At 44.8% G+C, this 1,153,433-nt stretch overlaps 8 protein-coding genes, 4 long non-coding RNA genes, 2 other non-coding genes and 3 pseudogenes across 79 annotated transcripts; 10 read left to right on the top strand and 7 right to left on the bottom strand.

The window, feature by feature from the left end:
* Window positions 1–400,956: 400,956 nt before the first annotated feature.
* Window positions 400,957–407,051, bottom strand: LOC102144449 (uncharacterized). Its single transcript, XR_006691765.3, has 4 exons — window positions 406,731–407,051; window positions 406,387–406,463; window positions 404,038–405,615; window positions 400,957–401,892 (listed from the first exon to the last, which is right to left on the bottom strand). It is a non-coding gene; the product is annotated as an uncharacterized lncRNA (long non-coding RNA).
* Window positions 407,052–410,962: 3,911 nt separating this feature from the next.
* On the top strand, window positions 410,963–413,631 carry LOC102144808 (uncharacterized). Its single transcript, XR_283502.5, has 2 exons — window positions 410,963–411,165; window positions 412,335–413,631. It is a non-coding gene; the product is annotated as an uncharacterized lncRNA (long non-coding RNA).
* Window positions 413,632–415,335: 1,704 nt separating this feature from the next.
* KLHL29 (kelch like family member 29) lies at window positions 415,336–739,972 on the top strand. 4 transcript variants are annotated; one of them, XM_005576453.4, is made up of 14 exons: window positions 415,336–415,941; window positions 502,840–502,947; window positions 589,781–590,110; window positions 670,449–670,590; window positions 673,639–674,151; window positions 715,435–715,573; window positions 722,643–722,845; window positions 724,241–724,500; window positions 726,602–726,800; window positions 726,930–727,112; window positions 727,312–727,492; window positions 734,213–734,406; window positions 734,745–734,889; window positions 737,814–739,972. In XM_005576453.4, the coding sequence occupies exons 3-14, from the start codon at window positions 589,826–589,828 to the stop codon at window positions 737,995–737,997; spliced, it is 2,628 nt and encodes an 875-aa protein (XP_005576510.1). In that variant the 5' UTR covers window positions 415,336–415,941; window positions 502,840–502,947; window positions 589,781–589,825; the 3' UTR covers window positions 737,998–739,972. The 4 variants fall into 4 exon arrangements, with proteins under 4 accessions (XP_005576510.1, XP_045225643.1, XP_065383736.1 ...); XM_045369708.3 differs by lacking the exon at window positions 502,840–502,947 and having other exon boundaries at window positions 415,889–415,941; XM_065527664.2 differs by lacking the exons at window positions 734,213–734,406; window positions 734,745–734,889; window positions 737,814–739,972 and adding an exon at window positions 728,252–728,892 and having other exon boundaries at window positions 415,889–415,941.
* On the bottom strand, window positions 644,010–644,991 carry LOC141408370 (uncharacterized). Its single transcript, XR_012422637.1, has 2 exons — window positions 644,660–644,991; window positions 644,010–644,511 (listed from the first exon to the last, which is right to left on the bottom strand). It is a non-coding gene; the product is annotated as an uncharacterized lncRNA (long non-coding RNA).
* ATAD2B (ATPase family AAA domain containing 2B) lies at window positions 734,509–948,078 on the bottom strand. 28 transcript variants are annotated; one of them, XM_065527661.2, is made up of 29 exons: window positions 947,559–948,078; window positions 919,086–919,237; window positions 911,723–911,772; window positions 911,205–911,358; window positions 909,391–909,493; window positions 908,427–908,535; window positions 907,259–907,300; window positions 904,987–905,103; window positions 900,210–900,285; window positions 894,018–894,116; window positions 892,179–892,290; window positions 889,178–889,293; window positions 887,736–887,910; window positions 881,774–881,862; window positions 857,702–857,861; window positions 852,619–852,709; window positions 847,020–847,331; window positions 843,546–843,681; window positions 834,284–834,470; window positions 822,526–822,711; window positions 813,591–813,726; window positions 811,120–811,316; window positions 807,909–808,068; window positions 790,882–791,004; window positions 787,599–787,736; window positions 782,579–783,262; window positions 779,842–779,930; window positions 779,375–779,503; window positions 734,509–734,672 (listed from the first exon to the last, which is right to left on the bottom strand). In XM_065527661.2, exons 1-29 carry the CDS (start codon window positions 947,772–947,774, stop codon window positions 734,628–734,630), a joined length of 4,383 nt encoding a protein of 1,460 aa, XP_065383733.1. In that variant the 5' UTR covers window positions 947,775–948,078; the 3' UTR covers window positions 734,509–734,627. The 28 variants fall into 28 exon arrangements, 15 of the variants coding, with proteins under 15 accessions (XP_065383733.1, XP_065383732.1, XP_065383731.1 ...); XM_065527660.2 differs by having other exon boundaries at window positions 779,842–779,969; window positions 811,135–811,316; XM_065527659.2 differs by having other exon boundaries at window positions 734,510–734,672; window positions 779,842–779,969.
* Window positions 896,825–898,894, bottom strand: LOC141408368 (phosphoglycerate mutase 1-like; annotated as a pseudogene).
* LOC102147314 (small ribosomal subunit protein uS15-like) lies at window positions 924,045–924,500 on the top strand (annotated as a pseudogene).
* Window positions 942,224–942,330, top strand: LOC123568561 (U6 spliceosomal RNA). Its single transcript, XR_006691924.1, has one exon. It is a non-coding gene; the product is annotated as a U6 spliceosomal RNA (small nuclear RNA).
* Window positions 948,079–948,259: 181 nt separating the features above from the next.
* UBXN2A (UBX domain protein 2A) lies at window positions 948,260–1,016,396 on the top strand. Of its 16 annotated transcripts, none has more exons than XM_065527673.2 (8): window positions 948,260–948,615; window positions 982,395–982,449; window positions 992,217–992,337; window positions 994,087–994,225; window positions 999,769–999,875; window positions 1,005,080–1,005,217; window positions 1,007,180–1,007,338; window positions 1,015,247–1,016,396. In XM_065527673.2, the coding sequence occupies exons 3-8, from the start codon at window positions 992,246–992,248 to the stop codon at window positions 1,015,443–1,015,445; spliced, it is 834 nt and encodes a 277-aa protein (XP_065383745.1). In that variant the 5' UTR covers window positions 948,260–948,615; window positions 982,395–982,449; window positions 992,217–992,245; the 3' UTR covers window positions 1,015,446–1,016,396. The 16 variants fall into 16 exon arrangements, with proteins under 16 accessions (XP_065383745.1, XP_065383751.1, XP_005576506.1 ...); XM_065527672.2 differs by lacking the exon at window positions 948,260–948,615 and adding an exon at window positions 962,807–962,938; XM_065527676.2 differs by lacking the exon at window positions 948,260–948,615 and adding an exon at window positions 962,945–963,054.
* On the top strand, window positions 966,644–967,277 carry LOC141408369 (succinate dehydrogenase cytochrome b560 subunit, mitochondrial pseudogene; annotated as a pseudogene).
* A 9,313-nt stretch (window positions 1,016,397–1,025,709) lies between the features above and the next one.
* MFSD2B (MFSD2 lysolipid transporter B, sphingolipid) lies at window positions 1,025,710–1,040,431 on the top strand. 6 transcript variants are annotated; one of them, XM_005576446.4, is made up of 14 exons: window positions 1,025,710–1,025,817; window positions 1,028,882–1,029,007; window positions 1,031,591–1,031,715; window positions 1,032,272–1,032,395; window positions 1,032,713–1,032,791; window positions 1,032,885–1,033,015; window positions 1,035,974–1,036,064; window positions 1,036,169–1,036,290; window positions 1,036,752–1,036,835; window positions 1,037,120–1,037,200; window positions 1,037,416–1,037,525; window positions 1,037,867–1,038,010; window positions 1,038,380–1,038,556; window positions 1,039,722–1,040,431. In XM_005576446.4, the coding sequence occupies exons 1-14, from the start codon at window positions 1,025,722–1,025,724 to the stop codon at window positions 1,039,744–1,039,746; spliced, it is 1,515 nt and encodes a 504-aa protein (XP_005576503.3). In that variant the 5' UTR covers window positions 1,025,710–1,025,721; the 3' UTR covers window positions 1,039,747–1,040,431. The 6 variants fall into 6 exon arrangements, 4 of the variants coding, with proteins under 4 accessions (XP_005576503.3, XP_073868339.1, XP_045225640.2 ...); XM_074012238.1 differs by having other exon boundaries at window positions 1,028,738–1,029,007; XR_012422625.1 differs by lacking the exon at window positions 1,037,416–1,037,525.
* A 9,701-nt stretch (window positions 1,040,432–1,050,132) lies between these two features.
* WDCP (WD repeat and coiled coil containing) lies at window positions 1,050,133–1,071,518 on the bottom strand. 3 transcript variants are annotated; one of them, XM_065527665.1, is made up of 4 exons: window positions 1,071,244–1,071,518; window positions 1,059,243–1,061,078; window positions 1,053,964–1,054,081; window positions 1,050,133–1,051,949 (listed from the first exon to the last, which is right to left on the bottom strand). In XM_065527665.1, exons 2-4 carry the CDS (start codon window positions 1,061,058–1,061,060, stop codon window positions 1,051,720–1,051,722), a joined length of 2,166 nt encoding a protein of 721 aa, XP_065383737.1. In that variant the 5' UTR covers window positions 1,061,061–1,061,078; window positions 1,071,244–1,071,518; the 3' UTR covers window positions 1,050,133–1,051,719. The 3 variants fall into 3 exon arrangements, with proteins under 3 accessions (XP_065383737.1, XP_005576501.2, XP_005576502.1); XM_005576444.4 differs by lacking the exon at window positions 1,071,244–1,071,518 and adding an exon at window positions 1,068,445–1,068,526; XM_005576445.4 differs by lacking the exons at window positions 1,053,964–1,054,081; window positions 1,071,244–1,071,518 and adding an exon at window positions 1,068,445–1,068,526.
* On the top strand, window positions 1,066,985–1,067,088 carry LOC123568463 (U6 spliceosomal RNA). Its single transcript, XR_006691841.2, has one exon. It is a non-coding gene; the product is annotated as a U6 spliceosomal RNA (small nuclear RNA).
* On the top strand, window positions 1,070,726–1,084,617 carry FKBP1B (FKBP prolyl isomerase 1B). 6 transcript variants are annotated; one of them, XR_006691763.3, is made up of 5 exons: window positions 1,070,726–1,071,049; window positions 1,075,067–1,075,114; window positions 1,075,329–1,075,357; window positions 1,081,897–1,082,009; window positions 1,083,961–1,084,617. XR_006691763.3 is itself a non-coding variant. In XM_045369704.2 (5 exons), exons 4-5 carry the CDS (start codon window positions 1,081,899–1,081,901, stop codon window positions 1,084,132–1,084,134), a joined length of 240 nt encoding a protein of 79 aa, XP_045225639.1. In that variant the 5' UTR covers window positions 1,070,905–1,071,049; window positions 1,075,067–1,075,114; window positions 1,075,329–1,075,357; window positions 1,081,897–1,081,898; the 3' UTR covers window positions 1,084,135–1,084,617. The 6 variants fall into 6 exon arrangements, 5 of the variants coding, with proteins under 5 accessions (XP_045225639.1, XP_005576499.1, XP_005576500.1 ...); XM_045369704.2 differs by having other exon boundaries at window positions 1,070,905–1,071,049; window positions 1,084,006–1,084,617; XM_005576442.4 differs by lacking the exon at window positions 1,075,329–1,075,357 and having other exon boundaries at window positions 1,070,905–1,071,049; window positions 1,084,006–1,084,617.
* A 4,206-nt stretch (window positions 1,084,618–1,088,823) lies between these two features.
* On the bottom strand, window positions 1,088,824–1,097,244 carry SF3B6 (splicing factor 3b subunit 6). Its single transcript, XM_005576439.5, has 4 exons — window positions 1,097,082–1,097,244; window positions 1,095,008–1,095,126; window positions 1,089,263–1,089,401; window positions 1,088,824–1,089,099 (listed from the first exon to the last, which is right to left on the bottom strand). The coding sequence occupies exons 1-4, from the start codon at window positions 1,097,109–1,097,111 to the stop codon at window positions 1,089,010–1,089,012; spliced, it is 378 nt and encodes a 125-aa protein (XP_005576496.1). The 5' UTR covers window positions 1,097,112–1,097,244; the 3' UTR covers window positions 1,088,824–1,089,009.
* Window positions 1,097,245–1,097,453: 209 nt separating this feature from the next.
* On the top strand, window positions 1,097,454–1,124,070 carry LOC102140014 (uncharacterized). 8 transcript variants are annotated; one of them, XR_012422633.1, is made up of 4 exons: window positions 1,097,454–1,097,509; window positions 1,102,378–1,102,457; window positions 1,115,978–1,116,106; window positions 1,123,796–1,124,070. It is a non-coding gene; the product is annotated as an uncharacterized lncRNA (long non-coding RNA). The 8 variants fall into 8 exon arrangements; XR_012422631.1 differs by having other exon boundaries at window positions 1,097,479–1,097,634; XR_012422630.1 differs by lacking the exon at window positions 1,097,454–1,097,509 and adding an exon at window positions 1,097,578–1,097,692.
* Window positions 1,098,212–1,106,568, bottom strand: TP53I3 (tumor protein p53 inducible protein 3). Of its 2 annotated transcripts, none has more exons than XM_015433946.4 (6): window positions 1,106,465–1,106,568; window positions 1,105,968–1,106,110; window positions 1,104,364–1,104,631; window positions 1,102,321–1,102,533; window positions 1,100,521–1,100,717; window positions 1,098,212–1,098,580 (listed from the first exon to the last, which is right to left on the bottom strand). In XM_015433946.4, exons 2-6 carry the CDS (start codon window positions 1,106,103–1,106,105, stop codon window positions 1,098,356–1,098,358), a joined length of 1,041 nt encoding a protein of 346 aa, XP_015289432.1. In that variant the 5' UTR covers window positions 1,106,106–1,106,110; window positions 1,106,465–1,106,568; the 3' UTR covers window positions 1,098,212–1,098,355. The 2 variants fall into 2 exon arrangements, with proteins under 2 accessions (XP_015289432.1, XP_005576497.1); XM_005576440.5 differs by having other exon boundaries at window positions 1,098,212–1,098,483.
* Window positions 1,124,071–1,153,433: the final 29,363 nt, after the last annotated feature.

Genomic DNA, 1,153,433 nt, shown 5'->3' with positions numbered 1-1,153,433 from the left:
GAGCATGCTTGACTCACTACTCTGCTCTGTGTCTTAAAGGCAAGATTCAGGTCTAGAGGGTGGGAGGTTATGACTCCAAAGGACATGAGCAACTAAGGAGATAATTCTTTTTACAGGACCATCTTCACACAAGGAAAGCCAACAGCTCCTTGCATGGATAACCAGAAAAAGCCTTTGGCCCTTCAAACTTTCCCCCTGTGTTCTTAGTGCCAGAATTATATTACTGGAACTTGACTCCTTTGGGATTATAAGGCATTTTGGTCTCTCAAAGTTCTTTATTAAGTGCAAAGTCATCTAGGAAGTTTGAAAACTTATATTACCAATAAGAATTTGAAGTCACTGAGGGCAGGAAAGATGACTTCAGTACTTTTTCTTATATATTAAATTCTTAGTTGTCCATGACTCTTAGAAGGTTAAGTCATTCTGTATAATCAAGGTACTCAGCTTGCTGAATGCTTATCTCTTCTAAGTCTAATTTGAGAAATATGAAATATTTCGGATAGAGATCTCATCTAAAATGTTTCCTTCTATCCTACTTTCTTAAATGTGCGTATCAAATACAATGAAACATTTTCTTGATAACTCAAGGTCATTATGATGAACTCCCATGACTGCCCTCTGCATTGATTCTCTGGAGGTCCATTATGGTAGGTGGGGGTTGCTTCTACCTGCAGTGGCAGTTCTTGCCTTTGTTTGTAGGCTTTGTGTCTTCTCCCTCTCATTCAGGCTGCTTTCAGTCTCTTCTTGCTCGTGCCAAGGTATTTTCCTTAAGCATTCCTTTCTTTCTTCTTCTAACCTATCCTTTCAGTCACCTATGGGTGAGAAATAAGATACCCAAGCTTTTGAGGGTCTGCACAAAAAGCAAGAGAAGACAGGCTTTAAAAAAGAATTTCTTCCATAGACAAAGGCAAAAATGTTATTACAGAAAAAAATTGATTGTTACTACACAGATATTTTTGCTTTTTCTCTGGTTCTTAATTATTTGGATAAGTGAGATAGCAAGATATCCTCATGCACGATCAGGAGGGTAAGTTGCTTTAGAAAGTTAGAGACAGCAATGTCCTCCCCTAAAGCATGAGGGAGTGGGCAGCAGTTGGCAATTCACTCTTCAATTTCTGCCCAGGGTGCAACAAGTTTCCTAAAAATAAGGTCCTGCCCAAAGTGGGACAATTTTGAGAATTAAAGGGCACAATATCAATAATTACTTCAAGACAACAAGCATAGACCAGGACCTTCCTAGGTAAATCAGGACCTGCTGTCTCCCTACTTCTAGGAAAACTTTTGGTAACATCAGCTGATAGATAGAACTAAAAATGCAATAGTCTTCTGCACGTTTTGACTTTAGTTGTGGCATCAATCATAGACCTAGGGTGGACAACTTCTCCAGTTGCATTTAAGTTTAAGGTCATGAAGGTCATGAACTCTGGACAATGGCACAGGATGACTGACATCCCAGCAAGGCTCAAACCAAGACTTTATGGTTTCTTTTATACCTTATATGCCTACTCTTCTGCCTCTAAACACCACTTACTTTCTTGGGTTGACAAATGAAATGTGGATTATTTTTCTTGGAGTATCTGCTATAATAGTGTATGAATCAGTGGTTTGCTTGGGATGAAGAGTTACAATCATTATATTGGACAATGTATTCAAAGCACTTAGTCTAATATCTGAAATAGAGTAAGCACTCAAGGTTAGCTAAAGAGAACACATGTGCACTCATGAGTATACACACACAGAGAAAAATAGATAATTCCACTTGAAAACTAAAGTACAGTCTGGCAGTATGTATCAATATTTAAGATATCCTTCAGCCCAGATATCCAGCCTCTAAGACTTTGTCCTAAGAATAAGCATTTTTATCACAATGTTGTTTATAATAGTGAAAAATTGGAAGAAACCCAATTCCATCAATAGATTAGTTACAAGAATAGCAGCACATCTAAAAACTAGAATGTCATATACAGCTACTAAAAATAAAAAAGAATTGTGATTATTGTTATAAAAAGTCAATAGCATCAAATTAAAATGAAACTTGCACAGTAGTATTTATGGTTTTTTCTATCAAAACAAAAGAATGCAAGAAAAATCAAAAAATGTCTTAAAGATATATTCCAATGTATTCTTAGTTATTATCTTTATGGGAAAGGGGGTAATCTTTACTTTCTTTTCTGAATATTCTGAATTATATACACACACATACGTATATACATTTCATAATCAGAATGAAGTTATACAGCTATTTAAAAATAACTCTTAGCTCAGATCCCAGCTCCTGTGAGAGGTGCTCCTTGGCTCCCCAGGCAGTGTTCAATGATACAGCTCTTCTCTGCTCTCATAATTCCCTGTGCACATAACTTCTCTTACATTATCTCTCTGCATTCTAGTTTTCCTTTTATATACCAATCTCATCAACAAAAACATATGAATTTGAGGGCAGAACTTTTGCCTCATTCACCTTTGATTTTTCCTTATGTAGCACTTGACTTATAGTTTATGCTCAATAAATGTTTGCTGAATGAATAGAGGAGTAAATAAATGGGCTTCCCAGAGCTTTCATTAAAAGACTCTTCTGTTGTGAATTAACTAAGTCTTGAGAGTCTAGTGAAAACGTAAGAATACAGGTGATGCTTCACTAGCTCTTCATAATCTGGTTGTATCACTTAAGACACATAGATTGGGATCCCCTGAACAGGTGCCCCCAAGTACACAGAAAATGCTCAGTATTTGTTTGTCAACAAAAACAATAAGGATTAAATGGATGACAATGAGCAGAAGAGATTATAAGGAGACCAGCTCCATCCTAAGCAGAGGATTTACTAACGGCTGGTACCAAGACCTGAGAATTGCTCCGGTATCAGAAAACAGAGAATTGCGCAAGGGAGACTTAGAGATCACATAATCCACCTTCCTCATTTCACAGGTGATAAGTCTATGGACCAATGAGGGAGATAATTTACCAAAACCATGTGGCAAGTTAGCAGCAAAATCTAGGTTAGAACCCAGAGCTCTCACTACCCAGCCTGGGGATGCTTTCTGTGAAGATGCCCCTTGCCTGAACCACAGCCTGAGGTTTCCGTTATTTCAGCATGCTCTGGTTTTCTAGTTGGATAAATAAAAGGTGAAATCAGGATGTTCCTATTCATCTCTGTTTGCCTTTTTTTTCCTTCTTCCATTCACTCTATATGCTGTTTGAACCAGACCCCTTCCCAGAGCAACTGCCCCTCTGTCAGCAATCTGCATGTGTCTAGAGACCTCGCTGCCCTGGGTGTTGAATCTCACCTACCAGGGTTTTGTTCTGTTGAATAAAAGCAAATCCAGCATCAGGCAACAAATACTTTCCAATTCTTGAATAATTGAAAGGCTGGGCCCCAAGCCGCAGCAGGCTAAGAATTGATTAGAAATGGAGAAGTGGGGAGGCTAGGAATTGATTAGAAATGGAAAAGTGGGGAGCCGACAGCCTGCATCACCCCCGTGGGTGTGGAGCACTCTACAGGGAAACCTCCTCCCTCAGGGACTGGGCATGGGCTCATGCTTATTTGTGGGACAGCAGCAAGAATTCTGCAAGGATGAGCTGCTCTATACCTTCATAGCAAGCATGTGTTTCTGCTACCAAATTTATCCATATGGTAAAAGCAATGAAAATGCAGATTGCTTGTTCTCCATCCCCAAGCCTGTGATTACCGACCAAGGGAAATGAGAGTGTGACTCAAACAAAGAGCTTCGAATTTTCTCAGATGGAAAATTAGTGAGAAGTAGGCCTATTTCTCAGCTTAAACATGAGGACCAAGAAAATACAAAGTTCATATTAATGCTCTCCTTTTCCAGGTCAGATAAAGAATACAAAATGCATTTCATACTGACAACATTTCACAATCTGCTATGGACTCTCCAGTCTCCTTTATCTCTTGCAACAACTCCGTGAGGCAGACAGGATAGAGGCCTCCTTTATCAGTGGGAGGTTGGGGAGCAGAGCAGGAACTGGACCCAGGACTCTGGTCTCCCAACCAGACTTGTGTGATCCTCTGGAGTCAGCTGCCTCCAGTCAATACTGCAACCACACCCATCCATGCAAACTTCAAATAAAGTCATCCCACTTCTCTGTCTAAACCTATTTTTGTCAGTTATGTCCCATCATCCTTGGCATACAAACCAAAATCCTGACGAGGTTTCTCCACAATCCAGTCTCTATTTGCCTTATAGTGGTCTCCCCAGTGATTGTCATGGCCCCAACCACAGCAGCTTAGGTCTTCATTCTGTCCTTAGAAGTACCAAATTCTGTGGCTCTGGTCCTTTCATGTGTGTCCGCCAGGCCTGGAACATTCCTAGTGAGCACCTTCTCATTACTCAAGATTTTAGTAGATGCAGCTTCCTTTAGGAAGTTCTCTAATCCCCAAGGAGATGAGCACCCCATGATGCACACTGCGATGGCACACTCTACTCCCCACTTATCTCTCTCATAATCACTGCTCCAGCAACTCCTTCCCATCAGCCTGTGAGCACCATTCTAGTCAGATCATGACTGTCAAGTTCATGTCTGTAAACCAGCACCTATTATAGTGCCTGGCTACCAGGAGGGCTTAGTAAAATAGACCATGGAATAAAAAGCAAAAACAGAAATGGAATCAAAATTGTGCCGCTAAAAGTGCTTACTATTTTTTCATTTGTGATTTTATTCCAATAAATATTAATTTCTTTTGTCCACTATGTGCCAGGAACTGCTCTAGGCACAGAAGACACAACGGTGAAAAATACCATGCAAAAATCTTTGCACTCATAGTTTGTCTTATGTTCTAGTTAAAGATGACAGGCAATGAAGAAAATTATCAAACAAAATATACAGTTAGTTACATGTTGCTTGACATCATTGTAGGGGTGGTATAGGGAGGAACTAGGAGATGTTTAAACACAGGTGCTGACCACAGGCAGCTAGAATTAATTCTCATGCTACCTAAGAGGTCCCTGCTGTCTCTATTCCACTAAATTTCTTTTTTACCCAAGTCCCCTAATGGTGTACATTTAATTAGCTTTCTATTTTAATGCTACTTTAGCTCATTCTGGGATGATATATGGGTCAGGCATCATTTTGTTCCCATCAAATTATTTCCTTTGGATAAATTCTTAAACGAAGAATTATTTAATCAAAATGTACATTTTGTAAGATCTCACAATGTACTTCCATCTTGTTATCCCAACTAATTTTAGGAGTTTATAAGGCCATTTAAGCAAAAATGGGTGCACTACTTTCATTATATCATCAGTGGGACTGAAAACAAGTGTTGTTTGTTTGCTGTTATTATTTCAGTATATTTGGAAAAAAGGTACTTCAAGGTTGCTTTCATTTGTACTTGATTCTCTCATTTTTATTTTTAAGATCTGATTGCCTGAATACAAAACATTGCATTTTTACTTTGTGGAAGGCATAACTGTATTTATTAAACCTGAGGTCTTTGTATTTTCAACCAGAGAGCAGAGACTGCATCAAAGACCAAGACAGGGAAGTAAATTACACAAAACTACAAGGTTTTTCCATTCGGACAACTGAATCATGAAAGGTACTACAGTTGAAATATGAAAAAGAATGATGGAGTTGGCAAAGCAAAACTGCCATGTTGGCACCTTATTAAATATTGGATTATAAAATACTTAAGGTAAATAAGTAATATTCACATGCAGTACTAAGGCCTAGAGTTGACAAAATTCCCAAGGGTTCAGAGAATATCAATAATTTTTGACCAATTGAAGAGTGGCCCTAAGGTAATTTTTTAATCCTTTATTTGCTTTTTGCTGAGTAAAAATTTTGGGGTTTACATTCTGAAGGCTTGATTATTTGGATTATTTACATATAGCTAAATAAATTTATAAGTAAAGGCTTTCTCAGTACATTATTTCATGTTATTTCATGTTAAAAGTGGTCTAATAGCTATTTAGACCACTTATGACTCTGTTTTATTGCTATGATTAGCTTTAATATATAGCTTTTAAAATTGAATATGGGCTCTATCCCAACCAACTGTCTTCAAATTTTTACTTTCAGAAACAGTGCTTGGAAATTTCAATTACTAATTTAAGTCTACTATCAAATATGAAATGCTCTGCACAATTTATGTTTTTCTTATTGTCTGGAGTTTTTATGTCGATTAGATATCACACCTATTAGTTTCAACTAGATTTTACGTACCTGTATTATTAAAAAAAAAAAAAATGAAGCACAATTTACATATAACATCAACCATTTTTGAAGTGCATTTCTATGAGTTTGAAAATAAGATTATAAATAATGTGCCAGCTTCCAGAATCAAGATGTAGAACAGTTTCATTACCTTAAAACATGTTCCCATACTCCTTTATAGTCAACCTCTCCCCCGTCTTCAGCCCCTATTAACTACTGATCTGTTTTGGCCTTTTCCAGAATATCATAGAAATGAAATTATGCAGTATACAGCCTTTTGAGTCAGCCTCTTTCAATTAGCACAATGCATCTGAGTTTTATACAGGGTGTTCCTTTATTTTGCTAAATATTGGTAAATAGTATTCCTTTGCATGCATATACCACACTTTATCTATTTATTTTACTTGAAGTACATTTGCATCATTTTCAGCTTAGACAAATCATGAATAAAGTTGCTATAAACATTCATGTACAGGTTTTTGTGTGGTTGTAAGTTTATATTTCTTGTGGACAAACAAAATTGACAAATTGCTTTCCAAAATGGCTGAACATGTTTTATTTTCATCCTGTTGCAATCTGTGATCATTCCAGTTGCTCTACATTCTCATCAGCACTTGGCATTGTCTGTTGTTTTTATTTTAGCCTACTTAGTTGGTATGTACCTCACTGTGATTTTAATCTGCATTTTTTATGACTAATTAAGCTGAGTAACCTTTCATGGGTTTATTTGTCATCCATATTTTTTGATGAAGTGCCTGTTCAGATATTTTTTCATATTTAATTGGATTAGTTGTTTTCTTATTATTGAGTTTTCAGATGAATTTATATATTCCAAATACAAGTCCTTAATATTTTGCCAATGTTTTCTTTCAGTCTGTGGCTTGTCTTTTCATTTTCTTAACAGTACTTTTTGCAAAGCAGAAGTTTTCAATTGTGAAAAAGTCTAATTTATAATCCTTTTTAACAGTATGCATTTTTGTATTTTTGTTTTTTGCCCCTATCTTTTTTTACTCCTAGTGACACCTCAACTGACCATGTTCAGCAGGAATGGTTTGGTCTGTTTCACTAGCACATCCAGTGGCTATTGAATCTCCTTAACATGAAGGAAGCTAATAAGAAGACATGGAAAGAACATCAAACTGAGAATCAAGATGTCTAGATTCTTGTTTTGCCTTTGACCTTTGGCTAATGATTTAAATTCACTAGACTTCCATTCCTTCACCTATATTTTATTTTTATTTACTTATTTATTTAAAGACAGGATTTCTCTCTGTTGCCCATGCTGGAGTGCAATAGTGTGATCATAATTCACTGCATCCTTGACCTCCTGGGATCAAGAGGTCTTCCTGCCTCAGCCTCTGATGTAGCTGGGACTACAGGCATAAGCCACCACACCCAGCTCTTACCTACACTTTAGAAATAAACCTGCTTTACTCATCTCAGGAATAATGAGGATAACGTTAAATAAAAGATTTGAAAGTACTTGCAAAGTGCTGGAAGGATTATACTTGCATAGGACATCACTAAAGAAACATTTTCTGCTTCTAAAAGCCTCCCATCAACTTTGACGAACTTACTTGGACCCCACACTACAAAGATATTTCTATAACTACAAACACAAAAACTCTCATATGTTGAGTACTCGGTGCATTCCTTTTTTTCTCTAGAATATTACTTAGCAACTTCAAACTTGCTTTTCATTCTATCAAATTTCTTTTTTTAAAATTCCATGTATTTAACACTGGATAGTACTAGAATTTTATTTCAAAAACTTGGCTGGGCGTGGTGGCTCACGCCTGTAAATCCCAGCACTTTGGGAGGCCGAGGCGGGTGGATCATAAGGTCAGGAGATCACGACCGTCCTAGCTAACTCAGTGAAACCCCATCTCTACTTAAAATACAAAAAATTAGCCAGGCACGGTGGCGGGCACCTGTAGTCCCAGCTACTTGGGAGACTGAGGCAGGAGAATGCCGTGAACCCGGGAGGCGGAGCTTGCAGTGAGCGGAGATCACGCCACTGCACTCCAGCCTGGGCGACAGAGTGAAACTCTTGTCAATAAATAAATAAATAACTTATAGATTTTTAAATTTTTCAAAAAGAAATGCCCTAACCAGCAACATAATTGAGATTCCTTTATTTGCACATTTGGCAGAAATGTCTTCTTTCACAAAATGTTGGTGTTATTCAATAATGAAGCATGATTTTTCCCCCTCTCCCTCAAAAGCGAAAATTGAAGTATAGCAGAAGATTCAACATTCTCTAGGATATATATGTGCTTCTTCTAGTAAAACTAGATTTTAAAAAACAATATTTATGTGAACAGGAATATTTGTGGTTAAGCATTTTATCTATATGGTTCTAAATATTAAAACTAATAAAGGAATATTTTTAAAGAAAAAAAGTTTAGTCTGTATAAGCATAGAGAGTGGATAATATGCCACTTTCACAAAGTTTTTTAATACATTTGCTTAATATTTTTAAGTAAGCTTTTTTAAATATTAAAAAGTCTTTTCTAAGTTGTGTAGCTAATTGTGGCAAAATTGCTGTTAGCTTATTTTGGGAAATAGGTAAATGTCACATTGAACTCTTGTGATAATGAGTCAGCACAAACCTAGAATAATTATTTTTAAATGAAAAGCAAATTGTGTCACCCCTCTAGTCAATGGCTTTGCCATCTCAATCGGAGTGAAAGCCACAGTCCTCCCCAGGGCCCAATCTCAATGCCCCCTGCCATGTCCTCTCCCATCACTCTCTTCTCTTGCCTGCCCGCTCCAGTTGACTGGTCCCCTTCCTCTTTCTTTTTCATTTCAGGCCTTATGCTCTTACTAGTGTCTTCTGCCTGGAATGCTCTTCCCTGGATAACACATTCCTGGCCCAGGACCAGCTACATAATGTTTCATGCTCAGCGTAAAATGAAAAATGCTTTTCGTTAAAAATTGGTAAGAATCACAAGATGGCAACATCAGAGCACTAAACCAAGTGTGGGGTCCTGTGCAATTGCCTGAGTGGTGTATTAGTCCATTCTCCCTCTCCTATTAGGACATACCTGAGACTGGGTAATTTATAAAGGAAAGAAGTTTAACTGACTCACAGTTCCTCATGGCTAGGGAGGCCTCATGAAACTTACAATCATGGTGAAAGGGAAAGCCAACATGTCCTTCACATGGTGGCAGCAAGGAGAAGTGCGGATTGTACATGGGGAAAAACCCCTGATAAAACTCTCAGATCTCATGAGAACTCACTCACTATCACAAGAACAGCATGGAGATAACCACCCCCATGGTGCAATTACCTCCCACCAGATTCCTACCACAACACATGGGGATTATGGGAACTACAATTCAAGATGAGATCTGGGCGGGGATACAGCCAACCACATCAGATGGTGTGCTCAGGGAAGCCTAACTGCCTGGCTTCTTACTTCCTTCATCTTTGTTCCAGTGTCACCATATATTAGAGAAATCATTCTTCTCTCCATTCTATGTGGGATAGTTTCCCCTGTGGAACTCTTTGTTTCTTTCACTTGTTTTGCAGTTCTCCTTAGCACTTGCCACCACCTAATCTACTCTGCACTAAATCATTTACATCTTTCTTTGGTGTCTATCTCCTCCTGTGGAAATATAAGGACCATATATGCTTTATCATCCAGGGTATAGAAAATGCCCATTGCATATAGTAGCCACTCGAATATTTGCTGATTGAATGAACAAATGAATAGATGACAAGTAGTGAAAAGCAAAGTTTGTTGTTTTTTTTAAAGGATTCAAGAGTCACATCAGAATCTAAAACAGAGAATACAGAAACTGTGTTTTGTATGCATGTGGGGGTTCCAAATTTAAGAATGCAAACTGGGGAATGAGGAGAATGGATTTTGCTTCAGCTCTAACACTGGCTGGCCCTGCAACTTTGGAGCAGTCTCTTGACCTCTCTGAATCCCATGTTGTCACCAGTGTAGTGAGGGGCCTTCTAGCACTCTGTGACTTTATGGAACAATCTTACATACTTGTAAGTCCAAGCTCAACATTCTAAATAAACAGTGAAGTAATCTTGTCAGTTGAAGCTATTTCTGTATGTTTGGGTCAAAACCCAAAACTGCAGACACACTCTTTGTATTACCAGTCTAGCATGTATACAGTCCTTTTCCTTCAATATGATAGTCTAGTTATGGCCTCAGAAAACCATTTCTCCGAGGAAAAAAAGTTAGTCTACTTTGAGGAAGAGCTAGAATTATTTTAAGTGGCTTGTGCATCACAGTGTGTGGAACTTGAACCCTTAAATGGGGATATATGGATATGCTTATTCAGACCCATAGGATGTTATATGTTGGTTCCTTAGCAAGAGACAGAAATCTAAATGTAGAGCCTGCTGACTCTCGATTTCCTTACTGCTGGTTGAGACATTCTGGGGTGTCTATTGCTGAATCCATTGTAGAAAACAGAATCCTCATTTAATATGCCAAGCTCCTTTTTTGTATTATTAATTCCAAAAATCATGAAGAAATGTTCTGATCATAAATTCTCTTGGCATAGATGATAGAAAAAACACAAAACATTAAAATGCCTTCTGGCTCTGTATATGTCTGTGTTGAAAAATATTTGTTTTCCAAACCTCAGCCTCTCTCCTTTTTGGTCAATAATTGTGCAGAGTATTTGCTTTGTAGTTTGTTTTTCATGTCCATTTTGCTTAAGATAATGTCCTGTGTCCTTTTTTAATACTTCTAATACATTTTTCCTCTGTTCACTGTGTTATTTGCAAAGAAACAAACAGATATTTTCCCCAGAACTCACATTAATCCTTCCCACTGAAATATTTTTCCATGTGCTTTTATCACTATTTTTTAAAAATCATGCTTTATCTGATGGAATGGGAGCAAGATGGACCTCAATTACATAAAAATAGACAGAGGTAAAAGGAACCAAAGTGAGACCGAATACAGATGCTGAGAACAAGGTTATAGACTTTGTCAATTGAATAGGGAAAGGTTTAAGAATTCTATAAATCTCAGTACAAGGTCAGAATAGGAATTAAGAAAGCAGAGCAAGAAAACTGAAGAGAAGGCTCCACCCATCATCCTCCCTTACAAAGACACCAATTTAGCAACTATCTACATATATTTTTAAAAACACCCTCTTAAGAACCAAAAATCAGGTGAGCACTCACAGTACCTGGTTCTAGCAACTTTGTATTCCTGAAAGAGGCACTGAAGAGGTAGGAAAAGCAGTCTTGAATTGTTAACACCACCACTCCCCAACCCCAGGTAGCTGTTGCCTGGTACAGAGAGCATCTCTGTGCACTGGGGGAGGGAGAACACAGCAATGGTGACGCATTGAACTCAGTGCTGTCCCGTTAGAGCAGAAAGAAAAACTGGACCAAATCCAGCTGACTCCTGCCCATGGAGGCAATATTTAAATCCGCCCTAGCCAGAAGGGAATCCTGGATCCCAGAGGTCAGAACTTGAGATCTGGCAAACCTTGCTACTGGGGCCTAAAGTGCTCAGAGACTCTAAATAAACTTGAAATGCAGTCTAGACCACAGAATCTGCAACTTTTAGAGGAGTTCTACTGTTGAACTGAGCCCAGAGCCAGTAGACTGTAGGGCAGGAGAATGCAACCTGCTGATACCAGCTGAGACAGCTAAAGGAGTGCTGGCATCACCCCTCCCCTATCCCCGGGCAGGAAAGCTCACGGCTCCAAAAGAGATCCCTGATTTCTCCTTAAGAAGAGGAGAGGAAAGAGTGGGGAGGAGTTTGTCTTGCATCTTGGATACCAGCTCAGCCACAGCAGGACAGGGCACTGGTCAGAGGGGTGAGATCCCCATTTCTGGCTCTAGCTCCTGGACATCATTTCTAGAATACCATGGGCCAGAAGGGAACCTGCTGCCTTGAAGGGAAGGACCCAGTCCTGGCAGCATTAATCACCTACTAACTAAAGAGCCCTTGGGCCCTGAATAACCAGCAATGGGCCCTGAATAACCAGCCAGGTACTATGATGATATGATGAGGGTCTTTTGTAGTACTCTGAGATTAGGTAAAGGAGGAATATACCTCATCATAATAAGAGCCATATATGACATACCTACAGCTAGTAACATAATGAATGGGGAAAAACGGCAATCCTTTCCACTGAGATCTGGAAAATGACAAGGATGCCCATTTTCTCACCACTGTTACTCAACATAATACTAACAGTTCTAGCTAGAGCAACCTAATGAGAAAAAAGATAAAAGGCATCCAAATTTGAAAGGAGGAAGTCAAATTATCCTGTTTGCACATGATACGATCTTATATTTGGAAAAATATGAAGACTCCACAAAGAAACTGTTAGAACTGATAAATTCAGTAAAGTTGCAGGGTACAAAATCAACATACAAAAATCGGTAGCATTTCTATATGCCAACAGTGAAAAATCTGAAAAAGAAATCAAAAAAGTAATCCCATTTACAGTAGCCACACATAAAATTAAATACCTAGAAATTAACCAAAGAAGTGAAAGATCTCTGTAATAAAAACTATAAGACATTGATGAAAAAGGAATTGAAGAGGACACTAAAAAATGGAAAAATAGTCCATGTTCGTGGATTGGAAGAATCAATATTGTTAAAATGTCTGTACTACCCAAAGCAGCCACCTACAGATCCAATAGATCCCTATCAAAGTGCCAATGACATTCTTCACAGAAATAGAAACAATCCTAAAACTTATATGAATTCATGAAAGACCTAGAATAGCCAAAGCTATCTTAAGCAAAAAGAACAAAACTGAACAAATCACATTACCTGACTTCAGATTATACTACAAAGCAATAGTAACCAAAACAGCATGGTACTGACATAAAAACAGACACACATAGATCAACGGAATAGAATAGAGAACCCAGAAACAAACCCGCACACCTACAGTGAACTCATTTTTGGCAAAGGTGCCAAGAGCATGTATTGGGGAAAAGACATTCTCTTCAATAAATGGTGCTAGGAAAACTGGATATCCATATGCAGAAAAATGAAACTAGACCTCTATCTCTTGCCATGTACAAAAATCAAATCAAAATAGATTAAATATTTAAATCTAAGACCTCAAACTCTGAAACTACTGCAGGAGAACATTGGGGAAAATCCCCATGATATTGGTCTTGGCAAAAATTTCTTGAATAATACCCCACAAGCACAAGCAACCAAAGCAAAAATCAACAAAATTAACATTAAGTTAAAAAGCTCCTACACAGCAAAGGAAAGGAAACTACCGATAAAGTCAAAAGACAACCCAAAGAATGGGAGAAAATATTTTCAAACTACCTATCTGACAAGGCATTATTAACCAGAATATATGAGAAGCTCAAACAATTCTATAGGAAAAAATTCTAGTAATCAATCAAAAAATGGGCAAAAGATTTGAGTAAACATTTTTCAAAAGAAGACATACAAATGGCAAACAGGCACAAAAAAGGTGCTCAGTATCACTGATCATCAGAGAAATGCAGATCAAAACTACAATGGGATATAGTATCATCTCACCCCAGTTAAAATGGCTTATATCCAAAAGACAGGCAGTAACAAATGTTGGTGACAAAATGGAGAAAAGGGAACCCTCATACACTGTGGATGGGAATGTAAATTAGTACAACCACTATGGAGAACAGTTTGGAGGTTCCTCAAAAAAACTAAAAGTAGAGTGTGGTGGTTAATACTAAGTGTCAACTTTGGATTGAAGGATGCAACGTATTGATCCTGGGTGTGTCTGTAACAGTGTTGCTAAAGGAAATTAACATTGGAGTCAGTAGGCTGGGAAAGGCAGACCCATCCTTAATCTGGGTGGGCACAATCTAATCAGCTGCCAGTGCAGCTAGAATATAAAGCAGGCAGAAAAATGTGAAAAAACTAAACTGGCCTAGCCTCCCAGCCTACATCTTTCTCCCATGTTGGACCCTTCTTGCCCTTGGACATCAGACTCCAAGTTCTTAAGATTTAGACTCAGACTGGCTTTCCTTGCCCCTCTGCTTGCAGACAGCCTATTGTGGGATCTTGTGATTGTGTGAGTTAATACTTAATAAACTCCCCTTTATATAAATACATTAGTTCTGTCCCCCTATTAGTTCTGTTCCTCTAGAGAACCCTAATACATAGAGCTACCATATGATCCAGGAATCCCACTACTGGGTATATGCCCAAAAGAAAGGAAATCAATATATCAAAGGATATTCCATGTTTGTTGCTGCACTATTCACAACAGCCAAAATTTGGAAGCACCCTAAATATCCATCAACAGATGAATTGATAAAGAAAATTTGGTATTTATACACAATGGAGGATTATTCAGCCATAAAAATAATGAGATCCTGTCATTTGCAATAATGTGGATGAAAAGTGGAGATTATTATGTTAAGTGAAATAAGCCAGACACAGAAAGACAAACATCACATGTTCTCCCTTATTTTTGGGATCTAAAAATAAAAACAGTTGGATTCACGGACATAGAATGGAAGGATGGTTCACAGAGGCTGGGAAGGGTGGTAGCAGGGAATGGGGAAAGGGAGTATGGTTAAAGGATACAAAGAAATGTTACAAAGAATGAATAAGACCTACTATTTGACAGCACAACAGAATGACTATAATCAATAATAACTTAATTGTACATTTTAAAATAACTAAAATAACTGGATTGTAACACAAAGGATACATGCTTCAGGGGAATGGATGTCCTATTCTCCATAATGTGATTATTACACATTGCATGCCTATATCAAACATCTCATGTGTGCCATAAATATATACACCTAATATGTACCCAGAAAAATTAAAAAATTTTTTAAAAGTAGGACTTAATACTGAACTCCATTCATATTGATTCCTTGTTATCCCCTTAATTAGGAATTCTATTTCCAGAGACTAGGAATATAGGTTCTTACTGGGCTGGGCCGCGCCCACTATAATAGGAAGATGTGGATGCAGGAGGCTTGCTTGTTCATCAGAAAGACAGGTTTGGCAGAGTTTGACCTTAGTGCATTAAAGATAAGTTATAATTGAGTGCCTTGTCCCTCAGTGAGGACAAATAAGCAAAAAAAGTGCTGTATTTATATAGTATGCCTAAGTGTGTTACCAGCATATCAGAAGCATGCCAATCCAGAACAACTCTTGGGATACACATAGATTCAAGGTTAGTTGCTTGCTTATGACGGAAACCTCCTCCTTCCTTCCCTCCTAAGAGTTTGAATAAAAGCAGAAGAAATCTTACTAAAGAAAATTAAAACAGATTTGACTACCTCATGTAGAAGAAACTCTCTCTTTGGTAGAAACTAGAAAACCTAGATAACATGTCTCTTTATTTTATATATCTTCAGACCAAGAGGAACCATACTGAAACCTAGAACCATACTAGAAAACCTAGTTTCTACCAAAGAGAGAGTTTCTTCTACATGAGGTAGAAGAAACCATTTCACAAACCAGCCATTTCACAAACCAGCCATTTCACAACCATTTCACAAACCAGCCCATCTGTCAGCTGAACACCATGGTTAGGGTGACCTAGTTGATCACATGGAACAGAAGAATCACCCAGCTAAGCCCTTCTCAAATTTAAGAACAACATTGTGAAATACAGTAATATATTTGCTGTTTTAAGCTACCAAATTTGGGGGTAATTTTTTATACCAAGATGTAGTGCTAATGAAACAAATCCCTAAAGAATGTGACATTGACTTTGAAGCCAAGACGTGGGTAAAAGGTAAAAAAGCCTTGAGTAGACTATTGGCAAAGTCTCAAAGGACAATGACAAAAGTGTTTTTGGAGGCTGGAGAAAAGATGTTAGTGGTGGAGAGTTTAGTAAAACTGCTATCTATAGTAATGCAGAATATAGAAAATGTGTGTAACGAACTGTTAGATCTGGCCCAAGAAATGTCATGGCAAAGTGTCAAAAGTAGCAGCTGGTTTATTTAGACTATATGTGATAAAGCACTGATAGAGAGAAATGAGATTAAGCAAGAAAATGTATAGCTTCCAAGTAGAATTTAGAAGAAATATAAGGAATCCAGTACTCACTGGTTTCAAAAACAAAAATATGTCTATTCTCAGCTTCTCTGGATGGTGAAATGATCTCAGAGTAAGAATGGTCTCAGGGAAAACATCTTGAAGATAGCGCAGTAAAAACTTTGTTGAAACTCAGAAAGATTTAAGTGTGCCTAGTATGGCTTCTAAGAATAATAAGGATATGCCCAGCAGAATCTCTTTGATAGGCAAGAGAGCCTTTAAGAATCTTAAGGGCAAAATATTGTGAAACTTTTTCATCTAGACAAAATGTCTTTAAGAATATTTATATATATATAAATATAAAATATATACATATATATATATATATATATTTTTTTTTTTTTTCCTCCCATGAGACATAGTCTCGCTCTGTCACCCAGGCTGGAGTGCAGTGGTGCGATCTTGTCTCACTGCAACCTCCGCCTCCCGAGTTCAAGCAATTCTCTGCCTCAGCCTCCCAAGTAGCTGGGATTACAGGCACCTACCACCACCCCTGGCTGATTTTTTTGTATTTTTAGTAGAGACGAGGTTTCACCATTTTGACCAGGCTGATCTTTAACTCCTGACTTCATGATCCACCCGCCTCGGTCTCCCAAAGTGCTGGCATTACAGGTGGTGAGCCACCGCGCCCGGCCGCCTTAAGAATCTTGAAGGCTTTGTACCACAGCTTCTTGTGGCACAACAAGCCAGAGAGCTTTTGTGGAAGATAACTGTGAGTGACTTTTATCTAATGGAATTAACCGAAAAAAGAGTCAAAGGAAGCTCAGAGGTTTCTAAGAAAATTATACTTTGGAAGCACAGTAGCTACATAGAGACAATGCAAAATGGAAGACCTTTGTACTCACAACTTACTTAGGGCAGAAAGCCTACTGAGAAAGCTACTCAGCCACAAACATTGCCTATTTCTTTTGTGAAAGAAAAGATGACCCGCAGGGTAGAACCAAGAGCCCAAAGAGCAGAGATAGGAGCCATGGAGAATTGTTCCCAGAGCAGAAGAGGCCTAACTAAGAAGTGACAACATATGCTCAATTGTATTTCAGCACTGGTTGGATTTCTGAATTGGCCTGGACCTGTGACTGCTAAGTGTCTCCTACTATCACCTTTTTAAGTGGGAATGTCTGTTTGTCCCATCCACACGTCACCATTGTATTTTGGCTGTGTAGGAGGAAGATAACATGTCTCTTTATTTTATATATCTTCAGACCAAGAGGAACCATACTGAAAGAACCACACCTGGGGAGCCTCATTAGCTTAGATGCTTAGATAAACAGAAACCGGGGGCCTTAGTTTAAGCTTAATGCTAGAATAGGATTAGAATTTTGAGTATTGAAAGGCAGAAAATGTATGTGTATGTGGAGGAAATATAAAGTTTGTTGCCAAAAGGTAGACTGTGATGGGTGAAAGATGGTCACAATTCCTTTGGCACTGCTTCCCTGGAAAGGAGAAGCCCGATATACTCCTCCCCTCTAATCAGAGTTGGCCTTGTGAACTTCTATGAACAATGAAATGCAATGGAATTGACATTCTGGGACTTTTGAGATGCTTTCACCTGGGCCTCTGGAAACATTTTCCAGGAACTGTGAGCCACCATGCAGGGGAGCACACAGGGAGACATTCCAGTCGGCAGTTTCAGCATAGCTCAGCCGTCCAGCTGCCCACATCAAGGGTCAGACATGGCACGAAGCTCTCTTGAACCCTGCTCTCTGAAACAGCCCATCCACCTGTCAGATACTAAAAGTGACCCCAACAAATACCATGTAGAGTAGAAGAACTGCCCAGGTAGGCCCTGCCTGAATCTCACCCCATAAAATTGTGAGAATATTAAAGTAAATGTTTATGTAAGCCACTAAGTATTTGGGAAAATTTGTGAGGCAGCAGTAAATAACCAGAATGAGGTCCCTTCCTCCTTCTGGGTCTCAGTTTCCTCACCAACAAAATGTGAGATTTGAATCAGACCCCGGAGTTTTCTTCCAATTTTAACAAAATTAGCAAAACAACACTTAGTTTTATGCAATTGCCACAATTTTTCTTGTAAAATCATCTAAAGGTAGTAAGCATTACAAAATTAAGTCACTTCTAACTTTAACACCTGAACCAGAGTTAAAACGCTGGGGAATTGTTGCCAATACAGACCACCATTCCGGCTGAAGATAAGCTAACAAGGTTAATGTTTTTATAGAGAGACAAAGTGATTTCTCCTCAATGACTCTATAGGGGTTAGTGAAATCCACCCAAGTTACCTTAAATCTAAAATATCTAAGTCTTTCGAACAAAAGTTTCCATTGAACAAGACATATGAAAATTGGTCTAGAAGATTAATTCCTATCTGCAAACAAATTGGTGACTATGTATATACAAGAGCAAATGCATGGACTTCTGTCTATTCATTTGGCATAGAAGTTCTTAGCTTGCAGTTTATGTACTCTCAAGGGGTCCATGGATAAAATTCAGGGGTTCATGTACTTTCATGGGAACACAATTTTTTTTTTAATGTTTAATTGAATTTAGAATTTCAATTATAAATACAGACAAAAAACCCAAAAACTATTAGCGGTACCTGTGATTTTTGTCACCACTAGAAATCAACAATATGTTCATATCGTATAACAGCTGTTGCAAATATCTCAAATTATTTATGCTTATCACAATGCTGAAATTAGGGTTATTAATCCCACTGATGCAGCTGTTATATAGTACATTAATTTTAAAAATCTGTGTGTATATATATACACATATATAATACATATCCTACTATAAAACAAATTTGCTTTTGATATGTTGATAACCATATTTTACTATAGTTTGCTTTTTAATGCTATGTGTTTTAGTTTAAATGTTTAAAAACATTATTCTGAGAAGGTATTCAGAGGCTTCTTGGACAACCAGAGGGGTCCATGACACCAAATAGGTGAAAAATCCTTGATGTTCATCCCATAGTATAGCTCCTAGCTCACTTGACTTTCCTGTCAGTCAGTACCTGTTGAGCACCTGCCCAGTGTCCAGGTGGTCTCAGAGGTCAGCTGGCAGATACATTAGTTTTCTCCCATTTTGCTTCCCTTTCCCAATTCCTGTAGTTGCTCTGAATATCAGGCCGTGTCTTCAGACCCTCTCCCACTCCTGGCCACCTCATTTTTCACAGACATTTCTGCCCCATATTTCATTATAGAAAAGGTAAAACTTCCTCTTTTTAATCATGCCCAATGTTTCTATTGTTACATGTGCCACTATCTCTCTAAGATATATTTCCAAACCCATCTCTCTTCTGAGTTTAACAATCTAAATTTCCAGCTGCCTACTAATCTTGAATATCCTTCACATACTTCAAATTAAGTGGAATCATTCATAAAAGGTTCCTGCCATCATAAATTGACTCACCCTGACTCCTAGGCACACATGGCCACAGCAATTCTGCACGTTAGGTCTTTGGTGTCACATCTGGATTTAACCTCCTCTACCTCACCCCCAGATATTTCTGAAATCCACTTTTGACTCAGACTCTGCTCAGCTCTTTCACTGACCACTTGACTGGCCTTTTAAAGAATCTCCCAACTTCTAGTATCTCATTTTTTTCCAATCCGATTAGAATTATCTTTCTAGAACTCAAATTTGACCATTTCACTTTTCACCTTAAAAGCTGCACTGCATAAACTGTTAGGTCTCACCTGGGTGATTCGTTAAAACACAAATTGCTTGGCCCCAACCCCAGAGTATCTGATCCAGTACATCTGCTGTGGGGCCTGAAAATGTGCATTTCTAACCAGTTTCCATGAGATACTGATGCTGCTGGTCAGGAAACCACACTTGAGAATGCCTGGCCTAGAACATCATCCTTAAATCTGTTTGACTTGCAGTTCTTCCAGTAAAAATTGTTTCAAACCCCAATATAGGTATGCCTATTTATTTATAAATTACCTACAGGCTCTAATGCATTAACATTGCAGGTACATTATGAAACAAATTACAAATAATCATTTTAAAAGATAAAACAAAAACACATAGAAAATTTAAGAATATTCTTTCTGCACCCAAATGGATGTTATACACCCCACATCAGAATATTCTGGGAGGGGTGGAGATTAAAAATGAGCCCTGGGCTGAGATACTAAGTCCTATACTCTTTGTCATTCTAGTCAATCATAGTCAGTCTGTTTGCTTTCTAATCCTGGCTCCAGGCTATAGAAAGTTACAACCTTAGGGAAGATCCTTCACCTCTCTAAGCCTCTATGTCTTCCTCTGTAAAATGGAGATAATATTAAGCAACAACCTCATAGGATTGTTTTTAAGATTAAATAAATTAATATGCATAAATGGCTTAACAAATTCTTGGCATATAATAAATGCTTGATTAATGCTGACTATTACGATTGCTCCTGGTTAGTACCGTATGCTATAACCATGCTGTTCAGTTCACAATTTCCTGAGTAAATATCCACAACTCGATGTCTTTACTTGTGTTGTAGCCCCTGCCTGGAGTATCTTTCCTTTATCTCAACTTGGGAATATCCTTCTCATCTTTCACAATCAAGCTGAAAATGTTACGTCCCTTGTGACAGTAACCTACCTGAACATTCTGGTCTAATTAATTGCTCTCTCCTCTTTGTTCTCATAGTACTGTTACAAATCTTTAAATATTCCTTGCCACAATGTTATTATGTACAGTTTATATGCCATTTCTTCCAATATTGTGAGCTCCTTGGTATGGAGTTCATGGTGACCTATGTATCCATCACATCACCAGAGAAAATGCTTGGCACATAGCAGATGCTAGATACAGATTGTGAAAGAGAGTGAAGACATGAGGGAGCTGGAGATAGAGGAAAAAGATGTAGGAAGAGAAAGAAAAAGGGAGAGAAAGAAGAAAAATGAAGGGTAAAAAAGGAAAGGTTGGTCATCAGCTCTTCTCAAGTTCATGCTGGTATTTGGAAGAGCGTGACAATCTAGTTCCAGCACTATAGCCTAACCCAAATGCAGGTAATGTCTTACCCATGTGACTCCCCTCTTCAGCCTCACTTTCTCTGGTCCCTTGGACAAGAAGTCTTAGATTTGATTTTAAAAATGTGTGTGTGCTCCTGGATTCTAAAATCCTTGGAATCTTCAGAATGATGAGTATCTTTTGTATACCAGTAGGATGATTGGTGACTGGGGGTGCCTATATAGCTTTAGGATGGGAATTGGACCCCCAGAAAACCAAGTCTTGACTAGAATCTTAGAACTTTCAGCTCTACCTCCCAGCTTTTGGGGAGGGGAGAGGAACTGGAAATTGAGTTCAATCACCAATGGCCAATAATTTAACCAATCATGTCTATGTAATGAAACCTTCACAAAAATCCTTAAACAATGGGGTGGACAGAGCTTCCAGACTGATGAACACATCCACGTGTCGGGAGTGCAGTACATCTCAACTTCACCAGACAGAAGCTCCTGCAGCCAGGACCCTTCCAGACCTCACCCTAAGTACCTCTTCATTTGCCTGTTCATTGGTATCTCCACAACTAAAGTGTGTCCCTGAGTTTTGTGAGCTATTTTGGCAAATTATCAAACCTGAGAAGGGTGTTGTGGGAACTCCTAATTCATGGTTGGTCAGAAGTACAGACGGCAATCTGAGACTTGCAACTGGCATGTGAAGTGGGAGCAGTCTCATGGGACTGAGCCTGAGGGGTCGTCCTGAACTCTGGGTAGTCTAGAACTGAATTGAATTGTGGGACATCCAGTTGGTGTCCAGAAAGTTGGAGGATTGGTTAGTGTAGATAAAAACCACACACACATCTGGTGTCAGAAGTGTCTGGAGCAAAAACAGTTCAGAGTGACCAATTAGGTTGCCAACGGAGTCTGCAGCTGTCTTCTAAAAATATGCTAGCTAACCCGAAAGGCACTACACCCTGAACTATTCCCTCATGGCCCCACATCCCGTTCACCTGAATGGAAAGTCCATGAAAGAGTGACAGAGCTGCTAGAACTGATACGTCAATTCTCCTTTCTGGTTTCTGTAATTTCATAGCCTTAGGATATCCAAAAAAAAATGCCTGTTCTCAGTCTGAAAACTTCCAAACGCCATTAATAACATTGCTTAAGCTCACAGGCCCTGAAGGCATCTAACTATGTTTCCTTGAGTCAATATTTAAGTCCTTTGTTGTAGTATGTTCCAGTACACATTCACATCCATTTGAACCCTAAGTAAAATGTCTCAGAGTTCATGCTCCCCGCATTATCAACAAGATTCCTCTGTTGTCTTCAGGACTTGACAATTTTTGTAGAGTTACTACTCAATTCCGTGAGTAGGCCTGTTCTGTAAATCCTTATTATTTGCTGACTGTTTGAAAGGAAAAGTAGAATCAAATCACACTGCCATTTAATAAGCCCATCAAGGCCCTCTACCACCTGCTAATAAGGTTCACAATTGTCACCCTACCTCTGCCCAGACTCCCCCTTCAATGGAGCTCCGTTTTCCTGTGCTCATGATTACTAGGCTATATTACCATGAAAGAAAAGCTGGCTTCATTTTATATAAAGTACATTCTTAAACTGTGGCACACAGCAGAAGGGAGCTGGATATACCCTTGTCATCCCTAATGAAAGAAGAATATTAGACCCATTAAAAGGCTAAAGTCCAATCACCCTTCAGTGATTTTTCTTCTCATCAGCAAAAATGCTCATTAATTCTAATATCTTTGCTTTCAGGCGTGAACTATGAGATCTGAACAAAAATTTCATTTGTAATGAATACATTTTGTCAGAAGTAGAATTATGATGATTCTACTGGTGATAATAATAATAAGCCATATCAAGAGAACAAGAGGATTCTGTGTTCTCAGCTGGCAGGGGGTCTGTGAGACCCTCTGTCCATGACATGGTCTTGTGATGCTCCATGGCATCTATATAAATAATGAGACTACATAAACAGGAGGTTGATCTTCTAACCAACAGACCATAATGCAGACATCCATAACTGACTGCATCTGATGAGGATATGGTCTCTTCTTTTGAATAACCCTGAGAGTCTATTTATGAGCCTACATCTGGTTAGTTTACAGGGATATGTTTTCTGGAATGAAAGTTTATTGTAAGGATACTTTGATAACTAGGTAGAAGGCTACGGAGTCACCATGGAACCCAGAGGTTCCAAGCCTGGGTCATTCTAAACAGAGATCATAGCTTTCTATGGTTTAGGAATTGACTTTTATAACCTGGATCTTCTTGTTTGACTTAGCATGTATATTTTCCATTATAGGAAATCTTGGAGCTCTGTATACATGTACTTAGAAAAACTTATTTGATGAGTAAGTGAAGACGTTCAGCCTTACCATGATCCAACACTATTCAATTGCTTCCCTGGTCCTTAAGGAAAAAGGCTGTTTATAAGTCTGGACAATTCTGTCATTCTCCCCCAAACCGATCCTAATCCCACAGACATGCTGAAGGCAGGGGAAGACCTCATGGAACTGCCATATCAGTCCCGGCCTCTTCACCTCCAAAGCTATTTAACATGAAAACATAGCCTACTACATTTTTTTAGCCGCTATATTTGAATCTCTGTACTAATGGTCAAGTACACTTTCTAATTGATAATGACGTGTATTAATGTTCCCATTTAGAAATAAACAAACTGGTTAAGCATGCTTAAGACACAGGCACCAAATCACAGATCTAGATAGCATGAAGTCAGGCTTTTAAACCTTGGTCCCTGATAGCAAAGCCCTGTTCTTCCTAATGTGCCCACGACTATAGTGGCCATGAATCAATAGAGCAATTAGAATTGTTATGTCTATTGTAATATTGAGTTAGAAAAAGGATTTGGTTTCAATAGATCAAAGAGAAAAGAAATTAAAAGAGAGCCTGTGGGGAAATGTGTATGTGGAGAGTTGCCAGAAGACAGGCCAGCCAAAAAGGGATTTAACACAATTGCTTATCAAATGGGCAAAGGACGGGACATGCAATCCACAACCGAGGACACATAATTAGAAGACAAATGGAGAAAACATATTATTTTTCTAGATATCAAGGAAAGGCAAATTAAAACAACAGTTTTATGCTCTCTAAGACAACAAAGAAAAGAATGTTTGCACCCAGTGTTTCCAAGGGTGTCATGAAACCCTGCACACAAATGTACCCTGGTGAAAATATAATTGGGAAATCCCATTTAACACAAGTTTACCTATGATTATCAAGAGTCATGCAGATGTTTATGCTTTTTATCTTGAAGAACATATCTGAAAGAAAGAAATATTTTATGCATATAAAGATGCAAACCATGGCAATATTCAGAACAGCAAAAGTTTAAAGTTAATTCAAGTGCCCCTGAACACGATATTTAGGTTATATGGAATGTTAACATGGTTGAATATTACCCAGAGTTAGCTCAGGCACTACCCTCTCTGGTCTGGACCACTGCAATGGACTTGTTTCTTGCCTTCAGCTTTGTCCTCCCAAGTCTAGGCTTTACTCTGCCACCAGAGGGGTTTCATGAACGTGATATTCCTTCCACCTGCATGAGAGCATTTTGGCTCCTAAGGCTTCTGTGGGCTCTTCCCTACCTTCCTCTCTAACCTCATTCCTTTTGCCATGGCCCCACCTGGAGACCTCTGTTCCTATTGCACTAAACAAATCATAAACACCCCCATTTCCTGCATAAACATCCATAATTCAATGTCTTTGTCTTGTAGCTTCTACCTAGAATAGCCTTTATTCATCTCCTCTTGGTAAAATCTTTCTTGTCCTTAAAACTAAGCAAAAAATATTAGCTTGGCTTTACACATACATCTTTAGAATTAGTAGGGCCTTATCTGTGCAAAAAGTGCTAGTTTGCCTTCAAAATTGAGCTTACTTATTGCCTCTTTGTAAATATTTTGATTTTTCACACCTCTATTTCCAGGTGAAATCTAACATGCTTTACTCGGGGCCTCCAATGAAGCCTGTAGAGATATTTATAATGGCCCCTGTCATTTCTTGTTGTGTATATGTATTGATGTATTTGTATATACATCACTCTTTATTAAGCTTCTTGAGGTCACGAGTATATCAAGTCCAATAATAGCATCTCATTCACCAGAACTACTTAAAGCTTATTATATGCCAAGCATTGTTACGCATTTTGCATTTTATCTCCATGGCTCAATAAAATTTTATAATTCTAATAATGTATGTTGTTATTCTCAATTTAACAGATGAGAAAACTGAGGTTCAAATAAGCAACTTGCTCAAAGCCCAAAGTAAGTAAATGGCATAGCCAAGAATTGAAGACTGGTCTATCAATTCCAGCTGCCTGGCCACCATACTGTTTCATTCCCTTTTCTGACACAGTAGCTTAACACATAATAGGTGCTCAATAGTTGTCGGAAAAAGTAAATATGTGGCAGTAAGAATAAGTATTTATAATAGATGGAACATTAAGTTGAAAAATCAGAATGTAAAAATGTATCTACATGTCGATTGCAACCCGATTGCAATGATAGGTGCATACTTGGCAAAGACTGGATGGGAACCTGACAACAGCAAAAGTCAATTTGTTAGAGAAACAGAATTATGGCAGTTTTAAAATGTATTTGTCCCTTGCACAATATTTTTTAGTTGCTTACCAAGACTTTGTTCATGAGAGGCTGGCTCAGCCCTGTTCTGCCATCAGAGCTCCTAAGAACATCAAAATATTTACTGATTAGAGAAACCCAGAAGCCAGAGGTCCCAACTGGCCAGGTATCAGAATGTTCTGTTGGAAACTCTATACACATCAGCAGGCCAGGCAAATGGATATGCAGAAAGGAATAAAAATGTTGACTGTCTTTTGTATTGAATTATTATACATAAAGAGGACTTGCACAAAATATTAATTCTGTGTGCAAAAGAAAAACCAGACTCTCTCAGTACCATTTCATAAATTCCAGAGATGAATATCTTAGTGAACTCTCCACTTTTTGAAAAGAATGTGTTGAAAGAGCGTAAGAGAAAGGAGAAAGAGAAAAAAAAAAAAAAAGGAAAGAAAAACAGGAAAAAAATTAGATTTGACAACAAAAAGGAGACAAATTAAAACTGAAGTAAATCCATCCATTGGTTTTTCTTAAGAATCATTCCCTGAAATTTTGCATTTCAGAAGTTGCTGTTGTTTAATTTCACCCTAGGAGCAGGAAAAACTAGGGTGCCTTTAACAGAAACAGGAAATTAAGAGAAGGAGATTTTTGGCGAAGGAATACAAACCAGGAAAGGAGACTCAATAAATGCTTATGGATAGACCATTAAATGAAAGAGTCTTATTTGTTGAGTTTCAGTTTCCAACAGGACATTTTTCATGGCCTGCCAAAGTTAGGCACACCTCCTCTCAAGGGGCAAGACTGCATTTCAGTTAATTCCCTAATTCAATGAGATAGAAATTTCAAGTCAGCAAGAAACAGAGACAGGCTATACAATTTCTTTAGTTTTTTTATTACCAATCAAATGCAGGGCCAAACAATACCAGGATTTACCTGTACTGATCTTGCCATCTGCCTAAGGGTGGCTGATCAGGGGGATTCCTCAATTGTCCAAGTAGACCTGGACACTCTACTAGTTCAAAACATGTCGGGTTCAGATGAGGAATTTGCTTGCAACAGAGCTGAGCCAGTCTGAGCAAATGCATGATACTACCTGATATGAAGAGAGTGTCTGACCACTGCAATTGTTTCCCTCAGAGTAGAAAGGTGAGTGCATCGTGGCACCCAATGATTACTTGGGACCCCAAGGTTTAAAATTCCTTATATGTTAAATGAAAATACATAAACTAAGCATGCATGATTTCTAAACAAAGAAAAGTTTTAAACAGGAAATTTGGAATTGTATAATCCTTGTAGCAAACGTTCAACTTTGTGAAAGATATCTCTTTATCTCTGGGGCGGGGCACACAGAGCTCTGCATTGCTGTTGAGAAACAATAGATGATATTGACATACTATAATCCCATTTTCTTCCATGTGCAGGAAAACCTTGTTTTATGGGAGTATCAGGGTCTCAGCTCATTAGTGGGTTTGTCTCAAAGTAAACAGAAAAGCTGGGGAGGTTAGAGCTTGAGAGGTTAGATTGGGTGGGGGTAGATTAAGGATATGTTGAGGATACCCTGGCATTGAGGCCCTGTTGAAAGATGACCACATACACCTCTTTCCAAGTTTAACCTTTTCTTACAGAGGCTGACTCCCTCCTCCCATTTGCCAGCACAACCACCTAATCTTTTCTCTACTTTTATAAGTCAACAAGAAAAATAACATTCCCTAAACAAGAGATTTCATTTTTCATCAAAACAGAACCTTCTTTTATGTAGCTACACATAAGCTTCCTTACTGAAGCACCAAATTCTAAAGCAGCTATAAGTAAAAAGAATTTGCTCTTATCATAAATAAAAGATTGTATATGTGAACTTATTTGCAGTAAAGCCTTACAATAAAAACATAATTTATACGCTAGTTTCTCCTGTGCATTTTGTGTAATATCCTAGTAAAATATTTCCATTTTACAACATGTACCTATTAAAACCATTCCTTATAAAACTGTCGGCATAAAATAAAATACAAAAATTTGGAAGAAAAAGCAGAGGAAAAGAAAATATATCAAGATGAGGTGATGAAAGGCAACTGAAAGATCCTTGTAGAAATCCTCCCAGTGAGATATAAATAATAGTAATAAAGAGGCAGTGGATGATGCTGATAATTAACAAGGATATTTTAAGGTGAGAAATACTTAAATCCTTCTTAGAATGTCATTTTCCTCTATGCTAAAAAGGAATTCTATAGCAATAAAAATTGGAGACAGGACCCTACTACTGAGGTGGAATGACCTTACAAAGTAAGTCAATTAAAGTGTCCTGGAAATGGCAAATACTGTCTGTGAAAATGCTGCCTGACATTTGATTGGCATTTGCTCTCTGGTGTCCAGATGCTCCTCCCACCTGTAGGTGGAGTTGTAGCCTGTTAGCCAAGGACCTCTTAAAACCTCTAATTAGATCTGTCATTCTTTGTTATGGTCATAACTATTTTTAAGTGATTTCAAATTTACAGAAAAAAAATAAAAGAATACAAGAACCGAAGGAACTTCAGATACCCTTCTTTCAGATTCGACAGCTGTTAATGTTTTACCACATTCCCTCACTCTCTCAATCTCACATGTGAGTGTGTGTGTGTGTGTGTGTGTAAGATAGATAGATAGAATAGATATAGATATCGATGTATAGGTAGGTTTGATCATTTGGGAAGAAGTTGCAAATTTATCTAACCCTAAAACTTCAGTGTATATTTTGGATACTCTTTTATATAATTAGAATAAAATTATCAAAACCCGGAAAATATGTATCTAATCTATACATCTTATCCAAAGGTTGCCAATTGTCCCAATAACAACTTTCCTATTAAAAAAAAATAGAGAACTAAAGAAAAAAGAAAAAAATTCTTGTCCCAGATCCAATCCAGGATCACACACTGCATTCCATTGTCATGCCTCTTTGATCTTCTCTCAGCTGAAACATTACCTGAGTCTCTGTGTTTAGTCTAACCTTTACACTTACTAAAGAGCACAAGTCGGTTATTTTATAGAATGACTTGGTTTTGTCTGATGTTTCTTCAGAGTTGCATTCAGATTATGCATTCTTGGCAGGAATACACAGAAGCAATCTGTCTTTCTCAGTGTATTGTATCAGGAAGCACATACTAATTTGTCCTAAAAATCTCTTGGTTAAGGTGAGGTGATATTCATCATAAAATTGCTATTTCCCCTTTTTAATAAGTGGACATATTTTGAGATTAAGTAAATATCCTGTTTCTCATCAAATGTTTGCCCAATAGTTTCAACATCTGTTGATGACCCTTGCCTACATCAATAATTACTGTGGTGGTAGCTGAATGAGAAGCAATACCTCGCTACATGAAAGGGGTGTGCCAGTATCTCTGGGTATGGGATAGTTTCTTTACTTGAAAAATAAAGCAGTATCTATTTTTACTACGATCTATAGAAAGTAAAGATCAACAAAATTGTCCTAGTTAATGGGAGTAGCTAGAACATAAATCCATTTTCTGTGCATCAATAATTCTCAATGGAAGAGTGAGGTTTGTATTGCTATCAAAAAGTTCAGAGGTTTAGACTGAGAAACAGTCTACCAGAGACATTTCTTTCAAGAAAATTAACCTCCAGTTTAGAAAATGAAATGGATGTTTTCATCCTAAGTAATTGTTCTGTTTTTATGGAAAGACACTTCGAATTATGTAACAACCAAGTATTTTTTCTTTTGAGAACACCTGCTAGGAAATTTAAAGCCTCCACTGTGTCCAATTCACTGTGGTAGGTCTTCAGAATCTGTGTTCTTGGTCTCATTCCTGGACCACGCTATGTTTCCAGCTAGTTTTTCTTTCTTCTCTTACTCTGACTTACTTATGTTATCTTGTTTCCGTAGCTAGACTGAAACCTTGTGGAGTAAGGTGGGCATATGAATGAGTTAACAAAATGTGCTTTCTTTGTTTCATCATCTGCTCTATCTCAAATCTTCAGATATCTAATTTCTCATAAACTAGAGCTGTCTTATATTGTCCCACTTGATATGTCATTTTGGAGGATGAGAGTAGTAAAAGAACTCACGGGAAACTTTAAGTCAGTGTCACTGGTAGCTTCAGCAACTTCCTGGTTTCCAGGACTCTAAAATAATGATTGAGTTTGGTTATTGTATGTCACGTGGAATGAGTCTTTGCCAGTACAGGTAAAAGAACACTGGGCCAGGGGTCAGAAGGTTCATGAACGGGACAGTTCTACCTCTGCCATTAACCAGGTATGTGACCTTGAATAAGTTGGTTCAGCTCGCTGGGCTACAAAATCCTTGTCAGAAAGGGGACACAAAAGCACCTAAGCTGTCCATTGCCCTAAACTGTTGGAAAGTGTAACATCACAGTGCTTCAAGAAGTGCACGATCCAAGGATTCTTTACCTTGCCTTCTGGTAAAAGAATCAAGCAGACATTTAACAAGAGAACAAATGTACAAATAATTTAATTTCAGATAATGGTAAATTATACAAAAACCAGATAGAATAAAATATTCAAAAATGATTGGGGGGAGTGCCTTATTTTAGATAGGATGGCCAGTGGAGGCCTCTGTAAGGAGTAGATATTTCATCAGAGACCCAGATAATGGGAAAGAGAAAGCTATGCAATGAGATGAGAGCCTGTGAAGCTCAGACACAAGCCCTGGGGCAGGAACCAACTCAAGTACCAGCCAGAGGCTGTGTAGCTGTCTCCGCCTGTGCAGGGTAGAGATGAGTAGAGAGAAGGCAGGTGTAGCTTTTGGAAGCCAATCCCTCTGCAGCCTGAATATTGAGAACATAGACTTTGAACATCTACAAACCTCGGTGCACCTCCTGGCTCTGCTTCTTACCCATCTTGGTGCAGGTACTTAACCTCTCTGGGTTGCAGTTTTCTAATACATAAAACAGGAGTAATAATAATAGCAGCTACTTCAAAAACCTGTGGTGAGAATTAAGTGGAATATTGCATAGCACTGTGCATGGCACAGGTAAGCTCTCAAGAAGCAATAGCTATTATTTTCTGGTCTACTCTGACTTCTCCATCAATTGAACATCCGTGGCCCTCACAGAATAAACTGCATAACTCAGGGTTCAGGAATATTTTCTAAAACTTTTATATAAGGATAAGCAGGAAACTCCCCAAAGGTAGGAACCATGTCTGCTTTGGTCCCATGGCACCCAGCACAGAAATGCACATAGTGGGTGTCCAATAAGATACTTAACCTGAGTAATTATTTGTGAAAGGTGGTTTCTGATAGTTGTAACAAGCCAGTCACAAAATGCAGGCAGTAAATCACACTCCCTGTACCCAACTCTCTATAAAATTCACAATGAGCACAATTTGTTTTTAAACTATGTGAAATGTTTTTAGATCACACTAACATATTCAGATGCATGCTCACCTTAAGTAATGTGTTGTCTCAGGAGTGAGTCCCTGGATCTGCCATAGTAGCTGATTTTTATCAACAATTAGGAAAAAGAGGCATTTGTTTGATTATGCGCCCAATTTCTGAACAAGCGGCTCCTCAGCCAACCATTGCAAATACCTCCCCACCACCACCAGCGTTTCCAAGTTCAGACTTCTCATTCTGATCATGCTAGGAATGTAATCAAGGCCCTCTGTGGAGATAAGTTAATTATCTCCTCAGGCAATGAACACACGGATTTGGTTTCTGACCATGTTGCCTAATGAGAGGACACCCCAGAGGAGCTGAGAGCTTGTCAGCTACCACCCCAAGGCCCTTCGTGGCATCTGGGAGCCATGGCCCAAAGTGATTCTGGCCCCTCTGTCCCAGGTTCTGCACTGCACCTGCTTCTGGTGATGCAGCACTGGACACAGAACTTGACTGGCCCTATTCTCGTTCTCTCCGAGCCAGCCCAGCCATGCCCTGCGTTACTGGGGTTGGGCTCCTGGAGCTCACCCGGCACCTCCTGCAGCCCAGGACATCTCCCAGCACAAGATGCCCCTACGGAAAGCTGATCTGGCTCCGCTGAGCTTCCCAAGATAGATAAGGAAAGAAATCAGCTTTTCTGTCCTCCGTCACTGGGCTGCCAGGGACAGCAGGACCCAAAGACTCTAACAGAAATCACCTGCCTGTCTCCATGTTTTAAACTTCTGCTTTAATCCAGCTCAGAGTGGGATTAGCTGCCTCAGAGACTGCTAATTGCCAGATGGCCGCTGATAGCCGACTGCAGAAGTGTGTGTGTCAGAGCCTGTCATGGGGTCTTAGGAAGTCAGATCCGAAAGGGATCTTACAGAGCCCAGCCAACCTTTCATCTTCTTGTTATGACAATGGGCAAACTGAGGCCCAGAGGGGCAAGGTGGCTTGCTCTTGGATACACAGCAAGCTTACAGCATGTGCCTGTGGATTGCATTTACATTAGGAAGAGAAAGAAAAGAGCACTGAGAGACCTCAATATACCCCTAGCTGATTATGCCCTGCTGCCCCTAGGGAGAGGCAGAAGCAAGAGGAAGGAGAGCTAGTTTATTGAGTATCTCTTATATTCCAGACTTGACGGCAGCTGGTTTCATGAGTAATACCTGGGTTCAAGCCCTCAAGCTGACAGGGCACGTGATCTTGAGTGAATCATGTCCCCTCTGGTCAGGGGGCTGGGGGATTCTTAATACCTTACATGCAGATTGAGAAGAGTAAACTGAATCATCTTGAAAAGAGTGGCTCTCATTCTTTAATGTGCACCATAATCTTTTGGAGGACTTAAAATACAGATTGCTGGGGCCCAACCTGTTTCTGATTCAGTAGGTGTGCATTAGGACCTGAGAATTTGCATTTCAAATAAGCTTCCAAGAGATGCTGATGCTATCCAGCCATGGGCCACACTTAAAGGTGTATTGCTGTAAGATGCAGCCCCTAACTCTAAAGTTAAACAGCATGAGTTGGTCCATGAACAAGAAACACACACAAACACACATGAACACACCAACACCTTTTTAAAAAGAGTAATCAAAAGAACCCGAACTAGTAAGTTAATTCCAATGGATCCAGGCTTTTATGTTTTCTTAAATTCTTCAAAAAAACTCCAACATTAACTTATGGCAACCCAAATACAAACTCAGTTTTTTGTCCTGTACCTCAAGTGCTTTCCTTAGAGAAGAATCGAGTACCATCTTACACTCAAGGAGCCTACAATCCTGAATAAGAAGAGTTCACCCACACAGTCCCACTCAGAATGAGACCCTGATGGCATCCCAGGAAAGCGTCTGAAGTACCTTTAGCACCTGGTACATCCAGACATGTGCTATAGCCCCCATGAGGACCATAACTAGTGAGTGTACCACTGAGATAAAGGCAGGCCAGAAGCACTCACCATCATTCCTGCAGTGTGACCAGAGGTACACACACTGAAATCCCCACCTGGAACACGGCCAACCTGCTAGGACATCTGCAGATTGTTTCCAGGAAACCTCAAACATGCATCAACCCAAATAAAGATGGGAGAAAATACATAAATATTGAAAAATCCTGGGAAAATACCTGGAGTTCTTCCAACAGCATTTGACTCTTAATAAACTGTACTTGTCTTGCTCTGATTTGAGTGAAATTTTACATACTAGAAACTTTATCCCAAAGTTCATATGTTGATTGGAGATGGAGCCTTTAGGAGATAATTAGGATTAGATAAGGTCATCAGGGTAGGGCCCCCATGATGGGACTGGTGGCTTTATAAGAAGAGGAAGAGAGAACAGAGCTGACATAGGCTCTTACTCTGTGGCCATGTGATGTCTTTGCTACGTTATAACACAGTAAGAAGTCCCTCAGCAGATGTAGCCCTTGATCTTGGACTTCCCAGCCTCCAAAACTGTAAAGAACATATTTCTTTTTAAAATAAATTAACCAGTCTGTGGTATTCTGTTATGGCAAGAGAAAATAGACTAAGACAGTACTTGTGAGACAAATATCCAAGATCAAAGCTACCTTGGAGGGGTCTTATGGATCTTGCAAAGAAAAAACAGACAGTAAGGAAGCTAAAGAGATTTGACAGGGCTCTGCCTCTCTGTTAGGATGTGTGGTGACTCGAGCTCAGGAATGGTTGATGTTGGTGTCATTTTTAGCCTCTGGCCCTATCAGCAGGTCTGCTATCATTGTAGACAGAGTAAGTGATGTGGCCAAGGATACCACATGTGGAGAGATGAGATAAAAGATATAAAGACACCTTTCCCAAATCCCTGTGAGGCACCCAAGGTGCTTGATCTAGGGCTAGAGCCAAGGTCTCTTGGCCAGAATGTAAACTAATGTTTGTCTGTCTCTCCAGCTCTCTCCTTCCTACCTTTCTAGGTAAGCACTGAAAGAATTTACGCTAAAAAGTAGTTCTATATAATTGTTATAAATGTAGTCACAAAACAGAATACCAATGTCATAGATAATCCTTCTGGTAGAATATACATAATGTAAAATAAATCAATTTAACAACATGAAACTTAGCAAAAAGTAATAATTTATCAACATGCACTCCAGAGCAGAGATGAGGGATCAAGTACAGGAAAACGGAGTGGGAAAGAAAAGTAATAATAGGCATCTGAGATGGCAGAGAGTTCATGGATTCTTGGCATTGATAATAAATGATATGTAAGATTTTACTGTAATATAACCATTAATAGAATTTTAAAGGGCTTATATTCCATAGAAATTTTCAGAAATAAAATCAGAAAATATGGATCACATAACCACCCCACCCCCCAAAAAAGGAGCCATAAATAAGACAAAACCGAAAAATAAGATAGCAGAATTAAGACAAAGCATGCTTTCCCTAAAGACAAACCAAAGCCAAGAAAAACACATTCAAAATCATTACACAACGCTCTGAATATATTTAACACCTCTGAAACGTATGCTTAAACATTGTTAAGATGACAAAGGGACAAGGCATTTCACCCTGGAGTGATGGGAATGTTTTGCACTTACGTAGAGATGAGATTGCACAACATCGTGGATGTGCTAAATGCCACTGAATTGTTCACTTCAAAATGATCGATTTTATGTTCTGGGAATTTCATCTCATAAAGAAAACACCCCCCCCCCCCCCCAAAATCATTCCTTTTTGGCGATGGCACAATGTGGCTTTATAATCTTTCCCTCCTTTTCACCTCCATTCACCTTCTTATCTTTCTTCTCCACTTTTTCATTAGGACACACACAGGACTTTTCCTCTGAGTCCTTCTATCATTCTGGGTGGACCCAAGATCCTGATCCAATACAGAGACTTTGGTTTCTTCACCTCAACTTCATCTTCATTGACCTTTTCTCTGCCCCAGCCACACACGGCCATTGTCACTGACTGGACTTGTCATCACTAAAAGTGCCACACCTCCAAGAGCCACTAAGTCAAACACTGCATGCCACAGCTCTTGACATTTCAACTGTGAAAGCAGACAGTGCAGATCCAAGAAAAGGCTTTTGTTTGTTTGGGTTTTTAATAGGAGAGAATGAGATTTTGAAAAAAAAAAAATCCAATGGAAAGAATTGTAATCAAAGGAAGAGGATGAACACACAGGAAAGAAAAGGGAAATCAATAGTGGCGACTTTTGAAGATGGCAGGAAGAGATGGGGTCAGAAGAAAGGGTGGAGACACTGGCCTTTTGAGTTCATTAAGTCTGCAGTTTATAACTACACATCAGACTTAGAGAATGAGACCAAAGAAGTACTCAGAAAAATTTGGAGACTTGATTTTATTGCTTCAACAAGGGATGAAATACATAAGCTAAGCATCCAGCTGAAGAAGTCAGAAAAAGAGCACATTATCAGGAAATTTTTGAAAAGAAAGACATTACAAATGAATTCTTAATAAAATCTCCCCCAGAAATGAATAATTTTAAGAGTTGACTTTTTAAGAAACAGGAAAACATATAGCTGATATCATTAATAAAAAGTGATTTAATCACATTTAAATCATTTATATTTAAAGTAAATATGAACCTTATATTTTAGAAATTAAATGAATATTATTTCTACCCTAGGAATAAATTTGATAATTGCTATGAAAGTTTCTAGAAAATCTATAAATTACCACAATTGACTCAAGAATTGACCCAAGTAGCTCATTAATCAGACAACCTGAAAGAGTTGCCACAGAATATATGCCTGTACATATATATGTGCATGTGTGTATATATATATTATGTATACACATATTAGGGTTCTCCAATGAAACACCAATTTTATATATATGTATAAATATTTATATATAAGCCTTATTTTAGATAATGATAAATGTTTCTATATATCTGCATGTATATACAATTTTAAAAGGTTTATATTCCAAAGAAATTTTGGAATGCATAAAAATGTATGTTCCATATACATACAGATACATAGAAAGATTATGAGAGATTGGCTCATGTGATTATGTAGGCTGAGAAGTCCCATGATCTCTTGTTTCTAAGCTAGAGGCCCAGGAAAGCTGGTTGTGTAGTTCCAGTCCAAGCTCAAAGGCCTGAGAACCAGGGAAGCCAATGGTATAAGTTTCAGTATGAGTCTGAAGCTCGGATAACTGGGGACTGATGATGTACATCCCAGACCACATCCAAAGGCCCAAGAGCACCAATATCTGAGGACAGGAGAAGACGGATGGTCCCGCTCAAGCAACTCATCCTCTTCTGCCTTTTTCTTCTGTTCAACTCCTCAGTGGATTACAATGCCCACCCACATTGGTGAGGACAATCTGCTGTACTCAGTCTACCTATTCAAATGCTAATCTCTTCCAGAAACACCTTCACAGGTACCTCCAGAAATAAGATTTTACCAGCTATCTGAGCATCCTTAGCTCAGTCAAGTTGATACATAAAATCAACCATCACAACATATATTTTATATGTATATGTGTGTATCTATATCAATATATATATCTTCTTTTGAGAAGGAGTCTCACTCCATCACCCAGGCTGGAGTGCAGTGGCACAATCACAGCTCACTACAGCCTTGACCTCCCAAGCTCAAGCAATACTCTACCTCAGCCTCCCAAGTAGCTGAAACCACAGGCAACCGCCCCCACACCCGGCTACGTCTTTTTTTTTTTTTTTTTTTTTTCATTGTTGTAGAAATGGGATCTCCTTTTGTTGCTCAGGCTGAATGTATCTGTTTTTAAGCAAGCTATACCCAGGTGAAACTTTCATGTTCTCAGGGCAAAGAGAATCCCACTGCTACCCAGTCTTGCAATTCCTTATTTACAATTCTAAAATTTCAAACATTCTTTTTTCATAAAACATTTAAAGGCAAAATCTGACTAGAACTCATTTAACAGTAAAATTTGACCTGAATTTATATGAAGCTATGTATATGGTCTTTTTTCTATTATTGTTACATATTATACTTTGAAATATTAATGTGCTTTATTATGCACTCTTGTCACAGACCCCACTGGGCAAGATATGTGTTCTATAGTATATGTGTGTGTGTGTAGTATATGTTTAGTACATGCTATTACCTTTCTAAAAACCCAAATGTTCTGATTTTGGAAACATATCTCAACCCAACAGTTGCAGGACAGGCCTTGTCAGCCTGCATAAACTGTTACAGAGCATAGAAAAAGATGAAAAGTTTGTCAACTACTTTTCAGAAGTTAGCATGACCCTGATCTAAAATTTGGCGAAAGGGTTTATTCCAAAATGAAAACTGCAGTGTGATTTCATCTGACTCTAGAAGCAAAATGCTTAAATAAGTTGTACTTTTCACTTTCCATCCTGTTGACAAAAAATATGATCACTGTATGGGCTTGTTTCTCCTTAAAATTTCAACAGTGCTAATGCCCAGTACCTCAGAACATGAGTGTATTTGGAGACTGAGTCTTTAAAGAAGCAATTCAGTCATAATGAGGTCATTACGGTGAGTCCTAATACAATATGAACAGTGTCCTTATAGCAAAAGGAAATGTGGACCTAGGCACAGAGAAAACGCCATGTGAGGACACAGTGAGAAGGTAGTTGTATTAGTCCATTTTCGCACTGCTGTGAAGAACTGCCCAAGACAGGGTAATTTACAAATGAAAGAGGTTTCATTGACTCACAGTTCAGCATGGCTGGGGAGGCCTCCGGAAACTTACAATCAGGGTGGAAGGCGAAAGGGAAGCAAGACACCATCTTCGCAAGGCAGCAGAAAGAAATGGCGAGCGAAAGAGGAAGAGCCCCTTATAAAACCATAGATCTCATGAGAACTCACTCACTATCACGAGAACCGCCCTTATGATTCAATGACTGCCACCTGTTCTCTCCCTTCACACCTGGGGATTGTGGGGATTACAATTCAAGATGAGCTCAGGGTAGGGAAACAGCCTAACCATATTAGCAGTTATCTACAAACCAAAGAGAGAGGGCTCAGAAGAAGCCAATCCTGCCAACATTTTGATCTCAGACTTCCAGTCTCCAAAGCTGTGAGAAAATGCGTTTCTGTTGTTTAAGCCACCTGGTCTGCCACTTTGTTATGGCAACCCCTAGAAAACTAATACAATCACACTTTAACCTGCAAAATTAAAAAAAAAAAAAAAAAAAAAAACAGTTAGTACCCATCCCACTATCATAAAAACACCTCTTTTCCTTCTCTCTGGGCACTATCTTCATGAAAACTCCAAAAATCCCAAGGACACTCACTGAGTACAAATAGTGCTGATTACTAGTTTTACAAGAAGAAAAAAGCTAGAAAATCTGATCAGTCCACCAGAGGGCCAAGTGTACTGCTGCTGTTATTCATGGTACATACACAGTGTCTCCATTGAAAGCATGTGACCCAGTATCAGGGGTCATCCTTGTCCATGAATCAAACCTCATTGGCCCAGACAAGGGCACCAGGTAGTCCGGTGTGCAAGCATGGAGTGCTTGAGGCCAGTGCTATAGAAGTTCTCAGGACACGTTATTCAATATCTGAGCTCCCAGTGCTGCTATTTCACTATTCACCCCTTTCTCCATACACCAAGGCATTTTCCTTAAACACTTGCATTGTGCCAAAGTCACTGAGCCCAGGAGGTTCGGGCCTCAGGCACACACTCTGACCTGATACCTTGTCCCATTATCTATTTCCTGGCTCCCAGAAGAAAAAAAGTTCTTCCTTCACTCAGCCCAAAGCCTGCCTATTCTGTCTAGAATTATTTGTATTATTTTCAGGTGGAATTTTTGTTGTTGTTGTTGTTGTTTGTTTGTTTGTTTTTTTGAGACGAGTCTCGCTCTGTTGCCCAGGCTGGAGTGCAGTGGCACGATCCCGGCTCCCTGCAAGCTCTGCCTCCCAGGGTCACGCCATTCTCCTGCCTCAGCCTCCCGAGTAGCTGGGACTACAGGCCCCCGCCACCTCGCCTGGCTAATTTTTTGTATTTTTAGTAGAGACGGGGTTTCACCGTGTTAGCCAGGATGGTCTCCATCTCCTGACCTCATGATCCGCCCACCTCGGCCTCCCAAAGTGCTGGGATTACAGGCATGAGCCACCGCTCCCGGCCTTCAGGGGGAAATTTGACCTTGCAGTAGCCAAGTAAAACCCACATAGGATCATGTGGGATCATAGGATCATGCAAAGCAAAAAGAGTATTTATTGCTCCATAACTAAGTAAGGATTGTTCTTACTTAGGATTGTTCTAGGAATGCAAAGAAAGTTCAATATTAGGGGAAAACTTAAAACCTCGATCTTATATCACTAAGTCAAAGGAGACAGTGTAATAAGGTTAAAAAAAAATAAGAAGAAAAGGATCTTCTACCACAAGAAATAAGAAGGTTCAATTATTACCACTTAAGGATGAGATAACTCTAGATAAAAGAGTCAATTGATAAATGATTAGAAATATAATATTTTTTAAATAATTAAAATTATTATTTAGAAATTAATGACTTCTTTCTACCCTAGTGTTAGCCAGTTAGAAAGTTGTAATGGGCAAAATAAATGCCATTTACATGTTAACAAAATATGTAATATACGTAAGAATGAATTGCATATAAAATGTAAGACACCGATACAAATAATTTTAAGTGGCTTCAGCTGTGCCTTTGCCCACAATTTAGAAAAGAACCTAAGATGTTCTCTGTGATGAACACTGACCTGCACTTAGGTACATCTTTCACCCACGACTAGGCAGGTCACTACTCTCATCAGACTAACAGTTTTTAGTTTTTAGTGACTGTTGCCCTATTATCCAGCCTGAGTGGCCATTTTCCAAAAGTAACATGTAACCTATAATAAAAGAACATCAAATTCACTGTTGCTCAGTGTTGAAAATAACACTATTGATGAGGGGAATAGAACAGCATCTTTCCTCCAGAGACTAAAATCTTCCTTTGGACCAAACCAGACAGTCATATAATCACGAGGCTGCATTGCATCATTTGTTCCTCCTTGGGGATTGCTTTAAGGGGCTTCACTTTGGTGCTGCAGTGGCCTATGCTGAGGAACATTACAAGGAATGACTTTATACTTGCAGCTGTGTGTACCATTAAATGTCAAAGCACACACTGTTCACTGTATCACTCTGTCTATTATTATTATTATTTTTTTTTGAAATGGAGTTTCGCTCTTGTTGCCCAGGCTGGAGTGCAGGGGCGTGATCTCGGCTCACCGCAACCTCCACCTCCCAGGTTCAAGCGATTCTCCTGCCTCAGCCTCCTGAGTAGCTGGGATTACAGGCATACACCACCACACCCAGCTAATTTTGTATTTTTAGTAGAGACAGGGTTTCTCCGTGTTGGTCAGGCAGGCTGGTCTCGAACTCCTGACCTCAGGTGATCCGCCCACCTCGGCCTCCCAAAGTGCTGGGATTACAGGCGTGAGCCACCGCGCCCACCCTGTCTCCTTTTCACTTGCCTTCATGAAGAACTTTTGTCTCTGGATTCAAAAGCAGAACTTCGTTGGTTCTTCTGAGTAACTTTTGCTTTTATTGGTTTGGGGGCAGTGCAATTCATGCAATTGATTCTCTTTCCTTCATCATTGGCAGCTAGAAAACTTAGGACCAAATATGCCTCATATTTCTGCCAAATATAGTAGAATTTATGGCACATAAGTTGAGTAAAGACCCTGTTTCTGGCCCCATCTTACATTTCGTATCCTTATATTTCTTTCATTTTAATCTTTACTTACTTATCTGAGCACTGCATTGTAAAGCATGATACAGCCATTATATTGTGCACTGACTTCATGGTTTGTCTTTTGCCCTATCCCTTTAATTTTTGTATGTGGGGCTAGTTCCTCCTCTTTTCCCAGATGACATTTCTTAGGGAGCTTTAACACTTTTTCAGAGACTCTGTACAAGTCTCTGCTCCTACACTTCTGCTTTGTCATCTGAACGGACACCACTTCCTTTGCATTATGCTTACTTGAAAAATGCAACTCTTATGACTTTTAATTTTGGCCAATAATGCAGATACTGAGAAATATTTTGCCCTATGATTTATCAAGGGCAGTCTTGCCTGTGCTGAAGTTCAGTAAGGATGTGAAGACATTCCTTAGCCAATAAACCTTGGCTGGCTTTATCTGGATGCTAACACAATGTCATTTAATATAGGAGGGTGTTTGTATATGGTTTCTCTGAATCCTTAATAGTGCAGTTTTAAGAGGCCGGAAAGGCAAGGCAGGGAGACCTGGGTCCATAGCAGAAGTCCACCTCCTTTCTCTTGTGTTTAGAGCAAACCTGAGAGACTCGGGGGTGCTTCCGGGACCCAGTGCTTTTGTGATTTTTTTCTTATCTGTTATTCTGGTCTGAGGCTTGGGACTTTCTTATCTCTCAGATGAAAGATGCCTTTGGTCCTCGGGGGGAAAAAAAAGACCCCATAGAAACCCAGAGGGACAATTTACAAAGGCCCAAACTCATGGGAACTTTGTGGTGTTTTTCTACTCTAGATATAAGGACAGGAATCCCCCAGGACCATTTTTTTTTTCTGGGCAAGGGCCCAGAGAACAGTTGGCTGTGGGAAGTCGGGGAGACATGGGGATTCAGGTTCAGAGAGGAGGGGTGTCATTCCCTAAACTTCAAGTGATGAAGAAGCAGCAGATTTGAATGATGAGAAGTTCTGTTTGGGATCTTTTTCATTTGATGTGGAACTACCAAGTAAAGATGCATTCACAGGCATTCAGACCTGGAATTCTGAAAGGACATGGCAGCCTATAGACACAGACATTAACAACTATAAACCTCAAATCCAGCAGTATTTGTTGTTTTCCTCTGGCAAGTTACCTAGTTTTCATTGTCAAGAGCACACAGAGAATAAGTTTCAGATGACACACAGGAGGATTTCAGAATAACAACACTGAGGTCTTCATACAATGCATGTGACCAGGAACTCCTGAGTGGTATGTATCTTTCCTGTTATTGCACAACAAATTATCCTAAATTCAGTGGCTTTACAAAGCACATATTTATCATCTCACAGTGTCTGTGGGTCTGCTCAGCTGGGTTCTCTTCTCAGAGTCTCATAAGGTGTAGTTGAGGTATCTGTCAGGCTGAGATCTCATCTGGAAGCTTAACTAGGGAAGATCCTGCCTCCAAGCTTGTTCTGGTTGATGGCAGAATCATTTTCCCTTGTGTTTTTGGACCGAGGGCCCCAGATTCTTGTTGGCTAATAGTTTGAGGCTGCCTTCAGTAACTAGAGGCCCTCACCATACTGCCCTCAGTAACTAGAGGCCCTCACCATGTTGGGCTTTTCCAACATGACCACTTATTCCATCAAGCCAGCAAGGAGAGTTTCTAGTTAAACCTGCTAGCAAGAGGGAGTCTCATAAAATGCAATGTAATCCTGGAAGTGACAGCTCATCCCTTTGTCATATTCTGCTGGTTAGAGGCAAGTCACAGGTCCTGCCCACACTCAAGGGAAGGGACTGTACAGGATGTGAACAGGAGCTGGGGATCATGGAGGGTCACCTCATTGTTTGCCACGTTGTCCATGGATGGGAGACACATGGAAAAATAATTGAAAAGCCATCTCCAAGGGACAAGCATGGCAATATCAGATACAAGTACATTCAACATATATTTTGGCATGGAAAGTCAGATAAGACATGCAAAAAATTAGGAGTTTTGGCAATGTCGTGGGGAAAATAAGTTTTCCAGTGCACCCATTAATCACTTCACTAGTGTTGCTCCTTGGTAAATAATTTCATTGGTATAACTCTGTTGCGATAGTCCCCATCATCTATTTTAGACGTCTTAGGGTGAAAGAGAGAGACTCAAAGAAGCCAGCCTGACAATAATACTCAACATATATTATCTGGGGTATTCTTGAAAGATTTTATTGGCTTTGGATCTGAACATCGAGTGGGCACAGTGATTGGCCAAAGAATATTTTAGTTGATTGATGTCCCCACTTTCGAAAAGAATGGAGTTGGTGAAATTCTGGAAAATTCTGGAAAGATCTAAAACTATTTACAATTTAATAATCAAAGACCTATATGAAATATCAAATACATGCTAGGTGCTAAAAATCAGATCACAGATATCCAATTCATCAATAGCCTCCACAACAAGATGTCTAACCACTAAACACATAAAGCTTTGGCCTCAGTTGTTCCTCCTGTGGCCTAACTAACCTCCCATCCCAGGATTTCCCCTGCAAGAGCTGCTGGAGACTCTTCAGAGCTGCCCACGCAAGGGGGTTATGCATTTTCATCTCAATCTTGTCTCCCCACGACACAACCATCTGCTCCGCAACACACACCTTGGGCGCCAGGGACAGGACACTGGTTGGGATGTGAAATTGAGTCTGGGGACATTTTCTCTTGACATCTCAGAATTCATTACACTTCCAAAACAATGAAGACAAACATGCCTGTTTATCAGGAGCCCTGCTAGCATGGCTGCAAATATTTGTTTCTGTAATTCTGAGACTTCAAATATGTTTGATAGTGACTGAAGCCAGTCTACTTGAGTGACAGCTTCTGCAAAGCCAGATCCCACAAGGTAGGTGATGGTGAGAAGGCCCTGTTACCCCACCATAAACCAGCAGAGGACATGCTGATTTCTATCTGTCCAAAGAAACAAGCATGTAAGAAAGCAGGCAGATTCCCTGTCACAAACAAAGGGGACAGAAGCTGCAAGAAAAATCTGTCAAGCCAGCCAGGGTAGAAGAGGTGGGATGTGGAGGACAGATAGATAAACATCTCATTTCAGGCTTTGAAGATGGATCTTTTAGATGTCCTTGTCCCTTTTTGGTTGGTTGGTTGGTTGGTTGGTTGGTTGATTGGTTGGTTTTCTGAATGCAGGGGTGTTTGGGGAAACATGGTACCATTTTGAAAAACAGTAAGTATGAGATTTTTGTTAAAAGACAGCCTCAGGTCTAAACGCTAGCTTTGCCAATCATTTGCTGCCCACCTTTCAAAAACACCACTCTTATCCTTTTAAATCTGTTTTCTCATCTGCTTAGAAGTGAAAATTGTTAAAGTACTTAATCTCCCAGCGTTATTGCAATAGGATCAGCACAGTGCAGAAGTGTCCTACACTTTGCAGAACTGCAGGGCTAAAGCCAGCCTTGGTCCATCACACACACACTTTCACTCTCCCTATGCCTGGAAATTGAAGTCTGTGATGAGAAGGGGACTGGGCCAAACTCTGTCTACCAGGAAGACTCAGTATGAGTAATGCCTCCTGTCCATACCTGACAGGCAGGGAAGACAGAGCTGAAAAGCACACATGCCCACAGCCTTGCCTGTGATTGAGGAGCCTGATAGTTGTGGGTGGGGCTGAAGGGGAGAGGGCCAGGCCTAGAGCAGGTGCAGGACTGGCTGGGGCAACTTCACTCTCATTCCCTGAAAGGAACCCCCAGACCTAGCCATTGAGAGCTCCAATTTAACCTACAGCCGCCCCTAGATCTGTGTGCCACCTCTTGTCCTCTGCTGCTGGGCAGCAGAATGGCCCATTATCTCAGGTGCTCAGACACGTTGCAGAGGAGAGAGATGGCAGTGGAGATGGCCACGGGGCTGGCCAAGGGCGCTCAGTCATTTCCATGCAGATCAGCAGGTCTATGCCTGTGTATTGGTAAAGCCCCTCTCTCTGTGCATCCAGAAACTTCATGGACATATTTGTTTACTCCATTTGCCAATATGCAGTTTGCATAATATTGAATCTGGAAAGGACACTGCATCCACTGACAGGAGTTTTCCCAGCTGGAAAAAAGAAAAAAAAAGGATGAAAGAATCCAGCTTTACATTTGGGGGTAAAAATAAAGACACCAACAGTATGTGCCAGGCTGTCTGATGGATGGTTCATGGCACGGGGAAGGCCACGTCTACGGTCAGGCCATGCTCCCACAGCCAACGTACTGTTGGATGGCTTTCTCGTAAACACTCTTGGCAGCTCCGGGGATGGCTCTTTTGGTAAAAAGGATGTACTGGGACAAAACATGGGCCTTCAGCCAAGACGCATTTCTTCCTATAAAATGGAAAACATGCACATGTCAGGATGCAAAGAGCCAAGCCTCTCCAAGAGTGGAGATGTCCCCCTCCTTAGCATCCCTGGAGGAGAAGAGGACAAGAAAGAGCTGGGCTTTGACCTGAGATGCCCGTCAGGGAGCAGAGAATGCACAGCAGCCCCTCTGCACCAGGGCAGGCTTTTCCATCAGGTGCCTTTTGCCAGCTTGCTTATATTCTCAGATCGCTTAAATACCTAGCTCAAGGCTTAAATACCTAGCTCAATCACAGGGCACGATAAGGCCCTTCCAAATTTGTAAAAGCAAAGGCACAAAAGCACAAAGCCAAGGTCAGTGGAAGGAAGCCCACCAGGGATGTGCTCCACAGGCCCCAGACAACCATTCTCCTGGATGCTCTCTTCTCACTTAGACCAATAGCAGCCCCTTCTCGTCACAGACCCCTCCTCCCCCCACTGCAGGCGCTGGTGAGCTGTGGGGACTTACACCTTGTCCAAACATCACTCTATACAGGATCCCCTGGGCCCTTCTTATGCAGTTTGTAGTCCTTGGGGCAATATCAGCATCCCCTGACAGTTGGTTAGACATGCGGTCTCAGGCCCCACCCCAGAGCTGTTGACTCAGGAAGGAACTGCTGGTTTACAAGATGCCCGGGTGATTTGTGTGCTTACTAATGAGATAATAGTACATGTTCATAATTGGACATGGATGCCTTCTTCAGGGTCCTGCACCTGAGGAGAATGGATAACCAGCAAGGCATGAAACAGGAAAGTCCCCCCACCCCAGGTCACAGCCCTGAGCTTAGGTAAAAGGTACTTTGGAATATAGACCCCATGAACCCAGCATCCCAGTTATCCCAGTCATCCAATCTCTATGGTAAGGAAGCATCCACTCACAATCCTGCCCCATCATAAAACCTTCCCAGAAGAGGACAGACTGTGGAAGAAAAATCCAGAATGATTTATGACCATGCTTGAAAGTTCAAATGAGGGGAAAAAAAAAAAAAAATCAGATCTGGGATTATTTATTGGGAATTTCTCAATCTTTAGCCAGAGTTTGGCTTTACCTTCTCTAAGGACAAAAGTTCAGGCCCTGTGCAGTCAGGGTGAAGTTTGAAACTAAAGATGGCTGTGTCCATTGTGAGGGGAGATCCACTGCCCAGGCCACACCGCAGGAGGGCTGGCCCAGCATCAGAGACTCTAGCTGGTACCTTCGCTTGGTTCTTTCAACGCTGTTGCTCTTGTCTGTTCGCTGGAATCTGCAGAACGTATGAGCTCATTCCTGGGCAAATCACCAAGCTCTGCAGATGACTCAGTGACAAGCGCTCATCAGAAGAAAAGTAGCCCTGCACACTAGCAAGGCTCACAAACCTGAAGCCTCCCTTAACGCTTATTGTGATGATGACAGAAGGGCCCATCACAACCCATCAATGGTCATTAAGCACAACTGTGTGCCCACAGTGTTATTCTGGGAGAAGCATTTCTCCACAGGCTCCCCACCAGGACCTCAGCCGTAATGATTACAGCCATCTCACTTTGTATAGTGGGCGTGGCACCTGGAAATGCCTGTTCTGTGATTTTGCCTGGTTCTCTTGTGCTTATAACCTTGCAAGAGCAATGGGAACAGAATTGTGTTTACTATAGACATGACATACAAGCATTTTAGAGAGTTTGTTTGGCATCATACACATAGATTGTAGAATTGCAATTCTGGCCCATCACATGCATTTAACATTCATTATGCTTGGAAACTAAAGCCCAGGATGAGAATTGGACTTGAATAAATATCCAGAAATGGTATTGCCGGATCATATGGTGATTCTATTTTTAATGTTGAGGAACCTCTGTACTGTTTTCCATAATAGCCATACCAACTTGCATTCCCATCGACGGTGTACCAAGTTCTCTTTTCTATACATCCTTGCCAATGTTTATCTTCCTGTTTTTTGTTTTTGTTTTTGTTTTTTTTTAAATAATGGCCATTCTCATAGGCATGAGGAGATATCCGTTGTGGTTTTTATTTCTATTTCCCTGATCACTGATGCATGTCTTTTTTGGAGAAATGTCTGTTGAGGTTCTTTGTCCATTTTTTAATGACTTATTTTGTTTGGTTTTTTGCTATTGAGTTGTCTGTGTTCCTTATACATTTTGAATATTAACCCCTTATCAGATATATAGTTTACAAATATTTTCTGCCATTCTGTAGTTTTTTTTCATTTTGCCAATTGTTTCCTTTGCTGTACAGAAGCTTCTTAGTTTGACACAATTCTGCTTATTTATTTTGGCTTTCGTTGCCTGTGTTCATGGTGTTATATCCAAAAATGTATTTCCAAGACCACTGTCACAGAGCTTTTCTCCTGTGTTTTCTTCTAGAGGTTTTATGTTTTCAGGTGTTACATTTAAGTCTTGAGTCCATTTTGAGTTCATTTTTGTGTATGGTATAAGGATCCAATTTCACTCTTTTGCATGTAGAGATCTGGTTTTCCCAACACCATTTATTGAAGAAACTATTCTTTCCCCAGTTTGTATTCTTGGTGCTCTTGTTGAAAATCAGTTAACCTTACATGCATAGATTTATTTCTTGGCTCTTTATTTTGTCCCATTGGTCTGTATGTCTATATTTATACCATCACTATACAGTTTTGATTACTATAGCTTTGTAATGTAATTTGAAATCTGGAAATATGAGGCTTCAGTTTTTTTCTTGATATTTATTCAAAGGAATTTAAATCAGCATTAGAATCTCAAAGACATAACTACACTCCCATGTTCATTGCAGCATTATTCACAATAGTCAAGAAATGGACACAACCTGAGTGTCCATTGATGGATAAATGGATACATAAAATGTAGTATATGTATGCAATAAAATATTATTCAGCCTTAAAAAAGAAGAAAATCCTGCCATGTGTAATAACATGGAGGGACCTGTAGTACATCATGTGAAGTGAAATAAGCCATGCATAGAAAGACAAATACTGCATGATCTCACTTACATATGGAATCTAAATTAGTCAAACATATATAAGTAGTAGAAGGGTAGTTGCCAGGGGGTTGGGGGAGAGGAAATGGGAAATGGGGATAGGATGGTCAAAGGGTACAGTTTCTGGAGATCTGCTATACCATATACAGCTTATAGCTCACGACACTGTATTGTATTCTTAAAATTTGCTAAGAGGGTAGATCTTATGTTAAGTGTTCTTACCACAAATAATAATAATAGAAACAAAAGCGGCATGGAAGCCTTGGGAGGTGATGGATATGTCTGCGGCCTTGAGGAGGGTGATGGTTTTATGGATGGACACTTATTATTCCCAAACTCATTAAGTTGTATACATTAAATATACATATAGTTCCTTACATGTCAACCATGCCGCAATAAAGTAGTTTTGTTGTTGTTGTTGCTGTTGTTGTTGTCGTTGTTTGAGATGGACGGAGTCTCGCTGTTTTGCCCAGGCTGGAATGCAGTGGGGCGATCTAGGCTTACTTCAAGCTCCACCTCCCGGGTTCATGCCATTCTCCTGCCTCAACCTCCCAAGTAGCTGGGACTACAGGCGCCTGCCACCACACCTGGCTAACTTTTTGTATTTGTAGTGGAGACAGGGTTTCGCCATGTTGGCCAGGATGGTCTTGATCTCCTGACCTCGTGAGCTGCCCTCCTCAGCCTCCCAAAGTGCTGGGATTACAGGTGTGAGCCACCATGCCCCGCCAATAAAGTAGTTTTATAATAAAAAAGAAGGGGACTTGGACAGGTAAACTGTGCAAGTTTTGTTTTGTTCTTAAGGGCACAACAGTCATAGGGTTATAGCTGTTTTACATTTTCTTTCAGGCAAAAATTATTAGAGCATATTTCACCGTACAAAGCTGTGTGGCCTTGGTTATCATTGTCCCATGTGTTCAGGTAGATCCAAAATGACTTTCTGAAGAGAATCTTGGCCTTACCTACAGGTACATCCTGGCTTATCTCCAAAAGGAGATATAAGAGCTTTCTACTCAGGCAGGAGTTCTTGTAAGGTGACACAATTTTGACAAGAGTATGTTAATCTTACTCCCACCTTGGGTGACTGTTAAAACATAAGGCTCTACACCTCCCTACTTCCCTGCAACAGAGAATATTTGCACTCCTGCTAGTTGTCAGGGAATGTAACCTTGAACTTAGTGCCACTCAAACCTTTCAATTCCTCTTGATTGAGAAGAATTGTGTTTAGGGAGTATTTCCCAGCAGGGAATTGTATTCGCTAAGGTAATGCTAGCAGTTCTAACAGATAAATACTGAATTCCCAGTTGCTTAACACAATAGAAGTTAGTTTCTCATGTACATCACAGTCCAATTAAGGTTTTCCGGTTCCATGTCTTTCCTCTAGGCCTTCAGGAGCCCAGGCTTCTTCTTTCCTGTGACTCTACCCTCCTGTGGGTCCTGATATTCTTTTCCTTCCAGACAGCAGATAGGGAAAGGGGTTTTAGACCAAACACATTTACTTTCCAACCACTTCTGCCCACATTCAGTTTCGAGGCCACACCCAGTTGCAATGAAGGCTGGGAAAAGCACTCATGGTAAGTGTTGAGGAAGGGAGGGAGACAGGCTTTGGTGAACTCAGAGTAGTTCCTCACAAAAATGCATTGATCTAAATCATTTAAACTGACCCCAGATTAAGCCAGTTTATCTGAGTGCTGAGTATGTGGGAAGCATTGTATGCTGCACAATAGCTATAGAATAGCTAGAGATAAGCCCTCAGTCTAAACAGAGGCAGGAAAGGAAACTCTGGGTGCGTGGGTAGGGAGGATTTTACACCAGAGCCCTGCTGAGGATAGCATTGAGACCAGATGATGTCTCTTTTCAAGAAGATGGGCTTCTCTCAGGCCTCTGAATGTTACAGTAATGTCCCCCACCCCGCTTCTAGCTCCTGCTTGTTTTTGTTTAATTACACTGTGATTCCTGTAACCACTGTGCTTCCCTCTTGACCTAGGCTGTTGGGAAGCTTAGATTCCAATCAATACAGCCCATCTCTAGCAATTATGCAAGACCCTAAGGCATGCACTTTTTGAACCCACTTCATACCTGATTCCATTCATCTTTCCTATTCTTACTTCTCCTCTGCCTCATGTTTTGGAATCTTTTATGTCATCTTGCCATCATCCAACTATGTTTGTAAACTACATCTCATCCATTCAAGGAATAAAATGGAATACAACCAAATAAATAAATAACAACAGACTAACAGACAGAATACAGGGGTAGTTATGATGCAGGAGCTGCTAGAGAAAATTGGAAACACTTTCCATTTTCCTTCTCTTCTTGCCACAATGTTGGCCTTATGGGTGTGGCTTCTTCATTGTGGTCGCTCTTAGTGAGCAAGGCTCTTCCTTGGGCTCCAGGCATCTGCTGCACACACAGCGTTGGGCAGTCTTCAAGAAGACACTTTCTCAGCTCTCCAAATAGCCACAAACTCTAGGAAAAGCCTTCTCCAATTTCTCAAGGGGATGGGAATCTTTGGGTTTCTCCTTGGTGTACGGGGGTGGTAGGGTCACTGGTATGTCTCCCACCATGTTTCTCCCTGTGTCTGCGCATCATGGGAACACCTCTGCTACCCAGCAGTTGTTCTAAAGCCCTACCTTCGAGGTCCTTCTGAGCTCCATGGGCAGATTAGCCAAGGCGCAGCATAGCCCACTGGTGAAGAGCAAGACTTAAAGAAGCATTGCTCAGCATGGTGGCTACTAAGCACTAGAAATGAAACTAGTCTGAACTGACATGTGCTGTTAAGTGTGAAATACACACTAATTTTGAAGAGTTAGTAGGAAAGAATATATCACATTAATACTTTTCAATATTGATTACATGTCATAATGATAACATTTTAGATTGGTAGAGAAAAAAGCTATTACAGTTAATTTCCCTGTTTATTTTTAAAATGTGTTTAATGTAGCTACTACAGAATTTTAAATTATGTACTGAACTTGTCATTGGTACCTTCCATCTTATTTGTATTGTGCAGTGTTGTTCTAGAGCCAGACTAACTGGATCTGAATCTTACCTCAGCTACTTGATAGCTGTGTGACTTTGGCCATGTTATGCAACCTCTCTGGGTCTTAGTTTCTTCATTTCTCCTTTTTTAAAATGGGGAGTATAGTGGTTGTGAGGATTAAATAATTAATTTTGTAAAACAATTGGAACAATGACTAGTGCACATTAAATGCTAGATTAGTGTCAAATAAAATACAAATTAGGAAGTGTCCTTTCAGGACCCCCTCCCTGGGGCATTCCAACACTCACACTGAGATGCCCTCTCATCCCTGTGTGAGTGTTGAGTACATCCAAGCGTAAGTGCCTCTGTGGGCTGAGAAGACAGGAAACAGAATTGTGAAAATAAAAGTACACCCATCCCTGGACTGATTACCTCTAGATGCAGAAGCGGTCACCCATGGCAATTCCAATCAGAAGCAGGAAATTAATTAACAAGGAGAAGAGGCAGGTCAAGAACGGATAACCAAGTACCAGCGCGGTGGAAGTTGTGAGTGGGGAAAGTTACCGGAGTTGACCAAGGAAGAAGTCGCCTGTGGAAACTTGCCCCTGAATGCTATGGCCCCACAGCCCCCACCCTGCCCTTGGCTGCTGACCATGGGCCTCATTCGAGTTCCTTCTAGTTCTGTCTCTCGGGCCTGAATGACCAGCCATTCATCTAGATAAACTTTCCCTCAATTGCCCAAGTTTTATTCACCTGTACATTTATCATGTGGTCGGTGGGAAATAATTCCTTTCTCACTGGAGGACACTTCCTTATCTGAGGCAATTTTTTCAGTGTTTTACAAACAGGTGGAAGGGTTGCTGCCTCCATCATGCCATGGCCCATTTTCCATCATTATCACTTCTTGGCTTTAAGATGGTGCTTTATTCTGATCAGACATCCAAAGTGAAAGATAAATAATCCCCAGAAGTCACTGCTTCAGACATGATCACCTAACACCTGGGTAGGAATTAAAAAGACTAGAATTAGAGAGGAAGGGCCAGATACCAACAGGCACCAAAGATCATTTTGCATTTATCCTCCTTCTTAGCAGAAGGTCTTCACAGGTTTCCCCCCCCTGCCTTCAGCTCCACCTTGACCTCTTCCTCAGACATTCAGTAAGCCTGTTGTGCTAGAGATGGACACACTCCAATCCATCTGAAGCAGGCTCTCTCTCCACTCCTACAGAACAAAGGCAGACAAGAGCTTACAGCCTGAGAAATCGGGATCTAAACTCTTATATCAAGATCCCCAGGCACCTACGTGTGATACCTTTTCCCTCTTCCTGCCCAAGTTATCGCTTGGCAATGATGATCCTCAGGCAGAGTACAAAGGCATTCATGTCTCTGGCCTTGTACTTCTTTTTCTCTCAGATGGGAATAATAATTCATGCTATGTCATAGTTTTATCACAAAGTGCTAATAAAACAACATGCATGAAAGTGCTTTGACATAGTGCTTTGACATCAATGAGGTTCAAAGGACAAAGAATAAACCCGCATGTGTCCCTTATGTTTTGAGACTCTGTGTAATTAGCATTTAAGAAAACCCTGCCTGACCTGCTTTTCCACTTCTCCCAGTGAGGCACTGCAATACTCTCTTCATCACTAGTAATTTTAAATTGTCAATTGGGCCACAGTTCTCAAGGTCACCTTGGTGGCCTTCTTCTGGCACCTCTCATAGGGAATTTTCTCAGCCCCCTCCTCTTGCAGTAACCCAGACACTCTCATCTTACCTCCCACATCACACTTTGTTTCCTGGTGGCAACACCTGAATCTGATTTACTCTGACATTTGCCTTCCCTCCTGACCAACAGTGCCTAGCACAGTGCTATGAACAGAAAACACCAACAAATATTTCCTGGAGAAAAGAGCAATACAGTCCCCAAAGAAAAAATAAACTCTTCTGCATCTTTGGCTATGGTTTAAAAAGTACAAGGTCAGCTCTTACACACCTGCACACACACACACACACACACACACACACACTTCATTAGGAAGAACAGGGCCTATGGGCTCCAGTTTACCTGGAATTGTATCTAATCTCTCACCACAAAGCTTCTGATGGGCGCTTGGTCATTAGGATTTGTCCTGATGTCTTGGAAAAGCCTGAGCTTCGTGTTAAAAGGGGGAAAGTGAGGATTCCATGACTCTACCTGCATTCAGCTTTAAGTCTTTGTTAGAGAACAAAGACTTTAGGGAACTGTCTGTATTGTGTGGGTTCTGTTTTCAAGGACAAAAAATATTAACTTAAGGGGAAAATGTCATTTTCAGAATTTTCTTTAGTAAAATTAAATCTTACCTGGAGCAACTTTTCTTTCTCAAGCAGAGAAGTTCAATCACCCACCCCCAGCCCTCTGAATAGCAACTAAGAAAGAAAAAACCATTTTTCTGTTCTGAGATTATTAGTGATCAAGGGCACTAAAGAGGGGGCATATGAGCAGCTGGCTTACAGATGTTTGTTTATGATGCTTGAATCTGCTGCTTAGGAGAAGCTGGGAGGGGCTGTATGGGAAGGAGATGGTCAGGGGGTGAAAATATTCTAAGTACACATGACGACACCGACACCTCACCCATGGAGAACATATGAAAGAGCAAGAACTCACAGTGTCTGGCCAGGTATACCCGACAATCCATATACTTGCAACACCAATCATGGTGTAACATCCTGGTGAGCTTGAAAGAGGCCCTACCCTGTCCCTGCAGCCCAAAAGGGCTCAAGTTCAGGTCTGGTGGATTTTCTGTTCCAGTAGCCCACCTTCCACCACCTCTTTTACCTTCCAATATGCCCCTCCCCACACACCTGCACCCTGCCTGTCCCCTAAGGCTCCTCCCTCTCGCCATGTGACTTGGCCAATTTACATCTTAAGCAGCTACAATTTCCCTTCTGGGAGGCACAGGGGATTCAGTGCTCATGTATCATTCCTTGGCCCCGTACTCAAGCTCTCAGCCTTCTTTCTTCACAGCACAGCCCAACAACATAGTACTTTTTGTCTTGCACCTGGTATACTGGAGGGTTCTCACTCCATTTCTATCCCCTTCATCCTCTTTCAATCCCTTAACAACACAGCCCTCCATGACTTCAAGAAGCCAACAAAGAGTGGCAAAGACTCCCCAAGTAAATTATAGAAGAATTTAGTAGAAGACACAAAGGTTCAGTTACATTCGTAAGGAACCCATTTATTCATCAGCAAAGACTCACCAAAAGATCCGTGAAAAGAATTCAGAGGTCCAATGAACCTAGATGGGAAAAAAAGGCTCTCTTTATTTTCACAACCTTCTCACTGAACTCTAGCATTTCCTTCAATTATGAATGCAGGCAATAAACCACAGTTTTAGCAATATCTATGATTTGCCAAAGTAGAAATCAGATTTTTTAATATATTATGATTGTTAAAGATTTTTTTCAAGCATATGACAGTTATTAGGCCTCCAAATAGATCTTGCTTTGTAATGACTTAATAAAGAAGCACATGTATGACTGTACCACATACTTGTTTTATTTATATTTTGATAAATGTATTTCAATATAATTAACTTCCTTTGCAACTCTATGTATTTTATTATGTGCATTTAAAAATGTGATTCTGAGCATGAGTCCACGGACCTCATCAGATGCCAAAGGAGTCTATGAAAAAAAGGAAAACACTGGTTGAGAACTCATCCCTCTCCCCACCCTCTATAACTCCTGTGCATGCCCCTGCCCCAAAGATTCCTGTGACATGGTCTTAAGCTGCACTGTAGGTCTCTGAACACTCGGACTTGAGTTATCCTAATGCCTCTAGAAATGATAAATATCCATGCTCGTGTCAAAAGCTGGAAACTCAAAAAGTTTATATGCAGGCCGGGTGCAGTGGCTCACGCCTGTAATCCCAGCATTTTGGGAGGCCAAGGCGGGTGATCACCTGAGGTCAGGAGCTCAAAACCAGCCTGGCCAACATGGTGAGACCCCATCTCTACTAAAAATACAAAAATTAGCCAAGCATAATGGCATGCACCTGTAGTCTTGTAGTCCCAGCTACTGGGGAAGCTGAGGCAGGAGAATCGCTTGAACCCAGGAGGTGGAGGTTGCAGTAAGCTGAGATCGCACCACTGCTCTCCAGACTGAGCAACAGAGTGAGACTCCATCTAAAAAAAAAAAAAAAAAGTTTATATGCAGCACAGGAGTGGGAAGGGAGGAGTGGGAAGGACTGAGGCGCCAGGACCCCTGGTTTCTGGAGGTCTTCAGAGCTCTGTTTCTCTGGAGCAGGGCTAAGCAGCCTCTGCCCTGCCCCTGTGGCAGCCAGGACACCTGTGTCATGCCCACAGGCAGGGAGTCAGAGGGGTCCATCGGAAAAGCCACCTCTTCAAAGGCCCAACCCACCTGAAAATACACCTCCAGTCATGAGGTACCTGCTGATTCCAGACCAATGAGGGCAACGTTCTCATCCCTTTCAGGAAAAGAAGAAGAAATTCTTTTGTGAACATAATTCTAAACTGGGTGAGAGATATTGTTAGCTACTCAATTCCCTACCCCTCACACTAATTAAACAAGCACTTTGGGTTAATTAATTTGTAGGAAAGGACTATATTGCTGAGTGTACATTTTTTTTCTGGGTTTAAACTGCTCTACTTCTCAAGTTAAAATTACTTTGCTTCAACTTTTCTTTCTTTCTCTCACCTTTAACTTGAAGTCTGTTTGCATGTTTTCTTTTTGCAGTTTGGAAAAAAATTTAGGGGGAATAGAAAGAAAGGTTATTTGGTCCTTTGAAGACAGAAATCCTGCTCATGGATTTTCTGAATTTAATTCATTGGAGAGAAAACAGCGATTGAGTGAACAGAGTGGGAAAGGGAGGGACTACGAAAGGCAAAGGGGGCTTTAATCTTCTCCCAGTGGAGGCAGGGCAGCTGCCTCCAAAATTCCAGGGCACCTGGGACCCACGAGCCTTTGGAGACCCTCCCACAGCCAGGCCATGCTCGCCTGACCAGAGAACCCTGGGCCACAGCTTCCTAAAACAGCCCAGAAGAGGGGAGCATTGGGCTCAGCCAGAAATGCTCCTGCCCTCCCGGTGCTCACTGCCTCAGGCACTTTGATCAGAGGAAGAAAAGCTAAGAACTAAGAAATCATTCTGAGCTCAAGCTGAGAGGGGGAGAGCTGATAAACCAGGGAAATACTCTTTGTAACATGAGCTTGTATTTCTTCCTTCATCTTTAGGCATAAAGAGAGGAGGCAAAATTCACGATCATCAATACTGGGTGACAGATGCTCAGAACTTCTGGGTCAGCTCAAGGGCTCACTCCAGCCTGCAAAAGGGAAAACACCTAACACAGGGCGTGCCTTGAGCTGAATACATGCAGACTCCCACTGCCATTTCCCACTGCAGAGCCCTCTGGAAATGTACTCCTGATTTTGGGCAGGGTCAAGATGTCAAAGGGCTGGGAGTCCCACAGGTCAGTAATTGGGATTCATTTCAGTTCAGTTTATGAAAATCAGAAACTTTAGCACTTAATAAGTGACAGACGTTGTGCTATAGAAATCTAGGACCAAAAGATCTATAGCAGATGGGGTGCCCACACACCTGTAAACTGCCTGAACTGGGCCTGGTTAATATCCTCTATAACTACCCAATTATAACTAATTGATAAATATATTATAACTAATTGATAAATGGTATAAAGAATTATAACTAATTGATAAATATATTATAACTAATTGATAAATGGTATAAAGACTGTATTCACCAGGTCAAGGATGGCAAAGACGAGTGAGTGATTAACTGGGACAAGTGATGTCCAGGATGACTTCATGGTAGAGGTGATAAGCTGAGTTTTGATGAATGAAAAGGAGTTCCTCAGTAAAACACTGGGGAAATGATCCTCCATACAAGAGAAAGAACCCATGCTAACACACAGAGGTGTGAACCATCCTGGTGTGTTCAGCAGTTAGAGTTGACTAGAGTATGATGTCCGGGGAGGTAGGAAGACAAGAGAGATGAGTCTGGGGTCAGGCAGTTAGGGTTGACCCTAACTGGGTGATGTCTGATGTCTGGGGAGGTGGGAAGACAAGAGAGATGAGTCTGGGATCAGGTCAGTAAAAGCCTGTGCCACACCAAGGCTTTGGATTTTATCCTGGTGGAGTGGTTTTAAACAGAAAGTCACATGATCAGAAGTGTATGGATGTGAGTGTGCTACGCACACGCATGCTGGCAACAGAATCAGAATGATATGCAATGTAATGATTTTCTTTGTGGACATGCTGATTTTAAAGCACCTCCTAGGGACATGGAGGGAGCAGTGGGATATGTGGTCCCATGGCTCAGGAAGGGAATCTGTGCTGGGGATGCAGATTTGGAGGCTGCCAGACTGATAGTGGTAGTGGAAATTACAACAAGGAAGAAACAGCCATAAGATCGCACCTCTGGACTCTGACTCAGCTGGGGAGCTCACTGCTCTGGAAATTCCTAGAACATCGGGCTTTAAAGAGTCCATCGAGATAAGCCCTCAACGCTCATTTTACAGATGCAGGAGCTGAAGACTGGTGGCAGCGCTGGCCCTAGGTTTCTGGTCCTTGACTCCCTCCCTGGTCTCAGACCTGACCTGTTGCCCCACTGTATCTAAAATAGGACAAGGGAAGGAAGAGAAAGGGGAGATAAGAAGGATGAGGTGGCAAAGGTTTGATTTAGAGGGAGTCAGTCACAGCCAAAAAGATGAGGTAAAGACAAAGGATATTAACCAGGCCCAGTTCAGGCAGTAGGAGGAAGAGAAGGAAGCTGTAGCTCCCCACTAAATGGAGAAAAGCCTCAACCCCTTTCCTACACTTAACAAATCTCATTCAGCTCTGATAAGGAAGCTGCCATCTCTTCCAAGAAGCCTTTCCAACAAGCAGAGACAGAGCCACCTCTCCCTTCCCTAACCTACATTGGTATTTCTTGCATGGCGGTTTCCATATTTGGTCATGAATTGAAATTATTCATGGGCATGTCTCACATTGTTCTTGACTGTGGATTGATGGATATCATTGTCTGAGCCCCTAGAACTGAGCGTGGGCAGCCCTGCTGCAGAGCGGGGGCTCAGTAGATGAAGCTGGAGGAGTCAAGGCTCACTGAGAGGACACGAGAGGGCAAGGCCAGCAGAACCAGAGCCATGGATTAAAAAAGTGAGTAGACAGACAAGGAAAACCAGAACAGAGTTTGAGAAATACATGGAGCTGCCATCTCCCTGGAGGCCTGTCCCAGCTCCCGCTGAGTCACAGGCTGAAGAAAGCCCAACTGATTTGACACCCATCATACCAGCTCTGGTAGAGGCAGGACGGGTTGATCTAATAGATATTTTCCAGCCTTCATGTCTATTATCCCCAAACAAAATGACATGTGCTTCTGAGTAGTTCCTCTCTGGTTATGTGCACTATAATTAAGCACATAGTACACACCCACCTCAGTCTGCACAGAGAGGGTGGGGAAGCCAACCCTGGCACAGCAAAGCTGCCTCACTGAATCAATGCAAAGTTTCTACATCAGACTGCTGGCTTTCAAACTCATCTGTCTCACGATGGCCTCTGAGAACTCTCAGTTAAGTTCCATTCAAGACCCCAGGGAGTTGGGGAGGGGCACTGGGCCAGGAGGAGTGGTGCCAGGACTCCAGCCTCTGTTCTGTCACTAAATGGGGCCCTTTTTCTTATCTTGGGATCTCCATTTGTTCATCTGGTCTACCCACCTGGCTACTCTCTCTACTCATGAGCCCAGGTTATTCATGGTTGCTGCCCCTGCGTTGCTCTGACATTGGACCCTTAGGGCTCCAGCAGTCCCCAGAGCCCCATGACAGCCCCACCCAGGTCTATCCAGAGGTTGCTTTGTAGATCCCAGCAGGGGCATTCAGTAGGGCCTGGAATCACAGCATGATTCCTCTCCCAGACCCAGTCCTAGCCCAGGCTGGAATCTATGACTCTTTTCAGGGATACTAGGTACTGTGTTGATTCAGTCTTGTCCACCCAGAAAACCCAAGGGCCTCTGCCAGGCTGCAACAAGCTGAAGAACCCTTTTTGCAGACCCTCAAAGAGGTCCCTGGTGACCAACCTCCCAAAGCTGTCTCTGCTGATTTCAAGCACCAAGACGTGCCCTGGGGCTTCTTCACCATAGTGTAACCAGACTCAGGACACCTAATACCTTCAAAGCTCCTTCCCTACTAGGTCTTTCAGGAACAGATCATGTGCATCTCCTTTAGCCCTGGGCTGACCCCAACATCTCATGCCAACCGTCTCCCAGAGTCTGTGTGATTTTGGCTGGCCAAGTCCAGGCCAGACTTAGGAAAGGAAGATTGTGGGAGGAGAGACTGAGTGGCATCCAGCAGTGGTAGCATGACATTTGACATCTGTAGAGTGTCCCTAAGCAATCAGACCTCCTGTCCCCATCCTGGAAAGTTGCCATATGTGCAAGACAGTGAAACAGGAGACCATGGCTCTGCTGAAACCCAGAGAAACACCTTCAGACTGGGGAGTAAAGTTCAGTATTAAGTTCTGTGATTCTTCCTCCCTCTCTGACATCCATCCACTCTCTCCACCCCTTAGTCACAACCTTCCAGGCATAAGGATTTCAGGCTCCTTCTTACTCCAGTACAACCCTACTGCAGCAGTCAGAAGGACCTTTACAAAGTGGCCTCTTCACAACATCACCCAGCTATAAATCACAGGAGCTCCCCATCTCCCCTGGGAGGTAAGATCCACGAGCCTCTTCTCCATAGTCCCCATGGTCACTCCGACACTGCACTTCTACTCTCATCCCTTACTCCTTGCCCTCCTATATTCTGCTCCCAGGCCAGCCCACGAGTTCTACTTGCATCCTCCTTTTGCTATCCCTAAATACCCCATGATGCTACTTTCTCCATGCCCAGCCATGCCTTGCCGCCCCCTAGGAAGCCCACCCTGACCTTGCCAGCTCATTCCTCTGCCCAGGACTCTCCCTAGGCCCCTGGGGGACAGTACCTCTTGGCCATCTCTTACATGATCTTATGAATTACAGCCTTCAGCTCTGTCCTCCAACTCTACCTCCTACCCCTTCTCCAGGCTGGAGAGATTGTTCAGCACCCCTCACATTGCCAGAGTGGGATCACTCGTTCTGCCACTGCCCTTACTACCTTGTGAGCATCCCTGCTGGTCTCTGACAAGAGACCTGCCACAGCAGGAACCCTACACGGTCCAGTCTGTTTTTCTCCATTGTCTTTTCTGCCTTCTGACATGGTTATTTATTTATTTATTTATTTATTTATTTATTTATTGTGTTTAATTTATGTCTCTCTCTTCTTCTCAAAAAATAGCTGCATGAAGAGAAGAATGTTAGTCTGTTTTTTTTTCACAGCTGTATTCCACGTCTGGCCCAGTACTTGACCCATGGCAGGCACTCTATAAATATCTTTAAACATGGCCAGGCATGGTGGCTCCTGCCTATAATACCAGCACTTTGGGAGGCCAAGGTCAGAGATCACTTGAGGCCAGAAGTTCAAGATCAGCCTGGGAAACATAGCAACAGTGTGTCTTAACAAAAGATACAAAAATTAATCAGGTGTGGTGGCAGGCACCTGTAGTGCCAGCTACTTAGGAGACAAAGACGGGAAGATCACTTGAGCCCAGGAGTGTAAGGCTATAATGAGCTGTGATTGTGCCACCACACTCCATACTGGGTGACAGAGTGAGACTTTCTCTCTAAAAAATAAAAATAAAATATCTTTGAACAAATGAATGAATGACTGGATGAATGCATGTTATCATGAGCACCAGCCATGCAACATCCCAGTGTAGGTAGATTATTTCCATGTGAGACCCCAGGAGAAGCTGAGCTGAAAGATTCTTGGCCTAGGTGTCAGGTTCCCTGAGATCTGGGTGAGCAACTTTTTCTGTCTGTGCCCTCAGTTTACTTACCTAAAAATTCTGGAGCTGACGGGTGCACCACTGCTGAGTCTGTCAAGAGTAACTCATCAGCAGCCCACTCCTGCCCACTTGCTGAGATCCCAAAGCCTCCCCTGTCAACTGCCCACAGGCCCTCGCCTAAGCCCCTAATTAGTAGTAGCTGGTCTTATAATTTTTATAATTTCATTCTCTCTGGTCAATACCACATTCATTGTAGGCTTTCAGTCATTTTATTTCCCGTACCAAGGCACACACAGCACAGGATACTCCTTAAAGGGATGAGGCACCCAGCTGATGAGACCCAGTGCTTGGGCTGCAATGCTGCCTGGCTGCCAGAGGCCTGAGGGGTCGCGCCCCCCACCTCTCATTCCACGGTGCCAGGTGGATGTCTTGCTCTGCAACGCAGTGGGTGTTCCTGGTGGTGGTGGTTTCCTGCCCTAGTCCCTCGCATCTTCCATACACACCTCTGTACTCATTGGTTTTCCTTTTTGCCTAGACCAGAGCTGCTGTTCCCTTCTTTCTGTGCCCTGTAGAAAGAATTCAAACAAGGCCCAGACCCCAGGGTGGGCTACCTCTTGCAAAGGTTCAAGGGAAGAGTCAAGAAGGGCACTACGAATGTATCTGTCCATCCATGTCTTTCCATGGGACAGAGAGAGCCTACCTATGCAACTGGATTTTTTTTTCCATCTAGACTTGAGGTTTATATTGGTATTTCTACTGTGGGGATCCAGTTAACCCGCCAGATCAAATTGAAGCTTTTTCCCAGAGAGCACTGCTTGGGGGGTAGCCCTACCCAAAGTCTCCGTGAGTGGGTAGAATGGGAGCTGAGGCCTTAAAGGGCAGGAGGCCGGATTTGAGTGCACAAGAGGAGAGAGGCTAGAGGGAATTTCAGCAGGGTGGGGTGAGAGGTTTGAACAAGGACATGCAGCAGGCTTTGGGAAACTCTTTTTCAATTGGAAGGTTCTTGACACAGACTACATCTACCTCCAGGAAGCCCATACTGCTGTCTAAAGGGCTGCCTACGGGGCCTGGCCCACACACTAGGCATGGTGTCAAGGCCAAGAGACTGCTTAGGGAGAAAGTATGTGCAGAGGTTAGGAACACAGGCTCTAAGCCAGACCACTTAGGTTCAAACCTGGCTGTACCACCACCTACTGGCTAGATAACTAGGCAAGTTTCTTAACCTCTCTCCCCATCTGAGAATGGGAATAATTGAGCACCACCTCACAGGCTTGCTGGGGCAATTAGATGACCAAACATGAGCAAACGCTTAGGCCAGCACCTGGGACAGAAGAAGCGCTCAACAAATGCTAGCTATTAGTATCATTATAATTAGATATTCCTTCCCATCACTATTGCCCTTCACCACCACCATCAAAGATAGCCCAAATGATCACACGCGGAGCCTCGAGACACACCCTTGGGTCTCCTCTTCAGCCAGTATACCTCCCTCAATCCCCTCCTCTGTCGAAATTCTGCAGCTCCTCTGAAGGGCCAGGTTCTGGTTCCGGGGCAGCCAAGTTCCCAGGCTCTGTCTGGGGTCCCCACTGTCCTGTCAGTGAGAAATTACAAGGCAGCCTCCTATCAGAAGAAACCAGCCACATGGAAGAGGAGATGCTCCCTGAAGGACACTGGGAAAGTTACCAGGCAGCTGCCCTGGGAGGAGGCCTGAGGATCTGACTCCCCATTGGGGTTGCAAAGTCCTTCCCTGAGCCCCAGGCCTTCCCCTTTGCCATCTCTTCCTTCTCTGGAGAAGCTGAGGTCAGAGCCTTGCACTCAGGAGTACCAGCAGTCTGTCCAGACCAATCAAGAATCTGCTTCAGATGGGGAAAACCCACTACTACCCATCCCGGCCTCTAGTCTCAATGATTTCAACTGCCAGAAAAAAAAATATATATGCAAATCAGGGCCAAATTGAAAATCTGTTCATCACTTCTTCTGGTGCCTGGGGTCCCTTGTTGGAGAATTTTTAAATGGCTCATCTCATCTGAAGCCAAAGAAGAGAGAGGAGACAGATGGAGTCATGCATTTTTACAGAGATTCTTAAGAATTGTCCTTGTGGAAACCCCTCTGCCCATCTATGCTGTGGTGGGGAAGTCTCATTCCATGACCTGCTCTTACTAAAGATATTTCTCCCTGCACCTGACAGCTCTGGCATGCTTCTGTGGGGACTCGCTTGCACAGTGGCCTTCAGGAGAGGCATTTCTCATACCACCGGCTCAGAAAAACCCAAGGCTTGCTTATTGAAAAAGCAATCTTTCTGCTGCCCAACACAATGCAGAGCATTGGTTTTAATATCCAACACAGCTACCCCCCAAAAAACGTCCACCAGTAGAGGCACTTCTTGTCAATTAAAACTGACTCCACCCAAAAAGTAGAAAAAGTGGTGTGAGCCAAGCTCTGGCCAACACATTTATCACGTGTCTACACAAACGGAAAATCTAATTTAAAGAGCCCTGGGGATTCCCTTTGCATGAGATCTTCTGAGCAGAAAGTCTTATGGGCATTGAATTTGGCTGCAGAATTTGACTCAAGGTCTGGTCTTCAAATACCCTGCAAAAGGAGGGGGCTCTCAGAGGCTGCCCTTGGGACCATGATCACTTAGCAAAGCCCTCCCTTCACTCAGTGTAGTAGTCAGGGCTCTCCAGAGAAACAGAATCAATAGGATATAAATATATACAGAGAAAAAAAGAGAGATTTATTTTAAGGAATTGGCTCATGGGATTGTGAGGGGCTGGCAAGTCCAAAATCTGCAGGGTAAGTCAGCAGGCTGATAATTCAGGTAAGAGTTATGTTGCAGGCTTGATTCTAAATTCTGCAGGGCAGCAGGCTAGAAATTCAGGCAGAGTTTCTACGTCACAGTCTTGAGGAGAGTCTTCTCTTTCTCTTTGAAAAACCTTTGTCTTTGTTCTTAAAGCCTTCAACTGATTGGATGAGACCCACTGACATTATGTAGGGTGATTGGCTTTATTCAAAGTCTATGATTTAAATTACACATTTAACAAATACCTTTGAAGCAACATCTAGGCTGAGGTTTGACCAAACAACTGAGCACCATAGCCTAGCCAAGATGACACATAAATTAACCATCACACTTAGCACGTTCCTTCCACACCCTGGCCACACACCTAGCCGCTCTGCCCCACCTGCACCCCAGCAGTGCCTGGCTCCCTCTCCTTGGGTACGCATGCTCACTCGCAGTTCTGTGCTTTTTCAAGCTGCCTCTCCCTCTCCCACCGGATGGCACTCCTCCCCGCTCCCTCGCCTGTTCAAACCCTCCCTTCACCCTCTAACACCCAACTCCAGCTCCACTTCTCTGATGGAGTCTCCCTCCTGGAATGTCCATGGCCTATAGCCAGACTTGGATCACACACCTCCTGAACTTCTCCTTTTTCCTCCTTTTGTCTCATTTCTGAATTAAGAGATTGGTACACACACCTCCACCTCCCATCTAGAGGAGGGCTGGGAAGACGAAATGGATGCAATCACCTGACTGGAGAGGATTTTCTCTGCAAAGAAAGCATAATGATGGTAAATGTCGGATTAAAAAACAAATGAACAGAATCAAAACAGAAAAAGGGAAAGTCATGAAAACTTGGAGGTTGTTCTGATTGAATTGAGATATAAATAAAAGTTGAAGAGAGGTCTGTTAAAGAAGGTGACTTCATTGTAGATAAATACATTAAATAGCTCCTATTCAAGCTAATCGTGAAAATGCAAGTTATTCTCTGGCCCTGCAACGGGAGTCGCCTCAGAACTGCAGATGGTGTTTCCGGCAGACATGGGGACAACATTAAGGGAGGACCGAGTGAGTCACTCCATGGAGACCTGTCCAAGCAAATGAGTTCGAAGTTCTGCTTTTAATCGATTCAGTGTGTGATATCACTGGGCAGCATTTCCTCTAAAGATGAGGACAGCATTGATTATCAGACAGGGAGCCCTGAGGAGCAAGGGGCCTGCACCAGAGCAAAGGGCCAAAACCAGCTTCAAGAGGGGGGCACTGGCTGCTTTACCAGGATGAGTACAACTCCCAGCTCAAACTCCAACCCCTGACAGGCAGGAGGGCCTAGAGCCAGCCCACTGGGAGCCAGTCACCAGCTTGCAGGAAGGAGTAGAAGAGGAGGGAGATCCACAAAGACTAGGGGCATTTCTGAATGACAGAGTATGGCAAATCTCAATGTTAGCTGTATTCTCAATTAATTATTAATATTGTTGAGCATGAAAGAGTGTTACATGCCCTGTGCTAAATGCTGTGGAAATAGCAGACAGCCTGGGATCATGCCTATAGGGGGGTGCACTCTATAGCAGGAAAGAAAGACATTGGGCAAGTCCAGGTTGAGAATCCATCATCCAAAATGCTTGGGACCAGAAGTGTTTTGGATTTCAAATTTTTTCAGATTTTGAAATATGTGCATACACCTAGTGAAATACCTGGAGTATCAGATCAATTTAACACTCAAAATTCATTTATGTTTCATATATGCCTTGGACACAGAGCCTGAAGGCAATTTTATACAATGTTTTTAATAACTGTGCATGAAAGTTTGTGTGAAGTACTTACATGTGGAATTCTCCACTTGTGATGTCATGTTGGCACTCAGAAAATTTCAAATTTTGGAATATGTCAGATTTCAGATTTTGGGATTAGGTATGCTCAACCTATACTACACATACTTGCCAAGATAAATCAGGTTGAACCATACACAACTTTGTTTTTTGTGTCTTGCATTTTGTTTTTTGAGACAGGGTCTCACTTTGTTGCTCAGGCTGGAGTGCAGTGGCACAGTCACAGCTCACTGCGGTCTCAACCCCCTGGGCTCAAATAATCCTTCTGACTCGGCCTCCCAAAGTGCTGGGATTACAGGCATGAGCCACCGTGCCCAGCCTGTACACAATTTTTAAAGGGCATAGTGACATCATGGGAGCAGCTGGCTTGTCCTTGCTGAGGATGTGGAGGGAATTGCAGGAATGGTTGCTTCTCTACAAACAGAAGGCTCCCAGCACTGCCTTTGCTCCTTATCCCTCCCTGCTCCCGGTGGGCTTTCAGAGCCTCAGTCCAGCCTGGGAAGGGACGGTGGCAGATCTTAGACTGGATTAGATATGCCTCCTACATGTTCCCTTTGTGATCTGTGATGCCCCCCACCAGCACCACCCTTCCATAGAACTTCTTGTGCTATATTTTAATTGTTTCATTGCCAGTCTCATCCATTGAATAACAAGCTCCTTGCAGGCAGAGGTATGTCAGTCTCATTCAGATTTTACCTCCAGGACCAACAGAGAATATGAGACTCTGTTAGCCATGATTTCAAGTGCTGCCTGCTGAATGCATGTTTAGAAAAACTTCACTAATAATGATAGCTGCCAGTGTTTGAACAGGCGTTGTGTGTCACATGCTGCTAAGCGCTTGGCAAATATTGGCTCATTTAGCGTTTGCAATAGTCTTTTGAGTCTGGCATTATTATCCCTATCAAGCAATTAAGGGATGCCCCGAAGTTCAGAGAAACTAAGTAATCTGCCCAAGGTCACACAGCATGAGACTAGATTCAAACTCAGAACCATCCGTGAACCCCACAAGTGCTAGTGTGAGGTCTCCTGGAATGAGAGCATAATCTGCAGATGCACAAGGAGAGCAAATTCCTTCTTGCCAGATGCAGAAAGAATCCAAGGAGCTTCGAGCGCTCAACAAATGCAACAGTAAATCCTGCCTTCCAGTTTGCTATTGCCAGGGAGAGAGGTACCCTCTCATCTTCCTCAGTGTAACAGCTGTTTTAGGACCTCTTGCTTGCAAAGGAAATGAAAAGTAGTGGTCGGCACACTCCAGTGAGTTGTTAAAGCAGCTCTGTCTAAATGTCCAGAGCAGCGCTGAGATGCAGGCTTGCCTTTGGAATGGCTTTCAGACGCCTGGATGAAGACCCCTTCTGCCTGCAAGGAGCTTGTTATTCAATGGATGAGACTGGCAATGAAACACATGGAAGGCAGGATTTACAGCTGTCGAAATTGAAAGCTCCCAGAAATGGGGCTCCTAAGCCTGCAGGATCCTCTGTAAGGAGGTAAAAGCAGGAGCCAGACTCCACTCGTCTTCTCCAGGAGAAAAAGGAAAAACCTAAGCCAGGACATCGGGAGGCAGCCAGCCAAATAAAGTGGAAGGAGGCAGAGGTGTCCATCATCAATGTCCCTCCTCTAGGTTATCAGCATCCCTCTTTGTCTCATCAGGGCTTCTCTCCAAGACTCAGGGTCAGCAACATGCAGCAAATCCCAGAGCTAGTTCCAGACCCAATTGGGTCTGGGGAAGGAAGCAGAGAGAGAAACAGAGCATGTCACAGGTGAGGGTCAGGCACAAACTGACAGTCTAGAGGCATGGGCACAAAAGTGGCAAGTGATTTACCTGCTGTCACACTGCAGTTCTTAAGTGGAATGTGCTAAAACAATCTAGACTGCTCTGCCTGTGGAGGTATGCATCTCCCTAAAGAGCCACTTCAGCCTACTGCTTCTCCCTGTGGAAAACTAAGAGAGGAGTTTGTCATCACAGAAAGAAAGAAAAGAAGCTTGCTCATTTCATCACAAAAACTCCAGTGAGCCTGTGGCAAATGGTCTCAATTCTTCCTTCCACCTGATTTATACCAAAGCCATTGTTCACCCAAATAGTGTTCAGTATATCACTGGAATGAACGCTGTGCATCCTGGCATTTCACCCTCTAAAGCCTCATAGAAAAATGGATGCTAATGAAGAGACCTTCCATGTTTTCCTAAGAAGACTATCACCTCTGATAATATAGAGTGCTTCAACAGATCAATAAAAGCAATAAATCAATGCAATTTATTAAATACAACAAGCACTTTCCTAGACAAGTGCTCAGAAATACTCCAGAATAGCACGTCACCAGCACTCAGCATGAGAATAGGTGCCCGTGGTCACTTACTTAGTATCAACAAAGGTTCAACAAATAGTTCAAGAACAGATTTATAGCCAGGAACAGTGACCTTCGCAATCACCCCACCCCACCCCAATCCCAAAAGTGGTCTCCCTAGGCAGATTCTCACTGTTGCTTTTCAGACAGAGCTCCACTTACCATCCTTTCCACAGAAACACTCAGGTTGGCCCTTGAGACAGAGCTATCCAGTGTTCGAGTGAAACAGGGCAAGTTCTATCAGGCAAAGAAAAGCATGGATGAGGTGAGGTCAAACATAGTGAGTCTGGAGAATGTGGGGATTAACCCTCCAGTCTGCTCATTCTCTGCTCAGAGAAGCAGCAGAGAAGGGGTCTTCATCCAGGGGTCTGAAAGCCATTTCAAAGGCAAGCCTGCATCTCAGCGCTGCTCTGGACATTTAGACAGAGCTGCTTTAACAACTCACTGGAGTGTGCCGACCACTACTTTTCATTTCCTCTGCAAGCAAGAGGTCCTAAAACAGCTGTTACACTGAGGAAGATGAGAGGGTACCTCTCTCCCCAGCAATGGCAAACTGGAATTGTCATTTCCTCACCCAGATCCCTTCTTATCTTTCTCTCCAGTAAGGCCACTGAAAAGAGAAGAGTCATGGCAAGCTTGCTATGAGGTCATGGTGCAGGGCATGACCTGAGGGCAAGCTCCTCCCCAGGCAAAGAGCCTTTGTGAAAACACTTACCTTCCTGTGTCATTCATTCCCACCACCTCCTTCCCTTCCTCCCTCCCTCCCTCCCTCCCTCCATCCATCCATCCATCAATCCATCCACCCATATCTCCCTCCATCCATCTTTCCACTCACCAATCCACCCTTCCATCTATCCACCAATCCATACATTCATCTATCCACTCATCTATTCACCAACTCACTTATCCAACAATCCATCCACCCTACAAACACTGAGTGTTTCATGACATACAAGGCTCTGTGGAGATGCAGAGAGTTTCTCAAGGATCTAGGGTATAAAGCAAGTGATAAAACAGCCTGTTGACCAGTCATGTGATGGAATAGGCTGAGCTTGGCAGGCAGTTACCCCTGTGTCCTCATCTCAGCTGTGAGTCCTTGGGTAAGTTATCAAACCTCTCAGTGCCTCCAATGCTAAATGTGGAAAAAAGGAATAATATACCTACCTAATAGGTTATCTGCGAAGATTACATAAGATAATGAAGCGTTTCCCAAAGGGTGAGAAAACACACCACCAGTGGTACAGGAAAATTTTAGTTGGCACAGGGCAAACTGTTATTTTAAATAGATAGATATTTTAGAAAAAAATTAACCAAACATCAAACATAACTTCACAGATATTACTACTTAAGATAAATCTAAAGTTTAGATTTAGTTTACATAGAGTGAGAAAGTTCACTGCAACACACGTTACCAAGAAAAGGCTTATATCCAGAATATATAAGAATTTCTGCAAATCAACAAAAATATTTTTAAAAAAAGAAAAACAGATAAAAGACTTGGATACTCACAAAAGAAGGTATCCAAATGGTCACTGTGAAAATATAACTAATCTCATTAGTAATCGGGAAATGCAAATTAAAAACACAGTAAGGTATCACATCCCCTGGATGGCTACATGAAAACAAAGATAAAACTAAGTCTTGGTAAGGATGGAGGGCAATGGAAGCTTGCATACTTGCCTAAAACTTGCATAGAATAGAACTGTAAATTGGTACAATAATTGGAAAACCTATTTGGCACTATCTGCTAAACCCAAACATACCCACGTTATAACCCAGCCAATATACTCCTAAGTACATGCTCAGCATAAATGTGCCTTAATAAATATGGAGACAATGCTAATACTACTATTGTTTCTAATAGCCAAAACTAGAAACAAATAAAATGTCCATAAACAGTAGAATAAACAAACAATGTGCTGATACACACAATGGAATACCACACAGCAATGAAAATAAATGAACCACAGCTATATGCAACAACAGAGGTAGATTTCTCAACTATATTACTGAATTATATGAGCCAGACTGTGTTAGTCCACCAATGCTGCTAAAACAGAATACCAGACACTGGGTAATTTATCAGAAGAGAAATTTATTTCTTACAGTTCTGGAGGCAGGGGAGTCCAAGACCAAGGTATCAACAGATTTGGCATCTGGTGAGGGCTGCTCCCTGCTCCTAAGATTCACCTCCTTGCTATGTCATCACATGGCAGAAGGGACGAACACTGTGTCCTCACATGGAGGAAGGCAGAAGGGCCAAATGCGTAGCTAGTCCCCTTGATTAGTGCCTTATAAAGAGCACTAATCACTCCCTACAGGCCCCACCTCTTATTACTGCCACAATGGGCATTAAGTTCCAACATGAATTTTGGAAGGGATACAAACATTCAAACCATAGCACAGACACACACAAAAGTAAACAGACTATATGATTCCATATGTACAATGAGCAAACACAGGGCAACATAAAGAACAGTTTGAAGAGTTACCTCTGGAGAGGCAGGAAGAGGACCTTGGAGGTATTTCCAAGGTCCTGGCCCTGTTTCTTGACTCGGGTGTTTGTTTCATGATAATTTCTTGATTTCTTCATTTATGCTTTTTGTGCTTTTTAATATATCTCTTCTATTCATAATTTTTTAAATATTTCAAAAAGTATTTAAATATTAACACATGGGTACATGATTATAGTAAAATTGTGAGGGTAAAAATGATCAAAGAGATGTTAGAAAGAATTAACCTTCACAAGATACAGATCCTGTTCTGTACACTTTACATAAATTGTCTCACTTAATCGTCACAACAATCCTACGAGATACATAATACTATTAGTCCCATTTTATAGATGGGAACACTAAGGCTTGGAGAAGTTATTTGACTAAGGACATTCAAGTCATCAGCAGAAAGCCAAGATTCAAACCCAGGCAATCAAGCACTGAAGTCTGTTCTCTTGGCCATCACGCCATGTTGGCCTCACATAAAGGACAAGCACATTAACTGGCATAGAAGAGGTCACACTCATTCTGTGATGACTCTTGTTGTTACAGATAATGCTCTTTCCTTTTGATTCACTGCATTCTGCTCAAAAACCTGCTTGTCATTCATCACTCCTCTCTCAATTTGTTTTTTGCTTTGGTGTTGACACTCCTTCCTTCCCCTCAAATGTTGTGTCCCAATTTCAAGAAGGCTAATAAAGCACTGTCTACGTGGGGTCTAGAGGAAATCAAAGGCACAATAACACAGCATTCTGAAGCATAAAATAGCCAGGCTGATATCCATGAGCTATTAACCACAAGCTCACAAGGTGGGGTTTGGCTTCACCTGACAATGGCTGTCTCAGGGAGACCACCAGAAGGTTCTGGCTTAGGAGTAGGGTGCTGGCATGGACTCTGGCTCCTCTGGATCCCGCAGGAATCTGCTGCTACAGGATCACAGGGAGAGCCTGCTTTAAATGATGCGCATCTTTCACTCCTAGGAGAAAGCCGGGGATGGATGACGCAAGTGCATTTAGCATGAAGCAGGAAAAAATGGTTCACAAATGTTAGGAAAAGTAAGAAGATGCAGCCGGCATCCCAGGGTTTGAGGATGTTACCTGAAATAAATTCAAGCCTGCACCTGTACAGGGAAGCATTGCCCTTTGAGACTGTGAGGTCACCCACCAGGGAGAGGAACCCCTCCCCTGAGGTCATCTCCCAGGGAGACGAACCCCTCCCCTGAGGTCATCCACCAGGAAGAGGAACCCCTCCCCTGAGGTCATCCACCACGGAGAGAAACCCCTCCCCTGAGGTCATCTCCCAGGGAGACGAACCCTTCCCCTGAGGTCATCTCCCAGGGAGACGAACCCCTCCCCTGAGCTCCTCTACAGCCTGTTGGAAAGCCAGTTGGTTTGTCATCAGAAGATCGCTATTATGGCTCTGAATAACTGTACAATTCTTTTGGTGCTAAATTTATTTGTAATCATTGCAGTGGCCTGTTTAATTATAACTAATGGGTGTATTCATACTAAGTGGTATGCCGTTGGAAATCCCCTTCCCCCAACTGAGAATATCCACAAAGATGCAATAAAGATGCTGGGCCAGGAAGCAACTACGTCTAAAGAGACCAGGATTTTGCACTTGAGCCCCCACCTTAGATGGAGAAATTTCACCAAAGAAATTTCCCCACTGGACACCTGGGTGGACAGCTTCTGTACCTTCAGGCTGTGGGGACAGGGTGTCCTATTTGTGAGCTGCCATCTCTGAAAGCTTGATGACAGGGGCAGAGCCCCCCTCTGCAGGCCTCCTGCAGAGGATGTGATTTACCATGCACATTATTAATGAGCTTCATCCTAAAGTTATTCTGGCTGCATGTGGAGCTTAGAGGACTTGGGAGCACAACTTGGCAGGCAAGATAGGCTTTAAAATGCAGAACTTCTCCAGCTTGTTTAAAAAAAAGATCACAATATCAAAGAGAAAATCAGAGTGGGGGGCAGTAGTAGCAAACAAGGTTGGGAAGAGTAAATGCAGCAAAAAACTAAATATATAAATACACACACTATATGGATATCTATATCTACACACACACACACACACACACACACACACAGAGTTCCATTTCTGTTCTGCTCTGGTCCTTCCAGCCTCGGGGCCACTCTCTTGCCAGGACCTCCCATTCTTCTCTATCTGGTCAAAAACTGCAGGTCCTTCCAGGCTACCTGAGTCATCTACAAAATTCTCCCTTGAATTTCCCAGATCTCAGCACTTTTCCTCTTAGACATTCCTTCCTAGTAGCCATTTGGCACTTCATTCATTTAATTATTCATCAAAACAGATATGGATGCCTTGCTGTGCAAGTAATTGTGGCAGACGCTAATCCCTGGGTCTTTCATAAGTCAGCTTTCCCTGTGGGTATCTTGTCTTTTTCAAGCAGCTGAGTTCCCAAAAGTAGGAAGCACCACGGGTTTATAGTCATGCTGCTCAAGGCCTGGCACAATGCTTGGCACACATCAGACCCTCAGTAACACCTGCAGGATGACCACAGTGGACTCAGCATGATGGACAGTGGCCTTGCTTGCTCTTCCACACTGACCCCTGACCGGATGTTGCCAACAGCATCATTGTCCATCTTCCCAGAGGGCAGCTGGAGGCAGAGGACTGGTCCCTCAAGAGAAAGGTTCTCAGATGTTAATTCAGCTTTGCTTGTCTAAGGATCAAGCCTCTGAAGAATCGAAGCTCCAAACATCATCCCGTCTCTTTAGTTCTCCTGTCTGGGGACTCTGCCTCCAAAGAACCAGGCCAGAGACACTGACAGTGATAGAGGTGAGGAGGGCAGCCGCTGATGGCTAACAACAGGCTGGCTGCTTCCAAAGATAAACGGACATTCATTCAGTGAACACGTGAGAGCTATAAATGAGCTTGATGAATGGGAACTTCACGAGATGATGGGAAGGGGTAGAGATTCAGACCTGGGTCCTGCCCTGTCCTCTACAAGAAAAGATATTAAAGCTACGACATTGGAAGAATAACCAATCCTGACATGACATGACATGACATGACATGACATGACATGACATAGCTATCTCAGCCTAAATCCAGGGAAGAGCTCTGAGAGAAGGCACCACCCCATTCCCCGATGGTCACAAAGGAGTCTTGTCACACAAAGGACTGACGCAAAGTGTCCAGCCTAAATTTTTCACCATCCCAAGGACCGGGCCAGGCTGTGAGATTGTGAAAGATGAAAAATACTATTTCTTCCAAGCTCTCTGCTACACACAGATTTCTATTGTAGATCACTTCTGCACTTCAGAAGGAATGGAAATTTCACAGCCAGACATACTGTTCCTATCACAAGAGGTGACAAAACAGCAGTTTGCTGGCCAAGGTAGAAAGAACTGTGGGCCCTTGGACCTTAGGCTTCATTCCTTCCTAGATCACTTCAGGGAACTGTGAGGGAAGTTTTCGTCCACTGGCAGACATCCTACTCCAAATCCCAAGAGGAGTTGCTTTCTTTAAAAGAAAACTTTGGCAAACACATCGCTGTATCAGAAAGTGCATCAAAATCGGAGATGACCCAGTGTACCTCTGTTTTGAGAGAATCTCCTAGTTACATCTGACAAACATCAACAACTCTGAACCTTTCTCTGCATGAGGCTAAAGTCTAGATTCCTGAATCCAGCAATAACACTAATCTCCCTTTCCTTTTATGAAAATCTTGATGTGTGCCCAGGACTATGCTTTGTGATAGGAGGGGTCCTCTACGCACTCTGGCACTGAATGGAGAGACAGCACAACAGCTCATCTCAGAGTGTGCATGGATCTGTCAACTTGTCCTCTTCTTTTCTGGGAAGGTTGCAGTCAGGGTTAAACAACAAATGATTACAAAATGCCTTTCTCTTTGAGATGAGAATTAATATTAATGCAATTATATGCTGATGGCTTCAGCGCTCTGCTGAAATGGATCAACATTTAAACTGTCATTTAACAAAAATAAAACTATCCTGCAATGACTATAACAGTATGTCAAAAGGCAAAAATGCACAAAGGACTCTACTGGGTGCCATTTTTTGCAAGACTATTCTAAGAATTAGAGTAGAGGAGGAAAAAAAATGCAACTCTCCCAGTTGAAAATGTTTATTCCCATAAAAGGTAAAACTTGGTTTATTTTTGTGAAATACTACAAATATGTTCTTAAAGTCACTGAATTCCTCAGCTACCTTACCCAAAATCATTGCTTTATGGAGCTTTTAAGTCCATAAAAATACCACACTGTAGCTAAAATAGGGCCATTCACCAAGCAACAGGATTGTAAACAGGATGGCAGAGAAAGAAAGGACTCTTTCAGAACAGTGGAAAGCCACTGTCCATTTCTTACAATGCAGATGGTGTGATCTGGGGACAACTGAACTGCATAAGACTCCCCACTCACAAACATCTGTGTTCCCACTCTCCAAGCTCCACATTGAGAATCGTCCCTTTGAATCTCCATCAGTTCATTGTCAAAACAAATGTACCACTCAACCCTTAGGCCTGTAGTGCTAGAAGAGACCTGGGTTGTCATCCAACTTAATCTGTCCAATGCACAGCTGCAAAAATGCAGATCTGGAGACTCAGCCAGGGTCACACAACCAGTCGTTAATAGCATTGGGATCCATTCCAAGGCCTCTGGATGCCAAGCCTCGTAACTTGTCCATTATCCAATACTATGGGTTGAATTGTATCCCCTCTAGAAAAAGATATGTTGGAATACTAACTCCTAGTACCACAGAATGTGCCCTTATTTGGAGATGAGGTCTTTACAGAGGTAATCGGGTTAAAATGAGATCATTAGGGTGGGCCCTAATCCAGTATAACTGCTGTACTTTTAAAAAAGGAAATTCTGGATACAAAAAGAGACACAGAGGGAAGATGTGAGGAGACGGGGAGAAAACAGCCATCTACAAGCCAAGAAGGAAGGCCTTGAACCAGTCCTTCTTTTACAGCCTCAGGAGGAACCAATCCTGCCAAGACAATAAATTTCTTTTGTTTAAGGCTCCCAGCTGCAGTACTTTGTTAGGGCAGCCCAAGCAAACTTATACACAAATATCAACCGTCTGGAGTACAGTATGTGTCTGTATAAATGTCTACATAGACATGTTGGCTTTATTCCACAGTTCAGATATCTATTAACCTTGACTTCCTTAAAAATGAGATAACAAAATTTTTCTAGAAGTATATTTTATAAAGCCTAGCCTTTAAAAGACACAACCTTGGTCCAAACCAAGGATAGACCAACAGCCCTATGAAGTAGACAGTATTATTAACTCCATTTTTGAGATAAAGACACTTAGACACAAAGAGGCGGCAAAAACTGCCAAAGAAAAACCAATTAGTAAGGGGCAGAGCTGACTGCAAACCTAACTGTGTGTGGTTCCAGAGTAGGAGTTCCTACGCAGTACACTACACAAGACGTCATGAACTACCCATCGCTAGCAGTATTCAAGCAGAAGTTGGAGCCTGCAGTGAGAGATACTTTCTAAAGAATTTCTTCCTTGAAGAACAGGGAAAATAGAGTGACTTTTTTTTTTTTTTTTTTTTGAGATGGATTTTTGCTTTTGTCGCCCAGGCTGGCATGCAATGGCACAATCTCGGCTCACTGCAACCTCCACCTCCTGGGTTCAAGTGATTCTCCTACCTCAGCCTCCCGAGTAGCTGGGACTAAAGGTGCCCACCACTACACCCAGCTAATTTTTGCATTTTTAATAGAGACAGTGTTTCACCATGTTGGCCAGGCTGGTCTCAAACTCCTAACCTCAGGTGATCCACACACCTCAGCCTCCCAAAGTGCTGGGATTACAGGCATGAGCCACTGTGCCCAGCCTTTAGTACTTTTAAGACCCTTCCAGTCTTGAGCGTCCCTGAGTTTGTGATCCTACAATTACTGCTGGTTTGAGTAGTCAAGGGAAATTTCAAAGAGGAAACAAGGCAGGAATGAAAGTCAGAATTGGTGTGGACAAAAAGGAAATTAACAATGGGGGGTGGCAGATTTCAGTAGACAGGAGGAATAGCCAGGAAAGTGTTAATAGTTCTGAGTTCTCCAACTTTCCTAGTTATAAGATGCCAATAGCTTCAGACCCTCCCAGATTTATGCTGAGTGTGGAGTCATCTGAGCCTCACAGTTGAGCCTCCATCCTTTGTGCAGCCTGATTATGTTGTGCTGAATGCTTTCAACTTCCGAAAGTCACATGTTATTATGGATGAATGCAGGGGCCAGTGCTCTGAGCTCTTAATTTAGCATTTTTCGCAGCCCTAAGTTAAACACAGTCACACACATAATGTCCCTACCATGCTATGAGTTAAATTCTGCTAGCATCTGAGAGCCCACGTATTTTATATTATCCTTAATGTGAGCTACTAGCACATGCCGTGGAAAGAAAGTAGGTTTCAGAGCCCTCAGTTCCCAGAGCAGCTCCCAAATTTATGCAGAGTCGGAATCATAGTTATTGGAAGGACGGCTTTCTGTCTCTGCCACAGTTCAGGCAGCAGACGTGTGTTTCTGATGAGGTAGCTGCAGAACATGAAACTTGCTCATTTTCAAGCTAAGTTTTTATTTTCTCTGGTTTCAACAAGTTGCTGTGCAGAATATCTACTCAGCATGTGGCATTTTCTTAGCGTGCTTTAGAATAAGAAAGGTAGACTCCCAAACACCCCAAAAGGGTGTTTAGGCCAGTGGGAGAGAAAAGCTACTCAGAAGCCTGGTGCCAGATGCCTAGAGGGGTTCTGTGAGGTGGCTGCTTAGGGGACAGGAGGGGGTTCCATTCTGGCTGCTTGGGTGGGTGGGAGAGCAGGGGTTGGAGGAAAGGCTTGTATTCCACATGCAATGGGGAAGAACAGATGCTCACCAGGGTCTGGGGATAGGAGCCCTGGAAGGGAGGCTCAGGCTTCACAGGCATCCCCGAAAGAGCCCTCTCCCACTTTCTAAAAAATGCTTTCAGCAAACCTTAAATTTGTCACCCTTCATCAGTTTCTGAGACACGTTTGCTCATTTCTGCCAAGGAAAATAGGAATTGCTAAAAGAGAAAACAAACAAAAGCTGTATGACAAAATCTTGCATTTTTATGGAAGTGCTGTTGATGAGTGGTGTCTTCTAGTGCTCTCTGTACCTCTTTCCAAGGTGCCAGTAATGCCCGGCTCTCCCATTACATAGGGCTCCCTCTGAGGAGCCGATGGGACCCGTCCCCCACTGGCAGCCAGGAAGGTCAGAGCTCTCCTTTAGTGCTTACTCAGAAAAGCCCTCTTCATCCAAGGTTTGCTATATTGTGTACTCCCACCACCACCACAACCACCACCACCTACCAAATACATTTGATCATTAATTGCTTTGTTAATGATTCCATTGCAACCACATCTCTTATGGTAACCTGACTCCAAGCCTCTTTGGAAAAAAGTCGGTGATAAATAATAAACACCATCAAAAATTGCTTAAGATAAAACAGGAGGAGGGAGGCAAACTTGAGGGAAGAACCTTCCCAGTGACTATATGAAGAAGCTTGGAGCCAGAAGAGAATGTCGAGTTCAGTGGCTCATTTTTCAGACGGGAAGGCGGATGTCCAGAAAGACAATAAAACTTGCCCAAGGTCACATAGCCAGTCTGTGGACAAATGAACTGACATGGAGGGCACCCGACCCCAACACCATGCTCTTTGCTCACAACCACACAACCACTGCATTAGGATCCATTCTGATCCATGGGCTCCAGCCACCTCCACAGATTCGGTGACAGCTCCACTACCCGTACCCAAAATAAAGGAGAAAGAGGACTCCTTTTCTCCCTTTTATTCTATCTGCTTTTTCTGAAGCCCTTGCACAGATTGCAATGGGTTTACTTTCTGTTGAAGATTCACATTGAGGAAAGAGGATAGCATCATCAGTCATTGCTGGAGATGTACTTGCCACAAACAAGGCATGACCACAGCATTTTCCACGAAACCTTGCAGGATGTAATTAAGCATCCGCAAGACCTCCCAATGCCCTGCAGTGACGTGCAAAATACACTGTTTGTCCCCAGAGTCCCACATATCTTGTGTCAAGTTTCCCTTCCTCCCAGTCTGCCAACAACACTTTAGGGAAAGCACAGATTTCTCTTGAAAATTTGTTGCTCTGCTTGTTCTCAACTTGAAGTGACAACTCCTTGAGTGAAGAGCCTGAGGCTGCCATGAAAACAAGCAGACAGAGACAGTGTGCACCTAAGGACAAGGAGCAGGGATGGTGAACTCTCAGTGAACCTCGGCATGTCCCTGCCTGGTGCCCTTCGAGCCTCCCCACCCCACACCCTCACAGGGTCAAGTTCAAACACCCTATCTTACCCACAAGGTCATTCCTGGCCTGCCCCTGCCTAGCCTGCAGCCACAGCTGGTTGCCCCCTGCCTTTCACCTGGCATTCCAAAGACAATGAACTGCTTGGAGCTACCCAAACATACCAAGCCTGCTCTGCCTCTGAACCTCTGCCCCTGTGGCCTCTGCTGCCTGCCTGCCACAGTCTTGATTTCTCCCTTCTCCCCACACTGGGGACTCATGAGACCACTTCCCCGTGTCCATGTGGCTTCATGTTTTTCTTTTGGCAGTATAATCTTATTCCAACTACAACTATTAGAAAGATCTGTTTCGGCCGGGCGCGGTGGCTCAAGCCTGTAATCCCAGCACTTTGGGAGGCCGAGACGGGCGGATCCCGAGGTCAGGAGATCGAGACCATCCTGGCTAACACGGTGAAACCCTGTCTCTACTAAAAAATACAAAAAAAAAAAAAAACTAGCCGGGTGAGGTGGCGGGCGCCTGTAGTCCCAGCTACTCGGGAGGCTGAGGCAGGAGAATGGCGTGAACCCGGGAGGCGGAGCTTGCAGTGAGCTGAGATCCGGCCACAGCACTCCAGCCTGGGTGACAGAGCGAGACTCCGTCTCAAAAAATAAATAAATAAATAAAATAAAATAAAATAAAATAAAATAAAATAAAAAAGAAAGATCTGTTTCATTCTAGAACTCTTCAACTTTCCTTCAAAGTTCAGGGGTCCCAGAAAGTGTTCAAAGTGGCGACACTTCCTTGTAGGTCTCAAACTCCAGGGTGGCCTCCTGGCCTCAGCACCCCATCCTCTGTGGTCTCAAGGGAAGTCCCAGGTGGGAAGGGATTAAAAGTCCTACTTCAGCATCAGGAGATTCCACTTCTGGTCCTCTTTTCCCACAGCCACAAAGGTCAAGAAAACACCTTTATTTCTTGGTTTCTGGGAAAATATTTCAGGACCATCAGTGCACACTTCTGTCTTCTACACCCCAGGATGTTTGGAGACTCCTAAAGTCCCAAGGGTCAGCTGGTCCTGGCAAAACTGAGGCATGGAGAAAGGGCAGAACTCCAGAGATATGACGGTTTCTCGAAGCATTGCTGATGAGTAAACACAAGTGGGCAGGGTAAGACCCAAACGTTTCCATGGACTGAGTCAAAATCTAAGAACTGCACTTTGTTGATAGGACCTCAAACTGAATCATCGGAGACAAATTTATTTTAAAATTCTTTGGAGTAACTCTTTATACAGTTATAGAATCATAAGCTGCTGCTAGGACTTGTGCAAAATCTTTAATCCACCCACCTTTTTCAGATTGGTTGGCCAAGGCCAAGCAAGGAAAATTAACTAAATCAAGTTTCCTCACTAGAGCCAGATTCTCTGTCCCCCAGCCCCACCCACCACCTCCTCATGCAGGAATCTGGCCTCCATTCACACGCCTCTATGTTACACACAGGGAAGGAATCTCTGCTCTTGCCACAAGGTCTGGAAACAGCTGCACATCTCCCAACTGGGGATGCTACAGTGAACACGACTAGAAAGACTGCCTGACAACAGCGAGAGCAAAATCTTATCTTCTCCCTAGTCTCCCAAAGTGACTAAATGACTACACAAGGGTTTCAGCTCATCCGAAGGCTCTTGTCCCCTTCCCTCTTCATCCTCCCACCCATCACCTTGAGCAAGACAAAATGAGGGGGATCTAGGGACACACCTTCCAGGCAGATTTTTCTGCCTAGTAGAACCCTCTCTTGTAACCAGGATCTTCTGCAGGATTAAAAGTCCAGTAGGGACAGCAACCAGAGACTTTCAGAGTTCAGCACAACTTCCAAATTGACTTTGCTGCTCAGCCTTGCATTCTTGAGCCTCAGTATGTCTTCCCAAAGACCCAGAATTTTTTTTTTTTTTTTTTTTTTTTTTTTTGAGACAGAGTCTTAATGTGTCACCCAGGCTGGAGTGCAGTGGCACAATCCCGGCTCACTGCAACCTCCGCCTCCTGGGTTCAAGCAATTCTCCTGCCTCAGCCTCGCAAGTAGCTGGGATTACAGTCACCCACCACCATGTCTGGCTAATTTTTGTATTTTTAGTAGGGACAGGGTTTCACCATGTTGGGCAGGCTTGTCTCAAACTCCTGACCTCAAGTGATCTGCCCACCTCAGCCTCCTAAAGTGCTGGGATTACAGCCATGAGCCACTGTGCCTGGCCCCAGAACTTCTGATTCTGTAATTCAGAGACAAAAGAAATATGCAAGACCTCTGTGATACATCAGAGCTTCAGGGTTCAGATTCATTATACCCCAAAGAGAAAGTTCTAACTAAGTAGAACCCCAGAGATGACTCTGACATGGGAAGTTTGATAAGAGATTCTGTCCTTATTGAGAAAAAGGCAGTTCTTTCCTAAGAAGCAACAGCACTGAGACTTTGGAGGTCCCTATATTCCTACAGGGCAGCCTATATATTCAAGGCATTAGGAAAGATAAAGGGGACTTACTAAATCTAACAGCATTTAAAAAGAAGTAGCCATAGGTCCAGCAGCTGTAGTGTCTAACATTTTTGAGTACCTGTGCTTTGTGTGAGAGATCTCATTTTATCTTCAAAATAATCTTAGGTAGTCATATGATTGTGGGAGGTAGAATAATGCCCCCTAACAAAAAAAAAAAAAATGTCCACAGCCTAATCCCTGGAACCTTTAAAAATGTTACCTTATATGGCAAAAGGGACTTTGCAGATGTGGTTACATGAATGACCTTAAGATGGGTGGCTGTAATGGATTAGATGGGTGGACCCAATGTCTTTGTGAGAGTCTGTAAGAGGAAGACAGGAGATTCGGAGTCAGAGAAGGAGAGGGGATGACAGAAGCAGAGGTCGTAGTGATGTGGTTGCTGGCTTGAACATGGAAAAGGACCATAAGACACAGAAGGCAGGTGCCCTCTAGAAACTGGAAAAGGTAAGGAAACAAATTCTTCCCTAGAGCCCCCAGAAGGAGTGTGGCCTTGTCACACTAGATTTTTAACCCAGTAGATCCATTTTGGAGTTCTGGCTTCCATAACTGTAAGTAAATCTGTGTTTTGTTTGGTTTTGTTTAACTTTTATTTTAAGTTCAGGGGTACATGTGCAGGTTTGTTATATATGTAAGTTTGTGTCATGGGGGTTTGTTGTACAGATTATTTCATCACCCAGGTATTAAGCCGAGTACTCATTAGTTATTTTTCCTGATCCTCTCCTTCCTCCCACCCTTCACCTCCCAATAGGCACCAATTGTGTTGTTCCCTTTATGTGTCCATGTGTTCCCATCATTTTAGCTCCCACTTATACATGAAGACATGCGGTATTTGGTTTTCTGTTCCTGTGTTAGTTTGCTAAGGATGACACCTCCAGCTCCATGCATGTTCCTGCAAAGGACATGATCTCGTTCTTTTTTATGGCTGCATAGTATTCTGTGGTGTATATGTACCACATTTTCTTTATCCGGCCTATCACTGATGGATACTTAGGTTGATTCTATGTCTTTGCTATTGTGAATAGTGCTGCAATGAACATACATGTGCATGTGTCTTCAGAATAGAATAAATCTGTGTCATTTTAAGCTACTAATACCAAATTTGTGGTAATTTGTTATAACAGAGATGAGAAACTAATGCAACTATCATTATCCTCATTTTACAGATGAAGAGATTAAGGCACAAAGTGGTGAAATAACTTGTCCCAAATCACACGCCCAGCAAAGCAGATTTAGTTCTTGAGCCCAGGTAGTTCCACTCCAGAGCTGGGATTCTTAAACTACACTGCCAATTACTAATGGAGTCCATGAATTAATAAATGAACAAATGATGAAGAAGATACTGTCTTAGGGGTTGCAGAGCCTAGAGTTGAGCTAAAAGATGATGTGTAAACAATGACAGAAATCCCACAAGGCATATAACTTGGGAAAAAATACAATAATTTCCTTTGTAAAAGAGTTATGATGAAAGAAAATAATCAAGGTTTGCTGCTGCTTATGTGCAATGGTATAGTCACTGTGGGAAACATTTTGATGGTTCCTAAAAAGGTAAACATAGAATAACCAAGATACCCAGAAGTTCCACTCCTTGGTACCTGCCTACCAGAACTGAAGGAAAAGTACTGAAACATGTATTTGTACACAATGTTTATAGAAGCAATATTCACAATAGCCAAAAGGTGGAAACAGCCCAAATGTCCATCAACAGATAAATGAATAAACATATTTTGATATACACAAACAATGGAATATTATTCAGACATAAAAAGGGATGAAGTACAATATTGATACATGCAACAGGGCAGATGAACCTTGAAAATATCAAGCTAAGTGAAAGAAACCAAGCACAAAAAGACACATATTGCATTATTCTTTTTATGTGAAATATCCAGAATTAGTAAATCCATACCGAGAGACATAGATTTTTTATTGTTGTTGCCAGAGGCTGGAGGAAGGGGGAGAGTGGGGAGCAACTTCAGTAGATAGGGGTTTTAATCTGGGCAGTGATAAAAATCTTTTTGAATAGGATGAAGGTGGTGGTTACACAACAGTGTCACTAAATTTTTCACTTTAAAATGATTAAATTTGGGTATATACCCAAAGGATTATAAATCATTCTACTATAAAGACACATGCACATGTATTTTTATTGTAGCACTATTCACAATAGCAAAGACTTGGAACCAACCCAAATGCCCATCAATGATAGACTGGATAAAGAAAATGTGCCACATATATACCATGGAATACTATGCAGCCATAAAAAAGAATGAGTTCATGTCTTTTACAGGGACATGGATGAAGCTGGAAGCCATCATCCTCAGCAAACTAATATAAGAACAGAAAACCAAACACTGCATATTCTCACTTATAAGGGGGAGGTGAACAATAAGAAGACATGGACATAGGGAGGGGAATATCACACACCAGGGCCTGTAGGGTGGTGGGGGGCAAGGGGAGGGAGAGCATTAGGACAAATACCTAATGCATGTGGGGCTTAAACCTAGATGATGGATTGATAGTGCAGCAAACCACCATGGCACATGTATACTGATGTAACAAACCTGCATGTTCTGCACATGTATCCAGAACTTAAAGTAAAATTTTAAAAAATGATTAATTTTGTGGTAGGTGAATTTTGCCTATGTCTCCCTCTTCCCCCAGCCTCTGGCAATGACAACAAAAAATCTATGTCTGTCAGTATGGATTTACTAATTCTGGATATTTCACATAAAAAGAATAATGCAATATGTGTCTTTTTGTGCTTGGTTTCTTTCACTTAGCTTGATATTTTCAAGGTTCATCTGCCCTGTTGCATGTATCAGTATTGTACTTAATCCCTTTTTATGTCTGAGTAATATCCCATTGTTTGTGTATATCAAAATATGTTTATTAATTTATCTGTTGATGGACACTTGGGCTGTTTCTACCTTTTGGCTATTGTGAATATTGCTTCTATAAACATTGTGTACAAATACACGTTTCAGTACTTTTCCTTCAATTCTGATAGGCAGGTACCAAGGAGTGGAACCTCTGGGTAACTTGGTTATTCTGTTTACCTTTTTAGGAACCATCAAAATGTTTCCCACAGCGACTCTACCATTGTGCATAAACAGGAGCAACCCTTGATTATTTTGCATGTTCTGCACATGTATCAAAGAACTTAAAGTAAAATTTTAAAAAATGATTAATTTTATGGTAGGTGAATTTATTTTTATTAATAAAAATGAAATATTGCAAATAAAAAATATCAAGGAGGGCTTTCTAGAAGATATAGAACTTAATCAGAGCCTCGGATGATGAGTAGGATTAGGCAGGCTAGGAAGAAACGAAATAGTAAGCAAAAATAGAGAATAATTCTCCATGAATCCCATACAATAGATATTCTTGCGTATCAGCAAGTTTCCGCATAGCGTGCCCCAAGTTCACCTGGCTTTGCCTTCTCCATAACTCTACTCAGCACTCAGTGACTCTACAGGAATTAACAAGAACCACATTTACAGAAAGTTTTGTATACATGGTGTGAAACAGAGTACTTGCTGGAGAGCAATGTACTAATATCAGAAAAACTGGAGCAAGTTCCAAATAACTGAGAAAGCCCCACAGCTCCCCAAATGTGTCTAGGGCTTGCAGGCAGAAAACACGGGTGCTTGTGCACCAGGTGACCCTGCCTAGTCCCTAGAGGCACCCACAGTTCTGCCTTGCTGCCCACCATGACCTGCCCAGCCCTTTTCCTCCCCACCAAGTCACTAAGGATTCCCATCAAGAGCACAGGTCAGAGGTCCCAGCAAAGTGGAAGGGGCCTGGGGAAGGCTATCCCTGGAGAGGATAAAGCTGTTCTGCCTTTCTCTGGGCCACCACCCACACAGCCTTGGGGGCAAAGGAAATGTCAGTGGCCTCTCTGAAGGTAGAAACCCCCGACTATGGTGCTGGGCTGGACTCACCTTTCTTCAGCGAGCAGAAACAGGGGAGGGACCCAGGAATAAGCAAGGCCTGCTTTCCCTGCAGTCCCACTAGGGAAGGATCTAATGAGCAGCTCTGAGGAACCCTGAGAACAACCCATGTCTTAACCCAGTTCTCTGACTCTGGGCTCCAAGTCACTTCTGTGGGAGCTTCCCCATGCTGCCATCAGTCACGCCAGGGGTCTCTGGCTCCTTCCCACAAGCCTGAGCCATCAGTCACAGTGGGATGGAAGGCTGGAGGTGGGGGAAGTCATGAGATAGACTCTGTTCTGTTTACAAATTGCTTTTAGCCCTGTGGAGAGAAGTACTTCCAAATGTGAAGGTGTGTGTGACTGACAGCTTTGCCTGAATCCTACCAAGGTTAGTGACAAAGCCATTGCCCCTGCCTGAGTCCCTGAGTCCTTAGGCAGAAACAGGGATCCTGGCAAAATAGTCTTTCCTCTAGCTCCAGCCTGTCAATTCATCCAGGGCTAGAACTTGTCTTATTCATCCTGAAATCTCTCATTGAACCTGTCACGGTGCCTGCACACCTATATGCTGGTCGAACAAATGTTGTGCATTTATATTCTTGCTCCTGTGTCAACAACACTGCTGGCTTTTATGACCTCAAGATTTATGTAGACATGTTTTTAAAATATAAGCATTTATTGCATGCCTATTGTGTGCTTGGTGCAATGCTGGGTGCTTTATATACACTTTCTCCAACCCTTCTAACTACCCTGCAAAGCAAGTATTCTATCCTCAAGGGAAAAGTTAAGGGCCATGCCATCTCTACATACTCTGCTCATTTTCTCTCCAAGCCACGCCAACTGATTTCCACTTCCTCCTATCTCTCCACCAAAATTGCTTTTTCTGCTGTTGCCTATAACCTCTATGTTATATCTGACCATATGGACCACCCCTTCCATCTTGAAGATTCTTTTCTTCATTTTCTTGACATCACACTCCTGGTTTCCTCTGGCTGCTCTCTCTCTCTCTCTACCTCCTGACACCCCTAGCTACTCCCCTCCAGGCTCCACAGGGGTTAAGGGAAAAAGTTTTGTAGCCAGATTGCTGAGTTCATACCCTGAGCTCCCCCATCTACTAACAGTGACTTGGGCAAATATTTAATCTCTCATGACTCAGTTTACTTCATAGGGTTGTGGTAAAAATAAAAGGATACACGCAGCACAATTAGCACAATGCACAGCACACAGTGAGCCTTCTATAAGAGCTAGCTCCTTATATTATCACTATTACTACAATAACCTATTATTACTCTTTCAGTAAGTGGAGAAGTTCCTTGGAGCCTTCTAATCCTCCTCTCATCTTGCTCTTGCCTAAGGCAACCTCATTCATCTCCATGACTTTCAGTGTCATCTATATGTTGACATCTCCAAATTCATATCTCCGACCCAGATCTCATTTAAGCTCCAGACTCATTTATCCAATCGCCTACTTGACACATCCATTTGGATGTCTCACAGGCATCTCAATTGACGTGTCTAAAACAGAACTCCCTTCCCTTGGCCTCTCCTCGGTCTTCTTTATCACAGACAATGGCACCATCATCCGCTGGTGACATCAGTAAGAAGCCAGGGAATGTCCTTCACACTTCTCTTTTTCTCACCGCCCATATCGAATCCATTACCACAAACTTCCCATTTCACCTCCAGGATATCTCTCTTACTTCCATTCTCTTTTTTATATTTCTATTACCATCATGCCAGTCCAGGTTGTAGGTGTCTCTATTTCATCTCTAAACCCTCCATTCCTTTCCTCACATGCAATCATGAAGAGGTGGTGGTGCTTTTCGTTTTTAAGATAAGTCAAATTATAAAGTCAATCTCTACTGAAAACCCTCCCATTGCTTTCCATTGTCTATACAAGAAAATCAAATCTTTGCAGTGGCCCTCAAGGCTCTTCAACACCCAGCCCTTCCCACGGCTCCAGCCTCACCTTGCCACCTTCTTCCTGGCTGAAGCTACCCCACAATCCCAGGGCTGCCATCCTTCCTTTCCTTCAGGGACTCAGCAGGTTGCTCTTCCTACATCCTGCTATCTTAACCCTTTGCATGCTCTGGACTTCTTTGGCCGGCTGGTGAAACCTATGGAACCCTGCTGAGAGTGTTTTTTAACGCATAAAATAAAATGCATAGGATTGTAAAAAATATATCAAAATACAGCTGCATCTGTGAGGTACCTCTTTGGTGCAGGATTTTGGTAGGAGAGGAAGCCATGCATATGTAGAGGGCAGGAGATATATGGGAAATCTCTGTATCTTCTACTCAATTTTGCTGTGGACCTAAAACTGCTCTAAAAATCGTCTATTAAAAATACATTTACCATGTAGTAACAATATATGTGCTTCTTTATCAGTGCATTTGCTGACAAGATCTTGCAATGGTTCTAGTAACTACCATAATTTCAGCGAACATGATATGAAAACAGCTGTGATCCCTATTGGTGACAAGTTCACAGTCACCACTAACACTACACTGTGAAATAAAGTGGAATTCCCCTGCAGTTGAGAGCCTTATTTGTACAAAGAAAACTCTCCTCCCACATTCTTCCCCTGAATAGCTCCTATTCATCCTCCAGCACCAGAAAGAGCTTCTTTGACACCCACCCCCAACCCTGCAATTAAGTGAGGAACCTCTTTCCCTGTTATCCTCTCTCATCAAATCTAAGTTTTACAACTCAATTTGTCTCCAATTGTAATTACATATGCTTTTGTTTGCATGATTAGGATCTTTTTGTGTCACTAGATCGAAAGCTTCCATGAGGGCTGGAACGATGGTCACCCTGTTCAGTGCAGGAAATGATTCAATGAATGAGTGAATACATGACTTTGCCCATCACTGGTAAGCAGTGGAGCATGGCTACAAGAAACCCTTCTGTCTAACTCCACAGCTTTAATTCTTTTGCTGTGTCACATTGAATGAAACTTATTCAGAAATGATTTCTGCTGCACACACGTACCTTCTAGTACCATCTTCCACCGATCTTTCTACTTAACAGAAAAGTTGTCTACATCATTTTATTTAACTTGGCCTTCAGGAAGGCTACTTTTACCAAAAGTGTTTATATTTATGATGGTAGCTTTTGCTGAAAACTGATGGTGAAAAATTGGGTTCATATTTTTAACTTACTTCATTTTTGGAAAATTTTAAATGACTTTAGATATATTCAGGGCTTAAGAAATATAAAGACAATGATGAGGATGGTGATGATGATGAGCATTTATTGAGTGTTCTAAGCACTTTTCATACGTTAGCTCGTTTAATCTTAAATGTGAAGGGTTCCTACTTCAAAATTTAGAAAAGTGAGGCATAGATAGATGATGATCTCAAGCAGAAAGCTATGCTTTCCACCAGCACACATACTGATTTTAAGATTTTCTTCTCCTGCCCCAAGAGCCTAGGATTAGACAACTATTTCAAAACTAAGAATTCTGTATGCAAATAGATTCTTAAGGGGTAACACCTTAATCTATTCCACTCAACTAATACACTACCCAAGATTAGCTGATCATCAAATCAACCAGTCTTCCACCTTAGAAATCACAAAGCAATCATATAAGTTCAAAGTTCAAGACTCAGAACCCTTCCTGGGAGATGGGTCATCACATTAAGGAGCCCAGAGCAGCAGACATGGGGAGTGGAAGGACAAGTAGAGGAAGAATCATAGATCAAGGTACCAGACCCCAGCTCAGAAGAGCCAGACCTTAAAAATCATTTCTGGGTTGGCTTAGTTTTAAGGCTAGGTCAACATTAGAGTTTGAATCTGTATTGGCAAAACTTAGTAATATTAATGTCGAGTCCAGGTTAGTGTTAGAATGAGACTATAGGTTAGGATGAGAATCTTATTTACAATAAAGCGTGGTGCCTAAGTTCCAGTTAGGGGCTAGACTTCTAGAAAGACCCTAGGCTTAGGTTACATTTAGAAGCTGTTGAGATGTGGTTTAGAACTGTTATCAGAGTCCAGGTCAGCATCTGGAAAATGGGTTGGAGATTCAATCAAAAGAAGTATTTAGGTCTAAATTCAGATTGTGAGTAACAGAATACTTTCCAGTTGCTGACAAAACCCTGGGTAAGGATCTGTGCTCTGCCTGTGGTCTTGGTAGAGATATGACACAGGTATGAGGGTGCTGGCAAGATGTAGCTGGGAGTCTGCGAGTGTATCTAATGCAGATGCTTCCATCCACCTAGAGAGTAACTGTGGACACAGCGACTGCCCAGAGCAGCTTTTGCCCCTGCATCCCTGGTACTGCCTGTGGATATGAACATGCCAGGGTTTCACACCCTCTACCACCTTGGAGTCCTGTGAACCCAGCCCTTCCACCCTGGCTTATTCACACTTCCTATGCTCCCATCAGCAGCCTTGATCCCTCAGAGAAAGTGAGGGGATGCCCTGCCCCCTAATGAAAACAGCTTATCAGGCCTTAGTCAAAGTCTTAGAGAAAGGCTTGCTTATTCCACTGATAAAAACAAGAAATTTCTCTGATTCCTTCAAACCAAATGCAAGGAACAGGTCCAGGCCCGGATGGAATCTGTAAGCCCTCTCCTCTGTGCCCCAAGACACCACCTCCCCTACACTTCAGTCCCAGCCCCAAACAGCCCCAGTCATCCACCATTCTAGCTAATGGAAAATGCTCAGGACAGTGATGGCCTCAAACCAGATACCATAGCTCTTACTCCTCCAGTGGTGGTGGGTGGGCATTGTCTAGAGCAAACAGCAAGGGAACCTCTTGAGTGGAATTCTCAGCAAAGGTGAGATTATAGGGATCTGATATGGTTTGCATTTGTGTTTCAAGCCAAATCTCATGTCAAATTGGAGGAGGGGCCTGGTTGGGGGTGATTGGACCATAAGGGCAGATTTCCCCCTTGATGGTCTCATGATAGTGAGTAGGTTCTCACAAGATCTGATGGTTTAAAGTGGGTGGCATTTCCCAATTCGTTCTCTCTCCTCTCTTCTCTCCTTTCTCTCTCTCTCTCCCCCTTTCCCCCTCCCTCTCCCTCTCCCTCTCCCTCTCCCCCATGGTGAGATGTGCTTCCTTCCCTTTCACCTTCTGCCATGATTGTAAGTTCCCTGAGACCTCCCAGTCGTGCTTCCAGTTAAGCCTACAGAACTGTGAGTCAATTAAACCTCTTTTCTTCATAAATTACCCAGTCTCAGGTAGTTCTTTACAGCAGTGTGAAAATGGACTTAATACAGAATCCTTGGTCTCTCTTAGGAGACCTCAAATTTGCATAGGGTCTTATCCTGCTGAGGGAAAACAGGATATGATTTGCACAAGAAGTACCCACATTTTTTTTTCATGAAACTCTCCCAAAACCCAAAACCAAATTATAAATGGAATCACCCTATTCCACTGGGCAAACATTATAATTGGATATATGTTCCTCACCAAAGCCAGTGCAAAATAAGGGAAAGGGTACAGGGGACCTAGGTTCTAACCTAGAAAATCCCACTAACTGTGCCACCATGAAAGATCACATGACATAGGACTCATGTCAGCATCTGTAAAATGGGAATCACTGGGCTAAGTCCACCTCAGAGGAGTACCTGGGCAAAAACGAAAGGGAACGATCACTACGAAAGCCAGAGAGCTGAAACAAACACATCTGCTACCCTTGGAGATCTCACCTGTGAGGTTCTTAAAGTGCAGTCACCTGGGGGAAATAGCAGTGTGCAAGCATATCTCCGGTTCACCCCTCGCCCTGCAGGCCTGGCTCTGAGGAGTAGTCCTCCCCAGAGGTAAGCTCCTGTGTCTAATTGACTTGCAGTCACAAAATGTGCTCCCCACGTGGCCTGCATTTGTCCTTTCCTAATTTAGGGTCATTTCTCCTTGTTGTTCCTACACTGATGACTAAAATTAATCTCTGGCATTTCCCAGCAGCTAAATCATCATAATCAAACCCTGCAGCTGCCAGATTTGCTGACTCAAACCCCCTATGTATTCATATGATATTTGCCGGGTAATTACAGAATAGAGGTAATTATATTCATGACTCCATTACTTTCATAATTCCAGAGACCCAGAAATCACTTTAAAAAAAAACTCACAGAGCCCAGAGAAGAAATTCCTTCAATAGCTACCCTAAACTACCTCTTATTCTGTTTGCCTTTTCAGATCATTGTTTCCTCAAAACTTTCCCATTCAACAGTAGCAGCTCCTGAGCTCCTCGGTGAAGGGACAAAAGGACAGAGATGAAACACAGACTAGGATGGGGCCACTCATCTTGGTTAGGACCAAAAATTCACTGGATGATTTAAATCAATGTGCAGTGGCAACAGTAACACCAGTTACTACTGTAACAGTTAAGCGTTAAGTGCACTTAAGGCATTTACCTCAGTGGACTCTCAGGCACTTGCCACAATGAAGATTTGTTTCCTATTCATGCCACAGTCCAATTCAGGTGCTTCTTATGACCCACCTGTCATATGCCCATTCAGGAACCCAAGCTCCTTCTGTATTGTGGCTCTGCCCACTCTAAGTCCTCAATGGTTTCTCCAATCAGCTAACAAATAGGAAGACTTTGGTAACTCCCTAGACCTAGACATGACACTCATCAATTCCTCTCATCAATTCCTATTAGCAACAGCTTGGCCCAGGGCCCCACCTACATGCAAGGTAGCCCTTGCCAGAAAGCAACTTCCTGGCAGCAGCTCTATGCAACGATACAGAACACACACCTTTGGTGGCTACCTGGCCACTTCTGCTAACAGTGTGATACTAACAGGGCATAGAGGAGCATCCCAGGGCATTTGGGAAATGAGAGATCATCACAAGCTGTGTGCCCTGCAGTACAAATTAAAGTGGTAAAACAAATACAGTTGTCCCTTGGGACAATCCAGTATTGGCTCCAGGACCCCCTGAGAATACTATAATTAGTGGGAGATTGAGTCCTGTAATTGGCCCTGTGGAACCCAAGAAATAACAAAGAAAATTCACCATCTCTATTAAATTACCGTCTACTAATTTAACATCCAAAAAGGATCGCATCGCAGTGGCATCCCAGTGTGATCCCTGAGTGATGCCTGGGCAGACTATTTAGTCTCCCTTCCCATTTCTTACTCCCATCCAGGCTTTTTTGTGTGCTGCCAGATGCTGTGACAGTGCTGCCCTCAAAATTCTCCCCTTATAACTCCTCCCTAGAGATCTGTCGACTCCTCACTGCCCGCAATTTGTGCCATGGCTGTCCCTCTCTGCAGCTCAGCCTGCTGGGGCACTCACAGAGAGGAGGTCATGTATGTCCAGCAATGGTGAGAGATGCCAGCAAGGACTCTGGTCACCAATCAAAGGGACAGGCAGGGTGACTGCTAATCCTGATTAAAGCAGAGAAGGAGGCCAGTTGTGAGGGCAGAACACGGGAGTCAGGATGCAGTCAAGTCCCACACCTTTAGGGCTGTCCCTGGGGATGCTTGTCCCAAAATTGGTGGCAGTAGAGGAGACCCAGTAGCAGAGACACTGGAGAGTGTGGCAGGATGACTGGTTCGACTGGTTCCCTGGGCTTTGGGTCCTACTGAGTCCCAGGAGTGGCACAGAAGCTGCTTGTAGACTTGGAAGGGTTAACCAGGGACTGAGCCTGAGGCTGAGTGGCATCAGCAGATGTGCCCAAGAGGAGTTTAGAACTGGGGAGAGGGGAGATGCAGAGATGAACTGGGACTGATAATGAAGCCAAACAAAAGAGAAACTCACATGGTGGTCCTCATGAAGCATCTCACCTACATCAGAAGGGCCCAGAAGACTGGAGTCCATTGACCATCACCCAACAGATAGGTGGCCCCCACCCATGCAAACATGTGGAGTACGCAGGCATTCTCTTCCATTTTTAAAACTCCAACCTAATGGCTCTCCTATATTTTCCATTCTGAATTTTCCACTTCAGCAGTTTTCTTTTTGTTTGTTCCAGAAAAAGGATAGAATTAAGTTTTACTGTGTGTTTCACACTTGAAAACCTCTACAAGATGCAGCCTTTCCCCAGAACTGCTTTTGTGGCTCATCATGGCAACCTATGAGTGGGGAAACAAGGGGCACACTCCTGGCACAGCAATCAAAAGCCCAGGGTGAGCACTTCTCTGAGGCTGAGCTCCCTCCATGGAAATGTGAGGAAGGCAGGTCGCAACCTCTTAGGTAAGAATAAGAATTCCCCAGCTGATATGCCATCCTCCAACGCTTGATTCTACCTCGTCCACTTTCTCATCTGGGAAGCCCTTGGGATTTCCAAATACTGGTAGAAAAATATTTTTTGTAGTATCACTATTTTTTTTCAAAATGCAGTGTTTAGAAGCATATATTAATAAACAACAATAAGAAGAAAAGGTCTAGTTTCATTTTTTATTCCCCTTCAAGTAGAAAATGGACCTCTGCCATCCCCACCCCCTTTTTGGAGCCTCATGCTTTGTGTCCTCTTTCTGCACAGTTCCATTATATCCCATCTATCCAGAACTCAAGCATCCTCAACCATTCAGAGCAGAGTGGAGAACAAAAATGGTGCTGCAAGGCAGCTGAGCACCCAGGCTAGAGGTCTCGCTGTCCACCCAGAGACATTGGCAGCCACAAGGAAGCCTCACAGCCTTCTTGTTCCTACGTTTTAAACACTAGTGAGTTTAGTTCTCAACCCGTGGCATACCTAGGACAGTGCATTGGAACAGGGAGAGGGACCACCACAGGTGACAAAGGCTCTGAAAGCACAGTAGGTGAGGCTGCCCATGCCTAAACAAACAATCCAAGATTTTGCAAGAGGCTAGGAGGATTTTGGAGGAAGGGGTCTGACTCAAATGAACCAAAGTGGGCAATCCAGTCTGGCAAAACTCCACAATGAGGTGGCATTTCTGCTTAGAGGAAAGGCAGAGGAGAGCAAGAAGGGAAGGCAAGGTTTGGAAGGCAGGCCAAGCTGGTAGTGAGTGATTTGAACAGAGAGGCCATCTGACAAGGTGTTGTGTGCAGAATTTGGGTGTGGAAGCCCATGCATCATGAATACAGTAGCGATGGAGGATGCAGGCGATGTGGGGAGCTTCTGGGAGAGGGGAGGCATGAGCATCCCACAGCAACCAGGAGCACCCTGGCTTCTGAGTTAGGATACCATCAAGGGACGAGACCCCACCTGGCCTGGGGATTCCAAGGCTACCAGGTAACTCAGAATGGCGGAGCTGGCAGGAAACTGAGACATCAAAATCCACTTCCAATTTTTCACACACTGCTCTGAGACCTGGCTGGGAGTGGTGGGTATGGTAGTGGCAGGTCCACATTTTGGCAACAGGTGAGCGGGACGGCCACAGCTGCTCCCAGACCCCCACCTCCCAGCCCAGAAATCTCCCCTGCACTTGGCTGCCTCTCATTCCCTCCCCACCCCCAACCTGCGAAGTGTCCAGCCACTGTCCTGGCCCTGTATGGGGGTCAGCAGGATTTCTTAGGACCCTGTGCCCACCCAGGGAGCTGGCCTCAACCATTTAGCTTTGACTGAAGCAGGTAGTGGGACGCCTGCCGGGCTAGGGAGTTGGGAAGCTTCGTTAATCATGCTTTCAGAGCACTTTGCGATGCAGAGATGAAAGACGTCTGAGGAGAGCAAAGTACAGCCATTACAATCTCCATCTTCCTAATTGAGGAAAATGAGGTTATTTCCAAATCCTCTGTGATGCGACGGGAAATGTGCTTGATAGGCCCTCACTTACGGCTTCTCCCTCGCCACAGCTACTCAGAGCTCAGGTAGCCAGAGCACTATGTGTGCAGAGCACCCAGGTTACAGCCTCGCCACCCAGACATGCCCCCGCTGCTCTGTGTCACTCCTGATGCATCAGCCCCAAGAAGGGCAGCTTCGTCAAAACATCAAAGTTGGGCACCTTTGCGCGGCAAGGAAGTCCTCCTCCTCTGCACTGAGTAATTGGAACAAAACGACCCAGGTAGTCTTGCTGTAACATCAAAGCTGCATATAATAACCTCACAGATGAATTTAAGAGTGAATACATTCACAGCCACTGCTCAAGTTTGAAGTATGCTGCAATGTTTTTCAACTTCAGAACCTTGTAAGTAGAAGAAGAAAAAAAAATCACCCGCCATTCCTTCTTCTATTGACCCTTCTGGGCTGCAGTGGAAGGTATGGGTTTATTGTCTTTCCGTAAGAAGTCAGTCTAAGAACAATGACGAGGATAGGAACAATCAAGAATAGGACTAGGGGGCAGGAGAGAAATCCCAAAGGTAACATGTATGTTCATACAAACCCCAGACCACCCACAGGCTCTGTGAGGCACAGAGAGTGATGCTGACCAAAACACCTGCCAGGGTTCCACCATCAAGGTCAGTGGGGAGGGGCCAGTCACTGATCTTGAATGAATGGCTCCCTTCATTTAGGTTAGAAGACTAAAGGTGAGTATATATTTATGAACATTAGAGCTACCAAAGAGAGGAATTCAGAATTGGTTCACAAGATAGTAGGTTGGTGTGAAAGTACTGTGGTTTTTGCCAAAGTAGTAGAAATTACTTTCGCACCAATCTAATACAGATGGCCCTTCACTGTGGGGCAGCTGAAGTCCTGGAACCTTCGAGAAGCAAGTCACAGACTCCCATTTCTGGGAGGGAACTCAGAGGTCACAGCTAAGGGGACCCAAGGACAGGATTGTGACATGCACTGTGGCCAGGAAGTGTCTGTAAAATAGCATCCTTTGGAACACAGCTGAAGGCAAAGATTCAGGACGTGTCCTTTCTCAGTGTTGCCCCGCACAGCAGCTGCTCTACTCCCTACCTGAGCACATCTAGACAGGTCCACTTCTCTTATCCTCACAGCCTAACGAAACTGCCTGGGTCTTCTATTTCTAGTCGATCTTAACTCCCTGGCGCCTAGACCTAGACATGCCCTGTGGTCAGTAGATACATTGCTACCTTTTTGTATAGCCACCACACTGTAGGACTGCATGCCAGGTTAATGCACTATTTATTCAACCCACTTCACAGCTGAGAAAACAAGAGAATAAGGATATAACTTCTCTCTTCAGTGAGAGAACATGTAGGTGGCACATTATTGCTATAACAACTGGTACGTGCATCCTCTTCAAAAATCAAGGGGCCTGTAAATATCACCCTCACAGTAACTCTGTGAAGCAGCATTCACCCTGAAACCCTGAAACCATGTTGCAGGGCTACACCCCAGCCTGTTCCTAAAACCCATGCCCTTCCTCATTCACCTATGATCCAGTGGCGTCATTGTCCCTCATTATGGGGCAAACTGTGTCCCCCAAAAAGATGTTGGAGTTCTAACCCCCAGTACCTGTGAATGTGACCTAATTTGGAATGATCAAGTTCAGATGTCACTGGGGTGAACCTCTAATCCATTATGACTAGCGTCTTTACAAAATGGGAGAATTCAGACACAGAGGCTGACATGCACCAGGGAGAATGCCACATGCAGATGAAGTCGGAGACGCAGTTTGGTTGCATCTATAAGCCAAGGAACACCAAAGACCAGCAGCAAAACACCGGAAGCCATGGGTGCCAGGGAGGCCTGGAACAGATTCCTCCTCGTAGCCCTCAGAGGGAGCCACCACGGCAATGGACAGCTTGATCTTGGACCCCTGGCCTCCAGAACTAAGACCAGACACATCTTCTGTTTTTTTGTAGTGCCACCACCCAGTTTGTGGTATTTTGTTAGGGCAGCCCTAGAAAAGTGAGGTACCTCCTTATACTCACTCCAATCTTTTTGTCCTCATTGCTCATACTAAGACCTCCAACCCACCTCTCCAGCTGGCCTCCCTTGCACTGAAAAAGGTAAGGGTGGGCCAGTTTCTGGGAAGGCTTGCATATACCCTTTTATTCCAGGTCCTGCCCACCCTACACACACACACACACACACACACACACACACACACACACACACCACTCCCCTAGAATGGAGAGGCAGGGATCAATGGGAGCAGAAGGCCTGGGCCAACCTTGGCACACTGGGTAAAAGTTGGAAAGTCAGGGGGAGTCTTCCTTGTTTTTTGTTTTTGTTTTGAGACAGGATCTCGCTCTGTCACCTAGACCGAGTGCAGTGACACGATCACGGCTCACTGCAGCCTCGACCTCTGGGATTCAAGCAATCTTCCCACCTCAGCCTCCCAAGTAGCTGAGACTACAGGCACATACCACCACACCCATCTAATTTTTGTATTTTTTGTAGGGACAGAGTTTCATCGTGTTGCCCAGGCTGGTCTCGAAATCCTGGGCTCAAGCAATCCTCTCACCTCGGCCTCCCAAAAGACTAAGGTGTGAGCCGCCACGCCCAGACCCGCCCTGTTCCTTGAGACTTCTGCCTGCCAGTATCAGCACCTCCCTTTGTCTCTGGGGTGAGCAGCCAGGCTCCTGAGCCAGCACACTTTTTCATCCCATACCCCACATGTCACCCTGGGGAGTCTTTCTTGTCCCATACCTACCTCACCAAGAGGACAAACTGCTCTAGGCTACCAAGGCTGGCCATCTCTCCCCGCTACCTCCCAGCAAGGAACTTTGGTTTGAGTGTTTGCTATTAGGTGACTCTGGAAGGCAAAGAGCTCCTTGTCCCTGTGTTCCTCAGAAGGCCCAACAGAGCATTTCCTGATGTACTGTCTTCCCCTGGGAACTTTCACTACTTCACATCTCACTGCTGTCACAGAAATTCACTGCTACTTTTCACAGCAACTTTGCCTGGTCCTCATGCCCAAATTTGGAGGCTGTGTGGGAGTGCCTGCCTCTCTTGCTGTTGCCCTCTGCTCCAGTTTGGGCATCTTCACTAAGAAAAATAGATGTCCTGTGACATGCTTATAAAGCTCCAAATGATGCCAAGGCTGCCAGTTCACTAGATAAAGGAGTCAGGACAGGAATGGTGCAGTCTGCACAAGCACAAGCTCATAACCCACCAGTCCTTTTCTACTAACTGGGCCCCTGCACCTTGAGCTCTTCTCCTCCCCATCCAAGGATTCCTCTGGCATCCTCTGCAGGTCCTCAGGGCCTCGGAGATGTGGAGTTGGCTGGCAAGTTCAAACAACAAGGAAAAAAGCATTCCTTTGGATGCAAACAATCAGGCTGAAGAGCTTCTACAAAAGCCCTTGCCATATCATAATTTTGACCTAGACATTCAGTTTTAAAGTTTTTCTTTTCACTTAAATTTTGTGCTTTATTGTGACTAGCAAAGCCTTGTTGATTTAACTTTGTGCATTGTTATTTTTCCTATAAAGGGATGATTTTTTAAAAGCTTGTCAGTTAAATATGATTACATCCTACATAAACCAGAGTTACTTTTCTTCCTACAAATACATATCTGATTTTAAAATGTGCTTCATAGAAATTCCTGTGTAGCCCACTTCTCTCCCATGAAGGGAGGCCTGGAGTTTGATTTACTTTGTGTTCCGTCGGTACCTGGCTCCTGCGCATGGGACATCACCACTCACATACACACAGGAATTAAATGAATTAAATGCAGGGGTGGATGATGAAAAAGCTTCTCCAGCAAATGAAGTATTTGGAGATTTATCAACATCTCTAGGGTACTCTGAGCCTCTCCAGGTTACCTCTGAAATGCACAGGATTTACGAGGGATTAAGAGAAACTTGAAAATCTCTAAAAATGCAAGAAAACAATTAATGACTTGAAAATAGGACTCAAAAAAAAAAAGAAAAGAAAAGAAAATAGGACTCTTTAAGGTAGGTTAGGAATGTGGTCATATAACAGGAGACAGTGGAAGAGACAAGAATAATTTAAGGGGCCTTTGAGTCTAGAATGACATCATCTACATCTAATCTTTTCCCACTTTCATCATTAAAACAAAGCAACTACTTCTTCCCCATCAGCCTCTTGCCCCTTGATTTCTACTCAATGGCTCCCATCCCATCTATGTCAACTTAGCGTTTATCAACTCAGTGATATATGTTTTTGGCAGCTTTTCAGTGGTTCCCTGTCTTAATTGTCATAGCACTGTAGAGATGAAAGGGTAGGGAGTTCAGTAGAGCAAGATCAGATAACCAACTAATAACCACCCAGCCACTGATCCGTCACCCCCATTTCTGCCTAATGCCCCCAAAGCACACAGCATTATGGCATTACCTACATCATCCCCAGTGCAGTCAGGCTTTATGTACCACCACCTTATCCCACACCCCATACACCACATCTATCCCCTATGCGCTCACTTCTACCAAGAAGTCCTTTTCCCTTTCCCCAGCCACATAACATCCTCATCCTGTCAGGTCTAGCTCAAGCCTCTAACTGTCTGTGGGTCCAACTTCCTTCCAGCCCTGAGGGAGAAATCCCTCCTCTAAGTGCCAGCACTGGGTATGCAACAGACTGTTCCCAAAGCACTTGGACTTGGGTGAAAATTGATACTTTCATGTGGACGTACTTTATCCTCACGACTCAAGTGTAGCTTCCCAGAAGTCCATGTGCTGAGCACATAGTATTCAGTAAGTATTTACTGATGTGAAGGATTGTGGTCAGTCAGTCCCTATTGAGAATACAGTAGGGGGAACTGAAATAGGCTGCATGTGGATGAAATGTAAGAAAACGATTCTATGCATTACTAGTTATACTACTTCTGCTTGATCATACTTTTCCAGCATTTTGGCAGATATTCCAACATACTCCTGAGAAGTATATAACACAAGTATCCAGGGAAGCACTGCAGAAATTATGTTGGCCTCCATACTAAGCTCTTTACCAGGTGCTAGGAGTACAAAAGTAGTCCAGATCTCACTTTCACTAATGCATTGTGGCTGACCTTCATCTGGTACCTGTAAAGCAGTAAGGCAGGCCCGTCTCACCCACTCTTTCTCAATCACGCTTCTCCCAGAGTTGTCCTAGGTCTTAGGCCTTCCCTCCTTGGAGCTACAGGACTACCACCCGTCTGTATCACAGGCTGTCAGCCCTTGCTGTTTGGGCCCCACCCCTGGAGACAGTTGTAACCAGTCCAGGTTGGGCCCAGACACTAGTATTTTTTAAAAGCCCCCACTTGTTTCTAAAGTGCATCCAGACACAAGAATTCCTGCACCATACGCCACCCCCACCACCTCCACCACAGTCAGGGCAGGGGAGGGCAAGAGTGGCCACACAACCCACCCTCTCTGGCCCCTCCCTTTGTTCTACAAAGGCTGGAATTATGGATAGACTCTACAAAAGGTTTGTGTGCAACTCTGAGGAATGATAATAGAGAGGTGGTAAAATGTAAACGAGATACAACACGATTGTACAAAAATTCAAAAGAGCTAATAAGCTCTTCACAGGAGCTATTCTCACAACCACACCCCAGTTCCTAGCATTGCTTCCCAGAGCTGAGGTCAGCTAACCCCTTCTTCTGAAAGAGTCCCTCTTCTGTCCTTCCATTTTTAACATGCCATCCACTTTATCCCTGGAGACTGGGCTCAGCCTTTCATTCAACCCTTCTGCTCAACGACAATCCTTGAGACTCCACTCTTTGCATGATTTGACTTATTCAGTCTGGAATAACCTCAGTGGTGCCTTGAATCAGCCCAGGGTTCCCCACGGTCACTTCACTTTACAAAGCTCTTCACTGGGACTCTCCTTTCCTACAAGACACTTGGGCCAAATCTACAAATATTCTTCCCTGACCACCATGAGGATCCTCTGTACATCATCACACAAAACAGCTAGAGGTCTTCTCTCCTGCTTCCAGACCACGCCCAGGGATCTACCAACGCATCTGAAATGACTTGCCAAACAAGTCACCTGCCCTCGAGGGACACCCTTTTGCACCCAGAAATCCTGAGAACTGTGGTTTATCAGTCCTGGCTGCACATTAGAATCACTTGAGGAGCTTTAAAAAAATATCCATGTCTGAACCATGAATTGGTCAAGTAGATGAGAAGCCCTGGAGGTGGAGCTCAGGCATGGTTGAGAATCACACTTGCAGATGCTTTGAAAGTAAGTTTTCTTACCTTGCAACAGAAATTCATATGCAGGCCACCTTCTCTCCCATTCTCCATAAACAGAATGGGGGACGGCTGGGTGCAGTGGCTCACGCCTATAATCCCAGCACTTTGAGAGGCCGAGGCAGGCAGATCACCAGGGGTTGGGAGTTCAAGAGCAGCCTGACCAACATGGAGAAACCCTGTCTCTACTAAAAATACAAAATTAACTGGGTGTGGTGGCACATACCTGTAATCCCAGCTACTCAGGAGGCTGAGGAAAGGGAATCGCTTGAACCAGGGAGTTGGAGGTTGCGGTGAGCCGAGATCGCGCCATTGCACTCCAGTCTGGGCGACAAGCATGAAACTCCACCTCAAAAAAAAAAAAAAAAAAAAAAAAATGGGGGACAACATGAGGCTTACTTTTTGCCCCTCATGTGTGAAGCAAATATCTGGAGGCAGAATAAGTAGATGCAGTATATTTACCTTCCCAGTTATACAAACAGGTTTAAGATGCAGTCCTGTTATGGGCTGAATTGCCTCTCCCCAAAATTCTATATGTTGAAGTTCTAACCTCAAGTATGTCAGAACGAGACTGTGTTTGGAGATAAGGCCTTTAAATTGATGATTAAGGCTAAATGATGTCGTCGTGGTGAGCCCTAACCCTTATAAGAATCAGGTATCCTTACAAGAAGAGGAGATGAGGACAGACACACAGAAAGCGAGGGCCGTGTGAAGACACAGCGGTAAGACAGCCATCTGCCAGCCAAGGAGAGAGATCTCAGGAGAAACCAGTCCTGACGCACTTGATCTTGGACTTCTGGCCCCCAGAACCGTGAGCAAATAAATTTCCATTGTTTAAGCCGCCCAGTCTGTGGTACTTCATTTTGGAAGCTCTAGCCAACTACGACAAGCTCCTTCCTATCTTCAAGGAGCTGGCAGCAAGAGTGTAAGGCCCCAAGAAGACTCACCATGAGTGAATGGCAACACTCAAACCTGGCTCCTGACTCCAGGAGGTTGTGGAGCCTCTTTTCCAGAGCGATGAGCACGCAAGTATCTCTTTCTGTCAGGAACACTTTAGTTGGAGTCTCACTAGAGGCAAAAAAGAACGAGCCATGTTTCTGAGTCCCCAGGTCACCTACATCCCCAGGGGCCTAAGAACGTTAACTCTGTCCCCAAAAGGTCTTCCCGTTCCCTCGGAGGCCCTGGCTGTTCCTGGACCTTGATGTGATGGAGGGCTGCATTCTCCGCCCACGGGAGCCACCCCTCTCACTCCGCAGAGTCCGTTTCCCATTCAGACTGTATTCAGAAGCTCCCTGTGTGGGGTGTGACAGGCTTGAATGCTCTCAATGGAGCAGCTTTATCCCAGAGCCTGAAACTGTGACAAAGAGAACACCTTCACCTGTGAATTGGCTTGATTTGTCCAGCTGCTGCTGCTACCTTCTCATCAGAAGGCCGGCCTCTGTACAAACCATATTTCTGAAAGCTGAAACAACATTCTCCAGCTAATAGGAGGCTTTATTTTTTCTTTTCTTTTCCCTTTTTTTAAAAAAAAGAAAAACCGTGAAATGTCCTCTTTTAGCGGGCAACTTGAAAAATGCCCTTCCAAAGAACTGAGTTGTCAGTATAAACGTCTAAATGGACCTTTATTAGAACCATAAAAAAAGGCTACTTAACATGTAATTGGCCCATTCTTCATGCTTAAATACACTGCTAAAATCGTGCCAATAGCTAACTTTGAAACCCATGGTAAAAGGCAAACGTTTTATCTACAGGCTCCATTTTATAGCCTGGTAAGATGAGATCACATCAATCTTTGTGTCTTTCAAAAGATGATAGATAGAAATTTGCCAGATACCTTTATACCATTCACTTTTGCCTCTTGGATTTACTGAAATTAGCTAGTAGACAAGTCACTCTAGCAAGATCATCCCATAAATGCTGTCTCCAAGCAGACTGGAGAGATGAACTCAAGTCCCCCTTACCCCAATGTGGCTCTGCTTCCATTTCCTTCTTTAATTCTAATGTTCATAGTACTGTTTATTATCAACCAGTTTATAGATCTCTACTTAATATTTGCTCAGGGCTTATGTTGATTTCTCAATACATGCAATTTTCTGGTTTCATCTTTATCTTCAAGGATTAGATTGGATCGAGCTGCCTTGTAGTAATTTAGTTTTTATCTTATGCCTTACAGTTTTATGTTCTTGTAATAGCACTTGCTTTTCCTTTTTTATTTAATTAAATATATCTTATTTCACAACTACAGCATTTTTTTTTGAGTTTATTTATTTAACAGCTGGCAGGGTGCTGGTGTTTTGTAGAGGGAACCACGCTGAGTATTTTTAGACATTCAGAAGTTAGGGAATGCTCCAGCTGAGAAGCGGGAAGAAAAATCTGAACTTGAGAGATGAATGCTCAGAGATTAAACTTGGATTGCTTTGGTTGCATGATGGAGCTCCATAGATTAAGTCCTTAAAACAAAAACAGAAACAAAAACAAACAACCAAAACAGTATATTTAAAAGTATGTTCAAGAAAGAAGCTGCAAGACTTGATCCTTGGTCTCCTGAAGAACAGCTGGCTCTTCCCATTGGCTCAGCCAGTACAGAAATACCAGGTGTTGCTAATGCCTTAGGAACATGTATGCACATTCCCCACAGAAGGCTCTAGACCTGCAAGACTTTCCAGCCACCTCTGTGCTCAGCCCCATTCAGCAACCCTGTGCATTACAAGGTTTGGATCAATACAAGTTGTGTACAGGAGTATGGTAGCCTCTGGCTAAAGGATGATCTCATCGTTTGTTCTAATAAGGACTGAAATGCCAATGATGGGATTCAATACCAATGCTGGGCTCTGCAGCCCTCCTTTCACCATGCTGACCTCACTAGGCTCCTTCTAGGCTTGAAACAACAGCAACAGCATCACAAAACCTTGCAGCTAGGGTGAGTCAAGTGAGGCACCTAGGTGGTAAAATTTAATGAGGAGCTCATATTCAGAGTCAGGCAGAGTTTGCATGACCCTGACAGTGGGTGTCTCTTTTAATTTTATACATTAGACATCCTGCTTAACTCACCCCAGTGCTAGCCCTATGGTACCTTCCTGGAAATATTCCCTCTGCAGGCCGCTACGGCACCAAAAAGGCCCAGCTAGAATGCAGCCACCCACCCTAGGTTTCTTGTGCCTGCACCTGGGATCATTTGGAACCATCAGCCAGACAACTTTCCTCCATCCTGACCAGGATACCTCTACTCCATGTCCTTCCCTATGAGAAGCACTATCATGCTTCTCATGTTACCAGGGGAAAAATCTTGGAAGAGTCTCCAGTATTTCCCACTCATCCAACTGGACCATCAATTGTTACTGACCCTTCTTCTGTGCTATCTCCCCTTCTTTCTAGAGCCACAGCTTTAAATCAAGCTGGCATCATCTCACAACTGGATTATTGTACCAATTTCCTAAAGGGTTCCATGCCTCCAGGCCTACCCACCCCCAGGGCATCCTCTACAGAAGAGCAAAGTGTAGTCCTTGAACCAGCAGCATTAACATTACTTGGACACGTCATAGCAATGTAAATTCTCAGGCCCCATCCCGGAACTACTAAATCAGAAATTCCAGAGGTGGAGTTCAGCACCCATGTTTCAGCCTGCCTTCCAAATAATCCTGATGCTCAGTAAAGTTTAAGAACCACTGCTCTAGAGTATACAATTTAAGCCAAAGTCCATGCTACCTTCTAGCTTAAAAATTCTTCATTGTCCCCCTTAAGATGATGCTCAAACTTACTAGCCTAGCTCTCCATGTACTTTGCAAAATATCCTCATTCTATATCTCTGGTCACATTGCTTACTGCCCCCTGACCCATATCTCAAGCCCAGCCATGCTGCTCTCTAGACTGAACCCCAGAGTGGCACAGCTTCCTTCTCAGCTACCTCCAGGAATAGCATCTATGTGTCCAAGAACTATATTATTATCCTATTGAAAGCACACCCATGGCAGGGTTGACCATCCTGAGGATGGATTCATCATGCAGAGGCAGTAGACAAGGCTAACAGTGGAAAGAGAATTGCCATGTGCTGAGTGCCTGCTACTGGCTGACTCTGTAGTGGATTAATTTCCTTACAATGTCTCATTGAATACCTACAGAAAAATTTTTAAAAACCTGTGAAGGACTGATGGAAACAAGGAGGTAAGTGTACCCAAGCCCAAAAGCAAATGTGAGCAGGAAGACCTTTCTGGAATCAAAAGTAGAATAGAGACAGTTGTAAAAAGACAAAAAGAGCCCACTGCCTTTCTTCAGGGCCCCTCTAGGGTCCTGGAGCCCAACAACCAGCCCAGGGTCCATCCTCTGAAACCCTCCATGCATTTTCTCCCTTTGCTGACTATGGTTGAAGCAAGAAATGCAAAGGGCACTTGTTGTAAGCCCTTGATCCAAAGACCCAGCAGTACTGTTTTTGCTGAGTCAGGATAAACAGAACTAGTCACAGAAAGAACATGGGGACATCACGGCCTGTAAGTGAGCACAGAGTTCAATGCTGGGAGCCCAGGTCTCCCAGCCACAGATTTGTCATTCACCAGGTTGGAGACAACATCCAGCCCCAACACGTGCCCAGACCCCAGGGTCTGGACGTCTTTTGCTGAGTTTATGCCTAATGAGGTCACCAAATCAACCTCTCTCTAAAGGCCCATCTGACATATGTGAGCACAGCATACTGGTGAGGCAAATCCCCTGTGTCCCCAGGCATGATAAAGTGGTCACCTGAAGTTTCAGTATCCACAGAGAAACTGCTATTAAACCAATTTCCAAGTCCCAGACGGGGTCCCTGCCAGGGACCACCATCCTTTCCTGCTGGGGTTCAGCATCAGCTCCTCCTATTGGGGTGGTATGGGGAGAGGGCCACTTTTGAACTTCTTCTCTGATAGTCTGAGGTTTTCAAGAGTGTTCTGCCTTTCAAATTTATTTCAGCAAGTTGCTGTTAATTGTGTTTTCAATTAGTTATGTTTAAAACATCTTGAGATTTGGGCAACTGAAATTGCAGTGCATTAATAATTATTAAACAGAGGTTCTAATCCATTATTTATTGAATAAATTTTTAATACTAATGCAGAATTCATTGTCACTGACACCATGAGTTTGGCCATTAAGAAAAAAAAAGCTGACGAAAGGAAACTGAAGCTCCAGGATTCCTAAATGAAGGCCTGTGGAGCAGAGCTTCCTGGAGAATGGATTGGCAGCTGTTTCTCTTTTATGTCTGTTTAATCAAGGCTTTGTTGCCTAGAGGAAGGGAGGGGAGTTCCCACATAGTAGGTACTCAGTAAATGTTTGTACAGGGAGTGAATGAATGCATGAATAAATAAATGAATTTAAGAATAATTAAACCAGAAGAGATTTTTTTTTAAAGATCTAAGCTCTTTTCTATTTTAACCATTAACAAATACTTACAGAGCATTCAGCGTGGTACTGAAGTGTCCGTGATGGATAAGACAGTAATCCTTTCCCTCTCAGTCTGACAGATCATCCTAATACACATTTAAATATAATTATGATAAAATGTGGTAATCCAAGGTGGCACGGAAGCCCATGTGAGAGGGTGACCCTGGTTGGAGAAGTCAGAGAAGGCTTTGCTGAGGAAATAATGCTAGGTCTCAGAGGCCGAATTTTCCAGATGTAGAAATGAGGAAAGGGTAAGACAGCATATCTGGGGACACAGGCAAAGACAACATGACACATACGCGGCACATTTGAGATCATACAGAATTTGCTCGGGGCATGAGGAAGCGAGGCTGGAAAGGCAGATGGGAGCAAGAAGGTGAGGACTTCGTGAGCCATTGTTAGAAGCTTAGTTTTCACTCTATGGACAAATCCACCAGCAGGGGTTAAAGCAAGGGACTGACGAGTCAGATTTTTCTTTCAGGCCAGCATGTCAACTTACATTCTACTAAATAACCTCAGCAGCATGCTGGCTAAGCTTCGCCGAAGTTGCAGCAATACAGGGGAAGAAAGGGCAGGATTAAGTTATTTCATAGCTAGAAGCTGAAACAGACCCCAACTCTAGGTAAAGGATAAGCAAAGTGAAAGAAAGAGCCAGAGATGCCCTACTGTTTTGGCTATGCTGGTTTGAAGGAAGGAGGGTTAAGCTGATTGCATGTGGTGGGGTGAAGGACAATGGTGGCAGAGATGAAGAAAAGTCTTAGGACGATAAATTTGAAGTGCCAATGGGCCACACGGGTAAATGTCCAGCAAACAATTAGATATACTAATCCAGAGATCTGTAAAAAATAGGGATTGAGGTATAGATGGGGAGTAATTAATACAAGGTAGTCACTTCAGGCATTTGTTCAGAATATACTATGCCCCACACTTAGCTAAATAAACCTTATGCTATGGAGAGCCATTAAAAATGATTTCCAATAGAATTTTAAAAAATAAAATATAATTAAACATGGGGAGAGTCTACTATCTCTATTTAGGGCAAGGACATGAACACAATGAGAAAGTAAAGCAGTGGAATGAACAAAAGAGACCTTGGGGATTCTCTCCAGTCTTGAACTCAACCCAAAACTAATGCATTGATCAATCAATATTACAAAGCACCAACTCCAAACCTTGAGGAATCCAGAGACACAAAAGTGACATCATGTAACCCCTCTTAGCCTCAACATCCCTCAGAAGCTTTGAGCCCCAACCTTAACCCTCTGTCCTGCCCTCTTTCCAAAATCTTCTCTAGCCACTGCAGACTGAAGAGTCTCTACTCCTCTGGGTACCTTTAACCTTGCCAAGCTCTCGCCCACACGTGGCCTGGGAATTTTTAACTTGTCCTGCTCACCCAGATATTCCCACACACTACCCCTATGCAGCTTGCACTCCTGGAAGGCCACAGCCCATCCCCACCCCACTCACAAACTCCAGCAAGGCTCAGCACAGGATTAAGCACATAGCATTTTGCTCTGCTCATTTCTGGTTCCTTGGGAGCCTCCACTCCACCACTGCTGCCCTACCTCCAGCGTGCTCAGCTTGGCTAATACAAAGATGAGTACATGTTAGGTGCTCAGTGAAGACCCAGGTATAATGGCCCATTTGACCTATGTCCTAACACTTCCTTTTTCAAGTTCATAACAGCCCTGGGATTCAGAAAGTCTCAAACATCCCTCCATCACCAGCAGCAATCTGAGCCCTTGGCTCATGAAGCCTTGCCGGCTGGAGAGAGGAGGGGTCAGTGAAATGGGTTAGATCCAGCCTCCCTCTGCCTACCCTCCCAGAGGCCTTCCTGGAAATATTTTGGAATCCCTAAGAACAGATACCTGAAGCCTTTAAGTCACAGTCTCTGTGCTCAGGAAGGTGTAAACGAGAGCTATAGTATCCAAGACAGGAGGTGGCCACATCCACCTGAAGTTGAGAGGCCTCTGGGCTAGCAGACTATGAAGTGAGGTCTGTAGGAGTGAGCAAAGCAGGGACACGAAGAAGGATGTAGACTGGTAAGAAGTGAACCACACCAGGAAGCCGTCTGTGTCCTTCCAGGCAAAACCACCACTCCCTTTATCTTCTCACACATTTTCTAGCTGTCTGCTTGTTTTCCTGTCTGCTTCCTAGATATAAGTTCCTTGAGGCTAAGAACCTGAATTTTTCACCTTTTCATTTTCCATAATGCCTAGCAAAAGGCATGGCACATGGTAAATGCTCAGCGAATTGTTGTTGAATAAACAAATAGATGAACCCTACTTTTGAAGAAACCATAACTGCATGATTTTTAAATCATGTCTGCTCTTTGGGTCAGTGTCTTTCAGGAGACACCAATAATCCATTAATAACATTTGGATTTTAGGAAAAATCTCTTTAAAGGAAAATGTACCTTGTAAATATTCTGTGTTCTCAGGGAAAAGAAAGTCAGTGGGGGAAAACTGCAAACAGCCTACTCCAGAAGAATTGAGCTGAGGCCAGGAAATTAAAATTAGAATGAATTTAGCATTGGTGTTGTTATAACCAATTATCAGAAAGTTTCTTTTTACAAATTTTTTATGAGATGGAGGGAGGAAGGAGTGGTAGGCTTCTTTGAAATTATACCAGCCAATGAATGGCAGGATTAGAATATTCCTTTTTTAGCTAGTGGATACAGTAACGTCATCCTAGAGAGACAGGGAGACCATGTCATGTTTGATGTCTAAATCTAATGACTTTTTAAATAATAGTGACAACAATATAAACAATAAAATATGTAATGTTCTTAAAGATTACACTATCTAATTTGACTTACACACAATCCTGCAAGTACCACTACTATTGTCCCTTCCTAAAGATGACAAGTTGAAGGTCCAAAAATTAACCAGTATTAGGTCTGGGACTCACACATGTGCCTTTGGACTTTCATCCTGTGATTTTTTTCTCTGTGATAACTTTCTGATAGAAAATTCCCTGGAGGTCTAGGAAATGGCAAACGTTCTTATTGCTAGATAAGAGCTTAGAGGACTGAAGTCCCAGCTCACACAGAAAAGCAGAGTTATGGAGGCACTTGGGTCTCATCTATCCACTTGGGATTTGAATCCCATAACTAGCACCCTGAAACACCTGCCTTTTCCCAGGCATGGACTCATGGTGAAGCTGGCCCTGCTTAGAAGCCACAGAGGGGTTCAGTCTGGAACGGGGCTCCCTGATGGAGCCATCAGAGGGTGGTTCATAGTTGAGACTCGAGTATCAGAGAGGGAACCTCACTTCTGAAAGTATGAAACCTACAAGGAGCAATGCCAATGGATTATCCCTGGATCACATCTGCAGCTCTGGGACCCTCTGCTCTCCTCGCCTGCCGCTGCACCGGCTTCCTCGCTGTAAAGTGGGGAAGGAAAACGGTCACAGCATAGGCTTGTTGTGAGCCCATGCTGGAACAAAGAAGCATGAACAAGCACTTGTTAGTGCAAGTCACGCTGTCCTGGGAAGACAAGTCTGAAGACTGTCACACCCCTGCCTCCTTGCTCCTTACAGCTGACCTTGAACCCAGTGACAGCATGGGAGGGGAGGCAAAGATCAGGGACTCAGGATGATCTCCAGCCTCACATGAAACTTCCATCCTTGCTCTGTTCAACCTGCAAGTGGTTCCTAAGCAGGAAGCAGATCCGCCTGCTTGTGCTGCTTGCATTTATGTTGTTTCACTTCTAATTAGGCCCATCCTGCCCTATTACAGACAATGGAAGTGTGCTTTAAATGAAAGCCCATCTCCTTTCCCCTGACTATACTAAGCTCTTCGTTTCTCTTTGCCTCCTCTGCATTTAGTAACTTAAGTCTGCTTGGAGCTAAATGACCCAGTTAATACAGCCTAGATGGCTGACTGTCCTGTGGTCACTTAGGAGTGGCCCTCACAACGCAGAAGCTATTACACATTGCATCATTTTTTATTCTGTTTGTAGTTTACATCTCTAGACTGGGAACCCAAGAGGCTGGTGGATCTGGGTCCCCAAGGGAAGCCAGCATCACCTGAAGTATGACCTCACTTGTCAAACGATCCTCCTCCCCACAGGCTGGGATGGATGAGGAAGAGGTTTATCTTGTTTATTAAAGGAGCAATACTTTATCTTGTGGAAAAACACACTAAAATATTTATAGGTGAAATTACTTGATTTATGGGATTTCCTTCAAAATAATAGGAAAGGAAGGAAGTGTGCAGAGGGCATTGGTGTGTGGATGGGGCAGGTTTGTCTCAGGTAAATCACCATCGAGACTGGGTGATGAGAACAAAAGTGTTCAGTAAAAGATTCTGTCTACCTGTGTATCTGCTTACAGTTTCCCACAAGAAAAGACCACTGTTTAAACAGCAAGGTTTAAATCTGAAAAGCTGGAGTAAATAGTTCTTTAAAAGCACATTTTTAATTAAATAAAAGTTCAAGATGTGCTTGGTGTCACTCTCTATTTTGCACGGTTCTATATTCATTGTTTAACTTGGTTTTTACTTCCAGTCTTAATCAGAGTGCTTTCTTCTAATTTATCCTAAATCTTTATTTCAAAAACAGTCCCTCCAGAGCAGCCCCCAAATTGCAAGCCAGATTCACATCCAAAGCTGTTTTCGCAGCTTGTCTGCAGCCTTTGTCTAGCCTCACCATGAGCAGATTGTTTTCCTCAAAGGCCAATTTAGATCACGAGTGACCCCATCATTTTCTCTAGTTCATTTTCACTGGGTTGTCCTGCACCTCCCTGCTCAGGAAAAAGCAGAAAAAGAGAAAAGCAGTGATCACGGTCATGCCTGTGACTTTAGTCTCCTCTGGAAAAGGTTCTAATTGACTGGAAAAACAAAAGAATCTTCTTCTCCACTGACCCACACCTGTATATAAACTGCTGTTTGGACCCTGGGGCCATTTCTCTGGTACTTCTGTTTATCAGCCCACAATATTCCCAAATTATAGGACTACATCTAAGAGAAAGGAGCATCCTCACAAGCCAAGTATGGCAAATATGATTCTATTAAATCAGACAAGGCCTCGCCACCTCTCTGCCTTTTTCTCTCTAAACCTAGCTAACTGCTTAATCCCATTCCATCTCTACCCACATCTACGGTTTTTATATCTTCCTATTCTGACTCTAGCACTTTCCATCCATGAGAGTGTCACCTTTCAGATAGCCCTTGCCTTTCCAACAAGAATAATCTTTCTAAAACCAATTTGTATACAAATTAGCTGAAACTTTGGCCAGGGAAATGCATGCATGTGTAGGCATACAAACTGCATTGCCTTGGAAGACTGTGCCTAGTTTCCACCCACTCACACTCAGTACCAGCACAGATAACCTTCAGCCCAGCCACTTGGAGCCGCATGCCTGAGGCCACCCTGAGCATCATGAGCTGGGCACAAGTCAGGAGCAGCTACCGTGAAAACAGTCTTCTCTTCTTTGCCCTCTTTCTTCATGTCTCACTGAAGACAACGATAGACTCTCAGAGGTGTTTAATGGGGGAAATCACCCACCCTGTGCCCAGTGTGCTCCAAACAAGGCAAAGCAAGGGTGGAGAAGGAATATTTTTGGAACAGAGAAAGCAAGACACAGAGGGCTGCACCCCTCCAGAAATAGTTTCTCCCCTGATAGATCTCTTTTCCTTCTTCTCCCTTGCAAGGTGCCTATTACCTGGTTAGTTGATCAAAGTATCAAGTGGAGAAGCCAGAAATAATTGACAGAAATATGGGGACCCCCTGGCCTTTATTACATCCTCATCCAGGAAAGAAAAACCTCCTGCCCACAGCAGCACCTGAGTGGATCATGGTCAGTACGACGATGTGGGAGGATATTCACACACGCTGATTTTCTGAGCAAGAAACAGCTTCCTGATATTTCTTCCAAACATGTTTTCTGTACTACATTCTACATCCACCTGGCACAATGACAGATTCAGGCAAACAAGAAGAAACATGGCCAATCATGCCTCCACTGGGTCTCTGCCTCAGTCCCCAAGATTCACCCACTCTAACTTAGTATGAGCGCCTGTCATAGATGCCCACTAAACATATCTTTAGGACATAAGCCTTGATGTCAGTAAACAGGGGATAATTAGACTTCTAGTAACTCCAGGTTTCTACCCAAAAAGTGAATGCATGTTGTTGGTAATCTTGTAATATGCTTTGGCAACCTTCAAGTCCTTCATCCTCACTGAAGGAGTCGGGCCACTTTTCCCAAGCTAAGCTGCAACATACACGTTGGGCATTCAAACAGCTCCTTCACTTTTATACGAAACCAACCTCAACCCCTCCAAACAACCGAAGCCACTTCAGTCTGCTGGTCTTTGGGGACAGGGACATGTAAACAATCTAGTGAGCAAGGCTTCTTACAGAAAGGGAAAGCAACATGACCACAAAGAACTGCCAACTAGTGTATCTGGGACATAACTTCAGCGACAAACCCCCTGCTCCTAAGAGGGCTCTACCTGGTGAAGGAAGGTGGACTTTTTTTCCTATATATTTTTAAAGATGAGGCGACTGAGATTCAAAAAAGTAAATAATTGTAAAGTTTTAAAAACAGATCTCAGCAGAGGGCTTGCAACATAGTAGGCGTTCAAAAATACTTATTTAATTAATTAGCTAATGAAATAAGACAATCAGAAGTTCTATCAGCCCTTGCCTTCTTCTTTGCATCTCCTCTTTTTGAAGGGCCCTAACCTCTAAATGTAGGATATGGACACAATGAAATTCTTTTTATCATGACTTTATCTGATTTCAAAACAGATCCTATTTGTTTCTGAAAACCATCTGAAGTATGTTCAGATTCTATCCCAGAAAAGCCTTCCCCATTCTCAACTCTGCTGGTTACAGCCCAGTCCTAACCAGAGCCACGCACAGGGCCTTTTTAAAATAAGGATCCTAAGTTTCTGGTAGGGATGCGTCCTTTGATGTTCATTTTCTTCCAGCTAAGCACCCAGCCAGCTACAAAGGCAACTTTGCTACATGTTTCTCCCACCTAATGAAAGTGGGCTTAACAGAGAACAGACTGCGAGTACCTGCCATCATTATTGCATTCAGAAAGAGAATCAGAGGCAGTACCTCGTAGTTGTATTCCTAAACTGGAGATTAAGGACAGGTCCCCAAGCTACTGAAATTATTAGGTTTGGCACTGATTCCAGTTTAGCCCCAGCCCCAGCACCACCAAGGCCCTCCACTTTTGGGGAGTGTCTCAAGAGAGATGGGAAACCTGGGTGTTTCTGATGTTCAGAACCTGAGTGTCACTCTTCACACTGAGTGTCTTGGTAAGATAGCTGCGAAGTCACCTCAATGCTACATGGTGGCTTTATATTTTTCAAGGAATACTCCCATTATGTTATCAGACCCTCATGACCCCCCGTGAGGAGGGTGGAATGGGGATTAGTGGCATCCTCACTGTGTATATGGCAATCCTGAATCATTCAGCATCAGTCTGCAAGTCACCTGCAGTTAAACATGAGTCACTCACAGAGGCATTTCCAAATCCCAGCGTTGCCCCCACCTCTTCCTGCTGAGACCACTCTTTCACTCACTGTCACTGATTCACTCCTCCAGGCCCCCTGTAAACTGAGAGATCAGTAAAATTTGCCTTTATTTCCCCACTTTTCTCTTTTCACTGTGCTCCCAGAAATGGTACGGAACTCACAGCAATGAGGCCAGTTCTGCAGCCCGCCACATGAGCTGTCTGGGGAGAGTGCCCTGTAATGCATTCATGGATTAATTTGGGGCAGAATTATGTTCATAATGAGTAACTCGCTCATATATACAGTGTGCTGTTTTTTAAGTCTTTTTATATGTCCTTTGATAGAATGTTTCATTTGTGTTTTATGCATTCATCTGATTAATTTTTATGTATGTTATGCTTTTGTTGATAGTGCAAATGACATTTTATATTCTATTATATCTTCAAGTACATTACTTCTAATATGGAGGGGTATTATATATTTTATGTCTATCTTTTTTCTGGAAATATAACTGGAATCTTATTGGTTGTTATAGTTTGTTGGTTCAGATACTTTTTCTAAGAAAATGATAGTAATTTTGTGTTTTTCCTTTTGATGTGTGTGTGTGTGTGTGTGTGTGTGTGTGTGTGTGTGTGTGTGTATCTTTGTGTGTATGTGCTAATGTATCAGTCTGGAACTCCTAACTATGTAAACTGTAATGTTGATGGTGGGCGTCCTTGTCTTATTTCCAATGTTAAAGGGAGTGAGTATAAAAGGAGGCAAATATTGGATGTTTGTTGTAGGTGTTTAGTATAAGACTTTTATCAAATTGAATAAATTTCTATTTTTTCTAGTTTTCCAAGAGAGTCATTATCATAAACAAGTATTGGATTTTATCAAATGTTTTTGCCTGCATTGTTAAAAATAATAATGTGATTTATTTTAAAAAAATAATGTGGAAAAATACAGATTTTCTGATGTAATGTCTGCTTTTAAACATGCAAGTTAGGTATCAGGGGTCCTAGGACACCTGCGTCCAGCTAGGATGCTAGGATAGAGTTGTGTAAGCAGATCAGTGTTCCTGCTGAACAGCTAGAAAAGTTAGGAAAAAACACCAAGAAATAAATCAATTTAGGACTTGAGGAGCCAAAATCTCTGAGCAAAGAGAAGCAGACAGAGGTTAGCTGGCCATGTTTCCACTAGGAGAAATAGCCAATTCTTGACACACATACCTGGCAGAGAACCACTGATAAAAAGCAGAGAAAACAGCAGAGGTTTTGGCAATCTCATGGGGCTGAGTGGATAAAAATTGAAGAAAGGTAGAAAGTAAATGGGTTGAAAAAGATAAACCAGGAAAATACCAACTAAGAGAAGGCTGATATCCCCTATATCAGATATCAGCATCTACTATAAAGCTACAGTAATTAAGACAGACAGTGTAGTATCAGCACAAGGGTAGACAGACCAATGGAACAAAATAGAAAATCCAGAAGCTGACTCACATACAGTCACTTGGCTTATGACAAACATACCACTGCAGTGCAGGAGAAAAATATTGATCTTTTAACAAATTGTACTGGATCAATTGTATATACATATGGAAAAAAGTGAATCCTAAACCCTACCTCATACTACATGCAAAAAAAAAAACAAAAAAACCACATCAGATTGATTATAGAACTAGGTATGAATTATGAAACAACGCTCTTAGAAGAAAACAGGAAAATATTTTCATAACCTTGAAAGAGACAAAGCTTTTCTAAACAGGACATTTATTTAAGGCTTCTTTAATTTCTTTCAAAATATTTTGTAACTTGCAGAGTATACATTTTGCATTTCATGTGTTAAATTTACAATTATTTTTTGATGCCATGGCAATAAATTGTATATTTCATTTCTGGAGGGTTCATTACTGGAGTATGAAAATACAATTGCCTTTTCATACGTATCTTATACTCTGCAAGCTTGCTGAACTCATTTATGGGTTCCAACAATTTTTTAGTGGATTCCTTAGGATTTTATATATATAGGATCATGTTGGCTGCTAATAGAGATAGTTTTACTTTTTCCTTTCCAATCTGGATGTCTTTTCACTTTCTTGAATAATTGTCCAGTCTAGAATTCAACAACACTAAGTAGAAGTGATCAGAGTGGACATCCTCATTTTGTTTCCGAATTTAGGGAGAAAGCATTTAGTCTTTCACCATTAATTATGATATTGCCTATGGATTTTTAATAAATGACTTCTATCAGATTGAGGAAGTTCCTTCTCTTCCTAGATTATTGAATATTTTGTGAAATTGTGCTTGTCAAACACTTTTCCTGAAATTATTAAGATAACTATGTGGTTTGTCCTTTATTCTATTGACATGGTGTATTACATTAATTGGTTTTCATATGTTGAGCCAACCTTGCATTCTTCAGATAAATACCATTTGGTCATGGTGTATAATCCAGTCTATATGTTGTTAGACCAGTTCTTTCAGTATGTCAGTGAGGATTTTGCCTCTGTATTCATAAGGAATGTTCATTGGTAGTTTTATTATTATTTTTTTTGTGTGTGATATCTTTGTCTGCTTTTGATATCAAGATAATACTGGCCTAATAGGATGACTTGAGAAATGTTCCCTTACCTTTTTTTGGAAAAGTTTGTAAAGAATTAGTATGACTTCTTCCTCACCAGTGAAGTAATTTGGGCCAGGACTTTTCTTTGTAGTTTTTTATGTACTATTTCAGTCTTGTTACTTGTTAGAAATCTGTTCACATTTTCTGTTTCTTGTTGAGTCAATTTGATAATATGTGTCTAAGAATTTGTCCATTTTACTCAAATTATTTAGTATCTAAATTGCTATGCAGATGTTCATAGTGTTCTCTTATAATTCTTTTGATTTTTGTAAGGTCAGTAGCAATGTCCCCTCCTTCATGCTTGATTTTAATAATTTGAGTCTTTTATTTTTCTTGGTCATTTAGCTAAAGATTTGTCAATTTTCTTGATATTTTCAAAGAAATAGCTTTTGCTTTTGCTTATGTTCTCTATTGTTTTTCTATTCTCTATTTCATTAATTTCTGTTATTTTCTTCCTTGTGTCTGCTTTAGGTTTAGTATGCCCCTTTTTATCACTGTTTTAAGATGAAAGGTTAGGTTATTGATTTGAGATCTTCTTTAATACAATTTTTTAAAGCCACACACATTTTCCCCTAAACACTGCTTTAAGATTTTGTATGTGTGTTTTCACTTTCATTCATCTCAAAATATTTTCTAATTTCTCTTCTGATTTCTTTGACCCATTATTTAGAAGTGGGTTGTTCAATTTCTCCATGTTTATGATATTTTACTATTATTGTTTCATTCTATTGTGATCAGAAAGCATACTTTGTATAATTCTAATTCTTTTAAATGTATCAAGTCTTATTCACGGCTTACCATATGGTCTATCCTAGAGAATGTTCTATGTTCATCTGAGAATAATTTGTATTTGCTTCTTTTGGGGTAGAGTGTTCTATAGAGGTCTGTTAGGTCTACTTGGTTTATAGTATTGTTCAAGTCTTATCTTTTCTTGTTAATCTTCTGCCTAGTTGTTCTATCCGTTATTGAAAGTGGAATATTAAAGCCTCCAACTACTATTTTTTGTATTGCCTATTATCACTGCAATTCTAACAGTTTTTGCTTCATGTACTTGGAGGCACTGTTAGTTGTATATATGGTAATTTTTATATCACCATAATAGATAAACACTCCTTTTATCATTATAAAATGTTCCTGTTTATGTCTATTAACTTGATTTTTGCTTTTGTCTATTTTGTCTGTAGTACAGCCACTCCTGGTTTCTTATGTTGATGTTCACATGATATGTCCTTTTCTATCCTTTTCCATTCAGCCTATTTGTATCTTTGAATTTAAAATATTTACTCTGTAGACATCATATAGTTGAATCATGGTTTTTGTGTTTAGCCCAATTTAACAATCTCTACCTTTTGACTGGGCTGTTTAATCTGTTTACATTTAATGCTATTATTGTTATACTTGAATTCATGGCTGCCATTATAACTTTTGTTTTCTATATGTCTCTAACTTTTTCCCTATTCCTCCTTTACTGCTTTCTTTTGCATTAAGCAAATATTTTCCAGTGTAACATTTTAGTTCCTTTAATAATTTACCATATTTTTGAAGTTATTTTCTTTCCTTAAATTGTGTATTTTTCATTTTTGTGGATACATAGGAGCTGTATATATTTATGGGGCACCTGACATATTTTGATATAGTCATGTAATGTGTAATATTCACATCAGGATAAATGGAGTGTCCATCACTGCAAGCATTTATCCTTTGTCTTACAAATAATCCAATTATACTCTTTTGGTTATTTAAAAATGTGCTATTAAATTATTATTGACTATAGTCACCCTGTTGTGCTATCAAGTACTAGATCTTACTCATCCTTTCTACGTTTTTGTACCCTGGAGTTATTTTCTTAGTGGTTGCTTTAGAGCTTACCATGTTTATATCAATTTATCAGAATATACTTCAGACTTATACTAATTTAGTTCCATGAGACAAAGCAGTATTACTCCTATATAGCCCTATTCACTCCTCCCCCTTTTGTGGTATTCCTGATGTACATATTACATCTAGATATGTAAAACTGATTGTATTACATCGTTATACAAAAATACATAGTTATAATTACCTTATGTAACTTTGTCTTTTAAAGAAGAAAACAAAGGATAACAAGTATTTATTTATAGAGTGTGTTGTATTTGCTTTTTTTTTTTTGAGACAGAGTCTAGCTCTGTCGCCCTTATTTGCCATTTCTGGTTCTTTGTTCCTGTGGATTCAAGTTACTCTCTAGTGTCATTTCCTTATTCCAATACAGCTTTGCTCCCACATATCTGTTTTGTACTTGTATTGTCAAATACATTACCTTTCTATATGTAATAGGTCTGATAATACAATTACATGCATACTTTAACACAACTGCTTCCTAAATCAGTTAAGGAAAAGAAATATGCTTTTATAGTTTATTTTATAGTTGCATAATTATCTTTACTCTTTGTTGTTGTTGTTTCCACGTACATTCAAATTACTGTCTGGGATCACTTGCTTTTCCCTGAAGAACTTCCTCAGTATTTCTTGTAAGGCAGGTCTGTTAGCAGCAAATTCTCTCAGATTTTGTTTATCAGGGAATGTTTTTCTTTTATCTTCATTTTCAAAAGACTGTTGTGTTGGTTATAAGATTGTTGGTTGACAGGTTTATTTCTCTAGCACTTTAACTATGTCATTTCATTCATTGTCTTTGATGGAAGAAAGTTAATTGATAATCTCATCGAGGTCCCCTTGTATGTGATGAGTACTTTTCTCTTGTTGCTGTCAAGATTTTTTTTGTGTGTTGTTTGTCTTTCAGTATTTTTACTATATGTCTAGGTGTGAATTTCTTTGTGTTCATTGTATTTGGAATTTGTTGAGGCTCTTAGGTGTATAGATGAATGGCTTTCATCAAATTTCAGAGGTTTTTAGCCATGATTTTTTCAAGTATTTCTTCCGTTCTCTTTTTTCTCTTTTCTTTCTGGTACTCCAATTACATATATGTGTCCCCTATTTCTCTGAGGCTCTGTTTATTTTTCTTCATTTTTTTCCTCTTAATTCTTCAGACTACATAATCTTTGTTGATCTATCTTTGAGTTCTCTGATTCTTTCTTCCATCAGCTCAAATGTACGATTAAGCCCTTCTGGTAAATTTTTAATTTTAGTTATCATACTTTCACCTTCATAATATCTATTTTCTATCATTTCTATCTCTTTCTCATTATTCTCTATTTTATGAAACATCATTATGCCTTCCTTCCTTTGTCGCTCTAAGCATAGTTTCCTACAGTTCTTTGAACATATTTATAACAGTTGCTTTGAAGTATTTGTCTGCTAAGTCTGATATCTAGGCCCTTCACAGTTTCTATGACCTGCCTTTTTTCCATGTATCAGTCACACTCTTCTACTTCTTGTCATGTCTCATAATTTTTTATTGAAAACTGGACATTTTGGATGATATATTGTAACAATTCTGCGTGCTGATCCCTTGCTCTGCAGCTTGATGTTGATGATGTTGTTGTTTGCCTATTTCAGTGACTTGACTAGGTTATTTTAGTGGTCTGTTCCCCCAGGAATGCAGCCTCTGATGTCACCGCTCAGAGGATGCATCCTTGGGCATGCACACTGTCACCCTGAGACTTCAGTGGTTTTATTCGTGCTCTCTTTGACTGTCTCTTTCACTGATATCTCTGTTGTCTGCCTCCATTTATATCATGCCCAGCTATTAGCCCCCACTAATTGCTGGCTAATTGTTCTATTATGTTTTATACTACCCTGAGGCGTAAATTGCTCCAGAGTCTGATGCAATTAAATTTAAGTCCCTTGGCAGGGGTAATCTTTGAGGCCAGCCTTTGAAGAAACTATCTCTTAGCTGTCTCTTTCCATAATTCCCTCCAGTAAATTTCTAGATGGTCTGAGATTAAGCTTGTTGCTTTCACGGAGCAAGCAGCCCCCTCTTAATTGCATGTCACCAAAATACCCATTGTTTCTAAGAGCACTCTTAGGTTTGTACTTTCTTACGTGGTGGTAAAAATAAAGCCCCTAAGCCTTGGGAGAGCTTCAGTGCTTTTTGATCTTGTGCCCTGCCTCTCCCCTTAGGTAAAAAGTCTGCAGCACTGCTCTAGAACTGAGGGTCAGAGACAGAGAACTACTTCTCTCAGAGTCACATACCTGCTTTGTGAGTTTTATGCGTGTCACCTTGGGCTGGTGTGGCAGCCTCCAGTCTTTGTGGTTCACCTCTCCTTGCATAGAGATTTTTACCCAAGCTAGGGTGAGGTGATGGGGCCCTCTATTCCCGGCTGCCATGCCTGGAATTCTGCCCTATTAGTATTAGTATTCGTATTAGTATTAGTATTAGTATGGCATGGATGGAGGAAGACAGCCCCAGATTTCTCAGCCATTCTTGCCTGGAATAGACCCTCTGATACACAGTGATGTGGTGGGAATGTAAAATGCTGGTAGCCGGCCCCTACCCCTTGGAGACACTGGAGCCCTCCACTGGAAATTGAGTGAAGAGGGAGTCCTTTATTCTTGGTTGTACCTGCCCAGTGTGGAAATCCCCTCACTGTGAGCTGAGAGAGTAGGAAGGGAGGAAGAAACTGCGGATCAAATGCCATGGATTCCCATCCTTACCAAGATGCAGTCAACTTTCTTGAATAACTATTTCTTCATCTGCTGTATGCCCCAAAGACAATGCTCAGAGACTTTTAAAAAAATTTTAATGTATATAATTTTCACCAGTTGTGGTTGTATCACTGGGGAGAGGGCCTGTGAACACCTCCATTCCACAAATGATGTCCCATAAGTCATTCTTAGCTTCCTAGAAATGAGTGGCTGACAGGCACTGAGGGCTACTGGTTGCAGCCTGAATCCTGGGCCATTGAGAACAGAAACAAGATAAGGAAAGGGAGAGGTAAATAGAGGATGTGTGGGAAAAAGAAGAGAGGGTGATGAGGTCTATCTCACCATGCCTTTGACAATAGAGCAACAACAAATAAAAATGAATCTTGTTTCATTTAGGGACAACATTGGACACAATCTTGAGGTGTGCAAACTTAGTCTTTGGCAGCCCTGTCTTCCATCTGTGAATATCTCATACCTGATATCCTCCAGGTGAGGGTAGTCTCACTCAGGACTTTTATTTCTCTGACCTATTCCTTTTCCAGCTCTTCATTTAATTTGTAGAGGAAGTTACCAGCCCTTAATTCACACCAAAATACATGTCATTGGCTGGGAGCTGCTTAATATGAGATCTTGCTAGAGGAATTTGCTTTTCAAAAGGGAAAACCCTATTCATCCTAAAGGCATGATCCCCTAACTGAGGAACTTGAGGCTACATCACTAGGTCAGCCCAGGCTATATGAAACCAGAGAGAAGGGGGATCTTGTAGAACCTTAACTAAGGCTGCTTCACATATTTCTGAGGCCTCTAGAGCCACACATTCTGGCTAAAAAAAAATTCTGACATGTCCACAAATCTGAGGAGGCACACTGTCTCAGTAAGCACAGCTGCTCTCCATTTGGTTAATGATAGCCCATCTCAAATTTGGTGTGTGCAAACAAAAAAGCCAGCAGGCCCAGCTCCATGGAGCTTGCCCACAGAGGCCTCTGAGCTGCAGGCTGCCACAGGATCTCTGTTAGAAACAGAATGATCTGTGTTGAATCTGGTGTGACAAGGCTGGTCTGTGTCAGGTGAAGGCCAGGTATAGACTTTGGCTTATACAGTCATGCACTGTACAATGACATTTCAATGTCTAACGGCATGCATGACAGTGGTTCCATGATCTTATAAGACCATGTTTTAACTGTACCTTTTCTATGTGCAGATATGAAAACACCTACCATTGTGTTACAATTGCCTACAGTATTAAATATAGTCACATGCAGTACAGGTGTTCAGCCTAGGAGCAATGAACTCTACCATAAAGCCCAGGTGTGTGGCAGGCTATTCCATCTAGGTCTATGTAAGAACATTCTATGATGTTTTCACAATGACAAAATTACCCAGTGGTACATTTCTCAGAACATATTCATGTCATTAAGTGACACATGACTGTAGTATGACCTGGCAGGATTTGGTAGCAGACAGGCCAGTGAAGGGATCCTAGAAAGATACCAAAGGTTGTGCCAGTAACAATGCAAATATAGGAGTAGAAAGGAGGAAAAAAGCATTGGAGAAAGATGCAGGCTACAGACCCTCAAGCCTAGGGCAAATCTGTTCAATCTTTGTCATTCTATGTGGTTTTCTTAGGCACCTCTCTGTTATCTCAAAAGTCAGCGCAATTTTCAGTCAATCCAATATTGACTTACTCTTTTTTTTTTTTTTTTTTTTTTTTTGAGACGGAGTCTCGCTCTGTCACCCAGGCTGGAGTGCGGTGGCCGGATCTCAGCTCACTGCAAGCTCCGCCTCCTGGGTTCACGCCATTCTCCTGCCTCAGCCTCCCGAGTAGCTGGGACTATAGGCGCCCGCCACCTCGCCCGGCTAGTTTTTTGTATTTTTTAGTAGAGACGGGGTTTCACCGTGTTAGCCAGGATGGTCTCGATCTCCTGACCTCGTGATCTGCCCGTCTTGGCCTCCCAAAGTGCTGGGATTACAGGCGTGAGCCACCGCGCCCGGCCGACTTACTCTTTAATTCCATATTTGAAAGAAAACTTTTTCTCTCTGAAAGTCCATTAAGTCACTGTCCCTGAGAAGCCTTCCTGAATCTTTTTGGCATTTGGTCTTCTCTGTCTTCTTGGCTCCCATTGCCCTCCATATAAACTCAAATGGGCAAGAGCCAACTAAAAAAGCCATCCCACCAGAGATCCACCCCACAGTAGAGGATTCCATCCCTGTCCTCCTGCTTGAATGTGGTCAGCTGACTATGATCTGGTACTTCAAATTCCTCCCACGAATGGGGTCCGATCCATTCCCATCTCTGATCCAAAGCGTTTCACTAAAATCTATTGAGAGCGATAAGCAGGGAGCAACCTCTGGAGACCAAGCCACTAAAACAACCCTTCTATCTGTTTCACAAGTGACCTCTATGACTGTGGAGGTTTTCGTCTACCTTGTTTGCTGCTATCTCCCTGAGGCCCAGCACAATCCTAATTCACAGTAGGTGCTCAAATAGGAATTGATTGAATAAGCAAGGCTGTTCTTGCACAAAGAGGGATGACTTCTGGGCTGCCATGTTTCATACAAAGGACAACTCACATGCATCTTCTATAGATTCAGCTGCTTAGAGATACCTGGAGCTGGTTTAATTCCTTGCCAAACCTCCTCCCCAAATTCAACCACTCTCTGAAGGTGCTTTATACTTACGCATTCTACTCATTTCTATACACTGTCTGAATATGCCCAGGTCAATGAGACAGTTGAGCTGCCATGATCTACTTTAGGGTCTACCTCACAATCACTACCACCACTCAACTAAACCAGCATGGAAACTACTTTTTATGTTTGAAAGAATATGAGGGGCTATTGTGTCAGTCATAGGACCAGGGACTGACAAAGCCAAACACCCAAATGCAGGTCTGTATTAGTCCATTTTCACACTGTTGATAAAGACATACTCAAGACTGTACAATTTACAAAAGAGAGGAGTTTAATGGACCTACACTTCCACATGGTTGTGGAGGCCTCATAATCATGACAGAGGGCAAGCAGGAGAAAGTCACGTCTTACATGGATGGCAGCAGGCGAAAAGAGAGAGAGCTTGTGCAGGGAAACTCCCATTTTTTAAAACCATCAGATCTCATGAGACTTATTCACTATCATGAGAACAGTACAGGAAACACCCACCCTCATGATTCAATTATCTCCCACCAGGTCCCTCCCACAACACATATGGGAGCGACAAGATGAGATTTGGGTGAGGACTCAGAACCAGCCATATCATCCCACCCCTGACCCTTCCCAAATCTCACATCTCCACATTTCAAAACCAATCATGCCTTCCCAACTGTCCCCTTAAGTCTTAACTCATTTCAGCATTAACTCAAAAGTCCACAGTCCAAAGTCTCATCTGAAACAAGGCAAGTCCCTTCCATCTATGAGCCTGTAAAATCAAAAGCAAGTAAAGTTACTTCCTACATACAATGGGGGTAACAGGAATTGCATAAATACAGCCATTCTGAACAGGAGAAATTGGCCAAAACAGAGGGGCTACATGTCCCATGCAAGTTCGAAATCCAGTGGGGCAGTCAAATCTTAAAGCTCCAAAATGATCTCCTTTGACTCCATGTCTCACATCTGGGTCACGCTGATGCAAGAAGTGGGTTCCCATGATTTTGGGCAACTCTGCCCCTGTAGCTTTGCAGGGTATAGCTTCCTTCCTGGCTTCTTTCACAGGCTGGCATCGAGTGTCTGCAGCTTTTCCAGGCAAACAGTGCAAGCTGTCAGCGGATCTACCATTCTGGGGTCTGGAGGACAGTAATGGCCCTCTTCTCATAGCTCTACTAGGCATTGCCCCAGTAGGGATTCTGTGTGGGGGCTCTGACTCCACTGCCCTAGCAGAAGTTCTCCATGAGGGTCCCACCCCTGTGGCAAACTTCTGCCTGAGCGTCCAGGCATTTCCATACATCCTCTGAAATCTGGGTGGAAGTTCCCAAACCTCAATTCTTGACTTCTGAGCACCTGTGGGTTCAACACCACGTGGAAGCTGCCAAGGATTGGGGCTTACACTCTGAAGTCACAGCCCAAGCTGTACTTTGACCCCTTTTAGTCACAGCTATAGCAGCTGAGATGCAGGGCACAAAGTCCCTAGACTGGACATAGCAGAGGTACCCGGGGACCAGCCCACAAAATCATTTTTTTTCCCCTAGGCCTCAGGTCTGTGATGGGAAGGACTGCCACAAAGGTCTCTGACATGCCCTGGAGACATTTTTCCCATTGTTTTGATGATTAACATTTGGGTCTCATTACTTATGCAAATTTCTGCAGCTGGCTTCAATTTCTCCTCAGAAAATGTGATTTTCTTTTTTATTGCATTGTCATGCTGCAAATTTTCTAAACTTTTATGCTCTGTTTCCCTTTTAAAACTGAATGCCTTTAATAGCACCCAAGTCACCTTTCGAATGCTTTGCTGCCTAGAAATTTCTTCCACCAGATACCTTAAATCATCTCTCTCAAGTTCAAAGTTCCACAAATCTCTAGAGCAGGGGCAAAATGCTGTCAGTCTTTTGCTAAAACATAACAAAGAGCTCCAGTTTTCAACAAGTTCCTCATCTCCATCTGAGACCACCTCAGCCTGGACCTTATTGTCCACATCATTACCAGCATTTTGGTCAAAGCCATTCAACAAAGTCTCTAGGAAGTTCAAAACTTTTCCACATTTTCCCGCCTTCTTCTGAGCTCTCCAAACTGTTTCAGCCTCTGCCTGTTACCCAGTTCCAATCTCACTTCCACATTTTGGGGTACTTTTTCCGTAGCACTCTGCTCCTGGTACCAATTTGCTGTATTAGTCCATTTTCACACTGCTGATAAAGACGCCCAAGACTGGACAATTTACAAAAGAGAGGGGTTTAATGGCCTTACAGTTCCACATGATTAGGGAGGCCTCACAATCAAGGCAGAAGGCAAGGAGGAGCAAGTCATATCTTACATGGATGGCAGCAGGCAAAAAGAGAGAGAGCTTGTGAAGGGAAACCAGTTTTTAAAACTATCAGATCTCATGAGTCTATTCATTATGACGAGAATAGCATAGGAAAGACCTGCCCCCATGATTCAATTATCTCCCTCTGGGTTTCTCCTACAACATGTGGTAATTATAGGAGCTACAAGATGAGATTTGGGTGGGGACACAGAGCCAAACCATATCAAGGTTGAAGTTGACTTTCATATAATCTTGCCTGAGGCTCCACATGATGTGACTATATGCGTCTTATGTACATGTGCCTATGCATGTTGAGAGAGGGAGGAGAGGGGAGGGGAAAGAAGAGGAGGAGAGAGGAGGGGAGACATAATGGTTAATACTGAGTGTCAACTTGATTGGATTGAAGGAATCAAAGTATTGTTCTTGGGTGTGTCTGTGAGGGTGTTGCCAAAGGAGATTAACATTTGAGTCAGTGGACTGGGAGAGGCAGACCCACCCTACATCTGAGTGGGCATCATCTAATCAACTGCCAGTGTGGCCACAATAAAGCACACAGGAGAAGATGGAAGAGCTGAGTTTTCTGGGCTTCATCTTTCTCCCATGCTGAATGCTTCCAGCCCTAAAACTTCAGACTCCAAGTTCTTCAGCTTTTGGATTCTTGGACTTATACCGGTGTTTTGCCAGGGGCTCTCAGGCCTTTGGCCACAAACTGAAATTTGCACCATTAGCTTCCCTACTTTTGAGACTTGAACTGGCTTCCTTGCTCCTCAGCTTGCAGACAGCCTATTGTGGGACTTCACTTTGTGATCCTGTGAGTCAATACTCCTTAATAAACTCCTTTTAATATATACATCTATCTTATTAGTTCTGTCCCTCTAGAGAACCCTGACTAACACAGGAAGGCAGAGGAGAGGAGAGGAGAAGAGAGGGGAGGGGAAGGGAGGGGAAGCAAGAGGAGGGGAGAGGAAAGATGAGAAGAGAAAGAGGAAAGAGGAGGGAAAACAGGAAATGGGGTAAAGGATCCCCTCATATTCCTCAGAACTTCCCTTAACCTCATTGCTCCTCAGCCCACTCACCTGCATAGAATCCTGTTTCATCAGCATCAGAAGGTGAAGACTGAAATCATACAAGCTCAATTTCTTTATGTATTCAGTGATAGCAGCTCACAGATGAGAAACCTAAACAGAAGTGAAATATTAATTCTCCCACGAGTACTGGTGTCTCTTGGCACAAATTTAGCATGAATACAATCACCAGATGCACCCCCACTACTGAGGATCTGAGACCTTTGGTCCAGGTTTGGTTGCTGGGTCCTAGGAAGACATGGCTGAATCTGTAAATAGAAAATCACAAATCAAGAGATTATTATCCAAAATTTGGGTGACCAGGTGGGTTCATTTTGTATACCTGGAATTCTCACAGGACAATTTCATTAAAAAGAATAGCAACTATGGTGTTACTGTTGACTGCTGTCAATTATTTTTTTATTATAAAAACAGATCAAGACCTGATTATTCATCTGGAGTAATCAATAAATAAATAAATAAAACGTTGAATGATACTGCTTCATTCACACCACAAGGCCCAAAGTCTGCAGCCTGGCACTCAAAGCTACCAAGATAAATCTCTAACCTACCTTCCCAGTTTCATCTCTCAATACTTGTACATAATGTTTCTTCCACTTCAAAGTACTTGGTATTTTTTCATGATCAATCCCCTATGATTTCCTACTGCCTTGTGGTTCACACCATACCTTTCAGCTAGAGACCCACTTCTTTTCCATTTGTCCATGACCAAGTTATACCCCTGCCTCAAGGCCCATCTCAAATGTGACCTCCTTTCTGAAGATATCTCCTTTCAGTCCCCAACAGAGCAATATCTCACTCCTCCTTTAAACCCCATATGTAGACAGTAACTCATCAAACTTGATAGTATAAATAATAAAAACTTACAGCAAACTCATCTAACAAATATTGAATCCCAATTATTTGCCAGACACAATATTAAATACTTAATATTTATTGATTCACTTAATTAATGATTTTCATGTATGTTTTGCATTCCCTAATGCCTGATGGCAGCCTTTAGTCTAAATATTTCTCTGCTATAATCCTTAACATTATGCCTAGATACAGTAAATTATCAATAAATGCTTACTGAGTATAAATGAATTAATGTACAATATGTGAATATATAAATGAATGAAGCAAACAGATCCCAGTTCAGAGGCACAATTTCCAAGACCATTGGGCTGAGCTTCCGGATTTCAATGCATATTATTTGAGTTCTTTTCCATTCTCAATAAGATTCCAGAGTCTCATACAGCAAATCACAACAAGCCTGCAGCTATGATGTGTGGATGGTGAGCCTTTTGCATAGTATTATGAAGAGGACTCCTACATTTAATTCTCTAAATTACACTCACCCCTTCAACAAACCAGAAAACAGTATGGCAAGCTTTTATCCTTTCTTTCCTGGCCCACTCTCCCTAGCTCTAGCACCCAGAACTTTTACATTTTTCTGTCCCACAGTAAGCGACGAACTAATTCAAACATACACAGGTGTACAAGAAAATAAATCCTCTTCCAAGGGTGCTATAAGTCTTTGAGGTCAATGCTTAATGCAAAGGAATAGAGTGATTTCAAACATCAATGAGGAAAAAAGAAAGTATAACCAGAATTATTGCATGGCTAGTCCCTGTCCAACTTTCTACACATATTATCTCATGTAATGTTTACAGTAATTTTGTTAAATAATTATAGTGATAATAATGTAGCACTTACTATATGCCATATACACTTCTAAGAATTTTTCATATAATATCTCGCTTAAGGCTCCCATCAACATTATGAATAAAGTACCTTTTTCACCTTCTTAAGAGATGAGAAAACAGCCATAGAAAATTTAAGTAACTTGTCCAAGATCCCAAAGTAAGGAATAGAGCCAGAATGCAAACCCAACTTAGAAGTATACTCTACATCTTCTCAGGGTAGCAGTTTCCCAAACATATCTGTACTGCAGAAGTTGGTTCTCAGAAAGTGTACCAGGCACAAAGTCATGTACCTAGTACATATAAAGACTGGAATTCAAATCTTAATATTTTCATTTCGATGTAAATGCTTTTTAGTAAAACTTACTTCAGCTCAGGTGTTCATTTAGGGCAGCAAAGGTGTCCTGTATAGGGTTTCTCAACTCAAAAGGCCATTCCTGAGAATAAAAGTAATCATTTTGTGCACTACTAAAACTTCCCCAGGCAGGGTTTTGCCTAACGCATCCCCGCCTCTAATCTCCTCTATCCGTGGTGCTGAATTTAAAGACCAGACTAGCTGGCCTAGAGAAAGAACTGACAAAATAATCTGAATCTCGATGGTAAAGGATTTTAAATACTTCTCTGAGCCTGGCCATTGAGAAGCAGTGAAATCTTTTCCAAGCCCCCTGCTTTAAGCCCTAAATCTCTTTTCTGTATTTCAAGATCATTAAGTTGAAAAGGGTAAAATAAGTGAGGCTTTTGATTAACAAGGATTGTTCAAACCAATATCTTTTCAATTTCATAATTCCAAAGATTCCGTTATCTGAAAATAAATCAATGAAAGGAGAACAAGAGAATGTCTATCTCATAAACATCAACACAGATCTGACAAAAGTTCAAACAAAAAAGGAATCAGAGACTAGGGACCCTGAAGCAGGTTCGAAGCTACAGCACTGGGCCAGTGGAGGGTGCTGAGGCTAGTGCTGAGAACAAAGGCTTGAGACAGAGAATGTCTTTATATCTGGTGCTGAATTGATTTTCAAGCCATAAAAATGTTAGTTAAGGTAACACTGACATGAACTAGGGCAAGGTGGGGGGAAAAGAAGTTGGAAAATAGCAACTGCAATTTCAGGCTTATGAGAAATGGAATTAAAGTTAAGAGAAGGGAGGCAATCTATTGTTGTCCAGAAACTGGCAAACAGAACAGTCACTGCATCATTATAGTGGCAACGACCTGCTGTGTTCATTTGTCTCTGAGCTGTCTGACCTAGGAGCTGGATGATTTATCTACTTTCCACAGCTTCAGCTGGGCCAGGCCAAGAGGATAACTTGGAGAAAAGGGTGGAGGTGTGGGGGTGGTGACACTCAAGCACCAAGCCAATGAACCCCATATGTCTTGTATTAGAGGGCATGCTCATAAATCAGCCAATATCACACATTTATTTCACACCTACTGTAAACAAATCTCTGTGCTAGAAAGCCTCTGGTCATACAAAGATTGAAAAGGGCAGAGCCATTGGCCTTGAAGAGCTTACAATCTAGTGGAAAATATTAAGCATGAGGAAAACTAATTAACAGCATATGCTAGATGATTGCTAGAGACAGCAAGAACTATCGGAATACAGAGGAGGACTGTTGACTTTCTTTGTCAGGTAAGGCTTCTGAGAGCAGGCAACACCTTAATTGAGCTTAAATAATAGGATATGCAGTCAGAAAAAAATAGGAGTAAATGTTGCAGAACGATAATTCAATTAACAAAGCCTCAGAGGCAGGAATGGGTCAATTATGTTTTGGTGAGAGCAATATTGCCTATCCTTCCCAAATTCCTAGATACAAGGTAGATAGTCTCCAAGCTCTCCACATTCAGGGAGAGGGTTGAGGCAGCAAGGAATGCTCAAGGGTCTGTACATTACTTTTTCAAAAAGTTGAATAGCTTCCAATAAAAAAAAATAGATTTCTAGATTTCTGGCCACAGTGGAACATGTTTCTAAGGTAAAGATAAACATCCAGATCAAGCATTCTTTTGCCCTCTGAGGCTCTGAAAAAGTTGTCTACCTGTACATTTAACCAGGATAGCATTTCTCCCTCAAGTGAGCCTGCTCCCATCCTGATAAATAAGAAAATGTGATAATGAGGATCAACTCTGGCAAGAAAAATAGAGCATTTGTAAGGATTTTTCGAAGTTAGACAAATAACATGTTGTTTACCTGTCCTGGATTCAGTGACCTCATTGCAGAACCTGCCATTCCAACTACACATCACATCCTTATCACAAGTTAGACTACCTCATAGGGCAGCCACTACAACACAACAATTTACAAAGTCAGAAAACGGATGACAGAGAGGAAAGAAGGCTGAGGAATGCTCAAAGTACAAGGAAGAGAACACCTTATTTCTGATTCTAAACATATTTCCCAAACATATCTAATTTTTAATTCTAGCTTATAGAAGGACTGCAGGGAAGAAAGTCAAGATGAAAATTAAGATGACACATCTCAGAGTCAGTGGTTTTAAAATAACAGTTTTGTTTATATTACAACAAAAAGGTCTTGGATGTAGGGAAGAGAAGGCAGGAGGAAACAAGTACTTTGGTGTTGCAGACATGTCTGCTACAGAGGGCCCATCCTGAGGAAAGACCAAAGAGTAGTATGTCTTCAGGCAGATAGAACTAAAATAAACAAAAGCAAATAAAAAGATCTCTAGCAATCTGATATTATTCAACTAATAGAAATTCTAGAGAAAAAAAAACACAAACTTCACTCAGAAAGGAGCACATCTGGACATAGACTAAGACCTGCCTGATGTGCGCCACTGAGAACACGTCCTGGAATCTGCTCAGTGGTTCCCCAATTCCAATGGCTGAAGTAGTCACATGTGTGGAACATTCAGATAAGTCATCACACCTGAGGACTTCAACTGAGATTCCCTGATCCCTTGACTTCAGCTGGCTGAAGCACAGATAAGTCGGCAGCTGGGATAACTGCAAATCCCACTGTTGCTCCCAAGAAATGTCTCAGTATGCTATTTAAGCATGAAGGCTCTGAAGTCACACTTCCTGAGTTCAAACCCCACCTTCGTCAGTATTACTTGCTTTTTGTCCTTAGGCAAATTGCCTCCAATTTCTCAACTATAATACAGAGATATTAATAACATCAACTTCATGAGACTCTTGTGATTTTTATGTAAAACAAGACATAGTTTATCTCAGACCTAATAAATATGGAAAAAATATTTGGTTTTATTTCACATAGTTATGGTGGTAACAATACCTCAGTTATTCAACAAATAATTAAGAATTAATTGGGAATCCACTTGCTCCAGGAATGGGAATACAGAGAAACCAAAAGAATATCTCAGATTTATTAGAGTCTGGTGTAGAATATAGATAAGTAAATAATAACAAACTAATACATGCAGTGTGGCAATGAAACATTTCAGAGGCACGATGATGCATCTGAGACTGAAGTATGAGAGGAGAGACTGGGTGAGGGCAGAAGGCAGTGACCAAAAGAGAAGGGTCAATGCCCCTACTCAAAGGACCCATGTAAGGTCTTTGGGAGCACATTCATATATGAACTTCTTTTGTCCTCACAACAGCCTTGAGGTGGTTGGACCCATCTACTTCATAACTATCCCTGTTTTATAGAGATCAAAATTAGGTCCCAGAGAGATATGTGAAAAAGACTGTCACAACGCTGAACTTGTCCTAATCAAACTATATTAGTGCAAGGGTGAAAATCTTAGTGAAGGAACAACAAAGCTATACATTTGTATTTGGTACTGAATATAGTTTAGCTTTATTGATGCCATGAAGAGGAAAAAAAATAAATTCCCAGTGTAACCTTAAAACATAAAGAAACAGCTAAGCCATATCCCTAAAAAGACAGTTTGGAGGCAAAGAAAAAATGTATAATTAGAAAAACACAATAAGGATGGTTAAATATGGGCCTACATTGAGTTATGCCAGCAGATAAAAATGAAATCTTGATATGATACATGCATTGAAGGGGTTGTGGATGTGTAGGTGAATTTAGTGAAATCTGTGTATTCTTCAAAGAAGAAGAAAGGTGAATAGTGAGTCAAAACTACTCCCTTAGTCCTCAAACGTTTTCGGTGGTGATTTAAGCAGCCTCCACACCCCACACATTCTTCTTAAGGATAGCAGGCCTGAGATGAGCTCTTTGAAATAAATCTGCACTGAAGGAAGGCTTCCAAAAAGTCACCAAGTTAGATCAACAACTCACATGGGGACAGGATAGGTGTTTTTACTGTACTGATACACTCTAGTGATGGGACACTGGGTAAGTTAACTGAATCTGTGTATTTTCAGCTTCACCTCACTTTCCTCCTTATAAAGTGGGGCCTTATTTAATGCAAGACTTAAGAGAGCTGCTTCTGACTTGGAGGCTGCAGAATCCTTCAGATACCATCAAGCTCTGTGACCACTCTGAACTTTGCACTGTGCAAATGTACCATAACAGATCAACACTTCCAGGTCCATGCACTCCCCAGAGCAGACAAAGACAGCTGGCAGCACCCAGCACCACCCTCTCCTTCTTTCTGAAATGAGCAAGCTAAAGTCAGAAGAACCAAGTGATGCCAAGTAAATATATTTAAGCCTGCCACTGGACAGTTCCAAATAAGGTTTCCAGGTGATTCGTTGGGTGACGGTAGGCATCTGACTCACCCAGCTTGCCCTTGCACACATCCGCAGATGTGATAGACAACTTGTCTCAGATCACACTATTTCATGGCAATCTAAGGTATTCTTTAAAGGCATTGGAAACAAAACAATTACTCTGCTGAGAAATGATGTGAAGCATTAACAATTATATTATCTTCTCCAAGACAAGAGACTGGAAAGATGAAAACCAGTAAAGAGAAGATATGCCAGGAAGAGACATGCTGTTTTTCAAGCCTGTTAGGGTAAACACCAGAACCAGCAGACTCCCCCTGGACTTACTGTCAGTGGGTTGCACATGACTATATAGACATGGAGTGCTCCGTTACGGGAAATGTCACTAAGTCTAAGGATCTCAGACAGGACATCAAGTTTTGAGCTAATTCTGAGCAAAGCTAGTGGCCACATCTGGCTAGACTCCAAAAGAGAGCATCTGGGAACATGATCTTGCTCCATGGAGCCTCGAGATAGTGAGCTGAGGACAGTTTGCCAATAACAGTTGAAAAGTTACCATGGAGAACCCTGTGCCTTGTGATATCTTCCAGCCACATCCCCAAAGCTTCTCTCTACTCCCACACAGACTCTGGCACTGTTCAAGGTACTCTGCGCTATTGCATTATTTGATTTTCATTATAAGATAATGCTTATAAGATTGTACAAATGTTCTGTGTCCCTTCCTAAATTTTAAGCGTTCAAGGGCAGCCGGAAGCCATTCTCCAATTTCTCTCCTCCAAATCCTTGCCCCAGGCCTAGCTTCAGCCCTAGCTTCAGTCCAGGGCACTAGGCCCAAGGGTGCCACACTGTTGCTGGTGGTGTGACCCAGAGGACAGGTTCATGTTCACGTCAACCTCAAAGCACGTGGAACCCCCAGAAGAAAGGCCTCATTTACAATACCAATCAAAGCAACTTTCATGCAACAGTGTTATCACGGTGCTTATTCTTGCACATCAAGCTCCTGCTTATTCAACTGATTTTCTATGTTCATTAGCATGGTATGCAATTTGCCTACTAAAGTCTGCAATATCTGTGATGGTTTGCAAGAAATTAGAAACATGGAAAATAGCGAGACAGAATTGGTTTTAGTCAGTGCCAGGTATCAGTGGTGGAAGTAATGAGCGTAAGAGTGTGGTAGATTTCTCTGCACATTTCCCTTCTCACTTCACGCTGGTGTTGCTGAATGAAGGAGACCAGGAGACTTTGAGCGGAGAGGCAGAGAGAATTTTTTAAAGATGCAGAACTTCCACATCCACAGTCATACCATAGACAATTACACGGGTTCAGGTTCCAAATTGCAGTCCTAGGTTTTAAAGGCTTAGGAACTTATATGAGTCTAACTGCTGCTACTAGTAGGCTTCCAAAATAGTGATATCCACACGGTAGATGTTAAGGCCTGGGAACACCCCTTTGCACACCAGTAAGCAGTCCTGGAAAAGCAAGAGACAGACAAGGAGAGAAATAGTACTTTTCGTTCTCCTGTTTTCTCTCTTTTCCAGATATTTTCTCCTTTCCAAACTCCACATAAACACTCATACTCAATGCATACTCAGAAAAAAGAGGTCAAATCTCACCAACCTTGACCCTACTCTTGGATTATTTGCCCAAAAGCAATAGAGGGCAAATGAAACCAGAAACTTTACCTGTTAACTACAAAATTCATACTTTTAGTGATCTATAAAAATTAGTATTATTTTAAAAATTAAAAACAATGCAAAGAAGAAAGTAAAAGCTCACAAGTTTGTATGGTATATAAAGATCTAACAAATAGAACAGTCAACATTCTAACTTCTTTAGCCACAGATTCTGATTTACCATCTGAAAGACTGCGTATGATAAGAACATTTCTGGAAACACAGCCAAGACATTGATAATTGTAGTTTCTTCTTGGAATGGAGAAAAAATTTCATCACCTTTTAAACTATTTGAATTTTTTGCTCTGAGCATTTTAATAGCAATGATATAAACAAATTAGACAGTTAATCAATTGATGAATTGTTTAAAATTGTTCCTATTAATAAGGCATCAAAATCAAGTTCCTCAAATTAAAATTCTTTTCTGGTTTAAAAATCTGAAAACAGAGTTTAGTCTCATCCCTCTCTTTAATTTGTCTCCTGATTTGTGTTTTCAACTCATAAACACAGAGTATCTAATTATTAATTTTCCTTGATTTTGTTCATCAGTATCATAGTTTTCCACATACAGGTCTTGTACATTTTCAGTTACATTTATACATAAGCATTTGACTTCATGTAAATTGATTTTTAAAATTTCGAACTTGAATTGTTCACTGCTGACGTATAGGGCAGCATTTGACTTTTGTATATTAGCCTTGTGTCCTATGACCTTGCTATACTCACGTATTAGTTCCAGGAGGTTTTTTGTTTTGTTTTCAATTCTTTAGGAATTTCTGTATAAACAATCTTGCCATCTGGGAGCAAAGACAGTTGTATTTCTTCCTGCCCAATATGTATAACTTTATCTTCTTTCCTTCTCTTGTTTCATTAGGTAGGACTGTAGTACAAAGATGAATAGGAGTGATGAGAGAAGGTATCTTTGACTTGTTTCTCATTTTAGGGAGAAAGCATTCAGTTTCTCACCACTAAATGTCAGCTGTAGGTTTTTTGCAGATGTTATCAAGTTGAAGAAGTTCCCCTCTAATCCTAGTTTGCTGAGAGTTTTTATCACAAGTGGTTGTCAGATTTTTCCAAATGCTTTTGCAGCACCAATTTATATTATCGTATGATTTTGCTTTTTTATCTGTTAAGATGGTTAATTATATTGATTAATTTTCTAATGTTGAGACAGCCTTGGAATAAATTCTATTTGGTTGTGGTGTATAATTATTTTTATACAATGTTGGATTTAATTTACTAATATCTTGTTCAGAATTGTTGCTTCTATATTAATGTGAACTATTGATCTGCACTTTTACTTTTTTATAATGTCTTTACCTGGTTTTAGTATTAGGATAATCCTGGCCTAACAGAATGATTTAGAAAGTATTCCCTCTGCTCTTATTTTTAATGGATGAGATTATGAAAAATTAGCATCATTTCTTCCTTAAATGCTTGGTAGAACCCGCAAGTGAAACCATCTGGGCCTGTTGCCTCTTTTTGAGAGGCTATTAACTATTTAATATTTTTAATAACTATAGAATTGTTCATATTATCTATTTGCCTACCCAACCAACATTAGAGTCCCATCTTTAAGGAAAAAAAATTCCCACAACCAAAGCAAATTCAAAAATGAGAAGTGATTATTGCTCCATATGTGCATACATCAACATAAAGAAACAAAAAACACAAAAATGCAAGGTAATATGACACCCTCAAAGGAATACAGTCATTCATCAGTAGATCCTAGCCAAAAAGAAATCCTCAAAATGTCAGATAAAGAGTTCAAAATAGGCCTGGCACAGTGGCTTATGACTGTAATCATAACACTTTGGGAGGCTGAGGCAGGCAGATGGCTTGAACTCAAGAGTTCAAGATCAGCCTGGGCAACATGCCAAAACCCTGTCTCTACACAAAAAAAATACAAAAATTAGCTGAGTGTGGTGGTGCATGCCTGTATTCCCATCTACTCAGGAGGCTGAAGTGAGAGGATCGCTTGAGCCCAGGAGGTAAATGTTGCAGTGAGCTGTGATCACACCACTGCACTAGGCTGGGCAACAGGGTGAGATGTAGCCTCAAGAAAAAATCAATTTTTTTTAATTCCAAATATTTATTTTTAAAACATGCAATGAGATGCAAGATAAATCTGAAAACCAATACAAAGAAATTAGAAAAACCAATTCAGGATTTAAATGAGAAATTTATCAAGGAGATAGATATCTTAAAACACACACACAACAGAAATTTTTGAAAAATTCACTGAAGGAATTACAAAATACATTTGAAAACTTCAGCAATAGACAAGAAGAAGCAGAATAAAGAATTTCAGAACTTCAAGACAGAGGTCTTGAAATAATCTGGCCAGACAAAAATAAAGAAAAAAGAATGAACATAGCCTTAGAGATGTTTGGGACTACATAAAGCAAATAAACTTACAACTTATCAGTATTTCTGAGGGGGAAGAAAATAAAAAACTTTAGAAAGCCTATTTAATAAAATAAATGATACAAATTTCCCAGGTCTAGCAAGAAATTTAGACATCCAGGTGTAGAATACCCTAAAAGTCCCGACTTCACCACTATGTGATTAATGCATGTAACCAAATTAAACTTGTTCTCCATAAATTTATACAAATAATGCCTAGGTGATGGGTTGACAGGTGCAGCAAACCCCATGGCATACAATTACCTATGTAACAAACCTGCACATCCTGCACATGTATCCCGGAACTTAAAAAAATAAAATAACAAAAAAATAAAGTTATTCTTCATTTTTGGTATAGTACTTCTGATTTATAGTATTGCTTTTGATTCTTTCTCAGAGTTTTTATCTCTCTGTTTGTAGTACCAATCTGTTCTTGCATGATGTTTGCTTTTCATATTAGGATGCTTAATATATTAATCATAGTATTTTAAACCCCCTATCTGGTAATTCCAACATCTGTTTTATGTCTGAGTCTGGTTGTAATGCTTACTTTGTTTCTTCAGACTCTTTTTTCTTCCTTTTTAGCATGCCTTGTGGTGTTTAGGTGAAAGCCAGACATGAGGTATGGGGCAATAGGAACTGAGGTAAATGGGTAAATGTGAGGTTTTTGTTAATCTGGCTTAGGGGTGGGTTGCGTTTAATGTGATGTAGCAGTAGATAGCAGAGACTTTGAATTTTTCGATTGCCCTTGTTTTCGTCTCCTCTGTTGTATTTGGGCTTCCCTAATAATTCCACCTTAGATGAAGTTTGCATCTTGTAGTTTTTTCAGCTGTAATCCACTGTGATTATACGGGAGCCCTGTTGGTATAATAGTAAGATGTGAGGGAAGGGAAGCGTTCCATAATCTTGTGATTAAATCTCAGTCTTTCAGTGGTTCTGTGTCCCTGGGTTGTGACTTTCACAAGTGTTTTTAGCTACTCCTCCCTACTTAGGTGAGACAGAAAGTCTAGAAGGGGCTGACGCCAAGTAAATGTCCTCCCTCCAGGTGAGATAAGTCACTGCTAAAGTCTTTTTCCCTGGAAAGTAGGCTCTTTTTTTGTGGAGATGCTTTGAATTTATTTCATAATGGTAACTTTTCATCCCTACCTGCCAGAGTCAAAGACAGATCTTTCTTGGCTCTTTACTGAGAATCTAGTAGGGTTCCCAGAAAAGCTGAGGACACCCGCTAAGACTGGGGACCCCAGGAGTTTTTCATTTTGATACTAGTCCACACTCGGCCTCAAGCAATTCATCACAATTACCATTTAACTGACTTCTCCTCCAGGTAAGCAGACTTCAGCTGTAATTTTGTTTGGTATTCACTTGTTTCTCTAGATTTCAAAGTGTTGGTTTGTTCTGTGACCTAATTCTCTCATGGGTCCAAGAAAAGTCATTGATTTTCAGTTTGTTCAGCTTTTTTCTTGTTGTAGAAATAAGAGCGATGACTTCCAAACGGTTTACATGTCAGAGCTGAAACCAGAAGGCCCTTGACTTGTGTTTCAATATTCTCATCTGCAAAATGGAAAATAAATTGGCCCTGGGAGCTTCCAGGGCAATGGCATCATACAGGGAGAGGGCTTTCAGGAGGATTATGAGTCAGAACATTTTATGTCATCTATCAGCCTGTCTTTCATTTTATCAATTCTGATCACTTTTTCATTCTACCCATTCAGCATACTACAGACTTATGTAACTTTGTCCACTATGCTTTCTAAATCAAGCCATAAAAGTAATAGATTATGTATTCCTTTTGGTCTCTATAAAACTTTTTAATTTACCCTGCACTCTCATGGGGAAGATTCTACCTAGAATGAAGTAAGGTTCAAGTTGGGAATAACAATGGAGGATGCATGAATCAGATGGGTTATAGGTTATGGTATTAAAAGTACAAAACTCCAAGATAGCAGGGGCAATAGAAAGCGTATTTAGTCTTGGAACTGAAGCACAGCATACGATGAAGAAAGAAGAGCATCAAAGGGTCTGCATTCCTCAGTACCCCAGAAAATCTTCTCTTCCCTTGGGATTCCAACTTAATCTTTGGTTAGCCTGCCTTCTTCCCATTCTTTGAAAATTATGACAACCACTATTCCTAGCATTATAAAATATCAAATATGTAAGGAACATAAGAATTCATGCAATCCAGTCATCCATCAGAGGCAAGAATCTTCTCAAGCCCAGTGACATTACTGAGCACCTAGTTTTGCCCTCAGCCAAATCTCATCTTACAATTTCCTAAGCTCATGGTGTAGGACTTCACATTCTCAGAGACTCTTTCAGAATCCTCTATTTGAGGATCATCTGAAGCTTTCGTTCACCAGGATAATTTACTCCCTATGCAGCCATGAGCAGGATAAACTGCCACTGCCTTGTCTTTTGCTGCGGTTTTCCAGACACTCCAGATCCATGTGGCAAGGGCCCATATAGCCAAGCTACCTCAGCTTTGAAATAAATGATGTGAACCCTGGTGCCAAATGTGTAAGTAAAGTTCAAAGATTTATGCTATCTTTGAAAATTCAGCCAACTCCTGTGCACAAGAAAAAAAATCAATTGTTGGACCTCCTTTGTTCTCGAAAAAAAATCAATCATGGTTCTTGCCAATGATCCCATTACCCTCTGGATGCCAGGGTCCCTCCTTCACATCCCCCATTGCATGTTGACATCAGCTGCATTGCACTGCATTTCCATAAGCCTTCTGCTGTGGTTCAAGATTGAAACCACCTTTCTTATTCTCTTCTCTTCTTAGCATCCTTAGATCCCTATTACTTTTCCCCAAAATAACTGTAAATGTGTGAACTAATTAGCTTAGAGAGCACAAGCTCCCTTAATGCCTTCAGAATCCTGCCATCCAACACTGATTTCTCTATGTTCTGAGCTGCAAAATAGCCCCTCACTTGGTTTTGGTTTAATTATTCTTCAAGGTCATTCCTGTGCCACTTCCGTTCATGATTCTTTTCTTCTCTGCTTCTGTTTTTAAGAGGATTTTTAAATAGGTTCGGCAGCTCAGCCGTTTTTGAGTCATTACTAGCTTCAATCCCCTTTCGCACTTATTACTTGGCCTATTTTTTCTCCAGCCTTGCCTCTTTCTCTGCTATATTTGCAAGAGTGTTTCTGATTCTCTCTAAGCCCTTTGTCAAGTTGGAATCATTCTGTGTTTAGGAGGCCTGTATCTTTTCCCTTCAGTTTGAACTGATGGTACGTGGCCTGGATTTAAGAATATGCTTTCCCCTCTTTGGTTTACAGCACAGATGGGTTTCTTCCTTCAGCTTTTGATTGCTCCATCAGGACTGGACTGATTGTTCCCTGGACCTTCAGGATGTTCACTGGATAGGCAGGAGCCCCAAGAAGAGAGCTTCCCTGCCTGTGGGTTGTTCAACAGCACCTGGCCTTCAGGAATTCCATGCCGTCTACTGATTTATTTCCATGTTCAACTTTAGCAGAAACCAGAATCCTAAGGTGAGAATAATAAAACAAATGCAACAATTATCATAATAATGTTACCTCCCACTGGAGAGCATTGTAGGCCTTTCAAACACTTTCCTATAAATCATCCAATTTAGAAGATGTTGCATAACAGACTTTATTTTTTGCTTTCTTCTAATTATTATTCTAATTATTTTCTATTTTCTTACCAACTCCTATTGTAATTTCTCTTTCCCACTCATTTCGCATTTTTAAGCGTTACCTTAAGGAACAATAGGATGCACTTCAGTGATGGATCCAGATCAGAGACTTTTGATGTTTTTGAAGTAACGGAACACAAAGCTCACACTCTAGCCAAGGTCTACATCTTACCAGGTGTGTGGAGGGATCATCAGAATGCCTCACAAATGAGCACACCCAACAGAAACTGGGGAAACAACTTGGAGGCACCCAGAAGACCCAAACATTGTGTGGTAATTCCAACACCAGGCTCTGAACAGCACCTCTGCCCAGACATCCCAGCTGGAATGGAAATGGGCTCCTAATTGAGGATAAGGCCTAGACAGGCATTCAGTTGAAACTGAGTGTGCCGGGTATGGGCTCCTATGGATAAGGGGTCTGAGCAACCAATCAAAATAAAATACCATGCAGACAGGGAGGAGAAAAGAGACACTCAAGGACACAAGGCAGAAGGCCGAAAGGCCAAGAAAACAGGAGGTCTTCAGAAGTTTACCCCCAGGATAAACCAGGCAGAAGACTGTCCCCTCAAGACTTCCTGGGTTTAAATCTCATCTTCACCATTCACTAGCTCTGTGGCCTTGGACAAATTATGTAGCCAATCTGTGCAAACCCATTTCTTCATCTATGTAATGGAGAGAATAATGGTACCTGCTTCATAGAGTGTCACAAGGATTCAATGACTTAATCCTTGCAATATGCTTAGAAGAGTGTCTGGCACACGATAAAGTGCTATATAAGTGTTCACTGCTGCTATTATTACAATTATCTAAAGTACCAGGATTTTTCAAGGGCTTCTGGAGAAGGAGAAGAAAATCAGTGAGACTAGGGCAGACATGTAGAGAGAAACAGATTTTTGAGGCAGAAAGTTTGTGACCTAAAGCTTCTACCAGGCAAATATCGATAGCTAGTTCTAGGAAATAAAGACAGTCCCAGAAGATGGAGTCTTTCTCTTCTCTTTAAGTTACACTCATTGTCTGACGTATGAGCTTCCAGGAATTTACAAACATTCCAGCAATAAACATCAAGCACTAGCATCTTCAATAGCAGGAATAAAAAGAACAATAAAGATAAATATCATCAGCGCTTATAAACTGTGGGGCAGACTTTCTACTGTCATCATAGTTCAAAAGTAGGAGAGAGAAAAATTCTGGAGTCCTATCCTTTTTTTATTTCAAATGTTCGATGTCAAATTTCTTTATGTTCTTATTTAGTTGCATATAACAAGCTATGGATGCCTTTTCCCTGGTAAAGAAGGGCCCCAGGGCAGATATGAAATGGGTGGGAATTAGAGTCCAAGTTGCTGGACAGAGGTGGAGTGAAACTTGTTTTTTAAGCAACGATACCTGTTTTAGATGTAAAGGTTTTTTTGTGTGTAAAAGAAGTAGATATGAAAATTGCATGTCTTTAAAAAAAAAAGTAAGCACAGCCTCTGTGATGTGGTAATAACATAGAGGGCTAAATATTTGGCCCTTCAAATTCCCCAGTCTTCATTTCAGTCTGGCTAGAAGGGGAGATTGAAGCCACATTCCCAGAACTGTCATATTTATCGGCAGTGATAAATTTGGCAGAGTCTGAAGGACTCATCTGCACTTACTTTAACAGCAAAGACTCAGAAAATGGGCAATTGCTTCCCCAACATGAAAAAAGCATCCTGGAGCTGAGCAATTGATTGAAAAAGATGAGACTAGCCTACCAAAGATGAGAACTCTGGGAGATCATTCACGTTCAGAGAAAGAAATCAAGCATGGCTAAGAAAGGCAAGCTGACTAGTACAATGAAAGGAACTGAGTAGCCTGCATACTACAAATAGAAGGAGTATGGCTCATGGTGAAATGTTTTTATTTTTCCCGTTACTTTGAAGACTGGAATCAAACTGTGTATCTTGGAATTCTACTGGTCTACAAACCCATCTCAGAATCTCTGGGTTTGGTTCTGCTTTTTTAAGAAAAGACCACTGTTGGTTTGAAAAAAGAGATTCTGTCAAACTATTTTAGTCCAATCCACTGATAAATCAGATTTTCCAAAAATATTTCAATTAGATTTGTATCCCTGCAACCCTTTGACCCTAACAACAAAGTCTAGGAGCTGTAAATTATGAGTCTGCCAAACAGGTTCAGGAAAGAGCTCTAATAAGAGCAAGAAGGACTGATGGCTTGGTAAGGCAGGTGAGGAAGGAAATGCATACGCTATTCAGTGGTTCAGTGAGTTTTTGAGGATGTTTGCCTTCTACAGATGTAAACCACACTGTGAGTGGCTCCATTCCACATCCCGATTGATAGATTAATTGATCTATCATCCACTTCAACTCCACACAAACTTGGCTAGGCCGCACAGCTAACCTGAGCTCTACAAATGTGAAGGCCTGTTGGCAATACTTTTCTCCCCCTTATTTATTATTATGTGTTGACATCCAGACAGATTCTTAGTCAGGTCCTTAAGACTTCGGATTTTCACAATATTACAATTTCAGCAAGCTGAATGTTAAAAAATGGAAATTGGACAGACTGTTATCAACTTTAATCGACCATTAGAGCATCGGAGCCTGAAGGCACAGTGTTTAACGGTTGGAATGGGGTGGTCAAGTAAAATGCTGTCTCTTTCATTTGGAATCTGGGAATAAAGCCAACCCAGATAAAAAAGGGAAAAAAAAGCCATTACTTTGACAGCTGTGGCAGAGCACGAGGATCAGTGTTAAAAAGCAGGCCGAGATGCAAAGAGTGCAATGCATTTGGGCAAGGTTTGTCTCCTGAATTCTGGTTTTGCAGATTTTGTGCATAATGGAGATAAATAAGCCAAGGAATAAGATACTGACCTACCAGAATGAAGGCTATTATCTGATATCAAAATTGGGTCCTGTGACATCATATTGCATTGCCAGACTTGGCCTCAATATGTCATCACCTTTCTGTGTAGCAATTGCTGCCTTCTCAAAGAGGCAAATAATTTGCTACCTTGGTTCTGCTTCTCTGCTTCAGCCCCTGGGCATGGTACACTGTGAATGCTTTAGAGGAGTATTCTGGAATTAAGGTTTTTAATTACACCTGACATTAGTGAGCTTTCACCTCTTGGCAGCCATCTTGTTAAAACCACCCATGGGAGCAAGTTGTTTTACTGGAAGTTAAGCCTCCTTTCCCCTTGATGCCTCTGTTGGCCACGCCACAGATTCCTTCCCGACACCATTTACTCTGCTAATGCGATTTCGCAAATTATGAACTTTCAGAATGTTAAACTGTACACAGTTTTTTTTCTTTTAAACAAAATATATTGTTTATGTAAAAAGTCTAATGGCCCATAGCAATCCAATTTACATGTAAAGTACAAGATTTCATATTGAATCAGTTTTATTACTTCACATATGAAAGATATTGAGCAGTGGTAGGTATATTGTATTTGTATCAGAAAAATACAAGAGCAGATTTATTGGGCCTGTGCTTAATAATATTAGAATCGATTATCCCAATGAGAGACAGACATCTATTCACTGTGGGGGAAAACATTATTTCCACCACACTACTGATGCCCAGTAAACCTTTTCCCCTCTTCACTCAGTGAACTCACCATAGTTAAAGGGTTAATAGGGTTTCCCAAAGTGGCAACATTAACTCTCTGTCAGCCACAAGAGAATATTGTTGATACCACTTAAAATTTATTAAGCACGTTTGGTTTGCTGGGCATTATACCAAACCCATAAAACATAAGATATTTTATCATTGGTTGCTTTGTATGCTAATATGTATATGCCCTCAGTAACTAGATTTAATCTTTCTTGTATTTTCTACATTATGGAAACCCCAAACCTATTTTTCTTTATATTTTAATTTATCTTTCCTTTTATTCCAATCATTAGATGATCTCTTTGTGAAGTAACCTGTACTCTCACATAAACGATCAACTATCTGTAATATTTTAGGAAAGAGCAAATAACTTTTTTATTAACCTGGAAAGTTATTCTATAAGCACTCCTATTAAGAAAGAAGACCCAACCCTTTTGAATGTTCCTAACAGATTATCTTGATAGCCACTTTCCTTTTACCACAATACATTTCCATTTAATATGATTGAAAACACCAATTTACTTATTTTTATTTTAAGTTCCAGGGTACATGTGCAGGATGTGCAGGTTTGTTATGCAGATAAAAGTGTGCCATGGTAATTTTCTGCATGGATCAACCCATCACCTAGTAATTAAGCCCAGCATGCATTAGCTATTTTTCCTGATGCTCTCCCTCCTCTTGCTCCCCTTGACAGGCCTTAGTGTGTGTTGTTCCCCTCCCTGTGTCTGTGTTCACATTGTTCAGCTACCACTTATGAGAGCATGCTGTGTTTGGTTTTCTGTTCCTATGTTAATTTGCTGAGGATCATGGCTTCCAGCTCCTTCCATGTGCCTGAAAAGGACATGATCTCTTTTTATGGCTGCATAGTATTCCATGGTATATATGTACCACATTTTCCTTATCCAGTCTATCAATGATGGGCATTTGGGTTGATTCCATGTCTTTGCTATTGTGAATAGTACTGCAATGAACATACACATGCATGTATCTTTATAGTAGAATGATTCCTATTCCTTTGGGTATATACTCAGTAGTGGGATTGCTGGGTTAAATGGTATTTCTTGTTCTAGATCCTTGAGGAATCACCACATTATCTGCCACAATGGTTAAAGTAATATATATTCCCACCAACAGTATAAAAGTGTTCCTATTTTTCTGCAGCCTCACCAGCATCTGTTGTTTCCTGACTTTTTAATCACCATTCTAATTGGTGTGAGATGATATCTCAATGTGGTTTTGATTTACATTTCTCTAATGACCAGTGATGTTGAGCTTTTTTTCATATGCTTGTTGGTCACATAAATGTCTTCTTTTGAGAAGTGTTTGCCTACTTTTTAATGGGGTTTCTTGTAAATTTAAGTTCCTTGTAGACTCTGAATATTAGACCTTTGTTAGATGGATGGATGGCAAAAATTTTCTCCGATTCTGTAGGTTGTTTGCTCTGACGATAGTTTCTATTTCTATGTAGTAGCTCTTTAATTTAGTTAGATCCCATTTGTCAATTTTTGCTTTTGTTGCAATTGCTTTTGATGTTTTCATCAAAACATCAAAAGGACCTAGGCACTTTGCCTGTGCCTAGGTCCTAAATGGTAATGCTTAGATTTTCTTCCGGTGTTTTTATTATTTTGGGTTTTACATTTAAGTTGTTAATCCATCTCGAGTTAATATTTGTATAAGGTGTAAGGAAGGGGTCCACTTTCAATTTTCTGCCTATGGCTAGCCAGTTCTCCTCACACCATTTATTAAATAGGGAATACTTTCTCCATTGCTTGTTTTTGTCTGGTTTGTTGAAAATCAGATGGCTGTAGATGTACAGTCTTATTTCTGACTTCTCTACTCTGTTCCGTTGGTCTGTGTGTCTGTTTTTTACAAGTACCATGCTGTTTTGGTTATTGTAGCTTTGTAGTATAGTTTGAAGTCAGGTAGTATGATGCCTCCAGCTTTGTTCTTTTGGCTTAAAATTGTCTTGGCTATTCAGACTCTTTTGGTTCCATATGAATTTTCAAATAGTTTTTTCTGATTCTGTGAAGAATGTCAATGGTAGTTTAATGGGAATAGCATTGAATCTACAAATTACTTCAGGTAGTATGGCCATTTTCACAATATTGATTCTCCTTATCCATGAGCATGGAATGTTTTTTCCATTTTTTCGTGTCCTCTCTGATTTTCTTGAGCAGTGGTTTATAGTTTTCCTTGAAGAGGTCCTTCACTTCCCTTGTTACCTGTATTCCTAGGTATTTTATTCTTTTTGTAGCAATTGTGAATGGGAGTTCATTCATGATTTGGCTCTCGCTTGTCTATTGTTGGTGTATAGGAATGCTTGTGATTTTTGCACATTTATTTTGTATCCTGAGACTTTGCTGAAGTTGCTTATCAATTCAAGAAACTATTGGGCTGAGACGATGGGGTTTTCTAAATATAGGATCATGTCATCTGCAAACAGAGACAATTTGAGTTCCTTTCTTCCTATTTGAATACGCTTTATTTCTTTCTCTTGTCTGATTGCCCTGGCCAGAACTTCCAATACCATGTTGAATAGGAGTGGTGAGAGAGGGCATCCTTGTCTTGTGCCAAAAACCCCTATTTATATTACATACATGAGATGGGAATAAACCATAGTCTTTATTTAACAAAAACTAAAAGTAGGAGTCAACACTGTGAGGAATACACAATAATATGAAATGGAACTAATACAAAAGTAAATTTTCTTATAATATCCTGCTAGAATTTTTTCTCCTATTTTTAGATACAAGACTTTTGCCTTATTAGTTTTCATTTGTAAACATTTTTTCCCATCTTTTCAAGGTTGGACAGAGCTTTCTTTTCCACCCTAACTTGCTTCTTGGAGTGAAAGGTGGCCCCTAGCTGTCCAGAGCTTAGTTGATACGATTTTGCTTTTGGATTTAGTTAGAAGGCACATGTTTTCCACAGCCTTCCACCCTCTGGGCATGCAAGCAAAGTTCATACACAACATTGCAAGTAAACAAAAGTAAATTGAACAGCTAAAACCTTCTTTCAGGGTAAGGCAAACAGATTAGTGAAGGCCAAACCACAGTATGATTCTTGCCTATGCCCCAAAGATAAGTCAGCCATACTCACTCTAGAGAGAGATTGTGCATGTGTTGTGGGAGGGTGTGAGTGTGTGGTGTAGCCCACACATAGTTTGCCCTTCATGGGCCCTGCACAATATGGCCTGTGATACGGATTAGTTCTAAAGTCATTATACTTGTGGATGGTGGTGATACTAGTCCTGTCTCCCTTCAGCAGAAAAAGAACATTTAGCCAAAAAAAGAAATGTTTCCTACACAAGAAATCTTTCCCCTTCCCAATCCATTCCCTTCCTGCAGATTCCCAAGTCTAGACTTAGCTATCAAATCCAACTTTTGCCACCATGGGTATGCACCAGGCAGTGAGGGAAAAGGAACAGATGAACCTCCCCACAAAGCAAGTGAGCCACCTGGGTCATAACTGCATGATGTCTAGTCTCCAAAAATGGCAATATGCCTCCATCAAATAAAGGAGCACTCAGGTGGCCCTTTCTCTTCAGACTTCAGAGACTAGCATTCACAAGGGAGGAAGGTACACATCTAATCAGCTAATAGACATTTTCAGAGGCTCTCCTTATGCCTTGACAAGGAATTTACATTTTTGATGTGTTGCCATTTCTATTTTTTAATTTTTAAGTTCTGGAGTACATGTACAGGATGTGCAGGTTTGTTACATAGGTGAACATGTGCCATGGTGGTTTGCTGCACCTATTAACCCATTACCTAGGTATTAAGCCCAGTATGCACTAGCTACTCTTCCTGATGCTCTCCCTCCCCCAACGCCACCCCCTGAGAGGCCCCAGTGTGTGTTGTTCCCCTCCCTGTGTCCATGTGTTCTCATTGCTCAGCTCCCACTTATAAGTGAGAACATGCAGTGTTTGGTTGTCTGTTTCTGCGTCAGTTTGCTAAGGATAACAGCTTCCAGCTCCATTAGCTCCAGCCTCTTTTCTTGATCACCAATCCTTATGAGGCAAGCATCCATGGCACCTCACTTACCAGAAAATTAAAACGGCCCAAGAATTGGTGTTCCTTGGCCATTCTAGTCTGATTCACAGTTCTTTACGGGTCACTGCTAATGTCCAAGCCAACGGGCTAGGCTTCCAAGGGAGGCCAAGAGGTAGGAAACACATTCTGCTTCCCTAAGAGTTCACAGACTACTTGGGGAGGTAAGTTTCATACATGATGTAATTAGTAAATAACAAAAAGGCAAGTGTGATTAAAACATGAAAATGTGAAGCCATTGAGGTTCAGGGAAATAAATATTTCATTATCTCCACTATACTCCATTACCAAGGCAGAAAAGTAAATTAGAATTTCTTGAAATATTTTCAGTGACAAATGAAATAAAAATTCTCTTTTCCTAGCTTATGAGCAGAAAAGCCAAACAGTCATATCACATTGGTACCTCATCATTCTGTTTACTTGATGGAGCAAAAAAAAAGGATCAACAAAGCCACCATTTCTCTATGAATCCGAATATCTTTGGTTTCCACTTTGCTTTCTTTATTAACACAGAATACTTTTTTTAAAGAAAGAATGTTATACATGTAGCAATCAACACCTGTTGTATTTTAGACCTTTAAATGTATCTGACAAGTCCATGTCAGCTGTTAGGCTGTTAGGAGAACCCATAAAAAAGCAACCCTCCCAGGACGTCTCCCGGCTCCCTTTAGCCTGCCAGTACCAGTCATCCCATTCACTGGTTCACCAGTTCTGCCCCTCTTCCAGACTCTTTGATGCCAAATCTTGGTACTGCATGGATTGGCCATATCACCCCTTCAGAACACAACATCCCAGAAAGACCTTTGCTTGCCTTGCTCCACCCAATCCTCGCCCAGAAAACACAGCCCTGCAAGACCCAAGGGTGATGGTTAGGGTGTAAGGGTCATCATAAGGGCCAAAGGTGTGGAAGTAGAAGACAACATTCTGGAAGGAACCGGGGCTTTCTCTTGACTAAAGAACTTTTTGATGCCAGAGTAGTACATATTGTAAAACATGTGTTTTACCTGCATACAGCCCTCTCCCCCAAACCCAGTGACTGAGCTCTTCATGGCATGAGGCAAGGACTTTCTTAGCTCCTCATTCTAGCACAATGCTGGGAAAAATAACATGCAAGTGGTTGCCTCATTAATTAATTAATCCATGCTCCAAGGTTAATTAACTCCCCCAAACAAAACTTTCATTTATTCCATGGTCTTGACTAGAGTGGAGAAGGAAAACAATCTAATTGAATTAATTCACTCAAAGGCATAAATTATTTTAAAAAAAATACATATCGTCCTGAAGTAGGACTTGGCAATGGTATTTTTAAAAATCTCCCCAGGAGGTTTGCATGAGCAGACTGGGTTGAGAACTACTGGCATAGAAAGCCCTGTGTGTTCTCACCCTGCTTCTCTCTTCTGTTGCTTCTGCCATCATCCACTCCATGCCTGCACATCTCTGGCTGTGCTACAATAGATGCACACCTTGCCCTCCCACACCCCCACACCTCTCCACCATACTTGGAGAAATCAAAAGTATGGGACCATGTTACTCTCTCCCCAAGATCTTCTCATCACTATTCATATTTGCCTCCTGAATTACTTTTTCCTTAGAAATGGATGTCAGAAATTATGTTTCATTTGGAACAAGAGTTAAATTATCAGAGGAAAATATCATCTCTCCATAAGGAAACTGTATCAGTAATACTTGGAAATCATGGGAAATATGATTAGACTAAATGAGAAGAAAATACAAAGATGTAGCAGCACATCTCAGTGGTAAACAGATTTTGTTGGTGTTGATTTTCTTCATCTTTGGGGTGAAACCCATTTTCTAACTACAGAAAAAGATTTATCCTAGTTGCCAGAGCTGTTAAAGGGAGTCATAATATCCAACACCTCTCCCCATTGCATCCTCATCCTCAAGCACGAAATAGCCACAAAATTTGGTAATGACTTAGGAGCTGCTTATGGTAGGGCTTACAGTTCCATTCTGATGGATTCAAGCCTGACTCATCCTGCTGGATTTCTGTAATAGCAGAGGAGGTCTCAGTGACCAAATACAGTGAGCTCAGGCAGTTTTCAAGTACATAAAAATGGGTGTTTATCATGAAATCATCATAATTGTACTTTCTGATGATGGAGCTGCTGCACTCATGACTCCATCTGAAATATTTAGGGCTTATTCATTTAAGATGATCCTGAAACAGCCCCTTCACATACATGCATTTTCCAAGCAATATAGATGTGGTAGGGGAAAAAGAGTTAGGGGGATTTATTCGGATTAATTAATACACAAGAGGAAAGAGATATGTGTGATTAAACTGACTTCCCAGGTTCATCATAAATATTTTATTCATTTATATGACTCTGCAATTCTGTTTTTGTCGCTTAGAAAATAACCCTAGATGTGAGGACTTGAAACTTCCTATGAGTGAAAACAGGGTACAAGGATTCCTTACAGCCAGGGCTGCAGCTGGAGACACACAAAGAGGGAGCTATCTTTAGTCAGAAGATATGACACTTCCAAGGAAGATAAGAAGGTCACACCATCACTGCATGCCTTGGGCCAACTCTGGCTCTCTGAAGACAACATAAGGTAAGAAAGAGGCATCAAAAGCTCTCTATGTATTAAATGCATAGTTTACACTAATATTTATCAAAACTCTCTTTTCAACTTCCTTCCAATCCCAAAGATACTCCAGCAGCACACTCTTTAACTCCTCCCTAGAAAACTCTTCATCACCCAGTCAGAGCCTTGCTTTCTTCCTTTATTTCAGGGGCAGGGTGGGGGATTCTGGTAGAGACCACATCACTACGCCCATTGAGGCAGAGATCCTCTTGAGTTCTGGGGAAAGGGGAATGTCTGTGAACACACAGGTCTCCTGAATTTGTATCCCATCATACACTCGTAATATACCCTTGTATTTTAGATATTTTCTTGTTTTCTTAAATAAATTATAGATTACTGAAGGCAAGAACTATGTTGTATTAACCTTTGCATTTTAGTGCAATGTAGGTTTTCAATAATAGTTTGTGAAATGAAAGAATTAAAATATGTACAAATAAAAGTCAAAGATTAAAATTTCTATTTTGTTCATTCTTCCTGCAAATACCACACGCTACACCCTCAATTCATATTTTATGATGATGATAAAATAGGAAGGCAAACCAATCTGAGTGAGGAGGCAAAGGTCTGTGCCCTGTTCACGGAGGACTCACTGGTATTTTCTGCCTCTGCCACCCTCGCTTTCCCATGCTGCCTTCAGTCCAAGCCTGTGATGTCCTTCAGGGTATGCCAATGGTGCTGACGCAACATCATGGAATTTATGATAGGCACCTAGCTTCCTAGAGCATCTTCAACTGAAACCAGTGGTCCAGAAGGGTGTCTCTCAGTTGATGAATTTCCAAACAGTAGGAATTTCATCAATTTTCAAAACCGCATGACACTAAGGGTCTCAGGGGTTATTTATTTCACTCTAAGTCACCAAAATTTCCTTCCTAAAGGATCTCCAGCAAGTACTGATGAGGTCTCACTACCCACAAAACATCTCAAAATTCTGCCACACAACTCTATGTATTAGATAGTGTTCCCTTGAGTTCTACCAAATCATTCACCATGAAACTTCTATCCAATAGTTCTAGTGCTGTTCTCTGGGGTTACACAGACGCCTAACAGTCCCGACTGTTCTGTGACTCTTTTCTCATCCCTTCCGTCAATTCATCATGGTATATTCTGATGCTTCTCATTGTCAAGAATTGCGAACATCTAAGATTTCACCCGTTTCAAGCTAACAAGTCAGTCTTTTCATTTCATAGATGCTGGCCAAAGACACAAGATTCCCGGGTCAAAGAAAAAGGTCTTTGTTACTCATAGCACAGAAAGAAGCATGAGCTTCATGTTTGCATCAGTTCTTCTTGCTCTCCACATCCCAAAGTAGGCAAGGTGGAGGTAGGCCAAGGTGAATTCTGTGAATACAGTGCGTTTATGACACAGCTGAGGAAACCTGAGCTCAAGAAACCCCCAATATTACAAGGGAGCTGCTAGAAAGCTTGCCCAGGTTCCAAGAGGGAGACACCATCTTTATTATCCTGGTCAGGAAACAAATCTGCCCTTTCCCCTACAGTGATACTCTGTAATTTTCAAAACCTGTTGCAGATATATTATATCTTTGAAAAGCTGGTCCATAACGAAGCAATGCCTCTTGTTCAAAAGATGAGCACAAATGCAGGAGACGCCTGGAGCATTTCTCCCAACATGTGTCTTCTTGATTTCCTTGACTCCTTATCATACGCCCAAGTTGAACAATGTATTTCTGTGCCACCCAGAGCTGAGTGTCACTTTCTAGATGGGCTTGACCAGTGCAGAGGACAGAAGGACTGTCCCTTCCAAGGTCTGAACATGCACCTTTAGTAATGCAGTCGACTATTACATTGTTGATTTTGGGACTCCACAGCTTTCACAGGGACTGAAAATGTTTCATTAGAGATGTATTACTTTGGAACTGCAGGCACAAAACCATTTCTTTGTCAAGGGAAAATGATCTAGGAAGGAAAGCACCATGTCAGGAATTCTATAACTTCAGCATTGCTGTATTGGCCTGGGTGGAGGAAGCCCAGGAGCAAGGGGAGGAGGCAAAGGTTTGCCCCAACCCTACAGTCTTTCAGTCAGATTGAGATTGCAGTCAGCCAAACGTCTTGAGTTTCTTCCCCCTAACAGTAATTCAGCCTCTTCTCTCTTGGACTTGCACAATTGGTTGTGTGTGTGTGTGTGTGTGTGTGTGTGTGTGTATACATATATATAGTGTGTGTATGTGTGTGTAGTTTTTATATCTGCTGAAATTTATCAGATATTATTTGTTCTTGATTTTGTTTTTTTGTTTGTTTGTTTGTTTGTTTGTTTTTGACAACCCAGGCTGGAGTGCAATGGTGCGATCTCAGCTCATTGCAACCTCCGCCTCCCAGGTTTAAGCAATTCTCCTGTCTCAGCCTCCTGAGTAGCTGGGACTACAGGCACCCACCACTGCACCTGGCTAATTTTTTGAACTTTTAGTAGAGATGGGGTTTCACCATATTGGTCAGGCTGGTCTCGAACTCCTGACCTCAGGTGATCCACCCACCTTGGCCTCCCAGAGTGCTGGGATTACAGGCATGAGCCACTGCACCCGGCCATCTGTTCTTTCTTTTAGTTCTTTACAACCCATTTGGCTCCTGGGTTTCTTAAACATCATGATCCCTACACTCCAAAGAATTAATCAACTTGACTCCACAGTTGCCTTTTTATTTTTCATTATCAACAACATGGTACAAGAAACTCATTTCAACCACTGAAGGCTGTCATTTGAGTGCTATATACATATATATACAGGCACATATATACATATAAATTCACATCAACAGACATACTGGAAATGTGCTCACTTCCACACAAAGGCACATGGTATGGACTCCTCTCTCAACACACACTCAGACACACACCTCAGGACAACACAAAAATGGGCTCAAAGCACACAGCAGGCAGGGAGCAGTGTGTGCTAAGTACTGCCTGGTTGGAGCTGAGAACACTAGCTCCGGTCAGGTGGGGAGGGGCGCATAGCACACAGTGAAACAGGAGGAGGTGTAGCTTTTCCAGGCATGTCTTAAATATCCCGAACCAGATATTGTTGTCATGGAGCCCCATGAGCAAAAACTTCTTGAAAAAGAGAGCAGGGCCAGTGTGCGGAGCTTCTGTGGCAGGCCAGCACTTCAGATGAGTTTGTTCTGATTGCTACCACAACACTGCAGCATGTTGTCTTCTCCTTGTTTTGCAAATAAGAAAATCAAGGCCCAAATAAGGCCATAAGACCGTGTCATAAGGTTCGAAAGTGCCAAACCAGAGCCTGGTCTGAGGGCTGTTGATCCTGGCTCACACTACCATTCAGGATGCCGCTCTAACCCCAGAGAACCTCTGAGTGAACTTCCAACCTGCAACCCAGAGCTCAGACTGCCCTTGCCCTACCACAGGCTGCAGCACATGTCCAGAGGAAAGCCCAGCTGTAGAGTGATACCCAGGCAAGCCCTGTAGGTTCCCCCAGACGCAGAGGAAGGCCGCCACCTGCTGCAGACAGTCCAGCCCTTTCCCACAGTGACACGGCCAGGTTTCCGTCATCCTACCTTAGCCGGCTCCCTTTCCTACTAGGCGAGGAACACAATGTCTAATTTACTTGGCTCACTTTTCACCAGCGACTTATCAAGAGTCAAAATTGTGTCACAAAGATTCACTCAGGAGAGCCAGACTGAGTGCAAGTCTCAGCCCCTCCATTTTCCAGTTGCGCAATTTCAAGCCTTTCTCAGCTCAGCTTCCTCACCTGTAAAATGGGAATAAGAGCAGAGTCTACCTATTGGAGATCCTGGGCAGTTTGAACGGATTGATAATAAAACACACTTAGAGTAATACCTGGCCCACAGGGAGCACAAGATACATGCTAGTTCCTATTCATGTTAGCTCTGGGAATCCCCCACGACAAGATATGCACAGCCCCTGCCTCACCACCAACACTGCAGCCGATGCTAAACACATAATTGGACAAATAATTCATTAGCCTGAGATGAGTGCAAAGAAAAAGGACAAAGTGCAAAGTGCAACAAGAGCGCGCACCAGAGGGTCAGAAGGAGCAGAAACCGGCCAGATCTGGGTCGGCAAACTTCCTACAGCCAGGCTAGTCCTAATAAAGTCTATTGCAACACAGCCTTTTCATTCACAGATCGTCTGTGGCTGCTCTCACTCTACAACAACAGAGTTGAGTGGGCAGGACAAAGACCTGCCAGCCCACGAAGCCAAAAATATGTTCCACTTGGCCCTTTAAGAAAGTTTGCTGACCCCTGAGCTAGAGGAAGAAGAAGGGGAAGCTGTCCACACAGAGGGTGGAGGGAGGCTGGGCTGGGGTGGAAGGAACTTGGAAAATGTGAGTCCCTTGGGCATGCACTCCCTAAGAACCCATGTCTCAACACGCATTGACATAGACACCTTGCTTCATCTTCTTCTCTCTGGCCTCTGAGGAAAAGGCAAACCCTCCCCTCTGCTTCAGTTCACCTCTCCACTAGGAACATTCTCTTCCAGACATTCTGTCACCTGTGTCTTCAGTCTCACTCTTTCCTAGACCCCTTTCCTCACTGCCTCTCTCAGTGACAGCCATCATCGCCCTCCCCATCCACCCAGGCCAGAAACCTAGGAGACATTACTGCCAGCTTCTCCTTCACAAGTCACATGGTTTCCTTCCCATTACCACGCTCCTACTGCCCCATCCCCTCCACCTCCATTGCCACTGTCTATTTCAGGCCCTCATCAGCTCATACTAGAACCATCTCCTTCTATTCCCTCTTCCCCAGCAACTGTTCATCCTGCCTCCAGCCCCAGGCCTTCGCATCCAGCCTCCACACTCTGCCTTCAGGATCATCACCTTAAAATGCAATTCTGATCACATCACTCCCCTGCCCAAAACCCATCAGTGGCTCCCAAATGTTTACCTGCACGTTGTGCACGTGTACCCTAGAACTTAAAGTATTAAAAAAAAAAAAAAGAATCTGAACTTTTCAGCTCTGCATGATCTGCGCCCCCTGTGTCTCCAACTTTACCTCCTGCCAACTAGAATCATCTATCCTATTGTGACAATTACTTCTCTTTCTCCTTGGCCACCTAACAACTTTGGATGCCACTCCATTTTTCACAAGTTCCTCACCTCACAAGATTTTTGGCAAGAGAACCACCACCAGATACTTATAATCCCAGCCTCCTTTGCAAGGTGCAGGTTGCCTAAAGTGACCTAAGTTTTTCCAGTCAGAGAAACCTGAGTTAGATTCTGAGTCCGACGCTAGAAGCATGAAGAAAGAGGCACAGCCCAGAACCCATTCTGGTGTGTGTGGAGGCGGTGATGTCAGGCTCCAGGGGTATTTCCAGAGCCCAGCACTGTGGTTTCAGTGGTGAAAGCCCTGATTGCTGTGTCCAGCAAAGGCAACGCTACTTCTTCTGGACTGCACAGTCTGCAGTGCAATCTTAAACATGGTTCCTGCATCCATAGCACTGAGCCTGGGGTTTCTGTACCCCTAGAGATTCTGTGATCTCTCTGTATTTTAGTAAACTCATTTTTTTCTGCTTAATCTAGCAAAGTTAATTTCTGTTGTTTGATACTAAGAATCCTGCCTGCTATGCCTCTGAAGTCTTTTTTCATATCCTATTTCCACCTGAGAAGGAAAAACTAAGCTCTCTCTCTTCCATGCCCCCACTGTGCACATGCACACACACACACACACACACACAGAGAGAGAACTGCAGTACATGTACGACATTTATATTCCTGTCTACCTTCCTCTGTATTATGAACTCATTCGTTCATTCATTTATCAAACATCATTATGTTTCTACTAAATACCAGATACCGTCCTAAGTCCTGGAAACATAGCAGAGAATAAGATAGAGAAAGTCTCCATCTTTATTGGGCTTATATTTTAGAAGGCAGAAGCGGCATTAACTTATTAATCTTCAAGCACCCACAAGAATGCTGGACACAGAGAATATACTCCACATGTTTACTGAATGAATGAATGATAACTTTTGTGGACTAAGCCATTCCCTTGCCCCTCTTCAAGGCAGACTAAAGGCTAAGATCCTATGACGCCCATCACTTCCACTCTGAGCTTTGCTTCCCCACCAGCACACGACTATGAAAGGGGATTGACTCCATGACATGCCTTGATCCCATTTGCCTTGTATTAAGTCCTTGTAGTAAGAATAACTACCTTATTGCTTTCAAGCAGTGTGAAGTGAACACTGGCTGATTGTGTTTGGGTTGTTGGAGTTATCAGTGACCAAGGGTTTTGATTTACTTCTTTGTGTTCTCTTTAGCCTAACGCATCCCAGGACTGGGAACATAGTAGATGTTGAATAAATTGAGATTGAACTTGACTTAGTTGTTGGATCTATGTACATACATACTCACAAACAGAGCACGTGAAGAGAGCCACAGGGTCTAATTTTTGCAGAAAAATTCAGAACAGCCTCTGATTAGTGAGTTTGTTCCATTTCCCAAGAAATCATTTTAACCTTTAAACACAGAAGGTCAGCGTCTCCTCTCTCTGCTCATGCATAATTCCCCTTGCCCTCTGCTCTTCGGTGCCGCAGCTACCTGCTGGAGAAAGAGCACCGGAGTCAGCCGGAGGAAGAACACGGGTGCTCAGAAGCCCAGGCTGCCTCCCTGGGATTTACGAAGCCCTCAGAATATGTTGTCTCATTTGCTACATTATTAATAAAATTGCAAGAAGTTTGGGAGAAAAATTTCTCCCACCTAGAGAAATTAGCATTTATGCCACACACTGCACAAAGTTAGGAAGATGAACATCAGTAAAACAGAAAATGTTCCCTTTGAATCTTATTTGCAGTCAATGCCAGCAGAGGGCTTGAAACAAAGGAAAGAGTGGGATAGGTCTGGTTAGGTGAGTGAGGGTTGCCAGGTGGGTACTGTGGGTGGGCCTTACATGGGGGCTGGAGGAAATCCAGCCAGCCCCAAGCATTCAAGGGTAATCACAGTTGGTGGGTGGTGGTGGTGTTGGGTGTGGTCAGTGACAGGGGGTCCTACAATGGGCAACAGCTCATAAGAGACAAAAAAAATGCACATTGACTGACCTAAAGCCAAGGTCAGAGAGGCTGGCTTGGTAATTTCCTAAAAGGCCTCAGTCGGCCTGTGGGGTTGGGCCTGCTGCAAGAGGAAGTCAGGTAGGTAGAGCCATCTAAGCAGGTTGCTCTAAACAGTGACACTAATTAGTCATAGAACCTAGGATCTCAGTCCTTTTGAGCAGCCATGTCAAACAGCTAATGGGATAAACACCTCCTCCTAGAAGTCTTCCCTGACTCCCCCATCTCACACAGCACCTCATCATCCCAGTTCCCATTGCCCTGCTTTATCTTCTCCTCTCACTTCCTACTGCCAGCTCACATAGCTACTGATTTCTGTCACATATTATGGACTGTGGATTGCATCACATCACATTATGATAGTAGAATACAAGCAGTATGAGGATGATGTCATATTTCTCACTGCTGGTTCCTAGTCCCTAGCTTCTGGATCAGTGCCTAAGACCCCACACATATTTATTAAACTTGTAAGTAACTATATCCTGAACTAAAACTCCTAACTCTTTTCACTTAAACTGTTCATAGGTTAAGTAGTTTACTTGTCCCATATTGTGCAATTATTAGCTTTTTGTTTTTTTTTGAGACGGAGTCTTGCTCTGCTACCCAGGCTGGAATGCAGTGATGTGATCTCGGCTCACTGCAACATGCACACCACCACACCCAGCTAATTTTTGTATTTTTAGCAGAGACAGGGTTTCACCATGTTGGCCAGGCTGGCCTCGAACTCCTGACCTCAAGTAATCTGCCAGCCTCGGCCTCCCAAAGTGCTAGGATTATAGGCATGAGCCACTGTACCTGGCCAATTATTAACTTTTAACTAAAAATGCAGCATTTTATCTTTCAGGTTTTAGACCTTTTCCCAGCCTTTTGTGATTCATACATTTTGATTTCAACACAGTTTCAGTTTCTCTCAACATTGGTCAGTTCCCCCAAAACCAAGGCAGCATGCAGTCACCGCTCTATCCAACTGGTTGACGAAGACTGAATATGCAGATGGAGCCTCCTGACAGGCCAGCAGATAGGTCTCTGCAGACCTCGATTAATTGTTCCAAATCATTTGAGTCAGGAGTCATGAAGACAGAGGCTCTCCACCCTGGAAAGCAGCTTAAAGATCAAGTGACTAGATGCCTCCATTTTACAGACGGGGTAGTGAGTGACAACGTGACAACCTCTCTTTGACATCGTCCAAAGTACAGTGATGAGTTTAGAAACCGTGCCCACATGAAATAAATGATTTCCAAATCCTGAAAATAACCTGTTTGCATTGAGTGGGAGCTTCCATAGTAACAAGCTTCCAGGGTGGCCTGGACTTCGATGAGCCAATCCAGAGCCTGAATTCGCCATCACCCATGCTGGATGGGTGGGATCCATCCACAAAGTTCATCTCCTCTCTTTTCTCCTCCTGAGTGTGGTCCATGCACAGCAGTGGGAAGCTTGGGAAGCCTGCACAGGGCTTTTGGTCTCTCACTTTCTCACCCTTTCCTTTCTTCTCCCCCTTCCTGAAGCAGCCAGTGCTATCCTGATCTCTTTGTTTTCCACCCTACTAAGACTGTAAACTTATTTAGGTGGGGTGCATATGTCTAGAGGCCCTGATGAGCTAGGGCCAGTGGATACTCAAAAACAAAAGAGAGGTTTCTTGGCACTCTGGAAGCATAAAAACCTTTGGTTTTCAATGACTAGTTCGGAATTTACAGAAAATGTGTCTTCAAGTACCCAGAAATACAAAGGTCATGGGAAGATCCAATCATAATATGTATTGTTGAATAAATGAATGAATGAACAACTTCAGTAAATGAAAAAAGTAAGTGCACATAGTAATGGAAGCTGTTGGTTTTCTCTTGGGACTTACTTTGGTCCAAGTGGAGACATCAGGGGAAATTCCAAATAGTGTCTAAGAAAAGCCAGGTGAGGAGAGTCCAACGCTGGGATGCAATTTGTACTCCAGGGCTCACGGTGGAGCCGGTGTGTGGCTGAGACCAGATCCTTCCTCTTTCCCTCACTCCCTGAGAGTACTCCCTCAGCAAGTCACTTTCCTAAGAATCTCCTCCTCAAGCCCTGCTTCTAGGGATGCTGACCTAAGACAACATACTTCCGCCATGTGCAGTGGAGTGTTTTGTATTTGATCTGGCCCTTTACCATCCTTTTACATTCCTCCCACCCTACCGGTCATCTCCTGCCCCAGATTCCACGTCAGCAGATTTCCCTTCTGCACTCTGCTCAGGGTTAACAGCTAAGACATTCCTGATGACCACGATCACTCGTGTATCCTAACTCGAAGATGTGCAGACGTGAACGGTCTGGAGCCACACTTGTAGATACAAGGGGAGCAGCTTTGCTTGTGGAAGCCAAGAACAACACAAGAGTTTCAAAGCTGCCAAAAGGTGTCTTCAATTACACGAACAGAACCCGCTGTTGCAGTCATTAATTATGTATGGAACAGATTTGGGGAGGAGGACTAGGCAGGTGGTAAGACAAGCAACACCATGAGGGGGACAGAAAGAGGGAATTGCACATGCTTATTTTACAAGCTCATGGGGTGGTCTCCTTCCTAGAGCAGCTGGCCACTTCCCTTTCCCCTCTAGGAGGCTTGGAAGAAAGAAGGTGCTCTGGAGGCCAAGGCTTTAACCATCTTGGCCTGCTTCGTTCTAAATTCGGAAGGACTACAGTCTGAAATTGCTCCTGCAGCTCTGTGGCCCATGTGCAGAGACCCCCTCGGTGCTACCAGAAAGTCCCCTGGCCAGCTAGTTCCTTCCTGCTCCACATGGGCAACAGCAACCATTCTCCACTCACCAATCTCTTTTTCCCACCGCCTCCTTCATCATTCCCAGGAGATCCGTACCTCCAATGTCACATACATGTAGCAGGCTGCAAATGCAAACTCCTGAGCCCCTTGCTTACACATACACACAACACACGCGGACAACACACAACACATACACACAACACACATATAACACACATGCATGCACCACCTGAATCTCTACCCATCCTCTCCTCTGAAAAGATGGCTGAGATGGCCTCCTCTTCCCACAGCCCACTCCACTGCTTCACCCCCTCTCCCACATCTGCAACCCCTCTAGCGTGGCAGCCTCCTTCCTGGGAGTATTTTACTGTGCCGGAGTTTCACTTCTTAAAAAAAAATGAGAAGAGTCATAATGAACAGATTACCTCACCTCCTACCTACAGAGAAAATAGAAAGCATCAGATGGGCATTCCTTCTCTTCCCTCCTGCATGTAAACAAACCTACCTGGGCCACTCTGAGGGAAGCCGCATCCTTCTGCTTTACCTGAACAGCATCACCTGTGTTCCACGTCCCCCTGCCAAAGGCCGTTCACTTTTCCCTTAACTATTCCCTCTCCTGAACATTGTACTTTTTGCTCTGCCATCTCCTTTCCTTTTCCCATCTTTAAATGTGGTTTTCAGTGTTAAGTCCTCAGCTCTCCTTTCTACTCATTCACTTTCCTGCCTTAATATGTCCATGTGTCATAACCTCTTCACTGGCATCTCCAGCCCAGATCTTGTTCCTAAGCACATCTCAGGAAACGATCTTCCTAATGGACAAGAGCCTGCAGCAAAGCAAAACCAACCCAAAACTAAAATTCTCACAATGCTCCCTTACCGTTTGCTAATTTTTTTTTTTTTTTTTTTTTTTTAGACAGAGTCACTTTCTGTCACCCAGGCTGCAGTGCAGTGACGCAATCTCGGCTCACTGTAGCCTCAACATCCCTGGACTCAGGCAATCCTCCCATCTCAGCCTCCTGAGTAGCTGGAGCTACAGACCCACATCACCACACCCAGCTAAGTTTTGTATTTTTGTAGAGATGAGGTCTTGCCATGTTGTCTAGGCTGGTCTTGAACTCCTGGGCTCAAGTGAACTGCCTGCCTCATTTTCTTAAAGTGCTGACATTATAGGCGTGAGCCACTGCAACCAGCCCTTAGCTCTTTATCCTTAATGTCTCACAGTAAATTAGCATTTCCAGCCAGCCAGATGCCCAAACCAGAAAGACCTAGAAAAGGTTCTTGACCCTTGACCGTTAGCTTCCTTCTTCCTTAACCAGCAAACCTTCATGCCCTATGTCTCCTAAGTGTCCTTCAAATCCATCTTTTTCTCCCTCACATTCTAACACTGGAATGGCCTCTGTTCAAATATGCAGCCCACCCCACCCCCACTGCAGCCAGGTGTCTCTAAAATGCAAACTGGAAATTGTTACCCTCTCCTTAAACCCCTTCCTGGCGTATCTGCCCATACTCACAGACCTCTTCCCAGGAGAAATAGATTCAGAGAAGAGAAATTGAGCACAATACAGCAAATCCAGGGGAAAGGAAATTATCGATTCGTACATTTGTTTGTTCGTTAAAGTATACCTTCAAAACTTGGAGTTAGTCCTTCTGGGACTCTCCAGGTCCAAGCAGTTAGTTTCCTTGTTTATTTCTTTCATATTTGCCTCCATTTGTTATTGTTTTCTTGACTTCACTGTTTCTGTGCTTTCTTTAACATCTGTCTCCCCTTTAAGAATGCACATTCCTCGAAATACTAGACACTGGGGATTCTAAAACGGGGCAGGTGGGAGGGAGATGAGGTTTGAAAAATTACCTGTTGGGTGCAATGTTGAATATTCGGGTGGTGGGTACACCAGAAGCCCAGTGCCTACTACTAAGCAATATACCCATGTAACAAGCCTGCACGTGGACCTGCTGAATCTATAAAAATAGTTTTTAAAAAAATAATTTCAAAACTGTTTAGAAAGAACAATGTTCCTCAACGAAAAGATCCAGCATTGGTCTGATATGGTGTCTCAGTCAGCTAGGGCTGCTTATGTAAGATACCACGGACTCGGTGACTTAAACAACAGACATATATCTGTTATAGTTTTAGAGCCGAGAAGTCCAAGATCAGGGTGCTGGCAGGTCCAGTGTCTGGGGAGGGCCTGCTTCTGGGTTTGCAGATGGCCATCTTCTCATTGTGTCCTCACATGGCAGAGAGCAGAGACAGAGGAGGCAAGCACTCTCATCTCTTATAAGGGCACTAATCCCATTCATGAGGGCTCCACCCTCATGACCTAACTACCTCCCGAAGGCTCCATCTCCTAATACTATCCAGTTGGGGGTTAGGTTTCAACATATGAATTTAGATGGGGGAGACACAAACATTTGGTCCATAGCATAGGGTAACCACAGCCTCTAGTACAAAGTGGGTCACATAATAGACACCCAAGAAATATTTATGGAGTAAGAATTGAATAATTGAAAGGACAGATGAATGGCAAATTGCCACATGGTAGTTGGCATATGGCATTCTGGCCAGAGTCAGTGCTACCAACACTAGGTTTTGCCATCATCTAGTGTCAAGCATTTACCAAGTACTCCCCCATGTTCAAAGCACAGGTGGAATGGGCTGGGCATCAGGTAGACAGATGCAGAAGGTTCAGTTCCTACACTCAAGTCCCTCTGGGGAGGCCTAATACTGAGGTACAAAGAAAAAACTCCCAGCAGAGAATGAACAGATCTCCCCATGCCCAGGGCCTGACCAAGCCTGGGCTGTGCCCCACAGAGCTGCCCACGGGAGCCAGCTGCTAAGGAAAGTTCTCACTCTTCCTTGTGTTTTTCCAGATCCCACACACCCATTCCATCTGCTCAGCCTTGAGCAGGTGGGAGAATGTACCATGACTCAGGTCAGAGACTGTCCTATGTCCTTAAAGGAAAACATGAGGGTGTACAAATGTATAAGGACAAAAGGAGGGGAGAACAGAATTGGGTTACAAAAAAGAAATAAAGAGAAGGAAGGGGAAAGGGGAAACCACTTGAGTCAACATTGCTCACCTCTCCTCTACCTTCCCAGCCCCAGAGCCCAGCAGGGCTCACTTGGACAATACAATGTCTTTCTCATCAAATTCCTTCCTCCCACACTCCCCAGCTACAACCCAAGCTCCAGCCAGGGTCTGCAGGAATCTTTTAAAGTACACATCAGGTTGTGCAGATGTGTCCCTCCCCTGCTTACCATCCTCCTTGGCTTCCTCTGCATTGAAAATAAAATCCAAAATTCCTACTCACTCTACAAAAATCCCTATCTGACTTGATTTCTGCCTCTGTAGACACTCCAGCCATGCTATTCTGCTTTTTGTACCTGGAAAACACCAGGCTTGGGGCAGCTTCAGGGCCTTTGCTGCCTTGGACTGCTTCTTCCCCTGATCATCACCAGGCTGGGTCCTTCTTGACACTTCCCCAATGCCTCACATGACCACCCTTTCTAAAGAAGTCACAGTGCCCACTCTATCTTACATTCCTGGGTTTAAATCCTCTACAAAACTCTTACCACTGTTCTAATCGTTCGTGTCTACTTTTTTTCTATATTCCCCATGTATTAATTTTCTATTGCTGCAAAACAAGTGACCACACACTCAGCAACTTAGAACAATACCCATTTACCAGGTCACAGTTCTCTAGGCTAGATGTCTGGACACAGAGTGGCTGAGTTCTTGGCTCGGGGTTTCACAAGGCTGCAATCAGGGCATCAAGTGGCTATATTCTCATCTACAGCTTGGGCTTCTCTTCTGAGCTCATATGGCTGTGGCAGAATTCAGTTCCTTGTGGTGGTGGGATTAAGGCTCCCATTTCCTTGGAGGCAGTCAGCCAGGGTCTGCCCTGAGTTCCTGGAGGCCACCCACATTCCCTGCCACACGGCCCCTCCAACTTCAAGGCTGGAAATGGAAGACTCTTCTCCACATCAAATCCCTCTCACACTTTGAATATCTGCCACCCAGAAGAGCTCATTCCCTCTGAAGGGATTACCTGATTATGTCAGGCACACCCAGCAGAATCACCTTTAAATTCAACCATACCATGTAACATAACCTAAACATGGCAGTGACTGTCCCATCATATTCACAGCTCACCTCCACACCCAAGGGATGGGAGGGTTACACAGGGCATGCTCACCAGCGGGTGGAAATCTTGGGGGCTATCTTAGAATTCTGCCTACCATACCCCCACTGGAGTATTTGCCTGACTTGTTATCTCTGCATCCCGAGGCCTAATATACTACCTCCAACCACATACAGAACATGCAGAAAATGACTGTACTACAGAACATAGTGTGTTCAACCAATGTGACTGCTCAGCAACTAAAGATGACCAAAGCCCAGGAGCCCCACCAACCCAAGCAGGTTCTGCTCATCCAGCCCAGGAACTGAGAGAACCGAAGTCCTGCATACCCGAATCCAATCAGTCTTGCTAGTGTGCCACAGCACATTACAGGAAGCCTCTGACTGGGATACTTCTAGCACTTAGAAGATGCTTATTAGGCCAGGCGTGGTGGCTCACACCTGTAATCCCAGCACTTTGGGAGACCAAGGCAGGTGGATCACAAGGTCGGGAGATTGAGAACATCCTGGCTAACATGGTGAAACCCCGTCTCTATTAAAAATACAAAAAATTAGCCGGGTGTGGTGGCAGGTGCCTGTAGTCCCAGCTACTCGGGAGGCTGAGGCAGGAGAATGGCATGAACCCAGGAGGCGGGGCTTACAGTCAGCCGAGATAGCGCCACTGCACTCCAGCCTGGGCGACAGAGCGAGACTCTATCTCAAAAAAAGGAGATGCTTAAATATTTTTATTAATGGAATGAAAAGGAAGATAAATGCTTCCAGAAACTAGAGCTGAAGAGAGTTGGAAAGATCGAGGTGTTGAGGGAGCACAAAAGGAGCCCTAAGCCAATCAGGAGACTCTGTCTCTTCCACTCAAGGCCCACCCTACACCCAACTGTGCCCAAGGCCCAGCTTGCACCCAAGCCAATCTCCTCCAGGAAGCTTCCCCTGATACCCAGCCTGCAGTTCACTGCACTGAATGCCTGCCTACCTCATTTAGCCTTTGTAGGTGGACTGACTTTGGACATCTATTTTCTTCTATGGCAAAGTAGATCAAATTATATTTGCTGCTTAGAATTCGCCATGCCTGAGTCTTCAGTCCCTGTCTCAACTACACTCCCCTTGAGGAAGTTGGCCATCTCACCTGTCTTTGTCCCCACCTAGTACAGAGGGAGCACATTCTGGCTGTGCAGGTCACGCAGGACTTGCTTGGTGGTTTGGAATTGAGATCTGGAGAAAGCAGCAAATGGGAATTAGTCTGGGTTGGGGTAGGCACCGGGCAAAATGTGCTCGGGGAGGGACATACAGGACTCACCAGTGCTGTTGAGGTAGCAGGGACACAGTATGAGGGCCCTGGCACCCCCAAAAAGAGCATAGAAAGACCAGAAGGTCAGACGGCAGAGAAGAGGAGAGGAAGGAAAAGTAACCAGACCAAGAAGGTGATTCTGCCTAAATCAGATGTGGCACCAGACTGCTGGCTCTGTAAATACAGGTTGCTTGCGTTTGTCCAAACCTTCCAAAAGAGACATAGGCATTCAGAACTGTCATCATTCTGCCTCATCCTTATTTGTGGTGGTGACAGTGGTCGGTATTTGGTGCACATTAAAGGATGCAGTGACATTTGTGGGGAAGATGATACAATTTGCCCTGAACATCCAAGGAGAGTAAAGAAAAATGATTTAGTCTGCTGGTGGGGTAAAACGTGACCACAGCCCATGAATAGGACTGTCACTAACACACAAACCCCTTTCAAGTGCATAACAGGAAGACGCTGTCCACACCATGGGCTCCAAGAAGATTCTCAATATATATAAGATGGGCCAGAAACTTACTAGACTCCTGTGCTTTGTCTAGGCTCCCCACCAGGGAAACTCACACTTAGAGGGAATCTGAGGGCGGCCTCAAAAGTAACAAGCAGGCTGGGCTGCAGGGCCTGGGAGAAAAAGAAGCTGGGATTATTCATTAGGGAAGACAGGCAAGCAGGATTTCATGCAATCTTCAGGTATCAGAAGAGTTCTTAGGCAGGGCAGGCTGAGTCTTGGCAGTGGCTACTGAGGATAGAATAAGAAAAGGAGCTTAATCCCCAGTATAAGGGATTTAGGATAGCTATGGGGGAGAATTTCCTGATGGTGAAAGTTGTTAAAAGTTGCAATGAATGGTCTCTAGAGAGATTCGGGTCTGCTCTGGAAGCTTTTACAAGTAGAAGAGATTATCCTCTGGCAGAGGCAGCTTATCTCTAATCCTGCCTGAAGGCAGGGGAATGGACACAATGACCTCGGGGTCTCCTTCAGACTTGTAAAGCAGGCCTTCCCATCAGCAGGCCAGCCAGCACCAGGATGTGCTTTGAGGAAAGCCCAGAGCGTTCCCAGAAATAAGAAGAGGCCAAAGCATGTGAGATTTCCTTTCCTTTTTCTATTTTTTAGCTGCATCTGCCTTACAGCAGTGGCCAAGGTCCTCTATAATCTCAGGTCTAATCAAGGGCACCTTAGACAAGAAAGCCAAGAGCAGCTGCAGACCACAGCAGAGACAGATTACGCCCCACTCTGCAAATCACCCAGACAACAGGGGCACGACCGCGGTCCGCTCCACGGAGAGCTCTGCATTTAACAAGCCGTGTGAAAACCTGGATGCCCCATCCAGGCAGAAGCAACAGAAAACTTGAGAGCATTCTCAACCTGCCGCTCCCCACTAGGATGGCCAGAAGGGCTGTGCTCATTCCTGTTTTCCAAATGTCATGCTTCCACTTCCTGTCAGGCAAGTGACAGGCCTCCTGGGACAGCAGCCTGTGCCCAGCTGTTCACCCTTGGGGACCAGAGAAGAAAGGGATATGTTTTTAGGCATGACGTGGCCAGACAGTGCGGATGCCGTGGTGCAGAATGACAGCATTAGGCACTCAGAGCACTGGCTGCCACATCCCAGAAAGCTACTCTGCTTGTGCAGGGCTGGAAGGGGACGATTTGGGCAGAGAGAAGACTGGAGAGCTTCTAGAGTGGCTTTTCAAAGTGCTTCCCAAGTATATGAAATATTTAAGGGCCACAGATGATGCAAGGTTTTCTGCAAACCAAAAAGCCAAAGAAGGAAAGACCTTTGGCCTTCCGGAAACAAGAGTTGACTCTGTGCAGTGTTCAAAGCTACAGATAAAGTTGGAAATGGGTACAGCTTTTACTTTCAGGTCTGTTCCTCCAATGAAGAAAAACCTTCTTAACCCTCATACCTTCACAGAGCTTGATCTAGAAAGGTTCTTCATTCCTGCTATTGCTTTCTTAAAACACAGCTGATATCTTTCAGTGCCTCCTTCTTGTCCTCCACATTTGTTTTCACTCTTCTGAGTGATTTTCCCCGACCCATCCCTGATTCCTACCATTCAGCACTTGATAAAGTGTATTAGTCCATTCTCATACTGCAATAAAAAAAAAAACTCCCTGAGACTGGGTAATTTGTGAAGAACAGAGGTTTAAATGACTCACAGTTCCACAGGCTGCACAGGAAGCAAGACTGGGAGGCCTCAGGAAACTTACAATCATGGTAAAAGGGCAAAAGGAAAGCAAACACGTCTACCACAGTGGCAGAAGGCAGAGAGCAAAGGGGGAAGAGCTACACACTTTTAAACAAGCAAATCTCGTGAGAACTCACTCACTATCATGAGAGCAGCAAGGGGAAAATCCGCCTCCATGATCCAATCACCTCTCATAAGGTCCCTCCTTCAACACTAGGAATTACAATTCGACATGAGATTTGGGTGGGGACACAGAGTCAAACCATATCAATAAGTCACAACTTTCTACCCTCCCCCACAAAAATCGCCCTGGGGCCAGTTCCCCTCACTTCAAGGATGGCCTTCCTTCTGGAGCCTTAAAACACCAGCCCTCTGTACATTGCTACCTAGACTGCACCACCCTCAGCATAGGATGGAGCTGGAGCAAATGACCATGAATATGTAGGGAAAAAAAAACAAGCATGGAAATGTATTATTCTGTCCATTGCATTATACTAGAAACAGACAGAAATTGTTGCAAAAGCATATTAAGCATGCAATCAGCTGCATTCTCATGCCCAAATAAAGCTATTTTCATTTCATAAAGCAAAAGAGCAAGTCAAGTCATTAGGGAAATAGAAATGGGGAACTTAAATGCCTAATTGGAAGCTCTACTGCACTTGCAAAGTACCTTTGGTTTGTCTAAAAATTCAGGGGAAACACATTGAGCTTATAATTGCAGATAGATCGATGCCATGTTCCTTCCTGCATTAGCACCAAAGGAAAGTCCCTTCCTGTGAGTTCATCTCAGTCCCAGCTACACTGTGTAAACAGCAGTGACAGCCCAGAAGGAAGTGAGTGGGCTCCTGGAAGCAGGGAAAATTGAGAGGAGACCAAAAATCCCTTCCCTTTCCACTGAAGAAAAAAACCTAGGTTCACAGCACATTTCTGGCTCTTTTAGTGTAACTCTTCCACCTCACAGTTAAAAAATGGATGTGTTTGATTTATTTGTTGAGCATTTCCTATGTGCACTGTGCAACGCAAGCTAAAGTAGTTCTCGGAGCCTCAGTGACTTCATCTGTAAAGTGCAAGGGTAAAGCGTGGCAAGTGTGTTTAGCCCTAGGATTCCATGGAAATGCCCTGGGAGCAGCTGCAGGGAGAGGATCATGTGGGGATTGACAGGCAAGGGAGGGCCACGTGGTGAGAATTTAGTTCTCTACCCCCTCCTCCACTTCAGTGAGATGGCCCCGCTTTTATCTGTGTAATATGTAGGCATTCCACAGAAGATAAATGGGCAGCAAAAGGCTTCTGTTGCTTAAATACATGCACCTGTGCACACACACAAATCCACTGAGCTGACTAATTTCTAGGTCTAGTCCCCTAACCTTATAGTAGAAATGAGAGAAGCCCTTATTCAACAGCTCCATAGTTTGGTTAGAGAGCTCAGTTACTGGTAGGTTCTCTGGAGTACATATCCCAGGAGTTCAGAGTGAAACACGTCAATCATTGTTCTTCCTGGGAACGTTAGGCTTGACTTGTCCCTGGATCCTGCACATGTGGTCTTTCTGAGGTTGGGCAGGAGCAATTCCTGCACCACCTATTTTTTTCATCAAGAACTCATCTAAACTCATCTTTTCCCAATTCGTCTAAATCGTCAACTCAACTCATACAAGTTGGAGAAATGAGAAAATTCAGGTTTATTTGTATTTTTATTTGGGTCATGGGTCCTCTTATAGATAGTCTTTTTATTCATAAGTCTCTGTCTGGAGAGGGTTGGAGAGGCATTTTTCAACATAGGATTGTCCAATGAGAGGAGCCCGCAGGATCCACACAAAGCCCAGGAGAATCTTTTTCTCAGAGCCGACATGAAAATTCCCAAAGATCCCCACACCTGAAGGAATGAATCTCTAATGGATAAATACTGGGATCTCTGAGTGCAGATAAGAGTCACATCTAAAGCCTTCATGCAAAACTGGCTCCCTTTCAGCAGCCAGCCCTGCAGATCACACAAAGGCTTAGCCTTGACTTTGCTCATCCCTAGGATGGGTTCACGCTGCACTCTGTGTAGCATTTTCCTCAGGCCATGGAATGTCTGTGCACTCCCACCCCTTTATCTTCATAGAAAAGGAGACACGAAGATAAAGTTAGAAAGCACGTTCTACCCTGTTCTTCAGGAATGACACACGTCTCAGGCCTGCGGTTCATGAAATTAGGAGTGATTGTGAGTAAAGCACTGACATGTACAGGTGGACATCTCTAAGTGTGATTAGGTCCCTAATTGTATTGGAAACAAAACTTCAGGTCTATCATGGAGAACACGGGTCTAGTCCCATGCATCATGTGGGCAACACCACTGAGCTTGGCATTCAGGTCTCCATCTTTAAGTGCTGTCTGTCGGAGTCATTACAGGATCTGAAACTCACTTGCTCCTGCAGCTTAAAAGATGTTTGGATTTGCATAGGCAGCAGGGACTGGTCTGTAGCTAACAAAATTCTAGCTTATCCCCAAAGACGGTAACCCCAAATGGAGATAGCATGTCCCTGGAGAAACAGAAGGATTTGGGGAGAGGAAGAGGAGAAAACGGAAGTAGCAAAGAGTGATACATGGCTAGTCTGGTTTCCTGAACTAGTTATTACTGAGCTGTTTGCCACCTGACCCCATGTATTTTTAAAGTATACAGTTAAGGAGCATTTATTAAAATGTTTTCAAGCTGTCCTTCTAAAGAAGAAACCCTGACAGGCCACTCAGTATACTGCAAAGGTGGGTTAAATACTATTATCCCTGCTTCAAAGATAGGGAGACAACAGCATAATGGATTACCTTAATTTCCCAGAGACACGCCGTGAATTTGTTACTGGGGTGAAAAAAAAAAAAAAGAAAAAGGAGAAGAAAATTAGACTAAAGAGTCCTGAAGCCTAGGCGGTCTTGCCAAAAAAGCCAACCAGCTTGAGGGAAGGAGAAACAAGCACCAAACCTCCCAAGGAGCAGCTCCAAAAACACAATCCTTACAAACACAGACACCTTCAGGAGCTCCGAATGAAAATGTGCGGTAGAAACAAATTCACCACACACAAAACCGTGATGGCTCACCACTCTGCCTTGCACTGCAGATTGAGAGAGGAGGGAAAAATAATCCAGATCCTAATTTAGTTCAGGAGCTTGTTTTCTTACACTGACAAATCTTTCTAAAAATGATTTCCTGATTAGAGTCAAACGGCTGAGGCCAAAACTCTCCGAGATTGTTGTGCTGTCAGCATGTTAATGGTGTTCCTTAGCAACTCCCTCCCCTCCACTTTTAGGAAGAAACAACACCTCTGCCAGGAATGCAAAGCTGGAGAAGCCACAGCACCTCTGATGATTCATGGCTTGGAAGGGAGGCACAGACGACTGAGGCTGACAGGAGGCTGGCACGCTGGCCAGCAGTGGCAAATGCAAAGGCAGGGGAAACTGGGGAAGAGGAGAGGAAAATGAGCTGCCACCATGTCTCTGTATCTCTTCGCTACTTGCAGCTATCATCTGCAATTGCATCAGTTGAAATGTAACAGGCACAGTAGTGATCTAGGATTAACTCAGCATTTCAGTTTGCAGGATTCTTCCCTTTACAACAGAGGGACCCCAATACTTGCACAGAACCAATCTTCTTTTCACGAGACTTAAGGATGCAAGAAATTGTCAAGAGAGATCAAGTCAGTGAAGAATAAGAAAAAGGGTTTTCTGAACTCATTTTGTTTTCTTTATCATAAACTTGGAGCATCTCCAACTTGGAGAATTGGTTGGAAATAAATGAACATCGTAATTTTATTCAGCAAATGATGTATTGATTTATTGCACACTGACAGGATGCCAGGTCTTGCCCTTTGTCATTTCAGATCACTTCTTTTAGCAATGAGTACCACTGAAAAACCCTAAAGCTGGAAGGAACATCAATTCCAACAATCTCATTGTCCAGATGAGAAAACTGAGGCCTTGGGAAGTTGACTTCCCCGAGGTCATGAGTTATTTGTTGGCAGATCTAGATCATGAATCCAAGTATTTCCATCATGACTACTAATTCTCAAATGCTTCAAACCTGAGCTTGGACAGTCTCAGTTTAAGAAAGGAAAAAGTGAGATTCAATTTGCCAATATTCACATCCTTGGAGGAAGTGATATTTATCCTAAGCCAAAACATATTGGTAAATTCTCTAATTTAGTCAGATGATGTCTCACTTTATATGATAAATGTTTCCAAAAAGTTGCATGCAAATCAAATTTTGTAAATTGAATTACTTTTTTTAAAAGCACAAGACAGATTGCTTTGTAAAGGAACCCTGGGCTGAAAATGAGAAATATTTCTGCAATTTAAATAATAACTACCTCTATAATTTATCTCTTCTGTAAATTTATAATTTAATATTCCTTGGTTTTGTTTAGCATCTCTTGTTTAAAACAAGAAAGATCTATATGTATGCAGCTAGTGTCACCGAGGAGTTTAAAGTACATTAATAAAATAACTAATACTTCCTTATGCATATCCTAAAGAACTGATAAAGAATTGGTATTCCCATTTGGCAGATGACAACAGTGAAGGTATAGAATAAAGATAGATCCAAGACCATGGAGAAAGTCAATGATGTAGATAGGATACCTATGTTTTTGCTTAAAAATTATAAATTCTGCACTTTTATCTATTGTGATATGTTACTTCCTGCTTAGGAACCTGTGGGCAGCTAGTATCTCCCAGGGAGACATTCCCCACATCACAGATGCAGGGACTCCAAGGAAATTCATGAGCCCTCTCAAAGGCCCAGGCTTTAGGAATCCAGGAAGAGCTTCATACCCTCTGTCCAATCACTTGACTCACCTAGGAAACATGAAAGCCAAAAAAGAGTTTGCTTGATGACATATTCACAGATCAATCCAGGACAATGTGTCTTTACTAAGTCCCCATCATGCATTCAAACCCTCCTACTGTAGGGAAGAAAATGGGAGAATCTGGAGGCTCTGCCCACAAAGACTCATGGTCCAGTTAAAGAGGCAAAGCTCACACACAAAACTGAGTCCAAGTTTATCTGGGTCTCCCTCACTCAATTGTAGATTGTTTTTGGTTTATATTTTTTTAATTTTATTTTGTTTTAAGTTCTGGATACATGTGTAGGACGTGCAGGTTTGTTACATAGGTAAATGTATGCTCTGGTGGTTTCCTGCTCCTATCAACCCATCACCTAGGTATTAAGCCCCAAATGCATTAGTTATTTACCCTGATGCTCTCTGTCCCCCTACCCCCCAACTGTAGATGGTTAAGAAGGGGGATCTTCTTTATCTTTGCCAAGTTAGCATCCTGCCTTGGAAAAAGTCAGCACCTGGTGAATTTTTGGTCATAGTGAATTATTGCAACTTCATTTTATCAGCCAGAGAGGTTGGGAAGGATGTTACCTGCAAACACCTGAAGAGCTGATAGAGACTAGATGAAAGAAACACACATCATGCGTATCTCCAGAATGAAATGATCTCATCCGCAAAATATAAATGATGACAATACCAACCTCAGAGAGTTGCTGAGGTACTTGAGTGGTAAAACAAATCTAAAGTATTTAGCACGAGTCTGCACACAGTGAGTGCACAATCAGTAGTGCCTATTATTTGCATTATAAGCATCACATACTATAGTTACAGAGAAACTGGTAATAGGGCAATGTGAGAAAGGATTTTCCAAAATTATTAAGGGCTGCCCACTACTGGAAGCTACAACATGGACTGTGCTCCTTACCCCAGAAGCTGGATGAACATCTCTCATGAAGGTGTCAAGAAAAGTCTTGCTCTAGGTAATAGTTGTCTTATTGCACTAGCTCACTAACCTGGTTGAGAATCAGAATAACATAGGCAATGTTTAAAAAATAAAAGTTCTGGCGGGGCATGGTGGCTCACGCCTGTAATCCCAGCACTTTGGGAGGCCCAGGCAGGTAGATCACGAGGTCAAGAGATCGAGACCATCCTGTCCAACACTGTGAAACCCTACCTCTACTAAAAATACAAAAATTAGCTGGGCATGGTGGTGCACGCCTGTGGTCCCAGCTACCCAGGCAGTTGAGGCAGGAGAATCTCTTGAACCTGGGAGACGGAGGTTGCAGTGAGCCGGGATTGCGCCACTGCACTCCGGCCTGGCAACAGAGCGAGACTCCATCTCAAAAAAAAAAAAAAAGTTCTGGGCCAAACCAGACTTAACAATTGTGGAAAGGCTCAGGAATCTCTATTTTAATGAGCATTCCTTGTGATTATTATGTAGTTGATCAAGCATGCATCTAATTACCAGTTTGAGAACCACCCTTGTAGAGAAATTCCAAATTCTAAGGCTCTAGGAGTTCCTTCATCCATCCCTGGTCACCTTCAGAATAGTGTCATGGAAAACAATGCAAATTGCTAACATCAGAAAGACTAAGCTCAAATCGCTGCTCTACTATTTCTTACGAGTATGAATTAAAACATTGATTACCCTCCCAGAGCCTCAGTTCCCTTGCCTATAAAATAGAGATTAACATGACTACCTTGTGCAAAGGTTCTTGAGGTTTTCCTGGCTCATACTAGGTCCTCAATAAATATTTATGAACTTAATAGAAAAGTACCTCTCATTGGTAAATAAGGACTTAACAAATAAAGGTACCTTTTCTCACCACCATCCCATGCTTATGCATTACATAGAGGAATGTGAGTTCACCTAATTCAGGGAGACAACAGGAGACAAGAAAGTGAGAAAGGAAAACTATGCCTAGGGGAAAGATGCCAGAGGAGCAGGAAAATAGCTTAAGGGATTCCTGAAAGGGAGTGAATTTCCCAAATCTAAAGTAGAACAGATAGAGAAAAAACACAATGTATTGAACTTCAGGAAAGAAGTATGAAAGTATCATAGATCTTTCTGGATTTTGTTATATACTCCAATCATTAAGTCTGCATTTAGAAATATTTATATTTGCTGAAAACCAAGAGCCTTGGCACACAGGGAGAGTAAAAAGAGCAAGGGACAGGGTCTAATTCATCATCAGGGGGCTGTCACCTTGACAGCTAGAAGAATTGGAAAGTTACAAAGTACCAACACAAAACAACATCAATCACCCAACAATGGTAAATAAATTAATCAAAAATCATTGGGTACCAAAAGGTCTGGGGGGAAAATAAAAGGCAGAAGAGAAAAATGATCAAGAGCGACAGGCAAGCAAAATTGCAGGGCCTAACCCTATTAGAGCTGAAGCCACGTACACTGGCTGATTGCCAGCCACTCTGCCTTCAAGGCCTCACCCCCAAGCAAGGTGCCAAGCATGACCAGGTGCAAAAGTAACCATGGAGGCTATTGTCACCACATCTATGACCTCTTCTGTATCTGTATGGCAGATCCACCCAGAACCCACCGCCTACCCCTAGCAAACGGAGAATGTATCATCTTTGACATACAGGTCATCCTAAATATCACAATGCTCAAAACCATGCCCTGGCTCATTCCCAGGCTGTCATATTGTGTGCTTGAGTTAAACTCCCCAAATCCCCAATTGGTCTGCTGAGAACCACTTATCACCAGCCCCAAGCCTTTGCTGAATATATGACTCTCCCCCCTGTGATGTCAAGGGCCCTTACCCACCCAGAATTATGAACACCTAGGTTACTCTCCCCAATCTGGCCTCTACTTCCCCAATTAGTTAGATTTTTCTTTACTTGGCCAAAAAAAAAAAAAAGTGGCTGTAGAGGATATTAACCAGTTAACCAACTTCCCCACTGTTTTTCCAATCAAGATATACATAGCTGGCCCTCTAGCTTCACAAAAGACAATGATTCATGGGACTCAGCAATACATTAAAAGAATTGCACTCCTGAATTTTCTATGGATCCACACAGGTCATGAAATACCCCAGCAGAGTTTAACAGATATGAGGGTTCAAGTCCCACCTTTATATTAAATATATATGCTACATCACACATCCTTTAAAATTCACCCACCAATGATAATTCACAATTTAAGTCCATTTAACAGATATTCACTGAATGTCCACAGGGATAACAGAAATGAATGAGGCTGTATCTCTGCATTCTGAGAGCTCATAGACCAGTAAGAGAGACAGGCACCATCACAGACAGCATGACCTAAGCAGACACTGACTATGGAGAGCACACAGAGAACATCAACAATGCACTGTAGGAAAAAGGACAGAATCAACCCTCATGTGAGCTTCAGGAAAGGCTTCTAGTTTGGGAGAGGAGGACAGAAATTTGATGTGACTTGGGAGAAAGGACTTGGACAATGAACATAGGAGAAGGGCATTTAAGGCACAGAGATGAGCTTGAGCAAAGCTTCAGAAGTGGATAAATGCAGGACATACCCAGGGAATCATGAGGAGATTGGCTTTGCTGCACATAGAAAGCAGGTCACAAGTGGGAGACATTGAGCACTAGGAAGAGTCCTGTAAGCACAAAAGAGTCCCCCTGTCCTGAAAACTTCTGAATGCCTTGGTGCACCATATTCCCCCTTCTCTAGACATCCATGGAGGTCAATAGGGTGAGCTTGCAGAGCACCAGGAAATCTTACCAGCTGCCTCCTCTATCTGCTGGTGGGCTGGATTCTCCAAATATGAGGGCAGCAGCAGTAACCACCAGTGGGTCCTCAGAGCTAGTCCCAGGTGGCAATGGCCACATCTGAAGTCCAGCAGGGGAGTGAACAACAACAACAAAAAATTACTTGGGTCTCAAACAGGTTACGCATAGATCACACGTGTCCAATCAGGTGATGGGTAGGTAGGCAGCAAACAGATAATGCATATGAATAAATTTTGAAAACTGAGGCACTGTGTGCATATAACTGGTTAACTGAATGAATCAACCTCAACAGAGTACAAACAAAAAGCACTAAATTATTTGTCACAGAGACCTCTTCCAGCCCGTTCTATGAAGCAATTCCTCCCTGCTCCTTAATGAGTACCCAGTACGTCTCATAACATTTTTTGTGAACACTCAGGTTAAAAGCAAATAATCTCTTTGGAGGAGGACATTAAAAAGTCCAGTTCTATGTAATATCGAAATTCTAAAATCTCCTCCAATGTACAACTGGTCAGGCCCACCACTGGACCAGTCTCGGAAGCCCAAGGGGAGAAGCCAGCACCCTCACTGTTTCCTTTTGCTCCCTCCTCCCCAGTTCCGCAGCTCTGAATGGGGGTCCTATGAGTGAGAGCAGGTGGGAGAACGGGGAAGAAAGGGACAGGCAAGGTCCTCCTGGAATGACACAGATATAATCCAACACCAATGTTCTCAGAATACAGGGAATGTCCAAAGCTCATTCTTTCCTTCATGAGGGTTTGGATAGGAACCCCAACCCTGCATTCCCCTGTAAGAGCAATGCTTCCGATAGTCTGCTGCACTCCCTCATTCTCTGTCATCTTGCAATCTACCTCTTTCTTTGGGTCCCCTCATCCCCTCACCTCTCCAGCAGGTCCCCTTGGACAGCTAGACTCCATGCAGATCTCATTCTTGAAACTTCCTTTGCTCTGTTAGAAACACACACCCTAGACTGGTTACACCCTGGAAAGATAGGCAATTTCCCCAGCCTCATTCTTCCCTCTCTGCTACCTCCACCCAAGCTGACCAATAGAGTCCGGACCCTGTATCCACCAAAGGCCAGAGAATACATGTCAAGCTTCCTGGGCCTCTACCTCTCTTCCCACAAAGCCTATGGGGGAAACAGCTCACTAGACATTCACAACTTTCCCCAAAGGGATCCTTATAGTGACCTCCTCTTTCCCTCCTTTTTTCTTTATACACTAGAGGTGGGTGATGATCCAATGTGGCAGAATAGTTTGGGGTCACTTATTTTTAAGGTGCTTTGTAGATGGACTAGCATATTTCTTTGAAGTGTGAGGGTACTTGGCACATATCTTTCTTAGCCATCAGAAAAATTCTAAATATTTAACATCCCAGAACATGCCTATAAATCACAGATTTATAGAGGTTCAAAAGCCCTTAGAGATCAAACAATGCTACTCCTTCGTTTTAAATATTAGAAGACTAAGCTCCTCTCCCACACTTCACCTTATACTTCTCTTATGTCCCCCACAGAACCTACTAAAGGCTAAAAAAAGACTGAACAAGACTTGCAAGAAATGGTTCCTCCCTAGCTTCTCAGACAGTATCTCTCTTTGTAAGACTTAAACGGCTCTCCTTTTCCCAAGAGAAAGGGCCTTTGAACAGATAGGGCTACAAGGAAGCTGGAAGATTCAAGCCCATGCATTAATCAGGTGGGTTTGTTTATGCTGTGGTAACAAATAAACCCTGAAAATATCAGTGGATTAAGATAATGCAAGTGTATTTTTCATTCATTCTGTCTTAGTCTGCTTGCACTACCATAACAAAATACCATAACACAATCAAAAATGGGTGGCTTAAACATCAGAAATTTATTTTTTCATTATTTTTGATGCTAGAAGTCCTAGATCAAGGCCCCAGCAGGGCTAGTTTCTGGTGAGGTCTCTCTTCCTGGTTTGCAGATGGCCACCTTCTTGCTGTGTCTTCACAGGGCCCTTACTCAGGGTGTGCACTTGGGGGAGTGGGTGGAAAGAGAGAAAAACTCTCCAGTGCCTCTTTTTGCTAATCCTGTGAGGTAAGAGCACTAACCTTATGGCCTCATTTCACCTTAACTATCTCCACATAGACCCTGTCTCCAAAGACAATAGTCAGTTAGCTGGAGATTAGAGTTTCAACACATGAATATAGAAGACATAACTCAGTCCACAGCATACCCCAAGTTCTATGTGGGTTCATAGATCTCCTAGGCAACTCTTTTCCAAGTAGCGATTCAGGGATCCAAGCTGCTCTTCCCTTATGGTTTCACTTTATTATGGTCTTCTGGTCTTAAGATTATCCTTCAAGATTGTCAAGGATTCAGAGATGGGGCTGAAAAATAAACATGGTAATGACCATAATGGCTCATATTACTTCTGTACACATTTCATTGGCCAAAACAGGTCACATGGTGGACCTAAATCAAGGCAGGCTGGGAAAAGTAGAAAAGCTCACAGCAGCCCCAAGGACCAAGTCTGTGCCATTTTCTAAGCACCAATTTCATTCTGTGAACAAAGAGATTTATTCTCTTTGCTCCAGTACTGAAATCCACCCTTTCCTTGCCTAAATGCTCACTCCTCCCGATGCTGTGATTTGATAAAGAAGAGGAATTTTATATTCTTAGTTATGGACAGCATGGCATTGAGTTTAAGAGCACAGACTCTGGAGTCAGAAGGTCAGGATTTGAATTGCAGTTTTCCCAGTTGTTTGCTCTCATCTGTAACATAGGGAGAGTAATAGTACCTGCCGCAAAGAGTCGTTGCAAAGTTTCAGTAAGATAATATACCTATAGGACTTAGGACTGGCTCATGAAAATCCCTATACCAGTGTTCACTGGTGATATCTTTGGTATTATTATCCTCCATACAAAACCCTTTGCCCCATTAATTCCACTTGCTCTTGGCTATAGAGAATTCCCTATTAGCAGACAGCACCTCACTAAAAGATAGCAGAGCACTGTAACTCATTGCTTTGGGGAAGAAGACGGCCCCATTGCCTACTCAGCTTCCACGTCATTTTTTCAAGTCACTTTTCTAAGACCCAGCCTAATCATCACAAAGTCTTCACAGTTATATTCTAGGCTCTGTGCTTCCATGGCTCAATGCCCTCACACCAGCTTTCAGTGGCCTGCAGCTCTCTGAAGAAGGAATTATGTCCTAAGGGTGAAAAGTTATTTAGTTTCCCTGCCTGACATTCTAGCTTCTGGCCTTCCAGAAACAGAGAGGCTATTGTCAGCATGCCAGGACATGAAAAATGATGTGAGGGGGCTTTTATGATACAGCCATCTATCCTCTGTCAGAGACCAGGACCACAAGGCAATGGAAAATGAACAGGGAAATTGTTAATTGTGTAGCTCTAAAGGCTGCCCAGAGAAACTTCAGAGGGAAGCATGTTTTTCTCTTACCTGGAGAGGCAGAACACTGAAAGCCTTTAGGAGGCATGCTGCGTAGCAAGGGGACAGGCAGTGCTAGGGGCAGGAAACTACCCCAGAGATAGTACAGGGAGCAAGAGGAGGAATACTGCAGACAATCATTGAAAAAGCCACGAATATACTTGGAGAGAGAACTACGGTTCTGTTTCCATCACACACCTATGGGACCCTATGCAAGCCTCTTAATGCCTGGAGTTGCCAGTATTTGTAAAATGAAGAAGAGAGTGTCTGACTTTCCTAAAGGCAGAGGGCCATTCTTGAGGACCTTTCAGCATTTCAAGAATCTAAGCGATTCTTGAAGTATTTGACGGCCTTTCTTTTCTCCAATTCTCTTTGCCTTTGATATAGAGTTGTTTATTTGATAAATGTGAAAAGTGGGATTTCATGATCCTGGATTTAGTCTCATTCACAAACAGTTATAAGTGAAACGGAGGGTAAATACATTTATAACCAAATTTCCTTGTGCAAATCACCTGCTCTTTCTGGAGTGTGGGCTCTACTGTCACACACAAACGTCTGCTATGCAGTGAGGTTCCAGTGCACAGGCTGGATCTTTCTAAAGAGAAAGACCTAACACATGTCATGCAGCCTTGATGCTTTCATTCTCTCTGGACCACAACAGAGATGCCCTTGAAAGGATTAGCAGTTTGACTCTGACATGAAGCCTACAGAATCCACATCAAAACAACAGTGCAAGATTTCTGCTTCTGCCCAAGAAGGAATAAGAGGAAACTTCATCCTCTTACCTAAAACAAAACAAAACGACAAGACAAGAAGCATAGGTAAGGCAACAGCTTTCAAGACACAGTGCATGAGGCAATGAAGGATGGTGATCTCTGAAAGCAGAGGAGCAAATGAGAAGTTTTATGATTGCCCTGGTGCACTGCGTTGAGAGAGTCTCTAGGCCATGACTCAAGGATAGGGAACTTAGGCATGGCCCAGCAGATACCTCTAGGTACAGCAGGTGGAACTGAAAGTCCAGGGAGACCTAGATTTTACCATTACAAGGATTTTTTCAATATTTGAAGTAGTATAATATACTTGAAGGTATGCTATAATAACTTAAAAGTGTTATATAAACCTTAAAGAAACCACTAAAATAACTAAACAAAGAGTTATAGCTGTAAGTCAAAAAAGGAGATAAAACAGAATAATTTTAAAATACTAAACAATCCAAAATAAGGTAGGAAAAGAAGAAATGGAGACATAAAAATAGATAGAACAAAGAGAAAACAAAAGGCAAGATAATAGATTTAAACTTAACCATATCAATAATCGCAATCAATAAGGTAAATTATCTAAATACAACTTTAAAGGACACAGATTACCTAAACTGACAAAGACAGTACAAAAGAAAGAAAACTACAGACCAATGTCTCCTATGAACTTAGAAACAAAGATCCTCAACAAAACATGAGCAAATCAAATCCAATGATGTATAAAAATAATTATATAGCATGGCCAAGTGGGATTTAGTCCAGGCATGCAAGGCTGACTCAACATTCAAAAACTCAAGCAATATAACCCATAACATTAGCATGCTAAAGAAGAAAAACCATATGATAATATCAAATGATGCAGAAAAGGCATTTGACAAAATCCAATAACCATTCATGGCAACTCTCAGCAAGTTAGACATTGAAGAGAATTCAACTTGATCAAGAACATCCACAAAAAACCCCACAGCTAACATCACGCTTAATGGTGAAAGATGAATGTCAGAGAAGGAGAACAAATTAGAGGTTGCCAGGCATTAAAGATGAGGGTGGAGTGGAGGGGGAGGGACAAGACAAAGGATCTTTGTGTTAGTGGCACTATTCTACACCTCAATTTCAATGGCGAATACGTGAAACTATGCATGTGACCAAATTGGGCTGAACTGTAAACACACACGAATAAGCCCAAGTAAAACTTGGGAAATCTGAACAAATTTGATGGATTGTAGTGATGTCAATATCCTGGTTGTGATACTGTAATGTGGTTTTGCAAGATGATACTGAGGGAAATTGAACAAGGGGAACACACGATGTCTCTATTATCTCTTACAACTACATATGACTCTATCACAAAATAAAAGTTGTTTTAAAGGCAGAGATTGTCAGATTGGATTAAAAATATATAAGATCAAACTTTTGCTACCTATAAGAAACATATTTTAAATATAAAGACATAAAGAGATTAAATGTAGAAGAATGACAATAAATACAAATGAAAATTCAAAATTCAAAGTACTCCAAAATCTGAAATTTTTGAGTGCTAACATGACACTAAAAGGAACTGTTCATTGGAGCTTTTCAGATTTTTGAATTTGTGGATTAGGAATACTCAACTTATATTTATACACAAATACATGTATATACATATATACACATTATATATGTATATATTATGCTCATATTAATCAAAATAAAACTGGGATGGCTATATTAATATGAGACAAAGATTTCAGAGCAAAGAATATTATCAAGGATAAAGGAGGTGATGTCACAATGATAAAGGGGTCAACAATTTTAAATGTTAATGCAATTTATAACAGAGTTTCAAAATTATTTTGTGCAAATAATTTTGCACCTGAAGCAAAAACTGATAGAACTTCAAGAAGAAATAGATCCCCAATTATAGTCAGATAGATTAACATTCATCTCCCAATAACTGACACCACAAGCACAAAGAAAATCAGGAAAATGAGGAATCCAATACTAGAACAACACTGTCATAGTCACCTGTAAAACCAATTTTTATAAAAGCTTTATTTGTATGAGCAAAAGCTGGAAATAACCCAAATGTACCTCAACTTGTAAATAGATAAACAAATGTTGGTTATAACCATACAATGGAATATTACTCCACAACAAAGAGAATGAACTGTTTATACACATAAAACATGGATGAATACCAAAATAACTATGCCCATGGAAAAGGTCAGTCAAAAGAGTATCTACTGTTAGATTCCATTTATAGAAAATACTCAAAGATGCAAACGAATCTATAGTGACAGCAGATCACTGGGCTGCCTGGGGATGAGAAGCAGTGAGTGGTGGGAGGGAGAGAATTACAAGTGGACTCTAAGAGCCCTTTGTGGGTGGCAGATTGTTCATTATCTTGATGGTTGTGACCATCTTATGGGTGTATACATTAGTCAAATCTGATCATACTGTGTAGTTTAAGTATGTGAAGTTTATTGAATGTCAATAAAGCTGTTAAACATATACATACAGACACATACATATAAACATATACAGATGCATACACAGTATGACCAGCACTCATCAAGGGGCATCAACCATGGTCTCCAACTGATCTCCTCTGCCCTAGCCAGACCTGTATCTTCACCGTTTCAGACATCTTGAGCCTCTTCCTTCTGTCTGCTGCTTCAAACTCTATTTGTCCTTCAAAAATCAAAATGAGTCCAGCTTCCTGCAGAAAATCTTTCATGACCTCTCAGTCCTGACTCTCTCTGCACCTACAGACTACAACAGTCTGATGTGAGAGTGCCTTCATCACTCAAATAGAAACTGAGCTCCCTGAGACCAGGATTCCTGACATCGGGATCCCTCCTCTACCTGTATAGGTCTGAGCCCAAGAAGTTTCAATCAATACCTGTTGATTATTTTGTTAATGAATCTCCCACTGAGAGCTCTCCCTCTGTGACAACTCTTTGATAACACAGCATTAATTTTCTTTTTTTAAAAAAGGAACATCTCAGGTACCTTTGGCCTTTGCCTCTGCCAGGGACCTCTGTATTTCCAATCAGAGGTTGCCTTAGGAAAGGTCCTGTGTGCTTGCTCATGTAAGAGTTCCCTGCAGCTGGCTTCAGTGCAGAGCTCACTGCAGCAAACCAGAGACTAAGGACTGCTTCAGTCTCCTCTGTGCTTCCCATACTCCAGGGGTTCAGCAGCCTTTGCAGAGAAACCATGCAGTGACCTGTTGTTCCCACAGCCTCAGAACATAGGATGACATCTGGTGTCAACTAACTCCTTGCCCACATGAGTAAACCAAGGCCAGGGAGGGCATGTGGCCAGTTCTGGGTCATTCACTGAACCTTGCTTTCTTCATTTGTGCTTTCTTTGTGTTAGGCTTTATCAAGAGAAGAGATCATAAGATAAACAGTGGATAGCCCTCAACCCCCTGCCCTTTCCCTAGGCAGAGAAGAGCCATCACAAGTTCTCCATGCTCTTCTACAGATGTGTCATGATCAAATTCTCCATCGTTTGGTTAAAAATCATTTCTTCTGCACCTCACACTCCAATCAACTGTTTTGTTTGGTTTTTTTTTAAGTCAATAGGCTGACAGCCTTAGAAGTGGATAAAGATATTAGCAGGAGGCCTGCTGTTTGCAACGAGCATCAGACAAATAATAATCAATAGTTTTTATCTCCTAATGACTGGATGGCAATCGGGTAGCCTCCAGATAAGAACTTCATTGACAACCCCAGTGCTGTGTCTAGGACAAAAGGGAAGCCAATTTTTGCAAGGCCTGAACAGAAGTGTACCCTTCAGAAACACCTGGATCCCAGTCACTATGATGCTAGGAATTGAATTGAGCTGGATTCTTCTCTCTGTACTTTGTGACTGCCTAGTGTGTGTCTCTCTGTACCTTGTAATCACCAAGCTCTTCTCCCCATCCAGCCCCGCCCTCCCTCCCTGCAGCTGCCACTCAAGCCAGGAATTACCTCGAGTACATCTGACAGTAGAAAAAGAGGCCATGGTCCCTGAAGACTATTTGCCCTCCTTCATGGCCTCCCTGGAGGTCTGTACTAAGGTCCCTAACACCATTCATGACTCTTTCATACTCTGCGGTGAGGACTGAGTCTCCTTCCCCAGATGTCCACTGAATCTCTCCCTCCACAATAATCTTCTTTCTTCCTTATCAACACACTTCCCTGGCGCATCAGCCAGGATGTGGAACCTACTCATTCCCCACCACCTTCCATTCATTCCTTGCTTCTTCCTCACCTTTGCTGAACTGGCTATCTCCAGTTCACATGCTCTTTCCCTAGAAAATCACATCAGTCATTTTCATAAATTTTCACTTAAAAGCTCTACCAAATAGCCTCATGATTCACTCCACCTCATTTTAATGACACTTTCCCCTGAGCTCTTTCCTGTTTCCTGACACAAACTGCTGGTTGTCTTTCTCCAGGACCACACTGTTATGAGGTTGGTGATGTACCCTGTAAGATGAATTCTCAAACTAATTACCCAATGAGAGAAAGCAGCTGTCTCCCAGACTCCAAAGGCACACAATGGGCATTTGGCATGATTGTGAGTAAATGCATAGAGCATAAACATTCATAGGTATGCCACGTGGCTTAGCAAAGTACTTCCCATAATGTGCAAAATAGAATACTAATTTTCCAGGATGCTAATGGGTATCATAGTCTTCTTTTTCAACAAGTTCCATGACCAAATATGGATGATAAATGTTAAAGAAGAAAGTTAAAAAAAGATTGTTTTACTGCTAGAAGTCTCACAGCCTTCCATATGATCAGACGAGAAGTTTTCTCCAAGAAGGAGGCATACTATATGGCACTTCTAAATTATACGGTCATAGAGTACCTTATTCACAGACTATCTCAGAAGGTTACAACCTTCCATGAAGCACTATTTGGGAAACATTTTCCTGAAATATTCAGTACAAATCTTGGGTCTCTGGGATGAGAACCTCTCCTATGCTTCTCAGTTTAGCAAATCACGATCCCAGCACAGTTTTTCTTTGCCTAGCCCTCACATAGCCTCAGTGCACCATGTCAATCTGTGCAATCACACACACACACACACACACACACACACACAAAGAGTCAAACTACTCACAAGCATTGAAATCAAAATTATCCCACAATGAAATTACAGCATAAAACACCTTTCAGCAATAAGCCAAAAGGCAGAAAACAGAATTATACCTAAAAATCAAACTGCTTTCCTTCCACCTGCTCAGCAATCAATTCACCATTACCCCATCTACAGAAGTGGTTTGCAAGTAACCCTTTCCAGGCTGCAACAGGGGCAAAGGAAGGCTTGAAGAATTACATTGAATTTTTTGATACCATGATACCAGCCATACAGTCAAATGAATCCTTTCCACAGCTGAGGGAAGCTGGAGCAAGGTACCAAACTGGACCCTCGTCTCTGACCCTTTTGAATTTGTAGAATTGCCCATTCCTTTGCGTAAACACTCTCTGCCAAACAAATGGCTAAAACACACACACACACACACACACACACACACACACACACACACACACACACATCTGAGTTATAGAAGACAGTTCTGAAAAAAAAAAAGAGGAGAATTTAGCACAAAGAAGAGAAAACTCAAAAGTACAACTGAACATCTTCCCATGTCTGAACAGTTCTCATTTCAGAATATCATTTGTGTCATTACAGTGGCAGCTACAAGGAGGCAAAATTGGACTTCATCATAAAAAAAAAAAACCTCATAACTTTGTGCTGAGCAAGGGTCATATTACCCTTTAGGACCTAAAAATGTTGCCCTGGTTTTGAAAAATCTAATTGCTTTCTTAAGGAGCACTAATGTTGTGCTCTTGTGGGGAGGGATGCTAGATTTATACATATTTGAGCTTTTTCTAAAACTAAGCATACATGTGTTGACTGTGCCCTTTGTGCTCCACCAAGAGAGAAAAATGTACTGGAGAAGGTTTTTGCACACATGAACCACACTGAAAGGCATCCTTTGCATCAAACCTGCCATGAAAAATTTCCTGGACTGAGATAAGCAAGGTCCAACTTAGTGATGTGTATTGGGATTCTGTTATTCAGTGAGAGATGGAGATAAATTCTCCCATGGCTCTAACCTGAGAATATGTGCCAGCAGCTTCTACAAGTTAAAAAGTATCTTCTTCCCTACTGGAATGTTACCTTTGCTTAATGGAAATAAGAAACGTTCTATCAAAATAGCTCTGTAAATTTACACATTGACACTAACACCCTGGCTCCAAACAGGTAGCAATAATACATCCAAAACAAAACAAAAAATGTAGCCAGGCTCAGAAACAAGTAAATGTCTTAATGGATCAGAAACAGAACAGCAAGTCTGAAATATAAACGACTCTGAAATCATAGACTGCTGAACACCTTGACCCAAACCAAGGTATTCAATTCCTCTGGGATAATAGGGGACTAGAAATAGGCTCACTGCTTAAAGCTAAGGAAGGGATTTTCCATTCTCCCCTCCCCAAACACACATATTACTTGAGAAAGGAGGCAGAAAAGACATGCCCTGAAGTGCTCCCAGGGGCTCTGACTTATAACAGGTTACACGTCTAGAGAAGCACAGAAATATGAATCCAGCCCCAAGATCAGAACCAACTAAGGTACACACTAGCTCAGAGACAGGGTCAATAATTTCCCTGATTACACAATTGGGCAGGACACCAAAACCACTATTATAGGATCTGTTCAGAATTAAGAATTATGTGATGTCAACTACATAACCACTCAGATATGAGTAAACATTCACAAGAGAAAAGAGCGAAAAAGAAAATAACATATAACTAATAAAATCTCCCCTGAAAATGAAGCCATAATCAAAATTCCAAACCATGTAAAGAAATACAACAGTATGAATGAAAGCAAACAAAATGAGCAATTGAAACAGAAATCAATCCAGATCCCTTTATTTAAGTGTAGAAGTATGTTTAGGTGGATTAATGAAAGAATAACATCCTTTATACGAACAAAAATCTATGTGGAAGAGAAAAAAATGACACACGAAAATGATATGAAAATGAACCAGTGAGAAATCTTAGAAATGGAAATTATAATAACAGATATAAAAGACTTTCTAAATCAATAATGGGATAAACTCTAGCCTGAAAACAGAGGTGGAAGCAAATTAGTAAAACAGAGGATAGTATTGAAAAGTTCACCCAGAGGCTATGCACAGAGAAAAATATAATAGAAAGATCCGCTAAGAAAGAATGAGGGATAGACTGAGATGCACAACACAGGTTGAATAAGAATTCCAGAAGAAGAGAATGGAAGGAATGGCATGGAAACAATATTTGGAAAAGAACTTTCAAGAATTTGAGAATCTTGAGAACAATGTGCCCTCCACTTATCAGACAGAGAAAACAAAAATAAGTCTACACTAGACATATTATAGTGAAACTATAAACAACATTAAAGGTAATGAGAAAAATCTTAAAATCTACCTTTAAAAAGAGGGCTATCACATTTAGATTGAAAGCAGACTTCCCACAGTCAACATTAGATGCCAGAAGAGAAAGGAGTAACATACTCAAAATGCTGAAGGAGAAAATACTTTGCAGTGTTTACAGCCAGCAAAACTATTATTCTAGAGAAAAGGCAAAAATAAAGTCACTTTTCAGACATATAAAATTGAAAACAGATGGATGATAAGATATATAAGAAGTATTCAGGAGGAGGACACAGAAAAAAGTTGATAAGATATAGCATTAAAAATACATATATACACACACACATATATATGTTATTATAAAAATACTGCCCCATTACCCTGCAATGAAATGTATAGATAATATAACATATAATTTCAAAAATATCAATGTAAAGCAAACTCTCAGGGCTCAAAGAGGGAGGAGTTTCTCAGCCAGAGTGGAGCAGCACGAGCTGACAATGCTTTGCCAAGGAGATGTCTCCTGGGCTCAGGAAGTTAGTTACAAGCAACGCGACTGAGAAAACAAGTGAATTGATCCTATGAGAGTCAGGCTCCTCACCAGCGAGAATGCAAGTCAAATACGGAAAGAAGGAGGCTAGAATAAACCATATAATGCTAGACTATGTTTAGGGATATGGATCTGCACTGTGACTTCTAATAGTCAGGTAAATACGCATGTCCATAGATGTAGATATAAGCATGTAGAGATCTATAGATGTAGATATTCTAGCTCAGCCTGCTGAGAAGGCCTAGAAGTCAGATAAACCAGGAGCGATTCATGCATTCAGCACCAGATCTTGATTCCTGAAAAGAGTCACGCATTCGTGGAGAAATGGCTGACTGGCTGACTGCAGGGCTGGGGCAGGAAACATACAAGCCCTGGTCATCTTGTGCTGCAATGACAGGAGCATGGCCAAAAGACACAGAATCCAGCTTGACGAGGGTCCCGTAGCCAAGTTGTGGGCAACGTGAGCATCAAAATAAATGAAGATGGTAAGAGTTATAGCCCACTGAGTAACACAGGAACCCATGAGTCCATACTGAAATACAGACACATATCATACATACATAGGAGTTCTACCTTACCGTAGAATGCCAACTCATCAATGTAGAGAAAGATGGAATCAGAAAATTGCCATTTGACAACCATCATAATAATAACTGATTCAGGCAAGAATCATTAATCCCTGCTAATGCTAGAGTATGAGAGTTGATAAAAAGAGTTTACGTACTTATTCTCAAAGTATCTCTTCTTAAAAATACTCACTAATTAACTTTACAGTGCAGGAACCCAGCAGTCACCATCTTAACTAAGTGACTAGAGTTAACTTTTATATTTTAACCAGAAATGGGAAAACCCACATCATATCTCTTATGAAATGATACACTAAGAAGAGCGCAGCATCATTTTTGTGACATTCCTGCCAGAAATGCGTGACCTGAACCTATTGACAAGGAAACATTAGAAAATCCCAAACTATGGGACGATCTCCCAAGTAACAGGCCCATACCCAAAAATCATGATGGTCATAAAAGATCTGGAAAACTTTGGAACTGCTACAGCTTGAAAGAGGCTACACAGACAAGACAACTAAACGTAATGAGTGACCCTCGATTGGTTCCTGTACCTATAAAGAGCCTGGCTGGCACAGGCAGGATCTGTGAGTGGGACCTATGGAAGTCTGTGTGTGGCGGGAGCGTGATAGTCAACGCTAATTTCCTGATTAGTGAGGTGTACCGTGGCTTTACAGGGTAATGTCTTTGTTTTTAGGAAACACGAACTAAAGTACTTAGGGACAATGGGGTATTGTTGTGGATTTAGTCGCAAATGAACTAGAAAAAAAAAAAAAGAAAGTGTGCGTGTGTGTGTGTGTGTGTGTGTGTGTGTTTACATACATTTATATACAGAAAGCGAGACAGAAGAGATAGAGGATAGTAAGGCAGATGTGGCAGTGTGTTTTGGGGAAAAAAGGCAAAAAGCATACAGGTCACCTCAATAGAAGAGAAAACTCTTGAAAGGAAGTTGAATCTAATCAACTGATCAGTTGACAAACTGCCAACTTGTATTTGGCAAATTGACCTTCAGCCAAGTCATGTGGCTGTGTAGAGAAAGAACCTGATACAGAAAGCTGGATGCCCACATCGCCCCACAAAGGGTGTGAGGTAGGTCGGCGTGTTTCCTTCATGCCAGGCTTTGGCTGCACAGCGTGTCCCCTCAATGCCTCTCATCAGAGCCCGGTTAGAGCCAATGCTCACCTTGTATAATAAGCTTTTGGTAATGCCCCTCTCCTATGCTCATATGAAAATCACAGGTAATATATCCTAACCACACAATTTTTTTAAATAGAAATATAATGTTTTAACTATAAGTTAAAGGAGAGATGAAAGGAAATACTTTGCAATTAAAAAAAAAACTCAATAAGTAAATGAGAATGATTACACTAGCAAACAATAAAATCATCAGACATTTACACCTGTATTTGGAAGAATCACCATGAACGAGGCATGTAAAACCGCAAGCTGAATCAAGTGTCTTATACTTAGGATTCAAATTATCACGAGCACTGTTTCCGTCAGAAAGCTGATTTTTCAAAATGGTGAACAACTCTATGGTAAAGTTCTGGGCAAAATAAAGTACAAGCTTACCTTATTTAACAACATAATTGCATTCTTATGCAAAAGAAGCATCAAAAATGTGTAAAAATGAGCATCAACATAATGCCCTAAATATAATATCATGGAGAAATACAGGTAAAATAATAAAATAGCACACTTTTCAATCCATAAATGGTCAAGAGGATGACTAACCTAGAAGACATAATGAAGTGGCCAGATGCTTTGTGTGTCTTTACACAGACTCCTCAGGAATGAGATAGCTACAAAAGCATATGGTTATGGGTATGTTGTAGGACAACTCCGATACCAGGAGAGGCATTGCCATTGGTGATCACGATTTTCCATGACCAGAAAGATGAGTACAATTCTTGGTCAATTCCTGAACATAATGAAACACAATCTCCTCTCAATTTACACAGTAGGTACTTCCTCTGGGAAAGTCAGTGCAAACCGCAGTTGCATTTGTGCTACATGTAGAACAGTTAGAATCTTGGCTCTGCCAATCAAAAGATTTTTCAGCTACATCAATGTCCATTGAAACATTTGAGATTCCTGTAGGATTAGAGACAATTCTCCATGTACAGGACCCATCCCTATCCTTCCTCCCCATATCATTGTGTCAACCAAAGGCCTCTCTCACACATTTCCAAATCCCCCTAGAGATGGAACTTCTCCAGGCATCGAGGGGGCTCTGCAAACAACCAGTTGGGTGGGAAACAGAATAATGTATATGGCTGCTGAACAGCATTCCACCCCTGTCCCAGCAGACATCAATCCTAAAGAAAGTTGAGTATTTCAGCTCAGAGCACTTGCTTTAAGCTCTTCGACAATGATGCACCCACCACAGGCTACTGATACATCTCTATAAATGAATGAGCAGGTTACTTTTTTGATTTGCTGTAACAAAACTGATGTTTTCTGGAAAGAGGTCAGAAAGTTCAAGTAATGGGAAGTGTAAACAAGAAAGAAAACATGCCCTCAGATGCGCAGTTAGAAATGGTCAGGCATCGCAGCTGGGGAACTGAGCCAAGTTTCAAAGGCCTTCTTGCTATGGCTGCTGTGGTCATTTCTCTGCTGTTTGGCAGCTCCAACTTTCTCAGATTTGATGGTCAGTGACAGTTCTGCTGGCTTGCTGGAGAGGCAGTCCCCAGACCTCTCTGGTTCAGCTTCCTCCTCAAGTGTGGCCATGAATAACTTAAAAACCTTACAAGATTATCCTCACAACAGGAGGGCGGGGGGAGGAATCTTTCTAGAACCTGCCCTGACTTGGTGGGATGGGCATCACTGAGCACCATGAGGGATCATTCAGGATCAAGACTTTGGAGTGACAGAGTCCCCCACAAGCAGAATCACAGATTTTTCCATCTCTGTCTGTTCAAATTGATGTAAAATTCTGAGTGCTTACTGACATGTTGTAGATGTTCAAACATTCATACCTATAATTGTTATTATTTCTATTACTTTCTGTCCACAGACTAATGAGAAAATCAACAGCCTCTCAACTATTTCCTGGGTCTCCAAAATCAGTATTTATAAGATGAACCTGGGTCCGTGAATCTGTGAAGATTACTTTCAACTGATAAACATTTTACTGTCAATCTTTCTGTGTCTTTTACTGAATTTTTTTAAATGCAACAAATCCACAGCAATCTCAGCAATTAAGTGCACTAAATAGAAGTAATTTCCCAAATATAGAGCCAAACAGATTATATGCATGAATAGAAGATCACAAACTGGATACCCTTAAGGGGCCCACTTCCCAGTGGGAGATGGGGAGACTCTCCTCTTTCTTTTCCAGAAAACTTGGATTCATCAAAAACACAGCCCAAGAAACTGACCTCCTCCTTCCTATTTCCCCAGTTGGCTTCTATGCTCTGGGGGAGCCTAAAGACCACTGGGTAAGGCCACTGAGAAAGTCTCTTTTGCCTGATGCCCAAGTCTCACTCAACCTCAGCTTTGGTTCAGGCAAATCCTCTGCCCTTCATACCAAAAGAAATGTTTCTATGAATCAATAATTTTTCTAAATCTCAGTCTGCTAAGTGAGTCCCTCTTTCTTTGTGTCTCCCTGCCTATTAGTATCACTGCTAGGCACAATTTTGGGTGGAGTTAAGGCCTTTTCCAGATCCCTCAAAGGGCTGAATCACATAGCATTGGGTAAATGAATCTATTGTTTATATTTCAAAAAGGAATGTTTATTTGCAGCAAATGCATCTTTTTCTGGACTGGAGCCCCAGAAACTGTAGAATACATTCAAAAGACATTCAATAAAGATATGCCTGAGTCTTACAACACTGATGCAAAACAGATGGGCTCCTGTTTTCTCCATTCTTGGATCCTGGTATTCAACATAAACATGAATATTCCTTCTCTTTCTTTGTGCTGATTTCTGATCACAGCTAGACGAGTTAGGCTCAGTCTGAGAATGAATACAGGGCTGAAGACTCAATCATGGCAAGATTCAGGAGGTCAGCTCTCCAGACTGACAGCCCTCACCCAGCCTCACGAGCATCAAACAACTGGTGCTACCTTCTTCTCACTCATGTGTGTATGTGGGTGTGTGTGTGTGTGTGTGTGTGTGTGTGTGTGGCTGTGAGGTGTGTGTTGTCTCCTCAGTTTTGATGGAAGAGATGTTTTGTAAAACTGTCTTTCCTACCCCCTATAGCTCTCAAAACAAGTAAAGACACACATTAGCAACCTAAATCATGTTGAACAAAGAAATGAATGAAATAAGTACTTCTGGCTCTGTTCCCAACTCTGGAAAAATAATTCCAAGCATATGTCTTCCCAGCAGACTTGCTGAAACCTCTCCATGAGATTCTGATGCTCGCTGCTGAGCCCACAAACCCTCATGCCTCTCTCTCTCTGTGCTGAACAGGAAGAAATCAGGTATCCTTGACAAGCTCCAGTTCCAAGAAACAAGGGGTGCAGTCTCCACAGATGTGCTGACTGACCCTCAGAGAAGGAAGAGAAATTATTGAAATAAATGCTTACTTTGAAAAGCACCTCATACATGCAAAAATGTCCTCATGCTACCCAGCATGCTTCTAGGATGTAGCAGGTGGCATACACTATAATTACTGCAGACCACACACACACACACGTGCGTAACACCAGGGCAAATGAAGAGTGTTGACGCAAGTACCACACCAGCCTAAAACCGTGGAGTCACAAAAAGATTGGGAGAGGATATGCTCACTCAACCAAGAAGTATATTTGTGTGACTGTCCCACCAGTCTACCAACCACACATGATACATGTGAATTTCACAGGTGAACACAGATTAGACTCAACTGTGACCACACTCCATAACACAGTGTCAGATTCACTACTGAACAATGATCTCTAGTCCTCAACAATCAAACATTCCATAGATATACAGTAGTCCAAGTGGGAGGCAAAGCAAGACATTTGCAATAGGCCCTACTGACATTATAAACTGCCTTAGTCACTGATAACAATGAGCTTGTCAAGCCAAGCCTACTATTGAGTTTATGCCACTGACTGATTAGAAGTGAGATTTAGAGAGTGATAGTTAAGGGTGGATATGAAGTACAATGGACAGTCTGAGACTTTTGTATCTGTGAGATACAAAACGAAATGTTCAGCAGCAGCAGAACAATACAATTGAGTTAGTGTTTTTCCATAAACCAGAGTAAGGCTTCTCAGGAAACAGGCACCAAGGAATAAATGTGTCCTGAAGCAAAATTGCAAAATCTCTAAGTATAGCCTGGAGAGAAACTAAGGGCAACAGAGAGAAACTAAGTGCAACAGATATGCAAGAAGACACTGGGAGAGCAGAAAACCTGGAACATAGTGCCTGGAATGATGTGTAAAAAAGAACAAAAGAAATGAAATGGGAGCATTCTATTAATCCGAAACTGCCACCAACCTGACACTGTCCAGAGTTGGTCAGCCTGGAAGAATTATCATAGCTAGAACAACCCCCATGTAGAAAGGTGTGCTGAGTGGGTATATAATCGCTTAACATGCACAGTGTCTCTCTATGTGCACATGTGAATGGTGTTAGAAATAAATGTAACCATGAATGTGTCTGTTGAAAATAAAAATTTCATTCTTGAGCTCTAAGAATTCTTGAGCCGTTCCACAATTAGAACCATCAAATTCCAAGAAGGATTTGAGAAACCCCCACATGGCTTCCTGTTGGCAAAGAGAGGAACAGTGGCCTGGAGCATGAGGGAAGGTCAGTGACCAGTGTTTAATAAAGTGTGAGCTGCAGTGTCATCATTAAAAGATACTTGTCTCAGCCTCCTAGCTCCTGAATGTATGTAATCATCAGAGAATTTTTTTGCATGGAAATGTTTCTTCATTGCCTCCTAATGTTGGTTCTGGATGTTTGATTCTAAATATTTGCTTCTGTTGCTTCCTGACTCCCACCACTGAAACAAAAAAAAAAAAAAAAGAATTCTCTTCCAAGAAAGAAACTGATGGGTCCCTCATACAAAGAGATTTCTTGTTGATGCCACTTACGAGCCCACCAAACACACACAAATATATTTGAATTCCACAGAGCAGCACAGGTGGGACTCACGCTAAGACCCACCACACAGTTTTGAGTAATGCTCACTGAGTTCAGACTTGGGGGCAGGAGAAAGGGCAGATGAATGTGTTCTGAAGCAAATTCACTAACTACAAGCCATAGAAACCAGACATGTTCTGGAGGGACAAAAAGCACAAGGGAAAGGAGGAGGAAGAGCTGAGGCAGGGCTTCTGTCCTCAGGAAAATTCACAGTAATTAGGGAGAAAAGATGGACTCGTGCAACAAAACAATTCTGAGCTAAGTGTCAGGTATCAACCAGGGACTTTCTACCCTGGCTGTCCATTAGAGTCATTGGAGAGCTTTGAGAAAACGCAGTCACCCTGGCCGCACACCAAGAGATTTTAATGCAATTGAAATTAGATGCAGTGCAGGCAACATTAGTATTTAAAAGCTCTCTGGATATTTCTAATGTGCAGCCATGCTTGAGAACAATTTATTCCAACTACAGTGCCTGTAAGAGCTCAGATGAGAGGGAGATTCCTGAGGGTAGGAGTGGTCAGGCAAGACTTCCCAGAGGGACAGGTAGGGAAGAAAAAGAGAATCATGATTGTAAGGAAGCAGGGAAAAAGGAGGTCCAGCATGTGCCTGCTTGCAGTGGCTCTGGACACAAGCCCAACACTGCATCCTTGATCTGATAGATCATAGGAAGTAAGAGGGCCCCCAAGATTAGTGCACTCCCATACACACAACATGTTTCACTCATCAGGGTGCTTTTCCATCCATGGTCTTTGATGTGAGGTGGAAAACATAAACATATCCACTGTGCAATGAGAAAATGGAGACTCAGAGAGTTAGAGTGACTCAGTAAGAGGAGTGTTTTCAGAAAATTAGTCCAGTGATGGCATGCAGTGTGAATTACAGTGTGGGAGAGACAATTCCAGGAGGGCCCTTAGAAGACTGATACTTTCCTACAAATGGGAGGTAATATCAGGCCAAGGCATGGCAGAAGCCTTGGGAAACTCAGCAGAGAGAAGATCTAAGAGCCACCTTTCCAGTATGTATCCCTCTATTTATGTTTGGTGTATGGGCACCAGTGTTTAACACAGTAGGTTTAAGTTGGAGCAACTCTGTCTGCATTAAGAATTAGGGAAGCTGAAGAACAGAGAGGATGGAGTTCACAGAGTGGAGTAGGGATAGCTGAGAACTTGATCATCCAGCAAGGAGTGCCTTTCTACGCCTGGTAATTTTAGGGATGGAGGAAGCTTTTTGTCCATTCCTGATATTTCTGTCCAAGTAGAGGGAACTCCCTTGTTGGAACGCTTTGGTCTCTGCCCTTCTCCCACCACTCCTTTGGTTACGAAATTTGAGAAAAATAACTCAGGATGCTCAGTTGAACTCAGATTTCATTAATTGTGGGAACTAGCTGCTCCATGGAAAGCAGGATTTCTCCCAAAACTCTGACCTGGTACAGCCCTTTCCCTGTGCCAGGCCTTGCCCGTTCAGTGCTGCCAGGCCTAGGGAGATGGGCCTGCCTCATTCTGAGCTTCAAATTAACAAGCCTACTTGGTTAACAGAATAGGACTCATGGCCTCCAACTTACTTGTTATCAGTGGTGTATTTGAAACCCATTCTTGCTCTTCAGTTCACAAATTATTCAGAGCCCAGCAGAAAAGAGGAGTTCTATTCGTAGGGGACTTCCCCAGAAATCCCAACAGTTGACAACATTATTCTAGCAGGAAAACAAAGAGATTCTTGGCATGGACCCCGAGACACCGGCTGCCTCAGTGGATGTTCGCCATTCTATAGCCCTGCACGGGAAGAGACTGGTGACCTTCTCCACAGACAAAGTCCAGTGCCAGGAAACAAGGGTGGTCCACCCACGTGCCTAGTGGAATGAGCTGCCTCTGAATCAGCTCATGGATCCACTCTGAGAAATACTATCAGGCCCTGCTATGGTTGAGTATTTGTCCCATCCAAAACTCACGTTAAAATTTAATCCTCAATGTGGCAGTATTGAGAGATGAGGCCCTTAAGAGGTGATTGGGGCTGGGCCTGGTGGCTTATGCCTGTAATCCCAGCACTTTGGGAGGCCGAGGTGGGCGGATCACCTGAAGTTGGGAGTTCAAGACCAGCCTGGTCAACATAGTGAAACCCCATCTCTACTAAAAATACAAAAATTAGCTGGGCATGGTGGCGTGCACCTGTGGTCCCAGCTACCTTGGAGGCTGAGGCAGAAGAATCACTTGAACCTAGGAGGTGGAGGTTGCAGTGAGCCAAGATTGTACCACTGTACTCCACCCTGGGCAACAGAGTGAGACTCCATTTCAAAAAAAAAAAAAAAAAAACGAGAGGCGATTGGGTCATGGGGACTTTCCCCTCAGGATAGATTTATCCATTCGTAGATTAATGAATTAATAGGTTAATGGATTAATGGAATATCAAGGGAGTGGGATCAGAGGCTTTATGAGAAAAGGAAGAGGGACTTGAGCTGACACGTTAGCACACTCAGCCCCCTTGCCATGTGACATCCTGTGCTGCCTCTAGACTCTGCCGTGTCCCCACCAGCAAGACCGCCCTCACCAATGGCCCCTCAACCTTGGACTTCTCAGCCTCCAGAACTGTAAGAAATAAATTCCTTCCGTTATACATTACAAGTTTCAGGTATTCTCTTATAAGCAACAGAAAACTAAGGCCACAACAGAGTCAAAATTTTGCAGGCATCTTGTTTGGTTACAGACTGTTGCCTCCATCAAATGCCTTCATCCACACAGCCCGGTAAATGATTGGCAGGCTCTGTTTTGTGATGTTTACAGCACTGAGGAAGTGCAGAAACCAAGGCAAATATTTTAATATTCTTTACCTGTTAAACAGCCTAACAAGCCAACTGATTACACAGTGTATCCTTAAAAGGCAAAGACAGTATAAAAGATCATTTTTTTTTCTTTAGATGAGATGATTTTGCAATTCAAGTTCCTTCAATAAAGCTAAAGTCTATGCTGTTTATAGAGCAAGGGTCAACATTTGTTCTCTATTTTTCACAGGTCTTGAGATTAAATGAGTAAATATATATTCATATATATTTGATATATTTGAATATATATACAGTATATATATTTGAATATATATACTATATATTCATATATAGTACATATATGAGTAATATATATTTTATATATATATTCTTTGAGGGCTAAGCTTTTCACAAAGTCTTGGACTAAGTAATCTGGTCATCCAGAGGCTGCAGCTACCTGCTGATGCCAGAACATATGTCTCCTTGACATTGGGTCAAAGCTCATTTGTCAATATAACTTCTTCATACGTGAGACTCCTAGGTCACTTTCTGCCCTAAGAGGACGTGGAATAAGTGCACATATTCAGCCCAAAATACAGTTAAGTCATGTGTGTAGGGAAAACAGAAACTTCATATATATATATATATATATATATATATATATATATGTATGTATATGTATATGTATATATGTGTGTGTGTGTATATGTGTGTGTGTGTGTGTGTGTATATATATATATATATATATAGCTATTGGGACCTGTTTTTTAACAATGTCTACTTTTAACATTTGTTTCAGTGATTTACTCCCAATTTCCACCAGTTACATTGCCGAGCTCCCCCTACCCACCTTTATTTGCCCACTTCTGTTGCATATCTAAATAAACTTGGCTGTGGCTCAAATTTGTACTAATTTGCCAGTTTTGTGTCCCCCCTCCCTTCCTACTCCTCAGGGCATGGGGGAAGCCAGATGAGCTAGGTGAAGGCGGGGCTTTGGCAATTCAGGAGATGTGAATTTTGGCAGGTGTTAGTTCTCACTGGACATGTGTCCCCAAAAGTGTGGCACAAGAACCTACGTGACTACACCTGTGAAGAGAGCAATTCCTCAGGAAGCTCAGTACTAGGAGTGGGGAGAGGGCTGTGTCCTATTTCCCACTCCCCTCCACATGAGGCCCTAGAGAGAAGATGTTCTGCCCTAGCCAGAGAGGTAGAAGGGAGCTGTTGCCACTTCTGGGGTTCTAAGCCTTTTGCCAGCAATGTTGCACTTAACTTTCCTCCCTTCTCCTATTTCCTTCCGAGTTTATCTATCTCTCAATGTCCAGTTCAAGTTTTGCCTCCTCCAGGAAGTCTTTCCTGACTGCTCTTGCCAGAAGCAATTGCCTCTTCAAAGACAAGAAGCATCTACCACCTGTCCAGCCCCGTAGATGCTACCAACATCTGATTTTACTGTTTCAAGAACTTTTTTCAGACACAAATAATATAAGAGAGAACCAAAAAAAATACAATTTTTTAAAAAGTATCCAGGAGCAAAATGAAGTTCAAACTATGATGCTTTCAGGTAAAAACAAGGGACTAGAAAGGGCTGAGAGTCATGGAGGGACATCCGGGTTCATCTAGTTCTGTCTGACTCTATTTGAAGTCTTTTTTTTTTTGAGACGGAATCTCGCTCTGTCATCAGGCTGGAGTGTAGTGGTGCAATCTGGGCTCACTGCAACTTTTGCCTCACAGGTTCAAGCGATTCTCCTGCCTCAGCTTCCTGAGTAGCTGGGACTACAGGCACATGCCACCATGCCCAGCTAATTTTTTGTATTTTTAGTAGAGACGGGGTTTCACCATGTTGGCCAGGATGGTCTTGAACTCCAGATCTCGTGATCCACCTGCCTCGGCCTTATTTGAAGTCTTTTAAAAAACCATCTGTAACAAGCCCTACATACAGATCCTACTTAAAACCTTGTAGAGGCAGGGAATGTAGGTTTTCTTCCTCACTCACTTTTGGAGCATCTCTGAAAGTCAAAAATAGTTCCTTAGATTGGCTTGTAATGTATTTTCTTGTGTGATCATTGGAAAAATATTACAGCTTTAAGATGAACTTTTCCATTCATTCTTTCACACCATCTATCTATGTAGAATATCACTGAGTATCAGATTCCATCTATCTATTTATCTATCTCTCCATCTAGTGCCAGTGCTCAACCAGCCGAATGAAACATCAACAACCAAGTCCTCCCAACCACATCTAGCCTGCAGCCTTACAACCAGACACTAAAGCTATTTGTTCATTCATTCATTCAATCCTCTATTTAGAGAATAAACCATATACCAGGCATTGTTCTTGAGACTGGCTGTGCAGCAGAGAGCAAAATAAGCAAAGAACCTACCTTCAGGGAGCCTGTGCTCTAATAAGGGAGACAGGCTAACAAGAAATCATAAGCATACACAGGATCGGGCAGTGAAATATGCTCTGAAGGAAGATAACGCCATAATGATGGATAGACAGTGATTGAGAGTCAGAGGAGGTGACATTGGGGCGACCTGAGTGAACTGGAGAAACAAGCCATGTCACTATCTGAAAGACGAAGCTTCCGGGGGAGAAGATCTAGTGCCAAGGCCGAGGCAGGGGTTTTCTTGGTGTATAAGGCCTATGCAGTTGGAAAACAGTGATCCAGGAAAGTGGCAGGGAAGAAATGAGGTCGGGGGCTAGACAGAGCTTGACGGAGGCCCGTGGACCATGGTGAGCGTGGTGGCTTCATTCTTGGTGTGATAAGAAGCTGTTACAGGGTTTTGAGAAGAGCCATAGCCTGGTGTAAGTTTCACAATGCCACACTGTCTACTGTGTGGGGAAGAGAACAGATTGTGCAGGGCCCAGAGTGGAGGCTGGGAGCCCAAGCAAGAGTCTCTCTTGCTTATTCCTGCTGCTTCCTGTGTACCAGCTTCCCACCTCAGTTGCAATCTGTTCCAGGGCAGATTGTTCTGGTCTGTCTGGAAACCCCGCTGCTTGGCTCCAGGGAACCTTCCAGAGACTGAAACAGCTCCCTACATTCCACCCACCATGTTCCCCTTTCCTTTGTAACCCAACCTAATATGCCTGCACCACCATTTTCTAGCTTTCTGCCCTTCCCCAAACACTCAGCCTCCCCACTTTCAGGGTCAAATCCTGTTCAGATAGTGCTAGGGAACTACCAAACTAATCTCACACAGTGGTTCTCACTAAGGTGTAAATGGCAGGTGTAATGCTAATATATTACCTGTTCAGGGGGCATTTCTTCAGTGCCTATTCCAAAAGAATAGAGCTTTAGCAATATCATTTCAGAACCCATTAACAGACTTCACACAAAGTATTGGCAGGATGTTAGGCCCTCCATAAAATTACAAGAAAAAAAATAAGACCATAGATTTCAACATTGACATTATTGCAAATTAGATCATGAACACAGAATTCATTCAATGCCTGGGATGGCAAGGCTATAAAAAGCTATCTAATCAAGCCAACCCATTTTAAAGATGAGGGAACTGAGCCCCCCAAATTAGAAAGCTTTGGCAGAAAAACCACAGGATTGGTTTGCTGTAAACTGTGAAAATTGTACAATACTTTAGGAATGGCTACAATGATGCTGACAACCTTTGTTACCACTATTATTTTGCTAATTGTGCTCTATCTCCTTCAATCTCTTCCTCTCTGTGGAATCTACCACTTATGACTCAGAATTGATTTGGCGTCTAGAGTCAGGTCCCTGCGGCATAAATAGATACAACCCTACTGATCCATGTTTTGACTCATCTATCCAATGGACTCAGCACCAAAAGTAGAGGTGATCTGGCTTGGGAAAGCATCAACAGTATGAGCACAGATCCCTAACACCTGTCATTGTGCAGACTATCCACAGTGTGTTACCTGGGGACATTTAAGAAAGCATACATTTGTTCAAAAACAGCAGCTGAAAGAAGGAAATCTTCTTACTTGCCATTCACTGGACTCAGATACCACTTGGGCATTGGCTTCTCAGAGGACCCTGGCCACCTCCAAGAATCCTGGCCCTCCAGTGCATTCAGACAGAGAAGGAAGGATCCTGTGGTCTACAGCCTAAAGGATGGCTGCACCACTGAAGCTTCAGATTAAATATTTTTGTGATTCCATAAGCAGAAAACAAACTGTTCTCGATGAATGACAGGCACAGCACAGATGCCACCTATTAAATAATTAAAATAAAGTAGAAATTAAAAATAAACAGTGGGAAATGATTTGAAACACACACAACCAAAGGATGCGGAAAAAGTAACTTGGGAATGAAGAAGTGAGTAAAATTAGATTTGAGTTATTTCTAAATTCAATTGCATCTAGATTAACTGGCTGTCTTTCTCCCAGTGTCAGCATGAAATAAACAATACCTACACCAAGAAATCCTAGAAGCAAGTGTACTGCTAATGCAGCCACGGTGCCACTTCTGATGGTCCCAGCATTTGCCCATGAAGACAAGATGGGAAGGTATAAAGTGAGATACGAAGAAAGGAAAATGAAAATAGAATTTGTAATGGTTGGCAAATGCTGTGTAATGAACAATCACAGAATCTTAGTAACACACAACAATAAATACTTGTCTCTCTCAAATTTGTGGGTCAGTTATAAATTTGCTGATTTACACTGAGCTTGGCTAAGTGGCTCTGCTTCAAGCTGCGGATCAGGTTGTGCTTGACATATCTCAACTGAAGTTTGGGCTCTGGTCAATTTTATGCATGCTTATTCTAGGACTTAGGCCAAAATGGCAAAAGTAATCCAGAGGAAACTTGCTTCCTGGTAAAGACAGAAATTTCAAGGCATATAGAAACACACAATTCCTCTGAAGCCTCAACCTGGGACTGGCATACTGCCACTTTTTTCTACATTCTACTAGCCAATAGAAGTCCCATAGTCAAGCCAATTTTGATGAGATGGGAAAATACACTCCACCTACTCTGATAACTGGTACTGCAAAGCCACATGGGAGAGAAAGTGGGCATGTAATTCTAATGTAGAAGATCATAAAGAACTGCAAACAATGGTTCATTCCACTTCAGGTTTTATTTCACATGACACTTTCCAAAGAAAATTGTTTCTGGGGTCCTTCAAGATGATGGTCTAGACCATGGTTCAGCAAACAATAGCCCACAGAGCAAATCCAGCTCGCCACCTGTTTTTGTATGTACTGCAAACCAAAATGAGTTTTTATATTTTTAAATCATTGGGAGAAAAAAATCAAAAGAACGGTGGTTGGTAACACATGAAAATTACACGAAGTTCAAAAATCAGTATCTATAAATAAAGTTTCATTGTACCATAGCCATACTCATTTGCTTTTGTATTAACTATGGTTCTTTTGTACGACATTGCCAGAGCTGAGTCGTTACAGCAGAGACCGTATGGCCTACAAAGTCTGAAATAGCAACTCTCTGACCCCTCAAAGAACAAGTTTGCTGACTCCTGGTCTAAACCACCATTGTGCAAAAGAAAAATAATGTGAGCCACATATGGATTTTAAATAATCTAGTAGGCACATTAAAAAAGGTAAAAAGAAATCTGTGACATTAATTGTAATAATATATGTATTTAACCAAATATGTCCAAAATAGTACATTTCAAAAAAGTAGAAATGAGATATTTTATTCTTTTTTTATACTAAGTCTTTAAAATCTGGGGTATATAAAATACTTTATTCTGTGGTATATAAAATCTGGGGTGTATAAAATATTATATACTTACAGCACAGATCATTTCAGACTACACACATTTGAAGTACTCAATAGCCATATGTATGTATCTGGTGGGGACCCTGTAGGAAAGTAAAAACGTACACACTTTTTATGCCCTCAGAAGATGCCTAATCCTGGTTTACTAGGGGTTTTTTTTTCCAAATCCCCTCTGAAGTCAATTTGTTGCAAATGATCTCCTAGTTTGAATGACCACAGAATGTCTATCTATACTCAACATTATGTTACCTTGTGCCTTGAGAAGAGCCCTACCTGCAGCAGAGGCTCAAAAAATGTTTGTTGTATAAATAAATGCGTGAATGAATCATGCCTTTGTTCATTATGCTTCTGAAGTCATTCTTTGGCTTCTCCCTGTATTTGACTCCTGTCCCTACAACTAGACTGTTTGCTGCTTAAGTATGACAATCAAGTATCTCTTATTGGACTAGTTCTCCTGCAGATAAAACTATAAACCATGGGAAATACTTTTTAAATAACTACGTGAAGGCACTGAACAACAATCAAAAATAAGAAGAACTTAAGGCCAGACACGGTGGCTCAGGTCTGTAATCCCAGCACTTTGGGAGGCTGAGGTAGGCAGATCACTTGATCCCAGGAGCTTCCGACCAGCCTAAGCAACATGGTGAAACTTCATCTCTACAAAAAAATACAAAAAAAAATAGCCATGTTTGGTGGCCCATGCCTTAGTGCCAGCTACTCAGGAGGCTGAGATGGGAGAATGGCTCGAGATGGAGAGGTCAAGGCTGCAGTGAGCCACGATCCAAGCCACAGAACACAAGCCTTGAGGGGAGACTGGACTTATCTTGAAAGAAAGGAAAGGCACCTGATTTATTTCCCATTTTTACATTGTTTTTAATCTGAAGGCAGGCTTCATTCTGCAGCAAGTGGTGTGGCTGAAATTTGATAGGCATTCCACAGTCCTATGGCTTAAAGAAGCAGAGGATACAGTTCAGGGTACCCACAGCAGCTGGATGCAGGGTCAGGAGGGTGGGGTTTGGGGTGGTGGTGAGGGCTAATGCAAATAGAAATGAGCTGAGGATAGGGAGCTGATATGGTTTGAGTCTATGTCCCCGCCCATATCTAATGACAAATTGTAATCCCCAATGGTTGGAGGTGGGGGCTGGTGGGAGGTGATTGGATCAGGAGGCAGACTTCCCCCTTGCTGTTCTCATGATACTGAGTGAGTTATCAGAGATCTGGTTGTTTAAAAGCATGTAACACCTCCCCTTCTCTCTCCTCCTCCTGTTGCAGGCATGTAGGACAAGCCTGCTTCTCCTTTGCCTTGCACCATGATTGTAAGTTTCCTGAGACCTCCTTAGCCATGCTTCTTGTACAGCCTGCAGAACCGTGAGCCAATTAAACCTCTTTTCTTTATACATTTCCCCAGTTTCAGGTATTCCTTTATAGCAGTGAGAGAACGGACTAATACAGGAGCCCTATATTCTGCACATAAATTCTGTCCAAATATATGGCTGTCTCCTGGACTGCGCATGTGTGAGACAGACAGGAAGAAACTCAGCTGAGGGTAAAAGAAGAGACTTTTGCCACTGCCTGCAATATTGGAGGCAGTTTAGAATTTTAGTTCTGCAAGCTAAACTTCCTGCTTTAAAAAACAAACAAACCAAGTTTTCTGAGGACCATAACAGAATAAGCCAGAGTGTCTACAACATATAATTTAGAACGTCCTGGATACAATCTGAAATTACTAGACATACTTAAAAGCAGCAAAATGAAATCTGACCCTGAGATAACCCAGATGTTGGCATTAGGGAAAAAAAAGGATTTTAAATCAGCTGTTATAACGGTTATAACTATGCTCAAGGACATAAAGAAAAATGTTCGCCAAGTAAATAAAAACAGAAAATCTCAGCAGAGAAACAGACTGTTTAAAAAAGAACCAAATGAAATTGTAGAATTGAAAACTAAAATTACCTGAAATAAAATATTCACTGAATGGAGATAACAAAATGATCTGTGTAGAAAATTCCACAGAAACTACCAGAAAAAAAAAAAAAAAAAAAAAAAAAACCTTCTAGAACTAATATATTCCAGGATACAAACTCAATATTTTAAAAATCAATTATATTTTATTTCCTAGAAATAAGTACTCAGGACTTAAATTTTTTTTACAAAAGACATAATTTACAACAGCAATGCAAACTATGAAATACTTAGAGATAAGTCTGACAAAACATGTGACATGTGTAACTGAAAACTATAAAACATGGCTGAGAGAAACTGAAGAGCACCTCAAAAAATGAAGGAAGTTTTCATGGGTTTCTGTTTCATGGGTAGAAAAACTCAATATTGCTAAGATGTCAATTATCTCCAAACTGTTCTATACATTTAACACAACCCCAATCAAAATTGCAGCAGGCTTTGAGTTGAGAAGTTGATTCTAAAATTTGACTGAAATAGCTCAGTTGGCAGAGCATTAAACTGAAGATCTAAAATTCATATGGAAACTTAAAGGACATAGAATACCAAAATAAGTTAGAGAGGAACAAAGTTGAACGACATACTACCAAGCTTCAAGATTTATTACAAGGCTACAGTAATCAAGATGTTTAGTACTAGCATCAAGATAAACAAATAGACATGGAAGAAAACATAGAATCCAGAAACAGACCCAAAAAATTGAAAAGAAATCAATTTTTAATTGCTTTTTTGTGTTAGGCAATTCAGTGAAGAAAGGACAGTATTTCCAACAAATGACATTGGAACAATTAAGCATCCATATGCATGCATCAATTAGTTAATTAATGAATTTCAATCCATAAATCATGTGAACTGAAATCATATGGATTGCATCATATATACAAATTTACTCAAAATACGTCATGGGAATAAACATAAAATCTAAAATTATAATACCTCTAGAAAATTAAAGCACAGGATGAAATCCCTTTTTACCTAGATTAAGCAAATTCAAACCACAATGAGATACCACTACATACCCACTAGAGTGACTAAAATAAAAAACTGGCCATCCCATGCCAAATGTTGGCATGAATCTAGAGCAACTGAAACTCTTATAGACTGCTGATGGGTGTAAAATGGCACAACCACTTTGGAAAACAGTTTGCTATTTTTTAAAATGTTAAACATTCATCTACTAGATATTTGTCCATGAGAAATGAAAGCATATTTCCATTCAAGGACTTGTACGTGAATATTCATAGCAATTTTATGTAAAATAACCAAAAACTGGAAACAACTAAATGTTCAACAGGTGAATGCATAAACAAACTATGATATATTCTTGCAATAGAATACTATTGTGCAATGAAAGTGAATGAGGTGTTGAAACATGCAACAACATAGTTGAAAAGTATAATTATGTAAGTGAAAGTTGCAGACAACGAAAGAAACAACTGTCCTATTTCATTTATATAGAATTCTAAAAAATGCAGTCTAATCTATAGTGACAGAAAGTAGATCATGGTTTCCCAGAGGACCAAGGAGCAACAAGAGAGATATTACAAAGGAGTATGAGGAAGCTTTCGGGATTGGTGAATGTGTTCATTATATTAATTGTGGTGATTGTCTCATGGGTGTATTTGGATGCAAACCTCATCAAATTATACACTTTAAGTATATGCATTTTATATTTCAATTATACCTCAATAAAGCTATTAAAAACAAACAAAAATGCGCTGGATGTACTTAATAGTATTTGAAAGACAATAGAAGAAAGTCAGTAGAGAGGGCAATAGAAATTATCCAATCTAAAGAACAGGGACAAGGCATCATTACAGTAATGAAAAGAGCCTCACCAATCTATGGGATGGTATGAAAAGATCATTCTCATAATTGAAGTGCCAGAAGGAAGAGAAAGTAAAAAAAAAAAAAAAAGTGAACAATTTGAAGAAATAATTGCTGAAAATCTCGCCTATTTGGTCAAAAACATAAATTTATCCAACTCAAAATATCTGCACAGCAAGGGAAACAATCAACAGAGTGAAAATGCCACCTTTGGAATGGGGAACTTATTTGCAAACTATGTATCTGATAAGGTGTCAGTTTCCAAAATATGTAAGGAATACCAACAACTTAATGGCAAAAAATAATAATAATTTAAAAATCCAATTTAAAAAATTAGCAAGAGACAAAAATAGACATTTCTCCAGAGAAGACATACACATGGCCAACAGATATATGAAAATGTGCTCAACATTGCCAACCATCAGGGAAATACAAGTCAAAACCACAATAAAATATCACCTCATACCTGTCAGGATGGCTACTATCAAAAAAAAAAAAAAAGACAACAAGTATTGGCAAGGTTATGAGAAAATTAGAACTCTGTATACTCTCGGTAGGAATGTAAAACGATACAGCCGCAATGTAAAGCAGATTGGCAATTTCTCATAAAACTAAAAATAGAGCTACCATATATCTATTTTGGGGTATAGAGTGAAAAGAATTGAAATTAGGATTTTTTAAAATTTTTTTAGACAGGGTCTCACTTTGTCATTTACTTTGGAGTACAGTGGCGCAATCATTGCTCATTGCAGCCTCAAACTCTTGGGCCCAGCCGATCCTCCCACCTCAGACTCCCAAGTAGCTGAGACTATAAGCACAAGCCACCATGCCAGGTAACTTTTTAAATTTTTGTAAAGATAGGGTCTCACTTTGTTGCCTGGGCTGGTCTTGAATTCCTGGCTTCAAGCAATCCTCGCTCCTTAGCCTCCTAAAGTGGTGGGATTACGAGTGTGAGCCACCGCATGCAGATAAAATCAAGATCTTGAAGAGGTATCTGTACTCGCACGTTCATTGTAGTATTATTCACAACAGTCGAGATATGAAAACAGTCCAAATGCCCATGGACAGATGAATGGATAAAGAAAATGTGTTATATAGGTACAGAGGACTATTATTCCATCTTTTAAAAAGGAGAAAAAAATTACCATTTACAACAACATGGATGGACTTGGAAGATATTATGCTAAGTGGAATGAGTCAGTCACAGAAGGACAAATACTGCATGATCCTACTTACATGAAGTATCTAAAATAGTCAAACTCATAGAATAAGAAAATTAAATGGTGGCTGCCAGGGGATGAAGCCGGCGGGGGGAAAGAAGCATTGTTCAGAGGGTATAAAGCTACACCTACACAGGATGATTGAGCTTTAGAGATCTGCTGTACAGCATTGCATAACAAGAGGGTAGATCTCATGTTAAGTGTTTTGACCACTAAAAAGGGGTGTGGGGACACAAGGAAACCTGCTCTACAGTTTCAAGGTTCTTTATATGAAGTAAATAGAAACTTCTAAGTAGTTTGTGAAAATTACTGTTGTATATTTGTCATCCACAGAGCAAGACTTTTCAACCCCAGAACTTTTGATATTTTGGACCAGATAATTCTTTGCTGTGTTTCCTGTGCACTGTTGGATATTTAGTAGTATCTCTGGCTTCCACTCACCAGATGCCAGTAGTACTTCTCTAGTTGTGACAACCAACAATGTCTCCAGACATTGCCAAATTCCCCGGAGAAACAAAATTGCCCCTGTGTGAGAACCACTACCACCATAAACACACACACACACACACACACACACACACACACACACACACAAAAACAAATAATGTAAAGAGGTATAGCTAAAAAGCCAATGAAATGAAATAAATTTGAATTCTATAAAATATTCTGTTAACCCAAAATACTTCAGGAAAGAATACAGAGGAACAAAAAGAAAAATGAGAAAAACATTGATATGGTTGGGATATTTGTCCCCTCCAAATGTCCTGTCGAAATGTCATCCCCAATGTTGGAGGTGGAGCCTAATGGGTAGTGTTTGGGTCATGGGGGCAGAACACTCATGAAGTGCCCTTCCATGGTAATGAGTTCGGACACTATTAGTTCACCCAAGAGCTGGTTGTTTGAAAAAGAGACTGGCACTTTCACTTCTCTCTCACTGCCTCTCTCATCATGTGACATGTCTGCCCCTCCTTTGCCTTCTGCAGCAAGTGGAAGCTTCTGGAGGCCCTCACCAAGAGCAGATGCCAGTGCCATGCTTCCTGTACAGCCTGCAGAACCAAATAAACCTCTTTATAAATTACCCAGGCTCAAGTATTCCTTTATAGCAATACAAATGGACTAACACAAATATAAAACAAACAGAATAAGTAGTAAAATATTATATAGAAACTCAACCATATCAATAATCACATTAAATTTAATTGGACTAAACATTTTAGTTAAAAGGCAGAGTTTTTCAGAATGGTTATAAAAGCAAAACCCAACTATAAGATGTCTATAAGAGATGGACTTTAAAGATAAAGCCACAAATGGGTTAAAAACAAATGATTAATGGACTGTTTACTATGCAATCACTGAGCATAAGAACGCTGGACTGGGTGTATTGATATCAGACATATTTCAAGACTAAGAATATTACCAGAGAAAAAGAGAGACATTTCATTAAAGCAAAAAGGTCAATCCATCAGAAAGGCATAACACTGCTAATTCATATCAGCCTAATAACAGAGCCTCAAAATATACTAGGCACAAATTGTCAGAATTAAAGGGAGAAATAGACAAATCCACAATTGTATTTGGAGATTTGTAATATACTCTCAGCAACTGATAGGAAGTTCCGCCTGTCCATCTGATGAGGCAGGTGCCATAATAAAGCAGCCCACACAGTCTAACCAGTAGAGATCAAGGAAAGCAGTCAACACTTCATTCTGGGCAGTGACATATTGGTAACTACAGAGTTACCAAATTTGAATATCTATGGGCGGGCACTGTTGTGTCAGTCACTTCAATTTATCACAATGATTCTCCACCATAGCTGCACTTCCAAATCACACAGGAGGATTTTGAACAAGACCTGGACTTGGGACTCAACACTAAAAACTTTGATCTGATTGATATGGGGATGGCTGTAAGCATCTATATTTTTCTTTTTTCTTTTTTCTTTTTTTTTTTTTTTTGAGATGGAGTCTCGCTCTGTCACCCAGGCTGGAGTGCAGTGGTGCGATCTCGGCTCACTGCAAGGTCCACCTTCTAGGTTCACGCCATTCTCCTGCCTCAGCCTCCCCAGTAGCTGGGACTACGGGCACCCACCACCACCATGACCAACTAATTTTTTTTTAAGTGGAGATGGGGTTTCACCATGTTAGCCAGGATGGTCTAGATCTCCGGACCTTGTGATCTGCCCACCTCAACCTCCCAAAGTGCTGGATTACAGGCGTGAGCCACCGCGCCCAGCCCAAGCATCTGTATTTTTCTTAAAGCTGTCCACATGATATTAATGTGCATTTATTGCTATATCATCTCATGTAATGACTTCTGTTGGCCAATTAGACTTTTAGGTCACATCACCCCATTGGGTATATGTATTGAATTTTTCGGTACATACCTGGGCTTGGCACTGTCTCCTCCACCCTATTCACAGGCAGTTTAGGTTTTGAATACAAGTGCAGAAATTTATATTTTTCTGTATTGAATGTCATTTTTTATGATCAACACTTCTCACTGTCAAGATCCTATAAGATCCCACTTCTATCTTCAATCCTCTCATCCTTTTTATCCTGTTTTATGTGAAGAATACAAGTGTCCAGTGGTCTTTCCTAACTCAGAGTCACTAAAATTACTATAAATCTGCCCCTTCTCAGGCCGGGCACGGTGGCTGACAACTGTAATCCCAGCACTTTGTGAGGTCGAGGCAGGCAGATCATAAGGTCAGGAGATCAAGACCATCCTGGCTAACATGGTGAAATCCCATCTCTACTAAAAAATACAAAAAATTAGCCGGGTGTGGTGGCAGGTGTCTGTAGTCCCAGCTACTCCGGAGGCTGAGGCAGGAGAATCGCTTGAACTCGAGAGGCAGAGGTTACAGTGAGCCAAGATTGCGCCACTGCACTCCAGCCTGGATGACAGAGAAAGACTCGGTCTCAAAAAAAAAAAAAAAAAAAAAGTCCTTTCTCAAGGGCTAAAATCACAATCAAGCTCCTCCATGTGTGTGTTTTCTCCTTATCTGAACAAGCTCTATTGTCTTTTCTACCAGAAATGCCCTTCATTTCATCAAAATGTACATCTTCCTGGACAATTCCTTCAAGACCTCATGCAAGTACCAGTTTTACTAAGAAGCCCTTCCTGCCTCTACCTAATCATTCCCTCCCCTTCCCAATCTCTAAATCCAGGACATTCCTCTATCATAGTATACATCACAATTTAGAATAATCTATGTCTTCATTAATCTGTCTTCCTCGTTGGACTACGAGCTATATGAAGGCAAGGACCTGGTCTTGTTCCTCTTAGTATCCCCAGTGCCAAGTCCTCATAGTGAGTGTCCAATAAATGCGTCTCACATGGAGGGAGGGAAAAAAGGAGAGGTACATTTTTTCTTGGAAATTGGGGATTCAAAACAGCAAATAAAATCCTTTGACTCAGATGTTAGCTATCCATAATTCTCATAAGCCCAGAGTTTTAGGTAGCAATAATAACTCTTCATACATCTATAACATTTATTATTTACACAGGACTGAACAAAATCTTACCTGACCCCTTTGAAAACCCAATTATGTACTGTTACCCCAATATTACAGATGAGAAATATGATGATCAAAAACATTTATTTGTCCAAGATCTCTGACTAAAAAGGAACCAAACTTAGGTCTTCAGATTTAAGAATTGATCTGTTTTGTTTGATTTTAAAACATGCAACTCCGGAGGATTAAATTAAGCTCTCTGCCACCTGGTATGGGTGAAGCCTTATTGTGTCTCTCCCATAGATATGCAGATTATCATTGGTGATGTACAGGCTACCAAGGCCTGCTGGGTACATAGGTTGTGAAGGCTTCAGGAGCCCCAGGCACCACTGGCTCCCAGCCTAAGTCCAAGGTCCTGGTCTAGGACCTGGCTCCCATCTTATGAGGCCAGTGCTGTTCTCAGGCTCTGCTGTGCAGAGGTGACTGCTAATTATATTCTGGAGACTTCATGGAAAATGGGATGTGTGGTGAGTCTCAGTGGACGCGTAAGTGGATACATGGAGAGGAATGTGTGCAGTGTGCTTTAACCAAAAAGAAAGATTTTTGTAAAACAAAATTTTCAATGCAGGAAAGCCCGTAGTTTACTCCCAGGATTTATAGAGGCTGCCACAAGTGCGGCTACCATGGCTTAAAGAAGACCCCACCACCAACCTCTACCACTTCCACCCCAGCCTCTTTCCTTCCACCCAACCATGCATTTTTCTTTTGTTTTGTCTTTTCATTTTAGAGACAGGGTCTTTCTCTGTCACTCGGGCTTGAGTGCAGTGGTACAATCACAGCTCATTGCAGCCTCAAACTCCTGGACTCAAGCAATCCTCCCACCTCAGCCTCCCAAGTAGCTAGGACTATAGGCACGCATCACCACACCTGGCTAATTTTTAGTTTTTTTATTTTTCTGTAGTGACAGGATCTCACAATGGTGCCGAAGCTGGTCTTGAACATCATAAGCATCTTGATGCTTAAGCATCTTCCCACGTGGGCCTCCCACAGTGCTGGGATTACAGGCAGGAGCCACAGCACCAGGCCCGTCTTCTGTTCACCTTGGGCTTAAACCTGAATATGGCTTTACATCAGACAGAACAGCTTTGGGGGACAAGGATGACACCTCCAGCTATTGATGCAAAGCCAGAGGACGTCTGTGAGATCACTGGCAGCCCTACCCTTGAGTACGGAGCTCCCTGCAGCACCAGGTTGCTGTACCTCAAAAGGGAGCCCCAAAACTTTGTGGGGCAACTTGAACTAGCCATTCATTTTTAGAAAATACCAGTCTGTGCACCAGGACCTGGCTGCCTTAGAATCACTGTGGGCCATTTTGTTTGTTTGTCTGAGATGGAGTCTCGCTCTGTTGCCCAGGCTGGAGTGTAAATGGTGTAATCTTGGCTCACTGCAACCTCCATCTCCCGGTTTCAAGCAATAATCCTGCCTCAGCCTCCCAGGTAGCTGGGATTACAGGCTCACACCACCGTGCCCAGCTAATTTTCGTATTTTTAGTAGAGACAATGTTTTACCATGTTGCCCAGGCTGGTCTTGAACTCCTGACCTCAGGTGATCCACCCCTGCTTGGCCTCCCAAAGTGCTGGGATTACAAGTGTGAACCACCATGCCTGGCCAACCATTTTTTAAACTATGGTTCCCCACACTTCTCCTGTGGTAATTCTGATTTCCTGGGTACAGAATGGGTCTTTCAAATATGCAGATTCCCAGGCCCTGTGCCAGACAAGTTAAATCGGTATTACCTGGGGAAGGGAGTGGGAATTGGTTCCTTTTAAAACATCCCCAAGTGGCTCTACTATACAGCCTGGTTGGGAACTGCTGAATTGGAGTATTCTATTTTCCAGTCCAAATCTCCACTTGCCCCTTCTACCTGTCTCCCCCTGTTCTGCCCCCTGCAGCCACCAAGGTACCCAGGGCTTCCTCCTCAAGGCACCTGTTCAATGTTTGAAAAATAAAAGCCATCTTCTTCCCTTAAGTCTTTTCTTTTTAAGACTAAAAAGAACATCACAGCAAGAGAAAGAGTGATTTGCCTGCTAGGAGCCGCCAGAAATTAGGCTCAAAATAGTATTTGCTTCAGGGACTTTTTTTATTATTATTCAAAAACAAAGTGTTGAAAGTATAGGGAAAATGCAAACTGATTTGTTTCACCTGTGTATCAATGGATTCAAAATACCGAAGACTTTCTTTTCTGAGTCAGTTCTGTTTTGCAAGTGACCTTGTGGAAAATCAAAGGAAGTGGTTCAGGCAGATCCCTGAACTACCCCCAAGTGGGGTCACCTTGTGATGGGTCTGGGCTCCTGGCACTTCTTGAGAGGGAAGGGGTTCCGTCCTGCAGAGACAGCCTCCCTGCAGAGCTGCACCACCGCGAGGTGAGATGTGTGGCTTCATTAGGGTTCAGCTCTGGATCTGGGAAAAGGGATCATCTGTAGATTCAGTCTTGGGAACCTAGTTGGAGTGGAAAGCAGAGAAGGAAAGCCGGGGCTGCAATGTGTAAATCTCATCCCTCAATTACAGGTCCGGCCTGTGAGAATTAACTAGTACAAGGAAGGAAGACTTGAAAGGCAATAGTCACCTGTGAGCAGCAGCTAAAACCACAGTGACATAATGTTAAAAGCAGGTGCTTGCACCTTACACCGGATTTATCTTTTCACTGGTCAAGAATTGGTCCAGTCAGCTCCAACTGGAGTGGTGAGTTTCTCCAGTGGGCATTCCCTTTGTGTGCTGACCTCATTTCTTTTTTTTTTTTTTTTTTTTTTTGAGACGGAGTCTCGCTCTGTTGCCCAGGCTGGAGTGCAGTGGCGCGATCTCGGCTCACTGCAAGCTCCACCTCCCGGGTTCATGCCATTCTCCTGCCTCAGCCTCCCGAGTAGCTGGGACTACAGGCGCCCACCACCGCGCCCGGCTAATTTTTTTGTATTTTTAGTAGAGACGGGGTTTCACCGTGGTCTCAATCTCCTGACCTTGTGATCCACCCGCCTCGGCCTCCCAAAGTGCTGGGATTACAGGCGTGAGCCACCGCGCCCAGCCTGCTGACCTCATTTCTTCATAACAAGCTTGATGTTTAGCAGGATACCAAATGCTGGAGAAAAAAAGATGGATGTGAAAGTAAATCACCAGACATAAATAATGTTTATTTATCCTTGGTGGAGATAGTCCACCTAAAACTGCCAGGCCTCAAAACCTCATTGCCGCCTGAGAGAAAGAGAAGGGGACAGGCTAAAAACTCCGGCCATGTATATACCATCTTCCACCTCATATTTTCACAATCCTCAAAACTCTCTCTCATGCTTTTATTGTTTGTTTGTTTTTTGAGTTTGGCCTCAAAAAAATCCAGTTCTAGAAGCAAGATAAATACTCTAATCCCATTTTACAGACAACAGATCTGAGGTTCAAAATGCATTTTTTTTAATTTATTTATTATTATTATACTTTAAGTTGTAGGGTACATGTGCATAACGTGCAGGTTTGTTACATATGTATACTTGTGCCTTGTTGGTGTGCTGCACCCATCAACTCGTCATTTACATCAGGTATAACTCCCAATGCAATCCCTCCCCCCTCCCCCCTCCCCCCTCCCCATGATAGGCCCCGGTGTGTGATGTTCCCCTTCCTGAGTCCAAGTGATCTTAATGTTCAGTTCCCACCTATGAGTGAGAACATGCGGTGTTTGGTTTTCTGTTCTTGTGATAGTTTGCTAAGAATGATGGTTTCCAGCTGCATCCATGTCCCTACAAAGGACACAAACTCCCATCAAAAAGTGGGCAAAGGATATGAACAGACATTTCTCAAAAGAAGACATTCATACAGTCAAAATGCATTTTACTACCAAAGGTGGCACAGGTAGAAAACAGCAGAGGCAGAGCTCGAACTCCAACTCTCCAGATTCTAGCTACAGGCGCCTTCCAAAAGATGAGCTTCTTCTTGAAGGCAAAAGGCGCAATACATCAGGGCACACCAGGATCCAAGAGCCTCATATCCTCAGGCCTCAGGGTACCCATTCTAAAAGTAATATCCCTCCTATGTGGGGTTAATGTGGTTAGTGGTTAGTGTGGCTTTGTTTCTAAGAATTTCTTGGCTCATATCCTCCCCGGAGGACCAAATTTCTAGGGAGATAGAGCCTGATGCCTCTTCTTTCCATCAGCAATCTCACCTGAGACTTCTAGATTCATAGGCCTGGCATTAAGACTTACCACTGAAGATTCTGGAGTCAGGGCAAGAGGTATAGCAATGTATACCGAGGATAGGGCATTTCTTTTGGAAGGAAGAGGAGACTAAGGCTCTTTGACCCCAGGAATATTTGACAAGAGAGAATGGATGGGGAAGGAGAAGTGCAGCTTAAGAATTCAGAAACAGGAGAGGTCATCCATGAAAACTACCAGGGATGTTACTCCACACATCATGTCCCAAAACACTCAGGGCAAAACTGAGACCCGAAGCCCTTTCCAGCTTGTAGCTGTGTGCCTTCTCCTGCGGCGCTCGATTTTACCTCTCGGATTCCTTCAACGACTAAGGGGAAATCTCAGAGGCACGCCAAGTGTGAGGGTGAGGGAGAAGGAAGGATGATGTGGCAAGGGACCCGGAAGGAGGAGGCTCAGGGAAGGCTAGAGAGCAGAGGGGAAGAGGCCTGGCCTGGAGGGTGGCAGCAAAAGGAGATGCAGTCTAACAGACCCCTTGATAGCCAATATGGCGACCTTGTGCAAGTTGCAAAGAGAAAACGGGCACTGCTTTCTCAAGACACTTTATGGCCATCTGCTGGAAAATTCTTATAATGGTGATATAAACTTAGGATGACAATGAATGTGAATCTTGCTCCCTGGGGTTGTGTAGGCACATTGCACAAGCAGGGGTGGAGCCCTGCCTCTCAGGGCCCAGAGCAGGACCAGTCAGGGGTGTGCCCACCAAGGCCAAGGCAAGATTCCAGTATTAATCATTATTATAATTAGGGGGATAGCACCTGGAACCTGGGAAAGTTCAGACTTTTCCCTTTAGGGTTCCCTTCAGTTCTTGCTCAGATGAAGGTACCTTGTTCCACAAGGAAGAAGGGAAAAGGTATTAGGGCAATGAACCAGGACTAGAATTCTGAGGTCCTCGTCTCTGACTCTGCTTACATTCCTTCTTGCCAGCCTCTCCACATCCCAGTCTGTTCTGCTGTTTCAGACACTTCCTTCTACGTTCACTCCGACATTTACAATCTTCATTGCAAAGATGCAGCAAAAAGATGCTCAGAGGACAGGACACACTTCATCTGGATGTAAGATTTTGCTGTGGGGGGCGGAGGATATGGGATTTGTCTGATCCAGCCCTCTGTTTACAGATGGTGAAACTAAGGAACATTGAGAAAAAGTCTTTGCACTATTCCTCATTTTCCACTGATGGGGAGCCAGGATTAACTTGGACCTGTTAACTCCCTGATCAAGAGGCCCCCACAACTGCATTTGGGGGCTTCAAAGTACACAAAGTAGCTCAGTTCCAGGAGAGAGAGAAGTTGTGCTTGAAGGTTCACAGGAGCCACAAGCAGGACTTGACTCATTAAGGCTCAGGCCTGTAGCCCACAGGCACCTGCCATAGGAAGAAAGGAAAGGGGTATTAGGACAATGAACCAGGACTGGAATTCTGAGGTCCTTGTCTCTGATTCCGCTTACATTCCTTCTTGCCAACCTGTTCTGTTGTTTCAGACCTGTCTGTTCAGACCTGTTTCAACCTGTCTGTTCTGTTGTTTCAGACACTTGCTTCTAGGTTCTATGTTCAACACACACCAACAGAAACTGAACAACCAGACCCAACGCCACACAGGCCCACACAGGTACACACAACATGTGTTTGCATGGGCTACTCTGAAGAGTGACAGCTCCCACGTATTGAACTGCTCCAATGTGCAGGCTCTGTACTGGGTAATTTATAGCATTAGCCCCACCTCACAGTTAGGAAACTGAGGCTTGAAGAGAGAAGTAACGCACCAAAAGTTACACAAATACTGTGTGATTTGAGTGTCAGTGTGAGGTCTCAAACTGCCTGTCCGCAAAGCCCATGTTCTCTCAATTATGCCATGAGGTCTCATATGGAGATACATTGTCATACTGATAACATGTAATGTTAATAGAAAATGGTTCTAATATAGATGTATGATGATGATGATGATGATAATGAAAATCATAGCTAAGTTTTAAGGTATTTTTCTAAGCCACTCATTGTTCTAAGATCTTTCCATGACCACCCCATTTAATCTTAACCAGTAACACTATGAATTAGGTGCCACTTCACAGATGAGAATACAGCTGGGCGAATGTCTAGAGGCTCCACAGCTTGCAGGTGGGGGAGCCTGAATGTGATCTCAGCCATACAACCTCATGTGGATCCAGATCAGGAGGAGACTTGTGTTCAGCACACCTTGGGTTCTGGATTCAGCCCTGAGGATGACCCTTCCATCCTTCCAGGTAGGCTGTCTTGGAACAGCTGGCTCTCCTGGGAGGGCTGCCTCTCATAAGGCCATGGTTCTCAACCCCTGCTCACCTTTGCTGAATTTGCAGCTTGTCAGTCAGCTCAAAGGCAGAGTTTTGGGTCTCCTGGGAGGGGACCGCCAGCACTACCAGCCTTAGATGTTCAGCATCCCCAGGGAAGGGAGAAAAGGCAGTCAGCACTGCTTGCTTGTTCAACACTTGAGAGCTTTGGCTGTCCAGAGCACAAAGGCACAAGGCAATTTTCCAGGCATCTGAGCTCAAGGCGTACGGGAGACAAGGCTGCCAACTGCTGACGGGGCTGTCCCCAGCAAGTCACCGAGTCTCTCTCTTCCCTCCCCGCCCCATCCCTGCACCTGGCCTCCCCAGCTTTTGTCTTCACACCCTCCCCTTTCCTCCTGAGACAGCCCCTCTGCAGCCCTCTCTTTCAGCAGATCAATCCATTTTGTTTGAGCAGAAGAGTGAAGAAGAGATCAAGCTACAGAGACTGAATGCACGGCCCGATAAGAGAAGCAAGAAGAACCATCTGTGGCACCAGGGACTGTGAAGGGGATAATAGCCCAGACCCTGTGTTCTGTTGGGCCACACAATGGGCTGAATCCAGCAGGCGCCCTCCTGGTCTCTAATCTAGTGGGAAGGGCATATGTGCAGTCTCTTAGCATTTATTTTCCCTGTCTGCATTGTACTGATCACCTAGTTTCTGACCCAACCTCTTGCTTTTCTTTTCACTCCACATTACAATTCTGCTTTCTTAAAATCCTATTCAGTTATATTAAAAAAAAAAAGAAAGAAAGAAAGAAAAGAAAAAACCTCGAAACTCGAACTCTACCTTTTCAAAGCACATCAGTAATTTTTTTCCCAACTGAACCAAGGTGACTCCTACAAAAGATTTACCATTCTGGATTGTAATGATGGTTCAAGAGCTGAGGGACGGGTAGCATTCCTCAGGCTGTATTTACAAATTCACTAATAGAAATCAACATAAAGGACGAGCTCAGCAGTGAAACATACAGCTGTCGCAGACACCGGGTACTCAGGACAGGCGAAAGCTCCCAATCAGCTGTCCTCTCCAAAGAGCCTGAAACTGAGCACATCACGCACTGACTCAGGCTGTGCCGCCCCATGATCTCATGGTGGTCAGCACTGTTATTCACCCTGTTATTTCTTTTTAACAGAATTTACGCAAAGTAAAATGGGGAGTTTAATCAATAGTTAATGATTCTGAAAGCAGACATTTCATGAAACCCTCTTAAGCTCTTCTTCTGAGAAAACTAGCAAATTCCTTGTAATCATAGAAAGCGGTGTTCTCCGCAGCCAATGCTTTTTGTTCATTACTGGCGCCTCCCGGACAGGAGTGAAACATATTGATCATTGGATGTTCTAAAACAACAATCGGATAAATGAGAAGACGGCTGAGATGTGACCACTGTGTGGAATGTGGAGGTTACATCTGAGCCTGAACTTTATGCCATGCATGTGCTGGTTTCGTGTTGTCTATTTGTATTCCTTCTGTGACTTAGAATAACCCACCAACATAACAAAATGAATAGGCATTTCTAACCCAAGGGAAATCTCCTAGACTCCACAGTTATGCAGTATGGTTGCATAAACATTAAGAGAAATTTGGATTCACCACTTCATCTTAGGGAGTGATTCCTCATAGAAGTCTGATCTCCTGCCACCCTTGAGGGATACAGAAATCTCCAGGAAATTGGGCACGTATTTGAGAGGACAAGAACATGGGATGAGGGATACCCCAATTCTGACCCAGGTACACTTTTTCTTTTCCTGGAAGGGTCCCAGCTTCCCAAGCATACAAGTGTGAATGGAATGAAGGATTGATTGCAAAGACCCTCGTGCCTGACACTCGTGTTATGTTGGCCCAGGGAAGTGGAAGAGGAAATGTCCCTGCTGGGGGTGACAAAGAAGGGCATAGCACCTGAGCCATGACTCCTTCCAGTCAAAATAATCCTTGGCAGATGGCCCTAAAGACCAAATTAGCAGGTCTTAATTCTGAGTCATGTCTCCAAGGGTGGTGGCTGTGGTTAACACTAGCTGGGCACCCTGTCTTCACCACATTTTTTTGAAAATGTCTGGGACATAACCAGAGAATAAGGAAGATACTGGGTTGTGGTATGATGTGACCAGGCCTAAGTGGGGACCAGGTACTGGCCCGCAAATCTCCATGAGCCCATTTAGAACTGGAGACTGATTCCAGGCTGGTGATAAAGGAAGGGCGCTAGGGAAATTCTTGCTACCTGCCTGTTCATAGGAGGGTCTCCAGATTGACCAGGGTCTCAGGTTCAGAGACCCACAGAAGCCAGGCAGGTCACGCAAATTAGTGAAATGGGCTGGGACAGAATCTTCCTTTGCCACCTGGAGAATAGCACCTTGACTCGAGGGCAGCCACTTCTCAGCTCTAGCATCAGAATGTTATTAGACAGGAATGCACATTCTGTGTTGCCAGACAACCCACACTTTCAAGAGATACAGAAAATCCACTTTGTTTTATGTTTTCAAGTAACTCAACAATTTTATAACACTGTACAGGCCAGATCGGAAACTTAGACTGTCAGTAGGCAAACTTGGCCCAAAGAACATTAAATTCATGATCTTTATCATTGCCAGACATCTTTCCAGTATCTGTTTGGAGCAATAAATTATTTCTCCAGTAAAATTAAGTAAATAATTCTGCCTCTCTGGAGCTTGGTGTCTCCTGTACAGAACATATTTAATTCCTGACTACGATTCCAGATGTTTATTTGGAGATTCATTCAGATATTCAAAGTGTCCTAAACACTAGAGAGAAAAAGCTGATAGTCAAGATCCTTGCTCACATTCTAGAGAAACAGTGAGGAGTGAGGGATAAAGTATATACCCATACGTACATATGTATATAAACACATACACATACACATATATGCACACATACACATGCACATTGCACACCGATATGCATTCACATTGTGTGTGGATTGGGATATACATTGTAGGTAAAGTCAACAGGATTTGCACATGGTTTGGATATGGAGAATAAAACAAATTTTAAAAAAGTAAAGATGGTGCTTAGATCTGTGGCTTTGAAACAGGTGAATGAGGAGAATTGGGGCTAAGGAAGTCTGAGGAAGAATCGAGAGTTCTGAATTGAACTTGTCCGGTCTGAGTTGGGTATTAGACATCCAACTGGCAACATCAAGTAGGGCTCTGAAGACCATACTCATAAAAATAGAAACAAGTTTGATGGCTTCCCTGAGACTACAGAAGTCGTCAGTGGAAGTAGATAAAAATCTATGAAGCTGCGTGTAACGTTAGTTGACAATCACCGAAGCTAGTAGCGAAATTGACCTAGGGGTCAGAGTTCATGCTCTATATCACCAGTGTCTCAGTCGTGTTATACTAGTAGTTCCAGAACGATCTTTTTTTCTGATTTTATGATAAAGTTGTTGGAAATATGCCTCTTTCAACTTTTATGGATCTGTTTAGACATACTACTGAAGAAAGTGTTTCTATCCTTCTCTAGAAATAGACCTGAAGTTTGCTCTTCCTGCTTCTTCATGACAGGCCAAACCCAAGTCCCAGACAGGGGCTTTGAGGCGTGTAGTGGAGTGGCCTCTCCAGCCTGCCTGAGTGCAGACACACACCCTCCTAAGTACATTCCAGGTGAATGCACACATTCACTCTCATCTGTGAGTGTCAAGAACTACGCAGTGATCTTTATTAATTAAAATTATTACTATACTATGAAAAATGGCTCATTAGCTCTGGCATTGTAACCATGCCTACCTACCATGGTTTTTTTCTCCTAATAGAGCTCAACGGTTTACAGGAACTGTAGTACTCCTTGCAGTAGCTGTGATTTTTGTCAGGGTGCACACTTGCCACTTCCTCCTAATTAACTGAGCCCTTTTGCCCCCTAAGCTACCTTATCAGTGTCTAGTGGTCCCTCAGCACTCCTCCCAAAGGACATTGTGGGATGTCAAGTTACCATGAGAAGGAGTAGAGCCTCAAACCCAAACAAAGGCAGATCGAACTTCCAGAATAAATCAAACCCCAGTTAGAGCAGAAGTTGTTCTTATGTCAAATGGGTGGTGAATACTGGGGACCATTTAGACCAGTTGTCACTGACTACAGAAAAAATAAGAATAGAAAAGGACCTAGATAGTTCTACTTTACGAAACTATCCCCTCCTTCCCCAGAGAATGGGCCTAGCCTTCATAGAAAGGGGCAAAGGGAGTGCCTTAGTCTCTGCTGTGCTGAAGAACTGGTTCAAACCACCGCTCAAAGTCAGAGAGAAAATAACTTGTGTTATTAAACCTTCCTAGCCAAAAATCAGCCTATTCAGATTAATATGCCTCTCTGTATTGCTTTCCAAATGTTATGAGCAATGACCTGGAAAAATGAAAATCTTTATTTAAGAATGTTGATGTCTGCATCTATATGGCTGGATCTTTAGCTGTCAGAAGAATGAAACCACCATTGGTTGGAGTTAAATAATCTTTCACCATCCAGATATGAAAAGTGCTATTGCCTCAGTGAATGCTTCTAGAGAGTAGAGCTGTAAAGTATGAATGTCTGTTTAGCATGTAGAGTCACAAGGGGATATCACTGCCATTCTAACATTGGAAGAAGCCAAATAAGCTACAAAATTATAGTTTTTAAGCCCACTGGAGAGCCAGGGATGTCAATAAACCTAAATGAGTTAAATTCCAGAAAGCAACGAGCCCTTTCTTGGAGAGTACAGACGTACAGCTGCTGTCGTCCCTAGTGGTGTGGTGAAAGAAGGAGCACAAACCAAAGAGTTTTATAAGCCTCCCATGGCCATGTGTGAGCTGGTAAAGACGAGAGGTCCATGGGATCCCTTTCACAGAACAACTCAGTATCCAGCCCCCAAACATTTCCCATAGACGTAGACCAAGTGTATGGGAGTAGTGTAAAAAAGATTGGGGCAGGGCAGAGACATGAAGGATATCTCCCCTCCCAAAGCACGTGAGGCCCTCTCTAAGTGCAACACACTGAGACGCACTGCAGGTGGGGAGGGGCGGGGAAAGAGAACTGAGAAAATCTCCGTGAGACACCATAGACTTGCATCCAGTGATCAGAACAGCCGACTAAAGCTGGGACCGAGTAGGCAGGGGAAAGGAAACCCCTTTAAAACTGTGAAGGTCTTCACATAGTGTCCTGCAGTAGCCATCGAAAGGCCGGGAGTGGGTAGCCTGATGGAAAGAGACTTCCCAAGGAATAGAAGGCCAGGGGTGGGACTGGAAAAAAAAAAATACAAAATTTTTCAGTGACCCAAAAAGTTGGTGATAGGGTTGGAAAATGGAGTTTCTCATTGTTCAATAACCTATAAGGCTTAAAAAAATCTCCAAATCTCACCTCCTCTCAGATTGCAAGCCCTGCTGGAGGGAGAGTCTTGATGACACCCTCAAAACATTTAAAGCTAGAAGTGAACTAAATCTGACCAAAGCTGCAACAAAGCCAAGGCTCAGCTCAACTCCATATGGGATTAACTCATCCTTCTGCAGTACCAGCCTTGCAGGAAAAGGGGTGCACCCTTTTTGGGGATAAAGTTTATTTCTACCCCTTCAGTGCTTTTATATGTATGCTTTTGCACATGGTAAAAAAATTAGGAGATATACAAAGAACCAAGAAAGTTTTACCATGGTCCAAGAAAAGAGCCATGAAATCAGATCCAGAGAAGGTCCAGATGCTGGATTTATCATACAGGGAGTTTGGGGGGGAAAAACCTATGATAAATACATTAAATGATCCAAAAAATTGTGGACAACATGTGAAAAGATGAGGAATTTGTCTAGGGAGAGGGACACTATAAAAGAGAACAAAATAGAAATGCTAAAAGAAAAGAAAAGAAAAGAACTACAATCTCAGAAATGGATAGCTCATTTGATAGTGTTACAAAATAAATATAGTACAAAAGATGATTTGTCAACTAGAAAACAGGAAATTATCCAAATTAAAATAGGTAGAGAGAAGACTGGAGGGAAAATAAAAGAAACAGAGCATCTGAGATCTCTGAAACAATATTAGATGGTCTAACATATATGAAGTCAAAGTCCCAGGAGAAAAGATAGACTGAAGCAAAGGGAATATTTGAAAAGATAATGGCCAAGAATTCTACATTAACTGAAAGATTCAGAAAATCTCAATAAATCACAAGCAGGGGCAAAAGAAACCGAACCATCATCCTGGCAACAAGTCAAACTGCTGAAAATCAAAGAAAAGACATAGAAGATCCATGACATTCATACATGACAAAGAATGGCTGACTTTGTTAGAAACAGTGGAGTCCAGAAATAAATTTAATGAGATATTTAATTAGATGAAAGCATTATAAATCTTGCTGGCCTTGAATTCTATATCCAGCAAAATATCCTTGCAAAAATGAGGGTGGGATACAGACTTTTCCAAATAAACAAAATCTGAATTTTTTGCCAACAGATTTGCACTATAAGAAATATTAAAAGAAGTATTTCAGGCTGCAGGAAATGATCTTTACAGAAGAATAAAGAAGACCATAAAAGCTTTAAAATGTGTGTAAATACTTTTCAGAGGTTTTTTTTCTGTATTCTCTCTCTCTCATTTCTTTATTTTTCTTTCTTCCCCTCTAAATCTATCCATAGACACACACATACACACACACTTTTAACAACCTACAGACCATATAAAGCAAAAATGTTAAAAATGTATTATGGAATTAATAACATATGTAGAAGTAAAAAATACAGAAGAACAAAGTGTAGGAAGGGTAAATGGAATTTTACTGTATAAATTTCTTACATTATTCATGAAATAATATTACAGACTGAGTATTCCTTATTTGAAATGCCTAGGACCAGAAATGTTTGAGATTTCAGATTTTTTTGGATTTTGGAATATTTGCACATAAATAATGAGATATCTTGGGGATGGGACAAGTCTAAACACAAAAATTCATTTATGTTTCATATACACCATATATACATACCCTGAAGGTGATTGTTATGCAATATTTTTAATAATCTTGTGCAGGAAACAAACGTTTGACTCATTTTGACTGAGACCGGTCAAATGAGAGCAGGTATGTAATTTTCTATTTGTGGCATCAAGTCAGCACTCAAAAAGTGTTGGACTTGGAAGCATTTCAGATTTCTGATTTTTGGATTGGGGTGCTCAACATGTAGTCCATAATTTCCAGAAGAGAGGGGGTTGAACCATCCATAATTTCTAATGAGCAAAAATGGCACCATGGGAGTGGGAGACTGTGATAAGTTAAAGACAAACAGCGTCGTCACTACAATAATCATTTTTAAAATAGCACAAATAGGTATAACAAAAAGATCAATAGGAAAGGTACATTGGAATACTAAAAATGCTTCATTCACACAAAACAAGGAAGAAAGAATAAAGGAGAAAAAGATAAAAACATAAAAAAGAAGAGAAAATACAAAATAATAACATGATGTTAGACTTAAAACCAATCGTATCAGTAAGTATGCATATTAACTAAATGTTCTTTTTAAGAAGCAGAAATTATCAGACTTAATGAAAAGCAAGAAAAGCCTTTATGTTGCTTTCAGTAAACATATTTTTAACATAAAGACACATAGGTTGAAAGTAAAATATGGAAAACAATATACTACACAAACATTAAGTATAAGAAAAATAGTGTAGCTATATTAAAGTAGACTTCAAGACACAGAATTCTAGTAGAGATATAAAAGGACATTTTATTATTATACAAGTTTCAGTCCATTAAAGATATATAAACAACTTAAATGTGTATGCACCTTAAAACAGAGCTTCAAAATACCTGGAGCAGAAAGTGGCTGTGCTAAAAAGATAAATAGACAAATCCACAAAGACAAATGGAGACTTTACATTCTCTTCTCTCAATAGTTGATAGAACAAGTTGACAAAAAAAAAAAAAAAGCAGAGAGCAGATAGAAGATCTGCACAACTCAGTCAACCAGCTTCACGGAATTGACATTTATAAAACAGACCAAAAACTGTGAAACATACATTTTTTTGCAAATGCACATAAAATGTCCCAAAAAACCATATGTTAGGCCATTAAAAAGTCTCAATAAATTTCAAAAGACCAGTAACATAAAGAGTATGTTCTCTGGTGACAACAGCATTAAATTAGATACTAATCTCAATAGCACACCAAGAAAATCTCCCCAATATTTGGAAATTAAACATACTGCTAAATAGTCCAGAGATCAAAGAAGAAATCACAAAAGAAAGCACAGAATATTTTTGGTGGAATGTTAATGATTTCAAAATGTGTAGGATATACCTAAAGCAGTGCTTACAGGGAAATGTATAGCTTTAGAAGCCTATCTCAGGAAATAGGAAACACATTAAAGCAATGATCTAAACCACAACCTTAAGAGGCTAAGAAATGAAGAGTAAATTAAATCCAGAGTAGGTACAAGAAATAAGATAATAAATAAGAGGACAAATGAATGCAATGGAAAGAGACAACCAATAAACACAATCAGCAAAATCAGAAGTTGTTTTTTGGAAAAACTTAATAATGTTGATAATCTCCTTGGTTTGAATGATCAAGAAATAAAGGAGAAAGTGAATCACAAGTTGCCAGTGTCAGAAGTAAAATAAGGAAGATCTTCACAGATCCTATAGACAAATACAATAAAAGGAACAATTTTATGCCTCCAAATTTGACTTAGATAAAAGAGAAACATTTGTTGAAAGCTCAACCTAAAATGTACACAAGAAGAATTTTAAAATATAAACAGCCCTGTATCTATGAAACAAATTGATTTGTCATCAAAACTATGAATTTTATTAAACACTAAGGAGGAAGTAGTGTCAAACTTAATAGAAACACTTCCAGAAAATAAAGGAAGAGGGAACAGATCCCACCTTGCTTGATAAAGCCAGCATGACCCTGATATTAAAATCATTTGGCATCAGTTTTTACCATGTGCATTTTTCCAAGTGCTTTACCTAAATTAACCCTATCTAATCCTCACAATAGCCCTAAACTGTAAATATTTATTATTATCCCTATTTTACAGATGAGAAAACAGAGGCACAGAGAGGTATGAAACTCGCCCAAGGCTACACAGTTAGTAAGCAACGGGACCACGAGACTAACACAAGCCGACTGTTTATCAAGTCTACTTCCTAAACACAACACTATACTTCCTCCTTAATACTAAATTAGATCAAAACAGTGAGTGTGTGCGGCACAACGCTTGGGACACCATGAACTTATTAAAGAAACTGAACGTCCAGTGGGAAGCTAGAAATACAAAACTGAAGCTCAAACTGGACCTACACATTGCAGCCGAGGACCTGTAAGCATTCCACGTCAGTTCTTGAATATGAATTCATCTGACCCAGTGCATAGGTGTGTGCACACCCATGCACACTCATGTGTGCAAGAGTCCCAGTGAGGCAGTTTACAATTTGAAAATGCAAGCCTACCACACTGGATAAGGAAACGGAAGACAACTGTCCTTATCTCTCTCTCCAGCCCTCCCTGATCCCTGCAGTCCTCACCAATGCACTAAGAGACTTGTCACACGATAATGAAAAACTGAAATGTGACGGATTCAATTACAATTTATATTTTCACTTAACAATCAATTACCTTCCCCTTATTGGTGGAACATCATTAAGTGATGATACCAGCTCTGAGAGAAATCCTCTTGGGGAGGGGAGCAGCTGGCCCAGAGAGACTTGAACAGGGTTTTTAGTCTCCCAGGAATCTGGAGAGAGGAAAGAGAGGCACGGAGCAGGAATAGTGGAAGGATTGACTTCCTGGGGCTGCCCAGGGGTGAGAAAAGAGGTGTTCTCTGCCTGTCTGTGCCCAGAAAGAAGGGGTTAGGGAATCCTCACCTTTCTCTGGACCCTCTTTGTGTACCTGTAGGGGTGTCCCTGGGATCTAAAATAAACAAGAAAGTTGAAGCTCCCACTTAGCATGTCACCCAGAGCAGCTGATCCTGAAGTTAAATATTTGCAAAGCGAGGGTGAGCAGGATCGACTTGCTGAGGACCCAGCAAGGATGCACTAGGGCAGAGGCAGCCTCTTGTGTGCAACCTCTGCTAAGATCCTTCAAGAGGTTGGGGAAGGCTCCATGTGTGCTTGCTTCCCAGGTGGGCTTTGTAGAACTTAAGAGGCTCTCTGGGGTTCTGCCTCTTGGAAACAGCAGCGATAAGCCCTGCACAGATGGAGCAGCCTCCAGACAGCAGCCACCTGGGAGGACGAAAATTGAAATCCCAGCTTTCCTTCAGGAAGATGGAAAGAAGGGAAGGAATCCCAATGCAGAGTTCTCCATCTCTCTCTCTCTCTCTCTCTCTCTCTCTCTCTCTCTCTCTCTCTCTCTCTTTCTCTCTGTCTTCTCCACAAGGGGGCACATAGTCTGAAGCATCTTCCCTTCTAACAACCCCCCAATTTTGCATTTTCAAGCATGCAAATCTGACTACATCACTTATGCTTAAAACCTCTCATTACTATAAAATGAAGCCTAAATTATTTAGCATGGCATTTGAAGGGGATCAGAATATGCCACCCTGAAATATGCCCCTTTGGCATGTGGATTATTTTGAGTTGAAGGCAATTGAGAACCAACAAACAGATGGAGGAAGAGTTCTCTGACCCCCAAATCTGCCTAAAAGCAGGGACAAATTTCCCTTTGTGAAGGTGACTTTCACCCTGCACTAGGAAGAGAGGGCAGAGTGACTCTTATCACCAGAGACGGGAGTCAATACCAGGAACAGTTTGCATAACAGACCTTACTAAAATAACCATTGTCTCCCATTAGTTCCCCCATGTATTTCCTAGTCACTTCCCCACAATTTATCATCACCTCAAAGCCCAAATTCTCTTTCCTTTGTTAAAATGGTATATAAACCCCCGAGTCTAACTGCCTCTTTGAGTTTTGCCGATTTTTTTCTGTGGACTCATGTTCACATAAATATTTATAAAAATTTTGTGCCTTTTCTCCTATTCATCTGTCCTTTGTCAGGCAAACAGGTTCAGTAACTGAACCTAAGAGGGTAGAAGAAAAGTTTTTCCTCTCTGACACATTCAAAGTCCTTCTCAGTCTTACTTCTGTCTCACACACCTTCCAGGACTCCTAAACTTGACCCCATTCTATAACCACTAAGTACCTCCTGGAATTTACATTTTTTGCATTTCCCATCTTCTCCACTTGACCCAACTCTATTAAGCTTTTGAAGTTCCTTTAAATATTTCCCTCTCCTGAAGCCTTCCTTCAATGTCCCCAGGAGATTGATGCCTGCTTTACCTTGTTCTCAAGGCACTTTTATACTCCCACATCAGTATAATAATTATGGCATAATGAATGTTCGTTCCTTTGTTTATATCCTCTCTTCACAATGTTCACATTCTTTGTTTCATTAATTCCAAGTTGAAAAGTACACAGTAAAGAGAGAAAGCCTGAGAGCAGTAAGTTCTGCTTCTATCCAGTTGTTTGCTCAGACAAATTGCTTATCAATTCAGCACCTCAGTTTCATCATCTCTAAAATGGGATTGCTATAAACTGTCTCTTTGGTTGTAGCTGCATGAAATGAGTTGCTGCATGAAAATCACTTGGCTCAAATCCTGACACACAGTAAGTGTTTAACAAATGCTGGTTATTAGCTATTTGATTTTTTGTTTACTTGGAATTTCATGAAAGTGTCCGTTAAATCTTAATGATCTTTGTACCCAACGTCAAAAAGGCTATCGCAGAGCTTGGTGTTTCATAAGCTCTCAAAAGAAAAACAAGATGTGTACCGAATGAATGAGCAGACACTATGTACAGACATTGTGAAAACAGTCACTGCTGGTATTCGGAACTGCAAATACATAGTTTTGTGTAACATTTCAACTGCTGATCCTGTCAAATGTGCTTACATGGAAGTATTGTGAAAACATTTTAAGGGCTGATACTGTCAAATGCATTGAGGAACCACTGTGAATGTTGACATTGTCAAATGGGGTGTCAAACATGGTTATATGAAAACAATGTAACAGCAGCGTATGTGACATATAGATTTATATTAAAGATATTGTACCAAAGAGCAAGGTTAAAGCACAGCACAGTCCTAGTAAAATTCAAAGTCCTACCTTTCAGTTCATTGTGTTAAAACTACGATGGATCCAGAAATCAGCCACATGTTCATTCTTTTCAAAATATTATGCTGTTCTCGGCGGGGGGAGGGGTGTAAAATTTAGAATTAAGGCTCCTAACTTAAGATTTCCCTAGGAGGAGTGGCAAAGGCATCCCTCCTGGCCCACAGTGAGGCTTCTGCACACCTTTTAGTCTAACTTCATGGAGCTGGGGACTGCTGTGTGAGCAATGAGGCAGGATGGCCTAAGTGCTCAGATGGCAATCTGGGTCTTTGGTCATAAAGGCTGGAGTCTGCCATTACTCCGGCAAGCCCCAGTAAGGGTCAGCAATGAGATGCCCTCTGTCCCTTTGCATAGGGGTTCTGACCTGGCAGTGATGGTAGGGTTCCTGTAGGATGGCCTGGATGACATAACTCAACCCATGCCTCACCCAGAGCTCCACTGTGATGCCATCCTAATTTCCAGGACCCTGGAATTGGCTTTCACACATTATATTATTCTCTCTTTCTCAAAGGTAGCCATTGTTTTCCAGCTCAAAATCAAAATAAACACAAAAGGCAAAAAAATATCCTTTTCTTCACATTGCATTAACTTGTCCATTGTGTCCAGGAGAGAAAAATTGTAGTTCTCTTTTACATCTACTGGTCACATCATATCTGAAATCAAACATTCAGGTTAGGGAAGGGAATCAAAGAATTACCTAAAATTTTTGGCATCAAGAATCACAAAATGTTTTCCTCTGTTTATATCCTCTGTTTACAATGTTGACATTCTCTGTTTCATTAATTCTAAGTCTGGGAATTAACTCGTAGAAAATTATCCCTGATGTGGTAAAGATGTCTGTCCAGAGATTTTCATCAGAGCATCATTAAAAATAGGAAAAAAGTTATAGGAGCTGGACATAACAAATATGTAACAATGATAGATTAGGTGAATGAAGAACAAATGGTGTAATGTGATATAGCGTGCATCTAATGAAATGGAGTTTGAAAAAAGGTCTTGATATCAGAAAATACTTATAACATCAGGAAAACCAGGAACACAAATTTTACACAAAATGAGTATGCTCGTGTATTTATATCTGCGATATAAAACAGTACAATGGTCCTACCTGGGTATTGTCATTATGTAAGATTTTTAGGGTCTCTTCCATGTGTTTTCTATATTTTCTAAGTTTTCTACAACATTTCTTCTTGATGCTAATATGCATCCTTGCAAACAATCTGTGCATGTAATGCAGTGTTTCTTTTTTCTCCCTCCCACCCCAATTACTATTAAATTGATGGTGTGTCTTAAGTCAATTGCATTAGTTTGCTAGGGCAACTGATATGATGAAGTACAACAAACTGGGTGGTTTAGACAACAGAAGTTAGAAGCTGGAGGTTGAAGATCAAGATGTGGGCAGGGCTGTTTTCTCCTGAGGCCTCTCTCCTTGACTTGTAGTTGTGTCTTCACATAGCCTTTCCTCTGTGCATGCACATCCATGGGGTCCCTTCCTCTTACAAAGACACCAGTCCTGTTGGATCAGAGCCCCACCCTGATGACCTTGCCTCAACTTAATTACCTCTTTAAAGTCCTATCTCCAAAAACAGTCATGTTAGGGGCTAGGGTTTCAATGTATGAATTGGGGGGAAACACAATTCTGTCCATAATATCAATGGGGTCTTAGAATCAAGAAAATGCAGCATAACTTTCACAATCCATGAAAAGAATGAGCATTTATTGAAGGAAGCAAGAGCCATCAACACACCTCCTCCTATGGTTGGGATGCTATGGCAGTCAGTCTGACCCATTGCTGACCATTGCAGAGGTCAGGACAAACCATTAGGTGAGAGGTTAGACCCAGAATCCCTCTTCATCGACACGCCTCCCCCAGTTCCCCAGTTCAAAAATGGTTCCACCATATTCTTCTCTATCATCTCAACAATAACGTGACCCGCCTTCTGTATGCCCACTCTGACAACGCTCACACAACACTCAGGGCCCACATTTTGGCCCAGACCATACTGAGTCTTGTATTATAATTTAACCCTTACTGAATACATCTTTTATCTTTAACCACACAGTGAAATTCTCCTAGCTCACTCCTATTCCTCCCCAACCAGCTGCTAATTTGGAAAACATTCTTTAATTATTCCTCATCCCAAAGCAAGTCTAGGATAGGTGCTCCCTTCTGAGCTCTCAGGGCCACTGTCAGTTTTGCTTTACCCATTTATTGGTCTATCAACCTTACACATATGCATGTGCACTCACATGCAAACACAAACACACACACACAAACACACACACACACCAACACACGCACACAAACACACACACAAACACAAACACAAACACACACACATACACATGGTATGAGCTCCTCAGTGCTAGAAATTCTGTCTTAGCCAACTGTCCACCTTCATGGCCCAATACAGTCACTTATTAGCTATGTGTCCTTGGGCAAATTACTTAATACTTAACCTCTATGCCTCAGTTTCCTTCTCTGTAAATAGGGACGATGCCATTATCTACCTCATAGGACTGCTGTGAAAGCTAAATGAGATGGTGAAATTGAGAAAGTGCTGGCTCAGAGTCAGTGCTCAAACGTGACTGATGACGATTATGACGGCAATGGTGCCATACTCAGAGCACGTCAAAAGGAGGGAAGGAAGCTTCATCCCAGCAAGAGGAAAGCAGTCTCCACCTTTTCCCTCTTCTGTGAGACCTACCACAGATCTATGTACTGGAGTCATTTCTCAGACAGGATTTAAAGTAAATGAATGATTTGGGCTTCATCTTACCTGGGAACCTTGGGTTTTGTAATGACAAACAGCAGGTGGGCTCTTAAGAGTTTAACCATCATTGATCATGTCTGGGAAGAAGGGATGGATAAATGTCCTGTATTCAAAATGGAAAGTCAATCCTGTTCAACCCCAAATATTTGAACCTAAATAGTTCCTTCATAGCTCCTTGTCCTGATCAATGAGTGGCCTGCAAATATCCAAGCATTTCCTTGTTCTGTGCAGTGCACTCTGTCTATGAGAGGCCATCATGGGGCACGCCATCCACACCTCCAGGAACATCCCTGTCCCACTGTGCATGGCATAAGTCAGGACCACGGCAGGAAAGTGCTACCAGCGGCAACAAAAGCCACCTAATCTGACTCTGAAACTTCATCTCTGAGAATGTATCCTCATAACATTATTGAAAAGGAGGAGGCTCCACGTGTGTGAAGATATTCATCGCACTAGCATCTATAATTTTGAAGATCCTAATAACCATACATTAAAAGTTCAGTGTGCCCTAGCATTTACAATAGAATATTCTATCATTATGAAGAGAAGTAATTGGAAGTCTGCACTTACAGTTAGAGGAGAGACCAAAATTGTGTCTGCACTATGATTACAGTCATGTGAAAATATGTATTCTGTGGCCAAAACACAAAGTATGCCAAGTATCCAGTTATTCTCTTAGGAAGGAAGGGAATTGGGGGATTAGGAATGTGTCTTCCAACATTAAAAAAGAAAACTCCTCAATGTTTTTATAGGAAGGAGTATAGGCTAAGATCTGCTTCACAGGTGGTTCCCAGATGTTTGGGAATGCTTCCTAACACAAGGCGGTTTGCACTTGGGCAGCCCCTGTTGACTGTCACTGTTCTAAATATTCCATAAAATCCCCAGGCAAAAAGTGCTTCCCAGGAACATTATCCTGCGTGGATGGGACTCCTGTCACTGGTGGCTGCCTGTTCCTTCTTCAGAGTTTTCCCAATTTTAAGAGACTTCTGAAATCTTTCCTTTTATTTCCTCCTTGTTTTGTATACTTGAATTGTTAATTTAACTAATCAATCGGTGCTCACTGAAAATTTTTGAAGAGCTTCTCCACTTGTTTCTATAACTTGGGTGACATTCAATTCTGCACTCCAATGGGACACACTCCAAGGGTTCAATGCCACCCCCTCAAACAAGGTACCCCAAGAAGCACTGCCAGGGTCTGTCAGTTCACTCACAGTCCAGGTCAGAGCAGGGCTGGCTGGAGCCCTAATATTTTTTAGATTATGGTTCCATTTCAATAGTGTTCTAAAATGTGTCTCAACACAGTGGGATATAAACATGAGTTTTTTTTCAATTCACTGCCTTTAATCAAGCCTCATCTAATCACCCATTCCCATCTCTTAATAGCACCTTCATCAAATTTCATAACTTTCTGATCACTTTAGGTTATTAAAAGTCAGATATGTTTAAAATTTCAATCTCAAATTTAATTTAAATCCTTCTGCTCCCCTCCCCCAACCCCCAGCAAGGCTGACAGGGACCCTGACTGCTTGGAGTGAGGAACTCTGGACCCTTAGGCCTCCCAACCCTTCAAAGTTTGGCTTCTCTGGAGCTCAGGGTGGAAAGAGCATGGAACAGGAATGCAAGCTTGGTAGTTAACTCTGCTGTTGGCCTCAACTCCCACCAACAAGCCCCCATCTGGGGCTGCTCCCCTCCCCTGCTCACTCCTCTGAGATGGGAAGTCCAACTCCAGCTCTTACCTCTCCATGTACCTTGGCACACTGCAGTCTCCTGCTGCTGGGGCCCACCACCCACACAATAGCAGGTGCCAAAACAGGCAGGGCATCTCAAGCCCACCCACCTTCCACATTGTCCACTGGACCCGTGGAAAACTCATGTCCTCTTAAAACACTAAAATGCAGACACACAGGCTGGTCTCTGGTCACCCTGTGTTCATGCTGTCCTCTCTCCCTCCTTGTCTCTCCTCCTGCTCTTCCAAGCATAGGGCCAGATCAGAAGGTTGGTGATCTAAGCAGACATTTAATTCACAAGTGAGACTATGAGCTTCTTCTTCTAGTTATAGGCACCCTCAATTCTCTTGAGCCCCTCCCTTGACTTGGGGGATTAGCGGTGAATGGAAGGGTGAGAGGTTCACCTCTTGTAATGAACCCCATGCTGCAACGACTTTAGCTCACACTTTCTCTCCCCTTCAATCCCTTCTCATATACACACTGGGAGGGGCCTGGGGGCAGAGCTGGTGGCAGCAAGGCTAGTGCTGCACTCAAGTGCTGGCAGTTCCCTCCAGTTTGCACAGGACTCACCATCTCTTTGTCCTCAGTTTCAGCCCCAGTGACCAATTCTAGATCAACAGGAAAATCCACTCAAGTTCCTATTTCAGATGTGAGTTCAGATGTGGGTCCAAATTGGCCTTCTATTTCTTTTGAGCTTAGTTCACATTTGAGAAAAGGGTAAAATCAGGTTTCACCTGGCTCTGGCTTTAGTTGAAGAGTGAAGATCAAAGACCGGCTAAATGTAAAACAGGGCTGAGCTGAGCCAGCTGGAAGGCCCAGCTGCGGAGGGTGGGTACTGCATGGGTCAGGTGGGGAGTGAGGGAAGCACCAGAAGAGCTCCCGTCCGTGGACCCACCCGGCATGTGGACACACTAAGAGATCTCCAGGGAGCCATAGAGCCTCCATCCTCAGGCACTCCCCGCTGACTCACGGCTGATGTCATTCCATTGTTCACCTCTTTGGACTTCAACATCTGTAAAATGGGAAAAAACATATCTTCCTCAACAGGATGCCAGAGAACTTCACAAGACGATACTGTATGTGAAGCACATAGGACAATGTTTAGCACATAGAGGGCACAATGAATTCCCAACCCACCATACCCCCTAGAGAGACCACACGAGCTGGAGGTACATGGTCCGTCTGCCTTCATATCTCTCAATGGTTCAGCCACGTCTCAGCAGTGCCACTACACCAGGCCCACTGCAACAGCCTCCACTCTGAATCCCTGTTTCCACCCTTGCTCCCTACCATCTATTAGAATGATCCTAATGAAAGGTAAGCCAGATCATGACACTCCTTCACACAAAACCCTGAAATGGTTCCTGTCCTCATCAGAGTGGACGCCAAAGTCCTCACAAGCACCAGCAAGGCCCACATCTTCTGTCCCCTATTGCTGTCTTGTCCTATGACTCCTCCTTCCCCTTCTCCATCACACAGGCCACTTCAGATGCAGCAGACCTGTTCCTGCCTCAGGCCCTTTGACTGAATCATCCTTCTGCCTGCAATGTTTTTTCTCCCAGTATTTACTGTGCCATCCCTTACTTCTTTCCAGTCCTGCCTCAGATGTCACCTTCCGGTGCAGCCATCCCTGACCACCCTATTTATAATTGCATCATTCCCCCACCTGCCCCATGACATGCCCCATCCTGTTCCCATTTTATCTTCTCCATACCATTTTTTTCTTCTAACATACCACATAACTTACTAATTTATTTTCTTGCCTGTCTTCCCCTTCCCACACACATACATTAGCATGTCAGTTCCATGAGGGCAAGATTTTGTATCAGTGTCACTCACTGCTGTGTTCCTAGCATCTAGGGTAGTGCCTGGCATATAGTAGGTTCTTAGTAAACATCTGTTGAATGGAGGGCTGAATGAATACCAGGACATGAGTACTCATAAGCCGGAAGTGTAAGACCCAGTTAACTGCTCAAAACACCAGATCCAGTCTCTCCGCAGCTTAGGATGATGCTGAGAATGAATCAGAGGAAGGATGAAGTCAGTTTGGAAGAGAATCTCTGGGCTGAGTAATTGTTCTCCACCCCTGCCTCATCTCAATTTAGACTCCACGCTGAAAATTCATTCTGAAAACATCCTCTTTAGTCACTCAATCACTTATTTCCTCTGAACGCCAACTTGTCTGGGGACCAAAGTCCACAGCTCTTGCAAATAGAAGCTGTGCCAAGCAGAAGCAAAAATTAAATGATTCTTTAACCATTTTGACTTCAAAGAACAAACGTGCTGCCTCAAAGCCTCCCAGCTACTCCCTGGGCTCTCTCAGGTACCTGCCCTCTCAGACACTTTTGGCCCAGAACATCGACTCACCGCTTGGATTGAAGGGACACAACGCTTTTGTATAGGTGAGTCTCTTCTCCTCATGTAAACTGCAAGCAAAGCAACAGTTAGGTGCAAGACTATGATTAACTGCCAAGTGCTTGCTCCATCTAAAGGCATTTAAACTAAAATAAATAAGTAAATTGCACCGTTCAAGTCAAACAAAACACTCTCTACACCTGCAAACTGCCAGTCTTGATTGCAAGCTTAGCCCCTACAGCAATGTGGAAATATAGCAGGCACTACGTAAATACCTCCTGACTGTTGACTGACTCTCTTGGTATAAAGTACTCACTCAGGTCATGGAAAGCAGCCTAGACCAGTATTAAAAATACCTAATTCAGGAAGAGATTCTCCCATTTCATAGACACAGTGTGTGGAATGTTTGTTTCCCACTCCTCTTTCCCCTGGTCCCTAATCCAGAGGGTCTGTGGGGTATCTGTGAACTCACTAGTCAGCAGACAGAGCATGAAGATGTGTCTGTATGTATGCAGGCAATGCTGAGCACAAGAATGCAGAGGAGATAACTGGGGGTAGGGAAGGAAGAGTCAGCTATTCTCATTCTAGTGGAACCTCTATCCTAGGTTGAGTTTTTAATTGGTGTTCAAAGCCCTTCCATCAAGTACATACAGTCCATGCTTACCAGTCACACATGTGGGTACTGACCCACACACCCCCACATGCCTCTCTGACCAGGCTTCCTTCGTTCCTTTCCTAAATTCACTTTGGCTTAACCTACTCAGTAGCCTTTAGAAATCCTCAGGACATTTGTGGTGTTAAAACAAGTGTATTTTCATTTTATTGCACCTGTATTTCTTGTAAAGAGCAATTTCATTTTTTGTCTCCATTGTATTCAATCTGACTTTTGCACTCTGAAACTTCTTCAAACAAAGCTCTACTTATGAAACAGGAAACACAGCTGACAGCCTCCTGATCACCCAGTATTTTTTTTTTTTTCAGAATGAGAAAATCCACACAGGGCTCAGCCTAAAGCAGGCCAGCCCAGTAGCAGCTTCATCCCAATGAAGGGAAGAAACAGCAGCCTCCACCAGTTGTAAGAAAAGTTTTAAAGGCTGTAGGAGGCATTACCCCCTCTCCAACTCCTCATCTCCCCACAGCACAGAGAGGAGACTCAGGAGCTGGAGAGTGAATGAGTGAACACTAGACTATTACGACAACCTCTTCAATCATCTTTTGATTCTAATCTTACTTCCATTCAAATCATTCTCCACGTTATTTCCAGAGGGATCTTCCATGTTACTCTTGTCCTTAAAGCTATTCAGTGCCCTCAGGGCCAATCCAGTCTTCTCAGCCTGGGCTTTCCTCACATAGGTGCCAAATATTTCTGTAGTTCATCTCTCACACTTACTCCCTCACCCTACCATCCACCCATCCAGCCAAATCCACCTTCTTTCATTTGGGGCATAGACCATCTTCCCTGTCACCCTTGGCCCTGTGGCCCTGTGCCTAGAACATTCTTCCCTCCCCCACTCCACCCCTTTTTTGGTCAGTCTTGTCCTTGGTTGAATGAAGACACAGGTAGGATAAGTGATGGGCTCAAGTAGACATGTCTGGTCTGGAAGTTCAGGAGAAATATGTCTGTCCCAGGTTGGCCTTGGGGAGTCACCATGTAGCTCCTGAGGCTTTCAGCTCATGATTGAAAAAGCTGTTCCCGCCGGTGGGCAGAGGACTCTCAGAGGGACCTCCATGGCCTAAAGGATGTCCCAAGAGAGTACACAGCAATGCTGTGCCCAAGAGGTGCAGGATCCCAGAGCTAAGCAGCTGCCCCCATTTCTTCTCCAGCTCCCACTGATTTCCATGTCAGAAATAGCCAGCATCATTCCTCAAGCAAACCTGCTCTTCCTTTCTCTAAGTAGCTACACCCCACTGGAGTCTGTGAATGGGAGGTTCTATCCACAGGACCACAGTACTTAGGGCAAAGCTTCTAACAGCCCCATTAGCAGCAGCTACTAGCTTGGACAGAACTCACAAAATCATTTCATGTGTGCTGGGTGTTCCACCTGCAGGTCACAGAATATTCAGAACACTAGAATCAAAATAAAGCCCATTGGAGAAGAACATCCCAGGGTCTGGAGAGAAACAGCTCAGATCACTGGCGAAAGAAAAGCTTCCCACACATGTGCTTTCACCATGTCCAAGGAACAGAGGCCTGAGGAAGCCCTTGGGGATCTGCAGAAGACATACTCAGATTGCCTGGGGAGTTGCTTTACATGACAGTTAGGAGATGGGAATCAGTTCAGAATAGAGAGAAAGTCTACTTCATTTTATCCGGAGTTGCAGTGCAGCAAATGGTTTATAACAAGAAATGGAAAGAAGAAAGATATTCCTTAAATAGTTCTTCTAAGTTTCAGAGCTGATACAAACAAAGCTATTGCAGGTTGAATTGCACCCCACCTCCCCAAAATTCATATGTTGAAGGCTGAACCCCCCCCAGTACCCCAGAATGAGATCATATTTGGAAATAGAGTCATCGAAGATATCACAGTTAAGATGAGCTCATTAGGGTGCACCCTAACTCAATATGACTGGTGCCCTTATAGAAAGGAGAAATTTAGACACAGAGCCACAGACAGAGAACTCCATGTGAGAATGAAGGCAGCCATCTGGGTGATGCTTTTACAAGTCAAGGAATGCCAAAGATTGCCAGCAAACAGCCAGGACCTAGGGAAGGCACCTGGAACAGATTCTTCTTCACAGCCCTTCAAAGGGACCAATCTTGACACTAGACTCCTGGCCTACAGAATTGCAAGACAATAAATTCCTGATGTATAAGCCACCCAGCTTGTGGTAATTTGTTATGACAGCCCCAGGAAACTAATACAAAATGCAAGCAACATAACCAGAAAATATTTTATTCCTCAGTGCCCATCTCGAGCACAGCGAAACCACCTTTGAAGCCTCTGTGCCAATGCCACTCCATTGGGTATTGAAGCCTTCCCAAACGTGCAGTAGAGATCACATGCATTGCCTTACCCCATACCGTCTTGGCATCTCCCTGGTAGTCTCTGTGATGGAGAGACAGAGGAATAGAGTTGTCATGAGTGCAGGCTTTGAAACCAAACAGACCTGTCTTTGAATCCCTTTCTGACCACTTAGTGCCCATCTGGCCACTGTTTCTCATCAGTGAAATGGAGCAAACAGCAATGCACGTGAGACAATGCATGGAAGGGGCATGTGGTGAGCACTCCCTAAATGGAAGCTAGTGCGATGTTGGCTTAATCACGAAGGGTCAAAGAAGATGAAGTTAAATTAGGGGCCATCCCTTAAATCAGCTAAGCCCTTGAAGGAAAAGAAGATCCAAAACTGCAAGAAATGCGGGTCACTGCTGCAGCCCAGGGGGCTCCTCAGCAGCGTGTGCTGGCCTAGCAGAAGGTCCAGCCTGAGAGCAAGGAGAAAGTGTGAGCAGATGGTAGCCTTCAGCGGCAGAGCCTGGACGGAGGAAACACATGTGTAGGAAGAAGGAACAGGGGAGCTGGAGGTCAGAGTGGTACAGCGCATGTCTGACAAGCAGTACCACCAGGAATAGCAGCCGTCACTTGAAGGTTGATGGGCCTTTCCCCTAAATGAGAGGATACAGAATCCCCACCCTGCAGGACAGACCACAGCAGCCTGCTGCCCACCTGCCAGAGTAGAGAAAAGAAGAGAATTTAGGTCACGCCAAGTCAGGAGTGAGGCTGCCTGGAAGTCACTGATAGGAAGTACCCAAGTCTTAGCAAAATCTAAGGATGTCTAGCATCACGCTAAGAAAATCCACCTTCAGGGCAACTCTATGTAGTGCTATGCTGGTAAATGTTTAACAACTGGCTCCAGGGGACATTGCCAATTATTATGGTGTAAATATTCTCACCATGACCAATTGGAAGCTATCAAGAACATATCAATGAGTTCACCAAATTCCTGAGACTTTAATTGGTTCTTGTGAGCTTAGGAGCTGGCTGCAACCTATGCTGAATGCTAAGTGACAAGTGCTACTCAATTTGCCTTCCACACCTGCCCTCTCTACCCACGGCAGGCTAATAGCAGCATTTCCCTGTGCTCAGGGCTTGGCCTGGTTTGGTACCTGTACATGCTAACAAACAACTGCCCTCTTTCCACTCCCAGGTGACTTGGTAGCTTGGGAGTAAGGGACAGAGCCACTTCAGGTATGAAACCAGGTCCCAGTCCTCACCCCATAGGTGAGGAGCCACTTCCCCGGGCACACACCTCAGAGAAAGCCTTGCTCAATGCGGGAGTAGGCAGGCTCTCCCAGGATGTGTTATGAGAGCTGGGCAAGAGGACTCCTGCTTCAGCCCCTCTCCTGCATCCTTCCAGCCAGTTCTGAGAATGTCACATGCTTGCCACCTCCTTTTCCCACTGGGTTTCCTCAGGAGGGGGTCAGCGTTTTCCAGCCACTCTTTATTCATGACCAAACCTAGATGTGCGTGAACCTCCACACTGATTACAGCTTGGAAGCTGGCTTCTCTCAGGGGTTAATGAAAAACCTGCAGAGCTGGGTTTCTGGACCCAATAGGTCACGCTGCATGGGACCATCCACACTTGATATTTTCCTTCTTGGGTAAAACTCATCCTCAGCTTACCTCTGCCTGCAGGCTGCTTAGATGGCAGTTCAGTGGATTTACACTGAAATGTTCTTTTCTTCTCAGGTAATTAGGTCCAGAGGAAAATGTGATCGCCTGCCAGCCTGCCCAGACAGTGGGAGAGGTAAGCCTTCAGCTCTGCCTGCCTTGGTGAACTCGTGGCTGCCTGCAGCCCGCCCACCGGTTAGCACTCATCAACTGTGCAGGGGGCCCTGACCCGGGTTAGGGAAGCGTCTGCGCCCTGCATTAACCGAAGTGCTGAAGACTCCACCAGGCAGGGGCCCAGCACTGGGAGACTGGGATTCTAATCTGTCCCCCCACTAACTCACTAGAACCTAAGGGGAGTCAACCGAGCCCTCTGGGCTTCCATGTCTTCATCGGTACAAAGATTCCTCCTTGCCTCTCGTACAAAATTATTAGGAGGCACGCATGGCATAAGGGATGTAAAGGTGCATTGGAGATGATTTACAATCAGCATTCCTTAAGATGTTGTTTACAAAGGCAAAGTAACGCTGGGAATTTGCTGGAGGCAAAAATGGAGTTTTATCTGAAATGCTTTATTGATCATCCAACCATTGCTGACCTCAGTAAATCCCCAGCCTGTTTAGAGACAGCCAAGACACTGAGATAGCAAACACTTCCCCAAGTGCATCTCCCAGCTCAGTAATACTGAGAGGACTACTACAAATACCACTGAGTGCCTGACACACCCAAATGGGAAAATGGTAGTGAATAAAAACGGGCCCTGCTGCAACATCTGAGTGATTCCTTCCTCCCCAGCACCCAGTCCCATCCTCCGCTCAACCACTAAAACAGAAAAGGCCAATCTAAAGTCTCGCAAGTGGAGGAACACGCTGAACTAAGCACATAAGAGTTCTTTAAGGGGAGACAGGGGGTGCTTTACTCTCTTACTCCAGGAGTGAACTTAACCGGGACCACAAGACTGATGCCTTCACGCTAGAAGGAGAAGCAGCCAAGCAAAGGTCGCTGCATGGCTCCCACCGACACTGACCAGTGCAGAGCCAGACTCCCGCCCTGCTGAGGCCAGTTGTCCACCCAGTGTCCAGGCCTAGTGAGGACATTTGCACAGCGAGGACATCTCCTATGTGCACAGCCAGAAGCAACTGCCAAGCCTGTGGACAGCTGAGACCTCAGAGAACCATTATCCAACCCCACCCCGGATGTCCGCTTGGATTTTCCTTTAGCTGAATGACACGACAGCTTTGTCTTGTAGCTGGGCCCCCACTGGATCCCAGAAAGTCTCCACAAATCAGAGGGAAAATTGTTTTGAAGCAAAAAGTCTTTTCTACATAACAGTGCTCAGGCAGATGGCAATGATTTATTCTAATTAATAAAAAGAATAGGTAACCTTCCAGAGCATGTACTATGGGAAGACACTGTTTTCAGTGTTTTATTGACTTGAACTCATCTATCCATCATTACAACCCTATGGGGTGACTACTCTTACTATTCCAGTTTATAGATGAAGAAACAGGTAAGGCCGGGAGCAGTAGCTCACACCTGTAATCCCAGCACTTTGGGAGGCCAAGGCGTGTGGATCACCTGAGGTTAGGAGTTCAAGACAACTCTGGCCAACATGGCAAAACCCATCTCCACAAAAAATACAAAAAAAACAAAAAAATAGCCAGGCATGTTGGTGGGTACCTGTAATCCCAGCTACGCTGGAGGCTGAGGCAGGAGAATTGCTTGAACCCAGGAGGCAGAGGTTGCAGTGAACCAAGATCATGCTATTGCGCTTCAGCCAGGGCTACAGGGCAAGACTCAGTCACCATTCTACCTTATGAAAAGGCAATGCAAAGCATGAGTAGTTAGCAAGCCACCTCTGTCACAGTTTGGGAGCTGGGATTCAAACCCAGACAGCCTGTGTACCATTATGCTACCTGATCTGGGTTCAAGGGCTGCTGGGGAGGCAGTCACTGGGCTCAGGAGGAACTGGGAATCAGGCCAGGGTAGAGATTGGGAGAGGGAGGTGGCAGTTGTCTCTCACATGCCCAGCACTAAGCAGTCTTTCTCAAGAATTTCTTCCACATGAGATCCAAAATCCCACCCCATTAGCATGATGACACTCTTGGTCATAGCTCAGCATTATTTAGGAGTTCCTACAGTTGCCCATACTCCTGGGAGAGACAAAACTCCAAATCATTGTTACTTTATAATTTCCCTGAGTGAATTTATCAAATGCTTTTCCAGAGGGAACCACCGGATGAGTTCACATTCCAGTGGGAATTGGAGAGTGTCTGGAAGACTCTGAAAGTGCTGTGGGTAGCAGGGATCAGGGGAATACAAATCAAGGAACAAGCCCAGTGTGTCTGGGATTGGCAAGCAGCCCAGTGTACATAAGCAGAGAAGGCTTCACCCCTGGGGGTGTGGTGGTTTTAAAATATGTCTACAAATTCTTCAATACTTCTGCCTTCAAAAAGTGGAGGTCAACTGCTCTTCTCTCGAGTATGAGCTGAGCTTAGTGCCTTACTCTAGTGAGTATGATGAGGCAGATGTGACAGGGTGTGACTGCAGAGACTACGTTATAAAGGTTGCTGAGGCATCTTCCTTGTTTTTGCTCACTCTCTCTTACATTACTTGCTCTCAGGAGGTTAGCTGCCACGTTGTAAGGATGCCCAAGCTGCTTATGGAGAAGCCTACGTGGTGAGGACAAGAGGGCTCCCCCAGCAGTCATGTCAGGAGCCACCTTAGAAACAAATCCTCCAGGCCCAGGCAAGCTTTCAGATTACACAGTTATCCCTGGCAACATCCTGACTGCAACCACATGCCTGACCTGGAGCCAGAGCAACCCACGAAGCCACTCTTGAATTCCTGACCCACAGGAACTATAAGAATAAATCATTGTTTTAAGCCACTGTGTTTTGGGGTAATGCACTTTGCCACTACAGATAATTAATATGGGAGTAGGAGGAAATCTGGTAGAAGCAGCACGTTCCCACACATGGAGGGCTTTCAACACCAATAAGCCAGCTTTGGTCTTTATGTCTTATAAGGAGTCAAGGAACATTTCAAGACATGAAATGAAGTAGGGAAAAGAAACAAGGACACATTCCTCTTGGCCATGGAGAAGAAGAAAACGCATATTTCTGATGTCTCAAAACCTTTCTTTAGCCCAGTGGTTCTCAGCTAGGGTTGAATTTTGCCCCCTGAGGGACATTTATCAATGTCTGGAGACATTTCTGATTGTTATAACTGGGGCAGGACTGGGCGTACTACTGTCATCTGGTGCAAAGAGACCAGGGAGACTGCTAAGCATCCTATAGCACACAGGTCAGTCCTGCAAAAAGAGAACCATTTGGCCCAAAGTGTCAGTAGTCCCAAGACTGAGAAACCCTGGTCTAGCCTTGCCTTGAACCACTGTCTGCCTTGAAACGTCTGAGGATCTGAGCTTCTCCAGAGTTGCAGTCACCATTTTGACTCTTATATGGGAACACTTACCAATTTTGAAAACTCAGAGGAGGAACATAAATCCATGTTCAAGCAGGAAGACCTTGCCCAGTTTCAAGGAGTCGAAGACATGGCTGTGGGCATAGACTAACCTCTCCCATGGATTTTCAGAGCCAAAAAGCCAGAATAAGGTAGATTATGCCATGGTAACACGTTAATTCTGAAATCTCAGTGCCTTGAAACAAAAGGATTTATTTCTCATTAACATCACAGTCCAGTGAAATCACAGGAGTCTCTCCTCCAAGCAGTGACTCAGTTTCCAAAGGTTGCTTCCATCTGTGGTGCTTTCGTCCTTTCTCTTTGGTATCCTCCACTGGCAGATAGTGGAAAGAGAGAGAAAGGAGGACCATACCAGGGAGATGTTATGGCCAGTCCTGGAAATGTGTACATTCTATTGGCCAGAAAAAGGTAACCGCAAGAGAGGTCCCATCTAACTGCAAGAGAGGCTGGGAAACATAGTTCAACTCTGAGCCCATGCAGACGAAAAAAGTGGGCATTGGTCAACACACACAAGATCAGCTACCTGGTATAGTCCCTTCTGGACCCCAGCACCAAGGCCCCACGCTCAGGACACAGGCCTGGCCTAAGCCCACTGATACCATTCCAAGAGAGCTCATTGATAAAGAAAGAAGCAGAGCCTGTCATCACGGGCACGTTGCCATGAAGGAGGGGAGACAGCAAAGGACTCCTACCCATTCTTTTTGCCTCCACAGTCAGCTATACAGGAGATTTCATTACTCTTTGGTTCAGGAAGATAATGGGAGATGGGCCTCTCAACCACAGACCCAAATCAGGTAAGCACTGATGACTGGAAGGACCTCTTTTCAGACATCCTTGACTACAATTTTGTCTCTCAGTTTTCAATTCCACATCAAGGGCTTTTGAATTTCATACGTGCTTCCAAAATGAAAAACAAATCTGAAAGTTACCTTGGAATACAGACTTCTCATATCCTCAGCCCAGAACACTGTGCAGTACTTTACCATTCAGCTCAAGCAAAGGTACGGCTGAAGCTGTGTGAAGGCCAAAAGCTTAGTCATTTGATAAAAAGCAGAGGCTCAAAAGGTGACTGTCGAAGATGAAAATGGAAGTTCATCTATCAACACTGTTTATATATGTTACTTTGAACATATATTTCATTAATGATTTTATGAGCTAATTCTGTATTCTCAATTTAAAATAGTAAATATAATATTCTTGGGATAAAAGATAAATATAATATTCTTTATCAATTCACCCTAGCCCAATTCCTCATAGACATAATTCAAAAAGTTTGGATTTCACTTCTTTTTCTCTTTCCTTCTCAGGCCTGAGAAGCTACATATCTCCGCCATGCCTACCCCAAACCTCTACTAGCTTTCAGCCATGGGGGTGTGCTCTGCAATCCTATAGCACATGCTGGAATGCTGTTTGAATACAAGCTGCTATAGGTAATAAAGTTTATCAGAATGGCTTGTCATTATTTTTGCATCATTATACAATTACTGCAGCTTTGGAAGGTAATAAATCACTGCACAGGTGACAAATTGAGAAGCTAAGAAGGACAGTTTTTCTCACAGATAAAGCAACTGCTGCCACTAACGAGATGTGGTGATTTGGTGATCAACCTTTTAAAAAGCATCCTGTGATCCTGAGAGGGTCAGTAGGAAGGCCATCCACATCCAAAAGCATGCCAGGTCATTGCCAAGACCACAGAGGAGCGTGAAACTCCAACAGCTCCGAAAATGAGTGTCCCAGTTTTACTCCTTGATTGCCAAGAGGGAGCCTTATACCAATAACCGAATTCCAGATAGTCCAAACTTCATTGGCTCAGAATAATGGCCCAGACAGCCCATTATTCACTCAACTCAACTCAGAGATGTCTCCTGTTTACGTGTGCATGCATATGTGTGTGTGCTTGTGTTTTAAGTAGGCTGAGTGCTAAACTACATCTGTGCAATTTTCTAACACACTAAGTTTTCTGTTTTGTTTTGTTTTTTACACTTGGGTAATAAAAAAATAGCACAGCATATTTTCTGCAGAAATGAAAAATAGATCTCCAGACTAAAATCAAGCAGGAGATGTTTTAGTCCAAAAAAACAGTACTCTAGGAGAGAATGTATGCAGGATATGAGAGGTTTAGGAAAGGATAACTGGTTCCACTCCACTGCAGCGTTGATGTCTGTGCTAGGTGAGATGCTGCAGATGCTCTCCAAATTAATCAATGGGCTCCTAGAGTACGAGGAAGGAGTCAGCAAGAACCCCTCCCAGAAAGTTCCAGTAAAGCCTTATATTTGATGACTAACCTGTACCACTATATAAGAAAGTATTTTTGCTTTTGATGAACAAGCCAACCAGCCTGCACCTGGAAATGGGACATTCTGGGTTGGGAAACTGGGCTCCAGAGAAAATGTTCTCAGAATGTGGTCCCCAGACCAAGAGCATCAGCATCATTTGGGGACTTATTAGAAATTCAAATTCTTGGACTCCACTTCGGATCTACTAAATTAGCAAGGCTCTGTAGTTGGGAGCTAGCAATCTGTGTGTCAACGATCCCTCCAGACAATTGTGATACATGCTCAAGTTTGAGAACCAGTGCTTGAGAAAAATGGGAGATTAGTTTCAGGATCCAAAGGACCTGGGAATAGAGACACCCAGGCCATGCACCCCTCCGACGAACTAGTTCAGCCTATTATTATAAATTTTCCCTTCATGCAGGGCTGCCACATCTGATTGTGCAAGTTGAGCACTACATAAATTCTCCCTGACCAGGGATTAATTAGAAGACTAAAGTATAGGCCATGGCGGCTCCTAAGTCGTGAACTTGATGGGCTACGTATCCCCTGAAGGAGTGCTTTTATCTAATATATGCAAAGACATCATATAGGCTGGCAGCTCATGTACCTTCACCTCTTTATTCAAATAAATCTCGACCTTCAACATGAAAAGAAGATAAACTGCAGCTGGAAATCAGAATCTTATCCTTTCAGATAGATGGATAAGCAACTTAACTATGAATGGTGACTTCATTCCTCATAGTGACTTGAATACATAAAGCCAGGTTCCCACAGCCGATCTCAACTCAAGCCAAAATGAATTACAAAACAAAACTCTGAAACTCCTGGCCCTACAAGCCATCCTACAGCCTGCACCCATCCTGCAATCAGGATTCTTGATTTTAAAGTAAAGTTTGCCCCTATTGAATCCTGCTAAGGTCCAGAACCAGGAAACCACCCTAAATGACAACAGGGCTGTGTGGGGCCCACACAGAGTTCACTCAAAGAGGTCCTTTCTCATCTGGGGAAAGGCATCAGGGTATATTTTATAGGCCTCAGTGACCTCCTACATAAAGCATCAATACTTTCACCCACGAAACTTCCCAAGGTCCTAGCATCTCTAAGGGCAGGCAGAGTCTTCTCTCTAAGTTAAACACGGTGGCTAAGTGTGCTGGAAAAGGTTCTGTTTCTCCTCTAACACCAACCCTTCCAGAAAGAGTCCACCAAGAGGTGGTCCAGTCCACACCTGCTCAGCCCTATGGCTCTATTCCGTCACTGAGAAAACCCACAGGGTTGAGGGGATCTGGTAGAGAGGTATTTCAAACCCTCTACTTCATTCCCATTGTTCACCACATGCAGAAAAATGATCATTTTGTGTGTTACACTCTGGGTAATCAATTCCAATCCCCTGGAGACTTCCTGGGTCTGCTAAGCACATTTATTCTCCTGTTTCTAATCTATTCCTTTGATTTCCACAACTTGAACATACTGTCATCATTTTAAAGGAGGGGAGAGAACAGGAAATGAGAAAGCAAGGGCAGAGGGAGCAGAAGAGAGGGAGGGAGAAGGAGCTTGATCCTGCCATTCTCCAGCTTTAAAAGCCCCTTTGTCTGTAAGACAAAATGCCTGTACCCCCGCTCATTCAAGGTCTTAACAGCCTGGCTCCAAAACTTGTCTGTGCACGTCTATGCTGAGTTTCCAAGGGTGAGTGTAATGACAGTGATAATATAACAATATCATCATTATCATCAGAACTGGGCTGGTCTACACTAAATACTAGAATGTGGCTGACACTAAGCTTGAAGACTCACAATAACCACACCAAAGTAGTTACTATTATTATCGCTATTTCCCTGATAAAATTGTAGCCCAAAGAGGTTAACTAGATTGCTGAAGATCAATTAGGTAGTCAGTGAAAAATCTGAAATTTGGGCTCCAGCATTCCATACAACCCCAACCTCCTAATAACTAGTTTAAGCTTTTTCTGACATGGAACTCCTGGACCCCTCTGGGCCCTGGACTTCTTGCACACCTTACAATGGGAGACTAGAGGAAGCTACAATTCAGGACTGAATTTTTCTCCCCCAAGCCAAGACTGTCTGCCCTGGTCCTCAGCCTCAAGTCAGAAGAAGGCTTGTATATATAGCCACTGGATCTAAAGTAAGCCAGAAATACAGAAATCTTTGGGACTCCCAGAGTCCCAGCACCTAACGCAAGATTTCACAAACTAGTTGCTCGATAAATATTTGTTGAATGAACATGCTCTCAGATTCATATTCCATGAATTGCCAAGCACTTATATGTCAGGCAATGTGCTAGATGATTTCTTGAATGTTACCTCATCTAGGCATTGCAGAAATTCAAAAAAGTATTTATATCCCTGTTTTCAGATGAGGGCGCTGGAGTTCAGAAAGGGAGGTGACTTGTATCTTGACTGTGGATTCATAATTGTGGGAAAGAAAGAGTTTGTGAAAAGCAGGAGCTACTTAGGGAAGTCCAACCCTCAGTCAACACTAATGTGACTGCTTTATACTCCCACCCGTCTGCCTCTCTTAAATGTCTTTTCCTGGTTACCTGAATTTTTACTTCACTGCTGAATTCAATTCCTCAAATAGAAATACCCCCAGGAGGTTTATTAAGTGCTCGCATAATATTGCTGCATAACAAATCCCCTCAAGACTTAACGCCTTAAAACAACCATTTTATTTTACTCACCATCTTGTGGGTCAGGAATTTGGACAGGGCTTGTGTGGGCAGTTCTCACTTGGGGTCTTTCATGCAGTAGAGGAAAGATGGTAGCCGGAGCTGCGCCATATGAAGGTTCAACCAACTGGACACCCAAGATGGCTCACTCACGTGGGGGCAGCTGGTGCTGGATGTGGGCTGGGGCTCAGCTGGGCTGCAGAATGGAACCTTCATACGTGGTCTCTCCAATATGGTGGCCTCAAGGTGGCCAAACTCTTACATGGCACCTGGCGTCCCCTAGGGTATACGTCCCAAGAGAGCCAGGCAGAAGCTACTTGGCTCTGTTGAGCTAGCCTTGGAAGTCACCCAGAGTCACTTCCACCACATTTGATTAAACAATCACATGACCAGCCAGATTCAAAAAGAGGGGACGACCCCTTTATGGAAGGAATGCCAAAGAATTTGCAGCCATTATTTTAATGCCACATGAAGCTATTGACCATTTACTCCAGGGCACATTTAAACCTGCCTGATTCCTTTATGGAAAAGATGGTCTCCAAAGATGGCCACCATCCACTCCTTCCCCCACTGTCACACACATGCTGCTTTCCTCAGAAGGCAACATCTGTTTCCCTTCTCTTTGAATCTGGGTTAGCCTTAAGACTTACTTCGATGAATACAGCAGGTAGCAGAGTGACTCTGCAGTTATTGGTCTAAGCTTTAAAAAGACCAGCAGACTCTACTTCTGCTGGGGGAAGCCAGACACCATGTAGAAATGAATGAAACTGCTCAGACCACCATGCTATGAGGAAGCCCAGGCTGACCTCATGAAGAGGCCATGAGGAGGAGGACCAGGGAGCCCAGAGAGCAGCCAGAACCAGAGACTCAAACATACAACCCCGTTGCGCTGCCCTGGCTGGTTTTTGCCGCATGATCCTTTCTAGTCAAGACCAGACACCATAAGCACAATAATGGTCAACTGTCTCCACTCTGCCTTATCCAAATTCCTGGCCCACAAGAGCATAAGGAGATAAAATGGCAGTTGTTTCAAGCTGATAAGTTTTAACATCGTTTATTGAGCATCAGTAGATAATGGAAATATTTTCTAACCACTTCCCAAGACTAGCCATGCCATAGTTTTGAAGGGGAAGAACCTGAAAGCTCTGCATTCAGAGGGCTGACTTGGGGGAGGCAGGGGCCAGAGGGGATGGAGCTGTCACTTGGATGAGGCGGGCAACATGCGGGGCAGAGCAGGGTGAGGTTGCCAGAGGGAACCTGGGAGAAAGCAAAGGACATACCTGACCTGTTTCAAAGTTTTGCCCAGAAAAATAATGGAAAGGGGATTCTTGGTCCTTCTCTAACTTCTCCTCCTTCGTCTCCACTGACCCTCCTCCCAAGACACAGGGCGATCAGATTATGTATAAAACTAAATTTTTAATTCATTTTATTTTTATATGTGAAATATTTCAAACATACAGAAAGTAATAGAAAACAATTTAACAAACACTCTTGCATTTACCACCTAGCATCTAAATAGACTTTTGAGGAATAGTGGAGAATCTTAATCTGTTTTCAAAGCACTGCTATCTACAGGAAAATATGTTCTACCTTCTAAAAAACTGACTTGGGGATGAATTCCTGGAAGACCCCTGGCACTCAACAAATGGGACTGAGTATCTGCTTCTGGCAGGTCCCAAAGTAACACCATTGAATCCATCTTCCATATCCATAGTCCTTCCCCTTCCCCCCACCACTCAGGTGTCCAGAGCAGTTACACAGACACAGTGCAGGGCTGCTTCTCACTGAGCCATTCTGAAGCTGCACCATTGGCACCCCACCATTACTGCCATTTCTACCTTATTCATAAAATGTCCCTGTTTTGTGTTCCATCCCTGAAACAGATGATAGCCAGCCAACTTCATGGACCACCCCAGACCTTGTGCTAATAAGGAAGGGTGTCACTTTCCCAAGTTTGGATGTTTGCAAGTTAATGAGTGCCTTCTAGAAGAGATGCAGTACAACTCACAACAGGGTCCTGATTCTGGGCATGGAACTACAGGAGATATTTATGGGGTGCATTGGAATCTTCCATTTGCACCTCCAGATCCACTCTCTATTCTTCTTTCCCTGGGAGGCTGACCTATATGGATAAGATCAGGGGCTTCTTTGCTCCCATCTTTCTAATTGGGTTTAATCAGTGGAGGTGGGGTGGTGCCTGCAGGAGATGAGAAAGAGGAAGGAGAGTGCAATTGGGGTTATTCGTCCCCCTGGTTCTCTCCCTGTGGAGTCACCACGGACTGTCCCTGACCCAAGCCTGCGCTCCCATTAGGCAGCCAGTCCACACGGCTCTCCTGTTCTGGGTTCCAGGAACTGCTCCCTAACTGTGCTTTCTCAGACCTCAAAAAGGTAAGGCGCCTTGATGCTCTGCATTCTCCCCTGTGGGTTCCCTTTACCCCGTCTGCACCTCTGTACAGAGCCTATTACAGTCCCTGCAGATGACCTGATCTGAGTGTGCCATCCTTTTCCTGCCAGGACACTAACAAGACAGGAGGGAAATGAAACCTTTTAACACCCCTCAAGTCTTGCTACTGTCCCCTCCCTTAGGCAGATGATTCAGCCAAGAGCCACCAACCACAAGGGCTGATAGCCCTGTCCTATGCCCAACCAAGGAGACATAATCCTAAGGCTCTTATCAACTATACGTGCCCTGAGCACTTCTGCTTTTGGCCACCCAGATATGTGGTGAAGGTGGGACTGCAGGTGAGGACACATCTGCACTCTTGCTCCCACAAAATAAAGTCACCCCTAATTCTGAGCAGCTCTCTCATGCTTTATGCTTCTTCATAAAAAGATAGGACGTATTATAAGCAAAATAGGCTTGCTAAATATAGTCTATTCAGCCTGGGGAAGGCTAAATTATTCATAACCAGACCAGGATATACAAGGCACGCTAAACACAAATCCATTTTTGATTTTGGTGTTTTTTTTCTGGGGTCTGTGTATTCACTGCCCCTGCATTGATCTGTAACAGCCCCCCTGATGCCTGCATTTGCTCAGGATGAAGATCTCAGGATCTGGGCCAATTACCAAGCTGTGAATAACCCCAGTCTTGCCCTCTGCAGGCCAGTAGCCCCCACAAGGTCATCAGTTGTCCATCCTGTGTACCCTGGTGCTAGAGGCATTTGCATCCCGTGAAAGGATCATCAGCTCCCTGCAGAGCTCCATGGATAAGCAAGCCTTAAAAAAGATATCATCGAAGCCAGCACAACTCTGCATCCATTGCACCATGAAAGGCAAGATGGGACAGTGTGACGGTGACAAGCAAAGCCGCCTCTGAGTCCTCAGTATGATCAATGCCAAGGAAACAATGCGCCAGTCCCCTCCAAAACGAAGTCTCAGGCTGGGTAGTATATTTCAAATTATTTTCAGCCCAAGCTCTCTTCACACAGAAGCTGCTGATTAGATTTTTTTTCTGTAGTATGAGAATCATTGCTGAAAATACAGATGTCTCTGAGACACTCACTACTGGTATTTTCCAAATAAGACAAAATAGAACCATGAAATAAAACACAGGTCTCAGCTGTTTTCTTCCTGAAGATTGCTCCAGGATCTGAAGACTTAGGCAACTGACCATGACCTAGCGGCTTCATGAGCACCTCAGAATGTTCCACAAAAAAGTTGGGGAGGGTACAATGGAATGAGCTATAATAGAGGGATCCCTAAGCAGTAATCTGCCAAATATGGTGTTTCTGTTCAAATAGTACAGAGAAATCTGTCATAAACAGATTATCTCACTACAAAAATGGTTACAGATTTCAGCAAACAGTAGTTAGAAAGAAGAGATTTTATCCAAAGACAGATTGTGATGTTCATATTGAAATGGACAACAAGATTGTTATGCATCTGTTCTAGGTATGCCGTCATTACGTAAGGCCCACGGAGATTGGGATAATTTCCACTTCCTGGACCTGGGCACAGGCTGTTCAGATTTAGAGGACAAATATGCTGCTGCTTGACTCCTGTGAGTGATTTGAGTGGTAGCCCTGAGCCTGCCAGAACCCAAAGTCAGAAAGACATCACTGGATAGATCCTCTAAACGAGGGTGAGTGAACCATAGCAAAACTCAGTGTGCCTGGTGTCTCCTGGCGTCGAAGCTGCTACTAGCAGCCCCGGAGATGGGCCCAGAGTTAAGGTTGCTTCATCTTGCAAACTATTGCCTGGTTTCCTTTCCAGTGGGAGAAGAGTGTGCTTTATTGATCAAAGCATAAGAGTCTATCATAACAGATTCTGAGGGGACTGTGGAGCAATCAACCCTCCCGGAAGCTACCAAACATTCTGTTCCATTGCTTGCATCACTGCATGAAGAGTTCCCTGAAAACTGAATCCAACAGAATGAGTCCCATCCAAAGAGAAAGAAGCAATGGACCGGTGCTGGGAGGCACCAGCATGGTAGAGGGGGGCCTGGCCTTGAACCCCATCTCCCCTGCTTGCCATCTGGGGAGCCTTCAGCAAGTCACTCAACCTCTTCATAATTAGACAAGACTTTTGTACACAGCATTAGACAGGCATTTTGTAAAGCACTATACAACTACAGGAGATAACAATAATTTTCATGTTGGAAACCATCGCAGTCTTGAAACTACAACAGGCTCTTAGGATTTTTCTTTAAACCAGTGAAGTGTGGTCCTCTCACCAGCCTTACCTAGAAATTGGTTAATAACTCAAATTATCAAACCCTGAACCCACTGAATCAGAAATCGTGGTGGGGAAAAGAGGGCAGGTGGAGAAATCGGTGTTTAACCAGCCCTGCACTAGCGATGTGTCTGAAGTAGGCATGATTCCATCCCAAGATGACCTCCACTGCCTTGTTTAGCTCACCACACCCTCCTCAGCCGGGGACAAACAGAGGGGTGATCGAGAATCAGAGAAGAGGGGCCATCCCTGGTACCTTCCTTTGGAGGAGTTCAGGCTGAATGGAAGTAAGAACAGTATGTGTAGAAAATTGGCAAATGATCAGAGGTCACCAGAAAGTGTGCTGATGTGCCCTGCAGGGACTGTCACTGCCACAGAAGGTGATGGGTAAGGAAGGCGAGCGTGGGTCACCAGGGAAGTTTGTTGGATGTGAAAAGGCAGAGAAGAGGAAGGAGCTCCTGGTGTGTGTTTGGTTGAGGGGCAGGAGGGGTGGGGAGGAGTAGGCATGAAGGCCCAAGTAGGAAGCAGGGCATGTGGGATGAAAGACAAGAAAAATCAGCTCACAGGGTCCAAGTAATTCCCTTAAGGGCACCTCTGAGCCTGAAGCTGGTTTTTCTCATTCAGTTCAGATGGAGATTCTCTTAAATTAGTAAACTGCACAGGCCCTTCCAAGTTATATACTGTGCTTAATCCTCAAGCCCCCCCGAATCTATCTTCTCCCCGATGCCAACCACATCAGGCCTATAAATAGACAAGCTTCAGGGGAAGGAGTGGCTGAAATTACATGGTTTATTGGGATGATTATATATTATTTATGTAATAATTACATACATGATTATATAACATTATAATCATGTCTGTATTCTAGCTTTATTAACCATAAAATATCATTTTTGTTTTTAAGTATTTTATGGTGTCTTAAAAGATTTTAATTACTTGTAATTGTATTCAAATGCACCCTGAGGTTTTACGATGAAGGATGCTGCTCTAAAAATCTAAAAAATAAATAAATATTTGGCATCTACTATCATTTCAAGAAATGTAGAGTCTAATATCAAAAGGTCTGGTTGTTCCAGTGCATGGTTGAGAAGGATGCTATCTGGTTTGAAACCATCATGGATGAAATCATTTATTTATTAATTCATTCAACCCTCAAAAATGTACTGAGTGCCTGCTATATGCCAGGCAATGCACAGGAGCACCTTGGGATATATTTCCTCTGCCACTAGGAGAGACTGAAGGGGACCCCTGGGTTCTAGAGAAGAGCCTGTGGTCAGCTCTCAGCAGGCTTTTGTTTGTTTGTTTCTTGTTTTTGTTTTGCTTTTGTTTGTTGTTTGTTTATTTTGTTTCTTTTTGAGACAGAGTCTCCAGTTCAGGCTGGAGTGCAATGGCATAATCTGAATTCACTGCTGTCTCCGCCTCCTGGGTTCAAACTATTCTGCTGCCTCAGCCTCCTAAGTAGCTGGGATTACAGGCACCCGCCACCATGCCCAGCTAATTTTTGTATTTTTAGTAGAGATGTGGTAGCACCCTGTTGGCCAGGCTGGTCTCGAACTCCTGTCCTCAAGTCCCAAAGCGCTGGGGTTATAGGCGTGAGCCACCATGCCTGGCCTCTGCAGACTTTTTTAAATGTTGCTCTAAACCAAAGGTGTTGGTCAGGGCAGACCGACACTCTGCCCTCTCTGTGAGCACTGTGTCCGTAACAGGTATTCTGATGCGGGTCACTAAAAAGAACATAGAAGGAGAAAAACAGACCAAGAGATTGCCCTCCAGGAACTGTGCAGGAACTGGAGAACAGCCCAGGAGTTCTGAAATGCAGAAGCGAGTGACCTCACACCAGAGACCAGCAATGAAATGCCCAGTGCCTCCTCAGAGTGCTCTTCTCCCTCCGTCGCCCTTCACCCATGCACACCTTACAGCTCTGATGGGCCACTCATCAGCCCATCTAAGCCACAATCCAGACACTGACAAAATAGAAGCACCAAAATACACATTAGAAAGACTTTGCTATTTGGAATACTTCAAAAATTATCCACAATTATCTGATAAAGTCTATTAAAAACTCATCTCCTTTATAAGCACATGTGTGTGAGGCCAGATTTTCTTCATATAATTCAAGCAGATATGAGAATCCAGTTTCTTCCATTAAGGCACACATTAAAGAGACTTGGAGCAACGCCACTCTTTGCATTACATTTTTGGGTACATATATTTTCACGAAAATATGTAATTTATGTTAATATGCAATGGATTATTGTTTTGAAATAGCTTAATAAATATCTTCATGTCTGAAAAAAAAATTAACCAAGTAATCATCATGGGGGAAATGAGAATTTCGCTGGCCCTTCTTATACTTGTTTGATGGTTTCATGTTTGTTTTGTTTTGTTTTGTTTTCTTGAGATGGAGTCTCACTCTGTCGCCCAGGCTAGAGTGCAGTGGCGTGATCTCCGCTCACTGCAACCTCCGCCTCCCGGGTTCAAGTGATTCTCCTGCCTCAGCCTCCTAAGTAGCTGGGACCACAGGCACAGGGAACCACACCCGGCTAATTGCTTTTGCATGTTTAGTAGAGATGGGGTTTCACTGAGTTAGGCAGGTTGGTCTCGATCTCCTGACCTCATGATCCGCCAGCCTCGGCCTCCCAAAGTGCTGGGATTACAGGTGGGAGCCACCACGCCCAGTCTCATGTTATTTTTTAATTTTGATTATATATCCAGAGCTCCTTTATCTGTTTAGTTTCCTAAAGACTGCGTTAGCAGGAGAAAAAGAACATAATAACCTAATTCACACTTGGGTGTTCATGACTCTTCCAGCTTAGACCTCTGCCAAGCACAGTTCTATTGAAAAGCAAAGCCTATACTGTTAGACTTGGGATAGGTGCAGATGACTCATGGCACAGACAGTTTAAATAGGACAGTTCTCAGAACTCCCCTCAAACCATATCTTGGGTGGCGATTGCCTGTTTCATGCACTTGCCAGGGAGAGCGGGAAGGGTAGTTGCTGTCATGATTCCTGTGCAGTGGAGTTTTTCATATCTACTCAACATGGAAGTTACCCTCCTTCCATCAGAATCCAGGGCTAACTGCAGAGCTCCTGGTTCTTCTGCAGCAAAACAAGAGACCCCCACAAAATAGTGAGAACAAAAGCCATTTTAAAATTCTGCATCAGAGAGCCATGGTAAAGACTTTGAGGGTCACTTCCTGGAGAAAAGGAAACTCCTTTAGTTCTGCGTGAGTAGGAACTGGTGGCATTGGAGCCAGCCAAATGCAGCTGATAGCAACACAACATAAATATGACCCTGAGAAACCACATTTGGGACTCAGAATGACTTTTCTGGCACAGACTAGCACAGAACATGGAGCAGCATGAAACACAGAAGAAAATGTGTTCATGATGCAGAAATAAAACCACAGCAGTAAAAGGTGAAGAACAAAGTAGGGCCCTATGGGAGATATTTCCCTGGGTCAGGTGTTTCTAAGAGATTCATCAATTTCACTCCAAAAAGAGATTGGAAATTAAAGCAGACCCTAAAATGTGTAGTGAATAGAGTGACTTGTATGTCCTCATGCTTAGGTTAACTGGCCAGTAAACACCACCCAGCTCTTCTTTCATAGTGTGGATATCCTTAATTAATCATTCCATGCCCACCATACCCAGCGTGCATTGAAGAGCGAGTTTGGGAATTTTTGCAGATGCAGATCTCAGTGAGGAACACTCAACTGGCAAAAACAGTCAAGATAATAAAGCCCCACACAGGCAGATCAACTCACTTCGTTTTCTCCCAGAACAGAGTCTGAAGAAAGCCTAACCCTGTCTAAAAATGTATTTCATTTTTATACCAGTCCCAGATCTGGAAAGAGGATTGATATTCCAAGGCAAGCCTTACCTCTGTTGATTTTTAGGACAAGTTGCCAAAAGATGTTTATCCTAAGAAGACACATAGCACATCCTTCCAGGTCTCTGGACCCCTCAGGTTTCAAAGATCTGATGCCAGCCCAAGTTTAGCCCATCATCCTCCAGGCCTTCACCTCCCCTCCCCTTCTCTGTGCATCAGATCAGCAACATCTTGTAGAAACTATCTTACAGAAAACGAACGCAAGCCACATATCGTTTTAAATTTTCTACTAACTACCCTTAAGAAAAGCAAAATGAAATAGGCAAAATTAATTTTAATGGAATATTTTGTCTAACCCAATATACTCAAAATGCTATTATTTCAGCATGTAATCAACATGAAAAATTATTAATGAGATACTTCACTTTTTCTTTTTTCTTTTTTTTTTCTTTTTTTTTTTTTTTTTTTGAGACAGAGTCTTACTCTGTCACCCAGGCTGAAGTGCAGTGGCATGATCTCAGCTCTCTGCAACCTCCATCTCCTGAGTTCAAGTGATTCTCCTTCCTCAGCCTCCTGAGTGGCTGCAATTACAGGTGTGCACCACTACATCCAGCTAATTTTTGTATTTTTAGTAGAGATGGGGGTTTCACCATGTCGGCCAGGCTAGTCTTGAAGTCCTGACCTCAAGTGATCCGCCTGCCTCAGCCTCCCAAAGTACCGGGATTACAGGCATAAGCCACCATGCCCGGCCTGAGATACTTCACATTTTATTCTTTCTTTTGTACTAAGTCTTTGAGACCCAGTGTGTATATTTTACGGCACTGCACATCTCAATTGGGACTAGCCACCTTCCATGTGCACAGTAGTTTTGTGCCTAAGTGCTCACCATTGACACTTGCCGGTGCGCCTTCCCTGTCAGTCCAAAATGGCCCAGAGAAAGCCAGGCCTCTGTGCCTGAAAGACTTGGCCTGGCAGTCAATGCCACTCCCCTCCTCGGCCCAGAAGAGGACTTCTCTTCTCATCTTGGCTTTGCTATCTGAGCCACTAGTCTAAGGTCCAGCAAAACAGTTAAATCCTTTTCTAAAACTTCTGAGAGGCTGTCTTGTTTCTTCATGTGAATTAGAAAAGACTATTTTTAAAACCAAAGAGCAATCTTTAGGGGAAAGCAGGTCCTCACTGGTGACCTGTGTGTGCACTTTACACCTAAGTAGCGCTGGCCTCCAGAAGGAGCCCACATCCCATCTAGGGAAGGTGGATGTCGAGCCCTCTTCAGGCCAGGCAGCCAGCCACAGGTCAGTGGAGCAGCCCGCCGAAAGGCCAGCAGATGAGAGTGGGTTCCTAGAGGGCTAAGTGGGAAAACGTGCCTGAGACACTTCTTCAAAAGTCAAATCCAGGGTGTATAGGAAGATCAGAACCTCCTGTACCTGGAAGCAGTGACTAGATAATTCACGAAATGATTTAGTGGCCCCATAACCTCCTCAAAGGGCTCAAGGATTTCACCGTTAGCACTTCTGCCTGAAATTGAAGACAGTGCTACCCAGGAGGACTCAGCCCTTACCACCACAGGGTGAAGCAGGAACCGAGGCACAGGTTCTGAAAGAGAAAAATCCAGGAAAGAATGCAGACTGGCAGACAGGGTGTGGTGGGCCACACTGCCTGGGTCTCTGTCAGTGCCAGACATGGTGCACAGGGCTAGGCAGGCAAGAAAGGAGCCGGGGCTATGGCTGCAAATCAGGCAACGATTCAAGCCATTCTTTGGAATTCTTCAAGCTGTTTCAGGGCAGACTTAGAACAAATACCCACCACCACAAGGCCAGCAGTTAATGCCAAGTGGCAAAGTCCTAGGTTTATCAATCCATGTATTCACCTGTTCAATAAATGCATATTGAACAGCAAGGTCCCAATTTAACTCCTTAAAAAGCTCATCCATCTCCCCACATAACTGTGTTTCCTTTTATCTGGAATCCTGAATCTGTGACCCCCTCCCTCTCCCTTCCTTGCTCTTTCTCACCTGGGTTGTTTGAGTGCTCATTGTATGAACAAAGTTCTGTAGGAGCAGAGGGCAGAGAGCAACTAACTCTTCCAGAGCCGTTGGCCAAGGCTTTGGAGCAATGACATACAAGGCAGGTCTTAAAGGCTGAATGGGAATTTGCCATGCAGAAAAAATGAAAGAAGAGCATCCCAGGCAAAAGACACAATGGTTGTAAACAACAGAGCTGAGAGAAGGGTCAGCAAGGTGGGGATCCAACTGTAAGACCTCACATGCTGCCCCAGGCCAACTCAGAGAATGGACTTGCACAAAGGGTCTCCCAGCTTGTGTAGGTTTCTTTCGGCACATGCTGAGCTGGAATGTGTTTGGTCTCTTCTACAATTTCACTTGCAAACATCTGATTTCACATTTCTTTTTTTCTAAACAGACACAAAAATAATCCCCAAATTTGACATGCCCAGAACTTCCAAACATCATCAAGTCTGTGAGCTATTCTCACAAACAACATAAGTGACTTCGACATTTTCCACCAACGCAGCTGTAGCACTTTTAATGTTTACAATCCTGTGTCACCCTGGGTCTGAGATGTTCTTCCAATTAAACTCTGGTTACACTTCTCTTTCCAAGTGCGAAAGAATCCAATTAAAGTTAATGAAAGCAATCAGTTTGCAAGTCTCGGGGTGTTCTGCCCCATTTGTGAATATAGGTAATAACACCACTGACCTCATGGAGAGAGAGGAGGCACCATCGTTCTCTACAAATGAGCCAGACCTGAGCCATCCAGTGAAACCTGGAATTTAGGAGGTCACCCTGTGTGGGTTCCCCAACAATGCTCAGGATCCCATTAAGCATTACCTGTGGGAGTCTGTCCTCTAAGGGGCTTCAGACTCATTTGGCTGCCATATGGCTTGAGCTTAGCAGTGCTTCTTTTCCCATAAGCCTGAAATCTTGGGTCACCCTACACTTTTTTTCAGGAAGTCATTCATTGCACTATCCTGGATTTCCTAACCGGCTTCAATGAGGCAGCTCTTATCCCCCAAAGAATAACACCATTAGCGCACCACCAGGCCCTGAGGTTGAATGAGCTCAAGTTCTTTGCGTTCACCTGACCTCTCCAGCCCTTGATTTTAAATCTCAAAGCATCAGGGGAACCTGGTGGGGCTCTGCTCAGAGGTTCAACCTAGGACCCTTCAGGAAGCATCCATGAGGCTCACATCCCCGTCATATTGGTAGCTTCCCAGACACATCCCTCAGACATATACAGAAGTCAGGAGCGAGACTCACCATCACTCATTCCCAAGAGGGCCTGTTTTCCCTGAGCCTCTCTTCCTGCCCTGTTGAGTTGAATAACCTCACACTCCTCTAAGTAGCGTTGGCTCTTCACTATTCTGCACCTATGTGAAGGCTGACTCTTGACAGTCATTTCTTGGCAGAATCGTACCATTTTGACCGTAAGAAAATTGTCCCATCGTTTCTGTTTCCTTGTAACACTGCCCTTAGACGTGAGGATCTGACATGAGTAAATGAGCCCAGCCCTGTTCTCGGGGAGCTTCTGCTCTGGCTGGGGAAACAGAGCTGACTCTGAGAGCAGCTGGAACCGAACAAGGCAGTAAATAATTAAGTGCTACTCAATTACATAATTGATTAATTATAACTAATTGCTACTTAAATGAACTGCTCTAGTCCACATTGATCTCCTTGGCTCTGACCTCCTCGAGCAGCAGCCACGGTCTGAGCCACTCACTGGGGCTTTCACACATTGTCTGGAACCCTCTCCATCCTCTCATGGGTGAGTCTCCCCTCTCCTGACTGCCAGTGCCCCCAAGGGCCATGCCAGGGCTTTTCCAGCTAATGACGGGCCCTGTTCTCTCTCTAGCTCTCACAGCAGAATCAGCCCAGTCAAAGCATAAGACTCCTTGCATAATGAACACTTGCCTAGTAAGGTCAAAAACATGGACCAGTGTTCATGTAGACTTTGTGCCCCATCTTCTTGTGCCTATGAGTATAAACTAGGGTCTCACAATTAGAATTGGTTTTGCTTCAGGAGCTCCCATAGCATGTCACTAGGTTACCTCAGGGAGCCTCTGGGAATGGCACCAGATGTGCTCTTCCATTCCTCAGCCCTGTACTGTTGAGCCACCAAGATGGTGCTTCTACAGCCCATGTCGCTGGCCACACTGCCCTGCTGGGTCTGTCCTGTGGCCTCCACTCTGACGGCTCCTGCGAGACCCTCCCTTCCCTCGTGCTTTGTTTGACAGATGATGGAAGGAAGAGCAAGCCAGGGAGTTGCCCACCTCCCTAAGTCTGCCTGTATTTCTTTAGGGTTTGAATCCCCCACTAGGCGCTAAGCAACTTGAGAAGTCTTCACTCATCACCAGGTCACCAGATGCTGGAAGAGCCACTGCATTTACTTGCTGTGGCTGCCATAATAAAATCCCACTGACTGGGTGGCTTAAACAACAGGAATGTATTTTCTCCCAATTCCGGGAGGGAGAAGTTCAAGGTCAAGATGTCAGGAGGTTTGATTTCATTCTGAAGCCCCTTCTGGACTTGTACATGTCCACTTTCCCACTGTCTTCCCATGGTTTTTTCTGTGTTTGTCTCTGTCCTAATCTCTTCTTCTTATAAAGATGCCTGTCATACTGGATTAGGTCCTAACTAGATGATGTCATTTTATATTAATTACCTTTTTAAAAGCCTTATCTCCAAATACAGTCACATTCTGAGGTACTGGGGGTTAGTCAGGAGTTCAACATATGAGTTTTAGGAGGAACACTACAGCCCACTCCAACTGCTAGTAGTCTTCGTGCTTAATAAATGTGTGGGCTTGGTGGAATGGTGGGATGGGCAGACAGCCAGATGGTTGGACTGAAAAACAGAACAGCTGCTAAACATGTGTTGGCTGGATACAGAGCAGAAGGTGGGATGAGAGGCTTGGGAGAGGCTTGCCCAGTCTGGGTCTTTCATACTCAGTCACACCCTCTCCTTTCTCCCTGAAAGGGGCCTGCTTTTTAGGATGACAATTCCTTTTGTTTCCTTCACAGCCCAAGAACAGAGTCACAGTGCTGGCAAGGCCTGGAGAGTAATGATAAGGAATGTGCCACCTGAGATGTGCCGTCCCCATGCGAGCCACCCTCTGGGGACGGCCCTGCTCTCTTTGGAGGAGAGAGAAGACAGGTGAGCACTGAAAGACAGGTGAGCGAGACCTGAATGCCACACAGGCCGGTTTCCCAGTGGCTCCAGGAAATTCTCTCTAACCCAACACTGAGAAGCAGACTTTGTGAATAACAAACATCTGCAAGGGACACAAAGCCCCGCAAACCAGAGCCTTTTCTCTCCCTATGCAGCGGACTCACTGCTGTCGTAAAACAGGCACCGCACTCCCAGTGGCAGGAGAGGCCCATAATTACGGCAGGGCTGAGAGAGTGCTCAGGGTCAGCAAAACAGAGGGGAGGAAATTGCTGCACAGATTGGCTCAAATATCAGACTCAACGAAGAAGAAAACACAATTTGTTCATTTGGAAAATGACTCTAGTGACGTGAATGCCCCAGGCATTGTCGGAATACCAGGGAAACAGCGACAGCCTGCAGAGCTGGGGGTTCTCTAGGGGAGGAAAGGCCACATGCTGCTTTGAGACAGGAGAACGGCTTGGTGGGCCAATAGCAGAGGTGACCCTCTCTTGCGTTCATGAGTTCAGGCATTCATGAGCCATCAGTCAGCTGGGCTCGCCAGCATCTTTGAGGGTACCAGACTCTGGCCTGAGCTCCCAGAACAGGCGACACTGCAGGGCACAGCACAACACTTCCAGGGCACAGGGCCCTTGGAAGGACAGCAGGTGGGGCATGGGGTTGTGCACAATGGCCATCTCCGCATCTGTCAACCCCGGGACCCATCTTGCAAGCCCCTTTCCCACCATTTCCTCCTCTGTTGCAGTGACCCAGGACAGAGGACAGGGGCAGGGTTGGCCATGAGTAGACAGAGGCCTGAATGCTGTGGGCCAGCATCATACTAGATGGCTTCTGGGTCAGGTGACCACCCACCTGGTTTGCCCAGGATGGCCCAGGTTCACACCTATGGTCCCAGCATGATCATTAACATCCAAAGTATCCCCATTTGAATACTAAATTAAAGAGATGTCCTAATTCTCTTGAATATTACAGGACAAGATCCCCACCCTCCCACACCTTTTAGCCATGACATTTATGATGGGTCCAAGCTCTGCCTGGAAAAGGGACAGTGGGCCAGGGCCTCTCCACAGGGCAGGTGGGCTCTCCCTTTAGGAATTATGAACATAGGGCTGACTAGGGGATCAGTGTGTGCATGGAGACATCACTCAGCCCAGGTGGCTGCTCCAGCCAAGCCCACGCTGAGCACACAGTGCTGTTGTCTCAGTGGTCTGAGAGCCCACCAACCATTGCAGCCCCGCCGAGGTAAGGCCTAGCTGAATTCCTGCAGATGAGCTGCCCCCAACCTTCTCCTACTCCCATGTCTTTGCCTGAAAGCCCCATCTTCAAATGTCCTGCAGATAGGGCTCTACCTTCACATCCTGCCTAGGCTGAGGCTAGATCCATCTTCAGACAGAGACAAATAGCTATTTCCCAACTATAGCTGGGGGGTTTGTCATCATTAGGGGCTGGCAAAAACCAGGGAACAGGGGATGGTTCTGTGAATGAGTGACAGAAGTTGGAACTTGAAGAGTAGGGAAGTTTTAGGTCTTTAAGGGGGGTGCAGCAGGAAGAAAGACATGAGGTCATTGTGGCCTCAATGTGGGAAAGTCACCAGGACAGGCACTGTAGGCCAGGCCCTGAACCCATTCTGAGAGGCCCAGGATGCCTGGCACTCGCTCTCACCCCGTCTCAGATCCTGCTAGCCACACCATTTCATCTAATGACACTGCCTGGGATTTAATGGACTCTTAAACATAATGCTACTACTGTGGACAAAGTTTAGTTTTAGCTCATTAAGTCATCGAAAGTTGAAATAAAGAGCAAAGATTGAAATGCTCACCATCATTCAGTGAAATGGAATGACTTCATAATCTGCACAAAACATGGGACGCTCTCTCCTGGTCTTCCCCCGGGGGTTTCTGGCCAGGCTGTTGGTGAGAGTGAGTGGGTTTGGCAGATCCGGGGAGGCACAGGCCTCCTGCACTCATTCACATGATCTCATGGTTTCCACTGCTTTCTGTTTGCACAGAAACTGTCTCTGTGTTGAATGGCCTTTAAATTTCCAATTTTTATTCTAATTATTCTAGTTTTGCTTTTGAAAGTTCACTTAGCAGCTCTAAGCATGAAGTTACATAAAGAGAGGGGTATTTCCTTTGACCACCTGGAGAAAGCACTAGAAAGTAGGTAATACCTACCACTTTAGAAATAGAAAGCAAATATGAAGGATTTTTTTTTAATCCCAGCAGTTATTTAAAAGATAAACAGTAAATACAAGTGGAATTATACCAACTAACCATACTACCAGCAGTCAATTGCTGTAGAATAAACATCCTTATTTCCAGGGCGTTCTAATATATTCAAAGACATGGAGAATGGCACCAAAAGAATTTATCACTGACATTTGCTAAATTAGATATTCCCGAGGTTTGCCTATATGGATGACAACATTTTTAGCACTTCAAGGTCCTTGGAAGAAAAACTCTGTATAAAAATTCAGTACGGTATTGTTATCATCAACATGTTAAAATTGACTGTGATTGTTACAGCAGTCTTAAAATCAAAGAGACCTAAAAAGAAGGGGAAAATTATATGTGTACTCTATATTTGGATTTTTATACATGAGATTTAAAACATAATGTTGTAATGTTTGTTTCAGATAAATTCCCTTTTACCAAAGGTGTTTCTTCTGAGCCAGTCAATGCATAGCTTAGCAGGACCCATCAACCAAATAATATCCTTTAACAACACTTCAATTAGCCAGGGCACCATATTTAACAGTTCAGTTCTCAACCTGTTCAACCGTTCATTCCATTTTGGCTGCTGTCCTAATTAATGGCTAATCTATAAAAATGAGATGATAATACATACCTTATACATGCCACACACACATAGTTATAAGAACAGAACCGGATTACACACATGGTAGCACCTGGTATGGGAAGGGCTTGGTAAACATTTGGATTTTCTGTTTCTCTGCCTTTTTTCATAATATTCTGTAAACTCTTATTATCTTTACTCTTGTATTTCCAAGGCTATTTAGAAATAAATAATAACAAGATTTAAAAATCCTTTTGTGTAGTAAAATCGCCTAGTATGGATATTTTCCAAAAACAAGTCAAAGGACTCAGAGGCCTCTATAGCAGTTTGAAGCTCTTTGGCTGGGATCCCTATTCCTCAGTGGCTCAAGACCAAATTTCCACTATCAACACCATCCATCTTTATCCCAGAGCACAATTGGAGATTAAAGTCTAGAAATGGACTGAATTACAAACATTTTTAAACTGTGTCACCAGAAATGTATTTGTACTCTTACATCACTTTTGTTTCTCTCCCTACATTGGACATTCAGTATCCCACTTTTAGACTATTTTCAAAATAGACAATGCTCCCAAACCTTCTCCCAGCAACAGATTTGGTCTTCCAGATCATTGGTTTCCCAGTCTTTCTCTCCTCTCCTTTCTCCAATGACCCCTCCGCAGGATTTATTGCTCTTCTAAGTCTTTACTAAAACTATGTAAAATGTTTTAAAGTCAGCTGCAACCTCCAAAATTCACAAACAATACATTCCTTAGGACAAGGGCCGTGACTCGCATTTGTTTAAAATCCTCTCTATGTGCTGTCATAGCTAGTTCTCAATGATCTTTGAATGAAACTTAATCTTTTTGAATGCAAAGCTGGCAACAGATATTAACGATGCTATGATTTGGACTCTGGACATTATGTGGGTGTCTCAAGTTGAGCCTGCTTTCTGAAAGATGGGCCTTATCCAGACCCTCTCAGCTTTACATACAGTTGGCCCTTCCTGGACGCCATATGCAAACATGAACCTGGTCAGGGGATATGTAGCTTCAGCCAATGACCCAGTCCTGCAATGGTCAACAATGGCTGTTAAGAGGGGCAACCTGAAATTTATAAACCTACTACAAAGCATAAATAAAAGCTTTAACCTTGTTTCTTGGTGATAAATTTTTCCCACTTTTTATTGTATTTATACTTGCCATATATATTTGTGTGTACATATGTGCATACCAACTCATTCACCTAACACTTTATGGATGCATAAAATCAGATTACATGTAATTTTTCACCATTTTATTATACATAACATCAGATATAAAGCATGGCCGTGGCCTTATAATGACATGCAATGGAACATATCAGAATGCAGCTATAATCAGCAAAGCCCATTTCAGTTACCATAGCAGGACACAAGGGGATTTGAATCATGAGTAAATGTTCTGATCTGTGGGTAATTCCTAACCACAATTTCAGTTTAAGCAACCCCATAACTTTGGCTTTCTTTAGCAGAGAACCCACAATGCATAAAAATAAAGAATCTAATCCTGATTTTTCTTCTCTAGGGTATCTCTTTATGTGAGGAGACGTTATATGTTCAGACCCATGAAAAGCACTTGAATTAGATTCCTGTGATCGTTTTTATGGGTTGAGGCCATACATGCCTTCTAAGAGGCCAAACTTTCTCCCAGCAGAAACTTGGGCCCTGGCTGGGATCACTACAACGTGTTCTTGTCTTTGACCTCTTTCATCTTTCACGTGATGTCGTCCCACCTGCATGGAATATAAACTTCTCTGTATGCTGTGCATACCTAATCCAGAGTCTAGAGTCTACTTTTGAAACTTTCATTTACAAACCAGACCTTTCAACAGAAAAGAGAACCCACAAATATCAGACACCTCTCCACCCAGAACTTCCCCTGGATTCACAATTCTAAGTTGTGCCTATTTTAGTACTAAAGCAACATGTGACTTGCTGTGATGAAAAATTAGAACAGGAGAAATAAGTATCTCCATTAAGGTTTTGTGAGTCTCAAATATTACAACCTGTAATATTACAATCGCCTTTGACGATCACTCCAGTCAACTCCTGTCATTTCATAAATGAGGACACTAATGTGTAAGAGTTTATGCCAGTCACAGTGGCTCATACCTGTAATCCCAGGACTCTGGGAGACCAATGCAGGAGGATTGCTTGAGCCCAGGAGTTCGGGACCAGCCTGGGCAACATGGCAAAACCCCGTCTCTACAAAAAATAATAATAATAATAATAATAATAATACAAAAATTAGCTGGGCATGGTGGTGCATGCCTGTAGTCCCAGCTACTTGGGAGGCTGAGGTAGGAGGATCGTTTGAGCCCAGAAGGTTGAGGCTGCCGTGAACCAAGATCACACCACTGCACTCCAGCCTAGGTGACAGAGCCAGATCCTGTCTCAAAAAAAAGAAAAAAAAAAAAAAGGTTTAAAGACCAGCTGAGGTCCCACTCAGTGAGTACCAAGCAGGAGCCAGGTGTCTGCTCCAGTACCTGTTTCATGACCTTTCACCATGACATTTTCCACCCCTACTCTACCCCTAATGCTAATCACCCACTTAATCAATACATGCTCAAACCTCTAATGTGCCAAAGTGACTTTTCAACACGGGTCTGCTCTCTGCTTTGCTCAATTAACTTCCCACCTCCCTTGATAAGCAGACCCATGTTAGAATTCTATGGTGTTAACAGTTTTATAAACTAATGCCTTTGTTAGGTCCTTCAAAATAGGTGCTGGCAAAATAAACATAACCCTCTACATTGTAGAGCCCTCTGCATTTAACAAAACACGTTCATGGACATTATCTCACTTGATCAAGTAAGTCAATAAAAGGTTTATTTGCTTAGAGAGAGAGGAATGGAAGAGGCAGAGAAAGCTAAACAACAGAAGTGTCCATCAGAAAAAAGAAAAAGAGATTTAAAATACAGGTGGGGACTCAACAAAAACATAGTTTTTCCTTCTCAAGCTGGGAGCTGAAAAGCCTCCAGTCACTTCCCCATGGCAATCTCTTTTTTTGAGGAGCTCAAGCCTGAGAATCTGCCTGAAACAGAAAGCACTGACGTCTCCTCCAGGCCCTGACCTCAGAGCCTGTAGAGTTCCCATAACTGGAGTTAGCAAACTGTGCTCCCAGGAACCCTGCAATGCTTCCAGGGAGGGCTGGGCAGGGCAGGGGTGCTGTGTTTGTGCAAAAAGTAAAGACTTCTGATGACAGAGGCTGGATTCCTAGGAGAGGTCTCCAGTGGCCAGGGGCCAGATCCAACCTCTTCTGACCCAAGGAACTCATTGCTCTCTCAGGGCTAGTTGGAGCTCATGAATCTGAAGGTCAAGGTATCTTTTGTTCATTTATGATGAAAATGTATTTATGATGTCAGGGAAAAATTATGACACCCAAAATCCCACTATCTACTCATGTCAAATTTACATTTCTCCATCATCTCTGGCCCTCCTTATCTTCCCACCTACATTTTTTACAGCTATAAGAAGGTTCTATGTAAATTGTATATCCTTTTTTCTGTGGTATTATGTTTGGTATTTTTTTCCAAGTTTTTACTGTTCTGTCATAATGATCTTCATTTTTATAATCTTCTTAGCGTAAGGTGAAAAGGTCAGGTTATCCCTAAATTTGTAAATAAAAGGAACTTGTAGGTATAAAATTAATGAATCATTTTACCAAGGAAGGGCTAATTCTGCCCTGGAAGGAATTTGTTAAATGGAGCCTGAGATGCTGGAGACCCCAACATAACTGGGTGTAGCCTCAGGAAGCTCAAAGATCCAGAATGCAGATCAGTGCCTGTGGGAGAGAGGCATGGCATCTGGGGACAGGGACATCTGGCCACCAGGGAGGGGGCCTTCCTCTATGAGCTGGGAATAGTTCAACAGACTCCTCCAGGACCCAGACGAAGTATCCACCTCGGCTCTCATGCACTGCAGTCACCATCTGAGAGTTTGCCACTGCAAATGTGTGATCTGGTCTAGATTCACACAGAAGAATCACATGGGAAAGGTCAGTGTCTTCACCCCTGAGGACCTGGCCACCTCTGGGCATAAAGACATCACTGAGTTTCAGGGCACAGAAAAGAACAACAGTGGCCACATCAAGTTGTGTGATGTCAAGGGCAGGATGGCCTTCCCTCTAGGGCTTGGCCTTCTCTCCCTGCAACTTGTAGCACTCCATGGAGTAACCTAACCAGAATATGGTCATGGTTCCCCAGGGCTGGGTATCTGGCTTGTTCATTGCTTTATGGTCTTCTATATAAGACTGTCATCAATACCCTTGTGCCTTTGGCTTTTGTATCTGAGGGACGGTTAGGACAGTGGATGGTGATATCCCCACATCTCAGGGACTTTTTCCTCACAAGGCTGAAAAATTCCAGGATGGCAATTTATAGTATGTCAGAGGAATCTAGGAGTGAGTACAGAGCAGTTTCATTTTTGTGGAGTTCTATGGGCAATACCTTTGATGCCATGGGCATAGCACCAGCTTCCCTGCCAGGGTATCATTGATCTGAACTTCTCCTTCCCCTATCCTCAGACAGGCCTGGGCCTAGCCCAGAAGAAAACATAAGCTGCTCTAGACCTACACCCTGGAAATGTCCTTCTCATCGTCAAATTCCCATCCCCTATTAAATTTAAATTTGAATTATGTATTTTTTGCTTTCCCTCCAGATAACATTGTCTTCTTCAATATGAAATTAGATTGAGGTAAGAGAAATGATTGCTGAGTTGTTTGAATTTTAATCATTAGACTCAAAGAAGAAACGGTGACTCAACTAACTCTTCATTAAAAGTCCTATATTTCATCCAAGATAGAACATACCAGAATAAAAGGTTTTGGGGCACTTTTTATGGTGCATGTTCTTAAAACACTGTAAAATCCAATGACATTTATTTTCCTAAGTATATTTCACCTTTTAATAAGATTAAAACTAATCTGGCTGATTGTCTCAAAGAAAAAGCCATCCTTTCATATATCAGAGGCCAGCGGCCAAAGGTGACCCGCATGGGGATTCGGAGGGATGCCAGGGAACTCATACTGCATTGATTTTCCTAACTTGACTCTCAGCATTACTAAGGGCTTTGGCTTGGACTCACAATTCTGGCTCTTTCTTCTCCTGGCTCACTCACAGAAGAAGCTGGAGTCCCAGAGGACCAACTCTCTGTCTACAACTGCCTTGCCTGGAGCCTGAACCACGCCTGTCCTGGCCCAAGGGAGGGTTTGGTCAATGTGTACTTACAAAGTAACCTATCCAAAATGGAATGCATTGTCTCCTCATCCCCTAAAGACACACACACACACACACACACACACACACACACACACTTATGCAACACATACACACTCACTCCTTCTATATTCTCTAGCTCAGTGAAAAGTGTCACTATCCTCCTAGTTACTCAATCCAAAACCTGGATAATTCTGGACTTTTTCCTCCTCTGTTCTCCAATAACCATGACCTCAAAGAACTATGTATTCTAACCCATCAATGCCTTCTTCTCTACTCCATGGCCAGAGTTCTTATTGTCTCTCATCTGAACTATTGCAATATCAGGACATGCTATAACTAAAGCAAGGGGCTTCCAAAATACCTTTCAATTCAATCCATCCAGTAATGAGTGAGTGCCCTGTGCTGAGTTGCAGGGAACACTCCTGACCTTGAGTAGTTCACGGTCTCCTTAGATATGTGCTACCTGACCATGCAGAAATGAGAGAAAGAAGCAGCGTAATGATAAAGTGACAACCAAATTATGATAGCATCCCCAAATAAGTTCTCTGGAAGAGAAAAGACTAATGGGGCAGAAGTTATCAGGAAGGCTCCCTGGAAGAAGTGGGAATTTGAGCTAAGCTGCCAAGACTGTGTAAAACTTGAATCTGTGAATTAAAAGGAACAGTGGAGAAAAGTCTTAAGAGCCAGAAGAACTCTTGGCAATACAGAGACAGAGGAGAGTAGGCTCTGTGTTGGGGATGGTAAAAAATGGGGAAAAGCAGGAAGTAGGTGCTTCTGTACAGATCAGAGACCAGGGAGGCTGAAGTTCCTGGAGGAGGGGAGAATGAGTATGGCCTCCTGCATGCTGAGTTTAGAAAAGGCAAAATGGGTGAGTAGCCAGTAAAATTCACCCTGAAATTAAAATGATTGCTTCTGGCTATACCACCTCTTTGGCCAAGGCCCCAGTGTCTTGCCTAGTCTGCTGCCAGCCTGTCCAGTCTGCCAGGATGAGTGTCGGGGCATGCCATTCTGTTCCCAATCAGTAGCCGGTTTCTCCCAGGACTCATAAAAGCATCCACTTAAGCTCTGAAGTCTGCAAGTTCCGAGGTCAATGTGTGCCACATTGGACAGTATATGGGGTTAACAGTGGGGAGTTCAGGAAGGAGCTCCCAATAGAAAAGCTCTTTATTCTCTTAGGAGAGGAAAGCAAGCCTCCCCATGCCCAGGGAAGCTGCACATCCCCTGTGGCTTGGAAACCAGCTATCTAGGCCCATGGCTTTCAAGTTAGTATCCAAGCAATGGCAGAGGGACATTGAGAATGTAGTTCCTGGAGCCTGGAGATGATCAGCCAATGATAGAGGCTGGGCCTGTTTTTCAAGAGCAGGTGCACATTTGTGTCTTCTGACCCACTGGGCAAATAAACCCATGGGGCAGCACCGCTGGCCTCCAGAGTCATGTGCATACTTTTAGGCTGGAGAGGGAACAGTCAAGGCAGCTGTGCCCAGAGGCTGAATCAACAAGGGTAAGGGAGGAACGGGCAAGCTCAGGCCAAGGAATTGGGGCTTGCAACTATTCCCCTAGTCTTTGACAGGACAGAGGAACCATGGCTAGCCCTTGGGATACCTATATTCTAATACCTGCTGTGACACTTGCTGGTTCTTGTATTCAAGGAAGCTGCCTACCCAGTGTCGGCTTCCACACACTTCCCTGTAAAATAGAGATCAAAGACCTGCTCTTCCCACAATCACCACCACTGCTGAGGGTTTGCTGATGAATGAGCCAATACTTATGGAAGCAATTCTTACACTGTGTGGTCCTACACTCAAATGACATCATGTTATTACCATCTGTGCTCAACATGGCCCTGGCCACAGAATGAGGAATGTAGAATCTGGCATTGCCCTCAAGAAGTTCATAATCAGACGTGAAGGAGAGAAACATCACCCACAGACCATCATTCGACTGGCGGAAGTGATACTATCCAGGCTACTGTGTGCTGCAGGAGCTCAGAAAGATGGTGGTGGGTATAACCAGAGAAGATCACTCAAAAGAGTTTGAACATAAGCTGGACCACAAAGGATAGAGTAAATTTGGAAAGATGGAAAAGAAAAAAAGAAATCTACAGACATCAGAAATATAGGCCAAAAGCCCAGCTTCTATAACTTGTTCATGGCTACCATACATAGAAGCACCCAGGACTGCAATCCTTTTTGTATACAAGTTTCTTTTCTTTCTGAGCAAAGTCAAGAAACCTGAAAACTGTAAGGCAGGAAAAAAGAAGATTAAGATTAGCCATGATTTCATCACTCAGGATGATCAGTGTTCTTGTATTAATTATCTTAAAAGTCTTTTTCAAATATTTTTCTACAACATCATTTTTAAATGCTTGCATAAATTTTATACCTATATGTAAACTAGTTAACAAATTCCTCTATTGCTGGGATTTTAAGACGTCTCTAAGTGATATAAACAATATTTCAAATTTTGTGATTGGGAATGTGGATTTTAGAATATGAGTGTTGAGGTCCAAGTTTTGTCTCCACTGTTTATTAGGTGAGTTGCATAAACTCTATAAACTGTTTCCTACTTTGAAAAACAGAGGTGTGTCAGTGACAGTGGTGTATGCCTGTAGTCCTAGCTATTTTAGAGGCTGAGGGGAGATGATCACTTGAGTCCAGGAGTTCAAAGCTTTAGTGTGCCATGACCTCACCTGTAAATAGCCACTGCACTCCAGCCTGGACAACACAGTGAGACCCCATCTCTAAAAATGAAAATAGGGGGCCGGGCGCAGTGGCTCATGCCTGTAATCCCAGCACTTTGGGAGGCCAAGTGTGGGGGGGTGGATCACAAGGTCAGGAGTTCAAGACCAGCCTGGCCAACATGGTGAAACTCTGTCCCTGCTAAAATTACAAAAATTAGCTGGGCATGGAGGTGCGTGCCTGTAATCCCAGCTACTTGGGAGGCTGAGGCAGGAGAATCGCTTGGACCCAGGAGGTAGAGGTTGCAGTGAGCCAAAAGCACGCCATTGCACTCCAGCCTGGGTAACAGGGTGAGACTCTGTCTCAAAAAAACAAAAAGCAGTGAAAATAGCACCTAACATACAACATTGATTATTTTAGACACTTTATTTTGACATATCATGCAAAACACTTAACAAAGTTCCCACTGCATGATAGGAACCTAAGAAACAACTGTTATTCTCATCATCATTATACCTATATGTTCTTTCAGTACACCTAAGATTATATTATTAGGATAATCTGTCCACATTAAAGTTTTTTTAATACATTTCCTAAATTGCAGACCAAAAATATGTACTAGGATTGAAATGTTTCTAATCAAGATGGATTAACAGGAACTAGATTTACCCTACCACCATAAACAAACAATCTCTAAGAATATATAAAACTACAATTTTCATATATTGCATATGGGAAGCACAGGACAATGACCCTTGAGAGAAGTAAAATAAATTAGATGAGTCCTCTGATGACCCCAGCTTACTGCAGGGAGTTATTGGATGATAGCAGAAGAAAAAAGAACCCAGACAGAGCTCAGCATGCTACCTGAGCTGAAGAAACAAAGCTGGTAAACAAAGTTTGGTCCAGGAAGACCAAAGAAACTAAAATGTATAGGACAGAGTACTGGAGAGGAAAGAACTGCACAGAAAAAGAGCTCCGGAGTGGTGTAGAGTGCCTCCCTAAAGTCTTCAGCTGAGTATAGATCAGACATGTACGTGAGAAGACTACCCAAGGCCAAGGAAAGAACTGTCAAAAGGAACAGGGAGAACAATCCCACAAACTCACACAAACTTAGAAAGACTTTGTGTTTCTACCAGCCCTAGAGGAAAACTTTATAATTAATGGTGCACTGGATAGAGAATCAAAATGATATTTGCCTTATTTATGGTCAAAATTAGCTGTGGAGTAAAGCCTATACTGGACCCAACTGAAAAAGCTTTTTAAAAAGGCTAGATGAGCAAACTATTTCCAAGTAACTTTGCTGTGTCCCTGAACTTAAAATTTTGTATAGGAATATAAATATGGACAGCACCCAACAAGGTAAAATAAACAATGTTAACAACAAATAAAAAACTATCAGACATGGGGAGAAGACAACCCGCGATGAGGGAGACACATGAACTAAGAAGACATTCCCAGAAATGGCACAAATGATAGAACTGGCAACCAAGGGTGTTAAAACAATTACTTTAACCATATCCCGTATGCTCAAGAAGGCATGGGAAAGATTATGCATAAGTAGAAGCTTGGAAGATATTTAAAAGACTGAAAGTGAACTCCCACAGATGAAAAATACAATTTATGAAATGAAAAAAAATACTAGATAGCATTAACAGGGAGATTAGAAACTGCAGAAGAAACAATTATGGAACTTGAAAATAAGCAATAGAGCCGGGCGCGGTGGCTCACGCCTGTAATCCCAGCACTTTGGGAGGCCGAGGCGGGCGGATCACAAGGTCAGGAGATCGAGACCACGGTGAAACCCCGTCTCTACTAAAAATTACAAAAAAATTAGCGGGGCGCGGTTGTGGGCGCCTGTAGTCCCAGCTACTCGGGAGGCTGAGGCAGGAGAATGGCGTGAACCCGGGAGGCGGAGCTTGCAGTGAGCCGAGATCGCGCCACTGCACTCCAGCCTGGGCTGGGTGACAGAGCGAGACTCCGTCTCAAAAAAAAAAAAAAAAAAAAAAAAAGAAAATAAGCAATAGAAACCAACCAAAATGAAACAAAGAAGAAAAAACGCTGAAAAGAAAACCTAAGAAGAACTCACTTTGATTAAACTTCAAGTAGCCTAATATGTGCTGAATCACAAAATGAAAAGAGGTAGGTGAGTAGAGTCAAAAAAAATTGAAAAATAATGCCTCCAAATTTTCCAAATTAACACAACTATAAACCTATAGATCCAAGAAGATCAACAAAGACCAAACACAAGAAGAGTAAAGAAAACTAGATCAAAACCAGTGATCAAGTTATTTAAAACCAGTGAGAAATAAAAACTTTGAAAGCATTCAGAGAATACACATTACATACAGAAGAACAAGGATAGGATAATGGCAGACTTCTCATTGAGAAAAAGGCAAGCCAGAAGACAGTGTTAAAGCATCTTTAAGTACTGAAAGTAGGTCAAACTAAAATTCTATAAACAGTAAAAACATTTTTCAAAAATGAAAACAAAGTAAAGATTTTTACGACAAACAAAAGCTGAAAGAATTCATCACCAACAAAACTTTAGTACAAGAAATGTTGAAGAAAGTCCTTTAAGCAGAAGGAAAATTATACTAGGCATAAAAATCAATGCCTACACAAAGGAATAAAGATCATGCTAAAATGGTAAATATAGAAGTAAACTTTTGGCTGGGTGCGGTGACTCACGCCTGTAATCCCAGCACTTTGGGGAGCCAAGGTGGGTGGATCACGAGATCAGGAGTTCCAGACCAGCCTGGCCAAGATGGTGAAACCCTGTCTCTACTAAAAATACAAAAATTAGCTGGGCGCAGTGGCAGGCGCCTGTAATCCCAACTGCTCAGGAGGCTGAGGCAGGAGAATTGCTTGAACTGGGGGTGTGGAGGTTGCAGTGAGCCGAGATCACGCCACTGCACTCCAGCCTAGTGGCAAAGTGAGACTCCGTCTCAAAAAAAAAAAAAAAAAGTAAACTTTTTTAAAAAAACTCCTCTTTGTATCTCACTAAAAATAACTGACTATTAAGGCAATAACAGTAACACTCTATTGTGAGATTTATAACATATTTAAAGGTAAAATGTAAAACAATAATAGTACAAAGACTAGGGAGGAGAGATGGAAGTGAATGGTGAAAAATTAAAAATGGAGCAGCAAACTACAGCACATGGGCCAAATATGACCAGACACCTGTTTTTTCTTAAAACATTTTACTAGAAGCTAAACACATTGGCTGGGTGTGGTGGCTCATGCCTAACCGAGCACTTTGGGAGGCCGAGGTGGGTGGATCGCAAGGTCAGGCATTCAAGACCAGTCTGACCAACATAGTGAAACCCTGTCTCTACTGAAACTACAGAAAATTAGCTAGGCATGGTGGTGGGCACCTGTAATCCCAGCTACTCAGGAGGCTGAGGCAAGAGAATCACCTGAATCTGGGAAGCAGAGGTTGCAGTGAACCAAAATCACCCCACTGTGCTCCAGCCCAGGCAACAGTGCAAGACTCCGTCTCAAAAAAAAAAAAAAAAAAAAAAAAGAAGAAGAAGAAGAAGAAGAAGAAGCTAAACATATTTATTTATTTATATCTACATATTTATTTATGTCTGTTTATTGTCTATGGCTGCTTCCATACTACAATGGCAGAATTCACTGTTAATAGAGAACATACAGCCTACAAGCCCTGAAATACTTACCATCTGGCTCTTTACAAATAATGATTCTCTATCCCTTCCATAAACCCTGAAACAGCTACAGAGTTATGACTAATACATCAACAACACAGATAAAATGGAATCATACTAAAAAAATTAATCCACAAGATAGAAGACAAAAAGATGGCAGAGAAAAAAAAAAAACCCTAAAGAATGATGGGATAAAGAAAAAACAAATAGCATGATTGTGGAATTAAAGATAACCACAACAATCACATTAAATATGAATGATCTCAACATTCCAAGAAAAGCCACAGATTGTAAGATTGGAAGAAAAGTAACATACATTTATATGCAGCACTCAAGAAGTTTACTATAAATACAAAGACACAATAGATTGTAACTATTAATAAAAGCATGGAAACAGATAATACCATGCTAACCCTAATGAAAACAAATATGGTGTGGCTATATTAACGGCAAACAAAGATTTCAGAGACGAGAATATTACTAGGCATAAAAAGAGATACTTACTACTTAAAAAGAGTTAATTCAGAAAAGGAACATAATAACCCTAAATTTAGGCACTTAATAACGAAGCGTCAAAATGTATGAAGAAAACTTAGATAAATGTTAGTTAGAAATAGACAAATCCACAATTATGTTGATGATTTAAATACTCCCCTCCCAATAATTGATTAAACAAAGATGCATAATATCAAGAAAAATATAGAAGACTTTAACAATACTATCACTCCATTTAAACTAACTGACATTTATATGGCACTCCAGTCAAGTATAAAACGCACTTTCTTTTCAAGAACACATAAATGCATTTATATGATATCATATTTGGGGCCATAAAACAAGTCTCAATAAATTTTAAACAATTAAATTCATACAAAGTATGTTCTCTAACCAAAATATGATAAAGTTGAAAACAAACAACAGAAAGATATCTGGAAAATTTTCAAAAAGCGAATGGGTGAAAGAATAACATTTTTAAAGAAAATTAGAAAGTATCCAGAAAATAACAAAATGAAAATATATCACTTACAAATGTATAGCACTAAAGGTCTATATTAGAACTGAAGAAAGCTCTCAAATCAATAATCCCCATAAGAAACTAGAAAAAGAAGAAAAACTTAAACATCACAATAAGCAGAAAGAAAAAAATAAACAAAGATGAAAGTAGAAATCAATGAAATAGAAAATCAACAGAGAAGATTGATGAAATCAAAATCTAGTTCTTTGAAGAGATCAATAAAATTTATCAATCCTTAGCAAAACTGATCAGGAAAAAAAGAGAGAATTGCCAATATCAGAAATGATAAAAATGATATAATTACAGATTCAATGGATATTAAAAGAATAAAAACAGAATATTATGAACAACTTCATGATATAAATGTTGACAACATAGATGAAATAAACAAATTCCTTAAAAGACACAAACCACCAAAATTCATTCAAGACAACATAGATATCCTGGAAAACTCTACAGTTATTAAAGAAACTGAACTGATAATTAATAATCTTTTGCCCCCTCCCAAAAAAATGCACAAAGCCAGATGGACTCAAAGGTGAATTGTATCAAATATTTAAATTTGAAATAATACCAATTCTACATGAAGTCTTTCAGAAAACTGAGGAGCAGAAGATACTTCTTATGTCTTTCAGAGGCCAGAATTACTTTGTTACCAAAACCAAGTGAAGACATCAGAAAAGAGAAAACTATGGAGAGTACTTATGACATTAATAAAATGTAATGTTTTTAGAAAATTGAATTCAATAATATATTTAAGAGATAGTAAGTACATGAAGACCAAGTAGACTTTATCCCAAAACTGTGAAGTTGGTTTAACATTGGAAATTATAATTCCAATTATAATTTAATTGGAATTAATTATATTTAGTTTATGTTTATTATATTTAGTTAATTAATTATATTAGTTAATTATATTTAGTTTATTTAGTTAATAATTAACTAAATAAAAATAACATGACCATCTCAGTAAATGCAGAGAAAGTATTTTACAAAATCCAACATGAATTATTACTTGTAAACACAAAGAAACATCCAAAAACTTATGCAAAAAAGGAATAGAAGGGAACTTCCTCAAAATCTACAGCTAACATCATACTTAATGGTGAAAGACTGAGTGCTCTTGCCCTAAGCTAAGGAACAAAAAAACGGATGTCTGTTTTCAGCACTTCTATTCAAAACTGTACTGGAGATTTTGAACAGTGAATTCAGCCAGGAAAAAGGAATCCAGACTTGAAAGGAAGAAGAACAACTTTCTGTGTTGACAAATGACATCCATGTAGAAAACCCCATGGATTACACAAAAAAAGCAACTGGAACCGGTAAATGAGTTTAACAATGTTTCAGGATGCAAGATCAATGAACAAAAGTGAACTTTATTTCTATATAATAGCAACAATCAGAAAGAGGAATTTCTTAAAAATAACATTTATCATAGCATCCAAAAATATGAAATACCTAAAGAGAAATTTGACAAAAAGTTTGCAAGGCTTGAACACCAAAAACTACAAAATATTACTGACAGACATTTAAAAAGCATAAATAAATGGAGATATAAACCACGTTCATGAATCAGAAAACACAATGCTGTTAAGAAGTCAATTCTCAGCCAGGCATGGTGGCTCATGCCTATAATCCAAGCACTTTGGGAGGCTGAGGTGGCCTGATCATGAGGTCAGGAGTTTGAGACCATCCTAACCAACATGGTGAAATCGTCTCTACTAAAAATACAAAAATTAGTTGGGCATGGTGGCATGCATCTGTGGTCCCAGCTACTTGGGGGGCTGAAGCGGGAGAATCACTTGAACTTGGGAGGCGGAGGTTGCAGTGAGCCAAGATTACACCACTGCACTCCAGCCCCGGTCACAGAGAGAGACTCCATCTCAAAAAAAAAAGAAGTCAATTATTTTCAAATTGATGTAAATGTTCAATCCAATCCCATCAAAACCCTGACAGGCTTCTTTTCCTAGACATTGACTAGCTGATTCTGAAGTTTATAAGGAAAAGCAAAATATCTGGAATAGCCAAAACAACTTTAAAAAGAGGATGAAGTCTAATTTCAATATTGATTATAAAGCTAGAGTAATCAAGATAGTATAGTGTGGGCATAATAGATAGAAAGTTATATAAATGGATAAATTTAGACAAATGGAGAGCACAGGGATAGATACATATATATTGCTAGCTGTCTTTCTACAAAGATTCTAATGCAATTCAATAGGAAAATGAATATTTTTCAACAAATGATGCAGAACAATTTGATAGACATATGCAAAAAAGGACATCAACTCTTACTTCATTGGATATACAAAAATGAATCCAAGTCAGGTATGGTGGCTCACGCCTGTAATCCCAGCACTTTGGAAGGCTGAGGCAGGTGGATTACTTGAGGTCAGGCGTACAAGACCCACTGGCCAACATGGTGAAAGCTCATCTCTACAAAAAATACAAAAATTAGCTGGGCATGGTGACGCATGCCTATAATCCCAGCTACTTGGGAGTCTGAGGCATGACAACCACTTGAACCCGGGAGACGGAGGTTGCAGTGAGTCAAGACCACGCCACTGCACTGCAGCCTGGGCAATGAGAGCAAGGCTCCATCTCGAAAAAACAAAAATAACAAAAATTAATTCAAACAGATCATAGATATAAATGTAAGAACTAAAACTATAAAACTTTTAGGAGAAATATTAGTGCCCACAGTTTGGGAAAAGTTTTCTTAAATGGGTCCAGAAATGCATAAATTATCAATGTAAAACTCAGTAAATTAGATTTCATCACAAATACAAACTTTTATTCTTCCAAGACAAAGTTACAAAAATGTAACTTGATTTTTGTCATGATTTAATGCATGCATACATATGACAAATTTTATCTCATTTTACACTTTAAAGAGTATGCACCTTGTATACATTGTGCACAGTATACTGCGTGCCAGTTTTTCTGTTAATTATACCTCAGTAAGGTTGTGATAAATGTATATATTTTTAAATATGTACCAAAATACACTACCACCGGTTGTGTACAGACATGCCTTGTGTCTTCTGTCTCACTAACGCTGGGCATTTCTTTATATCGAGCATTTTCCCCAAACTGATAAGCAAATATAAAGCTATCTCATTGTCATTTTAAATTTTTGCTGTGATTAAAAATGAAGTTTAAAATATTCACTTATTTTGGTGTATTTACATTGCTTTTTTATGAATTATATGTATGCTTTGCTCATTTTTATTGGTGTGTTTACCTTTTTTCTCATTTATTTCTTTGTATGATAATGCCAGTACATTTTTCCAGACTTTTCCTATGCAAATACACATACTTTCCTTAAACAAAAATAGGATCATACTTTATATTCTATTTTTCAACCTACTTTTTACACTAACATAATGTGACTCTCTCTCCACCTAGATAAATGTGCAGCTACATCATAGTTTTAATGGTTATAGCAGCAATTCTTAATGCTGCTTCTTAACTTAAACCATATTTCGGTTTCAGAAAATGGAACGAAGCTCTCCCTCATTTCCAAGGGAGTTAAGAGTAATTTTACAAATCACTTTTTTATTTGCTACAGCATCATAGAAATTATAGTAGATTCTTCTATGAGTGACAACCAATAATCCTCCTCAGCCTGAAAGAGAACTTTATAAAACTGACTTTTGCTAACTTCTTTCATAGCTGTCCTAGAATGGTGCCAATAATAAAATTTTCAGCTATCCACACTTCACTCGACAAATTATGAAGAGACCAATTTGTTCCCATAAGTCTCCACTCCATTAATAGCCAAGATGAGGTGCACTCTGGCAACTAGTGGGCTAGAGTAGAGAAGTCTCTTTGTCAAGATCTTAAGAGGAGTAAATCAGCAACCCTTCCTTAGTTCAAAAGGAAATACATTGATCAAAATTAAAAGCTGTTCCTCTTGAAGGTCAGACAAAAAAAAAATGGGCAATGTTCTGTGAGAAATACAATTATTATTCAATGCAGTGCAATGCTATGACATTGGGGCTGAGGACTTCAAAGTAGCACAGCTTTGGAATGAAAAGTTATGGTTTACCTAGAAATAGTAATCTATCTTCTTTGCCGGTTACCTTTGAGTGACACTTAATATCCAGGCTCCGTCACCCAATGGTCTGAAAGACCTTCTCAAATTGGGATCAGTAGAACCTTACTTAAAATCATCATTCCATTCCCTTTTGGACTGTGTTTCAAACAACCCAACCATACAAATGAGGAAATATTCAGGATGAAGGTTAGATTGACTGACTGACCACACTGGCTTGGATTTTTATGTTTGAAACCACTGATGAGAAACAAAGCTTTGTTTTTGAAAAGAAAAAATTCAGGCATTGGGTTGAAGTAACAAGTCTGTAGCAGCCTGAGCATTTCAAGTAGCTTTTTTCTCCAATGATTAGAAAGCCATTGAGCATTCAGCAAACACTGGGGCCACCTCTGTGCCCTACATAATTCTGAGTGTTGATAAAAATATGAAATTAAGCACACATGTCCACCCGTCGTCAGCTGAGTGGATTAAGAGGCATGTGTGTGAACAACTCACTCCCTGGCAAGGCTGATGGGGTTGAGTGTGTGAGAAAGCCAGCGTCCACTGTAAGCATAAGACCGCAGCAGTGGCTGGGACTGACAGGAGATGGGAGGGGCTCTATGCAGGAGACGGCGTTTCAACATGAGAAGAGGAGGAAACGTGACTATTCAAGCCCACCATCTTTCTACCTCTTGATGCATAACACCAATGCTGGAAATAACTATTGTGAGGGATATTTTTAAATCCCAGTGATTCTTAAAACAAATAGAAGAGGGAAAAGTGCATTTCAAGTAGCTAGGCTAACGATCACTTTTTGCATAAAGGTGATAAAAGCAATTACACCTTAACAGAAAAGCTCTCAGTTTGTCTAGGGATGTTTCCTCCCCCGATTTAACACTTTATCAAGCTTCACACAAATATTAGATGTTTCCAATAACTAGAGACTTACAGCTCATTTGAGAGTGAGAGGACTCTTCTGCGTGACATGAGCTACCTGAGAGGAAAACGCCTGATGCATGAGGAGCTGGGTGCCCTTCAGAGCAGGTGCCAAGGTGAGTGGGCAGGTAGGAAACAGAGCAGCCCTCCTGGAGGCCCCTCCTTGGATGACAAGGACAGGTGCTTTGCAGAAATCAGAGCCACAGTGGTTGAGACCGAGATGCAAGACTAATAGGCTAAGAGGAACTTAGGCAGACCAGTAAGTGTGACCATCCAACTTGTGGGCCATCAGTGGGTCCAGGAAAGCCTCTCCATTTCCAATACCTTCAGCTAAGGGCGGCAACCCGGAGAAGGATCTGGGCTTAATGAAATAGAGCCCCAACTTGGGAGAGGAGGCTTGATGACAAATATCAAATCCTTTTCTGAAATCTGTGTTTGGAATGAAGGTGGACAGAATGTATGGGAAAGGGATGTTGAAAGGAAGGACAGAAGACAACGGAAAACCTGGCCCACCTACAGTGAAGTTTTTGCTGCTGCTGCTGGAAAGCCTATGTTCGAGCTTGTGCTGGTTCCCTGGGGTAGGAGTTGGGGTCCTTCTGCAGACGTGGTGATGCCCTGGCCTGATCTTGTAATCCTGGGTTATGTAAAAGGTCTGCTGTCAGAGGCCCTGGGTCTTGAAATATCAGAGAAGGAGAGAGAGCTGGACACCTGTGTACTGGGACAAATATATTAAAATAATTGGAAGACGATAGATGTCATCCCAATAGTATTAACAGAGCAAAGACTAACTGGTATCCCTCAAAGGGGGAAACAAGTGGCACCAAAAATTAAAGATGTAATAGGGAAAAAAACGTGCCTTAAATGAAGGCAGAATCAAATCTACATATGGAAAGAACCTTCCAAGCAGACCATATTATAGGAAATTTGATACAAAATAGGCACGACCAAGACGAATCCTCATAAATTACTGATCACCCAAAAAGTTGAGACAATTCTCAGGCATTTGAAAAGAAACACAAAAACATTTACTTAAAAGGCAGATAAATGAAGCCAGGATCATGTTTCTTTATAGCAATATTAAAATCCGGAAATAAAATGGCACAGCATCTATGAGTTTGAGAAAGGGGAAAAAAGTGTAATCCAAAAATCGCAGGCCCAACAAGGTGTGGTTCAGGTATAAAGATGTGAAACATGCACTCACAGACTTGTAAGACCTCGGGAAATATATCTGCCATTCGTCCCTTATGAAGAAAGTTTTGATGACAAAGTCGAGCCATTCAAGAATGAATACAGTTATAGTGAAGGACCTCTAGTGAGCACTGACTCAGTGTTAGATGGAAATTGTGATGGTTGATTCTATGCGTCAACTCAACTAGGCACAGAGTACCCTGATTAAACATGATTTCTGGGTGTCTGGGAGGCTGTTTCCAGATGTGACTAGCATTTAAATCAGTGTACTCAGTAACACTGACTGTCCTCCCCATTGGGAGTGGGCACCATCCAACCTGCTGAGGGTCTGAATACAACAAAAGGCAGAAGAAGGAGCAACTCACACGTTTTGCTTCCTACCTGTCCATTTGAGCTGGGACATCGCATCTTATCTTCTGCCCACAGACTGCGATTTACACCATTAGCTCCCTCGGTTCCCGGGCCTTCAGACCGAAACTGAATTACACCACCAGCTTTCCTGAGTCTCCAACTTGCAAAAGGTAAGTCATGGGACATCTGCATCTCCATATCACATAAGCCAATACCTTATCATAAATATCCATCTCCATCTCTCTCTTTCCATATACATATATATATGTGAGGTTTTATACATATATACACACACAGTAAGTTCTCACTTAGTGTTATCCATAGGTTCTTGGAAATTGCAACTTTAAGCAAAACAACATAAGCAGGTCCTAAATATGTCATTTCATTCAACATTATTTTGTTATAACATTGATTAGAAAAAAATTGATTTTATTATACATCATTTCACTTAAAGTCAAAGAATATATCTTCTATAAATATATGATACATATATATCATATATAGAACCCTAATACAAAAGCTAAACAATTTTATATATTTTATATTACCATATTATATATACACACAACTTTAGAGACATGCTATAATAAAGAGGTATGGTTAATGATATCTTTGAATATAGAAACAGTCAAAGGAGACAGGAAAACGCAATTTTACTTGTTTTTTTCCTCTCATACTATTTTTGACTGAGGTGTAAATTACACATAATACATAGATTTCAATCACATATTTTCATTAATTTTGAAAAATATATAAACCCATGTAATCACTACCCCAATAAAAAAGTATAGAACATTTCCATCTTCCTGGGGAAGTTCCTTCAAACCTCTTTCAGTCAATTCCCCAGACCCCAGAAGTAGCCATTGCTCTGATTTTCCATCACCTGTTCTAGATCTTTATGTAAACAGCAACAAATGATGTGTTTTGCTTCTTTCCTTCAAGATATTTTTTAAATGCATTCATGCTGTTGCATATGTCAGTAATTTGTTTTTTACTATTGAGTAATATTCTGTGGATATACAACAACGTATTTATACATTCTCCTTTTGTCTCCAGCTTTTGCCTCTTAAAAATAAATCTACCATACACATTCTTGTACATTGCCATTCCTCTTGGATAAACACCTAGCAGTGAGCTTGCTGGGATATCATGTAGTTGTACATGTAACATGTAACTCCATAAAGAATAGACTAACAGTTTTCAAAGTGGTTATACCATTTTGCCAGAATGCCAGAGGCTCAACATCCTCTCCAACATCCTTAGACTTTTTCATTTTTAACCATGCTAGTGGGTCTAAGTATCTCTTTGTGGTTTTAGTGTGTGTTGCCATTTCTGATGAGTAATAATGCTGAGCTTTTTTTTTTTTTTTTTAACAGAAATGGTCTGTTCAAAACTGTTTTGCAAATACTTTCACCAAACTTACATTTGCCTTTGAACTTTCTGGAGAATCGCTTTGGAAGAGCAGATAGTTTTAATTTTAATGAATTTACCAATTTTTCAATTTATCTATTTTTTTCTCTTTTATAGGTAGTTCTTTTTAATGTCCTTTAAGAAAATTTTGCTTACTGTATGTTCAAGAAGATATTATTCTAAGTTTCCTTCTAGGAGCTTTATAGTTTTACCTTGTACATTTAGCTTTGTACACATCTTGAATAATTTTTTGTGTATAGTATGAGTCAGGATTTGTTTATGGGGAGATTTTATACATGTATACTGAGTTGTCTCAACATTGCTTATTAAAAAGACTTTGTCTTCTCCATCAAAACACATTGACATCATTGTTGAAAGTCAATTGACAATATTTATATGGCTTTATCTTGAGATCTTAAAATCTGTACCACTGATTGATTTGTCTACCCTAAAAATTACCACATAGCTTTGAAAATGTAGTGTTATAAGTCTTGATATCAAGTAGGATAAGTCTTCCAACTTTGTTCAACTTTTTCAAAAGTTTTAACTAACCTAAGCATCATAGAATGCTTAGAATTTCATATAATTTTATATATTAGCATTTTCATGCAATTTTAAAGTCAGCTTGCTAAAATTTTTTTTTAAAGCTGATGTGATTTCGATTGAGACTGTGTTGAATCTATACACCAATTTAGGGAGCATGAACATAATAATATTGAATTTGCCAGTGTATTAAAATGGCATATCCCTCCATTTATTCATTCTTAATTTCTTTGCTCCATATTCTATAGTGGTCACTGTAAAAATCTAGCACATCTTTTACACTTATTCCTATGTATTTTGCTTTTAATTCAATTTTATGTAAATGATATCTTATTTCATTTTATTTTATTGTTTGTTGCTAAAACGTAGAAGTAAAAGTAAATTTTGCATATTGAACTTGACTCTTGTGGAATTGCTAAATTCACTTCTTTGCTCTAGTAGGTTTTTTTCTCCTATAGATTTCTTAGGACTGTTTATATACATTATCATGTCATATAGAAATTAGTTCTACTCCTTCCTTTTTCATCTTTTCTGTTTTGTTTTTTTTTTTTCTTACCTTATTATACTGGCTGGGACCTCCCCCATAATGAAATGATGAGGATAGATAGCCTTGTTTCTTGGAGGAAAGCAAGCATTCGCTGTTTTACTGTATGATGTTCAACGTTTAATGTACGATGCCTGCTGTAGGTTTTCATAAATTCCTTTTATCAGACTGACAAAATTGCCTTCAATTTCTAGTTTGTCAACAGTCTTTACTAAGAATGTGTTGATTTTCTGCATCTATTGCGATGATCATGTGGGGGTTTTTGACTCTTATAATATGGTAACTGATACTGGTTTTCTTTTTTTTTTTTTAATTTATTTATTATTATTATACTTTAAGTTGTAGGGTACATGTGCATAACGTGCAGGTTTGTTACATATGTATACTTGTGCCTTGTTGGTGTGCTGCACCCATCAACTCGTCATTTACATCAGGTATAACTCCCAATGCAATCCCTCCCCCCTCCCCCCTCCCCATGATAGGCCCCGGTGTGTGATGTTCCCCTTCCTGAGTCCAAGTGATCTCATTGTTCAGTTCCCACCTATGAGTGAGAACATGCGGTGTTTGGTTTTCTGTTCTTGTGATAGTTTGCTAAGAATGATGGTTTCCAGCTGCATCCATGTCCCTACAAAGGACACAAACTCATCCTTTTTTATGGCTGCATAGTATTCCATGGTGTATATATGCCACATTTTCTTTTTTTTTTTTTTTTTTTTTTTTTTTGAGATAGAGTCTTGCTCTGTCACCCAGGCTGGAGTGCAGTGGCCGGATCTCAGCTCACTGCAAGCTCCGCCTCCCGGGTTCACGCCATTCTCCTGCCTCAGCCTCCCGAGTAGCTGGGACTACAGGCACCCGCCACTTCGCCCGGCTAGTTTTTTGTATTTTTTAGTAGAGACGGGGTTTCACCGTATTAGCCAGGATGGTCTCGATCTCCTGACCTCATGATCCGCCCGTCTCGGCCTCCCAAAGTGCTGGGATTACAGGCTTGAGCCACCGCGCCCGGCCCACATTTTCTTAATCCAATCTGTCACTGATGGACATTTGGGTTGATTCCAAGTCTTTGCTATTGTGAATAGTGCCGCAATAAACATACGTGTGCATGTGTCTTTATAGCAGCATAATTTATAATCCTTTGGGTATATACCCAGTAATGGGATGGCTGGGTCATATGGTACATCTAGTTCTAGATCCTTGAGGAATCGCCATACTGTTTTCCATAATGGTTGAACTAGTTTACAATCCCACTAACAGCGTAAAAGTGTTCCTATTTCTCCACATCCTCTCCAGCACCTGTTGTTTCCTGACTTTTTAATGATCGCCATTCTAACTGGTGTGAGATGGTATCTCATTGTGGTTTTGATTTGCATTTCTCTGATGGCCAGTGATGATGAGCATTTTTTCATGTGTCTATTGGCTGTATGAATGTCTTCTTTTGAGAAATGTCTGTTCATATCCTTTGCCCACTTTTTGATGGGGTTGTTTGTTTTTTTCTTGTAAATTTGTTTGAGTTCTTTGTAGGTTCTGGATATTAGCCCTTTGTCCGATGAGTAAATTGCAAAAATTTTCTCCCATTCTGTAGGTTGCCTGTTCACTCTGATGGTAGTTTCTTTTGCTGTGCAGAAGCTCTTTAGTTTAATTAGATCCCGTTTGTCAATTTTGGCTTTTGCTGCTGTTGCTTTTGGTGTTTTAGACATGAAGTCTTTGCCCATGCCTATGTCCTGAATGGTACTACCTAGGTTTTCCTCTAGGATTTTTATGGTATTAGGTCTAACATTTAAGTCTCTAATCCATCTTGAATTAATTTTCGTATAAGGAGTAAGGAAAGGATCCAGTTTCAGCTTTCTACTTATGGCTAGCCAATTTTCCCAGCACCATTTATTAAATAGGGAATCCTTTCACCGACCCCACAGAAATACAAACTACCATCAGAGAATACTATAAACACCTCTACGCAAATAAACTGGAAAATCTAGAAGAAATGGATAATTTCCTGGACACTTACACTCTTCCAAGACTAAACCAGGAAGAAGTTGAATCCCTGAATAGACCAATAGCAGGCTCTGAAATTGAGGCAATAATTAATAGCCTACCAACCAAAAAAAGTCCAGGACCAGATGGATTCACAGCTGAATTCTACCAGAGGTACAAGGAGGAGTTGGTACCATTCCTTCTGAAACTATTCCAATCAATAGAAAAAGAGGGAATCCTCCCTAACTCATTTTATGAGGCCAACATCATCCTGATACCAAAGCCTGGCAGAGACACAACAAAAAAAGAGAATTTTAGACCAATATCCCTGATGAACATCGATGCAAAAATCCTCAATAAAGTACTGGCAAACCGGATTCAGCAACACATCAAAAAGCTTATCCACCATGATCAAGTGGGCTTCATCCCTGGGATGCAAGGCTGGTTCAGCATTCGCAAATCAATAAACATAATCCAGCATATAAACAGAACCAAAGACAAGAACCACATGATTATCTCAATAGATGCAGAAAAGGCTTTTGACAAAATTCAACAGCCCTTCATGCTAAAAACGCTCAATAAATTCGGTATTGATGGAACGTACCTCAAAATAATAAGAGCTATCTATGACAAACCCACAGCCAATATCATACTGAATGGGCAAAAACTGGAAAAATTCCCTTTGAAAACTGGCACAAGACAGGGATGCCCTCTCTCACCACTCCTATTCAACATAGTGTTGGAAGTTCTGGCTAGGGCAATCAGGCAAGAGAAAGAAATCAAGGGTATTCAGTTAGGAAAAGAAGAAGTCAATTTGTCCCTGTTTGCAGATGACATGATTGTATATTTAGAAAACCCCATTGTCTCAACCCAAAATCTCCTTAAGCTGATAAGCAACTTCAGCAAAGTCTCAGGATACAAAATTAATGTGCAAAAATCACAAGCATTCTTATACACCAGTAACAGACAAACAGAGAGCCAAATCAGGAATGAACTTCCATTCACAATTGCTTCAAAGAGAATAAAATACCTAGGAATCCAACTTACAAGGGATGTAAAGGACCTCTTCAAGGAGAACTACAAACCACTGCTCAGTGAAATCAAAGAGGACACAAACAAATGGAAGAACATACCATGCTCATGGATAGGAAGAATCAATATCGTGAAAATGGCCATACTGCCCAAGGTAATTTATAGATTCAATGCCATCACCATCAAGCTACCAACGAGTTTCTTCACAGAATTGGAAAAAACTGCTTTAAAGTTCATATGGAACCAAAAAAGAGCCCGCATCTCCAAGACAATCCTAAGTCAAAAGAACAAAGCTGGAGGCATCACGCTACCTGACTTCAAACTATACTACAAGGCTACAGTAACCAAAACAGCATGGTACTGGTACCAAAACAGAGATATAGACCAATGGAACAGAACAGAGTCCTCAGAAATAATACCACACATCTACAGCCATCTGATCTTTGACAAACCTGAGAGAAACAAGAAATGGAGAAAGATACTGGTTTTCTAATGTTAAACAAACCTTGCATTCTCGAACCAAACAATTGGTCCTTTTCCTATTTGCTGGACTTGTTGATGATTTTTGTGTCATTGTGTATAGGGATATTGGCCTGTACTTTTCTTACATTGTCCTTATTAGGTTCAGCCCTTTGGATTGTCTTTTTTGTTTTGTTTTGTTTCTATTTTGTTGACTTCTGCTTTTATCTCTTTTACATCTTTCTCCTTAGATTGATGTAAACTAGGTCTCCATTTTCTAGCTTCTTAGATATAACCTTAAATCTTAATATATTTAAACATTGCTTCATTTATAATATAAGCATTTAAAGGTACAAATTTCCCTTTAAGAACTGGTTTAACAATATTTCACACATTTTGTTAACTTTTATTTTCATTGTTATTTTGTTTGAAATATTTTCTTATTTCTCTTCTGATTTCTTCTTTGACCCATTGGTTATTTATGAATGTAGTTTTATTTCCAAAAATTAGGGGATTTTCTATATATCTAATTTCAAAACTTTGAAATTTACTGAGTCTTGTTTTACAATTCAGAATATGATCCGGCTTAGCGAATAGTCCACATGCATTTCATTCAAAGAATTTGGAGGGATTTTTCTACAACTCAACTAGGTCAATTTGGATAACATTGTTGTTCAAGCATTCTATATCCTTAATGACTTTTTGCCTTTTTTATTCCATCAATGTTGAAGCTATGGATGCTAAAATCCCAATTTATGACTATTGATTTGTCTATTTCTCTGTTTAGTTTTCTCAATTTGGGTTCAGGTATTTTTGTTTTTGATTTACTGGCAGTAACTTGCTTCTTTTACAGCTTTATTGTGGTACAATTAATTTACAATAAACAGGACGCATTTAAAGTTTACAATTTGATAACTTTTGACATATGTATGCACATGGGAAATCACCCACAATCAAGATTATGCCCTTTTGTAATCCAAGCTTACCTCACTCTTTCCCCACCTCCAGTAATTCACTGATATTCTGTCACCTTAAATTAGTTTTCATTTTCAAGAATTTCATATATATGGAAAAATATAGCATGTTCCCATTCTGTCTGGATTCTTCCACTCTGGAAAATCATTTGGGATTCATCCATGTTGTTGCATGTACTAATAATTTATTCCTTTTGTTATTGAGTATTATTCTATCACATGAGTATATTGCAACTTCTTTAGCTATTCATTTGTTGATGGACATTTGGGTTGTTTCTAGATTTAAGCTATAACAAATAAAGCTGCTATAGACATTTTTGTACAAGTCTGTGTTGATGTGTGCTTTCCTTTCTCTTGGGTAAATATCTAGAAGTGGAATTGGGTTGCATGGTAGATGTACATTTAACTTATTTTTAAAACCGCCAATTTTTTCCAAAATGGTTGTATCCTTCCACATTCTTATGAAGCATTATGAGAATTTCAATTGTTCCACATACTTGACAACAATTAGTAGTCAGTCTTTTGTACTTTTAGCCATTGCAGCTGGTGTGTCGTGATATGTTATTATGTTTCTAATGGCATTTCCCTAATAGCTAATGACGGTAACTATATTTTCAGGTATTTTCCTACCATTGATATATCTTCTTTGGTGAAGACTGTGCAAATCTTTTGTCCTTTTTTAAATTGGGTCAATTGTCTTTTTACAATTGAGTGGGAGGAGTTTTCATATGATCTTCATACAAGTCCTTTGTAAGATAAGTTTTGCAAATATTTTCTTGTAGTCTATGGCATGCCTTTTCTTTTGAAGAATAAAAGTTTTTAATTTTGATAATTTTCTATTTTTATTTATGTTTATAATTTGTTTTCTTTGGTACATACTTAAGAAATCTTTGCCAAACCCAAGTATGAAGATTTTCTCCTATGTTATCTGCTAAAAGCTCTATCGTTTAACCTTGCATTTAGGCCTATCATTCATTTCAAATTTATTTTTGCATATGGTGTGAGGTAAAGATGAAAATTCATTTTTCCGCAAATTGCAATCTCTCTGGCACCATTTATTGGAGAAATATCTCATTTTCCAACTAAATTGCTTTGAGACCGTAGGAAATCAGTTGATCAAAAATATGTATATCTATTTCTCTACTCTTTCTTCTGTTCCATTTATCTAAGTATATATTTATGTCAATACTACACTTTCTTGATTATTGTGGCTTTATAATAAACTTGAAATCAAACTTTGTTCCTGTTTTCAATGTTGTTTTGGCTCTTCTAGATTCTAAGCATTTCCATATAAATTTAAAATAAGCTTATGCATATTTAGAAAAAGAAAGCTGCTGGGATTTCTTTGGACTCATGATGAATCTACACATCAATTTGGAGAGAACTGACATCTTACGACTATTGTGTCTTTTGATCCATGAACATAGTTTACATCTCCATTTACTTCTGCCTTCTTTAACACTCTCAGCAATGCTTAGAGTTTTCATAATTTATATTCTTGCTTTGTTTCTAGTCTTAGGAAGAAAGTATTAATTTTTTCAGGATCAAGCATGATTTTGCTGTAGGCTTTTTGCAGATGTACTTTCATTGAATATCCTTACTGTTTTTTTATGTCATTGCTTTCTGCTTTTATCTTCATTATGTCCCTTTTTCTGCTAAATTTAGATTTCATTTGTTCTTTTTTTTCTATATTCTAAAGTAGAAGCATTGATTAGAAGTCAGCAAACTTTTTTCACGAAGATTAGAGGATAATTATTTTAGGTTTTGCTATGCATACAGTTAATCAACTTTATTGTTATAGCATGAAAGCAGCCATAGGCCAAGCACAAACAAATCAACATGGCTGTGTTTCAGTCAAACTTTATTTACAGAAACAGGCGGCAGGTTGGATTTGGCTCATCTGTTATAGTTTGATAACCCTGGTTTAGGTCACTTATTTAAGGCCTTTCTTTTTTTCTAGTGTAGGCATTTAGTACTATAAATTTTCCTCTAACTATTGCTTTATATGCATTCCACAAATTTTCATATGTCATATTTTCACATTTATTGAGTTCAAAATGTTTTCTAATTTATTTCTTCTTTGAAGAAATATTTCAACGTATTATCTAGTGTCTAAATATTTGGGGTTTTCCAGATGTCTTGCTGTGATTAATATTTAACTTAAATCCATTTTGACCATAGAACATGCTTGGCATGATTTGAATTCTTTTAAATATATTAAGACTTGTTTTATGGCCCAGAATATAAATGTGTTGAGGTTTGTTTTATGGGCCGGAATATAGTTTTTCTTGGCAAATGTTCCCTGTGCACCTAAAATGAATCTATTCTGCTCCTGTTGAGCGGAGTGTTCCATAAATGTCAATTAGGTAGTTGATTGATAGTGTTACTCAATTCCTCTCTATCATTCCTGATTTTATGTCTACTTTTTCTATCAATTATTGACAGAGAGGTGTGAAATCTTAGGCTGTAATGGTAGATTTGTTTATGTCTCCTTTTAGCTTTATCAGTTTTTGCTTCATGTATTTTGAAGCTCTATTTTTAGGTGCATAAACATTTTTCATTGTTATTTTCCATTGATGTGATGACCTCTTTTTCATTAGGAAATGGCCTTCCTCATCCCTGATACTTTGCTTATGTTACTTTTTATCTTACAAAATAGCTATTCCAGCTTTCTTTTGATTGTTGTTAGCATGGAACACCTTTTTTTCCATCCGTGTGCTTTTAATGTACTTGTGAATTTTATTTAAAAAGTATTTTTATAATTCTATTTTATCTCCCATAGTCATAGCTATGGCTTTCTTTTGTGTCTTAGTGGTTCCTTCACATTTCATGATATATATCTTTAATTTATCACAGCCTACCTTCAAGTTGTATATTACCACTTTATACATAATGTAAGAACATTTATCCTCCACCTCCTGGGCTTTGTATTATTTTATTTCTATATACAGTATGTTATAAACCCCACAGTGACATTTCATTAAGCTTACCTTAAAAAATCACTTACCTTTTAGAGATTTTTAAAATACGAAAATGTACTTTAATCTTTTCCACATGGTTTTGATTTTCTATACTCTTCATTCCTTTGTGTAGATTCGGATTTGCCATTGGTATCATGTTTCTTCTGCCTGAAGGACTAACTCTTAACCTGCAGCACAGGTCTCTGGTGACAACTTCTTTAAGCTTTTTTATTGCCTGTAAAACTCATTATTTGGACTTCATTTTGGAAATAGATTATCACTGGCAATATAAATCAAAGTTAACTATTTTTTCTTTGATACTTGACAGAAATTGATCTTCTGTCTTTCGGATTACATTGTTTCTAGTGAGAAATTTGCTATTATTCTGATTTTTGTTCTCTGTTCACATGTGCTTTGTGTCTCTTACTGTTTTTAAGATATTCCTTACTACTGGTTTTAAACACTTTGATTTTTATCTGCTTTAGTGCAGTTTTCTTCATGTTTCTTTACTTGAAGTTTGTCGAGCTTCTTGAAATTGTGGGCTTAAACTTTTTATCAGATTAGAAAATTTGCGTCCATTACTTCTTCATATAATTTTTCTGACTCCCCACCCTGCTTCTTTTATGGGCTACAATTACATGGAGGAGAGGTTCCTTGAGGTTGTCCCCCATTTCACTGTTGCTCTGTTTCTTTTCAGTTTTTTGTCTTTTTGGGTTTCATTTGTAATGATTTGTATTGCTATGTCTTCAAGTTCAGTAATCTTTTCTTCTGCAATGTCATATCTGCTGTCTTCATCCCACATCTTTTCCATCCAACACCTTTTCCATCTCAAATACTGTATTTTGCCCCTCTAGAAGTTCAATTTGAGTCTTTCTAAAATATTTTCTTTGTCTATGTTTTCTTGGCCTCGGGGGTCAGAAAACTTATTCTTCAAAGGACCAGATGGTAAACATTTTAGGTTTAAGGAGTTATAAATGTTTTTGTCACATTTTTTACAATATTTTTAAAGTAATCTTTAAAATTTTTAAATAAAAGGAACAACTATTCTTAGCACTCAGACCATATGAAAACAGACTCCAGGCTGGATTTGACCCACAGACCATTGTTGGAAAACCTTGCTCTCTCTTCTTGAACATAGGAGATACATTTATGACATTTTCAACTCCTTCTATCATCTATGTCATTTTGAGTCTGCTTATATTGATGGATTGACTGATCCCCTCAGTATGGTAATATTTTTCTGATTCTTTGTATACCTGGTAATTTTGGTAATTTTTGATTGAGTTGCAAAAATTGTGAATTTTACCTTAATACCCGATTTTTGTATTTCTTCAAATATTCTTGAGCATTGCATTGGAACCCTGTTAAATTGCTTGAAAACATCTTGATCCTTTCAAGGCTTTCTTTTAAGATTTTTTTTATTGCTTTGTTTTGTTTTTGGCAGAACCAAGGTAGTCTTTAACTGACGGCTGATTCTGGCCCACCACTGAGGCAACAACTGAATACTTTATAAACTGAATAAACTGAACATTTTATCCAGTGCCCTGTGCATTGCAATGTTATTTTTACACTGGTTGGCAGGAATACAATCTATTCCTGGCCCTGTGTGATCATCAAGAATTGTTTCACCTGCTCTTTTCTGGGCCTTGGAAAGTTTCCTCACAGGCGTGTGTTGATCCTTACTAGGCAGAACCTCTAAGGTGAACCCTCTGGGACTCTCTGGAGCTCTCTCTCCATGCAGCATTCTCCCTGCTGTGCTATTTTCTCCTTTCTGATATTCTGCTCTGAGTATCCTAGCTGTCCCAGCCTCCCCAGATTCTCAATTCTATCTCCTCAACTCAGGGAGACTCCCAGGATCTGAGTGATCCCCTTCTCCTCCTAGAAGGTCTCTTGGGGCAGTTCAAGGGCAATCATACTGCTCCCTTCATTGTTGTGCTTCACTCAGGAACCCGAGCGCACTCCAGCAATGCCTGTTGTCCAATGACTGAAAACTGTAATTTCATTTAATTTTTTTTCTCATTTTTTTGAAGGAGGAAGGTAAATCTGGCCCCTGTTACTCCATCCTGCTCAGTGGTGAAGTCCCACTTTACGGATTTTGAAGCTCCAGCATTGGCTTCATTCTAGGATCGCCTGGAAGAACTGACTTGACTTTATTTCAAACTTTTCTCTGCTACTTTTTATGCATGTATCACCTTGATATTTCTCCTAAAACTTAGTAAGGATTGCCTGGCTGGTGGTATTGTGAGTCATTTTAATTTTCTTCTTTATGCTCTCAGCATTTTTTTTTTTTTTTTTTTTGAGACAGAGTCTTTCTCTGTCACCGAGGCTGGAGTGCAATGGCGTGATCTCAGCTCACTGCAAACTCCACCTCCCGAGTTCAAGCGATTCTCCTGCCTCAGCCTTTTGAGTAGCTGGGATTAGAGGTGTGCACCACCACACGCGACCAATTTTTGTATTTTTAGTAGAGACGGGGTTTCACTATGTTGGTCAGGCTGGTCTCAAACTCCTGACCTCACGATCCACACCCCCACCTTTGGCCTCCCAAAGTGCTGGGATTACAGGCATGAGTCACCGCACCGGGCCAGAATTTCTTTTTAATTAATGACTGCTACTATTTTACAAATTAAGATGTGAGCACTCTCATTGATAGTTATGTTAAACAATGCAAAATCATTCTGTCATTCCAAAATATGAACAAAACACACAAATAGATTATGGAGTAGAATGCAAGGCCATAAATTGTATCCTGCTGCAGGCTACTTCTGACTCTACCCTTACCTCCTGGAAGCACACCCTTTCCTTTGTCATCAGAGGTGCATCAGCTGAAAAACTCAAGGTGAAGTGCCTCTGCTCCTCCAGAGTGGTCTCCTATTCTCACGTGGAAATATGCCTTCACTCTGCCTGTGCACAGAGACCTGTGAACTCCATAGTCTCATCTGGGAAGACCTGCTCCAGTCCTTCAGTGCCTTCTTCATGTGTGCAGGCACTGCTGTCCAGGAGCTGACCGCAGTAGAGTCCTCAGTCAGTGTTTGGGGACTTGACTCATACTCTCAATCTCCAAGAGCCATTCCCTTACTTGGATTTGACTTTCTTCCATAAAGAAGCACAGCCTGACTCCCACACTCTGCATATGGTTATAATTCCAGCCTCAGTCACTGTTCTTGGGAACAGGTGTCATTTCACTGTTTTCCCTCCAGTTGTTTGAAGAGCCTGCCCATTCTGACAAGCATGTAGATGTTTTGTCTGGACTTTTTCATACTTAGATATCAGAACTGTAGGATCATCTTGTTTTTCTACATCACATTTAACCTGACTCTGGGCCTCAACTAACCAGGATGTTGGATAAATTCAGTCTCTGTCATTTTAAGAGATGGTTGGATGTAAATGTTTGGGACTTCCGCTGTGTGCCTGCAAAATGGTGAATGATATGTTGATCTATGATTCTGGTCCTTACCATTCTCAATTGCTACCATACCTGTGAGCTCAGAGGTACTCCTTACTGTGCTGTTCCTAAATGAAGGCAGGCCAGGCCATGACACTGTTGCCCCTGGTATCACTATTGCTCTGTACTCGCCCCTCTATGGAGCATGAATATGATCAGCTTCTACAATTTTCACAGATGACAAAACCCCAGGCCCCTTTCCAGTCTCCCTTCTCCAATTCTGTCTCCTCCACCTCTTGAATACTGGCTTCACTCCTAGCACCAACAATCTGAAATGTATGTTTTTTACTTATCCCTGAGAATGGATAGATAGGGGAAGTGAATGCATTCATTTAAGTCCTTGAGAAGCAGACATTAAAACAAGGTGAGACATGCAAGAGAGTTGTTGGAGGATGGGGCAGGAGAAGAGGAGGAAGTGTTCAGCCGATGACTTAGATCTGACACCGCTGAAAGGAGAGAAGGAAGGAAGAAGGATTCAAACCAGAAGAGGCTTGGAATGCAGCACCGTCTCAATAGTTTAGCAAGACCACTGGAAGGACTGAGGCCAAAGTCATCTATCAGGGACATCCTGCATCTTATGGGGATGGACCTGCCTTGGTACCAGGGCCGTGCTCAGGCATTAGCTGGGAGCAGCCATCAGGAAGTGTAACCTTAGCATCAATGCAGTAGGGAATCTCTTAAGGTCATTGGAGTCAAATTCCAAACTGTCCATAGCCTCTGACTTATATTTCCTGTTGGTAAAGGAAGTGTATGGGAAAAGCAGCTGTTGGTTTACAGCTGCTGCAATCACCAAGAAGTGAATCTTGCTGCTTTCACCATGAGTCATCAGTGCCAACAGCACCACACATCACACTGACCATTTCTGCCCTCCATAGGAATGACATCTGTCAAACAATACGTGACAGACATACTTTGCTTTGTTCAAACAATATGAGCCACAGAAAACTAAACCTGCTCCAATAACGTAGTTAAGTGTTATTATCAAAGCCACTAAATGTACTTCTTGGCACATTATCAGCAGAATGTGGCGGCAGTAGTGTCTGCTATTATGAGCATCATAGCTATGAATTTCTTGACTGTTGGCCAATTGTAAGAGCCACTGGAGCATTACAAGATGCAACCAGTATAGTGGTAGCTGGGTACAAGTTCTATGCTTACTTAGATGGAAATCTAAGTTGGGTGATGGGTCTTTGAAGGTACTATGGTCTGAATGTTTCTCTTCTCTAAAAAGTCTTATGCTGAATCCTAATCCTCAAAGTGATGGTACTTTCATGAACCAGATTAGTGCTCTTATAAAAGAGACTCCAGAGAGCTACCTAACCCCTTCCACCATGTGAGGATGCAGCAAGAAGGCAACATCTGTGAAGCAGAGTGGGCCCTCCCCAGACACTGAAACGCTGGCACCTTGATCTTGTATTTCCCAAACTCTATAAATGTAAGAAATAAATTTCTGGGTGTTTTTGTTTTTGTTTTGTTTTTGAGATGGAGTCTCACTCTGTCACCCAGTCTAGAGGGCAGTAGCATGATCTCAGCTCACTACAACCTCCACCTCCCAGGTTCAAGTGATTCTCCTGCCCCAGTCTCCCGAGTAGCTGGGATTACAGGTGTGCATCACCATGCCTGGTTAATTTTTGTATTTTTAGTAGAGATGTGTTTTCACTGGCCAGGCTGGTCTCAAACTCCTGTCCTCAAGTGATCTGCCCACCTCGGCCTTTCAAAGTGCTGGGATTATAAGTGTGAGCCACCATGCCCAGCCCTGTCATTTCTAAGTCACCCAGTTTATAGTATTTTTGTTATAACAACCACAGTGAGTAAGACAAAAGGTAATGCAGATTCAGCCTAATGGACCTTTTTGTCTGCCCTGAGAATTCATGAGGCCACAGTGGCAGAGGCTCAGCCAGCCAGATCACAGGCAGCCTTGCACAACCTCTTCAGAAGTAATTTCTTCGTACCCTCCAGCAAATCTCCTAGAGACCCATACCTCCCTGTGTAAACTGAGGTAGAGGAGTCAAGCCAAACCCAACACCACTCTCTCTATACTCCTCCCCTTCATGTGTAAGCTATTGGGCCACATCGCTTGTTTCCGATGTGACCTGCAATAAACATCACTGAAGAATGGATGGGTCTTTGTTTCTGGTAACAAACTGCTCCTTGGCCATTCAAATGCCTCAGGGACAGCTTCCCCCTTTGAAGCCTCTCTGGTCCCCCAGTGCATCTGTGGCCTGCAGCTGGGCCCTGCCTAGGTGAAGGGTAGGGCAGAATAGTCTAAGCAGGGCTGTATAGCTGGAGTGGGGCAGTACTGCCTGAGTGGAGCAGCCCACACGGATTAGCCCAGGGATCTGATCGCCTGCTGGCAGAGGCCAGAGTACAGAAGTGATTAATTCCTGGAGATACTTGTCAGTGGTATACCTGGGAGCCACTTTAACTTGCAGAACTGGCAACAGACTCTCTTTAAGACTATTTTTCCTACTTACTTAATTAGTTCATTTATTCACCATATTCCTGCTGAGGTCCTGCTCCATGTCAAACCCACCACTAGGCACCTGGAATACAAGGACAAACAGAAGCTGCTGAAATTGTTGAAGGGAGGAGCCTGGTCCTGGATTTGGGTCATGGAAGTGGAAAAGAAGGAACTTGGCCCCATTCCCTAGACCCCTGTCCACCAAGAAAAATAAATAAATAAATAAATAAATAAATAAATAAATAAATAAATAATAAATAATAAAAGGAAGAAAAAGAAGAAACATGGGTGGATTTGAGAGCTACATAAGAGGACTAAAACTCAGCTATTTTTGGCACATACTATATGGCCAGGCAGGACCAGCTACCTGATAGGCAGGGCTCATTGCAACATGAAAATGTGAGAACAGTTGTTCCAAAAGCAGGAAAAGCTTTTTCCTTCCTTCGTCAGTCTCTCCATCTCTCTGGACTGCAGCACAATTTGAGAAAGATTTAGCAAGGCTAATGGAAGTCCTCAAGCCAATGTCAAGCAAAGGAAGAAACCTGAATCTTACTGGAATGGGCTTGCCTTAGGGATACTCACTGGGTGAGGCACAGACCCTCACAAGTGCCTGGGTTCCCGTCCTATGACTCAGAGCTACGCCCTCACCCAGGTCTCTGCTGGGCACAGAAAGCACCAGAAGTTGCTGAGCCAAGAGAGGCAACCGAGCACCTGAGAATCCATTCTAGAGATGTGGTGGATGGGCGGGACCCTCAGTGTTTGTGCCACTCACAACGGACTTCGGTTACAAAACATGTTCAAAGATAGTATTATGGGCTGGGTGCCGTGGATCACACCTGTAATCCCAGCACTTTCGGAGGCTGACGCAGGCAGATCACCTGAGGTCAGGAGTTCAAGACCAGTCTGGCCAACATCGCAAAACCCCATCTCTACTAAAAATACAAAAATTAGCCAGGCATGGTGCCACACACCTATAGTCCCAGCTACTTGGGAGGCTGAGGCAGGAGAATCACTTGAACCCAGGAGGCGGAGGTTGCAGTGAGCCGAGATGGCACCACTGCACTCCAGCCTAGGCGACAGAGACTCCATGTCATATATATATATATATACACACACACACACACACAAAATGTATATATACATATGTATTATATCTATTATATATAATTAATATATTATATATAATATATATTATATATACATATATAATGTAATACATATATATTTTAGAGAGAGAGAGAGATGTGGTAGATGGGTGGAACCCCAAGTGCTTGTGCCACTCACATCGTACTTCAGTTACAAAACATGTTCAAAGATAGTATTATGGGCTGGGCACTGTGGCTCACACCTGTAATCCCAGCACTTTCAGAGTAAGTTTCATCAGGAAACTAGGGGGATACTCTTGGGACTTAGGGGAGGGTGGATAGAGAGAGTGAGATCTACCTGAGGTATAAACTCTAAGTAGTTGCTGGGAGGAAGAGGAAGTGGAGCAGAGGAACCTTCCAGCAGAAGGAACAGCATCTGCCAAGGTTCTGTCTGAAGGTGAGGCAGGAGAAAGCAGGGTACAGCTGGGAAACTGCAGCTTCTCTAGCTCAGAGTAATTGAAGTGAAAGCAGGGAATGGGCAGAAACCAGACTGGACACAGGTAAAAGGGCCATGCAAGGATTTTTTTTTTTTTTTTTATCCTAAAAGCAAGGGGGGAAGTCCTAAGATGTTTCAAGCTGGGAAGTGAGATGATCAGGAAATTTCACTATGGGAAGGTCACCTTGTCACACTTGCAGAAGTTGGATTGAAGTTGGGCAAGACTGGAGGCAAGGAAGCCAGTAGGGAAACTGGTACCATCGTCCTAGCTTGGTGGCCTGTGGGATTGGAGAGATATTAAGAGGGCAAAACTGCAGGATGTGGTAGACAACTGAACATGACAGGTGAAACAGAGGAGGGGGTCATAGAGGATGCTCCTGTCTCTCCTCATAAACTGTGTGGATAGTGGCGTCAATTCCCTGAGTGAGGCACTGTGGGGAGAGGAGCGGATTGGCGGGAAGGAGGAGAAGAGCTCAGCTTTTCCATCCACTCCTGGAGCTGCTCAGGGAGGCATCCAGATGGGAATGTTTGGCAGACACTGGGATGCAGGGCTCTAGTGTCAGGTGAGGATTCCTGGCTTAGGTGAGGCACTAAGAATTTTCAGCATTTCCCTGGTAATTGTTATGAGTTGAACTGTGTCCCCCAAAAAGATGTTGACATTCTCACCGCCAGTACCTGTGAACGTGACTTCTTTTGGAAATAGAGTCTTTGCAGATGATGGAGTTAAGATGAGGCTAAGGTAGGCCCTAACCCAATAGGACTATGTTCTTGAGAAAGAATAAATGTGGATGCAAAGGCAAACATGCATGCAGGGGAGAACGGCATGTGATGATGAGGGCAGAGGTTGGGGTGATGCCTCTGCAAGTCAAGGAGTGGCAAAGCTGCCAGAAAACTACCGGAAGCTAGAAGAGCCCCAGAAATTAACACAGCAATGAAACGACGAGAGGGCAGGAGGTCCTTCCAACCATTCAAATGCCCAATGAGGGAGCAGTAGCCTCTCTGATGAGGAAGCACCATCACCCACCCTTCCAAGCAGATGCTGGGATCGCCAAGCTAAAGGGAGACTGGGTCACAAAAATTCCTTCACTTAAGCCTCTGAGTCATCAGTCTCCTCCGTCATTTCATACTTATTTTCCTTTTCACATCATAACAAAGTTCACTTTAACTTTGGAGTCAGACACTGTAGTGCTAAAGCACCATAACTACAGTTTCTAGAAGATTACATCCTATCTCATGCTACCTGCTGGGGCTTTTCGTCCCCTTGGGGATCTCACCCTTCTCTTGGCAGTTTCCCATCTTCTTTTACCCCAAAACCCTGATCTTCCATCTGCCATCTCACTTCCCCCTAGCCTGCCTGCCCTCCCTCCTGCCTGCCCTGCTAATTCCCATCATATATCTCTGTGACTGATGAATAGGAAGTTAATCAGAGTGCAGTCAGCTGTACCTTCAAATCATAGACTCATTTTGAGGTATCTTAATTGAACCATCTCCCTGGGAAAGATGAACTGTAGATAACAATCAGGAAGGCTTGTGCAAAGGGTAAAGAGATGAGCCTTCTAAAAAGAATATATGTCAAAGTCAGATGACAGGAAACTTAGGTTCACCAAAATCATTCAATCAACCAGTTATTCACCCAACAAATGTTTACTGTGAGCCCCAGACCAGGTTAGGAGCTGGAGGGTATATCTCCAGGAATGTGGGTCTGTGGCTGTCACGCCCTCAAGCTATTTTCTCTGCCTCTGCAGGAAGAAAGCTGAAGGCCATTCAGGGAAGGATGCAGCTGGAGTGGGCTTCCTTGTGACACCAAAGAAAGAGATGACAGGCTGAGAAAGTGGCCCGAGTGTGAAAACTCTCTCAGCACTGGCTAGCTTCACCTGCCAGAAAGAAGCAAAGGAGATTGCCGCAGACACCAGTGAGTTCTTTTCAAAACTGTTTCTCTTTTTTGCCAGATAGAGCTGTCAGGTCACATTTCCCACTCTTCTTGCAGTTGCTTGTATGCATGTTCTGGCCAATGGGAATATGGGCAGGATGGATGGGTGCTCCTCCAGGCCCAACCCACAGAGCCGAGCCTCCCACACAATCTTCCACCTCCATTTGCCCAGGTTGTAGGCAGGGTCACAGAGAAGAGTGGGGAGGACCCCAAGGCCCTTGGAGGTGGAAGAGCCACCAGAAGGAAGTAGCCTTTAGAGTAGAGCCCCACCCTCCCAGCCACTGACCACCCAACATTGGATGTGAGATGCTAAGCCTTTGAGATTTGGGGGCTGTATTCCAATAGTTCATCTTCCCTAATTAACACAGAGAGTGAAGGGTGGGCTTCACCCCTGCTCTCCATTCCCTGCATCTAAAACATAGTTTCATTGGTGCCAGGTACATTCAGGCCAAACGTCCCCAAATGAGGGCACAGCTGAAGGGCATGACCCACTCAGAGAGGGCTTTGAAAAGCAGTCTCTTCCTCATTGGCAGAAGCTGTGTCCAGGTGAAGCCAAGCTCTGAGGTGCAAATTTTATTCCCAAATATTTCAAAGAGAAAATGAGCCCATTCCACCTCCCTGCTAGAGGAAAGTTAAAAGCAGGGTCTGTAGGCACTGAAGCCTTCTTAGAGCCCCTAGGACTCCTGCTCAGGAGTGTCTGGTCATTCAAAATCAGATAAGGACAGAGGCCAAATTCAACTCAAGGTAAATTCCAGCCAGTGTCTATGCTCAGGAAGACTAATTAGCAAAGGCAATCAGGTCCTGTTTATCGTGGAAAAATCATTGGCCCCCTTCAGCAAGTCCATGTATCACCACTCTAGATGTCAGTCCCAGAGAGTGCTAATTTAGCTTGGGCCCCTGCTATGAAATGCAACCCAGCTGATATTCAAACATGCATAAACATCGTCATTTGCTAATAGCGGCTAATGGCTTTAATCACAGAATAAAACAAATCAATAATTAACCTTAGCAAGTAGAAGTGCAACTAGGATTCAAAAATAATGAATTCGTTAATGGTTCTTGCTGCCATTAGTGCAAATATGTCAAGGTAAATATGCAGAAATGTGCCCATTTGCAAGGAGCTAATCTGTTCATAAATGATCAGATTATGACTTAAATTGGACCATGTCTTAAAGGAGGGTAATAGGTAACACATCCACCAAGTTATCTCTAACATATTAAGATACCTATAAGCGACTGGGCGTGGTGACTCACGCCTGTAATCCCAGCACTTTGGGAGGCCGAGGCAAGTGGATCACAAGGTCAGGAGATTGAGACCATCCTGACTAATCCAGTAACCCTGTCTCTACTGAAAATACAAAAAAATTAGCCAGGCGTGGTGGTGGGCACCTGTAGTTCCAGCTACTCGGGAGGCCGAGGCAGGAGAATGGCATGAACCCGGGAGGCGGAGCTTGCAGGGAGCTGAGATCGCGCCACTGCACGCCAGCCTGGGTGACAGAGCCATACTCCATCTCAAAAAAAGAAAGAAAGAAAAAGAAAACTATAAGCTTACACATGAAACCATTTATTTACCACCCTTATCTCTATGATGTGTACTGGGTCTATGCCAGAAGAAAGTGGCAGAGAATGTAGGAGTGGCCCCTCAGCTTCAGGAGACTAGGTGCCAGCAGATAACAGAATTACAGCAACATGGCAATGGCTCCAACAGAGCGGTGCTTTAAGGCTGAGCCATACACAGGCAGAGGCACAATGACCTGCCTGGGAAGGCCTAGAAAAGGTCATGCTTCTGACAAAGGAGGTGACAATTGAATTAGGTCTTAGGATGGGTAGAAGTTGCCAGATAGACAAAGAAAGAAAGGCCAAAAATACAAAAATTAAGAAAAAGAACCTGACGTGTCCAATGCATTCAAGTATATCCATGTGGCTGCAAAGCCAGGAGCTCTTGGGCACAGGGGGCGACAGGCTGGTGAGTCAGAGTGAGCCCAGGCGCAGAAGGCCTTGGGCATTTTGCTGAGGTTCTTTGTTTTGTTTTGTTTTGGTTTGGTTTTGGTTTTCTAGCAGACAACGAAAGCCACTGAAAGACTGACCCATGGTTAACTAGAAATAAGATATGGCCAGGCACGGTGGCTCACGCCTGTAATCCCAGCACTTTGGGAGGCCAAGGCAGGCAGATCACGTGGTCAGGAGATCAAGACCAGCCTGGCTAACATGGTGAAACCTCATCTCTACTAAAAATACTAAAAATTAGCAGGGCGTGGTGGTGCGCACCTGTAGTCCCAACTACTCAGGAGGCTGAGGCAGGAGAACTACTTGAACCCGGGAGGCAGAGGTTGCAGTGAGCTGAGATCATGCCAGTCTGCACTCCAGACTGGGTGACAGAGCAAGACTCCATCTCAAAAAACTAAAAAAATAAACAGAAATAAGACATAACAGCACTGAGAATTTTGTTTGTATGCCTTTATAGCTGGTAGAAGTAGGCCTTTCTTTGAAGAAATGTATGTTTATCTTGTCTCAAATCATAAGCAATTACCCTGGAGGCTCAAGTGATGGAATAATTTTCAGGATTTGGGGGGTATGGAGCTGGACAACTTCTGATAAATGCAGAGGTTTTTCACCCAAAGGCCAGCCTGTATTTGGATCATATTCAGTTTTATTTACAGGTGAATATGATTTGTTTGGTGATGTTTGTTTTTCATCTAAAATTTGAATAAGTACAAGGTTTATTTAGATGCGGTGGCAGAGTCTCTCTCCTGTTTATGAAGAGTGATATGGCAGATGTCTTTGGTTATCAGTGGCCAAAACCCTCTTCCTTCAGGCTGAGAGAGCCTTGATTTTGTTCCAGTGTCCATTCCTCTTCCTCCTGACTTGAGTAAATTCTGATTGGTAAAATCTAACATGGAGGTTGCATTCTCCTTGCTGGTGATTGGTTTAGGCACAGTCCTGTGGCTAAACTCTGACCAACAGTATGTCAGATGAGATCTGTTGGGGCTGCAGGGTAAAGTTTCTCTTTCTGATAAAAACGAGCACACGTTCTTGTATTCTGTCTCAGGAACTGTCAGGAGGCTATCATGGGAGGACAGCCTGAAGACAGCCAGTTCCTAGGAACAGAGCCTGGGTCCTCCATCATGCAGTTGAGTCCTGGTAACTAACGTGGAGTGACCCTATGTTCAGGCTTCTTATCTGAGAGAGTAAATCCCTTCTTGTTCAAGGCAGTTGACTCAGATTTCTCCTGTTTGGCCCAGGACATCCTCACTATCTCAGGGGGGGCCGTGGCATACCTGGTTCAGCTGGGACACACCAGTGCCACCATCTTGGTGGTTTGTGCCAGCCTTCATTCTGATGAGTCAGAGCCTGTGCTGTTAAATATTTCACCACCCCTTGTCTCAGTGACCTGCAGGAGTCTCTCAGCATGTTCCAGGAGCATCTGAGTTGATTGTTTCCAGATGAGCAGAAAGTCCAGATCTTTACAATCTCAAAGAGAAGAAGTACACAATCACAGATTCATTTATTGTTATTTATTGCACTACTCATTGTTCTGGGTGCTGAGGAAGACACCTAAAACATGTTTTTTACCTCTAAGAACTTAAAGTTTATTAAAGTAAATATGAGAGTAACAATAAAATAAGGCAAAATGTGATAAATGCCAAAGGGTGACCCCACAGAAGATTCAATGTCTAGCTTTGGGTGTTTAGGAAATTCTTGATAAAGGAAATTCAGGGAAGAGGGCATCTAATCTGGATATACATAAAAGGATTAAAAAAGATTAATAGGCCTAGCGCAGTGGCTCACGACTGTAATCCCAGCACTTTGGGAGGCCAAGGCAGCCTGATCACTTGAGGTCAGGAGTTCGAGACCAACCTGGCCAACATGGCAAGACCTCGTCTCTACTAAAAATACAAAAATTAGCCTGGCATGGTGGCATGTGCCTGTAATCCTAGCTTTGGGAGGCTGAGGCAGGAGAATCACTTGAACCTGGGAGGTGGAGATTGTAGTGAGCTGAGACTGCGCCACTGCACTCCAGCCTGGATGACAGAGTGAGACTCGGTCTCAAAAAAAAAAAAATTAATAACAGTAATGATAACTAACATGTACTGAGTGCTTGGTAGGGGTCAGGCAGTTTTATATGTCCTCTATATTAATTAACTCTTTTAATCTTCGCTGCAATCTGATAAGGTAGGCGTACTGTTTATCCAATTTACAGATGAAGAAACTGAGGCACAGAGCAGTTAGGTAACTCACCTAAAATTACACACTCCTTGGATTATGGAGCCAGTATTCACATTCACACAGCCTGTGAGTGTCCAATAGTAAGAGTGGCATGAATAAAGAAGGAGCCAAGTGAGGGGCTGGGGAATAGGGTTAAAAGGGAAGTGCTGGGAGACAAGGGGTAAAAAGTGGTCAGGGCCAAATCCCAGACACCTGGAATGAGAATATGAGATTTCAATTGCATTTGGAAAATGTAAAGTGCCATTGCCAATTTTCAGGTCTTGGAAAAGGAGGCTGACATGATCGTTCTGTGCTAGAGTAATCAGTTTGATTACAGGGTTGAGAATGGATTCACCAGGGGCACCCCTCTGGAGGCAGGAAGGCCAGGGCCACAGCTCTAATGGGAGCAGTGGGGATGGAGAGAAGGGGACGGGTTAGGGGATAATTAGGAAGTGATGCCATAGGACTTGGTGACTGTGGAACAAGAGAAGGGGAGAGACTCAGGTAAGTCTCAAGTTTGAGGTTTGGGAGGTAGTTTAAGATGACACCAATAATAAGGGCCATTTCTTGAGCCAAGAATAGTAAGCTCAGCAGGTAAGGGGAATAAAGTTCAGCTCGGGAGCCATTGCAAATATTTGGAGCACTAGCTTGATTAGATAAGACAACCAACAAAGAACTGACCAGAAGGTGATCTATGGAGCCACTGGGAAACTAACATATAAGATCAAAAAGCAGGAGCCCTGTGCCATTGTTACAGCCAGATACCTCCTATCACCACTACTGATAGATCCACCATATCACCATAGCTGGTAGGTATGGTGTCACAGTGACAGGTATACCATGGTGACTAACAGGCATACCTGGTCACCTTAACAGATATTCTGTGTCATCATGATGGAAAAATACTACAATGACACCTTGACAGATACTTCATGTCATAGTGAGGGACAGATACCATCCATCATGATGATACACAAATATACCAATTATTATGGCAGGTACACCATGTCATAGTGACAGACATGACCTCTTCGGCAGTGTCTTTACAACCTACCACGGAATGACCACAGCACAAATTTAGTATATCATCACGGCATACCAATACGATGAGTCAGTGTGGGAGAGCGAACTAGCCTGTTGTATGTCAGACAAACAACATCTTAGCAAGTAAAAGACGCAGAGCAGTGGTGTGACAAGTTTACAATGTCATTGTTCTAAGTGAGCTGGATCGCATCCACGCTCGAGGAAAGTGATATTACTCATGTACATAGTTATAAAGCTACTATATGGTTTTAAACAATGGTGCAGATTTGCATTTTGCTCAAACAGTCCTTGCAATAGGTGCTGAGAACTCACTACTCAGGTTAGAGGCCCCTGTGATGGTTGGTGTTACTGCTATCTGTCCCATCCCTCCATGGAGGCAGCAGTCAGAGGGAAACCAAGAGCTCCTCTAGAATGGTAACCAAGTGTTTTTCACCACTATACTCAGTTTTTTAAAACTACATGGCATTTACTATATGCTGAGCACCATTTTACATGCTTTCACATTCTAACTTAATCCTTACACCAACCCCATGGGGCAGGAATATTACTCCCATTTTTCTCAGGAAGAAAATGAGGCATGAGAAGGTCATACTGCTATTGGGCAGTGAAGTTGGGATTCGAAGTCAAGCAGCTTGACCCAAGGCCCATGCTCTTTGTTTATCCCAGATTCCTGGCTCTTAACCTCTACACAAATGCTGCCTCTGCATCTGTTTAGAATGCTTTCAGTTGCAAGCAACAGAACGCGTGTTAAACTGGCTTGAACAGTAAAAGGAATATACTGGCTCCCAAAACTAAACTGGGTGTGGCCTCAGACAAAGCTTGGTTCAAAGACTTCAGGGATGTGAGCAGGACCTGACTTCTCTTTTTCCCCTTTTTAAACTTTTGTTATTTTAGATTAGGGGGTGCAGGTTTGTTACAAGGGTATGTTGTATGATGCTGAGGTTTTGGCTTCTATTGATCCTGTTGCTGAAATAGTGAACGCAGTACTCAATAGGAAGTTTTTCAGCCTTTGCTCCCTCCCTCTCTCACCACTTTTGGAGTCCCCAGTATCTATTTTCCCCATCTTTATGCTGATGGGTACCCAATGTTTAGCTCCCACTTATAAGTGAGAACATGCAATATTTGGTTTTCTGTTTCTATATTAATTCACTTAGCTAATGGTCTCCAGCTGCATCCATGTTGCTTCAAAGGACATAATTTCATTCTTCTTTATGGCTGCATAGTGTTCCATGGTGTATATGTACCATATTTTCTTTATCCAGTCCACCACTGATGAGCACCTAGGTTGATTCTATGTCTTTGCTATTGTGAATAGTGCTGCAATAAACATATCAGTGCAGGCGTTTCTTTTTTGTTTTTTTTTGTTTGGTTGGTTGGTTTTTTTGGTAAAACAATTTATTTTCCTCTGGGTATATACCCAGTAATGGAGTTGCTGGGTCAAATGGTAGTTCTATTTTTACTTCTTTGAGAAATCTCCAAACTGATTTCCACAGGGGCTGAACTAATTTACATTTTTACCAACAGTATATAAGCATTCTCCTTTCTCTGCAACCTCACCAACATCTGTTGCTTTCTGACTTTTCAGTAATAGCCATTTGGGCTGGTATGAAATCATGTCTCATTGTGGTTTTCATTTGCATTTCTCTGATAGTGACGTTGAGCATTTTTTCATATGTTTGTTAGCTGTTTATATGTCTTCTTTTGATAAGTGTCTGTTCGTGTCCTCTGCCCACTTTTTAATGGGGTTGTTTTTTGCTTGTTGATTTGAGTTTCTTATCGATTATGGATATTAGTTATTTGTCAGGTACATAGTCTGCAAATATTATCTCCTATTCTGTATATTGTCTGTTTACTCTGTTGATAGCTTCTTTTTTTGTGTAGAGGCACTTTAGTTTAATTAGGTACGACTGTCAATATTCGGTCTTGTTGTATTTGCTTTTGAGGACTTAGTCATAAATTCTTTGCCTAGGCTGATGTCTAAAAGAGTATTTCCTAGGTTTTCTTCTATAATTTTTATAGTTTGAGTTTTTACTCTTAAGTCTTTAAACCATCTCAAGTTAATTTTTGTATATGCTGAGAGCTAGGAGTAAAGTTTCATTCTTCTGCATATGGCTAGCCAGTTTTCCAAGCACCATTTATTGAATAGGGGGTCTTTTTCCCATTGTTTATTTTTGTTAACTTTGTCAAAGATCAGTTGGTTGTAAATGTGCAGCTTTATTTCTGAGTTCTCTATTCTGTTCCATTGATCTATGTGTCTATTTGTGTACCAGTGCCATGCTATTCTAGCTACTATAGCCTTGTAGTAGAGTTTGACTGACTTCTCACTCGTAATATCTCATTTAAACCTTCTTGGCCTTGGCTCTGTCCTCTGCAGACTCCCTGTGATTGTTGCCAAATGACAGCCCTCAGCCCCTGGAATGCTTTCAGGTCCTGATCCAGAGGAAGAGAGAGGTCCACATATCTAATATCTCAAATAAAAGTCTTTGGATTGACTCCTACTCATTGTTAATAACCTGAATTAAGTCATGGGATGTTCATCCAACTAATCACTGTGACCAGCTACTGGGAGAATGGTGTATGCCAGTGGGATTCACTGATCCAGTTAAGAAGGACCCACACCTAAAACTGGGGAGAAAAGCAACCTTTTCTAAACCAGAGCCATGGCAAACTTCCTTTTGGTAGAGAAAATGGTGAAATAAAGCAAGAGAAGAAAACCAAAAAAATATCCATTATGCCATCTCATCCCCACCACCTAGGTTAATACCTGGCACACAGTAAATGCTCACAGTGTATTTGCTGTATTGACAGATGGACAGAGGGATGGAAGGAGGGAGGGAGGGATGGAGGGAGGGAGGGAGGGAGGGAGGGAGGGATGGATGGATGGATGGATAGATGGTAGATGCATGAAAAACTAATGATTAGGACAGAAGAGCTGTGTTGGAACGTTTTCTAACCTTCAGAAACTCCAAATTGGTTGCCAGGAAGAGTTACCTGGATCATGGAAGAAGGGGGAACCGACTGAAATCCCTGACCTGAATGAGACATGTTTCTCCCAGAACTCACAACTTTGCCCACAAAGTCCCTTCTGTGGTTACGATTAGGCTGTTGGCTTAGGTAACCATTCTAGACTTTTGAATTTGAGAGAAGACTTATTTGCATCTCCTCAGGGTCCGAAGTGAGTCCAGTTCTTCCCTCTAGAGTGAAATTCACGGATCATAATGTAAGGCTCAACTGCCTCCCCCTTGCGCAGTCATGGTCCTTGGGTACCTCCAGGGAAAACTATTGTGTCCCCACCTCCGCTTGAAAGCCTCCTGGATTTGGTTTCTGTTTTTAAGATGATTTATTCTGCATTTGGTTTAAGTGTATTTCATTTTAAATCACTTGGAAGGCCACTAAGGAAAATATAAAGGAAAACATACTTTCCATGAAGGAAAATGTCAGTTCTCCTCTTTACAGCACCAAACATAAAAGGTTAGAATTTACTCCACTCTAGTCCCCTTAAATAAATCAGCCCACCTGTGCACACTGGGCCCAGGAATAATTAAAGGACCCTATAGGCATGGGCATAAGAGCAACCCTGGTTCCTTGATGTCTGTCTCCTTGCCCCATCACCCACACCCAGGCACTGCACCCTGGCACCCAGGGTTTCCCTGGAGCTAATTGATGGACAACATATTTGGACTCAATTTTCAGCTTTGGGTCCAAAACCCCCAGTAGATATGACTTGCCATATTGACATTTCCACTCCACATCACACCCTAGGCCCAGGGGACCACTGTCAAACTCTAGCCCCTGCCTGATACCAAGAGAGGCCAATGAGATAGAAAGGAAGATTCTTAGAATCATAGAAAGTTCTTAGAGGTTGTATTGCCAAACACCTAGTAATGCAATTGAGAAACATAAAATGCAAAAGGGAAAGGAACTTGCCTAGGGCCACACTGAGATAAAAACCAGACTTAAAACTGAAGCCTCCCAGCTCCCAGGCCAGGGCTTTGTCCAGCACTTCATGGCCTTACAAGCTTGGTCTTGCAAAATAGCCACACCTTCCCCATGCCATGTACATCTTGAGGATCCTGTATGTCTCCATTTGTGTGTTCATATGTGTACATGCACATATAGGAAAACAGGATGGTAAAGAGAAAAGATATGAAGACTTTCAGAGGACATTTACAGGACATAGCACAAACATCCCTCCAGCCTGGCAATCCCCACCTAGTTAAAGAGATGAGAGAGAACTAAAAATACAACAGCCTCTCTGGGCACAGGGACATAAAGCTGTTTCTAACAGAAACCCAAAGGAATTCAACCCTTGGATTCCTGAATGCATATTCCTAAAGGGGCTTTCCTCCCCTCCTGCAGGCATACCTCCCACCCTCACAGCAGTACTCAAGGGGCCAGGCAAGCAAGGACTGGTGGTTAGTGGCTTGGAAGATAAGGTGAAAATCTGTCGTGTCCTTTTTTCCCAGGTCTCTGTCCTTATTTAAAAGCTATTTTGTCAAATTAAGAGACCCAAGACACCTGCAACTATATTGAAAATTGAAGTCACTTAGGAACCTAGAAAATGGAAATGACCAGAACCTGGTTTGGAGAAAGGATGGAAAGGTACAATCACCAAAGCTAAGGTGGTTGCAGTGTTGCTGGTCATCCCTTCCAGCTGTGGCTGGAAATTGAGACTTTCTAGAAACATCATTAACTCCCAGAGGCCATCTGCCCACCACACAGTGGGAGAAGCGGATGACTAGGGCCTAATTGGACAGTGACTGCTGGCCACACCTCATAATCTCAGGATTATGCCTCTCTCTAGACAAGAATTCGCAGTGTACTGCATGAGCCTCCTCTTTTATTGAATTGTCAATTCCTTGAGGCTAGGGATCGAGATGGATTCTTCTCTTTGTCTCCCTCAGTCCCTGCAGAAGCCTTTACCAAGGATCAAAGCTCAGGAAATGCTGTAGGTAGATTACCATGTCTGCTTCATTCTCAGCAAGCAATATCCTCCTGCCCACGAACCCAGAGACTTTGCTTGTGACACCTTTGTGCTGCTGAGATAGAACTCTGCTGTGAGTACGTACATCTTAAATCCAGGTGTGTTTAAACTCCTAAAAAGTAGACTATGTTTCTTTATTACTCCTCAGTGCCTACTGCAGTGCTAGGACACAGAACACCCAAGCACAAGAATGAACAAATGAAGATGAAGCTGTTGTCTCAATGGAGGCTCCACTTTATGTGCCCTTCATAGAGTAGGTATCCCGCGAATGTTTGTCTGTGGAAATGTTTGATGAGCCCCGTCTTTCAGAAAGCCACAGATTGATCACTGCCATCCCTGGCTCAGAGGCACATAGACTGCCTATGAAAATCCAGGACAGGAGGTGAAGGAAGCCAGGGAGAAGGCCCATGTCTATAGGAGTGACAGATTTTCTGTCTAAATGCTAGGAAAGGGAGGGAGTAAATTCTGGTTGATCCCAAAGTAACATCAGGCAATTAAACTCAGGGGGACTTTTGTAAGGTCAGAAGTCAGCAAAGTCAAACTTCCAAACAAAGCTGGAATACACTTAAAGTAATGCTTAAAAATCTCCAAAGACAAAAATAAATAGCTGAAGAATGATGTTTCAAAACTCAGATTTAACTCGGCAAGTGACAGTCCAGCAAGATGAGCTATGAGCCGGGCAGTGAGACAAGGGCATGAGCTCATCTTCCGGCCACCCACAGCCTGACCCAGCCTGCTGCAGGCCAGAGCGGTGCAAGCTCAGGCTGGCTTTTTAAAAGGTAGAGAGAAATGGATGTGACTGACCCCAGGGTCCAGAGTAAAGACTTGCTTGGATATCTAATGCAGCTAGTTCCAGATAAGACACGGTTTTGAGGCGGGGGTGGTGGGGGAGAAGACTAAAGAGGAAGGATAGAAATGCAATTTGTAAAATCTTTGTATTGTGATAAAAATCCAATACAGTTTGGCTGAGTGAGGGCTTGAAATTTCATCAGTTCTATGAACCATTCCCAGAGTGGAAGGGAAGGGGATGGGTTTTATCGTGTCAAAAAGCCAGCACTAAAAGAACTGTCCTGCAGTCGGGGCACAGCCAAGCTGACATTTCAACCCAAGATGCATTCCTTTTAAGGGCCAAGATTTTAAAGAATGTGCTTTCCAGCCTCTCCCACAAGCTCACACAGGCAAAGCCGAGGCAAAAGGATCTGTGTGTGCAGTGAGATGTGTTTTTCTCATTACCCTCAGATGCCTTCTGAGGCTTGCTCAGGGACTCTTCCCTCCTGGCACCTTTCCCAGACAGAGGGGGCTTGGCTGGAGGGCTGCGGAGGGGAGCACACTTTGAAAGGAGGGTGAAGGGTGATGTTTTCAAGTCTAGCTATTCTGAGGACTCACTGGATTTCATCTCATCAGGTTTATAACAAATGTAGAAGACAAGGAGAGAGGGCTGCCCTGCCTCAGACATTCACTGATCTACCCTCTGGTCTGTGAAATATTCAAGTCTGAACATTGCTCAAGCTGACCTGGCATGCATTCATTCATTCACTCCTTCATTCATTTAACAAATACTTCGCAAACCCTCTTTATCTAAATACATGCAAAGGAAATAGTGTCAGCCCTGAAAGAATCTCCTCTCAATCACAAAGCCACCACTTGGGATGCTGTTCTGCTCATAGGCTGCAATACTTTGCTCAACTCTGCTATAGTCTCTTTCTGGAGTGAAAGGAGGAGAATGTGCTTCTGGAAGGCTAGAGATTGATTGTGGCTGTTACTTTAATGTTCTCTGTCAACCAAGCAAGATGTAGAAATTGAGTATGGCCTACGGGTCTGTGAATCAAACTAGACCAGAAATAGACCCCAGTTCTGGTTAAACTGGAAATCTGTGTTTGGGATATGAGATTTCACTTTATAGACATGTTTCACAGGGATATACGAATCCAAAATATTAATGATCAAACAGTCAAAGTCATTCCAAATCTTCCATGCACAGTAGACTCTTCAGAGTAAGTGTACTGGTGAGCATTTATTGTTATTGCTCAGGTAAAGCTGAACTTGTTTCATTATAACAATAGGAATCCTTCTTGCTTTGAGCTTTATAACAATCAGCAACCAAGATGAAACATCTCCAGGTAATTTGACAAGGAATTTTTCTGCATTGTTACCAAAATTATATATAAAAGTCTAAGAAAGCATTGCAAATAGCCAGGCCTTAGAAGCCCCTAGTAGAAGTACTCACGAAGCACAGTGGCCAATGCCTATGCATTTTTTCAGTTTCTAAATTATTTCATAAACATCCTTTGCATTTTACAGTGCAATGAATGATGGTTGATCTCAATATAACACTCCTTCCCACACAAAATTATATGGCTTTTGAGGCAGAGTTATCTCTGGCTTGTTCACAAATATTTTAAGAATCATCTTCGCCCTGTAGATTTACTTTGACCCACACATGTAAAGATGGTCCCTCCCTCCTTGTAACTCCACAGCACTTTATATTTTTGTGTTAATTTTGGATACTGAAAGGCACAAACCATGCTTATGAGCACACATGTTCCTATACATATGACAAATATCAATTCTCAATGAGAACTCTAAGAAGAGCAGAAACCCATAGTATTAGGAAGGACATCCAATGCTTCTTGGCCTCAGAGAAGCCCCCACCCAAAACAGGTCATCAGTCATGCTCCCTAAACTGTAACATGAAGAAATTAATAGGTGTGATACCTTAATAGGTGTTCAGATAGTAACAGGTATTCTGCCATAGAAAGATTCAGTGGTCAGCTAAGTCTGGAAAATGGTAGATTTCACAAGCCAAATAAGTTGGGGGCTTTTTGTTTGTTTGCTTGTTTGTACTGTTGGTCTTCAATATGCCTTTAATATGCTAATACACACTGTGCATTCCACGGAGTACACACCATTTTCTGCACCCTTGTTTGATAGGGGCTACCACTCTTCTGGGGGAAATACATTTATAGAGGACGGTTATCTCTGGCTTGGTCACAAATGTTTTAAGAATCATCTTGGCCCTGTAGATTTTCTTTGACCCACCCATGTAAAGATGGTCTCTCCCTCCTTGTACCTCCACAATACTTTGAATGTAACACTCTGAATCCCAAATACTTTCTATTGTACAAATTCCTTATATATTCATGTATCCAAATTTACATATGTGGATATACACAGATCTCTCTCCCCCCATTAGACTGTGATCTCCTTCAAGATACAAATTCTGCAACATTCATCCCATGTGTCCTCAGTGCCTGGTACATGGTCATCATCCATTAATCCTAGTAGAATCTATGAATGAGTGAATGAATGAATGAATGCCACTATGAAAACATAACCTACTTTACTGAAGTTCCAGGTGTATCAGGTTCTCCATTTGGATAACCTCATCTGGTATATGGTTAATAGTAACCAATTCATTTTGCCACATTGTCCTCTGTGACTCAGTGTCCAAGTTGGATTACACGTAGATGCCCTGAAATAGTCTAGGCCAGGTTCTGCACAAGCAAATAGTCTCCCTTCTGGTAGTACTCAAGGCTCTCCATTACCTGGCACCGGCCTACAGTCATGTTCCAGCTTCCCACTGCTTCCTCTCATACATTGTCCACCTCAGCCAAGCAGCACAATTCCACCTTCTTCAAATCCGGCTGACCTTTCCCCGCCCCTGAACGTTCCTGCCCTGTTCTCTTCAACCTCAATCTTTTGCCAAACATTCACCCAAAATCTAGTCATTGCACAATGCACTAGGGTTACTAAGATGACAGTTCTCAATGAGGACACAGTAAATAGAGCCTCACCATACAGCATGGAATGTGCTACGACAGAGCTAAGTACCAGGTATGATGCTCGCACAGCAAGATTACTGGGTAAGACTTTCTGGAGCAGTAGCTCTTTAAGTTGACCATTCACTGAGCCACATTTTACTAGTGAGTGCAGTTGCTGGGCCTTAAAGGCAAGAATCTAGACTTCACCATCCCTCTTCCACTTCTCATTTCCATGGAATAAACATACAGGGACTGGCAAGTAGAATATCAGGCATCCTTATCCATGCATCTGATGAATTATACATAAGATTTCTCTGCAAACAATGGCTATGTGAGATTAGGGAGGAAGGAAGTAGGAAGCAACTTACCAGGACAGCCCAACACAATGCTGGTAGTGGCATCTTAAACTGTTGCTAAACAAGATGAAGGTCATGGCCTTGCCAGTGCCCACCCATGAGGACACCTGGTTGTTGTTCTAGTGGAAGAATGAGACCATTGCAAACCCTAATTTTTCAGTCAGCAAACCATTTAAGAATCATTTGAGGAAAGAACATGAGTCCTGGGTTTTTACCTTCTGGTAAGATCAGGAAAGCACCAGTTCTAGAGCTTATAAATTGGCGTGAGGGTCTGGGAAGAAAACCCCAGATCAATAGTGCAGTGATGTAGGAAGAGATGATGATTAACACTGCTCTTGATGTCACGGAGGGAGGCGCTGCATAGAGACCCACAGACATCAGCAACTCAGAGTCAGAGAGTATTCAGAAGAGCCTGTTGTGTGAAAATAGCTTAGGAATATTGCAGCCAACTTATTTTGCTTATATGTTCATTTTAATGTATGCACAGTATCTAAATAAACTTAAAGGGCTTTTTTAATAAATCTAAAATTATAATTCTAAGTTATAAAGCATTGTGGTCATAGTCTAATTGACAGGACTTTTATATTCTTAGAGGTATATAAAATAACGATGCATCTTAAAATCAATAGTTTCTTAGATACTATGAAATACAGCGGCGACTCTATGGTGGCTATTTGTCTACCAAGTTAACCCACTGAATCCTGACTGTAATTAAGTTTTCTCTTTATGTATCACTCCAGTTGAGTTGAAACTTCTCCAGTCCATTAGCTATCCACCTGAGCTCCGGAAAATATGTCAGTGTTCTTTGTGTTCTCTGGAAGAGAACAGCAAAATGTGGGGGGGAAAAAAAAAAAACCTTTAATATTTAATACTGGCCTGTTACCCTCATTTCAGGTTTTAGGAATTAGATAAGAATGACTTCATTGCACTGCAGGCAACTATATTGATGGAATGGGCTTCACTCTGTGCAACAGATGTGCTCCTGGAGAAGATGTGTTTAATTTAGATTTTTTTTAACTCAATTGTGTTCCCACAGAAAAACAGTTTGCTTAAGACATCACTCCCTCACACACATAGTGTTGCTTGAACATGCTACAAACAGAGGTTACACAATAGTTAGGAGGCAAGCCCAGTTCTGCACGCCAGGTTTCCTGACCCCGGACCCCACAGCCAGTCTTTGGAAAGACAATTATCTCTAGATTTACAAACCCAGGAAAATTGAGACCTCTTTCCACATTACCTCTTGAACATGAGGCAACATGTGTTACTAAGATGGTGTTACTAACAAGTATGTAATTCATGGATCTACAAGCCTTTGCTATAGGCTTTTGTGTCAAGAAATAGGAAAGTAAAAACCAGATACTCGACCTCAAGGAGGGATTGCAATTGATGGGATTTTAAAAATGAGAAAACAGTCCAGGTCCAAGGAAATGGTGTTCAGTCACAATATCCTAAGAGTGTTCACTGGAAAGATTTTCTCTTCCTGTCATTCTGAGAATCTTAATGGGTTTCAATTGATTCACTGAGCCATGCCATGGAAAGGGAAGAGAAATGTCAAGACCTCACGTTTCCAGTCATGCATTTGGGGCCAGACCAAAATGCACTTCAGAACTTCTAGGTTTAAATGTTTCCACCACAACAAATAAATCGTTTGACAAGTCTTCCCAGGCACCTATAGTGTTCCCAGCCTTGCCCTAAGGTCCCTCTATATGGAGCACAGAAGGTAGGGCCAGCCTGGTCCTCCCCCTCAGGAGCTGACCACTGGGTTGTAGGGGTCAGCCTCATGCCTAAGGATAAGGGAGCTATCTAAGCAGCTTCACTACTCCAAGGGACCTGGGACTAATGCATGTGGTGAGGGTGGCAGGGAGAGGGCATCCAGCACCCCTTGCATGAGCCAAGAAGACCTCCTGCAGTAGCTTGCATGGGTCCCTGGGAGGTTGCAGGAGACTCCACCCTGGGAACTTTCTGTTACCTGGCAGTTGCCAGCTGGGTGCTCTTTCTCCTCACTAAACAACCTGCACACCATTCTGGAGGCCTTGGGTGGCTGCTGGTCACTCTATTCAAAACAAGAACTGGTTTGAATCAGGGAATCCAAGAAGTGGGTAGAAAAGGGCATTGCTATATAGGATAAGGTATTGCATTGCTGAGAACTCACAACAACCCTATGGGAAACACAAGATGGGTTCATTACCTACGCTGGCATCGAGGCGTTGGTGTTAAAGGATGAATCTCAGGGACAAGCTGGATGAGGGCCCCTTCTTGAATATCCCTACATATGACTTCAAGAGCTTCCCTTCTTTCCTCTTATGCAGGTTTTTATCCAAATAGCTACAAGTATCTCACTGCAGTGAGGAAAACAGGACCTGGCACAAGATCCTGTCCTGCTAGTGATTTAGTGGAGTAAGGGCCACAGGTAGGGGGTTCAGGGGGACTGAAAATCAGTGAAGCTCTCACCTGAGGATTGGAGACCATGAGCTCAGATTCTCCCCAGTTAAAAAGGATGTACTTTCCCATCTGCCCCAGAACAGCAGCTGAGCCCACACTGCTCAGGTGTGTTGCTCCCACCCCCTCTTCCCAAAATGAGGGGACAGGGACAGAGGAAGGAACAGAACACCAAGAACAGAGCCATCTAGCCCAAGCTCCTCCTCTACCTTTCTGGACACAACTTTGTGGGCTCTCTAAATCCACGGCCACATGTTCTCACCCCAATGAACCCCAGAGAGGTGCACTGTTCAGGTTTCAACATGGCCTAATCCCAGCTGAGGGCTCAGCTCTGGGCTCTCCCTGAACCACACAGATCTCCAAGCCCGAGATACCTCATGTCAGTGCTGGCAGATGAAACAGTGGGGACCATCACATTTTTTATTTATAGGCTGCCCAGGGAATGTCCCGAAGCTGGAAGGCCAAGTTTCATAATTGGCTCCTTGGTCTGAGGCCAAACCATCAGGCCACAACAGTTCCTGCTAACATGTTGGACTTTTCCAACATACAATTACTTATTCATGAATTATTTGGACCTAAATACTGTACAAGCTTTTTCATTTCCTTACCTCCCCTGATAATCTCTCATTGGAATTATACATTTGATTCCTAATTATAAGCTAAGACTTACCTCTGGGGCCCTGATATTGTCTTAGTAAATGCAGAGTTGAACCCAAAACAAAGCCAATAAAGGAGGCATCTAAAATTCCACGGCACCACCGTGTAATTTGAGTCTTATTTAAAATAACTATTCATTTTAATGACTGTTCAAGTTTATTTTCATAAAAATGTGTTTTACATAAGCCCCAAAGTTTCATATACAATTAATTCCCTTCATAAAGAAAGTGCGTTTCAAACCCAGAATGGTCATGCTGGTCTCCATGACCGTGGAGCTAGTTTCTTTCAAGTTGTAGTTGCCTTTTTAACACTGTAATTAAGCTTGGGGGAAAAAATCATAATGCAAACCAAACAAATCCTACCCTTCATACAATTATGTATGGTATGCAGTGAGAAAAAAAAATGATCTAGGCTTTGTTCGTCTTAAAATACACTTGGCAGCCACTTCACTTAATAAGCTCCTTTCTCCTTCTGAGGACAAGGGAGTCATAAAGTCCAAGCAATAATGGAGGAGGGCTGGCAGCTTCAGAGGGAAGTGACAACATCCCACGGCAGCGACCTGCACGCAGGGTTCTGAGCAATGCTCTGACTTGGCTTCTTCACAATCATGAGTTCATCTTGTCTCTAAGCGTATCTCTCTAGGACTTGTTTTAATTGTAGTTTCCCCCTTTGGTAGAATCTAACTTTTCCATAATGATGCAAGGCTGAACAGAGAGGGCTCACAAACCCTCATTCTCCTACAGAACCTCATAGGTTTCACTGAACACCAGCCGGCCTGATCAGGTCTCCCCGTTTCCATCCCCATCACCAAGGACCTGGCACGAGATCCTGTTCTGCAGAAGCCCAACAGCCATCTCTCAGTGGGGCCTGCACTCCACACCCCAGGACTTTCTCTGCCCCCATCATGACGAAGCTGGCCTCTTGTTGCTTCCCCTCATGCTCTAGAAGGGGCCCACTCCTAGGTGCCACCCACTTGCTACACACCCTGGTGGCCACTGCTGACATTCAGAACATCCAACCAGGAGTCCTCCAAAGCTACCCTACATCATACTGTCTCCATGTTTTGCTTTCTCCAACCCAAACAGCACTGTGATCGGGGAGGTCTAGGTTTCCAAAATGCCCATCTGAACACTTCACACTTCCAGCTTAGCAACTGTTATCACCATTGGTGACCAAAGTGCAGACAGATCATTACATTGACTTTCAAGAGCCTGGATCCCACCTCTTTTTCAAAGTTGATTTTTCTGACATCTTCCTGCTTGTATAGTATATAAGATAAACTGGACAACCTGCTGATCCCTGCAAATACCCTTTGATTTTCTCCCTCCAAGCCTTTGCTGATGCTGTTCTTTCTACCTGGAAGGCCAAGTCAGTATCTGTTGGTTTGTATGCTATTTGCCATTCAAGGCTTGGCTCAAATACTACTTCCTCCCCTTAACAAGAAGTTTTTTCTTCCCCATATGAACCCTCTAAAACTCTAACATAGCTCCCTTAGAGCTCTTACCTTGCTTCAACACCAAGCAACAACCATGCCCATCCCTGCCCCCAAAATGTCTGCTATTTATGCCCTACCCAGCATACTAATCTGAATGCTCCTTGAGGGCAGAAGCCACATCCTATTAATCTTTGCATTTCTCCTGCCTAGTAAAGTGGTTTGCATTTAATAGGCATTAAATATATATTTGTTGACAGAATAACTGAATTAAAGTCTTCCTTGGAGTTTTATTTTATACAGAAGAAGGTTAAAGAGGGAAGAAGTGTGATGTTGCTTAATTTGTTCTGGATTATGATGGGCACTTTATCCCATCAAGGTTGGGAGAAATCCTTGAAGTTTCAGATTAAATGTCACTTGTACATAGAGAAGAAGCCTTCCATTACTCCTATACTAGGTTATGTTCCTCTCTTGTGCACTGTCTCTCTCTCTCTCTCTCTCTCTCTCTCTCTCTCTCTCTCACACACACACACACACATACACAGACACCTGTTGTGAGTGGTGTTCCAGGTGGAGGGGTTGGAGGAGACACTTCCCCACTCCCGGTGTTTTCCATCAGATGAAGCCTGCCTCCACTAGCACCATACACCTGGCCTCTCTCTCCACCCTTCACTCATTTATACGGAATTTATGTCAATTAGTGGCCTTGGAAGGGAGACACGGGTCTCAGTAACCTAGGCCTCCTCCTCCTCCCTCATCTTAGAAGTAAGTTCTTCTAGGAAGCCCATCCTATGCACAGTTGCTGCGCTATACTGTAGGATTTACCCGGATGCAGGCTCTCCGGCTGCAAGTGGGAGCCTTGCTTGACCCAGGCTGCCTGGGACTGCTGGGCCAGCTGGGCCAACTCTGAGATTTAGCATCAGGCAGCCCACGTGCCTGAAGATACACACTCCATTCTCCAATGGCAGCTTCCTCGTTAATTTTAGTGCTATTTTGATTTCCCATCTGCCTTACTCTTTTATCTTTTTTCAGTTGGCTCAGGTCTTGGGTGAGAAAAAGGAGAGTTCATCATTGGACCTTCTCCAGACCCGCCTCTGTCTCCTAATAACTATGTGTTTAATCACCAGTGTCCCACTCGAGACCCTCCACTCCAAGAGGACTGGTACATCTCTCTTTTTCAGTGTGTTCCCCGTGCTAAGCAATGACTGGTGTTTTGGATGCTAAACCCCAGTAGATGTTAAAGAGGTAGCTAAATGCTATTGAGAAAAAAATTAGAAGAAATGAAAAGGAGGAAAGAAAAAAAGGAGAGAAGAAAAAAGGAAAGGGAAGGCATCTTACAAGAAGGAGAAAGGAGAGGAAGAGAAGGAAAAAGAAAATGAGGTAATAAGGAAAGAGGACGAGAAGAAAGAATGTGGAAGAGGGTGTCAAGGAAAAAAAAAAAAAAAAAAAAAAAAAAAAACAGAGAAAAGGGTAACCAAGTAAGCGGAAAAATAAAGTGCCAGAACAGCCCCTGCACCCAGGCTAGAGAGCCCAGCGAAAATGAGAGCAAGACCATGGCTGACCTCTCACCCTTCATCCTTCCCTGCCTCAAGGGGCTTCCTTTCCCACCCCGACTCTCACCTTCGCTTTTCAGTAGATCCATCTGAACAATTAGCTTTCGCCGCCTCCTCTCTGTCCGCAGGGCTGCTGGGATGTAGGACTGGGATGAATGCAGAGGGAAGCGATTTGGGAGGAGGAAGCCTCACGGAGAGAAGGGTTAATAGTGTTTGGAAGCTACATCCAGAAACTCTTATCTGCCATGTGAGCCCAGGGATCATCCTGGGACCCCAGCCCTGCAAAGGTCAGGAAGCTCAGAAAACGAGCTCCTCTAATAAAGCAAAAGCCATTAGAGGAGCTATTGGCTCCTCCCACAACACCTTCCCCAAGGCCCAGCCTACCCTCTTCCCCCAGGCCCCCCTTCCTGTTCAATTCTCATTATCCTCTGCTAATCGAATAGAGCTGGGCACTTGATCAAAACTATTGGTTCTGTAACTCACCCCGACGCATCATAAGCCGAGACATTTATGGCTGTCCTGGGATATATATCTCTGTGATCTAGCTCCTCCGCCAGCTCTTTGGCTGCCCCTGGAGTCCCGACAAGTCTCATTTCAAAGTATGTTTAGAAGAAGGAAGCTGAGACCTGGGTAGGTCTTCTTCTGACACTCTGCCTCCCTGATCACAATGGCCAAAGGAAAGGGCCACAAGCACTTCCCAGGAAATAAACAGATGAATTAACGTTAATTATTTTGTATGAGTTTGATCTGTAGGTGAACTCGTATCATCAGGCAGCACTCACTTGTGAATATTCCCTGGGACTTCAGCATGGTGGGGATTTTTAAAAGAAATGTAGCTCTATCAATAAGAAACATGTCATCCTGTTTGTACCCAAATTGCATCACCCACAAAACGGCCTTTCAATATTCTCAGCTGCAAGGTACGTTCACGATGATGATTAACATTGTTACTGTGATTAAAACCTTCGGTTTCCCTCCCTGGGCTTCAGATGACAGGAATAACATACTGTATTCACCTGCTGGGGCTGCCATAACAAAGCACAGACTGGGTGGCTTCAACAAGGATGTTTATTTTCTCACGGTCCTGGAGGCTGTAAGTCCAAGATCAAGGTGTCATCAAGATTAGTTTCTCTGGAGGCCTCTCTCCTTGGTTGGTAGATGGCTGTGTCCTCTCTGCGTCTACACATGGTCTTCCCTCTGAGTGTTTGCATCCTAATCCCCTCTTCTTATAAGGACACCAGCCGTATTGGCCTCATTTACTTTAATCACCTCTTTAAAGGCCCTGTCTCCAATTCCAGTCGCATTTGAGATTCAGGGAGCTGAGGCTTCAGTGTAGGAATTTTGTAGGGGCCACAATTCAGCCCAGACCACCCTCTGTTCCAAATTCTTTCCTGAAGTTAGAGCTGAGTCACTGGGGGGCGACGAAGGGGGAACATAAAGGCCTGGCTTCCAATCTCTGCCAGAAACGTGAATATTGTTCACAGACATCAGAAACACAGCCACCAGCAGGCACCCCCAGCTGCACAGCCTCAGCCTGTGACGGCAACAGAGTAGGAACCAACTGCCCACCCGATGGTGAGGCTGCCCAGGTCTGAGGCACTGAGCAGGGACAAATGGCTCCCACCAGAGATGCCAGCTCAGCAGCACACGGGGTGTCAGGCCGCGTGTAGAATCTTTTATCCTTCCATGGAGGGAAAGTAAGCCCTGGGGAGAGGCTGCAGAGCCTCTGCTGGCTGGTGAACTTCCTGAGTCTCAGGCTCTCGTCTGTCAGTAGAGGAGATCACTAGAGCTGCTTTATTCCACCATATGAAGATTAGACCAGAACATCTCTACTCCAGCGCAGTGCAACATGGCACATGGCATGTGCTTGAAACACAGTGGCCAGAGCAGCAGTGGTGGCAGCGGTGGCAGCAGCAGCAGGCATCAGGGTCAGATTTTGTCATCCCCAGAGCCTGCTCTAGCTTTCCCATTTCTGCAGGCTGGCTCAGACTCTCCTGCCCATGCCACGCAGATGCCCCCCTCCTCTGCTCAAGGACCAGCTCCCCAACTTCTCCCAGATGGCTTTCCAGAACACCCTAGAGCACAGAATCTCTGTCTCTGAGTTCCAGCAGCTCAGGCCAGCAGTGTGTTCATCTGGCTTGAGTCCAGTCTTGAATCACTGACTTTCATGTGGGCTCTCCTAAGCCTCCCATGGAACATTCAGGGTGTGGAGACTCCACATCGTCACCCCTTTGCATTCTTCCGGGTTTGTCCTTACAATGCCTACATTTGCACCCCTCTGTTTTTGCCCACACGATGCCCTGATGCTCTCCCTAGGCATGGCTAATGCCGTCCCTGACACACAGAAAATAAAGGGAGCTGTCTGCCTCAGCACCCACAGCAACCCACGTGACCCTCATATCCCTTTGTCATCATGGCTGCATTGGCTGAATGCCTACTCTGTGCCAAGGGCTGCGCCAGAGGCTTTACACACATTCGCTCCCATGCTCACACTATGAGATTAGTATAATAGCCCCGTTCTGCAAGTGATGAAACCAAGGCTCCAGGTAAAGTGACTTGCTGTAGGCCACGTGATCATAAGAAAACGAAGTTGTCCTTTTCTGTCTGTCTCCGAAGACAGCTATTTTTCTATCACACCAATGGTCTCAAGTAAGAAAAATGGACACTTAAATTATGTGGGCAGCAGAGTGTGAGAGGTCACATGTTGGAATACTGCATAACCATGAGAAAGAATCAACCACTGTTAGATGCAACAACATGTAATATAAGCAAAGGAAGCCAGACACGGATCATAAATACATGATTGTGTGCAGATGAAGGTCAAGGGCAGGTGAAGCTAATCCACACTGATGGAAGTTAGAATAGAGTTTACTTCTGGATGACTGGGTGAGAGGCACTGACTTGGAAGGAGCGTGAAGGAGCTTCTTGGGGCAGTGGAAATCTTCCTTTTATAGCCGGATGGTATTCATACAAACGCATATGTATGTAAAATTCATGTATGTACATTATCCCTCAATAAAAAAAATGTTTAAAACATCCTCAGGGAGGACATATGTAGTTTTTTAAATATATTCAATATTGTAATTTCATATTTGGAAACCAAAAAATAAATCACTCTATTGCTTTTGAAACACAAACTTTAAAAGAATTTTCAAGATGTATATGTTTCTCCAAAGGAGACATATGTTTAAAAGACTGAGACACGCTGCACTGCATGGATCACATTCTGCCTCCATTCCTTGTGTATTTCTGGCTCCCCTGTCAGACTCGGGGCACCTTTGAGGAAACACCATCCTGGCATGGCCACAGCATAGGGTCTGCACAGCTCACAAGAAGGGTCTAGTAAGGGATTTTCAAATGGGTCATCTCCATCCTCCAGAACTCATAACATGCGGACGAGTCCAGGAATGCAGGACTAAGGCTGCTTCTCCCAGTCCTGTCTGTTATTCAGCCACATTTTATAACTCAGACAAAGAAAAGAATACCACTGCTGTGGAAAGTCTTGCTCTGAAAGAAGGGGTGGCTGCTCAGTGGGCCTGGCAGGGTGCTGAGCTGCTGAGAGCCTGTCTCCACCCCAGCAATCATATAAAATTTCCCCCGCCAGTGCCTCTGCGCCCTGTGGGCAGTTTGCTCTGCATACTGAATCCAGGCACAGAGAAGCTGCTGGAAGTTGCTCTTGCAGGCAATGGCCTTTGCTGTTCTTAGAGCAAAGCCTTTAATTTGCGTGGCAGGAAGCTTAGTGTATTTCACACTGTCATTCTCATCATGAACTCCTAGGGGAGGAGCGTGGGGAGGAGCATGAGTGTGAACCTTCTATATTGGGCATTCGGTTTGTCAAGCCCTAGCACACGTCCTAGGACATGGTGGACACATACAGGTAAGTTCCCGCCCCTACTCTCCTGAGAGTTCATGATGAGAAAAACAGCACTTGGGGGCTTGGCATTACCAGCCAGCCAAGACACAAATTTTTCTCAAGAACCTGTTATATGCCATGACGGTTGTCAAGAGGATGCAGTGTTTTTGGTGGATGACAATGCCAAGCCCCCTGAGTAGCTGAGCCATGCTGAACAATGGAGAGAAAATGTGGAGGCTACTTTGCTTTATTTTAATGGGGCAAAATGTGGGTCTGCGGCCCCTTTCTGCAGTCTTTATTTTGTATTAGATCTCATAAAAGTTCCTGGAAAGTTCCTGCCCGGCTGTCACTTTGAGTTATAGGTGGACAACAAGGCATTTTCTGGTTCAGTGAGGTTGCAGACAGTGCAGGCTCTTACCTTCACCACAAAGACACCTACATTGTCTTTGTCAGATTCTGGAACATTCTCAGGCTTCCACTCATTACTTTGTATCAGTCCTTTGGAGAAGTTAGAGAAACTCCAGGAACTAATGATTATCCAGCCTCTCGGGACCCTTATCATTCTTAATTAGAACCAGGTAGACAGATTAATTGGATGATCCTCCTTGAATACCACAAGAGGCACCAAATGCACTCAAGTCATCAAGCAATGGGAAGAAAGGGAGATGACGGACCAAAAGGTCATGTCCGGAGAGGCCCCAAAGACTGTCAGAGTGAACAGGGACCAAAATCATCCCTAGAGATCTCAAAGTGGGGGTGGGCCTAGGACTGGGTCAAATCTTATTCTCAGGCCAAGGCTAGTAACCAAGATCAGGAGCACCTCCCTCTTGCAATGAAGCTGTAAAGATGCTCTCCCAGTTAGTTCTATCTCACTCCTTTTCTGCTACTCAAGTTTTCAGAATGAGTTATGTGGCTTTTTCATAAGCCAGGGCTGAATGAGGAGTCCAGTGTGAGGTCTACTCCCACTCTCAGGCCCACAGACACTCTACATAAGTTGCAAGAGACCTGCAGGCCACCCAGTTAGTAGAAACACTTCTCATAATTCTTGGCAACAACCTCATACTGATGTAAATACAAATCCCTTTCACATTCATTCACTGATGGCCATTTGGAGATATGTCTAATGTATGAGGTATGCTGAAGGTCACAGAGATGAATTAGACATGTTCTAACTGCCCTAACAAGTTTTTAGTCTGGTAGAAGAAACTTATATTCAATAACAAAATACAAGCAAGCTGTGAGGACTATTGCCAGGAAGGACCCAAATCTCTATGGGGGAACGGAAAGGGGTAATTCCTTCTAGTTGGATGAATCAAGAAAGGAGAACAGCAGAAGAGATTTGGACTGGACCCTGAATGAGAGATATCTGGATATATGAGAAAATGGGGAGGAACTAGCCTACCAGGATGAAAAGACTCAGGACCAAAAATGGGGAGATGAGAACACGTAGAGCATGTTCAGAAAACACCAAGTCAATTAATTTCACTAATCAGAGTATGTAAAAAGGAGAAATGGGAGATAAGACTATTCAAGAAATGGTCTAATTTAAGAAAATTCTAAACCTCAAAGGACCTTGAATGTCATATTGGAATCTTAGACTTTGTTCATTAGGTGATAAGAAGTTATTGAAGAACATGATCAGGGCCAAGGTCAGGGGGGTGGGGGGAGTTGAGGGTGGCTTGAGTGAATTTCACCTTCAGAAGAAAGATCTGGAAGTTCGACAATCAAAGGCAGAAAATACAGAGTCCCCAGCTCAGAGAAGGAAAAGTTCTGCTTCATTTTCAAGCTCTCCACGATGTCCATTTCATCAGTTTTCTCTTCTCTTTTTATATATTCAGACTCCACCACCCTCCCCCCCCCCCACTCCGCACTTTGGGTTCTTTCTGCACAGATTACAAATAGTCAGGTCTATCTCTTGTATTAACAAAACCAAATATATATAAACTTCCCACCTTTTCCACTCTTTTATTCACAGGCAAGCTTCTTAAAATGATAGCAAGCCTCCTAAATGGAATGATTTTGTGCATACCCCCACTTTTTAAACCCCAGGGTATTCATACATAACATCATCCATTGAGGGTAGGAATAAAGTATCAGAATCTTAACTTTTATTTATTTTATCTAAGAATAACAAAGTAAAATTATGTTTTACTGATTCAGTAAAACTCTGCCATAAATCATAAACAGAGTCCAAAAAACTCAATCATGCAAAATTCAGAGTGGTGTTTTGTGATGTTAACGAAAAATAGAAATTGAGGGGTCAGTTTCTGCCATTAGTAAACACAGTACTAGATGAAAATGACACACTACCTGCAAAGAGTATCAGGAAACTTCTTAACAACCCCAGTAGAAACCAGAAGACAATAGAATATTATTTTCATAGCACTGATTAAAAGTAAAAATAACTGTCCACTTAGAATTCTATACCTTGCAAAGTTATCACTGAAGATTAAGCATTGAAACTGAAAGAGTTTACCACCAACAGACTTTTGCTGAAGGAATTAGTTTCTTTCTCCAAAAAGGATGAAAGGAAAAAGGAAACTGAAACCAGAAGAGTCAGATATAAGAAGAAATGTGAACAAAACATGAGTAGGCATGTGTATGAACCTAAATAATATAAATAATAATACTCATGATTAATTTGGAGGTCATAAAAATCAAAATGGAACTAAAACATTGGACAAAAAATACCTATAATAGAAAACTGTTAAAGCTTTCTAAATTCCTTGTATTGTTCAGAGGATGATAGAGTTATTGATTGGCTTTGACCATTAGGTAAAATATACATGAAATGGTTTTAAAAGTAACTGCTAGAAAGTGGGAAAATAATATATAACTTTCAAATATCTTGGGAAATAATATATAACTTTTGAATCCCTTAGAAGGGATAAGGGAGAATAAGTAAAGTGCTACCTATGCATAGAAGGTAGAAAGGGAGAGGGGAAAATCAAAGCAAAGAAAAATACGATAGAATAAATACAAATATGTCACTAATCACAATAAATTAAATGAGTTAAATTCAGCTGTTAAAACCCAGATCATCAGATTGGATCAAACAGTAAACTAGTTTTCTGCTCTTTACAAGAGACAAATCCAAAGCAAAAAGAAAGTTATTGTTTGTAAAAAGATGGCGAAAAGATCTGCCAGTTAAATACCAACCAAAAGAAGCTTCATAAAATGGAATTTCAGGGGAAAAGATTATTAGAAACAAAGATGTTCACTGCCAAAAATAAAAAGAATAATTTCTCAAGAAGGTACTACAATTCTAACATTGTTCACACCTGATAATAAAATCACAAAATATATAAAGCAAAGATTGACAAAATTAGCGTGTGAAATTGACAAATCAGCAATCACAATGGGGAATTTTAGCACCTCTCTCAATAATTAACAAATTAAGAAGAGCAAAATTTAGTAAAGATTTAGAAGATTTGAATAACATGATTAAAGACTTGATCTAATGAAAATAGAGCGTTCTCTGGCCACATTCTCTGTCTACACTTCCTCATCTCCTATTCACCTTTCAACCTGATATCATGACTTCTATGACCCAAGATTTTTGTTTCTTCTAGCTCTCTCTCTCTCTCTGCCCATTCACCATTTCCTTTAGGTGGTTGGCTTCCCCTGTTGATTTTCTCCAAGGTTCTGTCCTCATTTTTTTCTTCCCATTCCACACACCTTCCCGGCAACCTCATCTCACACCAAGGATTTACATCAGAAATGCAAGTTCGGTAGGCAAGGACTTAGCTAGGAGCTAGCACAGATTCAGGTGCAGCCCACAGACTTGCTTAGTGAGCATCCTGGTGAATACCAGGCTCAGGGATGCATGGAGGGTGAGAGGACCAGAATGATGACAGTCTCTCCCTAGATTCAGGGGAGGGACCATGCGTGCCTTATTCACCTGAACACCCAGCTCAGTGCCTAGTCCACAGTAGATATTTGATTAAAATGTGCTACTTGGTTGAGTATACGCTAAGTTTTACATGTCCTCTAGAGAGCTCCAGAAATAGAGTTTGTTGAGGGATGGGAAGTTATCTTCAGGCTCTGAGCTTCATCAAAGGCTTCTGAGTCAGGCTAGGAGCTCTAGCCCAAATAATAGCCAAGACTGTGGTCAAAAGTCAATCTAAACCAACTCCCCAGTGAGACCACTTCTTAGACATAGCTTCTACAGTTCTGTGAAGCCAGAGCACTGTCTTAAATCGTAAGACATTGTGTTCCTGCTCATTTCTTCCTACACCTCTTTCCCCCCAACCCCGGTACAGAAACTCCCCTTCCTCCACCACCCACATAGCTGCAGATATGCTATCAGTCACTGAGAAACAGGACATGGGCACCCTTTGCCTCAGTGACTGCAGCCCAGGGAAAGCCATCTTCTGGCAAAGCAAAGTGGCCATTTTCACAGACATCTTATAAGCACATAAGCCAAACCCCAAACTGCTGAAAAATCCGTCTCCTGTCTTTTCACATTCCTGCAGCAATAGAAGTTCATTTTCTCATCACATACTGTAAATTACAGGCTGAAAAGGTGGGTCGCGTCTGATTTCAGCCTATAAATAGCTGATCTTCCTTCCCTTCCTCGGAGGGGCCATTCTCAACAGTGGCTTAGCTCAACGCATCCCCAGCAGAGGGACAAAAATGCAAGAATAGAAATCAAATCTCCCTCCAGTGAGCCCAGGGGCAGAACCCGGAGTTCTTCATGCCTCTGAATCAGAGAAGCCCCTACCCAGTGCACACATATTTTTCTACGAGGCAACATCTAGGTAAATCCACTTCCAGTCTCTCTTCATCTCTCTTACGCACCCCTTCTGCAAATAGCTCCCAGCACTGCCCCAGCATCTTGTAAAATAAAAATCAAAGCTGAGCAAATAATTTAAGACTCATGTTTAAACCTTTTCCAGGTCCCTGAATTCATTGCCTCTTAAAGTGAAATGCCTGTGCCAGAGGCTCCCAGGCCGTCAGGGATTACAGCACTTCCCCTCCCCACCAAGTATTTTGTTTAGCATTTAGGCAGCTCCTCACAGGGCACATGAAAGTTGGTTTTTAATCAATCGACAATATTATTTATCACCAGCCACATGCTTGACACTAAATAGATGTAAATGTGAACAGAAAACATGACTTTTGTCTTCAAGGAGCACAGAGCCAAGCAGAATAGACACAACCCCCTCAGCGAAACAACAGAGAACAGAAGAAAACTGGGATTAAGTGTTCGATCAAGTGGAACAGACAGAAAGCATGGTAGGAGTCAAGGAGAGTGGTCTCTGAAGACAGAAGTTTCATGCTGGAGGGGCCCTGAACTGGTAGGCTTTGGAGAGACGGAGAAGATGGAAGGAAGCACTGAAAGCTGGGAAAAGAGCGTGAGCAAATGCAAGAAAGCAAAATAAACATCATGTTTCAGGACATGTGTCACCTGGATGTATTACATGCAGAAAAATGCATGGTCACTGTCATGGGCTGAGCTTTGACCTCTCCAAAATTCATGTATTGAAATCCTAACCACTAGTACCTAGAATATGACTGTATTTGGAGACAAGGCCTTTAAAGAGGTGATTACAGTAAAATGAGGTCAAACGGGTGGTCCCTCATTCAGGATAACTCACATTCTTAGAAGAGATTACGACAAGGATAGGCACAGAGGGAAGACCCTGGGGAGACACAGAAGGAAGACAGCCATCTACAAGCCAAGGGAGAGGCCTCATAAGGAGCCAACCCTGCCAATACCTTGATCTGCCAATGCTTCTAGTAGCCAGGACTGTGAAAAGCAACTTTCTGTTGTTTAAGTCACCCAGCTTGGAATGCTTTGTTATGGCAGCCGGAGCAAACTAACATACTCAGGTTCTCTTGGCAAGAGGTCTCAGGAGGCAGCAGGGGGCTACCCCAAGAATTTAGGCACAAGGCCATCTTGGCCTGAACCAATGCAGACGTTGTGAGATCAGAGATGCTAACATGGGTGAAAGGGAATTTAAGGGTTCTGGAGACCTTGGCCACAGGTTACATACAAGGATGAAGGAGGGGGTGGAGGGGAGCATCTCTGAAATCTGAGAAAAAAGGACTCCAGGGAAGCAGGCTACTATTTCAGTTCCTAGGAGTGACCTTGTCCACAGAAACCAGGTGCCCTCTCTCTGCCCTCTCCCAACTCCCTGTCTCTGAGCAGCATGAGACACTCTAGGGTGCAGGATGCTGAGGAACTGGACTCCAATGCCCAGTGCTCCATGCTGACTCTCTAAAGCTTGGAGCATCTTTTTAGAAAAATAAATAAATAAATAAAAATAAACCTAAATCATAAATTAGCACCTGCTCCAGCACTTCTCTGCCCAGCTGAATCAGAAGAGATGAGAAGTCAGGGAAGAAATCGCTTCACAGGAAATCAGTTATTAAGAGACACTGGGAAGTAGAGTGTCTGCCTCTTCATTCAGTCTCTGAGATCCTGGGCTCCTCACTCACTCGGTTCTAAGAATCTTAGCTGCAATCACTGACAGCTTCAAACCCCAGACACAACAGCTCCTGCTGGAAGGAGAGAGTCAGTAAATGTGTACCATGTCTCGAGAGGAGTGCCTCCAGGGACATCCCTGACTTCCCAAGATACCTAACCAGCTAACACGGAGCTTACTCTGCAGGTACTAAGTGCCAGTCTCACACTGATACATTTAATTCTCCAACAGCCCAAGGGCAGCAGTGCAAATTGTACCCCCAACGCAGTACCACTCTGCACCCATCAGAAGGGCCACAATAAAAAAGAAAATCCCAAAGGTTGGTGTGGACATAGAGCAGCTGAACATCTCCCTCACTGATGGTTGTACAACCATTGTGCAAAATTGTCCAGGAGCGTTCATGAAAGCTGAACATACGTCTTACCTTATGTATTAGTCTTTCTCACACTGCTATAATGACATATCCGAGCTGGGAAATTTATAAAGGAAAGAGGTTTAATTGACTCACAGTTCAGTATGGCTGAGGAGGCCTCAAGAAACTCACAATCATGGCAGAAGGGGAAGCAAACGCATCCTTCTTCACAGGGCGGTAGGATGGAGAAGAATGAGGGCTGAGCAAAGGGGGAAGCCCCTTTTAAAACCACTGGATCTTGTGAGAACTTACTCACTATCACGAGAAGAGCATGGGGAAAACGGCCCCCATGATTCAATTACCTCCCACCAGGTCCCTCCCACAACACATGGGGATTATGGGAACTACAATTCAAGATGAGATTTGGCTGGGGACACAGCCAAACCATATCACCTTATGACCCCGCCATTTCATTCCCAGGTACACACTCAACAGAAATGTGTGCATAAGTGCACCAAAAGATATGTACGATAGCAGCACTGTTGTATCAGTACACTCCCAGATTAAATGAGAATGAATAACCACAATTATACACAACAATATGAAGGAATCTCAAGAACATGATGTTGAAAAAATAAGTTAAACACAAAAGACTATCTATTGTATTATTCTATCTATACAAAGCTTGCAAACAGGCAAAACTAATTAATCCATGGCGTTAGAAGTCAGGTTAGCCTTTATCCTTCGGGCGGGGAATAGTGTACCCTCTCCTACCCTGGAGGGATGAGGGAGGTTTCTGAGGTGCTAGTGACTGTTTCTTGAATGAGGTGTTGGGTGTATGTGTGTGTATACTTTGTGAAAATTCAATCAACTATACACCTATATATGTGTACTTTTCTGTATGTATATTTCAATAACAAAATTTTCAAAATTAAAACCCCATATGATAGGAAAATTACTCTCTACATTAAGGAAAACAGGGCACACAGGACTAAAGTGATATTCCCAAAGTCAGAGTCATAATTTGAACCCAAGACACTGGCCCTCAAGCTTAGGTATTCAACCACTGTTGTACGTGCATCTTAGTAGCTGTTGTCTACTGACTCTTCTGCAAACCCTGTAGAACCCTAACCACAGTGCTTGGTACTTAAAAGTACCAATCATGACTGTACTTGTAAAAGTACCAAGTCATGACAAGCATGACTACATGTCATATTTTGAATAAATCCCACTGGAAATCACTTTCAATGGGTAACATGATTTTCACAAGCCACAGCATGGCCACTGTGTAAGAGCCACATCAGAAGATAACTACATTTATATCTCAGACATCAGAAATGATGCTTTAGACCCAGAAATCATTTCTCACCCACCCCATCCCTCCTAGAAACCTCATAGCATGGACCAGCCCAGGCCCGCATTTCCTCTGGGTTGAACACTTCTACTGACAGTTGATGATGGACTCTCCTTCTTGGAAAACCGATTTTGTCCTGGCATTTAGAACGATATCTCTAGATCTCAGGGATCAATTCACAGGTCAGGTGGGTGCTTGAAGAATTTCAAACACAGAATTTGGGATGTAAAAACCAGTAGAAATCAAATTGGATAATCTCTTTTCTGGAGAAAAGTGGGTGCCTGGCTCCAATCTGTTCACTCACACACTCATCCATTCAACGAGCAAATGGCTTCACACCCCAGCACACAAGGAGAATAAGCCCAGTCCACGCCACTGTGAGCTCAAATAGGTTAGAGGAATCAGACATGGAAAACAGTGAACCTGACCTTTGTGAGCCTCAGACAGTTCCCTCCTCAAAGTGCTGCTGTGAGATTTCCATGAGGCAGTGCTGGAGACTGGCACACAGTAAGCCCTTTATCATTGTTAGCCATTATTATTATTATTTGTAATAACATGTTGCAGAAGTATTTGGGGGTTTCACTGAGGATCAGAAGAGATCGTGGTCAGTTAAGCTGGTGCAGGGTGACCAGAGAAAGCATCATAGCTCTGATGCTCAAACAGGCTACTTCTTAGTGGAGCATTGCAAGGGCATCAGGGGGCCTTCCTGCCTGGGAGACCGCTTCCCACCTGCCCAAGGCCTCATACCTCCTCCTTCCACAGAAAACAAGGGAGATCAGAGCCCAGGAGTACTCAGGATATCTCTGTCCACTCAGCAGAGGCTCCAGCCTCCAGGCACCTGCCCTTCAGCGAGATTGGTGCCCCAGGTCCAGTTGCTCACCATCAAGCCCCTCATCTCATTCCACTAAGCAAAGCCCCTGCTGCCGCACCTCCAGCTCAGCTCCCGCATGTCCTCTCCATCCAGGACCACTGTGACTTTGCAGAGTCAGACCTGGATTTCTGCTCAGAGGCTGAAAGTGACCACTCCACACCCCAAAGAGCTCCCTCCCCCTTCCTCCCCTCACAGGAACCAGTCCTCCCCACTGGGGTTTTCTGACACCCAGGACTGGCTTCTCAGCAACTTCCCTGTGACCCAGAGAGGCTTCCCAGCTGGACAGAACCCCAAGCAGAGTCAGATCATCTGGGGAGCTTGTCTCCCCCTCCCAATCTCCCAGGGGAGAAAAAAATTATGCCTGTCAAAAACGTGATAGAACTGTCAAAAGTACACCCAAACAGCTATATACATTGTGATCGCCGAGTCACAGTTCCATTTGTTCCGTGACAGTGTAAAAATAACAAAATTTCCACAAGATGGAAAATAAAAACAAAGAAAGTACTCCAACAGTGTTTGAAAACAATGTCTAAACAAAAGTCCCCTTTTACCTCCTCAGCAGCCCCAGAGTGGTAGCCCCTATCCAGTGACATCTCCTTCCTGTTCTCCCTCTCAGCCCACTTCCTCCTTCTTGTCCGGTCTCCTTCCCTTCTTTCTCTTCTACCTGGGCCTTTTTTCCATACCTAGCACAGACAGGGGACAAGAGACCTCAACCACCTGGATCTGAGAACAGATCCAGACATTGCCCAGTCTCCCTCAAGTCAGCTTTGCCTGTGCAAACTCACAAGCAACCAGCCCAAGAAGACACCCAGACCATGCAGCTGTAGGTCTTTCATATTTAACTTGGCCAGAAAGAAAACTGTGGGTGGCGGTACTCTTCTAGAAGCCACCAAGAGAAAATTCCCCAGAGCTAGGTCCCCATTCTCTGTGATCATATCTGCTACAGCACTGATCATCCAGGGCTGTCTGCTCTCCAACTAAACCTCAAAGTATGTGACGTGATCTATCTTTGCTTCTCCATCCCACATCCCAGTCCAATTTTTGCCCAAGAGGAGGAAGGAGCTGGAGAAATATTTATTAAATGACTGAATAAATGAATAAGGGCTGCCATGAATGTATGAATTGATGAATGCCTTGATCACAGGGGAAAGATTATTTGAATATTTACCTTTAATGCTTATCTGTATCAAAATAATCCATGCATGTGGTCTAAATAAAGCTCACATAGAGCTAATACTTCAAGGGGAAACAGCGGTCTCCTTCTTTACTTCTCCCCATCACCCCCACCAGTTCTGGTCTCAAGAGATAACCACTCCCATCAATTTGACCTGTTTCTTCTCATATATAACTTCATATACCTTGATTTGTCCATTTTAAACATTATGCATTGATTTCCTTTCATGCTGGATAGGGATTTAATGATCACATACCCTCATAACCTCCCTTCTCCTCCTCCCAACCTCCCATAAAAGGTACACAGAATAGGTTATTAAATCAAGAATCAGTAATTTTGTTGTTGTGACAGTATTTGCATTATTTGCAAATAGCCTTTGCTGCTAAGACAGATAGTGAGTCATGCCTTCAAGGGGTAGATCATGGTACTGGGACTCCAAGCCCTTCATACACAGCTATCAACGAACCCTGTATTTTCGGGTCCACAGCTTACTCCTGTCTCCCCTGAGGCTCTTCATCTCCAGCTCCTGAACCCTTTTCCCAGAAGAGCAAACTGGTCCACTTCTCATTGGTATCATCCTTTGCAGACACTTAAATTGCAATGCCTCTACTTAGTTTAATTAGTTACCACTTCATTCAGTTTCTGTTTTCCAAATATTTGTTGTAATTACTCATCTACTGTTACCTCCATTTCTAGCCTCTTTAGCCTCATAGCATTATAACACTTTTATTCCCTTACTAGCATTTTAGTGGTGTTTCAAGAGGGAGAAAAGAAAAATACATGTGGTCAATCTACTTATGCTTAAAGTAGAACAAACTGTTATAGAAATGGACAGTTACGCAGTCAGTGTTGAATGGCTAAAATCATTTCCGTGATAGTTTCAGCAGCCTTTTCAAGGTGGAAAGTTGTAGTGTATACTGTGGTATTACTCTCAGATCCTCCTCTTATGACAGAGACATTCATTCCCCCAGTGACTAGAACTGTGATGAGTTAAGGCTTCTGTGTTCCTAGGGGTAAGATAGACAGGTGGCTAATAAGGGTATTGCATAATTTATACAATCCAAAGAAAAAAGGCGGTGGGGGTGGGGGAGGTGATCAGGAGGCAAGTTGCCCTGATTTAAAAAAAAAAAAAAGGAATGATCCCTTGACCAGCTTCTAGACCTAAGCCAACTCTCAGACCCATAGCCCATTGACTAAAGGAAAGGCCGTGTCCCCAGGAGGAAGGGCCCTAAAACTACACAACAAGTTTATATAGTAACAATTCTCCCAAGGAAAGGACTAGCAGGAAAACCATACCTTGGAGAAATAAGATTACTCAGACATTTCAAAGACTATGAACACACTCCAAGTTGCAATTGATATGCAGGGAACTGAAGTGGATTCCAAGGTCCCCTGTTAGGGCAGGAGGAAAAGACACCATGTGAAGTTAACAGCACGTTCCAGTAGAAGAATCACAGCATAGTCATCTGGGGTTCTGGGACATGGCCATGCCGTCTGCTCCCAAGAACCACACACTGCTCAGAAAGTAGTTCCTGGCACAATACTGGACGTTGGTTGAGACAAGGAATGTGATTCTCATGTGTTAAGTAGACCATGCGGGCCAGGTGTGGTGGCTCACGCCTGTAATCCCAGCACTTTGGGCGGCTGAGGCAGGCAGATCATGAGGTCAAGAGATTGAGACCACCCTGGCCAACATGGTGAAACCTCATCTCTACTAAAAATACATTAAATAATACATAAAATATATTAGCTGGGCATGGTGACATGCGCCTGTAGTCTCAGCTATTCGGGAAGCTGAGGTAGGGAGAATCACTTGAACCCAGGAGACAGAAGCCACAGTAAGCCAAGATCGCACTACTGCACTCCAGCCTGGCGACAGAGAGAAACTCCGTCTCAAAAAAAAGAAGAGGACCATGTGGGCAGAAACACACACCATGACTGGCTTCTGTCAGACCCTCTGAGTCCAAAGGTCAGGTGGGCCCAGCAGCAATCCCTAGTGAGATCAAAGTGACACATCTGGGCCTGGGCACAAACAGAGCCAAGGGGCACAGGACACTCCAGGAGCAGATAGCTCCAACCCCTGTCACCCACCACTGTTGCCTTGGTGCTGATCCTTCAGCGTATGCCCACAGCCCCATGAGGGGTCCTTATGACCTGCAGATGGAGGCTGAAGTCAGCCCTGTTCACTCTTGGGTCAGCTTCACAAGCCAGGGTCAAGCAAACGGGCTGCTGCAGTGCCACGCATCTCCACTAGGGGCGGTCCTCGCCCAGAGCCCACCTCTCTCAGGCTCCTCAGATGACCAGATGGTAGAAAATAAGGGCAAATACGGTCCTTTTAGTTTCCAGAAAGACTTGAGCTAACCAAATAATGACCAAAGGACCCCATTTTCACTTCAGAGTGCTCTGGGCAGAGAGCCATGATGCACCCACCCTGAGAAATACACGATGACTTTTTAAATTAACCATGAATTCATGTATATTATCAAGAAGAAAAGAGGTTTCATTCTCAGCCACAGGAAAGCTGATTGGTAGACACTCCTTCACTACCGCAATTATAAAAGAAAACTTAAGCTCAGTGAGGATGGCCTGACAGCTTTACCGAATCCTCCAGAAACTCAAATGGAGTTTGAACAGTGTGCAGGGCGGGGAACTAATTTACCGGAAGGAAACACAGGAAATATTAACCCTACACATGGTGCAGACAAAGCAAGACTCAGCAAACCAGTTAGCGTGCCTCCACGATCCTCGTGGGGTGGAGGCTGCCATGCTGCAGGCTCAACATGGTGTCGATGTGTGAACGACCAATTTCCCATAATGAGACAAAAAGATAAATGGGGTCAGAGGAGAGGCATGAGCAAAGGTTTACATACAACAGACTCTTCTTTTTCTTTTCCCTTCCACCTCTGCCAAAAGCAGCCCTCTACCTTTCTCCCAGAAACTCAACACAAAACTTTGGTGTGTTCTCCTACTTCATCACACCAACATCGGATTACTCCCATAAACCAGCAGATCCCACGTCTGAAAAGTTCTGTGCTCCATTCCCTCAGCCTCGTCCCTTCTCCCCACCTCACATATACAGGGATTCCATTTTTGTCCCAAAGCAGAAATGGGATAAATGCTCATGTATCTCATTTCCTCTGCCTGGGCCTAGGAGAAGACTTCATTTCTCAGCCTCCCATGCAGTTACATTGGAGCCAAAGGATGTGGGCTGTGAGCAGAAATTAAATATTGGATTTGCTGTCCTGGTCATAAACCTCCCTCCATAATTGCCCATACTGCCTCTTCCTCTTATACAACAACTGTGGAAGCCACATATTGTAAATGGCAGCAGGACAAGATGGAGCAAGTATGGATCCTTCCAGAAGAGCCTCCCAAACTATATCAGATTGAGACTGAGTGAGAAAGAGAACTTTTTTAGGTTAAGTCACTGAGAGTTGAGGGCTCCTCATTGCAGCCACATAGCATAGCATTTCCTGACCAACACAGATCTCTCCATCTTACCTGGATAACCCTAGTCACTAACAAAGATTCCTTCTCAGCTCACTTTGGACATTAGCTGGTTAAACTAACTAGGATTTCAAGAGTATATGAAACTCTACCCTAAAGCTAAACTTCACTAGATATTCTTCTGGCCTAATGTTAAGATGTGAAGACTAGAGATTTTTATGTGAACATAGTCCCAAGGATGGTCCACAATAACCACAGAATATAAATGTTTTATTTTATATTTTAGTGGCATTTCAGCCATTGAACTGGACATGCTCAGCTATCTACTTAAAAAAAGTTTTAATACTATTGTGTTCTACATGACATACAAAGTATGCATCACCTGATTTCACTGTAAGAATGATTGCCACAACCTGTCCCTTTACGAATGTGCTTCCAAGACTGATGTTAAAATCAATCAGTCACCATGGAAATTCAATCAGTCAGAACTGGGCACTCTGAACTGCTCACACACAGTCTTTGTCTACACTCATTTTCAGAACTCAATACCTTAGCTGTCATATTAATTAATGACACGCTTTGTAAACAGCAAAGATCAATTGAAAACTTATCCATAATCTGTGGCTAACAATAAAATAATACTCATCTCAAGAATGCCAAGAGCATTTATCACAACAAGCCCAGAAACTTGGGTTCAGACACAGGGCCATGGGAGGGAGAGATGATACTGGTCAAAGTGGTCAAAGGTAAGGGGGAAGTGAAGCAGGCAGGCTCGCTTGGGACAGATGGAGACAGCAGAACAATTGGTGTGCACAACGCCAGAAATAGAAAGTATGTGTTGTACCCCTCCCACCTCCATGATGGGACAGCAGATGAAGCAACAGATAAAGCAATAGATAATCAGAGGTTGGAAAGATGGAGACCCACGTCATGCAATGGCAAGACATTCTGAACTGTCCTCTGCCATTACTAGAGGAACAGACTGAGTCCCTCCTTAAGGAAAGTGGTTGAGGAGAGCCAGAGTTTAAGAAGGAGGAAAAGAAAGGTATCAGCTCAGAAAAAACAATGGCTGGTTTGCAATCCAAAATGAAAGTGAATAGAAAGGATCCAGAAATTAGGGCCCAACTGCTAAACCCCACACAGTAGCAGATAACACTGAAAACTGCTTTAAGCAACTGAGGTCTTTTAAGGCTTCTTAGTCAAGCAGCAAAGAGTAAATCAAGAATGATTGTTTGCTTTCCGCCCAAGCCTATTGTTTTAGATGGTGTCAAGATAGCTTCCATTGAGCTAAGACAGAGGAATGAAGAAAAATAAGCAAATTAATAAGCCTGGCTTAATAATTATATTTAGGAAAAAAAAATTTGGGTGAAGTTATGGACACATTCAACTGTTTACAAACCTGTTGAGTTTTTGACAAAACTGTATTACCAAAGAAACTATAATCCTAGCCTTTAAAAAAACTTATGATTATTAAATAACCCTCAAGCCACTTCATCTCACACGAAGAAGAAATAAGCAAGATATGCCCATGAAAGATGAAAGGGAAAAACCTCCCAGTGCATGGAGACAGGGGCCATGGGAATAGTGGACAAGAAGTTCCTCCCAGAGAACAGAATCAGGGCTGATCAAGAAACTTCCCCCAGCTGTGCAGGGGTGTTCAGCATGGGCCAGTGGCTACTGCGTCTCCCGTTCCTCATTGGTGAATGGAGGGTCCTCACCATCTACTGCTCCACCACTGTCACTGGGTTGGTGTGGGGCGAGGGCAAGTTGCACGTCTTTTGGTTCATTGGTTACTGGGTCACAGTGAGCCATATCCAGACCTGATGGTTCAAGTTCCTGGAATTTTAACTGGATGCATGAATTGGATATTGGGGAGGAGGAGTAAGGATGGTCCAGGTATGAAAAAGAGGGATGTGCAAAGACCTTGGGTATCCAGAGGACAGATTGTGGCAGTGACTGCTAGCTGTCCTCCAATGCATGCTGCCCCGCCACAGTAGGGAAATGTCACTGGGAGGCAGCTGTCACTAGGGGCTGCACTTCCCAGCTCCCCCCTTGCATTTGTGTGTGGCCACTCTTGCATTTAGATGTGTTCCCACTCTTCCCAAAGGAATGTGTATGGAAGTGAGTGTTTTCATCTCCATTCTTCTTTTCTCCTTCAGCCAGCCGGAAGCAGAAGACTCCAAAGTCTTAGGCAATGGTGGAGCCTGGAGCTAAAACATATCTGGATCCCTGAACCGCCATTTGGAAGAATGTCATCTGCCAATCAGGAGCACCCAAAGTAGATTGTTCCATAGATTAGAAATAAACCTATTGAGTTAAGCCATTGAAATCTGAACAGCATGTAAAAAAGCTAGAGTTACTTTAACCAATACACTAACAGACTATTTGAAGCAATGTCTTCTAATTTCTGCGTTTATGGCATACTTTCAAATGTGAGAATTTTTGCCAGCACAATTGAAGGGACCACATTCCACACAAATGATCACACTACTCACTTCAGCATTGTGTTACTGCCTGAGTGCATCGATTTACTTGTCTTTTACATATAATGGAAGCAAAATTCCTGCATTTGTGGAGAGCATGTGATCTCCCTGTGGCATAGATGTGTAATGACGCTATCACTCTCGCAACACATTCTACCACAGCTATGCTGGGTCACGAGACCCATTCAGCTCATCATCCCATTCCTGTCCCCACCAGACTGGGTTGTCACAAAAGTTAATTTTACACACTGCTCAATATTCTGGCTGCTCACATGTAAGGGTTCACAATTCCCTCTCTAGTATCCCCAGGGCACACTGGTGGAGAACTACTGGTTCAAAGGTTGGAAATACTAGAGTACAAAATACATTAGCTCCCATGAGTTTCTTCAAGTCCAGGGAGACAGGGTCTCAATGAATAATTTCAGCTAGGTTAATTCTAGCTTTCACTCGTACAGAAAAGTATTTCTGCAAAGGTCAATCTTGACCTTATGGCTCAAGGTGAAGAGAGGCTGAAATTTCTATTTCTATTTCAGAATGTTAGGTGCCCCTGGAGTGAAGGAGGCAGAAATTCACTACAACGCTGACAGCTAAAATGAAACAGACAGCAGCCTGTGGTGGTGCAAATATAAAATCAACAAACATCAAAAGGTGAATTTAAAAAATCACCAAATGCATCAATAACTAAATACATACATACTAGGAATCAAACCATGCATACAAGTCACAGTCCACATTAACTGACTTCACCTTTCCAGGATATTCTTGCCCAGGAAGGTAAAAGTTGTTCAAAGCAACAACTTTCTGAAAGCGTCAACTTTCAAATAGAAAGCATCAAATGGCAGTTTATACTCTAAGACTCTTGAAACCCTTCTCCTCAAACTCTTCAAACACCTTGCTGTGGTTATGCATTTTAAACTATTAGATCATGATTCTTACCCAGTCCTAATGAAGCTTCCACATTGAAAGGTCTACTTTAAATCAGATTGCAAGATGGCAGTAAATATTCCAACTTTGCTCTTCCTGCAATGAGACATGTCCAGATTCTGTCAAGCTGGGGCTCGCTTATCATGAACTAAATGCTTACATCCCCTTCAAATGCATATGTTGAAGCCTAACCCCCAGTGAGACAGTATTTGGAGGTGGGACCTTTGGGAGGTATTAGGTTGGTGCAAAAGTAATTGCGGTTTTTGCTGCTTTCAATGGTGAAAACCACAATTACTTTTGCACCTACCTAATAATGATGCCATGAAGGTGGAGCCCTCATGAATGGGATTAGTGCTTTGTGTTTTGTGTTTTTTTGTGTTTTTTTGTTTTTGGTTTTGGTTTTGTTTTTTTTTTAGATGGAGTCTCGCTCTATCACCCAGGCTGGAGTGCAGTGGCATGATCTTGGCTCACTGCAACCTCTGCCTTCCAGGTTCAAGCGATTCTCCTGCCCCAGCCTCCCAAGTAGCTGGGATTGCAGGCGCCCACTACCACACCCAGCTAATTTTTTGTATCTTCAGTAGACATGGGGTTTCACCATGTTGGCTAGACTAGTCTTGAACTTCTCACCTCGTGATCCGCCCACCTCAGCTTCCAAAGTGCTGGGATTATAGGCGGGAGCCACCATGCCTGGCCAGTGTTTTTTTCAAGAAGAAATAGGGGAACACTTGCTTCCTTTTACTTTGCCCTCTGCCATGTGAGGACACAATGAGAAAAAGGCCATCTGCAAAGCCAGAAAAAAACCCTTACCGGACACTGGATCTGTCAAGCACCTTGATCTTGGACTTTGCAGCCTTCAGAATTGTGAGAAAAAAAGTTTGCTGTTTAACCCACTCAGTCCACAATATGTGTGTTATAGCAGCCTGAACTAAGACACACAGTCAGCAATAAACTCAGCTTTGCATATCAGCAGTTTGTTGTGGTGATATTGGGGGAAGCCAGCATTTGATAACCCATATGTACATACATTCTGGTCCTGTTTCCATAATTAAATCACTGGGTATTCTAGGGAAAGTATCTTAACCTCTCTGTTCACTCACAATAAATCTGGAGATGCTAGATAAACACATTCCACTTGCTATTTCAGACAAGTCTAAGCATGACATACTATGGCCTGAAGCAAAAAATAATAATAATAATAACCCTTCAGCATCACAGACATCTTTATCAGTGAGACCAGTCACTAAATCCTTTGAGGATTCTTGTAAACGTCACTACAAAACAGACATATGCATTCACTCTGGTCAACCAGGAAACGAAAACCACTTAAACAGAGAAAGAGTCAAAATTGGAAAGAGGTTTGGATGACAGGGAATAAAAAATTAAGAGTTATGTTAAGAGGAAAAATCTAAAATATTACCAGTAGAGTGAGAGAACCTTTTCAACAGTTTTATAAACTGAGCAATCATTTTTTTCCCCATGGCCAGCATATTGAAGCTAATGGTAAAGGCATTAATTTATCATGAGATTTTTAAAGATCTCTCTTGTCAGTAATGAAATAAACACGTGATAGGGTAGCCAGTTATTGTTTATAGGAAGGTTATTATAATAATTAAGATTAATAGCAATTACTTGTCATGTTTGTGGATTTTTTTTCCTTGGGAAATAACTGTAGCCATATTAAATAACTAATTAACACATCTCTGTGTCTGGCTAAGACTGCATGGATTCACAAGCTCTCCCATATTCTCTAGTGCTCGACAGCCAAATAAATAAATCAGCACTGCAAAACAACCAGCTCCCATTTTGAAAGGAAACTTCAAAATTAAACCAGTTACTGGATCAGTGATGGGGGCCTAACATAAATGGGGATCTAACATCAAGACTTTCTCCTATTCATGTTCTTTGGAACCTTGGTGAACCCACTGATGGCTGACAAAACGTAGATCCCAGATCTCATTGCCTGTTTGCGTGTTTCTGTGTATGTACATAAATAAATATATATCTTGAGTGTTATATATCTTATATAATAACCTGGATAATTTTATCTTCACACAAAATGAGATTTTTTACTCTTCAGTCACAGAACTATAAGAGAAATCTTAACGCCTCAAGTATTAAAGCCTTAAAGCTATTTTTATTGAACATTTTTCAGAGCAGCATGAAAATAGATAGGAAAGGAATGTTTCCTCATATTAGAATTCTTTTTTTTTTAAGGGGGCCTTACCACTTATACAGCTTAATACTGAGGGAGGGAAGGGAGGTCAAGGAAATCACTTATCCTCTCCCAAAAAACGCAGTGGGTCCTTCCAGGAAACACTTGAGGCCCTGTGTGGTGTCTTCACGAGGGAGGTAGAGAAGCAGGCAGGGCCTGCCTGTTAATGAACAAAAGCAGATCATGTTTGCAAATGAAGAAAGCCTTGGTGGAACAGGGAAAGGAAGCATCTGCTCACTCCCAGATAACCCCTTCCTACAACCCCAGGCCCACAGCTAAATCAGCACCGTGGGCAGGAAAGCGGCCATTGGCCAAGGCTGGAGACAAACTGGATAGTGGGGACCCCTGTGGTCCGCGCAGGCTCTCCCCCTCCCCACCTGGCCGTTACGCTTGGCCTGACATACCTCCTTTCTATTCTCCATCCCTCCACACACACACAGAGAGAGAAAGAGCGAGAGAGAGACAGCTATCCCCTGCAAAAGTACATAGACTTCCACTTCTCTCTGAACCCTCATTCTCAAACTGGTCAATCATATTCATTCCACAATAAAAGCGTGTTTATGTAGACAGGAGGAGGAGAGGAAGGAAAGATGGGAAGAAAATAAAGGGTATTTACTGAGCCTTCTTCAAACAAGGCTCAGGGCTTGGGCTCCAGGCTCAGATGAAAATGACAAAGACACAGCCCCTGACCGTCAAGACGCCAACATGGAGTGGATGGATAGATGCTGTAAGAGAACTGCCTTCTCAGCCAGACAACACCCAGCACTTTGCAAGTTCTGCTCCAAGAAAGACTCTTGAGAGGGGGCTGGTGTGAAAGGGCAGACCATTCGCCAACTTTGCCTTCCTTAAGGGCCCCTCACTCTGGCCACATCACCGCTGAGCCTCCAAAGCTGCTGGTGTCACCAGGATAGGCAAACACTCTCCCCTTGGCTTCTCCAAGACCAGCTGAAACAGGGTGGAATTTGCAAAACAACTCCACTATATGCTGGAACAAAGGGAGGTAAATATGGAGGGAGAGAATGGGAACCTAAGACGGAAAAGCTCACATACCCCAGCAATCAGACTCCCTGGTAACTCACTCCCAGGGCACTTCTGGGCCACTCCCACTCTCTAACCTCAACCAGTGCACAGCCTTGACTTGGCTCCTGCTCCCGGTTCCTGGCCTGTCTTCTCCTGGCATGAATCGTCTTGCTTCCCAACCTCTTCTCACTCTTTATTCTTTCAACCCCAGGGCTACAACAACCCTCAGTCTGTGAGTTGCCTAAGGGCCCCATGTGCTTTGAGCATTTCACCACACAGATGATGGGCAAGAGGCATGATTTCCCCTTAGGATAAAGCCCACCCATTATGTACAGGAGATGGCCTGGTTCCCGAAGAGCCACACTGTCCTAGAGCTTTAACAAGCATCCACCCTGGAGAAACAGACAGGCAAGGGAGCAGGGTTCACTTCCAGCTTCACACGCACAGCACGGCAAGACGAAGCAAGTAAACGGCCATGGAGCTCGGAGGAAGGAGAACCTTCTGGGAGGAGCCAACATTTGAGCCTGCTTTGGGCCCAAGAAGGATTTCTACAGGCAGAGATAAAGGGGAGGGGTGGCAAATAAGTGAGAGATAAAGAAGTATGAACAGAGGAATGGTGATAGAAAGGCCAGAGGTGTTAACAAGTTTAAGGGTCCAGAAGGAAAAAGAAATTCCAGCATGCTGCATAGAACACAGGAGTGAAGATGGAACACCTTCTAAAACCAGGGTGAGTTTGTCATGGAATTAAGTACTGAGGCCTCCAGGGTGGCTCACAGGTGTGGACCGACACTCCTGCCATGAGGCTCCTCAAGGAGGCAGGGCAAGTGCATGTGCAACTGGGTACCAACAACGGGTGTTCAGAGGAGAGTATGAGCACAAGATGAAGAGCTGCATGTCAGCAACACAGGGTGACAGCTGTGACTGGGAGAATTGGTGAGGTCATCAGGCAGAGTGTGCAGAGGGAAATGGGTATTAAGCAGAGGACAGAACCCTGGAGAACCCTCATTTACAAGGAACAGGCTGAGCAGGTGATGAAGGACCAGGAGAATGAATAGTGAAGGTAGGAGGAAAGCCAAAAGGCTGAGGAGCTCAGAAAGATGGAAGGAGAAAACTCAGCAAGAAGTCCCACTTGGATGTAACTGGCTCCAGTGTCTCCCCCAATCTATCCTCCAATCTGACATCGCATTAATCCTCTGAAAGTGCTGTGCGACCATGACATCAACCTACTGCGAATGCCTTAAAAGACAACCCACCTAGACTCTCCACTTTAGACTCTGGCATTAAGGTTCCTCATGAACTGAGTCTCGCAAAACTCTCCCCCTCCATCCTGTCACTGCTCCCACACAGAATGCTCTAGTGAAATCATACTATCCTGTTTCCTCGACATTCCCCCTACTTTCTTGCTGCCACTATTTTGTTCATGCTGTTTCATCTTCTGCAATGCCTTTCCTGCCTGCCTATCTGGCCTATGAGAGAAGTTAGTGAGCATGCTCCCTTGGATTTATCTTATGACTCCATCAATACTTAAGTCACCCAGAAGCCGACAGGCATGTACACTATATCATGATGGGGACAGGCATGGCCAGATGGACCAGCCTTTTCTCTGATCACCTTGGTTAGATATTGGCCAATTGATGGCCAATCGCTAGGACACGAGCTAACACAGCCAGCTGGACACACAGAGATGCGAGCAGATGAGCTCATGCCCTACAACCATGGTAATCTATGTGCTTGTTGCAGCCCCAGAACAATGGTTCCCCAGCAGCTTTAAAAAATCCTGTTGACTGTTCTCTGGGTCTTTGTTGTCTCTTTGGGTGGAAGAAGCCTATTCGGCATCTGCAGGAGCTGGCTCAGGGATGCTTGGGCTATTGCCTGAAGAAATCAGAGCCCTCCTGCAGAATGCTTGGAGATGTCCCAAGGTGAGGCCCAGTATCCAAATTAATAAAAAGCAAGTATGACTGCATTGCTCTGGACTCTGTCACAGCCTGGGAATCCTTATCAAACAAATACCAGCGTGGGAGGAGAGGTCACTGTGGATATCCCAGTGCTAACATTCAAACGTTAATAACTTTACTGCGTAGATTAATTTTAAATGTCAGGCCACGGTGCTGTGTAAAGCTAAGGAGCTCGGGAAATAACGCACATTTTCAGGCTTCCTGACAACACCAGCACATTCCGTATCTGGTTGCTCGTGGAGTGGGCAGGATCAGAGGAGAGGAGGGCGTTTCCTTAACAGTTGCTACCCCTGCAATGCAAACACAAGGAATAAATGGCATCAGAACGCGTCGACTGCCTAGTTTCTCAACCAGGAAAATGGCCGAACTGACAGTAATGAGATTTCACACAGAACCGCAAGGCTGTGCGAGGTCTGAGACCTTGCCCAGAATATCAGGTTCCAAGCCCAAACAAATGTGTGTAACTTGGTTAAGAGCCCCTGGAAAATGGCATTTGTAATGGAAACACTGGTAACACACAGCTGCTGATCCCGCCTGGGTTTAGGAGGCAGAGTTGGTCGGGGCTGCTGGAGGATGTTCAGCACAAGGAGGGGGAAGGAAAAAAAAGGGGGCAGCCCTAGCCCAGGAAAACGCTTGAAAGGAAAAGGGATGCAAAGCAGAGACTGCAGAGGAACAGGGAGGAAGGAACAGATGCTACACACAAAACCCACCCAGGGCTGCCAGGATTGCAATTAAAAATTCACATATTTTGGACTGAAATTCTCATATTTCAAGAGAACTTGGGCAAAACCCTCCTTCCACCAATATTAGCAATGCAAAACCGGCAGTCAAGACAGACCCAAATTATCATCCATTTTGCAAAAAGGATGAAAATTGTGTAGCTGGGAGTCCAAAATCCTTCCATGAAACAATCATTGGAGCGCACCTGGCAGCCCTTGGCCAGGCCCCCTGGTCTCCAGGGACCCGGGACAAAGCCTGCTCCCCACAGGGCACCGGGCCCCAGATCTGGAACAGTCGAGGTGGCCACCAGTTACTAGGCGTTCTCAGGATTCTTTTTCAGTTTGAGAGGCCACCCTGATTTGGATAAACGTGCGTACCGAACTCAAGAGGCACTAATACCACGGTGCGATGAAGTGAAAAGGCAAACACGCGCAGTGCCAGATCTCCCAACACAAACATGGTCCCAAGCCTGGCGCACCTGGATTGGGCTTGGGATTTTTAAGCCAACAAATAGGGTGGGAGACAGGGAAAGAGAGGGCCAGGAAGAAAAACCACAGGCTCCCAGAATCCAAAGGAAAGTGGCATCCTCGCCCGACGAGCAGGGTCTGGCGCGAGGCTGAGCACATAACAGCCAGTAAGTCTCTGCTGAAGGATGCCTGAAATCTTCGCGGTTCTACCTCCAAAACGAATCCCGACTATGTCTCCCGCCTCCTCCCTACCGTCATTCTCCCTACTCCAGCCTTCTTCCTCCCTGCCTCCAGAGTGATCTTCCATAAATACCCATCTCATTCTGTCACTGCCATGCTTAAAAGCCTCAAGTGGCCACCACCGCAAACAGAATTAACTTCCAGCTCTAGCCAGGCTCTCTGGGGACTGGTTGGAGATGGCAGCCCCCACAGGGCAGGCTAGCACAGAAAAGGTAGGGAAGCACGATGCCCGATGAGGGGGAAACAGTCTTATCAAATAATAACAATACATTTATACACATAAATATGAATATGAATGCAAGTGTAATATGTATATAAATGCATTCTGAATTCCACGCGGCACATAGTAAGGCCCAGCTGGAGTCCTTTAGTCACAGGATTCAAGAGGGGATGGGCCTTGGCAATACTCATGTACCTGATGCAAAGACCAGGGGCTGCTGCGAAGGCGTCAGGATTGCCAGCAAGTGCCTGTCTGTCTCACCAGGGTGCCAGGGCTTCCAAGAAGTAGCTGAGCCCTAAGGAGAGTAGAGGCTTCTGTGTGTTGGCCCTGAGCTCATACTTCGTAAGTTCAAACTCAGCCTACGGTTTCCCATTTGTAAGAACTCAGGCAAGTCACATAATCTCTCTGAGCCTCAGTTTCCTCACCTGCAAAATGGGATCATGATAGCACCTACTTCATAGGTTTGTTGGCAAATATCAAGGACATAATCTACATAATGTTTTTAGTTCACTGCCACAAGACTCAATGTTCTCTATTGTTTTTAGAAATGCCCCCAAGCCGTATGGGAGGCTAAGATTAGAGGATCACCTAAGTCTGGGACATTGAGGCTGGGAGATTGAGGCTGCAGTGAGCCATGATCACATCACCGTACTCCAGCTTGGGGGACAGAGTGAGATGTTTTCTTGGAAAAAAAGAAAAGAAAAGGAAGAAAGAAAGGAAGTGAGAGATAAAGAAAGAAAAAGGAAAGAAGGAAGGAAGGAAGGAAGGAAGGAAGGAAGGAAGGAAGGAAGGAAGGAAGGAAGGAAGGAAGGAAGGAAGGAAGGAAGGAAGGAAGGAAGGGAGGGAGGGAGGGAGGGAAAGGAAAGGAAAGGAAAGAAGGAAAAAAGACAAATTTGAGACTAAGATCAAAAGGAGGAAAATCCCACCCAAGGTCACCTGGTGAGCTGGTGACAGAGCTAGGGCCACAGCTCAGCTCCTGATTCCCCACACCAGATTCCTTCCCTTTGCTGCAAAGCCAGAGGCAGAAACATTACATCAGGAGCCAGGAGATAATAAACCTAATTGGGCCATTAGGACCAGTCACTTCCCTCTACATCGAGCCTTTGGGGGATGTTATGGGTGATCAATATAATAAATAATGATGCAGAGTCTGAGGCACCTCTCAAGGGAGCATCTTGGAAGCCAAGGAAGGAAAGAGATTGAGATCATAACAAGAGATTCAGCTGAAAAGCACTATCTCTGAGCATTGGTGAGTTTCTCCCTTGCCTCGCTTGCCTTACTCTATGCCAGACACAAGGGGACAGAGGAAGGTGCCAAAACAGAGGGCAGGTAACCTAGGTGCTTCAGGTTTTGTCATTCAACGTTTTTGTTATCCCAGGTACACCTACCAGTCATGCCAGCAATGCACAGGCATGGCTCACAGGTAATAGGGGCAGGCTTTGGGGATCTCTGCCCTAACAACGGCTTTCTTCTCTCTAGGAGGAAACTTAAATGCCTGAAAAAAAAAAACTCACAAAGCCCAGGTACATGCTCAGTAGCAGCTCCCAACCCTGGTGTACTGACCAGCTCCCCAACATTCAGAACCTGTCCTAAATAAATGTTTCTCTGGTTCCCTAGAATAACTCTGGGTTCAAAGGGCATAGTTTGAACTTACAGAACCAGTTCAGAGAGACAAAGACGTGTCCTCTGGGAATCCCTAGAAAATCAAGGAACTGGCCAATGTACCAAAATCAGAAGTCCCCATTCCTTCCCTGGATTCCAGTGCAAGTTATGGCCATGACCTCAGTGTGCATAATAACAAAGGTTCTGAGACACTGAGGTCACAGACCCAGAGACGAGTCAGGAGTTACTGGAAATGAAATGGTTGAACCAAACACATTTGAGTGTTTCACGCTAATGTATATATTCATGGTGTACACAAGAGTTGCTCTGAGGGCCATGTCTGGCGAAGGATGAATATATTGTAAGCTTGGACTTCAGTCAGCAGCTTACTTACGTGCAGATGTTCATTTGGTGAATGCAGAGCTTTGCCATATCACACCAACTAGCAGAGAAGTCCAATCCCAAAGAAGACAGATCATGGCCATGTGCAGAGAGGACTCCAGGGATGCCAAGCTTCTTGGCAATATAATGACAAAGATTTGGTACATAAAGAACCTCTGAGCAAGCACAGATTCAGGGACAGAGAATTTTCCCTGGGTCAAAATGCTAAAATCCAGAGCTGAGCAGATGACAACTGCACAAGAGAAATCATGAATCTTAACTGAACCAGCAGAGATTTTTATTTAAGTGAGAAGGAATTAGAAATGAGTAACAAGGACTGGGCACGGTGGTTCACGCCTGTAATCCCAGCACTTTGGAAGGCCAAGGCAGGTGGATCATTTGAGGTCAGGAGTTAGAGACCAGCTTGGCAAATATGGTGAAACCCTGTCTCTGCTAAAAACACAAAAATTAGCCAGGCATGGTGGTGCGTACCTGTAGTCTCAGCTACTTAGGAGGCTGAGGCAGAAGAATCTCTTGAACCCAGGAGGCAGAGGTAGCAGTGAGCCGAGATCACGCCACTGCACTCCAGCCCGGGCTACCAAGTGAGACTCCGTCTCAAGAAAAAAAAAAAAAAAAGAAATGAGTAGCAGGACCCAGTACATTATTATTTGCTATATTAATCATGCTAATATTCCCTGTTTAGTAACCACTTATGGTTCTTTCTCATTGCACGCTTTTCAACTAATCTCTACCAATACCTTCACTGAAAGCATTCCTCCACATACTGCTATTGACAAACATGTGTCTTGGGTGAGCCCTGATACCACTTCAGGATACTGTCTCCAGGCAGGGCAAAGCCCATACGCAGCCTCCGTAGAGAAGCCACTTTAGCACGGTGGCTGCTGTCTGAGAGCTCTCCATTACCCACTCACCAGGTGCCTGCTCACACATCCGTGAGCACTCAACAGTGATGATAACCAAAGACGCCGCCTGGGAGAAACCCTCCCCACATCTTATCTTGGGCCTCTTACCCCTTTACAGAGTGCCTAATGCACCATGAACTAGATTCCCTGCAATTTCCATCCCATACCCGTCAGAGGAAGTATGCCAGCTTCCCAGGAACCGGAGGAAGCCAGGGAGCTGGGAACAAGAGGCAGAACCTAAAGCACTGGGTTTCTTTTGTTATTCTCCAGAATATAAAAAGCTTCATCCCTCTGAAATACCATCTTCCAAAAGCGTCAGCAAGAAAGCTCTAGGGTGGTTTGGTTTGTGACTGAGACTGTGTGCCTGTGTGTGGCGGTGTTCAGTGCCTGCTTTGTGCCATTCTCCTGTGACTGTGGGGCCTTCCTGAGGGTGCACCTGCGCCTGCACCTCTGCTTCTCATCATTGGGTTGGAGCCTTTGCCTCTGAGCCTGTGCTCTGAGCCTAGAGCTGTCCAAGACTGACCATATCTGTGATCCATCCCATGACTTCCCAGGTCCACAGCTATGTCTGTGCATAATTACTGCCTGTTCCTGGAATGGTGATTGTTTGATTATACTTGTGGTTGTTTCTATTTTCACTGTCCTGGTGAATGTTTCCTGCCATGGTGATTATACCTGTCTATGGGAGTGACAGTCAGAATATTTAACAACTGATCCAGCACCAACCAATCCAAACAGATGGCCACTGTGAACTGGTGTGGATACACTGGGGCATTTCCACTGGTTCAGACACAGTTTATTAAAGCAATCTCAATTCAGTGATATATGACCTTGAAAGTGATTTATTTTTTCCCAATCCCTGATTTCAACCATGCTCCATCAAAACCCTTCCCTGTCACTTAGTGAGCAGAACCCACTGCTCTCTGGTCACTCTCAGTGATGGCAAGTCTGGTACAGCCCACAGGCCCACATCTGATTTAATCCCCCCACCCCAGCAATTGTCTGGTGGCTGCTGGAACTCAGAGGGAAGAGTGTGGGGTCTCTGTCTCGCTCATCCTCCCATCTGTCTTCTGAGAACAGAAGTTAAGGAGGTGGCAGGTGTCCTCCTCCATGATTGATCACCTGTGGTGCTGGGGAGGCATCCCTGGTTTTTCCTGCCTCCAACTGGTTTCACTGGCCAGTGGTTGTAGCTGCTATATGTTGACAGGTAGGTGGTGCTGTGTCCAGAGTCCCCACAACTTCCCCCATTGCTAAGGACAGCTCCCTTTGTCCCATCAGCAGTCTACACCCCAACTTCCCTCAGAGGACATCACTGAGCCACTGCAGCAGCCACCTCGGCAGCCCCATGGCCCCTGCGTCTTTCCCTGGTAGCCATGCGAGCCATTGGCACCTCTTTTTTTATCCAGTCCTCAGAAGACCTAATGGGAACAGCCCTCTGCTCTCATCCTTCTTCTCCAGAGCGCTCACCAGGTCCTTCCCAGAAGCCCTCTGACTTTAGAGATCTCCAGGGGAGAAGCAGGAACCACCCTATGGTTAGGCAGGCCCTGAAACTCCAAGGTCATGGGTTAAGTTTGCCCATGATCTCTTTTGCTGCCCTCTGCAATCCGGAGCACTGAGGACCAAGACGTCGCATCAGCCCCCCACAGGCAACCCTCCGGAAAACCTCCGCGCTGGGCTTTCAAGAAGGAGTGGGCAGCAGAACAGAGGCCTCCTGCCACTAACTGAGCACTCCTGTCAACTTGAACAAGAGCCCCCTCCCCTACTCATCTCTTTAATGGAAAGGGAAGCTGGTGGTGAGGACAGGTGGGGGTGCTGATTGTCAGGGTCAGCATTTGGCCTTCCTTAAGGGAGAGACCCGGTCCCCATTGTTGGCAAACTCCATCTTTAGAATGTGGAGTCCACAACTCAGCTGTGGATCCTGTTCCCTGTGACCCTGTCTTTGTCTGCTCCCCTGCCTATACTGAAGGAAGAGAATGTGTAATGGCACAAGGATAGAAGGATTGTAAATGGGAGCCCAGCCTGGCTGTTGACTGTAGTAGCGCTGGGCAGGAGGGAGCAGAGATGAAAGGCAGAAGGCTTGAACTTAACCCTGGAAATGATGGGGAGTCATTCAAGAGATGAGGTAAGGGAAGGGTGCCTCTGAAGAGATGCCTCAGAGAGTTCCCCAGAGGTTGATAGAAGCAGGGAGACCAAGCCAGAAATGATGCTGATCTAACCAGTGCAATGGCAGGGAAGTCTGAGGGGGAAATGGGAGCCAAATCCCAACACAGAGCCACACCCCCTGCCCTGGACCCTCCGGGCCAGTCTCATTGCCATCTGTCTCCACACTTCTGCCCCTGCAGCTCCTTCATCTATAACATATCCCCTTCTTTTCTGCACTGGTTTAAAGTTTCCCTATCTTGCAAGGCTGACTTCAGGAGCAGTCCTTTCTGACTCCTGTTTCCACCCTGCCGGCCTGTTCTCTGAACCTGGGCCCTTAAACTCTAAAATTTAGACCCCAAAGATGCCTAGTTGCATCACCCAACCTAGGATTCTTGGTGTATAGATGTGTATGTATATATAAATGCACGTTTAGTGGCTGACACTCTCCTAAGGTCTGCATGGGCAAGGGTCCTCTCACTGTCGCTTTAGTAGCTGGCTTGTGACACCCCGAAGGCACTCTGTCAATACTTGTCAATATGTCGGATCTGTCTTGACCCTGGGAAGTTCAGCACTTTTGGCAGGGACAGCTCCTGTGGACACAGTAGGAGACAGCCATAAGCTGTAGGTCACACAATGCCTCAGGACCCCAGCTAAGATGGGGTTACGTACAGGCAGCCTCTGACCCGCCAGCAGACAAGGCAGTTTTCCCATTTCTCTTGCTTGTCTTTAATGGCACAGACCAAAGGGAAAGCTTTAGAAAATTCAGTTCAGTGATACATTTTCTCTCTTTCATTGCTCTCCCTTTCTTTGTTTTAAGAACAGGTAGGCTAGCCCTTCCCTTTCTTTGGTTTACAAAGACTTTATTCCAAAATGAATTATAAATAATTAAAACTTCACTCCATTTGTTCTATATTGTTGTTAATTGAAAAAATTAAAGATGCATGTGCTGTAACCTCCAGGGTGGCCCTAAGAGAAGCCAGTGGGTGTCTTGGGGGCGGGAAAGACGTGCACCAGCACCTCCCAGGCTGCTGCCAGCTCTGCCTCTGAGCAGAGCACCCGGCTGACTGACCTCTGGAAGCACTTTCCTTGCCTGTCTTCCCGTCCCACTTCAGCACACTGAAATACAACATCACTTCCTTCCTAAATGCACATTTCCCTCTGACTCAGACAGAAGGCAAGAGGTGAAAGGGGTGTATTCATCACTTAAGAAATGGGGAAAGCTGTTCTCATTCTTCTCCAGTGACCTCTCAGAGTGATCCAGGACCCCACACGCCAGAGTGACCTGCTGGGAATGGGATGTGACATAGACTAAGGATCCCCCATAAAGTTTGACATCTGATGACCAGACTAATCACCCTGCCCAGCCCTTATTCCCCTCTGCTGATGGATACAGGCCTGGAGCTGAACAAAGTGAGGTCAACGTCTCTTTCTTCTAATCTGGGCCCAGTGTGTGCTCGCCCGATTCGATGGGGTGGCATCCGCATCCTTGTTATCTAATGTGCTCTCCATCACTGTCTCCTTAGCTCGCCAGGCTGCCCACTGCCTGCTCAGCACACAATTGGTGCTCAACAAGCGTTTGTTGAAGGAATGAGTTATGTCCATAGGCAAGGTTAACGCCGTGAAGTCAGAAGCAGATGTCAGCCCTGTATTAGGCAGGTACCGTAACTATTGTAACAAACAACCCCAAATCCCGGTAGCTTAACACAACAAACATTTAGTTCTCAACTATCCTTGTGCAATGATCCATTGTCTCCCAGGTGGCCCCCCTCAAACAGCATCTCAGACCCCCAGCATCCTTCCTGCTTGCCACCTACCTTGGAAGGTGAGCTCCTTGGGATGGTCTCCATTCAGATGGCTGGTGGGTTAGGAGAGGGAAGGGAGGAACTGCGTGCTCTGCCATCACCCCCACCCTCCCCTCCTGGCAAGAATCCCCTCTCCAAGACCCCAGGGACGCTTTCCTCCAGGCCTTCCTCGATCTGTCTAGCATGGGTCCGTGCAATGCCTAGTCTTCCAGAGTCCCCAAGAACAATCTCTCCTTGCTTCAAGCCTGGTCTTGGGGGGCTTCTCCAGCACGCTCCATCTCAACAAGCTTCCCTTGACACGAGATGAGCCGTCAGGGCTGAGGAGACACCCCTGGCTCTGAGGAGAGAACATGACTGGGGCTCAGGTTCCCCCCAGCTCAGATTCCTGCCCTCTTGCCCTGTGTCCATTTACTTTGTGGGCAGAAAGGTCTTTCCCCAGGTCCCCCACCACAAGGGCCAGGCTCAAGTATCCCTGCAAAAGGGAGCGTTCCCTTCCCCAGCAGGCACGTCACAGGTGGGGCCGGTGAAAATGATGGTTCCCTGGGATGATTGCCCAATTTGAGTTTTGCTTCCCTGTTCGCTGGAGGCAGTCCTGTGAGGCAAGGAGTCGAGAATTCGCATCCAGGCACCCCGGGAGAGCCTCATTCTAATTAGCTGCTCTTCTCCTTGGTCTGTGAGCAGGGCTTGCTCAAGGTTGTGCCTTGCTGTGAGTTCTGCTTAACACATTTCGCTCCACCACCTTTAATGTTCTCCCGATCCAATTTCCTTTGCAATAAATAAATAAATAAAATAAAATGTTTTCGTTGAATACAAACCCACTCACTGCAAGAGGCCTGGGTGGCATCTCAACTATGAAAGGTTCGTTTTCTTCATTAAAGCCGTCAGTTCTTAATCCTCACACTTTCTTCTTCCCCACTGCCTGGCTCACTCCCATGGAAATAAAACTCCAGCCTCCTCTCAGGAAGGTCACTCCCAGGAGTTCAGACACGCATAAGCCTCAGAGGTGGAGGATTGCACAGGCATCGCAAATGTTAGAGCCAGCCCGGGACCTGAGGAAGGCAGGCAGCCAGAGACCTCAGGGGCAGGAACGGTGCTCCTGGCAGCCTCTCCCTGAAGTCTGGTTTTCTGGGTGTCTCAGCAGCCCCAGAAGAAACCTTTGAGAGACCCCACAGTGCACACAATGCTGTGTAACAGGAGCTGGGAAGCAGGCCCCAGTGACCACTGGCTTTCATCAGGCCATGGGCCATTGGCTCCCTGCCCTTGCTTGTGATGAAAGTCTGTGTGGCCTCATGATGCACTGTGAATAATGCCCCACACCAACATCGCCTCCTGGACCTCCCATACTGATTCCAGAAGGGCCTAGCTGCATCTCCAAGTCCTCTCCTTCCCTCTCAGCTGCATCTCCAAGTCCTCTCCTTCCCTCTCAGATCGGCAGCACTGTCACCTGCGGCTGGGCTGACTTGCAGATGGATCCCCAGCTTTCCAGGAGAGCTCTGGGCGTGTCTCCCACCTCTCAGGGGACTGAGCCCTGCTTTTGTGCCTTTCAAAGGCCATGAGGGAGAGAAAAGGCAGTTTGGGGAATAATTGCTGTCCCGTTCACTACAGGCCCACCAGGCTTGGCAAATCAATGCTGAATCTGAACTATTTGCAAAGTTGCTTTAATTCAGCTACTTATGTGGCAAGTGTTTTCTCATAGGTTTGAATCAATCACCCACTGATGAGTATGTATGGTGCACCCAGCCCTCCTAAGAATAATGAGGTAGAGATAGAGATGAAGTTGCTGCCTTTCCCTCCAAGAGCCTAGTCTAGCTGAGTGGACCAGACACACCTGAAACACGAGATGAAATAAGAGCAATTTAAGGCCAAATGAGAAGTTTAAAGGAGACAGAAAGTAAAATTATAACAAGAGCTACTATTCCCAAATGCACGCCCACTCTGTGCTTCAAAAATCGTTGATCGTCACAATGACTTTCTGAAATAAGTATTATTATCAGCCCCATTTTGCAACAAGAAAACTCGTGCTTAGAGAGGTTAAGTGATTTTCCTGAGGTCACACAGCCATTAAATGAGAGTTGAAATTTAAACTCCACTCGATTGATTCTGAAGCCTGTGTTCCTACCCACTACGCAATCCCAGAGGCTGCATATCAGGGGAGAGGAGACTCACAGGCAGATTTGAGCACGACATAAAGAAGACATTTCTAATGGCTCAGGTTTCCCAACAATGGAATAGGCTGTGTGTTGAGTAAATGAGAGGTTAAGAGGCTGGAAGGTCCCTAGCAACTGAAAGAAGATCCCAAACCTGAAAGGAGGTTTAATGAATCCATTTCAGAGGAGAGGTGCCATAATTATTAGGGAAGTGGGATTTGAAAGGACATACTTTGATTAATTAGAAAGGTCAGGAAGGTGGCAAATGTGTTGGCAAAGATTCAGCAGTAGGGATCGCAGGTATGTCTGGGGGTAGTGAGTAAAGCTGATTGGCTGAGGTGAAGACTTTGGGTTGCCCAAATCTCCCCTTGCAATGAGAAAGGCCTAGTAAGGTGCAGGGGTTGGGTTAAGAAAACCGATTATTTGAAGAAGCCAGAAATATTTAAAGGAGTGAGAGAGGTGGGGAGAAATGAGGGCCAGATCTCGAAAGAGCCACAGTTCAAAAGTAAAAAAACTCAATTTCTACCTTCAAGACCAAGAAGCCACCAACCGCATCCAGAAACAAGAGGTCAAGTGACCACAGGATCAGAAACTAGGAAGCAAGAACCAGGCGGGGGTCGTCGGAAGTGCTTCTGGCTGCAACGTCAGTGTCAAGGGTGTCCTTCCTGCAGCTGCGTGGTTTAAAGGTGCTCAGCGGGTGAGGGCAAATAGCATTGAGAATAGTGGGCTCACTTCTACGCAGTGGGGCTGGCCTCACAGCACAGGGGACAGGCTGACCCCAGATGTGCCCCCCACCCACAGCACAGCAAACCCTTGAAGGATGAATAGAGACTCCGACCCTGAGACCAGGATGCCCGGCACAGTACAGGGCTCGGTGACATGGCTCCTGTCCCAGAACATCCATCTGGGCAGAGACAACAAAATTGCAGGCCCGAATCTGCTCTTTGCCATTTTCTAGAAAATGGCTTCACTTATAAAAAGAAGGAAGGGAAGGAATATGGGCCAATTCTGAGGGCTAATTGCCTTTGCTCTCAACAAGAGCCCATGCTTTTTCCAGCAAACGTTCCCTCCTGTTACTGTGCTGCCAGAGCCACTCTTCGTTTCCAATCAGCCCTGAAAATAGCCCTTGATAGAGATAATAGGAAGAACAAAGAGAAATTTAGAGGACCAGAGAAAGGAAAGAAAAGTCATGCCTAACTGGCAGCACAGAAGTTGTTTTCAGAAAGAACCCTTCAGTTAGTTCCTGATTTGTCTTCAAACAGCAAGGTGTTAAATAAATCCCAGGGAGCGGACTTGGATTGAGACCAAGGATTCTGTGGCTTTTTTTAGGTCATAGACTCCTTTGAGAACCTAGAAAAGTCACAGACCCTCTCTCATACTGGGAAAATGCACATAAACAAGTATTCTGAATATTAATTCAGGGTTTCACGAACTCTTCCTCAACAAGCCCAACCACAGATTCTGGTTAAAAAGCCATGAAGCAATCTCTCTTTTAAAGGCTTTCCCTCCTCTCTGTCTCTCTCTCTGTCTCTGTGTGTGTGTGTGTGTGTGTGTGTGTGTGTGTGTGTGTGTGTGTGTCTGTGTGTCTGTGTGTCTGTGTGTCTGTGTGTGTGTGTGTGTGTGTACAAGGGAAAGGCTGAGCTGCACTTCTTCAGGCATGATCTGATAGGCACAGAAGCCTTGAAAGTCTTTCTGAAAATAGGTGAGTGTGGAAGTCCAAAGAGTAGACTAGAATTCCATTTCACATGAGCCAAATTCAGCAACGACAGACACTGAGGGGTCAATACCTGGCCCCAGTACTATGAGAAGAGCCTGGAGGCCTGAGTCTGTCACCTATAGGCCTCAGCAAGAACAAGAGTACCCCCTAAAAGGGTGGTAATGGCCATGAGCTACAGAGTGGCTGTGAGAGCCCTGAACCTCATGCCTGGGGAAAGGGCCTATACCATGGCTTGGAAAATTCCATGTGTATCCAAATCACCTGAGAACTTGTGAAAATGCAGATACCAATTCAGTAGGCCTGGGTTGTGGGCTGAGATCCTGCATTTCTAACCAGCTCCCTGGTGATGCTGATACTGCTTTGGGTAGCAAGAGTCTCTGCAATTATCTGCTCCTGGCTGAAGTCCCAGCAGAAACCTTGAACTTCTGCCCTAGTGGAACTCTGGACGATGGAACACTGTCAGGATGCCCTAAGGTATCAGTGTTTCCTGAATTGAGTGTGATGCCACCAAAATCTCTAAGACAAGCATGCCCACCTAACCAGGGGCTGGGACTGGGACTTTATTTGGGGCCAGACAGGGGTGGCAACTGATGAGATGGTGTGTCTTTTATCTCTGAATCCCCACAGCCCAAACAGCCTAGGGCCATGTACACAGTAAGAATCCTTCAAGTGAGGGTGTGACTGAACCAGAGCCATCAGTTTTCTGGGCAGGCAGAGGGGAGACAGTGGAATGCACCAAGAGCCTAGGGGAAGATCAGTGCCTATCAGGCAATGATCTGTGACTGTTGGACAAACCCATGGCAAAGGCAGGAGATCTGGCCTCTGAGCCAGTTAGCCTGACCTGCCTGCTCTCTCACGCAAGCTCACTCCTGGAGATGAGGAGGAAAAATGAAAATTGGATTTTCCCCATGGCCATCAAAGTGGCCCCTCTTCCACCATTTTTGTCTAAAAACACTGTTAAGAAGAAACTGAAGGTTTGGTTCCCTTGAGACCCTGAGCTGCTGATGCTCGGAGTATCAGCAAATCTCTAGCCAGTGTAGCCCAGCCCCAAACTCCTGGCCTGTTCCTCTGCACTTAGGGGCCTCAGATCTATGGTCATGGCTCCTAAGCAAATCAGACAGGTCCCTTACAAAAGTGGAAGTCACCCCACCCCAACCTCTCCATCCCCTGCTGATCCCAGATCACAAACACCCATCTGAAAGGGGCATAAGAGATATTGTGAATGCCAGGCCATGACTAAGACAGAGGGAGAGCTATCGACGTTTTCAGATACATACACACACACTGGCAGGTGTACATCCCTAAGTAGGAGCTCAGATTAATTCCACAAATAATTAAACACCTACTGCGTGCTGCTCTGTGTTTTGGAGCTGAGGCAGCTTGCCTGAGCTGGTCTTCTCACACATCAACTGAAAGAAGCTGGTGTTCTGCTGTCCCACTTTCTGCACTGGAAACACTGCAGGGATTTGGGGATGGTGTGGCTAAATTTAAAAGCAAATGCTTTCATCAGCCTTTCAAAAAATGTGTAAGAACCATTTGGAAATCTTCCTTTTTCCACCCTGAATCAGCCTCTCTCCCCCTTGAAACCCTTCTTACCATCTCCTCTTGCTCCCAACTTTAAGGCTACAAAAAAAATCCGCATCAAGCCCACGGTTCACAGAAGCAGACCTCTTCCCTCCAACCTCCATATGCATGCTGGAGTGACAAATTCCCCTCTGAGTCCTCTAGAAGCCTCGGTTTCCTCTGATGTGAGCAGTAGCTACTTCTTAGGATTGGTGTGAAAACCACATGAGATCATTCAGTTAAAGCACTGAGCACAGGACTGGCATCTAGTAAGGCCTCCATAAAGGGCAGCTATGTCATCAAAAGGATGAAAGATAACAAGTACTGGCGAGGATGTGGAGAAAAGAGAGCCCTTGCACACTGTTGGTGGGAATGTAAATTAGTGCAGCCATTTTGGAAAACAGTATAGAGGCTCCTCAAATGATCTAAATACAGAATGACCATATGATCCAACAGTCCCACTTCTGGGTATCTATCCAAAGGCATTGAAATCAGTGTGTTGAATAGATATCTGCCCTCCCACATTTATTCCAGCACTCTTCACAGTAGCCAAGGTATGGAAACAACCTAAGTGCCCATCAATGGGTGAATGGATTTTTTTTTAATGTGATACATACATACACAATAGAATAGTATTCAGCCTTTAAAAAGAAATGCTATCATTTGCAACAACATGGACAAATCTGTGGACATCATGTTAAGTGAAATAAGCCAGGCACAGAAAGACAAATACCACATGATCTCATGCATATGCTGCTGTGGTTTCAATGTGTCCCCTCCAAAGTTCAGGTGCTGCCAATGTGATAGTATTAAGAAGTGAGGCCTCTCAGAGGCAATGGGGCCGTCAGGGCTCTTCCCTCATGAAAGAGATTATAAGACCCTTATAAAACGGGCCTCATTCAGGGTTCCACCAGCTTGCCCTTCTGCCTTCCACCACGTGAGGAGGACCCAGGGTTCCTCCCCTCTGGAGCAAGACGGTGTCATCTTGGAAGCAGAGCGCAGCCCTCGCCAGACACCAAAACTGATAGCACCTTGATCTCGGACCTCCCAGCCTCTAGAACTATGAGAAATAAATTTCTGTTCTTTATCAAATCCCATCTCAGGTATTTTGTTATAGCAGCACTGAATAGAGTAAGACATATGTGAAATCTAGAAAAGTCAAACTCACGGAAGTAGACAGCAGAAGGGTGGTTGCCAGCGGCTGGTATGGAGAGGGAGAGTGGACGGGGAAAGCGGAAATGTGTCAGTTAGTCAGGAGGAATCAGTTCTGGTGATCTATTGCACAGTGTGGTGACTACAGTCAATGATAACATATTACATATTTCAAAATTGCTAAAAGAGGGGATCTTAAATGCTCTTACCACAAAGAATGATACGTATGTGAGATGATGGATGTTAACCAGCCTGATTTGGTCACTCCACAAAGAATACATATACCATAGTATCACATTGTACCGCATAAATAGATATAATTCTGATTTGTCCATTCAAAATAAACAAATACCAAAACAAAATAAATAGTAGCTAGTATGGCCATGGTCCTGATGAAGAGAGCAGAATGTACACTCAGATACACAGTTTCCCGTAGCTAGGTCCTCTCTGCTCCTACCCCGCTGGGCACAGGAGATGGTTACGGTCAGTCTGGAACTGGAAACCACTGGATTCCAGGTGTTTTGTGCTAAACCAAGAGCCATCCTTATTCCTGCACTCTACTATTGTCCTAAAAATGACCCACTGAGTGAGAATATCTCAATGGACCACTCCAGGTAGGAGGCCTTGGGACAGGGCCTGAGGGATGTGAATGGGCTCCAAAGGCTCTCTGGGGTGTATGACATGCTCTGGGTTATTACAGCATAAACATACAATTCCTTTGTCAATCACCTCCAAGGAAAGGGAGCCCTGTGGAATTTTTTTTTTTTATTTTTATTTATTTATTTATTTATTTTTTGAGATGGAGTCTCGCTCTGTCGCCCAGGCTGAAGTGCAGTGGCACGATCTCAGCTCACTGCAAACTCCGCCTCCCAGGTTCATGCCATTCTCCTGCCTCAGCCTCCCTCCCAGGTAGCTGGGACTATAGGCGCCCGCCACCATGCCCGGCTCTTTTTTTTTTTTTTTTCTTTTTAGTAGAGACAGGGTTTCACCATGTTAGCCAGGATGGTCTCAATCTCCTGACCTTGTGATCTGCCTGCTTCGGCCTCCCAAAGTGGTGGGATTACAGGCGTGAGCCAGAGGCCTGGTGGAATTTTAAGACCCCATTGGTGCTGCCATTGGAGCCTCATCTTTTGTATCCACTATTTGTAGCATAAATAACGTATACTCTGTTGTATTGTCAAACTGACAGATGAGCATTGAGCATGCTTCTGGCATCCACAGACCACTCATTCAATTCAGAAAATGCTAGAAAGTATTAAATGAGCTTCTCTAAACCCTGATGCAGCAAGCTGCTGCATACCATGGGCCATGGCCTCTGAACTTCATGGCAAGTGGCTCTGCCCTCTGAGCTCTGCCACCAGGCCCTGGCCTCTGAACTCTGCAGCAGGGACTGCAACTCTGAACTCCATGGCAGGTGCCATCTTGGTTAAATATTTGACCAGGGGAAGCTGAGTCCAGGGAGTCCAGTTAGGCAAAGCATTTGCAAAAGCATATATTAAGGAGAGACAGACTCCATAGTCATCATGAGCCTGGAAAATCACCTTTGAGTTCCCATCATCCAGCCTCATAGCTGTGGCATCCCCTCCCTTGGCCTTACCCAAAAGGAGGCTCTGCTTGGGCTCAACCTGGGCGGGCAGGCGAGAAGTTCAGTGTGTCCATCAAATATGAAGGCCCAGATGAGCCCATTCATTCCTCAGATTCCATGGTCAGTCAGCATGTGGTTTTTATTTTGTAACCCCATTATTCACTATGATCCCTCTGGGATCTACCTATATTCGAGTTCCCTGCCTACTTTATTCTGCCCAGAAGTTTTCTTCCCCCTTATTACCCAGTTGCCCCTAAAAAGAGAGCTCTGCACTCCACCCAGCATGACTATGATAGGGTCCATGGCTGGGCATGCTCAGTCAAAGCTAGTTACTTTATTTCTTGATTGCGATTACAGGAATAGTTGGAGCATTTTGGATTTTGAATTTTTGGACTAGGGATGTTCGAACCAGTAAGAATAATGCAAATATTACAAAATATTTTTCAACCATAAGAGAAGATTAAGAAAGCTGCGATAGCATGGCATATTTAGAAAAGAAAAAATAAAAGCAAGGTAGAAATAAGGAGAAAGAAAATAGCAAGCGGAAGTGCCTGCCGCCCAGTATAGAATGACTTGGATCTCTGCCCATTGCATTTGTTCAGCCGAGCCACTGTGCCTCTCTAGTGTGTGCCAGACTCTGTGCTGGGGATGGACTGTGGAAGGAAAAGGGCAGGAAAGGGTGCATGGGGCAAGCAGGCAGGCCCTGCCTGGCAGAGGCTCCGGGTCTGGACGATGCTAAAGATGGGCACTCATGTTTCTGCAGCCTGAGGCAGGCCAGGAAGAGACCCAGGGAGGACTGAGAACAGGCCTCACATGTGGCAAGGGACTCCAGCAAGTCTGGCCTCAGTGACATCCCCAGAACATTCTTACCTTCCTGAGGTTGGGAGTCAACCTGAAAATTACCAAACAAGAAGTGAACCAGGCTTGAGGGCAAGTGGACCACCAAGAACTGGACTGGAAGGAAGAGAAGCAGCACAGGACACACCTGCAGGAGAAAGGAGTGGGAAGCAACTGAGTGGGAAGGGAGACGGAGTTAGAGCCAAAAGCCCTGGCGCAGACATCTCCTTGTAGAGCAGGGGATGGCAGAGTGCCATGGAACCCAGAGATCTCCTCCCTAGAGAAAGGGGAAGAGATAAAATTTCCAGTCCTCTCATGAGGCCCAGAGATACAGAAAATTCCAACGGGAAGAAGTTCAGGGGAGGCAGAGTAAGTGAGAGTGCACATGAGAGCTCGCTAAGAGAAAGCTCCTGCCCAGGTTGTTACCAAGCACAACACCGGCCTCCTACAAGCGGGCATAACCTTGACCCCAGCCCAGGACAGCCACTAGTCTCCTTTGCTGAGTTCACTAACAAGAGTTGTGAAGGGTTCTACATTTTATCCTGCTTGCAAGCTAACATGTTACCCTGCCACAGATTCATGGATGCTGGCAAAAGACACAAGACTCCTGGGTCAGAAACAAAGCACTTTGTTACTTACGGTGCAGGAAGCAGCATGGCTGTCACATCTGCATCAGTTCCTCTTGCCTACCCAAGTCCCATGAGGGTAATAAGGAGGGGCCCAGGAAAACGCTGCACATGCAGTGGGTTTGCTGCACACCTGAGGGACCCCAAACTCAGAAAATCCAAGCCTTTTAAAATGAGCATAAGCCTACCTTACCTTTGCTCTAGAGGGAGACCTTATCTTTACTATAATGGACAATAAAAATACTTGCTTACCCCAGAAGGAGACACCAACTGTATGTTCCAAGGCTGTTTGCGATACAAATATCCCAGAGGACATAGCCTGGAACAAAGATTATCAGTGTCCCCGCTCACAAGACATGCAGAAATGCAAGAAACCCAAGAAACCCTTGGAGAATTGTCTTACAACATTCAAAAACTACAGAGGCAGTCCTCGCCTCCCATGACAGTTCCCACCTCATCCCTAGGGAGAGCACAAGGATGGAAGAAGGCAGGGATGCTTGGCAAAGAGAAAGTCCTTGAGCGTGACCTTGAAGAATGGCAGAGACAACCTCCCATTATGGGGTGGCTTGTTTTGAATTTAGAGAATTCTTTCTCTAAATTCTGCTCTAAAAGCAAGGAATCGTGCATGACCAAACAGAATCCCCCTGTCCTTCCCCAGAGAAAAAGAGGGTCTAGGTCTTAGTTTAGGATCACCTAGACTCCGAATCACATTTGAGGCTGTTCTCTGGCCACTAGACAAGCACTCCTTACAGACCTCAATCTCTTTGTGTTCTGCCTGCGGCACACCCCACTCCCACTCCCTGCCCCCATCATATTAATAGCATTCCCCAGAGTTATACAAATAAAGCCTCAAGTATCCTGCTCTCCAGGTTCATGTCCTAAAGCAGCCAGACAGGGAAAGGTACCCACAAATGTGCCTCCCTTTTCACAACAGGTAAGTGGTGAGAAATGTAGATTTGGATCATCTGGTTTCTCTTCTATACTCATAGAGGAGATCATTAGTTCACAAACCTTACACTTGGAAGATGGGCTGAACAGCCATTTCGGTGACTCCTCCCATCACTTTGCATTTTCCTGTGGTGCCTGCCCAGCAGCCAGAATCACTCAGGGTCACTCTTCTCACTTCCACATTCCTAATCATAAACCACAGCCCAGTCCCCCACCCTGTCCTTTCTCATAGAATTTACAGCAGGGAGTGCAGAAGCCCAGTCACAGAAGTCTCCACCTGAACAGCCCTCTTCTAGTATCTCTCTAGCAGTTTCTGCAAGCCCCTAATCTTCTCCCCCTCTCCCCAGGATCTCTTAAATAAATGTTATGTGATCAGTTACAGCATTGCCCTATTTAATTGATTTATACGCACTTTAAAAAGCTTTACACTGCACAGGAAACACATCTATCATAATGCTTGATTGAATTGGAGAAAGGAGAAGGAAGAAAGGGAATTAAAATTTATTGAGCACTTATTATGTGCCAGGTAATGCACAAGGCACTTTACATACATTATTGAGTTTAATCCTCACAACAGCCCTGCAAGGTGGGTATTTCTCCCTATTTGAGGACACAAAGGCCTACAGAGGTTAAAAGACTTACCCAAGTTTGCAAAGCTCTTAGCTGGAAGGAGCAGACTTCAATTGCAGGTCTACCTGACTCCAAGCCAACATTGACTTCAGGATTTAGATAACATATGTTCCAAAAAAACAATGACTAGGGAATATACCCCTTATTGTAACATTGTTTCACTGAGGAAATAAGATGCAATTCGCATTGCTGCCTCCTACCACATCTTTCCCCTTAACTCAATGCTCCTGTGGGCACCATTTGACACCGAAGGCTGATGGATGGGCTGGAGAGTGAGGAAGGGGGTGCTAGCAGATAAGTCAGATGTGTTTACAAAACCAGAGAGTTTCTCTCCAAACATTAACATCTTTTAGAAAATTTTAGCTGTTTAAAAAAAAAAAAAAAAAAAAAAAAAAAAACTCTAGTCGAACGCGGTGGCTCACACCTGTAATCCCAGCATTTGGGAGGCCAAGGTGGGCAGATCACTTGAGGTCAGGAGTTCAAGACCAGCCTGGCCAACATGGTGAAACCCCATCTTTACTAAAAATACAAAAATTAGCCGGGCATGGTGGCCAGGACTTGTCATCCCAGCTACTCAGAAGGCTGAGGCAGGAGAATTGCTTGAACCCAGGAGGAAGAGCTTGCAGTGAGCCAAGAGATCGTGCCACTGCATTCCAGCCGGGGTAGCAGAGGGAGACTCCATCTCAAAAAAGCAAACAAACAAAAAAACCCTCAAACTATTTATATTTAATACTATTGTGAAAGTTACAGAGAACACGTATTCAGTATTCATTCAATATGTATTTCTAGGGGATAATTCATTGTGGGGAAGCACCAAGAGACAGCAAAGAACAAGCCACTCCAGGTGCCTCCGGGATCATACTCTGTAGTCCAGGGTGATGTTAAAATCTGCAATGGCCAATTAGAAACGCCCCAGGCAGGTGGAACAGACACGGGCTCAGTGCCTACCTGGGTCCCCAGGAAGTGGACCCCTGGATAAGGAGGAACCCTGTACCTTCCCTCGCGACACAGGGAGAGAACTACACATTCAACCACCCGGATCCCCAAGACTGAAGTGAGATTTTGGCAAGTACTTACCCTTTTACTGCATAGAACCAAACTGCTGAGTCCTGTGAGTTTGCGGCTGTTTTGCAGTTTTTCTGCCTCTGATTACCAGACTGTCACCTGTCACTTCTGATGATCACTGCCCCTGCACATAGAAGCACCTCTCTTCACTTCTAATTCACTGTGGGTTTTAATACAAGAGTGCGGCTCTTGTTGGAATGTAAGAGTCTTGAATGAGTCCACAGGCCTGCACGTAATGCAGGAATGCCTGAGATTTAGGGAAAACACTGTGTGGCATCTCTTCCGTCTTCTGGGGGAAACTTTTTGCTTCCATCCTGATGCTGAGAGCTGTGATCTAGATAGTGGAACTTACCGGATAGTATCAGGATGAATCCAAAGAAAACTGAAACGATAATTTGAGGGCAACTCTTAGGCAGCGATGTTTTCACAACTTCAGAGGGCAATTTGGTATTCAGGAATATTATAAAACAGAGCAAATGTGAAAACCAGGTAGCTAAACAAAAACGATCCCTGCAGCTTTTTCATTTATTTAAATTATCCTGGAAAGAAATAATTTTCTGTGAAACCAACCAAGTGAAACTTTGCTGTGATCTCCCACAAACAACCTGGCCGGATCCTACTGGAGTTTCCAAAAACAACGGGTTTTTACGTTTAAAAATGATCAGAACATTCAGTACTTAACACACAAAAAAGTGGCAACCATTCTGCTTGGCACCATTTAATCAAGTGTGAGTGTCAAATCCTTTATAGCTTCAAATTAACAACAAGGAACTGTAATTTTTGTGTTTGTTTGTTTAAAAGACCAGCCGAGATTTTTCTTTTTGCCTGTTTAAGCTTCATTTCATTCAAGCTCCAATCTGCCCCTCTTTGATTGCATTTCCAAACCCTAAATAAAAGTGATAACTCTTTCTGCCAATTGTAACAAACTGCTGGTGCCAGTTATTGCTTTTTGAAAAAAAAAAAAAAAGCAAATGCAAAACCAAAAAAAAAAAATACATATATTTTCATACTTAGCGGACAGCTTTATCCAAAAGCGGGGAGAAAACCCCGGCCTTTCAAAACCGTCCGATATATTTGTAACAACCTCTTCACTGAGTTCATGTATCTTCTTTATTGTTCTTCATAAACAGGCTATTGGATCTCTCTAGCTTGCGATGTGAAAAATGAAAGAATTTCCTCCCATCCATGCCTCTCTTATCTCATAATTGTTTTGTTCTGAGAGGTAGGGGAGACCCGTATAAATGTCTCTGCTATTTTATTTTGTCCTCTCCAAGCCTATGCATGCTTTTCTCCAGGGCTTTTGACTCCTTCTGTTCTGTTTCTGCCTGAACCTGGATCTACTTACTGTTCTCTGCATCAAACCCTGCTAAATTGTTTGAGATTTCATTTCTGAGGGTGATGGAAGAGAGATAAGAGTCAAAGTCATTTTAAAAGCCACTTTTTGGCATGTCTGTGCTGGGTAGTCAGAGGCAGAGGTGCTTAAGTAGCTGCTCACCTGACATCACAGAACACCTTGGCTGGGGTCTGCAAGGACATCCTCGTGCAGCAGGAGCATCCGCCACCTCCCTGCCCACTTCCTTGCGGGGGCCCTGCCCACTGGGCTTTCTTCACTTCTGCTGCAGCTTCCAAGGTTCCTCCGTCTCTCCAACTTCCATCCTTTCAGTCTTCCTCGTAAAGCTGATGTCTTCCAGAACAGAAATCACCCTTGTCAGGGACAGACAGTTCCAAGAGTCTGTTGAGGTGGGTTATTGGAGAGGAGGTGGGGTTTTGTAAATGTGGTTAATTGTCCTGCAAATGCAGGAGCTGCACACTCCAGGGAGAGGCCACGGAAAGGGGTCTGGAGGAAAACAGAATAACTATTTACTAAACCCTGATTCTTCATTGCAACAGAGCAAGCACCTCAGACCAGAGGCCCTCTGCAAGCAGCCCTGAGTATTGAAGTCGTTCTATCTAAAGAATTCCATGAACACTCATCAGCCAGGTTTTGCTGTGATAATGCTGAGTAACAAATAATCCTCAAATCTCAGTGGCTTCCAACAACAGATTCTTTCTTTTCACTCACGGGTCTGCAGGTTGACCGGAGTTAGCTGAACTTGGCTGGGCTTGGACACAGCTTGTTCCATGGGTCTCTTTATTTTGGAACTGCAACTACCTTGTCTTATGGTGGGGGCAGGAGCACCAGAGGACAAACATGGACATCTGACCCGCTCACTTTCATGCAGTGGTTGCACAGCCATGCCCAAAGTGAGTGGGGCAAATATATGCCATCAGCAAAGGAAGGAGTAATATTGAGTGAACATTTGCTCAATAATAATAAAACCTATCACAAATGCTGTACACACACACTCACACTCTCTCACACACACACATGGATCTTTACAGGCCCAGACAGAACTGCTTCAGAGAGGCACTAAGTCTTGTGAAAGAGGAATTGTCCACTCTTCCATCTGTCCCAGGTAAGACGACTTCTCAGAACCCTACAAGGATATTTCGAAATCATTTTTGGATGCAGAGACACTTCAGGCTGAGAGCAACTTTAAATGTCATCTAGTCCCACATCCTCCCCAAGAGAAGTTTCTAGTACCAGCTCCAGTGATGGCAAGATCACTTCCTTCAAGGCACCCACCATTTGCACACAAAATGAGTCTTCTCCTCCTACAACACACAACGCCTCGGACATCTGTGGACACCTCTTAGGGATCCCCGAGCTGGTCCTTCTTCAACAGAAAGACCTTGAGCTGCCCTTCCTCAAAGCCCATGGTTTCTAGCCACACTGTCCTCCAGGCATGTGCCATTTTTTTCATGCATGACTTATTCTGTGAACCTAGGACTGTGCCCAGAGGTCCAGAACACCAATCGGAGAGTGACGGGTTATACATCTTACCCAGGTTGAGCTTAAAGTCACCTAGAGCCAAGCCGTTCTTACACCTGTTGCTCAACTATTCATCAACTCACTATTCATGGAGCACTTCTTATATGCCTTGCATCCCACTGGTTGCTGGGGACACAGTGGTGAACGACATTGACATGGTCCTGGTTCTCATGGAGAATACTTCCAGAGACAGATAATAAATAAGTACAGAAACCAAATAGATGAAATCTGAAACACATGCTATGAAGAAAAAGATCAGATGATATGGGAGGAAGGGAAGCTACTTTAAATGATGTGGCCAGGGAAGGACTCCCCAAAGAGGTAACATCTGAGCTGAGACTGGAAGCATGGGAAGGAGGCTGACCAGGGAGCATGAGAGAGGGGCATTCAGGACCCTCGCTGGGCAGGGGTCAGGCTCAGGGCTAGAAAGAGCCTGAGATGTTCAGGAAGCTGAAGGCAGATCAGAGTGGCAGGAGTGTGGTGAGCAGGAAAGGGGAGCACAAGGAGAGGACGCCGCATCGGCAGCTCTGGTCAGCTGTGAAAGATGCACAGAGCATATTCTCAGTGCCAGAAGCCACAGGTGCACTTGAAGCAGGTGAGGCCCTATGTCACTTGGATCCTGAGCAGCGTCTTCAGCATTCCCTGTGCGTGTATCCATGCAGGTCTTTGTGGAGGGGCAGCCTCACTGAAGAACTTCACGTTTGTCCCAACTGAGTTTCTTTGTCCATATAGGCCCCTGGTCCAGCCTGTCAGTGACAAACCAGCCTTCTCTCCAGGCTCTCTGCCCCCCAACACAGAAACAGCATTTGCTCCACAGCTTTCTCCAAGCCAAGAGGAAGTGTGACAATAAGAGGGTGAACAGCAGCCCTCGACGTAGAGAAAGTATAAAAGACTGACAGCAGAACTTTAAAAGCAGAGACTTTAGGGGGCATGGTTTTCAGGACCAAACAGTTCATCTTACCCAGCAGCCCGCCAATGGCTGGGAACAGGTGCTGGGCAATGCGTCACAGGTGTGCCGGCCACACCCTCAGGGAAGGAGAAGACAGAGTGTTCATGCCAGAGGACCTGCAGCCAAATGCCCCTGGGGTCTTGTCATGCCCAGCCCAGGAGGACGAGGTCTGTGTGTCCTGCATCTCCAGGCCTCTTCAGCATGTTGTTTGGGACCACCTGCTCAGCAGGCTACGACTGTACCCGGATTGCTTCACCTCCGCCTTCTCTCTCACCATTAACATGGGCTGCTGTGTAAGTATGGGCGATATGGAGAGGGTGCGTGGAGACCAGAGGGCCAGTGAGGAAGTAGGCAGTCCTCAGAGAGCAGCTCGGTGGCCAAGAAGACATGGGATTCAGAGCCCTGGAGATAAAGGTGGAGCCGTCTGCACAGATGAGGCATGGGAGGAAGGGCTGCGGCAGCTAGAGGCTAACAGCACATAGTAAGGAAGGCTCTCGGGTACACAGGGAGAATGCCAGGAGGCCCCCGAGAAGCTCAGCTGACCAAAGACACCCTTCCCAACTCAAACCTCAGAATTCGAAACCACAGATTCAGGAGAGCCTGTTGCAGTATAATCCTATTATTAAAAGTACATTATATAGGCCGCCTGTAATCCCAGCACTTTGGGAAGCCAAGGTGGGCAAATGGCTTGAACCCAGGAGTTTGAGACCAGCCTGGGCAACACAGTGAAGCCTAATCTCTACTAAAAATATTTTTTAAATAATCCAGGAGTGGTGGTGTGCACCTGTAGCTACTTGAGCGTCTGAGGTAGGAGGACCGTTTGAGCCCAGGGGGTGGAAGTTACACTGAGCTGTGATTGCACCACTGCACTCCAGTCTGGGTGAGAAAGCAAGACCCTATTTCCAAAAGAAAGTGTCTTATATATGAATATAATAAGTATTTATGTGTGCATATATACAGAGGAGGAAACTGTCTGGCAGATATTTACCGATGGTTTATCCTCTTCTGAGTTCATTCATTCCCTTCAATACTTATAAAGACCTTTCATATTAGAAACTGTACTGAAACTCAGTGTCAAAATGTTATTAATTTGATATAACTAATTTAATTTTTTCTTCATTCCTTTTTTATGTATATTCGTGTTTTCTCAGTTTTAAAGAATAATGATAACGCACCAAAGAAAAAGCTTCAAAACCAGGTCCCTAAGCCCCGGGGCAGACTCTCTGCCCACCTCTCCTGCTTCCTTCTCCCCAGCTCCTCTCTCCCCAGCTCCTCCCCTCCAGGCTAGGCACCCTGTTTGAGAATCTTCAGACTTCTGCAGGAGCATTTGCACCTGAAGTTCCCGTTCCATTTTTTTCCCTTCTGATCCCCACATCCCCTTGGAGCTCAGATGAAGCCCCACCTGGCCTCTCCAAGTCCCAGGACTCCCCAGCGTTGGGGTCTGGACAGTTGTGCAGGGCCCTGTCATCTTGCAGAGGTGATATCGCTCTCAGTTCACGCAGCACCAAAGAGGCAGTAAAGGAGATAAATGGAATTTCTGCTCAATGAGTTGATGATAATAATAAATAAGGCCTTTTCTCCAAAGACTTGAAATCTGTTGGCTCATTTCAATGCACAAAATTATTCGTTTAAAGAATCCTCCCCACAGACTTGAAATAGGTGGGGGATTAGTAATCATTAACCCCATTTTGCAGATGGAGAAACCAGGACCCAGCGGGAGCTGGAGCCCATAATGACCGACAAAGCAGGTGCCCTGACTCCCTGGCCAGCACCCTATTTGGACAGGGTACAGTCACAGTCCCAAGCTGCCACTGTAGGCACAGGACCAGAAAGCCATTCCTAGATCCTCAGGAATCGATGCTGAATCCACCACCCAGCTTACAAAGCGCTTCCTTCCTCTGACTCAGAGCTCCCTAAGGACCAGACCAGCATCTTCTCTTCCCTTTCTCTATCCTTCCAAGACTGAGCAAAGCAAAGGCAAGGCCCAGAATCCCCTTCTGCCTCCCCCCGCCACTGAATGTGCTAAGAACAGGGTTCCCTGAAGGCCCCCGGCCCTTGGGGATGGTTGACCCACGGATCAGCTGAATCCCGGCAGGACAATATCTCTGGTCCAGGCACTTTTATTTTTCGGAAGAATCCTGCCTACCCAGGGAGACTGAGAAGCAGCCATGTGGCTCGGAGCAGGGAGAGGACATCCTTCTCCTGCTCTGCCTTTGACTGTCAGAGCTTCCAGCCTCCGGGTAACCATGGTAATCGGCAGCATTAACCGCAGCAGTGACAGGAGCCTCAGCAGGCCCACTCTGACCTGCTCCACTGCAGATGGTGCGCCACCGGCTTCCCGCAGCTTCGGTGGGGAGCTGTGACCGGCTGCCAGGCCCCTGGTGCACTCACCTGCACACCTACTGCCTGGGCCCAGAGGTTGCAAAGGGTGGTCTGTCTCCGAGACCCAAGAGTCAATGCTAGAGAGAAAAGGGGCCTCGAACCTCCTGCAACCCTTCACAAGGCCTGGTCAGAAGAGGTCTAGGATGCAGTCCAAAAGCATAGTTGCCATGTCAGTGGGGGCTGTAAGCCTGGGCTTTTTCTCTGGACCCACCACATTTCCAGTCTTAGTTCTGCCACCAAAGGTGGCAGCCATCCTCCAGTCACCTCAGGAGGCCAACCCGACCTGAACCAGTGAGGGCCTCTCATGTCAGAAATTGGGGCCATCCACAGTCATCTTCTGCTCCCTTTACCTAAGGGCCATGCCGAGGAAGCCACAGCAGAGCCATTCTTGACCAGCTGGGTGCTGCCACCCACTCACCCCACGGGGCCCATCAGCTCCACTGGCCATGTGTTTCCAGGTCTCTGACACCAGCTCCATGTCCTGCCAGCCTGATCATTCTTATTCCTGAGTCCCCTTTCCTCCTTTTAAGCACTGAACGAATCCCAAAGCTGAGCCCCCTGCCCAGAACCCTGGGGTCTGTCCTTTGCAGCTCTGAGGGCCAGACGGGACTGCACAAAACAAAACCAAGGCCTTCTACATTTCCCAGGTCCTTGAGTGCTTCTCTCTGCTCCCAGCCTCCCTGCCCTCCGGAGACCAGCCCCGGGGTACACAGGGGTTGCACAGGCCAGAGACCACATCCCGGATTCCAGACCCACGCGGCTGGAACGGGCTCCGCAAATTCTGCCAAACTATGCGAAGCATTCTTAGGTCCAGCTTCTTCTGAGAAATCTCAAAATGGAGAGGGCAAAGGCAAAGAGAGTGAGTTTCCCAGGAAGCCCCAAAGCCCTGGCTTCCGCCCAAACTGGTTTGCGGCCCTGGGAGTCCGTGCTGGGGACGGAGAACGACGTGGCACTCCCTCTAGCGGCAAACGGCTCGCACAGAGCCCGGCATCTCTGCGGCCGGAGCCTCGCCTGCCGCACGCTCTCCTGCCAGGGCCACGCAGCCTGCCCTCCTTTCCCGGGGAGGGGAGACCTGCTCAGCAACTCCCCTGTGCCCATGCAAGAGAGGCTGTCGGGGGAGGAGATCCCCCTCCGGCCTCAAAGCAATTCCCAGCCAGGCCTTCACAGCTGCATCCCGGCGCCTGGGAGGGAGGTCACCACGCTGCCTTCTGCCTTGATTAGGCCGGTAACAGTCAGGAAAGCCCTGGGGTTCACCCAACCCAGCTGTCTACAGACAAATCACAGGCTCGAGCTGCTTCACCAAGCCGAGCACAGTCTCCTGTTTCCAGCACTGACTTCCCAGGAAGCCTGGCCGGTTGCCCTGCCTCTGGACCTTCCTCACCCTCTGACACCCCTGCTAGGATTCCATGGTTAGCTCCTGTGCCCCCACCCCACTCTTTGGGGACACATATTCTTACCCATCTCTGTACCCCAGCACCCCGCACAGTAATTGTCTACTGAATTCATATAAGAATGAAGAAATAAAACAGTATTTGCTATGACAAAAGACGTTTCTCCAAGCACAGAGTTCTTCACCAGAATCCCCAGGAGGCTCTGTCTGCACCCAGGGAGCTCCATGAGGTCTTCACTGGGCTCCTCCCTTTGTTCCACCCTGTCCCGCCCCAACTAAACTTAGTTCCTTGAAGATAAAGGCTAAGTCTAATCCATCTCTGGTCCAGAGTCCTGAAATACACTGAGAAACATTTAAAGGAGGGAGGAAGCGAGGAAGAGATGGAAGGGGAAAGAGAGGGAGGATGGACCCTAATCAAAGTGGGCATTTGACACAAAGCCAATCTCCTTGGCCTGTTTAGCCATTCTGTCTGTCATCAGAGAGCAAGGGTGCTCTTAATTCCACTAATTAATTAATTTTAATTGTAACAGTTTTACTGAAATATAATTCACATATCATTAGAATTCACCCATTTAAAATACAAGTTGACTGTGCACGGTGGCTCATGCCTGTAATCTCAGCACTTTGGGAGGCCAAGGCGGGCAGATCACCTGAGGTCGGGAGCTCAAGACCAGCCTGACCAACAAGGAGAAACCTCGTCTCTACTAAAAATACAAAATTAGCCTTGCGTGGTGGCGCATGCCTATAATCCCAGCTATTCGTGAGGCTTAGGCAGGAGAATTGCTTGAACCAGGGAGGCGGAGGTTGTGGTGAACCAAGATCGCATCATTGCACTCCAGTCTGGGCAACAAGAGCGAAACTCTGTCTCAAAAAATAAAATAGAATAAAATACAAGTCAGTGGTTTTGAGTGTATTCAAAAAGTTGCACATTCATCAACACCATTTTGGAACATTTTCATTACCTCCAAACATCCACTAGCAGTCGCTTCCCATTCCCTCCAAACCCCTCAGTCCAAGGCAACCACTCTTCTACTGTCTGTCTCTGGACTGGCCTATTCCAGACATTTCATAAAGTGGAATCTCACAATCTATGTTCTTTTGTGACTGGCTTCTTTCACTTAGCAGAATGTTTTCAAGGTTCTTCCATGGTGTCCATGTATCAGTAATCCATTTATTTTTATTGCCGAATATTATGTGATAAATACATGGGGTTTTGGGTTTTTTTTTTTTTTTTGAAACGGAGTCTCACTCTGTCTCCAGGCTGGAGTGCAGTGGCGCGATCTCAGCTCACTGCAACCTGCAAGCTGTACATGTTATTTTTCCATGATAGACATTTGGGTTGTTTCCACTTTTCAGAATTATGAATAATTTTATTTTTATGGTATTAAAAAATTGTTTGAAGCTTTCCCTGCTTCCAAAGAGGATCTATGATAGTCTATCATAAAAATGGTGAAAACATAATAAAATATTACACTATTCATATGGACATTAATATTTAATATTGAGCTTCCTCTGTGTCAGGCAGGGCAGCAGGTGTTTTCACATAACATTATCTATTTTTAACAGAACATTTTGAGCTAATTTTTGCATGACAATTGAGACCCAAGTTTACCTTTAAGCTTCTTAGCGGCCAAGGCAAGAAAGGAAGTATTAGAAAATATATATTACAAAGTTGTCCCATTGTCACCACTGTGGGGCTGGAAACTCTACTTCTAGAATTAGGAGAGCAGGGCTGCTTTTTTGTTTTCAACCAAGCATAACACCATTTTCCTCCACATTTGTTTATCCGCCTGGACTCAGCTAATCACTGACATTGTTGATATTATTTGCTAGCACATGTACAACCTAAGAGCAATTTTTTTTTTTTTTTTTTTTTTTTTTTTTGAGACAGAGTCTGGCTCTGTTGCCAGGCGGGAGTGCAGTGGCACAATCTCGGCTCACTGCAACATCCGCCTCCCAGGTTCAAGCGATTCTCCTGCCTCAGCCTCCCAACCCAGTGGCTGGGACTACAGGTGCGCGCCACCACACCCAGCTAATTTTTGTATTTTTAGTAGAGACGGAGTTTCACCATGTTGGCCAAGACGGTCTCGATCACTTGACCTTGTGATCCACCCGCCTCAGCCTCCCATGGGATTACAGGCATGAGCCACCGCACCTGGCCCCTACACAGTACTTTCATGCCCATGATCTTTTTTAACTCAGTGTAGTAAACTGGGCAGTATTACTAGCCCTGTTCTGCAGGTCTTCAGAGTTGATTCAACATATGTTTATTACAAGGTGAATACTGTGAGCCATGCCCTCTGCTAGGCCTATTATTTTTATGGTATTAAAAAAAAATTGTTTGAAGCTTTCCCTACTTCCAAAGAGGGTCTGGGTAGTCTACCATAAAAAATGGTAAAGACATACTAAAATCTTACACTATTCATATGGACATTGATATTTAATATTGAGCTTTCTCGGCTCACTGCAACCTCTGCCTCCTGGGTTCAAGTGATTCTCCTGCCTCAGCTTCCCAACCGAGTAGCTGGGACTACAGGCATGTGCCACCACAACCAGCTAATTTTTGTATTTTTAGTAGAGATGGAGTTTCACCATGTGGACCAGGATGGTCTCGATCACTTGGGGTATCCTGGTGAACAAGACGAATACAGCCTTGCCCTTTGGAACTTATGTATGATCCAGGGACGGAGCATGGCCCTAATAGGGACAACTCGGTATTTCCAAAATTGAAGAGCTGCAAGGAAAAGGAAAAGGGAGCTGCAATGAGGAGCCTCAAAGAGGGCAGAGAACATGCTCACATGAGTGGTCAGGGAAGCCCCAGGAAGGAGGTAGCTTGGAAGTTGAGACCCTAAGAAGGAGCCAGCCATCTGGTCAGAGGGAGGGTGGTATTTATGGCGCAGGGAATGGCATGAGCAAGAGCTCTGGGGTGAAAGGGAGCCTGGTGTGGTCCAGGAACAGGGAAAAGCATTGAGGCTGGACTGTGGGGAAAGGGCAGGAGACACAAGACAGGGTTGCAGAGATCCACAGGTGCCTCATGGATCAAGATAGCGAACTGGAATTTTACTCAGGTACAACAGGAATTCAATGGGAAGTTTTGTAAAGGAGAGTGATGGTAACTGATTTAAGTTTTGAAAAGACTGTTGTGTGGAGACTGAATTGAAAATCAAGAGAAGACAAAGGAAACCCTGCTGGGAGGCTCTCCTGTGTCCAGAAGGGATGCCTGTGGGGGATGGTGGTCAAGTTGGAGAGAAGTGAGGAGACTCAACATATATGGTGGAAGTAAAAAGAACCAGACTACCTGGGAAATTGCTCATGGGGCAGAAAGAAAACCTAAAGAAGAGGGAAGCATCGCAGACAGCTACCAGATTTTAGTTTATGGAACTAGGTAAAAGATAGCACCAACTACTGAGGTGGAAAGAATGGAACAGGTATGGGGAAAGATCCAGAGCTCTATTAGGGATACGCCTGGTTTAAGTCATGTGTGCAACACCTGCATGCAGCTGCCAAGCAGGCCACTGGATATAAGAGGCTGGAGCGCTAAGAGGAGGCCTTCCTGGAGATGCAAATTAGGGACTGTCAGAATACAAGTGACATTTGCAGGCTTGGGTATGGATGAGATCACCTGGGGAGATCTTTGAAGCTTATGAAGCTTTTCTTTTTTTTTTTTTTTTTTTTTTTTTTTTTGAGACGGAGTCTCGCTCTGTCGCCCAGGCTGGAGTGCAGTGGCCGCATCTCAGCTCACTGCAAGCTCTGCCTCCCGGGTCTACGCCATTCTCCTGCCTCAGCCTCCCGAGTAGCTGGGAATACAGGCGCCCGCCACCTCACCCGGCTAGTTTTTTGTATTTTTTAGTAGAGACAGGGTTTCGCCGTGTTAGCCAGGCTGGTCTCGATCTCCTGACCTTGTGATCCGCCCGTCTCGGCCTCCCAAAGTGCTGGGATTACGGGCTTGAGCCACCGCGCCCGGCCAGAGCTTTTCTCTATAGCTCTACCTCCCAGGTACCAAAACAATAAGTCAGTTCTGCCCATTTGGAGGGAGAAAAAAATTCCCAGATGAGTCTAGCCTTTTGGTGCGTGTAAATTAATGAGTTTGATGGAGCCATCTTTTCTCCAGTCAGTTACGGGCTCATTTCCATGCATGCCCACAGAGATACACAAATCAGCACTCATGACCCCCGAGGAGCCAGGCCCTCGCCAAGTGGACAACTCAGTACTTCCAAAATGTGAAGAGCTGCAAGGAAAAGGAAGAACGAGATGCAACGAGGAACCTCGAAGTGGGCAGACAACATGCTCACATGAGTGGTCAGGGAAGTCCCAGCAAGGAGGTGGCCAGGAAGCTGAGACCCTAAGAAGGAGTCAGCCATGTGGTCAGAGGGAGGATGATATTTATGGCACAGGGAATGCCATGAGCAAGAGCTCCAAGGTAAAAAGAGCCTGGTGTGGTCCAGGAACTGGGAAAGAAGAGGGATACTTGGGCAGGCAGCCAGACTTGGGTTAGCAAGGGAGTTAGTCCCCAACATGGGAAGAAATGTTCCAATCCAGCAGTTAGATTGTATGTCAACAGGCTACCACTGCAGCAGAAACGTTGCAGCACAACCACTACCAACCACCAATGCAGACTGCAATGATGCTCTCAAGACTATATAAGAAGGCGAGAGATTAAGCTCCCTGTATTCACACTCAGCTGCAGAGGCGAAGGAAGAAGCTCCATCCATATGTCGCACCCCAGCCTGGGTGAGAGAGCAAGACCCTATCTCAAAAAAAAAAGTATCTCATATATGAATATAACAAGTATTTATACCTGCATATATACGGAAGAGGGAAATGACTGGCAGATATTTACCAATGGCTTATCCTCTTCTGAGTTCATTCAATCCCTTTGATACTTATAAAGACCTCCATATTAGACACTGTACTGAAACTCAGTGTCAAATGTTGTTAATTTATATAACTAATTTAATTTTTCTTCATTCCTCTTTTTATGTTATCCGTATTTTCTCAGTTTTAAAGAATAATGATAACTTACCAAAGAAAAAGCTTCAGGCCGGGTGTGGTGGTTCACGCCTGTAATCCCAGCACTTTGGGAGGCCGAGGCAGGTGGATCACAAGGTCAGGAGTCTGAGACCAGCCTGGACAATATGGTGAAACTCCATCTCTACTAAAAATACAAAAGTTAGCTGGGCGTGGTGGCAGACACTTGTAATCCCAGCTACTTGGGAGGCTGAGGCAGGAGAATTGCTTGAACCCTGGAGGCAGAGGTTGCAGTGAGCTGAGATCACGCCACTGCACTCAAGCCTGGGCAACAGAGCAAGGCTCTGTCTCAAAAGAAAGAAAGAAAGAAAGAAAGAAAGAAAGAAAGAAAGAAAGAAAGAAAGAAAGAAAGAAAGAAAGAAAGAAAGAAAGAAAGAAAGAAAGAAAGAAAATTTCGAGAGCAGACCCCTCAGCACCCATCATCCTCATCGTCATCCTCGTCACCATCACTTTGCTAATAAAAGGATTGTTTTGTCCACCAAAACCTACAGAAAACTTCCCAAGTTTTATTTTTCTGGAAAATCAACATATACTAAAGAATTTGCTCAGGGTCCACTGAGGAAAGATAGTATATTGCTGTATTTCTGAGACATGTTTCTATTTTTTTTTTTTTTTTGATGATTTTACCAGAAAACCTGGGTAGAAAACAAAAGGCTTCTCAAGAATCCCATTCCAGAGGTAAAGATGCTAACTTCTGCTGTTTGTGAATGGGGTGACTTGGCCTTCTGTCTCAGCCACAGAGACCCTGCGATGCGGGGAGTGTGGGCTGCCAGTACAAGCTGAGCGACGGGAGAAGAAATTAGCAGGGATTCGGCTTTGTCCAGTCGTTTCTCAATGATGAGGGTGATTCAGATATACAAGAACTAGTGTCAGTTGAGTTTTAATTTATGGAGGGAAAGAAAGATGCCATCCATTACCCAGTTGTCTGTTATGGATCAGGATGATGGGCCAGCACACAAAGTGGACGGCAGGAGCACAGGGAGGAGAGGGACACCCTGGCCTCATCTCAGGACAGACAAAGCACATTGGAGGCCAAGGCAGGGGCCCAGCAGAACCAGCAGCAGAGCTAGCCTATGAGCATTCAAGGCCAAGTGCTTCCAAATCCAGTTCGGCAGGAGTGCTGCGGGGAGGCAGCACTGCAGGATTCCAGAGGCAAGCCCCAGAAGGATGAAGATCTAGGGTTGAAAGGGCCCTGGATGATTCTGAGAGAGGATGGAGGGTGCATCACCAGTGGGAAGGGGCTGAGCAAAGCTCCAAAGCTGGAAGGTAGCGGTGTGTTTTGGGGCAGCGGGAAGAGCAAGGTTGGGAGGGCCCAGAAGGTAAGGGTGGGATGTGGCAGGTGGAACAATGAGGTGAGAACTAGAAGGAGGGACTCCTGTCCTCAGATGGAAGCCCATCTGACCTGAAGCCATGTGGCTGTATCTTTTCACCCTAGGACCCCACCAGGAGTCCCTCAACAGGCCCAGATGAACTCTGTTCTGACTCCACATTCACTCTTCAAACACAGGAATGTGACCATAGACAAGCTGGTTTAAGTTTTAATGTAACCCGCCAAACCAATTCCCAGGGAGAACTGATTCTTATAAAGTCTTGGCATTTACCACCCACTATTCATCTTTATTTTAAAAGATCCTAAGAAGTCCACAAATTGCAGGGTGCAGAATACCTCAGGTTCTGTTTACTCCAGGGTTGGCCCTAAATTAACAAAAACTTGTTTTACTTAAAAACATTCTGAAGAGTGTTCTTTCAGGATTTCCTGGCTTAACTGCATGTAAAGAGAGATTCAGAAATGAAAATAGTAAGTACGAAACCTTATCCATTACTTACCAACCCAATCTTCGGCAAATTTCTGTTGTAAGTGGGCTGGGCCCATAAGAAAAGCTGAGCCTGGAAAAGTGGCCTGAGGCATTGAGGTCACTCTTGTGGCTTGACTGCAGATTATGCTGTGGCCAAGTGGAGAAGGGAGATGGCCCAGCCAGGCACAGCTGGGGCTTCAGAGAAGTCATCCAAAGTCCAGGGGGCTTGTCAATCCATGCTGACTGACCTTGATGTTATAAAGTGCCATGATATTTTAGGGATGACATGGAAAAAAATGGAATTACTTTTGGAAATGTAATTTCACTCATCCAGGTTTTTTTTCCTTTTCCCTGAATCTCTTCTTCCAGACTACACTAAAAAAGTATGCTGCCCAGAGAAGGTGGAGGAAGATATCGATGAAGGTCACAGAGTTTAGAAGCAGAATATGACATACAGATGCTCCCAGCTAACCAAAAATGAAATAGAACATCCTTCCACTGCTAGTAGAAGAGCCAGGAGAGAGAAAATGAAAGGGAAAGAGGTCAGATAGGAATTTCTGGCTCTCTCCAGTGGTTGCAACCTCTGGGGGTAGAAAAGAAATTGATAGCGTCAGACAGGTTTGCAGGGAAATGCCAGTACATAGCTGCTCATGCCTGGCTTCCCTGCATATCCTAGGAAAATCAGAGGGGCCTCAAAAAAACCTTCTGTTGGGCAAGGTGTCTACCATGGTACAGGGTGGCAAATTAGAAATGACCGAGGGAGGGGTCTAGGTGGCCACAGACGACACCCCCCGCCACTGTCCTCCTATCCTAGGAGTGCGACGTAAGAATCTAGAAGCTCCCTCATGCCAAGCTCCCAGCATCATTCACCAAGCTCAGCCTGAACCAAGAAAACAGACTACAGGATCCCCCCAGGAGTGGGCACTTTAGCAGTGGAGCTAGTGAGGACAGAGCTGCCCTGGGACAAGCAGCGGTGAGCAGGTCAGCCAGAGGACAGCGCCCAGGCAGACAAGCCCATCAAAGCCAGAACCCAGACGTCCTCTTGGGAAAGTGGGGGAGGAGTAGAAGAGCCTGCTTGAGAGGGGAATCACAGACCTGAAAAAGAATACGAATTTTCATTGGTTTATTATTTACTGGGTCATGGGGGCTCTTTTAAGCTAGAAGAAAGAATGCTACCTTCCATTGTTAAAGAGAAAGGAAGTTTTTGGTGGTGGTGCTGGTAGTGGTATTTGTGTTTTTGTTATCATTTCTATTTTTCCTGCCATCAGCAAGAAAGTAAGATCAAACCAGTTCTGGAAGATTAAAACAGCAATGTTTTTCTGCACATGCCATAATTTAACTGCTAAATTTGAGCCCCTCTACAACATACAATTGTCTTTTTTTATTTTCTTTCTTTCTTTGAGATGGGGTCTTTCTATCACCTAGGCTGGAGTACAGTAGTGTGATCTTGGCTCACTGCAAACTCTGCCTCCCAGATTCAAACAATTCTCCCTCAGACTCTCAGGAAGCTGGGATTACAGGCATGCGCCACCACGCCCAGTTAATTTTTGTATTTTTAATAGAGATGGGGTTTCAGCACGTTGGCCAGGCTGGTCTCGAACTCCTGACCCGACCTCAAGTGATCCGTCCACCACAGCCTCCCAAAATGCTGGGATTACAGGTATGAGCCACCATGCCCGGCCCCTACAATTGTCTAAAGGGTCTCTAAGGAATAGGCACACACTGCAGATGGACTCTCAAGACAGTGGCAACTCACAAAGTCCAGTTGGTAGCAGCCATTTCATCCCAATGTGAGTCCAGCTCTGTTGAAGGAAGACCCTAGCAGCAGCCACAGCTGAAGGACAGGGCCCAGCACTTAGCAGAGTGGCCTGCAAGGGCTGGAAATGATATCCAGCACCAACCAAGGAGAAATGAGGTTCTGGACAGGAAAACCAGTGCAGACTACCCAGCTTCTGGTCTGGAGAGGCTTGCTAAAGGTTTCATGGAAAACACTAACTCTGGGGATTGTCCTCTGCTGGACATTCTCAGCAAGAATAACTTCAGCCTGCCTGCTGCCCACCCGCGTGATCAGGCTCGACTCCTTGGGGAACCACGGCTGTTCATTCCCCAAGGATGCCAGCCTCATTGCTCTCCCACTTCATACAATGAGAAGAGATAATGGACTCAAAAGCACGTCATGAACTGCAAAGGGCTGCACAAAAGCTGGCATGGTTATTAATATTAGCCGTGTTTCTTTTTCTCCAAGAGAGGGAGACGGCAGCATTTATGTGTCGGTAAATCTCAAAAGGCGTCCTGCCTGGGCCGCCTTCTCCTTCTCTCCTTTGGCCTGTGAACTTCTCAGTCTGACCCAATAAGTCATTCTGATGGAGGTGTTGTTCATTATCGTGAACAAAGAGTTCATGCCTGTCTCAGCGCCCAGGACACAGGAGGCCTTTGCTCAGTACATGCTGGTGGAACTGAACAGAACTAAAAGAGATGCTACTCCTGTACTGATGTGAAAAAGCCTGGGCAAGCGTATTCTGACAACAAGCAGGTACTTCATGAGACAGCATTTCATCATTCTTCTGTGAACCTTATCTCTGGAGTGTTCCAGAGGGCAGGACCCATTTCTTCTGCATATCTCAAACCACCAGTGTCCATCCCAGGCCTCCAGCCTTGTTTGGTGAAGGAGTGCTCAATCGATCATCCAAGTGATTGCTCAATTGAAGATATGTTAGTCAAAATTCATAAATCAATCCATGGGCCCACGTCCCAGATATTGCAGAAGAGGTGTGGGGCTGAGGGCCAGGAGACCACAGTTCTGGCTCTTAACTGCCACAGGTTTAATGTGTGGCTTTGGAAAAGTCACCTCCCTTCTTTGGGCTCTGGTTTATTCATATGTAAATTCAGGAAAGAGGATTTTAAAAATCTTTTGATTGTGTGAATCCATATTCTGTCATTTTTATCTACCCCCTGCCCCACCCTCCTAGGCAACGTGAACAAAACAAAACCAGATAAAATCATCTCCAGCAATTTCACACAAAAAAGAGCTGCCCTCTTCTTAATGAGACTCCAATGAGGTTAAGACTAGTTTTCATTAGATTCTGCAACTGTTTAACGCCATTAGAATGTTGTTTGTAGAATGATTTTTAAATGTGAGTAAAATGTAAGTAAATGATGCATTTAAATCTGAATCCAAAGAGGTGACAAGGCCACTAGGAGGCCCCAGCACGTGGTCAAGCAGGAGAGGCAGGGGCAGCAGGAAATGGACCTAGGGCATGAGGGGATGCATCAGGAGACTTGCCACACACAGCCTCAAGGGTGGGAGCAAAGAATAGAGGCTGATGAATCCGGGCCTCTGTCTCTAACTGCAACAACCTATGAGTCCCTCTAATTCATGTGAAATCCCAATTTTCAAAAAATAGCAACACAATTCGTGTTAAATTTTTACTCAGCACAGCTTAATCTTGAATCTTTGATGATTTGAAATCATGCAACTTTCAATTATTGTGGCACATGCAGGTTTATACACACACACACAAACACACACACACACACACACACAAACTTCTCCCTCCCTCTCTAGAAATCATTAGATGTTTTGGTCTTAACGATGTGGAGAAATAAAAAAGCACTAGACTTGAGCTGCTACCCCGACTCTGCCCTAAGAAGCCATAGCACAATGTCTGGAAAGCAGTGTGAGTGCATGCCCAGCGAATGTTAGCGACGATGATGCTGCTGATTATGATGATGATGGAGATGTTGATGGCAATGTTTACAACTATGACAGGAGAATTACGGAAGTACCAGGGACACCCAACTCAGACTAGAAGTTAGTGAGCCCTTTCTGGAGGGAGTGACATTTGGCCAAGCAAAGAGGAGAGAAGGGTCCCCACTCACACACAGGCCAGGGTGGCTGTGCATTTCTTCCAGCAGAACTCACCATGGGCATAACCCTAACCTGGTGACTGAGAGCTCCTCCTAGCAACTGTCTCTGTCCAAAATTTGGACTTCAGCCCTTCTTGCCCTATTTCCAGGCTCACCTCACCTTCCCCACTTGACTCTCAGCGGTGCTGAATGTGTGCTCCCTGGAAGCTCTTTTTAAAAAATAAATCTTTAAGGTGAGTTTGTTTCCTGGGCATTTGTCTCTTTCTCCAGTAGCAACTCATTTAATCATGAACAGCCTTGCAAAGTTAGTAACATTAGCATCCTCACCATACATGTAAAATGGTTAGGAGTGGCATGAGCTGGATAACTGAATACTCTCCTAAAGAAGAGGAAACTAAGGCATGAGTAGGTGAAGTACGTTGCCCATGTTGATACAGCCTAGAGTAAGTTGCAGGGCTGAGGTATAAACCCAATTCTGTCTGTCTCCTAAGTCTGTGAGTTACAACAATGTCTCATTCTCAACACCCTTTATTCTAAGGATTTCAGGCTGTCTTACCTGCAAAGCTGTAAGCTCTGCAAGGTCAGAGACATTGCCTGTTTTGCTCGCTGCTGTATCCCTTAGCACAGTACTTGGCTAGGGTATTCAGCAGTGTCTCAACAAATATTTGTTGAATGAATATATAATGCCATCCACCTTAGGAGGTGATAAAGGGAAGCAAATGTGTTTCTGTGATGCTTAAATTATATATCTATGAAAGTAAAAGGTATTTGAAGTACAGTTTTTAGCAACTAAATTAGTCAGGATCTGAACAAGAAGCAGCAGCCCTCCAAGTCTCCATACAGAGGGGACTTAATAACACTTATTGATATTACACATGATGAAGAAGCTGGAGAGAGAGCAGCGGTGCCAGGAGCTCTAGAGATGAGCACGACAAGAAACGACTACCACCCTTTGGATGGAGGAACAAAGAAAAGCCACAAAGTTGCCCAGGTCAGGGGGCTGGAATCACCTGGTAGGTAGACAGTGAGTCCATCCACAAGGAGCTGGGGCCATGGACACTGCTGCTTCTGCCAAGGACTCCATCTAAGGCAAAGAGAAAAGGAGAAAAATGCACCGGCTTCTCCCTGCCTCTTGCTGTCAGTCTCCTTCCAGGGCTTTTCATTGCCCAAACCAGCTAGAAGTCCACAGACGGGGGAGTCTGGAAGAGCATTCAACCTATGCCACTGCCTACGGTGACATGGAGCTGGGCAGGGGAGGGGAGGAAACCGGCTCAGGACAGCACAGAGGTGGATTCTGAACCTAAGATTTGAAAACTATCACGGGGAAAAGGAAGGGTCAGAGTTTTTCAGACATTTCTTATATGACAGCATATTATATTCAGGAATATCCAGAAGAGGATGTTTTGGACAAATTGGAGAAGTGGCCACCTCTGGCTTTGAAATTCCCAACTGAAATGGGTGAATGATGCAGGTTTGGGAACGGGGAGCAGGTGCAGCGTGAGATGTTTTCTCTCATTCTTCATTCCACTGGGATGTTGGTCCCCTTGAGACCCACTGCCCGGGCCATTGCCTGTTCACAAAGACAGCCTGAGCCTGGTCCCTTTAGCTCCCTCCTGCTTACAAACTGGCTGCACAGGATAACTGACTTAGCAGAGGGAGTTCTATGGCCCCAAGTAAAGACCTCTGGCTCAGAGCAGGCTAAATGCCTCGTTTCACCAAGGTTCCCCAGTCCAAGTCATGGAAGAGAGATTGACCACCAGAGCAGGAAAGACCCAATAAGCTTGTCTGGTTCGAACTCACTCTCCACCTCTACCTACCTCCTATTCCAAATGCAGGCACTGAGAGCCAGAGATTGAAAGAGGTTGGACCACAGTCACATGGCTCCCAGGGGAGGAGGGACAGACGTGTGTGTGTGTGTGTGTGTGTGTGCGCTTGAAACTGAATGTTTCACAATATAAAAGTGAAAGACTATAAAACCTTGAAAGTTGGAGAATTGGTGTTATGGTAAACTGAGTGATTTGATTAAAAATGATCATACTTGGCACATTAATCTCAATTTTTAAATATTTATAGTTAATACATACAAATCATACTCAACAGAGCTTAACAATTTATTTTTGATGATGCTAAAGACACCAAAGACCTTGCCAGCCCTCCGTTGGGGATGCCTCAAAAAGATGCAGGAGATATAGCTAAATGTGCGATGGCCTCAGGACATGTCCTGGAAACCACTTTTAAAAATAAATCTCTGGAGACTTTGCCTTCTGTCTATGACAGAGTAGCTTGTGTCAGGTTAACCATCCTGCAGAGAACAACTATAAAAGCTAAATATATTTCAGAAAACAGCTGTTAAGAGTCATCAGAGAGTAACAAAGGCAGCCAGGACTTTAGGGGCCAAGATCCTGGAGTGAAGGGAAATGCAGTGAGTAAATCCTCCATTTCCCCCACGTTTTCCCCTCAGGGCATTTGCCGGCTCTCAAAGGATGTCATTGAGACAGAGCAGAAACATTGGCCTAGACCTGCATCAGCCTTGCTAATCTGGACAGACAAAAATTAGAGTTCAAAGCTACCAAGGTGACCAGAATATTAGGGACCCTTATCCTGGAGAAAGAGGCTGTATAGAAATGAGCTAGGCATTCTGCGTATGATTCCCCCTCAAGGGATTCTCTCATTCCTCACATTGCATTTGATGGGCAAGAGACCAGGAAACTAAGCCATAAATAGGCTGAAACCCAGCAGAGGTTGAGCAATCTCAAAGTAATGGGGAGAAAATATACTGAAGTTCAGGGCCCACAGAGAAGGAGAGATGTTGGTAAATAACCTAGATTTTCCACTGAGACAACAGAAGGATTATACTGTAGATGGACACTAAGAGTAAAATCAAGCCAGACGTACACCATCCCTCACAAAGCCTAAAACTCAGTCTCAAAATATCTCAATTCATGATTAGATCAAGGTGATTTGCCCCCTCTTTAACTGCTGCTAGGGAAAAAATAAACACCTCTGTAAAGGAAAACAACATCATCCAGAGCTTCAGCAATGTTTCATTCACAATATACAGTATTCAATCAAAAATCACCCAGCATTCCAGGAGACATGAAATGAAGTCAAGTTTAAAAAGGAGAGAGAATTTAGACAGATATAGGTGGCCCAGATACTAGAGTTAACAACAAAGACAGTATTAATAGTTTATTAATATGAATAAATATTTTCATCAAAAAATAGATGAAAAGGTAGAGAATTGGAATCTATCTAAGAAGAAACAAATAGGAACTGAGAAAGACAATAACTAAAATTAAAAATTCAACAGAGGTAGGGTGCAGTGGTTCACAGCTATAATCCCAGAACTCTGGGAGGCGCAAGGAGGATGACTGCTTGAGGCCAGGAGTTCAAGACCAGCCTAGGCAGTATACTGAGACCCCCATCTCTACTTTTTAAAAAATTTAAAAATTAGCTGAGTGTGGTGGCACACACCTGTAGTCCTAGCTGTTGGGGAGGCTGAGATGGGAGGATTGCTTGAGCCCAGGAGTTCAAGACTGAAATGACCTATGATTACACCACCATACTCCAGCCTGGGTGACACAGCAAGACTCTGTCTTGAAGGAAAGAGAGAGAAAGAGAGAGAGAGACAGAGAGAGAGCAAGAGAGAGAAGCGAGGGAGGGAGGGAGAGGAGGGAGGAAGGAAGGAAGGAAAGGAAGGAAGGAAGGAAGGAAGGAAGGAAGGAAGGAAGGAAGGAAGGAAGGAAGGAAGGAAGGAAGGAAGGGAGGAGAAAGAAAGAGACAGACAGACAGAAAGAAAGAAAGAAAGAAAGAAAGAAAGAAAGAAGAAAGAAAGAAAGAAAGAAATTCAATAGATGGATTTAACAGCAGAAGAAAGGATTAGAAAATTAGCAATTAGGTCAGTAGAAAAATAACCAAATTAAAGCAGAAGGAAAAAAGATTAAACACATATGTATGTACAGAGAAGGAGAGAGACACAGAGAGAGAGAGAGAGAAGCATAAGAAAGATGTGGGACACAATGAAAAGAACCAACATAAATGGAATTTAAGCTCAAGAAGCAGAGAAGAGAGAAATGGACAGAAGCCATGTCTGAGGAGATAAAACCCAAGAATTACATTAATATACAGATTCAAGGAGCTCGAACAAAATTCAAACACAGAAAAACAAAACAAAACAAAAAAACTATACAAAGGCACATTAGAGTAGAGTTCCAAAAAAATCAAAGACAAGAGAAAAATTTTAAATAGCCATAGGAGGTGAAAAAAAAGATACATTAAGGAGCCACAAGACCTACTCCACACAAGCAATGAAAGCCAGAAGACAAGAGAAGGATGAAGATAAACGCCAAAATTAAATAACTGGTAGTCTAAAATTCTACATCCAGTGAAAATACCCTTACAAATGAAGGTTAACAAATATCTCAGGTGAATAAAAACTGAGTGAATGTGTTGTCAATGAGTGGATAAAGAAAATGTGGTGTATATACACACCATGGATTACTGCACAGTCATTAAAAGGAACAAAATAATTTATTTAGCAGCAACTTGGATGGAGCTGAAGGCTGTTATTCTAGGTGGAGTAACACAGGAGTGGAAAACCAAATACATATGTTCTCACTTATAAGTGGGAGCTAAGCTATGAGTATGCAAAGGCATACAGAATGATATAATGGACTTCAGAGTCTCAGAAGGGGGAGGATGGGAAGGAGACCAGGGATTTTTTAAAAATACACATTAGGTACAATGTACACGACTAGGGTGACTGGTACACTAAAATCTCAGAATTCACCACTGTATAACTCATCCATGTAACCAAAAACCACTTGTACTCCAACAGCTATTGACATTTTTTTAATTAAAAAAAAATGTTGTCAACAGACACACTAAAAAAATACTTTAAAGGGAGTTTACTCAGACAAAACAATCTAAGTTAGAAGAACGGCAATGCAGAAAGCAATAGAGAGCAAGAAATGGTACATACGAGAGTACACTGAAATGCACATAGTCTATTTCAAACAATAAACATAAGAATGTCTTATAGGATTTCAAATACGTAGAGAAAAAAAAGCATGACCAAACTAGCATAACAGAAGAAGAGAGCTAGGTAAATGGAATTAAAGTTGTGTAAGGTTCCTGTATTGCCCAGAAAGTGGTGAAATTATTAATTGAAGGGTAAATTCTGTTAAGACGTATGGTAAATCTCTAGTACAGAGATTTACTGTCTACTTGTTAAACTGTCTAATTGTTAAACTGTCTAATTGTTAAACTGTCACCATTGCCAAAATCAAACCCAGAGCCTGTTTTGTACAGTTGAAGAGCTAAGAATGTTTTTCATATTTTTAAAGAATAGTGGGGGTAGGAAGAGAAGGAAGAGGAGGAGGAGGAGGAGAAGGATTGGGAAGAAGAAGGAAAGTCACAGACTGAAGGTGGTGCTCAAAGCCTAAAATATTTACTTTTTTTTTTTTTTTTTTTTGAGATGGAGTCTCGCTCTGTCACCAGGCTGGAGTTCAGTGGCACGATCTCGGCTTATTACAATCTCGGCCTACTGGGTTCAAGTGATTCTCCTGCCTCAGCCTCCTGAGTAGCTGGGACTAGAGGTGTGCACCACCACACCCAGCTGATTTTTATATTTTTAGTAGAGACGAGGTTTCACCATGTTGGCCAGGATGGTCTCGATCTCCTGACCTTGTGATTCACCCACCTCGGCCTCCCAAAGTGCTGGGATTACAGGCGTGAGCCACCGCGCCCGGCCAATATTTACTATTTAACCCTTTACAGAAGAAGTTCATCATTCCCCACTCTGGGTAATACTGAACAAATAATAAAAGAATGTATAACTAACAAACTAATAGAGGGAGGAAATAGAATAATAAAAAACAATTAAAAGAAGGCTGCAAAGAGAAAAAGGGAACAAAACTAGATAGAACAAATATAAAACAAATAATAAAATCACAGAATGAATACCAAAAATATCAGGAATGTATTAAAATTTAACTAGACTCAATAATCCATTAAAGTAAAAAGATTGCCAGACTAGAAAAACCAAACAAAACAAGAAGACTCAGCTATATGTTACTTACAACAGACAGAAACAGAAACAATTTGCCATGAAAACACTGACCAAAAGAAAGCTGGCTTAGCTATCCCGATATCAGACAAAGCAAGACTGTAAGGCAAGAAGTATCTCCAGAGATAAAGAGGAGCATTTCATAATGACAAAAAGTCAATTCAGCTGGAAGATTTGATAATCTGAAGTTTGTATGCACCTAAAAAGAAAACCTAAAACGTGCAAAGCAAAAACTGACAAAAGTAAAAGTAAAAACACATCCATTATCATAGTTGAAGATTTCAAATACATCTTTCAGCAACTGATAGAATAAACTTTCAGACAATAAATCAGTAAAGATACAGACTTGAACAAGATGATAAACAAGGGTGAACTTAGTGACTTATACAGAACACGGAGCCCAGCAATAACGGGATTACATTCTTCTCAAGTGTGTGTGGAACATTTAACAAAATAAATCATATTCTGAGTCATGATGCAGATTTCAGTACATTTCAAAGGGCTGAAATCATACAGAGTATGTCCTCTTACAAGAGTGAAAATGTAGTAAAAATTAATAGGAAACATTCTTTAAATCCCCAAATGTTTGAAAATGACTAAATAACAGTTCTAAATAAGCCATGTTTCCAAACAACAAATCAGAAATTTAAAATTTTAATGGAAATTAGAAAGTATTCTGAACTGAACAATAATGAAGAACCAACATGTTAAAACTTGTAGAATAGAGTTGAAACTATGCCTAAAGGAATAATGTATACCCTTAAATATGTATTTTAAGAAAAAAAGAATGAGAGAAAATCATTGATCTAGTGACTATTTCTAGGAGATAGAGAACAGCAAATTAAGACAAATAAATTAGAAGGAAAAAATCATAAAATATAAGCCAAAAAAATGAAATAAACATAAAATAGAAAAAAAAAATCAACAGAGCCAAAAATCGGTTCTTTGAAAAAAACTAACACAATTTGCAAATCTCTCAAAAGACTGATCAAGAAAAAAGAAGGAATGAGCTACTAATATAAATCATGAAAAAGGTGCCATCACTAAAAATCCACACAAGCATCAAAGTGGCAATGAGATGATGTTCTGAACAACTTTCTGCCCCAAAATTTGACAATTTAGATGAAATACACAATTTCTTTTTTAAAAAAAAGCACACATACAACTTGCAAATATTGACACAAGAATTAGAAAGCCTTTATTTTTCTTTGTTCTATTTTTAGTAAAGACAAGCTCTCACTATGTTGTCCAGGCTTGTCTTAAACTCCTGGACTCAAGTGATCCTCCCGCCTCAGCCTCCCAAAGTGCTGGGATTCCAGGCATGAGCCACCTCAGCTGGCCAGAATTAGAAAGTCTTTATCATCCTATCCACTAAAGCTGAATGTTGCATTGCCATGATCCAGTGATTCAATCTGAGAAATGACTACCGAGACATACTGAATATGCCCTGAAATGTTCTTAGGGAAACTATTTCTAAGAGATTAAAAAACACTGGAAGCTACCCAAATGTTCATCAATAGTAAAAACATTAAATATATCACGGTGTATTCATGCAGTGGAATACTATACAACAATGTAAACATTGAACTACTCCTCTAGGCAACAACATAAATGAATTTCAGTCACTAATGTTGAACGAAAAAAGTCGGATACAAAAAAATAATACTGTGTGAGATTCCATTCATGAAACAAAACCATTTTGATGAAAGGCAGATGTCGGTTACTTTGTGGAGGTAACGAGTGGGAGGAGCATAGGAAGCCTTGGGGATGTGCATGATGTTACCTATCTTGAAATGAGTTTGTCTACTATGTAAACATTTATCAGGCTGTACTCTTAAAATTGTGTACTTTTCTGAATATATGATAATGTCAACCTTTTAAATTTACAAATAAATATTAGTCCAGGCACAGTGGCTCACACCTGTAATCCAGCACTTTGAAAGGCCAAGGTGGGCTGATCACCCGAGGTCAGGAGTTCAAGACCAGCCTGGCCAACATAGCAAAACCCCGTCTCTACTAAAAATACAAAAATTAGCCAGGCACAGTGGCGGGCGCCTGTAATCCCAGCTACCTGGGAGGCTAAGGCAGGAGAACTGCTTGAGCCCGGGAGGCAGAGGTTGCAGTGAACAGAGATTGCGCCACTGCACTCCAGCCTGGGTGACAGGGAGAGACTCTCTCTCAAAAATAAAATAAAATAAAATAAAAATTAAATAAGTCTCTGATGCAAGGTTGTTTCTGGGTGTCTGTGTCTTTCTAATAAAAGTAAACAGCAACACAATATTTACCCCTTCATATCCTTATAATAGAACTTGAGAGCACTTTAAAAGCTTGACCCTGGGATCACGTTTTTCCCAATACTCGACTGGAAGAACGACTCCCCTCCCGCTTGGGAAGAGACAGTTCTCTCTATCTGTTGACCTACAGCATAAGGAGGATAAGGTGTGGGATTTTAGGAGGAAGGGGATTTGACCCCATCTCAGAAACCATATCAGAAGGATCCACCCATGAAAGCAGCGGAGTACCCAGCAGAGAAGCTAGCAACAGATTCTCAACTTTCTGACTATTGGGTTTTCTAAAATGGGTATTTACAATATGATAGAAACCATGTGAGCCTTCGTTATTCAGTGTACCCTTCGCCTCTAAGAGTTTGGATGATTGAATGGTGCCTTTCATGCCAGAGGGGTGACTGCTTTTGCAAAGGCATCAGATCGGGGTACTTTTCACCAGAGAAATCCTTCCTCCAAACAATCAGGAGAGAAAAGAGAATCCGAACGAAAATTAATACACTAAATTTTAAAGACAAAAAGGTAAAGCTGTTTTTGCCATGGTTTTCCCATACCTAGATTTACTTTCTTGATTGAAGTAGTTTTGTGGGTGTAAGTGATTTTTTTGAAGAGCAAATTTAAAGACTTTTTATGTGTCCCAATAGAAAACATGTCATCTCGAAAATAATTATTTTTGTAATAATCTGTTTATTAATGAAGTGATCTGCAAAATAGATAATGGTTTCTCAGGATTTCAGGCACAGAGATCCTTCCTTCTGCTGCATTTTACTTTGTTTTGCAAAAGTATATCAAGAAGCAACTCAAAATTTGCTGACAGATTTTCTTAAGTACAACAGTTTCAGAAATGCATGCTCAAGTGGGTTAAATATGCCCACACTCATTGGATTGTGCCCCTAAATTATTCTCTCTGGTAATGGAAATGTTTTAAAACTGGTTGTGATGGCTGCACACCTCTGTAAATTTACTAAAATTCATTGAGTTGCACACACAAAACAGATGAATTTTATGATATGTAATAATTCAAAAAAGGTGTCTTTTTAAAAAAGGAAATCAATTGAACATTTTTAAAAAATTATTTCCTCTATTTCCCCATCTTGTTATGGCAATACTGAGTGTTGAGAAAGAAACATTTCAGGGAAAGACAGCAACTATGCAAATGCTAATTAGATGCAAATATGGGGAAAGAAGATTCAAGAGTCCTAGTGGCCCACAAGTTGAAAAATGAACACAAGTCAGCAGCAGAACGTTATTTTTTCTGCTGTTTTGTGCTATGTCTTAGAACATATCCCCTTTTAGGGGACACAGTATCTCTTATGCCTTAACACCAGAGATTTGGCATAAAAATGGAGCCTGGGTACTCCCAAAGTCAGTACTTAGTTTAATACTTATTCTCACTTATTACTTGTTACTCTTTCTACTTCTTTCATCTTCATTAATTACCACGCTGTTCAGTCCTTATGTTGTCTGTGTAAAGGCTAGTATCCACAGGCATGCGAACTTTTCCATCTCTGAGGACAGGAATCATATTGTATTCTTCCTTGTACCTGGAGTCAGTGAAAGCACTTGGCCAGAAAGGGCCCCATTTTTCTCCTTCCTGGTCCAGTGCCTGGCAAAAAGAATAGGTTCAAAAATGTTCATTTCCTTCCTTTCTAGAATCCAGGTGCTCCATCAATACCAAAACTATAACATAGGCCTGATAAAAGAGGCCATGGCACTGCCGTGTGGCCCATAGAGGAAGCATCATTCAGGAGGGTCACCGTGGTCCCTGCAGTTGAATAGGATCTGAATCCAGTGGACAGGAGGCCCTTCCCCTTTTCTCCAGCCATCCAGCCATTCCTTGCATCACAGTCAGTGCACAGCCCCCCAACCCCAGGCAAGCCTGTCCTGCACCCTGTGGACTCTTTCGTCTACCTGCTGGAGTCTGGCAACCTCTTCCTGGCATCACAGTGACCCCTCCACCTGTGTCTGAGGCTCTGTCCAACAGGCTTTGAGCAGCCCACATCCAGCTCAACTTGGACCCAGGGCCCAGCCCAGTCCAGCCCAGCACGGAGAGAATTGTGCCTCAGCTGGAGGGTGGATGGTGCTCTGTGGTTCCAAATGGCCAAGGCTGGGCACACTGGAAGGACGCCCACAGAAGAGATGGGACACACTCACTGTCCCAGCCACTTGCTCACTGCCCACCTCCATAGGCCCTCCTAAGCTCCAGGAGGAGTGGGGGCTTCAACCGGATCTGTGCTTTTCTATGCCTGCCTAGGGCCTAAATGCCATAATCACAGAGCGCTTCCTGCTGCCTGGAAGAATCAGTAGGTTTTTAACCTGCATTTCTAGAATCTTTTTACATTCTCCCTGACAACTCTGTTACTTTGGGTTAAAAACAAACTTTAGCAGCTGTGTAACCTTTAGTCTACAAAGATTGTCAGATCCAAATTCAGAAAATAACACTGCTTCAAACTCCTGTAGCTGAGAAGGCCCAAGGTGACAAAATCCAGGAGGGGAGAAAGCTGTTAGCTGAGGATGCTAAGGACAGAACAGGGGGAGGTCAGTTACATTTCATATTAGCCAGAAGTGTCTAACTTATGTTACATTTTGGAAAAAAACAAGCTGCAATAATGTCACCACTAAATTAACACCATTAAAGAAAAGCAATTACTAGTGCTTAGAGTTATAGACTCTAATAACAATAATAACACACACAGTATAGCATCTGAGTGGTTAAGGGCCTCGCTTTGAGAGTTACAACCAGATTCGAATCCCAGTCTCACCATTTTATGGCAATGCTGTGTGTTTACCTAACTTCTCTGTGTCTCTGTTTCTCTATTTGTGCAGTGGAAATGATGCCCAACTCTTCAAGGTAATGAGAGATTAAATGAATGGAAGTGAGATTCAAAGGACTTGAGGTAGACAGAATACCAGCCCCTCAAAGATGTTGTCTTCCTCATTCCCCAAAGCTGTGCATATGTTACCTTATATGGCAAAAGGAACTTCACAGATTTGCTTAAATGAAGAGAGGGACCTAGACTATCTGGGTGGACCTAGCATAATCACAAGGGTCCTTCTGAGAAGGAGGCAGGCAGTTCGGAGTCAGAGATAGCAATGCCATGGCAGAAGAGAGGTCAGAGAAAGAGTTAAAGACACTTTGCTGCTGGCCTTGAAGACCGAGGAAGGAGCCAAGAGCCAAGGAGTGCAGGCAGCTCCTGGCAGCTGGAAAAGGCAAGGGAAGCCTCCTAGAGCCTCCTGAAGGAACACAGCCCTGCAGATTCCTCGATTTTGGCCTCTGGTTTCCAGAACTGTAAGATAATCCATGTATGTTGCTTTAAGTCACAGATTTTGGGGTAATTTGCTACAGGAGCAAAAGAAAACTACATGGGGCTTTGAGCCTACTTTAGCACAGTGCCCAGCACATTCTAAAATGTCTCCAAGTGCAGCCAGTGCTAGTAGCTACTAATACTTGGAGGGACATTAACGATTCCTTTGTGACCAAACACCCATCACAGGCCTTCAGCTCTTCCAAGGGACTTTCTTCTCTCCACTCGGTCATCTCCACTGACAGGCGCTCTCACCCCGAGAAGCTCCTCTGTTTTAGGAAGCTGTGAGATGGGTATAGAAGGGTCACTCTGGGGTGGACCTGAAATTTGCCTGCTAGGCCTTTCCCGAAACCAGGGCCCCTCTGCTAATGACATGCCTTCAGATCATTGCATGCAGGTCTCAGCTAACCCCAGAGGCTTCATACCTAAACTCTGAGTTTTCTTACCTTCAGACTGACCTCTTCCAGTTCCTTAAATGTTTCTCAGATGACAGGATTCAGAGCTCCCTCCCCGAGACACATCGCTCTTCTTCGTCTCCACACTCTCGGGCATCTCACAAAGGGGAACTCACCACCAAATGCAACATTCCAGGTGTCAAGAGCATCTCTTTCATGCTTCCCTCAATTCAACCCAAGGCCACAATGGGCTTAGAGCAGCTGAACAACGTGCCGTGTTACTGTCAGCTGAGATTCTTGTTTTTTTTTTCTCTCTGCCGATGATTTTGCCTCTTGGCCCTGCACTCACACAGGGACTATTTGGACGGGAGCATCTCACCCTACCGTTTCCCTGTTTCATCTTATATCATTACATTTAGCTTAGCACTGTAGTCTGTTCTTTGGGCCCTGGTGTGTCAACCAAGGTATTCTCTGCATGTCGTCTCCAAATGTGTCAGGTATTAACTAAGTCATCTATGTCCACACACTAATAAAAATATCAAATGCGAAAATGACTGTGCCTTCAACTAGAAATGCACTTCCGCAAGGACATTGACTAGCATCTTTGGGAATGGCCATAAAAACAGTTCTAAATCCACCTAACAGGCATGCTGGTCTGCAGCTGAAATTACTTCATCTCATGCACAAATTTATCATGAGATTCCTTGACAGACAGACAAGCCGAGGTGTACTTTGTCTCTACCATAGCTAACACAATTCCCTGACATAATAATCTAGCAAGCCCACCACGAAACTGGGAACACAGTTACCTTGTCGTGGCTTGCTCTTAAAGAACCCACACAGGCTTCTAGAGGATTCTGCTCCATTTTTCACGTGCTCACAAGTCAGCCTTAAGTAGTCTGATCAGAGAACTTAATGAGGATGGATAGGAGAGCCCCACTTCTGTAGTTTGCAGGAGCTTTCCCCCTCTTTACTAATCAGACCTATATTTTGCCATCTCTAGCGTTCCAATTTCTTTCACAGTCTCCATGTTCTGTAAAGATTATCAGCAGAGGCTTTACAGCTTCAGAGGCGAGTTCTCTCTACTCCCTGGAGTGTAATTTGTCCTGGCCAAGAGACTTGAGCTCATTTACGGCAGCTTGGTACTGTTAGAATCTTTTTACTCATCTAGAGCTTCAATTTTCTCTTACCAAAGTTTCTTTTTCTTTTGAGTCAATAGATTGTTCTCCTTGGCAAAGAAGAAGGGAGCAGAGTTCTGCTCCCTTGCTGTCATTCTAAAATGCAAATAGCGTGGTGTTCCTTGGTCAGCGTTAAATCCTTGGGTGACTGGCTCCCCTTGGCTTTCAGCAGTGATTCTCAAACTCCCCTGGGGTACTTGTTAAAAAAGCAGATTCTCCAAATCTCCTCTCAGAGGCTGTCAATTGCCATGTTAGTCAGGGTAAAACTAGCAGTTAAAACAAATCCAAAGATGTACGGAGTCTCAAGCATGACAGAATTTCTCATTCTCCTAAAGCCCAATAATGAGTGTTCTGGATCAGTGGGTGGTCATCTCCAAATAATAGTTCAGGGATTCAGGGCTTCCTCAATTTTTGTTGCTCTGCCACCTTCAACATGGGGCTTCCAAGATCCCTGTGCAAAAACATAAAGAGAAGGAAAAGTGCATGGAGAAGGTGCAGGGCAATTTTAATGACTCAGGTCTGGAAATGGCAAGCATTAGCTGCATTCACATTCTATTGGCTAGATCTCAGTCACATGAGTGCACCTACCTGCAAAGGAGACTAGAAAATCGTCTAACTGCAAGGATAGTCTCACTCCAAAGGATGCTGGGAAATGTAGTCAAGCTCAGGAAGAAAAGAGAGTTATGCTGAGCAGTCTGCCCATATGGACATAAGATAAGGCTTAAGAATCTGCATTTTCACAAACCTCCCAAGAGATTCTGATGTAAGACCCCATTTTGACCAACACCGCCCTGTCCACTCACAGTACAGGCACCCAAGGCCTTGCAAAGTGGGTTCCACAGTCCTCCCCAGCCCTGTCTGCTCCTCCACCTTGCTCTAATCATATAAAACACTGGCAGCTCCCCCAGCCTGCCCAGCTACTTCATGCCTCTGTGCTGGGTGTCTCCTTTTTCTTTGCCCTTTCTCCTTTGGTTCACTTGGCAAATTCCTGCTGATCCTTTGAGACTTAGTTCAAGTGTAATCTCTTCGGCCAGGTCATCCCTGACTCACCTGCCCCAGGTAGTACTGCAGAGCCTTTCCTCGTGTCCCTGACCTTCCTGGCCAGAATCTCATTATGGTATTGATTATGCTGAATGGCATTTTGCATTTGCCTTCCCATTTGACTGGGAGACCTCTGAGGGCAGTGACCTTTCCTTTGTGTACTCTGTACCTTACACCTTACCTGGTACCTCGTGGCAGTCAGGCAGTCAGGAAGAGTTGACTCCACAGAAGCCATAGAGAAGTTCCTTTCTTGATTTTCTGCCCATGCCAAAAAAAAAAGAAAGCTTTTTTTGGTTGTTGTTATCCTTACAATTTCACTGCCTTAATTAATTAGACCTAATTAGCAAACTAGGTTTGTGTGACTCTGCTACACTATGCTCCTTGTTCCCTTTTGCCAGCTCTACTCAAAGGTGAGCTTCTCCAGGAGCTGCCCTGGTCTCATCAGCAACCTGTTCCCACCTTACTATTTCTCTTCAAGAGCACTGGCAATTTACACATTTGGAATTTTACCAGGAGTTCTCCCACCTTCTTGAGCCATCTCTCTTGGAGTCTCATGTCCTCTGATTTCTTGGGGACCATCAGAAGCCTGAATTCCTGAAATCTGGGAAGTACATCCTGTCATCCTTCCATTGTCGAGAAATCATGGAATCTAAGAAGATTGTTGAGGTAGCCAGCCTCCAAGATGGCGTCCAATGATCCCCACCTCCTGGTGTTCATAGCCTGTGTCCTTTCTCACAGTCAACCAGGGTCAACTGTGTGGTCAGTCCACGATTGGGCTCACTCTCTTGCTCTCTCATACGCTCACTCTCCTTCATCACTTGCTGCTCAGGCAGAAACCAGGTAGCCCTGTAAAGAGAGCCACATGGCAAAGAACTGAGGCCTGCAGCCAACAGCCATGCGAGTAAACTTGGCAGTGAATCCATCAGCCCCAGTAGAGCCTCGAGATGACTGTAGCCTCAGCTGACGTCTGACTGCAACTTTGTGAGAAACATGGAGCCAGGACCACCGAGCCACAATGCTCTTGGATTCCTGACCCTCAGACAGTGTGAGGAAATAAATCTTGTTTGTTTTAAGCTGCTAAGTTTTGGGCAAATTTGATAGGCAGCAATAAATGACTAATACAGTTGGGCTTCTTTCATTCATTCTCATCTTATCTTTCAGTCTCCTTTAGGTCAGACTTTAGCAGCATGCAAGATGCAGCCATCATCTAGGAATGCCCGGAGCTTCCTAGAGCAAGGCACTGTTCAACTTCCACTCTGGTTTTGAGACAGATGAAGCTTTAGCCTTCATCTAACCGGACTCCCTCCTTCTATATGTCTGCATGAAAATTATTACATATTTAAATATGTACATATTTACATATAAAAATACGTAATATTTTTAAATATTACTAAATATTTAAAATAAAAAGAAATAAGAAAAATAGAGTTTTAAACCGTGTCTGTTGCATAGTAAGTGCTGAACTAATATCTGCTTTTGCTGACATTGTCATCATTCGTACATCGTTATTTCACGTACTGTCGCCCCAACTCAACGTTCCATTGCTTTTGAACAATACATACACATGAACTGCCACACCTCAATTTTGATTCCCAGTAAAACTGGCCTTGAGGATAATGATAAGTCATAGCTGTACCCTTTTAAAATCTCAAATTCAGTTTAATTGAATTTGCCTGTAGACTGCCGGGCACAGTGTCTCACGCCTATAATCCCAGAACTTTGGGAGGCCAAGGCAGGTGGATCACTTAAGACCAGGAGTTCCAGACTAACCTGGTCAACATGGAGAAACCCCATCTGTACTAAAAATGAGCCGGGTGTGGTGGCACACTCGTGTAATCCCAGCTACTCGGAAGGATGAGTCATGAGAATCGCTTGTACCTGGAAGCAGAGGTTGCAGTGAGCCAAGATCGCACCACTGCACTCTAGGCTGGGCACAGGGTGAAACTGTGTCTCAAAAAAAAAAAAAAAAAAAAAAAGAATTTACCTGTAGATTGGTATAGAAATATCTTAGATTTCAAATCTTGTTCTGACTCTTTCCTAAACCTGTCTATTTTCCTATTTAAATTCTGGGTGTATCTAGTGAAATTTTACATTAGCCAGAACTCTCTAATTTTGAAATTGTCCTGAAGCCATATCGACATTATTGAGGGTTTAGACTTTAACTAGAAAATACTCATTGCATTCTAGGAAAATTCACAGCCACCTAAAGGAGATGTGTCTGATTTGCAATCATTTCCCTGAATCTGCAATAAATGAATCTACAAAGGATTGAAAATTTTTTAACAAAAATTGTCTGATAAATATTTTGTAAGGGTTTGAGAGTAGTGAAAAATGTTAACATAACAGGCCTATAGCGTTACTACTTTTCCACAGTTAGCATTTGTTTCCAATAGTCTAGAGGAGAAACCTTTTATCTCAACAATACTACATTCTTCCATTTGTAATAGTCTCTGATTTTTAAGCAGTTACTATTCAAAACATTTTATAACCTGATAGAAATATTCCTTTCTTTATACAGTCAGGTAACCCGGCATACTTGCACTATTTTCCTTAGAGCCTAATTGTGGCAAACCATTCATCGTGAGTGCCTGAGGCCTCTACCTCATCACCTGTCTGTTCTGTTTCATTCCTAAAAGGCTTCTTTTGCCCCATGTTTTAACCTGTGAGTTGCTCAAGGCCTCTTGGAAGTAGGTAGGTGATACATCTTAAATAAATGAAAATAAATTAGTGTGTTTCTGACCAGTTGGATGTGAACTGAATTTCCAGTAAATCAGCCACAGATTAAGTATCTAAGGGAATAGGTTCACTCAAGGGAAGCCCATGCATCCTTTTGTGATGCAAACTAGAAAATCCTTCTGCTTTACAATTTTGAATTTTCATATATCATATTTTCTTACAGTAAGGTACACCTGGACCAGATGGTGGCTTGTATCACAGACTTTAGGCTATTTTTAAGACCCTCAGTAAATATTCAGCAGGTACCCTGGTGAAATCATCACTTCCTTGTCACCCTCTGTTCCCTGGGCGTGAAGCCTCAGCAATGCTGTTGACGTTCATGTTTCCACTAGGTGTGGTCTCACAGATGTTTCCCCCTGGACCCCTCAGCATAGAAAACGTGTGCAGCTCCACAGATTCTGGTAGGGGTGAACATGAAGAGGAGACACGGATTTACATAGTCCAGAGGACCCAAAATAGCTGAAACCATTAGATACTTCACACCGTAAACCAAGGTTAATCTCAAACTCTGAGGCTGCATGAAACGTGACCCCCAACACTTCCATCTGCAGGGAGAATAGTGAATGTGTGTCTTGGAAGACAGGCTGTCATTTGCTTGTGACCATGACAGGCTACTTCAGTTGTGGGGGTACGGTGATTGCCAGTAACTCTGGAGACAGAGCCCTGGACCCAGGTGTGTTCAATAAATTGCTGATGAAAATGAGATTCACTGCCAAGGCTCCACGAGGTCATCCAGTCTCCTCCTGCTGTGCTCCACGTGCAGCCCGTGTGGACTGGGTTCCCTCTCAGGCTGCCTGGGTCCCAGCAGAGGGCAGAGGACAGTGGAGGGCCCTTGTCCTGGGGACAGTCAAGGCAGAGCAGTCACCACTTGTGCTGGGTGAGTGGTCACTGGCCTTCCCCTGGCCCTACTGGGGGCTCCAAAATGACCATAATCACAAGCCTGATACTGGCCCTAAGTCCTACTGAAAACCCAGAGGGAGATGGAAACAGTGGCACTGATGGATTCTAAAGCTGAACAGGAGGTAGGTGGGAACCTTACCTCTTTTTTCTTAAAAACAGCTTAAAAATACTTTTATACCAAGAGCTATCAGGGCTCAATCATCTCTCAAAAGTCTCCTGAATTTTGGCCAGACGTAGTGGCTCAGGCCTGTAATCCCAGCACTTTGGGAGGCAGAGGCAGGCAGATCACTTGAGGTCAGGAGTTCGAGAGCAGCCTGGCCAACATGGTGAAACTTCATCTCTACTAAAAATAAAAATAAAAATTCGCTGGCGTGGTGGTGCACACCTGTAGTCTCAGCTACGTGGGAGGCTAAGGCAGAAGAATCTCTTGAACCTGGAAGGTAGAGGTTGCAGTGGGCCAAGATCGTGCCACTGCACTCCAGCCTGGGTGATAGAGTGAGATTCTGTCTCAAAAAAAAAAAAAAGTCTCCTGAATTGTATCATTAGTGAACATGCTTCAATGAGTGTAAAAAAAAAAATCACTCTAAAATTCAAACTAAATTTTCCTTGCAATCTATCCTAACAATCATCTGGGTCTTATTTTTAATAATCTGTCATAGAGGAACACCAGCCCCTTTAACACTGAAAAAGGAAAGTGACATTTCAATCACTGTCAACAATTTAACAACCAATAAATATATACTGATCAACTCTTCAGTCCATTCCTCTGGACACCATGGATGAAGAATCACATTACCAATGGAGAGAGCAGAAGCTGCTCTCTTAAAACGCCCAAGCAGTGTCTCATGTCAGTTTGGGAGTCAGAGCCACCCAGGAAAATTGTTAGTGGCTCCGTTTAATTAGCACTCCTGCCACCTGCAAACAAGTGGTACTAAAAAAAGGTGCTGAATTCTTGCCATTGAGAATGCCAAAAAAAGACACCACTGGTTTCATTCTGACTACTAGAATCTAATATTTCACTGATTTGGCGGGCAGGGGGCGGGGGGAGGAGGGAGGAAGAAAATACACTTTCACTTTCACCCAAAGGAAATGACTTAACAAGTCACGTTTTAGAAAGGATCATATGGTAATGAGTCCTGCGATCCAGCAATCCTCCCTCCCCCGACCTCCTGGCCTCTGCCTTCCCCTCTGCCTGGTCTGGGCTCCCTCTGCCTCCCACAGAAACTGCCTTCTCCTCAGGTCCACTCTTAGACCTTCCTCCACCAGGAAGCCATCCGGAATCGTCTCTGTAACCCCACAACACTTGAGAGTCTCTTCCCCACAGGTAAGCACTAAGTTATATTTCTTGATAACAACTGCTATTACCTTAACCCTTGTCAAGAACAAGAGCCAAGTATTGTAATAGGAAACCTTGACCACCTTTTGGAAAATAGGCAGGGTAAAAGTGATTGGCATATAAGCCGCTTTATACCTTCCCTGTCTTCCTGAGAGTTGCCAGCACAGAGTTGAGCAACCAAGCAGGTTCTCAGTAAATGGTTGATTGCATGATTGGCAAATGCCTTTGTGACACATCACAGAGCAGGTGGCCGTGGTGAAAATTTGGCAGCTGTGACTCCTTACTTCCTGCTTTAATCAACGTCGTGGGATTGAAATGCTGGACACACAGTAGGTGCTAAATAGATTTTTATGGATTGATTAACCACTGGAGGGACTGTGCCTTATGTGGGATTTATTAATGCTTTTGATGCCAAATAGGGGTAGTTCTAATAGAGCATAATGTGTTTTAAAAAAAAAACAAAAAAACAAAAAAACCCAGCAAACACAAAACCCCAACCAGGACAGAGGCTGGCAGCTGCTCTGTTTACACCCACTGTGCTCCTAGAAACAGATGTCCTGTCAAATCCGGAGGTTTCTGATGAGGCTTCCACTCTTCCGAGTGACCTGCGTGTTCAGTAATCAAAGGGGCCCATGCCCTTCTCCTGCATTAGTGCTCTCTGTTCTAAGACTGATCTCCAGTTATGTGTCTGGGGTAAAGACTTTTGCTGATGAAGGCAAAAATCAGCATCCACTGTGTCTACGCCAAGGGAAAAGCACTGGGCTAATGACAAAAGAAACTGCATTTGTGTGTTTGGTGTGGTAAAAAGAACAGAGGCTTTGGGAAAACCGGGCTCAAATTCCAGCACTGTCACTTACTGTGTGATTGCAGGTGCTCATCTACCCTCTGGTGAACTCGGTTCATCATTCATCACCTACCTCTCTGGAACTCAGTTTTGGGGCTGATAATACCGATTCCACAGGTTGCTGTGAGGATTATCAGGATATCATGGGTAGAGTTCTTGGCACAGTGCTGACACATAGTAGCCACTGGGTAAAGGTCCTTTTGTTGTGGCTATTACTATAAACACAGATAAGGACAGAAGTCCACCTTGGCCACTGTGGGTTCATGTGGCGCCCCAGGTGATCCTGATGTGACTTCCTCTGGTTCCTCCTTAGGTGACAGTGGCCTTTGCAGCACAAGTCCTTGTCTGATGGACTGCACAGATAATGGTCTGTGATCTGAGTGGGGAATGGATGTTCTGGAGTGTTCCAGTCCACTTCCCTATGCACTATGAGTCTGCTCCTTCACTACCCATCTGCTTGGAGTGTACACATTAGCCCTGATCCCAGTGCCCAGCTTGGGGCTCAGGACAGGGAGGGTTGGCTTTTGGAGTACACACCACCAAGTTGATCCTGTGCTTCATGGAGAAATCTCTGACCATGGTGGAAGAGGTTCCTGGGCACAACACACGAGTCCCATGAACCACACAGAGAGATCCATGCCAATCACGGGGCCCATCCCATGGGCCACAGAGCAGAGCAAAGAATGACCCAGAAAAGATCCCAGACTCCAGCAAGATCTACGTAGAGAGAGAGAGACAGAGGAGACTCCTGACACAATGCAAATCCAGTTTATGTTGCCAAGACACTAGATGCGCTGGGACAGATCACGTGAACAACAGCACTCTGAAATGGAGTTCATGTGCAGACCAGCGCAGACCCTTCATAAATGACTGTGTCCACACTAAACAGCTCCCAGCAGGGCAGCTGGGCAGAGCATTAATGACAAGGAAGGCCTTGGTATCTAACTCTGGAAATCCTTATTTGCATTCAGGCTCTGAGGGATAAAACGAGGATGGGTGAGGACAGGGTAGATAAGCCCACTGGGAGTCTAATTCACACAGCTTTTCTCATTCTCCCTGACAAGCTGGCTCACTTGGTGAGCTGTTACCAAACTCCAGCCCTGAAGACTTTACGGTGCTCCAGAACCAGCACCCTTCGCACCACCACGGCCCGAGGCGGTTCTCCTCTGGATGAGAACTCAACACAGCTCTCTTTTCTGATCCTGCCAGCAGGGAAACTGGGAGCATCCTTTCTCCTTCATCTGGAGAGGGAGCTGAAGAAGGATTCTTGGAGTGCCTATTTTCTTCTTGCAATTGAGGATCATTCAAAATCATCTGTAAGACACTGTGAGTGCCTCACATTGCCAGATCTTAACCTATCCCAGACCCTGCAAACCTTGGCCACATTTCTGTAGTGCCTACGGCTGTCTCATAGGGCGCTACTCCAGAAGGCGGCTGGGTGGACTTTTGTATGTTCAGTCAGTGGATCCATGGAGATTATCTCAGAGGACAGCTTCCTACAGCGTGGAGGAACAGATACACGCCTGTGGCTTTGTTCTCCTTCTTTTTGCGTTGAGTTGACCTGTGTATCAATTTGAAATCCCAAGAAATCCCTCTTTTTTCCATTTTGCTATCTGGTAGTCTTCTATCACTTTTCATTCACCATTTTAAGAACATAGTACTCAAGCCAAAGCTATCAATCACCTTCAGGTGTTGTCTGAGGACCCTTGGGGAGTTTTTCTCCTCCTCCTCCCACTCCTGCTCCCCTCTTTGGCACCTCTGTCATGCTCTCTTAAGGACACGCCAGTTTTCCCGGCTGTCCTCCTCATGAAGGGTGGTTTCCTCCCTGAAGTGCTCCGCTCTGTCCCCTCCCGAGTCCCCGGCTTCACACACACAAACTTTGTTGGATGTTTTTTCCAGGAAATTCAGTTATTCTGACACCAGTGGGCCATTTCCCCGGCATCCTCATTCCGTTTCTGACAGTGCTCCTGCTACCCTCAATAGATTATTATTATTTATTATTTATCAGCCACGACACTGTACTCTGCTTCCTACAAGATATTAAAGAAGACACAATCCGTGCGCTGAGTTTACAGCCAAGGAGAGCAGAGGCCTGGATCAGACATCACAGGGGGGAGCTGTGAGGAAGGGATTTACCGGCGCAGTCCTCCCTGGCCCTGGCAGATGGGGGCAGCGACTGGCAAAGCCCTCCCCAGGCCAGCTCCTCCCAGCTGGGCCTCCATAGCCAGCTCCCCACACTACCTACCGCACTCTCTCCCGAATTTCTAGCAAGGCCTCAGGCCTTTACCTGGGGAAGCAGAGGGAGGGTGGAGGATAAGGATAAGGCCCTCAGGCCTTTACATTCAGGCGGGGGTGGAGGAGGAGGGCGAGTACAGATATTTCCTCTGAAACTCAAAACCAGGTAAAGGGGAGGTAGGCGAGGAGGGAGAGGTTGGGGAATAAAAACCAGACCCGGAGAGCAGTCAGGGGTGGGGAAGATTGTGCCCAGAGTGGAATATTCTAGCATAAGGGAAAAGCCCTCATTGGGGGTCCCACACGCCTCCGGCCAAATCTCTTCTATTAGGGTTAGAAGTTAGGGTCCGTGTAGACAGCACGTGTAGACCGACAGGGGGTGGGACTGAGAAATCAGTGTAGACAGTGTGAGAGCCAGCGAGCTGTGGTGGGGGTGGGTAGTCAGTGTAGACATCAAAGGCTGGTCAGGCTGTTAAACAGAGAAGGCTTCGGGGATTCCTAAGGGTCAGTATGAACAGAAAAGTTCGCGCTCCTCGAGGAGAGGCAGGGCTGACTCAGAAGGCTGGTGGACACGATTTGCAGGGCTCTCCCTGGTCCTTCAGAGGGGTGGGCAATTCCTGCTTCTTTCCAAGGTTGGAGTGTTATAAGGAGGTCGGAAGCTGAAAGACGATTGGACTTTTCCTTCTCAAACTTTTCCGCCAGTTTCCTCAGGTGTTGAGAGCAGACGGGGAGCTCGCCTTGGTCCCGGTCCCCCAACCCTGAGCCGGCAGGGCCGGGAGGCAGCGGCGGAGAAGCCCGTGCCACGCGCCGTGCGTCTGCCGGGCGCGGCCGCGGAGCCAGGCGAGCCGGGGGCCACCGCGGGGGGCGGGGGCGGCGGACGGACGGAACGACAGATGCACCCGCGAGCACTCCGCTCCGGACCGGGCGCGCCGCGGCCAGGGATCCCTCCGGCCCGGGGAGCTGCGCGCCGGGCCGGGGGGCCCCGCCTCCCCCACCCGCCACCCCCGCCCACTCGGGCGCCCGTGATTGGCTCCGCCCGCCCCTGGCTGCGCGCCGAAGCCCGCCTCCCTCGCAGCTAAAGCAGACGGTACCCGGAGCGGAGCGAGCCAGAAGGGAGCATGGTCCCCGCGCCGCGGCCGCGCCAGCCCCCGCGCCGCCGCCGCCGTCCCCGCCACCGCGGATCTCGCCGCAGCTCCAGCCCCGGCCCCGGCTCCGCAGCGCCCGTCCGCAGCCCCGGCGGTCGCCGCGCCTGAGCGCAGCCCCCGCCCGGAGCCCGAGCCGCGAGCCCGGAGCCAGCCCCAACCCCGCGGCCGCCGCGGCTGCGGGGAGAGGGCGGGGGCGATGCTGCCGGAGCCGCCGCCGCCGCCGCCGCCTCGATGAGAGCCGCGCCGCACCGCGCATAGCCGCACAGGCTGACAGGCAGGAGGACCGACTTCCCTCTCCCGGGCATCCTCCCTGGGCTGCCGGGAGGCGGCGGCGGCGGAGGAGGAGGAGGAAGAACGAGGGGAGAAGGCGGAGAGCAGGAACGCGAGGAGGAGGACCTGGATCCGTTTCCTCCGGCCAGGACCCGAGCGGCCCCAGCCACCGCTACTCGCCGGCGCCGTCCGCTCTTCATCAGCCCTCCTGCGCCCACCCGCGACCCCGGGCTCTCTGCGCGTCGGGCCGGGGCCGGAGCCGCGCGGCCGGAGGTAAGAGCCGGGCCGGGCGGGAGCGCCTCGGATGCGGCGCTGAAGGGAGACCCAGGTCCTGGCCGCCGCGCGGGGCCGGGCCGGGCCGGGCGTGGGAGCGGGGCCGGAACCCGGAACGCTGGGCTCGGCTCCGGCGGCGGCGGCGGCGGAGACAGGAGCCTCCCGCGTCTGGACTCGCAGGCTGCAGGAGCCCTTGCGCCTGCGCTGCTCCAGGGGGAAAAAAAGGAGGGGGGGATAAAAACTTCCTGCCCCCGGGTGTGTATGCACTGGGGCTGCCTGGGGACACTGTCACGGTGGTCGGAGGTGCTGGAGGCGAGTGTGACCCCTGGCCGCAGCAGCCCCCCTTCTGGGCCCGGCGGCGCGCGCCCCTCTCCAGGCCACGTTCCCCTGAGCGGCCCAGGGCCCCGGCCGGGCAGGGGGCCTGGAGGCGCCAGAGGGCTGGCCCCCAGGGGCGGCCGCGCGCACTGCCCTTTGGGGATGTGCGCGCCTCTGTGCAGCGAGAAGACAGGTTGGGGTTTTCTGCCCCTCGCGTCCTCTGATCCCGCATTTGGGGACAGGGTCTCTTTACTCAATCTCAAGTAACTTTCGAGGTAGAGGAGCTCGAAAACCGTCGGGAGGGAACCGCACAGACCTTGTTGTGACCCCCCCGACACACAGACACACACACACACACACACTCTTGACATCTTGTGGGTGCCAGCGTGTTGTGGGGGAACGCGGAAAGGAGAGCTCACGGGGATGGCAAAGGAGCCAGGAGGTGGTGTCGGTGGGGAGGGGTTGTTGATGTGTGGGACAGGGTGGACCTGGAGATGTGTAGTGTGGGAGTGTGAACGCGCGCCCCAGTGGCCGCGTGGGGCCCGGGGTGGGGGGCCCAGGGCTCGCGTCCCGGTCTCCGTGGCCTGGAGCGGGCTGAGAGCGCGAGGGTTATCTGCGGTCGCCGCGCGGTTGCCCGCGCTGGACAGCGTCGGCCCCGGGCCCCGAGGGAGGGACGTGCTAGCCCGGGGCCGGAGCGCTGTGCTTGGAGCCGGAGTAGGTCGGAGGCGGCTCCCAGGGCAGGTCGCCTCTGCGTTGGCTGGGGAAGGCGGGGACGCGCTGCCTGCCTGCGGCCAGCCGTCTCGGAGGAGGGGGTGGCGGCCATGCGCGAGTCTCGGATGCCTGGGTCCGCCCGCTGAGAAGCCAGTTGTCGTCCCCGGGCTCTGGAACCGAGCGGCAGACGCGGTCCGTTGGCGGGCCCTCGCGCGGGCCCCCAGGGATACTGATGGGTGAGGAGCTGCCGCCGCCGCCGCTGCCATCCCTGCCGCTCTGCAAACGTTCTCCTCCCTCCCTCCCGAGCTTGCGCCGCGGCGCGCCCCGGGCGAATCGTGGACGCAGGTATTTATGTAGCATTAGGCGAGACCTCGGCGCTGGAGGGACCAGACCGTAGAGGACGCCCAGCTGCCGCTGCCCGCGAAACTTCCACTTCGGCAGCTCAGCGGCATCCCGGCCCCGCTGCTGCAGGTTCCAGCCTCTCTCCAGTCCAGCAAAGCTGGGATTCGGACCCCTCTTGCGATGACAGATCTGTCCTGGTTACGGCTTTATTTATCCTAGTTTCAGTCTCTTTAAAGCCGTCTGTCTAGTCACTACAGAGTTTCTTCTTCGCCGTGTGATCTTATCACTAACTCAGCCCTGGGAGGTCAGATTTGAGGAATTGCTTCATTTTCAGATGAATGACAGCAGACTTGTCTCACCTTACTCCTGATTTATTATTATTATTATTATTATTATTATTATTATTGAAGGTATAGAGCTTTTTAATTTTTTTGTGAGGAAGGAGAATGAACAATTTTATAGATTGTTCATTCTGACACTTAGAGAAAACATGTCCAGTAAGCACTGGTGAATACTTTAAAGGCTGGTTGGCATGCATGTATTTGATTAGTCCGTAATCTAGGTGTTTATACAGGTATGGAGCTGTGTGCTACTGATGAATAGTCTCCGTCCCATACATTGTGCTGTAGTGTACTTGATTTATCACCCTGCTATAAATCAGGGAATTACTAGCACGTGTGCCTTTAAACTCTATATGAATTTAATGGCATTAAATTGGTTTATGGGCTGATGCATCTAACCAATTTTAATAACTTTTCTGCACAAACAGCTTATAAACCGTATTTGCCTATGATTAAGAAAAACATTTTCTTCTCGGTCTCTCTATTTCTAGTGCGGTTATGGAAATTTATAGGTCTCCAACTTTCATTTGCAAGCAGCAATCCAAACGAAATACCTAGAGTTTTACTGAAATAAAATATCCTATGGTAGCCATGGTAACAAATAGATTAAGGGTTATTGGTTTTCATCTGAATGTGATGGGGGGTGGGGATCTAGTGTTGTGTCTTTTTAATTATGTTTCTAATGAGTGGTGGTCATACTTCAAGTACTCAGAGTGGAAGACAAGCAAGACTGAGAATTCAGTTTTGTGGGAGGTTTATTGAAACAAAGACTAGTAGAGCCCAGGAGAATGACTTCTGCTATCTGCAGCTCCTCATACCTAGAACAAAATGGATAAAAACCTTTTTTTTTGTTTTTCCGGTAGATGAGCATTCAGTCAGTCACTTTAAGACTGGAAAATGCATTTTGCTTATAAACTATTACCACAGGAACCTTAAAATCCAGCCTGTTTTCTAGGAATAAGCATGTTGGAAGTATGGCGGTTGGTGTGGATTCAGTGTCACCGTTGTTATCAACACCTGTCAGTTTAAGTGAGGCACATCATTAGTCTATTCAAATCTTGCCTATTTCAATATTCATGCATTTCCATGGTGATCCATTCATTTTTGTTTATTTAGTCAATCTTATAAATCTTTGGCATCAATTTTAGTTGTGCCATCTTTTTATTTCTTTTATCAATTGATTTGGCTACAAACCATTCCTAGTTTAAAGTATTTCCTTCTTTTTTCCTGCTAGTTTCTAAAAGCCTACACTATTCCCAGCTACATACAGATATAAAGGAGTTAATTTTTTTTTCATCGACTCAAATAGCACCCCTAATACTAATGTCATTTTTTTAGCATCTCATTTGATATGTATGTGTACATGGGTTATTTTTTTTTTCTTTTAGCAGGCTTACTGTAAAGCTTTCTCACTTTTTGGCTGGGAGATATCAATTCAGTCCAGCAGAACTAACTAAAGTTTGTCCTTCCTCCTTTTCCCTTCCTTCCTTTTTTTTCTTTCTTTCTTCTTCTTTTTTTTTTTTTTTTTTTTAATCCCAGTACTGTTGTGGCTTAGGGATTCTTTGTGTCATCGGTTGTATCTGGCTTGGAGAGACTTCGAGACTATATTATAGCCGGTCTGTCCTGGGGTCTTTTCTAGTAGTGGTCAAAGCCAGAAGGTTTCGGAACAGCAGAGGATTTTCCAAATATGATATATATTTAGTCACAGCATGTAGTATCCCTAGGATCATAGTAACATTGTAAGTCTACTGAACAGGCAGTTTTACTTAAATGCGAGTGGTGATTTTGCTCACCCGCTTTCAACTTAGCTTTCTAATGATGCAATCCCATGCTAATCACAGCCCTGTATATTTCAGAAATATCAAGGCAAGCATTAGCACGCTACTGACTTATTAGGATCAGGCAAAGTAATTGGAACACTTAAGTTCAAAGTCAGATGAAGAAATGGAATTATAACCAACTTTGTGATTCTATAATCAGTCAACTAAGTGCCTACTTGCGGGTAGGAGGAGGAAGAAACATCATGAATAAGAAATCCAGCCTTTAGTTGTGATGCATGAGGATAAACCAAGGCAGTTACTGTGTAAGAGGACTGGAGAACAAGAAATGTGTTAGTGAATGGGAGGACCGCGGAGCCCAGGAAGTTGAGGCTGCAGTGAACCGTGATCACGCCACTACACTGGGCGACAGAGCAAGACCCAGTCTCAGGAAAAAAAAAAAAAAAAAAAAAAAGATAGAAAGGAAAAAAGAGGGGGGGGGGATGTATTTGTAAACAGATAAATCATATTTTTTCCAGGCCTGTCTTAGCATCTTTCACTGTGCTAGACACATATCCACGCAAATGTTTGGAAGCTGGTAGAATATCTGTAGTTTGTGTAGAAGATAGTCAGTTTTTATTTCTTAAGTAATCTGGGGTCATCTCCTGATATGCTAAAAGATTAGGTAGCAGAATCCCTGGAATGTACTTTTGTCGAAAGTAGATTTTACCATAGAAAATGGTCTTAATTTTGGTTAAGAAGGAAAGATGTATCCCAATTCTTTACCTGCACCTTAGATCAAAAATGCTGAGATCAGGACCACCCTGAAAGCAAACTCCGTGGTTCTTCCACGGAGTTAAAGAAGTAAACAGGCTTACTTCTCCCACAGGAAACGCAGCCTGTGCTTTCTTCAAGGAAACCACTTGAAAACAGGAAAACTGAAACTGCCAATTAAGATGAGGCAAGTTGATCACTGGAAGTAGCAACAGAGTTCTTTGTGAAATCAATTTTATCGTTTGGGAGCATTTCCACCTTTAGGGTAGAAGGGGGAAGAGTTCTCATTTTCTGTGCAAGAGGGTATCTGCATAAAATTCAAGTAGTTCGGAGACTCTGGACTGTGCAGCAGCAGATGACGACTCACAAGCTGGAACAAGAACGGTGAGCATGTTTGTGGCGGGGGATCCAGTGTGCGCAAAGAAGACGGCCTCCAGGACATTTATAGGCTGCCATTAGCCTCACAGGTGTCTATTGTTATAATTTATAGGTTTTTGACATTTTAAAATCCTTGATCATTTTGAGGATATATGTATGTGTATATATATTTGTAAACAGATAATCACACCTGTATATACACAAACATACAGATATATATACACAAATATATATTGTCACTTTTTTTTAACCATGGTTTAAAAACACATAAAATTTACCATCTTTACGGTTTTTTTTTTGAGATGGAGTTTCACCCTGTCACTCAGGCTGGAGTGCAATGACACAATCTCGGCTCACTGCAACCCCTGCCTCCCGGGTTCATGCAATTCTCCTGCCTCAGCCTCCAGAGTAGCTGGGATTACAGGCACCTGCCACCACGCCCAGCAAATTTTTCGTGTTTTTAGTAGAGACGGGGTTTCATCATGTTGGCTAGGCTGGTCTAGAACTTCTGACCTCAGGTGATGTACCCACCTCGGCTTCCCAAAGTGCTGGGATTACAGGCGTGAGACACCTTTACCATTTTTAACTGTGCATTCGTAGCATTCACATTGTTGTGCAAGCAAGCTCCAGAACCCTTCATCTTGCAGAACTGAAAGTCTATACCCATTAAACATCATGTCCCCATTCCCACCTCCCTCAGCCCCTGACAGCTGCCATTCTACTTCCTGTTTATACATTTAACTACCTTAGATCCCTCACGTGAGTGGAATGATGCCACGTTCGTCCTTTTGTGATGGGCTTGTTAAATTTAGCATAATGTCTTACAGGTTTATCACATCTCGTGGCATGGGACAGGATTTCCTTCCTTTTTAGGGTTGAATAGTATTGCATTGCATGTATGGACTACATTTTGTTTGTCCATTCATCTGTTGATGGAGATTTGGATTGCTTCCGTGTTGTAGCTACTGGGAAAAATGCTGCTGTGAACAGGAGTATAAGACATCCCGCTTTCAGTACTTCTGGGTCTGTACCCAGAAGTGGAATTGCTGTTGTTTTGATTTTTTCTTCGTTTTGACATGGAGTTTTGCTTTTGTTGCCCAGGCTGGAGTGCAATGGTGCGATCTTGGCTCACTACCACCTTCGCCTCCCGGGTTCAAGGGTTCAAGCAATTCTTCTGCCTCAGCCTACCGAGGAGCTGGGATGACAGGCATGTGCTACTATGCGCGGCTAATTTTGTATTTTTAGTAGAGACGGGGTTTCTCCATGTTGGTCAGGCTGGTCTTGAACTCCCAACCTCAGGTGATCCGCCCGTCTCTGCCTCCCAAAGTTCACTCTGGGATTATAGGCGTGAGCCGCCACGCCCAGCCCTATTTTGACTTTTAACACTAACAAATTACATAAGTTTTCTATTGAAGAGACTCGGTGAGAATGCAGTCACACAGAATACTGTCCAATAAAGAATGCAGTAGATGTTACTGACATTTGTTCTTCCTTTTCTGTGTGTGCATTTCCTCCTGAGTCTCTCAGATCTCATGCTTCGCTTGGGGGCTTGTCCTAGTTGCAGTGATACTGCAGAGGGATTAGAAACACGGCTTCCTGTCCATGTTGAAGTCCCATCTCCAGTGCCTCCTAGCTGTGTGACCTTGAACAGATCCTTAATCTCACCCAGCCTCAGTTTTCTTTTTTTTTTTTTTTTTTTTTGAGACGGAGTCTCACGCTGTTGCCCAGGCTGGAGTGCAGTGGTGCGATCTCGGCTCACTGCAAGCTCCGCCTCCCGGGTTCCCGCCATTCTCCTGCCTCAGCCTCCTGAGTAGCTGGGACTACAGGCGCCCGCCACCGCGCCCGGCTAATTTTTTGTATTTTTAGTAGAGACGGGGTTTCACTGTGGTTTCGATCTCCTGACCTTGTGATCCGCCCGCCTCGGCCTCCCAAAGTGCTGGGATTACAGGCTTGAGCCACCGCGCCCGGCCAGTTTTCTTTTAAGAAATTGGAAGGAGCAGTAGTGGCTATCTAGGGTGGTTGTGAGGGTGAAAACAGATAACCTCCATAAACCCACATTACAGTGGCCTGGGGAAGTGCTCTACAAAGAGGGCTTAGGAAAATTAGCTGTGGAAGAAGAGAGAGCAGCAACCCCTAGAGATCTCAGAAACTGTAGATGTCAGTCCTGTTCAATTTCAATCATAAATGTTTTAATCGTACGCCAGGGCTTGTATATATATTGTGTTCTGTAAGTCTCACTATCAGTACTTATTCTGAAAAGCATAAGACATTTGCATCACAATTCCAATAGTTAAAAATACCCTTGAGTTGATTTGATGTGTGAACTTTTAATTCCATCTTTAGTGTCATAATTTTAGAGTTGATGTGAATTTTTGAGGTCAGCTAATCTACCTATTATTCAATCACCAAACCTTTATTAAGCCCCAATAATATAATAATAATAGCTTCCAGTTATGGCTGCTCACTGTATCCGAGTACTTTACATATATTATCTCTAATCCTCATATCAATGCTGCGAGGTAGGGATTATCCACATTTTACGAATGAAGATGAGGCTCAGAGGTAATCAACTGGCCCAAGGCCACAAACCTAGCCACGTTGTTCAGCTGGGTTTGAACACAGATCCCTCAGCTACCAGTCTGTCTGTGTTTTCCTTTCTACACACACATCCCTATTCGTGTGCACACATGCGCCTGTGTCTTTGTTTTTTCCCATGCATCTGCACCACTTCACACTGCCTATACCAGGTACTATGTTGACTTCACTAATTAACATTTTATGTAAAATCAATCTAGTAGAAGGAATGTGAGCTAAAATAACAGTATTAATCAAGTCTGAGCAACATTCATGATACCTTTTGGATTTGCACACCTGCTTCCATTTACTGTGGTTTCTGGAAGGCTAATGAGAAAAACTTGTAGGTGTTTGAATGGCATCTGTTTCCTTCTTGAGCCAGCATAGTAAATAAACAGCAAATCAAAGAATAAAAACAATGTAGAAAGGGTTAAGGATTCATCCAGAACTACTAACCATTGACCTGGGCTTGTTCATTTTTGCATACCAATGCATAGCCAGGCGCCTGGCACAAAACTCTTCCCCGTAAAAATGTTTGCCCAGAGAAGGTGTCAGATAACAGACATCAAAGCCGACTTTTTGGATGTTCTTTTCACTCCGTGGCTGTGTAGTCACATGTTCATGGCTTGTCATTGTGTGGAATTTTTGATGCTATATTTGGGCATATATCTATTAAATATGCTTATTGATGAATTCTAATCTGGATGGAATCTTCTAGGATTTATGACTTGAGACTTTGAAGACTAATTCTTTCTTGGAACTTCATCATTGCAGTGACAACCTGGGTCTCTCTGGTGCTTCTGAGCATCCATGCAGTCTGTCCTCTCTCAGGGACTTTCTTTGTGGGGTGTTGTCCCCGCTCAGATTTCAAAATTTGTAGTAGTTCATAAAAGCCTCGTTTTAAGGAAAAAATGAAACACCTGGAAATCACAGAGGCAGTTTGGGAAGGGCGATAACACTGTATTTTCCAACTTCTTCTGTTCTATTTTTATTCTTTATATTAGTTTTTTCTCGAGATGGGTGTGAACAGAGCTTGGAGCACACACCACAAAAATGTGTTTGCTCTGTTTTAACTCTTTCAACCCACGTTCAGTCAAGGAGGGACTTCTTCATTTTGAGATTCTCCTTGAGAAAGGCGTGGCTGCAGTGCCTGGGATCTGGACCACACAGGAGGTGAGGGGTGGCGGGAGGCTGGCCCTGCCTGACTGCTGGCCCGGCACTGGCACGGTCACTCCTGTGTAGCTCTGCTGCTGCCCCTCCCTCCCTGCTGGGCTTGTAACGTCAAGCACGAAGCTTCCTCTTCTTGAGGCTTCCCCGCAAAGCTCCTAGAAGCAAGTTGGAGGTGTGGGCGGTGAAGGAAGAGCAGACAAGAGGACCCTGTATCTCGGTTTTGTGCAAAGCAACCGCCAAAGGCTTAGACCAAATTAAAGACCCAACAGCTGCCAGAACATCCCTTTTTCCTTTTGGTCATTTAGTAACACGGAGAAGTGGTGAGGAATGGTGAAATTCGATTAAAAACAAAAAACAAAAACAATCTTCCCTTTCTCCTTTACCTTCACTTTTCATATCTTCCAACTTTAAGCATCTGCTTCTGGATCAAACCTGCAGCTGAGCTTAGCCTCCCAAGGAACTTTAAGGATATATATTCAGCTCCTGGAGCTTCTAAATGAGGATAGATTCAATAACTGTTTGTTGAGAAGGCACAGTGGGAAGAGTACTGCCTTTCCTGTGGCATCTCATGTTTGCTCCCCTTGTCGCATGGGTGACTTCACAGTGGTGGTCTTCCTATTCTGCAGCTGATGTAGAGAGACCCAAGCGTTTGCCCAAGGTCAGATCAACAAACATGGGTGCCAGGCCTATGATGGGTGCTGGGTGGGTTACAGGGAGGAAGGAGCCTGTCCTCCAGACACCTGCCTACCTATGGAGAAGGAAGAGAGCCAATATTCCCTTTTCTAGGGAATATAAATTGCCTATTTGAAAAAAGAAATAATCACATGTTTAGCCACATTGCTCACTGATTATCACAGTTGACATAATAAGTTGAGGTCCAGCTAATTTTCTTTTCAAGTGTGAAATAAATTTAAAGAGACTCACCAGTATGATTTCAAGTACCTTCAGACTTAAATGTGCTGGCCTCATCTTTGCAAATGGAACAAAAATTCAATTCTGAATTTGCCTGCAAGGCTTAGGTCTATCTGACTCCTTTCTTTGTGGTCAGAAGGCTTCCTGGGGTGTGCTGATTTGGATCTATGACGATTGAATACTTGAGGATTAAATGAGTTCCTGTTTGCAAAGTGCTTAGAACTGTGCCAGCATATGCCAAATTGGTAACAACAGTGGTTATTTCTGGACTCATCTTGGGGATCATGGTCCTTGAAGGCAAGGACTTTGTCTTTTAGCCTTGGTCCTGGCACAGACTGGGTATTCATTGTTCAGATACTGTGAGCTCAATGAAGTGTGCTGAGGTGATACAGGAAGGAGACAGAGCACCCCATCTAACCAGGAAGTCCATGGAAATGAGTGGTCCAGTCCAGGAATTTCCTTAGAAATTCTGTGAGACAGTCCAGAGCAGAGAGAATCAGGTCGTGAATGCTGCTGTGGCCATGACCCATAGGTCCACTGGGTTCTGCCTAACCACCTACATTGGCCGCTGCTGCTATTGACTTGTCTCTCCATCACGGTAGAGAGGGGTAGAAAATGGTGCTACTCCAGGTAGGGTCACAGATAGGTGTCTGTTTCTACACTGTTACCAGTATGTGCTGAGATAAAATAGGAATAAGCATTTAGAAACTACGATTGCAAGCCGAGCAAGGTGGCTCAAACCTGTAATCCCAGCACTTTGGGAGGCCAAGGTGTGCGGATCATGAGGGCAACAGTTTGAGACCAGCCTCATCAACATGGTGAAACCCCATCTCTACTAAAACTACAAAAATTAGCCAGACATGGTGGCATGTGCCTGTAATTCCAGCTCAGGAGGCTGAGACAGGAGAATCGCTTGAACCAGAGAGGCAGAGGTTGCAGTGAGCTGAGATGGTGCCACTGCACTGCAGCCTGGGCGACGAGCGAGACTCCGTCTCAAAAAAGAAAAAAAAAAAAAGAAACTCCGATTGCATTCAACACTGCCTTGGCAGCATGATGCCAAGGCTCCCCTCATTAGGTACAGACCAGTTTGGGTGGTCTCGGACTCACAGGGTGAGTTACCAGGAGAGCCATCTATGGTGTGAGTGTGGGCTAATCATGCAAGGTAGGGCCACATTTTGGTTCTTGACAGATTGGTGATGTAAACAAAAACCCAAAACCTGATCCTTCACCTCAGATAAGCATAAGAAACCTAGCTGCAGTTGTCTTGCCAAAGCAAGATGTGTCTCATGATTTTATAACACTTGGGTCTAGAATCCCTCATCAGTGAGGCCAACGTTGCCACCTTTAGGTTAACAAGTGGGCTGAATTCTGTCCAACTTAGTGTTGCTCACATTAGCAGGGGCAGCAGCCTGGTCTGTCTTGCCCGGAACTTGACTGGCATTATTGGTGACCATAAGGAGGGCTGCGTCCCCTACGTTTAGGTGCCTCCTCTGTCGGTCTCCTGGATGCTGAGTGAGAGCCTCAGGATCTTGGCTCGGGACGCTTGTACCCACCCACATACATCCTGAGGCCAATTTGTTGCAATGCTGCCTGTTTTGACCTCTTGAGACTTGGGTAGGCTATTTTGCCATTGAATTAGCTTATTTGTTTTGGGTCAGTTATTTTGCGATTGACTTAGCTTATTTAGCCAATATGAAGACATGTAAGATGAGCTTGCCCTGGCTTTTCAAACCAAAATTAAGGGCCATGGAATTTGGGAAATGTACATACCTCATTTGGAAGCTGGGCTGGTCGGACCAGGAGGCTGCGTGCAGTGCGCTTGTCCGGCTGATCCCTCTAGAGGAGAGCCTGCTGTAATCTCTTCGGTTCATGCTGTTCCAGCCAGCTTTAATCACCAAAACCAGTTTTAATCACCAAAACTTGAATAATATTCAAACTGCGAAAGGAACATATTTCTTGCTGAAACCTTTGCTAACAGGAAGCACCTAAGCTTCTCCGTCTACCCATCTATGGCAACATGTTGTAAAAAAAGAAGCACCTGAATGGCTTCATATGATGTGGGGAAACTGCCTTTTTCTACGATGATTCTCAGTTTTAAAATTTCCTCTCTTCCCCTAAAAAGAGAAAAATGATTTTCATGGAAAGCATGTTTCAGGGAAGTCGCTTTTTTCCTCTGTATAAGGTCACCACCTCACTTGTGACCTTGAGGGAGGCTTCCTTCCTGGCCCCAAGTGTCTGACAAGGTCTGCTCTAGTGGCCGCTGGGTAGAGGTCTGGCAGTGCGGGGGATTTGTGCTGTGAGACCTGGAAGGTACCTGTGACTGAGACAGAAGGAAGGTCACAGGCAGCCATGGAGAGCCTCATCAGGAGAGCAGCTCCTGCTGCTGCCTTGCTGGGATAAAGGCACACAAACGGCCCTCCCGTGGCAAGGGCTCCAGCCCCCATTCTAGATGAGGGCTGTAGCGATGGCCCCTGGCCCTTGCCCCTCCCCATGCGCTCTCCCTCACATCACTGAGTGAGCAGGGCTTTCCAGAGCCATGGCCTTGCTCAAGTTTTAAAATTTAAAGCTTGATTCTACAGACACCACAATAAGCCATATTTTTTCACAAGGACCCCTGGGGGAGGCAGCAAGGGTGGGGTGGTCACTCACTGACTGTGAAGTCACAATTTGACAGCTGTAACTGTCTGCTGTTTTTATTCCTGGTACACATCCCAGAATGCCTGGTCTCCAGAAACATTTTTCGATAGCTCAAATAGACACCTGAGCCAAGTCTCCTTGGTCCCAGGAAAATGGGAGGCAGTTGCCCATCGGGCTCTTACTCCTGTGCTGGGAGTGACCAGTGGGCCGCTGGGATGGGGTCAGGTGGAGGATGTGACACTACTGCCTGGGAACTGAGCATGCGGCAGTGGGGAGGGTGGGGCTTGGCTGTCAGGCCAGCACAACAGCAATTAAAACATACTTTCAATGCAACAAACAAATGCTTCTATTTAAAAATGGGCAAAGGACTTGAATAGACACCTCTCCAGAGAAGGTATACCAATGGCCAATAAGGACACAAAAAGATGGTCCACATCACTAATCAGTGGGGAAATGGAAGTCAAAACCACAATGAGATTACCGCTTCATGTCCATTAGCATGACTATAAACAACAACAGAAAATAGCAAGTGTTGGTGAGGTTGTGGAGAAACTGCAACCCTTATGCACTGCTCATGAAAATGCAAAATGGTGCAACCGCTATGGAAAACATTATGGCCATTCTTCAAAGAATTAAACATAGAATTATCATCTGATCTAGCAATTCTGCTTCTGAGCCTATACCCAAAAAAAGTGAAAGCTGGGACCTGAACAGATGTTCATACACCAGTGTTGCTCATAGCAACCACATTCACAATAGCCAAAAGGTAAAAGTAACCCAAGTGTCCATCAATGATGAATGAATAAACAAAATACACTAGATGCATACAATGGAAGATGATTTAGCCTTAAAAAGGAAGGAAGTTTTGATACACGCTATAGCGTGGATGAACCTTGAAGACATTATGCTAAGTGAAATAAGCCAGTCATGAAAGGACCAATACTGGAGGATTCCACTTACATGAGGTACTTAGAGTAGTATGGATTGGATTCACAGACAGAAGTAGAATGGTAGTTGCCAGGGGATGTGGGGAGAGAGCTATCATTTAATGGGCAAAGGGTTTCAGTTTAAGAAAATGAAATGCTCTGGAGATAGATGGTAGAGAAGGTTGAAAAACAATGTGCATGCAGGCTTTGCAGATGCTGCTGCCACTGCTGGATCCCCATACTGTCAGCCATGGTCAACCCTGCCATGTTCTTTGACATCGCTGTTGACGGTGAGCCCTTGGGCCACGTCTCCTTTGAGCTATTTGCAGACAAGATTCCAAAGACAGCAGAAAACTTTCATGCTCTGAGAACTGGAGAGGAAGGATTTGGTTATAAGGGTTTCTGCTTTCACAGAATTATTCCAGGGTTTTATGTGTCAGGGTGGTGACTTCACACGCCATATTGGCACTGGTGGCAAGTCTGTCTACAGGGAGAAATTTGATGAGGAGAACTTCATCCTAAAGCATACAGGCCCTGGCATCTTACCATGGCAAATGCTGGACCCAACATGAACGCTTCCCAGTTTTTCATCTGCACTGCCAAGACTGAGTGGTTGGATGGCAAGCATGTGGTCTTTGGCAAGGTGAAAGAGGGCATGAAGATTGTTGAGGCCATGGAGGGTCCAGGAATGGCAAGACCAGCAAGAAGATCACCACTGCTGACAGTGGACAACTCCAGTAAATTTGACTTGTGTTTTATCTTCATCACCCGACCATTCCTTTGTAGCTCAGGAGAGCACCTCTGCTCCCCATTTGCTCGCAGTATCCTAGAATCTTTGTGCTCTTGCTGTAGTTCCCTTTGCGTTCCATGTTTTCCTTGTTCCTTCCATGCCTAACTGGATTACAGAGTTAAATTTATGATTATGAAATAAAAACTAAATAGCAAAATAGTGTGCATGCACTTAATGCCACTGAACTGTACATTTAAACACGGTTAAAATGGTAAATGTTATGGCATGTATGTTTCATCACAATAAAAAAATAGATTTCCAAACATATTCCAAAGTGATTCTCCTAGTAAAGTCTTTTTAAAATTCACTTAGGAAAAAAATGTGTTTAACAATTTAGCAACTCTTCTAGGGCACTTGCCATGTTACCCGCTCTGTGCTGAGCATTGCATTGCATTTATTTATTATTCTTTTATTTGAAGTATACTTGTTGAGAAGCAACACAATGAAATCTACAGCCTCAAGTGTTCAGTTCACTGAGTTTCAATAATTGTGAGCCTGTGTAACTGTGTAACTGCATGATGAACCTGTGTCACTTTCATCACCCCAGAAAGTTCCCTCCTGCCTCCTTCTGGTCAACCCCCATCTGCTTTCCAACCACTTTCCGATGTCAGTCATCATGGGTTTCTGCCTGTTCTCGACGTTCTTGTAGACAGAAGCACACAGTTTGCACTCTTGTGTGCCTTGCTGGTCTTGTTCAGCCTGCCGTCTGCCGTTGACCTGTGCTGATGTATGTCCCTGGAGTTAACTCTACTGCTAGCTAGTACTCCATCCCATACACAGTTTGTGCATCCTTTCTCCTGTGGGTGGGCACTGGGATGGCACTGTGGTTTGGAGACCGCCGGCAGTGAGTGAAGATGTCAGCTGACCACTGGGGAGTGTCCAGGCAGAGTGGGCTTGCCACACTTCAAGTTTTCGGTGCTGGGGGTTTTGCTCTTTGACTGGCAGCCCACCCGGAGGTGAACAATCTCCAAGTAATGGTGTTTTGTTGGTTTACACTACAAGTATGACATCTAGCAGACCAGACACTTGTGTGCCACTGAGCAGATTTCTCCCCAAAGGCCGTCATGTGGCTAAATCGCTGTTGGGAGACTGCTTGGTGACTCAGCACTAGGGACAGGAAGTGGGCGGATGGCCTTAACAGGTTGACATCCGTGAGCTGTGATAGCTGCCACACCCATCCCCAGCTCAGATGGCCACCTGCAGATGTGATCAGATACCCAAGGGGGCTAGGGTGGAGGTGGAGGTGGAGGAGTAGAGTGCCCCCTCCCCCACACCAAGTTTGGGTGGCCTGTCCCCAGCTTGGCCTTTTCCTTTCTGGATCGAAGCCTTGAGGCTGGTTGAGATGCTCCTTAGCCATGTTAAAGCCATTAGCCTGGGATTGAAGCACCACAGCTTTTCTGTCTTTCCAGTGGCTTTGCTGTCTCTGCTGTGACCCATTCTTGGGTGAGTTTGTAGCCCCTGAGTCCAACACTGAGGTCAGTGTCCCCCCATTTCCCCAATGCTGGGCAGTATCGCATCTCAGGACGTGGTGAGACCTAACGCAGAGCCATGCAGCTGGGCGTGTGGCTCACACCTGTAATCCCAGCACTTTGGGAGGCCACTGTGGGAGGGTTGCTTAAAACCAGGAGTTAATGAAGATCAGCGTGGGAAATATAATAGTGAGACCCCATCTCTACAAAAAAAAAAAAAAAAAAAAAAGCCAGATGTGGTGGTGCACACCTGTAGTCCCAGCTGCTTGGGAGGCAGAGACAGAAGGATTAACCTCCTGGTTAAGGGTGCAATGAGCCAAGATTGTACCCCTGTACTCCAGCCTGAGTGCTAGAGCAAGATCCTGTCTCTAAGTGGTGTAGGAAGGGGAAAGCTACACCTTTATTGCAAATAGATCTGGGCTCAAAACACTAGCTGGCCACCTGGACATGGTGTAGTCATAGGCAAGTTAATCTCTTAGAGCATAGCTACCTCATATGATAGCATCAAGAATACCTTTGTTGTCCCATGTCTGCCTTCATAGGCCTGTTGGAGGTGGGAGGGTAATTCCTGCCTTCCAGGAACCTGGACAGATTCATCAATGTGAAAGCCAGTTTCAGCTGAGGTCAGTTTCCTCTGCTTCCACATTCCTCGTCTCATGACATAGACAATACAAGTTGAGAGTGTGTGGGTGACAACTTCAACTGTTGCTCTACAGTAGAGAGCTGTGGAGACAGGACAAGCTGATCAGGGTGGGCTGTGGTCACTGGGGAACCTCATGGAGCAGAGAAAATTTGGAGGCCCTCCAAGAGAAAAAGTATTTACGCCGGTTTCCCTCCTTCCATTCAGAAACCTTACTCTATACACCCCCGGTCCCCACCCTAAGTCCACCAGGTCACTGACAGCTAACAACGGACCCTTACCTGGGAGAGGTAAGCTTGCAAGGCCCAGCTTGGACATGCACCTGTGATTTCTAAAGGACTTCTTCTGAATTCACCTCTGAACGAGGTTGGCAGCACTGCTACGGTGTCTGAGCCTATTCAGGAGCCGAGGGCTGTGTGGTCATCAGAGCCTCAGTGTAGAGGCTCACATGACAGAGACATGGAGTGTGGAGCCCATCTCAGCAAGTCAGGGCCTGACGTGTTATGCCTGCTCACATGTGGGCACAAGAGACCTGGGACAGAGGAAGCGATCTGCTCCTGCCTGAGGTAGTCGGAGGGGCAGGAAGGTGCACTGCTGAGCAGAGGGACTGTCTGCTGGTCCAAGGAGCCTCTGTCTGGCCGGGCCGAGTCTACCCTCAGCTTCCATCTCTCCTCTTCATTGTCTAGATGGCTCTGCCTGGTTCAGATCCTGCCTGTCCTCTGCAGATTTGTGTAGGGAGCAGTCCCCATGCCTGTGAAGATTGCCCGATGCAGGTTCTCGAGGTAACTGCTTCAGGGCTGTGCGGGAGTCCCCGGCTGACCTGACCATGTGCTCCTGCGGAAACTGATCACCTCACTTTTTATTTATATTCTGTTGTTGATTTTCCTCTAAGGATCTAGGCCAATGCTGGGCACATTTTGCACTTTCAACAGGCAAGGGGCAGAAAAAGAGAATTGCCATACCTGAGGCTTGCCAGTCAGGGGCAGAGTCAGAACTGGAATTCCAGCAGCCCAGACATGGGAAGAGCATCGAGGACTGGTGGGAGGAGGGGGCGGGGGGGGCCGTCTGGGTGAAGGGTCACTGGGTGAAACAGCACCCAGTGCTGTTTCACACTGTCCTGGGTGGAAAAGGCAAACCCTGTGGATTTTCTCCCTCTCAGTGTTGACTATTGTCCTGTGGAAATAAGGGTGATTTCCTAAAATGTGTGGCTCAGTAAAGGATCCCTTCACTGGGACGTGAAATGACTGTGCATCTGAATCTGAGCCAGAAAAGATAAACTTTGCTCCATTTTCCCACACATCGGATTAGAATCTTTCCAGGACACTAACCTAGTGTGTGCTTATCTAGATCCTTGTGCCTAGGGGCCCCTGGTGAAAGCCCAGGCCATGTGATCCGAGTCCCAGGCCCCCCGTCCCTCCCAGTCTCTCCCGTGGGTTTGTATCTCCCTGACACCCCCCGGCAGACTGCTCTGCCCAGCTATGAACTGAACAGCCTGGGTGGTCTTAGGGCAGAACCTGTTCTCACAGGTGTGTTTGGGCACTGCAGGAGGGTTGGGGAAAAGTGGTGTAAATAACCCTCCTTGCCTTTCTGCTGATCAGAAAACCATGGGGAAAATATAAAACATTTCTATGGATATTGAGAACAAAGTTTCTAAAGTAACTTCACTGTAAGTCTGGTTATTTGAGAGAATAGTTTTTAATTAAGAAGGAAACTTGATTAATACATATGTGTCCCTGATTTCTTATATATGTGCATATATATGTACATATACATATATATCCCTGATTTTTTAAAATTTATGTATGTGTGTATATCTTATATATCATATAATCATATATATGTATGTATATATCTTATATATGTATATATACATATATTTTCACTTAGATATATATATAGTTTTCACTATACTATATAGTGTATACTATAATGTCAAGTATATGAAAACAAAGAACATAGATAAAAAGGTTGAAAATGTGCCATAATATTAACAGTGATCATCTTTCTACCTTAAAATTTTCTGTTTTTTAAAATAATAAGTGTATTTTTCATATTGGGAAAAATAAAAATTTACCTAACAAGGAAAAAGAATTGACTATCATAGAAGGGTTAATTTTGCCACGCCCGTCCCCGTCCCGTAGTGAGCAGTATGTGTTTATGTCCATGCTGACATTAAGATTGATGAAAACAGAAAAAAGACAGGCCGCCATGTAGAAGAAATTTTTAAACTACCAGTTTCTAAAATGGGAAAGGAACCAAATAGTTTTGTATAATCCCAGATAAAAATGTCCCTCATAATGAATCTCAGGCTCACCTTAAAGGAATAATTCTCAGGATTCTCTCCCATTCTGGGGCTCTGGTAAGAGTCAAGATTTGGGGCTTTCTTAAAGCAGGCTTCAAACCTTAAAAGCATACCTTATTGAAGTGCCAGCATTCTCAAATAACTGTGCCCCCAAGTGGTCACATGTACCTGTAAATTACATGCAGCAAAAAGGTGCAATTAACCAGGTCCTAGACTGCAGAGTTTGCAATTTATTAGTAATAATGATGATGAAAACAATAATACATCCAAAAAAGAAAAGAAAGGGGAAAAAGAAACCCAGAGAGAGAGTGAGAGAGAGAGAGAGAGAGAGAGAGAGAGAGAGAGAGAGAGAGAGTGTGTGTGTGTGCGCGCGCGCGCAAAAGACAGGGAAGAATTTTCTCAGTGTTTATTTTTGCCATGCTTCTCCCAGAAAGAGAGTGTGTGTGCGTGTGCGTGTGTGTGCATGTGTGTTTGCATTTGAGGCGGGAGGCCTGGCCAGAAGAGGTGGGGGTAGCTGTGGGCAGAGCCCTCCCAAGAATTCTGGAGACTTTGCATCCTTTCTCAGGAGCAATCCTCGATGCCTTTGACTGCCTGCTTCTCTGCAGCGGTGGTTCCATGATAGTCTCCTTGGCAGCCTGCCAGAGGCTGTAAGTGTACAGAGAATTGTGTTTTAATAGAAGGCTTTACCTCTGATACAGATTTAAAATGAAGAAGAAACTTTCTGTTCCTCAGCCAGAATGAAATGCGTTTTGCTTCTTGTGAAATGCTGGTGATTACAAGCTCATCTTACATAATTTTATTATTTTCAATTGCTGCCCGTCAATCTCAGGTGATGGTTTCCTGGGAGCAGAAAAGAGGCAGATTCTGGGCGATGATTATTTAAAAAAAAAAAAAAGTCACCCAGTCATTAGCAAATCATACAGAAGTTTAGAAAGGAGAATAATTATCTTTGTGATGATGCTGTTTAAGATAATCAGAACTTGCATTGCTAAGTTAGATACGCTGAAGTGAATTGAGGACTGTTTAATGGCCTCTTAGAAAATGAATTTTTGCTTTAACAAAGCATTGATGTTTGAGATTAAAAAAAAAGAAACCCTTTAAATCTCGTGAAGGAATTCTCTGGAATAACCCCATTTTTAGAAATCCGTGACATGATCGAGGTGGTCCACTGTCACGCCCACAAGAGGGCATTTTCTCATCAACTACTGTAAAAACGATTTGTTTTCTAAAGGGAAGCTGAGAGGCCTGGGGGAAGGAGAGCATTCTGTAGAGCAGGGAATGGAGAGCTGCTCACAATTGAGTTGTATGTATGCTTCCACTTAATACGTCCTGCCGAGCCTGCGAGCCAACGCTTCCGGCCAGGAATCTGCCCTCTGTGTTTACCTACTCTCTTTTTATGTCTTATTCCCAGAATGACTGGGGACCAAAGGAATCCTTTGCAGGAATTTTCTCCAGACACACTGTTCCACATGCTAGTACATTGTCGACCCCATCAATGACTTCCGCACAAAACCTGAATCTCTAATATTTTAAGATACCTTCTCTAGGTCCAAGTTCCTTCTTTTATGTATGTAACACATACTGGTTGAGTACCTACTGCGTGTCAACTTGAGCCAGACGGAGACCCTGTCCTCGTGGAACACACATCCTCCACGGGAAGACTTGGCATAAAAAAGGAGAACAAATACTGGAGTATGATTTAGATAATTGTAAATGTTATAAGGAAAAATAACTGGGATAAGGAAAGGTAGCTATTTTGATTGGATAATTAGGCATACTTCTCTCATGAGTAACAAATAATATTCTAATTTTGTTCAATCCATACCAATATTGTTTGGATTACAAGGGTAATACCTTTTATTCAACTCCCTTTTTTTCTAAAAAAGTTAGTTTTATTGTGTATTATTTTATGAACTATGAAACATGATGGAAACCAGGGAATCGAGATGTGGCCAGTTGTTAGTTTGTAAAATGACATTTAAAAATTACCATCTATTCATCACCTCGTCATTTGACAAAACAATGCATGTTTTAACACCAAAGAGTAGGAAGGATGTAATCCCAGAATAGAGGACAGTTGAATATGTTTAGTGTTTTGGAAAATTTGCTATGTTATCTGAGGTTTTCTCCTCTTCCATGGCCTATGAGAGCTTCATCAGGGATTGGTCAGGGGCCGGCATCCAGTTCCACAGGTCCTGCTGACGACATTGTGCACGCTTTCCCCAACCACGAGGACCAACAATGTTGGCACCAGTTCTGCACGCTCAGCTCCCAACCACAACACACAAGACCCAAGAGCCAGAGATGGTTTGCTCCCCTTCCTAGGGGTTCTGGGATACTTGATAAGGAGCTCAGCCCAAGAGCTACAATGCTGCTGTGAGAGTTTCTGAAGCCAGGAGTCAGTGCTTTACTTTGAGCACATGGTTTTGGAGGTTAAGCAGAATGGGCTGGGCAAATCCAGGAAGGCTTCATGGGGGAAATGAACTTTGAACTTGGCCTTAAAGGATGGGTAGGTGTAAGGAAGAGGGTTATAGGATTATAGTGGGTGATATACACATTTTTTGAAAGTTAATGTGGAATAGTTTTTGGTAATAAAAGGCAACATCCATTGTGTAAAATGTTCAGGTATAACAACAAAGTAATAATCTCTAATAAACATATTGTCTAGGCTGGGCACGGTGGCTCACGCCTGTAATCCCACTACTATGGGAGGCCAAGCGAGGCGGATCATTTGAGGTCAGGAGTTCAAGACCAGCCTGACCAACATGATGAAAGCCCATCTCTACTAAAATACAAAAATTAATCGGGCATGGTGGCAGGCAGCTGTGATCTCAGCTACTCAGGAGGCTGAGACAGGAGAATCACTTGAACCCAGGAGGCGGAGGTTGCAGTGAGCCAAGATCGCACCACTGCACTCCAGCCTGGGTGACAGAGCAAGACTCCATCTCAAAAAAAAAAAGAAAACACACATATTGTCTAGAGGTGATTGCTAATATTTTAACATATTGTCCTCCAGTCTTTTGCTTTGCATTTTTACATTAGTTGGGACCATGTTGCACATGAAATTTTTGCATCTTGCTCTTTTACTTTAGTATACAACACACATTGTCTCGTGTCATTGAAAATTATTCTTAAACATGACTTCCGGATGGCTTCATTTATTCCATCCTGCCTGCATGCCATTCCCATCAGATGTATTTTTTTTTCCTAGTATAACTCTCTGGTGGATAGTCTTTTATATCATTTTGGTTCACAATTTTGGTATCAGACGCATCTGCCAAGGTCCAGCTCTGAGGGTAATATTGAGCCTGTCACAATATCCACCCTGGTCTGTATCTGTGCAGGTCAAGTGAAGGTAATAGTACCAACCTCATGGGGAGGTATGAGACTACATGAGCTCATGTTTGCGTAGAGCTCTAGAAATAGAATTACCAAGGATTGATCTCTTTAAAATTATGTAACTTTTCATTTATAAAAGTAACATCCTTTATGGAAAATTTTAACAAAAGAAAACGGTGCAAATTTCATCACCTAGAGATAAAAAAACAATTAACATTTTAGAATCTATTATTTGTCACTTTGTAGCAAAATTGGGATCGTACTATATATATCATTGTCTCTCCTACTTTTTTTCCTCTTAACCTTGTATTGCTTCTCCCTTGTCATTATTCATTTGGAAACAATCTTAAAAGACCATGTTTCGTTATATTCTGTTATATTAATGTGTCTTATTTAACTCTTTCCTTTTGTTTGCCATTTAGATAATTCAGTAATTTGCTATTCTAAATAACGTTGCAATAAAATATTGGTGAACAAAGATCTGTGGACATTTTGGGTTACTTCTTTAGGATTAATTCCTGGAACTGGCTTTACCAAGTCAGAGGTAGAAACATACTGAAGATGTTGATCTATTTGGTTACATTGTTCCCAGAAAGACTGTGCTATTTTTCTCTCCCATAAGCAGCATGTGAATACTCATTTTACCCTATTCTGTTCTATCCTATTATAATTTTGTTTTAATCTTAGTCTGTTAGGGAGGTGAGTAATGGTATCTCATGGTCTCGGTTGCGTTTCCTTGATTACCAGTGGGTTGGAGAATTTGTTTTTGTTTATTGACATACCTGTCCTCTGTTTGTCCTTCTATTTATATTCATCTTTTTTCTTATCGATTTTTAAGAGCTCTTTATGCATAAGAGGATATTAACCTTTTGGTATAATGTTGGAAATATTTTTTTCAGTTTGTCATTTGCTTTCTAAATTCATTTATGGTTTCTCGGTTGTGTAGATGCCTTTACTTTTGCTTATACGAATCATCAACGTTTTCCACTTCCGTGTTTCCTCTTGTTTCTAGGCTTAGAAAGCACTTCCCCATCCTGGCTGTAGATATCTGTGCAGTTGCATTTTCTTCTAATTGTTTTGTGATTCATTTTGCAAATTCAATTTTTTATCAGGTTTTCTCATTTTGTTATAAGATATGATCGGAATTTAACTTTTTCTTAATAGTTATTTAATTCTTCCAGTTGTGTTTAGTGAATGATTTTTCTGTCCTCCCTGATGCTACCTCTCATACATGAAATTCTTGTTTTTTGTTTTTTTTTGGTTTTTTTTGTTTTTTTGAGATGGAGTTTCTCATCGCCTAGGCTGGAGTGCAATGGTGTGATCTCGACTCACCGCAACCTCCACCTCCAGGATTCAAGCAGTTATCCTGCGTCGGCCTCCTGATACATTAAATTCTTGTATAGACTAGAGGGTGTTTCCAGGCTGTTTATTCTGTTTCATTCAGACTTAGTTCTATACCACACTGTTTCAATTACAGAAGTTTTCATTTTGTGTTTTAAAATCTGGTAGTACAAAGCATCTTCATTATTATTATTTCCCAAAGTATTTTTGGCTACCATCTCTGACATATCTCGTATAGCCCAGAGGAACTTTAGAAGCATTTCATGCTAAAAAAAAATACCTTGTTGAGTTTTTTTTACATAATATTCATGTGAATTCGATGAGATCTGTAAATTGATTTATAAAGAATTGACATTTGGACTACAACGTTGAGTCTTCTCGTTCAGGAATGTGCTATTCCATTTACTCTTGCTCTCTCTGTGTTTATTTGAGTTTACTTCCATATCTCTCTGTAAACATTTGTGGCTTTCTTCATATGAGCTCTGTGCTGCTCTTAGAAACTTCATTCTTAGATGTTACATATACATAGAGTGAGATCGTTCTGTCCCATCGTATTTGCTAATGAGTTATTACTGGCAAATAGAAAAGCTGTTAATGTTTGTACATTGATTTTGTATCTTGCTGGGTTACTGAACTTTCTGATGAATGGAACTCTTTTTAAGGCCTTCAAACATGTTGAATATTGTACTAAAAGATTGTCTGTATACCCAGGGGTGTCTGGGAGACCTTGTATTATCATTTTTAAGAAGTTTTTCTAATTTGAAGGAAAACGGCCCCTCGTTGTGTCTGCATAGTGAAGTTTCTTTGTGACTCTAATCCTGAATCCTGGTAGCATAATGTATTTGGGGCATAGAGTGTTCGTGTGCAGTAATCCTTCCTTGTAGGCCTCCTCTGAAGCAACAGACAACCATGACGGCTCCGATGAGCAATTTTCAGATGGGAGTTTGGGGTTCACAGCTCTGCCTTGTGGGGAGTGTGTGAGGACTAATCATAAAGAATAATTTGGGAGCTAGTTCTGGACACAGGTTCCCAGACTGATTGGGTAGAGCTTGTTGTTGTTGAGCTTGGGTTTAATTTTACCCAGATGTATACTCACAGCCAGACAAACTTGAGTACGAAGAACCAATCAGATATCACTTTCCCCATTGGTGATCCCTGAAGGACTTTCCATTCACAGCACAAAGATAACCCCTTAAAGTGAGCAAAGAAGAAGAGAAAGGCTGACCAGAAATATGACCATAATATCTAGGCACTTCACTCTCAGCAGCTGTACTGAGCTCACATTATATTGTCATCTTCTCCAAATTAAGGCCTTCTATCAGTTATAGGAAAGGCAAGGATTTCTCCTACCCTGATTCTTCCTAGCATATGGCTGGAAGTGGGGGCGGAATCTCCCCACATCCCCACACAGACGGCTTGTGAATGTTCCGATGGAGTGCGTTTCCTCTGTTGGACGAACAACTCATCTTTTACTCTTTGCTTTTTATGCCAGTTTGGGAAGGTTGTTTTTCTCCCACTTGAAAATCTTCCTCGGAAGGAATATGTTGCCATCAGCAATTTCTCTGTGTTGTAACTATCTCCTATGAAGCCAGACTGTAAGGCAGTGCGTCTTCCCTCAATAGAACCCAAGCCCATTCTTCATGGTTCAGCAAATTTCTGAGTGCCTTCTGCGTGCCAGGCACTGGGCTTGGTGTTGGAACTCGACCAGGAGAAAACCATGCCTGGTTCTTTCCCTCAAGGAGTTTACAGTCTAGTGGGGGAGACAGATGTTTTTCAGATAGTGCAAAAGGCAATAAACACTGTGAAGGAAGATGGTCAGTGCCGTTACAGGGAGCTCTACCTCTTTTTGGATTCAGGGAGTAGGGGGAACTGATCTGAGATTTAAAGGAATGATAAGCTTAGCATTTAAAGGGAGGGTGAACTGGGGAAGGAGCAGGGATGGTGCATTCCAGGCAGAGGAGGTACATGTGCAGGAGAGAGTATGGCACCTTCAAGGAGAGGCAAAAAGTCAGAGAAGCTGGCGTTAAGAAAGCAGAGGGGAGCATGGCACAGGTGGAGAGTGGAGAATTAGGAGGGAGAGACCATGCAGGTTTTGTCTAGCTGCATAGGTACACTGTGTCTTTATTGCAAGAGCACTGACTGACTGACTGTTTTTAAGCAAGGGAATGGCATTTTGCAAAGACAGCCCTGACTACCATGTGGTAAGTCACTATGAAACGCTAAGGAGGAAGAAATGGGGTACAGTTAGCAAAGGACTGCAGGAGTCTGGGAGAGAGTTGAGGGGATGGTGTAGGTGGAGACAGGTAAATGGGCAGGCTGAGGTGGAGGGTTCGAGGGTGGAAAGTAAAGGGGAGGGATGTCTCAAGGTGACCCCTAGATTACTGGATGGATGTGGTGCTGTGCTGGGCACTAGGAACAGTGGAAGCAGTCAGGTATATTGGAGAAAACTGAGCTTTGTTTAGGACTGGGTGTGAGGGCTCCTGAGGCATGGCAGTGGTGGCAGATAGGCGGTTATATGTATGGGTCTGGCTTTCCCTCACAGGAGAAATCAGGGCCAGAGACAGAAATTTCGAGGAATCATTCACATAAGATTCCGAGAGAAGAAGCTTAGTGATAAGGGTCAGGCTGTTGGTCCACAGTCCTCTTCAGACCTCTTGCTGCTTCTTGCTGTGACGACACTCTAGATCCCAGAGACGGTACTTCCCAAATGTGGAGGAGGGCATTGCATTTCCTGTGTATCCTCCACCATGTGCTGGCTGAGTCAAGAATGGAGGTAATAAAAGAGACATAAACACGGGAAACCACACGTCTAAAGCATCCCATCTGTAAACTCTTGCTTACTCTCCAGACTCACAGGTCCCACCCTTCAGACTGAGTCTCTTGAGTACAGAGATGGAACTTGGAAGTCTCTCCTGCTCCCTGTCTCCTCTGACCAGAGCATTCCCTTCCTCCCCCAGCTCCTCATTCTTGAACAACGAGCCTTCAAATACCTTGCCCATTAAATTACTTGCTTAAATTTGAGATCATTTATCTAATTATACATGTAATAATATTTATTAAACACCTGCTCTGTGCCAGGCACAGTGGTATGGATAAAGATGGTGAAGGCAGGCCGGGCGCGGTGGCTCAAGCCTGTAATCCCAGCACTTTGGGAGGCCGAGACGGGCGGATCACGAGTTCAGGAGATCGAGACCATCCTGGCTAACACGGTGAAACCCCGTCTCTACTAAAATACAAAAAAAAATTAGCCGGGCGAGGTGGCGGGCGCCTGTACTCCCAGCTACTCGGGAGGCTGAGGCAGGAGAATGGCGTGAACCCAGGAGTCGGGGCTTGCAGTGAGCTGAGATCCGGCCACTGCACTCCAGCCTGGGCAACAGAGCTAGACTCCGTCTCAAAAAAAAAAAAAAAAAAAAAAAAAAGATGGTGAAGGCACAAGATGGGATTATAATGTTGATGTAACAAATGCTGAAATACAGGGATGTCCAAATCTCCTGTGAGGCCAGGTGAGGGAGGGGCCATTCAAGGGAGTGAGAGAAGGCCTAGGGATGTGTGACATGTAGCAAAGGTTGAGGACAGGGTGGTGAGAGCATTTAGGGCAGAACAAACAGATGTGTCAGAGGAAGTGTTGTGGGACTGTGAGGTGGTTTCCATGCCCGGAGTATATTGGGTATGTATGTTGCAAAAGTAATTGTGTGTGTGTGTGGAGGGGGAGGGGGTTGAGGTAGCATGGAAGGGCCAGGTAATGGGTCATGGGGGTAGAGAGAGGGAGATGGGTTATGACCTCTAAGCTGCCAAGGTGGGTAGCATCCAAATAAGGCAGGACCTCAAGAACAGAGTTGTGAGATCGGCCAGATTTCCTTCTGTTGTATGTGTGCCGTGAGAGTTTTCTCAGCCTCATCCATTCCTGCTGTCAGGAGATGAGACAAAAATATCCTTATTATTCTTGCATTGAGAAATACAAGCTTGGACTGGAATCTTAACAGGTACTGCTGGTTCTGCCTTCTCCACTTCCCAGATGTGAGCATGGCAGCTCCCAGCATCAGCAGCGTTGAGTGATTGGTTCTGAGGGTCTCCTTGGGCTCTTTTGGCAGAGTGGAAATAAGTTTCTAATCTGAGTCACTCAGGGTTCTGTGCATGGGCCTAGTCTAATAACTAAAAACTTTCTGGAGGAGCCAGAATTTTCGTCATGGATGTTTTCTGACTCATGTTGTCATTGGAATGACTTTTAGTTCCCTTTGGGCATGTCTGACTTCTACACTTCTTAGGAAACGTAGCAAAGGTTGAGGACAGGGTGGTGAGAGCATTTGGGGCAGAAGAAACGGATGTGTCAGAGGAGGCGTTGTGGGAATGTGAAGTGGTTTCCATGCCTGGAGTATATCGGGTATGTATGTTGCAAAAATTTGTGTGTGTCGGGGGCAGGGGGCGGGGGTAGAGGTAGGATGGAAGGGTCATCTCTGACCTGAGACCACTGGGCTGAACAGTTCCAGGGTTGGGGTGCTGTGGGCTTGTCAGGTGGCCAGATCACACCTATATCTGCTCAGGGCGCGTCAATGGTTGAGGAATTTCCGAGAACTAATACAAACAAGTTCATGCCATTGCTCTGAATTTAGGTCCCAGCAGTGTTTATGATTGCTCAACCAGGCCCTCAACAGCTCTTTCTGGAATACTCAGTCCAGTGAGACGTGGGCACTGGGGGACAGAGAAGGAAGAGGAGAGGAATCATGAAGAATGCTGGATATGCCAGTGGGCTGCAGGGCTTGAACTTGAACCAGTGCATCTAGATGGGCCAACTATGCCTTGTGAACTGAATGTTCTCCAAGGCTGAGGAGAGGTGGGAGGACCCTAGGACCACTACACTGAGGGAAGGAGAGAACTTGGGACCCCTGGAGCTGGGGACAGAGCTATGAGAACCAGAGGGAGTGGAGATTACTGTGGACAAGAAGCATTTTGGAAGGTCTTTCAAGCACCTGGGTCTGGACAAAAAAGTTCCACATGGGTCAAAGACAACACTGCAGAGATCCTCTGCCAGACCGGATGTAGCTGGCCAGGGTGGTCCATGGGATGCTCTGAGAACCATTTGTCTTCTCCTCAAGAAGCTTGCAAAATGGGAAACGGCAGGTGTCAGCCTTGGAGGGAGATGGCTGGTTCAGCAGCGCAGGCATCCTTCTCCCTCTGCTTCTGTTTGACTGTTTCCAAGTCAGCTTTAATGTTGTAAACCACTGCTTGTCACTTTGCCAAACTCCTATGCTCTTACTTAAGCGTGATTCACGCACTAGATGTTTTTGACATTTGAAGATTACTTGGTTCTTTGGGCAATTTTCTCGTTTGCCTTCAAAAAAATGCCTGCAGTTCTCTATTTCATCTGGTGGAAAGGTGAGGCCCAGGATGCATGTAATGAACTGATGGCACAGTGAGGCGTTGGGCCCGGTGAACTCGTGGGGTGTAGCTGAGATACAAGGCAGTTTCTACTAAAAGGATCAAGGCAGCTCCTCGACCTCACGTTGGGGATCATTTGTACTGAAGATAATTCATCAGTGGAGTTGTGCTGGCACTGAGTTGGCCTGATGAGCCCATCTCCATGCTGAAGCCAACCATGGGGCCAGCCATTTCCATCCTGACTGCCCACATGCTGTGTGATCCATGTTCTCTGTGGCAGAGGGCTGGTCACTGCAGACCCATGGACATGGGTGTCACCATATGGTCACTCCAGACCCATGGACATGGGTTTCACAATATCATCCTTTCTACTCCACTGAGCCAGGACTGCCATCACCGGGCAGAGATTAATTGAAAATTCATGTAACTATCCACTCATTTATTAAGATGCACCTCGTTTTCTTCCTTCCCCCAATGCCTCTCCAATGCCAAACTGAGTCCCCGCCCCTGGGAGAGATGGCAGAAAGAACAACCTGATCCCCACCTTGAAAGAAACCACTGGTCTCATGGAAAAAACCACAGATCCGTGGCCGTGCAGTGTTTGTCTTGGAATGTTTGTTCATTTTCCCATTCGTTCCCTGTGTAAGCTGTGCATCTCTCCCCACCAAGCCCGGTGCTCTGAAGGTGGCATTGAGGGCCCTGAGTTTGTCCCTAGCTCCCTCCCTCCCTCCCTTTGTAATGTGTCCCTTCCTTCCCCACAGATGTGGTGGGAGGCCTCTGCACCCTGCTGTGGGGTAAGGTGGCATCGGGCACACAGAGAGTGACCTGGGGTAGTCTTTGGTCACTCACAAGGTGATTTCACTTGGCAAATGATCTGAAAAGAGGCTGCTGTTCTCACAGACGTCTGTGAACCCCATGCCTGAGCTTCTTAGTTCTCCCAGCTGTGCCGTTCCCCGGATGGAGTCCATTCCATTAAAGGACCGGAAAACAGAACTCTTGAAGACAGGATAAAGGATTAGGGATAATTTCATTTCAGAAGAAAGAGGCTGAGGAGGGACTTAATTGTCTTTGAAGGATCCTCCTGTGGAGGACAGAGATGAGTTGTTCTCCATCTCACTGAGTGAGAGGAGACAAAGTGGATCTCAAATGAATGTGCAAAGCTTCCAGTGAGTTGGGGCTGGCCCCCTTCAGGGAAGGTTCAGGGAGACTGGGCAGACAGAGTGGGTGGCACCAGGGAGTGCGGGGGCCGTGCAGACGGATGTGTTTGTGCGGGGTGGCGGGGGAGGTGGGAGGGATGCTGTGGGAGCAAGAGATGTCTCCATCCCCTCTCAGAAAGAAAAGTGTAGAAAGCAAGAAATTAACAGACAGTAAGTAGGAGAGACCCCCAGTGGCAGGGCAAGCAGGTGTGGAGTGGGTTCAGGCTGGCTGGGTCCTGCAGACTGGGTGGAAAGCATGTCAGCTGAAGTACAGCGGTCACACAGGGACAGCGGGAGGGGCCGATGGGGCTGCAGAGCTCAGTTTGAGCCTCTTTCCCCCAGAGGCATGGGGATCCACTGGAGATGCTTCAGCCAGGGAGCGACCCATGATGGGGCTTCTGATTCTGGTGGGTCCTCCCTTGACAATGGGGGAAGCCACACAGCGTAGCCCCCAATGCCAGTCTACAGATGCTTGCCAGTCTCAGACTGGCTTGCAGCAAACGGAGGAAAATACTGATACCATGCAGTGAGTTTTTCATAGAACTAAATGCATTGCATTTAAAGTGCTGTCCTTATTCTAAGATTATGTTCTATGAGCCAAGATTCTTTGTAGCAAGCAACAGAAACCAATCCTGCGTAATTGAAGCAGAAAAGGAATTTATTAAAAGGGTATTAGTCAGCCCAGAGTCTCCAGGGTGATTGGCGAACCAGGCTCAGAGGCCACATGGCCAGGAATGACAACAGTCATACCCAGATCTGGCCCCACAAGGCCCCACAGCTGCCCTGCTGGTCAGACCTCCAGTTGGTCCAGACCAGCACCACCAAGCTTCCAACAGTGGGTGCTCCACATGCTGCAGTTCTACACTCTCCCCACTCCTGTGGGTCACCGGCTTCTGATTTAAAGTGTGTGTCGGTGCGTCCTGTTGGTGGGGCAAGGGAGGTAAGCAAATTTGCCGTTTTCAGCTTCTATAACGCAAGATGGGCTTAGCTTCCACAGCAAGGGCCTTCCTAGACACAAGGCAGGAGCTCAGGTGCTGAGAACCCGCCCTGGAAGGAAAGGTATTTCTTCTCTGTCTCTTTGACTGTATGTGCATGTGTGAATTTTTAAAATGTTCTTTGTTTTGTGAAGCGAAGGTGATTAGGTTGTTTGATGTTTAAAGCATTATTATTACTTGGCAGAATGTGAAGTTGGAAAGCTATTATTTGTTCCCAAAAGTTTTGAAGGTTTAGTAGTCCATGAAATTCAAAAGACTAGGACTTTAGTGCCAGACAGGCTGGGCCTAAATCCCAGGGTTGCCCCTTACTAATCACGTAGCCTTGAATGAAGGTTTCTGAGGTCCTGTTTTTTGTTGTTGTTTTTTAAAATCCCCTTAACCTATTTATGTATCTTTAGATCTAAAGGTAGTCTTTTTTTTTTTTTTTTTTTTTTTTTTTGACATAGACTCTCACTCTGTTGCCCAGGCTAAAACGCGGTGGCATGATCATAGCTCACTGCAACCTTAACCTCCTGGGCTCAGGCGATCCTCACACCTCAGACTGCTGTGTAGCTGGGACCGCAGGTGTGCATCGCCACACCCTGTATGTATTTTTTAGTTTTTTTTGGTAAAAGATAGTAATACTCACTGCTCAGAGTTGCAGTGAGCAGTGAATAAGAAGACATGGGTGAAAGTGTAATCAACAGCCGGTAACAAATTGGTGACACTGTTGGGTTGAGGGGTCGACATTGATCAAAACAGCTTTCTGGAGGCAGATCCTAAATCATCCAGAATGGCTTAGAATCTGTTCCTGTGCCTGCTGGAGTTACACCTTCGTGGCAACAAGCACCTGAGAGCACAGTGATAACATCCCGAGAGCCTGGGGAGTCTTGTGCATTTCTTCTCTGCTAACGCTTGTATGCTGGAAGGAAGCTGTTGTATTCTGAAACACTGATGCATCCCAGGTTCAGAAACCCTGACCTCACAGAGCTCCACTTCTAGAAAAACACCTAGGGCAATCCAAGCCCCACCCCCCGATGGGACAGGATGTCTTACAACTGCGGTTTGGTGGGCATTTTCCCCCTTTGTCCCCCTCCCTCCTCTGTCGGGATGGACAGGACAGGCTGAGTTGTCCTCTGCAGGCCCATGCCTCAGTTTCTTCATCTAGCAAAATGCAAGTGATACACCAAGGTCACCAGGGCAGTGAGTTGGTGGCAGAGCCGGGAATCAAGTGCAGGATCTCTTCATGCAAATGTAAGAGATGCTACGTGGTGTTGAGCTGGAGGGACTCAGTCCTCTTTTGCCTGATGAGATTCACATCACCCTGTCTTTTGAGCTGTTCCCATCTCTCTGTCAATAGATCCATTGTCCGTGATTTACTGAAACTCTTCCTGGAGAAGCTGCGTTTTATCCATTGCTACCTGTCGTGTATGGTGGGTGTCTAGCGTGTTGCCAGCTAAATAAACATGGTGGCCTTCCTGGCCAAGTTCACTTTTTCTACCCCTCCTGGGGCTCCATCTTTGTTCTTCTCACTCTATACGTTCTCTCTTCAGTATTGTTATGGGCTCCCTAAAACAGTGGTTCCCGAATCCGTATCTTCAGTACTGACCCCACTGCTGACTGTGAGACCCTTCAGGCCATCTCCTCTGGATACTCCACAGGCAACTCCATTGGAGCCGTTCTGAAGCTGATCTTAGCCTCTTTCCCCAACCCCAACCCAAGTCTCTTCCTCCACCTGGGTTCCTATCTCACGGCCCTGACAGAAGCCTGGGAGTCTTCCTGAACGCTCTTCCTTCTGCCCCCAACGTAGAGCCATTCCCGGGGCCATCAGCCTTCTTCCCATCGTTACCTCCATCCTCTCTGTCCATTCCCACCAAGACCCCTGCTTGATTCAGGCTCTATCCTCTCTTATGGGATTTGACAGCAACTTAACTCATCTCCTGGCCTCAGAGCTTTTCCCCACCCATTCATTCTCCATCCGGAGCCAGGGCACAAATTCTTTCCTGACAGCCTTCTGCTAGAGCCATGGCTTAGAGATCTCATTTGGGGATACACGTTTGTTGTGTGGTCACCATGTGTGGCTACATGGAGAGACCGAAGTGAATCGTCTGCTTGCAAGCGTTTACACTCGGGTGAGCACAATTCACACACTCCTTGGCTTAGCACATGGGACCAAACTTACATATATTGAACCTTGAGCTTTAGGTACCTTGTCTTGATCCTGGCAATAGTGCCATGCAGTAGGCACTGCCGTGATCCCCACTTTCCTGATGGAGACACTGAAGCAGACAGACATGAAGTCGTTTGTCCAGGGGAACAGAGCAAGTCAGTCGTGGAAGGAGCCACTGTGCCCAGGCAGCCTTGACCCTGGGATTTTCATTTTTATCACTGCATTGTCTCCCCTCCAGCCTCACCTTTCTCTCCCCTCTAGCCTCACCTTTCTCTGCTCTTTACCCCTTGTAGACCTTTAGAGCTCTGCTGAAGTGCTTGTAGTCTCCCAACACCGTGGACTTGTTCAGCCTGGATTTTTAGCATTGAATTTCTTCTGCTTGGAACCTTCACTGCCACCATGACCCCCACCCTCTACTGAGGCTGTGTCCAGTGTGGTGGGAGAGACCACCTGGGGCTCTTTCTTTAAGCACGTCCCTCCCCCAGGGCTGGGAAAGACGCCCCTCCCCAGTGCCCCTGTCTCGTTCTGTCCATCGCCTTGGAGTAGTTAGTTCATCTTTCCCGTCAGCTAAACTGTGATTTCCTTGAGGGCGGGGTCTGTCTTGCTCATTTCTGTCGCCGAAGCCCAGCACAGTCCCTGGCATATTGTAGACACACTGTAAGTATCTGTTGAAAGAGTGGATGAATCCAGACACACCTTCCACTGTGGGGTCCTGCCCTCTCACTGCGGCAGTGGGGTTTCCAAACTAAGAGGCTTTGTGCTTCCACCTGCCCTCCTGCCTGACTCTCCACCCCATCCTACCTGGACCCCGCCATGGAGCCAGGGCCTGATCCTTGGTCTTTGTTGCTGTAGCGCTTGGTGATGGAGTGGGCATGGGCACTGTAAGGAACCCCCCTTGGGAGGGTGTCCCAAGGCTGGCAATCCCTAATTGGGTATGGGGGCAGATCCTTCCTGACTCCTGCCCCTGTCCAAGCAATTTGTGGCCTGTGCAGCCTCCACATAGGCGTCTCGGAGGGGCCTGCAGACCCAGTGCTTTGGTTTTGAAATGTTAGGCTTCAGCATGATTTAGTGCCCTGGCATTTCTGAGCTAGTTTACAGTAATCAGGCATTTGTTAATGCTCACTTTCTCCTCCACGGACTGTTGCTGACACAGGAATTTTCTTTGTTGATTAGATTTAGCCCTGTGCAAAACAGTAACCAGGGTAGGGTAGTAAGGGAAGCCCAGATGCCAGCAGTGATGGTAACTGGGGCCCAGGGATGCTGGGGCCACTGCTTATGAACTTTGTTAGTGACTTAACCCCTCTGAGTCTCAGTTGTTTCATCTGTGAGTCAGGGATAACCCTACCCAATACGCTGGGGTTACTGTGAGGATTAAAAAAGAAAGACTACAGAGCCTTGTGTTTGACTCAGCATGCGCTTCGTCAATCCTGAGCCCCCTTCCCTGCCCCTTAATGCCCATGTTTGGACTGACTTATTGGTACATGAGTTCCACAAGGTGCCAGATGGTACTTTTCATGGTAAAGGAATCTATAGGTAAAGAACGGGCTTTCTCTTTCTCCTAGCACTGTTTGGATTCATTACTGCCTCCACCTCCTGCCCCGTCACACACCCCATTGGTGTCTTCTAGAGTCTGGAGTTGCAGACCACAGATACTAGCAAATGGTCCTACTGACTAAATTAAAACAGGCCAAGTCAGAAAACTCAGCTTCCAGATTGCCAGGCCAGTATGATTTTCCCAAAAAGAAGAACTTCCATGAGGTCACATTTGTGACTTGTAATTTTGAACTCTGCAGACACCAGCCCTGCCCTCTGGCCAGAACTGTCCCGCTCCCCTGCCTTCTCTTCTTTCCCTCTCTTGAGTCATTTCTGCTACCTCTGAGCCAGTGAAAGTGGAGGCCAGGTAAAGGCTCCTGGTCTGTCCTGGCGCTCCCCAGGCTGGAGGGTCCCACCTGAGAGGGCACAGCCATCGCAGGAGCTACAGGGCTGTCTGTGGCCTGCACTGTCGGTGGGAGCCCACGGCCGGGGTGATTGCGCTCATGTACACATGTGACTTTCCCCCTCTTCCCTATCTTGCTGGGCTTGACTCATCCCTTTAATCACTGTGGACTTGGATGTTCTGTTATTTCCAGGGCATCTTCTCAATTTCATTCTAAAAGTACATCCTCGCTCTGTTCAGAATAGATTTTTAATTGTCCTTTCCCTGAAAAATGTTGAGCAGAATGAGTCCTCAGGATAACAGTGGCCTTAACTGGAGTCTGGTGTTGGGCTCAGTGCTGAGGCCCATGTCGCAGTGGGGCTGGGGGCTGGGGGCTGGGGGCTGAGGGCTCCGGTGGGCTGCACTTCGGGGTGTGGCTGGTCTCTGCATGGCCCTTTCTCCACTCAGGAGATTCTATTCCTGGCTCATAGGTTGTTTGTTGAGAGGAAGGGACTTGGGGCCAGTCATTACTCCAGCATTAGGCTGCCTGTCCCAGCTCGGCTGTTTGGCTGGCCGACTTCACCACTCCCTTCTCCCCACTGAGCCACAGAGGCCTCGTCGTGTAACATGTCACAAAGGTTAGATAAGGGTGCGCGGTGCTTTCACTCGTGGAATGCCTGCAGAATAACATGGTTTCCCACACACGGAGACACAGGCTGCTTGTGTGGCCAGCACGGGGGGTCCTGCGTCAGCATGTGGTGACCCTTGGCCTCGCCCACCATCAGCTCACTCTGCCTGTGTCTCCTCCTGCCTAGCGACCCTCACGGACTCCCCATTGTCTATCCGGTAAGAACAATCCCTCAGCCATTTCAGAGCTGTCTACAGCTGGAACTCGCCCACCCTGTGGCCGCCCCTCGAAGCCCTGTTTGCTCTCCTTCCTTGCTGTGTCCACACCAATCCTGTCACTGCTTCCTCTTGCCTGAAATTCTTACTGTGTGCAGCCCGTTGAGGTAAAGGGCCAGAGACTCACTTAAGCTGTGTCAAGGAACGGGGTTTGGGTTTTTTTTTTTTTTTTGAGACAGAGTCTCGCTCTGTCGCCCAGGCTGGAGTGCAGTGGCACGATCTCTGCTCACTGCAAGCGCCGCCTCCCGGGTTCACGCCATTCTCCTGCCTCAGCCTCCCAAGTAGCTGGGACTACAGGCACCCGCCACCACGCCCGGCTAGTTTTTTTGTATTTTTAGTAGAGACAGGGTTTCACCGTGTTAGCCAGGGTGGTCTCGGTCTCCTGACCTCGTGATCCACACACCTTGGCCTCCCAAAGTGCTGGGATTACAGGCGTGAGCCACCGCATCTGGCCAACAGGGTTTGTTTTATAGGAGGCAGAATCCCACAGGAACACAGGGCCCGATGGCTCCTGAGACCAGGCCGCCTGGAGTCCTCCATGCGTCTTCATTTCAGGGCCCTGCTGACATGGCGACTGCTGCCCTCCAAGCAGATTCTTCCGCAACTTTCTTAGTTTTCTTCCTGATGTCAACTGATAGATCGTGTGTATTCTCTGGCAAAAAATTCCAAAGGAAGAGTCCAGTGGGCTTAGCTGCCTGCTGCTGGCCCACCTGGCAGAGCTCCCGGTGCCAGGGTGTCTGCAGAGTGCCTGCTGGACCTTGCGCTGGCCGCCTTTGGGTCTGAGGCCATCTCTGGTCCCAGCCGCATCCACCCTTTTCCGGAAATGGCACTGCTGAGGCCCATCTGTCAGCGGGGGCTCTGGGTGGGGCAGTCACTATGGGTGGCAGGTGTACAAGTCATCTTTCCGCCACCCCTCCACCCGAATCCTACCCAACCTTCAAAGCTGAGCATCAATCTCACACCCTCCCAGAAGCCCTGGCTGCCTCCTTCTCCTCCTTTATCAGTCGACAGAGACCTTAGAGACCGGGCCAGGTGCCAGGCCAGGGGCTTTCATTAGCATCTTTGCACGACAGTCCTCACAGCAACCTTCTGGGAAGTAGGTATCATTGTGTCCCCTCCTTACAGAGAGGGAAACAGAGGCTCAGAAGGGCTGGGTGACTCACTCAGTAGTGTAGACAAGGCTCCAGCCCACCCTGTAATTCCACTCAATGCTTCTTCCACCTGTTCCAGGTCCTTTGAGCCCCTCCAATCCTCCTGGTCTGTCACATGCTAGACAATGGTTGGGGCCTGTCTTGTGGTGTCTCCCGGGGTGGCCTGAATTGTAGGGACCTGTGGTCTGTCCATTGCTGAAGGGGTGTCTGCTCCCGAAGATCACATGGTCAGGGCAGAGTCAGAGGCCGGGTTGGGGGCCCAGTAGGGCCTCCCTGCAGAGCACAGGGAAGTGGAGGCCGTCTCTGCGTCTCCTCTCCCCTCCTCCTCTTTTGGGCTGGCTGCTCCTAGAGGGCAGAAGTGAAGAATTTCTGGTACAAAGTCATTCTGCTTGTCCTGAGTGTCAGGAAGGAAGATTTAGACAAGATTGTGTGTGTGTGTGTGTCTGTAGCTTGTGTGTCTGTGTCAGCATGTCTGCTTGTGTGTCTGAGTGTGTGTTCATGTGCCTGTGTGTCTTGGTGTGTGAACCTGTGTATGTGATATGTTGTGTGCGTGACTGTGTATGTGTGTGTCTGTGTGTTACTGTGTCCGTGTGTGACTGTGTCTGTGTTCATATGCATCTGTGTCTCTGTGTGTCTGTGTGTTGTGTGTACGTCCGTGTGTGTGTTCATGTGTGTGTGTCTGTGGGTCTGTGTGCGCATGTGTTCATACATCTGTGTGTGTGTCCATTTGTCTGTGTGTATGTACATCTCTGGCTCCAAAGACCAGGTCTGTGTGTGAATGTGTATTTCTGTATGCATGTGTGTATCTGTGTGTCTGTGTTTGTGTCAGTTTATCTGCCTCTGTGTCTGAGTCAGTGTGTCTGCCTTTGTGTGTCTATGTCACTGCATCTGTGTGTCATATGTTGTGTGTGTGTTGGTGTGTTTGTGTGTCTGTCACTGTGTGTGTCTTATGTTGTATGTCTGTGTGTTCATGTGTTTGAGTCTCTGTGTCAGTGTGTCTGTGTGTCATGTGTGTGTGTTCGTGTGTTTGTGTGTCTGTCAGTGTGTCTGTGTGTCATGTTGTATGTCTGTGTTCATGTGTTTGTGTGTGTGTCAGTGTGTCTCCCTCTGCTGTCTGTCTGAGTGTGTCAGTATGTCTGGGTGGGTCTTTGTGTGTTCTGTGTGTCTGTGTGAGTGTGCGTTCTTTGTGTATCTGTGTCTGTGTCTTTGTGTGTGTGTCTCTGTGTCTGTATGCCAGTGTGTCTGTGTCTTTGTGTGTAGTGTGTTTGTGTGTGTGTTCATGGGTCCGTGTGTGCCTATGTATCTGTGTGTCTCTGTGTATCTTGTGTTTCCCTATGTGTGTACATGTGCCAGTGTGTCTATGTCTTTGTGTGTTGTGTTTGTGTGTGTGTCTGTGTGTGTCTCTGTATTTTCATATGCCTATGTGTCTGTGTGTTGTGTGTGTGCCTGTGTGTGGTGTGTGTTCCTGTGTGTTGTGTGTGTGTCCCTGTGTGTGTCCGTGTGTCTGTGTCTCTGTGTGTTGTGTGCGTCCGTGTGTCTGTGTCTCTCTGTGTTGTGTGCCTGTGTGTATGTCCCTGTCTTGTGTCTGTTATGTGTGTGTCTGTGTATCTTTGTCTCTGTGTTGTGTGCCTTTGTGTGCGTCCCTGCCTGTGTCTGTGTTGTGTGTGTGCCTGTGTATGTGTCCATGTGTCTGTGTCTGTGTTGTGTGTGTGTCCAGGTGTCATGTGGTCCATGTGTGCAGGCGAAAGGGCAGTGCCTGTGTCTGTGTCCCTGTCTGTGTCTGTGTTGTGTATGTGCCTGTGTGTGTCCATGTGTCTGTGTCTGTGTTGTGCGTGTGTCCAGATGTCATGTGGTCCACGTGTGCAGGCGAGAGGGCAGTGCCTGTGTGTGTCTGTGTGTGTGTGTCTCTCTGTGCTGTGTATGTGCCTGTGTGTGTACGTCCGTGTGTCTGTACGGTCTGCGTGTGCAGGCGAGAGGGCAGTGCCTGTGTGTGTGTCTGTGTGTGTGTGTCTCTCTGTGCTGTGTATGTGCCTGTGTGTGTACGTCCGTGTGTCTGTACGGTCTGCGTGTGCAGGCGAGAGGGCAGTGCCTGTGTGTGTCTGTGTGTGTGTGTCTCTCTGTGCTGTGTATGTGCCTGTGTGCGTGTCCATGTGTCTGTACGGTCTGCGTGTGCAGGCGGGCAGGCAGGGCTGTGCTCTGCGTTCCTGATGGACGACGCTGTGCTCCTCCAGGAGGCCTTGAATTCCCCATTCAGCGCCAAGCCTGTGAGGGATCCAGTCACTCGCCCACACCTCTGTGGGTGAAATGCCAGCAAGCCATTTATGTCCCTATTGCTTAGAAAATGCAAACTCAAGTCATTCAACAAAAGCAGTCCTTGAATGGGTCTTGCTGACTTGCCCTTCAGGGCCTCAGGGCCCGGCTGTTGTGGAGCCGTGGCGGGGAGCCACAGGCCTCAGAGTGGACAGTGGGGTTTGGCGGGTCCCACAGGGGGTCCCTGGGAAGCTCCTGGTCATGGGAAGCGTTTTTCACTCGCCCGCTTACTGTTTCTTTTTTCCCTGCGAACAGAAAAGCCTGGATGGTTCTCCCAGCTGCTGTGTGGGGCCGGGCTCTGCAGGGCTCTTCTGGGGCCGCGAGAGGCGTCTGCTGCGTGGGTCATCCTGGCCGACTGACCTCCCCGGGCCTGACCTCCCCGGGCCTGAGCCTCCCACCCCAGGGTCTTCTCTCTTCACTGAAGGGGTCCCTTCCACCCTGTCCCGAGGGCTGCTGTGCCGTGGGCTGCCCCAGCTCCATCTGCGCTTGCATTCAGATCCTCTCTGAGAACTTCTTAAGCAGTGGCACAGCCCATGCCTTTTCCTCGCAGATTCTCAAAGGGCTTAAAGAAGAACTCTAGGCTGGTGTTTCTCTCAAAGGGAAACAGCCTCTGTGATTTCTGGAGTGTGTCATTCCGCTACTACTTGGCGGATCTGTTGCTGGCTGTGGGGTCAGTCAGAAAGGCCTGGCCTCAGCCTGGCGGGCAGGGGTCCTATGGGAACACCATTCCACTCTCCACGGGCTAGGGGTGCAGTGTGGGATCTTGCTGGTCCTCCCAGGCCTTGGCTGGTGCCCAGGGGCCTCCCCCTGAGCTCCTTCTCCATCCTGGAGTGTCCTAGCCAGGTAACTCCAGCACAAACCATGTGTCCCCATAAGCCAGGCTCCTCCACCACGCATATGAAACAGCAGCAGCGTGTCTTTCTCCCTGAAGACGAGTGTGGAGCTTTGTCACAGGTTTAACGGCTCCAACCTCTCCCCTACCCCATTCACCATCCTTAGTGGCTTTGCTGGGGCATCTCCTCTCTCTCCTTTCCTGCCCAGCTGTCCACCTGTCACACCCAGCACAGCCCCGAGGTGCTGCCTCTTCACACGTGGCTCCCTGAAGGACAGTGGGGCTCTTGCTCCTTTTCTCGTAATAACAGCACCATCCACCATTCCTCTCCGAGGAACGGTGGGTAGAACCGATACTTCTAGAACAAGTGCTTAGGGCTTATTGCTGTCAAAGGTGGGAAATGCATCAGATTTAAATGACCTATTGTAAAAGTCAGTCAATAATTCCTTACGTAGTTTCCCCTAAAATGGAACTTTGGGAGCCTCTGAGTGTGCACGCGTGCAGGTGTGTGTATGGGCAGGTGCATTTGTGTGTGCATGTTTCCTGTGAGAGAATGAGCAGCAAATGGAAATCAGACTCAGTCACCATTTGGTGTATCTCCTTGGTTCACTTTGACTGCTCTACATTGTTAAATTGTTTCTATTATTTGTCATCTATGGTTTCATTTATAACCAAAGTGGACCGCTTTGGCTATAAAAAGTGACAAAGACAGGAAACATAAAAAACATTTATGTGGAGCCACCCCAAGTTAATGAGGAGCCTAAGAATGATAATTCTGCAAGTTTGCCTCAAGGTTATTTTTACCAGATCCATAAGTTGTGATCATCTGATCCAAGTTCTTATATAGGTCATCTAAATGTCTTTAGTACGTCAAATGAGAGGAAGAAAGAAGGGCATGGGGGACAGATAATACAGAGATAATTTAACCAGCTTGCCTTTTATTGATTGGAAAAAATTATTACCAGCAATGTGTTATTTGGAAGAAGAACTTATAAATCTCTCTCTGAATCTCGCTTTATCTCATCATTTAGATAACATTTGAACATTACTAAAACACTGCAGTTGATTTTTCTTACACTCAAAAATGCATGAATTCTAAAGATCGGGTCACAAAAGCAGTTTTTATCTGTTTTTAAAGCAGATGCACATAATTAAGTTTCAATTATGTTTTAGATATGTTGGTCCCCAAACCAAAATGTCGTTTTTTATTTGTCAACAAATCAGTCTTTCCTTGCACAACTAATTTAAAGGAAATGAAATGTTGTGTATAACTTGTTAAATGGGAAAATGTTGAAATGTGTCTTTGTATATAATGAACGTTATTTAAAAATGATCTTTTAATGCTCATTTAATATAATCTTTGAATAATATACTCATATAAAGTATTTAACTAAAAATCTTTTTTACCATAAGCCATGCAAAAATGATAAAATGATTTTTTTTTAATTGTAGGGGGTTTGTGAAATTACAGATTACTGTGAAAGGAGTTCATTAGTCAAAAACAGGATTGGAAATGCTGATCTAGAGACACAAAGTCCAGGGATTTCAGGAGGGAGCTGGAGAAGGGGAGAGAAGTGAGGGCGGGGAAGAACCAGTCCCCGTCTGGTAAGGAGTGTGCGGCTTCCTCCTTGGGCTCCAGCAAATACCTCTCTCGCCAGGGCCCGCCAGACCAGGGCTCCATAGCAAATGCCAAAAGCTAGCCAGAGGTGAGGGCATTTAGGAGTGCTGCCTTTGAGCTCATCCTTCAAAGAATGCAACCCTGGGCGGGTAGCAGGGTGAGCCCCCTACCTGCGTCCTACCCTGCTGTGGGGATAGGGAGTGAGCTGGAGACACGGATGAAAGGAAGCCAGTGTCCCCCTAGATAGCAGCCCCGAAAGGAGCAGCCCTTGGCTGATCCCCGCTAAGCTGCTTTGCCGGCTTGCCTTAGATTAGACTGGGTGTACCGGGTGCAGGCGGCATCATTTCTGAGAACTGGCTGTCACATGACTTGGCAGAACAATAGCAGCCAGGTGGAATTTTGTCCCCTGTACTATTTGTGAGCAGTGGAAGGACCACAGGACACTGGTGATCCAGGCTGGGTCTCTTTCTTTATAGGACACATATCAAAGCCCAGAGAGGTGGGAAGAGGCCGCCTAGGGTCTCAGGGTGGCCAAGAGCGTGCTGTGTACACATTCTCCCAGGCTCCCATGTATGCATTCTTCCAGTGTTCTGGGACAAGGGTATGTGCCATTTCAAAGATACTGATCACAGAGGACGACTGTGCCCTTCCCATGTCTGGGGGGTGCCTTTGAGGTGGGGAGATGGCCTCAGAGTCATGGAAAAGGCTCTTGGGAGGGACAGCTGGGTTCTGGAAGGCTGTGGGAATGGGAGGAAGGGATGAGTAGGGCAGAGGTTTAATTTACGCAACAGCAGAAACCATTCTACTGTGCTCAGGCTCTGCAGGTGTTTTGTGACCCTCCTGCAGGAACATTTATTTGTATCTATTCCAGCTGGTTGACCTGCCACAGCCCATCCTCAAATGTATCAATCCAAGGTACTATTATTTATAGAATCATTAACTCATGAGCTCCCCAAGGCTCCCCTGCCAAGTGACTTCCCGGCGGCCACTGGTCACCTCCAGGAGCAGGAGCTCCTAGCCCAACTGAGGGGAGGCCCCTCCTCCCTCAGCTTTTCTTTCTTCCCCTCGGGGTCTCCCAGAGCGCACCTGGTCCGCCTGCTTCTGGACGGCCTTTCAGGCATGTACAGAGGCAAAGACACCCTCCCCGCTGCTGCAAATAAATGCCCAATCTGCGAGAACGTCTCCTGCCCCGGCTCTTCACACATACTTTTCATGTCCTTTTGGCATCTGAGTCACATCTCTAAATGGCCTGCAGTTTGTCAACATCCCATGGAAAGTATGGCCCGAGAATCCAGGGCAGCGCTCAGAGCTGTGACCAGGACAGCAAAGGGCCAGGTTGCCAGCTCTTTCTGCCAAGGTCTCAGTGCACAGCTGGACCCAGCCTCAGCTGACAGCTCTTCTGGAAGCTTCTGAGTTCTAGCAGGGGGTGATACAGTCTGCCATGAGGGTGAGGTACACATGACACACCCTGAAATCTAACCTTTAACAGAGCCACATGTGTCATTCAGAAAAGAACATTGCTTTCAAGGCCTTTTCCTATTCTAACCAGACAAGTGATAGCACTCTTTTATAGAGTGATGTGGATTTGAGCCATTAAACGATTTGCTTACTGATACCCAGGCCTCTTGATCTGACGTTTCATGTCCCAGGGGACCACTGCATGGTGCCTCTGAACGTCCCTACTCTCTTTCCCAAAACAGTTCCTAACAGGAGCTCAGGTCTCCTGACTCCACAAGAAGGTGCTGGCTAATTGCACAGCCGAAAACTGTGCAGGAGCCAGCTCGAAAGGGGGCCACACATTGATCATTCTGGGCTGAATATTTTTACGGCATTCTATATTTACACCAAAATGGAGGTGAACTTAACAATACGGTGTTATCACAGGAAATGAATGAATCTGTCAAAAATCACTCTTTTACTGAATGACTTCTTTAACCTGAGCTGCCAGAAAAGTCTCTCACAGTGGGAAGCCATGCTTTAGATGGTGTGTCCTGATGAAAAATTGATATTGGCGGAAATAACATTTTTTTAAACTTCTAGGTGTTAACGGTAACTTTGAGTTCTCTGTGAGGCTCAGAGGGGTGGCGTGTTCTGCGTGGCCACATCCGTGTTTATTAGTTTATGACCTTCTGCTGTGGCATTTCATCATCACAGCAAAATTGCAACCTTTCAGTGCCTACGGACAGTCACGTTAAAATGGCTTTGAGGGAGAGATGGCTCATGTGGTCAGGCATTTTGGTGTCACACTCAATTGGCTAAACATAGTCATTTTGGGTTCTATTATTGACTAATTTGGGTAATTCACCTACTGGGAAATATTTAAAGATAAAAATGTAAAACCCTGTCAGTGTATGAGCAAGGTCCTTGATGTCAGTTTTGTGACATATTTTTAAACACTGGAATCTGTTCTGCGGAATATTCTGGCATGTTGTAGTTAAGTAAAACAATGTTGGGAGCCCATCAGCTGCCTGTTTGCCCATCTTCCTGTGCTCACGGAGGCTCCTATTAAAGGGTGGTTACTTTATACCTGGGCGGCTCCCATTTAATAGAGAATGCCATTAACAAGCATGCCAGAGTCTGTCCCTGCCTGCAGCCTTGATTAGCCATCAGCATGCGTGAAAGCTTATTTCTTGATTGGTGTTGAAATATGTCACACCCTGATGGAGCGTTGGAGGCTATCACTGCTGACGGATTAATGACAGAGCACCTGCCGCATGGCCTCATCCACGACAACTGCCATCCAGAGACAACAGAGTTTGGACCGTGCCCACAGAAGGCCTTGGAGTGTTGACGTGGGCAGGTCTAGGAATCTGTGTGGGCAGAAATGTAGGGGAGCTGAGTCACTCTGGGGCAAGCGGCTGTGTCTTTCGCTGTCCCCCAGCATGTGAGACTTGGGACCTGAAGGCCCATTTTCCCCCAGTGATGTTTCGAGGTAGGTATTTAAGGTCTGGCATGGGTATAGGACTTCACTAGTTTCCCCCACCCTCTATCCCTCCTTCCTGGCACTTCATAGTCACTTTACTATGCTTTGTCTTTTGCTGTGGTGGGTGTCCTGGTCTCAACTCCTCTCATCTACCTACACCAACGATGACCACACACCCACTGTGTGCAAGCACCATTGCCAGAGTGCATCATACAGGTTGTCAGTCCCTTGGAGGCAAGAAAGGTGCCTTGTTTACCACCCTCCCCCCCCCGCCACACACGCACTTAATTATGTTATATGATTGATACTCAGTGTTTAAGTGGCTGATGCGAGTCAAATTGTCATGTATGGCTGAGTGGTGAACAATGTCCCTCTTCTCGTGCCCAAACCTGAGGGCTGAATTGGAGCTTGGCAAACCCTGAAAATTTCAAAAGATTTTACATGATGCAAGGAATGATTTGGGGCCATTGACTTCCCCAGCAGAACCAGCAAAGCCTCCCAGTACTTCTTTGGTATTTTGCTTTGCAATGTCCCAGCCTTTCCCTTTAAGTCTCCTTTTTGGGCTTATATAGCACTTATATAGAAAGTGCTACACACCATCTCTCAGCCCAGGTTAAGTGAGGCTGGACTCTGGGTTCTCATCCTGATTCTGCTGCTAACTCAAGGTATAGCTTTGGTTGGGCTAGTGTCTTTTTTCTGGGCTTTGGCTCCCCTGTGTGCACAGCAAGGGAGTTTGGAACTCATGGCCAACTCTTTGAGTGAGGATTGCGAGCATCCACCTCTCCCCAACACCAGCCTGCACTTGGGCACATGTGTTCACACACACACAGGCACACACTTGTGCACACATGCTCAGCTGGCCGTGCTCTGTCACTGATAAGCCAGTTCCTCTAAGGTCTGTTCTCTACATGTGAGTTGCTTTTGTGCAGCCCGGGGAGCCGTGGTTGCTGGTGCTGGGGCCTTGGTGCCCACATGTCCCTGGGAGTGATATGTGCTCCTCGGTGCCCTGAGGGACAGAGCTTCAGTTGTGGGGTCTCACTGCACTCTACAGATGTTTCTTTTTTGCTTTCAAAGGAACATAACTGCCTTATCAAAAGTTTGGGAAACAGGCCGGGCACAGTGGCTCACTCCTATAATCCTAGCACTTTGGGAGGCCAAGGTGGGTGGATCACCTGAGGTCAGGAGTTTGAGACCAGCCTGGCCAACATGGTGAAACCTCGTCTCTACTAAAAATACAAAAATTAGCCAGGCATGGTGGCGGGCACCTGTAATCCCAGCTACCTTGGAAGCTAAGGCAGGGAGAATTGCTTGAACCTGAGAGGCAGAGGTTGCAGTGAGCTGAGATTTCGCCACTGTACTCCAGCCTGGACAACAGAGCAAGACCCTGTCTCAAAAAAAAAGTTTGGGAAACAGGAAGGGAAGGCAAATCACCTATAACACCCCTTTCCCTTCCAACAGCTACCACTATCATTTTGTAAGTTTCCTTCTAGTGACTTTTTAAATTTATATTTTTTCAATTTTTTTATACTTGGCACTGTAATAGGCACTTTACATATATTAACTACTTGAATCTTCTCAACAATCCTCCTGGATAAAAATGAGTGAATCTCATTTTACAGATGAGAAAACCAAGTGGAAGTTGAGTTGCTGGGTATACTCAGCTTGCCGGGGCTGGGATTAGAACACTTGCCATGTGACTCTGGACCCTCTCTTCCTTCCACCGGTGAAGTGGTTATCAAATTTCACCTGTCTGAAAGTCACCTGGAAGACTTGTTAAACCTCTTCCTGGGCCTCACTTCCACAGTGTGTGATTCAGTGAAGCTGGGTGAGGGAGGCCTGCCATCCTGCACTTCCAGCAAACCCCCCAAGCAATGCCAGTGGTATGCTGGTATGGAAACTATACATTGAGAACGATTGTACTAGTCCATACTGCTGCCTTCTGGAGACCTCCTCCTCTATCCTGATTTCCCCACTCATTCTGAAAGAATTCCACTGTGTTACTATTTGGCTTCACACAGATCACTTTTAGTGACTACATGAGATGACGCATGTTATAAAAGGAATCTATTGCTTGTTTGATGCTTTGGAATTCACAAACCTGCCTTAGCTTAGAGCCCAGGAAAATCACCCGTAGTTAAATCCCTCCCTGAGAAGGGCTCTCTGGGCCCTCCAGCTGGCCCAAAAGGGACAGGTGCCTGAGATCATTACATCAGTGCCCAGTGCCGTTCAGTTACTAAATCTAACCCATTCTTCAAGGCGCTGTTCAGCCTTCACCTTCCCCAGGAAACTCACCCGGCCTGCCTCAGCCCGCAGGATCTCTTCCTTGCTGAGCCTCTGATACCTGTGCTACTGTGGTCAGTCATCTAGGTGAGAACCTGGGAACTAATTTTTTCTCTTCTAGATAGTGAGCCTCAGATCCAAGAGGCACAGACTATCAGCCCTGCAGGGCCCTTGGGTGGCATTTGGTCCAGCCCTTCCATTTTACAGATGGTAAAACCGAGGCCCAGAGGCAAAGAGAATTGTCTCAGGTCAGAGTGCTGTGTCTATAAACTCCATTTGGAATTAATTCTTGACAACCACAGTTAGACCTTATAGTTGGGTTACATTTACTGCTTAAAATGACTTCCCAGATATCCCTACACTGAAAGAATGCAGACTTGAGATAGACGGCCATGACAGCTACCCCTTTCTCCCTGCTGTGCAGCCTGGAGAGTGTTCCCAGAGCTGCTGCAGTGGTCTTGCTGGAAAACCCCTCTAGCACCTGTGTAGAAGCGTCAGGAGGAGCTGCCTCTATTCGGTATCCCGTTCCAGACATTTCAGAGGTGTACGTGGAGCCCACGGCACCAACAGGTCTTCCTGCTCTCCCGAGGCTGGAGCTGAGTTTACAGGTGTCCAGAGTTGGCAGATGGGTCCTTTATCTAAATGTGTGACCCTGTGTTCAGAGCTCAAGGCCTAGAACAGCAGTGCAGTGAATAAGACCACAGCTGGTTTTTCTCCGTGGGAAGGAAATATGCCTGGAGGCTTCTGATTTCATTATCTAACAAGTGTATTTTCTCTGATGTGGGCTCAAAATGGGGAAAGAATAATTATTCCCAGCAGCCCCACCTCCGCCGTCTCCCGTTCCGGGACTCCCTTGACAGGCTCCTTGCCAGCCCTGCTCCTCCGCCTGTAGCCGCCCCTCAGTAGCTGCCGTGAACATGGGCAGTGGGAGATTATTCATTTCAATTTAATTCTTTTTTTTCTTATTAAAAAAAGCAGTGAAAACACACGTTCGTTATTTAAAAATCAGAAAATATGAACCAAAAAGAAAGGAATGAGAATACCTTATAATACCACCCGCCCCAGGGATAACCACAGTTTAAAACTATGGATGTCAATTCCAGATCACTGTTTCTCGAAGTTTCCTCAGTCTCTTTCTTGTTTCAGGTTTTGATGCACACACACACACGCTATTTAGTGCTATCGTTTCATTTCACCATGCATGAAAGTATGCTTATGCATAGTGGAAGCTGCTTTTTTCGCTTAGAGAATCTTGGGCACCTTTCATGTCGATGCTTGAAAATCTAATTCGTCCTTGTTAAATAGTATTTAATAATTAATAATGCCAAAGCATTGATTGACATAATCCACCTTTATTGGTTATTTAAATTATCTTCAAATTTTGCCTTACGAACAACACACCTGTCTGTGCTCTTGGCTGGTTACCACTAGTTATTTCCCTGGTTATTTTTTAAATAGGGAAGCTTATCTATTCATTTGTTAGAGGAAATATTTTCAGGTCACATGCTGTGTGCCAGCCATGGTGCCCCATTCTGGGGATTCAACAGTGCCTGAGACAAGGTCCCTGTCCTTGCACTTGAGGAACAGGGACATGGCTTATAAATAATACACATGTAGGTTTAAAAGACCATTGCAGATTGTGATAAGTGCTATAAAAAATCAACAGGGTGGTGGGATTGAGGGAGAAGGAAGCAGAGCTCCTGTGACAGAGCTCAGGGAAACCTCTCTGAGGAGGCGTTTTTGAGCTGAGACCTGCAAGAGAGGCAGCCAGGGCTGGATGAGCTGTGCAGGCGCTAAGGCAGGAGGGGCTGGTGCCCCTGAGGCTGGGAAGGCACCAGAGCAGAGGGAGTTGGGGACAACTGGTCTAAGAAGAAGTTGAAGTTGGCTGGAGCCAGGTCACTCAGGTTTCCACTGGCTGCAGCCAGTATGCATATTTCATTCCAAGAGCAATCAATGGCAGAGAGGATGAAGAGACAGGAAAGGGCATGGTGAGGGGGACAGGGGTTGGGGGGAGTGGTGTGGAGGCACAAAGAAAGGAAGGAATCAAAGGGGACTTTAGGGTTCATCCAGGAGGGGCCTGGTGCTGATTGCTTGCTGACATTCACAGTGTGTGCCCTCCGTTGTCTTGATAAAGGGAAGGGGGCACCTCCTGCCCTCTGGCTGGTGCACCTTCTGGTGGCAGAGCACCCTTGGGTCAGCCATCGCTTTTCTGCTCCTCTGAAGTCTCGCCAGCCTCTAAGAGGATGGATGTCTATGCCAGGCCTGGGTCTCCACCAGCGAAAGAGTGAGGTCTATGGCAAGAAACCGCTCTAGAACATGTGTTGAAATCCTTTTGCAGAGTTACCAGTGCACCAGAATTATGGTGGCTACAAAGCTGCTAGGGTGTTGCCCGGATCCCAGCTGGGAGGAGGCCAAGCCCTGGCTATTTTTCTGACTTTACTGCACAACCATCCCCACGAGGAAATCTGACATTGGGGGAGGAGGGGCAGGTAGTGGCCTTGGAGTCCACTGGCTCATACTTGACCTGGCAGTGCTGTCCAGGTGTCCTGGCACCTGTGGGACATTGGCTTGGGGATAAACTGCATCCCCAGCAGCAGCTGGTAAGAGAAGGGTGCTGCCGACATTATGTAGGCAAATGGATTCCCAACTAAATTTCACAAAGCAATAATGGTGTCTTAACAAAAAATGAGCACTGGGCAGGGTGGCTTACACGTATAATCCCAGCACTTTGCGAGGCTGAGGTGGGAAGATTGCTTGAAGCCAGGAGTTCAAGACTAGCCCGGGCAACATAATGAGACTCCCATCTCTATGAAAAAAAAAATTTTTTAATTGCTGGGCATGGTGGTGCTCCCCTGTAGTCCAAGCTATTCCGGTGGCTGAGGAGGGAGACTTGCCTGAGCTCAAGAGTTTGAGGCTGCAGTAAGTTACAATCACACCACCGCACTCCAGCCTGGGCAATAGAACAAGACCATGTATCTTAGAGAAAAGATAAATAAGATGAAAGTGCAATGTTCAAGGTCCAAGTGCAGTAAGTTTTGTTAGTCATTGACGGTATGTGTCTGTGGGTGAGTGCAAGTGTGTAGAGCCCTTTAAAAAAAAGCCAGCCTCCATGAGTCATGGCCCAAATCCAGGAGCCCTGGGCTCTGACAAAGTGCAGAGCCATGGTTCCATTCCCCTGGTGGGGAGAGAAAGGTCTATTCCAAACCCTCCCCTCGGGTTAGGGCACCAGTCAAGAATGCAACCCTAATTAAAACGTGAGGCAGTCAATCAATTATAGTTCCATTGTGGATGGAAGTTCTCCTGATTTCATACGTGGGCCCTGTAGATAGGAAGAAAGAAAGAGGAGACATTAAGAGTCCTTCCCCCAGGCTATTCTTGTGAGCCAGTTACTTGGGTTTTATACACATTTTCTACAAAAGGACAAATATTTGGGTCAGATGAAGTGGCTTTCCAGCGGGCTGGGTTTTGAGATGCTGTGAATAGTCATCCATAATGGGGCGAGGATGGCTACACTGAGCCATTGCTGTGCTTAAATCCTGGTTCTCCTCGGGGCCCATGGGCAGTCAGTCCAGCTGTGAGCTGATCACCCCTGTCTCAGGTTCGTGTCGTTGAGACAGGCTGTGCCTGTCAAGGCCTGAGAGGGGGTAGACAGTGTCAGACCATCTTACCACCTGCTGGAGAGAGGCTCTGGAGGTGGGAAGAAGGTTTGGGCTGAGGCTGGCTGAGGAAACGGATGCCATTGGCATAAACAAGACATACCTCTGCTTTCACAGAGCTGATGGAAACTCCATCCCATAGCTCCGTGTCCTCAGGCCTGGTGTGAGGCCTAAACTGGGTGTGATGGGAGTGAGGAGGATGTGAATTCACTGGGGAAAGCACCTTAAAAGGGGCAGCATTGGAGTGTGGCCTTCAGAATGGGGCACGTCAGCAGCCATGGCAGGGAGGTGAGATGCATTCTGGGGAGCAGGACCTGAGGGACCGGTGCCATGGAGACGGGGAATGTGTGGTGTTGAGAAAGGTCGGGCATTAGGAGATGGCTCTGGGGAGGCAGACAGAGTCAGATTTTAGATGATTGTGAAGGCCATCCTGAGGTGTATCTCCTCAGGATACAGGGAGCCGTTTGGGGACTTCTGTGCATACAAGTGATGGGTCACGGTGCTCATTTGGAAGATGGCCCTGTCAAGTGGAGGCTGAGCTAGGCTGGATCAGGGAAAGGCTATAGGCTGGATCAGGGAGAGGCTAGAGACCACTGGGAGCCATAGAGTCCAGGTGGATATGATAGTCCTAAACAGGACAGTCATAGAGAGCGTGACAAAGAATCCACAGGGCTGGGGAATGGTTTGGGTGACATGATGAAGGGGAAGTCAAGTTCAACTCCCAAGTTTGGGGAATGAGCTGCAGTTGCACGTAAATCAATTTTCTGCTCCACTAAGTTTATTCATTTAAATGCCCAAACTTAAATTAACTCTTTTTGGATGGAAAGCTTTCTAAATAGTGACCACTGAACATCACCCTCTGTCTTTTTCAGAAAAGGAAGTAGAACATATTGTAAGCATAGTGCGATGGGATAGTTGCTGTGAATAATTGCAACGATCCTTATTGTCGGTTGCCTCCAGGCCTGGTGAGGTGTTTGGAACCCTTTGCCCCAGCAATGAATGGCCCCAGGCTGTTGTACTCAGCTAGTTCTGGGTTTTCTCTCTCTCTCTCTTTTTTTTTTTTTTTAAAAAAAAAAGGAAGAAAATCTTTTTTAAAAAAAGAAGAAAAGCTGTTGCTTCCCTCCTGGCTCTTCCCTTCTTTGCTTTCAGCTGTCATTTCTCAGTCCTAGAGCTTTCGAGACCCTCATCCTCCGGCTATTTCTAATCTTCTGCCCCGGGCTTTTCAAATCTCCAACTCCTCCTAAAGTATACAGCCTCTGTGATGGCTGTTTCCTTAACTTGTGGGTTTCTTCTTGTTGCTTCCCCTTCTAATAGCTTTATTGCAGATGACTGAGCTTTCAGTGCATGGGGATGTTTTTGAATTTCTCGGGTATTCCCCGCAGTGCGTAGATGGTGCTGAGCACGTTGCTGATACTCAGTAAACATCCATAGATTTAAGAGAAGTAAATAGCCAATCTGCTTTGTGTGTGTGTGTGTGTGTGTGTGTGTGTGTGTGTGTTTCTCAGCACCAAAGAACTTTACCTTCAGTTTCTCAAAAGCTGGAGTTGCAAAGCCATCTTTGAAAGCCAAATTTTTTTGTGTGGTAATAGCCACAGACACCGCCTGGAAGCCTGTGCTTCAGGAGCGGAATGACTCTGCCACTCCTCATTGTCTGTGAGTTTAGGCACTGAGAGCTGCATGGATAAAAGCAGATGAGTCACAGGTGTGGATCTGCTGGGCGGCTCTTGTTGTTAGCAGTACAAAGCCACAGGTGCGCATTCAGTGCTGCGAAGCAGGAAGAGGAGCCCTGACGATTCTGAGGGTCTCAGGTCAAGTTAGTTATGTGGAGACTTGAAAATGTATTGGAGATGCAGCCTGGCTTCCGCAGCCTTGGAGAAAATGAGAATGATTTTTGCTATTTGCTTTTGGGGCACCATTTAAGCCCATGTCTTGCTAGGTCAATGTTTTCATGCCCATAGCTATAAATTAAAGAGATGCCTTAGACTTGGGAGCTGTTTCTCTGACTAGAAGCTACGTCTGTTTATTCCCTTGCAGTTGCTAGGAGCATTGCAGACCAGAAGGAAGGAAATGGAGGATGAATGATTTTAAGCATATTTTCCAAGAGTAATGAAACCGAAAACACAAATTCCCACACACCAGAAAGGAACTGGTTTCCATCCAGTGTAGAAAAAGCTCCTGGCAAGATCCAGACTCTCTGATAATCATTCCCCTGTGCTAGGGTTTAGCTGGGCCACTGGCTTGATTGAAAGCCCGGGTTCAGCGGAATGTGTGGGCAAAGTGTAGTAAGCAGGCCAAGTCTATGCAAACCAGGATCTGAATCAGTTATTTAAAACAACAGACTTGGGTAAAATCAACAGTCATTCTAATCTAGTTTATCAGGGAGCAGCAGTTTATCTCACAGAATCTCACTTAGTTCCATGAAATTGAGGTTTGTTTCTTGATCTATGAGACTGCAACTTGCTGTGGTATTGTGGCCTTCTCTCATTTTAATGAGGTCCTTAATGATTTACCCCCATTCTTGGATGAGTTGAAGGTGGCATCCCTCTTGCTGGAGAGACTAGGATGAAAGGCATTTTCTTTTATGTAGATGACCTGGTTTTTGTTTTCATGAATTCAGAAAGGACTTAGTAGACAACAGGTTCTGCTATGTAATTATTGCCATAAAGAAGGGTTGCTGGATACTTAGGCTAAATTTGAAGTCAGCACTTTCGGTGTAAGCTCTCCAGCATTCAGTTGGCTTACGAGCCTACAGCCTGTCTCAGTTTATATATTGCTGTGCAGAAATCCACATTAAAACTTAGTGGTCTAAAAGAACATTTATTTGCTCAGAATTCTGCAGTTTGGGCAGGGCTCAGCAAGGATGGTTCATCTTTGTTCTTCATGATGCCAGCTAACATGGCTTGACTGAGGCTGGAAGATGCACTTCCAGGATGGCTCACTCACATGGCTGGGAAGTTGGAGCTGGCTGTTGACTGGGAACTCAACTACTGCTGTTGACCACAGCTTCAGTTCCTTTCCTTGTGGCCTCTCCATGTGGTTATGTTGGGCTTTTCACAGCATGGTGGTTGGATTCTGAAAGAAAGGATACTAAAAGTTTTAAGAGGACAAGCCCCACTGTGCAAGCACTTATTCAGCCTCTGCTTGTATCATGTTTGGTCATATCTCATTGACTAAAACCAGTTACATAGTATGATGAGCAGCATAATGGTTTCCCAAAGATGTCCATGTCCTAATTGCAGAAAACTGAATATGTTATCTTACAGGGCAATAGAGGTTTTGCAGATGTGATTAATGTTAGGCTCTTAAGATGGAGAAGCTATCTTGGGTTATGTGGTGGGCTCAGTGTAATCACCAAGGTCCTTTATTTTTAATTTTTGAGACAGGGTATTGTAGGCTAGAATGCAGTGACACAAAAAATGGCTTACTGTATCTTCTATCTCCCACCTCCCAGGCTCAAGCAATCCTCCCACCTCAGCCTTCTGAGTAGCTGAGACCACAGACTTGTGCCACCATGCCCTGCTACTTTTTAAAAAAAATTTTTGTAGAGTTGGCGTCTCCCTGTGTTGCCCCAGCTGGTCTCAAACTCCTGGGCTCAAGTGATCCTCCCATCTCTGCCTCCCAAAGTGCTGGATTTACAGGTGTGAGCCACCGTGTCCAGCCCAAGGTCCTTATAAGTGAAAGACAGAGGCAGGAGAGTCAGAGTCAGAGAACAAGATGTGATGACAGGAGCAATGATGAGAGTGATGCAGAGTTTGGCTTTGAAGATGGGGGAAGGGGCCACAAGCAAAGGAATCCATGCAGGCTTTAAAGCCCAGAAAAGGCAAGAAAATGGGCCTTCCCCTGGAGCCTCTAGAAGGAACATCCCTGCCAACACTTTGACTTCAGCCAAGTGAGACTCTTATTAGACTGCTGACTTCCAGAACCATGAGGTAATAAATCTGTGTTGTTTTAAGCTACTGAGTTTGTGGTAATTTGTTAGAGCAGTGAGAGGAAACAAATGCACATGGACAACCCCAGAGTCCATGTGGGAGGGGCCATACACAGAGGCTAGGATCTAGGAGCCATGTTTTGTTGGGGGGTCACCAAAGTAACAGTCCATTATTCAAACTGGCAGACATTTGACAGACCAGAATCTCATGGTGTTTTCTTCAGGAAGTAGTTTTGCCCAGAGTTGAATATTTTATGGATGCCTTACAGTCTTTCTAGTCAAGGTAAATGTTGCATTATCCATGCTTCCCACTGGTTCCAAGTTGAAATTGTAGCTGCCACGCTGAATGTGATACCACTTCAGGCCTTTGTGTTGGAGCCACTCTAAGCTCCCCTTTCCCTTCCCCAATTTTTATTATGAAACATTTCAAACACAGAGAAAAGTTTAAAGAATAGTACAATGCATTTAGGGATACCTACCACCTAGATTCAAAAATTATTAATATTCTGCCACATTTGCTTAATGTATATGTGCATGATATCTATGTATATTTTTTGCTGAGCTGTTTGAAAGTTTCAGACATCAAGACCCTTCACCCCTAAGTACTTTAGCACATGTTTCCTAACTATAGGGACATTCTCTTGCATTGCCACAGTGGTCATTACACCTAATAAGATAAAAAAATTATCCACAATCATCTAACAGTCTACATTCAAATTTCCCCAATGGCCAAAACAAATTTTTAGAATTGTTTTTTTAAAATCTATTCATGTGTTACATTTAGTTATTGTCCCTCTAGTCTCTTATTCTAAAATAACCCTCCACCTTTTTCCCTTTCATAGCATTGACTGTTGGAAGAGACCAGGCCAGTTATCTTGCAGAATGTCCCACATACTAAATTTGCCTAGTTATTTCCTTGCAGTGCTGTCTAACTTGTTCTTCTATCACCTGTATCTCCTGCAAATTGAAAGTTATATTCAAAGGCTAGACTAGATGCAGGTTATGCACTTGTGGTAAGAATATTTTTATAAACGATACCATGTCCTGCATATGGCATCACATCCAGCACGTAATGTCAGGTGTCCCCTATAGTTGACTTGGTTTAATCATTAGTTTAAAGGAATGAACATGAGGCGATGCCATTGTGAAGGTAGATTTTTTTCCTTCTGTAATTAGCAAGTAATCTGTTGGGGTGATACTTTGGTAAGGAGCAGATATGCTGTTTCCCAAGAACTTGTCACCTAATGGCTTTTGCATCCCTTGGTAACCTTTATGTGAGGCAGCAGGGGTATCGTAAAATGGTAATTTTTTAAATCCTATCATTGTTTCTACATTTATTAGCTGAAAGTTTTTGTAAGGAAAGGCTCATATCTCTCTTTGAGTCCTTCCTTGCTTTTAGGCACAATGTGCCTGAGACAAATTGTATTTTTACTGTTACAGGCATAGAATCAGTGATTTTTCTAAAGAATCCTGGTTCTTTCAGTGGGACTTTAAAACCAAGGCTTAGGCACTAGGGATGCTCATTCTAAGGCCATTTAGTGGATAGAGCTAGGAAACGTATTTAATAAATTATGTGTTCGAACTGAGAGTTTTGAATTCAGATTTAGTACTCAAGATTTTTTTCCTTAACTTTTTACTTTATATATATATAAATATATTATTATATTATTATATATATAATATAAAATATATATATAATATAAAATATATATAAATATAAAATATATTATTATATATATAAATATATATAAAGTAAAAAGTATATATGTATAAACATACAGTATATATATATAAACATACAGATATATATAAATATATATATATTTATATATATATATATATGTATGTTTTCTCAAACTGAATTTTTTTGTTTGTTTTTGCTCTTGTTACCCAGGCCTGGAGTGCAATGGCAAAATCTTGGCTCACTGCAACCTCCGCCTCCTGGGTTCAAGCGATTCTTCTGCTTCAGCTTCCCGGGTAGCTGAGATTACAGGTGCCTGCCACCATGCCCAGCTAATTTTTTGTCTTTTTAGTAGAGATGGGGTTTCATCATGTTGACCAGGCTGGTCTCAAACTCCTGACCTCAGTTGATCCACCCGCCTCAGCCTCCCAAAGTGCTGGGATTACAGGCATGAACCACTGTACTCGGCATCAAACTGAAATTTTGATTCCTGTGCATTAACATGTTTACCTGTTTGTGTAATATATACATTCATATAAAATAGTTTTAAACTTATAACACCAATATTATTACTAACAATAAAACTACCAAGTGGAGCTTTCCTTGGCACTTTCTTTTGTCCTTAGAATACATCCTATTACAGATGTATGATCAGAGTTCAAATGAGTTGAAAAGTCATTTGAAAAAATTATTTTCTTTGTGTGATTATGTTATCAATTTTATAAACAGTTAGCTTCATGTGTTTTAGACTGTAAGGTTTACCCCCCTTTTAAAATTAATTTTGTTTCTTAGAAAATATAAAACATTATATAGCAAGTCCTCAAGGTCATCAGTAAGTTCTTGGAAACTGTGACTTGAAGTGAAATGACACATAATAAAACCAGTTTTTTTCCTCACAGTGCTATGAAACAATGTTGAATTAAATGATATTATTCCAGGACCTGCTGTATGTCATTTCACTTAAAGTTGCAGTTTCCAAGAACCTTAGCAAGGGCATTACATGAAGACTTAATATATGTGGTTTAAAAGTCAAAACCATATAATACAGTAACCTCATAGAAATCTTGATTCCATACCTGTCTTTTCTGCTCCATTCCCCTATATGGATAACCATTTTGCTAGTTTTTTTGTCTTTTCAGTGCATCTTTTTGTAAGAAAAAAATTTCATACTCATTCTTATTTCTCCTTCTTTCTTGGACAAGAGCAGCAGCATGTCCTCTATGTTCTTCGTCATCCTGCATTGTCCACTTTTTAATATAGCCTTGAAATCCCTCCATACCAGCCCTTCAAGGCTATCCTCTTTGTCCATTGCCTGTACTTCTCCACTGTGTGGCTACCCTGGAAGGGATTCGGCAAATTTCCTGTCTATGGGCTCTTGGGTTGTTCCCAGTCTTTTTCTTGCACAAACAGTGCTGCAATGTGTAATATCTAGTGCATGTCATTTCGTACATGTGAAGGTGTATCAAGGGGATTGATTGGTCAAAAGATGAAAACAGATGTAATTTGTCAGATATTGCTACGTTCTCCTCTCTGGGGGCTGTACCATTTTGCATTCCCCCAGCAATGTGTGAGAACACATGTGTCTCAACAGCCTTAACCACAAAATGCTTGTCAAACTTTTGGCTCTTTGCCAATATGATGAATAAGAAATGGTGTTTCTGTTTTGTTTTATGTTTGTCTTATGAATAAGGTTACACATTTTTTTATAGGTCTAAGGGCCATCTCCCCTTTTCTTTCTATAAACTGTGTACATCTTTTGTTCATTTTTCTGTCATGTGATTAGTCTTTTTCCTTTCAGAGAATTTCTAAGTTAGAGAGATTAAGCGTTTTTCTCTAAGTTGCAAATGGTTTCCTTTCTTAGTTTTATCATTTTTTAACTTATATTTTTGCAATGCATTTATTTTATTTTTATTTTATCAATCTTGTATTTCAAATCAGAATTAGAAAGACTTTTCCACCCCCTGGTGATTAAGGAACAATCCACTCATATTTTCTTCTAGTACATATAGAACTTCATTATTTAGTTAGCTATCTAATGCATTTGGAGTTGTTGTTGTTGTTGTTGTTTTTCTGGTGGATGGTATGATAGGGATTCAGTTTTGTTTTTCCAAAAAGTTACCCATCTTTCCCTCAAAGGTTTGAGATGCTACCTTTATCATATACCAGATTTCCACATGGGGTATATTTGCCCACTTTCTCTTCTCTTCCATTGATCTGTCAGACCCAAGGTTCTTGAAGTTCATCTTGACCCAGGACAGTGTGCCTCTCTCGTATTCTTCAATGGTACAGAGCCAGCCCACCCCAAGATGGTGAAAGCCCAAAACTGGGCACTTAGCCTGCAACGTGGAGTGGCACATCTATTCCTCTGCAATACTCTAAAAGCTCTTCCTGGCTCTCGCTGGACTGTCAGGGTATTGTGTACCAATCTGTGCTATTTTGGCTCCTTGTGGAATTGCTTTTGATAAACAACACATATTAGTGACAGGTCATGTTCTTATACTGAGGGATGTGCTAAGGAAAAGCCCCGTAAAACCCAAGGTGTTGAGAATTCACTACATCATTCTCTCATTCCTCATTTTATCTTATTTTTCCTCTTTTTGCCCGGCTTTCCTGACATTATTTTCCTTTTATTTTTTTTAAATAATATGCATCTTTGCAAGCAGTTCTGGAGCATATATTGTTGAAAGAGGAGGGAAGAAAGGAAAGCAATTACACAAGACTGATGACTTTATGCTGCAGTGAAATATGGAAACGGTGCACAGTCCTTGATTTCAGGCTAGATTTACTGTACTCCTCAAAGGAACTTTTCTTAGACAGGTTTACCTAATGCAGAAAAACACCTTTGCTTCCAGGTCAAGCAGCTTTCATCCTTTAAATCTAATCATTTTCAATGAGATAGGAATACATGCAGAAGGGTTTTCAAACTGATACAGATTCAGACATGTGTATTAGACACCACAGACAGCTTGAAGCATTTGCGTTTGACTTTGTTGAACACATCTGCACCTCGACTCATCTTGGCCATCGTGGATGTGTGCTGGAGTAAATGCTGTGTTGTCCCTGGGACAAAATGCAGACCTTTCTGCAGGCATCCGCTGCCATCCAGTTACTTGTTTTTGTACATGACGTGCTATCTCCCTCACCTTATGATACTTCTCCTTGGTCCAGTGCCCTTTGAACCTGTGCATGGACCACACCACCTCGAGGAGGCCTTGACTACTTTGTTCCCTTTAGGCCCCCATTTGCTTCAGTCCCCAGCCCTGGGCCCTGCTGGTACCTAAGGTAGCTGCATTGGCCTTGCTTCCTGCTTCATCAATGCCTCTACACCTCTCTCCTTGTTTGGGAAATTTCTGCATGTGTTGCATTTGATCAAGCAACCTTGTAAATATAAAAATCCCCCCATCACAAATCAGTCTGCTGCGTCTTCCTAACACTGATGATGGCCTTGGCTGGGCCCAGTGGTCCCTTCCTGGCTGACCAGGCTCCCCTGAGTCTCGGTGCCTAAGCCATTATTGTGTCATTATTTCTTATCCAAAGGGCCCATGTCCCTTAGCCAAAATTCTGAAACAGAAAAGGCTCTGCAAACAGGAAATCATTTGACAGCAAAACTCAGCCTAAACTGACATGAGGCCATTTATATTCCTTATTTATCCCAACAGATGTGAATGTTTATATCTTTTGCTGTGGAAATATGACTGTGTCTGATTCTGGGGTGTTGTCCCAGAACCTGCTGGGAGTATCATGATATATGACATTTGTCATCTGAATTTCAAAACAGATCTGGTCCCAAGGACTTGTGATAAGGGATTATGGGCCTGGAGAAAATCGGAGGCAGGAGATGCCTGTAATTTCATGCCATATGACTGTCAGGATAGGTGGTGCATAGAAATGACCCATGCCTAGGTAAGTAAGAGTATATGAGGCCCAAGACTTTGAAAATACTCAAGTCCAGTTAGTATACTGAGGGTTTCCCCATTCCTGGAAGATCCACAGGACACATAAGACGGCTAGGAAAGAGGTTCCCAAATCAGAATATATTAGATGTCACCAGTCCCCAGAGTTGGTCAATTCTGGGTGCCCTGATACCAGCAGGTTTCTGGATTTACAAATCTAAGAATAATAAGATTTGAAACACTTTCCTTATGCCAGGCACTCTTCTAAGTGCTCAGTATGGATAATCTAATCAGATCCTTGTGACAACGCTTTGAGGCAGTTGATATCACCATCCCTTAAACCGTAAGGAAACTGAGGCCCACGCACGTTAAGTGAATCCATAACAGTTCAGATTCCAGAAAACACAAACCTCTCCAGCTATTTAAGAAGAGATTAATAGAGGGGATTGGGAGTTTCCAGAATTAGAAGGGCCTAGAGGAGCAGGATGGAGGCTCAGCTTCCAGGAATGATTCTCAATAGAACACTGCATGGCCTGACCCTCAAGAATGCTGCTTCCACAGTCAGGAAAGTTGGGAATCAGGACTCCACTGCAGGAACTATCAACCCCGGGAACACCCACTCAACCACCTTCTGGGGACCAGGAGAGGTGACCATGACTGTTGGCTTCAGAGTTGGCATGCCTTTTGCCGCACCTGCACTCTGCTTTTCAGCACACCTGCAAAACTGGTGACCGGTCTCCTTGCCTCTGCTTGCCAGAGAACGGCAGAATCTACCGCCATATGGCCTCCACCTCATTTGCTTAGCCTCTCAAGGCGTATGCAAACATGTCTGTTTGGTAGAATCTTAAACACATCTAGAACCTGGAGGTGCAAAGGAATAGGTCGTTGTCACTTTGCCAACTTTGGCATACAGGAAAGCACAGGGGGAAGAAGGTCCAATGGATGTTGATTGAGCCAGTCTGCAGACCCACACATTAAATAACTTCCCAGAGCTTACACAGGAAGTGGTAGAACCAGGATTTGAAGCCAGGCTGTGTGTTCCCAGCATCTAAGCTCTGTGAAATGTGCTGCCTCACAGGAATCCCATGAGCTCATGCCTGGGGCTGGCTGGACCCCATGACAAACATGTCTTCTCCATATTGTTTCTTCGGTAGATTTACAGCTCTGGCCCATGTGTTTGTATGGTACAAGGAGGACTCTTGAGCTGGCTCTGAATCCTTTGGGGACTGGTTTTGATGGTGTCCATCTAATGTCTATTGACTGGTTGTATCCGTTACCCTTTGATCTAACAATGCTGCCTAACAAGTCACCCTAAAATTCACTCACTTAAAACAGTAGAAATGTAATATTGTTCACCTAGTCTATAGGTTGGCTGGTTCTTCTCAGCTGGGTTCACATCGGTGGTCAGCTGCAGGTCACTTAGGTGGCTGGCTCTGCTTATCTTGACTGGGACCTATCACATGCTTGGGGTTAGCTGACTGATCTCTCACTAAGTAGGCTGGTTTCTCATCCTTCAATAGCCCGGCCAGTGTGTTCTTATAGCAATTTCTCAGAAATGAAAGAGGAAGTTGAAATGTGCATGCGTTTTCCTAAAGCCAGTCACACAGTCATGCTCAAGGTCATGGTGAAAAGGGTACCTGAAAGTTGCACCCCTCTGGATACAGAGAGGCCGTTAGTTGGGGTCATCAACTAATTAGAGAACCTTAGGGACAATATTTAACCTCTCCAATGGCCCACACAACTGAACTCCTTGGAAAGCATAGCTTGGATGGGAGGCGTGGAGAGCCAAGTCCTCTGGAACCCTGCACGTTAAATCTAATGTGGAATTCAGCACCCAGGGCCTATCTAGCGAGGCTCTGCATAAATGAAATCATCTGTTCTTTTGGCTGGCTTTATTCTGTGCTCAAGCCAGGGCTCCCCAGCTGACTCAGGGACACAGCCATTAACTTGTGGGGCCTGTACTTAACAGAGCTGCTTCTCAACAAAGACAGTCTTTTGACATCTCAAGCGGCAAGCTCCATCGCCAATTAAAAAGCTCATGTCCTCAATGTGACAAATACCGGGGAAAACAATTCTGCGATTCAGAACACAAGTGGAGGAACATGAAGCAAGTTCAGCATGACGGCAGCACCCGCCTTGTCGGAGCTTCCATCTCGCCTCTCGGTGAGACAGAGCACGACTCTCCCAAGATTTCCCAGATCATGCCACTTAGCTGGACAAGACATGCCGCCAGGCCAAGATAGTTCATCCCGCTTCATGGGGTCATGTGAAGGGCCAGGGTTGTTCTTCTGTAGCTTAGATTTCGGCCTGCACATCTTACATTTTCTTAATTCATATTTAATAACCTTACAGGGCTCTCCGGTGGCTGTGCTGTGAGACAGATCAGGGGGCCAAGGTCGTCCATGCAGCCGGGATCCTGGGGTTCCTTCGGGCCCTGATCCCTTCTCTGCAGAACATGAGGGGCTGTCCCCAAGACTTCAGCCCTAGCAATTCAATTGGCAGCTTCCATATTGAAAGACTCTAAAGAAAACGGACATTCCTCCCTTTTTTCTTGTGGATCCATTTCCCTTTGAAGTGAAGTTGCGCCGTCTCCCCAGGTCCGCAGTGAAAGCAGAGTTGTGTATCCTCTGGTTTGTTTCTCAGGAGATGTGTTTTAAGTAAGTTAATAATAATAATAACAACAGCTTTATTGAGAAATAATTCACATACCCTACAGTTGACCCGTTCAAGGTATACAATTCAGTGGTTTTTAATATAGTTATAGATATGTGCAACCATCCCTGTGGCTTATATTAGAGCATTTTCATCATCTCAAGAAGAAACCCCATATACATTAGCAGTCAATCCCCATTTTTCCTTCCCCCAATCCCTGGCAACCACTAATCTGTTATGTTTTTCTTTTTCACTCAAACAGATTTCTGACAGATCCACTTTCTGTGTCTATTGATTTCCCTATTCTGGACAGTGGATATCAATGGAATTATATAATAATGTGATCTTTTGTGACTTGATTCTTTCACTTAGCATAAACTAAGGAAATTTTTTAAAATTTGTCTTTGAAGGCAAATGGCTGAGTTTGAATCCTGGCTCCACAGCCTACTGGCTGTGTGTTTTTAGGTAAGTGACTTAACCTCTCTGTGTCTGTCTTCTCAACTTAATACAGAGAGGATTCCAGTGCTCACTCCCATAGAGCTCCCTGGATCAGTCCATGTAAAGGCTGTATTTGAGCTGTGCCTGGAACACAGTAGGGACCCAGGGAATGTGAGTTCTCATCATCTTTCTTGTCCTGTGTTCCCTGAAGGCCTTTCTAGCTCTGTTTGGGGAGCCTTGCCTGTTTGTTTTTGTTCCCACAGCAAATATCAGTGGCAGTGTGGACAGTTCTTCCCATATGAATGGCACCTGTGTCATGGGGACTGGGAAGCTGTGCATGTGCCTTGCAAGCTCTCACCCAAGTCTAGAGCCTCCTGCATCCCCCTCTTCCCAAGGCAGCCTTGTGGCCCCACTTGAGGCTCTGAGGTTCTGCCTTTAAGGGAATAGAAAGTTTTTCTCCCGAGCTCCCAGTGAAAGCAGCTGTTTCCTTGTGAGTGTCCTCCAGGTGGGGGACGGAGGGATTTTGGACAGGCACATTAGTCCATTTTACTCCTCAGGGTTTAAGTTAACAGGAATAGTAGAAGGAATCAATGTTGACCCAGAAAACTGGCCCACAGGCCTGCTGCTATTGGGTAATGTACTAGTCCATTCTTTAGTTGCTATAAAGAAGTACCTGAAGCTGGGTAGTTTATAAAGAAATGAGTTCATTTGGCTCATGGTTCTGCAGGGTGTCTAGGAAGCATGGCACTGGCATCCTCTCCTGGAGAGGCCTCAGGATGCTTCCAATCATGGCAGAAGGCGAAGAGGGAGCAGGCTGTCACATGATGAGAGGGGGAGCAAGAGAAGGGGGAGATGCCACTCATTTTTATTTTTTCTTGAAACAGGTCTTGCATTTTCACCCAGTCTAGAGAGCAGTGGTGCGATCACATCTCATTCAAGCCCCAGGCTCCTGCCCTCAGTTGATCCTCCCACCTCAGCCTCTTGAGTAGCTGGAACCACAAGCATGTGCCACCGTGCCCAGAAAAAAAAAATTTTTTTTTTTTAGAGATGGGGTCTCACTGTGTTGCCCAGTCTGGTCTCCAATTCCTGAGTCCAAGTGATCCTCCCACGGCAGTCTCCCAAAGTGCTAGGATTACAGGTGTGAGCCATCATGCCTTACTCTTAAACAGCCAGCACTCTCATGAACTGAGCAAGAACTCACTCATCACCAAGGGGATGGTGCTGAGCCATTCACAAGGGATCGTCCAGGATCCAATGCCTCCCACCAGGCCCCACCTCCAGCATCGGGGATCTCATTTCAACATGAGGTTCGGAGGGGTGACACATCCAAACCGTGTCGGATGGGAAGCTGAGAAAAGTGACATCTGCCTCTGAAAGAGTTCTGGGAACGTCACTGGAGGGTGACTGCCAGGTTCACTCATGCTATCAGCCCTACCTTTGTGTCCTCAGTCATTTTTACTCTGAGCATAATCACAGCCCTCGTTGAGAGGAGCCACCGTCCCTGTTGGTCTTCCTTCTAGAAGTATCTCTTATGTACCGATGTACAGCAATGCATTTACATTGTTAACTATACAAATGGCACCAACACATGTAGAAAGGCCACCAGATAGAATAAAGGAAAAGGTATCCCTCAACGCTGACATACTTACTGGCTTGCTTTTGGAGCGTTCTTTCTGTCTCCAGGTGCTAGCACTTTAGGAGAGTAAGCAGGCTCTGTTGGGGGACTCTGAAGACTGGTCACCCTCCCACATCCACATCCGCCAGCACTTGAGCTGCGTTTCTGCGTCACCACTCCATTTATGCTGGGACTGTGGTTTCTTTGTGTGTTTTTATGTCTTTTCCATGTCTGGGTCTGGGTTTGCCTCCCCTGAGAGACTGTAAACTTCTAAAGAACAAGAACTGTGTTGTCTCCTTTTATAGGAGTGTGTGTTTCGTTTAAAAAAAAAAAAAAAGGAAAAGTAAATTTTAAAAAATGTTTCTTGTCTATGCCTACGATGTTCTTATTGACTTGAGGGTTAGACAGTGTCTCTGAAAATTGTCTGGCAAACATTCCCTGGCCCCGACCACGACCAGCTGGTTGATGTAACCCCGTGGTGGCTCAGTCACCATGTCGCAGGAGCTGTGTCTTCTTCTGCCCGGGAACTGCCTGTCCTGTGTGACAGCAAAATGCAGCGGTTGCCAGCCCAGGGCCCACAGGCAGGATTCCCCTGAAGCCGTGGGACTTTGCTAACAATGCATCTCCCACATTGAGGCTTTTCAGAAATGTGATTGAAAATAGAAGTGTGGGTGCAGCATTTTCCTCCCTGCCACATGGGAATATTCTGGGGAGAGAACTTACCTTGAAGGAGCGTCCTTGCTGGGAGTGTGGCAGAGGGATCTTCCCCTGGAGCCAGAGCCCCTGCCAGGTCCTGTCAGCCCCGGGATGCCCACCGAGCTCTGCTTCCGTGGGCGCCCTGAGAAATGGAAGGCAGCGGCCCTGACTCCGGGCTAAGGCAGGGCTTCAATTAAGCCAGAGAAACACGATTTATTACCAGCATGTTTTCAGTTCCAGGCCGTGCCTTGAAAAGGTCACCTTATATGAATATTTAGAAAAAGCAAGATCATAAAATAAGAGGGACTTGGTGTTTTGTTTATTTTTTTTAGAAGAAGAAAATTCAGGCTCACTGGTAACTTACAATGGGCAAACTCCAGCACTTTTTATTTAACCTGCATTTACCCTTTAAAAATGGGGAGGAGGTTTTAGAACTGCATTTGAGGAGACTTTCTGTGTCCGTGGGATTTTACAGCATTTGAAACCAGGGCAGTGAGCCTTACACCCGGGACCCGAGGTCCACTTGCTGACTAAATGTCCATTAAAACAGCAAATGAGGAGGCCAGGTCTGCTTTGAAGAGCCTAGCCTGATTGTGTTGTATTTGTGTCAGCTGATGGCTACTCTTTTCATTAGGGGCTTTTAACTTGTAGGTCATCTTTTGAAATACACATTTGATTGAGTCAGTTCTTCCTTTAAGACCTGAATTGGCTCCCCTTGCCCGAGGAGAGAGCTGGGCCCCTGACCCTCCTGCCCCGGCCCCTTGAGATCTGGACACAGCCTTGCCTCAGAGCTCGGCCTGTCCCCTCCCCTCCCCTCCTGTCATGTCTTATGTCCCATTCCAGTCCCATAGTGAGGGGACTTAGTGGATTATATTGTAGGATGAGCTTAGTTAAAGATTAAACGAGTATGTTTATTCTTTATTTCACAGAGTAATTGTTTTAAAAAGAATTTTATTTTTATGCTTAGTAGGATGGGTTTTATTTAAAGCCCCAGGCAGACTCCATTTAAATCTGTCTATAAATTATATAGTCTTGATGTTTTTGTATAACTTTGATATACATTCTTTACAAAATCCCGGTTTTATTTTTACAAGATGAAGATTATACATTTTAAAGCAGTTATTTCGTCAGCTTTTCCTGTCTCCTTGTATAATCATATCAGAGGACTGAATAATGATTTCGTTATTTCATTTGCACAATCTCTCGTGACTGTTAAGCACTCTGCTTGTAGTTCCTCTGTTTTTTGCTATTCCTCTGTTCTTGCGATTTTTTTCTGCCGTCTCTCCCCGTCTTGCCCAGATCTCTTCCTCGGTGAATTTTTTTTGTTAATTTTGTACAACAAATATTCCTCGGCGCCTCCTGCCCACCATACACTGTGTCAGGTGCCAAGTGTAGAATGCAAATTAAACAGCCAGGTTGTCTACTCCTTGGCACTTGGCATGGAATTCCGTGGAGCCTTTCCATTAAAGAGGGCTAAGGGCTGTTAGCTGAATTTGACAACTTGTAGAAATAGGAACAGTGGGTGGGGATGGGGGCACATTTCTTTCTCTCGCATCTGCAACCTCTGTGCAATCAGTTTGTCATCTCCGAAGACAAATTCATTGTGAATTAAATAAGATCTCCCTTTGATGGCTCTTGAATGTGCCCTCTTCTCGGGCCTGGCTCCTTCTGGGGGAGCTGTTGTCTTTAGTTTCTTGCATTATCAATAACAAAATCTTGGCCCACCCATAAAATTGTCCCACTTCCATAATCCTTGACCTCTTGTGACTGATTAATAAATCTCTGTAAAAAGGTTACCTAGAAATATATTTTATAAATACTGTGTATTATGATTCAGAGTTACACGTCGTGTCTGAAGTATTTCTTCAGCTCGAACCTATTTCAAGTTGAAATAGTTTTGCTAGGTTTGGTCGGTTGATCGTTACTGTTGTTATCAGCATTGATTTGGTCTGTTGTTAGTGAAGGTCTTTGTTAAAAAAAACAAATAAATAAGTGGAAATCCAGGTAATGTAAGATATTTTGGGTTGTGAATTTTATTTACCTTTCTGCTTAAGAACTTCCCCTGAGGACAAGCAGACAAGTTTGCCATTGAGTGATGAAGAAAAACAGCAGCTGAGGGATGGTCTCCTGATTTTTTTTTTTTTTTTTTTGAAACAGAGTCTCCCTCTGTCACCCAGGCTGGAGTGCAGTGGCGCCATCTCGGCTCACTGCAACCTCTGCCTCCTGGGTTCAAGAGATTCTCTTGCCTCAGCCTTCCAAGTAGAGTCTCCTGATTTTGTAAATTCTGCCATGTGGTTCATTTGTTAGTCAGCCACAGTTAGGCACTGAATTGTGTCTCCCCAAAATTCACATGCTGAAACCCTAACTCCCAGTCCCTCAGAATGTGACTGTATTTGGACATAGGGCCTTTAAGGGGTGATTAAGGTGAAACCTGACTGGTGTCCTTACAAAAAGAAGACACACAGAGGGAAACAGGAATGTGCATGCAAAGAGAAAAGACTGTGTGAGGACATCGTGAGAAGGTGGTCACCTGCAAACCAAGGAGAAGAGGCCCTGGAAGAAACCAAACCTGCTGACGCTTTGATCTTGGACTTCTGGCCTCTAGAACTGTGAGAAAATAAATTCCCATGGTTTCAACCACCCAGCCTGTAGTATTTTGTTATGGCAGCCCTAGCAAATTAATGCAACCACCAAGCCTGTTGCAAAGGATTTTTCTTCCAAGCAGATTCCTGTTTGATGGTAGGAGCCAGTATCCTCCCCGTTGTTGTAGCTGGAGGGGGCCAAGGCAGAGAAGACTGCCGACTGGCCTTGGGCCCTTGGTGCGGTGACAGCAATGGGACAGCAATGGGACTGAGAGGGAGCTACCTCCACAGAACCCCCAGCATGCTCCCCATAGCAGCTGAGTGCTTGTAGAGCGGTGCCAGGAACCCAGGAAGATGCAGGTGGAAACATTTGTTCTAGAATCCTTGGAGCAGTGATTTGGGCTGTGCTCAGGAGTGTTCATTCTCTTTTTCATGGATCTTCACAAAATATCCGAGAACTAAATCTGAAACTTCTCTAGTAAGGCCACGTGATGCGTGCGTCTAGCACCCACGAGTGAGGAGCCGGAAACATTCTCCCGCGCCAGCTCTGCGGGGTTCTGGCTACTTGTGCTTGGGTGTAAATGCTCGCATTGCGTTTTCTGTTCCTGCCACATTGCATGCTTCAGCCTGAATGCAGCATTATCGCTGCTGTGTGAATTTTTGACAATTTATTTATGAGTATTAAGATTCTGGAGTCTTCCCCCACCAAAAAAAGAGGGGGTAGCTACGCCTGCACTTTGAGATGTTGCCAGGATGGCAGCCCTCATGGGGTCCGGTCACCCAGAGCTGGCAATAGATGCTACCTCCCTTGTGCATCCAGGCTGGTTTGAAGTGTGCTGACAGGGACTTGTGGAAACAGCCCGGTAGAGGGAGAAGAAAGGTGGTAGGGTTGCTCCAGGTCACACAGGCCACCGCAGAAGCAGGCCTGGCTACATGGAAGGGAGCAGGGTGGCAGCATCTCGAGTGTCAGGGCCAGAGCAGCAGAGGTCGAGGCCTTCCCAGGCCCCCACCCCATGCATCTGCTGAGACCCTCCCTTGTTGCAGGCCCTGTGCCTTCCCCACCCTGGGGTTGGAGCTAGAGGCATCTGGTGACAGGAACAGGAGGAGGTTAAAGTAATCCATGCCCTGAATGAGCGCAGGGTGCAGAGTAACCGTCACATGCACAGTGACTGGTGTAAGATGATGTTTGACCAACGCTGAACTCACATGGACTCTGAGCCCGGAGGGGCCAGGTCTTTGGAGTCTGGAATGACTAAGGCAGGCCTTTCCTGTGAGAAGTGGTGGCTTTGAGCTGTGGAGACCTGGAGAAGAGACAGCCAGAGGTTCTTAATTCTTTCCTTCGTCTTCCTCTCCTTTAATTCTGTCCCATTAAGGGGTTTTGGCATGGTTCTGGGGCCCTTCCCCTGTAGGACCCCTGCAGTGTGGGTGCTACTCCTTTGGACCCATGGATCACCCCTCAACCCCTCACCTTGTGTTCCCCAAGGTGGGGGTACATCTGGAATTCCCTGTTCTGCTTTTAGGGCTGTCACAAGGATTGTAACAGGGTCCCGCTGGTGCTGGATGGCCAACAATATATTCCCAGGCTCTGAAGCACCAGGAACAAGCTCCCCGCAGTCAGATGAAAGCTCCCGTCCTTGCCTGGCAAGACCTATTAGCTAGGACTCTAAAGAAAACATAAGGCCGGGCGCGGTGGCTCACGCCTGTAATCCCAACACTTTGGGAGGCCGAGACGGGCGGATCACGAGGTCAGGAGATTGAGACCATCCTGGCTAACACGGTGAAACCCTGTCTCTACTAAAAATACAAAAAATTAGCCAGGGGCGGTGGCGGGCGCCTGTAGTCCCATCTTCTCGGGAGGCTGAGGCAGGAGAGTGGCGTGAACCCGGGAGGCAGAGCTTGCAGTGAGCCGGGATCGTGCCACTGCACTGCAGGCTGTGCGACAGAGCGAGACTCCATCTCAAAAAAATAAAGAAAGAAAGAAAATAAAGAAAATGTAAGGATGCCCGCTCCTGGGGAAAAGCACGAGGGTCAGCGAGTCAGTAACGGTGCCAGAGGCGCCCGTGCACATCTGCAGGTGGCCGCTGTTGCCCCAGAGAGGGCCTGTTTGAGTCACTCACTCAGCAGACACCAGGGACCTACTGGAAGCTCATTTATTCAGCTTGCCCACTTGCTCATTAATTTAACACATTTGTATTGAATGTCTGCTTTCTGCAAGGCACTGGTGCTCCCACTGGAGCTGGGCTGGCAGACTGTTTCTATAAAGTAAGTATTTTAGGCTTTGAGGGCCATTTTGTCTCTGTTGCAACTACTCAACTCTTGTAGAACAAAAGCAGCCATAGACAATACATAAACACATGGGTGTAGCCTTGTTCCAAAAAGACTCTATTGACAAAACCAGCTGCATTTGGCCCACAGGCTATTGTGTGCTGGACCCTGGACTGTGTACAGAGGTAATCAGAAGTGGGCATCCTCTATCTACCTAGAGCTTATGCTCTAGGCAAGGAAGATAGGAAATTAATCATACAATCACAAACAAATTATAATTATGAACACATGTTCTCATAGCTCTACAGTCAGGATGGTGTGTGGCAACCTCAGGTCAAGAAAGACTTCCCTCAAGAGTTGCTGCTTTTGTTGGCATCTGAATCAGTGTAAACCCGGTGAAGAGAGAAAGAAACGAGCATGTGGAAACACCCGCAGTACAAGTGCAGCATCCCAGGGACGGAGAGAAGGCCAGTGGTCATAGCGGAGAGAACAGGGACGGGTTGAGATGAGGCAGGAGAGGACGTGCAGCTGGTGGATGCATGGTCTTGGAGCCATGCTGTGCCTCCAGTCTTTATCTGAGTCTAATGGGGAAGGCTAAAGCAGAGGAGAAACAGGATCAGATTTGCACTTTGCTGCAACACGAAAACAGACTGGGGCAGAGCAAGCAAGGATTCAGGAAAACCAAGTGAAAAGACCATTGCAAGAGAGGACAGCGGCAGTGGGGAGGTAAAGAAGTAGCTGGAGGCAAGAGGTATGTCGGGGGGGTCATAATGGACTGGGTGTGGAGGGAGAAAGCCTCCACAGGATGGCTTCTAGGTATCAGGGTTGTGCCTGATTAGATGGTTACATCTAGATATAAGATGGTTGGCGTGCTGTATTCTGAGACAGGAAGCACTGGAGAAGCCCAGAGTTCTTTGATTTGTTTGGGTGGGAGGAAGAGGCATGATCAGTCTGAGTTGCCTTTGAAACATCACATTAAAGGTGTCAGATAAGTAGGTGAGATGTACAGATCCAGAGCTCAGAGGAAAGGTGGGACTGGAGAGAATATGTTTTGGAGAGTCATCAGCATATGGAGGGTGATTGAAGCCTTGAGCATGGATTAGATCATCCAGGGGAAGAAGAGAATGGAGTGAAAAAAGAGAAGAGGACCTGACAAAACATCCTCCAGGAGCTCTGATGTCTAATAGCCAGGGAGGCAAGGGTGATTCTGCAAAACGGAGAAATAACAACCAGTGAAATAGGAATAAAAATAGGAGATTGTTGTGTTGTGGAAGCAAAGGGAAGCAAGGGCTTCAAGCAAGACTTGCATTCAGCCTGTATGCACAGGCACTGGGAGACAGGCCACAGATGCCCGGTGACCATCCTGACTGGTCAGTGCGTGCACTGTGACTGTGGTTAGTGCCTATGCACTAGCAGTTGTTAAAAATCTTGATTTTCATCCCTGCTTTTAAGGAGTAGCCACCAGTGTTGAAAGCTTCTGGGATAGCACACAAGATAAAGAGTGGAAACCGTCCATTGGATTTAGCACCATGGAGGTCACGGGTGAACTTAACAAGAGAACTTTGGATAGCGATGGGCTAAGGGGTGAAGGGAAGGTGAGGATGTGGACGGGAGGCCTAGGCAGCCTTTCCAGAAGTTTCACCATGAAGCAGAGGCGCTAAGGAGGACAGGTAGAGGAGAAGCCAGAAGGGTATCCTGGAGTCGAAATTTTACTTTAAAATGTGGAAATGATGAGAAGTATTTGTTCAACATACCTACTGTGTATTTATTCAGTTAGCAAACTCTGTATCTCATTCATTTATTCATTACTTGATCCAACATGCCTATCTCAACCTTGAGTAGGATATTTATTATGAACACTAAATTTATTTTATTTCATTTCCTTCTTTCCTTGTCAACAGCCATTTATTGAGCATATATTATTTGCCAAGTACTGGACCAGGTCCCAGTGATAGAGACATGAATAAGTTATACCCTGTATGTTCACGGGGCTTATAGTTTTTTCTAGTGCAGTGGTTCTCAACCAGGGATGATTTTGTTCCTTTCCCCATCCTAGGGAACATTGGGCAATGTCTGGAGATATTTTTGTCGTGATGTAGTGGGGAAGGGATGCTACTGGCATCTAGTGGGTGGAGGCTAGAAATGCTGCTAAGCATCCTGCAATGCACAGGACAAGCCCAGTGCAAAGAATTCTCTGGCCCCAAACAAGAATGGGGTGAAAAGGACTAGATTAATATGTACATGTGGTAACTACAGGAGCTCAGAGGATAGGCACTTGGACACACAGTGGAGCTGGCCAAGCAGAAGATGAGGGACAGACAAGACAGGTGGAGGCCACAGGTGTGGAAAGGCATGGAGCCGTGAAGGGAGCATCGTGCAGACTCAGGAGCTTCCAGCAGTTCCGGGCGGAGGCACCGTGGCTAGTAAGGGCGGAAGTCTGCAGAATAGCTGTGGTGGTAAGGGCAGAAGTTTGCAGAGTAGCTGTGTCGGTAAGGGCAGAAGTTTGCAGAGGAGCTGTGGCCACAGATACCGTACCAAGCGTCTTGGATTTTGTTTCTGCACTGAGAGGCCACTAAAGGATTTCAAATGAGAGGAAACCAGGTTGGTGTCTTAGAAAGATCGTCCCGTTGGCCGACAAGATCAAACAATAATCACCAACGTCTGTTAAGAACCAAATCTGTGTCCAGCACTTTTTTGAGTACTTTATTGTATTATCCTGTTTCATCTCCCAGCAACCCAATGGAGAAAACACTCTTGTTATCCCCATCTCACAGCTGAAGCAACTGAGGCAGAGGGGTTGGGTAGCTTGCTTGACATCACATGAGTAGTAACTGCAGGGCCAGGATGTGGCTCCCAGACTGGGCCCATAAACAAACATGAGATGCCCTGTGGTTCTTTCTGTCTCCTACTTTGGGTCTGAGCTCTGGGACCAGATTTGAGCAGCCACAGGATCTCAATTCATAATTCATATGTTTCAACACTTTTGCAGCTGCTCTAAAAATTCTATGCCTCTAGCCTGAAAGAGTACGGCCTTGAGGTAACCACTTTACTTCTTCTTGATTAGGAGTTCTCGTGTAGCTGTTAATTTTTTAGGTGCTCTGGCTGTAATGCCCCATCAACAGAGAAACACTTGAGTGAAGTGTGCTGATGGGAAGTCAAATCCACTTTTTGCTGCCTAAGCCTTTTAAGTGGACCTGGTATCCACACGTGACCCCTCTATCTTGTATGACTCGCTCTGCCTTCTCTGTCGGATACCCCATCCCACTATTCAGTGTACCCCTTCTTTATCTTTGCTGGGGAGGGGAGCGGGAAATAGATGACTTTGCCTAATAAAATTTAAAGTAGGTCTCAGTGCACAAAGCTGCATCATTAGCCAGTGAAGATCCTGCTTTTCAGGGTTTTTAATTACAGTGGTTCCCCGCTCCGCATCAGGAGGCCCTAATGAGAAGTGACACCCCCTCCTTGCCCAGGACTGACAGCCCCTAGGGAGAGGGAAACGGAGGTTCCCAGGTATTAGTTCGGTGCAAAAGTAATTGCGGTTTTTGCCATTTTAATGACAAACATGCAATTACTTTTGCACCAACCTAATAGAAGGGGCTGCACCTATGTTCCTTCCACCCATGAGAAGAGATTTTTGTCTGAATCTCAGCTGCTTGGAGAGGCAGGTGACTGACAGGTGGGACTCAAGGATGACTCCCACCTGGCAAATTTCAACAGCACTCCTCCCATTTGGAAAGAAGAGCCCAGACACATTTTTATATGTATGTAGGCTTTTAAATACATGTGTCTCTCTGTTTTTTAAAACAGTGGCAGAGTTCTGGCAAAGTATAGGAAATGCTACCTGGTCTGTGATCTGGAGGGAGCTCCCTCCTGAGAGGAGACAGGCTCTGTGCTACACTGGATGGCTGGCCTAGCCTACTGCAGGTGGGTTCCTTGAGGCTGGTTCACAGCCCCAGATGATCCCCAGCTGATAGAAAGAGCCCCAGGCTGTGGCCTCTGTGACTAGGGGATCTGTAGGGGAAGCCAGCTCTGATTTCTAGGCTTTTTCCTATAATGATTCCGTGGTAGGACAGAGAATTCTCTGGGCTTCCGTTTTCCCATCTACAAAATGTAGTGGTGTTGGACTAAAGACCTTCTAGTGTCCCTCGTGGCTTTGACTGGTGGATTAAATTAGACCTTTGACAGGATAAGAACTGCCCATCAGTGCTAAGAAAATTAATCTTATGCCCAAACATAAGGCAGTTCCCCACTTTCCCAAAGAAAAGCTTTCCAAAAACTTTTTAGCCAACCTGAATATATTAAATTTTTTTGGAATATAGATGCAACAAAAAAGTATACTTACAATGTTTAACTATTTTAGTTTCAAGTGTTAAAAATTACAAACTATATAAAATGCTAGCTGGGCATGGTGGCTCATGCCTGTAATCCCAGCACTTTGGGATGCCCAGGTGGGAGGATTGCTTGAGCTCAGGAGTTCGAGGCCAGCCTGGGCAACATAGCAAGACCCCCATCTTTGATTAAAAAATAAAAAATAAATAAAATGTTAATTTTGAAATATTTTCACTTATATTTCATGAGTAATTATTCAAACTTGTTCTGGGCAACTTTGCCTCCCATGTGTGGTTTGTTTTTTTTTTTTTTTTAACCACTAGAGTAACTTTTTGAGTCCTCTGACAATTTTTCTGAATGTCATGATCCTTACTTTCATCCCAGCTTTTGAGAGATGGCACTTTTTGAATGTGAGGATTAGACCTTCCCTGGGAATTCTATCCCAAGTTGAAGCAGGTGTTTTTGGCTTTTTTTTTTTTTTTTCATTTGGTTTATAGGTAAATCTTCACAGTCTCTTTGCAATAATTTGTTATGATTCTTATTAAAGTGACCTTCAAAAATCTGTTTATAATAACATACAGACACTAAAATTTGTTACTACATCACATTTGTGTTTTAATTAGAGTCTTCTTACTGATATAGAATCTATCAGTGCATTTATTGGATGTCTTGAATAGAAAGCAACACCTTGTTGAGGGCTAATGAGGGAGGAGGGAAAAGATGGCATAGACAAAAAAATTTACTGTACAAAATTATCATTTAAAGCCCCTCAGCTTGTTATGTTGCACATAGAAGCACTTCTGTAGTGGCCGTTTGGTAGCCTATGTCTGTGAACGTAGGCAGAGGTCTCTTGATGGAGCCCAAAGACAGGCCAGGTCTTCTGCTGGGTCTTTTGGGCCCCGCAAGAACTCTGACCAACATCCTTCACCACTTTCCAAACACAAGAAGCTGTAAGCCCCTTCTGACCACCTTTCTGCCAATCTGCTGTTGGGCTTTTGTGTAGTTTAATGAGCATAGAGTCGTTTGGAAATACACACTGCACTTCACAAAAAGAAATAGTAATATAATCAGAAATGATTATATTTCAGCACTTCAGCACTATTGCTACTATTAATGTCCATTATCACTATATTACCTGAAATGTGTTTAACAATCACAGTCACTAATCAAGGTGCCTGTCCTGGAAAATGTGTATTCTCTCCATCTGGATCACACTATGTATTGTGCTGTTACTGTTTAAAATTTTTTTCAGATAATTGGAACCTGCTACTTCATACTTTGAAAAGTAATATAGCGGGTGAAGCCCTGAGAGGTTCAAAGCCTATGCTTCCATCAGGGAAATAATGCAATTTCCATGCAAAATGATTATAATATTATTCAGTGATTACATGGGGGTGGAGGGTAGTCTGTTTTTGTTAGACTTTTGAAAGTGGCAAATTGAATTCCATCCAAGTAATCAGAGGTTATGAGTTTCCAGCACAGTGTGTTTGCACTTGTTGGAAGCTCATTTCCCCAGGGTATCTGCAAGCCTGGAGCCCCCAGAGCCTTTGCTGACCACTTGGGACAGACGTGAAGGGCCAGGGAATTAATTCCCCGCCAGCAGCTTTCAGCCCATGATAAATGGGAGGTGGAGGAAACACTCCAGCTGCCTTCGGGTGGGATAACTCTGAGACCCCCTCCTCCCTGTCTCCCACAGGTCCCCAGTGGGTGAGATTGGCCCCACTTGCCTGCTCATTTGGAGCAATCTGTGTTGACTTCCTTCACTCCCTCCCCACTCCCCTCCCTATGCTTTCTGGAACCACTGTCCAAACAGAACACTAGCCTCAGATCCTCATCCAGGTTCTGCTTGACAAGAGAGGTACACATGGCCTCCCCACTTTCCCCTTCCCCTTTTTGAGGGCATGCAGGGGCCTCTCTGGATCCTTCTTCCCTATAACCCATTTTGTGGAGGGTTCTTGGCAGCACCCAGAAGTATTTGTGTTTTAAGGCGTCGTCATTCTGAAAAATGAAAAGTCTGAACATTTCTTATGGTCAGGAAGTTGATGGGTATAATTTATTTTTCCCACCTCTTCTCTTAATTATTATTACTCCATTCAAGTGAGACAAGATGATTTAATCCAGGCTGTATTTAAAATGCCCATAATCAATGCCCTCATTCTGAGCATGTATCTATGTGCTCTTAGATAATTTATGTATAATTTTAATAGATTTGTCAACAGCAGCCCTTCCTCATCTAAACAGACTGCTTGCAGACAGATCGCTTAATTTGCTTCTCAATGTTATTTTTCATACATGGTTGCTGCACGGCCGACAGATAGTAGATGATCCCATTACGAACACATTTGACACAGCCTCTACTGTGAGGATGAGCAAACTCGAGGTCTCGTACTGTGGCAGGCAGGGTATGGCCCCCTCTCACTCAGAAGGGTCGGATCCCAGAGAATGAAGCCACCAGGAAGGTACTGAAGCCAGTCCTGGCAGCATTTGGGTGCTGATGGGAGCCCTGGCTTCCTGCTAGAGCGAACAGAAGGCTGTTGGTGCTGCACCCATCTCCCAGCCAGGGCTTCACCTTGCTCCTGCCTCTCACCTGCTCACGCCTCTCACGTCCTGCCTCTCTGTGTGTGAGGGTGCCTAGCAGGCAGGCTGGAGGTGTGGGGGCATTCATACTGCAGAAGCAGCCCTCTACCAGCAAGAGGCGGGAGGCAATGCATAAATACCCCGGCTTCCTCGCCTCGTCGTGAGACAATTTCAGGTGCACTCTGCACGACAGAGGGTTCCCAGCAGGACAGAGCCCCAGCTGGCCCCAGTGGTGACCCCACGGCGAAAGCGTCCTCAGCTGGCTTCTCTCCTGGCCTGTCTCACACCCTAGTGCTTCCTTGGATCAACTCCCAAAGAAACCACTTCTGTCGAAATCTTTTTTCAGGATCCACTTTAGGAGGAGCCCAAACAAAGGCATTTGTCCCTCTCAATTTCTTCACATTGATCTTTCAGGCGCCACCTTCCTCCAGGACCCCGCTTAAGCCCTGCTGTGAAGTCCTCCTAGTCCCTCTGGCCCAGAAACTCTCCTCCTCTGGCCATCTTCAGTCCCGCTAACTTAGTTAACTTAGCCTGCACCATCAGCAGCCTTGTCTGTCCCCTGTTTCTGCATGTGGGTGTGTGCTGGGGCAGGTGCCAATCCCACCACCTTCCTGCTGACTTGCACATGCGTCTCAGGGGTGACGGTGCTCACCTCAGTCCTCAGTCTGGAGTGCAGACAGGAGACATCGAGCAGGGTAAAGGATGGGTGGCCGGATAATGCCAACAGTACACTCTTTAAGGGAAAAACAATAATAGAGAAACGCCTCCTTCCAAAGACTAATGTGAGTGCTGATGGATTACTTGCACCATTTCCGTCCGCTGGGGTAATTGCGAGATGAGTGCATTGTGTTCCAAAGGAAAAATGTTCTGTAGATGTGGTAATCTTCGCCATGCAGGCTCGTGACAGAGAGAACCACATCAACTTCTAAATTTTCTCAATGGAGTGCAATGTGTGTAATGTGTAATAAAATATAAATAAGCCTTTAAGAAGCCTCTATGTGTTTCTTTTTATCAACCTTTAGATGCGTTAAAGCCAAGTACAATTTTATATGAATTCTAGATGATATGTAGTATTTTTATTTGCTAGTTCATTGCTAAATGTTTCATATAAAACTGAAGAGGAAAAAAATACACAGTCCCACATATAAAAGAAGAAGCAGATGGCTAAATGTGACCGTGGGAGAGAAGCAGTGAATGGTGTAGGTTCAGAAAGGAGGCTCTCCCCTACCGTGTACGGGCCCGAGATGGAGTGGAGGGAAATTTGTGCGTGCAGTTACCTGTGTTCATTAGCTGTTTGTTTCCACTGTGTTAAAGCAGGCCATTAGTATTCATAAGAATCTACAGGTATCTTTGTTATTTTTTTTTTGTCTTTTAAATGTACATATAAATGAGTATGTATTATTTATAGATGTATTTGGATTTAGAAACATCAAGCTTGAAAAATAATACAGCAAGGAATATTTGATTTAATGCTCACCAGGGAGGAGAGGGGACCAGGACTTCCTGCAGGAAGGAAGACTGGGTTGGGATGTTATCTGACCTTTCTGAGGGACTTTCCTGGCAGCTCTTTAGTGACAGTTACACTGTAGAAAGATCTTGGGTGAAAGAAAGGACAGTGGCCAGAGAGTTAGGAACTCTCTCGTGCCAACCCTCCTGCTGACTGGCTGTGGGACCTGAGCTTGTCACTCACCCTCTGCTGTCACTCAGCCTCTCCTGTCACTCACCCCCTCCTGTCACTCACCCTCTCCTGCCTTTGGTGACCCTGCCTGGATTTGGACATCAATTCCTGCCAGGCCGTGGCTCCATGATGGGTACCTCCGTGCTGACTGCTGCTCGGCTGCTGGCCTCCTTTGCAGAAGAGCAGTCGGGGTGGTAAGCCGTCCCGCATGTGTCTTCAGATGGATCACAGAGCCACGGTGCGATCAAGCCACTTACCTACACACATTGGTAGAGACCAGGAAAACAGAATTCGCTTCTCATTCTATTTCCAGCTCCTAGGCTCTTTCCACATTGGCCAAGAAAAGCAGAGTACTTACAGAAATTCCTGGTTAATGGCTTCTTTCTGCCTGGGTATGGAGAAACATGCCTGTCTGTAGTTTATTTTTAAATGAATAACTCATCATATTTGGGTAAAAAGTCCTGTAATCTCAAAAGCCTTTCACAATTTTTTTTTTTGTTGTTGTTCTGAGAGTGTAGAAAACAGCCTCAGATCTATTCAAATAAAATAGCTTTTTTACTGAGTGAGGAAGCAATGCCTTTTAAGACCCACTTGTGTTGGGGAAGGGGTTTTCGGCCACCAGCTCTGTAGGCTTGGGCTCAAAGGCAAGGCAGAATCATGAAATAGAAGTTGTAGCAGCATCTGCCTGAAGGCCTGGATTTTGGTTTACCAATCGCTGGCTGCAGGCGGGGCGGGAGCAGGGGCTCTGTGAAGGCTGAAATTCAGGGAGACAGCTGGAGGGAGCAGAGAGTGGTCGCTGACCAGTGTGAAACCAACCCAGGACTCTTGCACATGTGATCAGCCCGTTGGTTCTACCACCTTCTGAGGAAGACCCCTCTTCATTCATTTGTGCCCTCCATGCCTACTTCTTTGGTAGGGTGATGGAAGAGAAGGCTCCATCTACTGTGACTCCCAACCATCCCCAAGGCGCTGTAGGTATTTTTTTCTTCAGTGAGCAGGCATGGTCATTATAATGGTTATTGCTGCCATGTGTCTGTGCCATGAAATGTGTTCAGTTTCTTTCTTATGGTAGAACATTCAAGTCTCAGAACAACCATGGATGTTTAGTGGTATCATCCCCATTGTATAGGTGAGGAGCTTGAGGCAGGGAGTAGGAGTGGAGGGTGGGCAGACGTGGTCATTGCCATCAAATGGCAGAGCTGAGATTTCGACCCAGCTCCCTCAGATTATAAATCTTCCATGCTCCTGACCGCTATACAGGCTGAGCCAGTCTCTGAACTGGTGTCTCCGAGACTAGGATGGAAACCCAAAATGAAGCTCGGGTGGTGCCGCGCAGACCAGGAGCGAGGCTACAGGATTCAGACTTGGGAGAAGACCTCTCTGCATCTCTGTAAGGGGACCAGCAAATCATGAAGTCTAATAGCCCACCTTGTTTTACCCTGTGAAGCCATTCTGTTCCTAGGGCTCCTCTTCAAAGCTGTCAAGAGGTCATGCCCTAAAGGGGTGGGGCTTAAGAGACACCCCCTGCCCCCAGCATCAGCAGCTCCGTCTGTGGACCAGACTGGCTCATTCCAGACCCTAGCAGTGAGCTAGTGTGGTGCCTGTTTCTCCTGTCCCCACAGCCGTCTCTCAGCCCCCCGACACTGACAGCTTCCGTCTGGCTAGAGGGCTCATGGTGTTTTCTGATGTGGCTGGCTACTTGAGTGCTTGGGGTGTGGGTCACAGGCTCCCCTGAAGAATGGGGCAAACAGTCCCAGGGCTCATCACCAGGGAAGAGACAGACCTCAGATGAGAAACTGGAACAGGGAAGGCAGAAGGCAACAGGGAAGCCCTACTCTCTCTGGGCTCTGCTTGTGGCGTCCAGACTTGAGCTGGCCTCTTTCCTGGGTTCGAGTTCCTGTCTGGTGGATGCTGAGGTGATGTCGCCCCCTGGACTTGGGATGGGCCTGACCAGGCACCCGGGGCCCTCCTGGAAAACCGGCCAGGAGCCGAGTTGTCTGGCTGCGTGTTGCTTTCTTCTCATTGCTCTCGCCTACTTCTTTGCCTGTTGTTTTGTTTTACTCCGCCAGACTCCAGTCAAGTCTTATTTAAATGTTATAGCCTGGTCCCAGGAGTGTCAGGGAGAGTCGAGGAAAGCCGTGTCCACAGTGGAGTCAGACTTTTAAAGGGGCAGTGCCCCTGAGGGCACCAAGGCAGTGGGAGTAGAGCCTCCATAGATGGGAGTGGGCACTGTGAGTCTCTGACGCCCCACCCATGTGGTGACCTGGAGGGTGTTGGAGAAAAGGCTACTGTGCGTTGCTCAACACCCGCACCCGCCACAGTCCAACTTGGGCCGGCAGCTGGCCTGCCCGTCACGGAATCAGGGATGTGGGCACCTGCCCTGCCTCGCGGGGTTCGTGTGACATCTAATGAGGGAGAGAAGATGCAGGAGCACTCCACGCAGCCCGCAGCACCAGGCAGAGGTGAAGCGTCCTTATGAAAAGCTGAGATTTATGGGTCTGAAGGAGAAGCAACATCTGGGAAGGAATTATTGCAATTTACAGGGAGGATGGAGGCCTGTTTATAAGAGCAAAATCTGGAAGCAATGTCTGATTTTTTTTTAAACTGGTTTATATTCCAATCATGAACCTGTGGTGTGAACATCTTCCAGATGTTCAAAGAAAAATTGTGGAAAATGAGTTGAACTGTGGATTTCCTTTTTTGAACAGAGCCTTACTCTTTACTGAGCATCTACTACATGCCAGGTGGGTCCTCCCTGCGGACATCTTCAGTGCTGCTGTGGGTGAGTCAGGCTTCAGTAGGTCCAGGCTTCTTTCTCTTCATCTTGTGGAAATGCAAGGGTCATCCCAGCCCTGCTTCCAGTGATGGGCGAATCTGTATTAGCTGGTAGAGTGAGGGTGGGGGGATATTTGCCAGCACTGAGTGGCAGGATTGAGTTGGGTGAGTTCCAGTTCATTTCATTTTGGGGGGATCTGCTGTGTATCAAAATTTAAAAAAAAAAAAAAAAAGAGATTTTTAAGAGGATTTTGGTTTGCGACGTTTTTTTCCTGAAACCTTTCATGCTGGCTGTCTGATAGAGTCATGTCATGGCATAACTTAGGATCCAGTCCAACTATGAACACCTCATTTTCTCTATCTTCCCATTCTCCTTGCCCCAAACCATCCAAGGGAACTAGGAGATGGGCCCCTTTGGTGCTGTGCTGGCCCAACCGGGAGCCTCCTTGGGTGGCACGTGTGTCCCAATTGTGATGGTCTCCAGCGTTTTGCCTGGAAAGTTTCTGTACTCCAGAGAGTGCAGGAGGAAGCCTCCAGGGACGAGTTTTCAGGAGGAGAAGGGTGACAGCAGGTGGAGGCCCAGGAACAAAAGCCTGGATGGGAGACGCAAAATCTAGGCTTCCTGTTCAGGCTCCCTCTTTGACTTGCTGTGTGACTTTGGGCAACCTTTATTTTTGCCGTGAGCCTCTGTTCCCTCATCTGTGAAATGAGGATTACAAAAGTAATCAACTCATAAATTTGTTGGAACAGATAAATGAGAAAATAAGAATGGGCTAGGCTTTGTAAACTTTGAGCCTTAGGAAAACATGGTTACCTCTCAATCGGTCAGCCTGACTTCTGCAGACACTGTCTTTCTTTGAATACATGCCTACAAAAAGCAGGCCAGGAGATGCATCCCTACCAGCTGAAAATAAGTAATGGATCTCATCAGTGGCCAATTGTGGCTCCTTAATGGAATAGGCGATCTCCGCGTTGTGCTGGGTGGACTCTCATGACTTACTCCATCTTTGCGCCTTCACTCTCCCCTTTAAAATGCAGTGCCTTCCGGACCCCGGCTCGTGAACTGTCATGAACCTGATGGATAAACCTTCTGAGAGTGTTTATTTTTGTGTTGGCAAGAAGCCTGCAGGCTTTGGTGAACCCACAGTTGATATTATTAATGGATGGATGGCCTGTTTTCCTCTCGTCTTAAAAGTAAAAGAATATGAATGAGCGTTCCCCTTGCAGGACACATTGGGAGCAGGCATTCCTGCCCAGGGTCAGAGGTGCCGCGGAGTCCCGTACCTGGGCTGACAGGAGGGTGGGCTCGGGAGCCGGTTTCCTCCCTACAGTTTACAGCCTCCGGTTGCTTTGCTTTTCTTTTCCAAGGAAGAAAGACTCTTTGTTGCCCCGTTTGCTGAGGGGTGCTGAAATTCTGGGTTCTGGACCCATAATTGGAGAGTGTGGTTAAGACCCCGGCGGGGCTGCTTTCTGATCCTGTGTCAAACTGGAGGCTCCTAATTGGTTTCTCCTCCCTTAAGGCAGTTTCTCTCCCCAAAAACATGGTGTATTTTATAAAGAAGTAAAAAATCCTGGGGCCCTCGTTCATAATTCTCTTGACCATCAGTTTGGTTCATGTTGGGAACTTTCTTTATTTACAGACTTAGAGGTAAAATGGATCTCAAAATTTTTCTCTAGTTTCATTTTGAAGCTCTCCCAGCATTTAACCCAAATAGCCCATTCAAGGGTCTTGCTTTCATATTGGTCTTAATGCCCTGTCAAAGTCAATTAGCATTTCCCAAGTACCTTGGGAAGCTGAACGTCCTAAGACCCCTTTCACAAGCGGCGACTGACTACCTGCTGTATTTTTTAAAATAAGAGTCCTCTGTCCTTCAGCTTTTACGAATTGTTTTCCTTAAGACTATAAGCTGCCCTTTGATGAAATTAGCGGAAAGGAAAAGGTCAATTTGGCCAAAAGTGTCACAAATTAAGCCCTGAAGCAGTCTCTTTATCGACCTGGAGATAGAAAACCATACCTACCTCCCTGTGATTTCCTGGGTTCGTTCCTGGGATTCATTTTCCCAGGCCATGATCTTTGGAAACGTAAGATTTTACAGTGTTAACTTGGGAACAAAATTATTACTAAAAATTGGTTTCTAGCAATTTCTTTTGAAATCACTTTTAAATACCATGTATCTCATTAGAGTGGGACGTGCTTCGGTGCCCGGATTAGCTTATAGGCCTCCCAGGAAGGACAATAATGAGTCAAGGATCGATTATACACCACCACGCGACGGGTGCTGTGGACCAGATTCCAAAAGATACTGTCTGTTAAGCCCAGGGTCTAACTGCAAGGTGTGGAGGTTTGGTGGGTGGGAAAAGAACAAGAAAAGAAAGATGTGAAAAAATAAACAAAATCACTGAGGCATAAACTGATGCCAAATGTGAACCGAGAACAGTTAGAAACCCTTTCAAGGGAAGAGTTTCTGGTTGGGGTGGGCAAAGATGTCAGGAAGCAGGTGCTGCTTGCCCTGGACTTGAGCAGGTGATGGCACTGCTGAGATGGTGATGCTGAGGAGGAGGAAGAGGAGGAGGATGTCACGGGTTCTCTAGTTTTAGCACTTTGGGAGGCCGAGGCGGGCGGATCACAAAGTCAGAAGATCAAGACCATCGTGACCAACATGATGAAACTCTGTCTCTACTAAAAATACACAAATTAGCCAGGCATGGCAGCGCGTGCCTGTGGTCCCAGCTACTTGGGAGGCTAAAGCAGGAGAATTGCTTGAACCTGTGAGGTGGAGGCTGCAGTGGGCCGAGATCGCGCTGCTGCACTCCAGCCTGGGCAACAGAGTGAGACTCCATCTCAAAAACAAAACAAAACAAAAAAAACATTATGTGTCTTGGGGTTGCTCTTCTCAAGTAGTGTCTTTGTGGTATTCTCTGTATTTCCTCAGTTTGAATGTTGGCCTGAAAAGAAAGGGAAACAGAGGTTCCTAGGAGTTAAAGAACTTACCTGCTGTCACAAAACTAAGTGTCAGTGTTAGAATTCTAATTCAGATGTGTCTGATTCCAGGTTCTTGCTTTTAACCCTCTCTGTGAATGTCTCCGTTGGGGTCTTGAAATAGACATATTCAAACGTGTAATTTGAAGAGAGTTAAGTAAAACGACTATCCACAAAGGTGAACAGGCACAGTATAGAGAAACCATCATAGCACAGTGCCCCCGGGCTGATGATGGGATGGGGGGAATTACTGCCTTTGGGCATAATGGTCAGGGGAGGGAGCTATTACAGGAATCCAGAGAGAGAGCCTTGTGGAGCTCCTTGTTCCCCAACTAGAGGCATGACCTCCAGGTGAGGGACAGCCTGGTCATGAAGACACAGAGAGGGAGGGGAGCAGGGGAACCAACAGCCAACCCCAACCCTGTCCCCAGTCTCCTGCTGGTGTCTGCATGGGCTGAACCTAAGCAGAAGTCAGAGGGTCCAAAACATGAGGGATGCTCTCCATACAGGTCAGGTGAGCCTTCCAGGTCTTGCCTGGGAGAGGTGGGGAAAAACAGGGTGGGGAAGATGAAAGGCAGGCCGAGAGGGGCCAACACAAGACACCCAGTGCAGTCTATAATAGCCAATGGGTCATTCACTTCCAGACCTTTTCATCAGCACATGAGGAAAAGTCCCAGAGAACTCAGCTGTGCATGTGGTTTATTTTTGTTCAGAACTGTTTCACTTGTCTCCCCTAGAGGTAGGGACCGTAGAGAAGGAAGGGCAAGGCCACTGTCGTCAGAACAGGCATAGACAGCCTGTGCTTCCTTCCCACCACTGTCCCTCTAGGCTGCGGTCTAGCCTATACCATATTCATTCGGCACAGCCTGGAAAGGAAGTGGATTAACCTGACATGAACTCTGACGGTTTTGGCTCAAGAAATTGGGAGCCCCTTCTAAAGATGGCGACTGGGATCTTTGGACTCACAGTGGCCTACAGGGCCCTACACAATCAGGATGCTCACCGCTCTGGCCTCACCTCTTACCAGAACCTCCCTCCGCCAACCACAATGGCTTCCTTGGTGGTCCTGGAACATACCAGCCATGTTCACACTGACTCTTCCCTCTGCCTAGAACAGGTAGGGCCAGATGCCCACACGACCTACTCCTCATCTTGAAGTGTGTGCTCAAATGTCCTCCACTCATGAGACTGACCCTGCCCACCCTATTTAAACTGCACCACAGGCCCGCCCACAACATGCACCCTACCCTGCTCCATTTCTTCTCTAATACATTGCACTACTACTTTCCAAAATATGATACAATTTTCACTACTTTTTAAGTGTATTGTATATTCTATGTTTCCACCCTCTAGAATATGAGCTCCCTGAGGGCAGGAATATTTTTCTCTTTTGTTCGCTCATGTATTCCCAGTGCCTTGAACGTACTGCCTGACACATAGAGGGAATCAGTATTTATTGAATGAATGAATGAATGAATGAGATTCTCAAGCACCTAAAAATGGTTTGACCCCTATCTCCTAGGCCTCTCTCTTCACCAGCACTTATCTGCCAAGGATCTTTCCCAGAACGACATCGATCACCAGTATTGCCAATACCTTGTGGTCAAAGTGATCAATTTCTCCTTGTGCTTCTCATAGGCTTGGTAGAGGAAATGTACTTGCCACTTTGGTTCTGTGTCAGAATTAAATGGCGACCTTGGCTTATTTTGCTGCCCCGCAGAGGTTATTTCTTAGTCGTAAAGAGAACATTCCATCCTTGGGAAAAATAATATTTTTGCCACCTTCAGCTTTAAAATGGCTATTTGATATGGCTCACGTGCGTCTCTATCAGCGGCCGCTGGAAAAGCTTAGGTTGAGAGGATCTGAGAAAGACTCGTCGCGTTGTCAGAGGGAAGCTGGCCATAAGGCAAAATGAGTTTACAATAACTTATTTACCTGTCCAAATCCTTCATATCACATTAAAGCTTTCCCCTGCTACCCGGGACTCTGGAGTGCTAAGAGGAAAAAGGAAAATCAATTGATAATGATATATTCGGTTTAAAAAAATATATTGATTCCCAGGTAATGACAGTCGTGCGTTTTGCAGTGGGGGATGCCATTTCCCGTCGTGAAGATGGCTTTCTCATAGATTACGTTTAAAAGAAGGAACCAGGAGTAGCTCTGCCTCCTCATAATAGATAGCCTCTTTCTCCTAGGTATTAAATCTATAATTTAAAAAAAAAAAAAAAAATTTCTCCCCAGGGAACCTATTCTTTGCCTCCTCAAGGTCTTCTTGCCCATTGTGTGAAAAAAGTAATGATTTGTTTTTGTAATTCTAGAGTTTGTGTCCTTCTCAGTATTAGATTAAAGACTTAAATTTTTTCTTTCTCCCCATTGCTGGAGTTTCTTAGTTTGGATTAGATGGAAGACAATACCATTGTTCTCTCTTTTATTCAGTGTCAGTGGCTCAATGGTGGGGATTAGGGCTGTGTATATTCGGAGGATGGGCGAGGGATGCCTCATATCTGCCACTAGGAGTACTCTGCTACCCACGTCGCTGGCCGTTTGTGCACAGCCCGTGTGAGATAATCCACAGTATGCAACTCAGCATCGGGGACATCTGAGGCGGAGACTAGCATCCAGTTAGTGTGGGGACCACCTGGGATGGTGGAATTCAAAAGAGATTTTTTTGCAAAAAAAAAAAAAAAAGAAAGAAAAAAGAAAAAAAAAAAAGAAAAAAGAAAGAAAGAAAGAAAAAATTAGACCTTTCCCCTACCCCTACCCTACTCTTTTTCCCTCTCTTTCTAGACTATCTGGATTCCTGGTGATGCTCACGCTTTGCTAAGTGTTGGCGGCCATCGAGGTTTTTGCATCCTGGGGACGAATCCTGAGCTTGCCAGAGACGGGCGGTGCAAGGTAGGTCTCTGCTCGGCTCACCTGGAAATAACGTCATCAGGCCTGAGCATAGCCAGCTCTCTCCTCTCACACTAAATGTGTGGGGGAAGGGGAGAAAGCGCAGTAGGTCCCCTCGCCGTCTTCCTCAGGGCAGTTTTTACCACAGGCGTGTGATCAACCGGTACTGGGGCTTAGCTAAGCCATGTTAGCCTCAATCCTTCTAGAATCAACCAAAGAGAATATCTATGACTTTTTTTTGGAGACACAGTCTCACTGTGCCGCCCAGGCTGGAGCACAGTGGCGCAATCTCGGCTCACTGCAACCTCTGCCTCTGGGTTCAAGCGATTCTTTCACTTCAGCCTCCCAAGTAGCTGGGACTACAGGCACGTGCTATCATGACTGGCTATCACGTGTGCTCTCACGACATAGTTTGGCCATGTTGGCCAGGCTGGTCTTGAACTCCTGACCTCAGGTGATCCACCCACCTCGGCCTCCCAAAGTGCTGGGATTGCAGGCGTGAGCCACCGTGCCACACCAAAGAATCTCTGTGACCTTCCTTGCTTACCTGGGCCTTGGCTTTCCCCAGGAGGTTAGATCTAAGGATGGCTAGCAGCTAGGTGACCTTTAACCTCCTTAAAAACTGTAATTAAGTTTTATAATTAAGTTTTGTTATTAAAATGTATTATTAAATATGAAAATATTATTTATTCATTGTAAAGGGATTTTAAAGCATAGTGGCTAAAAGTATATAAATGACTTATAATCCCGTTCCCCAGAGAGAACCATTTTAGTGTTTCTTTCCTGGCTTTTTCTTACGCACATATGTAAACAGTACACACAGGCACACACATGCACACAGGATCTGACTGTGGGTACTGTGTGGGGGGCACGTTATTTAGATTCAACAATGTGTCAAGCCATTTTGTATGTCAGTAAATAGAAATCTATGTCACCATTTTTACAGACTGTCTACTCTGTGGATGTAATAGCATACATGATTCACTTAATGCCCTATTGATGGACATTTAACATATTTTAAGTATTTCACTATTACAAATAACAGCACAACAAACATTGTTGCATATGTATCTGCATAGTCATTTGATGACTTCCTTGGGTTAAATTTTTAGAGTCCTGGCCTAAACTTTTGATTCCAGGTTCTCCAAGCAAGATCAGGCAGCCAGAAGTGTGGGGGAACCTGGCCTGCCTTGGGAGGGCACAGTCTTGTGAACAGAATCTCTGGTCTGGGATCTGCTTTAGTTCCCACCGGGCAGGCCAGGAATGTGCCTGCAGAGGCAAGGAGGCCTGGAGCTAGAGTTGACAACATTCACCACATTTCATGCTACTGAAGGGACAGGAACTGGGCCTGGAATAAAGCAGGCTGGAGGGCAGAGGAGTGTGCTCTCGGATCCAGGACAGTAGAGGCCCAGCTGGCCCAGCCTCATATGTTCTTGTGCGACTTGAGCCTTTAGAAGTACAGGCTGCGTCCGCATAACACACGGGGCCTAGTGCTGGGTGAGCACAGGTCATAGCAGCCCCGGGACTGCTGTATTCAGCGGCCCACCCTCATGCCCTCTGACCGGTGGCCTCCTGGCCTCTGCCTGAGTCCAAACTCCAGCTTCCATCTGCAGCGGGGGCAGAGTGTCAGACCAACAAGGCTCCTGCCACATCCAGATTCTCTGCTGGTCAGAGAGCTTTCTCTTTGGACTCAGAGACTGTGAGGTTGGGGATGGCTGTCCCCAGCCAGAACCCTTGCACAGAGAGGAGAAAATATGGCTTTGGAATCTCAGGCTAGGAGTAGCCTTGGTTGTCAGCAGGAAGTGGGAGAAGGCTGCGGGCTGGGCCAGGATCAGCGCTGACATGGAAGGTTCCCCACCCTGTGACCCCACGGTGCATCCAGCCTGCAGCCTCCCAGCAGCCCAGTAGGGGCAGCCAGAGGAGAGGTGGGTTCCTGACCTAGGAAGCTGGTGGGCTGTTGGCACACGCCCATGGCACCACTGGCGGGGGATGGCTGTCCTTGCTAGCGATATCCCCAGCACTGGGGAATCCTTTGCCTCCAGGCCTCCTGTTGGGTCAGAGAAGGGGAGTTGGAAAACAAGACAGCAAAATGTTGGTTTGGCAGCCAGGGCATCCCCGCTCCTACACGGGGCAAAGAAAAGATTGAGGACATGTTCTTCACAGAAGCCAGCTCTCCTTGGATGTACCTGTGAGTTTGGCGAGAGGGGAGGGAACAGAGACACCCCAGGACAGTGGGTTTTGGTTTCTTAAATGTTGACCCTTAGTCTGGGGTTTAATCTTCCCTGCTGCTGATGCAGGGTGGCACATGGCTCTTGTTCTCTTGTTCATCCCGAACTCTGGCAATCATGTACTTTAGGATGGGGAGGGACCTTGAGGGTGGTTTCACCAGGTATAGCTGGTAAGATGCACCCTACGTGGGCCTCTATCTCTGCGCCCCCAGACCAGGGTCCCCATTGTGAACTCAAGTCTGTCTTCCCTAGCACTTGGCCAGTTCCTGGAGGATGGGAATCGTACCTGATCTGTCTCTGAGTTCCGCCCGCTCCGCCACTCATACCAGCACCTGCCTAGCTCTCAGTAAACAAATCACCGTGTGCAGCCAGGACTGTGCCTGGGAGTGCCCGCGACACGACACACGGCCTGGTGCTGGCTGTGCGCTCCCCTCACATGCAGGAGTCCCATTGATTTCCAAGATGATAGGAAGGTTCCGAGGCCCCTAGATGGTTCTGTGACCCCTGGGGATCAGTGGAAGCAGCTATCAGTTTGCTGTGGAAACTGGGCCAGCTCACAGGGCCCTGTGTAACCTGCTACGAAACAGGCCAGTTCAAGAGCCAAGCGTGGAGGGCCGCGCTCTGCTTTTCTGTGGTTTGGTGGAAAGAAGACCATACTGGAACCAGCTAGCAGGAGTGAAATCTGATACCTGCACTGCAGGGAAGAGGGGTGGGGGGAGTTGAGCGGAGGACTCAGTTTGCGCAGAGCCCAAGGCTGAGCCAAGAATGGCATTAGCAGACACCTCGGGCTCTGGAGGTGGTAAAGGGCAGTGCTGATCGCCACTGGTGCTGGAGCTGCCCTGGGCGGCATCTGCTGCCTCCGTCACTGAGACCCTCTCAGTACTGTCTGTCCAGGCCGTTTGTCCCCCTGCCCTCAGCAAATGAGATGACCTAGATGCCGCCTGCGTCTTCGGAGGGGGTTGCAAATGTCTCCAGAGCTAATGGCAATTAGAGAACACCGTGTGCCGTGCCCTGGGCTTCCACACCCCCCACCTTCACTTCCCCCAGTCCATCCTGCAGGCATCCTCTCTGATCGCACTCCCCTGCCCTCTGCCTGTCTTCCCTCCCTCGCGCCGTGGACAGCCTTGCTCTCCCCTTGTCCACTCCCCTCTTGGCCTCCGTGGTGTCCACCTCAAGGAGGGACCTGCAGGCAGACATCCCAGTGTTTCTCTGGCCGACGCAGACACTCTGCCCTTGTCTTCTGACTGTATCTGCTTTTCCTGGCCCGCTCTGGGGACCTCTGCAGCCCCTTCTTCAAATAGGTATCTGGGTGCTCACACCCCTGAGAAGGCCATGTGACCACACCTACTAGCTGGGGCTCAGATCCCTCAACAGAAACTTAGCCGAGCCCTCAGCCCTATGCAGGCATTTGGGATTCTGGTCCGTTCCCTGCTTGGTACCCTGCAGCTGTTCCGCACCTTTCCATCGACAGGGCTGCAGACCCCCAGCCTGTGCTGTCCACCTCGGTGCCAGCAAGTGGCCTCTTCTCCTGCTTCCTGTCCATCTTGCTTATGTGAGCTGCCGTCCTCCAGCTCCACCGCCTCCTCCCGCCAGGAAGAGGAGGTGTTGATGCCACAAGGCTTTCCTCGGCTCCCCGTATCCCCAGCCCTCCCTCCCCTCCCTCTGCTTCAGCTGTTCCCCTGCTTGACTCCCAAATGGCACTTCTGTCCTAAGGTCCGGACCACTTCAGCAGCCTCTGCGTAGCGGATCCCTGCTGTCTGATTCACATATCAGACTCCGCCTGTCCAAGACAAAGCTGCTTCCTTGCTCTCCAAGGAAGCCTTGTACTTGGACTGTGTCAGCCCTCCTCCCTCCCTTAGCCATGCATCTCCATCTCCTTTGCCTTAGGCTGCTCACCTTCCTTCCTGGACCCTGAGCTTACTGAGGATAGGAGCCATTCTCTTTTCTCTACAAGCCCAGCACAGGGCCCTGTTCATGCATACTTCTTGGGGTCAGATAATTTTATTCGGTTCAGAGATTACAGAACCGCAGACAGCATGTCCTCACAGGCAGCGTGGTGGCAGGGAACCTGGGATTGGAGGCAAGCTCTGGATTCTAGTCCCAAATCTACCACTCACTCTGGGAGAGCCCTCAGTATCCTCTGAGCCTCAGTATCCTCAGCTGTGAAATGGGAATAACCCCGGCCTTCCCACCTCTCAGGACCTTGAACAGTGACAAGGGAGGAATGGTGCCACCAGGGCCAGCAGTTCTCAGCCCTTGGTGCACATTGGAATTGCCTAGAGAGCTTTAAGAACTACAGATGGGCCAGGCACGATGGCTCACGCCCGTAATCCCAGCGCTTCGGGAGGCTGAGGCGGGCAGATCACTTGAGGCCAGGAGTTTGGGACCAGCCTGGCCAACATAGTGAAACCCTGTCTCTACTAAAAATACAAAAATTAGCCAGGCATGGTGGCACATGCCTGTAGTCCCAGCTACTCAGGAGGCTGAGGTAGGAGAATCACTTGAAACCGGGAGGCGGAGGTTGCAGTGAGCCAAGATCGCACCATTGCACTCCAGCCTAGGTGACAGAGGGAGACTCTGTCTCAAAAAAAAAAAAGGTACAGATGCCTGGCTCCTTCCCCCAGATATTCTAATTGTTCTCATGAAGATATCAGTGTGTTTTAAAACTTTAACCACTACTGTCAACTCATAGGTGTTATTAGCAGGTTCCTGAATTCTGTGGCTTGAGGAACTCAGATGGGAGTTATAAAGATTTTGCAAAACAATATTCCCGGATGATGTGTAATTTGTCTAGTCTTTCAGATCCTTTAAAATCTACCCCCGGATCAAGCTATCCAAAAGCTGGATACCTTGGCTATGTTGTACTGTGTTCATCTTGCCCCACCCGGAATGCTTTAAATGAACTCTCCGGGCTGTTAGAATATCTGCTGCCCTCCAGGTCACAACAGTGTACCCTCATTTAGGATTCTGTGGCAGTTAATGTTTATCCTGTCACTTGTGACTCCTTTGCTAGGACCCTTGGGAGAGGTGTCTCTGATTTCACCATAGACATATTCTTCTCCCGAGCCACCATCATAGGATCTCATGGACCCACAAATCATGTTGTAACAGATTGCCTCTTCCAAGCTCTCGAAACAGTAACTCTCAACTCTGGCTGCATATGACATCACCCAGGGAGATTTTTTAAATTCTCGTACCCAGGCTACATACCAGATGCGTGAGTTCACAGTCAGTCTCTGGGAGGTGGATCCAGGCATCTGGATTTTTGTAAAGCTCTCCAGGTGGTTCTGACGGGTGGCCAAGGTCAGAAGCACTGCCAAGCCTGGAGGCAGATTTGTGGCCCACCTGTAGCCTGTGTATGGCACTTTCTAAATATGGTTTCATGTAGGCAACATTCCCTTCTCCGTTTCCTGCTCCTACACTTGTGATTCTCTCTCCTACTTTTGATTTATGGTGTCTTAATGTATCCTTTTAAGTCCCCTGCAATCCTTTCTGGAACTTAGCAAAGTGAAAACAAATAGAGTAGAAAGGTTCCTGCTTTTCTCTGGCTGGGACCTGGGCACAGCTCCCACCCCAGTCAGGCCTCCCTGGAAAGAGGGTAGGAGCCTCCTGTTTCCCCAGCCACAGTAACTGGTCAGCAGCCTCGTTCTGTAACCCCACAATGGGGAATTGTAGCTAGTTCTGCCAAGAGCCCTCCAAGATCCCATAGAAGAGGCTGGTTTGGGCTGAGAACGGTGGCTCAAGCCTGTAATCCCAGCACTTTGGGAGGCTGAGGCAGGCGGATCATCTGAGGTCAGGAGTTCGAGACCAGCCTGACCAACATGGCAAAACCCTGTCTCTACTAGAAAATACAGAAATTAGCCAGGTGTAGTGGCACATGCCTGTAATCCCAGCTATTCGGGTGGCTGAGGCGGGAGAATTGCTTGAACCCGGGAGGCAGAGGTTGCAGTGAGCTGAGGCTGCCAGGAACAGTTGTGAGTTTGTGTCCTCTGTGAGGGCACCTGGCCAAGGAGACATGGGTTCTGACCCCCAGCCTGTGCTCTGGGAGTATCGCTGTGCCCTTGAGAGTTTGGAGGGAGGAGTGCCTCTTTCTAGCTTGCATAAAAACATCCGTCAGGGGAAAGTACCGTGTGTGCATCCTGCTCAGGGAAAGCACCGTGTATGCATACATTGAGTGACCATGCTCTGAAATTGATGGACTTCTGTCCTGTAGGGATGACCTCACTTACTCATACTCAGAGGCCACTCAGAAAGACTTTTAAGCTTTTGTCTTACAATCACCAATTTCTTCTCTCTCTCTCCAACTCCACCCCTCTCTCTCTCTTACAACAGGACAAACAGTGCCAGGAGTACTGGGGACTATAGGATGAATACCCAGCACATGGTGCAACAAAAGAGTGTTGCAACACCTTTTTTGTTTAAAAAAAAAAAAGAAGAGGCTGGTTTGGTTCACAGCATCTGAGTGCTGACACTGGACTAGGGGAGATCAGAGATGGCTAATGATGGCCACCAAAGCGCCACCCAGTTCAGGATTGTGGAAGGCCATGGCCCCCTTTTCAGTCTTCCTTGTCAGCTCCACTCAGCCCCACGCTAGACAGTGGGCGGAGATTGTCGGCAAGAGGCTGGAGATGCCTGGGATGGACTCTTTCCCCAGTCCTGGAAGCCAGGGAACTGAGGATAGCATGCACGTGGGTAGTTTCTCTTAGTGAATGGTGGGAGATGGAGGGGCGCACAGCCGTCCAGTCTAGCTGCAGAACCTCATTTGGCACGTGGGCTAGAAATAGCTTCTCCACAAACCTCAGAGTTTATTTTTATGGCAAAATTTGATGTTCTAAGCGGCCTGTCTCCTTGCTTACCTTGCACCTGCTCCTGTGGCTGGGGCTGCCGGGAACAGTTGTGAGTTTGTGTCCTCTGTGAGGGCACCTGACCAAGGAGACATGGGTTCTGACCCCCAGCCTGTGCTCTGGGAGTATCGCTGTGCCTTTGAGAGTTTGGAGGGAGGAGTGCCTCTTTCTAACTTGCATAAAAACATCCATCAGGGGAAAGCATCGTGTGTGCATCCTGCTCAGGGAAAGCACCGTGTATGCATACATTGAGTGACCATGCTCTGAAACTGATGGACTTCTGTCCTGTAGGGATGATCTCACTTACTCATACTCAGAGGCCACTCAGAAAGGCTTTTAAGCTTTTGTCTTCTAATCATAAATTTCTCCTGTCTCTCTCCAACTCCACCCCTCTCTCTCTCTCTTACAACAGGACAAATAGTGCCAGGAGTACTGGGGACTATAGGATGAATACCCAGCACATGGTGCAACAAAAGAGTGTTGCAACACTCATTCATTCATTCCTTCAACACTTCCTGGTAGTCACATTGTACATTGTCCTAGGTCTGGGATCCAGAGAGGTCAGACGAAAGCCCTGCCTACAAGGAGCTCTCAGTCTGGTGGGGCAGCAAGTACATACAAATTCTTACATGATAAATGTGATCCATTCTTATGTGGCAAATATGTGATAAATGCAACAAGAAGAGTGTATACCAAGTGCTACGGAAGAGCAACTCATTTACTCAACAATACTTAGTTAGCATCTACTATAATGCTAGGCATTGTTGTAGGCACTGGGGGTATCACAGTGACTATATGAGACAAAAACCCCTGACCCAGACCACACATTTGAGGGGAGGAGAATATTCAGCAACTAGCTTAGTTTGATCAAAACCACAGGCTTCAAAGAAGAGGTGCCTTAAAGCTGGAAATCGAAATCTATGCATTTATATATGTGTGCAGGGAACACTGTAGGCAATGGGAACAGCTTGTGTAAAAGCCTGAAGATATAAAAAGACCAAAGATATCAGAGCAGAAATGCTAAGGGAAACCTAAGAATTGGGAGACACAGCCTTGAATGCCATGCTAACCCTCCCAAGGTCACTCTCTCATATAATGGGGATGTAGCTGAAAGCTCCCAGGGCATTGGCCAGAGCCACTCTCACAGCTAGGCTCCATGTGGACTCCCCGACCCCAAAACAGAGACTCCTTGGCAACTCCTACTCCAACTCCAATTTGTTGGAACCTCTAAGGCTAAAGATAGACGATTTATGTTACCTCCTCCTGTGACCTAGTGCTTTTGGATTGCAAAGTGTTTTCACAGCTTCCTCTCCTGGATCATGAGAGGGACTCTAGGAGGTAGACAAAAAGGGGTTCTTGTTGCCATTTATTGTACCAAGGAGCAAACCAAAGCCCAGAGAGGTCTAGTATCTTGCTCAAGGTCACACAACCCATCAAGGCAGAGCAGAAACTAAAGTCCCTGTCTCCTGGTTCCTAATATAACCTAGGGACCCTTCTTGTCCCCGTGTCAGCTGCCACTCCTTATTTTGAAGCCTAAAAAGCTCTGAGCAAGTATCAAGCACGCGCCTGCCTACCTCCCACGACCATTAGTGCAGCACATACGACGTGTCAAGCTAGGCATTGACCATCTGCTGGGCTGCAGTGCGGTCCCAACCCCCACTCAGGAGGATAACTGAAGGAGCCACGTGTGGGCTGCCCTTCTTCCCACCCACCATGACCCAAGAGGCCTAAAGACCACGGGTCAACTAGACCCAGGCTGTCACCTTCCTGAGCCAAGTGGAACAGGACACAGAATGACCATCACAGGCTGGAGACCCCTCCACTTGCTCCCAGACCACCTGGAGGTCATTCATGACAGCCGCCAATACCTATTTTCACCCTTTCCTGTAAGCAGGCTGGATGCAAAGAGAATGGGGAGATTTCAGCCTCACTCACAGAGCCTGAGCTCACCTGTGGAAGACAGATGCAGCCTAGCAGTCCTCACAGGCCACCCTTGATTTGTAGTAACTCATTTAGATAAAAGCATCTGGCTCATAAGGTAGCAGCAACAGCAAAAATCATTAGAAGCACATTTCTGCTTTTACGAAGTAACCTAGTAACAGCACAGGAGGTAACAATTAAGCCGGCACTCCCTTCTCTAGGTACACAGGCACATGCTGAAAGTGGGAAACGGAAGTCAGAACACGGAGAGGTTCTGTCCAGGCCTTTCTGGGATCAGCACTCCAGGATGTGGGATGTGCTGGTGTCGGCCCCGCCAGCCAGAGAGCCGCGCCCCTGCCATTAGCACAGAGAGGAGGTGTCCTCCCTCTCCATCTCAGAATAAACAGTGTGATTATTTATTTAGCACCAGTTCAAGGCTTTCTGAAATGCATTTGTGGTGCTCTGCCATCTTGCGCAGGTCCTCCCTTAACTACAGCTGCTGCTTCTGTGGATCAGGTAAAGGAAATCTGGCCTGCACCAGTCTCTGCTGGGCTCTTGCTCACATCTCTGCAGACTCCTGTACTGTCTGACCTACCTGAGTGTTTATATCCCACCTTGGGGCACTTGGTCCTACTGAGCGAGTCTCCCAGAAGCACCTCTCCCATCCCTACCTATCTCCTGGCAAAGAGCTCCAGGGCCGCCCCCGAGGGAATTCTCTCTCCTCTGATGCCGTGATGCCATTTCTCTCCCCAGCACCCTTGTAGTACTTGCTGCTTCCTGGTTCCGGTATGGTCCCGTCACTGTCCAGGATGCTCAAGGCTCATTCCCACCCCCAGTGCTGAGGGGAGCCTGCAAAGCCAAACACCCCACACATGCTGAAAGGAATTGATGAATGGAAAAAGTCAGTTCCCACGGCCTCTGGCTGTGCTCCTGGGCCCCTCAGCCCCACCTCCTCAGATCACAGAACCCTCCCAGGAGACTACCGGGAGTTCCTTGGTGGCAGGGACTGTCGCAGTCAGTGTGTCTCAGTCACAAAGCCTGGCACAAAGAAGGCTCTCAAATGTTTCTGAGATGAGTGAATGATCTGAAGTGGCTCCTTTAACCTATCTAAACTGTGTGTGAAAGGAGCCAGCCACACCCATCAAGGCAGCTAACAGCCGCCCTTGTTAGGGCAGAGGGTGACGCACTGACCCTGCCCTCCCAAGGCCACCACCTCTGGGGACATGGTGCACCCAGCCAGAGCTCTCCTTCCCACTGTTCCAAGCATAGTCCATGGCCCAAGAGGAAGCTAGGCCTCCCAGATCTTACTAGAACCCAGGCTCTCAGTATGCTCAACATCGCATTCAAGCCATGTTTAGAAAGGTACGTTCCATATTCAGGGGGTCCTCACGACCTTTGTTCATTCATTCAGGCAACAGCAAGCAGCAAAAAGTAATGGTCACAAGCACAGCTGCTGGACTGCCTTGGTCCTAATCCCAGCCCTGCCCCTTTCCAGCTGTGCAACCTCTGGGCGCAGTCCTTAACCTCCCTGTGTCTCCGTTTCTTCATGTGCAAAATAGAGATTTTCATAAAATTATCTGGTGTTTGTAAGGACTAAATGAGTTAACATAATAAAGTGCCTAGAATAGTGCGTAAGACATGGTGCTGTACAAGGCTTTGCTCTTACTATTCCAAATGACTAGGACCCTAACTGAGTCATGGACTTAATTCATACTTTCTTTGAGACCAAATGCATCTTCAAGGAAGGTGTTGGCGTGCCCACCTCCCACCCTCACCTGTCAGTCATCCTGCAGCCTTCGCTTGCTGAATGCAGCCAGTCGCAGGGGATATCTGTCTGCTCCCAGGGAGGTGGTGCTCCTCGGCCCACAAGATCCCAGACAGCCACTGGGCTGCATCCTATTCCAGTTCTCCATAGGCCACAGCAGAGGGTCCTGGGGCCCCTCCCACTTACTTCTGGTAGGGAATCTCCAAGCACCTATCACAGCTCCATTTCATTTAGCCCCTCACCCCATGAAGAGGATCTGAACTCCTGCTCAGCTCACAGTGTCCAGCAGCCCAAAGCTGGACAGTGACGAATGGGCCATCCAAGACACTGAGGCTTATCCCTCCCATGATTGCCACTGACAGGCTTTGAGACCTGGAGGCATGTCTGTGCCCCTCTTTGAATGTTGCTCTCTTTATCTGCATCATGAGGGGACTGGATTCATGACTGATCTCCAAGGACCAGTCAGGCTCTGTCCCTAGGAGTGACACTCTGGATGGGGCCACGTGGGGGCTTCTGGGACTCCACCACAATTAGCACTGTGGCCTCAGAAGTTATGTCAGCCTGTCCTTGGGGCATCTGTCATTAACAATTATGAAGTCATTATCTGGTAAATAATTCATAACCCGAGAGATGGGATAAGCTGCCAATAAACAATAATCCATTTAGAATGAGGCTTGATGAGGGCGAGCACAGCTGCAGAAATGCAGCCACCTCCTGCAGGGCAGCTCCCTGCTCACCTCTGGTGTCAACAGGGCCCATCCTTAGGGCCCTGCTCAGGCCACACTTCCTCCCTGAAGCCCTCCCTCACCACTCCTGACCAAAGGTATCACCCCTCCCCGGAGCTCACGAAGGACTGTGTCTGTGAACCCAGTGAGTGCTGGCCAAGTGCCCAAGGCTGTGCTAAGCAACTTGCATGCACTTTCTTGTGGAGTGCTCCCAGCGGCATTAGGGCTGTAGCTACTGTTGTTATCTCCTGTACCGAGAAGTAAACTGAGGTTTAGAGACTAAATAACTTATCCAAGGTCGCTGAACTAGAAAGCCCAGGTCTGGAGTTCACATCTGTATGTTGTGAGAGCTCTCACTCTTAGCTAGGGCGTCCCACTCCCTCGTGCGAGCAGCTGTACCTCTTGTCATGTGTCCAGCCTTTATTTCTGTGTGACCTTTGTCTCTCCAGCAAGACCGTGAGCCCTAGATGGGTTCCAGGAGGTGCTTCCCAGAGGCCGTAGAGCAGAGCAGCTCCTTGCTGGCTGCCTACTTCATGTTGCAGTGAGGCTTCTAGTGGTGTTTGGAGGCCAAACCAAGGACGCTGGGGAGAGGGGCAGGAGGGGATGGCTTCTGCACGCACAGAATTAGAATTTCCATCTTCTAATGAGCCTATTGCATTTCTCCTGCCCAGGGGACACCTTGCATATATATCTCTGGCTCTACCCCCTAGAAGTACTTCGTTCTGGGGAAGAAGTTCTTTGCTCAGATGCCGGGAACCCTGGCTGCGTGGGTTGGTCATTAGGACTGGGTTAGCTCTGCCAAGAGCTCCTCCTCTCCCGCCATGCCATCACCTACCAGCAAGGCCAGCAGCCCACCCTGTATCATCTGCAGGACCTGCCCCCCATGCCCCAGGCTAGAAGGGGTCCTCAGGGGGTGTCCCACTCCGCCTGCTAAAAGGCTCTGTTCTTTTTCTCCTGGGTAGGGGCACTGCAGACATTGTTGGCCCCCGTATTGTAACGAGCCTGTCAAGGCCCATAGTCATGAAGGTCTCTGTTTTTTCTTCTCAGGGAAACAGAACTGCCCTGAGTTGCAAGTGTCAAGGAACAGGGTGGAATTTCTAGATGTTGAGCCTCTAATTGTCACACATCTGGAATGCTGCACAAAGCTCTGCAGCCGGGCCATGTGGTGGGAGAAGCCACAGTGGCTCGGTGCATGCTCATTCCTCGATAACCACAGTAACCAGCCCAAGGGGAGGCCCCTTCTCGCCTTTTAACCTCCTGTGGCCAGTGACATGGTCAGGACTGGCAGATGTGTGGCAAGACAGTGGGTCACTTGTGCTTTCTAGAACAGCTTGAAACAGCTGGAATCTTCCCATCTCCTTTGAACAGAATTGCCTCACGGGAGGCGCTGGCCCCGTCTTATGTGTCAGGCAAGCTTCACAATGGCACACCTCCTGCCCCTGGCCTGAGCTCCTTGCTTTCAGGATTGGGGAAAAATTCTACCCCTGGGCGCCCCTGGCCTTTTGCTGACAGTCTCCACCTTCTATTCAGCGTGGGGCTGAGGAGTGGACATGGGAGGCAGAGAGGGGGGCCCAGCTACTGCCAGCCTGGACTGGATGATGCTCTGGCAGCCATCTCTGGGCGTCCCCCGTCTCCCGCTCAGTCTCGTCTCAGCACGCAGTTGCTGGGAACCAGACCAGCCTCTTCTATGGGGCCTTGGAGGACTCTTGGCAGAACTGGCTACAATTCCCCATTGCAGGATTACAGAATGAGACCGTGACCCAGCTCCTGTGTCTGGGGAAGGGGAGGCCTGATGGGTGGGAGCTGTGCCCAGGCCCTAGCTGGAGAAAAGCAGGAAGGTTTTCTATTTTCTCTACTCTACTCTACTTGTTTTCACCTCATTGAGTTCCAGGAAGAATTGCAGGGGACTTAAAAGGACTCATGAAGACATCATAAATCAAAAGGAGGAGACAGAATCACAGGTGTAGGAACAGGGAGGGTCGCCTACACAAAATCACATCCAGAAAGTCCTACCGATGGGCCACAAGTGGGCCACACATTTTCCTCCAGCCTTGGCAGTGCCTCTGACCTCAGATGCTCATTGGAATTGCCTGGGCATTCTGGTGACTAATGCAAAGCCGTCGACCTCTTGCTTACCCCAAAGAAGAAGGGACCACATTCCAAAATCTCTATTAAGGGTCTTGTTTTACTCTCGGGCTTGGCCAGTCCCAGGGAGGTTAGGAAGCTCTGGCTCCTGGGGTGGCTACTGCAGTCCATCAGGACAGGACTTTGCATGCCCTGGTTGTGGCCAGATTGACAGAAAATAAAAGTATTGCTTAGGAAAGGGAGGGGTAGTTTCCAACCCCAGCAATAAAGGAATGAGAGAAACTGGCGTTTATCCCAAAGCAGAGAACATGGCGTTTCCGTGGGCTCTAACAATCTGACATCCCCAAGGAAGGATGGGTCTGTGACTGTGGGTCCCCTTGGAAGGTGCCCTCCTGTTCTCCAGCGGGGTGCTGAGTGATGTGCTGGGAGGAAGGGCCTACCCACGAGGCTGGCTGGTCCTTCTACAGAAAGCCCTGGGGATGGATTGTCCCTGACACTGAAGCCTCTTCCCAAAGGTCTCCAGGGAAAGAAATTCCATCAGCTTCCAGAGTCCCTATTCCGGTGGCTCCTGCAGGCTTTTCTTCTATCTGACCTGAATCTCCCTTGCTGCAATTGAAGCCCATTTTCCCTTATTTTGTTTTGAGTGGAAATGGAGAAGAGCTCGTCCCCAGCTGCCTCCGAAAGCAGGGTGAGTCAGAAGTCCTTGTGTACCTCCTGCCACGCCGAAGCATTCTCAGAAACCTGTGCTGTTGAATCTGTCCTCGTGAAAGCCTCTCAAGAGAATGGCTTCGCATTAATGCATGAGACAAGGCTCCACTCTGGGATGGGGGCATGGTGGTGGCAGGGCCCCTCCTGCAGGGACAGCACTAGATGGCCCCGAGTGAATGGGCTTGACCCCTGCAGCGGCTGGGGAGATGGGCACGTGAACGGATCAGCACCTCACAGTGAAACGTGCATGCGTGGAGTCTGGTCAGGGACCTGGGCTGGTAGGGGTGCCCACACCAAGGAGGAGGTGCCCACGTCAGGTCCTAAGGGAGAGGAAGAGGTGGCTGGGGAAGGAGGAGGCCCTCTCAGGCGGGTGCCAGGAGACTCCTCGTCCACTCTAGGCTCCACATTTGTGTTTGAAAAAACAGTCTTATTTATACTCCCCTCACTCTAGTGTTGGCAATGGATTGTTTCCCTGCCTGCCTCAGCCGATGTTGAATGGAAAGATGATTCGCTTATTTAGTGAGTGTGCACTGGGGGAGCCACCGTGGGCGAGGATGCGCGTGCAGGCACATACATTCTCTGGAGGATTCTTTTGGCCTCTTGATCTCCTGAACCACTTGGTTTCTGTCTTGTTTTTGGGCCTTTTTACTTCTGGGAACAAAAAACCCCTACTTATTTCTGCTAAAGATAAGCTATTTTGTAGGCCATTGAAGCCAATTCCTGGAAGAGTTGGGTTGGTGGTTAAAAAAAAAAAAATCTGATTGGAAAGCAGTAGATCACAGCAGCTAAGTGACTGAGTTTAAAAAGCAATGATGCTGAGTGGTCCTGACAACACTCGGACAGCACACAGTGGATACAAGAGAAGAATTTTTATTTTTCCTAGGCCAGTGGAATTAAAACCTTCCTACTCTGCAGGATAAATGGAGAGAAACCGAATCTCTTTTTCCTAAGCAGGTATCTAAGTGTGATACTGAGATGTGAGCAAGGTCATTAGGCTTTATTTTTTCCATTGCTTAGTCAAAAGCCCCCTTTTCAAACTACTTAGCTCCAATGCCATGGGGGGAAAAAACCCACCTGCATTGATTGGATTTAAAAAATGGAATTGCCATTAATATATTCCATAAAAGATGATTGATTTCTGACTTTGGATTTATGGAAAGTTGGGGCTTGTAAAAGTAAACAGAGTGGCAGCCATTCAGTATTAATGCTGGTTGATACCCCTCCCTCCTCAGGGCTGGTTAAATGGACGGCTCCCAACCTAAACCCCACATGCCAGCTGCTAGGTCACAGGGATCTCTGGAGGATATAACGGGCAGCCCTAGGCCCATCCAGTTGCCAGCTGTGCTGGTCCAGGAGGCTGGGCTGAAACCTAGCCCTCTCTCCTTCTTTACATCAGATTTTTTTTTCACCTGATATGATTTTTTAAAATTTTACTTTTAAGTTCTGGGATACATGTGCAGAACACACAGGTTTGTTTCATAGGTATACATGTGCCATGGTGGTTTGCTGCACCTATAAACCCATCATCTAGGTTCTAAGCCCTGCATGCATTAGGTATATGTCCTAATGCTCTCCCTCCCCTTTCCCCCGACCCTATGTCAGATTCTAGTATGAAACTCAGTGCTCCAGCCCCTAGGGACACCAGCAGCTTCCGCCTGTGCTCTGTGGAAGCCCATTGCCCCTCATAGGATGGAGAACCGCTGATGACCCGGAGAGGCCCTCTGCAGGTGGGTGGGTATGTGAGTGACACAGCCTCTGAGCTCTGCTCTCCTACGCCTGGGAGCTCAGGTGGACTGGCCTTTAGTGCAGGAACCTGCGCGAATGTGGTCTGGTGGTTCAGTATGAGTTCCTCCAGTGATGCTTTTCTCCTGCCTGGGGAAACGCAGAAGGAACGCCTAGGCACACCAGCAAAGCAGAGGCAGGGCGCTACATGGCCTCAGGTGCCTGGGGGGCTGGGGGATATGAATCGGGTCTCAAGGCCTATAACTCCCATGCATGCAAGCATTCCCCCCGCTGGGCCAGCAGCTCTGCTCCTGCTCCTCTTGCCCTCAGGTAACAGCCCCTTTTGTCCCTGTCCCAGCAGTGGGAATCCCATATCACTGTCTTCCAGCCCTCCAGGTGCTACTTATCTCCTGTTCCTCAGCTCTATGCTGGAGCCTCCCGGATCTATCTCTAGGGATTGGTCCTGTTGACATGGCTGTCCACTGCCCCTCCCCCCGGATGCCACTCAGGTGCCATGCGACCTCGCTGAACTCCGTGTTTCCTTAAGCCCCCTCCTCCTCCCTTGCCCCCCACCTCTGGAAATGGCAACACCATTTGCCCAGTCCCCTAGTTAGAAACCTGAGAGTGTATCTCGCCTCCACATACTACAGGCTCTCAGCTCTGTCTCCTAACCATCCCTCCCACCTGTCCTTCCCCTCCATCCCCACTGCTCTTGACTTCCTTCAGCAGACCCTCACCAACTGGCACCTGAGCAGCCACCATGGGCTCCCTGCCTCCACCTTTTTCCCTCCAGCTCCTCCGGCGCACTAGCCCCAGAGGGAGATCTGCAGATCACGCCACTAGCCTCCCCAGACCCTGGAGGCCAAGTTCCAGACACCTGTGCCAAAAGCACACCACCCACAATCACCCTGAGACCTCATGGCACTGTGCCTCTTCCGCGTGATCTCTGCCTGGGATGCTATTCCCATGGCCCTCTCTGGACTGGCCCCCTGGATGTCCTCCCAAGGAAGACCTCCTTGCTCCTTGCACGCTGTTCATGCCTCTAGTGCCGAAGAGGAAACGAGCCTGTGAGGGCCTTTTCTGTTCGACCAGTTTGGGGCTGCCGGTCTTGCTCACCCCACCTCCTAAAACCCCTGCACCCACCCACAAGCCTTGCTGTTTGATAGCAGTCACGTGGCCCACCCTCCAGCCTCAGCTTACTGGATGAGGGGCAGATACCTGGCTTCAGGCCACCCTTCCATTGTCTGGCAGCAACGCAGGGCTGGTGGGCCTTGACTTTAAGAAATTAGCTGAAGCATCAGATTAAATCTCCTTTGCAATGGGAAGTAAGGGAATTAAGAACCAGAGAGTTCCATTTGGGGCTGGGTCCTTTAGCCTGATGCTTATATGAATATAAGGAAAGCATGAGTTTTCTGGGGCTCTGTGCAAAACAAAGTTGAATCTCAAAGGCTGGTTGGGAAGGAAGGAAAAAGGGAGCTAATATCCTAAGAGAAGGGGTTTGTAGAGCAAGACAGAGCTAGTTCTGGCTGGTCCCAAACCTCCTCTTGTTTTTGCCAATCAGCTGGGTTCCTTGGAGGCCCTCCTTACCATAGCCTCACAATAGATGCAGCCCACAGGAAAAGCACGGGTGTCTGAGCCCAAAAGCCAGAAGTCAAGTCCTGCCTCTCTCCATTGCAGCTGTATAACCTTTTGGGCAAATCACTTTCATCTCTCCCTCATCTGCAACAGTGGAAATAGTCCAGGATCTAATGGGCAGTTGGACAAGATGATGTTCAAGCTCTGTTCCTGCTCTGACATCTCACAGCCCTGTCGTCTTTGCCCTGCCTCCCGCACAGGAATGACGTAAGGTAGAGCACTTCCCAAGCCTGGCCAGCTCAGTGTTTGCCCCAGCCTGTTCTTGCAAATAGCATTGCCCTTTCCTGTTAGCACAGTTCCCAGGGGGCCTCTAGGAGCTTTTGCTTCTCTGCTTGCTGTTTAAGAGGGATTTATGCCATGGCCAGGCAGGCCATGATGTTCATGCACCCCCAGTAGCAGCTTTATCTAATGAGGATGAGATGCTTACGCATATTTTCATTTTTAAAAAAATCGGCTATTAATTTGTCAGAATTATTCATATTTTACTGATGATATTTTCCATGTATCTAATCAGGGAGCTCATGAATAGAAATGAAACTATTTAAATACAGAGATGGTGTACATTGTACGGTCTTGTTTTCTCAAGCTGTTTCATAATGCAGTGAATACATTTATTTCTTCTAAAAACAGGTTTTGCAATCATCAAAAACTATTTTTTAAATCTTTGATTAAATATGACTCTATTCGAATATGCTAAATCTCTGGGAGCGGGGTGTGCATGTGTGTCTGTGTGTGAGAGAGTATGTGTGTGTGTGCGCGTGTGTGCGTGTGTGCGTGTGTGTGTGTGTGTGTCTGTGTCTGTGTGTCCATGTGGTCACTTGAAGAAGTACGTTGTTTTCTGGCCTTCTCTATAGGGACAGGAGACTTTTTCTTTTAGTGAGAAAAATGGAAAACACATTTTGGGTCAAATCTTTAGGATGGATAGATGGCAAAGTAAAAGCACAAATGGAAATTGAGCTGAGTAATATTGGAGATAATTATTTGTACAGTGTAGACTTTTAAACTGCTCAAAATTCCAGCAGCACTTACCTACACCGAAAGAGGTTTAGAATCATTAAACAAAGCCAGATATTAAATATACTACTGCTATCTCTCGAAACATTAGCAAGTAATGTAAAACACATGGCATCTACTCAATGGAAAAATCTGAGAATACAAATTATAATAGTTGTCTTATAAGACCTCTGGGAAGCTTGAACTAAATTGCTTAATTCCATTAATAACAAACTATTACTCTAGCTATTAAAGTAACATAAGGTAATAGAGATCATGTCGAGAGATTGTACTGAGGCTCTTTCTTCACCTAGCACAAATTTATTCAGGGGCATTGATAGATTTTAATTGACTATGGCAACTGAATAGCAACAAAGGAAATTGAATGTCTTTTGAAAAGCTCCACATTTTGTAGAAGCAAATAGCAACACTGAAATGAAGGTCTGGGGGGCTGGGACAGGCAGGGAAGGGTGCTGGGAACATTGCCACCAGCAGCTCCTCCACAGAGACGCTTTCCTGTGACCTTAAGGAAGCGCTTCCTGGGAACAGGCACGCCACAGGCCCGAGCATCTTTTTCAGCTGCCTGCAGTCCAAGTGGAAAGGCAACCAATCCAGCCTGCTCTAAAAGCACGTGCTTCGTCGTGAATATCCATCAGGCACGTTTCCAAGATATAGGACTGCAGGGACCTTCGTGCAGACTGCCGAAGCCTCTCTGGAGAGTTCTGAGAACAGGATTTGCTTTGGCCCCAAGGCTCGGCAGTGGCATGAGCGACCCCTACCCCGCAGTCATGATTCTGGGGCTGAGGATCACGAAAGGCCCCCTCGGCTTCCATCTGGTCCAGGATGGATTCTGGTGACCCGTCACCTAGTTTTCTCTCCCACTTCTTGGTCCTCTCCCTGCTTCCCGGGCTCCTTCTGTCTTCTTGCCACCCCCAGTTGGCATCAGCATATCTGTCGTGCGCCTCACACTGGCCTTGCACTATTGCAGTATACCGGTCTTGATGAAGCGGCAGTGCTCCTTTCATCTCCGTAAGCTAATCTCTCCTTCCCTGTCACCCAGCCCCAAGCACCTGGGCCTTTAATGCGCCTCTGTGCCTCTGTTGGAAGGAAATCTCGTTTTTTTATTTATTTCTATTTTTATTTTATTTTTTGGAGACGGAGTCTCGAACTCCTGGCCTCAAGCAACTTTCACACCTCAGTTTCCCATAGTGCTGGGATCACAGGCGTGCATCACTGTACCTGGCTGGAAACCCCATTTATCAGGGAAATGATAAAAGATGTGAGGGGCTGCAGGAGGTGGCCCCTGTAGTGACGTTCTAGTAGGTTCCTCTGTGGGTGTGGGCTGTCAGGGAGGAGGCAGGGAAGTCAATGGAGCCCCCCAATCCTGGTGCCTATGCCATGCTTTTTGGTGAGGTGGGTCCAGGTCATTGCCCCTACCTGGCCGGGACACATGATAATTTTGCCGCAGGGGTGTTGAGGTTGTGTCTTCTGACGTTTGGCTGGAGTTCCCATTTGTTTTCGTGAATGTCTGGAATGACATCTCACTTAAACCATACAGTGTTCTTTATCTTCTGCCCTGGGTGGCAGTGGGTATAACAGTCAACCCCGCTGTGTCCCCTGGGACTGGGGACATGCTCCCAGCCCTCATTGGTCGCAGTTTCTCTCCAGGACATCACAGAGGAGCTTTGGGGTTGGGCCTGCACCGTACCTACCTCCACTGTACCCACAGCTCCAATGAGAGTGACGGCCCCTTCTGGCGTCGTGTCAGGGCCAGGGCTCCGGGTGTGACACCCCAGAACGGGCTCCGACTCATGGCTGTGGACGCCTACCTTGTTGGCGCTGGGAGAGTCTAATCCCGCCACGACTGTAGCACGCGCATGTGTTTGAAAACCTCCTTGGCAGGCAGGACCTCCTAATTTTTTCCACTTCTTGTGATTAGCGTTGCAGACTAATCCTAGCACCAGACTCAACACCAGCTGTTCTTCCCCCACTGCTTGTTTTTACTTATGAACCAAATTCTGGAGTTGCTGCCGAATTGGCCAGCCCCGCTCCGCTCCTCCCTCAGCCCGAGCTGCAGCCAGTCACCTATGGCATGGCCTCAGATGAGCTGTCTTTTCAACCTGGCCACCCATGTGTCCTTCACACTGCCCGGACGGCACTGCTCAGTCTCAGGGGTCGCAAGAGGGGCTCACTGGGTTCCAAAGAGGACTCCGGCTTACCCGCTGCAGCAGTGGGATATCAGCTGTTCCTGGAGCCAAACTGATGTTAGAAATTTGGTTTTGCATCGTTAGACACCAGGCAGCCCTGCATACCACTTATAATTTTTTATGTAATATGGTATTTTCAGAATAAGATATGTAACATTTAGATATGTTGTATGACAACAATGAAATGAACACGCATGATCCATCCCACCTCTGAACTTAAGAGCTGAAACATCACCAGACTATTGAAACTGCCTGTTTTCCTGCTCCATTCATTCAAGGTCCTCTTCAATTTGGAAGGAGGTGTGCGGGAAGAGCACAGCCCTGGTACCTGTCTCCTTCTCTCCCATCCTGCCCCCACTGGAAAGATATGTGTTCCCCCAGAAAGGGTCCCCCGCCAGTGTGCAGCAGCAGCACCCCCTCTAACCTTCAGCGGGGCCAGCAGTGGAGGAAGGCAGGGGGTGGGGGTGCACGGCCTGGGCAGGAAGCAAGGCCTCAAGTGGCCTCCAGACCTGCACGATGGGCCAGAGCTGCCCTAGGGGGCCCAGGGACCACTGCTGTCTCTGCTTTGTAAATTTCTCTGGCATGCTCCCTCTTCCCCTGACTTCTATGGCAATGCTTGGGGGAAAGTTATTTACTGAATGCAGACCCAGGGACTCAGACTTCTGCATCCATACATACCATCCATTTGCATTTCTATGAGAGTCTCTCACATACCTGGAAGGCCCAAAAAACAAATCAGAGAGTGTGGCATATGGGACATTTGCCCTCCAAACACTGCAGCGTCAAGAAGAATTGCAATTGTCAGAAGTATCATATTCCTGTCAAAAGCGCATGAAATCAGCTCTGTAAATTGGGAAACATAAGTCACACTTATATTTGTTCTGCAACCATATAAGAATCACGAGTTTCTCCTAGGGTAGGGGAAAAAAAAAAAAAACTATGAGCCCTTTAGAAATGACTTAATGTCCAATCATAGCCACCTTTACCAGGCAGTGCTGTTTCTCTTGGCGTGAAAGTTCTGACTCCCTTCAGTCGGTGGGTATTTCCGCTGGGTTGGTTGCTTTCTTGGCAACTGCAATTACTTGAAAACGGGATGAAAGTAAGTGACTCCTTTTTTTCCCTCCTTGGCAATCTCTCTGTGGTTTTGTGGCTGCCCATGTGGTTCTCTTTCCTTCCTCTGGCCCTCCATGACTAGAGCACCACAGCAGGGGGCCGAGGGTTTCCTGGGGTTGGTTGGGTAGTCACTCAGCCCCTCCCTCTAGCAATGCACGTGCTCTGGAGTTCCACATACCTGGACCCCGTTACCCCATTTTAGTTGCACAGGCCTGCTGGGGGAGACGGTATAACAATCATTTGGTCAAGATGAGCCAAACCTCCTTTGGGCCCAGCACGGAGATCACAGAAATGGACTCCAACTCACCTCCGCGCAAAGAGGCAGGGCCAAGCCAAAAAGGTTTTGTAGGGATTAGGGAGGGGAGGGAGCAAAGGGCTGGGAGAGCCAGGGAAGGTTCATTAGCCCAGGAGCGTCTTCCCCTGCCTCCTAAAGGAATATAGCCTCAAGCTCTTTGGAGAAGAGGGGAGAATTCCAGCTGGGCCAAGAGAGAGACTGGCCTGAGGCTGGTGTGTATATGTGACCTGAGGGGCACTGAGCTGTAAGCTCGAGGTGTCGAGTGGGCTTAGCACTGAAGTCAGGGGAAATCAACCATATGGATGCCTTCTGAAAGACAGCCTATATTACAGGAGCACCGGGTAGAGAGTATTCAGGGAGACAGAGATCTGTCTGGGACTACGGGAAGGGCTGATTTAAGATTTCTGGCCAGAATCCTAGGATTTTTCTTTTTTATTTAAGGTGTGCAGCACAATGTTTTGATAAACTTATACATAGTGAAATGGTTATTATAGCTAAGTGAATTAACATATCCATCATCTCACATAGTTACCCTTTTCTGTGTGTGATAAAAGCACCAAAATCTACTCTTAGCAAACTTCCAGCATACAATATAATATTATCCTATACACTGACAGTGAACACCATCCTATTCATCTATTGGGCAGGATAGGTTTGTTTGTTTTGGATGTAGAGGTCATCGCCAGGAAAGCAGGCTAGAATTCCCTGAAAATGAAGAAGTCTGAGATTTGAGCAGCAGTAAATCTGTTTTCTCTGAAGTGCCGGTGTAGACTCCATTCTGCTGTCTCTACCTTGGCCTCCACACCCAGTGAGCTGGGGGCTGTGGCACCAGTGAGATGCCCTGACATCCAGCTGGCTGTGACAAGTCAGAACAAACAGCCGACCGGGCAGGAGACCGCTACCTGGGGGCCTCACCCTGCCTGCCCTGCCAAGCAAGGTGCTCCAGGCTTTTGGGGCCGAGGGAAGCCCCTCTGCTGGGGCTCAGGAAGGCTTTCAGGGTTGGGGAACAGACTGGAAGAACTTAGTCTTGCCCTGACCAACACCCAGCTTTCTCAGTGCCTTTGTTAGGACATTTAAGAAGGTAGGGGGCTTCCTTCCACACTCACAACTCTGCAGTAATGCGGATGTCCTGTACTGTGCTGGCAAGTGCTGTTGAACACTTAGAATGTGGCACGTGTGACTGGGGAACTGAATTTTGAATTCTCTTTGAGCTAAATTAATGTTAAATGAAAGTCACACTGGCGAGTAGCTACCCATATTGGACAGTGTAACCTTAGAAGATTCAAGGCAGAACCTGGGTGAGGCCGCCCCTCTGCCTCCCAAGACTGGGGACCTTTCACTGTGTCTCTTTCCATTGCTGAAAGTGACAGAGCCTACAGAGCTCTCAGGGAGAAATTATCCTGAAAATCAGACCGAATGGCTGAACGCTTACAGAGGTCCCTGCGACCGAGCACGTTTCCTTTCGTGACTGTAAGAATTGTATTAAATATTAGGCATAGGAGGAATCTTACCAGGTTTTCTCTAAAGCCCTTTTCTCTCTTGCTGCATGAAGTTTCCTCTCCTACAGCTGCCTGAGGAAGTGGTTTTGCAAGACTTTATTATTTTTGGATTTTTTGGCATATTCGCTGAAGCCAGGCCTGGGTACTCAGTTTCCATTTGATTGCTGGCTGCTCAGGGCTCACTCCTCCTGCCCAGGGTGGTGGGATTTCTTGTAGGCCAGACAGTGGAATGGTTTAGAGCAGCCCTACCTCTCCCTTCTTGGGGGTGACTGGAGAGGGAATCGAGGGGCCAGCTATCACTACTTACAGGAAATGGACAGATTAGGGCAATTGGATAAGCATTGCATTGAAAATACCTGGCTTCTATGGGTGTAAGTCAGGACCACCTGGATAGATACTTATTTTCTTGTTCCAGAGCTGTCGGACTCAAGCAGTGGCTGCGCTTTAGGTGACTTGGTGAAGTTCCCTGGCTCTGGGGTAGCTATGGAGTAATCAGAATCACCGTCTGGTTTCAGCAATTGCACTTCTCAGAGTTGGGCAAGGAGGCTGGGCTCTGACGGCTGGAGCAAGTCATAGGTGGGAAGAGGAGAAAGGTCTTCAGCCCCTTGGGCTCATAGAGGCAGCACTATTGGCCCCCACCCGGAGAAGGGAAAGCATGACTTGGAGATCCAGAGTCTCCCAGACCCCAGGGCAGTCTCTCAGGAGATGAGGGAGGAGTGGCGCGGAGCAGCGCAGCTGCTGTGTTTATGACACATCTTTTTCTGTGGACTGCTTAGGATGCTTCAACCTTAATATTTGAGGCACATTCTCTAGAAATACAGTCCTTGTCCACTGGCTGAGATGGGTGGGAACAGAGGAGGAGGAGGTGTTGGCTTCTTTTAGGGTAGAAGGTTATTGGTTTATTTAAGTGCATTTGCTTTGGTTTTAGCATTGCGAGGGTAATTAATTTATATATGACCCTCCTTAGACCTGTAAATATGTGTTGGTACCAACGGTGCAGCAGGCCTTGTGCTGTCCACCGGTGAGATAACAGTGAATGAAAACTTCTCTGGTCTAAAGTAGATCTTCTCCCCAGCTCTTCCCAGCATGGTCTGGAAGGGAAGAGCAGGATATTCAGATGGTGCCTTAGCAAGGAAGGACACAGAGTGATGTGTTCATGTCAAACACTGGTGTACAGAAGGCAGGCAGTCCAGGAGGGCGTCATGGAAAAGGGAGACTTGACTGCGCCTTGAGATGTCTGGAAGGAGTACAGAGGGCTCTTCAGGAATCAGAACAAAGATGGAGAGAAAAAAGAAACGGGTAAGTGATCAGAAGCTGTGGAGAAAGTTTCACTGTTAGAATTTCCATTTATTTGGGTGTGTATTTGCTGTGTTTAAACCTTGGGAATTTGCATACCACTTGGTATCATTTTATTAGATCCTAGTTTTGTAGATCTAGCAATCAAGACCAGTGTTAGGACAACTGCCCTCGATACGTAGAGACACCCCCCGGCCGTCTCCTGCCTTCCCCAGCAGAAGGATGGAGAAACAGACAGGCTCCTGATAGCAGTGACATGATGTGTGTGTGATGGCCAACCAGCTGTGACTGTGAAGCCACTTTAAACACTGTTTCTCTGATTTAAAAACCTGTTTGGAGCTTTGGAAGTTGATTTTTAGGTATATAAAAAAACTGGACTATTTTGAGTTTGGAAACATAATTTACTATTTCCAAGAAAAGAGTTTTAAAAACTGATTACTTTCCCTAACCCCTCATCCCCTTGCGACAATTTATAAAAGAGAAATCAGGATTTCAGATCATGCACATGGAGTGAGTAGCTTTTTCGAGTTCAGTTCACGAGGTTGCACTTTGACCTGCTTTTTAAGATTTGAATATTTTTATAAATCATGATTATGCTACTGTTTAATGAGAACAAAAGTGGAAATCGCATCTGTTTGTCTGTGGCGGAGCGTCTCCCTGCCTGTGTGTGCTGTCTGGGAAAGTGGTGGCCCAGTCTGGAGAGCTGATGAGCAGCTTGATTAGCTGAAATTACTTCCTGCGGTAGTTTGTGGGTGTCAGTCCTGGGATGAACTGGGTCATCTCAGGGATCTGGGACACGGGAGCCACTCTGAGACTCAGGGTGGCTGATGGCCCAGACTCCAATCAGAAATCTCCAACTCTTCCCCACGTGAAGACATCGGGCAGCTTCCCTTCCAGCCCAGGTTGGGATCTCAGGGTCTGTTCCTTGCTAGACCGGGTCCTATTGGTATCAGTCCGCTGTTCCTGCTGTGGAATAAGGGGCTGATACAAATTGGATTGAATCTGAGATGCACTGTAGCATCAGCTGGTCCTGGGGAAAGAGGTTGTACAGGTGCAGGCAGATTCCCTGAGGGTGGGAGATAGAAGTGGCCGAGAGACAGCAGTGGAAATAGACCTATAGCGTAGGCATCGAGGACAGGACTTTGGAGTCAAAATGCTTAATTCCATTATCACCGAGCCCGTCATCGATGTTCAGGTTGAAGAGCCTGTGTCAGCAGAAGAGTTGAAGTAATTTGGAGTCCTTTGTTCACTCAGCTTTAGAACGCTGCTGTATTTTCGTTTTCCTTTAAACTAGTAAAACTAAAAACGTTTTTAACTGTTACTGTTTTTATCTGGAAAACTCATTAATCTAGATTTCGTTACCACTGACAGCCTGTAGGTCTTCTCTAAATATTGTTTTTAATATAACTTCTCTACAATGAAATGCCTGGATCTTTGGTGTGCGGTTCAATCAGTTTTGCACTGACAAATGCAGACATCTGTGTAACCCACATTCCTATCAAGTAAAACAGCGTTCCCATCAACTCAGAAAGCCCTCTCGTGCCCCTTCCCAGGCATTCCCCTGCCTCCAGAAGCAGCCACTGATGGTTTGTTTTTAACATGCATCTTAAAACATCACCTGCATTTTCAAACTGAAAAAAAAGACTCCTTCCTCTGAGAAAGGTCTCCTGCTGGCTTCTGGGGCCATCGGGGTGCTGTGGCTGTAGCCAGGCCGGGTGCACATTCTTCACAGGTTGCACTGCCCCTGGCTCAGACCGGGAGGTTGTCTGAAGTCTAGTCAGCTACACAACTCTACACCTGGAATGTCAGACATTCACAATACCTCCAGAACAATGGATGGCAAAAAAATTCATTCTGTGCTTTTTCCAGGATCGCTTGCATGCAATTGTGCCTGCTGAGCAGGAGGACTCCAGATTAGAGGGAGAGAGCGAGAGAGGCCTACTCATCGGTCTGCATAATCAGCATCGAACATATTTCTGCCCCAACAAAGAGAACAGTGTGTTCCTGAGACGCTGCCGTGCAGCTCAGAGGCTCACTGGTGGGCGGTTCTCCTGGGAGGGAGCCGGGTTTTTCAGCAGCTCTCCCCATACCTACCACCCCCCTTTTTGGGGGGCCCCAGATTTTCTGGTCCCTAAGGGGGAGGACACTTGCACAGGGCCTGGCAGAGGGCAGAGACGGCTCTGGCCCCTGTGTCCCTTCGTCTCCTGACCCCCATGAAATAAAATTCCTGCACATCTACCTATATGACCAGTTCATCCCCTCGTGTTTGGCCTTTCCAGCACCTGTCATTAGGCGCAGGCGGTCAGCGGGGATTCAGACCACCCTTGGGCCGCTTTGCTGATCTCTTTAAATGCAGTATATGTCTTATTCCCATGATGCTGGTGGCCACTGCACATTCTTACGGGGGACCTGTTGGGTTCCCAACGCCACCCCCTCATTTGTCTCTCCAAGCACCATGGACACTTCCAGATAGAAGCAGCCAGGCTGCAGTGTGGTCCAAGCCCCCTCTAGGTCTCTCCCTTTTCAGCCCTCTCTAGCTGGCTCCACTGGCTTGGTTACTGAAATTCTAGCAGGATTTAGGTCTGTTGGGGGTGGCCAACCTTGAAATATTTCTTTTTTCTTTTTCTTTTTTTTTTGGCTTGTCTTACCTACAATTGTATTTTCTTCTTTAATCATAAGGATTTACATCAGGAAAAATAACCTGAGAATAGATGTGTTTTGTTTGAATGTCGCAGTTGTGCCCTTTGTAAAATTACCCCAGGGCATGATAAGAAAAGGAATAAGCAATTAAAATGCACGGGGCTACGGCAAGGGCAGGCAGATCTGAGTGGAGGCTGCTGTCCTGTGAAGGAGACCTGGCAGGGGATGGCTGCCCCAGGCTGGCCTGGGCCTCGCTCTGCCTCTGTTGTTGCTCTGACCTTTGACAAATCATTCCCTTGCCTGTGTCTCGGTCGCCCCATCTGAGTGAGAGGTTGGACTAAAAGGTTGCTAAGGTCACTTCTAGCCTGACTTTCCATGGCTCTATGATTCTCTTTGTTATCTTTGGCCACTTACCTGTTTGCCATGATCATTGCCAATCAAACTGGGAATGTTTAGCAGGTTTTAGACACTCAGCCTGGAAAATACAAGGCCATAGAAGTTAGTGTTGTCCTAGGGACGGCTCCTGGTTCACGCAGGCTCCTCATAGGGTCCCTGCTGCTGCACACCATGAACCCGCTGAGACTGCTGCAGCCTCGCTTATCCAGAACAGAGGCACCGTGGCCAGGAGGCCCTTCCTTTGTTGGGTGGGAGCTACCCCTATCCATGTTCCAGCTCCTCCCAGGCCCCCATGGATAAAATAGGGCCACAGGTGACAAGTGAGTTCTGTGACCCTGAGCGGCAGCAGCTGCCAGCAAAGGAGGAAGGAAACACAGACAGGAGGTCTCAGAGCACAGCATGCCGGGCCTCTAGTCCACACAGTCCTGCACACATTGCCATCTTTGTTTAAACAGAGGCGGAGGCAGACCCCGGGCGTTCAAATGATAGAATGCTTCTGCTGTGCCTGCATCCTTCCCTCCTCCACTAGGACCCTCTGGTTCCAGCCCAGATGAACCCACTGGGCTGGGAATGCCACACAAAAGCACTCTCCAGGCCAGCCAGAGGTCCCTGAGGGCCGAGACAGGGCTGGCCAGAGGCGGTGTCTGGACATCCTACTGGGAACTCAGGAGGAGGCAGTGACAGCTCAGGCCAGTAATGGGTATTCTTGAGAGCAATCCCAGGTCATCGAGGGAAGAGAAGGTTATGCTTTGTATACTCTGTTCAGGGGCCAGATAAGTTCTAATACATTTCAGAAGTGTGCTCAAGCAAAAAAAAATTATTAGAATTTTTTTAAATTAATATTTGTGCTTAAAGAGACAAATGTCAGAGACCTAGAGCATTCACTTATTTGGAAAAAATTCCAGCAGAGGGTGAGAGCTCTGATCGCCCACCAGCCTTAGCGTTCTGGAGTTTTTTTAGGGTCGGGGTGGGGGCCACTTGTGGGCACTAAGAGGAGCTACAGGCAGGGATGTCTACACAGGTGCCCCACTGCCCGCGGGGTCCGAGGCCTGGAGCTTCAGGCAAAGGCCTCGCCTCGGGGCAGCAAAGGCGGCTGTCTGGAGCCTCGGGGCCTCCCTAGGGTTTCCATGGTTAAGTCCCAGTGTTTCCAGTTAGGAAGGCTGGAGGGAGGGGGAACAGGGGGCAGGGAAAGAGGCCTAGCCTTCCCTGAAAGGGGGTCATGGCTCCTGTTTGCAGCTGGAACTGGAAGGGGGTAGGCACTAACTGGGTCAGAAAAAGAAGCTGGAGCAAGGTTCTAGTGCCAGGGCTGGGCTTGGGTTAGACTCAGTAATTCTGGGCCTCTGGGGCTGGCTGTCCTCGAGCCAGCATGTGCCGGGCACAAGCCAGGAGCCGTGGCAGCTCCCCTCAGTCTGCTCAGGGGCTTTGTGCGCCGAGCCTGTGGGCCGCAAGTCTGGCCGGTGAGTGTGCCCAGGCCTCTCCTCCTCAAACCACCAAGCCTGGTTGATGGTGGCCCTGGTGGCCCAGCTCCTCCTAGGCAGCCAACCAAAACCTCCATGGGGCAGGCACTGAGCAGCTTTGATCTGCCTACCTGCTGCCACGAGGTCAACGGTCATTTCAGAGCATCCTTTTGCCTCTCACCTTCCTGCGGGGAACAAAACCCTTAAATCCTCTCCTCCCCTCTACCAGAATGCTGTGTCTTCTCTCGTGTTTGGCCTTTTATACACTATATTTGACAATGTCTCTCCCTTCAAGGTTAAGTGTCATTCACCGTGGTCCCTCACTTTCTGCTGCTAGGGGCCTTTACAGGTAGAGAAACTGAGGCCCAGACACTGAGAGGAGATCTGAGAGTCCTGTGATGCAGGGTATCAGAAGAGACAGGCCTTGTCCCCTGGCTGCCAACAGCTGCCTCCCCAACCTCCGCGGAGGTGTCCTCTTGAGGCATGCGCTCACAGGCTCTCCCAGGCTGGGGCCTTGATGGACACTTTGCTCAGAGGGCTCTCCAGCTCTCTGCACCACTCCTTCCCCTCCTGCAGGGGCAGCATGGCCCCAGGTGTGCCGCTTCTCCCCTCTGTTCCTGCCTATCTTTTTTGTCCACATGTGGCTTCATCCCTCTGCTTCTTAAGGTGGACTCTTTGGTTGGGTTGACTGGGTGGCCACAAGCATGGCTGCCCCATCCCTGCATCCCAACAGGCTCTCAAAGTCTCCACCCAGGTCTCTTGCCAGGGCTCCCTTGTCCAGGAGGGAAGTCATCCCAAGTACCCCTGGAGAACCACCTACACAAAATTCCAGAGAACAGATGGAAGCTCCTACTAGACCAACTTTGGTGACCGGAAAGAGCATGCTCAAAAGGCACCCCCATACTAGTGTCGCGTGGAAGAGAGGCCAGAGAATGGCAGGGATTTGAACTTGCATGTTCTCTGGGTTTACATCAAAAACATCCTCCCAGCCCTTCCCCTAGCGGGTGGGTTCAGAGGACACCTAACCCAGTTCGGGAAAAACCAAAGGGCCTGGAGGTCTCTGAAGAGGATGTTCCGTCTGTCGCTGCCAATGCCAGGCAGCTCCCAGCCAGGCTAATTAGGTCAGCCTCCCCTCGTCACTCAGCCCAGAGCCCGACCACGAGGACCACGCTGGGGCCTGCGGAATGGCTTCATTACCAGCCACTCTGCAGCAACAGGAACACTCTGGGCTTGAGAACCCCTGGAATCCTTTCATCTTCTTTTAAGAAAATGCTGAGAAAACAGGCAAACTTCCCTGGGAGTGGTGGGCGGGCCCAGACGTATTCCAGATGGGCATGATTTTGGTTCGTGTTGCAACAGGCTGGACAGCTTGCCTTTGTTCACAGGTCATCGCTAGACAACAGAGCAGCTTATCTTCTTGAAGTTGAAGGCAGAGGAAGGCTTATGGCCTGACCCTTCACCTACAGATTTGATAGAGACCCATTGTCACGATGCACCTCTGCCATGGAACTAATACCTTCCCTAGTAACAGAGCCAGGCCCTACAGCTTGCCACTGGGGAGAGAATCTCTGCACAGGGCAGGACCTTTCAACCTGATTCTTATCCCCCAAGAGCCACTGCTCCTGTAGGGGTCTTTTATTAATTGTTGTTACTCCACCGCCTTGCCGGGGACAAGGACCCTAGCTCCTCCCTTTTTGACCACTGTGGCCTAAGCGGGGTACTAAAGGCTGTTTCCTTCCTCTTTGTGGCTGCTGAAATCACACTAGGACATTTAAAGGGGCTGCAGCCACAGCCACGGGGAGCAGCAGGGAACTCATTACATCAGACCATTACATCACGGGACCATCTGGCTCAGCAGCCATCGTCTCTCCTCCTGGAACCACCGGCTCCTCCTTTCCTGGTTCCAGCATGTAGGGGACACCATCAAAGCTCCCAGGAGTGCAAACCTGAACAGCCTGACTCCTCAAAAGAACCATGAGCCTGCCTTCTGCAGCCAGCCCTGCTGAACGCCAAAACCCCTGACACCTACAGGGCGGGGTAGAAGTCTCTCTTCCAGAGCCGCACAGCCTTCCCAGGGTGGGATTTGGGAAAGGGAGAAGAATGCTGAACTTACGCCAGAGAACCTTCCACACTCAGAGCCTTTAGAGTCTCTTTATAGAATGCAGAAAAGCTGTGACCAAAGCTAGAATGGAGCCGACCCTGGGGTTCTAAGCAAAGGTGTGAAGGCGGCCACATTTTCTTAGGCTCAACATCGCTATCTGGGTGGAGCTGCACAGGTGTGCCCAGCTGTTGGTGGCACTCACTCCTGTGCGTGCCATCATAGCCTTCCTGGCACAGGGACCCACCCACCTGTAAGCACCATCAGCATCCAGATCCTGTAACATAAGAGGCAGGAAAATAAATAGCAAGGACTTGCAGAACGGCTAAGGTGGGGAAGAAAATGAAGAAAGGAGCAGGGCCCATTTCAGGGGCCTGTTTGTGTGTGCTTACCCACCAGATAATAGGATTACCCATTTCTTATCTCCGCCCCAAATGGCCTCACTGCCACCCCCGTCCCGGAGCAGCATGACAGTGCACGGGTGTCCTTCCGTCCTTCCCTCTCCTGCTGCCTGTCCTTAATGACAGTCACAAGAGCAACAGCAACAACTGGCTTCAGGGGATGTCATAGCACCTGGGACTCACCTACCCCGACTTTGTAGTGCCTCTCGGCAGAGGCTACATTCTTGAAGTCTAAATGTTTAAACATCTGCTCTTGAGTGCGACTGCACCCCTCCCTTGACTCAAGCCTAGATGGGGACCCAGGATGTGCGTCTCTGGGAGCAGTTTGGAGGGATCCAGCCTCACTTCGGGTGTGACCTTTGGAAATTCACCCAGAGCAGCATGTTTGTTCCTGGGGTGCCATCTGTCTGTCCATCTGTCCATCAGACCCCTATTCTCAGCCTCTCAGCAGGGGCCTGGGCCTGAGGCCTCTAAGACCCCATGCTTAGGGCAGGAAGGCATTGGCCAGTGGCAGGCACCCGAGAGACTGTGTGGCTCAACACCGTCCCAGTCCTGTTGTTGTGTAACAAACCACCCCCCAAACCTGGAGGTGTGAGCAACCGCCTTATTACTCGCAGATTCTGTGGGTCAGGACTTCAGACAGAACATGGTGGGGAGAGCTTGTCTTCAGTGTCTGGGACCTCAGCTGGGAACACTCACAGATTGGGTGGTCCACCTGCAGAGGCTAGAGATCCTCCAAAGCATCTTCACTCAGATGGCTGGCAGTGATGCTGCCCGATGGGACCTCTGCTGGGCTTTCTCTGCTCATATGGAAGCACAGGGCCACGAGGAAGGGTCCCAGCTAACAGGTGGGAGCTGCGCTGCCTTTGAGGATTTAGCCTCAGAAGCACACCTGTGCTCCATTCCATTAGTTACAAGTGAATCACAAGTCCACGTAGATTCAAGAGGAGAGAATTAGGCTAGGCCTCTTGATGGGGGAGTGTTGAGGTTCTAGAAGAACTTGAGATTGCCGTTTGCCGCAGTATCTCGGCCGCAGGATCCCCCAATCTTGCAGTCAAAACCCAAAGTCTTGATAAAGATGCCTGTGTGTCTGTTCTGTGCAGACTCCTGGAGTGGGACCCCACCCTGGGTTCCCACAACCTATGGACTTAATACAGGCAATTCAGCAAACCAGCTCCTAACATCTATCCCTGACTGCAGGGACATTTAACATAAAGCACAGCCTAGCTCAGCCAAAGGCTGCTTCCCTGTCATGGAGAAAGCAGAGAATCTGGAGCTAGACTGGGCGGTTTCAGTCCTGGCTCTGTCACTTACTGTGTGACCTTGGGTAGGTGACTTTCTGTGCCTCCATTCCCTCATCTGTAAAAGATTTGGGTGATAAAACAGTACCTATGTACCTCCGTCGTGAGAATCAATTGGGTTACTGCTTGGAAGTGCCTGGGATGGCATAGAAATAAAATAAAACATCCATCAGCTCCTTCAGGCCCGGAATGTGTGATGGTGGGTGCTCCAGATACTCTACGCAAGAAAAGGGCTCAGGGCGGGAGCAGCCGCTCCAGGTAGACTGGGGCTGGTGGAGACCTGGGGATACAGTGTTATTTCTGTCTCTGCACTGCAAGGATTCTCATCTCTTACGAGAAAGGCAAATAACACCCAACTGAGGCTGGGAAGTGCTGTAACGTGGGTGGGGTGATGGGGCTGGCTGCCATGTCCAGAGTCTTCATTGGACTGCGATGTGGAAAGTCTACCTCTCCCTTGCCTTACTCTGTGTGTGTGTTTAAGTTCATAACTTATTCTTGTCTGTGGATCTGGGAGAGTAAGGGAGAGGGGCGGATGATATCTTTAATTAAATATTGCCACTCCTTCCTCTTTAAGGTCATTGTAGTCAATAAGGGGGAGGAGAACTATCTCTTTAGGAGGTCTTTCAAATGAAAAACAATGAATTACTGAATGCAAAAACAGTCTTATCTCTCTGGCATCCTTCCTTTGGTTGTGATTTAATATGTGCATGGTGCAATACAGAAATACAAAGCAGCTTGGGAAAAAGTCTCAGCCCTAAGAATCTTATAGTATTAAAACTCGAGTAATCCTACGCAAGAGAAAAATACAGCAAAGCCTGAGCTTGGCCCCTGCAAACCAGTGCACTCCACCCACTGTGACCCGGGGGGCGGTGGGAGGCCTCTGGAGAGCGGCCGCATGCTGCTTTTGACAGCTGAATTTTATTAACTGTTTTTTCATTCCTCCTGACGGACCTGGCAATGAACTCTTATCAGTGTATTGTGGCGAGTACAAGTCAATTAATTTCTTTTAAATAACTTCAACTGAAATTCTATTTGATTTATATTCCAAAAATGATTTCCATTCCATTCCTTCCTGAGAGTATAGTCCCAGCAGAGTTAATCACACTGGCTACACAGTCACCCATACCCCAGGGAGAAAACAGGATCAAGGAGAGGAGGAAATGAGACGGAGGTGGAGCTGAGAGCATCCTAAAGACCCTTTATTCAATGTGAGGCCATGTGCTCAGTGACAAGGGAGTTTGCTGAAATCTTGCCCTCAGAAGAACTTATTTCTAGTGGTTATGTCAGGGGATGGATTGGGGAGCGACAGTAAATGTCTGGAAGATGGGGGACACTTGACCAAGGAGCATGACTGGGGGCACCAGGGCCACTGAGGTTTGCTGCTGAGCCACCCCCTCATTTAGTATCCAGTTTCTAGGGCTGGCGTCCCAGGACGCCTTCCCTTAGCTCATCCCCGGTTGTGAGCACCCGACCCTTCTACGGCCTGCTACGACCCTTCTACGGCTACCCCAGCCATGGTGGGGACGATGGTGAGCTGTCCCTGTTGGCATAGCCTCGACAGGCTTTGCTGTGGGTCTGCCCATCCCTTAAACACAGGCAGGGACAAGCAGAGCTGCCCCCTTCCTGAGGGTCTGCCCACAGGGCCCCCCAGTTGTCACCAGCCAAGCCTTACAGGCAATAATGCCTGGCTTATCTGGGAGAGAGGGAGCAGGAGCTGGGTGGCACCTGGTCCAGAGAGCAGAACTTAGTGAGTGGCTGGTGACAATGACAAGAGGTTGGAGCTCCAGAGGGAGGGCAGCTCCTGCCCTCAGGGAGACAAGTGGTGGCTGGATCCCAAGACTGGGCAGGTGTAGGACTGAGAGAGATGCCTTCTCAAGCCATCTTCTGCCCCAACGCCAGGCGGCCAAGTCAGGGCTGGCAGGCTTCTAGGGGACAGCAGTCACTGCCCTGGGGTAGGAATACTCTGGTGAAGAATTCCAGGCAGTCACACAGTTTGACCAATATGAGTTTGGACAAAAAAATAAATATTTGCAAAATATCTCCTGTGGATGCTGTATTAGTTTGCTAGGGCCACCGTAACAAGGTAGCACTGACAGGGTGTGGCTTACACAACAGAAATGTATTTTCTCACAGTCCTGGAGCTTAGAAGTCCAAGATGAGCCATTGGCAGGGTTGGTTCCTTCGGAGGCTCTCAGACCTCTGGCATCAGAAGTTTCTAGGTTATTTGATAAAAATGTGAACTTCTGAGACACTGAGTCAAAATCTTTAGGAGTGTGGCCCAGGATTTGACATTTAAGTAAACAAAATAAGCTCCCCAGGTGACTCCCAGTAGTGCCCCCTGAAGTGCCATCACACAGGTAAGTAAAGGGTACAGCACAGCCTCACCTTCAAGGAGCTCCCTAGTCAAGGAATCAAGACCTGCACAAGACAATCAGAGAAAGTGTCATGCAGTATAATAATCCAGTCACCGGCCAGATGGAGGGCGCAGACCAAAAAGTGCCTCAGGAGCTTGGAGAAGGAAGGCGGGTCCCCTTGGAGCAGGGAGTGTCAGGGAAGCAGTCCCTGGAAGGCGGTGTTTCTCGCGTCTTCCTCTGCACAGAGATGATTCGAGGCTGAGGGTTAGCTGTGTGTGAGGACAGGGAGGCTGGGAGATACAAGGATCTGGATAAAACCTTATCACAGCGTTGAGAGTATCTTTGAGCAGTGTATCACTTTTGTCTTTATCAAAACACAAATTTTGTTTTTTCTGAAATTCCTGTTTGCTGTCTGGGGATGTGATATCGGTGCCTGGCACATCGACATTCAACAAAGGTTTGCTGGCTTGAGGGTTTCGGATGTTCTGTGTCGGTTCGTGGCTGTGGTGACTTTATCTCTCAGGAGGGAGGTGTGTGGCTGGTGGGGGTGGTGGGGGAACCCAGCCGGTGAACAACACATGCTGCTGGCGAGTTCCGACTCCTGCAGGTGAGAGTTGATGTTGTTTTAAGTAGTATTCACTCCACCCGTCTTCCTATACACATATTGATCCCAGCCAACGAAGAGTTGACAGGAGACCACACAGAGAGAAATATGTCAGGGCTCTCGGCGGAAAACAACATGCATGGCGATGGCAGAACCCGCAGTGGATGCAGCAGACTTTGGAACTGCACTTCTACTTATTGGCTGGGTGACCTCGGCCAATGACCTAACTTCTCTGAGCCTCAGTTTCCTCGTCTTTAAGATCAGGATAATAAGCCGTGTGCGGTGGCTCACGCCTGTAATCCCAGCACTTTGGAAGGCCAAGGTGGTTGGATCACCTGGGGTTGGGAGTTCAAGACCAGCCTGACCCACATGGAGAAACCCTGTCTCTACTAAAACTACAAAATTAGCTGGGCATAGTGGCACATCCCTGTAATCCCAGCTACTCGGGAGGCTGAGGCAAGAGAATTGCTTGAACCTGGGAGGCGGAGGTTGCCGTGAGCTGAGATCGCGCCATTGCACTGCAGCCTGGGCAACAAGACTAAAATTCTGTCTCAAAAAAAAAAAAAAGATTAGGATGATAAAAATACCTATCACATTGTGATATGGCGAGGATTAAGCTAATTATAAAAGAAGTTTAGAATAGTACCTGGAATATAAGTATGCAATAAATGTTAGCAATCAATATGGTTTTTTCCACCCGGATGAGTGATGTTCTACGAATTTACTTCAAACAAGATATCACGGCTGTTCTCTAAGGACTGGGTAGTCACTAACAAATCCATTTTCCTTATCGTGATCTATATAGCTCAGTGATTTTTCTGCTCTCTGCTCCAAGCTAAGAACAGAGAGCTTTGCCTCCCAGACTGAAATGGAGCATCCGCCGGTACAGGGCTGTGTATGCGCCTCTGCCTGGAGGGGGCTGTCTGTTGGTTAAAGGGTGTCTTTTCCAGGCCCTGGAGATTGCAGGCATTAACAGTCTGCTCAGGTGACAACGTGTTGTACTTCTCTGTGCCTGCTGTGGGGACTTGGCCTCACACCAGGATATGTCCCTTCAAACCAGGTCCCTGGGGGCACACAGGCTGTGGGCTGTGGGATGTGGCTCAGGAGGCTTGGGGAGTCCACTGTCAGCCATCCTTGGCATGCTTCACGCATGGTGACCCCCAAGAGGGGAGGGGGCCATACCTCCTGAGAGCGTGGTGCTTCTCAAAGGGTCTCACTGTAGTACTGTCTTGGAGTGGGTTCATCCTGGTGCCTGGACTTTTAAATCATGGGGAAATGGTAAATTTGGGGAGGGCAGAAAAAGGGTCAGAGAGGCAGAACTTGCTGACTCCTATTTTGGGGCTAGTTCTGCAATCCAATTTCTTTTTTCCTAAACAATCTTATAGAAATCTGCCAGAGACAATGAATAAAGGCAGAACTGCCTGGGCGAAGCAGAGGTGCCACTTTCTGGAGTCCCTGAATTACCCACATGGGACCAAGGCTTCCTCTGAGCCGGTTTGAAAATGCCTGCCCTGAGAAATCCTCCTTGCCTTCTGAGCCATGCCCTCTGTCAGGGTGGCTGGGGTCCAGAAGAGAAGGGACTGCCGCTTCTGTGAGAACTAGGCAGGTTTCGTTTTGGATGATCATTACCGAACTCTTGGCTCAGATGCATTGTTTAACTTTTCTGCATTCTCCCAGAATCTGAGTACTAACTAAGGCCTGAGCAGGTAAGCTGAAACGCTTGACGTGTTAATCCAAATTGTCAGGATTGTCAGCTGGTTACGAATCTCCTCCTCCTTCCCACGTCACTCAGAGGACAGGAGGGCAGAGGGAGAGATCCAAAGTGCTGGGCGTTAGAATCGAGGATGCGCTGGGTGCAGGACCCACCGAGGAGGTGTGGACTCTGGCAAGAGGGGCTGCAAATCCCAAAAGGCTCCATCTTTAGACTTTCCACATCAGCCTACAGCCACCCCAAATTTTCTATGATTATTATTTTAACAACACATTGGCCTTATTTTTAAAATCTGCTGCACTTGAGCAATTTCATGTGACGTCAGCTGGCTGCCGGCAACTCTGCTTGAAAACAAGAATAACCAAATCTTCTAAGGAGTAATGCTGAACCTGCTTCAAACGCAATAAATCACAAAAACCATTGTTTACGATAAGTGGTATCTGATTGCTGTTAGAACCTGTGTTTATTGCTTTTGCGCATTATGGTCTCTTGTAATTTGGACAGCCAGAAATTGTATTCCTTTATGCAGTGCGTAGGCAGGGTTTGTAAGGGGGGAGGCATCTGTAATTATGCTGCCAGGGAGTGAGGTTGAGGAGCCTCCAAGGAGCCAGAAAATGCAATGGTTTGCTTTTCATCTGAGGAGCTGGGCATCAGGCTTCCCACTTTCCAGTTCTTGGAACCCTCAGGGCTCCATTGGAGGGAGACCTGGGCAGGGGAGGATAAGGAGGGGACCTTAGAGCTATAGTGCCCCAGATCAGAGAGCCCTTAAGTGGCCTCAGGGTGCCAGGTGGGTGAGTAGACGCCGGCCCCACAGGAAGCTGGGCTGATGGTTTTCCTGGAAGTTGCCTTGGTCTCTCCTGCACGTTTCTTCCTCATTCTCCCCCATCCTGGTGAGTACCCTGACTGGACTTTGTAGGTGAAGGCTAGCAGCAGGGATCTAGGAACAGCTGATGGCAGAATGTTTTGGCGCCTCTGTCTGCAAATTTGAGAAGCAGTCACTTGACCATGTGGCCTGGATCTTGCCATCGTCAGTGAGTAAATGGATGATGTTGCTTGATTTCTTTGAGGCACCATTAGGAAGAAGGGCAGTGTGTCTGGGTGTGGTGATCTGTCATTCTCCTAATTCAAAACCTCTGGACTCGAAGAAGAGGGTCTAGTTTCTCTTTCATGAAAATAGACCACGTTCCATCTGTCCTTGCTGCTTTGGCTTCAGTTGGTTCTTCCACCTGGAATGCTCTTTTCTGTCTGTTTCACTGGTGTGAAACCCACCCATCCTGCACTTTCATTAATGACTTCCCTGAACTTCTCCCTCCTCCTGTGTCCTCAATCTCAGTAGAATTTCACCACCATTCCCCCAACCTCTCAAGCCTAAAACCTAGAGTTCATCTGAGACATGTCTTTTTCCCTCCACCCAACACTAGCCCAGCACACAGAGACACTTGGGAACTGTTTGTTGAATGAATTAATGAACTTGATAGTCAACTGCAAACTCTAACCCAAATCGCTTTCTGGGTATTTCTCCAAATTGTCCCTCTTCGCATTTCTACCGCCACAGCCCAAGGGAGGGTCCTATTCAACAGGACCACCTCTGAACAGCCTGTAAAGCCCCCCATATCCCCTTGCACTCTGGGACCTGGTGCTCAGGGTCATGTCTTAGCCTGTGACCCCCACTCCCACAATCTCTACTCCCCCACTTCTCATTCACTCCAAGTCTCTCCCAGTTCCTGAGCACAACATACATGCGATTTCATTACTAAGGATGTTTCTCTGCCCAGAATATCCCTACCTCTTCTTTACCTGACTTCCCCTCTTCAGAGACTTGGCTCAGGCACCATCTCCTCCAGGAAGTCTTTTTCAGCTGTGCCCATGGGCCTGCGGGGACCCCAGTCTCTACTTCCACAGCTCCTGTGTTTTTCGGTATAGTAACTCTTGTCACAATTATAACAAACTGTAAAGGTCTGCCCTTAAAGGCAGGAATATTGTGTTGTCTGTCTGAACATCCCCCATGCCCAGCACAAGTCCTGGCCCCCAGAAGGTCTCCTGTGAATGAGGATCTAAATGGAATTGGCACGAATGCTCAAATGGCACATGAAGTGCAGAGAGCACCAAATTGTATTAATACACAGTTGTGTGTTGACTTAGACCAAGTTCATAGACAGTTCCCCAATGAAACCACATGAAACCACAAGGACTAGATCTGAGAAGCTGCAGCTCCCCACCCCCTACCCCGGCATCTGAGCAGAGTGGCTGTTCCTCCGTGGTGTCTCCATGAGTGAGTTAGTGGGCACAGAAGGAGCCTAGTCTGCCATGTTGATTGATAGCTATCCCCACAAAGGATGGGACTAGCCAAGCATGCTTTATTAAAAAGATAAATGAATCAATTTTGTGTTTCTAAAACTATAGTCTATTGGTCAATTTGTCCAAGCCCTGGCATTAATTAGACGCCAAGCTGGACAGCAGGGTCCCCTCGCCCTCCTAGAGCTTAGAAGGGTTCTCTGAGGCTCTAGGACTTGAGTTTCAGTGAGAACTATGGATCCCTCCTGCCCTGCCCAGCCTGGCTGGCTGAGCAGTAAAGGAAGTGGGGAGAGAAGCTAAGGCAGGGCTCCACTTACAGAAGACCCTTGCTTCTGGGGCCGTGGGCACCTGCTGGGCCCGGGACTGGGAAGGGCTGACCAGGAGCAGCTGTTCAAAGGCAGCACCCTGCACACAGCCCAGCACGTGCACTGCTCAAGGCCAAGGGTCATGATTTCTAGATTCATTTATTTTAACAAACCTCCCCTTAATACACACACACGCACACACATGTGGGAATGCTACACTGGCCAAGCTCGCCCCAGCACCGAGAAACAAAATGGACACACTCCTTTCTCTTCCTCTTCCCCTGCACATGGCAGACCCTCCAGGGACAATGCACATAATTCAGGCTTTTGTGCCATGGCTCAGCAAACTAGATTATGATTATACCAGCCTGTGGGATCTAGCCGGGTAGCCCCATGGCCATTGATGGCTTTGTCTCTACAGGAAAATACATTTGGAGTTACAAACAGCTGACTTCTTGGCAGACTTCTTGGAATTCAAGCAGCTCATAGGCAAGGGCCTGGGAAGTGGACCCTCGAGGCGGTTGGCCAATCAGCAGGTCCTCCAGGGCCCTCGTCCATGCCTGCCCTGGCACTGGGGAGGCCACGGAGGAATTAGTGAACAGATCCCAGCTTACAAAGCCTCACAGTTTGATCTGGGGTGAGGCAGGAAGCAGGGACTCCCTCCAGACCCTCAGAGCAGAACCAAGTCTTGCGTGTGGTGTCCCGCCAGCCCATATCTCTGAAGACAGTGGAGGGTGGGGCTCGAGGGCAGGGGAGGCAGCGTGGGCTTTGTCAGGCTGGTAACGGACGTGCCTGGGAGCAAGAGCCTGGGTCCAGAGCCTGCCTGTCACAGGGAAAGAGCAGAGCTCCCCGTTCGTCAGCTGCTTCGTGGTGCGGAACCTGCAAAGTCCGGGGAGAGGTTTTGTGCAGAAAGCCCTGTCTTCCTGTGCCCGCTGTGGACGTGGAAGGCAGAGGCGCGTCCTCTCAGCTGCTCTCCTCCAGCCCAGGGGTCTGCCATCTGCTGAGCTCTTTTTTCTTTAAACTTAGGAACAGAAGCCATTTGACAGAAACTCTTAAAAACAACCTAACTAGGCCGGGTGTGGTGGCTCATGCCTGTAATCCCAGCATTTTGGGAGGCTGAGGCAGGTGGATCACGAGGTCAGGAGATCGAGACCATCCTGGCCAACATGGTGAAACGCCATCTTTGCTAAAAATACAAAAATTAGCCAGGCGTGGTGGCACGTGCCTGTAGTCCCAGTTACTCAGGAGGCTGAGGCAGGAGAATCACTTGTACCCGGGAGGCAAAGGTTGCAATGAGCTGAGATCGCGCCACTACACTACTCTAGCCTGGCAACAGAGCAAGACTCTGTCTCAATAAATAAATAAATAGAACCTAACTAATATAACATTTGAAATTTGGGGCTTTCCAAAATCTTTTCCCGTCTTTTTAACATGCAGGTGCAGAGTGGATACAAGGCTGCCTCGTGTTTCCCATTTTTCTCCTAATGGGATTCTCGTCTGGGTCTCCATGTGTTACCGGAGGCCACTCCCACTGAATGGATGGCTGCCTGGGGGTCTCTGCTCCTAGACCACATTTGCTCAGCAGCTCCCTGTGGTAGAAAACTGGCTGGGCCCATTCCCACCACTGGAAAGTCACTTTAGTGCAGTGTCTTCTTGCCTCTAAGATATTTTGGCCTCCCATTCTTTGAGCCTTGTGGGGTCAGTGAGATGGAGAGTGAAGTGGGTATTTCTGTTTCCCCTCAGACCCTCTGGACAAGTCATGTTTTGCCTCTGTGCTTCAGTGTTCTCATCTTCAAAACGGGGAGGATGAGACTTCCCCTTTCCCAGGGGACTGTGAAGATTAAATGAGATAGTGCGTGGCTCATAGTAAATGCTCAAGAAAGGGGAGCATAGAAGCAGTAATTAGAGTAACCCCTCGAATTGTCCTTGTTCTGGGAAAGCAGGCAGGTCCGGTGGACTGGGGGCCAACTTCCCCATCCCCTCTGTGGGGACCCAGCCTGGAGGGAACCTGAGACGGCCTATGGCTCCTCCTCCCACATGACCCTGACGCTGTATCGCCTAACAGTCTCAAGCAGATTTCACTGTGACCTGTTGTTATTTTCCTTGCTTAGAGGTAAAGATGTAAGAACTGGAGCCTACTCATTGACTTGTGAGAGAACCCAGTGGTCCTCTGGGAGGGCAAATGTTTGGGCCACTGGGGATTAGGGAGCAAGATCCTGGCTGCAAAGAGAGGGAGGAGCTTCCCTCCTCCAGGAGATGCTCACGGATCTCGGGCCCTCGCTTCCCTCTGTCTGCTGAGCCCCATTTGGGTCTCTGCCTCTGCTACTTCCTTGGCCTTTCAGAAAGGCAACCCTAAAAAAGAGACCCCAGCTGTCTCCTCTGGGAAGCCTTTGTGCACCTTCTTCATGCTGGTGTGGGTGCTGTCCCTCCTGGAGTGCTGTGTCCTACACGTTAGCACTCCCTGGCCAGTACCCAGGACACCTGAGCTCCCCACCAGGCACTGCGTGTGCTCACTCCCCACTGGGCCTGGTCCACAGCTGCACACGCCAACACATGCACCTGGTCCGGGGTCCTAGCCATCCCCTGCCCTCCACAGTCACTCCTAAGTCTCAGCCACCCCACAGCTGTCACTTTCCTTTCTTCTATCCCGATGTCATGAATTGGATGACCATCTTCCAAGAGAGTGGCTCCAGATGTCCTGAGCAGGCATCAGAAGCAGCCAAAGTGTTCAGTCTCCTTTGCTTTCTTGGAAAAATGTTTTCTTTTTATTAGCGACTTCCCCCAGGCAATCCTTAACCCAGGGAAAGGGCCTGCTCTGTGGGCCTAGTGAGGGCCGGGCTGCCAGGTGGCATGTGGAGAGCCCGCTTCTCCCCTTTCTGGGAGTCCTGCACAGACCACGCCCTGGAATGCACTTTCCAGTCTCAAGGCTGTTCTGATGCTCTGTTGGGTCTGTGCCCAGAGGCTGTGTCAGAAGCTGCAGCCACCAGGTGGGGACGGCCTCCCTAGGTAAACTGACACCAACCCTCTGCTGTCAGGCTTGGACCTGTCCACTATTGAGCCATCCACCGAGGACTTCTTCCAGCCAGATCCAGCTCCTACCTTGTCAGCCTTGGCAATCCCCCAGGGTCCCTGGTCCCCCACCCTCCCCTCCCCTCCCTGCCAGGCTCCCTCCCACCCCGGCATTCTCACCTGCTAGCTCAGACCCAGAATCCTGCCTCCCATGGCATCTGATGACTCCCCCGGCCAGTGTGCCAGGGCCTCTAGACAGCTGCTGCCACACCCCCCAAATCTGGCCAGCCCCGCAGCAGAACGAGGCTTGGGCCCAGGACCAGGATGTTGCCCTGTTTGAGGACTGTCAGCAGAGGGAGTGTTGGCATAAACCACCCTTGGGTATGTGAACCCAGAAAATCTAAGACAGGTCTCAGTGAATTTAGAAAGTTTATTTTGCCAGGCTGAGGACGCGCCTGTGACACAGCCTCAGGAGGTAGGTCCTGACGACATGTGCCCAAGGTGGTCAGGGCACAACTTGGTTTTATCCATTTGAGGGAGACACGAGACATCAATCAATATGTGTAAGAAGTACATCGGTTCCGCCTGGAAAGGCAGGGCAGCTTGAAGCAAAGGCAGGAAGACCTGAAGCGAGGAGGGAGCTTCCAGGTCCCAGATAGGTGAGACACAAAGATTGCATTGTTTTGAGTTTCTGATCAGCCTTTCCAAAGGAGGCAATCGGATACGTGTCTATCTCAGTGAGCAGAGGAACTTTTATTAATGAACTTGATTTTATTAATGAACAAATTTATTTTGAATAGAATGGGGAGCAGTTTTGCCCTAAGCAATTTCCAGCCTGAGTTTTCCTTAGAGATTTTGGGGTCCCCAAGATATTTTCATTTCACTGGTATCACCCACCCAGGAGAGGAGCCAGGTCAAGGAGTGGCAGAGAGAGAAGGACAGGTCTAAAGACTTCCTAGTCTCATTGAAGGTGGTCAGCGACCCCCCCAGGGGAGGGTGAAGCCCTCTGCTAAATAGAAAGCAGCCCAGACAAGGCCAAATCCCCCTCAAAACAGGGTACGGGGCAGGGGTGTTCGTTGTGTTAATTCTGTTGGGCTTGGCCTCTGCCCTTTCATGGGTTCAGATGCCTAAGCCTTCCAGGGCCTCAGGTGCCTGATCTGCACCCGGAGAGGGCTGGAGGGAAAGGAGCCTGAAGGGGCTTTCAGGGCTTTCTGTGATTCATTGACTACTTCAAACAAAAACAAAGCCTTCCCAGCCGGGGTGATGGAGGAGAGGAAGAACAAAGCTGGCTGTGTTTGCTTGTGTTGGAATCCAAGGAGGGGACCTACTGGAACTTCCCTCCCCTTGCTGGAGGCCAGGGTCAGGCCACTACCCTGACCTCTGTTTCCTGGGCCCTGAGACCCTGGCACTGTCAGAGCCCATTGGGAAAGACAGGCACAGGTGATTATTTATACAAGTCTTTTCTTTCAGTGGACTGTTTACATACGCCCAACTCTTTAAGGAAAGAAACTTTTGTTTCACAGTGAATGAAAGTTTTCCCATGCTTTAAGGTCACTCTTTCATACATTTCTTCTTAGTACAACACAAATCTCATTATAGGAATTTCGGTATTTTAACAAAAGGAACCACAGTCATCATAATGAGATCCCCGAATAAAGTTCAGTTCATTTTCGTCTGCCTTTCCTCCCCGAATATTATTGCTGGAAATGTTACATTATCATAAACCCGAGTTCAGGATGCATAGTGTTCATAATTGTCTTCTTTTCTCCATATACAAATTTTGATGACTGCCTTCATTTTACAAAGACCCCCTCCCCCCATGGGTGTTTCCATCTTCTCAGATATTTTTCTTTGCCTTACCCCGAGCTACGTACATAACCTGATGGCTAGAATTAGGAGAGTCAATGATGGATATTCCTGTATCTGTCTATGCCTTCCCTGCCTGCCACGTGGTGTGGGATACGTGCAGGAGGTAACCTGGGAGGGGACTGCTTCGAGGGGCTTCCCCAAGGACCTTCCTTGTGGCCATGCAGAAGGCCATGCAGAAGGACTCTCAGGGAAGGCTCTAGGCCCAAGCCCTGCTAGCCAGCTCTGCCTGCAGGAGGAAGGATAAGGGACTCCTACATGGCACCCTTGGAGGCAAGGTTCATGCACTGGAAGTTTGCAAGCAGACTTTATTTACCCTCAACCACGTCAGAAACCTCTAGCAGGACCAATGCTCTAACTTCACACAAGGTTTCAGAGTCAGGGCCTTCTCCCTGATATACTGAAGCTGCAGGTGCGGCCTGCCCTCTAGGCCCATGTGCTGCATCGGGCCAGCTGGGCAGTCGTGAGCTCCTCCAGCATCCTCAGACCCAGCAGCCACTCCTCTCTGCCTCCTCCCTGGTGTCTGTTGATGTCTCTGTAGGGAACATGCTCCAGGTGACCCAGACACTGAGCGCTTTGCAGGCAGGCAGCATCCTCCCCATAGCTAAGAGTAGGAACTACCTGTACCCCATTTCTTGGCAGGAAACGGAGGCTCAGAGTTTCAGCACATTGTTCAATAGACTGCAGCCAGATGATAAACATCAGAGCCAGGACATAAGCCTCTGTTGAATTCCAAAGCCCACACTCTTAAGCAGTCTATGGCCTTAGTAGTATCATTAATTATGCAGTGATGTATCAATACTCGGGGTCCCGTAGAGGTAGTTGGGACGTTTGCCCCTGAACTAAATGGTCAAAGCTCACTGTGCTTACTAAGGTTGTGCACCTGCTTTTCACAGCCTTTCTGCATCTCCCCTTATTCTCATTCTTTAAACTTGCCATCGTCATTGTTGTTGCCTAAAGCACCAGTACCCACCTGACCTGCTGTGGACCTGCTTGTTAGAATTGTTTGCAAAGGAAGCATCCATAGGCTATGAACAAGGATGCTGGGGCTTGCCTGTGAACACCAAGCTTCAGTGTGTTTATTCTAAGCCTTTTTTTTTTTTTTTTTTTTTTGAGACAGAGTCTAGCTCTGGTGCCCAGGCTGGAGTGCAGTGGCACGATCTTGGCTCATGGCAACCTCCCCCCCTCCCGGGCTCAAGCAATTCTTCCGCCTCAGTCTCTGAGTAGTTGGGACTACAGACATGTACCATCACGCCTGGCTAATTTTTGTATTTTTAGTAGAGATGGAGTTTCACTGTGTTGGCCAGGCTGGTCTCAAACTCCTGAGCTCAAGTGATCCGCCTGCCTCAGCCTCTCAAAGTGCTGGGATTACAGGTGTGAGCCACCACACCCGGCCTCTAAGGCTCTTTTGATTGCTTTTTGAATTTTGGTTATGTTTGGGATCAAAGAAGGATGCTTGTTCTTATTTCTGGGCAAATGGAAGACCTTTTACCTTCTTGAAATCTGATCAGAAAAAAAAAAAAGAAAAACTTTTTGCAAGGTTGGAGAGTCATTAAGTGGGGTGGGAAGGTGAGGCGGGTCTTTTGGGTTCTCTTCCCACAAAGTAGGCTGGTAGCCTTGAGTATGAGATGGGAAACCCATGGCTCCGTCTCTGGGGGGAGAGTTTCTTCTCCTCCAACCCAAGCCCTGAGTCTGGACGCCCGAGCTTTTATTCCTGACTCCAGTGGCAACTCTCTCTAAAGTCATCTCCCACCTCCGGGCCAGGCTGTTGGACATGCAGCTCTTCCCCTGCCGCCGCCACAGAGTTTGCAGAGTAAGCCCAGCGCTGCAGAGGTGACCAGTGCCGTGCAGATGTGAGGACTTGCGTGGACTCGACTTTGTCAGTGCCGTGATTGCGTTCCCCCCGGAGCTGACCATGTGAGCAGGTGTTAGAGCTGTCTCTGGAGAACTGAATGTTAGAACGTGTGCGCCTGCCTGTCAGGGTGGTTATGGGCATTTAGTCAGGAGGGTGGATGGTTCTCAGAACCCAGGGGGGCAGAGGCATTCGGAACTGCCTGGCATTCTCACTTCCACTGGTTTCTTTACCAGCACCCACTTGCATTTTGTTTAGCAAACCCGGAACTCAGCGGCAGCATGGTCCACCCAAGGGTGGGCCAGGGCAGAGGGCCTGCATGCCACAGGGAGAACAGAAAGGGAGCAGAGGCATTTTGTAGAGTGAGTTTTCCAACCCCTCTTATGATCCTTCCTCCATTCTAAAGCAAAGGACATAAATACTAAACTGTGGTTCTTGCCAGTGCTGATGAGGAAAACCAGTGAATGCAGGAGTCTCATTAAGAAAATCCTAAAATTTTAGTCTTATCACTGCTGCAACATAATACAGTAAGTATGTTAATTCTAACCTCCCTCGGCTTCCCCCACCCAAAATCCCTTTCAGCTAAGGCTGGCAGGAATGAACTGCGCTCTGGCCATAGACTGAAGTCACGTCTGTTTGGATTTTTTCCCTCGCCTTGGCTTCGTGTAGTGAGTCTCCTATTTGGGTGGACATGGCTTTTACCCCCTCACACTTCCAGCTGCCTTTGCCATTATTCAGTTCAACAAACATTGAGGAAATACCTACTGTGTGCAGGCCACAGTCATAGGAGCTGGGAAATGTCAGAGTCAGCTGAGTTCATCTCTTTGCAAGAGCCAATAAGCCGACGAGGGAGCAATGATTTATAGGCCAAGCCTGCCAGCCGGCCTTGTCCCCAGCAAAGACTCATTTCAACAAGCTTCTCTTCCAAGTGATTATTTGCTGTTTGTACTGCTTGGACTTGGCACGCTTCTACAATTCCTTTTACCAAAGAGGAAAGAGGAACCTTGAAGTAAGTACTTATCTCGTAAAGAAAAGATTCCATGCGTCTTTCGGGAGCTCGCCTAAACACCACCAGCGTCGTCGCTCTGTCATGTGAATGGTTTGTTTTTGTTTTTGTTTTTGTTTTTTTTACCAGCGTGCCTTCCTCTTCCAAAGGCCTTCCCCATCTAGGGCTTTTTCTCCCCATGACACCTTTGTGCCATAGGTAGTAGAGATGCGGGTGTTCCCATTTCTCAGAAAAGGAAGCCGATGCCAGAGCGGGGCATGACTTGCTCGGTGCTGTGCTAAGGAGTGGCAGGGCCACCCAGGCCCAAGTGCCCGGCCCCTCATCCGCGTCTCTTTCCATTACACCAAACCCAGAGTAGGCGGGCAGGACAGAAGAGACTACGGCAGCACCGGTGCCTGCTGGGCTGGCCTTGGCTGGGAGGGGCTCAGGAAGACCCAGGAAATAGCAGGCCGGGAAATACTGTTCCGTCCTGCCCCGGACTCCCAGGAGGCATTGGCAGGAGAAGCAGGGCAGCAGCTGTGAGTCACGGTGATGGATGTTCACGGCTCACGGGTGGGCGGCTCGCGCATGCACTGGTGCCAGGGTGGCCACACGGCTGGCAGGCCAGTGGGCTGGGTGTCACATTTCAGCAACATGATCTCAGCTCTGCCCAAGTGAGGAGGAACATGCATGCGGGCATCTGTGGCCTTCAACTCAGAGAGGGAGTGGGTGGAGGGACCAGGCGGTGGAGGGGACCCCCCTGGTTCGATCCTTTCCGTTCCTTTGCTGGCCTTGCCAGCCTTTTCAGGACCACCAGTGCTGTGCGTGTGTCCCTCCGAAGAGTCCAGAAAGCTAGATTTAAAAGTCAGAGTTTCTGAAGGACTTCGTGGTGAGCAGAACACATTTGGCATGAAAATATTACAGGAAAACAAAAGCCTCCCAGGCTTCCTGCCTCTGAGCAAAAGAATCAGAAGGCATTTTCCACGTTGGGGGGGAGGCCATTTCTGTTTCATGGGGATCTTAAAAGTAATTTTCCTGCCTGTATTTTTTTTATCCAAACTCAGACTTTGGTTCTCAGTTGGGTGACTTAGTGATCTCTAAAATTTGCTGACATTCTGGCTCGTGAGAATACATACTGTTACTTTTACTTTTAATGAATGAGATTTGTTTTTAAAAGATCTCCTCAAATCAGCTGAGCACTCCAGGTGCAGCTGTGGCACTGGTGCTGGGAGGGGAGGCCAAATGCCTGACTTCAAGGTGCTGGGAGCTAAGAATTCCCGTCTCGACACATAGGAGGGAGGAAAAAGCCAGAGAAGACTTGACAACTGAGAATACAGGCTAAGGCCAGGCCCACGCTTGGAAGAGAAGAACTTTCTCTTTGTCTCCTTGCCCTCTGCCTATCCCTGAGCCTGCGGGACCAGGAGGGCAGGGGACACTTCTGGGGTTTGGCCCAGAGCATTTTTTTCTTCTTTTCTTGTTTTCCGCTAAACCATGTGGCTTCAGACCATGACATTTCTGTTCGATGCCGTCATTGCCTTGGTTTGAGGAGGATGTCTGTGTACCCAGCTTCCTTGGCCAAGAAGAAATGGTGCCCGGAGCTTGCTGGCATCTGCTCTTGCCCTGTCTCCCTTCTTCTCTCTCCTGCATGACCAGCAGCCAAGGGACAGTTCCTTCTGGCCAGGCAGTGGGATGGAGCTAAGGGGGGGGGTGATGCAAGAGCAGGGCCCAGACCCCCGTCCTGAGCTTGGCAAGGGGCTTGGTTTTGCCCTGCCTGGGAAGAGTAAGGCATGGAACCTGCTGGGACTTGCCTCGCTCCCCAGAGGCCAAGTGAGCCCCAGCCCCTGCCCCTCCCCCAGGCAATCCAGCAGAGCCAGGGCCCACCGCTATTTTTAGAAAGCTATCAGGTGCGCAGGACGCCCAGTTGCCTTTTTCCACCTGTTTGGGCTCATTCTAGGGATCCTGTGTCGCTGCCCCAGGCCCTGCCTGTCCTGATGTGATTGTCTTACTGTGGCCTGGAGCTGGCACGAAGCTCCCTCCCGATGCAACCCAGCCACCCTTCTGGCCTCACCTGGCCATGGCAAGTCACGTCCCTGGGCCTGCAGCCATTGTGTCTTCAGAAGCATAGACGTTGGGCCCTAATGTTTGCCCTCCTCTGCTTCCTTGAGAGGAAGGTAAAGGCTGAAAAGTAAAAGCAGGTTAGGAAGAACCTGGAATTGGGAGCTCATTGTGAGGAGTGTTGAGTCATTGAGTGGAAGATTCTGGAACCTTTGTCCTAAAGGAAGCTGCATGGAGTGTGCAGTCTGGCAGGGGATGCCCACGTGCACCCATGGAGTTCATTGCCAGCGCATGCAGTCCAGAGGAACGTGGGTGGTCAGAGGAAGCGTCTCAGGGGAGGGGAAACCAGAGCTGTGATCATGTGGGCATGCAGGAGGGGTGGCATCGAAGGCAGAGGGACCACAAACGCTGCGCTCTTGGCCTGGCAATGGGACAGCCCATGCGTGACTAAGGAACCCCGAGGAGGCATGAGGCTGGTGCAGAGGGCTCCGCATGGGGCAGGGAAAGGAGAGCCGGGAGAGTGAGGGGTCGCCAGGCCTGAGACACCCTGAATTCCAGGTGAGGTGTCTGGACAAGATCCAGCAGATGGCAGGAAAAACCACTGAAGGTTGGAGGGGAGAGACAGGAACCTGGTGGGCTGGTGGCCTGCTCTGCCCCCTGCCTACCAGAGTGACCTGGCCGCCTGATGGTCACGGAGCAGCCGCAGCAGCTGTGGGTCCAGAGCATCACCTTTGTGACCTGCCCTCCACACCCAGTTCACAAGTCTTTAGGGTGGGGTGAGCTGGGACTGGCTCCGTGGCTCCCAAGAGCCCATTGTTAACATCTCTTCCCAACTCCTCGTTAGGAAACAGCACGTTGGTAGCTCGAAACGGCCACAGTGGGAATATTTGTACAACAGAGACTGGTGAACGCTGCATGCGCCTCAGGGTCTGGGTGGGGGTTTTTTTGTCCACCACCACCAGCAGAGCCGGGTGTTAAACATTTACCAGCATAGCTCTGGGTAATGGTGCGCCCCCGCAGAGTTTCATGCTGGAGGTTAGCATGGTGGGCTGAGCAGTGGCCACACGGGGCTGGTATCCTGCGTTGGTGGACTTGCGTCGTGTCACTTCCCTGCTAGGAAGCTAGGGAGCGGGGATGGAGCCTCAACCAGGAGAACTGGGTGACCTCGGCCGTGTTGGCCCATTCTGAAACCAGGCTCCTTAACGTGGGCTCCCAGACCCTGGACACAGCTCACACGGAGGACACGTGTGTTTCCTGCCTCTCTGCTTCGTCACCTGAGCAGGCCCTGCCCAGCTACCCTGGACCTCTTTCCAGTCCTTAAATGCGACCTGCTTCTCCTCCACTTTAGAGCCAGCACATGCTTGCCTCTCCCTCAGAATCCCGCCCCCCAGCCACCCCAGTGAGGGGCCAGGCAGCATTAGTATATACCACACCGTGTCTGCAGGGCCCTCATGGGTCTTGCGCAGCACAGAAGCCGCGCCATGCTGTCTGCAGCACCCCTCCTGCCTGCTCGGAGACTGTGGAGCCCGGAGCCGGGAGGGACGGCCCTTTCCTGGGGTGGGTGGAGAGGCTTGCCGGCTTAGAAAGCTGTGAGAAGAACTTACAGGCTGTTGTCTCCGGACACAGAGCTAGAGCCTTTCTCAGCGAAGAGTCGGCTTGGTCTTGATGGCGTGGTGAAAGCAGCAGGATTGGTTGTGTGCTCTTGAGTTCCAAAACATGCAGCCCACAAAATCGTCCAACCACCTCGCCACATGGGTTGTGCTGTCATTTCAGAGGTGAGGAAACTGAGGGCCAGGTGGTTAGCTTACACCCCAAGGCTCCATAGAAGCAACTGGTAGTTCCCAGGCCTTGATCTTGATTCCTGGAGCCCTAAACCCCAGGCCAGCTTTCTGCATTGAAGGTTTTGGACCATTCATCCCAAGCAAACGCAGACATCAGGAGCAGCCCAGGCTCTGCCAGGAGATCAAGGTACAAGGCCCCGGGGCTACTGCAGACCCCATCACCACCACCCCTCCAGGACCTGCCACTAAAATGGGAGTTAATGGTGGCAGTGAATACACTGTTGCATTTGTTGCTCTTTTGGGAAAAGAAAAACCTGGCTTCTAAGAGCTGTTGTATTTTATTTTTCTGTAAAGAAGAAATTAATTTTAGTCTTTCTTTTTGGTTTAAAATGTTGTTCTTTGCTTTTTCTGCCCTACAATTTAAAAGGAAACATTTGTCTGTTGAGAAAAGAAATGGTAATTATAGACTAAAAATTGTTTCTATTCTGATTTGAAAAAGTGACAAAAAAAAATTCCATCGCACAGATGGGGCTCTGCTGACGGAGGGTGTTTAACAATGAGGCCCTGGGCCGGTTTGGGGCTCGGAATGGCTGGAGGTGGGTGTGGGATTGGGTGTCGTGGGGCGAGGGGCTGTTTCCGAGGCTGGTCTCCATTTCCGATGCTGGTTAGTCACTAGTTTCTGTGCCCTCCGTGTGGTTTACCAGTGGGAGGAAGAAGACGTGACTGGAGATGTCACCTGTGGACACTGCAGCCCCTGTAAGGTGGGCTGTACAGGATGAGGCCACGCACTCCCTTGCACGACCCCTGAACCCAGAGAGCCTCCAGGCTTTATTCCCTTAGCCCAGAATTTCACTTTTCAGCCTTACGAAATTACAATTGCTCCAAGTCCTTTGATCAATAAAGCAGGAAACTGATTAGACTGTGAAATTAAACTAATAATGTCACGCTGTTAACCCTCAATCAATGGGGACTGAACTCAAAGTGAAGGCTATTTCCAAGATCCATGTTACCCTTTGGACACATGTATTTACTTTTTTATAGAAATCCTAGGGACGCGCACATCCCCAGACCGCCTTTCCTTCCTGCCACTGCAACCTGATTCGCAGTGCTATCTCTACGGCCACCCTGGCGGTGCTGCCACGTGTGTGGTGTGGAAGGCCAAGATAGAGCCGAGTCTGCAAGTTGGCTGGAGTAGAGCTGCCCCTTGGACCTTGGGAGCAGGACTCAGAGCTTCTGCTGCGAGTGTGATCCTCGTGGCCCCCAGCCCACCCTTAAGCTAAAACCTCTCTTTGGAGTTGATGCCGAGCCACCCTCTAACCATACATAGGGCCGAAGTATATAGTACTGGCTGAAAAGCTCCTTTTTACTTAATTTTTTTAGACACAAGTTCTCGCTCTGTCACCCAGGCTGGAGTGTACAGTGGCACGATCAATAGCTCACTGAGGCCTAGAACTCCTGGGATCAAGGGATCTTACAGCCTCAGCCTCCCAAGTAGCTGGGACTACATATGAACACCACCACGCCTGGCTAATTTTTTTCCCATTTTCTGTAGAGATGGGGTCTTGCTATGTTGCCCAGGCTGGTCTTGAACTCCTCACCTAACACGATCCTCCCACCTCAGCCTCCCAAGGCACTGGGATTGTAGGCATGAGCCCCTGCAGCTGGCTAAGAGCTCCATTTTAAAATGGATATTGGGTTCACTCCACCACTATGCACGCTGCAGTATGGGGTTCGCTGAGACCTTTGTGTGTTCAGTCTCATGAGACAGAACAGAAGTCATGGTTCTTATTTTCCTCCTTCTTTCCCCCCACCTCAGCCCCTGTTGCCCACCTGCCCCGACCAAAGCATAGGCTCGGTATAGACCTGGCTGACTGGAGGTGATGAGCATATCGAAGAGGCGAGTGAGGGCAGGTGTTAGGGCTGTTTTCAAGGGCTGGTTTGGGGAGTAGAGTATAATAGGTCTAGTACGGAAACAGGATCTAGCTTAGACCACTCTCCACCCGTGGGCTGGCTCTGGGGCTCGTGGAGGCTGGGCTGAGCCCCCCACCCCTTCTGAGACAGCCTGGGCAGCCCACATTTGCAGACTGGGCTCTGGTCACAGCATGACAAAGGCTTGCCCGTTGGCAGCATCAAGGACTGAGTCTCAGGTGTGCCCATGTCCTGAGAGGCCACGGCTTGTCACTCACCGAAGTGGTGAGCATGGGTCAAGCTGGGTGTCAAAAACAGCCATCAGGACCAGCTCAGCCACAGCACTTGAGTCCAGCTCTTTCCATGTGCTCTTCAATATGTAGCTTCAGCTCTGCAGGACCAGAAGGGCAGTTGCTGTTACCCCCATTTAAGGGATAAATAAATTGAGACTGGGTGATTGAGGGGCGTACACAGTCACACCGCTAAAGAGGCAGGGCCACCTCTAGAACTGTGGCGTACAGCCCTCTGGGCGCCTGAGTTCTCTCCAGGAGGCTGTTCTGGAATCAGCGAAGTCTTTGTCCTCTTCTGGCCTTGCCATTGAAGAGGAGGAGCTCCTAAGCCCTTTCCATGGGCCCTCCCACGGTTTGTCCTCCCAACCTGTCAGTTCCATCACGCTGGAACGTTGCCAAGGATCAGACCCCCTCTCTAAAAGTGGTGATGGTATTTAATAACTAATTACTCTAATGATCCTGCAGAAATGCTGGAGACCTGTTTTAGGAGAGATGTCAATTAGAGCCATCTGCACGGTGAATAAAGGAGCCCTACCCCAGCTGTACTGTTGAAACATGTTAGCGTTTTCCTACCAGCGGCCATATGGTACTTAACGAAAGTGAATTGTTCACACTGCACAACCCGCGCCTCCTGATGAATACTAGCATTTTGTTTTGGAAAATAGTTCTTCCATCGTGTGGAATATTTTTCAATGCAGTAAGTAGCAAGTTGGAAGCCAGCAAGCCCTTGAATGCAAAAAGACTCCCATCACCTCAAGATGCTCTTCCCTCCATCCCAGCCCATCCCCTGCCCCTGCCCAGCTGCCAAGCCCAGCTCCACCCCAGCTCCCACATCCCTCCTGAGCCCAGTTCTTAGCATGTGTTTCTGAATCTGCTCAGAAGAGCGGAGGCCACCGAGGGTTCTTGCCCCACCCCGCCAGCTTTTGTGTGTGTATGAACTTAGAAATGGGAAACCTGAGCCATACACAGGGCACCAAGCTCTGTCTGGAAGGATGCAGACATGGGCAAAGTCTCCCCAGTGTTGAAAAGTAGGGTGGGGTGTTTCACTGGGTGTGTAGCCTCAAAGAAGGGTTTGTTTTCTATTTGAGGGATGTTCGTTTTAAGAAGTGCAAAGCTCAGGTTGACACCTGGATGCGCCATGAGGTAGAGGGGGAGCTGGGACTGTATCTGGGACTCGGCAGAAGCCTGGCTGAGAAGCCTCTCTCCTCCTTGTCACCTGTACAGACAAGTTTCAGATAAATAGTGAGCTAAAGTCATTGCCATGATGGCCAGACAGCTGGGGCCAGGGTGCAGCCACCCCGTGGGTTCTGTTAACCAAAAACAGACATGTTGGGTTCTTGTTGCCTGGGACGTTTTGAAAGCAGACCAGTGCCAACATGGAACCTATCTGGGGGGTGAGGCTCAGTGTTGTGATGCACAAGGGAGAATAACAGGTGACCGCCCCCACCAGTTCCATCCCCCACCTACCCACTGCCAGATTGCACTGGCAAGGGGACCCTCCACCTCCCTCATGGGGCTCTGTGACCTCAGTGAGCTGACACCCTGCCTCAGAGCCGCCAGGACGGAGCTGCTTTATTGCAGTCTGTCCTGGAACCAAAGGGATTTCTCTTGCCAGTATTATCTATTCCGGAACTTTCCCTAAAACGAGAGTCCCTTATTAAAGCTTAATAAAAGGCCAGATTGACTGCAGTTAGTGACAGAGAAGACCTGCCGCAAGTCCTGGTACCCAAGACGCTCTTCACAAAACCATGGGCCCATAAATCTCACTTATTTCCAATTCCGCAGCAACTGATCCCAAGTTACAATAATGATCCTAGGTTCAGCTGAACATGTCCTTAAAGGAAATCCTTCTGGGTGAAAAATAGCAGAAATGTGCTCCCATCTGTTCCTTGTCAGCAGACTGCACTATTTGCTTTCCACGTCTGTGCCCTGGGTATTTTCTCACCCTCTTTGACACCTGGGACCATAGAGATGTGAACCCGAGAGAACCAAGTCACCACGACTCCCAAGTGACCACCTCAGTAAGGGACCTCAACAGGACGACCAAGGCCCAGTGGAGGCCTCAACGGCCCTTGACCATGGAAGCTGCCCAGAGCATCTCAAATAAGTCAGCAGCCTTTCCACTGGGCCTATTCCAGAATGACCGCCACAGACCAGAACCCGCTCCACTGGGGCCATGCCTGGGAGTTACTCCAAAGAGTTAACCTTTCCTGGTGGGAGAGGGGTGGAGGGGAAGGCTGAGGCCATTTGACATATGCTGCCTGGTCTGAACATGATGCTGTGCTCAGACACTGAATTTGATGAAGTGCATTGTAAAATTTAAAAACAAATTTAAAACTCTATTAACTCCCTGTAATGGCCTCCTCCTGCAGTACATAGACAGCACCGGCTCACTGGCAAGGAGAGAAAGTACTCTGGTTTGCAATGTGCTTGGCGTGCAGCAGAATGAAGACGGTGGGAGCTGGTGAAGGGAGTGGGAGGCCCACGCACCCCCTGCACCGTGCGCTGCGGCCTGCACCCAGGGCGGCACCCAGGCCCCTGCCAGTGGGGCTTCGTGGAATGTGCATCGCCAAGGTTAGACTTTTTCTTGCTCCTGTGTTAAAATCTCAATTCCACTTTTTTTTGAAGCTAAAATACTTCCTTCAAGAATGAACCACTGGAGTGACAAGATTCTAAGATTATCTTAACTTGGGACTGAGGCCTGGGTGGTGGGGAGCTCACGAGAGGCCTGTGGTTTGGGGTCGGGTGTCAGGTGGGAGGAGGTGTGTTCCCAGCCTCACCCGCTACACCCTCTGCACAGGGAGAAGGGTCAGGGCAGGGAGACTGTTCGCCACAGGCCTCTGCAAATTGAGGCGCGCGTTCAGGGTAACGGGAGGATTGGCCCTGCTCCAGGCTACCAACTGGAGAGAGACGAACTTTTGTTGAGAAGGGAGACAGACCCGCAGCTGTGTGTGCACGTGGGCCGAGAGGAGGAGCTCAGCTGGCGGTGAGAAAGCCTGGGGGCCGAGGGGAGGGCTCCCTCCGTGTCTCTGCAACTCACAGGCCCCCAAGCTGAGGAGCAGAAGGTGCTGCCTGGCCTGGTCTTTGGCAAGTTCAAGGGATTTTCTGCCAACCAGTGGCTTCCCTGTGTGAGAACGTCTCTCGGTTTTTCCCGAGCATACAAAGTGGTTTGGAGATATTCGGGGAGGAAAAGGTGTATACATACGGCAGGCCTGGGTGTCAAAGGCAGCAGAGAAACCATGCGTTATGTGTGAGTGTGTGCATAGGGCGACTGTGTAAGAGTGTGGTGTGTGTGTGTGTGTGTGTGTGCAGATCTGTGTGTGCACCAGTAAGCGGTACCTTCTGATATGGCTGCTTGTGGGCTCGCCCTAGGGCATGGGTTTGATGTGGACTCTTGCATCCAGGGAAGTCTTTTTCTGAGAGTTCCCCCACCGTCTGGGGCTGGCATTCTACCTGCTTTGGAAAGAAAGCTGGGATGGTCTAAGCAGGGAGGGGTCCTGTGGAGACTTGTAGCTCCTGGCCCAGCAGGATTCATGGCATTTGGCGTCAGAGAAAACGTGAGCCTCTGCCGGGAGTGAAGCAGCTGATGCAAGACAAGGAGCTGTGGGTCGTAGATGCAGCTCTGTGCAGCCTCCGGGGAGCCTTGGCTCGCACATCAAAGCTGGGAGATCTGGGAGCTCCCTGAAAGCTCCTTCCCTGGCAGCTGCTGATGGGGTGAGGCGTTTGGGCTGGGTGGGGTACAGGGAAGGGAGATGGCATTTGTAACAGTGTGAGGACCCCCCACTCTCACGGGACTAACAGTGTAAATAAGAATTGGGGCATTTATGCCAATGAAGAGAACAGAATTTCCTTGTGCTGACAATCTAGAAGATCCGCTTGTGGACAGTTGAAATGCTCATTACAAGCCAACTCTGTTTTCAACCTTTGTGAACCCGGTTTGGGCTGTTTTGTATCAATAAGACTGCTTTTAGAAAAAACAGATTTACTAATTAACTCCCTTTATTTCAAATACATGAGACTTTCCTAGGGTGTGTGTTTTGTTAAAAGAAATATATGTGTACACCATGAGGTGTTCCCACAGCTCTTTCTGGGGTATGTAACATTGCTCCTGACATTTTAATTGATATTTGAACCAAGTGAGGACCCGCCAATCGTTGAAAGTCCCCAGTTTTGGGGATGCCTTTCTGAGCAACCAGGGGTTCCTTTCCCACATCCGCTGGGCAGCACACGTTTTATCGTATTTCTTCCCACAGTACAGGAAACAGAACAGCCGGGGCTTCAGATCGTGAGACCTTGTGTTGAATCCAGGTACAATGCTTTGTGAACCTGGGAAGTCACTTGGCCACGTTGCAGTTAATATGACTTACCTTGTAGGGTCCTCCTTATCTTTATTATTTTTATTAGATAAAATCACATTTGTGCAAAACCTGGCCCAATGCCTGTTGCTTAACAGGCATTTAGTAAGTGATTATTATTATGTCTCAATGCCTTTATTGACACATTATGTCTTCCCAGCCTGGAATTTTCCTTTCTTTCTTGTTTTCTGTTGAAATCCTGTGCGTCCTTTCAGAGGCTACTATGAATGCCCCCGCCTCCAAGAAGCCTTCATGTTTGGCCTTAGCCAGAATGACTTATTTCTTTGCGGCATCACAGATGCTAACTTCTGTTCCAGCCCGAGTTCCCGTCTTCCTTCTCTTCTGCTCAGTGTCTCTCCAGCTACGCAGAGCTGCCCCTTCCCTGCCGCAGCAGGGCCCAGCCCTATGTATGGCACAGAGGCTAGTAGAGTGGATGTGTTTGGAGTTGTCGAGTTAAGCTGAGGTCCCACAGTCTCTTTGGGGCTCTAGTGCTTTAAAACTTCCCTTGCCAGACTACTGTGGGTGGCTAGTCAGCTGCAGAATTAGAAAAGTGACCTTTTCTGGTCACTTAGAGCTGAGGGCATCTTGGATTTCACAGCCTAGAACCCCCTGCAGGCTTTTTGGATCCCCTAATCCTGTTGATGCTGCAGCAGTATCAACTGACCCTAAAAGCAGCTGCTAAAATGCGGTCTGGCACGAAGGAACTTTCTGGGCTGGTGGAAATGGTCTGTGTCGTGATTGGGGTGGTAGTTAGGCAGATGCATGCATTTGTCAAAACTCTTCAGACTGTGCACTTAAGATTTGTACAGTTACTTTATGGATGTTATATCTCCATCAAATTAGTTAATTTTTTTTAAATGTGGCCTGACCAGACAGACTGGGTACAGGGCCTGTTGTGGTCTTTCTGTGGCCTTGGGAAATGCAGCTCATGCCAGCATGTCACTGGATTGCTCTGGGAGGAAAAGAGACAGAACAGTCTCTGCATTTGTGGAACTTAACCCTTTAAGTTCTGAGCTAGGCCTCCATGCACAGGTGCCTCCCCACCCTCTCCCAGGAGACCCCACCCTGGCCTGCCTCCAAAGAATCAGAGCCAAGCCTCACACGGCCACAGGCTGAGGCCTGCCTCTCACAGGAGAAGAGGCGATTAAAATTAATGTAAAACCCAGGGCTCCTCTAACAGATATTTGTACACCCATGTTAATAGCACCATTGTTCACAATAGCCAAAAGGTAGAAGCAACTCTAGTGTCCATTGATGAATGAATGGATTCACAAAATGTGTTGTATACATACAACTGAATATTATCTAGCTTTGAAAAGGAAGGGAATGCTATAGTCATGGATACCTACTACAACATAGATGAACCTTGAAGACATTATGCTAAATGAGATGAGCCAGACAAAAGAAAGGATAAATATGATATGAATCCACTTATATGAGATACCTAGAGCAAATTCATTGAGACAGAAAGTACAACGGTGGGTGCCAGGGTCTCGGGGAGGCAAGAAAGGGGAATTATTGTTTAGTGGGCGTAGAGTTTCAGTTTGGAAAGATGAAACATTTTGGAGGTAGATGGTGGTGATGGTTACACAACATTGAGAATGTACTTAATGCCATTGAAGTGTACACGTAAAATGGCTAAAATGGTCAGTTTTACATTTTGTATATTTGACTACAATAAAAAAAATTTAAAGAAAGAAGAGCAATGAAAGAATCTAAGGCCTAAGGCAGCCTTCTGGCCCCCTTAAATTTCAACATTTTAAATCTCATTCAGGGGACTGCTTAGCGGAGGATGTGGTTTCTGGTCTGAGAATCCAAATGTGGGAAACGGAAGCCCTCTCTGCTGCCAGGCCCATTCAGAGCGACAGGTATCCTTCCTAAATGCCAGGTCCTTTTGTCAAGACAAAGGCGAGTGACCACATATTGCGCCACTGGTTTAACTTAATTTTCCCATGTGACTCTCTCGGGTAACGTGTAGCCTGAACCTGATGACGGAGGGCTGGATTTTACTTTACACCCCAGCGACTCCCAGCATCGTGATTGGGGTAACCCCATCCTCAAACCCAGGGGGCTCCAAGCTGCAGAGATTAGAGTATGCTTTGTGAACGGCAGCTTCGCTGTCAGAGTGGGTTGGCTCCTGGCCTGTAATTCAGAGTGACACCCGGGTACTTGTCACAGCAGGGGGCTGGTGCTGGTGCCGTCAGGGCCGTGCCGGCCAGAGCAGGTGTGCCGTGGAGAGTTTAAAGGAGGCTGACTCTCCCCGTTTTGCCTCAGGGACCATTTTTGATTTGTTCTTCGAATGGAAGAAGGCTTGGCCCATCAGACTCACAGGCAACGCTTCCCATTCTCAGAGGAGAGAGAGCCTCAGCACAGCAGCCTGTGAAGGGGGCTGCCGACCTTTTCGTTTATAAAATAATACTGGATTCTTGAGTCCTGCTCTCTCTCCATGAAGGTTTGCTGCACTCAGGCCGTTAGGAGGACAAAGAGAGAATCTACTGGAAGGGCCTGAGCCTGTGCTGTGAAAAGAAGCTCTGTACTGTTTATGTCCTGGTTGATGTAGATAAGTAGGTACCACGCCTATAGTAAAGGAAGGATAGCAACATTCTGAGACAAACTTCTGGTTCCCTTCCTCCCTAACGAAATAGTGAAAGACAGATCTGACACACACCTACTCTCTCTCTCTCTCCCTCTCTCGCTCGCTCTCCTTCAGGTGTGGTAGAAAGGGCTGTTCTGGACCTGCTGGCTTCCCTATTTTGTCCATTATGTCCCTGTTCTTGGCAGAAACTTGAAGTGCACCTGCTGCTCTGGTCCAACTCCACCTTGCTCCTGGAAGCCACTTTCTTGCAGTCTGACTTTCTGTCTCTGAATTTGCATTTGTCCTGAGTTCCCTTTCAGTCACTGGTTGCCCTCGGGCTCTGTCGGCTAATTCAGTTGGTGGGTGCCGCTGCTACCACCCTTCATGGCAGTGTTGTCGCTTCTGTGCCCCTGGCTGCCCTCTGAATACTCTGTTGCCTCAGAGGGAGGGGTCTGCTTCCCCCTTTTGCCTTTTCCATCATATTACAGTGCAAGGAAGGGCATTTCAGGTCCTTTAGGAAGGATGAGTAACTTCTAGTTGAGTTTGAGCTGCCGATTCCTGCAGTGGGCAGAAATGTGGACAACTACACACACACACACAGAGGCACGCACACGCTTCTCCGGCAGATCAGGAGGAGGTATCCTGTGTAACCACTCATGCCCAATATTATGTCAGCTGCATTAGTGCTTAGAATGCAGAGTTGTTATAACCATACGAGATACTAGGATTCATCTGTTGGCAGAATTTGGAGTACAGAACTGCAGGGACTAAAGGAAGTAGGAGGCCCCATCTGGGTATTTGGGAAGGGATGGTTCATCGCTCTTTGCTGAGATCTGGGGCATCTGGAGCTTGGCCACCTGCAAGAAGCCGCGTGTGGGGTGGGAGGCTGGAGAGGCAGGGCTTACGGCAGCTGGCACCACCAAGTCTACTTAGGGATGGAAGGTTGGGTTCTCAAGGAGCTCATTGGATCCTGGTTTGATGCTTTGGGCTGTTAGAGGCTTTGGAATGTGTCCAAAGGGTGGCAGGATTCATGCCACAGCCTTCATGACAGTCGGAAATACTTCCAAAATCCCATGATGATTTGTGTGTGAGGAAAAAGGAGGCTGTGGTCTGTAAAGGAAAGTTGTTCTGGAAGCACTGAGGGTACCTACAGATCTCACTTTGAGAATTAGAACAAGGGTGGATCACTGAGCCCATTTGGCTGGACCCCAATTAGTATTTGGGAAAACAGACCAGAAGGAGCAAGGTCTTACTCAAATTCACACCACCAATAAGTAACAGAACTAGGACGGAGCTCAGGTTTCTCTTGATTCATAGTCCAGGATTCCTTTGGCCACAGAAATAGAATTATGAACCGAGTAAGGCAGCCCTTCTCAGTGGATTCTGCATTTCTAAAAGCTCTCAAGTGATGCTGGACCTAAGGACCACACTTTGAGAAACAGAGATGTCTGACGTCAGTTTCACTTGCAAGGAAGCCAGATGGCATGGGTGCAAAGCTGGAATTCCTAATTCTCCATCCTATCTGTTTGGCTCCATTCTTGTTCTGTTTTATCTTTATCAAGATGTCTAAAAGCTTTTGGCCTAGACCCTCAACAAGGAGATTATCTGTCATCCTTTGTCAGCTACTTGCTACCCAGATCCCAGCCTCTCTCTGCCATACAGGAAGCTAAAATCGTGACTGAAACATACATTCCAAACACTCAGAAGAGTGTGCCTGTGGCTTTGTGGGGGTGAATGTGAGAATGATCTTTGGTTGTGGGGAGGGACACACTGTGGAATATGTCACTCTGTTAGCTGTCTGGGCTGTACATTTGTGACAGTGTGACAATTTGTGCCATTGATCTATTTCAGAATAGGAGGTTCTGAGTGGCAAGATTGTCAGGGCCTTTGCTTGTTCCACCAGTTCTCACTGATCTGGAAACTTTTCCTAGAGATTTGGAGCCTAGACTGAGAGAAAGAACAGAAGGCACCTCTGAGTTACTGACAAAACAAATAGGCATCACCAAATGTGTGCACACAAAATCTCGTTCTTTCTTCATCATCAATCCCTCCGGCTTTAATTCAGAATTGTTCTTTAAAAAATACAAATTGACTATAAGATTGATTACATGCATTCCAAATTCAGAGCAAATTCTGCAAACTCCTGCTCTGGCAAGGGTGAGGAGAAGCGTTGGGAAAGATTGTACCAGCAAGAAAATTTTGCTAGAAGCTAATCAGAGGTGAAGCAACTGCCAAACTCTAAAATTTTACATCCGTGCTTAGAAAACCAGCAGCCGCCCGGGGCCAATGAGTGTAGGGACACTGGGTCCTGGGGATCATACTGGCTCACAGCCCTAGGTGCCTCTGGTACGTTCAATTCTGTTCAGCTTATTGGGAAGTATGCAGTGTACTGCAGAATATTTTCTCTTTTAAACAGCTAAAATGTTTTGTTCTTGTTTAAGATTGGATGTTGAAAGGAATCAATTTCAGTTATCTCAAAAATACGTCTGTATATAAGAAAAAGGAGACACTTAATAATAATCCTAGGAGACTGATGACGCTTTGCTATCTTTATCCTACCTCCTTTTTTTTTTTTTTTTTTTTTTTGAGACAGGGTCTCACTTTGTCACCCAGGCTGGAGTACAGTGATGTGATCTTGGCTCACTGCAGCCTCCGCCTCCCAGGCTTAAGCCATCCTCCTGCCCCAGCCTTATGAGTTGCTGGGATTATAGATGTGCACCATCACACCAGCTGATTTTTGTATTTTTTTAAGAGATGGGATCTCACTATGTTGCCCAGGCTGGTCTTGAACTCCTGGGCTCAAGTGACCCTTCTTCCTCAGTCTCCCAAAGTGATAGGATTGTAGTCATGAGCCACTATGCCTGGCCATTATCCTACCTCCTTCTGACTCCTTCATATATTGTATTTCCTCATTCTCCTTTTCCAGCCACTTCATGGCAGTCTCCATAGTTTAGCTTAGGTATACTTTTGTCTTTCCACAGTCTGAGCGATTATCCCCTAAACTCCAATGATTCCAACAGCTTGTTTCTCTAGGCTCCAACTTCTGTTAAGCAACCTTCATCCCATCATTCCACCTCAGACCTCCATCCTCCTCTGTAATCCTCATTTCAGGGAATAGCCATGCCGCCCACCAGCCCTGCGAGTTGACTCTGACGTCCTCCCACTTTGGAACTTCCTTGTTTCTGGCTCCTAGTTGTTTCCTCTGCCCCATGTTAGACCCTCCTCAGTCCTCGCCTGGGCCATTTACCTTAGTGTCCCCCAGGGTCTTCTGTGTCCAGGCTCCCATCCTGTAGTCCCACCCCTGATACCTGCCCAGTCCCTCAGAAGTGCTCACTTTTCCTCATACTTCCTCCCCCAGGGCTGTGGTCCACACCTGCACTGTCCAATACAGTAGCCACTAGCCAGTATTTAAATCAATTACAATTAAATAAAATGTAAACTTCAGTTCCTCAGTCATACTGGCCAATTGCCAAGTGTCAACAGCCCCTGGGGGCTTCTGGCTGCCAAATTAGACAGCACAGATCACAGAAGCATTTCCACCATTGCAGAAAATCATACTGGCTAATGCTGGTCCACATTGTCCTTTCCTCTTGAGCATCTTTCTTTCCCTCTCCTTCTCTCCGAATCCTCTCTCTTTCCCAAAGAGTCACAAAGACACATCCTTACATCCCAAACCTCATCTTCAGCAGCACGGAAGTTGGCACTTCTCTGAGGGTACACTGGAACATAGAACTCTTTTGGTTGCAGTAGATGGGAACCCAACTCAAACTAACGTAAGCACAAAAGAAAATGTGTTAGCTCTTGTACCGGAGAGACACAGCTCAGGCTTTAGCACAGCCAGGTTCAGTCGCTCATGTACTATTGGACCTCACCCATCCCTCCTCCACTGCCCTCTGTGGCCAGCTTCATCCTCTGCCCTGCAGACCGTCCCCTCCCCATGACCAGAGAACACGGCCAGGAGCAGGCTCTGCTTACAACATCTTTACTGGGCATGATCCCGAAGGAAGAGAGACCTTTGTTTTTGGAGTTCATATATCATGTCTATGGGATTTGGGTCTGTTTGGGTCAGGAACCGTGAATCAATCCTTATGGCCAGGGGGATAGAACACCCTGATTTGCCTGGCCTGGTCACATGCTTACCCCAGGGGTGCGGCACAACACCCAACCGTAGCTAATGGGCTCCCTGTGGGAGAGAAAGATCACAGGATCTTGCTCATATCAGATGAAGGAGGGAATGGGTCAGACAAAACGCAGATTTCACAACTGAATTCTGTTTGGAACCTTTCTCACTTTCTTCATTTGACAGGAATCTGGATGCCTGACAAAGTATCTGAACAGATGTTCAACGAATATTTGGTGCGTTAACAAAGGGAGACGTGAATGGATGGATGCACGGGTGGATGCATGGGTAGATGGATGGATGGATAAGTAGATGGACAGAAGATGGGCAGTTATATGCCTAGCTACGGAGAAGGCCAGGGGAGAGAACCAGGCTCCAGAACTCAAGGAGCTTCCCTTACATGCTCATCAGAAGCCTCTGCCTGTCTCATGGTCTCAGATCTCCTTGAGGATTGATTCAGCCCTGCCAGGCCATGGGCTCCTTGAGGGCAGTCCTCAGCTAAACCCATCTCTGCCAGCACTCACAGCCCCAGCACAGGGCTGAGTGCCTGGCCAGGGCTGGCTGGTGGACTGAAAGTCGGCAGCAGCTCTGTGCATCTCTTTGTTGTAGTTGGACGGTAAGATACGAGCTAACCAGCAATGCAGGGTGATCTCATCTGAGTGTCAGAGGCAGCAGTCCTCCCCAGACTGCTGGTCTCGGACACAGTGCATTCACCGTTCTTTCTCAAGCCCCTCTCAATCAAAAACAGGATTTTTAAAAAAGCTTTTAAAAGCCCTAGCAAAAAAAAAAAGAACCATAAAAATGGTGCTCCCAGCAGACAGCAGCAGGGCTGGTGCCTTCTTGTGTGAGATGATTTGTGGATTGAGGCCCCAGGTCCATTTCCTGGGAAACAGTAGGTGTGTCTTCCATCCAGAAGCTCTTGTTTCTGGCAATGGCCGTAGTGGTGCAGCTGCTCGAACTGTCTAGAAAACTGAAGAATTAATCCTGGGAAGTAATTAGCTCTCCTGGGAGGGGTTGGGCTGCGTGCTGCCTGTTGTTAAGTCATTGTCGTCATACTGATGGCCTTGGGAAGTGGCATTAAGAAGTCTAAAGGGCTGAGTCAGGCAACCAGGGTGGTGGCAGTGTTACCTTTTGTTTTATTTTAATTTCCAACCCTTTGATCTCTTGTCTAAAATAGCCTCTCAGAATTTAGCAATTATATTTCTTCCCTGGTTAATACTGTTCCCTTCGTCTCTTCAATTGCATCTTTTTCTGTACATGTATTTATTAAGGAACAAAAATGAGTTAGGCATTTAGAGGACTTATTTTAGTCCCAGTAGACCCACCTGCCTGGAAAATTGGATGCCCAGGGAGGCTTCTACAGATGAGAGGGCTCCATCTGCACAGGGGTTCACCAATTGGCTATAACCAGGCCTGCTGGGGAAGCTCTCCCGCCTTGGTGTCTCAGGTTCTCTCCCTCTGTCTCTTGTTCTGTTTCCGTGGGGCATGTGTGCTCTGATGGGGACAGCCCGAGTTCAGGGTTTGGCTATTTGGGGAATTGCTGAGTCTCCTGCTTTCTGGCGTTGACCTTTTCTGCAAAGCATGTGCCATCCTCGGGGCTTGTCAGGCATTTGGAAGGAGACAGTCTCCAGGGAGCCAACATCCAGCCACTGTCCTTCCTGCATTCTCTTCCCAGGGTGGAGGCCAGAGAGAGATCATTCCTGCAGAGGAGGGGCAGGCTTCTGCCTGAATCCTTAGAGAGCCTCACCTGGACCAACTACAAGTTGCTCAGCCCCGGGGAGTTGAATCTGGAAGGTGGTCTCATAGCAGCCACCTGGGCTTTTCACCGGGGACACCTGGGAAGGGAACCAGGTCTAGTTACCACTCAGGCAGCTCCTGCTGCATCGGACCCAGGCTCTTTGTGACCTTGGGCAAGTCGCTTCCAACTCTCTGAGCTTCTGCTTCCTCCCCTGGGAAATAAAGATTGCATTAGTCCGGGCAGGTTAACGATTGGAACAAAGCACCCCAAACGGTAGTGGCTTAATCATGTAGCTTCTTTCTCAAGCCACGGTGTGGGGTGGGTCAGTGAGAAGCAGCTTTGCTCTAGGAGCAGAGCCCGACAAGAACCAAGGCTCCCTGTGCAGCGTGTCCCTGCCGTCTGCGCCTCATCCTCCTCTGCAATGGACAGAGAAAGAGATGAAGAAGACATCTCTGGTCTAACCATATGGTCTGGAGGGACCCGAGTCACTTGCACACGCATTCTGCGCATGTCGGCAAGAACTCATTACACGGCTCCAGCTAGCATCAAAGGGGGACTGGAGAGTGTTGTCCAGCCGTGGTCCCGCAGAAGGAGGAGGGCACAGACATGGGCAGCGCTGGCGACCTCTGCCACAGAGACGGTGATGAAAAGTGCCTGCCCGGGATGTGCGTGAGGGTTAAATGTAAAATGTCGTCATTCTTCAAGCACAGTGCCTGACCCCCAGTAGGCACGGAGATATTGTTATTTTTCTTGTTTCTTCTCGCGGATGTTCCCTTGAGGTTTATGCAAATAGCAGACCAAGGCAAGAAATGAAATCTATGTCCCTGCCCTCTGAAGTTACTGATTTCCGTGTTTCCTCGCAGTGTAACATTTCATTAGACCTTCCAGATGGGGGAAAGAACAAGCAGATTAAAAGTCAGATAGTGCCTAGGAGCCTGCTTCATCGGTTTCTGGGACGTCTGGAGCTTCAAAGCTATTTGGTATTTCCACTGCCGAAAGGCCTCCTCGGGAGCAGTTGTGTTTTAATAAATGGCTGCCTGAGTAATTTTCCTCGGAGGAATTGCATCGTGGATGTGTATGCTCCTGGGGGAGAGCTGGCTGCTCCCTCCGCCGCTCCAGATGCTGGTACATTATGAATAGGATGCTTGGGGCTGGAGGAACCCGGCAAGCCTGCCCACCCCGGGCCGGTGATGTCATCTTCCAGATCCACCAGGCGGACTCTTCAGGGCTCTGGGTCGGGGCTTGCTGGACAGGGAGAGTGGGAGACAGTTTGTGCAACTGGCCTGAACTGCCCTTCCCCATGGCCACTGGCAAAAGCAACCGCTTGAAGATCCAGGGAAAGAATTCATTTCTTTGACATACCCTGACTGATGCTGCCCGCATCAGATAGCGGCAGTCTGGTAGGTGGGGCAGGGAAGGAGGGAAGAACAGGATCCTGAGTCCAGGATCTTGCCCATCTGTGGGGAGACAAGACAGGCATGAGAACCACAGTGATGTGGCACTGCAGCGTTCTTCATTCATTTGTTATTTATGGAGCCCTACAAGAGGCCGGGTACTGCCTGAGCCAAGATACAGCAGTGAACAGAGCTGGCAGGTGGAGACTGTGGTGCCTGAGATCAGGGCTCCGGGACTGCGCTCCCAGAGCATGAATTCTCCTTTGCTACTTTCTAGCTGGGAGACTTTGGGCCAATTGCTTGAGCTTTCTGTGCCTCAGTTACCTGGTCTGGAAGATGGAGATAGCCATCGGAATAGCTGCCGCACGGAGTCGTTATGTAGATTAAATGAGTCTGTGTTTAGGAGCACTGCCCTTAGGGAACTCACATTCCAGAGAGGGGGACACACAGAAATCTAAGTAAGTAAACTGTATAGGCCAAGAGAAGGCAATGAGAGTGATCTAAAAAAAAGCAGAGAAAGAAGTTGCCATTTTACAATAGGATGGGCAGAGAAGGCCTCACTGAGAAGGTAACATTTGAGAAGAAGCTGGAATGCAATAAGAACCCTGGCCATGTGGGTAGTGGGGAGGATGGGCCAGGCACACGGAGCCGTATGTGCAAAGGTCCTGAGGTAGAAGGGGCCTAAAGTGATGGAGCCACTGCAAGGAGGCCAGCATGCTGGAACAGAGGGGCAGGGGGAGATTGAACAAGAGAGGGGAGTGGGCACCAGGGCCTCATGGGTCTTAGAAGGCCTTTGGCTTTTTCTTAGGGTAGGTTGGGAGCCATTGCAGGGGCTTGAGAGAAATGATCTGGCTTGTGTTTTAACAGGATCACTCTGGCTGCTGGGTGGAGAATACCCTGAATGAGGGTGAGGAAGGAAGGAAAGAGACGTGTTAGGAGGCTGTGGCAGAAAGTCAGCTGAGAGATGACAGGGGCCCAGACCAGGGTGGCCAGGGTGGAGATGGGAAGAAGTGGTTGGTGTTAGGAGGAAGCACAGCTGCCGGCCGAGGGAGCTGAATGTATAAGAAGCATTGTGAGTGCGAGACGAAAGGTCTGCAGGCCGGGGCTGGACATGAGTCCGGGAGAAGATAAAGAAGAGCATTAGCTTCAGAGTCAGGCACAAGAGCTTCTTTCCAAGCACCACTGCTTCCCCCAAGTGGACTTGAGCAAGCCACCTCATCACTGAGCCTCAGTTTCCCCCTTCTATAAAATGGAGGCAGTGCTATGACACACACAGTTCAAGTGACTTGCAGAGTGGCAGGCATGCTATAGGTGCTCCGTAAATGCTCCTTGCTTCCCCTTTCTGCTGCCTGTTTGCAGTTGGGTAAGGAAGGCTCGGCGTCGTTGGGGTGGGGCATCCCCAGGCCAGGAGGCTGACACCCGCAGAGCTCAGGGGTGTGGAGAGGGATGCGGCACCGCCTTGTAGTAAGCAAAAGGGGGTGTTGGCATCTCCGTCTCTGATTTCATCGTGAAATTCTCCAGGCACTTCCTCTAGGCAGGAGGCCCTGGAGTATGGGGTGAGTAGGCCCCAGCTACGCTGCTCCTGGGGACGAGTCACTTCCTTTGTAGCCAGGGAGTGGGTGCCAGCCCAGTCCTCTTCTCAGGCGTGAAGAATACTGAGCTCCTTTTATTCTAGCCCCTGAAAGCCATCCTGATGGTGCCAGGCTGGCGTCTGACACCATAGTCCCCCAGCCTCAGGTGGGGACCACGGTTTTCTCCAGACTCCCTTCCTCCCGCCTCATCCAAGACCAGCCCTGTGCAGCCCCCTTTGTTGAGTGGGTGTCAGCCCTGCTCTGTGTGCCGCTGCAGGGCCAGCCCTCTGTAAATGGACTGCCTGTGCCTACAGACTGGGCTGGGCTGAGCCAAGAGCAGATGGTTGTCTCCCTCCCTCTCCCAGGGCCTGCTGCAGCTGAGATCTGGCCTGCAGACAGCTCTCCAGAACCCTCTCAGGGGCCCTGACCCCATCATCCCAATTGTCCTTAGGGTGCCCACTCCCTTGCCTGAGGCTGGGCTCAGTGCAGCCACACATGTGACTGTGGGCAGGGAATGTGACTGATGGGCGTGACTAGGGCTTCCCCCCAGGCAACTGGCAGGGGTGGCCAATGCAGTGTGTTTCCAGAGCTTAGTATGTCATCAGATACAGGGGACCCTGCAGAATGAGGGCTAGAAAAGATTAGGGCCAAGGGATGAGGCAGCAGAGTGACCTGGAATCATCAGGAAGACTTCGTGGAGGAGGCAAGAGCTGAGCTGGAGGAGTAGTGAATCATTTGTATCAAGATGTGAAATAAAGCTATTCCTGTTGTTTTGGGGTCTCAGGTAAGGCCCCAGGCTGTGCCTGAAAGGTATCGGGTATCCCCGCGTTAGAAAGAGGAGCTAGATAGCCCCAGGGCCCGTCTCTACTTCCATGAGAAAAGCTTTGGGCTGACTACAGGGAGCAGCGACCCTAGAAGAGAGCTGGCCTAGGAGGGAAGCTGAGGCTTCTCTCCCCTCCCGCGGAGGAGCTCCCCACTCCACCAGCCCCTCAACCAGTCCTCTGTGGGAGCTGCTGCTACCCCAAGACTGGGGTACCCCGAGCACTTAGAAGGACGTGACCTGGGTTCCTTGGAATTTGGGGGACACCAAGGCTGTGTGCCTGAATCTTACCAGGAAGTGTCCAGATGCAAAAGGCTCCTGGGGATTTCTGGACTGTGCAGTGGAGAGTGAGGGTTGTGCTGGGGGCAGCGGGACCAGAGTTTGTCATCAAGGGAGAGTCGTGGTTGTGAGTCCAGAGTGGACACTGCACAGTGAGCCAGACTCCAGCCGTCTTGGAAGACCCTGCCCAGGAGGACAGCCTGCCGGGGTGTGAACCATCAGAGCCACCCGAGGGAGTGTTTCCAGCAGAGCACAGACCCTCATGGAGCTCCCACAGAGAACCCACCAAAGTGCTGCAGAGGAATGAGAGCCGGCACCGGGTCTCTGCGCACAGAGGCTGTCTCTGCCCGTTTACATCACTCTGCTCACACCTTGCCCTTGTGCTCCCAGCCCCACTGCCTGGCCACTCTGGGGAGGCTGAAGCAGCAGTTAGTGAGAAGGAGGCAAAACCAGAGAACGGCGACGCTGCCATTCTCATTACCCGATTCTGAGCTTGGGTCCAGCCAGAGCTGGGGCAGAGGGGAGAGGCTGTGGACCAGATACGATAAGAGTTCTGATGAAAGGACTGGGCTTTGGAGAAGCCAAGGATGTGATCATGTTTAGGACTGACCTAGCCATACTAGCTATGTGGCCCCACAGGTCACTGAAACCTTTACATCACTTAAACCCCTCCCTGCCTCGGTTCAGTTAAAGTACCTGGAGATTAAAAGAGCTGATGCGTGCGTGGCCCTTGGTGCGGTAGCCAGCACGCAGTAAGCGCTCGGGAAGTGTTCGCTTTTAGTAGTAGAAGTAGTAGCAGCAGCAGTAGTTGTGGCAGCAGCAGTAGTACTTCTACTAATAGACATTGTGCCCAAAAGTGACCACCCCTCCCGCCTCCCCCGAAGAAAACCCCAAATGCTATTCGGGCCTAACAGAGTGAGTCTGGAAAGAAGTAGTGGGAGGAAAAAATACTTGTTTACTGCTTGTTTACTGCTTACATCCTGCTGAGTTCAGAAAGTAACTCAGAGGAAGAAGCCAGTTACATGGTCATCATTTCACAGGCTCTGTATTGAGAAGACAGCAGTGCTGGATGAGGCCAAGAGCAACTATCTCTGCAGTCTAGGTGGTCCAGGAAGGCTTCCAGGAAGAGGTGGCACAGAGTAAGGCCTCCAGCAATACACAGGTGGTGCTACGCCACTGGGAGAAGAGTGGTCTGAGGCCTGTGTGCGTGGCCACGTCCCTCTCACTCACACACCCTCTCCTGGGACAGTTCAGCTCAGCAGACATCAGTGGAACCCCTGCACTATGTCAAGCTGAGGGTGGGGCCCTGGGGACACTGAGATAAGGAGCAGGCAGGCTCTGTCTTCAAGGAGCTGCCAGCCTCATGAGGTTAAAGAGAAAAAGCATGGAATGCCAAAGGAATTTTGCTAAGATGAATTCAGGGGTACTGCAGGGCTCAGAGGAGAATGCAGCCCAGCTTGGGGACCCTTTGAACACAGGCACACACAGACACACACAGGCACACACACACAGGCACACAGACACACGCATGCACGCACCCTCTTCCCTGGCTGTCTTTTCCCCCAAAACCATTTCTCCTTCTGGGCACGTGATAGAGTTGCATGTCCCCACCCACTTAGAGTTAGATCGTGACCACATGGCTTGCTTTGGCCAATGACATCAGAGCAGAAAGGACACATGCTTTCCAAGTGAAAACCTTGAGAGCCAGTGTGCGACGCACTAACCCATCTCTCCTTTTGCCACAGTGGCCAGTCTGACAGCCAGGGTCCTAGAGCGTGGATGACCTGGCACAGGGCCCCCAGCCGACCAGCAGTGAGAGCATGGCATGAGTGAAAAGCATACCTCGCTGAACCCATTGAGTTTTTGGGGACTGTTGAGCATCATAGCATCGCCTACCTATCCAGGCTGATGCAACTGGCCATTTTTTTTAAGTGGCCAAAACAGAAAACTGGCCCTGATTGAGTCTTCTGGGAGCTATGTGGGTTCTTCTCTGTTGCAGTCTCCCTGCCCTGGGAGTGGAAGGTCTGGATTCTAATTCATCTCTGTCCTAAGGCTCTGAGACTCCGTTACCACCATTGTCGAAGGGGGTCACTGATCCCTGCCCCGCCTGCCTCCCCAAGCTGCTGGGGGAGTCCAACATGGTGGGTACGGGGATGTCTTCAGAGACCTGGGAGTTAGGAAACAGCCTCCGAGCACTGCATTCATCAGCGTCCCTGCCTTGGGCCTTGGAGGTCACAGGGAAGGTCACCCTTGCTCAGAGTCAGGCAAAGGACACATCAGGAGGGGAAGACCCCGGGGGGGGGGGTGCCCCTTGCTGCTGCCAGTATGCAAGAGGCCAGCAGTCCCAGGCTGCCCAGCGGGGGTGGAAGTGGCAGCCTGGAAGCAAAGTATCCCTGCTTGGTTAATCTAAAAATAAACAGAAAGGCAACAAAATCTATGTTTCAATTACTGCACACAAGCTGTTCAAACAGCCAGCTCTGCACTGGAGATGTGAACTTGTCAACAGAGGCTGCCTCGTTTGCATGCTTGGGTGGTGATAAAACACACAACCTCGCAACAGGCTGCCCTCTGGTCTGGGCTGCTTTTTTTTTTTTTTAATTAAATTAAATTAAAAACACGGACGTAGAATAAAGACAATGAAAATCTGAAGCAAGTACATCAAGATAGGGTAGCAGCTCCCAACTTGAAAACAAAGAAGCCTGTGCGGTTGGAGACAGCCTGGTACTGAGGTCAGCAGGGGAGTGGGCAAAACAGGGCCCCGTGGCCAGGAACAGAGGACAGAAGTCTCTCCCGAGTGACCAAAAGCAACTCCTTCCTTGGGGGTCGCTTCTGATCCTGGACGAAGCTCCAGTGGACAGTGTGGACCTTTAGTTCCCAAAGCCAAAGTCGAGGCCCCGGAGGTCCCTCTGTGGGGGAGAGGTGGGCTACAGGCCAGCCAGCAGGGGCTCTGGGGCTGAGCCAGCAGGCTGCTTGCATGGCGGGCGGAGCTGGGACTGCCATTCTTGGCCATGCTGCCTTTCGTCTCCCATCTTAATTAGACACTGTCCTAACTAAGACGCAGTCTCCTTTCTGGTGAATGGGAAGTGAATGGAGCCCCAGGGAGCTGGGCCACCCTGGGATTCTGGGGCTCCCCTGACCGACCCTGCCTGCTCCAGCCCAGCGTGGTCCCTCCCCTGCCCCCCAGGGAGTTTTTCTGTTTTATGGCTGTGCCCTCCAGAGCAGCCCTCCCTCCCTGAAGGCAGGAGCTGCGTGCCCTGTTCTTATTTCCTCTCAGTATCTTGCATTGAGCCGGGTATAATGGGGGAGGGAGGTGGGCAGTGAACTTGACGTGATTTGATGAGAAAAGGGCAGACCGTGCATTAACCCAAGGGCATGCCTGGGGAATTGCTTGAGAGGGAAAGGGGGGCACGAAGGCCTGACTCATGGAGTGGAGCCCCAGAACAGGAAGTGGGCTACGTCATGGTTTCCTGGGGAGGGATTTGGACAAACAGGAGGCCCGCCAGGTCCCACTAGAGATGGAGACCAGAAAGGTGGGCACTGGTGCTTAATACTGGTGAAGGTTCGTTCCACAAATCCTGCTCACGGAAGTGGCTGTCGGTTTTGCATTCACTCCAGACGGGAATTTTAACGTCCCCAGCCCTCGGAGCAATTCTGCAGCCATCAACCCAGACGCTAGTTACTCGGTGAAATAAAAGAGTGGTCAAGTCTCTCCTAGGGAAGATAATATCCTGTCACAGGCAGTATGATCTGCCGGCCATGTGACAGCCGTTCCCTAATGTTTCCAAATAGACTTTTGAATAGACTCTTGTCTAGAAGAAAGCAAATTGCAAGAGCATTTTTGGCAGCCAAATAGAGAGAAGGCATCAGTCTTTCTTCTTTGCAACTCTTGCCACTGGGTCTGGCTCCCGGCACCGAGTAGGATTCATTCATCAGCTTGGGCCACTGATGAACACCATTTCCTGTGAAGAGGAGCTCATTGAATTAGTCAATTCTGCAAGATCTAGAATAATCGGGCATGCCTGAGAGGCAGCCCTGGGAGGGGGGAAGCCTGCTTGGAGAAGGAAAGTAACAGCAAAATCCAGCTCAAAAGACTGTGATCGTGTGTTTGCAGGACTACAGGGAAACAGGGCTGGAGTTTCCAGTGTTTGCAGGCTCTGTGGAGCCACAAGAAGGAGGAGTTAGAAGGAGCCACAATGGTTATTCGTAATGATAACTCTGGTTAATCCTCCTCTAAGTAATCAAACGGTAGTCACCACAGCTCCCTCATCAATCCTGATGTTTACGAGTTCCTAATTTATACACGCCTCCCTTCTTCCCTCAGTTTATGCTGATATTATGTTTCCAACTGTCATTTCCAATATCTTTTTTATTTTTCATTATCACCATTTTAATGATTTACACCAGGAGCAATAGCACAAATGCCTAGTCAATTAGTCCCGTGAGAAAAGTCTCTGGATCATGTGTGCTTTTTTGAAAAAAAATCACTACATCAAAACCCACAGCCCGATTTTCTCAAAGCAAAGGTGCACATGGGAAGGGAGGGAAATGGGAGGCCTGTTCTTTTAATATTGTTCATCTAAAACGGGCACTAGTACTGCCTTTCCAAGACGGGGAGATTGCTTTTTGTGCAAGAAATTGTGCCCAGAAATGGAATCGGTGGCATTTTTCCTGAAACGTAACCACCAGAAAAGCATTTTGAACATTTGTCTTTTTAGATCACGTATTAAGCCCTGTCATTATGGAATATGGCTTTTTCCAAATATATATCTGTCCCTTAGGGCCATCCAGGGAGTCAGAACGCCTGGGTCCTAGGGCCGAATCCAGGCCTGCTAACTCGCCAGATCTTAGGCTGGTGCGTCTCGAACTTTAACTTGCATGTGAGTGGATCCGTGAGTGGATCCTGTCCCATTCCCCACCCCTCACCCTGTTAAAAAGGCAGATTCTGACTCAGTAGTCCTGGGGCAAGGCCTAAGACTCCGCATGTCTCGCAAGTCCCCAGGCAATGCTGTGGCTGCTGGCCTACCGACCACACTTTGAGCTGGGAGGAGATAGGCCACTGTGCCCAGCCCTGGGCTTCACCCTCTTCCTTTTCCCGGGTTATAAAATGCGAAGGTCAGTGCTGGACTGCTTACACCGGCAGGATGTTGTGAGGCAAATGATGTAGTGGCTCTGAAAGAACCTTGTGTGGTGAGGGCACTTCCCAGAAGACCTCCCCTCTGAGCGAAGGCTGAAGCACACAGCACAAACACAGCGCTGTTAATCACGGGTCCTGTGCTGTTACAGGGGCTCTCCAAATCCTGTTTGGCTTTGTGTAACTGAAACTTCGTGTCTTGAGACCAGCACTGCCCATTTAAGTGCTCTAACTACAAAAAGAAAGCAAGGCAGGAACAGAGCACAGAAGAAACTTGTGGCCACGCTGGCTGTGCTTGTGGCACGGATAGTGATGATGGTTTGATGCTTTGGGGGATGGATACATTCCCAAACACATCAAGTTGTACACATTAAATATCTGCAGCTTTCTGTACATCAATCACACCTCAATAAAGCGGTTAAAGAAAAAAGAAGAGGCCGGGCATGGTGGCTCACGCCTGTAATCCCAGCACTTTGGGAGGCCAAGGCAGGTGGATCACGAGGTCAGGAGATCAAGACCATCCTGGCTAACACTGTGAAACCCCGTCTCTACTAAAAATACAAAAAAAATCAGCCAGGCGTGGTGGTGGGCACCTGTAATCCCAGCTTCTCGGGAAGTTGAGGCAGGAGAATGGCGTGAACCGGGGAGGCGGAGCTTGCAGCGAGCCAAGATCGCGCCACTGCACTCCAGCCTGGGAGACAGAGCGAGACTCCGTCTCAAAAAAAAAAAAAAAGAAAGAAAGAAAAAAGAAGAGCCTTGTGAAGGGTGAGGACTTGCTGCTGCTGTACTGGCCACTGTGGGGTGTTTAGGGTGAGGGCCTTTCCCACTCCCCCGAGACCAGCTGCACCCACTGCTGCTGAGGAAGATTCGGCTCTGCCAGGCGTGCTTCCCTCAAAGCTTTGGACTGGCTGAGACCTGGGAACGTGTGCAGGTTTCACTGGCATTGGAGAAAGCAGGCTCCCTATCTTTAAATAACAAAGACAATGCCCTAAAGCCTTTGGTTCCAGAGATTGATGCCACCTGTGGTCCCCGGAGTGGACGCAAACGTCAGAGGTCACAGCTCTAGCTCTGGTTTCTTTTCTTTTCTTTCGGGTTTTTTGTTTGTTTGTTTGTTTGTTTGTTTTTAGAGGGAGTTTTGTTCTGTCGCCAGGCTGGAGTACAATGGCACAATCTTGGCTCACTGCAACCTCCGCCTCCCAGGTTCAAGCGATTCTCCTGCCTCAGCCTCTCAAGTAGCTGGGATTACAGGAGCCTGTCATCACGCCTCGCCAATTTTTGTAGAGGCGTGGTTTCACCATCTTGGCCAGGCTGGTCTCGAACTCCTGACCTCAAGTAATCCACCCACCTCGGCCTGCCAAAGTGGTGGGATTACAGGCGTGAGCCACCACTCCCGGCCACAGCTCTGGTGTCTAATGGGACTTGTCGAATCCCCGCCTCCCCTCTTTCCCTCCCCTGGAGAGCCTGGTAGAGGCTGCTCATTTGGGTTCAGACCCTGGATCCTGCAGCAGGTGTTGCTGGAAACTTCTGGCTGCCAAGCCACAGGACCTGGTTGGGCGATCTTCACATTAGCCCTGGCTGAGTGGGGTCTGATGGCGAGGTGGCTGGTGAGAACTGGGGGCCAGGGATGGGAGTGGAAATGTGACAACGAGAAGCTTTCAGTTCACCTGGGGCCTTGATATTTTAAGAAAAGGAGCTAAAAATAAATCCACATCTTAGGTTCCTCATCCTAGAGTGGAACTGGAGAAGGCTGGCATCAGCCTGGGGTACTCCAGAGTTTCCTGGGTTTCTGCTGCCTCAGAGGATTTAAATGTGAAGTCTTGGGTCCAGGCTGGCACCTACACGTGGCCCCCATGACCCCCACATTTCATTTGGAGGTGCCAAACACCTCACCCTTGAGGAATACGTCACCCTTAGAGGCTGTGTGAAGGGTCAGGACCAGGGCTAGATGGTGAGGCATCATTTAAGGACTCATCCCCTCATCCCTTTCAGGGCAATATAAATGCAGATGGACCTTGATGGGGGGGGTCTCCATACATTTTGGCCCCACCTGTCACTCTCCTCAGCCTAGTCCTGGCCCTGCCATGTGTCCCATACTGGGAGGGTCACTTTGGTCTGCCAAATGTTCCCTGAGCCCCCCACCCCGCGTGCCCAGCCCTGTGCTCGGGCAGCTCCAGTGAAGGAAACGAAGAGGGAGAGGTAGCCCTGTCTTTAGGGACAGGATCAGAACTCACACGGTGAGTGGAACATGCCAGTCTGTCGCTGGGGTCCTAGGCCTGGTGAGTCTGGCTTCTGTGGGCTCCGAGAAGAGAGGGCTCATCAAAGAAGGTGTCCAGCAGGGTAGGGCAGTGTGGGGCTCACCCCCAGCCTCAGCCAGAAGCAAGACTTCTGAGCTAGTGGGGGCTCCGTGGGGATGGGGGTCACCGGGGGCTGGAGCAGCCCCAGGAGACAGGGAGGCATTTCTGAGGGGCATCCCCACCTCCCGCTAACATCCACGTCAAGTCGTGGCCAAGCTGCCTCTCCAGAAACGCCCAGAGAGTTCCTTTGTGTTGCATTTGCCAAGATGGTGTTCTGGCTGCTGTTTAGTATTTTGCTCCAGAAGAAAGGCTAAAAGATGCAGAGAGGGAAACTAAAATAATAAAGACAAGCACAGACTGTTCCAATCGACTTGGCAGCACGTCTCCCCCAAATGAGGCAATCATACATTTTCCGATCGGGGCCGGCCGGCCGAGGCTCATTCCTCAGCCAGCCACCTCGGCTTCCCTATCTGGAGGCAGCGCGGGCCCCCTGCCTTCCTGTGGATTAATCATGCCTTCGGGGCCCTCACAGCCGGCCGCCCACTCCTTCGGCGTGTCTTAATGATAGGAACGAGGAAAGGGTCATTAGCCACCTGTGATCCTGTGTACAGTGTGTACACACGGTGCATGTTAATGTGTGTGGGCCACCACCAGCATCCAGAATACAGTGTGTCACCGGACACAGCCTCCATCCCGCCCGTGAGCTGAGGTGCACGAAGCATCCTGTTCCTGAGCAGGGACTCTCGGGGCCCAGGGCTGAGGGCTCCTGGACACTGTTTCCTCTGTTCCAGCCCCACATGGACTATACAAACACATGGAAGCTCTTAATTATTTACTCATGAATTATTCATGGTGAGGGTTTTCCAGGCAGGTCTGTGTAGCAGGGCTGCTGATCCGATCTCTAGCAAGTGTCCAGGAGTCCGACATCCCCGACAACACACCAGCTGGTGAGCAGTTAGAGACACAGTCTGGGCCTGGGGCACCAGGATTTCCTTCCTGCAATATCCTCAGGCCCCAGGTAGCCCAAGCCTTTTGCAAGCCTGGGCCTGGGACATGAGGCCCTTGGGCCGCAGGGAGAAGCTCTTCCATCAAGACAGGCCCTGGGGCTAGTGATACGAGGTCCCCTGTGTCATGGGTATTTATGGTGGATGACCTTCCCCCACCCTCAGCTTGTGTCTCCCAGTGTCCCTGAGTGAGATCACCCTACAGGAAGGATCCTGGCTGACCTAGCACAGAGGGCCTCAGGAGCTGTGCGTGTTCGCAGACAACAGGCCACACATACTGCTTCGGATTTGACAGTGTCTTTTTCCTTATCCCAGTAAACCTGCCCGGTTCCTGTTGGGACGTGAGGATTCTAGGGACAGGTAGTGGGAGAAGGCTTAGGAGGGAGCTCAAAGTCAGGGGCTGAGGCTACTTTGTCATCTTTCTTTTGATCCTAGTTAAGACTCACCTGCCTTCTGCAAGGGAACAGAAGGAGCCCCTGGGGACAGGGTGACCGCTCCCTCATTCCTGCCTCTCCCAGGTGCTCTGGCACCCCATGAAGCTGAAGATTTGGCCCCATGTGCCAACAGGAAAGGAAGCGGCCAGTTTCCATTCATTCCTGAGGAACAGGCAGCCTGAAGGGAGGTTTGTCTGTGGAGGTGTGAGGTCAGGGCTCTGTCAGGTGGAGGACACTTTTTGGTGAGCAGGTGAGCCAGAAGGGAAGGCCAGGCCTCATCCCTTGGAAGTAGGGAGGTGGCAGGAATACACCCTTCATTGTCTCCTGGAGATAAGTGATGGGAGGGAAAGACCTTTCTAGCGGGGCTGGGGATGCTGTCGGGCACACCCCAGCGCTGGCCTCTGCCCCACCTCCTCTGGTGGGGCTGGGGATGCTGTCGGGCACACCTCCTCTGAGGGATGATCCGAATTGTGAGGCAGTTGCACTCGACTGTTGGGATTTTCCCCAGAGCTGGTGGATGTGGCATTGCTGCATTTGGGGATGCTGGGGGACCTTGTCCTGAGGTTTGGGGTGCACCTGTGTGCATTGAGACGCCAGCATGTGGCTCTGAAGCGGGGCCTGGGTTGCAGCGGGATCAACAACTGAACATTCCGAGAAGTGCTTCTGCCTGTCAGGAGCTCCCAGTGACATGTTCCCCCCGTTCTTCACATTTGCTCCCGTTCTGTAAGGAGGTCTTCCACTTCCCCTCTCTGCTCCCTGGAGGCGGAGAGGTGCATCACAGAGAAGGGAACGGGGAGCCCGACAGCCTGAGCCGGCTTCCTAAGCTGTGTGTGCAGGGCCCAGGCTCCAGACTCTGAATCTGGGCCCAGAGCTGAGAGGCCAAAGCCTGATGTCTGTCCCGGACTGCTGTGAAGATGACCCCCCTCATGGAGGCGCAGGCGCGGTGTTGACTGGCAGGCTCTGTGCACAGGGGACTTCAGGAGGCCGGGCGTGGTAGCTCACACCTGTAATCCCAGCACTTTGCGAGGCCAAGGTGGGCGGATCACTTGAGGCCAGGAGTTTGAGTTTGAGACCAACCTGGCCAAAATGGCGAAACCCCATTTCTACTAAAAAAAAAAAAAATATTAGGCGGGTGTGGTGGTGGGTGCCAGTAATCCTATAATACTCGAGATGCTGAGGCAGGAGACTCGCTTGAACCTGGGAGTTGGAGGCTGCGGTGAGCTGAGGTCGTACCACTACACTCCAGCCTGGGTGACAGAGTAAGACTCCATCTCAAAAAAACAAACAAACAAACAAAAAACAGACTTCAGGGTTCTGCCCTCCCCTGGGAAAGGCCGGCCCTCCTCGCCTCCCGTCTCCTGGCCAGCATCGGTTTTGCTGCCTGCAAGATCCCAAAGGCCAGAGCCAAGTTGGCACATAAAATACCAGTGAGGCCTTTCACATTTCACCCAGGACGAGCACTGAACTGTCTCTACCTGCACCTCAGCGTGGCCTATTTCCACCTGTTAATACAAGATTTTCTAGGCTCTAGAGCGTTTTCTTCACATGTGCGTGGAATGTAAACAGGTGCTAGCAAGGCACTAACCCCACCCAGGTTCGAGTCCTAGTGTCTTTGTAAATGGTCCCCTCCATACAAAGGGATGGCTGCTGCTCAGCCTGCTCCCCACCTTGGTGAAGGGCCCTGTGCCAGGTTCTGCCAGTTCGTGGGCAGCCTGCCAGGAAAGGGGGCTCACCTTGACAAGGAAGCTTTTTGATGTGTTTTGTCGGTAATTGCTTGACCAGTCTCATCTAAGGTACCTCGTCCATTCCAGGCCTCCTTCTGCCACAACTAGCACTTCCGATGCCTCCCTCGACACCACTCTGGGCACACCTGTATGCCCATGGGACCTTGTGGCACAGTGGCTCAGTGCCCAGCAGAAAATACTTAAGTTGCCACCTCTGGTGCTGGCAGTCTGCCATCTCACTCAGGGTAAACCGTGCAACACCTTTCTTTCATGACGTTTGAGAGGGGAAATTAAATTGAGGAATGAAGTCTCACCGAAATGCTGGCATGCAAATTCTTGACCTTTGTTTTGAGTACACCTAATGAGGCTGAAACTAGATTCTGGGCTCCAGGCTCCAAGTCTCCATCTCCTGCCTGGCATTTAAAGGAGACTTGAGGAGCTAAGCATCAGGGTGGGGGGTAGGAGTGTTGGGAGGTGAAGGGCGCTGGGGCCTGGGCTTTGCTTTCATGCACCAGAACTGTAAGGTGCGGGCACGGCATGGCCCAGCAGGTGGTCCCCAAGGCAAAGAGTGGAGAGGTTTTACTGGGGCCTAGGAGACCCCTTTGACCTGATCCCAAGCACATCCAGGCATGTCTCAGGGGAGCAGTGTTGCTGGCCACCCTCAGTGCATACCCTCCTCACCTCCACCCTCCCCAGCTGGAAGGAGATGGCTTCTTTGGCAATATGTGAGGTTGTGTTGTTTTGTAGGAAGGTAGAGGCTGATTTATCACATCAGTCAGGCCAGGCTAGGCTGTGCTTAGGTAACACATAGACTGCCAATCTCAGCGTGTTATCACAACAAAGATTCACGCCCCCGTTATGCAACATCCAGTGTGCGCAGAGAAACGCTCTTCCATCAGATGGTGGCACCATCTGGAACATGTGGCCTCCAAGGTTGCCATGACGAGCACAGGGAACTGAGGGTCATAGATGTTTGTAAAGGACCAGGACTGGAAGCAGTCTCCATCCCCTCCCCACCCATCCTATCCGCCAGACTCCAGACACAGGAGCCCAGCTTAACCGCAATGGCAACTGGGAGAGTTCCTCCTTGTGCCCAGAAAGAGGACATACTGTGGTGAATACATAACATCCTCTCTGCCACATTAGGATCCAACCCTAGGGAGGCAGTGTCCCTGAGGCCGTGATAATCAGCATGAGCCCCTTGTTAGCAGGTCAGCCTTGGGAGAGGCGTCTACACTGTGAGCCCAGCTCACCTCGACATGCAGATATTCTCTGTTCAGGCCTGTCCTTGGAGGCTCAAGGTCTGATTTACTAGGACTGTAGGATATTTTCTCTCTCTCTCTCTCTTTTTTAATTTTTGTCTCATTCTGTCACCCAGGCTGACGTACAGTGGCACGATCTTGGCTTACTGCAACCTCCACCTCCTGGGTTCAAGCGATTCTCATGCCTCAGCTTCCTGAGTAGCTGGGACTACAGACACACGCCACCATGCCCAGTTAATTTTCGTTTTTTTTTTTTTTTTTTTTGGTAGAGATGGGGTTTTACCATGTCGGCCAGGCTGGTCTTGAACTCCTAGCCTCAAGTGATCCTCCTGCCTTGGCCTCCCAAAGTGCTGGGATTACAGGCATGAGCCCCCATGCCCAGGCTAAGATAGGATGTTTTCTTACTCCAGCACCTACATGGAACTTCCAGTCAGGAGACTCAACGTTTCTTTCTTTGTCTGAGGTTTTCTCTTCACACAAATGTGTTTGTCCTCTCTGGAAGTGCTCAGCAATTAAGAAAAAACAAGCATTTGTTTAATCATTCATTCAGCACACAGGTACTGAACACCCTTCTTTGACAGGCACTGTTCAGGTTGCTGGGGTCACACAGAGAATGAGGACCCAGGCCCTGTTCTGAAGGTAGCAGATAGACAGCAGCCGTGGCTGTAGGGAGGGTGGGTACCGTTTGCTCAGGGACTGGAGGAGAGTCTCTCACCTGACCCAGAAGGGGAAAAGTAAGTACAGGCTTCTAGAAGAATCCGTGCCTGAGCTGGGTGGGGTCATAGGCAGTAGCGGGGGGACGGTCAGAAGCCATTCCTGGCAAAAGAGCAGCGTGGACTTGGACCCTGAGCTGAAAGGGGACATGAGGCTTCAGAAACCATAAGGCATTTGGAATGATGGGCCATAGCCTCTGGGGCAGGACGGGATGAATGAGAGGGGATGCTAGAAAAGGGAGCCCGACCAGATCCTCTTCTGGGCTACCAGGAAGAGCTGGAACCTTATATTGATGGACAGGATTTAAAGCAGGAAAGTCAAGTATCATGATCAGAGTTGCCCTTTGCAAAACTCCTGTGGGCATTTGAGTAGAGAATGGCTGAGAAGGGCAAGACTGGGGGCAGGCAGGCAGGCAAGCTGAAATAAGGAGACATTGGGCGACAGTGACGGAAGGTCGTGGCTGCAGATGGAGAAGGGGGTAGATTTGAGAGCAGCTGAGGCAGAGGAATCTAAGACCTATAGGGGGATGGAGGTGAGGAGATAGAGGCGACTTTCTCTGAGGGAGGGAATGCCTGAGGATGGGTGTTTGGACAAAGGAATGTTGCACTAATTTAGCAACTCTGGGTGTTTAGGCACCTGTGGAACAGCTGGGGGAAGGTGTGCGGCAGGCTGCAGGGAGGTGGGGGTGGTGCTTAAGAGAGAGGAGAGCTGCAAAGGTAGCCTTGGGAGTTATCCGGAAAGAGGGGAGGAGGGATGAGATCATCCAGGGAGAAGCGGAGGAGATCTGGAACCCCGAGGAGCCCCAGCTTTTAAATAATGAGCTGAGGAAGAAGAGCCCGCCAAGGAGACTGAGAAGGAGCAGCCGAGAGGGAGGCGGAGGACTAGGAGAGGGCTGGTATCACCAAAACTGCAGAGGAGGGCTCTGGAAAACAAGGAAGATCAGCCACGTCGCATGTGAGGGAAGTCGAGGACAGCGGCATAAATGTCCCCTTGGACTTAGCAAGCAGGTCACCCTTGACTTCAATGAGAACAGTTCCCATGGAGTGGCCAGGGTGAAGGCCACAGCGGAGCAGGTCACAGAGTGAACAGGACGAGGAAACTGGAGCTAAGTTTAGACAATGCCATCAAGAAGCTCAGCTGAAAAAGTTTATGTGGGGAGATCAAAAGGGAATTGATTTTCATTTTTTAACCAGGTAATATTGGATAGACTTTTTTTCTTTTCTTTTTTTTAATTTTGAGACGTAGTCTTGCTCTGTCGACAGGCTGGAGTGCAGTGGCGCAATCTCGGATCACTGCGACATCTGCCTCCCAGGTTCAAGCGATTCTCCTGCCTCAGCCCCTGAGTAGCTGGTACTACAGGTGCATGCCACCACACCCAACTAATTTTTGTATTTTTAGTAGAGTCGGAGTTTCACCATGTTGGCCAGGATGGTCCCGATCTCTTGCCCTCGTAATCCACCCGCCTTGGCCTCCCAAAGTGCTGGGATTGCAGGCGTGAGCCACCACACCCAGCCTGGATAGACTTTTTAAAAATAATTTCTGTGACATTGTGTAAGCCAGAAAGCATAATGGTGAAATAAATAGTGACACCACACCCAGCTGAAGAAGTTATGGTCAGCTCTATTTCAGGCGGGGCTGCAGGCTTCAACCAGGCTGCAGGGTGGGTTCAGGTCTGCCCGGTGTGCCTGGCAGAAGGGGATGATGGCCACCAGGGCACAGGCCAGCATGCAAGTACAACATGGGTAGGAGGCTTTTGGGTTGGGCACAGGCCCTGGCTCCATGGCACCAGAAGTTGACAACTAGGTCTGGATGTGCAAAGTCCGCAGTAGGAACAGGCTTTATAGATAGATATTTTTAAAATAAAGTGGCCCATCTGTCCACTGGCCAAAAATTCCAGGGTGCCTCCCCAAGGCTGAGCTGGACTGGCAGGGTAGGAAAAGGAGCTGGGAACCAGGACTTCTGGGCGCTCACCCCCAGACTGGAAAACAGTTGGAGAATGCAAAAGGCCAAAGGCAACCAAGCTGCAGCTGGGCCATGCCCAGGGTTGTGGGTGTGATGCAGACCCCTACCCTAACCCACCATCACTCGTGCCCTGGCACTGCCACACCCTCTCCCCTCTGCCTCTGCCTCTCCGTGGCCTCTGCAACCAACACCTCCCCTGTGTCTTTACAGCCTTCCTGATCAAGGGTGGGCAGGGAACCCAGCAAATCATGGTAATACTGAGCAAAATGCAATCTTTGGTGATTCAGAAGCCCTTCCAAATATCATGGCGTGTCCAGGTCTCCATGACAACATGGAAGGGCCTTATGCTTAGAGGCTCAGGAGAGCCGTGTGGGAGATGGTCTGGTTAACAGAGGCCAGGGTACACGGGGTCTCTGATGCTGCCCAAGATCAAATCATAAGGCTGTGACAATGAAAGGGAACTCCACTCCTAGAGGCTAACACCCTTTGCGACTTGAGTTGTGCATTTAGCTAGGATCTGAAGGCTGGGGATCCTGGACTCTTTATCACTTTCTAGTACTCGAACCTCGAGGGATAACTTATTCTCAGTGAGGTCCCTCGACCCTCAACTGGGAACCGTCCATGCCCTGCCACCTCACAGGCCACTGTAGGAGGAAGAGAGCTTTCTGTAAAGGGCTTTGTCCACTATAAAGTGAGTCTGCACACGCGGGTGACCGTATCCTATCATGTGGTTGAGGAAAACATGTCCTGAGGAGTTCACGGCTCTTTTTTCACAGTGGGGGTGGAGGGGATAAAGTCCCAACCGTAATTAAAATATGCACATTTGTGTTGTTCAGGGCAGTGAGACGTGGCAGAACCAACAGTATCACTTTTAACTGTGGCTGGGTTCAAATCCTGCCTACTTACTTTGGCCACAGGATCCTGGGCAAATCATGTATTCCTTGTCTGCGAAGTGGGGCTAATTAATGATCCATGCTTTGTGGGCTTGCGTGACTCTGAAATGAGCTAATGTTTGAAGCCTGTTATTGAACCCAGAGAAGGGGCTTCATGGATGCTGTCCGTTGTCGCTGCCTGCTCCAGTCCTAAATCACCCTTCTCTCCACCCTGTCACCGCAGGTCCGGGCTCTGTTTCCCTGTGAGAAGCCGCCTCGGCCCACCGAGATGTCCCGGCACCACAGCCGCTTCGAAAGAGATTACCGGGTGGGCTGGGACCGCCGCGAGTGGAGCGTCAACGGGACGCATGGGACCACCAGCATCTGCAGCGTCACCTCGGGGGCCGGTGGCGGCACAGCCAGCAGCCTCAGTGCCCGGCCTGGCCTCCTGCCGCTGCCCGTGGTGCCCTCCCGGCTGCCCACCCCCGCTACAGCTCCTGCTCCCTGCACCACCGGCAGCAGCGAGGCCATCACCAGCCTCGTGGCCAGCTCTGCCTCTGCGGTCACCACCAAGGTAAGACCTGGTGTCATCTCTGAGCAGGAGCCGGGTAGAGGGGCCCTGTCTCCCTGCAGGCTCAGGCCAGCCCCACAGAGCGGCAGCCTGTGCTCCAGACCCTGAGTCCTCCAGAGTCTTGTCCTCCCAGGACCTGGGCCTGGCAACTGTTTGCGAGCGTTCACGAGGGTTTTATTATCCATGAAGTCTTTCTCTGTGACTGACTTGTAGGAAGATAAGCAGGTGCTGAGGCCACTCATTGTCCTATGCCATGTTGATTAGATGTTATTTAATGAGTGAAGTAACAGTGGAACTCCAAGATGGCAATACGGGGTTCCTAAATAGATAACTTGAGACCATGCAAGCGTCCCTGGGGGTGCCAGTAACTTGGGTTTGCAAGAAGATACTGACAAGTAGTAAGTCATAAAGGTGATAAACCCACCCTTTATTAACCACTGGGCCGCGTGTTCTCATATCTATTGTCTCTTCTGAGCCTTGCCACAGCACGATGAGTCAGTACTTTTATCATCCCTGCCTTACAGTTGAGGACACTGAGGCACAGCAAGGGCTCAGTGGGCCTTCTAAGGGCTGGTCCAAGGCTGCTGGTCCAAGGCTGTGGGACCTTTCTGCAGAGGACCCAGGACTTATCCCCACAGCTGACCTCAGGGATGTCAGCTCCAGGTCATTCCCATTTCTTTTAGAAGAGGCGACTCCAGCCTCGGGAATGGCAACAGAGGCCAGCCTGTGTTGCTGAACGGAATGTGGAAAACAGTGTTGCCACGGCTCTTGCTTGGCCTTGGGCTGAGCTGGTCCCCAGTCGTGCTGGCTGCTCAGAGCCCCTCAGGCAGCCTGAGTCCTGGAGGGACGGGCCCCTGGCCATGGCTGTGGCAGGAAGCCCATTGGTCCCTATCCTGCTTCCTCAGCGAGCAGGGTCTATGCAGGCTGCCTTTGCCTCTGCTGGCCATTCAGAGCCGCCTCCCAGGAGCCCCCTTGGGGCAGTGTGCACGTACGCTCGTGTATGTGCAAGGATGTGTATGTGTGCGTGCATGTGTGTGTGCACATGTGGGTGTGTCTAGGCTTTTCTTTTCCTGCTTTCAGAAAAGTTGCCAGAGAAGTTAAAGGCGGGGAGCCCCAGCCTGGCCATTGTGAGGTGGCTGTGGCACTGGAAAGCCGCACTCCAGGTGTGCTGCGCCTTTGTCTCCTGGTTTTCAAAACTCCCTTTCAGCCCTGCTTCCCATTAATAACTGTGAGTGCTGCTGGCCGCAGAGCCTGGTGGAGGCCGAGACAATGGAGCTATTGGAGGCTGGCTCGGAGCGCACTGACATCTTGCTGCAGTGCCTTATTGATTTTATTTTCCTGTTATGAAAACACTACCCCACTGAGGCGGGGAGGGAAAGAATGTTGGACAGGGGAGAGGAGATGGAGGATTATTTGGGCATGCTGCCCCCAGGCCAGCCAAACACATTCCTCCCCTGGGCGCCAGCCCAAGCGCTGGTCTGACTCGGTGACCTCTGCCCAGTAGGGCCAGCCGCTAGCCCTGCTGGCCACATCTGGCAGGTGCTCTGCAGGGCCAGCTGTTGGCCATATGGAGAATGGCAGCCACTGGAACCGACTGCTCGGGGCTCCAGGTGGGAGAGAGAGGCTGGGCCCGGAGGCCCTCTTGAAGACGTCTGTCCTTTTAAGGATGCATGTGTTTTTTGGGATGGTGTCGGGCTGCTCTGGGGGATGAAGTGGAGGGGCTCGGTGCTGGGGCTCCCCTCCAGGGCTGTGCTGTCCACAGAGCTCCCCCTTTGCTCCAGAGTGGTTTGATAGTCACCATCCTTGACTGGCCTGACCCCAAACCACAGCCACATGAGAGGAAAGGAACCCAGCCACAGACAGAAAACAACAGCTGGGGCAGGGACTGGGCAGGGTGGCCAGGAAGGGGAGAGGGGCCGAAAGTTCATGCCTGTGAGGACAGCCCACTCCTTGGCATGTCACAACAGAGGAACTGAATTCTGCCTCCAGCCCAGCCTCTTTCCTGCAGGGGCTTGTTTGATTCCCCAGAATACGCCCCGGTCCCTTGACGCCCAGGAGCACTGGGTTGGGGGAGGGAGGACAGCAGTACTGGCTTCCCAGGCACCCCTGGCACATTTGGGCCACAGTGCCTTCCTGCCGTTCTAGCCTGGCTCCTGCCCGCCCAGAGGCCTGTCCTCTAGCCTATGTATTTGACCCCGTGCCAAGACCACATCAATTCATGGGCAGGCCCAGGCCCAGGTATTTGCAGTTTCCCTGGTCAACAATGTGGGTCTTTACTGAGCAGGCCAGGGCTGGCTGGCTCTTGTCCTCGGGGAGCTCACGGCTCCTTGTGTATAACAAATCTGTGGCCTGGACAGTGTGACCAAATGACCCAAGAATGTCTCTCCCCCTGAAGTTATTGGCAGGGGAAGCTTAGTGCAGTGGATAGGGCCAGACTTTGGAGACAGACTGCCTGGATTTGAATTCCACTCTACCGCTTGCTATATGAGTGACCCTGGACAGTTTACCTGACCTCTCTGGGCCTCACTTCTGTAAAATGGGAAGAGGTCATTGTACTTGCAAGCAGAGTTGCTGTGAGGACTGTGTGGGTTAAAACCTGTGTAAAGTGCTCAGAACAAGCAGAACCTGGCATGTGGTAAGTCGAGACCCGTATCGGTGCTGACCTCTTCCTATCACCGTTGTTACTGTCATCCAGGTGAGGCCTATGGGACGAGACTCTACCCCCTTAGGGAAAGGTGTTCATGTCCTTTTTTTTTCTTGTCTTCAGTAGAGACAGGGTTTCACCATGTTGTCCAGGCTGGTCTTGAACTCCTGTCCTCAAGTGATCTACCCACCTTGGCCTCCCAAAGTGCTGGGATTATACACGTGAGCCACCATGCCCAGCCCGAAAGGTGTTCATTTCTAACCTTACCAAGAGGAAAAGGCAGGTCTTCAGAAAAGACACAGCAGCCAGGCCCCAAGAAAGCAAGGAAAGGAAAGGGCATCTCAAACCTACTCCTTGGCTGGGATTCCAGATGCTCTGTAGGCAGGAGGGAGCTGCGGGGAAGAGGCCATCTAGTGAACTCCAGACTGAGACTGATACAGCCAGGTGACCGAGGGAAGGGAGTTTAAAGCTTTTATTCAGCTCTGGGGCCCTTTCCTCTAAGGAAAGCCTATTGTGGAAACAGAGCTGAAACCGCACTCCAGGGGATGGTGGGGTGGGTGGGCGAGGTCGGCCGGGTGGAAGCCAGGAGCAGAGCTGTGTCCCAGCTTGCCAGAGTGTGGGGACAGCTGCTGGAATGTATCCACCGGGTTTCCTGGGTGAAAGGTCTAGAGCCACATGCGGGCCAGAGCCACACTTGGAAACGCAGCAACTGTCCCTGAGGAAGGTGACTGGGGGACTAGTGTCAGTACTGTCAGGCCTTAGTGTCCCCTCTTGGCTGGGCAGGGCACAGGGTGAACATCACGTGCCCTGGGGGCTGAGGCATCCCATGCCATCACCCTCCCCACCTAGCCCTGTGGGCCTGGTCACCTTCCCAGGCAGGGGCTGGCTTCTGCCAGGCTCTCTGGGTAGGGAGGCTGGCTGTGCTCCCAGCGGCTGGCCGATGAGGTGATGACAATTCTTTCCATCACTGCTACTTCAGGCCTGAATTGATTTTTCTACTTCTTCATTTGTCTGTGGCCTAAAGATTCCTCGCGTGTCTTGAAGAAAGGCCAGTTGGACAAGCAGACTCCTGGGCTGCTGAAGTGCAGGGAGGGTCTGGTGGACTCACCCTAGCCCCCCAACACACACTCATGGCTCAGACCAATCAATGGCCTCCCCAGGTCACAAGTTCCAAGAGCCTAAGAGGAGCAGAGTGACCACGTCCTCCAACCCCTCATTCTACAGGTCACAGTAGTGAGGCCCAAAGAAAATGTGGCCTGCCGAGGTCACCCAGTGAGTTAGAATCAGAACCAGCCTGGGCCAGCTCCTCTTCCCACTCCAGGCTGCCTGGCAGAATGCATTCACCATGGTAACCATGATTGCAGCATTGTTATGGTAACTTTTCCATCCGCTCATCCACCCAGCTGATAGCAAGCAAGAGATTTCAGGCCAGAAAGTGGGCACATTTACCTCTGTGGTATAGGTGAGAAAATTTAAGCCAAAGGTTACGTCGACTCAGCATTTCACCACTGCTGAGAGCTTCAAGCTTTTGAGTCTGACAGTACTGGGACTGAATCCTAGCTCCGCCACTTAGAAGCTGAGTATGTCTCTGAACCTGTTGCTTTGTCTCTAAGAATTGGGAATAATCAGTATCCTCCTCATGGGGATGATGTGAGAGCTGGTTAAATTAATATGCATAGAAAAGCTTAAAACACTACTTACCAGGTGGTAAGCACTTGATAAAAGTTAATTTTAGAAAGTTAAACCATTGACTGGGTCTACCCAGTTATCCATACATTTGCGGGGAAACCTGTCCCCTGCTGGTGGTTGGTGCTAGGAGGCTGAAGAAAGATGCATTGGCCTGTCCCCATCCCCTGTCTGATGCGGCACGAGGTCACGCTGAGAAACCGGCATGGCATCCCGTCCCTGGCCCACCACTGTGTGTCTGGTCTGTAGATGGTCTGGACCGCAGGGGCAGGGTGCTCCCGAGAAGCAGAACTGTGACTCCACTGCCAGACCTGTTTGTGGGCCTGAAGGGAAGCCCCAATGCCCCACAGTCGCTGCTGCATGAAATTTAAATTATTCTCAGAAAACCTGCTTGACAGATGAAACAGAAAAGGGACGGCTTCATAAAATGCAATTTTGTTCGTGAAAGAATGGACTCTGCAGAATCCTGGCTGATGTCTTTGTGAAATGTACTGGGGGCTTTTTTTCCTTGTGGTCAGGAGCACTCATGCTGAAACATTCCCATCGTCCCTCAGAGCTAAGCCCTTGAAAATAAATCTAGCTGGGAAGCAGAGGGACTTCGCCTGTGTCGGAGGCCCGAGGAGAACCGAAAGGGGCCGTGAAATCTGCGGGCTTCATCGTCAACACTCAAACCCCCGGGTTTTGACATTTATGAGCATTTAGGGCTGTCAGGGTGGATATGTGTCATCATAGAGACAACGCTGGAGACGATATCTCCCCATGCACTCCAGCTTCTCTGGAGGAATGCTCCCCTTGAGGGAGAGGATCTGGGATTTCTGTGGGGATCATGTGAGTGACCGCAGGGCCAATGTGGCAGCCCCTCCTGTTGTGTGCTTCTGGGGCCCATGAATGAAGAGAGGATGCTTGTGCACAGAACTCTCATGCCTCTTGTATTCACATTGAAAATCGAAGGCTGCCTTGCCGAGTGGGCTCAGTTAGGAGAATCATTCAAGCCCCTTTCGCCATGAATTTCCAGACTGCAAGTGATTTTATCCAAAGACTGTTGCTTTCTCCATGAACAAGAGTTGTGATTTGCCTTGTGATAAATTATCAGGGAACCATAATGCATTGTGAGATAACACAACCTGTGCACTTTAGTACTGAGCTAATGGATTTTGCCTGTACCTTAAGTTGCAGTTACAGTTTGATCATGTATTCATTGACTTAAAACCTACCTGTCAGTCACAAAGTGTGTACAAAATTGAAATGTCATGATTTCCAAAGCACCCATTTCAAAGCCTGCAGTTTGGGCTGAGTGGTTCGAACTTAAATTTCTGATTAAGGAGGCAAAAAGAGGGAAGAAGATGTATTTTGCCACATTTGTAAGAGACAAGCCTTAGTCTGGGCAAAAAAGGTCCATACATGGATTCCAAAATAAAGATATCCAAAGACTGCATTGACTGGAGCCAGTTGTGTGTGTAAGTTAGCTTTTGCTGCTTGATAATACCCCCAAAACCTGGTGTTTTAAAGCCATAACAGTTCTGTGGTTTGACTGGTCAATACTGGTCTGGGCTGGCTCAGCTGATCTCTGCTGGGCTGTCTCATTTATCTGTGGTCTGCTGTAGATTGGCTAGTGGCTGGGTGATCAGGGATGGTCTCACACACCTGTGATTGGCCAACTGTTGGCCAAGGTGCCTCAGTCCTTTGTGGCCTGTCATCCTCCATCCAGCTATCTCAGGCTCATTCACACGGTGGTCTCAGGGGACCAAGAGCAGCAAGAGAGCAAGGTTAATGCACAGATGTTTTTCCAACCTCTTCCTGGGGCATGTTTGCTAAAATCCCATTGGCCAAAGCAGGAGGCATGGCCAAGCCAGATTCAAGGAGTGGGCAAAGAGACCCCACTTCTTGATGGGAGATACCGCAACACCACATTGCAAAGGGACAGGTATCTAAGGTTGGAAAGAATTGTGATCATTTTTGCAATCTACCCACGGAGTGTTCCCAGCATGTTTGTTTAGGCACATTCACCCTTCAGTTCTGGCCAAGGCTGGCATGCCTCAGGCAGAAAGGATTACTCTCTCATATGGCCTGATATAGATGTGGGACACTTAGGACCCACGCACATCTATCTACTCAAAGAACTGGCTAATGAGGTTGAAAAGAAGACACGCGGCAAGGATTATGCTGCTAGGGAATGGACTGTCCGGTTGGCTCTCAGGGGACCTCGCAGGTACACTGACCTTGGCTTCTAAGTTCAGAAGTGCCAATGCTTGATCCTGTCGCTGCTCCCGGGTTGGTGGGACTGGAACACTGCTGTCCCCAGGACATGCACAAGGACAGATAGATGCTAACCTATTGATTTGGAATTTAAAAATCACCCCAAGGAGGCCACCTTCATGGACTTTGACCAGAGGCTTTCTCCCTGTGAAAATCTACTTGGGAAAACAAATTCTGGTAGGGAGACTTCCTGATGAGTCTGAAATCAGGAAAGGGAGCCTGTTGCATGATGCAGTATTCATTAACCACAGATTCGGATAGCCCAGTGCCTGTTTCTCCTAATAGGATAAATCCTGTGCAGTTCCCCAAAAGCCCTTAGAAGGACCTCTTCTTAAATTAAATTAGGTTTTCTGCAAAGAGCATCACTCAAGATGAACATAAATCTACTTCTTATTCAGTTCTAATGGTTTTCTCTGTTTTGTTTAATTACTCATGTTGCAATTAAACAATTTTTTTCCCTTGAGGAAGGACAGTATTTTAGCTACATTATGGGTTAAATAGGCTTTGGAGAACTAGCCTGGGAGTCTCATCACCATTTATAACATTGTTTTTTTATAGGGAAAGTATGTTCTAAAATCTAAACAGCCAAATTACAAATGAACTTTCAGAACCCAACCCATTTGTTAACTAGGAACTGTCTGTAATGCTAAAAATAACTTGGGGAAATAAACATAAAAAGGAGAGCTTAATGCATCTCAGTATCATTTATCTACCATCAGCCCCTACACAGTTAGTTTAATTTCATTGAGGGAATGTCCTCCAAACCCAGACTGACCCTATCCCTGTTCTTCTTACTTTCATGGTACAGCCAGCCAGACTGGCCTGAGACTTCCAAAAGTGCAATGCCATGGGGAAGAGGCATTGTGGAAGTCTCTGCAGAGAAGAGCTGATGTAACTTAATGGATTACCAATCAGTTTCAACACTCCGTTTGTTGCCCTAAAAGGAAGGTTTAGGAGAATTCCGTGTACTGCTCTGGCTGCAGTCTCAACTAGTCGTGGCATATTAATTTGCATTGTGAATCTGCCTCTCTAGAACCCGTAGGCAAGAAACCTCATTTTCCTCTGGTAAATAAAGAGCCCTGAGAATTGAGCAGAGTGAGTGGGCCAGGCATCTGTATGCACTCAGAGACTGCTGTCACACGCCTTTCCTATTGATGGCAGCAAAATTCTGCATGCCCAGCTTCCCCTCCTCTGCTTCCCGGAAAAGGTGGGTGAATACTTTGTACCCTTCTGGAACTGTAAAAAGGTGTCCCGGGAGCTGGGGAATGGTGCGAGGTGCACGTCTCAATAGCAGAAGGCCAGTTGTCCGCACCTCTGTCCCTTGACTTAAATTGTTGGCTGCTGTTCCCTGCAGTCCCTTAAGAAAACACCCCTCAGCCACCCACGGGGCCACCCTTGCTAGACCTGCTCCCCAAGGCTCAAGTGTCAAGGTTAGGTTTGTGGTTCTCTGTCCTCCACTCCTGCCTTCCTTTGCCCTTAGAGGGCCACACAGTTTCCCCCTGGCCCCGCAACCCCAGGCTGCCAGCAGGTAGGGCTCTTGCCCGGCCCAGATGGAGCTGTGGATGGATAGAGAAAGTCACTCACATTCCACGTTCTTATTTTTTTTCACACCTGGAGGGGTGGAGACTCAAAACCCACCTGGGCCCCCCTTGTCTAAGGCAGTCGGCTAGGGTAGGGAATGGGGGGATCCTGTTGGGGTATCCCGGTGGCTCATGCTTTCAGATTTGATTGCTTTATTTTAAAAACATGGATTTGAATGACCGAGAGTCACCTGGGGCAGAAAGGACAAACCTTTGAGTCCAGCTTCATGGATGGCCAGATCCATCCGGAGCATCCTGAACTCGTTCTCTTCCCACTGGCCGTGAGGTCAGGTCCTCCCAGTGTGACGCTTCTCTCCTTTGTCCAGAGTGGATCTGCCCAGCTCTCCCAGCATTCGGGCCAGCCCTGGGCCATGGCTCTGGTGTCTCTGTGATTATCTTTGCAATTCTAGAACAGCACTGGCCTTGAGGCTGCCCTCAGGAGGCTTCTCTGGCACGACAAAGGGACTCAGTATAGGACAGCCTCTTTACGAAAACACACCCAGTCGAGGGCCAGACTGATGGTGAACACGACCCAGATTCTTCACCTACTACTTAAAGTATCCCTAGTTCAGGTTAGAAGTGGCCCTCAGGCTGGAGGGTGGCAGGGGATGGAGGTAGGAATGGGGGCATGGGCTGAGCCTGCCTGGTGAGTTGGTTGTGCCAGCTGCAGGCAGAGCTGGAGAATGAGCCAGGCCTGACAAAGTGACCTCGTGGTCTGTAATGGGCACTGCTGCCCATTTGTCCGACATTCATTTTCTCTCCTTCTCCCTTCCCAGTGGAACCCCCATTCTGCTTAGGTATCCACCACCTCGCATGCTCAAAGAAAAGTGAATCCCAGCCCCTGGTGAGAATATGATTCTGGCCAGGCATGGTGATGGCGCTTCCCCTCCCCGTCGTTAGTTTAGGAAAGGGTCATGTGAGGCAGTTCTGGAATAGAATATGAGGATAATCCCACCTGGGGTTTCTGGAAAAGGTTTCCTTGCTTTTAAGGAAGAGTCACAAGAAAAAAAGTCATCCTTCGCCCTCCAGACATTGTCATGACTGGAATATGGTGCCTTGAACTGTTGTAACCTTCCTGCTACAAGCCTGAGGATGAAGCCAGCACATGAGCAGAGAGAAAGCAAGAGGAGAAAACATGAGGAGAAAACAGGAGAGTTCCAGATATACAAGAGAGTTCTCACATGAGGAGAAAACAAGAGAGTTCCAGATGTACCAAACCAGAGCCCTGGTTGCTCTGGGCTTCTTGTTGTGTGAGCCAATACATTTTCTAGTTGTGTGAAAAAGAATTAAAAAACAACCGCCTCCATTGCACAGACGGCTCCCAAGCGACAGCCGTGGGTGCCTCCTCTCTCTCCTAGACCTCACCAGGCGTGTCGGTTTGCTAAAAGCAGCTGCAGTGACCTTCGTGAGTACCCTCTCCTATTACTCATTCATCCCAGCACTCGCTGCTGCATACAGGGTTGCTGCTATCTGTTGCTTCCCTGAATGTCAATACCAGGACACAGCTTACTATCGCCACACTCCTATGTGTCAGTGGGTCTGTGTTTCTGTCTGAGGGAAATCCACTAACACACTGGTACGTGAGCCAGGAGGTCACTGGAGAGCGTCACCCCACCACCCACTTTAGCCACCCTGAAATTCCCAAACATAGGAAGATCTCTCATGCCCCAGGGCCTTTGCACCTGCCACTCCGTCTTCCTAGCATTGTCATTTCCTCTCTTTCCTGCCCAGAAAAAGTTCACCCTACAACTGAGAACCTAAAGGTTACCACCCCCTATGATGGGGAAACATTTTTTGCTATTATTTCTCTTGTTCCTATAACACTTTTGTTTACGTTCCTATTATAATACCTCAAAATTATGTGAAGCTTACCCATTTATTTATTTGTCTCCTTATGAGGCAGCGAACTCTGTAAAAATCAGCGGCTCACGATGCCCAGTCTATAGAGGCTCTCAGTATGTGTTGGAGGACAGAATGAATGGATTAATGTACATGAATATTTATTAATGTATTTAACCACTATTGTTGAGTTAGGGAAGTCGAATCCTTTGACATCATCTCAACTTGCCTACTAACTGAGAGAAGATAGTGGAGCAGCCTCCAAAAACAGTAATTTCTGTGGGTGCCATGATGAGGATGATGAAGACGTAATCCTGTGGTGAGCTAGCATGAAGCCCTCATGGGTCCATAGTTGGGGCCTGAGCCCGGATGATAAAGCTGTGTTGGGGGCGCAGATTTTACATCATCGGGGCTTTTGCTGTAGTTACTGTGCCCTTCCCATCTCTCGTAGAGCATTTGGAGTCACAGTATCACAACCCTTTCCTTCAAATATTTGCATCTTCTCAAGATTTTACTCTGACTTTCTTGTAATCCTCTGCAGCTTTTTGCATTTATTTATTTTATTTAAGGCACTCATCTAGTAATTACTTTGTTGCAGGCACTGTTGTAAGTACTTTACCAATGTGAACTTTTTAAATCCTCATTATAACTCTCCGAGTAATTATTATTAGCACCACTTCAGAGATGAGAAAGACTAAGAAACTTGCCCCAGATCACTCAGCAGAGTGGGATTCATCACCTAGAGCTGCTCTGGGTAGGCCCAGCCCAGGACAACCCTGGTGAAACTGGTTGGATGAGCAGCTGGATGCATACAGGTTCAAGGCACATCCTTCCCCAGTGCTGGCGACACCACCTGAAGGTGCAACCACACACTCCCCACAGGAACAGTTTTGCTCATAACAGTTTGAAACAACCAACAAATGTCAGGACCAAAAGGCACAAGGATTGCATGGTCGAGCCCCAGACCTCATAGACAGCCAGCTGCAGTCCTCTTCCTTTTGTCTGATCAGGCGACCTTTTTTCCTTAACAGCCAGGTGGGGTGGTACAGATAGCACTCACGTGCAGGATGCTTGGGCCTTAGAGCTCTGGCCTCTCTTTCTTTCTGAGGGTTTCTTGTTTTGCCCCCAAGACATAGTGCATGGCCAGTGTTTGCGCTCCAGTCCCCGCTTTCAGAGGCGATGGCCCAGTTCCGTCGCAGAAGGGCAGTCACAGCCATCAAGACCGTCCGCAGGTGTTGCTGGGCAGGCCTTGAATATATCCAAGCTCAGGAAAGCAGCTGCCTCTCGCTGGTCCCTCAGTCGTTCTTGGTGGATTTGAACCTGGGCTGGGAATGGGAGGTACAGCAGAATCATTGGCAGGACGTTTGTGTATGTCGGGGGCAGGGCAGCCACAATTTGCCGCTGTCTTCCCTGTGAGCTCAGCACCACTTTGGAGGAGGAGAGGGAAGAAGGAAAAGGTCACTGTGGTTATGGCTTTCGTCTCAAGCCCTGTTTCCATGAGATCTTTCCTGGGATGGGGAAGGAGAGACCCTATTTGAGGAGGCTGCTCAGAGTGATGAAAAGCACCCTAGGCTGGGGTCAGGAGGTGGCAGTCAGGACCCATGTTCATACTTGACCGACTGAGTGACTTTAAGGTGCAACGCTGAAGCTCTCTGAGACTGTTTCCATATCTATAAGCTGTGCACAAGAATGTCCACCTCACCGGGCTGTTGTGGGGTCTAAGTGAAACAGCTGGGTGAAAGCGCTTTATTAAAATAAATGCCCTGGTTCGTGGAGACAAAAGGTAGATTAGAGGTTACCAGGGGCTAGTGTGGAGGGAAGGGACAGGGAGTTTTTGCTTAACGGGTAGAGTTTCTGTTTGGGATGATGCAAAAGCTTTGGAAATAGTGGTGACAGTCACATGGCACTGCGACTGCAGTGAATGCCACTAAACTGTATGCTTGAAAATGGGGAAAATGGCAAATTTTTTGTTAGCACATTTTGCCACAGTGAAAAAAAGAAAACTCAAACCTAAAGAATAATGAATGAATGAATACCCACCATGGGAAGAGAGAAGCAATGTCTGAGCATAAATTCAGGGACAGCTGATGCACCACGCCATTTCCTTGATGAAGAGAAATAGGGTGTCGGTCACAGGGAGCAGAATGGAAGCCCATCAGATGACGGGTCTTCATGCAGACCAGCGTGTGCTTGACTGAATATGAGGAAGGGCTTTTGAGGAATGGGCGGGAGGGTGGCCCAGCCCCCAGGGAAGGTTCCTGGGAAAATGTGGGATTGGCATGACTGAGGATCCCCATCAGGACTCACCAGGTAACCTGATCTGGGTAGAAAGGCTCTCCACTCTCCTATTTGCTCCTCCCCCAACAGCAGCAGCTCCACAGGCTCAGAGCTACCCGGCCACAGGGTTACTGCCAAGCACAGTGGGCAGGCCCTTAAGAAAGAGAGTTATGGTGGACACCAGAGCTGTGGAGGAGCATCTTTGTGGTCCATTTCTCTAGCACCCCAGAAAGCGGGGCCGAAGGTGAGGCCTCAGCTATGCGTATTCAGAGGCAGGTTATATGTCTCACTAGCATCAAGCCCACCAGAGCCCAGCTCTGGGCTTGAAATATGCACCTGGCACAAGTGTGCGCTTTAACCCTGTGTACTCAGCAACCTTTCTAAGAAGCAAGTCTGGGCTGCCAGCCAGCCAGGACCTGAGATGTGTCCTTGGGGTTGCCGCCAGCATCATCATTGTCATTGTCACCATCACTGACATTTACTGAGTGCTCACTGGGAGCCAGCCACTGCTGCAAGTGTTTTTGCCTGTGAACCTCTCCACTCTCACAATTGCATGAGGTTGGGGCCATAACTGTCCTCATTAAATAACCTCGGGAGGTGGTATCATGTCCAGGGTCACAGAGCCCCAGAACCGGGTTCACGGCCTCTTTATGATGCTGCCGGTAATGTGGAGACACAGGCCTGCCTCAGGGCAGAAACAGCCCCTGCTTTGAAGATGAGTCTGATCCTGAGAAGAAAGTGACAGAGGAGGAGAGAGAGAGGGGAAAAGATGCAGGCCCCAGCAGCTCACCCACCGGAGCTCCGGAACCTGCCCACTCCACCCGGTGCAGGAACCTTCACCCAGCCAGTTGCTCAGAGCGTGGCAGATAGAGTCCCTGGTGGACGCCGGAGCCATGGAGGGGCATGTTTGTGGTCAGTTCCTCTCGCACCCCCAAGAGCTGGGCTGAAAGTGAAGCCTCAGCTATACCGCGTCACCATCGCCTCTTCCATTGTAAATATGCTGAGAGGACTGGGCGCGGTGGCTCATGCCTGTAGTCCCAGCACCTTGGGAGGCCGAGGCAGGTGGATCACCTGAGGTCAGGAGTTGGAGACCAGCCTGACCAACAGTGAAACCCCGTCTCTAGTAAAAATTAGCTGGGCGTGGTGGTGGGCACCTGTACTCTCAGCTGCTTGGGAGGCTGAGGCAGGAGAATTGCTTGAACCCAGGAGGCGGAGGTTGCCGTGAGCCAAGATAGTGCCATTGTGCTCCAGCCTGGGCAACAGAGCAAGACTCTATCTCAAAACAACAACAACAACAACAAAAACCCAGAAATATGCTGAGCGTGTAAGTTTTATTCTTCCACAATATTAGGCTGAGGAGATGATACTGAGCAAAATATATTATACCCATAACTCATATTAATGGGAATTCAATAGTGGCAACTTGTCATCTGCTGAGACTAGAAGGGAATATTATGAATATTGCATTATAATGGCGTTAAAAAGGCGTTATGAATTAGGTTCTATGTATCACATCGGGTTCCTTGTAAATAACTGAGGAAGAAACTGGTACTTGGAATTTGGGGTTATCCATTTTTGAGACCCCAGCAGTTCCCTCACCGAGCTGATGGGGCCCCATTGATCTGACCACTCACTGGGCCACAGGGGAAGTCTGCACCTGTCATGAGCAATGGCTTTGTAAAATGAGCACCGAGCAGAAATGAGTAACCGCCGCGTCCAGCAACGGACTGTGCGTTTTTCCTCCAAAATCTTCCCAAGTCCGGATATTCTGTGTCCCTCGCCTTCAGTCACTAGAACTCTGGTGGCATCTGAGTTGGCAGCAGCCTCCCCACCACCACTCACACCCGCCTCTGGCCCCCTCAGTGGCAAAGACTTGAGCCTTGATATACCCACGGTCAGATAGTCAGTCAGGCACCAGCATCTTTGTCCCTGGTGGAAGAGCCAGGGTGTCCAGCCACCACCCATCTTCACGTGGGCTTCTCTGTCCTGTCCTGAAGGACTCCACCACCTGCTGGCTGTGCCTCCAGATCCTCAAGGCCCCGGGATGGAAGGCAGCCAGGAGCTTCACAGGCGGCTCCACTGTAGTGCGTCTTCTTTAGTTCAGAACTGGTATCTCCACATGGTCCCATGAAAGATCAGTAGGAGCCGGTGCAGTGGCTCACGCCTATAATCCCAGCACTTTGGGAGGCCAAGGTGGGCGGATCACCTGAGGTTAGGAGTTCAAGACCAGCCTGGCCAACATGGTGAAACCCCCATCTCTACTAAAAATACACAAATTAGCTAGGCATGTTGGCATGAGTCTTTAATCTCAGCTCCTCGGGAGGCTGAGGCAGGAGAATTGCTTGAACCAAGGAGGCGGAGGTTGCAGTGAGCTGAGATTGCTCCATTGCACTCCAGCCTGGGCAATAGAGCAAGACTTTGTCTAAAAAAAGGGGGGCGGGCATGCACAGTGGCTCACACCTGTAATCCCAACACTTTGGGAGGCCGAGGCAGGTGGATCACCTGTGATCAGGAGTTCAAGACCAGCCTGGCAAACATGACAAAACCCCCGTCTCTACTAAAAATACAAAAATTAGCTGGGTGTGGTGGTGGGCGCCTGTAATCCCAGCTACTCTGGAGGCTGAGGCAAGAGAATTGCTTGAACCTGGGAAGCAGAGGTTGCAATGAGCCAAGATCACGCCATTGCACTCCTGCCTGGGCGACTAGGCGAAACTTCATCTCAAAAAAAAAAAAGAAAAGAAAGATCAGTAGGGCTTCCTGGCTAGTCAGGTCTGTCATTTAGTTATCAAAGCCCAGAACTTGGCTTGGAGCAGGGGAGTGGCTGCCTCCAAGGAAAATCTGAAAGGAGAGTAGGGGAGGAGCAGGCAGACGCTCATCCTGTCTCTCTTCGGAATGCCCTTGAGATCTGACCCTGTGCCATGGAGGGACTCCAGGAGCAGAAGAAAGCTTCCTGTGACCGTGGCCGACCCTGTGGGCCATTCTGAAGCCACTGAGCATCGGTAAATGATGTGATTCCTCCCTGTCATTGGGGTGTTGTTTGTCCCTGGATTTTCAGTTTGACTTCTGTCCTATGGCGTGCCTGAGGGTGCCAAGAGACAGGAAGAAGCTGCTGTGGTTTGAGAGGCAGTCAGGGCCAAAAGGTTTCTTTGCCTGCAGGTGAAACCGTCAGTCGCTTAGCCAACCACATTAATCCTAGCTGGGATACCACTGCACGCCAGCAACATAAGTTCTTAACATACCTCTTGGCCTGCACAGCGATGGGATTAGGAGCCCAGACTCTAGATTCAGACTACCCAAGATTGCATCCGGACTCTCCCACTTTCTGTGTGACCTTAGCAAGTTGCTTACCCTCTCAGAACATTGGTTTCCTCTTCTATAAAATGAGATCATAATACTATCCATTTCATTGGGTTGTGGGAAAGATTAAATGAGTTAATGATACAAAGCACTTACATCAGTGTCTGCATCCAGAACAGACTCCGTAAGTGTGAGCCGTTATTGTTACCCTGGTCTTCATTGGGTGACCTCCTCCTCTCTGCCTGTCTCTTTCCCTCCAGAATGAAGGTCCTTCAGACAAAAGACCTGTCCTCTTAGGTTCTGCATTGCTGGCACCTCCCGCTTGCCTGTTATGTGCTCAGTAAATATGTGTTGAATTATCAAGTTGAATTGTGGGTAGAAGGGGTAGTCATGGAAATCCACTCGCTTTACTGAAAAATAGCTGTGCACTTTTGAAAATTATATTTCTTTTCCACGGTCGTATATTCTCATTTCAGAGGAGCCCTGTGGCCGCCTCTCGTCCTTTGTGTGGCAGGCATCTCGGCGACAGTGCTCAACAGTCTACAGATCAATTAGGCATGTATTGGCATGCATGTAGCACCTCGCTAATTAAAGGAATCCCAAAGTCAGGCATTTTGCAGAGCACTTGCTGTGCCTGCATGAAATGGGAAATCATCACCTCTATCTGATGTTCTCAAACCCAGCACCGTGCCCCCCGTAGTCCTGGGCTCTGGCTCCCGTTCTGTTTGTTGGTGGTTGTAGTTATGGTTGTTTTTGTTGTCATTGTTCTTTTGTTTTGTTTTTTAAGCCATTTGTGGAGGGCCAGGCCCTGTGCCAAGAGCTTTATATGTTTTGTCTCCATTCTTAAAGCAACCCCATGTGGTAAGTCTATAGTTCTGCCCATTTACACAGAAGGAAACTGAGTTTTGAAAAGCCTGAGAACTTGCTCCATGTGCTAGCTCATACGTGGTATTACAGAAATGGGGCTTGAACTCAGACCTTTTTTACTTTGAAGCCTATGACTCTAACTCGCAATTCCTTTCCCCAGATGTCTGCCCTTAGGTATCTGCCCGAACCTCAAATATTAAATTCCCAGAACAGAGCTTCCTATCCTCAGCCTCAAAGCTGTGCCTTCTTCTGCACACCTGGCTCAGGGCTCAGGCTTCCCGCCCACCCAACAGGTGCGGCCACATGACTTTTCCCTCCCTCGCCATCCTCATTACTGCCCATCAGTGAGCCGAGGTCCACCTTCGGAGATTTCTGGAATCCATCCTTTTCCCTCCAGTCCCCACGCCACTGCCATAGTCCAGGCCCATCATATCTCACTTGGGACAGAGATGGCCTCTCCTAGCTTCCTGCCTCCAATCTGCCCACTCTGTCACATCCATTCTTTTTTTTATTTTTTTGAAACAGAGTCTCGCTCTGTTGCCCAGGCTGGAGTGCAGTGGCGCCATCTCGGATCACTGCAAGCTCCGCCTCCCGGGTTCACACTGTTCTCCTGCCTCAGCCTCCCGAGTAGCTGGGACTACAGGCACCCGCCACCACGCCCGGCTAATTTTTTGTATTTTTAGTAGAGGCGGGGTTTCACCGAGTTGGCCAGAATGGTCTCAATCTCCTGACCCTGTGATCTGCCCGCCTCAGCCTCCCAAAGTGCTGGGATTACAGGTGTGAGCCACTACACCCAGCCCATCCTTTTTTTTCAAGTTTGCAGTTACTCCATATTTGCCCTGAAGGAAAAGTGGCTTAAGACCCTTGGCGATCCCACCTCTTCCGGCTTCACCAAGCCTCATCTGTCACTTCTGCACCCCCACCCCCATTGGGTCTGACATTTCAGCCAGACAGCTGCATGCCCCAACCCTGACGTGGGTGAGTTCAACTGGCGCGTGTGTGAGTGACTCCTGGTCCTGTGTCAGGCAGAACACAAATCAGAAAGAACACTGTCCTTAAAGACAGGCAGCCTCGGGTTCATTCCACTGGTAAGCTGCTTAACCATTGTGTGGCCTCATTTTCCTCATCTATAAAATGGAGATAATAACAGTACTACCTTAAAAGAAATTCCACATAAAAAAATCTAGCCCAGGCCGGGCGCGGTGGCTCACACCTGTAATCCCAGCACTCTGGGAGGCCGAGGCGGGCAGATCACAAGGTCAGGAGATGAAGACCATCCTGTCTAACACAGTGAAACCTGGTCTCTACTAAAAATACAAAAAAAATTAGCCAGGCATGGTGGCAGGCGGCTATAGTCCCAGCTACTCGGGAGGCCAAGGCAGGAGAATGGCGTGAACCCAGGAGGCAGAACTTGCAGTGAGCCGAAATCACGCCACTGCACTCCAGCCTGGGCGACAGAGTGAGACTCCGTCTCAAAAAACAAACAAACAAAAAAAATATAGCCCATTAGGCTGGGCGCAGTGGCTCACACCTGTAATCCCAGTGCTTTGGGAGGCCAAGGCAGGCAGATCACGAGGTCAGGAGATTGAGACCATTCTGGCCAACATGGTGAAACCTCATCTCTACTAAAAATACAAAAAATTAGCTTGGCGTGGTGGCACACACCTGTAGTGCCAGCTGCTCGGGAGGCTGAGGTGGGAGGATTGCTTGAACCCAGGAGGCGGAGGTTGCAGTGAGCCGAGATCGTGCCATTGCACTCCAGCCTGGTGACAGAGCAACACTCCATCTCAAAAAAGAAAAAAAATTCTAGCCCATTACTAAGCAAACGATAAGTGTCCAATAAATGCTGGTGATCGTAGTGAAATACAAATTTTGTCTTAAGAATAAATTCCTGGAAGCTCATTTTTTTTTTTAAGAAATGGACTCACATCCGAGAAAATAAGGAGTGTAGCATTTAAACAATGACATCTTGCTGGTTTCTTCTGGGAGGAAGATATTTGTCTGTTCTTCTGAGGAAGTCAGACACCCCTTGCACCGTGGCACAGCTCGAGTACACTGCGGCATCTCCATGTGTATGATTGGTCCTCCCTTCTGGTCCCCACTCCCCACCCTGCCTGCCTTCCCACCATTCTGAACATCACATGGATTCTCTTTCATGTATTCATTCAACAAACACTCATGCTTTGTTAACTTAGGAGGTTCTGTGGCTCAGCTGGTTGAGGATGAACTTCTGGGAAGGCAGCTTCCCTAATGTCAGTGACTCCACTTGTGATACAGGGTGCGCTGAGTCCCAGGCAGTGACTCCTGATCCACCTTCCACTGTGGCCACACACACCTGGTACTGCATTGTGCTGGGGCTTTTTAAAAACTTTTAGGCTGGAGGCAGTGGCTCACGCCTATAATCCCAGCACTTTGGGAGGCCAAGGTGGGCGGATCACCTGAGGTCAGGACTTTGAGATCAGCCTGCCTAACATGGTGAAACCCCGTCTCTACTAAAAATACAAAAAAAAATTAGCCGGGCGTGGTGATGCGTACCTGTAATCCCAGGTAGTTGGGAGGCTGAGGCAGGAGAATCACTTGAACCTGGGAGGTGGAGGTTGCCGTGAGCCGAGACCACGCCATTGCACTCCAGCAACAAGAACGAAACTCTGCCTCAAAAAAATAAAAATAAAAAATAAAAAAAACATTTATTTGAGGTTCAGGGCTCGTTGTGCCGTTTTTAAGTGCTGGTGTTCACCTTCCAAGCTCCACCTTTGAAAAACTCTCCCACAAGACATCCACTGATCTAGTGGGTTGCATTCTGATTACCTGGAGGGTAGCTTGTCCTCCAGCCTTCTCCATCCAAGTCCAACCCTCTGGCTGCTCCAGCTTTGTGGCCTCAGACGCCATGCCAGGGTCTAGGAGCAAAGGCAGTGCTCAGGGGCAAAACGGCTCCTATCAGCCTCACACCTGTAGTGACTCCCAGCGCCAACAGTTTTCTCATCAGGGCAGGCCACAAAATGAAGAAGAAAAATCTTTTTCGAATGGAAAAATAGGGCTGCTGCTGTGTTATGGTGGTGTGCTTTATGGTTTTCAAACATTTTAATTAGTTTCATTTTTTAATATAAATGCACCCTGATGTTTTGTGCAGGAAGGGCTCTGTTCTTAAAATCTCAGAAATAAAGTAGGAAAATGACAGATTGGCTATTAAAGCGTCACACTCAGATGTGTTATTATTATTATTGTTATTTAACATTTCTGAACGCCAACACTGAGCCAGGAGTGGGGGTGGAGGATGGGGGTGCTGAGAAGATCTGGAGACCCTATGACTCAGGGTGGTGGTGTCAGGGGTCCCCGGGGGCTTGGCGGTTGCTTTCTCAGCCACCTGAGATTGTTCTGCCCCTCCAGGAACTTCACAAGATGCCAGTCATCTGGTTTATAGGCTGAAGAGACAACTGGGTGGCCTAGGCTTTGTCTTCCAACCCTGTTCTTGGCTTACCTGTGAGCTTGCTACAATTTCCCAGTTCCACTCCCCATCACATCCAGGTAGGGATTTAAGCTATATTTTAGGGTGGTAAGGTGGGCCATTTCTAAAGGAACCCATCTCTTCTTGAAAACATTCAAATTGATGAGAAAGCAGAATTTTACTTTCAGGGCACTCCCCATGTAGTAGGTTAAATAGCGCCCCACCCCCAGCCAAATACATGTCCACCCAGCATCTCTAAATGTGACCTTGTTTGGAAATAGGGTCTTTGCAGAGGTAACTAAGGTAAGGCTCAAGATGAGCCCATCTAGATTGGGGTGGGCCCTAAATCCAATGACGAATGTCTATATAAGAGAACAGGGGGAGATTTGACAACACAGAGAAGGCCACGTGAAGACGGAGCAGAGAGGAATGATGCCACCACAAAGCAAGGAATGCCTGGAGCCACCAGAACTGGAAGAGGCAAAGGACCCTCCCCTGGAGCATCCAGAGGGGCTGTGGCCCTGCTGACAGCTTCACTTCAGACTTCAGACCTCCAGAACGGTGCGAAGGGACCTTTCTGTCCTGTAAACCACCCACTGTGTGGTCGTTTGTCGCCGCAGCCCCAGAAGAATCATACATCCCGTGGACACCCCATGGAAGTGTCTCTTCCTAGCATCTCCTTCAAGAATGTCCATCTGAGTGGGGCTGGATTTTTGCAGAAGATGCTCTTGATGCTGTGAGTTTAATCCAGGAGCAGCGGGCTGACCTGCTGACCTCGTCTCTGCTGGGTTGAAATGAAACTCCATCACACCTTCTTCCTCGGTGTCGAAAAATGTTTCTACAAGCTTCCTAATGACCACCTGCCTGCTTCCTATAACATATGGACTCCAATTTGGAAAAGTTTCAAAGGGCAATTAAAGCGAGAAGCTCTGGTACTCCCACATCCCTCTCAGAAGGGAAGGCGCTGGGTGCGTCGTTTACGTGCAGTGGTGTCTCCAAGGAGGGGCAGACGTGTGAGTGGGATCAGACGCTCATTGTGGCCTCCATTTAAAAGGAGCCGACATCGGGACTCTTATGTAGCTGGAGTAAGAAAATGGAAACAGACGTGCTGTACTGGTTATTCCCCTCGCAGAAAGCTCTTGATCAGACTCAGAGAGCATCAGGGAAATACTTTAAATCAAAAAACCGCATAAGCCAAATAAAAGCTCTGAGCCCCAACCACTCCCCTCTTCTCACAGACTTTAATTCAGAAGAAAATTCTCTTTGCTGCCATCTCTGCTCCTCTTTATCTCACTGTAATTGAAAGGAGAAAAAGTGGGCAGATTCATGGACTGGGACACTCCTTCCTGTTAAGGTCTGTGCTTTGACTGTGTTGTTGCCAGCAGGTCATTTTATAGAATTCCAGGAAGGAACGGCTTCCAGTGATCCACGGTGGGCCTTCTAGAAACAGAAGGCCTCCACAAACCCACACACCTGCCTGGAGGAAACTGAACCCAAATGTCAGCCAAGGCTTATGGGCCTATTTTAGAAGACAAGCGATCCCCAGGCAGGCTCCAGCCGGCCTCCTGGGTCTGCGCCATGTTCTTCTCCAGCTGCTCCCCTGGGCCTGGGTATGAAATTAGATGGCAGCCCACTGTTTACCCAGCTGTTGCTGGTGCCCAGAGCCTATACCAGGGCAGGCGGCAGTGCTGCTCAAAGGATATTTGTTCTTTAACCGACCAGGGACTGGGGGCAGAGCTGTGTACCCTGCTCCTGGAAACAGGCACCCTCCTCCGAGCTTCGCCCTCTGGGGATTAGAACGGCAGAAACTCTGAGACTCGGGAGGATCCAAATTTGGAAAGTGTTGGCTCTGCCCAGCGGTGTTCATGCTGGTAATTTACGTCTTGGAAGTGATTTAATAACTTGAGTTTAATTTCTTTGGAGAAATATGGCAACAGCCTGAGCTCATCACGTCCTTCCAAGCCTTTGGCGACATTGTAATCCCAAACTGGCAGTGCTGGAGAAAGTGCCTAGACTTACTCTGGGCACAGAGGCTGGGGCAGGGGGGCAGTGCCCATGAGGGACAGAGGAAGTCAAGGGGCACAGCACTTGGTCTAGGAAGTTTTATTCAGCCTTTATTTTATTTTATTTTATTTTATTTATTATTGTTTCTTGTTTTGAGACAGAGTCTTGCTATGTTGCCCAGGCCGGAGTGCAATGGCACGATTTCGGCTCTCTGCAACCTCCGCCTCCAGGGTTCAAGTGATTCTCCCACATCAGCCTCCTAACTGGGATTACAGGTGCATGCCACCACACCTGGCTAATTTTTGTATTTTTAATAGAGATGAGGTTTCACCACATTGGCCGGGCTGGTCTCAAACACCTGATCTCAGGTGATCCACCTGCCTCAGCCTCCCAAAGTGCTGGGATTACAGGTATGAGCCACTGCAGCCAGCCTACTCAGCCTTTAAAACAAGGAGATTATGCAGAAGACACAGACGGTAGCACCAGACCCCAAGAGCAGGAAACGGCCGTCAGAGCGGGTACACACCCGAGTGGGCTGAATGATCAGGCTCCGTCGGCCTAATCTGCAAGTGACTGCTCCCCAAGAAACCACGCCTGTAAAGGTTAGGACAGCTCTCCCACGTGCTCGGCAACATGGCAGCTGAAATCGGTATAAGAAAGGAGATGGATTACAGGAGGAGGAATCCGTTACTGAAAGATTCTTGGAGTCTAGCGGCGATAGCTGCAGCTCACTGCTAACTGGGAGATTTATGTGACAAGATTATCGATGGTATTAAGACATTTAGAAGAGAGGATTATACCTACTCCTGGGTCAGTTCTGTGCCACCAGGCCCTGTTCTGGCCAGCGTGTTAACAGATGGACTGCCGGCTGCACGAAGGTGAAGCTAAACATTTGCAGAGTCACGAGAAGAGGGGAGGCTCAGATGATGAGTTCATTGCTGGGTGGCTAAGTTCAAATCCAAGGGAAGGATCTGGTTTTGGGTCTCTGCCAAATCCTAGGAAAGCTCTATTTTCACCTCCTCCTTTTCTGCTCCCCAAGCTCCCCACCACCATGCCCACCCCTGCCAGCCTGCCCGGATTTTTGGCTTGGTGAACTCCCTCACCAAGGGGAAGGGACCCGTATGTAACTAGAAGCAGGAGGGCGGTGTCAGAGGCTCTGAGGGGTGATAGGAAGGAAACAGTGCCAAGCCCACCAGTCACCCTCCCAGAAATGAACTTCTAAGCAATAGCAGACTCTCCTCCAGAGAAGGAGAAACACTTTATTCGCTTTACCACCAGGGAGAGTTTAAAATTAGACCAGGCAAAGCTCAGGAGGATATGCCGTTGGGAGCAGTTCTGGTGGCCTTTGGAAGGGTTGGCTGGGATGTGGCTTTTTTCATTCCCGATGTTTAAGCCTAGCCTGGAGCCAGGACTATGCAGAACAAGAGCACACAGAAGGCCTCTGGGGAGGCTTAACTATCTAGGGACACCCCTCAGCCCTGTCTCAGGAATTGTTGCAGAACCCTTGAAGTTGTAAGCAGAGCTTAAATGGAGTGTGACCTCCGAAAATGCTACTTAAAAAACTTGTGGTAAGCTATACATAACATAAAAGTTGTCATTTTAAAGTGTACAATTCAGGGGCGTTTCGTACGTTCCCAAGGCTGTGGGACCATCACCACTATCTAGTTCCGGAATGTCTTTATCACCCCAACAGGGATCCCCATACCCATTAAGCAGCCTCCCCCCATTCCCTCTATCTAAAAGCATTATTTTATTTTATTATTATTATTTTTTGAGACGGACTCTTGTTGTCCAGGCTGGAGTGCAATGGCATAGTCTTGGCTCACTGCAACCTCCATGTCCTGGGTTCAAGCAATCCTCCTGCCTCAGCCTCCAAGTTGCTGGGATTACAGGCACCTGCCACCATGCCCGGCTAATTTTTGTATTTTTTAGTAGAGATGGGATTTCACCATATTGGTCAGGCTGGTCTTGAACTCCTGACCTCAGGTGATCCATCTGCCTGGGCCTCCCAAAGTGCTGGGATTACAGGCATGAGCCACCGCGCCCAGCCAGCATTACTTTTTAAAGTAAGGGTCAGGGGATGACCTCAGGAAACATCCATTTAGCTGATATAGGGGAGGGAGAAGCCCTTGTGCTTGAGCTGAGCCCCTCCTTGGTGCCCCTCAGCCTCGAGAGGGCTGCTGCCCCTCTCCCTTGGCACACACCACATTGTAGTTAGTTGTCTAAATTCTCTCTTTCCCCTACGGGCACTGCCAGCGTCTGATTCCTCTCTGTGACCTCAGCTCCTAAAACAGCAGGGAGTACCTCGCAAGCCTCAGCGACATTCGTTGGCCAGAAGGATATAAAAACCAGTCATCCAGTAGCTGGTGTGCTCCGTCTTATTGTTGGGGGATGTAACTCTTTGTCCCAGTGTTGTCATACTTTTGATCCCTGCACAGAAAGAAGCAAACCCAGAGTAGGAAGAACAGGCCTTTCATGTTGCTCCTTTTAATTAGACGCCCTGTTAAATTGCAGCAATTTTGCGCTGTGGTTCCCTCTCAGCATGTCGAGAAGCTCTGAAGAAGCTCTTAACCAGGAAAGCCAGGAGTTCATTTTATTCTTTTCCTCCTTATTTTCTTCCAAAGGCCAATTTACTTTTTTTTTTAGACATTTTGCTTTTCGCCAGTGCTGTTCGTTGATATTTGTGTATATAACAGTGCTCCTTTCATAAAGGAGGTGAGTGTGGTGGAGCGGAATCCTCAGGGCCCCCCACTAATCACTTTTGATGGAGTAAGACTTGGAGAATCAATGATTTTGCCTTAGAGTAGGAGGAAATTTGCTGTTCTCAAGCCCTCTTACATGGAAATATAAGCCACCAGGAGAGCCCAGCCTCCCCCGGGCTACCCAAGTCTCCCCTCCACTGCCTGGCAGGAGCTGGAAAGATCAAAGGGACAGATGACAGTGCTTGGCGCCCATTTGTCACTCCATTGGAGGGAACCAGTTGCAGTGTTAACAGTCAGGCCTGGTCCCATGTTTCATGAATATTTGAGAATGTTTGCTGGCAGAATTCTAACTGCGCTGTGTCCTCCACGGCGTACGTGTCACCCATATTCCAGAGCCTAATCGGAGCTCTGGGGGACGGAAGCACCACTTCTCCATTAGATTCCTTTATTATCCTAAAACATGCCTGCTAAGCGGTTCCGTGTCTGGGGTCTAAAGCCCGTGTGGTCCTTCTCATTCTTGCTCCTCCAAGAATCCTAACGCATAGGCAGGGAAAGTGTTTTATTTTTATGGACTAATAATTTAGAGGCTAGGGAAGGAACGGCCTTGTGTGCTGGCCTCGATGCAACAATTTTTCTCATGTGCCTTCCAGCCTGTTCATCTGTGGCGTTTGTTTCTGAAAAGTCCTCTCACCTGCCCTCTGCTCACACCAACCCCACCTGTCTTCTAATCCCATCCACGGCCCTCACCTCCCTCATCCTCTGTAACCTCTGACAATTCTGGATGGCCTGGTCCCCACCATGTACTCTGGGCTTGCCGCTGCCCCTATGAGTAGCCTGATGACCCTGCATGTGCCCCTGGGGTGGTGGCAGGGCCTGCTCCTCCTCCTGGCCTCCCTGCCACCCAGCCCAGCATGAAGCCGAACATGGAGTGGGCCCCAGGAAAGAGGCTGAGTTGGTATGGCCAGGACTCTCCCTTGGCCCAGTGGGAAGGTGCACCTGCCCACTTGGGAGCAGGCCTCAGCACCTCTCACCAGTTTCAGGTCGCCTCCTCTCAACAGCAGCTAAGCCAGAGCTCCGAGGGCTGCTCCCCACCCACCCTCAGCCTCCCAGTCCTCCCCTTACCCACCTGGGCCCTGGAGACGCATACTTCAGCCACAGGCGAGTCTGTTTCCCTTCCACGGGGTTTTCTCCACACCACGGCAGTGGTACCTCTGGGCTTCTCTCCCTGGCCCCTGCCCCAAGGAGCCCAGATCCAGTGTGGTGCTTCTCAGACTGTGGTCTGAGGCCTCCTGCTTGTAGAACAGGCAGATTCCCAGACATCGCCTCTTCCCCAACCAAAGTTTATTGATTCTGAGTCTCTAGGGCTGTGGCCTAGATTTGCATTTTTAGCAATCTCCCTCGGGACTTTTTATGCACTGAGATTTGAGCCCAGGGTTGTTCTAGGCCGTACCGGCAGGTGGACTGGAGGCCACGGAGAAGAGGCAGAGTGAAATTGTGCTGGGCCTGGCTTGGAGCACCCACCAGCCCCCAGAGGACACATCTCACCTGGAGCTCTCCGGTTAAGCCTGCCGAGAGCGAGGCGCCAGGAGTCTATCTCCACACTCTCAGACACCAGCTGTACCCAAAGATTGATGGTTTCAGACACCGGGCCTCCCGGCCGCATCCTCACTGCCTCACTCACGCGTCACACCATAGCTCTTGGTTTATGTGTTTGTCTCCTGGTTACACGTGTGTTCCTCAAGGCCCAGGATGCGTCTTATTCATTCTTCTCTCCACCCGCCCACTGGGGTTTGATATGTTGAAGTTGCTCAATAAATGTCTGTTGAATTTAATATAATCAAATGGCTGAATTGAGGCAGAGATGAGCCAGGCAGCGTTTGTGCCCCATCCCTGGGCTCGCGCCTTGCCTGCAGGAATGGAGAAAGGCCTGGCCTGCCTACAACTCCCCTGGTGAAGGAAATATTGATTTTGCTGTTTGTTTTGCAAGGAAGCTGTCCCCACTGGGACAGCCAGATCTAGAGCACATGAAATGGAAACTGAAGAAGGCAGGGCTCTTGCAGCTGGTCTATTAATAGGGCGGCCTGGGTGTGTCCAGGCAGAGGCAGCCCTGGGCCTGTAGGGCACCCTTGGAGCTGTGGCCTTGGGGACCAGGGTTATCCTGGAATCCTGCCACCCACCCACCTCGGTTTAGCTCCACTCCACACTGCTGTGGAGATGTGAAACGTGGCAAAGTCATTTGCAGGTTGCCTTTTCAGTGGGAGCCAAGTTGAGCAGCCTTGGCCCCAGGACCCCAGAGAAGATCTCCTGCCACCCCTGTTGGTTGGAACACAAGGGTCAGCAGACAGAAAGCCCATTTGGGACCTGCAGAGAAGTAGGCTTTTCCTCTCTGCCTCAGGGGAAAGTTTGAGTTGAGCAAACAGTCCACCTCAGCAGCCATCTGGATGTTACATGGTCCAGAAGCTAAATCCAGCACTCTCGTTACTCAGAACAATTCTCTGAGGAGCCTTCCCAAAATTTGGAACTCAGTGACCTTTAAAGGGGGTGCTAGATCTGTAAGCACAGGGTAGGTGAGGCTGCCATGTACAGCTGTACAAGCTGTGCACTGAACAACTGTCAACGTCTATTCTGGGTCCTGCCATATTATGATAACTTGCAAAGGCACACAGCTGGCATCCTGGGAGAGTCCAGCCAGCCCTTCCAAAGGGAGGCTGCCTAAAGACCAGGAAATGGAGTAGCCAACTGAGCTGGAAGGCCTAGTGTTCAGACCCCTCACTTTAGACAAAAGCAGAGGGCTAGAGAGGGAAGAGAGATGTTCAAGGTCACACAGCATCTATGGAAGAGCCAACTGCGAGGCTGGGCTTCCTGGCCCCAAGCCCGCTCCTGCCTCTTGCCGCCTTTTCTGTTGTATTGCTCTGATACTCTCCCTGCCCTGGGACCAGGAAGGGATACAGCTTTGAAGGAAGCACACATTCTGGAGTTTTTGGTTTTTTGCCTCTGCCTAAGCGGTGTTCTAGCTTCTGGTTTTTCTCGAAGGCCCTCGGTCGGGCAGGCCCTTCTCCCTACTGTTTGTTCCGGCTCAGGCCCATATGTTTTGTCCATTTCACTCTCCACTTCCTGCTCTCCCCAGATTGTTTCTTGTAGGTTTTATTTTTGCATCTGCCCCTGCCAAAGTATGTGGGTTGGCGTTGAAGACCTGAACACTCTGGGAGCCTTTGGAGCAAGTATGGATTTATTCCGTTCAGGCAGCGGACGCCCTGCCCAGGCCCTGGTTCTGCTCCAGACCTGTGCGAGGCCCCGGGCATGGCCCAGTGCATGCTAAAATCCCCGCCACACAGAGGCTGCGGATCCGTCCCCGAACTTCAGGGGCAGCTTCTGAAGTCCAGGCCACGTAGAGCCAGGGTCCCCAGCACCCTTCTGGAACCCAATCCCTTCCACAGCCCAGGCCCCAAGCAAGGCTGGGAGAGTGCACTGTGAGTCAGCAGCAGACCAAGTGGTCTTTATTCAGGGGCGATGACAGCCAGAGGCCCGCATCCATTCATTCACTACATACATAAGTGTTTATTTAGGATTTATTGTGTGCCTGTGCTGAAGTGAGAGTCTCTGATCGCCACGAACATCCGTGCCGCTGGGAGCTCGCATGCTAATGGTTGAAAACAGATGACAAAATAAGTCAGGAAATCTCAGATGGGCTAACGACACCCCGAGGAATAAAGCAGGAAAAGAAGTCCCAGAGTGCCAGGTCGGAAGGTGGGGAGCGTGCGACTTTAAACGGCACATTTAGGGGACTCTGAGCAAAGACCTGGCAAGGTGAGGGGCAGCCACCTGGGTATCTGGACAAGCATGTTGAGGCCAGGGGTGTAAAGGAGCAACGGCCCTGAGGGAGGGGTGAGGAACAGACAGGAGGCCGGTGCCCTTGGGGCAATTTAGCTGTATCCCTCTGGCTGCCTTGCAGACTGAACAGGACAAGGAATGAGCCTGGACACAGTCCGCAGGCTCGTGTGTCCTGTCCCATCCCAGGCCAGCCCTGTCTGTGCTCCCGAGCTGCACGACAGCAGCTTCCTGGGCCGAGTCTTGGGCGTCCACAGCACTTCAGACTCACTTCTTCCCCCACGTGACTCTTCCCATCTCAGCCTCCCCCTGGGTTTCCTGATGTGGATCCCACAATCCAACTCCCATGTTCCCACCCACGTGTCCCTGACTCCTCCTGCACCTTACCCCCCTCCAGCCAGTGACTACTCTAGGTTCGTCCATTCTGTTGTTAAACCTGTCCACCGTCGATCCAGTCACTGCATCTGCTCAGCCACCGTGCTGGCCAAGGTCCTCGCCCAGTCTCCCCTGGACCGCTGTAAAGCCTCCCATGGGTCTCCCAGCATTCCATCCTGCCCCTCCAGCCTGCCCTCTCCACCCTCCAGAGACCCCCGTCCACAATCGAGATAGAACTTGCCTTTCTCGTGGCGTTCCAGCCTCATCTGCTGCCCCCCCACACCTGCCCCTCAGGGCTGCCCCCTGGGAGTGGCGCACATTCCCATGCTGCCCATTTCAGCCTTTGCCCTCACTCCTTCCTCTTTCTTCATCTCCAGAAACCTGGTCCTAACCATCTCTTCCCTGAAGTCTTTCTTGTCAAGCCCGTTTAGCCTTGGAGCAGCTCCCCTTGGGACTGCCAAACAAGCATCTGCCATGACTGGGCAGCACAGAAGGTTTTCAGCAAACGTTTGTTGAATGAGTGAATGATGGGCTTTTCCTGAGCACCTACTGGAAGCACGCTGCACCCACTCGCTGCTGTGGAAAGAAAGAAATTAGAGACCCTCTGGAGAGGGGCCCATCCTCATCAGTGGATGGCAGTCCCAGCTGGCCTGCGGAGCAGTGGCATTCACAAAGGGAGCCAGCCAAGGGCGCAGGAGCATGTCAGAAGCACAGCAGGCTGCATGACCCCAGCTCCAGGGCCCCATTAGTCCTGAGGGTGCTGATTCCTATCCTGAGCCCCTGGTTGCCCACCCAAAGCTCCGGGCCACTCTGACCCTAAGACCCAGGAGTCCTGGAAGCTGAGCCCCGCTGTCTCTGAGCTCTGCTTCCTGGAGCTGTCATTTGTGTCCTGGGGCAGCTGCTCGGGAACATACTGACCTGGGGGAACCAAGCAGGGACCTAGCAGTTGAGCTGCCCAGAGAGAGGCCCAGGGTCCATGTGGCCGCAGGCCAGGGGCCTCTCCAGGAGCACAGAGACGTGTGCAGGCCCTGCCAGGCCGGCTGCGGCCTGGGTTTCCTCTGAAGTCAGCCCTGCTTTGGGGTCACATGGAATTTGTAGTGGGAAGGAAGAATCCATCCTCTTTCCGTAGTAGACATGACAGGGTTGTGGCTTATCTGCCCAAAAGAAAGGGAAGAACTGAGAGCTTGCAATGCCCTTGCTCCTTCTCAGGGACAGCCAAGAGGACATGATTCTTTATGAATCTGTTGGAGCAAACAGACTGTCTCCTGGCCCCCAAAGGGGAATGGGAGTCCCCGTGACCTTCTGCAGGTAAGCTGGTGTCCCCTCCCTGCAGGCACGTTGGTCCAGGAGCTTTACGCTTGACCCGAAAGTCTTTCTTGGGAGATTTTCACCATTTGGTTATGCAGGTCTTTAAGACTTCCCAGCTACCCCACTGGTCTTCTCAGGGCTTCATTGTTCTCTGCTCAAGCCCTGTGGTTTGTGTCCACCATGGAGTCACGTGGAAATTAGCAAGCAGGAGCGGGTGGGGATATCGACGTCCTAGATGAGTTGGAGCAGAGTAGAGTTGTCCTTTGGAAAGGGGGCTGCCCCTGCTTCTGGGAGTCCTTGGGCTGGAGGTTGTCAAGCAGGCTGGAGAAACAACATCTTCGTCACCAGGGTGCCTCCTCTGGTGGCTTGTTGACTGTCCAGGACTTCCAGTGTGATCCTGAGGCTCAAAAATGAAGAAAATCAGTCACTGATCCCAATGTTTTCTTTACTAACCCTGTGGATACTTGGGAGCGTTCAGACACTGGAGGGTGTGCGTTGGATTTTTCCCATGCTGTCCTGTGTGGAAGAGTGGGGGTGGTCATACAAGAAGGGTGAAAACAGGGCCTGCGTGAATAGATGCACAGCCCTTCTACTCTCCCCAAGCCCAGTCTCCAGGCCCGTGTGTCTAATAGATGCTTCTATTCAGTGCATCTGTTTGGTGCTGGCGCTTCTGGGTCCCCTTGGACAGCAGAATGTATGGGGGTCCCCCTTTCCTGTGGGGTGGTTCCTCTCACCACTCCTTTGGGGCAGTGGTGAGGGGAAGAAGTGATGGAAGGACGTCAGACCCCTTGGGGAACGTAGCGTCAGGACCAGGGTGGTCCAGGGAGCCTGCTCCCATCTACTATGCCTTGACCCCTAAAACTCAGCGTGAAATGCAGCGTCTGCACCTCGGAAAGGCCTCCCAGGGGCTGCTCTTACAGTTTCGGTATCTCAGCCTGCACAACTCCAAGGCAGTGAATTCTAAGGGAGGACCCTCATTTTACACATAAGAGGTGGGAGGACCAGGGCACCTTTTGGCCAGGCATGTCGCTTACATGCTCCTTGTCCACAAGCTTTTCCTTCAGAGCCCCTCCCTCCCTGATTACACAGAGCACCGGCCTGGGAGAAGGGTCTGATCATTTCCCGGCCACGTCTTCTCTGTGAGCCCTTGTGCCTCAGTGTCCCTACCTGTCAAACAGGAATAACCGTGTCTTCCTCGTCCACTTCACAAGGTAGTTATGAGACTGAAATTAAAGGCTGGGTGTGGCAGCCCTTGGAGGAAGGGATTTAATGAAAAGGGTGTCTAGGAGTTGATTATACAGCAGAGGTGGGAAGGTTGTGGTTTCTCTGCCTGGCGCGTTACCCTGTGGTTTACCAGACTGGCCTTATTTGGGAGCGCTCCGGGGAGCCGCCGGCTTCATGGAACATGCAGCGATTTCATGGTAAAGCCGGGCACTGGGAGGTGGAGGTGTCACCATCTGGAACCAATTCGCGTTTTCCTGAAGTCTGAGGCTGCCCGCAGACTTCCTGGCCGGCTCCTCCGGGCCCTGGAATGGCTCCCACCTGGACCCAAGACCAGGGACATTTCGTTCCTCCTGGATTGGTCAAATCCCAGACACTCAAGAGCTCACCCCCAGCCAACACCAGTGCCCTTCTTCGCTGACTTCTTTTCACCGTGTTTCTGTAAACACATTAAAAATGGCCTTCCTGCGTTTCAGTTCTCCGCCTCTCCTGCCGTTTTCTCTGTCTCCTGATTTCAGCCTCCAGGATTGAAATTCTTTCTCCTGGTCTCCATGAGGAATTGGTGAAACAGAAAAAGCAGGAAATTAATGTCCCAGCCTCCAGGCTCCACACAGCATTAGATGGAATTAAAGTAGAATAATGAGTCAATGCACACACAACTCTGTTGTTCTTTGATTTTTCCTTTCAAAATTCATGTAGTGAACACTGCTCCCATTCTACATCATCTTGGGCTGAGAGACGCACTAGTGTCCTGAATGAATTTACATACCAAATGGGTTTTAATTTTATATTTTTGCTTAAGGTCAGGACATTTATTTATTATCATTATTTATTACTGAAGCACGAGTGGTTTTAATTATTTTAGTGTTCCTCCTACAAAGCAGGATAGCTGCTAGCTACGGACCATTTTCCGTTTCCGCTCACATAAATAATATAGTTTTTAATTTCATGAAGATTTAGCATTCGTCTGCTTTGTAAATTAAAGTCATCGTTTACCACAACAGAGATGGAGTGTTTGGAATGTCTGGGTGGACTTCTCTGTCAGTTTCTGGAGGATCACTTTTCCTAACTTTGATTTCCTGATGCAGGTGCCCAGAAAGAGGCACCCACAGAGGGCCTGGGAAGGGAAGGGGCTGTGGGGTGTGGAAAGGAGAGGGGAAGGAACCCTTCTTTCCTGCAACGTCATTTGCCTTTCCATGTGTTATTCTATCTCATTTCTCCCACAAAACCCTACCAAAGCCAGCATTTTTGTCTCTATTTTATGGATAAGGAAACTGAGGTCCCAGCATGTTAACTAACTTGCCCAAGGTCACTCAAATCCAAGTGACAGGTTCAAATGCTGATATTCCTGACCCAAGGCATAGCCCTTTGTTCTCCTACCTGCCCTCTCTGTGCCAAGGCTTGGGAAGGTGGGCAGGTGTCTCTACACAGGCCTGGATCTGGACGCTGGCAGAGGTGCAGTCAGCGGTAGAAGGATGAGAGATGGACGCAGAGAAGGAGTGGGCAGGAAGGGTGGCAGGCAGCGGGCACTGCCAGGCTGTGGTGTGACTGTGTGGATGCAAGTAGAGGGGAGCAGTGTCCTGGTCACTTGGGGGGCAGAGGACGTGACCTCCTAGGAGGCAGTGTCCCCAACACACAGCCAGGGGACTCCGTCTGGACACCCTAGAGCCACCAAATCTTGCAGACTCCCCTCTGCAGGTCCTTCTCCATCCCTTCCCACGCTCTCTCTCCACTGGGATCCCAGCTGTCCCAGGGTGGTTGCCAGGCCAGTGAATTGTGAGCTCCCTAGCGCAAGGAGCCTGCCCCTTCCGGACACTGTGACTCTCTGTCTGTAAATCACTCTCCTGCATCCCCGTCCCATCCCCAGCTATCCCTGGGCCGGCCTCTTCCTCAGAAGCATTCCAGAAGGTTTTCACACTCCCCGTGGTTTGTCAGGAGGACACCGTTTTGTGGCATTGGGTCCACGTTTGCTGCCAGCATAGCCTCTGGAATGCACAGGCTGCTTGGGGTTGCCATGGAGAAGCTGGGTCCGTTGGTGGTTTGAACTGAGCCGCATACAATAGAGGACCCTCGGCAGCCAGCCGGATGGGCAGGCCTGGGGCGGGGCGGGGCAGCAGCCTCGCACCCTGCTGCCATCTGCTTTGACCCTGCCAGGCAGCTGCAGCCCTATCCCTTAGGGTTGTTGGCAGATTAAAAACGTAATGGATTTAAATCATGCCCATCTCATTTTGCAAGGGTTTTCTTGAGTTCTCCTCCAAGCTCCAGCTACCAGTCTGCCCCTATGAGTCTCTGTCTCCAAGCAGAGGTCTTGGTGTCCTGGTGGCTGCATCCCAGGGGAGAGGAAGGAACCCGTTTCATAAGCGCACTCACATTGGAGCAGAACAGAGTCGCTAGGAGGCTCGCTGTGATTTATCAGGGGCCATGCCACACTGTCCTTGCGCACAACGTGGCTTAAGTCTAAACAGAAAATAGACCTCACGCTGAGTCATCCTTCTCCATCATGGAAGATGAGATTGTGCTGGCGGGAACACATCGTGTCTGGGGACGCACGCTGCCGTCGTGGGAATGTTCCTCTTTAGCACGCCTTTAATCCCTCTCCTGCGAGCGTCTCCCTCTAAAACGAGGGCGATAGGAAGACTCCGACGCTGGGGCAGAGCCGTCTCTTACACACAACGGCGAAATTATTTTCTTCATCTCAGAAACAGGCTCCCCCAGGAGGACATAAATAAATAAGAGATTCCTGGTACATACTTTACCCATTTTTCAGATTTTCTTCCTTCTTACTCATGGAACTAATGTAAGTGCTACTTCTGGAGTGGTCCCAGCCAGATAGGTGCCTAGGGATACAGGAAAGCTCAGGGCTGCGTTTAGAATCAAACAGAGCTAATGGTGAAGTCTCTTCCCGCTGAAAAGAGAAGCAAAATACTTCTCAGCGCTGGATCGCTTGCTGCTTTATATAGAGGGCTCTGCTTTGGGGGGACGAGCTGTCTCTGAAACCCAGACCCACATATTTTTAAAGTCTTCAGGGAAGGCTGTCTTTTAAAAAGGTGCAATTAGGCAGGCATTTGCTTATCGTTTTTCCAATATAATAGGTGGAGAGATTGAGGTCACATCTCTGGGAAGAGTCTGGTGAGGGCACTGTTTCCTCTGGGCCAGGTTGCAGACTTGCTGCGTGTCTGTTCACCTCTCTCTCTCTCTCTCTCTCTCTCTCTCTCTCTCTCTATATATATATATATATATATATATATATATGGATTTTTTTCCAAGTCAGAGTCTCGCTGTGTCACCCAGGCTGGAGTGCAGTGGCGCGATCTTGGCTCACTGCAACCTCTGCCTCCCAGGTTCAAGCGATTCTCCTGCCTCAGCCTCCCAAGTAGCTGGGATTATAGGCATGCGCCACCATGCTTAGCTAACTTTTGTATTTTTAGTAGAGATGGGGTTTCACAGTGTCGGCCAGACTGGTCTTGAACTCCTGGCCTCAAGTGATCTGCCCACCTTGGCCTCGCAAAGTGATGGGATTACAGGCGTGAGCCACCGCGCCCAGCCCTGTTCACCCATCTCTAAAATGAGTCTCTGTAAGGTTCCTTCCAGCCCTGACATGCTCTCAGTCTAGAGAAGGAGATGGGGAGCTCTTGTAGGTTCTTCTGCAGAGAAGATGCGTCTTCCTGGTCTCCATCCCCGACCTATGGTCTTTCCGCAACCCTGCCCATTCATGGCCTCTGGGCTGGTCCCCCTCACTCCTCCATCTCAGTGGGAGAGATGCACAGGATGCCTCTGGAGCTGGTGCCACGAGTAAGGCCTCTTCCCATGCAGGGAGCACTTGGTTCTGCAGGGCTTGGAGGCATCCGAAAGTCAGTGAGAGATGAGGCTGGGTCGCTCTGAAGTTCAAGGGTTTGGAAACGGTGTCCTGGGTACAAATAATAACCAGCCTGAGTACCTAAGAGGTTGGTAATAAGAGGCACAGTAATAATGCCTGGCATTTATTAAATCTTTACTACCTGCCAGGCATGAGTAAGTGCCTTGCACACATTTTGCATCAAATCCTGTAGGGCAGGTATTATCATCCCTATTTTAAGATGAAAAAACCAAGGGTTAGGGAAGTTCATTTACCAAGATCATTTGCAAAGTAAGTGACCTTGCAGGATGTTGAAGTCAGGTCCATCTGACTTCAGGACAGAGTGGAAGAGTTTAACATCCTTGTGTTTGCCTCAAGCAAAAAGGAAAATTCAGATGACGTTCATTGTACTGCATGTGCACACAGTCACATATACGCTGTGCACAAGCACATACATGCCTGCCCTGGCTGTTCCCTGCCAGTCACGTTCGCTGGTGCACAGTGCCTGCTACAGCCATGGACAGCTGTGCGGAAGTCATCACTACACGGTCACAAAAAGAGTTGATCACCTCTCTCCAAGGACTGATCACAAATTCACAAGCACAGTGGGGTCTGCCGCAGAGAAGACTTCCAGGCTGCTCATCCAGAGCACCTGTCTGCAGCCCGTGGTGGCCCAGGGCAGGGCGTTAGCGGAGTCCGAGGCTCCCTGTGTTTTGCTTATGACTGCGAGTGTTCATCATGCGTGGCCCCTGGGCTGTCTTTCTTCCAATAATGGGATGCAGCCTGATAGCGCCAAGCGGCTAGCATTGAGATTAGGCTGGAGGGTCTAGAACTGCAGTGTCTGTGTCCCCCAAATCACAGGGGTGGACCTCTTCAGGCCCAGAAGGCTGGGGGTAGAGCGGTGTGGGCAAGGGAAAGCCAGGCTTGGCCTGGAGCCCCATGGAGCTGCCATCCCCCAGCCCAGCTTGCATGAAAGAAGGGTCATGGGAAACTCCAGGATTCCCATCCCAGGCATTCTTTCCTATTTAAGGAGTATTTTTTACTTAAGCAGCCACTTTGGAGCAGACAGGGGCAAAAGAAGTAGAAAATGTTGGGTTTCTCAGCCTCAGAGGATGATGAAGATAAATGCATATCCCACAGAATCATCTGACGCCGGCGGCAAGGACTCTGGGCTGAGCTCCAAGATGTGGGTTCAAGGCCTGTGTTGCCCCCAGCCTTGCCTAAGTTCTTGGCGTGCCCTGGTCCCTGTTTCTTCATTTATCAAGTAGGGAAAGTAAAACAGCCCTGACAAATCAATGTAGAAAATGTCAAGGAGCTCTCCCAATGAGGAAACCAGGGCTTTTCTCATCCGTAATAACAAGAAGAAAAATTATAGAAGGAAACGTCTGTTTATTTAGTCATCTTTTCAGTTATCATTGACTCCTAAAGTAGTGAAATATCTTTGAATAGGTATTTTAAAAATATATACCTAATCTAATGAAATATAATTTTCTATATTGCATTCTATATAAATATTTCTATATTTAATAATTTATCATATTATGACATGTAAATATTTACATATATAAATATTTATATACTTTAGTCCATGTGTGTACATATACACAGACACAGACACATATGCATATGTATTTTGGAAAAGTCAGAACAAGAAGAATTATAAATGAAGATATTGGCATTCTTAATAGCATGCATAGTTTTTTTCCTCCAGCATTTTCTGTTCCGTGGATAGGGAGTGTGTGCATTACTGTTTGTAATTTAAAGACAAAGGAAACATGAGCCCAGCTTCTTTGTGTGGTGCCCACTGGATGCCACATCCCTCCTCCTGTGCCTCCATCCACGTGCTGGTTTACACAGAACAGCTCTGGGTCAGCCATGGCTGCCCGGGTTCCTCATACCAGGGTCCTCCTTAGGATGTACCCCAAAGGCCCAAACCCCCGATTCACTTCTTTCATTCTGCAGGGTGTGCATATGCATGTGCAGGAGATACGCCACACTAACCAGAAACTTGCTCCGTGTTTCGACTTGAGGCTAGGCTAGGAGGGAAGAGGACATGTGTCCCCGTGTGTTAGCTAGAATGCAGCCCAAGCTGGAGGTTGGTGACACTGCAGTAATTGGAGGTAAGAGCTCTGAAGCCATTCAGATAAATTTTTGACATAAAAATGTAGGCTGGTTCATAAAAGGTTGCAGTGACAATAGGTTATAGTGACAGCTTTTCAACAATTGTCTAAGCTGCCAGATGGAAGGGGATTCAGCATAATGAATTATGGGTGGTCTGGACAACACAGTATCCTTTCATAGGGATGGATCTAAGGGAAGAATAAAGTTATCCAGGATGGCCCACATTGAATAACACTATTGTTAAAACATGGACTGGAGAAGGAGAAAAAAGATTAGACGCTTGAAAGACTCAGCGACTGTAGCTGCAAGGCCTTGGTCTTGCGACCTGAGCACTGGGTGTTCGCAGCTCCCATCCTCTGGTGTAATGAACGCTTTATCTGCCAGATTCCAGGTTGAACATCACGCCTGTCTGGCAGGGCTCCCGGGCTTTCCTGCAAAGGGGGCGTTGTTCCTCTACCAGCGCAGCTGTTTGTGCGGTTTTGCCCTTTTGATTAAATTGCCTCTCTCAGCTCCTGGATGGGACTTGTGGGACCCTTCCTAAGTGGATGTCTTCTGGAGGGGAGACTTTGCCAGAAGGAGGGGGGCTCAAAGAAGGAGTGGGATGCATCAGGTTGGGAGAGGGGAAAAGCCCTGGCTCCCACAGAGTCCTCTCTGCCAGAATCCACCCTTGGCCTCTGATCAGGTACAGGCTGCTCGGTCGGAGAGCAGAAGCAGCCACCTTTGATCCTGTCTTTACTTAGGTGAGAATAATAACAGCCGCTATGATAACATAATGACAACCATCACTTACTGAGTGCCTACAGTGTATGTGAAACTAAGCACTTGCATCATCTCATTTAAACTGAACTCACAACAACCCTGTGATGTAGGTATTACCATTCCCATTTTATAGATAAGAAAACTGAGGCCTAGGGAAGCTAATCTGTATCTCACAGATGTTCAAATCGTTTGGAGGTGAAATTGGGGTCTGTCCTGCCCCCAGGTTTGCGCTCCTGGCCACTCATTGTGCTGTACTAACTCCTGAACACTCACGCTCCAAGACTAAACAAAAAGGTCTCGTCGAAAGCGGAGAGGAGTTTGTGAGTGCCTCCTAGGACCATTGAGGGGGTTCGGCAAGTAGGGGTACGAGATTTGCTCAGCAGAGAAAATTCATTTTAAATGGGTTTTGGCTGGGAGTAAAGCGTCCTTGGGAGTGAAATGTCTGCATTCAGTGACTTCAAGCTGGGCTTGTGAATTTACATGAATAATTTGTTAATGGCAGTTTCAGGAGATGAAGTAATTTACGTGGTCATAAAGGAGTAAAATTCTGCCCTGGAATGCGCATGTGTATTCAAGCCTCCCACTCTGTGGTTTGCCACGGGAAAGCATGGCAGGTCTGAGGTTTTTTGAAGCCTTGCTCGTGATTGCAAACGAGACCAGGCCACGGTCTATGAGAGCTTAGCCATGCATCCAACCTCATCATGATGTCCTGCCATCTTCTAGACTCTAAACATCAACATGTTCCTTTAGGCAAGACCCGTGGGGTGAGAGGGTTACTCTTAGCTCTGAGGTACCCAGTGAGAAGCGTGAGGGCACCTCCCCCACTCAATAGTGCATCTGAGGTTGGTAGGTTCCCAGGCTAGCCCACCACACTGGCTGACATGATCTTGTCTGATGGGGACCCAGGGGTTTCCATCCCACATCCTAGCATGTTGTTATTCATGCCCCAGCCTCTGCACAGGGCCGTGCTGTTGGCACACCAAGCCCTCTGCAGTGTTGGGCACGTGGTGGGGGTTGGGGGTGGCAGTGGAGGGCTCAGTTAATAGCTGCTGCTTTGATATCAGGCTGTGAAGGACACTCTTGGGGCGCTGGGGCCAGGGGAGGACAATTGGCTGGGGCTGAGGCAGGGCAGAGGGAGCAGAATCCAGTGGCTATGGCAGTCACTGCCCTGGAGAAACTCACGCAGGGGCAGGGGCCACAGCAAGGGTCCCCCAGTGCATCCCTGGTCCCCTTGTGCCAAGATGAGCACAGAGCATCCACTGCTCATTTTCCCCAGAATTTGGAGACAACCAGAGTGTGGGGCCTTTTCATCCTAACACACCAGAGACAGCCCGTGCCCATCGGCAAGACATGACATCGTTCCTGTGCCTCCCAGAGCATCTCCTGAGTCATCCGTCCCACCCCGCTTGCCCCAGGGCCTGCCCAAAGCAGGAGTGTTGTGTTACCCTTTCTCCTTGCACTTTTCTTAGTAACAGCATTGGCTGTGGCTCCTGCACAGAGGCCTCCTGGAGACATTCTGTCCTGGTCGGCCCCAAAGGCTGGCTTTGAGTCAGCACGTCCATCCCCACCCTGCAAGCTCTTCCTCACTCTGCCCAGAGTCCTTTGTGAGGCCAGTGGGGAACTTTCAGGAAACCACAACGGGGGTCGGGGGTCAGGAAAGCTGTGACTGTGGCTTAAAAGCAGGTGAATGTCCCTCCTGGCCAAGGGGCAGTTCCAGGCAGCTGCTCTATATCTCTATGTGAATTTTCTTTTTTTTTTTTTTTTTTTTTTTTTTTTTTTTAGCAACAGGGTCTTGCCGTGTTGTCCAGACTGGTCTCGAACTCCTGGGCTCCAAGCAGTCCACCCATCTCAGCCTCCAAAAGTGCCGGGATTACAGGCATCACGCACCACTCCTGACCTCTACATGGGAGAGTTCTGTCCTGAGGGTCTGAATCCCGGGTCGAGGGAAGGCCTGGAAGTGTGTGAGGTTGGATCTCAGGTGCTACTCAGGCCAAGCCCAGGGGAGCCATACCCCATTGGCTCAGAGAGATCAGGAAGCAGGAGAGGGTCTGCCCAGCCTGGGCCAACTTGGACTTGCCAGCAATTCTGGGGCTTCATAGATCCCTCAGATTTCTTAGGAAAAGACATCACAGCTCTTGCCAATCCATGAGTCACTGAGTATGGTGTGAGCCACCCTCTGTGCCCGGCCCAATGGTGGGCAGTCGGGTGAGGTCAGGACAGTGCCTCTCTTCAGGGTAGGTCAAAGTCAGGGAAGTGACCCCCCACCCCAGGGCAAACAAGGGCTCGAGAAAGCAGGTTTGAGGTCAGAGGTGAAGTTGGACAGCCTTCCCCGGACCCTGGAACTGTGAGGAATGCCCACCCTGTGGGAGTTTCTGTAGTTGCTGGAGCCAGAAAAGGCAACCAGAAGTAGGGCCTCAACCCAGAAACCCTGTTCATCCCACGTGGCTGGATCCCACCTCCAACCAGCAGTCAAGGCATTTCCTGGGCCGGAAGATGAAGGCTGCAGCGTGGGGGGAGTGGGAGGGGTAGTCAGGGTCTGACAGCAGGATAGTGCATGTCCTCTGAGTTCTAGGGGGACCTCTGCTGGGCCCTGAGCTCTGTGTCTCAGGACAAAAATCCCAGATTCCAGAACTGATGGCGCTTCCCAGGTCTCCTACCCAGCCACTTGCTTTCCAGGTGGGGTCTGAGGCCCAGGCCTTTTGAAAGGCCTTGGCATGTTTGGAATAAGAATTCTGAAAGTACTGATTTTCTAAAAGAGGGAGATTGAGGAGGCTGGCCGGGAAAGCGTACCGTTCCTCAGGTGCTGGAGCCCAGGAAAGCCGTAAACACTGTGAGTCCACACCCTACCCCTTCCCTGTCTCCAGACCAGCCAGCATTGTGCCCAGCCCTGGGGAGCAGGCCAGGCCAAGGAGCCCTGGTGGACTCCATCAGAGGCCCTGGTGCAGCTGCATTCACGGTCCAGTGGGAAAGGGAGGCTGCACTCAGCCCATCCCCGAGCTCAGTGCAGGAACAGCTCTTACGGGGTCCCCCCCGGCCACGCAATGTTGCCCTGTCTCCTCCTGAGGGACTGTGCCCAGAGGAGGTGCCTGGATTTGTGGCAAGGTTAACCACAGCACCATGAAGTCAGTTCTGTGAGCTCAGGCCTGGGTACTGGGTGCACAGTTCTAGTGTGGGTCTGGTCTTCAGTGCCCAGGGTCTAGGGCAGCCCCCGAGGGGACTGTGTTACTATCCAGCATGAAGCATCTAGACAAAGGACCATTAGACAACAGTAAGATCATTTCTTTTTTTTTTTTTTTTTTTTTGAGACGGAGTCTCACTCTCTTGCCCAGGCTGGAGTGCAGTGGTGCAATCTTGGCCTCCTGAGTAGCTGGGACTACAGGCGCCCACCACCACGCCCGGCTAATTTTTTTTTGTATTTTTAGTAGAGACGGGGTTTCACCATGTTAGCCAAGGTGATCTCAATCTCCTGACCTCGTGATCCGCCCACCTCGGCCTCCCAAAGTGCTGGGATTATAGGCGTGAGCCACCGCGCCCAGCCTGGAAGATCATTTCTGTTCTCTATAACTGAGGCAGTTGCTGCTGGTTACAGGGCTTGCTGATAAATGGCCCCATTGGGATGCAGGTGTCACAGGGGGAAACACTGGACAGGGATGAAAATGACTGATTTCCTGGGAGACCGCATCCCCTTCAGCAGCAGCAGGAGCCCCGGAGGTGGCCTTGGGGGACTTTTCCTTCTGGTTCTGACACTAACCATGTCCTGAGAGCTCAGGCCCCTGGAGCACTGAGTGCCCATCTGCAAAATGGAGAGACCAAGTCACTTTGAGTCATTTTAGACCATCGTAGATGTAAGCAAGAGGCAGGGTGAGAACAGAAAGGACACTCTGAGGTTAGAGGGGACCCCTTCCCTGGAGGTGGTATCCTCCCACGCCTCTCCAGTGCCTCCTCTGCTCTGCTCCTTGCTGCCTGTTGGCCTGAGGTTCCCATCCTGACCCATGCTTCCTGCCCCTCAGCCATGGGCTGCAGCCAAGGCCAGGGAAGCAGTTGTCCCCTCAGCCATTTGCAGTACAAGGGCCAGGCCCCTCTGATGGGGAAACAGGAAGGGCTGTTGGGAGGGTCCGCTGAGTGCCCCAACTCCACCTGGCCCTGCCTGCTAGATCAGGCCTGATCCGACCCGCCACCGCCTTCCCTGGAGCAAGGCCTCAGCCACTGGGGGGACAGCATGGCCTGTTCCTTTTCCTTTTTTTTTTTGGAGACAAGGGTCACTCTGTCACCCAGATTGCAGTGCAGTGGCACGGTCTCAGCTCACTACAACCTCCGCTTCCCAGGCTCAAGGGATCTTCCCACCTCAGCCTCCTAAGTAGCTGGGACTACACAGCCAGCTAATTTTTTAATTTTTTGAAGAGACGAAGTCTCACTGTACTGCTCAGGCTGGTCTTGAACTCCTGGGCTCAAGCAATCCTCCCACCTCAACCTCCCAAAGTACTGGGATTACAGGCGTGAGCCACGACGCCCCACCTGCCTGCCCCTTATGGAGCGATTTCCACGCCACTCTTGTGTCACAGCTGAAGGAGGCTCCACGGGGCCCAGACCAGGCCTTCCACAGAACACAGCCCCTGGTGCCCCAGGAACTGCGCACAGTGAAGGACCATAAGAAGCCCTCGCCATTCATCTTCTCTCAGTATTTTTTGAGCTATAAAGTCGATTTGGTCATATTTCAGAACATGTAACTCCTTAGTGATTAGACTGCCCATGAAAATAGACACATATCCTAGCCTCTGGGCCCAAAAGAAAGAGGAACTATAATAAAAGCAAAGAAGTCATTCAAGCCCTCCTCCTTCTCAGATGCTTAGCACACATGAAATCCAAATCCTTAGGAATGGGGAAAACCTTTTTATTTCTTTATTTATTTATTTATTTTGAGACGGAGTCTCACTCTGTCGCCCAGGCTGGAGTGCAGTGGTATGATCTTGGCTTACTGCAAGCTCCGCCTCCTGGGTTCAAGTGATTCTCGTGCCTCAGCCTCCCAAGTAGCTGGGATTATAGGCGCCTGCCAACACGCCCAGTCAATTTTTGTATTTTTAGTAGAGACAGGGTTTTGCCATGTTGGCCAGGCTGGTCACGAATTCCTGACCTCGGGAGATCCACTGGCCTCGGCCTCCCAAAGTGCTGGGATTACAGGCATGAACCACGGCACCTGGCCAAGGGAAAACCTTTCTTAAAGGAAGAGTGGCAGTATGGGAGTTTCAGGTAGGGGGTCAATCTGTGGGCGAGTGTGTGTGTGTGTGTGTATATGTGTGTTTGTGTGTGAGAGAGAGAGAGGGAGAGAGACAGAGAAAGGAGAGAGGGAAGAATGGAAAGAGATGATTGATTCTAGAACATTCCCAGGCCTTGCACACAGTTTGCTCAGGAAGGCTGGAAGTTCCTCCTCCCAGCCGCTCTGCTGCTGGGTGCAGGGGTCTCTGGCCTCGTTTGTTTCATGTCCCTTGTGTGATTGCAAGGTGCCCTTCCTGTGACTCACTGTGTCCTTGCCTTTCCTGATTTCCAACTCAGTTTAGCCAAGGGATCTAAGGCACGGGGTTAGGCACTGCCTCATAGCATCTTAAGGAATCTGCCCAAAATTTCCTGTTCATCCTGACCGATTTAACAATTAAAGGATCACTTTATGAAATTCCTTGTCTTATAAACGCAATTAGCAGTTTTAATCTCCTGAGGGAACAAATCATTCACTACTTGATGGGAGTTGGTTTTATCGGAGAATTTTGCTTCTAAAGTTAAACTGAAATAAAAGCAGAGGGGAAGAGGAGAGTCATTTATGGGGCATCTGAGGGCACTTGTGGGCAGCTCAGGGAGAGCAGAAGGGAGTTTGATGCTTGCAGAACCCACACTTAATGGCAGACACTGTCCTAGTCCCTTAGACACCCTTAACTAGGGCTTATCTTAGCCCATTCAGGCTGCCATAACAAAATACTGTAAACAGCATGGCTTAGAAACAACAGAAATGTATTTCTCATAGTCTTGGAAGATGAGAATTCTATGATCAAGGCACTGGCCAATGTGGTGCCTGGTAAGGGCTGGGACTGGCTTATGGACAGCACCTTCTCACTATCCTCCATGGTGGAAGGGGCAAGCTGTGGTCTCATGAACCCCATATGAGGGCACTAACCCATTGGTGAGGGCCCCACCCTCATGACCTAATCACTTCCCTAAGGCTTCCCCTTTTCACACCATCACACCAGGGGTTAGGTTTCAACATGGATTTTGAGGAGACACAAATATTCAGAGCACAGCAGGGCTCTGCCACCCACAGACCAGGAGGTGGTGATTCTGAGAGGGCCTGCAAACTGCCCAGACTACACAGAAGCTCAGAGATCAGCTGGGGATTTGAAAGGAGGTCACTCTGACCCCAGAGAAGAATCTCTTCCCACTGTCCCAAGCTGGGCACACCAAAAGGAAGATGGGATTGAGAAAGGTTTGAGAAGCAGAGGGGATGCAGACAAGGCCGCAGGAGACCATCAGCAATCCATTTTGGTTTTTTAGTCTTGAGCCAAATGGAAAAGTTACTTTTAATGAAATATCTGAAATCCAGTCATACCCTATCTTTTACATATTTGGGACTACATTCTTTAGAGCAGGGGTCACCCACCCCCACAAACTGGTACAGTCCATGGCCTGTTAGGAACCAGCTACATAGCAGGTGAGTGGCAGGCAAGCCAGCATGACCGCTCAAGATCCACCTCCTGTCAGATCAGCAATGACAATAGATTCTCATAGGAGCGCAAACCCTATTGTGAACTGTGCATGTGAGGGATCTAGGTTGCATGCTCCTTGTGAGAATCTAATGCCTAATGATCTGAGGTGGAGCAGTTTCATCCCAGAACCATCTCCCCACACCCCCAGCCCCGTCCATGGAAAAATTGTCATCCATAAAAGTGGTGCCTGCTGCCAAAAAGTTTGGGGACCGCTGCTTTAGAGAGCTCTGAACTTGTTTCTTTTGTGAGCAAGCCTCTGTCATGTGAAGTGCTGTTCCCCCAACTTATATGTTTAGTCACTTTAGATTCTCTCACACTCATCTCTTTCTAGGGACCCTGGAATTGTCCCAGGATGAGGAAGGAGGGAGGGCGGGAGGGTGATTCTCCAGCCTACAGGTTGTCAGTAGTTGACCCAAAATGTCACCTTTTGGTGTCCACACAAGGACAGTAATTTCCGTCTCCATTCCCAGCATGATGGGAGGGAAAAAGGAATGCACAGAAGTCATTTGGAGGAAGTTCCCACATACAGAAGAGAGTAAAACTGTGTCTGTAAACATGAAAATAACAGCATCTGCTGGTGAAGTTTTGGTCTTTTATTTTGTTTTCTCCCAAACATGTCTATAGCTTACTGTCTGCACCAGGAACTCCCACACGCCCATGAGGTCTCTTGCCTGTTGCCCTGACTTACAGTTGAATATTTCGTTTTTGTGTTCATCCTTCTTCCCCCGCAAGACTGCAGTCTCCTTGGAGGTAGGGCCCAGTCTTTTTTTTTTTTCCTCTGTCTTATCTTCTATGCCTAGAATATCATAAGAGCTCAGAAAATGTTTGTTGTTTTGTTTTTATTCAAAGTTAGAGCTATAATTCACAAAATACACACCTCACATTTACTCTGTTAAATTCTTCCTTTAATTGAAATGCATTCATTTGGAGAAAGCGATGCTGATAGGAACCAGATAACTGGAGAACTGATGATTTTCTAAGTGCTGTGGGCCCCTTAGGATGTGAATTACAATATGGAGCGTTTAGATACCAAACCCACTGGGGGAGGCACTGAGGATTATCCATTCTCGCACAGAGCACTCAATACAAACCCCAATTCATATTAATTAAAAATTCTAAATCACACAGTTGTTTTTTTCTGCAAATCCTTATATGCTCTGTTTTATTTATCACCATTAATAATAACAATAAAGATAATAATAATATAACTACTATGTGATTAAGGTACAAAATATTTACAGGTTTTTAGGGAGCCCTGTGCTCAGAATGGGAATAGGATAATTACAACGAGGTTTAGTATGAGAGCTCGTTCCAGAAGATTCTCCACTGAGAGTTGAAGTCAGTCACTGGGTTCTATTTTGTCTGTGATTCTATCAACCTGTTCCCCTGATATCAATCATGTAGTCACTCATTCATTTGACACAAATGTATTAAGTGTCTCGAGCATGCCAGGCAGCGTGCTAGATGCTGGAACACAAGGGTAAACAGAACATTCCCCACTCCTGTGGTCTGGGGGTGCTTATGTCATTACAGCCAGGAGGGAGATGGCCGGCAGTGGCAGGGCACTATGTCTAAGCCCAGTCCTGTAGGATGAGTTGGAGATCTCCAGGAGAAAGTGTGGGAGAGAGAATTCCCTGGAGAGACCTGGTGAAGAGTTGCAAGCTTGGTACTTGTGAGGACTGAAACGTCATTGAGCCCTTTTGCTGGAGAAGGCAGCAATCAGAGATGAGCTGGAGAGGTCAGCTGGGACCACATTCTGAGGGCTGTGGGGAGCCACAGATGGGTTTTTGTGAAATAGAGAGCAGGTGTGCTCTTCAGAATGCCTGCCCCTCCCCGCACCTCGGCTGATTGTGGAGTGAGGGAATAGGAATCAAGGATGCCTGTGTGGAGCCGGGCACAGAATTTCATGATAGCTGTGGCCTAGAGATAGGTAATAGTGAGAAAAGGGGGAATGGGAGAATTTCAGAAATTCAGGACAGATGATGATAGTAATGATGAAAAATACATAATACACACTTACCATGTGCCAGAGCCTATTGCAAGCACTTTGCATGTTTATTTGGTTCAACCTTCCAACAAAACCTATGAGGTAGTGACTGTTATCCCCATTGTATGGGCGAGGAGACTGAGACACAAAGAGATTAAATAGTTGGTGCAAGACTACACTACTAATCTAAGTAGCAAATGGGAATCAGACTCCTGTTTGAATGTGAACCCATCCCCCACCCCCCATTTATTTCCAGAACCCATGGTCCACACTACTGTCGTCAGTGACATGGGGCGATGTGAAGTCTGCTACTCAGGTAGGGAGGGTGGGCTGAGCAGATGAGTTGCTTTTGTGACACATACCCCCGACAGTCCCTCAGGGATCACGTGGTATCAGAAGCAGTGGAGAGTCCTCATCCCTGGCTGGCCATCTCCCTCCCCATAAAGCCCTTTTTCCCAACACTTGGAAATCAAGCCTTTCAACTGGATGCTAGTAGTCAGGGACTGTCTTGGGGCGGCGTGAGGGGATACTGCTGCTGGGCCTGTTGGGCCCATGGCCAGTCCTCAGCTCCAAACCCAACTCTTGCTGGCCTCTCGGTACTGAATTGCACCTTGCTGTATTCGTTCTGGTGTGCTTTGGAGAACCAATTGATTTCCCAGCTCCCTAACTTGTCACTATCTGAGTGAGCTTTTATGGAGAATCTGCTACTTTTTGAGAAGTTTCATGGACATTTTCTTCATCTTTTGCCTGGAATGAAGTTCATAAATTGGTGCTTTAAGAGGTTTGGTCTGGAATGAGCTGCAGGGAATGGCTAAAGACGTGGTCATCTCTCCTCAGTTCCCCACTTCCCCATAGGCCCTGTGTCTGCATTTTCACCGTGGGACTTATGTGGTTTCTGACTCTGAAATTTTTGGTTTCATCCGCCATCTGATCAGCAGATTGCCTCTTGCCATCACTCCAGCCTTGTCCTTTGTAAGGCTTGGTCCTGGGATAAGAAATAGCCCTGTGGGGTGGGGCAGGTGCCCTGAAATGCTATGCAGGAAGCCTGGGTCCTAACTGTGTCTCAATTCACTACAGAAACTTGGCCCAGATCACCTTCCATTCTGGACCTCACTTGCCTCTGCAAAAGTAGAAATGCAAGTTCATGTTGTTGAGTAAATATTTGCAGCAGTAAAGTCAGATAATAGATTCATGTATTTATTCACCATTTATTGATCACTTATTCTGTGCCAAGCACAGTTTCAGGTGCTTTGGTTAGAGTAATAATTAGCAAGATAAACAAAAATTACTGCCCACATGGAGCTTACCTTCAAGTGGATGGAAAGACAACGAATAAGTAACAAAAATATCTAGTATGTTAGATGTTAGTAAGTTTTGGCAAGTTCCATGTTCAAAATGATCAACTAGGAAATGCTGAGCAAGTCTTATGTTGAAGACAGTTAGAAAAGCAGGCAATGTCTAATAACCATTATCTTGAAGGTACTGGAGAGGTAACAAGACACAGTGAGCTGCTATTCGATTAGGGTCTGGGAAGGATAGAGGCCTGTGGAGGTGAGCCTTATGCTTACAGCCAGTTTTCCTCTAGGAGTATTTGGCAGTTCTGAAGGGACAGATGAGAGCTGAACAGGGTGCTCAACAGCAGGCTTGCAGGGTCAGAGGACCAGGATTGGAACCCAGAGTCTGCCAAGGGGACTAGCAGGTTTCACTGACCCCTCCACTTTCTTTGGCCTGGGACTCTGAAGGGCTGTACACTGGGCCCTCTGAGGAGCTGCCTCTCTGCTTCAAATCCTCTGGGTTCTCCAAAATGAATTAAGGTGATCCCATATTGCTAGTATCCCTAGGTGCCCAGCAGAAGCAGACAAATAATCTTAGGAGAAAGATACCATCTTGACCTCAAATTATTTCTAAAAACAATGTGCAAAGGTAGAATCTGTAACATAATTTTAAAAATAACCAGATACAAGGAGACCACATTAACAAATATCAGTAGAAACAACAGAAAATAAAGAGACCCATAGGGGTTCCAGATACATTGGAATTCTTAGACACAGACTTTAAAATAACTCTGCCTTACTATGTTCCAGATGTGAAAAGATCAAAATTGTAATTTTCATTAGAGAACCAGAAACTATATATCTTTTTTCAAAGCCAAATGTAAATAACCACATAATACCCCAAATGAAGAATTCAATGACAAGTTTAACAGATGCAACCAAAAAAAAAAGAATTATGAACTGAAAGATTGATTAGAAAAAAAATCCGCATTAAGTACAGAGAGACCAGAGAAAAAATGCAAAAAAAAAGGCAGGGAGGTGGGGCAGTAGGAGTTACAGTGAAAATGTCTAACACACGTATAACTGGAATTCCAGAAAGAGAGGAGGAGGAAACTGTGTCAGAAGCAGTATTTCAAGAAAATGGGTGAGAACATTTCTCAACTGTTGAAAGATATCAAGTCATAGATTCAAGAAACACTAAACTACAAGCAGGATAAATGAAATCTACACCAAGGCACTCAGAGTAAAACTGCTGAAAATTAAAGACAACGAAAAATCTAAAAAGTAGGTGGAAGGGAAAGACAGATTACTTTGAAAGGTACAGTGATGAAATATATAACTGACTTCTCAATAAAACATTGAAAGTCAGAAGTCAGTGGTGTGATATCTTTAAAGTGCTGAAAGAAATTGCCAGCTCAGAATTCTATACCCGGTGAAAATGCCCTTAGAAGAAAGAACAAAGATGAGATTTTTTAAAAGTTCAGACAAACCGTGAAATAATTTGTCACCAAAAAGCCTGGCTGGGTGTGGTGGCTCATGCCTGTAATCCCAGCACTTTGGGAGGCCAAAGCGGGTCGATCACCTGAGGCCAGGAGTTGGAGACCAGCCTGGCCAACATGGGGAAACCATGTCTCTACTGCAAATACAAAAATTAGGTGGTCATGGTGGCGAACGCCTGTAATACCAGCTACTCAGTAGGTTGAGGCAGGAGAACTGCTTGAACCCAGGAGGCAGAGATTGCAGTGAGCCAAGGTCGCACCATTGCACACCAGCGTGGGCAACAGAGCAAGACTCCATCTCAAAAAAGAAAAGAAAAGGGAAAAAAGCCTGCACTGAAGGAAATCCAAAAGTATGTTTTTCAGGCAGATGAAATTAATTCAAAAGAAAGGTTAGAGTTTCAGGAAGCAATGAAAAAGCAACAAAAAAATGTAAAAATAAGGCTATATCAATTGTACACAAAGATAAAAAAACTCTCATGAAACAACATGTATAGAGAGAAATAAAATAAATGAAAAAAAGGTTTAGAAATGGGGTGGGGAACAAATGAAATGAAATTATTTTAAGGCCCTTGAATTATTTTAAGGCCAAGGAAGAGAGTATAAGTATCTACATTACACTTCAATAAGTCAAGGATGAGGGATGTAATATCTATGGATATTACAATGAAATACAAAATACCTAATCCAAAAGAAGACAAAGGAGAAAAGAAACAAGGAACATAGAGCAAGTGAGACACAGAAAGCATTTAGCAAAATGATCAATTTAAACCCGAGTACATCAGTAATTACGTCAAATGTATATGCTCTAACCAAAAGATAAAGCTTTCCAGACTGAAATTTTAAATTCTCACTCTATGCTATTTATAAAAAACACATTAAAAGAGAAAAGGTATAGAAAGATTAAAGGGAAAAGGATGAAGGAAGGCAAAAAGATACACTGTGCATAAAAGCAGGTGTAGCTACATCAGTATCACACAAAATTGTCTAAGACAAGAAGCAATACTTCATAATTACTATTTTTTAAAAACCCACCCTTGGCCGGGCACGGTGGCTCATGCCTGTAATCCCAGCACTTTGGGAGGCTGAGGTGGATGGATCACAAGGTCAGGAGTTCAAGACCAGCCTGGTCAACATGGTGAAATCCCATCTCTATTAAAAATACAAAAATTAGCTGGGTGTGGTGACGTGTGCCTGTAATCCCAGCTACTCAGGAGGCTGAAGCAGGAGAATGGTTTGAACCCGGGAGGTGGAGGTTGCAGTGAGCCAAGATCGCACCACTGCACTCCAGCCTGGACAACAAGGCGAGACTCCATCTCAAAAAAAAAAAAAAAAACACCACCCTCAGCTCACCAGGAAGATGCAACAATTGTGTGCATCTAAGAACTGCGAAAGGAAAATAAATCTTGGGACCCCAAAATCACTAAGCTGAAAGGAAAAGTCAAGCTTAGAGCCAACCTGCCTCTCATTCTATCCCTTTAAAAAAGATGACTACTAAGATTTTAAAAACAAGCTACAGCTGGGCACGGTGGCTCACACCTGTAATCTCAGCACTTTGGGAGGCCAAGGCGGGTGGATCACGAGGTCAGGAGTTCAAGACCAGCCTGGCCAAGATGGTGAAACCCTGTCTCTACTAAAAATACAAAAAATTAGCCGGGCGTGGTGGCAGGTGCCTGTAATCCCAGCTACTTGGGAGGCTGAGGCAGAGAATTCCTTGAACCCAGAAGGCAGAGGTTGCAGTGAGCCAAGACCGTACCACTGCACTCCAGCCTGGGCGACAGAGTGAGACTCTGTCTCAAAAAAAATAAATAAATAAAAATAAAAATGAAAAAATAAAAACAGGCTGCATACCTCCCTCACAAAGAATTTCCTTGTGGACAAAGGACAGATAGAACTCAAAGTCACCCCTCTGCTCACTGAGATAGATGCATATCTGACTGCCTCCTTTGGAAAGGCTAATCAGAAACTCAAAAGAATGCACCCATTTGTCGCTTACCTACCTATGACTTGGAAGCCCCCTTCCCGCTTGGAGTTGTCCCACCCCTTTCCAGGCAGAACCAATGTACATCTTACATGTATTGATTGATGTCTCATGTCTCCCTAAAATGTATAAAACCAACCTGTGCCCCGACCACCCTGGACACATGCCATCAGGACCTCCTGAGGCTGTGTCACTGGCATGCGTCCTTAACTTTGGCAAAATAAATTTCCTAAATTGAGACACGTCTCAGATACCCAAAGGGTTCACAGAACATAGAACATAGCCTCAAAATATAAAAGGCAGAAATTGACAGAACTAGAAGGGAAAAAATAAATTCACAGTCCCATTTAACACATTCTCTAAATAACAAGACAAACAGACAAAAATAATGATAAAAATAAAGGTATAGAAGATTTGCAAACACAATTAGTAAACATGACAATGGCATAAAGAATATTGTACATAAAATCTAGAGAATATACGTTCTTCAGAATCACACACATAACGTTGATAAGTGCAATGGAGAAAAATGAATACGGAGTGTTAGCTGTGAGATTTGAAATAGCAGCGTTTGGAAAGAACTCTCTGCGTTTGCGTTTGGGCAGAGGCCTGAGGAGGTAAGAAAGGAGGTCACTCGGGTCGCTGATGGCTGAGGGAGGAACATTGCAGGCTCCAGGCTGAGGCAGGGTGGGCTGGTGTATTCAGGAAATAGCAGGGACCGCAAAGCCATCGGGGGATGGGAAGATGTGGGCTGTAAGCCCCCCAGGTGAGGGGCGCCCTGGGATCTGGGCATTGATGATGGGAATGGAGCCTGCTGCTCCCTGTAGCCCCAGGCCAGCTCCGCCTCCAGCAAAACAAGACTCCTCGAAAGCCCATTCCAGCCATCAGGTCCCTCTCTCTCTGTCTGCTTGGCCCTCTCCCTAGAACCTGCACTACCTTTCACAGCTCCGCGCTTCTTCCATGTCTTATCCAGTCGCCTTTTCAGGAAAGACACTAAACCTGGTGCCTGGGGAGCAGCACTGCGGGTCTGCAGTGAGCCAGGACTTCCCCAGGGCTTCAGCTCGTCCTCACAAGCCCAGGGGCAGGCTTTGTTATTAGCATTTTGCAGATGAGAAAACTGCTGCCTCGACTTCTGCTCTTGTATAAATGCAACCTCCTCTTAGAGGCTCACTCTCACTTCCATTTTCACTGAACCAGGTGCTGCTGGGGACCCCACTTCCAGAGGAGGTTGCTGCCCTCCATCCACCCTGGACCATCCAACCTAGGATCCTGAGACCCTGGGTCATATCTCTGGGACCAGAGAATAAGTCAGGACCCTCAGAGCGTCTCCTGTGTGTCTCCGCTGCAGGGAGCTCTGAGTCAGCCTGTAGAAAGGGGTGCAGTGGCCAGGGAGGCGTGTCCGGGCTCTGTGCGAGCCCCGCTGCCTCTCACGGTGGACCCGCGAGCCAGGCTGGAGCAGGTGCTCTAGGTGGAGGGAAGTTGCTGGAGTTGCACCTTCTGCGAGCTGCCCACCCCAGCTCCTGGGGCCCTTTGAGAAATCCCATTATTCCAGTCTAGGGGGCTTCACATCCATAGACCCCTTGTTTGCTGCCTGATGGTTATGCACCTGTTAGAGTCACTGCGTGGACACAGCCTGTGCTGAGAATGTCAGATTAGAGTGAAGTGACCGTGACCTGGTTCAGCTGCGCCAGCCTTCTTGCACGTCAGCATCACTGTTCCTTTCTGATCAGCGTAGCCAGTGCCTGTGTCTGTCCCCTGTCAGATGAAAGATGGCAGATATTCCCTCCCCAGACCCCCTCTGCTTCTCTTTTGGGAATCAGGCTTGCTGTGGCCTCTGGGCTTCCAGTCCTGGTGGCCTTGATCCCTCCTCCTAAGGGATCCAGGGGTCAGTCCCCTTGGAGCTCTCAGCAAGGAAGACCTCGCTGGGCCTATGGGTCCTGGCCTGGAGGGTGGACCTCTCTGCTTCTGGCCACTGAGCCAGGTCTGCTTCTGCCATGCCCCCCGAGTGGCAGCCTGACCACGAGGTTGCACCCCCTACCCTGCCCTCCCACACTCCAAGTCTGCCCCTCCCTCCTCAGCTTGGGGTTCTGTTCTCTTGAGCCCTACAAAAAGTTCATACTCAGCCTGGGGTTCATTCTGCTCTTCGAGCCTGTGACAGAAAGGCTGCGGAGGTTGTGGGAGCCTTGTAATGCTCATTTTACCTAAACTAACCTTTCTTAAATTGAGGGAGCGAGGGAAAGATGAAAGGAGAAAAACACGCACACACACGGCAATGTAAGTTAAAGAAGAAAACATTTACCAAGTCTCTAAATATTGTCTTCACCCCGCGTCCTATTCTGCTGAATAAAAAAAACAGAGGTGCCTTCGGGCTTTTTAAAATCAAGATTTTATTAAAAAGAAACAAGTTTCAATCAAGCAAACAATTCACAAAGATATTTTCTAGAATAATGAGAATAATAAAAACCATCATTTTTGGAAAGGCTGATTCCTTTCCAGGGCCTGGGGTGGTGGGCTTGGCACCCATCGTTCTTGCCCACCCCCTGAACTGTCAGAGAGATCTTACCCCTTCCTGGAAATGAGCAAACGGGTTCAGAGAAGTCTAGTGACCTGTCCAAAGACACAGGGCCCCTGAAAGGGAGCTCTGTGGTCCGCACCAAGTCTGCGTGGCTCTGGCACCGTTCCCAGGGTCATTCACAGCAGGGCCCAGCTCAGACCTCAGCGGGCGGCGAGAAGAACACACGGGGTGTCTGACTTCCAGCACGAAGGGGCATCCTGCCTTGCATTTCTATTTCCCATTTCTGAGCATTCTCTCTGGATTATAGCCGTGACCGCCGTATCGCAGCGTGTTTGCCCAGCCCGGTTTGAGTTGTAAGCTGGTGAAATAGAAAAATCCTTGTGAAAATATGAACACACTTTTATTTACCAAAGGTAAATGAAACCTTTCACTGTTCTGAAGGGTTTCCATTTTTCTGTCTTTTGTCTCCTCCCTTTGATTACCCATAACATTAACCTTCAAACAACCTGGCAAATTCAAGTCTCTGATTTCCCGGCAGCCTCCTCCTTCAGCCAGTCAGGGCACCTGTTGCCGGTCCTCTTGGGATCACCAGGCAGAGAAGCCTCCCTGTGCCTCACACCCACCCACACCTGTCCCCCCATCCTGGGGGAAGGCAGTTCCTGGCTGGCCCATGGTCACTGTGAAGCGCTCCTACTTAACAATGCAAGTAGCCATTCCTCTGTCCAGCTGGCTTTGACGAGGCTCCGCTGCCACAGCTTCTTGCCTGTGGCTCTGTGGTGGGGAAAAACGGAAGGAAAAATGCGTTCCATGCAGGGCCTGTCACTGCTGTAGAAACAGCAGTATTATTTTCAGGGATGTTGCGTTAATAGGGGAAGGCTATTTCTTGGAAAATACTGTCTTCAAGTACTGTGACTCTTTTCAGGTTATATAAAAGGGCATTAGGCAAACACTCAGAAATTCAGCAGCTTCCCTGGTTGGGAGTGTGGAGGGTGGGTGGACCAGCTCCTGTGCACCTCCAGCGGCAGCCACGCAGAATACGAATTGGCTGCAGTCACCGTCCTCATCAGCCTGCAGTCTGGATAGTATCAGCAATAGGAAAGGTTACAGCTTTTCCTGTGATGTATTGCTTCTTCAGAGAGTATTAAAGATGTTTTGAATCTATTTTTTTAGGAATCTTGAAACCACCAGTGGAACATTTTTGCTGTTGTGGGTAATGCACAACGTAGCAGCGTAGGAAGGCCGGGCCGCGAGGAGGACCCGAGGGTGTTGGAAGCACCGAAGACAGCGCCCGTTGTCATTTTAACAGTGAGGAAGCAAGCGAGGCAGAGCATATGCTGAGGTGTGGAGCAGCTGCGACTGGGAAGCGTGTTATTTCTTTTATTTGCTGGGGGGCGGAGAAGAGGCAGACACCGCGTCTCCTGGGAGTGGGCAGGATTTATTTATTGGGAAGGGAGTGCCAGAGGAAAAGTTCCGTCATCATGGAAGGAATTCTCCAGCCCTGCTTAGTATTCTTACTGTTTGGGCTTTTTTTTTTTTTCCCCCTGCCTGGACGCTCCCTGCCCAAAGGACAGATTCAAAGAAAAATTGTAGCCAGAGCCGACGTCTTTGTAGTAGATGGTGGGACAGTGAATTTTACACGTCAACTTGACCAGTCCACAAGGTGCCCAGATATTTGGGCCAAAGATGATTCTGGGTGCGTCCGTGACGGGGTTTCTGGATGAGATTAAGATTCGAATCAGTAGACTGAGTAAAGCAGCTCGCCGTCCCCGGTGTGGGAGGGCCTCATCCAATCAGTCAGTCGGCCTGAATAGAACAAAAGCTGACCCTGCTGTAAGTAAGAGGGGTTTCTCCCGACCGCCTTTGAGTCGGGCCATTGGTCTTTTGCTGCCTTCGGACTGGAACTGAAACATCCGCCCTTCTTGGGTCTCCAGCCTGCAGGCTTTTGGACTGGAACTATACCAGTTCCCGCTCCTGGGTCTCCAGCTTGCTAACTGCAGATCTCAGGACTTCTCGGCCTCCATGATTACAGGAGCTGATTCCTTATAATAAATCCTACATTATATATATAATTAATGTCCTATTAGTTCTGTTTCTCTGGAGAACCCTGGCTGACATAGAAGGCATCCATTAAGGCAGGAGTTGAAATCTTAACATCCTTCCTGAACCCATAGCTTGATCAGGCTACCTGTGTCCTCTAGGAGAAGAAAGGGTGACTGAATCCCAAAGTATTTGGAAGGAGGCCAGAGAAAAGCTCTGTAGCCACCACTCCTCTCTGCTGAGAACATCAGAGGCCATGAACTGTATGAATGGAAATGAGGATGCTTTGCCAGACATCCCCCTTTACAGGCAAATGCTGGTCCTTCCCCTCTAGGAGACCAAGGCTTGGAGCACCCTGGTCCCTCCTCCAAGGCAGCCAGATACAAGCCTGGCAGCCACAGGCCCCTCGGCCCAGGGAAAGGCAGCCTCTCTGTTGCAGGAGGCTCCAGCTACAGCCTCCAGCCATTGCTCCCTAGACATGGTGTCCACTCCTTGCTCACCCCCTGCTAGAAGGTAAAGGAAAGCATACATGAAATGGTTTTAAGCAGCAGGTTTGTGACTATTCCTGCAGCAGGTGAGGCTCTGAGCTGAATACGTCACACCTGGGGTCTTCTGTGGGCCTGGATTGAAAGCTGGCTTCTCCTGCAGTGTTAAGGGTCTGGTTCCAGCCTGGGCTGTTGGGGAAATCTTGAGGCTGGTGGGTGTTCTCAGAGGGGTCTGGTGCCTCACAGTGATTGGCAGTGATAGGAGAGCGGGAAGAAATGGGTGAGGGAAATGGGTCCTCTCATGAAGGCCTTAGCCGTGATTCCTCTTGAAATCTGAGCATCCCAGGGATGGGGGCACTGACACTGATGTGAGGAAATTAGGCCCCAGGGCAGCTGAAGCAGGCCGTGCCCATGATAATAGGAGAGACTGCAGCCTAAAAATCTGAATTGACTGCTGGGGTGCAGAACACAGAGGGGAAGCCTCCTCCCCTTTGGCGAAAAATCAATGCCTGATGTCAGGACTCCCCTATTGACAGCTTGATTAGAAAGGACTCAGAAGTTCCTTTGCCCTGGAATTGCATCAGGAAAAGAGAGATGGAAGCATGTGTGGGGTGCTGGTAAAGCTAACAAGGATGTTGATGGAAGCATGTCTGGGGTGCTGATAAAGCTAGCAAGGGTGTTAAGTCCAGACTGCCTCTTCCCAGCCTGTTAGTGCCTAGTTCACACTCCCAACTTTTACTGACCACCTACTGTGTACCAGGCCTTATCCTGGAAATAAGGCATGGTTTGTCCTTCAAGGAATTCATAGTGTAAAGTATGGGGATAAGCAAATAGGACTTTGAGTCCAGTAGCTCATACAGGCTCCAGGGATCCCCATGGGGTGTGCTGGGGAACCAGGGGAAATGCATCCGACCCAGATAAAGGGAGGCCAGAGAAGGGAGCTGTCGGGGGAGGCTTCTCCGAGGGGAGGCCACTGAGCTGAGTCCCTGAGGATAAGACAGAGCGAGCCTCGGTGAGGGGGCCCAGTGGACACACAGAGGCCAGGCTTAGGCTGATGTGTGGAGACAGGACGCAGCAGACCACATGAGGGTGCTGGCAGAGCATGAAGTGCCAGCCCAGGAGTGGTGAGGGGGGCACCAGGAGGCCAGTGGGGCCCATCAGGGGGTTGGCACTTGATCCCTTTGACTATGGGATTGGAAGCTGTTAGGGAGGAGGGTGACATGGTCATATTTACATTTTAGGAAAAGAACTGCCTTGCCACACCAAGGACAGCTTCCGGTAGACCCCCCAGGTGACACCTCTTGGAGGTCAGGAGAAGGCAGAGGTGAGGGTCAGGGAGGTCAGGGCTGCTAGAAGAAATATTAAGGAGGGCATCAGCAAGGCTGCTGGGGCAAGGGGCGGGGGAGACAGTTAAAGCCAAGTCCTGAATTCCTGCCTTGGGAACAGGGTGGTGAGGCCAGCTCTGGGACAGAGTATACAGTGGAGGGAGCTGACCCAGGGTGGGGAGGGAGAGAGCAGAGGCCAGTCCCAGACGCACAGAGTGTGAGGTGCAGGCACGACGTCCCGGACGCACAGAGTGTGAAGTACAGGCAGGACGTCACAGATACACAGAGTGTGAGGTGCAGGCAGGACGTCCCAGACACACAGAGCGTGAGGTGCAGGCAGGACGTCCCAGACACACAGAGCATGAGGTGCAGGCAGGACGTCCCGGACACACAGAGTGTGCGGTGCAGGCAGGACGTCCCGGACACACAAAGCGTGAGGTGCAGGCAGGACGTCCCGGACACACAGAGTGTGAGGTGCAGGTGCAGGCAGGACGTCCTGGACGCACAGAGTGTGAGGTGCAGGCAGGACATCCCGGACACACAGAGTGTGAGCCGCAGGTGCAGGCAGGACGTCCCAGACGCACAGAGTGTGAGGTGCAGGCAGGACGTCCCAGACACACAGTGTGCGTAGTGCAGGCAGGACGTCCCAGACACACAGAGCGTGAAGTGCAGGCAGGACGTCCTGGACACACAGAGTGTGAGGTGCAGGCAGGACATCCCGGACACACAGAGTGTGAGGTGGAAGTGCAGGTAGGATGTCCCAAACACATAGAGTGTGAGGTGCAGGTGCAGGCAGGACATCCCGGACACACAGAGTGTGAGGTGCAGGCAGGACGTCCCAGACACACAGAGTATGAGGTGCAGGCAGGATGTCCCAGACACACAGAGTGTGAGGTGCAGGCAGGACATCCCGGACACACAGAGTGTGAGGTGGAAGTGCAGGTAGGATGTCCCAGACACACAGAGTGTGAGGTGCAGGTGCAGGCAGGACGTCCCAGACGCACAGAGTATGAGGTGCAGGCAGGACGTCCCGGACACACAGAGTGTGAGGTGGAGGTGCAGGCAGGACGTCCCGGATGCACAGAGTGTGAGGTGCAGGCAGGACGTCCCGGACACACAGAGTGTGAGGTGCAGGTGCAGGCAGGACGTCCCGGATGCACAGAGTGTGAGGTGGAGGTGCAGGCAGGACGTCCTGGACACACAGAGTGTGAATTGCAGGTGCAAGCAGCACGTCCTGGACACACAGAGTGTGAGGTGCAGGTGCAGGCAGGACGTCCTAGATGCACAGAGTGTGAGGTGCAGGCAGGACGTCCTGAACACACAGAGTGTGAGATGCAGGTGCAGGCAGGACGTCCTGGACGCACAGAGTGTGAGGTGCAGGCAGGACGTCCCGGACACACAGAGTGTGAGGTGCAGGTGCAGGCAGGACGTCCTGGACGCACAGAGTGTGAGGTGCAGGCAGGATGTCCCGGACACACAAGAGTGTGAGGTGGAGGTGCAGGCAGGATGTCCCGGACACACAAGAGTGTGAGGTGGAGGTGCAGGCAGGATGTCCCGGACACACAGAGTGTGAGGTGCAGGTATAGCCAGGACGTCTCGGACGCACAGAGTGTGAGGCGCAGGCAGGACGTCCCAGACGCACAGAGTGTGAGGTGCAGGCAGGACGTCCCGGACGCACAGAGTGTGAGGTGCAGGCAGGACGTCCCGGACGCACAGAGCGTGAGGCGCAGGCAGGACGTCCCGGACGCACAGAGTGTGAGGCGCAGGCAGGACGTCCCGGAACCACAGAGTGTGAGGTGCAGGCAGCACGTCCCGGACGCACAGAGTGTGAGGTGCAGGCAGCACGTCCCAGACGCACAGAGTGTGAGGTGCAGGCAGGACGTCCCGGACGCACAGAGTGTGAGGTGCAGGCAGCACGTCCCGGAACCACAGAGTGTGAGCTGCAGGTGCAGGCAGGACGTCCCGGATGCACAGAGTGTGAGGTGCAGGTGCAGGCAGGACGTCCCGGATGCACAGAGTGTGAGGTGCAGGCAGCACGTCCCGGACGCACAGAGTGTGAGGTGCAGGCAGGACGTCCCGGACGCACAGAGTGTGAGGTGCAGGCAGCACGTCCCGGACGCACAGAGTGTGAGGTGCAGGCAGCACGTCCCGGACGCACAGAGTGTGAGGTGCAGGCAGCACGTCCCGGACGCACAGAGTGTGAGGTGCAGGCAGCACGTCCCGGACGCACAGAGTGTGAGGTGCAGGCAGGACGTCCCGGAACCACAGAGTGTGAGGTGCAGGCAGCACGTCCCGGAACCACAGAGTGTGAGCTGCAGGTGCAGGCAGGACGTCCCGGACGCACAGAGTGTGAGGTGCAGGCAGGACGTCCCGGATGCACAGAGTGTGAGGTGCAGGTGCAGGCAGGACATCCCGGATGCACAGAGTGTGAGGTGCAGGTGCAGGCAGGACGTCCCGGACGCACAGAGTGTGAGGTGCAGGCAGCACGTCCCGGAACCACAGAGTGTGAGGTGCAGGTGCAGGCAGGACGTCCCGGATGCACAGAGTGTGAGGTGCAGGTGCAGGCAGGACGTCCCGGACGCACAGAGTGTGAGGTGCAGGCAGCACGTCCCGGAACCACAGAGTGTGAGGTGCAGGTGCAGGCAGGACATCCCGGATGCACAGAGTGTGAGGTGCAGGCAGGACGTCCCGGACACACACAGTGTGAGCTGCAGGTGCAGGCAGGACGTCCCGGACACACACAGTGTGAGGTGCAGGCAGGACGTCCCGGACACACACAGTGTGAGGTGCAGGCAGGACGTCCCAGACACATAGAGTGTGAGGTGCAGGCAGGACATCCCGGACACACAGAGTGTGAGGTGCAGGTGCAGGCAGGACGTCCCGGACGCACAGAGTGTGAGGTGCAGGCAGCATGTCCCGGAACCACAGAGTGTGAGGTGCAGGTGCAGGCAGGACGTCCCGGATGCACAGAGTGTGAGGTGCAGGTGCAGGCAGGACGTCCCGGACGCACAGAGTGTGAGGTGCAGGCAGCACGTCCCGGAACCACAGAGTGTGAGGTGCAGGTGCAGGCAGGACATCCCGGATGCACAGAGTGTGAGGTGCAGGCAGGACGTCCCGGACACACACAGTGTGAGCTGCAGGTGCAGGCAGGACGTCCCGGACACACACAGTGTGAGGTGCAGGCAGGACGTCCCGGACACACACAGTGTGAGGTGCAGGCAGGACGTCCCAGACACATAGAGTGTGAGGTGCAGGCAGGACATCCCGGACACACAGAGTGTGAGGTGCAGGTGCAGGCAGGACGTCCCGGACACACACAGTGTGAGGTGCAGGCAGGACGTCCCAGACACACAGAGTGTGAGGTGCAGGCAGGACATCCCAGACACACAGAGTGTGAGGTGCAGGTGCAGGCAGGATGTCCTGGACACACAGAGTGTGAGGTGCAGGTGCAGGCAGGACGTCCCGGACGCACAGAGTGTGAGCTACAGGTGCAGGCAGGACGTCCAAGCGGAGGCGTCGAGTGGGCTTGTGAGCATCTGGAAAGGTGACAGTGATGTGGCAATTAGGCAACAAGACCAGACACAGGAACAGGGTCCCTGTCCAGAGGTGGGAGAGGGAGGCAGGAGAAGAACGTTACAGAACCCAGATAAACATCATTGAAAGAGAAAAGGCCAAGCCTGCAGAGCCAGGTGTATAAACAGGCCAGCGTGTGCCGCTGTGATGGGAACTCAGCATCCTGCTGGCCGGAGCGCTGCTGCCACTCTGACCAGTGCCTTCTACCCACAGGGATGACCCTGCACGGGAAGCCGGACTCCCGTCATGAAACCAGTGTTCAGGGAGCCGGGGGAAGGTCTTTCTCGTTGCTCAGGCTGGCAGCTTGAGGCACACACTTCCACTGCAGAAACACCTTTGGCTGGGGGACTGCAGTGCTCCAAGCCCTGGTCCCCTGGCGGGGAAGCATTTGCCTGTGAAGGGGACTTGTATTGGAAAGCGTCCAGTCTGTGGGGCCCAGTTCTCACCCAGCAGCAGCAGCAGCAGCAGCAACTGAGGAACTCTGCAGCAGAGTCCCGGGTCCCACCTGCAGCCTGCCTGAGCCAGACCTCCCAGGGAAGACTGGGGAAGCCCAGCCGGGTTAAGACCTGCTGCCGACTTCCATCTGCTGATTCTCACATGAGACCCAGCAGGGAGAAGCCTCTTGTCCAGGTTAGCTCAGGCCTCCCAAGTCCCTGCCCTCCTGAGCACGTTTGGCAATGGCCTTGGCAGGGGCTGAAGCAGCAGTAACTGCAGTTAGGAGCACCTAGGGAGAAAAAAGGAAGAGAGGAGGGTGAGGAGAGGTAAGGGAGGAGAAGACACGGAGGAAGAGGAAGAGCTGAGGAGGAGGAAGAGGAGGAGATAAGGAGGAGGGGAGCTGGAGGAGGAGGAGTTGAGGAGGATGGAGAGGAAATGGGGAGATGAGGAGGGGAGATGGGGAGGAGGGGGAAGAGATGAGGAGGAGAGAAGGAGGAGGAGGAGGGGAGGTGAGGGAGGAGGAGATGAGTGGGAGGGGAGATGGGGAGGAGATGAGGATGGGAGAAGTGGGGAGGAGGAGGAGAGAAGGAGGAGGAAGAGGAGAGGAGGGGAGGAGCACGCTCACGCCCTGGTGCTAACGGGACAGACCCACCAGACAGGAAATGCAGACTGGAGAGAATGGAGATGCTGAGCCCCCAGGAGAATAAGTGAGGGCATCAGTATATTTCAAGATGAAGAAAAGGCACTGCCAAAATGAAATGCAGCAGAAAGCTGCCCCTCTCCACTTTGGGAGTGCCTAGACAAGCTGCTGTGCACATTGGCATCAAGTAGGCACCAAGGGGGGTCTGGCATACCCTCCTCCCTGTGGTGGTTAAATGCAGCTTGCTGTATCCAGGAGTCCAAATAGGGGCAGCTACTGCATATCCCTGGTAGCATAAAGGTGGGGACACTGTGGCCACTGGCACGACAGCTTGTGTGTAAATGTATGTAAGAACAGGACACATGAGAGAGAAAGTCTGGTCCAAAAGGCAGGTGCACAGTGGCCCCTGCATTGATCCCCTTGGGACATGCTGGGAGCCAGCTGGGTACCTGCGATGCACATCCTTCCAACACCCCCTCATCAGGCCTGGGACACAGGGAACTGTGATTCTCATTGTGTAGATGAGGAAACTGAGGCTCAGAGACATTAAATCCTTGCCTGGGGCACTCAAGTAATGAAGGAACATGGACTCAAACCCCTCACTCTTGATGCCCTGTTGTTCTGGCCCCCAAAGGCATCACACTCCCTGTGCCCAGCACAACGCATCATGCTCTCTGTTCATGCCCACACCCCTTGTCCTGAAGTCAGGACTCAGCCCCCTCCTCCAGGCAGCTTTCCTGGACTCACAAGGCCAGGATAGGCCACCACCACCCCACTCACATCACAGCATGTGATTTCTCTGGGTTGCACCTGTTTTCTTACCTGACTCCACCCATCTGATCTGCTGGAGAGCAGAGCCTTTGTCCTACCTAATCACAAAGGATGGACAAATGCAAACGGTGGTTCCCAAGAGGGAAGGAGCATGGAAAACTCCCACTCAGGACCCCGGACCCTGGCCATCTCTCCTGGACTCTCCCAACAACAGGGGTGACTCCTCCCAGCCCTGAAGTCAGTGCAGGGCTTCCTCTGCCTGGAATGCTCAGTCTTTCCTTCATGGCCCAGCCTAAGGCCTGCCCCTCATCCCTGCACTCGGGGGCCTTTAGGACGCCTGCTGAGCATTCAACCAGACGCTGGACATCTGCATGGGTAATAACACTGGGAGCTTCCACATATAGCACCCGCGTGTTCTGGGCATGGTTCTAAGTCCTTTGTGCATATTAATTCATAATTCTATGGTGTAGATACTTGAATTATCTCTGTTTTAGAGGTGAGAAAAGGAGGGCACGGAGTGGTCTGTGAGCTTGCTTGGCTTTCCTTACTTGAAAGTAGCAGAGGCTGGGCACGGTGGCTCACGCCTATAATCCCAGCACTTTGGGAAGCCGAGGAGGGTGGATCACGAGGTCAGGAGATCAAGACCATCCTGGCTAACACGGTGAAACCCTGTCTCTACTAAAAATACAAAAAAATTAGCCAGGCGTGGTGGCGGGCGCCTGTAGTCCTAGCTGCTGGGGAGACTGAGGCAGGAGAATGACATGAACCCAGGAGGCGGAGCTTGCAGTGAGCCGAGATTGCGCCACTGCACTCCAGCCTGGGTGATAGAGCGAGACTCCGTCTCAAAAAAAAAAAAAAGAAAGTGGTAGAACTTGGATTTGAACCAGGCAGCCAGGCTCTAGAGTCCTACTCCTACCCACCACCCTGAGTGAGAAACCTTGTCCTGCCCTCAGGAGCTCACAGTCCTGGGTGAGACAGGCTTCTGCACAGTGACATGAGGAGGTGACAAGAGCTGGTTACAGGTGGACCCAGTGTGCAGAGGAAGAAGCTGTCCCACCCTGATCTCGGGTCTTGGATGTGGCATGTCTCATGTGAGGTGGCCTGGGATGTGCTGGAATGTCTTTCCTTCCCCACCCTGGGGAGCTGGCAGGTCCCAGGTTCCAGTGGACCCGCCTGGTGGTGCCCAGCATCGCTCATGGACCCTACAGTGCTGGCCTATCCCCTGCAGTGGCGATGAACCCTGGGAGCCTTGCACCCAGGTTTACACATTAGTGGCAGGAGGACAGTCCGCTGTCTGGGGAACAATATGTTTGCCTGCCCCTTGTAGAGGGAGCAAGCTCTGTTTTCTCCCTCCTGTAATTGTTACCATCTGTTTCCCTCCATCATGTTTGTTGATGTTTTCTTGTTTTAAAACTGAAATGAGTCAGATTGGAAGCTGATTTAGGAAAAAGTATCTGGGAGGAAAGCTCAAAGTGGCCATGGGGGACTCTGTGTTCTGGAGCCATTGGAAAAGAAAAGATTCTGTGGGGCCAGCAGCTAGGGTGTCTGCCAGCTACTCCTGCCCTGTGGGGGCCGGAGTCCCCCCGCAGCCCAAGAAGGCTGGGGCTGTGTGGGTTTGTGTGGAATGCATGTGTGTGGGCTCAGTTATGTAAGTAGGTGAGTGGACGTGTGCACACTTGTGCACCTGTGTGATAGTGTGTGCATATGTGAATGTGAATATCATCCCGGGAGTGGGGTTGTACAGCATGGACTGTGTGAGAGGTTGGAGTCTTGTATTCAGAAGGAGGCAGACGCAGAAGGAGAGAGCTGCCAGCTAGCTGTGACCAAGGTCTGGGTTTGGAGGGTCCCCCATTTCTGCAGCTGACTTAAATGTGACCTCAAGTGAATCCATGAACTAACTCCCCATGAATAACCAATAGAAGAGAATTTTGATGCCAGTGCTAACTCCAGATGAAGATGAGTGGGTTGGCTGGGCTTACTTGGAGGTATTTATAGATGTGTCTCCAGGGAGAATGGCCCCTGGAGGTGATCCCCAGGCGTCTCACAAGGGGCCATTGGTATTCCACATGAGCTGCGCATGGCTGGAAGTCTAGCAATTACTACCTGGACTGTTGATCTCTGGGGCAGTTATGACCCAAAATATTTGACCTGCACTCCCCTGCCTGCCCCACCCAGCCCCAGATGTACGCTTAGGGTTCCTCTGTGGTACAGGAGGTTTCAGGGTCCTAGAAGGACCAGGTACCAGATAGGAACTGGCTTCCTGAGCCATTAAAACAGGGTTTCAACTGCCTTCTTCTCAGGGATTTTACATCTCTGCCACACCCCTTCCCAATCCCATGCTGGTATCCACCAATTACCTGGACTCTTGCTTCTTCATTGTCATTATTTAGCCAAAGAAAGATGCCCTGAGGCATTGCCCCTCACTGTCTATATCTATGAGCCTGGCTCAGCTGTTTCTTGACCTGCAATTCAGACCACCCACCACCAGAGGTCGTGATGCTTTGGTCTCACAGCCAACCGCTACATTTCCCATAGATGTGGTTTTGAATCAGCATCCAGCCTGCTTTCCAGTCCTTTGCTTTTGTTTCTTGATAATCCACAGCCTGTGGAGGAGTCTCTGGCTGCAGCGACCCAGAGAAAACTGATGGAGAAAGACTGTGCCTCTGGCACAGCATCCTTCTTATAAAAGGCTACTTAATATTCCTGCATTCTCGGGTCCCCTAAAAGTAATAATAGCTGCCATTTGCTGAGCCCCTGCCTTGTCCCAGGTACTTCGCTAGGTCCTGGAAGTAGAATATTCCCACTGCTTGTTGAAATCAGCCTTTCAAAGGAGGGATTGTCCTGCCTACTTTATAGATGAAGGAGAGAAGCAGGGGCTCAGAGAGGTGGAGTGACTTGTGCAAGGTCACAAGGCCAGTTAGGAGTGGGCCAGGTCTCAAATCCAGACCTGCTGAATGCTGGCCACAGCTCTGATCATTATGAAGAAGGGAGGCAAGTCCAGGAGAGCCAGGGTGCTGTCAATTGGGAAATATGAGCTATGGTCATCCAGGCTGGTTGGGTTTTCACCAGAAGTTCTCAGATCCTGCTCCTGCCCTTGAGCCTTTGATCCAGAGTTTCTCCTTCCTGGGAAGCCACATGGTCTGCGCTCAGCCTTATAGCAGGACATGGGGTATAACTCACTCCACTTACTGTGATGTTTAGGAGCAAGCTAAGGAAACTTCTCGTGTCTGCATATTTAAATGCTTTTATTAAGTGGAACAAGCTATTTCTGAACACGAGAGTGGCCAACAGCCTTAGAGGAAATTAAAATGAACCATGACAATGGAAAATTGCACAGGGGCACGGTGGATTCTCCGGAGATAAATACAACAAGCCTTTCAACAGCATTCGGGAAAGACTAGAGATCATGGAGATTATGTCGTGAGAGGAAAAAAGCAAACCATCAGAAAATTAGAGCTCAGGCTGGTAGGAGGACCAACTGGCATGCTAGTCAGGTCTGTGGGTGTCTGTCTCCATTCAACACTCCCTGGGGTCTAGTGGGCAAGGTGGAGCCAGAGAAACAACAGGCGGATTGATCTCCACTCGCTTTGGCCAGCATTTCTGAACACCTACTTTGTGCAGGCTGCGTGGATCTTATGGACTGAATTGTGCCCCCAGCAAAATTCACAGGTTGAAGCCCTAATTACCGTTGTGATGGCATTTGGAGATGGGGCCTTTGGGAGATAATTAGGTTTTGGTGAGATTGTGAGGGTGGGGCCCTCCTGATGGGATTAGTACTCTTGTAAGATGAACAAGAGACACCAGAGCTCACTGCCCAGTGAGGACACAGCAAGAAGGCAGCAGTCTGCAAGCCAGGAAGAGAGCCATCCCCAGAACCTGCCCATGCTAGTCCCCCCACCCTGATCTCAGAGGTCCCCGCCTCCTTGACTGTGAGGAATGCATTTCTGTTGTTTAAGCCAGTGGTCCCCAACCTTTTTGGCACCAGGGACCGGTTTCATGGAAGACAATATTTCCATGCACAGGGGTAGGAGGGCGGGGGGCAGTTTCTGGATGAAACTGTTCCACCTCCGATCATCAGGCATTAGATTCTCATAAGGAGTACACAACCTGGATCCCTCGCATGCACAGTTCACAACAGGGTTCGTGCTCCTATGGGAATCTAATGCTGCAACTGATCTGACAGGAGGCACAGCTCAGGCAGTAATGCCAGCAATGGGGAGCAGTTGCAAATACAGATGAAGCTTCACTCACTTGCCCATCACTCGCCTCCTGCTGTGTGGCCTAGTTCCTAAGAGGCCACAGGGTGGTACTGGTCTGTGGCCCAGAGGTTGGGGACCCCTGGTTTAAGCCATCCAGTGATATTTTGTTTTGGCAGCCTGAGCTGACTAATGTAGTGAGGAGCAGAGCTGGGCCCTTAGATCTTGGCCTCAGAGAACTGCCAGGCCTCGAGGGGCTGTCAACTGGACCATCTAAAGTTTCCATAGATATCAGCTGTTGTAATTATGATCCTGACTCTCCTACTAGCCTGTGCACTCCCCTAGGCCAGAGACTATTGATAGCTGTGTCTGCAGAACAGGATTGCCTCTCAGTAAGTGTGGGGTGGGAGGGGGACTGGATGGATGGATGACGCCCCTGCAGGCGATGGGCCCCAGCACTGAGGGAGTGGAGCTGTGGTAGCCAGACCACAGTGCACATGCAGACAGAAGCCCTCCCTTGGACATGAAGGGAGGAAACCTTGGCCTAGGCAGTCCGGGTTCCTGCTGAGGAGGGGACATCAGTGGAGGGCATTTGTCTGGGATCCCATCTCCAAGGGTGGGCCAGGCCCAGCCTCTTGAGGAGTTGGCACCGTGGCTACCCAGCCTCTTGCAGAGAAGACCAGAGCCTCATGCTGCCCTGGTTACCCACAGCCCCTGTGTGCAATGCCCATCCCCGCCCCGCTACTCCCCAGCACCACACCCGGGAAAGGGAAGTATCTGTCTCTCTGCCCCAAGAGGGCTGTTTCTGTGTCCCCTGCCTCTTCCACCGCTGCTTAAGATCTCTCCGCCGTGCCTCTTGCTGTGGGCCTCCAGTGAATGTAGATGGCATCTGGCTGCCCCCGTGTTTCCTGAAGGCTGAAGAGCTGGGCTGCTGCTAAATACCAGTTCTTTTTAAACATCACTTTAACCACCTCAATTCTGAACCAAGATGGGGCCAAAGAGAATGCCTCTGCCTCAAGACCCTGCCTGGCCACACGTGGCTCTCATTACAGACAGCCTAAGCAGGCACAAAGCAGCCAGCACCCAGGAGCTGGAGGAAGGCACGCCGAGGCCCTCGCTGCGTCTTCTGGAACATTCCCACCGAAGAGCGGTCATTTCTGCCCAGCTCCGACCCCTATACCATGTCAGAATCTAGGCTTCCGTCCTGAGACCCGCACTCAGGTGCTGACTTGCTTGGGTGAGTCTTGAAGTCCCCACAATAAAACTGCTGTATCTCCTTCGGCGAGCCTTGCGTCTGAGGAGCCGCCTCCGAGGCCGTGTGTGCTGCCCTGTTTGTCTCTTTGTCTCGCTGCCCCTCGGTGTGACTCTGCCGCGTTCCCTCTCTTGTTAGGCCTCTAATGAGGTCGCTGAGGATGTCGTGTCAGGACTGTTGTTTGGCGTCAAGAGTCGAGCTCTCCGTCGACTCCGTGCTCTGGGTGTCAGTGCCGCGAGTCACACAGCAGAGGTTTTAGAACGTGGAGCTGTTCCCTTTTCCCAGTGAGTCTTTGTTTGCAATTAAAAAAAAAAAAAAATGAGGAACGCTCTGCCCCCGACTAGAAGGGAGGAGGCCAGGAGTCTTTTTTCTTTTTTTTTTTTTTTTTGAGATGGAGTCTCGCTCTTGTCACCCAGGCTGGAGTACAATGGCACAATCTCAGCTCACCGCAACCTCCACCTCCCAGGGAGCAGGGCAGCAATTCTCCTGCCTCAGCCTCCTGAGTAGCTGGGATTACAGGCACCTGCCACTGTGCCCGGCTAATTTTTGTATTTTTAGTAGAGATGAGGTTTCGCCATCTTGGCCAGGCTGGTCTTGAACTCCTGACCTCGTGATCCACCCGCATAGGCCTCCCAAAGGGCTGGAATTACAGACATAAACCACCGCACCCAGCCCAAGCCCAGGAGTCTTAATGAGTGTGTTAAGCGACTACTGAGGAAGGTCACAAAGGGAGTCACAGACAATGGGGACTTGGTCTTGGGGTTTTTTCTGGCTCTGGGAGGTCCTGCACACAGGAGGGCTTAGTTAATCCTAGAATGCCCTCTGGGGAGGCACTGGGAAGGCCCTGGGGGTGGGGCAGAGGGGCCAGGGCAGCCCCTAGCCAAGCCGTTGGAAACAGCCTGCTGCTGCTTCTGGGGTCATTGCGAGTCATCTGCATGCAGGCCCAAGTAGCTGGGCTCACAATTAATGTTGAGGCCAGGTATGGTGGCTCACACCTGTAATCCCAGTGTTTTGGGAGGCCAAGGTAGGAGGATCGCTTGAGCCCAGGAGTTCGAGGCTGCACTAAGCTGTGATGGCACCACCACACTCCAGCCTGGATGACAGATCCAGACCCTGTATCAAAAATAGTAATAATAATGTTGGCTGTTCAGACTGTAGTCTCTGAGGGCCAGGCCCCATCCACAAATGGTTCAGTAAGGGAGTCCACCTGTGGCCCCACACCGGCCGGTAGCCCTGTACAGCGGACTTTTCCTCACCACCTTCACTACGGATTTCAAATCTGAAAATAACAAAGGCTCCCGGAAATGGGCGTTGTGTAATGTGCGTCTGCGAGTCTGCAGCTGACCCTGGGGAGGGCGGGGGGTGGGCCCGGAGTCACTGCCCGCAGGGCCGGCAGTTGGAAAATGTCCTATCAAAGGCCAGAGCGGGGGCTGCCCCTGCCGTGCCCACCTCCCCGCCCACTCTGGCGACACGAATGGAGAGGGTCGCCGTGCTCAGGAGGGCGCTGCCTTGTCACCAATGCCACGGTGACCAGAAACAGGCAGGGCGGCGGGGCCTCTGAGCAGGCCGGACCGCTACAAGGAACGCGGCTGTTGGGGGAGGGGTGCGGCCTGATTGAACGGGGATGAAAGGCCCGGCCCTGCTCTGTGAGAGGTGCCCCTCGCGCTCCTCCGCGTCCCTGTCTGTCCGTCTGGGCCACTGGCTCCCGCACATCACAGGCATCTGCTGAGGGCCAGGCCTGCCCTGCACCTTTCCGCAGAATGAAAGGGAAACTGGTATCAGAGGGGAGCTGAAGCACAGGAAACGGCCTCTTTCTTTTCAAAGACTTCCGTTTGTGATGGGCTTTTTTTTTCTAGGTGATCTTATTTCAAAGCCCCTTTGAAAATTTTGTGGGTTTTGTAATGGATGAAAAGTTACTTGGAAATGGGACTAAGAAGTTTTCGGTTGAAAGTTGTTAGAGGAAAGTTGAAAGCTTTTGAGTTGTAAGGTTCTGCCAGATTTATCATTTCCTTTGTCCACAAGGCCCATCCACTGGGAGGGGGGCTTGGAGGAAGGGGCTGGGGGCCCGGACAGGGCACATTCCAGAGCACGGTGCAAAAACCAGCCCCATCTGTGGTTGCTTTATGTGTGCAAGGGAGGCCATCTGTGCTGCACTTTCAGCAAAAGTGTCTCCAAGGTATAGACTTTGATGTTGGAAAAGGGAAAAGCAAACATACTTCCAGGATACTATAGAAAGCTGGGTTCTATCAAAGATGCGGGCTACCACACAGGTGTTTCACATCAGAAACATCATTAAGAAAGAAGACAGGGCCCCAACAATCCTGAGAGAGGCCTGGCACGAGCCTGGAGCACGTCCATGCTTGAGATCCGAGGAGAGGAGACACCGGCGAACAGCACCGGGAGGAGGCGCTGGGAAGAGGTTTAGGTCAAGAACCAGGAAAAGCATTGTTGCTGAAAATGGAGGGGCAGGGAGTTTCCAGAAGGAAGGAGGAGGAAGCCATTGTTAGGGATCAGAGAAAGAGGATGTGAAATGCTCCCATATTTGGCATCAGAAGGTGATTGTTCATTTAAAGGGGGTGGTTTCACTGAAGTACAGAGGTGGGCGGCACCAGGAGTGCAACCCAGGGAGATAACAGATAGCCCCAGTGGGCTGGCAGAGTCACAGCAGGAGGCCCCATCGGGCTGACACAGTGTGGGAAGGAGAGGCCGTGGCCCGTGTGCTTGCAGGTACCTAGGGTGGGCTTTAGTATTATCCTGACAGAATGGCGTGGGCGCAGCCTTAATATGGCTGAGTCTGTTTATGGGGCTACCGGCCACAGCCAGGGAATCTGGGGAAGAGGTAGCCTGGGAACGTTCCAGCCATCCTAGAGCACCTCTGAAGGTCTTGTGATAAAATAGTAGACATGGGTTAGAGTCCCAGGCTTGCCATGCCTTGAGTTTTTTGTTTGGTTTTGTTTTTGAAATGGAGTCTCTCTTTGTCACCCAGGCTGGAGGGCAATGGTGCTATTTTGGCTCACTGCAACCTCCACCTCCCAGGTTCAAGTGATTCTCCTGCCTCAGTCTCCCAAGTAGCTAGGACTACAGGTGCACACCACCATGCCCAGCAGATTTTTTTGTATTTTTAGTAAAGATGGGGTTTCAGCATGTTGGCCAGGCTGGTCTCGAACTCCCGACCTCCAGTGACCCACCTGCCTCAGCCTCCCAAAGTACTGAGATTATAGGCATGAGCCACCGCACCTGGCTGCCCTGAGTACTTTTTGAGCTTCTCTGGGCCTTATTACTCTCATCTGTGAAATGAAGGTAAGAACGCAGAATTCGTCATGGAAGGAAATCAGCACATGCTGGCACCTGGCATGGAAGAGGCTGTTAGGACAGTGGCTGGCCAGGGAGGACCAGTTCATCTGTGCCTGGCATCCGTTTATGGCTTGGGTCTTCACGGTGATCCAGTGAGAAAGGGCATAGGAAGTGACTGGTGGTTTCCACTTAAAGTATTTACAGATGACCCTCGGGGCTGGACACCAAGCCCAGGATCACAGGGCAAGGACAGGGCCAGGCCTGGGGCCCAGACGGGATCTGCAGTTGTAGCTCCCAGCCCAGCACGTGGCTGCCCTCACCAAGCCTGACCTCTGTCTCTCACTTGCTACTCAGCCCCTCATACCACCTGCCCCATCACGTCCTCTGTCCCCACCTAGGCTCTCAGCAGGACCATTTAGCCTCCAAAGACATCATCATATTCTGTAATATGATTGGAATCTGAATATATATTTTAAATGACAAGATTGAAATTAAAATTTAAATAAAGAATTACTTTTCTGTAAGTTGCTCCGAAAGCAGTAATTTAGCAGCAAATTGATAGAGAAAGGTAAGCACTGGTCCTTTAAACCATCATGCAGTTTCCGGCATGCGAGCCAGAAGTGTCTCAATTTAACACATCATTGGTTAGTATTATTAGAAATTTCATCAGGCACCGGAGCGCATTATGGCAGGGCTCTGAAGGGGAGGCCGAGGGTGCAGACCTGGGGCCAGGGGGCCAGAGAGGGCAGCCTCATTAATGAGGGCAGGTGGGGCTCGGGAGACCCTCCCCTGGCCCCACGTAGGGATTTGACTGCGATTATCTTCTCATTTGTAGTTCAGTAGCAATCAGGAAATGAGAATGGAGAGAACCGTAAATGTCATTTGCGCTTCCCGGAGACCACAGATTTCCAGCTTTGGCGGCTCTCAACATGTCCTTCTGACCCCCTGAAACCTAGGCTCAGAACAGAAGTCCTCAGACGTGGCCTCGTGAAGGAGCTGGTTCCCATGAGCCACATAAGCAAGACCCAGAACTCTCCCAGTCAGGACCTGATGAGCAGCATCAACCCCGCGGTCCCCATGCACAGGCCCAAGAACTTAAACGCGAAGACTTTCATTGATCCCCAGAGCGAGTCCATGGACTACCTGCCGAGCATCCCCTGTAGGTTTATTAAAGGGGCACATTTTGGGGTCCCTCACCCCACACCAACTGAATCAGAACCTTCAGGGTAGGGTCCAGAAACTTCCATTCCTCTAGTCTTCCAGATGCTGCTTTTGTGCACTCACATTGGAGATCCCCGTGGTGGTGGTCGGAAGCCCTCCCTAAGTGATCTTGGAATCAGTGTTCTCAGTGATAACCTGCCAACACTAGAAAGCCTAACAGCCCAGCTATAAACCTATGAACTGTCATCTGAAAGATCCCAGACACCAAGATATCTCCCTAAGCCTGACTTTCTACCATTGGAACGTAATTCCTTTCAAGTAAGAACTGTCTTCCTGGGGCTTCACCTTTGTAGTGCAAGAGCCCCTGAGAGGCCCACATGCTCAGTCCCCAACACCCTGGTCTGAATATGTTTGCCAAAAGCTGGATGCCATCATTCCCCACAGGTGGACCTGGCACCATGAAGACCTCAAGTGCCCTGCAGAGGGAGGGAAGCTGAAAGAAAGTGAAATATCCACTCTTTGCAGGGAATGGCCTGCCCAGCAATGCCCCCTCCTGGAGCTCATATCTGGTGTGATATGATTCCCCCCAGGGCAAGCCAGGGCCCGGTGGTCAGAGGTGCCTGCAACAAATGCACTTCTGCTAGGAGCACTGTGCAAATTTGCTCTTGCTATTCTCAGAAGAGCCCTGGGAATAACCCTGCAGAGTGAGAAGAAAAAGGAAATGACAGCATTCACCCCCCAGTGCTGGGCTGAGGACACTAGAGCCTCCCCCACCCATGTGCTCCCAAATCCCTGTTCCTCTGCCACCAGCCTCTGCAGAGCATGGATTCTGAGCAGTGCTGGCCTCCTCATGTCACCCAGCTTTCCAGACTGCAGTCTCACCTAAGTGGGTTTGAGTTACAGGTCACATGCCATGCCCTAGCTGCAAGGGAAGCTGGTAGAGCAAGTTTTCTGATGTAGGGAGTTCCAAACGCGTGGGGCAATCAGAACCATGCCAGAGTTGCAGGGAGGGCCAGCGCATGTGAGCATCCCTTGCCAGAAGGAGCCATCAGAACTCAGAGCCAGGTGGGTGGGATGGGCACACCAAAGCTTGTCTTCCCCAAATGAGCTGGGTGTTGTGGGGAGTCCAGAGATGCAAACAAGGCTCCAGATGAAGCTCCGGGTACAGGGAACTCCAGGCTACCCCCGGCATTGTCCTCCCTGGGGCTCCTCAAGTTTTCATCCAAGACCACTTCACACCCACCACCCAGCTGGGCTGTGTTAGGGAAATGCTGCACTAACTTTAGTTTTGGCATTTATGTAATTAGAGTCCCACTATATTTATGCTGCCCCCAATCCTCTACAGAACGCAAAGAGATGCATGTAACACTATGCATTTTTATGTCCAGGATAAGGCACAAATGACTTTACCCTTTACTATTTTGCAATACATACAAAATAGTAAGATACACACACAGTAGACTGTGTATCCTTTTTTTTTTTTTTTTACCTGTTTCTTTTTTAGTGGCTGTAAATGACACATTTTATAATATCTCCCAAATTTGTGCACAGGAATTCTGAGAGAGCTTGGCTGAACAGTTCTGCTGAGCCCATGATGTTGACTAGTAACCCTTGGTGATGTTCAGCTGATTTGCTGATGGTCTGGAGGGTCTAAGATACCAAGGCAGAAGCTTCAAGCCTCTTAAAAACATAGGCCCAGGACTGTCATAGTGTCGCATCTGACATACTATGTCAAGAGTCACAGGACTGTGTGTGTGTGCATGTGTGTGTGTGTGTGTGTGTGTGTTTTAATTTGGCTACATGGAAGCTCCGTGCTATGCTGAAGGCTCCACTGTAGCAGTTCCAGGAGCCCCGTGGCCTGCATGTGTGCAGTGTTCTCTCTCCCCATGTTCCCTGGTCTGGTCTCCCCTTTGCATTTCGTCGTGATTTTACTGTACCTTTTCTTAACGGTAGCACCAGTCTCTCTGTTAACAGGGGTGGGAGTGAGACAACATCATGGGTCTGTTCCTTGGGGTCTCTCTCCAAGCCTGTGTCACCCCCACGGCTCCCTGGTGCAGGTGTCCCATTATACTGGTTGTAAATTCCTCCAGGGCAAGACTTTGCCCAGTACGGATCCCTGGTACCTGATGGTGCCTCTGGCCCAGAGAGGGTGCTCAGTGATGCTCAGCAGAAGGCCGCCCTGCCAGCCGTGTCTGCACCACATGGTACAGGGCATCGTGGCCTGCAGGTTCCGGTCTGGGAGACAGTTTCCTTGGCAGGAGAGAGCTGTGGGTGCTGGCATCATCATCCCTCCAGAAAAGGCCCATGTGTACCCCGGAAGTGGACTCTGAAGCCTGTCTCTGCCAGATGTATCTAGGCTGAAAGTGCACTGTTTGCTGTGGGGTCCTTTGGTGACTTGGGCCCCAATCCATCTGCCAGATTGAATCCTGCCTAGCTTTTGTGGCCCAGCCCCAGCCCATCTCTTCTGGAAGCTTCTTCTCGAGGCTTCATTGATTCACCCTCTTCTGACATCCTTGGGCAAATAGTGGAGGGTGCTGTGTTCTGTTTTCTCCAGGAGACTCCCCCAGGTCCCCCCAGCTCAACAGAGGCAGTAGTCACCCCTCAGTGTCCATGCCTTGATTGTATCCAGGCATCCGGAGGGGCTGACGGGTTCTGCTGGTCAGTGGATTGGGCCATCCAGGGCTCCAGCAGCATCCAGGACAACGGTGTTAAGGGCCCCAGCATACACAGCCCCCATGATATGGAAACCTCAGCCCCCCAGTGAGGGAACCGTGCTGTTTCACTGCTCTGCTCTGTGACTCGTGTCATTCACTCTCCCTGGAATCCACCCTGTGCATTCATTCATTCATCAAGCCAACAGTGATGCATGCTTCTTCCATTGGCCAACACTGTAGCTCAGAGACCCTGCCCTCTTGGAGTTATGGAGCTTTGCCTGCAAAGATGGGGCAGAAACAAGGTCCTGGGGGTAGTGCGCTAAGTACTGTGGTCATTGGGTGCACAGAGAGTAGAAGTGAGAACAAGTGAGGCCTGGGAGGACCCCAGGGGAGTCCCTGCCATCTCTCAAACCTCAAACCTCCCTTGCCACGCAGGACACTGCTAGTCTATGCTGTACCTTTCTGCAAAGTAGAAAAAGGGGTTTCCTCTGGGCGGACAAATTAGCAAAAGCATCTCAGGGCTACGTGTCACAGACTCCTGGGTCCACAGCCTGCTGAGCAAAGGGTACTCCATGGGCATCCACTGCTCCTGCCTCCCCGGGTGAGTGTCAGCCCCTCGCCCTCTACTAGGCATCTTTCATTGCACACCACCTACGGCCCTACACACTTTTCCCTAAATTAAGCAGGTCCCTCAGAGCAGCTCTGTGGGCCATGCACGGCTGGTTCCCCCCAAGCTGGTGGAGTGAACCCACGTGTCCTCTGAGACTGCTGCAATGTGGAGGCCCCCAGCCCCCATGGTCAGCAGGTGCCTCCCGCTCTGCACTGCCTCACAGAGAGCTTCAACCACACAGGCCCTGGGTCTTTAGTGTTCTTCAGTTGCTGAAAGAAGCAGGATGCTGTCAGCTGCCATAAAACTGTGACCTTTGAAAATTTACAAGAGCTCAGGGTTTAAAAAGCGTCTGCGTTAATGATGCATCCCATTAGCATCTCATTAAAGGAAAGCCAAGAGAAGCCTGCTCAGGCCCGATGATGGGCAGATAGGGCCACTCCGTGGGGCCAGGCACGGAGAGGCTCTCCTGGTCTGCCTCTCTCTGCCAAGTGCCATCATGTCACTGGAGCAGAAGGCATGGCAAGGAACACTGGGGAACGGCCAAAGGTCTGGGTGGCTTCACTGGTGTCCCAGATGATGGCAGTGGGAGGGCATGAGGTGAGGCTTGCTCAACTCTGCCTTCCCCCCTGCTGCCCAGGCTAAGTTCTCCTGGTTGGTTTTCATGGCATTCTGTGTCGTCAGCACCCCCCGACCAGGAGGCATGGAAATCAGGGTGGCCTGGGCTTGCGGGGATTGTGAACCATGGGAGGAAAGAGTTAGCAGGAGCTGGGCTCAGAGCTGGACCCACGGACCTGAACATGGTCCCCTAGAAGCTTCCAGAACCCAGGGACCATGTGGCTTTACTGAGGGCCTGGAACTCATTGCAAGAGGGGGCTGTGGTCAGGCTGCGCTGACGCACATCACCAGTGGCTCTGCATGTCACCCATCTGGGGGCCCAGGCTCCTCGGCAAAGGGCACACCCCGTGTCCAGGTTTTTTCTGGAGAAAGTGGAGGAAGGAATGTCATTGCATTATTTTAATAAAATAAATAAAATTCCTGAACTACAGGTTGCTTGTAGCTTCAGATGTTGTGAGTGCTTAGTAGAAAATGGGTAGCCTTGTGTATCTTTCCTAAAGAAGAAAAAAAAAAGACTTTTGGTTCTCACCACAGAGCTGCTTTCTTATACATAAGAAATTGCTTGTAGTATTCATGAATGACACAGCCAAATAGCAGGCCGGTTGTAGCCCACTTCGCCTGCTCACAGCCCATCTGGGCCCGCCTCTGCACACCCGGGACACCCCAGCGTCTTTGCCTCAAGCTGTTCATGTATCGAGTCCTCCCACTGTGACGCAGCAGCCACTTGAGGGCAGGGCTGAGTCTCGGTCATCCGCATCCCCAGTGCCTAGAGCAGTGCCCAATATAGACCTAAGGCAGAAGAAACAAACTAAATGAATGAGCGGCAGGAGTGCTCTGAAGCCAAGGGGCTGAGCAATCTGTGTTGGAAAAGTGAGATTTTTTCAAGTTCAGAAACTCCAACAATTTTAGGGTGACCGTTGGAACTCCTGAAGTTTTAGTGCTCAGAACATGAGGACCCAAACTTGAGGAGACCCCAACCTCCTCTCCTGGAGGCAGGGGCTATTCCAGGGCAAGTTTCCAGATGCTTCCCTTCCCTGTCAAGTTGCCAGGCCGGGGTGTGATTCAAGAGGGGAGAAGAGTGTCTGTCGGAGGATGCTGGAAACCTCAACAGCCTCTTGCCTGGGACACCTCCAGGATCGCGCACGGCGGAGAGGGGCTGCAGCACCTCCTCCAAGCAGGAGGGGCTTCTGTGCTGTCCGTGAAGGGAGTGCTGGTCATGAGGCTGGGATCTTAGCATTCACACTTTGCTGCCGGGGATGGCATTGGACTTGGCATAGGCTTCTTCTCCCTCGGATGCCTCTGATTCCGAGGAAAGCAGTCTCCCCACCTCTGAGCCACCAGGACCTGAGAGCCTGGAAATACAACGAAAGCTGCAGAGTGGATAGATCCTTCAGACAGGGCACACGTTAAAAGCTGTCTATTTGGAGAATGCTGGAAAAACCATGCTATTGTTCCCTAAGACTATTAGTGAGTGCAGCGAAGTCCCCAACCCCCTCTCCTCCCAGCTTCTGCCTGTCCCACAGATAGAAATGGGGCAGGCCCTCTGATAAGGAAGCTTGTCCCTTGAATTGTTCTTTTCTCAGGAGATTCACCCTTTTCCTTTGTTTCTTGCTCTGTTCACAGAAGCAAAGCATCTGAAATGCAGGCCAGAGATAAAGTGCAGCCTGATGCAATTAGCGGAGCGCAGCCCACAGGTCCTAATGGGATACGGCTCCCGCTCCTCCAGCAGGCCCTTATGGAGGCGCTGTGTGTCGTCTGCACTATGCGTCAAAGCCCCAAGTGTTGCCCAGCCTCCCTATCCACACCCCCTCTCTGTGCCTGGCACAGAACCCAGGAGAGCCACTCTGGTCAGAGGGGCTCAGCAGCAGGCCCTGCCTCCCACCAGCTGGGTTCCTGGGTCAGGTTTCATCAGAAGTCACGGTAAGGACCATGGTCCTCACCTGAGAGGCCTGCAGATGCCCCTGGAGGCTCCTGTGTTCTTCTGTGGCTGTTCCCGGTGGGCTTCCGTGTCCACCCCTCATCCCACACCTGGTTGGGCTCTGGCTGTGCTCTGGGGAACTGTGCTCACTCTTCCCAGGGCCACCTGTCCTGACACCCACACCCCCGCATATCCCAGGTATTTTATCCCAACCTCTCCAGCATGTTTCCAGGAGTATTTTCATTTGTTTGTTTGTTTTTTGCCTATATATATAATGGCCATAGTAAAAAAAAAAAAAAAAAAAAAAAAAAAGGAAAATACGGAAAAGTATAGATAATAAAATAAGTTACCCATAATCCCCTCACCCAAGAATAACATCCCTGTTAACATTTTGGTCATTTCCCTCCTAACATATATTGTCTGACACAGGCGTGTTTGCATAGGGAGGCCATTTGTGTGTCATTCTGGGGCCTGTTTTTCTCATTAAACATTATAGTGTAAGCATTTTGTCATCAAGAATTCTTCACACATGATTTTTGATAGCTATATAATATTCCGTTATAAGGCTGTGGCTCAGGGAGACAAATGCTGTCCTGGTGGTTTTGGTTTTTGTTTTTGTTTTTTCACTCTGAGGTTTATTTTTTCATTCATCTGCAAATCTGAGCTAGAGAGTGGGCTCACAGAGCGGAAAGCCTGCCTCCTTCCTGCACAGAGGAGCTGAGGGTCCCACCGTCCACCTAGGAGCAGTATCTGAGCTGTCCCCGCCATGGGCCTCAGCTCCCACCTTCCCCACGCCTCCTCCATAGGACGACTGGGCCTCAGAGGCTGGGGTGGGGGCAGGATGGGAAAGGTATAAAGTCCCTCACCTGCTGCCTGCCGGTGGCCCCTTGGAAAGCTGTCCTCTCCCGTGTCCAAGAGCCAACCAGTGGTGACACAGAGGCTGGGCTGGGCACACAGTGCTCAGCACATGCCCTGATAAGTTGGTAGCATCTGTGTGCCTGTGGTTTGTGGATGGTCCGAGGGCCGGAGATCCCATCTCATAGCTCAGAACGCTCTTCGCATTGTGATAGGGCTGGTAGAGTGAGTGGCCACGGAGGGTGTCCAGGGAGGCACTAGCCTGGGTGTTCTTAGAGGCAGGAGCTTAGCAGAGGTCCCAGCTGCTACTACTATGGCAGAACCATAGTAGGCTCTGTCTCTGACCCTGTGCTTAGTGGGCGAAGCTTAGGCAACGGGAGGCTTGTTTCGGAGGCTAGGTCCCTCCTGGGGAGTCTTGTTCTGGAGAATGGTCCCTGGCCAGGCCATGCTCACCTCCTCATCTGCTTCCCACAGGCTCCTGGCATCTCCAAGGCAGACAGTCAGTCCCAGGGACTGGCGACCAGCATCCGGTGGGGGCAGACGCCTATCAATCAGTCCACACCCTGGGACACTGATGAGCCACCCTCCAAACAGATGAGGGAGAGTGACAATCCAGGTACGTCCCTCGTCAGCAGATAGAAACGACTGAGCCCAGGGCTTGGTGGGAAGCTAGGGGCTTCCTGGGGACCCCAACTCCTGCACAGCAGGTCTTGACCCCAGGGCCTTCAGAAGCCCCCTCGTCAGGTTCGGGGGAAAGGCACTGTGTGTAATTCCCTGTGAAGGAGCTGTCTCTCTACTTCTTTCTCTGCTACTCAAGGACTCCAGAGAGCAAAGGGAGTGAGAATGACATTATCGGGGTGACTTTGAATTGGCTCCGGATTCTTTTGAATCATCGTTCCCAAACCTGGGTACTCTGATTCATAACAAATTTCTCGAGACATGCCTTCCAGTAAGGTTTTTCCTTGCTAATGGTTGTATGACAACTGGGGTGTTCTACCCTCGGGAACTGGGAATTAACTCACCAGCTCGTACAACATCCCAGCCCTTCTTTGGACAGCTCCAGCCATAATGAATGCCCTCTCTTTTATCTCCCGTTGGCCCCAGAGCCCCCCCTTAGGATCCACAGAACACCTCAGTTTGCCCCTCCACACAACAGCCCCACAGGTGCCAGGAGACCCCTTTCATGCCCCTCTCAAAGTCTTAGGATAAACACCCCAGGCCATTCAGCCATGCCCCACAGCCCATAGATTCCAGGCCCTTTGCCTTCCAGGGCTTTGCTCTGCCCCCTGCATCCCTCTTGAAGTGCAGCGTCCAGAACTCAATGCAAATAGCCCATGAGTGGTCTGCCCAGCACGTGCTTCCTTCAGCACCTCTGGTCTCATCACTGCTCAGCTAGTAGCCCCGTCACATGCTGCCTCAACAGCACCCCAAGATGCCCCAGCAGCTACAGTTACCCCTGTTCATGTCCTCACAGTTGGGCTTAGGCAGCTGGGTTTGGGGACCCGATAGCAAGCCCTCATCAGTGTCCCCCTGTTTGCTGTTAGGATCTCTTAGACACCAGCTTCTGTTGCTGACCCCACCCCTCCCAAGTATGTTCCCTGCAGACGTGGTCCTGTCTTCCACGTCAGGACCAAGTCACGGATTAAAATGCTGGGAGCTTGCCACATATAACTAGAGGCTTCTCTTTAGGTCTCTTGTACCCTTGGACCATTCACCACATCATAAGTAAATCACCTCCATGGCACTGTGTCTCTGTGTCTCCGCCACAGAGTCCCCTGGGGCCCCGCCCATTGTGCTCTGAAGTTGTGAGGCATTTTTCCAGGCTCCCTGGCTAATCCTGGAAAGAGCAGAGCTTGGGATGACATGCCTCGTGCCTAAGACACCCAGGCTGGCTCATAATGACACCACCTCCCCTCTTCAGGTTTGGGGACAGTTCTCATCAGCAGCCCGTTCTAGAATCTTGCCATGACTTCACTGAAGTTTCTTGGCTTCCAGTTCTCCCTGACCTCTCTCATTATCAAAATCATAAATATGTGTTGCACATGTATCGCGTGTCCTGTTCTGTGCATCATCGCAATGCTTACGGAACTGGCTCGGGAAAAGCTTGGGCCTACGGTCCCTCGGCTGGGAAGGGGTGACCCAGGCCTCGTACCGTGGTCTATGTGACTCTGAGCCTCGCTCCTCACCACCAGCCAGTGGCTCTCCCTTGGACAGTGGTCTGGTAGTGACCCGCCATCTTAGCTCCTGCCCCACGTTGGCGCCATTTTCTTTCTGAGAGGGAGCTCCCAGCTCCACATTCTATCCTGTGGGGCTTGTGGTGCTGAGTGGCCCTCTGCCCCCTACTCCCTCTCTCTCCCCATCCTCAGTCTACACTGCCACCCCAGAGCAGCTGTGAAAGCCAAGGTAGCATTTGGGCCATGGAGACCTGGACCCAGGCCCATTCAGTCAGAGGCAGCCCAGATTGGCCTCCCCTGTCATGGTGTCTCCCAGTTTCCCTCACAAGCCCCCTTAGGTCACCCCGCCTGGCACAGCTGACCTTGCCTCTGTGTCGGCTCTCAAGAGGTGTATCTGGACCCCACCTTGTTCAGCCAAAGTTTTCTTAAGGACTAAAGTGGAGTTCTCTTGTTTCCCCCAGGGCTGGCCGTGCCTACATTGCCTAGCACAAGGCCCGCCCTCCCCAGCAAGGCCTGGCCAGCCTTTCCACACGTCCCCCACCCGGGCCCCTCCCTTCCTGCGAGGACCAGGCTCCAGTGCCCTCACCTGAGGTCCCAGCGAACACCCCCGTCTCCACCATCCCCTTCCCTTGCCTCCCTCAGAGGCGAGCTTGCAGAAAGGGAGGAGAAACCCCAGCATTTATGGAGAATTCACCACCTGCCAGACACTCTGCTAGTTTTGTTTTGTTTTGTTCTGAATACATCTTCCTCATTCAGTTCTTCCCAGTAGTCCCCAGAGGTAGGTATTGCTAATGGCATTTAATAGATGAGAAGAATGAGGCTCAGAGGAAATAAGAACTTGCTGAGGTCAGGCGCGGTGGCTCATACCTGTAGTCCCAGCACTTTGGGAAGCTGAGGTGGGCAGATCACCTGAGCTCAGGAGTTCGAGACTAGCCCGGCCAACATGGAAAAATCCCGTCTCTACTAAAAATACAAAAATTAAGCAGGCATGGTGGTGCACACCTGTAATCCCAGCTACTCAGGAGGCTGAGGCAGGAGAATCACTTGAACCTAGAAGGTGGAGGTTGCAGTGAGCTGAGATCACACCACTGTACTCCAGCCTGGGCAACAGAGTGAGACTCTGTCTCAAAAAATAAAATAAAAAAGAACTTGCTCCTGAGGCTCTTAACTACTAAATGGCAGAGCTGAGAGTGGAACCCAAGTCCCCAAGTCTCTCAAAGGGCTCTGCTTCCTTCTCTCTGCTCTGCTGCCTCGCACCTCTCCCAGGCATGCCTTGCTTCCTCCTCTGAGCCCCAATAGCTGTTTGTTCATAGACCCCCAGCACACTTATCCTGGGCTGCCATGATCACAGATTCCTAATCGGTCAGTTCCTGTTCGCAGGTGTCTCATTCACCTCTGTGACCCAGCACCCAGTGCAGGGCCTGGGGTGGTCAGTGTTTGTTGAGTGAATATGTAACCGGCAGATGACGTTTCTTCCATCTCCCTTGCAGGCACAGGGCCATGGGTGACCACGGTGGCCGCCGGGAACCAGCCCACCCTGATCGCACACTCCTATGGAGTGGCCCAGCCTCCCACCTTCAGCCCGGCTGTGAACGTCCAGGCCCCGGTCATTGGGGTGACCCCCTCACTGCCTCCCCACGTGGGGCCCCAACTCCCGCTGATGCCAGGCCACTACTCGCTCCCTCAGCCGCCCTCTCAGCCACTGAGCAGCGTGGTGGTGAACATGCCCGCCCAGGCCCTGTATGCCAGCCCTCAGCCCCTGGCCGTGTCCACACTGCCCGGTGTGGGGCAGGTGGCCCGCCCAGGACCCACCGCTGTGGGCAACGGCCACATGGCAGGGCCCCTGCTGCCTCCACCGCCGCCAGCCCAGCCGTCCGCCACTCTCCCCAGTGGTGCCCCTGCCACCAATGGGCCCCCCACAACTGACTCGGCCCACGGGCTGCAGATGCTGCGGACCATTGGCGTGGGGAAGTATGAGTTCACCGACCCAGGGCACCCCAGAGGTAAGTCCTGCTGCCACGTGCCTGCCCACAGGCCTGCGTCTGCACCTCCCTGCGCGGTCACTGCAACACCACCAGGACAGGAGTGTGCTTCATGCCAGCTCCTTCACTGGCCTCCCCAACCCAGAGGCTGCAGTGGAGCCTCTGCCTGCCCAAGACAACTGGCCTGAGATGGGGGAAGGAGGGGAAAAGTGTGGAGGGCGGGACAAGGAAGGTGGGGAAATGCGCCTGGGTAAGAAGAGGGAGCCCGGGAAGAGGAAGGAAGGGAGAGCCTGCAAAGCCCAGAGCCCGCCCCCTCCAGCCCAAGCCCTGGCCATTCTCACCTCCAACCCCCAAGGTCAGGCCAAGATGCAAAAGGGTGAGAGTCATCCACTCTTAGGGCACCACAGAACAGTCCCTTTTGGGGCCTTCTCCATGTTCCCACGAGGAAATTCAGAGCATGAACTGTGTCCTTCCCAGGGAAAGCACCCTCGGTCATGCCATCAGATGAGAGCAGTGCCCAAGGCAATTTAGTTAGGCCCAGGAGACGTTCCCAGACCATCTTGAGGCACTTGAATGTTTCGTTTCAAGGATCCAGGGGTGACTTTGTGAGACCTTGGGAAAGAGCACCTCCAGCCTCAGCCTTCAGTTAACCCTCTTCCCCCAGCCTCAGAGGAGTTTCACTCCAGGGAACTTGAAGGTAAAGCCTTCAGAACAGAGCCTCTGGAAGGATGCATGCTGGACTTGGTCCTAGCTGGAGTTCCCAGTCTCAGGATTACGGTTCTTGAAGTCTGTATGAGGGATCAGTCCAGACTGGAAGGCAGAAGGGGACAGGAGGACCAGGGCACACATATGAGGCTTGCTGGGTTCCTCTGCTATATGTTTGCCTAGCCCTTAGCGCCCCAGACAAGCCAAGTCCCTGCTCCTGCTGGATGCGGTGGGGAAGGCTGCTGGGCCACTGCCAGGTACAGGCAGCTCCCTAGCGGGAGGGGGCAGGAGAGTCCGCGGCAAGCAGTCTGCCCCAGTGGGGTATCTACATCTCCTTTGAAAGAGGAGACTAGACGGTCCTAGAAAGTATGCATCTCTGGGCACAGCTTCCCAGCCTTCCCACATAAAACCCCTCGAGATAGCATTTTGGGGGGCTCTGCCTCTCAGCAGAGCAAGGAACCCCACTGGCCACTCTCCTGTGTTCTCTCCCAAGTCTCTTCCTTTGTCATTTTAAGCAATTTTCAGGCCTTGTCAAGCATCCCAACAATAAAGCTCGTGTCTGGTTGCGGTCGGGTTTAATTCCCAATCTGACTGAGCCCTGACTGCTTTTGTTTTGGAAATCAGCACTAGTTTTAAATGACGAAATTATAGAAAATTACCTCTAAATTCTGGTAAACTCTTGCTTTAAGATCTTTTTTAAAAAATGACTAAATTGATTTTTTGTTTGAATTGTTTTGGTTAAGCTCCGTCTCCCTTTAAAAAAAGAAAAAGAAAGAAAGAAAGAAACTTACTCCCAGCTCCAGTTCATGAGTCACCAACTCTGACAACTGGGCAGTGGGAATCCTGCTTCCAAGGCTATGCCAAAGCCCAAGGCACCAGGAGGCATATTCTCTCCCCACATCGCCCCTCTGGGGTCTTCTAGGGCTAATGCAAGATCTTGCTGGCTTGCCACGTTCCAGGCATGCATCTAGGAAAAGGAGCTGTTTTGTGCAAAAAGATAACTAGCTGAGATAGGACTGGAGTCCCTAGTTTGGGGCTCAGCACCAAGCTGGGATCCACCCCACTGAAGCTGCTGGGTGCAGGCAGCTAAACATTGTCAGCCCTGAGCCCATGAGATCAGAAAGACGCAGGTGGCAGGGACAGGACCTTGTAGGACTTCTGTGCCCACGGGGTCCATGACCATTGCAGAGCTGTTCCTGTAACCTCTGTGTGGGGGTCTGAGGGTGTGAACCATCCTCTGTGGTCCTGAGCCAATGGACAGGAGGGGACAAGAAATAGGGGCCCTGCTAATATTCCCTCTGCCAGGCCCCACTGGGCAGACTGAGGGCCAGGTGAGGGCCAGGGATGGGGTGGACCTAGAAAGTGTGGTGCAGCCCTGCCTTCTGGTGAGCCAGCGAGACCCACCAGTCAGTGACAACAACTGACCCGTCCATCACCCTGATTTCCAGAGGTTGCCAGCACACTGGCTCTTTCCTTGAAATTCCATGTGACTCGCTTCTCTATTTACGGCCTCATCAGTTGATTTATCCCCTTGTATTTGTGGGGAAGAAAGAGTGATGCATGCGCCTACAAATGCCTCCAAACTCAAGCCTGGGTGGGTTTTGTTTTGTTTTTTTTTTAAATGTATAAGTAAATCTCTTTTCATTTCTAATCTTAAAAGCCTTTATTGCTGAAGCTATAATTTGTCTGTCAGACCTAATGTCAAACAACTGCATATTTTTTAAAATAAGAAACCCGAATTTTGAAACTAAATCTTTGAAACTTGCCGTGTGAGAGTCATGCTCCTAACAGGACCACGTGGGCTTGGATTTGGGTCACTTTTAATTTTGCCCCTTAGGATTTTACATCTCTGAAGCCCAATTGATTTCACACTCCTAAATGACAGACAGCTGGCTCCAGGCGGGAACAGGAGGCTCTGCGTGATGGCGTCAACACAAGTCAGAACTCCACTTTGGAAAAGAAAAGAACTTTCCTTTTCTCCTGTTCTCTGTTTGAAACCTTGCCCAGCATTATAATAAGATCCACCATGCAACGCCTTGAGATCTAGCTCATTAAAGTCCCTGATTTTCCCGGCGATTGTTTGACGTGACAACCTGGCCTCTCCCAGGGTTGAGTAATTATGGGGAGATTCCCCTCCACGAAGAACAGGTCTTGCTAGCCAGAGGGATGGGCCACTGGTATTTTTAGACTTCATTAGTGCCCTGATTTAAAATTTCACATTTTGTTTCTTGTAATTATCTTCCGATCCACTGAGCTAAAATTTCAGTTGGGGTCCTATTAGTCTGCTTTTCCAAAAAGGGCATTGGGACTTTAATTTAAAACTTAACCAGTTGAAAAATAAAGGTGGCGTGGAAATGCTTTTTGATTTGCAATAGGTCAAGCGATTGTCTCTCATCTGTGACTAGAGAAGCCAGCTTGTGCGCCGTTCACTTTAATGAGTGTTATTTAAATGCATTGAGCACATATAGATTTTCTTGAGAAACGTACAAGACAAGTCTTTCTCTAAGAACAATTTGGGGGTGGGAGCAAGCTGTAGGATTTTTTTTTAGATGATATATTGAAAGCTAATTAAAAATAGATTTCATGTGTGCAAAGTGATAAGGGAGGAAAAAAGAATTCGTTCCATTTGAATCCTGTTATGAAGTACCTAAGACATTTGTCTCGTCGTTGGATTGGAACCGCTGAGCTAACACGTGGGGAGAGGTGTGGCCAAGCTCAGGCCTGGGTGAGACCTGGAGTCAGTGTTACTACGCCTGGGACCCCGTGAACCCAGCTGTGCGTGCCTGATGCCATAGCACGGGCTATGAATGTAGCTATTTCTACCCCTGCCGCCTTTGGCAGACAGTTTTTGGTGGCTCAGAGGATGCATGGGGACCTTTTAAAGTACCAGGCTCCAGGCCTAGTGGTGCGCCGCAGAAAGGCTATTGTGTCTTCACCTGCCTGGCTTGGAGTGAAAGGCCAGGCTGCACCTGCTCCCACCTGCTTCTAGACCAGAAAGCAAAGCCCGTGTCAACCTGAGCAGGGAAAGGTATCTCTTCTTACTTTATATTTTGCAGGCCTAGGGTGAGGGGTCATGAGGATCCATCTACAGGCTTGGCCTCCCTTCTGGGAAGCCGTACTGGAAGAGAGGGATGGCTCAGCCCCTTCCTTTGGTTCTCCAGCTCCTCCCTTCCCATTTTGGCACTGGACCTCCACCCCATGGCACGGTGTTCATCCTCGCTGCCACATTCGCCCCTGTCTTCACAGGTAACAGTGATGAGATCTTGTGAAAATACTCTGAGGCACAGGGAATAGCCGTGTGACTGGGACAAGCCTCCTCACTTCTCTGATCCTTTCTTTCCTCGTCTTTAGAATGGGGGTGACAGTACCACCCTCATAGGGCCTCGGGGAGGATTGAGTGAGATTGTGGACATGACCGTACGTAGCACTGTGCCTGCTTACCACCAAAAGCAGCTCTGACTGTTGCCTCTGGCCCAGGATCTAGAGAGTTCAGAGAAGGAGGCTAGGGAAGGGGCAGAAGGCCAGGCCCTCCCCAGCGCAGAGGAGATGGAAGAAGCCCATGCTTGTTCACAGGGCTGGCAATCCCTGTCAAGCCATTTAACTTAGGGATGGGGACCCCTTCCCTAAAAGGGAGGTTGGATGCATCCCTTTTCTGGCAGGAGGACTCAGGATGGCTCTCCCCAGGCATGAGGCCTGGCACTGATCTCATCTCTCCTTGCCCCACACTCTGACATGTCCAGGGCACATTGTTCTTCCGCAGCCTCCATAAATATTCTGGAAGAAGCTGGGAATGCATGATAAAGCTGTTCGCCTACACTCAGGCCAGAGGCACAGAATGTTATCCAGACGGAAATTGTCTTCCCACAGACCTATTCTTCCTGTGTCTGTGCCTTAGAAGTGCCAACATGAATTCATCCAGGGTTCAAACTCAAGGCCTGCGTCGTCTGTGGCCAGCCCTTTGTCCACCTCTAGCACTAAGTCTGAAAACTCAATTAATTCAGGTTTCTACGTATCTCTCCTCTGCTCTTCTGTTCCCTCACCACCCCACCATCAGGCCATCGTCACCTCTGGCCTGCACGCTGGCCTCCCCAGCCCACAGTACATTCCTTCCAGTCCGGCTCTATGGTGCAGCCAGAGTGATTTTTCAAAATGCAGGTCTGGCCCTGCCACACGCTGTCCAACGACCCAGCTGCTCTGGGGATGATGACCAGTGCTGACTCGTCCTTTGCTGTTCTGCTCGCAGGCTGCCTACAGCACCCCAGGCCTTGGCTCTCCAGTCTAGCTGTGCGCTGTGCCTTGGTCGAGTGCCTGTGAGACTGTTCGACTGTGAGCCCCTGAGGTCGGGGGTACCAAGGACGCTATCTCATCCCCACTCCCCGCTCAGCATCCGAGCCAGTGCTCGCACTCAGAGATGCCCCAGAAGCATCTGATGAATGTGAGCACAAAGCACTGGGCTGAGAATTACCCACCAGGGTTCTGTGACTTCCCACTTCCCTTCACATGAAAGCAGGTCAGTGCTCAGGGCCCCAGGCATACGAGGATGGAAAGTGCCCTTAGGAGAGCTTGTTCTGCAACCTGTCACCCACCTACACCTGACCCACACCTCTGGGAACAGAAGTCCATCTGTTTCAGACTTCCTTCTGTACCCAAGCACCTCCACTACATCCTGCCCCAGACCGTACAGGCTCTGGAACTCTGCCTCAGTTTCCTCATCTGTAAAAGGGGGAGAAGAATAGAACCCACTTCTTACAGTTGTGAGGATTGAGTTATTTTACGTACTCCTAGGCTTAGTATATTGCCTAGCATGCAGGAATCACTATAAAACTGTTCACTGTGATTATTTTACTGGTACCAGGGCCATCTTTCAGTGTCCATGGCCTTTTAGCATCCCAGGTTAATGAGTCCCAGGAGATATCATGATATTTAAAGCATCTAGCTCCCAGGGCATCCACCGTGAACAGAAGAAAATCCCCTTCTCCCATTGTAATGTTTGACAATCCTCCACTGGCCATAACAACCAGCAGGAAGCAGCCTGTTGCTAGGAGCTTCTCCCTAATTCTGGGAGCTATCTGTCTTGAGAGAGCTCCTCCTACCTCCACCCAGGGGCTCTCAGTATCCCGTGGCATTCAGCTTGATAATCAGGGTTCCAGGGACACCGCCGGGGCCAGGTCCTCCATGGCCACATCAATAGATGGGACCAAAAGAATTCTCTGGCTCCTCCAGACCAAACAGCCAAAGCTGCAGGCAGAGAGAGTTGATTAGGAGGGTGTGGCTGGCAGCATGGATGGTGGTTGAGAGCCCAGATTCTGCAGCAGACTGCTTGGCTAGAATTCAAACTCCACTTCCCACTAACCCCATGAACTTCTGCTAGAAAACGGGTGTTTCTAAGCCTCAGTTTCCACATCTATAACTTGGAGGTAATAGTGCCATCCTCATAGACATGCTTTGAGGATTTAATAATGTATGTAAAGTCTTAGCCCAGTGCCTGGCACACAGTAGGCTCAAATAATATTAGCCGTTGTTATGACCACTACTGTAAATCCTAAAGACTTCTGGAGAAGAAAGCAGGTCTGGAGCACCTTAACCTCAGGACCACCACTGCTTTTAAAGCAGGGTTGTCCAAAATAATCTCCAAGTCTGACTAAATGGCTCACAACATGGATCTGAAACCAAACCGCCATCCCACCCTTGCCCTGACTTTCCAGCCCCGACCCCTGACACACACACCCTCCTGCAGGCAGTGTGTGTCTCAGAGCCTGTGGAATTCAAAACTCCATCTGCACAAGGCTCTTCGTCCTCGCCTGAGCTGTACCTGCCCCAGCCCTGCTCAGGAAGCCTCCCCTCCTCGCGGGGCTCTGTCCTCACGGGGCTTGTTCATCAGTAATTGGAGAGTTGTCCAGGGCTTAACGGTTTTGTTAACAGATCATTTGACTATGAGTGAACCAGGCAAGCGGAAAGATGCCGCAAAGGCCGCTGGACCACCCAGGAACAGTGTCATCCTGGGAGCAGGAGGTGACCCCTGGCTGCCCCAGCCTGCTCAGCAGGGCACAGGCAGAGCGAGGCACCCAGGGCCCGCTCTCTATGGGGCTGGCTGCGGGAGCATATGGCCTTTCAGCCCCAAATCTCTACTGAGTATCTTCAAGGTCAGAAGCCCTGCTCTGGCCCCAGTTGTCTGACAGGGCCAGAGGTCACGCTGCCCATGGGGATGAGAGGGCTCTTCCGACGGGAGCCAAGGGCGGGGACATTTCCTTCCTGGGGGCTTCAGGTGATGGTGCTGACCCACGGCAGGAAGCCAGCTGCCCTGATCCTAGACACTGTCTTCCCTCAGGAGCAGCAGGCCCCAGCAGACACCGGCAGGGTAACCCGTGAGGTTCCAGGTCAGTGACACGCAGAGGCCACTCAGGAGCTTGAGTCCTGTCCCCTCCCTCCCTGCTGCACCACCAAGTTTTTACTGAGCCATCACGTTGTGGTCTTAGGCACCTCCTGTGCACAGAGCCCACACGTGGCTTCTCTCCTGAGCCAGGCAAAAGAAACAGGCAGGGTGCCAGCTGCATGCCCCAGGCAGTCTGCGCTCCTGTGCACATGAGCCCTGTGGCCATGCCAGGCCCTGGGAGAGAGGTGCAAGTCTGCCCTGGGGGAGCTGGGGAGACCAGGGGGTGCCAGCAATAAGGGCTCAGGGGCTGGAGAAAAGAGGGGCCAGGTTAGACAGAGCCTGCAGGAAAGTTAAGGGGACAGTGAGTGGTTCTACAAATGCCCGATCTTAGGAAAGAATGCTTGAGGGAAGTGCCAGAGACACAGAATTATGATTTTCCAATAGATCCATCTATCATAGAGTCACACACACACGTGTGTGCACACAGTTTGCAGGGCCTGTCCTGATTTGAGACAGGGTCAGCTAGTGAGTTAAGCACAAAGGCCCAAGCCATCCCTTTCTCTGAATGCTTGGCACGCCAAGCCCAGGGAGCCTGCTCGGGCTACTTGGCTGACTTCTTAGCCTCATCAGTCAGTGTTTGCTGGGGTAACAACCCAAGATCTTGCACAAGAGTCCATCGTCTCCGAGGCCATCCTGGTCTTGCAAGGTGAAGACCTCCTTGATCCTCAGGGGCTTTGAGCTGGGTAGAAAACACTGGGGGCCATTAACCCCCGACAGGGAAATCAGGTGCATATCCATGGGCAGGAAGTTCTCTGTGCACCCCGCTCTCCTGTCATGACAGGGGTTTAATGGCGAGTTTCCCATTGCCTAACCACTATTTAAATATCTGGCATCTGCTGTCTGTGCCAGGAAAAGCATGCCATGCTGGACTGAGCCCTAGAGTTTTCTAGAGGTTGGGAGGAGTTTTGCGAGAAGGTGAGCTGGGCCACGGCGTGGGATGTGTGCTGCTTGTCCCCGTGTGATGGGGAGGGAAGGACATCATGGCACCCCAAATAGGAAACAAAACTGGAGAAAACATGGCACAAAACTGGTTCAATGAGAAACGATCTGGTTGAAATTACATTCCATTCAGGAGAACACTCACTATTCTAGAAATATAAGGGGTAAAAATAATACAAGCAGAGTATTTTAGGAGCACAAAACATTGTGTAAATTGCTTGAAGAAAAAATGGCTGAAAGGTCGCCATCCATTGAAATCGTTGTCATTGCCTGTTTTCTTCGTGTAACTCTCTTCTTTGAAAAAGAATATATGTTTATATTTTTAAACCATTTGTATTATGTCTGTGTTCAAGGGAAGCCCAAGTGTTTTCAGTACACCACAAGGCAAATGCTCCTTCCTTTTACAGTGTCCTGGCAGCCTCTTGGATGACTAAGCACAGCACTGTGAACAGTCTGGTTCTGCCCACAGGCCTCTCACTACCTTGCCCTCCCCTCCTCCAAATGACCTCTCAGTGTCATTGCTTAATGCCCTAGATCCAGGGCTACACACAATGCCAGTGTATATTCATTTTCACCAACATCAGCAAAGTCAACACCATGGCTACATCTTAGTCTGCTAAGGTGTGTCTTCCCTGGTCATGCTCCAGCCTGTCAAGTGCCTTTTAAAGGGACACGAGGAGACAGGCTAGGTGGCCTAGGGAGAGGGACTATCACCTCCTTGGTCTTGAGCATCACACTGCAGATATTCTAACTTTTCATTTTGTGCTGCCATCACAAAATACCACAAATTGGGTGGCTTAAACAACAGAAATGTATTTTCTCACAGTTCTGCAGGCTGGAAGTCCAACATGAAGGCGCGGGCAGGGTTGGCTTCTGGTGAGGCCTCGATTCTTGGCTTGCAAACAGCCGCCTTCTCGCTGTATCCTCACATGGCCTTTCCTCTGTGCATGAGCACTCCTGGTGTCTCTTCCTGGTCTTAGAAGGACACCAGTCCGACTGGGTAGGGACCCACCCTATGACCTCATTTAACCTTAATTTCCTCTTTAAAGGCTCTTTCTCCAGACACAGTCACACTGGGGATTAGGGCTTTGACATAGGAATTTGGGATGGGAGGGTACACGTTTCAGTCCATAACAGTCTACGAGTCTGTCTAGCTGGTGGATGGAAAGGGTAGCCCCTCACAAGGCACAGTTCCCATGTAGTTACAATGTCTGACTTCTACCTGTGGGTGTTTTCAGTGGTTAGCTTGAACCTTTTCATAAGTGCACTTTTGCCATTTTTATCCTGGTTTAGCTACAGGCTGCTCCCTCTGCTTTGTTAACTAAGCATTGAATATATTTCCCATGATTAGAATCATCCACACTTGGGGTTAATTGTTTTTCCATAGAACTTTCATGCTGGGAGGGAATCTACCGTCACCACTGGGAACTAAGCAGGAACCACCGATTGCTAGACAGTCTGTCCTGTTAAATGGTTAAGAGCTGTCTCTTCCTGTCACTCCATGGCCCTGCCCTCTGGAGCCATCCAGAGCAAAGCTGGTTCCTGTTCTACATGACAGCCCTTCAGCTTTGGGAGGATGGCAGAATTTCCTTCTCTCCAGACCAAAAATCTCCAGTGGCCTCAGCTGCCCATCCTGCGAAGGACCCGTTTACCATGTGCATGTCCTCCCTGGTCATGCTCCAGCCTGTCAAGTGCCTCTTAAAGGGATACCAGGCGACAGTTGAGGTGGCCCAGGGAGAGGGACTGTCACTTCCTTGGTCTTGAGCATCATACTGCAGATATTCTAACTTTTCTCTAATAATTGTGGCTTATTTGGTTAAAACACACATTTATACACACAGAGATATACAAATATACACTTAAACTTCCAAATGAAATGAAAAGAGAAAAAATTCTCTCCAAAGTCCTGCTGTCCACTCTGCTGGTTTCTTCGGTGTCCCCACCTCCTCCTTTTTATCAGGATCGAGACACCCCCAACCTCACCTTCATTCCAGCAGCTTTTTGCCCCTAACTTGGGAGCAAGCGAACTTTCCCTCTGAATTTTTGAATTATTTCCTTTTGAAGTCTAGGAGGTAGGTGTGTCTCAGCCCACCTACCCTACTCCCATGCTCCAGCTGTGCACACTGAAGCAACTCACCACCTTCCTCTCTGCTGATGGGAGTTTACTCCTGAGCAGCAACACATCTGCTCCGTTCAAACCCTTCTACCTCCGTCCTTCACCACCATAGTGCGTGTCAGAGTAGGATGCTACCCACGGTCATCCAGGAAAACCTCACTTTACAGGTGAGGAAACTGAGGCTCAGAAGTATCACCTAGCTATCACATTTCCCCCAGAATCTGTCACTGGAAAGCTCCCTGTGAAACCACCCCTATGCCATGGTGCCCTGTGGAATTGCTTCATTTGCTGCTAGGAGTTGTCCATCTGAGACCCCTTCTCTCCTCCCACAGACCGAGAACTCCACAGGGACAAGCCCCGCATCTGCATGGGCCGCACTGGGCCAGCTCTTGAGCCTCTCCAAGCTTGCCCATGTGGTGCACGCTGCCAGCCGCTGGGATCAGAGCAGCGCATCCCACCGGGAGCCCTCTGTACTCACTGGCAGCTCCACAAGGAATGAATGGGAGGAAGTGCAGGGACAAGACACGCACGACTCACAGGGGCCAAGTCTCACATGACGCCACATGGGCAAGGTCAGCCAGGGCCGCAGAGGATGATTTGATGAGGGAGGAGACATCGTCCCAAAAGGAGAGGAAAAGGTGACAAGGGCAAACTCTCACTCGAGAATACAGGAGCCCCCACCTCATCACTTCCCATGTCAGCAGCTTCTCTGGAATTCCTGCCTGGCGAACTCTCCTGGGCGGATTCCCACCCTCCAGGTCTCTACAAATATCAGATGAGTGTTTTTTGTGGCGACAGTGGTTTCCAAAAACGGCCCTTATATCCTGGTTAAATTGCCCAGCTTCAGCCGGGTGCAGTGGTTTGCAACCTGTAATCCCAGCACTTTGGGAGGCTGAGGCGGGTAGATTGCTTGAGGTCAGGAGTTCAAGACCAGCCTGGCCAACATGGCAAAACCCCATCTCTACTAAAACTACAAAAATTAGCCGGGTATGGTGACAGGTTCCTGTAATCCCAGCTACCTGGGAGGCTGAGACACGAGAATCGCTTGAACCCAGGAGGTAGAGGTTGCAGTGAGCCAAGATTGCACCACTGCACTCTGGCCTGAGTAACAGAGTGAGACTCTATCTCAAAAAATAAATTTAAAAAAAACTAAATCACCCAGCTCCTTCCTGGGAGCCATGTTTCTCCAGTGGAGGCCAGAGCACCTTCAAGAGCCAGGCCCTGGCCCAGTTAGCATCCCCGGCTTGCCTTGCTTTCTTTTCAGACCCCAAATAGAACCTGTTGCTGCAGACCTCACACGCCCCTGAGTTTAGGAATTGCCATGGTGATTCTGAAGGCTCCTGATCCATCTGCTCATGTGAACAGGCAGGTTTCAGAAATTCTGATTGATCCAAAAATAATTTCTATGTTTTCAGTCTTTTCTTTTATATGGAGATATTCATTACCTTCAAGATTCCTAGTTGATGGCACTGATCCCAGAAAGCAGAGACGTGGACATGTGGCCTCCCCCTGGGTCTTTGTAGTAGTGATGCCGCCTGAGGATTTGAAGTGATGCCGCCTGAGGAACCCTGCTGTTGGTCTCAGGCTGGGGTCGGGAGTGCCGTTCCAGGGAAGCTGGTGGGCAGAGCTGGGAGATGCAGCCTTATCTTCCGGAAGGGAACAGAGGTGGGGGTGGATGTTTTGTAGGTGCCTACCACTTTATATTAATTGTATATTCACCCCGTATTTATGTATTCCTTGCTTCTGCCCTGTGAGGCAGAGTCATGGATGCAAAACCAAGGCCTGGCTTAAGACCCTGCCCAGGTATAGCTGGTAACGTGGGTCAGTCTCAAGGCTGCCTGCCTCCAGTGCCCATACCCTATCCACCTCACCACACCTTGAGGCTTACTGTTGTAGCCTGTGTGGTCACCAGGCACGTCTGGGCTAAGGACGGGCAAGTCTCACAAGTGGCTGTTTCATGTCTCCTACAGTCTCGTGGCTGATATTTCTCTGTATAAGCTGGCGATTCTCGGGCTCTTTCCTCATCTCCAAAACTGTTGTTGGAATGGTTGGGTGGATGGATGGGTGGGTAGGTAGATGGAATTCCCAAAGTAGCACAGGGGGCATTGGGCCATTTGAGGAAGCTGCAGACAGAGCACTGGCCACCGCCAAAGCCACTGGAGCTTGGGAGTCCGGCGGCCCTGGGGAGTCCTTGCTGTTGCTCCGTCTCCCACGCCTTAATCAGAGCGTCGCCAATGCAGTAAAGTTAATGGAGCCAGTCATCCTGTGAAGGAGCCAATTCCGTGCAAAGATGATACATCTTTGAAGTTGATGAGGCCTATTAATTGAGCTTATGCCCTTTAAAATGAATTAAATTCTTGAAATCTACCAGACAGCAGTACATCCATTTAGTGTTCCTGTCACCGATGAATGAGGAGCCACCAGCACAGAGCTCTAGGAACTGGCTTCCCGCCGACATCTAGCACAGCCTACGGCTCCTTGGGAGCTCCACAGATGTCTTGCCTGGCCAGCCATTCTTGTTCTTAGCAAGGTCCCCAAATCGGCATAAATAGCTCCAGGAAGAAAGTGATACCAATGGTCCGTGGGCCTCTGGAAGAGCATCCACCCAGCCCTCAGCCTTTAGCCCCTACCTCAGGATCAGCTAGCAGAGCTGCACAAGAGTACAGCTAGACTGCCAGCACTTCAGAAATGGCCACTGCACAGGCGGAACTGGTGCGGGGCGGTCCCCGGGCTCTGGTAGGGTAAGCAGACATGGTTTCCAGGAAGTGTGTAGACCTGGAACTGCCTGAGCAGAGACATGAGATCTGACTGCAGCCTGAACGGGAATCGTCATGCGACAGCCCCTAGACCCCCAAAGATGCACCAAAGCTCTGCCCAGTCTCAGACTCCTCCCGGTTACCACCACTCGCAGTTGCTTAAGAGCACAAAGTGGCACTTGTTGTGCCCACAGAACATCTGCTGAAGACAAAACTTGTGTTTATAGCTCTTCACTTCAAAAGACTGGCCGTGTTATAAAAAGAAAGGGACCATCTGTCCCTCTTCTGGACCCCAGCGCCTCTTGGAAGAGATTTCTGTGCAAGAAGGCAGTGAGAAGTCAGCGTCGACTTCAGGGAACTATTTTGGGGCCGGAAAAGAATAGTGCCTACCCGCCAAGGGGACCGTCACCGGCAGATGAAAGCCGGCTTTGAGGAGGCCACGCAATGGGAGATGCTGGCCCGGAGGAGGTGGGCTGTGCTCCAGTGATGCTGCCCAGATGTTGCAGCAGAGCAGAGGCCCTGGAGCAGAGGGCCAACTGGTAGGACCGAAGGATGTGAGGGAAGGCGAAGGGGAAGGGCTGTGAGGCACTGCAGCTCCCCGGAGCAGGAATGAGAAATGTCAGCAGCAGCTTGCTGCCACGCAGAGTCAGATATCATGTTCGCATCATCCATGTGCGTTCCTCCACCCAACTTCTGGGGCCATTCTTGTCTGCAAAGCCCCTTAGGACAGTTCTGCCTCTTTGGAACACCTTAGGCTGAGTGATCGCCTTCCCATGGCTGACAGCTGAGAAGTTCTTCCAGACTGCACAGGTGTCCAGTCTGTCTGCGATGCCCGCTTAAGACTCGTCTGCCTTAAGCTCCTGGGCACCAATATAGAAAAGTCATGTGAGTCCAGGAGAAGCTGGGCGGAGGTGAGGTGGAGCCAGGATTAGCACGGGGTGGGGCTTGCAGAGGGGAGGAATTTCCCAGGCTTTCTGGCTGGCATCTCCCAGGCTGAGCATCTTCCACACTGAAACTCCCTAAGAAGGGCTTGGCCCTCCCCACCTGCATGGTGTTTCATCAGTTTGGAGCAGTCCTGTTTCCTTCCCCTCCGCTCGTCCCCAACAGGAAAAAAAATTAAAAACTGGTTTCTACCATCCTCCGTGAACATTCCAGAAATCTTTGGTCTATGAACCTCTAGTCTTAGGGCTTACTTTGTTTCAGATCAAAACCTGCTTCTGTCCTAGGGTGGAAATGGGGGTTTGGGGAGTAGAGGCCAGAAGTGGGGTCCTCTGAGGACACCCCTTACTCCCTTTTCCTGCTTGTCTCTGACAAGGCACCCCTGCCAGCTCTTCCTGGGCTGAACAAATTTGAGGCTTCCTGAGGAAGGTTTACAAGTTTTCAGCATCATCCTTAAATGTACTGAATTCCCCCAACCCGGGCACATGCATTTAGATTCTCAGGACGAAGGCAGTTTGTGGTGTAGCATATTCAGGGCTCTCCGTATCCTAAAAGGGCACAGTCCTTTTATTCTTGCCTCTTTTCACTTCTTTACTGTTCTTATTGATTTCTCCTGGCACATAAGAAAACACAGTAGGCAAAGCCCACTACTTCTATTGAAATAAAGTATTCTGCAGTCAAACCACACACCATAAAGAAATAATTGCCGTCTGTATATATTGCTAATGGACATCTCTCAGCAATTCTCTGTCTCATAAGCTTTAAACACAGACATTAGTATAAATATGCAGAAATCCCCATTCGGGCAAATTACTCTGCATTTCTGAACGGAAGGAAGATTAACCATGTGCTGATAGCTTTGAAGGAGCCCAGTAGAGCAGGAAGAACTCACTGGCGCTCTCTGGGAGGGAGGTTGGGACTCCCTGAGAGAGTCCTGGCTGCCATCTCCTCACCCCCTGGGCCCAGTGCTCCCCCGGAGCACTGAGAGCTATGCCTCGGGAGTAGGGGACCAGTCTCGCCTGAGAAGGCTGGTTGGTCACCGGGGTGTCCTTGCTGAGCCTTCCAGGCTTCTGAGGCTCTGACAGGAGCAGGAGCAAGAAGGCTAAAGGTGGATGCTTTGGCCTGGTCTCTCAGCTGCCTAACAGAAGCCGTTAGGGTTGGTCCAGGCCTCTGAGACCAATGGGCCTTGAGGAGCCATGGGGCAGTGTAGCCAGCTGGCTGTGCATCTCGGCCCCTCAAGCTCCACAGCACCCAGAACAGCCTGTGAGCTCCCTTTCTGTGTCCCCTGTCCACACTTGGCCCTCCTCCCTCCTCCCCCTCCTGCCCACTCATCCACCTCTTCCCATCCTTCCTCTACCCTCCTCTCCATCGTCCTCCCCAACCCTACTCACTCCCTTCAAGGGTTCCACCCTCCCCCACCAAGGCCAGCTCCAGGATGGGGGTCTGCATCTTCCAGAGCTCCCCGCCTGTGCCACCAGAGCCAAAGCCCTGCCTGAGCGTCAGAGGCTGGTGAGGAAAAGCCCCTGAGCCCTGGACACCAGGGTGGGGAAGATGCCCCCGTCAGCACAGGCTGCTGAGTCTGGGGGTGACAGAGTGACAAGGTCTGGCCTCGCCGATTGCTGGGGGGCAGCAGATTAGAGGGCAAGCAGCCTCACTCTGGCTCCCCACAAGGCTCACAGAAGCGCCTCCCAGGTGCTCAGCACAGGCCCCACGTCCCCTTGACACCGGCCGAGGCTCCTCTGCGCAGAGCCACGAGGTTCCGTTCTCCTGGGCTGAAGCAGCCTGGAGGGGCAGGGGAGGTGGCCGTCCATGAGGGGCCGTCCCGTTGTCAGTCATGGGAGGTGAATGATGAGCCATTCAGGGGCCGCCGCTGCTGAGAGGCCTTCCGGTTGTTGAGTTTGTGTCCGCCTGCCTCTCCCGCGGCGGAACTGAGTGCAGAGGCGGCGGAACTGAGTGCAGAGGCGAAGGAACTGAGTGCAGAGGCGGAGGAACTCACGCTGACACGCTGACACAGAGGAAAGGGGACTTCAGCCTCTGGGAACTGAAGCCACAGCCTCACGGCCTGGCCCCGCTCAAATTGCTGGGCCGGTCGGAGGGCCTGGGAGCCAGGTCTCCTCAGGAGAGACCTGTGAGGCCCAGGGTGTCTGTGACATCCCAGTTTTCTGGTCAGAATTGAGAGGCCCCAGCCTCAGCGTGGAAGAGTAAGCCTCTCCTCAGCTCACCCCAGCGCAGCGCAGCCTTCACTCATCCTCCCCACCAGCCAGCATCTTGATGGTCTATTTTCATGTCTGTCTCCCCCACTCAACTGAGTGACTTTAGAACACCCCCGCCGCTGACCGATTTAGCAACTGTGTATGAAATGTAAAAAGGTACCCTTTTCTAGGACCCTTGCCTGCCACCTACCAGAAAATTGTCATGATAACGAAGGAAACCTAGGATGTGGGTGAGCTGAATGGCACCCCCTGGAGTTGTGCAGTGTGTAACTTGAGCAACCCGTCGGCAGTGGCGCTGGGGGACTTACTGAGCTTATTACCTTCCAGACACTCTTCTAGCATGTTCCATGTGTTGACCCATTTAATTCTTACAACTCTGAAGTGGGTACGTTCATGACCTCCGTTTACAGGGGAGGAAACTTCGGTTCAGAAATGTCAGATAACTTTCCCATGCTTACCCAGTGGGTCAGCGGGTGGACACCAGGCAGTTGAGTGACAGCAGGGCCCTCACCCCAGAGCCTTGTCCTCAACCCCATATTCACTGTTCCATTCTCAGCGCTGAGTCCCAGGTCTGGTCATTTGGGTAGTTGGCAGGTGCATGTCCGGTGTGAGGACAGAGGGGCCTGGCTTCGGCTCAGTTCAGCTCCTGCTTCCCTTCCCCATTTGGAAAATGAGCAGCTGGTCCCAGATCAGAGGCGGTGCCCTCACTCGTGCCCAACTGTGCCTGGCGCTAAAGAGCCTTGAGCCTCCCATGAGATCATCCAGCCCACCAGGCTTCCTCCCCAGGGCCTCCTGCAGCCAGGCCCTCCTCCAGGCCTGGCCAGCCTCTGTGGTCTCAGTTCTCCCTCCCACCCCTCAGGGTTCCCTGAGTGGCATGCTGCCTCCTCATTTCCTCCAGCCTCCGTGGTCGGAGCAATCCTCCTAACGCGCCACTGGCCAGGCCCTCCCCTGATTGGAGCCCTTCAGGGGTCCTCCTTTCTCACTAAGCCCCTCACCTGTTGCTCAGGCCACCTGTGCGCCGCAGCGCTGCACCTGCTCACAGGGCCCCTCACATCACTCCTATCTAGACCTGTGTTTAGCCTGTTCCTCCTCCAGAAAGCTTCCCTGGACCCTCACACCATGTGGAAGCCCCCAGGCCCAAGTGCCAGCCTAGGGCAGACAGGTCTTTTCTCTGTGACTCACTCTTCTCTCCCAGGTGGAGGGTCCTGGGGACATGGCCTGGGCCAGAGACCAGGCAGGCATGGACCACCCCCTGCCTCACCAACTGAGAGACAGTATGCTGACATCACATCTGGCTTTACCCAAGGTGGCTCAGGTCACCTCAGCTCCCTGCCGCCTCCCCCTCAGCCCGTCTCTTCTGATTTACACAGGTGCTCCCACCCGAGCCAAGGCAGCTTGTCCTCCCTGGGAAAGTCGGGTGTGGGCTCATCAGGGTTCCCAGCCACCATCCCCGGAACCCCTGCAGCTGCCAAACAGAAACCAGAGCTTCCACATGAGGAGCTGCCAAAAACAAGTGTTCAAGCCCCACCAGAGAGGCCTGGGGAGGCAGGAGAATTCCAGGAAGGTGAACACTCCATCCCAACAAGAGCTGGTTCTCATAGCCCAAAAGGGACAAGGGGCACAGGTTACTGTCCCCACAACCCCCAGCTCATCAGGCTCCAGCCTTCTGGGAGTCCAGCCCCTCCCCTGTGGCAGGTGGCAGTTGGGGCTCACGTGGAAGCTGGGGGTTCCACAGCCTCTTCCCAGGTCAGTAAGGAGAGAAGCTGGCCGGGCATGGTGGCTCATGCCTGTAATCCCAGCACTTTGGGAGGCCGAGGTGGGTGGATCACCTGAGATCAGGAGTTCAAGATCAGCCTGGCCACCATGGTGAAACCCACCTCTACTAAAAATACAAAAAAAAAAAAAAAAAAAATAGCCAGGCGTGGTGGCAGGCGCTTGTAATCCCAGCTACTTGGGAGGCTGAGGCAGGAGAATCGCTTGAACTTGGGAGGTGGAGGTTGCAGTAAGCTGAGATCAAGCCATTGCACTCCAGCCTAGGCAACAAGAGCAAAACTCTATCTCAGAAAAAAAAAAAAAAAAAAGAGAGAGAAAGAGAAGCCAGGCGTGATGTCTCACACCTGTCATGCCAGCACATTGGGAGGCTGAGGTGGGAGGATCACTTGAAGCCAGGAGTTTAAGACCAGCCTGGGCAACATAGCAAGACCCCATCTCTACAAAAAACTTAAACATTTAGCTGGGTATGGTGGCATGCATCTGTAGTCCCAACTACTTGGGAAGCTGAAGTGGAAGTATTGCCTGAGCCGAGGAGTTTGAGGTTACAGTGAGCTATGATCACACTATTGCACTCCAGTCTGGGTGACAGAACAAGACCCTGTCTCAAAAAAAGAAAAACCATGAAAAATGTTTTAACAGGAGAGAAGCCCAACCTCAGAAGGTCCCACACGCCTGATAAGGGGCCCGCTGTATCCCCACCCGCAGACAGACTGCACCTGCACACCTGGCATGGCCTCGCCCTGCGTGCGTTCATCACAGGGCCAGGCGCCTGCCCTGCTGAGCTGCACCTGGGGCTGGGCCTGAATCCCTCCTGGCATGGGCAGTGGCAGAAGGACAATGAGTGTGTAATCCTGCTCCTGGGACTAGGTCAGTTTTCTGGAAGGACATGGCCTTACTCGTGGTGGAGTAGAGGTGCCCCCACAGTGCCCCCGGGCACTTGTCCTGGGAAGGATATCCAAACCCATGAGCAACCCCCAGGCCCACTAGGAAGAGGGAAAGAGAGATGATGAGTCACTGACGCTTGAGACCCTGAAAAGCTATTTACTGGGAGCTCTGGAACCAACTGCCCCCAAATGCATGCTCGAGGGCCTCTCTCTGCCTGGCTGCCCTGCGCTTCTGAGCCAGCCGAACTGTGCCTGCCCTTGTATAGGACGAGACCTTGGGCAGGTCGCCAGGTATCCTCTAGAATCCATGCTCCAAGGGGACAGCCAGTTGCTGTATCCAGTGCTTGGCACATGACAGATGCTCAGTAAACACTTGTTGAGTGTATGAGTGAATGAATGCCTCCAGCTGAAAGGATCAATGCTGCCCACAGTACTGAAGCACAAGCTCCAGGTGCTCTGTAGGCACCAGAGCAGGGAGGGTAGAACCCAGGAGGAGGGGACAGCTTCAGCAAGGGTGCAGAGGGGGCTCTCTGGGCCCTTAGGGGGTCTTTCAGCAAAAGTCATCCTGAAAAAATTTGACTTTCAGTCATCAGCTTCAATGGTCTTAACACAAAGTTAATTCAGTTTTTCTGCCCTCTCACATTGTCTCGTCCAGATATTTTTGTAGGATTTAACCTCACTGTCTTACTATCACCCACTGACCATAGGAAATTCCCTTTTTGATGGATCTTCGCTCTGTGCAGGGCCACATCGTGCTCTGAGCAGTGATCAGTGTTCCTCTTTCTCCTGGAGGCATTTGTTGTTTGTTGATCGATCGATCGATAGATGGTGGGGGCTTTGGCCAAGATAAGCCCTTGGCCATGTGAGGCCTTGACAGTTTCTAGGACTGCAGCTTCTCATCTCTGGCGGTTGAGTTCACCAGCCCCTCCTGGGGTTCCAGCGCCTCCTGGTAGGTGCTTCTGGCCTTCCCTCCCTCCCAAAGGCAAGAGGCCCCCTTACCACCTAAGGACAGAGCCCTGCCCTGTCCCCACTTCCAGATCCCCCTGGGTTTTGCCTTGGCTCCTCCATCCAGCTTCTGCTCCTTCCAGGGGTCCCACCCAGCTCGCCTCCCGAGCCACCTCTCCTCAGCCTGGACCCACCTACAGACTGTCGGTGGTGCTCCTTGGACTTGGGCTTCACCTTCCCAAGGGACCCCTAAATCTTCCTGGGGCCCGAGCTTGCCTTCCCGGGGCAGGGTGAGCAGGAAGCAGGGAAACACAGTGGTGGGTTGAAAGCCATACATGCAGGGCTTTGAATTAAGCAGAACCTGATTCAAATCTCCGCTCTGCCACTCACTTGCTGTGTGGCCTGGGACCAGTGACACTCTGCGCCTCATTTTCCTGGCCTGTACCATGGAGGCAATCTGTCATAGAGCTGCCCTGAGGATTCCAAGAGTGGATCTCATCAGCAGTCTGGTCTCTGAGAGGGTGGCAGGTGGGAGGAAGCGTTTCAAAGTGCTGGGCTTCCCCTGCCCCGCCCTGCTCCTGACCACTCCCAGTCCCCAAACTCCCCAGCTGAGGACGAATGCTATGGAGTGAGATAGATGGTTGCAGGCACGAGGCGGGGGTCATCAAAGCGCCCCTTTGGACCATTAGCAAGCAACCAGAAGTGTGCTTGTTATCTTGATCTTATTGGGGTTTCCAAGTAGGGGTCCCCTCCTCGCCTGCCTTACGCCCCAGTCCTAGACCCCTCGGGTCCCCGCGGGCTGGGGCGGGGTTGCTTGTGCCCGGCAGGAGAAGGAGGTGGTGACGAGTCCACTCGGGCCGCCCCGCCCCGCGGCGCCCCGCCCCGCGGCCCCGCCGTCACGTGCGCCGGGGAGGGGACCACCGGGAGGTTCCCGGGCACGCGGAGGTGGCGCGTCTGTGAGCGCCTATTTGCATATGCGCACCCTGGATATTTATAACTTCTCTTCAGCCAGTTCCAAGTTATTGATGTCTTAAAGTGACTTTAATCTGAGCCTTCTTTTCTCCAAATGGGCTTTTGATTTCCGGAGTGATATTATACATGGCTGTAAGCTATTGACTGAGCGATTGCCGTTGTGTTCTCAATGTGCTGATGCTGAAAATCTGCGATATAAATAAACTTCCTCTGGTAGAATCATTATAAAGCACAAGCAGCAGAAATTTATGGAAAGAACAGATTAAATGCTTAGACTTAAATTCTTCAGTGTGCTGGTTGCCCTAAACTGCTGTGTCTGGAGTTTGGGCTGCTGATTCAGGTGGAAAAAATCAAACGGACACATCGCTTGTCGGTGCATTTTTACTATGATGTATTGTGTTGCCAAAAGAGAAAGCTCAAAAGCTGCCATTGATAATCCTGGTTAAAACTTGGAACATAAATTATTAAGACGTGTAGTTTCTTTTCCGAGTGGTTGGGGACTGAGGCACATAGCACACTAAAGAAATATAACATCAATATGCGCTTATGCATTGTAATGCGGGACATTTTTATGCCCATAATAAAACATTGCGCCTACAACTATGTTTATGAAAGCAACAGATAGAAAGATCCATAATGCCACTTAATAGAGTTAATCACCTCCCATCGGAACGTTTTAAAAAGCTTTTTATTGCATGTTGAAAAGCTCTGACCATAATTAATACAATGCACACTGTCAGGTGCCAATCAGAGGGCTCAAGGCAGCAAAAGGAACTTTCCAGCACACTGGGGCAGGGAGGGTTTTCGGGACTCTGTCCAGGTGTCTCAGCGCCAGGATTTTAGGTCGACTTTAGCCTCTGGTTGAACTGTGTCAAACATTGGGCTCTGGCTGGGGCTTTGGGTTCTAAATTTTAAGCTCTGAGCTGTATATGTAAATTCTGAGTTTGCTTCTGTTTCTGGCTTCTGGGCTTTGGACTGGATCCTGGGTGGGCCCCCCCCTCGGTCCCTGGGTCCTGAGCAAGATCGCCACACAGAACATGTTTACCCAGGGCCAGGAGGCAGGAATAGATGTTTCCTAACAGTCTTGGGTTTGTTTGCCATCGATTTGATGAGTCCGGTTGACCATAAAAAAGGATCCAGTGGGCCCTCCCTGCACCTCTCCCCTTCCAGCCAGTTTTCCACAAAGGGGAGGGCAGCACCCGCTGTGCCCAGGGCTGGCATGTGGGTGAGAGCCAGTCCCTCAAGACAGTAGCCTGCCATGGGACAGACCCCAGAGTCACTGGCAGGGCCAACCTCACCAACCAGCCAGGAGGCTCCGGGGCCAATCACTCCCCTTCCCCTCCAAAGGAGATGCTTTATCTCCTTTTTCCCTTTTCCCACAACCATGGAGTGACAGGAGCCACTGGGAATCTCCCAAACAGCCCAGAAAAGCTGAGGAGGTAAAGGGCCAGCCTGAGGTAATAAAATAATAAAATGGTCTTTTAAAAGTGCACGGAGAGGGCCAGATGCGGTGGCTCACGCTTGTAATCCCAGCACTTTGGGAGGCCGAGGCAGGCAGGTCACGAGGTCAGGAGGCCGAGACCATCCTGGCTAACATGGTGAAACCCCGTCTCTACTAAAACTACAAAAAAATTAGCCAGGCGTGGTGGTGGGCACCTGTAGTCCCAGCTACTCAGGAGACTGAGGCAGGAGAATGGCATGAACCTGGGAGGTGGAGCTTGCAGTGAGCCAAGATTGCGCTGCTGGACTCCAGCCTGGGCGACAGAGCGAGACTCTGTCTCAAAAAAAAAAAAAAAAAAAAAAAAAGAGTACACGGAGATAGTGCTCCCCATGGCCTGGGCCTCGCTCCCATGCCTGGGTGGTGACTCGGGTGGCTGGTGGCTGAGCTAGGGCCTCTGGTACTCAGACAGGGAATGTTCTGAGTGTGAGAGCTCTTTTTCTTCCTGAAAAGTTGGACCAACAAGAACTGGGAGTGAGGACAGTGAGGCCAGGCTTGTCTCCCAACACCACGTGGCGGATTTCTCTCCACTGGACTGGAATCCACCGTGTGTTACAACTCGAAGGGCTGGGTTGCCACCAGGGGCCCAGGGTTTGGAGGGATGTGTTGTCACCAGGGCCCAGAGATTTCTATGCTTGAAAAGTTGCTGTCACAGGCCTTTGGTGAGACAGAGTCATACCTGAACTGACTTCTGGTGCCCAATAGGACACTAGTCACTGAATTTCCATCATGGCCTGAAGGGTTTGACACCCCTCTGCCATCTCCCTACCACCAGTACCCCTGCCAAAAGTGAGACCCATGCTGAAATGAACTTACCTTTTCAACTAGGGAACTATCTTGGTCCATTTTGCATTGCTATAAAGGAAGACCTAAGGCTGGGTAATTTATAAAGAAAAGAGGTTGATTTGGCTCATGGTTCTGCAGGCTGTACGGGAAGCGTGACACCAGCATCTGCTGCTTTAGAGGCCTCAGGGAGAGGCCTCTAAAGGGGTTGCAGATGAGTGCTGGATATGCAAGAAGCGTCCATTGAGGAAATAGGCATGGGGCACTCACCTCTGATCATGACTGGGTGAGTTTCCTTCTGAAGTCCAGTGCCTCCTGCTTTATGAAAGTGAGCCATAGGGTGTGGTCAGGCTCCCCTCGTGGTGGAGAGCACAGGGGAGCAGGCATCACAAGGTGAGGGTGGACGGAAGAGAGAGGGAAGGAGCACCAAGCTTCTTTAAACAACCAGGCCTAGCATGAACTAATAGAGGGAAAGGCCTCTCAAGACAGGGAGAGGTGCACCAAGCTATTCACCAGGGGTCCGCACCCATAACCCAGACACCTCCCACCAGGCCCCACCTCCAACACATTTCCACGTGAGATTTGGAGGGGACAAATATCCAAACCATATCAATAACCTTTTCCAAATCGAGCTGTATACTGGGTCCATGGGGGACACTGTCCATTCTTGCCCTTTTGGAGGTGAGTACCATGGTGGGACAGGCCCACACCTCACCCCAAGTTGTGCATGAAGTCACAAGGGCAACTGGAGAAAATATTGAGGCATAGGTGTTGCAGAGGAAAAACTCATTCTATGCATCAGTCAACAAAACTGTACTGAGCACCTACCCTGCATAACAAGCCAACCTCCCTGCCCTCAGGGGGCTCACATTCGAGCTCCCCAGAGCCTCCCAAATGATGACGGCAACCACATCCCAGATGCAGCAACTAGAGAAATAACAAGTTGCATGTGCCTTTTCCAAGGCTGCCTAAGACAGGCTGAGCTACGATCCCCGAAACCAGGGCAGGGGTCTCGGGTGGATCTTCAGAGCCACATCCCAACCCCCTTGCCAAGCTCCCTCCGCCCCAGGCAGCAACTAGAGAAGTGTGCCCAGCCTCGGCTCAGGAAGGACAGTGTGCGGTGACCCTGTGGGAAGAGAGCAGTTCCTCTCAGTCTTTCTCGGGGACCAAGGCCAAAAGCCAGAAGGTTGCAGAAGTTGCTTATCCTGGAGGCAACAAAGCGAGGGTGCCTTGAAGTTATGGAGATCATGACTGTTCCACAAAGCCTGGCAGAAGGGGTTGCAAATGAGTGCTGGATATGCAAGGAGCGTCCATTGAGGAAATAGGCATGGGGCACTCACCTCTGATCGTGACTGGGTGAGTTTCCTTCTGAAGTCCAGCGCCTCCTGCTTTATGAAAGTGAGCCGTAGGGTGTGGTCAGGCAGACAGCGCATGTGGAGCACCCAAGACCAAGTACTCAACCACAAGCTGGCCCACCCAGACTGGCACAGAGGTAAAGGCAGCCCGACCCTCAGTAGTCACAGCTGTCCTCCCAGCAGCGATCAGGCACCTGGCAGTTGCCAGGGCCCCTCTCTCTCTGCCCAGCCCTGGTGGCCTTGGAGTGCCTGCTGGACAGTTGCTCCCAATTCCTCCCTGGCCAGTGGCCTTGAAAGAGTCCTGAGTCCTGAGTGAGTAGGGGAGGCGGTTGTAGTGGGCAGAGCCAGGCTCAATGAGGTTCCCTGGGGGACTTCTGGGATGAGTTTGCTAATAGAGACGTCTGTTCTGGGAGGTCGTGATACCACCTGTCATTAACCCAGGCACTCTGCCCGGGGTTCTCAACCAAGAATTCGTAGGTGGCTGCTTGCAGGCGGGTGAGTGATTTGCAAGGACCACAAGAATATTTGCATAAACATATGTATGGAAGTGTGTATTTATTTGCATTCATTTGCATAAATTGCTGGCTCTTTGAGCTGTTGTTCCTTAATTTTATATTTTTTAGTAAATTTCTTTGAGCTCTGAGCACAGATCCGGACACTTCAGGAGTGAGAATAAAAAGGCAAAAACATACTTGTGAATCAGAAACTTGGGGGGTGAAGCCTGAGCCTCTGTATATTTTTAAAGCCTTCAGGTGAGCCCAGTACACTGGCCAGGAACCAACGCGAGACAGGACAGGCCTATGTCAGATCAGATCAGCCTCCCTCCACTGGGCAGGTCACCTCACCTCTCCCAAAACTCAAAAGCAATGAGGAGTGTGAAGTGCCAGTGCCATGCCAGCCCGCGGCGATCACCCAGCAAGCACTCACTGGGCCCTGCTCAGCATCACCACCACTGCACGGTGCCATCCTGTGTAGACCCGGCTGCTCCTCCTGGCCCTGCCACCCAGTGGCCCTGGACTCCACCCCTAGGACCCTGAGCTCTTGGGTAGTGAGTGCTCCACGCTGAGTCCTGGGGTCTGTTCTGTCTGAGGCACACGGTCATTTCTCCTTCGAGGTGACTTCCAGGCTGACAATTCCATCACTGCCCAGATGCCTGGGAAATGTATGCTTGTGATCAGGAGACCACCCAGCCCTGCTGGCCTCCCTCTGTTCCTCTTTCCAGGCCAGGAGAGGGCCAGGCACTGAACGACCCTGAAGCTTGCAGGCTTTTGCTTTCCCTTGCAGGCGCTGCCCAGGGGAGAAGAACACTGGATTTCTGGAAATGTCTAAAGCACTTCAGTGCAATTGTTGCCAGAGTCCTGCCCCTCTCTGCGTAATTTTTTTCTCCTCCTCCCTGTTCGACATCTTCCCTCCATCGTCCCCCACCCAGCTGGCCCAGCTGTAGCATCCCTGGTCACTCTGTGCTTCTCTACCTTGAGTCTCTGCTTGTGGACAGCCCTTCCTCCATGGCTGATGGCTCAAACCCTGTCCATTCAAGACCCAACTCAGTGCCTTCTATCCCACAGCACCTTCTCCAAGCCAGCACCTGTTTCCCTCAATCACTCATTCAAACCTTACCTGAAACCTGCTTGAGGCCAGAAGCTATGCTAGGCACTGGGGTGCAGAGACCGGTCAGATGCAGGCTTTGCTTTTGAGAGCTTTCCTGAGGAGTGAGAGCTTTTCGGAGTGGTGAGCAAGTCCATGACTTCCCCTGCCCCAGCGCCTACCTGTGCACCCCTGTCGAACAGGTGCACCACATTGGAGGATGCTGCTCAGAGCAATGCTGCAGACCTTGCTAACGGGAGACAGAGCAGTCATACCTTGGCCTGCAGAAGTCCAGGGAGGAGGGAAGTGGTTTCAGAAGCTCCAGGGGCAGAGGGGAACAGATAGGAGCTGAAGGGGCAGCTTCTGGTGGCAGCCGAGGTAGCCAAGCCCACTCCTCTCCTGGATCCACCTTTGCTGGGACAGGCGGGGTTCTTCCTGGAACCTCAAGGAGTCCCAGAGCTTGATTCGCAGACCCTCCTGATCCCCCAGGCCAGCCAGGCTGGGGAAAAGGCTGTCCCCAGCCTGCCCCAGGCCTGGCTGCAGCCCCCACTTACCCAGACCCTCAGATGTGCGTGGTCCCCACTGCTGCTCCAGCAAGGCCCCTCAGGGCCATCCTTGGTCCCTTTCCCTCACCTCCACCCTCCAGAGGCAGCACCCACCCTGAGAGGGAGCCAGCCTGGGCCTCCGCAGCAGAGCGTGGGAGCCCAGAGAGCCCGGAAGTGGCACAGCAGGGGCAGCGTGATTCACCACCAAGGCTGAGCTGAGCAGGAAGGCCGTGGCCCATGGTGGGCAGTGGCCACTCCCATGTCAGGCCGAGCAGCACCTTCCTCATCCCTGGGCTGGCGACTGTGGAGTCTAGGAGGACCTGGTCCTGTGTGACCACAGGGGACTGCAGACTCAGCTGGTGACGACCCCCACACGGCCAGCCTGCAGCGTCTCAGTGCCCCCAGGCCAGGAAGGCCCCTGTCTTCCCATTTGGTCAGGGTCGTTCACTCAGCCAGCAGATACCTCTCTGCCCCTGCTGGGTGCTCAGTGCTGGAAGTCCCTGTCCATGAGCCACCCCCGGTCCAGAGAGAAGCAAACGGACTCAGCAGAGTGCTGAGCCAAGCGTGGTGGGACCACAGAGTGGCAGCTGATCTTACCGAATGGGCAGATGTTTTCTGAACGAGGACGAAGGAATTCCCAGGCGGAGGGAATAGCCTAGGTGCCACCCTCCTCTTCCAGGCTCCCACGCAGCCTCCGTTTCCCTTCTGCACAGTCCTGCCCCCCTGAATGGATAACTGTACATGCAGAGAAGGCTCCGAGAGGGCAGAAAGCCAGGTTGTTGCATCCCTTCTGCCCCCTGCACAGGGCCTGGCGCACAGCGGGGGCCCTGCCCCGTGAGCCGCGCCCGTGGCCGGTGCTGGACACAGCCTGCTGGGGACACTGGTCCTTCTCAGCGTTTGTGTTCACGTAGGGGATGGTCCCCCCACCGTGTGGCTGCCCTGCCACCCCCGGTCAGCCTCTGAGCACAGTGGCCGGTGCCCGGCTCATTTAGAGCTGAGGCCCCCAGAACCCGGGGCTGCAACCGAGTACACCGGCCTGGCCACGCCAGTGCAGGACAGCAACTCTTGGGTAACTGTGTCCAATGGATTTGTAAAAACAGGGCCGTGGTATTATCACAGAATCTGGTAGGTTCTGCTTCCCAAGAAAAACAGACTGTCACGTTAAATACATATGGGGAGGGACCCAGGCAGAGACGGGTGTCAGTAAAACCGGAAGCTCAGCTGAAATGGTAGGGACACATGAATGGTCCCACACAGGGAGAATTGAGCCAGAAGGCCGTGGAGCATGGGCCGTGTGCCCAGTCAGGCCTCTCCTTCCTGCATCTGGGGTATCAGTCGTGTTGATCGTCACGTGGAGCCCAGTGAGTGTCAGAGGCTGCAGAGGGCTCTGGGAGTATCGGGGGAGGGAAAGGCGGCGGCTCCACCTGCCTGGGCTGGCAGGCTAACTGGAAGATAGGATTCAGCAGGCAGAGATTACACACCCAGGAGGAGGGATTGGCCTGGGACGAGGGGAGACCAGGCACAACCTGGGGGTTGGGAGGAGGGGGGTGTCAGTACAGCCCATCTGTTGGTTCTTTCTGGGACCTCATGGAACCAGGCCGGGTGCCTCCTCACAGGCTGGGGAACAACATGGACTCGCCGACCGGTGTGATGGGCAGGGGGCATGCTGGGCACCGTGTCTGCTACATGGGGGCACTGCAGCAGCGTGTCACCCTTGGCAGGATGAGGGGCTGACTCCCCGCCGTTGCATGATCCCCCCGGCCCCTAGGCCTGACATAGGCCTTCTAAGGCAGACCTGACCCCCTGACTCTGCGCCAGGGCCTGCGGCAGGGGGCGGATCACCTGGAGGGCACAATTCCACTTTCTTCTTTCATGCCTGTAAAGATTTTCTAATATTCCTATAATGATGTGGAGATTACTTGTATCATCTTAAAAGGTCGTTAGAAATATGAAAAACTAGAAATGACTCTTGGGCTTTTACCGCCCCCCCCGAAATGGCAGGAGGCAGGTGTATTGTCCTAAACTGACCCGGGCCAGGATGGGCAGGAGGAGTGGGCACAGAGAACCAGGGGCAGACACTCCTCCTGGAAGACCATGAAGGGCACAGGGTGGGCAGAGAGGGGAGGGGTCTCTACACACACACACTCACACACTCACACACACACACTCTCTCTTCTCCCCTCTCTCCTAACCCCACATCCTCTCAGCTGTGACTCCTCCCTGGATGGGATTCACAGTGTTCTGAGCTGACATTAGCTCCTGGCATCTGGGGTTTCCATTTCATTTCCCTCTTTACCTAGGTAACTAAACTGATTGTACTCCTGGCTCTGGTTCACTAATTCTTGCAAATCCTTTAAAACTATTGATTTATTAACTGGGACTATGGCTCTCAGAATTCTTGGGAAATAATGGCTTTTACTGAAGCAGGAGGAGGAGACCCATGTTTTCCCGTCTCCTGTGACTCTCTCCTGCCTGCCCCTATCCCCAGTTCTCCCTGAATCTCTTTCCACTCCTTCTCTAAACCAGCCTGTCACCTGGCGCAGGTGGCTGACTTTCCCAAAGCCGTAGCTGGCCAGATCTTGGAAAGATTAGGTCTCCAGGAAGAATACAACAAAGTGAGGTTTCATGAGCACATGAGAATTTAGGCTTTGGGTTTGCATCTGTGGCTGTCGGGCTCCTCATCCCTTATGGAGGAATACCATTTCCTCGTCCAGGTCCCTGTGGCCCTTCTATTTCCAAAGTACACCATTCTTGTGGGTCTGCAGCTTTGGATGCCGAAGTCCTGAGGCTGCTCACTCGGCCTCTTCCCAGCCAGCCCCTCCCCACACCCCACAACAGCTGTTCACCCAGCTCCCCAGGACCCCCAGTGGAGGCCAGTCAGCCAGGGCCTCTGAATGGATAGAGAGTAGGGGGTGGTCTCATGGTAGCTGCAGAGCCACGCACTCCTGGAACCCAGGGCTGCCCGCTGGCTGGGAATGGAGGGCAGCAGGCTCCCGGGGGAGACTGTGCCTGTATAGGACCCCAGGGGGACTGTCTCTGTGACAGACCTGGCTGCACTGCCTCAATTCCTGCCCCAATTCCCAGCCTCGTTCACCAGCCTCCAATATATACCTTTCTGCTTCGCTGTCAGAACTGGGTCCTGTGGTTGGCATCCCAGGCCCTGACTGGGACAGATGCATGGATATGTCAGGCCTATGATAAATGCCACTTATGGCAGAGCCTGCCCAGGTCCTGGGGGAGCATAGCTTTGCAAGTTCATCACAGCCAACATGGTCATCACTGTCTTTGCACTCCTGAAGGAACTTCGAAGTCTGGGGCCGGAGCACCCAATCGGCCAAGCCCAGGCCTCATGACCACATGCCAGCTACCAGGGAGCTACCTCCCCTGGGCCCCACAGTGACGGGGCCCAGATCCCCACATCTTGGGATTGTCCCCAGTAGGAAGGGGTTCCAGTGCTGAGCAGCCAAACTCACCTCTGTCTACTCCAGTGGCTCCTTTCCCATCAGATTTGAGCTCCTTGGGGACAGAAGGTGGCTTCCTCTCCATGGTCCAGGCCTGGCATGAAGGAGGCCTGTAAATACGCACTGAGGTGTTGAGCTAGTTGATTCGGAGTGACTCACCCCTCTCACGTGTCCGGTTCTCCACTGGAGACAGCCAGCGGTTGCCCCACACTCCTGCGCTTCGTGGCCCCACTCCTGGCCCCCCAGTCCTGGCCACCCACCCCTCTTTCCTCAGAAGGCCTCTAGCACCACAGCTGACCATCCTGCAGCTCTCTCATCCAGCTCCTCACTGTGGGCACCTGTGTCTGCACTGAGCTGCGTCCTCCCCCGGGACAGGAGCTGTCTTGCTCACCTCTTGCCCCCTCTTCCTCCGAAGCTCTCACCCCACCCCAGCTCCAGGTGTCGGCCTGGGGCCCTGTGCCTTGTGGCACCTGATGATATGCTTTGGGTGCTTGCCTAAGGCCTGGGAAATTCAGAGGAGGGGTCAGAATGGGCTGGAATGGCAGGGGCAGCCCGGAAGAAGGGAGCTCATGATGGTGTGAGAAAGAAAGCCCCAGGCCAGGGGAGCGTGGGGAGGTGGACCCGCACGTGCAGGGGCAGGCCACTCGCAGCTGCTTCCCAGCAACCTTTCCAGTGTCAGAGACAAACCTGACGCTCTCAGCCTCCCTCGTGAAATCCACCAGTGGCCCCCAGCCTCCTGTGGGAAAAAGAAGATGGGTTGGTTTGCTTGGTTCACTGTCAGATACGGGTTTGCCTTGATCTGCAACTTTTCCCTCTGCTTCTCATATGCAGAGGCCTCATGCTCACACACACATATACAAGGGCATAGACACGCACCCATGCCACATGCTGTCTCCCACACACAACTACACAGACACGGGCACAGACACACACCCACACCACGTGCTCACATGCACTATGCACACGAGGACACACATACACCCATCCTCACACACACAGACACATACACAGGGGTGCGTGCATGCTTGCATGTACATATACATACAGGCACGTGCTGTCTCTCACACACACACATACACACACGGGCATATTCACAGGGGTGCATACAGACCCCCATACCACATACTTACATACACACACACACACCCCCCTACATGGGCAATACACAGGGGTGCGTACACACACCCATACCACATCCTCTCTCACACACACACCCCTACACAGGCACATACCCAGGGGTGCATACACACACCCACACAACATGCTCTCACACACACACACACACACACATTGGCACACATGGCTGCATACACACGCCCACCCAGGGGCTTGCACACACCATATGTTCACACCCACACCTTTGTACCCACCACATGCTTGAACACACATGTAGATACACATGCGTGCACACACACAGCCATGTGTGCACACAGCACATGCCAGCCATACCAGTGACCTTCAGTCCCTAACGTGGCCCTCTCACACCTCAGCCTGTGTGTTCACATCTCGCCCCTGCAGCTAGCTGGGGCGCTCCTGCTCACCTTTTGAGTCTTCCCTTGACTGTCACCTTCCCTGTGGACACTCTCCTCAGCTCCGTCGGGTAGAACCAGCCATCCCCTCCTCGTTGCCACATCCGCCCAGCACTTGCCCCAGTCAGACTCCTCTTGCAGGGCATTCCAGGCAGACACACACTCTGTGAGTGTGTCTCCCGTTAAACTGTGAGCTCCCCCAGCTCTGCACACGTGCCGATTTCCATGTGACCCCAGCACCCCCTTCTCCCCCCACCAGTGCCCGGCACACAGGAAACAGCAGTTTAATGAATAAACGAAGGGGCCAAACAGACACAAGCCATCTGAGGTTCCCAGAACTCGGGGTCTGAGTCTGCCTCTGAAGGAGGATGTCAGGGCCCCAGCCCCACTCAGCGGTGGACGTCGTCAGCTGCTCCAGGGCACCCTCTAACCTCTATAGAGTTCCCCTGTCGTTCTGGCCTGACCCCAGGGCACTCAGAGCTCTCCAAGGTGCTGAACTTGGCTCTTGCATTTGGCCCCAACTATCTATCCTGGCTTCTTCAATCCCTCCAGCCAAGAACCACCCCATCTTCCAAGAGCCCACCCTCCAATGGAAAAGAAGCACTACCTCTAAATAAATAACGCTGTAGACAGAACACAGTTCTTCCACATGAAGACGTGGAGGGCTATGAGCACGGGGGAGGAATGAGACCCACCCACCCTCACCCCCACCCCAGACATTGGATTCAGTTCAGTTTCTGAGGCCAGATTCGAGTCTCTTCCTCTTCTGGCCCTGAGGACCAAGGCACCTCAGGATACCTCGCTTCCTGGTAACAAGTTCTAACCCCTGGTGGGGCCAGCTACCTCACAAAAGGATGGTAGGGCCACCCTGCCCCTAAATGCCTGCCCCTCTGTCTGCTCCCATCTGCCTTGGCCCCTCACCTGGCCCTCCCCCAGCCCACCTTCAGGCTTCCAGGCCCCACAGAGCTCTTCCAGGTCCTGCCTTGAATCCCCTGGATGTTTAATTCCCCACACAAAGTCCCCTCCACCTCCAGCTCTGGCCACTCTAGAACTCTTCACACTACTGGCCTTGACCCTATTTCTCACCCAAGTCTCCTGAGCCCTGGCCTTCTCCCAAGGTCTCTCAGCCCTGCCCTCACCCCATGACATGTTCCTTCTCTCCTGCTCGGAATATTCCCATCATCCCTCGGCCTCCATCCTCCAAGCAGGGGAAGGAGCCAAGCGGCAGCCTTTTTGCTGGAGGCAGGAGGGACTACATGCTGCTAGTGTCAACCAAACCAGGCACTTGCTCCAGCGGCAGCCACAGAATTTGCCCATGGCCTTCCCTGCTTAGCTCAGGACCCACCCCCACCTCTGCAGTGCCCACCCTCTGGCCAGGTTCCTTGGGCTGGGGATGGGATCCTGACACTCTGCCCCCGTCCTCCTCCATTCCTTCCTAAACAAGAGACCATACCCTTTGACTCCTACTCTGAGCCCACAAGGCACGAGTTGTCCAGGAAGATTATCTGTTTTTGGCTTTCTTTTTTTTTTGGGGGGGGGTCAAGGGGTAGATCTTATGATCCAGGCAGCTAGGACCCAAAGCCTGGAGAGAACCCTGTTCTGCAGAGTGGCCTCAAGGGCTCCAGGCTGCACCTGTATTCGGCGGCTGCTGGGGTGGTCATTTCTTCCCAGGAAGACCATTTAAGGCTCTTCAAAGCCATTGGAGCTGAACAGATAATTAAATCTCTCCCCAAGGAGGACCTAAATAATTAATGTGCCAATGCTTTAGCAACTGTAGATTGCATACGAATTGCAGGGTTATCGCCGTTATTAGCACCAATGTTGCCTGAAGTTAGAGGGGCTTGACTTTTACATTCTGTCCATCCAATTCCACACAACTGTGGTATTTCAAATAGTTCCAGTGGATCACATTTGAGGGAATGTCATCTAACTCCCTAGCACACATCTGCATGTGGTCTGTAACCCACAATGAATTCCAATCGGAAAGGAACTTTTTGTGCAAAACATGGTGCCAGGTGTTCAGGGGGCCAGAGAGACAAGCCCTCCAGAAGATCAAAAACTAGAAAGGAGATGGACAGACAGACAGACATTCCTCCGTAATAAGGCAGCCAAAGGTCTCTACTCCAATGAAGGTACCAGGTCTCATGGGACCACAGGAGAGGGTGAAGTTAATGGCAACTGGAGAATTCTGTAAGAATTTTTGGAGGATGGGATTTTAAGCGAGGCTTACAGCCAGGCATGGTGGCTCACACCTGTAATCCCAATGCTTTGAGAAGCCGAGCCAGGAGAATCACTTGAGGTCAGGAGTTTGAGACCAGCCTGTGCAACATGGCGAGACCCTGTCTCTACAAAATAATAATAATAATAGAGTGAGGCTTAAGGAATGGATGGGACCCTAGGAAGCAAGTGTAGGAGAAACCTTGGCCAAGGCAGAAAGAGAAACATTCAAAGTGAAGGAACAGGATGAACTGGGTGTGAACTTAGAGTGGGGGATGTGTGGAACATGATAGAATATGAAGCTGTGAACACAGGTCAGGTCAGGTCATAGAAGCCTACAGGAGCCCACAGTACAGAGTTTGGAAGTAAGGGATCCAGGCAGTCGTTGGTCTGGTGGACCCTAGATGAAGAAAGAGCTCCCACTCAAGGTCACAGGAGGATTGAGGTGAATCTGTGACTAGATCTAGGTCTCCCAGTCACACTACCCACGGCCCAAGCTGGCAGCTGCCTCTGTTCAGTCCTTGGACCTAAGGGTCAAGGGCACAAACCCAGGGAAAGAGAAGGGAATATTTCTGTTAGTTTTATGATGATTTCAAAAAATGTTAAGGAGAAAAATAGAAGTGAATTTTCTATCATCTTAGAGGACATGAGAATGTTCCAGCTGGAAGGCTGTCTTCAGTCCCACCCACACCCACGGGTGTGCAGCCCTGGGTCAGGGGCTGTAGGCACAGAGGGGACCTCTGGGGCCAGCTATCACTGCTCAGTAAATAGGCCTTGTCATCCAGTGTCATCAGTTTGGAAACGGCAGGCTAGTGGGAGAGGTTGTGACTGTTCCTAGGACTTTGGCTCCCTTTTAGACAAATGGCAGAAATTCCCATTTAGACAACAGGAAAGCCAGAAGGGCTCCTCACTAAAACCCTAAGTCCAGGCAAGAAGTCAGAGTGTTTCACGGTTCCTAGGAGGGTTTGCCTGCGTGGGGCCTCAGGTGTCACACGTCCGACTCAGGCTGGATGAGGGATCCACAGGTACCGCCCACAGGTGGTTTCATTCTGTCTCACCTGGAAGCTGGAGCCTGCTCTTGGCCTCCAAGGTTCATTCTGAGGCCAACTCTTCTTTGGAAAAGAAGTAGGGGAAGAAATGCATATCTGATCAGACGGGGGAGGGAGGGCAACGTTCCGCTCGGGAGGCGCGTGGAGCAGCAGTGGGATGCTCTGTTTGCGTAAAGCCTCCATTTGTCCCCACAGTGTCAGCATGCGTCGGCCTCACTGCTGCTGGATGAATTGCCCTATGGGCCCGCCTGACACTGTCTTTGCTGGGCCTTCTCAGTATATTTCACAACTGCTCTGAGTTTATGATTTTTTCAGGTCCTTTATCAAATATGTGTCATACATACCAATGGGATGGGAAGCATTTATCACCTAGCTGGGTTCTTACTTGAGCTCTGAAAAAAATGATTTGGCCACACAACCTTTCTCAAGGCTCTGATTTAATGGACTTCTCTGTGGCAAAGCCACTGAAATTCTTTGCCTTTTAATATTGACATCTCTTCCTCTTTATTACCATCTCACACAGCTCTTGTAGTCCAGCCGGAACGAGCCCATTAGTCTCTGACAAATAACTTATGTCGTTTGGTGAAAAATATGCAGAAGTTTGGCTGCAACTTCATCTCCAGCTTTGGTTCTGTTTGTGGCTTCACTCTCCTCTAGGCAAAGCATCCAGCCCCAGGCAGAGCCTCCTCAAGTCCCCATTCCCTCATGCCCATTGCTGCTGCATCCACAGAGCCATTTCATACTAACCACTTAGAATGAACGGGGTTCGAGACGGGTCGCGAGAGGGGATATCTGGTCCGTAACTCGGGGGTGAGAACTGAACGTGAGCCATGGCCTCGAGAAGCTTTGCTCACTTTCACTCACTCTCCAGGGACCCCTGGCACCACCACCATAGAAACGAGCCTGGGCTAGCCTGTTGGAGCATGAGAGACTGCGTGGAGGAGAAATGAGCTGTCCCAGATGAGACATTTAGACCAGCCAGTCTCTGCCAATATCAGCCAGGCCTGACCTAGATCTGCTGAATGTAGCCCAAACTGCCAAACCAGAATCACAGTCTAAATAAGTGCCCATAGCAGCATTGTTTACAACAGCAAAATGGTGGCAGCAACCCAAGTGTCCATCAAAGGATGAATGTTAAACAGTATGTGGTATCTACATACAGTGGAATATTAGCCAGCCTTAAAAAGGAGGGAAATCCTGATGCATGCTACCATGTGGGTGAACCTTAAGGACATTATGCTAGGTGAAATAAAGCCACTCACAGAAGGACAAATATTGCATAATTTCACTTATAAGAGGGTCTAAAATAGTCAAACTCATAGAGACAGGAAGTAGAATGATGGTTGCCAGGGCTGGGTGGAGGGGAGGTGGGGAGTGGTTGTTTAATGGGTGTGGAGTTTCTGTTCGTGAAGATGAAAAGGATTCCAGTGGTTTGCCCAACAGTGTGAATATACTTAACACTACTGAGCTGGACACTTTAAAATGGGTACATTTTACCAAAACTTAAAAAAAAAAAAAAGAATTAGCCTCAAACTGTACTAGCAAAGGTGAAACCAACACAGGGAAAGTTCCCTGAGCGCTGGAGTCCATCATCTATTCATGCTTTGTGTATCAGTTAGCTCTTGCTGTTTAACGAACAATTCTAAATTGAGTGACTTAAAATTGAGTGTTTCAACAACAGCCACTTATTTAGACTGTGATCCTGGCCTGGCAGTTTGGGATACACTCAGCCGATCTAGGTCAGCCTGGCTGATACTGGCAGAGACTGGCTGGTCTAAATGTCTCATCTGGGACCGCTCGTTTCTGCTCCACGCAGTCTCTCATGCTCCAACAGGTTAGCCCAGGCTCGCTCCTATGGTGGTGGTGCCAGGGGGCCCTGGAGAGTGAGTGAAAGTGAGCAAAGCTTCTTGAGGCCATGGCTAACATTTACACAGGGTCAACTTCCACCACTTTCTGTGGTCCAAAGCAAATCACAAAGCCAGCCAAGATTCAAAGGGTGGGGAAATCATCTCCACCTCTTGACGGGGGAAGCTACAAAGAATTTTTGCTATCCATCACACCAGCTATATATATGCCAGGCCCTGTGCTGAGTGTTGAAGATAAAAATATAAATAAAACACAGTCTAGTGCAGGAGGCAGACATGTAAATAAATAATTACAACTCCTAGTATCTATAAAGAAGTGAGCACAGGTTGCTCTGCCAGCCTGCGAAAGGGGGTGGAGGGCAGGGGTATGGGAGGAAGAGGGGAAGGAGGCAAAGAGGCCCAGGACAAAATAACACTTTCCCTGGTGGTGAAGGATAAATACTGTTTGGCCAGATGGAGGAAGGGGATGGAAGATCCAGGCAGAGAGGAGTGGGGACATGTGTGGGGTGCATGGAAGCTTTGCTGGGGAGCAAAGGGCCCCCTGGGAGTGGAGTAGGAGCTGAGGGAACGGGGAGACCCCCAGAGGGCCGTGCTGCCCCTGCTCAGCCCCGAAGGATTTGTGCGGCCGGAGGCTGTGAGGAGCTGCAGTGTGGAGGTGGCCTGGAGGGGGACAGGCTGGAAACAGGGAGACGTCCTCAGAGGCTGTTGCAGTGACTCAGGTGAAAGATGAGGGCAGCTCACTCAGGGTGCTGAAGGGCCTGGGGCAGGAGCGGCTGGATCCTGAGAATTCTAGGAGGTGAAAAGATGGGACTTGGTGTGATGAGGGGTGGGAGGAGTCCGGGGAAGGCCTGCAGCATGCAGGCAGTGGACTGTCTTCTGTGGGAAGAGAAGCTCCATGCTGAGTCGGGCATCCTGGGCGTGCGGGAGGAAGTGGGAAAAGGGGCAAAGAGGCCTGGGACAAAAATCTGAGCCTGGGGGCAGCCACTTCAGTGAGCAGCGCCAGGGTGTGCAGTCCCACAGGCGCAGGTGGGCGGCCCACTCGAAGCCGAGGAGACCCAAAAACAACCCCTGGGGCTGGCCAACAGGGACGGATGCTGAGGCCAAGTCTTCACCCCACCTGGTAGGCTCAGCTGCCAGCACTCCGCTCGCCAGACCCCAACGAGCCTCCATCCAGGGAAGGCCATAGCGTCTCTGGGCCATCTTCTCCCGCGGAAACCTGGAGCAGCAGAATAGTGCAGGGTGCCAGGTGCTTCTGGAAGTCCGCTCTGAAGGCCCAGCCCTGAGGCCTGCAGACCTCCCCACACCTGGGAACAGGCCTGGTTGCTGGAGGCCTCCTCACAGCGCCCCACACACCTCACTGGGAAGCTCCTCAGAAATCAGGGAGTGTCCTTTGCCAAAACATGGGGCAGGGAGGAGGGCAGCCTGTGCCCGGCGGGTCCTGGTGCCCCCTTGTGGATTCTGGGTCTGCCGCCCCCCAACAGGCACAGCCTGAGAGCCTGCTTTGCCAGCTGGGCAGGCGATGGGCAGCAGCCCGCACACACCAGCCGATCGATACCTGGAATGCACTTGGGGCCTGCTGGGAAAAGGAGTCCCCTGGTGAGCACTTTCATAAATTGACAAATTCTTCTGAAAGTGAATAAATAATCTTCCCCAACTATTAAATCCAGATTTCCACCAAGTGAGATTCAGAGAGAACAGAAAGCACCTACATTAGGAGGGGGACACCTGAACCTCCAAGCGCCTTCCAGGTCTGGCTGCAGAATTCCTGGAGCAGCAGGTGTCACGGCCGGGGCTGGGGCTGCTGATAGAATCACTGCCGGGACCTCGATTTGAAGGGAAGGTCTTCAGAAACCCTCGGGATGCCTCGGGCCCAGAAGGAGTAGGCATGTGTGTGCTGCTGTGTTTTCCAGGCCCCTAAGCACTGATTAACTCAGCAGGCATGTGGGGCCACATCTGTCACTCTCTGCAGTGTGACACCCAGGGGGTTACCGAGCAGTTATCTCTGCCCTCCTGTGCTAGAGGAAATGGAGGCCCAGAAAGCTGGGGTGGCTGGCCCAGGGTCACACACCTATTAGTGGCAATGCTGGAACAAGAACCAGGATCCAGGTCTTCAGAATCCCAGCCCAGAATTCTCTCCCCTCCCCTACCACTTCACTCAAAAAGGTGACATCATCTACCTCGCTTCACTCAAAAAGGTGATGTCATCTACCTGGCTCGTGGTTTGGGCATTAATTCAGCTGGTGACTTTCTGGAGACGCGTGTGAGTGCGGCAGCTGAGCCTTATCCAGCCTGGCCCTACAACTGGCCCTGTGCTGTCTCCCCTGTGCCCCGGCTGTCTGAGGCACCGCCAGGCTCTCTCCAGCCCAGGCCTCTATCCACTGCCTCCTACCCCAAACCCCGGGTGTCCCACAGGCCCCACCCCACAACTGATCTTCTAGTTCCCTCCCTTCCTGATGTCCCACCACCATCCCCTCCAAAATCCTGTCAATGGTCTCCACGCCTCCCCCTCCCCGCTTCCTTCCTGCACTGAGCCCCACGGGGTCCACACACTCCTGTTTCTCTGTCGTGCTGCTGCTGTGTAATTCCGGCCTTCTCACCTCTCCCTTGGAAAGACCGTCACCGTCACCAGCACTGCACTCGCCCCCACGCTGAGCTCCCTGTGTGCCCGCCACATGCTGTCTTACGGAACCTTCAACAAGGGCGGACCCCGAGGCTCTGAGAATGTAGGTCCCCTTTCCCAAGGTCACACAGCTGATAGGAGGCCCAGTGCAGGTTCACCCTCAGGTCTGGCTTCGAGGCTCAACTCTCCGCACGTCACTTTCTTGCCTCCCATTGGCTTCCTAAGCCACTCCCCATCCTGCCTCTGTGTGGATTTGTCTGAAACCCAAGTCTAACCTCACCACTTCCTATCCAGAATCCCCTGTGGCTCCCTGGTGCCCTGGATGAAGCTGGAGCTCCCAGGCAAGACTGCTGCGATCTGGCCCCACCCAGCGCCTCATTGTGTTCCCTGTTGCCTGTGGCCCTTTTGGCCACCAGCACCTGCCCCCTCGTGCTTCTGCGCCCTCCCGCACCCTCCCGCTGGTGATCTGAGCCTGTTGGTCTCTGTCTTAGCTCCCACCCTCTTTGCTCCGGGTCTGAGCTCACCCCATGTAGATCCTTCCTGAAGTCCCAGCCAGAGCCCCCTTCCGCACCCCTGGAGATGCTCTGCTACGACTCCAGACTCAGTGTGACTTGGGGTTGGCAGGGTCAGTGATTCGGCCTTGCCCATGGCTCCCAGAAGGCAGGGCCCCAGACCCCACTCCCTGAACATGCATGTGGCATGTTCTCCAGGAGCCCCTCCCACTGTCTTCCTTGGTCTTCAGCAGAGCCCAGTGTGTCCTCACCAAAAGGGCCTGCCTGGCAGTCAGGGAGCAGAAGCAGGATCCCCAACCCCCATTTTATAGATACAGAAGTAGAGGCTAAGAGAGACAAAGGGGCTTGGCCAAGTGTCAGAAGCAGGACTGGGGCCAAGAAGAAGTCCTGGCGGGCAGCCAGCCCTGGCCCATGTGGACAGCGATAGCCAATGAGGCTGGAGCATGGGCGATGGCAGGGGGTGCTGAAGAGCAGGGCTCAGCTCTGCAGGCCACCCTCTCCCATACATCTGCTAAGGGAAATCGCCTGGCCTGAAGACAGGTCATTCTGGCCCAAAGATCAGGGGCCTTAGGCACAGCTACCAGCAACATTAAGGGCAGTCCTGGAGGCAGGCAGATGAGGCAAGGCTGTGGGAAGCAGTGGTCACATGAAGGCCCTAACTTTGGCCAGTGAAAGAGAGTGTGCAACCCCAACAGGGTGGCTGGCAGGCTCTTCCCTCCTTCTCCTTTCTAAGCCTTGGGGTGGGTCTGGGAGAAGCTTCTGACATCCCCAGGTCTGGAGCCCATGGGCCCGGGCACTGTCTGTGCCAGCCCCAGGTCCGAGACACCGGGCACAGGTAGGTGCGCAGCAGAGTGGGAGCCTCCAAGGCCACTTCCTGGGACCTGCTGGGCTGTAAAGCAGGCTCTGCCCAATGTCAAAGCCCCAGGAGAGGGTGGGCGTCCTGAGAGACTCGCCTGGGACATGGGAGGAGGCGCAGAGGGTCCCTGTCCCTTGCTTGCTTGCTTTCCTGAAAAGTCCCCAGAAATGTGAAACAGAAGGAGGTGTTTGCCAGTTCTCCCATGGACCCCTCCTTTCTCGGGGTCCGCTGCCATGCCATGGCTGTGAGTGTCTAACATAAGGGACGCTGTTTTTGCAGGTTTTGTGGTTGTGATTCCTTTGAACCATATCCAGCCCATCTTACATCACAATGCCATGCTTGACTTGGTCTCCAATACATCGGCACCCATTGGCATTTGGAGAACTTGCTCCGTGGTTATTTAACAGTTTTTAGTTGTCTGTGATAATGTATTCTCTATGTTTCCAATCGTCAGTATGGGAATCTCTCCCCCAACCTTTCAATTTCTGGGTTTGATTTTTTGTATCATATTTGGTTTTTTTGCTTTTTGAAGTTGTGATGCCTTTGGTTATTAGCCCCTCCCAGTGGCTGCTTGTTTATGCATTATGTTTGTGACTTCTTTTGACTGTCAGTGTTGAGCCAGTCTTGCCAAGAAACAATATCAAGTATTTCCTATTTCTCTACTTCTTGAAAGAAAAAAAAAATACTTTTTTTAATTTAAAAAAAAAAAAACTCTTAATGGGAACCTGGCCCTGTCTGTCTTCTCTGTTCTGCAGAAATGTTGAAGGAATTGAACCAGCAACGCAGAGCGAAAGCGTTTACAGACCTGAAAATTGTTGTTGAAGGCAGAGAGTTTGAAGTCCACCAAAATGTTCTAGCTTCCTGCAGCTTGTATTTCAAGGACCTGATTCAAAGGTTTGCCTTCCTTCCAGCTGTGGTCGGGTCTGTTCCTTTGTAGGACGCTTTTGTGTCGCTTTTCTCTTCCCCTCTCTTGCAGGTTCCTGAAGCGTGACTCCCTGTCACAGAGCCAGTAGCCATCTCTCCTCCTCCTCCTCCCCAGTACCCTCTCACACACAGCCTCAGAGCAGCCACTGCCCCCAGCATCTGCCCCCACCCACAGCTTTGCTGGTCACCAGGGGCCTCTGCCAGCAGTAGACAACACCCCACCCCACCCCTGAGATCCCAGGTTCTCAGTGGCTCACAAGCCCTCCCTGAGATTAGGGGGACTGTAGGCTCCATTTTAAGGGATCACTGCACACTGCCCCCACTGGACCAGAGCAGGATCCCCAGTGCCATCGTCCCTGCTGTCAGTGATGACTAATGCCAGGAAAGCACATCGATCAGGCCATCCCTGCTGAGGAGCACAGGGTGCCCCCGGGGCCGCTTTTCCCCAGCCCAAGTCGGGGAGAAGAGACTTGTAGCAAAGCCTGGGCCACACTGCATGTCTGATCCTTGTGCACTGAGCCTAAACCGGCGCTGTGGAGCATAGACCAGGTGTGTCCTAAACACGGTCTCTCTCAACCCTTGCTCCCTCCCTCCTGCCCTCTGCCCTGGCTATTTCTACCTGAATGAGTCTTATTGGTGCATGAACATCTTTTTTTTTTTTTTTTCTCCATTATGTTGATTTTTTTAATTTGTCTGCTTCATACCTTTGCAAAGAAGTCAGGGGCCACCTTCCAGCTCCGTAGTAAGGGAGAGCAGCCAAGGGGCCAGCCCAGGGTAACGCTCACATTTCTCTCAGCCCTCAGCAGATTAACGCCGCTGCTCCTCTTGCCTTGCAGCCTCTCCGGGGCAGACGCTGAGCCAGGACTGTGCTCAGAGGGAGGACAGGACCTCTGCTTCCCAATGCCGTGTTTGGACTTGCCAACTAACCCCGGAGTGACTGTGTTTTGTTTCAGGATGGATCCCTGGCTGGCATCTCCTCTCCGATCCGTCCTTTCACATAGAGCCCAGCTGCCCTGTGGGCGGGCTCCGCCTGGCCCCATGCCGGCCCTCAGCCTCGCAGGAAGGGGCAGGCTCTTTGGGACTTCCCATCTCATGGACACCTCGGGTCTCCTGCCCCCGGTGCTTGGGCTCTCTCTGTCCAAGCACAGGGGTTAGGGGCATGTGGTCTGGGGTGAAGGGATATGTCTAGTGCCCTCACCAGGCCAGGGAGGACTTTGTGCTTCCACTCTTGACAAATCCTGGAAGCAGGGGCCCGCATCTGGCTGCTGGATCACGGATGAGCGTCCTAGGGTCTTGGGCCTGGCTCCAAACCAGCTGGAGAGGACAGAAAGGGGGCAGGTCAGTGCTGAGCGGCAGCCTCATCCCCAGCTAGAACGTGGTGGGCGAGAGGAGCACAGCGCCCTCCGATGGCTTTCAGAGACCACACATGGAAAGCCAGACTTGCACGCAACAGAGAAGAACACGTGCTAGGTGGGAACCCAAAGTAGTGAAGGCTTCTTGGGCTGATAAGAGGGAGGAAGAGCATTCCAGGCCGGGGGTGGGGCATGAGTGGGGAAGGGCAGGGTGGGGCAGATGGCCCTCCCAGAGTGGGCTGCGCTGGGGCAGGCAAGCCCTGACCCCATGCTAGGACCTGGGCATGGTCTGAGGTGGGTAATGTCAAGAGCAGTGAGGAAGGGACACCCACCTGAAGGCGGGAGAACAGTAGGATGTGTCTCGGTGGCCCTGATCAGAAAGGATGGGGCTGGAGGAGAGAGGACATCCCCGCCTTGGCAGGTTGGAGACCTGGGTCCTACACCTGACGCTGCCACTTGTCCTGTGACCTCAGACTGGTCACTTCCTCTCCTGCACCCTGAGCTTTCTCATCTATAAATCAGAATTGGTTCACATGATGCCCAGGTCTCCTGCAGCTCTGACACCTCAGAGTGATGGGCAGAGGATGGGCAGGACCAGGACAGAGAGGCTTCCCACGTGCAAGCACCAGGACCCAAGAAGCTGAGGTGTCATGGGCATCAGAGGTCACAGGGAGGAGAGCAGGTCCACAGGCCAGCGTTGGGAAAGCTGGGGAGATGAGCAGTTGAGCATCTGGCGTGTCAAGCTGAGCAGCCTGATGGACGCCCAGGTCCCCAGGTTGGGCCGCCTGTAGGCAGCCAGGTGCATGGATCTGAACCCAGAGAGGTCTGAGGTTTGTAGAGTCGGGGCTGGGGGGCCTTCAGCATACAGGAGGGTCACACGGGAAAAAGGAGGGAAGCCAAAGCCAAGCCCCAGGGTGCCCTGTGACTGAAGGTCGCCGTGTGAGTTTGCAGCCACAGAGCACACGTGACCATTGGTGCTGATGAGTGCAAACAAGTGCCTTCTCAGGAGGAAAGCCAGGTCTTTACAGGAAGATGGTTTCCTTTCCCGCCGTGTAAAATCACAGAGAATTTCACATTCTTGGTGGTCAAGAGAGAAGCTGATGTCACCATGTCTTTTCAGTCCCCTTCACATCCGTGACCCTGGAGACTTACTGTGCAGCAGCCGGACTGGCCCAGTGCGGAGCTGTGGCCCTGCCCTTTAACCCCAAGCAGTGGCTCCCCCCTCAGGCAGCTGCACTCTTGTAAGGGAGGGAGGAGGGACCATTTCTGGGACCTCTGCTCTGTGGGGATCAACATTGGCCCTCCCTGGGTGAGCCCTGCCAGGGGCAGGTGACCCCTCCCTGCTGTCCCAGCATCCCTGAGCCTCCTGTCTGGAGGCTCAGGCTAGACTCGCACCCCCAGCCTGGGACAGGTGATGTGTCTACCACTCCAGCCCCAGGGAGGACAATGACCCAGCACCCGAGCCTGGCAAGGACAGTGCCTGCCAGACCCAACCCCAGTGCAGACACCCTGCCCTGGAGCCACAGGACAGAATGTGGGAATCCAAGTCATTCACTCGCTGGTCACTCAGCAAACACACGGGAGCCCCTGCTGGGGCCAGGACTCACACCAAACACCAGCAGAGCCCACAGTCTGGTGGGGACACGCTGCAGACAGGCAAGGAGACGAGCGGAGATGACGCTTCAGAGACTCGTGGGCCAAGGGCCTGGCTGTGGGGGAGGGGCATTCAGGGAGGCACCTTGGAGAGGTGGCATCTGATGTGGGTTATGAAGAACAGGCATCGGCCGGGCAGACACCTGGGGGAGAGCAAGGTCGAAAGGCAGGAGGGGGTCTCAGGTCCCACAGGTGACTCCACGTTGCTGCAGGGCCAGGCATGACGGTGGCTTGCAGGGGACGCGGCTGGAGGGAGGCTGGACCTGGGTCACAGGAGCCTGGGGATGTTGCGACCAGATGTGTGTTTTGTAGAGATGACGGTCAGACTGTGACTGGGAGCGCTGGATCTCAGTGTCCTCTCCCAGGGTGCGGCCAAGTCCCTTTGGGCTTGGCTGCCCCCCATGGCCATGCAGAAGGGTCCCAGCAAAGTCCTGCCCAGAGCCCCACACCCTTCACCCTCTTCCCTGAGCATGTGTGGGTGGCAGCGCCTGCCACCTTGCTTGGTAGACAGGTGTGACTTGGAAGCCAGATAACGAGACTCCCATGTCTCACTTTGGATGCTGGCACAATGGCATGACCCACACCTGTTGCCAAGTTACCAAGGGTGGGCCTGAGCCACACAAATCCCCAAGACCCAGGGAAACTCGTGCATGCCCATGCATGTGTCCTGCAGCTGAGGACATGCCCAGGTGTTCATTCACGGGCAGAGTCCTCTCTTCTGAGCAGAGCTGGGTACCAGCCACCTGCCCCATGCCTGTGCCTCACCCGCCGCTGCCCACGGATTCTGCCCATCGCTCCAGACAGTGCCCAGTTCCACCTTGCAAAATGAACATCTGACCTCCGAGGTGCGTGAGGGTGGATGAGGGCCTCCAACCTGGTGTCTGAAAGGAAGGGCATTTCTAATCCTGGATGAGTCCATGGCTAATGGTGGGATTGCAAACGTCCCGGTAGTTGGACCTAGCCATTCCTCTGCTGAGCAGAGGCTTCGTCTCGAACTCTGGCCTCTCCTGGGCATCCCCAACCTGAGAAGGAAGTGACTCTAGGAAGCTCTGGTCTTCTGACAGACCCCATGGGGCCCGTGTGGCTGGGCAGCACCAGCCTGCCCCTCACTCTGCACCCCAGCCCCTGTGTCAGCTTCATAGAGAAGGTTAGTGCTGCCCGTCTGTCCTGCTGCAGTCCCTCCAAAGCCACGTCGTGACCTGGCGGGCCAGCAGCACCCCACGCCATTCACTCCATGGAGCCCAGTAGGACAGGACAAGAAATGGCTCAGGGCAGGGACGGAACAGCCACCTGTACCCCCTCCTCAGGGACCAGGGTCACCCATCACAGGGGTGTCCCTCTGGGGTCCCTGCTCAGAGGGAAGAGGCCTAAGGAGCACTGGGGTCCAGTCCCAAGACAGTCTGGTGTTCAGGGATAGAGAGGCGCCCCCACCCCCTCACAGCTCTCCAGGCCACGCACAAAGGCCTGTGTGGATGAGAACCATGTGTGTTGGTAAGAGGCACAGGCCTCGCCCTTTGAGGCCTCATCTCCTCCTTGAACTCAGATTCTGACAGAGCCCCCATCACATTCCCCTGTGCCTCTATGGCCATTCCCTGCAGATCATCTGCCCAGCACCCCCTCCACCCCATAGGTGGCCCTCACAAGGGGCCAGGAGGAACAGAGCCACAGCCATGCCTCCTGTGGTCAAGGGTCCTCCTCAGTCTAGACAGCACCTGCGATGCTCTACGGCACCTGGTGCCCCTCCTCCTGCGCCTGGAGGCCAGGACCCACTCCCTAGCTCAGACTGTGGGCAAGACAGGCAGCACCCCTCAGCAGCCATGTGGGTCCCATCGCACCTGTCACTCAGCCGTGGACTGTCCATCTGCCCAGCACCCCTCCCCACAGTACATCTGTGTGCGTGTGTGCTCACACATCCTGAAGTCCCCTGGGCTCAGCCCTTCACTGGCTTTGAGCTCCTCCACCTGAGGACTCCTGGGTAGACAAGTGAGCTGGCCAGAGGTGAAGGCAGCAGTGACTGGGGGCCTCGGGAGCAGGCTGTGGCCCCGTGTGACCTCCACAGGGCAGAGGAGAGGCCAGGCAGCGGCTTGCAGAAATGAAGGCCCGGGCAGCAAAGACAGGAGTATGAGGTTGACCAGATGGCTCTGGGGCTGGGGGTGTTAAGGATTTCTGTGGTTTCAAGTGATCACGTAGTAGATTACTTTTACACTTAACAAAGCCACCGAGGTATGGAAATCCATCCCAACAGCAGAAGACTAGGTGTGTGAAGTCACTTTAGGAGTCACTCTGTGTTGCAGGGGTTTGGAGGGGCCTCTGTGGAGCCCACACCTTGCCCCCTCTGCCTTCTGGGCTGGCCCAGGGCTTGGAGGCAGAGGCCCCTTGGGGCCCTGGTGGGATGAGCCGTTGTGTGGGGACGGCCTACCATGGCCGCCCTGGGAGGGAGCCTGGACGCCGGCTCTGTGGCAGGATTGCATCTCCCCCTCTCCTCCTGGCCATGCCTTCGCTGAGGCTCTGGGAGGGCGGTGCCTGACCTGAGAGAATGTCGCTCTAATGATGGAGTTTCAGGTACTGCCACATAGAGAAGAGTCTCGTGGGAACGGCATTTTCCAGCCTCTGCCACAAAATCTCCACGGGAGTTCAGACCTCATCTACGTCCACCCTCTTGTTTTGCAGAAGAGGAGGCTGAGGGCCTGGGAGGCCAAGGCTGCCCACCTGTTGGTGGCAGAGCCCGGGCACCCAGCGCCCCCAGCTCTCTGCCCTGTGCTCTTTCCGCTCACCCACACACCCAGCAGCTGGTCTGTCTGCAGCCAGCCTGCCCGCTTGCTGGACACCTCGACAGCCCCACCGCCAGCCACAGGTGCACGCAAGGGACCCATCACAAGCATCTTGCCCTGTGGCCTCCTCGGAAGCGAGTGAGTGGACCACAGAGGTCATTTCCCAGCCATGTGGCCAAGCCCAGCCCCAGGCAGGATCGGGCTCCGGGCAGGAAGCAAGGCTGCTCGGAGGAGCCAGGACAGGGCAGCCAAGCTGACAGCCTACGAGGCCTCCAGACTCCCGACGCGCCGGGTGTTTTTACTCCTGCTGTCACTTATGCATCGGTGTCACTCTTGCTTCATCTTATCTGTTTCCTTCCAGGTCCAGCTTTAGGGGCGGCTGCCAGGCCTTAGGAGCCTTTGCAATGGTTTTGTATTCCTGTAGACACCAGATATAAACAGATTGATATATTTGTGTCCCTCCCCTGCTCCCCCCAGTTCCCAAGCCCGATGCACACTCTACACGCAGGCCACTCTGACCTCTGACCCCGTGTTCCATGTGGCAGGAGGGCCCCGCCCCGGGCCAGGCCCCAGGTCATGGCTGCTGGCTGTCTGTGGCGGAAGTCCTTGGTTGTTTCCTCTCCCCTCCTCCCGGCTCTGACCATTCTGTCCGTCTATCTCGTCTTGTCCTCAGTTTCAAAGCAATGTCATGAAGGGCTTCCTTTCCATGCCTAAAAGGAAACAATATGTTTTTGGAAAGAGGTGGGGTTGGAGAAGGTTCTGGGGCAACTTGGGGCCCTCGGTCTTGGGGCGATCAGAGGATATCTCTGGATTGGCTGGGATCACAGCCAGTTGGGAGCCTCCCAAGCCTGGGTCACATTGGAGAATCTGCCACCCAAGGCAGGCAAGGCCGGGCTGGGATGCGTCGGCCTGCTTTGGTGGAGATGCCAGGGCCTGCAGTGGGCTGAACCGTATTGTTTCCCTTTGAGGCCAGTCCTGGTCCTCGTCCCCATCCATAGCTCATGCTTTTTGATTTGCATCTTTTTTTGCATGGACATGCCGAGTAGTGATAAGCAGGGTTTTCTGTTCTTTTGGGCGTCTCTGGTCAGACTCTTCTCTTTCAGATCCCGTGTCAGAGCATTAGGTTCAGGTGTGTCATTGCTGTGTCCTTTGAGTCCTAAAACCAAGGGCGTGACCAAGGTGTGCAGGGAGATCTAGCCCTGTGAGGAAGCGGCACGATGGCCGCGGGGCAGCAGGTAAGGACACCCTGGTCTCTGTGCCTAGGTCCGTGCAAGACAGCGGCCAGGGTGGCCGGGAGAAGTTGGAGCTCGTCCTGTCGAACCTGCAAGCAGACGTCCTGGAGTTGCTGCTGGAGTTTGTCTACACGGGCTCCCTGGTCATCGACTCGGCCAACGCCAAGACACTGCTGGAGGCGGCCAGCAAGTTCCAGTTCCACACCTTCTGCAAAGTCTGTGTGTCCTTTCTCGGTGAGCCCGGAGGCCATGTGTGTCACTTGCGGGGAGGAGTGCAGATGGGCAGACAACTCCATAAACAGGAAGGACTGAGCGGGGAGGGCTGTGTGTGCACACCCGAAGCTCCCTCACATGTGGCTGGGTTTGGCAGGGCTGTTTTAAGATGGTAATTTGGATACACATGCAAAGACTCTTTCCCTGGCATGAAATGAAGGGGATTCTGTGTCATTTCTCTGTAGGTGGGAGAGGCACACTGTGCCCCGCCAGGCCTTGTGGGAACAAATGGTACCATGAGGGCTGTGCACGTGCTCTGCTTGTGGGGAGAGGCCGTGGCCCTGGCCTCACCGCCCTGTTCTCTAGACCCGGAACAAAGCAGCCCAAACTTGCTTTCCCTTTACCTTATTCATACCTGGGCTGCCCCAGATGTATGCCCAGGCCTAGACATCTGAACTGTCCCTTGAGTACCCATGTCTGCTGCCCAGGATGGGGACTGTCAGGAGCTCCCGGGGGGTCCCTGAGCCAAACAACATGCTGCCTTTACACTTGATGCTGCCCCGCATGGGCGACGGCAAGGTGAGGGAGGGACAAAGACGAAAGCCCCCAAAGAACCAGTGGCCTGGGGTATGGAGTGCAGACAGAAAGCCAGAGCCCAGCCTAGCGATGGGGCAGATCCGTGAGGACAGAGGGGGACCAGGCAGTCTCGAAGTGCCGGGAACCACGGCAGCGATGAGGCTCACACACAGATAGGCCTCCAAGAACCCAGACACACCTAGGCTGGAAGAACTACTAGCATGAAGGGGGGAAGAGTGTGAGGTCCTGGGAGGGACAGTATTGGGTAAACAGGGTATGGAGATGGCTCCCACCCTGGACCTAGCCACTAAGCCCAGGAGAGCTGGCCAGATGGACCCCAGAGCCTAGCCGGCCAGATTGGGTGGGGCAGAAGCCTATGCAAGAAGCTGGGAGGTGGACAAGGGGCACTACAGCTGACACAGCTTAACGAAGGAGTCTGGGACCGCAGACATGCCTGGCATGAAAGACATACAACATGGAAGATGCTGTAAGCCTCAGTGCTACCCTCAACCTCAGCGACAGTGTGACTCCTGGCCCCAGCCCAGGCCTAGGCTCTGAGCAGGACTCACACTCCATGTCTCCCAGTCTCGGTCCTTCTGCCAGGACCTGTACACACAGAGGGAGGCCCCTGGGAATCAGCATGAGATGGGATAAGGGAGAACCCAGGAGAAGGATCGAAGGCTCCAGACACCCAGGAAGGGGGCCTGCAGGGACTCTGAATGCTGGAGGCAGGGTCCCCAGGATGTGGGTTCAGAGAAGGATCCAGGGTGACAGCGATGGGAACAGGTGGAAACTGCTTCCAAGGCCCTTGGCTCAGTGGCCCTGTGCTCTTGTCCCCAGAGAAGCAGCTGACGGCCAGCAACTGCCTGGGTGTGCTGGCCATGGCTGAGGCCATGCAGTGCAGCGAGCTCTACCACATGGCCAAGGCCTTCGCACTGCAGATCTTCCCCGAAGTGGCCGCCCAGGAGGAGATCCTCAGCATCTCCAAGGACGACTTCATTGCCTACGTCTCTAACGACAGCCTCAACACCAAGGCCGAGGAGCTGGTGTATGAGACGGTCATCAAGTGGATCAAGAAGGACCCCGCGACACGCACACAGGTGGGGCCTGCCCTGCCCCCGCCCCTTCTCTCTGGGTTTGGGCTCCCGCTGCAGCAATGGGGTCTGCATCAAGGGTGAAGGAAGTGAACTTTCCTTGTCCTGCTCCCCCTGAGTGGCAGAGAGGAGAAGGGAGGGCAGAGAGATGAGAACCCAGTCACCAAAGGATCCTCAAGGGCTGGCATTCCACCCCAAAGGAGACCCAAGTGGGCCAAGAGCCGCAGCACCTGCACTCTGCAGGGAGAAGTGGGTGCCTGAGCCAGGGGGCTCTGGGGCTCCCAGGAACACGGACCCAGCTGGAGGAGCCCACACCTGCTCCAGTTGTTGAGGGGACGGACAGCCCCTGATGGACCAAATGGAAACCTCTGTACTCAGGAAGGGGGAGAATGTGAGGTCCTGGGGAGACTGTGTTGGATAAACAGAGGATACAGAGAGGGCTCCTGCCCCAGACCTAGCCACTGAGCCCCGGAGAAAGGGGTCCTCAGATCAGGTGGGAAAGCAGGGTTTCTTTTCAGAGGTAGGAAGTTAGATGGGGCAGCTAATAACAGTGACGGCCACAATTCCCTATGACTCCCAGATCTGTGTCTCGGGCTCAGAACCCTCTCCTGAGCTCCAGACCCCTCTGCTCAGTGGCCTTCTGGGCCTCTCCAGCAGAATGTCCCGCAGATCCATCTAATTCACCAAGCCCAAAGCCTACACTTCTTCCTGTGCTCCTGATTTCAGCCACGCCTGGTCCCCAAAACTGAAGCCTATCTTCTTCCATGTCGCCCACAGCCATTTGGCTACACAGCGCTCGTTCCTGCCTCCTTCCTCCCCTTTAAGTGAATCGACTTCCCTCTCCCCATCGAGACCTTCCTCCTCTCGCCAGGATTACTGCAGCACCTCCTAAGTGGTTTCCCTGCCTCTGTCTTGCTCCCTCCAAATCCATTTTCCACCCTCCAGCCTGAGCGGTCTCTCTAAAAGCACACTGAACATCTCATCCGTCTGCTCAAAACCCTCGTCAGTTGCCTGATCGACTCCGCAGGGGAAACTGTGCCGTCCTTGTTGAGCATGAGCCGGCCTCCCCAGCCTCTCTCCTCTCACTTCTCCCTGTCTCCCTAAATGCCTCCTCAACAAAATCCTGTTGCATCTCGTAAGAATAAACCCCATACAATTCTCCAGACGCACCATTCTCTTTCACTCTCTGACACCTCTACACAGGCTTCAAATGTCCGCCCTCCCCTCCACCTTGTGCCTGGCAGAAGTCTGCCCATTTTGCATACCCCATCCAGACGCCACTCCCTCTGCAAAACCTCTTACTCCTGCATCCACTACAAACCCTCACTACACCCTCCTCTTGCCCCCCGTGAATTTTTTGTAGCAGATCCCCTCCCTTTAAACTGTGTACCCCTTGAGGTCAGAGACTGGGTCGCATTGGTCCTTGTACCCCCAGTGATGAGCTTCATGCCTGGCCTATGGTGGTCGCCAGTTACTCATGGGATAAAACGAAAGTGGAGTGATGAGCAGAGTCTGTTAGGAGGGGAGATTCAAGTGAGCTTCTGAAACCTCCTCAGTGCAGGGTGACAGTTTGAGGCCGTGGGACGTGGGACACCACTGAAACAGTTTTCGGTGCTGGGGAGACACAGGCTTCCACGGCTGGAACTTGGCAAGCTCAACAGTCGCCATCTTCTTGAAGCTTTCGTGGGTCCTCCCACCTGTTCCTGAGTCCTTGCCATACTCACGGCTCTTTAATAATCGTGTCTTCCTCATTTTAACCACCCCGCCCCTACCCCCAGTGGCCTGATCTGCAGCGGGGGTCCACGGCCCAGGGTGGAGTGCGAGAATGGGGTGCTGGGGGGATGAACAGGTGCTCCCACTCCTGCAGGGCTGGCTGCTGCCTGCCAGCCTCCCCTCCCCATCCCTGTGCTCCCTGCCCTCCCCTCCACACCTCCAGCTAACAGTACCTCCCTTTACCTCTGTCTAGGCTGGCAGAACATCTACACTCCCAAGCCCGACACAGCCTGGAATTACGCGTTCTTGTGCAGCCACACACCGTTTCTTTCCTTCCAGGAGGTGGCTCTCTCTTGCTAGTCTAAGAAGATTCCATGTCTCCTTTACCCTGCAGTATGCAGCCGAGCTTCTGGCCGTGGTCCGCCTCCCCTTCATCCACCCCAGCTATCTGCTCAATGTGGTTGACAATGAAGAGCTGATCAAGTCATCAGAAGCCTGCCGGGACCTGGTGAACGAGGCCAAACGATACCATATGCTGCCCCACGCCCGCCAGGAGATGCAGACGCCCAGAACCCGGCCACGCCTCTCCGCAGGTTTGAAGGGGCACGCCCCGAACCTCCCCAGAAGCAGTGTCTTAGGCTCAGTGGTCCCAGTGAGGTGCCAGGCACAGATGCCGACAGTCTTCGGGTGTGTCCCAAGGGTGCCCATCCATGTCCCTGCAGGTGTGGCTGAGGTCATCGTCCTGGTTGGGGGCCGTCAGATGGTGGGGATGACCCAGCGCTCGCTGGTGGCCGTCACCTGCTGGAACCCGCAGAACAACAAGTGGTACCCCTTAGCCTCGCTGCCCTTCTACGACCGCGAGTTCTTCAGTGTAGTGAGTGCCGGGGACAACATCTACCTCTCAGGTGAGGCCCCCCGGGGCTGGGGCGGGACCAGGCATGGGGATCCCAAGGAGACTGCTCCCCATGTCAGGGCCGAGGAAGGCTGCAGCCCAGAAGTGTCTACTTTGCAGATGAAGGCTTCCTCTGCCCCTGGGGCTGGGCTTGCTGACCCCAGGCCCCTCCTCACCCCGCCTGCTCTCTCTGCCTCCCACACTGCCTCCAGGTGGGATGGAATCAGGGGTGACGCTGGCTGATGTCTGGTGCTACATGTCCCTGCTTGATAACTGGAACCTCGTCTCCAGAATGACAGTCCCCCGCTGTCGGCACAATAGCCTCGTCTACGATGGGAAGATTTACACCCTCGGGGGACTTGGCGTGGCGGGCAACGTGGACCACGTGGAGAGGTAATGAGGCCATGGTCAGGACAGGGGCATGCTCTATGCTCACCAAGAACTGAAATCACATCACTGTACCTCCTGACACCCACTCAGTGGCGATGGAGCAGAGCCTGGACCATTCATAAGGGCAGTCATCCCAGGCTCTTCAATCATAGCACCAGGGGGCACCAGGGTGTGGGGTACAAGCAGGCGGGAGGACATCTGTGTCACCTTTGCAGTCGCTGAGATGGGAGATGGGGCGCTTCTGTCCCGACAGCCCATTTAGGTGTCAGACAAGCTGGAGGCCCAAGATCCAGTTGCAGAAGACCTGGGATGAGCCAGACCCTCCCGGCCAGGCAGTCAGGGAACACCCTGCACATGAGCACCAGCCCAGAGACCACTGGGGTTTCGGGCAAAGCTGGAAGCAATTTTTAAAATGCGGGTCATGCCGGTGGCAGTGCCTCCTTGTCCTGCCAAGCGGGGGTCCTACACCAGGGAGCTCCCTTCCTCCCTCCAGCCACACACATACTAGGACATCTGTTCATAATACAGGGAAAGGCCACTGCACACAAACTAAGCAATTTAGGGAGCACATTCTTGCCAACCCTCTAGAACTTTCCAGAAGAAAAAAGCCAAAGGACCACGTGTGTGAACCTGCCCTCTGCTGGGAGTCCCTGGCTGGCTTCCTCCCGAGGCCATTGTGGAGGGTTAGATACAGGCATGAGGGGTGTGGGCTGAAGCGCGTGCTTCCAGGTGAGAATACAAAATCCTTTTCCCTTGAGCCAGGGAGACTGTTCTTACACAGAACGGACGCCTGGGGGAAGAGCTCAGGAAGCTTCGTCAGGCAGCAGAATGGAAGCTTAGTCCTGCTTTTGGAGAAACTAGTGCCTGGAGGGTAACCCATCAGGCTGACCTGGCCCAAAGCACAACCCAGGGGAGACAGCTAAGATCGCCAGAGCCCTTCCTGCACCTGAGCCCACCACCCCCACCGCCACGTGCCACCAGAAAGCACATCTTCCCGTGGGACATCATGTTGCCTATGAAGCCACACATACCCCTCAATTTGTATTTTTCCCCCTTGGTGGCTAATTGGACACTTGACAAATGTTACAGCAAAGATGGCTTACAGAGTGAGACAGGCTCTGAATGCTCATTGTGGGCTTTTAACTCCCCCAAGTGGAGCCCAGAGACAGCTCAGTAACAACATTTAATTGTCCTATTGATCTGGCAATCGTGGGCATTCCTGGGTGATGATGAGGATATTAGCGCTGTTGCTGGACCTGGGTTGGCCCCGGTGCTGGCGGCCTTCAGTGTGACCCACTGCCCAGCTATGCATACCCCAAGCATTCTGGAAGCATCCGCTTCCGATCATTTGTCATCCAATAATAAATACATGAAAAAGGAGACATTTTCTCTGTAGGAGTAAACTGAGCTGGATCCGTCATTCTGTCTTGCTTTTGTCAGCTATTTTTAATCTCCTAAGACACTGATTACTCATTTTGCAAACTTATACTTGTTGATAAATATAGAGATTTGTTCAAGGATCAAATGTACCAACTAAGCAGTGAGACAAGCTCAGCTTTTCTGGGGTCCTGGAGCAGTCTGCAAGGCCCAGGGGTTGCCTGTTAGGGCCTTCCCTGGGGGGCGAGGCCTTACTTCTGGCCGTGAAAGGTCAGCATGGGCACGGTGTGAGCAAGACCACCCCGGGAGCCCCAAGAGATGATGGAGCCATCCAGGACGAAAGGGTGCCCTGAAGGGCCCTGAGCCCTTCCTCAGCCCACCGGACTCTGCCAGCTATCCTTGCAGGGGTAGTGCAGGCTTGAAGACCCCTGGGCAGTGTGCATGCAAGTTGGTTGGAGGGTGCAGGCAAAGGAGCACTCACTGCTTTCCAAGAAGTGTAGCTAGACCCCCTTCGGGTGAGTTGCTTTCTGTGGCACACAGTGGCAATGATGAGAATTCAGGGTGACAGGAAGGTCAGGGTAATGGGGATAGACACGAGGGTGCTTTGTTCCCCAGGAAGCACTAATGGTACAAATGGCTATTATATTGATAATGAATGAGATATATGGTGCATTATAATTATATTACATTACGGTATTACAGAAATAGAGCAAGATTATATAATTATAGATTAAGACAACAGCGCAATAGACAAACCTGTATTATATCATTATATAAATAACTGGGTCTAATATTTTATAGCAATATATTGCAGTCGCTGTGGTTACTGGATAAATGATAGCAGAGCGCCTCACTCGGCGGGGTCATTTGCATGTCATTAGCATATCCTTCTCAAGCAGGAAGCTGACAGATTGAGCTGACGGGAGGGCTCATGGCTTGGCAATCAGCCACCTGGAATAACAAGCTCTCAGGAAATTCACATTTGGTGCAATGTGCCATCATACTGAAAGACTGAGGACTAACAGCCACATAATCTTCCACTGTCTCCCAGCTCCTTCTGCAGGAGCTCTTTGGAGCCCTGCCATATTGGCTTAAAAAGCAGATATCTGAACTTCTGACACTGTCCAAAAAGACACTTACTCCATTGCATATAAGCCACATGTCATTCGTCTGGGGCTTAATTGAATCTGCCCCACTGCTGCCCTTTGAGACATTCCAGCCTCTTCTCAAATCCAAGTACAGAACTGGACGTCATATCACCCTCGCTTGGAGGCAGACGCACGGGCTCTGGGAGGCCAGCTTCCTGGGGCTCTGGGCTGTGACCGAGGCTCACAGAAAGAAAGCAGGCCCCGTGTGCCTCCCAGGAAAGATGTGCTGGGGACAGACCCAACCCTGGTGGCACAGCACGCCATGCCCAGGCCTCAAGTTGCATCCAGGCACTCACCGAACAGTGAGCAGCGTGGTGGGTGGTAGATGTGTCCCCTGCTGGGAGGGCCTAAGTATGGAGGCAACTGGAGTTGGGAGAGCAGCCCCCAAGGAACCCAACAGAAACACTGAGGACCAATATTCCAGCTTCCCCATGAAGACCTCAAACCTCCCAGTGACCTGGCTAGGCTGCTGAACCTCAAGTCTGCTTTTCCCAGCAGCTGCCTCCTGTTGTCCTTTCTCCCATCTTGTCTGGAACTCATGTTGTCATTTCATCCTCTTCCTCTGCTGCTTTGTCCTGCACCCCACATCAGCAGATCTGTTCAATCCAACCGTTTGCATTCTCGGCGCCCAGCCTTGGGGGCTGAATGGTGATGGAGGAAATCCCACTCCACAACACACTGGCCCCACCACGCGGGAAGGGAAGGCCCCCATCTGCTACTGGCTCCTTCACGCTACAAGGCAGCCTTTCTGGGTTTCCTTCTTTAGCACTTTCTCCCACTCTCAAGAGCAGTTATTTCTTGTCTTGACCTCTCTCCTCAGAGAGCTGACCCTACAGACTCCTCCACTACTTTGGTCAACCCTGACTCCTGCTTCACAAAGAAAATGGAGCCATCAGTCAAGAACTTGCTCACCTTCCTGTGGTCACTCCTGCAAATACAGCTACACTCGTGCCATCCTTGACTTCCTTTCTCCTGTGCAAATGGACTCCACATTCCCTCCACACTTTGGATTCCATTTGCATCCACCTCCTGAAAGCTTCCATCATCAGCTCTCCCCTCTCTTTCATATACACTTAATCTTTCACTATCCAGTTGGACTCCTTCCTATTTTAGCACGTACATACACACAAGTAAACATTCCCCTTAAAAGTTAAAACAAGACCTGTTTTTCACTGGCTCGTGAGATCTGAATGTTAAAATTACAGGAACTCTGAGCCAGTTGTTAACCACAAAAATTTAACAATTTCTAATTATTAAAAATTATGTACACAATATTAAAAACAAAGGTAATTCATACTCACAATTCATCACTTCCTAATTTTTTACTACATTTTACTGCTCTCTTGGGCCTTGAGGTTTATATATGCCCATTGCACCTCTCCAGGGAGGAGATTCCAGAGAATGGTGGCCACAGCACATCTCTTTCCAACTCCATGTTCAGCAACATCCCTATGGTAGCTTGAAATCAACCAAGTGGGAGGAGTGACATCACAGAAACCAGCAAATGCTGCAAACCATCACGTTTTCCCTAGAGAGCTGGCTGTTAAACATTCATCAGCATTCCATTGACCCCTCTCAGCTCCGGATTCTTTTCTAGGTCCTACCTTCTATGCCTCTTCATAGCTAAGTTTCTTCCAAAAGAAGTCTACACCCACGGTCTCCACCGACACAAATGGCTTCTGCACCTCTTGTTCCAGTTGAAGTGCCCTTGACTACAGAGCAGTGGCCTGCTGGAGATTCCATCCTCCATCCTTGAAGCCCTCGCCTTTGGGGGCATAGCCACTCACTCGCTGTTGGGACCTTGGCTGCCCTCCGAGGATACCTCTCAGCTCCCCTCTTAAAGGCTGCATTTCCCCAGTTTGTCCTCAGCCCCCACGCACTTCACATCTCCCCAACGCACTCCTGAGCTTCCATTTCCAGCTTTGTGCCAGAGATCCCACAGCTGAATATTTTAATCCACACCCAAATATCTGACTGTCTGCTGCACATCCCCAGTCTGTTGCCCACAAATACTGTAAATTTCCTGTGAAAAAAACTGAAATCACCCTCCTCCCTCAACCTCCCCATCCCACCAGTAGTGTCACCATCCACCAGTCTCCCAAGCCAGACCCTGAACCATTCTTGGCAACTGTCTCCTTTAGCACCAGCATCTCACCAATGAGCAGCCACACCCATTTGCCTCTCCTTCTGTTCCTGTGTCCTCATACTCTTGTCATCCCTTGGTCCCAGGCACTGTCGCATCTCACCAAATTTCTTATGCAGATTAGTCTAACTAGTCTCCCTGCTTCTGACCTCCTCACTCCAGGACATACTCCACCCTGCAGACACAGTGATCTCTCTAGAGGCCAAATTTGATCACATTATTTCCCTGCTTAAAACCTTCAGGACAGCCAGGCACTGTGGCTCACATCTGTAATCCCAGCACTTTAGGAGGCCAAGGTGGGAGGATTGCTTAAGCTCAAGGGTTCAAGACCAGCCTGGGCAACATAGGGAGACCTCATCTCTATGAAAAATCAAAAAATTAGCCAGGCATGATGCTGCACACCTGTAGTCCCAGCTACTCAGGAGGCTGAGGTGGGAGAATTGCTTAAGACCAGAAGATCAAGGCTGCAGTGAGCTGTGACCATGCTGCTGCATTCTAGCCTGGGCGACAGAGCAAGACCCTGTCTCAAACAAACAAACCTTCACCCACTGCACTCTAGATAAAGCCCAACTCCCTTAGCTTTGCACACATGGCCATTTTGTTTTTGTTTTTGTTTTTTTGAGACAGAGTTTTGCTCTTGTTGCCCAGGCTGGAGTGTAATGGCGCAACCTTGGTTCACCGCAGCCTCTGCCTCCCAGGTTTCAGCAGTTCTCCTGCCTCAGCCTCTGGAGTAGCTGGGATTACAGGCATGTGCCACCACGCCCAGCTAATTTTTTTTTTCTTTTTTTTTTTTTTTGGATTTTTAGTAGAGACGGTGTTTCTCCATGTTGGTCAGGCTGGTCTCAAACTCTCGACTCAACTCAGGTGATCAAACTCAGGTGATCCACCCGCCTCGGCCTCTCAAAGTGCTGGGATTACAGGCATGAGCCACCGCACCTGGCCCTTTTTAACTTTTTAACTAACCCCCACTTCTAACTTTTAACTTTTTAACTAACCCCTGGCCCTTTTTAACTAACCCCCACTTCCAGCCATTCCATACTATGGAAGCACCTTGACTGACGATGGGGTTATTTCCTGATAAACTCATTAAAAGTTGAAAATATTGTAAATCAAAAATACATCTAATACACCTGCCCTACTGAACATCATAGTTTAGCCAGCTTACCTTAAACATGCTCTGAACACTTACATTAGCCTACAGCTGGGCAAGAGCATCTAACACAAAGCCTATTTTATAATAAAATGTCAAATATCTCATGGATTTTATTGAACACTGCACATTACATCAAAATTGCAATCGTTTTGCACCATCATAAAGTTGAAAAATCGTAAGTCGGGGACTGTCTGTACTCTAAATTCTCCCAAAATGCCACCTTTGCCTACTGCTCTCCCTTCACCTGTAATGCTTTCCCTGTGCCCGCTCAGCCCTGCTTCCCATCCACCTAGCTAGTAGCTTATTCACCCTTCAAGGCCCAGCCTGGTTATCGGCACCTCTAGGAAGCTAATATGACCTATTGGAGCTGCTGGGTGCTCCCTGCCATGTGCACCTTGGGTTTCTCGCCTTCAGACCACTCAGCATCCTGCATGTAATTGTTCTTTGTGTGTTTTATTTGGCTTGCCTTCTTCATGAGGCCATAAGTGCCTTGAGGGCAGGAATGGTACTTCATCCAGCACATTTCTCCAGTTTCCAGCCCAGGGCCTAGCTATAAAGCACATGCTCAGTGCAGCATTGCCAAATGCAAGGGCAGGATTGAGCTGGATAGAGAGGAGGGGAGCACTGTGTGAGCAACGGGATGGTGACAGGAATTCTGCAGAGGCTGCCACAGGCAGAAAGAGCCCACTGATGTTCCAGAGGAAGGCTGAGAGGGCTAATTTGGACCAGACCCTACAAGGCCTTGAGTGTCTCATCGCAGTACCTCCCATCGCTGTGTGATCTCAGGCTATGCTGGCCATGCTGAGGGCAAGGAGCAAATGGTAGTCTGCTGCCCTTGCCTGTGACCTCTGCCCCGCGCAAGGTCCATCTTGACCCTGGGCTCTTTTTCTCCTCTCCTGCAGGTATGACACCATCACAAACCAATGGGAGGCCGTGGCCCCTCTGCCCAAGGCAGTGCACTCTGCTGCAGCCACAGTGTGTGGTGGCAAGATCTACGTGTTTGGTGGGGTGAATGAGGCAGGCCGAGCTGCCGGTGTCCTCCAGTCTTACGTTCCTCAGACCAACACGTGGAGCTTCATCGAGTCCCCAATGATTGGTGAGAACCAGTGGTGTCCTCAGCCCAGGGCCAGGGTCGCACCCCTGCCTCGCTGATTTGTTCAGTATCCATGCCCAGAAGTCAGGCTAAGCCCAACAGCTCTGCAGACCCAGATCTAGAGGGTGGCAGGAGTTGCTGAGCCCCCAGTTCAGGTGTCTGGAGAAGGGCAAGTGAGTCAAGGCTCCAGGTTCCCCTGGGCCCCAGACCTGTCTCCAGGCCAGTCAGTCACTTGTTGGAAGTCTTTCCAGCTTCCTTCCCTGGAGGGTCTGCTGGGAAAGAAAAGGAGAGGGAAGTCCAAGACAAGATGCCGTGACCTGCCTGCTCTGCTCTCCTCACAGACAACAAGTATGCCCCCGCTGTCACACTCAATGGCTTCGTTTTCATCCTGGGCGGGGCTTATGCCAGAGCCACCACCATCTACGACCCTGAGAAAGGAAACATTAAGGCGGGCCCAAACATGAACCACTCTCGCCAGTTTTGCAGGTGAGAGGCTGTGGCACCTTGGTTAGGGCTGGGACGGAGGAGCGGGAGGAGGAGGGGTGTGACCACAATGATTTCCCACCATTCAGTGACCATAATGATTCCCAGGCCCAGAGCAGTGGCCCTCCCCATCCAACCACAGGAGTGGGCATTAGCCCAGACCAGTAGGGTGGAGCACCCAGAGCAGCCCACAGCAGCCTCTGGCCCAGGAGCCTATCCCCAGGGCTCCAGCTGACCCCAGCTCCAGCAGAAAGGAACTATTTCCTGAAGGCATCAAGGCTACCCTGTTCTCAGTGAGAGGTGAGGTCTGCTTCCCCCAGGACCACCTGCCCCATCACAGACGGGAGGCAGTGCCAGGCCAGAGCAGTGCCAGGCCAGTGTGATGCCCTACAGGGACAAGTGATTTCTTGGGGGAATGCTCTGACAGCATGAATGATCCTGATGGCCTTGGGAGCTGTGCTTGGGGCTCAGAGTCCCAAAGGCTGACTGGGTAAAAGCACACAGAAATCTGCCCCTGCAGGCAGAGAAGGTAGAGGGCCAAGTGTGGCTCGGTCCCCAGGCTTCCTGGCCCTGTGGCAATGAGACACCAGTCCCTGCTCTTCCAACCCCATCCTTTCCTGGACTAAGAGGAACAAGGAATAAGAAGGGGCCCCAAGGCCGGGCACAGTGGCTCACGTCTATAATCCCAGCACTTTGGGAGGCCGAGGTGGGTGGATAACTTGAGATCAGGAGTTCGAGACCAGCCTGACCAACATGGTAAAACCCCGACTCTACTAAAAATACAAAAATTTGCCAAGCGTGGTGGTGTGTGCCTGTAATCCCAGCTACTCAGGAGGCTGAGGCAGGAGAATTGCTTGAACCCGGGAGGCGGAGGTTGCAGTGAGCCGAGATCATGCCACAGCACTCCAGCCTGGGTGACAGAACGAGACTCCGTCTAAAAAAAGAAAAAGGGGGGCCTCAGAAACCCCATTGTCAGGACTCCCATAGCAGATGCTTCCTGAAGATATCTTGTGCCTCTGCAGAGGTAACTGCAGAATCTTCAGTGTGGGAATAGCATGAAGTACTTACTGAGTGCCCATTGTCTGTGTAGCATAGCTAGAAAAGATACAACCTACTAGCACGTCAGTGACCTTGGACACATCCCTTCCCCTCTCTGGGGAAGTTCTGTCTGTAAAACAGGCAGTTGGACCAGACAACTGCTAAGCTCCTGTTGGACTGAGATTTTACAATTCCTGAGCCATACTTCCATGTCACATACCCTAATGGTGGCAGTGTGCAGAGCATAGTCTGACTGCCCTGTCCACTGATGCAGACAACTGGAGCATTACGCTTCACTTGGGAGGATGCCCGCACCTCCTCTGAGACTAGAAATGAATGGGAAACGGCCAGGTATGGTGGCTCATGCCTGTAATCCCAGCACTTTGGGAGGCTGAGGTGGACGATTCACAAAGTCAGGAGTTTGAGACCAGCCTGGCCAACATGGTGAAACCCCATCTCTAATAACAATACAAAAATTAGCTGGGGTGGTGACACATGCCCGTAATCCCAGCTACTTGGGAGGCTAAGGCAGGAGAATCGCTTGAACCCAGGAGGTTGCAGTGAGATTGCACCATTGCACTCCAGCCTGAGCAACAAGAGCGAAACTCCATATTTAAAAAAAAAAAAAAACACACAGAGGCTGGGTGCGGTGGCTCATGCCTGTAATCCCAGCACTTTGGGAGGCCGAAGTAGATGGATCACAAGGTCAGGAGTTCAAGACCAGCCTGACCAACATGGTGAAACCCCGTCTCTACTAAAAATACAAAAATTAGCCAGGTGTGGTGACAGTCACCTGTAATCCCAGCTACTCAGGAGGCTGAAGCAGGAGAATTGCTTGAACCCGGCAGGCAGAGGTTGTAGTGAGCCAAGATCACACCACTACACTCCAGCCAGAGTGACAGAGCATGACTCTATGTCAAAAAAAAAAAAAAATGGGAAAGACTTAATGGCAAATGGGAGAGTTAAGCTAGGTCTTGCAAGAGAATCAGGGAATAGGTGCACCACAGAAGGAAAATATGAGGGCCCCAGATGGCATGAAACTAAGGGAGAGAAGACTAGAAGCTCCAGGGTCTGGTAAGAAGTCCCTCTTTAAGACATTTCAGAAACGGGTGGAGCCTTTGAAAAGGTATGTGTCCAATGTCAGGGAATAGCCAAGAAGAAATGGCCATTAGCTAAAAGAGATTCAGGGCCAGTAACAAGATGTGGATGTCAGTGCAAAGAGGTAGCTGAAATGCATTAAGGAATTCCGTCAGTGCAGAGAGGGGCCAGATGCTGAGCCCTCATGATGAAACTGACTGAGACAACAGGAGCAAGCCAGTGAGTGTCACACAGGGAAGGGGTCCAGGCACAACCATCGGTCACCCTGCAGAGCATGCTCGGCCCTTGCAATCCTGGGTGGGCAGCAGCACCAGGTCACACAGGAGCACCTTGGCAGGTGGAGCTCCCAGTCAAGTGGCTGACGTTCAATTCCAGCTGAGCTCCTTATTATTCTCTCCCGTCATTCTTGTGAGTCATGTTCCCAATTTGATTTGAGCAGTAGGAAGGCTGCGTGTGCCACACAAAAGAGACTCCAGAAAGCCTCAGTGACCTGAGCTGAGTGCCTGCACAGAGATCTTTCCTCTCCCAGCCATGGTTAGTCACTCTGGCGGGGCAGGGAGGGAGCGCCTTCTGCCGCTCGCAGGGTGGCATAGCACAGCTTCCTGACTGGCCCTAGAGGACAGGTGTTTTTCATGTCAGCCCGGGTCAGAGGGCAAAGAAGGGCAGCAAGATCCCAGATGACTTTTGCAAAAGGCACAGGCAACCTACAACAGGACACGATGTTGAGAACCTATCTCCAGGGCCAAGTTGGAAGTGAAATGCCTAACTCTGTCCTTGCTTTCCCCCAACAGTGCCGTGGTGCTTGATGGCAAGATTTATGCAACTGGAGGCATTGTCAGCAGTGAGGGGCCCGCACTGGGCAACATGGAGGCCTATGAGCCCACAACCAACACATGGACCCTCCTCCCCCACATGCCCTGCCCTGTCTTCAGACACGGCTGCGTCGTGATAAAGAAATATATTCAAAGCGGCTGACATCAGCAGAAAGCCCATGATAAGACTGTGGACAAGTCTGGTGAGGCAAGTGCCACGCAATGATAATTTTCCAGCGACACCAACAAGAGGCCAACAAAACACAATCAAGGAACTCACTGCGCTCAACATGTTGAATATTCTCTACACTGAATGTAGAAAATCATCCTCACCTTTGGGTGAAACCGAGGCACCATGCATGGAGCCGCAGGAACCACAATCCCACTGTGGGGCTGGCTGCCTCCTGACCAGGCGCCTGCCCTGAACAGGGGCACCCGCTCTGCCAGGTGCAATAGAGTTTCACATATTTTTCAACTGGGAGAGAGAAGCCGTCTTTTCCTTCCTACAGAGCAAGCTTGATCCCTAAACAACCATAGATCAGTTATCTTATGACGACATTAGGCATCAGGCTCTCTTGGAATAAGATCAAAGTGTCCTTATCACTTTGATTCCTACTTTTGTTTTTTAACCAATCTACACTTTCAGTGGCCGACAGAAAACAAGGGACAATACTGTGCATCATCACAAGGCCTAGGAGGCTGCTGGTCCCCACTGGGGCCGAAGAGAAGCCCAGCTGCCCACGCTGAGCCAGGGGTGGCAGCCGTGGGAGAGCCGGGGAGCGAGGACAGTGGTCTGTCCTTCACAGGTTTTTCTACTGTGTTTTTGCTGGAGAAGGACAAAGTGATTGCGCTAGCTTTCTCTTACCCAGTATGAATTATTTAGATTTCTGAGGCATTTTCTTGATAAACAAAAGGCTATTTTTAAGTACTGAGAGGAGAAGCAGGCCACAAGAGGGATAATGTTGTGGGAATTCCCAAAGCTCTTTGTAGGTAGTGCCAGAGGGGGGCTTTTGCTCTCATTTTTCTATGTGCAGAATAGAGGATCTCTCCTGGGGTGGGCAATGCCCCCATTTTATTTTTAGAAAAAGTAACTCCCAGACAGCCCCATAAAAGCTGTGCCCAAGGAAGAAGAGTCTGCTCTAGAAGGAGCCCGGTTCTGGCTCAGGACACCGGCCCAGCTCCCTCCATGAGGTCAAGCTGAGGACCCAGGCCAGTGGGAAGGGAAGGAGGGAGAATAAGCATCTATAAAGCACAGGAGACTATTTTTGATATTCATAGCTATATATTAAGGCACCTGCCGCAAGAGCTCTCAGGATGGGGACAGCCTTCTTAGTGGAGCCATGGCAGCAAGGCCTGAGGGCATGAGCAGAACCACTCTTCTTGTCACATATGAACCTGAGAAAAGGGAAGCCAGGAGGGAGGTCACACCGTGGCTCAAAAGGGAAAGGCCTTCCCGCTAGTCCTTAGCCCCTCAAACCTCACACGGTCAACAGTTTCCATTCCAGGGCAGGAAGAATGCTGCCGCCACCACCGCCACCACTGCGCTGTTGAGTTGAAGTTGGTACCAAATACACATTTACCACTTTTATATCTGGGAAGTCAACTTGCCATCGTTTCATGATGATAACCATTTATAAGAGAAAAAGACAGGACATGCTTTCCATCTTTTAGTATTTGATGACACAAAATTCCAGTTCTAATGCTGGGCATCAACTTCTAGCACTACGAGTGTGGCTCCCACTTGGACAAGATACCGAGCTTCGTTATGCAGTTTTTAATATTATTTATTATTTTAAAAAGTAATAAGCACAAAACTACATACATTGTATGTCATTTAAAGTATTTATGTCAAACAGGGTGCAAGTGTGAACCCAAGGACTGGAGCACAAATTCCTAACTGCCTGGGGCAGGGCTAATGTTAGCATTGGTGTGCGTCTGCCTCCAAAGGAGGTTCTAGTGGTCAGCGAGACTCAACACAGATGACATTGAAATTCCGTTTCTCTCCTCATCTATCACACTGGAGCAAAACTGGCTATTTCTGTGAATGATATAAAACAGGGTTCTCTGTAATGGTATTGTACATAGTATATGTTTATTGTTAAGTTCTTGTTATATTATAATAAATATATTTATAGATCTAGACTTGGAAGCCAGCGTAATCTTTGTGTGCCATCATCCTGCCACAGGGATGCAAAACCTGTTCTACCCCTCATATATCAGCTGTACGGGTTCTCTTATAGACTTTAGTGCAGATCTTGATGATTAGAAAGGATAGGACTCCATATTGAGGGAAGGTTTAGAGTTGAAAAGCCAAGAAGAAAAGACAATTGAAGGTCAAAGTTGAAAGGGACTTGCAAACACGCTGACACTGACTCTGAGGCTCTTTCTTTCATTGAAGTGCTCTTCTTATTACACCTGTGCAACTGAAAGCTTCAAAACTGTTAGCTTCCCACTGGTATCACTCCTGTGCTGGGGACCGACTTAGAGCCACATGGCAATTCCAGCTCATGAGCCTAAGAAGAGACGCAACACACTTTCTCTAGGAAGAGGAATACAGGGTGATTTCTTTTCTTTTTTTTTTTTTTTGAGATGGAGTTTCACTCTTGTTGCCCAAGCTGGAGTGCAATGGCGCAATCTCAGGCTCACCACAACCTCTGCCTCCCAGGTTCAAGCGATTCTCCTGCCTCAGCTTCCTGAGTAGCTGGGATTACAAGCCTGTGCCACCACACCCGGCTAATTTTGTATTTTTAGTAGAGACCAACATTCTCCATGTTGGTCAGGGTGGTCTCAAACTCCCAACCTCAGGTGATCCGCCCGCCTCGGCCTCCCAAAGTGCTGGGCTTACAGGCATGAGCCACTGCGCCCAGCCAGGGTGATTTCCATCCTATCCTAAAATCCAGTCAGGGGGCCTCACTGCCTTCTTCAGTCATGGCTGGGGCTGCTCTCTAGGCTGCTGTATAGACCTGTCTTGCTATGCTAAGGACTCCATGCCAGGCTCCCCAGGAAGAAAAGGTAGAGCACCAGATGGGAGTGCCTATCCTCTGGCAAGGAAAGAAGTTTAGATTTCACAGATTCACAGAAGGCAGATTGGCCAGCTTTGTCATCCCTGTGAAGAGCCTCACACCATTAATCCACAAATCTCACCAAGACTAAGGGTCTCCTTGCCAAAAAAAAAAAAAAATCGGAAGGCAGTGGTCAGGGTAGGTGAGAGAGGGAGATGTTGAGAGAACTTGGCCGAGGCTTTATGATGAGTGGACCATACTCTTGTCAAATAAATATTTCCAGTGATACCTTCAGTCCTAAAGGATGGAGAATGTCTAGAGGATGCCAGTCATGAAGAGCTGAAATTATAACTTGAGACAAAAATCAAGCAATCGTCCTGTTAACTCCTTTCCTGTCTACCTCATTTCCCTAAATCAAGAGAAACATGTTCTCTGAGTCTATGAAGAGTCTGTGTATTTCAGACTTAACTCAGGGACGGGGGGTGGGTGAATAAACTGCATTTTGCCATAAAAGCCATGTATGTCCACTATATCAGGAGTCTGTGAGAAAAGGGGAGGGTCCAGGTGCAACCATCAGAGCTGACATGGATAGTGAAAAAGTTCACTGTGGTGGCTACAAACAGGACATGGTTCACATTATGCATCTGTATGATTTTTTTAAAACCCATAGCCAAAGTAAGAAGAGAACAGTCAAGAAAAATATTTGCAGTCTATATGACAAAGGATTTGTATCTTTATTAAAGAACCCATGTAATTCAATAAGAAAAGGCTAAGTGATTCCAACAGTTGAAGAGAATAGGTCTTAAACAGACCTAACAAAGAAGAAACGTTGCCAGTAAACATACAACAAAAAAGCTCAACAATGGTAGTTGTTAAATATGAAAATCATAACAATGAGGTAGTAACATCTTTTAGCTACTAGATTAGCTCCCCAAACCTCAGACAAATGAGGGGGAGAGAGACTCCAAGTGCTCATGAGCTGTGAACCCCGTGAGCAGTGAAGGGTTCTGTCAACCAAAACAGCACTTTTAGAGAGCAGTGAGGCAGGGGCCAGGTATCAGGAGCCACAGGAGCATTCACACCTGACCTGGTGAATCCACTCTGAGCATCCATGAGGAAATCATAAAACTATGAGTCATACACAGCTGCCCTCCGTATCCACAGGTTTCCCATCCAGATTCAACCAACCATGCATGGAAAAACTTGGGGGGCAAAAAACCAATACAGACTAATACAAATGAAAAAACAGTATAGTGTAACAACCATCTACATTGCCTTTACGTTGTATTAGGTATTATAAGTAATCTAGAGATGATTTAACGTACACTGGAGGATGTGCAGAGGTTATATGCAAATACTACCCCATTTAATATCAGGGACTTGAGCATCCAGGGTTTTGGTATCCCTGGGGGTCCAGGAACCAATCCCCTGTGGATGCTGAGGGATAACCATCACAATAACTTGCTCTCATTTACTGACACTAACAACATGCCCGACACTGTGCTAAGCACTGGCAGCATGAAGTGCTGTGTCCGTGAGACAGGTAATACTAAAGACATGCCACCATATGGAAAACACTTAGAAAAGGGAAAACAATGTATATTTTTATATGATTGTGGGTATGTGATATATGTATATAAAGATATATAAGATACACATCTAAAGATAGGTAAGATATGTATATTTTTAATGACCAGATTTGCAGTCAGAAAAAAAAAACTATTAGTTGTATTCATGGAATTGTGGGCAATTTTTCTTCTTTCTCGTCCAGAATTTCTATAATGACATTATTTTAAAAAATGGGTAGTGAGGGACAGAGAGTAATCTTTCCCCAGAATTTTTTTTCTTTTTTCTTTTTTTTTTTTTTTTGGAGACAGAGTCTCTCTCTGTCGCCCAAGCTGGAGTGCAATGGCATGATCTTGGCTCATTGCAACCTCCGCCTCCCGGGTTCAAGCGATTCTCCTGCCTCAGCCTCCCACGTTTACAAGCCCCTGCCACCACGTCCAGCTAATTTTTGTATTTTTAGTAGAGATGGGGGTTTTACTATGTTGGCCAGACTGGTCTTGAACTCCTGACCTCAGGTGATTCACCCACCTCACAATCCCAAAATGCTGGGATTACAGGAGTGAGCCACTGCGTCTGGCCGTTTCCCCAGAATTTCAGTCTGAGATTCTCTTTTGTGAAGATCATCTCCTATTTTGGGTACCACAAGCAATGGAGAAGTTGGAGAGGGTTCACTATCAAGTAGCAAAGAGAATTACAAATAAAAAATATGCTGCCATGTATTCGTGCTAAAACTCTGGAATGGGTTATTAAGATCCCTGTACGTCTCCTCTAATTGAACCTTAATGTATGTATATAACATAATTACACACATTAACTCATTCTATCCTCTCAACTACCATAAAGGCATAGGGCCTCTTCACCCTTTAAGAAGAGGAAACAGTCTCAGAAAAGTGGCTTGCCCGGTTATAGTTAGGCCGTGCCCCAAGTGCTCTATGTACACTGTTGAGTTTCATGCTCATTACAGTTTTGCACAGGATGGTCATCCCCACTGCAGGCATGAGGCCGCGGAGCCCTGAGACCTTAAGCAGAGAGCAGGTTTACAGCATCTCAGCCTTCAAACCCAGCTCAGTGAGACTCCAGGAGCTCCCACTACACAGCCCCTCCAAATCTGCCTGGAGTTTTTAAGGCACAATCCTCTTCCCCAAGCTACCTCAAAAATCCGTAATAAGGAAACAGAGAACTCTGTGAATGGGATAGACATTCAGCTCTGTTAAAAAGTCCTCTTTATAAGTGCTTTTAAAAACACCTGGTAAGAGTCTCAGCAACATAATGAAGGCTTTGGCTTTAAACAGAAAACCTGGGACTGAGGTAAGGAAAGAGTCCACTCACTGAGATGTCAGACCATCCACTGCCGCCTCATTAGAAACTCCTGCTGTGAGCCTGCACTGTGTGATGGACTCTCAAGGAGTTCCTCACATTCTTGTGGAACCACAACCCCGGCCTGGGAGAGCAGAGGAGAGGAGAGAACAGCGTGACCACAGCAGCCTTGGTCCCAAAGGGAATATCATGACTTTGGCATCCAAGGATACAGAAAGTTTTCCCAGCTGGGTCAAGGAGCTGAATAACATAAGGACTCAACTCCAAGAAGCCTGCTGTTTTCATACAATGGTAAAAAGAGTGAGATGTGCTGTTGGGAGGAGACACAGAGGAATCCCATGGATCTCTTTACAAAAAAAAATAAGACTCCAAGAATGTGTGTTTACCATCCAAACTTGCCATGCATATGCCCTGCTGCCCACTCTGGAACATATGCAGGTCATTTGGGTGTGTTTCCTCCTAGAAAATGAGCACAGCCTTTGAGTGGCTCATACTAGGTCGGAAAGGCTGCCTTTTCCACCTCCCACCGTGGGCCGCCTCACCCTGGTGCGCAGCGCCAGCCAGATTACCCCAACTCCATTGGCGACAGCACCTGAAAAAGTATAAGCGAGTATGCTGCTGTAGCCAGCCCTGCAGTCTACAGATGACTGAAGAAGTATTAGGTTTGTGCACAAGTAGTGGCAGTTTTTGCCATAAGAAGTTTTAGTTAAAGGGTTTTCATTCACTCTGTGTACGGAATTCCTTCATTCTCGGTGAAGCTGGCCACTGCTCAAATGCAAACCTGGGCACCAGAGGACCCATGAGCACTGTCTCCTTAGGGTGTTAGCCCTGGGACTTTACATTCCTGTGAGTATAAATCAGTCACTGATGCTCTTCAAGTCACCCCCTAAATTCTCCAGTCCCTTTCTATCACCACTGCCTTATTTTTAAACCCTTATCACTTCTTGCCCTAATTGTTGCTATAACCCCTTTTTTATGGATTTTTTTTTAAGTAACAGCTTTACTGACATATAATTCACATACCATACACTTCACCCTTTTAAAGTGATTTTTCAGTATATTCACTAATTGAGCAACAATAACCACTAATTGCAGAACACTTTCATTACCCCAAAAAGAAACCTGTACCCATTAGCATACTCCTCATTCTCCCTCACCCCTAACCCTGAACAACCACTAATTTACTTTCTGTCTCTGTGGATTGCCCACTGCAAATGTTTCATAAAAATGGAATCATACAATACTTGGCCTTGTGTTTCTGGCTTCTTTCACTTAACAAAGTGTTCTCAAGGTTCATCCATGCTGGAACATATGTCAGCATTTCATTCTTTTATGGCTCCATACTATTCCACTATACAGATACACACAATGGATATATACAAAAATGAATACATTTTGTTTATCCATTCATCAGTTATTGAACATTTGGGTTATTTCTACATTTTGGGTATTATTAATAATGCTGCTACGAACAGTGATATACAAGGTTTTGAGATTAAATAAATTTGGGAAATGCTGGGTTTATCAAGGTTAAATAGGTTTTTTTACTGCAGATTTCTCAGAATCAAAAACAGACTAACAGTCACTCTAACTTTACTAAACTGGATAGAAAAGGCAGAGTTTTCCCAATGTATCTGGCCATTATCCCCAACCCGAAGTTTTCTTCTCTTCTAAATTATGACACAAGCTCAAATAATCATGGAATTTTGAGGTCAACACATTCTGCCCTCATTCCTGAAAGAAGCAAAACAGAAAGTAATTGTAATCTTGTGAAGACTCAGAAGCAAATTCTAATTTAGAATTCTCAAAATATTTCTTAAGAAAAATTGATAGAGGGTCCAGGCACAGTGGCTCACACCTATAATCCCAGCACTTTGGGAGGTCAAGGCAGGTGAATCACTTGAGGTCAGGAGTTCAAGACCAGCTTGGCCAACATGGTGAAACCCTGTCTCTACTAAAAATGCAAAAATTAGCCAGGCGTGGTGGTACATGCTTGTAATCCCAGCTACTCAGGAGGCTGAGGCAGGAGAATCACTTAAACCCAGGAGGCGGAGGCTACAGTGAGCCAAGATTGTACCACTGCACTCCAGCCTGAGTGACAGAGCAAGACTCTGTCTCAAAAATGTTTCATAGGAATCATCTGTCCAGAAGACTTCAGTCTCTCTCTACTCATACTGTAATATTTTTAATTGAAAAAATTCCAATACACACACCTACAATAACTACTCTACATATAAACTAAAACACCCAACCCACATATCCAATGACAGCTGCAAAAGTGTGACCCGACAATTTCTGGAAAAGGCTCTTAGATATTTTATATTTTGTTAATTTTGAACATGACAATCTTTTTAAGTCACCTGCAGCAAAGAATAGAGAAATCAGTCATTTGTCCCACCTATATTTAAGCATTGAAAACTTTCACATTAACTCCAGTATTATCATTAAAATATCATATTAAAGGCCAGGCATGGTGGCTTATGCCTGTAATCCCAGCACTTTGGGAGGCCAAGGTGGGCATATCACAAGGTCAGGAGATCGAGACCATCCTGGTTGACATGGTGAAACCCCATCTCGACTAAAAATACAAAAAATTAGCCCGGCGTGGTGGTGGGTGTCTGTAGTCCCAGCTACTCAAGAGGCTGAGGCAGAAGAATGGCATGAACCCAGAGGGCAGAGCTTGCAGTGAGCCGAGATCACGCCAGTGCACTCCAGCCTGGGTGACAGAGCAAGACTTTGTCTCAAAAAAAAAAAAAACATATTAAAGCATAAAATTTGTTTTAATATTTGTATTTAGATTAACATTGGTATTAATAGACAGCCAAAGTCGCATCCAATTCTAGCCATAAAATCTTGAGAACGTAGGGTTGATTTTCTGTTTCTGTGGTTAAACACTGAAGTTCAAACAATGTGGAAATTAGTGTAAAGAAACATTCCAAAGATCTGTAACTGATTTTTTACAGTGTGATAGGCAATTACTCCTTTCTTTGCTCCATCTTAAACATAATCTGTTAAATTTCTTTATTAAAGTATGATAAACTACAGAGCTGACAGCTTACTGATGTTTCCATTAAATATGTGACATAAGTTGAGACTCCCCACCACAAATAGCCTTTATTTCAGTAACATACTAAGTATAATGTTACTGCAGATTGTCACATTTCTTTCTAAAGGGATGTTCTGTTTGCAAAGTCTTGTTAAAATACTTGCACTCATTAAAAGGCTAAAATAGAAATTTGTAATTAATTTCCAACACTTTCTCAAGAAATGTTCAGCTATAAGGGTAACCATACACAATGTTTAGAAGGAGTATTATCTCATATCAAAATTAACTTTGCTTTGTTGCCACAGTGAAAATGTTAGAAAAGCTCTGTGCTCTATGTAGATACCATATTATAGACATATGACTAGGGCTATTTATGTATTTTCAGGAATACTTGCAAAGTTTCTTGAGCCTATGATCTTCTTTGTGGCTCTTAAACTGCTGTGATGATACACAGGCAAGGTTTACTGATTTACCATTTGCTGAGAAATTGGAAATTCCAGGGCATCTAAAAATTTACAGAGATCAGGTATATTAGCCCGCACCTAACGTGGGACCTTTCGTTGTTGTTGCTGTTGTTGTTACCCACAAAATCTCTGGCAGGCCTCCATCCAGCACGTTCACAAGGTCTACAACTACATTTGCTCTTTAGTTTCATTAGAGACATTCAGTTTCTTGATCCTTTCCATTGCCTCCGAATTTAGCAGCCCCACCCTGGTTTCACTTCCCAAGAATGGAATTCTTCTCCCCTAAATTATCTGACTTTCCTAACATTGTCGTCTTTCTGTTGGATAAACAAGACAAAACTTCAATACTAACTTAATTCAACTTTCAGCCTCCTCTGATGTTTCATTTGGGGTGACAGTTGCAAGCAGGGGGAAAAGCCCATATTCACACAGACTGGTGCTGGTGCCACCATGAATACATGGCCCCCACCCCCAACTGTGCCCTCACCTTACTCTCAGATAGCTCTCTTTCCTATTTCCATCAGTGACTGTGCTAATCTTCACTTCTCTCCCGTGAGTTTCCTACCTAGAACCTGTGCTTGGCAGAAGAACACACTTTTTCACCAAAATAACTTAGGAGGATGGAGGCAGTGGCTACGCAGTGTTTTTAATCGTCCAGAATTGCCCATTAAAAACAGAGAAACCAGGATGAAAAAGACTCCCGGACAACATTGAAAACAAAATTAAATAGTAAAGACTCCCTGGAACTCCAAATCCCAAGTGAGTAGGAACGCGCCACTGATACCTGTGAGACTCTGTGGTACACCTGTATGAGGAATAAAGTAGAGACAAGTAATTGGCATGGAATGGAACTGAGAACCTAACAGGGACTCACGGGAATGCTCAGGGGCCACGCTGAGGAGGGCAGTGGGCAGTGAGAGGAGCTTTGTGCCCCAGCACTCAGGGTAGTGCAAGGGTTCCATGGCAAGGATGAGCCTTGTGAATCCTCAAAACTAACCAGCTCAAGCCTTCTTCCAGGACAGAGCCTAGATTAAGGAAAAACTACCAGGGAGAGAATCTGAATTGAACAGCATGGGGACAGAAGAAACAAAGAAAAAAGAAGTCCAAATAGAAGGAGGCAAGGGGAGCAAAGTGAGATTTCAGAAAGTCAGCAGCCATGTATTTCAACACTTCACAAAAATAACAGGAGAGAGAGCTCCAGAGCCTTGAAATCCAGGCTTCCTTCTAAAAGTTCAAGAAACATAATTCCATGTAAAAATAAGCAACAAAAGGATTGAGAGGAAATACTATATAAATATAAGAAAAGACTTCAAAAGGAGAAGGCTACCCCATAGGCAATAAAAGCACTGCAGAAAGACATGGCTACAAAAGAAAATGATAACCTAATATCTTCAACACAAGCAAAAGGGCATATGACAATAATATAGGAAATGAAAGAACAATATAACCCCAAAATTGGAAAAACTCACAAATGAAGTAAAACAGCTCAGGGAGAATTAGCAAAAAAAATATTTTAGAAATGCAGGCTAAACTAGAAAGGACACAACCGTGAATAAAAAAACAAATAATGCCTTAAGACAGAAGGGGAAAGAGAAGGGCAGGAAGTAACAAAGAAATGAAGAAACTTCTGGTTCTGGTTAAGATGTTATAGGTACATTCTACTGCATCTTTCCCATTGATTACAACTAAAAATCTTGAACAGAAGATAGAAAACAATTATCAATGGGCTCTGAGAAATTTTTTTTTAAAAAGCCAATAAACTGGGTAGGAAAATGAAGTCAAAGAATGACCCACATGGTGGTGACTTCCCTGGGTTTGCCTTTTACTCCTTATCTCCTAGTTTATTCTCTAGGGCAGCCAGAACCCCAGAAGAAAAATGCTCTCTCATTAGACTCTCCAGACCCAGACCCAGATGAGCCCTAGGAAAGCATTCATCTCCTCACAGCAGCAGTGGCCATGATAGCAGAAGTATCCCTAAGAGTTCTTGTCTCTCTGGCCAAACCACCAGGAAAGGGGTCTCGTAGGAGCCTGAGAGTCAGGGGAAGATCATAGAGAGTAAGGAGCTGGAGAAAGAGGTCCTTTCAATTATGACACAAAATCCTGAGCTGCACATGTGTAGAACTGACCAGGACCAAGACGGAAAAGGCTGTGAGATCTGAACTATGATGTAAGCCACCACCAGGTTCTTAGACTTACCCCTGCGTGGTGCACATGGAGAACTGTATTAGTTTCCTAGGATTGCTATAAAAAAAATCACCGCAAACTTAGTGGCTTTAAGACAACACATTTATTATCTTACAATTTGGGAGGTCAGAAGTCTAAAATGGGACTTAGGAGCTAAAACCAAGGTGTTGGCAGACCTGTGTTCTGGAGGCTCTAGGAAAGAATCCACTTGCCTTTTCTAACTTCCAGAGGCTGCATGCACTCCATGGCTCCTGGCCCCTTCTTCCATCGTCAGATCACATCACGCCAACCTCTGCTTTGGCCATCACATCTCCGTTTCCTCATTCTCCTGTCTCTCTCCTATGAGGATCCTTGTGATTACACTGGGTCCACACACTAATCCACAATAATCTCCCATATTAAGATCCTTTATCACATCTGCAAAGTCCCCTTTACCACTAAGACAACATATTCACAGGTTCTGGGGATTCGGCCATGGACACCTTTGGGGAACCATTATTCAGCCTAACACAGAGACTGAACATAAAGGCACTATACAGTTTTGGAAACTAAACTGACAATGGAAACACCGCCCACAGGAACTAGGCCAGGACTTTTGGTCTGAACCTAGCCGGGTTGACTGCTAAAACAAAAAAGGTCAGCCTTCTCCCCAAGACTGTAACAGGGCCCAGAACAGTATAAAAAATATTCAAAATGTTCAGGACACAATCCAAAATGACTTGACATGCAAGGAACTAGGAATACATTAAACAACCCTCAAGAGGAAAAGCAATCAACAAAGCTAACCACAAGACTGCTCAGATGCTGAAATAATTAAAAACTTTAAAAGAAATTCTCAGCTCCAAAATGGCAGCATAGAAGCAAGCTTGTTTCACTTCCCCCACTCCATCCAGAAAACCAAAAACAAATATACACTGCCAGGACCATCACCAGAAATATCCCAGAACTCATATATGAAAATGAGACAGTTCCCAGGGTTGCAGAGAAGGGAAAAAACTCCAAGCAGATGGTAAGAGAATAGGACTTCCACATCCATGACACCCTTCCCCCCATTCTGCCTGGCACCAAGCATGTGGAAAACTTCCCCCCAACTCACTGTTTCTACACCAGGAAAAGTGAGATTAAGGTAGACAACCAGCTTCCCCACCATCCTGGGTTCCTGGCAGGAATCCTGTCCTTATCTTAACCCACAGAAAGCATCACAAGTACCTACAGGGAGGAATATCCCTGAGGACTGGCAGAGACAAAGTGGGAAGGCAGGACATCCCCAGCCCTGGAAACTGCTCTGTAACTCTGTCAAATGAGACACCAAAGCAAATGTCTGTTAAGCAGCGCCATGCTGTAGGAGGTTTGTCCCACACGTCCCCTGGGCATGAGTTCTTAGCCAACCTTCCCACACATCCTGGATATCCCCTTTAGGACCTCCCTCATTTGAAAGGGCAGCTCTCCAATCATTTACTAGGGCTGAGGTAAACCTGGGCTTAAGGTGCTACCAAAAGCCAGAAAGGAGGCAGTGACCTAGCAGCAAAAAACCTCTGAGCTCAGGAGCAAAATGACTGACTAGAGATATCTGGCATTCATTCTTCCCATAAGAAAGGGCAAAAACAACAAATAAACAGCTAAGAATTGACTGGAGTGTCAAAGGGAGAGTGCTGGAGTACAACAGGGGAGTGTAGACCTAACTATGGTGATCAAAAGTCCAGGAGGGCAGGCCAGGCATGGTGGCTCATGCCTGTAATCCCAGCACTTTGGGAGGCTGAGGCGGGTGAATCAGCTGAGGTCAGGAGTTTGAGACCAGCCCAGCCAGCATAGTGAAACCCCATCCCTATTAAAAGTGCAAAAATTAGCTGGACATGATGGCACATGACTGTAATCCCAGCTATTCAGGAGGCTGAAGCAGGAGAATCACTTGAACCCAGGAGACAGAGGTTGCAAGATCTCTACAAGAGATTGCCCCACTGCACTCCGGCCTAGGCGACAGAGTAAGACTCTGTCTCAAAAAAAAAAAAAAAAAGTTTAGAGGGCAGCATGGTGGCACCCAGTGTCTGCAGCCCTGTCTCCCATGCCCAAATCAGATCTGCCTGGAGTCAGGAGGGACTTCCCATCACAGAGAAAAGGTAAGCAGAAGATCCCCATCAACCCCACTGCCACTGTTGATGCCTACAGTCCTTAGAAAAAGAGAATCCCATGGTCTCCCAGTTTGGAGAGCTGCCAGGAATTCATCCAGTTGCACTGCCCCGGATTAGGAACACAAAGTGTGCCATCCATACCCCCAACCCCACCCGCTGTGAGCCAAGCTACTGCAGCACTCTACTATCTTGAGACCAGAGCCACCTCTGAAGTGCACCCTCCTCTGCAGGCCAGTAGCCACTGCACCTCTCTAGCACCAGGGCTCCATCTTCATTCCACCAATCCCACACTGGCGGCTTAACACCACATCCCAGCAGCATAAAGCCCCAGTATCAGCTGTAACACTGGTCCTGCACAATAGGAAACTGACTCCCACCACCCTCATTTCCAGCCAGAGGAACAGTGTGGGAGTCCTGCCCAGGGTGAACATGCTCTTGAGCCAGCCAAACTGCTACGTGCCCTACCCCTCAAGCCTCCAAGCAACTAACATACTTCTAGGCCAGAAGAGCAGCTAAACTTTTAGCCTGTACCCAGGGCCAATGTAATAGCCCTGAGGTGCCCCACCCCATGCAGACAAGTCCTTGATCTGCTCAACAATCAGAACATGACAAGCAGCTCCACAGATTACCCCTGGCAGAAATGGCCCCAGGCCAGCTGAGCAGCTATGTGCCCATACCCAGGACTAAGAAACAGCCCCACAGGCTGCTCCTGGAGGTTAAGCCCCAAGGCCAGCCGAGTAGCTGTGCACCAATGTTCCTGGCCTAAGAAAGAGCCCAATGGGTCACCCCCTGCAGACACATCCCCAGGCCAGCTGAACCTGTGTGCCTGTGTACCTACATCCCAGGCCTAAGAAATAGCCCCACGAGCGGCCGCAGGCAGACATACCCCCAGGTCAGCCAAGCAGCTGTGCAACCATATTCTACCATATCCTAGACCTGAGAAGCATCCCTCTGGGCCACTACCCACTAGACACACTCCAGGCCAACCAAGCAGCTATATGCCCACACGCTAAGCCAGAGAAACAGTCCCACGGGCCACGCTCAGCAGACATGTCTCCAGGCCAACTGAGCAGTCATGCAGCTGTGTCCCAAGCCTGAAAAACAGCCTTGTGGGCCTGCCCCCAGGCCAGCCAAGTGACCAATAACAGGGAGCACGACCCCAAGCTGGCTGACCCACCATGTGCACACACACACCCTCAATCTGAGAAACAGGCTGGTAAGCCCATCCCTGGCAAGGCTGGGCCACTATTGCCACAAACTCTCTCGGCCTAGGCCACTGAGAAATTTGCAAACACCACTAGTGTGGACTGCAGCTGAAGAAACTATATGGAGACTACACTACTGTGTCCACCTAGAACCAAGGCCAAGGACCCTCACCAAACTGATAAGAACCCATTCATACAAATAAATCTTTCCCTGTGAAACCTACTCCATAAAATTGGAAGAGGCAACTTGTCTACCAGATCCATAGAAATCAGCATAAGGACACATCAACCATGAAAATGCAAGGAAACATGTAACCTCCAAAGAAAACAATAATTCTATAGGAACAGACCCCAATTATAAGGAAATATATACATATGAAATGCCAGAAAAAGAATTCAAAATAATCTTAAGGAAACTCAGTGAGATACAAGAAAATAAAGATAGATAACAAAATCAGAAAAACAATTCATTTTTTGAATGAGAAGTTTAATAAAGAGGTAGTTAACACAAAGAACCAAACAGAAATCCTAGAGCTGAAGATTTCAGTGAATGAAAAAATACAACTGAGAGCTTTAACAACAAACTAGACCAAGCAGAATTTCTGAACTTGAAGACAGGTCTTTTGAAATAACACAGACAAAATAAATAATAATAAAGAACAAAAAAGAATGAAGAAGATTTATAGGACACCATTAAGCAAACAAATATTCACATCATGGGCATTCCAGAAGATAAAAAGGGAAAAGTTGAGTAAAATGTATTTAATGAAATAATAGCAGAAAACTTTCCAAGTCTTGGGAGAAAGATGGACATTTAGGCCCAGGAAGCTCAAAGAACTTCAAACAGATTCAACGCAAACAGGTCCTCACCAAGACACATTATAATAAAATTGACAGGCCGGGTGCAGTGGCTCAAGCCTGTAATCCCAGCACTTTGGGAGGCCGAGACGGGCGGATCACGAGGTCAGGAGATCGAGACCATCCTGGCTAACCTGGTGAAACCCCGTCTCTACTAAAAAATACAAAAAAACTAGCCAGGCGAGGTGGCGGGCACCTGTAGTCCCAGCTACTCAGGAGGCTGAGGCAGGAGAATGGCGTAAACCCAGGAGGCGGAGCTTGCAGTGAGCTGAGATCCGGCCACTGCACTCCAGCCTGGGCGACAGAGCGAGACTCCGTCTCAAAATAAATAAATAAATAAATAAATAAATAAATAAATAAATAAAATTGACAAACTTTAAAAAAGAAAAAATTTTTAAAAGCGGCAAGAGAAAACTGTCAAGTCACAAAAAAGGGAATCTCCGTTAGACTAACAGCAGATTTCTTAGAAGAAACCTTACAGGCTTTGCGAACTACTCATCTGACAGGGGATTAATATCTAGAATATACAAGGAACTGAAATATCTTAACAGGAAAAAGACAAACTATCTGATTTAAAATTGGGCAAACAGCCAGGCACGGTGGCTCACACCTGTAATCCCAGCACTTTGGGAGGCTGAGGTGGGTGGATCATGAGGTCAGGAGATCGAGACCATCCTGGCTAACAGAGTGAAACCCCGTCTCTACTAAAAATACAAAAAATTAGCTGGGCGTGGTGGCAGGCGCCTGTAGTCCCAGCTACTCGGGAGGCTGAGGCAGGAGAATGGCGTGAACCCAGGAGGCAGAGCTTGCAGTGAGCTGAGACCATGCCACTGCATTCCAGCCTGGGCGACAGAGTGAGACTCCATCTCAAAAAAAAAAACAGGCAAATAGCCAGGTACAGGGGCTCATATCTGTAATCTCATCACTTTGGGAGGCCAAGGTGGGAGGATCACATGAGCCCAGGAGTTTGAGACAAGCCTGGGCAACATAGCGAAACCCCACCTCTACAAAAAGTACAAAAAATTAGCCAGACATGGTGGCATGTGCCTAGAGTCCCAGCTCCCCAGAGGGCTGAGATGGGAGAATCACCTGAGGCCAGGAAGCTGAGACTGTGGTAAGCTATGACTGCACCACTGCATTCCAGCCTGGGTGACAGAGTGAGAGAACCTGTCTCAACCAAAAAACAACAACAACAACAAAGGAAAGAGAAGAAGAGAAAGGAAAGGAAGAGGAAGGAATGGGAGGAGAGGGGAAGGGAAGGGCAGAAGGATAGGGAGGGGAGGGGCAGGGAGAGGAGAGGCAGGGAGAGGAGAGGCAGGGAGAGGAGGGGAGAGGAGGAAAAGGAGGAAGGAGGGAAGGAGGGAAGGAGAAAGGGAGGGAGGGAGGGAAAGGGAAGGAAGAAAGGGAGAAGAAGAGGCAGGGAGGGAGGGAGGGAATCTGAACAGATGTTTTTCAAAAGAACACATACAAATGGCCAACAAATATATGAAAAAATGCTCAACATCCCTAATCCTCAGGAAAATACAAATCAAAACCACAGTGAGGATGTAAAGAAAAGGGAATTCTTATACACCATTGGTGGGAATGCAAACTAGTACAGTCACAATGGAGAATAGTATGGAGGGTCCTCACTGAAAATGAATTACCATATGATCCAGGAATCCCACTACTGGGAATTTACTCAAAGGAAACGAAATCATTATATTGGAAAGACATCTGCACTCCCATATTTACTGCAGCACTATTGACAATAACCAAGATACAGAATCAGATACAGAATCAATCCAAGTGTCCAACAACAGATGAACAAATGAAGAAAATGTGGTATATACACACCATGGAATATTATTCAGCCATAATAAAGAATGAAATCCTGCCATTGGCAGCAACATGGATGGAATTTGGAATTTGAGGACATTATGTTAAGTGAAGTAAGCCAGGAACAAAAAGTTAAACACCACATATTCTCCTGTATCTGTGGAAGTTAAAAAAAACAAGTTTATCTCATGAAAACGAAAAGTAGAATAGCAGATACTACAGACTGGGAAGGGTAGAGGGAAGGGAGGAATAGGGAGAGATTTGTTAAGGATTCAAAATCACAGCTAGATAGGAGGAACAGGTTCTAGTGTTCTATACCAGTTCAGGATGACTATAGATGTAACAATAATATATAGTTTCAAATAGCTAGAAGAATATTGAATGTTCCCAACATAAAAAAAGATAAATGTCTGATACGATGAATATATTAATTATCCTGATCTGATCACCATACATTGTATGTGCTGAAACATCCCCATGTACCCAATGAATATGTACAATTATTGCCAATTTAAAATAAATAAATAAAAAATAAAAGTAAAAAGAAAATTCTGTATTCTGAATAACAGAGAAAGATATATATATTTTTTAAATTGAAAAGAGCCTCAGAGACCTGCAAGACAATACTGAAAGGTCTAACATTCATGTCACTGAAATTACAACAGGAAAGGAGAAAGATATTGGTACAGACAGAGGATTTAAAGAAATGATTACTGAAAACTTCCCAAGCTTGGTAGAATGTATTAACTTATAGATTTACAAAGATCAGCAAATCCCAAACAGGTTAAACTCAAAGAAATCTATGCCTAGATACATCATAATCAAGTGGCTGAATATCAAGATAGAAAAAAAAAATCTTTAAAAGCAGCCAGAGGAAAACAATGCATTATATGTAAATCAAAATTCAAATGACTGTGAATTTCTCATTAGAAACCATGAAGGCTAGAAGGCCATGAAATAACATTTTAAAGTGCTGACAGGGCAGAATTGTCAACCCAGAATTCTAGATCCAGTGAACATATCATTCGGAAATAAAGGCAAAATAAAGAAATTCTCAAATGAAGGAAAACTAAGAATTTGTCACTACTAGACCTTCTCCAAAAGAAATGCTAAAGGAAATTCTTTAGGTGGAAGGAGAATAAAACCTGGACTTCAGCAACAAAGGAAGAGCAACACAAACAATAAATGTCTGTAAATATAACAGATTATGTCTTACCCTTTAAGTTCTTAAAAATATTTGTGGCTATTGGAAGCAAAAATTATAACCTTGTCTAGTAGAGTTTTCAATGTATGTAAATGTAATTCATATGTCAATTATAACATATGGCTGGAAGATTTCCACATATTACTTAAGGTAGAAAAATATTAACTTTAGGTATATTGTGAAAAGTTAGGTATATATATTGTAAGCCCCAGAGAAACCCCTAAAAGCTATATGAAGAAATATAGCCAAAAAGTCAATAAAGAAATAAAAGGAAATACTACAACTTTAAATAATTTGAAAGAATCCAGAGGAATAAGAAACAGATGAGACGAACAGAAAACCTACAATACAATGGTAGAGTTAAATCTAAACACATCAATAATTACATTAAATGTAAACATGGAAACCACCTAACAACCATTAGGATGGCTGCTATATGAAACACACACACAAACAAAACTCCAGAAAATAAGTATCAGTGAGATTATGGAGAAATTAGAACCTTGTGCACTGTTGGTGGGAAAGTAAAATGACACAGCTGCTATGGAAAACAGCATGACAATTCCTTAAAAAAATAAAATGGGAGTGACACTACACACACACACCCAAAAAAACTAAAAATGGAAATACTCTATGATCCATAAAAATGGAATTCCATTTCTGGGATATACACACAAAAGAAATGAAAGTGGGAACTTCACACTCATGCACACTCATGTTATATTTGTATACTCATGTTCATAGCATTATTTCCAACAGCCAAAAACTGGAAGCAACCCAAGCGTCCATCAAAGGATGAGTGGATAAACAAAATTTGTTATATACAGCTGACTCTTCCACAACATGAGGTTTAAGGGTACTGACTCGTGTGTAGTCAAAAAATCTATGTGTAACTTTTGACTCCCCCAAAACTACTAATAGCCTGCTGTTGACTGATAGCCTTACTGATAGCATAAACAGTTGATTAGTACATTTTGTGTGTTAATATCTGAATATACTGTATTCTTACAATAAAGTAAGCTAGAGAAAAGAAAGTACTATTAAGAAAATGAAAATGAAGAGAAAATGTATTTACTTTTCATTAGCTGAAGTATCATCCTTGTCATCTTCATGTTGAGCAGGCTGAGGGTGAGAGGCAGGAGGAACGGGTTGGTCTTGCTGTCTCAGGGGTGGCAGTGGTGAAAGAAACTCCACATAATAAGTGGAAATGCATGATTCAAACACATGTTGTTCAAGGGTCAACTATACATAAAATGAAATATTATTCAACCTTAAAAAGGAAGGAAATTCTGACATGTGCTACAACATAGATGAAACCTAAGGACACTATGCTAAATTAAATAAGCCGGACACAAAAGGAAAAATACTACCTGAGTCCACTTACATGAAGGTCAAATGGACAGTTTTTGTGTAATGAGTACAAAGCTTCAGTTTTACAAGATGAAAAGTGTTCCGGAGACGGATGCTGCTGATGGCTGCACAACAATGTGAATGTCCTTAATGCCACTGAACTATACACTTAAAAATGGTTAAGATGGTAAATTTTATGCTATGTGTATTTTACCAAAAACTTTAAAAAATACATTAAATGTAAATTATCTAAACACCAATTAAAAAGCAGATTGTTAGATTAAAAAAAAAAGATCAAGGTTTCTTTCTAAAAGCAATCTACTTGAAATACAATAATATAGATAAGCTAAAAAGTAAAAGTAAAATGACAAAGACTGCAAAGAGAATGAAAAGACGAGCCCCAGACTGGCAGAAAATATCTGCAAAATACATATGTGATAAAAAGACTAATATCCAAAACAAAGAACTCTAAAAACTCAACAAATGCCACAATTTAAAAATAGGCAAAAGATCTAACCAGACACCTTACCATCCACAGACAGCAAGTAAGCATATGAGAACATGCTCAACATCATATATCATTAGAGAATTACAAATTAAAACAACAAAACACTACCTCACACCTATTAGAATGGCCAAAATCCAAACCACACATAGCACCAACTGCTGATAAGAATGTGGGACAAACGAGAACACTGTTGGTGGGAATGCAAAATGGCACGGCAACTTTGGAAGGCAGTTTGGCTCTTATGAAACTAAACCTACCCTTTCCAAATAACCCAGCAATCATGATACTTGAGTTGAAAACATGCCCACACACACACAAAAAAAACCTGCACATGTGTAGCAGCTTTATTCATAATTGACAAAACCTGGAAACAACCAAGATATGCTTCAACAGGTGAATGGATAACAGACTCTGGCATATCCATACAATGGAATATTACTCAGTGCTAAAAAAAAAAAAATGAGCTATCAAGCCACAAAAAGACATGAAGGAACCTTAAATGCATATTGCTAAGTGAATGAACAAATCTGAAAAGCCTACATACTCTATGATTCTAACTATACAACATTCTGGAAAGACAAAACTATGATGACAGTAAAAATATTAGTGGTTGTCAGGGGCAGGAAGGGAGGAACGAATAGGTGGAAAACAAGGGATTTTTAGGGCAGCAAAACTATTCTGAATGATACTGCAATAATGGTACATGGTATCTAACATTTGTCAAAGCCCACAGAATGTAAAACACAGAGTGAGCCCTAATGCAAACTATGGGCCTTAGTTAATAATGATGTATGAATATTTGCTTATCAATTGTAACAAATGCATCACACTAATGCAAGATGTTAATAATAGGGGAAATAGGGCAGGGGGTGGAGCAGGAGACGAGATATAAGGGAACTTTCAGTATGTTATGTTCAATTTTTCTGTAAATCTAAAACTGCTTTTAAAAAGGTCTATTAAGTTTTTTTGAAACTATGCAAAGGAGTATCTATATAATAGTTCCATTTTGTTTTTTGTTTTTTTTTTTTTTTTTTGAGACGGAGTCTCGCTCTGTCGCCCAGGCTGGAGTGCAGTGGCACGATCTCGGCTCACTGCAAGCTCCGCCTCCCGGGTTCACGCCATTCTCCTGCCTCAGCCTCCCGAGTAGCTGGGACTACAGGTGCCCACAACCGCGCCCAGCTAATTTTTTGTATTTTTAGTAGAGACGGGGTTTCACCGTGGTCTCGATCTCCTGACCTTGTGATCCGCCCGCCTCGGCCTCCCAAAGTGCTGGGATTACAGGCGTGAGCCACCGCGCCCGGCAGTTCCATTTTGTATAAACAAAGCGGGGAAATAAAATATGCATGTACAACACTTGTTTATTTTCACAAAAGAAACATCAGGTAGATAAACTAATGAGACTGGTACATGGTAGAGGGGTTGGGACACTGACACTTCTCTGGATCTAACTTGTTGGCATAGTTATGACTTTTGTGACTATGTTAATATTTTACATACTACAAAAAAAATCAACAAAGATAGGAGGAACATTAAAACCTAACATGAACTAAAACAAAAATTAACTAACTAAATTTTGTTTCAAAGAATAACATAATCAGAGTAAATGGTGCTGGAGAGGGAGACTAAGCCAAGTAACTTTTGAAAACAATATTTACACTATATGTCCTCGGACTAAAGACAAAAAACACTAACTAGAGTTCAAATTTTGAACTCGTTAGTAGGGGGCGTTCTTTGTTTCTTTGTTTGTTTTGGTGATATGGGTTAATTCTTATTTAGTACTTCATATGTATTTGGGGAATTAAAAAATTCCAAAATATATATGAAGGATAATAAGAGACATAATTATCCTTGTTGAAGAAGGAAATTGTATTAGTTCATTCTTGCACTGCTATAAAGAAATACCTGAGACTGGGTAATTTATAAAGAAAAGAGGTTTTAATTGGCTTATGGTTATGCAAACATGGCTCGGGAGGCCTCAGGAAACTTACAATCATGGCGGAAGGTGAAGAGGAAGCAGGCATGTCTTACATGGCAGGAGTAGGAGGAAGAAAAAGCAAGGGGAGGTGCTATACACTTTTACACAACCAAATATTGTGAGAACTCACTATCACAAGAACAGTGAGGGGGATGTCTGTCCCCATGACCCAATCACCTCTCACCAGGTCCTTCCTCCAACATTGGGGATTAAAATTCAACATGAGATTTGGGTGAGGACACAAATCCAAACCATATCAGAAATTAAATATGCTAAATGAATTTTGTGGGACGCTACTGTTTTGGACTGAGCTCCTGTCCAAAGATCAGACTAAACCAGAATGGAGTCACTCATATTAAGTGCAAGGTGATCACAGTGAACTTTGAAATGAGCCAATTAAAACAAAATGAAACAGGAGACTCACAGCAACTAATCAGAAGGGGACTCAGCTTGTCTGAACTAGCATAAGGAAGTCCCCCTCTGTTTTTACCGTGTAAGAAAGTAACCTGAAGTAACTGATGCTAATAATCCCCTTTTGTTCCATTTCTGCTTTCTGCAGCCCTTTTCTGCTTGTAAAGCCAGCCTCCTCTGTGCAACTCATCAGAATATCCATTCTGTTTTATGGAATAAGATGTTGCCCCATTCTAGAATTGCCAATAAAAGCGAATTAAGTATTTGCACTAAATTTGTTGTAATTTTGACTTTTGACACATATATGGAAAGATGAAAGTCTAGTGGGGAAAAAAGCAAAATGATGGGGAAAGCTGTATCATCCAAATATTCATTGTTTAAAAAAGAATGAGGTAGCTATATTAGTAACAAAGTAGAATCTGAACAAGGACAATTACCAGGGATAAAGAATATTACATTATAATAAAATGTTCAATTCACCAAGAACTCATAACAATCCAAAATGTGATACAACTAACAACAGAGCTTCAAGATATATGAAGCAAAAACTGATAGAACTGAAAACAGAAACAGACAAATCCACAATTATACTTGGAGATTTCGATACTTCTCTCTCAGTAACTGGTATAAGTAGACAGAAAATCAGCAAGGATATGGAAGACCTGAACAACACGAGCAATCAATGCGATATAACTGCTACTAAAAGAACACTCCACTCAATGACAACAGAATACACTGTTTTTTTTCAAGTGCATGTAAAACATTCACCAAGACAGATTGCATTCTGGGTAACAAAACAAACCAGAATAAATTTAAATTAATTAAAATAATACATAGTATATTCTTTGACTATCACATAATTAAATGAGAAATTGGTAACACAATATCTGAGAAATCCTAAATATTTAAAAATTAAACAATACACATCTAAATTTTTCAGAGGTCAAAGAAGAAATCTCAAGGGAAAGTAGAAAATAATCTGAACTGAATGAAAATGAAAATACAACATGTCAGGCCAGGTGCGGTGGCTCACGGCCTGTAATCCCAGCACTTTGGGAGGCAGAGGCAGCTGGATCACAAGGTCAGGAGATCGAGACCATCCTAGCCAACACGGTGAAACCCCGTCTCTACTAAAAATACAAAAAATTAGCCGGGTGTGGTAGTGGGCACCTTTAGTCCCAGCTACTTGGGAGGCTGAGGCAGGAAAATGGCGTGAACCCAAGAGGCAGAGCTTGCAGTGAGCCGAAATTGTGCCACTGCACTCCAGCCTGGGCAACAGAGTGAGACTCCGTCTCAAAAAAAAAAAAAAAAAAAAACCATGTCAAAATGTATGGAATACAGGTAAAGCAGTGTTTAGAAATTTTCAACATTAAATGTTTACATTAGAAAAGACGAAAGGTCTCAAACCAATAATCTAATCTTTCAGCTTAAGAATCTAAGCATAAAGCAAGCAGAAGTGTAGAAATCAGAAAACGAAAGAAACAATACCAAAAAAATTCATGAAATCAAAAACTAGTTTTTAAAAAAAAAAAAAAAAAAGATAAATAAAAAGAGACCAATCAAGGAAAAAAAAAAAAAAAGAGAGAGAGAGAAGAGATACAAATTGCCAATATCAGGAACAAAAGAGGGGATATCACTACAGATGAAACAGAGATTACAAACTTACAAAGATTACTAGAGTTGTGTCAAAAGGACTCGGGGCAATTTGAAAAGACTCTGAGAGGCCAAAAATGGTACCATTTTAGCAGTAATAAGCATCATAATAGCGATGCATTGTAATACATCAAATATATTTAAATCTATGAATTCATAATGATACCGAAGAAACTAACTCATCACCTTTGGATTGGTAAGGAAATAATTCATTAAATTCATTGAAAACTAGTTAATGAAGGCAAAGAAGCTTTCATTAATCCTACCTTTCCTATATGACTTGCACTATTAGATAAGCAGGTAATAAAGAAACATTTCTTTGTAGCATTTTCCACTAACAAATGAATAAGGAATAAGATTACTTTAGAACTCACCATTCTGCAGGTTCTAATGAATTTGGGCATCAAGTATCAATCACTGATGACATCACAATAAGGAGGATAGCCAGACTTTATGTGCCTCCTAATGAGAACACACAACCACTTATGAAGTAGTCTTACAAAAACCAATAATAAAACCAGAGTTAAGTCTCTAGATGAGTGCTATCCAATAGAAATACAATGCCAGCTACACATATATTTAAATCTTCTAGTAGCTGCATTATTAATAGTAAAAATAACAAGGTGGAAATTATTTTTAATAAATGTAACCCAATATATCCAAAATATTATTTCAATGCAATCAATAAAGAAACTATTAAGGGCAGGGTGCAGTTGTTCATGCATATAATCCTTCTGGGCTCAAGCACTTTGGGATTGAGGCCAGAAGTTCAAGACCAGTTTGGGCAATACAGTAAAACCCCACCTCTGTGAAAAATTTAAAAATTAGCTGGGCATTGGTGGCATGTGCCTTTAGTCCTAGCCACTTGGGAGGCTGAGGCAGGAAAATCATTTGAGCCCAGGAGTTTCAGGTTACAGTGAGCTACGATTGTACAACTACACTCCAGTATGGGTGACAAAGCAAGACTGTCTCCTAGGATGGGGAAAAAAAACTATTAATGAGATATTTCATATTATTTTTTGTAATGAATCTTCAAAATTAGTGTGCATTTTGACACAGCACATCTCAATTTGTACTAGCCACATTTCGAGTGCTCAGTAGCTACCATATGAAACAGCACAGCTCTAGATCCAAGTACCAGTTTATGAGAAATACCAAAGATAAATGAATATAGCCTCACCATAGGGATTCAATCAGTAAAATCCAGACTGTGGGAAATTCAGTAAGTCAAAACCTGGTTTCCTCAACAAATTAATAGCAAAGAAAAAGGGGCGATTGAGGAGGAATTTGTAGATTAAGAGATTTAAACGATAAAGGAGAAAAAAATTGAAATGTGTTTAGAAATGCACACAGGTGATAAAACTATTAAGAAAAGCAAAAAAGTCATTACCATAACTGTTAGGATAGTGGTTACATTTGGAGGAAAAAAGATGTCAATTGGAGTAGAGCACAGGCAGCACTTTTGGATTGTCTAACAATGTTATTTTCTGTACCTGAGTAGTGGTTACATCTTATAAATTCATGATTAACCTATACATTTGTTTCAAGCAGTTTTCCAGGTATGTGTTACATTTTATAATAAAAAGGTGTTAATTCATAAATATTTGATGGAAAAAATTGATGTCATTACATATAAATTTCCTAAACTTCACAATATCCCACTGTACCCCCACACTTACCATCTCTATCTATACCCCCAGTTTCTGATCTTCTGGAATAAAATACTCTTACTCTTTCTTATTCAAGACCAACACTCCTTCTGGACTCTTTTGGAATCTTGACTCATTAATATCACTCCTCTTTCCCATCTTCAATCTCCATCTTTCTATCAAGGCAATACAGGACAGCGGTAAATAACTAGGCTCTTTCGTCAGAATCCCAGGGTTCAAATCCTGGTTACGCTGTTTAACTAGCTGTCTCATCTTCAGCAAGTAAAAATCGCTCTGTGACTAGCTCTCCTCATTAGCAGAAGGGTGATAACAGTATCTAATTCACAGGGCCGATATCAAAATTAAAAGAGTTAACAGATGCAAAGCCCTTTAAAGAAGGCCTGGACATTTTCACTAAGTATTAGTTGCTATCATTATTCTCACCAACCCTAGCATCTCCATTCTCTCAGTGTATGAACATGCTCAGTTTTTTCACTTTTATCAAAATCTTTTCCTCAACCCTGTGTCCCTGTCTAGTTATGTGCTCACTCCTTCCCTTTTTCCTCAAAGCAACAAAGATCACCCAACTGCCACACCTCCTGGCAGCATTTTAGTACCTCTAATATCTTACTGACCTGCACTGGAGCATTTGACACTGTTGTCCATTTTGAACATAAAATCATCTCCTCGAGTTCTGTGACCCCACTCTTTCGGCTGTCCCACTTTTGAGAAGGTATGATTAGTCTCAATTGTTAGACATCCTCTACCTGCTGCTTAAACTTTGCTGTTTCTCTACTTGCCATTTTCATTTCATTTCAAAAGCTGCCTAAGTGATCTGATTTGCACTCATGGTTTGAACAATCATTTATAAGTAGCTAACCTTAAAAGTCTCCAGTTCTGAACCTCTCAAGCTTTAGATATATTTATCTAAATGTGTGCTGAACCTGGATGCCAAAATGCCTAATACTGTATTCACTACAGACTGGGTCCTCCCTCTCATTCATTCTCAGTTAACATCTAATCACCCAGGCAGAAACCTAAGAGCAATTCCAGGCCCTTTCTTTATCCTCATCCCCAATATCCAATTGCTGAGTCCTACTGATTCTACCTCTAAATTTCCTAGAAATGATCTTTTTCTCACCATCCCTACTATACCTTCCCCAGTCCCGGCCTACAGCATCTCTCACCTGGAATACAGGAACAATATATAAAGTCTTTACTGACCTCTAATGCTACTTTCTTCCTTACTTTGCTTTATTCTAAAGTAAACTAGAAACACCCATAGTTGCCTAAACTTGTTTGCCTGTTTCTACGCCTTTCTACTGTTTCCCCTGCCTGGAGTGTTCTTCCCTGATTTTTACTGCATTCTTTCATTTTTTGAGATGCTGTTAAGATAACTTATCCACAGGGGGGAAAAAAAGCCTTCCATGAATTACTAGGTTGGGTTAAGTTCCTGTATTAGTCTGTTTACGCATTGCTATAAGAGAACTACCAGATACTGGGTAACTCACTTATTTTTGAGACAGAGTCTTACTCGTCACCCAGGCTGGACTGCAGTGGCATGATCTCAGCTCACTGCAACCTCCACCTCCCAGGTTCAAGTGATTCTCCTGCCTCAGTCTCCTGAGTAGCTGGGACTACAGGCTCATGTCACCACGCCCGGCTAATTCTTTTTTGTATTTTTTAATAGAGACGGGGTTTCACCATGTTGGCCAGGCTGGTCTCGAACTCCTGACCTCAAGTGATCTGCCCACCTTGGCCTCCCAAAGTGCTGGGATTACATGCATGAGCCACTGCACCCAGTCAATACTGGGTAATTTATAAAGAAAAGAGGTTTGATTGACTCACAGTTCCACAGGCTATACAGGAAGCATGGCTGGGGAGGCCTCAGGAAACTTACAATCATGGCAAAGATGCAGGAGAAGCAGGCACGTCTTACATGGCCAGAGAAGGAGGAAGAGAGAAAGTGGGAGGTGCTACACACTTTTAAAACCATCAGATCTTGTGGGAATCCCTTCACTATCATGAGAACAGCAGGGGGAAGTCGGCCTCCATGTTCCAATCGCCTCCCGCCAGGTCCCTCCTCCAACACTGGAGATTACAATTCAACATGAGATTTGGGTGGGGACACAGACCCAAACCATATCAGTTCTTTTCCTCTATGCTCCCACAGCACCTCACCCAAACCATTATCATTGTATTTAACCAAATTTATTCATAATTTTTCTTAATATGTCTTTTACTGAACAGTTATTTCCAAGGGCAGACACTGTGTTTTACTTAGCTTTGTAACTTCAGTGTCTATCATACTTGGCAAATGGTAGGTAGTTACTATATCTTGTTGAAAGGAAGTCATTACTTTCCATTTCATATATTACTGCCAAATTAATATTTCTAAAATTATATTTTCATCATGTCATGGTGCTGTTCAAAAACACTGTCACACGATAAAGTACAAATATCTTTGCACTTGTCCTCCATAATAAGACCCCAAACTACCTATACAGCATTATCTTCCACCATAATCCCTTGTATTTACTCTTGATTCTAAACTGGTCTACTCAGTTTTCCAAACTGAGTTTTTTACCTCTAACTCTTCAAACCATTACAACTCATAAAAATGTTGGCCCTTTAAATTCAATACTTAGCAACTTACTAGCAATTAATCTATGATGCTGTGTGATATTAAAAGCATTGTTGTGATGCACACCTAAATGGAATGGTCACTAGTAACTTCCATATCATCAGCAGATGAGTGGTAGGAAAAAGGCCTAGATAACTTTTTGTTCAACTTATAAAATACATCACAAACGCAAGAAAAACATTAAACTTTTATTTTCCATTTTACCCACCTCTTTTTCCTCCAATCTCGCCTTCCTTTACCTTCCATGGCTTGAAGCTCATCAGAGAAGAGATGAAAAGGACTAGCTGACACAGAATTTCTTTCCCTAAAGCAAAGAGATGAAGTTTGCTTCATCTGTTAATCAAAATACTACCTTGAAAAGATTCTAGACAACCAGAATTCCAGTAAGGAGGAGAAATTTCAGTAGGAAAATCAGGATGTCTTATGACCCAAGTGGTCCTACACAGACCAATCATTTGTTTCTGGAACAAGAGGAGCTGTCAGGAAAACAAATGGCATTAAGTCAAGGAAAGGTGAAAGAAAGCCCGACTCCATCACCTCCAAGCACTCTGAAGGTAACTCTTGCTCCTATAGAGGAGGATGGGACCATCTGTGTAAAATCTTGCAAAGAACTCTTTAATTCCCTGTGATATATAATCTAATATACTGGCCTAATGGAAGGAAAATAAGGGTAGGAGGGCAAAGGTGGGAGAGAACAAAAGGATTACATCTAAGTATTCAAAAATCTCAAAATCATTTGTAAAAATAATACAACACTAAGCATTCCCACTGAGAGGCTTCTATTGTGATAATCAAGCAAACTACCAAGTTTCAGGGTCAGTTCTTAAAACAGAGAATACTATTAAAGTAGCCAATATTTATGCAACTTTGCATAAATTATTTCTCATCTATACAACTCTGTCAGCTGATCGCTATAGCTGAACAGTTCCATAAAGGAACCCCCTCAATGTTACTATCTTCAGCATTCTTCTCTTGGGCTGGTTTTATTTCCCAGGGAAGACTCTGCTACTCTCCTGTCTGGAGAATTTTGCCTTCTGAAAGCAGCTTTTCAGTCCCCAACTCTTAAATAGGAGCAGAAAGCAAAGAATTACCAAATATTTGAGGAAAACTTGTAATACTAAACAGGAACCAAAACAAACAAGAAAAGCAACTTGGAGGAAAAAGGGACTATGCAAGGAAAAGAAAACCAAAGAAAAAATCATCATGAATACCCTCAGAGAGATTAGCTGATCTTGCACCCATGAAACAAAAACAAAATGCTACTTAAAAAATCAAGAGAACTCCAAATGGCTCTTAAAACCTAATACCGAAGTAAAAATTAGGAAGGAATAATAGAACAGTGTAGAAGGGCCAAGATCTGAATAACAGTAGTTCTAGAAATGAAAAATTAACTCAAGAAAATTTCTCAGAATAAAAGGCATGATTTTCCAGAGTAGAGAGGCCCAAGAAAAGTGTAACATTTAGACACACACCCAGACAGGTCTGTGAAATTCCAGAGCATCAGAGGAAAACTGAAAATTACAAAAGCCTTAGAAGGAAACAAATCAGGAAAATGAAACACTAAGCAGAAAAGCACCAACTTCTCAGCAGCAATATAGGATATAAATGAGAAAAGTCCAGATACAGGATTCAGTATAAGAGAAAGGTGAAGGATGTTAGTCCCCCCTCCAAAAACAAAAAAAAAAATGGCTATGCAAGACCTTGGTGTACACCAATGCAAAATTGGAAAGGGTTAGAATGTTCCAGGAGACATCTTCTCAAGAAAAAGAAATGCTAGAATACCTTACACGTTTGGTGATACTAAGAAGAGGGTTGGGGCCAGGCGCAGTGGCTCATGCCTGTAATCTCAGCACTCTGGGAGGCTGAGAGAGGTGGATCATTTGAGGTCAGGAGTTCGAGACCAGCCTGATCAACATGGTGAAAACCCACCTCTACGAAATGAAAATAAATAAATAATAGCTGAGTGTGGTGGCACATGCCTGTAATGCCAGCTACTTGGGAGGCTGAGGCAGGAGAATCGCTCGAACCCGGGAGGTGGAGGTTACAGTGAGCCGATACTGCGCCACTGCACTCCAGCCTGGGCAATAGAGTGAAAATTCGTCTCAAAAAAAAAAAGAGAGAGAGAGAGAGAGAGAGAGAGAGTTGGATTGCTGGGGATGAACTGAGGAACAAACTAGTTTTTAAAATTATTTTTTTGAGACAGAGTCTCACTCTGTCACTCAGGCTGGAGTGCAGGTGCTGCGATCTTGGGTCACTGGAGCCTCAAACTCCCGAGTTCAAGTGGTCCTCCCACCTTAGCCTCCTGAGTGGCTGAAACTACAGGTGCATGCCACCAAGCCCAGCTAATTTTTTAATTTTTCTGTAGAGACAAGGTCTCATTATGTTACCCAGGCTGGTCTTGAACTCCTGGGCTCAAGGATCCTTCTGCCTCTGCCTCCCAAAGTGCTGGGAATAAAGGCGTTCTTGGCTCAAACTCATGATTATACATAAAAAAACAGGTAAATAAATACAATGAAGACTATTATTAACAAAAAGGTGTACAAGAAAGGAAACATCATCATAGTATACTAAATAGTTCCACTGTCAATAATTTTTACATAGTCATAATCATGCAAATACTGAATAATGATCTGACCAAAATTATAACCAACTGGGAGGATGAGAGGACAAGAAGTGTGAAATGTGTGGTGAAGGCAGACATGACTATATTTTAAATGGTAGGAAATCAAAAGAAAATGACTAAAACTGGAAAATAAAAAGTAGCCATCTAAGAATAGTATTTAGAGACATCAAATAATCAGTTACAGGTGTTGAAAACAATTGGCTCCTGGGAGAATATGTCTTTTTTTTTTTTTTTTTTTTTTTTTGGAGAAGGAATGTTCTAGAATCAGGGAACTGCTGGTTTTTATAACAAGCCTTCTAGAACTACTTCATTCTTTATATACATGTGTTTCTGACTTTAAAATATATAATTTTTAAAGATGTTAATTAATCCCATGTATAGACATTTTTAAACCCACAAAACAATGTTTATAGACACATACAAATATTTAGAATGATGACTGAAATTTCTTGAACACTTACTATGTGCCTGGTACTGCTCTAAGTGCTTTACATATATTCACTCATATATGTAATCATTGCAGTAACCACCATGGAGTTGGTGCTATCACTGTGTCCCATCTTATGGATAAGTACACTGATCTGCAGAGGGGTGAAATAATTTGTCACATGTTGCACAGCCAAGAAAGAACATAACCAGGATTCAAACTCAGACAGTCTGGCTCCAGCTGCATACTATTACCTTCTCAAATAAAAGAATTTAAAACACAGACAGGATATTCATCAAAATCATCACAGTGGCTGCCACTAGTAAAGAAAGAAAATGAATGGGATTGGGAATGGGTAGAAAGTAGACTTAAATCTTCTCTGAAAGTTTTTCTTTTCAAAAAAGAACTAAAACGAGTATGACAAATTGTTAACATTTAACACTGGGTGGTAGGAACATGTATGTTACATTATTCTCTGTGGTATTCTACTATTTAAAAACGCTCATTCATAGAAAAACTTGAGGCCAGGCGCGGTGGCTTACGCTTGTAATCCCAGCACTCTGGAAGGCCAAGGCGGACAGATCACCTGAGGCCAGGAGTTCAAGACCAACCTGGCCAACATGGTGAAACCCAGTCCCTACAAAAAGTATGAAAATTAGCCAGGGGTGGCGGCACGTGCCTCTAATCCTAGCTACCCAGGAGGCTGAGGCAGGAGAATCGCTGGAACCTGGGAGGCAGAGGTTGCAGTGAGTCGAGATCATGCCACTGCACTTCAGTCTGGGCAACAGAGCCAGACTCCATCTCAAGAAAAAAAAAAAAAAACAAAGAAAACTTGAATAAGGGCAAAGGAATTTATCATTCACCTTAATGATTGAGGGGTTAAGAATTCAAGCTCTAAAGCCACACCACAAGATAAGACCCCCCAACCTGATGTTAGCTGTGTAACCTTGGGCAAGTTGCCTAAGCATTCTCTATTTCAGTTTCCCCTTCTGTTAAACGGGACCAACAACAGTACCTACCTCCCACAGTTGCTGTGATAATTAAATGGTTAATGCTTGTAATAATACCTGGCACTCAGTTGTCTGCTGCTACTAATACTACTGCTGTATTTATTGTCATCCAAGCATTTACCACTGTTAGGTAACATGTTGCTTGTTCACTCTTTGATGACTAGATTGTAAGCTCCAAAAAGCAAGGACCTTGCTGTCCTGTCCTCAGCTGTAACTCCCTTGCCAAGAATGGTGCTTTGGCAAATGGCAGTTGCTCAAATAAATTTGTGAAACAGATGTTGACCTGTGATGACAGAGAACTGCCTGTACTTTCCCCTGCAGCTGTCATGCTATTTCACTTCTCAGCCTAGGCTTCTGTTGTTCCTTCTGCCTGGAAGTCCTTTCCCATCCTGATGCCTCAGCTCAGGCAAGGAACCAGAAAGGCTTCCTTGAGGTTAGGCTACATCCTCCCGCTTTGTATACCTACAGTGCCTAACACAAAATTCAATCTTAACACATGCCGTATTAGACTGAAATTATGTTTGTGTATCTGTCTACCCCCACAAGAAGCAGTCAAGCATAGTGATTAAAAGCATCAACTCTGGAGCCAAACTGCTTACTTTTGAATCCTGGATGTGTGACCTTGAGCAAATTAATCTATAACTCAGTTTCCTGGTCTATAAAATGGGGATAATAATAGCACCTATCTCATAAGGTTCTTGTAAGGATTAAAAGAATTTGCATTTGTGTCTGTACAGCACTCAGAATAGTTTCCAGCACCTAGTAAACATGATATAAGTATGTTAAATTACATTATAAAAATCTCCTTGAAGACAGACACAATGTCTTGCTCATCTTTATGCTCCCTCAATGCCTAGCACTCTGTAGGCACTGAATAAATGCTTAAATGTTTACTGAACTGACAGCTATTACACTAGTCCAGACAAAAGGATTAGTGCCCAAACTAAGATAACAGCAATGGATAAAGGGTGATAGGTATGAGACATGCTGAGGGGGAAAATAAATCAACAAAATGTACTGCATGATTGAATGAGATGGGTCATAAAGAAGATAAAAGTTCAGGTTGACAGCTAGGTTTCTCACCAAGATAGGGAATATAAGGGAAGCAAGAAGGAAAAAGCAGAGTTCCTGGCAAGTTTTTAATAACGAAGTGCTTCATTCACTGCTTAATGAAATTTAAAAGTGTTTTAAGAGTGTTTAACAGCACCACACTTTTAAAAAATAATGTGAACTCTGATCAACCACGACAGAAACCTGGCACACAACATCAGAAAGAATTTAAGCTCCATGAAGACAAGGACTTTTTCTGTTTAGTTTGCTGCTTTATTTCTAGCACCTGCAACAGTGCCTGGTACATGGTAGGCACTCACTATGTATTTTATAAATGAATGAAAAAATGATTAAGGTAACTTTGAGCCTTCTATGTCATGAAAATCAAAAGGAATTAAATAAGTATCTACTGAATCCTGCACTGCTTCAAATTCCTATAGGGAATACAGAAGAAATATAATACTTTTCTATCTCCCCTTCCCTCATGAATAAACTACTAAGTTTTATATATTATATTTACATAGTAACTTACTATGTAATGCAGTACAAAACATAGCTAATTTCTGAAGATCAGCATATGCCATATATATACATATATGTGTGTAATATATATATCACACACATATATATATGTATATTATATATATAATACTATACAGCCCTGAAATATGGGCAGGGTTTAGATTCTATAATAATACATCTGATGTAATATGAAAGGTCACACACATAAAAAAACAAGAACAAATTTTGGTGAAGCGGGGATAGAGTCTAGAAAAGCCAGAGAGAGATGAAGAGCAAATATAATACCAACTTTCTCTGAAGTCTTTCCTTATTTTCCCCATTCCTAAACATAATTAATTGGTTCCCTTCTCAGAACTCTGAACATTGTGTCCCTTCTGTTAAAGCACTTATTCCGTGGAATCATTACTATTGGTATATACACCAACTCCCTGGCAGACTCTAAGCTACCTGAGGACAGGAATACATTATTTGTGTATCCCACATGCCTGGCATAATGCTAGGCACATAACAAACATATGAATGTGGGGGTAAAAGAGGGAATGTATATGTTTTTAAATAGTCACTAGATAACTTTGTAGGTGTCAGGGTACAGGGATAACATGAAATAGATTTAAAGATTTGCCTCCGATTTTACTGTAGTTTTGAGTCTTATGGAAACTAAAACTGGATAAATAAAACTTAACTTCATCTCCAAAGTCCAAAAAACTTGATTGAGCCTCAAATTATAAGCTCTTTATCTAAACATTCAGTGTTAAAAATATGTTTTGCAGGTTTATTATTACCAATCTTTTGATACAGATAAAAGTTGAAATTACAGAATCTGAGAAATCAAGCAAAACAAGGTCTTAAAAATCCATCTTTTTTACTGTGATTCAAAAGACAAAAGTAAGGATTTATATTGAGGAAGATCAGTGTACTACAGGAACATGAAAAGGTATCTCAAGGCACACAGGAAAAATAGGTATTCTGAAGCCAAGAACATTCTATTCACTTGAAGTAAGCCCTTCAAAACTCTGGTATGAAATCTGTCCATATTATGTGCTATACTGTACAAAGTATGCTGATAACAAGCCGATAAAAAGGAAAACATTTTAAACTAAATGAACCATATAACCTGATTATATGTTATCGTATAGTCTTCCAGTTAGAAAAACAAATCTCAGAAGTAATCCATTTGCTTCTACACAATGTATTTTAGACAATCTTCAACTAAAAGTAAAACCATACTTTCTCAACATAAAAAGCTTTCAGCTAAAAAATCGTGAGGGGTACTTAAAATCTAAAAGGAACATATAACACGACTTTGTGGGTGCTTAATAAACAGCAATATGCCTCTCTGTAAAACAGTCTAAATCGGCTAGAAAAGTAGCACTGCATTTGTAGCCAACAGTGATCATAATTAAGCTAAAGAAAGACATGTTTTTCTTGTCATCTTTATTCAAGTATTTCACAGCAGTTATATTACAAATTACAGTAAATGTTCAAATTCCAGAATTCAAAAATTAAATAATTTACTTCAACTAACGTAAAATGAAGTCAAATGCAAAACATCAATTTAACACAATTCTAAATTAAAACTACAAACCCAAAATAGACCATAGTTGATGAAGTCTACTTAAACTACAAAGTAGACATACATGACTGAAACCAAATGGGACTCCCAAAGTCTAAGTAACCAGATGTACAGAATACAAAAGATGCAGGTACAAGCCCAAATTCAAGCTTACAATGTGATTACAAATAATAATTATAATAACAATGGCATTCAGCTACGGGACCTGACACTGAAGATACCTACTGAATAGCACCATAGCTGAACCAACTTAATCAAAAATGGGAAGAAATTACCCACTCCCTAAAAATAAAATCCAGTAAACCTACAAATACATTGGCTTATGAGAAAAATCAAGTCATGAAACAACATTAAAAAAAAAAAAAATCACAGGTGAGATTCAAGCTCGAAAACACAATTAACTCCACAGCCATCAGTTTCAACCCTAGTGCGGTTCCATCATCTTCAAAAAGCTCCCAGGGTCCCCACAGCTGAGCATGAACTATTGCTGAGCTATGCTGTGATACATATTTTACTCATCTGAGAGCAAGGTTTTACATAGGAGCTTATCATTTATAATGCTCACAATAGGAAATAAGAACAGAGGTCAATTTGTACATATTTTTGCCAATGCTATACAGCAAAAATGAAGAACTTACAGAAAGGTAAACAAAATTGAGTCCACTTAGATAATTTCACAAGCTGCTTTAAACTATAGAACCACCAGATATCTGTAAAATAAGCAAAACTGGTAAGTGTGTTTTTTTAATTGAGGGAAAGAGGGCCAGAGGAGTTGGTACAATTTCAGCTCATTGTTCTCCCCTTGGCATTAGACTGACTTTTTCTTTAAGAACTAAACTGTTCAAAGTGGCAGTTCCTATACTGAGGTTGCCTCCGATTTCTGCAACTACATTACAGTTAAAAAAACAAACAAAAGCAACTTGATCTTTTGGAAGCATTTTAATGCTGAAAATAAATACATTTCCCTTGTCAAACTCACTGATGGCTAAAATCTTAATTAATTGTACAAATTTAGTAACCTAATAAGAAACGTGTGCGTTTTTTTTCCTTTCACAAGTGCTGCTGTTACTTGAAAAGAATGCTTCTGAATTAGAATAACTGGAATAAATATTTAAAAAAAAATAGTGCAGCAAGAACCTGAGACTTGCAAAAAACCCTTTTACCAGAAACTTGCTACAAAAAATCTGCTACATCTTATTTCATCAAATCTTTAAATTCTGTAACAATTTCCATCAAAATACAAAATGCTAATGTATTAGACAATAAAATAGTCTGAATCGGTATGATGGTAATAAATACTAAAGAAAGCATGAAAATCCTCCCAATAATCAAATTAGAGGTTTCAAATAACCTCCCCTTTAAAATTGTTCATCGTTAATCGCACTTGCCCACCTTAAAAATACAGTGTGTCTACATGGGTAGCATCTTGACTTACATGACTAACTGGATATTACGGAAACTTCACAGACTAGGTACAAAGAAAACACGTGGCATTTAAAAAAAAATTAAGCTAGAATTAGAAGGCATTAGATGTAAATGTAAATGCAAAGAAGCACTTTGGATTACTGCAGTAGGCTACGGCCAAAGTATGCTTTCTGCACACTACAAACAGCCAGAGACAAGGAGACAAGTACCTTAGCTTCAGGATGTAAACGGTGGCAAAGTGATTACAGGACTCTGTAAACACTGTTGGTAACTAAAATACAAAAAGCTGAGGTAGCTCAGAATCTCTGCAGTAGTCCAAGACCATTTGCCCTAATTAAAACCCAAACTACATGTGTTGCATATATTGGAAAGACACACCTGCAGCTAACGGCTACAATGAATGAAGCTATCAAGCCAACTTGTCGGCAAAATTTTCTATCTTTTTGTTTAAAAATCATCTGATAAAAAAAGTCACTGCACCCTTTGCCTCTTTGCAACTGCCTAGACTGTGTCTCCAAATCTGTAGAAAGTTTTTTGTAAAACTAGTAACCCATAATTAATTTCGGATACGTACAATTCACAGAAATCACTCAACAAGATTCAAAATGGTTTCCAATCAAAATGAAGAGTTGTGAAGGTAAGCTTAGGAGATGGGATTTAAACATTAATACTGTTATTCAAGGACCATACCAGAGCTCACTTGCAATTAAGCATACAGAAAATGAATTTTATGGAGCTTCTGACGAATTCCTCTCTTTTCTGTCCATTTGGCAAGTCCTGGCTTTAAAACAAAAATAACAATTTACTACATATGAAAACCATTTTTCTCTGGGAACTCAAACATGAGTAACTATTAAATTGCCACTGACAGAAGAAAGAATGGCCACTATCTATTTATTTTCTACTCATCATTGTCAGCAATACCAAAATGTGTGGAGTTTTGTTTTTTGTTTTTTTGTGTGTGGACTGTGTATTATTCATTGTTGTTATTACATGTTTCTTAAACCAAAACAGATCTTACAAGAAAACTTACCATTTTAGTATATTATGTGGCTTACTGGGTGTCTTGATTGAGCTTTGAGAATAAGACAGGCATTTCATACCTAAACACTGGTTGTCTCTTAATGACATACAGTATCAAAACTTATTTTCAAGGTGGTGACCAAAGAAAGATTTCTAATTTATTTGCTTCAAACAGCCCATCCTTTTAGCCTTATCTTCCTCAAATGAATAAAAAGGCACGTTAAAGGCAGTTCTAAAGAGCCTGACCTAATTTCATCCAGTTTCTTCAGCTTCCCACCAGAATAGACCATAGCCAACTCTAAAACAGGTTTCATTCCATTACCCAGATGGGGGAAAAATATGATTAAAGGGATAAAATGGAGGGGAAAAAAAAAAGTTGCCCACTGTTTAAACAATTCAACACAGTTAGAACTGCCCCATCCAGTTTCCTCCTGTTTGCTGGTCTGCTCCCTAAGAGAGGAGTCTCCAAAAGAGAGTGCACAAAAAGAGGAGCAGAAGCGAGAGCAGTTTCTGTAGCACCAAAATCTCCAAGCTGTGGGGTTGTATTTTTTATTTGTGGAAAATACAACATGTTTCTGAAGTTCTGTTTGGTTCTTGTAGGCTGGTTGGTTTCAGGTACCTGAGACAATAGCACCAAATTCAACAGAGAAAAAGAATGAGTGAGAGAGCACTTTACACCAAGGCTCTGCACGTAATTGGTGCAATTTGAAATTGAATGGCTCAGAAGACTGCTCTGTCAGGAGCAGATTGGAGAGGATAAACCACTCATCTTGAAAAGTTCATAGGAATGTCTCAAACATATGAACTGTTCTTTCCATCTCCTATAAAAGGAAAAAAAATGCATGTTATCTATTAAGGGAAAGACAAAAGTGTTCCTCATTATGGAAGAATTCACTTTAAATTTTTAGGGAATGAATTTGAGATACAGGTTAAACTTTGAATATTTCTCTGATTACAATACCATAGCTAATTAAGACTATCTCCCCTAGACACTTCCAAGTACCTCCTATTTTATATTTAGGCCAATAAGGATGATGATGATGGTCACACTCAACAAATAACTAACTTATTATGCCAGTAGTATCAGTATGAGGTAGGATATGAATAATATGAATATAAGGATGATGATAGCAACACTCGATGAGTAACTTATTACACCAGATACTTACTAAGAAATTTCTATATATAAAATACATAAATATAAGTAAATATTTGTATTTATATGTATGCATATATATATATATATAATTTATATATATATAGTTTTAACTCCCATAACATTGAAGGTTGAACATAGGTATTACTATGAGGCCCATTTTACAGACAAAGAAACAGAGGCACAGAGGGGATAAATAATTTGACAGCTAACAGGTGGCAGTCAGGATTTGAATACAGGCAGCCTCACTCCAGAGACTGAGCCCTTCCTTCCTCATTATATTTCACTAACTCCCAAAGCAAAATGAACGCATTCAGTATTAGGGAAACTTATGGCAAAAATTCACTCCAACCAGAGCTGAAAAGACAGGGTTAAAAAAAAAGCCAGAATGAGTGGCTTCCATCACCACCACCATGAAAGCCACTCACTGCTGATTCTGTTATCAATCCCTTCCCTCCCTAAACTAGGCCTCTAGATTATTAGGGTTCCACACTGAGATGTTTCACTGGTGACGAGTATTTAATGCATTCAAGCTAATAAAACTGCAACCATATGAACAAAGAAGTTCTAGAATTTTAAAAAATTGTGAAGAACTCTACCCCGCACATTTTACTCAGGTGGGCAAATGTCAAATACATCTAAGACACTTGCACTTTTTCCTTCCCTTTAAACATCTCCAAAGAAATTCTATTCTACATCTCTGAAGAACTAATAGGCTGTATTAACAGATCATCATCTGATCAACACGTTCTTCCATGTGGTCAACAAAAATCACTCCTGCTAAATGTTTTATCATATACTGCCAAATAAGAAAAGAAAATTACACATGAGAAATAACTATATCCTTTACATATACATCTTTAATATACTAAAAGTATTCTTTGAGAGCAGAGACTTTGTCTTACTCATTTTTTGCATTCGAAACACCCAGCACAGCATCTGGCACTGCAGGTACTCGATAAACATTTAATAGATAGACCCCCCAGATAAACAAACAAACAGGAAAATCAACAAAGAGAGCTGAATTAAGTCATTTAGCCATTTTGTGAGTAGATGAGTGATTACATTTGCTCTGATGACCTGAAAAGGCAGAAGTATGGTTTAATGATGGAACTTATATAAACAAAGATATAAGCTCATACTTATATGGGAAGAAGTTCCCTTGGTTCAGAGTTGTCTAGAAAGGGAATGCCTCATCTCTAAAAGTATCTAAGCAAAAGGACAGTCACTTCTTCATATGGCTAATTTACAGGACTAGATTTAACTAAAATAAGATGACTTTTGAGTTATCTTCCAACCATTAATGGCAAATAGGTCTCACTGCCCATGCCAATGCCTTTACATTGGCAGTGGCTACCTAGAAAGCAGTGATAAGGAGTGTGTGGCCATGACCACATCCAACAAGCCCAAGTGATAGGCTCAGTTGGCATGTCAGTTATAAGCAAGTAGGGAAAGAACTGTGATATACTACTTCTCCATATTTACCAACCCAGAACCATGGATGTCTGTGTTTTGACAAAAAAAAAAAAAAAGGAACCCCAGATTACTTCTTTCCAGAGACAAAATGGTACAGAAAGGCTTTATTCTTCAAACTGTAACTCTTAAAGATTCTTGTCTTAAATCTTCAAAACATTTTTCAGTTACTTGGTGAAAGACATAGATGTAGGCAAAATAACTTTTTTTTCTCTTTTCTTTGGAACAAGTAAAAGCAAATATTTGTTTATTCTACTGATAAACTGAACACTTACCTCTACAAGTTGTGATTTGTCATAATCTTTACGATGACGGTAGATGCACTGACTAAGAAGAGAATATAGTCTCTCAAGCTGATCAACTGCCAGATTGTTGCTTTTATCCACCAACAAATCAAGCAATTTCTAAGAAAAAATAGAAGAGAATAAAATGTAATTTGATTTCACTGGTCAAACTGAAATTGTATATTCAAATGGCCGGTCAATAAACACCATAAAGCTAGGATGTAACAGTGAACATGAAATTAAAAGATTCGAGGGCTTAAAATTATTCCCTTAGAATATCTTGGACTATTCCCGTATCTTTCAACTCCTTAAAATACACGTAACTCTTTTTTACTAGAAGCTCTGAGGCATTTATATTTCAGGGTTAAAGCAGGAAAACTAGTTTTATTCAATTGCCTACAAATACATTCAAATCTCCGTCCATTCATTTAAAACTGACTGGGAATAGCTAAGCTTACCTTCAATCTCTCACGATCAACTATAAGAGGAGGCACAGGCTCAGATGGCTCTTCTGGAACCAGTTCCAGACTTGTCGTTTTTGCCTGCTCTAAAATTAATTTACGGTATTTCTTTACTTTAGAAGCACCTACAATTGAGACAAAAAATATACTGCAGCAAGTAAAAGTTAAGAAAAATCAGTCTTGAGCAGCTATAAATTCTTTTACCTACCACAAATCCCTTTTGGAATGAGGAAGGGTGTATTCTTAAGTGATGTTTTTTAAAGCAACCCAATGTGGTAGATTTTTTTTTTATTGGTAAGACTAAGTAAACCAAATTAAAGAAAACTAAGCTACAACTTAAAAAGTCAAGTCATACTAGAATACCACTTAATAAGCATATCCATGAAAAGGAAGATAAAAGCAATCTTCACCTCTAAGCACTGACTTACAAACAGCCTTCACTCTACAGCTATCATTTTACAATTGGGAGCTTTCAGAACCAGAAGAAGGGAAGCAACCTAGAAAAGTAGATACTAACAAAAGTGGGGCCCACCTGTCTACATATTTGCCTCCCAACCTAAAACATTGCCTGAAATTTCTTATATGTTACACAGCCTAAAATTCTATTAGAAATTGATCCAAAGTTTACCATTTTTTTCTTAAAAATATAAACCCATTAAAAGTGTAAAAGGGCTTGTGTTCTTTCCTACCTTAGAGTAAATCAGTATAATCTAATTACTTTCCTTCTAACATTTTGCTGAGACCAGCCACACTAAACAAACAGAAATTTTAAGGTGGCTAAGCATAATTTCATGGACCAAGGCACTCTGAGGGGTAGATCATGGAGCCCTGTGCTCCCCTAAGTAGGACTACTCTTAAGAGGAGGGTGAGGGAGGGGAAGGAACACAAAGACAAACTTGGACTGTTTCAGAATTTCATACAGGATGCGGCCCATGTCAGGGACACTAAGGAGAACATATTTATTAAGTGTCCCAATGCAGGGACCTGCCTCCATCCTACATTAGTCCTCTTATTTCTTACACCCAAGTCTTTAAACTCCTCCTCCTTCTCAATGCCTGCTTTATAAAACAAACAGCAAAAGAACCAAAGTATTACCTTCAAAAACATGTATCATGATATATCAGAGAAATTTTATATTTCAGGCTGCCTTTAATGTGAAAGACTTTATAGTTCAATTACCATATGCTAGGAGTTTTGTTAAAATCATATTGATCCTCATTACTACATCCATGGACTTCTAGAGGCCTGAAAACTCAGATTAAGATACTGTCCTGATAATTCCAAATGAAAGTTTCAGGTCAAACTTTTACACAATTATCTTTACAGTTTTTAGATCACCAACTGAACACAATGTTAATTTAAGCCTTTTTCAGCACGCTTATGGAAATCTCATAGAAATCAGCATTAAAAAAGACTCCTCTATCCTCACCCATTTGGTCTCATACCAGATTCCTTCTCTACTTTTCCCATGCTGTTAGATTCATTACTTAACCCTGGCTTTAACATATTTTTAAAGTTCTGTCTATCTTTATAGACAGAATGAATACCACTCTGAAAACTAGTTTAGTATTAAATATTGAAGAATAAGATAAATGTTTAACAGGTGGCATTTAAGAACAGTAAATTTCTCTTTATCCATTAAAGGAATTCTTAGACTTTGAATATTTTCCTGCTTCCTAACTCTGCGAAAGGACTTAAAATACTGGCAGAAAAAAAAAAAAAACCTTTCCCACATAGCCCAAATCCCAGGCTGTAGCTGTGCACTTCACTCCACACAATTTAGAGAAAATAATACAATTTCAAGATAGCCTCCTATAATAGTACCTATCCAGGAAGGAAATGTATATTGAGCAGGTTAGATAGCAACTCACCCCAGACCCTGCTATGGGCTAAAGAATAATGATAAACAAAGACAGGCTAGAAAACCTTAACTCCCTCTTTCTGCTGCTTCTTAAATGAATCATGTAGCCATAAGAAGTCAGAAGCTGGGAGAGCACTCTGATTCCCTGAGAACAAGGTAAACTTGACAATGGTGCTCTGCTTCTTTATTCCACTACTGGACTTATAAAGCAATGAAGGCTTTTAGACTGAACAGCCCTTGGATTCAACTAACAATGACTGCCTGGAATGAATATACCTTAGTATGTGCCAGTTACCACGAGAGGCAATTAAAATACACGATTTATTTAATCCCTGCAACACCACCATTCTAAAGTTGAATAAATAGGCTTGGAGAGTGTAAATAATGAGCTCAAAGTCACATGATTATAATGAACAAAAGTGGTAATTTAATCTAGGTCTATATTACTCCTCCGAATATATCATACTGCTATTATGACCAAGTCTTCTCTGCCCACACCCAGCCCATGCCAATAATTCTTCTTGGAATTCCATCTTCTTAACACCTGTGGATTTACGTAGCTTTCAGTCATAAATCCCTGAGGCTAGGGGTGATAATCAGGCAGGAGGCAGAAGAGTAAGTGGCCAGTAAAGCAATGCATTCGAAACGATACACCCTCTGAAACTTACAGTGAAATTTGGTGCATGCCTCTGTGTGTGTGTGTGTGTGTGTGTGCACGCACGTGCTTTTCTAGAGAACAGGATGAAAACTTTAACAGATTCTCAGAGGGGTATAATTATTCATCAACTATTACTACTGGGAACTAGATAAAATACGCAATGAATTAACTCTGGAGTTTAAACCTTCAGAAGATTTTTCAAATATTAGCTCTACCTTCTTTATCCAGTTCTGCATCTTTAACCTCCACATCAGGGCCAGGTTCTAACTTCTCATTATTGCTACATTCCAGTGCCTCTAGTTTCTCAGGATCATCTCCATGATTTTCAATCGAAGTTTCTGGTTTTTCTTTTGACTGGTCCTCCAGAAGAATCTTTTGTTCAGAACTACATTTATCTCCACTATCACAGAAAGAAACTACTTCAAGCTTGCCATTCTGACATTCCAGAACTGGTATTCCTTCAAAACTGTCAGTGGAAGCCTCACCATTTAGACAATTTCCTTTAAGGAAAGTCTCTTTCCTGGAGGTCTGCTCCGGGTTTAAGGAACTGCTGCTGTTGACGAGTAGAGATTCATTTGAACTTTCCTCCTCAGTAGAGGCAAAGTTCTCTTTTGTGCCTGCTCCATTGTTAAGCCTCTGCCCCTGGTCCATGTCCATGATGTCACAGGATGATTCGTCATTGGTCATAGATAAGTCTCCAGTCTCTTCTCCATTTTCCTCATGGCAGTCAGTGCTTACCTCAAACTCTCCATTCTCTAATAATTTCCTGTCCTCCGCATGGTTCTCATAGTCTGCAAATTTGGTGTCTTCTTCATCTTTTTTTAAATTATTAACTTTCCTTTTCTTAATAATTCCTTTACCCCACTGTGATCGCCGCCTTGATTTTCTCCGAACCCGAACTGTTTTACAAGGAAGGAAAAAAGATATGTAGAACTTGGAATGCAATACCAATTTTACATACGTTTATTAAACAGGACCCAAAAGAAAGTAAACCCATGCTGATGAACTTACAAACAAAAACTACTTAGCTCTTAACATTCATGCTGACTAATCCTTGCAACCTACAAATGGAATGGATATGAAGTCAGGGATGAACTCTACAGAATAAAACATTTTTGAATGTATTTCCTGTTATGAGTTTATTCAGCACTAATCTATTCTACTATCCTAGATCCTACTTTACAATTGTTCCTAATTTTCAACATGCAGAAGCCATACATGTAATATACACATTTAAAGAATGACCACATTACCAGGCTGCCAGAAAGTATGGGGATTTCCCATACTTTCAGATCAAAGCCCTGGATTTCCACCAGGAAGGTGGATGTTTTTGCTAGCAAAAGGTAGCTCCTAAATCATGAAAGAAAATAAAGACATGATTCAATACAGCATAAGAGAACAGTTAAAGGTATCCTCACAAAGAAACCTCTCCTTTCAGAAAAAGGAATCACTCAAAGTTAAGTATGACCATGGACAGATGCCTTATGAAGGTTATTTGGACAATTTGGTGAACCAACTGTTAATCTCTTCTAACACAAACAGTTCACCCAGCGGCATCAATTTCTTGCAAAGTTATTTGAGAATATGTAGGAAAACTAAGCCCTTTGCTATCAAGGCAACAAGAACAACATAAACAAAACATTGAAAATAAATACTTGGTCACTTATGTGAAAAGGGAGGCCTACAAAAGTTGTAAGGACTATACACTTAGATGCTCGAAACTATCCTGAGCTTTATGAGTAGGCAGCTGGGGCCTCCAGGTGTTAATGGACCCTGGAATTTTTAATTTCTCACATGTATCAAATTGAGGTAGATGGTTAAGCAAGTCTAGCTCATTGTCCCTTAAATAAACAAAAAGTTAACTTTTATTTTATAATTTGGGACACTTGCATATACAGTTAAGTGTTCTTCAGAACACTTAAATATAAAAATTATTAAAGCAAACCACTTAAGCTAGAGCTGAATCACTTCTGGTATCGCACCCCAAATTCTAAATACTAGTTTGTTGAAAGTATCAGAGAATAAAAATATTCATTTTTTCTGTGGTTATGAACGTAATAATTTTAACTTTAAAAAAAGACTATATATGTTTAATACATCAAAGCTGAAAAGCTTCCTGGGCAAAGATATTTTTTAAAGAAAATATAAATATGAAATCATTAACTGTAGGCTGTTTAATCTGTAATTTAAAAATTGCTTTATAGAGACAGAAAGGAATATAGTCTTTTAATGACAACCCTTGTTTCTTATATTCACACTGCTTAATATGAATTTAGAATCTATCAACAGTATATCGCGTATTTACATACTTCTTTTATCCTTTCATCTTTAATCACTGCTGCATCTTTGTAAATTCACAAGAAATGGATAAATTTATTTATAAATATTACTCCTTTCTTACCTAAGAATGTATCTTCTAAAGGTTTCTCTTATTTAGTCATTTGGCTCAACATGTATTTTTCCTTCAAAACTGTAATCCTGTTAGCACTAACTCTTCATTCTTTTCCCCTATTTATTTCTATTTATATAATTTAAAGTTACAGGGTAATTATCATAGAGAAGAAAATTTCTGTATTAATCTACTGTTAAAATCCGGTACACAGGCTCAGATGATAGGCATTTGTAAACATCCCATTAGCTAGAAGAAAAACTAATCTAGTCCATATAAAAAATAAAAAGCATTCAGCTTGCTCTGACTCTGAAAGTTAAGAGTATTAGGTTTTTACCACCCGGTAGGCCATTCCTGACACTGTAACCTCTCTTATTCTCCAACCATGTAACTGAAAGTACAATAGGTCCCCTTTTTCTTTCCTAAGCCATGAAACTAGAGCAAAATGCAGCTGAACTCTGCTCAATCAAGAGTCACCTCAACTACCTGACATGCAGTACATAAGCAAAGGCTGGGAGCCCCACTGAAGCAAGTTACTCCAGGATGCTTTCATCCTGGCTAATATGTAAGAGAAAATGTTCTTAATCTTTGGGAAGTAGGACTAGAGGTATTTTTCTCTTCCTTACATAATTATTTCTAATGGTTGGTATAATTTTGGCAAAATAAGAGAAACAGATCACATTAGCTCCACAAGAAGAGATTTTTGTTTTAGTCACTGATGTATCTTCACAGTACCTGGCATGTGGCAAGAGTATATACGAGTATTTGTGGACCTAATGCTTAATATATCATTTCCAGCTAGGCACGGTGGCTCACGCCTGTACTCCCAGAGCTTTGGGAGGCCAAGGCAGGCGGATCACTTGAAGTCTGGAGTTTGAGACCTGCCTGACCAACATGGTGAAACCCCATCTCTACTAAAAATACGAAAAATAAGCCAGGCGTGGTGATGGGTGCCTGTAGTCCCAGTCGCTTGGGAAGCTGAGGTGGGAGAATTGCTTGAACCCAAGGAGGCGGAGGTTGCAGTGAGGTAAGACTGTGCCACTGCACTCCAGCCAGGGCAACAGAGAGAGACTCTGTCTCAAGAAAAAACAAATAATTATATATATATACATAAACACACACACACACACATCCACACACATCCACACACATCCACACCCACTTCCTTCATCAGGGTGCTCTGTGTGAAAAGTCCATTTAGAGACACGATCTTTAGAGTCAATTTTTTATAGCATCACTGAGTTTGTTTCCAAAACCAAGGCCTTAGGAAAGCAACTATGCCTTAGGGACATTCAGATTTATTATTTAAGTTAATGTAAAACAGAAAAATGATGGGTCACATATGCCATCTACTGGTAAGAGAAAACAAAACTCATATTTGTAGATTCAAACAGTTTTTAAAATATTTAAAGGCACTTAAAACTTCTTAAAGTGAATATTCAATGCATTTTCATTCATCAATATTTGTAGCAGATGCATAGAATGGAAAGAATTTCAAAGTTTAAAGAGAGTAAGTACTATGCTACACAATCCAAGTCATGATCTGAAATACAACTAGGCCAAACAGGCTTAATCAGTTTCATGGCATCGTTAAGTCCTTTCTCAAACTTTCTCACATACAAATGCCACTTACCAAAAGGGGACAAGCTTTAAAAAGACGGGTATAGTTTATTCATTCAAATTCAATGCCACATATTATAGCTAGCTTTACTGACATAGTACAGGTTGCGTATCCAAAATCCAACACTTTTTGAGCACTGACATGTCGTTCAAAGTAACTGCTCATTAGAGCATTTCAGATATCTGATTTTTGGATTAGGGATGCTGAACCGGTTAAGTACAATGCAAATATTCCAAAATCCAAAAAAATACAAAATCCAAAACACTTGTGGGTCCCAAGCATTTTGGATAAGGGAACTTAACCTGGATTATCACCTTTATACCAGAATAACAGCATGTATCTTCCAAGGAAGGCTATCTTCAGTGAAACAGAAGGACGCTATTAGAAAGACGCTGAATGAGTACAAAAAATCTCCGAATTTTCCCGTTAAATACATCTCACAAAAACTACAAAGAAGGCTGTGCCAATTTTTCACACTGAACACAAAGTAGTCTCTCAGAAAAATCAATTTCCTGCTGCCAGATAAGACACACCCACACGCAGGAGTGTCCATTTCCCACCCTAAGGAGAACATCCTGCATTGTGTACAAGAAGGAGTGGAGGGGCCAGGTGCGGTGGCTCACGCCTGTAATCCCAGCACTTTGGGAGGCCGAGGCCGGCAGATTACGAGGTCAGGAGATCAAGACCATCCTGGCGAGCACGGTGAAACCCCGTCTCTACTAAAAATACAAAAAAATTAGCCGGGCGTGGTGGCAGGCGCCTGTAGATCCCAGCTTCTAGGGAGGCTGAGGCAGGAGAATGGCGTGAACCCAGGAGGCGGCGGAGCTTGCAGTGAGCCGAGATCGCGCCACTGCACTCCAGCCTGGGCGACAGAGCCAGACTCCATCTCAAAGTAAAAAGGAGGAGTGGAGGATAAGGACAGGGGCGGATAAAAATTCTACTGGCTCCAATAGCTATCCGAAAACTAAAGTTTAAAACTGAAAATATTCAAGCCTAATCCAACTGTCATAGCAAATAATATTGAATAGGGATAGAAAACATCAAATAGAGTTAAAGAAATATATTTCTGATTCAGCATTTACCCCACAAGCTCTTCTTCACCTCTGAAAAGAGATTAAAAGAGCTGTGGGAAAACAGCAGCACTTTGGTTTGTACCAAATTCCTAACATATCTACATCATTCTCAGTTGTTCTCACTACTGGATAACATGAGCTCAAATACTCACATGCACATTTATTTGCAGAGTTGTGCCAGACATCCACTGGATTTCTTTGTTTGTGCCGAAATGCCTCTTCAACTCTAGTTTCTGTCTTCCGAGCTCCAGTACTATGAGGATTTATTTGTTCTGATGTTACTGATAAGCCTGCAAGCAGAAGATAAGCAATACCTCTTTAAATATTCCCAGCTACATAAACCAAAAGGTTTTTTAAAAATCTCAAATACAAAACTGAGTTTTAAAGTCATTAGTTATACTTGGGCAGTTTGCAATTCCAATGAAAGCAGTGTCTTTTGTTTTAAGATGAGTAAGAAAGTTAGATACAAAATCATAAAAATCAAACAATCTGGCAGGCCATGTTTACCCTTAATGCCCAAAGGGGCCCTATTTTTATTCATTTTAATTCACAAAGGGGCACATTTTACATTATTATGACTGTAGAACAATAAGATTATACATTATCCAAAAACATGATCTCTGCCATCTTAGAATGTACAACAGTCTACTGGGCCACTAAACCCCATTCCCACGAACTGTTTCAAAATGCTATTTGCTTCCTGTCGCACCACACAGCAGTCAGTTTGGTTGACCTGCATTATAATCCTAAGACTAATCATTCTGTCTTAATTTTCTTCACTAGAGATTTATTTCTTCTATGTGGTCCTTAAGTTGGTTTTTCTTCAGGTTCTCTCTGTAACCACTTTTCTTCTTACTCTAATCTACACGTTCCCCAACAAAGTATCGTGTTCAGGTTCGATTACTATTATACAATAATTCTCAAATCTGTATCTTTAGCCCAAACATCTCTGATCCATATATACAACTTCTGATCTATATATACAACTCCTTAGTTAATATCTCCAACTGAATTTCCTAAAGATAGATCAAATTAAAGATAACTGGTTTATCTTTCCCTACAAAACAAAACAGTTCATTCCTATATATTCCCTATCTAGATTGGGAGTATTAGCATCTACCAAGTCACTCAACCAGCAATATCACAGCCAGTTTTTACTCTTCCTTCACTTCACAGTGCTCTCCATCCCTGCAGCTACATATCACTTACATTAATCTCTTCTATCTCCCTTCCTACTTCATTTTTGTTCCCCAACAGCTTTACTGAGATACAATTTATATAACATAAAAATCACCTGTTTTAAGTGTACAGTAAATAGTTTTTAGTAGATGTACAGAGTTGTAAAATTACCACAGCAATTCAATTTTAGATAACTGTCCCAGGCAACCACTACTCCACTTTTTGTCTCTGTAAACTTGCCTTTTCTGGACATTTTATATAAAAGAAATCATACAATATGTAGTCTTCTGGGTCTGGCTATTTTTATTTAGCATAATGTTTTGGGGTTTTTTTTTGTTGAGACAACATCTTGCTCTGTCACCCAGGATGGACTGCAGTGGCATGAACATGGCTCACTGCAGCCTCAACCTTCTGGGCTCAAGCAATCCTCCCAACTCGGCCTTCCAAATGGCTGGGATCACAAGTGTACACCACCACACCCAGCTAATATTTTTCATTTTTTGTAGAGATGGTATCTCGCCATGTTGCCCAGGCCGGTCTCAAACTCCTTGGCTCAAGCGATTCTCCAACCTCTGCCACCGAAAATGCTGGGATTACAGGCATGAGCCACCATGTTCAGCCAGCATGTTTTTGAAATTTGTCCATGTTGTACTGTGTATCAGTACTTTGTTCCCTTTTATTACTAAGTAGTACGCACTCATATGGGTATCCTGTGCTTTCCTTACCCATTCACCAGCTGACAGACATCTGGGATGTTTCCAGTTTGTGGTTATTATAAACAATGGTCCTATGAACATACAAGTGTTTGTGTGGACATGTATTTTCATTTTTCTTGGGTAGATTCCTAAGAGTAGAATCACTGGGTCATATAGTAAATCCATGTTTAATTTTTTAGAAATTGCCAAACCCTTTTCAAATGGGCTCCAACAGCTTTTAAACTGATCTCTCATCTTCCTACCCTGGCACATTGGAACTATGCTACTTCTTCCCACCAAGGCAATTTGACCAATTCATTTCACTGCTTAAAATCCTTCAATTATTTCTATTGCCTATGGCTATCAAACTGTAGTGTACATAAAATCTCTTAGGTAGTTTGTTCAAATAAAGATTTCTTGGCCTTAATATTCTCAGAGAATCTAATTCATAGGTCTAAGCTAATGGTAATAGGCAGACATTTTTGAAAACACTGATCTACAAGATAAAGTACAAACTCCTTAGCATGGCATTGATTTATTCAAATATTTACCAAAAACCTGTTTTATATCAGACTGGGTTCTAGGGATTGAAGTAAAGCTATAAACAAGACATCTGAAGTGCTGATACCCTAAATAAGGAGGACATGACAAAAAAAAAAAATAATAATAATATAATGCCAAATGCTACCAAAGCCTCTATTAGATTAGGTGGTCAGGGAAAAGCTCTCTAAAAAGGTAGAAGAAAAGTTTCTTCATAATCTTTGTGTCCTGGACCCCGCACCTCTTGAGCCCTATTTCCAGCATTCTGTATATCTTTAGCAATACCAGTTTAAAGATCTTCTAACACACATCAAGCTATTTCACACCTGTGTGCCTTTACATATGCTATTGTTTTCTCTGTTTGCAATACACCTCCTCCTCCTCTGTCACTGCCTCCCTAGTCCATTAAAGAGAACACTTCTATATTCACTCCTTACTCTGGTTCCCTACTAGGAGGTCTCTCGTCTCTGTGATCTGAACATGCTTCAACCAGTGCATACAACACACTGTACTTGATTTGTTTTACATTTCTCTCTCTCCTACTAAAATGTGAGTTCCTCAAGGACAAGATTATAAACTGAATCGACAAACCACAATTGCTAATTCTGTGTTTCTAATAACAAAATTGCATATAAATTTCACTAGGGTGGGAAAAACAGTATTCTTAAACATGTTTTTAAAGTACCAGAAAGTAAACTGATGAAAAATAAAACCTTTCCATATCTAATATCTAAATCCATTTAGAAATCAATTCTTAAAAAAGATATGCTCCTACAAAACAAATTTCACTAAGAAACACTTCATTTCTGTAATACTCACTATCACACTAAAACTTTCACAGTAGGTAAAGTTGGAAAGTATCTTTGAGAATTTACATAACACATTAGTATCAGAAATTAAATACATACATTAAATACATTACTTTCACAATACCAGCAACCCTAAAGAAACATCATTGAAGGACTCTTGGCCTGAAAAGAGCACACGAGGCTTCAGTGCCAAGTTTATTTCTACAACTTACCTCTTTTTATTCTTGCTTCCTTAATTTCCTCACAAAGTTTATTAAATTCTGGATCTAATTCAGCCGCAATGATAGCATGTGCAGTGTCCTTCAGGGTACAAGCCCTGTGCCTAATTATTTTATCTGTTAAAACAGTTGGCATACATTTATTATAGAAACAAAATAACATTAACAAAGGACATCTTAAAAAGTAAAAGAATACAAACAAAATTATAAAAAGCATTGCTAGGTGAGAAAAAGTTCATTTAAAGTATGGGTAAAAAATAAATATACTAAGCTACTCAGTCAGGTTAGTAATTCTCTGAAAATTATACTTGAAGAACCTGGAAGGACTAAACCTATTACCATTTCTGAAGCAGTGTGGAGAATTACAAGAAAAAGATACCTACGGCTTTGAAATTTCTGAAAACAGAAATATGTGATTTTCAGTAAAAATTTAAAAAGTTTAGAGGATATTTACTAAATGCCCAGCCCCAGAGTTGTCAGAGATTAATATTAAGAATTCAAAAAATCTTAAATTTCTCCTAAGTTGACATTGGTCAAAACTATGATAAAGAATGCAATATATCCTAAAGGTGACTTATTTTTTTAAATGTGACAAAAACAGAGACATACAGAAAGACTTTCTAAGCTAAAGGGCGCAAGATGGTATATACATTGTAGGCAATCCAGGAGAGAAGCATAAACACAGTTCCAGGCAAACTATACCTAAAAATGGTACTAAAAGAAGAGTCTCTGCTTCACACTAATCCAGAAGTTCCCATTCATAAACAATACAATATAAACAGTGCCCCCTATGCCTGCGCAACTCAGAAATATGAAAAGGCAAGTAATATATCAAGTAACTAATATTCTAACAGTATCAAGAGCAAGAATCCAAAGTTCCAAAACATCATTTGCTTTTTCCTCTCTAGTAAAGGCAAACAGTATACACAAAGTTACAGAGATACTTTATAACTTTTCTGATTTGAAAGTTATTATGGCTCACTGTGGTAATCTTACAAAACCAAACATGCACCACTCAAAGGCAACCACTGATATATTTACTTCCAACACATTTTCTCTAAACATTCACTCAACAAATGTTGATTGCACCAGGGAAAGCTGGATGGTGGCCACCGGCAGCAGTGAACAAAACATACATGATATCAACTTTCAAGGACTTTTTCAGACCACTACAGGAACAAATAATCTCCCATACATCCAACTTAACACCTCCTCCCTCCAAAAAAGAAAAAACCCAGAAGCAAAACACCCTGAATAACAGCTATGAAGAAAACCTACAGGGTACTGGTGTGGGTTCCAATCTAGATTGAGCAAGTCAGGAAGAAGTCTCTCTGAAGAAGAGGCATTTAAACTGACACTTGAAGCACAGACTGAAGTAGCTACTGAAAGATTAAGCGAGGAAACAAAAATACTAGTGCAAGTTCAGAAAATACCATGTGAGAAAATCCTGTAGTAAAAAGAGTTTGGAGATTTCAAGAAACTGAAATGCAGCCAGTGTAGTATTATGAGTTCTAAATTTCTTTTCAAAGAATCAATATGTCAGCATGTTCAATTCTCTGCCTTCTACTTACATACTTAACTTCCTCATAAAGCAAGCTTTTTCATTACCTGCTCCACCCTGACTCATTCTGATTATCTACTCCACTCTGACTCATTCCGATTACCTGATCCACCCTGACTCATTCCAGTTACCTACTCCATCTTGACTCATTTTGATTACCTGCTCTGTCATACCCATTTTTCCCACCAAACCACTTACCCAGTCATTCTCCTTAGCCAATCAGAATTAGTTTAGCCTGTGCGGTCTAACCCTAGCCAATAAGGGAACAACACAGAAGCAGGGGCTACATGCATCAGGAATAAGAACCCCTTCCCCTCCCTTGTCCAAGTGGGTGCCCACCATTGCTCCATTTATAAGGGCGCACCCTTCTATAGAAGTACCTTGCCTTGCTGAGAATTAAAAAGAAAATTTTATATTTGAGTGCTATTTTTTTTGCAGCACTGAAACTTTATTTATAACAGTAGTCAGAACATAATAAGCAAGAGGAAAAGAGGAACTGATCATATTAAAATGATGTTAGATTGTATCCTAAGAGCAATGCAAATCGTTGAAAAGATCTGCTGTGGCTGTTTTCTGATCACTGGATTGAGGGGAGTCAAGAATAACACCAAGGGGCTTTTAGTGAGAGGATGATGACTTGAACTGGGGTAATGGTAGTGGTGAAAGACGAGATTACAAATTTGAAATGTGCTCTCAATGACACAACTTGGTGATAAAGTAGATAAGAGGGTAACATAAATATCAAAGATGATTTCCTAGCTTCTTGCATGAAAAACGGGGAGATGGGCATACTATTTATAAAGATGCAAAAAAAAAAAAAAAAAAACCCACAAGAAAACAAAACCAGAATAGAGAGGAAAGGAGGAAAAGAAGTTAGAGATTAATTTTAAAGAGTTTAGCTTCAGGGATTTCAGTCTGGAGATGCCTAAAAAATATCCCACTGGAGATACCATGTAGGCACATGAGTATGTGTCTCAACAATTCTCTTTATGAACAAAAAACACAATGATTTTGTAATCTGATTTAGTACACATTGTACTTCCCTAAGTTTGCTTAAAAATAGATCTATTGAAGCATAATAGACATATAAGTTGCTCATACTTGAAGTATATAATTTGATACATTTTGACATAAGCACACATCCATAACATTACCACAACAATAAAGATAACAAATGGGCCAGGGGAGGTGGTAGTTCCTGTAGTCAAAGTACTTTGGGAGGGAAAGGTAGGAGGACTGCTTAAGCCCAGGAGTTTGAGACCAGCCTGGGCAACATGGCGAGCCACCATGTCTACAAAAACTACAAAACTTAGGCAAGCATGGTGGTGCATGGCTGTGGTCCCAGCTACTTGAGAGGCTGAAGCATGAGGATCGCTTGAGCCCAAGGAAGTCGAGGCTGCAGTGAGTCACGTTCATACCACTGCACTCCAACCTGGGCAACAAGGCAAGATCCTGTCTCATGAAAAAAAAAAAAAAAAAGGCCAATGAGCATATCTATCATCACCAAAAGTTTCCTGGGACCCTTGGTCTTCCTCCCTTTGCCCTTCCCCATAGCCCTCTATTCCCAAGCAATGAAGGATCTGCTTTCTCTTGCTATAGATCAGTTTATATTTTCTAGAATTATATATACGAGTGGAATCACAAAGATTATTTTTAATCAGGATTCTTTCACTCAGCATAATTATTTAAGCACAAAAATAATTATTTGTCCCTATTTTTGCATGTATCTGTACTTCATTATTTGTTAGTGCTGAATACTAATCCATTATATGGGTATAACACAATTTGTTTATCCATTCACATGCTGGTGGACATTAGGGATAATTCTGGGTTTTGGCTATTATAAACAAAGTCACTATAAACACTGATGAACAAACCTTTGTATGGAAATATACATGTTAATTTTCCTTGTGTTAATACTAAGGGGTGGAATGGCTAGGTCAAATGATAAGTACGGCTCTCCAGCAACCGCAGGGGATTGGTTCCAGGACTCTATCTCCCCTTGGATATCAAATTCCCAGACGCTTACATCTCTCATATAAAATGAGGTAGTGGCCGGGCACAGGGGCTCATGCCTATAATCCCAGCACTTTGGGAGGCTGAGATGGGTGGATCACGAGGTCAGGAGTTCAAGACCAGCCTGGACAATTTGGTGAAACCCCATCTCTACTAAAAATACAAAAAAATTAGCCGGACATGGAGGCAGGCACCTGTAATCCCAGCTACTCAGGAGGCTGAGGCAGAGAATTGCCTGAACCCGGGAGGCGAAAGGTTGTAGTGAGCCAAGATCACGCCACTGCACTCCAGCCTGGGTGAAAGCAAAACAGAATCTCTAAATAAATAAATAAATAAATAAAAAGAGGTAGTACAGTCAGCCCTTTGTATCCACAGGTTCCAAAGCAGATATGGAGAGACGACTATAATGCATGTTAAACGTTCTAAGAAACTTCTAGATTGTTTTCCAAGTCAGTTGTACCATTTTACATTCCTACCACAGTGCATCACAGTTCCAGTTACTCCATATCCTTGATTATATTTGATATGGTCTTCTCAGTTTCAGACGATCCTTAGAGGTGTTTAATGGTGTCTCATTCTGTTGCCCAGGATGGAGTACAGTGGCACAATCTCAGCTCACTGCATCCTCTGCCTCCTGAGTAGCTGGGATTACAAGTGTGTGCCACCCCACCCAGCTAATTTTTGTATATTTAGTAGAGACAGGGATTCACCATGTTGTCCAGGCTGGTCTTGAACCCCTGACCTCAGGTGATCCGCCCACCTTGGCCTCCCAAAGTGCTAGGATTACAGGCATGAGCAACTGCACCCGGCCTCATTGTGGTCTTAATTTGCATTTCACTAAAGATTAATGAGGTCAGCTGGGTGAGGTAGCTCACACCTGTAATCCCAGCACTTTGGAAGACCAAGGCGGGTGGATCACCCGAGGTCAGGAGTTTGAGACCAGCCTGGCCAAAACGGTGAAACCCCATCTCTACTAAAAATATATTTTAAAAAAGCTGGGCATGGTGATGTGTGCCTGTAATCTCAGCTACTCGGGAGGCTGAGGCAGGAGAATCGCTTGAACCCAGGAGGTGGAGGTTGCTGTGAGCTGAGATCACACCACTGCACTCCAGCCTAGGTGACAGAGTGAGACTCCGTCTCCATAAATAAATAAATAAGATTAATGAGGTTGAGTATCTTTTCATGTGTATATTTGTCTTCTGTATATCTTCTTTGGTAAAGTGTCTTCAGCTCTTATGTCCATTATTTAAATTGGGTTATTATTAAATTCTGAGACTTAATATTCTGGCTATAGGTTTTAAGCTCTTGTATTTAGGTATGTGATCCATTGTGAGTCAACTTTTGTATACAAAGGTCTTTTTTTGCATGCTGATATCCAATTGTTCCAACACTATCTGTTGAAATTAATCTACTTTCTTAATTGAACTGACTTTATATCTTTGTTAAAAAGCAATTGATCCTCTATGTGTGCATCTATTTCAGGACTCTATGCTATTTCATTGACCTACTTGTCAAACTTCATGCCAATATACACTGTCTAGATTAGTGTAACTTTGTAAGTCTTACAATAAAGTAGTATTAAGTCTTCCAACTGTTTTTATTTTTCAAAGTTGTTTTGACTATTCTAGGTCCTTTTCATCTTTATATGAATTTTAGAATCAGTTTGTCAATTTCTATCAAATGCCTGCTGGAATTCTGATTGGATGGTGTTGAACCTGTGGTTCAATCTGGGGAGAAATTACATCTTCATAATGGTTAGTCTTCCAATCCATAAGCCATGACATATATCTCCATTTATTTGGGTCTTCTTTAATTTTTCTCATCAAAGTTTTATAGTTTTTAATGTATAAGTCTTACTTACATGCCTTTTGTCAGATTTATCTATATTTCATGTTATTTTTTGATGTTATTTCAATTTTCTGTTTGTTGCTAGTATATAGAAAAACAAGTGTTTTACATACTGATCCTGTCTCCTGCAACCCTAACTTCACTTATATGTTCTAATAGCTTCTTTAAATATTCCATAGGATTTTCTATGTAGACATCATATGTCTACAAACAACAGTTTTACTTCTTTCTTTCTGGAAGTAGGGATGCCTTTATTTCTTTTTCTTACCTTATTGCATTGGCTGAAAGCTCCGGTTTAATGTTGGATAGAATTGGTAAAAGCAGACATCCTGGTCATGTTTCTGATCTTAAGGAGAAAGTACTTACTCTTTCATCACTAGTATGATGAGAACTGTAGGCTTTTTGTAGACATCATTTATCATTGAACTGAAAAGCGGGGATGGGGGAAAAATTTTGTTCCAGTAAAAACATTTGACTTACAAATACAGGCTGTCAGCTTGATGATAGTCTGCTGACCCCTGGTTTAGAGCATTTACTTTTAATGTGATATATGTGATTGTTGATACGGTCGCTATTTATTTTCTACTCGTCTTATATGTTCTTTGTTCCCCTTTTCCTCTTTTTCTCACTTCTCTTGGAATTACTATATACCTTTTTATTATTCCATTTTATCTCCTTGTTGATTTATTAGCTCTAACTCTATTGCAGCCCCTGTGTGAACTTCAAGGAATATTCCCTCTCCTTTTCTGGCCTCAGATAGGTTTCTCACACATATGCACTAACCAGTACTTAGTTAAACACTAGGGTAGGACCTCCTGGAGATAGCCGCAGTGTTCTCTCTGTGCAGCTTTCTTCTTTCTGGTAATCTTCCCTACAAACACAAACCACCGTGGCCTCTTCAGATTCCCAGGTCTGGCTCCTCAATTCAGAGGACCTCCAGAATACGCCTGGGTTGCTCCTCCTGGGGCTGGTATCTGGAAATTGTCTCCAGGCAACCACACTGCTCCTCTTACTTGTTTCTATCTTTTGGGAATCACTGTCCTGTGTTGCCTGGTGTCTAATGCTTTCCAAAGAGTTTTTCTTTAAATATATTTTGTTCATTTTTTTTTTCATTGTTTCATGTGAGGGGGTAAATAAATCGAATCCCTTTTACTCCATCTTGGCCTGAAGAAGAAAAGAAGAAGTCTCCTGGTGTCTTTTAAATACTCTTTGAAAACCAAACTTTAATAGTTGTCCAACAATCCAAAGTAGGATGTGCTTTAATTTTTCAAAAGTATTGTTCTCTTTTTGGAAGTTTTAAATTACTTCTAATTTTAGCTACTATAAATAAAAAACTACAATGAACGTCAACATCCTTAGAAGTAGCTATACTTTCAAGTTGACAATACAATGTGTGTAGACTATGCAATACCACAACTTTCCACCACTGGCTTTCTACCTCGGCTTGAATGAAGAGAAACTAAAAAAGAGGTAAGATTAAATCTAAAGGCATGGATCTGGCATATTATCTCTAAAATAACTCAATGATTGGTCTTTCTGCTTTTTATAAAGTATATCTTCTATCACAACACTACCCTAAATTAAGCAAGAAAAAAGAATAAATGAAGAAAAAAAAATTCCATAAAAATTTCCCACTAGTATGGAAGACAAGGAATATATTCTTTTAAAAAAATCTGCATTTGAGAGGGGACACTCCTTTTTTGGGGAGATGGGGGTGGAGGTACAAGGTCTCACTCTGTTACCCAAGCTAGAATGCAGTGGAACGATCATGGCTTATAGCAGCATCAACCTCCTGGGCTCAAACAATCCTCTCTGCCTCAGTGCCCCGAGCAGCTATTAATAGGACCACAGGCATGCGCCACCACGCCCGGCTAATTTTTGTATTTTTTGTAGAGATGGCGTCTGGCCATGTTGCCCAGGTCACATGCTGGTCTCACATTCCTGGGCTCAAGCGATCTGCCCACCTCGGTCTCCCAAAGTGCTGGGATTACAGGTGTGGGCCACTGCGCCTGGCCAGGGCATTGCTTTTTCATGTGCCTATCATTACAGTTTTCAATCATTGTTTAGAAGAGTGTCTAAGATTACACATAGCATATAATCACAAACTTAAAGAATATTAAAACTAGAAGGGATGTCTATGATAATCCTAGGTTCTTAATCTTTTTGACCTGGATCCTTATAAGAACAGAATATGGCTGGGCATCATGGCTCACATCTGTAATCTCAACACTTTAGGAAACTGAGGCAGGAGGATTGCTTGAGGCCAGGAGTTTGAGACCAGCCTGGGCAACATATGGAGACTCCATCTCTACAAAAAATTAAAAAGTTAGCCAGTATTGGTGGCTCATATGGTCCCAGCTATTCAGGAGGCTGAAGTGGGAAGATAACTTGAGCCAGGGAGGTCGGTGGCTCAAGTCAGCTATGATGGCTACAGTGAGCGATGATCGCACCACTGCACTCCAGACTAGGCAACAGAGTGAGACCCCATCTTGGGGGAGGGAAAAAAAAGAAGAGAATAAACTGCACATGAATATAATTTTGTTTGCGGATTCAAAGACTCATTCATCATTTAAAACTCTAGGTTTAAAATCATGTGGGAATAGAAACTACATATTTATGAGTTTCTACTCTGTCTCATACTTTAAGATTTTAAGATTGTACAAATCCATGAAATTTGCAAGTTACATGAGCACAGCAAAAAAACCCCACATATTGGCTTTGAAGTCAAGACAGCTCTCAATCCATTCAGTTGTGCCATATAACATCTGTGGGTTTGCACACGGATTATATAACCTTTCTGAGCCCCAATCTCCTCATCTATAAAATAAAGATATTACCACTTACATTTGTCTTCAGCAAAAAGTAATTGCTACTTAGGACATATAGATGAGTATCTATAAAATTAACAGAAGCACTACTTTAATGAAAGTAACAGCAATTTCACTGTGTTGATGTTTCTTTTGTAATTGGTAAACTTTTACTTTTAGTTCATTATGAAGAAAAAAAAAATCCCAGAAGTACATTAGCTGAGGTTTTGTTCAATAAAATTATTAAGAGTAACCATATTTTTAAGAAAAGCTAATTTTCATGTTATGATTTTTCATCCCAAATAATTTCATAAATAAGAAATTTGGCTGGGCATGGTGGCTCACACCTGTAATCTCAACACTTTGGGAGGATGCATCAAGAGGATCACTTGAAGAGTTTGAGACCAGCATAGTCAACATAGCAAGACCCCATCTATACAAAAATATTTTAAAATTAGCCAGGCATGGTGGTAAGTCCTGTAGCTGTAGTCCTAGCTACTCAAGGGGGCTGAGGTGGGAGGATCACTGGTGCCCAGGAGGTCAAGGCTGCAGTGAACCAAGATCATGCCACTGCACTCAGGTCCAGGCAACAGCGTGAGACCTTGTCTCCAAAAAAACAAAAAATAAAAAAAAATTTAACTATATTTACTGGTTCGGGTCATATTTACATATTATTAGCATTTGTGCATATTTCTACATAATGTTACCATGTCTCCATTTTATAATTTCTACCTAATCTGAGATTCCTTGAGTTAGTATCTAAAAATAGAGGTTAGGCACAGAGGCTCACATCTGTAATCTCAACACTTTGGAAGGCCGAGGCGGGTGGATCACCTGAGGACAGGAGTTCGAGACCAGCCTGACCAACATGGTGAAATCCCATCTCTACTAAAAATACAAAAATTAGCCGGACATGGTGGCGCATGCCTATAATCCCAGGTACTCAGGAGGTTGAGGCAGGAGAACTGCTTGAACCCGGGAGGTGGGGATTGCAGTGAGCTGAGATCGTGCCACTGTGCTCCAGCCTGGGCAACAAGAGCAAAACTCTGTCTCAAATAAGTAAATAAAATAAAAATAGAATAATGAATAACATTTACTCATTGGCCACATTTATTAAGAATATGCTCTACACAAGATGCCTATATAGATCCTGTTCTCAATAGGCTTTGAGTCTAAAACAAGGGGTAAGGATACGTAAACAAATAACTATGGGTAAAAAAGGAATAAACGTCTCAGAAAAGTTACATTATGAGATTCAGAGATGAAGGGGTTACTTACAACTGGAAGGAAATCAGAAAAATCTTTCATGAACTTAGCATTTTAGTATTCCTTGAAAGGTAGGTGAATTTTTTTTTTTTTTTAAGACGGAGTCTTGCTCTGTCGCCAGGCTGGAGGGCAATCTTGGCTAACTGCAACCTCCGCCTCCTGGATTCAAGTGATTCTCCTGCCTCAGCAGGAGTACAGGCGCACACCACCACGCCCAGCTAATTTTTGTATTTTTAGTAGATATGCGATTTCACCATGTTAGCCAGGATGGTCTCGACCTCTTGCCCTCATGATCCGCCCGCCTTGAACTCCCAAACTGCTGGGCGTGAGCCACCGTGCCCGGCCAGGTAGGTGAAATTTAAAAAATATAGGTGCTTTCAAAAGCTACGTGCTTTTCAAAAGTACATTTTCTTATATGTTACTTATACCTCAATAAAACTGATTTAAAAAGAAAAACATGTAAATACTCCCAGTAGAGGGGACACATTTGACAAAAGTACTGAAAGAATAAGACTGGGACTTACACTGGGCAAGAACTGGGACCCATATTTCCTAGAAAAGGGGCCCTCCTGGGCGCCTCTCTCTTCTCATTCTACACACTATGAAATCTCATTCACTCCTCCTCAATGATGACTCCCAACTATATCTCCTGCCCACTTCTTTTAACCTCCAGAACCACATATACAACTAGTAATCTCAGCAGTTTGGGAAGCCAAGACGGGCGGATCATGAGGTCAAGAGATCGAGACCATCCTGGCCAACATGGTGAAACCCCATCTCTACTAAAAATACAAAAATTAGCTAGGCATGGCAGTACACGCCTGTAGTCCCAGCTACTGGGGAGGCTGAGGCAGGAGAATTACTTGAACCCAGGAGGCAGAGGGTGCAGTCAGCCAAGATCGCACCACTGTACTCCAGCCTGGCAACAGAACAAGACTCTGTCTCATAAATAAATAAATAAATAAATAAATAAAGTCTGCATTTTGTCTGGGTGTACCAAATATAACTCATACTAACACATCCAAAATTGAATTTCACATCCTGCCCATAAATCTGTTCCTCCATTGGTTTACCTTCCCAGATTTCCTCTATCCAGACCAAAACCTCAAGGATCATTCTAGGTTTTTGTCCGCCATATTTAAATGGTTGATCACTAAGACCTCTACATTCAATCCCTGCAGCCACTGCAATTAAATCTTAACTGATGTTCCAACCTCCATCAAGTGGTAACTCCCTTGACCTCTACCCCAAATTTGATACTAAAAGGTCAAGGTTGTGTCTTAACCATCTGTATATCTCTAGCCTTAAACAGGATTTATACACAGAGAATATTTAATAAATAGAGGCTCAATAAATGTTGAGTCAGTGAGTAGAGAAGTAAATTAGTTTCCCACTACTCCTCCATGGAGGCACTCTATTCTCCAGATTTGTTGTTTTCATACCTTTGTTTCCTCAGCCTGGAATCAATGCCCTTCCCAATCTTGCTAATCTCCAAGTAGTGTCTTCTCTTCTGTGCTCCACTAACCCAGTAACATATTTCTAATAAAGTCCTTATGATACTGTCTTATAATTATCTGCTGGCACCTTAAGACATTATTCATGATTGCCACCTCTATGATATCCCTTTATCTTAATATTTGTTATTACAATCACCAATAATTTGATTAGTGTATTTATCATCTCTAAAAATTGATGACTTTCTATATAGTAGGGATTGTGTTTCATATATCTGTTACAGGCTGAACTGCGTCTCCTCAAAATTTATATGTGGAAAGCTTAACTCCCAGTACCTTAAAATATGACTGTATTTGGAGACAAGGCCTTTAAAAAGATAATTAAAATAAAATGAGGACATATGGGTGGGTTCCAATCTGACTGATGTCCTTATAAGGAGAGAAAATTTGGATACACCAAGAGACACCAAGGGCACACAGGCATAGGGAAAAGGCCATGTAAGGACAAAGAGAGAAGGAGTCCGCCATCTGCAAGCCAAGAAAAGAGGCCTCAGGAGAAACCAAACTTGCTGACACTTTTATTTTGAACTGATAACCTCCAGAACTGTGAGAAAATTAATTTCTGTTATATTTTGTTATGGTAGCGCTAGTAAGCTAATACAATTACATACAGAATAAAGCCTGCCACATAGTAGTTATCCAGTAGGCATTATGGATCTACCATAACACTGATTTTATATATATATAATCTTGGTCTCAAAAGGCAAGAATTGTCATAGTCATCTTTGTAGTCTAGGCATCCAGCTCAGTAATTAGCAGATAGTATTCATAAACACTAATGGAAAAATGAATGAGTTTGGTTGAAACAACTCATGAAATAGAACTATGGCAGATAAATTTAGAAATGTATTAAGAGCAGAACACAGAGGGCTCCAAAAGTTTGGGTGAATCTGGGGGCTTTAATCCTATGCAATTGGTACAACACAGAAGATTCTGAGGAAACTAAAAGATTAGGGCCAAAATTTCAGCAAAACTTGTCAAATGATGGTATGTAGCATATGAACAGGCCTGGGGAATATAGGAGGGGTGCACTACAAGACCAAAAACGGGGATGAGCCAAACATAATATATCATGTATCTATGTATCTATAGTGTAGTAATTAGGGCCAAATATCTGATACTGGTCACATTTAGAACACAGGTCAATTTCTCCTTGTTCCCATCATTTAATTTCTGTTCCCATCATCCTCAAGGGAGAGAATCTGGGTCAATAGTTAGGCAACATGTATATCTTTCAAAATGTTGGCTTCTGTCTTCTATGTATATGTTAGTTTTTCCCCCAAATGGCCAAGTGTTCTGCAAAAGAGAACACTATAAGCTTCCAAATACTCATGGGAACTTGTAAATGTAATACAACATTCATGTAATTTCCACTTGCTATACAACACATCCTGAGGATGTTTTTCTGGAATATAACAAGTGGTTCTGTTGCTAAGAAAAAAAAAAAAGAGGTTGCTTGATGAAAGATATGAAAAAAATCTAAACACAGCCAAAATAATACCTTTGAACTATACCACTTTTTATATCAGAACAAGTGAAGGAAGAAAGTTACAAGTGTACCGTGTTAACTCTGTGAGACAGAGCCATATTCTTTCATTGTGGAACTGCATTTTGTAGCAAAATGTTATTATGCACCAGAAACCATTACTTCTTCCTTAAAATATTAATATCAACATGGTTATAACTAATTACTTAGGGGGGGAAAATATGGATTGATCTTCTCAACTGGCTTTTTCTAAGCACTTAAATTCATTTTCACTACCAGCTCTTATATTTGTTTCAAAATAAACTAAATTTAAAGTATGGTCCAGGGAATGTAATAAGGACAAAGTATAGAGGGTCATTCTAGAGCAAATACGTAGGTACCTGCTAAGAAATCAACTTATAAAAAAATTAAAGCACAATTTAAATAATTATGATCATAAGAATACAAATACCAACAGCTAACCTTTATGGAACTCTTACCATGTCCCAGCTACCCCACTCAAGGCTTAAGATATTTAGGATGAACCATATGAAAACAGCAATTTCATAAGGTTCAACCTAATACACTTTCTCATTTAATTCTTACAACTACCCCAATTAAAGAATGTTGTTATCATCCCCATTTTACAGATGAGGAAACTAAAATTTAGAGGGCTTAACTTGATCAAAGTTAAAGAGCTAGGAAATAGGAGAAATGGGACTAAAACCTAGGTCTGAATCCAAAGCCCACATTCTCATTACATATTACACAATAACAGCAGTCTCTGTGTCTTGAAAACCAGGCTGAAGGTGTAGGTACACACTGCCCAAAGCCACTACATAGACAGTTGTGCGGGCTGTACCCTCACAAAGGACCCCAGCAAGGGAAGGGAGTGAAATGGGGCTGACATCCAGCCCATGCTTCACTATCCATCCTGTTACAGGATGGCATCCAACTGAAGAATGAGGTTCTCTCACTTACCAAAAATTGCTACATTGGCTTACAGTGGCCCTGATGCTGTTGGTATAATTTTTCTTTTTTTTTTTTTGGAGACAGAGTCTCGCTCTGTCGCCCAGGCCAGAGTGCAGTGGCGCAATCTCAGCTCACTGCAAGCTCCGCCTCCCAGGTTCATGCTATTCTCCTGCCTCAGCCTCCCGAGTAGCTGTGACTACAGGTGCCCACCACCACGCCCAGCTAATTTTTTGCATTTTTAGTAGAGGTGTGGTTTCACAGTGTTAGCCAGGATGGTCTCGATCTCCTGACCTCGTGATCTGCCTGCCTCGGCCTCCCAAAGTGCTGGGATTACAGGTGTGAGCCACCGCACCCAGTCTGCTGCTGGTATAATTTTTTTAATTTTTAGAGAAAATTTTAATAGTACAGATTAAAAGCCTTAAAAGATATATATTCTTTGATCCAGAAATTTCACTTTAAGGAACTTATTCTAAGGAAATAATTAAGAATCAACACAAAATTTGCATTACAAAGATATTTATCAGTGTTTATAAAAGAGGAAAAAACTAAAAAATCTAACATGTCCAACAATAGGGTATTAGCTGTTATATGAGATCTAATACGATTAAAATAATGTTGGAGAAATACATTCATTAACTAATAAGCTTTTCACAAAATATTATGGGAATGACAAAATTTACAAAAATCCTAGTCATTTTAGTAAAACTAAGATGCATGTATATATTCTACATGCACTATATCCGTGGATGGGGAAAGAAACAGAGAAAAAACACTAAGTGATGGAATTATACGTTTTTAATGTTCTTCTTTGTTCTACTTTCATATATTTTTCTATAAGATATATATAAGCCAGGTGCACTGGCTCACATGGGTAATACCAGCACTTCGGGAGGCCGAGGTGGGCAGATCACTTGAACCCAGGAGTTTGAGACCAGCCTGGGCAACATGGCGAGACCTCTTCTCTACAAACAAAAATACAAAAATTAGCCAGGTGTGGTGGTGTGTGCCTGTATTACCCAGCTACTGAGAGGCTAAGGTGGGAGGATCGCTCGAGCCCAGGAGGCAGAGGTTGCAGTGGGCTGAGGTCACACAGCTGCATTCCAGCCTGAGCAACAGAACAAGATGCTGTGTCCAAATAAAAAGTGTGTGTGTGTGTGTGTGTGTGTGTGTGTGTGTGTGTGTGTGTTATATAAAATAACTCGAAAACAGGTAAAGTAAACAAACAACAAAAACTACAAGAGGTAAATAACATAAAGCTGAAAAACTGTTACATACAAAGTCCAGCCACACAAAATTTTATTCTGCCTCCTAACTTGGAAATTACTGGATTGGTGCAAAAGAAATTGCAGTTTTTCCCATTATAGAATCTGTGATATATTATGGTTGAAACTGAAGCAAAAAATACCTAATTTCATGTGAAACTGAGAAATCTAAGTCATTTTACCATATGGCCTGGGTTGAGAAGCTCTGCCTCAAAATACAGATACAAAACAAAGCACAGGCCAGGTGCCGTAGCTCACACCTATAATTCCAGCACTCTGGGAGGTCGAGAGGGGCAGATTACCTGGGGTCAGGACTTCAAGACCAGCCTGGCCAACATGACAAAATCCCATCTCTACTAAAAATACAAAAATTAGCTGGATGTAGTGGCACGTGCCTGTAGTCCCAGCTACTTGGGAGGGTGAGGCACGAGAATCACTTGAATCCAGGAGGCGGAGGTTACACTGAGCTGCTATCACGCCACTGCACTCCAGCCTGGGTGACACAATGAGACTCTGTCTCAAACAAAAAACAAAACAAAGCAAAAATTATATTCTAACTATCTTTAGATAACAAAAACTTAAATGAATGTTTTAAAAACAAGAAGCATTTTATTTTTAGTATTACTTATCAAATAAATAGAATTCTCAATAGAGTAAAAAAGCAAAAAGTGGCTCCTGATAGCCAGGAGTTGGCCTGGCACTATCAGCTACGCCTCAGGGTACTACAATTAAACATAAACAATTTCACAGAACACTAATATCAGACAAGGCCACCCTGTGCCCATGACGGGTCAAGAGAAAAATTAGACCACCCTGTCTAATCATGTCTAAACACAGACAAAACATGAACATTGTCCTGACCACCAAAAAAAACAATAATCAGGCTGGGCGTGGTGGCCCAGGCCTGTAATCCCAGCACTTTGAGAGACTGAGGCAGGTAGACCACTTGAGATTACAAGTTTGAGACCAGCCTGGCCAACATGGTGAAACCCCGTGTCTACTAAAAACACAAAAAATTAGCTGGATACGGTGGCAGGCACCTGTAATCCCAGCTACTCGGGAGGCTGAGCTAGGAGAATCACTTGAACCCAGGAGGTGGAGGTTGCAGGAAGCAGAGATCATGCCACTGTACTCCAACCTGGGCAACAGAGGGAGATTCCATCTCAAAAAAGTAAAAATAAATAATAATAGCCAATGACCAAACACAATCCTGACTAATATGAATGACTGCTCTTTCTTTTTTTTTTTTTTTCTTTTTTCTTTTTTTTCCTTTTATTTCCTTTTTATTTTGAGAAAGGCTATCACTCTGTTTCCCAGGCTGGAGTACAGTGGCATGATCACAGCTCACTGCAGCCTCAACCTCCAGGGCTCAAGTGATCCTCCCATCTCAGCCTCTCAAGTAGCTAGGACTACAGGTGTGCAACCACCACACACAGCTGATTTTTGTAATTTTTTGTAGAGACGGGGTTTTGCCATGTTACTCAGGCTGGCCTGCAAACTCCTGAGCTCAAGTGATCTACTTGCCCCAGTCTCCCAAAGTGCTGGGATTACAGGCATGAGCCACCACACCCAGCCAACTGCTGTTTCTTTATCAATCATAGCTTTAGCCTTGCTCCATTTTCTTGCCTTCTAGGTTCTTAAAATTATTCCTACTTTCCAATAGCATCTAATCCACTGCAAAGCCCCACTTCCTTATACTCTAACCAAAATCACTTAACACAAGCCCAAATCTTGTATGGTTCCCTATGACACATATTCTCCCTCAGTATAATAAATCACCTCATCTTGTTTCACTGCAGATATACTCCTGGTGGTCTTCCAGGATATATCTGTTATCAACCAGATAACAAAAGTTGGGACTATACACTTGAATACAGGATGGATTAGGAATAAAATAATTACATAAAAATACCAATAATCAAAAGAACAGATAACATTCTACATAAAAGGATCTTTTGACACATAAACTTATCCTATCATGGATTTCCATGAATTCGAAATTCCCAGTGTTTATCAGCACTGTGATTGTTGACTAATAAATTTTCAATTAAATTCGCAAATCACAATGTAAATATAAAAAGTAGAATGTAAATGAAGAAACGAACCCCTGAAAATAATATCTGTAACCATACAATTCTCTACTTTAAACACATTATTTTTATGTAGACTATGAGTTTCTTACTAACAAGTTTTGAAAAACAACAGGTCGTGAAAATTAATCTATCTAGAACACAGGCATGAGTTAGTATTTAAATGGTAAACTGCCTTCTGACTGATTTTCAAGGGAAACCTTGCCCTATGCATCCTTACCTCCTGGGTCCTTGTCTGGATTATACTCTAAAGCATTGCTACAGATGAGGTCAATATCTTTCAGGAAATCCTTTGCAGTTAGGTAATTATGTTTATCAATTTTAGTTATTACTGTTGATAAGTCCATTGGTTCCTTGATTACTTCAAGATAATCTGAAACCTAAAACAAATAAGATATTTTAATAAAAATTAGTTCTGGTTTTTCATATCATCTCAGTTCGTAAAAACACAAAATAAAAACAAAGTTCTTTAAAAATTAAATCTAAATATCAAATAAATAATTTATAAAGATAAAACTGCAGTGCTGTTTATGCTACCAAAGTTACTATCTGCCATACTTTCCATGAAAGCTTCAGTTTCCAAGTCATACCTAAATCAACTCTGAAATGTTTCTGTTCTTAAAATTTGAAACTATGTCTGTTTTGTTTTTTTTTTTAACCCTTTGGGCATATCTGAGAAGAGAATGTATGGACAAAAATACCCAATGAGCATCAATAAATGTGACTTCAAGAAAAAGAAAAGGAAAATAAAAAGCAAAGACTTTTCATACTATGAGATAAGTTATTCTGATAAATCTCTTTAAATTTTCAACAAAAATTTTCTTTTTCAGTTTTCTAGAGTGAACTATTTCATGGAAAGTATTTTCCACTCCTTTGGAGTCATCACAAACATTTAGAGTCAATTACATAAGAAAATTAAGTATAGTTTTCCTAACCAGTATGAGATTTGCTGGATTTGTCCCTAGGTATAAAGAAATCTACAAACAAACAAACAAAAACAAACATGCTGCTTTCTGTGCTGATTTTCTGTGAGATAACCCTAAACAAGAGATATTAAGTCTTGATTTGCCCAATAAATTGTGTATCCCCGACCAATAAGAAAGTGCTAGCAACTTATGTATCTACTGCCTTCCCCAATGCAAATCTCAAATCAAGTAAATAGGTTTGCTATAAAAGCAGTCTTAGCAGTAATGTCTAAAATTAGTCCAGGAAAGATTTCTAGGGAGATGGTTAAGTTCTACTCTATGATCGTAGGGTTAGTTTTCTCACAGTTTCAGAGGGCATCTATACCATTATTTTTAAATTTACACATTCACACACACGCACGCACATATACATAATTTATATGTTTTTTAATGTTTAGGATTACTTATAAAAAATATTAAGTAGAAGTGTATGTGTGTTTTAATTCATTTTTCACCCTTTAGGAGCTGAAAAACCAGTCAATCTCCCTATAAGAGAAGTAGCAGAGTTACACTGAAACAAACTACCTCAGAAGATATTAGCTGGATTCCTAGTTCTGGTATTTGACACAAATGCCTGTGTACAAGTGGAAACTGTTTTATAAACTAAAAAGCACTCTAAAATGTATATTATTAAAGACTATAAATGTGACCACCCTATGCTTAATTTTAAATTTAACATTTGTTTTCTAAAGTTTTGTTTTCTCTGCAGTCTGCTTTGGAATTTGATAAAGTTTTCAGACACTTTAAATTCATTAGTTAAATAAAAACTTTAGTTTTAGGTTATCTTATTTCCCCCTCTCGATCCTTCCCAGAGACTCCTATGTTTTCAGCTTAAGAGCTGAATGAACCTGAGAAGAAAAACAAAGGAGAAAACAAGAGAAACATAAGCCTAAATAAAATATTTATCTGACCAACATTTTCTGTCCCTTTGTACTACCTTACCATCATTTATAAAACTATTACAGATGGGATTTGAAAATCTGACAAATCTTTTCTGATTGGAAAGAAAAGAGTTTTCCTGAGCAAAAGCAAAACTGGTTTACTCTCAGCATGGGAGGCTGAGTTGGGGGCAAGCCCTTATCCTTTAAGAAGTGTTAAGAGTCCAAATATACCAAATAGGGGAGTGGAAGGAAGGGCACGCACACATATCACATTTATTTAAAATAATTTTTTAATCAGCTGATAGTTTTAAGATTATCTAAAAACACTATGGGGGGGGGAAATTCCCACAAATATAAACGGATATTTATTAATTAAAAAAGCAAATTAGGCATGTCCTGTTATCCTGTTGGAAAGATATAAAGTAGCTATGATAATGAACGTGGGCTTTGAATTTTAAAAAACTTTCAAGTCTTGGCTATGTCACTTGCCAACAAGTCTGTTTCCTCAGCTGCAAAGTAAGAATAATAATAATGATCCTACAAGGTTGATAAGAGGACCAAATGGAAAAAACAGTGTATTGTGGATAAAGGTACAAATAAAATCAGTCTCTTTATTCCAAAAAGGGGGGAAAGTATTTATTTTCAGACTTGCCGGGGGCGGGCGGAATGTAAATGCTAGCTCATTCTTCCCAGCAACAGATGAGGTAATGGTTTCAAAGGAATCCACTCAGGTCCAAAAGCACAGATTTCACAACTAGGATACAACATTAAATTCTGAATCACTCATAATTCAATTTTTTTTTAAAAAAAGAAATGAATAAAAAACTAAAAACACCAAAGCTGTTCAAACATGGAGTCTGAACTATAAGAAGGAGGCCAGTAAAGATTACACTGTGTTCATCCACACACTACATTATCCCAGGATAAAACAAAAACCAAAAATGTAGTTGACAGTATTGGATTCCCAAATGGAAAATTTCTTTTCTCATCATCACAAACCATGCTCCCACAAGCACACAAAATAATACACATATAAAGTGAGAAATTTTCCACTGGGAGCAGAGAAAACCCTTAGAAAGAAAAATAATTTAGTTGCACAGGATGTTTTAACTTCAAACAGCATTCCAGCCACAGGCATTCTCAAAATATGAAAGACAAAGAAACTTCAGGTTTTTAGCTACCTCTTTTGATGAGGTAAACATAATTTGGGAAATGCCAGTATTAACTGGTATTGATTGGTTAACACCAATATACTCTTTGAGAGCAGAATTTATCCTGGAATAAAAATAGTCTAGTATGGATATTTGACTAAGGCAACTTTTAATCCTCTTCTTAAATCGAAGAGTAAGAGACCACAAAGATTAATAATAATTAAGAGGACATATATAAATTGGTTGCTAATTTCATCCAAAAGTCACCAGGTATTTGCTGATGACATAGGTAGTTATCACATGGATTAAAATTTTATAGGCTAGGGGTAATATTCATCCATGCCTTTGCTTTTTTTTCCTTCCAAAAAAAGATGTCAATATTTTTTTCTTTTAGCCAGTTCAACTTCACTGTTTGCACACTACTGAAACAAGACCTCTTCAATATCCACCGGTTTGCTGAAGATGTTAAAGCGTTTATCTGTGGCCAGCCTCTTGGTTACATCCCTGAGAAACAACCGCAATTCTCTTAAAGTATTTTCCTCCTGGTCCTCCATTCGATTTTTTTCTGATTCTGATAATTGACGAGGTGGAGAAGGTAGTGCAAGAGGAAGCACTTCCATAGCACAAAGAGCTAGAGAAAACAGAAGAAAATGTTAAGATTCCAACATGATGGGCCAGGATCCTTTTTTGGCATTCTCTCAAAATGTTCTTTAAAGAAAAGAATTACAAATACAGTCATGTGTTGCTTAACAACAGGGATACATTCTAAGAAATGTGCAGTTAGGCAATTCTGTCATTGTGTGAACATCATACGAGTATACCTGCACAAACCTAGATGGTATAGCCTATGACATACCTAGGCTATATGGTAAAGTCTATTACTCCTAGGCTATCAACCTGGACAGCATGCGACTATACTGAATACTGTAGGCAATTGTAGCACAGTCATATTTGTGTATCTAAACATAGAAAAGGTATAGTAAAAATACAGTATTATAATCTTACGAGGCCACCATCACACATGCAGTCCATCGTTGACCAAAATGTCATTATGCAGCGCATGACTATATGTGTGAAACATGCAAATCCAGCAAGTAAAAATTTGCATAGAAACAAAAAGGAAATAGCTTCACTTTATAAAATAACTCACAACAGGACCCCTTTAAAAAACAAAATCATTTGATTTTGAAATATTATTTATATATAACTTACAAGAAATAATTCAAATCAACACAAATATCTCCAAGTAAAAAAGTATTGCATACTGATTTTCTCAAGTCAACCTTGTTTAAAAACTGCTTCTTAAAATGAGATTGCCTTATATGCATAAAAAGTATAATGGGCAAGTAATATTTGATCCTTCCTATCCCCAAAAGAATTCTGATTTTAGGCAGGTCTCCTGCCCTCATATTCTGAGTACAACAGAGTAGGGACAGTGAATGGCACCTGCAGGAAGGGAGGGAAAAAAAAAAAAAAGAACAAAAAAAGGAATTCCTCGGTCATGAAGGAGATGGAAAACCAGTCCTAAGTGTTATATGTAAAATCCATGGTACTCACTACCTATCCTAAGAAAAACCAAAAATCTTCTTAAAAGGTAAAGTATTAACTTTCCTAATTATAATGTTCTCTAATTTTAAAAGACTTCCCTGATATCACACTAAAGCTCAGAATTAAAATTCTAAGTATTTTTCTCTGATTTCTAAATAGCTCCTAAGATGAAAACTGAAAGTCAACAGAAACAACTGAAAAAGAATATCAACAGTAAACACAGAAAATTCAAATCTATGAGATTAAAATATATCTAGAAGCATGAAAGACTGAAATAAATCATTTTCATAATGAAATATTTAGATTAACAGGAAGCAACAAAATAAACCATAATTTACATATTAAACTTCCCAAGGTTTTGGGAGGGAAAAAACCAAAACTACAGCAATTTGATAGGTGTTCATTTTTAAAACACCAATAAAATTTGGAAAGGAGCCACTAAAGAACAATAAAATTACTAAAATGTTACATAATATAACCAGTGAAAAACAAAGCAAAAAGAATATGGAAAAATAAGGACTTGGCAGGGATGGGGAATGTATTGAGTATCCTCCAAGAAGGGCTCTAAGAAACATAAAAGATGGAACGAGGGTAAAGAGGCTTAAAAATTTTTACCAAACAGGATTGTTACTTCCTAGAAGAGGCTAAAAGATTAAGCGAGTAGATCTTATCCTTTACGCATCTTTAAGATTAGGAAAATAAAACCTCTTTCGAATGACTTAGAATGCAGCCCTTACTATGTCAAGGAACTGAAATCTGACAAATTCTTGAGGTACCTCGTAAAGCTCAATTCTAGAGTCTAAAATTATTGAGTCCAAACCCAAGAAAAATCTAACACTTAAAACAAAGCCAGAATAGATTTTCAAATGGCTAGAATAAAATGTTAAATGTAATGGGTCCTAACTAAGTCTCTGAAAAGTCAATCAATAAATAAACTAGAAATGGCAAATGTTCTAACCAGCCCATCAAATCTACCATGGCCCAACAAGGAATGAGCACAACACCTGGTGTTCACAACCTACCAGTTCAAGTCCTGGGTACTTACTGTGACTAAAGCATAGGAGAACTGAAGACTTTTTTTCTATGACTTTTTGAGCCCCATAATGTGAAATCTACCAGAGGAAGTGGTTGAAGTCATAAGAAGAAGTCCTATTTAGTAAAGCTTTAACAAGGCTATACTTCCCAATCTCAAGTCAGATGAACACAATGGACACTTCCACATGTCATCTAAAGATAAACAGAACCTGACAAACTCTCCTCACTTCCATGAAGAAAGGGCTAAAATAAACTGACTCCAAGAAAGGGCATTTCTTAACTCCATCCCCCCACATTTTCCTAAAGGCTTTACAAACTTTACCAGCATGTTTCCTTCGTGGTGGAGCCATTGATGCCTGATTGAGAATCAATTCTTGAAAAAATTTTCTTCTGTCTTCTTCAATAGGCCTTTGAATATACAAGACCTCTTCATACTGTATTCTAAAGATACATTTAACCTACACATATACACACACACAAAGACATTAAATATATAAAGAATTAAAAGCTTACATATCATACCAAATTGCAATGTCTTCATCTTCCAGTATCATGTTCAATATTCATAGACCATTCACATGGGGTTATAGTTAACCTAGTCCTAGGCTATGCTGTTGAAGGGTTCAACCTCATGGGCTAAACAGGAATGGTAGAATGTCCAGTTGCCCAAGTCATTAATGAATGATACTATATATCGAGTAAGAGTCATCAGACAATAGCAAAAAGGATAGCTGGTTGTAACAGATGGCAACAATCTCAAAGGGCTTTTACATAAGAGCTGAAAAGTAATTACTTAGAATCTATAATAGAGAGCTGGAAGAATGTTAACACTGCCATCTATTATCCTCATATTTCTTTGTATTCCCTATTCATTGACTTCCCTTCCTGTGCTCTTTCCCTACAAAGTCTATTTCACTGTAATCTCTGGAATCCTGGTTCCACTGCAAATAAACTATACCTCTGGTCTAGTTTATGTTCCATGACACACTCCAAAAAGATTAAGCCAATTATTCTCATATCTTTCAGCTCCATCCACTTGGTGATTACTCACCTCTTCTGTTTACCTACTCAGACTTTGACCCCAGGTGTCCACCTTCCAAGATATGCTGTTTAAATCCTCTTTACCTCATCTAAATTTGTCTACTATGACATTAAACACTGTATTTAATTTTTATGGTTTTTCTAGAATGTCTACTTTCTACCTTCTAGACACCACACTCCCTGAGAACAGAGATCACTTCTTATTCATCTGTTTTCCTACACCTATCCCAGTGCCTGGTATTTAGCATGCCTAATAAGCATGTACTGAAAGAGTTAACCTTGTGATTTTTGTTACCCAGCCCAAATCAAATTGGAAACTGCAAATAAAAAAAGGGAGGTGGTCACTAGTATGGAAAGATATACCAACCATGATACTGAGAAAATATGGATTAGAATCGAACACATCATATTCTTGCCCATTTAGCCACACGTTTGTGGTCTAAATTTGAATAATTCATTGAATTTGTCATTTCTAACCACTTACTGGATTAAGCTTATGAACTGAACCCTTAAAAATTCCATAAATATTATGTCATTCAATCTTTATAACAATGAGGTAAGTATTATTTCCTCATTTTACAGATGAGGAAACTGGGGCTTAGAAAGATTTAAGTAATTGGCTTAAGGTAATAAAGTGAATAAAGAAAACTAGATTATATAAACTCTAAATGCCTTTTCCAGCTCTGAAATTCTAAGAGAAGAAACAATGAAAAGTAAACATCAGAATTCAAAAACTGGATGGGGAATTATTTATCTCAACCTAAAGTCAAATCATTTAAGTTTATAAAATTTCACCTTGTGTCCTGCCAGTGCTTTTGTAGACTACCTTCATGCACAGTTCCCTCCAACTCTTTAATCTACGCTTTGCTGGCCTTTCTTTGAAAATTCTGAAAGTAAGTTTACTACTGAACATATTTTGTATGCCAAACATCATGCCAGACACTGCAGTTATAAAACTAAAGAAAATGTGTTTGTTCTCTGCTGTCACAGATCTTAAGAGTCTCAGAAAAAAAGCATTATGATACTATGCTGGGAGTACTATAACAGAGGTAGCAAAACACAGAGAAGAGACCTTGCAAGGGATGAAAAGACTCTAGGTAAGATGTAGCAGAAATCACTTACATCAATTGGGTCTTGAAAAATAAGTAGAACTTAATATCCTAGACGTACCATGATTTCGTTCAAGAATGGCAAAACATTTCATTTTAACTATTCTCTCTGATAACTTTCAAAACTATGTTAACACTTTATGAATACAAAAGCATACCAAGGACAGGCCTACAATAATCCATGGATATTCTTACCAGGTTACTACCAACACCTCTGAATCCAACATTTTATAAGTGGGATAAATTATACTTCTCTAAGTTCACTCCTAACCTTATCTTCTGACAGTCCTAGCCTCAAACCTTATGCTGTACCAAAGACAAGTCTTCCATAATTCCCAGAACAAATCACGCTGTCTTTCACACTGGTTCACACTGGTTGTGATACATACTATTCACTCATTTCTGACCACTTCTTTAATGCACCACTCAAGCTGATGCTTTCTGTGTGATGCCTTCCCTAACTTTCCTAGACGCACTTAGGCACACCTTCCAGTATTTATCATTTGAAAAAACAGGTTTTTTTGAAAAAACAGTTCAATAAAGTTCAGTAAATTTTTACAGTTGTGCAGCCATCACAAGCACACTTTAGAACATTTCCATTACCCCAAAAAGTTTCCTCATGCCTACCTGCAGTCAATCCCCACTCCCACTCCCATGTCCCAGCCTAACAACCACTGATAATGCTTTCTGTCTCTAGAGAATTGCCTCTTCTAGACATTTCGTATCATACAACTGATAGTCTTTTATGCCTGGCATTTGTCACTTAATACTTCAAGTTTTTCCAAGTTGTAGTATGTATTAGTATTTCATTCCATTTATTGTTGAATAGTATTTCATCACATTTTGTTTAGCCATTCACCAATTAAAGAACATTTGGATTGCTTCCACTTTTTACTAGAATTAGTACAACAACTAGAAACATTCCCATACAAATGTCTTTCTGTGAACGTACGTTTTCATTTCTTTTGTGTAGATAACTAGGAGTGGAATTGCTGAGTCAAACCATAAATTTATGTTTAACTTTGGAAAGTGGCTGCACCATTTACAATCCCACCAGCAGTATATAAGGACTCCAGCTTCTATATCCTATCCAATACTTGGTATTGTGTATTTTTGATTATAGCTATTAGGTTGGTGTAAAAGCACTTTTTTTTTTGGGGGGGGGCAGCTTTTAATGGCAAAAAACTCTTGCCCCAACCTACACTTTAGTAGGTTGCAGTGGTATTTCATTCCTGAATGACTGATAATGAGCATCTTTTCATATGCTTATCATCCATTTACACATACTCTAAGGAACCTCATATAAAAGGAATTATACAAAATTTGTCCTATGACTAATTTAGCCTAATGTCTTCAAGCTTCATCCATGTTGCAACATGCATCAAAATTTCCTTCTTTTTAAGGCTAAATAATGTTCCATTGTATATGCTACATTTTGTTTATCCTTTCAACTATCAATGGACACTGAGGATGTTTCCACCTTTTGGTTACTGTGAATGATGCTATTGTGAACATGGTGTACAAATACCTGTTCGAGTCCTGCTTTCGATTCTTTTGAGTAAATGCCTAGAACTTGATTTGCTGGATCATATGGCAATTATATATTTAAGATAATGTCATACTGTTTTCCACAGTGGCTATACAATTTTACATTCCCACCAGCAATGCAAAAAGGCTCCCATTTTTCCACATCCTCATCAACATTTGTTAATTTCTGGTTTTTTAATAATAGCCATCTTTTTTTTTTTTTTTGAGACTGAGTCTTGCTATGTCGCCCAGGCTGGAGTACAGTGGCGCGATTTCGGCTCACTGCAAGTCTCCGCCTCCTGGGTTCCCGCCATTCCCTTGCCTCAGCCTCCTGAGTAGCTGGGACTACAGGCGCCCACCACCACGCCCGGCTAATTTTTGTATTTGTAGTAGAGACGGGATTTCACAGTGTTGGCCAGGATGGTCTCAATCTCCTGACCTCGTGATCCGCCTGCCTTGGCCTCCCAAAGTGCTGGGATTACAGGCGTGAGCCACCACGCCCAACCTAATCTGAGTTTTCAACGCCCTTACTTGATTTTTCTACTTGAAGTTACTGATTTTCCTCTCCCAGGTCCTACCATAAACCTAAAGACACAACTACATGAAACAAGTTGATAGAATGCTATATGTAATCTTATTTTCATCAGCAGAGTTGAGGAATATTTCTTTAAATAAAATTAATTTCCAATATACTGAATTATATAATCTGAAACTTGCTCATAATAATTTAATAACAAAGCAGATACTGTGAATGTCTTCAGAAACAGAAGTACAATTCTGGCCAAGGTTTATAATCCTTCCTACAAATATCTCTACTTTATCTGCTTCCTCCCTTAAGAGTCTTTTTTCTGTGCTCAACCTTAAATTAGCTCTCTTCTCTAATTCTCCATAAATATCTTGCAATTCCCATATATCTCAACTAAAATTCTCCAAGTATCTTCAGAAAGGGTTTATAAAAGTAAATTTACTTACACTACAATTCTGCATGGTTCTCAAGTGGTCAAAAATTTAAAGAAAAAATATTTTAAAAGAAAAAGAATTCTGCAGAAAGGGAGTGAGGCTGGGCAAAGGTTATTTGAATTCTATGTGATGATTCAACTGTTAGTTCCTTTTTTCATGCAGTAAACTTTTACTGAGTAATTCCCATGTGTTAGCACTGTGCTAGGAATGGGAGAAGTGATGGGTAGTAACACCTGAAAGAGCTAGTGGTCTAGAGACCAGAGGTTCACAAAGTTTTGGTCTCAGGACCCCAAAAAAGCTTTTATGTATGTGAGCTATATGCATCAATATTTACATATTTTAAATAAACTCATTACATATTAACATTAAAAGAATAAAACATACATTATTTTGAAAAATATGTTTTTCCAAAATATAGAGAGAACATAAAACACACAAAATATAAAACAAAATTTAGTGAGAAAAGTGGCACTGTTTAATCTTACTTTTTTGAGACAGAGTCTCACTCTGTCACCCAGGCTGGAGTGCAGTGGTGCAGTCTTGGCTCACTGCATCCTCCACCTCCCAGGCTTAAGCAATCCTCCCACCTCAGCTTCCTGAATAGCTGGGACTACAGGCACGCGCCACCATACCTAACTGATCTTTGTATTTTTTGTAGAGATGGGTGTTTCGCCATGTTGCCTAGGCTGGTCTTGTACTCCTAGGCTCAAGTGATCCACTTGCCTTAGCCTTTCAAAGTGCTGGGATTACAGGCATGAGCCACCACACCCAGCCAGCACTGCTTTAAATGTTTTCAATTCTCTTTTGTGTCTGGCTTAATGGAAGACCACTGGATTCTCATTTCTGCTTCTGTATTCAATCTGTTACAATATGTTGTTTGACTGAAGTATATGATGAAAACCCAGACTCAGCAGATATGTAGTTGGAAATGAAACTTGATAATCCCCTACAAAAGTCTTGGGGACTCCTCAGGGGTCCTTGGACCACACTTTGATAACAGCTGGTCTGGTGCAATGATTTCTGACATTTCTTGATCAAACACCTCATCAGTAAAAAATCTGAAAATATTCCCATCACTATATGCATATTTATTTAAATATACTATTTTGCTAATATACTACTCGGAAATAATATATTATAAACCATATACACATGAAATATACTGTACTATTAAATATACTATTTTGCTATACTATTATTAAATATACTATTAGCAAAACAGTATATTTAAGAGTGCGGTATATTTTTTGTGTATATGGTTTATAGTATTATTTATTACAAACCATATACACATGAAATATTTAATACGAAAAATAAAAATGAACAGAAATGCTAATGTTTTTCCCAGGATACTAACGCACTGAGTACAAACTCATTGTGGGGACTATTGAACTACGAGAGACAGATACATACAAAGAGACGCAAGAGAACGTCAAAGAGGTTCTAAAAGATGAACTTGTCACTTTGTCCCCCTAATAAGACACAAATCATGGAAGGACTAATTATTTTGGGGTTTTCTTCTATTTTAAAAATAAGGTAGGGAAACTTCCTTTCTCCTTCATCTGTGAATAATGGGGTTTATTTTCTGATTATAATGGTATTTATTATGGATGATATAGAAAATAAGACAATAAAAAACTAAAATGACTACAACCTTTATATCCACAGATAATTACTATTAACATTTCTATGTATATCCTTCCAGTTGTATATTTATAAACTGGAATAATACCATACATATTGATTTATTACCTGCATTTTTTAAAACAATACATTTAAACATATTTTCATGACATTAAATTTTCTTTTGTTTTTTGAGACAGGGCCTCACTCTGCTGCCCAGGCTGGAGTACAGTAGCACAACTGTGGTAATAGGCTATTTTTTTCTCTGAGAATTGGTTTTGTACTGCCCACTCTCTACCTCATTTCTTCCATAGATCTGGCAACTTGCTAACCTACAGCTACTTGGTCTACAACTCTCTGTGCTGCTCATTCATTCACCAAATATTTATCAATATGTGCTAAATATTAGAGACTACTATCTTAGCTTGTGACCTAAAGAAAGCAAGCAGGCTAGGTGCAGTGGCTCATGCCTGTAATCCTAGTACTTTGGGAGGCCAAGATGGGCAGATCACCTGAGGTCAGGAGTTCAAGACCACCTGAGGTCAGGAGTTCAGTCTGGCCAACGTGGTGAAACCCCGTCTCTACCAAAATACAAAAATTAGCTGGGTATGATGGCAGGTGTCTGTAATCCCAGCTACTCGGGAGGCTGAGACGGGAGAATCGCATGAACCTGGGAGACAGTGGTTGCAGTGAGCCAAGATCATGCCACTGCACTCAAGCCTGGGCGGCTAAGTGAGACTCCGTCTCAAAAAAAAGAAAAAAGAAAAAAGAAAGCAAGCATTCTAATGGTAGACTTGAAATTAAAATGAAAGGCTTAGCTGGACATGGTGGCTCACACCTATAATCCCAGCATTTTGGGAGGCTGAGGCAGGAGGATCGCTTGAGACCAGGAGTCAAGACCAGCCTGGGCAACATAATGAGACTTCGTCTCTACAAAAATAAGTAAACAAATAAAATAAAATGTAAGACTTGGGAACAGAGGAGAATTTCCTACAAGCTATTAGTATAAAACATGTTATATAATCAAAAGAGAATTCCCATAATCTTCAGCCCACAAATATGATATCCATGATAGCTTTAATAACTACTTATAAAAACAAAAGCGAGAGGGAAAGGAGCTGAAATTTCAGAATTCAATGCTGGCAAATTTCTACTATTTTAGATAGTAATTAAGGGCATTGGTAAATAAATACTGAAAAAGTTTACTAGTCAGTAGGCTTTCTGAATCCATTAAAAGTTATGACAACAGTATAATACTGAAAATGTATATGATATAATGTTAGCTTTAAAATACTAAACCAACAGTAAAATTACACTTGCATATGGGCAACAGAAGTAGGCAACATAAAAACTGCTTATCAAGAAGTCAGACTCATAGAACATTTATTTAAAAATTTTTCAACCAATATAGAGGGAAATTCTCAGGGAATATTCTCTATATATTCCCAACTAGAATCCTTATTTATCCCACATTTTAACTCTTTTCTTTCTTTTCATAAAATTATAATAAAACTGAGAAAGAGGATCTAACTTGTAAAGTGGCTCCTAGGTTATATCCAGGTTCAGGCCATTCTTCTAAATCAACTTCAGCTGCATTCCTATTTTATAATACTAATACCAAACATTTAACAGCTCCATAATTTCAAAAGAAATTCACATATACTGTCTCACACCAATGACCCTGTCTGTTATTATCCACATGTCATAGATGAAAATGAAGCAATTATAGGTTAAGTACTTATCTAAGATCAAAAGACTAGTAAGTCAATACCCTGGTTTTTCTAACTCTTGCTACATACAGCATTCTGGTAAACTTTATTGGACTCTATCACAAACATTGTGATTAGTGGTCTTCATATTCTATCAGATACTGAATAATCAAAAATGAATTACTCTACATTTAACATATTTTCCTTACAAAAAGCAGTAAATTATACAAATCTATTTTAGCAAGATAATGAAAGCTGAAACATAAAAGAACTCAGTAAACAAACACTTTAATCATAAAATTCTAAATAATCAAGATTTATATTATAGCATTTAAAACATGTAAATCTTTCGTATAAACATCATTCCTACTTTGTCTCCTGGGAAAAATATTTCTAAGCATTTCTAAAGGAGAGTATTTCAAGACCTCGTAAGCTCGGGGTATTAAAACAATTTTTAAAAAATCAATTTCACTCAAGTAAGATGATCTACTAATTTTTTCTGAATCGACTGTGATTTTACCTTAGATATGAACTCAAAGTTAGATTTCTGATTTGAAAAATACGCATATTAGAAATAACATTCAAGTTAACATGATGCTATCAATGAAAGAGCTGAAAGGTCAAATCTCATCAAATGACCTCACAGATGATAAGGATGAGAAGGATATAACTGATAGTGATATAGCCACAATTGTCTTAGAAAGCTGAGTAACCCTTTTCCAAAATGCTTGAGACTAGATGTGTTTCAGATTTCAAACGTTTTCAGATTTTAAAATATATGCACATATATAATGAGATTATCTTGGGGATGGGACCCAAGTCTAAACAAAATTCATTTAAGTTTCATAAAAACCTTACACACATAACCTGAAGGTAATTTTATACATTTTTAATAATTTTGTGCATGAAACAAAGTTTTGACTGCAACCCATCGAGTGAGGTCAGGTGTCAAATTTTCCATTTGTGGCTTCATGTCAGTACTCAAAGAAGTTTCAGGTTTTGAATTTTTTAATTAGAGATGCTGAATCTGTATATATACATGTCAGGTTCTGTTCTAAGCATAAATTATCTCAATCTTTATAACAACACTGTGGAATACCACTATACCCAAAAAGAAACTAAAACTTAAAACAATAAATAATTTACCTACATCACACAGCTAATAGGCAGTTACACTCAGGATATAAACCCTGACAGTATTGATTTTATAATAATTAAAAGGTATCCAATTTACAGGGTCAACTATTTTAGAACAATAAGGAAAGATAAATACTTAATCAGTTCTTACCTCTTCAGGCAGTTCACTGTACATGGTTTCAGAGGTAGACAATAAAAATATAGGTGAAAATGATGGTATATCTTGTAGCAATGTCAGAAAAGTTGCTCTCACAGTTTCACTGACAGCTTCCCACCAATCTCCAATGTGAGGCATGTAAACAATACTAGGTACTGTTCTTCGAGCTTCACGAAAAATCTGATTAAGGAAAAAAACCAGCATTAAACAACTCAAATTGATTATTCTAAAGTCTACCCAGTAATCTCCAAATATATGAAATGTGTCAGGCCTATTACAGTCATTAGTTTCAGCCTCAAAATTTAAGTTCAAGAAATGATACACAAGCCTTACACAGCTTCAGTCTACCCTTGCTCCACCAAAAAAAAGTACGTTTTGCCCTTTAATTATTCTTATTCAGTATATATTAACAGTGGAAGGTATCAAAATGCTCCACTTATCTAGCATGTAAAGATAATAAAGCAAAATACCACTGTAAAATATGCTGCAGATAAAGAGATAAATATACACCTATGGCACTCATGCGATATCCATAAACTTTACACAAAGAATAACAACACAGCTTACGTTTTTGAGCACCTTGACTAAAATCATACAATATATAAATTAATCATTTTAACCAAGATGTACCACCCTAGAGCTTAAAATTAATGAACTACCTGCTGAACCAGTCATTCACCTCCTCCCATTATCTTAGTTCAATATTTTATAAAATAGTCACAAAATACTCTAACTTACCTAAAGAGCAAATGATTAGCAAAGAGCTCTGGGACACTTCCATTGTTGGAAAATACAAAATGAAGTTTTCCCCAGGTGTTAAAAAGAGTCTTAACCATAGTTTCAATCACGCTCTACCAACACACACCAGTAGGGACCAGCCTGGCTATTAGTAAGCTGCCAAGCTGAATTAATGCCCCTTACTTATTAAGTCGACAGTTTAATATCACACCAACAAATTCTGACATGTTAATAGGACATTTCTCATTATCTTTAACAAGTTGAATTATAAAAATCTTTCTTCCATTTTAAGAATTCTATTCCTAAAATGCTCTACTTATTTTCCCTTATTTTTAACACATTTCAATTAGCCTATGTAATATACAAGATACAGAAATAAGAATTAAGCTGGGCACCGTGGCTCACACCTGTAATCCCAGCACTTTGGGAGGCTGAGACAGGCAGATCACTTGAGGTCAGGAGTTCAAGACCAGCCTGTCCAACATGGTGAAATTCCATCTCTACTAAAAATCCAAAAATTAGCCAGGTGTGGTGGCGCACGCCTGTAGTCCCAGCTACTCAGGAGGCTGAGGCAGGAGAATCGCTTGAACCCAGGAGGCGGAGGTCACAGTGAGCCGAGATTGCACCACTGCACTCTAGCCTGGGAGACAGTGAAACTCCATCTCAAAAAAAAAAAAAAAAAGAAAGAAGAATTTAATATTTAAAATTATTGGGATTATCGGAAACTATCCTAAGAATCAAAAGTATTATTTTTCTTTAATGAGTAAGCTTACCACTTACATACATTTCTTAAATAGTGTATTTTATACAGCTTTCAACCTTCTGTGTAAAATAAAAGATACTGCCAATTGAATAATAAACCAGTTGAAAGAGGCTCAAATAGTAATTGGAAAAAATGTAGATGTTATGATCACTCACATCAAAAGTAATATTTGCTCCTTCCCTTCCTTAATATTTGCATATCCACCAATCCAGAACAGTTGTACAGTACAACTCCTTCAGGACTCTCAAATTTTGACCTTTTCTGCAAACACGTACCCTCCTATCCTGGATCTTGGAAATCCAAGGATTATTTTTTTCCAAAGTTCTTGTAGAAAATTCATAAGAGAAAAACAAGCATAAATATTGGCAAAAGGAAAGCACCATGCAGAAGCACAAAGGCAACTGAGGCATTTATTTAAAAAAAAAAAAAATTACATGCCACCCAAATCAGGCATGGTTACATGGAAGACAGTGACCAACTCCTTTTGTCACTTTACAGTTCCCCACTCTGTGCTGGTAAAACAAGAGACAGTCAGCAAAGAAAGAAAGGTGATCATATGAAAGACTAACCAACTATAGGTTACTAAGAAACCTCACAAAGCCAATCACTTAATTCGGCCATGCAAGCTACCACATACATGCCCAGGGTATGAGAGAAGACAGGAAAACATGCCTTTAAAAAAAATGAAATTTTGCCTTTGATTTTAGTACTTCTAGGTTAGATTTTCCAGGAACATGTGCTGAGAACATCTAGCCATTAAAAAATATCAAAGAGGATGAGCAAAGCAACAGAAGGTTAAGTGATAATAATTTGACAGACTCAGAGGTTAACTACAGGTATCTTAACTGTATTTGCAAGGGTGAACTACATACAATCATCACCAGCTCTAAGAGGTGAGGTTTGTTTTTTTCTATTTCTTTTTTTCCTCCAATTGTCTCAAAATTAACATGATACTGAACTCAAATTGAACATGATAGCGTATTGACCCCATTTAAAAATTTAGAAATTTTTCCACATTTCCAAAAAATTTCTTATTTTCATCTCATCTTCTCAAAATCAACAAATTGAACGTGACATCCTACTAGTCCAATAAAAAAAATCTGGAGGCTTTTTACTTCCAAAGCTTTTAGGAAAATGTCCTTCTTGACAAAAAAAATTTTAAACTATATTTGAAAACTTACTGGGGAAAAAAAATCAGGCAAGTCTAAGATGAACATGGAAAAATAAAAAGGCTTCGCCTTTCTGATCTATGAGTGTATAATTACATGAATTGAGAATTAACCTAACTACATGAAATACCACCATCTATGAAATATTTTTGTAATTTTTCTCCTAAGCCTTTAGAGGAAAACCATCCTTAATTTCTAGAAATACTAAAAAGCACTATTAAAACAAGCTTTCTTTTTAATTCCTTGTTCTATGTCATCTCAGAATATTAAAATAAACTTTTATATTTTCTTTAGATCTATAACCAGTCTGTTCTAATTCCCATTTTGTAATAAAAATTCAAAAAGAACAGAGTTTGAGAATAGCATTTAAAAATTCTTAGCATATAAGCAATAGGAAAAAAAAAAGTTTAATCCTAGTATGATTTTTTTCTGCAATATAAAAACAGCTCTTGAGCAGTTTGCTGGTAACTTTTAAAGTGTGGAGTAAAATACACTCTGTGAAATCAAAGACCAGATAATTCAGAGTAGAAAAATATAGCCTAGTTTCAATGAAGCGGCAACTGGCTTGGGAACAAGTGATGCCATTTGAGAACTAGAAAAATACTCACCTATAGGGTGTCTTGGATTGGTGGATGTGCAAGGTGTAGTAGAAAACAGAAAAACTGTTATAGAAAAAAAAAAAAAAGACAGTAGGCCAAATTACTGAACCAACCGTTTCAAAATACCTCTGACATGACCAGCACTCTTGCACAAGTAAAATGAACAAACACCAGCATATGTGAACTGTTCATTTTGATTCTTTATTACATTATACTGCATTTCCTTCTGACCTCCTTCTTGCCACAGACATTATAAGGATCTTAGATAACAAATTTTTTAAAAACTTTCTTTATTTAAAAAAAAATCACAAACTACTTCCTCTAAATATTAAAGATATTAAAGGCAAAAATCAGGCCACCGAAGTTAGAAGTAGCCATCCAAGGAAGCAGTCATGATATAAACTGCACTTATAGTTACAAGAGTTCTAATCATCTCAAAAGCTAAACTTTGAAGTCAGCATTTTAGCCATCAAATTAAAATGTTCCGTCCATGAAAATTTAGTGTATTTTTAAGAATTTGTAGTCCCACAACAAGCCATTTCCTTTAGAAAGTGAAAACTATACAATTTTTAAACCCAAATGTGAATGAAGCAGAAAGCTCAAAGCCAGTATCACTTTTACCTGCCTAAAGAGGGCAATATAGAAAAGAAACAACTTTAGTCATCAAGAAACTTCCAGAACTTGTCTCAGTCACTTAATAGTATTATAAATATATTAAAATTATAAAACACAGGTAAAAGAAAAATGTTGGGACCTACAACATCCTCAATGTTTATAAAAATTAAAAGGCACTAATAAGTTTAATTCTTTGTGCCATGCTATCAGAAATTATTAAAATAATATCTTTGCATTGCTGGTGGCTTTATTCCATTTTTATCCCTTTACTCTATCTATTTATATTCCCTTTATCTAAGATTTATTGAGAATCTCTTGTGAAAAGAAAGCACTGTCTGGATTCTAAAGATTCAGGATTCAATAAATAAGGTACAAATTTCTTTACATGCACACAAAATAAGCCTGTTATAAAACACATCTGTACTAGTTACTGAACTATGGTAGTAACACAAATTAGCATTTTATGAAAATTAAATCACTTAAATTCTTTTTCTTTTTCTAATATTTTCATTCCCTAAGGACTTCAAGAATTTCAGTAAGTATGATACACTCCAGGTCAGGATAATTTAACTTGTCTACAACTCAAAAAAAAAATTATTTTTTAAGTGTTGCTATGGAAAAACTCAGATATCCATGTGAGCAAACACAAAAGCATCCAAAGTACACACAGACTCCTACAGAGAAATCCAGAAATCTATAAGCACAAACACAAGAGCAACCAAAGTATACACACAGGTAAGTACATTAATGCCTTCAAGCTATTCAACCAAAAAGAATTTCCCCTGGGAAATTCTAGATAACAATTTCTCTCTGGGGAAATAAATGCATTTAAATTTTCATCAAGAAAAGACCTTATTCACCTTTTGAAATTATTCCCAACACCACACAGTACCTAAACTCCAAAGCTTTTCAGACCATATATAAATGCATTAATTGAATCAAACCTGTCTAATAATTAAAAAGATAAAATACAGCACAATTATCAGTCCCTTTTTTCTAAACCAACAATAGAAATATACAGGAGGCAAAAAATTATATTTGAGGATGTCAGAAAAGGAGAATCATAGTTTTGTTTTGTTTTTTAAGAGTGTTAATACCAAAGGTCTTTTACTACCAATATTAACATCTCCTGCCTTGCTGTAGGACTCAATAATTACTTGTGAACTTAAGGGGGCAACCATAAATTTTCCAGGCTATACCAAGGGTTCTCATTCTCCTTCCAAAGCCCTTGGAAGACTGTGAAATGCTCAGTGACATATGTGTGAACACACACACACACGCGCATGCGTGCACATTTGTTTCAGTAATAAATGTTGGACTAATGTCTAGTGACCAGCTAAAGTACTATAGCTCAAAGTGAGAGCTACTGAAAACCTAGAATAGTAATATCTGAGATGCATTTTTACAAAGTACAGATTCCTGGGACTCATTCCAAATTGAGTGAATCACAATCTATGGGCGTGGAGCCAGAAAATCAGAAATTTGTATAAGTACACTCAGGTGATTCTTATGGACACTAAATCTTAAGAAACAATAAGAAAAACATTGCTTTTTAATATAGTAGACACTAACTCTGCCATTTTTTACTCCAACTGATGATATTAATCAATAGCTGAGTCCGTCAGAAGGAGAAAAGAAAGTTCTGTCACGTATATTCCTGTGCATGTATGTTTTAAAGGACAGACATAAAATGAAACATGATCCCCACAATACAAAAAATATCAAGTAGGGGTCTCCCACCTTACCACATATATACATACGGCCCTTTAAAAGTGATTTAAGATTCCCTTTAAGACTGCCTTTCATGTTCATGTTACACTACTAAACTTAATTGATATTAGGTATTTTAGAGCCTGGGGAAAAGAGAAAATATGCAAGAATAACTTACCAGACTAAACCCTTATATTACACATCGATCTAGAGAGAGAACTCTGAGTACAGGAGGACTAGCTCCCAAGAAAGGTGAAGCAAAAAGGAAGAAATGAAAAGGAATACAGAAGAAAAGATAATCTTTTTCAATCTTTCCAGTGTTTCACCACCTGACTCATGCACTCTCTTTCCTACAGCTTTTGTACCCACTTATAACCTGGTTTGCCAACCTCTACCAATTATTTTAAAATTCCTCTTACATTACATAACAGCTTCTTTTTGCAGAATTTGTTAGCAAAGACAGTGTTATATTTATGAATGTAAAATAATTTTAAATATGCACTTAAGACACATATAATCACAGATTAGCCAAGACATCCGGTCTCTGGCCAGTGTTGCAGATAGAGTGTGGGTGTCTGCTACCACGACTGCACTTCATGGCTCAAGTCCTGGCAGACTGACTATCCAGGAGGAGTCACTCTAGAGTAAGCTCGACTTCTAACCCAGAAGCTCTTAGGTATACACTGAAAAGATGAGAAGCCTTAATGTACTAGAGAAAGTGAAATACGACCAAAATGATAGTGAGTTTTTGTTGTTTTTCACTATCAAGTGACACCTCTCTCCTTCCCACCAAAACAAAACAGTAGTAAAAGACAAGAAGTGTACAAGAGACCAGAGGATGTAGAATTCAAAGTTGGCCAAGCAGGATTCTGAAAGACGCCATGAAAAACATCAGAAAAAAGAAAAGAAAAAAAAAAAAAAAACCCTGTAACATCAATATATAGTTCACTACAATGCTTCCTAAGTGTTTCCTTACCTTTACTTAAATAACATTAAACCAGTAATGTTTGTGAATATATATACAAATTAGCCATAAGGAACAACTATAAACAAAAATAAAAAAACCTTTCTCACTTTGAAAATATTTCTCTTGGCCGGGCTCAGAGGCTCACGCCTAGATTACAACCAGCACTTTGGGAGGCAAAGGCAGGTAGATCACCTGAGGTCAGGAGTTCGAAACTAGCCTGACCAACATGGTGAAACCCCGTCTGTACTAAAAATACAAAAATTAGCTGGGCATGGTGGCGGGTGCCTATAATCCCACCTACTAGGGAGGCTTAGGCAGGAGAATCGCTTGAACCTGGAAGGTGGAGGTTGCAGTGAGCCGAGATCACGCCATTGTACTCCAGCCCAGACAACAAGAGCAAAACCCTGTCCCAAAAAAAAAAGAAAGAAAGAAAAAAAAGAAAGAAAAGAAAATATTTCTCTTTTAAAGTGATTTTTCTCATCTTTAGTTTGCTTGATATAGTCAAATAAAAACTTCAAAAAAGAGAATTTTCCAAACAGTATAGCATAAACTAAAAAGGCAAAGTTCACACATTTTCCAATCTTTCAGAGTCCTTCTCCCCAAGTCAAAGCAACCATATTAACATTTTTGGGGGATACTTGCTTTTTTCACTAATGTCATCTTCATTTTTCCGAATCAGCCCATGTAAATCTACATCATTCGTGTTAACGGCTAGACAGTATTCCTCTGTATGTCAAGATACACCATAACTAATTTTAGCTGGTCCCACGTGAAGGGATATTCAGTTTGTTTGCCTTTGTGTTTTGTGTGGCAATTACACATGACACCGTGATAAATATACTTGTTCATTTAGCATTGAATACTTGTAGCTAACATATCTTTAGGAAAAATTCCTAAACATAGAATTTCTGGGTCAAAGGGTATATGTACTTGAAATGTTATTTTCTTTTCTCACACTACACCAATGTGGTACTTGAAATTTTAAAAGACGGTGCCAGATTACACTCCAAAAACATCAAATAAATTTACATTTCCACTAAGTAAGTATGAGCATTCCACATCTCCAACGGGGCATTATCAAGCTTTTAAAAACACACACACACAAATCTGATACTTTATTTTCACTTAAGTGAAGCTTAGAATCTTTTCACATTTGTTATTGGTTGCTTTTTCTTTTCCCCCATAAATATCATGTTTCTACTTTGCCAATTTTTATATTAGATTGCTATTCTTTCTTCTTACTGATTTTAAGGCATTTGTCCATATTTAGGAAACCTGTTCTCAACATACCTGCTACAAATATACTTTTTCCCAGACTTTATCTATTAATTTAAGGAATGCTTTCTGTCATGTGTAATTTAAAATTTTATATAATCAAATTCCTTCATATCTTTATGTTTTCTAGCTTTTGTGCATTGCTTAGAAATTACTTTCACACATAAGATAATAAATACACTGACCTTGTGAATTTTTCCAGTACTTTTATAGTTCCACTGACCAAGTCGAGTTCATTTTGGGCTATAGAAAAAGGTAGGAAATCCTAGTTTTATTTTGTTTTGCTTTTTCCCCTATTGGAGGAACTTGCTAGTTTTCCAAGACCATTTGGTAAATAATCCATTTCTTCCATCTACTGATATGAAATGTCATCGCCATTGTGGTCATCACCATTAAATTCTACTTCTACAAAAGTCTAAGCATGAATTGTCTCTTCTAATACTTTTGTCTATTCTTGCACAGGCACACATTCTTTATTACTGTAACTCTATTACACCCTTAAAATTTTGGTAGGGCCCCCAATGACACTTTTTCCTCTAGAATTCTCCTTGCTAGTCTCATACTTATTTTCTAGAAGAAACACAGAACTCTTTTTTTTAACTTCTCTCCCTAAGTCTTGAGGAGATTATAATTGGAACTTAATTTATACATTAATTTAGGAAAAAAACCTCACAGTCTTTGAATTTAAAGCCTTACCATTTAGTTGTAAGCAGTAGCAGTGGCAGCAACGGTAGTAGTAATAAGCATGAATATAACTAACTTTCATTGAGGACTATATGTCAAGCGTATTTGATAACCTCATGGTGTCATCTCTGTTTCACAGATGAGAAAATTAAGGCTCAGAGTGTTAAACTACTTGCCCAAGGTCACAACCACAACTGAGATTTTAGTCTGCATAATTTGACTTGAGTCTACACTCTGAATTAAATAAGTTTAACACAGTAATTACAAACAAGGTGTGCTTCTTCCTCTAAAGCTCCACATATTAACACATTATCATTAGTATGAAAACACCATAAGTATTCTAGCCAGGCATGGCTCTCTCTACGAAGATGGCACTGTGAAGTATTCACTGAGATATGCCCATCCCAAATCCCCAGACTTTCTTGTTCCTATATAGTGGTTCACTCCCAATGCAGAGATCTGCAGCAATGATCAGATCATGGGAGCTGAGAGTAAGAGGTGATGAGAATATTGACATTTAATTGATATCTAAAGCAGAGAAACCATCTAAACTTTGCTATTTCTTAATATAAAGATTAATAGTAGTGTGTACACACACATGCACACACATACACACACTAGAAGTACATTCACATATGGAGTTGAATGCTCAACAGGTTTTTAACTGCCCAAATACATTTGAAATTTATCTATGTAGAACATTCCAACCCTCCTGCCTCAAAAGAGTCGATCAGAAGACTGAAGATAACAAACAAAATTCTTGGCTTTTGGTTTACCAAATAAGCTTCTGAGTTCTCAAGGTAGAGATTTTAGTTTGAGACAACCAAATTTTGAAGTCTACAAGCTTGGTTTGAGACCCAAATGCCAAATCTCTACAGCTATATTTACGTCTTTGGGAGGCCAAGGAGGGCGGATCACGAGGTCAGCAGATCGAGGCCATCCTGGCTAACATGGTGAAACACCGTCTCTACTAAAAATACAAAAAATTAGCTGGGCATGGTGGCACGTGCCTGTAGTCTGAGCTACTCGGGGGACTTAGGCAGGAGAATCGCTTGAACCCTGGAGGCGGAGGTTGCAGTGAGCTGAAATGGCGCCACTGCACTCCAGCCTGGGCAACAGAGTGTGACTCCGTCTCAAAAAACAAACAAACAAACAAACATATATTTACTTTAGGGATATGGGAAGAATACAAGAGACTAGCCCACCTCTGGCCTCCTTAATAAAGATGGCTTCCTCCCCCCGCCAAGAAGAAGACTGATGATACTATGAAAGGCAGAGAGCATTCCTAGCGGGAGGCTTCTCTGGCCTTTGGGTTGGCAAACAAACAAGCAAGCTATGTCTTTCATATAGTCAACTGTCCCCCTCAGCAACTTTTAGTTTTCTTCTCATAGTCCCTTCATACTGTTTCTGCTAATTCCTAGGTAAACTTAGTTGCTATTTTAATTGGGACCTCTTCTTCTATTATATTTCTAACTTATTATAGTATTTATAAGAGAAAAGTATCATTTTAAAACATTAACTTTGAAAGTGTCCACCTTACGGAATTCCTTTATTGTCTTTCATCATTCTTTAGTTGACACTGTAAGTTTTCCATATAATTAATCATATCATAGGCAAATGCTTACAAATTCAATATATCCTTTCCAATACTTGTATCTCTCAATGTCTAACTGAATTAATCTTACATGCTTTAGTAATGTTATATTACTCTTTTGTTGCGCTACTAGATTTCATTTGTAATAGTTTCTTTGTGATCATTGCTTAAATGAGATTGGCCTACAGTTTTATTTTGTATTTCCCTGAAAGATGTGATATTGTTGGTTTTGCCAATTTCATAGCTTTCCTCCTATTCCTATGCCTTGGAACAGTTTGACTAGCATTAAAATGATCTTATCCTTTAAGATTAAAATAATTCACCTGTGAAACCATCTATGTTTAATGGCTTTAAGATACGTGCTGAATTTCTTCTTCCACAGTGATTTGTTTAGATTCTCTCCTCTCTGGGGTCAATTTTGTTGATTTATATTTTTCTACTAAATCATTTGGGTTTATTTTAAATGGTACTGAGTAATTCTCTTACTTGCATACAACCTGCAGTAATTTTGTCTCTCTAAAAAGAAAAATACGAGTAAATATATAAATCAACATTATTGGAAAACACATCCAGGATGAGTTAAATGTGTCAAACTGGGAGCAAAATACTGGAGGATAGCATTTAATTCAGGGGTTTTGGAAAGAAACCTTTAAATAGGGCTTTAAAAGTGATAAAGTGCTGGTAGGGTGTTCATATCCAGAGACTGTGAGTAAAAGAAAAACTAAATCAATACTACTATGAATTGTTTAAAAAATGCATATTTCTTGCTACAATGTAGGAAATGGCCAATTATAGTATATGTATTATTTGGAAAACGTAACTGGGAAAAAAACAACAAAATTGTGTGAAATGTTTTAAGTGTTACTACTCCAGTTATCTAACTCTAAAAGTAGGCTAAGTAGCAAACTACAAAGTGGCATTCCTTTCTCTAATTTATTTATTTGAAACACTATTATTCAAACATTTAATGACCACTATCAGCTGGACACCTTGTCAGAGTTACAGAAATGGCTTAGATATGGTTCCTTAGCTCAAAAAATGTATTACCCTCATCCCTAGTTTCAATATGATATAATATATCCATGGTTATATATAACAACCTCAAGAAATATAAACAGCCCCACTAGAACTTTGCTTCACAAACCAGTAAATATAAAATAATTGAAAGTCAAATATCAAACACACAACTATCAACACAAATATCTATAATTTTTGAATGGCTATCACTATTCTAATATGAATATTAAATTCTGATATCTCAAACTGGATATCATTTCCCTTTCTGTGATAAGGCTCTAAGAAAAGACAAAAGTCTGAAACTGCTGTGAGACCACAGCTTTGAACAGAGGGTCAGAAAAAGGCAAAATAAACTCCCTTTCTACATACAATGCATAATGAAACAGGGTATTAAAATTTCAGTAAGGAAGATCATGAGAAAGACAATGAGCTCACCTAAAAAACTGTATGCATCAAAAGGATCCTTTACACTAATACTAGAATGCTAATGAATAACCAACAAAAAGTTAATATTCATACCATACTCTGAAAAATCTTATCTGTAAACACTACACACTAGAAATATTACCAAAATATAAGCAATAAGAAAGTCAGAAGTGCTCTGATGTGATACAAACCTACCTGTGCACATGATTCCTCAGGTGTTTTGGCACTAACTGAATAAAGTGCTGGGAGATCTAGTCTATGCACAGAGAATCTTTCTAGAGTGTGCAAAAGTGCTGGAGCAAGGTGAGAAGTTTGACCTGAGCCCCGTTCTCCAGATAGCAGTAAGCGTGGCCTGTATGAGGTTGGCTGATGATACGGTGACCTGTAATACATGTAAGACACAATTATTTCAAAATCATACATTCTGAAGATAAATATGAAATATCAGGCAAAATTTTTACATTAAAACAATTTAACTCAAAATTAACAGAACTTTCCTATATTATTTTAGTACAGTGATTTATTTTTTCATTAATTATGGTTTTAAAATGTTGGTACCTCTGACCATACTAATAACCAAGATATAAAGGTATAAAATCCACTTTACGGGCCCGGTGTGGCAGCTCACGCCTGTAATCCTAGTGCTTTGGGAGGCCGAGGCTGGCAGATCACCTGAGGTCAGGAGTTCAAGACCAGCCTGGCCAACATGGTAAAACCCTGTCTCTACTAAAAATACAAAAATTAGCTGGTTGTGGTGGGAGGCATCTGTAATCCCAGCTACTTGGGAGGCTGAGGCAGGAGAATCACTTGAACCCGGGAGGCGGAGGTTGCAGTGTGTTGAGATTGCACCACTGCACTCCAGCCTGGGCAACAAGAGCAAAACTCTACCTAAACAAACAAACAAATAATGAAATAAATCCACTTTAAAATAAAATAACCTTGGTATTCCTGCTGTCATACCACATATATTAACTTGAAGATGCATTAAACTCCAGTATCATTTGGTTATTAATTATTCAAGGTTAAATGTTAGGAATCTCACTTTTTGACAAAGAGGTAGATCTGAAGATTATTCCAAATGTAGGACTCAATTAATAGGCGGGGCCTTTAGGAGGTGATTAAGTCATGAGCGGTCAGCCCTCATGAATGGATTAGTTATATTATCAAAGGGCTTGATAATAAAACTAGCTAGCTAGTCCCTTCAATCCCTTCTGCCATGTGAAGACATTACTGGTCACCTCCAGAGGAAGCAGTGCTCAAGGTATCATCTTAGAGGCAGAAACCAAGCCCTCACCAGACACCAAATCTGCCAGAGCCTTGATCTTAGACTTTCAGCCTCCATAACTGTGTATAAATTTATGTTGTTATGTTCTCACTCATAAGTGGGAGCTGAACAATGAGAACACATGGACACAGGGAGGGGAACATCACACACCGGGGCCTGTCTGGGGGTGGGAGACCAGGGGAGGGATAGATAGCATCAGGAGAAATACTTAATGCAGATAATGGGTTGATGGGTGCTGCAAACCACCTTGGTAGGTGTATACCTACGTAACAAACCTGCACATTCTGCACATGTATCCCAAAACTTAAAGTATAATAAAAATAAATAAATAAATTTAGGTTGTTTATAAATTACTCTGTTTAAGGTATTTTGTTATAGCAGCAGGAACAAACTAAAACGATCACAATTTTTAAAATAACAAATATATATAAACTTCTTCCAACACATATTATTTCTGTAACAACAAAAACTAACTGTTCCTACCCTGACAGATGACATCTAAAGCCCCATACCAGAGAAGGAAAATATATTAAACCAAACTTGAACTTGTCATTTCGAGATTCTACAGCACCATTAAAATAACAAATGAAACAAAGTTTACTCTCACTGTGGGTAGTCCTAGACATTCTAAGGCAATACAATAAGAATAAAGCAAATCTAAAATGGAACGAATAGAAAGCAATAAAGGAAAAAATTGACACCTCTAAAGCATATGATTATGTAGTAGCAAATCCAAGAAATCAACCAAAAACTGTCAGAATCTACAAGCAAAGTAACAAGACAGAAGAAATAGAAAAATCAATAGATTTCCTAAACACCATCAATAACCAATGTAAAAAAGGAAAGGAGATCCTATTCACTGCAAAAAAATAAAAAAATTAAAAGGTAAAACAAGCATTATCAAATTATAGTCTTAGCAAGAAAAGAGTAAAACTGAGCCTGAACACAAAGACTAACTATATAAAGACCTCAATTCTTCCTAATCCATTTACTTTTTCATTTTATAGGCATAGGATTTTCAAGTTGAAATCCCAAAAGAATTTTTGGGAGGAGGGGAGTTTCAACTTATTCACAACTTTAACTGAAAGAATAATCAAGTAAGAATATCGAGAAAACTTTTTAAAAACATGCTACCACCTGGGCGAGGTGGTTCACGCCTGTAATCCCAGCACTTTGGGCGGCTGAGGCTGGTAGATCACGAGGTCAGGAGATTGAGGCCATCTTGGCTAATACAGTGAAACCCTGTCTCTACTAAAAATACAAAAAATTAGCTGAGCATGGTGGCACGTGCCTGTAGTCCCAGCTACTCAGAAGGCTGAGGCAGGAGAATCGTTTGAACCTGGGAGGCAGAGGTTGCAGTGAGCCGAGATCGCGCCACTGCGACAGAGCGAGACTCAGTCTCAAAAAAAAAGCTTCCAATTTTAATGCATTCAAACATGTTTTAGTAACAAGCACTTCACAGAGATTTCTTGTTCAATTTTCTTAACAATTCTGTGAAACACAGTTTCATTTTATTAAACAGATAAGAAACCAGGGTGCGTGGAGGTTAGCTATAAAGTTGTATAACCAGATAGAAGAGTTCAAATTGTCATTCAAGCCCATTTGACAGCAAAGCCCAGGTTCTGAACTCATTATGTTAAGATGTGTCCTACTTTATACTGAAACACATTATAGAATAACAATTAATAGAATGTAGAATACACCAAAGAAACAGAATTAAACATAAAAGGCAGCCTAGGAAATGATTAATCGTAATCATTATATGAAGGAATTTCATATAAAATGAAATAATGTATATGCATATAAATGTATAATACTTTATATGAATAAAATAGTTATGATTCATAGTATAATTCATATAAAATATTTTATTATTTTATACTATATTATAAGATAATATGAATTATAATATATAATATATACATTTATAGTAATATAAATTTATAAAATTTATAAGAATTTGTATTTTCTTATATGAAATAATTTCATATAAGAAAAGAATCATAAAAAACAAATGAGGGCAACACAGTGGCTCACACCTATAATCCCAGCACTTGGGAGATTCAGGTAGGCAGATCATTTGAGCCCAGGTGTTCTGAGACGAGCCTGGGCAACATGGCAAAACCCCATCTCTACAAAAAATTTAAAAACAAAAAAATCAGCCAGGCTTGGTGGTGTGCACCTGTAGTCCCAGCCACCAGGAGGCTGAGGTGGGAGGATCACATGTGTCCAGGAAGTCAAGGCTGCGGTGAGCCATGATGGTGCAACTGCACCCCAGCCAGGGTGACAGAGTGAGACCTTATCTCGAAAAATAAAATAAAAAGAACAGAAATGGATGATAAAATAAACGTTTAAAAACGGAGGAGTCAGGTCATTTCATAGCATAAGCAAAATGAATTCTAACACAAAATTTAAATTAAAAGATTCACATATTTTTAATTCATAATAATCTAAAAACGTCTGTAGCTCAAAAATTATAATCTGAACCAAACAGTAAACAACCAAATGGCATAAAGAATTTGTCATACAGCAGGGCACGGTAGCACGTGCCTGTAATCCCAGCTACTTGGGAGGCTGAGTTGGGAGGATGACTTGAGCTCAGGAGTTCAAGACGCCTGGGCAACACAGAGATCCCATCTGAAAAAAAAAAAATTGATAGAGAAAGCATAAAAAGAAAATTTAATAAAAAGAATTTGTCATAAACAGGAATGGTTCTTAATGTATAAAGAGTTCATATGCATAGTTTTTTTAAAAAACCTCCATGGGCAAAGGACGAAAACAGACAATTCAAAAAGAAAATAGAAACAGGAAACTTTTTAAAATGTTTATTTAATTATATAACTATAGAATGTCTCCCATGCTGAATGCCTTAGCCCTAAGTATCAAACAATACCAGTGTTGTCATAGAGCATATAATTGAGTGGTATTTAGTAAAAAAGTTAATACACAAATTACCATAATTCAATGTGATTAGTAAGTGGTACTGTTTAAGTACACAGTGCTATGGAAGATACCAATTAGAGACTCATAGAAGGCATTCCTGGAAAACTGTTACCAAGACAGAAACCCAACAGACTGGAGGTACAAGAGATGAATTCCAAGACTGCAAAACAGGATGCGCAAAGGACCAAAGGTTAAAAAGAACATGGCTCTTTGGGGTAACTGATACAGTTCATATAGCCAGTTTTGGTTTTGTTTGTTTGTTTGTTTATTTTGAAGTACTGGGGACAAGTTGTGGAGGGTGCGGTAAAGGTACTAGGGTGGGGAGAGAAAAAGGAAGGTAAGTTAGACTACGAAGGGCTACAAGGGTTTTGTAAGCCATGTTAAAAGTTTGGAATGTGGCCGGGCATGGTGGCTTACGCCCGTAATCCCAACACTTTGGGAGGCCAAGGCGGGCAGATCACGAGGTCAAGAGATCGAGACCATCCTGGCCAACATGGTGAAACCCCGTCTCTACTAAAAATACAAAAAAAATTAGCCAGGCGTGGTAGCAGACACCTGTAGTACCAGCTACTCGGGAGGCTGAGGCAGGAGAATGGTGTGAACCCGGGAGACACAGCTTGCAGTGAGCCAAGATCGCGCCACTGCACTCCAGTCTGGGCAACAGAGCAAGACTCCGTCTCAAAAAAATAAAAATAAAAGTTTGGAATGTGTACTGAAGACAATGGGGAAGCACTAAGATACTTTAGAGCAGCAAGATAATCATATACAAGTTTAGGGCAGATAACTCTATCTCAGCATGTCAGTATGGGAAAGGGTTTTGAAAGAAGGCAAATGAGAGGAAAGATAATCAGGCATCTGCTATAGTAACCCAAGCATGAGATGTGAATGACAGTTCAACAAGAATAGTGTTAGAGGAAGAAGGAATAGCCTGCAATGAGACTTATTTAGTAAGAAAAATAAAAAAGACTTGGTCATTGACTAGACAAAGAAAGAAATAAAAGGAAAGAAGTTGGGAATGATGTCAAATTCTAGCTGAGACAACTGAATGAATGGTGACTCATAGGAGTCACAGGGAGAGAAGGAGCGATATAGTCCAGCTATGTATGAAAAGATCCATGGTACAACCAAGGGGAGATGGGTCACTGGTCAGGGTCCGAAGATCAAGAGCAATCTAGGCTTGAGAACGAAACGGTAGTCATCAACACAGAGATTAAAAAATTGAGAAAACAGAAATGAAAATAATGATAGACATCTTTTATCTGTTAGATGAATAAACCAAAAATTAATTTCAACACCCATTATCAATGAGAGGATGGGAAAATTGATATCCTCATAACCAGTAGAAGAAAAGCACAACTTTTCTGAAATTATATGTGATAGATCTAAAGATGCCAAAATGTATGCCCAAAAGTATTCAGTAACTCACTCCATTCCTAGGGACTCCCCAACCTCTTACTATCTTCTGCATTTTTTCCCATAGTACTTATCTTCTAACATTTTATCTATCTAGCAAGCTATTACATTTATTGTTTTACTGTCCATCTCCTCTATTTAAAAATGTAAGTTCAATGAGGGCCAGGATCTTACCCTATTTTGTTCACTGCCCTATCCCAAGTACCCAAGACAATGTCTGGAACGTGATGGGCACTTTCACAAAACATTTGAATGAGTGAATGAATATATGAAAGAACAAATGAACAATTCAACCAAACAAAAAGATACTATATTCATCTATCTGGTTTGTAAAGATTTTAAAAGACAGTGCTCAGAACTGACAATGGTATAAGAAAAATACCACTCTCATACATTAGTATGAGAAATGTAAACTAGTACAAGCCTTCTGGAACGCAATTTAACAATCTGTGTCAACATGTTAAATGTATACGCTCTGACACAGCAATTGCAGTTCTTAAAAATTTATCTTACACTTTGAATCAGATAGTGGTGTAAAGATGTATACTTAGAAACAAGTCTATTGTTTATAAAAGAAGCTTGAAACCTTCAAATTTTACCAATAAGGGTCTATAAATTGTGGAATATCCAAAGTGTAAGATAATATGCAGCTATCTTAAAATAGTGGTATCAAACATATGCTGATATGAAATAATATTCCCAACATAGTGAAAAAGTAAGTTATATTAACAACTTAGAGAAGGATATAATCCAGATAATGTATGGGTCTATACATTATACATGCATAGAGAGAACATGGAAGTGTGGTCACCAAAACTTTAACAAATATTACCTGCAGGTGCTGGGGCTTTAATTTTTACTTTCTTCTTTATGCTCTTCTTTATTACTTGAATTTTCTACAGTGTATATCATCTTTCTAATCAGAAAAAACAAAGCTATTTTCATTTGAAAAACCTCAGAAAGCTCTGTTTCTAATCACCCTTATGGTAATATAAAGTAAGAAAGAAAATTTATTTTCCATCACAAGGCTTCTCTACCAGATTGGTAAACCTTAACTATCTTGACTTCTCCTTTATATTAAATGTAAAAAAAAAGAAAAGGTTTCAACACTGTTTCAGGAGACTATTTCCAGAAATCCACCAGCAATACCCAGGCTAGTGTGACTAAAACACAGCACTAAAGTTACATTTTCTTCTGGCCAAGCAGTTTTTTTTCTGCATTCATCTGTAATACTAACACATCTTGCTCAAACAGAAAACTAAACCAACCAAACAAAAAAGACCACATGTTGCCCATCTTAAAGGCCTTAATTCTACAGTGTATGCTTCTTGGAGAGTGTGAAATATATTGCTCAACTTACCTAAAGAAGCAATGCAATTCCCTAGCTACTTACTAAGCTCAGAAATAATTTGGAAAAATATGATCTTAGGAAACAAACAGCACAGAGTCTGGCTCTGCCACCTGCTAGCAACATGATCATGGGCAACTTATTTAACTTCTGTGTGCTTCAGTTTCCTCATCTATAAAATGAAGATACCACAAATGCAGTATGATTGTTGAGAGGCCTATATATATTACTGAATATGAAGCACAGATCTTTACATACCAAACGTGTATCTAATTTGTAAAAAGCACTCAGATGCAAACTCCTAACCCTTCATAATGAAAAGGACAGCAAATATCACTTTCTCCTGTGAGAACTTCCCAGACTTTCAGCAGAATTAGTTCTGCTTTCATAGCACTTTCACAGTATTGAAATGTTTGTCACCCCCAATAGTGAGACCTTCTCCAAAGAAAGAACTATGTTATATCTTATTCATGCTTAGGTTTTCAGTATCTCATACAATGCCTGGCATAGGGTAAAAAAAGAAAAATTGGACAAATGGGTAGGTGAACAAAGAAATAAGTGAATAAATATTACTAAAACATCTAAAAAATGCTTATTCTAGAATATAGTTGTCTCATTACTTAATGAAAGTCAAATCAATGAACTCGAAAAGCTTACGTAAAGGAAGCTAAAATTAAACCAATTCTTTCAGAAAAGCTAAAACAAAATGAGCCATACCAATGTCTCACATTAAATCAGTGGCAGGAAATGTCCTCAATAAAAAGTTAAAACTTAACACTGGACATGATACTTTCTAATATCAAAATCTATTTCTGTATTCCTTTATTGACAACAATTATCTTATAAAATTAAACACGTCTTTTGATAGTTTCTTTGTTTCTGCTACTACATAATACAAATTCAAATAACTATAACTGTCAAACACACATACACACACACACAGAGAGAGAGAGGGAGGGATAGAGAAGGAGGGAGGGAAGAAGAGAGGGAGAGGGAGAGAGAAGGAAGGAGAGAGAATGAGGGAGGGAAGGAGAGAGGGAGGGAGAGGGAGGGGGAGAGAGAGAGAGACAGGCTAGCCAGGTGAAAGGCAAAAAAAAAAAAAAAAAAAAAAAAAAAGGCTTTCCCATAACTATCGATAAAACAAATTTGTAAAATGGTGGAATAGCCTATAAAAAAACTTCCCCGAGAGCATAAAAGAAAGGATCTGGAGAAGAAGAAAAAAACTTACAAAGAGTTTGCTATTAAAGAACATATGAAGAAAAAAAGAGAAGATGAAAGTAATTTAGCCTCATTTTAAAATACGAAAAACAAGAAAGGGTTATCAATGCAAATAATCAACATTTCACCAAAATCTACACAGGAAAACTTCAAGTTGGAGACTTAAATTTGTTCAAAATATTAAAAGTACACACAATCCAGCCTCTTCTAATAGAAGTGCTATTAGATCTACCTAACGGAAGCTTTATGGTTCTTCAACTATGGGCTAATTATGTAAATGCAAGTAAAGATGCTGTTAGTGTTTGAACACTACTTGGCCTCTTAATTTAAAATCAGATTTGCACTAAAAGTGTTTACCTAGCATAGCGCACAGCAAAAGTTGCTTTAACACAGATAATAAAAGGATAAATGTAAATTGAAAAACCATGAAATCCAAATTATAAAAGTATAATGTTTCTAGAAAATCAAAAAGTTATTTAATTACTGAACAATTTCTAAATCAAAATCTCTTTTAGTAGCCTTAGAGACCTAAATGATCATCTAAAGTTTATTACAAATTAAAGTACTCCAGATCATAGCTAATATTTCATTTCTGCCCATTAAATAAAAAGCAATAAAGTTGGGGCTCATGACTTGACTTTCTAAGGGTAAGCCTTCCTCTGCCTCCATGGGGGAAAAAAATTCACACCATCACTTTTAAGAAAAGTAACCTTGGCTGAGTGCAGTGGCGTATGCCTATAATCCCAGCACCTCAGGAGGCCGAAGCAGGCAGAGCACCCGAGGTTTGAGACCAGCCTGGACAACATAGTGAAACCCCATCTCTACTAAAAATACAAAAATTAGCTGGGCATGGTAGCGCACACCTGTAATCCCAGCTACAGAGGAGGCTGAGGCACAAGAATAGCTTAAACTCAGGAGGCAAAGGTTGCAGCGAGCTGAGATCGTGCCACTGCACTCTACGCTAGGCGACAGAGTGAGACTCTTGTCTCAAAAAAAAAAAAAAGAAAAAAAAAAAGAAAAGTAGCAGGAAAGATTCTTCTAGTTGGAGGAAAAAAACACCTAAGTACTTAACCAACAAGCTATTACCACATGAATAAGAATACATAGTAAAAGTTTTCCAGAATTGTGTCCAAACAACAGAAAAACAATATCCTCACAGTTACAACCATAAGTAAAAATATACTATAATTCTAATCATAAAGTATCAAAAATCGCTCTAAATACAAAGAAATTTGATATAAATCACTCACATTGTAAAATGAAGGTAGGGTTTATGTATAGCAGCAGCTGATGACTGTTTCTTTGGTGATCCTGAGTGACAATGGGTCTCAAAAATTGATAAAGCATTTTCATCTTCACTATCCTCTAAAATTAAAGTTTCTATATCTGTTTAAAAAAATCACAATGTTATGAGGCTCATAAAGTCATTTAATATTAGTGCCTTACCAAAGCTAAGAAAAATTGGGTTAAAAAATCAAATGACATTAATAAGTGATCTATCAAATAATACAGGCAAATTGACAAACTGCAGCTTTTAAAATAACCTATAAACAAAATTAATAAAACATTTTCACCTTTACAGACTATTTACTTAAGTATTATGAGAGATAATTCGGAAGAACTCACTGACTGGCTTAAAAAAAAAAACAAGTCTGGAAAAGAAGTGGCACTCTCATAAAATCCCACCCTATTTAACTAAAAATCTCTGAGTTAATTATGACCAAAACCAGTCCATTTCATATTTGGTTTAATTAGTAGGTTAGCTGAATCAAGGCCAGTTCTTATAAAAGCAACAAGGAACAAACTGACCCTTATTTTTTAAAGAGGATACACCTTTTCAAGGAAGACTTAGTCTAGTTAAGATGGAGTCAGAAATTCCGTCAAAGCTAATCTTAAAAATATACTCATTCATACAGCATTATTCTCTCTATGGGCCTTCAGTTACCACTCAGGGAACTAACTAGAACTAAAATCTCTACTGGGAATGCAACACTTAAAGCCTCACCTGGACTACCAACAGCTATACTTCAAACATGCCTAATCAGAAGTGACAATTCATTCAATAAAAAGTAACGCTACATGTGTACGGGATATGAGAGAGAATTAAGATTAAGAGAAATCATACCCTTTCAAAACAAAAAATATGCAGATGCATTCTAAAATTAGATACTAAATTATGCTGGCAGATAGAGATCTCATGTGGCTTTTAAAAGCTAAATATTTAATCGAGACCATCCTGGCTAACACAGTGAAACCCCATCTCTACTAAAAATACAAAAAAAATTAGCCGGGCATGGTGGCAGGCGCCTATAGTCCCAGCTACTAGGGAGGCTGAGACAGAAGAATGGCGTGAACCCAGGAGGCAGAGCTTGCAGTGAGCTGAGATAGCACCACTGCACTCCAGCCTGGGTGACAGAGCGAAGACTCTGTCTCAAAAAAAACAAAAAAAAAAGCTAAATATTTAGTACAAGTCATATTTTAATCTGGGAAATAACTGAGTATCTTTTGAGTGATAATTTCATACACAAAGAAATGATATTTATCTAAGAAAAACATTAAAGGTCAAAACAAGCCAGAATAAATAATATGACTAAATAGCTAAAAACCAATTACTGATAATCAAATAAAATTTGGTTGCTCTTCTGCACTGGTCATGTCAACTAGTTCTACCAACTGAAACTAAAGCATACTTTACATTTACACACAAAAAAGCTATAAGAAAACATAGATAATAATGCTATAAAATGGTAATTCACAAATGGAGATAAAAAGCTATGATGAAAGAAAAGGTTTTTATGATTTTCTAAAGGTGACGTAAGTTTTTTGGGAAGTTTTGGTACATAAAATACATATGAAATACATTTCCAGTTATAAAATTCAGAAATAAAAAATACACAAATCATGGTATGGTGCCTGGCTCACAGATATTCAGTAAAATATTCATTCCCCTCTGCCAAATTTAAGAAATCAGGTATTCCATGTGATATCTTATGTGACTCTGTCACTAAACAATTTTCTGAAAAATATATTTATGACAGAAAAATTCATTGAACATTCATAATTTTTACTATTTTTTTTAATGTTAGTGTAATTCTCTGAATAATTTTCTATTTGGTGCGGACTGCACTCCAGACAAAGTGCTAGGAACTGGAGAAATTAAGATAATCAAAAGACATTACTTTCCCTTCAAAGTTTATGAGCTTTATACTCTGATTAGAATGTTAATCTAATTTTAAAATTTTTTTCCTGTAAATGAGTGATGTTTTTAATTTGATTTATTTATTTATTTATTTATTTATTTGTTTGTTTTTTAAAGAGACAGGGTTTCACCATGTTGGCCAGGCTGGTCTCGAACTCCTAACCTCAGGTGATCCGCCTGCCTTGGCCTCCCAAAATGCTGGGATTACATAGGCGTGACTCACCGCACCCAACCATGAGTGATGTTTTTCAAAGTAGTGTTCTGTTTTTATCTCAGGTGCAAAGTACTATCTAGAGGCTTGATAAAACTCAAGACCCTCTACAACGGGGTTCTCATTTACTCCCTTATCAATACCTTACACTCCTATGAGCACTGCACACTGCAGAATGCCCTACCAATAACAACAAAATAATTAGTTTAATCCAAAGAAGCAGTATAGCAACATAGGTAAAAGCAAGGGCTGTCATCAGGCTCCCTGGGTTGGAGCAGGCCCCAGAACTTATTCAATGACCTTATATTAACTAAATTACCAGGCTGGGCACGGTGACTCAAGTCTCCAATCCCAGCACTTTGGGAGGCCAAGGTGGGTGGATCACCTGAGGTCAGAAGTTCGAGACCAGCCTGACCAATATGGTGAAACCCCATATCTATTAAACAAACAAACAAATACAAAAATTAGCTGGGCGTGGTGGCACACACTTGCTATCCCAGCTACTTGGGGGGCTGAGGCAGGAGAATTGCTTAAACCTGGGAGGCAGATGCTGCAGTGAGCTGAGATCAGGCCACTGCATTCCAACCTGGGTGACAGAGACACTGTCTCAAAAAAAATAAATTACCAGCCTGTATCTCCCACTCCCCCGCTCTATATAATCAGAGTGCTTACCTGCAAGCCTGTTAAGAGGATTAATAAGCCGGGCACGGTGGCTCACGCCTGTAATCCCAGCACTTTGGGAGTTCGAGGCCGGTGTATCATCTGAGGTCAGGAGTTGGAAACCAGCCTGGCCAACATGGTGAAACCCTGTCTCTATTAAAAATATTTTAAAAATTAGCCGGGCATGGTGGCAGGCACCTGAAATCCCAGCTACTCAGGAGGCTGAGGCAGGAGAATCGCTTGTACCCGGAAGGCGGAGGTTGCAGTGATCCAAGACAGCACCATTACACTCCAGCCTGGGCAACAAGCACAAAACTCCATCTCAAATAAAAAAAATAAAATAAAAAAGGATTAATAGGTGACAATTTGGGGCTTTAAAGGTTAACCTATTATTATAGTCAACTTTCTAAAGATAGTAATAGCACTACATTAAGATGATCAGAATGTCCCAAAAGTGAACATTCACTCATTTGTCTTACAAACATTCACCAGGCAACTACCATATGCCAGGTAATATGCCAGGCCTGGAATATACAGTACTGAATAAACAGATATATTACAAAAGTGACACATAAATAATCTTGTGAGGAAACTATATTTATTTATTCCTGTATTTGTTTCATCTTAATAATATGAAAAAGTAGTTTAGAGTACCTTCTTTTTTGTCACTCTGGCTATTTTCAGCATGAGGAAACACTTTTTGCAAGACCGCTAGGATGTTGTTGAAGCTTCTTTCCAGCAGTGGCCTTATGATGGGAGATAGTGCATGCCCTGAAGACATCACAGCACGTTGCGAAGCAGGCACAATATTCTGCATTGCATGGTAAAAGTCTTGAGCACTAAGCACTATTGAGGAAACATCCAGCTGCAGTTTATGACTGCTAGCATAGATCTGGGGATAACGCCTCCGCAGCGCAATCAGGGCGGCTTCAGTGCACAGGGCCTTGATATCAGCTCCACAGTAGCCTAATGCACAAAAGGAGAAGGACAGCAAAGGTACATTCATTATTCCATGCACCAACTTTAGCTAACATCATCATCAATACTAAATCAATAACTATGTGCAATTTTACCAGCAAAATGAAAACTAGCCATTTAAAATCACCAAACAAAACTGCTGAATAAAGGGCTGAATGCTTACATTAAGATTAAAAATGTTTTGAATATTTTTAATTAACAAAAACATAAGCTAACAATATTAAAACAAGCTATGTATCTTAAGTATGTCCTCGATAAAAGCTTTAAAACAAAAGCCATGTATTATGTGATTAACTGATTACAATGTACAACTTTTTTTTTTTTTTAAGAGACAGTGTCTCAAAAAAATAAATAGATAAGAGACAGGGTCTCACTCTGTTGCCCACCCAGGCTGGAGTGCAGTGGTGCAATCCGGCTCACTGCAGCCTCTACCTCCCACCCTCAAGCGGTCCTCCCACTTCAGCCTTCTGAGTAGCTGGGACTACAGGCATGTGCCACCACACTTGTGTAATTTTTTTCTTTTCTTTTATTTATTTTGTAGAGATGAGGTCTCACTATATTGCCTAGGCTGGTCTCAAACTCCTGGGCTCAAGTGATCCACCCGCCTCGGCACCCTGAAATGCTGGGATTACAGGCATGAGCCACCACAGCTGGCCTACAACATACAACTTTCTTTAGAAAAAAAGTTTTAAAAGAATAATAGTTTCATTTCAGTCCTTCATCAATATTCACAATCATTAGGTTAGTCCTCATGACATTATACTTACTTATAAATGATTTTTTCTAATATTATTAACTTCCAAACACGTATAAAATAGTATATAAAAAGAAACTTCAAAAACAAAGCTATTCTACTACCAACTCTGAGTGCAACCAACAATTAACATTCAGTTACTCCCATAATTATCATTTAAAATTGTAATTCATCTGATAGTTCCAAATATATTAAAGTAAATAAGAACATTAAAAAATATTTCCATTGATTTTCCACATTAATTTTCTTTGTTTAGTTTAAAATGACTGATAATCTAATTCTAAGCGTTATACCAACATGGGGTATTATTACCCATGTTTAATGGATGATACAATCAAACAACAGATCAAGCCCCAGTGTTTTTAAGTCATTTCATTCATCTGAGTAACAAATACATACAAAAACACATTCTCTGTTGCATCCTCGTCACAAAAAGGAAGAAAAGCTCAAACTAGCCACACTGTTTTTCCTGTTAGCAATTAAACTTGCATTTGGCCACAATTATCAGTTATGCCAGTAGGGGGAACCATTCGAATAGTTATAGAATATTAGACCCTAACTAAGCTCCTCAACAAACAATACCAGGTTTATTTTTATTTTATTTTTGGGAGACAGCATATCGCTCTGTTGCCCAGGCTGAAGTGCAGTGGATGATCATGGCTCACTGCAGCCTTGAGTTCCTGAGCTCAAGAAATCCTTCTGCCTCAGCCTGCTGAGTAGCTGAGACTACAGTGTGTACCATCACATCAGGCTAATTTTTTTATTTTTTATTTTTGTAGAGATAGGGGTCTCACTTTGCCCAGGCTGGTCTCGAACTCCTGGCCTCAAGCAATCCTCCTGCCTCACCCTCCCAAAGTGCTGGTGTTATAGGCATCACATCTGGACTATTTATCTTTTTACACCTCACAATGACCTTACAGAACATTTAAATACTCAACTAAAAATGGTGATTACAAAGGAAAACTTATTAAAAGTTAGGGAAAAACTTAATATGACCTAGAAGAACTTAATTCAGAAGACTATAAGCAGATTAAGCACTAACATTGTTCCACGACAGCAATCTGTCTCACAAATAATTCTCTGGATAACCAAATTTACCACTAGTGTCTCATTTTATTTTCTATTTCTCAAAGAATAAACCTGGAAAAAAATTACCTTTTCCTTTTGCATATATACCTGTTTCATTAATTCAATAATGTATAGAACACTAGCTCAAAGTTATAAACAGTTAATAAAATAATCCAAGGATCTGATTATAGAATGTGAATTCTGTCTTCCATTTCAGAGGAAATAAGGAATATACTACCATCTTCAAACAATATAAACAATTACGTTTCTATTTCTTCTTTAAAAGGATATACACAGTTAATGAACATACTATATGGTCCTATTTTAAGTGCAAAAGCCTAAGTTTAAAAAAATTAAAACTCAGAAACAATTAAGGCAAAACAAATAATTAGCCACTAGAAGGTATTTTACATAGTAAATGTTACCCATAACATTTATGTTTGCCATAACATGTTAATTACATATATAACAACAATGTATTATTGTTCATCTTTCCCTCATTTATTCCAGACAAAGAAATGATCAATAGACCCCATTTAATGAGGCAGATTTTCACATTAATTATTATAACCAACAGACTTATAAAGGAGGAAATTTTTTTACATTAGCTTATAAGTAAGAATTACCAGTTTATATCTGTGGTTCTCACCTTGATTATCCACCTGAATAAACACTGAAACTTAAACAAAAAAAACGGATTCCCAAGCCCCACAATAAACCTAGTGAATCAGAATCTCTGGGGGCTTGATGATATGTGCATTTCAAGAAAGCTTTAGAAGTGATTCTGATACACACAAAATTGAGAACTACTGATTTAACATACTTCCTTCTAAAACTTTAAAAGTGCATCATAACCATGGCTAAATGGGTTACACTTAGGGTAACCACATGCGCTGGTTAAGCCTCTTGTTCTGCCATAATTAATAGCACACCTTTTCACTCTCAAAGAGTCCTTGTTTAGACAATAAATAATATGATCATTCTAGTAATACTGAAAATATACTACAGCCTTTTAGGAGTTAAAAGTTAATATTTTAAAAAGTATAAACATCCCTTTCATAACCATACTAAATCTACCATTACAATTCTAATACTCTGTGAACACATTTAGATATCAAATAAAGAGCATTCCTGAATACTGCTATTAAGATAGAAATTGTCCTGAAAGACTGAAAACACAGCTACTAAAGAGGTTAGACTAGAAACAAGGTCATAACAAAATTTTATGAAGTTTTAAGTACAGCATCACACATAATGAAGGCCCACAAGACAGATACTTCATTGAGACTCTTTCATTGTTTTAGCTCTCTCATTGAAAATGGAATAGAAAAATATGATTAGAGTTGAGTGTTTCATTAATCGTAAGTTCCTACTATTTATGCAAATGTTCCTGATATCAATGTATATTGAGTTTTTCACTATGCAAAAATCACACCCAATATGCATGCAAAAACCTCTAAGAACTTGGGAATTTCAAGGTAAAAGTTACCAAATCCATAACCTCTAACAAAAGGTCAGCTATCTTCACAGATGTTCATCAAGACTACACACTCTTTTATTAGGCATAAATGTCAATGAACTGAACCTATTCATGTTAAAACATGTTTGGCATACATACACTAAGTGAGTTTGTAATGGATTTAAAATTACTATTTCACTCCCGTTTGAAGATCTGAATTTTTTTTTTTTTTTTTAAATGTGAACCGGTTTCTCAGATGGAATGAATGTCTTAACAAAAAACAGAAGTCATTTAATTATAATGGATTTTTATGTCACTGTCCAGGAAGAAAATGGTATATAAGCAGAGTCTGCAGACATACTACCACCCCACAGAGGGGAAGAAAAACAAGGTAAGAGAAATTTATCAGTCTTGTAAGAAATTATACCATGAAAATTTAAAAACTTAAGAAACTGCCTAAAAGTTAAAAAAAATCACTTGGAAAAATGAGAAGTATTGTCTTTGGAAATGCAAAAGGAAACTAAGATTCTATTATTTGGGATGAAGAATTAAACTAGAGTGTATAATATTTCAGATGGTAGACAGGATAATAGAAAGTAATTTAGAATACCTATCTCTTAGGGAATTTCCAAAATGATTTGACAACTTGACTTCTGCTTATTTCAGTTAAGGATCATTCTGTGACAAATTTACAGAAAAATCGACAGATTTCCCAGTCTGATCTGAACTCTAGTAAAATATCATCATAAATAAAAGGGGTCTATTTTCAAAAAGGGAAAAGACTGGATTTTATACCAAATACCACCCTCTCCCATAAAGCAGCACAAGGCTTTGCAAAGGTCAAGCCAAATTAACATGAAATGTGTTTGGCGCATGCTCTCTTATACCAGGCAAAGCTTAAACTGAAGTAGTGCTGGAGAGATTTACGTTTTCTCCTCACCAGAAGATGTCGAGGTCTTTGTGGTTCAAAAGCTGAGGGATGCTGCTTCGGAGATGGAAGTCCCTGTGGATGAAGAGGATAATTTGGATGTAGCTAACTGAATGGACTAATGTTCTATTTAAGTTTTAATTATTTGATGGTGGATCACAATGATTTTTTAAATTAAGTTGTTCTTTTTGGCTTTGGTAACTTTAAAGTTTTCCCAAGTAAGTTATTGTCAGTGGACTTATTTGGGGGATTTCTTCACAATGCTTAAAAAGTTCATGAAGATTGCTTTTTTTTTTTTTAATTTATATTTTTCAGAGTATGAGAGGAAAACAGACAAAAGAGGGGGAAAGAATGAAGGAGAAATACCTGTGTGTATTTTCAGCTGCCTAATATTGTATGCCTTTTTATTTCAGACCTAATTAGAATCAAAACCCTGAATTCCATCTCCTATGTGTGATCATCTGTGCAGATAAAACACTCTCACCACGTCCTAGCAGGACAGTAGCGTTCATTCACTCTGTGGAGAGATCTTCCACTCTGTGAAAAATTTAGAGTTAAATTGGAAAGTTTTATATTTGGGGAAATACTACCAAATACCATTAACTATTTTCTTTGAAGACCTCTCCCACCCAACTTCTTTCTAGACCACAGGAATGAAAATGAGCCCATTGTGTAATCTGCAAAGTAAAAGTAAAAGGCTGCAGTCCTGCTTTGACATGGACTTTTCTCTCTCAAGTTTAAGCTATTTTTCTTAGTAAAATTTCTAAGAGGGAATGATATTCAAAAGGAGATCCTGTATTAATATTATAGATACCCAGCACTCAGTGAAAGGCATGTTATTATTGAGCTTTGTTAACTAAACACCTAATGGCAGTTAAAATTCTAATGTACAAGTACTCAAACTTTTAAGTGAAACAGTTAAAATAACTCTAAAATATAAAGGCAGAGCCAATCTACCCCACAATCAAAAACATAACTATGCTTATTCACACTTCAAACATAAGGGGAAAGGGAGGTTGAGCAGAATAAACAATGACAATCAAATAATTCAAACAGTAACACTCACCAACACATTTTTCAGCCAGTTCACCTAAAAATGCATCTGACAATTTTGGATTCCAGTCCCTGGTATGGATCTGTAAGATGTGTTTTCTTGCCTAAGATGAAAAGCACAGATACATAAAATCTTGCCCAAGAAGAAAAGTACAGATAAAATATTATCAATCCTTCAAATACGTTAGGTGGAACAAATTTTGACTAACCATATCTCATTAAAACTTTTATTTTTAAAAAATTTAAACACCTTAGCATCTATCTACATCAACTCTGATTCCAACAATAAATCTGGGAGACATGTAGTAGAGATCTTTTCTGTGTTTCACAACCTAAGACATTTAACGTTGTGATAGGTGAAGAAAATTGACTGGCAGCATATAACAACTAAGTGACTCATGTGGGACTAGAATTCAAAATTATATTTCACTTTTCCACCATACCACTTTTACCATTTGAAAATATATGAACAAAAAACTTTCATGTTATAAAAGTTATAGTCATAATTTTAAACAAACTTTACATTTCATAGAATTTGTGGTATTATGATCAACAATGAGCAAAATAACAAGTAACTTAAACTTGAAAAAAGCTTTTAATTTGAAAAGTATTCAAGTTTAAGTAAATATCATGCATGCCAGTTGTGGTGGCTCACACCTGCAATCTTAGCACTTTGGGATGCTGAGGCGGGAGGATCGCTTGTGTCCAGGAGTTCAAGACTAGCCTGGACAACATAGTGACATCCTGTCTCTGCAAAAAAATTGTTTTTCAATTAATTGGGCATGGTGGTGCACGCCTGTGGTCCCAGGTACTCAGGAAGCTGAGGTGGGAGAGTCCCTTGAGCCTGAGAGGTCGAGGCCTGCAGTGTGCTGTGATCACGCCACTGCACTCCAGCCTGGGTGATAAGAGTGAGATCCTGTCTCAAAGGGAGAAAAGAATATATATATATATATATCATGCATATTATTACTTTGTCAGTTAGTTGATGCTTTGGCATTTAATACATGGTACTTCAATAAATTTCAATTAAATTCATTGAAAGATCAAAGTGTTATAAACAATTTTACATTGATTTCAACATTCTCTAGCTTAAATCTACAATCAAAATTTTAACGTCTTGCTTTCAAAACAAACAGAAATTCATTTTTCTAAAATAGTTTTTTTGTTTTTGAGACTGAGTCTCGCTCTGTCGCCCAGGCTGAAGTGCAGTGGCGTGATCTCACTCACTGCAACCTCAGCCTCCAAGGTTCAAGTGATTCTCGTGCCTCAGCCTCCTGAGCAGCTGGGATTACAGGCACTCGCCACCACACCTGGCTAATTTTTGTATGTTTAGTGAGACAGAGTTTCACCATATTGGCCAGGCTGGTTTTGAACTCCTGACCTCAAGTGATCCACCCACCTCGGCCTCCCAAAGTGCTGGGATTACAGGCGTGAGCCACCGTGCCCAGCCTAAAATAGTTTTCTTAAAAAAACACTAACATATAAAAAATCTATAATCAGCTGATACTAACCACCACCAACAGTCAGATCAGAATTTTGTTTTCACATCTGCCTTCTTTGGAGAAAATTACAACACTTTTTAAAAACTGAATATGCTTGTTCCCTCAACACTGCTATCTAAGCTTCTTGAGATATGAAAAAGCAAATTATAACCAAGATGATAACATCTTACTGACTTGATGAGGAATTTGGGGACCAGCAACAAAACAGAACAACTACAAAGTCATCAAGATAAATCTTGCTCAAAAAGTTGACAAAATCTGGAATCAGTCGCTACAGTTTCAATTCCAAGTTCTAAGTTAGGCATTCAGCTATGAAAGTTAAAGCAATGATATGACACTTATTTTCTTCCAACGTGAAGTATCTGCTTGAACAGATACTAAAAAAAAAAAAAGTCCAAAAGAAATATCAACCTAACAGCATATATATTCTGTAAGATGACATTAAGAATCTATACAAACTTCATTAGCAGCACAGGTACTGTGCTGCTAAGGGTGATTACAAGACCCTTAAAATATTAAGAACATGTAAAAAAAAATTATGCTGGAAGATATCCCAAAAAGAGATCCATTCTTATCCTCTCATTTCCCTAAAAAGAGGTTTAAAGTAATGAAATTAATTATCAAAGGTTAGCAAGTTATTTTCAGGTCCCTAATAATGCTCTTTCCCTATATAATCCAATCAAAGTCACCTTCCTTTTGTCACACTAAAAACAAGACATGGAATGAAGAAAAAATTATTTAAATGTAGAAATCAAGAAATGTTCATTATGTATTTTACTCTATACGGCATACCAAATAGTAAGTCAAAGGGCTTCCTCTAATAGAAAGTAACTTCTATTAAACATCAAAGGCAAATTCAAGCCCCTCATTTTTCAGAATCTACAAGTACACATACAAATATATATTACTTATAACAATCATAAAAATGATGATAAAGGAAAATAAAAGAAATTAAAAAGCATTACTGCATATGGAAGGTGTGTACTATTTTATGCAAATAATTAACAAAATTATAAAAATTTGAAAACAAGATTTAGTTTTATTAATCTTTTACTTAATCAAATAGCAAGAGTCATGATATTCTACTGGCCAAACCACAGGACTGAGACACTGACCGGTATCACTTTAAATTAATGACCCAAATGGGTCCTTATTACTACTACCCTTAATACTTCCCTAGGTCATTCATTATGCCTTTCTCCTAGCAGACTATTTCTCACAGCACATCTTCGCATTCCACTGATGACCATGCCTCCCAATTCACTGAGAAAATTGAAGCAATCAGAAAAAAACTTCCACAGATTCCCCACATCCTAATCACCAAAGATGTCCACCCATCAGCATGTGTGCCAACAATATTCTGTCTTCTCTCTATTGTCACAGATGAACTAGCTAGCTCCTATCTAAAGTCATTCATGCCACTTTTATGCTAAATCCTATCACTTTTTGCCTACTGACATCTCTCAATTTCACATAAAAATTTCCTTTTCTACTAGATTTCTTCCATCTTGAAAACAATGAAACACATTATCTTGCCCCTGCTTCCTTCAATATCATATCACCTAAATTCTTTGCTTCCCTTTGCAGAAAAACTCTTTTTAAAACATATCTATATTCACTCCCTCCAATTCCTTCCCATTTTCTCTTGAACTAACACACTCCAATTAAGCTTTTGCACCCACTACTAACTGAAACTGTTCTCATCAGATTCACTGACGACCTACATAATGATAAATACAATGACCAATTTTCTGTCCTTAGCTGAATGGACTTAGCAACATGTGACATGGTTAATCACACCCTCCTCATTGATACATTTTCTTCACTTGGCTATCAGAACACCCCACTCTCTTAGTTTTCCTCTTATCTTACTGACTGCTCTGTAAGAGAGAAGACTTGGTAATCTCACCTAGTCTCAGGACCTTAAAAACTATTTAAGGGAAAAAGGTCAACAGCCAGCATAGGCCTTTCCACAGACCCAGGCCTGAGAATAACGACCTTATATTTCAGTCTCACAAAACTGTTTGCTCGAAATGTTAGAAAGAGAAAGTTAATGTGGAAAACTATGTTCAAGATCCATGCTGTGCAATATAGTAAGTCATGAGCCACACAATGCTATTTTATTTAAATTTTAAATTAACTAATACTAAACAAAATTTTAAATGCAGTTATTTAGTCACACTAGCCACATTTTAAGTGTTCAATAGCTACATGTGGCTAGTGGCTACCACAATGCATACTGCCCAAAGAACAATGCCAAAATAGAACACTTCCATCATCACAGAAAATTATATTAGACAGTGCTGTTCTAAACTTTTAAACTACTGTTAAACCCTTGATTTGCGTGAACTGAACCTGGACTGTGAGGGCTGTGATTGGCATATAGACTCTGAAGCCTACTTAGCTAAGATAGAAGACAGAAGACAATTGGGAAATCAAGGAAATGGCTTTCCTGTGCTGTGTCTCAGAACTAAGCACATTTCCCCATGTACTGAAGAGTATAAAAGCTGTGCTTGGACTGTTGTTAGATGTCCCAAACAAAAAAAGTTGATGCTTCCCCACAGTGAAGTAGACTGTACCTACTTCAGCCCTATCTGCTACAAATAAACACACCAATATGCACTCATACATTCCTGAAGGTTGCACTTGTGCAATGAAAATAATGCTGTATATGCTATGTTTTCTGTTCTGACAAAGCTAAATAAATCTGGTGCCAATTTAAAGCTTGTAAATTAGATTGTCAATCCAAATCTGAGTCAACTACTGGTGATTGTAGAGACTGATGTCAAACTGAGGAACGAACTGCTCTACACAGGGAAGCCATTGCCTTTGTTACTCTATGGTCTTCCATACAGTCCAAATCACTAAGACTTTCACATCTAGGTATATAAACCAGGCATTTCACATAGAGGTCTAAGAATAAAGCTATACATATTCACATACAATATATCCTTTGCATGTATCTCTTCCTCTCAGATTTGAGTTTCTAATGAAAAGCCAGTCAGATTATACTAGTCAAACCAAGAATAACATTAAAAGTTTCAAGCTGAATTGGGGGAAAAAAAACGTCGTATATCATATTATATACTATTTACATAATCAATAATAAACATTGCCCTGTCTTATTAATACATTCTTTTAAAAAAAAACTTTATACCATAATGAATAACGTTTGTTGTTTTTAATTAAATACAGCAATTTCTATGAAAATTTGGACACTGGGTCCTTATTCATAAACCCACTAATACTCTATAAAAACATTATTTTACGAGAATAAAGTTACTTTGGCTAACTAGGGACACATAAACTGCCATACAGGACAACTACTACAACCTGGAGGACTAAAGCACAAGTAAGTATCTACAGTGACCTATCAAGAGCTTTCCTCTTACTATCTAAAAATCATAAACTTTCTTATAATTGTTAATAGAAAAAAACTGCTCCATAATTACATAGGTTTTTAAAGTATTAAGTAAGATATCCTATAAGCACAAAATCTGAACAATGAAAATTCATAAAATATCACCCTCAGAACATATGCCTTATAGTAGAATTACATATAAATATTAACATATTGAAAACAAAAACTCTTACCTTTTGATCAGGCAGGTTGAAGAGGAATTCTCTGTCAAAACGACCAGGTCTCCTGAGTGCAGGATCTATAGAGTCAAGTCTGTTTGTAGCACCAATAACAACAATTTCACCCCTATTATCTAATCCATCCATAAGAGCAAGGAGGGTTGATACTATAGAGCTGTAAAATAATTTTCAGGCAAAATTTTAAAAAAGAATTGTAAACACTGCTGCTTATGATAACTTTTATCAGTCTTTTTTTTTTTTTTTTTTTTTTTTGAAATGGAGTGTCACTCTGTTGCCCAGGCTGGAGTGCAGTGGTGCGATCTTGGCTCACTGCAACCTCTGCCTCCTGGGTTCAAGTGATTCTCCTGCCTCAGCCTCCCAAGTAGCTGGGACTACAGGCGCACTCTACCATGCCCAGCTGATTTTTGTATTTTTAGTAGAGATGGGGTTTCACCATATTGGTCAGGCTGGTCTCGAACTCCTGACCTCAGGCAATCCACCTGCCTCGGCCTCCCAAAGTGCTGGGATTACAGACATGAGCCACAGTGCCCGGCTTATCAGTCTTTAATGATAACAAAATAACTGCAGCATGATTATATTTTAATGCAGGATCAAGTTATTTACAAAAATTATTTTCAAAGGCATTCAGAAAATACAGTAGACACCTAAACCTTGGCAACCAAAAAAAAAAAAAATGAACTTCATCAAAATTAAAAACTTTTCTGCTTCAAAGGATACTATTAAGAAAGTAAAAATATAACCTAAGAATATTTGTAAATCATACATTTGATAAAATATATAATAAACAATTACAACTGAACAACTAAACAATACAAAGACAAATAATAAAATTTTAAAGTAGGCAAAAAGGCCAGGCGCAGTGGTGCAATGCCTATAATCCCAGCACTTTGGGAGGCCAAGGTGGGCGGATTGCTTGAGCCCAGGAGTTTGAGATCAGCCTGGGAAACACAGCGAGACCCCATCTCTAAATAAGAAAAATATTTTTTAATAATTAGGCAAAAAATTTGTATAGACATTTCTCCAAAGACGATATACAAAACCACATCAATAGTCATTAAGCATAAGCAAATTAAACCAAATGAGATGCCACTTCAAAACCACAGGATGACTATAATCAGACAGACAGATAATTAACAGCTTTTGATGAGGATGTAGAGAAGTTGGAACACTCATACACTGACTGATTGGTGGGAATGTAAAATGATGTTCCTCTTTGGAAAAAGAGTATTGCAGTTCCTCTGTTAAACATAAGAGTTATCAAATGATCCAGCAATGTCCACAAAAAAAACTTTTACACGAATGTTCACAACAACACTTTTCATAATAGCCAAAAAAGTGGAAGAAACCCAAATGCCATCAACTGATAAATAAGTAGAATAAATGTGGTATATCCATACAATGGAATAGTATTCCTCAATAAAAATAAATGAAGTACGAACAGCTAAAACAACATGGATGAATCTTGAAATCACTTTGCTAAAGAAGCTAGACACAAAAGGCCACGTATTGTATGATTCCATGTATACAAGATATCCCAAACAGGCAAATCTATAAAAAACAAAGTATATTAGAAGTTGCCTAGAGCTTGGAAGGATGAGGGGAAGGTTGGGAGTGATGGCTAAAGGGTTTAAGGTTTCTGGGTGATGAAAACGTTCTAAAATTTATTGTAGTGATGGTTACACAACTTTGTAAATATACTGAAAGTCATTGAACTATGCAGTTTAAATGAGTGAACTAAGCTGGGCACGGTGGCTCACGCATATAATCCCAACACTTTGGGAGGCTGAGGCAGGTGGATTATCTGAAGTCAGGAATTCGAGACCAGCCTGGCCAACATGGTGAAACCCCATCTCTACTAAAAATACAAAAATTAGCTAGGCGCAGTGACAAGCACCTGTAATCCAGCTACTTGGGAGGCTGAGGCAGGAGAATCACTTGAACCCGGGAGACAGAGGTTGCAGTGAGCTGAAGTCGCACCATTGTACTCCAGACTGGGTGACAAGAGCGAAACTCCATCTCGGAAAAAAAAAAAAAATGAGTGTACTGTACAGCTGTTATTATGGAGCCCTTGTGGGGGTCGCTTTTCTGGCTGGAAACCTGTGGCTGGTGGCACCTCTGCCTCAGTTTTGCTTAGACCTGCTGGGCTCATTCTGTCCACTCAACCTGACTGCGCTCGGCTCACACTACCAGCCTATATCCCATGCCTGCCAGGGGCAAGCCAGGCATGGGGCAACAAGGGGTGTTTGAGTGAGCAAGTGTGAGGTCCAGCCACTGCGCACAGTCTGGCATGCCGGCTACTGCAGCAGGGCAGGCAGCTCCAGGTATTGGCACAGGTGCTGGCTCTCTGTGAGGCTGTGGCTGGACCAGGCACACTGCAAGCAGCTTCTATGGCTGCCACTGGGGAACGTGGCGGTTCCTGGAAGCTTGCAGACTCCAGGGACCACAGGGCCCCAAAGTCACAGCCCTGGCTCAGGGAGCTCCCAAGTCTCAGCTCCCTGAAGAGTTGCAGCTCTTCTCTCCTCTTCACCCACAAAATGGCGAGCAAGAGGCATGTTTCAGCCCTGTTTGTATTACAGCTTTTTCAGCCCTGTCATTTGACAGGTCCCAAGTTCTTGTCCTGCATCCAGGAAGAACAAGGTATGCAGACAAGTGGAGGGTGAGCAAGGCGAAAAGGAGCTTTATTGAGTGACAGAATAGTTCAGAAGAGATCCTGGAGTGGGCAGCTCCTCTCCACAGGCAGGTCGTCATGTTGAGTGTTCAGCTCTCAGCACAGAGGAGGTCCTGGAGTGGGTAGCTCCTCTCTGCGGTTGGTCATCCCGACATCTGCAGCTCTCAGCAGAGAGGTGGCCCTGGAGGGGGTAGCTCCTAACTGCAGTTGGTCTTCCTGATGTCCATTTAGCTCTAGCTGAGCCGGGGCTTTTCTGGGACTCAGAGGGAAAGAAGTGCACACCAACTGGTCCACGGGTGGCCATGGGCAGGCCCAGAAAAGGCATCACAACTTCCCACTCCAGTCTGTGGGACTGGCAGCCCAGCCCCCAACCTTCAGGCTCTCCCTAGCCTGAAGGTGGGTCTCACCAGGGACCCGCCCCCTTCTGCCCAGGAACCTTGTCTGCCTCCTGCTGCCATTCATGGTGTCCAAGCTGTTTGTGCCAAGGGGTGCCTGCAGGCCACTGCCAAGCTGCCCTCAGCCACCCCCTCAGTTTCCCTCCCATGCTCATCAGCACCCAAAGTCTGGAGGGGGCTGAGGCAGCAGGGGGTTGGCATGCAGCACTAACCCCAAGAGTGCACACAACCATCCAGACTGCAACAACGCCCAGGCTTGGCCCCAACCTTGCTCCAAGATCAGAGCAGGCGCCGGAGTGGGGAGAGGCCAGGCAGTGGAAGCAGACACTTCTGGGCCTGCGGGGACAAGGGAGGCCTTCCCAGACCCCCAGAGTGCAGGAATGCCAGGCTCCACAGTCATGACTTGGGCAGCTGTAGCTGCACCCAGAGGGCAGGACTCCTGCCTGCTCCCAGGCCCCTGCAAGAGCACAAGGAAGCCCAGGTCCACAGCCACAACTTGCAGCTGCACCCAGGGAGCTCCCATCCCACCAACTCAAAAGGGGTGGGATTCCCATTTGTCCCCAGCTTCCACCAGCTCTGTGGAATGTGCAGCCCCGGCTACACCTCCCCACTACAGCAGGTATGATGACAGTGGCCACTCCAGATGGGCTGCTGCTGCCATCACTGTGAACTGTATCTCAATAAACCTGTTTTTCTTAAAAGAAAAAAATACAATAATTTGTTTTTAATAGATAGCAATCTAGCGGGGGTTTAAATGTCTGGAAATGCATATGACATTTAGTTTCTTTTATATTAGATTTGCATTATCGTTATACTTTTGGACAAATTCTTTAGAATGGCTACCACTTTATGTTCAACTCAAAATTATTTTCTACGTATTTTAGAGTAGTTTTTGAAAAGTATGACTTAAACATTTCTGAATATAAGCGTTTCATGTCTAATTATAACAGAAACTGTAGTTCTAGTAACAATGTTCTTTCTAGTGTTTTCCAACTGCTCTCATTTCTATTCCTTTACTCTTATTGCTAACACCTGCCTGAAATAACTTCTCCAATATGTTCAACATGTTAAAGAAATCATTCTCCTTCCCAAACATACTGCTCTAGCTGTGTCTCCAAAATCTATAAGTGGAATCAAAACGCTAGATATCCAGTGTATGTGTGAAGGAAGGATGTGTGATTCTTCTTTTCAAATTGAATAACTGAAAATTAGTGACCTAGGTTTCCCATTCAAGATATAAAGGGGGTGAGGAGTATAAGTAGCCTGAAATATAAATTCATATTTAACCTCCAATTTTTCCTTAGTAGCTTCCAACTACAGACTGGCATTTCAAGTGTTTGTTGGAATTTACCTGCATTTTTAAGTGTCTTGTAACTGAAAAGTCTTCAGATGATAGTCTCAGGCATGGCCAGAAACAGAATTACAATCTAACTTAAATTATACCAAAAGTTATCTTTAAAAGAAAAAAAAAAACTGAATGGCCAACCCTTGGATCAAAATCCTTTAGCAACTCCTATGATGTAGGGAAATTAAAAGTCCAAACTATTTGACACGATATTCAAGGCCTACTTGCTTGTCCCAAATTCTCTTTCCTACATTATCTTCTAAAAGTGTTGTTTCACCTTTCAAATATAGATCTAAAATCCAATGAAATTAATTGTACTGTATGGTGTGTAGAGGAATCCAGGTTTTTTTCCCACCAAAGAGATATCCAATTTTCCCAGCATTATTTATAGAAAAGGTCATCTTTTCCTAACAGCATCTGCACTGCCTCTTTTACCATAAATTAGGCATCCATATGTGTGTGCATTTATTTATGGCTCTGGGCTCCGTTCCATTCATCTATTTGTCTAGTCTTCTGCCAATATCAAATTTTCTTAACCCTAAGAGGCCTTAATGACTAGTAGAGCAAGTGTTCCCACCTTATAGAAGAAAAGGTAATTGGAAAATATTTCTTTCCATTTATTTAATCTTTAATGTTTGCCAATCAAGTTTTAATATTTTCTGCATACACGTAACATGAGACTTCTTAGACTTACTCATAGAAACTTTTTGCTAATGAGATTGCAAATAGTAACTTTTCATTTTTACACAATTACTAGCAACAAAAATACAAAATTTGTTTATATTGATTGGTCTAAACTTCCTAACATCTATCTACAGATTGCTTTGCAATTCCTACATACATAATTGCATCATCTACAAATGATAAGAGTATTGTTTTTCCCTCTTCAATACGCATACCTCGTATAGCTTTGTCTGCAACAACGCCCAGGCTTGGCCCCAACCTTGCTCCAAGATCAGAGCAGGTGCCGGAGTGGGGAGAGGCCAGGCAGTGGAAGCAGACACTTCTGGGCCTGCAGGGAAAAGGGAGGCCTTCCCAGACCCCCAGAGTGCAGGAACGCCAGGCTCCACAGTCATGACTTGGGCAGCTGTAGCTGCACCCAGAGGGCAGGACTCCTGCCTGCTCCCAGGCCCCTGCAAGAGCACAGGGAGGCCCAGGTCCACAGCCACAACTTGGGCGATCTATAGAACAGTATAGATATATACTGTGATCTATAGAATGTATTGGTCAGAAGTGTTCATAGCAAAACAAACACACTTGTCATATTCCCCATGTTATAAGAAAAGGTTTCATGTTTGAACATTAAGTCTGTTTGTTGTAAGTTTTTCTGTAGCTACCTTTAAGGAAACACTTTATATTCCTTGTTCTCTAAGATGAAGAGTTTATTATGACTAAGTATTGAATTGTATCAAACATTTCTTCCACATCTATTGAGGTGATCCTCTTGATTTTTCTATAATATGAAAATGTGATAAATTAACATTAACTGACTTCTCTCATATTAAATAAACCTTGTATATTTGAAATAAAATCAATTTAATCATAATATATTATCCTTTTTATATCTTCCTGATGTAAAGCTCTACCAATCTGTTTAGGATTTTTATATACATGTTCACAAGTGAGACTGGGTTCCAATGAATTTTCTCATACCAAGTTTTATGAAGGTATAATTGACATACAAAACCCCACACATATTTAAAGTATGCATTTTGTTAAGTGTTGAAGTATGTATACCCTGTGGAACCATCACCACAACTAAAATAAGTTAACATATCCATTATGTTCTTCCTCATACTCCTTAGTTCTCCATCCATACTGACCCTCCTTGTCCTCTTTTACCCAACCCCTGGGGAACCATTCATCTGTATTCTGTCACTACAGATTACTTTGCATTACTTAAAATTTTATATCCATGGGATCATACAGTAAGTACTCTTTTTATTCCTGGATTCTTACATTCGGCATATTCTGAGATTCATCTATGTTACTGGTATGATAATAGTTTATTCTTTTTAATTGCTAAGTAATATTCCATTATGTGGATATACCACAATTTATTTATCCATTCATATGTTGATGGCCACCTGGATTGTTTTCAGTTCTGGGATATTACCAAAAACCTGCTATAAACATTGACATACAAGTCACAGAGATTTTCCCCTATGTTTTTTCTAAAAGATCTCCTTTCACCTCTTAAGCTTAGGCCTTTATGCTCTTAATCTTTGATGTCTTAAAAAACCAAAACATTACATTTTGCATTCCTAATATTGCTTATCTGTCTTCTTTTTATCATGACCAAGCATGCCAGAGGTTTGTCAGTTTTTTCAAAGAACCAACTTTATTAGTTTTTTTCAAAGAACCAACTTTTGGCCTCCTTGATTTCTACTATATCTTTGTTTTCAGTTCATATTGTTGGGTATGATTTTTGTCTTTACAACACAGGTCATTTAGACTTTGGAGCTATAGTTCTTAATTATGAACATAAAATTATCTGTTTATCTTTTTTGGTATTTTTCTGTTTTGCATATTACCAAACTTTAGAAAATTAGTTAAAATGTGCTTTAAGGCACAATATAGGATCAGTTTTCATAAACCTGGTATATGTTTGAAAAGAGTGTCCATTCTATATGTCTTAGATAAGAATGTCCATTAGATCAGATTCCTGAAATGTGGTGGTTCAAATTAATCTACAGAGCATTAAATCATTTTTTTGCTCAGCCTGATCTATCAATTACTGAGAGATGCACAGGATCTCTCCCACAATGATTATCAATTTGACTCTTCTACCTCGTAGTTCTGTTAATTTTTGTTTTACATAGTTTGAACTATAGTTATTAGGGAATTACAGATTTTAAATTGTTACTTTTAAGACAGGGTCTCACTCTGTCATCCAGGATGGAGTGCAGTGGCACGATCATGGTTCACTGCAGCTTCGACCACCCAGGCTCAAGCAATCCTCCTACTCAGCCTCCTGAGTAGCTAGGACTACAGGCATGCACTACCAAGTATGGCTATTTTTTTTTCTTTTTGTATATATGGGTTCTCATTATGTTGCCCAGGCTGGTCTTGAACTCCTGGGCTCAAATGATCCTCCTACCCTTAGCCTCCCAGAGTGCTGGGATTATAGGCATGAGCCACCATGCCTGGCCTAATTGTTATATCTTCTAGTAAACTGAAACTTTTATCATTATAAGATTTCCTTTTTATATGCACAGTAATGCTTTCTGATTTATGGTCTATTTTGTCTAAAATTAATGTAGCAACACCAACTGTTAGTATTTATGTGATATAATTTTATACTATTTAATGGATTTAACTATTGTGGACATTTCATATAAACAGAATCATACAATGTGTGGCCTTTTGTGTCTGGCTTATTCCACATAGTATAACATCTTCAAGATTCATCCATGGTGTGGCATGTGCCAGAATTTTTCTTTTCTTTTCTTTGTGGAGGGATGGGGTCTCACTCTGTTGCCCAGGCTGGAGTACGGTAGTATCATCACAACACACTACTGCCTTGACCTTCTAGGCTCAAGCAATCCTCCCATCTCAGCCTCCAAGTAGATGGGACCAGAGATAAAGGTCACAACACCCAGCTAATTTTTTTTAGTATTTGTAGAGACACTACCTCGTTATGCTGCCCAGGCTGATCTCAAACTTCTAGGCTCAAGCAATTCTCCCACCTTGGCTTCCCAAACTGCTGGAATTACAAGTGTGAGCCACCACACCCATCCAGAAGTGCATTCCTTTTTAAGGCTGAATAGTATTTCATTGTATGGATATACCACATTTCATTTACCTATTCATTGGTTGATGGACATTTGGGTTATTTCTACTTTTTGGCTAGTGTGAGTAATGCTGCTATGAATATTTGTTTTTGTGCTATTTCTTTCCACTATTTTACTTCGAACCTTTTTGTATCCTCACATGTAGATGTCTTGATTATAAACAAAACATCATTATTATTTTGTTTTTTTGCCAATCTGACAATCTTTGTCTTTTAACAAGAACATTTACTCCCCTTATATTTCAGGTCATTATTGATATATTTGGGTTTAAATCTATAATTATATTTTGTGCTATTTTCCCCATTGGTTATATAATTTCCCTCACTTCTCTTCCTGATTGCTTTTGGATTGACTTTTAAAAATTATTCTATTTTCCCCCACTAACAGTTTTGGAATTACACATTATGTTTCTATTTTACCAATGATTACTCTAGAAATTCAAACCTGCATACTGGATACCCAAGAGTTCTACTTGCAGGTTATAATAAAGACCCAATCAGAGCATCCCTCAGAAAACAACTACAAAGCCTATGTATTATAATACAGGAACATACACCTGACGTTTCTGGTGAGTAAAGAGACAGATGGGTTCTGGTGGGAGTTCATCAGAGAATGGAAACATGGTGGGAGTTCTTAGTCACTTGGAGAAGAAAAAGTACGTTTCCTTCTCTCTAGCTTTTAGTCTGGGGACTAACTGCAGTGAGGGGGAGAGAGAATATGCAGTAGAGGTTCAGGGGGGTGCCTTATTAACTTTTCAGCATGAGAGTCTAGAAAAGAGAAGGTAGGAAGTTATTAATATTAAAGAATAAGGGTGATCACACAAGGGCAAGAGCTAGTAAGGACACTCCAAACTCAGTTTACCCAGATTTCTAGCTGGTCCTGAACAACAAAGCAGGGAGCAGACTCAAAGATCTAGCTAAAGACAAAAGGTCTCAAAGGAGATCAAAGCTCCCAGTCAAGAAACTGAATGCATTCCAAGTCTAACTCAGAAAATTGTCTCCTAAGAAAATGTGGCTCATAAAATAAAAATAACAGAATCCAGAGTCTCCAAAAACTAACAATAACAATATCCAGGACACAATCCAAAACTGCCCAACAAATTAAGAATCAATAAAAGAACACGTTCTCAGGAGAAAAGAAAACCAAGTGGGTCTAACAGTGAGATAAACCAGATGTTGAAGCTAACACAAGATAATTTTAAAGCAACTACTGTAACTAAGCTCAATGAAATAAAATAAAACATGCTTAAATGCATGAAAATCACATTGGAAAAACAGAAACAATGAAAAACAAATGTAAGTCCTAGAACTGAAAAATACAATTTCCAAAATAAAAAAAATGTGTTGGATGAACATCACAAAATGGACATGACAAAGCAAAAATAAGTGAAGATTGACTAAAGACAGACAAATAAAAATTATCCAAGGTGAAAACAGAAAAGACTGAAAAATGACAAATTTGTAGATACAAAATGACAAGCACCATCAGAAAGAAAGCCACACAGAGACATGTCATGGCTAAACTGTTGAAAGTAAAAGATATAGAGCAAGATATTGAAAGCAGCAAGAAAAAACCCAAGTATTACAAAATGTGGAAACAACAATCTAATTAATGGCTCTCCAATTATACGCTATGATGCAGGCAGATGGAATCCTGGCAGAGGCCAGCTAACTCACTAAGTGCAAGAGTTGGAGTTGAGATTCCAGGGAGAACAAGATGACTAGAGTCTACAGAAAGAGTACCACAGAGGAGACTGCTCCACAGAAAGAAAACTCAGGAAATGTGCAGAAAACTCCTCAGCTCTTCAATCAAATATAAATCAGTATATACATGTGATGAAACTACCCAAGGCTTGGGGGAAAAAAAACACTCAGAAAAACTAAAAGTAAGAGTACTCTACACTCACAGAGAACCAGGAATAGTGCCAGTTCCCACCCGCCGAACTGGTAAACCTCATGACTCACAGGTCATTGCCCGTGAATACACAAAAGGATACTGCATCAGTAGCAGGGAACAATTAGTCCTACACTGAGGGCTACTCAAGATCCATATCACAAATCTTGTTTTTGTTTTTGTTTTTTTGAGATAGAGTCTCACTCTGTCAACCAGGCTGGAGTGCAGTGGTGCCATCTCAGCTCACCGCAACCTCCACTTCCTGGGTTCAAGTGATTTTCCTGCTTCAGCCTACCAAGTAGCGGGGATTACAGGCACCTGCTACCATGTCCAGCTAATTTTTTGTACTTTTAGTAGAGACAGCGTTTCACCATGTTGGCCAGGCTGGTCTCAAACTCCTGACCTCAGGTGATACAATCGCCTCGGCCTTCCAAAGTGCTGGGATTACTGGTGTGAGCCACTGCGCCCAGCCGACAAATCTTAAAAGCAAGATTCCAAAGAATCAAACTGTTTTCAAGTAGATTAACTGTGTCTCAAAAGGAAAAAAACAAAACAAAACACAACAAAACCACTTCAAGAATATCTACTTACAGAAACATAGCTAGCACTCAACAAGGTAAAATTTATATCTGGCATCCAATAAAAATTGCAAAGCATGCAATGAAACAGGAAAACACAATCCATGAGAAAAATCAATAAAATAAAACTAACCCAGAACTACAATATTAGAATTGGCAGACAAAGACATTAAAGTAGGCATTATAACTATATTCCAGATATTGAAAAGTTCTATATATACAGATGAAAACAGAAACATGAGGCAAAAACATAATGAATGGGATTAATAGCAGATTAGGCATTTCAAAAGAAAAGATTAGTGAACTAAAAGTCACAGCAACAGAAACCAATCAAAATGAAACACAGAAAAGATAATTTAAAGCAAAATTAACAAAGTTTCAGCAAACTATGGGACAACATCAAGAAACTTAACATATGTGTAGTTAGAGGCCCAAAAGGAAAGAGGAGACAAGAGGTGGGGAGGACAGAAAAAATAATGAAGAAATAGCGGCCAAAAACTTTACAAGTTTGATGAAAAACACACCCAAGAAGTTCAATCCAAGAATGGGAAAAAGGGAGAAAACTCCACCAACATATATCATTAAATTGCACAAAACCAGTGAAGAAGGAAAAAAAAAATTAAATGTAACCAGAAAAAAGATACATACAAAGAAACACAAATAGAAATAAAAGCAGAATTCATTACCGAAGCAACACAAATGAAAAGAAGGAAGATCATCTTCAAAGTATGGAAAGAAAAAGAAAAAAGTGTCAACTTCAAATTCTATACCCAGAGAAAATACTCTTCAAAAACAAAGCCTAAGTTCTCAAAAAGTCAAACATAAAACTACCATACTGCCTAGCAGTTTCACTCCTTATCTCCACCCAAGAGCGATAAAAAATATATGTACTACACAAACACTTCCATTGAACATTCACAGTAATATTCATAATAGCCCAAACTGGAAACAACCTAAATGTCCATCCAGTGTGTTGTATAGTCATACAATAAGAATATTGTTCATCAATAAAAAAAGAACAAGGCCGGGCGCGGTGGCTCACGCCTGTAATCCCAGCACTTTGGGAGGCCGAGGCGGGCGGATCGTGAGGTCAGGAGATTGAGACCATCCTGGCTAACACGGTGAAACCCTGTCTCTACTAAAAATACAAAAAATTAGCCGGGCCTAGTGGCAGGTGCCTGTAGTCCCCGCTACTCGGGAGACTGAGGCAGGAGAATGGCGTGAACCCGGGAGGCGGAGCTTGCAGTGAGCCGAGATCACGCCACTACACTCCAGCCTGGGCAACACAGTGAGACTCCATCTCAAAAAGAAAAAAAAAAAGGAAAGAAAGAACAAAATACTGACCCATACTACATCATGGATGTTCCTCAAAACCATTATACTTAGCAAAAAAAGCCAGACACAAGAAACCATAGTATATGATTTTAATAACACAAAATGTCTAGAAAAGGCCAATCTATACAGAGATTAGATTAGTGGCTGGCTGTGGGCAGGAAAAGGAATTTACTGTAAACGGGCATGCTGGATTTTTTTTTTTTTTTCTGAGACAGGATCTCACTCTCTCACCCAGGCTAGAGTGCAGCGGTACAATCAAAGCACACTGCAGCCTTGACCTCCCAGGCTCAAGCAATCCTCCTATCTCAGCCTCCCCAGTAGTTGAGACCACAGGCGTGCACCACCACACCCAGCTAATTTTTGTAGTTTTTGTAGAGACCAGATTTCACAGTGTTGGCCAGGCTGGTCTCAAATTCCTGGGCTCAAGCGATCTGCCTGCCTCAGCCTCTCAAAGTGCTGGAATTACAAGCATGAGTCACCACACCCAAACTCATGCTGGATCTTATTAGGGGTAGAAAGATGTTCTAAAATTGATTTATATCAATAGTATTACCACTTCGTTGAGGTACTCTAAAAATTACTATAACTATACACTTGAAATGAGTAAATTTTATAACATAAATATACCTCAATAAAGCTGTTTTGGCCAGACGCAGGGGGTTATGCGGGCAGATCACTTAAGCCCAGGAGTTTGAGACTAGCCTGGGCAACCTGGTGAAACCTTATCACTACTAAAAATTCAAAAAGTGGCCGGGCACAGTGGTTCACGCCTGTAATCCCAGAACTTTGGGAGGCTGAGGCAGGTGGATCACAAGGTCAGGAGTTCGAGACTAGCCTGACCAATATGATGAAACCCTGTCTCTACTAAAAAATAAAAAAATTAGCCAGGCGTAGTGGTGCATGCCTGTAGTCCCAGCTACTTGGGAGGCTGAGGCAGGAGAATCACTTGAACCTGGGAGGCGGAGGTTGCCATGAGCAGAGATTGTGCCACTGCACTCCAGCCTGGGCAACAGAGCAAGACTCCATTTCAAAAAAAAAAAAGTTAGGTGGGTACAGTGGCACACATACCTGTGGCCCCAGCTATTTGGGAGGCTAAGGTGGGGGGATCAGTCGAGGCTACAGTGAGCCATGATTATGCCACTGCACTACAGCCTTGGTGAAGGGAATGAGATCCTGTCTCAAAAACAAAACAGTTTTTTCGTTTTTTTGTTTTTTGTTTTTTAATGTGTTTTCGGCCAGATGCGGTGGTTCACACCTGTAACCCCAGCACTTTGGGAGGCCGAGGCGGGTGGATCACGAGGTCAGGAGTTCGAGACCAACCTGGCCAATATGGTGAAACTGCATCTCTACTTTAAAAAATGCAAAAATTAGCCAGGCGTGGTGGCACGCACCTGTAGTACCAGCTACTCAGGAGGCTGAGGCAGGAGAATCGCTTGAAACCGGGAGGCACAGGTTGCAGTGAGCCGAGATCGCACTACTGCACTCTGACCTGGGCAACACAGTGAGACTTCATCCCAAAAAAAAAGTGTTTTCAGATATGGAAAAGCCAAAAGAACTTGTCACTTGCAGGCCCACACTGTAAGAAACATATGCATAAAGAAACTGATACCAAATGGAAATATGAACATCTACAAAAGAATACAGAGCACCAGAAATGGTAAGTATAATAAATATTTAAGATATTTTCATTTACCTTTCTTCAAAAGTTTTTTTTTTTTTTTGAGACGGAGTCTCGTTCATCACCCAGGCTGGAGTGCAGTGGCGCGATCTCAGCTCACTGCAAGCTCCACTTCCCAGGTTCACGCCATTCTCCTGCCTCAGACTTCTAAGTAGCTGGGACTACAAGCGTCCGCCACCACGCCCGGCTAAGTTTTTGTATTTTTTTTTTTAGTAGAGATGGGGTTTCACCGTGTTAGCCAGGATGGTCTCGATCTCCTGACCTCATGATCCGCCCGCCTCAGCCTCCCAAAGTGCTGGGATTACAAGTGTGAGCCACCGCACCCAGCCTACATTTCTTCAAAAGGTTTTAAAGTTTTAAAAATAAAATGTATGAGTCCGGGCACAATGGCTCACGCCTGTAATCCCAGTACTTTGGTAGGCCAAGGCAGGCAGATCACTTGAGCTCAGGAGCTCAAGACCCTGTCACTACTAAAAATACAAAAATTAGCCGGGCATGGCGGCGTACACCTGTAATTCCAGCTACACAGGAGGCTCAGGCAGGAGAATCGCTTAAACCCAGGAGGTGGAGATTGCAGTGAGCCGAGACTGCGCCAATGCACTCCAGCCTGGGTGCCACAGCAAGACTCTGTCTCAAAAAATAAAAATGTATGACAATAGCACAAACCTCAGGAGAAGAAAAATGCAAGTATACTATTTCAAGGTTCCCATATTGTATATGAAATGGTCTATCATCAATTAAAGGTAGATGGTTACAAGTTAAAGACATATACCATAAACTCTAAAGTTACTACGAAAATAATAAACAGTAATGGCTAATAAGCCAGCAATGGAAACAAACTGGAATCATAAAAAATACTCAACTAATACAAAAGAAGGTGGAACAATAGGAAAAGGGAAACAAGAATCAGATAGCCTAATAGAAAATCATCTAGATGATAAATTTAAACCTAACCATATCAACGATCACAATAAATGTGTAAGTGTCCATTTTGAAGGAAACGGTATTTTCATTGTGTTGATTGTAGTTACGGCTTCACAAGTACATATGTATGTTAAAGTCTTCCAAGTTTTACTCTTTATCAATGTCAGTATTGTGTACATATGTATCATATATATTTCATGTCAATTATACCTCAATAAAGCTCTTTTTAAAAATCAATAGCAAAATTGAGACCCTAAAAAAAAATTTTCAAAGTTTCAAAGTGTTTTTTAAAAAGGCAAAAAAGAAACAGAAAAAGAGCAGACACAAATAGAAAATGCAAATGCAATGATCCCCAATTCAAATATATTAATAATTACATTAAACACTGACTAAACAAATTAAAATTAAGAGACAGTGCAATTAAGAAAATAAGACCCAACTTTATACAGTCTATGAACAAGACAGGTTGAAAGCAAGTTAATGGCAAAAAATATACCACACAAACAGCATGAAGTCTAGAATAGGTGAATTATTATCTGATAAAAATAGATTTCAAAATTAAGTGCATTATGAGATAAACATGGACATTTCATAATACAGGAAAGCAACATCAACATAAAGACGCAATAAATGTGTATGAAACTAATATAGAATTTCAAAATATATGAGACAAAAACTGGCAGAATTAAAGGGACAAAGAAACAATTCATCATAGCTGGACATTTTAACATACTTGTCTCTGCAATCAATAGAATTAGACCAAAACATCTGTAAGAACACAGAAGAGGCCAGGCGCAGTGGCTCAGGCCTGTAATCCCAGCACTTTGGGAGGTCGAGTCAGGCAGATCACTTGAAGTCAGGAGTTCAAGACCAGCCTGGCCAACATGGTGAAACCTCATCTCTACAAAACTACAAAAATTAGCTGGGCATGGTGGTGCATGCCTGTAATCCCAGCTACTCAGGAGGCTGAGGCAGGAGAATCACTTGAACCTGGGAGATGGAGGTTGCAGTGAGCCAGACAGAGCCACTGCACTCGAGCCTGGGCAACAGAGTGAGACTCTATCTCAAAAAAACAAAAAAAACAAAAAACAAACAAGGAAAAAAACCCACAAAAGAGTCTGCATGACACTATTAACACCTTGTCTTATTTTATAATTATAGAAACTATGCCATAAATAGCAGAATACAAATTCACAGGACACACTGGGACATAAAAGAGAATGCAATAAATTTAAAAATGATTTTAATACAAAAAAAATTAGCCAGGCATGGTGGCATGCACCTGTAGTCCCAGCTACTCAGGAGGCTGAGGCAGGAGACTGGCATGAACCCGGGAGGCGGAGCTTACAGTGAGCTGAGATCATGCCACTGCACTCCGGCCTGGGCGACAGAGCGAGACTGTCTCAAAAAAAAAAAAAAAAAAGAAAAGACTTTTTAAGAGTTATGATCTCTAGATCACAGTAAAACTAAACTAGAATAACAATAAAATAATCAGGAAAAATAACCACAGCTATTTGTATATTAAATACACATCTAAATTAAATACACAATGATTGCGTCAAAGAAAAAATGACAAGAGAAACTGGAAATTATTTTGAACTGAATGACAGTGAATACATGTCAAAAACTGTGGGATATAGCTAAAGCATTGCTTAGAGGGAAATTTTACAGGTTTCAATGTCTATATTAGAAAAAAAGAAAAGTTTCAATCAATTCCTAAGCTTCCATCTTAATCTGAAAAAGGGAGTTAAATTAAAAATAAACAAAAGACTTGGAAGACCTGAAATACGTATTGCTATATAAAAGAAGCCAATGTGAAAAAACTACATACTGTTTGATTCCAACTATATGACATTGTGGAAAAGGCAAAATTATGGAGATAGTAAAAAGATCAGTGGTTGCTGGGGAGAGAGGGATGGCTCTGCAGGGCACAAGAGAAGGAGGAATGAATGAATAGATAGAGCACAAAGGATTTGGGGGAAGTGAAAATATTTTGCATGATACTGTAAGAGCCGATACATGTCATTACACATTTGTTGAAACCCTAAAACTGCCTGCTATGAGTGGAATGTTTCTATTCCCCTAAAATTCATACATTGAAACCTAATCACCAAAGTAATGTTGTTAAGAGGTATTAAGAGTTAAGAGCTAAGGTGTTAAGAGTGTTAAGAGGTGGAACCTTTGGAAGGTAATTAGGTCATAAGGGCAAAACTCTCATAAAGAGGATTCCTGCCTTCATAAAAGAGACCTGAAAAAGCTAGCTGGTCTTTTCTACCATTTAAGGACACAAGAGAAGTCATCAGAACCAGAAAGCAGGTCCTCACCAGACACTAAATCTGCTGGCACCCTGATCTTGGACATCCCAGCCTCCAGAAATATGACAAATAATGTTCTGCTATTTCTAAGCTACCTAGTTTATAGAGAATTTTTGTTTTCCGAGACAGGGTCTCACTCTGTCACCTAGGCTGTAGTGCAGTGGCACAATCATGGCTCACTGCAGCCTTGACCTCCCCAGGCTCAAGTAATCCTCTCACCTCAGCCTCCCAAGTAGCTGGGACCAGAAGCACACCACACCCTACTAATTTTTGTACTTTTAGTAGAGATAGGGTTTCACCATGTTGCTCAGGCTGGTCTCAAACTGCTGAGCTCAAGAGATCCACTGTCCTTGGCCTCCCAAAGTGTTGGAACTACAGGTGTGAGCCACTGTGCCCAGTAATGAATAGTCTATTTTTAAGACCGTTTGTTAGAGCAGTTTAGGTTAACAGCCGAATTGAGAAGGAAATACAGAGAAATACAGAGACTTTTCATATGCCCCCCGCCTGCCCCTTGATATGTATACACATGCCTCAACAAAGTGGTGCACTTATTTCAACTGATGAACCTACAATGACACATCACAATCTACAAAGTCCACAGTTTACATTAAGGTTCATGCTTGATGATAAGGTTCTGTGAGTCTGGACAAAGATATAATGACATGGATTCACTCTTACAATATAACACAGACTATTTTCACTGCCTTAAAAATCTTTTATACTCTGCCTATAAGTCTTCCTCAGTCTACTAATTTTTAAAAAAATAAGGAAAAAGGTAGTATAAAATTGGAAACAAAAATAATAGTGGAAAATCTATGAAAACAGAAGCTGTCTCTTTGGGAGGGAAAGGACCAATAAAATTGATAATCCTCTAGCCAGAATAATCAAGGAAAAGAAAAAAAGGAGGGCAGGGTGCGGTGGCTCAAGTCTGTAATCCCAGCACTTTGGGAGGCCGAGGCGGGCGGATCATGAGGTCAGGAGCTCGAGACCATCCTGGCTAACATGGTGAAACCCCGTCTCTACTAAAAATACAAAAAAATTAGCTGGGCGTGGTGGCGGGCGCCTATAGTCCCAGCTACTCAGGAGGCTGAGGCAGGAGAATGGTGTGAACCTGGGAGGCGGAGCTTGCAGTGAGCCGAGATTGTGCCACTGCACTCCAGCCTGGGTGACAGAGCAAGACTCTGTCTCAAAAAAAAAAAAAAAAAAAGGAGAAAACACACAAGTTATCACCATCAGGAATGAAAAGAATATTACCACAGACTATTTAGGCATTAAGGAAATAACAGAATAGTAGGAAAAAATGTATATAAATTTCATGACTTAGGTGAAATGAACAAATTCCTTTAAAGATAAACTACCAAACTACCAAAACTGACCTAAGTGAAAATAGAAAACTTGAACAGCCCTGGATCAACTGAAGAAATTTAACTTGTAATCAAAAACCTTTCCATAAAGAAAACTCCATGCCCAGGTATTTTCACTGGTGAATTCTCTCAAATACTTAAGAAATGAATAACATCAAACTTACACAAACACTTTCAGAAAATATACAAAGAGAGAATGCCATCTCATCTAATTTTTTTAAGAGACAGGGTCTCATTATGTTGCCCAGGCTACTCTTGCACTCCTGGACTCAAGAGATCCTGCTGCCTCAGCCTCTCAAAGTGGTGGAATTACAGGCATGCACCATCACACCCAGTGTATATCTCGTCTAATACACATCAAAATTACCTGATTCCAAAACCAGATGCAGATATTTTAAGAGTAATTACAGATCAAAATCTCATTAATGTGGATAATAAAATACTTTTTATAATAGCAAGTTGAATCCAATAATTTTTTAGAAAGACAATATATTATGAGCAAGTGGGGTTTATTCTAAGAATACAAAGTTAGTTGTGATTCAGGCCAGGCGCAGTGGCTCACACTTGTAATCCCAGCACTTTGGGAGGCCAAGGCAGGTGGCTCACCTGAGGTCAGAAGTTCAACACAAGCCTAATCAACATGGTGAAACTCTGTCTCTACTAAAAACACAAAAATTAGCTGGGCATGGTGGCAGGCGCCTGTAATCCCAGGTACTCAGGAGGCTGAGACAAGAGAATCGCTTGAACCCAGGGGGTGGAGGTTGCAGTGAGCCGAGATCACGCCATTGCACTCCAGCATGGGTGACAGAGTGAGACTCCATCTCCAAAAAACCAAAAAACAAAAAATTCTAAAATTCAATCAAAATAATGTTCTACCTTAATAGAACACAGGAGAAATGCCATATGATCAATTCAAAAGAGACAGAAAAAAAGTATATGTATGTTACAAAGTTCAGTACTCTATCCCAGTAAAATAAACTCTCACAGCAAACTAGGAATGTAGTGGAAATCCCTCAATGTAATAAAGGGCATTGATGAAAAACTTAGTTAAAATCACATTCAACGGTAAGTCTCAATGTTTTATAGCCAATGAAGAAACCAGGCAGTTATATCCATTATCACCATTATTATTTAACTCTGAATTCTAGCCAAAGTAAGAAAGAGAAATAAAAGACATAGATTGGAAAGGAAGAAGTAAAAGTATCTTTATGTGCAGATAAGGTATATGTATAAAACCGTAAGGAAACCACAAAATAGCTAACAGAACTAACAAATGAATTTAGCAAGGTTGTGGAAACAAAGTCTATAAACTCAATTGTATTCTTATAAATCAGCAGTAATCAATTAGAAAATAAATTTTCTTTTAAAACTCCATTCACATTAAATGAACAATAAAGTATTTAGGGATGCATTAGATAAAAGATGCCTAAGATCCTTAGGCGAAAAACCATAAGACACAGGAAAAGGAAATTAAAGAATACCTAAATAAATGAACAGAATTACCATGTTCATAGACTGAAAGACGAATAAGGATGCAATTCTTTCCAAATAGATCGAAGGACTAAATGCAATCCCAAATAAATCCCAACAGTCTTTTCTAAAGAAACTGACAAGAGGCTTTAGAAATGTATATGGAAAGATAATAGATGACTACAACAATTTTGAAAAAGAACAAGGTTGGAAGACTTACATTAAAACGAACTAATGTAATGCAACATTAATCAAGACAGTGGTATAAGGATACACCTGTGGATCAATGGCATCAACTAACAAATCTAGGAATAGACACACATTTATATGGTCAATTTTTGACAAAGACGTGCCAAGAAGTTTAACAAAGTAAACTCTTCAATATATGGTTCTGGAACAAATGAGTATCTGTATAAAAAAACAGACTGGGCGTGGTGGCTCACGCCTGTAATATCAGCACTTTGGGAGGCTGAGGCAGGAGAATCACCTGAGGTCAGGAGTTGAAGACCAGCCTGGCTAACATGGTGAAAGATCATCTCTACTAAAAACACAAAAATTCGTCAGGCGTGGTGGCGCACACCTGTAATCCCAGCTACTCAGGAGGCTGAGGCACAATAATTGCTTGAACCTGGGAGGTGGAGGCTGCAGTGAGCTGAGATCGCACGACTGCACTCCAGCTTGGGCAACAGAGTGACACTCCATCTCAAAGAAAAAAAAAAAAGGCCGGGCACAGTGGGTCATGCATGTAATCACAGCACTTTGGGAGGCCGAGGCGGGCAGATCATGAGGTCAGGAGATCGAGACCATTCTGGCTAACACAGTGAAAACGTGTCTCTACTAAAAAATACAAAAAAATTAGCCGGGCATGGTGGCGGGCACCTGTAGTCCCAGCTACTCCAGAGGCTAAGGCAGAAGAATGTCGTGAACCCAGGAGGCGGAGCAAGCAGTGAGAGCATTTCCTTTGAGCCGAGATCGCGCCACTACACTCAAGCCTGGGCGACAGAGCGAGACTCTGTCTCAAAAAAAAAAAAAAAAAAAAAAAAAAAAAGAATATCTGTATAAAAAAATAAACTTCAGTCCACACCTTAAACTATCTACAAAAATTAACTCAAACATTCACCTATCATTGATACACAAACTTAAAATGAATCATTAACTTAAATATTAAGAGCTAACACTGGCTGGGCATGGTGGCTCACGCCTGTAAGCCCAGCACTTTGGGAGGCCGAGGTGGGTGGATCACCTGAGGTCAGGAGTTCTAGACCAGTCTGATCAACATGGCAAAACCCTGTCTCTACTAAAAATACAAAATTAGCCGGGCATGGTGGCGCATGCCTGTAATCCCAGCTACTCGGGAGGCTGAGCCAGGAGAATCGCTTCAACCTGGGGCATGGAGGTTGCAGTGAGCCGAGATTGCACCACTGCACTCCAACAGGGCAAAAGAGCAAGACTCTGTCTCAAAAAAAAAAAAAAAAATACAAGGACAACAAGACACACAATCTAATTTCTGGTCTCAAAAAGTGGGGCAAAAGATTTTAACAGACATTTCACAAATGAAAATATATAAACGGGCAATAAACACAAAGATGCTCAATATCACTGGATGAATATTAAAGCTTAATATTATTTGTATTACTATTAATGCAAATTAAATCCATTACTGTACACCCACTAGGATGGCTAAAGTTAAAGACAGTTAACAACATCAACTGTTGGCAAGGATGAGGAACAACTCAAATTATCATACATTTTAGGAAAATAAAAATGGTAAAACCACTTTGGAAAACAATACAGTGTTACCTTACAAACTTAAACACCCATTTACCATAGGCTCCAGAAATTCCTCTCTTAGGGATTTACTCAACAGAAAAGAAAACATGTCCACACAAAAACTTGTAAAGATGCTTTGAGAGGCCAAGATGGAGGGCTCGCTTGAGACTAGGTGTCAGAAATCAACCAGGGCAACATAGCGAGACTCCATCTCTACAAAAAATACAAAAATTAGCCAGGTGGGGTAATGCATGCCTGTAGTTCTAGCTACTCAGGAGGCTGAGGCAGTAGGATCACTTGGGCCTAGAAGTTTGAGGTTACAGTGAGGTATGATCACACCATTGCACTCCAGCCCAGGTAAAAGAACGAGACCCAATCTCTTAAAAACGCTTGGGGCACAGCGGCTCATGCCTGTAATCCCAGCACTTCGGGAGCCTGAGGCGGGTGGATCACAACGTCAGGAGTTCGCGACCAGCCTGGCCAATATGGTGAAACCCCGTCTCTACTAAAAATACAAAAAATTCACCAGGCATGGTGGCGTGTGCCTGTAATCCCAGCTACTTGGGAGGCTGAGACAGGAGAACTGCTTGAACTCGGGAGGCGTAGCTTGCAGTGAGCCGAGATTGCGCCACTGCACTCTAGCCTGGGTGACAGAGTGAGACTCCGCCTCAAAAAAAAAAAACAAAAGAAACAAAAAAACTTCAGACCAGAATTATTTCAATTTGGGATCTTTTTCAGATTTTGGGATATTTGCATTATATTTACCAGTGGAGCTTCCCAAATCCCAAAATCCAAAACTGAAAAAGCTTCAATGAGCATTTCCTTTGAGTGTCATGTGAGCATTCAAAAAGTTTCAAATGTTGGAACATTTCAGATTTCAGATTTTTGGATTTAGGATGCCCAACCTGTAGTAGCATTATCATAATAGCTAAAAATAAAAGCAAAACAAATCTCCCATCAGATGGTACATTGAAAAATAGAGGTATACACACACACATATACATTAAGGAATACTACTGAGGAGTGAAGAAGAATAAAATATTAGCATACATGACATGGAGGCCAGGCACAGTAGCTCACACCTATAACCCCAGCACTTTGAGAGGCTGAGGTGGGCGGATCATTTGAGGTCAGGAGTTCAAGACCAGCCTGGTCAACATGGTGAAACCCATCTCTACTAAAAATACAAAAATTAGCCGGGCGTGGTGGTGGGTGCCTATAGTCCCAGCTACTCAGTAGGCTGAGGCAGGAGAATCACTTGAGCCCAGGAGGCAGAGGTTGCAGTGATCAAGCCACCGCACTCCAGCCTGGGTGACACAGTGAGACTCCATCTCAAAAAAAAAAAAAAAAAAAAAAAGCATACATGACACGGAGAAATGTATTTTTTTTCTTTTGAGACGGAGTCTCGCTCTGTCACCCAGGCTGGAGTGCAGTGGTGCAATCTCGGCTCACTGCAAGCTACGCCTCCCAGGTTCATACCATTCTCCTGCCTCAACCTCCCGAGTAGCTGGGGCTACAGGCGCCTGCCACCATGCCCGGCTAATTTTTTGTATTTTTAGTAGAGATGGAGTTTCACTGTGTTAGCCAGGATGGTCTTGATCTCCTGACCTCGTGATCCACCCACCTAGGCCTCCCAAAGTGCTGGGATTACAAGTGTGAGCCACCACGCCCACGTATGGAGAAATTTCAAAGCATTATGCTACTGCCATGCACAGTGGCTCAGGCATATAATCCCAGCACTTTGGGAGGCGGAGGCAGGCAGATCACTTCAGGCCAGGAGTTAAAGACCAGCCTGGCCAATATGGCGAAACCCCACCTCTACTAAAAACACAAAAATTAGTCAGACGTGGCAGCACATGCTGTAATCCCAGCTGCTTGGGAGGCTGAGGAACCAGAATCACTTGAACCCAGGAGGTGGAGGTTGCAGTGAGCCCCGACTGTGCCACTGCACTCCAGCCTGGGTGACAGGGTGAGACTGTGTCTCCAAAAACACCCAAAAAATTATGCTAAATTAGGATCAGACAACTTTTTCTGTAAAAGGTCAGATAGGCTGGACACAGTGGCTCATGCCTGTAATCTCAGCACTTCAGGAGGCTGATTGAGGAGGATGGTTTGAGGACAGGAGTTCAAAACCAGCCTAGGCAAGAGAGTAAGACCTCGTCTCTAAAATAAATTAAAAAAAAAAAAATTAAAAGCCCACATAGTAAATGTTTTAAACTGTGCAAGGCATTCGGTCTCTCTCTCACAGCTGCTCAACTCTACTCTTGTAGCACAAAAGAAGCCACATACAATGCTTAAGGAATGAACATGGTTGTATTCCAATATAACTTCATTTACCAAAACACACCGAGGCCTGAATTTGGCTCACAGGCTGTGGTGTGCTGACCCCTGTACTAAGAGAAAGAAGTAGTCCTCACAGACACAGATTATGTTTTAAATTTCTTTGTAAGCCTCACAGCACTTAGCTAAGGGCTAAGGCTAACTGCCAAGTCAATGGGTAAAAAAGAACTCAAGATAATCAGATAAGGAAAAATTACCTGTGGATCTGATCTTGTCTGCTAGAGCGAACTGGAGCTAATCCATCTATTTCATCAAAAAATATTATAGAAGGTCTCATCAAATATGCCTAGTAAAAAGAAAACAAATGATATTTATTATATTTGTTTTCATTTTTAAAATTTATTATATTTTCTTAATAGGTAATAAAAGCAAATGGTACAACGTGCAGCAAGTATGAAGGAATATATAGCAAAGAGGAAATCTTACCACCCAGTCTCCAACAACCATGTCTCCCCCAGTAAGCAACCACTGTTTTCAGTTTGTTTATTCTTCCATACATACTTATACACAAACCAAAGTGTATTTTTTAAACACACATGATAGCACACTATACACATTCTTTTTATTTATTTATTTTAGGTTTTATTTTTGTTTTTTGGGTTTTTTTTTTTTTTTTGAGACAGTCTTTCTCTGTCGCCCAGGCTAGAGTACAGTGGTGTAATCTTGGCTCACTGTGACCTCCGCCTCCCAGGTTCAAGTGATTCTCCTGCCTCAGCCTCCCGAGTAGCTGGGATTACAGGCATGCCCCAGCATACCTGGCTAATTTTTGTATTTTTAGTAGAGATGGGGTTTCATCATGTTGGCCAGGCTGGTCTCAAACACCTGACCTCAGGTAATCCACCCACTTCAGCCTCCCAAAGTGCTGAGATTACAGGCGTGAACCACCGCACTCAGCCTACATATTCTTTTTATATAACAATGTATGTTAAGTAATTTCCATATAAGTACATAAAGACCTGTCTCATTTTTTTTTTTTTCTTTCCTCCAGACAGGGTCTTACTCTGTCACCCAGGCTTGAGTTCAGTGGAATGATCACAGCTCACTACAACCTCAAATGCAAGCAATCCTCTTGCTTCAGCCTCCAGAGTACCTGGGACTACAGGCAGGGACCAACATGCCCAGCTAATTTTTAAATATTTGGAGAGATGGGTTTTCGCTATGTTGCCCAGGATGGTCTCAAACTCTTGGGCTCAAGTGACCCACCTCGGCCTGCCAATGTGCTGGGATTATAGGCCTGAGATACTGCGCCCAGCCTGCCTCATTCTTTTTCAACAGCTACATGATGTCCCACTGTATGGATATGCCATAGTTAAACCTGTCCCCTTCTTATGGATACTTAGGCTATTTTCAATATTTTCCTATTAGCAACAATATTGTAATAAACAATAGTAAAGAAATAACTGTATTTACCATTTCATATGAGTATAAACATATTAATATAATAAATCCTAAAAGTAGAACTACTGGCTCAGAAGGCATGTGTCATTTCTAATCTGGTTAGATATTTGCAAACTGCCATCCACTGAAGTACCATTTTACCCTCTAACCAGCAATACTTAAGGGTGCTCACCAGCAATGTATTATCAAACTTACTGACCTTTGCTAATTTTTTAGGATAAAGAATGCTATCTCATTTTATTTTCAGTTCTTATTTACAAGATTTGTTATATATCCATAAAAGTCATTTATATTGCTTTTCCTATGTTGCCCATCACTTCACAAGACCACTAGTCTTTTGCTTAGTGAGTTCTAGAAGCTATTTATTTATTTATTTATTTATTTTTAATTTTTGAGACAGGGTCTCACTCTCTTACCCAGGCTGGAGTGCAGTGATGTAATCATATCTTACCTCAGCCTCCACCCGCTAGCTCAATCAATTCTCCCGCCTCAGCCTCCTAAGTAGCTAGGACTACAGGTCCATGCCAACACACCTGGCTAATTTCTGTATTTTTATAGAGACAGGGTTTCACCATGTTGCCCAGGCTTATTTATTTATTTTAAAGGTGAATGCTCTGTCTGTAAAAGGAAATGCAAATATTTTTCTGAAAAGAGTATCATTAATCTTTTGAATTAGTATTGCTATGGTTTGAGTTTGTCCCCTCCAAAACTCATGTTGAAATTTAATTGCCGGCCGGGCCTGGTGGCTCATGCCTGTAATCCCAGCACTTTGGGAGGTCGAGGCAGGCAGATCACTTGAGGTCAGCAGTTCGAGACCAGCCTGGCCAATATGGTGAAACCCCGTCTCTACTAAAAACACAAAAATGAGCCAAGCCTGGAGGTAGGCACCTGTAATCCCAGCTACTCGGGAGGCTGAGGCATGAGAATTGCTTGAACCCAGGAGGCAGAAGTTCCAGTCAGCCGAGATTGTGCCACTGCACTCCAGCCTGGGTGACAGAGCGAGACTCAGTCTCAAAAAAAAAAAAAAGAAACAAAGAAAGAAAGAAAGAAATTTAATTGCCATTGTGATGGGTACTAGGAGGTAGGACCTTTAAAAATTATGTAGATCTTGAGACCTCCACCCTCATGAACGGACTAATGTGGCTGACATCAAAGGAGTAGATTCATTATTGTGAGAGTGGGTTCGCCCCCATCTTGTGCATTCTCTCTCTCTCTTTGCCCTTCCGCTATGTGATGCTGTCTTCTGTCATGTTATGACACAGCAAGGCACTGACCAGATGCCTTGATATTGGACTTCCTTGTCTCCAGAACTATGAGTCAATAAATTACTGTTCATTCTAAATTACACAGTCTGTGATCTTCTAACAGCACAAAACAAAAGTAGGTATTTTGTTGCCAAGCAGAATCTTTTTTTTTTTTTTTTTTTTTTTTGAGGCGGAGTCTCGATCTGTCGCCCAGGCTGGAGTGCAGTGGCGCGATCTCCGCTCACTGCAAGCTCCGCCTCCCGGGTTCCCGCCATTCTCCTGCCTCAGCCTCCCGAGTAGCTGGGACTACAGGCGCCGCCACCACGCCTGGCTAATTTTTTTTTTTTTTGTATTTTTTAGTGGAGACGGGGTTTCATTGTGTTAGCCAGGATGGTCTCGATCTCCTGACCTCGTGATCCGCCCGTCTCGGCCTCCCAAAGTGCTGGGATTACAGGCTTGAGCCACCACGCCCGGCCCCCAAGCAGAATCTTAAAATTTTTTTTATGTGCTAGATCTTTCCTTACATAGTTAGACCTCCCTACTCTGAGATTATAAACAAAATTCTCCCATGTTTTCATCTGGTACATTTACAGTGTCATTTTTCTCACTTAAGTATTAGATCTAGAAAGAATTTGATTTAAGGTGAATGAATATTAGATAACAAATGAGAAGTTTTTATCATATAATTTACTCAAATTTATGTGGCTTATGTTTCAAAATTAAAGCAAACTTTCAGTTCACAGGAAGGTCAGTTTGCTAAGGAAGAGATACGAATTTTCCATTTCTCCTGACTAATTGCACTAAACTTTAATGTTTCCTAATAATTTGAAATGAAAGACAATTCAGGCTGGGCATGGTAGCTCATGCCTGTAATCCCAGCACTTTGGGAAACCAAGGCAGGTGGATCACCTGAGGTCAGGAGTTCCAGACTAGCCTGGCCAACATGGTGAAACCCCGTCTGTACTAAAAATACAAAAATTAGCTAGGCATGGTGGCGCATGCTATGTAATCCCAGCTACGTGGGAGGCTGAGGCAGGAGAATCACTTGAACCCAGGAGGCAGAGGTTGCAGTGAGCCAAGATCGCGCCATTGCACTCCAGCCCGGGCAACAAGAGTGAAACTCTGTCTCAAAAAAAAAAAGATAATTCAATCACAAGATGGGGGTTTTGGGGGAAAAAAGTTTAAGGAACTGGAATTATGGCCCATTGCAATGGCTCACACCTGTAATCCCAGTGCTTTAGGAGTGTTGATCATTATTTTTATATACATGAAAACATGAAACAAACAGCTGGCTTTGTTTTTTGTTTGTTTGTTTGTTTGTTTTTTATAGCTACACCCTCACAGAATTGCAAAAAGGAGGTAGGGCATATTACTTCAAATATTTTGTGTCCTCTCAGTGAAATCTCATAATAGTCTAGTAAGACAGGTATTCTTTCTACCATTGCACAAAAAAGGCCACTAAAGATTAAATGTTTTGATTTACTTAATGTTATAATTCAATGGTAAAGATAAATATAAACATTTCTGTGACACAGAAGGCCACTCTCTTAGCCAATACACGGTAGTGCCTTCATTTCACTTCGTGCATAGACCATATCCTTAACTTAGGAATGCAGAATCTTTCATTAAAAAAAAAAATCAGGAATACCAGCAATTTTCTTAAAAAACAAAGCAAACATTTCGACTATTCCTACCCACCAAGAAAACTACGAAACAGAAATAAAATAAATTTAGACAAAAGGAGTAGTATGATTTATGCTATGGTTTTAAATAAAACCAAGAGGTATCCCTAGTCCCAGTATGAAATGACTAAAAAGTATAACTTTAAAATTTTTAAATTAATTCACTGAGTAATATGCCAGCATTGCCAAGCCAATTTTTCCTTCATCTATAAATGTTTATTTTTTATTGTTTAATTATTAATGAATTCTCTTGAAGCATTCAGACTGCATGTTTGACTTGCCATTAGACACTGGACACTTTCAAGGTAAAAATCTTACTCCTTTTTCTAAATCCATTACCTAGCAGTTTTTGATACTATTAATAATTTTAAAATAGTATTGGGCCAGACACAGAGGCTCATGCCTATAATCCCAACACTTTGGGAGGCCAAGGCAGGAGGATGGCTTAAGGCCAGGAGTTCAAGACCAGCCTAGGCAATAACTTGAGACCCTGTCTTTCCAAAAAGTTAAAAATTAGGCAAGTGTGGCAGTGCACACCTGTAGTTCTACCTAGAGAGGCCAAAGCCAGAAGATCACTTGAGCCCAGGAGTTTGAGGTTGCAGTGACCTATAATCACATCCCTGCACTCTAGCCTGGGTGGCAAAGCGCAACCCTTTCAAAAAAAAAAAGTGAAGTACTTTAGCAATTACAAAGGACTTTCACACACACCATCTTAGTAATGGGTGCTCAATGCTTGAAGTTATTTTTTATTTCATATGTATTTCCTCAGACATAATCAAATATATGCTGCATTGCCAAATATGAATGGCATCCTTCACTAAATCAATCAAAAGTGAATTTATATAGGGACTGATTTTTAATCTTTTTTTTTTTTTTGAGAGACAGAGTCTCACTCTATCGCCCAGACTGTAGTACAGTGGTGTCATAATTGCTCACTGCGGCCTTGAACTCCTGGTCTCATGCAATCCATTTGCCGTGGCCTCTTAAAACATTGGGATTACAGGTGTGAGTCACTGTGCCCAGCTGGAATAATTCTTAAAACGTATAGGAAATAACATCTTTAAAGTTTTTGTTACAAATAAATAGTAGACATAGTCTACATGATATTTATTGACCTTACTCTGCCTTTTAAAAGCATTCACTCATGTCTGAATTCTTGTAGTACCGTATTTACAACTCATGAAAATAACACACTGCTTTGTGAGATTTCCTGCACAGACACTTAGGTTTTTATGCCTGTTGTAGTTCCTCAATTGGATTATAATCTAGCAATATATATGTTACATCCTGTGTTCTCTAAAGCACCTAACTTGGTATTATATACCCGGTAGGGACCTCAATAAATGTTTTATGAGCCATCATAAATATTCAAAAGTATCAGTGAAACTGCCATCAAATACTTCTAAGGCATACAATCACAGATTACTGATCCTAAATATAACATATTGGATGGAAAATATGCTTCCTCGTAAACAGTCTGTATATGCAGATTAAATGTATTAAACATTCTGAAGAAAATATTCTCAGCAGGCAGACTGCTTAAGCCCAGGAGTTCGAGACCAGCCTGGCCAACGTGGTGAAACCCCACCTCTATAAAAAATACAAAAATTAGCCAGGCATGGTGACACACACTTGTAATTCAGGCTACTGGGGTAGGGACTGATGCAGGAGAATTGCCAGAGCCCTGGATGTCGAGACTATAGTGAGACGAGATCACACTATTGTACTGACTCCAGCCTGGGTAAAAGAGAGAGGCCCTGTCTCTAAAAAGAAAAAAAGAAAGAAAAGAACAGAACAGAATAGGAAAGACTCTTGAATTAGATAATTTCTCTTACCTGATCAAAAAGAAGCCTAAGTTGCCTTTCAGATTCACCAACCCACTTGCTCAAACAATCTGCTCCTTTTCGCATAAAAAAAGCCACTTTTTTGTCTCCTTGGCTGCATTCATTAGCTAATGCTCTGGCAACCAAGGTTTTACCTGTGCCAGGAGGGCCATAAAACAAACAGCCCCTAGAAGAATAAAAAAAAATAAAAAAATCAAGAAGTGTAAATTATATTATCAATGCTGATAACCAATTTTAAAAAATGTCCCTCCCTCCCATAAAATTTTGTATTGAAGTATAATTATTAGACATTGATATAGTTTTTTCCAGTATATAGACAAAAGTTTTACTTTGCTAAGTCCTTAAATCACCAAGCTTTGGCAGACAAGAAATAAAGTACAGAGTAATTTGGCAAGATATACAGAAATTTTAAATGTGTTTCCCTATGACCCAGAAATTTCACATCTTTAGAATAAATAATGTAGAAATACTCAAAAGGAATGTATATAGATTTAAATGACTCTTTAATAAGATTTTCCATATCCTTAAAAACAAGAAAAATAAACTACAACCAAATCTGAAAAACTGCCTCCTTAAAGAAAACAGACATTTATCAGTTTAAATCTAACAGCCTAGATGTGTATCTTCAGAATATTCTTTTTTTTTTTTTTTTTTTTTTTTTGAGATGGAGTCTCACTCTGTTACCCAGGCAAGATCTCAGCTCACTACAACCTCTGCTTCCTGGGTTCAAATGGTTCTGATGCCTCAGCCTCCCGAGTAGCTGGGATTCCAGGTGCACGACACCACCCCCAGCTAATTTTTGTATTTTCAGTAGAGACGAGGTTTCACCATGTTGGCCAGGCTGGTCTCGAATTCCTGATCTCAGGTGATCCACCCGCCTCGGCATCCCAAAGTACTGGGATTACAGGATTGAACCACTGTGCCCAGCCAGAATATTCTATTCTGCACAATCTTCTTTAACATAATTTGTCAGTCTTTTCTAATAGTTCACCAGCTATCCACCTCATGATCAGACACAATCTGTTCCTAAAAATAAATTATCAAGCTCACCCTATTTCAAAAATACTCCATCATCAAGTCAAAGAAACACATCAATAAAACTGTGCTTCCAAGAGTAAATAACATACAGCATCAAACTCGATGCATTGGGAGCCAAATTCAGAAAAATCCATCTGGGCAATCTGGTTGTGTATTTAGGGCTCACAGAAAGAATCTTATCGAGTACCTGACTCAAATTCTAAGATATAAACTTCAAGAACATACTTAGTTCCATGGCCTCTGGACCCTAAACAATAACATTTCATTTCTAACTGTCATTGCTAGGACACATCAAATAAATATATATCAAATATTTGTATTTATAGTAATTTACTCAATTAACATTTGAGAAAGTAACGGTAATAACAATAATAAACATCTATGACACTGCTTACCTTGGAGGCTGAATTTTAAACTTTTCAAAAATTTCTGGATATAAAAGTGGGAATACTACCATTTCCTTTAGTGCATGAATATGATGGCTCAATCCACCTATGCTATCAAACCGTACCTTGGAAAGAAGGGGAAAAATTTTATATAAAACAGTTTTATGTGTTTTATAAAATTTTTTAAATTTATAAAAGAGTCTTACGATTCAGAAATATATGCCTTTAGCAGAAGCTTTTAAACGTAACTATAAATAACTGTAGAAAAATAAGGCTAACAATAAAATCCAAGTTTACATTTCAGTTGAGGCAAATTAAGCTACCATTATTTAATCTAGTAACTCAGAACCAGGATTAATTCCCAACCTAAAACTTTAATAGGTATCTATAAGAGATTTTTTATATTACACTAACACATACAATTTTTATATCATACCAGGTTCTAATGGGCCAGGCACAGTGGCTCACACTTGTAATCCCAGCACTTTGGGAGCCCGAGGTGGGCAGATCACCTGAGGTCAGGAGTTTGAGACCAGTCTGATCAACATGGTGAAGCCCTGTCTCTACTAAATATACAAAAATTAGCTGGGCATGGTGGCGCATGCCTGTAATCCCAGCTACTTGGGAGGCTGAGGCAGGAGAATCACTTGCTCCCGGGAGGCGGGGGTTGCAGTGAGCCAAGATCGCACCATTGCACTATAACCTGGGCAACAAGAGTAAAACTCTGCCTCAAAAAAAAAAAAAAAAAAAAGTTTAAATGGCTTTAAAAATATATAATTATTTTGTACATATATTCTCAGAAGGGGGCAATATTGTCCTCACAGGGGCAAAAATTGGTTCAGGGATAGGGCAAGAAATAATCTTAGCTATTTACAATAGTTTGTAGCCCTCCCAAGGTCAATGTTACCTGACAAAATGTTATTCTTTAATATTTAATTTCTCTAGTCAGAAAGAAATTTACTTTTTTTCTTCTTTATGGGACAATGATGAAAAAATGATTTTAGAAACACTGATCTATCACAAGAAGCAGCAAAGACTGTTCCTCCCACCCATAATAGTTTAAATAGCTAGAAGGCTTTGTAAGAAAAAAAGTGTACAGAAAAAAATGCTTAAAGAAAATTTTGCCCAAAATGTTAACTGTGACCGCCTCTTCCTTGCTTCTTCATTCTGTTACGGTACTCGAAAATGTTTTACAATGGAAGTATTACTATGATAGAAAAAGTGAAAGTAAACTATTAACAGAAAAATAAAAACAGAAGTTAAATAACAGAAACATTCTAAGAGAAGCTAAATTTTAAAGAAATAAGTGGTCTGGCGTGGTAGCTCACGCCTGTAATCCCAGCACTTTGGAAGGCCGAGGCAGGCGGATCACCTGAGCTTGGGAGTTCGAGACTAGCCTGACCAACATGGAGAAACTCCATCTCTACTAAAAAAAATACAAAATTAGCCAGGCATGGTGGCGCATGCTTGTAATCCCAGCTACTCGGGAGGCTAAGGCAGGAGAATTGCTTGAACCCAGGAGGTGGAGGTTGCAGTAAGCTGAGATCACACCATTGTATTCCAGCCTGGGCAACAAGAGCAAAACTAAGTCTCAAAAAAAAAAAAAAAAAAAAAAAGGAGAAAGAATTCACTCTGCTTTGGCAGAGACATCTAAAGTTTACTAGATTCATCTGTAAATGGATAAATGAAAATAAATGAAAGGAAAATAAAAATGAAGAAAAAATTTTTTAAAAGACAAAAAAGAAATAAAACTAACTAGATTCAAAAGAGTAAAGTGCTGGTAAGGCAAATACGCAAAGATCATTAGGTAAGGTCTTCTGAGAAGATGCACTATTAGAAATGGGATTCTGGTCATATGTAATACTCTAATATTTCCTTAGGGCCTGGTTAATAAAGTAAGACAACCATTTTCCTCTATGACTTCAGATTAGAGATCGTTAAAATTTCATCTTCAAGTATATATGCAATTCTATTTGATAACTTATTTTAAATCCCTCTATGAAAATCACTTAAATTACATTGTATAGAGAGATTTTTAGGAACAAAAAAAAATACATCAAGTAAGCTCTTGGTTATGCAGTAACCTTATTTCAAAATATCCCCCCAAAATAAGATACTACTCACAATGAGAAAGAATCTACCATGTCCTCCGAGTCTTATGTCTGTTTTTGTCATCCATTTCGCAAAGTGACTTCACCACCACTCTTTATATTGATGACCCGTATCTGAATTTCTAGTCCAGATATTTCTCCTTAATGCCAAACCTAAATAACCAATTACCTACAAGGTGCTTTCACTTGTAGTATACCTCAGATACCTAAACATGTATTAGTTAAATACAACTAATTAAATCATCTTCCTGCCTCAAACATTTATTCCTCTTCTTATGTTCCCTACTCAGAGAATCAAGCCATTTTCCACCCAGACCATCCATTATCTACCTAGTCACCTAAGCTAGAAACCTGGGTAATACTCTCAAGTTGTACCTTTCCCTCATTCCCAAAAAGGAATTAATTCACCAAATTCTGTCATTTCTGAATTCAATCCTCAATTCTTTCAAAACCATTTACTTCTTCAAATTGTTATCCTACTTTCTACCATGACCATTACCCCAGATTACTAGACTACAGGAACATCCAGTCTCCCTAATGCCAGCCTTGCTTACCCCAAATTCATTAACTATATCACAGCCAGAGTGATCTACCCAAAATACAAAATCATGAAACTAGGCAATTTCAACAATAGCCCATTGTTCATCATGGTTTATGAAGCGTTGCCCCTTATAACCTTCTCAGCCCCATTTCCTACCTGTTACATATTCCAGTAACACTGACATGAAAACACGTGACTAAGCACCACATGTGGCTAGGGTTCTTAGGTTTCAAAATATATACATCGAAACATTAACACTGTCATATCTGAATTTTCTAGTTCTACTATGTGCTGCCTTAGAAACAAGAAAAAAGCTTAAAAAAAAGAAAACTTCTAGAAAAACATTTACAAAACTTACTGATTTATCAATGTTCATTGGATCAACATCAGCCAAGCTTGCACCCACTTTCACTCGTTCTCGGAGAATACCGCTAGCTAAGTCCTCTGCTCTGAAGTTCATAGGCAAACACCTGAAATTTATAAAAGTGCAAGTGAAGTTGCATTAAAAGTTTCACATTTTTAATGTTAAAATAAGTTTACATTCCTTGATGTCTTCATCTTTCTCCTTTTTCTCATAACCCAGAAAATAATATCAAAGAATTTCATTCTTTTACTCTACTTTTCTTACATTCTTGTCAAAGGCCAAAAATTAAGTTACTCACTAGATAAAGCAACAAGATTGTTAATCTATTTGCCCAAAGAGCCCAATCTATTCCATTTTAGGAAAATATCTTAACATAACTGATTATCCCATGTCATACAACTATAAAAATAAACCTATATGTACTATAATATATGGGATTAAAATAAAATCAAGCTATTGACTGACTGAGGCAAGGTCTCACTCTGTTGCCCAGCATGGAGTGCAGTGGTGCAATCATAGCTCACTACAGCCTCAACCTCCTGGGCTCAAGTGATCCTCCCACCCCAGCCTTCCAAATAGCTGGAACTACAGACAGGCACCACTACACCTGGCTGAATTTTTATACAGACAAGGTCTCACTATGTTGCCTAGGCTGGTCTCAAATTCCTAGGCTCAGCCTCCCAAAATGCTGGGATTACAGGCATAAGCCACCAGCCCAACCTTTATTATAATATTTAAATCTATCCTCAGATATTACATGAATATGTCTACTCAGTTATATGATTGAAAAAACTGTCTTCCCCTTTTGTTCGAAAAAAATCAATTAGCGATCACATCTTGAATACTAAGCTTCATCTTTTGTGTAACTACCTTAAGAGAGATCTCTATACTACATTATTTAACACATTATTTAATATATTACATTATTTAATTTCCATAAATTAATATACTCAACTTCCTCTTTTAACCTTGGGTAAACACCAAACAATGGCATTAACAGCCTCAAAAAAGTCTAGTATCTATAATGAATGTAACTTCATTGATACTTCTGAACCCTAATTTATAAAAATATATTACCAATCAGAATAGTTCGGATTAAATAAGCATAAATTCTTTTATTTAAACTTGGGTTTTTCTCATTTTCTTTCCATCATTCACATGAGAAATTCTTTTTTAGTATACAATCTAATCAATCCAAACTTGTTTCCAAGACCTGCTAACTGAAAACTTGGTATTTCTACAATAAATAATAATTTGACACTTCAATTATTTACTCCTCCAATGAAAATTCTTTGAGGTTTTAGTGAGCCCAACAGTGATCAGTTAGTTACCCTAGTTAGGCAAAGATCACCATAGGCACTTGTTCAACCAACAACAAAAAAAAAATAAATTTTTCCAATAAAAATCCAAGGTCTCCTGAGATACTTCTATTAGAAACCATGTCTTAACCTGACTGCTATAATACTGTAATCATTATAAGTACCTAAAATCAACCTCATTAAATGGATTTAGATTAGAGAGGAGGTACAGAGGAAAAGACAGATACTGCCATATAGGCTGGCCTGTTTCCCTTAGCTCTCCTTACTTTCCCTCTCCACAAATTATTTTATCATAAGTACTTTCAGACTAAGTAATTTCAGACTAAATTTCCCAAGGTTAGATTTCTATTGGAAGAAAAACTAATTAGAAACCAAGTCAATGTCTTCATCTAGTCTAAAATATGTGTTGAATATCAATGTTAGCAAAATGCCAGTATAGATAAGAAAATCATTCAAAAAAAAACTTATTTTTCCTTTTTTCTACCATGGAAATAGCACTAAAAATTTTACTAACCTATTTCTTGCTCTTGCCATGCTCTTTGATTTCCTTCTTTCAAAGCGTTCCTCATCAGAAGAAGTTGTGTCACTACTATGAATGGCATGCTTCTTTCTCCTATTTAAAGAGAATAAAATGCTTAAAACCATTATAATAGCAAACAACTTTTTAAAACACACTGTAATAGCTCAGAGGAAATTCAATCAGCAAATATTTATTAAGATTTGTACCCTCATACAGTTTACATGAAGTATAAGTTCTTCATGTAGTAATTACATGAAGCAATAAGTTCTGCAGAAAAAAAGGAAAAAAAAAAAAGGCCTGCAATCCCAGCACTTTGGGCAGTCGAGGTGGGCGGATCATGAGGTCAGGAGTTCGAGACCAGCCTGGCCAACATGGTGAAACCTCATCTCTACTAAAAATACAAAAATTAGCCAGGCGCGGGGTAGGCACCTGTAATCCCAGCTACTCGGGAGGCTGAGGAAGGAGAATTGCTTGAACCGGGGAGGCGGAGGTTGCAGTGAGCTGAGATTGCACCACTGCACTCCAGCCTGGGTAACAGAGCAAGACTCCTCCTCGGGAAAAAAAAAAAAAAGGAGAATAGGAAAGCTAAAATTTTTTTAAAAGAAAAAATCAGGAAGGGAGTCAGTAACCAACTTTTTTTTTTTTTTTTGAGACAGTGTCTCACTCTGTCACCCAGGACGGAGTGCAGTGGCAAGGTCAGGGTTCACTACAGCCTCAACCTCCAGGGCTCAAGCGATCCTCCCACCTCAAACCCCTGAGTAAATGGGACTACAGGCACCCGCCACCACACTGGCTAGTTTTTGTACTTTTTGTAAAGAGGGGGTTTTACCATGTTGCCCAAGGTGGTCTCAAACTCCTGAGCTCAAGTGATCTACTCGCCTTGGACTCCCAAAGTGCTGGGGTTACAGACATGAGCCACCGCACGGGGCCAGCAACCAATTTAAATTACATCCAAATTTAGTGAATATCTGTCACTGTTTGATAAATAACATTAGAATCTCAGGAAAAAAAAAAGTTTATCTTTTTTTTTTTTTAATTTTATCTTTCCCAAATAGTCACAGTCCAGACATTTAAAGAACAAAAGAAAAATAATACACTGGATTACAGAGGACAAGGGCTTTAACTTTCCACTTAAGATAGTTCCATCCTATTTGAACTTCTTATAAAATACATAAAATATTTTGAAGAAAAAAGTAGTTTATAATCAGAACTACTATGGAGAGATTAGGTAATATGCCAGGCTAAAGTCATCACAAAGGAGAAACAATATTTACTGAATGCCAGATTATTAGTATAACTCATGACATCTCTAAGAAACCTAAAAAAATACTATAATAAAACCACAACAAAACTATGTGCTCACAAAGTGTTCCAACTGAGTTCATCATATCTAAATCAAATGCTTCAACCACTTCTCTTAAACTGTACATTCAGTTAGCAATTCCACTAACCAGTAATTTGCCAAAAAAAAAAAAAAAAAAAACCTCAAAAATCATCCTAAATCCCTTTTTGCCCACCACATAATCATTGCCATTGAGTCCTAGCCACACTCCCTGTAAATGTCCCTCATATCGTCTTTTTCTCCACCCCTACCTAGGTTTCACTTACCACCTGCCTAGCCATTTAATCACCCTCAGCTCTGCTTTACTGGAAAAAAAAAAAATGTGCCATGATCTTACCTCGGATCTTGTTACCGCATGAACTGCTCTCCACCTCTGCAATTTTAAAATGTAATGGCCTACTTTTTGAACATAACCTCCTAACATACCAACTTTCAACTCATCAAGGCCTACTACACCTGAGCACCCACTGACTCAGAGTCAACTCCCTTCGAAGCTTAATTTTCTGTCAAGACTCACAGGAAAAGCTATTACTTCAGTTTTTAATCCTCCTACCTGACTCTGTCTCCTTTTCCTTCCATTATACTTGCTAAATTTCAACTCTGTACCAATCCAAGTAATAAAAGTAGAATGCTGAACGGACTAATGAAAATCCACACAACCAGCCGGGCGTGGTGGCTCATGCCTGTAATCCCAGCACTTTGGGAGGCCGAGGCGGGCAGATCACAAGGTCAGGAGATCAAGACCATCCTGGCTAACATGGTGAAACCCCATCTCTACTAAAAATACAAAAAATTAGCCAGGTGTGGTGGCAGGCGCCTGTAGTCCCAGCTACTTGGGAGGCTGAGGCAGGAGAATGGTGTGAACCCAGCAGGCAGAGGTTGCAGCAAGCCGAGATCGTGCCACCGCACTCCAGCCCGGGCAACAGTGCAAGACTCTGTCTCAAAAAAAAAAATCCACACAACCATACAAGCTGGAATCATTGTCAGTAATTTTCTCCAAGCACAAGTAGCCTTCAAAGATGTCCCAAAATCTGTGCATCAGTACTCCACTTCAATGCCCACATGTCCCATTAGCAACCCAGATTTTCTCAACTTCTCCTTAAGATCTTTAGCCCACCTCCTACTCCTTCTCTACTAATCGGAATCCTTTCATTACCTTCTACAGCTATTTTTTGTGGGGGAAGAGGGAATTGTTTTTGTTTTTTTTGTTTTTGCTTTCTTTTTTTTTGAGACGGAATCTCGCACTGCCGCCCAAGCTGGATGGAGGGCAATGGCGCGATCTCGGCTCACCGCAACCACCATCTCCCGGGTTCATGCGATTCTCTTGCCTCAATTTCCCAAGTAGCTGGGATTACAGGCACACACCACCATGCCCAGCTAATTTTTACATTTTTAGTAGAGACAGGGTTTCACTGTGTTGGCCAGACTGGTCTCCAACTCCTGACCTCATGATTCGCCTATCTCAGCCTCCCAAATTGCTGGGATTACAGGCATGAGCCACTGTGCCCAGCCTGTTTCTGTTTTCCTGTTTTTAGACAGAAGGTGTCACTCTGTCACCCAGGCTGAAGTGTAGTGGCATGATCATAGCTAACAGCAGGGAGCCACAGCATCCATGGCTTTACGCACAGTCTTTCACCCCCCAGGAACTGCATGCACCTGATGGTCTTCAAGTTCTTGTCAAATTCACAGACAATGGGAATACCAGTCGGCAGGTTCAGCTCCATGACAGCCTCTTCAGAGAGACCCTCCAAATGTTTCACAATGCCCTGAAGGCTGTTGCCATGGGCCACAATCAGTACCCTTTTCCCTTCCTTTAGGAGGGGAACTATTTCTTCATTCCAAAAGGGCAGAGCTCTGGCTTCGAGAGTCCTTCAGACTCTCACAGGAGGGTAGCTGATCCTCTCTGAGGTCTGCATACCTGCGATCCTTACTAATGTTGCTGTAGAAAGGATGGTCAGGCTCCACTGGAGGTGGTGGAACATCATAGGAGAGCCTCCAGATCTTCACCTGGGCCTCACCATGCTTTGCAGCAGTTTCTGCTTTATTGAGACCAATCAGACCCCCATAGTGCTGCTCAATGAGGCACCAAGTCCTCACTACAGGCAACCACATCTGATCAATGGCATCTGGCACTGTCCAGAGGGTCCAGATTGCTCTCTTCTGCACTGAAGTGAAACAGATGTCAAACTCACAGCCAGCATCTCGCAGCGCCTGCCTGCAACTCTTCACCTCCTCATGGCCCATTGGGCTCAGGTTGGTGTTGTACCAGCCGCTGAAGCAGTTCTCCAGGTTCCAGGTGCTCTTGCTGGGCCGGATCAGCACCAGTTTGTAGGCGGCCATGCCAGTAGGCTGGGGAGGCCCTGCATCAATTTTTGATACTTCCCAATTCTCCAGGAAGATAGTTGCAAAAATTATCTGCTTAATCTTTGCAATTTTGGTATTGATCCTCTCCTCTACTTCTTCCTCCCCATCAGGAAAGTTCCCAAGTTAATGTGTGTATTGGGTCTATAATTTATAGAAATGTAATTAATTTGCCAATAACAGCACAGAAGGAAGTTGGTGGGAGAAAAGTTGTATTGGTCTAAGAAAATGACTTCAGATAGTAAACTGAATGCATAAGAAAAAATAAAGAGAACCAAAAATGGTAAATAAATTTAGAAGTTAACAATACCTATAAATATATACAGTCATCCCTTAGTATCTACAGGGGAATGGTTCCAGGACCCTTGTGAGTACCAAATTCCAAGTATGCTTAAGTCCCTTACATAAAAATGGTATAGTGTTTGCACATTGCAAATGGCCTACACACATCCTCCCATATACTTTATTTGAAAATTTATCAAAGACTTAATTTAAGAGTTACCTCCTGTATACTTCAAATCATCTCTAAATTAATTATAATACCTAATACAACACATATGCTATGTAAATAGTCATCAAGCTGTATTTTTTGTTGTTGTATTGTTGGGGTTTTTTCTCAAATATTTTTGAGGCGTGGTTGGTTGCATTCACAGATACAGAACCTGTGGCTAAAGAGGGCCAACTGTACTTGCTAATATTTCTTCTCGTAACTTCAGTAAAAGCCATTAAATCATATAAAGTAATAATTCCAACAATGTATTGTTAGATCTGTAACACTGTTAGGTGTTATACAAATAACAATAACACAACAAAAAGAGTTGTATACATAATTTCCCAATAAATAACTGAAAAGCCAAAATTCTAGTTGGGACTGGGCACAGTGGCTCATGCCTGTAATCCCAGCACTTTGGGAGGCTGAGGCAGGCAGATCACCTGAGGTCAGGAGTTGGAGACCAGCCTGGCCAACATGGTGAAACCCCGTATCTACTAAAAATACAAAAATTAGCCAGGCGTGGTGGTGCATGCCTGTAATCTCAGCTACTGAGGAGGCTGAGCCAGGAGAACTGCTTCAACTCAGGAGGCAGAGGTTGCAGTGAGCTGAGATCACATCACTGCGCTCCAGCCTGGGCGACTGAGTAAGGCTCTGTCTCAAAAAAAAAAAAAAGAAAAAAGAGCTTAAAAGCCAAGGAGTATATATACAAAACTATACAAAACGAACTCAAATCATATACAAAAATTAACTAAGTAAATCAATGACCTAAACATAAGAGCTAAAACTATAAACTATTAGAGGAAACCACAGGAACAAATCTTCATGATCTCTGAGTTGGCAATGGATTCTTAGATAAAACAGTAAAAGCATAAGCACAAAACAAAAAATAGGTAACCTGAACTTCATAAAAATTAAAAGTTTGGCCGGGCACAGTGGCTCAGGCCTGTAATCCCAGCACTTTGGGATCACTTGAGCCCAGGAGTTCAAGACCAGCCTGGGCAAGGTGGCAAAATCCCATCTCTACAAACAATATAAAAATTAGCTGGGCATAGTGGTGTGTGTCTGTAGTCCCAGTTACTCGGGAGGCTGACATGGGAGGATTGTTTGAGTCCAGGAGACTGAGGCTGCAATGAGCCATGATCATGCCACTGCACTCCAGCCTGGATGACAGAGCAAGACCCTGTCTCAAAAATAAAAAATAAACTTTTAAAAGTAGAAACCTTCCTTTATTTCTATTTTCTTCTACATGTAAAAGAAAGGATAATTAGGGCCAGGCGCGGTGGCTCATGACTGTAATCCCAGCACTTTGGGAGGCCAAGGTGGGCGGATCACAAGGTCCGGAGATCAAGACCATCCTGGCTAACACGGTGAAACCCCATCTCTACTAAAAATACGAAAAATTAGCCAGGTGTGGTGGTGGGCGCCTGTAGTCCCAGCTACTTGGGAGGCTGAGGCAGGAGAATGGCATGAATCCAGGAGGCAGAGCTTGCAGTGACCTAAGATTGTGCCACTGCACTCCAGCCTGGGCGACCTGAAATCCCAGCTACTCGGGAGGCTAAGACAGCAGAATTGGTTGAACCCAGGAGAAGAGGTTGCAGGGAGCCGAGATTGTGCCACTGCCCTCCAGCCTCCAGTCTGGGCGACAAAGCAAGACTCCACTTCAAAAAAAAAAAAAGTGGAAACCCTCCTTTGTACCTACATGTAAAAGAAAGGATAATTAGGGGGGAAAAATATTAAAGATTAACTCGAATCAATGCTTCAAATGAAAGCAATATGGGTCGCTTAGATTCAACTCTGCTAAGAGACCAAAGAGCTGTGTAGGTTCAGTGAACGTAATTGTTAAAACGACAAATATTCCAGGCAAACTGTGAATCAGGAAGATAACAGTAGCATGTAGGATGACAACTACTAGTCACTAATTAAAGAAAAAAAGACACAATTAGTCTCTCATTGACAAATGCAAATGTTTCCTTTCAAAAACAAACCTTACCTAATATGGCTTCTTCTTGCTGGAGATCTATGAATATCAAACAGCGTGTTTTCCCTCTTTTTTTGATGAGCTGGTACTAAAAGGGAAGAAAAGGATATAAAGAAATAATAAATTGATAAATTAATGTATTAAAGGAGTAGAAATGACTTCAGCTCACTTTTTTTTTGTTGTTATTTGACACGGAGTCTCGCTCTGCAGTGGCGTGATCTCTCATTCACTGCAACCTCCCCCTCCTAAATTCAAGCAATTCTCCTACCTCAGCCTCCCAAGCAGCTAAGACTACAAGTGCGTGCCACCACACCCAGCTAATTTTTGTATTTTTGGTAGAGACAGGTTTTCACCATGTTGGCCAGGATGGTCTCGATCTCCTGACCTCGTGATCTGCCCACTTTAGCCTCCCAAAATGCTGGGATTACAGGATAAGCCACCGCACGTAGCCCTGTTAACTTTTTTTTTTGATATGGAGTCTCACTCTGTCTCCCAGACTGGAATGCAGTGGTGCGATCTCAGCTCACTGCAACCTCTGCCTCACAGGTCCAAGCGATTCTCCTGCCTCAGCCTCCTGGGTAGCTGGGATTACAGGCACCCGCAGTCATGCCCGACTAATTTTTGTATTTTTAGTATAAATGGGGTTTCACCATGTGGGCCAAGATGGTCTCAAACTCCTGACCTCATGATCTGCCCACCTAGGCCTCCCAAATTGCTGGGATTACAGGCGTGAGCCACTGTGCCTGGCCCCTGTTAACTTTTTAAATAAAACCTAGTCAAGTGCCTTCAACTACCAAATGCTGTCTAGAAGCAAAACAAAAATAAAAATTTTGTGGCAATACTATGAAGTTGCAAATAAACATTCTAAACAGATGTTAACGTAATCTTTGTGACTATGAGTTACACAAAGATTTCTTAGGTACATGATCCATTTTTTAAAATGTAGCTGGGTGCGGGGGCTCACGCCTGTAATCCTAGCACTTTGGGAGGCCAAGGCGGGCGGATCACCTGAGGTAGGGAGTTCAAGACCAGCCTGACCAACATGGAGAAACCCTGTCTGTACTTAAAATACAAAATTAGCTGGGCATAGTGGCGCATGTCTGTAACCCCAGCTACTCGGGAGGCTGAGGCAGAAGAATCGCTTGAACCTGGGAGGCGGAGGCTGCAGTGAGCCAAGATCGCTCCATTGAACTCCAGCCTGGGCAACAAGAGCGAAACTCAGTCTCAAAACAAAAAGAAAAAAGAAAGAAAAAAAGAAATTTAGCACAATCCATTTAAGAAATGATTCATTAAAAAAAAAATTGTTATAGGCTGGGCATGGTCCCGGGCCTTTGGAAGGCCAAGTCAGAGCATTGCTTTGAGACCAGGAGTTCCAGACCAGCCTGGGCAACACGGTAAGAACCCAACTCTAGTTTGAGGCACGGCGGATCACTTAAGATCAGAAGTTTGAGACCAGCCTGACCAACATGGTGAAACCTCGTCTCTCTAAAAAATATATATATACAAAAATTAGCCAGGCATGTAGCATGCGCCTGTAATCCCAGCTACTCAAGAGGGTAAGGCAGGAGAATCACCTGATTCCGGAAGGCAGAGGTTAGAGTGAGCTGAGATCACACCACTGCACTCCAGCCTAGGTGACAGAGCAAGACTTTGTCACAAAAGAAGGAAGGAAGGAAGGAAGGGAGGGAGGGAGGGACGGACAGAGGGAGGAAGGGAGGAAGGAGAAAGGGAGAGAGAAAAAGAGAAAGGAAATAAGGGGTGAGGGGAGAGAGGGAAGGAGGGAAGGAGGGAGGGAAGGGCCGGGCGTGGTGGCTCACAACTTGTAATCCCAGCACTTTGGGAGGCTAAGGCAGGTGGATCAAGAGGTCAGGAGTTCAAGACCAGCCTGGCCAAGATAGTGAAACCCCGTCTCTAATAAAAATACAAAAATTAGCCAGGCACAGTGGCAGGTGCCTGTAATCCCAGCTACTCGGGAGGCTGAGGCAGGAGAATCACTTGAACCAGGGCAGCAGAGGCTGCAATGAGCCAAGAGCGCCACTGCACTCCAGCCTGGGCGACAGAGTGAGACTATCTCAAAAAAAAAAAAAAAAAAAAAAGAGAGAGAGAAAAAGAAAAGAAAAAAAGAACCCAACTCTACACAAATATTTTTTTAAATTAGCCAAGCATGGTGACATGCATCTCAGCAGGCTGAAGCAGGAGAAGGCTGCAGTGAGCCATGTTTGTGCCCCTGCACTCCAGCCTGGATGACCCTATCTCAAAAAAAAAAAAAAAAAAAAAAAAGCAAAATGTATAAATTGGAGTTCATTAAAAATTACAAATGGGCCAGGCATGGTGGCTCACACCTGTAATCACAGCATTTTAGGAGGCCAACACAGGTGGACCACCTAAGGGCAGGAGTTCGAGACCAGTCTGGCCAACATGGTAAAGCCCGTCTCTACTAAAAATACAAAAATTAGCTAGGTGTAGTAGCGCATGCCTGCAGTCCCAGCTACTTGGGAGGCTGAGGCAGGAGAATCGCTTGAACCCACGAGGTGGAGGTTGCGGTGAGCCAAGACTGCACCAATGCATTCCAGCCTGGGCAACAGAGTGAGACTCTGTCTCAAAAAATAAATAAACAGGCTGGTGCAGTGGCTCATACCTGTAATCCCAGTACTCTGGGAGGCCAAGGTGGGCAGATCACGAGGTCAGGAGATCAAGACCATCCTGGCCAACACGGAGAAACACCATCTCTACTAAAAATACAAAAAATTAGCCAGGTGTGCTGGTGGACACCTGTAGTCTCAGCTACTCAGGAGGCTGAGGCAGGAGAATGGCAGGAACCCAGGAGGAGGAGCTTGCAGTGAGCAGAGATTGCGCCACTGCACTCACTTCTGCTTTTCAAAAGATACTATTGAGAGAATAAAAAAGACAAGTAACAGACTGTCTTGTCTTAAAAATATTTGCAAATGACATATCTGTTAAAGGTCTAATATCCAGAACCTATAAGGAATCTCAAAACTCAATAATAAGAAAACAAACAACCCAATTGAAAAAATGGCAAGGTATCTAAACAGACATTTTACCCAAGATTTACCACTGTCAAAAAAAACAAAAACAAAAACACATGAAAAGATGCTCCAACACCATTAGGGAAATGCAAACTAAAACTATAATAGATACCTGTTAAAATTAATTAAATAATCTGAGTATAGCAAGTGTTGACAAGAATACAGAGCAACTACAGCTCTCATACACTCTTAGTGAAAGTGGTATAACCACTTTAAAAAGAGTTTGGTAACTTCTTATATCTCATCATAAAACCCAGCCTTTCTACTCCCTGGTATTTGTTAGAAATATACAAACGTATGTCCACACAAAGACCTGTTCATCACAACTTTATTTGTAATAGCCAAAAACTGGAATGGATCATAATGTCAAGTAACAAACGAATGGATAAACAAATTGTGATATATCCACACCACAGAATGCTATTCAGCAAAAAAAAAAAAAAAGGAATACACAGCTGGGTACAGTGGTTCAAGCCATCACAGTGCTTTGGGAGGCAAAGGCAGGAGAATCCCTTGAGGCCAGGAGTTCAAAACCAACCTGGGCAACATAGCAAGACCCTGTTTCTACAAAAAAAATTAATTAGCTAGGCATGGTGGTGTACACCTGTAGTTCTAGTTACACAAGGAGTTGAGATAGGAGGATAGCTTGAGCTCAGGAGTTTGAGGCTGCAGTGTGTTATATTTGTGCTTCCAAACAGCCACTACATTGCACCATGAACAACACAGTGAGATCCCTTCTCTAAAAGATAAACTTTTAATTTTTTCCTTCTCTCAGCAAAAAAAGAAAAAGAAAAAAAGAAAACAACTAAGTTATTGGCCAAGCTGCAGCCACATACTATTTTTGTGACCTCAGGTAAGTCGCTTAATCTCTTGGACCATAAAGATACTTTCCCTAGGCCGTGTACAGTGGCTCACACCTGTAATCCCAGCACTCTGGGAGGCCGAGGTGGGCCGATCACCTGAGGTCAGGAGTTCAAGACCAGCCTGGCCAGCATGGCGAAACCCTGTCTCTACTGAAAAAATACAAAAATTAGCCAGGTGTGGTTGCAAGCACCTATAATCCCAGCTACTCAGGAGGCTGAGGCAGGAGAACTGCTTGAACCCAGGAGATGGAGGCTGCAGTGCACTGAGATAATGCCACTGTACTACAGTGCCTGGGTGACTGCAGACTCTGTCTCAAAAAAAAAAAAAAAAAAAAAAGAGAGAGATACTTTCCCTGAAGAATTGCTGTAAATTAAAGTGCTCAGTAAACTATACAGTGTAATACATTAATATGAGCAGTATTACTAAATACAAGGTTCTATAAATAAAATGTACATGCTGTATGTAAATCAATACTGCTACCACATACTTTGACTTTCTTTCAGTTGCATCTGTGTGCACAGAAGTATATGTAGTAAAAGATACAGTATATAAAACCCATAAGAGATTTCCTTCTTTTAAATTTGGCAATACTAATTTTTTAAAAAGCAGTGGCACATTTTTAGTAGAGACAGGGTTTCACCGTGTTAGCCAGGATAGTCTTGATCTCCCGACCTCGTGGTGGCAGGCACCTGTAGTCCCAGCTACTTGGGAGGCTGAAGCAGGAGAATGGGGTGAACTTGGGAGGCAGAGCTTGCAGTGAGCTGGGATCATGCCACTGCACTCCAGCCTGGGCAACAGAGGAGTTGCCAAAAAAAAGCAGTGGGGCAGAATAAGTTACTCAACTACCAAAAATAAAAAAGTTATTTACAGTTGCCTACCTATTGGAGGTGCTTGGTATCGATCCACTGTTTTTCTCTGTCTCAAATTATATGGTCTATCATTTTCTTCTCCTTCTGCCTCTTCAACTTCTATATCTCCATCCTCCTCTTGAGATTCTAGTTTCCCACACACAAAAACAAAAGAAAAAAGCATTGTTTTAATCCAAAAGGATTAGTCTACTCTAGAACTGAATATTTACACTTTATCCATTACTCTTTTTGCACAGGTGACATTTAAGTGCCAACATACTATGTAAAGCATACGTAATTAAAAATCAACCTAAATGGATGTAAAAGAAAATACTTTCCCTGCCAGTGATCAATACAATTATCTGCTAAATAAATTAATGTGATCATATTTTATCTCTTGATTTACTTAGGAACTTTGATTCGCTTTGGTCATACAACGCAATAATAGAAAACAGACTTAAAATTTTATCCAACTACAGCAAACCTCAATCAATGTTCAATTAACCACTAAATTAGTATTCAAATACCCTTGGTAATTCAAAAAAATATGGTTATAGGTAATTACTAATGTTACAGCAAGAGCAACTTATGTTGGGAGTGTAATGATTTGTTAGACCTGTTGATCACAATTAAGCATGGATTAGTTACATTTTGGTAGCAAAGTGCATGAACGCATTGAGATGGAGCATGAAACAGACTTCTAGGGTATTGGTAATAGTTTATTTCTTCACATAAATGATCATTTTATAATTCTTTTTTTTTTTTTTGAGACGGAGTCTTGCTGTGTCGCCAGGCTGGAGTACAGTGGCGTGATCTGGGCTCACTGCAACCTCTGCCTCCCGGGTTCAAGCAATTCTCCTGCCTCAGCCTCCCAAATATGCAGCTGGGACTACAGGCATGTATCACCATGCTTGGTTAATTTTATATTTTCAGTAGAGATGGGGTTTCGCCACACTGACCAAGCGGGTCTTGAACTCCTGACGTCAGGTGATCTGCCCGCCTCGACCTCCCAAAGTGCTGGGATTACAGGCATGAGCCGAAATACTATTTTTTAAAAATGATTTGGCTATAGCTACAACGTAACATCTAAGTCCAGTTAAAATAAGAGTCTAGCTGGACGCTAAGGCACCTGCCTGTAGTCTCAATTACTTAGGAGGCTAAGGCAGGAGGATGGCTTGAGCCCAGGAGTTTGAGTTCAGTCTGGGATAACACAGCAAGACTCCATCTCTAATTTTTTTACTTTTTATTTTTTTGAGACAGAATCTCGCTCTGTCACCCAGGCTGGAGTGCATGATCTTGGCTCACTGAAACCTCTGCTTCCCGGGTTCAACCGATTCTCATATCTCAGCCTCCCAAGTAGCTGGGATTACAGGCATGCACCACAATGCCCAACTAATTTTTGTATTGTTGGTAGAGACAGGGTTTCACTATGTTGGCCAGGCTGGTCTCAAACTCCTGACCTCAAGTGATCCACCCGCCTCAGCCTCCCAAAGTGCTGGGATTACAGGGGTGAGCCACCACACCCAGCCTCTATTAAAAAAAAAATTTTTTTGAAGAAAATTAATAAGCATATGAACCCCCAAATGCAATATGTAACTTTTTAACCACAAGAACTGTCAATATAACACAATCATATTAAAGCATAGAAAAAAATATAAAGCTGGCAGTGATACTTAGAGAAGCAGAAGACTAAAATTGCAAAGGGCTGGACGTGGTGGTTTATGCCTATAAACCCAGCACTTTGGGAGGCTGAGGCAGGAAGACTATTTGAGCTCAGGCGATCAAGACCAGCCTGAGCAACAAACATATTGACACCCCATCTCTATAAAAATTACAAACAATTTAGCTGAGCATGATGGCATGTGCTTATGGTCCCAGCTACTCAGGAGGCTGAGGTAGGAGGATTGCTTGAGCCTGGGAGGTCAAGGCTGCAGTGAACTGTGATTGTGACAGTGCGCTCCAGCCTGGGTGACAGAGTGAAAAACTGTCCCCAAAAAAAAAATAAAGAACCTGCCAAGGACTTTATATTTTACTCATGACATCAGAAAGCATTATTTGAAAAATTTTTATTGTTAGGTTGTACAGAAAAATCAACACACACAGTATTTATCTAAATAATACTATAAAATATTTGTACCTAAGTAAGTTATCTAAATATCCAAAACATTACTTTTTGAAAAATGTCTGTACCATAACACAATATTACAGGCAAAAATTCTAAATATGGCATATCTACTTTGGAAACTCTACAAAGATATTCAGTTAATGAAAAGGCAAAAATCACATTATAAATCTGTCTCACCTATACTGATTTTCTCCAAAGGAAGCAATTTAGAGGTTCTAGCTGTAACAACAATAATATTTGCTCAATAAAGTGCCTTCATTAGAAATATCACCTCTTCAAAACTGGCTAACAAAATATTAACTACAGAATTTTTTTAAAAAACACAGTCTTCTCAATCTAAACTACACAAATAATGGGAACTAGTAAGATTCCCCTATAAAGTACTACTAATTTGCATTTACAATACACCAAATCTTCTGAAAATCCAATTCAATAAAGATTAATGCCAGGCCGGGCGCGGTGGCTCACGCCGGTAATGCTAGCACTTTGGGAGGCCAAGGGAGGCGGATCACCTGAGGTCAGGAGTTCAACACAAGCCTGGACAACAAGGCGAAACTGCGTCTCTACTAAAAATACAAAAATTAGCCAGACGTGGTGGTGCACACCTGTAATGCCAGGTATTCGAAAGGCTGAGGCAGGAGAATCGCTTGACCCGGGAGGCAGTCTGCAGCGAGCCGAGATCGCGCTACTGCACCCTAGCCTGAGCAACAAGAACAAGACTCTGTCTCAAAAAAAAAAAGATTAATGCCTACAGAATTAAATCCTATAGGTATACTCTTCATCAATTTATAATCCACGGGGCCAATGTGCTGCTATCATGTTCCCAACTCCGGCCCTACAAATTCAGTCTGGGTTCTTCAGTTCAGAACCCACGAAGGCCTCAGAAAAGAATAGTATAGTCCCCTTCCACTGGTATTAGAAGTCTCTCTCTAAACTTTACTCTTTATTTCTCAGACCATACCTAAATTCAAGATCCACATAATCAGAGATTTAGAGGCCATGGATAACAAAGTAACCATCCAGTTAGAAGGTGCCTAAGTACAAAAAAGTCCTCATCTAAGAAGCAAATGAGCCCAAAGCAAATCCCATACCAGATCACTGAAGGACTACCAATGGCTACTAATGAAATACATTACATAATGTACAATGTGCACTTCAAAGGATTTTTCCAAATGAAGGAAATGAAACTCAGATTGCCAACTAAATTTAAATTATTTCAAATTATACAATATAGACCTCAAAATCCATTGTAGACTTGGTAATAGTCTACAAATATTACTTGTATATTTTATTTTTCCTCCCTCCCACCTGAACTTTCTAGAATTTCAAAAGATGCTTTACAAACCTTCTTCTTCACCCTCAGTAGAAACTTCATGATGATTTTGTATCCCATAACTATTTCTCCTTAGTGACTTTCTTCGCCTTTTCACTCTTGAATACATATCCATGTTTTCCTTTTAAAGAAAGAAATCTGTCAAATAGTAACATGACATTTATTCTCCACTATAAAAAAACAACCCAATGGGACACACCTGCTCAACAAAATTTATTGAGCACCTATTTGCATGCCATAGATTTGTGAAAATGGAGCTTCCTAAATTAAATAAACGTAAGAAATAAAAAGGAAAAAAACTTATAACAAACTTATAAAAATGTAAAACACATAATGCCAGCAACATACTTTCTCCCTCAAGCAAATTACAGCCTAGTAGGAGGGAAATAAGACAATCACAGGTAATTATAAAAGAAAGTAAAATAAGTTAAATGCCACAAAGAGAGGTACAAAGTACTCTAGAATTCAAAGAGAAGACCCTCCTTTTGTTATGGGGTAAAGGGAAGGGAGGCAGTGTCTGAAATGAACCTTGAAACAAAGATAGAACTGCATCAGTCACTAACTAGAAGTATTAACAAGAGTAAAGGTTATAGGAACAAGAATCATTTGTTTACACTTAGGCAATGGTATGTGAGAAAACAAAGTTGAAGCCAGATCATAAACATCAAGGTGTTTTTAATAAATTCAGTGCACAACAAAAAACCATTAATGGTTCAAATCAGAAGAGTAACAGAATCACAGTTGCACTTTAAGGTGACTCATACAGCAAAAATGAAGAGGGTTTTCTTGGGAAGGTTATAGCAAGAGGAGAATGAAGAAAAGAAGCAAGCAAGCAATAAAATCCCAAATAAGTTGGAAATGAAGAGGAAGGAATACTCGTGCTAATTCAAAAACATCCAACTGTTGCATTCTCCCTTTAAATTCCTCAATTAAAATAAAACGTATTTACAAAGATTGCTACAGCTAATATACTCACAAATTCTGTATCTGTCCACATTCGAAGTCGTTCTACTTCTCCTGATCGACGATTCCGTCGGATATTAATGTTGTCCATTTCCTGTAGCACAGCTTCAGCAGTGCTACAATCATATAATAAAATCAGGATTTAGACAATGGTGGCACCATATACATAAAAGAGCTCTTTGTGAAAGCGTAATCAAATCATCTCTGATGTGTAATTATACACAACTTTTTTTTCTTTTTTGTTTTTTTTAGATAGTGTCCCTCTGTCACCCAGGCTGGAGTACAGTGGCCTGTTCGTGGCTCACTGCAGCCTCAACCTCCTGGACTCAAATGATCCTCCCACCTCAGCCTCCCGAGTAGCTGAGACTACAGGCATGCACTACCATGCCCAGCTAATTTTTATATTTTTTTGTGGAGATAGGGTTTCACCATGTTGCCCAGGCTGTTCTTGAACTCCTGGGCTCAAGCGATTCATTCATCTCAGCTCCCAAAGTGCTGCAATTACAGTGGTGTGCCCCACTACATCCCAATTAAATACCTCTTTCATAACCAGCATCCATTATCAGAATACAGTGCCCAATAAGAAAAGCAAAACCAGGACATCTTCTACCTTAATATACACATTAAAATAAAACTTTTTAAATATAAGGCTTTTGTTAATAAGGTCCCAATAAAAAAATCCATAATGCCTCTATGAATAATTATCAGATATATGACACTGAAAAAATACTAATTCAACCTTTTTATTGAAAGATGGTGTTAAGAATAACTTGTATAAAATAAGTGTATAAAATTATTTTATTTTTATTTGTATAAAAATAAGTAATTGTATAAAATAAAACAATTTGTAAAAAGTTTAAAGCCTTATAAAGTTTACTGGACTCTTTCAGAAATTCAAGTAAAACACTGACATTCAAGAAAAACATGCTAACATCTTAGCAATTTTCTTTTTCTTTTTAAAGAGATGGGCTGCTGGGCACGGTGGCTCATGCCTGAAATCCCAGCACTTTGGGAGGCCGAGGCAGGTGGATCACGAGGTCAGGAGATTGAGACCATCCTGGCTAACATGGTGAAACCCCGTCTTTACTAAAAATACAATTAATCAGGCATGGTAGTACACGCCTATAGTTCCAGCTGCTCGGGAGGCTGGGGCAGGAGAATCGCTTGAACCCAGGAGGCAGAGGTTGCAGTGAGCCAAGATTGCATCACTGCACTCCAGCCTGGGCGAGAGATTGGGGTCTCATTATGTTGCCATGACTGGTCTTGAACTCCTAGGCTCAGGATCTTCCCACTTTAGCCTCCTGAGCAGCTATGACTACAGTCTCCAGTCACCACACTTGGCTATCTTGGCAATTTTTATTTTGTATTTTAAACAAATACTTACATAACAATTACTATGCATCTAGATACTGATCTAAGCATTTAACAATACTTAAGTTTTAATAATAACTTAAGCGCAAATTTGATGTTACCACTGTAGAATATAATTTCCTCTCTTGTCAAATAGGGATTGTACTGACCACCCTCTCCAGGCTGTTGTAAGGATTAAGTAGGATGACATATTATCTGAGAACAGTCAAGTTTTACAGATGCAGACGTTGAACGGACAGTCAGCTCACTGACTAGCTAAGAGACTCAATCCCACATACTCAGTCTCAAAACATCTTCAATTCAAACTCTTGAATTGACCCACCACACCCAGCTTCAAGTTAAGTTTTAAAAGAACTGTACTGATTGCTAAGTCGTTTCTTAAGCTATTTTTTTAAAATGTAACTGTCTTAAAAAGCAAATAATTAAATGAAATTGCTTAATACATAGCATTCATACCTATTTACTAGTTGATCAAATAACAAACTCTGGTTCACACTTTCAAATCTGTTTTTCCTGGAACGACAACTTTTTCTGACTTCCATGTCACCATTTATACAAGAAAGGTCCCCATCTCCCTTCTTTTCCCCTCGAAGGGGATGGCTTCGAAGGGCTACAAGAAGAGAGATATTTACATTTCAAAGTACAGAATTCAGAAAGAAAGAAAAGGAAAAAAAATGAAAAAATTACTTTTAAAAGACTACAAAAAGTTTAATATAACCTTTTAAAGGCTTTAATATTCAATAATCTAAAATTTCGATGAAGTTTACAATGTCATAAATAATTTAAATTATTTCAGGTACGCTGATTTCCCAAAGTTTAACAATTACATATATTTTTTTACTATGACTGAAATTCAGCCATTTCCAACTGTATGCTCAGCACACTATTAAATCACTCTATTTTTCCCCACTTTACTGCTTTCTCTAACATTGCAAGAATTTTAATACTAACCAGTTTTATAATAGAATACTCACATAAACTACTATGTCCGTTTGGTAATGTAGCACCAGGCTGAGAAGTTAACCTAGAACACAATTATATTTAATATGCAAACACATCAACATTTGTTTATATAAGCAAGAAATGCAATACTGTTGGAATTATTTTAATCTTTAAAATGTTACTTTAATCTTTAAAACTTTTTTAAAAGATAACTTTTTTACTGTAAGATTGGTAATATGCCAATTAATAAAATATACTAGCTAACTTAGTTAAAAGCCATTTTATTACTTCAAGAAAAGCTTTAATAACATTATAAACTAAGTTTACTCTGCCATCAACTTTACAAATTAAAACCCAAAAAAAAGGCTTAAGCTTAATATGGACCATAAAATTAACTGAGACCATAAGTAGCAGGGGTCACAGGCATTAACTATTGGTTTTGGTTGTTGAAATAAAATTGAAACAATGATAAATTTATTAACACAATAAACAGTAAGAAAAAAGTGCTTGCATACCTTTATCATTTAATAATTTCTTCAAAGTATGTTATTACACATCTAAACTGACAAATGAAAACAGCTGATTTATCAAAAGAGCCATTTTACAATTCTCCCTTTTGGGTGGAAGAAGAGAAACGTAAATCGCTGGAAAGTTACTAACAAGGCCATCAGAACATGAGGACTAGGAAAAAGTCACAGTACTTCTTAGTATAGTCAGAAAGTTGAAAAGTAAAAACTAAATTGCTGCATAATAAAAGAGTTGTCAATGCAAACTAAGATATTTTTGAAATATCCAACAATTATTAGTTTCGAAGATTAAAAAACTAGGGAAAGGACAGCCAGAAAATCACAAATATATGTGACTGTCTTTTTTTTTTTTTCCTCGAGACAGAGTCTTGCTCTGTCACCCAGGCTGGAGGTACAGTGGCACGATCTCGGCTCACTGCAACTTCCGTCTCCTGGGTTCAAGCGATTCTCCTGCCTCAGCCTCCCAAGTAGCTGGGATTACAGGCATGCACCACCATGCCTGGCTAATTTTTGTATTCTTAGTAGAGATGGGGTTTCACCATGTTCATCAGGCTGGTCTCGAACACCTGACCTCAGGTGATCTGCCCGCCTCTGCCTCCCAAAGTGCTGGGATTACAGACGTGAGCCACCACGCCCGGCCCCTGTGACTGCCTTCTATGTGGTGTGCACAAACTTTTAATCAAAATAATCTAACATTTTTGGTTACTCTAGTACTCTTCATGTTAAATTATAAATATATTGTATATCACAATACCCCTGCCCAGCAAAGGTCACAGTTAAGATAACTAAAGGTTATAAACAGAAACGCAAGCCAGGCACAATGGCTCACGTGAGCCTGTAATCCCAGCACTTTGCGAGGCCGAGGCGGGTGTTCACCTGAGGTCAGGAGTTCGAGACCAGCCTGGCCAACATGGTGAAACCCCCTCTTTACTAAAAATATAAAAATTAGCTAGGCGTGGTGGTGAGCACCTGTAATCCCAGCTACTCAGGAGGCTGAGGCAGGAGAATTGCTTGAACCCAGGAGGCAGAAGTTGCAGTAAGTGGAGATCACACCACTGCACTCCAGCCTGGGTGACAGAGCAAGGATCCATCTTAAAAAAAAAAACAAAAAACAAAAAAAAACCTAACTACTATGCATCTTCAGATTGTCAAAAAACAACAACAAAAAATCTAGCCCCCCCCTTTCCCCTAGAAAACAACAACAAAAAAACACCTTTTCCTAGTATACTGTCTTAGAGAAAATTTCATTTTTAGAACCATTGTATACAATGCACGATTCTCCAGGTATATGAGTGTGACTATAAAGTAACAAAATGGATGTAATACAGGTATTCTTAAAATGTTGTCACTGCACAATGCGTTTCTGGAATTCTTGAGAATCACTCTCAAAATCCACTTAAAACCACACAAAAAAACCAACTTTATTACTTCATAAATATACTTTGTCTTTAGACCCAACAAAGCATTAACTCAGCTTGATGAGTTTATTCACAAGTCTTGGCACGAACTGAATTCTGACTGTACACAAAGCCAAATGGTTGGAATTTCACATCACTTGAATTGTTCAAAAGAATAACATGCAGACCCTAAAGTCATTCCACAAAAGAAATCTAAAACTTTTTGGAACAATGGCAACATCATTGGGGAAAAAAGCACAACAAGCTTTTTGTCTGCTCTAAAGAAGACAATGCTTACTTGGCTTTTATTACTAATGAAAGATCTGTTTTAAGAAAAAATTTCAAGAAACTTGTTCTTCAATTGATCCAATTACCTTATAGTCACAGATTATTGTCATCATGATCTTTATAAAAGGGAGAGAGAGTGAAAAAGGAGACATGACATGAAATACATGAGTATATTAAGAGATTTAATATACTGAGATTTTTTTTTTTTTTTTTTTTGAGACGGAGTCTTAGCCACCCAGGCTGGAGTGCAATGGTGCGATCTTGGCTCACTGCAACTACCGTCTCCCAGGTTCAACTGATTCTCTCGTCTCAGCCTCCCGAGCAGATGGGATTACAGGCACCCGCCATGATATCCAGCTAATTTTTGTATTTTAGTAGAAACAGAGTTTCACCATGTTGGCCAGGCTGATCTTGAACTCCTGACCTCAGATGATCCGCTCACCTTGGCCTCCCAAAGTGCTATGATTACAGGTGTAAGCCACCATGCCCAGCCTATACTGAGATTTTGTAAGAGTTAGCCTGCTTAAACATATGTGCCTAAAAGTTTCCATATGTATCAATGTTCCCAAAAGTTGGTCACTTAAATTGAGTGTGTAGCTTTATTCTTTTGTTTATTTTATGAAAAGAAGGAAGGTGCGTTGGAGATTTTTTCCCTGTATCACTGTTTCCTGAATTTTTATTTATCATTTATTATTTTTTGAGGGAACAAAGCCTCACTCTGTCACCCAGGGTAGAATGCAGTGGCCCTACTTTGGCTCATTGCAACCTCTGCCTCCTCGATTCAAGCAATTCTCATGCCTCAGTCTCCCAAGTAGCTGGATTACAGGCGTGCACCACCATACCTGGCTAATTTTTGTATTTTTAGTGGTGACAAGGTTTCACCAGGTTGGCCAGGCTGGTCTCGAACTCCTAACCTCAGGTGATCCCCGCCAACCCCCGCCTCAGACTCCCAAAGTGCTGGGATTACAGGTGTGAGCTGCTGCGCCTAACCCTATTTCCTCAATTTTTAAATGGAAACTGTTTCACTTTGCATTAGGTGATTATTACATTAGAATTTTCTAGGCCGGGCGCGGTGGCTCAAACCTGTAATCCCAGCACTTTGGGAGGCCGAGACGGGCGGATCACGAGGTCAGGAGATCGACACCATCCTGGCTAACATGGTGAAACCCTGTCTCTACTAAAAAATACAAAAAACTAGCCGGGTGAGGTGGTGGGCGCCTGTAGTCCCAGCTACTCGGGAGGCTGAGGCAGGAGAATGGCATAAACCCGGGAGGCGGAGCTTGCAGTGAGCTGAGATCCGGCCACTGCACTCCAGCCTGGGCGACAGAGCGAGACTCCGTCTCAAAAAAAAAAAAAGAATTTTCTACAGCTTTAATTATCTGGGGCATAACCATTGCAATATCAGACTTATAAATCATACTCATTCTCCCTTTCCCATATAAACTCAAGGCATTTAATGATTTATGAGGGTTATAAACCTCAATTCAAAAAAGCCCCAGTTCTGACAGACCTCACTTAACCACTGCCACTCCTCAATTCTAATATGCCTCAGCAGTCCACATAAGTGGTTTTATTACTAATGAAAGATCTGTTTTAAGAAAAAATTTCATATATTTCTGCCTCACCTCACTACTTCCTCATTACCTAATCACAAAAGGAAACTTTCAAGCATGCTACTACTTTTGAGTATACAGCAAATCTTTTTTTTTTTTTTTTTTTTAAAGACAGAGTCTCACTCTGTCGCCCAGGCTAGAGTGCAATGGTGCGATCTCGGCTCACTGCAACCTCCATCTCCTGGGTTCAAGCAATTCTCATGCCTCAGCCTCCCAACTAGCTGGGTACAGGCATGCACCGCCATGCTTGGCTAATTTTTGTATTTTTAGTAGAGATCAGATTTCACCATGTTGGCCAGACTGGTCTCGAACTTCTGGCCTCAGGTGATCCACGCCCCTTGGCCTCCCAAAGTGCTGGAATTACAGGCATGAGCCACCGCACCCAGCCAAGTGTACAGTAAGTCTTAGGAAAATTTCAATTTGTCTGTATCTTAGAGTATGACTATTATTCTAGATATACATCAGGTTAAATAAATGACTATTAGCTAAATAAATAACCGCTGACCAAAAAAGTCAATAAAATAGCATTCTCTACTCAAAGTATTTGTAAGCTACAACATCTATGTTAGTATGTATATTTGGGAATTTCTATATACAATATAAAAAATATATATTAAAAATATTTTTGACCAAAAACATCCTATTTTACTAAAAGTATCAATCATTAAAATTATGTTGATACACTTGGGCCTTAAACCCAGGTTTTAGCCCAAAAGAAAACTCATAATCTATCTCAAATCACTTATGAAGATTCAGAAGTTCTAGGTCCACTTTTATCTCTATCTTCATCCAATTATCTAACTCTAAAATGGAAATTTATTTTGCCAATTAACAGTAATTTCTTTGACCTTAGTGGTCTTTGCAAAGTTCTTTAGAATTCCTTATTTTTCATAGCTAATACTAATTCTTATCTGTATTCAATTTTTGTCCATATGAATTATTACTTCTAACAAATTATTTTTTGTGAAAGCACTTTAATAAGTTTACCTTACATGCTTATAAGAGTTTAGATTACCAAAATAAAGGAATCAAGATTCTCAGGTTAATGACATACAAATACAAGTCTCCAAGTAATTCTTAATTTTTTGTACTTATATTATCTCAAAATCTGAAATATTTTTAACTACAAGTTTTCCTTAAAATTAAATTCTATTGAATCTAATAGGTCAAACTGCATTTTATTTTCAGGTCATCTGAAACATCAAAAGATTTTAATTCTAAAAGTTTAACTGTTACTCAGACTCCTAGATGAATAAACTAAAAAAAAAAAACTTTTTTTTTTTCCACGAAGACAGGTCTCACTCTGCCACCCGGGGTGGAGTGCAATGGCGTGATCACAGCTCACTGTAGCCTCAAACTCCTGGGTTCACGGCATCCTCCAGCCTTAGCCTTTCGAGTAGATGGTACTACAAGCACATGCCACTGTAGCTAATTTTTTAATATTTCATAGAGATGAGGTCTCACTATGTTGCCCAGGCTGTTCTTGAACTCCTGGGCTCAAGCAATCCTCCCACCTTGGCCTACCAAAGTTCTGGGATTACAGCCATGAGCCACCATGCCTGGCCTCAAAAATCTTTTTAAATTCTGTGAGCTACTAAACATTGTCCTTTTGCCAAAACAGAAACAGTAAATGTATTAGTATTCATTATTTAAGTTTTTTACTTAAAATATATTTAGTATTTTTTTAAAAAAATACCTCACTCTAAGGTACCTAAATGATTCCTAAATGGAAGCATATCTTTCACATGCTCTCTTAAAATTTTTGAGGCCTTTTTATATGAAAGATTTCTATATGAAATATCGGCCAGGCGCAGTGGTTCATGCCTGTAATCCCAGCATTTTGGGAGGTCAAGGCAGGTGGATCACCTGAGGTCCAGAGTTCGAGACCAGCCTGGCCAATGTGGTGGAACCTTGTCTCTACTAAAACTAGAAAAATTAGGCCAGGCGTGGTGGCTCATGTCTGTAATCCCAGTACTTTGGGAGGCCGAGGCAGGTGGATCACCTGAGGTCAGGAGTTCAAGACTAGCCTGACCAACATGGAGAAACCCTGTCTCTACTAAAAATACAGAATTAGGTGGGCATGGTGGCGCATGCCTGTAACCCCAAGTACTTGGAAGGCTGAGGCAGGAGAATCACTTGAACCTGGGAGGCAGAGGTTGCAGTGAGCCAAGATAGCGTCATTGCACTCCAGCAAAACTCCATCTCAAAAAAAAAAGAAAAGAAATATCAAGATCAATTTATATAAAGGCCTGCTGGGTGGATAAAATAAGAGAAATCTAGTATATTACTTGCACTTGAATAAACTGTTAAAATCATCTTAAAAGTCCAATTTTAACACTAAAAGAACATTGTTAGGAATATTTATCTGGAAGATATTTGATTCACTCATTTAATAAATGCAAGATAGAGATTATAACAGGTAGATCAAGTCTAAAAGTATAATTACATGGCAGTACTAAAGTAACATCATCATAATGATCCAGACCTGTTTCATCTCACAGATGTATGGGTGTGGGAAAGAAAAATAAAAATAAAACTCAACAGACTATGATTCATGTATTTTTCTACTTAGCCCCCATATAATGCAAATTACAAAACATAAAATAAACTGGTACATCTTATGGAGTATATTTTAGTAAGTATAGAGACTCCTTAGGGACTAATAAATGTACGCAGCCTGTCAAAGTCTATATAACCCAAAGATTTTTTTCCCTAGAGAATAAAAGTATCCAGAATTTACCTACACATATAAAATCAAAATATTTTTAAATACTTGAAGAATAAAAACAAAGGACTTCCCTTTTACTTCTGTTCAGTCACACATCATCAGCACTTCTACTTTAAAGAGTTTAAAGAACCCTTTAGTTCCCAGACCGATGTAAAAAAAAAAAAATTGTTTTTAATTAGAAAAAAATAAAAATAAAGACTTTAAACAAAACAGAAGCTAACAAATCTGATTTCAATGTTTAAATCTTTTCTATGTGGGTGCCTAACCTAACTACCATTTGGGAGTAAATTAAACTTAATTTTAGTCAGTTTCAAAGTAAATGTTGGTAATTTACTCTGAAACTGACGAAAATTGTTTTCCTGATACGTACTGAACCAGATACAAGCAAATTTAAGTTTAAAACAGGGTAAACAGATGAAAAGATGTCTTTAAAAATTAATTTAAACGTCATTATATCTTCATATATCAAGTGAAATAGTCAATAATCTTAAAAAAAGGGAGATTTTATTTTCAAGTAAAAATATAATTCTGACCATATGTTTTATTTAAATTTTCAGCACTATAAATACATATGCATACTCAAGAGTCATCAAAATCCTTATTGTTTTACTTATGGTAGTTTCTGTTACATACCATATATCTTTATAAAACAAATATATTTTAGAGTATTATCAGGAGAAAATAAAATTACATACAAAAATTATAAAATAAGTTTAATTCAATTTACTTATAAGTATTTATAAGATACTTATTTTATAAGCTAAAAAAATTAGCATTAGTATCAGCCCTGAATCACATTCAGTAATTTAAGAAAAAACAATCAATGAGTTCTCCTTTCTCACCTGGCCTGTCCAGTTGATAAATTCCATTCCTCTCGCTGACCAGTACTTCGTGATTTTGATTTGTCTTTGCAAACAGAATCAGGTTGTTTCAAAGTGCGTTTGGCTGGAGGAGATACGTGGCTATCACTTAAACTACCATCAACTTCAGCTTTCTGAAAGACAATGTTAAAAATGTATTTATTATTCCTATTAAGACAAGTAAAATTGTTAATATTAAGGGCCAGGCTCAGTGGCTCACTCCTGTAATGCCAGCACTTTGGGTGGCTGAGGCAGGTAGATCACTTGAGGTCAGGAGTTTAAGACCACACTGGCCAATACGGCGAAACCCCGTCTTTACCAAAAAACAAAAAAAATTAGCTGGGTGTGGTGGCAGGCGCCTGTAATTCCAGCTACTTGGGAGGCTGAAGCAGGAGAATCGCTTTAACCCAGGAGGCGGAGGCTGCAGAGAGCCAAGATCAAGCCAGTGCACTCCAGCCTGAATGACAGAGCAAGACTGTTTCAAAAAAAAAGAATTGTTAATATTCTTGGAAAATCAAGCACAGTATTTTGTCAACCAATAAATATTTACTGAATTATACTACAAATATAGCAAAATGTATAATCTGTAAATATAAAAGCAAGAAAGATTACATTTATAATCAAAAAAATGTTGTTTTTTGTTTTTATTTTGAAAAACGTTCAAGAAAGGGTGTGTGTTCTTAAACGTCTGGTGTGTATATGTATCTTTTTTGTATTGACACAATCCCTCAGACCCTCCTAAATACTCCAGTATATACCTCCCCAAACAAGGGCACTTTGCTACATTACCACCATACAACCCCCCCAATCAGTAAATGAACACTGGTATAATATAAAGTCAAACCACAGACATATTCAAATTTTACCAAATGTCCCAACAACGCCTCTCTTTCTAAAGACAGGATACTAAACACATATTGCATTTAGTTAATGGACCTCCTCAGTCTCCCTTAATCAGTCTTTCCTTCTTTCCCTATCTTTCATGTCCTTGACTGTCAAGAGCATAGGCGAGCCAGGCGCAGTGGCTCATGCATGTAATCCCAACACTTTGGGAGGCCAAGGCGGGGCAAATCGCCCGAGGTCAGGAGTTCCAGACAAGCCTGGTGAACCCATCTCTACCAAAAATATATTTTTTTAAAGCCAGGTGTGGTGGTACACGCCTATAATCCCAGCTACTCGGGAGACTGAAGCACAAGAATCCCTCAAACCCAGGAGGTGGAGGTTGCAGTGAGCAACCACTGCACTCCAGACTGGGTGACAGACCGAGACTCCGTCTAAAAAAAAAAATAAAAGAGTACAGGCCTTTTATTCTCTAGGATGACCCCCAATCTGGGCCCAGCTGATGTTCCTAATGATCAGATTCAGGACACATATTCTTAAAAAGAATAGACAGATGTGATGCTGTGCATATTATACCTATCCTTCCCATCCCTAGGGATAACCCTCATTACTTGGTCAACCTGGTGTCTGCCAGGTTTCTTCACTGTAAAGTAACTATGTTTTCCTTTGTATTTGACTTATATATTACGGGGAATTATTCTGATAATTCACCAATATCCTGTTCCTCATCAAATCTCTACCAACCAGCCTTAGTATTCATTGACTACTCTTGCCATTATCAAATACCACAAAGATGGTGATTATCTAATTCCATCATTCCTTCTACATTTGTAGTTGGCATTTTAAGAAAGTTTACCCTGTCTCCATAAATTCATTTATTCATTTATATTTTTATCAGTATCATGGATTCCTATTTTATTCTACAAATTGTAATTCCCTACTCTATTTATTTTGCTGCTCAAATTATGTGAGATTTAGCCAGCGTGAGCCCCTTCAAAGTAATTCCTGTGTCTTTTGACACATTCTCATCATTTTGAGTACTTCCTTACTTTCTGGAACAACTGAATGTAGACTCATTTTATACTTTCCCTCTGTGGCCCTAGATTAGCATTTCTCCAAGGAGCCTTGGTTCCTCTTAGTCAATGATAGTATTTAGGAACCAAAAGTTGGGCACTACATGTGCTCACTGTTACTGAGGTTTCACTGCAATTAAGTGCTCTCAGCAGAGGGAGCTAAGGAATGTATAAACATATAAACATACACATGGTAAAACTCTAGCCGGGTGTGGTGGTACATGCCTGTAATCCCAGCTACTTGGGAGGCTGAGGCAGGAGAATCACTTGAACCTGGGAGGTGGAGGTTGCAGCGAGCCGAGATCACGCCATTGCACTCCAGCCGGGTGACAGAGCAAGACTCCGTCTCAAAAAAAAAAAAAAAACAAAAAAAACAAAAAAAACAGAAAATCTTTGAATCCACCTATCAGTTGTAAGCCCCCTATCTTTCCCGTCTTTCCAGATTGAACCGATGTATATCTCACATGTACTGATTGATGTCTTATGTCTTCCTAAAATGTATACAACAAAGCTATAACTCAACCACTTTGGGCACATGTTCTCAGGACCTCTTGAGACTGTGTCTTGGTCCATGGCCACTCATATTTGGCTCAGAATAAATCTCTTTAAATATTTTACTGAGTTTGACTCTTTTTGTCAACAAATATCTATAATCCTTTTCAATATGCTACCATATAGAAATATCTGTGGCCAGGCACAGTGGCTCACACATGAAATCCCAAAACTTTGGGAGGTCAAGGCAGGATGACTGCTTGAGGCCAGGAGTGCCAGACCACCCTGGGCAACATAATGAGACCTTATCTCTACAAAAAAATTAAAAATAAAAATTAGTTAGGTCAGGCGTGGTGGCTCATGCCTATAATCCCAGCACTTTGCGAGGCCGAGGCGGGTGGATCACCTGAGGTCAGGCGTTCCAGACCAGCCTGACCAACATGGTGAAACCCCATCTCTACTAAAAATACAAAATCAGCCAGGCATAGTGGCACATGCCTGTAATCCCAGATACTGGGGAGGCTGAGGCAGAAGAATCGCTTGAACCCAGGAGGCAGAGGTTGCAGTGAGCCGAGATCATGCCATTGCACTCCAGCCTGGGCAACAAGAGGAAAACTCTGTCTCAAAAGAAAAATAATAATTAGTTGGGCATGGAGGTATGCACCAGTGGTCCCAGCTACTCAGAGAGAGTGAGGTGGGAAGATTGCTTGAGCACAGGCGGTCAAGGCTGCAGTGAGCTGTGATCACATCACAACGTGGGCGAAAGAGCAATACCCCATCTCAAAAAAAAAAAAAAAAAAAAAAAAAAAAAAAAGCCACAAGGCCACACTGGTACTAAAAGGCACAAAAGAAAAAATACTTGAAATTCAAATATGAGCATGTATACAATTAAGATGGTATATTAGTTTCATAATACACCATCACTTATTAGGTTAAGTTCCCAAGAAAAGTTAGTTAGCTACTTCCAAACTATATTCAGTACAGGGTGGAAAATCATTTAAGAAATACTTCAATCTTGGCCAGGTGCGGTGGCTCAAGCCTGTAATCCCAGCACTTTGGGAGGCCGAGACGGGCGGATCACGAGGTCGGGAGATCGAGACCATCCTGGCTAACACGGTGAAACCCCGTCTCTACTAAAAAAAATACAAAAAACTAGCCGGGCGAGGTGGTGGGCGCCTGTAGTCCCAGCTACTCGGGAGGCTGAGGCAGGAGAATGGCGTGAACTCGGGAGGCGGAGCTTGCAGTGAGCTGAGATCCGGCCACTGCACTCCAGCCTGGGCGACAGAGCGAGACTCCGTCCCAAAAAAAAATAAAATAAAATAAGAAATACTTCAATCTTATAATAATCCTTTGTTAGTCAACATACTATACTCAAATGAGTGTTTCTTAATTTAGTCCTTTCATTTTTTTTTTTTTCTGTGAGACGGAGTCTCGCTCTGTCACCCAAGCTGGAGTGCAGTGGCACGATCTTGGCTCACTACAAGCTCTGCCTCCCGGGTTCAGGCAATTCTCCTGCCTCAGCCTCCTGAGTAGCTGGGACTACAGGCGCCCGCCACCACGCCCAGCTAATATTTGCATTTTTAGTAGAGATGGGGTTTCATCATATTGGCCAGGCTGGTCTCCAACTCCTGACCTCGAGATCCACCCACCTCAGCCTCCCAAAGTGCTGAGATTACAGGCGTCAGCCACTGCGCCCAACAGTCCTTTCATTTCTAATACAGTTTTCTGTTTTTTTTTTTTTTTTGAGACGTAGTCTAGCTCTGTCACCCAGGCTGGAGTGCAGTGGTCTTGGCTCACTGCAACCTCTACCTCCTGGTTCAAGCAATTCTCCTGCCTCAGCCTCCTGAGTAGCTGGGATTACAGGTGCATGCCACCTGCCTCAGCCTCCTGAGTAGCTGGGATTACAGGTGCATGCCACCATGCCCAGCTAAGTTTTGTAATTTTAGTAGAGACAACATTTCACTGTGTTGGCCAGGCTGGTCTCGAACTCCTGACCTCGTGATCTGCCCGCCTCGGCCTCCCAAAGTGCTGGGATTACAAGCATGAGCCACCGCGCCCGACCTCTTACTTTTTATTTCATATTTTTATTGTTTTATTTTATTTGAGACAGGGTCTCATTGCCAGGTTGTTCTCAAACTCCTGACCTCAGGAGATCCTCCCGCCTCAGCCCCACAAAGCACTGGGATTACAACCATGAGCCACTACGCCTAGCTTTAGTTTTTATACTATCTCACCCACTCCAACCTGGGATATTTACAGACTCCCAAGGTTAAAATGTGCATTAAAAGTCATCTAACTGAACTACAAATCCAAGACATCCTTTACTCCAAATCTGGTCTGTGAACCAACAACATGGGCATCATCTATTTGGCAGCTCCTTAGAAATGTAGAATCTCAGGCTCCACCCTCAGACCCACTGAATCAGAAACCATTTTAAAAAGATCCCCAGGTGATTCATGTGCACATTAGAGTTTGAAAAGCATTATTACACAACATATTCAAGACATTGTCACTGGACCGCCTGATTGCCACCATCATGAGTCGCATGCACACTCCTGGGAAGGGCCTGTCTCAATCGGCTCTGCCCCGTCACTGCAAGGTTCCCACTTGGCTGAAGCTGACATCTGATGACATGAAGGAGCAGACTTACAAACTGACCAAGAAGGGTCTGCCTCCCTCACAAATCAGTGTGATCCTGAGGCTCATACGGTGTTACACAAGTATGTTTTGTGACAGGCAATACAATCTTAAGAATCCTTAAGTCCAAAAGACTCGCTCCTGATCTCCCAGAGGATCACTACTGTTTAATTAAGCAAGCAGTTGCTATTCAAAAGCATCTTGAGAGGAACAGAAAGGATAAGGATGCCAAATTCCATCTGATTCTGATAGACAAATTCACCGACTGGCTCAATATTACTAATACATGACCAAGCAAATCCTCCCTCCCAACTGGAAATATGAGTCATCCACAGCCTCTGCCCTGGTTGCATAAGTTTGTCTATGTACTCAAGTAATAAAATGATTGTTCACTGAAAAAAAAGTAGTCACTGAGGAAGCAACATCATGTGTTTTAAGCTAGAGTATATCTGTGATACAGAAACTAGCACCTATAAACTACTATGCCAATTTAGATAGCCCAGGCCAGCATTACTCCTTCTAATCAAATTTGATCGCTCACCTCAAGACCCATCTCAGGACCCATTTTTTTTTTCCTTCATGAAATCTCCCTGAAGAATCTAGCCTAAATTAAGCTTATCTCCCCTGCTAGCTGCAGCCCTACCATACATTTGGGCACTTGATTATTTCAACTTAGCATTATATATTTATCATCTTTAAAGTGCCATGTCCAAGTCTTGAAATTCTAGCAAGATTTTAAGCTCCTGAATTATAAAAAACATACCCTATTTTTTAAAATTCCACAGTAACAATGAAAAACAACAAACAAAATTTCTGGAAATTTGTTCACAAATTATTAATAGAAATTATTAGGGGCAAGAAAGGAGGGCTCATGGTGAATGAAGTTTGGGAAACAATGAGGTCCAAGGCTTTTTGCTGCGAAACTTCTAAGAGTATTATCATAACATGCAAAGTAAATCTCTAAGGATGGAATAAAGTATATAACATTTCACAAACTTATTTGATCAAGCTCTCTTTTTTCATGAAACATCTGCAGGTACTAGTTTCCCAAATATACTCTGGAAATAAGTACTATGTACCACTGAAATGAAGACAAAAAAAAAAAAAAAGTAAAATATTTGAATTTTAAAAGAATCTGAGTATATAGTTACTTGAATATCAATTTAAGTGAGTTTTGCACATTTATTTATTGGCCATCTGCATATTCTACGGGCTTTCTTCAATTCCACTCAGAAGTATTACTCAAACTGTGGTTTACATACTACCTGAATCAAAAATCACCTGCATTACTCATTAAAAAATACAACCGGCTGGACTGGAATCTCTGGAGGTGAAACATTTTTAATGAGGGCTTCCAAATGATTCTTAGTACACGGAAGTCTGAGGACCTCTGGCATATAACATACTTCAAGTATAATACAAAGCACATCATCCTAACTGCTACAATGTTCTGGTATATTTACTTTTTTGTCACGGGAGGTTTCAATCTTGATTTGGCTCTAAGACAGAGACCTCAGAATAAAGAGCATTACCAAAGACTCCTTCTCTCCAAAGAAATCTGGGGATTTAAGTTAAGCAAGCAACCACAATGTAAACAGGTACAAAATAATTACTTCAGCACCATTTAATTAACTTCAAGCTTTGGGAAAGCTTCTATCTATAAACCTGATGCTAACAATTCATCCTTAATAGGATGATCATAATGCTCAACCTTAACTTCTTCATCTTCAAAGCCTTTTACTAGCTAATGATAACCTAACCCTTTGAGAGAAGGCGTTACCAGTTTCATGACAAAGATATTTAAAAGATTATGCAATCTACCCACAGCCATTTAGCAATCTGTGTCAGAGTGATTATAATCCATGAGTAGGAAAATATCTCAGGCATAAGGGAAATAATTTCAATTAACTAACATTTATTGAGGACCTACTATGTACATAAGATGTGGAAGGCAGTGGTAAAAAAGATGAGTAAGAACTACTTGAGGCCAAGCACAGTGGCTCACATCTGTAATCCCAACATTTTGGGAGACCCAGGCAGGAGGATCCTTGTGGCCACGAGTTTGAAACCAGTCTGAGTAACACAGCAAGACCCATTTCTTAAAAAAAAAAAAAAAAAAAAGATTATAGTAATACCTAATTCTGTGAAAGCAAAAAACAAAAAAACTATAACTGCTAGCAGAGACGAAGGAAGACATCATAAATGATGTGGACTTTAAAGGATGTTTTTGGCCAGGCATGGTGGCTCACACCTGTAATCTCAACACTGAGAGGCTGAAGGGGGCGGATTGTTTGAGCTCAGGAGTTCGAGCCCAGCCTGGGCAAAATGGCAAGACCTTGTCTCTACAGAAAAATAGAAAAATTAGCCAGGTGTGCTGCTCCACGCCTGCAGTCCCAGCAACTTGGGAGGCTGAAGTGGGAGAATCACCTGAGCCCCAGCAGTTGAGGCTGCAGTGAGCCATAATTTTGCATCACTGCACTCTAGTCTGGGCAACAGAGCAAGACCCTGTCTCAAAAATAAATAAATAAATAAATAAAGTTTTCAAGTTTTCTATAGAAATGGGAATATGTATTCCAACAACTTAATAATGGGGCACATAAAATACCAGAACACAATCCAAGGATGAGATAACTTCCAATAGAAGTATAATAATAATAATGTAAAATCCTACAGAAATTACATAAAAAAAGATACAGTCATCCCCACTTAAGTAACTTTTTAGTTTAATTCTAACCTCTTTAAATAGATAATTTTTTTCAATTTGTAAAAACCATTTTCTCCTTGACTTTTACAGTCCCTTAAACCATACTCATCAGCTACCATAAATAGTGACTGTTATTGTCATAAATCTTATAAAGTGAGGCAAAAGAACTTGAGAATAACAGAAATGAATAGATGTTGCTCTGGTTTTCAAGGAAGGCTTCGTGCCCAGATCCAAATTTGTCAGAAATCTAAAAGCTGGATTTTAATCTAATGACAAAAAAGAATGAAGTCAAGTATAGCATTTTAAAATGAGAGATGCATGGAAATAAGTGAATTAGCAGACCACTAGATTAAATCAAAACTTGATGATGGCCTCATTTAGAATTGGGAAAATCAGAAAGAGGAAATTTAGTCCAGAAAACAAAATAACTAGATTAGTGATATCAGTGCTGTATTCAAAATAAATACAGTAAGGGCAAGTATAAAAAATGCTGCTTGTTGGTGGTGGTGGTGGTGGTGGTAGTGGTGATGGTGGTGGTGGTGGTATGGGGAGCCAGGGAACAGGTGATGACAGGAGAAGTATAATGCTAAATTAAAAGTGGAAAGTTAGTTTGGAATTATAGCCAGAAATCTAGGGAGAGGTCTATCAGGCTATGGGAAATACACCTCTGAGATGAAGTGAGTTAAGGAGCAGATATGAAACATGGTCATAAAAGAAAATGATCACAGGTAATGTACAGAATATAAAAACAGAAGGGCAGAAGTCAAAACCTTAAAAAAAAGTCTAATTAATGGGGATAAGCACAAGAGATGTCATAAAAATCAAAGACAAATATAGTCTCTCACTAAAACAAGGGGAGTTAAACTGCTCCAAAAAGACTTAACAGAAGAAAGCTGATAAACCTGAGGATTTGTAAGTAAGAGATCATTGTAACTTCTGACAGGGCAATGTCTGTGAAATGAAGAGTGGAAATCACTAGGTGAATAATGGAGCAAGTGGTGAGCAAGTACAGGTAATGACTACAGAGCTAGTCTTACAAAAGTGTCAGAATTAAAAAAGAAAGAATAGTTTAGAGTTGGAGGAAAGGATTTTCTTTTTTTTTTTTTTTTTTTTAAGAAAAGACAACCCGGCTTCTTATAGAAAAAAAGGAAACCGTAAGAGAGAATAAAACAAATTATTTAAAGAGTAAGTAAATGATGAGAGAAAAAGCCTCAAAGAGACAAGAAAGAAAAAAACAGAATAGGAACATTTTCCCCCAAGTTAGATCAGAAAGTGTATGGGTGCAGTCAATCTTTTCCGATTTCCTTATAGGACAGGCTTTTTGTATACTTTTTTTTTTAACAAGTAATCCTGTTTTCACAAGGGAAGCTTAGAAGTGCAGTCGATTTCTTTTTCTTTCATTTACAAAAAGAATGCACAGAGGCAGTGGTTACCATGACTGCAAAAAACAAACTCTGCACTGCTATTTGTTTATTTAGGGCCAACACTATTCTACAAAGTCCTGAAATGGCAAGCATACAAAATGTTCTAAATTTTCCTCAAATATTCCAAGAACAAGGGCTTACTAGTTTAGTATTTCTAAGCAATCATCATGAAAGAATACAAAAAGAAAAAAATACATAGAAGCGACCTGTTAGTTTAGAAGATACAGAAAGATTAAAAAACAGTCTATAATAATTTAAAATGCACTTTTCTTCCAGATAAAAATTTCTAAAAGGTAGTTTCTAAAAATCTGAAAATTTTACATTATTTAAAATAAGAAAGAGATAATGTGGGTACTGAAAAATGCCACATGGTCAGGCATGGTGGCTCCTATCTATAATCCCAACACTTTGGGAGGCTGAAGTAAAAGGATCACTTGAGCCCATGAGTTCAAGAACAACCTGGCCAACAAAGTAAGACTCTGAGGCTTGTCTCTATAAAAACTTTAAAAATTAGCCATGGGGTAGTGGTACATGACTGTGACCCCAGATACTCAGGAGGCTGAGGTAGGTGGATCGCTCGAGCCAAGGAGGTCCAGGATGCAGTGAGCCATGATTACACCACTGCACTCCAGCTTGGGTGACAGAGTGAAACCCTGTTTCAAAAAAGAAAAAGAAAAGAAACGAAACGAAACATGCCACAGACTTTGAAGTTATACAAACGGGACCAATCTTACATTGCAGCACTACCACTATAACTCAGAAACTACCATTTACCTCATAAGATGGTTAGAAGAATCAAGGAGGTAGTATAAGTAACAAATTTTATACCTACTGCCTCACAGTAGATACAATCTCAAGTATGAATACTTGTTTGGCTTTATAGAGTTAATGTAACTTCATAAGCTTATTAATTATTTTCAATAATTCATTCCTTCCACAAACAAAATTTATTAAGTGCCTGTTTTTGTGTTAGATACTAAAGATACTTAGCGCTAAGGCAGTACCTGCCTTTCACGGAAGTTAAAATTTAACTCTTTAAATTAGCTGGTAAAGGTATACGAAAATAGTGCTGATAGTACTGGGGAATGGGGCACAAACTGGTTTAGTCTCAGTGTAAAGCAATTTGAGAAAATCTATGAAAATTTAAAATACACATTATCATTTGACCGAGTAATTCTACTTTATCTAAAAGAGAAAGGTCGGCTGGGTGTGGTGGCTCATGCCTGTAATCCCAACTTTGGGAAGCAGAGGCGGGAGAATCACTTGAGGTCAGGAGTTCAAGACCAGCCTCACTAACATGAGTATTCTCTACTAAAAATACAAAAAAAAACTGGCCGGGCATGGTGGTGGGCGCCTGTAATCCCAGCTACTCAGGAGGCTGAGACAGGAGAATCGCTTGAATCTGAGAGGCAGAGGTTGCAGTGAGCTGAGATTGTGCCACCGCACTCCAGCCTGGGCAACAGAGGAAGACTGTCTCAAAAAAAAAAAAAAAAGAAAGGTCATTTTCTGCTACACTATAAAGTTAAAAGTATGGAGAAAGCCTGTGTGCCAACAGGTTAAATATGTAGCAGTATAATGATACAAAGAAATATCAGAAATATTAGAAAGGCTCCTAGTCAACAGTGTGAGGAAAAAAAAGAAATATTAGAAAGCCATCAAGAAAAATGAAATAAGCCAGGTGTGGTGGCTCACACCTGTTATCTCAGCATTTTGGGAGACCTAAAGCATGATGGCACATGCCTGTAGTCCCAGCTACTCAGGAGGCTGAGGTGGGAGATCACTTGAGTCTAGGAGGTCAAGGCTGCAGTGAGCCATGACTGCACCACTGCACTCTAGCCTGGGTGACAAAGTGAGACACTGTCTCCAAAAAATAAATTATATATATATATATATACACACACACACACACACACACACAAATATAAACACATATATATTATACATACACACATATTGCACATGTACCTATGGGTACAACCTATGGGTTGTTTATATGTGTATATGTGTGTGTTATATGTGTGTGACACACATATAAACCCATGGTATACATGCAATGGTCAGAAGGATGTACAGCAGCTTTAACAGTGGTTATTCCTCAGAAGAACAAACTGGAGAAATTAGGGGAGCAGGGAAAGGCCCTTTTTTTCTGTGTATGTCCATATTATTTGAAATATTTATTTCATCATAACGTGTAGAAAATAAAACAAAACAAAGTAATATTTATTTCATACTTTTTAAGTAAGAATAAAATATTTCTCCAAACAGCTGAGGTTGAGTCTTGAGTAAGTTTCGGTTGCTTTTTTTTTTTATTTTGGTTTTTAAGAGATGAGATTTCATCAGGCTGGAGTGCAGTGGTATGATCATAACTCGCTACAGCCTCAAACTCCTGGGCTCAAGTGATCCTCTCCTTAGCTTCCCAAGTAGCTGGGACTAAAGGCACACACGACCATACCAGGCTAATTTTTTGTTGTTTTTTTTTTTAATAGAGGTGAGGTCTCACTTTGTTTCCCAAACTGGTATCAAACTCCTGGCCTCAAGTGATCCTCCGACCTTCGCCTCCCAAAATGCTGGGATTACAGGTGTGAGCCACTGTCCACTCTTGCATACTTTTTTTTTTTTTTTTTTTTGGAGACAGAGTTTTGCTCTTGTTGCCCAGGCTGGAATGCAATGGCGCAATCTCAGCTCACTGCAACCTCTACCTCCTGGGTTCAAGAGATTCTCCTGCCTCAACCTCCCGAATAGCTGGGATTACAAGCATGCACCACCACGCTTGGCTAATTTTGTATTTTTAGTACAGACGGGGTTTCTCCACGTTGGTCAGGGTGCTCTCGAACTCCTGACCTCAGGTGATTCACCTGCCTAGGCCTCCCAAAGTGCTGAGATTACAGGTGTGAGACACAGTGCCCAACCTGCAAACTCTCTTATCTTCATTGTCTGGTCACTCAATTGCAGCAATTAAAGAAAGGCACTTCCATTTCCAGTTGAAATGCTATGAATATTTTTTAAAGAGATGGTGTCGGCTGGGTGCAGTGGCTCACACCTGTAATCCCAGCAGTTTGGGAGGCCAAGGCAGGTGGATCACCTGAGGTCAGGAGTTTGAGACCAGCCTGACCAATATGATGAAACCCTGTCTCTACTAAAAATACAAAAATTAGCTGGGCATGGGGGAGCATGCCTGTAGTTCCAGCTACTTGGGAGGCTGAGGTACAATAATCGCTTGAACCTAGGAGGCGGAGGTTGCAGTGAGCCAAGGTCGCACCACTGCACTCCAGCCTGGACAACAGAGCAAGACTCTGTCTCAAAAAAATACACAGGGTAAGAAGAAGGGAAGAACAGTGGAGGAGCGTGTTAAAAAGTCTGCAGTAAAAGGTAACATAGGCCAGGCACGGTGGCTCACACCTGTAATCCCAGCACCTTGGGAGGCCGAGGTGGGCGGATCACCTGAGGTCAGGAGTTCAAGACCAGCCTGACCAACATGGAGAAACCCCATCTCTACTAAAAATACAAAATTAGTCGGTCATAGTGGTGCATGCCTGTAATCCCAGCTACTCAGGAGGCTGAGGCAGGAGAACTGCTTGAACCCAGGAGGCAGAGGTTGTGGTGAGCCGAGATTGCACCATTGCACTCCAGCCTGGGCAACAAGAGCGAAACTCCGTCTCAAAAAAAAAAAAAAAAAAAAGAGGTAACAATACTTTTTTAAAGAAAAAATGAGAGTTAATTCGCCAGGCACAGTGATTTACACCAGAGGCTGAGGTGGGAGGATCACCTGAGCCCAGGAGGTCAAGGCTGCAGTTAGCCTTGATCGTGCCTCTTCACTCCAGCCTGGATGACAGAGTGAGATCCTATCCCAAAAAGAAACAAGAAGAAGAGGAGGAGAAGAAGAGGAGAGGAGAGAAGAAGAGAAGAGGAGAGGAGAGGAGAGGAGAGGAGAGGAGAGGAGAGGAGAGGAGAGGAGAGGAGAGGAGAGGAGAGGAGAGGAGAAGAGAGAAGGAGAGAGAAGTGAGCAAATAAATACAAGTATAAGTCTTAAGGGCAATCACACATACACACACAAAGCAAAACATATAAGCTAAAACCAGCAGAAGGTCCAGGCACAGTGACTCAGTGACTCATGCTTGTAATCCCAGCACTTTAGGAGGCCAAGGCAGGTGGATCACCTGAGGTCAGGAGTTTGAATGCAGCCTGGCCAACATGGTGAAATCTCGTCTCTACTAAAAATACAAAAATTAGCCAGGTGTGGTGGTGCGTGCCTGTAACTCCAGCTACTCAGGAGGCTGGGGCTGGAGAATTGCTCTAACCTGGGAGGCGGCGGTTGCAGTAAGCCAAAATCGCGCCATTGCATACTCCAACCTGAGTAACAGAACAAGACTTCATCTCAAAAAAAGAAAAAAAGTAGAAGATGCACAAATTTGACTTAGTGAATATCTACAATCCTGCACCCCTAACTGCAGAATACATATTCTTTTCCAGTGTTCATGAAACATTTACCAAAATAACCATAAACAATGTTCTGACAAAATAAGTCAGAACAAATTTCAAAAGACTGAAATCATATGTAGTATGTTCTCTGAGCACAATGGAATTAAGCTAGAAGTAATTAATAAAACTATAAACAGAAAATAGGCCAGGTACAGTGGCTCATACCTGTGATTCAAGCACTTACGAAGGCCAAGGTGGGAGGATCGCTTGAGTCTAGGAATTTGAGGCCAGACTGGGCAACAAAGGGAGATAACAAGACCCTCTCTAACAAAAAAAAAAAATTTCAAATTACCCAGGCCTGGTGGCACACACCTGTAGTCCTAGCTATTTGGGAGGCTGAGACAGAAGGATCACTTGAGTCCAAGAGTTCAAGGCTACAGTGGGCTACAATCATGCCACTGTACTCCAGCCTGGGTGAGAGAGTAAGACCCCATCTCAAAAAAAAATGCAAGGAAAAGAAATGCCCAACTGTTTGGAAAGTAAGCAACATACTTCCAGATAACCAATGGATGAAAGAAGAAAGCAAATAGGAAATTAAAATATATTCTAAAATAAAAATTTACTTAAAAAAATACACCAGGAGAATTTGAAAAATAACAAAAATAATTTCAACAACAACAAAAACTAGGTAGAATCTTAATATGGGGCCGGGCACAGTGGCTCACATCTGTAATCCCAGCACTTTGGGAGGCTGAAGTAGGCGGATCACCTGAGGTCAAGAGTTCGAGACCAGCCTGGCCAACACAGTAAAACCCCCATCCCTACTAAAAATACAAAAATTAGCCAGGCATGCATGCTGGCCCATGCCTGTAATCTCAGCTACTCAGGAGGCTGAGACAGGAGAATCACTGGAAGCCGTAAGACGTTGGTTGTAGTGAGCCGAGATGGAGCCATTGCACTCTAGCCTAGGTGACAGAGAAAGACTCTGTCTCAAAAATAAATAAATAAATAAAAAATAAAAAGAATCTTAACGTGGAACAAGAGATTTCTGAGTATCTGACTAATCAATAAGTTCACACTACAATATATCCCATCTCTTAATGTTTTCCATCACACATTTTTATTTTTCTACATTTAACAGAAAATACACATTTATCCCCAGTACACAATAAACATTTACCAAAACTGACAATATATTAGGCCACAAAGAAAGCATCCAATCCTACAAGAGAAATATACAAACTATGTTAAGTGAGAGATGTTCCATGCTGTTAGGCTAACAATTTGAAGCTGTCAATGCTCTACAAATTAATCTATGAATTCAATATATTACTAATCACAATTCTAGTTGGGGCCAGGCACGGTGGCTCACTCACGCCTGTAATCCCAGCACTTTGGGAAGTCAAGGCGGGCAGATCATTTGAGGTCAGGGGTTTGAGACCAGCCTGGCCAACATGGTGAAATTCCATCTCTACTAAAAATACAAAAATTAGCTAGGTATGGGTGCACATGCCTATAATCCCAGCTACTTGGGAGGCTGAAGCAGAAGTATCGCTTGAACCTGGGAGGTGGAGGTTGTAGTGAGCCGAGATCATGCCACTGCACTCCAGCCTGGGCAACAGAGCAAGATTCCGTCTCAAGGGAAAAAAAAAAAAATCTAGTTGGATCTTCTAAGCAACTCTATAAATCGTAATTGAAATTAAAATTGAAAAACAACCCCCAGACATCTAAGTCAACCTTGAAAAATAACAAAGAGGAGAAACTTGTCCTTTAAGATATTAAGACATAACTCAAAACCATAGTATGAAAAATAGTATTGGCCTGGTAGAATGGCTCATGCCTGTAATCTCAACACTCTGGGAGGCTGACGCAAGAGGATTGCTTGAGCCTAGGTGGTCGAGGCTTCAGTGAGCTGTGATCACGCCAGGGCACTCTAGCCTGGGTGACACAGCAGGACCCTGGACAAAAAAAAAAAACCACACCAGTATGGGCCAGGCATGGTGGCTTACACCTGTAATCCCAACACTTCAGGAGGCCAGGGCAGGAGGATTGCTTGACCCCAGGAGTTCAAGACTACCTGGGCAACACAGCAATAACCCTGTCTCTACAAAAAATTTAAAAAAACAATAAAACAGTATAGTATTTCCATAAGCATAAACAGACCAACAGAAAATAACAGAGATCAGAACACAACACACATGAGAACTTAACGTATTACAAAGTGGCACCACAAAGGACAAGTTGTCTAGCAGAATGAACAAAATGAATTAAAGGCCTAAATAGTAAAATTGTATGTATGTATAAAGTCACAATGTAAACAGTATCCTTTAGTGTGGGACCAAAAAAAGTCAAAAGTCACAAATCTCTAATTACTCTTGAAAAACAATAATAAAATAGCAACTCCAGTAGAAAATAGTGAAATGGGCAAAAACAAATCTTAACAGGCATTTCAGAGAGGAGGAAAGCAAAAAAAGTTAGCATGGACATAAAGAGTTACCCAAACTCATTAGTAACTAAAGAAAGGCTATTAAAAAGGTAGCTGATGCCAAATATTGGCAGGGAAGTGGAGATACAAGAACTCTCATACGCTATACTCCTACCAATGGACACTAGAGCAGCATATCTAGAGGTGATATTTATTTTAAGTACACATATACTCTTCCACTCTTGGTGTCTATCTCAAAGAAATTCCCACACCAAGTCCACGAGGGACATTGCATCAGGGTATTAACTGCAGCAATATTTGCAGTAGCAGAGAATAGGAAACAATTTAGGTACCTATCTCTTGAGGGTGAATAGTTAAAATGCAATGAATTGACCCTACAAAGTACTATGTAGCAGGTGGGAGTAGTGACTGTATGTATACAGAGTTACCACACAGATGAAAATATAATGGTTAAAAGAAAATAATAAAATAAGCTCTATAGCTAAATACCACTTATGAAAACTTAAAAGACATACATATAAACCAACACAGTAACCAGGTATGCTATCATCTAAACATGTTAAATAGAGGGTTGAGGGCATTAGTAATTTTTTTGGGACAAGCATAAACTGTGCATGTGCCAGGCAGGTCAGTACTATCCTAGGCTAATGCAGACATATGGTGACCCTACATATTAACCACTATCCTCTGTAACCTAGGAAAACAAAGTCATCATTTAAAAAAAAAATCCAACTCACCATGTAAAAAAAAAAAAAAGAGTACTGCTATGTTGTACAGGCTGGACTCAAACTCCTGGGCTCAAGCCATCCTTCCCTGCTTAGCCTCTAGGGTAGCTGGGATTACAGGTGTAAACAACCATGTCTGGCTACCAATTCTGTTTTGTTTGTTTGTTTTTTGAAACGGAGTCTTGCTCTGTCACCAGGTTAGAGTGCAGTGGCGCGATCTCAGCTCACTGCAACCTCCACCTCCTGGGTTCAAGCGATTCCCCTGCCTCAGTCTCCCAAGTAGCTGGGATTACAGGCACGCGCCACCACACTCAGCTAATTTTTTTGTATTTTAGTAGAGATGGGGTTTCACCATATTAGTCAGTCTGCTCTCGAACTCTTGACCTCATGATCCGCCTGCCTCAGCCTCCCAAAGTGCTGAGATTACAGGCATGAGCCACCAAGCCCAGCCTCAATTCATTATTTTGCTTTTAACTATGCTGACTTCCCACACTTCAGAACATCAATGAAACATAAACCACAAAAATATGCTAAAACCCTTACATAACTTATTTGGAGGTTATGATCACTCATCAACATGGATACTTACAAACTAATTACATTAATAAGTAAAATTTTGTAACGTAATTTTATACCTTGTGTTACAATCTCAACCTAAGATCTCTTACGGAAAAATTCTTCCAAAAGTACATAATGCCCAAACATAAAGAGTTCAAATCCAAAGGGTCAGTATTCCACACAGTTGTAAAACAGGGAATAGTTTTAGGTTAGTCTAAAAGAGTTCAGTATTCTTGGCCAGGCACGGCGGCTCACATCTGTAATCCCAGCACTTTGGGCGGCCGAGGCAGGCAGATCACGAGGTCAGGAGATCCAGACCATCCTGGCCAACATGGTGAAATCCCATATCTACTAAAAATGCAAACAAATTAGCTGGGCGTGGTGGCAGGCGCCTGTAGTCCCAGCTACTTGGGAGGCTAAGGCAGGAGAATGGCGTGAACTTGGGAGGCGGAGCTTGCAGTGAGCCAACAGGGCACCACTGCACTCCAGCCTGGGCGACAGAGTGAGACTCCATCTTGAAAAAAAAAAAAAAAAGAGTTCACTATTCTTTCATTATCTTTTTTTTTTTTTTTTTTTTTTTTTTTTTTTTGAGGCAGAGTCTGGCTCTGTCACCCAGGCTGGAGTGCAGTGGCCGGATCTCAGCTCACTGCAAGCTCCGCCTCCTGGGTTTATGCCATTCTCCTGCCTCAGCCTCCCGAGTAGCTGGGACTACAGGCACCTGCCACCACGCCCGGCTAGCTTTTTGTATTTTTTAGTAGAGACGGGGTTTCACCGTGTTAGCCAGGATGGTCTCGATCTCCTGACCTAGTGATCCGCCCGTCTCGGCCTCCCAAAGTGCTGGGATTACAGGCTTGAGCCACCGCGCCCGGCCTTTCTTTCATTATCTTTTCAAGGGTCAAATTTATTCCATAACTGATTCATCTTCACCACTTTTAGAGCAAAAAGTTTCTTAACACTAAAAGTTTTAAATAACACATCAAAGTTTTAATCCAAGAAGTCTAATTTTCTACATTTCTCTGAAATTAGATTCCTACCAAAAACAAAACATAATGGTTGACAATTGCTTTAAGCAACTTCTAAATTTAAGTTCAAAAATAATGGCTGACAAGTTTTTAAAGTAACTTCTAAATTCAAGTCCAAAAATATCAGACCACTTCAATCAACCTAATTCTCCAAACCCTAATCACAAAACCAAATCTGAGTAAAGTCACTAACCACATAATATGCAAGAAAGTTTGGCACATAAGAATAATTCCCTCTAACCATAGGTTTCTGCCAAATCTCTAAAATAATATCCTATTTCTTCACTTAATTCTAAATTTGCCACAAAAATATAGTGTTAGACCTTAAAGGCCCAAAAGGAGACAAGAATGGGTATAAACTTCAGATATAATGATTAAACAAAAGTAACTTTAGGGTGCCTTTGGCCCCTCTCTAAAACCCACACAGGAAGTGAGCCTGGAAACAGCAGCCCCTAGGCAGGCTGCTAAGTCACCTGAACAAATGTAGATGAAAGGGCACTAGACCTGAGGGAAGGGCTATTTTTTTACGGCATGTATTTGTCTCCTCCACTAGACTTTAAGTACATCCCATGAAGCAGGGACTGTGCTTCATTCTCCACCTTACTGAATGAATGAATGAATGAACGAACAAAGGAACAAGCAAGCCTCACCATCAAAAACTAGGCTCTGGATTACCTCCAAATTTCTGTCTGGCAAGACTAGAGAACATACTTTGTGGGTATTTTAAGCACCATTTCTTTCAGGATTCCAATTTGGGTCCTAGAATACAGATATAAACTAACAATGCTAAAGATGTTTAATTTACTAATGCAAATCTTCATATATAAATATGCTATATAATGTCTTTTCAAGAGACTTAAAGTATGAAACATTTTTTCAAATGGAAAACACTTTAGTCCCCCTAGAGATAGTTTCCCAGAGCATAAAAGCAAATGTATACACTATAAATTAATATCACCAAGTAGAGGGAAAGATAGCAGCACAAGTATACCTCTAATAGAGACCACAAGGCCCAGACTTTCAGTCTGCTTACAGGGATTTACTTTTTCCCAAAGCCAACTTAAAAATACTGAGAAGAGCCAGGTGCAGTGGCTCATACCTGTAATCCCAGCTACTCAGCAGGCTGAGTCAGGAGAATTGGTTGAGGCCAGTAGTTCAAAAGCAGCCTGGGCAACACAGTGAGACTCCTGTCTTGAAAAATAAAAATACAGCCGGGCACGGTGGCTCACACCTGTAGCCCAGCACTTTGGGAGGCCAAGGCGGGTGGATTACCTGAGGTCAGGAGTTCAAGACCAGCCTGACCAATATTGAGAAACCCCGTCTCTACTAAAAAAATACAAAATTAGCCATGCATGGTGGTGGGCTCCTGTAATCACAGCTACTCGGGAGGCTGAGGGAGAAGAATCGCTTGAACCTGGGAGGTGGAGGTTGCAGTGAGCTGAGATCGCGCCATTGCGCTCCAGCCTGGGCAACAAGAGTGAAACTCCATCTAAAAAAAAAAAAGAAAGAAAAACTAAAATATAGGCCAGGAGCGGTAGCTCACTCCTGTAATCCCAGCACTTTAGGAAGCCAAGGCAGGAGGATTTCTTGAGCCCAAGAGTTTGAGATCAGCTTTGGCAACATAGCAAAACCTTGTCTCTACAAAAAAAAAAAAAAAAAAAAAAAAGCCAGGTGTGGTAACACATGCCTGTAGTCCCAGCTGCTCAGAGGCTGTGGTGGGAGAATTCATTGAACTCAGGAGGTCAAGGTTGCAGTGAGCTGTGACTGCACTACTGCACTTCAGCCTGGGCAACAGAGCAAGATCCTGTCTCAAAAAATATATATATACTACATATATGCCTACTATGTACCCACAAAAAAAATTTTTAAATAAAAAATGCAACAAAAAATATAAATATACACATATATAATAAAATATTAAGGAAAAATATTGCAAAAACAATCTCTACACAATATGCCTGCTCCTCTCCCTACATACTGCCTCCTGAAATCAGGCTGCAGGAAATTACTGAAAATTATTGTCCTATATTTCATATCCCTATATGCTACTATTCCCACTTTCAGTCCCAATACACTTCTAGACACCACAATTCCAGACAGCCAGGTAGAAACTGTCTATAAACGGTAGGTACACTTACAGTATACAACAGCCGCTACCTTCACTTTTTCAGATGTTGGTGGAAACTACTGATTGAACAACATCAAAGAGTAATAAGTGAGGTAAAGAAATACAGATGAAATAAGATATACAAGTAGAGAAGACAGAACTAGATTTAAATATTACCTTTAGCCTTCCACAGGCCACTTAACTCTTAGGCAACTCAATTTCCTCAGTTGTAAAATGGGGGTACCATCACTTGCTTTATAGAGTTGTTACAAGGATTGAATGAGACAGCATTAAACAACACCTGGCATGTATAAGATGCTAAATAAACCTTGGTTTACTCTTCTCCTTATTAGGGTAAAATGCAACAAGTGAGTATAGCGAAAAAGAAAGATTGTCGGCTAGGCATGGTGGTGCACACCTGTAACCCTAACACTTTGGGAGGCCAAAGCGGGAGAACTGCTTGAGGCCAGTAGTTCAAGACTAGCCTGGGCAACAAAAGAAGACCCCCATCTCTATTTAAAAAAAAAAAAAAAAAGAGAGAGAGAGATTGTCAATGTGAAAATAATTTAAAATGAGTCATACTTTCCATTAATTCATTCAAAAAGTATTAATTGGCCAGGCACAGTGGCTGTAATCCCAGCACTTTGGGAGGCCAGGGTGGGCGGACCGCTCAAGCCCAGGAGTTCAAGACCAGCCTGGGCAATGTGGCAAAACCCCATCTCTACAAAAAATACAAAAATTAGCTGACTGTGGTGGCTTATGCCTGCAGGTATTCGGGAGGCTGAGGTGGCAGGATCACTTGAGCACAAGAGGCAAAGACTGCAGCAAGTCAAGATCATGCCACTGCACTCCAGCCTCGGAGACAAAGTGAGAGCTTCTCGAAAAAAAAAAAAAGTATTAGGGGCCCGGTGCAGTGGCTCACGCCTGTAATCCCAGCACTTTGGGAGGCCGAGATGGGCGAATCACCTGAGGTCAGGAGTTCCAGACCAGCCTGTTCAACACAGTAAAACCCCATCTCTTCTAAAAATACAAAAATTAGCTGGGCGACGTGGCGCCTGTCTGTAATCCCAGCTACTCAGGAGGCTGACGCAGGAGAATCACTTGAATCCGGAAAGCGGGGGTTGCAGTGAGCTGAGGTGGCACCACTGTACTCCAGCCCGGGCAACAAGAGGGAAACTGTCTCAAAAAAAAAAAAAAAAAAAGTCTTAGGCCAGGCGCAGTAGCTCACGCCTATAATCCCAGAACTTTCGGAGGCCAAGACAGGCAGATCTCCCGAGGTCAGGATTTCAAGACCAGCCTGGTCAACATGGCAAAACCTCGTCTCTACTAAAAATACAAAAATTAGCTGGACGTGGTGGCTCATGTCTGTAATCCTGGCTACTCAGGAGACTGAGGCAGGAGAATCGCTGGAACCCAGGAAGCGGAGGTTGCAGTGAGCCGAGATGGAGCCACTGTACTCCAGCCTTGGCAACAGAGTGAGACTCTGCCTTAAAAAAAAAAAGAAGTATTAATTGGGCACTGACTGACACATGCTGTTCTAGGCACTCAGGATACAGGTGTCAACATAATGGTCTCTGTCTTTAAAGCACACACACAAAAAAAGAGTTCCACCAAAACGTTCAGTGAGTAGAGGACTAGAAGTCTTACCACACTAAGTACCTATGCCATTCATTTGGCACTTACTTTGAACGAATTTACCTTGTTAATAACTTCTCATTAGCATATCATGTGCACACTTACAGTACTGAGGGTTAAAACTGTGTTTTATTTATCCTCTATTCTCAAAGTTCTATAACCATGATATTCTCAAAATGGGTCAGCTCCCTGAAATGCTATTCATTCATTCATTCATTCACTCATTTAACAGATATTTATTGAGCATTTCCAACATTGTGTCAGGCACTGTATTTAGGCCCTGGGAATACAGCATTCAGGGGAAAAATAAAATATAGTGCCTGCCCTTGTGGCACTTACGGTCTACTCTAATAGAAGAGTTTAGGGGAGAAAGACTTTAGCCAAAGGTATATATCCTATCTCCAGATAAAACTACAAAACTTACTGCTCAAAAAAAAAAACTAACTTATATTTAAATAAAGTTAACACACATATATGATTTTCCCCCAAATATGTACTTCCATATAACTTTTTATCCAAAAATTCCCACTGCTTTTTACTCAGTAACTCATTGTTCATAGAATCCCCCTCCAGAGAGGAGGCATAAAAGAAGTATAAAATATTCCTACTGCAAGACCAAAAACCTAAGTACAAAGAAATCCACTTGGGCCAGGTACAGTGGTTCACACCTGTAACCTCAGAACTTTGGGAGACTGAGGCGGGCAGGTCGCCTGAGGTCAGGAGTTCAAGACCAGCCTGATCAACATGATGAAACCCCGTCTCTAATAAAAAATACAAAAATTAACCAGGTGTGGTGGCAGGCACCTGTAATGCCAGCTACTTGGGAGGCTGAGGCAGGAGAATTGCTTGAACCTGGGAGGCAGAGGTTGCAGTGAGCCGAGATTGTACCACTATACTCCAGCCTGAGCTACAGAATGAGACTCCATCTCAAAAAAAAAAAAAGAAGAAAAGAAATCCACTCAAGTTGATTATGCACACAAACAAAACAGATAATGCACCCAAATGAAACTTCATTGTGTACGTACTAAAAGAAATGCCGTGCTCGCTTCGGCAGCACATATACTAAAATTGGAACGACACAGAGAAGATTGGCATGGCCCCTGCGCAAGGATGACACGCAAATTCGTGAAGCGTTCCATATTTTAGGCCGGGCACGGTGGCTCAAGCCTGTAATCCCAGCACTTTGGGAGGCTGAGACGAGCGGATCACGAGGTCAGGAGATCGAGACCATCCTGGCTAACCCGGTGAAACCCTGTCTCTACTAAAAAATATTAAAAAAAAAAAAAAAAAAACTAGCTGAGCACGGTGGCAGGCGCCTGTAGTCCCAGCTACTAGGGAGGCTGAGGCAGGAGAATGGCATAAACCCGGGAGGCGGAGCTTGCAGTGAGCTGAGATCCGGCCACTGTACTCCAGCCTGGGTGACAGAGCAAGACTACGTCTCAAAAAAAAAAAAAAAAAAAAAGAAATGCCAAACATATCATTCAAAGTAATATGGTACTTAGATCCTTGAATAGACAGGATCACTCAACATTCAGGTGCAAACACTGGTTGGGCTTCTCAGTTCTCCTAACAGTAGTAATTCTACCGCTTGTCCAGCTGGATTCCAAAAGTTATGAGTTTATCTATAATTGGGTATTTAGGAGACATGCAATAAAACATCTACCAAAGGATGGTTTAAAAGACTTATTGCCAGGGAAAATGATTTAAGGAATTAGTATGCATTCACTTCTATAGGCTTTATAAGTTTCATTCATGACCTAAACAACAGAATGTGTGTATATGTGGACTACAAAAATAGCCAGTAACTGAATTTAAGCTGCATTTTCACTTGGCTACCAGAGACAATCCTATGAACTCCACCATTGCTTTGGTTCGAAATTGTGGCAGGGAACATTGTCACGTTACAATATTACCTATATTGTACTCCATGTGAATCTGATACAGTATAAGGAAAAACTTGCTCTGTTCTGAGGAACTTATAGTTTCCCCTGCTCATCTGAGAGTTACATACATTATGAGATTTGCCCCTCAGACTTCTTTTACTTCTTTAACCCTCAACTTCGACCACTCTGCTTTGTTATGTTGGCAAATGCATGAGTGTTGGAAAGGGAAAAGCACAGGGTGATAAAAGCATACTAAAGAAGGACCTAGGGATTTTTTTAATTAAATAAAAATAAAGTAATACAGCATTTTACTTCTAAAGTTACTCAAAATATTTATTTTGATCTCACAAGATGGGGATTCACAGTCAATGATTATCTCAAAAATCCCAAAAAGCTAGCGAAAAAGTCAGAAATACCAGCAAACAGACCTAACAAGAAGAGGTAGAAAAAAGAGTTCAAATATTTTTCAAAGATTGCTGTCCAGTTTTGTGAATACAGTATTAGATTGTTTACTAGGAGTGACACCTAGGTGCAGCAAATAAACGCTAATGACTGAGGGCCAGATTAACCGACCTAAAAGAGGTCAAGCTTTATGAAAGCTTGGAGAAAAAAAAAAGCCACAGTGTATAGGAGTAATTACATCTAACTGCATAGCACTAAAAGACAGCCTGACATTTTAAAAGTGTGGGCATTGTGGGTAATGATAAGGGAGGAAAAAAAAAATAAGAAAATTTAAAAGTGTGGGCACAAAGGCAATCTACAGAATGGGAGAAAAATCTGCAAACCATGTATCTGATAAGCAGTTAATTTCCAAAATACATAGGGTAGTCCTGCGACTCCACAGGAAGAAAACATTTGTTAATGGGCAAAGCAGGATTTTAAGGCTGCAGTGAACCACTCCTAAGACCCTGTCCCAAAAAAAAATAAAAGAAAAAAAGGTCCTAACTAAATAGACACTTCTCAGGTATATAAAAAGGGTGCTCAACATTACTAATCATCAGGGAAATGCAATTCAAAACCGCAATGATATATCACCTCACACCTGTCAAAATGGCTCTTGTCAAAAAGACAAGAGACAACAAATATTGGGGAGATGTGGAAAAAAGGGAATCCTGGTACATGTCAGTAGAAATGGAAAATGGTGCAGCCACTATGGAAAACAGTATGAAAGTTCCTCAAAAAAATTAAAAATAGAACTACCATATGATCCGGCAATCCCACTTCTGGGTATTTATCCAAAGGAATTGAAATCAGGATTTCGACGGACATCTGCACTCCCATGTTCGCAGTAGCATTATTCATAATAGCTAAGATATGGAAACAATCTAAATGTCCAACAAGAGATGAATGTAGTAAACGTGGTGTATATGTGTGCATGCCCAGTGGAATACTATTAAGCCTAAGAAGGAAATCCTGCCATTCACAACAACACAAATGCACCTAGATGACGTTACACTAAATCATATAAGCCAGTCCCAGAAACACAAATACTGTATGATCTCACTTATATGTGGAATCTAAACTAGCAAATTCACAGAAGCAGAGAGTAGAAGGGTGATTGCCAGGGTCTTGCGGGGAGGCAATCAAGTTTCACTTATGCCAGATAAATAAGTTCTGGAGATTTATATAGCATAGTGCCTACATCTAAGAATACTGCATTGCATACTTAAAATTGTCTAAGAGGGCAGATTTTATATCAAGTGTTCTTACCACAAAAATAATACTAATAATACATTCATAATAAAAGGGACAGGGAAACTTTAGGAATGATGGACATGTCTGTGGTGTTGATGGTGGTGGTGGTTTCACAAATATATACTTATCTCTAAACTCACAGAGTTATATACACTAACTACCACCTTTTACATGTCAAAAAAGAAATAAAGGCTTTTCATACTGAAAAAAAAGAAAAAGAAAATAATTCCAATAATCTGCAGAATGCATATTTTCCCCCATCCTATGCATACACCACTTGGGAAGAAGACAAAACTATAAGAAAAGCTCATAGTGCTATGACTTTTTTTTTTTTTTTAAAGCAAATAAAATGTCTCTGGACACAGTGAAAGAAATAATCTAAAAACAGAGGGAAAAGAGGGGGAAATAGGCATCAAGTGTAGTTAGTTAAAAACACGGCACAAAAGCAGAAAAAGGAGAAACTCCTCAATTACAAACAGGAATATTATGTTACAAACAAGACTACATTTCTTTTTACAAAAATAAGGGTCTGCTAAAGCAACAACATGGGCAACCCCATTTTGCATCAAATAAGACTTTACAGACACTGGCAAATGTCTATTATAGATCCCACAGACATAGAGGGTGCCTTTAAGTACTTCACAAAGGGTGAACCAGGAGTGCTCAATTCCTACAAAACTAGAGAAGAGCTAACCATAAATATACAACCTGCTTCATAAATATGTAGTCCATAATCTTAACAAATTCAGAATTATAATTTATCCTCTTCTAAAGGTCCAATCGCTATGTAAGAGTAGTAAGTCTCTAAAAAACCTTTCAGAGAAAGCAATTAGATCACTCTATCATCTCCTAGAGCTATAACATAAATCTTCTTAAGACTGAAAAACAAATATTTCAAAGTAAATCTTTAGTAGCCTGTTATTTATGGTGCTTCAAAACATTTTAAAAGGATCTTTGAAACAAAGTTTCATTAGTACCCTTCTACAAAGAGCTCTCATATCTTTCATTCTTTTAGCAATTTAAAAGCTACCAAACGTTCATTTCCTCATTAGATTATTGATTCCTAGCCTTTTAACATCTCTATAACAGCTGCTTGACAAATTACCTCACCTTATTCCTCAGGGGGTAAGGACAGCATGATAGCCATGAATTCAAAAATGGGACCACAAACTGATGAGTGAAGATGAGCTAATTGCTGCAGATGAGTTAGACACTGCTCTAATAGACTAGGCACTCACATAGCATGATACAATTAAATGCTTACACCCTAAATATTTTCTTTGTCCTTAAATGTAGAGAAAAGATATTTTCTTAAATTGAGTTTTATTTTAAAATATGTGATAGCCTCAGTAGGTCAAGAAGCTGGAACATGTTTGGAATAGTTTCTACCGAAAGCCTCGTCTTCAAAGTACTTATTCTCAATAGTTTGCACAACTTTCAGATTTAACCTTATTTCAACCTAAGAGATTCGTAAGCCCCCAAAATAGTCTATTACATAGGACAGTTATAATGCCCAAAATTTTATCAAATAAAAGCTAAGACGATTTTCAAAGATATAATAAAAATATTTCAGAGTAGTATCGTAAAATATTCCTGTTGTCTCTGCCTAGATCCGTTGTTAGTGTCAAAACAGTTTAAGACACAAAGAGAAAAAGCACACACAAACCGCGATCTTGTAGACCCCTAGAACATAAAATATTGCTTCCCCCCAGTAAGAACCACAAAATGGTATGGAATTAAAGAAGCATTTTAAATGAACAGCATTTTCCAGCCAAATTACTTAGCAAGTCAGTCTCTTTCAGACAGAAGCAATACACTCTTCTCTGAATTCAGAAACAATTTCATAGTAAAATAAACGTGTCAATTCCTTTTTAAAGCAATAAATATCTGTGCTTAGCTTTATACTGTAGGTAATAAAATTTCAAGATCTTTCAATCATTTTTTTAATTCAATCACCAGGGTCTTCAAATGTCATTTTTGCAACTGCATGACAACACTGGTGTTCATTCAACTTTTGTAATATAGTCCCATAACGAAAATGTAGACACCCAAGAAACCACACAGTTTTGGCACGATAATGCTGACTATCCGAAACATTCCACTTGTTTCTTTCGACGTGCTCCTTCTGTGACCTGAAAGCTCTGGTTCCTACTAGCACCTTGGTGAGCTAGCTGGCTGGTTCCCCAGCCATAATATCATGTTTGATCTCTCCTGCCTGGAGAGGCGATAGCGTTGATTTTGTTTTTAAAGTTGGTGTCAGAGCAGCTACAAACTTTTTTCAGCATCCCTGCCTGGCTGCCAACTGGAGCTCTCTGTTCACTTCCTCACCAACTTGAACCACCCCCAAACTGAGAGTAAGCTGGAGTTAGACAGCGGCAGGAACTGACACACTTTCAAGAAGGGTTTGACACCGCAGAAAACTTTCACTTCTCCAACCCTTCCACCCAGGGGTTCTGGCCCTTCGCTCTTGCTTCCCCGCTAGAATTCCCCTCTGGGGCAGGACAAGGACAAGGACAGCAGATCGTTCGAATGACCCCGAAAGGGACCCCCAAAGCCCTCTCCCCTGGACTCATGGGCTGTTCTTTACACAAAAGAGCCGGGCCAGCTTGAAAAGCAAAGGGGACAGCGTCGCGGCCCTTCTCCTGGGTGCCACCCTCCACCGCGCCCGCAGACCCTGTCTCCAGCCGCCCGAGCAGTCTCCACTGGAGGCTTCCTGCCCCCAACCCGGCCAGACAAAGCCTCGGCAGCCGGGCCGGCACTTCCGAGCCTCCGGACTCGGGACGCCGCGCTCTTACCCTGGCCTCATCCAGAGTGACGCCGGCGCCACCGCTTCCCCCGGCCTTGGCGGCGGGGCAGCTGGCGGCGCGGGTCTTGGAGGAGCGGGTCCGAGAGGAGATGAAATGGCTGCTGCCTCCGGTCGCCCCAGGCTCTGCTCCGGCCCCAGGCCCAGGCCCGGGACCAGGAGACTTGGACCCGAGAAGGCGGAGAGAGCTCTTCCGGGTGTTCACCATGGTCCAGCCAGGGGGACGGAGTCCACGCCGCGCCCGGGAGAGCCGAGCAAGGCCGGCCCGCCGGCCGGTCAGTCAGGGCCAGCGGAGCCGAGCCGGGCAGTGAGAGACGAGCCGGTCCGGAGCGTGCAGAGCGCAGACGAGCACAAGAGAGAGCCGGGCAGAGGAAGGGAAGTCGGCGTGAGCAAGCGGCGAGCGGGAAGCGGGGGCGGTGCTGCAGGCGGCAGCACAGACACTCCGCCGGCTTCGCCCTCCTCAGCGGGAGCTGAGCGGAGCCGCCATTTCTACCCCTTTCTCTCCCGTTCTCGCTCTCGAGCTCCGTGCGTCAGGGCTCCAGCGCCGCAGGGCCAACGAGACCGCTTCCGGCCGCAGCCGCGGCGGGGCGCTGCGAGGCCAGCCAGCCCTTCCCGGCAGCTCTCTCCTCTCCCCGCGGCCTCCAGCTGCCCCGCCCCCAGCGCGGCGTCAGCGCTCGGCGGCCGGGGAGCGACGCTCTGGGCTGTCAGCTCGATGGTTTCCAGGTCTCCGCTACCGCAAAGCTGGGGGGACCAGAAAAGCCAGACTGATCAGGACGAGTTCGGGCGTGGACTTGGGCCAGAAGCTCTCGTGCCCAGCCAGGCCTGGACGGCCCCAGACCCCACCGTCTCCCCCGTGGCCTGGATGGAGCAGGGGACGGCCGGCGAAGGCGCGGGGTGGAAGGGGAGCGGCGACGAAGTCGCGAGGAGCTGACTGGGAATCCCCGAGCTACCCGAGGCAAGACACTGAACTTGAGTCGCACTTTTCATGCCTGTAAAAATGAGAATGACAGCTGTGATAAAAAATTGATCTGGGCGGTATCTGGAACGTGGTAAGCTTAAGACGAAAAGGGTGGGGGGCGCGAAACACCACGCTAGAACCCTGCGTCTTTAAACAAAGCGAGGCAGGGTCGTTTTCTATCCCCTTAGCCAGATCTAAGGCGGAGTCAAAGAATGAGTTCCCTCTAGGAGCCGCCTCTATCACCGCCCCCTGCCCCTGGCCCGCTGAAGAATTAGAATTCAAAAAGCTGAGCCCAAAGATATAACATTTGCAATTTAACTTCCAAAGAAAAAAAAATTAAGCCACACAATTCATATGAAAAGCTCTGCTGCAGGCCGGGTGCGGCGGCTCACGCCTGTAATCCCAGCACTTTGGGAGGCCGAGGTGGGTGGATCACCTGAGGTCAGGAGTTCGAGGCCAACCTGACCAACATGGTGAAACCCTGTCTCTACTAAAAATACAAAAAAATAGACGGGTGTTGTGGCGGGCACCAGTAATCCCAGCTGCTCGGGAAGCTGAGGCATGAGAATCACTTGAACCCAGAAGACGGAGGTTGCAGTGAGCCGAAATGACGCCACTGCGCTCCAGCCTGAACGATAGAGCCAGACCCTGTCTCAAAAAAAAAAAAAAAAAGAAAGAAAAGGAAGAAACGGAAGGAGGGAAAAAGAAAGGAAGAAAGGAAGGAGAGAAAAAACTTTGCTGTAAAGTAGGAATTAGGTTCATTTCAAAAATTCACAATACAGGTCGGGAGCAGTGGCTGAGGCCTGTAATCCCAGCACTTTGGGAGGCCGAGGCAGGTGGATCACTTGAGGTCAGGAGTTCGAGACCAACCTGACCAACATGGTGAAACCCCATGTACTAAAAATACAAAAAATTAGCCAGGTGTGGTGCCACATGCCTGTAATCCCAACTACTTAGGAGGCTGAGGCAGGAGAATCGCTTGAACCCCGGAGGCAGAGGTTGCAGTGAGCCGAGATCGTGCCACTGCACTCCAGCCTGGGTGACAGAATGAGACTCCGTCTCAAAAAAAAAAAAAAAAAAAAAAATTCACAGTACATTAGACATAGCCTACTGGTTATTGGGCAGAAGTTTATTAAACTCTTTATTAAACTAAGAAAAATTGAAGACTCAAGAAACGTCCTGAAAATGACCAAATGGCATCAAACTTAGAGCATTCTGGCCATCTAAGCTCCCAGTCATTCCAAAAAACTGTACGACACTGGGAATGAGAATGTTTTTTTCTGTTTGGGAACCAGTATGGATTCCAGAATAGATAAATCCTTCTGACACAATTTGCATGCCACATCCTCTCCTGGATACTTCACCTGCCACTTAGAGCTGGCATCTTAATGGGTGTGGATTCCTCATAATGGAACCATACCTAGATTTTCCTGGGTCAGGTAGCCATCACATCCATGAGCAGAATAAACAAGTATCAATTCCTGTGGAAAGAGACTGGTTTCGGCCAGGCACTGTAACTCGCACCTGTATTCTCAGCACTTAGAGGCCAAGGTGGGAGGATGGCTTGAGACCAGCCTGGGCAACATAGTGAGATCCTCTCTCTACCAAAAAGAGAGAGAGACAGGGTCTCGCTCTGTCACCCAGGCTAGAGTGCAGTGGCACAACCTCAGCTCACTACAGCCTCGACCTCCCAGGCTCAAGCGATCCCCCTGCCTCAGCCTCCCCAGTCGCTGAGACTACTGGGTGTGGTGCCTGTGGTCCCAGCCACTCCTGAGGCTGAGGCGCCATCAATCACTTGAGCCCAGGATGACCAGGCGACAATGAGCCAAGTTCATGCCACTGTACTTTAGCCTGGGTGACAGAGTAACACCCTGTCTCAGAAAAGATTTTTTAAAAAGGGTAGGGTGCAGTGGCTAATGCCTGTAATCTCAGCACTTTGGGAGGCCAAGGCTGGCGGATCACTTGAGGTCAGGAGTTCGAGACCAGCCTGACCAACATGGTGAAACCCCATTTCTACTAAAATTACAAAAAATTAACCGGGCATGGTGGCAGATGCCTGTAATGTCAGCTATTCGGGAGGCTGAGGCAGAATAATCGCTTGAACCCAGGAGGTGGAGGTTGCAGTGAGCTGAGATTGCACCACTGCACTCCAGTCTGGGCAACAGTGCAAAACTCCATCTCAAAAAAAAAAAAAAACAGGCTAGTGTCCTGCAGAGGTGTGTGGTATGCAAATTATATACAAAGGATTTGTGTGCTTTCCTCCTTTGTTTTTGTTTGTTTGCTTTTGTAGTCCTAAATTGGGAAGGCCAAGTTACCATAACCTATACCATTTACTATCAACAAATGTTAACCTTATTTATTTATTTGAGATGGAGTCTTGCTCTGTCGCTCAGGCTGGAGTGCAGTGGTTCGATCTGGGCTCACTGCAACCTCCACCTCCTGGGTTCAAGCGATTCTCCTGCCTCAGCCTCCCAAGTAGCTGGGGCTACAGGCGTGTGCCACCACGCCCGGCTAATTTTTTGTAGTTTTTAGTAGAGATGGGGTTTCACTGTGTTTGCCAGGATGGTCTTATCTCCTGACCTCGTGATCTGGCTGCCTCCGCCTCCCAAAGTGCTGGGATTACAGGCGTGAGCCACTGCGCCTGGAGGTAACAAAAGTTAATTTTAAATCCAACTAAGCTTGAGCCTAGGAGTTTGAGACCAGCCTGGGCAACGTAGTGAGACCCTGTCTCTAGAAAATATGTAAGTAAATAAATAAATCCAACTGGTATTAGGTACTCTGCTAGGCCAGGAAATACACAGATTTTTAAAAATCAAGAACATTTAAACATTCTCAAAGAGGCGGGCGCGGTGGCTCACGCCTGTAATCCCAGCACTTTGGGAGGCCGAGGCGGGCGGATCATGAGATCAGGAGTTCAAGAGCAAGATCAGGAGTCAAGAGCTTGCTGTGAGCTAAGATAGCCTCACTGCACTCCAGCCTGGACAACAGAGCGAGACTCCGTCTCAAAAAAAAAAAAAATCCTCAAAGAACACACAGACATAGAGGGAATGAATAAGATAGGGAAGAAACCGGTAAACTGCAATACAATGTGATAAGAATGAGGCAGAGGCCATTAATTCCAGCAGGGATTTTAGGGAAAACCTCTGAGAGATAATGAACCCTGAGATATGTGTTGAACCCCAAAATTGTAGATAAAAGAAAGAAAGACTTGAAAAAGATATGGCCAAGCAAGGTGACTCAGGCCTATAAATCCTAGCACTTTGGGAGGCTGAGGTGGGAGGATGGCTTGAGCTCAGGCGTTCAAGACCAGCCTGGGCAACATAGTGAGACCCCATCTCTATAAATTAAAATAAAATTTAAAAAGAAAGAAAAAGGGCTGGTTGCAGTGGCTCATGCCTGTAATCCCAGAATTTAGGGAGGCTGAGGTAGGAGAATCTCCTGAGCTCAGGATTTCAAGACTAGGCTGGGCAACATAGTGAGACCCCATCTCTATAAATTAAAATAAATTTTTTTTTAAAAAGGAGGCCAGGCGCAGTGGCTCACGCCTGTAATTCCAGCACTTTGGGAGGTTGAGGCAGGTGGATCATGAGATCAGGAGTTCAAGACCAACCTGGCCAAGATGGTGAAACCCTGTCTCTACTAAAAATACAAAAAAAAATTAGCTGGGTTTGGTGGTGGGCACCTGTAATCTCAGCTACTCTGGAGACTAAGGCAAGGAATTGCCTCAGATTGCAATGAGCCAAGATCATACCACTGCACTCCAGCCTGGGCGACAGAGTGAGATTGCATCTCAAAAAAAAGGGGGGCTGGGCGCAGTGGCTCTTGCCTGTAACCCCAGCACTTTGGGAGTCCAAGGCAGGCAGATCACTTGAGGCCAGGAGTTCAAGGTCAGCCTGGCCAACATGGCGAAACCCCATCTCTACTAAAAATACAAAAATGAGCTGGGCATGGTGGTGCATAACCTATAATGTAATCCCAGATACTCAGGAGGCTAAGGCATGAGAATCACTTGAACCCGAAAGGTGGAGGCTGCAGTAAGCCAAGACCTCACCACTGCACTCCAACCTAGGCAACAGAGTGAGACCCTGTCTCAGAAAGAAAATTAAGAAAAGAAAAGAGATATGGAAGAGTTGCCTGTTTTCTACAGTACATACTAGAGGAAATAACTAAAACGCTGGTTAAATATTTTTTGAACTTTAAAAAAAAAACCCTGCAGTACATGTAAGAGGTGGCAAGATACTAAGAAATGCTCAGATCAAAAGCTAAGTCACAGCAGGAACCCAGGACAAGTAAGCAAGGCTCTGAAGACAGCTTTCATTTCCAATGCATTTGCTCAACCCCAGAGAATTTGACCTATTCTCTCTGCTTTAAGAAATGCAAGGCCAGGCACAGTGGCTCACGCCTGTAATCCCAGCACTTTGGGAGGCTGAGGTGGGTGGATCATGAGGTCAGGATTTCGAGACCAGCCTGACCAACATAGTGAAACCCCGTCTCTACTACAAATACAAAAATTAGCCAGGCATTATGGCAGGCGACTGTAATCCCAGCTACTCAGGAGGCTGAGGCAGGAGAATCACTTGAACCCGGGAGGCAGAGGTTGCAGTGAGCCGAGATCACGCCATTGCACTCCAGCCTGGATGACAGAGCGAGACTCCGCCTCCAAAAAAAAAAGAAAAAAGAAAAGCAGGCCAGGTGTGGTAGCTCATGCCTGTAATCCCAGAACTTTAGGAGGCTGAGGCAGGCGGATCAAGAGGTCAAGAGTTCGAGACCAGCCTGCCAACATGGTGAAACCCCATCTCTACTAAAAATACAAAAATTAGTGAGCCGTGGTGGCGGGCACCTGTAGTCCCAGCTACACGGGAGGCTGAGGCAGGAGAACTGATTGAACCCTGGAGGTGGAGGTTGCAGTGAGCTGAGAATATGCCACTGCACTCTAGCCTGGGTGACAGAGCAAGACTCCACCTCGGGGGTGGGGGGGAAGAAATACAAAAGACAGTAGTAAGGCCTAAAATCTGCTAAATATATGGAATCTAATGCAATCATCCTACCAAATCTGCTATAATAAGGATATAGCTAAGTATGAGTAAATTAGAAATAAACCCACCAACCTTCCCATCACTCATCTCCAGGAGGACTGCCCACCTTTCCCAACACTGACACTAAGAGTGGGGAGTGAGGGGGCAGGGTGTGGGGGTGGGGGTCCCTTGAAAATTAATAACGACACACTGATCAACAGGTTTACAGCCCGAATTCACTAAGGCTAGGTATGAAGATCCTCACAACAATAATTCAGGTTAAATAGATTTGAGTCAACAGTGATCCTAAGCATAAAGCAGAAGCAAACATAAATCATCTCAGACAGAATATACCTTCAACAGAAGGCACAAAAATAAAGTCCCATGAATATGATTCACAGTAAAAACAGAAAATCACAAAAGAATCATCATGACAGCCAGCAAAAAAAACAGACAACAGAATGAGACCCACAGATTTATATTCAGATAAGTAATATAAATAAAGAGGATGGAAGGAATTATATCTAGTACTACTGAGCACTAGATATAATTAATATGCAATAACATGTATTAATACACAATAACTTACTGTATATTTCAAAATAAAAGAGTGGGTTTGGAATATTACTAATACAAAGAAACAAGACTTAAGGTGATGGATATCCTAATTACCTTGATTTGATCATTACACATTGTATGTTTGTATAAAAATATCACATGTGCTCCCTAAATACAAACAGCTAGGCTGGACACACCGGCTCACACCTGTAATCCCAGCACTTGGGAGGCTGAGGTAGGAAGATCACTTGAGCCCAGGAGTTCAAGACCAGCCTGGGCAACATAGTAAGACCCTGACTCTACAAAAACTTAAAAAAACAATTAGCCAGGCATGGTGGTGCATGTCTGTGTTCCCAGCTACTCAGGAGGCTGAGGTAGGAGGATCATGAGCCTGAGAGGTAGAGGCTGCAGTGAGCCATGATAGTGCCACTGCACTCCAGCCTGAGAGACAGAGGGAAACCCAGACTGGAAAAAAAAAAAAAAACCTGTTATGTAACCATAATAATTTAAAATTAAATAAAGGAGAAATGGCTGGGCGTGGTGGCTCACGCCTGTAATCCCAGTACTTTGGGAGGCCAAGGCAGGTGGATCACAAGGTCAGGAGATAGAGACTATCCTGGCTAACAGTGAAACCCTGTCTCTACTACAAATACAAAAAAATTAGCTGGGCATGGTGGCACATGCCTGTAGTCCCAGCTACTCAGGAGGCTGAGGCAGGAGAATTGCTTGAACTCAGGAGGTGGAGGTTGCAGGGAGCCAAGATCCCATCACTGCCCTCCAGCCTGAGTGACAGAGCGAGACTCCATCTCAAAAAAATAAAATTAAATTAAAAAATAAAGGAGAGATTAAAAAGAACTAATGAGCAAAAAGTGACAAAACAAATTTTAAAAGAATGAAATAGATCTTATAAAAAGAAAAAGAATAGGCCGAGCGTGGGGGCTCACGCCTGTAATCCCAGCACTTTGGGAGGCCGAGGCAGGTGGATCACCTGAGGTCAGGAGCTCAAGACCAGCCTGACCAACATGGATAAACCCCGTCTCTACTAAAAACACAAAATTAGCTGGGCCTAGTGGTGCATGCCTATAATCCCAGCTACTCGGAAGGCTGAGGCAGAAGAATCACTTGAACCCAGGAGGCAGAGGTTGCGGTGAGCTGAGATCGTGCCATTGCACTCCAGCCTGGGCAGCAAGAGCAAAACTCCGTCTCAAATAAATAAATAAATAATAAAAACAATAAAGTATTCTTAAACATGACATCAAAGCAAGAGCCATAAATTAGTTGGGCATGATGTAAGTACCTGTAGTCCCAGCCACTCAGGAGGCTGAGGCAGGAGGATCATTTGGGCCCAGGAGTCTGAGGCTGTAGTGAGCCTTGGTCACTCCACTGCACTCCAGCCTTGGCAGCAGGGCAAGACCCTGTCTCAAAAGAGAAAAAAAAAAAAAAAAAAAAAGCTGTACTTCCAATGGAGCTAAAGTGAGACACTGCAAGTCTATAGGGAGGCCATCAGTGAAGAGATGGTCCTGATTTGGGAGGTGTAGGATGCAATCCATGGGACTGCATCTTTAAGATCCATGAAACATTTGAGAAACACTTGAAATCAAGAGGCAAAATCAGAACTGTTGACATTAGGCCAGGAGTGGTGGCTCATGCCTATAATCCCAGCGCTTAGGGAGGCCGAGAGGGGCAGATCACCTGAGGTCAGGAGATTGAGACCAGCCTAGCTAACATGGTGAAACCCTGGCTCTACTAAAAATACAAAAATTAGCTGGGTGTGGTGGTGCGCGCCTGTAATCCCAGCTACTCAGAAGGCTGAGGCAAGAGAATCGCTTGAATGGGGGAGGTGGAGGTTGCAGTGAGCCAAGATCACACCACTGGACTCCAGCCTAGGCAACAGAACAAGACTCTGTGTAAAAAAAAAAAAAAAAGAAGAATTGTTTACATTAGAATTGTGCACTGTTCAGTGTGATTACTAGCACATGTAGTTATTTAAATTTCAAAAATTAAAAATTCATTTCCAGCCAGGCACAGTGGCTCATACCTGTAATCCCAGCACTTTGGGAGGCCGAGGCGAGCAGATCACGAGGTCAGGAGACTGACACCATCCTGGCTAACACGGTAAAACCCCATCTCTACTAAAAATACAAAAAATTAGCCGGGCATGGTGGCGGGCGCCTGTAGTCCCAGCTACTCGGGAGGCTGAGGCAGGAGAATGGCGTGAACCTGGGAGGCAGAGCTTGCAGTGAGCCGAGATCGCACCACTGCACTCCAGCCTGGGCGATGGAGTAAGACTCCGTCGCAAAAAAAAAAAAAAAAAAAAAAAAAAAAACAAATTCATTTCCTCAGTTATACTACCACATTTCAAATATTCAATAAGCAAATGTTGCTAGTAGCCAATGTGTTGGATGATGCAGAAAGAGTTCCATCATCACAGAAAGTTCTACTGGACAGTGCTGACCTAGATATTCATCTCAAGGGAAGGAAATGCTCAAAGATGCTCACTTGGTTTCTGTCCTGAACTGGATGGTTGGCAGGGCTACCAATTGGTAAAGAGGATGCAGGATGAGGAGCAGATTGCTGAGTACCACCCATCATCCTTCTATGTCAATTCAAAAAGCATTCACTGAACTCTATTATGTACCTGTGAAATAGCTACTGTGAAAAGTACTTTGGAAAGTATCTAATAAACAAATTACTCAGTCTGTACCCTTAAGGAGCTTACAGTCCTGTTTGAGTGTTTGCACTTCTAACTAAAAAGTCAACAGAGAAAGAAATTAGAAAAAGAGCAAACTAAACCCAAGCCAACAGAAGGAAATAAAGAATAGAGTGGAGATAAATAGAGAATAGAAAACAAGGCTGGGTGTGGTAGCTCATGCCTGTAATCCCAGCACTTTGGGAGCCCAAGGTGGGCAGATCACCTAAGGTCAGGAGTTCAAGACCAGCCTGGCCAACATGGTGAAACCCTGTCTCTGCTAAAAATACAAAAATTAGCTGGGTGTGGCGGTGCATACCTGTAATACCAGCTACTTGGGAGGCTGAGGCAGGAGAACCGCTTGAACCTGGGAGGCAGAGGTTGCAGTGAGCTGAGATGGTGCCACTGCACTCTAGCCCAGCCCGAGCAACAAAGCAAAACTCTGTCTCAAAACAACAACAACAACAACAACAAAAACTAAAATGGAGCAAACACCTAAATGTCAGAGCTAAAGTTATAAAATGCTTAGAAAAAAACAGAGAACTCTTCATGACATTGGATTTGGCAATAATTTCTTGGATATGACACCAAAAGTACAGGCAAAACAAGAATAAATTAATTTGACCGAAATTTTAAACTTTTGTGTATCAAAGGATACTGACCCCAGAGTGAAAAGACAATTCACAGGATCAGAGGAAAGATTCGCAAATCACATATCTGATAAGGGATTACTATCCATAATATATATTTTTTAAAACCCAAAAACTCCTGTAACTCAACAACAACAACAACAACAAAAAAAAACTATTTGAAAATTTGCAAGGAGTTAAATAGGCATTTCTCCAAAGAAAAATATACAAATAGCCAATAGGCACATGAAAAGATACTCAACATCACTAGTCAGCAGGGAAATGCAAATCAAAACCACAGTGAGATACACTTCATACTCATTAGGGCGGGGTGGTTATAAACACACATACACATACACACACACACACACACAATAACAAGTGTTGGGAGGATGCAGAGAAATTGGAACACTGGTACATTGCTGGTAGGAATGTAAGATGGTGCTGCCATTTGGAAAACAATATGACTGTTCCTTGAAAAGTTAAACACAGAAATACCGTATTCTACTTCTAGGTACATACTCAAAAAAAATTGAAAGGGCCAGGCGCGGTGGCTCACACCTGTAATCCTAGCACTTTGGGAAGCGAAGGTGAGTGGATCGCCAGAGGTCAGGAGTTCAAGACCAGCCCGGTCAACATGGCAAAACCCCATCTCTACTCAAAATACAAAAATTAGCTGAGCATGGTCGGGGGGCACCTTTAATCCCAGCTACTCAGAAAAGCTGAGGTGAGAGAATCACTTGAACCCAGGAGGGGCAGGTTGCAGTGAGCCAAGATTTCACCACTGCACTCCAGCCTGGGCAACAGAGGGAGGCTGTCTCAAAAATTAAATAAATAAATAAATATTCTTACCACAATAAAACAAAAATTTTAAAAAATTGAAAGTAAGGAGTCAGATACTTGTATACTAAAGTCCATACCAGCATTATTCAAGATAGCAGAAAGGTGGAAGCAACCCAAATGGCCATCAACATACGAGTGGATAAGCAAAATGTCATATGTACATACAATGGAATCTTATTCAACCATAAATGGGAATGATAATACTGACATATGCTATAACATGGATGAACTTGAAAATAATTATGCTAAGTGAAATAAGCCAGACACAAAAGAATAAATATTGTAGGAGTCCATGTATATGAGGTATCTAGAATGGGCAAATTCATAGAGACAGAAAGTAGAATAGGCTGTGCGTGGTAGCTGAGACCTGTAATCATAGGACTTTGGGAGGCCAAGCTGGGAGGATGGCTTTGAGTCCAGGAGTCTGAGACTGAGACTGGCCTGGGCAACCTGGTGAAAATCCCATCTCAAAAAAAAAAAAATGAAAAAAAGAAAAAGAAAGTAGAATAGAGGTTACCATGGGCTGCAGGGATGGAGGGAGGCTCTGTCTCAAAGAAAAAAAAAAAGAAAAAGAAAAACATATAGCTAACATCATACTCAATGGTGAAAGACTGAAAGCTTTTTCTCTAAAATTAGGAACAAGACAAAGAAACCCACTCATCATTTTTTGAGACGGAGTCTTGCTCTGTCATCCAGACTAGAGTGCAGTGGCGTGATGTCAGCTCACTGCAACCTCCGCTGCCCGGGTTCAAGCAATTCTCCTGCCTCAGCCTCCTGAGTAGATGGGATTACAGGTGCCTGCCACCATGCCTGGCTAATTTTTGTATTTTTAGTAGAGACGGGGTTTCACCATGTTGGCCAGGCTGGTCTCAAACTCCTGGCCTCAAGTGATTCACCTGCCTAAGCCTCCCAAAGGCCTGGGATTAAAGGCGTGAGCCACCTTGCCTCACCATTTCTTTTCTTTTTTTTTTTTTTTTTTGAGACGGAGTCTCGCTCTGTTGCCCAGGCTGGAGTGCAGTGGCCGGATCTCAGCTCACTGCAAGCTCTGCCTCCCGGGTTCACGCCATTCTCCTGCCTCAGCCTCCCGAGTAGCTGGGACTACAGGCGCCCGCCACCTCGCCTGGCTAGTTTTTTGTATTTTTTAGTAGAGACGGGGTTTCACCGTGTTCGCCAGGATGGTCTCGATCTCCTGACCTCGTGATCCGCCCGTCTCGGCCTCCCAAAGTGCTGGGATTACAGGCTTGAGCCACCGTGCCCGGCCCATCATTCCTTTAAAAAAAAAAAAAAAAATTAAGTCTAGTAACGGAGTCTCACTATGCTGCCCCAGGTTGGTCTCAAATTCCTGGGCTCAAGTAATTCTCCTGACTCAGCCTCCCAAAGTGCTGAGATTACAGGTGTAAGCCACCACACTCAGCCTCTTCATTTCTATTCAACATTGTACTGGGAAGTTCTAGCTAGATCAGTTAGATAACAAAAAGAAATAAAAGGCATCCACATTAGAAAGAAAGAAATTAAACTGAGGCCAAGTGTGTTATCTCACACCTGTAATCCCAGTGCTTTGGGAAGCCCAAGCAGGAGGATAGTTTGAGGCCAGGGGTTTGAGACCAGCCTGGGCAACACAGTGAAAGTCCATCTCTACAAAAAAAAAAAAAAAAATTTTTTTTTTTAATTGGTTGGGCATGGTGGCACACATCTGTGGTTCTAGCTACTCAGGACACTGTGGTGGAAGGATCACTTGAGCCCAGGAGTTCGATATTAACCTGGGTAACATAAGGAGACCCCATCTCTAGCAAATGATTAGAGCTAATAAATGAATTCAACAAAGTTGTTAGATATAAGGTCAATACACAAAATCAGTGGTATTTCCAAATACTGGCGATAAAAAAATCTAAAAAGGAAATAAACTCCTTTACAATAGCATTAAAAACAATAAAATACTTTGAAATATATTTAACCAAAGAGGTATGAGACTTGTACATGGAAAATTATAAAACACTGCTGAAAGAAATTAAAGAAGGTCTAAGTATGGTCATGTATTGCTTAACGATGGGAGTACTTTCTGAGAAATGTGTCGTGTAAGTGATTTTGTTGTTGTGTGAACATCACAGAGTGCACTTACATAAACCTGGATGGTATAGTGTACTACACATCTAGGCAACATGGCATAGCCTTGCTCCCGGGCTACAAACCTGGACAGCATGTTACTGTATTGAATACTGTAGACAATTGTAACACGATGGTTTTTGTGTATCTAAATATAGAAAAGATACAGGAAAAATATGGCCTTATAATCGTATGTGACCACCATCATATATGCTGTAAGTCATGGACCAAAATGTTATGTGGCACATGACTGTAAATGGAAAAATATTCATGCTTAAGGATTTGAAGACTTTATTTATATATATATAATATATATAATATATTATGTATATTTTTTGAGTTAGGGTCTCGCTTTGCAGCCCAGGCTGGAGTGCAATGGTGCTATCTTGGCTCACTGCAACATCTGCCTCCCAAGTTCAAGTGATTCTCCTGCCTCAGCCTCCTGAGTAGCTGGGATTACAGGCACGCACCACCATGCCCAGCTAATTTTTTTGTATTTTCAGTAGAGATAGGGTTTCACCATGTTGGTCAGGCTGGTCTCGAATTCCTGATCTCGTGATCCGTTTGCCTCAGCCTCCCATAGTGCTGAGATTACAGGCGAGAGTCATCGCACCAGGTAGAAGACTTAATATTGTTAAGATATCAATACTCCGGCCGGGTGTGGTGGCTCACACCTGTAATCCCAGCACTTTGGGAAGTCGAGGCGGGCAGATCATCTAAGGTTGGGAGTTTGAGACCAGCCTGACCAACATGGTGAAACCCCGTCTCTATTAAAAATACAAAAATTAGCTGGGCATGGTGGTGCATATCTGTAATCCAGCTACTCTGGAGGCTGAGGCAGGCGAATTGCTAGAACCTGGGAGGCGGAGGTTGCAGTGAGCTGAGATCGTGCCATTGCACTCCAGTGTGGGCAACAAGAGCGAAACTCCATCTCAAAAAAAAAAAAAATGAAGATATCAATACTCCTCCATTTCAAAGCAGTCCCTGTCGAAATCCCAGTGGCCCCCCTCCCTTTTTTTTTTTTTTTTTTTTTTTTTAACAGCAGTGGAAAAGCTGAGCTAAAATTAATATGGAATTGTAAGGGACAAAACAATCTTGAAAAAGAAGAGCAAGTTGGAAGACTCGTAGTTCCTGATTTCAAAACCCACTACATAGCTACAGTAATCAAAATAGTATGGTAGTAGCATAAAGATAAGATATATAATCAATGGAATCGAATTGAGAGTACAGAAATAAATTTATACATCCAAGGTCAATTGATTTTTGACAAGGGAAGAATCCTGTCTTCATTAAATGGTGCGGGGACCAAAAAATCGGAAGAGCTCTCGCAGAAGGGTCAAAGAAAAGTCTCTTTGCCCAAAGGGATCAATTTAACTCCTTATGCTTCAACAGACTCGGTCTCAGGAGCAGTGAGATTTGAACTCACCACGGGCTCCCAAAATTGCTGAACAGGAGATGAAGGAGGTGGTGGTGGGGGAAACGGCATGAGTCTGTAGGTGAGGATCAATCTCTGATTCCCAGCGCTAAAGACTTACAAATAAATCCCGATTTAGGCAAACCGAGACTTTATTCAGAAAGGATTATTGCAACGGGGGAAAAGGACTATTGCAATAAGGGCGGAGCACTATTGCAATAGGAAGAAGGACTGTTGCAATAGGGAGAATGCTGGACTATAAAATAAAAAACAAATCTGGATATACGTAAGGAGAGAGTTCAGTGCAAGATATCCAAGAAAAGGGAAAGAAACTATTGCAACTGAGAGTGGGGGTTGTGGGAGGCTACCGCAACCGGGAGAACTCTCCAACCATGAGATCTGCAGCGATCTCCTGGGTCAGGCAGAAAAGGGCTTTCCTTTTACAGAGATGAGTGAACAGGGCTAGAAAGACCCGGGTGTGGGGAAGTGGGGAGAAGAATGGAGGTGGCAGCGATGAGACTACACAGATAATGTTTTCCCTGGGGTCCGTCCATTTTCGGATGAGGAGGGCTGCGCGCTGGCTGCGGCTGAGGCTCGGTCACCGTGTAGAGAGGCCGGGTGGGGGAGAGCTGCTTCACTCAAGTCCTGTCAAGTCAAGGCAGCCGGGATTTGTCCACATTGTGAGTACAGACAGGTCAGCTAACCATTTGTGAGGCGAAGAACTGGAATTTAGAGGGTCTGGGCCTGACCTTGTCACAGCTAACCACGGGGGCATCCTTGAGTCGTGACTAAGTCACATGCGGAAGGGCGTTTGCGTGTAGTAAGTCCTTTTAGGAACACAAAGCGGCCGGGCGCGGTGGCTCACGCCTGTAATCCCAGCACTTTGGGAGGCCGAGGTGTGCGGATCACCTGAGGTCAGGAGTTCGAGACCAGCCTGGAAAACATGGTGAAACCCCATCTCTACTAAAAACAAAAATTAGCCAGGCGTGGTGGCGGGCGCCTGTAGTCCCAGCTACTCAGGAGGCTGAGGCACGACAATCGCTTGAACCCGGGAGGCGGAGGTTGCGGTGAGCCAAGATCGCGCCGTTGCACTCCAGCCTGGGGGATAAGAGCGAGACTTCGTCTCAAAAAAAAAAAAAGAAAGAAAGAAGGAAAGAACAAAGGTGGGTGAGGGTTTCTTCAACGTCGCTGTTAAGGGCCACAGGGCTCAGGTCAAGTTCAACATTGTCAGAATGCAGGGACGTCTCTCCACGGCTTCAGAGTCTGAGGAAGTACCTGGGTAAGCACACGCTGGGTTCTCTGGTGAGCACACACCGAGCTGCCTGCTTCTCACCAGTCCAGGGGGGCAGCCAGCCGCCGGGCCCGTGGCGGGAAGGGGAGGCCGCCATTACCGCAGTTCCCGCCGGGACCTGAAGCGCCCGGCAGGAACAAGCCCCGCCCCTCGGCGCGCTCCCGCGCCCGCTCGCCCTCCTCGGGTCTGCGCGGAGTCGGCGTCGGCGCGCGCTTGGGCGCCTGGAGAAGACCGAGAGAGGCTGGCGGGATCTCAGCGGCGCGGCCGCGGAACCTGAGACGGTCTGGGGCGGCGGCGCTCCGGATCTGAAGGGCTCCAGCGAAACGGAGCCCGCGGCCAAACGGTGCCCGCGGTGCCTAAGCTGAGTGAGGCCGAGGCCGGGAGGCCGTGCCCGGAGGTGAGCGTCTTGGGGCCGCACCGCGTCCAGTGGGGTGAGGGCGGGGCGGGGCGGGGCGGCCGCCTGCCGAGTGGGGCCGAGGGGTCGCGGCCTGTGGCCGGGTCGCCGCGGATCGTCGGTGTCGGGGGAGTCTCGCTCCGGAGGGCCGCGCGTTTGCGATTCGGGAAGTGGCACGGGCGGCGGAGCCCGGGCCAGGCTCCTGCCCAGTCCAGGTGAGCAGCGACCCCGAGCCCCTGCGGCTTGACTCGCCAGCTAGCTGAAGGCACAGCTCCGGGTTCTCTCGCAGGGCGTTCCGAAACTTGGAGTTATGCGCTACACAATGTTTCTATTTTCAAAGGCGAACGCTGCACGATTGTGTCCAGTGATACAAAGTATGCCTATTAGTGACTTCACCCGTCTCCCACAACTCACTTTCTCTGATGTTTTGAAGGCCTGCTGTTCGCTGATTTCACATTTCCTTATTTTCTTCTTTGTGCCTTTTTTTTCCCTTTTCGCTGCCTGTAATAAAAAAGTTTATTACTTGTCAGCAATGATGAATGTTCGTGTGGAGTCCAGCGTTGGTTCCTATGTACGTAATTTGAGATAAGTAAAGATAGGAAACTGCGGATTTGTTTTGATGCGAATGCAGAAAAGAATGTGGTAGTATGAAGTCTGCCTGGTTGTAGTTTGTTTTTAGGGGGGAAACTCTTTAAAAATTCATGTTGTGTCTTCTGTCTAAATATGCTGAAAGTCGGATTTATTTAAAAGGCAGTTAAATTCAGTGAATTAAGAGTATCTTTGTATAATACTAACGTTAGTGCTAGGCACTGACGGAGTCCAAAAATGTGTAAAAAATGTGTGCGGGAAGAGGGAGTGGTTAAGCACACTAACGATATGAGGCTGACTGCAGCGCGGTATTAAGCTCACACACACTGAGCAGTTGTTTTCAGCTGGACACTGTGGAGGGTGCTTTACTTGCATTTTAATTTAATAATGTATAATAATAATTAGCATAGACTTGATTTAATATTTTTTCATTCAAAAAAATTTAGTACCTACTGTGTACTGAGTGCTAAGGATTTGATAGTGACAATTACAGACTCTGCCTTTAGACTATACAGTGTCGTTGGGCAAAACAAATATTAAGAAAATAATCAGGGCCCTGAGCGATGGCTCACGCCTGTAATCCCAGCACTTTGAAAGGCTGAGGTGGGCGGATCACCTGAGGTCAGGAGTTACAGAGTAGCCTGGCCAACATGGTAAAACCCCATCTCTCTCTACTAAAAATACAAAAATTAGCTGGGCGTAGTGGGGGGCACCTGTAATCCCAGCTACTCAGAAAAAAACTAAGGCAGGAGAATCGCTTGAACCCGAGAGGCGGAGGTTGCAGTGAGCCGAGATGGTGCCACTGCACTCCAGCCTGGGTGACAGAGCGGGACTCCATCTCAAAAAATAAAATAAAATAAAATAAATAGTCACGCAAATAAATGCCAATAAGCCAAGACAGAGGCTAAAACAAAGAATGTAAGTTGTTTGTGAGAGAAGGTAACAGGGGGACTTATCCCAGCTGGGAAGGTTTTCCTAGGAAAGTAATCTTTGAGCTCAGATATTAGGGATAAATAGGAATTAGGGGAAGATGATTCCCAAAGGAGAGAAGAAAGGCTCAGGCAAAGGAAATAGATGGCATGGAGGCTAGGGAAGATGGTCATTTCAGGAACTTCAGCAGTTGGTGTGTGGGAAGCAAAAGGGTGCTGTGATAAAGTAGGTTATGGCCAGAGAGATGATGCAGGGCTTTTTTTTTTTTTTTTTTTTTTTGATGCAGAGTCTCACTCTGTCGCCCAGGCTAGAGTGGAGTGCAGTGGCACGATCTCTGCTCACTGCAACCTCTCTCGGGTTCAAGCGATTCTCCTGCCTCAGCCTCCCGAGTAGCTGGAACTATAGCACGCCACCATGCCCGGCTAATTTTTGTATTTTTAGTAGAGACGGGGTTTCACCATGTTTGTGAGACTGGTCTTGAAATCCTGACCTCTGGTGATCCACCCTCCTTGGCCTCCCGGAGTGCTGGGATTACAGATGTGAGCCACCACGTCCAGCTGATACAGGGCCTTTTAAGCAATGTTAAGGATTTGGGATCAGCTTTTTCTGTTTCTTTTTCTTTTTTTTTTTTTTAGCTTTTATAGAAAAATTTTCAAACCACTCAAATGTAGGGAGAAAACAGTACAATGAACTCTCCTGTAATATTACCCAAATGACTTGGACATTTTTCTAACTAATAGGAAGTCATTTAAAGGTTTAACTTAGAAAAAAAAAATTGCAGCAGGATAAGTCCTACAAACAACTTTTTCTTTTCTTTTTTTTCTTTTTTTTTTTTTTTTTTGAGACGGAGTCTCGCACTGTCACTCAGGCAGGAGTGCAATGGTGCAATCTCTGCTCACTGCAACCCTGCCTCCCAGGTTCAGGCAATTCTCCTGCCTCAGCCTCCTGAGTAGCTGGATTACAGGCATGCACCACCATGCCTGGCTAAATTTTTTGTATTTTTGGTAGAGACAGGGTTTCAGCTGGTCTTGAACTCCTGACCTCAAGTGATCCGCCCACCTCGGCCTCCCAAAGTGCTGGGATTACAGGCATGAGCCACCCTACCTGGCCAACTTTTTATTTCAAAAAGTCGTCCTGACTACTGTGTAGAAACTGGATTGGATGGGGACAAGAATGGAAATGAGGAGACCACCTAGAGTTGATGGTGGTTGGGACTAGAGTTGTGGCAATGAAGGCATTGCAAATTTAAGAGTACCTAACTGATCTCTTCTCATGTTAATAATTTTATATTCACACCTATTGGAGAAATCATGGAAGGTTTTCAAAAGGAGTCGTATTTATTTATTTATTTGAGATGGAGTTTTGTTCTTGCCACCCAGATTGGAGTGCAGTGACTCAATATTGGCTCATGGCAACTTCTGCCTCCCGGGTTCAAGCAATTCTCCTGCTTCAGCCTCGCAAGTATTTGGGATTAGAGGTATGCACCACCATGCCCATCTAATTTTGTATTTTTAGTAGAGAGAGACAGGGTTTCACCATGTTGGTCATGCTGGTCTCAAACTCCCGACCTCAGGTGACTGCCTGCCTTGGCCTCCCAAAGTGCTGGGATTACAGGTGTAAACCACCATGCCCAGCTAAGGGAGATTGTATTTAAAATGGGCTTTGCACTTCCATCCAGACCGGAACCCAAGATGGCTGCACTCTTGCTGAGACATGTTGGGGTCATCATTGCCTCTGAGCCTGCTTTAGCCCTCAGCTCTGTATAAGAAACGCTGTCCCTTTGGGAACCATGGCCAAAGAAGAGATGGAGTGGTTCTGGAATAAGAACACGGGTTCAAACCATCCCGTATCTCCCCACGTCACTATCTGCAGTTGGTCTCTTCCCACAGCAATGTCCATCTGCCACCATGGCACTGGTATTGCTTTGAGTGCAGGCGTCTCTTTTTTTTCGCATGTCGACCTTGTTACTCCCTGGGAACTTTGAGTCTTATTTGGAACTCATTGGTCCCTGTGTCTGGGGCCAGTACTGATCGACACAACTAAGTTTGCACTCGTCTTCCCTCTCATGTATCATACCTGGAATGGGATCCAACACTTGATATGGGACCTAGGAAAAGGCCTGAAGATTCTCCAGCTATACCAGTCTGGAGTGGTTGTCCTGGTTCTTACTGTGTTATTTGTAGGGCTGGCAGCTGTGTGAAGAGCTGAGGTTTCCAGCATCATCTTCCTACATATTATATTCACCCGTCTTTCTGTTTGTCACTCTTGTCTCCAGCCTGGGAAAAGTTCTCCTTATTTATTTAGATCCTTTTGTGCTTTCAGGTCCCCTTGGAACAGTAGAGTACCTTCTATACCATAATAGTGGAAAAGGGTCTAGTTTTCCCCTTGTTTCTAAAGATGGGGTGGCTGCAAAAACTCCCCTTTTCTTGTCCACAGCTTGCCTAATCTGGGCCTAGAAGCAGTTATTCTCTCTCCATATTGGGCTTTGATTTGTGCTGAAGGTCAGCTTTTGGCTCCTTCCTGGGATATTGGAAACAATGCCAGCTCTGTGGCTTCGGCCCTGGGGACTGGGGGTGAGGCTTTGGGTGGCACTGCCTGTGAGTTGCTGGCTTAAAGGACAATTCTGTTCATTGGTGAGAGCCAGGCCATTAACACCTACACAGTGTTACTGAAAGAAGAGAGGTGGGAGTGGAGCAGAATTAGTCTATCCCAGCTAGAGAGAGATAAAGAGGGCTAGTTAGTTCTTGGAGCAGCTGCTTTGCGGGGAAAATATGTAGCTTTTGACACAAGAGGAAGATCCAGAAAATTATTGAATATATTAAAGGTTATTTCTTTTTCTTGCATTTCCAGAAAAGCCTCTTAATTTTATGCTTTCTCATCCAAGTCATGTACCATTTTTTTCTGAAATTGAATTAAAATACTTATTTAAAAAAACGGGGCGGGGGGGCCCTTTGTGACATAACATAACATTTCAGTATGGAGCCCTGGAATGAGAATGTCCTGGAATGAGAATGTCTTGGTCAGCCCTGGAATGACTCAGTAAGTAACCTTGCCAGTCTCTGCCTAAGTGTCACCTTTCCCATAGGATTTTCTCATTTAAATTACTGTTGTCACTACCACTTTGGTCCTTGGAGTATTTAACTATCCCATTAAAAATTTCTAGGAAAGGACAAAAATATATTTGTTTCATTACTATGATTACAGCTAAAATAAGCTGAAACTTTCCAAAAGATTTCATTTTCTATCACTTAGTATGTTGTAAACCAGAATTCACAAAATATACAAATGAACTGTCTTTTAAGTATTTGGTTCTGATGCTATCATAGTTAGTTGCTCTTGGAGGCTTGGGGGTCTAATCACATTTCATAGAAGATCTAAGTAAAAGGACCCCAACATGGAAATGTGATCCATTGGTTTCTTTTCCCTCATATTTAATAGCTGGAATGGCCTTATCTTTAAAAAGAAACTTAAGCTTCTGTATAAAGATAGCATGTCTGGTTGTATAATACCTTGATACAAATCCATAATCTAAAAAAAAGTGGCCAGTTTTTTGTTTTTACATTTTTTCCTCCTCAGATTCCTTTTGACCATTAAATATATGTTTTAAAAAATAAAATTGTAATATGCAATTTTTAATTTTTAATTATCCATTTAATTTTTTTTTTTTTTTTTTTTTTTTTTTTTTTTTTTTTTTTTTTGAGACAGAGTCTCACTCTGTCACCCAGGCTGGGCTGGAGTGCAGTGACATGATCTCGGCTCACTGCAACCTCTGCCTCCCAGGTTCAAGCAATTTTCGTGCCTCAGCCTCCCAAGTAGCTAGGGATTACAGGTGTGTGTTCCCACACCCGGCTAGTTTTTGTATTTTTAGTAGACACAGGGTTTTGCCAGGTTGGCCAGCCTGGTCTCAAACTCCTGACCTCAAGTGATTCACTCCCTGGGCCTCCCAAAGTGCCGGGATTACAGGCATGAGCCACTGTGTCCAGGCACATTTAATTCTTTTTTTTTTTTTTTAAGACAGAGTTTCACTTTGACACTCAGGCTGGAGTGCAGTGGTGCAATCTCAGCTCACTGCAACCTTCGCTTCTGGGTTCAAGCAATTCTCCTGCCTCAGCCTCCTGAGTAGCTGGGACTACAAGCGTGCGCCATCATGCCTGGCTAATTTTTTTATTTATTTTTTATTTATTTTTTTTAGACATAGTCTCACTCTGTCTCCAGGCTGGAGTGCAGTGGCGCGATCTCGGCTTACTGCAACATCTGCCTCCCGGGTTCAAGTGATTTCCCTGCCTCAGCCTCCTGAGTAGCTGGGACTATGGGCGCGCATCGCCACACCTGGCTAATTTTTTTTGTATTTTAGTAGAAACGGGGTTTCACCATGTTGGCCAGGATGGTCTCCATCTCCTGACCTTGTGATCCACCTGCCTTAACCTCCCAAAGAGCTGGGATTATAGGCATGAGCCACCGCGCCCGGCCAATTTTTGTATTTTTAGTAGAGATGGAGTTTCTCCGTATTGGCCAGGCTGGTCTTGAACTCCTGACCTCAAGTGATCCACCTGCCTCGGCCTCCCCAAGTGCTGGGATTCAGGCGGGAGCCACGGCACCCAGCCCTATTTTTGTATTTAGATTCTTATATACTTACTTAAAATTTTTATTTATTGATTTTAAAAAGAAATCAGTCTCCCGAGCCAGAATAGTCTCAAACTCCCAATTTATTGATTTTTTTTTTTTTTTTTTTTTTTTTTGAGACAGGGTCTCACTCTTACCCAGGCTGAAATTCAGTGGCACAGGTATAGTTCACTGCAGCCTTAAACTCCTGGACTCAGGCAACTCTCCTGCCTCAGCATCCTGAGTAGCCAGGACTACAGCCGTGTGCCATGATGCCCGGCTAATGTTTTTATTGGTAGTAGAGACAGGGTCTCGCTGTGTTGTAGGCTGATCTTGAACTCCTAGCATCAAGTGATTCCTACCACCTGAACCTCCTCAAGTGCTGAGGTTACAGGCGTGCGCCACTGTGCCTGGCCTAATGTAAGCATTTTAAAATACCACATTCTTAGTAGTCCAAATCTATTTTGACTGGATTTTCCTGTTAGTGGACACGTTCCATAAAACTCAGTTTTCTCTGTCTCCTGACTGATTTCATCACTGTACTTTTTGGGATAATATTTGAGAAGATGTTTAGTAAACTGTGATATACTATATCAATGTAAGATGATGGTGATAGTTGGAAGTAGACTGAAGAAAAACGAAGGCAGTTCTTTTCATCTATTCATTCTTGTGCCAACTTTATGCTGATAACTTGGGTATTTGTCAGATGGCTCTTTTTATTCTCTGCAGTATAGTAGGTGACTTAGGTTCATTCATGTCATATGACTGTGATACATTTGTGGCAGCTCACTCAATTGATATAAATAAATTTTACCTGGTTCATTTGCATATTACTAAATTTATTGTAGAAAATGCCTGTGGTAATGGTGACTTTGGTGTCTCCATGTTAAAATTAATTTTTACTTCATAATTCTATGCCATGTTTACATTTAGTAATTCAGTATATTTTTTCCTTATAAGTCCATAAAATTGTGCTAATAGAAACTGTGTCTGTCATACTGATACTGACACTTTTATCATTAGTTTTAAATCAATGCCTTGCACACCTTGATGAGTGGTTCAATAAGTATATAAAAAAAATTTTTTTAAGGTTTTTTTTTTTTGAGATGAAGTTTTGCTCTTGTTGCCCAGGCTTGAGTGCAATGGCACAGGCTTAGCTCACTGCAACCTCCTCCTCCCAGGTTCAAGTGATTCTCCTGCCTCAGCCTCCCAAGTAGCCAAGATTACAGGCACCCACCACCATGCCCGGCTAATTTTTGTATTTTTAGTAGAGACAGGGTTTGACCATGTTGGCCAGGCTAGTGTGGAACTCCTGGCCTCAGGTGATCCGCCTGCCTCGGCCTCCCGAAGTGCTGGGATTACAGGCATGAGCCACTGTACCAGGCTTTTAAAAAGTTTAATTCATGAAATCAGAAGTAAAATTTCACAATCATGTCAAAATCAGGACTTTTTAGATTAAGTCTGAAGATGTTTCTTTTTCTTTTTTTTTTTTGAGGCAGTGTCTCACTCTTGTTGCCCAGGCTAGAGTGGTGCAGTGGCGCGATCTCGGCTCACTGCACCCTCCACCTCCCGGTTCAAGTGATTCTCCTGCCTCAGCCTCCCCAGCAGCTGGGATTACAGGCGCCTGCCACCATGCCTGGCTTATTTTTGTATTTTTAGTAGAGATGGGGTTTCACCATGTTGGCCAGGCTGGTCTTGAACTCCTGACCTCAGGCGATCCGCCCACCTCGGCCTCCCAAAGTGCTGGAATTACAGGCGTGAGCTTGAAGATGTTTCTTACCAATCTTTATAACAAATTATGATGGGGGATGAGGAAAGAGAAAGGAGCATAATGCTATTGTATTCTTAGTATCTTCTTTAGTCCTCAGAACAACCTGAGGGGGATAATTATGTCCATGCTATAAGTTAGGCAGCTGGGACTCAGAGAAGCTAAATGACGTATGTAAAGTTACCTAGCTCAAAAGTGATGTAGCCATTATTCCGGTAAAACTCAGTTTGAATTCAAGGTCTATTCTATCTTCATTCTCTTTTGCTGTCATAAAACAAGTAAAAACAATTTGTCAGTAGCTTATAATTGTAAAATGATGGAAAAAAGTATTTGTAATTTCCTAGACAACAGTAACCTATTATTGGAAACTTCGTGAATCCTTTAAGGAAGACTACTCTTGTAGCTTTTTTTTTTTTTTTCCAGACAGAATCTCTCTCTGTCACCCAGGCTAGAGCACATTGGCGCTATCTCCCCTCCTGCAACCTCTGCCTCCCAGGTTCAAGTGATTCTCCTGCCTCAGCTTCCTGAGTAGCTGGGACTACAGGCATGCGCCACCACGCCTGGCTAATTTTTTTTGTAGAGACGGGGTTTCACCATGTTGGCCAGGCTGGTCTCAAACTCCTGACCTCAGGTGATCCACCCCCCTCAGCCTCCCAAAGTGCTGGGATTACAGGCATGAGCCACCACGCCCAACCCTCTTGTAGCTTTTAAAAAAAAAATTTATTTGCCAGGCGTGGTGGCTCATGCCTGTAATCCCAGCACTGTGGGAGGCCGAGGTGGGCAGATCATGAGGTCAGGAGATCGAGACCATCCTAGCTAACACAGTGAAACCCTGTCTCTACTAAAAATACAAAATATTAGCCGGGCATGATGGTATGCACCTGTAGTCCCAGCTACTCGGGAGACTGAGGCAGCAGAATCACTTGAACCCAGGAGGTAGAGGTTACACTCCAGCCTGGGCAACAGAGCGAGACTTCGTCTCAAAAATAAATAAATAAATAAATAAATAATAATAAAAATAAATGTATCTGTAGCTGGGTACGGTTACCCATGCCTATAATTCTAGCACTTTGGGAGGCCAAGGCAGGCGGATCACCTGAGGTCAGGAGTTCAAGACTAGCCCGGCCAATGTGGCGAAACCCCGTCTCTACTAAAAATACAAAAATTAGCCAGGTGTGGTGGCATATGCCAGTAATCCCAGCTACTCGAGAGGCTGAGGCAGAAGAATCGCTTGAACCCAGGAGGCGGAGGTTGCAGTGAGCCGAGATCTCGCCTGGGCGACAGAGCAAGACTCCATCTCAAAAAAAAAAAAAAATATATATATATATATATATATATGTATGTATAAATTTGTAGGGTACAAGTATAATTTTGTTACATGGATATATTGTATAGTAGTAAAGTCAGGGCTTTTTAATGTATCCATCACTGGAATAATTTCTCATCATCCCCCCACCCCCACCCCAAGGATGGCTACTCTTTGCTTTGCACTTGCTCCACACTGTGAGGGATACAGGAAATGTGTGAGTCATGGTACTTATCCTCAGTGATGGTAGATCTGGTAAAGAGAGTGAAAAGAAACAATAATAAGCAGCATCAGACAATATGATTTAAATGCCAAAAATCTAAATGCTTAGGAGAAGACTATTACTAAGGGTCTAATATTTCATCTTTATGGTGGAAATGGATCTTGAGCTAGGACTTAAAGGATAGTTAGGATTTGAATGCCTAGGAGGATGATGACAATGTGAACAAAGTAGTAGAATGAACATGTTATACTTTTGAGATAATAAAGACCAGATCTAAATTATGGAATTATTATATTTTATTTTATTTTATTTTATTTTATTTTATTTTATTTTATTTTTTGAGACAGAATCTCGCTCTGTCACCCAGGCTGGAGTGCAGTGGCATGATCTTGGCTCACTGCAAGCTCCGACTCCTAGGTTCCAGTGATTCTCCCACCTCAGCCTCCTGGTAGCTGGGATGACAGGCACCTGCCACCGTGCCCAGCTAATTTTTTGTATTTTTAGTAGAGACGGGGTTTCATCATGTTGGCCGGGCTGGTCTCGAACTCCTGACCTCCAGTGATCCACCCACCTCGGTCTTCCAATGTGCTGGCATTACAGGCGTGAGCCACTGCACCTGGCCTATTTTGTTTTATTTTTTATTATTTTTTGAGACGAAGTTTTGCTCTTACGCCCAGGCTGGAGTGAAGTGGCACGATCTTGGCTCACTGCAATCTCTGCCCCCCGGGTTCAAGCGATTCTCCTGCCTCAGACTCCCAAGTAGTTGGGATTACAGGCATGCACCACCATGCCTGGCTAATTTTTGTATTTTTAGTAGAGACAGGTTTCACCATGTTGGCCAGGCTGGTTTCGAACTCCTGACCTGAGGTGATCCACCCACCGTGGCCTCCCAAAGTGCTAGGATTACAGGCATGAGCCACCACGCCCAGCCTATTCATTATTTTTTAATTGACAATAATTTTATATATTTATGGGATACATTGTGATATTTCAGTACATATGTACATTATGGAATGGTCAAATCAGGCTAATTACCATGTCCCTCAGCTCAAATACGTACCATTTCTTTGTTGTGAGAACATTTAAAACCCATTCCTTTTGCTATTTTGAAGTATACATTATTATTAACTGTAGGAGATTATTTTGAACTAGTTGAAAATGTTGGAGAACTGCCAAGTCAAAAACAAACAGCCCCACCAGATTGTAATGTCCAAAAGAGCTGGAATCTTTATCTATTTTGTTCAACATGTATCCCAAGCACCTAGAATCATTCATGCCTGATATATAGTAGGTGCTGAATAAGTATGCACTTTAGTTATTTTTAACAACTTTACATAGTTATAATTGATATACAGTAAGATGCATATACATGTATATTGTTTTGTTTTGTTTTGTTTTGAAACAGAGTTTTGCTCTTGTCACCCAGGCTGAAGTGCAGTGGTGCGAGCTTGGCTCACCGGAACCTCTGCCTCCCAGGTTCAAGTGATTCTCCTGCCTCAGCCTGGAGTACCTGGGATTACAGGTACCCGCCACCACGCTCAGCCAATTTTTGTGTTTTTAGTAGAGACGGGGTTTCACCGTGTTGGCCAGGCTGGTCTCAAACTCCTGACCTCAGGTGATCTGTGAACCTCAGCCTCCCAAAGTGTCATGATTAGAAGTGTAAGCCACCATGCCAGCCTAAAATGCACATATTTAAAGCATGCCATTTAATTTTTTGTGTGTATGATGGGCTCAGTTTATCACCCAGGCTGGAGTACAGTGGCACAATCTTGGCTCACTGTAGCCTCAACCTCCCAGGTTAAAGCAGTTCTCCTACCTCAACCCCCAAGTAGCTGGGACTACAGGCATGTGCCACCAGCTAATTTTGTATTTTTTTTGTAGAGACAGGGTTTCTCCATGTTGCTCAGGCTGGTCTCCAACTCCTGAGGTCAAGGGATCCACCTGCCTCCCAAAGTGCTGGCATTATAAGCGTGAGCCGCTACCACTACACCCAGCCCATTTAATATTTTTAAATGAAATAATATTCAACTATGGTTGTTTTGTTGTTTTTTTTTGAGACAGGGTTTCACTCTTGTTGCCCAGGCTGGAGTGCAATGGTGCAATCTTGGCTTACCGCAACCTATGCCTCCCGGGTTCAAGCTATTCTTCTGCCTCAGCCTCCTGAGTAGCTGGGATTACAGGCATGTGCCACCACGCCTGGCTAATTTTGTATTTTTAGTAGAGATGGGGTTTCTTCATGTTGGTCAGGCTGGTCTTGAACTCCTGACCTAAGGTGGTCTGTCCACCTCAGCCTCCCAAAGTGCTGGTATTACAGGTGTGAGCTACTGTGCCTGGCCATATTCAACTATCTTAATAATGCTTGCTTTTTTGTTGTTGTTGTTCTGAGACAGGGTCTCACCCAGGCTGGAGCACAGTGGCGTGATCGTGGCTTACTGCAGCCTCGACCTCCTGGGCTCAAGCGATCCTCCTGCCTCAGCCTCCCAAGTAGCTGGGACTACAGTTACATGCCATCACGCCTGGCTAATTTTTCAATTTTTTTTGTTGACACAAGATCTCACTATGTTGACCAAGCTAGTCTGGAACTCGTGGCCTGAAGTAATCCTCCTGCCTGGGCCTCCCAGAGAGCCGAGATTACAGGCATGAGCCACTGTACCACTTTATTTCTTAAAAAAGAAACAAATGAATCAAAATGTAAACATTTCTTAAATCTGAATGGTCAGGGTGGGTGTTTATATTTTTCTCTTTTCCTTTGTGTATGTTTGAAATATGTAGACATTTTTAAAGTGAAGCAATTAATATTAGGAATACTAGGTTTGAAGGAAGAAATCTTATGAGAAAATGTTAGTGGGCATAGAGTTATGATTTCCTGGATTTTTTGTTTTTTGTTTTTTGTTTTTGAGATGGAGTCTCACTGTGTCACCCAGGCTGGAGTGCAGTGGTACGATCTCGGCTTACTGCAACCTCCGCCTCCCGTGTTCAAGCAATTCTCCTGCCTCAGCCTCTCAAGTAGCTGAGACTACAGGCACTCGCCATCACACCGCCTAATTTTTGTATTTTTAGTAGAGATGGGGTTTGACTATGTTGTCCAGGCTGGTCTCAAACTCCTGACCTCAGGTGATGCACCTGCCTTGGCCTCCCAAAGTGCTGGGATTACAGGAGTGAGCCATCATACCAGGCTGCTGGGTTTTTTAAGACGGGGCCTCCCTCTGTTGCCCAAGCTGGAATGTAGTGGAATGATCACAGGTCGCTGCAGCCTCAACTTCCTGGGCTCAAGCGATCATCCCATCTCAGCCTCTGGAGTAGCTGGGACTACAGCATATGCCACCATGCCTGGCTAAGTTGTCTTTTGTTTTGTTTTGTTTTGTTTTGTTTGAGACAGAGTCTTGCCCTGTCACCCAGGCTGGAGTGCAATGGCGCAATGTCAGCTGCTCACCGCAACCTCTGCCTCCCGGGTTAAAGCAATTCTGCCTCAGCCTCCTGAGTAGCTGGGATTACAGGCGCGTGCTACCATGCGTAGCTAATTTTTTGTGTCTTTAGTAGAGACAGGTTTTACCATGTTGGCCAGGCTAGTCTCGAACTCCTGACCTCGTGATCTACCTGCCTCGGCCTCCCAAAGTGTTGGAATTACAGGCGTGAGCTACCACGCCCAGCCAAATTTTTGTATTTTTTAGAGAGATGAGGTCTGCCTGTGTTGCCAAGGCTGGTTTGGCACTCCTGGCCTCAAGCAATCCTCCCACTTTGACATCCCAAAGTGCTGAGATTACAGGTGTGAGCCACCATGCCTAGCCTGTTTATTTCATTTTAAAATTGTGAAAAAGTCATTGATTTTTTTTTTCAAGCCATAAATCAACCAAATGTCATATGAAGCTCTTTTGTTTTTTTTTTTTACAAAGTAATCTTTATTGTGGTCATAATACATCTTTTCATAGTCATTAGTTTAAATGTGGATTCGCATTACTTTTCACAGCTTCAAATTTTTGGTTTGGAGAGTAAGAGGCAAGTTATATTTCATAAGGATTCAAATCTTTGAAATTACTGGTACTCTTAGGTTATTAAGAGTAATTTTATGATAGAGCAAAAGTACTGCCTTTAAAAAAAAAAACGAATGAAATGGCGGTATAGCACTCTAGGTGTATATATTTTTAGGGTATAGTTTTTCATTCCAATTTTTATTATGAAAATTTTCAAGTGTGTATAAAAATGGAGAGAACAGTAAACTCTCATGTCTACTCATTACCCAGCTTGATGATTATCAAGTCGTGGCCATTTTCATTTTAATTATGTTCCATCCACTCCTCAATCCACTTGATTGTTTGAAGCAATTTCCAGTTATAGTATTCATCAGTCAGTATTTCAGTATGTATCTAAAGCAGTGACTTAAAAAAACTTACAGCTACAGTCCCATCGTCACACCCTAAAAATTAATCATCACTCCAAAATAACATCAGATATCCCATCACTATTCAGATGTTACTGATTCTTTTATAAGTTTTTTTACAGTTGATTTGTTTAAATCAAAATCTAAATATGGTCCATACATTGTAATACATTGATATGTTTCTGAAATATTTAAGGAATCTACTGTCATCTCTTTTTTCTCCCTAGTAATACATGTATTGAAGAAAATGGATCATTTTTCCTAAAGAATTTCCCACATTCTGGACTTTGTTGATTGCATTCTTGCGATATCATCTGATTATGCTCCTTTGTGCCCTATATTTCCTGTAATCTGGTAGTTAGATCTAGGGACTTGAATGGATTCAGATTCACATTTTTGGCAAGAATAGATGGTGGTACCAGCTTTTACACTGAGGCATGTTTTTTTGTCTGGTTATCTCTGTGATTTTAGCAGCCATTGATATCATTGCCTAGATTCATTATTGCATTAGAAGTTGCAAATTGAAGACATTCTAATTTTTTTTTTCTTTTTGTTTTGAGACTGAGTTTCACTCTTGTTGCCCAGGCTGGAGTGCAATGGCATGGTCTCAGCCCACTGCAACCTCCGCCTCCTGGGTACAAGTGATTCTCCTGCCTCAGCCTCCCGAGTAGCTGGGACTACCCATTAAATAACTGGTCCTTCCCCATTCATCTCAATCCCTAGTAACCTCTGTCCTACTTTCTGTCTTTATCAATCATCTATTCTAGATATTTTATATGTTTGGAATCATAAAGTATTTGTCCTTTTGTATCTGAGTTTTTTATTCATGTAGCATCATGTTTTCAGCATTCATCCATGTTATAGTATGTATCAGAATTTCACTCCTTCTATGACTGAATAATATTCCATTGCTTGTGTACACCTCATTTTGTTTATCCATTCATCTGTTGATGGATACTTGGGTTGTTTCCACCTTTTAGCTCTCATGAATATTGCTGTAGCCACCAAACTGTTTTCCTCAGAACTGTGGTATTTCACATTCCCACCAGCAGTGTACCAGGGTTTCAATTTCTTTACAACCTTGCCAACACTTGTTTTCTGCTTTTTGTTTTCTTTTTAATAGCCGTCCTAATGGGTGTGAAGTAGTATCTCATTATGGTTTTGATTTGTGTTTTCTAGGAACTATTGATTTTGAGCATCTTTTCATGTGCTTATTGGCCATTTTTATTTCTTCTTTGGAAAAATGTCTATTCACACAAGTCCTTTGCCCATTTTTGCATATCCTTTTTTTTTTTTTTTTTTTTTTTAAGAGACAGATTCTTGCTCTGTTTGCTCAGGCTGGAGCATGCTGACATGATCATGGCTCACTGCAGCCTCAAATTCCCTGGCTCAAATGATCTCCTGCCTCTCAGCCTCCCAAGTAGCTGGGGATACAGGGGTGTGCCACTGTGCCCAGCTTGCCTACCTTTTTTTTGAGACGGAGTCTAGCTTTGTTGCCAGATTGGAGTACAGTGGCTCAATTTCGGCTCACTGCAACCTCCACCTCCCAGGTTCAAGCAATTCTCCTGCCTCAGCCTCCCGAGTAGCTGGGATTACAGGCACGCGCCGCCACACGCAGCTAATTTTTGTATTTTTAGTAGAGACAGGGTTTCACCATGTTGTCCAGGATGGTCTCGATCTCCTGACCTCGTGATTCACCCACCTCTGCCTCCCAAAGTGCTGGGATTACAGGCGTGAGCCATCGCGCCCGGCCACTTGCCTACCATTTTTAAGTTGCCATTTTCTTGATTCAGCATTCCCTTGGTTGCTGTAACCCTTCTTTGACTATTTTCTAGAGTTTTGACAAAGTTGGTTCTAAGAGTTTCTGCTTGTCTTTCGATATTTCTGTAGAGGGGACAGGTGTCTGGACCTACCTATTCTTCCATTTTGCTGATGTCACCCTCAAGAGTTTAATTTTCCTTTTTCTTTTTCTCTCACTTTCTTTCAATAAGGAGTTTAAACATTTTAAATCTGTATATATAATCATGTGTCACTTAATGGAGGGGGTACATATTGAAAAGTGTGTCATTAGGCAGTTTCGTCATTGTGTGAATGTCATACAACGTATTTTCACAAACCTGATGGTACAGCCAACTGTACACATAGGCTGTATGGTGTAATATTGCTCCTAGGCTACAAACCTGTACAGCATGTTACTGTACCAAATACTGTAGGCAGTTATGATATAATGGTAAAGTATCATAACATATGGTATGTATGATATAATATTTGCATATCTAAACGTATCTCAACATAGAAAAGGCACAGTAGAAGTATACTATTATAATCTTACGGGACCACCATTGTATATGCAGTCCGTCATTAACCAAAATGTTGTTACACAGTGTATTACTGTATTTGGAATGTATTTTGGTTATGGTAATGTCACATTACTGTTGAGTTTATTAAAGAGTTCATCTCAGGCTGGAGTGCTGTGGTGCAGTCTTGGCTTACTTCAACCTCTGCCTCCTGGGTTCAAGTAATTCTCGTGCCTCAGCCTCCCGAGTAGCAGGGATTACGGATATGTGTCATCATGCCAAGCTGATGTTTTTTTTTTTTTTGGAGATGGAGTCCACTCTGTCACCCAGGCTGGAGTGCAGTGGCGTGATCTCCGCTCACTGCAAGCTCCGCCTCCCAGGTTCACACCATTCTCCTGTCTCAGCCTCCCGAGTAGCTACAGGCACCCGCCACCATGCCCGGCTAATTTTTTATATTTTCTAGTAGAGACAGGGTTTCACTGTGTTAGCCAGGATGGTCTCTGTCTCTTGACCTCGTGATCTGCCTGCCTCGGCCTCCCAAAGGGCTGGGATTACAGGTGCGAGCCACTGCGCCTGGCCGCCAAGCTGATTTTTGTATTTTTAGTACAGATGGGGTTTTCCCATGTTGGACAGGCTGGTCTCGAACTCCTGGCCTAAAGTAATCCAACTGCCTCGGCCTCCCAAAGTACTGGGAGTACAGGCATGAGCCACCATACCTGGCCTCATCTTTTTTATTTAAAAAAAAAAAAAATCTAGTAGTATAGACTCACATATTTTTGTTTTATTCAATGGAGCATAATCCACTAGTATTGTTATTTTTTTAGATGTTCAGTTTACCAGATTTACCCAATGGGAGCCCCTTCAGAGTGGCTTTGGAGTCACTTTTTCTTTTCATTTTTTCTTTTTAATTTATTATTTGTTTATTTTTTGAGACAGAGTCTCACTCACTCTGTTACGAGAGCTGGAGTGCAGTGGCGCAGTCTCGGCTCACTGCAAGCTCCGCCTCCAGGGTTGAAGTGATTCTCCTGCCTCAGCCTCCCAAGTAGCTGGGATTACTTGCGCCTGCCACCACGCCCGGCTAATTTTTATATTTTTAGTGGAGATGGGTTTTCACCGTGTTGGCCAGACTGGTCTCAAACTCCTGACCTCAGGTGATCCGCCCGCCTTGGCCTCCCAAATTTCTGGGATTACAGACATAAGCCACCACGCCTGGCCTTGTCCTTATCATTCTTTGGGTACCTTTACTGGGGCAAAAGTGTTCTATGTTCATGTTTCTCTGCCCCCTCCTGAAGTTATCCTTTTCTCGAAGGAGCCATTTAGGAAAAACATTCTCCTTACACAGTAGAATATGTAGAAACCAAGATAAAGACACTTGGTGTGCTCATTGCTTCTGGTCTATCTTTGCTTCCAGGCCTTCTCAGCAGACCAGTGGTTTGGACTACAGCTGTCACTTGGTGTCCCAGATTGGTTCCAGGACCCCCATAGATACCCAAATCTGCTGATGCTCAAGTCCCTTGCATAAAATAGCATATTATTTGCAGATAACGTATGCACATCCTCCTGTATACTGTAAATCACCTTTAAATTACTTATAATACCTAATACTATGTAAATAATGGTTATGTAATTTTTAAATTTGTATTAGTTTTTGCTGTATTGTTTTTCTTATTTTTTTTCCCTGAATATTTTTGATCCATGATTGGTTGAGCCTGCAGATGCATAGGGCTGTTGTCCAGGCTGGAGCACAGTGGCATGATGATGGCCCACTGCAGCCTTGAACTCCTGGGCTCAAGTGATCCTCTCACCTCAGCACCTCAACCTCCTGAGCAGCTGGAACCACAGGTGCACCATAATGCCTGGCTAATTTTTTTTTTTTTTCTGAGACGGAGTCTTGTTCTGTTGCCCAGGCTGGAGTGCAGTGGTGTGATTTCAGCACACTGCAACCTCTGCCTCCCAGGTTCAAGTGATTCTCCTGCCTCAGCCTCCTGAATAACTGGGACTACAGGTGCATACCACCACACTCGGCTAATTTTTATATTTTTTAGAGGAGACAGGGTTTCACCACGTTGGCCAGGCTGATCTCTAACTCCTGGCCTCAAGTGATCCACCCACGGCCAGGCATGGTGGCTCACACCTGTAATCCCAGCACTTTGAGAGGCCGAGGCAGGCGGATCACCTGAGGTCAGGAGTTTGAGACCAGCCTGACCAACATGGAGAAACCCCGACTCTACTAAAAATACAAAATTAGCCAGGCATGGTGGGGCATGCCTGTAATCCCAGCTACTCGGGAGGCTGAGGCAGGAGAATCTCTGGAACTCGGGAGGCGGAGGTTGTGGTGAGCCAAGATTGTGCCATTGCAGTCCAGCCTGGGCAACAAGAGCGAAACTCCATCTTAAAAAAAAAAAAAAGTGACCCACCCAACTTGGCCTCCCAAAGTGCTGGGATTACAGGTATGAGCCACTGCACCCAGCCATTTTTTATAGAGACAGTCTCACTATTTTACCCAGGCTAGTCTTGAACTCCTTGGCTTAAGCAATCCTCCTACCTTGGCCTCTCAAAGTGCTGGAATTACAGATGTGAGCCATACGCCCAGTTCATTGGCTAAGTCAAATGGTATATTATACTTTTTTTCATCATAAGTTTTAAGAAGTCTTTCTTTTTTCAGATTATCAGACTTGAAAATATATTTTCTATCATTGCTTTATTTTGTAGATGGAAATGACAGCTTTGAGTTTGCTCACTTTTTCTTTAGACCCTTTTAAGTAACATTTTAGGACTACATGGTAACTTACATATTAAGCTTCTTACTTTTTTTTTACTTACTTTCTTTTTACTTTTACAGTAAGGCAAAAGAGAATGAAAGACGTAGATAACCTCAAAAGTGTAAAACAAGAATGGTAAGTTAATTCAAACTGAATTGCTTTGTTAATGCCTTTGTTAATATCATTCTGTGTTTTTGTTACATTTCACTGGCAGAGATAGTAGATTAAGTTTTAATTATGTATGACTACTTCATTGTCATCTATTATGTTGAAGTAATTTTTTTACCATAGCTGCATTAAACAAATTTTATTGAAGTTACTGAATGTTTTTTGTTATTAATTTTAAAAAGTTAAATTATCTGTGTTCATACATTACTTCTGTTATTTGACAAATTAAATAACTGTTTACCTCATTAGCCTCTTGTGATAGATATACTATTTTAGTGTCATGGTGGAAATATGGCTTTGGAGTCAGATAAACCTAGGCTTGAATCCCATCTCTGCCTTGTATTATCTCTCTGGCCTTCAGGCAGCTTAGGTAAATTCTTTGAGCCTCAATATCTCATCTATAAAATGAGGATATAAATACCTACCTATCTGAAAGGTTTATGTGTGTATCTTTTTTTCTTTTTTCTTTTTTTTCTTTTCTTTTCTTTTTACAGGCAAGTTGTCTGTTGCCCAGGCTAGAGTGCAGTGGTACAATCATAGCATATTGAAGCCTTGAATTCCTGGGGTCAAGTGATCATCTCACCTTGACTTCCTGAGTAGCTAGAACCACAGGCTTATACCACTGCACCCAGTTCATTTTTAAATTTCTTGTAGCAGTGTGGTCTCACTATATTGCTCAGAACTCCTGGCTTCAAGCGATCCTCCTGCCACAGCCTCTCAAAATGCTGGGATTATAAGCGTGAGCCACCATGCTTGGCCTATTATTTATTTTTTCACTCAGGTGTTTATAGGCTTACATAAATATTTGATGCTAATTATATAATTGTGAGGTTGTTGGCCGGGCACAGTGGCTCACGCCTATAATCCCAGCACTTTGGGAGGCCAAGGCAGGTGGATCATCTGAGGTCAGGAGTTCAAGACCAGCCTGGACAACATGGCAAAATCCCATCTCTACTAAAAATACAAAAATTAGCTAGGCGTGGTGGTGGGCGCCAGTAATCCCAGCTACTTGGGAGGCTGAGGAAGGAGAATTGCTTGAACCTTAGAGGCAGAGGTTGCAGTGAGCCAAGATCACACCACTGCACTCCAGCCTGGGTGACAGAGCAAGACTCCTCCGTCTCAAAAAATAAATAAATAAATAATTGTGAAGTTGTGTCAGAGGTCTCCAAGACCACCCCTAGTTTTGATGATTTACTAGAAGAATTTGTAAGATTTAGCATGTAGTTATGCTCCTGATTATAATTTATTACAGTGAAGGGTTACAAAGCAAAATCAGCAAAGGGAAAAAGTGCATGGGGAAAACCAGGCACAAGCTTCCAGGGGTCCTCACCCAGTGGAGTCGCCCAGGATGTACTTAATTCCCCCAGTAACAAGTTGTGACAAATACATGTGAAATACTGTCTACCGGGAAAGTTCATTGGAGATGAGCCTAGAGTTTATAGTGGGAGCTAGTCACATCCTAAAATTTCAGACTCTCATAAGGAAAGTAGGAGTTCAATATAAATCACATTGTTTATACAAACTGTACATTGAGCCATCCTTACAAATTTAGGATGATGGGAACCTTCTAGAAATTCAAGTTTGCAGATGTGGCCAGGTGCGGTGGCTCATGCCTATAATCCCAGCACTTTGGGAGGCCAAGGTGGGTGGATCATGATGTCAGGAGATCGAGACCATCCTGGCTAACACGGTGAAACCCCGTCTCTAGTAAAAATACAAAAAAAAATTAGCCAGGCGTGGTGGCAGGCGCCTGTAGTCCCAGCTACTTGGGAGGCTGAGGCGGGAGAATGGCGTGAACCCGGGAGGCAGAGCTTGCACTGAGCCGAGATCGCACCACTGCACTCCAACCTGGCTGACAGAGCGAGACTCCGTCTTAAAAAAAAAAAAAAAAAAAAAAAAACAAATCCAAGTTTGCAGATGCCAGCCCAGGACTAACCTTGTAAGCAAGTCTTTCAAAAGATAGCAATCAGATCTGCTATATTAACTCATTTCTACACAGCGATAAATTGAATGATTTGAAATGGTAAAATTAACTTAGAACAGGCCTGTTTTAAAATGGCTTTATTGAAATATAATTCACATACCATATAATTCATTCACTTAAAATATATAGTTCAATAGTTTTTAGTATGCTCACAGATTTGTGCAGTCATTACCATAGTCAATTTTAACGCGTTTATATTACCCCAAAGAGAAACCCCATATCCGTTAGCAATCCCACCCATTGTCCTATGCCTTGCCCCTGACAACCATGAAACTGCTTTCTTTTTTTGAGACGGAATCTCACTTTTTGCTCAGGCTGGAGTGCAATGGCATGATCTCAGCTCACTGCAACCTCCACCTCCCAGGTTTAAGCAGTTCCCCTGCCTCAGCCTCCTGAGTAGCTGGGATTACAGGCACGCCCCACCATGCCCAGCTAATTTTTTTTGTATTGTTAATGGAGATGGGGTTTTACCATATTGGCCAGTCTGGTCTCAAACTCCTGACCTCAGGTGTTCTGCCCACCTCAGCCTCCCAGAGTTCTGGGATTACAAGTGTGAGCCACTGCGCCTGGTGAGAAAGCCACTGCTTTCTATTTCTACAGATTTACCTGTTCTGGACATTTCATATAAATGCAGTTATACAATATGTGGTCTTTCGTGACTGACTGCTTTCACTTAGCATAATGTTTTCAAGGTTCACCTATGTTGTAGAGCATGTATCAGTACTTTGAAATTTTTTTGATTTTGTTTTTTTTGAGATGGAGTTTTGCTCTTGTCACCTAAGCTGTGGTGCAGTGGCACACTCTTGGCTCACTGCAACCTCCGCCTCCCAAGTTCAAGCAATTCTCCTGCCTCAGCCTCCCAAGTAGCTGGGACTACAGTTGTGCGCCACCACACCTGGCTAATTTTTGCATTTTTAGTAGAGACGGGGTTTCACCATGTTGTCCAGGCTGATGTCGAACTCCTGACCTCAAGTGATCCGCCCACCTCGGCCTCCCAAAGTGCTAGGATTACAGGCACGAGCCACCATGCCTGGCCTGTACTTTGAATTTTAAGTAAAATATTTAGTAAAGTACCTACACAAAAATATAGGTGACAGTTTATAATTTTCTTTGTAACAAAAATGGATTTGTAAAAATGTTTTGTTAAAAACAATGGCCCAGGGAAAAATGAAAAGAAAACTGCCTTTTTCTTTTTTTTTTTTTTTGGAGATGAAGTCTTGCTTTGTCACCCGGCTGGAGTGCAATGGCGTGATCTCGGCTCACTGCAACCTCCACCTTCCAGGTTCAAGCGATTCTCCTGCCTCAGCCTCCCAAGTAGCTGGGACTGTAGGTGCTAACTTCTGTATTTTTAGTAGAGATGGGGTTTTACCATGTTGACCAGGATGGTCTTGATCTCTTGACCTCGTGATCTGCCCACCTCGGACTCCCATAGTGCTGGGATTACAGGCATGAATTACTGCACCCGGCCTCTTTTTTTTTTTTTTTTTTCTTTTTTGAGACGGAGTCTTGCTCTGTCACCCAGACTGGAGAGCAGTGGCATGATCTCGGCTCACTGCAACCTCTGCCTCCCAGGTTCAAGCAATTCTCCTACCTAAAGTCTCCCGAGTAGTTGGGATTACAAGCGCCTGCCACCATGCCTGGCTAATTTTTGTACTTTTAGTAGAGATGGGGTTTCACCATGCTGTCCAAGCTGGTCTTGGACTCCTGACCTCAGGTGATCTGTCCGCCTCGGCCTCCCAAAGTGCTGGGGTTACAGGCATGAGCCACCACGCCCGGCCAAAAAGTGCTTTTGGACTTACAGTTCCACATGGCTGGGGAAGCCTCACAATCCTGGCAGAAGGCAAGCAAGAGCACGTTACGTCTTAAGATGGATGGCAGCAGGCAAAGAGAGAGAGTTTGTGCAGGGGAACTCCTCTTTTTAAAACCATCACATCTTGTGAGACTTATTCATTATCATGAGAACAGCATGGGAAAGACTTGCTCCCATGATTCAGTTACCTCCCACTGGTCCCTCCCACAACACATGGGAATTCAAGATGAGATTTGGGTGGGGACACAGCCAAACCATATCAATGACCCAACTGAAAAATGGAAGAAAATGCCAGGTTCAGTGGCTCACACCTGTAATCCCCGCACTTTGGGAGGCTGAGGCGGGCAGATCACGAGGTCAGAAGTTCAAGACCAGCCTGACCAACATGGTGAAACCCCATCTCTACTAAAAATACAAAAATAAGCTGGGCATGGTGGCGCATGCCTGTAATCCCAACTACTTGGGAGGCAGAGGCAAGATTGCGCCACTGCACTCCGGCCTGGGTGAAAAAGCGAGACAGTGTCTCAGAAAAGAAAAAAGAAAGAAAGAAAGAAAAATGGAAGAAAACGTCTGAATAGACATTTCTCCAAAGAAGACATACAAATGATCAACAGGTGTATGTTCAATGTCACTGGTAATCATCAGGGAAATGCAAATCAAAATAAGAGTAATCACCTTACACCTATCAGGGTGGCTATTATCAAAAAACAAAAGAGTTAGTCCTGGTGAGGATATGGAGAAAAGAGAACCCTTGTCCACTGTTGATGGGGATGCAAAATGGTGCATCTACTATGAAAAACAATATGGAGATTCCTCAAAAAATTAAAAATAGAATTGCCACAGAATGGATTACTGAATAGATCCAGGAATCCCACCTCTGGATATTATCCAAAGGAGTTAGAATCAGGATCTTGAAGAGGCTGGGTGCAGTGGCTCACATCTATAATGCCAACACTTTGGAAAGCCAAGGCAGGAGGATCCCTTGAGGGAAGGACTTTGAAACCAGCCTGGTTCACATAGTGAGACCTCATCTCTACAAAAGAAAAATTAAAAAACTAGCCAGCTTGGTGACACATACCTGTAGACCCAGCTATTGAGGAGGCTGAGACAGGAGGATCATTTGAGCCTAGGAGTTTGAGGCTGCAGTGAGCCATGATCATGTCACTGCACTTCTCCATTCTGGGTGACAGAGCCAGATCCTGTCTCAAAAAAAAAAAAAAAAAAAAAAATCACGAAAAGAGATGAATGGGTAAAGAATATATAATACATACCCCAAATGGAATATTATCCAGTCTTTTTTTTTTTTTTGAGATAGAGTTTCGCTCTTCTTGCCTGGGCTGGAGTGCAATGGCACAATTTCAGCTCACTGCAACCTCTGCCTCCCAGGTTCAAGTGATTCTCCTGCCTCAGCCTCCCGAGTAGCTGGCATTACAATGTGTGCAACCACGCCCGGCTAATTTTCTATTTTTAGTAGACACAGGGTTTCACCATGTTGGTCAGACTGGTCTCAAACTCCTGACCTCAAGTGATCTGCCCACCTCGACCTCCCAAAGTACTGGGATTACAGGCGTGAGCCACCATGCCCGGCTATTCAGTCTTGAGAAAGAAGGAAATTCTGCAGTATGCAACAACATAGATGAACCTTGAGGATATAATGGTGGTTGCCAGGGGCTAGGGGAAAGTGAAAATGAGGAGTTGCTAATCAGTGGGCATAAAGTTTCAGTTAAGCAAGATGAATAGATCCTAGAGATATGCTGAGCAACATAGTACCTATAGTTAACCACACTTTATTGTTCACTTAAAAATATGTTAAGAGGTTAGGTCTCATTTTAAGTGTTCTTTTAGAAAGTCCCTCACCTGAAACTTCTGTACTTTTAGTATTATGGGAACTCCTGACATTTTAAGACGTGTTTACTGGCTGAGCACAGTGGCTCACACCTGTAATCCTAGCACTTTGGGAGGCCAAGGCAGGCAGATTTCTTGACCCCAGGAGTTCAAGACTAGCCTGGGGCACATGGTAAACCCTCATCTCTACAAAATACAAAAATTAGCTATTGGAGAGACTGGAACTATAGGCATGTGCCACCATGTCTGGCTGATTTTTCTTATTTTTTTTTTTATAGAGATGGGGTCTCCCTATGTTGCCCAGGCTGGTCTCAAACTCCTGGGCTCAAGGGATCCTCCCACCTCGGCCTCCTAAAGTGCTGGGATTATAGGCATGAGCCACTGCACCCAGCCTTCTTTCCAATCTGTATACATTTTATTTCCTTTCTTTATCTTACTGGATTAGCTAGGACTTCCAGTACAACACTGATGAGGAATGGTGAGATGCAACATCCTTGTCTTGTTCCTGATCTTAGTGGGAAAGTGTCTAGTTTCTCGTGATTAAATATGATGTTAGATGGAGGCTTTTGCAGACATTCTTTACCAAGTTGAGGAAGTTCCCTTTCTATTCCTAGTTTGTGGGGGTTTTATTATGAATGGTTGTTAGATATTGTCTAATGCTGTTTCTGCATATGTTGATATGATTATATTATTTTTCTTCTTTAGACTGGTGATGTGATAGATTACATGAATTGATTTTCAGTGTTAACCCACTGCAGCCTCACATACCTAGGATAAATCCTGCACAGTTGTGGTGTTTACTTTTTTTTTTATACATAGTTGTATTCTGTTTGGTAATACTTTGTTGAGTATTTTTGCATATATGTTCATGATAAATTTTCTGTAGCTTTCCTTTCTTGTAATGTCTTTGGTTTTAGTATTAGCATAGTGTTATCCTTGTAGCATGAGTTAAAAGTTCCCTCTGCGGCCGGGCGCGGTGGCTCAAGCCTGTAATCCCAGCACTTTGGGAGGCCTAGACGGGCGGATCACGAGGTCAGGAGATCGAGACCATCCTGGCGAACATGGTGAAACCCCGTCTCTACTAAAAAATAAAAAAAAACTAGCCGGGCGAGGTGGCGGGCGCCTGTAGTCCCAGCTACTCGGGAGGCTGAGGCAGGAGAATGGTGTAAACCCGGGAGGCGGAGCTTGCAGTGAGCTGAGATCCGGCCACTGCACTCCAGCCTGGGCGACAGAGCGAGACTCTGTCTCAAAAAAAAAAAAAAAAAGTTCCCTCTGCTTCTATTTTCTGGAAGAGGTTATAGAGAATTGGTATTATTTCTTTCTTAAATTTTTGGTAGAATACTTCAGTGACATCATCCAGGCCCAGTGCTTCTGTTTTGGAAGGTTACATATTATTGATTTAATTCCCTTAGTATCCATAAGCCTGTTCATATTATCTGTTCCTTCTTGTGTGTGTTTTGATAGAGTGTGCCTTATAAAAAATTGGTTCATTTCATCTAAGTTATCAATTTTAGGGGCATAAAGCAGTTCTTAATGCCTTTGCTACTGTTTCTTCCTGTGCGTATACACTCAAAAGTGAAACAAACCCATTACCACCTGTTCAATGGAGCCAGAGCGCCCCAGTTTTCTGAACTGTATTTTATATCTCTTATTGTAGTTATTTTCTTTCTTTTTTTTTTAAAGACAGACTCTCGCTCTGTTGCCAGGCTGGAGTGCAGTGGCGTGATCTTGGCTCACTACAACCTCTGCCTCCCAGGTTCAAGCATTTCTCCTGCCTCAGCCTCCCAAGCAGCTGGGACTACAGGCGCCTGCCACCATGCCCGGCTAATTTTTGTATTTTTAGTAGAGATAGAGTTTCACCATGTTGGCCAGATGGTCTTGATCTCTTGACCTCATGATCCACCCACGTTGGCCTCCCAAAGTGCTGGGATTACAGGCATGAGCCACCGCACCCGGCCTACCAGTTATTTTCTCTCTCTCTCTCTCTCTTTTTTTTTTTTTTTTTTTTTTTTAATGTTTTTGTTTTTCTTTAGAGACAGGGTCTTACTCTGTTGCCCAGGCCTGGAGTACATTGACATGATCTCAGTTCACTGCAACCTTGGCCTCCTGGGCTCAGCCTCCCAAGTCGCTGGGGCTACAGGCTGCACCACCATGCCCAGCTAATTATTTTCTTTTTTTATAGAGATGGGGTTTCGCCATGTTGCCCAGGCTGGTCTCCAATTCCTGGGCTCAAGCAATTCTCCCACTTTGACCTCCCAAAATGCTGGGATTACAGGCATGAGCCATTGTGCCTGGCTGTATTTTCTATTATAACTATTTCCTACTATACATCTCCACTCCACTCTACTGTACTCTGAACCTCTTATAAACATAGACTGTTTCTTACTCATCTTCATATCTCCCTGTCACCTAGCATGTAGTAGATACTCAATAAATATTTGAGTAATTTGAATTCACATGATGAAGTTTAATAGAATTTACACATTAAGGCCGGGCGTGGTGGCTCACGCCTGTAATCCCAGCGCTTTGGGAGGCCGAGGCGGGCGGATCACAAGGTCAGGAGATCGAGACCACGGTGAAACCCCGTCTCTACTAAAAAAATACAAAAAATTAGCCGGGCGCGGTTGTGGGCGCCTGTAGTCCCAGCTACTCGGGAGGCTGAGGCAGGAGAATGGCGTGAACCCGGGAGGCGGAGCTTGCAGTGAGCCGAGATCGCGCCACTGCACTCCAGCCTGGGCGACAGAGCGAGACTCCGTCTCAAAAAAAAAAAAAAAGAATTTACACATTAAATAAATAACATGAAGGAATAAAATTTCAGCTACTCTGGATGCTCAGCTTTGTTGGCTTTGTATTTAGTAATTACTGATGGAGCACCAACTACCATCTGAACAGAAGAAACAGTTAAATACCAGAAAACATAAAATGGTTATAATGATATTACTAATATTTGAGAGTGTACTGTGTGCCAGTGTGTATACTGGTACTTACTATATACCATGTAAAGGCTTTTATATATGTTTTCATTTAATCTTCACAACAACCATGTGAAATAAGTGGTGGTATCTGTATTTTGCAAGCAAAGCAAATCACATAGAAGTTAAGTTTCTTACCCATTGTCAGTGTGACTAAATGAAGGCACTTAAATACAAACAGCAATGCCCAGACTTTTAGACAGTGTGCTATACTGCTATGTGACTATGCTGATTAAAGGGAGGGGAAAATCACTAGTGTTATAAGAAACCATCTTAGGGTGTAACTATTTCTGTGTAAGAGGTATCATGTCATTGCTTTGGAAAAGGCATAATACTTTGTGATAATGTGGAGTGTTTTAAGAGTATATACAAGTGGACTACCTAGGGAAGGAAAAAAAATGTATACCTAAGTTAAAGCACTGCCCTGAGTATCAGCATTTTAGTAACAATATAGTGATGGCCTTTTTTTTTTTTTTTTTAAGAGACAAGGTCTCACTATGTTGCCCAGGCTAAAATGCAGTGGTTAGTCACTGCATTCTAGTGGGCTCAGTCAGAGCACACTACAGCCTCAAACTCCTGGCCTCAAGTGATGCTCCTCAAGTGACTACAGACGTGCACCACCACGCCAAGGCTCAGTGATGGCTGTTTTCCATGACAGTCTAGCATAGTGATTAAGAGCAGAGGCACTGGTAGCTTGAGTTCAGTTCCTAGCACTGCCTTCTAATAGCTTTGTGGTCTCTGGCAAATTACTTAAGCTTTTTCTTCATCTATTAAATGGGGATAAAAATAATACCTACCTTTTAGGGTCATTGTGAGGATTTGAATGAGTTGGCACACATAAGGTACTTAGAATAGTTCTTTATAAGATGTCATGGTTAGGATCACAGACTTGGGAGACAGAGTAGTATGGTGGTAAGTTAACAGTTTCTAACTTATATTTCCTGGCACAGTATAAGAGGTATAAAAGTGTGATTGTTATTATTTATAGAATTTGAGAAATCATATTTCTGTACTTTTATAAACTTTCCTGTGTGATTTCAAAAGAGAACAACCAGAAACCATCTTTTCTAGCAAACAGAATCTTAGATAATGTTTCTTTTTTTTTTTTTTTTTTTTTTTTGAGACGGAGTCTCACTCTGTCGCCAGGCTGGAATGCCGTGGCATGATCTCGGCTCACTGCAGCCTCCGCCTCCCAGGTTCAAGCGATTCTTCTGCCTCAGCCTCCTGAGTAGCTGGGACTACAGGTATGCGCCACCACGCCTAGCTAATTTTTGTATTTTTAGTAGAGATGGGGTTTCATCACGTTGTCCAGGATGGTCTCGATCTCTTGACCCTGTGATCCACCCGCCTCAGCCTCCCAAAGTGCTGGGATTACAGGCAGGAGCCACTGTGCCCAGCCTCTCCAAAACATTCTTAAAACTCAGCCAGCTGTGGCAATGTGCGCCTATAGAACCAGCTACTTGGGGGAGAATCACTTGAGCCCAGGAGGTTGAGGCAGCAGTGAGCTGTAATCATGCACTCCATCCTGGGTGACAGAATGAGACTCTGTCTCAAAAATAAACAAATAAATCACTATAAATAAAGTCTTCAGTGGGAAATATTCTGAAGTGTGCAAAGGAGCAAAAATGCAATTGTTGCTGATGCATTATCCCCTTTAGTTCAAGAGTGTTTTCTGTTACCAAAAAATGCATAGTAATCCCTTTTAAACCCATTTTGAACCCTTTAAAAATAACACATTTTGGCCAGGAGCAATGGCTCACACCTGTAATCCCAGTACTTTGGGTGGCCAAGACAGGCATATCACTGAAGCCCAGGAGTTTGAGAGCAGCCTGGGCAACATGGTGAAATCCCATCTCTACAAAAATTAGCTGGACATGGTGGTGCAAGCCTGTAGTCCCAGCTACTTGGGGGTCTGAAGTGGGAAGACTGGTTGAGCCCTGGAGGTTGCGACTGTAGTGAGCTGAAATCGCGCCACTACACTCCAGCCTGCGTGACAGAGAGGGACCTTGTCTCAAAAAAACCTGAAAAAACAAAGAAAACACCACACATTTTTTACTCCAGACCAGTGGTTTTTAACCTGGAGAGATTTTGCACCTAGACACATTTGGCAATGTGAAGAGATGTTTTTGGTTGTTACAACACTGGGGATTGGGGATGGGCCAGGGATGAGGATCCTACTTGTTGTATCTCATGGGTAAAGGCCAAGGATACTGTTAAACATCTGCAACAGTGATCCCCAACTTTTTTGGCACCAGCGACTGGTTTTGTGGAAGACAGTTTTTCCACCGACCTGTGGGGGGAGAAGAGGAGATGATTTTGGAATGATTCAAGCACATTACATTTATTTGCACTTTATTTCTATTATTATTACATTGTAATGTATAATGAAATAATTATACAGCTCACCATAATGTAGAATTAGTGGGAGCCCTAAGCTTGTTTTCCTGCAACTAGATGGTCCCATTTGGGGGCGATGGGAAACAGCGACAGATCATGAGGCATTAGAGTCTCATAAGGAGCATGCAGCCTAGATCCCTTGGATGCTCAGTTCACAGGTTCATGCTCCTATGGGAATCTAATGCCACCACTGATCTGACAGGAGGCAGAGCTCAGGTGGTAATGTGAGCGATGGGAGTGACAGTAAATACAGATGAAGCTTTGCTTGCTCGCCTGTCTCTCACCACCTGCTGTATGACCTGGTTCCTGACAGGCCATGGGCCTAGGGATTGGGGATCCCAATCTCCAAGGCACAGGACACCTCAAACAGCAAAGCCTTATTCATTTCTAAATGTTAATAGAGCTGAAGTTGAGAAAACCCTGCTCTGAACTAAAAAGGGGTTAATGACTTCCCCAAGATTATATTAACTTAGAAGAGGGCCTGAACTACAGACATGCACATAGCATCTAAGTTCAATATCCTTAACTAGAACAAAGTAAGTAAATTTTTAGAGACCTAATAGTTAATAGTGCCTGTTTTTCTTTATCTTATTTAGGGTTTGTGAAACAGGATCTGATAATCAACCTCTTAGTAATAATCAACAATCAAATTGTGAATATTTTGTTGATAGCCTTTTTGAGGAAGCTCAGAAGGTTGGTTCCAAATGCGTGTCTCCCACTGAACAGAAGAAACAGGTAAATAAATGTCTATTACTTTTCTTTTTCTTCCAGTGTTTCTCAATATATGGATCTGTTAGAGGGTCCCTAAGGTCAAAATTGTTTTGTTTGTCTGAGACAAGGTCTTTCTCTGTCACCAAGACTGGAGTGCAGTGGCTCGATCCGATCTTGGCCCACGGCAGCCTCAAGCTCCTGGGTTCAAGCAGTCCTCCTGCCTCGGCTTTCCTGGGTAGCCTGCAGCTCAGGCACACACCACCATGCCCAGCTAATTGTTTTGTACTTTTGTAGAGATTGGGTCTTGCTTTGTTGCCCAGGCTGGTCTCAAATTCCTGGGCTCAAGTAGTTCTCCTGCCTTGGTTTCCCAAAGTGCTGGGATTATAGGTATGAGGCCAAAACTGTTTTCATAATAGATATTATTTCCCTTTTTCACTATGTTCACAAGCTAGGGACACCTATAATCCCAGCACTTTAGGAGGCTGAGGCAGAAGGATCACTTGAGCCTAGGAGTTAAAAACCAGTCTGGGCAATAAAGCAAGACCCATCTCTACAAAAGAATAAAAAAATTAACTGGGCATGGTGGCATGTGCCTGTAGTCCCAGGTTCTTGTGAGACTGAGTTGGGAGGATTGCTTGAGCTCAGGAGTTTGAGGCTGCAGTGAGCCATGACTGTACCACTGTACTGCAGCCTGGGTGACAGAGTGAGACCCTGACTGGTAAGGTAAGGGTAGGGTAAAGTAAAAAACTAACTGTTCATTTTGCACTGATACTGCAAAAGTAGTGGTGGGTAAAACTGCAACACCTTAGCAGGAATCAAGGCAGTGGCAACAAACTGCTGGCAGTTACAGGTTAACATCCCAAACCCACCGAATCCAAAAATCCAAAATGCTTCAAAATCCAAAATTTTTTTAGTGCTGACATGATGCTCAAAGGAGATGCTCATTGGGGGCATTTCAGATTTTGAGTTTTGAATTTGGAAAGCTCAACCAGCAAATATTTCAGAATCTGAAATTCAAAACCCTTCTGGTCCCAAGCATTTCAGATAAGGGATATTCAACCTGTACTTTATTCTTTGCATATACTTCCAAGGGGGAAAAAAAACTAATTTTAATTAAGAATGTCCTTGATGAAGCAGTAGAATTTATAAATTTTGTATCTCGGCCAGGCTTGGTGGCTCATGCCTGTAATCCCAGCACTTTGGAAGGCTGAGGCGGGCAGATCATGAGGTCAGGAGTTCAAGATCAGCCTAATCAACATGATGAAACCCGGTCTCTACTAAAAGTACAAAAATTAGCCAGGCATGGTGGCGCATGCCTATAGGCCCAGCTACTCAGGAGGCTGAGGCAGGAGAATTGCGTGAATCTGGGAGGTGGAGGTTGCAGTGAGCCGAGATTGCACCACTGCACTCCACCCTGGGCGACAGAGCTAGACTTGGTCTCAAAATAAATAAATAAATAATTTAATTAATTAATTATGTATCTCAAACCTTGAATATACATCTTAATATTCTGTGTGACAAAATGCAAAGTATACATAAAGTATTTCTATAATACACAGAAGTGTCTCAAGGAAAGGTGCAGTTATTTGAGATCAACAAACTGTCTGCTTTTTCATGGCATATTGTTTCTGCAAGAAAGAATGGTTTACATACAGACTATGGATATTCCAACTTGCTCTGTCACCCAGGCTGGAGTGCAATGGCAAGATCTCGGCTCATTGCAACCTCTGCCTCCCAGGTTCAAGCAATTCTTCTGCCTCAGCCTCCCTAGTAGCTGGGATTATAGGTGCGCACCACCATGCCTGGCTAATGATTTGTGTTTTTAGTAGAGATGGGGTTTCACCATGTTGGTAAGGTTGGTCTTGAACTCCTGACCTTGTGATCTGCCCGCCTTGACTTCCCAAAGTTCTGGGATTACAGGCGTAAGCCACCACACCTGGCCTAGCAGATATTTTCTTTTTTTTTTTTTGAGACAGAGTGTCGCTCCGTCACCCAAGCTGGAGTGCAGTGGTGCGATCTCGGCTCACTGCAAGCTCCGCCTTCCAGGTTCACGCCATTCTCCTGCCTCAGCCTCCCAAGTAGCTGGGACTATGGGCGCCCGCCACCACGCCTGGCTAATTTTTTGTATTTTTAGTAGAGACAGGGTTTCACAGTGTTAGCCAGGATGGTCTCGCTCTCCTGACCTTGCGATCCACCTGCCTTGGCCTCCCAAAGTGCTGGGATTACAGGTGTGAGCCTCCACGTCTGGCTTTTTTTTTATTTTTATTTTTTAAATTTTTTTATTTTTTGAGACAGAGTCTTGCTCTGTCACCCAGGATGGAGTGCAGTGGCACAATCGGCTCACTGCAACCTCCACCTCCTGGGTTCAAGCCATTCTCCTGCTTCAGCCTCCCCAGTAGCTGGGATTACAGGCATGCACCACCATGCCTAGCTAATTTTTACATTTTAGTAGAGATGGGGTTTCACCATGTTGGACAGGCTGGTCTCGAATTCCTGACCTTGTGATCCACCCGCCTCAGCCTCCCAAAGTACTGGGATTACAGGCATGAGCCACCGCGCCCAGCCCTGCCTGGTAGATAGTTTCTAATAATGAATGAAGTGAGCCTGACACTTCAAGGAAAACAACTTACAGTAGCTGTTGAAAATGATAAATTTTTATTTAACCAACTTTTGTTTTTTGAGACGGAGTCGCGCTCTGTCGCCCAGGCTGGAGTGCAGTGGCATGATCTCGGCTAAGTGCAAGCTTCGCCTCCCGGGTTCACACCATTCTCCTGCCTCAGCCTCCCCAGTAGCTGGGACTACAGGTGCCCGCCACCACACCTGGTTAATTTTTTTGTATTTTTAGTAGAGACAGGGTTTCACCGTGTTAGCCAGGATGGTCTCGATCTCTTGACCTTGTGATCTGCCCTCCTCGGCCTCCCAAAGTGCTGTGATTACAGGCATGAGCCACCGCGCCTGGCCTTAACCAACTTTTTAAGTGAAAATAACACTTTTAGAAAATTGCCACTATAGGCTGTGCTTGGTGGCTCACGCCTGTAATCCCACCACTTTGGGAGGCCAAGGTGGGTGAATCACTTGAGGCCAGGAGTTCAAGACTAGCCTGGCTAACATGGCGAAACTCTTTCTCTACTAAAAAATACAAAAAATTAGCTGGGCTTGGTGATGCACACCTGTAATCTCAGCTACTCAGGAGGTTAAGGCATGAGAATCACTTGAACCTGGGAGGCAGAGGTTGCAGTGAACCAAAATCGTGTCACTGCTCTCTAGCCTGGGTAACACAGCAAGACTGTCTCAAAAAAAAAAAGAAAAGAAAAAGCCACCATACCTTGACAGTTTCTCAAAACTTAAGGAATTTCCTAGTGAGATTAGTGTCATTTTGATAAATATAAATTTTATTATGTAATTAAATGTGTCAGCAGTTGAAAGATCTGCATAATTAAGAAAACCAGTATTTTCCAAATGACCAATATATGATGTTATAAAGTGATGCATGAGTAAAAGAGCCAAAGAATCACATATACTAAAAGATTTTAATGTAACAAGTATATGAAAAGATGGTTGGTAAGTTTCAGATTCCACATTCAGATTCTCAACTAACTTTTGAGATACTACTACTACTTATTAAATTTTGATGAAGTGTCAAAGAATATCCTGGGAAGGCTATTAAAATACTTCCTTTTCTAATTGCATAACTGTAAGAGGTTTGGTTTTTTAAAAAAACATTTCAGCCAGGCACGGTGGCTCAAGCCTGTAATCCTAGCACTTTGGTCAGGAGATCGAAACCATCCTGCCTAACCCGGTGAAACCCCGTCTCTACTAAAAAATACAAAAAACTAGCCGGGCGAAGTGGCGGGTGCCTGTAGTCCCAGCTACTCGAGAGGCTGAGGTAGGAGAATGGTGTAAACCTGGGAGGCAGAGCTTGCAGTGAGCTGAGATCTGGCCACTGCACTCCAGCCTGGGGGACAGAGCGAGACTCCGTCTCAAAAAAAAAAAAAGAAAAAGAAAAAAAAATTTTCAATCAAAATAACATGTCAAAGCAGACTGCAAACGGTACCAATTACGAGACCCCAGCTGATTTTTTGACTTGAGACATTTAAAAAAGTATTTATGAAAAATCCCTTCACTCTGATTTGGTTTTCAAATTAAAACTTAATCTATTAGTTCTAAAAGGCTTATGTTGAAAAGTAGCAGACTTGTTACTCCTTGGCCCTAGCATCTACTTTCTTTTTTCTTTTTTAAGTTGGCATTTCACTCCTGTTGCCCAGACTGGAGTGCAATGGTGCGACCTTGTCTCACCGCAGCTTCCGCCTCCCGGGTTCAAGCGATTCTCCTACCTCAGCCTGGGATTACAGGCATGCACCACCACGTCTGGCTAATTTGTATTTTTAGTAGAGACGGAGTTTCTCCATGTTGGTCAGGCTGGTCTTGAACTCCTGACCTCAGGTGATCCGCCTGCCTTGGCCTCCCAAAGTGCTAGGATTATAGGCATGAGCCACTGCATCCGGCCACATCTACTTTCCAGAGGCAACAAGTTATAACTCTTAGGTATTTCTACTGACACGAGCTTTCTGTTTCTGATAATATGCTAATAGTGATAGTTCTTGATTTTTCAGATTTTTGAATTATGTATTCACTTTGTATTATAGATAATAAGGATTTAACTCTTTTTCTACCTTCCCCCTCTCCCCAAATCACCTCTTCCCATTCTTCTAACATAGTTATGTTACAATTGGGGATTAAATCAATTGTTATTTGTATCTGTAAAAGTATAAATACCATACAACTGTACAGCATAAGCGAAAGCCACCATGCCTGGCCCACAAGTTAAAATTTTTCTAAGAGAAGACTGTGGTGAAACCCTCCTTCCTTCAGTGGACTGGTTGTCCACTGGGGAACTCTACTGCTCTTGCTCTGGAATCTATAATCCTGAGTATTCTCCTCTCTCCTGATTACACAATTCTATGCCTCGCCCAACATCACCTCCTCCTTATATTTTAATGTTTATGAAGCCAGTTGTATTAGTCCATGTTTACGCTGCTGATAAAGACATACCCGAGACTGGGAAGAAAGGAAGTTTAATTTGACTTACAGTTCCACATGGCTGGGAGGTCTCATGATCATGGCACCAGCAGCAGAAAATGAGCAAGAAGCGAAAGTGGAAACTCCTGATAAACCCTCCAGATCTTGTGAGACTTACTCACTATCACAAGAATTGCATGAGAAAGATGGGCCCCCATGATTTAATTATCTCCCCCTTGGTCCCTCCCACAACACATGGGAATTCTGGGAGATACAATTCAGCTTGAGATTTTGGTGGGGACACAGCGAAACCATATCAATGATTTTAATTTTTTGTAGAAACTGGGTCTTGCTATGTTGCCAGGGCTGGTGTCCAACTCCTAGGCTCAAGCAGTCGTGCCTTGGCCTCCCAAAGTGCCCAAAGTGCTGGGATTACAGGAGTGAACCACCCTACCCAGCTTGAATAGTGATAGAAGAAATTTTCAAAGAACATTCAATCCTACTACATTTTATTAACATGATGCATTTTGTTTCCTACTGTTTTGCAGGTAGATGTAAATATAAAATTATGGAAAAACGGATTCACCGTCAACGATGATTTCAGAAGTTATTCCGATGGTGCCAGTCAGCAGTTTTTGAACTCCATCAAAAAAGGGTGAGTAGCCAGGTGTGGTGGCTCAAGCCTGTAATCCCAAAACTTTGGCAGACTATGGCGAGAGGATTGCTTGAGCTCAGGAGTTCAAGGCCAGCCTGGGTAGTAACATAGCCAGACCTTATCTCTACTTAAAAAAAACATTACCCAGCCAGCCCAGCTACTCAGGATTGCTTGCACGTGGGAGATTGAGGCTACAGTGAGACATACTTGCATCCTGCACTCCAGCCTGGGCAACAGCACGAGGCCCTGTCTCCAAAAAAAAAAAAAGGCAGGGGATGGGGGGCAGCGGGCATGGTGGCTCGTGCCTGTGATCCCAGCACTTTGGGAGGCCGAGGCGGGCAGATCACCTGAGGTTGGGAGTTCCAGACCAGCCTGACCAACATGGAGAAACCCCATCTCTACTAAAAATACAAAATTAGCCAAGTGTGGTGGCACATGCCTGTAATCCCAGCTACTCGGGAGGCTGAGGCAGGAGAATGGCTGAAATCCAAGAGGCGGAGGTTGCAGTGAGCCAAGATTGCACCATTGCACTCTAGCCTGGGCAACAAGAGCAAAACTCCATCTCAAAAACAAAACAAAACAAAAACAAGGTGGGGTAAGTAATCTTTGTAATAGGAAGATACTTTAGGCATTTTTTTTTTTTTTTGGTGAAAGAATCTATGTTAATGTTCACACACCCCCTACACATTCACAGATACACTTTTTCTTTTGTACATTCACATTTTTATAAGATGAATTTTCTTAAGAGAACCACAACTACAGGTTTTTTTTCAAGATGGTGTCTCGCTCTTTCACTCAGGCTGGAGTACGGTGGCATGATCTCAGCTCAATGCAGCCTCCGCATTCTGGGGTCAAGTGATTCTCGTGCCTCAGCCTCCCGAGTAGGTGAGATTACAGGTGCCTGCCACGGTGCCCGTCTAATTTTTATATTTTTAGTAAAGAACAGGGTTTTACCATGTTGGCCAGGCTAGTCTCGAACTCCTTACCTCAAGTGATGATCTGCCTGCTCTGCCTCCCAAAGTGCTGAGATTACAGGTGTGAGCCACTACGCCCAGCCAACAACTATAATTTTGAAGAAAGTTTAGGAACTTGAATTCTGATCAACTCAAATCTTACTTAAACTAATTTACTAAGTATTTTCTAATACCTCATTTTCTTTATTATTTAATATTTATGTTTAAATATCTTTAAAGTCTTTAAAATAATCATGGTAGAACTCTCTCTGACCCTTCTCTGGCTTGGCAGGCTGCCCGATTAATGAATAAAAATTTTAAAAGAAAAAAAATTGTTGCCGGACACACTGGCTCACATCTGTAATCCCAGCACTTTGGGAGGCTGAGGCCGGTAGATCACAAGGTCAGGAGTTCGAGACCAGCCTGGCCAACATAGTGAAACCCCATCTCTACTAAAAATACAAAAATTAGCCGTGCATGTTGGCACATGCCTGTTAGTCCCAGCTACTCGGGAGGCTGAGGCAGGAGAATCGCTTGAACCCGCGAGGCAGAGGCTGTGGTGAGCCGAGATCATACCACTGCACCCTGGCCTGGGCAACAGAGCCAGACTCCATCTCAAAAAAAAAAAAATTGTAATGTTTACTATATATTTATGAATCTTAAGTATTATACATGCTTGGTCTAGAAAATTTTTTTAAGTATTAAGAACTCGAAAATCAGCCAGGCGTTGTGGCTCATGCCTGTAATCGCAGCACTTTGGGAGGCCGAGGTGGGTGGATCACCTGTGGTCAGGAGTTCAAGACCAGCCTCGCCAACATGGCGAAACCCCATCTCTACTAAAATATACTAAAATTAGCCGGGCAAAGTAGCAGGCGCCTGTAATCTCAGCTATTTCAGAGGCTGAGGCAGGGAGAATTGCTTGAACCCAGGAGGCGGAGGTTGCAGTGAGCCAAGATGGTGCCACTGCGCTTCAGCCTGGGTGACAGAGCGAGATTCTGTCTCAAAAAAAAAGAACTTAAAAATCACTTATAATTTAACCACTCACAAGTAACTATTGTTAACATTTTTGTTGAATTTCATTCTATCATTTCTGTCCATAGATGCATATATATACTACATATATATTTATGTTTAAAACAATTTTAAAATCATCATCAAATATTTCAATATATCTGAATATTATTTTATCACAACAGTGCCCCATAATTTTTATATATACTTAAATGTTCTTGGCAACATAGATTTTTTTGTTTTTATGTTTTTTGAGGCTGGAGTGCAGTGGCATGATCATAGCTCACTGCAGCTTCAAACTCCCCATCTCAAGTGGTCCTCCTACCTCGGCCTCCCAAATAACTGGAACTATAGGTGTGTGTCACCATGCCCAGCTAATTTTTTAAAAATTTTTAGTAGAGATGAAATCTTGCTATGTTACCCAGGCTGGTCTCAAACTCCCGAGCTCAAGCGATCCTCCTGCCTCGACCTGCCAAAGTGCTGGGATTACCAGCGTGAGCCACCATGCCCAGCCAAGTATTTTAAACTTTGCCACTATGAAAAATATTTTTGACTATTTTCTTGTACTTATGTAAAAAAAAAAAAACCCAGCTTTGTTTAGATATAATTAACCTACCATAAAATTCATCCCTTTGAAGTATATAGTTCAGTATTTTTAATACGTCTACAGAGTTTTACAGTCATCAGCACAGTCTAATTTCAGAATATCATTATCACCCCCAAAAGCCAAATATATTGCTGAAAGAAAAAAAAAATCAGATACTAGAAGTCACTCTCCATTTTTCCCTTCACTGCAGCCCTAACATAACCATGAATCCACTTTGTGTCTATCTCTATGGATTTCCGTCTCTATGTATTTGCCTGTTCAACTCATTTTCACATTTTGGGCTATTATGAATAATGCTACTATGAACATTTATATACAAGTTTTTGTGTGGTCATATGGTTTCATTTCTCTCAGGTATAAATCTAGGAGTGGAATTATTAACTCTTATGTTGACTTTATGAAGAACTGCCCAAATGTATTCCAAAATGGCTGTACCATTTAACATTCCTACCAGCCATGTATGAGGGTTCCAATTTTCCACATCCTAATACATGTTAGCTTCTGTTTTTTTAAATTATAGCCATTTTAGTGGTTGTGAAGGGGTATGTCATTCTGGTTTTGATTTACATTTCTCTAATGACCAGTGATGTTGAGTGTCTTTTCATGTGCTTATTGGCCATTTGTACATCTTCTTTGGAGAAATGTCTGTTCAAATCCTCTGTCCAGTTTTTTGCTTTTTTTTTTTTTTTTTTTTTTTTGAGACAGAGTCTTACTCTGTCGGCCAGGCTGGAGTGCAGTGGCATGATCTCGGCTCATTGCAACCTCCACCTCCCAGGTTCAAGTGATTCTCCTGCCTCAGCCTCCCAAGTAGCTGGGATTACAGGCATGTACCACCACACCCGGCTAGGGTTTTACCATGTTGGCCAGGCTGGTCTTGAACTCCTGACCTCTGGTGATCCACCTGCCTGGGCCTTTCACATTGCTGGGATTAGAGGCGTGAGCCACTGTGCTTAGCCTGTTTATATTTTCAGGTGGGTTATTTGCCTTTTTGTTGTAAGAATTCTTCATTTTTTCTGAATACAAATTCCTTATCAGATACATGATTTGCGAATATTTTATCTCATTCTTTGAGTGCCTTTTAACTCAAACAGAAAAAAATAAAACAATTACATAGAATTGCGGTATGTATAGAGTGGTATTTATTCACTAAAATATTTTTTAAACTTTCTTATTGAAGTATGGCTTATCTACACAAAAATAAAGGCCAGGTAGGCCAGGTGCAGTGGCTAATGCCTGTAATCTCAGCACTTTGGGAGGCGAAGGCAGGAGGATCATTTGAGCCCAGGAATTAAACCAGCCCTGGCAACATAGCGAGAACCTTTCTCTACAAAAAAAAACCTAAAAAATCACCTGGGTGGCGCACGCCTGTAGTCTTGGCTACTCAGGCAGCTAAGATGGGACAATTGCTTGAGCCCAAGAGGTCGCAGCTACAGTGAGCCATGTTGGTGCCACTGGACTCCAGCCTGGGCAACAGAGTGAGCTCCTATCTCAAAAAAAAAAGAAAGAAAAAGAAAAAAGAAAAGTACAGAAATCATAAATATATACTAAATGAATTTGTGTTATTTCTGTTATCAGAATAAATCAACTACTTTATTAGAATTTGTTAAAATTTGTCCTTTGGCCAGGCGTGGTGGCTCACACCTGTAATCCCAACACTTTGGGAGGCTGAGGTGGGCAGATCACTTGAGCCTAGGAGTTCAGGACCAGCCTGGACAACATGGTGAAACCCCATCTTTACAAAAAATACAAAAATTAGCTGGGCATGGTGGCCTATAGTCCCAACTACTCAGGAGTCTGAGGCAGGAGCATCGCTTCAGCCCAGGAGGTCATGCAGTGAGCCATGATTGCACCTCTGCACTCCAGCCTGGGCAACAGAATGAGACCCTGTCCATCCCACCCCCACCAAAAACAAAAACAAAAAACTCAAATTGCTTAGTTAACAGCGATGTCCAGTCTTTTGGCTTCCTGGGTTACATTGGAAGAAGAAGAATGGTCTTGGGGCACACATAAAATACGAAAATACACTAATACTAACGATAGCCAATAAGCTTAAAAAAATTGCAAAAAAATCTCATAAATCTCATAATGTTTTAAGAAAGTTTACAAATTTTTGTTGGGTCATATTCAAAGCCATCCCAAGCCACCGGTTGGACAAGCTTGGTGTAGTATATAGTCATCAAGTATTTCATGACTTTAGTACTATTCTAGGTACTGCTATAAAACTCATGCTGGTTGCGGGGCGGTGGTTCACGCCTATAATCCCAGCACTTTGGGAGGCTGAGGGAGGAAGATCGCTTGAGCCCAGGAGTTCAAGACCAGCCTGGACAAGATCCTGTCTCTACAGAAAATTTTAAAAATATATGTTTTCACAATAAAAGATAATAATAATTAAAACTCATGCTATTCATGAGCTTATGGTCTTAAAAATTATATTGTTCTTATGGGTTTTTGGTGTTGTTCATATTATTTAACTACATTGTTTTGAATATATTTGGTTATTTCATTGTAGGGAATATTATATATCTTATTTCTGTATATTTCTACGTATTATTCATTTTTTGTATGTACAGAATGTTTTTCAGAGAAATAAAATACCCGGGGAGCTTTATCATTTTATTTCTTTGTTTTCCAAGGGAATTACCTTCAGAATTACAGGGAATTTTTGATAAAGAGGAGGTGGACGTTAAAGTTGAAGACAAGAAAAATGAAATATGTTTGTCTACAAAGCCTGTGTTCCAGCCCTTTTCAGGACAGGGTCACAGACTAGGAAGGTAAGTATGCCTATTGTCTTGTTTTCCATAGATCAAGGCTTAACTAATATTCTGTCTATCATTGTTTTACCCATGTAGACCACATGAATAGAGCTTATCATTTCTCCCATTGGAAATTAGATTTTTTTTAATGTTAATTTTTATGAGGACTCCTAAGTCATAGTTACCTAAGTGTATATTCACAATGCCTGGCCGGGTGCAATGGCTCATGCCTGTAATCCCAGCACTTTGGGAGGCCAAGGTGGGCGGATCACCTGAGGTCAGGAGTTCGAGACCAGCCAGACAAACATGGAGAAACCCTGTCTCTACTAAAAATACAAAAAAATTAGCCAGTCATGGTGGCACATGTCTGTAATCCCCGCTCCTCAGGAGGCTAAGGCAGGAGAATCGCTTGAACCCAGGAGGCAGAGGTTGCAGTGAGCCAAGATCGTGCCATTGCTCTCCAGTCTAGGCAACAAGAGTGAAACTCCATTTCAAAAAAAAAAAAAAATGCCAGCACCACACTAAAAAATCTTGGAGGTTTTTTTGGTTTTTTCAAATCAGAAGGGCTTGGCTCTTTATGGACAGAATTCAATTGGTAAGTTCTTTTCTCTCCCTTTTACTCACTACTATAGAGTACATGTGCTAGCTTTTGAATATTATTGTTCTTTTTTTTTTGTTTTTTCTTTTTTTTTTGAGACAGAGTCTCACTCTGTTGCCCAGGCTGGAGTGTAGCAGCACGATCTTGGCTCACTGCAACTTCTGCCTCCCTGGTTCAAGCAATCCTTCTGCCTCAGCCCTTCTAGTAGCTGGGATTACAGGCACACACCCCCATGCCCAGCCAATTTTTGTATTTTTAGTAGAGACAGGGTTTCGCCATGTTGGCCAGGCTGGTCTTGAACTCCTACCCTCAGGTGATCCACCCACCTCGGCCTCCCAAAGTGCTGGGATTACAGATGTGAGCCACCACGCCCAGCCTATTATTCTCTTTTATGGTTACCACTGCCTGCAACATTTTGTTCTATGATCTATGTATGAATTTTGAGGTAATAAAAATGAAAATCAGTGTCAGTATCAAAGCCTTAAATTATTTTCAAGTTTTTTTTTTTTTTTTTTTTGAGACGGAGTCTTGCTCTGTCGCCCAAGCTGGAGTGCAGTGGCGCGATCCTGGCTCACTGCAAGCTCCGCCTCCTGGGTTCACGCCATTCTCCTGCCCCAGCCTCCCGAGTAGCTGGGACTACAGGCGCCCGCCACTGCGCCCGGCTCATTTTTTGTATTTTTAGTAGAGACGGGGTTTCACCGTGGTCTCGATCTCCTGACCTTGTGATCCGCCCGCCTCGGCCTCCCAAAGTGCTGGGATTACAGGCGTAAGCCACCGCGCCCGGCCTATTTTCAAGTTTTACAGTTTCCATCCTATCTAACAGAATACGCAGAGAGATTAGATAGATATGGGAGCTCTTTGATTTTTATAAATTCTCATATTTTTAATTATCAAGATTGGTAAGGTGCATACATATTCATCCACATGTACAAATATATCTGAATGCACCCTTCAGAATGATCAGGAAGTACTTTATTTAGTTTCTTTTTCATTATAACCTAAGGACTAAGCTCAATAAAGAATTTATCATTTATTTTAGAAATTTAACCTGGGCAGTAGGTAAAGGTAAAGTCCATAGATCTGTGAACCTTCTTTAAAATTATCCATTCTGTAAAGCACTACTCAATAAATACCAGTAATAATATATGTAGCTTACAAATTACTTGGATATGTATAGTTTCATCAGATTATTAGAACCATCATACCATCATATATTGTGGACATAAATAATATATCTTTCGTTATTATTGAAGAAACAGATATAACTTATAAAAATCTTCCTAAAAGCTATACTTGCTGTAATATTTTTATAGTAATTATTTAATGATAAAGGTTTATTGAATGGAAAAACATGTCTAACTTTGTTGTCTGGATTTCCTTAGTGCCACACCAAAAATTGTTTCTAAAGCAAAGAATATTGAAGTTGAAAATAAAAATAATTTGTCTGCTGTTCCGCTGAACAACTTGGAACCCATTACTAATATACAGATCTGGTTAGCCAATGGGAAAAGGATTGTTCAGAAATTTAACATTTCTCATAGGTGAGTCTTCAATTTCAGTATATGATTTTTTTCCACCAAGTTTAAATTTCATTTCTTCTTTTCAGTTCGGTCAACAGTTTAATTTTAGAGATAGAATCTTTGTTGCCCAGGCCAGAGTGCAGTAGCACAGTCATAGCCCACTGCAGTCTTGAAGTCCTGGATTCAAGCAGTCCTCCCACCTCAGCCTCCTGAGTTATAGAACTACAGCCACATGCCACCATGCCCCGCTAACTTTTATTTTTTTTATTTATGTATTGCCAGCTAATTTTAAAAACTTTTGTAGAAAGGGGGTCTCACTCTGTTGCCCAGATTGGTCTCAAACTCCTGGACTGAATTCATCCTCCTGCCTTAGCCTGGGCTTACAGGCATGAGCCATTGCATCCTGCCAAGCATTCTATCTATCTATCCAACTATCTATCTATCTATCTATCTATCTGTTTATTTATTTTTGAGACAGAGTCTCGCTCTGTTGCCCAGGCTAGAGTGCAGTGGCGCAATATAGTGAGACCTCATCTCTACAAAAAAAAACTTTTTTAATTAGCTGAACATGGTGGTACACATCCGCAGTCCCAGCTACTTGGGAGGAGAATCGCTTGAGCCTAAGAGGTAGAGACTGCAGTGAGACGAATTGCACCACCACACTGCAAGTCTGGGTGACAGTGAGAACCTATCTCAAAAAATAATAATAATAACAATGAAGTATTTTCAGTCTGTTTTGGGATTTTGATTCTCATCATTTGATTCATTTTTCTGTTTAACTAGACACATAATTATAAAAGAATTATTTTTAATGTTTTAAATTAGTCATTAGCATTATATGCATACCCTTCTGTTAATTGTAGTGAAAGAATGAAAATACAGAAAAGCATTAAAAGAAATTGAAGTTCATATGAATTCCACTGCTCAGAGATAATCATTATCATCAGTTTGATGCAGTCTTTTATTTCTTCTTAAAAGCTTTTTTTTTTTTTTTGAGACAGAGTGTTCTGCCACCCAGGCTGGAGTGCAGTGGCACGATCTCGGCTCACTGCAACCTCCATCCCCCGAGTTCAAGTGATTATCCTGCCTCAGCCTCCTGAGTAGCTGGGATTACAGGCATGTGCCACCATGCCTGGCTAATTTTTGTATTTTTAGTAGAGATAGGGTTTCACCATGTTGCCCAAGCTGGTCTCAAACTCCTGACCTCAGGTGATCTGCCCACCTCAGCCTCCCAAAGTGCTGGGATTACAAGCATGAGCCACCATGCCCAGCCTTCTTAAAAGCTTTTTTTGGCTGGGTGTCGTGGCTCCTGCTTGTAGTCCCAGCAATTTGGGAGGCTAGGGACTATTCAGGAGGCTGAGATGGCAGAATCACCTGAGCCCAGGAGGTTGAGGCTGCAATGAGTCATGATCTCACCACTGTACTCCAGCCTGGGTGACAGAGCAAGACCCTGTCTCAAAAGGAAGAAAAAAAAAAGTTTGTTTTGTTTTAATTAAAAATAGAAACATACCATATATAGCATATGTCGTTTTTCCTTTTGTAAGAATTATTTATTTTTCAGGAAATGTAGCACAGATAAATATACAGAGAAACTTAAAAGAATAAGAATAAAATACATATGTACCACCTACCTCAGAACATAGATTCTTATCAGTATACCTTATGTGTCTTTCTGTGATCATGTCTCTTTTCTTCTGGGGAAGAGAGAAATAACCACTGTCCTAAATTTGTGTTGATAATTTGCTGCTTTTATTTATAGCTTTACCTAGTATATACGTATTCCTAAAATATACTAAATTGTTTTTCTTATTTTCAAATAATTACTCCAAATTTCAAACCAGCAAAAACTTACAGAAAAGGTGGTCACGCCTATAATCCCAGCACTTTGGGAGGCTGAGATGGGCGGATCACGGGGTTAGGAGATCGAGACCATCCTGGCTAGCACAGTGAAACCCTGTCTCTACTGAAAGTACAAAAAATTAGCCAGGCATGGTAGCGGCCGCCTGTAGTCCCAGCTACTCGGGAGGCTGAGACAGGAGAATGGCATGAACCTGGGAGGCGGAGCTTGCAGTGAGCCAAGATCACGCCATTGCACTCCAGCCTGGGTGACAGAGCGAGCCATCTCAAAAAAAATAATAATAATAAATAAAAAATCACAGAAAAGGTTCAAGAACAATATAAAGAACTTTTCTTGACTGGGCTCAGTGACTCCTGCCTGTAATCCCAGCATTTTAGGAGGCCGAGGCAGGCAGATCACAAGGTCAGGAGTTTGAGACCAGCCTGACCAAAATGGCAAAACCCCTTCTCTACTAAAAAGACAAAAATTAGCCAGCTGTGGTGGCACATGTCTGTAATCCCAGCTCTTCAGAAGGCTAAGGCAGGAGAATCACTTGAACCTGGGAGGCAGAGGTTAGGCTCCATCTCAAAAAAATAAAGCAACTTTTCTCCCTAAGCATTCAAGAATTAGTGCCAGTCTGATGACCCATCACTTGAAATACTTAGGTGTAGATTATCTATAAACAAGGACCTTCTCCCACATAACCACAATACAGCCATTTAAATCAGGAAACTTAACCTTAATATGCTTGTGTCGACTAATAGACCCTAATTCAAGATCTTCCATTTTATCTAATAACTTCCTTTATAGCAAAAGGCCATTCAGAATTACACATTGCACTTAGTTGTGATATGTCAGTTTGAAATAGTTCCTTGTCTTCCTTTGATTTTTATAACCTTGACTTTTTTTTTTTTTTTTGAGATGGAGTCTCGCTCTGTCGCCCAGGCTGGAGTGCAGTGGCCGGATCTCAGCTCACTGCAAGCTCTGCCTCCCGAGTTCACGCCATTCTGCTGCCTCAGCCTCACAAGTAGCTGGGACCACAGGCGCCCGCCACCACGCCTGGCTAGTTTTTTGTATTTTTTAGTAGAGATGGGGTTTCACCGTATTAGCCAGGATGGTCTCGATCTCCTGACCTCGTGATCCACCCGTCTCGGCCTCCCAAAGTGCTGGGATTACAGGCTTGAGCCACCGCGCCCGGCCAACCTTGACTTTTTAAAGTATTACAAGCCAATTTATCTTGTTTGATGCTTCCTTATATTTAGGTCACTAATTTTGGCAGGGTGTGACAGAACTAATGCTTTGTACGTCTCATTGTATTCCAACAGGTGGCATCATTTACATTTGTCCCATTATGATGATGTTAAATTTGACACTTGATTAAAGTGGTCTCTACCAGAGTTCTTTACTGTAAAGTTATTCATTTTCCCTTTGTAATTAATCTGTATTTTGTGGGGAAGGACTTTGAAATAGGATACTTATGTTCCTCACAAGACCTCAGATCGATTGATTGATTGATTGATTTATATCTATATCTACTCATAGTTTCCTATTTTATTCAACAGTTTATGAACTCTTACCATCATTATTTATTTTGATATGCACATTGTCTCAGGTAGTTTGTGAGACCTCCTTTAAACTGGTTCCTGTGTTATTTTGAAATGCTCCCATAATTCTTGAACATTTCCTTGTTTTCAGCACAAAATTTTTTTTCAAGTTCATTCTATGCTTTTCCAGGAATCCCTTGTTCTTTTTAGTGGACAGTGATATTGACAATCTAGGATCTGGGTAGTACTAGATACACTTATTGGGATACCACTGCTTCCAGGCCCTCGGTGTGGAAAGAATTGTGTGTGTGTGTGTGAGCGCGTGCACACACACACACACACACACATGCAAAAAAGAAAACTATTTCAAAAATTGAAGAGGGGATACTTCCAAACTCATTCTGTGAGGCCAGCATTACCCTGATAGCAAAATCAACAAAGACACACACAAAAAAACCTATACATACACATACGTGTATGTGTGTGTGTATATATATGTATATATATGCACTTATGTTTGTATCTGTATTTATTCCTGGTTTTTTTTTTTTTGAGACAGGGTCTCACTCTGTCACCCAGGTTGGAGTGCAGTGATACAATTAGAGATCACTGCAGCCTCCACCTCCCCAGACTCAGGTGATCCTCCTTAGTTTTTGTACTTTTAGTAGTGATGGGGTTTCACCCTCTTGCCCAGGCTAGTCTCGAACTCCTGGACTCAAGCGATCCACCTGCCTCGGCCTCCCGAAGTGCTAGGATTACAGGCATGAGCCACCACACCCGGCCTTATTTCTGTATTTTTATATATCAAAAACCATGAGTCCACGTAGATACCTCCAATTTTAGTCTGGTAGGGCCAGGCATGGTGGCTTATACCTGTAATCCCAGCACTTTGGGAGGCCTAGGCAGACAGACCACTTGCGCCTAGGAGTTCAAAACCAGTCTTGGCGACATAGTGAAACTCTATCTCTACAAAAAACACAAAAAGTAGCCAGATGTGGTGGCACTCACCTGTGGTCTCAGGTACTCAGGAGACTGAAGTAGGAGGATCACCTGTGCCCTGGGGAGGTCAAGCACTTTGGGAGCTGTGATTGCACTACTGTACTCCAGCCTAGGCAACAGAACCAGACCTTGTCTCAAAAAAAAAAAAACCATAAGGTTTGTTCTAATTTTCTCCTTTCCATATTTGTAACTAACTTCTACAGTGCAAGGCCTGGCTCCAGTTATAGTTAACATATTTATGTATTTAATCAGTTTTCCTATATGTGACCAATGTCCTTTTTCCACTGCTGCCTCCTACCCCACATGTAAGCCCTCGTCACCCTGCTTGGGCTTTGACTCTCCTTGTTGAATTCCAATATGGATTCCCTCCTCTTCCTACTAGACTCTCTGACACATCATCACCCCAGGGCCCCCCTTCATTGGAATGCCTTCTCACACTGCATGACTTCAGGACTCCATGCCAATGACCTCCTCCCCTTGGTAGACTGACACTCTGGGCTGCCTCTCCTCAGATGCTCTCCTCACCACTGTCTGGATCTGACACACTGCAGTCAACTGCTCTTCCATATGAATGCTTTTTTACTCTGCTTGGGACAACCTGCTCTGTTTTGATTTTTACTGGGCAATGGCTGACTGATACAGCCATGTAAACTTGCACTGTTACCAATAAAGATAGACTGAATAATTATTTTCATGTAATGGAAGACAGTAATCAAAAAATATTTGCAGCTGGGCGCGGTGGTTCAGGCCTGAAATCCCAGCACTTTGGGAGGCCGAGGTGGGCAGATCACTTGAGGTCAGGAGTTCAAGACCAGCCTGGCCAACATGGTGAAACTCCGTCTCTACAAAAAATACAAAAATTAGCTGAATGTGGTGGCCCACTCCTGTAATCCCAGCTACTTGGGAGGCTGAAGCAGGAAAATGGCTTGAACCCAGGAGGTGGAGGTTGCAGTGAGCTGAGATTACACCACTGCACTCCAGTCTGGGTGATAGAGCAAGACTCCATCTCAGAAGGAAAAAAAGTATTTGCTATGGCTGCACCCATCAACATGAATGAGTCCCAAAAACATAATGTGGAGATTAAAAAGCTATAGAACACATACACTATGATTCCATTCATGTCAAGTTGAAAAAAGCAAAACTGTCCTTAAAAGCTACTAAGCCATGACCCTTCTTCTCCTACCCACCAGCTTGGATATTTTCCTCACCCTACTTGGACTCTGACACCCTGCACTAGACAGCTCTTATATGGCCACCACAACCCCCAGCATTTCTGAAACACATGTCTTCCGTGTTCTGTCCTACTGATGGCTTGGTGGCTTTCGGACTCAATCATTTAAAAAATTGTGTTTTTCTTTCGTTTTTACTGCTTATTTTATTAGTTACCAAGAGAATTGTGCTAAAATCTCCAACTTTGATTATGTATGGATTTGTCTATTTCTTATGTACTTCTGTTAACGTTTGCTTTATATATTTTAAAGTTATATAATTAGGTCCAGCAGAGATGAAATTGTGTTTTTCTGATTAATTGACCTTGTTGGGGAGAAAAGATTTTCTTCAGCCATTGCCTAGATTCATGGCTGAGACCCCTTTAACAAAAGACAGATTAACAAAAGAAATGCATGCAATTTTATATTTTATTTTATACACACACGCACACACACACACACATACATATATACATACATGTATGTGTGTATTTATATATATATATATGGTTTGGTTTTTTTTTGAGACAGAGTCTCGCTCTGTTGCCCAGGCTGGAGTGCAGTGGTGCCATCTTGGCTCACTACAAGCTCCGCCTCCCAGGTTCACACCATTCTCCCTGCCCCAGGCTCCCAAGTAGCTGGGATCACAGGCACCTACCACCACACCTGGCTAATTTTTTTATATTTTTAGTAGAGAAAGGGTTTGGCCATGTTTGCCAGTCTGATCTGGAACTGCTGACCTCAGGTGATCCGCCCACCTTGACCTCCCAAAGTGCTAGGATTACAGGCATGAGCCACAGCGCCCGGCCTCCTTTGTTTTTGTTTTATTTTGTTTTATTTGTTTGTTTTCTTTGAGACAGTCTCTCTCTGTTGCCTAGGCTGGAGTGTAGTGGCATGATCTCGGCTCTGGGTTCAAGTGATTCTCGTGCCTCAGCCTCCCAAGTAGTTGGGATTATAGGCACCCGCCACCACGCCTGGCTAATTTTTGGTGTTTTTGTTTTGTTTTGTTTTATGAGATGGAGTCTCGCTCTGTCCCCAGGCTGGAGTGCAGTGGAGAGATCTCAGCTCACTGCAGTCTCTGCCTCCCAGGTTCAAGCGATTCTCCTGCCTCAGCCTCCTGAGTAGCTGGGACTACAGGTGTGTGCCAACACGCCCAGCTAGATGAAAGGTGACATGATCTCAGCTCACTGCACCTTCGTCTCCCAGGCTCAATGTTCGTCTCCCACCTCAGCCTCCTGAGCAGCTGGACCTGTCTTTTAAGTCCACACTCCAATCCTTCCACCTCCAGAAATCTTTCCCTAGTTCTTTTAACCTTTGTTTTCTTGCTTTTTATGTTTATGTTCTTTGACATAAGCTTTAACCTTTGGTTATCCAATTTTTGGTACCCAAATGAATACACAGGACTGGGTCTTAGACTTTTTTGGTAGCCCTTTCAGGTTTAGTAAAGTGGCACGTAGTGAATTTTAGTGAATTGATTGAATGAGAGAATTATTTCTTACGTAATATGCATATTTCATTAATTGTAAGTTGCATATTTTTTCACATTTTAGCATCTGTGAAATGAGGATGCGTTCTATAATCCATGGCTACATGACCATCATGTTACAATTGTGACAGCCTCTCTAAAACATAGCCATAATTCCTTTGTCTTACCTAAGATAATTAACAGTAGTAATTCCTTATTGTCATCAAATTTCTGGGAGTCAGACTTTAAAAGATAGTCCAAATAATCAGTTATATCACAATTCAGTTATTCTCTGTATTAACATATCCAGAGTCTGGGTGTTGTGGCTCATGCCTATGATCTCAGCACTTTGGGAGGCTGAGGCAGGAGGATCAGTTGAGCCCAGGAGTTATGATGGCACCACTGCATTCCATCCTGGATGACAAAGCAAGACACTATCTCTAAAAATAACAATAATAACATATCCAGATACTTTTACCAGTTGTTATTACTATAAATTAGCTAATTCAAATTTTCATAAAATTATATTATTTTTTTTTTTTTTTTTTTTTTTTTTTTGAGACGGAGTCATGCTCTGTCGCCCAGGCTGGAGTGCAGTGGCCGGATCTCAGCTCACTGCAAGCTCCGCCTCCCGGGTTCACGCCATTCTCCTGCCTCAGCCTCCCAAGTAGCTGGGACTACAGGCACCCACCACTTCGCCCGGCTAGTTTTTTGTATTTTTTAGTAGAGACGGGGTTTCACCGTGTTAGCCAGGATGGTCTCGATCTCCTGACCTCGTGATCCGCCCGTCTCGGCCTCCCAAAGTGCTGGGATTACAGGCTTGAGCCACCGCGCCCGGCCCATAAAATTATATTAATAGTTTTTGCTGTTTTACAGAGTAAGCCATATCAAAGACTTCATTGAAAAATACCAAGGATCTCAAAGAAGTCCTCCGTTTTCCCTGGCAACAGCTCTTCCTGTCCTCAGGTTGCTAGATGAGACACTCACACTGGAAGAAGCAGATTTACAGAATGCCGTCATCATTCAGAGACTCCAAAAAACTGCTGCACCTTTTAGAGAACTTTCAGAGCACTGATTTTTGATAGACTAAGTGGAAACTTTGCAAAGAAATGATGGTTGTAAGTGGACATGCAAACCAAAAGTGGGGACTGGAGAAGTCAGACTCACTGGACTTTTGGTTTGAGTACTGTTGAACTCTCTCCTAACGAGAAGATGTTTAGATAAGTACAAGTTAAGAAAGTAGCATACGACTGGAAACTATATTCAGTGCACTTTCTCCAAAAGGCTACTCAGAAAAATAGACTTATTTTCAAATACCAGTTATCAATATATATTAAATAGCTGTATTATTTAGAATCTTAATATGGTATAAATTAGCGAATGTGTTCACAATATTCGTTCAAACATCATTCCTGGACAGCAGGGATTTATTTAAATGTTAGCTGCCTCAGAGTTTTTAAAGAGCTAAATACGACCGGGCGCGGTGGCTCACACCTGTAATCCCAGCACTTTGGGAGGCCAAGACAGGCAGATCACAAGGTCAAGAGATTGAGACCATCCTGGCCAACATGGTGAAACCCCATCTCTACTAAAAATACAAAAATTACCTGGGCGTAGTGGTGCACATCTGTAGTCCCAGCTACTTGGGAGGCTGAGGCAGGAGAATCGCTTGAACTCAGGAGGTGTAGGTTGCAGTGAGCTGAGATTGAGCAACTGCACTCCAGCCTGGCGACAGAGCAAGACCCCCTCTCAAAAATAAATAAAATAAAATAAAATAAAATTGTGGCCGGGCGCAATGGCTCATGCATGTAATCCCAACACTTTGGGAGACTGAGTTGGGAGGATCACTTGAAGCCAGGAGTTTAAAATCAGAATGGTCACCAGAGTGAGACCCCTGTCTATATATTTTTTTAATTTAAAAAATAAAAATAAAATTGTGTAGCTTAGTATAGTGTCAAGGTTAATCTGCCTACTCACATTTCTACACTTTCTAAAAATGTAATAAAAGAAAATTCTTTCTAGAAAACCTATTCCCTTTCCATTTTATTTTCTTTCAAAAATTACAGATTTGTTTTTGGCTAACATTTGGGATTAGCCATTCATTTGCCACCACTCAGAATCTAATGCCTATATGTGTCACATTACTAATATTTTTTAAATGCATCACATAAAATATGGTTTTCTGTTTCTTTGTTTGTTTGTTTGTTTGTTTGTTTGTTTGAGACGGAGTTTCGCTCTTATTGCCCAGGCTGGAGTGCAGTGGTGCAATCTCGGCTCACCACAACCTCCGCCTCCTGGGTTCAAGCGATTGTCCTCCCTCAGCCTCCCAAGTAGCTGGGATTACAGGCATATGTCACCATGCTTGGCTAATTTTGTATTTTTAGTAGACACAGGGTTTCACCATGTTGGTCAGGCTGGTCTCGAACTCCTGACCTCAGGTGATCTTCCCGCCTAGGCCTCCCAAAGTGCTGGGATTACAGGTGTGAGCCACTGTGCCCAGCTGGTTTTCTGTTTCATACATCACAGTCAACTTGTGAATACATTTAAAGATTATTTCAATTTGATATCACGAAGAAAAACATGCTTTATATCTTAGACTTTTAACTAAATCCAGTTAGACCTCAATTTTTCACTGTCAGATTAAATCCCCATACCTGAAAATAAGTTTAACATTTTTTTTTTGCAAATGATCTGTTGAATCAGATTCAAAATGAAGTATGCATTGAGTGTGCCAAGGAACTAAGTGGTCCATAGCAGCAGTAATGTTCATAGGGTGCGAGATGCATGCCATGAAGCAGCAATTCTCAAACATTTTTATCTCAAGACCATTTGTTTATGTGAGCTGTATATATTACCATATTAAATATTAAATGCTTAAAATAGTTATTTATGGGCTGGGCACAGTGGCTCACGCCTGTAATCCCAGCACTTTGGGAGGTTGAGGCGAGTGGATCACAAGATCAGGTGATCGAAACCATCCTGTCCAACGTGATGAAACCGCATCTCTACTAAAAATACAAAAAAAAAATAGCTGGGTGTGGTGGCGTGTGCCTGTAATCCCAACTACATGGGAGGCTGAGGCAGGAGAATCACTTGAACCCAGGAGGCAGAGGTTTCAGTGAGCCGAGATTGCACCACTGCACTCCAGCCTGGCAACAGAGCGAGACTCTGTCTCAAAAAAAAAAAAAAATTCATTTAAAAATAATAACTTCTGGCTGGACGTGGTGGCTCACACCTGTAATCCCAGCACTTTGGGAGGCCAAGACAGGTGGATCACTTGAGCCCAGGAGTTTGAGACCAGCCTGGGCAATAAGGTAAAACCCCATCTATAAAAATTACAAAAATTAGTCCGATGTGGTGGCTCACACCTGTAATCCCAGCACTTTGGGAGACTAAAGCAGGCAGATCACCTGACGTCAGGAGTTCGAGACCAGCCCAGTCAATGTGGTAAAACCATATCTGTACTAAAAATACAAAAATTAGCTGGGCGTGGTGGCATGCGCCTGTAATCTTAGCTACTAGGGAGGCTGAGGGAGGAGAATTGCTTGAACTCAGGAGGCAGGGGTTGTAGTGAGCCGAGATTGTGCCACTGCACTCTAGCTTAGGCAATAGAGTAAAACCCTGCCATAATAATTTTTTTTTTTTTTTTTTTTGAGATAGAGTTTTGCCCTTTCACCCAGGCTGGAGTGCCATGGTGCAATCTCGGCTCACTGCAACTTGCGCCCCCCAGGTTCAAGCGATTCTTCTGCCTCCCGAGTAGCTGGGATTATAGGCACCCGCTACCACGCCTGGCTAATTTTTGTATTTTTAGTAGAGATGGGGTTTCGCCATTTGGCCTGGCTGGCCTCTTAACTCCTAACCTCAGGTGATCCACCCGCCTCGGCCTCCCAAAATGCTAGGATTATAGGCATGAGCCATTGTGCCCAGCCAATAATAACTTATAAAACATGAAACAATTTAGTGGGAAAAGCGGCCGGCTTTTTTTGGGGAATTACTTTCTGTCATAAAGAAGATAGATGGGTTCTCATGTCTTCTACATTCAGTCTGTTATGCAGTCACATATCATGTAGACTCTGGAAAAAACCACTGTACACTTGTGAAAGAGTGAAAAGGAGCAAATAACGCCTTAGTATGATTATGAAAAACATTTTGACTTCACAGTGCCCTGAATGGGTCTCGGGAACCTCCAGGGATCCCTCAGGCACACTTTGAGAACCAATCTATATAAAGTGATGGTTCACAATGATTCTCAAGCCTTAGTTTCAGAATCATTTGGGGCAGCTTTTCAAAAATGCTATTCCTGCCACCTACCACAAGGATTCTGATTCATTGTGTCTGTGATGGGTCTCAGATCTCTGCATTTTTAATCTTACGTGATTCTTAAGTATGAGGTAGAAGTACCTTTCTTCAGGAAATTCTGTTGTAAGCTTTTACCCTGAGAAAATAAAACCTGCCTGCTTTCACCAGGGACAGTGGAAGACTCCACTGAAACAGATCTGCTAGACCACTAAGTTTATCCTTGTCACCCAGTTTGCTCTTGGAAAGAGTCTGTTACCTTTTGTCGCTGAACCAATCATGACATAAACTTGTGCTTTACCTCCTGTAGCACAGCCAAGACAAGGCTGGAACATTTAATTAAGGTTTTTACTAAGGACTCAGGAATAGCAACAGGGAAATATCTATGTAACTAAATGACCTGACATAAAATCTATCTTCTGATTGCAGTCTATTGTGAGAATGCTGCTTTTCCTAGCTCCCAGCCTGCCTTAGGGCAGAAGGCTGTCTTTTTATTAGGAAAAGAGGGGAGGACAAAGGAGAGCCTTTTCCTTTTGTCCGTTACTCTTAGAAATGAATAGGTACATAATAGAAAATAAATATTTATTGTTGGTAATGTTTACACAGCAATGTTAGAGCCTCTCTGTAGTGAAACAAAAATAATATTCTTACCAAAAATTAAAAATTAAAAAAATGAGGCAATGGTAAAAATCAATGAACTTATCTTTCTGATATAGAAAATAACACGATGATTGTTAATACATGTTCAGGAATCTAAGAAAATGTTTCATATAGGCCTATCATGTAGCATTTTTATTTGCATAATTATGGTCAACATATGATTCTCCATGTAGGGGTCTCTCATTGAGAATGTTTCTTGTGTACCAATAGAAAAGCCTCTTTGGTAGATTTTCCGGTTTATAATTATTTAACCAGAAGATACACAGGAGGTTCTATTGTATTACCTGTAGAATACATCCCAGTAAGGGTCCTGTGGAGAAAGGCCTGTTGTCAGCAATAACCTTCATTATTCTAACTGTGAAACGTTCATTAATGTGAATAATATTCTCAAAGGTTCTCTACAATGAGAATCATCCAGTAAAGCTTTTTACCTGACAATTTAAAAGTTGTAAAGTTGTTAGTTAAATATGTAGAATTATCAAAAGAGATTGACTTTGGAAAACAAACTGAATTTGCTAAGGGAAGGAAAACTTGAAAATAATCATCTTAGATGTGGAATACAATTTGACCTAAGCAATTGTTTCAAAACTGTCTTCAGTTTCTTGAAAAAAATAGTTAGGGATGATATATAGAAATACATATCTAGGCCAGGCACGGTGGCTCATGCCTGCAATCCCAGCCCTTTGGGAGGCCGAAGTGGATGGATCACGAGGTCAAGAGATCGAGACCATCCTGGTCAACATGGTGAAACCCTGTCTCTACTAAAAATACAAAAATCAGCTGGGCGTAGTGGTGCGTGCCTGTAGTCCCAGCTACTCAGGAGGCTGAGGCAGGAGAATCACTTGAGCGCCGGAGGCAGAGGGTGCAGTGAGCCGAGATCGCGCCACTGCACTCCAGCCTGGGCAACAGAGCGAGACTCGTCGCAAAAAAAAAGAAAAAAGAAATACATATCTAATGTTACAGATTCCGGTTTATTGGTTAATTACTATGCATTTTTTTCCGTTTAAAAAATAATCTTATTTTATATACTTCTCTCAGTATAATTTTTCATGACATTTCAGCATGTTGATAATATGTGTGCATCTATTTCAGTGCCTTAAAGTATTTTGAGAGCAATCTTTTGCTGACAGTTAAAGAACTGTTAAGAATGAAATACTGTTCATTAAAAGGATCTGTGAAATCATTTACCCTTGTTATAAAATAGTTATATGCAAATACACTTGTCATTTTATTTGGCAGAGTCATTCAGTTTGATAATCAAACATTTATTAGGTGCCTTTGCTTTAACCAACATTACTTTCATTTAATACTCAGAAATGTAAAGATGTGATATTTTTGAATACTAACTCAATGGCGTGTTTAATTTTTCAACTATTCTTTGTGTCATGAGCTGAACTAGCATGAAGACTCTTTAGTAGGGTTTACTCCTTTGTTCCTTCTTTTCCTAAGTACAAACCATTTTATGAAAAAATTGCTCATTGCACTAAATCTTCAAATGGAAATGGCTTATTCAGTAGACCAATATTTGGCTCTTTGTCATTTGTTTTAATGTATTTTTTGCACAGATAATTTATATTCATTATAGAAAATTATAATATGCAGATATGCTAAAATGATCCTTAAATCACCTATTATTCTGCCTTTCACATACAACCACTGCCAGTTCTAGTGGTGCGTGCCTGTTGTCCCAGCTACTCGGGAGACTGAGGCAGCAGGATCGCTTGAGCCCAGAAGTTCTGGGGTGTAGTGTGCTCTGCCAGTCGGTCAGGTGTCTGCACTAAGTTTGGCATCAATTTGGTGATCTCACTGGAACTGGGGACCACCAGGTTGCCCACTGGAAAAGGAGCAAGAACGAATGCTGATCAGTAGTGGTATTACACCTGTGAATAGTCACTGCATTCCAGCTTGAACAACACAGGGGGAACTTGTCTCTTTTAAAAAGTGAAAAAAAAAAAGCCGGGCGCAGTGGCTCTTGCCTGTAATCCCAGCACTTTGTGAGGCCGAGGTGGGCTGATCAGGAGTTCAAGACCAGCCTGGCTAACATGGTGAAACCCCGTCTCTACTAAAAATACAAGAATTAGCCAGGCATGGTGGCGGGCGCCTGTAATCCCAGCTACTCGGGAGGCTGAGGCTGAAGAATCACTTGAACCTGGGAAGCAGAGGTTGCAGTGAGCCGAGATCATGCCATTGCACTCCAGCCTAAGCGACAGAGCAAGACTCTGTCTCAAAAAAAAGAAAAAGAAAAAAGTAAAAAATAAAATTTAGAAATTAAAAACTACTAGTAACATTTTGATGTGCATCCTTTCAGATATTTTTTAGTGTATCAGCTTTTAGTCTTGTTTTAATTAAAAGGCAGCTGCCTTTTTTATTTTAATCCTACTTTATTGAAATCTAATTTATTTGTCTTTTACATTAAAAATTACATTATGAACTTACCGTCACTTTAAATAGAATAATAACTGTTAGGGAAATGCCTTTTATTATAATTACATTTTTTGCTGTCCAAAAAAGTTATTTTTTTTTTTTTGAGACGGAGTTTCACTCTTGTTGCCCAGGCTGGAGTGCAATGGCGCGATCTCAGCTCACTGCAACCTCCACCTCCCAGGTTCAAGTGATTCTCCTCCCTCAGCCTCCCAAGTAGCTGGGATTACAGGAGCCCACCACCACGCCTGGCTAATTTTGTATTTTTTTAGTAGAGACGGGATTTCACCATGTTGGTCAGGCTGGTCTTGAACTCCTGACCTCAGGTGATCCACTCGCCTCAGCCTCCCAAAGTGCTGGGATTACAGGTGTGAGCCACTACGCCTGGTCATTTTCTAATTTTTAAAATTGTTTTCACCTGCTGCCTTTCAAACTTAAAATTGCAGTAGTATAAACAACAAAGCACAAGTGTTGAGAATGCAGTATTTCCAAACCTATTAAAAATGCATATCAATAGGATGTACTTGAAAGTAGGTTACCTAGCTGAGCTCAGTGGCTCACACCTGTAATTCCCAACACTTAAGGAGGCAGAGGCAGGAATATAGCTTGAGCTCACGAGTTCGAGACCAGTCTGGGCAACATAGCAAGATCCTATTCTTCACAAAAAGGAAAAAAAAAAACACAAATTATAGAAGTAGATTATCTAAAGAAACTTTGGCTTTAGTTTATGTTTAACTTCCAAGGAATTAAATATTTAGCGCATACATTATCTAACCTTTCTTTGTATTTGCAATTAGGGAAACAAAATGTACCCATTTTGTAGATTAAGGAATTAAGACATAAAATGGAATGACTTGCTCTAAACTGGGTAGTGTATCCTTTAGGATTAGATTTAGCTATGACAGAAAATCCAGAAAAATAGTTGCTTACAAGGTCAAATTCTATTTCCCATGCAAAAGTTCAGAGGGAAGCAGTTCAGGGCTGGTAGATCAACCTCATAAAATCATCAGATTGCTGTACTGTTGATCTGCCAGTCTCATCACTCTGTAAACTTGGGGTCTCAAGGTAGTTGCACTGGCACCAGCCAACACATTTGTATTTCAGCCAGTAGGAAGAAGCAGATTCCTTCCCTTTTAAATTTAAACAGCTTTATTGACGTGATTTACATGCTGTGCAATTCACCCATTTAAAGTATACAATTCAGGCAAGGCGAATGGCTCACTGTAATCCCAGCACTTTGGGAGGCAGAGGTGGATCACCTGAGGATCAGGAGTTCAAGACCAGCCTGGCCAACATGGTGAAAGCCCATCTCTACTACAAATAAATAAATTAGCCGGGCGTGGTGGCACATGCCTGTATTCCCAGCTACTCGGGAGGATGAAGCAGGAGAATCACTTGAACCCGGGAGGTGAGGTTGCAGTGAGCCGAGATCGTGCCACTGCACTCCAGCCAGGGCAACAAAACAAGACTCTGTCTCAAAAAAATAAATAAATAAAAATAAAGTATACAATTCAATGGGTTTTAGTATATTTATAAGGTTGTACAACCATCACAATTTAATTTTAGAAAATATTCATCCATTCTAAAACCCCATACACATTAGCAGTCACTCCCTAGCCCAGTCCCAGGCAAATACAAATGTACATTCTGTCTCTCTATATTTGCCTATTCTAGACATTTGACATAAATGGAATCATACGACTTGTAATCTTTTGTGACTGGCTGCTTTTATTTAGCATACTGTCATCAAGGTTCATCTGTGTTGTAGCATGCATTGGTCCTTCATTCCTTTTTCTTGCCCAATAGTAGTCCATTGTATGGCTATACCACATTATATTTATTCATTCATAACCTGATGGACATTGGCTTGTGTCCTCTTTGGCATATATATACACATATATATGTGTGTGTGTATATATATATGAATGCTGCTAATGAACATTCGTGTTCAAGATTTTATGTGAACATGTTTTCATTTCTGAAGGGTGTATACACCTAAGACTGAAATTGCAGGTCATGTGGTAATTCCACGTTTTACTTTGAGAGATTGCCAAACTTTTCCAAAGGACCATCCCTAGTTTCTATTCCCACTAGCAGCGTATAGAGGTTCTGATTTCTCCACATCCTCCCCAGTACTTGTCTCATTTTAATTACGGCCACCCTGTGGATATGAAATGGTATCTCACTGTAGTTTCGATTTGTATTTCCATGTGCTTACTGTTCATTTGTATATCTTTAGAGAAATATCCAGATTCTTTGCCCATTCGAGAATTGGATTGTCTTTTAATTGTTAAGTTGTGAAAGTTGATGCCCGTACAAATCCCTTTCCTCCCATTCTGTGGGTTGTCTTTATACCCACTTGTTGGAATTGTTTACAGCACAAAGGTTTTCGTTTTGAAAACTTTCGTAGTTCATCCAGCTTGTGCTTTTGGCGTCCTAAGAAACGATTGCCTGGCCCAGTATGATGAAGAGTCGCTCCTGGGTTTTTTGTGTTTGGTTGGTTTTTGTTTTTGTTTTTGAGATGGAGTCTCCCTCTGTCGCCCAGGCTGGAGGTGCAGTGGCACGATCTCAGCTCACTGCAATTTTCGTCTCCCAGGTTCAAGCAATTCTCTTGCCTCAGCCTCCCAAGTAGCTGGGATTACAGGCGTGAGCCACCGTACCTGGCCCTTTCTCCTGTTTTTTCATAGGAGTTTTATATTATAGGTCTATGATGCATTTTCAGTTAATGTGTGCCCTTGTTACTGGTGGACGGTATCTGAGTCACGTGGCACTAAAATATGTAAGTGGGAAGGAATCTATATGGGTCTGCAGCAACCTCAGTTCCTGCCTCCTCAGAAGAAAGAATTCCACTGAGGGGCATAAGGCAGAAGGAGAGACTGAGGCAAGTTTTAGAGCAGGAGTAAAAGTTTATTAAAAAGCTCTACAGCAGAAATGAAAGGAAGGAAAGTACACTTGGAAGAGGACCAAGCAGGTGACCTGAAAGACAAGTACACAGTTTGACCTTTTGACCTGAGGTCTTATACATTGGCATACTTCTGGGGTCTTGCATCCCTTCTCCCCTGATTCTTCTCTTGGGGGGCCTGTCTGCATGGACAGTGGCCTGCCAGTACTTGGGAGGGGAGTGTGCACACTGCGTTTCCTGGAGTTGTACCCATGCTCACTGGAGGCCTTCTTCCCTTACCAGTCCAGTGTCCTTGGAGGATCACATGTCAGTTCAACTCCGCAATTTGTGTAAGCCCACTTGCGCAGCTAATGAGATCTCACCGAGAAGCTGATCACCAGTTTCAGGTTTTCTCTCTCTTTTGGGAGACGGCCTTTCCCTGGCCCCGCTGGATCAATTATCATTTTAGAGGGAGCATAACAACCGCCTGACTGTCGCCTGATGGTTGCCTGAGGCTCCTGGCTGGAAGCGTGGCCCTCTCCTGCCCTGTCCCAGTCTGACTAGCTACCTGCTGTCACCCGCCTTCCCTTTTAAGGACTTTTCTGGAATATTGTCTGTGCCACCTGCTTTTATTCGCTGGCCAGAACTTAGTTACTGGCCATCCCGTGGTCTGTATAGGAGACTGGACAATGTGTATTTCAGGCGTTGGGCGTCATGTGTAGCCGCCGGAATGCCTGTTCAGCCATGGTCCAGCCTGAACGAGCGGGCCTCTTGCTTCATCTTGCGGGGGAGCTGCTGCTTGACCGCGGTCACCCCAGCGGTCTGGCGGAGCCCTTAGCGCTCAGGGCCGCTCACGCCCCTCGGGGATCCGCCCCAAGGAGAGCGGTCCTGAGGACCTGCCGGGCCTTTACCCCCGCGGATTCTGGCTCTTCGCTGTTGCCCTTTGGAGAAGCAAAAGAAACGGTGCCCCTCGCGGTTTCTGCGTTTCCCCCGCGTTGCCAGCGTCCACTCGCGCCGCGCCCCTCGCCTGGAGCCGCCCCTCCCAAGGGCGATAACCCCGAGGGCAACGGCCGCGGGCGGCGCTGCGGTGGCAATGGCGGCGCCCCCTGCACCAGCCACCGAGGGGTCCCCGCAACCGGAGCCGCACGTCCGGGAGCCCGGCCCGGGGAGCGCCAGGCGAGGGCGAGAGGTGAGCGGGGCGGCGCGGGCCGGGAAGGGGCTGCGCCCCTGGGGAGCTCGAGGGCGTCGCCTCGTAGCCCCTTTTCCAGCTGGGTGCAGCCCGGCGGGGCTCGGCCCAAACCTGCCGGCTCAGGGGCTGCCCTCGCGGGGTTACACGGCTGGGAGCGGGGAGGCCGGGAGGTGCCGGCGCCGGATAGAAACTAGGACGGGAGGCCTAGCCCTAGCCAAGGAAACAGCTTGGGGATGCGTGGTCCCTGCTGTCCTGATTCCCGGCTTAGGGGTCTTGTCCCTGCCACCGCAGGTCCTGCCGGAGTCCCGAGCTCTGGGCAGGCAGGGCTTTCTGAAGCGCCTGGGGAGGCTGCGTCCTTCCCGACCTCAGGCAGCTGCTGTGGCCTCGGCCTCCCTCCCAGAACCTGGTCTCGCCGGGCACCAGGCTCCCCTTGGAGGCTGCCTCAGGGAAGGTCCTGGCCATGGGCTCCGACAAGAAGGGAGGAGGGCAGGTGGGAGCGGCGGGGTCTTCGGGGCCCCTTGTCCGTTGCCTGATGCGCTGGGCCGTGCTGGCCAGCGGGGCTGTGCTGGACGGGGCAAGGGGCCTGGGGCTTCCTAGGTCTCACTGAGTGCGCCTGCTCCCTGCTAGTGCCCAGGGCGTTCTGTGGCCTCCCCTGACACCTCAGCCCCCAGCCTGGTTCAGGGCGTCCTACCAGGCACCTCGGAGCACAGGATTGCGTCCCACAAGAAAGTGAGGTGAGATGAAGGGGCTCTCCGGGGACTCTCACTTCCCAGGGAAACTTAGAAATTCGGGGTGAGATTAACAGCAAGAGGGAAACACTCGCATTGCCGGTGACGCGGCGTCGGCGTGGAATCCTCTCTGAGGGGTGGCAGCCCCGGTCGCTCCAGACACCGATGCGCAGAGGCCGAGGTGCCTGCCCTGGGTCACGCAGCTACAGACAGCAGCGCTGCGCCTCTCACCCGGAGCCGCCCCTCCCAAGGGGCTTCTCCTTGTACAGCTCACTGTCCAGCTGTGCAGGACTTTTATGGCTTTCAGTAAAACTGTCATCCTCGAGACGGCAAGACAGGACCATATTCCTGGCTTCACTTGGAAGTTATTTCTAAAGTTCGAAAAACTTGCTGGGCCCGTTTTGGGGGATACAAGAGTCCCCACTGGGGGAGAGGGGGACTGTCACGTTGAATTCTGCCTGTTCTTAAATTTTTCTGGAAGCTGAAATGATGTTCACACAAATGTCAGGAAAGAATCCTCCTGCCCCCAGTGTGGTTTTCCCCTGTGGGTAGGAAGAGTGTGCAAAGTGTGATAATCCCTTATCTGGGGAGACCTTCCCTTCACAAGAGCCTGCTGGGGTGTCCTGCAAGATGTGGAAACGAGTGAAGCCGTGTCATCTCCACTCCCTCCGGCCCCCAGCAAAGGATGAGAAAAGATGCCCAGCTTCTTCCAAAGAAACAGCACTTTACACAGGGTCTTCATGGCCAATTTCTTGCTTCAACAGATATATACTGAGCACCTACTGTATACCAAGCTTTTTTCTAGGTACTGGAAACACCATGATAAATAAAAGAGTTCATGCTCTCAGAGAGCTTACACTCGTGTAGGGAGAGGCAGGAACTAAATGAGAACATAGCAGGCGCTAAGTACAACTGAGAGAGGTGAGTGGTTAGGGAATGCCTCTTGAAGGAGGTGACATTTAAGCTGGTGACGTCAAACCAGAATGACAAGGAGTCACCTTCCAGGCAGAGGAATGGGAAGTGCAAAGGCCCTGAGGCAGCAACAGACTTGATGATTTTGAGGAATAGGAAGGAGCCCGGTGTGGCTGAAGGAGAGCTATTTGAGGTGAGGTGGGTAGGGGGCCAACTGGGTGGACTGCTTAGCCATGATCGGGACTTGGAGTTTTGTTCAAACTGCAATGGCATTGACTGAATACCATGGATCTGGAAACAAACAAAACACACACACACACACACACACACATATCACAAAAAAAACCCTGCAATAGCAAAGCCATCAGAGGGCTTTAATCAGAGAGGAGATGGGATCTGATTATTTATTTGTGACTGAGTGTCTGTTGCCCAGGCTGGAGTGCAGTGGCGCCAATCTCAGCTCACTGCAATATCTGCCTCCCAGGTTCAAGCGATTCTCTTGCCTCAGCCTCCTGAGTAGCTGGGATTACAGCCAGCCACTATGCCTGGCTAAGTTTTGTGTTTTTAGTAGAGATGGGGTTTCGTCATGTTGGGCAGGCTGGTCTTGAACTCCTGGGCTCAAGCGATCCACCTACCTCCGCCTCCCAAAGTGCTGGGTTTATAGGGATGGGCCACCGTGCAATTTACGTTATTACAAGAGCACTGGCTGCTGGGTGGTGTGGATTGTAGGGAGCAAGGGCAGACACAGAGAAGCCACGTAGGAGGCACTCACTGACAGACAAGAATTGGAAAGAAGAATCAAAGATGACTCCTAAGTTTGTGGCCTGAGCCCCTTAGGGGACCAGCGGTGCCATTTGCTAGGAGCTGGATTAGACAATGGGATAGCCATCAGGAGCTGTATGTAGACCATGCTAAGCTGAGACGCCTGCCAGGCATCCCTGGAGGGCTGTGGGCAGGCAGGCTATGGGTAAATGAGCTACCGCCTCCTTTATTCATGAAACAACCTTGTGAAATTGGCAGGGATGTAGCATTTGACAGATGAGGAAAACAGGCTTGGAGAGATAATGTGATTTACTCAAGGTCACATAGAGGGGTAGGTGACAAAGGCAGGCTCAAGCCCAGGTCTCCTGACCTGCAGCTTACACAGCCGTGCTGACTCAGTAAATGACGGCGGCTTCAGCAGGAAGCCCAGGGTAAGATGTCCAGAAGAACGTGCCCCTGGAAATGTTTAGAGGTCATGGTTTAAGATCTTTTTTCTCTTCTGTCTCACTTCCTCTTAGGATGACATGGGGGCAAAATGGGGCTGAGAGGTTGCTGGAAAAGCCCTGAAGACATCACAGGGACTCAGGACGTGTACTGAAGTCATAGGGTGTGGGGACCTGTTTTGTGTCTGTTGGGAGGCTTAGTTCCTGTGTCTCCTCCAGGACAGCAGAGCCAGTCGCCTCTCATTCTGTACGAAGGTGTGCTATGGCATTGGTGGGGTCCCCAACCAGATAGCCTCTAGCGCCACAGCCTTTTACCTGCAGCTCTTCCTGCTTGATATAGCACAGGTAAGTGTGGGCAGCTGCCCAGTCTCTGCTGGCATCTTCCTTGGGGTCTGGTCCTTCCACCCCCACCTCTGCTTCTGCTCCCACCATCCTTGTAGGCATCGCTTCTGACTCAAGCTTAACAAAAAGCCAGAAGCTAATGAGGGCAAGGTCCTCAAGGATGTTTACTGCAGCCTGTTTGTAGTGGGAAAATGAGAAACAATGTGGATCCCCAACAATATAGAAGCAGTTGGCTAAGTAAGCTATGCCATAGCCACATAATAGACCAAGCCTGTCCAACCCACGGCGGGACGGCTTTGAGTGTGGTCCAACACAAATTTGTAAACTTTCTTAAAACATTATGAATTTGTTTGTGATTTTTTTTTTAGCTCATTAGCTATCATTAGTGTTAGTGTATTTTATGTGTTTATATGTGGCCCAAGACAATTCTTTTTTTTTTTTTTTTTTTTTTTGAGACAGAGCCTCCCTCTGTCACCCAGGCTGGAGTGCAGTGGTGTGATCTCGGCTCACTGAAACCTCCGCCTCCCGGGTTCAAGCAATTCTCATGCCTCAGCCTCCCAAGTAGCTAGGATTACAGGTGCACACCACCACGATCGGCTACTTTTTTTTTTTTTTTGAGACGGAGTCTCACTCTGTCACCCAAGCTGGAGTGCAATGGCACAATCTTGGCTCACTGCAACCTCCGCCTCCCGGGTTTAGCAATTCTCCTGCCTCAGCCTCCAGAGTAGCTGGGATTACAGGTGCATGCCACCATGCCTGGCTAATTTTTTGTATTTTTGGTAGAGACAGGGTTTCACCATGCTGGCCAGGTTGGTCTTCAACTCCTGACCTCGTGATCCACCTGCCTCAGCCTCCCAAAGTGCTGGGATTATAGGTGTAAACCACCATGCCCGGCCTACAGCTTATTTTTGTATTTTTAGTAAAGACGGGGTTTCGCCATGTTGGTCAGGCTGGTCTTAAACTCCTGGCCTCAGGTGATCCATCCACCACAGCTTCCCATAGTGCTGGGATTACAGGCATGAGCCACCGTGCCTCACCAAGACAATTCTTCTTCTAATGTGGCCCACAGAAGCCAACAGATTGGACTAACCTCACTATCAAATAGACTGTCATGCAGCCATTCAAAAGAATGATCTATACCAGTTGACTTACAGCGATTTCCATGACGCTCTGGTGAAAAAGAAAATTAGTTTTAGAGAAGAGTATATAAAATGATCCCATTTTAGCAAATCAAAGGCTCCATGTGTGTGTGTGGATGGATATGTACGTATATATGTATTTGTCCATGTTTAAAATGTGAGCATGGAGAAAATTCTAGAAGGATCTACACCAACTCGTTAATGTTGGCTACAGGAGGGAATGATGGAGAATGGAGGGTAAGTAAAACCCAATTTTTAAAATGAGGTATCCAGCCAAGCATGGTGGCTCACAGCTGTAATCCCAGCACTTTTCAAGGCTGAGGAGGGAGGATCACTTGAGATAAGGAGTTCAAGACCAGCCTGGCCAATATGGTGAAACCCCATCTCTACTAAATATACAAAAATTAGCCGGGCATGGTGGCACACACCTGTAGTCCCAGCTACTCGAGAGGCTGAGGCAGGACAATCGCTTGAACCCGGGAGGTGGAGGTTGCAGTGAGCCGAGATTGCACCACCACATTCCAGCCTGGTCAACAGAGCAAGTCTCCCTCTCAAAAACAAAACAAAACAAAAACCAACAATAAAAAAATGAGGTATCCAGCCCGGTGTGGTGGCTCACACCTGTAATCCCAGCACTTTGGGAGGTCAAGGCGGGAGGACCATTTAAACTCAGGTATTCAAGACCAGCCTGGGCAACATGGCAAAACCCCACCTCCACAAAAAATTTAAAAATACAAAAATTAGCTGGGCATAGTGGCATGTGCCTGTGGTCCCAGCTACTTGGAAGGCTGAGGTGGAAGAATCACCTGAGCCCGAGAGGCAGTGGCTGCAGTGAGCTAAGATGGTGCCTCTGCACTCCAGCCTGGGCAACAGAGAGAGGCCCTGTCTCAATTAAAAAATAATAATAATAAGTGAAATGAGGTATCCACGAATGTTTAAGATGACACTCTGATATGATCCCATTTATATAAACTGATCAATCTCGGGCACACACGAAGAAGCCTATGAACGGCTGATCATCAAAACGATTCTGGCAGTTGTCTCGGGATGCTGGGATTTCAGATGAGCTTCGCTTAGTATTTTCCCACATTGTTTGAATGTTTTTCTAATTAGTGTATTATTTACATAGTCAGAAAAAACAATGAATCCTTTCCATTGTGAAACACAGTGTCCACCTCTGTCAGCCCAGAGGCACCCTCCTTGCTCTGAGCCAGCCCCAGATGAGGGCCTGGAGTCCTCTCCACAGTGGCGGAGTGTGCGGGGCGGCAGCATTCAGCTCCCTCCCCTGGGATCAGCGTCCTGGGGAAGGCTGAGGAGCCCCTGACACTGCGGCTCTGCCCCAGCCAGTCCTGGTTCCCAGGCCCCCCTCCTGATGGCAGGCAGGCCTGGATGGGCTCTCGGCTGCTGCCGGGCCTCAGCTCTTTATCCCCTCCCCTGTCTGTTTCAGATCCCTGCCGCCCAGGTGTCACTTGTTCTGTTTGGGGGAAAAGTGTCTGGGGCAGCTGCTGACCCTGTGGCTGGGTTCTTCATCAACAGGAGCCAGAGGACGGGGTCTGGACGGCTCATGCCTTGGTGAGCAACCGCTCAGTCCTTAGGATCCAGGCACCTGGTCCTGGCCCTCTGGTCGCTGTTTGTCACAGTCCTTGTTCTAGCAGAAACCCGCTGGGTGGTTAGGAAACAAGCCCGGATAATGTCGCAGTTGCACTGGGGACCGACTATGAGTGATAAGGAGTTCAGAGACACTCATGGGGACTCTCCCTCCCCAGATGGAATGGGGCTGGACGAAGCCTCCAAGACTCCCAGGCCTGGCCTGGGGCTCTGAGTGTGGGAAGGGTGGGATGGAGCCCACGCGAGGCCTCACGGAGGAAGTACAACTCAGTGTCCCAGTGTCCACACAGGGAGTGCCACCAGCGGCACCGAGTGTGCAGCCGGAGCTCCCACGAGGAGTGGCCGCCCACTGCCTGCCTGGCCCATCGGCCACTTCTCCCCTGCTCTTGGCTCCCACCCAGGGAGCCTCAGCCTAGAGATTCTCAAGGGGCCGAGAAGGGGTGAGGTTCCTCCAGGCTGGGCCCTTCGTGTCCCCCTGTCCTGGTCCAGGGACCACTTCACCTTGGCTGTGCTTCCGCAGGGTGCTGGGCTGCACCCCCTTCATCGCCCTGGCCTACTTCTTCCTGTGGTTCCTGCCCCCCTTCACCAGCCTGCGAGGCCTCTGGTACACCACCTTCTACTGCCTGTTCCAGGGCCTGGCCACGGTAAGCAGGGCCCCTTCCTGGGCCTGTGCTCTGGCGAAGCCCATTGCTTGCCGTGGCCACTCTGAAGTGTGCTGTGGGGGCAGGGTCACTGCCCTCCCCACCCGCCTGTGCCTGGACCATGCCATTGGCTCTCGCTGGCCTTGCGCGGGGCTGGCTGCCCCCTCCTGCCTTTGGGCCCCTAGCTCCGACTTCAGGTGGCCAGCTGGGATATGTCGGGTTGGCCTGTGGGTGCCGGGATGTGACACCCAGGATTGGGGAGGTTGCCAGCTGTCACCAGGCAAAGCTGGGGGCGATTCTAAGCTCTGCAGGCACCCCAGTTCTTCCAGGTACCCTACACAGCGCTCACCATGCTGCTGACCCCCTGCCCAAGGGAGCGCGACTCGGCCACTGCCTACCGTAAGTGCAGCCATGGGTTTCGGGTTCCGGGGAGGGAACTGCCCCTGGGACCCTACTCCCTCTCAGTCACCGTAAGCAGCGCTCTGTCTCCAGGGATGACTGTGGAGATGGCAGGAACACTGATGGGGGCCACTGTCCATGGGCTCATCGTGTCTGGCGCCCACAAACACCACAGGTGCGAGGCCACTATGACCCCGGGGCCAGTCACCGTCTCCCCCAATGCGGTAAGTGCACTGGATGGCCAGGCCCCCCAACCTGGGGTCCCCTCTGCAAGGTCACCTCCTTCCTCTAGGACTGGTTCTCCTGCCCACACCGCTTTGCTGTCTTTTAGGGGACTCACTGCCCCCCCTCATTCCTTCCCTGCTCCTCCAGTTGAGCAGATGGCCCCCAAATCTAATGTCCTCTGCTAACCTGCCTCCTCCTGGGTTCCTTCTAGACGTAAAATAGAACAGACACTGGCCTGGCCACCTGGGCCACCTGCAGTGGAGGAGGCCGGCCCCAGAGGTGGGGCGAGGGTGGGGAAAGCTGCAGGGCAGGCTAGGGGAGGGGCAGCAGAGGGGTCTGGTGTCCTTCTGGAGCCAAAGCCCTTCCTATGACCCATGCTCCCTGCCCCAGCCCTGACCGGGGGGAGCCCCCAACCCCCAGTGTGAAATGGTGGAGAGGGGGAAGCCCCTTCCTTCCCTTTCACAGCAGGTCCCTCGAGCATTGAGCAGATACACCTCTATTTTATCTACCACATTTACCTTCTCTTTTTCTACTTCCCCCTCTTTCCTCAAGTAATGACATTATCATCCTCCAGCACTGTCCTCTTCTCCCCTCTCTCAACCCTCCAACCTATGACTGAATCCTGCCCATTTTTTAGGCCAAAAGTCTTCTGGGATGCATCCAGCCATCTTGTACCCCACTGCCATGCCCTGGCCCGTGCCACCAGCTCCCTCCCTACCCCACAACTGCTGCCTCCGCCTCCTACACGCATCCCTGCCTCCCGCCACCTCCCCTGTGCGGTCAGGTGCCCTTTGAAAGGAGTTTGAGCATGGGTGGCCCTCACTTTCAGGACTGGGCATGGGCCACCCTCCACAGCCTTCATGTAGGCCTCCCCTCTGTGTGCCCTGTACCCTGCTGTCTTGGCCTTTTGTGCTTTTTTTTTTTTTTTGAGACAGAATCTTATCTGTTGCCCAGGCTGGAGTGCAGGGGCGCAATCTCGGCTCACTGCAACCTCCGCCTCCCGGGTTCAGGCCATTCTCCTGCCTTAGCCTCCTGAGTAGCTGGGACTAAAGGCGCCCGCCACCACACCTGGCTAATTTTTGTATTTTTAGTAGAGATGGGGTTTTGCCACTTTGGCCAGGCTGGGTTTCGAACTCCTGACCTCAGGTGATCCGCCCACCTCGGCCTCCCAAAGTGCTAGGATTACAGGCGTGAGCCCCCATACCTGGCCTGTGCTTGTTTTTAATATTTCAGATTTATACAAAGGCAGAGAGGCACAGATCTTAGTGTGGTCCCTGGACCAGCAGCATCAACTCCTGGGACCTTGTTAGAAAGGTAGATCCTCATGATTACAGGCGTGAGCCACTGCTGGGATCACAGTGGTGGCTCATGCCTGTAATCCCAGCACTTTGGGAGGCTGAGGCGGGCGGATCACGAGGTCAGGAGTTCCAGACCATTCTGGCCAACATAGTGAAATCCAGTCTCTACTAAAAATACACAAAAAATTAGCTGGGCGTGGTGGTGTGCGCCTGTAATCCCAGCTACTCGGGAGGCTGAGGCAGAAGAATCGCGTGAACCCAGGAGGCAGAGGTTGCAGTGAGCTGAGATTGCGCCACTGCGATCTGCCTAGGCGATAGAAAGAGACTCTTGTCTCAAAAAAAAAAAAAAAAAAAAATCTCAAGACAGTAACAGCAGAGCATTGAACCCCAGGGGCAATGCTCTTCAGCACATGAGGCCCAGGGTGGCTGCACAGGACAAGCGCCCTGCCCCGCCCCCTCTCTCTGCTCCTCTCCCCAGAGGCAGCCTCTCCCGAACCGGCTCTGGCTGTCGCTCTTGTGCATGTGTTTATTGGCATTTTAATGCACACGTATTCTTCCCTGAATGACAGGTAGCACTGTCCTGCTTCCTATATATACAGAGGCAGGGTCTTACTCTGCTACCCAGGCTGGAGTGCAATGGTGCAATCACAGCTCACTGCAACCCCAACCTCCCAGACTCAAGCGATTCTCCCGCCTCAGCCTCCCTAGTAGCTGGGACTGCAGGTGCACACCACCACATCTGGGTAATTGTTGTATTTTCTTTGGTAGATACAGGGTTTCACCATGTTGCCCAGGCTGATCTTGAACTCCTGGGCTCAAGGGATCCACCTGCCTCAGCCTCCCAAAGAGCTGGAATGACAGGCATGAGCCACCATTCCCGGCCCTGCTTCCTATATTAATCTTTTTTTTTTTTTTTTTTTTTTTGAGACGACGAGAGTCTCGCTCTGTCGCTCAGGCTGGAGTGCAGTGGTGTGATCTCGGCTCACTGCAACCTCTGCCTCCCCAGTTCAAGTGATTCTCTTGCCTCAGCATCCTGAGTAGCTACGATGACAGGCACCCACCACCACGCCCAGCTAAATGTTTGTATTTTTAGTAGAGATGGGATCTCACTATGTTGGCCAGGCTCGTCTGGAACTCCTGACCTCAAATAATCCACCCACCTTGGCCTCCCAAAGTGCTGGGATGACAAGCACGAGCCACCGCGCCTGGCCCTGCTTCCTCCGTTAATCTGAGTTACCATGTATCTCACCATGCTGTAACCGCCTGCTCCTGGATCTGTCTTCCTCCCCACACTGAGCCCTGTGGGTGGACAGGGCTCACTTATTCATCACTGGAGCCTCGGGGCCTAGCATGCAGAAGGCAGCAGCAGTCCATGTTTGCTTCATAGAATGTGGGAGGGAGCACTCTGGCTCCTGGGGCATCAGTGTCCTCTTTGCCATGCAGGGAACACAGGGTCAGCAGGGGGTACGTGGAAGGAGCAGCCCGGGCCCGGAGAGTGTGCTGTCCTGTGGGGTGATTGGGAGGTGGGGACCCAATGTCCTGGGCTTGGGCTGTGCCTCCCTCCTCTCCATTTGGGAGGCAGTCCTGCCCTGCCCCTCAGGTGTCACCACCTCCAGGGGTTGAAGACATCACCCACCCCAGTCCTGTCCTGTCCCACAGGCCCGTCTCTACTACATTGCGGCCGCCGTGGTTGCGGTGACTTACCCCGTGTGCAGCAGTTTACTGTGCCTAGGGGTGAAGGAGCGGCCAGGTATGGGGTGTGGTGAGGAGGGAAGCAGAAGCTGGGGACAGGGCTCTGCTCGGGGGTGGGTTTTGAACTCTGCGAAGCCAAGGTGCCACCCTCCTGCATTGCAGACCCCTCCACCCCAGCCTCAGGCCCAGGCTTGAGTTTCCTGGCTGGGCTGGGCCTCACTACCCGGCACCCGCCCTACCTGAAGCTGGTGATCTCCTTCCTGTTCATCTCTGCTGCTGTTCAGGTACCTCTGGCCAGCTGCCCCCAACAGGTTTGGCGCTGGCCATGGAGACCTTGCTAGGTTCAGGGTGCAGTCTCAGCTTGAGTTTTATAGGGAGAAACCTATGGCTGGCACATGGCTCAGAGGGGCTGGTGCTGGGAGGGAGATCCCGGTAGGGCATGTGGGACTGGAGGGCCAGGGCCTGGGCACTAGGAGGCTGACAGTGTCCGGGTGATTTCCTCTCACATTACCGGAAGCGTAGTCAAGTCCACCTGATCACAGCTGTGCAGGTGATGAGGGTGGCCTAGGAGTGGTGTTTATCTCTGTGTTGGTGACAAGTGTCCTTTGTGGGGGAAGGGACTGTATGATGGTAGCAGCAAGTCAAAGTCCCAATGGAGAGGCCAGACTCGAGACCCTGTCCTTGCCCTTGACTTCTGAGCTCCTGCCATGCCCTGCACATACCCACTTCCTGTCCATCTCCTCAGGTGGAGCAGAGCTACCTGGTCCTGTTCTGTACACATGCCTCCCAGCTACACGACCACGTCCAGGGCCTGGTGCTAACCGTCCTGGTGAGGGGACCTGGGGTGGTGGAGGCTAGGTCACTTGGGGCCCTGAGTTGGGGACATGTGTGGCCAGAGTTCTGGTGGTCCACATTTTGGACTTTGCTTTGGTCTTGGTCACCCGCATTCCAGCAGAGGGTAGAATTGGGGCCAGGATTACAATGTTCATAGCCACTGGTTTGAATCGGGTGCAAGGCCAAGGCCAGGCATCCCATCTAAAAGCCAAGGCCTTGAGGTCCCGGGTGAAGGCGCTGGCAGCACGGCCCTGGCGTGATGACACTGTCTGCTCACAGGTCTCAGCCGTGCTGAGCACCCCGCTGTGGGAGTGGGTTCTCCAGAGCTTTGGGAAGAAGATGTCAGCCTTCGGGATCTCTGTGAGTGATGCAGGAATTAAGGGTTGGGAGTGGCTGGAGGGGAGAAGCGAGGGAGGTGACCGTGGTACCTGAGCCGGGGTGGATCTGTGTTCCCTTGAGTCTTCAAGGCCTAGCACAGGGCGAGGCACGGGGGTCATCAGTCAAGAGCCGTGTGTGAAGGAGCAGGCCCCGCGAAGTAGCAGGTGGCAGGACAGCTGGTGTGTGTGTCTCCCCAGGCGATGGTGCCCTTTGCGATCTTGCTGGCTGCTGTGCCCACAGCACCTGTGGCTTATGTCGTGGCCTTTGTATCTGGCGTGAGCATTGCTGTGTCCTTGCTGCTACCCTGGTAGGCTGGGTGTGGGGGCCTCATGTGTGTCCACAGTGGGTGTCGCCTCCTTCATGTCAACCTGCTGTCCCAGGTCCCCTGCACTCAGCCTGTGCGGAGATGGAGGCCACCAGCTCTGTCCTCAGAGCCCTCCTGAGAGGATACCAGGCAGTAGGAATGGTGGGGGGCCCGGCAGGGGCCGGCGGGGGTACAAGCACACAGGCCATCTGCTTCTCTGGTGGCCAGTCTGGTCCTGGGCACAGAACTCAGGGATGAATCCACCTTGGCCTCTGTCGCCAGAGAGTTCACAGGCTGCTGGTGGCCAACGGGCTAGGAGGGCTAACTTGATGCCCCTGCCACAGGTCCATGCTGCCAGACGTGGTGGATGACTTTCAGCTGCAGCACCATCACGGGCCAGGCCTGGAGACCATCTTCTACTCCTCCTACGTCTTCTTCACCAAGCTGTCTGGTGCATGTGCCCTGGGCATCTCCACCCTCAGTCTGGAGTGAGTCCCAGGGTCAGGATACAGCAGAGGCACCAAGGACCAGTGGGCGGGAAGAGGGCAAAGCCCCCCACCTACCAAGCTCGGGGCACCCATGAGCCTGAGGGCTAAGCGCTGCTCTTTGGAGAGTGTGGGGAACCATTTCCCCATGTTTCTCCGCGCATGAGACTGAGAGGGCCAGCTCCCCCATTCTCCATTTTCTCTAAACTCTCCCAGGTCAGCCTGTCTGTCCCCTTGACACTCCTCTCCTGATCTCGCCAGGAAATGAAGTCCACGTTTCAGGAGGGGATGGGGTGAGGTATCTGGGGCCCCTCCACTCAGGGTGCCAGGCTTAGCAGGCCCTGCCCTAATGGCTGGGTGATGTTTCTCCAGGTTCTCGGGGTACAAGGCAGGGGCCTGCAAGCAGGCAGAGGAGGTAGTGGTCACCCTCAAGGTCCTCATCGGTGCCGTGCCCACTTGCATGATCCTTGCTGGGCTCTGCATCCTCATGGTCGGCTCCACTCCAAAGACGCCCAGTCAGGATGCCTCCAGCCGGCTGAGCCTTCGGAGGTAAGCCCCGCACGTCCCCTGCACCCAGGGAGGCACAGTGTGCGCTGCTGGGGGAATGACTAACACCAGTCTGCAGACGTCCCTGCTGTCACACAGTCCTGCCTCTGGGACACTCTTTCCTTAGCTCAGGGTCACCCTTTTCTCCTGGATTTTCTTCTCTTACCCTGGCCACCCCTTCTCAGTCTTCTTCCTTTGATCACCTGGTAGACTGTGGTATGTGAGGGTTCCCTCCTTGACCTCCTATTGGTTTTGCTCTCCAAAGCCCCCTCAGTACCTCATCTGCTAGCCTGACCCAACTCAGGCACCCCTTGTGCCTGGTGACTGCTAGAGCTGCCCCTCCAGCCTGAGCTTCCCTCAACTTCCAGAGCCGCATATCGCTGGCATGCGTACATTTCCACCTAGTAGCCCACAAGCGTGGCACTCAGTCTCGATGAACCTCAACGGAACTGATCTTGTCCCCCCAGCTGGCTCCTCCTTCTGTGTCCCTGTCTTGGTGAATGGCATCATGGTTCCCCCTGGGGTGGAAGCCTGGGAGTCTTTGGCTCTTGCCTCCCACGGGCAATGCTGAGCAGGTCTCTGACCTGGTCCTTCCCCTACCAGAACACCGACCCCACTGATGGGGAGGATCTACTCACTGTCTGATCTTCTGGGGAGGCTATGGGAACCCTGAAGGCTGGGGCTGGCTGTTTTATTCCTTTTTGTATCCCAAGAGCCCAGCACAGAGCCTGAGGCTAAGCAGGTACTAAGGAATCACTGCTGCAGCATCACCACATCTGGCCCAGCAGATGTGCATGAGCACCCAATGTTCACTCACATAAAGTCCTCAAGCATGCACACATCATGCAGGCCCACGCAGGACAGGCAGTGGGTGATCCCATCATCAGCCACTCCCTGCCCAGGGTGACGGCCTCGGGCTCTGCAACAGAGAGATACCAAGGGCACACTTCCCAGTCAGGGAAGGCCAGACGGATGGGGAACTGCTTGATGGCACCTGGAGAACCAGGGTTGTAGCTTATTTACAGGACTTGGGAGGGGAGGAATTGAAGAGGAGTTGTTGGGAAGACAAGGAGCAGCCACCAAACCTTCCGCGGGTTTCTGCGGCAGGACAGAGGGGAGGGCCCACACCACTTCCATCCTTCTCCTTGGCTTCCTTCCTTTCCCACAGGAGGACCAGCTACAGCCTGGCGTAAAGCTTGAGAGGGAGACTGTGAATGGACACAGGAGCCAGCACCCTTGGGGTCTGACATTGCCCTCCTCCACCCTTCAGCACCCGGCCTGGCAGTTTAGCACTCGGTCTTTTTCCCTGGGATGTGGAGTCTTTGGCAACATGTCCTGAAGGGACTGGCCTGTGCTTCAGGACCCCACTTGGCACTTCTTGTCTGTTGCCTTCAGACTATCTCAGATAGACCTGTGTCCCTGACTAGGCCAGTAGCACCTGCCTCTAGAAAAAGGAGGCTCCTGCCCAACCTGGCTTGTGGACCCTGTGGGAGCCCCAGGCCCAACAACCTGCGTGGACAGCAAAGCTCCCTGACAGAAGGACAGACACAAGGACTCTTGTTTGTCCCAGGGCTCCAGTGGACATCTGCTCAGGACACAGAGAGGTGAGAGTCACCACGTGAATGGGCAGAGTGTGGACAGGCAGACATGCCCAAGATGTATGATTAGGGAGACACAGACAGACCCAGGGAGGCCAACGGGCCCCAGGGAGAACGGGACAGCCGTGGGGATGGGACTGAGCAGGGCGGGCGCTGAGGTGCTCCTCAAGCCTCTCCCAGTTCCCAACCATTGACGCGACTGTTTCTATCAGGGTCAGAAATGGCTATCGAGCCAGTAAAGATCCAGCATTTTCGCAAATAAAAGCTATTTGTGTGGAAAGATTTTTCTGAAATTTTATCTTACAAAAGCACGGGAACTACAGTTTTTTAGAGGCCATGTTTTCAGGGAAAGAAAGATCCACGGAGGTTTTTATTTTTTCAAAAACAAATTCAAGGGTTGATCTGCTATTGAGTCTGTGTAGTGTGACTGTGGACAGCCCTCTCATCCCAACTGGAATCCCCAGGGGAGGGAAAGGGGAGAAAGCCTGGTGCCCTTGAACCTGGCTGCTCCCCCAGCCACACACCTCTGACTTGCATGTCCTTAGACCAGGGACACTATGTGGGAGCGGGGCGGGTTCCTCCTTCCCTTTGGAGGAGTCACAAAGTTAAGGCTCTAGAGTGGCTCAAAGCAGCAGGCCGCCGAGGTGGCTCATAGGGGCTGGGGCTGGGGGAGGGCTGGGGAAGCCATGGGGGGTGTTATGCTCCAGCAAGTCCTGCCTGGAGAAGTCTGGCACCTAAACAGGGGGCCTGAGTGCAGACTCGCCCCTACATTCCACCCCAGCCCCCACCCCTGCCTCCTTCATGGGTTCAGCTCTCCTGAGCCCACAGCTAGGCCCCATCCACTCAAGATCTTCAGCCGTCTCTGAGGAGCAATCCCCCTGAGGCCCAGAACTCAGGTTTGTCCTTAGATATGACGCAGTCCTCAGAGCTGAAAGCATCTCACTGCTTCCACAAACACGGTGGCAGAAGGAACCCGACCTCGCCGGGGACGTGTGGGGTCTGACCCGGTCTTTCTGATGCCTCAACTCTCTGGCCCTTATGACACTGACATGAGTATCTGGTTCCTGAGGTCACAGGGCACCAGAGAAAGAGCTGGGCTCAGCTTCTCTGCACTGCCCTTTCTGACAGGAAGCTCTGCCTCCCCGTACTGTGCATGGACACAAACACACACACACAAGCAGCACACATGCATGCTACTGAAAACAGGAGAGAACGTTTCTTAATGCTGGGATATCACGCGTCACGTGGAAACAGTACCCGGCAAGACAGAAGGCAATGTAGTTTCTACCATGTTATCATTTTATGTTATGCTTTGGCAACCTGGGCAATGCAGGCAGGATCAGAAGCTTGTGCCAGATTCTCTGCTATCGATTATTTCCTGGCAGTGCAGTGGCAGGAAGCAGAGCTATACGGTGCAAAGGCAGCTGCAGGGGCCCTCTGCAGAGTCAGAACCTCCAGGAGTCAGGAGTTAAAAAGCCCAGAGACAGGAGCTATCATGGGCTCGGAGCTGGGCAGATGCCCTGAAAGGCATCATTCCATTTCTTCTTCACAGCAGCCCTGCTGAGCATTATTCTCATTCTCAGATGAGGAAACAGGCTTAGAGAGATTAAGCCACTTGCCCAAGTTCAGTTGCTGGTAGAAATGAGTCTTTTTGTGTTTGTTTGAAGCAGAGTCTTGCTCTGCTGCCCAGGCTAGAGTGCAGTGTCACAATCATAGCTCACTGGAGCCTTGAACTCCTGGGTTCAAGTGATTCTCCCACCTCAGCCTCCTGAGTAGCTGGGACTACAGTGCACACCACCACGCCCAACTAATTTTTCTTTTTTTTGTAGCAATGAGAGTCTCACTATGTTGCCTAGACTGGTCTTGAACTTCTGGGCTTAAGCAATCCTCCCCCTTCGGCCTCCCAAAATGCTGGGATTACAGGCGTGAGCCACCGCGCCTGGCCCATTTACCACTATAGCTCCTCAGAGCCCAAGTGTTCGATATGAATGTTTGCTGAATGAATGAGCAAATGTTCCTATCACCTTCATCCTAAAACAAACACCACCACCTTTTATTTGTTCCCTTAGCTTTCTGCTCTCCAAATAATCTGCTTTACTGTTCTCCTCTCACCCCTCCCATTCCTGTCTCCTTTTCCTCACCTGCTATTCACTCCTTAACCAGTTAAACCTGGGCTTGGCTTCCAACACTGAGACAGTGCAGCCTGACAGGATGAACCCCAGCATCAAAGAAAAGGAGATGGTAATCTCCTTTTACCATGGTTGACTTACTCAACAAAACTGAGCTTCCACTTCTTTTTTTTTTTTTTTTGAGATGGAGTCTCACTCTGTTGCCCAGGCTGGAGTATAGTGGCGCGGTTTCGGCTCACCACAACCTCCGCCTCCCAGGTTCAAGCGATTCTCCTGCCTCAGCCTCCAGAGTAGCTGGGATTACAGGCACCCGCCACCATGCCTGGCTAATTTTTTGTACTTTTAGTAGAGACAGGGTTTCACCATGTTGGCCAGGCTGGTCTTGAACTCCTGACCTCAGGTGATCTGCCTGTCTCGGCCTCCCAAAGTGCTGGGATTACAGGCATGAGCCACCGTGCCCAGTTTCTTTTTTTTTTTTTTTTTGAACAAATGTATACACTATTACATAAACCTCAGGATGGCTATAAGAGAAGACGTGACCAAGTACCAGACCAAGGAAACCCTTAGTGACCAGTCAATTAACGCTGACAACTCCTTTTCAAAATTCTGTCTTGGGCTGGGTGCCGTGTAAGTGTGTGAGCCTTTGGGAGGTCAAGGCAGATGGATCATACGAGATCAGGAGTTTGAGACCAGCCTGGCCAATATGGTGAAACCCCGTCTCTACCAAAAATATAAAAATTAGCTGGGCATGGTGGCAGGAGTTTGTCATCCCAGCTACTCAGGAGGCTGAGGCAGAAGAATCGCTTGAACCAGGAAGGCAGAGGTTGTAGTGAGCTGAGATAACACCACTGCACTCCAGCCTGGGCAATGGAGCCAGACCCTGTCTCAAAATAACAAAAAAAACCTGTCTTCCCCTGGACTGCATGACATCGCCCTCCTGGTTCTTCTGCAGCATCTCTGACCATTCATTTTCTGTCTTTTCCTTCACGTCTTTCTCCTTTGATGCTCCTTAGCCATCGTGGGCTTCTCAGGGCCACGTGATCCCACTCACTATCACCACCTATCCACTACTATAGACTCTTATTAACCCAGAGCTCTCTGCGGAGCTCCAGAGCCCCAGATCCAACTGCCTATCTCAGTGTTCAGGCAGTTAAAACATCATACATCCAAAATACATCACCTCTGCACACCTGCCTCCTGCATTTTCAATAAGTTACATCAGTGTTACTGAGCAAAACAGCTTGCTGCCTGATGCACACAGAGCCAATACTACGGCATCAGATTTTTGAGAGAAGAAAAGCCTTATTACAAATCAACCAACAAGCCAGGCATGGTGGCTCACACCTGTAATCCCAGAACTTTGAAAGGCCGAAGCGGGCGGATCACTTGAGCCCAGGAGTTTGAGACCAGCCTGGCCAACATGGTGAAACCCTGTCTCTACTAAGATACAAAAATTAGCCGGGCGTGGTGGCACACGCCTGTAATACTAGCTACCCGGGAGGCTGAGGCAAGTGAATTACTTGAACCTGGGAGGTGGAGGTTGCAGTGAGCTGAGATCATGCCACTGCACTCTGGCTTGGGCAACAGAGCAAGACTCCGTCTCAAATAAAAAACCAACCAACAAACAAAATCAACCAACAAGGAGACAGGAGTCCAGCTTGAATCTGTCCTTCCTGTGTTGGTCTTAAGGTAGCACTGATATCATATAAGGTTTAGACGGTGGGTTCTGGGATTAGCAGGTGATTGGTGGAAGGAAAGGGAGGTCTGGAACGTCTCCAGGGATGCACACTTGTCTCCCCTTGGGTCACATGTGCAAATTCGGGGGGAAGTTAGTATGAAATGTGGTGGAAATTCAGGCTGTGACATCAGTAAGCATGTTCTACGCAAACTCTAGTCAGCCAACTGATTTCAGCCAATTTTGTTATATTACAAGTGGAGAGAGTTTCAGCAAGCTGTTTCTTTTCTTTTTTGAGACAGTTTCACTCTGTCACCCAGGCTGGAGTGCAGTGGCGTGATCTGTTCACTGCAACCTCCGCCTGCTGGGTTCAAACAATTCTCCTACCTCAGCCTCCCAAGTAGTTGGGAATACAGGCATAAGCCACCACACCCGGCTAATTTTTGTACTTTCAGTAGAGACAGGTTTCACCATGTCAGCCAGGCAACTCGGTCTCCCAAAGTGCTGGAATTACAGGTGTGAGCCACCGTGCCCTGCTCTATTTCTTTTCTTATCTGCCATCCTATAAGCTCAAGAATTCCTGCTGGTCACAGTTTCTTTAATCCTGTAGGGCACAGTTTCATCAGCATCTTTCCAATCTACCCAAAACCAAAGACTTGGTGTCTTCTTAGGTTCCTTTCTCCTTGATTAGCTCCAATTAACTCCACTGTCTCATCCCCGTATCTACTGAGTGTGGATTGAGCAAAGGAAGTCAAGGGCAGTCTATGGCCATACCACCCTGAATGCACCCGATCTCATCTGATCTCGGAAGCTAAGCAGGGTTGGGACTGGTTAGTACTTGGACAGGAGGAGGACAAGGGTTATGGTTTGTGGATTATCAAATGGTGAAAGTTATTTGACACTGGACAGAAAGTTGTAACACCAGATATGGATGGATGTGGCTCATTAACACATGGTGACCTGACATAGCTGCCTGCTATGTTTGAGGTGTAGGCATTTCTGTAGTCTATGGAACTCAGTTCAGCTGGGTACAGTTTTCTGTTACCTAGTGTTTGTGTGTGTGTTCTGTAGAGACAGGATCTCTCGCTTTGTTGCCCAGGCTGGTCTTAAACTCCTGGCCTCAGGTGATCCTACTGCCTCAGCCTCCTAAGTAGCTGGGATTACACACACAAGCCCCCGTTCCCAGCTCTAGTGTTTCTTAAGGACAAAACTGGTGTATAAGTAATAGGAAATTCACATTATGCTGTACTTGTTCTCTAATATCACAGCCATGTTAGAACAAATTTGGGTTTTCAAAGCAAACATAACTGAACAGAGTATATATGTGTATGTATATAAATATATACAAATCCTAAATGGTCCCTGTGACATAAGAAACACACATTTGGTCTCTGCCCCAGGTTCCTGGCACAGAGCTTCTAAAATGCTAGTAACTCCCTGAGTGGTAGGGGTGAGGGGAGTATCTTTTGTTATACATAATAAGCACTTTTCAAACAGATCTGAGTTTATGCTAATGATGTGACTCGCAGAGGATGGGGGCTGGTTGCCAGAGAAACCAACCATGCGATTAGAAGGTTGAAACTTTCAGCCTTATCTCCCTACCGGGAGGGGACAGGGGCTGAAGACTGAGCTCATCATCAATGATTTCATCAATTGTGCCCATGAAATGGAGCCTCCACTTCCCAACGAAGGGGTTCAGAGCTAGGTTGGTGAACACATCCATGTGCCAGGACGTCTACCCCACTCCACGGGACAGAAACTCCTGTGTATGGGACCCTTTTAGACTTCATCCTATATACCTCTTCATCTGGCTGTTCATTCTATAATAAACCAATAAATGTTAAGTAAAGTGTTTCTCTGTGTTCTATGCATTATAGGAAATTATCAAATCTGAGGAGGGTTTTGTGGGAATCCCCTATTTGCAGCCAAGTTGGAGAGAAGTATGTATCACCTGGAGACCCACTACTTGCACATTTGATGCACTTGTAGTCCCAGCTACTTGGGGGGCTAAGGTGGGAGGACTGCTTGAGGCCAGGAGGTTGAGGCTGCAGTGAGCTGTGATAGTGCCACTCACTCCAGCCTGGGCGACAGAGCAAGCCCCTGTCTCAAAAATAAAAATACCCACTACTGGTATCGGAAGTGGGGACCAGCCTGTTGGACTGCGCCCATAACCTACTGGGTCTGCACTCACTCTGGGTAGTGTTAGAATTGAATGAAATTGTAGGTACCCAGTTCAAGTCCACAGAGAACTGAAGAATCACTTGTTGTGGAAAACCCGCACATTTGATGTCAGAAGTGTTCTGTGGTTATAGAAAAAAAAAGTTTCTCCTTTTAGTCTCATATATATTAAGGGAATTAAATAAATATTGTAAAATATACCCACAAAGAAAACACCAGACCCAAATGATTTTTCCAAGTTCTAGCAAACTTTCAATCAAGGATCATTCCTACCTCACACAAACTCCACCACAGAGCAGACAAAGAAGGCACACTCTGCTACTCATTCTATCAAGCCAGAGTAAGCTTCTTACCAAAACCAGCCAAGCACATTAAAAAGGAAAGAGGCCAGGTGTGATGACTCAAGCCTGTAATCCTGAGACTTTAGGAGGCCAAGGTGGGAGGGTCACTTGAGCCCAGGAGTTCAAGAAAAGCCTGGGCAACAAAGGGAGACTCCATCTCTACCAAAAAAGTTTTTAAAAATTAGCTGGGTGTGGTGGCATGCACCTGTAGTCCCAGCTACTTGGGGGGGCTAAGGTGGGAGGACTGCTTGAGGCCAGGAGGTTGAGGCTGCAGTGAGCTGTGATAGTGCCACTCACTCCAGCCTGGGCGACAGAGCAAGCCCCTTGTCTCAAAAATAGAAAAAGGATTTACAGGCTAATCTTACCCATTAACAGAGAAAGGAAGAATCTTAAACAAAATAATAGCAAAATGAGTCTAGCAATGTATAAAAAAATAAATATACCAGGAACATACTGGGTTTATTCCAAGAATGCAAGTTTAACATTAAAAAAACCTATCAGCCAGGCGTGGTGGCTCATGCCTGTAATCCCAGCACTTTGGGAGGCCAAGGAGGGTGGATCATGAGGTCAGGAGTTCAAGACCAGCCTGGCCAAGATGGTGAAACCCTGTCTGTACTAAAACTACAAAAATTAGCCAGGCATGGTGGCAGGTGTCTGTAATCCCAGCTACTTGGGAGGCTGAGGCAGGAGAATTGCTTGAACCCGGATGGCAGAGGTTGCAGTGAGCCAAGATCACGCCACTGCACTCCAGCCTGGGTGACAGAGAGAGACTCTGTCTCAAAAAAAGAACACAGAAAATCTATCAAATGAAATTTACCACACAGACCAATGCAGAGCATGAACTCTGGAGCTCTGTGGAGGGGCCCCTCAATTATCCAGCAGAGGCCGGGCTCAGTGGCTCATGCCTGTAATCCTAGCACTTGGGAGGCTGAGGTGGGCAGATCACTTGAGATCAGGAGTTTGAGACCAGCCTGGCAAAAATTAGATGGGTGTGGTTGGGGGGGGCACCTGTAATCCGAGCTACTCAGGAGGCTGAGACAGGAGAATGGTTTGAACCCGGGAGATGGAGGTTGCAGTGGGCCAAGATTGTGCCAATGCACTCCAGCCTGGGTGACAGAGCAAGACTCCATCTCAAAAAACAACAACAACCAAAACCCCCCAAACAAATAAAATTATCCAGCAGAATAATGATTACAGACATAAATGTGAAGACAAAACTTCCATAAAAGAGAAGATAGGTAAATGTGTGTCCTCCTTAAAATTACGATGCTTGTCCAACACACGAGGTATAAAGAAAGAGGAGGCCAGCAGGAGTTCGAGACTACCCTGGCCCACATGATGAAACCCCGTCTCTACTAAAAACACAAAAATTAGCCAGGCAAGGTGGCGCATGCCTGTAGTCCCAACTACTCAGGAGGCTGAGGTGGGAGAATTTCTTGAACCTGTGAGGTAGAGGTTGCAGTGAGCAGTGATCATGCCACCGCACTACAGCCTGCGAGACAGAACAAGACTAGGTCTCAAAAAAAAAAAAAAAAAAGGGAGGAAAGGCCAGGTGTTGTGGCTCAGGCCTGTAATCCAAGCACTTTGAAAGGCTAAGGCAGGAGGACAGCTTGAGTCTGGGAGTTCAAGACCAGCCTCAGCAACACAGTGAGACCCTGCTCTCTACAAAAAAGAGAGAGAGAAAGAGAGAGAGAGAGAGAGAAGGCAAAGATAGGTCCACAAAGTGGATGAAGACACTAGCAACATCTAGATATATAAAGAATCCTAACAACTCAACATGAAAATTGAGCCAATGATATAATCAAGAATTTTGCAAAAGAAAACTTGAACAGCCCATAAACATCTGTGAAATGATGCTCAAGCTCACTGCTGGTCTGTAAGTAAAACTAAGGGGCCGGGCGCGGTGGCTCACATCTGTAATCCCAGCACGTTGGGAGGCCGAGGCATGTGGATCGTTTGAGGTCAAGAGTTTGAGACAAGCCTAGCCAATATGGTGAAACCCCATCTCTACTAAAAATACAAAAATTAGCTAGGTGTGGTGGTGGGCGCCTGTAATCCCAGCTCAGGAGGCTGACAGGAGAATTCTTGAACCCGGGAGGCAGAGGTTGCAGTGAGCTGAGATTGTGCCATTGCAGTACAGCCTGGGCAACAGAGCGAGACTCTGACTCAAAAAAACAAAAAAAAAACAAACAAAAACAAAATAAAAATAAAATAAAATAAGGGTGACAGTGAGACAGCATTTAAAACTCCTAGACAGTCCCAAGTTGAGAATGTAGAATAGGAGCTCTGATACATTGCTGTTGGGACTGAAAGTGATATAACCATCTTGGAAAATAACTTGGTATTATCTCATCAAGGTGAACTTATACCTCGTGATCCAGCAATTCCATTTCTAGGTAAAAGACCCTAACGAGACTTTTCAAACACTTGGATCAGGAGGCATTTATGAGAATATTCAAAGCAGTATTGTTTATAACTTCAAAAATAAATCCAAGGAACAATCCAAATGTCCATGGCAGGAAAATGGATAAATTGTGGCAATTCAAAACAGTGAAAATAATATAACATGCACACAACAAGGATGAATCTTAGCACCAACGCTGAGAGAATAAAAAGTAAGTCACTGAAGACTATATATAATATACACCATTTGTATAAAGCTCAAAATAAGCAAAAATAAAAATCACATTGTTTCAGCCAATGTGTATATGTGGTTGTAAAACTCCTTTTATAAAGAAAGAAAAGGAATGAAGAACTGATAATTACAACAATCAGGATAGTTACGTCTGAGGCAAAGCTATGGAGATAGGAACAAGGAGGGACAGCAGCTTGAGTGGTTTCTGGTCATGTTCTGGTTCTTCAGTTAGGCCATGGGTGGTTCATTTTATTTATTTATTTATTTATATATATATATTTTTTTTTCTTTCTTTTTTTTTTTTTTTCTCGCTCTGTCGCCCAAGCTGGAGTGCAGTGGCACAATCTCGGCTCACTGCAACCTCTGCCTCCCGGGTTCACGTGATTCTCCTGCCTCAGCCTCCCAAGTACCTGGGATTACAGAGGCCTGCCACCACGCCTGGCTAATTTTTTGTATTTTCAGTAGAGACAGGGTTTCATCATGTTAGCCCAGGATGGTCTCAATCTCCTGACCTCATGATCCACCCGCCTCGGCCTCCAAAAGTGTTGGTATTACAGTCGTGAGCCACTGCGCCCGGCCTCATGTTATTATTTAAGCCTTCCTATACCTTATGTTACATATATATGTAATACATATCACATAATACCCATTCAGAATTTAGAAAAACTTGAATGCAAAATGAGATTTGTAAAAATATCTTTATGATAAATATTTTCAGTAGAACATTAAACAATACTTTGAGGAATTTAGCTCTTCTCTCCCTGCCTCCAAAGCCAGCAAATACGGGATCATTTTCTATTGTTCCAGTGACTGCGATAATAGCAGAGGCCAAGGAAACATCTCTTGTATGAGAGTTGTCATGGAATCAGATTTGTTGTAAAGAATCATTTATATTCTGGATTGTCCACCCGAAGAAGGAATACAGATAACATATGCATATATAACTTCAAGATTATTGCCAGTTCCTCTATAGCAGCAATAATCACAAAGAAAATACTACCAAAACATCCAAAACAGCCACAATAACCATTAGTGATTTTATTGAAGACTTATTCACAGTATTTTGACCTGAGAAATGGTGATTGTAACATACCCTTTTAGGCGCCTACATTATCTTAGTTAACAGTCCTGTAGTCCCCTCTTAGGCTTCAAGATAATTGTGATTTCATCACACCCCAGATACTTCCAAGCGGAGACCTCAGACTGTTCTCAGTCACCGCTCTCCCACAGCTGATTACAGACATCGCCTCTGCTTCCATTACCCCAGCAGCTGTCTAGTGCACTTGAACCACAAAATGGGCCCTCACTTCTTTCCTAACCCAGCTCCATCTTGGTAAACTGAAACAGACAGACAGGAGTCCCCAAGGGCACAAAACAGTTTCTTTCCAGATGATTTTAAAGGAAGGGGGAAAAAGGAAGCGTATATGCTAATGGAGCTTCTACAGCTGAAACAATTTATCTGCAGACGCCCAGCCATACACTGATCAATTTGTTATGCTGCCCTGACTGAAATCTGTGATTCCATCTGAAGGCAGTCAGAAGTAGTGTGTCCATCTGAAGGGGGTCAGGGCTCTTACCTGACTAAGCTGATACTTTAGCCCATAAATGAAACAAAATGGCACTTTTTAGAACTACCTCAGATTCAGTTAAATTTCCAACATCCTGAAATACTTTCTCTCCCAGATTCTCTGCTGGTCTCTAAGATTTGAAAGGAGAGAAAATAAAAATACCAAATTAAAGTGACAAGTTGACTAAGGGAGCTGACTACTGGGAGAAAAACAGGAAACTTGTATGATCCCAAAACTAGATTTAAAAAAAAAAAAAAAAAAGGTATTTCAGGGACACTCATGAGTGGCCACAGCACAGGATCCTGCAGTAGGACTTCCCTGGGCTCGACAGTGTGCTAGCAGCACCGGCACAATCTCAGTGGAGCCCAGAGGGGACAAATTCCCTTGAAATTTCATTCAAAATTTTCCCAGGGTCAGTTTTTAAGAGTACCTGGACCTTTGTCAGCCAGAATTTGTTAAGGAAGCAAGAGTGTTAGGTTTAAATTCTGGGAGGTCCAGGCAACATCAGAGCCACTTCCTGTTCCTGGGAGCAGAAGCCAGTGGGTTTCTGGTCCTCCTTTGAGCTCTGCTAATTCTTGCTGGTTTGAGGTTAATATGCTAGAGCACATGCCCCCCAGCTGACTCCTCACCCTCCTCTTGAAGCCCGGAAAAAGACCTATAACAATGCCGAGGTATCTTTGAAGTGCGCCTAAGACAGCTTCAACGCAGCTTTGGACAAGGGACACAAAGTCTCAGAGAAACCATAAAACAATCCATATGGCACCATAATATTGTTTTGTTCTGGGAATTCTGCCCTTAGTCAAAACCACACAGTCATGAATACATAAACACCACTTTCGGGGCCATCTAATAAAGACTGAGCTCTGCTACACAGCAGCGAGCCTCAGCCCAGGGGAAACGGGGGGAAACCAGGAGAGCCAACCATAGCAAGTGCTTCGCCTGAGTGCAGTGCGAGTCTCATTGGTGAGTGTCCACAGTGGCAAGCAGGCCTTGTTTGTAATGGTCTCATCTGAAGAACTACACAGCAAGGACACTGCAGATATCAGGCCATGCCATCTACATGGTTAGAACAGCCAGTGGTATCTAAACTGGGGGCAGCAAGGCCTGTAAAGACTTTAAGAGAAGAAACAGAATCTGGACTGCGGGAAAAAGAGTCTCTGAAGACATCTGACCTGGACAGGCTGCCATCTCTTATGATTATTTCCTGTGTGGCTGTGAAGGTTAACGGGATAAAGCCCTCATTATCAGCAGTGAGAAGAATCCAGTGACAATCTGCAAATAAAAATAAATACATAGGCAATTTAGTATATATTATTCTTATGATGAAACATACGACTACAGGCCGGGCGTGGTGGCTCAAGCCTGTAATCCCAGCGTTTTGGGAGGCCGAGACGGGCGGATCATGAGGTCAGGAGATCGAGATCATCCTGGCTAGCACGGTGAAACCCCCTCTCTACTAAAAAATACAAAAAACTAGCCGGGCGAGGTGGCGGGCACCTGTAGTCCCAGCTACTCGGGAGGCTGAGGCAGGAGAATGGCGTAAACCTGGGAGGCAGAGCTTGCAGTGAGCTGAGATTCGGCCACTGCACTCCAGCCTGGGCGACAGAGCAAGACTCCGTCTCAAAAAAAAAAAAAAGAAACAAAAAAGAAACATATGACTACAAATTTTTTTTTTCTGAGTGAAGGAATACAGTAGTTGATAATATTCAACTCAATCCTTATCAGATTTTACAGAGAATGGGGTATTAGGAAGACTGGGCATTACTTAGGGTCAGGTAGGGGAAAAAGGGGAAAAAAATGAAATGATACTTGATGTTCAATGTGGTGGCTACTGTTACAAGAATGAGGCATAAGAAAACAACCATGCGCCACATCTGATAAATCTGGCATGACTCAGTCCCTTGCCACTTAGGAGTATCCTTTGAACATCCATGTTTACTCCATGTTAGAATGACAACTCTTCAAAGAAATATTCTGCAGGCTGGGTGTGGTGGCTTACGCCTAGAATCCACCACTTTGGGAGGCCAAGGTGGGCAGATCTTGAGGTCAGGAGATCAAGACCATCCTGGCTAACATGGTGAAACCCCATCTCTACTCAAAATATAAAAAATTAGCAGGGCATGATGGCACGCACCTGTAGTCCCAGCTACCTGGGAGACTGAGGCAGGAGAACCACTTGAAACCAGGAGGCAGAGGTTGCAGTGAGCCAAGACCGTGCCACTGCACTCCAGCCTGGGTGACAGAGCGAGACTAGGTCTCAAAAAAAAAAAAAAAGAAAGAAATATTCTGCAATGCTGCTATGATCATTACATTTTAGTGCAATATAAATAAATACTGAGGCTTTCTGTTACTTTCTTGCAGTTGTTATACACTGCTTTGTAACTCTTTTCTAATTTTTTCATATATACATTTAACTTTTCCAGCTAGGCTGTAAGTTCCCTAAGGACAGGGTGTATATTTTCCATATGTTTTGGCACCTATACTAGGCCTGGGTATATAGTAGGCAATTAATAATACTTAAGGCTGGGTGTGGTGGCTTATGCCTGTAATCATAGCACTTTGGGAGGCCAAAGTGGGAGGATTACTTGAGGTCAGGAGTTCAAGACCAGCCTGGGCAACAGAGTGAGATCCCATTATCTACAAATTTTTTTTTTTTAAATTTGGCTGAGGCTGGGTGCGGTGGCTCACGTCTGTAATCCCAGCATTTTGAGAGGCCAAGGCGGGAAGATTGCCTTAGCTCAGGAATTAGAGACCAGCCTGGGCAACACAGTGAAACCCCGTCTCTACTAAAATACAAAAAATTAGCCAGGTGTGACGGCGTGTGCCTGTAGTCCCAGCTACTCAGGAGGCTAAGACAGGAGAACTGCTTGAACCCGGGAGGCGGAGGTCACAGTGAGCCGAGATTGCGCCACTGCACTCCAGCCTGGGTGACAGAGCAAGACTCCATCTCCAAAAAAAAGTAAAAAACAAAAAAAAAACTTGGCTGGGCATGGTGGTGAACACCTATAGTTCTCGCTAGGTAGGAGTCTGAGATGGGAGGATTGCTTGAGATCAGGAGTTCGCAGCTGCAGTGAGCTATGATCACACCACGGCACTCTGGCCTGGGCAACAGAGGAAGACCCTGTCTCAATAATAATAATAATAATAATAATAATAATAAATTACTTGTTAACTATCTAGAATTACTGAATGGTTGGTACCCCTCATTTTCATTACTGGCGTAGTTAAAATAGATGGTGGGGGAGGCAAGGATGTTAGGTAGGGTCAATTTCTGAACATGACCTACCATGCAGCATTTCAATGAGAGAAAGGCCAAAAGTCTGCTGAACTGTACTGAGCCTTAGTTTACCATCACAGAGAAGCACTGCTCTTTTTTCAACAACAGGACCTAGATAATAAGGTTTCTGCAAATAAAAAATAAAAGTTGTTAAACTGATTGCAGAAGTAATGGAGTTAACATTTCTTGAGAAAGGAATGTGTAAATACTTTTCAAAAAAAACTTATCTATTACCACTAATCAACTGGACTTCAGGTTTAAGGAGCTCTTTGCTACATTATTTAATACAACTAAAAAATCCAAACAAAATAGCCTTAATTTATTTTTCCTTTTGTTCTACTCTTTCCTCAGGGTTCTTCATCATTAGGAACTGGCTCTCCTAGAATACAACTAATAACACTAAAAGGATGATGGACAGCAGCCTGAGAGACACAATCTGACGGTGAGAACAGCTGCTTGGCTGTTTCAGATATAGCTTAGACACTTCATGGTTTACTAGGAAAAAAAATGCTGAGTGTCCTAAGTGGTAGAGTAGCGGAGGATTTACATAAAATAAACAAACTGTGGTCAAAATTCACACAGCTTAGAAAAAGCACTAATAAAAATAAATGATTTGTAAATTGTAAAGTCATTAAACATTGGCTGGGCACAGTGGCTCACCCCTTAGTCCCAAAAGTTTGGGAGGCTAAGATGGACAGATGATTTGAGCCCAGAAGTTCAAGACCAGTCAGGGAAACATGGCAAAACCATGTCTTTACAAAAAATAAAAAAGTTAGCCAGGCGTGGTGACACACGCTTGTAGTACCAGCTACTCAGGAGGCTGAGGTAGGAGACTCACCGGAACCCAGGAGGCAGAGGTTGCAGTGAGCTGAGAAGGCGCCACTGTACTCCAGGCTGGGTGACAGAGACAGACTCCATCTCAATAAATAAATAAATAAATAAATAAATAAACAAACAAACAAATAAATAAATATAAATAAAGGACAGTTTTATAAGTTATATGTCTAATTTATTTTGTTGTTAAGCACTTTGGGAGACCAAAGTATATGGATTGCTTGAGCCCAGGTGTTGGAGAGCAGCCTGGGCAACATGGCAAGACCCCATCTTGTAAAAAGAAAATAAATTATACGTCATTGTGATAGGATGAACCACTCAAAAAATATGTCCACTAATTTTTTTTAAATTATTATTATTATACTTTAAGTTCTAGGGTACATGTGCACAACGTGCAGGTTTGTTACATATGTATACCTATGCCATGTTGGTGTGCTGCACCCCACTAATATTTTTAAATGAAGTCATAGGAATAAACTGTAAAAGTCAAAAACAACAAATCGTTTATTTCACCTCTTATGAAATGTAACTTCTGAAATTACAGGGGAAACTATTTCTTGCTTTTGATTATTTTGTTTTTTTAACTTTTACTTTTCTCATTACAAAAGGAAGACATGATCAATTTTTTAAAAGTATAATAGGGCCAGGTGTGGTGGCTCATGCCTAATCCCAGCACTTTGGGAGGCCAAAGCCGGTGGATCACTTGAGGTCAGGAGTTTGAGACCAGCCTGGCCAACATGGTGAAACCTCGTCTCTACTATAAATACAAAAATTAGCTGAGTGTAGATGTGCACACCTGTAATCCCAGCTACCTGGGTGGCTGAGGCACGAGAATTGCTTGAACCCAGGAGGCGGACGTTGCAGTGAGCCAAGATCACGCCACTGCACTCCAGCCTGGGTGACAAAGGGAGGCTGTATCTAAAAATAAATAAAATAAAATAAAAGTATAACAGAAAAATATAATGCAGACAGTAAAGTCCCCACAATTCTATCCTCCAGAGATAACTACTGACAACAGCTTAGTTGGATTACATCATTATAAACTAAAAAACTGAGGAATTGAAAGGGCAAGAAAACTTTTTTTTTTTTTTTTTTTTGAGACATAACCTTGCTCTGTTTCCCAGGCTGGAGTGCAGTGGCATGATTACAGCTCACTGCAGCCTCAACCTCCTCAGCTTAGGTGATCCTCACACCTCAGCCTCCCAAGCAACTGGGAATATGGGTGGGTGCCATCATGGCTGGCTAATTTTTTTATTTTTTGGAAGAGACGGGGTTTTGCCATGTTGCCCAGGCTGGTCTCGAACTCCTGGACTCAAGTGATCTACCCATCTTGGCCTCCCAAAGTTCTGGGGTTACAGGTTGAAGCCACTGTGCCTGACCAAACATGGTTGTTTTAACCTTAGTTTTTAAAAATACAAAATTTTACATTTATAAATGTTTTAAAAATGAAAGATATATTATTGTTTGCAAGTAACATAGCCTATTTAAAGAAAAATTTTAAAATAATATATTTTTAAAATAAATTTAAAGTTTTTTTATTAGATACAGAAAAAATATGGAAATATTTACATCTAACATCTAATAAAATATCTAACTATATCTGTGATTTTCTCTAAAGGTTGGATTATGGAAAATTTTTACTTTCTGTAATGGTTAAATTTTTTTCTTCAACAAGTATATATTACTTTTGTAATTAGGAAAAAAAAATACTATGCAGCTGTGGAAAAAAAGATGAAAAAAGAGCTCTGTGTGCTGATATGAAGAGCTCTTTAGGACATACTATTAAATGGAAAATGAAAAGGTGTATATATCACCTTCCCTTTTGTGTAACAAAAGGGGAAATAAAAATACATAATTAGGCCGGGCGCGGTGGCTCAAGCCTGTAATCCCAGCACTTTGGGAGGCCAGGACGGGCGGATCACGAGGTCAGGAGATTGAGACCATCCTGGCTAATACGGTGAAACCCCATCTCTACTAAAAATACAAAAAATTAGCGGGGCGTGGTGGCGGGCACCTATAGTCCCAGCTACTTGGGAGGCTGAGGCAGGAGAATGGCGTGAACCTGGGAGGCGGAGCTTACAGTGATCCGAGATTGCGCCACTGCACTCCAGCCTGGGTGACAGACAGAGTGAGACTCTGCCTCAAAAAAAAAAAAAAAAAAAAAAAACCATAACTAAAGTCTCCTAGTATCTGCATAAAGAAATAAAAATAAAAATGGTTACCTAAAGGAGGAAAGGAGAACAGGCTGAGGAAACATGGGGTAGGAGTAAGAGTTCTTAGTATACAGTTTTTATTAAAATAGTTTTGCTTTTTAAACCAAATAAATGAATTACCTATTAAAAAAAGATAGAAGAAAAAAAATTCTTTAAAAAGTCATAGTAGGAAAGAAATCCAAACCAGTTATCACATTTATAAATAAAATAATTTTTTAAAAAATCAAAACTACGCTGGGTGCAGTGGCTCACACCTGTAATCCCAGCGCTTTGGGAGGCTGAGGCAGGAGGACTGCTTGAGCCCAGGGCTTCCAACCAGCCTGGGCAACATAGCAAGACCTTGTCTCTATAGTTTAAAAAAAAAAAAAAAGTAAAAAAAAAGTTTTTTAATTAAAAAAAAAGTAAAACTCTATTACTGAAAACTTCATGTAGTTAATGTGGCAAAAATCCTCTTCAAAAAAACGTAGGGTTGGGGCCACATGCAGTGGCACACACCTGTAATCCCAGCACTTTTGGAGGCTGAGGCAAGACGATCACTTAAGCCTAGGAGGTCACGATCAGCCTAGACAACATAGCAAGATCCTGTCTCTGCTTAAAAAAAAAAAAAAAAAAAAAAATTAGCCAACTGTGGTGGCATGTGCCTGTGGTCTCAGCTGCTCAGGAGGCTGAAGCAGAGGGATCACTGATCAGATTGGTGACATATGAGGAAAAGGACAGCCTTATACATAGCTGGTAGGCGTGTGATGATGCATTGTTAAGTAAAAATCTTTGACAGGCAATCTGGCAATTCTATTAAAAGTAGAAACACATATACTCTTCAAATTTGCATTTCTACTTCTGGGAACAAATCCAACAGAAATAAAGGTACTAACACGAATGGATACATATAAGAGTACTACTGTAGCATTATTTGGAGTAGCTAAAAACTAAAAACAAAGTGAATGTCAATCGACAAGGGAATGGCTAAATAAAGAGCATACTCTCATTAAGAAGTGAAGAGTGGGCCGGGCGCGGTGGCTCAAGCCTGTAATCCCAGCACTTTGGGAGGCCGAGACGGGCAGATCGCGAGGTCAGGAGATCAAGACCATCCTGGCTAACACGGTGAAACCCCGTCTCTACTGAAAAACACGAAAAACTAGCCGGGCGAGGTGGCGGGCGCCTGTAGTCCCAGCTACTCGGGAGGCTGAGGCAGGAGAATGGTGTAAACCCGGGAGGCGGAGCTTGCAGTGAGCTGAGATCCAGTCACTGCACTCCAGCCTGGGTGGCAGAGCGAGACTCCGTCTCAAAAAAAAAAAAGAAGTGAAGAGTGCATATCACCCCATTTTTGTAAAAACAATGACAAACCACTCCCACATACCTATACATCTATGTACACAAAGACCTGTGTTAGATCATATAAGCATGAAGAAAGTCACGAAAGGATCCATGTTAAGCTGCTGGTTACAGCAGATTAAGGGGAAGATGGGGCAAGGCCATACTTTATAAAGCAGGAAAGTGTCCATGATAAAAATATGTATAATATGATCCCATTTGTATAATGTTTGGATATGCATGCATAAAGAAATGCATCAAAACATTTTAAATGAACATAACCTTTTCCTTTTTTTTTTTTTTGAGATGGAGTCTCTGTTGCCCAGGATGGAGTGCAGTGGCGCAGTCTCGGCTCACTGAAACCTCTCCCTCCCGGGCTCAAGTGATTCTCCTGCCTCAGCCTCCCGAGTAGCTGGGATTACAGGCGTCCATCATCATGCCCGGCTACTTTTTATATATTTTTTAGAGACAGGGTTTCACCACGTTGGTCAGGCTGGTCTCGAACTCCTGACCTCAGGTGATCCACTTGCCTCAGCTTCCCAAAGTGCTGGGATTACAGGCGTGAATCATGGCGCCCGGCAACATAACCTTTTTTATAAGTGGAGAAGTATCTCTATTATATAAAGAAAACGTTGTCACAATGAATTAACATGATTAATTTTTTTTCTAAATATAAAGAATTATTGCAGACATTTATTTTTCCACACCATGTACCTGGTAAAATCATGATGTAGACTGATATGTGTGCCTATCTGGTTGGCAGGCTAAAAACCAACCAACCTGCAAAGGTGTACCAACTTGCCTGTAACAACATGCCCAGCTTAGTGAAGTTCAGTTAGAGCACCATCTTCCTCATCAATACGTTTCTTGCAGTACTCACCGGCTACAGGAGCTTTATGTATAGTGGTAGTTCCTCAAAGGAGAATTTACCTGGTAAATGATGTGAACGTAAGGAAGATCTTGAGAGAGTGGATACACTGAAGAGGATTTCCTCCCATTATGCAGACAGTTTGTGAGTTCAGAAAAACAACGCTGCATTTCAACCAGGTTCCTAGATAAAATTTCCACTTCCTTAGACAGCTTGTAAGTTTCCTTTTCACTTTGTAAGCTCTTTCTTTGAGGCAAATGAGGAGGCTCCAGTGTGCTGGTGTGGTCTGGTGTGCTGCTGTGTCTGGGCAGCGATGCTGGCTGGGTAACAGGCTCAGCATCTAGGGCTATGGAGTCATCACAGATACTAGACAGAGGACTCTGGATTTCTTTAATAAGTGTTCTTCCAGGCCTTCCAGTCTGACTACTGGTATTAGCTGTCAGCAACAGCCCTTTGTTTTGGTGACAAAAATCTGGGGAAAGACTTTCAATTAACTTTTTTCTATTTGCTTTATTTAATGGAGCACTGAAAGTAGAGTAGGTAGTATGGCTTTCACTTGATGTTATTGAAGGTTCTTCTTCCAACATTACTTCTCTAACAATCAAGCTAATCGCATACTGATCAGACTTTGAAGAAGGAAGAAACGTTGTATCAGTGAGTTTTTGTTTTCCTACCAAAATTAGTAATAGTTTGTCTGTCAAGAAACATATCCCTTTTGGTCTTTCAGTGTTCTCTAATCGAATTTGCTGGATGTTTGGGACTGAAGATGGAATGAGAGAGTAGATCAAAATTATATTACAAGTGTTGGAAGCCACTGCCACTACATGTGCTTTAAGATTAAATGCTATCAGATCAGGAACCAGAATGCCTGGAATAGTGACTTTTCTTGTCATGGTAACTGCTTTCTTAAAAGTCACAAGAACCAAATGTGAAGAATCTTGGCCAGTTCCTGTCAAGTAGTCCTTTTTTCTTAGACAAATAAGAGAATTACCCTCAGACTTATGTTGACTGAAATGTATGTGAGTTAGATCCAGAGGTTCTAAATAGGAAGAAGAAACTGATACTTCAGAATCTTTTTCAGAATCAGTTGCCTCTTTATCAATAGAGGGTACTTCACCAATAACTGGTAAAGCATACAGAGTCGTGTCTTTACTGTTGGGTGGGACATTAAAGGTTTCAGATGCATTTAAGCCACAGATCTTATCCAGTGGAAGCTCAGTGGCTATAGCAACCTGTGAGTCCACAGTTGCCGTGATGGAGCAGACGTGGCTGTCCACATCAAACACCAGGCAGGAGGAGCACCTGTGAAGAGTCTTCTGAGCACTGTCCCAAATATAAGAATGCAGGCTGCTGCCTACTGCCACCACCAGCCTCAGGCCATCCTGGGTCCAACATGCACAGTGAATGCGGTCCTGGGTGTTGATATCTGCCTTTACCTGGGAATTGTCAGAGTGCACATTAGGGAAAATGGAGACATCCTGAGCAGTCAACACAGTCAGAATAGCACATTTTGGGTGCCACACACAGCCCTGGGGAAGGATAGGTAGTGATCCTCTAATCTCACAAGTCTGAGACGTCAGCCATCTGCTTGACTCCGTAGGGCTGGGACACAGCTGCCACACAGTGACACGCTTCTCCTGCTGGACCGCGAGTAGAACAGGTGTGTCATCTGCAACGGGTGGGGCCCAGGACAACCCACAGACACATTCAAATTGTCCAATGACTTTGGAGTCCCCAAACTTGACCTCTCCATTGTGAAGCTGTAAATTAGTTAGGACAACTTGATTCCCATCAGTCCAGGCAAGGCCATGGATCAGGTGCACTGCTTGATGCAATGCGTTCAGTCCAGTCCTGAGTAGTTTTCCTTTTCCCAGCTCCATCCTTTTGATAAAGGTTACCTGAAATGATTAAGAAGGAAAGTTACACCACGAGAAATCTAGACAAATCTAGAATGCAGGACATTTTGTAAGACAACTGTCTTAGCCCCTTCTCAGGTTAATAATGTGGAGAGACAAAAGGACGGGGGAGTATTGTAAATTAAGAGACTACTGAGCTGTAACAGGCGAATGCAATGTATATACTTTGGATCTTGAAGAAATAAAATCTTCTACCTAATGAAGACTTTTAGAACTGGGGAAATCTGAGTATGGAATGGGTATCAGAAAATATTGTAGAGTTATTAATTTTCTTAAGTCTGAACATGGTATTGTGGTTATGCAAGACAAGGTCCTTATTAAAATATACATGTTGAAGTACTTGGGGTAAAATGTCATGATGCCTACAATGTGCTTTCAAATGGTTTGACAAAAAAAAAACCCAAATTTTCTATAGACATACAGAAAGAAAACAAATACAGCAAAATGTTAATAATTGTTGAGTCTAGATTGAGGCTATGTTAGTATTTATGCTACTTTCAACTTTTAAGTTAGAAAACTTTCCAATTAAAAATTTGAGAAAAGTCTCCTCCATCATCTAATTCTATTCATCCTTTTACTGCCAAATCAATGAATAACTGATATGCACATCTCTGACTTTATTAGCACTTATTTCAAATCCTTCCAAAGTGGCTTTTATCTCTCTACTGAAATGACACTCAAAAATCACTGTTTCTACTTTATCACATTCAACAGCACTTAATAATTTTCAGAACATTTTCACACTCCCTATTGCATTTTATCTTACAACAATCCTTTACAATAATGTAAAGTAGGTTTGGCAAGTATTATCCTCATTTTTTCACCCTGAATGTTTTTCCCCCAGGCATCTGAATCACTAAAGAAATACATGCTTAGGGCTGGGAGTGGCAGCTCACGCCTACAATCCCAGCACTTTGGGAAGCTGAGGCAGGAGGATCACCTGAGGTTGGGAGTTTGAGACCAGCCTGACCAACATGCAGAAACCCCCGTCTCTACTAAACATACAAAATTAGCCGGGTGTGGTGGCGCGTGCCTGTACTCCCAGCTACTCAGGAGGCTGAGGCAGGAGAATCGTTTGAACATGGGAGGCAGAGGCTGCAGGGAGCTGAGATCGTGCCATTGCACTCCAGCCTGGGCAACATCAGAGAAACTCCACCTCAAAAAAAAGAAAAAAAGAAAAGAAAAAAAGAGAGAAGTACATGCTTAGGCTAGGCACGGTGGCTCACGCCTGTAATCCCAGCACTTTAGGAGGCCGAGGCGGGTGGATCACCTGAGGTCAGGAGTTTGAGACCAGCCTGGCCAACATGGTGTAACCCTGTCTCTAATAATAATACAAAAATTGGCCGGGCGTGGTGGTGCATACCTGTTATCCCAGCTACTTGTGAGGCTGAGGCAGGAGAATCACTTGAACCCAGCAGGTGGAGGCTGCATGCAGTGAGCCAAGATTGCCCCACTGCACTTCAGCCTGGGTGACAGGAGCAAAACTCTATCTCCAAAAAAAATTTAAAAACTGTTCCCTCCTACTCTGCGCTGGCCCCTCTTTAGCCCCTCCTCTCCCCCATTTCAAGGCCTTGATAAAAGCATCATTAACAATTTGGTGTGAAGCCTCTGAAAATGTTAAAGAAAGACACAAAGATATATAGGATTTTACATGTTATGGCTTTTCTTTTAAATAAAAAATGGGGTGGCCACGCATGGTGGTTCATGCCTGTAGTCCCAGCACTTTGGGAGGCCGAGGCGGGCAGATCACCCGAGGTCTGGAGCTCGAGACCAGCCTGGCCAACATTGTGAAACTCTATCTCTATTAAAAATACAAAAATTAGTTGGGCTCGGTGGCAGGTGCCTGTAATCCCAGCTACTCAGGAGGCTGAGGCTGGAGAATTGCTTGAACCCGGAAGGCGGGAGGCTGCAGTGAGCTGAGATCGCACCATTGCACTCCAGCCTGGGCAACGAAAGTGAAACTCTGTCTCAAAAAAAAAAAAAAAAAAGATACATATAGTCAGTAGACAGAATAAGGCACATTAAATTATATTTTGAAATCCTATCAATCAGTGGATACATAAATACATAATAATGGATATAAGAATAAAATGTTGCAATAATAAACACAGAGTGAGAAAGACTAATTTTAGTATAAAGGCTGGGCATGGGGGCTCACACCTGTAATCCCAGCACTTTGGGAGCCTGAGCAGGGCAGATCACCTGAGGTCAGGAGATCAAGACCAATCTGATCAACATGGAGAAACCCCATCTCTACTATAAATACAAAAAATTGGCCTGGTGCGGTGGCTCATGCCTGTAATCCCAGCACTTTGGGAGGCCGAGGTGGGCAGATCACAAGGTCAGGAGATCGAGACCATCCTGGCTATTATGGTGAAACCCTATCTCTACTAAAAATAAAAAAATTAGCCGGGCATGGTGGTAGGCACCTGTAGTCCCAGCTACTAGGGAGGCTGAGGCAGGAGAATGGCGTGAACCTGGGAGGCGGAGCTTGCAGTGAGTGGAGATGGAGGCACTGCACTCCAGCCTGGGTGACAGAGTGAGACTCTGTCTCAAAAAGAAAAAAAAAAACTAGCTGGGCATGGTAGTGCATGCCTGTAATCCAAGCTACTTGGGAGGCTGAGACAGGATAATCACATGAACCCGGGAGGCAGGGGTTGCAGTGAGCCGAGATCGTACCATGGCACTCCAGCCTGGGCAACAAGAGTGAAACCCTGTCTCAAAACAAAAAAAAAAAAATTTCAGTATTAAAAAAATTACTGGGCCGGGCGCAGTGGCTCAAGCCTGTAATCCCAGCACTTTGGGAGGCCGAGACGGGCGGATCATGAGGTCAGGAGATCGAGACCATCCTGGCTAACACAGTGAAACCCCGTCTCTACTAAAAAAACACAAAAAACTAGCCAGGCGAGGTGGCGGGCACCTGTAGTCCCAGCTACTCGGGAGGCTGAGGCAGGAGAATGGTGTAAACCCGGGAGGCGGAGCTTGCAGTGAGCTGAGATCCGGCCACTGCACCCCAGCCTGGGCGACAGAGCGAGACTCCATCTCAAAAAAAAAAAAAAAAAATTACTGGGCCAGGTAGCTCATGTCTTTAATCCCAGCACTTTGGGAGGCAAAGGCAGGTGGATAACCTGAGGTGAGGAGTTTGAGACCAGCCTAGCCAACATGGCGAAACCTCGTTTCTACTAAAAATACAAAAAATTAGCCAGGAGTGATGGCACACTCTTGTAATCCCAGCTACTTGGGAGGCTGAGACATGAGAATTCCTTGAACCCGGGAGGCGGATGTTACAGTAAGCCAAGATGGCACCACTGCACTGTAGCCTGGACGACAGAGTGGGACTCGAAACAAAACTAAACAAAATGACCATTGGCCAGGCACAGTGGCTCATGCCTGTAATCCCAACACTTTAGGAGGCCAAGGCAGAAGGATCACTTGAGCCCTGGAGTTCGAGATGAGAGACCAGCCTGGACAACACAGCAAGATACTGTCCCTACTTAAAACAAAACACCCCACAACAATCTACAAACATATATAAAGTGATGTAGTGCAGTGGTATGATCTAGTGCTGTAGTGCAGTGGTATGATCTAGGCTCACTGCAACTTCTACTTCCTGGGTTCAAGTGACTCTTGTGCCTCAGCCTCCCAAGGAACTGGGATAGGCGCCCAACACCACGCCTTATTAGTTATCAAAGAACTGTGTAAACTGACAGTACTCATTTTTTTCACCACTCATTCTCTTCTAATATACTTAAAATGAATTCCATTCCAATCTCTTCTCCAAAACACCTCTCACCAGGCCACCAGTGCTTCCCTGTCACTGAATCTAAATGACATTTTTCAGCCTTGTTTTACTAAGTGTCAAAGGCAGAACTTGAGAAGTTGTCTTCAGACTCTAAATCCAAAGAAATGTATTCTCTACCAAGCTGGTGATTTGCTCATCTGTAAATTATTTCTCATATCTCCTTGCTAGCTTTGTCCTTGCTCTTAGGATCTTTTACTTTTTTTTTTTTTTTTTAAAAAGGTCTATTATGCTTTTATATATAATGTCAGATTAAGTGGTTCTGCAGCGGCTTGCTAAATGGAGAAAAAAGTCCTGTCATTACTAACGAAGAACACTGTGATCTCTATCCCACTGGTCTTATGAAAGATAATAAATGTTTTCCCCCTAATATCTACTTATGTACTTTAAAAAGACTTCTATTGATAAATAATGCATGATACACTTTCATGGGCAGAGAAAATTCCTAATGGGCCAATTACATCCAAGTCAATTTATATATTTTAGGATACCAAGTTCAGTCTAATGTCAATGAGGGTGTGTGTGGCCAGGGTAGCACAAGACAAGGATTTGGGAATAAGAGAAAAACAAACATGGGAATAAGTTTACTGAGGTTATTTTTTGGGGGGTAGGGGCATGGAGTCTTGCTCCGTCACCCAGGCTGTAGTGCAGTGGTATGATCTAGGCTCACTGCAACTTCTACTTGCTGGGTTCAAGTGACTCTTGTGCCTCAGCCTCCCAAGGAACTGGGATAGGCGCCCAACACCACGCCCAGCTAATTTTTATATTTTTAGTAGAGGCCAGGCTGAAACTCCTGACCTCAAGTGATCCTCCTGCCTTGGCTTCCCAAAGTGCTAGGATTACAGGCGTGAGCCACTGTAGAGGCCAGTTTACTGAGGTTTTTAGAAGAATGAATTTTAATATTGTCATCTTCAGTAACAAGAAGAAATGTGGCACATTTTTCTCAAAAATGCAATAATTACAAAAATCTGCTCCATTCCTTTCTACTCCTGTGTTAGCCCAGGTTCTGACTTCTCCCTTTTTATTAGGGTAAAACAAGGAGAGGTTCCCTTGATACCAGTCTCTACTTTCCAAATGAGCCTGCATACTATGTGTTGTTGGGTAGAATTATCTTTAAAAAAAAAAAAAAAAAAAAAAAAGCACAGCTGTGATCATTTTGCTCTTCTGCATAAACACCCTTGATGAATCCCCACATTTACAGTACATATAAAAAAGCCTCGAAATGTCTTAACAAGGCATTTAAAGTCTTATATTATCAGATATTGATATATCTTTCTAAGTTTATTCTCTGATCATAAAGGGCATACTGGGGAATTTGGAATCTTGGGGGAACCAGCATATATTCGAGTGACAATATGCAGAATGGACCTGAGAAGGAAGAAAGTTGACAAGTAATTTGAATGCCACAAAGTGAAAGTGAAGCAAGTTTGCAACTATTTCAGTAGAGAAAGAAGGCCATTATTCAGGAGATGCTTCTAAGGCAGATGGAACAGACAGTGATATCAGATAGAATATAAGTAGTGAGGAAGAAAACAGAATTAAGGATAACACCCAGATTTTTAGCTTGAGAAACTGCTGAACCATTAACCAGAGCATGTTGCAAAGGCAAGGAAGGCAGGGCAGGCTGGGTGCGATGCCTCATGCCTGTAATCTCAGCACTTTGGGAGGCTGAGGCAGGCAGATCACCTGAGGTCAGGAGTTTGAGACCAGCCTTGCCAACATGGTGAAACCCTGTCTCTACTAAAAATACAGTATTAGCTGGGGGTGGTGGTACGTGCCTGTAGTTCCAGCTACTTGGGAGGCTGCAGCAGGAGAATCGCTTGAACCTAGGAGGCGGAGGTTGCAGTGAGCCAAGATCGCACCACTGCACTCCAGCCTGGGTGACAGAGCAAGACTCCATCTCAAAAAAAAAAAAGAAAAAAAGAAAGAAAGAAAGAGAAAGGAAGGGCAGGGCAGGACAGGCACAGTGGCTAACACTTGTAATTCCAGCACTTTGGTAAGAGTATCACTTGATGCCAGGATTTCAAGACCAGCCTAGGCAACACAGGGAGACTCCAATTCTACAGAAAAATTTTTTAAAATGAGGTGGGTGCTCACTTTGGCAGCACATATACTAAAATTGAAATGATACAGAGAGTAGCATGGTCGCTGCACAGGGATGACTTGCAAATTTGTGAAGTGTTCCATAAAAAAGAAAAAGAAAAAAAGAATAAAAATAAAAATTAGCTGGGTGCAGCGTCACACACCTGCAGTCCTAGTTATTCTGGAGGCTGAGAGGATTTGAGCTCAGGAGTTCAAGGCAGTAAGCTATGATCACACCACTGCACTCCAGCCTGGGTGACAGAGTGAAACCCTGCTGGGGGGGGAGTGGGCGGGGGCAGTAGGGGAGGAACGTGTGTAGTATGTGACCAATTGAAATTAACATGTGCTTCATGTAAGATGTCTACATGGTACCAATGTACCTTAGGCAGTCAGAGGTAAGGATCTGGAAATCACTGACTCAGGGTTAACAATTAAAAGTCAAGGTGGTGGAGAACCTCACTGTTAAAGATCAGAGGGCCAGGAGGACCAAGGTTTAAATGACCTTCACGCATTCCCCAACGCTACTGATTTTGCCTGAAACTAACTGTGTACCTATTGTTTCACAATCTCCAGAGTGTAAGTTTTCTGGAGAACATGAAATCAAGAACCCTGGGTGTTTTAGGAGGGAAAAGACCGCTGTATTAGTTCAGGTCTCCGGAGAGGTGGTCAGAAAACCATGAGCCGGTGCTCAGTATATAACCATTTAATTGTGTTTTTCATCTTCTTTAAAGACAACTCATGATGAGAATCAAGGGATTCAGGTGAACTGGCATTTCCAGCAGGTTTAAACAAAAGTATATCCCTCCCCCCACTTGTTTTCCAAGTTTATTGTATTTCCACTATAAAATGATTTCAAGTCCTTTACACTTATTTGAAAACAAAAATCATACACAGGAAAAAATTAAGAAGAGTTAACGAAAAAACATTCATCCAAAAAAAATTACTACATCCCTCTAGACTCTTCTATGCATAGTTTGGCTGTCAAACTTTTTCAGTCATACTGTGCAACTTTGTATCACGGTTTTTTCACTTAACATTATATATTAGCATTTCCCCATGTTATTTAAAAGTTTTATAAATTAGTTTTAGAGGCCACTTCACACTCAGTGAAGTGACATAATGTACTGAACTGCTCCTAGCTGTACCCAACTTTATCCCGCTATAAATAACGCTGGGACCGAGGTCTTAAGGCTTAAAGCACTTCCTGACTTTGGATGACTTCCTTGGGACATATTCCCAGGAGTGTTATTCACTAGTCACAGTCATATTCCCTCGTTTCATCCACCCCCAGCTCGGTCCTCACCCCGCGACCCCGCACACGCGGCCCGCCCCATTCTTCTCATCCTCTCTGCACGCCTGAATCTCCTCCCTCCGGCCCCCCATCCCCCAAGAGCCGGTCCACTTCCCTCCCGACCCCCTACAGCCTCCCCACACCCGCCAGGCCCGGCAGCAGTGGAGACAAAATACCTTAGCTCTCACTGCCTCACAAAAACACCAGTGTCCCTGTGGCCGCCCAACCTCACGCCGCCGCAGATAAGCAGCTCTGGTCAGTCACCGGAAGCACCGGCCCTCAGTCCTCTGATAGGTGGGCGGTGATGTCTGTCCTCTGATAGGTGAGTGGTCCTCTGATGGGATAGGCAATCTCCTAGATGGCCCCGTCTATTGGTTTTTGAATGTGCACATTAGGAGAGGGTTCATTCCACTGGCCAATAAGCTCTGGCTGTACCGCATGGATCGCTGGGAGTTGTAGTCCCCATGAAACCACCGACCGCAAGCCCGCCACATTTTCCCTCCGTTAAGCACTTGAGCTCTTTCCCCACTTCTCGTCGGTTCTCTTGTCTAAGGAGTCCAGGAGCCCTAGGATCAACACGGCTTCTTAACCTTTAAAATCTGATAAAATCTGTCCAGGAAAATGTTCTTATCTGTACACAAAATATTGTGCATTCATCTGAAGTCGCTTCATGGGCCTGTCCCAGCTACAAATCCCTGTTCTACGCCCACCCTAAGTGTGCCTGCTCTGGCCACAGCCTGTGGAGTTAGTGCATCCCTTAGGCTTCTTTAGACCAGCCACACGCTTGGAAGACTGGGCCACATCTCGGAGCAGCGCATGAGGAATTCCAGGTCCTGACCTTCACAGTACAGTTGACCATCATCTTTCTTGAACAACACAGCCAGTCCACCTTCAGGGATGCAGACAACCTCATCTGGGATCTAAGCATCCGGGAGAGTGGGGATGGGGAAATGGAGGAAGAACACCCTTGGGGTTCATTCTGGGCCCGTTTGCCAGGCTTTTCTCCCCATGCCTATCTTCCAGTGCCACTTAGCAGAATCATACCTTCACATCAGTTTTTATGTTTTTCTTTTTCTTTTCTTTTCTTTTTTTAAAAATAAAGATGGCGTGCCTGTAATCCCAGCACTTTGGGAGGCGAGGCGGGCGGATAACCTGAGATCCGCAGTTCAAGACCAGCCTGGCCAACATGGTGAAACCCGGTCTCTACTAAAAATTTAAAAATTAGCCGGACGCTGGTAGCTCACGCCTGTAATCCCAGCTACTTGGGAGGCTGAGGCACGAGAATCGCTTGAACTCGGGAGGCGGAGGTTGCAGTGAGCCGAGATTGTGCCACTGCATTCCAGCCTGGCGACAGAGTGAAGATTCTGTCTCAAAAAAAAAAAAGAGAGAGAGAGAGAGAGGGACGGGATCTTGCTATGTTACCCAGGCTAGTCTTGAACTCCTGGGCTCAAGCAATCCTCCTGCCTCGGTCTCCCACAGTGTTGAGATTACAGGTGTGAGCCATTGTTCCAAAAATTGATATGCCCGGCCTCACATCAATTTTTGGAACAATGCAGGTAATAACGAGAGGAAAAAAAAGTTTTAAAAGTCCCAATTACCCTTCAAACAAATATTACCTCCTCCAAAAAATATTTTTCTAGATTCCTGATTGTCTTTTTAGGTGGAGGAGGAACTCAAAGTAGAATTCATTTACATATTCATTCATTCATTCCACAGCACTAATCACTCCATGCGGTAACTCTGTGTCCCCATCTCTCTCAGATTTAGTACCTGGAAAACAGCCATTCTGTCTTAATTCAATTGGTATCCCCAGGGCGCATTTCTTTGCCTTGAAAATTGAGTACCCAATAAATGTGCGTCGAGCAAAACTACATGAGATGGCGAACAGGGGTTTAAGGGTATGGGGGAGAGTCAGCAATGACTGGTGTTCTCCCTCCCTCCCCGAGCTCTGCTCCTACAGATCCAGGACGCCTAGCGAGGGTAGGAACCTCTTCGGTGCTTCCGCAACGCTCTGAACAGCACGGCACTGAGCGCATCTAATTAAAGTGATGGTTTCATTAGATAGCAACTCAGCGAGACCCTGTTTCTACAAAAAATAAAAAATTAGCTGGGCGTGGTTGCTCGAGCCTCTAGTCCCAGCTACTTGGGAGACTGAGGCAGAAGGATCGCTTGAGCCTAAGAGTTCGAGGTTGCTGTGAGCTATGATCGCGCCACTGGGCTCCAGCCTGGGCGACAGAGCAAGATCCTCTCTCTAAAAAAAAAAAAAAAAAAAAAACAAAAATAAAATAATGGTTTAATTGCCGGCCTTTGCCCCTTCTGCCCCCCACCCCCCACAAGTCTGTAGGACCGGGTTGACTTCCCAGAGCTTAGTACAGATTAGATGCTAAATAAATGTGTGTTGGACGGATGGGCGAATGAATGGATGGATGGAGGATGTGGTTGTGCTTACCATGCTCCCCGGTCAGTGGGTTAATGTCGTCAGGCGGGGCCAGGCTCGCTAACAGCCGGGCGGGGTCCCTTCCCCCGGGCCCCGCCCCGGCCGACCCCACCTTTCCGCGCGGCTCCGCCCCGCCGCCCCCTTCCCAGTGGCCCCTCCCCGCGCAGGTCCCGACTCCAGCCGCACCTCCTCTGGCTCTGCAGTGGCGGCGGGGAGGCGAGCCGGAGCGACTGCGGGGCCGGGACCGGAGCAGAGCCGGGGTCGGGCAGCAGCAGGGACCCCCGGAGGCGGGGCCTGTGGGACCGCTATGGGCGTGGAGATCGAGACCATCTCCCCCGGAGACGGTACCGGGCTCCCTCCGGAGCCGGGGGAGGGGAGGGGTCCCCGGGCGGAGCCCGGAGGGCGGGGGTCTGATTCGGAGGTGGCGCGGAGGGTGCTGAAGGGTCGGGGGGCTGGATGGGGAGGGCAGGCGGAGACCCCGGACGGGATTCTTGGGGGTCTAGGAGACCATCCTCCACCATCCTCTTCCGCGACTCACCTAGGGGAATGTAGGTGGCAGCCTGGAGGCGGGGGTCTGCGGCCCGGAGCCGGGGGTCTGCGGCCCACCACCCCGGGCTGCTCCTGTCGCCGCTGCTACCGTTCGGTTATCCGCTGCTGCTGATACCCCAGGCTGGGTTTCGGCTTAGCTTTCCCTGCCCTGCTCGGCGAGCTCTGGAAAGCAGGACCTGCTCTCGGGTCTCCGCTGCTCCGGGACCTCCTCCTAGCGCGTCCCCCGCCGGGCCTCCTGTCGGTCGCTTCCCTGTGGGCCGGGCTGTGAGCGGCTGTGGGGACAGACCCAGGCTGGGAAAGGGGGAAGCGCTCCCTTGCCGGCTTCCGGATCTCGCTTTATCCTCCCGCCGCGTTCAGACTCCCTGGCCACCCTGTCCACTCCCATGGCCTCCACATTGAAGCTTCTAAGCCCAGCCCTGCGACCTGCGGCCGGACCTCTCCCTGGAGGTCCCAAGGTGCTCCCTAGTCAGCAAATCCAAAACAGAACTTGCGCTTCCCACCTTCTCCCCTAAGTGATCCTTCTCATCCCCCTTCCTTATCTCACTTTCCCAAGCCCTTGTATTACTGGGTCTGGGTGTGCAAGGAATAGCCATTTCTTTATTTCTTGAAATTTAATTCATACCAAAGCTCCCATTGTCTGCAGGGTTTGATGGGCAAACTTCATATCAGATATTATTAATATGAACAGCTCCCCTGCCCAGGAAATTGGAGAACTTCTTGGCTCCAGGCCATGCTCCTTGTCCAATCCCAACCACTACTTTGGATATCCCCTGGGGTACAGGATTCTTTGCCCACGCAGGAAACCTTGATGCTGGGTCCCAGAAAGCGTCTCCCTGAGGCCTTTTCATCCCCCAGCAGCCCCTGAGCTAATCTCCCCATCTTCAGCCTCTCCTCCCTGCCTTCAATCTCATCCCCAATCTCATATTCACTCCCTTTCTACATCATAGCCTGAAGACTCTTCTTAAAATGTGGTGGCTCATGCCTGTAATCCCACCACTTTGGGAGGCCGAGGCGGGTGGATCACAAGGTCAGGAGTTCAAGACCAGCCTGACCAACATGGTGAAACCCGTCTCTACTAAAAATACAAAAATTAGCTAGGCGTGGTGGTGCATGCCTGTAATCCCAGCTACTGGGGAGGCTGAGGCAGGAGAATGGCTTGAACCCAGGAGGCAGAGGTTGCAGTGAGCCGATTGTGCCACTGCACTCCAGCCTGGGTGACAGAGCGAGACTCGTCTCAAAAATAAGAAGAAGAAGAAGAAGAAGAAAACAAATGCATATTTGACCATGCCCCTCCCTCAGGTAGAAGATGTTTTAATGATTCTTCCCTCTCCCCCAGGCAGAGGGGCCTTTGGTGCTGTGGTCTATTCTCATCTTCCACACTAGAGCTTCATCTCTCACCACCTGTCCTGAGCCCACCACCAACTTTTTCTCCAGCTTTCCCAAGCTGCCTGCAAGTTGTTGAACACACCACTCATTCAGCAAATATTTATTGAACGTGTGTGCTAGGCCCTAAGGTGACAGCGTTGAAACAGACAGGGTCCCCGCTATTGCTGGACTGAAGGCCTTTGAACATGTTACATGTCATTCCCTCTTCCCAGATGGTGTTTTTTTACTTCCTCTGGCAAATTCTTACTTGTCTTTCAAGACCTGGCTTCGCCATTCTCTCCTCTATGATATTTTCCTTGACTTCTGCAGTCAGTTAGCTGCTCCCTCCTCCAGGCTCCCATAAAGTCCTCTAAATGTTGGCTCTGTGGTTAGCCTTCCTTAGGCTTTGTTATCTAGCCCCATAGCTTTAAATTCCAGCCAAATTTATATCTCCAGTGCAGACTCTTCATCTGCCTACTTGCAATATAAACTCAGATGTCTAATAGGCATCTCAAGATTGCCACCCGCACAAATCTGTTCCTCCCGTCTTCCCTATCTCAGGAAATAGTTCCACTATTCATCCAGTTGCCCAAACAGAAAACCCAAGCATCGTTCTTGTTGTCTCCTTTGTCCTCATCCTGGACCCCATTTCCAATTTGATTGCATGCCCTGTCAGCTCTGCTTCCAAAATATGTCTCCAGTCTATTTCACTCTCTTCTCTGCTGCCACCACCTTAAATCAAGCTATCATTGATTTCTTGTCTGGATTATTGCAACAGACGCCTTACTGTCCATCCTACACATAGCAGTCAGAGTGATGTTATAAAATCTTAATTCGGATTATGTCATTCTCTGGCTTAAAACCCTCCAGTGGTTTCCTATTGCACTTAGTATGAAATCCGGCTCTGCAAGCCCTGTATGATCCATCTCCTTCCCACCTCTGTCCTCCCTCCCTTCTTTCCACCTAACCTCCTTGCTCGCTGCAAATGGATTGATTCTGTGCACTTGTTACTCCTTCCCCAAGTGCTAATTCCCAGTATTTTGCTCATCCTTCAAGTCCTAGCTCCAGGGGCACCTTCTTCAAGAGGCCATCCTGGACCACTCTGTCTGAAATGGTCTGTCCCACTGCATCTCCCTTTAATACATCATTGTGTGTGTTTTCTTTAGAGTATTCATCATAATCCATAATCGTTTTGCATATTTAAGTATTGTCTCTGTCCATTAGAATATAAAGTCCATGGCAGGTGTGGTGGCTCATGCCTATAATCTCAACACTTTGGGAGGTTGAGATGGTAGGAGCTCTTGAGCCCAGGAGTTCAAGGCCAGCCTGGACAACATGTCAAGACCCTGTCTCTACAAAATTTTTTTTTTTTTTAATTAGCTGGGCATGGCAGGATGCACTTGCAGTCCCAGCTACTCAGAAAGCAGAGGCAGAAAGATTGCTTGAGCCCATGAGGTCAAGGCTGCACTGAGCCAAGATCATGCTATTGCACTCCAGCCTGGGTGACACACTGAGACCCCTACTCTTAAAAAAAAAAAAGTAAACTCTAAAAGAACAGGGATAGAGATCTTGTTTGTAGTGTTCACTGCTGTATCCCTGTGATCAGGCACAGGCGTGGCACCCCATAGGTACTCAGTAAATATTTGTGGTTTTGTTTTGTTTTGTTATGTTTGTTTGTTGAGACAGGGTCTTACTCTGTCACCCAGGCTAGAGTGCAGTAGCATGAACACAGCTCACTGCAGCCTTGACCTCCTGGGCTCAAACAATCCTTCCACTTCAGTCTCTTGAGTAGCTGGGGCTATAGGTGTGCAGCATCACACCTGGCTAATTGAAAAGAATTTTTTTTTTTTTTTTTTTAAGAGATGGGGTCTCCCTATGTTACCCAGGGTGATCCAGAACTCCTGGGCTCAAGTGATCCTCATGCCTCAGCCTCCCAGAGTGCTGGGATTACAGATGTGAGCCACCATGCCTGGCCTCTCAGCAAATATTTGTAAATGATTCCGTTTATTCATCCTTGATGGATGGATTATAATCTGCATTGTAATCTGGTATTTGTGTGTCTGTTTCCCTACCTTCCTCATGAGTTTATACATTGCTCTGCATGTCTGAAGTCTGGTCCAGGCCTGGCACATAGGAGGCCAACTGTAAATGTCTGTGGAGTGGATGATGTGAAGTAAAAGGGGCAATCAAAGAAAGTGGGGGTGGGTGGTGGGAAAGCCCAGGAGAGAGCAGAGTTGAGAAAACTCAGGGGGTAAAGTAAATCCAGGCCAGAGAGGTGACGTGATTCATTCTGGCTCGTACAGGGCCAGGAGCCAGAACTAGTTCCACAGGCATCTGCATGGCGTGGAGGGGAATGCAGGCTGGAGCTCTTGGTCAGGATCATACTTAATGTCCCAGGTGTTTTTCCAATACCCTACTCCTTCATCTGCCCTCATGTCTCCCTGCAGGAAGGACATTCCCCAAGAAGGGCCAGACGTGTGTGGTGCACTACACAGGTAAGTCTCACCCCTCAGCCCCCACTCCAGTCCTGCCCCTCCCAAGGCAGGGCTGTTCTCTGAGCTTCTCTCCAGAGGTGCCTGCCTCTGAATCAGACCTAAAGCCCAAGGCAGCAGGGTCTCCCTGTGACCAGCCATCCCCTACTCCTCCCAGCCAGTCTAGTGGCAATGATAAAGGAGGCTTGGAAGGCCAACTCTTTCCCTCTTCTTCCAGCAAGGGCCATCCATGGTGCCAGCTTCTAGGTGAGTCAAACACCTTCAGTCCCCTTCCTTCCGTTGCAGGCATGGTGGAGCCCCTGTCCCTGCTGGGTCTGTCTGATATTTAGAAATCCCTCCGAGAGCTCCCAGCAGACTCTCTCTCCATCCTGCAGTATCATTAGAGAAGAAGAGGAGGGGAGAGGACAGAGAAGTCACCCAGAGGCTCTGATGCCATTTGAGGTGTCGGGTGATGGCAGTGCTTGTCTCTGGGTGCCGGGGGAGCCCAGAGCGGGACTGATCCCTGTTGGATGCTCTTTATCTGCAGCTGAGGTAGAGCGAGTTCCTCAGGACTGCTGGCAGGAAGATCATGAGCAGGTGTTTGTTCCAAGGGGGGTGAGCACCCTACCTTGTGACCTGCTTCCTAAAGTGGCAAACTCGATGACAGCCATTTAGCAGACAGCAAGGCCAGGTTAATTCCTAGGACATACTCGGATGGGGCCATTTTTAGCAGTTCTGTGAGCCAGCGTGAAGCACAAGGTTAATTCTACACAGACGGTGTGGATGTTTGCAGCAGTTGTGTTGCTGGTCGCTGATGTCAGTGGGCTGGACCATGTTTTATCTCCTGGTGATGTGGCCTAATTACCATGGGTCCTCTGGGGCCTCTGACCTGTGTAATTGATTTAACAATTTTAAATGTTGTAGACAGACCAGTATTTATCAAGTTACTGAAACCACAACATCCTTTTGCAAAGTCCTTTCACAATACATACATAGGGCAGCAGCTCTGGTCTTGGGAGAGACTGTCTTATCAAACACAGCAGGAGACTGTGGGACTTTTGGGAAACTTTTAAGTTAAATATAAATATAGTAGAGAACATAATGTAAGATGTCCAGGTCAATGAATTTTTTCAAAGTGATCACACTTAGGTAACTACCACTCAGAGAAGCATAGAACATTACCAGCATCCCCAAAAGTCCCTCTGATGCCTTCTTCCAGTCATTTCACCTCCCTAAAGGTAGCTATCATTGTTTTTCTGGTTTGTTGTTGTTGTTGTTGTTTTGAGACAGGGTCTCACTCTGTGACTCAGGCTGAGTGCAGTGGTGATCACCGCTCACTGCAGCCTCGACCTCTCGGGCTCAAGTGATCCTCCTGCTTCAGTCTCCTGACTAGCTGGGACCACAGACACGAGCCACCATGCCTGGCTAATTTTTAATTTCTTGTAGAGATGAGGGTCTCACTATGTTGTCCAGGCTGGTCTCAAACTCCTGTATGCAAGTGATCCTTCCACCATGGCCTCCTAGTGCTGGAATTACAGGTGTGAGCCACTGTGCCTGGCTGGCAACTATTACTCTGACTTTTGTCTCCATGGATTGGTTTTGCCTACTTTTGCACTTCATCTTAATGGAACCATAGCATATGTACTCTTTTGTGTTTGGCTTATGTCACTCAATATTATGTCTGCGAGATATATCCAGAGTGGTTTATTCCTCTACAGTATTTTAATGTATGAGTATGTTGCAATTTATGTATCCTCTCTACCGCTGATGAACATTTTGGTTGTTCATAGTTTTTATTTATTACAAACAGTGTCACTTTGATCAGTCTTGCAGGCATCTCTTAGTGTACATGTGTACAAACATATGTGCATGTTGCTGTTGGGTATATACCTGGAAGTGGGGTACCTAGACTCAGCATTAGCAGTACTGTCCGACAGCTTTCCAAAGTCATTGTGCCAATTTCCACTCTAGGCAGCTGTGTAGGAGAGTGCCAGTTACCCTGTGTCCTCCCCAACATTTGGTATTGTCAGGTTTTGTTTTGTTTATTTATTTTTTTCTTTTTTTGAGACAGAGTCTGTGTTGCCCAGGCTGGAGAGAAATAGCACAATCTTGGCTCACTGCAACCTCTGCCTCCTGGGTTCAAGCGATTCTCCTGCCTCAGCCTCCCGAGTAGCTGGGATTACAGGCACCCACCACCATACCCGGCTAATTTTTGTATTTCTAGTAGATATGGGGTTTCACCATATTGGCCAGGCTGGTCTCAAACCCTTGACCTCAGGTGATCTGCCTGCCTCAGCCTCCCTAAGTGCTGGGATTACAGGAATGAGCCACCACGCCAGGCTTTGTTTTGGTTTTGGCCTGCTCTGGTGAGTATTCAGTACCATTTCATTGTGGGGTTTTTTTTTTTTAGACAAGATCTTGCTCTTTCACCAAGGCTGGAGTGCAGTGGTAAGATCTCGGCTCACTGCAACCCTGCCTCCCGGGTTCAAGCAATTCTTGTGCTTCAGCCTCCCAAGTAGTTGGGATTACAGGTGCACACCACCACACCCAGCTAATTTTTGTATTTTTTGTAGAGACGGGGTTTTGCCATGTTGGCCAGACTGGTCGTTGTGGTTTTGATTTGTGTTTCCCTGATGATGAATGGCGTTGAGCACTTTTTCATGTGCCTACTGGCCATTTGGATATCCTCTTTAGACTGCTCTAATTTTGCCCATTAAAAAAAATTAGGTTGTCTTTTTCTTTTTCTTTTTTTGAGACGGAGTTTCACTCTTGTTGCTCAGGCTGGAGTGCAATGGTGCGATCTTCACTCACTGCAACCTACACCTCCCAGGTTCAAGTGATTCTCCTGCCTCAGCCTCCTGAGTGGCTGGAATTACAGGCGCGAGCCACCGTGCCCGGCTAATTTTTGGGTTTTTGCTAGAGACAGGGTTTCGCCATGTTGGCCAGGCTGGTCTCAAACTCCTGACCTCAGGTGGTCCACCTGCCTCGGCCTCCCAGTGCTGGGATTATAGGTATAAGTCACGGTGCCTGGCCGGTTGTCTTTTTCTTGTTGATTTATAGGAGTTTTGTATATGTTTTGGATATGAGTCTTTTGTTGGTTATATCTATCCCAAATATCTTCTCCCACACTGTGGCTTGCCTTTTTACTCTCTTAATAGTAGCTTTTGAATAGAAGTCCTTTTTTTATTGTTTATTTTTTCTTATTTTGTTTCTTTATAAAATTTTTTTTCTTTCTTGTTTTTGAGATAGGATCTCACTCCCAAGGTGTTGGGATTACAGGCGTGAGCCACAGGGCCCGGCCATCTGTCTAATTTTTAATTTATCTGTAGAGAGGGCAGTCTCCCTATGTTGCCCAGGATGGTCTCGAACTCCTGGGCTCAACTGATCCTCCTACCTTGGCCTCCTAAAGTGCTAGTATTACAGGTGTGAGCCACTGCACCTGGCCTGAACAGAGTTCCTAATTTTGATGAAGTCTGACTTATCAATTGTTTTTTTTTTGTTTTGTTTTGTTTTGTTTTTGAGACGGAGTCTCGCTCTCTCGCCCAGGCTGGAGTGCAGTGGCCGGATCTCAGCTCACTGCAAGCTCCGCCTCCCGGGTTCACATCATTCTCCTGCCTCAGCCTCCCGAGTAGCTGGGACTATAGGCGCCCGCCACCTCACCCGGCTAGTTTTTTGTTGTTTTTTTTTTTTTTAGTAGAGACGGGGTTTCACCGTGTTAGCCAGGATGGTCTCGATCTCCTGACCTCGTGATCCGCCCGTCTCAGCCTCCCAAAGTGCTGGGATTATAGGCTTGAGCCACCGCACCCGGCCTAGATTTATCAATCTTTTCTTTTATGGTTAGTGCTTTCTGTGTTCAGTTTAAGAAATCTTCATCAGGCCGGGTGCAGTGGCTCATGCCTGTAATCCCAGCACTTTGGGAAGCCAAGGCGGGTGGATCACCTGAGGTCAGGAGTTTGAGACCAGCCTGGCCAACATGGTGAAACCCTGTCTCTACTAAAAATACAAAAATTAGCCAAGCATGGTGGTGCATGCCTGTAATCCCAGCTACTTGGGAGGCTGAGACAGGAGAATCTCTTGAACAACCCGGGAGGTGGAGGTTGCAGTGAGCTGAGATCGAGCCGCTGCACTCTAGCCTGGGTGACAGAGATGAGACTCCGTCTCAGAAAAATAAATAAATAAATAAATCTTTGTCTCTGGGTCATGAAGATATCCTTCTATTTATTATCTTGTAGAAGCTTTATTATTCTATCTTTCATATTTAGGTTTATGATTCATCTGGAATTGATTTTTTTGTGTGTGGATTTGGTAGGGGTTAAGGTTCATTTTTTTTCCCATATGAATATACTGTTTCCCATATGAATATACTGTTGACTCAACAACCTTAATGCAAAAAAAAAAAAAAAAAAAAAAATCCTTTATTTGCTGCATTGCAGTGGCATCTTTGTCCAATCAAATCACCGTATAAGTGGGTCTGTTTCTAGACTGCATGGTTTTGGCTGAACTTGTAGCAAGAGATAACTGAAGTTATTTATCCAAAGTAGATTAAGTCACATAAAACCTGAAGAAACTAAGGAATGAGAAAGGAAAGTTGGTGTATAAATAGTATGTGAATGTGTGCGTGTGTGTGCATATCCATGTGCATATTTGTACAAGTATGTATCTGTGTGAATGTATGTAGATCTATGTATCTAAATATTTTCTTAGCCTCTCTTTGGCCACCAGAGCTTTTCTCCTGAGTGTGAGTGCATAAGAGCATGTGAGCATGCACAAGTATCTTTGTGTATTTGAATATCTTAGCAACCTTAGCAAATGCACGAGATTGTATTTGATCTTGTTAGCATCCACCTGCATGTACCTCTGTGTAGCCAGAAGGGTTTTCTCCTTTGCCTCATTTAGTACCCAGGGCAAAAGCCTGATGTATTTTACTGAGAGAGTAGTTAAATAAGTCTGTTTCTCTAATATACATTTTAGTTGAAGGAATTAGGAAGTGGCATCATAGATGCTCCAACACTAAGCTGGCCACGCTTCCTATGTTAAACATGACACATCTGAGGCCCTGGAAGAGGAAGTGATTTGCCCAATGTCACACAATGAGATAGTGCCAGAGTGAAGTCAAAACCCAGTCTCTGGACGTTCAAGCAAGGTCTTTTTCTAGTCCCAAACGGCCTTTTGTGGTGGTCCAGGGACTGCCAGGAGCAGTCATGGAACCGCATCATTTACAGAAGGTCTGATCTTTGAGTCAGAGTCACAGAAGAATTGAGAATAGCTGTTGGGCCTTGAGTTGCTGAACTGAGATGACATGTGGACATGGGGATGACAAGGCTTCTGAAGCAGAAGCTGGGGGACCCGGAACTGCTGGACTAGCACCTGGGGGGGTTCTGGTTTCAAACAGCCCTATTAGTACAGAGTCTGGAGGCCACCTCTGACCAGCTAGGTCACCTGACACTGTTCCCTGCAGTAGGGGATGATGCAATCTTTGGGTTTTGCCTTTTGGAGGAAACTTAAGAAACCTTAGGAACCTTATGTGAGGACTCAACCTGAGGCTGGAATAGCTGGGAAAACAGACCTTTAGGCAGAGGAAGTGACATAAAAAAGTTGAAAAGTCTGGCTGGGCATGATAGCTCACGCCTGTAATCCCAGCACGTTGGGAGGCCAAGGTGGGCAGATCACCTGAGGTCAGGAGTTTGAGACCAGCCTGGCCAACATGGCAAAACCCCATCTCTACTAAAAATATGAAAAAAATTAGCGGGCGCAGTGGCAGGTACCTGTAGTCCCAGCTACTCAGGAAGCTGAGGCAGGAAAATCCCTTGAACCTGGTAGGTGGAGGTTGCAATGAACTGAGATCATACCACTGCACTCCAGCCTGGGCAACAGAGGGAGACTCCAACTCAGAAAAAAAAAAAGTTGAAAAGTGCAGAGGAATTTGAGAAAGGCATGACCTGAATAGGACACAGAGGGAAGGGAAGGAAGGGGAGAACAGAGAGGGTTATAAGCAGGCAAGAGCTGGATCGTGAAGTGCCTGTATGCAAGGTAGGCATTTGAATTCTGCCCTGGGGAGCTATTGAAGTATTTTAAGCAGGGGAGTAATAGAATCAGATTTGTGTTTAAAGAAAAAAAAATCAGTCTGGATGCCAAGTGAACAACGAAATGGAGGCGGGTAAAAGAGGATCAAAAAGACCAGTTAGGAGGTTCTTCCTGTGTACAGGTGAAATAAGCTGGTTACTTGGTGGCGGTAATAGAAGCAAAGAAAAGGCCAGGAGCAGTGGCTCAGGCCTGTAATCCCAACACTGGGAGGCTGATGCAGGTGCTGTGGTCAGGAGTTCAAGACCAGCCTGGCCAACATGGCGAAATCCTGTTTCTACTAAAAATACAAAAATCAGCCGGGTGTGGTGGCAGGCGCCTGTAATCCCAACAATGTGGGAGGCTGAGGCAGGAGAATCGCTTGAACCCGGGAAGTGGAGGTTGCAGTGAGCTGAGATCGTGCCACTGCACTCCAGCCTGGGTGACATAGCAAGATTCCGTCTCAAATAAATAAATAAATAAATAAATAAATAAATAAATAAATAAAATAGAAATGAAGAAAATAGGTAGATTACAAAGATATGGAGGACTTAGTGATAGGTAGTATGTGGGGGTGAGGCAGAGGGAAGCGTCCAGATTTCCTGCCTGGGCAACAGGATGGATGGGGAGGATTGGAAGAGGAGCAGGTGTGTGCAGAAAAGGCATTCCATTTTAGACATGTGGAATCTGAATTGAGAGTTAACTCATGACCACAGCTCTATTGCACCCGATTCTTGCTTTGACAGGAATGCTCCAAAATGGGAAGAAATTTGATTCATCCAGAGACAGAAACAAACCTTTCAAGTTCAGAATTGGCAAACAGGAAGTCATCAAAGGTTTTGAAGAGGGCGCAGCCCAGGTAGGTGAGGATTCACATTAAAGGAGATCTGGAGACTTGGGGATCTGGGCTCAGCACTCTGCCCTCCACCTCCACCTTCACCCACTCACAGACCACTACTGCTTTGACTCTACCGCCAGGGCATGGCAACGCCATCTGGTATCCCCTCCTGGCTTTGTGTCCCCACCCCTCTCCTTGCCAGCATGACTCTTTTGTGTCCCTGGGAGCTCTCATCCCAAGCACATCCCCTAGGCTTGCTTAGAACTACCTGAGAGGGCCAGGCATGGTGACTCATGCCTGTAATCCCAGCACTTTGGGAGGCCGAGTGTGGCAGATCACTTGAGGCCAGGAGTTCAAGACCAGACTCACCAACATGGTATAACCCCGTCCCTGCTGAAAATACAGGTGTGGTGGTGCACGCCTGCAATCGCAGCTACTTGGGAGGCTGCGACAGGAGAATCACTTGAACCCGGGAGGTGAAGGTTGCAGTGAGCAGAGATTGTGCCACTGTACTCCAACCCAGGCGATGGAGTGAGACGCTGTCTCAAAAAACAAAACAAAAAAATAAACTAGCTGAGGTCTACCAGTTGTCTGGGACTGAGGTGGCGGAAGAGTTGGGGTGGAGTAGGCCAAAAAGATTTTTTGTTTTTTTTGCTTTTTTGGAAAGAATTTCAGACTTACAAAATTATTACAGAAATAGTACAGAGTTCTTCTATACTCTATTCAGCTTCCCCTTCTTGCATAACCATAGTACAATTATCAAAACCAGGACATTCACACTGATACAATATTACTTACTTATTCAAATTTTTGATTATTCAAAATTCAAAAATAGATTTAAATGTCACCAATTGTCCTATTAATGCTGAGCGGGTTCTCAACAACTGCTGTGATGAGCCCTGGTTCAAGCTCTTCTTCCTTGGTCTGTCTGTGAAGTCCTTATGATGCTCCCTTACAATAGGTCTTGTTTTTGGTGTTTTTTTTTAGACAGAGTCTCACTCTGTCACCGAGGCTGGAGTGCAGTGGCGCAATCTCAGCTCACTGCAACCTCCACCTCCTGGATTCAAGCGATTCTCCTGCCTCAGCCACCCAAGTAACTGGGATTACAGGCACCTGCCACCATGCCCAGCTACTGTTGTTTGTTTTTTTTTTTTGAGACATAGTCTCACTTTGTTGCCTAGGCTGGAGTGCAGTGGCACAATCTCGGTTCACTGCAACCTCCGCCTCCCAGGTTCAAGCAATTCTCCTGCCCCAGCCTCCCGAGTAGCTGGGATTACAGGTGTGCACCGTCACCATCTGCCTGGCTAATTTTTGTATTTTTAGTACAGATGGGATTTCACCATGTTTGCCAGGCTTGTCTCCAACTCCTTGACCTCAGGTGATCCACCTGCCTCGGCCTCCCAAAGTGCTAGGATTACAGGCGTGAGCCACCACACCGGCCTTTTTGTATTTTTTAGTAGAGACAGGGTTTTGCCGTATTAGCCAGGCTGGTCTTGAACTTCTAGACTCAAGTGATCCGCCCACCTTGGCCTCCCAAAGTGCTGAGATTACAGGTGTGAGCCACCATGGTTGGCCACAGTAGGTCCCCCTTGCCACCTTGCTGGTGACTGTAGTCTCTAAACCACTTTAATGAACTGCTCCTGTCACCTACTTGAGTATTTACATGTGCTATTCATATACCCTCTTTCCTAAAGAGGCCTATTCTTTGGAAGAGGGTGAACAAATGAAAGTGTTTCAGTCATATACAAATTGAATAACCAGTAATGTTTGTCAGATGCATGAATTTGAGAACGCTCTGTGAGGGTTACTGCCCCACAGTCACATTTCTGCTGAAGCAGAATCTGCATTTGTTACAGCTCTTAGCAAAATTTCAATGTAACCCATGTAAAATTCATCTGAGATCTTCAGAGTTAACACTGAGGATGGTTTGGGAAAATGCCATAGTCATCTAACTTTTTTCTTTTAAATCAAGCTGCGTCCTCTTTCTCCTCTCCCCATCTGCCCCCATCCCTGCTAGATGAGCTTGGGGCAGAGGGCGAAGCTGACCTGCACCCCTGATGTGGCATATGGAGCCACGGGCCACCCCGGTGTCATCCCTCCCAATGCCACCCTCATCTTTGACGTGGAGCTGCTCAACTTAGAGTGAAGGCAGGAAGGAACTCAAGGTGGCTGGAGATGGCTGCTGCTCACCCTCCTAGCCTGCTCTGCCACTGGGACGGCTCCTCCCGTTTGGGGCTCTTGATCAGTGTGCTAACCTCACTGCCCCATGGCATCATCCATTCTCTCTGCCCAAGTTGCTCTGTATGTGTTCGTCAGTGTTCATGCGAATCCTTGCTTGAGGAAACTTCGGTTGCAGATTGAAGCATTTCAGGTTGTGCATTTTGTGTGATGCATGTAGTAGCCTTTCCTGATGACAGAACACAGATCTCTTGTTCGCACAATCTACACTGCCTTACCTTCACTTAAGCCACATACACAAGGTGCTCAGACATGAAATGTACATGGCGTACACAGAGGGACTTGAGCCAGTTACCTTTGCTGTCACTTTCTCTCATAAATTCTGTTGGCTGCTCACTTAAACAATGTCCTCTTTGGAAATACGTAAAATAAAGGCTCTGTGCTTGACAAACTCCTGTCCATCCTTATTTTAGGTAGGAAGTGCTCTGTGGACCACACAAGCCAGTTGCCCCTGGGAAAGAGTGGAAAGGAAGCAGGGTTCCAAGTGGCTAGGCGAGTGATAAATATAATAGCTACAATGTGAGCATTTTACATGCTGGGCCTTGTTCTACATACTTTTTTATTTTTTTATTTATTTGAGATGGAGTCTTGCTCTGTCAATCAGGTTGGAATGCAGTGGCACAATCTTGGCTCACTGCAACCTCCGCCTCCTGGGTTCAAATGATTCTCATGCTCACCACAACGCCTGGCTAATTTTTGTATTTTTAGTAGAGACAGGGTTTTGTCATACTGACGAGGCTGATCTTGAACTCCTGACCTCAAGTGATCTACCTGCCTTGGCCTCTCAAAGTGATGGGATTACAGGTGTAAGCCACTGTGCCTGGCTGTATATAGTTTTAAATTATTACCATTGATCCTCTAAGCAACCCTGCAAAGTAGATATTACCTGCCACTCATCTCAGGCTCAGAATCCTCCTCTACATAACTAAAGAAATACAGGCTCCAAATCTTGTAGCTTAGCAATCAGATGTGGGATTTGAGCACCTTATGTGCTCTTGCAATCTTTGTTTGGACTACAGCCAGAGGGATGAACCCCACTCACCCAGATGGAAACAGAACACTTTGTGCGTCCAAACAAATAAAGGTGTATTAAGGGCTTGAAGTCATATACTAACTCACACTGGGAAGTTCCTTGTGAAAACAAGGTGTGATTCTGAGCTTGTTTTCACATACACTGCTTAGTTTCACCTAGATTTGTTCTGACTTACACTGAGGAATTACTTTTGGGAAAAATGTATGATTCTGAACTTCTTTCCACATATAGTGCTTATTTCATCAACATTTATTGTAACTGACCAGAAACACCAGTTAGGTTTTAAAATCAACCCACTTATTGGTATAGGTTATGTATAGGTCAGAGGAGCCTGGGGCAATGTGCTCAAACATTTTTCTCTCTTTTTTTTTTTTTTGAGATGCAGTCTCACTCTATTGCCCAGGCTGGAGTGCAGTGGGTAATCTTGGCTCACTGCAAGCTCTGCTTCCTGGGTTCATGCCATTCTCCTGCCTCAGCCTCCCGAGTAGCGGGGACTACAGGCGCCCGCCACCACACCCGGCTAATTTTTTGTGTTTTTGGTAGAGACGGGGTTTCACCATGTTAGCCAGGATGGTCTCAACCTCCTGACCTTGTGATCCGCCTGCCTCAGCCTCCCAAAGTGCTGGAATTACAGGCGTGAACCATTGCGTCCAGCCTCAAACATTTTTCTTTCAGTTGGTATAGGGTGAGAAAAACTCCTGGCCATAGTTGGGATTATTCTTTTTTTTTTTTTTAAGCATTTATTTATTATTAAAAAAAAAATAGAGATGGGGGAATCTCACTATGTTGCCCAGGCTGGTCTCGAACTCCTGGCCTCAAGCTATCTTCTCTCCTCAGCCTCCCAAAGTGTTGGGATTACGGGTTTAAATCACTGCACTCAGCCAATAGGGTTTTCTATCAGTGACAACTTGGAATTGTTTCAAGATTGAGGAGGGAGGGGCTGGTAACAGGTACTGCTAGTGTTCCTCATAGACCCACTGATACATGTCACATGATGTCATATACATGCTATGAGGCCATATCATCTTGGCTACATGATCTACCTTTTTTGTCTCCAAGAAATCCTGGCTGTATTCCTTTGCTGAGGGTGGAGGAGCTAATGAAGAAGCAGAGGTTTAGGACGCACAAAATAAGAGAAAGGAACTGCCTTGCATTGTAGTCACCCAAAGTCTCTGTGCTCACCTCTACTGTGGGACTAGACCAGCCAGAAGGTATTTCCTTCAGAATGTCTTGGTTCCTGGCTTTCTTTGATGACACAAATGCCTACAATAATTTCTTAGAAGTCAGCCTGCATAAAAGACATATGCATATTTTCTCCTGTGACACCAATAACTAAATATGGCATCAAGGACTATTTCAGGTGCCCACTATGGGGTATATAAAATATCTTGGTCTAGAGTATTTATAGCTGAGGTGGGTCAAAGAAGACACCCACTAAGAGAACTCCCCCAAAAGTGCAAACACATACTGGCTAGCACCTGGAGAGGACAGACTAGGCACTGCAGGTAAACTGGGAAATGAACCATTTTACTGGAGCTTTAAAAGATGATGCAGAAAATTATGATGCAGCATACTAATGAGTTTGGACATTGGCCTGTGAAAGCCACTAAAGTTGTTAAACAGAAGAGCAATAATAAGATCAAGGTCGCCGGGCGCTGTGGCTCAAGCCTGTAATCCCAGCACTTTGGGAGGCAGATGGGCGGATCACGAGGTCAGGAGATCGAGACCATCCTGGCTAAGAGGGTGAAACCCTGTCTCTACTAAAAATACAAAAAACTAGCCGGGCGAGGTGGCGGGTGCCTGTAGTCCCAGCTACTCGGGAGGCTGAGGCAGGAGAGTGGCGTAAACCCGAGAGGCGGAGCTTGCAGTGAGCTGAGATCCGGCCACTGCACTCCAGCCTGGGGGACAGAGCCAGACTCCGTCTCCAAAAATAAAAAAAATAAAAAAATAAGATCAAGGTCACGTCAGTTGTTTTCAAACTTTCAGTCAATGAATTCTCTATTCATACAAATTTTTTCTTAGAAACTCAAAAATTTAACCTAGATGAAAGTCAAGCAGCTCTGGCACACATGTGTGCACATATAAACACAGTCATCTGCTGCACTCTTAAAAGCATTTGAAAAACTGAGCTTTGGATGCCTTGTGCAAAGGACTGATCGTAATTATATCCTCAGCATTTTGGTGCAGTACTGTGTGCAGAGTGGGGGGTCAGTGTTTGTCCACTGAGTGCAAGTTCTTGTAACTTAATTGGGACAGGATATGGAATTTCCAAATTAGAGGGAAGTTTTAAACGTCTTAACTTTAGGTCACGAAATTCAGCTAACATATATCAATCCAAATGATGGACTAGTCATGATTGCTAATAGAAGGAATTTCTCCTTGTTATTAAAACAACTACACCAGAGGCAAGCTAGCCTGCCACTTAGACAAATCACACTCTAAGTTTTAAAGTCTAATTTCAGTTTTTCTCTTACAAGAAAGTCTTTTAGAAAATTTTTACATTACCTAAAGGCACAACATGCATTACAAAAACCAATAATGCACTCATAAAAGCATTCAAAAGAAAATTACAGCTCTGGCTCCTTTCTTATCTGCCCACCCTTAGAAATGACTCTACTCTCTTACACTGCTTTCAAAAAACACTCAGATACAATTAAAAGCAGAATTGATGCTCTTTGTCCATTGAAATGATTCAGTGTATGTACCCTTCAAATTGATTTTAGGTTCCAATTACACACAAAACAATTAGTCCATGTTTTCCCATTTGGTCCATGCCTAAGCAATAAAAAGCAAATCATTGCTATATTCTCCTAAGCTGCCATGATGATGAATGGGGTAATAACCATACTATTTCCATGTCATGGGAACTTATGATAATAAGAATGAACATTAAGTATTTTATTTATGGTAAAGATATATTATGAACTAAGGTCCAAAATATATACAGATGCTTAATAACTAAAGGAAAAGGCTACATAAATACAATCTTAGACATATAACAACCAACACCACTACCCAAGCAGCTTGCTCTCAAATTTCTACCAATGTGACAACCATTATGTACCCATAATAATTTTTTAAAAAATTTAAAGAGGCAAATCTAAGTTTCTAACAATGTACTATCATCTAAGTGACCATTTCTATAACAGACCTCTGTTCTAAAGACAAGGGTACCCATATTGACAAAGGTGTTTTGTTAACTATAAAGCAAGCATTATTCACATGTAAAGGCTTGGTTAATAACTGGTTGTTATCACACCAGCTTTGTATGTTAGCATTTTATTCATTCAACCAACATCATGAGCTTTGGTTTCCTCACCTGCAAAATGCAAATACCTATCTTCACTGAGTTGTTATGAAGGTTTAATTATTAATAGACATTCAATAAACAGCAAGTTCCTTTGATGGCTAAGCATTGCACTGGGCCCTGGAGGCATTAAGAATTTACGTTAAGAGGTCCTGTTCTCAAGAAGCACAGAATCCCTAGGAGCACCTACAATTGTTGATAAGCTTCGACTGTTTTTTCCTGGTATCAAACAGGAAGGGAAAGTTCAAGAGAAAAGATTGAGGTGTTTCACAAAAAGCTGTAAGTTTATTAACACAATGTATTCTAATATGTATCAAAGTTTCAAGTAGGTCATGTTGAACCTCAAATTAGAAATCACAATATTTAGTATTAATTAAAAAGGAAAAAAAAGTGGAAAATTGTCATTCATGGGATTTAGTCCAAAATGAAAATGTAGAAAACATTTATTTTGGTGGATCTGTGTTGATGCCATATTTCTCCTTGAGAAGCTTCAACTGTTCCTCCTTTTTCTTTGTGTCCATCTTCTGAAATGCCTGGAAATGTGGTAAGCACCAAAATTAAATTACCAATCTATAGCCAAATGAATTTCATCAATAGCATTAGCCAAAAAACAAAGTCACAGTAGACATATATCATCACAGTACAGTTCTACACTAATTCTCAAATGAGATCACTACACAATGAGAACTTACTTACCCTGTTGGCATTATAGTACAAAACCACAAGGTATCTGTTACAAACATTGAATCCCGATAGGTGATCACATGCATTCTTGGCATCAAAGATGTCCTCATAGACCACATAAGCTGTTCCTCTAGTTTCAGGTGTGTTCCCCCTGGAGAGTTAAATCAAATTTAATTAAGATATACATTTACCGAGCATTGATAGTTGACTTACAGAACTGTCTTTTAAAAACAGTAAATTGAAATATGTTTTTAGTTAAGTATTTTGAAATCAACCTGAAACCATTAGAGGAAATAAACATGGATAGATATACTGGATAAACCTGTAATTTCTTGAATTAGGTAATTTTGCTTTTTGCTTTTATCTTAAGTAAAATATCTATGGGTCAAGCTGACTGTCACATCAGGAATACTAAGAACATAGCTACTACACAGAACAGCCTCGCGAGTTGTGGGGACTACAAGTGCTCTTGCCACCCTGACTGGCTCTACGATGTCTTTGTTTTGTTTTGTTTTTGTTTTTTTTTAGATAGAATCTCACTCTGTTGCCTAGGCTAGAGTGCAAGTGGCATGATCTCAGCTCATTGCAACCTCTGCCTCTCAAGTGATTCTTGTGCCTCAGCCTCCCAAGTAGCTGGGACTGCAGGCATGTGCCACCAAGCCCAGCTAATTTTTGTATTTTTAGTAGAGACAGGGTTTTGTCATGTTCCCCAGGCTGGTCTCAAACTCCTGACCTCACATGATCCGCCTGCCTCACCCTCCCAAGGTGTTGGAATTACAGGCATGGGCCAACACAAACGGTCTACATTCATTTTTAATACAACTCAAATGCTAATGCATGCTACAGCTGTGTGGCTAAGGAGAAGGGCTAGGCTTCTGCGAAGATGGGAGTGGAAGTGTGCTTGTGGACAGGGTTATCTGTGAGCCAGGGCAGAATGCTGGACGGTGGCTGGAAGTGGAAGCTGACTTTACTCATGGATACGGGGTTGCTGTTAGTGTAGGTATTCCTGGCTACTTCCTTCCTTCACCTCACCAACTTCCTCTGGGAGAGGTAGAGAGGTTTGAGGAGCAATGGAACACTAAACTGCAGGCAGCAGATGGCCATGTGACTGTTAGTGGAGACAATGGGTAGAGGTCTCACTCAGTTCAGGCTCTGGGTGACAAGATGGCCCCCTTGCCTCCATCTGTGTTCCAACTACCCAGTGCAACTACTGTGGAATGAGGTTTAAGACTGTGGGCTGACTCTCCATCTGCCACAGTCCCTACATTGGGTTGAGTAAAAGCAGTGGAGCCATGGGAAGAGGAGGTAGCTGCCTAGACTTGATCTAGGACAGGACTATAGTCTGGGCCCTGCTCAAGCTTGTGCTTCCTGTAAAATTGAAAAGGTATAGGGTACTGCGGGTGATTGGAGGGTGCCACTGTCAATGAATGTGCTCACTTTGTCAGGTTGTGTGGGCCTGACAAGGGGTTTTAGAATGTTCTTTAGGCTCTGGGAAGTCTTAACAACTTTCAGACTTTTGACTTTTAAAAACTTAACAAGATTTTCAGTTCCTTAAGAGCAAAGGTGATCTTATGTGTACTTCATTCACTCCTTTAGTGCCATGCATAAGGCAGATGCTAATATGCCTTTGAAAAGTGGAGATCTACTTTCTCCTATCAATTCTCTCACACTCACTTTGTCCAGGAAGCTCAAAACAAAACAAAGCAACTCTCTTTCTTCCTCTCATATCTTCTTAGGAACTAGAACAGGGATAGACACTAACCCCACTTTAAAGACTCTCCATCTTAAGTTTCCCAGCCCTAATTATCATCAACCTCACACCTTGAGAGCCATACTATAATTTGAACTTTTAAAGGCATGTATTTGTACCTACCACGTATTGGACACTGAGCTAACATTATTTTCTTATTTTTTTGAGACAGAGTCAAGCAATTCTCGTGCAGGCGTGCGCCACCATGCCCGACTAATTTTTGTATTTTTAGTAGAGATGGGGTTTTGCCATGTTGGCCAGGCAGGTCTCAAACTCCTGGCCTCAAGTGATCCACCCGCCTCAGCCTCCCAAAGTGCTGCAATTTTCTTGACTGGCATTAAAATCTTAGAGTAGGAATAAGAACACCTAAGCATGTAACTTAGCCTCTCTGAGCTTCGGCTGCTTCACCTGTCCAGTGCCATCAGGCTCTATCACGTGCCCTACCTTCCATGTGGGTTTAATAATCAAAAGAGGTAACAAGTATGAAAGAGTTTTAAAAAATAAAAAGTACCAAGTGTCTGCTACATGCCAGGTAGGGTCAAACCAAATCATCCTGATTTGATTGGGACTGTCCAGGTTTTAGCACTGAAAAGTCCAGTGTCCCAGAAAATCTCTCAGTACTGGGAAAACTGGGAAGGCTGGTCACCCTAGTGCCAGGTGCCAGGTATACAATAAAGCATGATTATAGTAATGGAACAGAAAAACAGCTGTTTCTCAATCTATAATTTAGACCTAAGCTCCTGTACCCTAAACTTCTATTAACCTATTCAACACATATAGACTATGTTCTTTCTGTGACAGGCACTAGAAATACAATAGTGAAAAAGACAAGCATCATCCCTTCCTTCCTTCAAGCTTATATTCAGGCAGTAGAAAGATATTACATAAATATGAAATCATTATAAATCTTTTTTGTTTGTTTGTTTTTGAGACGGAATCTCACTCTGTCACCCAGGCTGGAGTGCAGTGGCGCAATCTTGGCTCACTGCAACCTCCACCTCCTGGGTTCAAGCGATTCTCCTGCCTCAGCCTCCTGAGTAGCTGGGATTACAGACGCGCGCCACCACACCCAGCTAATTTTTGTGTTTTTAGTAGAGACGAGGTTTCACCATGTTGGTCAGGCTGGTCTCAAACTCCTGACCTTGTGATCTGCCCACTTTGGCCTCCCAAAGTGCTGGGATTACACGCGTGAGCCACTGTGCCCGGCCCTGAAATAATTATAAATCTTAGGAAATGTTTCAGCTTGGCATGGTGGCTCATGCTTGTAATCCCAGCACTTTAGGAAGCCGAGGTGGGAGGATCACCTGAGGTCAGGAGTTCAAGACCAGCCTGGCCAACATGGTGAAACCCCATCTCTACTTAAAATACAAAAATTAGCCAGGAATGGTGGTGGGTACCTGTAATCCCAGTAACTCGGGAGGCTGAGGCTGGAGAACCACTTGAACCTGGGAGGCAGAGTTTGTAGTGAACCAAGATCGTGCCATTGTACTCCAGCCTGGGCAACAAGAGCGAAACTCCATCTCAAAAAAAAAAAAAAAAAAAAAAAAAGAAGTGTTTCATAAAAGAAGTAGAAAGCTCTGTAACAGATAGGGAAACAGGGAGCTACTTCAGCTAGGGTGGTCAGGGAAAACCTCTCTGAAAAGGTGACATTGAAGCTGAGACCCGAAGAATAAGAAGGAGCCAGGCATGAGATGAGCTGGTGAAAACCATTCCAGATACAAGGAAAATAGAAGCACAAACGTTCTGAGCTGCTCTGCACTCTTCTTAAGATGCCCCTGCTTTATTCCGTCCTTTCATTTTGGCTTTCTGAAACATTCTCTGACTTCACTGATTCAAGCATCCCTTAATTGAGTACTATCAATAAACTTTATAATGCCTTTATAAACCAATCACAACCACTTTTTATATTATTATTCTATTTTCTTTTCTTTTTTTTGAAACAGGGTCTCACTCTGTCACCCAGAATGGAGTGCAGTGGTGTGATCTCAGCTCACTCACTGCAGCCTCAGCCTCCCAGGTTTAAGCGATTCTCCCACTTGAGCCTCCTGAGTAACTGCATTACAGGCACGTGCCACCATGCCCAGCTAATTTTTGTATTTTTTTGGTAAAGACGGGGTTTCGCCATGTTGGCCAGGGTGGTTTTGAACTCCTAACCTCTGGTGATCTGCCTGTCTTGGCCTCCCAAAGTGCTGGGACTACAGGTGTGAGTCACCGCATCTGGCCTCTTCTACTATTTTCTATATTATTCATTTAGTATACACTGGGTGCTTACCATGTCTCGCGCAAGTGCTATCAACACAAAACCAAAAATAATATATGATATGAGCCCTGGAGGAACTCACAGTCTGCCCAGGGTGACAGATGAGTATAGAGACAACAGCAAAACCACGTGTTAACCTAGGAGAGACACATGGAAACGCTACAGGAGCAGAGGAGTGGCTAATGTACACTGGGAAGGAAAACTGATAAAGTACCTTCACAGACACTGTCTAATTTCATCCAAACTAAAATTCTTTTAAGACAGTAGGTTAGGAAGACTATTTCATAGATAACTGAAGCCCAGATAAGGTTAAATATTTTCTCCAGTTTCACAAGAGTAGGCAAGCCAGTATTTTAACCCAGGCCTTACAACCAATCCATGCTGTTTCCACATTAAAAGCTAAAAGGCCACCACCCAGATTATCTCATACATGAACAGAAAACCAAAAAATCTAGGCAACTAGTCACACACACGGCTAGTAACAAGGCCTGAAGTAGAATCTTGTCTCCTGATCCCCAAGTCAGGGATTCACCATGTTGGCCAGGCAGGTCTTGAACTCCTGACCTTGTATACCATTCTTTATATATCTAGAGCAGGGTTTCTAAACCTAGAGTCCGTGTATCCCCTGAAATATATGCAACATGTGTGCGTTCTTCTGTGGAGTGGTCTAAAGCTTTTATCAGATGCTCAAAGGACTGAGACCTCCTAAAAAGGACAGCTGGTCTATAACACGTTCACTTTCATCCCCATCTGAGTACCAATGATCATGTAGTTCCAGCTCTTGGTTTACTCTCTGGAGGGACCGTGTCATTCAAAAGGAGGGCCCTCAAGACCTAATAGTCCTAAAGCCAGGAAGGAGCTCTTAAGTCATACAACACAGAATTCTGACTAGAAATAAAAACTTTATATGTAGTCAATACCGGGGTAAAATAATACTTTTTTTAAAAATAAAAGCTTTAGAAATCCTTTCAGATGGACTCTTAAGTCACTAGCCTTTTCATATGAGTTAGGGTATCAGGGGCTATATATGGTACTGTGTTATGCAGAGGTTCAATTTAGAGTCAGACGAATTTATCACTAAGCACTGTAAGACTAGAAAGGTACTTTACTCTCAGGGCTATAGTTTTGTTGATCCAAATAAAAGCACTTATTATGGTTAATGGTATTCAGTAGATGTCCAGTAAATGTCACTTGAAGGTATGAGCCCCAATCTTTATATTAAAACATGAATGCTTGTAATTAGATGTTTTCCTCTATACTTTCAAATCTTCAACTGAAAGAGCTGTAGTTGAAAATATAATTTTTTTCTGTTACTTTTATACTTTTTTACTTATTCAGAAATTCTGGAGTTATTTAAAGAGACAGTGATGATTGTTGAGAAAATTACAGAGCTACTGCATACAAAAAACACAGTGTAACAGCTAGCTTTACAAATAATGGGTAGGCAATAAATGTTAGTTCTTTCCCTTCTCAACCAGTTTCCTCAAAGCATTCATTACTACTTCAACAAATGCTTTGAGGAAACTCAAATCCTCTTCTTGGCTCTCACTGAGCTGGATCATTAGGGTCTCAGTAGGTTTTTTCCCTCCTTCAAAAAGATCTCATCTCTTTGATCTCAATCTGTTAGTCTCTAGGCTCTTGGTAAGGGTTGCTGCATCGCACACAACACAGGGTGGCCTCATCGTCAGCTAAAATTCTGATTACAGATTATGCTATCATTTTCTTTAAATGACTCAGTAAGACTCACACTCTGATTTGACGAATAGGTCCGTATTTCCCAAATATATCATACATTTCTTCAGCTGTGATTTTGTATGGCAAATTTCTTATATACAATATCCGATTTACTTCAGGTGGAAGTCGAATCTAAAATGAGAAATATGTATTGTTATTATAATTAGGGGCAGAAGTGCTACCATTTAAAAAAATTCTTAATGATACATAATAATAAGCCAAGAATAAGAGGTATAATTTGATGTTTCTGAAAATGGGAAGATCTTTGAAAAAGCAACAAGAGGCTGGGTGCAGTGGCTCATGCCTATAATCCCAGCACTTTGGGAGGCCAAAGTGGGAGGATCACTTGAGCCCAGGAGTTTGAGACCAGCCTGGACAACATAGTGAGACCCCCATAAAATTTTAAAAATTAGCCAGGCACGGTGGTAGGTACCTGTAGGCCTTCGCAAACCTTACCACCATCACTCCTGCTAACACCTGAGTTGGGCTGTAGCCTCTTCCCTGCCCATCCCAGGAGATGACCCTGATTCTTGCTTCCTGGAGAAAATAGACATGACCAACTGGTAAATACTTTTCATCTATATCCAACTACTTTTCCTCTATTACTACGCCAACCTTCATCTACTAAAAACCTCCACTTCTGGACTTAACCTATCTTTCTTCCATATCATGTTTCTTACACCCTGCTGGATTGCTCCCATTGGCATAAAAACACGCCTATATCACACATCTTTTAAAAAGTCAACTATCTGGCTGGGTGCGGTGGCTCATGCCTGTAATCCCAGCATTTTGGGAGGCCAAGGCAGGTGGATCACTTGAGGTCAGGAGTTCGAGACCAGCCCGTCCAACATGGAGAAATCCTGTCTCTACTAAAAATACAAAAATTAGCCGGGTGTGGCAGTGGGTACCTGTAATCCCAGTTACTCAGGAGGCTGAGGCAGGAGAATTGCTTGAACTCAGGAGACAGAGGTTGCAGTGAGCCAAGACTGCACCACTGCACTCCAGACTGGGCGACAGAGTGAGAGTCTCTCTCTCAAAAAAAAAGTCAACTATCATCTAATTTCCCTACTTCCTATTTACATGAGAACTCACAGACAGTGTCTTTGCTGTTTCCATTTTCTCAACTTTCACCATCTTTTCACCCCACTGCAATCAAGCTTTCATCCACTGAAATGATTCCTATCATCAAGGTCACCAAAAGTCTCCATTTACATATCCAATGGTCAATTGTCTGTCTTTTCTTTTTTCTTTTTTTTAAATTTTTTTTTTGAGTCAGGGTCTTGTTCTGTCTCTTGGCTGAAGTGCTGTGCAGTCGTACAATCATGGCTCAAGGCAGCCTTGAATTCCTGGGCTCAAGCAATCCTCCCACCTCAGCCTCCCAAAGTGCAGGGATTACAGGCATGAGCCACCTCGCATGGCCTACCTTCATCTTATACCTCTAAGCGTTTTACAGTTGACTAATCTCTCTTTTGAGTTTTTTTTTAAAGTTTCCATAACACTGCACTCTCAAACACTAGAATGTAAGCAGAAGGACTTGTTTTATTCACGGCTGTATTCCCAATATGTAAGACTAGTGTCTGCCACATAGTAGCTGTTCAATAAATATAACTGATGAATTATGTCCCACATGGCAAGCAGAATACATAGTAGGTGCTCAAAAAATATTGTTTTAATTAATATATTAATGAAGGATCCGAAAAGCTCCATGATCTGAGGGGAATCCCAGGCCCCAATTGTTGGTGAACCATTAAGTTAGTTGAGAACTCTTCTGCGCTATCGAGTTTAAGCCAAGGAGATAATCCTAATGCCAGGTCCTTAGGTGCAGGTCAAGCAAAGAGGCTACAGGGGTAACACTATGACTGACACTAGGTTAGAGACTGAGGAACTCTCAAAAGGGGTGGGGGCAGAAATGTCGCTCAAGGAGCATATCTCCGAGGATGGGGCCAGGATAGTGTCTTCGCTGACAGGATAGGAATTCTGGAGTTCTCCGCTCTGGGGACGGAGGAGGGGCAAGAATGCTCCGATCCACGGGCTAATAAAGGCAAACCCGAAGTTCTCCCAACCTCTGCAGAACACCCGGTACTCACGTTCGCCCTCTTGGCCGCTTGCATCGCCATCTTGGCGGGCTGATAAGGTTACCGTAGCAGATACTGAAATTCCTCCGGACCCCTCCGGAGCTCGCTCGGTTTCAGGCGTTACACCGCGTTAGACGCAGGACATCAACATCCAGGACCCGCCGGAAGCTGTTACAGCGGAATAGCGCTGTCTCACGCCGAGACGCGCTGACGTAGCAGCCCCCTTCCAATACACTCCCGGGTAAAACCGAGCCTGAGAGAGACGCGAGGCCGGAAGATGGAAACGCGAGTTCAAGACACTTCCGGGCTCTGTAGCGTAAAGGGCGGGGCGTAGCCTCCAAAAGGCGGGATGTTCCGGTAGGGGAGGCCCTCCCTGACCAAAGGGAGTCGGGCGGAGGGGGCGGGGCCTGAGGAGGGCGGTGAGCTGGGGCGGGGCCCAGGTGAGTAATTGGGGAGCGAAGGAGGCGGGGGTTGAGGAGGGTTATGACAAATAGGGAGGGGCCCAAGTGAGTAGCGGGAGGGGGCGGGGCCTGAGGAGGGTGCTGAGAGCTGGAGCTGGGCCCAAGTGAGTATCGGGGAGGAAGCGGGGCCTGAGGAGCGAGATGAGCTGGGGCGGGACCCAAGTGAGTAGCGGGAGGGGGCGGGGCCTGAGGAGGGCGGTGAGAGGTGGGGTGTGGCCCAGGTGAGTAGGGGAAGTGGTCCGGGCCTGAGGAGGGTGGTGGAGGTGCAGCGGAGCCCAGATGTGTAGCGGGAGGTGGTGGGGGCTGAGGAGGGCGGCGAGAGGTGGGGTGGGGCCCAGGTGAGTAGCCGGTAGGGCCAGGGCCTGCTGTGGTGCCCGTGCGGGGCGCGCGGGCAGGTGCGGGAGACGCGATGGTGGGCCTGAGCCTCTAGCCGTGCTCAAGGCGGAGTCTGCGGGGTTCTGGCGGCTTGTGTCACGGCTGACGCTGTAACTATACCCAGAACCTCCGACCTTGGAGGGGCGCTCAGGTGGAGCCTCAGCTGATCGGGCCTCTGAAATCCCCGCTGCGACGCCCGCCGGACTCCCTCCCCAACCCCGCCGCGGCGGCCGCAGTCCGCGTGCCACCCTTCCAGTCCACTCTTTATTTCCTTAGACCAACTTTAAACGGCTCTGGAGGAAGCACCGGGTTTCTTGCCTGTTTATTGTGAATCTTCTCCAGGTTTGCTCTAGAAAGGCCTGAGGTGGCCGCGTCCTGTCTTGCCCACTCCTCCTTCACTGGGGCAGTTCCAGGACGATCTTGCCTAGGTTTTTGTTGGTCTCCATGTACTTATGGGCCTCCTGGATTTCGGTCACTGGGTAGATTCTGTCCAGAACCGGCAGTAGACGTTGGGGGCCCTCCGTGGAGAAGTGAGGCAGAATTTGCTCCGTGAAAGCATTCACTAGCATTTGCTTGTACTAAGACAAGGGAAAGGAGAGCATCAGCCTGGGGAGAGAGCCTCACCCCGCCCTCCTCATCCTCCTCAGCCTTCTTGCTCTCTCTGAAACCACATATCTGAAAAAGAACACGGGGACACTTAACCCCTCACTTCCTAGCATGTGTGTGCAATACCCCTGAAGGAGTGATGTGCCATCTCAGAATATGTCTGATAGGTATATTGTTTATTTTGAGGTGAAAACATTGGAGAAATTGTAGTTTCAGAAAAGGATAGCTGACCTGTCTCTTCTTGCATGTAGCAAGTCATAAAGATTCCTGTGGGAGGGGCACCCTCCCCATACTAGGGCAAGAAAATAGCCTTTATCACCGGAGACTGGAAACAGGGCTACAGTGGAACTGAATAAATAAACTTAAGGAAGTAACCCTTATCTTCCACTAGTTTTACGCCCCCCACCCCCATATATCTCCTAGTGACTTCCCTAGAAATTTACTATCCCTAGCCCGATTTTGCCTTATTTCTTCTCAAATTTATTGTTCTTTGTCTAAAAATTACAAAAGCATCTTACTTTGGCCAGATCACTTGAGCCTGGGAGTTTGAGATCAGCCTGGGCAACATGGTGAAACCGTCTCTATAAAAAATACAAGCCAGGCATGGTGGTATGCCTTTGTCTTGGCTACCTAGGAGGCTGATTGTGCCACTGGACTTCAGCCTGGGTGACAGAGTAAGACCCTGTCTCCATTAAAAAAAAAAAAAAAAAAAAGACATGCTTTTCTCCTGTCAATCTGCTGTTATCAATTTGGTTTCTAGATCCAGCCGAAGAGACCACATAGGAGGTAAAGGGGGGTTACAGGTGATCTCTGGCTCCCCTGTACCTCCAAATGTGTAACTTCTGTTCTGTACCAGATAAAGACTGAAGCCTGAAGTAAAATGTTAGTATCACTGACAGCCTAAGAATTGTTTTTTTGTTTGTTTGTTTTTGTTTTTGTTTTTTTCTTTCTTTTTTTGAGACGGAGTCTCGCTCTGCGGCCCAGGCTGGAGAGCAGTGGTGCGATCTCGGCTCTCGGCTCACTGCAAGCTCCGCCTCCCGGGTTCACGCCATTCTCCTGCCTCAGCCTCCCGAGTAGCTGGGACTACAGACGCCCGCCACCACGCCCGGCTAATTTTTTTGTATTTTTAGTAGAGACGGGGTTTCACCGTGTTAAGTCAGGATGGTCTCGATCTCCTGACCTCGTGATCCGCCCGCCTCAGCCTCCCAAAGTGCTGGGATTACAGGCATGAGCCACCGCGCCTGGCCAAGAATTGTTTTTAAATAAACGGTCTTCACCCAGGAGGCAGCCACAGATAGGACTCATATAGGCTCAGTGCAAAAAGGATGCTTAAGTTCTCCTGTCCCCTCAGCTGGTGCAAAACCCTATGGTGGAAACATTCCCAAAGCTGGTACCTGCTAGACTGCCAGATGGAATATTTCAGGAGCATATAATCTTTTTTTTTTTTTTTTTTTTTGAGATGTGTTTTTGCTATGTTGCCCACGCTGGGGTACAGTGTCTATGCACAGGTGCAATCATAGCTCACTGCAGCCTTGAAACTCCTGGACTCAAGCAATCCTCCACCTCAGCCTTCCAAGTACCTGGGACTACAGGCAAGTGCCACTGTGCCCGGCATGGAACCTATAATCTGTTGAAGGCCAAGGCTTACTTATTTTTTACTCACTTAAGAGTCTTTCTTAACACACTGAGATGAATTCTGCCTTTGAAAACAAAGTCTTGGAACTACTCGAAATACTTCCTAATATGGTCAGTGCTTTGTTCATTCTATTAGAATGTTCAGATAGCGCATGAAGCACCAACTACACTTCTTTTCATGATACTGAAGCCTCTATCGACCAATCTGAATCAGTTCTCTGAAATCGGGTTCCCTATTTATCTTCAGAGGGGGAGATTTCTTCATAGAAACTAACCTTCCTAACCTAAGGTAGAGCTTCCTTTCTCGGGGTAATGTAAATGAACCACACTTTTCTGGGTTAAATCACATGTTTTCTTTTCATTCATGTACTCACCTTATTGTCCCTAGATCTCAGCAAACTGGTGATCAGACTTCCTCGCTTATGAAGTAGCTTTGAAAGCAGGGGCCCATTGATGTCAGCTCCTCCCATCAGACCATAGAGAACCCAGCGACCATCAAGAGCCAGGCAGTTGACGTTCTTCTCCCAGTAGGATCCGCCTATGCAGTCTAGAATAAGATTAACTCCAGCACCTTCCATAGGAAACAGATTTGTGATGCTAGTCAGATATAGAAAGCTTGGTACAAAATAAGATACCATGGTATATTTGTGGATTATAGACATAAATACAGATACAAGTGGTAAATCTATAGGTTGGAATTAGAAACACTGCTTGAAGAACTGTTGTAAATGGAGTTTAGATAGCGGAACTCTATCATAGCATGTGTGAAGATCACCCTTTATGATGCCTAGCTATAGCAAGAGGGAAATGGGGCACCATGGCCTAGAGTCTCCTCTCATGCCAAAATAAGTACAGTCCCACTGACACCCAGACATGATTTAAAACAGAATACAGGAGGCCCAACCTAGGCTAGTTGTTCACATAGAAGTTAGGAAGTATCCGCACTGGGTTATTGGAATTATAGGCTTTCTAACTTTAGTTTCATCTCTCCTTTCCTTCCTTCCTTTCTTCCTTCCTTCCTTCCTTCCTTCCTTCCTTCCTTCCTTCCTTCCTTCCTTCTTCCCTCCCTCCCTCCCTCCCTTCCTTCCTTCTTTCTTTCTTTCTTTTTTTTTTTTGACAGAGTCTTGCTCTGTCGCTCAGGCTGGAGTGCAGTGGCGCGATCTCAGCCCACTGCAAGCTCTGCCTCCCGGGTTCACGCCATTCTTCTGCCTCAGCCTCCCGAGTAGCTGGGACTACAGGCGCCTGCCACCTCGCCCGGCTAATTTTTTGTATTTTTAGTAGAGATGGGGTTTTCACCATGTTAGCCAGGATGGTCTCGATCTCCTGACCTCGTGATCCACCCGCCTCGGCCTCCCAAAGTGCTGGGATTACAGGCGTGAGCCACAGTGCCCAGCCCTCCTTTCCTACTCACATGAAAAATGGAGGCCAGGCGCGGTGGCTCATGCCTGTAATCCCATTACTTTGGGAGGCTGAGGCAGGCAGATCACCTGAGGTAAGGAGTTCAAGACCAGACTGGCCAACATAGTGAAACCCCATCTCTACTAAAAATACAAAAATTAGCTGGGTGTGGTGGTGCACCCATGATCCCAGCTACTCAGGAGGCTAAGGCTGAAGAATTGCTTGAACCTGGGAGGCAGAGGTTGCAGTGAGCCGAGATCAAGCCACAGCACTCCATCCTCAGTGACAGAGCGAGACTCCATTTCAAAAAAAAAAAAAAGAAAGAAAAGAAAAATGGAAAGGGATGAGCCAAAAATAGACACATCTGGCTTTGGAATACAGCAGTGTGCACATCTACTCACTCATTTAGGGTGCTATCACCCAACCCTACCATGCCCGGCTCCAAACTTGTCTCTGCCTCCAAGCCTCCTATTAACTAAGTGTAGAATGGCTGGTTGGGAAGAAAAGGTGCTGGATAATTCTAGACCAAGTCTGCGTGGTCTAAAGTGTGGATGAATCTTATCTCTTGCAAGAATGCACATGGAAACCATCTTAGATATAAATATGACTGCCTGTCTCCAGTGGTCAAATACCATAGTACTAGAATTTGGCCAGGGCAGCTGTTGAGCACTTAGTAGAGGTAAGACTGATAGACGGCATTGGCAACTTTGAGACTGGTGGGGATTTTATTTAATCATCTCTTAAATTCCTGCTGAACTGTAGAAACAGTTGTTTACCTTTGGTGAATTTCAGTGTTGCTTCAGAGAAATCCTCTTCTTTGTAATTGAATCCAGCAGCTGCTCCAAGCTTTTCTGCCATTTGAAGCTTCTGCTGGGAGCCAGCTGTGACCAGAGGAATAGCTCCAGCCATCCGGGTGAGTTGGATAGCAGCTGTGCCCACACCACTCAGTCCTGCATGGATTAGCACATAGTCTCCAGCCTGAACGTTTCCTGTGACAGAAAGTACAGGGTTCTCTTTACTTTGCAACTACTACATATTCCCCACACAGACATATTTTATCAAGATCACCTGGCCGTTGCACCAAATGCCAAATCGATCTTTTGCTTTTCCTTTTTTATTTGGTGGGGTGGGGGTGGGACACTGTGACTCAAATACAAACTGTCTTGTTCTTTGGAGAAAGAAAAAGCATACTGACAGTCCTTTTTTGTCTTATTTCCTCTGGCTAAAGTGGAAAACAGCCTTTTGAAACAGGGCTATAAGCAGTCACATCCATAATCTCTATTTTATCTATGATATAACACCAAAATGCACATCTCTGACCTACACCTGAATAAGTAAGAACAACTACCATTCCCATGGTCACCCACCACCCAAAGCCAGTCCTTGTAGAGCCTGAAATGCCTCCAGCTGGTCTTCCTGATCCAGGTAACAGATAACCACCAGGCTCTTCTTCCTAAGATGGCACTTTTATTACGTTATTCCTCCTCAAAATGTAAAGTGCTTCTCCATTGGCTTTTGCGTTGAGTCCAGACAGCTTGATATTCAAGGACACCATGATCTAGCCCCAGCCTCATTTTTCACAAATCACAATAGTCATCCTTCACTACTGAGTGCAGTGGCTGGTCTCACCTTGATACTCTTTCCTTTTTTTTTTGAGACAGAGTCTCGCTTTGTCACCCAGGCTGGAATACAACGTCGTGATCTCAGCTCACTGCAAGCTCCACCCACCCGGGTTCACGCCATTCTCCTGCCTCAGCCTCCTGAGTAGCTGGGACTATAGGCACCCGCCACCACGCCCGGCTAATTTTTTGTATTTTTAGTAGAGACGAGGTTTCACTGTGTTAGCCAGGATGGTCTCGATTTCCTCACCTCGTGATCCGCCTGCCTTGGCCTTCCAAGGTAAGCTGAGGCCCGGCCCACTCTTACTTTTTCTTTGAGACAGAGTCTCACTCTACTGCCCAGGCTGGAGTACAGTGGCATGATCATGGCTCACTGCAGCCTTGACCTTCCTGGGCGCAGGTGATCCTCCCAACTCAGCCTCCTGAGTAACTGAGACAACAGGCGTGCACCATCATGCCTGGTTAATTTTTGTGTTTTGTGTAGAAACAGGGTTTTGCCATGTTGCCCAGGCTGGTCTCAAACTCCTGGGCTCAAGTGAGCTGTCTTCCAAACTGCTACTATTATAGATGTGAGCCACCTTGCCTGGCCGATACTCTTTCTTAGGCCACCTTGGCATGCCTATGTCCTTCACAAGTCTACCCACCCTTCAAAGCTTTCTCTTCCAAAAAGCCTTCTGACTACCCTTGTCCACACCATCTTTTCCCATCTCCAGTTTCTATTGTAGTTAGAGACAGGGCTATCCTTCTAAACTCTATGGTCATCTGATCTTATGCATATGTTGCCTTCTCAGTCACACTGCACTGTCTAAAGGCAAGGACCAAGTCTTCTTAGATTCCCTTATGTGAGTTCTTGACTGTCCTTAATGGGATTGAGGAGGAATAAATGAGTCAATTGGCCCCTTCTGTTGCACTGGGACACCAGGGAGAAGCTCAGCATGATTTTGAGAAGCTGGGACTGCTGCTGAGCCTCTGGGGTTAAGATGTACAGAGGTCTCCTATCTAGTGTTATCCAGACCTTCTATCTGCTAACCATGATTCTCAGCCTCAACATTAAACCCTTCTAACATGGTCTGAGGACCTGACAGTACAGGTGGTACAGCAGGGCCTGGGAGTGCCCTGGAGGATTGCTGGGATTCAAGGTGGCTGATTTATGAAGGTGTTGAGCCACATTGTGTGGAGTGAGCATGGAGGCCTCCTCACCCACAAGATGTAACAGCTGGAATGCGGTGAGCCAGGCCTCCGGGATGGCCGCAGCCTGGAGCAGGGTCAATCCCTCTGGGATAGGCATGAGGAGGCTTTCGGGGACAGTGACATACTGAGCCTGGCCCCCACCGGGGAGCAGAGCCATGGCTGCGTCCCCGATCTTCCAGTGTCCGTGGCAGCCAGGCCCCAGCTCTGCCACATGTCCAGATGCTTCAAGTCCCAAAATGTTGCTGGCTCCTGGAGGTGGGTCATACTGGCCTTCTCTCTGCAGAAAAAGAAGTGCACTAAGTGGTGAGCATGATCAGAAATCTGTGTGTCACCACCCCTGGCCCCTCTTGCAATATCCCCTCTTTTTTTTTTTTTTTTTTTGAGACGGAGTCTCACTCTGTTGCCCAGGCTGGAGTGCAGTGGGGCAATCTCGGCTCACTGCAAGCTCCGCCTCCCGGGTTCCTGCCATTCTCCTGCCTCAGCCTCCCCGTAGCTGGAACTACAGGCGCCGCCACCACAGCCAGCTAGTTTTTTGTATTTTTTAGTAGAGACGGGGTTTCACCATGTTAGCCAGGATGGTCTCGATCTCCTGACCTCGTGATCCACCCGTCTCGGCCTCCGAAAGTGCTGGGATTACAGGCTTGAGCCACCGCGCCCGGCCCTCTCTTTTTTTTTCAGAAATAAATTTCAGGATGAAGTCAGGTTTTTGTAAGTCAGGAGAAGAGAAAGGAGAGGCCATTAGTTTTATGCAAATAAACTGGAGGTCACATGATCAGTGGATGTTATCACTGGTAGAGTCCTTAGCTATTTACCTCATCTGAACCCCTTGCTTTACAGATGGAGAAACTGAGTCCCAGACAGGGGAAAAAATAGTCGTGGGATTAGGAACCTTGATGATGGTTCCCATGCATCAAGTGCTAGGCTCTGTGCTCACTCACCCCAGTCCTCAGAAGCTGTAGAGCAGAGGGACTTAACCAGGAGTGTGTGGCAGAACCACCTGAGGAGTATTTCAAAGTACATGTGCCTGGGCCCCCATCACGTTTCTTTTGTGCCCCAGGGGATTCTGATGCACATTTCTGAATGACCACAACCAATGCAGCGGGCCCAGGTCAGTAAATCAGTAGCAGACAGAAGAAAAGTCTTATAGAGTACTGCCAGCTGTCAGCTCTGGGACTCTCAGAGTGGAAAGAGTTAAGAGGTCCTTAGAGCCACAAAGACCTCAGCTTGAATCCCAGCTCTTCTGCTTGCTAATGTCATGGCCTTAGGCATACTGCTTAACCTGGCCGACCTTCAGTTTCCTTATCTGTAGAAGGAAGAGGATGAACAGGGTAACCTGGGGAGTAAGTGCGCCCACACCCCACAACAATGTTAGTTCTGCCCTCCTTATCTGGAGGCCTGAGTGGCTACGGATTAGCTTGGGGTGGATTCTGCTTTGCAAATACTACCCCTTGTTTTGTATGAACAAAAGGGGAGCCCTGGGTTTAGGTCTGGGAAGCCCCAGCGCATGTGCCTGCTGGGTGTGGGGTGGTGCACGCCTTCACGTCTCATCAATGTCCACTGAATGCTGTTGAGAGGCAGTCCCGCCCAACCCGGCACAGTTGAGCCCTGGGTACCTGGATTAAGTCCGCCCGGTTCAGGGCGCTGGCCGCCACCTTCAGGAGGACTTCACCCTCCCCAGGGCTCGGCTTGGCCACCTCCTTCACGTAGAGGTTTTCCGGTCCTCCCGGCTTGTCAAAGTGCACGGCTAACATGTTCTCTGAGGACACAGGGCAGAACAGGACAGGGCAGAGCAGGGCAGGGGCCGCTGCATCCTCGCGGAGCAGCCCAGCCTCAGGCTGGCACCGCGGCGTCCCCTGCCAGCCAGCGCCTCGCTGCCCTGGTCTCCCGCGGACCCGGCCTCTGCCCCGAGCTCCTGCCTGGGAAGTCGTCGACCGCCTCCAGACCGATCCCACCCAGAACACAGATGGGAACAGCGGGAAGTGGGATGGCGGTACAGGGCTGGATGCGGCAGAGCAGGACAACCCCGAAGAGGATCAGGCAAATCACACTCCCTCTGAGTTGGAATCCCCCAGCCCTACCCGGGTCCCCGGTGCCCGTATGAGGTACTTACTCCTGGCCCGGCTCCCCTCCCGTGCACCAGGCGGCGCCGAGCGGTTCTGGCTCCTGCGGGTCCCGGTGGCACAGCACGAGCCCCAGAGTCCCGGGACTGCCTCTGCCTCCACCGGAATGGACGGCGGGACTTGGGGCAGCCGGAGGGGTGGGGCTAAGCAGAACCACCCTCCCTCTCTTTCCTCCTCCCCCCTTTAAAACGCAAAGTTAGAAGCAAGCAAATCAGATTTTCTTGTCCTTTTAGTCTCTGGAAAAGAGTCTTTCTCTCAGCTTGGCAGAAAGTGCGATTCTAGCTCTCACTGCAAGGAGAGGAGACTTCCTTCTCTCTAGAGAACGAGACCCAAACTCTCGGCAGGCGAATCGGTCCATTTTCCAGGCAAGGCCAGGCTTTTGGCACATTTATGTAGCAGGCTGGCATCCTGCCCATCTTGAGTATGGGTGGGCAAGCTGGGTGCTGCTAAGAGAAGAGAAAGGAGCCGTTGAGAGTGGGGGTGGGGAAGGAAGGCAAAACGCAGTCCTGGGATCCTTATCACGCCCCCTCCTCCTGACAGTCCCGGGGGAGAGGTTCAGCCCCAGGAGAAGGATACTGGTGATTTTGACCTGGTAAAAGCTATATCCGTAAGCTACATGACGATTTCTCAACCTCAGTACTGTTGACATTTTGGACTAGCTAGTTCGTTGTTGTACGAGATTGTCCTGTGCATTGTAGGATGTTTAACAGCATCCCTGGCCTCCTCCCCACTACATATCCATAGCACTCCTTGTAAATTCCTGTTTTAGTAAGAACCTCCCATCCTTGACATCTGATCACCCTCAATATCTGATCAAGTTCCTCATCCTCCACCATCCCCCAAGTGATATCCGACCACCCTGGCCTGTCTTCAGTAAGAATCCTGTTAAGTCAGTTTAGATAGAATCCCCCTTACCCCTGATTGCTCTTCTTTTCCATCCACTGACCCCCAACACTGCCCCTTGGCTATACATTCCCACTTGTCCATGATGCATTCAGAGTTGATCCCGACCTGTCTCCTCCACTGCAATGGGTTGTTGCAGTGATGGTGCTAAATAAAGTCTTCCTTAATGCGCTTTAACAAGGATCATTGAATAATTATTTATTTAACACAACAGAGCAAAAGCCTATAGAGATGGAAATAATAAAATGATGGGACTTAAGGAAAAATTCAAGAGACCCTGCTATAAGAATAACAGGAATTTTAGAAGGAGGAAGAGGAATGGATGAAGAAGATTCAATAGTTAAACAAATAAAAGAATACAGTTTTCCTAAATTCTACCAGATTATCAGATTGAAAACATTCACTAAAGGATGGATTCATGAGAACAAAAATGCATGCCTATATTTTATAAAATTTCAGGTTCTAACAAGTGTGGAAAGAATAAGTTACCCACAATTGGTTAAAAAATAAAAAAGGCTTCCTCCCTCCCTCCCTTCCTTCCTTCCTTCCCCCCACCTTTCTCTCTCTCTCTTTTTTGTAGTGTAGGGGTCTCACTATGTTGCTCAGGCTGGTCTCAAACTCTTATGCTCAAGCAATCCTCTGGCCTCAGCCTCCCAAAGTGCTAGGATTACACATATGAGCCACTGTGCCCAGCAAGTTGCTATCTGCAATCTGGAAACTAGAAGAGAGTAGACTAGCCTCTATTGACTAGAAGAAAAGGACTGTAACTCAATATACCCCATTAAGATATAATTCACTCGTTAGGGCAAAAAGCATGTTTGAGGATGTATAAGGATTCAGAGACGCATCATCTGGATATGCATCTGTCCAAAATTGAGGAAAGGTTTGAACCAAATAATAAATGTCCTAGAACAGAGGCAGATGGAAAGGAAATAGTCGTAAATAGTGAACTTTGCAAAAATCTACACTAAAACTGATTGGATTAAGAAAATGGAATGGATTAAGATAGATGGGGAATGTGTAATGTAAGTGTTAAATAAGAACTTTTAAAATGCAAGGAATTACTTTAAAAAAAATTATAATAATACCAACCACTAAGTATACTAAAGTCTCCCAGTAAAACTAGGAGTTGAAAGTACCTAAGATTTTATCTTGGTGAGCCCTTGGTCGATGTAATCTTGCAGTGTGTAATAAGAAACATATATTTGGCCAGGCGCGGTGGCTCATGCCTGTAATCCCAGCACTTTGGGAGGCCGAGGCGGGTGGATCACGAGGTCAGGAGATCGAGACCATCCTGGCTAACACAATGAAACCCCATCTCTACCAAAAAATACAAAAAATTAGCCGGGTGCGGCAGGTGCCGGTAGTCCCAGCTGCTCAGGAGGCTGAGGCAGGAGAATGGCGTGAACCCAGGAGGCGGAGCTTGCAGTGAGCCAAGATCACGCCACTGCACTCCAGTCTGGGCCACAGAGCCAGACTCTGTCTCAAAAAAAAAAACAAAACATATTTTTGGTCTTTGTCCTGGGTTCCTGCAATAGCACTCCTAAAACCTCTGTTATTTACTGGATAAACATCTCTTTCTTTCTTTTTTAATTTTCTTTTGTTTTTAACTAGATATAGGGTCTTGCTACGTTGACCAGGCTGGTCATGAACTCCTGGACTCAAGCAATTCTCCCACCTCAGCCTAAAGAACTGGAATTGTAGGCATGAGCCACTCTGCCTGGCCAATAAGCGTCGTTTATCATAATATTTTGTTCTTGCCCAGAGCTCCTAAAACCCTTGGAATTTTGTATGTGATAGAAGTGACTTTTTATATTAATAACAAACCCTTATGAGCACACTCAAGTTTATGCTAATAAAGTGACTTAGGGTGGGGGCCCTAGATAACTTCAGGATGAGCTTGTAACCAGAAAGACCCTGGGAAGGGGAAGCAGGGACTGGAGGTTACGTACTATAAGAACTCTTTTTTGTTGTTGTTGTTGAGACTGAGTCATTCTGTTGCCCAGGCTGGAGTGCAGTGGCCTGATCTCAGTTCACTGCAACCTCCACCTCCTGGGTTCAAGCGAATCTCCTGCCTCAACCTCCCCAGTAGCTGGGACTACAGGTGTGAGCCACCACACCAGGGTAATTTTTGTGGGTTTTTTTTTTTTTTTTTTTTTTTTTGAGACAGAGTCTCACTCTGTCACCCAGCCTGGAGTCCAATGGCGTGATCTCGGCTCATTGCAACCTCAGCCTCCCAGGTTCAAGCAATTCTCCTGCCTCAGCCTCCCAAGTAGCTGGGACTACAGGCGCATGCGGCCACGCCCAGCTAATTTTTTGTATTTTAGTAGAGACAGGGTTTTACCAGCCCACGGTTTTACAAAAGCCCGCTGTTCGTGAGCTCCTGAGCTCAGGCAGTCCGCTTGCCTTGGCCTTCCAAAGTGCTGGGATTACAGCCGTGAGCCACCAGGTCCGGCCAATTTTTGTGGTTTTAGTAGAGATGGGGTTTCTTCATGTTGGCAAGGCTGGTCTCGAACTCCTTACCTCAGGAGATCCATCTGCCTCGGCCTCCAAAAGTGCTGGGATTAGAGGTGTGAGCCACCGTGCCTGGCCCTAAAAACTCTGGAACAATGAAATTTGGTGAGCTTCCCAGCTGGTGAACACATCTACCATGGGAAGGTGGTGTGGTGTACCCCAATGCCTTGGGGGCAGAGGCTGCTGCACTTGGGATCCTTCTGGACCTCATTCTGCATACCTCTTCACCCGGCTGTTCATCACTTTATAATCTGTCTATCTATCTATGTATCTATCTATCTACTTTCCTATATCTTTTTCTGAGGCAGAGTCTGGCTCTGTCGCCCAGGCTGGAATGAGATGGTGTGATCTCGGCTCACTGCAACCTCTGTCTCCCAGGTTTACGTGATTCTCCTGCCTCAGTCTCCCAAGTAGCTAGGATTACAGGTGTGCACCACCAAGCCCAACTAATTTTTGTATTGTTAGTAGAGACAGGGTTTCGACATGTTGGCCAGACTGGTCTTGAACTCCTGACCTCAAGTGATCTGCCCACCTCGGCCTCCCAAAGTGCTGGGATTACAGGCGTGAGCCGCCATGCCCAGCCTATAATATTCCTTATAATAAACTAGTAAACAGGCCGGGCGCGGTGGCTCAAGCCTGTAATCCCAGCACTTTGGGAGGCCGAGACGGGCGGATCACGAGGTCAGGAGATCGAGACCATCCTGGCTAACACGGTGAAACCCCGCCTCTACTAAAAAATACAAAAAACTAGCCGGGCAAGGTGGCGGGCGCCTGTAGTCCCAGCTACTCGGGAGGCTGAGGCAGGAGAATGGCGTGAACCCGGGAGGCGGAGCTTGCAGTGAGCTGAGATCCGGCCACTGCACTCCAGCCTGGGAGACAGAGCGAGACTCCGTCTCAAAAAAAAAAAAAAATAAAATAAAATAATAATAATAATAATAATAAACTAGTAAACATGTTTCCCTGAGTTTTGTGAACCATTCTAGCAAATTATCAAATCCAAGGAGGGAGACATGAGAATCCCTGATTTAGGAGGCTTGGATTTGCAGTTGGCATCTTTAATGGGGGCAACCTTGTGGGATTGAGCCCTTAATCTGTGAGATCTGACACTAACTCCAGGTAGAGAGTGTCAGAATTGAATTGTGGAACACCCAGCCTGTGTCAGAGAATTGGTTGATGTGGGATAAAACCTGCATATCTAGTGTCAGAAACAAAGTGTTCTGTGTGAGAGCGTAGAAACAGTGTGGTTTCCCAGATACGGGGAAAAATTGTATTTAGTAGAAATGTATCCAATTATGAAAGTTGGGAAATGGACTGGCTGCGGTGGCTTACACCTGTAATCCCAGCACTTTGGGAGGCTGAGAGGGGTGGATCACTTGAGGTCAGGAGTTCAAGGCCAGCCTGGCCAACATGATGAAACCCCATCTCTACTAAAAATGCAAAAATTAGCTGGGTGTGGTGGTGGGCGCCTGTAGTCCCAGCTTGTTCTTTATAAAAAGCAGTAACGTGAATGAAAATGTATTGTGAGTTAGAGCTGGGGAACAAGAGATAGCCAAAGTCTGAGAGACTGGGAATGAGAAAGGAGATATAACCACAGATGTAGGAGTGATTAAAAGAAGAATAAATTAAATTACGTGAAACTCTGCAGCAACAAGTTGTAAAGTCTAGAAAAAAATGGAAGATTTTTCAGCAAGATTACTCCTTTCTACCCAATGGGTGGAGTATTTTCCTCTCATTCTGTTGATGTTGGGTTTGGCCCTGTCTCTTACTTTGGTCAGTGATGAGTGAGGAAGGCATGGTCAGTTTCCATCAGTCCCCTTACCCTCCTGCCACCCACCGATAGCCTCTATTTCAGCTTGTCCCTGAGTGAGAAACACTCAGGGTAGCCCCGAATCCAACCTATTGTCTTGGGACCAGCCTAGCAGAGTCACAACCAAGGAAGAACTAAACATTTGTTGTTGTAAGCTGTTGCTGTTGTAAGCTGTTAAGATTTGGGGGTAGTTTATTTTTGCAGCAAAGGCTTGTTAATAAAGATAAAAATTGCTTTAAAAAATTAGCAAGGATACAAAATTAGCCGGGTGTGGTGGCGCATGCAGGAGAATCGCTTGAGGCAGAGGTTGCGGTGAGCCGAGATTGTGCCATTGCACTCCACCCTGGGGAACAAGAGCAAAACTCCGTCAAAAAAAAAAAAAAAAAAAAAAAAAGGCCAGGCATGGTGGCTCATGCCTGTAATTCTGGCATTTAGGGAGACCAAGGCGGGTGGATCACGAGGTCAGAAGATCGATACCATCCTGGCTAACACGGTGAAACCCCATCTCTACTAAAAGTACAAAAAACTAGCCGGGTGTAGCCAGGCGTGGTGGCGGGAGCCTGTAGTCCCAGCTACTCTGGAGGCTGCGGCAGGAGAATGGCGTGAACCCCGGAGGTGGAGCTTGCAGTGAGCCGAGATTGCCTCACTGCACTCCAACCTGGGTTACAGAGTGAGACTCCATCTCAAAAAAAAAAAAAAAAAAATTAGCAGGGGCCGGCACGGTGGCTTAACCCTGTAATCCCAGCACTTTGAGAGGCCAAGGCAGGTGGATCAGTTGAGGTCAGGAGTTCAAGACCAGCCTGGCCAACATGGTGAAAACCCATCTCTACTAAAAATACAAAAATTAGCCGGGCGTGGTGGTACACACCTGTAGTCCCAGGTACTTGGGAGGCTGAGGCAGGAGGATTGCTTGAACCTGGGAAGTGGAGGTTGCAGTGAGCTGTGATTACACCACTGCACTCCAGCCTTGGTGACAGAGACAGACTCCCACCTCAAAAAAAAAAAATTAGCAAATGGAATTCAGCAACTTACATTCCCTATGACTATACAAAATCAGTATTGGAAAGTCTATCAATACAACCCCAAAACATCAACAAATTAAAGGAGAAAGCACCATATGAGCCAATCAATAGAGGCCAAAAAGGCATTGATTAAACCTAGAAGCCATTCATTATAAAACTTCCAAGCAAAATAGGGATAAAAGGAAAGTATAGTAGACTTTTTTAAAAAGACAAGGTCTCATTCCATTGCCCATGCTGGAGTGCAGTGTTGTGATCATAGCTCACTGCAGCCTTGGTATGGGTTCAATTGAACCTCCCACCTCAGCCTCCCCAGTAACTAGCACTACAGGCTTGAGCCACCACACCCAGATAGTTTTTGTTTGTTTGTTTGTTGTTTGTTTTGTAGATATGAGGTTATGCCATGTTGTCCAGGCTGACATTATTATTTAACATTACTTTGGAAGTTTTAGTCAATACAATAAGACAAAAAAGGAGGTAATAGATAAAAATACTGGAAAAGTGATAAACCAGTCTCCTTTTGTTGTTATGATTGTAGACTTAGAAAACACAAGAGATGCTAATTTTTAAAATGAAGCAAACATTTTTGTTTGAGATAATGAGATAGTTTGTAAGGCTGTCCAGATGCAAGCTACATACACCAGAATCAATGGCTTTATTCTACTTCAGCTAAGCAACTAGAAATATTAATAAAAATGAGGAAAATAACCCTTTTACAGTACAAGCTGTAAAAGGATAAGCAATGTATTTAACAAGGAAGATACAAAAATTATATAATGAAGACTGTAAAACTATATCAAAGAACAGAAACAAGATCTGAACAAATGAAACAGTACCATGTTTTTAGATGAGAATACAGTACCCAAAATGTCAGTTTTACCAAATTAGTATACAAATTCATTATAAATTTGGTTCTAATGCCAACAGTATATTTTTTGATTGGATAAAATGGTGTTAGAGTGTATGTGGAAGAACAAATTCCCCCAAATGGCCAAGAAATATATGAAAAGGATAGTAGGGTTGGGAGTGGTGGCTCACATCTGTAGTCCCAGCACTTTGGGAGGCCGAGGTGGGCAGATCACCCGAACTCAGGAGTTCAAGACCAGCCTGGGCAACATAGCAAAACCCCATCCCTACAAAAAAATTAGCCAGGCGTGGTAGCATGTGCCTGTAGTTCTAGCTACTTGGGAGGCTGGGAGATGGGAAGATCACATGAGCCTGGGAGGCAGAGCTTGCAGTGATCATGCCACTTCACTCCAGCCTGGGAGTGAGACACAGTAAGACTCTGTCTCAAAAAAAAAAAAAAAAAAAAAAAAGGAATAGTAGGGAAGACTTAAATTACCAGATGTCAGAAAATGAATTGGCTGAGCATGATGGCTCATGGTTGTAATCTCACCACTTTGGGAGGGCAAGGTGTGTGGATTATTTGAGGTCAGAAGTTCTAGACCAGCCTGGCCAACATGGTGAAACCCTGTCTCTACTAAAAATACAAAAATTAGCTGGGCAGTGGTGGCACGTGCCTGTAATCCCAACTATTCGCGAGGCTGAGGCAGGAGACTTGCTTGAGCCTGGGAGGTGGAGGTTGCAGTGAGCCAAGATTGCGCCACTGCACTCCAGCCTAGGTGACAGAGTAAGACCCTGTCTCAAAAAAAAAAAAAAAAAAAAAGGCCGGGTGCGGTGGCTCATGCCTGTAATCCCAGCACTTTGGGAGCCCGAGGCAGGCGGATCACGAGGTCAGGAGATTGAGACCATCCTGGCTAACACGGTGAAACCTCGTCTCTACTAAAAATACAAAAATTAGCCAGGCGCAGTGGCGGGCGCCTGTAGTCCCAGCTACATGTGAGGCTGAGGCAGGAGAATGGCATGAACCCGGGAGGCGGAGCTTGCAGTGAGTGGAGATTGCGCCACTGCACTCCAGCCTGGGCGACAGACGACAGAGCAAGACTCCATCTCAAAAAAAAAAAGGAAAAAAATTTATTTTCTTTGTTATCACTATTTGTTCATTACTATCACTAATAGTGATAGTAACAATGACAGTTTGAAACTTACTTCTAAGGAGTTTGTCCTGTAGAAATAAAACACACCAATTATACAGATGTATGTACAGAGATGTTTATTGCAGCATTGATCATAGTAACAAAAATTTAGAAACAAAGTAGATCCCATCACTAAGGGAATGGCTGGATAAATCGTGAACTCTATGCATCCACTTGAAAAATGAACTAGAGCTATAGCAGTTGACATCGAGGGATTTCTGTGAAGCGTTTGTTTAACCAGAGTAACATTGTGGTAAAACAATAATAAAACATCCCTATACACATATACATGATTTTATGCGCACACACACACACACACACACACACACACACCATATACATACCCTGCCCCCCGCCACACTTACATGAGTGATATGAGCATGGAAAAAATATAGACTCTTTTTCTATGTAATTATATATAACTATATATGTATGTATATATACTCGATAATTTTGGCTTACTTTGGAGAGGATACTGTCAGAGGAGGTAGGGAACAAAATAAAAAAGGAATAAAGGGAAAGAATATAACTTTTAAGCACTTTATATGGGGAACTATGTAAAATAAATTAAGTAATAATTTTAAATTAAGACAAAAATTGAGGTAGATTGCTACACTCATGGCCCCAAAGAATCACTCCTCCCTGTAACCACACCTGCACCCTTTTCTAGTCCCCTAACACGTTGACTTTGGACTTGACAATATGACTTGCTTCCACCAAGGGAACAATGAAAAGTTGGGCTTGCCCTCTCTTGCTGCTGGGAAATTTCTGACCATCACATGAAGAAGCTTGAACTAGTCTGCCAGAGAATGAGACCAGGCAGAGAATCGCTTGAACCCAGGAGGTGGAGGTTGCAGTGAGCCGAGATCGTGCCACTGCACTACAGCCTGGGTGACAGAGCAGGACTCTGTCTAAAAAAAAAAAAAAAGACATTATTGGGTTCAGGTATTGTCAATTGGCTTACTTCGGTATGAAGTTCCCCCATTAACTTTTCTGCCTAATTGTTTCATTAGCTATTGATAATCATTGTCTAGATAGGTGCCTCTCCAACTTTATTGTGCATTTGCAATATAGGTTTGGTCTGGGTCCCTGCCCAAATCTCATGTTGAATTACAATGCCCAATGTTGGAAGAGGAGCATAGTGGGAGGTGTTTTGATTGTGGGGATTACTGTTCTCGTAATAGTGAGTTCTCAAGAGATCTGGTTGTTTATAAAAGTGTGTAGTACTTCCCCCTTCTCTCTGTTTCTCCTTCTCCAGCCATGTAAGACGTGCCTGCTTCCCCTTTGCCTTCTGCATGATTGTGGGTTTCCTGAGGCCTCCCTAGCCATGCTTCCTGTACAGCTTATGAAACTGTGAGTCAGTTAAACCTCTTTTATTTATAAATTACCCAATCTCAGGTAGTTCTTTATAGCAATGCAAGAACAGACTAATAAAATATGTATCACCGGGGGTCTTGTTAAAGTGTATGTTCTGATTCAGTAGGTCTGGAATGAAGCATGATATTTTGCATTTTTTTTCTCTCTTCAACAACACAAAATAATACATTTTGCCTTTCTGTCTTTCTTCCCTCCCTCCCTCCCTTCCTTTCTTCTTTCTTTCCTTCCTTCCTTCCTTCCTTCCTTTCTTTCTTTCTTTCTTTCTTTCTTTCTTTCTTTCTTTCTTTCTTTCTTTCTTTCTTTCTTTCTTTCTTTCTTTCTCTCTCTCTCTCTCTCTCTCTCTCTCTCCTTCCTTCCTTCCTTCCTTCCTTCTTTCTGTCTCTCTCTCTCTTTCTTTCTCTCTTTCTTTCTTTTTTTTTCCCCCCCTTTCTCTCTCTCTCTCTCTCTCTCCTTCCTTCCTTCCTTCCTTCCTTCCTTCCTTCCTTCCTTCCTTCCTTCCTTCTTTCTGTCTCTCTCTCTCTTTCTTTCTCTCTTTCTTTCTTTTTTTTTCCCCCCAGTCTTGTTCTGTTTCCCAGGCTGGAGTGCAGTGGTGTGATCTCGGCTCACTGCAACCTCTACCTCCTGGGTTCAAGCGATTCTCTGCCTGGTCTCATTCTCTGGCAGACTAGTTCAAGCTTCTTCACGTGATGGTTAGAAATTTTGGATTTCTAACAAGCAAGGGTGTAGATTATTTCATTAGAGCTTTCTATTCTTTCATCAATTATTTGGTTATTCTGAGATATATAGCTTGAACATACAAAAAAGACATGATAAATGTTATTTGCCAAGCTTCAAAATAATAATCATCTTCCAAAGGTGATCAATGAATTTTAAAAAAATCAGTTATGTGCTCATAGACTTAAGTATAACTTACGTGTTTCAAGCCATTCAAGTTATTCTTTTTAAGGCTCAAATTGTCTCGTATTTGGCCAGTGGGCCCTGCGTTTTGGTTAGACAGATGTTTCAGCCTCATCTTGTGCATTTCCTGCCTCAAATCTGGCATCAATCATTTCTCAACAGAGCCTGGGTTCCTGTGATTGGAAAATGGTATTTAGAGACTACAGTCTATATACAAGGGGTGCTCATTGCTGAGATAGATATTTTCTAGCTCTATCCATTGAGAAGAACTAGAAACAATAACAAGAGGCTTCTAGTCCTTCTCAATGGATAGAGCTAGAAAATATCTTTTTATTTTTTAAGAGAAAATGCATCAAGAATTATGATAATTTCAATTTACATGGAGGGCTATAGGGCTTTAACTTAACTTCTTGTTTTTTTCTTCTGTTTTGAGACAGAGTCTCACTCTGTTGCCCAGGCTAGAGAGCAGTGGCACAATCTTGGCTAACTGCAAACTCTGTCTTCCGGGTTTAAGTGATTTTCATGCCTCAGCCTCCCAAGTAGCTGGGATTACAGTCCTGCGCCACTACGCCCGGCTAATGTTTTTTTTTCTTTCTTTCTTTCTTTTTTTTTTTTTGAGATAAGAGTCTCACCCGTCGCCCATGCTGTAGTGCAATGGTGCAATCTCAGCTTACTGCAACCTCCACCTCCTGGGTTCAAACGATTCTCTTGCTTCAGCCTCCCGAGTAGCTGGGATTACAGGCGCCTGCCACTGTACCCAGCTAATTCTTGTATTTTTAGTAAAGATGGCATTTCACCATATTGGCCAGGCTGGTCTCGAATTCCTGACCTCGTGATCTGCCCACCTCAGCCTCCCAAAGTGCTGGGATTACAGGCATGAGCCACTGCACCCAGCCTAATTTTTGTATTTTTAGTAGAGACAGGGTTTCACCATGTTGGCCAGACAGGTCTCGAACTTCTGACCTCAAGTGATTCGCCTGCCTTGGCCTCCCAAGGAGTTGGGATTACAGGTGTGAGCCACTGCACCTGGCCTAACAACTTCTTTGAGGTTTTTCTCCTGAAAATCATGGCTTCTAATGATATAGGTATACTTATTTTTATTGATGTTGAGATAGGGTTTTGTTCTCAACCCAAGCTGGAGTGCAGTGGTGTAATCATAGTTCACTGCAGCCTTTACCTCCTAGGCTCAACTGACTCTTCTGCCTCAGCCTCCTGACTAGCTGGGAATACAGGTGCATGCCACCACACCTGGCTTTTTTTTTTTTTTTTTTTTTTTTTCCTGTAGAGATGAGGTCTTGCCATGTTGCCCAAGTTAGTCTCCAACTCTTGAGCTTGAGCAATCTTCCCACCTCAGCCTCCCAAAGTGCTGGGATTACAAGCATGAGCCACTGTGCCCTGCCAGTATAGCCAGTATACTTATTTATAGTAACAATTATTGAAAGTTTAAAATTTTCTTGGTATCTTTTTGTTCATAGGCTATATCCCCAAATAAGAACATACAGTCAAGTTCATTCAATTAATTAATTTATTTATTTATTTATTTATTTTCAGACAGAGTCTCACTCTGTCGCCCAGGCTGGAGTGCAATGGCATGATCTCAGCTCACTGCAACCTCTGCCTCCCAGGTTCAAGGGATTCTCCTGCCTCAGCCTCCTGAGTAGCTAGAGTTACAGGTGCCTGCCACCACGCCCAGCGAAGTTTTGTATTTTTAGTAGAGACAGGGTTTCGCCGTGTTGGCCAGGCTGGTCTCAAACTCCTGACCTCAGATGATCCACCCACCTCAGCCTCCCAAAGTTCTGGGATTACAGGTGTGGGCCACTGCACCCAGCAAGTTATTGTGTTCTTAATTTCACATTAGTTGAAATTATTCCTTTCTGTGTGGCTAATCTATTAATTAGAAATACAATTCAGTATATTTCCTTTTTTTTTTTTTTTTTTGAGATGGAGTTTTGCTCTTGTTGCCCAGGCTGGAGTGCAATGGCGCGATCTCGGCTCACTGCAACTTCCACCTCCCAAGTTGAAGTGATTCTCCTGCCTCAGCCTCCCCAATAGGTGGGATTACAGGTGCCAGCTACCATGCCCAGCTAACTTTTTGTATTTTTATAGAGACGGGGTTTCAACATGTTGGCCAAGCTGAACCCCTGACTTCAGGTGATCCTCTCTCCTTGGCCTCCCAAAGTGCTGGGATTACAGGCATGAACCACCGTGCTCAGCCTCAGTATATTTCTTTAATTTTGATTTTAGGGATTCCTTTTTTACATTTTTAATTTTGTTTCATATTCATGTAGAACATTTATATGGTACCCAAATCAAATTTTCAAAACAAAGTAATTCAGAGGAGTCTAGCTCCTACACCCATCCCTTCCATTCTGTCTCCTCCTCCTCATGAAGGTGAACATTGCTTTCCCTTAGGGTTTTTTTTTTTTTTTTTTTTTTTTTTTTTGAGACAGAGTCTCACTCTGTTGCCTAGGCTGGAGTATGATCACAGCTCACTGCCTCTACCTCCTGAGCTCAAATGTTGCTCCCACCTCACCCTCCCAAATAGCTGGGACTACAGGTGTGTGGTACCACACCTGGCTAATTTTTAGATTTTTTTTTTTTTTGTAAAGATGGGATCTCCCTATGTTGCCCTAGTCGAGAACTCCTGCCCCAGCTTCCCAAAATGTTGGGATAATGGACATGAGCAGCTACACCTGGCCTTTTTTTCCCTTGAAATTTGTTTTCACCATTCTTGAACTTGGCTGAAACACCTTTGTTTTTTATTCTCCTGTGAGAAAATATAAGAAAATGTGTGTGTGTGTGTGTGTGTATACACATACACACTTATGTTCATAAATTCCCTTTTCTAAGATAAAAGGTAGCAAATCATATTCCTTATTGCGTACCTCGCTTTTTTCACTTAACAACATATTCTGGAGATTACAGCAGTTCCCATGTCTTTATATAGTTACATAGTACTCTATTATGTGAATGTATCATAATTTATTAACTTAGTCCCCTCTTGATGGATATTTGGATTGTGGTAGAGAGATCTGAGATTAAAAATTATGTTTGAAGGGCCTATGGCGGGAGGGAGAGCCGTGGTAGAAAACGGGGCTGCAGAGACAGGCATGGGTCAGTCTATACAAAGACTTCTTGGCCTGTGAGGTTCTTATTACTGCTCTACCAAGAGTGGAAGGCTACGGAAGTATATTGAGCAAGGCTGTGACATGATTAAATTTGCATTTTGAAGAGATCACTTTTACTACTGCATAGAATATGGATTACAAGAGAAAAGAGTGGGTATAAGAAGACAAATTAGAGGCCGGGTGCAGTGGCTCACACCTGTAATCCCAGTACTTTGGGAGGCCGAGGCGGGCGGATCAGGAGGTCAAGAGATTAAGACCATCCTGGCCAACATGGTGAAACCCTGTCTCTACTAAAAATACAAAAATTAGCCAGGCGTGGTGGTGTGCACCTATAGTCCCAGCTACTTGGGAGGCTGAAGCAGGAGAATCACTTGAACCCAGGAGGCGGAGGTTGCAGTAAGCTGAGATTGCGCCACTGCACTCCAGCCTGGTGACAGAGCGAGACTCTGTCTCAAAAAAAAAAAAAAAAGAAAGAAAGAAAATAAATTAGAAAACCATTGCAATATTGCAATAGCCCAGGTAAAAGATGGATAGCAGCTTGGATTGCGAGAGATGGTGAAATGGAGAGAAAGGAAAAGATAAGAGAGATTTTAGAAAAGAAAATTGGCTACTTGGTGACCCATTGGACCTGAAGATGAGAGAGAGAAGGGGTATCAAGGATGACTTCTAGGTTTCTGGATTTTGCACCTGGATTGGTGGTTTGCTATTTATGGAGACAGGAAATCCTAGGAGAGGAGCAAGATAGTAGGTGATGATTATGTGTTAAATTTTGAACATGTCAAAGTAGAAGTACCTTTGAGATGTCTAAGTGTCAAGTCATCAGTTCCATATATGCATCTGGAACTCAGAGGAGGGATTAGGGCCAGGGCTGTGTGTTAATTCAGGCTAGTCCTTTGGTGTTCAGAACTGGCCTGAATCCCTAGACCATTTCTGAAGATCAAAGGACTATCCTGAATCTGCGGGAAGATTGGATGTAGTTTATTCCCCCAAATATGAGAATTTTGGCTATGGGAATAGCCAAACAGACCTAGGGTATAGCCATTGGAAAAAAAAAACAGCCCCCTCCCCTCACCAAAATCTGTCTTAATATATTTATAATATATGAACACTCTGCAGCTTACCTGTAGTCTACAAGATTCCTACCTTGCCTGTTGCAATGTATTTGACAGCTCACGCAGTGCTCTTATCCCTGTGATCTCAGTTTAATTCTCTCAACATTGTTGTGAGGTAGCCTGGCCCCAGTTCTCTCTAGCCCGCCCCCTGGTCCAACTCAGCCCAGCTCCAGGCCTCCCCACACTCCCACATCCCTGACCCTGTCCCTGACAGTTCTCCTCAGGCTGGTGTCACTCATGGGCCACACCGTGTTTGAGTCAGGGCATCTCCAGGATAATTCTCCCCACATTCTGGTTGACCTCCATGTGAGAGTGGGCCTTCTGAATCTCAGCCATGGCAAAGACTTTATCGATGACAGGCTGCAGCTGCACAGCACTCCCAGGGGAGAAGTGGGCCAGGACTTGCTCCATGAAGGTCTTTACCAACATTTCCTTATGCTGAGGCAGAGAGAACAGCCCATTAACAGGATAAGGATGAGGTCTCCTTGGCCTTATACATCTTTGAGGGGAAAATCTTTGAGGGGAAAATGCCTGGTTGGCCCTGGTACTAGCCTTGACTCAAAGAGATCAGACGAAACCATGGATGAGGAAAGGTCATTTATCAGTCTAAATTCCCTTGGACACTGGAACCCCTGGAATATCAAGGGACCCTGCCACCCCCCAAATCTCCAAAAGCATGGGAGTCTCAATATGTATCCTGGACTTGGAAGAGAGGAGGAGTCAGCCCGAGTCAAATGAGGAAGTAGGTGGCGGAAATGAGACTTCTGAGGGAGGAAGGGTCAAGCTAACCCTTAGGTTCCCACCCAGAGGAAGGAGAGCTGGCAATGTCAGCAAAGCTTCATAAGCAGGAATTCTATAAGCCAGGGCAGGTCAGAGTCATAACTCAAGAGCAGTGCCCAGAACCTGCTCAGCTCTCTCTGTCACCTACCTTCTGATCCCTGGACCTCAGCAGACTGGCCCACAGACTTCCTCACTTACACAACAGCTTGGAAAGCAGGGGTCCATTGACTTCTGCTCCCCCCATGACACCATACAGAACCCATCGGCCATCTGCAGCTAAACAGGGGAGATTCTTCTCCCAGCAGGAGCCATCAATGCAGTCAAGGATCGCGTTGACACCCACACCTTGGATAGTAGGTAGAAATGGCATAGATATCGTGGGAAGGCAGATGCCCAAACTCCTCCCCTCTGGATCTAGTTTTGCACATTCTCCTGTGGCCCAGGAAACAAAGTGGGAAGCAAAAGCACTATCTAGGAGGCAAGGTGCACTTAGTTCTCCTGGAGAGCTGAGGGAGAAGTGCTAAGCCATGTGGCTTTCAGAAGACCTCAAGCTAAGGAGATATGTCTCATGATAGTTCCAAACATCGACTAACACAGCCTTGAGTACTTTCTCTGGAGAGCAAGAGTATTGTTCTCCTCTGAAAAGTCAGTAAGCTTCCTCCTTAATCACCTCCTTTTTTGGTAATTAAAGCTATGTAATCACCTTGGGTACTGGAGCCCCTGGAGCTTCAAGGAACTCTCCAAATCTTTTTTTTTTTTAGATAGTCTCAGTCTGTGGCCCAGGCTGGAGTGCAGTGGTGTGATCTCAGCTCACTGCAAGCTCTGCCTCCCAGGTTCAAGTGATTCTCATGCCTCAGTCTCTTGAGTAGCTGGGATTACAGGTGTGCACCACTACATCTGGCTAATATTTTATTTTTAGTACAGACAGGATTTCACCATGTTGGCCAGGCTGGTCTCGAACTCCCAACCTCAGGTGATCTGCCCACTTCAGCCTCCCAAAATGCTGGGATTACAGGTGTGAGCTACTGCGCCCAGCCACCCAAATATTTTTTTTAACTCATCCTCACCATGGTTGAGATCCCTCAAATCTTTACAAGTATGAGAGTCCCAATCATTCTTCTTTCTCCTCCTCCTCCTCCTCCTCATTTTCCTTCTTCTTCCCCTTTCCCTTCTCCTTCTCTCCTACTGTTCCCCCTTTCTCCTCCTCTTTCTCCTCCTTCTCCTCTTTCTTTTTCTTCTCCTTCTTCCTTCTCTTCCCCTTCTTCTCTCTTCCTGCTCCTCCTTCGCTGGGCATCCAGAAAGCTCAGAATCATGCATAATACTTGCTCACAGTTATTGTACTAACCTTTATGATGAACATGTTTTTTTCTTCTTTCCTTGGTACATATTTTCTAGTTCTAATTAATAATTTTGCTTCCATTGGTTAGACCATCTTCAGGCTTTGTGAAAGATGCAGTAGAGAGTGGGGATTGTAAAGGAGAAAGAAGAGAGGGTTGGGATGCAGAGGAGGAGAAGGAAGATGTGGCAGGCAGCCTCCAGAATGGTCCCCTGATGACCCTCTACCTTCCAGTATTTACACCTTCCGGTCCCTCCCTTTGAGTGTGGATTGGACTTACAGGCATACCTCTAACAAGAAGGATGTGGCAGAAGTGATGGGATGTCACTTCCAAGATTAGGTCACCAAAAGGTGGTGGCTTCCCTAAGGGACATGGGATACTTTCTTTCACTCTTGCTTGCTCTCTCTGAAGGAAACCACTGGCCATGTTTCATGCTGCCCTACGGAGAGGCTCATATGTCAAGGAACTGATGTCTCTGGCTAACATCTGACAAGAGCCTGAAGCCTGTGACAGCCATGAGAGTGAACTTGCAGGCCGATTGCTCCCCAGGTGAGCCTGGCAATGACCACAGGCCTGGCTGATGCCTTGAGAGAGACCTGGAGCTGAAGGACCCAGCTGAATTGCTCCCAGATTCCTGACCCACAGAAATGGTGGGGATAATAATATGCATTGTTTTAAGCCACTAAGTTTTGGGTTATTTGTTATGCAGCAATAGATAGCTACTAATAGAGGAGAGAAAGGAGGAGGAAAGGTTACAAAAGGGGAGAGGATAGGATAAGAGAGGGAGGGTTAAGCCAGGGAGTCAGGATCAGCTTGGGCTCTCCTCCAAACACACAGGCCCGTGCACATGCACATACACACACACATGCACATACCCTCCTAACACAGAGGCCCGCACACACATGCATGCGCACACACACACCCTCCAAACACACAGGCCCCCCTCACACTCTCCTAACACACAGGCCCATGCACATGCACACATACACCCACCTTCCAAACACAGGCCTGAACACACACGCACACCCTGCAAACACACAGGCCCATACACACATACCCTCCAAAGACACACACACACACCCCCTCCAAACACATGGACAAAACCTCCAAACATACACACATACACACACACACACACACACACACACACACACACACACACACACCCTGTGTGGCCTTCAGAGCCCCCAGAGAAGCCCTGCTTCTTATAATCGAACCCAGCTGCAGCACCCAGCCTCTCAGCTTCTGCGCCATTTGAATGTTCTCCTTGGAGCTCATGATCACTGGGGGGACGGCTTTGAACAGCCTGGTCGGCTGGATGACAGCTGTGCCCACATCGCCCATGCTGGCATGGATAAGCATGGTCTCCCCTTCTTGCACTCCTCCTGTAGCAACAACACCAGAGCATCCTGAGCCAGTGAGGGCGTGGGGATGGGAGGGCGCAGGGTTGACTTTGGAAACATAAACCCTCTGTGCCCTGAGGGTGTGAGGAGAGACCAGGTTGAAGGTCATGGGGCCTGAGTCATGGAGGGCGCTGAGCGTGAGGAGCCATCGGAGGTTTTATAGCAGCAGGGGCCTTGGCCAGGGCTGGGCTTGGGCAAGATTAATCCATCGAACGGGGTGGGTTGAGTGTCACAACTGTCCTGAAGGCAGCTCCTGAGCCAGGGTTAGAACTGTCCAGAGCTCCTGAGCCAGGGTTAGAACTGTCTAGAGCTCCTGGTACAGGGTTAGAACTGTCCAGAGGTCCTGAGCCAGGGTTAGAACTGTCCAGAGCTCCTGGGATAGGGTTAGAACTGTCCAGAGCTCCTGAGCCAGGGTTAGAACTGTCCAGAGCTCCTGGGACAGAGTTAGAACTGTCCAGAGCTCCTGAGCCAGGGTTAGAACTGTCCAGAGCTCCTGGGATAGGGTTAGAACTGTCCAGAGCTCCTGAGCCAGGGTTAGAACTGTCCAGAGCTCCTGAGCCAGGGTTAGAACTGTCCAGAGTTCCTGGGACAGAGTTAGAAATGTCCAGAGCTCTTGGGATAGGGAGGTCCCCAGGCCACATGTCTGGTCTACTCTGATACCTTTTTGTGTGAGGAATTAACCAACAGCATCTCCTCCACTGCCTGTGAGGGACCTAAGCAGAAGGACAGTTTCCTCCCCTCTAGGGATGGGATAAGCAGCTGGAACTGCTCTGAGAACCTTGCTTTTGCCTCATATTGGTCATAAAACTGCCCATAGGCTGGATGTAGTGGCTCACACCTAAAATCGCAGCACTTTGGGAGCCAAGAAAGGAGGATTGCTTGAGACCAGGAGTTTAAGACCAGCCTAGGCAATATAAGGAGACCACATCTCTACAAAAAATAAAAAAATTAGCTGAGCATGGTGGTCCACATCTGCAGTCCTAGCTACTTGGGAGACTGAGGTGGGAGGATTACTTGAGCACAGGAGGTCAAGGCTACAGTGAGCCACGATCGCACCACTGCACTCCAGCCTGGGCAATAGAGTGAAATCGTGTCTCAAAAACAAAATGAAACAAATAAAAAACTGCCTGTAGTTGTCTCCATGGGGGACATGTCTGGGCTAGCTCTGGGATTAGCGGCTAGGGCATGTCAGGGTGTTGATGAAAGGCTCACATTTTCAGGGCCAGCAGATGCATGGTTTGGGGTCAGCAGTTGGCCTCAGGTGACAGGGCGGGGCTAGTGGGAGGGGATCTCTACAGGGTAGGGGTCCTCCTCACCCACACAGTGCAGCAGCTGGAAGGCGGTAAGCCAGGCCTCCGGGATGGCTGCAGCTTGGGGCAGGGTCAGTCCCTCTGGGATAGGCACGAGGAGCCCTTCAGGGACAGTGACGTACTGAGCCTGGCCCCCACCGGGCAGCAGAGCCATGGCTGCATCCCCAATCTTCCAGTGTCCCCAGCAGCCAGGCCCCAGTTTTGCCATGTGTCTAGATGCCCAAAATGTTGCTTTGTTGCTGGCTTCTGGGGACGGGGAATACTGGCCTGTCTCTGTAGAGGGAGGGGCTCACAGTAAGTGAGTCTGATAAGAGGGGTTAAATGTCAGCCCTCCCTGTTGCTGGAGAGAGAAGGTGGATTTTGGCTTGGAGTCTACTGCAGGTGGGAGTAAATTCTAGGGTGGGAGAAAATTCAGGTAGTCTCCAAATAACAGTAATTGCAGAAACAACTTCACCCCGGAGACAGCCCATCCGGGAGGTCTCCCCTGACACTCCCCTAGCCTGGCAGACAGTGCCGTGAGTCAGGGGGCTGAGGCAGCTGGGAGGAGGCATGGAGTGCAGCTTGCTGAGGTCTGAGACCCTGAGAGGTGGGGCTGGCGAGGGGACATCCTGCCATCTCAGCCCTTGTTTCTCCTACTCTGAACTCAGCTTCCACAAGAAGGTGGGCTATCGTGCCGTCTTTACCAGCTAGAAACTGGATCTGCAACAGGGATGTCATGCAAACTGGCTCTCTGATTCTCTCCAGCTGGGATGAAGGGGAGTCAGGAAGGGTGCTGGCTTGGCTCTGGGGCACAGGGACTCAGACCACGGCTTGCGAGGGGCTGCATTCATTGCTGCCTGACCCAACCTGGGACTTGGATCAGAACAGGCTCCAAATAAAGGGGCCTGGGACCCTCTGCTCTCACACTTCCCAAGTGCACACTAATCCCTTTCTTCCTGAGAGCCAGCTGTCTGGACTTGGGAGCCAAATGGATCTGGGTTAAAATTCTGTCTCTGCCATTTATTCAGTCTTATATCAAATACTACACATGCTTACTATGTGTCAGGCCCTGTGGTAGGCAGAGCAGATTGCTTCTGTCCTGGTGGAACTTACAGTCTAGTGGGGGAAGACAGACTTTAAAGAAGTACACACATACACACATGCACACACACGCACGTACACACACGCACACACACGCACATACACACGTGCACACATAATCACATACACATGCACACACACAAACCAGATTTGTGGGAACTAACTGGCTGCTATGAGAGGAGAAGCCAGACATACAAAGAATGATTGAAGGGCATTCCCAGGGAGAGGGAAGGGCAAGCTCAGGGCAGACAGGCACGTGGAGTGCAGCTGGAGGGTGCTGAGCAAGGCACAGGAGCTACTGCTCAGGGGGAGGAGGTGTCAGCAGCCCAACCAGCAGGGCCCCATAGCGAGCAGACAGTTTCCATTTCGTCCTAAGTGCGTGGCCGTCTCTCTGGGGGTCGCTCTGGCTGCCGCGTGGAGAGGGGGCTGAAGGAAGCACTGCGAGCATCCGGGTAAAATGGAACTGGCGTGGCCCTGGATGGAGCAGTGGGGAGAAGAGGGCTGACTGGAGATCTTCTACAAGGGAGGCTCAGAGACCTAGGCTTATGAAGCGGATGAGGAGTGGAGAGACCTGGGGTCAATCCCAGGCTTCTGGCTTATGCAGTTTCCCGGGCGTCATTCACACTTTCCTCATTACTGGAATGGAGACACAAGGACCCATCTCCTTGGGTGGTTGTAAGGCTCAAATTAAAACATCCACTGAGCACAGTGCCTGGCACAGAGTGAGCACAAAACAACCCGCAGCACCTCTCCTTGCTGATGTCTGTGCCCACTCTCCCAGCATGGCCCCAGGGGTGGGGCTAGGTAAGGGGGTATCCCCGGCCGGCTCTGAGGGCATGATGGCAGGTGCTGCAGTCCTGCTCCTGAATCTGACACAGACACCAAGAATCCATGCCACCCATCTAGCCATGCTGGCCCAGCTCTGCCCAGCTCCCTTCAAAACTGGCTGACGGTCAGTCAGTTCCTGACCCAAGCAGCTCTGCCCCAGGAGCAGGCCCTGGTCCCTAGTGCCCCACCCCACAGTGACTGGGTACCTGCAGTAAGTCCGCGCGGTTCAAGGCGCTGGCCGCCACCTTTAGGAGGACTTCACCCTCCCCCAGGCTCGGCTTGGTCACCTCCTTCCCGTAGAGGTTTTCCGGTCCTCCTAGCTTGTCAAAATGCACAGCCAACATTTTACATGAGGACACGGGAGTGGAGGGATGGAAGAAAGGCGTGAAAACTGGGACAGATTTGAAAGGAACCCCCTTCTCCAAATTAGGATCTCCAGAAATCACCCGTCTCCACCTCCCGTTCTCTGTCTGCCGCCCCTCACCGTCCTCACTGCCCGTCTGGCTTCCCTAGCTACATCCCCAGCCATTGCTGCTCCCTGCGTCTTCTCTGGCTGTGAAGAGGGATTTGTGGAGCGGCTTTGGAATGAAAGAAATCGAGATTCACGTCTTAGGCAAGAATGGGACTAAAATATTACATAATGCGCTGTCCCGGGCCCAGGCAGAGCAGGGCCCGCAGACGGTCCCTCTTCCAGGGAGTTAGCCCACCTTTCTGGGGCTGGTGGCTCTGAGAGCACGGGGATGCCCAGCCCAGGAGGACGGAAGCCCCACCTGGAGCTATCCTGCTGGGGTCTCCCTCCCTCGGTCAGCACTGGGGTGCCTGCGCTTCCTGTCTCGGTGCTGCCTGCCCCTGCAGGCCTGGCTCGGGGAGGGACTATTTTATGTCCTGGGCAGGAAGGATCGGCAGGCCCATTGCCTGGGATGTGGGTGTGCCCTGTTTGTTCATTTTAGAAATCTAATGATCAAAGTAATCTCAATATGTTACACAAGTTTGGCCCTCAGGGGCGACGACCTGCCCTGTATCCCTTAACCTGAGGCTGTGGTGGCCGCATTCCTCCCTGCACCCCTCAAGCCGAGGCTGTGGTGGGCACATTCCTCCCTGCGCCCCTCAACCTGAGGCTGTGGTGGCCGCGTTCCTCCCTGCACCCCTCAAGCCGAGGCTGTGGTGGGCATATTCCTCCCTGCGCCCCTCAACCGGAGGCTGTGGTGGCCCAAGTTCCTCCCTGCACCCCTCAGGCCCAGGCTGTGGTGACCGCGTCCCTCCCTGCAGGGGGTCTGACAGGCTGTGTCCTGGGCTTGGGTAACTCTGGATGCTGCTTCTGTCCCAGGGCAGGAAGGTGGCTGAGTGCAGCTTTCCCTTAGGGGCAGATAACCCACATTTGGGGTGAAGGGGTGACCATCTTGTGTCCAGCTCTGTGCCAGCTGTGTGGTGGGCAGAGAAGGCGCAGTGCAGCCCTTGGGGGAGGGTGAAGAGGTGTAGGGATGGGCGCCCAAGGGACCTCTAAAGGCTGTGGGTGTGTAAGAGGGGAGAGTGCCTCAGGCTGGGGAAAGGTGCTTGGATGTGGCAGTGCCTACTTGAGACTCACAATGTCCCAAAGTCAGGTAGGTGATGCGCTCCATTTTCAGGTGGGAAAAGAGATTCAGAGAGGTAAAGGCCTCATCGAGGATCACAGAGCTGGTCCACAGCAGAGCAGCCACCAGAACCCAGGCTGTCTCATCACCCCTCCCACCTGAAGGCTGACAAGGAGAAGTGGAGGGTAGGAAGGGGACCATGGGTAGCTGGGCCTCACAGCAGGAGCGGAAAAGAGGGATTGCCACATATGGTGCGGAGCTTATGAGGTTTCCCTGTGTGCTGCGAAGGTGGTCTCCATCTCTGAGTGCCTGATTCCCCAAAAGGGGCAGCAATAGGTCTGTTGGAAACCCCACAAAAAAGTTTGCTTTTCTTGAAACAAAGCATCCCCTGTTGTAATCCCCTTTCTTTCAAGATCCAAATTTTCGGTTTGGGTGGTAATTTGCAGTGTCTGTTTCCACAGTCCCCCACTTTTCTGGCTTCAAAAGTCTCCCGAAAAGATCATGTTTTAGCAGAACAAACAATGTCTCTGTGTTAGGCATGGGTGGAGGCCTGTGCCCAGAAACCCAGCTGGTCTGAATGTGCAGTTGCTGCTGCTCATCCTGATAGTTAAATGGGTTTGGGGGGATAATCTCTCATCCAGTGGGCGCCCAGCTCCTCCAAAGGGTTCTGTGAAGTTCTGCTGAGTCACCTTGAGGCAGCAGCTTCTCTAATTCCAAGCCCAAGCTTGGGCAGCCCAACAGCTCGGGGGTGACTCATGGTCTGGAGCAGCACCAAGGTTGATACTTTTCCCACCAAGGAGCTGGAGTAGTTCAGCTCTGGGTACGGCGCCAGCTTCCGTGCCTGCAGGACCTTCCCTGGGCTCCTCCTCCCCTTCCTCGGAAGACGTCCCACCCTGACGCTGGTGGGCAAATTCCAGGACTGAAGACTTAGGAAGGCTCTGGGAGAGGGAAGGGCTTGGAATCTGCCCGATGGGCCCCTTGTTCGCCCTGACTTCTGGGGCTGTCTATTTGGCTACCTGCCTCTGCCATCTTCCTGGCCACCTGCCACCATGGCTCAGGGCTCAAGGCATTTCTCCTTACTCCAGGTGGTAGTCTGCACACAGTTTTATTCTGAAATAGGCAAAAAGCATGTCCCAAAACTATGTGTCCGCTCTCACTTTTTATTTTTATTTATTTTACTTTAAATTCTGGGATACATGTGTTGAAGGTACATGTTTGTTACACAGTTATACATGTGCCATGGTGGTTTGCTGCACCTATAAGCCTGTCATCTAGGCTTTAAGCCCGGCATGCATTAGGTATTTGTCCTAATGCTCTCCCTCCCCTTGCCCCCCAGCCCCCAATAGGCCCCGGTGTGTGATGTTCCCCTCCCTGTGTCCATGTGTTCTCATTGTTCAACTCCCACTTATGAGTGAGAACATGCACTATTTGGTTTTCTGTTCCTGTGTTAGTTTGCTGAGGATGATGGTTTACAGCTTCATCCATGTCCCTACAAAGGACATTATCTCATTCTTTTTTATGGCTGCGTAGTATTCCATGGTGTATATGTGTCACATTTTCTTTATCCAGTCTATCATTGATGGGCATTTGGGTTGGTTCAGTGTCTTTGCTATTGTAAATAGTGCTGCAATAAACATATGTGTGCATGTGTCTTTCTTTCTTTTTTTTTTTTTTTTTTTTGGAGACAGAATCTCGCTGTGTCACTCAGGCTGGAGTGCAGTGGCATGATCTCGGCTCACTGCAACCTCCACCTCCCAGGTTCAAGTGATTCTCCTCAGCCTCCCAAGTAGCTGGGACTACAGGTGCCCGCCACCAAGCTGGGCTAATTTTTTTTTGTATTTTTAATAGAGATGGGTTTCACTATATTGGCCAGGCTGGTCTTGAACTCCTGACTTTGTGATCTGCCCACCTCAGCCTCCCAAAGTGCTGGGATTACAGGTGTGAGCCACTGCTCCTGGCTGCATGTGTCTTTATAGTAGAATGATTTATAAACCTTTGGGTACATACCCAGTAATGGGATTGCTGGGTTAAATGGTATTTCTGGGTCTAGATCCTTGAGGAATCGCCCATACTCTTTTTTTTTTTTTTTTTAAAGACACGGTCTTGCTCTGTCACCCAGGCTGGAGTGCAGTGGCACCATCATAGCTTACTGCAGCCTTGACCTCTTGGATTCAAGTGATCCTCCTGCCTCAGCCTCCTGAATAACTGGGCCTTGGCCTCCCGAGTAGTCTCATGTGCCTGGGACTGCAGACACATGCCATCATACCTGGCTACTTTTTAAAGTTTTGGTAGAGACAAGATCTTTCATGTTGCTCAGGCTGGTCTTCAACTCTTGGGCTTAAGTGATCTTCCTGCCTCCATCTACCAAAGTGCAGGGATTACAGTTGTGAGCCACTGTTCCCAGCCTCCTCTCACATTTTTAAGTTGATATCTAAAATTATTCACCTGGAATATAAATAGTTCAAAAGATAAGGATTTCTTATTTCTTCAAATACTGACATTTTAAATTCTTACAACAGGCTTTTTTCCCCTCAAGAGACAGAGTCTCATTCTGTTGCCCAGGCTGGAGTGCAATGGTGTGATCATAACTCACTGTAACCTCAAACTCCGGAGCTCAAGGAATCCTCCCACCTCAGCCTTCCTAGTAGCTAGGAATACAGGCACATGACACCATGCCTGGCTAATTTTTCTATTTTTCATAGAAGCAGTATCACTATGTTGCCTCAGCTTGTCTTGAACTCTTGGCCTCAAGGGATCCTCCTGCCTTGGCCTCTCAAAATGTTGGGTTTACAGCCTCTCAAAATGTGGCACACACCTGTAGTCCCAGCCTACATCAAGCTTTTAAATATATCTGTTGGGCCAGGTGCAGTGACTCATGCCTGTAATCCTGGCACTTTGGGAGGCCTAGGTGTGCAGATCACTTGAGTTCACGAGTTGGAGACCAGCCCGGCCAACATGGTGAAACCCCATCTCTACTAAAAGTACCAAAAAACAGCCTGGCACGGTGGCACACACCTGTAGTCCCAGCTACTCCCGAGGATGAGGAAGGAGAATCACTTGAACCCAGGAGGCAGAGGTTGCAGTGAGCCGAGATTGCGCCACTGCACTCCAGTCTTATATTAGAGCAATTTGATATTTATTAATATAATCATCCACTAAGAAAGACCCGAACTCTTCTTTAACAGTTAAACGTTTTACAACTGGAACAGCTACGGTCTGCAGCTCCCAGTGTGATCAACGCAGAAGATGGGTGATTTCTGCATTTCCAACTGAGGTACCTGGTTCATCTCACTGGGACTGGTTGGACAGTGGATGCAGCCCATGGAGGGTTAGCAGAAGGAGGGTGGGGCATCACCTTTCCCTGGAAGCACAAGGGGCGAGGGATTTCCCTTTCCTAGCCAAGGGAAGCCGTAACAGACTACCTGGAAAAATGGGACATTCCCACCCAAATACTGTGCTTTTCCCAAGGTCTTAGCAACTGGCAGACAAGGAGATTCTCTCCCATGCCTGGCTCGGTGGGTCCCACACCCACGGAGCCTTGCTCATTGCTAGTGCAGCAGTCTGAGATCGAACTGTGAGGCGGCAGCCTGACTGGGGGAGGGGTGTCCGCCATTGCTAAGGCTTGAATAGGTAAACAAAGCAGCTGGGAAGTTTCAACTGGGTGGAGCCTACTGCAGCTGAATAACGCCTACTGCCTCTAGATTGTACCTCTGTGAGCAGGGCATAGCTGAACAAAAGGCAGCAGACAACTTCTGCAGACTTAAAAGTCCCTGTCTGACAGCTCTGAAGACAGCAGTGGTTCTCCCATCACAGCGTTTAAGCTCTGAGAACGGACAGACTGCCTCCTCAAGTGGGTCCCTGACCCCCACGTAGCCTAACTGGGAGACACCTCCTAGTAGGGGCCAACAGACACCTCATATAGGCGGCTGCCTCTCTGGGATGAAGTCTCCAGAGGAAGGATCAGGCAGCAATATTTGCTGTTTTGCAATATTTGCTGTTCTGCAGCCTCCGCTGGTGATACCCAGGAAAACAGAGTCTGGGATGAACCTCCAGCAAACTCCAACAGACCTGCAGCTGAGGGACCTGACTGTTAGAAGGAAAACAAACAAAGCAATAGCATCAACATCACCAAAAAGGTCATCTACACCAAAACCCCATCTGTAGGTCACCAACATCAAAGACCAAAGGTAGATAAAACCACAAAAATGAGGAGAAACCAGAGCAGAAAAGCTGAAAATTCTAAAAATCAGACTGCCTCTTCTCCTCCAAAGGATCGTAGCTCCTTGCCAGCAAAGGAACAAAGCTGGATGGAGAATGACTTTGACGAGTTGACAGAAGTAGGCTTCAGATGGTCAGTAATAACAAACTTCTCCAAGCTAAAGGAGGATGTTCAAACCCATCTCAAGGAAGTAAAACCATTGAAAAAAGATGAGACGAATGGCTAACTGGAATAAACAGTGTAGAGAAGATCTTAAATAACCTGATAGAACTGAAAACCATGGCATGAGAACTTTGTGATGCATGCACAACCTTCAATAGCCGATTTGATAAAGTGGAAGAAAGGGTATCAGTGGTTGAAGATCAAATTAATGAAACAAAGTGATAAGACAAGGTCAGAGAAAAAAGAGTAAAAAGAAATGAACAAAACCTCCAGGCAATATGGGACTATGTGAAAAGACCATATCTATGTTTGATTGATTTCTGTACCTGAAAGTGATAAGGAGGATGGAACCAAGTTGGAAAATACTCTTCAGGATATTATGCAAGAGAACTTCCCCAACATAGCAAGGCAGGCCAACATTCAAATTCAGGAAATACAGAGAACACCACAAAGATACTCCTCGAGAAGAGCAACCCCAAAGCACATAATTGTCAGATTCACCAAGGTTGAAATGAAGGAAAAAGTGTTAAGGGCAACCAGAGAGAAAGGTTGAGTTACCCACAAAGGGAAGCCCATGATATTAACAGCAGATCTCTCGGCAGAAACCCACAAGAAGAGAGTAGGGGCCAATAGTCAACATTCTTAAAGGAAAGAATTTTCAACCCAGAATTTCATACCCAGCCAAACTAAGCTGCATAAGTGAAGGAGAAATAAAATCCTTTACAGACAAGCAAATGCTGACAGATTTTGTCACCACTAGGCCTGCCTTATGAGAGCTCCTGAAGGAAGCACTAAACATGGAAAGGAACAACTGGTACCAGCCACTGCAAAAACATGCCAAATTGTAAAGACCATTGATGCTATGAAGAAACTGCATGAATTAACGGGCAAAATAACCAGCAAACATCATAATGACAGGATCAAATTCACACATAACAATATTAACCTTAAATGTAAATGGGCTAAATGCCCCAATTAAAAGACACAGACTGGCACATTGGATAGAGTGAAGACTCATCAATGTGCTGTATTCAGGAGACCCATCTCACATGCAAAGATGCACATAGGCTCAAAATAAAGGGATGGAGGAAGATCTGCCAAGCAAATGGAAGGAAAAAAAAAAAAAAAGCAGGGGTTGCAATCCTAGTCTCTGATAAAATAGACTTTAAACCAAGAAAGATCAAGAGACAAAGAAGGCCATTACATAATGGTAAAGGGATCAATTCAACAAGAAGAGCTAACTATCCTAAATATATATGCACCCAATAAAGGAGCACCCAGATTCATAAAGCAAGTCCTTAGAGACCTACAAAAAGACTTAGACTCCCACACAATAATAATGGGAGACTTTAACACCCCACTGTCAATATTAGACAGATCAACGAGATAGAAGGTTAACAAGGATATCCAGGACTTGAACTCAGCTCTGCAACAAGCAGACCTAATAGACATCTACAGAACTCTGCACCCCAGATCAACAGAATATACATTCTTCTCAGCACCACATTGCACTTATTCTAAAATTGACCACATAATTGGAAGTAAAGCACTCCTCAGCAAATGTAAAAGAACAGAAATCACAACAAACTGTCTCTCAGACCACAGTGCAATCAAATTAGAACTCAGGATTAAGAACTCATTCAAGGCCGGGCGCGGTGGCTCACGCCTGTAATCCCAGCGCTTTGGGAGGCCGAGGCGGGTGGATCACAAGGTCAGGAGATCGAGACCACGGTGAAACCCCGTCTCTACTAAAAATACAAAAAATTAGCTGGGCGCGGTTGTGGGCGCCTGTAGTCCCAGCTACTCGGGAGGCTGAGGCAGGAGAATGGCGTGAACCCGGGAGGCGGAGCTTGCAGTGAGCCGAGATCGCGCCACTGCACTCCAGCCTGGGCGACAGAGTGAGACTCCGTCTCAAAAAAAAAAAAAAAAAAGAACTCATTCAAATCCACACAACTACATGGAAACTGAACAACTTGCTTCTGAATGACTGCTGGGTAAATAGCGACATGAAGGCAGAAATAAAGATGTTCTTTGAAACCAATGAGAAGAAAGACACAACATACCAGAATCTCTGGGACACATTTAAAGCAGTGTGTAGAGGGAAATTTATAGCACTAAATGCCCACAAGAGAAAGCAGTAAAGATCTAAAATCGACACCCTAACATCACAATTAAAAGAACTAGAGAAGCAAGAGCAAACAAATTCAAAAGCTAGCAGAAGGCAAGAAATAACTAATATCAGAGCAGAGCTGAAAGAGATAGAGACACAAAAACCCTTCAAAAAATCAATGAATCCAGGAGCTGGTTTTTCGAAAAGATCAACAAAATTGATAGACTGCTAGCTAGACTAATGAAGAAGAAAAGAGAGAAGAATCAAATAGACACAATAAAAAATGATAAAGGGGATATCACCACTGATCCCACAGAAATACAAACTACCATCAGAGAATACTATAAACCCTCTACGCAAATAAACTAGAAAATCTAGAAGAAATGGATAAATTCCTGGAAATATACACCCTCCCAAGACTAAACCAGGAAGAAGTTGAATCTCTGAATAGAGCAATAACAGGCTCTGAAATTGAGGCAATAATTAATAGCCTACCAACCAAAAAAAGTGCAGGACCAGACAGATTCACAGCCAAATTCTACCAGAGGTACAAAGAGGAGCTGGTACCATTCCTTCTGAAACTATTCCAATCAATAGAAAAAGAGGGAATCCTCCCTAACTCATTTTATGAGGCCACCATAATCCTGATACCAAAGCCTGACAGAGACACAACAAAAAAAAGAGAATTTTAGACCAATATGCCTGATGAACATTGATGCGAAAATCCTCAATAAAATACTGGCAAACCGAATCCAGCAGCACATCAAAAAGCTTATCCACCACGATCAAGTTGACTTCATCCCTGGGATGCAAGGCTGGTTCAACATATGCATATCAATAAACATAATCCATCACATAAAGAGAACCAATGACAAAAAACCACATGATTATCTCAATAGATGCAGAAAAGGCCTTTGACAAAATTCAACAACCCTTCATGCTAAAAACTTTCAATAAACTAGGTATTGATGGAACATATCTCAAAATAATATGAGCTATTTATGACAAACCCACAGCCAATATCATACTGAATGGGGAAAAACTGGAAGCATTCCCTTTGAAAACTGGCACAAGACAAGGATGCCCTCTCTCACCACTCCTATTTAACATTGTGTTGGAAGTTCTGGCCAGGGCAATCAGGCAAGAGAGGGAAATAAAGGGTATTGAATTAGGAAATGAGGAAGTCAAATTGTCCCTGTTTGCAGATGACATGATTGTATATTTAGAAAATTCCAGGCCGGGCGCGGTGGCTCAAGCCTGTAATCCCAGCACTTTGGGAGGCCGAGGCGGGTGGATCACGAGGTCAGAAGATCGAGACTATCCTGGCTAACATGGTGAAACCCCGTCTCTACTAAAAATACAAAAAACTAGCAGGGCGTGGTGGCGGGCGCCTGTAGTCCCAGCTACTTGGGAGGCTGAGGCGGGAGAATGGCGTGAACCCGGGAGGCGGAGCTTGCAGTGAGCCGAGATCACGCCACTGCACTCCAGCCTGGGAGACACAGCGAGACACCCGTCTCAAAAAAAAAAAAAAAAAGAAAAGAAAATTCCATCGTCTCAGCCCCAAATCTCCTTAAGCTGATAAGCGACTTCAGCAAAGTCTCGGGATACAAAATCAGTGTGCAAAAATCACAAGCATTCCTATACACCATTAACAGATAAACAGAGAGCCAAATCATGAGTGAACTCCCATTTACAACTGTTACAAAGATAATAAAATACCTAGGAATTCAACTTACAAGGGATGTGAAGGACTTCTTCAAGGAAAACTATAAACCACTGCTCGACGAAATAAAAGAGGACACAAACAAATGGAAGAATATTTCATGCTTATGGATAGGAAGAATCAATATCATGAAAATGGCCATACTGCCCAAAGTGTTTATAGATTCAATGACATCCCCATCAAGCTACCAATGACTTTCTTCACAGAATTGGAAAAAACTGCTTTAAAGTTCATATGGAACCAAAAAAGAGCCCACGTTGCCAGGACAATCCTAAGTCAAAAGAACTAAGCTGGAGGCATCACGCTACCTGACTTCAAACTATGCTATAAGGCTGCAGTAACCAAAACAGCATGGTACTGGTACCAAAACAGAGATATAGACCAATGGAACAGAACAGGGGCCTCAGAAATAACACCACACATCTACAACCATCTGGTCTTTGACAAACCTGGCAAAAACAAGAAATGGGGAAAGGATTCCCTATTTAATAAATGGTGCTGGGAAAACTGGTTAGCCACATGCAGAAAGCTGAAACTGGATCCCTTCCTTACACCTTATACAAAAATTAATTCAAGATGGATTAAAGACTTGAATGGTAGACCTAAAACCATAAAAACCCTAGAAGAAAACCTAGGCAATACCATTCAGGACATAGGCCTGGGCAAGGACTTCATGACTAAAACACCAAAAGCGATGGCAACAAAAGCCAAAATAGGCAAATGGGATCTAATTAAACTAAAGAGCTTCTGCATGGCAAAAGAAACTACCATTGGAGTGAACAGGCAACTTACAGAATGGGAGAAAATTTTTGCAATCTACCAATCTGACAAAGGTTAATATCCAGAATCTACAAAGAACTGAAACAAATTTACAAGAAGAAAACAAATAGCCCCATCAAAAAGTGGGCAAAGGATATGAACAGACATTTCTCAAAAGAAGACATCCATGCAGCCAACAGACACATGAAAAAAGCTTATCATCACTGGTCATCAGAGAAATGCAAATCAAAACCTCAATGAGATACCATCTCGTGCCAGTTAAAATGGCAGTCATTAAAAAGTTATGAAACAACAGATGCTGGAGAGAATGTGGAGAAATAGGAATGCTTTTACACTGTTGGCGGAAGCGTAAATTAGTTTAACCATTGTGGAAGACAGTGTGGCGATTCCTCAAGGATCTAGAACTAGAATTACCATTTGACTCAGCAATCCCATTACTGGGTATATACCCAAAGGATCATAAATCATGCTACTATAAAGACACATGCACATGTATGTTTACTGTGGCACTATTCACAATAGCAAAGACTTGGAACCAACCCAAATGTCCATCAATGACAGACTGGATTAAGAAAATGCGGCACATATACACCATGGAATACTATGCAGCCATAAAAAAGGATGAGTTCATGTCCTTTGCAAGGACATGGATGAAGCTGGAAATCATTATTCTCAGCGAACTATCACAAGGACAGAAAACCAAATAGCACATGTTTTCACTCATAGGTGGGAATTCAACAATGAGATCACTTGGACACAGGGTGGGGAACATCACACACCAGGGCCTGTCAGGTGGGGGCTGGTGGAGGGATAGCATCAGGAGAAATACCTAATGTGAATGAGTCGATGGGTGCAGCAAACCACCGTGGCACATGTATACCTACATATCAAACCTGCACGTTGTGTACATGTACCCTAGAACTTAAAGTATAATAATAAAAAAAAGTTTTACAACCTTATTTTTCTTCTACTACTCATATTTTCATTCCACTTTTTTCATTGAATCATATTCTGCTATATTTTATGCTTTACTGATCATTCTTATCTGCAACAAAAATACATATGTAAATTGACATTAATTTAAAAAATTATTTTCTGTGACCACAGGACTACTATAAGTATTACATTTCTTTTGGATTTATTATTATGATATTATTAGTCCACAATTGATCAAAACAATATGTATTATTTTAAATAATAATTATCAAACATAAAACGCAATTGGAAATACATTCTTTTTTTTTTGTTTTTAGGGACGGAGTCTTGCTCTGTGGCCCAGGCTGGAGTGCAGTGGCGCGATTTTGGCTCACTGCAAGCTCCGCATCCCGGTTTCACGCCATTCTCCTGCCTCAGCCTCCTGAGTTGCTGGGACTACAGGCGCCTGCCACCACGCCCGGCTAATTTTTTGTATTTTTAGTAGAGATGGGGTTTCACCGTATTAGCCAAGATGGTCTCGATCTCCTGACCTCATGATCCGCCCCTCTCAGCCTCCCAAAGTGCTGGGATTACAGGCGTGAGTCACCGTGCCCAGCCTGGAAATACATTCTTAATGGTAGTTGGTAGGGCTGAATTTTTCCCAATAGTTGTATATGTGGATGAATACTACTTATTGCTAGAATGGAACTGAGTTCGAAATTAATTATCTTCCTATTTTTTATTTTTAAATTAAATTAAATTAAATTTATTTTTTTTTAAGACAGAATCTCACACTGTCACCCAGGATGGAGCGCCGTGGTGCCATCTTGGCTCACTGCAAGCTCCGCCTCCCGGATTTACACCATTCTCCTGCCTCAGCCTCTCGAGTAGCTGGGACTACAAGGGCCCGCCACCATGCCCGGCTTATTTTTGTGTATTTTTAGTAGAGATGGGGTTTCACAGTGTTAGCCAGGATGGTCTCTATCTCCTGACCTCGTGATCTGCCCGCCTTGCCCTCCCAAAGTACTGGGATTGCAGACGTGAGCCACTGCACCCGGCCCCTATTTTTTATTTTGCTAGACAAGCTCTGAGAAATCTAGTTTGCATAAATTAGATGGGAAAGAAATTTCATTATAGGAATGCCAGCCGATTCTTTGAATACCTCTGAATTATATAATAAAAACCATAGAATGATCTATCATCAAAAGTTATTTTCAATGCTCTATGAGGTGACAACTTAATTAGATCTTGCTTCAGTTTTGTTGAAAGTAAAGACTTGGAAACCACCCAATCTGTTACTCAGTCATAAGTGTCATTCAAGTTCTCAGTTTCTGGAATTATACCAACAAAACTTTCTGAAGACTTATCAAATGCTTATTAATTATATCTGCTATTTTTTCACTTAGAGGCACCTTGTTTAAATTGATATGCTCAGGAAAGATTTAGGAAGTAAAAATGTTAATTTCAATACATTTTTGCTAAAGTTTTTGGATCAAATTCTTTTACCCTATCACACGCTTTAAATGTATTTTCAGGCCGGGAGTGGTGGCTCATGCCTGTAATCCCAGCACTTTGGAAGCCTGAGGCGGGTGGATCAGCTGAGGTCAGGAGTTTAAGACCAGCCTGGCCAACACGGCGAAACCTGTCTCTATTAGAAATACAAAAATTAGCTGAGTGTGGTGGCAGGTGCCTGTAGTCCCAGCTACTTGGGAGGCTGAGGCAGGAGAATTGCTTGAACTCTGGAGGTGGAGGTTGCAATGGGCCGAGATCACATCATTGCATGCCAGCCTGAGCAACAGAGTGAGACTCTGTCTAAAAAAAAAAAAAAAAAAGGTATTTCATTAACATATTGGAGCTGCAGACTTAACTCATTTATGGAAAACATCTGTGACATTCTTACTGGCAAAGGCAGTCCTCACTGTTAAACTAATCAGCCAAATCAAATTACTTTCTATCAGAAAAAGTTTCTCATTTTTAAATTCAAGTAATCATGTTAATATGCGCCTTATAAAAATCATTTTGCTTCTGAATCTTAAGAAATATAGATGGACAAGGCATGCAGCCGTCCTTTCCTGGATGAATTACGATACAAAAGTGTTCACTGTTTCTCACTGATACTTTTTTTGCTTTATTCTCACGGGACTCTCTTTCACATATGGTGCATTTTTGAACAATAGAGGATGAAAGAGATCATGCAACTTAAAAATATTTAGAATTTTCTCTTCCTTTGGCACCTTACAGTTCTTTTGCTCCAAGCCAGGCTCAAAGGCTCAAAGGGCTGTGTGAGCATGAGCCCTTTTGTATACTGGGTGAAGGGAGGCTGGGGAGGGAGGCCAGAAAGTAGCTTTGACATGAGTCCTCAACTACAGCAGATCCTTTTCAGGAAAGTACATATGGATTGAGAACCTGGGAAAAAGGAACCCTTTAAATCCATTCATGCCTGGGTGCCCCTTCTAATGGTTGTGTGAACCATCAGGACACAAAGTTCTCTCGTTTGGAGACCGCTGTTACAAAAGATCACCTGCTCCCTGGGCACCTCCACAGGTGCTGTATAGCTATCACCAAAGCGTCACTTGTGTGGGTCTCTCTGCATAGCTGGACCCAACTGGAAGTTTGTAATGAGAATTATAGGAGGCAACTGGAATGCCCTACAGAGGAGGCTCCAGACAGTTATTGCCTTGAGGAGATTTATGAAAAAGGCTCCCACTAGGCACCCAGCAATGCAGCGGGTATGTTTAGGAAAGGCTGACTGGCCAGGGGGTGAGCTGCCGAGAGGCTTCACCAGGCCCGCAGAACTTCAGAGAACCCCTGTAGTCCAGGTCAGACTCCCTGCCTGTCGGCATGTGGAGCACGGGTCTACAGCTCACAGAACCGAGTTCTCAAATCCAGATGTCAGTGTGCTCATTTGTAAGGAGAAATTATTGGCATGGGGGCTGAACCCCAAAATCTACAGGCAAATCTATGTGGAATGTCAAATGGTAAGCCAGGACTCAGGACAAGATGGAAAGATTGAGATGAATTGGGGGTGGAGCCAAGATGGCGGACTAGAGGCAGCTCATGTGTGCTGCTGTTATGGAGAAGAAACAAAAGGACTAGCAAACATTGAGCTACAGGACAATATCTGAGAAACCACGTTGGGACCCATTAGGGCAGTAGAGGAACACAGAGTGCAGAAAGGAGTGAAGCCAGGCACCAGCTGCCTGGGTTCAGCATGGAGCCTGGAGAACCTCTCCAACACAGGACAGGGTGAGTGAGTGAGAGCCCCCAGGGGGATTCATGCTCTCCACAGGGACCTGGGCAAGACTGGGAATAGGAGAATCCCACTGGGCCCCACACCTACCCATTGCGTTTCTAGACTGAGGCAGAGAACCACTCAGACGTTTTCCGGGGCCAACTCTCGAGTCCAAGGGGACCTCTATAATAAGCCTTGGGCGTTGGGGCAGACCAGCCAGTGCCATAGCCCCAGTAGAGGCTGTCGTTGCCATGCCTGGGAGCCGTAAGGTTGCTCCACCCACCCATGCTGGGCAGGCCTCAACACCAGCCTCTAGCCCAGCAGTCTCACTTCACCCTGAACTCCATCAGCCATTCCACCCACTCCTACCACTGGTAGCCAGGTGGGCAACACCTGCTAGAGCTTCCCGCCCAGTGGCCCTGCTTATGTGTGAACTCAGCTAGAGGGTGCAGCTTTCTGTTGTCCTGGGAAACACCCGAACAGCAGAGTGAGTGACTCTACCCACCCCCGCCACTGGTAGCCGGGTGGGTAACAACTGCTAGAGCTCCTGGCCCAGCAGCTCTGCTTCTGTGTGAATTCAGCTGGTGGGTGCAGCCTCCTATTGTCCCAGGAAGCACCCAGATGGCAAGGCACATGACCACACCCACCCTTGCCACTGACAGCCAAGTGGACAACACCTGCTAGAGCTTCTGGCTCAGCAGTACTGTTTCTGTGTGAACTCAGCCAACAAATGCAGCCTTCTGTTGTCCCAGGAAGCACACAGACACCAGAGCAGGCATTCCCACCAGCCCCAGCCACTGGTAGCCTGACAAGTCACACCTGCCAGAGCTCTTGGCCCCGTGACTCTACTTCTACCTGAATTTGTCAAGGGACTCAGCCTCCTGTTGCACTGGAAACACCCAGACAGCAGGGCAGCCAACAGCACCCACCCCCGCTTCCTGTAGCCAGATGGGCCACACCCAGTAGTTTCCAATCCAGTGGTCCTGCTTCTGCCTGAACTTTGCAGGCAGGTGCAACCTCGTGTTTCACCAGGAAGCATACAGACAGCAGATTGGAGCTGACCTGGCAAGGTTACAGCTTGTCTGCCAACTGTGGCCCTTGCCTAAGGGAGCTCCATGGACCAGAACACCCAAAAAAGAAATGCAAGTAGAGAGACAGTAATTGGAAGGGGCTCCTCCAAGACCTAGGAGTGGACTAGAATTGAAAGCAGTTAACCAAACCCACCTTATACCATAATCAAACCCCCAAGGGCATTAAAGAAGAAAAAAGAAAAAAAAAATTTCATCCAAAGGACAGCAACTTCAAAGATTGAAGGAACATCAGCCCACACAAATGAGAAAGAACTAGCACAAAAACTCTGGCAAATCAAAAAGCCAGAGTGTCTTCTTTCCTCCAAATGACCACACTAGTTCCCCAGCAAGGGTTCTTAACTGGCTGGAATGACTGAAATGACAGAAATAGAATTCAGAAGATGGTTAGGAATGAAGATCATCAAGATTCAGGGGAATTCAAAACCCAATCCAAGGAAGCTAACAATCAAAATAAAACAATACAGGAGCTGACAGATGAAATAGCCTCTATGTAAAAGAACCCAACTGATCTGATATAGCTGAAAAACACACTACAAGAATTGCACATTGCAACTGTAAGTATTAACAGCAGAATAGACCAAGCTGAGTAAAGAATCCCAGAGCTCAAAGACTAGCTTTCTGAAATAACCCATTCAGACAAGAATAAAGAAAAAAGAATAAAAAAGAATGAACAAAACCTCAGAGAAATATGGGATGGTGTGATTAGATCAAATCTATGACTCATGGGCATCCCTAAAAGAGACAGGGAGAAAGCAAGCAACTTAGAAGACATATTTTAGGATAATGTTCATGAAAATTTCTTGAACCTTGTTAGAGAGGCCAACATTCAAATCCAGGAAATGCAGAGAACCCCTAAGAGATATTACTCAAGACCATCCCCATACTCAAGACATATAATCATCAGATTCTCCAAGGTTTACATGAAAGAAAATATGTCAAAGGCAGCTAGAGAGAAAGGGCAGGTTACCTACAAAGTGAACTCCATCAGGCTAACAGCAGATCTTTCAGAAGAAAACCTAAAAGTCAGAAGAGATTGGGGGCCTATATTTAGCATTCTTTTTTTTTTTTTTTTTTAGACAGAGTCTTGCTCTCTTGCCCAGGCTGGAGTGCAGTGGCATGATCTCAGCTCACTACAAACTCTACCTCCTGGGTTCAAGCAATTCTCCTGTCTTAGCCTCCCACGTAGCAGGGATTACAGGCACCCGCCACCACAACCAGCTAATTTTTGTATTTTTAGTAGAGACAGGGTTTGTTGTGTTAGCCAGGCTGGTCTCAAACTCTTGACCTCAGGTGATCTGCCTGCCTCAGCCTCCCAAAGTGCTGGGATTACAGGTATGAGCCACCTCACCTGGCCTCATTTCATTCTTAAGGAAGAAAATTTCCAACCAAGAATTTCATATCTGGCCAAACTAAGCTTCATATGTGAAGGAGAAATAAGATGATTTTCAGACAAACAAATGCTGAGGGGATTTTTTTTTCCCGCCAGACCTGCCTTATAAGCAGTCCTGAGAGGAGCACCAAATATGGAAGGGAAAGACCATGACTAGCCACTACAAAAACGCACTTAAGTAGACAGAGTTAAGTATAAATCAGTCACACAAACAAGTCTGCATAATAACCAGCTAACAACATGATGACAGGATCAAATCTGCACTTATCAATAATAACCTTGAATGTAAATGGGCTAAATATCTCAATCAAAAGACACAGAGTAGCAAGCTGGATAAAAAAGCAAGTCCAATGGTATGCTGTCTTCAAGAGACCCATCTCACATGCAATGACATCTGTAGGCTCAAAATAAAAGGATGGAGAAAAATCTACAAAGAAAACAGAAAGGCCGGGCACGGTGGCTCAAGCCTGTAATCCCAGCACTTTGGGAGGCCGAGACGGGCAGATCACGAGGCCAGGAGATCGAGAGACGATCCCAGCTAACACGGTGAAACCCCGTCTCTACTAAAAAATACAAAAAAAAAAACTAGCCGGGCGAGGTGGCGGGCGCCTGTAGTCCCAGCTACTCGGGAGGCTGAGGCAGGAGAACGGCGTAAACCCGGGAGGCGGAGCTTGCAGTGAGCTGAGATCCGGCCACTGCACTCCAGCCTGGGTGACAGAGCAAGACTCCGTCTCAAAAAAAAAAAAACAAAAAAACAAAAAAAAAAAAACAAAGAAAACAGAAAAAAACAGGAGCTGCAATCATAACTTTAGACAAAATTGACTTTAACCTAACAAAGATAAAAAAAGATAAAGAAGGGCATTATATAATAGTAAAGGGTGCAATTCAACAAGAAGACCTAACTATCCTAAATATATACACACTCAACACAGGAGCACCCAGATTCATAAAGCAAGTTCTTAGAGACCTATGAAGAGATTTAGATTCCCACACAATAATAATGGGAGACTTCAACACCCCACTGACAGTATTAGATCACTGAGGCAGAAAATTAACAAAGCTGTTCAGGACCTGAACTCAACACTTGATCAAAGTAACCTGATATCTACAGAACGCTCCACCCAAAAACAACAGAATATACATTCTTCTCATCACCACATGGCACATACTACAAAATCAACCAGACAATCAGACATAAAACAATACTCAGCAAAATAAAAAAACCTGAAATCATACCAACCACATTCTCAGACCACAGTGCAATAAAATAGAAATCAATACTAAGAAAATCATTAAAACCATATGATTACATGGAAATTAAATAACCTGCTCCTAAATGACTTTTGGGTAAATAATGAAATTAAGGCAGAAATAAAAAAAATTCTTTGAAACTAATGAGAACAAAGATATGACATACAAGAATCTCTGGGACACAGCTAAGGCAGTGTTAATAGGGAAGTTTATAGCACTAAATGCCCATATCAAACAGATAGATCCCAAATTAACAACCTAATATTACAACTAGAAGACCTAGGGAAGCATGAGCAAACCAACCCCAATGCTATTGGAAGATAAGAAATAATCAAAATCAGAGCTGAGCTAAAGGAAATTGAGACACAAAAACCATACAAAAGGTCAATAAATCCAGAAATCGTTTCTTTGAAAGAAATTAATCAGACAGATAGATCACTAGCTAGACTAATAAAGAAAAAACGAGAGAAGATACAAATAAACACAATTACAAATTACAAAGAGGAGGTTACCACTGGCCCCACAAAAATACAAAAAACCTTCAGAGACTACTTTGAATACCTCTGTGCATACAAACTAGAAAATCTAGAAGTGGATAAATTCCTGGAAACAAACAACTTCCTAAGACTGAACAAGAAGAAACTGAATCCCTGAACAAACCAATAATGAGTTCTGAAATTGAATTAGTAATAAAAAGCCCACCAACCAAAACAAACAAACAAACAAACAAGAAAAGTCCAGGACCAGAGGAATTCACAGCCAAATTCTACCTGAGGTATAAAGAAAAGCTGGTACCATTCCAACAGAAACTATTACAAAAAATTGAGGAGGAGGGACTCCTCCCCAACTCATTTTATGAGGCCAGCATCATTCTGATACCAAAACCTGGCAGAGACACAACAACAACAACAACAACAACAACAACAACAAAGAAAAAGAAAAATTCAGGCTGATATTTTTGATGAACATAGATGCATAGATCCTCAACAAAATGCCAGCAAATTGAATCCAACAGCACATGCAAGATTGGTTCAACATATGCAAATCAATAAATGTGATTACTCACTTAAACAGAACTAAAAATAAAACCATATGATTATCTCAATAGATACAGACCTTTCTGATGATTTTCAATAAAATTCAACATCCCTTCATGTTAAAAACCCTCAATAAACTAGCCATTGAAGGAGTATACTTCAAAATAATAAGATCCATCAATAACAAACTCACAGCGAACATCATACTGAACGGACAAAAGTTGGAAGCATGCTTCCTGAAACCAGCACAAGAGAAGGCTGCCCTCTCTCACCACTCCTACTCAACATAGTATTGGAAGTCCTGGACAGAGCAATCAGGCAAGAAATAGAAATAAAAGATATCCAAATAGAAAGAGAGGAAGTCAACTGTTCCTCTTTGCTTAGACATGATTCTCTATCTAGAAAATGTCATAGTCTCTGCCCAAAAGCTCCTTAATCTGATAAATAACTTAAGCAAAGTTTTAGGATACAAAATCAATATACAAAAATCAGTAGTATTCTTATGCACCAACAACATCCAAGCTGAGAGCCACATCAGGAATGCAATCATTCACAATAGCCACAAAAAGAATAAAATACCTAGGAATACAGCTAACCAGGGGGGTGAAAGATCTCTACAATGAGAATTACAAAACACTGCTCAAAGAAATCAGAGATGATATAAACAAATGGAAAAATATTCAATGCTCATAGATAGGAGGAATCAATATTGTTAAAATGGCCATATTGCCAAAAGCAATTTACAGATTTGATGCTACTCCTATCAAACTGCCAATGACATTTTTCAGAGATTTAGAAAAAGCTATTTTAAAATTCATATGGAACCAAAAAAGAGCTCAAATAGCTAAGGCAACCCTAAGCAAAGCTGGAGGCATCACCTTACCCAACTTCAAACTATATACCACAGGACTACAGTAACCAAAACAGCATAGTACTGGTACAAAAATAGACATATAGACCACTGGAACAGTAGAGAGAGCCCAGAAATAATGCCATACCCCTATAACCATCTGATCTTCAACAAAGTTGACCAAACAAAAGCAATGGCAAAAAAAAAAAAAAAAAAAAAAAAAAAAAAAAAGCAATGGAAAAGACTCTTTATTCAATAAATGGCACTAGAATAAATGGCTAGCCACATGCAGAAGATTGAACTTGACCTCTTCGTTACACCACATACAAAATCAACTCAAGATGGATTAAAGACTGATGTGTAAAAACTCAAACTATAAAAACCCTGGAAGATAACCTAGGAAATGCCATTCTGCACATAGGACTTGGTAAAAATTTCATAATGAAGACACTAAAAGCAATTGCAACAAAACAAAAATTGACAAATGGGATGTAATCAAATTAAAGAGCTTCTGCACAGCAAAATAAACTATCAACAGAGTAAACAGACAACCTACTGAGAGAAAATATTTGCAAACTATACATCTGACAAAGGTCTAATATCCAGAATCGATAAGGAACTGAAACAAATTTACAAGTAAAAACAACCCCATCAAAAAGTGGGCAAAGGACATGAACACACACTTTTCAAAAGAAGACCTATATGCAGTCAAAAAGTATATGAAAAATGCTAAACATCACTAACCATTAGAGAAATGCAAATCAAAACTACAAGATACCATCTCACACCATTCAGAATGGCTATTACTAAAAAGTCAAAAAATAATAGATGTTGGCGAGGTTGTGGAGAAAAAGGAATGCTTATACAGTGCTAGTGGGAGTATAAATTAATTCAGCCATTGTAGAAATAAGTGTGGCAATTCCTCACTGAACTTAAAACAGAATTACCATTTGACCCAGCAATCCCATTACCGGGTATGTACCCAAAAGAATATAAATCATTCCACCATAAAGACACATGCATGTATATATTCACTGTAGCCTATTCACAATAGTAAAGACATGTAATCAACCTAAATGCCCATCAGTGGTAGACAGGATAAAGAAAATGTGGTATATATACATCATGGAATACTATGGAGCCATAAAAATAATGAGATTATGTCCTTTACAGCAAACATGGATAGAGGTGGAGGCATTATCCTTAGCAAACTAACACAGGGACAGAAAACCAAATACCACCTGTTCTCACTTGTAAGTGGGAGCTAAACAAGGAGAACACGTGGATACTAGGAGGGAAACAATAAACACTGGGGCCTACTTGAGATTGGAGGGTGGGAGGAGGGAGGGGATCAGAAAAAACACCTATCAGTCACTATGCATATTGCCCGGGTGATGAAATTATCTGTATACCAAACAAACCCCTGTGACACACAGTTTACCTATGTAACAAACCTGTACGTGTACCCCTGAACCTAAAACAGAAGTTAAAAAAGTAAAAAGAGATGAATTGAATGCTTAATAATCTGGCAAAGATATCAAGATGTATCAGTCTTGCCATTGAGACGAGGTGTGGTGTAGCAAAAATATATTTGGTCTTTGTTCCTGGTTCCTGGTTCCTGGCAGAGAGCTCCTAAAACTCTTGGAATTTACTAAGGGATCTGAGTGTCTTTTTTACTCATGCTAATGAGATGACTCATTTCTGGGATGGGGGGTAGGTACTAGATAGCTTCAGGGCAGGGGCTGATCACCAGAAGAACCAACCCTGTGATTAGAGGGTTGGAACTTTTAGCCTCATCCTCTGACTTCTGGGAAGGGAAAGTGAGTGGGGATTGAGTTCAGTCATATAACCAATGATTCAATCAATTATGCCTACATAACGGAAGCCTGTATAAAAACCCTGAAACAACAAGGTTTGGAGAGCTTCTGGACTGGTGAACACATCCACGTGCTGGGTGCGACATGTGTCTGGAGAGGTGTGGAAGTTCTGTGCCTCCGCCCCTACATCTCCATTTGGCTATTCCTGACTTGCATCCTTTATAAGAAAACTGCCATCATAAGTGCAGTATAGCCCTTTCATGAGTTCTGTAGTCATTCCAGCAAATTACCATGAATCATGGGACTCCCCAGCAAATCTGTAGCCAGGTCAGACAGAAGTGTGGGTACTGCGGGTAGTCTGGGGACCTGGGACTTGTGTTTGGCATCCGTAGTGGGAACAGGCTTGTGGGAACTGAGCTCCTTAACCTGTGGGGTCTGCACTAACTCCAGTTAGCTAGTGTCAAATTGAATCGTGGGACACTTGGTCAAAGAATTATTGTTGGGGCCGGGCGCAGTGGTTCAAGCCTGTAATCCCAGCACTTTGGGAGGCCGAGACAGGCGGATCGCGAGGTCAGGAGATCGAGAACATCCTGGCTAACACGGTGAAACCCCGTCTCTACTAAAAAATACGAAAAACTAGCCGGGCGAGGTGGCAGGAGCCTGTAGTCCCAGCTACTCGGAAGGCTGAGGCAGGAGAATGGCTGAACCTGGGAGGCGGAGCTTGCAGTGAGCTGAGATCCGGCCACTGCACTCCAGCCTGGGCGACAGAGCCAGACTCCGTCTCAAAAAAAAAAAAAAAAAAAAAAAAAAAGAATTATTGTTGGAAAGTACCAGGATACTTAAATTGTTTGCTCAAAGACCCTCCCACTTTGAATAGACCCAACCAACACTTACTCCAGTGACTCTTATGTGAGCTTCCTGGCTGATCTTTTTTTTTTTTTTCTTTTTTTAAGACAGAGTCTCGCTGTGTCACCCAGGCTAGATTACAGTGGCATGATCATAGCTCAGTGTAACCTCAAACTCTTGGGCTCAAGCAACCCTTCTGCCTCAGCCTCCTGAGTAGTTGGGACTACAGGTGTGTACCACTATGCCCAGCTATTTTTGCATTTTTTGTAGAGACAAGATCTTGCTATATTGCCCAGACTGATTTCGAACTCCTGGGTTCAGGCAATCCTCCTGCTTTGGCCTCCCAAGTGCTGGGATTATAGGCATGAGTCACTTCACCTGGCCCCACTTCCACTTTTTTTTTGTGGTTACACATTCCTTCTACACACATGTCAATATGTTCACATGGTCAAGTCTTGCAGGTGTGAGAGCCATTCTTTGCATGTCTCTGCTCCTGTCCATTCTGTTTTGATGACACAGCTTAACTTTAGCCTGCAGTATTGATAGCTCAGTCTTTGTTTAGCTCTGGGCCTTGGCACCCCTGGCCTCTTTTGGAGTTGTGGCTAGAAGTCCTCAAATGCTTCCTGGCTTGTCGTGCAAACCTCATAAGTATCTTTATATTGTACATCTCTGGACTGCAGAGGTGTGACTGTCCAACATCACCATGATTTAGCACTATCTGGAATAACCTGCTTCTCCAGTCTCTGACTCAGCTAGTTCAAATGTCTGCAGTATTTCCTCTCATTCTCACCCACTGGGACACTAAGACCCACTCCACTAGCAGAGGAGACTGATAAATTAGAGCTGAATTACATACAACTCCCACCTGCCAAAAAAGCCCCTTAACTGCATGTTACAAGCTATGGTGTAAAAGTCCTTCCTTGTAAGAGACAAAACAAAAATTCCAGAGAGCCATAAAGTTGCTCAAATTCTGACCCTGAAATTCTACTTCCAGACCTAAGGAAACAATCAGAGATACAAAGAATTATGTAAAAGTTATAAACTGTAATATTATTTATGAAGTGGAAAAACTAGAAATAATCTTAAATATCTAACAAAGAACAATATTATGTTTAAATTATATGATATGCAGTGATTTAAAATGTTTTTGAAGAAATTTAAAGACAAGCAAGGTCTCAGCATCATGCTAAATGAACACAGTGGAATGTCAACTCTATACATTAAGGATCTAGGTAAGGTTAAGACGTATATATTATGTGCATCAAAAAAGATCTGAAGAAAATCTCAAAACCATCACCAGAAGCTTTATTTTATTTATTTTTGAGGTGGAGTTTCGCTCTTGTTGCCCAGGATGGAGTGTCGTGGCGTGATCTTGGCTCACTGCAACCTCCGCCTCCTGGGTTCAAGCGATTCTTGTGCCTCAGCCTCCTGAGTAGCTAGGATTACAGGTGCCCGCTATGATGCCCAGCTCATTTTTGTATTTTTTAGTAGAGATGGGGTTTTGCCATGTTGGCCAGGCTGGTCTCAAACTCCTGACCTCAGCTGATCCGCCCACCTCAGCCTCCCAAAGTGCTGGGATTACGGACATGAGCCACCATGCCTGGTCTAGAAATTTTCATTTAATGTGAAATTATGACTAATTTATTTTCCCAAGTTATCAAAGTGAGTATATATTACTTTTGTAATCTGAATTTAGTAGTTTTCTAAAAGTACTGTCTACCCCACAGCACTGCTTGATGTCTTTTGAGTGACTCCAAGGAGAGTAATCTTTTCTATTTTGGCTCTATCCATCTTTCCATTTTCATCGATCACTGTCTCCCACATACTGCTTTCCAGCCACATGGAACCTCTCACCATTCTTTCCACCCAACAGGCCTTTTCATCACTCTGTGCCTTGGCGTTTGCTGCTCCTTCAGCCTGGAATGCTCTTTACTTTCTTTCATACTCACTCTTCTTCCAAATGCACTTCAAATGCTAGTTTCAGGTTCCTGAAGACACAATTAGTCACTCCAGGTTCTGTGCTCTGTAGTTGTTTTACACCCGCTCCAGCATTTATCATGTGGTCATGTGACTCATTTACAACTTGCCTTCCCCACTAAATTGTGAGCCTGTCTTAGGGTAGGTGTATTATTTACTGTTGTATCACAAAGCCGACTATGTGCTAGGTAATGGAGATACAACAGTAAACAATACATCTAAATACACTTATTTAACATTCTTATTACAAAGAGTGCTAAATAAGTTAATTTAAACTTTACTGTTACCTCTTATTCAAAAAGAATCAAAGGCCAGATGCACTGTCACACTCTTGTAATCTCAGCACTTTGGGAGGCCAAGGCAGAAGGATTGCTTCAGCCCAGGAGTTCCAGACCAGCCTGTGCAACATGGTGAGACCCCATCTTTACAAAAAATTTAAAAATTAGCTGCACATGGT

The sequence above is a fragment of the Macaca fascicularis genome, chromosome 13 (genome assembly GCF_037993035.2).
Source record: "Macaca fascicularis isolate 582-1 chromosome 13, T2T-MFA8v1.1".
Lineage (NCBI taxonomy): Eukaryota > Metazoa > Chordata > Mammalia > Primates > Cercopithecidae > Macaca > Macaca fascicularis.
This window is presented reverse-complemented; position numbering and strand designations above follow the sequence as displayed.

What these genes read in the sequence shown, in the direction of transcription:
- KLHL29 (XM_005576453.4), top strand. Translation starts at nt 589,826, where the DNA reads ATGTCCCGGCACCACAGCCGCTTCGAAAGAGATTACCGGGTGGGCTGG. An exon ending in TTCAAGGACCTGATTCAAAG is followed by an intron (nt 715,574 to 722,642) that starts GTTTGCCTTCCT and finishes CTCTGTGCCTAG; the next exon opens with GTCCGTGCAAGACAGCGGCC. An exon ending in CATCGAGTCCCCAATGATTG is followed by an intron (nt 734,407 to 734,744) that starts GTGAGAACCAGT and finishes CTCTCCTCACAG; the next exon opens with ACAACAAGTATGCCCCCGCT.
- ATAD2B (XM_065527659.2), bottom strand. Translation starts at nt 947,774, where the DNA reads ATGGTGAACACCCGGAAGAGCTCTCTCCGCCTTCTCGGGTCCAAGTCT. An exon ending in TTAGGCTTCTTTTTGATCAG is followed by an intron (nt 881,863 to 887,735) that starts GTAAGAGAAATT and finishes TCTTTTTACTAG; the next exon opens with GCATATTTGATGAGACCTTC. An exon ending in CTGAGGAATCATGTGCACAG is followed by an intron (nt 822,712 to 834,283) that starts GTAGGTTTGTAT and finishes TTCCTTAATCAG; the next exon opens with ATTTTTCGTGAAGCTCGAAG.
- UBXN2A (XM_065527673.2), top strand. Translation starts at nt 992,246, where the DNA reads ATGCCGTGGCATGATCTCGGCTCACTGCAGCCTCCGCCTCCCAGGTTC. An exon ending in TTGAACTCCATCAAAAAAGG is followed by an intron (nt 999,876 to 1,005,079) that starts GTGAGTAGCCAG and finishes TTGTTTTCCAAG; the next exon opens with GGAATTACCTTCAGAATTAC. An exon ending in CAGGGTCACAGACTAGGAAG is followed by an intron (nt 1,005,218 to 1,007,179) that starts GTAAGTATGCCT and finishes GGATTTCCTTAG; the next exon opens with TGCCACACCAAAAATTGTTT.
- MFSD2B (XM_005576446.4), top strand. Translation starts at nt 1,025,722, where the DNA reads ATGGCGGCGCCCCCTGCACCAGCCACCGAGGGGTCCCCGCAACCGGAG. An exon ending in TCATCTCTGCTGCTGTTCAG is followed by an intron (nt 1,036,291 to 1,036,751) that starts GTACCTCTGGCC and finishes CCATCTCCTCAG; the next exon opens with GTGGAGCAGAGCTACCTGGT. An exon ending in ATCTCCACCCTCAGTCTGGA is followed by an intron (nt 1,038,011 to 1,038,379) that starts GTGAGTCCCAGG and finishes ATGTTTCTCCAG; the next exon opens with GTTCTCGGGGTACAAGGCAG.
- WDCP (XM_065527665.1), bottom strand. Translation starts at nt 1,061,060, where the DNA reads ATGGAGCTGGGAAAAGGAAAACTACTCAGGACTGGACTGAACGCATTG. An exon ending in ACGTTCACATCATTTACCAG is followed by an intron (nt 1,054,082 to 1,059,242) that starts GTAAATTCTCCT and finishes TTTTATTTGCAG; the next exon opens with AAACCTTATTATCTAGGTCC. An exon ending in TCTCATTGAAATGCTGCATG is followed by an intron (nt 1,051,950 to 1,053,963) that starts GTAGGTCATGTT and finishes TTTTATTTGCAG; the next exon opens with ATTGTCACTGGATTCTTCTC.
- FKBP1B (XM_005576442.4), top strand. Translation starts at nt 1,071,013, where the DNA reads ATGGGCGTGGAGATCGAGACCATCTCCCCCGGAGACG. An exon ending in GACCATCTCCCCCGGAGACG is followed by an intron (nt 1,071,050 to 1,075,066) that starts GTACCGGGCTCC and finishes GTCTCCCTGCAG; the next exon opens with GAAGGACATTCCCCAAGAAG. An exon ending in GTGTGTGGTGCACTACACAG is followed by an intron (nt 1,075,115 to 1,081,896) that starts GTAAGTCTCACC and finishes TTGCTTTGACAG; the next exon opens with GAATGCTCCAAAATGGGAAG.
- SF3B6 (XM_005576439.5), bottom strand. Translation starts at nt 1,097,111, where the DNA reads ATGGCGATGCAAGCGGCCAAGAGGGCGAAC. An exon ending in CCTATTCGTCAAATCAGAGT is followed by an intron (nt 1,089,402 to 1,095,007) that starts GTGAGTCTTACT and finishes TTAACTCTCCAG; the next exon opens with GGGGAACACACCTGAAACTA. An exon ending in TGTACTATAATGCCAACAGG is followed by an intron (nt 1,089,100 to 1,089,262) that starts GTAAGTAAGTTC and finishes CCACATTTCCAG; the next exon opens with GCATTTCAGAAGATGGACAC.
- TP53I3 (XM_015433946.4), bottom strand. Translation starts at nt 1,106,105, where the DNA reads ATGTTAGCCGTGCACTTTGACAAGCCGGGAGGACCGGAAAACCTCTAC. An exon ending in CCAGCTGTTACATCTTGTGG is followed by an intron (nt 1,102,534 to 1,104,363) that starts GTGAGGAGGCCT and finishes TTTCTGTCACAG; the next exon opens with GAAACGTTCAGGCTGGAGAC. An exon ending in AACACTGAAATTCACCAAAG is followed by an intron (nt 1,100,718 to 1,102,320) that starts GTAAACAACTGT and finishes TTCCTATGGAAG; the next exon opens with GTGCTGGAGTTAATCTTATT.